Source organism: Schistocerca cancellata, chromosome 3, assembly GCF_023864275.1.
Source record: "Schistocerca cancellata isolate TAMUIC-IGC-003103 chromosome 3, iqSchCanc2.1, whole genome shotgun sequence".
NCBI lineage: Eukaryota > Metazoa > Arthropoda > Insecta > Orthoptera > Acrididae > Schistocerca > Schistocerca cancellata.
The window spans coordinates 591,931,564-592,993,916 of NC_064628.1; the positions used below are offsets into that span (position 1 = coordinate 591,931,564).

At 38.6% G+C, this 1,062,353-nt stretch overlaps 6 protein-coding genes and 1 long non-coding RNA gene across 12 annotated transcripts; 2 read left to right on the forward strand and 5 right to left on the reverse strand.

Annotated features, from left to right (window-relative positions):
• Positions 1–8,486: 8,486 nt before the first annotated feature.
• Positions 8,487–236,626, reverse strand: LOC126175461 (thymidine kinase 2, mitochondrial-like). Of its 5 annotated transcripts, XM_049922271.1 has the most exons (6): positions 145,869–145,938; positions 135,342–135,569; positions 82,139–82,301; positions 60,565–60,743; positions 60,366–60,484; positions 8,487–11,420 (listed from the first exon to the last, which is right to left on the reverse strand). In XM_049922271.1, exons 3-6 carry the CDS (start codon positions 82,265–82,267, stop codon positions 11,170–11,172), a joined length of 678 nt encoding a protein of 225 aa, XP_049778228.1. In that variant the 5' UTR covers positions 82,268–82,301; positions 135,342–135,569; positions 145,869–145,938; the 3' UTR covers positions 8,487–11,169. The 5 variants fall into 5 exon arrangements, with proteins under 5 accessions (XP_049778228.1, XP_049778230.1, XP_049778226.1 ...); XM_049922273.1 differs by lacking the exons at positions 135,342–135,569; positions 145,869–145,938 and adding an exon at positions 236,514–236,626; XM_049922269.1 differs by lacking the exon at positions 135,342–135,569 and having other exon boundaries at positions 145,842–145,988.
• On the reverse strand, positions 150,532–151,074 carry LOC126176448 (uncharacterized). Its single transcript, XM_049923605.1, has 2 exons — positions 151,059–151,074; positions 150,532–150,956 (listed from the first exon to the last, which is right to left on the reverse strand). Exons 1-2 carry the CDS (start codon positions 151,072–151,074, stop codon positions 150,532–150,534), a joined length of 441 nt encoding a protein of 146 aa, XP_049779562.1.
• On the reverse strand, positions 179,222–180,328 carry LOC126176449 (piggyBac transposable element-derived protein 2-like). Its single transcript, XM_049923606.1, has 2 exons — positions 180,232–180,328; positions 179,222–180,105 (listed from the first exon to the last, which is right to left on the reverse strand). Exons 1-2 carry the CDS (start codon positions 180,326–180,328, stop codon positions 179,222–179,224), a joined length of 981 nt encoding a protein of 326 aa, XP_049779563.1.
• Positions 230,165–484,880, forward strand: LOC126175459 (proton-coupled folate transporter-like). 2 transcript variants are annotated; one of them, XM_049922263.1, is made up of 11 exons: positions 230,168–230,252; positions 277,325–277,472; positions 360,163–360,471; positions 371,685–371,859; positions 392,161–392,347; positions 404,760–404,901; positions 407,181–407,282; positions 423,094–423,231; positions 439,530–439,613; positions 478,612–478,768; positions 484,547–484,880. In XM_049922263.1, the coding sequence occupies exons 1-11, from the start codon at positions 230,247–230,249 to the stop codon at positions 484,638–484,640; spliced, it is 1,542 nt and encodes a 513-aa protein (XP_049778220.1). In that variant the 5' UTR covers positions 230,168–230,246; the 3' UTR covers positions 484,641–484,880. The 2 variants fall into 2 exon arrangements, with proteins under 2 accessions (XP_049778221.1, XP_049778220.1); XM_049922264.1 differs by lacking the exon at positions 277,325–277,472 and having other exon boundaries at positions 230,165–230,252.
• A 4,579-nt stretch (positions 484,881–489,459) lies between these two features.
• Positions 489,460–495,991, reverse strand: LOC126175466 (uncharacterized). Its single transcript, XR_007535569.1, has 2 exons — positions 495,169–495,991; positions 489,460–494,795 (listed from the first exon to the last, which is right to left on the reverse strand). It is a non-coding gene; the product is annotated as an uncharacterized LOC126175466 (long non-coding RNA).
• Positions 495,992–564,782: 68,791 nt separating this feature from the next.
• LOC126175462 (uncharacterized) lies at positions 564,783–586,638 on the reverse strand. Its single transcript, XM_049922274.1, has 2 exons — positions 585,163–586,638; positions 564,783–565,824 (listed from the first exon to the last, which is right to left on the reverse strand). The coding sequence occupies exon 1, from the start codon at positions 586,521–586,523 to the stop codon at positions 585,939–585,941; it is 585 nt and encodes a 194-aa protein (XP_049778231.1). The 5' UTR covers positions 586,524–586,638; the 3' UTR covers positions 564,783–565,824; positions 585,163–585,938.
• A 226,214-nt stretch (positions 586,639–812,852) lies between these two features.
• On the forward strand, positions 812,853–813,173 carry LOC126176450 (major centromere autoantigen B-like). The gene has a single exon (XM_049923607.1). It carries the CDS (start codon positions 812,853–812,855, stop codon positions 813,171–813,173), a length of 321 nt encoding a protein of 106 aa, XP_049779564.1.
• Positions 813,174–1,062,353: the final 249,180 nt, after the last annotated feature.

Here is a 1,062,353-nt window from a genome sequence, read left to right on the forward strand (position 1 = left end):
AATGACACAGGAACCATTGTTTTTACTTGCTGACCGAATTAGGTCTACACTATCTCTTAAATAGGTGTCACAGATTATGTTTTTTTTCTGTTTGAAATTGGTAGATTTTAATAATGTGTTGAAATTATTGTGTTTTAGCAAGTAGCTGGTGACCTTTTGCATTTTCTTTACACTTCTGGTTTAAGTTGGGTGTGAGAAGCCTGCTTGGGAATGTCCTAGCATGGCCAGAAAATTCCCTGCGCAGTCTTTTCCCGGAGCGTTGGGGTTATGAAAGGTCTCTGTTGGATTCCTTTCATGTTAATTTCTTAAATCTATTGTCATTTACGGCATAAATTCCTCGTCTAAATTTACTGTGGCGTTTCTGACTATCTCGGAGGAGACTGAGTAGTGGAACGTGTTACTTTTACACATAAACAAGAACGATCTATCACACTACTACACTTTAAAACATAGTTTATATGTAATTCATGTCACACAGTCTCATACGGAACCTACATCCGCTTTCTTTTATATACTGTATATGATAAGATACTGTCATCCCCCTTCCCTTCTGTGTGAGAGGATGAATGAGCAAATGTATTTCTAGTTGCATGCTTGAGGGTAGCAGACAAGGCTGTCTGCTAGAGGACAGTAGGACCAACGTCGGAACAGGTAGCTACGCTTTCTAAAAGCAAAGACGTTTCTATCCTTAGTATGGTCCTGTCCGTCCGTTGTCATGTTGGTATAGGAAGCTGCCCTTCTGGCCACTTCCGTTTGTATTTGTGCGCCACCCGTCAGGAAGGGACCAAGCAGTCGGTCCGTAGCGAGCGTCTGAAGTGGTAAGATCTCCGGCTAAGCGCGTGTCTGCTAAGTCCGTAGGACAATGGATTTCTTAAGTTCAGCCTAACTGAAAATTTAATCACCTTTATTTCAGGTTTAGCTCTAAAATCTCTAATGTTATCTTAAATTGCAGCGCAGTGTAATTCTCGTGTGAAGTTCAGATTATTTTCTGGTAGTTGCTTTGTCACTACTTTGTGAGTAAAGTGGAACCACGTGTTGATCAGTAACTCTAACTAAGATCAATCTTAAATGCGAATGGTTGTGTGATTATAACGTCTCGTCTTGACAATATTTTTCAATATAGCCCTCAGCTATTCTTTTTGGGAAGATTTCACAGAGAGTTAGTATGAATTTAGTATACCAGTGTGTGGTAATTACATGACGGACAGGATTGTGCTACGAACGTAATTTCTTTGGGTGAAAACTGAATCGGTTGGTTGTGGTTAATTTCCGCTTCCTTATCTTTCAATGTTCTTCGTGTGTTATTTTATGAATGCAGTGTTGTATGCAGTCTCCCAATCTTGGCTCCATATTTTATGTGTTCCGTAAGATTACAATCTCACATTTTCACAATCCTAAATAAGGCACCAGCTCAGTTATAACTCACGTTTAATATGCTGAAATTTCAATGATCAATCTTAAAATAAATTTCCAAATATAAACTGATTTCTTTATTTTATTTTAAATTCTCCTTCTTTTTTATATATATATATATATATATATATATATATATATATATATATATATATATATATATATATTACCGGTTGTTGTATGACTATTAAAAGATTATAATTAATGTTAGTCTGTTTTGGGAATTTGGTAAACCTAGACTAGTTACCTGGCGAAACAGTTGCGCAGTAATGCAAGGTTAACTTCCCCAGACAGCTCACAGCTTTTAACCCGCTATTATTGAATATCTGTACCCCTGTCATAGCAAATCAAAGTAACAAACTTATAACCTATGGCAGCGCCATCTAGCGGGCCACCCATAGCGCCATCTGGTTTCCCCCTTCAAGCTAGACAAGTTTCGTTCTTTGTAGTTTTTTCGTTTGACGCTTATTTCGTGAGATATTTGGCCTGGTTACGATCAATGGGCCACCCTGTATAGACGAGCGTGGCGAAACTGTATTTAAAATAACATTAATTTCGGAAACCAAGACGCATTTTTCCACTAGAATTGAAAAGCAAACCCGAAACGTGAGTAGCAGAAAAGCCCGTGGTAAAATTCCGGCGAAACTGCTGAATAACGAGATTAAATCGATTAAATAACGGTACCTACACAGTTAAAAAGGGAAAATATTGAAAGTCAAATTTTTGTTGCCTTGGAAGCCGTTAGACAGGCAATCTGCAACTGGCCCAGGGTTCCCGGCTAGCGGTATAATAAGATGGAAGTGTCATAGCCTAAAATACACAAGTCGAAGTCATTAATATGAGAACGCTGTGCAGCTGTCAAACAAACGGCCGGACTCGCTGACTGGACGTCTCATTGCATTATTAAAAAACAAAGTTGTTTGAGTCTCTTAATAAAGGCTAATTTGCTCTTAACATATGCACCAAAGAACGAATCACCGACATCTCCCCAATTAAATATCCTCCAATGTAATTATAACAAGTGTCGAATTATGAAACACGAAAACAGAGCATTGTGCACAATGCAGAAAAAAGTATCAGATGTTGCAGGACGTGTCATTTGCTCATACATAAACGTAACGATACGATTAACACAAGGGCACGAGAATGAATCAGTGATACTATTCCAATTTAAATGGGCGAGAATGGAATTTTAACAAATGACGTATATTATGATCGACGAGAATTAAACATTGTGCTGCTGCGAAGTATAGTGTACTTGTGCAGCAAGTATGATATGCACATACATAACAAAATAAAAACATTTTCTCCACGGGAAGAAATGTAAAAGATAATGAGAAATTGTTGTATTGAATGTAAAGTCTATAAAACGGTTTGTAACGTTGTAATACAATTGCTAAATTAGAAGGAATTCAATCATCATTTTTATCAGGGTAAACAGTAAGATGTAGTGAGATGTCTGGTTTGACAAACAATACGTTTCTGATGAGCTATTTCGGTAGATTAATTCCCAGTGTTTGTATATCCGGAAGCAGTTACTCAAAGGGAAACAAAAAAAAAAATTACGGAAAGTGCAATTTGAACACAGCTTCCATTTACGTAACGTTTTTAAATGTTTTGTGATTGGATAAGGTTTTCTGTGGCGTTGTTCTAAATTGATATATACACTCCTGGAAATGGAAAAAAGAACACATTGACACTGGTGTGTCAGACCCACCATACTTGCTCCGGACACTGCGAGAGGGCTGTACAAGCAATGATCACACGCACGGCACAGCGGACACACCAGGAACCGCGGTGTTGGCCGTCGAATGGCGCTAGCTGCGCAGCATTTGTGCACCGCCGCCGTCAGTGTCAGCCAGTTTGCCGTGGCATACGGAGCTCCATCGCAGTCTTTAACACTGGTATCATGCCGCGACAGCGTGGACGTGAACCGTATGTGCAGTTGACGGACTTTGAGCGAGGGCGTATAGTGGGCATGCGGGAGGCCGGGTGGACGTACCGCCGAATTGCTCAACACGTGGGGCGTGAGGTCTCCACAGTACATCGATGTTGTCGCCAGTGGTCGGCGGAAGGTGCACGTGCCCGTCGATCTGGGACCGGACCGCAGCGACGCACGGATGCACGCCAAGACCGTAGGATCCTACGCAGTGCCGTAGGGGACCGCACCACCACTTCCCAGCAAATTAGGGACACTGTTGCTCCTGGGGTATCGGCGAGGACCATTCGCAACCGTCTCCATGAAGCTGGGCTACGGTTTCGCACACCGTTAGGCCGTCTTCCGCTCACGCCCCAACATCGTGCAGCCCGCCTCCAGTGGTGTCGCGACAGGCGTGAATGGAGGGATGAATGGAGACGTGTCGTCTTCAGCGATGAGAGTCGCTTCTGCCTTGGTGCCAATGATGGTCGTATGCGTGTTTGGCGCCGTGCAGGTGAGCGCCACAATCAGGACTGCATACGACCGAGGCACACAGGGCCAACACCCGGCATCATGGTGTGGGGAGCGATCTCCTACACTGGCCGTACACCACTGGTGATCGTCGAGGGGACACTGAATAGTGCACGGTACATCCAAACCGTCATCGAACCCATCGTTCTACCATTCCTAGACCGGCAAGGGAACTTGCTGTTCCAACAGGACAATGTACGTCCGCATGTATCCCGTACCACCCAACGTGCTCTAGAAGGTGTAAGTCAACTACCCTGGCCAGCAAGATCTCCGGATCTGTCCCCCATTGAGCATGTTTGGGACTGGATGAAGCGTCGTCTCACGCGGTCTGCACTTCCAGCACGAACGCTGGTCCAACTGAGGCGCCAGGTGGAAATGGCATGGCAAGCCGTTCCACAGGACTACATCCAGCATCTCTACGATCGTCTCCATGGGAGAATAGCAGCCTGCATTGCTGCGAAAGGTGGATATACACTGTACTAGTGCCGACATTGTGCATGCTCTGTTGCCTGTGTCTATGTGCCTGTGGTTCTGTCAGTGTGATCATGTGATGTATCTGACCTCAGGAATGTGTCAATAAAGTTTCCCCTTCCTGGGACAATGAATTCACGGTGTTCTTATTTCAATTTCCAGGAGTGTACTTCGCTTTATGCTATTTTATCGCCACGGTTTCTTAATTAGAAAAACCAACAAGTAAAAATTAGAATAAGGTCAGCTATGAGAATGAGGTATGAGATCTGCAATATAGGTTTTATTTGACTTATTTCATTTGAAAAGTGTACGAAAGTAATAACTGCAAAACTCCCAACCCTTACACTAGCTTGAAGTTCTGGAATTCCTTCCACTGATAGCCTGTAGATAAGAATGAATTGTTTATTACACTGTTGTCCGACTTGTAACTTCTTTCAGTCTTACGTACATTTTCATACAAGATGGTAAGCCTTTTAATCACATTTTCTGCAAGACACACTTCTTTGCTCTTATGAAGATCTTGCTCTCTCTTCCGTATTCTTTCATTAAGACGAAGTTGGCTTCTTTAAATAATGCAGTAGGTTGGGGAAAACTCTTGGAACCTTCACGTAATTTTGGTAGAGTTCTTGGCTACTTCTACTCATTTACTTGCAAATCTTAAAAAGTATTGTTATTCATGCGCTCTTCTTCAAAATGTGTCAGATAGACCATGGCTCTCATGAAAATTATCAAGATTTTTCTCAGAATTGTTGCATGACTGTCCATATCTGTTGAGAACCAGAATACCATTGTGTCGGATGGGACGAAGCCGAAATTAGTATTCAACAAATTACAAAGCGAAATTCTATATGCGATACCAATCTGACAGAAAATCCTAAGAAGTTTTGGTCTTACGTTAAATTATTACATCGATCAAAGCAATCTGTCCACAGATTTTGTGACCATAATGACATCAAAACAGAGGATGACACAAGGCCGAAATACGAATCTCCTTTTTCAAAGCTGTTTCTCTGAGGAAGATCGCAATGCTGTACCTCATCTATAAATATAAATCATCACCGTAACGTCCAAATTACAAACCTCACAATAAGTGACCAGGAGACAGAAAATCAACTAAATTTGCACTACAGAGTAAAGAGCACTGGATCTGATGGGATACCTCCACATTGTTGTTAAGCACTGTCGGAAAGGCTTCTAAGGGTGTTACTGGGTAGGTTGTGCTGAGAAATAATTGTTTGAAAAAAAAATTGATACGGTGCGCCTTTCCCGAGTTAACTATTATTAAAGTTAACAAATCAGGCCATTGCGCGCATAGATTGAAGCGGCCCGCCCGACACAATTAGTGCCAGTTGTTCTCGTAGCAAAGCTGACAGCGCACGAGAGTACTCAGCCTTTGGCTCAGGTTCCGTCCTTACTAATGTCAGATTTTTGTATCGCTCTCTTAATCTGTCAACACCGTCTCCAGTGGGCCGCTTGAATCTGCACATGCAACGGCCTGATGGCGAACTTCAATGCTGATTACCTCGGGGACAGCGCAAAGGGTCCAATTATTTTCATAAAAATTCTTTCTCAGCGTAACCTAACCCCGCAACATCCTTACAAGCGTTTTTAGAGTATTTCTGACGACCCTGTATGACTCTACAGAGAGTATGCAAAAGAACCTGATCCTCCTCTAGAAACCGTGAATAGTAAGCACTCCGGAAGAATCAAGTGTTCTTAGTGATTGGAAAAACAAGACTCAGAAGGCAGTAGCCACCAGCGCTCAGGTTGATGCCATGTTCCTTCACATCCAGAAGCAATTTCGATACCGTTCTATAGAGACCCCTAATGTACAAAACACGAGTTCCCGGAATATCAGACCAACTGGATGGCTGAATTGACAAGTTTCTAGCAAAATGAACACAGCACATCATTTTTAATGGAAACAGATCTTCAGACATAAAAGCTAGAAGATTGTAGCAGAAAGTAGGAACTCCTGAAGAGGAATGACAGTTGGTGCTGGGATTGGCAGTTGACCCTCAGCATATACAAAAGTAATGTATTGCGTATCAGAGGGCAGATACAGCAGTATTGTGGTGATTAAATGATTGCAGAATAATCACTGGAAGCAGTAACATTTATTAATTATCTTTGAGTATGCGAAAGAAACGATCTAAAGTGGAGTGACCATACAAAGCTAATCATGAGTAAGGCAGATACGACAGATTCATTGGAAGAATTCTGAAGGTAGTATGATGTAGTTTACAAAATGCTCGTTTGAATAATTCTTGAATATTGTTTGTCAGTTTGGAATAAATACCAGGTAAGTTTCAAAGAGGGAATAAAGGAGATCCAAAGAAAAGCAGCATGTTTCACAACAAGTTAATTCAGTAAGTGCAAAAGTTCATGATGATACTTGTTCAACTTCAGTGGCAGACGCTACAAGACAGGTTTTCTGCTTTACTATCTGGATTATTGTTAAAATTTTGGGACTGTATGTAGCCAAAACAGTCAACCAATGTGTTGCTTCCTCCTATGTATATCTCACATAAAGAGTGTACGAGAGATCTGAACTCACTTGTAGGGTTACCAACAATCATTCCTCCCACAGACTGTCTCCTTCTACCCACAGACCATCTGCTTCTTCTTCTTTCGTTTCACCGTCTTTGGGGTACACTGGATCAATCATTTCTTTGTGCATTGTTCTTTTCTTAGGGCCCAGTATTTCTTCATTCTTTGTGATCTTCTTCTCCTCTCTTCTTCCGAGATGAAGGATTTGGACTTTTGTGTGGATTTGTCTTGGAACCTTATGTATTCATCTTTAGTAATTAATTTAGCAGTTCGATCAATAAGTGAATTTTCTAAAATATTTAATTCCACTAGGTCTTTCTCAGTTTCTTTAAATCAGTTTGGCTTCGTTTTTCGGTTACGGAAGAAGTCAAAGATTTGTTTAGTTAATCTGTTGGAATTCATTCTGATAAGATGACCATAAAAATTTATTCTCCTTTTTCGCATAGAATCTAAAAGTTTTTCAATTTTCTTGTAGAGTGTTTCATTTTTTATGTATATAATCTTCTTGTCTTGAAATTTTGGCCCAATGATTTTTCTTAAAATTTGTCTTTCCTTTCCCTCAAGTTTCTCCATTTGGCCTTTGAAATTCATGTTAAGTGTTTCTGCTGCATACAGTGCTTCTGGCTTAATCACTGTCTTGTAATGTGTAATTTTGAACCCCCATGAAAGGGATTTTTTGTTGTATGTATTTTTTGTTAGTTGGAAGGCTAATTCAAGTTTATTTTTTCTGGATTCCATTGCTTTGCTTTCCCCAGCATTCCAACTAATCCATTCTCCGAGATATTTGAATTCTTTTACTATTTCAATCTTCTGTTCTTAAATTTTGAGGTATTTACATGAGTGCTTGATGTTTGTCAATATCTTAATTTTTTTCAGAGGAGATGTGAAGACCAATTTTAGCTGCTTGTTTCTTTAGTTCAAGGATTTGCTCCCGTGCTTCTTCCATTGTTTCAGCAAACAGTGCCATATCATCTGCAAAAGCAATGCAATATACTTTAAGGTTCTTCTTTTTGCAACCCAGTCTTATACCACTCTTAATATTTGTGTTCCATTCTCTGACTATTTTCTCAAGCGCACAATTGAACAGCAACGGTGAGAGCCCATCGCCCTGTTGCACTCCCGTTTTTATTTCAAAGGGTTCCGATAGTTCGCCCATAAATTTAACTTTCGAAAATGTATTTGTAAGGGTCGCTTTTATAATATTAGTTGTTTTCTTATCCAAACCCATTTCTTCCAGGACTGATAACAGAGATTCTCTATCAGTCGAATCGTATGTTTTTTTGAAATCAATGTTGGAATGGAAAAAAATGGGCATTTAACAGCAGTACACAAAGAATCCATCTTATAGAGTATAGATGTACATGTAGATGCAGAAATGATTTTGGACATTTTGCCTTCTGCAAGACAATTATTTTTGTGTTTGGCCATATGATAGATGAAAATATCGTTTCTCTCATGTAATACATTTCGAATAAGCACAGTATACTGAAACAAAAATTGTAGCTGTTTAAAGTATAAGCAATAGAGGTATATAACAAAATATTTTGGCAGCAATAACAATTCTTATTATTATCAATCATTTTAATTATAACACAAAAGTTTCTTAAAATATTTTTAATAAGAGCTCTACAGAAATTCCTACAACAAAAACTGACCAATAATTCTCAAGTACAAATATAACTGAAATTACTTTTGGATAAAAATTAAGTAAAAATCAGATCTTTTTCAATATTGTTGCTGATGAGTGCTACACAAAATAATATAGAATGACCGAGAGTACAGGCAGCTGCTTGAGAAAGACTAAACACTAGTATTATTAAGAACTGTTCATTGAGGTCATTTTTGAAATTTCATAATCTGATTTCAACTAAGTCTATTGTACATCTTTCTTCAATACACACTTCTTACTGCTAGAAAAAATATAAAAATGTGTAAAGACCGAGACAGTTACATGAAGACTAAAAGCTATTATGTGAAAGAGTTGCTCATGAATCTTACCATGAACAGGTATTTTAACATCCTATATCACTTATACAATACACACATATTGTTTATATTAAAGCCTTTATAGACACTCCAACACAACAACAAATGTGTTCTGATATCGTGATGACTTTTCATTTACTGAACATTGCTAGATATAACGGAAATTTATTACTAACTTCAGTGTACAAAATACGAAAAAAAAGACAATGGTAAAATATTCACACACGAATTTTATCACCAAATGTAGGAATATATTCGTAAAATGAGACAGAACATCTATGACAAAAAAGTACTGTCAGTCATATCGTGTAACACTTATATAAAACAAAGCTGTTAAGAGATGTCTGAATCTTTTAAACACACAGTATATACTAAGTGACTGGAAAGTAGTGTATATTTTGGTATCACTTACAAAAGACATCGTAACTGTAAAAATTTTAACGGTATAACAGCAGGCTGCAATTTAAGCAGATTTTATGGTAAATTATTAAACATTTTAAACAAGAATATAAAGACTGAATAAGATGAAGTAAGCTGCACAGATCACATTTTTGCCCATAAAGAAATCAAAACAAAAGAGTTCAAATACAACCTGCTCATTTAGTGTTCCTAACAGTGCACATTTAGCCATTCTATGGAAATCTTTAATTCAACTAAAAAATCCAGCAGTAGTATACATAATACAAAAATTTACACAAAATGTCAATATCAAAAATTAAAATATGTAAATTCCAATTTACAAAAATATTACAACAGGAGTATTGTATTTCATCCAGATTATATACAATATACTCAGAAAACACTACAGGTTTACAGAAAAGCTGTAAAAGTACGAGAATTGTTGTAATAAACGAAAATCTAGCCCTGGAAGAAGGGGTGAGCACAATAACACCTACTAAAGGGTAAAAATACCCAGGGTGAAAATGACAAATGAGAGAAAACTAGACAATGAATTTGGACAAGAAATCTACGATTTTTTGTTAAATTCAATTCCTTGGAGTAAACACACAAGAATAACAACTACATCACAATACGTAGAACAACAGCTACAAGCATTATTGCACACCATTTAGAACTTTGACGATGAAATGCCAACTGAATCAAAGCTATTAGCAACAGAGAGGAATTTCTGTGAATATTCAACAATAATACCAAGAGAAGAAAAAACATGAAATGAAATAATCAAGGAAAAAGAAAACTCAGTGAAGTATTACTGATTTTATTGAACAGAAGCAACTTAAAAGACGTTGGTACATTAAAATGATGTAAGAAGAAAAATTTCCCAGATGTATACTGAACTGGATAGTGAATGGAAGGAAAAAAGAGGGCTTCCAACTAATACTATGCTAAGAGAGATCTGTTCGTCAATGAGGGACAAGAATATTCTGGACTTTTCTCAGAATATTTTCAAATATCAACAGTTATCTCAAGGGTGAAGTTATGAACTACATGAATCATACAACCCTCCGCTGTTAATTCCCACGAACTAAATTCAAAAGCTACATTCAACATAATTGTGAAATAAATTCGGAGCTGTGAACAGTTTAAATGGTTGGCAGGTGGGAAGGACAGTGGAGGGTGGAAGCCTGACAAGTGTATCATACAAAGAGGAATGGGAATTACTAACAACAAAAATATATACTGGGTGTCTCTCCTAAGAGTCGCCAGAACTTTATCTCTTTTGTTTGTGCAGATATCTGCAGTTTCCCTTTTGCAGTGTGCAGTGGGAGTCAATCCAAACGAATGCTGCCCATCATGTCTTTCAGGGAATATCCATTGTCAATGGAAAGCATTGATTTGTTTTCTGTTACAAACAAAATGATTTTCAAGGAGGAATTCGAGTATTGCAATATTCGTTTCATCGATATGTATTAACATGGGCAGTAAAACCAAAGAATAACCTGTACTAGCGACAGCGCTGCTCTGGACCACACTGGCCCCAACTACGCAGTAGCGCTGCCTCGTCGCAGCTGGAGTACTTTTCATTCATCGTGCTTTACTGCCCCTTTTAGTGCTTATCGATGAAACGAATATCGTACTAGAATAAATTGGGACACCTCTATCGAATGGGCGCATAAAATCTGCTTCAGAAATCATTTACTTTGTAATGGGTAACAAACCGACGCTTTCCGTCGACAATGGGCATTGCATGAAGGATGTGCTGAGTGGAGTTTGTTTGGGCTGACTACAGCTTCATATTGCTGACACGAAATAGCAGATATCTGTCGAAACACATGAGAAAATGCGCCTGACGAACTCCTAAGAGACACAACCTGTATAATGCAACTGCCATGATTCTTTCACAGTCTCGTCATTTCAGCAATTCTGTTCAGCACCACAGTTCTCACTTTTTCATACTGCTGCTCCATTGCAGGCAGACATACACTTGCATCCAATGTGACTATATGTGCTGGAGGATTTTGTACTAGCCACTGCTCATGCGCGTGGTGCAGATCTGTCAAATAGCCAAGTGAAACAGCTGTTTTCTCTTCAGGACGACTTCGTTGCACTACTCGCTCATAGGCAATCTCTGGTGGACACTTCAGGTACACTGGAAAGCCAAATAACAAATATGTAAAACGAGAAAAGTAATAAGTATATAATGAATACAGAAAGCTTAAAGAAGTGCATTCTTTTAGAGCAGGGGTGCACAACATAAAGCCTGTGGGACACATGCGGCCCGTTACGTCTCTCGCTATGGCCCGCGGGAGAGCCTTTGAAGATTGATCAGTTACATATTTTTTGATATAATTCTACAATTTTTTTAGATGAATCTACTACGATAATAAATCTCTATATCATTTAAAAATTCTTTGACTTATTAGCAATGGCTGTCTCTGCGACAGCTAAGTTAAAATAGGTTTAAATTATTAAACTTGTAAGTAATGGAAGTGCTTGCAAAAATTGACTGTTCTGTATTTGTGTCCAGTGGCGTTATCAGTAAGCAGCGCTCGGAACAAAGATGTACTGCTAATGCGCTCCATTGAACAGGTAGTACGCGCATCTGCCTAGTGGCGTACAGGTGGTGGCGGAAGCTGCTTGATCGGCTGCTACCCACAGGGCAAAGTCATGGGTATAAGCTACGGCAAATGCTGCATAGGCAATGTATATGACTGTTGCACCTTCAAGCGAAGAGCGAAGTGTTTCTAATACTTAAAGATTGTTGAAAGAGGGAAAACTGTCAAGCTACTGTACTGCAGTGCCTTTGTCCCCTGGTAAATGTTTATATCATTAGAATTGATTCATACATACACCATTGTATTTGTTGTACTCTTGTACATTAATATTGCTGACATAGCTTTGATTAAAGAAGAAAATTATTGTCCTCGGTAAAAAGTTCAAATTGAGACGAAAATATCACTTTACTTACAACTTGCGTCAGTTATCACGAGCGCCCTGCTTTTACACATATGTGTTTACGATAAAGTACGAGTTTTAATTATTGATGTTCACTTTAAGGTAGCCAGAAAAAATGGGTGACAAAAACAGCAAGCAAAAGTGTGTCTGAATGCAGTGTATTTAACACGCAGTGGACAAATGGGTACTTCTTGTACCGTACAACGGTCGAGTACTGTATCTGGTTTGCAGCTAATCAACTGCAGTTGTAAAAGAGTATAATATCAGACATCATTCTGAATCAAAAGATGCAGATTTGGCGAAGTTGGGTGATAACGAGAGGAAAATAAAGGCGTCAAATTTGCTAAAATCTTTGTCTAGTATCAGCAATTTTTCAAGAAAGCAAATACAGAGATTGAAGTGGCTACAAATGTAAGCTTCTCAAATTTTAATGAAATTACTGCTGCTGATAAATCTTTCATGGAAGGTGATTTCTTAAAAAAAAAAAAAAAAAATGCATAATGATCTCTGTATCAGAAATATGTCCAGAAAAAAATCAAATTTCTGAGAGCTTGTCCAGAATGACAGTTCAAAGAAGAGTGCACGATATCTCTACTAACCTTCATGGCCAGATAAGAAAGAAAGCTACAGAATTCAAGTACTATTCATTTTCCATGGTTCACAGTATTGACAAAAATGATACTGCACGGCTTTTAGTTTTCATGATGTAATTGGGAACCATGACTGTATTATTGTCAATATACTGTATTTTGATAAATGCAGCATTGGTAGTAAAGATTGAAAGCCTTTATTTTACAAATCGATTTCGGTCACTGTGTGACCATTATCAGTGCAAGCTATTCGAACCTTGTAGGCCTGTATCAAACAACACAACATTTTCTATGAGGTATGACATGTACGATGATGATTACTTCCTACACATATCTTCAGTTGTACTGCATACAATAATTTTATTTATTTATTTATTTACTTTTGCATCAGCAATTGCTAAGGTCACAGGATGGGCCCTTCCGTAACTAAAAAATTGTATGCAGTACAAGTGAAGTATGGTAATCATCATAGTACATATTACATCTCATAGAAAATGTTGTGTTATTAGGGTATGGGCCCACAAGGTTCGAATAGTTTACACTGGAGATGGTCTATGACCGAAATCGATCTGTAAGATAAAGGATTTCAATTTTTAGTTTTCATCCATGGTGTTGATAAAAATTTAAATACAACGGAAGAACTGGCAGGACCGTGTTGCATGAAAGGGCGAACAACCAATGGAGACATCTCTAACGAAGTGAAAAGATTTGTCACGAAGAAAATGGGTTTGACTTTTGAAAATATTGTGGCCATTTGCGCCGATGGATCACCTTCTGTGTGTGTGCAAAGAAGATCGAAGCAGTAGGCCTATCATTACTGGAATAATACGCCACGAAAACAAAAAGCAAATTCCACTATACGAGGATTGTTCATACACAAATGTTATGCAGCAAAGTTCTGGGATACGGCCATATCATGTCAACTGTGGTTTCTGTTATCAACCACAACCGAGCAGAAGGGCTTAAACACCGATTATTTCGTGGATTTCTTGAAGAAACAGTGGGATTTATTGCAGTATCATATGGACGTTACTTGGATAATTCGGCGAAAAGTATTGCAGCGCGTTTTTGCACTAAGAGAGGAAATAGTCGATTTTATGGAAAACGATACACAGGATCCTGTATTGAAAAGTAAGGCCTAAATCAATGACTGATGTTTTCTCAGTGATATGACGACTCACTTAAGCGAGCTGAACTAGTAACTACAGAGAAAGTCAGCTTTTATTTACCATCTGTTAGCAACAATACGTGCTTCAAAATGGAACTTGTGTCTTCAAAAACCAGTTGTTGAAAGGAGACATGACCCCGTTTCCTACTTGCAAAATAATTACCTCATATAAACACTCTGTTCCTGGAGGGAAATTTTCTCGCAACTTTGATAAATAAATTGAAGAATTCGACAAAACGTTTACGTTGTCAAAAGAGGAAAAAATAATGTTCAAGGTGGCTGAAGATCCCAGAAGAGATACCTGTGGACTTACAGCTGGAGATCACAGAAATTCAGTCTTCTCCAAACTATAAAATGAAGCACAGAGAATGTGGTCGTCTTGATTTCTATAAAAGCTTAGACAAAAATAAATTTAATAACCTAAGAGACGCAGCAATAAAATCATTCACCATGTTTGGCAGCGCTTACATATGTGAACAAACATTTTCTGTCCTGAAATTAAATAAAAGCAAATTTTACTCTTGTTAAACTGACGAACATTTAGAATACTTACTAAAAACACCAACATCAAATATGACTCCAGACTTTGAAAAACTTGTGGCTGACATGAGGGGCAATGTCTCACATTAAAGCTTCGTTTCCGTTTATTATCCTTTTATACTGTTTACATAAGTAACAGTTTGTCACATTAGTATGCTACTAAAACTGTCATTCCTCACCGTCAATAAACGTGTCCAGTATTTTGTAAGGAATGTATTTATTTAAGAGTTCAAAAATAAACTTTGTATACTTTCACCAAATAATACACTCCTGGAAATTGAAATAAGAACACCGTGAATTCATTGTCCCAGGAAGGGGAAACTTTATTGACACATTCCTGGGGTCAGATACATCACATGATTACACTGACAGAACCACAGGCACGTAGGCACAGGCAACAGAGCATGCACAATGTCGGCACTAGTACAGTGTATATCCACCTTTCGCAGCAATGCAGGCTGCTATTCTCCCATGGAGACGATCGTAGAGATGCTGGATGTAGTCCTGTGGAACGGCTTGCCATGCCATTTCCACCTGGCGCCTCAGTTGGACCAGCGTTCGTGCTGGACGTGCAGACCGCGTGAGACGACGCTTCATCCAGTCCCAAACATGCTCAATGGGGGACAGATCCGGTGATCTTGCTGGCCAGGGTAGTTGACTTACACCTTCTAGAGCACGTTGGGTGGCACGGGATACATGCGGACGTACATTGTCCTGTTGGAACAGCAAGTTCCCTTGCCGGTCTAGGAATGGTAGAACGATAGGTTCGATGACGGTTTGGATGTACCGTGCACTATTCAGTGTCCCCTCGACGATCACCAGTGGTGTACGGCCAGTGTAGGAGATCGCTCCCCACACCATGATGCCGGGTGTTGGCCCTGTGTGCCTCGGTCATATGCAGTCCTGATTGTGGCGCTCACCTGCACGGCGCCAAACACGCATACGACCATCATTGTCACCAAGGCAGAAGCGACTCTCATCGCTGAAGACGAGCGGAAGACGGCCTAACGGTGTGCGGGACCGTAGCCCAGCTTCATAGAGACGGTTGCGAATGGTCCTCGCCGATACCCCAGGAGCAACAGTGTCCCTAATTTGCTGGGAAGTGGCGGTGCGGTCCCCTACGGCACTGCGTAGGATCCTACGGTCTTGGCGTGCATCCGTGCGTCGCTGCGGTCCGGTCCCAGGTCGACGGGCACGTGCACCTTCCGCCGACCACTGGCGACAACATCGATGTACTGTGGAGACCTCACGCCCCACGTGTTGAGCAATTCGGCGGTACGTCCACCCGGCCTCCCGCATGCCCACTATACGCCCTCACTCAAAGTCCGTCAACTGCACATACGGTTCACGTCCACGCTGTCACGGCATGCTACCAGTGTTAAAGACTGCGATGGAGCTCCGTATGCCACGGCAAACTGGCTGACACTGACGGCGGCGGTGCACAAATGCTGCGCAGCTAGCGCCATTCGACGGCCAACACCGCGGTTCCTGGTGTGTCCGCTGTGCCGTGCGTGTGATCATTGCTTGTACAGCCCTCTCGCAGTGTCCGGAGCAAGTATGGTGGGTCTGACACACCGGTGTCAATGTGTTCTTTTTTCCATTTCCAGGAGTGTATTTTTGATTGTTGCTTACATTATATAGTCTACATCTGTACAGTACACCATCTATTTTTGTGCCACAGTTCAACGGAAATATATATTAAAATAATAATTAAATATTGGAATAATGGTTGATTTTTATTAATTTTAAAGACTGTATTCAACACAATTGACAAAAAAGTTTACTGTGGGCCACATTTTAGATTCTAGTTTTGCTTTGGCCCCAAACTACTTTTGAGTTGTGCAGCCCTGATTTAGAGAGTTTCATGTACTTACGAACAATTTAAAACTTGTAATGAAGCAAGACACAAATCAAGATTACTGGTTTTTAATAACCAGCGTCCCTCAGAATTTTCAGTTCTTTTAGCTGTCTTTTAGGTCTGTGCCCACATAGTCATCAACATACAGTTTCTAATCTTTATTACTTAATTCTTAAAATTTCTTAGCAATGCTTTCAAATGGTTTAGGTAAGTCAGGTATGACATATTGCTTAAGTACATGGAGAGCTATAAAAAGCAAGAGTGAAGATCTTAATTACACAATATATGGTAGTGTGTTAGGTTGATAAAAAAGAGGGAGTCAAATAGAGAGAGATAAAACAGTAATGGAAGGTATACACTACATATCTAGATAATTAACAGATTTACATTAGTGACAGAAGTACTGTCGATACACATGCTGCATAGGCCAATGAGTCAACAGTAGTTTTAAGTATTAACTTATGTAAATTATTGGCAGTTCAATTTACTAGTTTCTTACATCTAATTTTAACAGTATCTGACTAACTGCTAATAACTAGCATTACGTACTCAATTTCTCTTCACACACAGAAAGAAAGAGTTCCTTGTATAGCCTGTAGTCTCTTGTTGCCAGGACCGTCAGCACAGAGTTTAGAAGATAAATTTTTTAACGCCACCAGATGCCAAAGCAATATTACGGATAACTGCCTTTTTGCCACATCCAAAGAACAATTTGTTCACATCCTGCATGATTCCAATTTTACAAAGCAGTGACTCAGAAGAATGAGTGTGGTGTGGATGTGTCTGAAATGTGCATCACTGGTGTTACTGTGGATTCAAGTTTTCTGCTTTAGCAGCTCTTCATGTATGAAGGGTTGCTTGATATTCCTGTTGATATACTAGCATAATGCCAGTCTGCCCATTCTGTATTCCATTCATTTCTATCTAGGCATTTATACTTTTATAGGCAGTCATTCACCAATACTTTACGATGGTTTTCTTTCCCATCACATGTTGCCAGATTATCAAGAATTTTGGTAGATGTTCAGACATGTATTTTGATCTGTTCCCCATTTGATGCCAGTTGTTTCCAGTGTTACAATGGTCGTTTTCAAACATTTACTTACTAATTGTACTGTCTACCACTATGTGGAGCCCAGTTTATTCTCTGTCAGTATAGGAACACAGATATCGTATCAGCTATGTCTTAGGGAACTGATAAGAACTGTGTTTTGTGTAAATACAATGGATGATGTACTTGGTGATGTCCAAACTGTTTACACATAGTCAGTTGGATGAGGAAAAATGCAGGTCCAGTAACAAACATGGGCATCACCGAACTGAATGGGAAATCTACAAGTGCCAGACAGTGGAGATAGTAGTCAATGAGTTTACGGCCTCAGGAATATACCCCTTAAACCCTCATATTTTCATGGATGCAGACTTCATTGCCAGCAATAAAGGAATAATTACGGATTTACCTAATGATCCAGTCAATGAACCATCTGCAGGAGCTGTGGCATCTAAAGGTGGAAAGGCTAATGTTGAAGTCGATTGAGGAACATTTGCTGCGACATCTGTAATTACAGCTTGGCAAATCTCACCCATTGCGCAAATAAAGAAGAGGCCAGGAATGAAAGGAAGAAAAGAAGGTCCTTCAGCAGTCCTAATCTTGTCCCCATACAAGAGATCTCTAGAAGTATCGACGACAGCAACAAGCAAACCGGAGACAAAGAAGCAGAGGCCACCGTCTAGGAACAGAGATACATCTGGTTCTGAGGGCGCTGTTTTTCGTGTGACGCCGGCCGTTGTGGCCGAGCGGTTCTAGGCGCTTTAGTCCGGAACCACGCGGCTGCTACGGTCGCAGGTTCGAATCCTGCCTCGGGCATGGCATGGATGTGTGTGACGTCCTTAGGTTAGTTAGGTTTAAGTAGTTATAAGTTTAGGGGACTGACGACCTCAGATGCTAAGTCCCATAATGCTTAGAACGATTTGAACCATTTTTAGTGAGAGAGATGATTCGTCCAGCCTTAGCAGTGTTCTGGACGACGTGTATCCACTAATGAAGACGGCAATTGTCTCTTTTACTCAGGTAAATTTTCGCAGAACGAGGCAGGGGAAGAATGGGTAATCAGTCTAATGCGCTAAATGTGGGCGCAAATTGAATGTGGCCGTTACTGTGTGACTTCTGCAAGTGAAATTACTAAGAATAAGGAATTTAATAACTGAAAATGGTATATTTTGTTTGTTTTTCTATTGTGTTATTATGTTTTATAATGTTTTCTTTGACGACGAATTATTAGATCTTTCATTAGTTGTTTTCAATATAACAAACTTGAAAGGAATGGAGTATTTCATATTTGCACCCCATAATCTGAAGTGTCACAAATGTCAAACCTTGTACTACGCGTAATTTAGAAAAGTTCCTAGTGTAGTATGTATTCTAAAATATGGTAAGAATTAAGACATATCTCAAAGTATGTGCTACATATATTTTGTTTGCTTAATGTGAAAAACTGAGAAATTTATGAACGAAATTCCATATTTGTACCATTTCCTCTATTATTATTATTATTATTAGTATTATTATTATTATTATTATTAGCGGTAGCAACTGCAGTATTACGAGAGAGGATAGGAAAGTAGCAAATAATAATTTTTTCTCCACTGGTATTGCACCTGGAATGTTGAAATTTCACGACGATATATCTGAAATTTGCGATACACAGGCTATTATGCATAGATTTACTAGTGTAGGGTTCCCACACTGAGCAGGAAGGGAGCCGCCATTGGCAGGGCAACAGTTTGTTCAACATGGTTCGTTCGTGTGCTGCTTTGAATTACAGTAAATACAGTGGAAGCAAAAACAAATATGGAAAAAATGTTGCATTCTACAGGTTAGCATTCCTGGTTATTTTCCTTTCTAACATTAATTTCGTATAAAACTTTTCTGAAAAGTAATAATTCTTCTTTAGACAGTTGATACAATATAAATGCTTGTCTTTGCTTAGATTTCCTCATTATGATTATTTGCTCAATCAGAAATGGGTAGTTGCCATTCGTAGAGTGAACATTAAACCCACAGAAAATCATTTACTCTCTGATCGTTTTGAAGAGAGTCGCTACCCTGAAAATTATGTGAACAGAAGGCAACTAAAGTACGGTGCTATACCCACAATATCTGACTTTCCACCTCATCTGAATAAGATACAGTATCCTAGAGGTCACGTAATATATGCAGAAATACGTATTGCATCGCAGAAAAAATGTAATTTGTATCTGTAAGTGTGAACATGTATCTTTCCTAGGCTACTAAGGAAAGGAACCCAAAAAAGCCAAGAAATGAAGTCGAGGCTGTTCTGACCGTGTGTGAAGACCAAATTCCTGTTTCTGTTTACACTGAAGACCATAATTACTCATTTCTGTCAACTCCAACGTAATTGAAGGAAGAGTACAATCGAATTCTGGAAAGGAAGATAGACAAATTGTACATTATAGGAATAAGTTAAAGACAGTGAGTGTCAAGTGCAAAAGACAGACACAGAAGATACGTCAGTTGGCAAATATTTTACAAGAACTGAAAGCGAAAAACTTAGTTCACGATAAAATAATCGCTCTAATTAATGTCACTCATAGTGACATGTTGTTGGAAATCTCAGATCATAGCAAAAAACAAAGCACAACAGTATTCTGAGGCGTTAGAAGCGTTTGCTATAACTTTAATCTTTTTATTCTCTAGCTGCTTATAGGTAAGTCCGCATTACATTTAATTAATCATTGTCACATGAAAGTACATTACGTAAATGGTACAACTGCATTGAAGGTTTGTTTGGATTTACAGCAGAAAGTTCGAAATTATAGAAGCAAGAGTTGCAGAATCATCCCATGATGTATTTTGTGCATTAGTGTTTAATGAAATGTCGATGAAGAAGTCCACTGAGTGGCATGGGAATGCATTCGTGGGCTGTGTTAATTTTGGGTGCGTTCCTATTACATCAAGAATAGATGGGGTTGAATGTAAAGAGGCTTTGGTTATTATGGCAGTAGAAGTTCAAATGGTTCAAATGGCTCTGAGCACCATGGGACTTAACATCTATGGTCACCAGTCCCCACAGTAGAAGTCAATGACTACAGGAAGACCCCTATAGCATACTTGTTCACTGACGGTGTGTCTGCCTGCGAGAAGAAGCCCATCGCTGAAATGGCCATTAGGAAGTTTCATGATGTACTCGTAGATCTGAATGTATTAGCTGTCGCTTGTGATGGCCTTTCAACAAATATTGTAATGGCCAAGGAGTTAGGTGCAACTATTGCAGTTGATAACATGGAGCCCTATTTCCCTCATCCTGTTTCAGTCCATTCCATATGATAAAGTCAATTCGAAATATGTTTGGTACATTTAGTTGATGGGAGTGGAAGAAAAGTATCTTTGGAATACACTGAAAACCTTCATTCTATGAAATGAAAAAAAAGGGGGGTGGGGCTTCGCCTTGCAAATGAATTCAAATTATTAATCTCAATTTTGGTCAGCAAATGACAAAGTAAAGCTACCTGTTCAAGTTTTAAATGTTTCAGTTAGTAGTGCCCTACAATACTTATGCTGTGACTTGAAATTACAAGAATTTCAGGGAGCTGAAGGAACCCAGACTTTTGTCTTATTTTTGAACAATTATTTGGTCTCCATAACACCAAAAATCCATTGGTTAAGGCATACAAATCACTTATACGTGACACCAATAAAAGTACATGGGGACCTTTTCTTGACGGGGTAGCATGTGATTTAACATCTCTCAAGGACACAAATGGAAAGCTTTTGTGCACAGGTAACAGGAAGACAGCAGTACTGTGGATTTTAGCACATTTTGAAACTGCTACAGGATTCTACAATAAGGCAATAAAAACAGAAAAGATGAAATATTCGCTAAGGTACAAGTTTAGCCAGGATCATTTGGAAATGTTGTTTTCCTTACGTAGGTCTAGATTAGGTTGGAATAACAACCCATCTTATTTCCAGTTCATAGCAGCCAACAGAGATCTTCTTCCAAACGAGGTTAAACATAAAGCAAGTGCTAATAGTGAGGTTCAAGATAACATGTCTCCTGCCTTGGACTGGGGAAAAAATCTATTTGACATGATCCAATTGAGTTTTGTAATTACAGAAGATACAACCATACAGAAGGAAATGTGGAGGCTCTGTCTGATCATGATTATGTCATATCACCCCAGAACCTAATAGAATGTACTTTGTTTATATTGCAGGATTTGTTGTCAAACATATTGCAAACACGTTAAAGTACAACACTTGCATATATACTTTATTTAGTATAGAAGCTGCGCGGTACTCAGATTTGTTAAAAAGAAAAAATAATGGTGGCTTTACAATGCCATCAACCGGTGTTGTTACTCTGTGTAGAGGGGCAGAGAAGCTAATGTGGTTGCGAATTCTGTCATATAGTAATGTATCTCCGTGGGGCAGTGTGGTCAATGACATAATGTTAAATGTTGTGCGAATAGTGATTGAGATTTATTTCCAGAATTGAAAGAGCACTTAATTGAAAATGTCTTCATGAGAATAATGTCTACATTATTATAAAAGTTCAGTAAATCAGTATATTAAAATTGGTTTTCATGACATAGCAAATTCGGGCAATCCCAATTTGTACAGGAAAATAATTATGCAGACACTATCAAAATCGATTATGTTTCGAATCAGTGATGTATGTAACACATAAGAAGTGAATTTGTTAAAGGCCGGCCAAAGTGGCCGAGCGGTTCTAGGCCTTTCAGCCTGGAACCGTGCGACCGCTACGGTCGCAGGTTCGAATCCTGCCTCGGGCATGGATGTGTGTGATGTCCTTAGGTTAGTTAGGTTTAAGTAGTTCTAAGTTCTAGGGGACGGATGACCTCAGTTGTTAAGTCCCATAGTGCTCAGAGCCATTTTTGAATTTGTTAATAATAAACTGTTTAAACTTTGAAAACATGTGTTTTCTTGTACCTTTCAAGCTCCTACTTTTCACTTTGTGTGTAAATAATAGCAGTGAACATAGTAGTAATAATTTTTCTTTGTTATTTTCTTTTGAATGTGGATAAATTTAGAGCAATTGCGTAAACTTAACCACACAGATTAATAGCTTGACTTTGGTAATGCCTCTTCTCCATTGAAATCTTGATTGTGGTGACTGATTTGTAACGTTATCTGAGGTCTAAGTTAGGTTAGAAGGTAATAAATGCTAAATAAAGGTTGTGGTATAATTGATCTATAATGTAGCCTGATGTCTGTCAGTGCCATATATCTAAAGCACTTATTGCTGTAAAAAAACACTAGAACTGCAAGGTATATTATACAGGTATGCTGTATTGCATTGCAGACAAAAATTGTGACTAGTATTTTAGTGCATATGAAGTACATATTTGTACTTGTGCTACGAAAAATTCAAGGGGGGGGGGGTGGACAGAGATACATAGCTCTTATCCAAATTGATACAAAGTGGAGCTATCTGAATAATTAGGTAGATAACGTACATTTGGATTGAAAAGAACATATAAAAGTATGTTGCAGAGATAGTTTCAGAACTTACAGCATTTAGACACTTGACTTGTATTGTCTGGTGGGTTTGCATGTACTACATGTCAAATATTTATCAAAATGTTGCATACACAATCCCTTTGAAATGGAATCCCCCTTAGTAACTAGTGTGAGACTGAAATGCCCAGATAAATTTATAATGGAGCTCACAACTATTCAAATTTACGCAAAGTGAAGGAAACATACGACATAGTGTGAAAAGGAAGGCAGATATAATCGTACCATATAAGAATATGCGCAAAAAAACCAACACGTCACGAAAAGTTAAACAGGAACTGAATGAGGGAAAAATATTGTGAATCGTAAAATAATCTCTCGCTATGTAGCACATCAAGTTTAATGCAAATACCATGAACCGAAGCTTGTCGCATTTACGCTCCCAACTTTAAACAAGTGTTTGTAACTTCGCATCTTTTGTCGTAAATGTAATAGAGAATATTAAGAAACTTACTTCATATAACAATACTTTTAAAACAAATTTGGTTACTCAGTGACAGTTGTGAAGCCAACATGTTTTTGTTTTACATTGCTACATCCTTGAAATTACAAGGTCTACAGTTACATTCGTCCCTGAAAACGGCAGGGGTTAGAGCAGTGGTCCTCAAACTGCGGCATGCGGCCCGAATCAAGTATTCGTGTGGCCCGCGATTCTCAGCCGTATTTTATAACAATATGCGTCTGACAACTAACAGCCATATCCAAAACGTCAAATAACGTTAAGAGCTGCAGTTTTCCTGCTTAGTAACAAAAAATACTTACACAGCCAGTTACGATTTTAAGATGTGCTTAATTTTAATCGACGTTGATGAACTCGTCCATGAGCTAAGTAAAGTTGGCCGCTTACCTCAGGGTTATAGGGGTCACGTAGCGCGGCCACTGCTGTGTTACAGCGGGAAACGTTTATTGTTTTGTCTTCCAGTGCCGGTAACACACGTATGCGAGTGTCTCGTAGCGATCAGCTGCTAGGGTATGAATTTTGAGACGGAAGTAACATGGATTTGTGAATGCGTGTTAACAGAGACGGTTATCTTCAAATGTGATACTTGCAGCGAGGAACATTACATGAAATATCTTATAACAAAGTGTAATGAGTAGAAGAAAACTGACAGTCAAATCATATGTCGTAGTGTCTCATATTGAATAATGCTTTGAAATATATGTACAGTTACTTTTATTAACCAATTAACCATCCGTTCACACAGACAACACAAGACTTATTTAGGCAAAGCTGTGCTACGACTTTGGGGTCGCTGTGGGTGCGACAATCTGTAATAGAGAACAGCTGACACGAAGTGGTCTGAATGGTACCGATATTTAACGACCACTACATGGGGGACAGCTGCCAACTTATCGCGACCTTATCACAACTAGTCTACTGGACGCTTGCAACTTACCGATTTGTATAGCTTACCAATTAATAATGAGATTGGTACATATACGACCCGATGTGTCTTCCCTCAATGTTAATACTGGCTCTCGAGCAAAAATCTTTGACGATCACTGGGTTAGAGTCTTCAGTTTGTGAGCAGTTGCCTCACTTCGTCACTAGGGCGTGGTAGGGGTTTGGTATATTGTTTTCATGTGCTTCTCTAGCGAGAGAAACTTGAATTACGAGACAAATATGGTGTGCATGTTACTGCGGTCAACTTGTGAGGAGCAGCGGAGTGTAGTTTGATATTTGTTGACTAAAAGGCATAAACCGAATGAAATACGCAGGGACATGTGTGGCGTCTATGGGGACGACTGTAGGGACCATAGCAATGTCTCCAGGTGGTGTGCGTTCTTCCAGGCGGGCAGTGTGAACCTCAGTTATCCGCAACACACTGGGCGGCCGGCAACAGTTGCAGTCCCGTAGAATGTTAACAGCCGTAAGGCCGCAGAATGTCGGAGTCACTGAGATAGCAATTTTAAACGACCGGCGTGTCCAACTGCGAACCTGATCGCACCAGTGCAACATTTCGTATGTTCATGACATACTGAAATTTCGTAATGTTAGAACTCGCTGCGTGCCTAAGAGCCAGACAAACAACCACAAAGGCCAGCTCGTTAAGCTGTAGAAAGGTATGACAGGCTGAAAAGAATCGTTACTGCTGATGAGTCATGGGTGTACCACTACACGCCTGAAACCAAGGAGACCTCTATGGAGTGGAAACATGGTAGTTTCCCCAGTACGAAAAAAATTCAAATTGGCTCAATACGCTAGGAAAGTGGATGTGATATGTTCTGGGATATGCATGGTCTGTTATTGGTCAACTTTGATGAGCCCATGGCCATTCTGAATGCTGCAGTCTACATTAAAAGTTTGGTCCATCTGCATTATGCTGTTTGTGACAAACGCCACACAACATTAATGCTGACAGTTTCAAACTTCTTCATGACAACAGTCGTCCCATGGTGCTGCTCCTGCTAGTGAGAAAATCACCAAATTTGGGTGGAAGGTGCTCCAACATCCACCATCAAGTATGGATCTTGCATCATCGGACTTTATTGCTTTATTGAAAAAAATTCTGACCGGCAAACACTTTGCAACAGATGCGGAAGTGAAATCAGCAGTCCGCAGGTGCCCACACTCCAACCAAATGGACTTCTATGAACAGGGCATATCGAAACTGGTACCACGATGGGAGAAATTTGTTGAGTACATTCATTGGTGACCATGTAGAAAAGTACGTATAAGGTGTACGTTCATTTGTGATTTTTTGTTTTGTTACCTTTTAAACTTTTTGGTAATAAAATTATTGCTATTATTTTCCAATTTCCTCTCATATAAGTATGGGCAGGATTAACTTTATAAGTTCATAGTCAGTTTTAGTTACTCAAACTGCCACTTTAGACACTCAAATCATTTTAATACTATTTGTCACACTGAAATCGTTATTTTTCAGGAAACTGTGATGTAAAAAAGGTACCGTATGCATGAAACCCTTGTCCAATGTAAGATGTGGCCTGATGGCCCTAATAAACTCAGGTTAATAAATAATTATATAGGACCGATGACTGTAGCAGTCTGGTTCCTTTAAATCCCCCAAACCAAATAATTATATAAACCTCCCCACCAATGTCAGCAATCCTGTTTGGAATTGGTGTTGAGGTCTTACATGCTCGGCTTGATCCACGAGCGAAATCCAGTTCGGCACCTCCAGTGACCACATTTCATCTTCTGAGTTTTTCGGCGAGGGGTGGAGAAGGGAGTGGATGAGAGGGTGTCTACCATACTGACAAGGGAACCTCCCCATCGTACCCACCTCAGATTTAGTTATAAATTGGCACAGTGGATAGGCCCTGAAAAACTGAACACAGATCAATCGAGAAAACAGGAAGAAGTTGTGTGGAACTATGAAAAAAATAAGCAAAATAGACAAACTGAGTAGTCCATGCGTAAGATAGGCAACATCAAGGAGAAAATGAGCTCAGGAGCGCCGTGGTCCCGTGGTTAGCGTGAGGAGCTGCGGAACGAGAGGTCCATGGTTCAAGTCTTCCCTCAACCGAAAACTTTACTTTCTTTATTTTCGCAAAGTTATGATCTGTCCGTTCGTTCATTCACGTCTCTGTTCACTGTAATAAGTTTAGTGTCTGTTTTGCAACCGCACCGCAAAACCGTGCGATTAGTAGACGAAAGGACGTGCCTCTCCAATGGGAACCGAAAACATTTGATCGCAAGGTCATAGGTCAACCGATTCCTCCACAAGAAAACAGGTCTGATATATTCTATACGACACTGGTGACGGCATGTGCGTCACATGACAGGAATATGTTGTCGACCCACCTAACTTGTACACTTAGCGAATGGGTAAAAAGATTCTTCTACCTTGCCCGATTTAGGTTTTCTTGTGGATGTGATAATCACTCCCAAAAAAGTGATGAAAACATCAGAGTTTGTCACACAAATTGAAAATAAAAAATTAAACTTTTTACTCGAGGGAAGACTTGAACCTAGGACCTCTCGTTCCATTGCTGTTCTCGCTAGCCACGGGACCACGGCGCTCCGTAACTCTCATTGTCCTTGATGTTGCATATCTTCGCATGGACTACTCAGTTTGTATATTTTACTTATTTTTTTCATAGTTCCACACAACTTCTTCCTGTTTACTCGATTGATCTGTGTTCAGTTTTTCAAGGCCTATCCACTGCGCCAACTTATAATTAAATCTGAGGGGGGTGCGATGGGGAGGTTTCCTTGTGAGCACTGGAGTTGTGCTCAGGTGTGTATCTGGCAGAACCTCTAGTTTCCCTCCTGCTGCTGATCCTTGGCAAAGTGCAGTACCTCTTCCTCACCACTTGTTCCATTAACATGACGCATAAATAGCATTTTTCTAACGTAATTTATATCCACACTATTCTGTAATTTACATCTGTTGAGTCATTGGCCCATGTGATTTATTATATTTCTGAAACTGCAATAACAACAAGAGTCTAGTCAGCAATGACAGGCAGAAGTTTTCTCTTACTTTTTGCAATTAATTTCCCAACCTGAGACCAACTTTTGCTGTCTACCACGTGGGAGGATTCGATATGCAGTTGTGAGTCTGAAGACGTTGAGTTCCCAGGTGTGCAGTGTGTACAGTAAGGAGTCAATGCGTGTTACATTTCAGTTTAGTGGCTTAGGGAAACTAATTTATCTTCCAACTCGCTTGAAGATAAGCTCTGCATCAACGACCTACGGAAATCGACATAAGAAATCAAATTAGTCACAAAACTAAAAATAAAAGTAAAGGAATTTCAAGAATTTTCACATTTTACATTACAGAAAAGTAGACGGGACGTGTGACTATAGTATCATGGGCAAATGGTACTGTTGTCCGTGTTTATTGTTTGCAAAAGAAAATGTTGGCTGTAAAACTACTTGGACGCTACGAAATGTTGAGGAACTCGGGCATTTATCAGAGAAACTAAAGAAGCACGCATGGTATAAATTACATACGACTGCTCTGCTAGAGCAAAATCTTTTAGGGAAAAATGATATTAGACAACAACTGGACAGTGGTTGTAGGCAGTCAGTTGACAGACACAGTGACCGCATTCGCAAAAATCGTTATATACTCTCTAAAATTCTGGACTGTATTAAACTATGTGGTTATTTTAAAGTCGCATTTTGCGGATATGGCGAATGCATCTACATCTACATCTACATTTATACTCCGCAAGCCACCCAACGGTGTGTGGCGGAGGGCACTTTACGTGCCACTGTCATTATCTCCCTTTCCTGTTCCAGTCGCGTATGGTTCGCGGGAAGAACGACTGTCTGAAAGCCTCTGTGCGCGCTCTAATCTCTCTAATTTTACATTCGTGATCTCCTCGGGAGGTATTAGTAGGGGGAAGCAATATATTCGATACCTCATCCAGAAACGCACCCTCTCGAAACCTGGCGAGCAAGCTACACCGCGATGCAGAGCGCCTCTCTTGCAGAGTCTGCCACTTGAGTTTGTTAAACATCTCCGTAACGCTATCACGGTTACCAAATAACCCTGTGACGAAACGCGCCGCTCTTCTTTGGATCTTCTCTATCTCCTCCGTCAACCCGATCTGGTACGGATCCCACACTGATGAGCAATACTCAAGTATAGGTCGAACGAGTGTTTTGTAAGTCACCTCCTTTGTTGATGGACTACATTTTCTAAGGACTCTCCCAATGAATCTCAACCTGGTACCCGCCTTACCAACAATTAATTTTATATGATCATTCCACTTCAAATCGTTCCGCACGCATACTCCCAGATATTTTACAGAAGTAACTGCTACCAGTGTTTGTTCCGCTATCATATAATCATACAATAAAGGATCCTTCTTTCTATGTATTCGCAATACATTACATTTGTCTATATTAAGGGTCAGTTGCCACTCCCTGCACCAAGTGCCTATCCGCTGCAGATCTTCCTGCATTTCGCTACAATTTTCTAATGCTGCAACTTCTCTGTATACTACAGCATCATCCGCGAAAAGCCGCATGGAACTTCCGACACTATCTACTAGGTCATTTATATATATTGTGAAAAGCAATGGTCCCATAACACTCCCCTGTGGCACGCCAGAGGTTACTTTAATGTCTGTAGACGTCTCTCCGTTGATAACAACATGCTGTGTTCTGTTTGCTAAAAACTCTTCAATCCAGCCACACAGCTGGTCTGATATTCCGTAGGCTCTTACTTTGTTTATCAGGCGACAGTGCGGAACTGTATCGAACGCCTTCCGGAAGTCAAGAAAAATAGCATCTACCTGGGAGCCTGTACCTAATATTTTCTGGGTCTCATGAACAAATAAAGCGAGTTGGGTTTCACACGATCGCTGTTTCCGGAATCCATGTTGATTCCTACATAGTAGATTCTGAGTTTCCAAAAACGACATGATACTCGAGCAAAAGACATGTTCTAAAATTCTACAACAGATCGACGTCAGAGATATAGGTCTATAGTTTTGCGCATCTGCTCGACGACCCTTCTTGAAGACTGGGACTACCTGTGCTCTTTTCCAATCATTTGGAACCTTCTGTTCCTCTAGAGACTTGCGGTACACGGCTGTTAGAAGGGGGGCAAGTTCTTTCGCGTACTCTGTGTAGAATCGAATTGGTATCCCGTCAGGTCCAGTGGACTTTCCTCTGTTGAGTGATTCCAGTTGCTTTTCTATTCCTTGGACACTTATTTCAATGTCAGCCATTTTTTCGTTGGTGCGAGGATTTAGAGAAGGAACTGCAGTGCGGTCTTCCTCTGTGAAACAGCTTTGGAAAAAGGTGTTTAGTATTTCAGCTTTACGCTTGTCATCCTCTGTTTCAGTGCCATCATCATCCCGGAGTGTCTGAACATGATGTTTCGAGCCACTTACTGATTTAACGTAAGACCAGAACTTCCTAGGATTTTCTGTCAAGTCGGTACATAGAATTTTACTTTCGAATTCACTGAACGCTTCACGCATAGCCCTCCTTACGCTAACTTTGACATCGTTTAGCTTCTGTTTGTCTGAGAGGTTTTGGCTGCGTTTAAACTTGGAGTGAAGCTCTCTTTGCTTTCGCAGTAGTTTCCTAACTTTGTTGTTGTACCACGGTGGGTTTTTCCCGTCCCTCACAGTTTTACTCGGCACGTACCTGTCTAAAACGCATTTTACGATTGCCTTGAACTTTTTCCATAAACACTCAACATTGTCAGTGTCGGAACAGAAATTTTCGTTTTGAACTGTTAGGTAGTCTGAAATCTGCCTTCTATTACTCTTGCTAAACAGATAAACCTTCCTCCCTTTTTTTATATTCCTATTAACTTCCATATTCAGGGATGCTGCAACGGCCTTATGATCACTGATTCCCTGTTTTGCACTTACAGAGTCGAAAAGTTCGGGTCTGTTTGTTATCAGTAGGTCCAAGATGTTATCTCCACGAGTCGGTTCTCTGTTTAATTGCTCGAGGTAATTTTCGGATAGTGCACTCAGTATAATGTCACTCGATGCTCTGTCCCTACCACCCGTCCTAAACATCTGAGTGTCCCAGTCTATATCTGGTAAATTGAAATCTCCACCTAAGACCATAACGTGCTGAGAAAATTTATGTGAAATGTATTCTAAATTTTCTCTCAGTTGTTCTGCCACTAATGCTGCTGAATCGGGGGGTCGGTAAAAGGAGCCAATTATTAACCTAGCTCGGTTGTTGAGTGTAACCTCCACCCATAATAATTCACAGGAACTATCCACTTCTACTTCACTACAGGATAAACTACTACTAACAGCGACGAACACTCCACCACCGGTTGCATGCAATCTATCCTTTCTAAACACCGTCTGTGCCTTTGTAAAAATTTCGGCAGAATTTATCTCTGGCTTCAGCCAGCTTTCTGTACCTATAACGATTTCAGCTTCGGTGCTTTCTATCAGCGCTTGAAGTTCCGGTACTTTACCAACGCAGCTTCGACAGTTTACAATTACAATACCGATTGCTGCTTGGTCCCCGCATGTCCTGACTTTGCCCCGCACCCGTTGAGGCTGTTGCCCTTTCTGCACTTGCCCGAGGCCATCTAACCTAAAAAACCGCCCAGCCCACGCCACACAACCCCTGCTACCCGTGTAGCCGCTTGTTGCGTGTAGTGGACTCCTGACCTATCCAGCGGAACCCGAAACCCCACCACCCTATGGCGCAAGTCGAGGAATCTGCAGCCCACATGGTCGCAGAACCGTCTCAGCCTCTGATTCAGACCCTCCACTCGGCTCTGTACCAAAGGTCCGCAGTCAGTCCTGTCGACGATGCTGCAGATGGTGAGCTCTGCTTTCATCCCGCTAGCGAGACTGGCAGTCTTCACCAAATCAGATAGCCGCCGGAAGCCAGAGAGGATTTCCTCCGATCCATAGCGACACACATCATTGGTGCCGACATGAGCGACCACCTGCAATGGGTGCACCCTGTACCCTTCATGGCATCCGGAAGGACCCTTTCCACATCTGGAATGACTCCCCCCGGTATGCACACGGAGTGCACTTTGGTTTTCTTCCCCTCCCTTGCTGCCATATCCCTAAGGGGCCCCATTACGCGCCTGACATTGGAGCTCCCAACTACCAGTAAGCCCACCCTCTGCGACTGCCCGGATCTTGCAGACTGAGGGGCAACCTCTGGAACAGGACAAGCAGCCATGTCAGGCTGAAGATCAGTATCAGCCTGAGACAGAGCCTGAAACCGGTTCGTCAGACAAACTGGAGAGGCCTTCCGTTCAGCCCTCCGGAATGTCTTTCGCCCCCTGCCACACCTTGAGACGACCTCCCACTCTACCAAAGGTGAGGGATCAGCCTCAATGTGGGCAGTATCCCGGGCAACCACAGTCGTAGTCCGATCGGGGGATGCGTGGGACGAGCTGGCCGTCCCCGACAAACCCCCATCCGGACCCCCACAGTGATGCCCATTGGCAACAGCCTCAAGCTGTGTGACCGAAGCCAACACTGCCTGAAGCTGGGAGCGAAGGGATGCCAACTCAGCCTGCATCCGAACACAGCAGTTGCAGTCCCTATCCAATGCAGTGATTCGAATCCAGGAATTTTCCGCGGTCTAATAACTTTCTCCACTGAAATGAAATGATCGTATGGCATTATTGACCGGGAGACCTCGTCTGGTGTAGTTCGTCCGTGTGGTGCAAGTTTTTGTATTGGACGCCACTTCGGAGACTTGCGAGTCAATGAAGATGAGATGGAATGATTAGGACCACACAAACACTCAGTACCCGAGCTAAGCAACTATCTGAGCCGGCTAGGAACCGAACCCAGGACCCCGAGAGAGGCAGCGACGCTGTCCACTAGACTATGAGCTGTGGACATGTCGTTGCCAAACGTTATGTTGCGCTAAGTGATCATGTTTCGAAAGTTACTGTGTTCAGAGGCACTTCGAAACATATTCAGAATTATTTACTTTCTTGTATGCTGGAGGTTTGTCAAGACTGTGTAAGAAAGAAAATTGCTGTCACTAAATTTGTATCAGTTTTTGCAGATGAGACAAATTGTATTTCAACAATTTCGCAGTTTGCCGTTGTTATCATATATCAGGCTGGTGCATAACTTCGTAGCGTTTAGGTTTTGCGTGTTGGTGTTCCGGTTCCTATGAGTTTATTTATCGATTGTCACTTTTTATTTGTAGTACATTGCTGCTGTTTCAGTGTACATATTGTCGTTTTGTCATTTGGAGATAGTGAGTGGAGCTTTTGAAGCTAGAAAATGGAGAGCCAAGTGGAGAAATCGGGACATTTCCGACATATTGCTTCCCCATCCTTCCCTAATCCGACGGAAACGATGGCCTCGCTATTTGGTCCCCTCACCCAAATCAGCCAACCGACATTTTCTTCTGGTTGCGTTCAACAGAAGGGTGACAGCAGCCAGAAACATTTACCCCGTGTATGAAGATAATTCCAGTGGACAGAGCATGGCAAGAAAATGGTTTTCTCGTTTTGACATTAATGACCTTCCGGATTTGATGAACATCGTTTAAACGCATTAATCCACAATGACCCACATCGGTGTACTCGAGAACTGGTAAATGTGATGAACTGTGATCATTCCACCATCGTGCGACATTTGCATGCAATGGGGAAGGTTCAAAAACAGGTGTATGTGTACCACCAAGGTCTAAGCCATAATCACGAAAGTCAACAGGTGGTCGTATATGCATTTCTGCTTGCTCGTCATCAAACGGCTAGTGAACAATACCGACCATTCCTATCCTGCATCGTTATTGGTGACGGGAAATGGTCTTCTTTATGCTAACATACGGAAAAGACAGGAATGGTTGAACCCAAACAAAGCAGCAGCTCCCCGTACCAAGACCAGCACACATCCAAAAAGATAATGTTACGTATCTGGTGTTACAGCGACGGTGTGGCGTACTGCGAATTGCTTGCCCGATATGTAACCGTCACTGCTGACATTTATTGTCAAATGGCTCTGAGCACTATGGGACTTAACTTCTGAAGTCATCAGTCCCCTAGAACTTAGAACTACTTAAATCTAACTAACCTAAGGAAATCACACACATCCGTGCCCGAGGCAGGATTCGAACCTGCGACCGAAGCGGTCCCGCGGCTCCAGACTGTAGCACCTAGATGCCGCTCGGCCACCCCGGCCGGCGACATTTATTGTCAACAATTGACATGTCTTGCAGACGCAGTCTAAGAACAATGATCTGGAAGACTGCGTGAAGTGATGCTACTCCACGATACACCCGCCCGCATTCTACTAGAATGACAGAAAATATTAAGTTGTTGGGCTGGGGAATTATTCCGCACCCACCTTATTCATCTGATCTTGTGCCGTCCGATTTTCATCTTCTCTGCTCTCTACCGAACAGCTTTCAAGGAACTTACTTACCGAATGCAAATGCACACCGAACATGGCTGGACGAGTTCTTTGTCTCAAAACCACGCGATTTCTATAGTCGCGGAATCGAAAATTTACCCCACAGTTAGCACATTGTTGTAAATAATAAGGGAGAATATATTATTGATGATTAAAGTCTCTCTAATGTGTACCTGTTGTGTTTATTACACTTATCGACAAACGCTATGAACTTATGCACCAACCCAATAGATTTTGTCTGAGGGCAAATCTGTAGAAAGGTTTTCGGCTTCCCTCGCTCCCAGTAAATATTATGCCAAAAGGTCAGCAGAATCACTTACAGAAATTTTACTGGATACTGTGGATAATTCAGATCGCGATATTTATCAGAGCTACTACGGAACATCTGTTATGAGTCGTCGTCGGTCTTCTGAATGAATATGCTTATTTTGTTCGCTGTTAAGACAATTAAATGAATGTGGTTTCAGCCCAAGGAACAAGTTAGAATACGAGTGTTAGAATTTTTTTGCTGACCTTAGTGAAATCTTAGTGTTTTTTTACTATCCTTCTCAGCGAACAGAAAACCTTTCCTGTTGCCAACCACAAATGGAATTTTAAAGAAGTGCATGCTAAGTAGAAAATAGTGTGTTACTTGTTGAATTTCTGGAGAAAATTGAGTTTACATCCAGCATTTCAGTTTTGTTTTTATGTATTCAGTCACATTATGCCAGCCACATGATATATTGTACACTCCATTAACAGCAGCTGACCTACTGACTGTTCAACATAGTGCAGAACATATCAAAAGAGCCATACAGGATATCCAAGGCAGCATCACTGATTCGATTCCCAAGCGCAAAGAGCTGCTCCATATATATCCCTTCGCAGAATGCAATAAGCTGAGAACGGAGTTTCAGATACAGAACATGAAGAATGAGAACTGTTGCAGATAGAACAGGTCACACCCGTTTACATGAAGTGTAGCAGAAGTAATCCACAAAACTATCGTCAGTAGTGGACCAAAGCACCCACCAGTGCATTTTGTTAGTTGCCTACAAGTATGCACTCAGGGACAAACCAATTGTTCTCCTTTGAGTAACAGGTACTTAACCTATTGTTCTTCTTTGATTGACTGATACTTAACATATTGTTCTCCTTTGATTGACAGGTACTTAACCTATTGTTTCACTAAAAGGATCCTTCCTTTTGATTGACAGGCACTTAACCTATTGTTGCCCCACTCCCTTCGCCCCTCAGGAAATGTCCAACCCACCCCCTCCTCACGCTGCTACAGGTACACTTTCAGATCTGAGTTATTGGAATAGCCCCTCTCACTCTTATCAGTTTGATTGAATACTTAATTATATTGATCAATTAATTAACTTCTCCCCCCCATGGTAAAGCCCCCACCCCTCCCACACTCCCTCTTAGACATTGGTGGGAAAGGACACAGTTGGTTGGTCATTTGGAGGGAAATCGATTGCTGTGTGCGGAATATTGTTTATTTAAACAATTTAGGGGATTCAAGACGATGTATGGAATATATGGAAATTGGTGGCTCTATGGTGGAGAGGAACGATCTCATAATATGAAAACACGTTGCATAACCTAACGTTCGGTACTGTACTCTGGGTGTCTTAACCTAATGTTCAGTCCTTTGTTGACACTTAACTTTTTGTTCTGTTAAGTGGTTTTCCATATCACCCCCATTCCCTTAAACTATTGTACCGCATTTGATACCAAATTAAGTAATTAGTTATGTCCTCCCACCATTTTCTGGTACACTTCTCGAATTCCACATGATACTGAACGCCATTTCTGCCGCATTCTTCCTGTTCTGCTCCACGTCACCCACTAACGCACACCCTCCCCTTAACTATTGTACCGCTAACACCATGTTGCGTAAAAAATGTGTGTGAAATCTTATGGGACTTAAATGCTAAGGTCATCAGTCCCTAAGTTTACACACTACTTAAACTAAATTATCCTAAGGACAAACACACACACCCATGCCCGAAGGAGGACTCGAACCTCCGCCGGGACCAGCCGCACAGGCCAAGACTGCAGCGCCTTAGACCGCTCGGCTAATCCCGCGTGGCAACACCATGTTGTTATAAAAAATTTATACAAATTAATTAATTTGATATTCTTCACATGTATGATGGAGTTTTTTTTAATTCGCAGCATGCTATTGGTCGGTGATGGTGGTGGTTAGTGTTTAACGTCCCATCGACAACGAGGTCATTAGAGACGGAGCGCAAGCTCGGGTTAGGGAAGGATTGGGAAGGAAATCGGCCGTGCCCTTTCAAAGGAACCATCCCGGCATTTGCCTGAAACGATTTAGGGAAATCACGGAAAACCTAAATCAGGATGGCCGGAGACGGGATTGAACCGTCGTCCTCCCGAATGCGAGTCCAGTGTGCTAACCACTGCGCCACCTCGCTCGGTCATTGGTCGGTGAAATCGATGGAGGATAAAATAAACAAAAACACATCCTGCCACTCGCTCCCAATGCCAACATCGTCGACTCTGCACACGTCCCCAGGAGTCGGGGTGCACTATTGGTCCTCGCGAAGTGACGATGCAGACGTCAGCTGCTGGATCATGCACAGGTGTCCGTTTGGGTCCTGCAAGCAAGAGGTGGCAGCAACCATTTCATACTTTACACCTCAGAAATTCCAGTCAAAATATGTGTTCACCTAGGCACCATTGCTGGCGCGATGAGGCATAGCTGAGGTGTGGGCCCAGTGTCGAGAGACGTTTGCATAGCAGCTGAAAGGTCCTCAGTGCTATATCAACATAACATGTCTATGTACATAACAGCCAAGTCCCCCTATAGATGTGCTATAGAAATCTATTGCAACGCTTCCCAGAATAACACAGGTTGCACTCTTCCTAGCAATCCTAATGGGACAGCCCATTTGTCACTTAATTTACCTATCAAACCGCTGCTGCTGCCAGTGTGGGAGCACTTTCCGCCATTGTTTTCACAGATGAGACTTTCAGTAGCAAAAATCTATTTTTTACAGATCGCCATACTGCACTCACAGTTAAACCATGCAAAAGTAGCATACAGAACGTCAAATACGCAAAGACTCATTCTCAATTACACTGCTCTGCCACTGAGGATGGAAGCTTGAATATTAGAGTCTGAAACTGATCTCCTACCCTGTCATATATCACCATGTACTGTGTCGATGTAGTAAACATACAATTCCTATCCTGTGCCATACAAAATCGCCCCTTTTGCATCATTCATATAGCTATCGACTGCCAGACACTCATACATATACAGCAAAGATGAACAGCACTGAACATTTCCCTGCAGCTGATGGTCACAAGTCACCTGCTTCCAATGTATGACCAGAGTGACCTCAGTGGACCAAAGTCACTCTCAGAACTGTTGAACAAAGACGGGCCTGTTTCTATACCAATCTCCAGACTCTGGGGATTACAAGAACACATGTATTTTCACACATGGTGTGCCAGAATATTATACTATTTTCGCGTACTTCTCAATATCAGGCACATGGCAATATCATTTGAATAGCAGTATCGCCCACACAATATAATTCCGAAGATACAGACTGGAAATTATTTCTCTAGAAACCCAAACTTTAGCGAAGTGGAGTGTGCTGTAAACCACTGAGTAACTAGAAACTAATCCTGTCTGCGAAGATAGAGAAGACTGATATTTTCACTCACGAATACTGATGTCGGTGATGTAACAGATTCCAAATCATCCCTATCATTTGGAAAGTCAACTAAAATGTTTCTCATGTGTAGAGAACTAGCAAACGTGTCTTCCACCCGTCCTTCACCTGCTAGACGTGCAAACCACAATCGATGTTCTCTCAAATGGTACACATAGCTCTGAGCACTATGGGACTTAACTTATAAGGTAATCAGTCCCCTAGAACTTAGAACTACTTAAACCTAACTAACCTAAGGACATCACACATATCTGTGCCTGAGGCAGGATTCGAACCTTCGACCATTGCAGTCGCGTGGTTCCAGACTGTAGCACCTAGAACCGTTTGGCCACCCTGGACGGCAATGTTCTCTCAACTAAATATAGGTGCGAAATGTGCAAAACACACATCCATATTGAATCTTCTCAATTTTTCACACAATCACGAAAGATATCCAACACATACTAAGTATTAGTTCGCTATTCGGCCGTCTAGAGGACGACACAGTTAAGTCAGTTACACTCCCGCATCTCAACAGGCCCCTCCATTCGGATAGCCCCTACCGATAGCCGGAAACGTGTATCATTCCCGCCACAGGCCACCGCCGGAGCGCCTCGCAGCCCTACATACAATCGTCCTAGGACTATTTGATCGCTATGCTTACAATGAAATGTTACGATTGTGGTCTCAATTGAACATTTGAGGATGAGCGAAGTATCAGAAATACACCCTGCTGACGGTTGTTGCTCTGGAAATAGAAACATCTGTGCCATTCTTATGACTTGATATACTCTTCCCTTTCCTATAACCGTATTCCACATCAAATTCATACATTCCTTACGACTGGACAAAGTCATTTCCTTTGCACATGTCAGAACACAAAGACATACTTTATAAGCCTGATGCTCGAGACGAAACTATCATACACCCCCTACTACTAAGTATAATACTCAGCCAGTAACCGATTGCTGGCGGTAAAAAATAATACTGAGAGAAAATCAGCGATGGGCAGACATGTTTCATAAGTTTTTCTTGCGAGTGGTATCACTCTGTCTTAGAAAGAGAGACGTAATCGTCTTACAAACCGCCTGATGTTGAAAAACACGACCATATTGCTATCACAAGCGGTCATGGTTCATAGGTGCACACAAGTATCCGTGTTGAAAAGCTATACTTGATTTATAAATCATCAAGGTATGGCATTATCTGCAAATGAAGTGGCTTTTTCCAAACAAATACCACGACACTGAATATAGACAGCGATCGCTGTTGTGTGTATTATCAGACAAGCAGCGTGGTTACACATAGCCGACGATCCAACCTCTTGATAAAATCACTGAATTTAGAAAGTGATTCGGCTAAGGAACATGTTATGAAACCGCTATTTGCAACTCTCTCATGCCGCCGCTAGATATTTCTCCAGTATTTGTAACGTATTCTGTCTTGATACCATGTCAGAGATTCTGCAATATATCCACAGGATGATGGTTGAATGAGAAGGATCACAAACAGTTGATCGTGTGCTGATTGAGTTCGTAAGATATGTACACTAGCTTTTCCGATGTCTAGAGTTATACTCTCCAGTAGAAATGCTGCCTGGGATTCGGCATCAGGTCTTTCCATTCAACCACATGCCTGTGCTGGATCCTATGGAGAAGCCCCCTAATGTTTACAGCCACTAGTGGATCATATTTCTGGCACTCTCATATCTCGAAACGAGTCACGTTTCCTGAACCTGTCTGCAACAATAAAATTCCAATGTGGTTTTAGGTAGCCCTAAGCATCTTGTGAATGCTGCCATTTCTGCAGTTTTGTGCATGTGATTGCTTCAGTTTAAGTAGGAACTGAGCAGAAGTTGGATAGAGCTGTATCTACCAACTTCTGCAACCCACATAGAAAGAGTGACCTGAGTTAGTGCAACAGGACCATGTTTTGACCATTCGGTGGAAATGGGAACATATCGTAGCTCAGCCAACAATGTACGAAGTGTAAGGTCAGTGCCAAACGAAGCATGCTCCTGCAAAATGAGGTAGTATAAAAACAGTACGGGAACTGGGGGTAAGATGAGGATTTTACTACTGCATTGTGGTGCACCCCCGAACTACAAACAGGTACTACAGATCCACATCCCTCAGGGTCCATTCACGTCTATCAGCCCAACAGGCTATCTTCGGTATTCTGTACCATCCAATAGAGAAAAATTACGAACTATAAAACCTCCATTAACTACACCCAACAGAAAACTCAATAAGATTTTTACCACATCTCTCTCCTCCCATATGTCGAAAACAGATACCTTCTGCATGCTGGTATCGAACACATACGACAATCCTATTAGTATACAGCTATTGATCCATTGCACCGACCAGTGTAAAGTTGCATCACCTGTGCTGTAGGAGGATGACCATATCCCACAAACTATACTATAAGTCAAAGAGACCGTCCCTGTGACCCTGTGTCATTGTTTGAAACATTGTTTTTTTCTGCTGTAACACTCATTGTACACTGCCATATATTTTCTTCTTTCCACCTTGACTTCGAGGTCTGTGTCAGTTTCTAAACTGACGTTCACATTTTCTGATCCATTGCTTCCCACAGAAAACTAGATGTCGCTTGGTATAAGTCATGTTGTTACTGCTGCAACCATAACACACCACACACTGGATGATTTTAAATAAAAGACAGTTACAACATAAGGAAACTGGATGGGTTTAGTGGCGTTGTGGAGAGTTTCCAAACTGCTGTCCCAAGGTGATTGATGACCTCTACATTTACACTCATCTGTCACAGCGACGGAATAGTTGATGGGTCTGCATTCTGTTTCGACTGATTCCTCATATTGCAGTCATGTACTAGCCACCCCCCCCCCCCCCCAGAAGGTGTTGCCCACTCCACCAAAACTCTTTCTCCAAATCAAACAAGCAATGTCAGCCAATCATGTGGTAAGCAACAGTGTACCAGTGGACGGATGGGATGGAATAGATGCCATCGATGTGCTGCAATAATAAGCATCACAATTGATAGCCAAACAATTTTAGCAATTTTACAGTAATTTCAACACCAACCAATGATGTGACAGCTTGTTTCCCAATTTCAGTATCACAGCTAAACCGCCTCTTCTCTACTTTGCGTGTATCATTGTGAATGTAGATAGATTACTCTGCAGAACTCAATTCATTATTCATTCTTGAACACATACATCATCAAACTATACCAGACAGTGCTCTACATATTTCTAGCACCTCGAACATAGTGCTTAATTTACGTTCTATCTCTATGTGGATGGAAGTCACAGATCATTCTCGCAGTCTTAGGATAAAATTAGAGACTGCAAGACCCCCTCGCACTGCGTTTGACCAACCCACCCTGCAGCACCATTACCAATTTAATCTGCAGCTGACCAGAAGTGGACTGCTACATTCCACGTCTCGTAAATGAATGCAGTTTGCCGAATCCTCGCCCATCCAAGTGCACAAGATTTCTCCAGATGCACCCATGTCGAGGAGGTTATCACCCCTTATCGGTGTATAGTAGCAGATTCGATAGTGCTGTGATGTACACTCCTGGAAATTGAAATAAGAACACCGTGAATTCATTGTCCCAGGAAGGGGAAACTTTATTGACACATTCCTGGGGTCAGATACATCACATGATCACACTGACAGAACCACAGGCACATAGACACAGGCAACAGAGCATGCACAATGTCGGCACTAGTACAGTGTATATCCACCTTTCGCAGCAATGCAGGCTGCTATTCTCCCATGGAGACGATCGTAGAGATGCTGGATGTAGTCCAGTGGAACGGCTTGCCATGCCATTTCCACCTGGCGCCTCAGTTGGACCAGCGTTCGTGCTGGACGTGCAGACCGCGTGAGACGACGCTTCATCCAGTCCCAAACATGCTCAATGGGGGACAGATCCGGAGATCTTGCTGGCCAGGGTAGTTGACTTACACCTTCTAGAGCACGTTGGGTGGCACGGGATACATGCGGACGTACATTGTCCTGTTGGAACAGCAAGTTCCCTTGCCGGTCTAGGAATGGTAGAACGATGGGTTCGATGACGGTTTGGATGTACCGTGCACTATTCAGTGTCCCCTCGACGATCACCAGTGGTGTACGGCCAGTGTAGGAGATCGCTCCCCACACCATGATGCCGGGTGTTGGCCCTGTGTGCCTCGGTCGTATGCAGTCCTGATTGTGGCGCTCACCTGCACGGCGCCAAACACGCATACGACCATCATTGGCACCAAGGCAGAAGCGACTCTCATCGCTGAAGACGACACGTCTCCATTCGTCCCTCCATTCACGCCTGTCGCGACACCACTGGAGGCGGGCTGCACGATGTTGGGGCGTGAGCGGAGAACGGCCTAACGGTGTGCGGGACCGTAGCCCAGCTTCATGGAGACGGTTGCGAATGGTCCTCGCCGATACCCCAGGAGCAACAGTGTCCCTAATTTGCTGGGAAGTGGCGGTGCGGTCCCCTACGGCACTGTGTAGGATCCTACGGTCTTGGCGTGCACCCGTGCGTCGCTGCGGTCCGGTCCCAGGTCGACGGGCACGTGCACCTTCCGCCGACCACTGGCGACAACATCGATGTACTGTGGAGCCCTCTCGCCCCACGTGTTGAGCAATTCGGCGGTACGTCCACCCGGCCTCCCGCATGCCCACTATACGCCCTCGCTCAAAGTCCGTCAACTGCACATACGGTTCACGTCCACGCTGTCACGGCATGCTATCAGTGTTAAAGACTGCGATGGAGCTCCGTATGCCACGGCAAACTGGCTGACACTGACGGCGGCGGTGCACAAATGCTGCGCAGCTAGCGCCATTCGACGGCCAACGCCGCGGTTCCTGGTGTGTCCGCTGCGCCGTGCGTGTGATCATTGCTTGTACAGCCCTCTCGCAGTGTCCGGAGCAAGTATGGTGGGTCTGACACACCGGTGTCAATGTGTTCTTTTTTCCATTTCCAGGAGTGTAATAGCAGATGGCTAAGAAGAACAAGAAATGGGTGATTTTTAGGCATGATGGAGCTCCAGACAGATGGCGTTCGCAGCATTTTGCATAAATCAACTATGCTATCAATTTTGAAGTATTGTTCTAGTGTCTGGGATCAGTACGCGGCGGGTATTGGTAAGAGAGAACATAAACACACGTACTCGTAAGGCTACACAGTTCTCCACTTAAAACAGACTATAATGTTAGATCGCTTCAGTTTCTGTCCTATCAGTCATGTGAAATGCAGCACTGTTAACATTCCAATGTAAGAAATATTTTTCCAGAAAAAGACATACATCCCTGCTTCCTGCAGGTTTCTCTACGATAAACTAGGGTAACAAACTATAAAATGAAAAAACTCCTTCCTTAAAATATCGATTCTGTGTGATACCTGCACAATGTAGCTTTCCAAAGATGTATAGCGTCCTCTGTTCACATCTGATCAAGGTTCAGAAATCATACTATGCTCACATCAGTCCTATATACAATGATTGTTAGTAATGGAGAATATCTATTACAATGAAACAGATAAATGCATAGCAGCGGGTCCGACATGTGAAATTACACGTCATGCCGCCACTAACACTGTAATCAAGTCATCTGCCAAGCAGATGTACGCATGGGGATTGCAGTGTCTCAAAAACACCTATTGCTAACTTAGTTATGAAACTGAAGTCTCAATTTTATACCCAAGATGCGACAAGGGAATGGAGTACATCGGATAAATGTTCGTTCGTTTAGAGGAATGTGTCACATTTCATCACACATGAGATGGAAGTCCTCTGATGACCGGGAGGTTTACTGTTAACGATCGCAAGCAGACACTGTTCTGAGTGAAATACAGAACTCACAGTTGTATACGAGCCGAGTGCAGGCCATGTCACACAACTGAGAGAACAGCGGAAAAAAATGATCAAATGACCTGCACCAACATGTCCCTCCCTCTCTCTAGACTGCATTATCAGTCTACCATTAAATCGTACCTCATACAACTCCACCTCAATCGAAAATTCTGTCCACTCTCTGTTATACTTTAACGCAGATGCAAGTAAGTTTAGAAGCAGATGGTTCTCTGTTTTTCTTGGAAAGCATCAAAGACAGCAGTCAACTCGTGTGTATCACTATTACCTCAACAGACATACAGTAGAATGCTGCCTCGACAGAAAAAATGACAGTTTCCCTGGTTCCCGATGCTTCCATGTCGACATTTCCTCGTATTCGTCTTTGTCACATACTCATTGCCAAATAGAATAATTCTTCCGCACCAACCAGAAGACACGCAAGTACATCCTCAATTTCCCCGCATTTTGGTGTATTTACCCTCGATTTAAACGCATTTTCCAACATATTCCGCAATTCTACTGATTTTATATGTCATTTCTACCCATGCGATTATGACATAACCTCTCGTTCCGTGTTGTAAAATTGCTTGTAAATGTAGTACAGCTGCCAACACCATCTACTGTTTGTGATCCTTCTCATTCAACCATTGCCTATAATCCAGTGGATATATCGCAGAACCTCTTACATGGTATTGAGACAGAATACGTTACAAATACTGGAGAAATATGTAGCAGTGGCATGAGAGAGTTGCAAATAGCGGTTTCATAACACGTTCCTTAGTCGAATCACTTTCTAAATTCAGTTATTTTATCACGAGAGTGGATCATCGGCTATGCATAACCACACTGCTTGTCTGATAATACACATTCCAGCGATCACTGTCTATATTGTGTCACGTTATTTGTCTGGTAAAAGCCACGTCATTTGCAGGTAATGGCATACCTCGACTTATAAAGCCAGTATAGTTTTCAACATGGATGCTTGTGTCCACCTGTAGAGCCATGACTGCTTGTGATAGCAATATGGTCGTGTTTTTCAACATCTGGCGGTTTGTAAGACGATTACGCCTCTCTTTCTAAGACAGAGTGATACCACTCGCAAGAAAAACTTATGAAACATGTCCGCCCAACGCTGATTTTCTCTCAGTATTACTTTGTATCACCAGCAATTGGTTATTGGCTGAGTATTATACTTAGTAGTAGGAGGTGCGTGATAGGTTCATCTTGAGCATCAGGCTTTTAAACTACGTCTTTGTGTTCCAACATGTGCAAAGGAAATGACTATGTCCAGTCGTAAGGAAGGTATGAATTTTATGTGGAATACGGTGATATGGCCGAATAGCGAAGTAACACTTTGTATGTGTTGGACAGCTTTCGTGATCGTGTGGAAAACTGAGAAGATTCAATGTGGACATGTGTTTGTGCTGAACCATTATTTCCTCCCATTTAAATTGGCCGACTGACTACTTCTTCACATTTCCTGTCTTTATTTAGTTGAGAGAACATCTATTGTGTCTATTACAACACTAACATCGGTATTCGCGAATGGAAATATCAGGTTCCTCTATTTTTTTCGATTTTTCACATATAAGTCTTCACAGACGGGATTAGTTTCTAGTTACTCAGTGGTTTACAGCATGTTACACTTAGCTAAAGTTTGGGTTTCTAGAGAAATAATTTCCGGTCTATATCTTCGGAATTATATTGCAAGATCGATACTTCTATGCAAACGATATTCCCACGTGCTTGATATTGAGACATATCGCGAAACGATATATTTGGGCAAACCACATGTGAAAATACATGTGTTCTTGTAATCCCCAGAGTCTGGAGATTGGTGTAGAAACGAGTCCATCTTTGTACAACAGTTCTGAGAGTGACTTTGGCCCACTGAGGTCACTGTGGTCGTGCGTTGGAAACAGGTGACTTGTGACCATCACCTGTGCGGAAATATCTAGTGCTGTGAGGAGTATATATGGTGATGTCTGCCTTCGTGTCATATGTACGAGTGTCTGGAGTACAATAGCTATATGAATTATGCAAAAGGGGCGATTTTGTATGGCACAGGATAGCAACTGTATGTTTACTACATCGACACAGCATGCGGTGATATATTGCCAAGTAGGAGATCAGTTTCACGCTCTAATACTCAAACTTCCATCCTCAGTGGCAGAGCAGTGTAGCTGAGTATGAGTCTTTCCGTATTTGACGATCTGTATGCCACTTTTGCAGGGTTTAACTGTGAGTGCAATATGGCGATCTGTAAAAAATAGTTTTTTGGCACTGAAAGTCTTGTCTGCAGAAAACAATGGCGGACAATGCTCCCACACCAGCAGCATCAGCAGTTTCACGGTTAAATTCAGCAACGAACAGGCTGTCCCATTAGGATTGCTAGGAAGAATGCAACCTGTGTTATTCAGGGAAGCATTGCAACAGATTTCTATAGTGCATCTAGAGGGGGACTTGGCTGTTATGTACATAGACATATGACATCGTTATAACACTCAGGACCTTTTAGCTGCTACGCAAACATCTCTCGGCACTGGACCCGCACTGCAGCTATGTGTCATCGTGCCAGCAATGGTGCCTAGGTGAACACGTATTTTGACAGGAATTCCTCAGGTGTAAAGTATGAAATGGATGCCACCGCCTCATGCTTGCGATACCCAAACGGACACCTGTGTGTGACCCGGCAGCTGATGGCCATGTGGTCACTTAGTGGGGGCCAACATTGCACCCTGACTCCTGGGGACGTGTGCAAAGTGGGCGACGTCGGCATTGGGTGTCGAGTGGTGGGATGTGTTGTTATTATTATTTTATACTCCATCGATTTCACCTACCAATAGGATTTTATGAATTAAAAAAACTACCCTATACATGTGAAGAATATCAAATTAATTAATTTGCATACATTTTTTATATCAACATGGTGTTAGCGCTACAATAGTTAAGGGGAGGGTGTGCATGAGTGGGTGACATGGAGCAGAACAGCAGGTTAAGTGTAGAACAGCCAATTAAGTGCAGAACACTAGGTTAATCTGCATAATTTTTATGTAAAGCGCCTTATAATAGTTTAAGGGGGTGGGTGACAAGAAAGAATGCGGCAGAAATGGCGTTCAAAATCATGTGAAATTCGAGATGTGTTATAGGAAATGGTGGGAGGACATAACTAATTACTTAATTTGGTATCAGAGGCGGTACAATAGTTTAAGAAAATGGGGCCGACACGGAAAACCACCTAACAGAACAATAGGTTAAGTACCGACAAAGGGCCGAACATTCGGTTAAGACACCCAGTTTACAGTGCAGAACATTAGGCTATGCAACGTGTTTGCCCCATGCAATTACCTTTTTACAAGAGCTACATGTTTCCAAAAAGCAGAGAATGATGAGCAAGAGAAATCGAACCTCCACAAACTGAATTTTTTATAAATAAACAATATACCCTTGAATAATTTCCTGTTATGAGATCCTTTCTCTCCACCATAGATCCACCAATTTCCATATATTCCATATATTGCCTTGAATCCCCTAAATTGTTTAAATAAACAATATTCCACACATTGTCAAAATTGTTTAAACAATACTCCACACATTGTCAAAATTGTTTAAACAATATTCTATACACAGCAATCCATTTCCTTACAAATAACCGATCAGCAGTGTCCTTTTCCCGCCAATTCCGGGAGGGAGGGTGGGAGAGGACTTCACCAGAGTGGTAGAGGTTAATTAACTGATAGATTTCATTAAGTATTCAATCAAACTGACAAGAGTGAGAGGGGCTATTCCAATAACTCATACCTGAAAGTGTACCAGTAGCAGTGAGGGGTATGGCGTGGGTTGGGAGGTATTCTGAGGGGCGAAGGGAGTGGGAGGCGGTGGGGGAACAATAGGTTAAGTACCTGTCAATCAAAGGAGAACAATCGGTTTGCCCCTGAGTGCAAACCTGCCCCTGATGTAAGCAACATGCACTAATAAAATGCACTTGTTGCAGCTTTGATCCACTACTATCGTCCAGTATCCTTAACATCGACTTCTTGTACAATCTTAGGGCATATTCTGAGCTCAAACATAACGAGATACGTCGAACAGAACAACCTGCTCCATGCCATCCAGCATGGATTCCAATAACATCGATCACATAAATCCAATTCACGCTTTTCTCACATGACATACTGTATGGTTTGGATCAAAACAGTCAGGTAATTGCAGTACTTCTTGATTTGCAATAAGCATTTATCTGAGTATCGCATCTATGCTTATTGTAAAAAGTACGATCATATAGGGTATCAAGTGAAATTTGTGACTGGATTGAGGGTTTTTTGTTAGGGAGAACGCAGCATATTATTTTGCATGGAAAATCATCGTCAGGTGTAGAACTAACTTCGGTTAAGCCCCATCGAAGTGTGATGGGACCCTTACTGTTCATGTTGTATATTAATGACCTCGAAAACAATACTAAACGTTAACCTCGGACTTTTTTGTAGATGATGCAGTATCTATAATGAAGTATCGTACTGACTGAATGAAGCTGCATACATATTCAATCAGATCTTGATAAGGTTTCGAACCAGTGCAAATATTGGGAACTTGCTTTAAAGCTTCAGAAATATGTGCACTTCACAAAACGAAAAAAACGTTGCAACCGGCCAACTCCTACAAATACATAGATGTACCGTAACACTTTGTAGGGATATGAAATGGAATGAACACATACGCTCAGTCGTGGGAAAGGCAGGTGGTAGATTTCGTATTATTGGCAGAATACTGGGGAAATGCAATCAGTCTATAAAGGAGACAGTTTTCAAATCATTCCTGCGACCCACTCTGGAATGTTGCTCACGTGTGTGGGAGAAATGCCAAATAGTATCAAAAGGAGGATGCTGAACGTATATAAAGGGGCATCACGAATTGTCAAAGGTTTGTTAGACTGGTGGAATTGCGCCATTGAGATGCTGAAGAAACTGAACTGGCACACACTTGAACACAGACGTAAACCACCCAGAGAAAGCCTACTTACAAAGTTTCCAGAAACGACTTTAAATGATGATTCTAGGATAATATTTTATCCATTCTCAGCACTATAGTTGTATAAATCGAAATAATCAGCAGCCAGTTGTATAAAACAAATTTAATTTCTTTCAGTTTCGGACACTTAGTGCATTCTTCAGAAGGTTATGCCTATTGTATTATTTGCGACTGTCAACAATAAGACGCATACAGCAAAATGTCGTGGTCATGTGATTCACAGTGCGTGCAGGAAAATGGTATAAAATAGCGAAACAGCAAGAACAAAAATTATGCCAGAACAGCAGCTAATCAGCTGATTCGAGAGGTAAAACCGTCTCAGTATGGGCACTAAGTACCCGAAATCGGTTAAGAAATTAAATTTCTTTTATGTAACTGCTCGTTGATTATGTTTATAGGAATATATTACAAACTCCAGACGTATCGTCAATAGGGATCCTGAGGAAAAGATTTTTCTCGCATAGGGATCTTGAGGACATTTCGATTTATGACTCTAGGAACATACTACGACCTCCTACGTGTCGCTAACATAGGGATCTTGTGGAAGAGATTGGATAGATTACAGCACGCACATAGGCGTTTAAATAATCATCCTTCCTGCGATCCATACATGACTGGAACGGGAAGAAACTCATGGACTGGTACGATGAGACGTACCCTCTGCCATGCACTTCACAGTGGTTTACGGCATATAGATGTAAATGTACCGTTTCATTTCCGCAATTATTATTTGAAAATCATTTTCAGAAGCCTGTTAGTGAAGCAATGATTCTTGAACGAAATTGTTGCCATACTGATGACGTCTCTACACTGGAAGAGAATAAGAACTACTCTGCTAAATACGAAGAGTCCAGCGCTCTCCATCCAGGCTTTATACAAGATGCAAGGTAACACTTTTTCGTGTATATTTGCACTGGCAGAATAAGCGATTTCCGTTCGAAAATTACGTGTTTAAACCAAAACTGGAACAGTGAGGTTTAAATGTGAGGGTGCAGCCACTGTCTAACATATAAATTTGGCGAGATCTTGTGAAAACGAAAGCGAATCTTGCTTGTTTATATTCGTCTGTAGAACAGTTTTTACAAACGGGAGCGTCTGTGGCGCAATAAACTGCAGCAACAACGAGAAGAAGAAACCACATTTGCCTTTTTTAAGGTTTCCTAACGCACCTAAGTGATGTGAACACCTACATTACAGAATATTTTATTTGCGATTCTTTCGTAACCTACAGATATATTTTACTGAAGAATATCGTGTTCTTTAACAAAAAAAAGACAGTAAACAGCAGAAGACCTGACCTTTTGCTGAAAGATATCCTACATCTAGTCAAAAACGTGAAGTTTTCTTCACTACACTTCTAATCAAATCAGTGAATGTGGAATGTAGGAAACAGTGTGGTATGCAGTACCTACATTGTTTAACGTAGCAGATAGCTACCACATCAGCTGAAGGAAAAAAACACACAGTCGCTTAACAAACGAACGAAAGCAATAAATTGTTTCCCAATACAGAAGAAACCACTTCCACAGTTCTTGCTGCATCTGAGCCACAAACGGCAAGAATCTTCAACACATTCGCCTTGTTTTTGCAAAAATATTTATGTATTAGAAAGCCGAGTGAAGTGTACGACTGTGCGAAACATTCAGTTCCTTACAAGGTAGTTAAGTGTGAAGGAAAGTACATGTCATAATAAGAACACAACAAAAGAAATATATTCTTCTCATGCATAAAATGTGTGTTTATATTCTCTTGTTTTCAGCGAAAAAAGCTCAAGTTATATACATGGTCGAAAGTATTTCATCATTAAGTTGTAGCTTATGTCCCTCAATCAGGGAGATTCGGATGTTTATATATATATTTCGTGAACATTCATGTTTCTTGATAATTTACTAATACTTTGAACGCAAAAACATAATAACTATTTCTATAATAAATTAGAAAAATAAAAACAAACTAATTTTACGGCTGCTTTCTCGCCGCTTTGGGAGCTAGTGTAGCACAACTGTCAGCCGGTAACAATTTTCAGAGCAGTGAGTGTCATGACTGTACATGTTAGACTGTGCTGCAGCGGTGTTACTATAATTAGACGATCTGTGCTTTAAATACGTAACAATGTTCTGGAGTTAACTTTTCTTTTCTGAAATATAACAGAGAGATCTGTTGTGGATACCCTCTCTGCGTTTTTCGGTATTGAATGATAAAATACGTAAAAAAAAGGAGAGACAAAATACAGAAAGACTATTTGCGTTTGTAACGAAACATTTATAACTGACTGGAAAATACACTACGTGATCAAAAGTATCCGGACACCTGGCTGAAAATGACTTAAAAGTTCGTGACGTCCACCATCGGTAATGTTGGAATGCAATATGGTGTTGGTCCACTCTTAGCCTTGATGACAGCTTCCACTCTCGCAAGTATACATTCAATCAGGTGCTGGAAGGTTTCTTGGGGAATGGCAGCCTATTCTTCACGGAGTGCTGCACTGAGTAGAGGTATCCATGTCGGTCGGTGTAGCCTGGCACGAAGTCGGCGTTCCAAAACATACCAAAGGTGTACTATAGGATTCAGTTCAGGACTCTATGAAGGCCAGTCTATTACATGGATGTTGTTCTGTAACCACTCCGTCACAGGCCATGCATTATGAACAGGTGCTCGATCGTGTTCAAAGATGAAAGCGCCATCCCTGAATTGCTCTTCAACAGTGGAAAACAAGAAGGTGCTTAAAACATCAATGTAGGCCTGTGCTGTGATGGTGCCACGCAAAACAACAAAGGGTACAAGCCCCCTCCATGAAAACCACGACTACACCATAACACCGGCGCCTCCGAGTTTTACTGTTGGCGCTACACACGCTGGCAGATGACGTTCACCGAGCAATCGTCATACCTATACCCTGCCATTGGATCGCCACATTGTGTACCATGATTCGTCACTCCACACAACATTTTTCCAGTATTCAATCGTCCAATGTTTACGCTCCTTATAACACCAAGCGAGGCGTCAGTTGGCATTTACCGGCGTGATATGTGGCTTATGAGCTGCCTCTCGACTATGAAATCCAAGTTTTCTCACCTCCCCCCTGTCATAGTACTTGCAGTGGATCCTGATGCAGTTTAGGATTCCTGTGTGATGGTATGGATGGATGTCTGCCTCGCCCCATTCTGCTCTCTCAAGATGTCTAATGACTACTTAGATCGCTGATATGGAGTACCTGGCAGTAGGTGGCAGCACAAATGCTCCTAATATGAAAAACGTTTGTTTTGGGGGGTGTCGTGATACTTTTGGTCACACAGGGTAGAACACATTGTAAGTTATCTTAAATATTCCTATTCTTTTTCATTATTCACATTACAGCCTGCTACCATACCCTTTAAAGAATTCAGTTACATGTTTTAAGCAAAGGAGAGAATAATTTTAGGCGTTTGCTATTGGCGCAAGTAATTAGTTTCAAATCGCCCCACAGTACGCATGTGCGAGGGAGCCGAATACGACATTTTCCAGAGAGCGGTGTAGCTCAACGTCTTCCAGGTACCGTAAAAGGAAACATCCATTTCACGACAGATGATCGCATGTATGATATATATTGTGGTTGTTGTCAAATGTACACGGTAAATGGTTCAAATGGCTCTTAGCACTATGGGACTTAACATCTATGGTCATCAGTCCCCTAGAACTTAGAACTACTTAAACCTAACTAACCTAAGGACATCACACAACACCCAGTCATCATGAGGCAGAGAAAATCCCTGACCCCGCCGGGAATCGAACCCGGGCGTGGGAAGCGAGAACGCTACCGCACGACCACGAGCTGCGGACTGTACACGGTAATTCTGGTTTCCCAGCGTGTAATGCAGGACAGACAATAACATTCTTCACTACAATTTTTAAAGAGCAAAATAGTCTTCTCCTGGAATCTTCATCTTATCTTCACCGAACACTGGATTACTGACAGCAAACGTACCTCTTTACTTTCGGATACAGGTTGCTGGCCCAATATCCTGACGTCTGTTCTGTTAAATAGTCACTACATGCAGTAATTAAAAAAAATATAATTTATTGGTCTCTGACAGAGTCCGTCAAACACGACATTTATGACCTTTATATTTTTGGCTACCGTCAAGTTGAGTCCATAGGATGCCTTTTTGTGTTCACCTTTGCACATAAATTTCCAATAACGCAACTAGATATGCGCTTTTGTGCATGCGTTATTTTCTGGAAATGGAGGTCGTGCATAAGGGGCATTGCTACCCGCCTTTGGTAAGAATGTTTGGGCTAGTTAGCAGGTCACAAGTGGCTGCGACCCTTATGTGTTTGGTTGTGTAATGTTTAGGTTATGCTGTGAAATGTTTCATGGCAACAATGTTTAATCCAAAGGAAGCGCGCTCAATTCTGGGTCCAATTTTGTTTTTACTTTATATAAATCATCTACATCTGAACAGAATTTCACAGTCACTTTTATTCGCTGATGATACTTCTGTCCTTTTTGAAAGCAATGACCCTGAACAAATTTCTTCAATTGTCACAGAACTATTAGACAGTTTGGAAAACTGGTTCCAACTAAATGGGCTGAAATTGAATATTGGGAAAACACATTTGCTGCAGTTTAAAACTAAAAACTTGAAGGTAAAAGAATTCCACATTAGTCGTAGAGACCAAGAACTGAAAGAAGCAGTCAGTGTTAAATTTTTAGTCGCCCACTGTTAAGAAATTAAGTGCTTCATGTTTGTACATTTATGAACTGATTATTTTTGTATACAGTAACCCCAAATTATTCATAGACGATAACTTTAAACATCAATATGGTACTAGGAACAAGTAGAATTTCATGCTCCCCACTTATAGATTAAAGCTGTTACCGCAAACCCCAGAATACATAGGCATGAAAATTTACAACATTCTAAAGAAGAAACAAATTCTCAGCATGGAGATGGGGCAACTAAACCAAAAACTACAATTGCTAGTACAGAAATGTTATTCCTCCTTAGAAGAATTTCTTAATAACATGACAATCTGGGCAAGAAAGCAAGTGGCTGATTGTATTGTTAATTAAGCTTAGAAGTTGTAAGTCTAATAGGGGTAGTAGTAGAAGGGTTTTGTGGGCGCACGACAGCAAGGTCTTCAGCGCCCGTTCAGTATCATAGTGAGACGGGTGTCAAGGAAAAACTCAGAACATTTACATCTAACGCAACATAAAACGGAACATAAAACACGGGGAACAATCATTGAAAAATATGTGCTCACCCACACCGAAGCGTGGGATGAAGCAGGGCGTCAGCAGTAAAACATGGACAACACAGGAAGAAAAAGGTAGAGGGAGCTAAAACAATGGAGCGGATGGAAGTGGCTGGCTGACCGCAAGGAAAAAAGGGAGGAGTCAGCCACTCTGCAATACACTAAAACCGCCAGCCTAAAAGTTTAGGCCAGAGTCCAGACACATCACAAAACTTAAAAACCCTAGACACACACGTCTCATCGTTAGCTAAAACACAGGGCAGATCCCCATCAACTTGTGCTTCTGCCCTTGCATCATGGTATAAAACACAGTCCGTTAAAATGTGCCGGACAGAGATGGGCACACCACAAGCATCACAAAACGGAGGATCCTCCCGCCGTAATAAATAGCTATGTGTCAGAGGACAGTGCCCGATCCGAAGACGTGTGAGTGCCACCTCTTCCCGCCTGAGCAGCCGGCAGGAGGAACGCCACGGCCGAGTGGTCGACTTTACCGACCGCAGTTTATTGGCCGTCACCGCCAGCCATTCGTCCTCCCACAACTCCATGCACTTCCTGTGGAGTGCAGTGATGACTGACTGCAAGGGGATAGGACACTGGACCACATCCTGCTCTCTGCAGGCCTCCTTGGCAGCCCGATCAGCCTGTTCGTTGCCCCATATGCCGACATGACCAGGCACCCAGCAGAAGGATACCTCTTTACCCCGCCGTTGGAGCAAGTACAGTTTGTCATGTATCAGCTGGACCATCTCTTCAGTCGGGTACAGGTTCTGCAGTGATTGTAAGGCACTAAGAGAATCGGAGCAGAGAAGAAATCGATCGCCCCGAACTCGATTCATCTGCTCCAGTGCCGTCAGGATCGCGTGGAGCTCCGCTGCGAAAACGGTATATTCAGCAGGGAGGCGAATCCGGGTAACATGAGCAGGGAACACCACAGAACAGCCAAGGAAAGTCTCCTGTTTGGAGCCATCAGTATAAACGACAGTGAAACCGCGATGCACATCTAGAAGGTTAAAAAACAGAGATTGGAACGTAAAATCTGGTGTGCCATCTTTCTTAAAATTAGTCAAATCTAAGTGTAAGTCTAATAAATGACTGTAATAATTATTCTCTCTTTTTACAGTAAAACTGTTGTTAGGCTACACACAGTCTCTGTAAATTACAAATTAATAAGTATTGTTTCTGTAATACACATAAATTGTAATTGCAGTATTGACGAGTCCCCTGTACATTAAATCTTGTGATTTAACTCTGTATGTTTTGGGACAGTAAACATTCAGATTCTTAAGCTTATAGATGATTACAGACACTGAAAGAAGTCGTGTGGAGTGCCGCTTCTAAAGTTGTGTTGCCCTGAGCATCAAGTATTAGAAAGTTAACGATCACATTTCCGTAAAGAATAAGCCACCGTAAGATTCGAGTAGGAAAACTGAGAAGAACAAGCCAAAAATGTACAAAAGGTGAATATAAAAACTGTGAACGAATATTCGTGCCATGGTGACTTAAAAGCACAATTGAAGAGCAAGACATCTGATTGTGAGCTCCTCAACAATCTACTAAAACCAGAAATGAAGCACACTGATGATGAAAAAATGCGAAACTAATAAACATAATCTCCGTTCTAGTGTATTCTGGCATCTATGAAATTCCTAAATTTGTCGAGTCCGAGGATGTTAATCTACATCATGTTTCATAAATACAAATGACGCATTGAAAGTAAATTAACCTTCATGTGATGATTAAAACCTACCTTAAGTATTTCTCAGTTCCAGGAGTAATCACATTTATTTATTTATTCGTGTTCTGGTGATCCAGTATGCACGAGAATTGCATGGATATGGAATGAGTCATAATTATGCATGAGAACAGTAACAATAGATGCGAACAAATCCTGGTACTGTATAGGAACAAAATATCCTAACAATTACAAGTTTGGGCATCTTGTACGTTAAAAAATAATAAATTACAATTATTTCACAATAAAAGCTATAAATTTGATACAGATTGAAATTCTTTGTTTTGAAATGAGGAATGAGTAATTCAAAAGAGTATATAAGACGCAAGTTGCTAACTAACAAAATGTTATTGACAGGCTTATCACTGCAGTTTCCCAAGCAGAAAATCTAAAATCTCATTGTGAGCAGTTCCTGAAATTTGTAATAAAATGTGTCATCACTTTGTATTTCTCATACCTCTTTAGTTTGTATACTTCTTTACCTACGGTAGCTTTTGCATTTTTGTCAAATGTCACCTTCTCATCACAACACAGCAACACAGGCTCCCAAGCAAAGAAGAGGATTCATAACAGCCTGCTTGCGCAATGAGGCAACGTGTGGATACGAGAACGCCCATGCGTACCTGCATTCTTTCCACAAATTTTTGTGCATGTCCTTTTCTTTTATTTCCATTGCTGCTTGTCCAATGTACATATTCAATAACATCAGGGATAGGCTATAACCCTGCCTCACTCTCTTTTCAACCACTGCCTCCCTTCCATGCCCCTCGACTCTTAAAACTGCCGTTCCGCTTCTGTACAAGTTGTACAATGGAAAGACTATTCTGCAATGAGCTTTCTAATGAACTTTCCATTGGTTAAATTTAATATCTTGCTGCACTAAGTCCCCCATCTGATGTTTATCCACTTTCTATTCACCGTAATATTATCTTCAAGTTTCTTCCCCTTAGATAGCCTTCCACCTGCTACCCTTCCCTTATTTCTTAACTGAGCTCTTCATGTTCGTACTGCTGTCTCACTTTTAGGTAACACAAATAAATAGATAATTTTTATTTGCTCACAAATATGTCTGTTGCCAAGGTAGTAAGGATATCATTTTTACATCGCATAAGTACGTTACTACATATAACATTGTACCATATCCCTTACCATTCTCTTATCTTTTACCCTTTCCTTTTGTCCATAATCTTTGGTGTTTTGCCACTGTTGGTCCACAATCTTTGGTGGCACTTTCTAGGGATGATCTGTAGACAGTGATCTCCAGAGATCTCTACCAACATGCGAGTGCCTTGTTGGTCCATGATTTCTCTTTTACTTTACATTTATGGTCTTTTTCTTCCTTTACAGACTACATCAAGGAGCAATCTCCAAAGATTTCTTCAATTTTGCTATACACAGTATATATTTTTCCTATAGGTATTCATGCTTCTACAGCTTATCATTTCTCCTGTAGGCATTCCAGCTTTACTATTTAGCACTTTCTGTCAATCTCATTTTTTTCCCCTGGTTCATTTGGTAAATTTTTATATTGTCTCCATTCATCAATTGAATTTAATATCTATGATGAGTTGCATACAGGCTCAATGAAAAGACTGTTCCACCACGAACTTTCACCAAAGTGTTACTTTCCATTATTTAAATTTAATATCTCATGAGTTATTCAAGAATTCCTACTGAGCCTTGCCTATATGTCTTATTTGCCCCTTCATTATGTCATCTCTCTTTTTGGAAAGTCTTCAGATTTACTCTCCATTTCATAACTAATAAATTATAGTCAGACTCCAGATCTGTTCCTGGAAATATTTTTCAGTTTAAAAATGTATGTTCTACATATCTGCCTTACCACTATATGATTCAACTGAAGCCTTCTTGTGTCTCCAGATTCTTCCACATTCTCAGCCTTCTTTCATGGTTCTTAAACCAGATATTAACAATGATTAAATTGTGCTCTGTGCAAAATACAATCAGGTAGCTTCCATTTTCATTACTTTCCCCCAACCCTTGCTCTCCCTTACAATCAAATTCCAAAACCCCAACAAAACTAATAGCTGCTTCTCTCTAAATATAATAACCAATTTCTTTAGTGAATCAAAATACAGTATACTAATCTTGCTAATGTATTCAATACAAAGCTGTAAACTCCAGTGAAAGTTCTATATATATTTCTTAAATACTGCTACTGTTACATAGCTGTGGAATTTTTATGTTGATTCATTTTACTATAGGGAGCACCATGGAAAGTAGTACATTTGCATTTGGTTATTATGAGGCTTAGTATGAGGTCAGTTCAAAAAATTCTGGAACATTCATAATTTCATGCCAATTGTGTGTTGGAGCGAAATGCAGTTGGCATCCCTGCACACACCTGTGTTTAATGTGTAAGTGCCAGAAGTTTCACTGTTGTATGTCTGTTAGTTATTGTTCATTGATGTATTGAGCAGAATGTCGTGTCACCCAGTTTGCAAACACAGAGTTAGAGGAGCAACACATCTGCATTAAATTATGTGTGAAACTCAAGAAAACCTGTACAGAGATACACCAAATGATGCAGGAAGTCTATGGTGATAAAGTGGTTATGTGGTACTTGGTGTTACGAATTGTTCAACATGGTTTAAAAATAGCCAGATGGAAATTGAAGATGACCCTCATTCAGGACATCTACCAATGATGCTCTGTCAGGAATGTCAATAAAATTGTGCTTGCCAATAAAAAACTGTCCGAGAGATTGCAGAATAATGTAACAGTGCAGTTGGATCATGTTGTGAAATCCTGACACAGCATTTTGGAATGTATTCTGTTGCAGCCAAGTTTGTCCCATGGCTCACGAGTCAAGATTAGAAAGACCTTTTCCTCACAATCTGTGAAGAGCTTTTGGATCTCACAAATGAGAATGAGATGTTCTTTAAGATAATCATAACTGGTGATGAGACATGGGTCTGCTGTTATGATGCTGAGACCAAGGTTCAGTCTTCACAATGGGTCAGAAAAGGTTCTCCAAGACCAAAAAGAGCTTGTCAGGTCAGGTAAAATGTCAAACCCGTGTTGATAGTTTTCTTTGACTTTGAAGGATTAGTTCATCATCAATTCATGCCACAGGGGCACACCGTTAACTGATTGTATGATCGGGACATGTTGCAACACTTGCAAAAAAAATGTGAGAAGGAAATGGCTTCAAATGTGGTGAGACAATCCATGGCTCTTGCATCATGATAATGCACCTGCATATTCATCCCCGCTGATGAGTGAAATCACTGTGATGCCTCAGCCTCCATACTCTCCAGACCCAGTCCCTGTGGACTTTTTTTTATTTCCATTTTTTAAAATCCCGTTAAGAGGATGAAGATGTGCAACAATAGATGAGATAAAAGAAAATTCACAGATGGTGCTTCACATGGTCCAGCAAGAGGTGTACCAAGACTGCTTCTGGAAGTGGAAATGGTGTTCAGTGAGGTTTATCAATTGTGGTGGAGAGTATTTCGAAAGAGAACATGCACAGTAAGTAAAATGTAAGTGGACGAAGTTCCAGAATTTTTTGAACAGACCTCATATATTTATACCAATGTAACTGACAAATAATTGTTCAACACACACAGCCATTACTAAAAAGCCAAACACAACTCTATTTCTTAAGAAGTCCATCACTCAAATGGTTTCCAACATTGCCAATGTATTGCTGAAGATGTTCACAGGAGTTCCCCATTATGTTCTCAACCACTTCTTAAGGGATGGTCTCTTTCTCTTCCTGGACTGCAGCCTTCAAGTTATCAGTATTGTGGAATGGTCACAAAAAACTTTTTTCCTGAGATGACACCCACAGAAAAAAACGTGTGGTTGAAAGATCAAGTGTTCTTATGAGCCATGGGACATCACCTAATCATGCAAGTAATCAATGTGGAAACTGGTGCCTCAGTGTAATCATTGTATTATAGGCCATATGGGATGTAGCCTCATCTCGATAAAAGCAAACTGCATTTAAATAGCAATGTTCCTGAAGCTGAGGAAGGAAGACATTATTAAAATGGCTGCATACCTCTCAGAACTGACACTGGATTTCCACTGTCATCTTTTCTTTTAAAAATATATAAATAAATAAAAATAAAAATTGGTCCAGCAATACCAATGAACCAACCAAAACCACAGAAATTAACAACTTTGGACAACCCTGGCCCTTTTCGTAAGTGACCTGTGGCTTGTGCCCGAGTAACATTAGAAGTTTTGTTTACCAACAAATCCATTCAAATGAGAGTTTGCCTCATCAGACGTCACATGATTTGTCATAAATGCCTCATCCTGGTCAATTTCATCCAGTAATGTTGTGCAGACATTTTGCCTATGCACTTTATCTCCCAGTCATAAATGCCACCTACAGACTATAAGGATGAAACTGTAAATCTGTTTCATGATCCTCTGCAAAGACATGCAAGGAATTTTGAGGAATGACAATGGACAGATCGCTGTGAGCCTCAATGCAAAACTGCACGAACTCTTCGGATACTTTCCAGCATTCGAACTGTCATTTCAGGTCCCTCATGTTGCACATTAGTTATATCACCTGTCTCACACTATTGTTTAATCCACTTGGGTATTGCCCTTCTTTCTACAACACAGAAATGGCCATCTCTTCCACAGGACATTATGCTTAAGACAGCTGCAAGACTCTACACACAACAGAACTCCTCCTCTGGCTCAATATGTCCCACACCAAACTTAATGGAATACTATGTGGGTCCAATCAGAAGTGGCAGATGGCACAAGCAGGCATATATCTTAGCAGGGTGGCTAACTGACAATGTACTCTTTCCAATGGGCCATTCTGTATAAGAGGAGGAAAGCCTGCACAATGAAAATCATATAAACATTTTTTTCTACATATTCTTCAGATACTTTACACCAAAAGGAGAATAAAAAAAGACAGAATTTCATATTAATGATCAGTCAAATGCAAAATAGGAAGTGACAATGATCAATAATATGACTCAAAGCCAACTGAGTCACTAACCCAACGGTTCTAAGATGTATGGGGTAACTGATGAGGAATGAATGAATAAATAAATAAAGAAATAAAATACACACATGATCTTGGTTTATGTTACAATATACTAACCTGTCAGATCTAGCTGAATATCCATGTTCCTCTTAATCCAGTCATAACCCTCACAAAGAACATCATATTCAGGATCTTCAAGAAGCCCTTGTTGATGTGCCATCTCTACAAAACAGTACCTGCAGGGTTACAAAAATCAGTACGTTTCATAAACACAGATCTTGGCCATGTATCTTTATTCTGTTGCATTAAATCTCACCTGTTATTTTGAACAGATCTTTCAAACATTTGAATAGGTTTGGCACTTTCTTGGGTTTGTATAGATAATCGTGTCAACTGTACATAGTTTTGAAACATGAAGTTCCATCGTTTCAGATCTTCATATAGAAGCCCCAACAGATTATGACTACGCACATTACGCCAGACGTCAATGGGTTCCTATGGAAGACAAACAGACGATAAGCCAATAATCTGCTAAGTTGGCCAATATATGAGTGTGATACTATTATAAGCACAAGATACAAAGAAAAAAATATAGTTTAAAAAGTTGCATGTGCCAGTACCGAAGAAAATTCATTGTCCTGTGATAAACTCTTGGAAATAACGTCTACTGCAAATGTTTCTAAAGCTGACTCTTAAAAGCTTACAGAGAAACTTTTTTTTGTTCCCTAATTGAAAGCAATGAATCATAGCTTAGCAATTTATATAATATCTAGACCAAAGATGGTAAAAATATTGTCAAGCAGAAACAGGAATCAAGAACCAGTTACAAGCGTAGAGTCGTCAGTAATAAGTAACACTTTATATTGAACACACATTTATTGAGCACACACAAAACGACATACAGAGCTGAATTGTTTGACTCAGTACAGAATGCTCCTAGTTTTCACACACAGTGTTTTCTAATAAATAACTTTTGATTGATAAGTCAGTCAGTCTCAGAACATTCCAGAATTCAGAAATGTTAAATCAAAGCTAAGGCAAGAATCAAACTAGTGTGCTGCACGTTGCACGTCAGCAGGCAGCAAAGACTGTTACACCATGGCTGATGGCACAAACCATGTGGTACTGCTTCCTCTCCTTACAAAGTTTATTTATCTATCTTTATTCATCCAAGTATCATCTCAAAATGATATAGGATTGGTTAAGGTAATAAAATGCAAATCAGTACACACAGTGTATATACCACGCTTTACAAGGATAGGACAGGTGGTCAGCCATGGCCTTATGTTAAGAAACTATCCCGGAATTTGTGTAAGTGATTTAGGAAAACCACGAGAAACCCAAATCAGGGTGGCCAAGCAGAACAACTCCATCCTCAATACAAGGTTACTGTAGTGTCTAAACAGCTACTCTGCCCCATTTGGTTAGTTCCTACTGTACAATGTTCCTTCATTTATGTGCAATTTGTTTCAGGTAATATGTAATATAAAACATAGCCCTGTTCTTCATTGCTGCACACACTAAGGACAGCTGCTCATAGCTCCTGGACTGTGAAGATGCTGTGCCCCTTGCCCCAACTCTAGGCTCCATTCCCACACATATTAAATGCTCCTCAGTCCACCTGAAAAACTGAGCCAGAGACATTACTATAATTTATTTTGCACCTTGAAATATGATTTCCTTGTGAAAGCAGTAAACCAAGATCATGTACTGAAATATGACGAAGTATTGTAGTTATCCCCTTTCATTACTAGCCATGCTCTAAGTCCTCTAAGAAAGCATTAATTATGTAGCACATATTACTTATGAAGAACATTTTAGCTGCCTTTTCAAACAATTGTATTTTATAGGGTTTTGTTTACAGAACATCCACAACTGAGCTTCAGTTATGACCTTGGTAAGAACAGCATCAATTTGGGAAAATTATATTCCCATTTATTGATGTATAAATTTACTGAAACAAGAGAGAAAATATCCTATAAGTCAGTGTAGTATACATGGAATTACAAAAAAAGGTAACTACCAATGGTATCTACAGACCAGGATCATCAGTTTAGAAAAGAGGAAACCCAGAAACGGTATTGAAATAATATTTAGTTGCTACTATTTGTGAGCGTTTGGCTGGTCAGAATTGCGTGGGGGAGAAATCAGGACTGTATGTAGGATGTGCAGAACTTCTGCAGTGTGGACAAAACAATCCTGGCAACATTGTGGTGGGCACACATTTCACCAACATCATTTTGACTACACTGCAGAAGTTACACTGGGAAGTCCTTATACATTCTGCATGCTGTCCCCATCCCTCCCCATGCAGTTTCTTAATTTTGGAGACTGAAGAAACACACTTGTGGCTGTCAATTTGCTTCTGACAAAGATGCATGTCTGGGTGCAATCATGGTTCCATAGGCAACTTCGAACATTTTTCCATGTAGGTGTCAACCATCTTGTCTCACAGTAGGATAAATGTGTTAAAAGTTATGGCAATTACTTTTGAAGTAATAAACAGTATGCTTACTTTTTTCCATCTGCCTTGTTTTCGTTTGACTTCCCTTTATACATTGAGAGTGTTTCTTGTTAGCTTTGAAACAGGACATTCTCCAATAGATCAGCAATGTGGTCTTGTATCCATTAGTTAGTTAGTAATACAGTCCATGGATCATTTTGCACAATAGATCATAATGATGTGGAATGAGTTGTTATACATTCACATCATAAAAAAATTTGTACATGCGTTTACATTCTGAATATTTCTATTTTTTTTAATATGAAAAGAAAAAAGGATATACAGATGTGAGTGAGTAATTCCTACTCAAAACCTGCTACATATTGCAGTAATATAAATTCTTCAACAGAATAGAAGGAGCTGTCCAGGAGAAACTTTCTCAGTTTGTTGTCAAATTTTACTTTGCTGTCTGTCAGACACTAGGTTAGTGAACAAACATTTTTGTTGGAGCATTGTGCATCCCTTTTTGTGCTAAAGACAACATTAATGTGGAGTAATGAATGTCATTTTCCTTCTAGTATTGTAATTATGTACCTCATTGTTCCTCTTGAACTGCAGTGGATTATTTACAACAAACTTCATGAGGGAATAAATATACAATGAAGCAGTAGTCAGAGTGCCCAACTCAGACAGATACCTACAACATTATTGTGGGTGAGCACCACATATTATTCTCACAGCACATTTTTGACAATGAAGACTTTCTTTCTTAAAGATGAGTTAGCCTAGAACATTATTTCATATGACATCATTGAATGAAAATATGTAAAATATGTCAACTTACTGATGTGTCTTTCTCCATGATCTGCAATGAGTCTAAGCACAAATGTAGCTGAACTAAGTTGTTTTAAGAATTCCAAAATGTGTTTTTTCACTTTTAAATTCAAATTATATGGACCCCTAAGAATTTTTAAGTTTCCACCCTATTTATTATTTCCTCACTATGTGTACACTTATCACTGCTGTAGTACCTCTAGATGTGCAGAAATGAATATGTTGGGACTCTTTAAAATTGAGGGTGAGACCATTTGCAAAAAACCAGTCAATGATGCTTTTGAGAACTTTGTTTACCATTTCTTCTGTTTCTGTATGTGTGCTTGGATTGATTACAGTACTACTCTCAGCTACAAAAAGAACTAATTCTGACTGTTGTATACTAGATGGAAGATCATTTACATACATGAAGAACAGTAGTGGACCTAAGATTAAACCTTGGGGAACCCCATACATGACTTCTCTCCAGTCAGACAATTTTGCTTGAATACTAAGTACAACTTTCTTTTGGTTAGATATGACAACCATTGGTTGGCTATACCATTAATCCCATAAAATGTTAATTTATCTAGGAGAATACTGGGATTCACACAGTCAAATGCCTTAGAGGGGTCACAGAAAATACCAACCTAGTGGTATTTTATTATTTAATGCTTGTAAAATCTAATGAGTCAGCATGTGAATGGTTTTCCCAGTAGAGTAACCCTTCTGAAACTCAAATTGTGATCTGCTAAGGACACTATTGTTGCTAAGGTGAGAAACTATTCTAGAATACATCACCTTCTCTAAAATTTTGGAGAATGATGTCAGCAGTGAAGCATGTCAGTAATTATTGTAATCCCTCTTATCACCTTTCTTAAAAAGGGGTTTCACAAAGGCATATTTCAGCCTGTCTGCAAAAATGCCATGAGTTAATGATTCATTCCATATTTCAGATAAGACCAGGCTTATTATACGGAAACAAATTTTAGTACACTATTGGAAACACCAAAAGCTGGAGATAAGATGGGTAGTTCACATAACTAATGAGGAGGTATTGAATAGAATTGGAGAGAAATTTGTGGCACAACTTGACTAGAAGAAGGGATCAGTTGGTAGGGCATATTCTGAGGCATCAAGGGATCACCAATTTGGTATTGGAGGGCAGCGTGGAGGGTAAAAATCGTAGAGGGAGACCAAGAGATGAATACACTAAACAGATTCAGAAGGATGTAGGTTGCAGTGGGTACTAGGAGATCTACATCTACATCTACATCCATACTCCGCAAGCCACCTGACGGTGTGTGGCGGAGGGTACCTTGAGTACCTCTATTGGTTCTCCCTTCTATTCCAGTATCGTATTGTTCGTGGAAAGAAGGATTGTCGGTATGCTTCTGTGTGGGCTCTAATCTCTCTGATTTTATCCTCATGGTCTCTTTGCGAGATATACGTAGGAGGGAGCAATATACTGCTTGACTCTTCGGTGAAGGTATGTTCTCGAAACTTTAACAAAAGCCCGTACCGAGCTACTCAGTGTCTCTCCTGCAGAGTCTCCCACTGGAGTATATCTGTCATCTCCGTAATGCTTTCGCGATTACTAAATGATCCTGTAACGAACCGCACTGCTCTCCGTTGGATCTTCTCTATCTCTTCTATCAACCCTATCTGGTACGGATCCCACACTGCTGAGCAGTATTCAAGCAGTGGGCGAACAAGCGTACTGTAACCTACTCCCTTTGTTTTCGGATTGCATTTCCTTAGGATTCTTCCAATGAATCTCATTCTGGCATCTGCTTTACCGACGATCAACTTTATATGATCATTCCATTTTAAATCACTCCTAATGCGTAATCCCAGATAATTTATGGAATTAACTGCTTCCAGTTGCTGACCTGCTATTTTGTAGCTAAATGATAAGGGATCTATCTTTCTATGTATTCGCAGCACATTACACTTGTCTACATTGAGAATCAATTGCCATTCCTTGCACCATGCGTCAATTCGCTGCAGATCCTCCTGCATTTCAGTACAATTTTCCATTGTTACAACCTCTCGATATACCACAGCATCATCCGCAAAAAGTCTCAGTGTACTTCCGATGTCATCCACAAGGTCATTTGTGTATATTGTGAATAGCAACGGTCCTATGACACTCCCCTGCGGCACACCTGAAATCACTATTACTTCGGAAGACATGCTGCATTCTGTTATCTAGGAACTCTTCAATCCAATCACACAATTGGTCTGATAGTCCATATGCTCTTACTTTGTTAATTAAACGACTGTGGGGAACTGTATCGAACGCCTTGCGTAAGTCAAGAAACACGGCATCTACCTGTGAACCCGTGTCTATGGCCCTCTGAGTCTCCTGGACGAATAGCACGAGCTGGGTTTCACACGACCGTCTTTTTCGAAACCCATGCTGATTCCTACAGAGTAGATTTCTAGTCTCCAGAAAAGTCATTATACTCGAACATAATACGTGTTCCAAAATTCTACAACTGATCGACGTTAGAGATATAGGTCTATAGTTCTGCACATCTGTTCAACGTCCCTTCTTGAAAATGGGGATGACCTGTGCCCTTTTCCAATCCTTTGGAACGCTACGCTCTTCTAGAGACCTACGGTACACCACTGCAAGAAGGGGGGCAAGTTCCTTCGTGTACTCTGTGTAAAATCGAACTGGTATCCCATCAGGTCCAGCGGCCTTTCCTCTTTTGAGCGATTTTAATTGTTTCTCTATCCCTCTGTCGTCTATTTCGATATCTACCATTTTGTCATCTGTACGACAATCTAGAGAAGGAACTACAGTGCAGTCTTCCTCTGTGAAACAGCTTTGGAAAAAGACATTTAGTATTTCAGCCTTTAGTCTGTCATCCTCTGTTTCAGTACCACTTTGGTCACAGAGTGTCTGGACATTTTCTTTTGATCCACCTACCGCTTTGACATAAGACCAAAATTTATTAGCATTTTCTGCCAATTCAGTACATAGAACTTTACTTTCGAATTCATTGAACGCCTCTTGCATAGCCCTCATCACACTACATTTCGCTTCGCATAATTTTTGTTTGTCTGCAAGGCTTTGGCTATGTTTATGTTTGCTGTGAAGTTCCCTTTGCTTCCACAGCAGTTTTCTAACTCGGTTGTTGTACCACGGTGGCTATTTTCTATCTCTTACGATCTTGCTTGGCACATACTCATCTAACGATATTGTACAATGGTTTTGAACTTTGTCCACTGATCCTCAACACTATCTGTGCTTGAGACAAAACTTCTGTGTTGAGCCGTCAGGTACTCTGTAATCTGCTTCTTGTCACTTGCTAAACAGAAAAATCTTCCTACCTTTTTTAATATTTCTATTTGCGGCTGAAATCATCGATGCAGTAACTGCTTTATGATCGCTGATTCCCTGTTCTGTGTTAACTGTTTCAAATAGTTCGGGTCTGTTTGTCACCAGAAGTTCTAATATGTTATCACCGAGTCGGTTCTCTGTTTAACTGCTCAAGGTAGTTTTCAGATAAAGCACTTAAAAAAATTTCACTGGATTCTTTGTCCCTGCCACCCGTTATGAACGTTTGAGTCTCCCAGTCTATATCTGGCAAATTAAAATCTCCACCCAGAACTATAACATGGTGGGGAAATCTACTCAAAAGATTTTACAAATTATCCTTCAGCTGCTGAGCCAGGGGGCCTATAGAGACATCCAATTGCCATGTCTGAGCCTGCTTTAACCGTGACCTTCACCCAAATTATTTCACATTTCGGATCTCCATCAATTTCCTTCAATACTATTGCACTTCTTATCGCTATAAACACGCCTCCCCCTTCACTGTCCAGCCTGTCTCTGCGGTATACATTCCAATCTGGGTTTACAATTTCATTACTGTTTACGTCTGGTTTCAGCCAACTTTCTGTCCCTAGTACTATATGGGCATTGTGACCGTTTATTAATGAGAGCAGTTCTGGGACCTTTCTATAGACGCTCCTGCAGTTTACTATTAGCGCATTAATATTGTTATTCCACATTACATTTTGCCTACTCCTACCTTGCCGCGTCTCAAGAGGCGATTTGTTGGGCCTAGGGAGGGAATTCTCTAACCTAAAAAACCCACATGTGCACACCACATGTACTCTGCTACCCTTTTAGCCGCTTGCGGCGTGTAGTGCACGCCTGACCTATTCAGGGGGACCCTACATTTCTCCACCTGATAGCGGAGGTCAAGAAATTTGCACCCCAGATCTCCGCAGAATCATCTGAGCCTCTGGTTTAAGCCTTCTACTCGGCTCCAAACCATAGAACCGCGATCGGTTCTGGGAATGATGCTACAAATAGTTAGCTCAGATTCCACCTCGCGAGCAAGGATTTCTGCCTTCACCATTTCCGCCACCCGCCTGTACAAACTGAGGATGACCTCTGAACCCAGATGGCAGGACCCATTGGTGCCGACATGAGCATCAATTTGCAGTCGGGTGCACCCAGTGCTCTCTATCGCCGCCGACAGGGCCTCCTCCACATCTCGGATGAGACCCCCCCCAGCAAGCAGACAGAGTGAACACAGGCCTTCTTCCCTGACCTTTCCGCTATTTCCCTAAGGGCTCCATCACCCGCCTAACGTTGGAGCTCCCAATAACTAATAAACCCCTCCCCCGTGTGCCTGCTCGGACCTTGCTGAAGGAGCGGCCACATGTCCACTCACAGGCAGAGCGGGCGATGCCACATGCTCAGCCTCCACATTGACCCTCCGCCTCAGGCGCCGCGAACACCGCTGAACCCGCCACTCCCCTTGGAGAGGGTGGCCCAACCGCGCCTGGTACCCACAAAGATGTCTCGACAGCAGGGACAGTGGGTGAAGCATGTAACACCTGGGGTGTACCATGCGACGCACCAGACTCCCCACTGCCGCTACACTCTGAGGCAGCAGCCTGAATACCGCTGACCGCGGCCATCAACACATTCAGCTGTTCGCGAACAGTGGCCAGCTCCTCCTACGTCCGTACACAGCAGTCACACATCCTATCCATCCTAAGAAATCAATTTACTGTAGAGAGTTAATCAACTTTTAACCAGACTGCTAATTCACTAAAGGCGGTTGATTGTTGACTAAACTGTGGTTGCTGGACACTTCTTGTAGAAAACAATGAAAATAGCACTACCTGTCTCTGGACTGTATTGAAAACAAACACTAGCACTACTGGCACTATGGTTGACAAAGGGACTCACTCTGACTGTATTCAAAACAAACACAAAATATATGGAACACTATTACTAGCACTCGACAATTAAAGCTTCCTAAAAGCAAAAACACATGGAAGAAGAAGTGACAAGTAAGAAAAATACAGTTAATACTTAAATTAACGTAGCTCGCTGCACAGCAGACGTGAAGCAGATGGCAGTTACGACGACACTGACACTACTAGCACTATGCTCTCTCTGACTGTATTCAAAACAAACACGAAATCTTTGGAACACTATTACTAGCACTCGACAATGAAGAAGCTTGCACAGGATAGAGTAGCATGGAGAGTTGCATCAAACCAGTCTCTGGACTGAAGACCACAACAACAACACTGGAAACACCATCAAAACTAGATGAGCTTTTATTTTTAGAGAATGTATAATTTTCTTAATTTCAAGAGGAGAATTTGGTGATACATTCATATGATTGAATTTTGTGAAAGTTACTTTTTCAACATACTGCTGTGATTCTGCCATTGAACTGTTTGTCCTTACGCTTTCTACTATATTTAAGAAATGATTATTAACTGCATTTTTTACCTGTGAGTCATCATTTATAGACTTTCCATTCAGATCAGCAGTGCTGTTGTGCTGTTCTGTGGCTTATTACTCTGTGTTTAACTTCACTATATTCCATACTATTTTAAGTCTGTTATCAGAAGTACTGATTTCTGACATTATGTGCATGTGCTTTGATTTTTTCATAAACTGTCTTAGAAATTTTGAGTATTTTTTTGTAGTGTGCAACTACTGCAGGATTCCTACTTGTTCTTGCCAAAAGATGAGAAATCTATTTTCAAATAATGATTTGAATTTATCATGAACTAGATTAAATTTTATGTTAGCATTTGGTTCATTACAAATTACATTCTGTGTCATCTCCTGTAAAGTATTCTTAAATACATTTTTCCTAGGGTCATCAATTATTCTAACCGATTTCCACCAAGGAGTACCCATAGCATAAGGCACTATGTTATTTATCCTGAGTGACTGTGCATCACGATCAGAGAGAGAAATTGTTACTGGGTAAAAAGTTATTTTCTTACTTTGAGCTTCATCAAAGAAAACATTATCAATTGGTGTCCTACTGCCTTTATCCATCTGTTTTGGAAAGTTAATAACTGAGACCAAATTATAGGCTCCAAGTAAGGTTTCCAGATCATTTTTCCTGTCACAGTCCTTTAGAAAATCTACATTGAAATCACCACAGACTATTAACTGCTTACTGCTGTCTGGCGGATAGCACAGTAAGAATCCAGATTCCTCATAAATAGTTCAAAATTTCCCAGTGGGGACATATATACAGTTAGAATTAAAAGTGAACTATTTTTCAGCATTAATTCACAAGCACACTCTTTTAGTCCTGATCACTACAAAAACTACTTGTCTCAATGTTTCTGAACTTGTGTTCTGTCTTAATGTTTGTAATAACTTCTCCTTTTCCTCTGTGCCTGTCAATGGCTCAATGCTTCAGCTATGTGATGAGTGGTTATCTTTACTCCTTCCATTGTTTGTAATCCATTTAGGATGTAGCAGTATTATTTAAAACTTTGACTTAAAAGGGGAATGTTACCAACCAGTTTAGCAATCCTCAAAACCATGGATTCAAATCACATCTTGTGGTATCTTACAAACAATGTATTTTTATTTTATTTATTTATTTTCCAAATTAAACTATGGAAACTCCAGATTGGAATACCAACAACATAAGGAAAAAGTACACTGTGGCTCACCGTAAAGATGACACGTTGAGTTGCAGACAGGCACAATGAAAAGACTTTTACACAATTAGCTATTTGTCCAAAGCCTTCTTCAGAAAAGGAAAACACACACACACACACACACACACACACACACACACACACACACACACACACACACACACACACTCTTTCACAGAAGCAAGCACACTTCATGCATACATGACTGCCATCTGCAGCAACTTCTACATCTACATCCATACTCTGCAAGCCACCTGACAGTGTGTGGCGGAGGGTACCCTGAGTACCTCTATCGGTTCTCCCTTATATTCCAGTCTCATATTGTTCATGAAAAGAAGGATTGTCAGTATGCTTCTGTGTGGGCTCTAATCTCTGATTTTATCCTCATGGTCTCTTCACGAGATATACGTAGGAGGGAGCAATATACTGCTTGACTCTTCGGTGAAGGTATGTTCTCGAAACTTTAACAAAAGCCTGTACCGAGCTACTGAGCGTCTCTCCTGCAGAGTCTTCCACTGGAGTTTATCTATCATCTCCGTAACGCTTTCGCGATTACTAAAGTATCCCATAACGAAGTGCGCTGCTCTCTGTTGGATCTTCTCTATCTCTTTTATCAACCCTATCTGGTACGGATCCCACACTGCTGAGCAGTATTCAAGCAACTTGGACTGGAATGCAAAGCAGTGCAAGTCTCATGTTGAATGGAAGCAGCAATCTGTAGCAGGTAGGGAAGGGGAACGAATTGCACAATATGGGTGGTGGTGAGAAGAGAGAGGAGCACCATCTGGTGGAGTGTGCAGGGTTATTAGGAGACGTGACAAGATTGCCAACAGGTGCTGCATTGTTGGGAGGCTTTGGGGCAAGGAGGTAGGTGGGGGGATAAGAAATGGGCAGGAAAGGGGAACATAAAGGGTGAGGGAATTCTTGTCACTGCATACACTATCCTTGGGTTGCCTGGCTGTATAGGAGATACTTTTTGGTGTGAAAGGAATGACAGCTATTAAAATGCAGGTACTGTTGGTGATCAGTGGGTTTAATTTGGGAATCGGTGTGTTTGGAGCCATTGCTGAGGAGGAGATCAACGTCCAGGAAAATGGCATATTGGGTTGAGGAGGACCATGTAAAGTGGATGGGAGAGAAGGTGTTGGGGTTGTGAAGGAATAAGGGTAGAGTGTCCTGGCCCTAAGTTTAGATCATGAAGATATGATCCAAATTACTAACTCATGTGCATACCAAGTTTGTGTGAAGTTGCTCTAATGGTTCTAGAGATCCCATTACATCCCTATCTAGGGATCCAGGAATTCCAGAGTTTTACTTAGTTTTATGAGTAACCTCTTCCACATTAACACCTTCACACCTAGTGGTGGTGGGATGTTTTACTCCAACAGTATTTCTTTACTCATTCCTTCATTGCTAAGTTGTACATTTCACATCTGAAATTTATCATGAGTTGACAGAAGAACATTTATAATTTGTGTGTTTCCAAACATTTCTCTGTCCAGGAGAGACACAATATCTAATTAGTCCATCATCTGTATACACTTCTGGCCATTCTGTCGTAGCATTATGTCACCTAGATCGTACTATCTTGGAAGTTGGCTGCATATCTGACATCCATCTACAGATAAGAAACTGAACCCTTTAGTGTACTTCAAATTATGTTCCCTAGCAGTCACACAAGACATATGGCATACATTTGATTGGGAACTGTGTTATGACAATCAGCTTGGAGACCATACAGGCCATTTGTGAGTACCTCTGGGGTTTCAGAAGATGACTGTGCAAGAACTACAAGATATACAGAAAAATGACGCAAATCAGTGGATAGAGCATCTCTCAAGTTTCAGTTTGTAATAAATGCTCTGGTGTAGGTGCAGAGCACACTACTACAGGGCAAGCATGTGAGAGCAGTGGTATATAATGGAGCAATGTATATATTTTATGTCCCTGAATTCATTAAATTCAGTGGCGATTTCACACAAAATATCAGATGAAAGTTCCACCAGACAAAACAATTCATGGGTAGCACAACATATTCCATGAGACTGGCTGGCTGTGTGGCATGAAGAAAACAGGCTGGCTGGGATGGTCAGCAGAGAAGGTGGAGCATGTGGAGGACTCATTCGTCAGAATCCAACTGACAACACATGTGAGCAGAGAACTGCAGTCAACTGTCTGGTGCATTCTACGCAAATGACTGTGTGTAAAACCATACCAACTCCAGCTGTTACATATGCTGTATACTCAGGACAAAGAGCTTCATTCTGACTTTTTCAGTGACTACTGAAGGAAGACAGGTATTCACAGAAGTTGGTTTCAAGTGACAAAGCCACATTTTGTGCTCCTGGATAGGTGAGCTGTCAAAACGTATGTGGTTTTGGTGCACAACATTCACATGGATTGTGGAACACATTCATGATTCACCTAAATTTAAAGTGTTTTGTGCGATGTGCCCTTCAGAAGGTTATAGACCACTTCTTTTCAGAGAGAACTGTGACTGTTTTTGTGTGTTTGGACATGCTGCAGCAATGGCTTTTGCCATTACTACAGCAAGACAGTGTTGGATTGGACATGCTTTCCATCATGACTTTCCTCTTCTTTGGTGGCCCCTATGAACCCTGTTCTAACTCCGAATGATTTCTTCATATGGGATTACGAGGTGTGATTGGAAAGTTTCAAGAATGGATCCACTACTGCTTACTGGTTTGGTGGGCAGGTACACGCCCTCTGACAGGAAACTGTGTTTCCTTTATTCAGTTTGTTGTGGCAGCTGGTTGAGTGCAGGTCTGTTAGGGCTTGTTGCCGGATTCTGTCTGTGTGAAAATGGACGTAAAAACAGAGCAATGAGTTTGTGTGAAATTTTGTTTTAAAACTGGAAAATCAGTTTCTGAGATTTAAGAACTATTAAAAACAGCTTTTGGAGATAAATTTTATGAGCCAGTCAAATGTTTTTGTCTGGTTCAACAGATTTAAAAATGGCCATGAATCATTTGAACATGAACCACGGTCCAGCTGTCCTTCCACCTCAAAAATGAATATTTACCCCTGGAGGACAGGCAACTAACCAGGAATACTACAAATGTGTCCTTGAGTGTCTGCATGAAAAGGTGCAGAAGAAAAGGCCTGCATTGTGGGAAGACAGGAGTTGGGTGCTACATCACGACAATGCTCCGGCTCACCATGCCTTCTCCATCGTTGAATTTTTGACCAAATTCAAAATTCCTGTGGTTCCACAACTGCCATATTCCCCTGATTTGGCCCCTGCGGACTTCTACCTGTTTCCTAAACTGAAATTTTCATTGAAAGGGAAGTGATTTGATTCAATTGAAGACATCCAGGCAAATACAGAGAGTGTCCTTAACACACTTCAGGAAAAAAATTTCCAGGAATGTTTCCAAAAGTGGAAAGACCATTGGAGTCAGTGTGTTCAGTCAGAAGGGGACTATTTTGAAGGAGATGCATCATAGTAGCATGTAAGTACCACCACTGTACAATTACAAGCCCATTCTTAAAATTTTCCAATCACACCTTGTATGTCAAAAGATGATATCTTCCTCTGTCTGCTGCTACTTGATTTAGAAGAGTTGCAAGGTCAGATAACTAATGTGGTTTATGATTTCAACCATGACCTGTTGGGGCTTATATGGCAAGAGTTTCACTATTGTATTGACATTTGCCCTGTCACAAATGGTGCCCTGCAATGTTAGTTAACAACGTGGAGAGATGGTCTATCCACTGATGTGTGTGTTTTCTATACGTTTTGCAGTTTTCGTATGGTTGTCCCAGAGATGCTATGAATACCATTGTAAAATGATAGTTTTATAATAAACCATGGAAATGATTCACAGAAAAATATGATAAACATGAACTTATACTACCTACAGATGATGTTAAAACTTGTCTGATGATGTTGATGTATGGTTTTTAATGTGGTGGGCTACCTCAAGGGAGTAACTATAGGCACTTGTCTTAGGATTGGCATACCTGTTGCCAGTCACTCTAAAAGAGACCTAGCTTACAAATGGTTGTGAGTGAAGTTCAGATTTTGCATTTTTTCTTTCCGTGTAAATTTCTGAGACTCATTTTATTGCCTGCAGTATTTGTTTTCCTATGTCTGTGTTACCTACCTGAACACTGTTTTTGGACAAGGATTGGAGAACCACACTTACTAGAACACATTGCATACTATTGTGCAGCTGCCAGGGAAAATTTTAAGCTGCCACTACTGCATCAGAACCAGGCATGCAAGATGCACAGAATCCCTTTATAAATGGGGAATTGATCACAGCCCAAGAATGGCTGTGGTGCAATGGTGCAAACATTAGACTATGTCAGTACACACACACACACACACACACACACACACACACACACACACACACACACACACACACACACACGTGCCACGTGCGTCCATTAACACCAGCATCTTGGGCCAGAATGCAACATCACATGGGATGCAGGCAGCAATCTGGAGGGGGAGGGGGAGGGGGAGGGGAAGGGACAGTAGTGTATTGATGGGGAGAGAGATGAATGCTATGCGGTGGAGTGAGCAGGGACCAGACTGCCAACAGGCACAGCATTAGCAGGTTGTGGGGCAGTAATGTGAGGAAAGAAGAAAAAGAAAGTAGGGGACTGGGCAAAGCTGAGTGGATGCGTTGGCAGAGGGCTGCAAATAAATAGAGTGGGAGATGAGAATGGGGAGGAAATGAAAGGACAGAAGGGGTGGAAACTATTGGGTGGAAGGTTGACGCCAGAATAATTAAGGGAGCGGAGAATGTGTTGTAAGAATAATTCCCATCTGTGCAGTTCAGAAAAGCTGGTGGTGGAGGGAAGGATCCAGATGGCTTGGGTAGTGGATCAGCCATTGAAATCAAGTGTATTGTGTTCAGCTGCATGTTGTGCCACAGGGTGCTCTACTTTGCTTTTGGCCACAGTTTGGTGGTAGCTGATTAGTAGTCATATGAATATAAAATGCTGTGCAATGATTGCAGCAGAGATGGTTAAATGACATGGCTGCTTTCACAGATGGCCCTGCCCCTGATGGGGTAGGATAAACCTTTGACAGGCCTGGAATAAAAGTGCTGGGTGGGTGGATTGGGTAGGTTTTGAAGTTACTGGTATAGTGACAGAGGATTTTAGAGTGTTTTGTGTGTACAGGTCACCACGTGGCAATATTAGCATCTTTCCGAAAAAAATTGCCAGCTTATTGAGAATGAATATGAAGAGAAATCTTATTATATGTGGAGACTTCAACACAGACATGGGAAAAGACACAAAAATAAGACAGGATATTGAAGAATTGTTAATACAGCATAACATGAAAGTAACAATAACTGCACCAACAAGAGTGATTTCACAAAGTGAGACAGTTATTGACAACATAATTACTAATATGTCTAACTATGAGTCACATGTAGTTCATACAGAAATATCTGATCATCATGGACAACTAATCAGCTTTTGCAGAAGTAATGACACAGTATCAGAACCAAAACAAACAACCAAAGAAATTAGGATCATCAGTGAACAAAATATCAGTATCTTTAGAACAATGTTAAGTAAGGAAACCTGGAATGAAACCCTACAGGCCCAGAGTGTAAATGAAAAATATGACGCATTTATTTCAACAATTAAGTACCATTTCAATGTAGCATTTCCAAAGTAAATAGACAAGAAAGGCAGCAAGATCAAAAATAGTGGATTACCAGTGAAATACTAGAACAGCGAAGGAAGCTTCAGGATGTGAGATGGATGGGCAAAGCTGAAAACTATAAAATGTTAAAAAAGAAGTATAGAAAAACAATAAGAGAACCCAAAGCAAGAGCAATTGACACCACCATAACGAACTCAAAAAACAAGGCAAAGGTAGCTTGGAATGCAATCAACACATATGTGTGTGTGTGCGAGTGTATACCTGTCCTTTTTTCCCCCTAAGGCAAGTCTTTCTGCTCCCGGGATTGGAATGACTCCTTACCCTCTCCCTTAAAACCCAAATCCTTTCGTCTTTCCTTCTCCTTCCCTCTTTCCTGACGAGGCAACCGTTCGTTGCGAAAGCTAGAATTTTGTGTGTTTGTTTGTGTGTCTATCGACCTGCCAGCGCTTTTGTTTGGTAAGTCTCATCATCTTCCTTTTTAGATATATTTTTTCCACATGGAATGTTTCCCTCTATTATATTCATATCAATAATTTATGATTAGGTTTATGTGGTATTATTATTATTATTATTATTATTATTATTATTATTATTATTATTATTATTATTACTATCATTACCTTAGCTGTAACTGTGCAGTGTGTTGCAGACAAGCATTGGTGGTATATGGTGGTAAAGTATGTGATTGCAGGAAGGGGTAGGTGTTTTAGGTTTGTGCATGGATACTATTAAAACCAAGGAACTTTCTATTGCCTAGACATCTCTGATAACTACTTTATACTCTGAAATAATTCTCTCACTTGAGGCACCTATGAAATACATATCATTCCCTGCTTTTCACAATCATATTTGATGGTGTGAGTTTGGAACTGTAGCTCCAATGAAATTGCCAGCACTTCTGCTTTGTCTGTCAACCCACAGAGCAGCCCTCCGGCTGGATTTTCCACATGTCATTCATGTTGTCACTACCTGCTTAAGTTTCTCATACTAAAAATTTTTGTTTCCTCTAGTTTTCCAGCTGCCTAAGTAGTTAATGGTTGCTAGGATTATGAAAATATTGACACTCGCTCTGTAAGTGACACTTGGTGACTATCGAGACTAAGATGTCTGGTGTTGATGTGTGGCTGGGGGAGTGGGGGGGGGGGGGGGGGGGGGGGGGCATAGTGGCAGAGCTCTACCATCAAGTCAGATGGTTAGCCTTGTAATGCTTGCATGAGCACATGTCTGGAAGATCTTTGTTAGATATCTGACTGGTGAATCACTTCTCTTTTGTTCTACATGAGTAACATTTTCTTCAAATGATGTCTTATAAAAGCGTTATCTCTATGACTTATCTATGTTTCTTTTGGCATCCTCATGTTCATGACATGACATAATCAAGGAATAAATGGGTAGCTATTGGCAGCTTGCAGCTGTAGTATGCTCTTCTAGATACTTTGACAAGGAGATACCATGGCTATCTGGCCTGCTTCAAATGTGGCTACAGTTGCGAGTTAGATCCTCAGGGTTATTACTCTCAGGAAGAGATAATTTTCAACAAACTGCCTCAGTATCTGCCTGCTGCCTTTGTCCACATTTCAACCCCCTTACCACATACAGAGTACAAGAAGTCTGCTATAAATTCATCCCTTCATGTGCTCTTAATGCCTGAAGGTTCTGCGCACCTTTTCGGCACTTTGGTGGGTGGAATATGGGAATTATGGCTATAACAGTTTTCCCTACCTTTGTTTGCTACCGTGGAAGAATAAGGATGTCCATGTTCCCACTATGCCAACCAGGTTGGTCAAACCTGTGGACAGAGTAGCTGCGCACTAAGACCTGCAGTTTGAGGTAGATGTATCTCTGTGATGGAGTTGAAATTATATATATTACGACAGTGGTATAACTGATACATCATAAGTACCTAGTCAGTAGCTCTCTGAGTTCTCACATGACATCTACTGGACCCTGCCTGTGAACTGCATCCTGGGATGGTAGCTGAATTTTTGTTGGAGATGGGACATACAGTGCATGTGCATGTGACTGGAGGGTTCAACTGGTACAAGCTGTGCAGGAGGTATTCAACTTGCCTGTGAGTCTAGTTAACAGCTGCCTCACTAACTGTAGGCCCAATTACTCCCAAGGTCCTATGTGAGAAGATCAGTACAACAAACATTATCCATTTTTTGCTCACAATTTCATATTTTCTACAAAATCATTTTGTTTTTATTTCTTACTGCAATACAAGGTACGATAAAAGTAATAGGTATTTTTTAATTTTGTGGGCTTTATACATCCAATTTTCATTTTTTAAATCTTAGTTGGTGCATAAAATCCTGGCTTTTGTTTGTATTTTCAGCTGTTTTGGATATTTAGTTTAGTTGACAATCGAAAAGATTGAAGGTGTTTTCCAGTGCTTGGTAAATTTTTACTTTTGAAAAAGATAGATCAAAGAATTTGCATTAAATTTTACTTGAAAAATGAAATAAAGTGCGGCACTGAATCTGAAACATTGACTGTGGCTTTTGGCAAATCTACTATGAGTAAGTGTTATAAATTTTTCAAAGAGGGTTGAGAAGAAGTTGAAGATGATAACCACCCTTGTCCCCCTAGCACCTCACTTATTGATGGCAATGAAGAAATAGTAAAGAAACTGGTTCTGCGAAAGTGCTGAATTACCATCAGTAAGATTGCTGATGATGTTGGCATGTCCATTGGCTCATGCCAAGCAATTCTGTGTGTGTGTGTGTGTGTGTGTGTGTGTGTGTGTGTGTGTGTGTTTGGGGCATGAAACATCAGCAGCAAAGTTTGTTACAAAATTGCTGAATTTTGACCAAAAACAATTTTGCATGGTCATCACTCAGGAATTGCTGGGTGAAGCTGACAACAATCCAGAACTTTGAAAGAAGGTCATAACAGGTGATGAAACATGGGTATAATGTTGAAACCAAGGCCCAATCATCCCAACAGAAACTGCCTGAAGTGCCATGACCAAAACAAATTTCACAAAGTTCACTCATATGTGACCATCCTTCTCACTATTTTCTTTGACTACAATGGGATCATGAGTTCCTGCCTTACAGTCAAACAGTCAATCAGGAATGCTACCTGGACTTATGTTGCATTTGGGTGAAGCAATCTGAAGAAAACAACCACAATTGTGGCAAAACCACTGGTGAAAATTGCATCACGATAATGCTCCCACTCACACCTCAATGCTTGCTCATGATTTTTGGCAAAAACAAAACCGTTATGTTGCCTCAGCCACATTATTAACAGAGACAGTCCTCTGTGACTTCTGTTTATTCCTGTGGCAGAGAATCATGAAAGAACATTGTTTTTCCACCACTGATGAGATAAAAACAGAATCTCTGAAAGACTGAACAGCATAATGAAAAGTGAGTGCCAGAAGTGCTCCCAAGATTAGAAAAAGCACTGGCACAAGCGTGTTATATCTGAGGGGGATTCCATTGAAAGGGACAAAGATGTTGATGATGAATAAATAAAGATTCTTTAAGAAAAACAAAAATTCCCATTACTTTTTGATCACTATTCATATACCTATGTGCCATGCCAGTTGAGTTGTGTGTTATGTATATGGCCGTATCTAGAATTAGCCACAGTGCTCTTTCCTTTATGATCTGTGTACGGACCCATATACTGACATGAATTATGGGTCAGAACTGAAACAGTACTGTGCAAAAACATCAAGAACTCCGATCTCCATTCAACGTCAAAATGTTGACAGATCGTAAGGTGATGGTACAACTACAACAGATGAACCTTGAAGTGCGAAACATGATGTGATCTGTCTTGTCAGTCATTCTGCATCCTGCACAAATGTAAGAGACTTCCTAAAACCATGCTCACATTGGCTTTTGCACCAGAAGAGTAACCATTAATGAAGTGTACAAATACTATCTAGATCTAGTTTGCTTCCCTATCTGAAAAACTAGCCTGCTATGTGTTCAGCTATATGAGCAGTTCACAAAAGTGACTACCTGCTGTGATATCACTGTACATGTCCTTAGTTTCTAATGGGAAATGTGTGTTTATTCTGAATTTTGGATGTGACTGCTGTTTTGTTCATAGTGGTTATATTAATTATGTTTCATAACATTTAGTACTTATTACTAGGAATCCACACTAACACATTAGATAAAGGCCTGAAGATGTAGAAGGCATGTATGTGGTAATAATGTATAAAGTATCAGAACATACTGTATGAAGATGCCCATTAATTGATGGCTGGTTAGAATGTACAAGTTGTTTTTGTAACGCTGACTTACACAGTCTTTGACAGGTAGGTGAAGCTTGGTCTCTTGGCCATACTGTAGACTATGTAAGACGAGGCCTAAGTATCCACAGATCAGGTTTAAGCTATATATGAGGAGCTTTGCACCACAAAATGTTCTTATCAGCTACTGTACATGCAATCTCTTTAGATAACTGCATCAGTGAGCTATAACTGTAAGAACTGTAAGTTATCTGATAGCAACAGTACAAAGTTTTAAGTACAGTTTGTTTTCAGGTATTTAAGGTTGTGCATAATAATAAATGTCAGCAATAAAAAAATAAAATAAATAATAACCATCTTCCTTACTTAACATTCTCCAGCCACACTACCCATCATACAACTATCAATGGGGTGAACTATGGGTTTTGTATATTTTTTAACATCTGCTTGTTAGTACATTAAGGAACAAAAGAATAAGTTATCCTTTAAAGGCTTATTGTCCTTATTACTGAGCATGTATTTAAAAGATATGAATGTGTAGGAAGATTGGGAGGAATTTGAGTTGGCATATTAAGTTTGAACAAATGACCTTGCCACAGTGGTAACCCTGGTTCCCATCAGATCATCGAAATTAAGTGCAGTCAGGCTGGACTAGCACTTGGATGAGTGACCATCTGGTCTGCCGAGTGCTGTTGGCAAGCAGGGTGCACTCAGCCCTTGTGAGGCAAACTGAGGAGCTACTTGGTTGAGAAGTAGTGGCTCTGGTCTCGTAAACTAACATACAACTGGGAGATTGGTGTGCTGACCACATGTCCCTCCATATCCACATCCAGTGATGCCTGTGGGCTGAGGATGACCCAGCAGCCATTCAGTACCGCTGGGCCTTCATGGCCTCTTTGGGTGGAGTTTAGTTTTAGTTTTTATATTAAGTCTGAAAGGATTGTGATTGTTGTTGTTTGAGAGATTGTAATGGCACAAGTAAAATTCCAAAATGTGCTGGAAGAAATAATATCTAAAAAAAGAATGTTTCACCTCTGCAAAGCAACACAATGGTTGCAGTTACTGCAGCTGGCCAAATGGCATTCTGATAGCTAGTGTTAACAAGTCACAGCAGGCACTCTTCATAGTAGGAACTTTCATATAAAAGCTAAATAGAAAAAATGTTGGAAAATCATTATTGTGTCAATTTTGTGGTTAGCCTTTTAATGTACTTTCAATCCATTATTGATTACACATTAATATGGCAAGGAAAAAGTGAGAAACAGTTGAGTTGTTTTTTGTCTGTAAAATTGTTATCTGGGGTGTTGTGCCCACAGAAAACTTTCAGAACTGTGTTTTTTTTTTTTTTTTCGAAGTATATCTTTTCGAATGAGAATGTATGTAAAAAAAATAATAGAGGCAATGATAAATACCTTGATCAGAAGTCAATCCTATACATTCAGTTAGCCAAAATAGCAAAATGGAGGAAATAGCACAAAGGAGATGAACTTAACATGGAATGTTTCAATGTTCAAACAACGACAGAAAATTTTCTCCTGGTTTCACAATCGCTCATTAGCAACCTACTTGACATTCTAGTTCCACCATCTGATTTTCTTCCTATCAGTAGTCAGTTGCTTGGGCTATATTTTCTGAACAAAGAGTAAAGTCTGGTGGATTTTAAAGGTGCATATAGATTCTGTGGGCAGCAGTCAAAGTATTAACACTGCAAGAGTAATATTTACAGTATTCAAAGAAAGTGTGCTTAAATTTTATTCCAATAGAAATTAGTGATAACTACAAATTTTTTGAAACATGGAACTTACATTATAAGTTTCAACAGCAGGAAACCTCGAGAAATACTCCAGTAGTTTGGATTTTCCAGAGCCTATGTTTCCCTCAATAGCCACTTTAAATGGTTTCTTCAAATTCCAATTTTCTTTTTCTATTTCCATCTTCTGCTTAGGAAATCTCACTAGGGAAAATATTCTGTAACATAACAAGTACTAATTTCAACAATATTATTCCACATAAAGCCAATTTTAATTTCAAATAGCACAAGGTTGTCAGTGCCCCAACTAAAAAATTAAAAGAAATAATAGTTATTAAGTATGACAATATTCTTAACATGTTTCTTTCAAACAACATTTTTTTTTCTATGATTAATCTTTAGCAAAACCACCCACTATGTAAAACATTAAATATTGGTTTAGTGCTATAACACATCCTAAAACAACAATAAAAAGAAGAATGAACCAACTTAAAACACTACAAAATAAATATTATTTTATTTATTTATCCACAAAATCATGTTCATAATAAGGGGTACATATTATTCAATAATCAAAAACAAATATATGTTCATTTTACAGCATTTTTATACACGCACATTTCTTCATAAAAATGAATTGTACATCAAGCACCATTGCATTAAAGATTATAACGTGTAAGCAAACTGAAGGTTACATTTGACATCAATTGGTCTCCATAAATTCAGCAGCTGAATAAAGCCAATGTTGGAGAAGCATACTAATGACTTTCTTCCTGGAGTAGTTATCATTTTATTGAGTAAAGCAATTTATTATTAAGTATGCTGTGTCTGTGATGCACACTGTGATGGTATTTGTGTGTCAGATGAATGTTTCCTAGTAAAGGTGTAACATTATTTATTTAAGAGAGATGAAAATTCTTACTAACTAATTAAATTGACTCTAAAATGGATATTCAGGAGACAGGGAGCATTCCTAATTTTTGAAACCTTGCTAAGTGATTGCATGTGGGTGGATCATATCTTTATGATTAATTTTTGCATGAAAAATTATTGTGTATTGGCCCTGAGAAAGAAGTGGCACATGGAAAGGCAACAGTTAGTCTGAATAAAGCACACAGTTCTTTGCTCTGGTTAACTCTTCTCATTTCACATGAATTTTTTTTTCTAGGACTCAACACATACAGAATAATGTAACATTGGATGAAATAGTAACTGTGGTAATGCATTAGAATCTTTAACCTAATAATCTCTTAAGCAATACATACATCTCAAAGAACTGCAGTGCATAAATTTATGGCAGTATCTGCTAAGAATAAATAATATGGTTGCAGTTTTCATTCTAAATAAAACACACACTAAAAAGTGAGAAAACTGACATCAATTTTTCATTGGCATTAATACTAATTGATACTTCTCTCCTAAGAGGAAGCTTTTTGCCATACATCAATGTCCCATCTGATTCGAAGTAAGCGTTATTTCATTTGTATCAGTGACTGTAAGAGATATACGATGGACATATATATATTGTTTTTGAAGATCAGATCTTACTATTCTTTATATCCATCGCCTTGAAGTACCCACTGATTCAAAACTGCCCTCTCTTAAATTCTGTACTCTTTACACAAGGAGTGATGCAAGAATGACTGCCTAAACATGCAATGTAATTAGTCTAATCTTGCTTTTGTGGTCCCTGCAGGAACATTACCTAGGGGATTAAGATTTATTCCTAGATTTCTCACTTGATTATAGTTCTCCAAATTTTGTTGGCTGGCTTTTGAGTTATTAGTCATCTGACTTACTTGATGCGGGCCTTCACAAATTCGTCTCCTGTGCCAACCTCCATCTCAAAGTAGCACTTGCAAACTATGTCCTCAATTACCTGCTGGACATATTCCAATCTCTGTCTTCCTCTACAATTCGTGCCCTCTACAGCTCCATCTAGCAGCATGGAAGTCATTCCCTGATGTCTTAACAGGTGTCCTATCATCTTGTTCTGTCCTTGTCAGTGTTTTCTACATATTGCTTTCCTCTCCAATTCTGCGCAGAACTTCCTCATTCCTAACCTTGTCAGTCCACCTAATTTTCAACATTCGTCAGTAGCACCACATCTCAAATGCTTTGATTCTTTTCTGTTCCAGTTTTCCCACCGTCCTTGTTTCGGTACCATACAATTGTGCTCCAAATGTATATTCTCTGAAATTCTTCCTCAAATTAAGGCCTATGTTTGATACTAGTAGACTTCTTTTGCCCAGGAATGCCCTTTTTGCCAGTGCTAGTCTGCTTTTGATGTCCTCCTTGCTCCGTCCATCATGGATTATTTTTCTGCCTAGATAGCAGAATTCCTTAGCTTCATCTACTTAATGATCATGAATCCTGATGTTAAGTTTCTTGCTGTTCTCTTTTCAGCTACCTCTCATTATTTTTGTCTTTCTTTGATTTACTCTCAGTCCATATTATGTATTCATTAGACTGTTCATTCCATTCAGCCCATGATGTAATTCTTCTTGACTTTCACTCAGTATAGCAATGCCATCAATGAAAATCATATCATTGATATCCTTTCACCTTGAATTTTAATTCCACTCCTGAACCTTTCTTTTATTTCCATCATTGCTTCTTTGATGTACAGATTGAATAGTAGGGATGAAAGACTATATTCCTGTCTAACACCCTTTTTAATCAAAGCACTTCGTTCTTGGTCATCCATTCTTATTATTCGCTCTTGGCTTGTACATTTTGTATTTTACCCATCTCTTCCTGTAGCTTATTCCTATTTTACTCATAATTTCGAGCATCTTGCATGATTTGACATTGTCGAACAGTTTTTCCAAGTCAACAAATCCTATGAATGTATCTTGATTTTTCTTTAATCTGGTTTCCATTATCAACCACAAGGTCAGAATTGCTTCTCTGGTACCTTTATCTTTCCTAAAGCCAGACTGATCGTCATCTATCACGTCCTCAATTTTTTTTTCCATTCTTCTGTACATTATTCTTGTCAAAAAATTGAATGCTTGCTCTGTTAAGCTGATTGCGCAATAATAATTCTCACACTTGTTGGCTCTTTCAGTCTTTGCAATTTTGTGAATGATATTTTTCCAAAAGTCAGGTGTACGTCATCAAACTCATACATTCTACACACCAACATGAGTAGTCCACTTTGTAGCCACTCCCCCCAATGATTTTAGAAATTCTGATGGAATGTTATCTATCGCTTCTGCCGTTTTTGCTCTTAGGACCTCCAAAGCTCTCTCAAATCCTGATTCTAATACTGGATCCCCTATTGCTTCTAAATTGACTCCTGTTTCTTCTTCTATCACATCAGATAAATCTTTCCCCTCATAGAGGTCTTCAATGTACTCTTTCCACCTATCTGCTATCTCCTCTGCATTTAACAGTGAAATTCCCATTGCACTCTTAATGTTACCAGCTTTGCTTTTAATTTCACTAAATATTGCTTTGAATTTCCTATATGCAGAGTCAGTCCTTCCGACAATCGTCCCTCTTTCAATTTCTTCACATTTTTCATGCAGCCATTTCATCTTAGCTTCCCTGCACTTCCTATTTATTTTGTTCCTCAGCAACTTGTATTTCTGTATTCCTAAATTTCCCTGAACATTTTTGTACTTCCTTCTTTCATTAATCAGCTGAAGTATTTCTAGTGTTACCATGGTTTCTTCACAGTTACTTTCTTTGTACCCACGTTTTTCTTTCCAACTTCTATGATTGCCCTTTTTAGAGGTGTCCTTTTCCGTTCAGCTGTACTGCCTACTGAGCTATTCCTTATTGCTGCATTTATACGCTTAGAGAACTTCAAGCATATCTCATCTTTCCTTGGTACTTTCGTATCCTACTTCTTTGCATATTGATTCTTCCTTAATAATCTCTTAAATTTCAGCGCACTCTTCATTGCTACTACATTGTGATCAAAGTCTATATCTGCTCCTGGATACACCTTACAATCCAGTATCTAGTTTTGGAATCTCTGTCTGACCACGATTTAATCTAATTGAAATCTTCCGACATCACTTGGCATATTCCAAGTATACATCCTCTTCTCGTGATTCTTGAACAGAGTATTCATTATTATGAGCTGAAATTTATTGCAGAACTCAATTAGCCTTTTCCCCTCTCTCATTCCTTGTCCCTCGCCCATATTCTCCTGTAACCTTTTCTTCTACTCCTTCTCCTTTAACTGCATTGAAGTCCCCCATGACTATTAGATTTTCACCTCCCTTTATACTTTATGTACTGTACGCCCTTTCAGTATCCTCATATACTTTCACTTTCACTTTCACTCTCTCTCTCTCTCTCTCTCTCTCTCTCTCTCTCTCTCTCCACCTTCAGCTTGCGACGTTGGTATGTATACCTGAACTATGGTTGTCAGTGTTGGTTTGCTGTTGATTCTGATAACAACCACTCTATCACAGAACTGTTCTCAGTAACACACTGAGAGAATCTCTGCTCTCATAGACCAACACCTTTAGCCTATTACCTGCTACCTACCCTCCAATATAAAAGATAGCAACCATTTCCTCGAGTGACTCTCCACAGTTCTTGTTCCTTTACCACACAGTGCTCTGTTCGTTACTATGGATGCCACCTCTCTTTACACTTAACATCCCTAATGCCCATGGCCTTACCGCTATTTGAATGCTACCTTTCCCAACACCCGATGGATTCCAAACCAACCACCTCCTTCCTAGTTGACATGACCATCTATATTCTCATCCACAATCACTTCTCCTTTGAAGGCATTACCTACAGACAACTCCGAGGATACGGCTACAGGCACACACATGCACCATCCTATGCTAACCTATTCATGTGCCATCTGGAGGAATCCTTCCTAAACATACAGAATCCCAAAACCCTCACCTGGTTCAGATTCATTGTCACTTGGTTCAGATTCATTGATGACATTTTCGTGATCTGGATTGAGGGTGAGGACACGCTATCCACATTCTCCCAGAACCTCAACACTTCTCCCCCATTCACTTCAGCTGGTCCTACTTAATCTATCAAGCCACCTTCCTCGATGTTGACCTCCACCTCAAAGATGGCTATATCAGTACCTCTGTCCATATCAAACCTACCCACCACTAGCAGTACCACCACTTCGACAGCTGCCATCCATTCCATACCAAAAGACCCTTCCATACAGCCTAACCACCTGTGCCCCTCACATTTGTAGTGATGAGTGGTCCCTCTTGAAATATACCAAGGGTCTAACTGATGCCTTGCAGATTGTAATTACCCTCCTGTCTGTGTACAAAAACAGATCTCCCACGCCGTATCTTTCCAGTCCCCCAACACTTCCCAAAGTCCCACTGGTCCAGTCACAGAGGAGCATTCAGCTCGTGACTCAGTACCACCCAGGACTAGAGCAACTGAATTAGATTCTCTGCCAGGGTTCAGACCACCTCTCGCCGTGCCCTGAAATGAGAAATGTCCTACCCACTATTCTTTGCACCCCTCCCACAGTGGTATTTTGCCGCCGACTGAACCTACACAGCATCCTCGTCCATCCCTACATGACACCTGCTCCAAACCCCTTGCCTCATATCCCTGTAATAGATATAGGTGCAAGATATGTCCCATGCACCCTCCAACCACCAGCCATTCCAGTCTGGTCACAAATGTCACCTGTCCCATCAAACTCAGGACTACCTGTGAAACCACTCATGTGGTCTACAAGCTCAGCTGCAACCATTGTGCTGCATTCCACGTGGCCATGACAACCAACAAGCTGTCTGTCCGCATGAACAGCCACCAATAAACTGTGGCCAAGAAACAACTTCACCACCCTGTTGCTGAGCACACTCCCCGACACAATGCCCTTCATTTCAATGACTGCTTCAGAGCCTGTGCCATCTGGATCCTTCCCACCAACACCAGCTATCATGAACTGTGCAAGTGGGAACTCTCCCTGCAATACACCCTTCGTTCCCATAACCCTCCTTGCCTCAATATTCGTTAGTCATTGTCTTTAACCATCTATCCCTTCAATGTTCCCATTCCAGCACTACATAACCCTTTATTCCACTAACGCATCCTGTCTTTTTATTTGTCTCGTTTTCCGCTAACCCCCCTCCCCCCCCCCCCCCCCCCACCCCCTCTTTTCTGCCCCGCTCTCCGTCTAACTTTCTGACAGCACCAAGTTGCCCTACTCCCCACCTCATCTCTGCACGCTCCCAGCAGCACTTTAACATCCCCCACCTCTAACCTACTAACCCTTCCCCTCCCGACCCCAGCTTCCTCCTTCCCCCCACCCAGCTGTCTCTCACATAACGCACAGCTGCTCGCAGTATGGCTCCAGATGTCAAACTATGATCTTTTTTTTGTTGTGCCTATCTGCAACTCAACATCTCCACTGTATGGTGAGTAGCAACTATCCTTTTCATTATATTGTTACAGTCCATCCTGGATTTGCCATTGTTTTATATTCATGGAGTTCAGAAAGTGCAGCAAGAGAAGTGAATAATAGTTTTGTGAATCACTTGGATTTGCCATTGTTTTATATTCATGGAGTTCAGAAAGTGCAGCAAGAGAAGTGAATAATAGTTTTGTGAATCACTTCTGCTATCCTTCTAGTAAATGGCTGTGGTTTCCTTTCTTACAATCAGAGGAGACAGTTCTTTTTGTCCAATTGATCTATGGTATATTATGGTTAAAATATGAGCTAACTCAGATGAAAATTCTGTATAGAGTCTGACAAGAATCTGATCAGGCCCTGGAGACTTATTCAATTTAACAATTTAAACTGTTTCTCAGTGCCACCAGCAATAATGTCTGTATCACTTATCTTTTCAGTGGTGCCTGAATTAAAACTTGGAACTTACTTCTGTAATCCAAAATGAGATTCTACATTTCTGCTTTTGGTTTGTAAATTTTGTTTCCTGTGTCATCCACAAGTGTCTATTCATAAACTTTGGTTCCGCTTATGTATGACCAATGATGAGAATTCCTCTGGGTTTTGCATGAGATCCCTCCAATGAACTCTTCTATTAGGTATACAGGGCGTCACAGAAAAGTTGTAACAAACTCTTTGGGGGAGACAGAGAATGTCATAAGGATTGAGAATTGCAAAGCAATTATGGCCAAAAACATCAGGGGCAAGTGGTAGAAGAGATTGAAGATCGGAAAGGAAACAAGAGAGTGATTCATTTGAAAGATTTATTGGACATAAGGACTACACATGGTGTACATCATGAATACTGCTCTCATGTTACAACAGGTGCCAAATTTTGCACCACTGGAAACCATGAATGCATGACAGTGATAGAGCATTGGCTGCCAGACATGCTCAAACACACTGAGCATTTCTTTGATTGCAGCAGTTACACAGATGATTCTTGCAGTGAGATCCATTTCAGGCTCCACAAGATCATGATATATGGCTCCTCACAGAAAGGAATCAGGGCTCAATTAATTTGGTGAATGTGAGAGCCAGGGAACTGGCCCACCACATCCAATCAATCAATGTCGGAATGACCTGTAGAAATGCCTATGAATAACCAGTTCAGAATGAGCAGGTCTCCATCATGTTGGAACCACAAGCTGTGCTTCATATTTTCTCTGCCCACATATTAACTGTCAATTGACATTGTACCACTTGATGCCACACACCATGGAGGTTTTCTGGTGCCCCAAATGCTCACTGAGGTGACTGAAAACGCCATCCTACTGAATGTGATGTGGCCTTGTCATTGAACAACACAGAAGCAGGGAAATGCACATCTCAGCCACTGGTTGCAGAAACAACTGTGCAAAATGCACACAAGCAGGATGATGATCAGGGTGCAATAGCTGCACCATTTGGAGATGAAAGTAGTGGAAGGACTCAGCATTTAAAACGTGCTAGACACTGATATGAGACATTCTTAAGATCAAGACAATGACTTATATGCTGTGCTTGGATTACTCCCCATGAATATAATGCACTTCTCCACTAACAACTGAATGCACTGATCATGGTCTGCTCTCATTAGCCCTGCCACTTCTTAATCACCCATGCTTGTACAAATTTCAATGCAGATGTGCAAACAAACTGTGGTGTGTTTGATGTGTGACTGGGAAGTGTTCTCAATAAATGCATCCAGTGGCTCATCCATTGAATGCATACTTTAGCACACGTCTGCAGGCTCACCATTTGTATACCATTCCATGCTCCCTTATGCTCGAATGAGGAAATCCTCATGCCCCACACCAGTACTCTCGTGTACAGCACCACATAGCAGTGTTCCTCTCCTGTGCTCTGGTGTACAGCGCCATCTTAAGGCACACAACAATGTTCGCAGCCAAGGGTTGCTATGCAATTCTCAGTCCTTATGTTGTGCTCTACCTTCATCCAGAAGTTCACCACATTTTTGGGACACACTGTATACCCATCCAGTGCTTCATCAATCATTATTTTAAACTTGAGCCACAGTTCAACAATGAGGAACATTCCTCAGCTGCAGCACCAACCTAACTTATGACTTGATGCCCCATTGTCCAAGTAGCTAGCAAGCAAATACTTCCTTCTGCTCCTTTTATATGAATGTTAGGATAATACAGATACCTTCAACTGCCTTATTAGCTACATAAAGTTAGTGGATGAATTGAATTGTACTACAGAACTGGAACAGGTGAAGAATTTCTTGGTATGATCACTTCTCAGCCACATTATTGCCTTGAGGGGCACATCATGTTCAAAATATGACTCTCAGATTTTTCTGGGAAGGTAAAATCCAGAGCTTAATTAGACAAAGATGAAAGAACAATGGAATAGTGAAAGAGGTGCTCCTGCTTAGACCCATCAGTGACTAAAACAAAGAAAAGTTAACTTTTTTATACTAACTATGTTATATCAGAAACAGGTCTGACATCATATTGCATCACATAATGACAAATGTTTGACATTCGAGCACCATTTTTTAATTATGTCTTTAATCACTTGAGCTGTTTAACCTGTATTTCTGATTAACTTACAGACAACAGAGGATTTTAAAGACAGCGGAAGAGCATCCCAAGTTTTACACCTCATCAACATCAATATCATTCAAGGAGAAATAACAACATTACACAACAAAGCTAGGACACGAAATCTACTGCAGCTTGATTGAGATGACAAAGGAAGAGAGAAAGGTTAGTATTTAGAACACCATTAAACTGCTGTGCTTATAGTTAGATCATTTGCTCAGCTGGACGACGCAGGATAGGAATTCAGTTATGCCATTGTAAAATACTATTCCACCTGCTAGCTACCATCCTGAGATGATAGACATATCTTGGGGGAGGAAGATAAATGCACATTGTATTTACCTACATTGATTTTGGACTATCAGTTGTTGTCTTACAAAGAGACTGATTGCACACTACTGGAAAACAGTTCCAATTGAAAAAAATTCTGAGTTTATAAGTTATTTGCAGACTAGTTAACTACCGTAATTCAATGAATGTAGCTGGAGTTGATTATATCAGATGTGTTAGATGACACAGAGAATGCCTTTGTAATTCAATAGTTTATTCATTAAAAAATGACTCAGTTGCAGTGGCACTAGTTATCTCAGCAACTCTAGCAGACAGCCAAATTCACAGAAACCAGACTCAAAGGGTCATTCACTATTCATGAATAATTTAACAAACTGTTAATTCCATAATACATGTCAACACACAGCCCTATGAAAACTTTGAAGTTGGTGTATGATATCACTTACAAAAAAATTCTAAGTCACATTGTGGACTGAACTCGCAAAAACATCAATCCCAACATTGCATTATGCTGCCCAGAAATTAAAATGCATAAACTTTACAAACCTGCATCCTGGAGACAGAGTTACTCATCCGTTTGAGTCTAGAAACACAGTCCCTTTATGTCTCAACACCCAAGAATCCATTAAACTTTGGTTACACGATAAATTGGTCAAATCTAAAGGCTGTAAATTCAACTAAATACCTAGGAATTACAATTACAAACAATTTAAATTGGAAAGAGCACACATAAAATGCTTGGGGAAGGCAAACCAAAGGCTGCATTTTATTGGCAGAAGACTTAGAAAACGTAACAGATCAACTAAAGAGACTGCCTGCACAATGCTTATTTGTCATCTTTTAGAGTACTGCTACTGCTGTGCAGTCTGGGATCTGTATCAGGTAAGATAATGGAGTACATCGAGATAAAGTTCAAAGAAGAGCAGCACATTTTGTATTATGGTGAAATAGGGGAGACAGCGTCACTGAAATGACACAGGATTTGAGGTGGACACCATTAAAACAAAGGTATATTTCATTGCGGTGGAATCTCCTTACGAAATTTTAGTCACCAGCTTTCTCCTCCAAATGCGAAAATATTTTTTTGATGCTGACCTATATAGGGAGAAACAATCATCATAATGAAATAAGGGAAATCATGGAAAGATATAGGTGTTCATTTTTTCTGCACACTGTTCGAGATTGGAATAATAGAGAATTATTGTGAAGGTGGTTCGATGAACCCACTGCCAGGCACTTAAGTGTGGTTCGCTGAGTAGCCATGTAGATGTAGATGAAGATGAAGACTAGCTTTCTATCATTTATTTCAACTACTCCTTTTAGCTTGCTTCCTATTGCTACTATCATCTTTTCTCTACAAAACCACTCTGTTCTAGTGATGTGCATTATATTACAATTTAATAAAACTTTTGGGCCAATCAACCAACATTAATAAAGACAGTTCCTTAGTACATCATGCTTGTATGCTTACCAAAATGACATCAAACACTATATATTTGAAATTAATATCTGCTCATAAAATATTGAGCTAACATTAATATTTTATTGCTAATCCAAAACATAAATAATCTTCATATTTTCAATATATTAAGTAAGGATGCGAAAGATTAGGAATAATGTGATCTATTTTTGCAGCTGTGTTGTGTGCTTGTATGTCTGAAGTATGATTTGGTGAAATTTCTACCTCTTTCACTCGTGACAAGAGTTCCATGTAGAGACACATCGATACCTGCTGGTTAAGCCCTGTGGGTCAGCCTAGCTTAGCTATCAGAGTACTTGCTTCAGCCATTAACCACCTTGATTACTCTAAATGGTGTATAACAGCATGTTGGGAACAACAGTACCTCTTTCAACTTTTCGAATCTTGGTAAACTGCAGTCCCGTTTACACACAAACACGTCCTGCCCTGCAACATTTTTGAGGGAACTACCACTAGTTTTCTAAGCTGGGCTGCAGGTTTGCAGCTTAAAATGGGCGCTCTTAAGTGCTCTATATTCAGCATCCCTTGCCAGTATTCAGTAACACACTGAAACGCACACTCTGGAAGTCCCTCGACTGTTAGTGTCACTTGCAACGTCCGTCCAAGCTATTCAGAACCTCATTCTTCACAATGTAATTACATGTCCACTCAAATCAAAATGTTAGTGTTTATAATATAATCTCTCACACCAGTCACATGAAGTGATATAGGAAAAATGTGATCCATGTATATCAGGTTGGCTGGAAAAGGATTTGAATTCTGCTCCTGAGTCAGGTGTCTCAATCATGATACAACTTTGCTTAGCTCATTGAAAGAACCATTACTCTAAATATAGTTTAGGGAAACCACAGGAAATCTAAACCAGAATGAACAGGCAGGAGCTTTCATGTTGTTACTCTCCAACATAAATTTATGTCTTGTGCAAAGCATAATATTGTTCATTGCTTGTGCTGTTATGAACCAAGGATGATGAAATCAGGAGAGACTAACTAAACGCGTCACATGCTATTTTCATGTAGAATATACATGCTAACTAGATTTGGTACAAAAATTATAAACACAGATTTTTTTCCCTAGACACCTATTGGCACTGAGTAAGGGTTATCATAATCCTGCAGCTAGCAACATATGGCACTGCCATGAGTCTAGCGTAGAAAGTTGCACATAAACATAGGAGCATTAGTTTCAGTTTGAAAACATGGAAAATAAATTAGATTTTAACTTCTTCTTAATGTCATCACAATCAGAAAGGGAAAAACAGAGCATAAAATCATATGTAGTCCATTTGTGGACCCTAACACTCTAGATATGATTTATGAAAACCACAGGAAACTGGGATATCAGGATTGGGATTTGAAACCCCTTGCCTTGAATTACATGCTTGTCTGACATTTGACATTATCCCCAAAGACCTCACACTTAAAGTTCCCATCTCTGGCTGTAACCCTTCTTTCCATCAGTCCCTATACCAGTTCCAAACTGATCAATCCATTGCCCTCACCCAACTAATCCTTCACCTACACATCAACTCAGCCAATGAACACACCATCAACTCCTATCCTTAATAAAAGTCCTCAGTCTTTCCTCTCCCACATCCACACCGGCTGTTCAGAGCATCCCCCTACAGGCCAACAACAAATTAGAACAGCATGCCACCCTCCACCTCAAAAAACTATCCAATCTCCTGGTTTCCCATCTCCGGAAAGGCAACTCACTCACCCTTCACAACCTTTCCAGCAAACCTCAACCTCCTCTCATTGCACACAGACCCAGTCTCTCCCATCTACTCAATCTCCCACTTCCAGCTCCACTCCCCCCAAAACCTCAAAATTCTAATCAACACAATCTGGAACCACAACACCCTAATTCAGTAGTTAACCTTTCCTCCAAACCTCTCTCCCAATCCGAAACCTCTTTCCTATCCAAAGGCCTAACCTTCAGCCCCACTCCCAGATTCAACCAAACAGCCCTTGTAAAAGATTTACTGTCCTACACTCGTACTCTCTGCTGGAAATATCACTTTGCCACGAAGAAAAATGATCCTAATCCTATTCCTAATGATTCAACTCCCCAAGACACTATCCAAATTGAACCCTGCCTGGAACAATTCCGTCCTCCGTCACAGTGGGACCCACCTACTCTTCCTCAAAATCACCCTCTCCAAACCCTCCAGGAATTTCTGACTTCCAGCCTTGCCTCTCAATCCTTCTTAAAAAACCTTAATCCTACTCCCAACATCACGACTGCTGAAGCCCAGGCTATCCGTGATTTGAAGGCTGACCGATCCATCGTCATTCCTCCGGCGGACAAGGGTTCCACGACCGTGGTACTTGATCGTCGGGAGTACGTGGCTGAGGGACTGCGTCAGCTTTCAGACAACACTACTTACAAAGTTTGCCAAGGTAATCCCATTCCTGATGTCCAGGCAGAGCTTCAAGGAATCCTCAGAACCTTAGGCCCCCTACAAAACCTTTCACCTGACTCCATCAACCTCCTGACCCCACCAACACCCCGCACCCCTACCTTCTACCTTCTTCCTAAAATTCACAAACCCAATCATCCCGGCTGCCCCATTGTAGCTGGTTACCAAGCCCCCACAGAATGTATCTCTGCCTACGTAGATCAACACCTTCAACCCATTACATGCAGTCTCCCATCCTTCATCAAAGACACCAACCACTTTTTCAAATGCCTGGAATCCTTACCCAGTTTGTTACCCCCGGAAACCATCCTTGTAACCATTGATGCCACTTCCTTATACACAAATATTCCGCACATCCAGGGCCTCGCTGCGATGGAGCACTTCCTTTCATGCCGATCACCTGCCACCCTGCCTAAAACCTCTTTCCTCATTACCTTAGCCAGCTTCATCCTGACCCACAACTTCTTCACTTTCAAAGGCCAGACATACCAACAATTAAAGGGAACAGCCATGGGTACCAGGATGGCCCCCTCGTACACCTACCTATTTATGGGTCGCTTAGAGGAAGCCTTCTTGGTTACCCAGGCCTGCCAACCCAAAGTTTGGTACAGATTTATTGATGACATTTTCATTATCTGGACTCACAGTGAAGAAGAACTCCAGAATTTCCTCTCCAACCTCAACTCCTTTGGTTCCATCAGATTCACCTGGTCCCACTCCAAATCCCATGCCACTTTCCTTGACGTTGACCTCCATCTGTGCAATGGCCAGCTTCACACGTCTGTCCACATCAAACCCACCAACAAACAACAGTACCTCCATTATGACAGCTGCCACCCATTCCACATCAAACGGTCCCTTCCCTACAGCCTAGGTCTTCATGGTAAACAAATCTGCTCCAGTCCGGAATCCCTGAATCATTACACCAACAACCTGAAAACAGCTTTTGCATCCTGCAACTACCCTCCCGACCTGGTACAGAAGCAAATAACCAGAGCCACTTCCTCATCCCCTCAAACCCAGAACCTCCCACAGAAGAACCCCAAAAGTGCCCCACTTGTGACAGGATACTTTCCGGGACTGGATCGGACTCTGAATGTGGCTCTCCAGCAGGAATACGACTTCCTCAAATCCTGCCCTGAAATGAGATCCATCCTTCATGAAATCCTCCCCACTCCACCAAGAGTGTCTTTCCGCCGTCCACCTAACCTTCGTAACGTCTTAGTTCATCCCTATGAAATCCCCAAACCACCTTCCCTACCCCCTGGATCCTACCCTTGCAACCGCCCCCAGTGTAAAACCTGTCCCATGCACCCTCCCACCACCACCTACTCCAGTCCTGTAACCTGGAAGGTGTACACGATCAAAGGCAGAGCCACGTGTGAAAGCACCCCACGTGATTTACCAACTGACCTGCCTACACTGTGAAGCTTTCTATGTGGGAATGACCAGCAACAAACTGTCCATTCGCATGAATGGACACAGGCAGACAGTGTTTGTTGGTAATGATGATCACCCTGTGGCTAAACATGCCTTGGTGCACGGCCAGCACATCTTGGCACAGTGTTACACCGTCCGGGATATCTGGATACTTCCCACTAACACCAACCTGTCAGAACTCCGGAGATGGGAACTTGCCCTTCAGTATATCCTCTCTTCTCGTTACCCGCCAGGCCTCAACCTCTGCTAATTTCAAGTTGCCACCGCTCATACCTCACCTGTCATTCAACAACATCTTTGCCTTTGTACTTCCACCTCGACTGACATCTCTGCCCAAAGTCTTTGCCTTTACAAATGTCTGCTTGTGTCTGTGTATGTGCGGATGGATATGTGTGTGTATGCGAATGTATACCTGTCCTTTTTTCCCCCTAAGGTTAGTCTTTCCACTCCCGGGATTGGAATGACTCCTTATCCTCTCCCTTAAAACCACATCCTTTCATCTTTCCCTCTCCTTCCCTCTTTCCTGATGAAGCAACCGTTTGTTGTGAAAGCTTGAATTTTGTGTGTATGTTTGTGTTTGTTTGTGTGTCTATCAACCTGCCAGCACTTTCGTTTGGTAAGTCACATCTTCTTTGTTTTTTGACTAAATGATTATTTACATAATACATTTCCCCCCTCTTTGTACAATCTCCTTTGGCTATTTTTAAGTATTATGTGATGTGATCATCACTATGATCTTCTGCTGATCCTGATATGTCCATGATATGTCCATAAGACTAAGCTGAGAACAACATTGATACATAGTACAGTTAATTTGCATTTATTCTAATTATTGCTGATTTTACAGGTGCTCCAAGCTTATCAGTGGTCAGAAAGTGATTGATTACATCACAACTGCTGCATCAGACAGGCACGAAATCTTCCTCATGAATCATGTCTGCTGCTAGAACTATTGCAGAGTGTTCACATTCAGGAGACCAAGCATTTCCATGCTAATTCACGCCACAACCAAATAAATCACGAAAGGCAGAAATGTGGATTCATTATTAGGTGAAGGCAAGAAAAGTTCACAGTTGTTCCTCATTAAGATGTGAAGTGTTCAGATGTGTGTCCATATATGAGAGCTGTTCGAAAAGTGACTTTTCAAATTGCACTGGCAACGTACATTCAATTATTGATCTTTTTTTGATTATGCTGCTACACATGTCCCAAACATATGTTCACAGTTTCAAGTGTACAGCATACTTCATTTGTTTTTGAAATACAAAAAGGTTAGACTTTTTTAGTGTGCTTGGCAATTTTCAATTATTACAAAAAATGGAGCAAAGAATTTGCGTCAAATTTTGTGTGAAAAATAGAATCAAGTGCTCTAAAACACTTGAAATGTTGTCAGTGGCATATGGTGAGTGTGCTCGAACTTAAAAAAAATGTACAAGTGGTACAAGCTCTTCCAAGGTGGCCATGAAGATGTCAATGATGAACCTCACTCTGGATGCCCCAGCACATCAAGAACAGATGATAACATCAAAGCTGTGAAAAAAACTGTTTTGGAAAATTGTCGAATTACCATAAGGAAGTTGCTGAGGATGTTGGCATATTGCTCAGCTCATGTTATCCAATTTTTTTGCATGTTTTGGAGATGAGATATGTATCAGCAAAGTTTGTTCTAAAACTTCTCAATTTTGATCAGAAGAACCGCTGTATGAGCATCACTCAGGAGCTCTTGAATGACATCAATGATGATCCTGATTTGCTCAAAAGGGTCACGACAGGTGACAAAATATGGGTTTTCGGTTATGACATCGAAACCAAAGTCCAATCGTCCTAATGGAAACATCCCGGAGATTCAAGACCGAATAAAGTATGCCAAGTTTGATCAAATATCGAAGTTTTGTTCACTGCTTTTTTCAATTACTGTGGCTAGTGCATCATGAATTTTTGCCTCAAGGTCATACAGTGAATAAGGAGTATTACCTTGACATTACGTACCATTTGCGAGGAGCAATATGCAAAAAACATCAGGAATTGTGGAAAAACAATTCATGGCTTTTGCATCACAACAATGCACCTGCTCATTCATCATTGCTTGTGAGAGATTGTTTGGACAAAAACAACATGACAATCATACCTAGGTCACAATATTCACTGGATTTGGCCCCCTGTGACTTCTTCCTGTTCCTGAAACTGAAGAGACCTATGAAAGGACAAAGATTTTCAACGATTGAGGGAATAAAAACTGCATCGCTGGAAGTACTCAAGGCTGTACCAAAAAGTGCTTGTGAGAAGTGCTTTGAGGATTGGAAGAAGCATTGGCACAAGTGTAGTGTATCCGAGGATGATTACTTTGAAGGAGACAACATGAATATTGATGAATAAATAAATATTTTTTCATAAAAATATAAAGTCACCTTACTTTTTGAACACACCTCGTATGTACAGAAGCCTGACCTGATGGACAGAGTGTACGCCAGATTTCTATCTGGAGATGACAGTTATCTGGGAAGCAGACAGAAGTGGCAGGAATATCAAACAGATTGCCTAGGGCAAAGTGCAAGGTTCTGTTGGTACGAACACCATGTTTTCGTGGGGTAAGTGTACCATGTCACTGTCCCATCCTGAGCAGACCTAACTTTCTCATCACTGTCCAAATGTCATGTGTTTCAAGGCCCTGAGACAAGTGGGTGTGCAGAGCTTTTGTAAACTTTTACTGCACCATCAAGGCAACAGCAGAACCACCAATACCGGGAGGACCAAGTCCTGCTGATGAAATTAAGATTGAATCTTCAGATGATCAACATGGGCCATTAAGCAGCTACTTAAGGTTGTTAGTGGTTGTGTACACCAAAATTCAAGCAAAAGTTATTTTAATATCTAGCAACAAACATCATAAAGTAGTAACTGTTCTTGGAAGTAAATATGAGGACTTAAAACTACTTGACCGTAACCCTGCAAGATTTTTTATGAATAAATACTTTCCTTGGAGACTTGGTTTAAGATATTGTTAAGGCTATGTTTACATTTTTTCCCCACCATTAACAATATACAAGTAGCACTCATTCTATATTCACAAATATTTATATTCAAGACTTGAAATGTTTCACTTGTTATTGATATTGTATATTTAACCTCTTTTAGCTCAACTACTGCTGCGGAAATAAAACTAATACAGTAAATGAGAGAGTTTTGCTGTTGATATTAATTTAAGAAGTTAAGCACTCTACCAGCTTAGATCAACTTCTTAAAGTATCGAAGAAGACTGTATTAGCAAATTTTCCACTGTTTGAAAAAAAGTGCTGAGTCCACCTTGCTACCAAGAAAGTAGATGAACAACACAGTTTGAATAGTGTGGCGGCTTATCATGGTCAGTATTATTAATGACATAATACAACACTGAATTCATTAGAAGGCAAAGGAGACAAAAATTGTTCCAGTAATAGGTCCAGCATGTACCCCTACAGTGTGATAGAGCACAGTAGTTATAGTTTACTGTGAATATAAAATGTAGAATTATTTTGTAACTTGCACTCCTCTCTAATAACATAACTCTTAATTTGTTCCACATCCATGAGGGTTCTTCTATGATAGAATTTATGGAATACAATTAATTAATGAGTGCATGAGTTTAGTAGAAAAATTTATGAAAAACCCCATTAGTTATGCTAAATATCTATGAAGATTTATCATAATTTTTTGAACATCTGCTTGACAGATTAAGACCATTCAAACAACATCTGGGAATCCAGTTGTTTAACATCCCAACTACTGCCGCTAGTTCGTTGTGCAAAGACACTCCCATTTTCTAGGCACAAATGCGATATGAGATTGCTGTGCATTACAGTTTAAACCCTCAATAGGTGGTGCTGTACTTGAATGTTGTTACTCATCAACATAAATCTGTGTGTTATGCAAAACATAATATTGTTCAACAGCTGTGCTGTTGCGAAGGAATCGCGATGAAATCAGGAAAGACTGTAACTAACCAAGTGTCATATGCTTACTGCCCATAGAGCTGCTACTTTCATGTAGAATACAGGTGCTAACTAAGTTCGATTCAAAAATTATAGATAAAGATATGTTTTTTCCTAGATGTCCATTGGCATTCAATGAATAAAGGTTATCATAATCCTGCTGCTGGTAATTTATGGCACTGTCATCAGACTGGAAATGAAGCCCCATGCTTCTTGACAGAGCATAGGGGAACGATGCGGGAGACCTGCACCGCCGTACTAGGCAGGGTCCTAATGGAGGTGGTTTGCCATTGCCTTTCTCCGACCGTAATGGGAATGAATGATGATGATGAAGATGACAACAACACCCAGTCACCTTGGGGCAGATGAAAATCCCTGACACTGCCGGGAATCGAACTTGGGACCCCATCCTCAGGAAGCGAGAATGCTACTGCGAGACCACGAGCTCTCTCTCTCTCTCTCTCTCTCTCTCTCTCTCTCTCTCTCTCTCTCTCTCTCTCACACACACACACACACACACACACACCAGTTAGACAAAGGATAAAAGCAAACTATTATGTGCCGTTTAACTGTGCCTATGCCTCACTCACCCCAAGCCTCCAAGTGGTACCTGTCCGCATTTTTTAAAATATTATTTTCATTCTGTAATTTCTATAATAAAATATTATCATTCAGTGATTCCTTTTAGGCAGGTTTATTTAGACCGTACTGGTCCTGAGAGACAATATGGTTACTCTAAGGAGGGCTAGCCAACAAGTTAATTGTACAACTCGGTCAGCTAGCATCCAAACAAGACCTCTAAAATTCCACAAAGTTCCTAACAAGGTCATGTTTATCCCATCAGTCTCTATCAATGACGAACCAGTTGGTTACAATATTGAAACCAAATTCTTACAACTTTGGCTGCAGAATAACATCATATGGAATAAGCATATTGAATATCTCAATGCAGAACAGCAAAACATTTTACCTTCTTTGTTCATTAAAATCATGCTGTAGTGAGAAAACAGTATTGAATGCATATCATGTGTACTTTCATTCTCGTCTTAGATATGGGGTCACCTTCTGGGGAAACTCTAAAACAGCTAATAGCACTTTTAAACTACAAAAAAGGGTCATTAGAATATTGTTTGGGTGCACCCTAGATACTCTTGTAAACCCCTGTTTAAGAAATTTGGTATTCCTCCATTACCATGTGTATTCATTATGGAAACCCTTTTGTTCTTTAAATTAAATGTAATAGGTAAGGACTAGAGACTGCAAAAAAAACTGTGATATACATGATCACTTTACCAGACAAAACAGAAACTTACATATGACTCAAATCAGCACAGCACTGTGCCAAAAAGGTACTTTTCACATGGGAGTTAAGCTTTATAACAAACATCCTGAAAACATAAAAGCTATCACAGAGGTCAATACATTTGGAATAACTCTAAAGTGATATTTACAGCATCACTGCTTTTATTCCATTGAAGAATATTTAAATTTATGAAATGTGTTATATAAATACTTACATGTAGAGTGTATTATTGTAACCTTAAATATATATGCCTTGAAAAGACTTTCAGCCTGTATATTTATAACTTGACTTGTCCAATGTCTTATGCATAGGCTGCTATGTAGACAACAGGACCAATAAAAAAATCACCTTCAAATAAACTACAGCAGATAGGCTCAGTCTGCATCCCAGTTTTTGTCATTAAGACAATTCAAAATATTAAGTGCTTCTGAAGATGACTGCAAACAACATATAGGTGGTAGTCAAAGTTTGAATAAACACCTCAAAAAAATAACTTTATTTAATTCTTTGTTTGTTTGTAGGCAAATGTTTGCAGCCTTGATACATATTGAAATCCCCATACCACAGTACGATATAATTCCACTAGAGGTGCCAAAACAAAATAGTGCAATCTATCTCTACTTTACCATTTTGCTTTTGGCTTGTCTAAACGTGTTCTTGGATATCATCATGTGGGTATTTTAATGAGTACCAGGGTTGCAGGCATGTGCCTGCAAACAACAGAAAATTGTGTACCTTTATTTTTATTTAGTTATTTTTTTATGTGAGACTTTATGGCTACCCCTTTCAGATACACTGGCAGCTAGTTATCATTATACACGAAACTCTTAAACTTCCATAACATTCTAAAGCTTCAAATGTTATCTAATTACCCATTCTCCACTACCTGCTTTCCTTTAAAAGTTACTGTAGATTAAAAGCACAAAGGAAACAGTTACTATACATTAAAGCATTTCTTTCTACATAAAACTTGAGACAGGTCTTGTCAGCCTGCACTTCCAGCATCCTACCTATCAAACAGTGTTCGAAATGTTACAGGAAAAACAGAACAGACACATCATCAAAAATAATGAGTACTAAACAGAGCACCATATTATGGAAGAAATGGTGTTAATAGCTGATTTAGGAAAAGCACAGACAACTTAAATCTTAATCGCCAGGTGGGATTTTGAACCACTGTGCTCCCAAATAAGAGTTCACCATATTTCCAGTATGCCTATTCAGATACTGATGCGCCATTTTGCCAGTAATAATCAAAGACTAAAGGGAAGACACCAGCAAAAGTCACCATTCTTGAAGTTGGTATGGTTTCATTTAATTTAACTCTTCCTTTTGATCATGAATCATACAAAGCTTGTAGATGTGATACAAGATACATCAATAAAATGAGGTAATAATGGAGGCTTATGAGATGATTGCTGGGCATAGCAATTTTAGTGACCATGATACACAATTTCTCCAGATAAAAAAAAATCCTGTAGTATATGTGGCTAGTGTGGAAGAAACTTGTTCACTCTTCAAAACATGGGACCAACATTTTCAAAACAGGCTCTGGTTTTTACAGTCCTCAGTGGTGACAGTCATTCATGTGTTCAAGAATCTTTCTTATAAAGCTTTTGAGATCATCTAATCTGAGGGAACCAGACTTTCCTTGGTTTTACAAAGATAGGCAATCACCTCTCATATGAATCAGAATGACAATGTTCTGCAAAGATCTTACTGAAAAATCATGCTACAGTTGCCTGAGACTGCAGGGGTGTGTGTGTGTGTGTGTGTGTGTGTGTGTGTGTATTGTCAGTCACAATCGTGATGTTATTTCATTGCAAGAGGGATGGCTCAAATGGCTCTGAGCATTATGGGACTCAACATCTGAGGTCATCAGTCCCCTAGAACTTAGAACTACTGAAACCTAACTGAACTAAGGACATCTGGGACTCGGCATCTCCGCTGTATAGTGAGTTGCAACTTTCCTTCTCATAATATGACAAATATCTGTAGAAATCAGAGAGAAACTGTCCATGACACTCCTAGGAAAGACATCAGGTGTAATGACATCTTGACATTCATATACATAGCTTTAATGTGTTAAATCACTGCAGATAACAATGGCTATGTTGAGCCTTTGTTGTTATCATTGTATAAGGAAATTGTTAAAACATTAGATGTCACGTGTTCCTTTATAAATTATGTAACATATTTTAGGCTTCACAGCCATTTTAGGCTTCTGGCACACCACTTCTGTTATAGAGCATATTAATAAAGATGTGACATTAATTTAGCTTTCTTATTGTATATTTGAGAGAGGCACGTGATGAAAATAACACAACCACCAACCACGTTCGACAGCTGATGAAATAACGCCTGTCTGAAGAGTGTGAGACCATTATTTCTTTTCACACACAAGGCTGAACATAACACGTAAACAACACTAATTTGTTCATCACTATCATAATAAAGTTATACTTAGCTGTTAGTGCATTAAGTACAGCACTAATATTAATTTTGATATTTGTCATACTCATACACAGTGTATTGTGAATAAGCTATGCCATATATTAAGGTCTCTTACTATTTCATTCACAGATGAAGAATGGTGTGAATGATTGATGCTGTTGTTAGTCTAATTTCAGCTTCATGAGCTCCATGTGATCAACACATGGTTGTGAAGAATATTCACAGTTTCTAACCCAAAAACAGTTTCTTGAAATTTTATGGACTAATTTTCATAAGATATACAGGATGTGCCTTTAAGTGTCAGTCAGTTGTCAAGTATCCCACATTTCTGTTACTCTTTCTTGCTAGTAGGATAAGCTAATTTCATAAATAATGTTTTGTAAATTTCATAAGGAAAGACAGCCTTCAGAGATATTCTGAGTCAATATATGCATTAACAGGCAGAAAATGCCACTGGTGGCTAATTCTGTAACATATACTAGCAACAAATTATGATTAGTGCTAACCTACTCATATTAATAATGATGGGAATTACTTCCATATTACTTTACATATATTCAGGTATGATAAGATGAAAATATCTGATTTGGAAAACCCACTGCTCCTATTGTTATATCACCCAATTGCTGTTTTTTTTCCCTAATACTTCAAATAAAGCACTGATGTAACTTTACACATACCACTATCTGTTGTCTATATAGTGACAAAGTCAAGATCTGTTTGTATCAAACATAACACGTTAGAATTTACACTGCCGTCTGCTTCACGTCTGCTGTGCAGTGAGCTACCTTAATTTAAGTATTAACTGTATTTTTCTTACTTGTCACTTCTTCTTCCGTGTGTATTTGCTTTTAGGAAGCTTTAATTGTCGGGTGCTATTAATAGTGTTCTATAGATTTCATGTTTGTTTTGAATACAGTCAGAGAGAGTCCCTTTAGTCAACCATAGTGCCAGTAGTGCTAGTGTTTGTTTTCAATACAGTCCAGAGACAGGTAGTGCTATTTTCATTGTTTTCTGCAAGAAGTGGCTAGCAACCACAGTTTAGTGAATAAACAGCCGCCTTTAGTGAATTAGCAGTCTAGTTAAAGGTTGATTAACTCTCTTCAGTAAATTGATTCCTTAGGATGGATAGGATGTGTGACTGCTGTGTACGGACGCAGGAGGAGCTGGCCACTGTTCGCGAACAGCTGAGCGTGTTGATGGCCACGGTCAGCCGTCTTCAGGCTGCTGCCTCGGAGTGTAGCGGCAGTGGGGAGTCTGGTGCATCGCAAGGTACACCCCAGGTGTTACATGATTCACCCACTGTCCCTGCTGTCGAGACATCTTCGCGGGTACCGGGCGCAGTTGGGCCACCCTCTCCCCAAGGGGAGTGGCGGGTTCAGCGGCGTTCGCGGCGCACGAGGCGGAGGGTCAATGTGGAGGCTGGCCGTGTGGCATCGCCCGCTCTGCCTGTGAGTGGACATGTGGCTGCTCCTTCAGCAAGATCCGAGCAGGCACACGGGGGGAGGGGTTTATTAGTTATTGGGAGCTCCAACGTTAGGTGGGTGATGGAGCCCCTTAGGGAAATAGCGGGAAGGTCGGGGAAGAAGGCCTGTGTTCACTCTGTCTGCTTGCCGGGGGGTCTCATCCGAGATGTGGAGGAGGCCCTACCGGCGGCGATAGAGAGCACTGGGTGCACCCGACTGCAAATTGTTGCTCATGTCGGCACCAATGACTCCTGCCGTCTGGGTTCAGAGGTCATCCTCAGTTCGTACAGGCGGCTGGCGGAATTGGTGAAGGCGGAAAGCCTCACTCGCGGGGTGGAATCAGAGCTAACTATTTGCAGTATCGTTCCCAGAACCGATCGCAGTCCTCTGGTTTGGAGCCGAATGGAAGGCTTAAACCAGAGGCTCAGACGATTCTGCGGAGATCTGGGGTGCAAATTTCTCGACCTCCGCTATCGTGTGGAGAAATGTAGGGTCCTCCTGAATAGGTCAGGCGTGCACTACACGCTGGAAGCAGCTACAAGGGTAGAGGAGTACGTGTGGAGTGCACATGGGTTTTTTTAGGTTAGAGAATCCCCTCCCTAGGCCCGACAAGACGGCTCCTGAGACGCGGCAAGGTAGGAGTAGCCAAATTCCAACAGGGAATAACGATATTAATGTGCTAATAGTAAACTGCAGCAGCGTCTATAGAAAGGTCCCAGAACTGCTCTCATTAATAAACGGTCACAACGCCCATATAGTACTAGGGACGGAAAGTTGGCTGAAACCAGATGTAAACAGTAATGAAATCCCGAACTCAGATTGGAATGTATACCGCAGAGACAGGCTGAACAGTGAAGGGGGAGGCGTGTTTATAGCAATAAGAAGTGCAATAGTATCGAAGGAAATTGATGGAGATCCGAAATGTGAAATGATTTGGGTGAAGGTCACGGTTAAAGCAGGCTCAGACATGGTAATTGGATGTCTCTATAGGCCCCCTGGCTCAGCAGCTGTTGTGGCTGAGCACCTGAAGGATAATTTGGAAAATATTTCGAGTAGATTTCCCCACCATGTTATAGTTCTGGGTGGAGATTTTAATTTGCCGGATATAGACTGGGAGACTCAAACGTTCATAACGGGTGGCAGGGACAAAGAATCCAGTGAAATTGTTTTAAGTGCTTTATCTGAAAACTACCTTGAGCAGTTAAACAGAGAACCGACTCGTGGCGATAACATATTAGACCTTCTGGTGACAAACAGACCCCAACTATTTGAAAAAGTTAACGCAGAACAGGGAATCAGCGATCATAAAGCGGTTACGGCATCGATGATTTCAGCCGTAAATAGGAATATTAAAAAGGGTAGGAAGATTTTTCTGTTTAGAAAAAGTGACAAAAAGCAGATTTCAGAGTACCTGTTGGCTCAACACAAAAGTTTTGTCTCAAGTACAGATAGTGTTGAGGATCAGTGGACAAAGTTCAAAACCGTCGTACATTATGCGTTAGATGAGTATGTGCCAAGCAAGATCGTAAGAGATGGAAAAGAGCCACTGTGGTACAACAACCGAGTTAGAAAACTGCTGCGGAAGCAAAGGGAACTTCACAGCAAACATAAACATAGCCAAAGCCTTGCAGACAAACAAAAATTACGCGAAGCGAAATGTAGTGTGAGGAGGGCTATGCGAGAGGCGTTCAATGAATTCGAAAGTAAAGTTCTATGTACTGACTTGGCAGAAAATCCTAAGAAATTTTGGTCTTATGTCCAAGCGGTAGGTGGATCAAAACAAAATGTCCAGACACTCTGTGACCAAAATGGTACTGAAACAGAGGATGACAGACTAAAGGCCAAAACACTAAATGTCGTTTTCCAAAGTTGTTTCACAGAGGAAGATTGCATTGTAGTTCCTTCTCTAGATTGTCGCACAGATGACAAAATGGTAGATATCGAAATAGATGACAGAGGGATAGAGAAACAATTAAAATCGCTCAAAAGAGGAAAGGCATCTGGACCTGATGGGATACCAGTTCAATTTTACACAGAGTACGTGAAGGAACTTGCCCCCCTTCTTGCAGCGGTGTACCGTAGGTCTCTAGAAGAGCATAGCGTTCCAAAGGATTGGAAAAGGGCACAGGTCATCCCTGTTTTCAAGAAGGGACGTCGAACAGATGTGCAGAACTATAGACCTATATCTCTAACGTCGATCAGTTGTAGAATTTTGGAACACGTATTATGTTCGAGTATAATGACTTTTCTGGAGACTAGAAATCTACTCTGTAGGAATCAGCATGGGTTTCAAAAGAGACGGTCGTGTGAAACCCAGCTCGCGCTATTCACAGGTAGATGCCGTGTTTCTTGACTTCCGCAAGGCGTTCGATACAGTTACAGAAATCAAACACGAAGAGGTTAACATTATTAACAAGCATAGCTCTGTCCAGCTGTTGCAAATTGCAGTGTGCTGAAGGATTTGTTATGGGATCTTAATGTTATATATTAACAATCTACCATCTATTATCAATCTTCTATGTATTAACAACCTGCTCACAGTGCACAAAAGTTAGATATTAAACTATGCAGATGAGACAATAGCTAGGAACCCAATCAGAATGATTTGGTGATGAATTGTTCTGGTTTCTTACATGTCTTGAGGAATTACTTCAGAAGTAACCATCTTAGATTAAACTTTAGTAAAACAAGTCTAATTTACTTTGTTCCAGAGTGTGTTATATTTAAATATAGAATATGTTGCAAGAATTTTTCAACAAATATAGGTGATACTTCTAGGGATCAGTTCTGCTCTTTTCCAATCACAAAGAACAATTGTCTGCTCACTGAAATCTTCAATATATTACAGTGAAGAGTGCTAAATTATGAATCTGATGGAGCACAATTTAGTGTCTGATAATGGTACTGACTCAACAACTTATCTTAGAAGACAGGTTAAGGAAAGGCAAATGTACATTTACAGTATTTGTAAACTTAGAGAAAGCTTTTGACAATGTTGACTGGACTACAGTCTTTGAAATTCTGAAGGTAGCAGGAGTAAAATACAGGGAGAAGAAGGCTATTTGTAACTTGTACAGAAACCAGACAGCAATTATAAGAGTCTAGGGGCATGGAAGGCAAGCAGTGGTTGAGAAGAAAGTGAGACAAGGTTGTATCTTGTTCCTGGTGTTATTCTGTCTGTACACTGAGCAAGCAATAGAGGAAACCAAAGAAAAGTTTGGATTAGAAATTAAAGCTCAGGAGATGAAATAAAAACTTTAAGGTTTGCGGGTGACATTATAATCCTGTTAGACACAGGAAAGGACATGAAGAGCAGTTGAATGGAATGGACAGTGTCTTGAAAGGAGGATCTAAAATGAACATCAACAAAACAAAAACAAAGATCATGGAATGTGCTCTAATTATGTCAGGTGATGCTGAGGGAATTAGATTAGGAAACAAGAAACTAAAAGTAATAGATGAGTTTTGCTATTTGGGCAGCAAAATAACCAATGAGGGCTGAAGTAGAGAGTATATAAAATGTAGGCTGGCAATGGCAAGAAAAATGTTTGTGAAAAAGAGAAATGTGTTAACACCGAATTTAGATTTAAGTGCAAGCAAGTCTTTTCTGAACGTATCTGTATGGAGTGTAGCCATATACGGAACTGAAACATGGATGGTAAACACTTATGAGAAGAAGAGAATAGAAGCTACAGAACAAAGTTGAAGATTAAATGGAGGAGGTACTGAACAGAATTGGGGAGAAAAAAAATTTGGGATGCAACCTGACTAGTAGGAGGGATCAGTTCGTAGGACGCATTCTGAGATCAAGAGATCACTAGTTTAGTATTGGAGGGAGGTGGAGGAGGGGGTAAAATCATAGAGATGAATACGGTAAGCAGATTCAGAAGGATGTAGATTGCAGTAGTTGTTTGGAAATGAAGAGGCTTGCACAAGATAGAGTGCCATGGAGAGCTGCATCAAACCAGTCTAATGAATGATTGAAGACCACAACAACAAAACAACAACAACAGCACAAAAATAAAACTGAATGATACCTTAGCTTAATGTTTAAGAGACATACATACCTCTTGGGCACATCACATTGATCTTTTAGGCCAAACATTAAGAAAATATATTATGCACTGAGGATAATGTCACAGGCTTTGAGTTAAACAAAACAAAACAACAACAACAGCACAAAAATAAAACTGAATGATACCTTAGCTTAATGTTTAAGAGACATACATACCTCTTGGGCACATCACATTGATCTTTTAGGCCAAACATTAAGAAAATATATTATGCACTGAGGATAATGTCACAGGCTTTGAGTTAAGTGGAGATAGCAGCAATTGGTTTACTTATAATCAATTATTCAAAATTACAGTCACAATCACTTGATCTCAGAATGCATCCTAAACAAACTGATTGTGACTGTCATTTTGAATAATTGGTTTGAATTAAGAGCAAATGCATATATTTTTCACTTGTGTAGCCATGCCTCACATCTTGTGTTTCGGTGTGCTTTTTACTGGAACATCTTGTAGGAGGCTTGTGATCTTTTATAATATGTGACTTCAGTCCCGTGTTATTGTAAGTAACACAATGATTAGTTTGTAGTGAAACGAAGCTTAAGGTAGACAAGTGGCTACATTAGGAAAAGTATATTATCATGTAATTCACTGATGTACCTGGAAATAAGGGTACACTCTCTCAAAATCCATTGAAAACGAAAGTGAATGACACACATAATTGTTTTAATTCATCTTTTAAGCTTCCAAGGAATTAAATTTAAAGAAGGTTAAAAGAAAGTGCTTTGAAGTGATATTGAAGGAGTATCCTACTAATATGTGATTTTATAGTGTTAAAGAATTTCTATCAGAGCAGAAGATTATTTTCATTCGTACCATGCTATTTATTAGAAATTAAAATAAATTACACTTTTTGAAATTTTTCCACAAAGTTATGACACAAAATATTACATATGCACACAAACCAAAACAAATCTTTTATTTGTCTGTAGAGGAAAAAAGAACAAAAATTACTGCTGACAATCTCTGCTGTGGTACAACTGAATTGTAGAAATATTCCATGACTTGCTTTTGTGAACAAATATTTGAAGACAGAATTAAGCATTTTGGTTTTTTGGTGAGGTGGCCGAGAGCTAGCTGGTCTGCGGATAGAGGGCAGCACTGGGGAATGTCCAGGCTAAGATGCCTGGTGTGAAGGGGGCAAATGCCCAAATGGCCTGGCTACTGGAAGTGCTACATTGAAAGCATTGAATATTCACTAAAATGCTGAAAACTGCTGGCAACTGAGCTACAGAAAATATAAGGACATCTTTGAATTTTGTGAAAGCCCTAGAACTGTCATATTTTTATGATATCTTGTTTGGAATTTGTTAAAGTTTAAATGTTTATTTATTATAAAGCAAAAACCACTTGTACATTATTAATACATATAGCACACCTATGAATAGATCAGGACTTCAGCTACACGATGAGCAGAGTCAGTTGTGTGATATATATGAAACTAAATTGTTAAACAAATTATTTATAATATTTCATTCAGCTGTAATAAAACAAAGAATCCTGAATATGTACACTATCATTTAGCTTGAGCATGTTGACACTGCAGCAGAGACTACAATGTAATAATTCATGTAAATAGAATTTGTTAAGAAAAGGATAGTTGCCACTCACCACATAGGCGGAGGTGCTGAGTCACAGATAAGCACAGCAAAATGACTGTCAGAAAGTGAGCTCCCCCCCCCCCCCCCCCCCCAAAACACACACACACACACACACACACACACACACACAGTGTCTCTGGCTGCTGAGGTCAACTGTGAGCAAGAGCAGCATCTCCACTATATGGTGAGTTGCAACTATCCTTTTCATGATATTGTTGCATTCCATCCTGGATTTTCCATTGTAGAATTTGTTAAGTTTGTATGAATTAAGAAATGCACTTTGGGTTACATAGTACTGTTATATCCTAGCCAGTAATGCCAACCGAGCCCGCTGCCAAAAGGTTGGCAGCATCAAAGTCCGGACGCCGTCCGCATAAGCAGCGCCAGCGATACAGGAAATCGCTGGCTTCTGGCTTCTTAAGCGCTGGAGTCGCGAGCGCTAGGAGTTCTGTATTCGCCGCTCAGTTGTATACTCGCCACCGATTTGTGTACTTGCTAGTCAGTTGTGTGTTCATCGCAGCAGAGTTGTTGTTTGTCGTCAGCCGACGCTGACCTAGCCGCTCCGACTCGAACTAGACAGATTTCTGTAGACACGGAGTTCACTACTGTGTTCCTGTATCTTCGTTAATAAAGATAAGTACCGAATTTTATTTAATCAGAGTGTTTGGGTTTTCATCTTTCTGTTCACTGTTCCAGCGGATCGGTCAGCCCGCTATTAAAAGTGTGGCGGTGACTTTGTAAGCCGTTTCTACAGCGAAGTGTTTGTCGCTACGAACGCCGCCACAAAAAGTACCACGACAATGCTTGAAATACCAACATGCACTTGACTAGGTTCTGTGGCTTCCTCTCAGAACAAATGTAAAATACTATATTAGAAGGATAGAACATAAATACTTAGATGTAGAACATGGTTTAAATATACATAACATCAATGTAATGCATATTATTTTGATTAGGTGGCCCAGGGAAAGTAATAATCTTGACTTTAGTGGCTGGTTATATGAGTAAGCTCTGGAATAAGCATGTGGAGGGGTCTTATGGTCTTTTGCATTGTGGGTAAGCTTGGTAAGATCGTTTGTGTTAAGCAATTCTAGCTCACAGCATTGGAACATTATAATACTACAAGAGCTACAAGCAGAAATGATAGCATTGTCTGAGTTAAGCTGATCTTCACTGAGTTTCACAAAATTGATCACACTTTGAGAATCTGCATTGATGTCAACTGTTAGTGACAAATTAAAATCTGTGCTGGACTGGGACTTGAACTTGTACTTCCCACTTATCATGAGCAGTTGTCTCATCTACTGCATCAAGTGTCTCATTTCCTAACCTAATCCCACAGCATCACCTGATTTAATGTGACTACATTACATTATCTTTGGTTTGCTTATGCCGATGTTCATCTTACATCCTTCTTTCGAGACACTGTCCATTCCATTCAACTGCTCTTCCAAGTCCTTTGCTGTCTCTGAAACATTTGAATGTCATTAGCAAATCTCAAAGCCTTTATTTCTTCTCCCTGAACTTTAATTCCTACTCCTAGTTTTTCTTTGGTTTCCTTTACTGCTTGCTCAGTGTATAGTTTGAATAACATTGGCGATAGACTGCAATACTGTCTCACTATCTTCTCAGCCACTGCTTCCCTTTCATGCCCCTCGATTCTCATAACTGTTATCTGGATTCCATAAATGTTGTAAATACCCTTTCAGTCCCTGTATTTTACCTATGCTATGTTTAGAATTTCAAAGAGAGTACTCCAGTCATCATTGTCAAAAGCTTTCTCCAAGTATACAAATGCTATAAACATAGGTTTGCCCTTCCTTCCCCTATCTTTTAAAACATGTTGATGATGATGTTTGGTTTGTGGGGCACTCAACTGCATGGTTATCAGCGCCCGTACAATTACCCAATCTTTGCTCAGTCCAATTTCGCCACTTTCCTGGATGATGATGAAATGATGAGAACAACACAAACACCCAGTCATCTCGAGGCAGGTGAAAATCCCTGACCCCGCCGGGAATCGAACCCGGGACCCCGTGCTCGGGAAGCGAGAACGCTACCGCGAGACCACGAGCGGCGGACACTCTAAAACATGTTGTAGGGTCAGTATTACCTCACATGTTCTTACATTTCTCCAGAATCCAAACTAATCTTCCCAGAGATCGGCTTCAAACAGTTTTTCCATCCTTCTGTAAAGAATTCGTGTTAGTATTTTGCAAGCATGACTTATTAAACAGTAGTTCAATAATTTTCACACGTGTCAGCAACTGCTTTCTTTGACATTGGAATTATTGTATTATAGTTTAAGGGCATTTCGCTGTCTCATACATTTGCACAGAAGAATTTTGTCATGGCTAGCTCTCCCAAGGCTATCAGTAGTTCTGACAGAATACTGTCTACTCCCATGGCCTTGTTTCAACTTGGATCTTTCAGAACTCTACCAAAGTCTTCTCACAGTATCATATCTCACATGTCATCTTCATCTACATCCACTTCCCTTTCTATAATATTGCCTCCAAATTCATCTCTACTCTCTCCATCTTTCAACTTTCACTTCTTTGCTTAGGTCTGGTTTTTTATCTGAGCTCTTGATATTCATACAGATGGTTATCTCTTCTCCAAAAGTCACTTTAATTTTCCTGTAGGCGGTATCTGTCTTTTCCCTTCTGAACTATACTTCTAAATCCTAATATTTGTCCTCTAGCCATTCCCACTTAGGTATTTTGCACTTCCTGTCAATCTCATTTTTTAGACATTTTTATTCTCTTTCACCTGCTTCATCTGCTACATTTTTATATTTTCCCCTTTCATTGGTTTAATTCAATATCTCTAGTGTTAGCCAAAGATTTCTGCATTCACTACTTCATCTCTTAAAACTACCCACTCACCTTCTACTGCATTTGTTTTCCCTCTTCTAGACAACTGTTACCTAATGATCCCTCTGAAACTCTCAGGAGTCTCTAGTTCTTGCATCTTAATTTCCTACCTTTTTGCAATTTCTTAAGTTTTAATCTGCAGTTTGTAACCAATAAATTGTGGCCAGAGTCCACATCTGCCCCTGGAAATGTCCTAGTGTTTAAAATCTGGTTGAAAATTCTTTGTCTTACATTACATATTCAGTCTAAAACTATCCCATGTCTCCAGATCTCCTCCATGAACACAACCTTCTTTCATGATTCTTAAACCAAGTGTGTCTCAAATATTTATTGGATTTATTCCAGTCTCTGTTTTCCCCTATAGTTTTTACTCTCTGTAGCTCCCTCTAGTACCATCAAAGTTATTCCCTGATGTCTTCACCAATATCCCTCGTCCTTGCAGGTGTTGTCCATACATTTCTTTCCTCTATTTCTTTCCTCTCTTTCTTCTTGTCCTATCTGTTCAACAAACCTTCAACACTCTTCTACAGCACCACATCTCGAACACTTTGATTCTACTCTGCACTAGTTTCCCCACATTTCATGATTCACTTACATACAATGTCATGCCTGAAACAAACATTCTCAGAAATCGCTTCCTAAAATTAAGGCTGATATTTGATACCAGTAGACTTCTTTTGGCCAGGGATGCCCTCTTCCCCTGTGCTAGTCTATTTTTTATGTTCTCTTTGCTTTGTTCATCATGTGTTATTTTGCTTCCAAAACAGCAGAATTTTTCCAGCCTACTTCGTGATCCCTAATTTTGATGTTAAATTATTCACTAATCTAATTTCTGCCACTTCTCATTACATTCACCTTTCTACAGTTTATTCTCAGTCCACAGATTGTTCATTCTGTTCAACAGGTCCTGTAATTCTTCTTCACTTTCACTGAGCATAGCTATGTCATTCACAAATCTTGTTTATATCTTTTCACCCTGAATTTTAATTCCAGTTGAGTAGTGGCAAACAACTATATTCCTGTCACACACCTTTTTTAATCTGAGCACTTTATTCTTGGTCTTCGATTCTTATCATTCCCGCTTAGTTTTTCTACCCACAGTACATTATCTGTCCTTCCCAACAGCTTACACCTATTTATCTCAGAATTTTGAACATCCTATTAACGTCTCTTGATGTTTCTTGTCTTGCTTCCATAATCGGGCACAACATAAGTATTACTTCTCTGGCGTCTTTTCCTAAAGCCAAATAGATCCTCAGTTATCTTTTCCTTTCTTCTGTATACAGTATTGGGAATTTCAATGCATGAGCTATTAAGCTGATTGTACCATAGTTTTCACACTTATGTGCTGTTGCTATCTTCAGGATTGTGCAGATATTTTTTTGAAAGATTGATGGTATCTTCAGTCTCATAGATTTTGCAAACTAACTTGAATAGTTTTCTTGTTGCCATTTCCCACAATGATTTTAGAAAGGTGTCTATGCCTTCTGCCTTACTTTATCCAAAGTTCCCAAAGTTCTGTTCAGTTCTGACTCTAATACTGGATCCCCTGTATGTTATATATCACCTCCCATTTCTTCTTCTATCATGTCATTAGACAGTTTTCTCCCTCACCCTATCCTACATGTTTAACAGCGGAATTCCCATTGCAGTTTTTAATGTTGATGCCTCTGTTTTTAATTTCTTCAAAGATGTTTTGTCTTTTTCTACATGCTGAGCCAGGTCTTATGATGGCCATTGCTTTTTTTTTAAAAACATTTCACATTTTTCCTGCAACTGTACAGTTCCTATTAATTACTAAGTAACTTATATTACTGTATTCCCACCTTTCCCTGCACATTTCTTTACTTCCTTCTTTCGTCAGTCAGTTGCAGTACTACTTCTGTTACCCTAGGTGTCAATGTGTTTACCTTCTTTGTCCCTATATTTGGCTGTCCAGTTCCTGAGACTGCCCTTTTTAGAGATGTTCATGCCTCTTCATGTGAACTGCCTACTGCGTTTTCAATTATCTCAGTATCTACAGCCTTAGAGAACTTCCTATTTCAACATCCCTCGGTACTTTGGTATCCTGCCTCTTTCCACTTTGATTCTTATAGATGATTATCTTGATCTTATTACTAAATTTTAATCTGAAACTATCTGTACCTTGGTAAGCCTTACAATCTACTATCTGATTTTGGAAGCTCTGTCTCAACATGATGTCATCCAGCTAAAATCTTCCCCAGTCCGCAGGATGTTTCCAAGTATACTTCCTGCTATTACAATTTTTAAACAGTGTATTTGCTACTATTAGCTGAAATTTATTGCAGAACACTATTCATCTTTCTACCCTCTCATTCCTACTATAGAGCCTACACTCTCCCGTAACTTTGTCTTCTATTCTCACCCCTACTACAGCATTCCAGATCACCATGATTTTTCATTTCCCTTTACATACTGAATTACCCATTGAATAACCTCATACAGTGTTTCTATGTTTTTATCTTCTATTATTCAAAAACTGTCTTAATCAAATTTATTATTATTATTATACCGCCAACCGGTTTCAACCCAACATAGGGGTCATCTTCCGGGCGTTTACACCATTGGTTGACTGCTGGTTCTCACAGTTGAACATGAAATTTATGTTAGGCACAGATGGATGAGGTACACAGATTGCATACCAGGATGACTCGTGGCATCAGGAAGGGCATCTGGCTACCCACTATCAAGACACTTCCTATTATTACAATACTGACAATTCATTGCGGTGCAGGATATGTCCTATCAACTAGTCTCTTCTTTAAATCAAATTTTTCCATAAATGTCCCACTTTGATTCAGTATCTCATCATCTATTATTTGATCAACTTATCTGATCTTCAGCATTCTTCAATAGCACCACATTTCAAAAGATTCTATTCTCTTCTTGTCTGAACTGCTTAACATTCACATTTCACGTAAATACAAGGCTACACTCCAGAAAAATATCTTCAGATAAGATTCCCTTATACTTATATTTAAAAAGACAGATGATGAGACTTACTGAACAAAAGCTCGCACACACACACATATCCAGCCACACATACACAGACACAAGCAGTGTGCGAGTGTATACCTGTCCTTTTTTCCCCCTAAGGTAAGTCTTTCCGCTCCCGGGATTGGAATGACTCCTTACCCTCTCCCTTAAAACCCATATCCTTTTGTCTTTCCTTCTCCTTCCCTCTTTCCTGATGAGGCAACCGTTGGTTGCGAAAGCTAGAATTTTGTGTATATGTTTGTGTTTGTTTGTGTCTATCGACCTGCCAGCGCTTTTGTTCGGTAAGTCTCATCATCTGTCTTTTTAAATATATTTTTCCCACGTGGAATGTTTCCCTCTATTATATTCCCTTATACTTATATTTATATTAGATTTTAACAAATTTTAACAAATTTATTTTCTTCGTAAATGCTTGCCCTACCACTGTCAGTCTACATTTGATATCTTCTCTACTTCAGTCATTAATGTTTGCTTCTTCTCCCTCTACTTTGGTTTCATTTACTACTTGCTCAATGTACAGATTGAGTGATACCTGGGATAGGCTACAACCCTGTCTCACTTCCTTCCCTATCCTATCATGTCCTTTGACTCAGCTGCAGTCTGGTTTCTGTATAAGTTACAAATAACAAGTGGCTACTTGTATTTTATCCCTAATACTTTCAAAATGTCAAATAGTGAAGTCCAATCAACACTGTCAAAAGCTTCCTAACATAGGTTTGCCTTTTTTTTAACCTACCTTCAAGTGTAAGTCATATGATCAGTGTGGCCTCACATGTTCCTACATTCTTCTGGAACCTAAATTGATTTTCCTCAAGGTTGGCTTCCACCAGTTTTTTCGTTCTTCTGCAAATAATTCAAGTCAATATTATTTTATTTATGATTTGGTAGTATTCACACCTGTCAGCAGCTACTTTCTTCGGAATTAGAATTATTATATTTCTCCTGAACTCTGAGGATATTTCTCTTGTCTCATATCTCTCACGCCATGGAGAATAATTTTGTTATGACTGGTGCTCCCAAGGATTTCAATAATTCTGAGGGAATGCTGTCTATTCCAGGGGTCTTATTTCCATTTCAGTCTTTCAACTAACACTCACATTCTTCTCACAGTATCATATCTCCCATTTCATTTTCATCTACTTCCTCTTCTCGTCAGACCTCACCTCTCCCTTCTTTGCTTGGTGCCAGGTTGCGACCTGTGCTCTTAACATTGACACAACTGTTTCTCTTTCCTTGAAATGTCTCCCTAATTTTACTGCAGGCAGCATATATCATTCCTCTAGTTTTTCATGCTTCTATAGGTTTGCATTTGTCATGTAGTGGCTCCTGCTTAGTCATTTTGCACTGTCAGTCTCTTTGTTTTAGACACCTGTGTTTCCTTTCACCTGCTTCATTTTTTGTATTTTTCTCCTTTTGTCAATTAAATTCAGTAACTACTGCATTATCCAAGTATTTCTACTAGGCCTTGCTTTATCTGCAAACAATGTGATCTTGTGCTGCCTTCCCTATTTTATCACTCAAAGCTATCCATTTATCTTCTGTAGCACCATTTCCCGCCGTTTTAGTCCAACAGTGCCTAATGCTTCTTCTGAAACTCTAATAAGCACCTAGTTCTTTCAACTTATTCAAGTCCCATCTCCTTTTTTCCTTAACTTTTCTCCAATTTCTTTAGTTTCATCCTGCAAATCATAACCAATAAATTATAGCCAGAGTCTACATCTGTGCCTGGAAATGACTTACAGTTTAAAATCTGGTTTCAAATGTTTGTCTTGCCATTAATCAATCTGAAACCTTCCACTGCTCCCCAGGCCTGTTCAACATATACGATCTTCTTCCATGATTCTTCAAACCAATGTTAGCAATGATTAAATTATGATCTGCACAAAATTCTACCAGGTGACGTCTTCTATCATTCCTTCCCTCCAGTCCATTTTCTCTTCCTTTTCCTACTGTTGAGTTCCTGTCACCCTTCACAATTAATTTTTTTAATTGTGAATAGTGCTGGCCTAGTACTCAGTCAAAAAACAACTGAGGCTCTGATTGGCAGTTAATGATCAGCTGTCAGCCTCTGTTGGTGAAGCAGCAGGAGACTTGCAATCCACGTATTTGGCTTTTCCGTTTGTTTTCATAGTTTAATTCTTAAATTCTTTGCATGTTTCTGGGTGCTTAAATTGTCTTAATTCTCAAATTCTTTGAGTATTTTTGTATTTGAGAGGTGTAGTATCACTTTTTAGTAGTGGTCACATGTACTTTCACAGAGTCTCCAGTGCAGTTGTTGTTTGATTGCTTTTTTCGGATGGCCAGTGATCGCTGACCACATCTCGATCAGCAGTCAGCCTCCATTGGTGAAGCATCAGGAGACTAGCAAATCACATACTTAGCTTTTTCTGTTTGTTTTATTAGTTTTATTCTTGAGTTAGTGATAGTAGGATGGATAGGGCGTGTGCATGCTGTGCTGACACAGGACAAGCTGGCCACAGTTCGTAACCAGGTGAAGATGCTTACGGCCATGATCAGCTGTCTGTAGGGTGTTACTTTGGGGTGTGGCGGCAGCAGAGAAACTGGTGTGATTTTGCTTTTTTTGCCCACGGGCTCTGCTGTCAAGGCACCTACCAGCGTACAAGATGCATAGGTCTGTACTCATTGCAGTCTGAGTGGAGGGTTGTTACATGTTCGCGTCACTTGAGGAAGAGTATCATTGCAGAGGCTGTCTGTCTGCCCTCATCCATTTACCCTATGAGTGGGCAGTTGGCTATTCCTTTAGCACTGTCCGAGCAGGCACTTGGGAGGAGGGGCTTACCAGTTATCAGGTGTGTTAAGGAGGCCCTTAAGGAAATAGCATCAAGGGCTGGAAAGAAATGTGCACTTGGTATGTCTGCTGTGGCACATCACCTGAGATATGGGGAATGCCTTGCCTGTGGTGCAGTAGATTGCATGTTGTTGCTGATGTTGGGACCAGTGACATCTGTCACCTTGGTTCTGAGGCTATACTCATTTGCTATGGACAGCTGGCAGAAGTAGTGAAGGCTGTTGGCCTCACTGATGGGATGCAAGCAGAGCTCACAATCTGCAGCACCTGTGGAGGGCCTCAACCAAAGGCTCTGTCAATTCTATGACAGGAGTGGAGAACGGCAAGACTCTCCTTGGCAGGTCAGGGGTGCACTACACAAAGGAACAGCTACTCAGATAGGAGAGTACTTGCACAGTGTGCAGAGTGCACATGCATCTTTTTGAGACTATGCAACAGTTTGGGGTCCTCTGACAAACACTTACCAGTCGATATTCAGAGAGCAAAATCATATTGCATACAAAGTAAAGACACTTTTACTGTCAAAATTTTAACAGCAAACTACCTAAGTATTCATAACGGAGTTCTTGAACTTACTGTCCTCCAGTAAAGTAGTTGTGCTCAGATTACTTCTTGGAATGGAGAGCTGGATGGAACCCAAAACAGAAAGTTCCCTAATGCTTAGTGAGGAATGGAACATATATCAGAAAGACAGGTTAGATGGCATAAGACAGGGAATGTCTATTGCTGTTGACAAAAATATTGTGCCTGTCAAGGTCAAAATTGAGTGTGACTGTGAAGTTATCTGGACACAAGCGGCAGGCCTGAGTGAACAAGTTAATTATCAGATGTTTTTACCAGCCACCTTATTCCACCATAACAGTTGTAGAATCATTCAAAGAAAGTCTACGCTCAGTAGTGTGGAAATACCCAGATCAAGCAATATTAGTTGAGTTGACTTTAATCTACCAAGTATAGACTGAGACATCTACGGATTCATTACAGATGGTACCAATAGTCTTGTTAAGTACTTTTGAACAGGTTTTCCGAAAATTGACTTCAACAATTAGTTAGACAATCAACATACTAGGGAAATATTTTAGACCTTGTACCTACAAACAAGCCAGACTTTACCAACAGTGTCAGTGTGAGACAGATTAGCGATCATGCCGTCATTATAAAGCAACTGTTACTAAAATTAATAAATCCATCAAGAAGCCTAGGAGAGAATTTATGCTAGGAAAAGCATATAAGCAGTTACCAGCATTCCACTTAGACACTGAATGGACATAATTTAATTCCAAAGTGACGCATGTAGAGGAATTATGGGCAATGTTTAAACTGATTGTAAATCATACTCTGGAGAAGTGTATGCCAAATAAGTGGTTTATGGATGGAAAAGACCCAACATGGTTTAATAATATAATCCAGAAAATGGTGAGGAAGCAGAGATTGTTGCACTCTTGTTTCAAATAAGAATGCACAAATGTTACCAGGAAAAAGTTTGTGGAAATTCATGTGTCTATATGAAGACGGGTGCATGAAGTATACAACTTCCAAATTGGGTCAAAGGCTTCTATCCAGTTACTCAATGATCAGTCTGTGGTGGCAATAGAGGACACTAAAAGGAAAGCTGAAGTTTCAAATTTCACATTTAAGAAATAATTCACATGGGAAGATCATACAAACATACTATCATTTGTCGCACAGACCCTGGTATGGAGGACATAAAGTAGGCATCCCTCTGAATAAGCTGAAAAAACTAACCAGCCAGCCCTGGATGGAATCCCAATTTGCTTACAGAGAGTACTCTATGGCATTGGCCCTTTACTTAGCTTGCGTTTATCATGAATCTCTCATCCAGCTCAAAGAGCCAAGTGACTGCAAAAAAGGGCAGAAGGCTCCTGTATATAAGAAGCGTAAAGAAATGGACACACAATATTGAAGACCAATATCCTCAACATCAGTCTGCTGCAGAGTTCTTGAACATATTCTCAGTGCAAAGACACACATCAAAAAAAGTTAAATTGTAATAGAGATCAACGTAAATATCATTTCCACCCTCTTTATTGCTCATTAAAACCACACATTGCATGTTGTTCCACCATACAGTGAGACCTTCAGGGGGGTGGTGGTCCAGATTGTTCTACACATCGGTACCTCCAATACCCAGTAGCACATCCTCTTGCATTGATGCATGCCTGTATTCATCGTGGCATACTGACCACAAGTTTATCAAAGCACTGTTGGTCCAGATTGGCCCAGTGATTTGGCATAGATCCCTCAGAGATGTTGGTGGTCACTTCATCCAGAAACAGCCCTTTTCAATCTATCCCAGGCATGTTCAATAGGGTTCATGTCTGGAGAACACGCTGACCACTCTAGTCAAGTGATGTCATTATCCTGAAGGAAGTCATTCACAAGATGTGCACGATGGGAGTGCGAATTGTCATCCATGAAGACGAATGCCTCAGCAATATGCTGCCGATATGGTTGTACTATCAGCTGAAGGATGGCATTCACGTATTGTACAGCCATTATGGCGCCTTTCATGACCACCAGTGGCATACATCGGTCCCACATAAGGCCACCCCAAAGCATCAGGGAACCTCCACCTTGCTGGATAGTGTGTCTAAGGCATTCAGCCTGACTGGGTTGCTTTCACACACGTCTCTGAAGATTGTCTGATTGAAGGTATATGCAACACTCATCGATGAAGAGAATGTGAGGCCAATCCTGAGCGGTCCATTCGGCATGTTGTTGGGCCCATCTGTACGATGCTGCATGGTGTCGTGGTTGCAAAATGGACCTTGCCATGGACATCGGGAGTAAAGTTGCAAAACATGCAGCCTATCGCGCACAGTTTGAGTCATAATACGACATCCTGTGGCTGCACGAAAAGTATTCTTCAACATGGTGGCATTGCTGTCAGGGTTCCTCCGAGCCATAATCCGTGTATAATGAATTTTCTTGAGACAGATAAGCTTATGCCCACAAACCAGTATGTACTTCAAAAGTAACGTCCATGCTAAACTCGGCTTGCTCTTGTCTCACAAGACATTCTTTGAAAGATGGGTGAAGAGCAACAGGCAGATTCCATATTCCTAGATTAGCAGGAAGTATTTGACATGGTGCCCCACTGCAGAATGTTAATGAAGGCCAGAGCATATGACCTAGGTTCCCTGGTATGCAATTGGCTCAAAGACTTCTTAAGTAACAGAACCCAGTACATTGTTCTTGACGGTGAGTGTTCATCAGAGACATGGATATTGTCAGGAAGGCCCCAGGGAACTGTGATAAGACCACTCCTATTCTCTACGCACATAAATTATCTGACTGACAGGATGGACCACAATCTAAGGCTATTTACTGATGATCCTGTGGTGTAGAGGAAGGTGTTCCCCTCGAGTGACCATAGAAGGATACAAGATGACTTACAATTTCTTGTTAGTGAGACAAACAGCAGATTGCTCTAAATGTAGAAAAATGTATGTCAATACAGGGAAGTGAGAGAAACAAACCTGTGATGTGTGAATACAGTATTAGTAGTTTGCTTCTCAACATTGGCACATATATTAAATAACTGAGGCTTAACACTGCAGAGCGAAATGAAAGGGAACAAGCATGTCTGGTTGGTAATAGGGAAGACAAATGCTTCACTTTGTTTTATTGGGAGAATTTTGGGAAAGCATGGCACATCTATAAAGAAGGTAGCATATAGAACACCAGTGTGACCCATTCTTGAGTACTGCTCAAGTGTTTGGGATCCAGTTGGATTAAAGGAAGACATCCAATCAGATCAGAGGCATGCTGCTAGATTTGTTACCAGTAGATTCAAGCACAATGCAAGTATCATAGAGATGCTTCATGAACCTAAAAGGGAATCCCTGGAAGGAAGATGATTCTTTTCATGAGGCACTATTAAAGAAATTTAGAGAACCAGCACTTGAGGCCAACTGCAGAATGATTTTTCTGCTGCTGACATACATTTCACCTATGGGTCACGAAGATAAGAGAAATTAGGGCTCATGTGGAGGCTTATATCAGTTGTTTTCTTCCCTCGCTCTATCTATTTATTTATTTATTTATTATCATCCCAATGATCACATTTGTGATATAGGATTTGTCAGGGTACATTTTAACAACTATATAATATCTTTACAAAATTTGTATCTGTGCTGAATTCATACTAATCTATCTTATGTTTAATACAATACACAACTAATAAGTGTTTTTATAACATAATTTATTATGCACTGATGTAATTTCATTTGTCACATTAACTTAAACATATATTTTATACAGTTGCGCAGAGATATTCACTTATGCTGTAATAGCATTTGTCAATCATGTGGTTCTTTATAACAGTTTTAAATTTATCCTCATTTTCCAGCTCTTTGATATGTTTTGGTAGTGCATTAAAAAGTTTGATGCCTTGATTACATACATGTTTCTGGCTTCGGGTCCTTGTTACAGCTTGTATGTGGAGATCTTTACATTGCCGTGTATTGTAATTATGGAAGTCTGTATTGGTTTTCATTTGTCCTGATTTCTTTTGATCACCAACAGACATTTCAGAATGTATAATGATGGAATTGTTAAAATTTTCAATGCTTTAAAAAGGGGCCTACAATGTGTTTGAGGTGGGCTGTGGGTCATTATCCGAATAGCACGTTTTTGCAATTTGAAGATCTCATTTAGACGACAATTTGTTTTTCCCCAGAATACTATCCCATAGGATGCAATAGACTGAAAATAGCCAAAATATACTAATCTGTACAGTCATTACTACAAACTCTTGAAATTATTCTAAGCACAAAACATGCTGAATTTAGTTTTAGTGCTAAGTTCACCACATGGTCCTTCCAATTAATCTTCTCATCAATGTGCATACCCAGGAATTTTGCACACTGTACTCTTTCAAGTTGTTTGCCCTCCACGGTGGGATTTAGGTCGTCCTGTTCACTTATTTTTCCATATTGCACATAATTAGTTTTTTTTGCATTCATTGTTAGCTTGTTAGCACTAAACCATTTTTGTATATCTTGTAGGACATGGTCCACAGTACTGTGCAATGACTGCTTCATATCACTAACTATTAAACTAGTATCATCAGCAAATAACATGATTCTCGCTTTTCTCTCTGACACCTGAATATCATTCATGTAAATGAGGAACAGCAAGGGGCCTAATACACTTCCTTGAGGTACTCCTACAGTGACCTCCCTTGGATCTGATCTTAGTTTAATTTTTTGATTAATATTTGGTGCTGTAATTTCAACCACCTGCATCCTCTTTTCCAGATAAGACTCAAACCACTTTTTTACCGGTCCTCTGATACCTATAACTTCAAGCTTTTTCAAAAGTATGCTGTGGTCAACAGTGTCAAAGGCTTTTGACAAATCTAGATTTATCCCAACTACACTATTTCCCTCTTCCAATTTAGTGATTATTTCTTTTGTGTATTCTAGTACAGCTGTTTCGGTACTTCTCCCAGCTTTAAATCCATGCTGATTACTGTTTATCAGATTGTGCATATTAAGATAATGTGTGACTCTATATTTCATTAGTATCTCTAAAACTTTAGAGAAAGTTGGGAGGAGTGAGACAGGTCCATAGTTTTCTATTTTAAGTTTATCACCCTTTTTCAACAGGGGAATGACTTTAGAAATTTTCAGTTTTTGTGGAAACACGCCCTCAGCCATTGACAAGTTTGCTATGTGCGTCAATGGTTTCGCTGTCTGATTAGCTGTTTTCTTTACTAATATTATTGGCACCTCATCTACTCCAGCTGACATCTTGGACTTCAGACTTTTAATCACTTTTAAAACTTCTTTTTCGTTTGTTGGAACTGCCATCATACTGCTGGCTGCCTTGGGTGCTTCCATCTTAATCTGCTCCCCAAGATTCCTGCTTAATGTCTGGGGTACATTTAAAAAGTAATTATTTATATAATTAGGCATGGCATATTTATCTACCATTTTATTCTCCTCATATTTTAGAATAATTTCCTTGTCTTTGGTAGGTACCCCGGTTTCTTTTCTCACAATTTCCCATGCTATTTTAGTTTTATTTCTGGACTGTTTTATTTCCATATTATTACTTAATAACTTTGCATTTGCAATTACTCTGCTGTATATTTTCCTATACCTCTTTACATATTCTATAAAATCAATATTTGTACACTCCCTCAACTCTGAATTCAGTTTTTTCATGTTTTCACATGATTTCTTAATTCCAAGAACTTGACTTTATGTATCCAGTAGACTTGACTCTGGTCAGTTTCTTTGGAAAACACATCTCAAAGTTCATCATATAAATCGATGCAAATACACTATATGCCTCATCTGTACTTGACTGTTTCAAAACATCTAACCAATTTTCATTTTCTAAGATACTTATGAACTGATGACAGCTGTCCACAGAGAAGTTTCTTTTGTAAATATTATTTACACCTTTATCTTCCTTTGACCTTAAAGGGATTTCAATGGTGAGAGCATTGTGGTCAGACAATCCTAAATCTATGTTTGTTACCTCTATGTCAGTTTCTGACATATTTGAGAAAATGTTATCTATGAGGCTATTGGAGGTGTTTGTTATTCTAGTTGAATTGTTTATGTGTGGTGACATGTTGAAACTCTTTAATATGTCCAAAAATTGCCTTTTTTGTTGACTTTCAACTAGAAGATTAATATTGAAATCACCACAAAGAATAATCAGTTTCTTTTTTGTAAATAGTATTTAGCAACAATTCTAATTTATCAAAAAAGACTTCTATCGGTGTGCAATAGAAAAGGAAATGACTTAGTGGCTTGTGGTACCCTCTGCCATGCACTGTATGGTGGCTTACGGAATATGTATGTAGACGTAGATGATAAAATCCTCACTGCACATTTTCATTCTTCTCACACCAGGACAACGATGGTTTGGGTCTACACACCCACTAAAGATTTAAATGTGAAGACAAGGAAGTTTTTTATGAGCAGTTTCACAGTGTATTTGATGAAATTACCAGTCATGCTTAAATGCTTCTAATAGGTGATATGAATGGATTATTTAGCAATGCCTTTCAGCATGTTGTTGGACCCTTTCTAGAAGCACAATGCACAAATGAGAATGGCGAGTGTTTCAGATTATTATGTAGCATTTACAGATCAATGTAGGCAATAGTTTCTTTCAACATAAAACGATACACAAGAAATGGCATTCATCTTATAGAAATGCTCTAAATCAAACTGATAATTGCACAAACAGTCAATGGAAGCCCTCTTAGCAAGAAACACAAACCTATCTACATCTGTTGGGCCAGGCCTTTTTCTTTGTGTGAGTGGACTTGTAAGTGAAGTTCAGATCGCAGCAGTACAGACAACCTAAGTGACTGTTAGATTGGCAAAGCAAAAAACAAGAAAGTAGAAAATTTATTTGTAATCAGCTGTAAAAATCAATTACAGGTGTGTAGATATCTATCAAATGGCACTGAAATGCAACTGTTTAATTTCAAGTACTTGGTGAGTCCACGTGCTGAAGAAAGAATGATGGATTCAAGATCAAACTTGGATCTGACAAATGAAGGAAAAATGGCAAAACAAACACCACCAACAAGCTAAAGATTAAGAAGAGTGCCAAGTAGCTAAAGAAAAAAATAATTGGCAAGTTAGAGACCACCATCAAAAGCAGTTCTAAAGCTACAGAGTGGTTTGAACAAAAAGATAATACTTTAAAAATGACACCAGAACATGACACCATATTGTTCGAGAATCTACTGCAACTTATGGTTTTTGAAATGGCTCCATAAAGGATAAAAACGGCAAACTTCTGATCCTAAAAGATGAACAAGGTGCCCAATGAACTGAGTACTTCACAGAAACATTAAACAAGCCAATTCACTTAATGCTCACAGCTTTGGAAATGGGGCAAAAAGGCAGGAGATAATGGTAAGATCAGGTGATAAAGAAGTAGAGGTGCTCACTGCAATCACAACACTTAAAAACAATAAAGCAGCTATTGTGAAGAAAATCTCATCAAAAATGGTGAATTATGTAGATGCTGATTTAATTAATTACCTTACTACACTTTGCCATACCTGTTGGCAAACAAGGTGAGTCCCAGAAGATTGAAGGTGTGACATCATTGCTGAACTACTAAGTAAGGATGGTTGGTTGGTTGATTGGAGACTAAAGGATTAATCAACGAGGTCATCAGTTCCTCTTTCTAGCAGCAGTTCATCCAGAATTAGCAATGCCTGTGAAGTACATGTTCTAATGGAAGTACGTAGGAGCAGAAAGACTGAGACAATGAAGGCAATACTGATGCCAGAGCTGAGCTGATACAAACTTCACAGCAGACACCTGCTCCCTCGAGGTTCATCTAATTGGGAGAAATGCCCCATGTCATATCTAAATTCCGCCAACCCGATTGAGGGTGAAGACTGTTACAGAGCAATGAATGTCTTCTAGTTGGCAGATTCGGAACATTAAAAGTGAGAAAGCTAAAAATGTAATGGGCATTAGTTAGACCAACAACAACAGAAACAAGAGGAGAGAAATTGGTATGGCAGCAGGTGGGATGTCCCTGTGGCTCTGCATGTAATAGGAGTCATCCCACCCACAGCTGTCTCACCTCTGCTTGATTTAGTCAAGGTATTAAAGAGCAGCTACAATTCAACGAACTGCTACCTCTAAAATAGAAAATAGGGTGCAGCAGAAAAGGAGACAAATCACATATAAAAGCAAGCAGATTAGGAGGTGGATGAAAGAGTAAGGCTGGTCAAAGAGGTAGGGTCAGGGGTCCTACAGACACAGCATGCAGTGGGGAATACACAACTCCAACCATCTCATCCCTGCCCTGTATGTAGCTTAAATCTTATATCTGAAAATAAAAACCACTTTCACAGAGAAAGTAGGCACCAGTTCAACCATTCACGAATCATCTGTGAGTAAATACAAAGAATTGGAAAGGCTTACTTAGCACAGAGGGATAGATGAAGTGGGAATTCCACCAAGATTTGAGTTACTATCTATATGCATCCACAACAACATTGCGGGGGCAGTTTGCTACATAAAACAAATTATGGGTTAGCATGGTATTGCCAATGTGGAGGTGACATAGGATGGTGGGTTCGTTTCAGGAAGAAAAGAAGTAAGAGTGCATGCGGCAGTAGTCTCCTCGATAGCATGGAGTTCATTGCAGGGAGCAGTAGCCAAACAGATGTCATCTGATCTTAGAGAGAGCAGAGATCTTATTTGCTGCTGCAAAACGACACCTGGAATTGGCCAAGTGAATGGGAGAAAAGTAACTTCTCCTCTATCCAAATAGTTGGCCAGTTCATTGATACCCATATATACATATTAAAACATAATGAAGGGCAGCTCATTTAATAAAGTGAAGTGCAAAATCAATGGCAGTCAGGTCTGCTGTAAACACATTACATGTTCCTGGCAACAAATGGAGTTTCTGACTAACAGGGAATGTAACAGCATATCTCACCTTATCAACAGTTTTAGAGCTGTCAGTGCATAAGTTGGTAGCACACTGAAACTCCTGAAGAACTGAACATAAGAAATATGAAAGGTCACGGGGGTGACTGAGACTTTCGGATCTCGAAATACAGGGTGTCCCACTCAAAGCTCTCTGACCACAGCATATACAATGAAAAATGCACCTCATTGTAGAGCATTTCAAAGAATTTATTTATTCATCATAAATACACCTCTACATGTGAACCATTTGTAGCACGAAGAATATCGAGTCTGTATGCAATTTTTTGCCAAGTTCTTTGTAACATTTCCTCTGTTATTGTTGCAATCGCATTGGTGATACGATTTCGCAACATAGGAATGTCGTCCACTTTGGTCGCATACACGCCGTCCTTCATGAATCTCCACATGAAGAAATCAAGCAGCATAATGTCGGGTGAACGTGGTGGCCAGGCAATGGGTCCTTCACGTTCGATCCAACGACTGGGAAATTTCCTATCCAGGAACTTGGGAACAGCCGTTGACCAATGTGGCGGAGCTCCATCTTGTTGAAAAATGATGTTGGGTTGCAAGTCTTATATCTTAGGGTACACAAACTGCTCCAACATGTCTAGATATACTGACCCATTCACTGTTTGTTCCGCAAAGAAGAACAGTCCAACAATCCTGTCATGGATTAGCCCGCACCAGACATTTAGTTTAGGGCTAACATGAACATGATCAATGATAATGTGTAATTTTGCGAACCCCAAAGCTGAACATTGTGCCTATTAACCCTTCCTGATGGATGAAAGGTTGCCTCATCTGAGAATAAACATCTTTCCAGAAAGCTGGCATCCATATCAATATGCTGCAACATATCCGCAGTCAATTGTTGTTGGCATGGTTTTTCGTTCGGTGTCAGATGTTGCAAAATTTGCACTTTGTAAGCACATATACGAAGACGCTGGTGAGCTACACGATGCAATGTTGATCGAGGTACATCAAGTTGCCTAGATGCTTGACGAATTGACTTACATGGGCTTCTGAGAAACGCTTGTCTGATGTTCTGCACTGTCTCTTCTGAAACTCCATAATGTGCACCACCAGAATGTTTCAGAACACTTCCTGTTGGCAGAAACTTCTTATGCCATTCCTTAATTGTTTTCACATCAGGTGGATCACATTAATACACACAATGGTAATTTCTTTGCGCAGTAATTGGCGATTTTGTTTCTGCAAATCACACTACTGCTTGCACGTGCTGCTGTGGAGTCGCCATTTTCATTTCATGTGACTATGCTGCACTCTGTCGATGATACTTGGCACTTCTGATGTGGGAATATAAATTCTTTGAGATGCTCTACAATGTGGCACATTTTTCATTGTCATATCTACTGTGCTTTTTCTCTACTGGGTCCTTGAAATCAGGGCACTTTGAGTGGGACACCCTGTAGATTGGTCCTAATTCGTGGCATGGGTATCATGGGAGTGGGGGTCACGAGAAAACATGGGTAGCACACTCGATGGAGGAGAGGCAGAGGTTCTGGCAGAGGGCTACAAGGCGCATTCCAACTGGTAGTCTCACCCAAGGGCAAGGTATCAGCAGGTCAACACCTCTTGTGTGCAAAAAGAATGAGATACATCAAGTTAGTTCCATTGGAACTGAGGATGTAAGATCCCTGCTTCGACAGGGACTGTCTATGGGATTAGTCCACAAGGTGTCAGTGGCCAGACGAACTCCACGATGATGGACTGGGTCTAAGAATGTCAAATATGGTGGCCGGTAAGATGTTGGCCATATAGAAGGCCTCACCGGACAAAGTGGTGCTCCCCCACAGGAAGTGTTGCACAGCAGACACAGATCATTGTTAGTATGATGCTGGTCAAGTAGAAGGCCCCTAACAGCCAAAGTGGTTCTTCTAAGTAAGTGGCCTGCTTGGAGATCTGAAAAAATTGCAAATGATGACTGCTGAGGTCATTCATACTCGCAACATTATTGCTTCCAACATGATATGAAGGGGAGTCTAATCACAAAACCATCCCACCCCATTACATTAGTTACCATGTTGGCTTTGAAGCTCAAATAAGAGCCTACAAAGGCATTGCACACAGATGACCTTTAACTATGGATGCATTAGGTGCTATTACACATTAAGTCCACACTACAGAAACATTTGGAAGTGATGGTCAAACCCAGAAGGAGACCACAAATTACTTTAGCCAAAAGGTGGTGAATGAAAGAATATTCCAAGAAAGGAAGGCAGAATCTAGGGAATAGCTGGATCAACATAAAGGCTGCCACCATGAGAAATAGAGCAATAGAAGGAAGGTGATATCTACAACTATATACTCTGTTCACCACTATGAAGTGCTTGGCAGAAAGTACATCCCACTATACCTGTTATTAAAGTTTCTTCCCACTCCATTCATGTACGGAGCATGGGAAGAATGACTGATTAAATGCCTCTGTGTTTGCTGTAATTAATCTAATCTTGTCCTCACAATCCTTATGTGAGTGATAAGTAGGAAGTTGTAGTCTATTATTAAGAGTCATCTTTTAAAGCTGGTTCTTGAAACTTTGTAAGTAGGCTTTCTCAGGATAGATTATTTATATCTTCCAGAGTCTGCCAGTTCTGTTTCTTCAGCATTTCTGTGGCATTCTCAAATGGGCCAAACAAACCTGTAATCATCTGAGCTGTCCTTGTCCTCCTCTGTGTACATTCAGTATTCCTGTTGGTCCTATCTGTTACAGGTCTCACACATTTCAGCAGAATTCCAGAACAGGTCAGATAAGTAACCTGTAAGCAATCTCCTTTGTAGATTGATTTGCATTTTCCCAGTAATCTACTAACAAACCATACTGAGCATACGCGATCACATTCCATTTCAAATCCCTACAAAATGTTACACCCATATATTTGTAGGAGTTGGCCAATTCCAACTGTGGTTCATTGATATTATAGTCACAGGCTACTACACTTTTTTTTTTTTCCTCTCTCCTTTTGTCGATGCACATTTAAAGGAATATGCCAAATTTTGCACTACTTTGGAATCTTGCCAAGATCTGACTGAATATTTATGCCACTTCTTTCAGTCAGTGTATCATTATAGATACCTGAACCACTATGGAAAATCTGAGGTTACTATTAATACAGTCTGCAAGTCATTAATATACAACATGAGCAGCGAGGATCCCAATACACTTCCCTGGAAATTACTTCTACATTTAATGATGACTCTCCACCCAAGATAATATGCTGCATCACTCAAATCTAGTCACAAGCTTTGATACCCCATAAGATCGGATTTTTGACAACAAGCATAGATATGGTACAAAGTCAAACACTTTTTGGAAATCAAGAAATACTGCATTTACCTGACTGCCTTGATCCAAAACTTTCAGCATATCATGTGAGAAAAGTGTGGGTTGGGTTTTGCATGATCAATGTTTTTGGAATCCATGCTGCTTGGCGTGGAGCAGGTCATTCTGTTTGATATACCTCATAAGGTTTGAAATCAGAAGATGTTAGAAGATTCTAAAACAAATCTACATCAAAGATACTGGACAGTAGTTTTGTGGATCACTTCTGCTACCCTTCTTGTTTTCTTCCAACTTCTGGTCATTGTTTTTGTTCGAAAGATCTACGATAAATTACAGCAACTTCGGTATAGAATCTAGTAGGGATCTCATTGGACCCTGGGGCTCTATCTAGTTTTAATGATTTCACAGCTGTTTCTCAACACCTGTCTTACTCATCTTTTCAGTGGTATGAGGATTACATTGGGGCAATTCTCCTGGTTTTCCTTTTCAAAGGAACATTTGAAAATGGAGTTTAGTACTTCAGCTTTTGCTTTGCTACCCTCAATTTCAGTTCCTGTCCCATTCATGAGTGACTTGACACTAACTTTTGTGCCACTAACAACCAGTGCATACGACAACAATTTCTTTGGTTTTCGTGAAAGATCGGTTGACAATATTCTTCTATGGCAGCCACTGAAGATTTCACACATTGCTGCCTTGACAGCCAAATGCATTTCATTCAGAACTCTCAATATATAGCACTATGGTTTGTTTTACACCTACTGTGCACTAGTCTCTGTTTCTTTAGAAGTTTCTTTACAGTGGACGGTCCCTTCCATTAGGAACTGTTGACATTGCAGCACAGGAAAGGAAGGAGGTGCTGCAATAGCCTGTGACCCCATGCTTGCTATGTATTTACTCATGAAAGAGTCGTGATCTCCCTGAAGCATGCATAAGGATATTTAACCAAATGTAAAAATTGGAGAGTTATCACCATTCTCTCAGGACAAGGTAATGTTTGTCTCGTTCTTCTAAAAAGGATTCAAGAAACACCAGTTAGTCAGCTATGAGAACCTAAGAGTAAAAATACGAGGGTGGTTTGAAAAGTTCTCAGAACAGAATAGAAAAAAAAATACTTACATCACTGAAAGCTTTTTTATTTTTGAATGTAGTCACCTTGTAGATTAACGCAATTGGTGACTTGATCCCATCTCGAAAATGAGTTTCCTCCAGCCCAGCAAAATAATTGTCAACTCCGGCTATCAATCCTTCATTTGAAGTGAATCTTCGCACACCAAGAAAAATTTTCAGTTTTGGGAAGAGACGGAGCCATATCAGTTGAATAAGGTGTTTGTGGCAACAATTCATATCTTAGTTTGTGTAATTTTGCCATGGAAATAGCACGTGTGTGGACATTGTCTTGATGAAAGATGACTTTCTTCCTTGCTATGCCTGGCCTTTTTTCACACATCTTTTCTTGCAATTTGTCCAGGTGGTTATCATAGTATTCTCCAGTAATCAATTGCCCAGTGTGGAGATAATCTACAAACAGAATCCTTTTTGCATCCCAGAACACTGATGCCATGCCCTTTCCCACTTCTTTGGTGGCGGAGAATCAGCATGTTTCCAATGCTTTGACTTGTTTTGTCTCTGGGGTATAGTAGTGCACCCAAGTTTCATCTGCGGCCACACACAGGTGCAAAAAATCTTGTTCGCTTCTCCGAAAACAGGCCAAAAATTGTTCTGATATGTCCATTCTCATGGGTTGCTGATCCAGTGTCAAGAGTCGTGGCACCCATCTTGCAGATAATTTTATTCATTTCTATTTCTTCTGTTAAAATGTGATATATCCTTTCAGATGACATCTGGCAAGTGTGAGCAATTTCACACACTTTCAATCGGCGATCCTCCATGACAATTTTGTGCACTTTTGCAATCATTTATGGAGGACTGACACATCTTGGCTGACCACTGCGCGGAGCATCATCTAAGCTCTTCTGACCAAATTTAAATTCACTTGTCCACTTTGCAACATGAAGGAGCTCAGTATATTCTGGAAATCGCCATGAATGTCCTTTGCTTTAATACCTTTCTTTATGAAGTACTTAATCACTGCTCGAATCTTCATTTTTTTCCATCTTTGCAAATCACTGTGCAGGACAACAGAGCCACATCAGCATCACAGGTCTCTTCCAAGAGCATTGACATGGCACATGTTTACAGGCAACAGTCCAATGAATATCACATGAACAACTCGTACTAGTGCTGACCTCTCGTGGTGATTCTGATAACTTTTCAAACCACCCTCATAAATGGTGATAACACAAAGTGCATAAAAAGTAGAAATGTGCTTACTCAAATTCTAGTGCAACAAAGTTCTACAAGATGTTGACTGATATCTGTATCTCGGCAGCCTTATCTGTAGTAATGGAGATGTAGCTGCAAATATCAGAAGCAGAATTGGGAAAGTTTCTGCAATCTGCAAACGAAAGGGATCCATGTGGCAGCTGGACTGTTAAGTTTGTCACAAAGCTTCAGCTGTAATCCTCTGTCATCCTTATACGCCATAAACACACGTGAAACCTGGAAAATATCAGTTAAATCAGCAACCAAGCATAATTTTTCTGACTAATGATGGTTGAAGTGACTCCTGAAGATCAGTTATCACAACCACAGTTCAGATGATGAAGTGCAGAGAAGTAGTAGTCTACACCACCTGCACAAAATCATTGCTGAAAGAAGACTGAACTTGTGGGGCATGTTCTGTGCACGAAAGAATCCCCAAATCAGTACTGTTGTGAAAACAGTGGATACAGAAGTAGAGGAATATCTCATAATAACTCAAAATGAACTTTTGCAAAGGATTTTCAATGCATGGACATGTACTGAGAGGAAGCTAACAGTCTGGCAGATAAGAGGAAGCTAACAGTCTAGCAGATAAGAGTTCAGTGGAAGAACCTTGTTGCTTTATATGTTGCTTAGTGTTGGAGGGACTAAATCCAAGTAAGGAAGTCTCACTATTTGAATAATTTCCTTTATCTTGCAAACCTGGTAGTAATGTAAACTTTTACTACGGTGATGGGTGTTAGCTTTGTGTCCGTCTTGTCTACAATACTACGTTCACTATGTTCTGCGAAGTAGCTTACCCACATTCCTATTGTCTTGTTTGTTATCAGGTGTACTCCTACATTATCCCTATTTGATTTTGTGCTGATCTCACTGTACTGACTTGACCAAAGTTCTATTCTTGCTGCCACAGAACTTCACTAACACCCACTGTATCTAACTTAAAACTATTTATTTCCCCAAAATTTGGTTTGTAGGACCATCTGCCAGTGAAAAGCATAATTGATTAATTTACAGAGGTTTGCTTCAGCTGTAGTAATGAGTTATTCATTTCACAACCATTTTCAGGAGGGTGGAAATATAATTTAATATGTCTGGAAAAACAAGATACACACATCATGTGCACCTATATCACTTCACACTTCTGTTCCCCTGGCACAGGCTGTTGCTCAGTGCTTATTGGTGTCCATAGTGTGCATCTGCCTGAGGGTGGGCAGTGGGAGTACATTATTTGCTTTCTGGTTCCCTTTTCCTTCATCCTACTGTCCAAACGTTATGCTTTAAGTTTGTCTGATTATTAGACCCTCTCCTCTTTTTTATAGTTTTGCCTAAGATGCAGTGGCTTGGAGCCTTCACATTGGCTGGCCCACCTGTATGTTATGCATTACCAAGTACAATAAGTGAGTCATCTTGTTCATTAGTCTGTTCACCTGGTTTTTCTCCTTCTGAGTGTTACAACTGCTCATATACCTTAAGTTGGAATCTATATCTAAAAACAAAGATGATGTGACTTACCAAATGAAAGTGCTGGCAGGTTGACAGACACACAAACAAACACAAACATACACACAAAATTCAAGCTTTCGCAACAAACGGTTGCTTCATCAGGAAAGAGGGAAGGAGAGGGAAAGACGAAAGGATGTGGGTTTTAAGGGAGAGGGTAAGGAGTCATTCCAATCCCGGGAGCGGAAAGACTTACCTTAGGGGGAAAAAAGGACAGGTATACACTCGCACACACACACATATCCATCCGCACATACACAGACACAAGCAGACATTTGTAAAGGCAAAGACTTTGGGCAGAGATGTCAGTCGAGGCGGAAGTACAAAGGCAAAGATGTTGTTGAATGACAGGTGAGGTATGAGCGGTGGCAACTTGAAATTAGCGGAGGTTGAGGCCTGGCGGGTAACGAGAAGAGAGGATATACTGAAGGGCAAGTTCCCATCTCCAGAGTTCTGACAGGTTGGTGTTAGTGGGAAGTATCCAGATATCCCGGACGGTGTAACACTGTGCCAAGATGTGCTGGCCGTGCACCAAGGCATGTTTAGCCACAGGGTGACCATCATTACCAACAAACACTGTCTGCCTGTGTCCATTCATGCGAATGGACAGTTTGTTGCTGGTCATTCCCACATAGAAAGCTTCACAGTGTAGGCAGGTCAGTTGGTAAATCACGTGGGTGCTTTCACACGTGGCTCTGCCTTTGATCGTGTACACCTTCCAGGTTACAGGACTGGAGTAGGTGGTGGTGGGAGGGTGCATGGGACAGGTTTTACACTGGGGGCGGTTGCAAGGGTAGGATCCAGGGGGTAGGGAAGGTGGTTTGGGGATTTCATAGGGATAAACTAAGACGTTACGAAGGTTAGGTGGACGGGGGAAAGACACTCTTGGTGGAGTGGGGAGGATTTCATGAAGGATGGATCTCATTTCAGGGCAGGATTTGAGGAAGTCGTATTCCTGCTGGAGAGACACATTCAGAGTCCGATCCAGTCCCGGAAAGTATCCTGTCACAAGTGGGGCACTTTTGGGGTTCTTCTGTGGGAGGTTCTGGGTTTGAGGGGATGAGGAAGTGGCTCTGGTTATTTGCTTCTGTACCAGGTCGGGAGGGTAGCTGCAGGATGCAAAAGCTGTTTTCAGGTTGTTGGTGTAATGGTTCAGGGATTCCGGACTGGAGCAGATTTGTTTATCACGAAGACCTAGGCTGTAGGGAAGGGACCGTTTGATGTGGAATGGGTGGCAGCTGTCATAATGGAGGTACTGTTGTTTGTTGGTGGGTTTGATGTGGACAGACGTGTGAAGCTGGCCATTGCACAGATGGAGGTCAACGTCAAGGAAAGTGGCATGAGATTTGGAGTGGGACCAGGTGAATCTGATGGAACCAAAGGAGTTGAGGTTGGAGAGGAAATTCTGGAGTTCTTCTTCACTGTGAGTCCAGATAATGAAAATGTCATCAATAAATCTGTACCAAACTTTGGGTTGGCAGGCCTGGGTGACCAAGAAGGCTTCCTCTAAGCGACCCATGAATAGGTTGGCGTACGAGGGGGCCATCCTGGTACCCATGGCTGTTCCCTTTAATTGTTGGTATGTCTGGCCTTCGAAAGTGAAGAAGTTGTGGGTCAGGATGAAGCTGGCTAAGGTAATGAGGAAAGAGATTTTAGGTAGGGTGGCAGGTGATCGGTGTGAAAGGAAGTGCTCCATCGCAGCGAGGCCCTGGACGTGCGGAATATTTGTGTATAAGGAAGTGGCATCAATGGTTACGAGGATGGTTTCCAGGGGTAACAAACTGGGTAAGGATTTCAGGCGTTCAAGAAAGTGGTTGGTGTCTTTGATGAAGGATGGGAGACTGTATGTAATTGGTTGAAGGTGTTGATCTACGTAGGCAGAGATACGTTCTGTGGGAGCTTGGTAACCAGCTACAATGGGACGGCCGGGATGATTGGTTTTGTGAATTTTAGGAAGAAGGTAGAAGGTAGGGGTGCGGGGTGTTGGTGGGGTCAGGAGGTCGATGGAGTCGGGTGAAAGGATTTGTAGGGGGCCTAAGGTTCTGAGGATTCCTTGAAGCTCCACCTGGACATCAGGAATGGGATTACCTTGGCAAACTTTGTATGTAGTGTTGTCTGAAAGCTGACGCAGTCCCTCAGCCACATACTCCCGACTCGTGGAACCCTTGTCCGCCGGAAGAATGACGATGGATCAGTCAGCCTTCAGATCACGGATAGCCTGGGCTTCAGCAGTGGTGATGTTGGGAGTAGGATTAAGGTTTTTTAAGAAGGATTGAGAGGCAAGACTGGAAGTCAGAAATTCCTGGAAAGTTTGGGGAGGGTGATTTTGAGGAAGAGGAGGTGGGTCACGCTGTGACGGAGGACGGAACTGTTCCAGGCAGGGTTCAATTTGGATAGTGTCTTGGGGAGTTGGATCATTAGGAGTAGGATTAGGATCATTTTTCTTCGTGGCAAAGTGATATTTCCAGCAGAGAGTACGAGTGTAGTACAGTAAATCTTTTACAAGGGCTGTTTGGTTGAATCTGGGAGTGGGGCTGAAGGTGAGGCCTTTGGATAGGACAGAGGTTTCGGATTGGGAGAGAGGTTTGGAGGAAAGGTTAACTACTGAATTAGGGTGTTGTGGTTCCAGGTTGTGTTGATTGGAATTTTGAGGTTTTAGGAGATTGAGTAGATGGCAGAGACTGGGTCTGTGTGCAATGAGAGGAGGTTGAGGTTTGCTGGAAAGGTTGTGAAGGGTGAGTGAGTTTTCCTTTCCGGAGGTGGGAAACCAGGAGATTGGATAGTTTTTTGAGGTAGAGGGTGGCATGCTGTTCTAATTTGCGGTTGGCCTGTAGGAGGATGCTCTGAACAGCCGGTGTGGATGTGGGAGAGGAAAGACTGAGGACTTTTATTAAGGATAGGAGTTGACGGTGTGTTCATTGGCTGAGTTGACGTGTAGGTGAAGGATTAGGTGGGTGAGGGCAATGGATTGTTCAGTTTGGAACTGGTATAGGGACTGATGGAAAGAAGGGTTACAGCCAGAGATGGGAACTTTAAGTGTGAGGCCTTTGGGGGTAATGCCAAATGTCAGACAAGCCTGAGAAATTAAAATATGCGAGTGTAATCTGGCTAGGGCGAAGGCATGTTTGCGAAGGGAATGTAAATAAAACTTAATGGGGTCGTTGTGGGGATGGTATGAGGGTGACATGGTATTAGAAGGTGGAAAGTGTAACATGAGGCTGAAATGAAAATAAAAATATAGGGGAGAGATAAAGGTGAACTGGAAAGCAACGGGAGATCTGGTGTGAAAAAAGGCGAAAAAGTGTTTGGAATCTGAATTTCCTGAAAACAGTTGTGTATTGAATAAATTGTTGGTACAACTGAATTGTCTCTCTTCAAAGCAATTACTGACCATTTCTGTATTTAAATTCTCTAGCCCTCCTATGTGATTAAGGGATCTAGCATTCCACCCTCCAACTTGTAGAATGCCAGTTTTACTTTACCTTAGGACAACACCCTCTTGAGTACATCCCACATGGAGATCAGAGTGTGGGAGGAGCTATTTTACTGCTGGAATATTTTACCCATGAGGATATCATCATCATTAAGCCATATAGCAGAGCTGCATGTACTTGGGAAATATGACATCTTTCTATTGTGTCTGTAATGATTTAATTATATTTCAAAAATAAGCCTATCTTGTTAACAATTCTAGTGACACTTGTCTAGTCCAGAGGAGGGAGCTGCCCAAAAAAGTCTATACACTGTCTCTTCTGTAGGTACTTTCAAAAGTACAATGTAGATTTAACACAAAATAATGTCTCTTGAAATTTTAAAGCTTTGTTTTTTGATATGTTCAATCACAAATCCTCAAACTTAAAAAGTGTGTCTTTTGAGGCCAACAATTCAACCAAATGGGAATACAGACTGTTGGAAAGATGCTATTTATTTTATCTCCAAATCTGCAGTTTTCTGAATTCTAGCTGCAAACTGTTCTTGGTAAGGTTCTGTATACCAATAAAAACAAGTTGTCAACATGTGAGGTTTTTCACAGTGAAATCTGTTGTTCAGTAAAGACCGTTCTGAATAATTCTCTTAAAAAACTTGGTATTTTCACAAATATTCCACATAACAAATTATACTTCTTAAAGTCCTTTGTCATAACCATTATGTCTCTCTTCACAAAAAACAGAGAAAAGCATGAACATAACACTAGGACCAAAAACAAGTTCAGGTGATTACCATTAGTACAGAAAGGAGACGGATAAGTAGGTACACCTACCAGAGCACAGTAAATGCCATGTAGATAATGTAGTGGAGTTTAAAGATTTAATTAAAAGAAATTTCTATCCCAGAACTCCAATCTAACTGTATCTTTACAGAAACTGTTAAATTTAATGTGCAATCAGAATTAGCACTGTAGAACAAACAAGCAGTGTCGTTTCACTGTATTGCTCTTAAATGTACATTCCTGACTTCTCTCCACATCACAGAGACCATTCTCCATTGGATCCATCGAATATGATTAATGCAATGTAAAATATAAAAGCAAGTTGACTGTAGCTAGATAGCAAACAGCTTTACTTGGAATACCTACCAGCAAATTTTTTTAGTCAAGTCAGGAGCAAAGAAATAAATTGTCTAAAAATGATCAAACAAGTGATGCCTCAACAGTAAGTTTCATAGCTGTTGCCAGATGTATTATAATGGGTGATGAGCTGACCATATACTTTCTCATACAAGGAATTTAGTTAGCTAGCTATTTAGTTTCATGTTCCACTGATCATTTTTACAATTAATTGTAATGATGTGAAATGAGTCATTTTACATTCATGTGTAAATATGGGTAGATGCTGACAATTATTAACATTTATTTTTATTTTTGTAGTACTGTTATGAGTTAGTAATTCTTACCCACCACCTTTCACCGCTTCCCACATTGTAAAAATAGAAATTCTTCTGTGGAATAAAAGGTGTTGTCAAGGAGAAACTTCCAGTTTGTTTTCAAATTTAACTTTGCTGCCTGTCAGACATTTTGTATCATTGGGGAAGTGACCAAAAAGTTTGGTGGCAGCATTGTGCATCCCATTTTGTGTTATAGGAAACCTTAATGTGAATCAATGAATGTTTGTTTTTCTTCTGGTATTGTAATTATGTACATTGTTGTTCCTTTTGAACTGCAGTGGATTATTTGCAATAAACATCACGATGGAATAAATATACTGTGAGGCAATAGTCTCTAACGCCTTAAACAGATGTCTATCTGATGAGTATGGATGAACATCGCTTATTATTCTTACGGAAAATTTTTGAGCAAGGAACACATCCTTTCTTAAAGTCAAGTTACCCCAGAACATAATTCCATATGAAACATTGCTGAATGAAAATATGTCAGCTTACTATTTCTCTCTCCCCAAGATTTGCAATGATTTGAAGAGCAAATGTGGCTTGAATTGAGTTTTTTAGGAGTTCCAAATTTTTTTTCCAGACTAAATTCTCATCAATATGGACACCTAACTTTTTTTTTTTTTTTTTTTAAATTCCACCTAGATATTATTTCCTTATGATGTGCTACACATATCATTGGTGTCGTGACTCTATTATGTGCAGAACTGAATGTGTCGCATCTTTCTGGAACTGAGCGATTTCTCCTAGTCAAAAGAATCTCCCGTTTACATTGGTTGTATTATTAAGTACAACTTTTTGCACTATTTTAGTCAGACATTACACTATCACTGGTTGCCTATACAATCAACTCCATAAAATCTGTTTATTCAGGAGAATAGTGTGGTTCACATAGTCAAATGCCTGAGCTAGGTTACAGAAAATACCAACAGAACACACAGAGGCATTCAAACAATCATTCTTCCCGCACCCCATGCGTGAATGGAACAAGAAGAAACCCTAATAATTAGTGCAACGGGACATACCGTTTGCCATACACCTCACAGTGGTTTACAGAGTACGGATATAGATTTAGTTATTTAGTGTACATTTTCAACTTCTTGCGGCATAATGAATAATCTACTAAATTTCTTGTGACTCGCTCTGAAGATGGCCGGACGATACACGGCCGAAATATCAGTAGAGGAAATTTTATTTGCGCGGCTGCATGCCCGAAATTTAGTGGATTAGTTATTCAGTGCTTGCAAAATTTGGTGGCCTGTGTAAATAGCATTCTCAGTTGAGCAGCTCTCCTGAAATACAAACTATGATTTACTGAGAATATTTTTGTTGCTCAGGGAGGATACTGTTCTTGAATACATGACATTTTAAGAAATTTTGGCAATCAGTGTTGGTTGTGAAAAGGGTTGGTAGTTATTTATTTTGCTCGTGTAAACTTTCTTATAAGGGGTTTAGAACGGCATATTCCAATCTCTCTAGAAACATGCCTTGAGTTAGTAATGCATTTTAACATATTTCAGAAAAGCTAGGCTGATATATAGGAACAAGTCTTTAGTACTCTGGTGGAAAGACCATCAAATCTAGATGACTTATTTTTGACAGAATATCAATTTTCTTAATTTCAGAAAGAGAAATGGACAAGATATTCACATGACTGAATTCTGTGCATGTTCTTTGTTCAACATACTCTTGCCTGCTCTCTTGAAATGTTCATCGCCATACTTACTACTACATTTCAGACATGATTATTAAATATATATGCTAATTATAACTATTTAGAGCCTTTCCATTTAAATTAATAGTGATGTTATCCTGTTCTATGACTTCTTGTCCTGCCTCTCATTTTATCAGATTCCATAAAACATTAAGTTTGTTGTTGGAATTACAGAATTTTGAAAGTACGCACGTCCTTTGCTTTTTTAATAACTTTTCTAAGTAATTTTGAGTAGTTTCTGTAGTGTGCAACTACTGCAGGATCTTCACATGTTCTTGCCAGCAGATACAATTCCCTTTTCCTTGCACAAGACACTTTAATCCTACTAGTGATCCATGGCTGTTTATGTTGATTGCCACACAATTAGTGATGGATCTTTCACCACTACACACAGAGTTATGTCCGAGGCTGCGCTGTGCCTGCCGGAACCACACAGTATCAGGTGTGCAGCTCTGCTGTGGCCACTAGCAGGCCCATGGCAGTCAATGTGTTAGTGTCTTTTCCAGTAATTTATGTGGAAAGCTATTTTCATATGCTGAAATAAATTTATCATGGAATAGATTAAATTTTATTTCAGCTTTCAGTTCATTAAAAATTTCACCCCAGGTCATCATTTGTAAATTATTCTTAAAAATGTTTGTTCTGGAATCATTAACTACTGAGGAGTATCTATAACAAGGCAGTATCTTATTTATTCGAACCAACTGTGCAATATGATCGAAGTTAGCATTTGTCACGAGGTATGCAGACATTTCCTTGCTTTGAACTTCATTGAAGATAACTATCAATCCTGCTGCCTTGATCCACACACACACACACACACACACACACACACACACACACACACACACACACACACACTTCTATGTAATGATCTCTACAAAATCTACTTATCCCAATTTAATTTAATTTTATGTGTGAGACTACTACTTTTCCCATATGAGTCCTACATGACTAGGATGCTAGAGTATAATTTTTTTACATTTAATTTCTCTAACTCTGGTTATGTGGTGCTCAGATCAGCATGAGGTGTATCTTTCCCAAGAGCTCTAAATTTTCCAAACAGACCAGAAGCCCTTCTACCTTATTACTTAACCCTCTAATATTCTGAGGAAGTAAGCTAACCTTACTTTTATGCACATTCTCAAATATTTTAAGGGGCTCATCTTTTGTTTTAATTTCTTTCGCAAGAGGGAATAAGTGAATCTAAGAAGATACCTCTCCGACACCAGCAACCACAGACATCTTGCTACTGATGAATTCTAATTATGCCTCATCTTTCACATTCTCATCTGTTGCATTATAGGGAATAAACAACATGAGCTGCACAAATAAAAATATTAATTGTATGCTACAGTCTGGGTGCTTAGTGGTTGTCAACTAAATCTCTCAAATGTATCCATCTCTTTCGAAACGAATAACAAAGAAAAGGGTTTCACGGAGGTAGATAATAGAATTCTAAAGTACTCCAGGGCATTTCAAGCATGAGAATACACTTGAAGCAGTCCTTTACTTTTGTGAGTCACCTGTTAAAGTCAGACTACCCATTATAGACTCACAAATAGCACAGACGAAACATCAGTTTGAACATTTATGCGCAGTGCATGTTATTGATCATTGGGTTATATTACAAAATTAGGCCTCCATACACTGCTACACATACACGAAGTAAAAGTTCTGTGTTGTACCCTCTAATATTTTTCACGGTTTATGTATGATACATGTAGCAAATATGCATAACAATACGCCAGGACTAGACCGTGAACATATTTACATTTCCTGAATTTGCCGTGCAGTTTTAGGTCTTCCGATTTAAAGTGCATTACATATGGAAAGTGCGTTTAAATATTACGCGAACGTAAACATTAGGCTACGTTGAAGTTCGGCCTGTTACAATAACCTTTATTTGCCATTCACCATCGTCGGCTTCGCGAATTCACAACCAAAACATTACGTAATCTTGACCTCGGGTTGGCCTACATTGGTAGAAGTTGTGTATTGCCGCCCCCCACCCCCCCTTCTTAAGCATTTTTCAATATGTTACGGACCTTGCTACCGGTCAATTTGTTACCACAAACATATTTTCCGAGGGAGTCAGTGTGTGTCACACCGTTATCAACGATTTCAGAAGTGGTCCAGCATCACACAACACTCAGAAAATCTTGCTTTCCAAACAGTATAACTAAAATAAAGGATATCTTTATTTGTATGTCAGTCAATGACGCCGAGAACGTTGTAAATTAAATCTAATGCTTCTTCCTCGTGCCTGCAGTTTTTTTTTAATAAAACACGTCATGTCCTCAATGAATGAATTCTACTTCACTACCACCCACCACTTCACTAAGTCTGCTGTAATTTTTGGCATCACCTATTTAAGTCGGTCGGCTACATCTAAATATCGTACGTACGTCCAATATGAGAATGTTCTGCTATACCTCATGTCTTTTCAGAAAATTCATTATCATTATAGTTTACTTCCCATATTTCCACATCACACTACTGAGTACTGACACAGTACTACCATGTGACTGTGAGTATTTACTACAAGTTCTGCCAACATACACATTAGTATTACACAACATACACTCAACGCTGTTTTTCTGTTATCATGTTCGATTGTTATTGTTCTATGTTCTAACTAGCTGCTACACTCGAAATGATGAATCGGACATGGTCGACCAATATAATCGCCCGAAATTATGGGATCAAACTGATCGATTGATTACAGACAGTGAATACAGATCGACAATAACTATAGCGCGGGATAATAAAAACTGTGAGCAAAAGACGTATTTCAATAAATAATTTGCTGTTATCTTGTACTGTTTGTGTAGTTAGATCTTTTGATAAATGGTAATAGTGCACATGTCAATGTTGACAATTTTCGCAATATGTTGGAAAACATCCACTGGCACGTTGTTGCCGATATTCATTGTATTTATTGAACTTATTGTAATATTTCCTGTATGAGCCTTATAGTGCGTAACGAATTAAGTGACGATTTGTAGTCGTAAAGGTGGTTCATGCTTTGTTTGCAGTCTCAATAGTTCACTCAACGGAGACTAACGAAAGGGCGCATAGAGGAAAAAATTCGTGTAGTCGCAAATTTTGTAAAGTTTTAATGGTGAGTCCCACGAACGATACACTAAAAAATCCCCATCTGTGAGCTGTCACTGGGGGGGGGGGGGGGGGGGAGGGGGCGGCGGCGTTTAAAGGTCAATTTTCTCTTGAATAACTCGAGAACAGAGGCTTCTAGATAAAATATTTCCCAGTACAAAATTAAGCTACATTCAATCGTCCTTCAAAAAAGGTCCAGTTAATTTTTCTCTGTAAAAAATAGTTTCTGCATTATAGAGGACGTAAAAAGTGATTAAAATAGTGTTTCAATGGTATAAAAATAATGTTTGTTGCTAAATGAAGTTGATAAACACCAAATATTAAGCGACAGACCATATCTATGTATAGTAAAGCCATATTGAGGGATAAATTGTGTTCTGGGGATGTGACTGGTGGCTGCGGGAGAAGCGGAGGTGGAGGGTAGAACTGAGGGGGAAGGCAGGTCGCCTGAATGAGGTCACTTACTTCCCATTTTGTGCGTCTCCAAAACGAAGTGCGAGCAAGTGAGTTTCCAGTCTCTCTACGCCACTACGTCGTAGTAGACAACTATAGACGTTTCACAATCATACCGACCCTTCTGCAGCACACCTCGTAAATCACTGGTGATTGGTGAAGCAATGCTCAGACACGGGGGAAGAGTGCGAGTGCGTGTTTTCCACAAAATGCATTGTGCGCAGACACGTCTGAGAAGTGTTTATTTTTAATAAAATACGTTAACGCTAAATGGAATACAGGTATTAGTTACTAATATAACTACTCATACGAAGAGAATCTACTTAAATCTGTCCGCACGCCTTGCATTGTTGGTAGGGTAACTGATTGTTAGTCATCGTGTATAACCGTTGTGGCTTTCTTCTGGAAAAGGTCCGTACACCCTTCCCCCCCCCCCCCCCCCTCACTCCTCCCCCACGAGAACTGCTCGCTCTTCAGCACACACGCCGAATAATTGACTATACCATCCCCCGCATTTCCTGTCCGGTTCTCTTGTGTGAGAAGACAAAATAACTTCACTGTGTTCGTGTTTAATGGAGTTACTTTCAGTTTATTAAGCGAGTACTTGTTTGCCGTAATTAAAAGACTTTTTATATATGTTCCTAAAAACAATGCATGACAAGTGTTTAATCTGTGTGAGTGATGTTGTCAGTGACCCATGCAATGTTCGTGAGAAAGGAGTATGTGGACTGGTAAGTGCCAGTTATTTGAGATAAGGTGGGACAGCTGATAAGTTGCAGGAACAAGAAACGTGTTGTCGTTAACGCACCTTGCAGAAAAGAGTACACCACAGCTCCAGTCAATTAAAAGATTTCTAAGAGAGGCTGTTTCAGAGGAATAGCCTTCGTCAGCTGGAGTCAAACTTCTGCATTCAACTGAAGCGAAATTTGACTTTAAAATTAGGTGTCTCTTCGAATAAGCTACTGATAACGAATTTTTTGACAAACAGAAGAAAAAAACCCCTAAAACTATGGCGAAAGATTTACAGTGTTGGATCCTTCAGTTACGATAATACAATTACAGTTCGTCCAGAGGAGCCGAAGGGTGACTTAAGGAGACACCATCTGAAGACGTGTCCCCTATGTTGGGAATCTACACGCTGCAGATGAAAGATATCATTTCTTTATAGTCGCAGCACCTATATGTAGAAAACGGGACACCCAGAGGTCAAAGGAATTACTGCATCGGTGGAGGAAATATTCCAGTACATAGAGGGAAATTACGATTACCAGTTCACTTCAGACAAGTTGTTGGAACGAGTTCCCGAAAAATTACCTCGTATGTAGAGAGTTGAAGACTGAATGAGAGAAAATAATGGGAACCGAATTGTATTCCGCACACGATGTAGATGCTGAAAAGCTGACGTTACATGTTCCATTGCTGGTGGCACATAACATCATGTGTACGAATACTGTACTGTTACTCGATCTGCAGGATGATGATAACGATACAATTGTTGATTTTTGAAATGTACCCACGAAAGACATGGCGTTGTTTTATAGTAACTAATGTCAATTTTCTGTGATTTCTGAGTTCAGTGGGCATTAATTATTAAATTTATACCATTAAAACACTGTAATGCAGGAACTATTAGCTCTAGAAAACAAAACGAATGGGATAATTCTTGTAGGAAATATAATATAGTTTTAGTTTTTTACTGGGAAACATTTTCGACAGAAGGACTCCAGTACATCTTCAGTGCAGTAATTTGGCTGCAACAGCCAAAGAATTATCATACGAGGGCTATCCACAAAGTACATTACGTTTTGGAATTAAAAATAAATAAAGCATTGGAATTTTTTTTATTATATACAGATGAAAGCCACACTTAAATACTACTTTTCTACATAGTTGTCATTTAAATTAAGGCACTTATCGTAGGGATGGACGAGCTTGGAAATTCCTTCGTCGTAAAATTTGGCCGCCTGCGCCTTCAACCACCTGGTTACCTCTTCTTGAAGCTGTGCATCATCATCAAAACGCTGCATAGCCAACCACTTCTTCATTGCTGGGAATAAGTGGAAGTCGCCCGGTGCCAGGTCGGGACTGTACGGCGGATGAGGAAACAACTCCCACTTAAAAGATTCGAGAACTTCACGAGTGGCATTTGCCGTGTGGGCCTGGGCGTTGTCGTGAATCAACAAGATCTTTGAGCCCAACTTTCCCCTGCGCTTGTTTTGTATTGCTCTTCTGAGGTTGTGCAGAGTTTGGCAATACCTTTGAAAGTTTATTGTAGTGCCTCTTTCCAGGAAATCCACAAAAATCACACCTTTTCTGTCCCAAAAGACAGTCGCCACGTGGTTGAAGGCGCAGGCGGCCGAATTTTACGACGAAGGAATTTCCAAGCTCGTCCATCGCTACGATAAGTGCCTTAATTTAAATGGCAACTATGTCGAAAAGTAAATTTAAGTGTGGCTTTCATCTGTATAGAATTTAAAAAATTTCCAATACTTTATTTATTTTTAATTCCAAAACGTAATGTAATTTGTGGATAGCCCTCGTATATACCTCCTTGTATTGTATATCTTTCGTTTAGTGTGAAGTGTGTAAGAACCTCTTACATGAAAATTTATTTATTTATTTTGAACCCTCTTTCAGCATTTTTATGCAGTTGAAGTCACCATTTACTGTACAAATACATTTGATGATGCAGTTACAATTCACATACTAATGATAACACAAGGCATGTTAAATATAAACTAGAGAACAATTTCTTAACCCTTTCACGACCGACTTAGTTTTTGCTCAGTTCTTTAAATTTTTGTTTTATATTTTGCTTAAGGAATAGCTTCTAAGGTGAAATGTATAAAAAGTGTATGATTGCTACGACCAATTTTTTTAAATATTTTATATGTCCCATTGGTCATTAGGTGGGAGTATTGCATAGGTTTGAATAAAAACAGAGCATAAGAGAGAATATTTAATTTCAGCTGCAACTTTTGCAAAAATAATTAATTTCTGTAACCAATTTATCGAAATACAAGCGTTATATTGCAAATTATGTTTGATGTTGATTCTACCAATGCAGATATCAGGAACATTTATTTTCTACGAAATTTTTCGAAGCAGGGATGTACATATAGAGGAACTTCACAGTGTATGCACATCATGTTGGTTCGTACTTCCTTCTGCTTGTGCTGCAGAACCTGCAGCGTTTCCTTGTGTCTTTTACTGGAAAATGTTTTACAGCTTGATGGCGAACTTCGTCTGATACACTCTTGATACCCGGCTTGTTTCTTCGTAGAAAATTTGGTCTTCCTCTTCTTTTGATTTCATAACTGCTGTTAGTTGTCTGATAAGTGAAAGGCGAAACGATAACCGGTTATGTCCTCCCTAATGCTTACAGTTTCACATTATGAAAGTGTTAACAATTCCCAGGTCAATTACGAAAAAGAAAAGACGATGGCACCACTGTAGAGATCGCCTTCCAATTGCATATCTCTCACACGTCTGATCAAAGCGAGCCACACCTCCCATAAATGTATTGTACTATGAAACTGCTTTAGGACAGAAGACCTCTGATGAAGTACCATCTCTGTTTTTCCTATTGACAAAGGTTACATCTTTTGGGCTATGATAAATACTTAGTATTGTCACAGTCTTGTTATCTCTCCATTTTATTGCTGGGACACATCCCTTTGTTTTGAACATAAACTGCCCCCATTGTAATTTGTCTTGTTTCTTGATCATACCTGGAAGTCCCATTCTGTTTGTCCTCAATGTTCCAACTTCAAAAAGTCCTCTTTCATTTAGTGACTTCATCAGATTGTATGACGTGAAGAAGTTATCGAACACAATTAGTCGGTGAGACTGCATGTATGATTCAGTAAGATGGAGCATAACATTTTCTCCCAAAGTGAACGATGAGTCTTGGGTGGCCTTTCCAGTATACACCTCAAACTGGGTTATGAAACCTGTTTTTGAATCGGCAAGATACCAAGTTTAGTAACCTCGTTTTGCAGGCTTCATTGGAAGGTACTGCTTTATAGAAGAATGCCCTTTGAATGGGACCATACTTTCATCAACAGCCATGATATTTGATGGAGTCTATACTTCTTTCAAATTATAATTGATAGCGTCAATTATTGGGCGTAACTTGTGTAGTCGATCATAGCCAGTTTCACTTTTTGGTACTGCTGTAGCATTGTCATTGCAATGAATGTTTTCAGTCAGTTTTTTGAACATGGTTTTATGCATTAGTTGAGAAATTGCACTTACACCTAAAAGTGGGTCGGTGGACCAAAAGTGACTCAGCTCAGGCAGCCTATGTATTAACATTAGAATATGAATGGCAATAAAATATTTTATTTCTTTAGTGTCAGAGTCTTTCCAATTGTAGCTGGCATGTCTTACCTGTTTACCTCTAGCAATTTTGCCATATGTTTGAGTTGCATGGAGGTTACATCTTTGATCTTCCTCAAATAATCATCAGCAAAAATTGTACAAAAATAATCTTTTTCTTTATCATTTTGTCCAAAATCGAACTTTATATCTGCACTTACATCAAGAGTTGCTGATAAGTTTTCAAAATAAGTTACATCATCAGTCCACTCTGTTTCAGTTTCATTGGCATGTTCGGCCCCATTCTCTTTTTCTGCACACACAATAACTTCATTTGCAGTGTCATTGGTAATTTCGGCGACATTTTCTTTTACTGCACACATAATACCATCATTTTCTGCCACCTCCATTCTAGCACTTTCACCATTGTTGTGATGACCATAGCTAGGTGGCTCAGCCAATGTCCTAGTCGGTGTTGTATCAATAGATGTACTTTTGGATGCATCAAGATGGGTGAGTTCATCTGCAGCTTCATCATCACCTTCTTCCTCCGAAAATTCTTCATTATTAGGAAGCGAAAAATAATACTTAAGAAGTTCTTCGTCTTTCAGATGTGACATTTCTAAAAAGAAAACTGAAATAAGGTCTGCAATTGGACTAGCACACTGTATTGCACAACTAATTATTATTGTTATCTTTAGTATTATTGTATGAATACTTTACCAAGTCAAGTGATGTAGCATCACACAGAGAAAGAAATAAAGCCAAAATGTCGAATTATAACGAAATTATAAATAATATGTAGGACAAATATCCCACTGGGCATGTGATTGATATTTCATGCAGTCAAAAACTAAAACCTGTTTACCAAGTCGCTGAAATACATTTTATACTGAAATTCCATGTAATATTTACAAATAAATGATAAGAAACAAAATAAATACGGTTATTATGCTTACCTTGCTTATTTACAAAAGAAAAGTTGAAAAATATGAAAAAACTTTCACAGAAGCGATCAAACAAGTGCACTGTATCGATCAACTTCCAGCAGAATGCAACTGTTTGGCGGGATGAAGTCCGTAATGGTTTCAAGAAGTAGCGAAGACTTCCAGTAGATGGCAGTACACTACAGATGTGGGTTTCTATTGTCCCCTTGGTCGAGAAGCACGAAAAAGTGAAGTGGGACACGTATGTTCCGCAGGTCATGAAAAGGTTAATTTTACAGTTCATAGAACACAACAGAAAGAAGTACCAAATAAACTGTTGACAAACTAAGGTAAATACAAAATAGTTTAGCGTTAGAAATCATTTAGTACCTCAGATCATCCTTAGAATAGTTTTGAAATTCTGAAATATTGTAGAAAGACGTTTCTTTCGACCATGTTTCAGTTTTTCTTTTAAAATCATTAAGTGAGACATGATACACCTGTAAAGGTGAAGTATTGAATAATGTTATGCCTAGGTATTCATAACTTGACTGAGTTTTCTTTAATTTAGCTGTGGGCATATTGTGAGGGTTCGTTTATGTTTTACCTCCTTGTGATGTTCAGCTCAGAGTAGATTTTCAAGGCTTTTATTGCGCTTTTAAATACACGGATATTAGATGATAAGTATCTTATTACAGGAGGCCTTCTGGGTAATAAATAACAAGCTTTTTTTTATCAATACATACATATTTACATTATTGACATAAGCTTCTGGTCATTGGTATTCCTTGACAGCATGACTGACACAGAAGACTCTTCGCCATCTTTGACTACTTTGCCAATCATGAATCAAGACTCCAAAGACACCTACACCTCTCTTGTAATGGCATAGAGACCAATTGGAATACCTCATAAAATACAACAAAATAGGACTTGTCCCCTAATAAACCTTCTTACATAATAATTAAAACTATATATTCTGAATGATTATCCTGGATAACAAATAAACATATAATATTACTATTAAAGCTTGTTCATTTACATTCAAAATTAGTATAACATTTCACTTCCACACAACGAAATTTCCAAAGATTGGCTACAAAATATCTGGAAAAACTCGTATCCTCGCACCTGCTGCCCCTTATAAATGAACAAACGTTTTCAAATAATCCTTTTTTTAGTAAGCTTGCATCACATACAACTATATGTATATCAGTCTGTAAGTCCATCTATCATCAGATGTTGAAATTAGATAGCAGGTGTGTAATTAACAAAAAAAGAGCAGATTGTTTATTTTGCCCATAAAACATGGCAGTTACATATACTGTAATGTTTGGTAATATACTGTTCAAATTCATCATTGTACACAATTAATGAAAATATGTCATTCAAATCTTATTACGGTGCTGAGTATACCCAATAGTTACCAACTAACATTCTCATTACTGGGGTCTGAAAACCTCTAGGGCTACACTACCTTGGGCTAATCTTGTTGTAACAAGCTTTATATACTGGTTATAAAGAAGGATTCAAGCAATGAAATGATTGCTTGTGGATAGAAACTGACCCCAATAGGTGAAGAAAGAAACGAAAAGCAAGACCTAGGCATTTTTTTTAATGCCCAAACAAGGACAGAAGACAGACCCCAAAGACTGGAACCATTCCCATCCACACCCACGCCCACCACGGACTATCCTCCTGTGGGAGGTTCTTCGCATGTGGGCCAGACAATAGTGGTGTTCATCGATTCTACAGAACGAACACCACCAACTTCACCACCTCAGATCCCAAAAAGTGGTCCCTACCCACTCCTATGGACTGCCAAGTGAAAGTATAGTGCAATTACGTGGTTCGATTTCCACAGAGAAATGAGAGAATAATAAAACTTGTGACTATTGTATTAAATCATACAATTGCTTATTCAAAATTTCAGAGACAATTGCTCATTTCTGTAGAAAGGGTATAAACTCGACGTAACAACAAAGTACAACTACTCTTACCAAAAAAAAACTTATACAACCCATAGCATTTCATTTAAATAAAATCACAAGGTATAATGCCTTTATCTGCAATAATTATTCAAGCTACATCTTCTTTCCCATAAAAAAGACAGAAATCCTACCCCAGCAGTTGACAAAGAGTAAAACAATTCCTCCTAAATCACAAAATTTTACAAACTTCAAAATTTGATCTTTTCTGATAGCCAGTAAAAGGTCTTGTTTAATATTCCATATTATTTCACCATTTAGGGCAAGATCGGAGACCATAGAAAGGTTAAAGTTTTATTCACTCGCAGGTCTTACACTCACTTTGGAATTCCATGTAACCAGGATCAATACTACTTTTCATACAAGGATGACAGATTCAAACATTTTCTACACCACAGACAGCTTCTTTCCCAAATCTTGCTGTCTCCTTGTACAGTTCAACTTATACCCGATCAATTTCTTTTGGATTCACCTACACTTTTAACCCAGACTTTAAAGTCGATTTGATTTGTTCACTCCCCAACATAACACGACAAACCATTTGAAAGTTGCTTCCAGACAGTCACATTAACACCTTTAATATTGTAAGCTCACACATTGTGCCACTAATTTTTCAGAACCTCCTTTCAAAACCTTTTTCTGCTTCATAGCCTTACAGTCATACTGACATCATAGATTGTCTCTTATGGCTATCTTTCTTCCAAAGCTTCCATAGTGTACAACCTGCTAATATTTATGACCTTTCCCAATTTACGGACTCAGCTAAACACTGAATACATTTTTCTATGATTAACAAACTTCTAAGGTTATACAATCTATTAATTACCCTAGACAATTTTGAGACCATTTGTATTGTTATTATCCTTCTCTTATTCACTGCTGAGTGGTTTTAAGTCTTGAATAATCCATATAGCTTATCATTCCCTATCTATGGGTCAGTTAAAATGACTGTTTTGGGTGTAGCATTTTGGTTATTAGGAATGGCCCCTCATGTAAAGGGTGAAATATGTTTAAATTTTTCACATTTTTCACTCTTTTTGTGACTACTGGCTAAAACCAACTTGACCATCTTGTACTGTGTGGGTGTATCTTGTCCCATCTATTTTTCCTTCTCTCAGTCCCTCTCATTAGCAAATCATTCACATTATTGCCATGCAACACCTGTGTACCTACATCCTCCTGTGGCTACTCAATCCACTTTAGGAGGGACTATCTTTCTTTTTCTTCCCCTACTATTTCCATTGAGCCATCTTTTGTAACTGAATGTGGCAACTAATTTAGTACCTTTTCAAATTCTCTCACTGTATATGTCTATTTTGAATGTCTACCCATGCAATAAGTCTGACAAAGCCTGCTGAACTCATGCATGACCTTCGCTGCTGCGTTACTTTGTGGATGATATTTAAAAACTAATATATGGTTCACACCTTCCCATGCCAAGAATTCTTTAAGCTGCATGGCTAAAAATTCTGTTCCATTATCCGACAGGAAATGTTTTGGTTTACCCACATTTTCGAAATGATCTCTTAGTTTCATTACAATATCATGACATGTTTCCTTCCTTAATGGGTGTAGTTTTATTAGTTTTGCCCAGCATTGCAACACCAGAAATACACACATAATGCCTCCTTGGCCTCTAGGCAGTTGACTGTAAAAGTCCGCTAACGATAAGCCCCACAAATTATATGGAATGATGTTATACAATACAGGGTGGGCACCAATAGTTTGTACCTTAACTTTCTCACATGACATCAGGAGTTTCCTAACTAGGCGATTCATATTCCTAAAGTAGTAAAATTTATTCACATGCATTATATATTATTTTGGACACATACACAGACATACATAAAACAGAGCAGATGCTCTGCAAATGTGGAATATGTGGGGTGGAGTCGATTTGATGCAGTCGAGTACAGTGCTATACTATGCCTCCCAATCAGTGCATTTGTGCTATGTGTTGGCAGCTGTACTACATTTACAAGCAATTTTAGTAGATGCAACGAGAGGTTATGTCATGATCACATGGCTGGAACTGACATAAAAAATCGATAGAATTGTGGAAAATACATATAAATTGACAGAATATACACCGAAATGCGGTGAAATTGAGAAAGTGCTTGTGTGTCTTCTGGTTAGAGCAGAAGAATTCTTGCACACGAGAACAAGTGTGCGACAGCAAGAGGAATCCGAGAAAACGTCTACATGGAAGCGAAGGGAACCAGGGAAACAGTCACTTCTTTCCATCGAGGCAGCATTCTACTATATGTCTATTAAGGTAACAGTGATAAACGCAAGATGACTACTGTATTTGACGCTTTTCAAAAAGACAGAGAACCTCAAAACTTACTTGTATCTGCATTAAAGGATGACATAGAATGGATGGAAGTGTAACAAGGTACGATTTAATGGTAGACTGATGATGCATTCTAGAGAGGGGGGGGGGAGGGGAGTTGCTGCAGGTCATTTGACCATTTTTTCCTGATGTTCTGTCAGGATGCATCAGTTGTGTGACATAGCCTGCGTTCAACTTGTATGCAACTGCATGTTCTGTGTGGGTGTTAGAGCAGTGTCTACTTGCGATCGTTAACAGTAAACCTCTCGGTCATCAGACGACTTCCATCTCATGTGTGATGAAACGTGACACATTCCTCTAAACAAACGAAGATTTATGCGATGTACTCCATTCCCCTGTCGCATCTTTGGTGTAAAATCGATAGTTCAGTTTCATAACCAAGATGATTGTAAGTTAGCAATAGGTGTTTGTGAGACACTGCAATCCCTGTGTATACATCTGCTTGACAGACGTGCTCTTTGCAGAGTTAGTGGCAGCAGACTTGTAGTTTCACATGTCGGACGCCGCTGCTATGCGTTTATCTGTTTCCTTGTAAGAGATATTCTCCGTTACTCGCGATCATTTTATATAGGACTGATGTGGACATAGTATAATTTCTTAACTGTGATCGGATGTGAGCAGTGGATGCTATACATCTCTAGAGAGCTATATTGTGATTGTATAACACAGAATCGATATTTTAAGGAAGTAGTTTTTTTTCATTTTAAGGTTTGTTTCCATAGTTTATCGTAGAGAAATCTTGAGGAAGAACGGATGTATGACATGCGCTGGAAAAATATTTCTTACATTGGAATGTTAACAGCGCTGCATTCCACATGACTGATAGGTCAGAAACTGAAGCGATCTAACATTATAGTTTGTTTTAAGTGCAGTACTATATAGCCTTAGGAGTGCGTGTATTTATGTTCTCTCTTACCAATACCCTCCTGGTATTGATTCCAGACACTAGAAAAATATTGATAGCGTAGTTGATTTACGTAATATGTTTCGAACTCCATCTGTCTGGGGCTCCATCATGCATAAAAATCACTTGTTTCGCGTTCTTCTTAACAGTCTGCTATTACATCACAACAATTTCAAATGTGTTGCTATACAACGATAAGGAGTACTAACCTCCTCGACATGGATGCATCTGGAGAAATCTTGTGCACTTGGACGGGCGAGGACTTGGCAAGGTCCATTCATTCACAAGACGTGGGATGTAGCAGTCTACTTCTAGTCAGCTGCAGATTAAATGGCTAACGGTGCTGCCGGGCGGGCTTGTCAAAGACAGTACGAGGGGATCTTTCAGTCTCTAATTTTATCCTAAGACTGCGAAATGCTCTGTGACTCCCATCTGCATAGAGATAGATCGTAAATTATGCACTATGCTCAAGGTGCTAGAAATATGTAGAGCACTATCTGGTATACTTTGATGATGTATGTGTTAGAGAATTAGTAATGAATGGATGTACAGCAATCATCTATGTACATTCACAATGATACTCGCAAAGTAGAGAAGGGGCAGTTTAGCTGTGATACTGAAATTGGGAAACATGCTGTCTCATCATTGGTCGGTGTTGAAATTACTGTAAAATTGCTAAAATTGTTTGCACTATCAACTTTGATGCTTATTATTGCAGTACATCGATGGTGTCTTTTTCATCACATCCATCCACTGGCTCACTGTTGGTTACCACATAATGATTGACTGAGTTCTGGTGGAGGGGCAACACCTTCTGGGGATGGCTAGCACCGGAAACAGTGATCGCGTACATGACTGGAATATGAGGAACACAGAGCCCTCAGCTATTCCATCACTGTGACAGATGAGTTCAAATGTAAAGGTCGTCAATCACCTTCGGACTGCAGTTTGGAAACTCTCCACAACGCCACCAAACTCTTCCAGTTTCCTTATGTTGTAACCATCTTTTATTTTAAAAAATCCGTTGTGTGTGGTGTGTTATGGTAGCAGCGGTAACAACATGATTTACACTGTGTGACGTCTAGTTTTCTGCGAGGGGCAGTTTCGAACCTGACACAGACCTTGAAGTCGTGGCGGAAAAACAAAATGTATGGCAGTGTACAAAGCGTGTTACAGAAGAAAAAAACAATGTTTCAAACAACGGCACAGGGTCACAGGGAGCGTCTCTTGCGACTTACAGTATAGTCTGCGGGATACAGTCATCCTCCTACAGTACAGTTGATGAAACTTTAAACTGGTCTGTGTAGTGGATCAGATATCTGTATATTTAATTGGATCGTCACATGTGCTCGATGTAGCATGGATGCGGTATTTGTTTTCGATATATGGGAGGAGAGTGATGCATAAAAATCTAATCAAGTTCTCTATTGGACGAAGTTAATGGAGCTTTTATAGTTAGTAATTTTTCTCTGGTGGATGGTACAGAATAACGATGATAGAACGTTGGGGTGACAGACATGAATGGGCTCTGAGGGACGTGGATCTGTAGTACCTGTTTGTAGTTTGGAGAAGCACCACAATGCAGTAGCAAAATCCACGTCCTTCTTCCAGTTTCTGTACTGTCTTTTATACTACCTCATGTTGCAGGAGCAGGCTTCCTTTGGCGCTGACCTTACACATCATGCACAGTTGGTGCGGCTAAGACAACATGTTCCCTTTTCCACTGAATGGTGAAATACAGTCCTGTCACAGTAACTCAGCTTAGCCTGTTTCTACACGGGTTGCAGAAAATGGTAGTATAGCTTTCTCCGACTTCTACTCAGTTCCGACTCACATTGGAATGATCACTTGTGCAAAGCTGCAGGGATGGTTGTGCAGAGTCTGAGGGGCAGTTGCAAGATGCATAGGGACTACCTAAAACCACGCTGGCATTTTACTGTAGCAGATAGGTTCGAGAAAGGTGACTCGTTTCCAGATATGAGAGGCCAGAAATATGATTCGCTAGTGGCTGTAATCATTAAAGGACTTCTCCATTGGATACAACGCAGGTATGTGGTTGAATGGAAAGACTTGATTCCAAATCATAGACATCATTTCTACCGAAAGTGTAGCACTAGAGATCTGAAAAACTAGTGAACATTTCTTACGATCTTAATCAGCACACCATCTACTATTATTTGTGATCCTTCCCAGTCGACCATCGCCTATAGCTCAGTGGATATATCGCAGAACCTCTGACATGGCATCAAGACAGAATGTGTTACAAATACTGGAGATATATCTAGCAGCGGCATGAAGGAGTTGCAAATACCAGTTTCATACCATGCTCCGTAGCCGAGTCACTTACAAAATTCGGTAATTTTATTATGAGGGTGCACCGTCGGCGACATGTAACCGTACTGCTGGTCTGATAATATACACTCCTACGACCACCGTCTATATTCAGTGTCGCGGTATTTGTCTGGAAAAACTAAGTCATTTGGAGGTAATGCCAAATCTCAATTTATAAAACCAGTATAGCTTTTAACATGGATACTTGTGTGCACCTATAGAACCAAGAGCACTTGTGACAGTAACATACTGTAGTATTTGCGATCGTGTTTTCTTAACATGTGGCGGTTTGTAAGACGATTACGCCTCTCTTCCTAAGACACAGTGGTAGCACTCACAAGAAAAACTGATGAGACATGTCCACACATCGTTGATTTTCAGTCAGTATTAATTCGTATCACCAGCAATCAGTTATTGACGAAGTATTATACTTAGTAGTAGGGGATGCGTGATAGGTTCGCGTTGAGCATCAGGCTTATAAAGTGTGTGTGTGTGTGTGTGTGTGTGTGTGTGTGTGTGTGTGTGTGTGTGTGTTCCGACATGTGCAAAGGGAATGACTATGTCCAGTCGGGAGGAAGGTATAGATTTGACGAGGAGCACTGTGATAGCAAAGGGAAAAGTATGTCAAGTCATAAGATATTTCTATTTCTGATTTATAAGTATAAAGATCAAATACGTTTGTTACCGATTTCCTAGAACGATTCTGTCTAGGGGTGAGTGGCGCGCCGACAGTGGCCTGTGGTGGGAATGATTCACGTTTCTGGCTAACAGTAGGAGCTGTCCAAATGGAGAGGCCTTTTGGGATGCGGGAGTGTATCTGACTTAACTGTGTCGTCCTCTAGATGGCCGAATAACGAACTAATACTTAATATGTGCTGGACAGCTTTTAGGATGACTACGCATAGATAAGTGTGTAAAGCGTCATCAAATACTATCACTGACCCGAAGTAATTGAAAAATGGGTTATTCATACCCCACATTTTTAGCCTGCTTCTAGCTGATGGTATTTCGTATGTCCAGAATGCATGCGTTTTGACCATCCATGGAATTTGCTATCCCACATACATAGTTTCAGCCTATCCACGTTCTATAGTGCTAAAATTATCCTCGAGCTAGGACACTATACATACACACTCATTAGCTTCCTGCACCTTTGACCCAATCATCAGATCACTTTCGTAAGACATTTTATGCCAATCACATGGAAGGAGACGATTTCTCAATTCGTGCATGCACGTTCTATTCTGCCATTCTCACAGACTAGCTGCCGGCGCCACTTCAGTTTACCTGAGAGCCCCCGGTCCACCGAACGTTGGGTGGGGTGAGGAAGCACGCTTCTGGCGTTTGAGCTTAGTACAGCTATTGCCATGGTACACACGTACCGTTTATTTTACATTTTATGCGAGTCTTTTGCCCTTTTGGGCGTCCTGTATTAATGTTGGACCATGCCTCTTTAGGCAGTTTGTAGTTTTAATGTGTTCCGAAGAAGGCGTGGTTATCCGCTCCGAAACCTAGGTCAACATCCGGTTTCTATTCGTAATCGAGGCGGATTCTTTATAATCATTAAATTATTCACGATTGCTGATGCGCTGCAATGTTAAAAGTTCACACTGTAATCTGTGTGAGGTGGTATATGGTGTGAAATGATGCGCGTCTCTGGTGTGAATTAACTCTAGTGCGTTTCCAATAAGAATCCCTGGCCGCTCAGCTTTCTCGTCGATTGGCACTGATCGCTGAGGTAGAGTGACGTCAGTGCATGGCATGTCTGTTCACAAGGTGCGCAGCAAGGTAGAGTGTCGCATTGATGGGCAGTCTCATCTGGTGTTCTTTTCCGAGAGAGATAATTGTTTGATAAGAAGGTACACATGTTTTATGTGGTGCAGGCAGTGGATGATGGTGAACCTACACTTCTTCTGCATTGACAAAGAGTATGTGTAGCTGTTCCTATTTCATTCTTCGTGTGTTTCAGCTTCAGCCATTAATTTTAGTGTTCCTAATCTTCTTACTTCGTGATCTTCTGCCTCTTGTAAACTATTCTAATTAGTGAAGGAACATAGGTCGTTGTAACTTAATTTGCAGTACACAAACCTCATCTGTGTAAGGCCTGCCTGCAGCGCTTGTGATCCTATCAATTTATCTGCCACGTCATTTGCTGTCGAAGCCATTTTGAATATATCACCACTCTGCAGATCATTAGCGAGTTGCCCGGGCCCAACTGATACGTGGGAATGCGACGGCGTGTGTCCGCTGTCTCGTCTCCTTTTGTCGTGATGCGCTCGCCAGGAGCGGTTTTACCGTCTGCGTCCACACCAGCAGTTCGGCCACCCCAGCAGCTGGCTGCTTTTGTCCAGTGTTAGCTCGAACAGCTCGTCATACTAGTGCCGGTCACCTGAACACCTGCACCCACTAACGCACACAGTCTAAATCATCGATACCTGTGTATGGATTTTAACATATAGATTAACACCGTACATTACATTGATTGTCTGTTGAGGATGGACGACAGTGACTTTCAAGGCATATGTTCTTATTTACATTATTACACTACTGGCCATTAAAATTGCTACACCAAGAAGAAATACAGATGATAAACGGGTGTTCATTGGACAAATATATTATACTAGAACTGACATGTCATTAAATTTTCACGCAATTTGGGTGCATAGATCCTGAGAAATCAGTACCCAGAACAACCACCTCTATCCGTACTAAAGGCCTTGATATGCCCGGGCATTGAGTCAAACAGAGTTTGGATGGCGTGTACAGGTACAGCTGCCCATGCTGCTTCAACATGATACCACAGTTCATCAAGAGTAGTGACTGGCGTATTGTGACGAGCCAGTTTATCGGCCGCCACCTTTGATCAGACGTTTTCAATTGGTGAGAGATCTGGAGAATGTGCTGGCTAGGGCAGCAGTAGAACATTTTCTGTATCCAGAAAAGCCCGTACAAGACCTGCAACATGCGGTCGTGCATTATCCTGCTGAAATGTAGGGTTTCGCAGGGATCGCATGAAGGGTAGAGCCACAGGTCGTAACACATCTGAAATGTAACGTACACTGTTCAAAGTGCCGTCAATGCGAACAAGAGGTGACCGAGACGTGTATCCAATGGCACCCCATACCATCACGCCGAGTGATACGCCAGTATGGCGATGACGAATACACGCTTCCAATGTGTGTTCACCGTTATGTCGCCAAACACGGATGCGACCATCATGATCCTGTAAACAGAACCTGGATTCATCCGAAAATATGACGTTTTGCCATTCGTGCACCCAGGTTCGTCGTTGAGTACATCATCGCAGGCGCTCCTGTCTGTGATGCAGCGTCAAGGGTAACCGCAACCATGGTCTCCGAACTGATAGTCCATGCTGCTGCAAACATCGTCGGACTGTTCGTGCAGATGGTTGTTGTCTTGCAAACGTCCCCATCTGTTGACTCAGGTATCGAGACGTGGCTGCACGACCCGTTACAGCCATGCGGGTAAGATGCATGTCATCTCGACAGCTAGTGATACGAGGCCGTTGGGATCGAGCACGGCATTCCGTATTACCCTCCTGAACTCACCGATTCCATATTCTGCTAACAGTCATTGGATCTCTACCAACGCGAGCAACAATGTCGCGATACGATAAACCGCAATCTCCATAGGCTACAATCCGACCTTTATCAAAGTCGGAAACGTGATGGTACGCATTTCTCCTCCATACACGAAGCATCACAACTACGTTTCACCAGGCAGCGCCGGTCAACCGCTGTTTGTGTATGAGAAATCGGTTGGAAACTTCCCTCATGTCAGCACGTTGTAGGTCTCGCGACGGCGCCAACCTTGTGTGAATGCTCTGAAGAGCTAATCATTTGCATATCACAGCATCTCGTTCCTGTCGGTTAAATTTCGCGTCTGTAGCACGTCATCTTCGTGGTGTAGCAATTTTAAAGGCCAGTAGTGTAATAATAAGACCTCATTGCGGTAGCTTTCCACCGGACCTGTTTTATGTGGGAGAAATATTTTCATTTGGACATACAGTGTGTTCCAACACCAAGGCCCATGACATATGGTAAAGATCTGTCCACGCTACTTGTTAAAATTAAACAAATAACAAACACCAAAAAAACAAAACGCGCTGGCCAGCGTGTCTACTCTACTCTTATTCTACGAAACTCCCTTTTTTGTTTCTTTGATCTCAGAAGCATTCTTTCGTGCCGTGGTGCTCTGGTTGTGAAAGTAGTGTAGGTTTCCCTGCGAATATAAGAACAGAATGCGCAACGGCGCATAGATTACGGTTGGTTATATTTTCTCAGTTGATAATCCAGCTATTTCTTGTGGCGATCGCCTTTAACTGTATCTTTGTTTGGTACCTGCAGACAGATGAATCTTTTGCATGATACTGTGATCACTGCTCAGTATCGCAGCTACCGCAATGAGGTCTTATTATTACACTACTGGCCTTTAAAATTGCTACACCACGAAGATGACGTGCTACAGACGCGAAATTTAACCGACAGGAACGAGATGCTGTGATATGCAAATGATTAGCTTTTCAGAGCATTCACACAAGGTTGGCACGTTGGCGACATCTACAACGTGCTGACACGAGGAAAGTCTCCAACCGATTTCTCATACACAAGCAGCAGTTGACCGGCGCTGCCTGGTGAACGTAGTTGTGATGCTTCGTGTAAGGAGGAGAAATGCGTACCATCACGTTTCCGAATTTGATAAAGGTCGGATTGTAGCCTATGGCGATTGCGGTTTATCGTATCGCGACATTGCTGCTCGCGTTGGTCGAGATCCAATGGCTGTCAGTAGAATATGGAATCGGTGGGTTCAGGAGGGTAATACGGAACGCCGTGCTGGATCCCAACGGCCTCGTATCTCTAGCAGTCGAGATGACAGGCATCTTATCTGTATGGCTGTAACGGATCGTGCAGCCACGTCACGATACCTGAGTCAACAGATGGGGATATTTGCAAGACAACAACCATCTGCACGAACAGTTCGACGACGTTTGCAGCAGCATGGACTATCAGCTCGGAGACCATGGCTGCGGTTACCCTTGACGCTGCATCACAGACAGGAGCGCCTGCGATGGTGTACTCAACAACGAACCTGGGTGCACGAAAGGCAAGACGCCATTTTTTCGGATGAATCCAGGTTCTGTTTACAGCATCATGATGGTCGCATCCGTGTTTGGCGACATCACGGTGAACGCACATTGGAAGCGTGTATTCGTCATCGCCATACTGCCGTATCACCCGGCGTGATGGTATGGGGTGCCATTGGATACACGTCTCGGTCACCTCTTGTTCGCATTGACGACACTTTGAATAGTGGAAGTTACATTTCAGATGTGTTACGACCTGTGGCTCTACCCTTCATTCGATTCCTGCGAAACCCTACATTTCAGCAGGATAATGCACGACCGCATGTTGCAGGTCCTGTATGGGCCTTTCTGGATACAGAAAATGTTCTACTGCTGCCCTGGCCAGCACATTCTCCAGATCTCTCACCAATTGAAAACGTCTGGTCAATGGTGGTCGAGTAACTGGCTCGTCACAATACGCCAGTCACTACTCTTGATGAACTGTGGTATCGTGTTGAAGCTGCATGGGCAGCTGTACCTGTACACGCCATCCAAACCCTGTTTGACTCAATGCCCAGGCGTATCAAGGCCTTTATTATGGCCAGAGGTGGTTGGTCTGTGTACTGATTTCTCAGGATCTATGCACCCAAATTGCGTGAAGATGTTATCACATGTCAGTTCTAGTATGATATATTTGTCCAATGAATAGCCGTTTATCATCTGCATTTCTTCTTGGTGTAGCAATTTTAATGGCCAGTAGTGTAGTACATTCTCTCAAGCGACAATTTTCGGAACTTCTTGTGGCTATAGTTGTCGTCTAGTAATCAGTATGTAATCTTAGGTGATCAAGTAACTATACTTAACATTCTTACGTCAAGTTCCCACAAACGTTTCAGATTTTAGTCCGTTCATATGCCATCGTGCAGATCAGGCCACCATTATTAATCTCTCGTCTCAATAACCACAATTAAGAGTTTCACTCTACATTTTCATGGTGCGCTGTTATGTACTTTATCCTGAGCAGGCCACCAAATTGAATTAACATCAACACTTCTAAATAACACGGGAGGCATACACATTTGTCTCCGTAAATAATGCTCATCAAATCACACACTAGTGACATCCTATACTCATGCAAATTAAATATTTCTTTATATTTTGTCGTTCGTAAAACTGTCATCCCATTTGTACAGTTTAATCCCTTTCGCGCACTCACATCACTAATACACATTTAAAGGGAGATAGCTTTTCTTAAATAAACTCAATGGGATTGTTCTGTCTTTTCCAGGCACAGACTAATTTGGAATTACTAAACGGTTTTGTACTTGCTGGTGTCTCTCAGTTTAACTATTGTTCTTTCCACCACAGCTTAATTCTAATCATTTTATACTGGATTACTACATATACTTAATCTATAAACTTTTACATAATTTATACAATGGACATCCCATTCTCCATGTACTGGTTTACCGTTCCTTGCTTTTATTCCATGAAGTGTTTGATATGGCTTACGTGATATAAACCAGGTGACTTCCCCTTTTTAATGGTCTCCAGTTCCACTGCGTTCGCGTGTGCTAATCGCCTAATCCATACAGGTCTGTCATCGGCAGCGAAGAATTTGTGGCATAACGTCTTTCGTTTATTGGATAAACGGTGGGATTTTACCAACACTCGGTGGCCAATAACAAATTCTCGCTCATTCGATTTGGTCTCTACAAGTGTCTTGCGCTTCTCTCCTGCCACACGAATGTTACGTAGCGCCTCTGCTACGAGGGCTCTATGGTGTTGTCGTTTCCTTGGCAGGAAATCGCCTAGTTCCCCTATTCTATCTGGAGCCGGTCTGTTCTTTGGTACAGAGATTAGCGGTATCAAAGTGGTGCTATGAGGGAGTTCATTGATGACATCCTGAAACTCTTTCAGGAAGACATCGTATGCCTTTTGCCACAGTACAGACGGCAAAGGTTCCGTAGGTCATTCTCTCCAAAGGATTCGAACTGGCCCTTAATCTAGAGATGAAGACAGCTTTGATCTTATGTCTCCTTAATGTTCTCTTCCAGATCTCTGATTTATATTGGGGTCCATTATCTGAGAGAACCACATCGACGGGTCAGACCTGAGTTAAGAAGTCATTGCAGAATATTCTGCTTACAGTGAGACCCATGGCTCTCCAAAGTGGCGTCGCGTCACAAGCTTAGATGTGAGTTCCAGCACCACTCGAATGTACTTATATCCCCTTGGCGTTGTCGGCAAAGGACCCATTAAATCTGTGACGCGATATGACGCAATTTCTTGGGTGCTATAGGATACATCGGGGCTTACGATGCTACAATTGTTCTCTTTGCCTTTTGGCAACTTTTGCAGATGGCCAATACTTTTATTATTCTCCTTTCCGTGTTTTTGAAATAACACATCCCCTCTGTTTCAAAAGACATTTTCGAGCATCAAAGTGTGCATAGCTTAAGTTATGTACCAAATGAGTTTATTAATAACTTCTTGTGGCACACACACCACCCACAACCACTCGTCCACGTTTGTTCTGTAAAAGAGAATTCCCTTTCAAAGGAGGTAATGTTGGCGTATATTTGCCTGGGCACGATCCCTCCATTTTCTCTTTATCTCCAGTAAGTTGGGATCTTTGTCCTGCTCTGTCCTTATATTTTGCATCGTGGTAGTGATGAAGTTTTCGAACGCCACCTTTCGGAGGTAAAACAACGAAAAATGTTCGTGTTCTAGTTCTTCTGCTTCCTACTCTGTTATGTCTATGGGTGAACGCGACAGTGCATCGGCATTGACGTTAGTGGGCCCTGGCACGTTCACGGTTGTGAATTAATAACGCTTGTAGTGCAGTAATCGAGCGCGACAGACTTCCATAAGTGAGTTTGGCGGTCAGCAGGAATTCAAGGGCCTTATGATCGGTATAAACTTTCGTTTTCCTACCGAAGGGGAAATACCTAAATTTTTGAAAGCCCCAAACTATGGCTATTGCCTCGAATTCCGTTACAGAATAATTTCTTTCGCTCTTCAACAGAACTCTGCTCCCGAACGCAGTAGTTTTATGCCGTTTTGCTCGTACTCCTAGAAAGTCATCACCCTTAATCCCTTCTTTGCACTATCCGTCGCTATGCAAAAGTTCCGAGACTAATCCAAGTGTGACAGTATAGGAGCAGCAACAAGTGCTGACTTGAGAGCTTGAACTCACAGTCTGCGCACTCATCCCATACCCAGGGCGTCTTTTTGCTTGTCAACTGACAGAGGTGGGGTGCAGCCAAAGAAGTGACATAAATTATTTTTTTGTGTAAATTGGTTACTCCCAAGAAGCCCCTTTGTTGTTTTCTAGTTCTGGGAGTTGCAAATTCTGGAATAGCTGCCATGCTTTCTGGATCAGGAGAGATCCCTTCAGTAGTTATGACGTCACCAAGAAGGTGCACCTGACTGCTCCCAAAACACGATTTACTAATATTTGCAGTTACACCGTGTAGTTTTAACCTGCCCAGCATTTCTCCCAGTAGTGCATTATGTCTTTCCCACGTGCTCCCAGCTATGAGTACGTCGTCGACTTAACGTGATTCTTTCTTTCAGGCTACAACTTAATATGCTACTAAAACCTCTGATGAATGCTGCAGATGAAGTACTTAATCCAAATGGCAAACTTCGGAACTGGAAGCACTGTCCAAATGCAATAAATGCAGTATATTTTCGGCACGCAGGATCGAGTTCTGTCCGCCGAGAGCTAGATCTCATATCCAATGAAGTAAAAACCATAATCCCATGGAATTTCTGGAGCAGTTCCTCTAACCTCTCAGGGCGATCTGTTTCCGGCAGAATAATTGTGTTTATTTGACGCGAGTCTAAAACAAGTCAGATTCCACCATCCTTCTTCTCAACCACTCTTATAGGACTGTTGTATTTGGATGTTGCCGGTTCAATGACGCCGTCGTCAATCATTTTCTGTAATTCTAATAAAACCCTGTCCCGGTATGACTACAGAATGACATTGTGTGGAACACGAAAAGGTCTATGTTTCCTCACATTAAATCGGTATCGGTATCCTTTTATTGCCCCTGTTTTAGGTAAGAAGACTCCTGCATTATTGTGCAGTGTCAATTCTAACCCCTGCTTATTCGTTGAGTGTACGTTCTTTAGTTCTTTTACTTTTGTGTCGATATCCTCATGAATTTCACGTAATTGCTCCCTCTCTGGCATACAATGTTCCCTACTAGTTTTCTTTTCAAATGGTTCAAACGGCTCTGAGCACTATGGGACTTAACATCTGAGGTCATCAGTCCCCTAGAACTTAGAAGTACTTAAAACTAACTAACCTAAGGACATCACACACATCCATGCCCGAGGCAGGATTCGAACCTGCGACCGTAGCGGTCGCGCGGTTCCAGACTGAAGCGCCTAGAACCGCTCGGCCACACTGGCCGGCAAAGTTTTCTTTTCACGGTGGACATTGTCCTTCCCTGTCTGCTGGTTCGTAAACTGTAATTTTAGGCAATTCGACGGGATTTGTACTTTTATGGATTCTTCGTCAAACCTGATCGTGATTTTGTCATTTTCTCCCATTATTAATTCACCCCCTCCCAGATCTTTTATCGCCTTTTAAGCAGAGAGAAAGTCAATCCCAACAATTATGTCTGCTGTTAATTTGGGTATAACAAGCAGATTTGCCGTAAGTTTATGTTCCTGGCAATCAAATTCGATTTGTGTCTATTGTGAAACCTCTGTGCTCTTCCTCATTTGTGCGCCTCTCACCTTCGACTTCTGTACCGCTAGTGTTGGTGGATTCACAGTCTCTACATTTCTTATAGAGTGAGTCCGATATCGCAGACAGTTCACTCCCACTATCTACTATCGCAGTGCAGTTAATGTTGCCTATTTTTATCCTGACCATAAAGCAAATTTCCGCTCTACATTTTGCCTCCTGCTCTTCTAACAGCAGTTTTCCTTCATCTTCATATTCTAAAATATTTACCTGACTGTATCCGATGCTGTTTTCGGGCTGTTTCTTGTCTTGCCCGATCTCTGACCTTGTCAGTCATCGTTTTCTACTTCTGCCCACCTGTATACGTCCAGGATTTGGTGGACGAACGTCGACTCCTTGCCCGTTCTCGACGCGACCATTTCCTTGCCATACCTGATTGATACGTGTGCTGTTGTTTCTGCTATTGTTCACTGTCCACTATTGTTCCAAATGTTCCCCCTCAGTTCTGTGGTTGTCTACTGACTCTTATTATTTTCCCAAGTGGGATTGCTCCTGTCTTGATTGTTTCGTTGGAAATTTTGTTGCGTTGTCTGTACCCGTCATTATTCCAATCCTGGCCTTATTGATTCTGTTTTGATTATCCCGATTCTGACTCTGGGTTTTTCTTTGATTCCTTTTGTTCCTGTTCTGCTGTTTGTTAAAGGCAAATTCTAATTCTCTGAGCGTGACTTTAAACAACTCCATATTGTCACCGCACCTACCTTGCAGATATGTTATTGGTAAGTTCATGTAACACAGCCAAATAACTTCCGCCATACTGCATGGTTCATCTAAGTAGTGGTTCTTTTTCGTCATATTTTCAAAAAACTTGACCGGACTGCAGAACCCTGAATTTTCGAAATTCCTGCTCATCATCATCTCTTGCTTAATTCGGTCTTGTGTTTCTCTAGACCAGTACGCTGTGCGGAACCCTTCATATGTTTTACAAGTTCTTGCTATGTTTCTCATCCATTCGGCGGTTGCACCTTCCATATACGAGCAGACAAAATCTAGTTGGCATCTGAGAGGCCAATGCGGTGCTAAACTCAGATCAAATTGTTCTGTAAATGTCTTGCGGTGTAAATATTTCCGTCATCTTTATAGTGTTGGAACCTTCTGACTGAAATGAAGTGCTTGGAGTCAAAATTTTCTTCGGAGTTTTTAACTATTCTCCCATTAGTGAGATTTCGCGTCTATCGCGCGCTTCCTCAGATGATCCGCTGTCTCGGCTGTGTTCACTCCTCATTTCTACAGCGCACTCAGTATTATTCGACAAGTGTGCGGTAGTACGAATTAACTGGCTACAGTTGTCCATGTCGAATATGGCGTTATTATTCGCATGGTTTGCGACATGCGAGGCTGTTTAATTTTATGTGGTTATATGTTCCATGCCATAGTTGGCCACGCCATATTCCTTTACAGTCTTTACGTTGTGTATCACACTACTGTCGGACACGATACTTTCTGTTTGTACAGGATTGTGCTGTTCCGAATTTGGTCTGGTTCCTATCGTTCTCGCTGTTCTTACACTACTATCACTCTGGGTTTCCGTATTTTCTGAACTTTTGTATTGAGACTTTATTTCTTCGGCTAGTTGTTTCATTTCCCTTTTCATGCTTATTCGGAGTTGCTCTAATTCCGCATTAGATACTTCATTCGGCGGTGTCTTTCTCGCACGCAGTTGCGTCTCTTCGACGCGCCTTTATCCTACTCTGCAATTTATAGATGACCCTTTCTCCTACTTTTGCTGTTTATAGTGTCTCCTCCTTAGAAACATGAGCAATACGTTTCGCGTTTCTTGCTATTAATTTAGCTTCATTAGCAGTTCTTTTTATCTCTGCTACTTCGCGTGCCGCCGGCCATTGTGACCGAGCGGTTCTAGGCGCTTCAATCTGGAATGGCGCGACCGCTACGGTCGCAGATTCGAATCCTGCCTCAGGCATGGATGTGTGTGATGTCCTTAGGTTAGTTAGGTTTAAGTAGTTCTAAGTTCTAGGGGACTGATGACCTAACATGTTAAGTCCCATTGTGCTCAGAGCCATTTTAACCATTTGAACTTCGCGTACCAATTTGGCTTGCAATGTAACTATCTCGTCTTTGACGTCTTTTGTTTCGGTCTTAATTTTGTTAATATCCATACTAACTTTGTCCATCCTGTTGTGAATCTTTTTATTGTCGTCATCTATCGCTTTTCTAGTTTCTTTGAGAAACGCGAGTATATTTGCCATTCCTGCGCTTCAGCAACTTGCTCGTTATTTGACGCAATTGGTTCTGAACAAGCGAGGACGTACCGGTATTGCGTTCTATCAATCTCTTCGTGTCTATTATAACCTGAGGCATTAATGCGTGCCGACGCATTCGACTGTGGTCGGTTGTACCAATTACTGGAGCTTTTGTGTCTACGTGGGTTAACTACATCCATGTGTTCCTGATTTTCTTCCTCGATATCAAAATGTTAGTGTGTGTGAATTTCTATGGGACCAAACTGCTGAGGTTATCGGTCCCTACGTAAGCTAACTTATGCTAAGAACAACACACACACCCAGTCCCGAGGGAGGACTCGAACCTCCGCCGGGACCAGCCGCACAGTCCATGACTGCAGCGCCTGAGACCGCTCGGCTAATCCAGCGCGGCGGAAATTCTGTGTGATCCGCGTTTATCTCATCGGTTCCCTGCATACCTAGCATTCTAAATTCTGTATCGTTCCACAGATTTTCGTTACTCTTATGTCCTTCCGTCATTTCACGCGCAGCAGTCATGTACTGTGCGGCTGGTTCCGGCGGAGGTTCGAGTACTCCCTGGGGCATGGGTGTGTATGTTTGTCCTTAGGATAATTTAGGCTAAGTAGTGTGTAAGCTTAGGGACTAATGATCTTATCAGTAAAGCCCCATAAGATTTCACACATATTTGAACATTTTTTTACATCAGTTTACAGCTTGAACATTTACATTATTGGCCATTAAAATTGCTACACCACGAAGATAACGTGCTACAGACGCGAAATTTAACCGACAGGAAGAAGATGCTGTGATATGCAAATGATTAGCTTTTCAGAGCATTCGCACAAAGTTGGCGCCGGTGGCGAGACCTACACCGTGCTGACACGAGGAAAGTTTCCAACCGATTTCTCATACACAAACAGCAGTTGACCGGCGTTGTCTGGTGAAACGTTGTTGTGATGCCTCGTGTAAGGAGGAGAAATGCGTACCATCACGTTTCCGACTTTGATAAAGGTCGGATTGTAGCCTATCGCGATTGTGTTTTATCGTATCGCGACATTGCCGCTCGCGTTGGTCGAGATCCAATGGCTGTTAGCAGAATATGGAATCGGTGCGTTCAGGAGGGTAATACGGAACGCCGTGCTCGATCCCAACGACCTCGTATCACTAGCAGTTGAGATGACAGGCATCTTGTCCGCATGGCTGTAACGGATCGTGCAGCCACGTCTCGATCCCTGAGTCAACAGATGGGTACGTTTGCAAGACAACAACCATCTGCACGTACAGTTCGACGACGTTTGCAGCAGCATGGACTATCAGCTCGGAGACCATGGCTGCAGTTACCCTTGACGCTGCATCACAGACAGGAGTACCTGCGATGTTGTACCTAACGACGAACCTGGGTGCACGAATGGTAAAACCTTATTTTTTCGGATGAATCCAGGTTCTGTTTACAGCATCATGATGGTCGCATCCGTGTTTGGCGACATCGCGGTGAACGCACATTGGAAGCACATATTCGTCATCGCCATACTGGCGTATCACCCGGCGTGATGGTATGGGGTGCCATTGGATACACGTCTCGGTCACCTCTTGTTCGCATTGAGGGCACTTTGAACGTTACATTTCAGATGTGTTATGACCCATGGCTCTGCCCTTCATTCGATCCCTGCAAAACCCTACATTTCAGCAGGATAATGCACGACCGCATGTTGCAGGTCCTGTATCGGCCTTTCTGGATACAGAAAATGTTCTACTGCTGCCCTGGTCAGTACATTCTCAAGATCTCTCACCAATTGAAAACGTCTGGTCAATGGTGGCCGAGCAACTGACTCGTCACAATACGCCAGTTACTACTCTTGAAGAACGGTGGTATCGTGGTGAAAGTGCATGGGTAGCTGTACCTGTACACGCCATCCAAGCTCTGTTTGACTCAATGCCCGGGCGTATCAAGGCCATTATTACGGCCAGAGGTGGTTGTTCTGGGTACTGATTTCTCAGGATCTATGCACCCAAATTGCGTAAAAATGTAATCACATGTCAGTTCTAGAATATTATATTTGTCCAATGAATACCCGTTTATCATCTGCATTTCTTTTTGGTGTAGCAATTTTAATGGCCAGTAGTGTGGCTATTCTTCGACATACCGTAATCACCATTTCTGTCGATGCATTTTTGTAAACGTTGAGGCAGTTTTTGTATGGCCATGTCATACCAGCTCGTCGCCATGCTGTTCTGGAAGTTATGAACCTCTTCTTTCACCTTGTCGTCGGAGCTGAATCGCTTTCCGGTCAAATGTTCTTTTAACCTAGGGAACAGGTGAAGTCACTGGGCGCCAAGTCAGGACTACAGAGCAGGCGGATGATTGCGTACCACTGAAACTGTTGCAGGAGAGCAACGGTTTGCCGAGCGATGTGTGGGGGGAGCGTTGTCATGGAGAATGTGTACGCCCTTGCTCAACATTCCTCTTCTGCGGTCCTGCATTGCCCGTTTGAGTTTTTTCAGAGTCTTACAGTACATGTCAGCGTTAATTGTGGTCCCAGTGCGCATAAAGTCGACCAACAATACCCCTTTCCGATCCCAAAAAAACGGTTGTCATGACTTTACCAGCACACTGTGTTTGTTTGAATTTCCGCGGCTTTGGCGAAGAAGGATACCGCCACTGGCGTGATTGTTGCTTGGTCTCAGGTGTAACGTGGTATGCCCAGGTTTAGTCACTCGTGACAATTGAGTCCAGAAAGTTGTCCTGTTCGGCTGAAAGGCGGTGAAGAAATGCGCCGGATTCACCAACTCGTTGCCGCATGTGGTCCTCAGTCAGCATGCGTGGCACCCATCTTGCGCATACCTTCCGGTAGTTCAATTTTTCCGTTAAAATTCTATGAGCGGTGCTTCGGGAAAACTAAGGAACCAACGTGCTGAGATCATCCAGGGAAAACCGCCGATCTTCATGCATGCTTTGCTCAACCTTCAACACTGTCTCCTCAGAAACTGACCGTTTCCCGTTCCTTTGTTCGTCGTGAATTTCGGTTCGACCAGCTGCAAACTCTCGGCCTCCTGTATCATCTGCCTCCATTCTTCTCTGTCCATCGCCTTCCTTCTCCAATTTCTTATTCCCATCGCCTTTAGATCTTCTTCCATATCGTCCAGCCGCCTTTTCCTGGGTCTACTTCTTCTTCTCCCATCAGGTTTTCCCATGAAAACTTTCTTGACACTCCGAGTTTCTGGCATTCTCTGTACATGTCCTGCCCACCTTATTCTACCCTGCTTAATTTTAACAACAATATACATCTGTCCAAAAAGTGTTTGTAGTCCTTACTCTACAGCCATCGTCCTCTCTCACTGCTCCAAAAATCCTTCTCAGTATCTTTCTTTTCCCTCTCAATAACCAGTTCTCCTCCTTTAATGTCAATACCCAGCCTTCTGATCCATATATTACTATAGGTCTTAATATAGTCGTGTATATTTTGATTTTTGTATTCCTACTAACATTCCTGGAATTAAATACATTCTGCAAGGCAAAATAGCAACGAGTTCCACTCGCTATCCTTTCTTGAATTTCTACTGATACTTAATTGTCCCCCATTATTACACAACCTAAATATTTAAATGTTTTCACTCTTTCATATTCTTTCCCATTCATTACTATTGAATTCTTTTGTCAGTTTATATTGGGCTCCCCCATCACCATATACTTTGTTTTGTGTATGTGTACTTCTAAACCTACTTCTCTTGCTGCTTCCTCTAACGCAGTTCCCCATTAGTGCCCTTACATTTCTTGCCATTAATGCTACGTCATCCGCATATACTACCACATGAACTTCCCAATTAAGTATTGTTCCTCCTGGGATTATCGGCATTTGCCGCATCACCTTTTCTAAAACTAAATTAAATAGCATTGTAGAGATCACATCTCCCTGTTGTAGCCCCATCCATACTTGGAATTCACCAGACAGTTATTGCTCTATTCTTACTTTATACACTGTTGCTTTCTTTGTCATTTCTGTTAAATTGACCAGTTCTAGTGGGATTCTAAATTCTTTCATGATCTGTATAATTTTCTTCCTGTGTAGGCTGTCATACACTTGTTTAAAATCAATGTACAACTGATGTAGTTGCTTGTCATACTCATAAAACGTCTCTGTCACTTGTCTTAATCAAAATATCTGATTCATCGTGGATCTGTTCCTCCTAAATCCAGCCTGATAGTCCCCAATGTCCCTTCTATCATCCCTTCAAGTCTGGAGGCTAAAATTTTACTAAATATCTTATACGTAACGTTCAAGAGAGTGATTCCACAATAATTGCTACATTCTGATTTGTCGCCTTTTTTATGTAACGGGCAGGTAATTCCCATATTCCAATCCTTAGGCATTACTTCGTTTATCCATATTTCCATTATCAATTCATGGACTGCCTCCTCCATTTTCTTTCCCCCCATATTTTAATAATTCGGCCTCTATTCCGTCTTCTCCTGCTGCTTTAGTATTTTTTAGTCTCTTCATAGCATTCTTCACTTCCTCTGGCTCTAGTACTACTTCCTCTTCCCGATCCTCTATATCTAACTCTGATTCCAATTCTGAGTCCTGTTCCCTTTCATTCTCAATCACGGTCCCTCCTTCTTTATCCCCTTCTTTCCCGTCAAGCAGTTCAGTAAAATACTTTTGACACCTTTCTAGGACTTTGCTTTTATCTCAAATTAGATTTCCATCCTTATCCTAATAGAAAACTGCTCGTGGTTGGAAATCTTTCTTCAAATCTCTTGTTCTTTCATAGAACCTTCTGATCTCTTTATTGTCTCCCATTTCGTCCAGCTGCTTTATCCTTTTCCTTTCATGCTGCCTTTTCTTTACCCTGCAAAGCTTATCTGCTCTTTTCCTCTTTTCTCTGTATTCTTCTGCTGCTAAACTCATGCTCCCTTCAACATTCTCCATCTCGCTTCATTTCTCTCGTGTATTGTGGTTAAGCATTCCTCGTCGAACCACTTAACCACCCTTTTGCGTTGTTCTCTCCCCAATATCTCTTCTGCAGCTACGCTAATCGTAGCTTTCAACGACTCCCATTTAGTTTCCACATTATCTTCATTCCCTTTGTTTCTCCCCGCTTCCACTATCTCTTCTAGTTTCTTCCTATATTCTTCCTGTGTTTCCCTTGTTTGGAGTCTTTCTATATTGTGTTTCATTCTTATCTGATTCCTTTGGTATCTTACCAAATCTATCTTCTGCCTATATCTAATTCATACTAAGTTGTGGTCTGTGTCTGAATCTGACCTTTGCTGCTGCTAACTTCCATAATATCTGATGCATGCCTTTTGTCTATGAGTACGTGATCTATTTGGTTTCTTGTGTTTCCATCTGGTGATACCCATATACATTTATTACTATCTTTCCTTGGGTTATAGGTTCTTTTTATTATCATGTTCTTCCCACTGGCAAAGTCTATCAGTCTGAGCCCATTGTCATTACTATCATTGTGTAGGCTTTCCTTTCCTATTATACTTCTATATACCTCTTCTTTCCCTGTTTTTGCATTTAGGTCTCCAAGTATTATTTTCATATTGTGTCTTTGAATTTTATCAATTTCTTCTTCCAATTTGGCATAAAATATATCCTTTGCATCTTCATCTGCCTCCTCCATAGGGGCGTAGACATTCACTATTGTAACATTAAACAATTTTCCCTTATCCTTAGAGAACACATTCTGTCACTTATTGCTGTAAACCCAATTACATTAGCCTTCATAGACCTATGTAGAAGGAAACCAGTGCCATAAAGGCCTGTATCTCCACCACTATACATCATTAAATGTTCCCCCAATGCTATCATTCCATACCCTTTCCATCTAGTTTCTTGTATTGCTGCTATTTTCACTTGATTCTTATCTAGTTCACACCCAATTTCTGGTAGCTTGGCAGGTCTCTTGAGTGTCCTCACATTCCAGGTGGCTATCCAAATATCCATGTTCCCTCTCTTTAACCATTTATCTCGCTGGGTCGTCGACAGGGAATCCTTTCCGTTCTGAGGCAAGTGTATAGTATCCGCAACAGCACTTTTTCCGGGGTTGGGTTGTTAGCCTCACGCCCAACCCCCGACTTGGAGGACCTGGACTTTTTAGGGTTTACTCACCTAGGAGGGTTGGCTTCCCTACGCCTGTAGAGCCCCACCTGCCCTATGTTGTGGGACACACTTTGAGTGACTCCTCCATCGAGACCAATCTGGCTTGGGTGACCCCGTCAGTAGCTACGCTACTGCCGGCACAGCTCTCTACTTCGACAGAGGGCGCAAACCATCCCGCCTGGCACTGAAGGTGCCTACGATAAGGCGGTGTCCCCTGGGAGAGCAAGTGATAATTTGCGCAATGGATATTTTAACGCTATTGAAGTCGCCCTGGCACTTATACGTCCCTCAGTAGGAGTATGTTATTCTCATTAATTATATAAATTGTCATGTGATAACCTACCTGTTTCCTAATCTTATTCTGTGCGATAGTAGTAGTAGTAGTAGTAGTAGTAGTAGTAGCTATATTCATCCATAGATCTCTTTTTACAAGAATGTAGGACATATCAAAGTATTTACAAGTTTAGACCAATTTAAAATAAGCTAATTCATATACACATATGTTTAACCCTTTCCAGCCCAACTTTTATTTACTTGTAGAAAAAAATATTTTTTCGCGTGTTTCCCTACATAATGATTGTAATAATATATACTATTAAGAAATTTTGTTATTTTTTTGTTTTTGGAGGGAAATTTGGGATGACTCCATATGGCATCATTGGGCAGGATTTGTTTCCTTCAGTCACGTGGTTGGGATGTCACAGTGCTTGATAATGGAACTTGAATGAATATTTTAATTACACAATTTGATGTAGTTTATTAAAAAAAATTAGTACATACAATAATGTAACTTGCATTTCATTACAATTTTATGTTTTTTTACAGCATGATTGTTACTTTACATGAAAATTTAAGAAACAGTTCCTGTCTTTGGTAAAGTAAAGAGGTTTATTACATTTGATGCATTTCGTTCGAGAATATGCTGCAATGCACAATTTACATCTCTGTTTGTTTTCTACATGCTGTGGCCAGTGTCCAATGTTGTCATACCTTACATCATCAAATGGGTTGGGAACCAATTGAGCTCGTTTCTTCACAACTGTAGGCGATGGACTGTCATCTGATGGCTGTCCTCGTCTTCTTTTCAAAATGTCTCCTGCTTTTAGTAGTCCATGAGCTACATCAGACCGAAAAATCAACAGAGACATGTGTTTGGTAATTCCTCTTTGTCTGCAATGTCGGCGGTATAGGGGCCATGCATTCACAACACACATGTCAAGGAGGTGGAATACGATCCTTAGATAAAATTTTTCACATCTATATTACTCCTATACAAAGCAACCAGCATGTCGTGCAGATCAACTCCTCCTATCGAACGGTTATATTCTTTAACAATGTTTGGCCTTGGAACATCAATATATTTTCGTTCTCCCACTGACCAACGTTTCACTGGTTCTACTGGACTTACTCCTTCATATGATGATACAAGAACGACAGACTTGTTATCATACCACTTCAGTGCTATGATTTTCCTTTCTGTTTCAGTTCGATAATCGTATGATCCTTGTCCCTGCTTTTTCAGCTCACTGTCTGCTTTTAGATTGCAGCCTTGAAGTCTTGTGGATCTAACAGTTCCAACAGCCAAAATGCCATAGTTTTTCAGGGCAGAAATAAGATTGTAAGAGGTGAACCAGTTGTCTGTAAACACTTTAAAATTTTTATGTTTTGGCAGTCCTTCCACAAACCTTATTACAAAATCACCACTTATACCAAGACCAGTAACATCATGTACAGTTCCCTTCCCTTGGTATATTTCAAAATCGTACTCAATTCCACTAGAACCAGCACGGGCAAAAACTTTTATACCCCACTTGTGTGGTTTGGTTTTTACATACTGTTTCAGGGATGAATGACCTTTGAAAGAAATGATTAATTCATAAACTGAATGATATTCCTCAGGTTCAATAATTGAAAAACCTTGTTTGATTTTGTCAACAAATGGTCTCACCTTGAACAGCTTGTCATAATTAGGCACCTCTCCTCGTTTCATTTTAGTGTTGTCATTCACATTTAAATAATTTCTTAGCTTATCAAACCTATTTCTAGGCATTGAGTCCACTGTTGGAGAAAATCTTGTAGCCTCTGTCCAGTACAATCTGTAACTAGGCGTTTTCACAACACCTGCAAGGATGTTTATTCCTATCTACTTTTCTGTTTCACGAACATTTGTATCTAAGGATGCACCTGTTTTCTATGTGCAGTATAGATTAGATTGCTCGACTAGGTTCTGGATAATGTCATCACTACACATTGTTCTGAAATGCTGAAAAGGTGTCAGTTCATCCCCTGGAGGGTCAGAAAAAACTGCATTACGTGATGTGTCCTCTTCTTCAATGTCCTTCATTCTCCACCGAAGATCCCGGTGTGTATCACACTGAATTTTCTGAGCTGAATGACTTGGTGCAAGGCTTGGCTCAGCAGGTAATCTTCAAGCTAAGGGAACATCATTTTCAACATTGGCTTGAGGGTTCAGAATTTCAACCATATCAAGGTCCATTCCTTGAAGAAACTGTATATTCAGTGTAGTAGGGTCCTGCTGCCGAGCATTTTCAATCTCTTCCTCCACATCAGACGTATCAAGGTGCAAATCAGATAAATCACCTTCGAGAAGCAGCAATCTTTCTTCTTCTGATAATGAGTTATGATTGCGAATCGTCTGGTAAACAAACCAGGAATTTTTTACTAAAGCAGCAAAAAAAAAAAAAAAACTGGTAAATTATATCAATAAAAATTTTAACATATTAATATTAGTTAGTATAATAAAGCTTCAAAAGAAACTTAAAAATATTAGAGTTTCAGATCATGGTAAACTTTAGTCGAAGTTATTGCATGTAACATAACAAATGCCCAATTATGCCAAATGGAATCACACATGTTTGTGACTTCCAAGCAGAAAATTACCGTAACTAGCATTATTTTCAAAGTGTTTACTAGTTAATTTACACTTTCAACAATAATTTATTAGTGCAACTTTTATATTAGTTTGCTTCCTTTACCTTCATATAGTATTTTTTAAGTCCAGCTGGGTGCACTGTTCCGTAGACACCATGCAACAATACTTTTGTCAAGGCATTGTAACCTGGTGCTCTCTGTTTTAGCGAATTCACGGTAGCCAACCTAAGAACAATGAACTTTAGAAAGCCCTGCACATATGTTTATAATCTTTGGACAAATAGTTTGGCCTTGGGAAAAAGTTAAATATGATGATGCCATATGGCATCACTGGGCTGGAAAGGGTTAAAGACTTCTAGTTAGAGACAATCATCAGATTTACTCCTGGTATACAATACTTTTTTTTTCAAATAACTTATTAAATAATGTAATGCCACACTGTTCACTCATATCTCACTATCAGTCACTGCACGCACTATACACACATTGTTTCATAACACTTCATTCACTACACACACACACACACACACACACACACACACACACACACACACACACTGGTGACCTCTGGGCCATTTTCTGTACCGCAACTTCCCATTGGCAATCCTGAAAAACTGAGTCAGCATCCCTCCATAATGAGTGAGACGTTGAACTCAGAAAGAGGAAGAGGTGTTAGTATTGTGCTATGCATAGCTTGGGAGTAAGTATTTCTACAAAGGAAATAAGAAGGAAAAATACAAAGTGAAGGTATTATGTGGAATGTTGGATGTTTTATAGTCATTATTATTATTATTTATTTGTATAACATTTTTTTATCACACCCCTGCTCTGTTTTACCTAATTAATCCTTCAATGTATAAAATGCATTCCATAACAGATACTTTTTAGTTGCCTTTTTAAATAAGCATACTTTTGCAATTTCTTTAATCTCTTTTGGTAATTTATTGTACAGTTTTATTCCTTGGTAGAAAATGCTGTTTTGAGTTTTATGTTTATTTTTTCTTGTTAAATGTAAGTTGAGTCTATCTCTTGTTGCATGGTCATGGACAGAGCTGTTTGTGCAGTATTTAACCAATGTTATTTTTTATGTGCACAACTGAATGTTAAATGTATTCACATGGAGCAGTTAAAATCCCCAGTGTTTTGAGCAAATCTTTACAATGAGCTTGACTAGTATTTTTGGTTATTATTATTATGGCTCTTTTCCAGAGTTTGAAAACTGTGTTCATATTTCATGCATTTGTTCCCCAAAAAAGACTGTCATAACTAAGAATTGAGTGTACATATGATTAATATATAACTAAAATACAATGCATGTTACACACTGATGATAGGATTCAAAGGGCCTAACATGTTGATGATATTCTGTTTGCAACTACCTTTGTGTGTTCACACCACTTCAACTGAGAATCGATATTCATTCCTAGAAATTTTGCATTTGTTACACAGTCTATAGAGGTGCCATCTACATTTAATTTAACATTGCCATTTTTCCTCTTCAAACTGAAATTCATGGCATTAGTTTTCTTTATGTTCAATGTCACTTTATTGCTTATTGACCAATCATAAACTTCCTTGAGAGTACATTTGCTTTCTCAGCAAGGAGTTCTCTTGTTTTCTCAGTGACTATAATATTGCTGTCATTAGCGAAGAGAATTTTGCACCATGAGTAACACTACTGGGAAAGTCATTGATGTATATCAGGAATAGTATTGGCCCTAACATGCTACCTTGTGGAACACCTATATTAACGTATTTTGGTTCTGATAAGTGTTTTACTGAATGTTTAGATCTGTTCAAAGTATGTGTTATCTCTACACTTTGTATCCTATCTGCTAGGTATGATCGAAACCAATCATTAGCTACCCCTCTTATTTCTAATGCTTCTAATTTGTTTAACAGAATCTTGTGTTCAACTGTATCAAACGCCTTAGAAAGATCCAAAAATATACCTGTGATACACTCATCTTTATCAAGAGCATCAAGTACAATTTTTGTGAATTCTACTATGGCTGACTCCATATTTTTGCACTTCTGAAACCAAATTGCGATTCGCTTAAAAGATTGTATTTATTCAGGTAATTAATTAATCTGTCTTTCATGATTGCTTCTATTATTTTTGAGAATACTGACAGCAAGGAAATGGGCTGGTAATTTCTATGTCTTCTGGATTACCTTTCTCCAGCAAAGGTGCAAAATTCAAATGGTTCAAATGGCTCTGACCACTATGGGACTTAACATCTGTAGTCACCGGTCCCCTAGAATTTAGAACTACTTAAACCTAACTAACCTAAGGACATCATGCACATCCATGCCTGAGGCAGGATTCGAACCTGTGACCGCAGCGGTCACATGGTTCCAGACTGAAGCACCTAGAGCCGCATGGCCACACCGGCCGGCAGCAAAGGTGCAACTCTTGCCTGTTTTAACTGCTCTGGAAATGTCCCCGATGTGAAGGATTTATTTACTATATTTGTTAAGGGCCCCTGTATAATCCCTATCCATTGTTTCAGTACACCCATTGGTATTTCATCTAAGCCTACTGACTTTTTATTTTTTAGTTTTTGAACAATTTTATTGACTTCATTCTCTATGGTTGGAAGCAACATCATTGTATTTAGCGCAACATTATGTACTGGTGTTATATTTGTTTTGGGGAATTTTTGCTGTAGTTTCTCTGCAGTACTTGTAAAATGCTCGTTTACATAGATTGCTAGTTGTTATGGATCATTTATTACCTTATCTCCCTCCCCTAGCGTTTGTTTGCCTCTCCTCGGTTCCTTTTTTATAACATCTCATACTGCTTTGCTTTTATTCTCTGCATTATATATTATTTTGTCATTAAATGACTTTTTTGCAGCAATCAGCGCTTTCCTATAGATTTTTTTTGTATCTATGATAGAAATTTAAGAGTTCTGGATCTCTGCGAATCTTTTTCATGAAACTGAGGAGTTGAAGTGTTTGGAGGACTTTTTAATACCTGCTGTTATCCATCTGTTTTTGTGAGATGTTGATACAGACATGCATACATTTGGAAATACCCTATCAAAGTTCAATTTAAACACTGTGGAGAACTTCATATTCACATTGGTTTCCTTATATACTTCATCCCAGCTTTGTTTTTCTAGTTCTTTTGAAAGATCTTTTATTTTGATTTCCGATAGATGCCGTTTGTAGGCTTGTAGTTTAGGGAATGATTCGATGCCTGATTTTACTGTTGTTATTTGACAGAGAAGGTCCTGAAAATTCACAAGTGAAGCAAAGAAAATATTCTGCTCTTCCCAGCAATTTACACTCCATAGGTACACACAGATAAGCATGAATCACTTTTCCAGGTTGTGTGGCACACTGCTGTTGTAACTGAAAATTGCTGCGATGCTGCTTCCACTTAACACATGCCTCACAAAATACTTTGCCGAAGTCTTCAACTTAACACCACGCTGCTTCCAGAATTGTTGGAAATGACGTTTGTTTTGATGACACAACCGTTCATGCCAAATTTGCAGAGAGTTCTTTGATGCAAGATTTACCTCAGGATCACAAGGCTGAATTTCATTTGTTACTGGAATCAACATCTTCAGTAAGTTGCCACTATGTGTGCCACATGCTTTTACAACGCCATTGTTTCGGAATTCACACTTGTCTTTCGATGAATAAAAGTCTAATCCTTCGTAAATAGCAGATGATGCAGAAAAGAGATTTCTTCGACCTTCTGGAGTATACAAAACATTATCCATATGGCATAACTTCCATTTTCCATCGACAAAAGCTACAAAATAAATAGTCCGTTTTCCTATTGCGTTCATAGTCGAATAATTTCCCATGCATATCTGCAGTGGTGTTGGAAAATTAGTAAACGATGTATACCACACAATTTCCTTAGCCCTTTGATTCATCATTCCACAATCAGTGGTCCACGAGTCCTCGTCCAATTCTGCACTTATTACTTCACCAATGAAAACCTGGTCAGGCAAATCACTTTTAGTTTGGTTGTGGACGGTTTTTTGTTTGTGTTTCTCATTTGGACATCTTTTTTAATATGGCCAAATCCACCACAACCGAAACATTTGAGCTTCTTTTTGTTTGTAGACTTTTCGTACTTGACGAAGCAACATACCTCATAGTGGTGCCGTCTGCATTTTTAATGTTTGCTTTTGTAGTGAAAAGTGCAACTACCTCGTCTCGTTTCTCCCTTCGACAAGGACGACGACTGTCATCAGAAATTAACACGTCCATTAAATGTTTGTTAGTGTCTGTTGACCTACAGATCTTGCCCACCACGACTGTTGCAGACTTTCATAACTGTCTGGCAGTGTGTCAAGTAGTCGAAACCATTAACGATGATTCATCAGGTTTCACATTGAGTTGCTGCGTTCGAAGAACCAAGTTTTCAAAACGAGTGAGATGTGTCACCATGTCATCACCTGAACTCGTGTAAAAATTGAAAAATTCTGACTGAACAGAATGTGCAGCTTGCTTTGTTTTCTCTTCAAACGCGGCATGTAGCTTGCCCCACAAATCTCGTGCATTCTCACATGCAACCAACAACGCCATGACTTTTGCTTCTATAGTTCTAACAATAATCTGACTCGCTGCACGATCAGCTTTGTCCCATGTTTTTAGCGCAGCATTAAGCACATCAGTTTGTGTACATTAAGCCAAAACGCTGCTTTGTGTAGCTGTTGTTATTTTTGTGATTTTATTTTCATTGGCTGTAGGCCTATTTCGGCTCAAAAGCCATTTTCAAGCACTCTGCATTATTTCGTACGGTATTTAGATCATATATCTGTCAGTTTACGTAATAAATAATTATTTTGTACATTTGGCGTCAGACTTACTTCCATATTACGTCGTTGATGCTCTTGCTGTCAGATATCTTACTTGGTGCGTTTATAAGCAAAGCATAAGCGAAATTTTAAATAACTTGCTAAGTAATGTCACAGCAGTGGAATTTTTATTTTTTGGCCAGTATCATTATGATCTTGTTAACATTTTGTAAGTGCATTAGTACACTGGCGTTCACAAAATTAATTGTACTGATTGAGGAAAATTTTATATAGGCCAAACAGGCAGAAATTTCCAAATTACATACCAAGAACGTACCAGAAACAGTGACACAAACCCATCTCCATTATTTAACCATGTAAAAACTGAAAATCACAACGTAGACAAGATTGAAAAGTCGATGCAAATTCTACACGTAACACCGAAAGGCCCAACATTGAACTTTCTGGAAGAGATATGATGTAATTTTAGTTTATTACGATAAAATAACACACGTAAAGTTAAAAACTATTACATGATTTTTATTAAACTGAAAGGCGAAACAGAACAACTGAACATAAACGCATGGTACAGCACTTAATGCAAGTCACACAGAGAATCATTAAAATTGCAATCTTAACACCCCTCCTCAATTTAATGATTTTACATTTAACGCTAACAAAAATTAAAATAAACCCAACAAACTCCTGAAAGCAATGAATCTAGGAGCTAGTAAGCCTTTGGTAAAAATATCTGGTCCTGCTCGGCCGTGATGATCCTGCGGTGGTTGACCCCCAAAATTATATTTAACATTGACGTGTCTCAACCGTCGATGTTCCCTTGTTTTCAGTAACCGTATACACGACTGATTATCCTCAAATATACGAATTGGTAGCTGGACTGGAATTTGAATATCATCCAGAAAATATTTCACCCAGAGTAACTCAGCTTCAGCAGTTGCCAGAGCTGCCTCTGTAGAAAACAAAGCAACACTAGTCTGTTTCTTTGTTGCCCAACAAACCGTGTTTCCAAAACATTTTTAATAGATAACCAGAGGTCGATCTTGCGTCTTCTTTTCTATTCCATTTCGCATCAGCATATGCCAGAAGAACTTCTTGATTCCACTTTTGATAATGTAGTCTCATATTTACGGTTCCTTTGGTATATCTCAAAACTCTTTTTAAGCTTTTCCAGAGTTGTTATCCGATGGATTGTTGTGGTATCTGCTCAAGAACTTGACCACAGCACACAAATCAGGTCTTGTTGTTGTCATTGCATGCATCAAACATCCAATCAACTCTCTGCAGGGCTTATTGATCATTTTTCCTTCGTTCATTTCCAGTTTAACTTCCATAGGCGTCTTGACTGGATTACAATCTTGCATGTTCAATTGTTGTAGCAAATTCTTCAGATACATTTGGTTCTGATACATTTCTCCGTTGTTTATAGAAATCTTGATTCCCAAGTATGATTGTCGTTCTCCCAGTTCCTTTATTTTGAACTTCTGCTTGAACTTTCACTCTGTCCATTTCCTCTCTATTATTTCCTGCCATCAAAATGTCATCAACATAGACCACAATATAAATGACAACTTCCTTTAAAATCATATAGTAAAGACATTTATCTGCTTCTGACTGAGTGAATCATACAGACATAAGAAAGGTATGAATAGAGTGATTCAATGCTAGTGGTGCTTGATAAAGATTTCTGTAACCTGCAAACCAAACCAGCTGTGTCTTTCAGTTCTTCTGGAATACCCACTACTTCAGGAATAATCATGTATATTTCCTCCTTGAGTAATCCATGAAGAAAAGCATTGGCGACATCAAATTGCCCCAGAACCAGTCCTAGTTGGATTGCAATAACTAGCATTATTCTAACAGTTACAACTCGAGCCACTGGTGCATCTGTTTCATCGTAGACTAATCTCCTTATCTGTAAACATCCTTTGCAACAAGTCTAACCTTGTGTCTTATGATATTTCCATACTTGTCCTTTTTTAATTTGAACACCCACTTACTGCCAATAGTCTTCCTTCCAGACGGTAATTTAACAAAGATCCAAGTCTTGTTTTCCTTTATGGAGTCAGTTTCATCGTGTACAGCTTTATACCAGTATTCCTTATCTTCACGGTTTGCAATTTCCTTGTAACTTTTTGGTACATCATCCACAAATGAATCAGCATTGAGTGCAAGAACAGCATAGTCTTTTAGATGTTTAGGAGGGTTCCTCTTGCTGATAGAACATCGAAGAGTTTTCTTTCCTGATAAATTTTCAGCTTCCTCTGCGTCACTGGTAAGTTCTGGTATGGGAATTCTTTCATGACCCCGATCACTTGGTTTGGCATCTTCTTCGGCGATGTCTTCTTCATTATCATCCTTCTCGGATGATTCCTGTACAGATTCTGGGCTCCAGTCCACAGCTGGTTTACTTTCAAAGTCAAATCTTCCATTGTAGAAAACAATGTTTCTTCCAGTGACTATTTTTTCTTCCTCTGGACACCAAAGCTTGTGCTGAGTGCACTAACAGAACAGTTGTGGAACTAGCTCGAACCATATTACTAGCTCAGGGTCTGCCTAAGTTTTTGTGAGCAGAAGCAGTAAACACAGCTGTTTACGTGTTAAACATAACTGGTACAAGTCGTATGGATGGCAAAACACCTTATGAGGTATTCACTGGAAAGACGATACAGCTAAATAAACTTCATATTTTTGGGGTGAAGTGTTTTGTTCATATTCCGAAGGAAAAGTGTAAGAAATGGGATCCAAAAGGAAAACCAGGAATCTTTGTTGGTTATTCTGATGGCATTGATGGCTTTCGAGTGTGGATTGGATCAGAAAAATGGATTATTTGGAGTAAGGATGTTCGTTTTGAACCTGAGAAAACTGGTAGGACAATGGTGTTACTCCCAAGTGGAACAGCCAATGAAGAACTGAACAGTCGTGAAGATGCAAGTATGTTTAAGGAACCTACAAAAGAAAGTTCTAGAGAAAGAGAACTAAGAAATAGGCAACAACTGAAGAAACCTGAGCTCCTTATTGAAATTATGCTGGCTGAAATAAATGAGCCAAAGAATTATACAGAGGCTATTAATTCTGTAGACCATGAACACTGGAGAAGAGCAATGGAGGAAGAAATGACTTCACTGAAAGAAAATGCTATGTGGACTTTGTAACCTCTGCCACCAGACCGTAAGCCCATTACAAACTGTTGGGTTTATAGAATTAAGATTAAGGCTGATGGTAAAATTGATCGCTGTAAAGCAAGACTAGTGGTTCGTGGATTTTGTCAACAAAAAGGTATTGACTATAATGAAACGTTCAGTCCTGGTGCTAGATACGATACAATTAGAGCAATTCCGAGTGTTTGTGCTAGTGAGCAACTACAGTTGGTACAATTCGATGTAACATCTGCTTTTTTGAATGGCTTCTTAAAAGAAGAGATATGTATGGAGCAGCCTGAGGGATTTAGAGATGGAACTAAAAGAACCTCCAAGGTGCTGGAACCAACAGTTCAAGGACTTCTTAATAAATCTTGGACTTGTGGAAAGTAAGGCACATCCATGTTTGTTCTATCAAGAAAACTGCAATGACAAATTGATGGTAGTTCTGTATATTGATGATGGATTAATATCTGCAAGTAAGAAGAAGGATATTGAAGATTTCCTAAAGGAAATTCAAGATGAGTTTAAAATTACTGTCAAGTGAGTAGAATATTTCTTAAATATTAATATTGTATGTCATGATAATGGATCAACAGAGATTAATCAAGAAAGTTATGCTAAAGATATTCTTCGACGGTTTAACATGACAGAGACAAATCCTGTGTCAACTCCAATTGAGCAGTTTCTGCAGCCAAATGAGTTAACCAGTGATAAACCAACTAATGCTTCATATTGAGAAGCAGTTGGCTGTCTTATGTATTTAGCTGTTGGTGCAAGGCCGGATATAGCATTTGTAGTGAGCTAAGTGTCAAAATTTTTATAGAATCATCGAGAAAATCGCTGGTCTGTGGTAAAAAGAATCCTAATGTATATAAAAGGTTCAGTGTCATTGGGTATAAAATATGATGCTAGCCAGGCAAACAGAAGACTGGAGATACTGATGCTGATAATGCCAGTGATCCTGCAACCTGACGCACAGTTAGTGGAGTGATTGCAAGATTTTGTCGAGGAGCAGTTACCTGGGCTACTAGTTGGCAACATTGGCTATCACTGTCAACTATGGTTATCTAAGCAATATGAAGAAATTTCAGCTCTGGAGAGTGTTCCAGTTCTTCTTGTTCACAACGCAAGTGCTATTCAACTGGCCAAAAATCCTGAATTTCACAAGAGGTCAAAGCATATTGATGTTCGCATGCACTACATCCGTGAGAAGATTCGGGTAAACCAGCTAGCCATCGAGCCTGTACCAAGAAATCAGCAGGCTGCAGATATTCTTACCAAACCATTATCACCTGTCCGTTTTAAATATTTAAGATCATTAATTCGAATATAGAGAGTCTATACAAGGTGATGTACTTGAGGACAATATTATGGAAATGGAAGAGGATGTAGATGAAGATGAAATGATATGATACTGTGTGAAGAGTTTGACAGAGCACTGAAAGACCTAAGTCGAAACAAGGCCCTAGGAGTCGACAACATTCCATTAGAACTACTGAAAGCCTTGGGAGAGCCAGCCCTGAGAAAACTCTACCATCTGGTGAGCAAGATGTATGAGACAGGCGAAATACCCTCATACTTCAAGAAGAATATAATAATTCCAATCCCAAAGAAAGCAGGTGTTGACAGACATAAAATTACGGAACTATAATGAGTCACAGCTGCAAAATACTAACACGAATTCTTTACAGACAAATGGAAAAACTGGTAGAAGCCGACCTCAGGAAAGAAGAGTTTGGATTTCTTAGAAATGTAATGTTGGAACACGTGAGGCAATACTGACCCTACGACTTATCTTGGAAAATAGATTAAGGAAAGGTAAACCTATTTTTCTAGCATTTGTAGACTTAGAAAAAGCATTTGAATATGTTGACTGGAATACTCTCTTCAAATTCTGAAGGTGGAAGGGGTAAAATACAGGGAGCGAAAGACTATTTACAATTTGTACAGAAACCAGATGGCAGTTATAAGGGCCGAGGGGAAGCAGTGTTTGGGAATAGAGTGAGACAAGGTTGTAGCCTATCCCCAGTGTTATTCAATCTGTATGCTGAGCAAGAAGTAAAAGAAACAAAAGAAAAATTCGGAGTAGGAATTAAAATCCATGGAGAAGAAATAAAAACTTTGAAGTTCGCCGATGACAGTGTAATTCTGTCAGAGACAGCAAAGGACCTGGAAGAGCAGTTGAATGGAATGGACAATATCTTGAAAGGAGGATATAAGATGAACATCAACAAAAGCAAAACGAGGATAATGGAATTTAGTTGAATTAAATCGGATAATGGTGAGGGTATTAGATTAGGAAATGAGACACTTAAAGTAGTAAAGGAGTTTTGCTATTTGGGGAGCAAAATAACTGATGATGGTCGAAGTAGAGAGGATATAAAATGTAGACTGGCAATTGCAAGGAAAGTATTTGTATGCAGTGTAAACATGTATGGAAGTGAAACATGGACGATAAATAGTTTGGACAAAAAGGGAATAGAAGGATTCAAAATGTGGTGCTACAGAAGAATGCTGAAGATTAGATGAGTAGATCACATAACTAATGAGGAGGTATTGAATAGACTAGGGGAGAAGAGAAATTTGTGGCACAACTTGACTAGAAGAAGCAATCGGTTTATAGGACACGTTCTGAGGCATCAAGGGATCACAAATTTAGTATTGGAGGGTAGCGCAGAGGGTAAAAACCGTAGAGGGAGACCAAGAGATGAATACACTAAACAGATTCAGAAGGATATAGGTTGCAGTAGGTATGGGGAGATGAAGAAGGTTGCACAGGATAGAGTAGTATGGAGAGCTGCATCAAACTAGTCTCTGGACTGAATACAACAACAACAACAATTGGAATGTGTTAAGTACAGCATTTAGCAAGATAAACATTTATGGAAGTGTTGAAGTGAAATGTTTATATTAATCTCTCTGCTGTGTACTATATCTATGTCTTTGGTTGGTGTCATAAAATAAAATACATGTGTCTTGCTATAGCAACAATGTCATGCATATGCTTTTGTTGTGCCCTATAGTTCTTTCTTGAAGTTTCTGCAATACATTTGATGCTTACCCTCACCCATTTAGAATCTTTAATAATATCACTAGATACTATTGACTTCTGTGCAGCGGTAAATACTCCATCACTGTTGGCATGTGGCCTGTCTTTACAGTATAAATTCCAAACTGAATTTAAGATTTACATAGGAATTGTAACATGGATGTTCCTGCCATATACCAACAGCTAATTAACATTTTCTTATATAAATCTCTATGTATAAATGTTGTTGTCTGACAGTAACATGGGTGATTTTGTTCCAATTAAAGCAGTGAATTCATCATTGAATCCACTGAGAGTAGCGATGTGAATGCCACTTGTACTCTGCTACTCAAATAGCCATTTCCTTTATGACACATACTTCCTAGGTAGATGAAATGTTTCTTGACTTCTGCAAGGCGTTTGATACAGTTCCCTACAGTCGTTTAATGAACAAAGTAATAGCATATGGACTAACAGACCAATTGTGTTTTTGGATTGAAGAGCTCCTAGATAACAGAACGCAGCATGTCATTCTCAATGGAGAGAAGTCTACTGAAGTTAGAGTGATTTCAGGTGTGCTGCAGGGGAGTGTCGTAGGACTGTTGCTATTCACAATATATATAAATGACCTTTTGATAACATCCGAAGTTCACTGAGGCTTTTTGCAGATGATGCTGTACTATATCAAGAGGTTGCAACAATGGAAAATTGTACTGAAATGCAGGAGGATCTGCACCGAATTGACGCATGGTGCAGAGAATGGCAACTGAATCTCAATGTAGACAAGTGTAATGTGCTGTGAATACGTAGAAAGAAAGATCCTTTATCATTTAGCTACAATATAGCAGGCTAGCAACTGGATGCAGTTAATTCCATAAATTATCTGGGAGTAGGCATTAGGAATGAATTAAAATGGAATGACCATACAAAATTAATCGTCGATAAAGCAGATGCCAGACTGAGATTCATTGGAAGAATCCTAAGGAAATGCAATCCGAAAACCAAGGAAGTAGGTTACAGTACGCTTGCTCGCCCACTGCTTGAATACTGTTCATCGGTGTGTGATCTGTACCAGATAGGGTTTATAGAAGAGATAGAGAATATCCAATGGAGAGCAGCATGCTTCATTACAGGATCAGTTAGTAATCGCGAAAGCATTGGGGAGATGATAGATAAACTCCAGTGGAAGACTCTGCAAGAGAGACACTCAGTAGCTCAGTATGGGCTTTTGTTGAAGTTACGAGAACATACCTTCACCGAGGAGTCAAGCAGTACATTGCTCCCTCCTACGTATATCTCGCGAAGAGACCATGAGGATAAAATCAGAGAGATTACAGCCCACACAGAGGCATACCAACAGTCTTTCTTTCCACGAACAATACGAGAATGGAATAGAAGGGAGAACAGATAGAGGTACTCAAGGTACCCTCCACCACACATCGTCAGGTGGCTTGAAGAGTATGGATGTAGATGTAGATGTAGTCCACACCTGATCTGTTGATGAGAGCCCTACAATTTGTCACCTGATAGTGGAAGTCTAGAAATCTACATTTGAGATCTCACTTCCGTTTTAGGGGTTCCGCTTGATTCCAGACAGAGTACTGTACTTTATTTCAGTGCAGTACTAAAGACAGTGAGCTGTACTTCCACACTATGTGCTTGGCGAACAGTATTAATCAATTCTAGCCAACTGTCTAACAAAACCAAGGACAGCCTTTGAGCCCAGGCGGCAAGTACCATTCAAGCTGAAATGAACTACAATTTGCTGCTGGTTGCACGTACTGCTTTTAATGACTGACAGCAGAGTTTCTTCCACAAATTGCAGAAACCCACACTGGCAAAGGTACCAACCACATACTGATCTTCTTTCCTAACATCCATGTTATTTCATTGAGGAACCCACAACCCACCTAATGTTGGAGTGCCCTATGATCCACAAACCCACTCTCTGTGTTTGTCTTGATCTAGTAGGACTTTTGCAGGCCCATGTGGTGCAGTCTAGGTGTGCTGGCAACGTAGGGCATCAGTTTCTTCTTATTGTTAAGTAATAAGGTGTCAGTTGTGTGGTCAGTTCCACAGCCATCTTCATCTGCGAGATACGTGCACCTACCAGTCTCAGCTACTCATCTTCGCTGAGAACAGTGTAGTCAGAAGTTGCACTTCAAAAGACACCGTGTCATTTTTGGTGTGGAAATTCCTCCTGTAAAGACTGGCCACACTGGTATGGCATATCTGCAGTGGGATGAACCCCCTTGCCTCATACGCTGAAGGTCTCACATAGGCCTTCATAGACAGTACTATCCTCCAGACATAGTCTGCAATCTGATTACCTGTGCCACATTCCCACACTCCCCCATTCTTCCCACAACCCCTAAGAACCAACTAAAAAAGCGTGCTCCCTTTGTCACCAGATACCATTCCAGGGTGGAACAACTAAATCACATCCTTCATCATGGCTTAGATTATCTATCATCATGCCATGAAATGAGGGTCCTCCTACCCAAGGTCCTTTCCATTCCTCTTAAATTGGTGTTTTGTCACCCACTCCTACTCCCCATCATCCTAGTCCATCCTTATGCCACTCCTAATCTCAGCCTCTTGTCACAAATATCATATCCTTGTGGAAGAGAGAAGTGCAAGACCAGCCCGGTACACACACTGTGCACTTTCTACTCCTGTCACAGGCTTATCCTACTCCACAGAGACTGGGCCACCTGTGAAAACAACTGTGTCATATAGCAACTCTGCCACAATCATCTTGCTATCCCTCACCCTTCCCTGCCCCACTGTGGATTGTAGATTTCATTCAATACAACATTTGCAATCTGGCCAGAGCTGCCAAAGACAGAGGTCATATTTGCCTGAGGACAGCCTTGACAGGAAGCTCAGTGCATAATGGTCTTTTCGTTTGCCCATCTGCAACCCATTGTGCCATCTTTACACTGAGTAGCAATGTATCCTAGAATAATTGTTGATATTCCAACATGGACTCATCATTATTTCATTTCTTGGAATATTCTCTCATTCTACACCTTTCAGCTGAAGTAATTTATAGTCTCCTTTGGGTTTGATATTCATTTTCCAATTTTTCCGTCATGTGGACTGACTGGGGAAGATCACCTTAAATAGCACCTACTGTATGCAGTGCTGAAGATATCTGCACACAAGACCTCAGTAGGCTCTTATTTGCCCTAGAAAGCCAATATGATAGCCAATCCAAAGTGGTGGGATTGTTAGTAACCTTTTGATTGAGCCCTATAACAACACAGGAAGCACACTGATGATGACTGAGCTGTTAGCTCCCCAGCGCGCCAAGGATTGAATGCTCCTCTTCCTGGGGCATCAGGACACCTGGCAACAGCCACTGCGCTAGATGGCCTTCACTGTGACTGATTGGTGCCTGTTAGGGAAGTCCTTGATCAGAGTAGGTGGCATCAGGGGAGACGTACTGCACATGAAACATGTTAAATTACAGCAAAACAGTTGCTTTTCTGATCTGGCCATGTCACCAGACAATTATAGAAATTTCAGTGTGAATAGTTATAAGGCTAGAGAGTAGAATGGGCCAACTACATCCATAAGTAACTGGTGGCTAATGTAAGCTACCAATTACATGACATATCATAGTAATCAACACTAACTGAAGGTTTGAAATTTTTCACTATTTTTTGGATAGTACCTGTGCTCACTTCTTTGAAATTGAAGGTGCTTGGGGGAAGCTTTTCAAAGCAGCTGTCCATGATACTAAGTGCATTTTCAGGGGGGTTGTTTATTGAACTACTAATTTCTTCAGTGGACTGAATGCAATATTTATTAAATTCTTCTGGGGTAATGGCGATTTCCTCTTTGTGTTTAGGCCTAGTGTGTGCAATGGAGTTTATTACACTCCAGGCCTTTTTGCATTTATTGTTAGATTTTTCAATGTTTACTATGTTATGCAGTTTCTTGCTTCATTTATTGCCTTCATATACTGGTCTTTAGCTTTCGCATACAGTTCTTTATACAGTTCTGATTTACAGGTTTTGTACAGACTAGAATACAGCATAACAGTATTTTTCAGTTGCCCTAACTGTGGAGTATACCATTTCTTCGTTTTCCTTTTCTTGTAATTGCTACTTATATTCACTATACATTTTTTTAGAGTTATTTTCAAATACATTAAAAAATACGGAGAAAAACTTGGTGAAAACAATATCAGCTGAACAGTGTTTAAGCCTGATAAAACGCGTGTCCCAACTGAAATAAGTGAGGGCATGTCTAAACCTATCCGTCCTCTCTCTGTTCACTGGTCTAGTAATCACACATTTAGATTCTGGTTTGGTGCAGTCTGAAGTTATATTATTAAGACTAAGATATATTGCATCATGGTCTGAGAAAGGGTAACTAATTACATCACATCAAAACTTGAATTGATATCTCCTCCATGTGACAATATTGTATTTTTTCCATTTCGGTATACATATGTACATGAAGAGTTCCTCAAGTTTCTCCAGAAAGATATGGGGGTCACCACTAGGTGGCCTGTACACTACTACTACTACTACTACTACCATTAGCTTAAGGCTCTCAATTACTAGACCTGATATTTCAAAATGCATTTCATCACAAAGGGTATTGAGATCTATCCTGCCACCGTTTGTTGCAAGAGGTGTTTTGCATATATTGCTACCTCACCACGTAAGTGCTGTTTTCTGCAATAGCAACTAAGTAGTATGTAATCATCCAATACTTTGTACCCAAGTTCATCCTCTTACACCAATGTTCACTTAAACATAAAATATCTTCCACGTCTTCATTTGAAAATTCGTTGACTATTAAGTTTTTATCTGCCATACCCTGAATATTGAGGTAGCATATTTTAAACTCTACTTTAGGCATTTCTTTGTTTGTATATTCTCTTAGTTGACTTGACCTAACGTTACAGCATGAAAGTTGACCAGGTTGTGTCCTTATGTTACTAGAACACCCAGCCTGGTCTATGCATACAAGTTTTCTGTCATCTCAATTGAAACATAATCTAAACACATTACTGGTCTTTTTTTCTTCTCTAGCTTATCCAATACTATTCCGAGAATTTTATCACTCAAAACACGTTTACCTAGATCAGGGCTTCCCAATGTGTGGTCCGCGGACCCCTAAGGGGTCTTTCTATGGTGTCCGCGGCCACCTTTCACCAAATCGTGTAAAATAATGAGTAAAATTATTGAATAAAAATGTGAAAATCAAATTCATAACTATTTTTTTTCGTGTGAAAAACATGTACTTCAGGTCGTATCACCAAGCAGCCTTTGCGGTTCCTAAGTGAGAACGTGTACACAATTTAGTGCCAGAGAATGCGGCTTCTCTGATCGACTGTTTAGCAACAATACGGGGGTCATTTGTGCCCCGGCTCACGGCGCTAGATGCAGTGAAACCTTTTATGCATGCGCGGAGCGAGCTTTGTCGACCAATCACAGCGTTTGCTGGCACGTATGCTGCCCCAGGCATCATTAAATGTTAAACTTGCTTTGTCAGTCGATTTCATAAGTCGATTTTTGACCAGTTACTTCTAACATGGATCTGTGGCTCAAGTCAGGATCATTGAAGAAGGGTGCAGTTTCTCCTTCGCCTTCACAACAAGGGAAGTTTCCAGTTGAAATGAATGAGGAGGGAGGACGACCAAAGGAAGACTTTGCATACATTTGAATATTTTTCTTCGGATTTCACGAAAAACGACACACATAACACACACACACACACACACACACACACACACAAACGCACGACTGTTACGAAATATGCATGCTCCTTACACAACAGTAGCCAAATAGGGGGAGTGAACAGACCATAAGCGGCAGCTTTTCAACAGCGAACAGTTTGGATGTGATGTTGATTGCTCTTGGAGGAAGACAGCTCCATTGTGTGAAATTTCAATTACCAAGTAATTTTAATAAGGCTATAGTGTGTTGAACAAAGGGAGTAAATCCACTAGTAGGTGTCTGGATAAAGTGGGAATTCAAATTGGATCGTTAATTTCAAGTCATTTTCATTCATCTCTAAACCAAAGACCATTGATAGTTTGGGGAGAAGGGGAGGGTCATTGGGAACATGGCACTCGCATTAAGAAGCTTTCAATTCCCATGGGTTTCGCTCTGAAATTTAAAGTTACTGTGCTCTTGACTGACTAGGGGTCCGCCATGGAATTTCGACTGAAGGAGGGGTCCGCCAGCTGAAAAGGTTGGGAAGCCCTGACCTAGATTATTGAAATGCTGACCATGCTTGGTATGCCATTCTCTGCTACAACTACTGGTGTTAATTAAGGAAACATTCTGAAAGTGCTTACAGACAGCTTTGTACTCCTTGTTGGTCTGCTCCACTTCCTTATTCACACATGACCACTGGGGCAAATCATGTTGATGAGGCACATTAATGACAATCACGTTGGTATGGGTTAACACTCCGAGAGTCCTGGTTTAAATGGCCCTGAGCACTATGGGACTTAACTTCTGAGGTCATCAGTCCCCTAGAACTTAGAACTACTTAAACCTAACTAACCTAAGGACATCACACACATCCACGCCCGAGGCAGGATTCGAACCTGTGACCGTAGCGGTCGCGCGGTTCCAGACTGTAGCGCCTAGAACCGCTCGGCCACCCCGACTTCAGTGTCGGAGTAGCTATCTTCCCTTCGTTTCTGCTGACGTTGTTTGCTCCGGCCATTACCACTACAAAGTCTCTGTCCGCGAGGGCTGTGCTTTCTATCTTGACTGATGTTGAAACGTCTCGTAAACCAGCTCCTGATTTAACGGTACCTTCTATTTCAAACTCGTTAATCACACGAGGTCCACTTTCCATTAACATAGCTACTAATCCTCTGAATAAATCTTGATTTTACGTTTTTTCTTATACCTTACTTGGCTGTTCACTAAGTTTCGAGTGCCCTACACCACCTTATCAGATGAGTATGCTGATACAATTTCTATGTCATCTGTGTTCTGAAGCAAATTATATTTGTTATTTAATGGTAATACAAAGTCCTGCCTATGTTTATTGTTAATATGTTTGTAAGTGTTCTCCTTCGATTTTACAGTTACCCATCTACTGCTAGGCCTGTTGTGAGCCGTTTTAGTCGTAGCTTCACTTTCTGGCAATCCTTCCATGGGTTTGGAGATTTTAGGGCATACCTGATGATCACTCTCTTTCACTTTAAGCTTGAGTCTTCTGTTTTCATCACATAATTTTTGTGTCCTCTCGTAGCTCAGCAATAATTAACAACAGATAATTTTCGGAGGATGAAGCACCGATTTTCACATCTTTGGTCGTTGTTTTACCACACCATTGCTCCGACTTGTGTGGATTAATTCATATTCCTCATACAGTTTGTTTAATTCATCCTGCAAGAGTCCAATAATTGTAATATATGATCGGTTTTCCTTTTTGACACTGTCGGTCCTCCTTGCTGCATCACTAGTACATGTTTGTTGATTATTAAGGGAGGCAGCCTTATGCTTACAATCCGCACAGTTCCACATAGTCGCACAGTTATCGTCACTTCTCAGGGAAGGATCAACCTTTCCGCAACATAAATGAATTTTATTGTTACACTGGACACAGACGAAGCCACTTTTAACAGGTTTCGTGCACTTTTTGCAAGATTGATACTGTATAACATTATTTTTGCGAACTTCTATATTCAAAACTTCCGCAACTGACGCCATCTCAAATTGTATATTAATTGTAATTGCTGTAATGGCTGATAGATACAAATTCATGTTAATGCCACTGAAAGTTATTCATACATGACAATTTTGTAAAATATTAAAGATTTGAGGGAGTTAATGAGGAGTAAGGTTCCAGATTTGTGCAAACTGGCACACGATATTTTTAATTTTCTATAAATACACTGAGGTGACAAAAGTCATGGAATACCTCCAAATACCCATGTCAGACCCCCTTTTGCCCAGCATAGTTCAGCAACTCGATGTGGCACGAACTCAGGAAGTCGTTGGAAGTACCCTGCAGAATTTTGAGCCATGCTGCCTTTACAGCCATTCATAATTGCGAAAGTGTTGCCAGTGCAGCATTTTGTGCATGATGTAACCTCTTGATTATGTGCCATATAATGTTCAATGGGACTCATGTTGGGAATGTTCTTTAAACCAACTGCAAATAAATTGCGGCCTGGTGACATGACACATTGTCATCTATAAAAATTCCATTGTTGTTTGGGAACATGAAGTCCATGAATGGCTGCAAATGGTCTCCAAGCAGCTGTTGACACCTTGGGTTCATGATTTCATGGAGTCTGCACCACACTTGAACCCTACAATCAGCTCTTACCAACTGAAGTCAGGACTTATTTGACCAGGCCATGGTTTTCCAACTGTCTAGGATCCAACTAATGTGGTCACGAGTCCAGGAGAGGCACTGCAGGCGATGTCTTGCTGTTAGCAAAGGTACTTGCTTCGGTTATTTGATGCCATAGGCACATTAACACCAAATTTCACTGCACTTTCCTAACGGATATGTTTGTCATATGTCTCACATTAATTTCTATGGTTATTTCACAGCCCGCATCTCGTGGTCGTGCGGTAGCGTTCTCGCTTCCCACGCCCGGGTTCCCGGGTTCGATTCCCGGCGGGGTCAGGGATTTTCTCTGCCTCGTGATGGCTGGGTGTTGTGTGATGTCCTTAGGTTAGTTAGGTTTAAGTAGTTCTAAGTTCTAGGGGACTGATGACCATAGCTGTTAAGTCCCATAGTGCTCAGAGCCATTTTTTGGTTATTTCACAGAGTGTTGCTTATCTGTCAGCACGGACAGCTCTATACAAACACCACTACTCTTGGTCGCTAAGTGAAGGCCATTGCCTTCTGCGTTGTCCATGGTGAGAGGTAATGCCTGAAATCTGATATTCTTGACACACACTTCACACTGTGGATCTGAGACTACTGAATACCTTAACGATTTCCGTCGATATGGAATTTCCCATACGTCTAATTCCAACTACCATTGTATGTTCAGTGTGCGTTAGTTCCCGTCGTGCAGCCATAATCACATTTGAAACCTTTTCACATGAATCACCTGAATAAAAATGACAGCTCTGCCAATGCACTGGCCTTTAATACCTTGTGTACGCCATAGTACTGCCATCTGTATATGTGCATAGCAATATAATTAAAGTCCCCTGCCTCGGTTTCTGTGTGTATGTTTGGGCTAATCACAGGAACTACTGCAGGGATTTTGATACAGCTTGCACTAATAGACAGTGTTTGGAGCAGTTATGGAAGGAAAGAAGAGCACCAATATCCAAAAAGATGATCGTAATAAACCGATTCATGATGAAGGTTTATGTATAGAGCTCATCAATATTATATGCAAATTGGCTGAACTATGATGAATTAAAATCCTCTGTTACTGCAGAAACAATGTCATTGACCTCTAGCAGCGAATAGCAAAAATCTTTGGAATCATCTGCACATATTATAATTTAAAGTCCCCCACCACTTTTTCTGTTGTATGTAAAGGTTAATTTCATGAACTACTCTAGGGATTTTGATACAGCTTTTACTGATCAATTTACTAATTCATGATGAACATTTATGGGCATAAGAGAGAGGCATAAAGCTCCCTGACAGCAGCGCCAGACCGCCACGACCTAACTACTGCTCTGCTAGACGGATAGTTAGTGCTATGTGTGTGAAGCTAGAATGGAAATGGAAGACTGCCTGTAGAAAAGGTACAACAAACATGGATTCTCACACCCTCTGTTGTTGTTGTTGTTGTTGTTGTTGTTGTTGTGGTCTTCAGTCCAGAGACTGGTTTGATGCAGCTCTCCATACTACTCTACCCTGTGCAAGCTTCTTCATCTCCACGCACCTACTGCAACCTACACCCTTCTGAATCTGTTTAGTGTATTCATCTCTTGGTCTCCCTCTACGATTTTTACCCTCTGCACTACCCTCCAATACTAAATTGGTGATCCCTTGATGCCTCAGAAAGTGTCCTATAAACCGATTGCTTCTTCTAGTCAAGTTGTGCCACAAATTTCTCTTCTCCCCTAGTCTATTCAATACCTCCTCATTAGTTATGTGATCTACCCATCTAATCTTCAGCATTCTTCTGTAGCACCACATTTCGAAAGCTTCTATTCTCTTCTTGTCTAAGCTATTTATCGTCCATGTTTCACTTCCATACACGGCTACACTCCACACAAATACTTTCAGAAACGACTTCCTGACACTTAAATCAATACTCGATGTTAACATATTTCTCTTCTTTAGAAACGCTTTCCTTGCCATTGCCGGTCTACATTTTATATCCTCTCTACTTCGACCATCATCAGTTATTTTGCTCCCCAAATAACAAAACTCCTTTACTACTTTAAGTGTCTCATTTCCTAATCCAAAACCCTCAGCATCACCCAATTTAATTTGACTACATTTCATTATCCTCATTTTGCTTTTGTTGATGTCCATTCCGTTCAGCTGCTCTTCCAGGTCCTTTTGCTGTCTCTGACAGAATTACAATGTCATCGGCGAACCTCAAAGTTTTTATTTCTTCTCCATGGATTTTAATTCCTGCTCCGAATTTTTCTTTTGTTTCCTTTACTGCTTGCTCAATATACAGATTGAATAACACTGGGGATAAGCTACAACCCTGTCTCACTCCCTTCCCAACCACTGCTTCCCTTTCATGCCCCTCGAATCTTATAATTGCCTTCTGGTTTCTGTACAAATTGTAAATATCCTTTCGCTCCCTGTATTTTACCCCTACCACCTTCAGAATTTGAAAGAGAGTTTTCCAGTCAAAAGCTTTCTCTAAGTCTACAAATGCTAGAAACGTAGGTTTGCCTTTCCTTAATCTTTCTTCTAAGATAAGTCTTAGGGTCAGTATTGCCTCACATGTTCCAACATTTCTACGGAATCCAAACTGATCTTCCCTGAGGTCAGCTTCTACCAGTTTTTCCATTCATCTGTAGAGAATTCGTTTTAGTATTTTGCAGCCATGGCTTATTAAACTGATAGTTCAGTAATTTTCACATCTGTCAACACCTGCTTTCTTTGGGATTGGAATTATTATATTCTTCTTGAAGTCTGAGGTATTTTGCCTGTCTCGTACATCTTGCTCACCAGATGGTAGAGTTTTGTTAGGGCTGGCTCTCCCAAGGCTATCAGTAGTTCTAATGGAATGTTGTCTACTCCCGAAGCCTTGTTTCGACTTAGGTCTTTCAGTGGTCTGTCAAACTCTTCACACAGTATCATATCTCCCATTTCATCTTCATCTACAGAACTGGGTTTCCATCTGAGCTCTTGATATTCATGCAAGTGGTCCTCTTTTCTGTAAGCAGTATCTATCTTCCCCTAGTGACATACACCTCTACATCCTTACATTTGTCCTCTAGCCATCCCTGCATAGCCATTTTGCACTTCCTGTCGATATCATTTTTGAGACGTTTGTATTCCATTTTGCCTGTTTCATTTACTGCATTTTTGTATTTTCTCCTTTCAGCAATTAAATTGAGTATCTCTTCTGTTACCCAAGGATTTCTATTAGCCCTCATCTTTTTACCTACTTGATCCTCTGCTGCCTTCCTTATTTCATCTCTCAAAGCTACACATTCTTCTTCAACTGTATTTCTTTCCCCCATTCTTGTCAATCGTCCCCTAATGCTCTCACTGAAACTCTCTACAACCTCTGGTTCCATCAGATTATCCAGGTCCCATCTCCTTAAATTCCCACCTTTTTGCAATTTCTTCAGTTTTAATCTACAGTTCATAACCAATAGATTGTGGTCAGAGTCCACATCTGCCCCAGGAAATATCTTACAATTTAAAACCTGGTTCCTAAATCTCTGTCTTACCATTACATAATATATATGCCATAAAATTGTGTTAAATGGATTAAGAATCTGCGCTTTCAATCATAAGTGGTGCCATACCCATTGTTTCTCACGATCGGAAGTTCTAAATAAGTGCGACTGCGGTACAGAATGCAACGGGCGGGACAATGCCAGTGAAGATTAGATTAGATTAGATTAATCCTAGTTCCATGGATCATGAATACGATATTTCGTAATGATGTGGAACGAGTCGAATTTTCCAATACATGACATAATTAGGTTAATTTAACAACATACTTAAGTTAATATAACAACTTTATTCTTTTGTGTGTTTTTTTATTTTTCTTTATTTTTTATTTTTATTTTTTTTATTTTTATTTTTATTTTATTTTTTATATTTTTTTTTATTTTTTTTATTTTTTAATATATTTTTTCTTAATTTATATCTAAAAATTCCTCTATGGAGTAGAAGGAGTTGTCATTCAGAAATTCTTTTAATTTCTTCTTAAATACTTGTTGGTTATCTGTCAGACTTTTGATACTATTTGGTAAGTGACCGAAGACTTTAGTGCCAGTATAATTCACCCCTTTCTGTGCCAAAGTTAGATTTAATCTTGAATAGTGAAGATCGTCCTTTCTCCTAGTATTGTAGTTATGCACACTGCTATTACTTTTGAATTGGGTTTGGTTGTTAATCACAAATTTCATAAGAGAGTATATATACTGAGAAGCTACTGTGAATATCCCTAGATCCTTAAATAAATGTCTGCAGGATGATCTTGGGTGGACTCCAGCTATTATTTTGATTACACGCTTTTGTGCAATAAATACTTTATTCCTCAGTGATGAATTACCCCAAAATATGATGCCATATGAAAGCAATGAGTGAAAATAGGCGTAGTAAGCTAATTTACTAAGATGTTTATCACCAAAATTTGCAATGACCCTTATTGCATAAGTAGCTGAACTCAAACGTTTCAGCAGATCATCAATGTGTTTCTTCCAGTTTAATCTCTCATCAATGGACATACCTAAAAATTTGGAATATTCTACCTTAGCTATATGCTTCTGATTAAGGTCTATATTTATTAATGGCGTCATACCATTCACTGTACGGAACTGTATGTACTGTGTCTTATCAAAATTCAGTGAGAGTCCGTTTACAAGGAACCACTTAGTAATTTTCTGAAAGACAGTATTGACAATTTCATCAGATAATTCTTGTTTCTCAGGTGTGATTACTATACTTGTATCATCAGCAAAGAGAACTAACTTTGCCTCCTCATGAATATAGAATGGCAAGTCATTAATATATAATAAGAACAATAAAGGACCCAAGACTGACCCTTGTGGAACCCCATTCTTGATAGTTCCCCAGTTTGAGGAATGTGCTGATCTTTGCATGTTACGAGAACTACTTATTTCAACTTTCTGCACTCTTCCAGTTAGGTACGAATTAAACCATTTGTGCACTGTCCCACTCATGCCACAATACTTGAGCTTGTCTAGCAGAATTTCATGATTTACACAATCAAAAGCCTTTGAGAGATCACAAAAAATCCCAATGGGTGGTTTTCGGTTATTCAGATCATTCAAAATTTGACTGGTGAAAGCATATATGGCATTTTCTGTTGAAAAACCTTTCTGGAAACCAAACTGACATTTTGTTGGTACTTCATTTTTACAGATATGTGAAGCTACTCTTGAATACATTACTTTCTCAAAAATTTTGGATAAAGCTGTTAGAAGGGAGATTGGACGGTAATTGTTGACATCAGATCTATCCCCCTTTTTATGCAAAGGTATAACAATAGCATATTTCAGTCTATCAGGGAAAATGCCCTGTTCCAGAGAGCTATTACACAGGTGGCTGAGAATCTTACTTATCTGTTGAGAACAAGCTTTTAGTATTTTGCTGGAAATGCCATCAATTCCATGTGAGTTTTTGCTTTTAAGCAAGTTTATTATTTTCTTAATTTCAGAGGGAGAAGTGGGTGAGATTTCAATTGTATCAAATTGCATAGGTATGGCCTCTTCCATTAACAGCCTAGCATCTTCTAATGAACACCTGGATCCTACTATATCCACAACATTTAGAAAATGATTATTAAAAATATTTTCAACTTCTGACTTTTTGTTCGTAAAGCTTTCATTCAATTTGATGGTAATACTGTCTTCCTCTGCTCTTGGTTGACCTGTTTCTCTTTTAATAATATTCCAAATTGTTTTAATTTTATTATCAGAGTTGCTGATTTCAGACATGATACACATACTCCTGGATTTTTTAATAACTTTTCTTAATATAACACAGTAGTTTTTATAATTTTTGATAGTTTCTGGGTCACTACTCTTTCTTGCTGTCAGATACATTTCCCTTTTCCGGTTACAAGATATTTTTATACCCTTAGTAAGCCATGGTTTGTTACAAGGTTTCTTACGAGTATATTTAACTATTTTCTTGGGGAAGCAGTTTTCAAATGCATTTACAAAAATGTCATGAAATAAATTATATTTTAAATTGGCATCAGGTTCATGGTACACCTCATCCCAGTCTAACTGCTGTAGGCTTTCCCTGAAATTTGCAATTGTTAAATCGTTGACTGAACGTACTACTTTGGAGGACTGTTTAGTATTGCTGAATGGAGCTATGTCATATATTGTAACTAGCTGTGCACCATGATCAGAAAGACCATTCTCAACAGGCTGAGCATTTATCTGGTTAAACTTATCTTGGTCTACAAAGAAGTTATCTATCAGTGAGCTGCTATCCTTTACCACCCGAGTAGGAAAATCAATAACGGGTGTCAAATTGAAAGAACCGAGTAATACTTCAAGGTCATTTTTCCTATTACCCTCTTTCAGAGAATCTACATTGAAGTCCCCACAAATAATAATTTGCTTCCCCCTGTCTGACAGATAGCACAACAAGGAGTCCAAATTTTTCAGAAATAGATGAAAATTTCCTGATGGGGACCTATATACAGTTACAATTATAAATGTGCCTTTATTTAATTTAAGCTCACAGGCACATGCTTCTATATGTTTCTCTACACAAAACTTTTTTGTTTCTATACTTTTCGCACAATGATAACTTTTGACATATATGGCAACTCCTCCTTTCTCCATATTTTCTCTCATTACATGTGCAGAGAGCTTATAACCACTTACATTTACCTTATCTATATCAGTAACAATGTGATGCTCAGACAGGCATAGTATATCTATTTCATTCTCAGCTTCTAAATCTTCTAAACAAACCAGAAGCTCATCTACTTTATTCTTTAAACTCCCAATATTTTGATGAAATATACTTACATTATTTTTAATTATACTTTTATGAGACCCTTTCCTTATTCTAACATTTGCAGTACTCTCCTGTCTGAGTTTCTCATTGTGCTTAGGCCTAGTTCCTATACCAGTGGTCACATGGTGTTCAGAGAGGCAGATTATGTCAACTGGGTTGGGTGACTTTAATTCATCAATGCAATTACCTAGGACTGCGATACAACTTGGTGGAGATAAAATTTCTGGTGATTGGTGAAAATTTATAATTGGTAGCTGTGATTGGTGATCTAATGTGCTAGAATTGTGCTGTTTAATTTCTTTCCTAAACTGAAGATTTGTTTCAATCCTGACCTCTCGTAGAACTTGACATCTTTCTGTCTTACCTATCCTAAAAAAGGTGCTGCTCCAACACCTGTAACCACTGGTATTTTACCATTCATGGCAGTGCCTCCCCCCCTTAAATTTCCTGCTATTACCCCAGCCAGTTTCCCCTTCCCTTTCCTGTTGAGATGTAGGCCGTGCCTGGTATAGTCCCACCTACTGAGATAATCAACAGGAACCACACCAATATGAGCCCCCGCACCTGACCCAAGCAGCCGTTCCAACTCCAAATTAACTCTCCCAACAGAAGAGTCCAAATGAGGCCGGTCATGGCGTCTCAGGACAGATACAAATTCAACATTGGTGTGTCTCGATGCCGACGCAATCTTTACCAGGTCGCACTCTATACTGTACCCAGGATCTCTGTCGATGCTGTTCCCTGGCCCTCCCACAATAACCACGGTGTCTTCCCTGGTAAATCCTTTACAGAGTGAACCTAAATCCTCTGTCACCTGATCCAGACTAGCACTTGGTTTGAAAAAATTTGTGACCTGGTATTCTGGTCCTAATTCCTCCTGCAGAAGTTGGCCTACACCTCTGGCATGAGAACTGCCTAACAACAAAACTTTCTTCCTTTTCGATGACTTTCCTACATTCTTTTTCAATTTCCTATTGAAAGTTTGTTGTGTCCTGTCTACACCTACCTCTGCTTGAGGCTCATCAGTTTCTAACTGAAGCAACAGGTCAAACTTATTTTTGACATTCACCACAAAACTGTCAGACTTAGTTCTAGGCCTGTTCCTTCTGCTACCTGTTGCCACTTCCCACCTCTCTTTGCCCTTCTCCCTCCTTAACCTGTCCAGATCTTCCCTAGCCTGATCTAGCTCAGCCTGAAGGGCAGCAATTTTCCCCTCCTGTTCCACTATCTTCCTATCTCTGCTGCAAATCCTACATAACCACTGATGAGCCTGATCCACTTTCCCAACACCCACGCCACTGCAGTCCCCCCAGTGAAAAAAACTACTGCATCCATCACACCAAACCCCGGAACTAACAATTCTACGGCAAGTCAGGCACTTCTCACTCATGGCAAAAATAATACTTTAGCTAGAATAAATCAATTAAATTACCGAAAATCAAAAAAGACGTTACAAGAATTAAGCCTATTCACAAATGTATATAAGCAAGTTTTTGATTTAAAATTCCGCTGTTTTTCTGAGATCTGTATTAAAACGACGAAGGTATACGCTATTTATTATATATTTCACTCGATGGAATGAAAAAAGGGACTATTAAACGATATACTTTAACTTTGATTCTCGAAAAACGTTACGAGAATTAGGCCTATAAACAAATGTATATAGGCAAGTTTCTGATATAAAATTACGCTGTTTTTCTGAAATCTGTATTAAAACAATGAATTTATACGCTATTTACGGTAGTTTACTTATTTGTTACCGAGAAACTAGTTAAATTACCGTGAAACAAGAAACAAACACGTTTACAAAATTTAAGCCTAAGCGCGACTTCGCGAAGTTACGATCTTTTCGTGTTTTCTGAAAAAATACGCAAAGAAAAGTCAAACCTTTAACGGCAAGAGTAAACGATACACTAATGCACGTATTTAATTTGTTGTCGGCGTTAAACTAAATTATATTCCTGTCTAAATCACTTAACTTTCTGGAAGTGGTTTCTGGCGTCACTTACTCGGCGGCCAGGTTTGCAAGTGAATGTAGAGAACGAACTTAGGAAAGAACTCGATTATATTATAAAATACGCAAAAACCCTTGAAAACTTGGAAATAAGTGTGAGAAATTCCTCAAAATCTAGCCTACATGAGTTCTCAAATACCAGTCAAATAAGCAGCACACGACCAAAAACAACAACAGTGGAACTTACTTTAAAACTAAGTAATAGATTTAGTGTGCTTGAAAATAGCACAGAGGAGAAAGAACAATCAAATTGTACCATCATCCACACGGACAGTTCTGTAATCAACGCTAAATTGCGCTCACAGAGCAAAACAAATCGGCCTGCTATTTGTAAACAAAACAAAAAACACACGTTGTAAAATAGACATGAAATCCTTATTCTAGCAGACAGCCATGGAAGAGGTGTAGCCGAAATTATGAGTTCTAAGAAAACAGGATTGAAGGTAACTGGCATAATCAAACCAGGAGCCCCACTATGTGAAGTTTTAAATAGCTGTAATCAATCTATGACGAATGGCAGCACATGTGTGATAATTGGAGGCGCCAACGATGTATACCATAATGAAACTAGACGTGCTACAACAGTTTTAAAGCAAGTAATTTGTAAAATGCCTGAAGTGAAATTTTTTGTTGTCAGTATCCCTCATAGGTATGATCTCATGGAAAACTCTTGCGTGAATACTGAGATTATTACCGCCAACAGACTTTTCGCTAAGATATGTCGAGGTTATCCTAATGTTGGGATAAATAGTGATTGCAGAGAGCATTTTACAGAGCATGGACTTCACAGAAACATGAAGGGAAAGAAGCCATGAGTGCTGAAATATCGAATGCTATTAAAGACTGTAAAGTAGAACGAAACACTATTACACTGTCTGAAAACGGCCTTATTAAAGTATCAACATTAGTGGAAATAGGAAGAGCTGATGTCCCACAATCATTGGTAGCAACAGAAGATTCTTTGACGTTAGAAGAAGTAAAAAAATCTGAAGTGTCGTCCAGTACAGCAGCCACATCAGCCAAATTGTCAGTAGTGTCGAAATCATCATAAACAGCTGAACCATTATCATTAGCAGCAGATGTACCACCCTCCCCAGCAGGTTCAAAATCAAGTCCAGAATCTGTGACTAGTCCATCAATCAGAAGAACAGAGGCAAGAACAGTGGTACAAAATGCCACTCAGATATCATCAACAGAAGAAAAATCAACACCATCGGAGCATCATTTATCAGCTTCATACGCAGCTTCAACGTCCACAGTAACGTCAGTGCCAACTGTAGTTCAAGATTTAAACGAAAATACAGTTTCAGCAAAAGTTCCAGTATCAATTGGAACATCACTTACAAAACCAGACTCAGCATCAAAACTGGCAGCAGCTCCAACATCCACTGAATCATCAACTTCAGAAACACCTCCAGCATCCACTGAAACAGCAGCTACAACTACAGATACAACAAGTATGGTGGCACGTCCAGGGGTAAGAAATACAAGGAGCAGGAAACGTGTAATTCTTAAGGATTTTTGGTACCCAGCCTCAGCAACGAACAGCCGGTAACATTGGGAAGCATGAGTACAAACTCCTCTCAATCTAATTTCAATAATTTAAAAATAATGAGCCTTAACATACAATGCATTAAAAATAAAATATTAGAACTTGAGATTGCAGCCAGTGAAGCTAGTATAGATTGTATTTGCATTCAAGAACATTGGTACATGAGTTATGAACTAGAAAGTATTTGCATTTCCCCATACAAATTAGTAAGCCATTTTTGCAGGAAGGAAACAAGACATGGTGGTGTTTGCATTTATGTAAAACCTGGAGTAAAGGTTAAAAATATGACTGTAACTGAATCCTTGAATGCAGAAAAACATTTTGAGGCTGCAGCAATACAGTTGAATATGCAAAAGAGTAAATTAATAATAGTGTCAGTGTACAGATCACCATGTGGTGATCCTGAAATTTTTAGAAATAAGTTAGAGGCATTGCTCAAAATATTACATCATAAAAAAATCAACAATAATTATAAGTGGAGATTTTAATGTCAACTTACTGACTGAAGGTGCATCCAAAGATCAGTTCCTGAATGTTTTACATAGCTTCAATTTGTATCCACATATAACTAACCCTACAAGAATAACAAACTCTTCAAAAAGTCTCATAGATAATATCTTCACAAATATAGGTGCCATAGATATATATGTAATAAATGTTGACCTAGGAATATCTGATCACAATGCACTTATCTTTAAATTTCCCATAGCCCCTGTGACCAAAAATAGATACCAAATGTACAAAAGAACCTTCTCCACAAATAGTTGCAGTCACTTCATAAATACACTGACTAACCAATCATGGGCAGAAGTACTGTTACAAACTAGCACAAACACTGCATATAATGTTTTTTCTTCCCTGTTTATGCTGAATTTTGAAATGTGTTTTCCTAAGAAACTTGTCAGAACAAACACATATGGGCATACACATGCTGACTCCTGGATCACAACAGGTATTAGAAATTCCTCCAGGACCATGAAAATGCTTAACTATAGACTGAAAAGTTGGACTGACCCCAAGTTTAAAGAATATGTAACAAATTACAAAAAAATATATAGAAAAGTAATTACAAAAGCAAAATTACTAAGTAATGATAAATTAATTAGAAAATCAGGCAATAAATCAAAAACTATTTGGGAAATTGTGAAAAGGGAAACAGGTAAGGGCCTCAAGGATCAGGAAATAGTACTCAAAAATAGTGAAAATATTGAATTAAAAGATGAAACTCTGGCAAATTACATTAATAATTACTTTTTAAGTGTACCAGTGTCATTAAGTAAAAACTTTACTAAACATGAGAAATTAACAGTCCCAAAAGTAGACAGTAGTATGTTGTTAACTCCCACAAATGATAATGAAATATTAAAGGTGATAAAGAGTCTAAAATCAAAAATGTCTGCAGGTGTTGATGAAGTGCCTGTGTCAATAATAAAAAAAAGTTGCCCAACAAATTATAAAGCCCCTGGTACATATTGCCAATTTGTCTTTCAGCGAAGGTGTGTTTCCTGAGAGGTTGAAAATCTCTAAGGTTAGACCTCTGTTTAAAAAAGGAGATCCATACAAGGTAGAAAATTATAGACCAATATCCCTTCTCCAATCATTTTCAAAAATTCTAGAGAAATTAATGAAAACCAGACTCATAAATTACTTAGATGCTCACAAACTTCTAAACTGCAATCAACATGGCTTTCGCTCGGGCCACAGCACAGAATCAGCTATCCATGCCTATACCAAAGAGATTGTCAGGAGTCTCGACACTAAAAAATGTGTAGTGGGAATTAACTTAGATTTATCTAAAGCTTTTGATACAGTAAATCACAAAATTCTGTTAAACAAGATGGAGGCAATAGGTGTAAGGGGAGTTGTGAAGCAGTGGTTTGAATCTTACCTTCAAGATAGAACTCAGGTAGTAGAAGTCATCGCAGAACATAAAAATCAGAAAACCAAGTGGGTCTCAGATGCAAAGAAATTGGAAATAGGTGTCCCACAGGTCAGTGTTCTTGGTCCCTTATTATTCTTGCTCTATATAAATGACATAAAAAATCCTAATATTTCTACCAAAATAATGTTGTTCGCAGATGACACTAGCATAATTATAAGTGATGATAAAAAATCATTAACCACCACAACTGATATAGTCCTGAAATATATTCAACATTGGTTTAATGCTAATGAGTTAACACTTAATCTAAGTAAAACAAATTATATACAGTATGGCAAAGCAACTCAAGATATGGACCTCCAGTTAAAACTAATGGATAAGAAGATAGAGAGTGTACAATCCACAAAGTTTTTGGGCATGCACATTGATCAAAACTTAAGCTGGGAAGACCATCTCAAGTACTTATCCCAAAGGCTCAATTCGGCATGTTTTGCATTGAGGATATTATCTAGAGTATGCAGCACAGACTGTACTAGACTAGTGTATTTTGCTTACTTTCAGTCCATCGTGTCTTACGGCATAGTGTTCTGGGGTAAAACTAAATCAAGTTTAACAGATATCTTCAAATTTCAGAAAAGAGCTATACGAATCATAACACACAACTCTCCAAGAACTCATTGTAGCTCCCTTTTCAAAGAATTGCAAATACTCACAATACCATCACTGTATATTTTTAAAAGCATTCTGTGTACAAGAGCACATATGAAAAATCTACGTACAAATGAGGACTGCCATAATTATAATACTAGAACTCGTAAGAATTTGTATGTAGAAAGGGTAAGGACAACACAAACCCAAAAGCATGTAAGTTATTTTGGAATAAAACTCTACAATGCTCTGCCAGTGTACATGAAGGCGATAACAGATGAAGTAAAATTTAAGACTGAGCTTAAAAATTACCTTTTAAGCAAAACTTTCTGTGATGTAGATGAGTACTTTGATTGTGTGTAAATTTATTGCCAAAAATTTTAATTTATATGTCTAAATTTGTACTTTTAAAAAATGCCTTGAAAGTGATGTTCCATTATTATGTCTGTAGTACTTGTACTAGTATGATAACTGTTGTGACAATTCCTACATCATGTAAATGATATACAGGAAGATAATAAAATGAAAATGAAATCTGAAACCTTTCAGTATCTCCAGGCTCCTTCCATGTATACAACCTTCTTCTATGATTCTTGAACCAAGTGTTAGCTATGATTAAGTTATGCTCTGTGCAAAATTCTACCATGTGGCTTCCTCTTTCATTCCTTACCCGCACTCCACCTATGTTTCCTTCTCTTCCTTTTCCTACCTCTACCATTTGTTATTTATTCAGAAACAACTTTTTACTAATTTTAATCTGCATAAAAAATTGTTAAGTACTAATTTCGTATGACAAAATTGTTCAAGTAAAAACCAAAATGTACACGCTCATGTAGGAAGGACAGTCTGGGTATTTAAGCTTTTGCTTTACAAAATTCTCAACACTAAATTCAAGATTAAATGTTGACATTTGTGATAGTGATAGTATGTTATTCCTATTACTCAATGTGTACCAAATCTGACATACTTCCTTAAACTTACTCCATTCATTAAATTACATAAACCATCAAAAAACTGAGGTACAAAAACAAATGTTTCTGGTGAATATTAGATAAAAGAAGTTATTAATCTGTTTGAAGGCTTTTGAAATTAAGAGCAAATGGAAAGGACTGTTCCTAAGTAACTCACCAACAGGCACTCTTTATGTAACAGAATATAAAACAAAATAATTCCAAATTTAATTCTAAGTTTACTCTCAATGTGTTTTTGGAGCTTAAGCAAATTTGGTGCTCTCATAAAGTATGCACAAGTCCAGCACTAGGCAGTGCATAGTAATTATTGCTAATATTATTTTAATATTATTCAACAAATGTCCTCATAATTTTGAATCTTAGATACTGCAAACAACATCCACTTCTGCAACTACCAATGAAGAGCTACTGCAGCTAGGGAATATAAAACAGTTGGCCCAGCTAGACTCTGAAGGCCTCATGAAATGGGAATATGTCTAGCTCGTGTAAGAGCTGAGTTTGAGTTCCCAGATTCCTTTTTGGTAACTTGAACACAGTGAAATCCTCCATGAAAAGCAGCATATACTCGTATTCTGAAACCTGACTCATATTTTTCCCAGATGACATCCTGCAAGCCATGGATCAAAGCACTCAGGTAGGTGCAGTATTTCCTAACTTCTACAAAGAATTTGACTCAGGGCCAAACCAATAGCTACCAATGACAGTATGATCATATGAGATATCAAACAATTTCCAAAAGAACTAAGGATTTCTTGGTAGAGAGGACACTGCAGGTTACCTTGGATGGAGAATCATCAACAAAGATAGAAATAACTTCATGCATGCTCTTTGGAAGTATGTCCGGGTTCTTAACATTCGTGTTGTATATTAATGACCAGGCAGGCAGAGATTGCAATTATCTACAATTAAGTATCATCTGAAGAAAGTAAATATTCAAAAGTGGGGCGAAGATTGGCAGCTGGCTTTAACTATTCAGAAATATAAGATTTTGAAGTTCACAAAACTGTAGTCTTACTACTACAACATTAGCAGGTTACAACGTGAATCAGTCATGTTTTCTCTCATGTTTTGTTCATGTGAGTTATTAATGGAGTGTCTTCAGTTGTTAAGGTGAGTTATTGGTTCCACTTTGTGCACAATATTTTGATAATTTATTCAGTTGTATTCTTGAGGCAGAATGACCGTTGCTGTTATGTGTCTTCAATACCTGGACTCTACAAACAACAGCACAGCTCACAGTGCCTCATGATGATGACTGATTTTTGTGTGTGTGTGTGTGTGTGTGAGAGAGAGAGAGAGAGTCTCATACAGCTTTCTTTTCAGTGAACCTAAATTCATCTGCATTAGCATATTCCTTTTTAATTTAGTATACACTTTTATTCCCATGTATTGAGGTGGCTGGGCATACTGTTTGAGGCAGTGGGTGGGAAGCATCAAGTTTTCTTTGTCCATTGTATCATATGTGTGAACAAATGGTTCCCCTCAAATAATTAATGTTTAGTATACATAAAGATAATTATCTCATAAATATAAAGACATGGCTGAGTTAATCTTTGAAGTATTTTGAATAATCAGTGACATGATTGTTTATGATGTACAATGCACATATTGAAACTGCATGTAAGATTGTTTGGGCAAGACTCAGTATCAGGATTGGGCATAAAATGATAATTGGATCATTCTATTACCCACCAGACTCATCTCTTGATGTAACCAAAAACTTTACAGAAAATCTCAGTTCACTTGTATGTAATCATTGTTGAAGACTTTAATCATCCAACAATTAACTGGGAAAATTACAGATCTGTTAGTGGTGAGAGTAGTAAGACACCCTGTGAAACTTTACTAAATGCCATCTCTGAAAACTACCTAGATCTGATAGTTAGGAACCCCACTCACGATGGAAATATATTGGATCTAACAGCAACAAACAGACTTGACTTCTTTGAGGATGTCCATACTGAAACTGGTATCAGCTACCATGATGCGGTTGTGGCAACAATGATTACCAAAGTAAAAAGGACAACTAAAACAAGTAGAAAAATGTATATGTTAACTAAACTAGATAAAAAATCAGTAGTGTCCTATCTCAATGAGGAACTTGAAACTTTGAGCTCAGGTCAGAAGCCTATAGAGGACCTCCGGTTCAAGTTTAAAAGAATAGTTTACCACACACTGGATAGATTATGTACACAGTAGAACAGTCCATAATGGGAGGGAATCATGATGGTATACAGTCACTGTAAATAAACTTCTAAGGAAAAAGATATTACTGCATAATAGATGTGTTACTCATGGCGAAAAAATTCTCTTCGCTGATGACAGCAATATTATAGTCACTGATAAACCACGAGAACTCCTTGCAGAGAAAGCAAAAGAAGCTCTCAAGGAAGTTTATGCTTGGTCAATAAGCAATAAAGTGACACTGAACATAAAGAAAACTAATGCCATGAATTTCAATTTGAAGAGGGGAAAATGACAATGTTAAATTAAATATAGATGGCATCTCTATAAACTGTGTAACAAATGCAAAATTTCTAGGAATGAATATCGATTCTCAGTTGAAATGGTGTGAACACACAAAGGTACTTGCAAGCAGAATGTCATCAGCATTTAATGACCTGATGATAGGTCATCAGTGTGTAACATGCAGTGTCTTTTAGTTACATACTATTCATACGCACACTCAATTCTTAGCTATGTCATTCTTTTCTGGGGAACAAATGCACAAAATATGAACACAATTTTCAAACTCCAGAAAAGGTCCACAAGAATCGTAACCAAAAATGGTAGTTGAGCTCATTGTAAAGATCTGTTCAAAACACTGGGGATTTTAACTGCTCCATGTGAAAGCACTTACCAGTCAGTTGTACACATCAAAAATAACGTTGTAATTTCTGCACAAACAGTTCTGTCCATGAACAAGAACTAGACTCAACTTAACATTTGCCAGGAAAAATAAACATAAAACTCAAAACAGCATTTTCTGCCAAGGAATAAAACTGTACAATAAATTACCAAAAGAGATTAAAGAAATTACAAAAATACACTTATTTAATAAGGCAGCTAAAAAGTACCTGTTATTCAATACATTTTATACATTGAAGGATTACTTAGATAAAACAGAGTAGGGGTCTGGTAAAAAAAAAGTTATACAAATAAATAATAATAATGATTATAAAACATCCAACATTCCACATAGCACCTTCACACTATGTGTTTTTCCTTCTTTTTTTCCCTTTTCTAGATAAACTTACCCCCAAGCTATGCATTGCACAATACTAACACCTCCTCCTCTTTCTGAGCTCACATCTCACTCATTATAGAGGGATGCTGGCTCAGTTTTTCAGGATAGAAAATGGGAAGTTGTGGTACAGAAAATGGCCCAGAGATAACCATTGTGTGTGTGTAGTGAGTGAAGTGTTATGAAACAATGTGTGTATAGTGTGTGCAGTGACTTATAATGAGATATAAGTGAACAGTGTGGCATTACATTATTTAATAAGTTATTTGTAAAATAAGTATTGTATACCAGGAGTAAATCTGATGATTGTCTCCAACTGAAAGTCTATAAATGTATGTGTATACGAATTAGCTTATTTTAAATTGGTCTAACCTTGAAATACTTTGACATGTCGTATATCCTTGTAAAAAGAGATCTACGAATGAATAAAGCTACTACTACTACTACTACTACTACTACTACTACTACTAAAACAAAATGTTGGGATATAGATGGAGTGAGTGTTTGGCTGTCAAGAGAGCAGTGCATGATGCCTTGTATGATTACTTGTTATTTATACTACATGTAATATAAGTGCTCAGACATTGCACATTAGCAACCAATGACAATAATAATGGCCATATTAACAACTGCATGACCTTCACAACAGAATATGTTGTCCTCAGAACAACAGATGCTCAAAGCCACCTCCCTCCACATCTAAACATCGTACAACTCGCCAGATCATACAGCTCTGGTCCCTTCACACCAAAGGTGCATCCACAGTAACAAGAGCAGCATGAACATGTGCTACCAATTCTTCCACGTACGTTGGCAGAGTAGAGTACATGTGCTCCTTCAGGTGTCCTCACAAGAAGAAATCCAAGGGATTTAGGTCAGGTGAAAGCGGTGGCTATACAACTGAACCTCCACGTCCAAGCCATTTCCCTAGAAATGTTCTGTGCAGATACTGTTGCACATTAATTCCAAAGTGTGAAGATGCACCATCATGTTGGAACCATATCCTCTGCTGAACATGTAGTGGAAAATCTTCCAGCGCATCAGGAAGATAGTTCGAGAGGAATGCATGATACCTTAGTGCAGTCAGCTGGCCAGGCAACATGTAGGGCCCAACCACCTGTCACCCAATATTCCAGCCCAGACGTTGATACCAAGCGAACTCGGTATCCAGTCATGGGTGATGTGTGGGTTAACCTCACACCAATGGTGGGCATTGTGCATATTGAAGACACCCTCACGAGTGAATGCTGTTTCATCTGACCAAATTACGGTGTTCACAAAGTCATCATTGGCTTCCTGTTGTTGTTGGAACCATTCACAGAATTGCATTCTCTGATGGCGATGAGCAGGATGCAGGTATTTTGTGGAAGCATAATGATAGGGGTGCAGCCGATGCTCATACAGCATGTTACTGACCATGCTTTGGAAGACATGCAGCTGTCTAGCTACACTATGTGTACTTAGCCAAGGTTCTTGGCGTATGACCACCAGAATAGCTTCCTCAGTAGCTGGAGTACAGCGAGTCTGTGGATGACCTGACTCCTGATGGCACAGCTCCAGATGAAAAAACATTTTTCCTGGATGGCGTCGACGAGGATATATAACAGCATATTCACAAGCGGCAACACCAGCTTGGTTATCAGATGCACCAAGGACAAGAAGCATATCCACATATACATCATTTTTCTATATGTCTACCACACTGATTTAGATTTTTACAATGAGAAAATTCGATATGTGTACGCGTGTACATTGGAGTCTGTCATGGGCGTGTTACTCTGCTCGCACCTAGTCCCTGTCTGGTGGACAGCACATACAGTGTAAACACACTGTCAGTCCTGTGTGCTGTTCTACCTAATGCACATTACTCTTCTGACAGATATTGTTCTGCATGATTCATCCCAACACCACTATGCAATGAGATACATACTAAACATCATGCGATTACCAGACTCAATGTTGAAAGGCATAATTGGTGGGACCATGGTGGTAACACTTACAAATAGTAACCGAGTTTGGACATTATTCGCAAAGCACATTGCTAGTCCTACTGGTAACGTAAGGCCCTAACGAAATGTAATGGACCTGAACAAGGCAAGAATAATAGTGGGTTCTAATGTATGGGACCATTGGAGGATGGTACAAAGAAAACAGATTTCACATCAAGTACATGAAGTGGTGCGAATAAATTCATGCTTCTTCCAAAGCTGACCGGTCTTCCATTTCTACGATTGTAGTATGTAAGTAGAAATGTTTTCTAGAGGGCCCGCTGCAATCGCTGTTGATGATTAAGATGCCAGATATCGTACCACCTGGACTACATTTACCAAATAAAAAACATGTGCCTCAACCCAGGATTGAACCCACGACCTGCTGCATGCTAACCCAAAACTTTATACACTGCAATGACTGCACAGTACATCCAATATGTGGTGACAGAGGTAGTCACCATACATATGGTTACAGTGTTGCCAGACTGTCACTCTTTAACTTTCTTTTTCTGCCGGATATACTCGTCAGACGAAATTTTGGGAGAGACATTTTTTTATCGCTGGCATACAAGGTGTCATGCTGCAAAGTCTGAGTGTGTGAATTCCTCATCATCCTGTATAATCTAACATAAATCTCTTGAACAAAAAGCCATGGCCAGTTCTTGAAAAATGGCATGGGTCACACCTGTCTACAAGAAGGGTAGTAGAAATGATCCACCAAACAACCGTCCAATAACCTTGACATCAATTTGTTATAGAATCTTAGAACATATTCAGAGCTCAAACATAATGAGCTATCTGGAACAGAAAAACCTCATCAATGCCAACCAGCATGGATTTCGAAAACATCAATCATATGAAACCCACTCACACTTTTCACACTTGACATACTGAAAACTTTGGATCAAGGTAACCAGGTACAGTTAACGTTACTTTATTTCCGAAAAGCATTTGACTCTGTACTGCACTGATGCTTATTGTCAAAAGTACAATCATATGGGGCATCAAGCAAAATTTGTGACTGGATTGAGGACTTTTTGATAGAGAGGACAGAATGTTATCTTGGATGGAGAGTCATTGTCAGATGTAGAAGTACGTTCGGGTGTGCCACAGGGAAGTGTGTCTGGACCCTTGCTGTTCATGTTGCATATTAATGATCTTGCAGACAATATTAATACTAAAATCAGGATTTTTGCAGATGATACAGGTATCTATAATGAAGTGCTATCTGAGAGAAGCTGCTTAAATATTCAGTCAGATCTTGATGCAATTTCAACGTGATGCAGAGACTGACAACTTGCTCTAAATGTTCAGAAATGTAAACTTTTGCACTGCAGAAAATGAGAAAACATAGTGTCCTATGACTATAATATCAATGAGTCACTGTTGGAATCAGCCAACTCATACAAATACCTGGGTGTAAAACTTTGTTGGGATATGAAATGGAATGATCACAGAGGTTCAGTCATCGGTAAAGTAGGTGGTAGACTTTGGTTTATTGGTAGAATACTGGAGAAGTGCAATCAGTCTACAAGAGAGATTGCTTACAAAACACTCATGCGACCATCCTAGAATATTGCTCAAATATGTGGGACCCTTACCAGATAGGGCGAACAGGGGATACTGAATGTATACAGAGAAGGGCAGCATGAATGGTCACAGGTTTGTTTAATCCATGGGAGAGTCTCACAGATACTGAAGGAAGGGTAATGGCAGACTCTTGATGACAGATGTAAACAATCCTAAGAAAGTTTATTAACAAAGTTTCAAGAGCCAGCTTTAAATGATTACTCTAGGGGTATTTGACAACCCCCTATGTATCTCTCTCACAGGGATCATGAGGCTACGATTAGAATAATTACTGCACACACTGAAGTATTCAAACAATCATTCCTCCCACACTCCATATCAAATGGAACAGTAAGAAACCCTAGTAACTGGTACAATGGGATGTATCCTCTGCCATGCACCTCATGGTGGTTTGCAGAGGATATAGGTAGATGTAGATTCCGAATGATTTTTTTTCTATATCTTTAATACCTAAATTATGTTAGTTGAGTTTCACGAAAAAACAATACCATATCTAATAATAGATTCAAAGTAACTTATATGCTAGTTCTCGACATTGCAATCGATAACATATGCACTCACATTCTTAACTAGATGTTCAATGTATCAGCTCAAATGTTTATTCATTTAATCCTAAGAATTTGACAGAGTTGATTTCTTCTATATCTTGGTTGTTATGAAACTGAGTTTTTAATGTAATGAGGATAATGATCAGTAATTTGGGATTTTTTCCTGCATCCTGATTTTCAACTAAGACAGAAGTATTGTCTGTGTACAGTACTGATGGGAAGTTGCTGTTTTATGGGAAATCATTAACATAGAACATAAACAAGACTGGACTTAGTATGAAACTTCGTGAGATATCCTGAGTGATTATTTTCCAGTCAGAATAACCATTTGCCTCATTTGAATGATTTATTGCAGCAGAATAGCCATTATAGTTTTACATTAGATTACAATCATTTGAGAGTGAATTACAAGGATGTATTGAGTGTCTGCATAATTCTTAGTAGATTACATTCAGTGCAGGTATTATAACAGATTATCATTGGAACCATTTATTGCATAGTCTCTAATTGATCTGGTCCTCTTGTTGCATGTTACTATATGGTATCTCTCACAAGACTGGCCACATAGTGTACACTTGCAAAGGTTTGACGGTTCATGGTATGCTGTATTTGCACAAATTTCATGGTGGAATCCGTGTACTGCGAGTCTTGTAAGTACGTGTCTCATCTCAAAATTTGCTGCTGTTCAAGTGCGGTCGATCATGGCCCCGGATCCATAGAATTCCGTTGGTACTTCCTCTCTTTTCTTGAGTAGTGATCTTAGTAGGTTCTCCGATGCTGATGTGTTGGGAAGTAAGAACATTGTCCTTAGATCCTCAATGAGCAAAGATTCTCGGGTGAGAAGGTAGACTACTCTTGATCTTGTGGTTTTTGCTACCCCTAATGCTCTTTTGATATAGGTTGCTTTTACTCTTTCCAGTGTTTCTAAGTTCTTTTCATTTAGGTGTATCCATATGATTTCTCTCCCATAAGCCAGTATCGGTATTATTTTTGATTTGAAGAGTGCCATAGCTGTGTCTAGATTTAGTGTTCTGATGGAACTTATTTCGTTTATCGCTCAGATGGCCTGCGTCGCTTTCTCTGTTGTGTGTTTAGTGAAGCACTTTGCAGACGGCTGGAGTGTTATCCCTAGATATTTGTAATCTTTTGTGATAGATATTTCCTTTCCTTGTAGTGCAATTCTTGTCGTTTTTGGGATTTGCCCACTTGATCTGAATACCATCATTTCTGTTTTGTCGTTGTTGATTACAAACTTGTGTTTTCTACACCATTTTTCCATGTCTTCTATAGTCTCCTGTAGTTTCTTTAAGTTTTTTGAGCCTATCACGATGTCGTCCGCGTCTCAAAAAACTTAAAGAAACTACAGGAGACTATAGAAGACGTGGAAAAATGGTGTAGAAAACACAAGTTTGTAATCAACACCGACAAAACGGAAATGATGGTATTCAGATCAGGTGGGCAAATCCCAAAAACGACAAGAATTGCACTACAAGGAAAGGAAATATCTATCACAAAAGATTACAAACGGGAAAGCTACTCATTCTGAAGTATATGTGCTAAGCATTCCTCAAAGACACGACTTGATGGTCGAGTCCTACATAAATAAAGAAATTACCTGAACAAATAGGATATTTAGGAAGATATGTAGCAGCTTCCCAAATGTGACTTTCATAAATGCAACAAGCTCACAAAGAGAGCATTTCACAATTAAAAAAAAAAATTGCCTTATTTAAAATAGTGCTAACTCTTTAATTTCTGTTCCATAAGTAGGATTTAAGCTGTAGTAGGGCATTGGCCCCAGTGCCAAACCTGTAAAATTTGTGAATGAGCAATGCATGATATACAGTCTAAAGTCTTGTGAAGTTGCAGAAGATTCCTGCCACCTTATTGCTCTTGTTTAACGGTGTGCTTTTTTCGCCAACAAAACTGTTTACTGCATCTATTGTGTGTTTCCTTGTTCAAAACCAAACTGATTGTTTATGATAATGGAATATGTTGCAACGAAGTTTTGGGTAACAGCATTTTTTTCAGATGTTTTAGATATGACTGGGAGAATTAAGACAGATCAATATTGATTGCCCATGACCTCTTGATTCCTTTTCAAAATAGTTTAACTTTGGAATGTCTCAGTACAAATCAAACAATAACACACACACACACACACACACACACACACACACACACACACACACACACAACTTGCACACACGTCTGCAGTCTCAGAGAGCTGAAACCACATGTGTGGTTAAAGTTATAATTGTGTGAATCTTTTTGTTGTGCCTATCGCAACTCAGCATCTCTGCTATATGGTGAGTAGCAACTTTCCTTCTCTGGAATGTCTCAGTACATTTGAGGAGTAGCTCTCTTCCAAATATTGATGAATTACTTGAGCTAGTGGGTGTGCAATTATGCTCCATACTGATTTAGTAACTTCAGTGGGTATTCCATCCAAACCTGCAGAATTTTTGTTTCTTAAAACTAAGACTGCATAACCTACACCTATCTTGGAAACTTTCGAAAATTTTGTAAGGTGTTCAGAGTTTTCATCAGTGCCGATTAGATTTATTTTGTTGTGATAAATGTTACATTGACATCAGACTTCACTACAGATATAAAGAATTCATTGAAGCACTCTGATATTGGAGATAGACTTATGGTTAATATTTGAAATTTCTTGTTTACAGACTTTAACACCCTATTCAGATACAGAGCCTGTCTTATTTTTATGATTTAAAATCATCCTGTTATTTGTCAATAATTTTTCTGACTTGACAACTCTTTTAAATATAACTTTTAAAACTCTAACATATTCAATGAAATGAGTATTTAATTATATTTTAGTCCTTTGTGCAGCTGCTTGTTCCTTATACTGGAATTTTTTGTGCCCTTGGTGAGCCACTTTGATCTATGTCAGTATTCGAAAAGGATAGTTTGCTACTCACAATATAGTGGAGATGCTGAGTTGCAGACAGGCACAACAAAAAGACTACTAAAGCTCTAAGCTTTCAGCTCACACACACACACACACACACACACACACACACATATGACTACTGTCTCTGGCTGCCAGGGCCAGAGTGCAAGAAACTGCATATGATGGGAAAAGCAATCTGGATCGTGGGGGCAATTGGGGGGGGGGGGGGGGGGGAGAGCAGGGTACAGGTGGGAGACAGTAAACTGCTGTTAGTGGGAGTATACAGGAGCAAGGTAGGTGGAGAGGAGATAGGGCAGCTAGGTCATCTGGAGTTTAGATGGGATGGGTGGAAAAGGAGGGAAGTAAAGACTGTGGGTGTGCTTGTGGATTAGAAGGCTGTGGAGTGGGAACAAGGAAGGTAATAGTTGGGTGAGGGACAATGAGCAATGAAGGCTGAGGGTTACAGGAATCTAGGATATACTGTGGGGAAAGTTCCCACCTGCACAATTCAGAAAAGCTGGTGTAGGTAGGGAGGATCCAGATGGTACAGGTTGTGAAGCAGTCATTAAAATGAAGAATTTTGTGTTGGGCAGCATACCTAACAGCTGTGTGGTCCAGCTGTTTCTTGGCCACAGTTCGTCAGTGTCCATTCATGTGGCTGGATGGCTTCTTGGTTATCATGCCCATATAGAATGAACCACAGTGTTTGCAGCTTAGCTTGTAGGTCACATGACTAGTTTCATAGGTAGTTACGCCTTGCTGGGATGGGTGATGCTTGTGACTGGACTGTAGTAAGTGGGGGTAGTAGCATGTGTGGGACAGGACTTGGATCTAGACCTCTTATATGGATATTAACCATGAGCCAAAGGGTTGGGGGCAGGAGCTATGAAGGAATCGACAAGGATATTGTGTTGGTTTAGTGGGTGGTGGAATACCACTGCGGCAGGTGTGTGGGGAGGGGAGGGGGGGGGAGTTAGTGAGTAGCACATTCCTCATTTCAGGGCAGTCGAAACCCTCATGGAGAATGTGATTCAGTTGCTCCAGTGCTGTGTGTTACTGAGTCATGAGGGGAATGCTTCTCTGTGGCCAGATGGTGGGACTTCGGAAGGTGGTGGGTGGCTAGAGAGATAAGGCATGGGAGATCTGTTTTTGTACAGGATTAGGAGGTTAATTACATTCTCTGTGAAGGCCTCAGTGAGACCCTTGGTATATTTTGAGAGGGACTGCTCATCACTACAGATGCAAAACAGTCATAGTTGGCAATGCTGTTTGAAAGGGACTTGGAGGTATGGATGGGGTGGCAGCTGTCGAAGAGGAGCTATGCTGGTGGTTGGTAGGTTTGATATATCTGTGCCATATGGTGAGTAGCAATATATCCTTTTTGTAATATTGTCATTACATCATCCTTGACTTTCCATGTCAGTTTATTTGCCATTTAATGTTCCAGGTTCTTGGTGGAAATGTTTTATTCAAGACATCTATAAAACTATTTAGGAATCCTTCAAAATGTTTATTACTTGAGATATAATGATCAAAAGACTATTTTCTCAGTTTTAACTTATCACTAAACATTAACAAGTTTTCTGTGCCATAGTTCCTTCTCAGATGGGTTTTCTATCTGAAATGTGTCTGTGTGTCTGTGACAAAGCAACAAACAATGCACTATGATCTGAGATATCTTAATACACACCAAATTTACACCCAAATATGCATATGAGGTATATCTTATAATAACCAAGTGGTGGTAGGGGAAAACACACACAAAAGGATTTAACTTTTACTACTGCTGCTTGGTGCATAGATTTTTTATCTATCCATTTACATTATAATATCAACTATTGATTATTTTTTCAACAATATTTTGATAAGGAAAGTTGCTACTCACCATATAGCGGAGATGCTGAGTCACAGATAGGCACAACATAAAGACTGTCACAAATAAAGTTTTCAACCATTAAGGCCTTCATCAACAATAAACGACGGACACACACACTCACGCAAACACAACTCACACACATGACTGCAGTCTCAGGCAACTGTGGTTTCATATATCTGAGACTGTGGTGTGTGTGTGAGTTGCATTTGCATGTGTGTGTGTGTGTGTGTGTGTGTGTTGATTGATTATTTTTGTTGTTATATCTTATAGTAAGTGTGTTAATGTTTCACTTTTTTGGTAAATTCTTAAAATGAACCAGTTACTGTGTTGTTATTGTTGTGATCTTCAGTCTGAAGACTGGTTTGATGCAACTCTCCATGCTACTCTATCCTGTGTGAGCCTCTTCATCTCCGAATAACTACTGCAATCTACATCCTTCTGAATCTGTTTACTGTATTCATCTCTTGATCTCCCCCTATGATTTTTACCCTCAAAACTTGGTTCCAGTACTAAACTGGAGGGAAGCAGCCCTTTATCTCCCACCTCTATTCTGATATCCCACACTCTTCCCAACCCAGCCTACTCCTTGCCCCCACCACTCAGATTGCTTCTCCCACCATGCGCAGTTGCTCACAGTCTGGCCTCATTGGCCAGAGACTGTGGTCATGTGTGTGTGTTGTCTACTTTGGAAGTAAGCATTTTGGCTGAAAGCTCACATGTTTTGCAGTCTTTTTATTGTGCTTGTCTGTGACTCAACATCTCTTATACATGGTAAGTGACATTCTATCCTTTTCATAATATTATCATTATTCCTTTGTTTAAATTACTGTAACATTTGCTGGTAAATCCATAGTCCAGTAGTTCTCAGAGTCCCATTCTTCATTTAAATAATTTAAAAAAATTCTATTTCCATAATTTCTATCACTATGAAGTACTACACAAGAGCCTCCACATGACTTGTTTCTTCTCCAGAGCTGCTTAATAACTTTGAAATTCTGATTTTGTTCAAAATTTTAATTTTGTCATCAGTGAAACAGCGCCCATTGAAATAAATAACTCTAATATTTGCAAATTCTGACAAAATGATTTCCAGTTCAACTGTTTAAGAGTTTTTGTGATTTGAAGTGTCAGGTCTTAAACTCTTTATATTCCAATGCATAATATATCTACTCTGACTCTTACTTACAGGCTTTAGCATGTTTTTTTCCAGACAGTGGTTTGGCTTTGTCTTTCTTATTGCTACATGTGTTATCAGCTCCATTACTATTTATATGTTTCCCTTATTTTTACAACTTGGCAAGTATCTGTGAACATCGTACTAAATAGTTGAACCTAACCAGCTTGGATGTAAACTCTGTTACATGAGGTACTTTGCACTTATAATTTTGTTGTCGTCGACGAATACCACTCCCAGTTTATTGCACTGTTGTATAGCATTGCTGTTAGTTCTCTGCACTTAGCTGCAAATCACCAATCTCCTGCATACAACGCCACTGGGGCTACTAATCTGGAAGTAGGGGCTTCTGCCATTTTGAATTGGGTGTCTTGTGTAATTTATGGTTATTATTCACTGTGGTGGCAAAGGGAATTTGTTCCCGTGTGGATAAAAACACTTTGGGGTTCTTGTTTTGCTTATCTACTGTACTTTCTCTTGAATTTCAAAATGGATACAAAGTAGAATCAAGTTAGTGGAGCACTTAAATGTGCAATGGATTCATTCAAATGATACAAATACTTTGGTGTTACAGTTTGTAAGATTTGTTTGTTGGTGGGCTACTGGGAAAACTTAATCAGTTGACAAAGCAGACTGATAATAAAATACTTGTGTGACCCATCCTACAGTAGTGCTCAGGTGTGTGGAACCCATACCAAATAGAACATAACAGAGTAAACTGAGCATATACAAGGATTATAAAATGTTTCACAGTATGGAGTACCAATGGCCCTGCTGCAGTGGGAACAATGGTTCCCGTTGGATCACTGAAGTTAAGTGCTGTCAGGCTTGGCCAGCACTTGGACGGGTCACTGTCTGGGTCTGCCGAGTGCTGTTGGCAAGTGCGGTGCACTCAGCCCTTGTGAGGCCAGTTGAGGAGCTACTTGATTGGTAAGTAGTGGCACTGGTCACGAAAACTGACAATGCCCGGGAGAGTGGTGTGCTGACCACATACCCTCCATATCCATATCCGATGGTGCCAAAGGGCTGAGGATGACATGGCATCTGGTCAATACCATTGGCCTTCAAGGGTAGTTCAGATGGTGTTTGTTTGTTTTTATTACCGAATGGAGTATCAGATGGAATATGTCACTGATTGAAGATTTCTTGCTATGAAGGGTGCAGGATGTTATCTTGGATGAAGAGTCATCGACAGATGCAGAAGCAATTTTGGGTTTACCCCAGAGAAGTGTGTGTATATTAATGATCATGTTGTATACTAATGATCTTGCAGAGAGTATTAACAGTAACCTCAGACGTTTTGCAGATGATGTTATTGACGATGAAGTACAGTCTGAACGAAGCTGTACAAATATTCAGTAGGAATTTGATAAGATTTCAGAGTGGTGCAATGATTGGCAACTTGTTTTAAATGCAGAATTGTGCTCTTCATGACACAGTAACATATGAATACAATATCAATGAGTCACAGTAGGAATATGTAAATTCATGCAAATACTTGAGTGTAATGCTTAGTAGTGACACGAACTGGAATGATCATACAGGCTCAGTCATGGGTAGTGATGGTAGCAAACTGTGGTTTATTAGTACACTACTACAGATGTGCAATCAGTCAGCAAAGGAGATTGCTTACAAATCACTTATGGGGACCCATCCTAGAATACTGCTCAAAAGTGTGGGACCTATACCAAATAGGACTAGCAGGTGACATTGACTGTATACAGAGAAGAGCAGCATGAATGGTCAGAGGTTTGATGACCTGTGGGAGTGTGTCACTGAGATGTTGAAATAATGAAACTGGCTGGCTCTTGACAGTAGATGGAAACTGTACTGAGAAATTCTACTAACAAAATTTCATGAACTGGCTTTAAATGACGTCTGTACGAATACACTATGATCCCCTACATATCACTCCCATAGGGATCATGGATGAGATTACATGAATTATGGCATGCACAGAGGCATTCAAACAATAATTTTTCCTGCACTCCATGTTTGAATGGAATGAGAAAAAGCTTTAATAACTGTTACTGTGGGATGTAGCCTCTGCTATGCACTTCACAGTGGTTTGCAGGGTGCAGATATAGACAGGCAGCACTCAGCACAAACTGAACAGATTTGTTGGACTTGTAGACAATTGTCACAGAAATGCTAAAAAACCTGAAGAAGCAGATACTTGAAGATAGAAGCCAACTACTGGCCATACCCCAAAAGACTATTTACTAAGTTTCAGGAACCAGGATTAAGTGAGGAATCTAGGAACAGATACAATGATACTGTATAACATTTTATTTCTGGTCAGCAGATGAAGTTGTGTTCCTTGTGTTTGAAATAAAGTGTTTTCTCTAATATAATAATTAAGTATGTCCATCTTCAGTAAAGCAATAGCTTACTATTTATTTTCAACATGAATGTTTCGAATTAAAAGCATACGGTGAGTGGATAATTAATAGGCCTATATTTAGATATCTGAATGAACATTTGCATTTGCACTACATTTACGTGTAGAGATATAATATGGTCAGTGTGGGTGTATTAAGCCAGAGTACGTTTTTTATTGTCCGTAACTGGTGTTCGGTCAGTAACTGGTGTTCGGTAAGTTTTTTGGTAACGCACACAATTACTGAATAAAAAATCTCAGGTATATTCTTTTGTTTTCGCCGGTAAGAGAAACATCGCTACTAGAGGCAGCAAATAAAGAAAGTACGCCTACACAGTAGAACCTCTATGTATTTGCTCAAAAAAGCAGAACCAGTATAATGTGACGCATGGTCACGTACAAGGTCATATGCCTCATGACGTAACAGCTAACTTGCGTGAGATTAAACGTATCACATGACATTTGCAAAAAAATAAAATTTTTCTGTAGGTATTCGCGACATCGTTTCCAGATGACGGTAAGACAACGATTTTATTTATATTACACGTTGTATTGAAATACTTATGTTGGATAAGACACAATTTACTGAACAAAACGCTTCGTCTTGTAAATTATGTTTTGACAGTTGAACAATTGTTTCTAACCCTTTTTCCCGGCATCTGTCAAAAGCTGTTGATTTCAACTTTCGTTGAGATGGTGGGACAGCAAGCCCCCTGTTGTGACATGTTATACCGTCGATGACAAGGATAATGTGGAAGCAGTGAAGTGAATAAAAAGAAGTTACATGGCGTGCAAAATGAGACGGCAAATGAAACATGATGCACACCCTACCGAAAAATAGACGCGGCTCCACTCACAAATCAAAATGAGTTTCGTGATTTCAAATAAATGCGCTTGCTCGTTTTAAATAGATGCGATCACAGTGACGTGATTTGCATTGATGAATGTTGTGTAATATATATATATATATATATATATATATATATATATATATATATTTTACAACCTTGTCGTATCATTTATTTGATATCAGTTTCGAAAACTTGGCGGCGTGATGGATTCGCAACCAGTGATATGATAGTGCATATCATAGTGTTAGTATTACATAATACATTTCTTTTCCAAATGTTATGTTATGCACGCAGACTGATACTGAGTGAGTGACAGAACTGCCGACACTTCGACAAATATTTCTGATCGTTAAGAGGAAAATGCTGCCTAAAATATCGCATATTCTAGATAATTATGTAACCGTACGTGCAGACCAACAAGCCCTTTAACTTATAACTGTATTCCATCAGTTACGAGGAACTGACAGTTCGACACTGATTTAGTTGTGAAGCAGTCTACCCTACGTGATTGCTTTTTTTTTTTTTAGCGACTTTGTCATCAGAATTTTTTGAATCATAAAATCTGTAATAAAGGCTTACTGCTATTCCTTATAGTGGACGTGTCATTCCTCAAATTATATTGTGCCTAATTGTATCAAAAACTACCATTTTTTCTTTCTTTTTCTGCAGTTATGCACACAGATATCAAACGAAGTATATTTATTTATGCAGAAAATAAGTATTCAAAATGAAACTACAAGAAAAATATTTGTGAAGTGTTCCATTTTCTTCACCTCTGTCTCCCATAATACCAAGTATTAGATACCTTAACTAGAGATCTTTTGTTGGCTGGTCATGGCATGATATTAGTTTTAGTATCCTTTGCAAGCTCAACATTATTTGAATATGCTTGATTATAGTGTGGCAGAGGAGACATTTCGATCTATGTTTCTCTCTCCTCTTTCATTAAAAATGAAACCATGCCTCACGAATAAAAAAAAAAAAAAAAAAAAAATGCAGCAAATTGACATGATTGACTGCTCTCTTCTGTATTTTACATCTTTCCCCTTACTGTACTGTAATGTGTTTCTAATTATTTTCCATTGCATCAACAATTTATTTAGATGTTGTTGAACCTTTAAAGCAATTAATACATGTGATAAAATGACAAAAATGAGGACAGCAGAACAAATTAAGGCTAATGATTTAAACCTGCTATAGACTTCATGCAGTTATTATTTTTATTCATGAATTGTGTTTTGTAGATTCCACTACTATATTACTAAACAAATGCAATTATGAGGAAGTTATTCTGTACCATACATTAACAACAATCACTAATGATGTCATGTATAACTTGATTTATTTCTCAGCAGTATGTGGTGTTCTTCATTAACGATGGAAATCACCATATTAACAGATTCTGCAGAAAAATAAATACTGAGTGTTGAAGCTAATTCATGCATTTCTTATTACCCTAGTCAGAAAAGCTTTCCTTTGTTGCTACATACCAGATATGTGAGGTAACTTCTAACTATTTATTTTATTTTGATCCAACATCAACTGATTACAAATTTTTCTTTTTTTTTCCAGTCTTTGGGATAAGTCAGAGCCTTACTTACTAGAGTTACATATTATTGCCTGGCACTTTTATCTACACAATTTTTTCTAAATTTAGTTGAGAGGACAATGTTACATATATGGACTATACATAAAAACAATTTGTTATTGCAATACTTAGATTATGGAATGTACAGTTTGTGACACAGTATTCAGATCTGAGATTCAAATATTTACAGTTTGTGACAGTCTAAGATCTGTGATTACATATATTTTTAGATAGATGGTCTTCCATCATACGAGTGTACTAAATCTAGAAACTCATCTGTTGAATATAAAGGATTGTTTAGGGGCCATAATTTTAATTTTGTTTTTAGTTTTGTAATTGGAAATTTGGAGATATTAGGATGGAAGCAATTCAGTAGTTTTATGCCTGCATAGTGAGGGCTTTACTCATAAAGTGTTGTTCTATGAGTGGTGAAGCATGACCATTGTGATACAAAATTTACAAAGAAAATGATAAAAAGAGAAACTACAGTTAAATAGATACACAACGAAGAAGAAGGAAAGTCACACAGTATCCTGGGACAAGTAATCCATAAAGGCAGTGTGAGAGTGGATCCTAGAGACCTCCATAATTAATTCTTGTTTCTACTACAACTTTCCTTCTTTCTCCCAAATCAAAATTAGCAGTTTTGTGGCTTTACAGTATTTGTGTTGTTGTCTTATGGTGCTGCTTCATAGAATTTTTCCTATCCAAGTTTTGATTATGCACACCAGACAACAACAAAAATAAGCCACCCGCTGGAGACCTCAAACTAATACCATGTAACATCACTTCTAGCATTGATAATGGTCGGAATTTGGTGAGAAAAATGTGTCGACAAGTTTCTTTAGATATGTTATGCCCAGCTGAAGACCCTATTTAATGGTTAGAGTCCTTAGAGTCAAATAATGAGATGTTTTATTTATTTACTTAGCATTCTTGTATCTCATCATTATAAAAATGATATAGGATTTCCAGAATGAGATATAGGATTTGTCACTCATTGCCTTACATAGAAAAAAAGACATGAAAAGATTTACAATTATATGTCCATAAATAAAAGGCTGCATTTCATGTGCTGTTCCAGATACTTCCAGAAATTTTCTGTGGAAATAAGATTGGACTAATTTGTGGGCCAATTGAGGGTGCAATAGCTTAGTGTGTTAGTCAAGCTAGGAATGTATACGTTCACTCACAGCAGCAATTCATATTGTGTTTGGTATCAGAGCACGAGACTTATCTCCAGTTCCCATTAGGTAGCCTCTTGTTATAACCACTCTGCTTATGCCATGTTATGTGGCTATGAGTAATGCACAATTTTTTGTAGACATGTTTGATGTGCTGTCATGTGTATGTCAGAATGTGATAGCTCTTTTCAGACAACCTGTCACATCTCTGTGTCATCCCAGGTTATTGACACAATTCCATACAGTCGACTGAACATAAAAACCTCTTCACTTCAACTATACCATATACAACACTCCCAAGTGATCATTGGGCTTCTTTAAGGCTGCGACTAATATTTTGTACAGTCAGCCAAGTCATTATGTATTGGATGAGTGGATGACTATTTCCACTCAGCATTGTTTTCTGAATATAAGCAGCTGTGCTGTGCCTGTCAGGACATCACTTTGATATGGATCATATTATTTGTGTTCTTAAGCTTTGGCAGGTGAAGCCAGTTTCCAAATAAATCTTCTGATGTACCATATGTCGTTAGATGTAGATGCAATGTGGTCTACAAACCAAAAGAATTTTGTAGAAATTGGCTGAACAAGAAAGAATGTATTATGTGACTAGGTAGTCTATAATAAAAGATATTTAGTATTACAATAATGGAAATTCCCAGATGGAAAAATACATTAAATAATGGAAAGGCAGGCACCCACCTGTAGCATATCAATATGTGGTGCACATAAACATGTAACAAAAACCAGTATTTACATTAGCTTTCGAGCTCTTGCTCTTTTTGTAGCAAAAGTACACATATTCACACATTACAAAGACACCAAAATGAGTTTCATGACCAACTTGGTGAAGTTGGTTCATGTTTGTCTGTGCACACAATATGGCTGTGGCAGCAACAGCTGGTCATTTCTGTTCTGGATACACATATGTGCTGCCCATTAATGTGCAGTATTGGGTTTGCTTAGCAGGCAGTAATAGTCATGTGACTTCTGTGTTTAGGATTTTCTGTTGTATAAAATAAACATGCCATACAGAGAAAAAATGCAGACAATGTAAACGAATTGTGGTTTTTACATTACTGGCAGTAATCTCTGTACTGTCTAGATGTCAAATTTCTGCTGTTTGAGCATGCCAATCAAAGATGCTTGTATTTCGTTTCTTGCCTAATTACTACATAGTTGGCAAGAAATATCACGAGAATGCAAAGTCAAAATACTTTTAGATTCTGATCCCACATTGTGAATACATAGAAAGAAGGATTCTTTTTTGTATGATTATATGATAGCGGAACAAACACTGGTAGCAGTTACTTCTGTAAAATATCTGGGAGTATGCGTGCGGAATGATTTGAAGTGGAATGATCATATAAAATTAATTGTTGGTAAGGCGGGTACCAGGTTGAGATTCATTGGGAGAGTCCTTAGAAAATGTAGTCCATCAACAAAGGAGGTGGCTTACAAAACACTCGTTCGACCTATACTTGAGTATTGCTCATCAGTGTGGGATCCGTACCAGATAGGGTTGACGGAGGAGATAGAGAAGATCCAAAGAAGAGCAGCGCGTTTCGTCACAGGGTTATTTGGTAAGTGTTATGGAGATGTTTAGCAAACTCAAATGGTAGACTCTGCAAGAGAGGCGCTCTGCATCGCGGTGTAGCTTGCTCGCCAGGTTTCGAGAGGGTGCGTTTTTGGATGAAGTATCGAATATATTGCTTCCCCCTACTTATACCTCCCGAGGAGATCACGAATGTAAAATTAGAGTGATTCGAGCGCACACGGAGGCTTTCCGACAGTCGTTCTTCCCGCGAACCATACGCGACTGGAACAGAAAAGGGAGGTAATGACAGTGGCACGTAAAGTGCCCTCCGCCACACACCGTTGGGTGGCTTGCGGAGTATAGATGTAGATGTAGATGTAGATCAGCTCAATACATTGCATGCTGATATAAAGTTCAGGGCCAGAAATAAGTAAAGAATTCTAAGAGTTCTGTATCACACATGGACCAATAGAAACTTTTTTGTGTAACTACCACATGGTGGATGATGCAGATGACAGGAAGTGGCCATGCTGACATTCCATTTTCTGAAATAAGTGTTCTACAACAGGTATTATAGAGATCACTGGTTACAGGCCATGAGTATTGTCTGTGGTAACTGGCAACTGAGCGAGGAGAGCCATGTAAAAATAATGAACTGAATGGAAAGCACGACCAAGGTCATTCTCTGATGGCTGTTGCTATGGCAGCTGTCCTGTAAACAGCTAGCTTTCAGTCACTTAGTTATTCTGATCTGTGTATAAATAGTAAGCTCAGTTGGCCAGACCTTATACTTAATTTGTCCTTGACTTGGATTATTTTTCACACTTTCATTCCCTGTTTTGTTGAAAGATGATATCCAGTGGCAAGATCAAAATTATGTTATTTATTTATTCAGCAAAATCCAGCAATAAGAGTATTATATGAAGCCAATAGTTACTCATCTTGCAATGGGTTCTATTAAGATTTTGAAAATTTTGTAGTCACTTTGTAGTAAACCTTAAGGGTGCTTGATACAAATAATAATTTTCTGTGCTGCTGTAATATTTTAATAGTTACCAATAGGGCATAACTTATTATTTAATGAGTGAAGTACATTTGCACTACTTGTGTAATACGTTTTCTTCATGCCAGTCCATATAAAATCCAAAGAATTAGTTGAATAATTAAGTACTGCATGTACATAAGATTATTTTTTCATCCATTGAGGAAATGTTTCAGTGCTTGACAGAATTTGCCCCAATGTTTGTACAAAGGCTTAATTTTTGGGTTATTTCAGTAAATTGAGAAATATTTTAGTGTTGAATGACTGTTAACACAAATAATTAAAAGTGTTTTTAAAATAATAAAAACATTCTTTAATTAATTTTTTAAATATTTAATCATAACCCACAGTACTTTGTATTTTATAGCTTTTAAAGTTGATGCTTTTTCATTTTACTAAGTGTGCATTATATCTGTGCTATGGATGCACAACTAAATTAACACAGTAGTTTTTAATTTTACTTGATTTTTGTTTGTTTCTAAGCATGTCATATTGATACTGCTTCACCACTAATCTTGAACAATGAAAAGTCCAAGATGGAATAATAACTATATGGGAAGGATGGGTTGTACTTACCAGGTAGAGGAGGAATTGAATTGCAAACATGTACAATGTAAAAGATTGCTAGAATGTTCAGTTATCCATCAGAAGTAAAAATCTCACACGAGTTTGAGTACACACAATTCACACAAACATGGCTACTGTTGCCTCTGGCCACAGAAATGACAGTGATTTTTGTGTGTGTGTGTGTGTGTGTGTGTGTGTGTGTGTGTGTGTGTTTTTCCTTGTTACTCAACACCTCCTCCATGTGGTGAGTCAGCGGTAGCTGTGTAATTTTAAATACTGTCAATTTTTTTGCCAGATCTAATTATCTCGTTTGATACGATAGTGGACAGTAGTCCTGGATGGAATATAAATAACGGAAGGAGTAAGGGTAACAGCTCACCACACAATCATACAGTTCACTGGGAGTTAGTTACATGTTCTGTGGATCATTTTGCACAATGTATTGTAATGACGTGGAGTGTGTGATTTTACATTTGTACCCTAAATTAATTTGTACACAGGTTACATTCTAAACATTTCTGAGTTTTTTTGACAAAAACAAAGAAAGATATACAGACTTGAGTCAGTAATTCCTACTCACCACCTTTTACATATTACAGTATCAGAAATTATTCTGTGGAAATGAAGGAGTTGTAAAGGACAAAATTTCTCAGTTTCTTATCAAACTTTACTTTGCTGTCTGTCAGACACTTTGTGTCACTGGGTAAGTGAGTAAGTGATCAAAAATGTTTTTTGCAGCATTGTGCAGCCCATTTTGTGCTAAAGACAACCTTAATATGGAGTAAGGAATGTCATTTTTCCTTCTGATATTGTAGTTATGTACCTTATTGTTCCTTTTGAATTGTAATGGATTATTTACAGTAAACTTCACGAGGGAATAAATATACTGTGAAACAGCACTCAAAATGCCCAGCTCCTTAAACAGATGTCTACAAGATGATTGTGGAGGAGCACCACATTTTTGTGCAATGAGGACTTTTTTCCTTAAGAATGAATTGCCCCAGCTCATGTATCATTGGTGTAGTACCTCTAGATGTGCAGAATTGAGTATGTTCTGTCTTTTTAAAATTGAAAGTGAGACCATTCGCAGAAAACCAGTCAAAGGTACTTTTAAGAACTTTGTTTACCATTTTCTTCTGTTTCTATATATTTGCTCGGACTGATTACAACACTAGTGTAATCTCCAAAAAGAACTAATTGCACTTGTTCTGTACTAGATGGAAGAACACTTGCATGTATGAGGAACAGTAGTGGACTTCAGATTGAACCTTGGGGAGTCCCATACATGATTTCTCCCCAGTCAGAATTATGTCTCCGGACTATTGCCTGAATTACTAAGTACAGCTTTCTGCACTCATTTGGTTAGATACGACATCCATTGCTTGGCTTTGCCATCAGTCCCATAAAAGATCAATTTATGTAGGAAAATACTGTGATTCACACAGTCAAATGGCTCAGAGAGGTCACAGAAAATACCAACCGGCACTATTTTATTCTTTAATACCTGTAAAAGCTTGTGAGTGAATGTGTAAATGTCATTCTCAGTAGAGCAAAACTTCTGAAACTCAAATGGTGATTTGCTAAGGATACCACTGTTGCTAAGGTGAGATATTATTCTAGAATATATCATTTTCTCAAAATTTTGGAGAATCGTGTCAGCAGTGAAACATGTTGGTAGTTATTGACATCTCTCGTATCACCTTTAAAATGTAGTTGTGCAAGTGTATGTGTTTGTCTGAAAGCTTAGCAACATTTTCAACCTTTCTTATGTGACCATTGACCTGAACTATCTTCTTAGCTGATTATATTGTGAGATGTGAACATTGCATCTTCTATTATTCATCTTATTTGATACTCATGTGCCAACACATGTTTTTGTTCATTCATTTTTTTTAAAAAAAAGAACTATTTCTACAATTGCTTTTCAATTGAAATAAATATCTTATTTGGTACTAGTGTTGCCACATCCAGTTCAGTTTTATAGTTTTTTCACATACATTATATTTTATTTATCACCATTATGTTATACATGTGTTTTACAGTGACTTAATGTCAAAACTGACAAGTAGCGCTGAATAAAATATTTGTTTCCACTGAACAGTCCCTTTCTTTGGAAATACTGATGCTGTGGTGCATGACAAGGGGAAATCAGTTGACTTATGACTAAATGTCTCTGGGCAAAATATTAATATCAACACTATAAGATTCAGATGGTAAAAGTAAATAAATATGTTACATTCAACTAGGCTTGCATAGTGATTACACTGTTCCTAAGTATTTAGCACATACTAGTGAGCTGCCCTGGCTTTGTACACATAGCACTACTACATCTGCAGCTTGATGATATGGCTGGAGTGCGGTAATGAATTGTACACACAAACACTCCTCATGAATTAGTCTATTAGTCTGTCTGTTAGTGAAAACTGTAACTAAATCCTTACAGTACGTCTTGAGATTAGTCTTCAAATACAGACAGAAAAGCACAATGGGGGACTTTAATTTATAACGCGTATAGATTCTCGTCAAGCTACAGTGCTCTCTGGAGTTGCAGTAGCTGTTCACTTTCTTCTTTTCATGCCAGATACTGCCTCCTCTTTAGATGACCAGTGTGTCGCTAGCTAACCAGCTTGTAGCTTCCATCCTGCCGTGATATGTCACTCCAAAAGCCAATTAAATATGGAACAGATAAGAGTATACATATTATACGTTCATAATTACTATAATTATGAATTATATACAGAAGCCTTCCTTGTGAATCAGTCTGTCTGTTAGAGAAACCATATAAAAATCTCTACAGTAGTGCGTGAGACTAGCCTTCACACACAGACAGAAAAATGCAGTAGCAGACTTTAGTAATGTTTATGCACTAGGTAAGTGTTGTAATCTGGGCAGTTTGATTTACAGACTGACACAAGATTATGTGCATCATGTTAGCAAAGTAGACAGATTGGTTGGTTGATCAGGGGGAGGGTACCAGACAGCGAGGTCATCGGTCCCATCGGATTAGGGAGAAATGGGGAAGGAATTCGGTTGTGCCCTTTCAAAGGAACCATCCTGGCATTTGCCTGAAACGATTTAGGGAAATCATGGAAAACCTAAATCAGGGCATCTGGATGCGGGTTTGAACCATCATCCTCCTGAAAGCAAGTCCAGTGAGCTGACCACTGCACCACGTTGCTCGGTAAAGTAGACAAAGAGAAACAGTAGCAAACTAGGTACACTTAGGGGCAGGAAACAGATAATGAACAAAGCCAGCAGACAATGGGAAACAAAACTATCAATGTAAATTTTTACTGAGAGTCTCTGATTTAAGAGGTCTATAGTTAAACAGTTTCTGATATACAAGTCCTTAACAAATAGTTGCAATTTAACAGAGCACCTGAACTTCATCTAAAAAATCTTAGCTAATCCAAAGGCAGCATTGGATGTGGCACAATTACTTGTAGTAAAAAAAAAAAAAAAAAAAATGGCTTACGAGAAAAAATTACTTCTAGTTTGGTTGTATAGATTTCTGTCTTTGTGACTTACATTCTACTTCAGTTGTCACTGTTATGTTATTAGTGCACCTGACTATGACCTAAGATCAAACCTGTGCAGTAGTAATGAAGTAATTATTTATTGCAACTGAATAGCATGTATGGAAGTGATAAAGTAAGTCTCTCTCTCTCTCTCTCACTGTCTCCCCCCCCCCCCCTATCTGTCTCTCTCTCTCTCTCTCTCTCTCTCTCTACATTCATCAAGACTCTGGCGCTATACAAGAAGAAATCAGTCACCTGTTTGTTCATTAATATGTAGTGTTATCTCAAATTTGATAAATATTGACAGTCATTACATCAACATGCTGTGCGTCCAGCGAGTGGTCTAGACACTCAATGAAACTGGAGACTGGAGAAGTTCCATCTAGTCAGCTAAGGTGGAGATGGCTCATTGGATGTTTGACAGAGTTATGACAGTTGGTCGGGAAATAATTGAGCAAAGACAAGAGTTGATAACTACAGTCTCGGTTGTCTCAGCAAGAATTGGATAATGACTTGAATGAATGTACACTACACCTGATTTCAAAATCCCATGGAGGGAGGTACGTGGCTAAGTATGAGCGCAAGCATGCCAGAGCGAATACTACATTCCAGGCTCCAGTCCTGACCTACACAGATATCCCTCCTAGACCACTGTTTGTACTGAACTCTCCTCTTTTGTCGCCACTGCCTGCAACTTTATACTTTGTGGTAAGCCGTACCACCCCATCCACAGTGGTGCTTCTGACCTCCACCCTGTGGGGTCTCGTGTGATATATGGTCATTGCCAATGCACTGCTACACCTCATGGCCCTCCATGTGAGCTCACTTGATAAGTCATGAGTCTGTGTAACATTTCTAGCCTTCCTGTGGCATCTCTTTTGTAATGAGTACTTTCTAGAAAACTTATTCATTCTTGTTGCTGTTCTGTTGCCTTTCAGGCATTGCATCATTTTTTAAATATTCAACCCCCCCCCCCCCCCCCCCACTTTCCAGGGAAAAATTTGTAGATGCTGTCCTTGGTGACTAAAATTTTTATACAAGGTTTTTCACAAATTTTATTCCATTAATGAAGGAACATACACATTTGCTTTACAGTAGTGTTCAAGAGACACACATAGTTACTTTACAACTGCCCATGACAGAAATACATATAAATTAATCTTTTCCTGTAAGAGAAACATTTATATTTTTACATTTCACCCTTAATATCATTGTTACATATTCCAGCACCTGGAAAAAAGATACATTTTATTTTATAATGAGAGACTTTTGTATTATCCTATTGATTCTCTTTTCTGATTGGGTGGATATATGTACTGTTTCATAATCAACTTTACAATGAATTACACTTGATGCATTGATCATTCTTCAGTTTTTGTTTGTATTTGTCTTAACACTTTGATATACACAACTTCTAACTTCACTTGTAATGTGTTTAGCAGGTGCTAGAGATCCTTCAAAAATTATCGCTTCACCTCTCTCAATTGCTTCTCATAGCATGGTATCTGACTGTATCCCTCTATGGGCACTGATTTAGAGAATGTTTTTAACACATACCTTTCTATGTCAATTATTACCTACTGTTTTGCACGCAAATTGAAAACAGTGTCAGCAACATTTACAATATCTGCCTAGACAACATAATATTATTATAATTACTACATCAGAGCCCATGAAACTCCAGAAAGAGAAAGGATGTAACGAGAAGCTGCTGAAGGCACTTCTCTCCTAGTATTCAGTCTCACTTTGTAGTTCATCCAACTTATGTCCTGTGACTGTTAGGTCATCTGACTGCCTAATGACAGGTTCCATTAGCAGTTTCAGCTTAAATTCACTTACATTCTTCCTCTCATTATTCACTATGCAGCAATATGTTTCCGTACACATCACAATATCACTACTGGGCACATTTGTTCATATTATATGTTCAGACTGTATCACCTTCTGAGCTGTATACCCACGACATTCACCTAAAAATTGTATCTTCTCTGTGCCTTGGAGCATGATAGCTGTGGGACTACCATCATGACAGATGATGATAATGACTTCCTCTATTGGGGCAACAAACAGCCATTAATTATTGCTTAATGGTGTCCATAGACTTTCGTTTAACAATGTTAGCTTCTGCATACAATCTTTCAGAACTTCTTGCTCTGGGTGCAGTATCTCAGCCTCACACTTCTCATGATCATACATGAACAAAAGTTTAAACACCTGCTGTCTTATACTGTAACTGCTCAGTATTTAACTTTGCGTTATGATTTTTTGTGTTATCAGTGAGCAGTAGCTCTTTCTCTGAGACAATATTCACAAATAAATGTCCTATTGTGTCCTCTTACAGGGTGTTTCAAAAATGACTGGTATATTTGGAATGGCAATAAAAACTAAACGAGCAGCGATAGAAATACACCGTTTATTGCAATATGCTTGGGACAACAGTACATTTTCAGGCAGACAAACTTTCGAAATTACAGTAGTTACAATTTTCAACAACAGGTGGCGCTGCGGTCTGCGAAACTCTCTAGTACAATATTTTCCACATATCCACCATGCGTAGCAATAATATGGCGTAGTCTCTGAATGAAATTACCCGAAACCTTTGACAACGTGTCTGGCGGAATGGCTTCACATGCAGATGAGATGTACTGCTTCAGCTGTTCAATTGTTTCTGGATTCTGGCGGTACACCTGGTCTTTCACGTGTCCCCACAGAAAGAAGTCACAGGGGTTCATGTCTGGCGAATAGGGAGGCCAATCCACGCCGCCTCCTGTATGTTTCAGATAGCCCAAAGCAATCACACGATCATCGAAATATTCATTCAGGAAATTAAAGACTTCGGCCATGCGATGTGGCCGGGCACCATCTTGCATAAACCACGAGGTGTTCGCAGTGTCATCTAAGGCAGTTTGTACCGCCACAAATTCACGAAGAATGTCCAGATAGCGTGATGCAGTAATCGTTTCGGATCTGAAAAATGGGCCAATGATTCCTTTGGAAGAAATGGCGGCCCAGACCAGTACTTTTTGAGGATGCAGGGACGATGGGACTGCAACATGGGGCTTTTCGGTTCCCCATATGCACCAGTTCTGTTTATTGACGAAGCCGTCCAGGTAAAAATAAGCTTCATCAGTAAGCCAAATGCTGCCCACATGCATATCGCTGTCATCAATCCTGTGCACTATATCATTAGCGAATGTCTCTCGTGCAGCAATGGTAGCAGCGCTGAGGGGTTGCCGCGTTTGAATTTTGTATGGATAGAGGTGTAAACTCTGGCACATGAGACGATACGTGGACGTTGGCATCATTTGGACCGCAGCTGCAACATGGCGAACGGAAACCCGAGGCCGCTGTTGGATCACCTGCTGCACTAGCTGCACGTTGCCCTCTGTGGTTGCCGTACGCGGTCGCCCTACCTTTCCAGCACGTTCATCTGTCACGTTCCCAGTCCGTTGAAATTTTTCAAACAGATCCTTTATTGTATCGCTTTTCGGTCCTTTGGTTACATTAATCCTCCGTTGAAAACTTCGTCTTGTTGCAACAACACTGTGTTCTAGGCGGTGGAATTCCAACACCAGAAAAATTCTCTGTTCTAAGGAATAAACCATGTTGTCTACAGCACACTTGCATGTTGTGAACAGCACACGCTTACAGCAGAAAGACGACGTACAGAATGGCGCACCCACAGACTGCGTTGTCTTCTATATCTTTCACATCACTTGCAGCGCCATCTGTTGTTGAAAATTGTAACTACTGTAATTTCGAAAGTTTGTCCGCCCGAAAATGTACTGTTGTCCCAAGCATATTGCAACAAACGGTGTATTTCTATCACTGCTCGTTTAGTTTTTATTGTCGTTTCAAATATACCGGTCATTTTTGAAACACCCTGTATGATGGTAATGGTAGTATTTTGTAAAGGTTATACAAGTTGTTCTCTACTAGCAGGACATTTAACACATAACTTAATATGTTTCCAGCAATGAAAACATCCAGAGCAATGTTTCTGATTAATTGGTATCATCTGTCTACCATAAGGCCGACAGGGAACCACTTGTCTTTGATGTCATCTTTTATTAGTTCTAGATACTTTACGATCTGAACTGAATTGAACAGATGCTACAAAATAGCAGGTCAGCAACTGGAAGCAGTTAATTCCATAAATTATCTGCGAGTAAGCATTAGGAGTGATTTAAAATGGAATGATCATATAAAGTTGATCGTCAGTAAAGCAGATGCCAGACTGAGATTCATTGGAAGAATCCTAAGGAAATGCAATCCGAAAACAAAGGAAGTAGGTTACAGTACGCTTGTTCGCCCACTGCTTGAATACTGCTCAGCAGTGTGGGATCCGTACCAGAGAGGGTTGATAAAAGAGATAGAGAAAATCCAACGGAGAGCAGCATGCTTCGTTAAAGGATCATTTAGTAATCGTGAAAGCATTACGGAGATGATAGATAAACTCCAGTGTAAGACTCTGCAGGAGAGATGCTCAGTAGCTCGGTACGGGCTTTTGTTAAAGTTTCGAGAACATACCTTCGCTGAAGAGTCAAGCAGTATATTGCCCCCTCCTACGTATATCTCGCGAAGAGACCATGAGGATAAAATCAGAGAGATTAGAGCCCACACAGAAGCATACCGACAATCCTTCTTTCCATGAACAATACGAGACTGGAATAGAAGGGAGAACCGATAGAGGTACTCAAGGTACCCTCTGCCACACACCGTCAGGTGGCTTGCAGAGTATGGATGTAGATGTAGATGCAGCTCCAGAATACCTTTTTGAGAGTTGACAGTTGCTGATATTAACATATTGTATTCCTAGTCTAGATTATTGAAAATGCCTGTCAGTTGTTTCAGCTGTTTGATAACAGCTGATATGGCCCCCTCTAACTGTTTCTCAGTACTGTTCTCAAATTCTAATATGTGCTGCCTTAATTGCTTGATTCCATGTGTGATAATTACTTCATTTTTTGCTATGGAGTATTTGATTAAAACTAGTAAAGATTGCTTTAACAGTTGTCACTTGCTCCTTTGAAAGTCAGAGTAGCCGTTTCTGTCCCTTAGAAGGGGAACATTTATCTTCGCCTTCATGTGCTTGGCATCATCTTTGTCTAGTGTTCCCAATAAATTCTTACTGATCTTGCCCACAAAGTTTAAGATTCCTCATTTTTTTGTATGGGATTCATGCTGTGCTGATTGTCCAATTAGCCCCTGTGCCTTTTCAATTTTGTCTACTTTAAAGTAGCTCATATGTTCTACACTTCTGCATTCTGCTGCACTCATACAACATGACTCCAACTAGAAGAACTCCTTCGACCTCTTGGCATGAACAGTGAGATACGTATTTCATTTCAGACAGGTTACAACATTAGGCCCCTTTGTTCATACTAGCATGTACAGATCTTGCCATTGTGTATCTAACGTAGATGATGTGCCTTGTTATAGGCTCTCATCAAACAACAGAACCTTATCCCCACAATGGAATTCCTTTGGGTTCTGTGTCCAATCATAGTATTCCTTTTTATTTCGTACATTGCACATTCTGTGTTCTTGCACATCAGTGCATTTCTTGCATGTGTTCCTTTAGCTCTGCCCCATTATCATCAAAATTATACCTCACTACAGCCATCTCCGCAGTATCCCTGGAAACTGCAAATGGAACCCAGCTGTCACAATTTGTATGTGCTCTATTTACATAGTGCCACAACATCTCTGTTAATGCTTGATATGACTTCTCTAACACTCCGTTTGTTTGAGGGTGGTAACTTGTTGTCAGTATCGTCTCAATATGCTATAGTTTACATACTCTTGTCATTGTCTCACTCATGAAAATACTTCCCATGTCACTTAATACTAATGGTTTTCCATACCTTGGTGTAATGTTCTTAACTAGCACTTTCGCTGCTGTATCGGCATCTTGCCTTTCAATGGGTTCAGCTCCCATAAACTTTGTCAGCGGATCCTGTATTTGTTCCCTCTGCCCTTGTGGTTTAATAGACCTACTATGTCAATGTTACAGCTTTTGAAAACTTGCTAAGATGTCCTTGTGGTCTCTAGAGGCATATTTATATATTTCCTTGTGGGATTATTTGTTTGACATTTTTCACATTTCTGGATATTCATTTCTATATCTTGCTTCATACTGTTCCGTACTGGGTACTTCTTTATTTGCTCATAGGTTCTTCCTGTGCCTTGGTGTCCGCCAGTAAGAGAACCGAGAAACTGTTTTAATATTGTGGCTTTTTCAGTCGTACTTATTTCTTCCATTATTCCTGACTCAACTGTCTTTTGTTTCTGGATACACTTTTCTATATCCTAGTTACAGTATTCACATTCCTGAATAGTATGTTTTACTGTTCTCGGATCAGCTGATTTGTATCCTGTGTTCTTGTTGGCCATGCCTGCCGCCTGCTCGTGTATGCCAACAGCCCCACTGTCGTTGCCTGACAAAGGGTCCGTGACCCATGCCATGGCTTCTATTTCCACTGTGTCTTGACCTAGGCCATAGTCACCTTCTGGTTGTGCACAAGCTGCTCCTTAAATTTCTCACTTGTGAGAGTGCATCAGCAACTTGATTTCATTTTCCACTCTTGTACAGGATCTGATAGTCATATTCCTTCAGCTAAAAGTTCGTCTATGCGGGTGATGGACCTGATATACTACCCACCCGTGTTGAGGGTTTATGGTCAGTATATACCAGGAACTTCCTTCCAAACTCATACAGTCTATCGCACTGCCCAACAAATGACCAACATCTCCATCTCAATCAAACTGTGCCCTCTTTCTGCCTTGTTTAGTGTACTTGAAGCATACACAACAGGTAAGTCGGTTCCGATTTTTCCCTGATTTAAAACCACTCCAATACTTGACTGGCTAATGTCCATGGTAATTATGAAGTCCTTTTCAATGTCCGGGTGCTGTGCTATAGGTGGACTGATCAGCTTCCCTTTCAAATGCTGAGAAGTGTTTTCTTGCTCAACACCCCAAGTGTTAAGGCATTTTTTGTTTTTTAATAATTAATGTAGCAGCTTCGCGATTTTGCTGAAGTTAATTACAAAATGCCACTAGTATCCCACAAGGCCTAAAATACCTATAATTTCTTTGTTGTTTTGGGCTGTGGATATTCCTTTATCACCTTGACCTTCCGTGGATCTGGCTTAAAGCCTTGGACCAGTAAATTTATGACCCAAATAGCACACTTCCTTTTGCAAAATCTCGTACTTGTCTGCTTGTAGCTTTAAATTGTGGTGTCTAAGCCTTTCAAATACCTCCTTCAGCTGCACCTTATGTTTCTCTAAGAAGGAGCCAAATATTACATCACCCAAATAGATGAACAATTTGTCATAAATGTACTAGGAGCTGTTTTAAGACCCATGGGCATTCATTTGTACTTGTAATGCCCATACAGCATACTGAAAGCTGTCTTTTCTCAATCCTGTTTGTCTAATAAGACTTGATAATAGCCTTTCGCTAAGCTAACAGTCAAGAAGTACTTTAACTTTCCTAGAGTGTCAAGAATTTTGTCTATTCTTGGCAATGGATACACTGAATCTGAGGAGATCTCATTAAGTCACTTTTTCACCGCTTTTGCTTTCCACTGGCATCTATCTTTTTCAGAATTAAACTCAAGGGGAAATTTCAACCACTTTTACTTGGTACTATAATGTCATCCTCTAACATCTTTTCAGTTTCCTGCTGGAGCACCTTCTTTTGTGCTTGCAGTATTCTGTAGGTTTGTGAACATATCACCATACTGTCCACTTCAGGTAGCAGTTTAATTTTGTGCCTGATATTATCCATTTAAGATAATGTGTCCCCAGGCAAATGGAAAAGGTCACAGTACATGGTGCATAACTCTTATCATTGTTACCTTTCTTCCGCATTCAAATGACTCATGAAGATGTTTACCTTTAGTAAACTTATTGTTAATTTCAGCCGTGGCTTATTTTTACTGACACAGTTCACACTGAATGATAGCTACAATGATGTCCATTCCAGAACTGTTTCTGGGCAGTCTACTGATGCACACTCATGTGTAGTGTTCAGCACACTTGTTAGGAATTCTCATGAATCTACTTTTACTATTGCTTCAGATAAATACACGCCATTGGTGATTTCCTGTTTTGAAATGGTAGCCTCTCTCATTCCATTTACTTCTATTATTATTCAACACACCCCTTCCTTTTGGGGTACTATTGTTAGTGCTGATATTCTGTTTGTGCTCTTTTTGCTTCTCTCTGGCATTCTGTTGCCTGCCTCTGTTGTGTTCCAACAGTTAATGAGTTTCTGTCACAATATGCTCTCACCTTTCCACATGTTACTCACTTTGCACTTAAGCGATCTTGCAAGAGCCTTCTGTTTTCTTTGGATGTAGTATGCAGAGCTCAATCCTGTGACTCCATCTTCATTTCCCAACTTGCATTTAACTCCGTGCTTGAGGTTTTCTGAAAAAGCCTTCTCTTTCTTGTACCTGCACAATCATAGTAGCAAGTTTCCAACTTCTAATACCAACCTGCACCGGATGTAGATCACACTCGTGCTCCATCTTCATTCTGAATTGTTCCCCATGGATCCACAGGCTTCTGGTGGCGTAATTGATTACGACTCCATGTTCTTTGAAAAAGTCTCGGCCCACCACCCTGTCGAATGGAAGATCCACATCTTCCTTGATTAGGTGGAAATGATGTCTCACTTGCAATCTGCTTCTCGTTTATAGTTGAGGGTTACAGTTTCCTCTGTCCTTGCAACTGTATTAGCGATTCCCTGAATCCTAATCCATTTGGCTGGATTATACTTTCTACCATTTCTGAAACTACTTCTAACTAGGGTTACCTGTGCACCTCTATCCATGAGAAATCTAGGGCAATTACTAATGCTTTCCTTACACTCCAGTTGTATAAACTCATTTTTACTTTTGCAGTTGACTGTTAATATCTTTCTTTCTACCATTTCTGAAACTACTTCTCCTAACTAGGATTACCTGTGCACCTCTATCCATGAGAAATCTCAAGCAGTTACTAATGCTATCCTTAGTTGCAGAAACTCATTTTTACTTTCACAATTGACTGATAATATCTTTCCAAGTAAGGCATAAGGTGACTGCTTCTGTTGCCTCTACTTAGTTCTCCTGGCTTTTACTTCTCCTATGTGCATTTTGTGCATGACAAATGCTTTTTGGGCAGTCTCACATGAAACGACCATTTTGTTTGCACTTAAAACATGTTACAGACTTCAGATGCACACATGTCTCAGTGACTTGGTGAATTACATTGTGAGTACCTCACTACTCGTGACTGGTCCATTTCCCTTTCTTTTCTCGATGCAACCGACCCACATTTCTTATTTATTTAAGTGCCCAATAATCTCCCAACATGTGCTGACTGCTGTGAAGTGTTGCTCTTGCGCCTTCGCCTGTTGTCGTCACCACTGATGTCTGCCTTCTACTGTCTCACAATGCCACCTGCAACCTGGTGTGTCTGTCTGCACTGCAGCCAGTGCTGGCTGCCCTGACATTGTGTGTTACTTGTGTTGCTGTCTGGCAGTACCGGCACTGAAGCACCACCTCTGTGGGGTCTGCGACCCACACTGCCTGCTGCACACTGCTGGCTGTGCTGCTACTGGGTACCCTTGCGCCGCCTGTGGCCTGCACTGATATCTGTAACTGTCACTGCCACTGCACTGCTTCTGCACACCATCCAGTGACCCCGCACTGCCCGTTTTGACAGCTACTGCCTTTGCTCTGTCATCCGCATCTTGACGCTGCTGTTGGCTGCCCCTGGCCACTTACCGGGATGTCCTCCTTGACACTGGGCACTGTCTGTTCTCCTTGTTCCCAAGTGCTGTCTGTTGCTGGGGTAGTCCTGACCTCTTCTTCATTCTTCGGGCTCCTTCTTCTTATTCTTGAAAGCAATAGAGGAATCCTCTTTCTTTTCTGCCCTGGCTCCTGGCTCTGCCGCTGGCCTACGTGTGCATTATAGAAGTAATGCAAAAGGGGTTCTCAAAGCCATTCTGTCATTCTATGTGACATAGGGCTGAGCAGGTTTGATATTCCAAAGAGAGGTGACCTATTCCTATAACTTGTAGCATGATAACTGCACTCTAATTCCACGACCTAATCCCACACCTGGCATAAGAAAAAGAATTCCTATGCCGTGTCCAGCAAGTGGTCTAGATGCTCAGTGACATTGGAGACTGAGAAGCTCCATCCATTCAGCTAAGGTGGAGATGGCTAACTGGAAGTTTGAAAGGGTTATGGAACTCAGTCAGGAAATAATTGAACAAGGACAAGAATTGAATAACTACAATCTTCAATTGCTCATCTGAGCAAGAATTGGATAATGACTTGAATGGTAGTACACTACACTTGATCGCAAAATCCTTTGGAGGGAGGTATATGGTTAAGCATGTGTGCGAGCAGAACCAGAGTGAATACTAAAAGCTCGGGCACTGGGCCTGACTTATACATACTTCCCTCCTGGACAGCTGTCCCTACTGAACTCTACTCTTCAGACATTGCCACCTCTGCTTGCTTACTGTATGGTAGGCCATGCTGCCCTTCTGCATTGGCACTTCTGGCCTCCACCCTGCAGAGGCTCATTTGACCATATGTGGTCACTTCCAACATACTGCCGCATCTCACAGCTATCCACGTGAGCTCACATGATAACTTGTGAGGCTACATAACATTTTCTGCCAATGCCCAAACCAATGGCCTTTCTGTAGCGTCTCCTTTGTACTTTTAGTACTTTCTAAAATAATCATTCATTGTGGCTGCTGTTCTGTTGCCTTTCAGGTGTTTTTTAATTGTGTGACAAGGCAGTGCTCTAGTCTAGACATAATCACCTCTGGGGGTGACAGCATACCTATGACCAAGTGCTACATGTGGTACAGTGAGAAGAAGCAAATTATACATTATACTGCTGTAATGTCAGCCGTATTCATAGAGAAGTATCCATACATAGTAACCAAATGTCCCAGAGAAGAAATAGAAGTATGATATATGACATCCTGCCCTCTGTTCAGTAACTTTGTTGGCATAATATGTCATGACAAGTGGCTCTTGATCACTTTGTTACCATGTAAGGTAGTTACTTGGCACTTCCATGAAAAATGTTCTTGACAGTATGTTGTCCTGTTGATTGTGTGTGGGCTGGTTACATTTCTCCTTGAGACTCATCTACTCCCATCATACATGTTGGGAAAAAAGATAAATCTTATTCAAGCATTGGATCGGAAACATTAATCTCTCTGTGCAGTACCCCTTCCTTGTCATGCAGTTATTTATCTTGCCTAATTTTTTGTACCCCCAAATTCTCTAGTGTTAAAATCTATCAAGCCAGCCTTCACATTACTACTTACATTGTACACCTTTCTATCAGTACAAGTAAATGAAGAGAACTAAGTCAGTTTGTTTTGGGCATAATTGTAGAAAGACATAAGTTGGGTTATTCTATATGAGAGGTTTCATGGGAGTTACATGCGCTCAGGTCCGCTACTACTAATGTTACTGTAAACTGAAAATGTCACGTAAGCATTAAGTCCCATCCTAACTCAGAAAGGGCTAAGAAATGAATGGAAAGGAAATGCCAGACTCTAAGCATACTATATGAAATAATCATAAAATATCATAATTAATTATTCTAGAGGGCTCCCTTGGCAGGTTAGGAAATAGAGGTGAGTGTGTGATGTATTTAGCAATAGTAGGACTCATTATTGTGGTTATGCTGCTGCTTAGAAGTCACTGACCAAAAAAGTGAATACACAGTGTTGCTTACAGTGGTCAAAACAATGCCCTCATTTGTCTACGGAACAGAGGAGGAAGGTTGTATGAAGTGATGAATGGTGGTATACAATTTAACACTTAGCTGGGTATATGTGGCTGTGCCTGGCAAATAGAATTTACTTAAGAGCATTGTAGTGCCACTCGAGTTTGTTGGAGAGGGTGTGATGTACTGCTTTTTCTGGTTTGGACGGAATAAACACTGGACGTACTGGAAAAAATTAAAAGAATGTTACCCAATAGCCTGACAGTAGCTGGCTTTCTGTTTCTACCTGATAGTTCTCTTGGCCGAATGCAAGGACTATTGCATGATGGTCAGTTTGCCCCAAAACGTGGCAGCAAGTATTTATAATCCATCAGAAAGAATGAAAACAAGTATCACTTTCAGTATTCCATAATTTAGTGATTAACCTTGCACAAAGATTAAACACTTTAAAGAAGTAATCAGACATCCAACTCTTACTTGATATTTTTGGAACATGCACCAAATGGACCTTGAGTATATTGTCCATTTAATGTGTATTAGTTTACGTATTAACAATGTAGGAAAAGACAGATTGTTACTTACCATGAAGAAGACATGTCAGGTTGCAGACAGGCACAATTAAAAGACACTTAAATAAAGCTTTTGGCCACAGCCTTCATCAGTAAAAGAGAGACACACTCATCATTCAACACACAAGCAAGTACACCTCATGCACATTCAATCACAAACTCCAGCATCTTGGGCTAGAAAGTGACTATCACGTGGGATGCAAGCATCAATCTGGAGGGGGCGGAAAATGGGAAGGTATAGTAGTGTACGGGTGGGGAGAGAGACGAACACTGTCTGGTGGAGTGCACAGGGACTAGACTGCCAACAGGTATAGTGTCAGGAGCTTGTGGGGCAGGGAGGTGGGGAAAAAAGGAGAGGAGGGGGAAAGACAGGAGGCAGATGTGTTGGCAGAGGGCTGAAAATAAATGGGGTGGGAGGTGAGAGTGAGAAGGAGATAATTGGACAGAGAGGGTGGAAATTGTTGGATGGAGGGTATGGGGACAGTATGTCACTGTAGATTGAGGCTGGGATTTTACAGGAGCGGAGAATGTGTTGTAAGAATAACTCCCACCTGCACAGTTCAGAAAAGCTGCTGGTGGAGGGAAGGACCCAGATGGCTCAGGTAATGAAGCAGCCATTGAAATCAAGTGTATTGTGTTCAGCTGCATGCTGTGCCACAGGGTGGTCTACTTCACTCTTGGTCACAATTTGGCGGTGGCCGTTCATCCTCTTGGTCAGCTGGTTGGTAGTCATACCAATATAAAGACCTTTGCAATGATTGCAGCAGAGCTTCTGTCACTGACTCTCCACCATCTCTATTCCTTTACCTCCTGAATTCCTACTCATTACTGTTGATACTGCCTCCCCATACATCGACATCCCTCATGCCCATGGCCTTGCTGCTCTTGAACACTACCTTTTTCAATGTCCTTCAGACTACAAACCCGCTACCTCATTCCTCATACTCCTTACTAACTTTATTCTAACCCACAACTGCTTCTCATTTGAAGGGAAGGTAAAATAAACAAATCTGCAGCACAGTCATGGGCATCTGCATGGTGCCCTTCTATGCCAACCTTTTTGTGGGCCATCTAGAGGACACCTTTCTAGCCTTCCAAAGCACCAAACCCTAGTCTGCTTCAGCTTCATTCATGATATCTTCATGATCTGGACTCAGGGCCAAGACACCCTATCTCTGTTCCTTCACAGCCTCAACATCACCTCTCCTGTCCGCTAATGTGGTCCTCCTCAACCCAGCATGCCACGTTCCTCGATGTTGACCTCCTCCTCTCTGATGGCTTCATCCATATCTCTGTCCACATTAAGCCTACTAACCACCAATGGTACCTGCATTTTGACATCTGTCATCTCATTCACACCAAAACATCCTTCACATACAGCCTTACCACCTGAGGATGGTGTGTCTGCTGTGTCAAAAGCTCCCTTTCTCAGTATTCTGAGGGTCTCACCAAGGCCTTGTCAGATGGGCACTATCCTCCAGACCTAGTCTGCAAACAGATCTCCCATGCCATTACCCCTCATACCCTCAATCCTCCCACCACTCCCAAGAACCAGCCACAAAGGAGTGTCCCCTTCATCTCCCAGTGCCATCTCGGACTGGAATAGCTGAACCACATCCTTGACTGAGGCTTTGATTACCTATCATCATGCCCTGAAATGAAGGACATCCTACCTGAGATACTTCCCACTCCTCCTACAGTGGTATTCCGTCGCCCACTCAACCTCCACAACATCCTAGTCCATTCCTATGCCACCCCAATCCCAACCCCTTTCCAGAAGGGTAATATTCCTGTGGAAGATATAGTTGCAAAACCTGACCAATGCACCCACCCACCACTTCCTATTGCAGTCCTGTTACAGGTTTATCGTACTCCACCAAGGGCAGGGCCACCTGTGAAAGCAGCCATGTCATTGACCAGCACTGATCATTACGCATGATTTCAATGGTTGTTTCATTACCTGAGCCATCTGGATCCTTCCCACAACCAGCTTTCCTGAACTGCACTGATGGGAGTTATCCTTACAACACATTCTCTGCTCCCGTAATTATAACTGCCTGAACCTACAGTAACAAACTTTTCCCACACCCTCCACCCAATGGTTTCCACCTTCTCTGTCCAATAGTCTCCCTCTCATTCTCATCTCCCACTCTGTTTATTTGCAGCCCTCTGCCAACACATCCACCTGTCTTTCCCTGCTCCTCTCCTTTCTTGCACTTTTTCTCCTACATCCCTGCCCCACAAACTCCTGACGCTGCACCTGTTGGCAGTCTAGTCCCTGCACCCTTCACCAGACAGCATTCATCTCTCCCTCTCTCCACCCGTACACTACTATCCCTTCACCTTTCCCGCTCCCTCCAGATTGCTCCTTGCATCCTACGTGATAGTTGCATTCTGGCTCAAGATGCTGGAGTTGGTATATTCCTACCTGGAGTTTCCATTGTTTAGGATGATGACATCCTATATGGACAGAGTGACTTGAGTGGTTTACAGTTAACTATTAGTACATTAAATAATTTATTTATAAGCTGCAGAGCAGGAACATGAAAAACTGGATCTTACATGGCATCTAAGTAGGCCAAAGTTGACAGGAATTTAGGCATCAGACTGTATCATTATAACTGCTTATTTGCAGCAGTTGTATTTTGCCTGTCAGGCGATGTATAAATGTTCATAAATGTGCACGTCAGTTTAGATTCCTTCCTCAAATTCGCAAAATACAATACCTAATACAAGCATTTATTGAATATAGATTGATAGTTATGTGAGGTATACTGCAGTCTGCATTATTAAGTGGCCAGTTCCGAGATTTACAAACAAAGAAATTGAGCAAAGCCCAAGTGAGTTATGAGCAATAAACAAAGGGTTGATTAGCTACTGGCAGCTAAAATGATTACATTTTACTCATAGCATTTCTAATGAAGTGTGACTGTATCTTTCAAGTGACAAGAAATACTAGAAATGGAATAGTGAAACTGGAAAATTACTTGACTGGGCAATGGTTTTATGATTAAAAAAGTTTGTGTTCATAAACTGTTGAAGCTGAACAATAACTCTGTTATCACTATCGATATGTGCATCTCTTTAGTTGAACAATACAGGTGCATACAATCAATTAATCACTGTAACTGACTCATTCCAACTTCTCTCACAGAACATTTGTTTCCAAAGTCATCATTGTTTATTTACTGAATACTTTCACAGAACACTCACTTATAAAAGTCACATTATTTATTATAAATTTAATGAACATTTTCAAAAGACATGTGATCAGTAAGTATTGTTGACATACAGAGTGCATCAAAAAGAATCATCCAATTTGGCACATCTATATTTCTGAAACTAATAAACATATACAATGAATTTCGTTTTTTGATGAACAGTAAACTCAAAAAGCTTTTTTGTACCTTTTCGTAGGTTTTCAATATAGCCCTCTTGAGATGCGTGGCATATGTCAATGCGGTATACAAACTGTTCCCACGCTGTGGCGAGCATGTCTTGAGTTAATGTTATGCGATGCCTCAGTTCATTCATTATTGTTTGTAGCAGATTCACATAAACAGAGTCTTTTATAAATCCCCAAAAGAAATAACCACATACAGTCAGGTCCAGTGACCTTGGAGGCCAGTAGAATCACTTGGTCCAGTGCGACTGACACCATTTTTATTAGAACTGAAGTGGGCGTACACCGCTGTTACCTAGCAGGAACCATGTAAAACTCGAGAGTTTGCTCTTTCCAACAGTACATTGGTCATGCCCATATCTCAGGTAACATAATAGTTATGATTTGTTTAAAGTGGATGATTCATTTTGATACACCCTGTATAATATTGTCAATACAGCCAGAAACAGCACTCAATGCAGTTCATGATGCTGCTGCTGCCACATTTTGTGAACTGAAAAACTAATGATAATGGGATCCCTTAGCTTCAGATGTTTTCTCAGGTTACTCACAGTTGCATTGCAGTATAATGTTTCATGACAAATAATGGATGCAGTTGCTTCCACCTCTTACAGAAAAATATCTACACAGAGCATTAAATTTATGTGTTTTTTGTCAGTGTTTACATCCACATACAACACTGAATATAAAATTCCTATATTTCATTTTGTTATAGTTTATCATATTTACATAATATGTGAGTACAGTACTGTAATGCGCAACACACTTGGAGTTTATAATAGTGTCACAGCTCCCGTATTGGAACTGTGACATTGCTTTCACAGTTGACTCTGCACTTGGCTGTCTATACCAGTCAACTGTTAGTGAAGGAACAAATACTTTCCAGTGATAAGTTACACCCTGCAAGGGTGAAGCTATTAATCATGACTGCCACAAGGACAGCTGCGATGGAATATTTGGAATGAAGGTAAATGGAAATGAGCGTTTGGCGTCATTGGCTGGGAAGCCCCTTTTGGGGTAGGTCCGGCCGCCTTGGTGCAGGTCTTACCACATTTGACGCCACATTAGGCGACCTGCATGCCAGACGTGGATGAAATGATGAAGAAGACAGCACAGTCCCTGAACAGAGAAAATCCCCGACCCAGCCAGGAATCGAACCCAGACCCGTAGGATGGCAATCTGTCACGCTGACCGCTCAGCTATCTGGGCGGACCTGAATGAAGATGCAGATGCATGAATAACATCCACCCAGGCAGACCTATTAAATAAACAGAGCTGCAGCACACTGCAATGGAACTTTCTGAAGGAACAAATATGATGCAGGTGCACAAATAATACTCTGACTCCATGGAGCTCTCTGTGTGTAATAGGTTGTGAGAGGTGTTTTGAGGTACATGAGCAGTGAACAGCGACAATGGCTCACCTCCATGGTTTCCCGAACTTCTGCTGAAGGAAACAGGAGTGGAGAGGTTTGTGAATAAAGGTGTCCCAGAGGCCAGCCCAATGTTATATTGTGGAGATGGAGAGGGAGGTTGCTTGCAGTGTGGAAGACTTTGTGTATTTCAGGGTAAAGTTGATTTGTGTGGTATCAGAGATTTTTGCCCCGTTGTTATCTACCTATATAACTTATTGTAGGTGGTTATCAGTAACTATTCCCAGGATCCAACCTCTCACCTGACCACTTTGGCCCCTCACTAGGGATCCTACAGAGTAGTGTGGGAGAGGTGACTAACGTGATGGATGTTTTGTGTGATGCAATAGATTTAACAAGGTTTGTTGACAGTGACCATAGAATATAGTGACTGGGGACCACCCATGGTCTGGAATGGTTCAGTATGAGGAGAGGAATCCTACCAGGATGACATTGTTACAGTCTGTGGACATCGCTTCTTAAGCTGCTGTTTGACGATGTGTATGAAGAACTTGGCTTTGTCGTTTGAGGGCAGGTGGAATGGGGATGCCAATATGTAATCAGTGCCATTATAATGGCACAAAGAGGAGAGTTCAACACATGCAAATTGTGGATCACTGTCTGATACAAGAGTCCAAGGGACTCCTATAAAAAAGATAGCTTTGAGGCTGAGGTGGTAACATGAACAGTGGTGAAGTGCTTATGGGGCCACATATGGGAATTTAGGCAGAACATCTGTGACAATCAACTACATGTCCCTGAGGAAAGAGCTGACAAAGTCCACATGAATGTTGTCTTGTGGAGCTTGTGTGTGGGCCAGGCTGTGTACTGCCGTGGCGGAGCAGCTTGATGCATGGTGTAGGCCACGCATGTGGTGGCCATGTTCTCAGCATCTTTGTTGCTTCCCCACCAGTAGACATGAAAGTGCCCCATCATCTTAATGTGAGAGATGGTCCACATGCAGCATCTGCAGGATACATGGGTAGACTTGAGTGAGGCATGACACCCACAGTATTTGTTCTCCAGGAAGTGGACAATGACCCCATTAATGACCTGCAATTGATGCTGTAGGATGTGATATGTGTATTGTTTAGGAGCTGATTTTGGAGGTAGATATGTGGATCAATCATGAGTAGAGGCACCTGTTTGTAGTGATAATTTTTGCCTGATTTCGTCATTTTTAAAAAAAGCTATTTGGTATACATCTCGCTATTCTTATTTCGTCAATAAAGCAAAAATCATTGATTGAATATGTGCAGTGAAACATCTTTTATTTTTACATAGCTATAAAAGCATGAAAATTATACATCTGATGAAAATGCATATATCAGAGCATGAATATTTAGAAATGATTTATCCAGATACTTTAATAACTAGGGCCTAGCCCATGTACATAATCTACAAATCAGACTGTGAAAGACAGGGATACCATGACATCCATATTACTGCGAGTGAGAGCTATCCTCCTGTCAGTTATTATACTAAAATACATTGAAAATGACCTCTCACTATCAACATTACTGATGGGATCCACAAAGTGTTCACTGAAGCTTCCACAAAATGCCCTTGGTATCAGGGAAAGAACAGCAATCACATAAACATCTTTACCTTCTCTGCAAGAACTTGCAACTAAATCCTTAATATTGTGTATGGTTAAACATATTTTGATGTTGAAAGTTCTTGTAGAATCGGAATTTGCTTCATTAGCTGAGAGATTTCATTTGTGTCTAAATCACCTTTTGTTGTTTCATGGGTCAAACAGTTACCGTATTTACTCGAATCTAAGCCGCACTTTTTTTCCGGTTTTTGTAATCCAAAAAACCGCCTGCGGCTTAGAATCGAGTGCAAAGTAAGCGGAAGTTCTGAAAAATGTTGGTAGGTGCCGCCACAACTAACTTCTGCCGTCGAATATATGTAGCGATTCACATGCATGCTTTTCAGGCACAAAGATAAATACTGGTGCCAAAACCTCTGCGTCAGTAAATAAATAAAAATAAAAAAAAAACGGTGGAAGACAAACTTTTTTCTCCGCCACGAGTTTCGACCACTGCATTTTCATACATTATCCAACGAAGTAAATACAAATTCCGTATTGTTTGTCTTCGAATGTAGCAACATTTCAATGTGCTGTGCCACGAAAATCCGACTGGCAAGACTGTTTGTGATGTTTGTCAATATGGCCAACTCTACGTTCTGAATTTTTTCTACCTATGAGAAGAGATGGTTGCTAATAGGAACTTTTATGAATTGTGAATCACATGCAGTATTCTCTTCACCATAAGAATAATACGTATATAAACATTTTGCCATGTATTCTTTCGTGTTTCCTGCTGTCTCATTTAAATCCTGTCTGCTTAATAAACTACGAAACTAGAGTGAGACAACAGCAAACGCCGAAGAATATACATATCATTTCATGTTTATATTCGTATTATTCTTATGACTAATAGTGATAGAAATGAAGCACGTCAATTGACCAGATTTTTAAATCTAAGATGACTAATTTCTGTGCAGAATGTTATGTACTAAAGAGACGTCTGCAAAGATTTTCAAACAGAGAAAAATTTTCGCTAAACTCTCGTTCAGAACATCATCTATCATACGCAGTCTATTATTTGGTTCTTGTTGATCGTCAAAGAAAGCAGCAGTGTTAGTAACAACAAATAGCAGTCTCTTGCCATTGTTTCGCTAATGAGACGATTCCTCTCTTTTTCTTTTTTTAATTGTAAGCGGCGGTAGTGCGCACAAAAGCAAGCCGAGCCGCGAGCGGCGACAGGCCGTAAACACTGATTATCAGAATGCGACAAACAGTGCATGACACAGTACAGTAATGCATTTTCAGCTTAGAGTGACGTAAACACCTATAACAAAGAGAGCGGCACTTATCAGATCAAAGAAAAATAAGCAATCGATCCAAACCAGACGAAGCACGTGAAAAAGGAAGGGTACCCGTATAAATATGGACGGAGCGCCTGACGGATAGCAATGACTACCTGGTAAAGCCTAACTGCTAAGCTTACTACGCGAACCAAACTACTGTAGCTGTATCGTCATTCATTCGACCTAAATTGTCTCATATTACAATGGACCAACTTTGTTTCGATTTGGAGGTGCGGCCTAAAACTTTACTCTCCCCATGAATTTCGAGTCTCATATTTCAGGTGCGGCTTAGATTCGGGAAATTTTTTTTTCCTTGATTTTGAGTCTCATTTTTCAGGTGCGGCTTAGATTCGAGTGCGGCTTAGATTCGAGTAAATACGGTAACCAATAGAAGAAATGACAGTCCTTCCTGTGTCACACTCCATTAAGTGGTTCAGTGGCCTTACCTACAGATGTAACAGGGAAGTTAAATGTATTCCATTTTCTTTGACAGTTTATGTAGTTTAGAAACTCTAGTTTCATTTATTCCTTTGGCCACATAATGGGCTGAATCTGAAGTTATGGAAAATATGTTTCAGTACTGAATTTTATGTTTTTGAATGACATTCATAATTGCTTGTGAATGTTCTGTAGCATTTGCGATTGCAGTAACTTTCACTCCTGCAACAAACAACTTCCGAACTGTGCCATCACTACAACTAAGAACTTTTATCAGGACCATGAACACACACTGCCCTTTTCTGTCTGCTGCTTCATCACAAAGAACTGAAACTCTGTCATACTTCACAGCATCTTTTCATCTTTCCCCCTCCTCTTTGATGACTCAAGGTACACCTTCCCGTGGTATTCCAGTTGAGGAAAGTCCTAGCACCCTTAAAATGTGAATAGACCTGATATTAGACGATTTAAGGAATTAAATTATTAATTTATTTGTCTTTGAAATGAATGAGGGATCCAGCTTGCATTACCTAACCCTAAATATTACTGAATGAGAAACAGAGCATGACAACATCATTACTAATTTTCCATGGTGTACTGAAATCCGATTTGAAAACACTTCTGTGGATGTTTGATCGTCATTTGTGCAACAAGAGTTGCACCTGCAATTGCATTTGTGCTCAGTGGTGTCAGCTCACTAGCCTTTATATTTTGCCTTGCCTATATCAGAATAATAATTAATTTACTGAATATGGATAGTGTATTCAATTCAATATAGTAAGTGATATTATAAAAAGTATGGGTATTGGTTCAGCTGTGGGGCTTCTGATTGCCAATATAGTGACTGTGCGGTAATCATCACAGCAGACTTGCACACATCTAAATAGAGGGTTGCCAACTTCGATACATCATCCCAAAACTTCATCTGTAAACATTATAAAATCCTGGCATGTAACAGTTTAGCTAGTTTGAGTAGGCCTCTCTATTTCTACATTTTAATGTTTTTTCTAGGTGAAAATTGCCAGCACAGGGACCTTGCTACATCGGCAAGTGGTGTATGCCCTCACCAATGTGGAACAGTCATGCTTGACTCATGGCCAGAATTAATGTTCAGTTGCCAGTGTGGTGGTGGCTATTACGCCTAAAGGGCCACGTATTGTAAGGCATCCAAGATGTCACGTCACAGTCTGGTCGGGTTGACTGGTCAGATGCAGCTTGTCAAAGTGTCGCAGAGCACTGGTGTAATTGCTCTGGATTGGTGCTACATTTCAAGTGCAAGTGAACTCGATCGGTCAGTGCATAGCCATTTGAGTGATGTGTTGTGGGCCGACAGTGTGCCAGGTCTTCGAGTCCGATAGGCAAGGCAATGATATTGACCCATGAGAGGTATTCCTCTAACATATGGATGTATCACACATCTGTGGAATACTGGAAGATGAGGCTGAGATGGTGAAATCTGTGGGGAGGGAGATCCTGAGACAGGTTGCAAATGGCATTGGCAAGAGGGGTTGTGTTGTTTTCGGGGGAGGAGACCAAACAGTGATGTCATTGGTCTCATCAGATTAGGGAAGGGCATGGACGAAAGTCGGCTGTGCCCTTTTAAAGGAACCATCCCAGCATTAGCCTGGAACAGTTTAGGGAAATCACAGAAAACCTAAATCAGGATGGCCGGACACGGGATTGAACCGTCATCCTGCCGAATGCGCGTCCAGTGTGCTAACCACTGCACCACCTCACTCGGTCTCGGCAAGAGGTCTATGGTCTGTGTATATAGTGAAGGGATGCCCTTTGATATTGTTACAGAAGTGTGTGGTCACATCATAAACCGCTAAATGTTCTCGATCAAATGTCAACCACCTGCAGCGAGATGATGTCAGCTTTTCAAGAAGAAGCAGAGTGGTTCCATAGTGTCACCCACATGCTGTTATAGCACACTGCCAATGGCCATATCAATGGTGTCTGTCGTGATGGACAAATGTGATTCTGGGATGGGTTGGGCAAGGGTAATGGGCAGCAGCAGCAGCAATCCGAGCAGGTGTGGACAAGGCAGTGGCACTGTAGTCATCAGCAGGAGTGAATGATGCAGGCATAACCACTAAAGTGGGTGGTAGAGCCGATGTGCAAGTGGCGAAATGCAATGCTTGGTGAGCTTGCAGGTGAATCAGTGCTGCAGAGGTAACGGCGTCACCAAGTAAGTGTGTGAAAATGAAATCATGTGACCGGAGCCCCTCATGGCAGGGGAGATTAGCGTTGTCAATGCAAATTGTGTGAATGCTGCAGAATGAGGATCCGGGTGGCACAAGGCAGCATGCTCACTGAATGGGCTGTGTATCTCTGTTGGCATGCTCACTGCTCACTGAATGGGCTGTGTATCTCTGTTGGCTGGCAATATGGTGTGGAACAGCATAGCGACATCCTTTACAGAGATGAGATAGGTGAGCAGGCTGCTCGGCATGCAGGGCAGCAGGCGAGGTTGGCCATATTGTGCCTGGTGAATCAGGCTTGGCATCAGAAACATGTCAACCAAAGTCTGACTTAGCTGTGAGTGACAGGGTAGGTAGTTAGCAGATTCATAGTCATACTTTACAAGGCATGGAGAAGTCGGAACACGAAGGAATAATGTGGTCCATGTTGGCAGTGAACAGTGGGAACTGAAGCACACAAAACAAGGCGATAAACACTCAGTTTTTTAACGTTTATAACTGTTGTTGGGGGACCACCCTGGTTATTGGTACAGTTAAGGTAAGATACATAAATAATAACACACATTTCTATGGAAATAAATTTATTAAGTCAAACACATAAAATTCTTCTGATGAAAATGCGTTTTCTCAAGCAAAAAGTGTCACTACCGTATTAATAAACTGCAGTACAAAAATAAATCACAAAGACTGAATGCACTGGCGATCAGCAACAATTTCCAACACACAATTCACCACCAGATCAAAGAATGCTCCGGACATTGTTGAATGTCTTACGTACCTTGTGGAGTGGTGGGCAGGAAGTCGTGTATCTGTTAGAAATCATAGTGATTGAGAAATCACAATAACAACTTTACAGAATCTAACTGCTATTTCAGTTACAGTTAGCAGTTGCAAGTAGCATTTCACATTCAACGCTGTGAGCCCTCTGTTGGCCGGATTTCGTACTGCTTTCTGCAATTTCAGTGACAAGTCGCGATTAAAAGCCGCAATTAAAAGCGCAGTTAACAGTGCCATCTGTTGGCCAAAGTTCGTACTACGCTCATATCTGCGATCCGCTATCGAGCCCAGCTGCATTTTGTATGACTAGTCTAATGTAAACAGTTGTGACGCCACGTTCATCGAAGGCAATTTGTTGTTATGAGGCATTGCATAGTCTTCCGAAAGCCTTTGACACATTTTCCTGTTGGCAGACGCTTGTATGAGCACTGTGTTATTTTATATGGCGCATTTCCTTTGAAATTTAAGTTTTGTTTTCGTTTTTTTCTCTCGTTCATGTTTTAATGCTGCAGTATTATTTTGCAGTAGCGGGAAACAGTAATATCCTTTGTTAGAGTAATGGTTCTTACAAGTTGAAATTACAAAAATTTAACTGAAAACTAAAACAACAAAAAATTCCCCGAATTCTAAAAAATTCCTGGTTTTCTCCAGGATGAAAAAGTTCCCGGTTTTTTCCTGGATCTCCCGGTTGTCCCAGGTCGTATACACCCTGGATCTGTTTCAGCTCAAAGGTCTGCCTTGTACCTTCATTGCTTCCCCAATTATATCTACTAACCCTTATGTTTCTGGACTACCTTCTGCGCCAGGGTACTGCCTTGGTCTAGCATATCAGCCTCAGCTCTGTCCTTTATTTCCTTAAGGCCTTTATCTATCCGCTGGCCGGGGTGGCCGAGCGGTTCTAGGCACTACAGTCTGGAACCGCTGCAGTCGCAGGTTCGAATCCTGCTTCGGGCATGGATGTGTGTGATGTCCTTAGGTTAGTTAGGTTTAAGTAGTTCTAACAAGGGAACATCCCCATCGCACCCCCCTCAGATTTAGTTATTAGTTGGCACAGTGGATAGGCCTTGAAAAACTGAACACAGATCGATCGAGAAAACCGGAAGAAGTTGTGTGGAACTATGAAAAAATAAGCAAAATATACAAACTGGGTCGTCCATGCGTAAGATAGGCAATATTAAGGGCAATGTGAGGTGAGGAGCTCCGTGGTCCTGTGGTTAGCGTGAACAGCTGCCGAATGAGAGGTCCTTGGTTCAAATCTTCCCTCGACCGAAAATTTTAACTTTTTATTTTCAGTTTATGTGAAAAACTCTTATGTTTTCATCACTTTTTTTGGAGTGATTATTACATCCACAAGAAAACCTAAATCGGGCAAGGTAGAAGAAACTTTTCACCCATTCGCCAAGTGTACTAGTTAGGTGGGTCGACAACATATTCCTGTCATGTGACGCACATGCTGTCACCAGTGTCGTATACAAAATATCAGACGTGTTTTCCTGTGGGGGAATCGGTTGACCTATGACCTTGCGATCAAATGTTTTCGGTTCCCATTGGAGAGGCACGTCCTTTCGTCAACTAATCACACGGTTTTGCGGTGCGGTCGCAAAACACAGACACTAAACTTATTACAGTGAACAGAGACGTTAATGAACAAACGGACAGATCATAAGTTTGCGAAAATAAAGAAAGCAAAATTTTCAGTGGAGGGCAGATTTGAACCAAGGACCTCTCGTTCCGCAGCTGTTCACGCTAACCACGGGACCACGGCGCTCCTCGCTTCACATTTCCCTATTATTGCCTATCTTACGCATGGACGACCCAGTTTGTATATTTTGCTTATTTTTTCATAGTTCCACACAACTTCTTCCTGTTTTCTCCATTGATCTGTGTTCAGTTTTTCAAGGCCTATCCATTGTGCCAACTTATAACTAAATCTGAGGGGGGTGCGATGGGGATGTTCCCTTGTAAGTTCTAGGGGACTGATGACCTCAGAAGTTAAGTCCCATAGTGCTCAGAGCCATTTGAACTATTTATCTATCCTTAGGTTGCCCCTTTCTCATAAAATGAGCATTTAAACTTATGCTACTTCATTGCAATGACTGGTCTTGCACCTGTTCAGTTATAACTTTTTACGTGTTTGCAATCCATCACCGGTACCTGCGAGTGTATTTATATTCTGGCACAAGTGTGAATGTTCCTGCTGCATTTTTGTCTGCACCTCAGATACTTCCTTCACCTTTTCCATGAACTGTTTTTGTGTTTTGCCTGCTGATGACACTTTTTGGCTTAAATTAGTTATATCTTGTGACAAATCGCTGAGCAAGTGTTTTTAGGTCTTTTCCCATGCTTACAAGTTTATCCAATAATGCGTTTGAATGATCAGCATGCAAATGTTTTTTTGACCAAGGTCATTGGACTGTTGTGTTATGCCGGATTTCAAAACATCAAGAGTTTGCTTTTGCTGTTCAAGTAATTCCTTTTGTGTATCTGTTTTTTGTTTTGTGAAATCATTAAATTTTTCGTTTTGTTTTGAAAAATCGTTGAAGCTTTGTTTAAATGACTGTTGTAACATTTGCATCGTGATCTGGATTTCCGGTGTGCATATTCACTCTGTCCAATCACATTTTCATAAGTGAGGCAGGCAAAGAATGACTTAGCAAGTTCGCTCTGTCACCTGCTACATTTTCACCAGGGGAAGAAATACTCTGTGGATAAAATTGTGACCCTTTCTCATTTACTGTCATCATGTATCATTTCGAATAAGTATGTTACTAGCATCTGTATCCATGTTAATAGAAAAATATAATTGGTTATCATCATAGCTACTGACAGTTTCTATTTCATTTGTTGCCACGTCCATTTCGGTGACATCTTGTGCCTGGCTATCCGACAATGGACTGGCAACAGTGTGTCCTTTGATTGTACTCATTGTTTGATACTTTAACAAAATAAATGAATACTTTTGAAAACGAGACATTCGGTTTGTAATAGTGAGGATACCACTACGAAACCTTTTTAGCAGTGCCTCGCTAACATGTGTCAAAATACATTGTCGGCGTTATGCGATGGTGTGCGTGTCCAAATGACTGCTTATTTTATGAGAATGATTCAGTTTGGGAATTGGATTACGAAATGTACTACAATCACTATTTGCAGGGACGCTACTAAGTGCAGTCATGCACGCAATGGATCATGAATTTTCCTACCTTTTTGGCTTTCTCGCTCCTTCCAGAATAAAATCTCCAATTGATTATGTTTAATCTTTTGCACATTAGTGATTTCCTTCCTCGGAGCGATAACATACACTCCTGGAAATTGAAATAAGAACACCGTGAATTCATTGTCCCAGGAAGGGGAAACTTTATTGACACATTCCTGGGGTCAGATACATCACATGATCACACTGACAGAACCACAGGCACATAGACACAGGCAACAGAGCATGCACAATGTCGGCACTAGTACAGTGTATATCCACCTTTCGCAGCAATGCAGGCTGCTATTCTCCCATGGAGACGATCGTAGAGATGCTGGATGTAGTCCTGTGGAACGGCTTGCCATGCCATTTCCACCTGGCGCCTCAGTTGGACCAGCGTTCGTGCTGGACATGCAGACCGCGTGAGACGACGCTTCATCCAGTCCCAAACATGCTCAATGGGGGACAGATCCGGAGATCTTGCTGGCCAGGGTAGTTGACTTACACCTTCTAGAGCACTTTGGGTGGCACGGGATACATGTGGACGTGCATTGTCCTGTTGGAACAGCAAGTTCCGTTGCCGGTCTAGGAATGGTAGAACGATGGGTTCGATGACGGTTTGGATGTACCGTGCACTATTCAGTGTCCCCTCGACGATCACCAGTGGTGTACGGCCAGTGTAGGAGATCGCTCCCCACACCATGATGCCGGGTGTTGGCCCTGTGTGCCTCGGTCGTATGCAGTCCTGATTGTGGCGCTCACCTGCACGGCGCCAAACACGCATACGACCATCATTGGCACCAAGGCAGAAGCGACTCCCATCGCTGAAGACTACACGTCTCCATTCGTCCCTCCATTCACGCCTGTCGCGACACCACTGGAGGCGGGCTGCACGATGTTGGGGCGTGAGCGGAAGACGGCCTAACGGTGTGCGGGACCGTAGCCCAGCTTCATGGAGACGGTTGCGAATGGTTCTCGCCGATACCCCAGGAGCAACAGTGTCCCTAATTTGCTGGGAAGTGGCGGTGCGGTCCCCTACGGCACTGCGTAGGATCGATCCTACGGTCTTGGCGTGCATCCGTGCGTCGCTGCGGTCCGGTCCCAGGTCGACGGGCACGTGCACCTTCCGCCGACCACTGGCGACAACATCGATGTACTGTGGAGACCTCACGCCTCACGTGTTGAGCAATTCGGCGGTACGTCCACCCGGCCTCCCGCATGCCCACTATACGCCCTCGCTCAAAGTCCGTCAACTGCACATACGGTTCACGTCCACGCTGTCGCGGCATGCTACCAGTGTTAAAGACTGCGATGGAGCTCCGTATGCCACGGCAAACTGGCTGACACTGACGGCGGCGGTGCACAAATGCTGCGCAGCTAGCGCCATTCGACGGCCAACACTGCGGTTCCTGGTGTGTCCGCTGTGCCGTGCGTGTGATCATTGCTTGTACAGCCCTCTCGCAGTGTCCGGAGCAAGTATGGTGGGTCTGACACACCGGTGTCAATGTGTTCTTTTTTCCATTTCCAGGAGTGTAGTATCCCATTCATGAAACTGAGAAAGACAACAATTAGTATTACATAAGATTTACAAAATTATGTAGTTGTTTTAAGTTATTACAAACACTCTCTACCCATGACGACGTTCTTCTGTAGGTCGCTTTATATAGAGGTTGGGCGGAGAGATGTGGGCAGTAATTATCGATAAGCTGCACCAGAAATTGTCTGCCCAGAAACGCACACAGGCATCGGTTGGTTCCTAAAACATTAGATAAATGTAGTTTTGGTGTACGGTTTGGTAATTTACCTTTTCTTCCCAAAATGTACAACAATGCCGGCGTGGCTGTGGCAGCTATTCTCTCTTTGTAAATAACTTCGTCTCCGAATGCGCCCATTTAAAAATGAAAGTTCTTGCATTGGGAGAGGGAAATTAGGGCGTAACTCGATAGTAGAATGAAAACTTGCGACTTCCGCACAGTAGAACTTTTACTTAACAAAATACTGAGACTCAATTACATATCTTTCTCACACCAACTCAGAAGACCGACAGACACGGAAGTCGGTAAAAGAAGACAAATGAGGTTCAAAAAATAATTGCTATTTTTGTTCTTCAATTTTCTGTCAGCATAGATACAATCACACATCTCTACGATATCGGCGCGAAAATTTATTTATATGGACCAGCTTTTTAAAGAACCTACACAAGACTGAAAACAACAACAACAATGGCGACAACTGCTTCACAACTGGGGATGTTGCAGATCAGTTGTTATAGATATGGTCTTGCCACTACCTAATTAAATTATTCAACACTGATGTTGACAAATATACCGAATTATTCAACAGAGTCATGGAATAACAAGTTAAATAATTTGTAACATACCCATGCCAAGTTAAAATCCGCTAGATCCCAAAACATAACAAGATATGTCTTACAGATCCAATGCCAAGCCATTGTATGTAATTGCAAAGCCCTTCAATGTAGTAATCCGGTACATATCTAAATGTTCCTGCTTACAATTAATTCTAAATTTCAGCTTACAGATAGCGTTGTACTCTTTAATTACTTTGAGTTTCTTGCAAGTGACAAGAAAAAGTTTTGGAGCAGAAAATGAATCACTGGGTGTGATTACAAGAATCGAAGGTGGGAGGACTGAAGGCGATATTTGGAAGGAAAGTGTGTACACATAGGATCCTGACCATCTGCCAGTTTCCACAAAGAAAGATACTTGCATGTCTTGAACTGACTCCAGATGAAATAAACACATACACAAGGGAAGAGTTGAAGCTGCCTAACCATTGTATTAAAATACCCTCACCTTTCTGCTTAGTTACACCCGGACTCTCATTGAAGGAAAGGAAGGTCGTTGTCGAATTTATGTTATCCACCTGCCAAACTAAACTATAGTTCGCTTCATGTAGGAAGGTGGCCCAATTTTCAGCCGTTATGCACTTCCCCCTCCGTTAACTGCTAGCAGCCAATAAGATTCATTCTCTCTCCGGGCGACTAGCCATGAGTTACAAAACTAAACTGTGAGAATTTCTTTCATCCACACTATGTTGTTGCCGTACACGACAACAATGCGGTTTCATTCACAGAGCGACCAAATTATTCATTCAGATGTCGATGTTACTTTCTTGTTGCAGTACAGCTGTTAATGTTTATCTGTCAACATTTTAGGGTGTTTTCCAAGAAAGTGTATCAGGTGACAGCAATAAACGTGAAGTTCCTCACAAGTGACGTCTAATCAAATTGTGTGCCTATGTAGTATCTTCTCAGTTGCTGGACTGGCTTTGTGATTTCCTGTCAGAAAGGTTACAGTATGTGGCAAATTGACGGAAAATCATCGAGTAAAATGGAAGTGATATCTGGGGTTCCCCATGAAAGTGGTAAAGACCCTCTGCTATTCCTGATGTACATAAACAATTTAGGAGACAATCTGAACAGCCCTCGAAGATCGTTTGCAGATGATGCTGTGATTTACAATCTTATAAAGACATCTGATGATCAAATGATGCTGTGATTTGCTATCTTATAAAGCCATCTGAAGATCAAATTAAATTGCAAAACAATTTAGACAAGGTATCTGTTTGATGCAAAAAGTGGAAATTGAGTGTAAATAATGAAATACCTGAAGTCATTCATTGAGTACTTTAAGGAATCCGCTAAATTTCGCTTACAGGATAAAACACACTAATCTAAAGGTGTAAATTCAACTAAATACTTAGATATTACAAATATGAATAACTTAAATTGGAATGATCACATAGATAATGTTGTGGGGAATGCAAACCAAAGACCGCCATTTATCGGCAGAACACTTAGAAAATGCAACAGGTCTACTAAATAGACTACTTACACTATGCTCGTCCACCCTTTTCTGGAGCATTACTGTCCAGTGTGGGATCTGCATCAGATAGTATGGACGGAGGACATCGAAAAAGTTCAAAAGAAGGGCAGCTCATTTTGTACTATTGTGAAATAGGGGAGAGAGTGCCACGGGTATGATATGCGAATTGGGGGCCCAATCATTGGAAATAAGTCATTTTTCATTGCGGCAGGCCCTTCTTACGAAATTTCAATCTCCAACTTTCTCCTCAGAGTGTGAAAATAGTTTGTGGGCACCCACCTACATATGGAGGAAGATCATCATAATAAAATAATAGAAATCAGAGCTCGCATGGAAAGATTTCATTGTTAGTTTTTCCTGTGTGCTGTTCGTGAATGGAACAGTAGAGAAATAGCTTGAAGGTGGCTTGATGAACCCTCTACCTGGCACTTAATTGAAACTGCAGGTTAATCATGAGATGCTTCACAAGCAGGTGAGGACGTTTATGTACTGCGTTGACAACTTTTTAAAATGTGAACCTGAAAGCAAAACTGCTATTTTGGACATATTGAAGACCCACGAACGAACTGCAGAAGCATGTATTGGCAAGAGAACTGTACAGAGAATAGTAAACGAAAGTGTCAGAATTGTAGGAACCTCAGAAAATTTTTTTTTCATGTCACCTTGAAAGCATCGAAATCTCTAGAAACATGTAACACTAACAGATAGTTTTGAGAACAATATTCAAAGCACACTGTGTTTGAAATACACTCCTGGAAATGGAAAAAAGAACACATTGACACCGGTGTGTCAGACCCACCATACTTGCTCCGGACACTGCGAGAGGGCTGTACAAGCAATGATCACACGCACGGCACAGCGGACACACCAGGAACCGCGGTGTTGGCCGTCGAATGGCGCTAGCTGCGCAGCATTTGTGCACCGCCGCCGTCAGTGTCAGCCAGTTTGCAGTGGCATACGGAGCTCCATCGCAGTCTTTAACACTGGTAGCATGCCGCGACAGCGTGGACGTGAACCGTATGTGCAGTTGACGGACTTTGAGCGAGGGCGTATAGTGGGCATGCGGGAGGCCGGGTGGACGTACCGCCGAATTGCTCAACACGTGGGGCGTGAGGTCTCCACAGTACATCGATGTTGTCGCCAGTGGTCGGCGGAAGGTGCACGTGCCCGTCGACCTGGGACCGGACCGCAGCGACGCACGGATGCACGCCAAGACCGTAGGATCCTACGCAGTGCCGTAGGGGACCGCACCGCCACTTCCCAGCAAATTAGGGACACTGTTGCTCCTGGGGTATCGGCGAGGACCATTCGCAACCGTCTCCATGAAGCTGGGCTACGGTCCCGCACACCGTTAGGCCGTCTTCCGCTCACGCCCCAACATCGTGCAGCCCGCCTCCAGTGGTGTCGCGACAGGCATGAATGGAGGGACGAATGGAGACGTGTCGTCTTCAGCGATGAGAGTCGCTTCTGCCTTGGTGCCAATGATGGTCGTATGCGTGTTTGGCGCCGTGCAGGTGAGCGCCACAATCAGGACTGCATACGACCGAGGCACACAGGGCCAACACCCGGCATCATGATGTGGGGAGCGATCTCCTACACTGGCCGTACACCACTGGTGATCGTCGAGGGGACACTGAATAGTGCACGGTACATCCAAACCGTCATCGAACCCATCGTTCTACCATTCCTAGACCGGCAAGGGAACTTGCTGTTCCAACAGGACAATGCACGTCCGCATGTATCCCGTGCCACCCAACGTGCTCTAGAAGGTGTAAGTCAACTACCCTGGCCAGCAAGATCTCCGGATCTGTCCCCCATTGAGCTTGTTTGGGACTGGATGAAGCGTCATCTCACGCGGTCTGCACGTCCAGCACGAACGCTGGTCCAACTGAGGCGCCAGGTGGAAATGGCATGGCAAGCCATTCCACAGGACTACATCCAGCATCTCTACGATCGTCTCCATGGGAGAATAGCAGCCTGCATTGCTGCGAAAGGTGGATATACACTGTACTAGTGCCGACATTGTGCATGCTCTGTTGCCTGTGTCTATGTGCCTGTGGTTCTGTCAGTGTGATCATGTGATGTATCTGACCCCAGGAATGTGTCAATAAAGTTTCCCCTTCCTGGGACAATGAATTCACGGTGTTCTTATTTCAATCTCCAGGAGTGTATATACATAATTAGGGTATACCCAATATCACAAAAACTAGTTATAATAATGCATAAGCAAATTGGCCTCAAAGGCAGCACTTTGTCAATGCAAAGAATAAAGACATTTGTTTCAAATATGTTAAGAAGATAGTTTTTAATTGAAAGAAGTGACATACGTACAGCACGAACCACATCCCTTATGAAGATGAGCGATGAAGAGAAGAAGATAGTTCAACAGTGTATTATATTGATGAAACCGGATGAATCAGAATCATTCCATGAATACCTGCTGGAAAATCAGTGATGGTAGTAGCAGTCTTAAAGTTCCCATAGGGAAATTTTCTGGGATGATTCTGTTGACACCAAAAAATTTGATAACATACAGATAATTTTTACGATAGTCTTTTGCTCTGGTCTTTGCTACTAGTAATTCTCATTTAGTCACAGGACACCCATGTACACACATTATACACTTTTAAAAAAATGATGTGAAGTATAGCAGTTGTCAAACAAATGTAATGATTTCGGTTTGCGTTTGGTTAATTTTGGTGTGTATTACATTTTTACTTACCGTTATAGTCCAAATTACAAAAATGGCAATTATTGCAACCTTTTTTGATGATCATGCAGATAGACAATCGTCATTTACAGAAAAATTGTACTTGACATCTTCACAAAGCTTCATCAGCTATTCTCGCATTCCAACATAACACAGACAATTACTGTAAAGCAGTGGATGCAATGTCAAGATGTGAAGTAATGTTTCAGTCATTTAGATAATTGATCTAAATCGGTATTATTCCTCTCATAGACTTGAACGTGTGATACGATTTATCAAAGGCAAATGAACCTGATTTTGTCCGCTGCAACACAGTATAATTTCCCCCCTCCTTCCTAATTCATCTATTGTCCATCTATTGTGGTTCCAGACTGAAGCACCTAAAACCGCTTGGCCACACTGACCGGCCAACTTTATATTTGTCTTAAGTGAATCCATGTAATGTTTTGCCAATTGGGTTAATCATCTGTATTGCGTAAAATGATAATGATATCTTCATCAAAAGTTCTGGGTCAGTTATTACAATTAACCACTAAGGAATTATTGGTTCAAACATCTGGTGTGTTGCAAGAATCTGACAATTAGTTTGCAAGAAATTTCAATAGATTGCGAGTGCGTTATGCGCTAACCATCTCTAAATGTATATCATCTTGTTTAATGGGTGTGAGAAAACTTGCTGCTGCTTTTTTTTTCCTTTTAGACCTACACATGCAAAATAGTAACACTATATTAATATATCTGATATTCACTAAGCAGACTGGAAGTCTGGGGACATACAGCAGTACAAAACTTACATAAACGGTAGTCACTGTAGCCACCATGTAGAGAAATACAAACCCTCCCAGACATAGATAATCAAGCAGATGTTCTCCTAGAAAACACATCGTGCTAGAGTACAAAACTCAAATTCCTACACAACTGTTTAGTTCAGAAGGGGTACATGAAATCTAGATATCATTTTAGAGACGGGAACTGTTGCCTCAGAACATGGCTTACATAAGAGAGAACTTGGTAAGTATTTATGCTTCTTTGCACCTTATTATGAATAAATTGATACAGTGAATCAGGAGAGCTCTTTACCAGTCAGGGCATCTTTGTGCCATTTATCACTTTTGTTTCAAGTGGCTGTTGTTCCACCTATTTGCATTATTTTGTTCTAAAAGTAACAGTTTTATTATTCCTGTGATTTCTGTTTGGTATTTCAGTTATCTTTCCAATTTCATACAAGCTCCCAGGCTCGTGATTATCCTTTAATAGCACATTGGCAGTGAAGAGAGCCTCTGGTGACAGTGATTTAAGTTGAACAATGTCAGATTGATACATATATCTTGATATTTCAAAGTAAACCTGCAGCACTGAACTAACACTGTTTATTTTCATTTCTTATTAACACATGATTTCCTTTTGGTGTGATCTACATTTACTCCGAGCATGAGATACAGGAAAAATTCTTTATTTTTTAAGACTGATTTAAAGTTATCCTAAATGGCAGTGTAACTTTGTACCAGCATTAAAATTGAAATTTTACTCTAATACGGCACAGTTAACACACATTTTCACTTTAGCAAGAACTCAGTAACAATGGATATAAAATGTTACAATTTTTGTGTTCAGTATTTTCAGTAAAATGCTAAAAAGTTACCCAAATTGACTGTAGTTGTCCTGACAGCAATGGCTAACCAAGTCACTATCTGTAAAAACAGAGTTCCCTGCCATAAGGGATACTTTCTCATCCCTTACGCATCTCCAGAGTGTGAAGAGTCTCCCTCTTGAAGCTGTCAGTTCTATACATTTCTTCTACCCAAACCGCAACCCCCCACCCCCTCCCCCATTGGAACTATATCCTTTTAAGGGTAAAAAAAAAAAAAAAACCAGATTGGTTCCCTGATAATCCTTAAACAGAGTGCCAAGATTAACCATGAACCTCAACACCCACATACTCGTACATCATGCAATATCACTCTTATTGCCACCCCTTAGCCTGGGCACAGACACAACATTCTCTACCAATAGCATATAGTGGTATTAGAAAGTAAGTGAAATACTCTTCCACAATCCATAAGTGTAAGTTAGTGCTTCTCTCATAATCTCCAGAAATGTCTGATATGCATCATTCTTATGTCTCGCTCCCTCAATGTCATGCAAAATCTCATGCAGTAGCTGATTTTTTGTCTCAAATAGGGTTTTCAAAATATATATACATGCTCAAAGTGGACTCCCTCAGGATATATTAACAGTGTTAGAACAATATTAATATTCCTGCAAACTGAAGGCCTAATAATCAAGGCACATTTATTATCAGGAGGTAATGATCCGTTTGTCTTGTTCTTCTGGTTTCCAGCATCATTACTGCAGGACCAGTCACTAACTACAAGACCCTTGTGGTAAGGTTGTTTTATCCACTCAATCATGGTATTAATTGTTGATGCAGAGATTTTATAAATTCTTACTTATAGCTAGGTATCTAAATAAAAAGATTGTAGTTCTGTGCCCACATCTGGTAATGTAGAATGATACACTTCTGTTTCCATTGATGCACAGCATGCGTTGTAGAGTTGAGCTATGATTTCTTCTGATGGGTGGTGAGTTTGGTGAGCTAACTCCAGCAGATTACTCCATGATGCCTCATAGTATTGGTAGACATATGAATGACATCTCTATCAACACTCTTACTCATGCTGTATTGCGTAGCTGCCATTCATTAAACTCTTAAAAGTTTGCTCCTGTAGATTTATGCACTCTCTGCTAGTAAATATTTTAACTGTACCAGGGAAGTCCCCTACAGGGATTATATGTTCATCTGTATCACCAACAGAGAGTGAACAGTTCCATGGAACAAGGCCGCAATCTGCATTGACATTTCACATAGTTGATGCCATTCATCCATGGATAATGTTTCTTTGATGTCATTAAATAGAGGGTTTAAAATACTACCACCAGGTAGAACTCCCTGTTCGATATCATATTAATACTAATACACATACCCCCACCAGTGTTCAAACAGTGAGTGTGAATGAACAGAATTATTTACTTATCAGGTGGCTGCTGTTGCAGTGACTTTGCAAGGAAACATGGATTATTAGCTAAGCATATTTGCTTTTTTCCCCATTCATCACCATCAGTGTTAATACTTATATTGCCTCACAGCAGGGAGTGTTGATAGATGTCTTGACATCCTTACTCTTCAGTGTTTCTCTCATAAATGGATGAACTATTTATCAATTACTGTAAATAGATTTGTGACGTCTGCTGTTGTTATTATTATCTTACCTATGGCTATGCTCGTATGGTTAAGACATATAGTATAACATGAATACTAGGTAGGCTAGGAAAAGTCCATAACTCAAACAAGGGTATAATGTACAAATGGTAAAATTTACAAAAATTATGGATACTGTTTGATAATTACAAATTAAGTAACCAGTTGCATATTTTGAAATGTATGAGTCACTTAAAAAACTCAGGTTTCTATCTGTTTGACACACTTATTCAGATACAATATAAAAAATTTATTTGTGTCTAAACAGTTAATTTGCTTGCTGATTTTTCAGTAAAATTTATGTCATGAATAATCAGATCCACAGATACATAACAATGTAGAATCTCAACATTTTGAATAAATGTAGATAAAGTAGCTGTGAAAATATTGAGTAATAGTTGCTAATATACCCTGCGGAATTGATATCTGATGGTCACTTTGTTGCCTTAGTGTGTAGCTTGACTTGTTCCACTGTTATGAAGTTTCTCCTTTACATTGGCACCTATGGAACATAATAAATGAATGAGAAGAAATAGCCGGCCGAAGTGGCCGTGCGGTTAAAGGCGCTGCAGTCTGGAACTGCAAGACCGCTACAGTCACAGGTTCGAATCCTGCCTCGGGCATGGATGTTTGTGATGTCCTTAGGTTAGTTAGGTTTAACTAGTTCTAAGTTCTAGGGGACTAATGACCTCAGCAGTTGAGTCCCATAGTGCTCAGAGCCATTTGAACCATTTTGAGAAGAAATCATTTAGTTGTCTTTATGCACTACATCACTATTTGTGTAATCATTCATGTGTGGTATGGATTGCTGAAAGAAGTACTTATGTTATCATTAATTTATAATATAGATTGCTGAGAGAAGTACTGGAGGGGAGCACCCAGTACTGTCACAACGCAGGCTCTTGGACTGCACAAATGCTGCTGATACAGGGTCAGATGAAACTGGATCAGAAAGGAATCTCATTCGGGGCTCAAATGAAGCCTTGCACCACCAAGGTATGTAAATTGGTGTCAAATTGGAATGTCATACCATGCCATAACTCCAACTTGGATCCTTGCCATTTGGGGCAGCACTTCACTAGTTGCATTATTTGTTGATGCCTCATGATCTGAGTCAGAGTTTCAATTTTCATTTGTTTCTCTTCAAAGCTATTGGTCCCAGTGTGGCATACAAGTTTTTACTGTCACAAAAATTGGCCACAGTATGTAATCCACTAAAAAGTTGAAAAATTTGTCTTAGGATATTATAATGTCTTTTGTTACCATTCTCTATCTCTCTCCTCAATCCTTCACCATTTCCTAATGTTTATCATTTATCCACTGGCAATAAATTGTTTTCTTCAGTTTCATTTGAGTCATATCACGTTGTAAAGATATACAATCTGTGATAGCCATTTATTTAGATGTAAGAATTAAGCTGTGGTTGAGACAATGGACTCATTCATGAGGAACAGCATTCAAAACAACTTTGGGCCATGTTAATAAGGTACCACATTTCACCTATTAGTAGGCAGTAGACAATACAGTAATTAACAACAGAATGAAAATTATACATACATTCAAAGATGTCTTTAAAATTTTGTATAGTTAAAGAGAACTATAAATATGAATAGTTGACAATGAAAATAATGATAGTCCATAAATGATGCCACTTGTGGTGTATATAGCCATTAGAGGTATGTAGAGACTATTAAAGCAGAAGACAGACTGATACAAAAGGAACTTGCAAATTTGTTTACAGAATGTCTGCAGAGGAAGGCAATTCCCCCAAAACTGGAACAATGCTGTAAATTTTATTCTTTGCTTGCACACATTCTTCAAACACCAGTGTTGTTTGTAATTGCTACCTAGAAACCAAATTAAATGTATAAAGGAGAAGACTGCATATTGTCTGCATCAGGGCAGCCATCCCGGTTGCATCCAAGAAGGCAGTGTAAGTTCTGTTGCACTTTCCTCAGGGTATCTATGAGTTATAATTTGTAGGTAGCAGTCTTCAGTCCTTTTTGTTAAACACAGGCAGCCACTATGAGGCAGATCTTCAGTGTGTGTCCCCCAATAGTGGCCGAATGCTTGACTGATGTCACTGTAGTGTATGCCAATTTGGAAGGCAGCTTCCTGTGCTTGACAATTCTTCTTCCTAAGTGACAATGGGCAGATGGCCTAAGCTTGAAATGACCAGTTGAGATACATTAACAGAGTGAACAATGAACACAATGAACACAAATGACATTATCCAGTTCACGTTGGGGACAAGGTGCACTCTGCTGAACTGCGCTGAGAGCAAAAGTTTGTTTGTACCTCCACGAACTGACGGCTGTGTATAGCAATTTACTGTGGTCAAAAGAATATCAAGAAAAGGTTGTGGCCAAAAAAACACAGATGCTGCAAATAATGAGCATCGTGCAAAATTTCTTTGAACATCTTAGTATATGTTTGCAGCAGTAAATCAAATGCAGATGTACATACATTTTTCAATACTGAATAAGATTCATTTTCAGCATCACCTCTAGTGACAGAAGATTTTCTGTTAATCCTCTGTAGGGCCGTGCAGTCTGTTCAAATTTTCCATTTTGTAATTTGTTTATAGCAGTTACTGATCGGAAATTTACAATTTTTAATGCATTAAGTATGATGCCTTTGAGATGTCATAAATTTATTTTTACTCCAGCTTTTGTCCTTATGTCTGTATTATCCTTTCTATTTCATTAAGTTTACAATTTAGAGGCACCTGTGGCTCCATACAAATTTGTATTTGGTATTTCAAAAGGGCAGTGCTGTCATTTTGGATTTTCCACTGAAATATTTGAGAGGGCTCTGTAAGTACTGGCAGGATACAGGCATGGTGACACCAGGCAAACAGAGCTAACAGCTGGCTAGTGTTAAAGGATCTTAACACTATTAACTCTTTATATGTCACAACAGCCTTTGTTAGACACAACCTTTGAACATTGTATTATATTGAGCTGTTACCTTTGCTTTTCCTCTGTATCATGTATGAGAAAGAAAAAGACTTTAATTAAAGTTGACTTTAGCCTGTAAATTTAATGAATAAAGCCACTGTTAAAAGCTTCAATAACTTTCTTAATATTAGAAAACTTTGGTACCAGAGAAAAGTTAAATTTGAAAGAAAGCTAAAGACTTTTCTTCTGTACAACTTTATTAACTGTGCTTAAAAACATGTATTTGTGTGTTGTAAAAGAATTGACACTTGCTTGTATTGTTAGACTTAACGTTTTTTGCTAGCATTGAGCCATTTTAAAAACAAATTTTTGTAGTAGTCTGTTAACTGACTCAGTACATGTGAGCTAAACAATTTTATTGTCATATACAGTCATCTATAAATGGTCAGCATGCAGCTGTATTCAAATAAAAATTATGTTAAATAGCTTAAAAGTGACTTGCTCCATATTGTCAGCATGTATTGCATCAATGTTTGACTCAAACTGTTACTAACTGGATAACTAAACAAGTCTCACCGTCTTCCATGAAAGTCCTCTTCACATCAACGTGGAGGTGAAGTTTTCAGTAGTTTGCAGTCTTTGGGGTATCTACATCAACAGCTCTCTGCAAACCTGCATACAATTTGTCACATCTCATCTATATCAGGCTTGTTCAAACATTTGGAGGTCTACCTGGACAAACTATGTACTACACTTGATTAGTCACTAGAAGGTACTGTATATATTGCAAGTCAATAGAGTGTAAAAATGCAATAAGTTCAGCAGTATCACAGTGGAAAATGGAAGCTAAGCAACTTGTGGGTACCGTGGCTTTTCACATGTGAATCAGGAAAATAGCACACTAAATGTAAGCACCCAGTCTGAATCAAGTCCTGTTCAGTTTTCTGCGAAGAAAAACAAATTGATGCTAAATAAATATTGTATCCTATTTTATGAAGTGAAGGTAACACATGTACTATTATTTGCTTTATCTCTGGCAATATGTGTTACTCAGATAAACATTGTGATTTAAACCCAAGATACCAATGGTTTGAGGATGACTGTACATACAAATGTATAGAATACCGTAACCAAAGAAATAATGTTCCTGGAAGCACAACAGTGCACTTTTTGTAGTGCTGCAGGAAATCTTAGTTCCTGTTCCTTTTAAATTCATTCTCTTACAAGAAGAAAAATACAAACTGTACAAGATTATATATAGTAGGACAAATCTTTCACTCAGATGTGGAGTGAATGATTCATTTGAGAAACAACAAATATGCTATGACTAAACCACTTTTCTGTGATATCCTTTCTTCCAGAAGTAGTGGTTAACTGAGGTATGCAAGGGAGCTGAAGTGTGGAAAGTAGTTCCATCTGTTTCTCTCGAGGAAATTGCCCAGCACTGTGTTATCTGCATCCCAAGCTACACAATTTGTCATTTGGGCTATAGTGTACATGTACAACTACAGTGAAGTCAGAATGTCTCCAGACACAAAGCAGGAAATCTAGTGATAATGAAATCTGATAATGCAATCTTCCACCAGTAGTAAACAGTATCACCTGGAAATACTTCACTACAATATGTTAACAACAGCAGCAGCATTAGTGTATATTTGTTGTACTCATTACCAAGTGACAGTGATGTGGAGAGAACAGCGTAAGGAAAGATAAGTATCGGCAAATAAAGGAAAAGAATATTAGAAAATGGGTTGCAATAGAGTCATGAGTTTGTACTATTGTTTTATTGTCTGACAAAGATTACCCCGGAATAATTACACACTCAGTGGACTGGATAAATACTACTCTGACTGCAGGATTGTCCCCTGGATAGAAATAAAAAAATCTATTACCACTTTTAATGGTGCTCCTAAACCAGAAGTATAATGTAAATTTAAAGCTACAAAGCTATTTACTTTCTTGAGCTCAGAAGTGACTCACTGTGTGGAAATAAATAGGACAGTGATTTGTACAATTCCAGAGTCAGCATCAAATTATGAAGTTATAGGACCACTGAGTCCCAAGGTGTCTCGGGGCTGAGGGATGGTTATATCATTCCTTGAAGGCATGATCTGTATAGTGAGTGTAGCATTCTGTCATATGGAAATGCTCCAACGTGAAACTCCTGGCTGTAATAGCTGGTGGTAGTATGTTCTACTAGCAAAGCTGTTTCCTATGTGTATTTCATCCTGTGAACTGGGAACAGAAAGAGTGTTGTCAGTTTTATAGCACCACATTTGACAAATTGCTACCTACCAGTAGTGATAGCATATTCAGCTTGTGATATGATGGGTACCACTGCACTTTTACCCATTCACCTCACACTTCAGTAAAGGTGGATGCTTTCTAGACCCTTTTGTGTTACTGGACAGAATTTGAAACATTTCTCCTTGATGACTAGAGCTGAGAGCTTTGCAGTAAGGAAGAATTTAATGAAGAGATGGTATTGCTATTTTCATTCAATACATTGTTTTCTACTTAATGTATTTGACATCGCATGTCCCCTTCTTCACAGCAGCTTTCACGAAAAATATGTCACTTACAGGGAACCTGATTTAATCAAGAATGTTATTTCCTACAATCTTTCCTGATAATGAAATGTGTTCTGCTCATAAGCAGGTCCATCACTGCAAGTTCAGCATTATTTTTAGCAAGATTGATTGTTAAATTACTCTTCAAGTTAAGAAAAACCCAGTCACAAAGTATTTGATTCATACAATTAGTGACAATTTTTTTTACATGCAACAATAATTCATATTGAGCACTAAACATCCCATAAGTAAAATAGTCTCCCATTTGAATCTCAGAGTGAGGACTAATCAGGAGGGCGATGTCACCAGAAGAAACAAAACTAGCATTTTATGGATTGGAGCATGGAAGATTAGATCCCTTAATTTGATGGGTAATATTAAAAAAAGGTAAATGTATGATTGGACGTTAGCCGTAGTGGAAATCGGGAATTAGTGTAGTGTGTTGGCAGTAAGATCAGGAGTTCACAACAGGTGAATTCAAGGTTACAAACACAAAATCAAATAGGGGTACTACGTTAGTAGGTGTAATAATGACTAAGAAAATAGGAATGCAGGTAAGTTACTATGAACAACATAGAGGAAGTTTTATCATAACCAAGGTAGATGTGGAGCCAACATTCAACTCAGTAGAACAAATTTATATGCCAGCTGTAGTGATTTGAGAATTTCTGTGTAAACTCTAGAACCACTCAGCTTTCTACCATCTCAAACATACAATATTCTGGATACGAGTGTGGGATGGTAGAACCCTACCTACTGCACGTCACTTGTTTGTGTGCAGGTTTAAAATCAGTCACAGGAAGAAGTAGACATGGTGGTTGGACGGCACTGACAAGTACCGTATTTACTCAAATCTAAGCTGCGCTTTTTTTCCGGTTTTTGTAATCCAAAAATCTGCCTGCGCCTTAGAATCGAGTGCAAAGTAAGCGCAAGTTCTGTAAAATGTTGGTAGGTGCCGCCACAAGTAACTTTTGCCGTCGAATATATGTAGCGCTACACAGGCATGCTTTGCAGGCACAAAGATAAATACTGGCACCAAAACCTCTGCGTCAGTAAATAAATTAAAAAAAGAAAAAAGGTGGAAGACAAACTTTTTTCTACACCCCGAGTTTCGACCACTGCATTTTCATACATTATCCAACGAAGTAAATACAAATTCCATATTGTTCATCTTCGAATGTAGCAGCCTTTCAATGTACTACAAAAATCCGACTGGCAAGACTGTTTGGGAGATTTGTCAATATGGCCAACTCTACGTTCTGAATTTTTTCCTACCTGTGACAAGACATGGTTGCTAATAGGAACTTTTATGAATTGTGAATCACATGCAGTATTCTCTTCATCATAAGAATAATACGAATATAAACATTTTACCATGCATTCTTTTGTGTTTGCTGCTACTTCATTTAAATCCTGTCTGCCTAATAAACTACGAAACTAGAGTGAGACAACAGCAATCGCGGAAGAATATACATATTAGTATTATTCTTACGCCAACTAGAGATACAGTCAGAAATGAAGCACGACAATTGACTAGATTTTTAAATCTAAGATGACTCTAATTTCTGTGCAGAAGGTAATGTACTAAAGAGGCATCTGCAAAGATATTCAAATGGAGAAAAATTTTTGCTAAACTCTCCTTCACAACATCTTCTATCACACGCAGTCTATTATTTGGTTCTTGTTGATCATTATCAAAGAAAGCAGCAGTGTAAGTAACAACAAATTGCAGTCTCTTGCCATTGTTTTGTTAATGAGACGATTTTATTTATTTATTTATTTTCAATTGGAAGCAGCGGTAGCGCGTATAAAAGCAAGCCATGCCGCGAGCGGCGACAGGTCGTAAACACTCATTATCAGAATGCGACAAACAATGCGTGTCACAGTACAATAATGCATTTTCAACTTAAGAGTGATGAAACACCTATAACAAAGTAAGGGCACTTATCAGATCAAAGAAAAATAAGCAGTCAATTCAACCCAGACGAAGCACATGAAAAAGGAAGGGTACTCGTATAAATACGGATGGAGCGCCTGATGCATAGCAATGGCTACCTGGTAATGCTTAACTGCGAAGCTTACGGCTCGAACCAAACTACTGTAGCTGTATCGTCATTCATTCGACCTAAATTGTGGCTCATATTATAATGGACCAACTTTGTTTCGATTTGGGCGTGCGGCCTAAAACTTTTCTCTCCCCTTGAATTTCGAGTCTCAAATTTCAGGTGCGGCTTAGATTCGGGAAAAATTTTTTTCCTTGATTTCGAGTCTAATTTTTCAGGTGTGGCTTAGATTCGAGTGCGGCTTAGATTCGAGTAAATACAGTACCTGTTGGGCAATCCGTAGATGTTTTAGTGAGTGTGTAAGTAAGAACAATGGAGTTTATATGCAGCTCTGTGCTTATTGTGCCATTGACTATTCTTATTAAAACAAGAACAGTTGAAAAAGTACTCTTGTAGACTCTTGACGCAACCTTGTTAGAGGCAAGACTCATTTTATGATTCATGTTAAGAAAGGTCATGGTATTCAAGCCAACTTTCTTTTAACTGTAACACAATTTGTTTCTAACGTCTGACTATACGAAAGACTTGCAGGAAGTTACATACTCATGTGGAAAGTGAAATTTTTATTGTGTATGGAGGTCAAATACGGCATTAGTTAATGAAAAGTAAAGTTTGCATGTCTACTTATTTCATAAATAGGAAGAGTCTAAAAATTCCTGTACCTAATATATTTAAAAAGAAAGATGATGAGACTTACCAAACAAAGCGCTGGCAGGTCGATAGATACACAAACAAACACAAACATACACACAAAATTCTAGCTTTCGCAACCAACGGTTGCCTCGTCAGGAAAGAGGGAAGGAGAAGGAAAGACAAAAGGATATGGGTTTTAAGGGAGAGGGTAAGGAGTCATTCCAATCCCGGGAGTGGAAAGACTTACCTTAGGGGAAAAAAAGGACAGGTGTGTGTGTGTGTGTGTGCGAGTGTATACCTGTCCTTTTTTCCCCCTAAGGTAAGTCTTTCCGCTCCCGGGATTGGAATGACTCCTTACCCTCTCCCTTAAAACCCATATCCTTTTGTCTTTCCTTCTCCTTCTCTCTTTCCTGACGAGTGTTTGTTTGTGTATCTATCAACCTGCCAGCGCTTTTGTTTGGTAAGTCTCATCATCTTTCTTTTTAAATATATTTTTCCCACGTGGAATGTTTCCCTCTATTATAATTCCTGTACCTAGCGTTATTTGATGGAGAAGAAGTCAAGAGGGTTTCCAGCTGGTGGCTATTCAGTAAAGAAGAGTAAGTATTCCATGTAAGTCACCTTGTAAAGAAGTGATTAATTTTAAAAAGGATGAGGCAAACTTAGCAAAAGTACACCAGTAGAGTAAGAAAAGTTGTAACAACAATTGTCAAAAGAAGCATCCACATTCAAATTTAGATCTGGTAGCTTCTCAAGAATTTGTACTGAGATACCATAAAACACAGAATGGGAATGTAGTATCTCATTTCGGTAACCAACCCATAATTAGTAGTAGTGAGGAAAACGTTGTTTGACCTGGATCCAGGGCTGGTGCCCAGGTTGTAGAGATACATTAGGAGGCCTTATTCCATATAAGTATGTTAACTTTACACGCAAAATACCCACAAAGGAATGGTTGCTGCTTGAAGAACCTAGCTTAGCCACCAATAAAACACAACCTATAATAGCAGGGACCGTGGAAAATTCCGAGGTTAACGTATTTATAGATTCGGGGAGTGAGGTATCACTCATCCTAAACACGTTTTTTTACTCAATACAGAATAAACAGCACTGACCGTTATAGCCAGTATAGATTATCGGGATAACGGGAACAAGAAGTAAACTTGTAAAATACAAAACTCAAGTGAACTGCTATTAATAGGAGAAAATATTAATAGATATGTACTATTTGATTGGTTGCTAGAGTTTAAAGTCATCTTAAACTTTGATTAACATCATCTTTGATTTGGTAGAGGGGACAGTAGATGCTGGACATCATTTGTGACAAAAGATCACATTGAGGGACAAACAACTGAGTGTCGGTGTCTGCGATTAACAGCTACAGCTTAATTATCACCAAAAATCTATAATGTGGATCAAGGAACACATCGAAATGATATACAAGACAAAGTTAATGAATCCCTAATATTAACTGATCAACAAAGGTGAGATTTATATGAAATTTTGATGGCTTATGAAGTGGTGTTTTCTGATTGTCCAGGTAACATCAGTGTCTATATCTGTAAGTTCAAAATCAAAGATGACACTACATTCTTTTGCAAATCATATCCAATACCATTGTGTTTGAAGGAAACAATTTGGGATGAGATTAACAAAATGATTGATAATACTAATATAGAAAGAAATTCCAGTGTAATGAATAATCCTCTGGTCGTGATGAAGAAAGTACAAGCGGGGTACGATTAGTCTTAGATGCTTGTACATTGAATCAACATATAGAGACGGAGAGAGATCAACGAATTGTTATCCAAATTTGGAAAGGCAAGATTCTTTAGTACAATGGACCTGACTGTGGGATATTGGCAGATAAAATTGTATTCAGAATCCAAAAAGTATACAGCCTTTTTGTTTGATGGAAAATCATATAATTTCAATGTATTGCCATTTGGACGTAATATCTCTGTGTCCGTATTTAGATGAAGCTCTAGGGAGAGACTTATTGAAGGATTTGATAATATATGTAGACAATATCATCATAATATCAGCTACTTGGGAGGCACATTGTCTAACTTTGTGCAAGACTCTGAAAAAAATTAAGGAGAAAGGTATTACGGTGAAGCTGTCAAAATCATTTTTTGTGCGCCAAGAACTTAAATTCTTAGGTAATATTATAGGGGTAAAGGGAGTTAGACCAGATGCTGAACACATAAAAGCTATCAAAGGATGTACGCACCCCAGAAATCTAAGCCAATTAAAAGGATTTATAGGTATGGGCGGATACTATTGATGGTATGCATGAGGTCAAGAGTTAAATGACCTGAGAATTTTACATTTATTAAGAGAGGGAGTACCGTGGAATTGGGATCAAGGTGCAAATGATGTGTTTGAAAACTTTAAAAGAGCACTTGTGGAGTCACCCATATTGCATCATCCAGTTATGGGCGAGCTGTTTAAACTTTCGACAGATACATCTGATTACAGTGTCGCTGCTGATCTTTTCCAAGGAGAATGGGATCCAAGTGCTGTAGAACACAGAACCATAGCTTTTGCTAGCTGTCACTTAAATAAGCATGAACTAAATTACACAGCTACCAAAAAGGAACTATTGGCGGTTGTGTGGCGTATTCAAAAGTTTCAAACACTAGTATGGGGATCAGAAATCCATATTTATACATATCATCAAGCTTTATCCTTTCTAATGAGTAGTTGATTACTACACAGTAGGTTGGTGTGATGGATGCTATTCCTACAGGAATACAATATTGAGATACAATATGTAAAATGTTCCAAAAATATTGTATGTGATGCTTTATTGAGGCTACCCATTGGAATGGAAGAATTGAAACGTACAGAAGAGCCTGGCATTATTTTTTCCATCAATTTTATATCAGCAGAATATCCAAACAGGAAATGGCTCAAAGAATAACAGGGAATATCCGTCATGATCCTTATTTCACAGTAATATTTTCTACCTGTATCCAGAACTCGTTAACTCCTTATCAGTTAGGAAAATTATAGATCGTAACTTGTTGTGGGGAGACAGCGTAAATTCACAGCATTGGCGTTTATGTATCCCAAAGATAATGGAAGATGACCTGGTGTGGTATGTTCACACAGGATATGGATACTTTGGAATAAAAAAAATGTATATCCCATATGAATAAATTTTATTATAGGTCATAAAATAGCATCTTTGATTAGAACCTGTGAAGCCTGCTAGAAAGTAAAAGAGAATAATACTCACGTGAAATACAAAATGTATCCTATTATTCCTAAGTCATTACACGACCTTACAGCAGCAGATTTTTTTGGACCAATTCCACAAGGAAAGGGAGGAGTATCATATATTTTGGTCATCATAGAATGTTGGTCAAAATATGTTAAACTATATCCAATGCAAATATGCAGATGGTTATACACTCTTTACAACAATACTTTCTAGAAGTAGGTAAACCAAAACAGTTTGTTACAGATAACGGACCACAGTTTGGGAGTTACGAATTTAGAGAATTTGTAGCATGGGAAGGTGTTCGAGAAGTGTTAATATCAAATTATAACCTGTCATCAAATCTGTGTGAGCGAGTAATGAAGGAAATTGGAAAATTATGTCATACTTACTGCCATGAAAAACATACTTCATGGGCAAAGAAAATTAAGGACATTGAACTTATCCTAAATGAATTACCCCATTTATCAACTGGGTTGACACCTTTAGAAGCTACAGGCAAACCTTTTGTAGGAGAACCTCTAATTAAGTGTTTTAATTGGCCTGAACAACCTAGTGTCAATTTACCAAGTTGATGACCTGGTTCTTATAAAACAACGTCTTCCCAGCTCGACTCTGGAGAAAGAGACTTATAAGTTTTTCCAAAAATATGAGGGACCGTACCGGGTACAAACGGTAGTCCATCGTAAGACATTATTTTTAGTAGATCCCACAACTGGATTCAAGAAATCTGGATGAAATAAACTAAATAGAGTTATATTTGTGGAAAATATAATAAGATGTGATTAGCTGAACCACTGTTATACCATAGTGTATAGATTTTCTGTTATGTATAGAGTATCCAGAATGAGATTTTTAACTCTGCAGCGGAGTGTGTACTGATATGAAACTTCCTGGTGGATTAAAACTGTGTGCCGGACCGAGACTCAAACTCAGGACCTTTGCCTTTCGCAGGCAAGAGTATTTTATACCGTTTGTGAGATGTGATATAGATGGGAGGGTTTGTATAAATTTTGAAAGGGGTGGGTATTGTAGCTAAAAGCATGATTTACAAGAACAGATAAATCATGATTAACACAAAACACACATCACACCTTTCAAACAACCCTCACAAACAAGTGTGCCTGATTTTTCATCATTTGCCATTTCCATAGGGTTGCTAGGATTTCCTTCGGGGACCTCAAAGGGTGAAGGTGGGACAAGTCCATTCTGTAGGAGATGATTTAACACCAAACCTCCTGTGACATCTCACTCAAGTACCTGAGGGATAGGGATCCTAGGAAAAGGGGGTGGGAAGGGTTTCCTGTCTTTGGGGCTATCTTCTTTCTCTTCTTTGATCCTAGCATCCATATCTAGTTTTTCCTTTCTTACTTCTCATTTGAGGACCTGTCTATTTTTTCCCTCTTTCCATATTCACAAACTTCTATCACTTAAGTCCTTCCTTATTTCTGTGGTTACTAAAAACCTAAATCTTATCTTTAGATAAGAAGGCCGAAGAATCAGACTACATGAACACACATCCACATACACGCAAATTTACACTTCTACATAAACATTAAATCACATAAGAGGAAGCCTGTCATGATGTGAGAACCACCAGGTGTTGTAGGGAAAATGTGTGTACATATGGAAATATGTGCACATATATAGGAAGCTACGATGCTTCTACATTGAATATACATAAGAAGAGGTGCACATACATAACAAACAACTATAAAGTAGTAATGAGTAGTGGATAAATAAGAGAGAGGTGTGAGCAAAGAAGGAAAACGAAAGTAGGAGCAGAATTAGTCATGTTGATCATTAAGAAACGTCAGTATAATAAGTACTGTGATGAATTGAAGAATAGTGGGACATAAATAGTATATGTAGACATAGTATCTAATGAAAATATAGACTTTGATAAGTAGAGGAGAACTCTATGGAGTAAACAATATATTAAAGAATGAATGCGAAGTTTAAAATAGATTTATATCTTTACCAGAAGATACTTAATTATGATATACATAGAAATATATACTAGGGTAATGAACTGTGAGGCCTACTCAGAAAGAATTAAGGGGGTGTACCTGGCATTCACTAAGTATAAAGGATAGGCGTACCTAGGTGGAGATAGAACGATCTGTGGCCTAAAAATTTGGGATGTTTTGTAAGGGGTGTACCTACCAGAATGGAAAGAGGAAGTGCTCTCATAAGGTCAACCCACAAGTAAGGAATAGGTGCTGATCCTAGGAGAAGGGAACAGTATCATGACAAAAGTCACAAGTTTTATAGGGATTCTTCTGGGAAGTGTGAATTCTGTGAACAACTAGCATTATTATGTCTCGTGGAACTAAATGAGAGTCAAAAGAACACTTTCATTTCGTCCTGAGTTCCTCCAAGCTACAAATAATGAAAATAGTACATAATAGGAAAAATGTAGTACAAAAGATAAGAATAGGAAATAGTTTACTCGTGTCATAAACACCTGAAGTTTATGATTGAAAAAAAGAAGGAAATAAAGAAAAGAACAAGAGTGCTCACAATTCCTAAATATCAGTAAAGCTGACTAAAACCATGAGTAAATACTCATGTCTTAATAACAAAGTAGAAAAAGAAAAGAGTAGAGAAACAGTAAGTGAAATATTGTTCAAGAGAATTGTTGCAAAGTAGAAAAAGAAAAGAGTAGAGAAACAGTAAGTGAAAGATTCTTCAAGAGAATTGTTATGTAAGAAATGTATACTGTTACGTACGAGGGGGCCATCCTGGTACCCATGGCTGTTCCCTTTAATTGTTGGTATGTCTAGCCTTCAAACCAACCTCGTACGCCAACCTATTTATGGGTCGCTTAGAGGAAGCCTTCTTGGTTACCCAGGCCTGCCAACCCAAAGTTTGGTACAGATTTATTGATGACATTTTCATGATCTGGACTCACAGTGAAGAAGAACTCCAGAATTTCCTCTCCAACCTCAACTCCTTTGCTTCCATCAGATTCACCTGGTCCTACTCCAAATCTCATGCCACTTTCCTCGACGTTGACCTCCATCTGTCCAATGGCCAGCTTCACACATCCATCCACATCAAACCCACCAACAAGCAACAGTACCTCCACTATGACAGCTGTCACCCATTCCATATCAAACAGTCCCTTCCCTACAGCTTAGGTCTTCGTGGCAAACAAATCTGCTCCAGTCCCGAATCCCTGAACCATTACACCAACAACCTGAAAACAGCTTTTGCATCCCACAACTACTCTCCCGACCTGGTACAGAAGCAAATAACAAGAGCCACTTCCTCATCCCCTCAAACCCAGAACCTTCCACAGAAGAACCCCAAAAGTTCCCCACTTGTGACAGTATACTTTCTAGGACTGGATCAGACTCTGAATGTGGCTCTCCAGCAGGGATACGACTTCCTCAAATCCTGCCCTGAAATGAGATCCATCCTTCATGAAATCCTCCCCACTCCACCAAGAGTGGCTTTCCGCCTTTCCACCTAACCTTCCTAATCTCTTGGTTCATCCCTATGAAATACCCAAACCACCTTCCCTACCCTCTGGCTCCTACCCTTGTAACTGCCCCCAGTGTAAAACCTGTCCCAAGCACCCTCCCACCACCACCTACTCCAGTCCTGTAACCCAGAAGGTGTACATGATCAAAGGCAGAGCCACATGTGAAAGCACCCACGTTGTTTACTGACTGACCTGCCTACACTGTGAAGCCTTCTGTGTGGGAATGACCAGCAACAAACTGTCCATTCGCATGAATGAACACAGGCAGACAGTGTTCGTTGGTAATGAGGATCACCCTGTGGCTAAACATGCCTTGGTGCACGGCCAGCACATCTTGGCACAGAGTTACACCGTCCGGGTTATCTGGATGCTTCCCACTGACATCAACCTATCAGAACTCCGGAGATGGGAGCTTGCCCTTCAATATATCCCCTCTTCCCGTTACCTATCAGGCCTCAACCTCCGCTAATTTCAAGTTGCCGCCCCTCGTACATCAATTGTCACTCAACAACATCTTTGCCTCTGTACTTCCGCCTCGACTGACATATCTGCCCAAACTCTTTGCCTTTACATATGTCTGCTTGTGTCTGTATATGTGTGGATGGATATATATATATATATATATATGTGTGTGTGTGTGTGTGTGTGTGTGTGTGTGTGTGTGTGTGTGTACCTTTCCCTTTTTCCCCCTAAGGTAAGTCTTTCCGCTCCCGGGATTGGAATGACTCCTTACCCTCTCCCTTAAAACCCACATCCTTTCGTCTTTCCCTCTCCTTCCCTCTTTCCTGATGAAGCAACCGTGCGTTGTGAAAGCTTGAAATTTGTGTGTGTGTTTGTGTGTTTTTTATTGTGTCTATCTACCAGCACTTTCTTGTTTGGTAAGTCACAGCATCTTTTTTTAATATATCTTATTATATATTTTTGCACTTGGAAAGCATTTTCTGGGTTTGAGGAGTTACCCCAAAAAATAAACCCATATGATGTTATGGAATATAAGTAAGCAAAATATGCAACCATTTTTATTACAAAATCACATATGTCTGATGAGATCCACATAGAAAATGGAGATCTGTGTAGGCATTTCAGCAGTTCTGTGGTGTGCTCTCCCAGTTGAATTTATTATGAAACTCTAATCCAAAGAATTTAACACTTCAACTTCTTCTGTCTACTTGTCATCATATTTTAGGCATATACTTGTGGATAACCTCTTAGATGTTCTGAACTGCAAATAATGTGCTTAGTGACAAATTAATTGTAGCTTAGCAGTCATGTACTTGATATTGAGAATATACTAACTAAAATTGAAGCTATGAGATCACCTGAATCTTTATCATCCCAACTAATGACATTCATACTTTGTTAATATTTTATACTCCAAGAATGTTACATCTCTTAACATGCAAACCTGCCCCTCAGTTAATTATTGTTTGACTATTGGATACTGACTGACTCTCAGTTAGTAATTGCATGACTGGGTATTCACTACAGAGTGATAACATATGTGACATTTGCAAAATGACTCATGTCCTCCAACTGACAGAGGCTGTGGTGCTGTGCACCATGCCTTTTTATAGGTACATGTAATACAAAAAATCTTCAAAATGTTGAAATTCAGTGCTATTATATTTTGAATATGAACAGCAAAAATGAGGAAAACTAAAAGAAACAAAAATGCAGTAGGCAAAGAAGTAAGTCTGTTTAACTGTGAGCTGTATAACTCAAAAATAGCAAAATTATTGCTACTATTATATGAGGAGGATTTCTATAAGCATAGTGATTCCCAAAGTTTGCCAAAAGGTTTTTGAGAAAATGAAATTTTCAAAACTAGTGAATGTATGTATTTTCAGAATCAGAAAAATCTAGGCTACATAACTATGGTACTGAATTTTAGAAATAATTGCAATATAAGATATTTCCAGAAAAAGATAATTTTGAATATGAATAACTTTATGTTAAAAAAGTTTTGGGGGAAAGTAAAACACTTGTTTAAAAGAGGAGAATAATGGTTTTCAAGAAATGAGCTACATTTATTTAGAAATAAAGAACTACTTGCACACTGAAAATTTCACCTCCATGATGTCAGCATATCTAGGGCATCACATACATTATTTTTTTATAGAAATGTTTTCAAGAGCATCAAATTTACTATTGTCATCAGAAATCAGGGAACTATCCAGTGAATAACTCCTTTTAATGAAATATAATATGAATAAAAAGATAGCTATTTTACATAACAGTCACATGTGTACTATTAATAAAAAGAGATTGAATAAAGAAAAAAAGTGTTAATATGAAGAGCAGGATAAGATCAGTCGGAATGACCCCTCCTTGCTCTGTTGCAACTGAACCACATGTACAAGGAATTTTATATACTCCTGCCATAGCAAACAGTGGACAAAGGCCTTTGCAATGTTCAAATATTCACACATATTTCTTTTGGTTTAGACACAGTGTCAGTACCGTGTCTTCTGAGTAATGTGCTGATGTTTTATGAACAGGTAGAACACTTTCCATGTAGTTGATTCTTTTTCACTAGAAGCTCCTGATTGTTTAGGATCTACTGCCCTGTTTCTATCTTTGTCAGAGTTGCTGTTTCTTATGAAATCTCTTCTTGACAGATTACTCTCACCCTGCAAGTATTATGGTTCATGGATTCTTTCAGCCCAGTCAACCAATGTTTTGATCACTCTGTTTTTCTGCTTTGGGTGGTGATTGGAATTTATATGAAAGCCTGTATTCTACGATTAACGCATTCTTCATTTAAATAACTGAAATCTTCTCTCATTTTATAATGTATTGAGGTATGCAGGTGAATACCAGAACATCCATGAGATTTGTTGCTACTACAAAAGCTTTTGGCAACCTTAAAATCATTAATTTAAATCTTCTATACAGTCTTTTCTCAGCCATTGTTCATTTAAAAAGTTGTCATTGATGTTCACAATGTCTGAAACTATAACCTAAAGTTTGTAAATCTGAGAATACCTAAGGTTTGGAAGCCATGTAGTTAAGTCATTTATATTCCAGTGCATTAAGAATGTACAAAACAATTATTATCAGCACCTGAAGATTTCTCTCTGCCAAAGAGCTGCTGTTATACAGGGAATAATAGTGGTCCTCAGGAGGAATGTAGGAGTTGATGCAGGCTGATGTAAATGGCAAGCCCTTATTCAGTAAACTCTTGAAGTGATTCTTATTAACAACTGAATCTTAAATACTGGTGTTTATAATATATGGTAACTGACAAATAGAATTAATCGTATATAAAACTTTTAAAAAATTGCATAAAATCTTTTATTTGTCTTGATCGCAATACTATATTACTTTGCAATTGATTACTAGTTTCAGTTGTTAAAAAATGGTCTTCAGATGACTGATACTAGAGTCTGTGCCTCTATACATTGTAGGCTAGAATACCATCGTCTCATGTGTCTTAGAAAATGCTATCTAATGAGCAAAGTTTTCAATACCCTGTTGATTATGCCAACGAAGTTACAGAGTGCATTTCTGAACCTTTCTTATTAAGAAGTGTACCTAAGTACAAAGTTGACATACCCTCATTACAAATTGTAACACATCAGGGAGAAAAAGTAAAATATAAAAAACCTGAAAGCTGGTCAAAACACGTTTGTTTCAGTTTGAAGCCACCAGTTTGTGTTCTGATGGCTTCAAACTGTAACAAACATGTTTTGATGAACTATTACATTTTTTATATTTTATGTTGTATCCTTGACATGTTGCAGTTTGTAATGAGGATATATTAGCATTCTTAATAAGAATGGTTCAGAATGATGCTGTGTAACTTCATTGGTATAACCAACAGTGTATTGAAAACTTGTCTCATTAGAAGATATGTTCCTAGATACACTGTCAGAATATGGTATTCGAGCCTGCAGTGTATGAAGATGCAGAGTCTCTAATGTGTGTTATATCATCAGTTGTAAAGTAATGTGTTATTGCATTAAAGACAGTTAAAAGATTTTATGTAAAGAAATTGCTTAAAAGTTTTAGAAATGCATCAGCCAGTTTTCCTCTGTTGCCTGTTGATGTCAGGTCTTGCTAAGGATTAATGGTTATTTTATATTTGCAACTGAATGTTTAGCACTTGTGACTTCAGCAGTTTCCCTACTTTGCTCATAACTGGCCCTTCCTGCCTCTCATGCATTATTTTGGCATCACTTATTCCTTAAAGGAGTTATTGCTCACATGACATCAAGACATAAATCTTTTCAATTCTTACATGTATCATCAGCCCATTCTCTCTTCCTGCCCACTACATCACTGTTTTTCTCTCTCCAACTTAATCTGATCATTAACTTCTTTTCACCCACAATGTTTTTTATTTTTATTTTTATTTTTTTTTTCACCTTCCTGTTTTCATTCTGCTTCTGTTTGGCTTTCTCAATCCTTTGAAATCTATAAAGAGAGAAAATAGGTTATATGTTGCTGTGGCAGGCCAAATAGTTTTTATTGAATGCTGCCTGACACTTCAAAGTGCTGAAGACAGATGACACAATATTTCAGCATATGGTAGTCACTTAAGTCTCTGTAAATAATGGGTTCTACAAATTACTTAATTCTTCTATAATAGAAATCCACTTCTAGGCCATGGAACCATTTGAGAACTGCACTATGAACATCCTCATCATTGGAAAATCCCCCCCCCCTCCCCCTCAAAAAAGATATTCTTTAGTCTTGCTGGAACGATGTAAATTGCATGGTGCAACATCTGGACTCTATAGCAGATGATTTGAACCTCCCATTGAAAAACTTTGATGCAGAGCTTGTTTCTTGTGCACCACTTGTAGGTGTTACTTTGTCTGTGCTGGAGAACAATTCCTTTGCTTAATTTTCCATGCCTCCTGTGATTTATGGTGTTGTGCAGTGAAGCCAATGTTGTACAGTGTGAATCACCATTGTGCCCTTTGTCACAAACTGGGCAAGATAGCTCCTTCACTTTTGAAGAAACTGGTGGCCATGACCTTTCCTGCTGATGGCATGGTTTTTTCATTTACTCTACGGAGGTGAGGAAGAGTGCCGCCAGTCCATAGAACCTTTCTTTGTTACAGCTGTGAAATGATGGCCCCATATCTCATAGCTCATAATGATGCTGCTTAGGAAATCATTACCTTCCATGGAGTAATGCTCAAGGCAGTCCAGAGATACCATAAAAATTGCATCTTTGTTTGTAGGTGTCAGTGGCTGAGGAACCCAGTTTGAGTGCAATTTCTAATACTGAAGGTGATCTTGGATGATGGGGTGAGCGATGATGGAGTGAGCACCGCCTATTGAGATGTGCATTTGGCGAGTAGTGTGATGGTTACTCTGCAACTACTGTTAATCAGTTTCTCATCCGCCTGGGCTTTGTCATGTGGGGTTGATGCTGATGGCCTTCTTTTCCAATCAGCATCATCCATGACTGTGTGGTTGTAGTCAAATTGTTGGTACCATTACACTATGGCTGGACATGACATTGCATTTTGTTCATATTATTTAGAATTTGACGGTCAGTCTGTACGCAATTTAGATGTTTTGTCCACAAGAATCACACTGTTCCATGTACCTGAACTTTGGAGTGCATGTTTCCAGTTGCCACGCCAATTCACTCATGCACTGTGATGCATCTGTTATCTATACCACAGCAGGACAGTGTCTACAGGAAACCCAGAACTTGTACTCTCTTCTGTACCTTTCTTTCTGATGTCCCTATGCATATCTCTCTTTTTCCTTTAACCCATTTTTACTTTATTTTTTTCTTGTTCATGTTGCTCTTATATTGCTAATCTAAATTGTCTTCCTCTGATTAGAGACTTTTGATGTTTTCTTCATGTCACCATTTCTCTTCTGTTACCTCATGCTGAGCTACAGATTATCTGCACTCAGTCTGTGCTATTATCCTTCTCAGAGTTACTGAAAAGGACAATTTTCATGCTTATTTTCTTCTCTGCATTTAATCATACATCCAATGTCATTACCACATTTTATTTAAAAATAATCTCTTTCAGCTTGATGGTTAAAAATCTAAAAAGGCAGCTTTCTTCCCATTCATTACATTTATTTGCTGTATGTTGCATCTTAGGCAAGATAATTGGTGATCTGTCTTCCTCATGCCTTATTAAGAGATTATACACTGGCTTACAAATAAAATATGAAGCACATAGAAAACATGGCCAATGTCAATGTAACTTTGTACACATACACACCATCTGTGGCTATGTAAAAGATTAGAGTTGCATTTATCTGTGACAGGTAGAAGAGCCACCAGAGTTCTTAAGTTTTGTTTGCATTTAGTGTTGTTACCCAGTCAAATAGAGTATATAAAGGGCAGAAACAGTGTCAGGTGTTGAGTGATTACTGTGAAGGACATGGAGATGCCATATAATCATGCAAGGAAGTGTTATCATTATCTGACAGGGTTTGAAAGGGGTCTCATTTAGGGTCACCATTTGGCCAGCTGGTCAAATATAAATGTGGAATATCCAGAACAGTGTGACATTCAGATGTGACTGTGGCCTGACGTTGGAATGTGTGGGAATATGAGGGCAGGCACACTCATCATAAAGATTCTGGAAGACCACTTCTAGCCACCACAACGGAGGATCATGCACCAAACACATGTAACTCTGCTTCTGTACCTGTCATCTGGGATCAAGTAATGGACTCCATGCAATGTTCTGTGTTGTCTTGCACTATTGTCAGAGACTAGCAGCAGTTGGATTAGTAGGCTGCTGTTAACACCACAACACAGACTGCTGCATTTGGAGTAGTACCATAAGTGAGAAGCGCAAAAGCTGATGAAGGCATTGCATTGTTTTTAGCAATGAATTGTGGTTTTGTGCTACTCTGGATGACCATTGTCAGAGAATACAGTGGTGACCTAGGGAGAGGTCCCAGTCTTCCAATGTTTGGAGTGGCTGTTACCTCTGATGTTATGGTGTGGGGACATCACTTCTGGTCATGGCTGGTAGTGACTGAGGGAACTGTGGGAGCCTAATGGCACATCATGGGCATCTTACATTCTCATGTGTTACCTCTCATGCAACAGAATTGTGGTGCCATTTTTCAGTGGGATAATGCTCATCCACACATGGAACATGTCTCAGTTGGCTGTCTGTGTAATGTTGAGGTACTCCCATGGCCAAGCAGATCCCCAGATTTGTGTCCAGTAGAACAGGTGTGGGACCAACTTCTATGTCAGCTCATCCCAGTGCAATTATCCAGAACCAGTTACAATAGATATGGGCCAGCCTGCATCAGAAGTGGATACAGTGGTAGTATGACACCCTTCCCATCTGAATCAGTGAATGCTTCTAGGCCAGAAGGGGTGCATTGTCATACTGATAAATGGGCTTACACTGCCGTTTTGTAGTCACTAAAATAACATCCCAGACTTTCTCAACACATGAAGTTTCATTTCGTTTCCTCCTTTCATTCTCAGTGCTTTATTTTTTTTTCAGGCAGTAGAATTATGATTGCTTTAATAATTAACAAGTAAGATATGGGCTGGTAATCTTGGGTATGCTTAAAAATATTGTGATGACTCTTATACAAAATTATGTGCTTCTAGCTAATATGTACACTGACAACAGTAATGGCTTGTTAACCATATGCAGTAAAACTTGAGTATAATATATTAATTCAGTCACTAAGCTATCACAGAATTTATAGTTAAGTCATGCAGACATTTTCCTCCACATCACAAAGCACAATGAAGAATATATTACCACTATTTTGTGTGTTTGTTCCAGATATGATTTAACAAAATTGCTACATATTGCTATTTGTTTTTGGAAACTGCACTAACTGCTTATTATATGGAGGTAAATGAGTGTGTAAATTTGTTTTTGTTGTGTAATAGGTATAATGGTAATTACTCGTGGTACCAATAAACTTTGCTTTTTTTATATATATATTTGGAACACACAATTTTAATCATAATGAGATACAGTTCTTACTAATGTTTCTGCTCTGTGTACCGTACACCTCTTGATCTGCTACATATCTTTCACTCTCTCTTTGTGTTAGAATTCCATATTTTCCACCATTCATTTCCTTTTTCATATCATGACAAAGTTCAATACACTTGAGACGTGTCTTTCACTGATAATATGTTGCAGTTGATCCTCTGTTTTTTTTTATGCTGTTACGTGTTAACCTTATTTGGTTATGGAGTGTATTAACATTGATTATAGACTTTCAAGTAAATTTTAAATACGTGTATGGCTTTTTTCTGTCCTAGAGATAAATAAAGGAAGAACTGACACATTTAGGATGTCAAGAACTATTTTGGAGAAAGAATGCTGAGGACTGGACTGGTATTTTTTGTCCAGGTATGCCACATAATATGAGTTGTTTATTGAAGTCCAAATTCATACTGCTAAGGTAGTTTCGAAGTAACCATCTGTCTCCTTCTTCTTCTTTTGTATTTTTTTTTTTTTTTAGATGTTGGTTTACATTCAGTTGTTGGCATACATTTAGTGCAATTGGTCTGAATTTCATTTCCTCTTTTAAAGAAATCTTTTTAAAAGATGTTCTTTTTCATTTTTATGAGTAAATTAAACTAAATATGTGAGATTCAGATGCAAAGATCACATAAGACTGAGGAAAACTGTTGTATAATCTCAAGAAGTTTGTACAAGAATTATTTTGTACCTGTCTTAATGACATTTTATGTAACAGTTCTTTACTAAATTATGAAACTATCACAATTTGGTCAATTTTGGTTCTATCAAATACAATAAAATTATTTTTAGTTAACAACATCTATTCTTTGAACCTGATTGGCTACCTTATACCTGGAAACATCTAGTGGTGAGGTAGTTGTGGTTTGCTATGATGAGAGGCTAATGACAGGCCCTTTAACAATGAAAACCACCAGTGTTAATAGAGAATCAATAATGAAGTTTTTGATATATAAGAGAGGATCTGCTACATTACATTTAAAGTTATGTTCTGGACTGGGATTTGATCCCAGAACACCTGCCTTTCACAGGCAGTGCACTGTCAGATGCATTGTCTATGCACACCTGATGGAATGACTAAAAGTCTTATCTCTTCTCATGTTTCTCTCTTTACATTACTAGCTTCTCCAAGGATGCATGCTGTGCTTCTGGTTGGGCACCCCATGGAGAAAGAAAATAACAGAGAGTCTGACTTAACAACAACCAGTAATTTTTCACTACTGCTGGAGTATGCATCACAGTTAACCTTTCTGCAACAAGTTACAAAATTGTGTGCTGCTCTAGAAGCCTTATGTGATGTCCCTGCTGCTCATGTATGGTGTGCTGCATATTGTTCTATGTGTGCATGCCTCACAAACTGACTTAAACCTTTAACTTGTCACTTGTTTCTCTCTTACACATCACTTATTTTCCTCTTACATTCCAATCACCACAAAACTTTCCCTGTTATGGTGCTGGATTAACACTACTGGGAGAAAGGAAATAACAAATAATGTGCATTCATCAAGCATCTGCATTGTTACAGAGAGAAAATTTTTATTTGGCAGAATCTGTGCTAAGATTAAATTTTTTGAGAAGTTAAAATTGAGTGTCATGTCAGGACTTGAAAGTCACTCCCCTGTCTATTGTGGCTAGTGTGCTACTAAGTATTCTTACTTCGTATGCCTGAAAGACTGATGTACAGTTTGAGGCTGTAGTCAAGTTAATCCCTTTGCTTTTTCCTGCTTCTCAGAGATACTAGTCAAGCAATGTTGCAGGAGCGATTCTGTGGAGCTTAGAACATAAGGAGGGAAGCAGATGACAAGTTAAGCCTTCCAGTAAGTTCATGAGGCATAAGCTACTGAGCAGAACTGTGCATGTGCTAAAAAGATATTGAAACAATATTGGCATGCAATGGAAACCAGCCATAAACTGTTCATTGGAAGACAGCTGAGCAGCTGCGCAGGCTGCAAAAATAGTGTAAAAGTAGCACTCACTGAGAAGGATGTGCATATATTTCACTACCAAAGTCTGAGATGACAGCCTCTAGTAAGCTACTAGGATGTTCTAAAAATATGTGAGAAAGCCCTTTCAGCACAGCAAGTGTGCTTTGTACTCATTGCAATAGGAAAAGCAAATATCTTGTGGATGTTTTTGAAGGATAATTATGACCACTAGAGGCTCAGGAAAGGGGCTATGAAAACATTATCAGTAGACAGGATATATATTTCCCACAGCAAACAATGATAAAAATGACACACTACAACTGTTATCACCATAGTAAGTAACAAAACCCATTAAAATACTGTCAGGAAAAAAGTCCCCTGAAAACAATCTGCTAACTGACAAGTTCCTGAAGAACTCATTGTCACTTGCACTAACATTTGTTGCATATCTCTTTAATGTGATTATGCATAAGTACTATCACTGGAAACATTCAGATATGACTCTTATTATAAAACTGGGTAAAGACAAAAGATTCAGAATCTTATCAATAAAGGAAATAAATTCATTAAACCAATTTGCAGTCATTATGAAATGTTTCTAAAACAGTGTTCAGTCAGATTTTATCACAACTAGTACTGAACTTTTCTTACAAGTTTTAAGTTTAAATCTGACCATGACAGTTTCCTAACTTAATAAATAAATAAGTATGTAATATATTGGGGATCTAGACTACTTTGCGCACAACATTTCATCAGAATCACTGTCCTGTAAGTACATTACCAACCGTCATTAAGTTTTATGAGTGAGTCTTATTCTGAAGTATTCAGCACTGCCTTGATGAATACAAGATACAGTGCAGTAAGTAACTAGATTTTATCCTGTCTGCACTGATTCAAAGTCCATGAGAGCCAAACAAAATTGATGGGTTAACCAGAAAGACCACAAATGCTCAGCCAAATTTTTGTAAGCAATTAATACTGTCAGAGTTGCAGTCTGGTAGAATCCAGGTCCAATACCATGACAAGTCTTCTCAGTCAGTCAGCCAGTGTCATAAAGCACGGTGAGGAGTGAATCACCTTTCTCATCTTTATTAAACCCTTTTTAAACATTGTCACTTTTTACAACCTTTTTTGCTCTTTTAAGGAGAAAATAAGTTATTTACTTTCCTTTACAAGTTTCTGTAACTGTTCATTCATTTAACTGTTTGGAATGCCTCAGTGGTGAAAGCAGATGAAATCTAACCTCAGGAGCTTCTGAAATATTTGGGGTAGATAATTCGCTTTTGATTTTTTGAGTGTTTCAGGGTTCCTTACGTTGATCAGTAAAAATGGAATTCTTATAGGATTACTTTGTTGTCTGTCTGTCTTTTAAAAACCCCTTTTTTTCAGGAACAAGTTGACATATCAAGTTGGAATTTATGTCGCATACTAAGATTTATGGTCCAAAAAATGTTAAGCTTTTAGGTCAATGCAGTTAAAAGATATTTTGATACTCGTGAACTCACTCACCAAAATCTAAATGGTTCTTCCCATTGACCTAGAATCATGACATTTGGCAAGAAGCAGGGTTTCACAGAACAAGCGAGGGGAAAAAATCTGAAAATTGTTAATTTTTAATTATATCACATGAAAAAAATGTCATTTGTTATCTGACTGTTAGTGTGCCCATCTGTTAAGATCTCTTTGTGTCAGAAATCACAACAGCAAATGCAAAATTACACAGAAAATGTAAACTTAAAACTTGAAATTAAAACATTCACGAAAGTCCTGGAATTCTATGGATTGATTTCTTGCTGGTATCAATATCGATATCAGGTAAAAATCATAATGGTCCTTGATTCTTGGGAATGATGAACTGCCGATATGTAATTAAGATTGTACAGAACCCTCAGAATGCGAGACCTACTTGCACTTGGCTAATTTTTCTATATTTTACTTAACTGTTATTAGTGTCAAATATTCCTATATAACAACATAGAATTAAATTCTATCATCCTATAAGCTCTTGTATTTGAACAGGCTTGTAATAAAAGTTCTCATACATATAGGATACAAACATTTATGGTACTTTTTAAGTAAAGTTAATACTGAAAGGCAAAAATGTTGTCCTTAAAAACCATTACTTGATTCTGAATGGAAGTCAATATTTAATTCGGTTATGACAGACTGTAAGGATTTACGCGGTGGCTTGCAGATGAGAAATCAATTTATTAGAATACCAAATAAAAATGTTATCGCCATTTACTCAGCTTTATAAGAAGATGGTGACATTCAGATAAAAAAAAATTAAACTTACTGTAATTGTTAACACAAGAATAAATTACAGTGGAAAGACCCACCATGAAGATCATACTGACAGACATCACTAGATCGTTGGATGTGTGAAATTTTGAGAATTGGACTGTATTGTGTTTGTGATCTTTTATTTAGGTATTAGTTGGTGTTATTATGTATGATTTGCGCCTTAAAAGAGGTTGCAGTCCATGTTTCACAATTAATCAAGTACAGCACTATGGAAGGGTTGGAGGGAGAGCAATGATACCAGCTTGACTGAGAACTGGGATAAGTGAGGGGAAGGGAGTGGTGAGCAGGCAGCAGATTCATCATGCTGCCATGAAGCAAATCTATACTACATATCTTGGCTTTGTATGAACATCTACCGTGTTTAAACTACAGTATGCTTGAATCCATTTGAACTGGCTTTAGGTATGATGGGAACGAAAGGGGTGTGTGAGCTGCTGCTTCTACACAGCCAATGAGAGATGGTAGGTGGACAATCTGTTTGGAAAAAAGAAACATTGTTGCATTCTCATGTCAGTTAAGACACGAAATCTGATATTTATTCAGAAAAAAAGAAAAAAAAATGGTATATTCTCAGGTCCCACATTAACCACAACCTCAGAAATCACAACATATTGAGAAGGAACAGCCAGATATTTGTGACAACGAAGACATAAATTACACAGCTGTGCTATTAGGATGATGGTAGTGATTGTACCCCTGATGGCAGTCTTAGTAAGCAAAAAAGGAAGTGCAGATAAACAGTTAATATGAACCATTTCTTTATTTCATTTCTCCTTGTATTCTCAAGATGTAGGCAATCAATAAATGACCTAAGTTTACAATAGCTATAATGCTAATGTTTTAGGCAGATGCTTTGTCAATAAAACAGTCTGTAATTTTGATTTATCAGAATATGTTTAAAATAAATTTTTCACAAGGAGCCTCTTAAGAAAAGGGAGGTTGTATTACATTCATGGTCTTCTTATACGTGGAGCAAATATGGTACTTTATTGTAGGATTAAGTTGGCTGTGGCTAGCACTATTTTAATTTATGTTAGTTTTACCCAAAAATGTTTTTCCTTTCCATATTAAATTTGTCAGAATGTGTATTAATTTTTTAGCAACCATAGTTGAATCCACTATACTTTCCACAACCCATTCTGTTGTTTTACCAATGTTGTTTTACCAAAATAACAATCACTATGAGACTGCAGTTCCAGTTTCCTGGATATTAATGATGAGCCCCTTTCAATTTTTTTGTATCTTTGTACAGTTCTTCCTCCTGGATCCTATCCTAAACAAGACCATCTACACTGATGTTCTTCTTAACCATATCGATATGTCTTCTCCTTGGCTGTCCAACATGTCTTTTTCCATTTATAGTCATTTCAAGAAATTTATTGGCTGTCCTGGTTTTGTTCCATCAATTTCACATAACCATACCATCTTAATCTAGATTGGTGGAGTTCTTCTAGTACACTGAGTTTTACAACTACATCCATTCTGTTCCCTTTTTTTCATATTGCATCCATTTTTGCTTGTCTCAGGATAGATTTACCAAACTTCATTTCAGCAGCATGGATTTGTTCTCTCTCTCTCTCTCAGAGCACAGGTCTCCAATGAGGAAGTCACAAATGAGAATATAAGTAGGCACTGATGATAGTTAATTTTGCCCCGTGTGGTATATGGTAGTCCCAAAGGATAAGCCTTACTTCATTATAAAACAGGGCTGTTTTAAATTTATGGTTTAGAATTTCATTTTGAGTTAAGCTTTTACAATCAACCACACTGTCCAATTATGGAAAATGTTTCACATTCTCCAGGGTTCTTCCATTCAGCTGTAACTTGGTCTGTCCTCCTCCTCTACTTATTTGTACTTTCATGGCTGCAGTCGTTGGGAGCAAACACTTCAAAATGATGGTTCCACATATTCAGTTTTTCTTGGACTTCATTTGTATCTTCCCAGCTCATAACACCATCAACAAAAACTGTTGTTTTAAGTTCAAGTCCATACTGTAGTTTTATCCTTTTCATGATAGTGTCCAATGATGAAGAGCAGTGGAGAGAAATCACTGCCCTGCTGGGCTGCATGTTTGGTCTCAGACCATTCGCTTTCTCCTTTCCTACTGAGACACAGCTGATACATCTTCTATAGAGCATCTTCTCTTTCTCAGTCAGTGCCTTGGGTACATTTCTTCTCTGTAAGCATTCCCAAATTATGGATCATGGTACACTATCATAGGCTTTTTCAGTGTAGGAAGACTTGTGTGATGCTTTTATCGCTTTCCAGATATTTTTTGAGATGTGTTCTTGTTGTGAAGATCAGATCATTTGTACTACTGGTTTCCTGAATGCATACTGTCCTTCATCTGGAAGTGTTTCACTTATCTGCTGAAGCCTATTTTCTAAGAAGTGTTCTGAAATAATTCATGCAAAACTGATATTATACCTCTGTACTTGTGAATTGCTTTTGTAATACCTTTTTTGGATACAGTGGAACTTTGGTTTAACATTCTCTGATTCTACATTTTTTGTGATTCCACACCATAAATTTGTAGCTCCTGTGAAAAACCCATAAGATCAATGCTAAAAATTCCCTGATTTTACACTTCATCCTAGTAAGGTTTACCTCAATTGTAAGTTCTTACTTGACATCTCACATGACTTCATCCCATTTTCTTCCTATTGACATTTGATATAACTGAACAAGATATAAGTGGCTGAAAAGACAGATGGTTCACACCACAGGTGCTGGTGGCATTAAGGGAATATTGTAGGCTGTTGTGGAGATCCCAGATGTGGGAGAGGAAATGTTGCCAATACAACTTTCAATGTTTAGCTTTACCAGACAATTATGATAAAACTAATGTTAGGTTGCAGCAGTAATGGAAAAACAAGACAGTTGATGTGAAGTGTTCCAGATTGAGCCAATACGCTATGAAGGGGCCCAGCCACCATCTTTTCTTGTGCTACTTATAATTCAGTCTCATCTTCTTGCATGTATTTTCGATGTACTGTATTCAGCAACAACATCAATCATTAACCTTTTAAATTCAAACACTGAGCCTCGAAGAATATCCTTGGTCATAATCGAGGAAAGTTACCCATTTCCAGCTAGTGAACACTTATTGACTGGCGACTTGTTAAGTCATCCAATGACCAGTGCAGCTACCACACCACAGTAACACATTTAAAATGTGCTCACCTACTGGACGTGTGAGATGGGGAGTGGCCCTTCAATGATGGGAGTGCAGGTAGGGGAGAAAGCATTTCATGAAGTGCTGAAAATATACTTTTTGTGCAGATGATGTGCTATGACAGTGATGTTACATGGAAATAGAACAAGGATTTTGGGACAGTACATTTTAAACACTTCCGTGTTCAAATCTGACATGATACAGTTGCAATAATTACATACACTACTCTTGTAAATACTTTGCACCACACACACCATGCACTGTAAATCATAAAGACTGGCAACAGTGATAGAGGGCATGAAGTGAAACTGTAGCACCTGAACTTTCTTTCAAATTTACATTTTACACAATGTACAAAAATTCACTGAGCTGACTTCTAATAAGCTTGTAACATCAAACAGGAAAATAAACTCATTTTTTCACATGTCTGTTTCTCTCATTGAGCCTAAAATAACACTTTAACAGTGGTGAGCCTATGAAGTGAGGCTCATAGCAACACCATTAAACAATAACAGCAGTAGTGACAAAGTATGTCATTAAGTAGATGTCGGCATTTATGCTTATGCTTATCTGCTGCGATGTTTTTGGTTTAACTCAACATGTTCATCAATTTTTGCTGTTTTCTGGGTGAGCACAAAGCATCATCTCCCAAAAATGAGTGTTTTGAATGTATAATTTGTAGTCGTAGCGTGTCAGAAAACAGCTCGATATATTGTACCCAGGCACCAATTTCAATTTTTTGATGAGTTTTTACTTGCTGTTACACCCCTGTGATTCTTTAAGAACTGATGAAATTCAGTACCACAAATTATTGTATAAATATTGTATTATACATGTAACTTCCTTCACTGAGACAGATTTTATACAAAATATTGGAGAGAATTGTGATTTTTAATCATATATGCTAATTATGTGTGTTTTTGCTCATTTTTGGGAGATTTTAACATTTTCCTCAATTCTGAAGTTTCCTCAGTTTTGTGTTTTTTAAGTCTGGCTGCACAAAAAGTAAAATAGGGGTTTCACTGTAATCATATAATTGCGCCTTTAGTCCAGTCATCAGGGATCTTGTTCTCTGTCCAGATTACATTCAACATTCTATGCAGCCAGTGGATTACAAATGATCCTACGACCTTGATCATAGCTGTATTTAATTCATCAGTTCCACTAGATTTCCTTTGCTCATGTTTTTCCAAGTTTCCAACCATCTTAGTGGTCATTCTTCTTTGTCACATGTGTTCATCTCATAATATGCAGTCTGCATTTCACTATGATTTGTATTGTTTTCCATGCCTACATGGCAAGCTGAGAAGAAATGCAATTTTTACAAAATTTAAAATGACTGTGAAATGATGTGCAAATGTCTCATCTTAAAGAAATTTTCATGTTGATTCCAACAGTTTGAAAAGATAAAAAGAAATGCAAGTTTTATGAAATTTAAAACTGACTGTGAAATGATGTGCAAATGTCTCTTCTTAAAGAAATTTTTGTGCTGTTTTGAAAACTGGTATTTGGGTTTGTAGTACTTTCACAGATACAGGGAATTTAATATTATAATTATATTATAATAATATCAATTCAGCTGTTGCATTTGGAATACAGCTTTATGAGTGAAACATGATCTTTGGTCCTCCAGCGTCAGTTGAATGAATATTACTTTTGAAAACCTCCATTTCATTGAATCTTAATATTGCACCACACTTTCCTTTGGTAACATGTGATACAATTTTGGATTTACCCAAATGAGTGCCCACCTCTCCACCATGAAACTCATGTACATTACTAAACATTTATCCTTGAATCTGGGACATGGTACCAGATACCTTTATCTAATGGCTGCCAGGGCAACAAAAATTTGATTTTCAATATTTTGTGTAGTTACTGATCACATTTAAAAGAAATAAAATGGTGTCTTAATCTGCCCATTAAGAAGTACACACATCAAAAAAGTTTTGCATCAACATGATTCCCAGAACTCCTGAAGATAGATATTGACTGTGGATATTGTATCACAGACACAGTCCCTTTTACTGTTCAGAGATGTCACTAAACCTGCCCAAAGATGTAAACAACCATGCATGAGCAGTGCCAATTAGATGGAGGGGGTCCAACAGCCGATCAGTTCCAGTCATTCCACCAGGAAGGAGGTACACGGCTCGTGTTGTTCGTAATTCAACAATGTTTAGGTGGTCAATACTGCGGTTTGATTACATCTGAATTGTTACTTTGTCCCAGAAAGGACTGTCAACAAGGAAAGTGTCCAGGCATATCGGAGTGAAGCAAAGTGATGTTGTTCAGACATTGAGGAGTTACAGAGAGACATGAACTGTCGATGACATGCCTCACTCAGGCTGTCCAAGGGCTACTGCTGCAGTGGATGACCGCAACCCATGGATTATGGCTTGGAGGAACCCTGACAGCAACACCACCGTGTTGAATAATGCTTTTCGTGAAGCCACAAAATGTCATGTTAGGGCTAAACTGTGTGCAATAGGCTGCGTGATGTGCAACTTCACTCCCAAAATCCATGATGAGGTCCATCTTTGCAACCACAACACCATGCAGCATGGTACAGATGGATCCAACAACATGCCAAATGGACTGCTCAGCATTGGCATCACTTTCTCTTCACCAATGAGTGTCGCATCTGCCGTTAACCAGACAATCATCAGAGACATGTTTGGAGGCAACCCGGTCAGGCTGAATGCCTTCGAGTGCAGCAGGTTGGAGGTTCCCTGCTGTTTTGGGGTGACATTATGTGGGTCTGACGTATGCCGCTGGTAGTTATGGAAGGTGCTGTAACAGCTGTACGATACATGAATGCCATCCCCTGACTGAAAGTGCAACCATATTGGCAGCATATTGGTGAGCCATTCGTCTTCATGGATGACAATTCGCACCCCCATTGTACACATCTTGTGATTGACTTCCTTCAGGATAATGACCTCACTTGACTAGAGTTGCCAACGTGTTCTCCAGACATGGACCCTATCGAACGTGCCTGGGATTAATTGTAAAGGGCTGTTTATGGATGACATGACCCACCAACCTCTCTTAGGGATCTACGCCGAATCGCCGTTCAGGAGTGGAACAATCTGGACCAACAGTGCCTTGATGAACTTGTGGATAGTATGCCACAATGAATACAACCAAGAGGACGTGCTATTGGGTATTTGAGGTACCTGTGTGTACAACAATTTGGACCACCTTGTCTGAAGGTCTCACTCTATGAGATGTGTCAAAAACTGTCTTCTGCTTAAAACTGAGTACATATTAGCAACACTATATTCTTCCCATATTTCATAATAACAGAACTTGCTGCCTTCCAACAAACTTTAAGCATAATTTCAAACCTTTCCTAAACTTTTTCTCACGCACATGCTTAAAGTCAAATATTTAATGCATTAACTCATTTGCAAAGTAATCAGACTTTTGAAGCTGTTTTTTGTATTAGAGTTCAGTTTTTGAAAGAATTGGGATATTACTAGTATCTTACTAGGGTCTTTAATTGTTACAGATCCTCAGTTCATAATAGCAAAATATGGGTTGATAAAGTTAACTGGTCTCTACATTTGAAATATGAATTTACTACAGGTATCCTAAAATACAATTTCAGAAGGGTTGTGTAGTCTCTATGGAATCAAAAGCAATATTGTGCTGTTGTAATAAACATGTCTTATGCACAAAAAATTGAAATTTGCATGATATCAGTTTAGGTTAGAGTCAAAGAGTGTGCTGCTAGGCGTTGTGATTAACATTGCTTCATTAATCTATAATCAGTTACAAAATTATATCTCAACAAGGGGCCTCTCTAAGGGCTGTTTTAAAGGCTCCAAATGCTCCAAATGAATCATGTCCCTTGTTTCTGCAAATTGTAAGATGCACTGAGGGAAACATTCCCCGTGGGAAAAATATATCTAAAAACAAAGATTCTGTAACTTACCAAACGAAAGCGTTGGTACCTTGATAGAAACAATAACAAACACAAACACACACACAATTTTCAAGCTTTCTCAACCCACGATTGCTTCATCAGGAAAGAGGGAAGGAGAGGGAAAGACGAAAGGATGTGGGTTTTAAGGGAGAGGGTAAGGAGTCATTCCAATCCCGGGAGCAGAAAGACTTACCTTGGGGGGAAAAAGGACAGGTATACATTCGCGCACACACACACATATCCATCCGCACATAACAGACACAAGCAGACATATGTATTTCCTGTTGAAGCAACCGTGGGTTGTGAAAGCTTGAAATTTGTGTGTGTGTTTGTGTTTGTTATTGTTTCTATCAAGGGACCAACACTTTCGTTTGGTAAGCTACAGAATCTTTGTTTTATATATATATATATATATATACACACACCAGCGCTTTCTCGTCTGGTAAGTTACAGCATCTTTGTTCTTTACATATATTTTTCCCACATGGAATGTTTCCCTCTATATCTGGAAGTGGGAGATTGAGTAGATGGGAGAGACTGGGTTTGTGTGCAATGAGAGGAGGTTGAGGTTTGCTGGAGAGGTTGTGAAGGGTGAGTGAGTTGCCTTTCCGGAGGTGGGAAACCAGGAGATTGGATGGTTTTTTAAGGTGGAGGGTGGCATGCTGTTCTGATTTGTGGTTGGCCTGTAGGAGGATGCTCTGAACAGCCGGTGTGGATGTGGGAGAGGAAAGATTGAGGACTTTTATTAAGGATAGGCGTTGACGGGTGTGCTGGTTGGCTGAGTGGATGTGTAGGTGAAGGATTAGGTGGGTGAGGGCAATGGATTGTTCAGTTTGGAACTGGTATAGGGACTGATGGAAAGAAGGGTTGCAGCCAGAGATGGGAACTTTAAGTGTGAGGCCTTTGGGGGTGACCCCAGCTCCACTCCCTCCAAAACCTCAAAATTCCAATCAACACAATCTGAAACCACAACACCCCAATTCAGTAGTTAACCTTTCCTACAAACCTCTCTCCCAATCCGAAACCTCTGTCCTATCCAAAGGCCTCACCTTCAGCCCCACTCCCAGATTTAACCAAACAGCCCTCGTCAAAGATTTACTGTCCTACACCTGTACTCTCTGCTGGAAATATCACTTTGCCACGAAGAAAAATGATCCTAATCCTACTCCAAATGATCCAACTCCCCAAGACACTATCCAAATTGAACCCTGCCTGGAACAGTTCCGTCCTCCGTCACAGCGGGACCCACCTCCTCTTCCTCAAAATCACCTTCTCCTAACCTTCCAGGAATTTCTGACTTCCAGCCTTGCCTCTCAATCCTTCTTAAAAAACCTTAATCCTACTCCCAACATCACCACTGCTGAAGCCCATGCTATCCGTGATTTGAAGGCTGACCAATCCATCGTCATTCTTCCGGCGGACAAGGGTTCCACGACTGTGGTACTTGATCGTCGGGAGTATGTGGCTGAGGGACTGCGTCAGCTTTCAGACAACACTACTTACAAAGTTTGCCAAGGTAATCCCATTCCTGATGTCCAGGCGGAGCTTCAAGGAATCCTCAGAACCTTAGGCCCCCTACAAAACCTTTCACCTGACTCCATCAACCTCCTGACCCCACCAACACCCCGCACCCCTACCTTCTACCTTCTTCCTAAAATTCACAAACCCAATCATCTCAGCCGTCCCATTGTAGCTGGTTACCAAGCCCCCACAGAACGCATCTCTGCCTACGTAGATCAACACCTTCAACCCATTACATGCAGTCTCCCATCCTTCATCAGAGACACCAACCACTTTCTCGAACGCCTGGAATCCCTACCCAGTCTGTTACCCCCGGAAACCATCCTTGTAACAATTGATGCCACATCCTTATACACAAATATTCTGCATGTCCAGGGCCTCGCTGCGATGGAGCACTTCCTTTCACGCCAATCACCTGCCACCCTAACTAAAACCTCTTTCCTCATTACCTTAGCCAGCTTCATCCTGACCCACAACTTCTTCGCTTTCGAATGCCAGACATACCAACAATTAAAGGGAACAGCCATGGGTATCAGGATGGCCCCCTCGTATGCCAACCTATTCATGGGTCGCTTAGAGGAAGCCTTCTTGGTTACCCAGGCCTGCCAACCCAAAGTTTGGTACAGATTTGTTGATGACATTTTCATCATCTGGACTCACAGTGAAGAAGAACTCCAGAATTTCCTCTCCAACCTCAACTCCTTTGGTTCCATCAGATTCACCTGGTCCTACTCTAAATCCCATGCCACTTTCCTTGACGTTGACCTCCACCTGTCCAATGGCCAGCTTCACACGTCCGTCCACATCAAACCCACCAACAAACAACAGTACCTCCATTATGACAGCTGCCACCCATTCCACATCAAACGGTCCCTTCCCTACAGCCTAGGTCTTCATGGCAAACGAATCTGCTCCAGTCCGGAATCCTTGAACCATTACACCAACAACCTGAAAACAGCTTTCGCATCCTGTAACTACCCTCCCGACCTGGTACAGAAGCAAATAACCAGAGCCACTTCCTCATCTCCTCAAACCCGGAACCTTCCACAGAAGAACCCCAAAAGTGCCCCACTTGTGACAGGATACTTTCCGGGACTGGATCAGATTCTGAATGTAGCTCTCCAGCAGGGATACGACTTCCTCAAATCCTGCCCTGAAATGAGATCCATCCTTCATTAAATCCTCCCCACTCCACCTAGAGTGTCTTTCCACCGTCCACCTAACCTTCGTAACCTCTTAGTTCATCCCTATAAAATCCCCAAACCACCTTCCCTACCCTCTGGCTCCTACCCTTGTAACTGCCCCCGTTGTAAAACCTGTCCCATGCACCCTCCCACCACCACCTACTCCAGTCCTGTAACCCGGAAGGTGTACACTATCAAAGGCAGAGCCACGTGTGAAAGCACCCACGTGATTTACCAACTGACCTGCCTACACTGTGAAGCCTTCTACGTGGGAATGACCAGCAACAAACTGTCCATTTGCATGAACGGACACAGGCAGACAGTGTTTGTTGGTAATGAGGATCACCCTGTGGCTAAACATGCCTTGGTGCATGGCCAGCACATCTTGGCACAGTGTTACACCGTTCGGGTTATCTGGATACTTCCCACTAACACCAACCTGTCAGAACTCCGGAGATGGGAACTTGCCCTTCAGCATATCCTCTCTTCTCGCTATCCGCCTGGCCTCAAGCTCCGCTAATTTCTAATTTCAATTTGCTGCCGCTTATACCTCACCTGTCTTTCAACAACAGCTTTGCATCTGTACTTCCGCCTCGACTGACATCTCTGCCCAAACTCTTTGCCTTTACAAATGTCTGCTTGTGTCTGTGTATATGCGGATGGATATGTGTGTGTGCGCGAGTGTATACCTGTCCTTTTTTCCCCCTAAGGTAAGTCTTTCCGCTCCCGGGATTGGAATGACTCCTTACCCTCTCCCTTAAAACCCACATCCTTTCGTCTTTCCCTCTCCTTCCCTCTTTCCTGACGAAGCAACCGTTTGTTGCGAAAACTTGAATTTTGTGTGTATGTTTGTGTTGGTTTGTGTGTCTATCGACCTGCCAGCGCTTTTGTTTGGTAAGTCTCATCATCTTTCTTTTTAAATAACTTTGTCTAAATTTATCTGTGGAATAATCTTGATGAATGTATGAAGAGTTTTTTGGTCATTTCACGCAGTTAAGAATTTGATGGTGTAACTTTTTTAATGTAGTTTTATGTACTCTTTGTTTCTGGTAGTTCTCACCACTAAATAGATTTTTTAATTCACACAATTTCAGACCATGAATATTTTGTTAAATATGCTTGTGGAGCTTTGAAATTTGAGTGAGTTTATGTTGCAACTACAAACTTACAGATTTTAATGTGCTGCCCTGTGAATTAACACAAGGCAAAGGAAAATCAAGTTAGAATTCTTATAACTGAGTTCTGAATTTCATATTTGGCAAGTGTAAACCACATTTAATGAAATGTGAAGTTTCTTGGTGTGAATCCTACAAAGAAGGGTTGAAATTGTAATTGCTCTGATTCAGAAATCATTAATTAGGAAACTATTGTTACAGGGGCAACTACAGACTTTTGTAAATGGCTTGAAGTTCTTGTATGTGTTCTTACTACTTAAAACCAAACCATCAGTTTCTTTGTAATAGTTACACACCACTTGTGACCTTAACTGATTTTCAGAATTATTTCTGATGGAAAAGCTTAGTCTGAATACTAGAAGGAAAGTAAACTGGCATAGAAATGAAACTGTGTGACAGCACTTGCTAGTTATCTTAGTTTAAGCACTCAAACTACACTTGTTATACAGGAAAGCTAATCCATGATGTGTCATCAGAATCAGTATAATTTAGTGGGAAAAGAAATAATCTGTACTACTACATAAAGACAAGTCATTGTTAAACATTTTTACCACAAATATTTAAACGTTCTTGACCGATTTGGAAACATCCCCAGGCTGTGTCTAAGCCATACCTCCACAGCATCCTTTCTGCCAGGAGTGCTAGTCCCGCAGGAGAACTTCTCTGAAAGTTGAAAGCTAGAAGATAATGTGCTGATGGTATGAAAGCTATGAGGATGTCATGAGTTGTGCTTTGATAGTTCAGTTGGTAGAGCACTTGCCTGCAAAAGGAAAATATGAGCTTGAGTCTTGGTCAGGCACTTAATTTTAATCTGCCAAGAAGTTTCATATCAGCGTACACTTCACTGCAGAGTGAAAAATTTATTCTGGAAATTTTTACATGATATTGTAATGAAAATTCAAATGGACATAGGATATGTATTGCTTTAATATATTACATGTTTTCGTGAGAAGTTCTTGACCAATTTACTTCAGATTTTACACAACAATCTCTTAAAATTTTTACTCACTACTTTAATGAACATTCAGACAGATATAGGCTATATCTTTTTATATATAAATATATGTGTAATATATATTTACTTCAAATATTTACATATAGCTCTAATGAACATTCGGATAAAAATCTCAAAAATTTCGTAAACAACTTACTTCCAATTTTTACTTGATACTCTAATGAACTTTCAGACAGACATTTTTCTTAATGTGTATAATACATAATTATATGTTTGATGTATAAAGTACATGCTTTATTACCAAGAGCTTCGAAAAGTTCATGACCAACTTACTTCAAAATTTTACGCGATACTCTAATCAACATTCAGAAGGACATAAACTAAATATTTTTTATGTATATAATATGTAAATGTATACTAAATATAGAAAGGGGAAAAGTTGTTTTCAAAAATCTCAAAAAGTTCTTCAGATTTTTATGTTCTTGAAACTTCCCCAGGCTGCGGCTAAACCATATCTCTGCAATATCATTTCTTCCTGTCATGCTAGTTCTGCAAGTTTTGCAGGATAACTTCTGTAAAGTTTGGAAGGTAGGAGGTGAGATAGCAATAGAAGTAAATGATGTGAGGACTAGTCTAATTTTCATCTATACTATGCAAACCACCGCGAGGCACATGGTGGATGGTATGTCACATTGTATCAGTTATTAGGATCTCTTCCTGTTCCAATCAGATAAGGAGCACAGAAGGAATATTTGTTTGAATGCCTCTGTGCATGCAGTAAATGTTCTGATCATATCCTCATGATCGCTGTGTGATCAATACATAGGGGGTTGTATTATATTCCTAGAGTAATCATTAAAACCCGCTCTTGAAATTTTGTTAATAGGCTTTCTCAGGATAGTTTATGTCCATCTTCAAGAATCTTCCAGTTCAGTTCCTTCAGTATCTCCGTGACACTCTCCCCACAGATTAAACAAACCTATGACCATTTGTGCTGCCCTTCTTTGTATATGTTCAATATCCCCTATTAATCCTACACTCTAGAGTAATATTCTAGTACTGGTCGCACAAGTGATTTCTAAGCAATCTCCTTTGTGGACTGTATGCATTTCCCCAGCACCTTATCAATAAACCAAAAATATACCACCTGCTTTAGGCATGAATAAGCCTATATGATAATTACATTTCATATCCCTAAAATGTGCTACACCCAGGTGTTTGTATGAGTTGGCCAATTCCAGCAGTGATTCATCGGTATTATAGTCATAGGAGACTATATTTTTTCATTTTGTGAAGTGAAAAATTTTACATTTCTGAGCATTTAGAGGAAGTTGCTAATCTCTGCACCAAGTTGAAATCTTATCGAGATCTGACTGTATATTTATGCAGCTTCTTTCAAATAGCACTCCATTATAGGTAACTGCATCATCTGTAAAAAGCCTGATTTTACTATTAATATTGTCTACAAGGTCATTAATATACAATATGAACAGTAGGGATCCCAGCACACATCCCTGAGGCACACCAGAAGTTACTTTTACTTCTGACAATGACTTTCCATCCAAGATAACAAGCTAGTCCTCCCTACCAAAAAGTCCTCAATCCAGTCACAAATTTCGCTTAATATCCCATATGATCATACTTTTGATAATAAGCATAGGTGTGGTTCTGAGTCAAATGATTTTTAGAAATCAAGAAATACTGCATTTACCTGGTTGCCTTGATCCAAAGTTTTCAGTACGTCACGTGAGAAAAGTGTGAGTTCAGTTTCACACAATCAGTGTTTTCAAAATTCATGCTGGTTGGCGTTTAGAAGGTCATTCTGTTGAGTATATCTCATTAGATTCTCAGTCCAGCTCACAGAACTAATCTGCCACGAAGTTTAATATCGGTGCACACTTCACTGCAGAGTAAAAATTCAGTCTGGAAATTTTTACGTGATACTCTAATGAACACTTGAATGTACATAGGGTATATATTGCTTTAATATATTACATATTTAAATATATATGTAATATGTAAAGGGAAATGTTGTTACCAAAAATCGAAAAATCTCGAAAACTTCTTGACTGATCCACTCCATATTTTTACACATTACTCCAGTAAACGTTAGGACGGACATGGGCTATATATTAGCAGAAAACTCAAACAGATCTTTTACTCAGTACTCTAATAAACATTAAGACAGGTATAGGCTACATATGTTTTTAAACAACAGTGTACACTTTTTCTGTTAAAACCAACTGTGAGGAAGAAAATACTGAGCTGTTCTCCGCTATGGAAATGTATGGTTTGTTATTTTTTTACCAGTCAGTGTTAAGTATAATAGTGGGACATTTAAACCATAAGACAAGTAGTTTCTCCTCATAGATATTCTTTCTCACTATATATAGTTATAAATAAAAATTGTGTATACAACAGTGTGCTGATTTGTTTTCTTCCTCACTGTCAGTTCACGGAAAACAGGAAAGTTGTATTTATGACTTATCAGCTTGTGATTAATGTGGAATTTGAATTTGCAATAACAATAAACAAGGCACTAGATCAGAGAGAGAGGCCAAAGAGGAGATAGACAGAGAGAGATAGAGAGAGAGAGAGAGAGAGAGAGAGAGAGAGAGAGAGAGAAAGGGAAGCAGGAGTGGACAGGAAGAAGGGGGAGAGGACATTAGCATATATATCCAATTCCCATGCATATTTAGCAAATGTGAAGCATTGCTGGGTTCGCTAATTGATCCCTTGAGTGGGTGCACAATTTTTCATAAAATGGGTGGGCATATGGTGCACATTATACACATGTAAGGAATAGCTATCTTTATATTATCAAATGAAACATGTATTAGCAGATTCACAGATTAATCATAGTTTGATTAAACAACAATAAAATAAAGTTACAGCACATAGCTAAATCACTGTCTAATTAAACAATAATAAAATAAAGCTTTCATTGCACCACTTTGTTGTTACCCTACAGTAATGACCCAACTGAAACATTAAGCAGCACAGTCATATCATATCCCTGCCAACTGCTTATTTGATACTAATTGTCTCTAAGGTAACTGGCTCATTATTGAGTTGTGCTTTTAGCTTGGAATCTGTGTCATTTTATTGCATGTTTTGTAGTCATTTTCTTGCATGTTTTGTAAATTTTTCTCACTTCACTAGCTGTTTGTTTTATATTACTGTCACACACTTCGTCGCATGATGACTCAAATTATTGCTGTGTTAGATGAAGCAATAATGAAGGAGTAGGTATGAGCTTGCAGTCGTAAAACAACAATTGAGCAGTACAAGACAATGTTATTTGTGTTTGGTGCAGTTTAAACACAAGTGCACCCAATCAAAAGACAAACTTCTTCACTATTGTCCCTTGGGTTATAATTGAACTTACACCCTATTTGATGTAGCAAAATACTGGTATGCAGTAAATGAAACTCTTCTTGCAACTTGGAATATACTTCTTGCACTTGTTCAGAACACTTGTTTGCGCATATGGCTGTTCTATTTTTGTTTATACATTTCAGCCATTAGCTTGTCCAAATTACTTGTTCCAAATGCTAGTTTATGCATTTGGGCATTCTGTTCATTTGTCGGTCTGTTTCATTCATTTATTTGTCCAAATTACTTGTATTCTCTTGTATCATCATGAAGGTTTTTAGTACTGAAGCTATTTCTTCTACCTCTATTGTAAGAGCCATATTTAAATTCATCAAATGAAATAATTGTACAATAATCAACTTACTTTTTCAGCTCTGCAGTTAAACTGTAGCAGTTGCTGGATTCCTTTGTCTACCAACATTAGCAGCATTTAATGAACTTATAAAAGGAAAGAAATTTGTGTTATATCCCCACAATTGTGGAAACCTCAAGTTATTGTAGATTGGACTCATTTTATATTACATACCAATTTGTTATTTCAATAGTAAATCTTCAGCCAAAGTTCTCCTTGGTGCAGGTTACAGTTTATTTCCAACACTTATGTACTTATCTCAAGTTTATTCCCAACTCTGGTCACTAATAGAGAACTGGATTCAACACATTCAGTTTTTTTCTGTCTACTTGATCTGAAATTTGATTCTGTCTGGTGCTGTGGGCAGCAGCAGCGAGGCTGTGGGTAAAGGGAGTGAAGAGGAGCAGAGGCAAGAATGATGACCTCCATGTGGTGTGTGGAAGTCTCACTCACAGCTTTGCTGTCAATACGTGTGTACAAGTGCCATATTCTTGATTGCTGACCTATAGTCAGTATTGATGAATGTCATTTGCTGTGAGCGGCATTTGCACAGAGCATGCTAAGCCAAAGCTACAGAGTGGCTACAGTCTCCATGGCTGTCACTGCCAAGAATACACAAAACTGATTCTGGTGAATGTTAGTAGTCTTCATTAATTTCAAGAATTGTGACATGATGCCTGTGAGGAGCAACATATGTTACAGAGATTGAACAAGGTGGCTGAGGTGGCACAGTGGTTAACACACTGGACTTGCATTCAGGAGAATGAAGGTTCAAATCCGCTCCCAGCCATCCAGATTTAGGTTTTCCATGATTTCCCTAAATGACTCCAAGCATATGGCGGGATGGTTCCTTTGAAAGGGCATGGTCGATTTCATTCTCCATCCTTGAAACACTGACTGTGTGCTCCATTTCTAATGACTTCGATGCCAATATTAATCCCTAATCTTCCTTCAGATGTTATGGGAGTATGTGTGCAGAGCCCCCATATCTAATGCTGATGAACAGCAATTTCACTACTGATTCAGAACATTTATAAGACTGAAAATAAATTTCTTTAATGTTTCTAAATGGTAACTGAAATAATTTTCTCATTTACTATCAGTTTTCCTTTAGTTAATTCTTGAATATGATATCTGATAGCAACAACTGCATCCCCTTAGATATTTATTATGACAGTTAGTTTATCATCTATTACACTCTGAGCAACAGTGATTTACCAAAGAAGTAGTTAAAACAAAATTGGCAACATGTTCTTTCTATAGTGTATCTGGTCAGCTTTTACCTGAACTATGAAATTACAAAAAACTCCCACATTCTGCTGGTTGTTGTGATTTATTTAGAGGTAAAATTAGCTGGAGAACTGGGTGGAGCTAAAATACATATGCTCATACAGGGCGGCTACCTCTTAGCATATAGGGGGTGTTTAAAAAAATGTCACTTATCCCTGCTACAGGAGGTAGTATAGGCCCAAACTAGAAGAAAAGTTCCAATGACTATGTGCATGGAAACAAATATCTGTTGAGATATTGACCAGTCTGTCCTCTCATCCCATCTGTCTGTTGCATAGAAGTAGATACTCCAGGCAGGGGGTGCACGTGGTTACCGTACATTCTGAAACATCCTTTAGCCCTTCTTCAGAGTCAATCATGTGCTCTTTCATATACACCTACATCCATTTATATTATGTCACATGCATTGCTCACATACTCCTGTAATGTGGACATATTGTTGGTGGGTTGAGCACACACCAATGCATTTAAATTTCCTCATAACAAAAAATCCAACGGATTCAGGTGTAGAGAATAGGGAGGCCATGCTACCAGACTTCCTTGACCATTCCATTGCCCATGAAGGTGATCAGGTGATTGGCATGGTAGCAAGTTACATGGTTAGCTCTTCCTGTGTTGTTTTATACCTCTACACATACATGTACATGGCTACTCTGCAAATCACACTTAAGTGCCTGGCAGGGGGTTCCTCAAACTACTTTCACAATAATTCTCTGTTATTTCAGTTTCAAACAGCACGTGGAAAAAACCAACACCCATATCTTTCTGTGCAAGCTCTGATTTCCTTTATTTTATTATGGTGATTGTTTCTCCTTCTGTAGGTCAGCACCAACAAAATATTTTTTTTTTTTGTAGGAGAAAGCTGGTGACTGAAATTTCGTGAGAAGATCCTGATGCAACAAGAAATGCCTTTGTTTTAATGATGTCCACTCCAAATCCTGCCCCATGTCTGTGACACTCTCTGCCCGATTTCTCAATAATACTCCATTAATACTATCTGATAAAGATCCCACGCCATGCAGCAATACTCCAAAAAGAGGACAGACAAGCATAGTGTAGGCATTCTATTTAATAGGTCTGTTGCTTCTTCTAAGTGTCCTGCCAATAAAATGCAGTCTTTGGTTCCCCTTCCCCACAACATTTACGTGGTGTTCTTTTGAATTTAAATTGTTCTTAATTGTAATTCCTGCATATTTTGTTACAATTATGTCCTTTAGATTTGATTGGTGTATCATGTAACTGAAGTTTAATGGATTGCTTTTAGCACTCATGTGAATGACCTCACACTTTTCATTATTTAGGGTCAACCGACAATTTTTACACTGTACCGATATGTTATCTAAATTGTTTTGCATTTTGTTTTGATCTTCTGATAATTTGTAGATGATAAATGACAGTATCATATGCAAGTAGCCTTAGACAGCTGCTCGGATTGTCTCCTAAGTCATTTGTATAGATAAGGAACAACAAGGGGCCTATAACACTACCTGGGGGGAATGCCAGAAATCACCTATGTTTTACTCAATGACTCACCATCAATTACTATGAACTGTGACATCTCCAACAGGAAATCATGAATCCAATCACATGACTAAGACAATATTCCATAAGCATGCAATTTGATTACGAATCACTTATGAGGTATGGTGTCAAAAACCTTCTGGAAATCTAGAAATACAGAATCAATTTGAAATCCTTTGTCAGTAGCACTCAACACTTTGTGTGAGTAAAGAGGTATTTGTGTTTCACAAGAAAAATAGTTTCTAAACCCTTGTTGACTATGTGTTGGTAGACTGTTCTCTTCAAGGTAATTTGTAATGTTCAGATACAAAACATGTTTCAAAGTCCTGCTCCATATTGATGTTAACAATATGGACATATAATTTAGTGAATCACTCCTATTGCCTTTCTTCAATATTGGTGTGATCTGTGCAACTTTCCTGTCCTTGGGTATGGATCTGTAGTTAGTAGTGCTAGAATGGATAGGATGTTATGTACTGTGTGCAGGTGCAGGAGGAGCTAGCTGCAATTCATGAACAGCTGAAGACATTTTTGGCAACAGCAACCGTCTTTGGGCTGCTTCTGTGGGTTGTAGTGGTAGCAAAGAATCTGGCATGTCGCATGGGGCACCTCAGGTGTCGTTTATTTCGTCCACAGGCTCTGCTGCCAAGACGCCTCGCAGAGCACCCAGCGTGGTGGATGCTCTCTCACTGCAGGAGGAATGGCAGATGGTAACATGTTCGCATCCCTTGAGGTGAAGAGTCATTGTGGAGACTGACCATCTGGCCTCTTACATCCATTCAACCTGTGAATGGACAGCTGCCTGGTCATTCACAAGGGAGGGGGTGCTAGTTAGATACATTATGGAGTCCCTTAGGAAAATGGGATACAGGATTGGAAAGAATTCCGATGTTTATTTGGTATATGTGCCATAGAGAGAGGGCTCATCTGAGATGTGGAGTAGGCTGTACCTATGGCTATCTGGTGTGAGGGTGCAGTCATCTGCAAGTTGTAGCTCACATCGGCTCTAATGATGTCTGTTGCTTCAGTTCTGAGGCCATTCTCAGTCCGTACAGAGGTGGCTGGCAGAAATGGTGAAGTCTGCTGGACTCACATGCATGGTGCAAGCAGGGATTGCAATTTACAGCATCATTCCTAGACATGATCGGGGTCCATTGGTACAGGGCCAAGTGGAGGGTCTCACTCAAAGGTTCCATTGATTCTGTGACAATTGATGTGCAGAGAGCAAGATCAGACCACATAAACAGTAAAGACAATTTTACAGTCAAAGTTTTAACAGTATATTGTAGAAATATTCACAGAAAGTCTGTTGTCAGTTGTGTGGAGATACCCAGTTCGTGCAATAGCTGTTGGAGGTAATTTTAACCCACTGAATACAGACTGGGACATCTATGGATTCATTTTAGGTAGTACAGACAGGCAGTCTTGTGAAGTATTTTTGACATATTTTCTGAACTGTCTTGAGCAACTAGTCCGACATCCCAAATGCAATGGAAATATTTTAGACATATTAGCTATAAATAGGCCTGACGTTATCGACAGTGTCAGTGTAGAGACAGGAATTAATGGTCGTAATGTCTTCATTCTGATAATGATTATTAAAGTTAATAAATCCATCAAGAAGGTGAGGAGAGTATTTTTGCTGGAAAGAGCAGATAAGCAGTTCTTAGCATCCCACTTAAACAGTGAATGGGCAGCATGTAGTGTCAGTATGAATGATGTAGAGGAGTTATGGACAAAGATTAAATGAACTGTAAATCACACACTGGAGAAGTTTCCATTGAGTATTTGGATTAAAGATTGAAAAGACCGACTGTGGTTTGATAACAAAATTCAGCGAATGTGGAGAAAGTAGCAACTGTTATACTCTTGGTTGAAAAATGAACACACATTTGATGATAGGCAAAAGTTAGTAGGAATTCTTGCATCTGTAAAAAGACTGCTGCATGAAGCATTCAGCAATTACCACCATCATACGTTAGCAAAAGATCTTGCCAAGAATTCTAAAAAATTATGGTTTTATATAACATTGCTAAGCAGGTTGAAGGCTTCTATCCAGTGATTGCTGACAACTCTTGTATGCAATAGAAGGCAGCAAAGGAAAGCTAAAGTTTTAAATGTTGCGTTTAAGATATCATTCATCCAGGAGTATCATACAAATGTACCGTTGTTTGACAGTCCATTAGACTCCTGCGTGAAGCCCATAGTAATACACATTCATGGCATAGAGAAGCAACTGGAAGAGTTGGAAACGAATAAGCAGCCTTCTTTAGATGGTATCAGTTTTATAGAGAGTGATTTACAATATTGGCCCCTTATTTAGCTTGCATTTATCTGAATCCCTACCCAGCACAAAACTCAAAGTGACTGGAAGAAAAGTGCAGAGGTATCTTGCGAACCATGGATCAAGAGCAACCTATATTTACATAGCTGCTTTTGGGGCTTTTATGAAGCAAAGTAAATTGATTGTTAGAGTGGACTATTGGGTAGTAATCACACACGAACGAGGGGAACCCCTGACTTCAGTTGACTTGAAGACGTGGGCTGAGCTCAGACCAGAAAACAGTAAAAAAAAACATTTTCTGGTGAGAGAATTGTTGTTAAAGGTTAAACATCTTGAGGATTATCCAGTTGTGAATGAGTTGATTAACACTCCTAATTACAGAAAAGGGGTTTGTGTCATGCATATATGTGATACATATGAATACATGTGAACTTTGGGAAGAATAAGAGAGTGATAGTGTACTGACATTAGGCATATTAAGAAGAGAATTAGCAGTGAGCTGCAAAAGATAATGTCTTTTTTATTTTCACATTCAATCTATCCAAGCAGCCATAGTCAATTACAACAGGATTTGTCTGCCTTAGGGTGCAATCTTAATGTACCCAGTTGTTAAAGTGCTTCAGGTGCCAGGGATTTTGACACACTATTGTTGTGTCACTTAATTAGTGATATTTTTGTTCCAGTTATCATAATTGTGATCTCTCACTGTGAAACTGAACATTTTAGCTAGTTTACAATTGTAATAAACTTCTTCAGTGACAAATTTGAAAACATGCTGTCATTTATATAACCATATTTTGCATAAATCTTAGGCTAGAACTTGTGCAAAATAATCTGACCCCTGTGCAGAAACAGTCTCATCTTGAGCACCATGTAAGTCCACCCCTGTGTTCTGAAGGGACGGCTGTCTCAGTCAACAGCTACCTACTGACCTGCACACTTTGAGAATTCTTGTTGCTATCTCTGTGGTACATTGCATGGCACAGCAGTCTCTGTGCTCCGATATGTACAGGGAAATTCTTTCATAATCAGGCACTTCAGATTCTAAGCAGTGACATTATGAGGAAAGTCAAACAAGGAAGCAAGAATCCATAGGGACAGCTGCCTCAGTCAACAGTCACCTACTGACCTGTGCTCTTTGAGAATTCTTGTTGCTATCTCTGTGGTACATTGCATGACACAGCAGCCTCTGTGCTCTTTATGTACAGGGAAATTCTTTCATAATTAGGCACTTGAGATTCTAAGCAGTGATATCAAATTTGTATCAGAAAAGGCAAACGAGGAAGTGAAAATCACATAAAAAAGCATGCTTGAGAGTGTTGCAGGAAATATTAGTTATTCAAGTTTCACAATAAGTAAAATAAAGAAAGAAGGGAGACAATGTAGCTATAAGCATATCCCAGGGATTCACTACTTTAGGAAAGTTGCAGAAAAAAGAGAAGGAAATTTTATATTTATATATTATTGACAAACAGGTAGTCAGGGGACTGACACATAATTTTTTACATTTCCATTATCGTAGTAACCAATTTTGTCTGCTGTGCTACACTTTTCAACTCCTTCTTGTTTTATGTGATTATCTTCAGGAAGGATGTGGTCCAGCTTGCTTTGCTTTGGTTGACCCTTTGTTTATACAGCTGTTACTTGTTCAGAACTCTAGTGGAAAACTTTCAACGTTAACATTTATATTTGTTGAATTATTGGCCGTACTGACATAACCTGTTCACGCAATCATCTACACAGTTGCTAGCTGTGGCTTACAGATTAAATGAGATTGGCATTTGTGTGTTGGCTTCAGATGTTAAACTGCAACTCCCCTACTGTGTTTTTCCCATTCACAATAGAGCCCCCACCACCACTGTTTCCCCCTCCTCTACCACAATGTATGCCCATGTGTAAACTAAATTATTTTGTATACACCCTACTTTATTTTTTTTTCTTTTTGTCATTTATGATTTACTCTCTGTCTCTGTCTCTGTCTCTCTCTCTCTCCCTCCATCCCTCCCTTCCCCTCCATCTCTGCTTCCCCATCACACACACACACACACACACACACACACACACACACACACACACACACACACACGTATTTATATAATTTTGTCAATTAATTGTTTGTTTTCATTGTTATATATATTAGTCGTATTGTATACTGAGAAATTCTTCTATGAAGTAGAAGAGGTTGCCAAAAAGACATGATTTCAATTTCTGTTTGAAGTTAGCTTTATTATTTATTTGAGTACTCATATCACTGAGTGATTGTCACCCCTCAAGAGGCTCTCAAGGACCTCATAATAGAACTCTCTGACTCATTTCTTCAACCGGGAGACTTAAACACATACAATGTGCTATAGAACTCATATGCTTGCCCCAGGAGTTTAATTAGTTGTTGAGTGTCTCAGTAACTGTGTGTCCTCAGTCCTGGCATTCATACTTTTTTAGCTCAGCTACAAGATCGCCACAACCGACAGTGTCTCATTCTGCTTCCAACCCTCACAAATCCTTCTCAGTGGGAACTTAATGATCACATTCATTTTAATGACCTCTCCAATTCTGAATTTATCTACCAGATGGAGTAGCTCCCAAAAGCAGGGCCCTAAGGTAGATCTTCAGAAGAGCAAAAAGCCAACTGGATGCTGAACAACCAGTTGTCTTTTTTTCAGCTACTGATGATTTTTTTTTAAAAGAATTCATTTACTTTCAATTTGGCCTAATTTTAATGCATGTTTTTTGCACCAAATTGGTCTAGAATACTTACAAAGTAGTATTTGGCAATTATGTTTTTTTTGTATGCTAGGCAATAAAAAAGGACTCTTCCAGCACAGAAAACACTGACCATTATGTTTCAGACATCAGACTTCATCTTTCATGGTTCAAGGCCATCAGTAACCATCTTTTTGTGTCTGGCATGAGCTTTCCCTTCACAAGTACCAATAAAAACATTAAGTCGAGATGTTGGTATCTTCCATTTGCGCATCTTGCAGGGGTACTAAACCCTATTGTATAAATCTTTCTCACAGTTAATTATGCATGTAAAACATACATCACACTTTCTTTTGTTGTACCTATGTCACAGCTGTTTCATACACCATTAATCACCAATTATCCAATGTCATACTGTGCACTTTTTCAATATTTTCATGTGTAGTTGCATTTTTGATCCATTACACAAATTAGATTCATGAGAAATAAAGTAGTATTGCATTAGTCACCTATTTCTTGCTTGTTAAAAAGATGTAGTGGACTTCTTGTAAGCCTCTACTAACTTTGGTTGAGTTTTCACGGGATCAGCTGTCAAAAACAATGATTAATTTCACATTTTCCTGTTCATTCATTGGATGGAACATATGTAATGTAACTTCTTTAAAAATACATGAAAGAAAAATGCTCTTTCACAGACGAAGGTGACATTTGACTCATACAGACTTGTGGTCACATTTTGCGACCTGAACCAATATAACAAACACAGCATTTCATTGATATCAGTACTATCTGTATGCAAGGTCTCTGCCTGACTTTGTAAAAGAAGAGACCACTCTAAAATTTGGTTGTGATGCAGATTTACTGTGACAGCTTGGGGCTGCACATTTATTAAATAACAAATCAGTTTATCGGCAAAATTGGCCTGGTCCATGATTCCCCACCCTTTACATTTACTGGGTCTGACACTCTGTGACTGCTATCTGACTGGTTCAATTAGTGGTGTTAGTTAGGAAGAACGGTACAATAGGAAGTAAAAGTGATTCTGGAAAAGTAAAAAAGTACAACAGTGAATTTTTCAAAGATTATTTATATGTATAATTTGAATAATCTACATTAGTTAGTAAAGAAGTTACTATTTTCTGCACTACCTTCATATTGAACTACAGGTAGATTGTTAGAATTGGTTTGGTTTGTGCTTGTTGTATATAACACAAAAAAAGCCTAACACGATAGTAGCATAAATGCCCATGGATATCAAAAACCTGAAGTTTCCTCCCTGTGTTATGCTGTCTTAATTTACTTGAAAATCACCTACAACATCTCACTCCAACCACACCAAAAGAATGATAACTGTCACAAGTTCACAGCTACACATGTAAGTAACTACATGCATATGCAGTTATGTCAGCACTCTGAAAGGTTTAGCTGCCACATCATGTCAAACAAAATACATACAGGATATCTGGAAACGATTCATCTGATTTCATAAGAGTGTATCTTCTATATGAATGAATATAAAGCTTGGGTGAATTTTAAATTATGCTTAGGAATACAAAACAGTCATTTAATTTTACTAGGGTATATCATTTACATTCATACACATGTAACCTTTGGCCACTATCTACAATTAAGGTTAGTATCAAAAGTTTTCATTTATGCTTCACAAATGTTCAGTGTGTCCTGCACTGGATGCAGAACAGTAAACATTCAGACTATAATCAGACTTGTTCCATACATTTATGAGCATTTATGGAATTACTGAATACGTCATTGCTGCTGTGTACCACTCTTGCTGGGAGGGAAGAAACATAGAGTCTTTCATAACGTAAAAAAAATCACATATCATGAAATCAGATGACCTTGGAGACCAGCAGTGCCCTGCCAGATCTCCCTCTTAATGCTGGTGTCACAGTATTGATGAAAAACCCACTGCACGGTTGTAACTGAAGTGCACTGGTTGATACAGCATGCAAAATGCCTTTTGTTGTTGTTGCCATCTCTTCTCTATGCACATTGGGCAATGAACTAGCAAGCAAATGAGCATGTGAACTAGCTGCACCAGGGAGACCTCAACTGGCAACCACATGAAGCTACATCATGCATCTGGCACCAAAGTAAACTTTCAGTTTCAGTGCATAAGTTAAAATCTACCCCAAATTTCTGTCTTCATTCATGTAGAAGATATAGTCTTGTGAAGTCAGCTAAATCTTTTTTAAACATCTTGCATTTTACATCCATAAGGAGGATGTAACTGGGATTGCTTGTTGCATAATGTAGGTTGTTAGACATAACTATAATTGGTTTAGCTTGCCTGTAATCATATGTTGCCTGATCCTGATCCTAGGACTGTAGAGTGGATGGTCAGATACTTGCCAATGGAAAGGCTGAATCTTATCTTTAGCACAGGAATTAGTATAGGAAACAATCTATGAATACTCATTATTTCGGGAAGGAGTGGTGGTGGGGAGGGGGAAAGAGAGAGAGAGGGAGAGAGAGAGAGAGATTCGTTTAGCGTATTCCATAAATTCGATCATGAAGTAGGGGGAGGAAAGAAGACGAAGACAGAGAGAGAGAGATTCATTTACTCATTCATCATATTCCATAAATTATATCATAAATGAGAACCTTCATAGATGTGGAATGACTCAAAATACAACTTATGCAAAAAAGAACATACCCCCTTCCATTGATGAGACATTACTGTTTGTATTCATTTTTTAACCTTTCTATTGTGTCATTGTAGTATATATTAAGAGAGTGAAGTAGGTGCTAGAAATTGGATCAGTAATGAACTACTATTAAATAGCAACAAATGAACTCTCCTTACTACAGCTAAGCTTAACATAATGAAATTGACATGGAAGATGTGAACTTGCGTAAAGATGCTGCTTTTCCAGTTACAAATGATAACCACTAGTTATGTTCTATTATCAGCTTCAAGATGACAGTGTTGGTAAATATCATATGAAAATAGTTGTATTATACTGTGGTAATAAAGTCATATGTACAATGAGTGTTGCTACATATCAAACAGCTAACAGATGTCTTCAGTTCTTGAATTTATATTGTCAGAAATTTTCACTTAGTTGTGAATGTAAATGGATTCTAGTTTTTTTCTGTATATGGTATGAATGATTGTTGAAGATCTTGGCACTAAAGTACAAAAATCATACTCTGAAAACTAGACAAGAAGACAAAACTAACAATGATATTGTTGTTGTGTGAATCATAAAACAGCTGGACTGATTTTTATTTTAGCAGCAAATACCATTAAGGAGTAAATATTTCTGGGAAGTAGCTGAGAAGATTCCAAGGTCTTTGCAGATACTTCTGTAATAATTTTGGTTACGTAATTAACATGGTATTCTTACAGTTTTGCTGAATAAATATTTTTTGAATTTTAGTTGCATTGTGCCAGAAGATAATTCTGTAAGAAAACAGTGAATGAGCTCCATCTTCTTCTAGTCACCACTATAAAATATTCTTCTAGCTACTGAACTGAGCACCATTATTAATTTATCTGCCTGTTGACTCCATTTTAGGTTGTTATCCAGCTAGACCCTAAGGAATGTTAGTGGCACATTGCACAAAGGATTCACATTCTGGAGGAAGATTTTTCAAATCCCCGTTTGGCCATTCAGATTTAAGTTTCCTATAATACAAAGGAAAATGCTAGGATGGTTCCCATGAAAAAGGCACAGCCAATTTCCTTCCCCAGCCTTTCCTGTTTTGAGCTTGTGCTCCATTGCTAATGACATGACTGTCAATGGTATGTTTAACATAATATCCCTCCTATCCTTCCTTTTCTAAGGAATTTTACATTCTGGCACAATAAATGTATGACCATTAACGTATGTTTCTGGTATCAGTTGATTATTTTTATTTGTTTTAAACACCAGTCCTCAGAGAATCAAGACTTGAACTGTTGACTATGTAAGAGTTCATTCATGCTATTATTATCAATAGAATATTTGTCATATGTCTTATTATGTAAACATAGCTGATCATTTTCAGTAAAAAAAATGTTTTAATTTAAACACACAGCCTCATTAGCTACAATTTTATGACCATGAATCATATTACACATTTTAACATGTGTCCTATGCCCTTGTCAAGTGATTAGGGCACTTATCTAATGAAATGAATAAATGCCATATCACATTTGCGCACCAGTTTTATGCCTGTACTGTTATGATGTGGGCTATGTAACTGTTATTGAGTGTGGATCCTTGATTAATATGGTTGTGTCAGCAACACACATTACAGTTTTTGAACAATCTTTAATCATTGGAAGGCCATTTATGTGGTTCAGGTATAGGAATGAGTACAGTCCTAAATCTTGTCGGACTCCACATTTTATGTTCCCCTCTTCTGAGATTAATTTTATTCCTATGTCATAGTTTGTCAGTGTGATTTTCTGCATTCTGTGGAACATTACTAAATGCCTTCATTGAAAACTACCTAGAACAGATAGTTAGGAACCCCACTCTTGGTGGGAATATATTGGATCTAATGGCAAAAAATAGACTTGACATCTTTGAGGATGAAACATCAAAACTGCTATCAGGGACCATGATGTGATTGTGGCAACAATGATTACTGAAGTGCAATGGACAACTGAAACAGGCAGAAAGATATATATGTTGGGGGGGGGAATCAGTTCTTCATCTCCTCCATGAAGAACTTGAAACTTTCAGCATAGGGCAGGATCATGTAGAGGTACTATGGCTAAAGTTTAAAAGAATAGTTGACCATAAGCTGGATAGATGTGCTCAGTAGAACAGTTCATAATGGAAGGGAACCTCTATGGTATACAGTCACTGTAAGGAAACTTCTAAAGAAAAAGAGACTACTGGATAATAGGTGAAAAACAAAGAATGGGGCTACAGGTAGACAGATGCTGAATGAAAAGCATTTGGCTGTCAAGGTAGCGATGCATGGAGCTTTCAGTGACCACTGTAGAAGAATATTGTTGAATGATCTTTCACAAAATCCAGCGAATTTTTGGTCTTATGTAAAGGCTGTTAGAGGCATAAAAGTTAGTGTCCAGTCCCTAGTAAATAAGACAGGAACTGAAATTTAGGATAGCAAAGCAAAAATGGAAATGCTTAACTGTGTTTTCCAATGTTCCTTTACAAAGGAAAACCTGGGAGAATTGCCCCAATTTAATCCTTGTACCACAGAAAAGAAGAGTGAAATAAGAATTAATGTCAGTGGTGTTGAGAAACACCTAAAATCATTAAAATTGAACAAAGCACCAGGGCCAGATGAAATCCAGGTCAGATTCTATACTCAGTTTGTGGCTGAATTAGACCCTCTTCTATCTATAATCTGTCACACATGCCTTCAACAAAAAACCATGCTCAGTTCTTGGAAAAAAGCACAGGTCACATCAGTCTAAAAGAAGCGTAGTAGAAGTGATCCACAAAACTACCTTCCAATATCCTTGACATTGTTACAGAAACTTAGAACTTATTCTGAGCTCAACCATAATGAGATCTTTTGAACAGAATGACCTCTTCAGTGCCAACCAGCATGGATTCTGAAAACATTGATCATGTAAAGCACTTTTCTCACATGACATACTGAAAGCTTTGGATCAGGACAGTCAAGTAGATGCAGCATTTCTTGGTTTTCATAAAGCATTCAAGTCAGTGCCACACCTATGCCTATTGTCAAAAGTTAGATCATATGGGTTATCAAGTGAAATTTGTTACTGGATAGCAAGGAAAAAGTGTTATGATGTGGAAAGTGTCAAATGCACAAGAAATGCGCAAGGGAAACAAGTGTGTTCTCTTTTTTTTTCATATAGTGTTATACCTAAATATTTCTATTATCTATCCCATTCCCTTAAATGGCACAAAATGCATATATTATATCTCCAGATTTATTTACTCATATTCAAGAATTCGTCTATGGTATAGAAGGAGTTGTCAAGGAGGTATGATTTCAATTTGTTTTTGAAACAGTCTGTCAGACATTTTATTTCATGTGATAATTTATCAAAACGTTTTATAGCAGCATATTTTACCCCTTTCTGTGCCAAAAATAGGTTAAGTAAAGGACAGTGCAGGTCTTTCTTTTTCTGGTGTTGTAATCATGAATGTTGCTGTTGATTTTAAACTGGTCCATGTTGTTGAGAAAAAATTTCATTACTGAGTAAATGTACTGTGAAGCAGTTGTAAGAATTCCTAACCTTTTAAACAGATGCCTACAAGATGTGTGACTATGAACCCCACACATTATTCTAACTACTTTCTTTTGAGCAGTGAATACCTTTTGCCTAAGTGTTGAGTTGCCCCAGAATATTATTCCGTATGACATCAGAGAGTGGAAGTATGCAAAGTATGTTAGCTTATTAATTTCTATGTCCTCAAAATTGGCAATTATTCTGATTGCAAAAGTTGCTGAACCTAGTCACTTTAGGAGATCCAAAATATGACTTTTACCAGTAAGATTCTCATCTATATGTACACCCAAAAACTTAGCGTGCTCTACCCTGGCTACTGACTTCTTTTGATGTGTTGTGTTTATTGAAGGAATTATACTTTTTGCAGCAGAAAATTGTATGTACTGTGTTTTTTCAAATTTCAGAGCAAGCCCATTTGCAGAACCAATTAAGAACTTTTCGAAAGACCTTATTTGTATCGTTTTCTATCGGACTTTCTTTTACTGGATTAATGATTCTGCTTGTATCATCAGCAAACAGTGTCAGTTCAGCATCTTGTTTCACATAAGAAGGGAGATCATTCACATATATCAAGAACAGGAGGGGACCCATGATCGAACCTTGTGGAACACCTAATGTAATTTCACCCCAGTTAGATGCAGTGGCAAACTCCTTTGAATCACATGAAGCATATAAAGAGACTTTTTGCTTCCTGTTCTGTAGATATGACTTAAGCCACTCATATGCTGTTATACCATAGAATTGTAATTTCTCTAACATAATGTCATGGTTCACACAATCAAATGCTTTGGATAAGTCACAGAATGTTCCTACTGGTGACATTTTACTATTTAAAGACTCTATTTTGTGGACAGTAAAATTGTATATTGCTGTCTCAGTGGAACAGCATTTCTGAAATCCAAAATGTGATTTACAAGGTACCCCATTACTGTTGATATGGCTAACCACTCTTGAGTACATTACCTTCTCAAAGATTTTTGAAAATACTGTAAGCAAGGATACTGGCCAGTAATTATTGACATCTGTGGTTTTCCCCTTTTTGTAGAGAGGCCTGACAGTGGCATATTTTAACCTGTCTGGAAAAATACCCTGAGTCAGTGATGCATTACATATGTGACTCAAAACATCAGCTGTAATTGCTCCACATCGTTTTAATAACTTGTTAGAGATGTCATCTACTCCAACAGAACATTTATTTTTCAAAGATTTAATAATTTTCCTTATTTCATGAGAGGTTGTTAGATGAAACTTAATCTGACTAAAATTTTTCAAAACTGACTCTTCCATGTACTGCCTGGCTTTTTCTTTTGAACTATTCTCACCAATTTTTCTCCTACACTTAAGAAGTGATTGTTAAATACATTGGCTACCTGTGTACTGTTGGTTAAGATGGTCTCATTCTCTTTAACAGTAATACTACCTATCCCAGTGGTTACTTTTCCTGTCTCTCTTCTGACAACATTCCATATTGATTCGATTTTATTGCTGGAGTTGTTAATTTCTTCTCTAACATACATATTTCTCGATTTCCTTACAAATTTTCTCAGTATGTTACAGTAAATTTTATAGTGTAAAACTACTTCTGGATCTTTACTAGTTCTTGCTGTCTCATACAGTTTTCTTTTTCTTTCTGAAGACACTTTAATACCTGTAGTAATCCAAGGTTTCTTTGAAAAGTTTGTGGTGTTACATTTAGTAATTTTCTTTGGAAAACAATTTTCAAATGGGATATAAATTTATCAAGAAATATGCTGTGTTTATCATTAGCATTTGGCTCATTATATACATCTTCCCAGTTTACATTTCCTAAACTTTTTCTGAAGTGATCTATAGGTACCGGGTTGAGCACCCTCACACTTTTACTTAATGGTTTCTGAAGTGTATGCCCTGTTAGGTTTTGTAAGTAATTCAGTTGTGCATCATGGTCAGATAATCCATTTACCACAGGGAAAGCATGTGTTTGTTCTTCATCCTCTTGCTGTACAAATACATTATCTATTAGAGTACCACTGTCCTGAGCTATACGTGTAGGGAAATTGATCACTGATTCTAAGTTATACGTTGTTAACAACACTTCTAGTTCACTATTCCTATCAAAATTGCTTAGAAATTTAACTTGAAATCACCACAGATTAATAACTTCTTCTTTTTGTCTGACAGAGAGCATAATAGGGAGTCAAACTTTTTTTTATGAATAGCTCCAAATCTCCTTGTGGAGACCTGTACACTGTAGCTAATATCAACACAACATTATCTAGCTGAAGTTCACATGCACAAACCTCAAAGTGCTGATTAACACAAAATTTGCTTACTTCAACAGTTCTGTATTTATACCCTTGTTTTATGAAAATGGCAACTCCTCCTTTATCCGTACTAGATCTACAAGTGTAAGATGCTAAATTATACCCATTTATACTGCCATTTTCCTTCCCCACAGTTACATGGTGCTCAGACAGACAAAGTATATCAATCTCATTCTTATTTTTGAGATCATCTAAACACATTATCAGCTCATCTACTTTATTTTTTATCCCCTGATATTTTGGTGAAGTGAGTTGATACCACCCTTAGCTTTATCCCTATTTGCTGTGCATGAAGTTTCTTTTCTTCTATTTTCCTTGGTTGTTGTGTGTCTGGAATTTGGCTTTAAATTAAAAAAAAACCTGTCTACCTGGTCCCAATAACCACAGGGATCACCCCTTGTGTGACTGTGGCCCCCCTTACAGTATCTGCTAATAGAGAAGCTACCTTATCTTTCCCCTTCCTATTAAGGTATAGGCCATGTGTAGTGTAACCCCATCTACCAATAGCATCAACTGGAACAACACTCATGCGAGACTTTGCCGGTGTCTGGAGCATCCTGTTCAGCTCAGTGTTAACACGCCTTACAGCAGTGTTTACCCAGGGCTGATCATGGTGCTGAAAGACCTCCACAAACCCCAAATTTATGCGCCCAGTTTCTGCTCCTATTTTATCCAGGTCACTCCTAATACTATATCTTGGATTCATAGCCAGGCTGTTTCCTGCTCCCCCAACTATAATTACCTGATCTTCCTTCTCAAAATCCTTGCATAGCTGGCCTAAGTTTTCTGTCACCTGGCTAAGGCTAGCACTTGGTTTCACAAAACTTGTGACCTGGTACTCCGTCTCTAATTTCTCCTGAAGCTGTTGGCCCACACTCCTCCCATGACTGCTACCTATAAGCAGAATTTTTCTTTTCCTATTCTCGTTTGATCCCGACCTGTCTTTTTTTTTTTTTAAGCTAGTATTCTGCTTCAACCTACATTCAACTACATCTGAATGAGGCCCTTCCTCCAATACTTCAGATAGCAAGCCAAACTGATTTGCTAACTGAATTTCAGAAGTTTTATCAATTGTTTCCCTTCTTCACCCTTTGCTTGCTACCTTATCCCAGTGTCCAGAGTCCGTTTCCTCCCTTAGCTTACATAATTCCAAATTTGCAATTTCTAATTCAGCCTAAAGGGCACAAATCTTTGCCTCCTGTTCTGCGATTTTTCTGTCCTTTCTACATAACCTACACTGCTACGGAAGAGCCTTATTATCTACCCTCGTTTCCTCTCCGCTCACTTGCCCCAATGAAACACCAACCTACAGTCTGTACAGAACACCCCCTCTTTCAAATTTCTACGGCAACCACCACAGATGTAGCAGTAACTTTGTGTATGCCCCAGAGAAATGTGTTGGGATCCTTGCTGTTCATGTTGTGTATTAGTGACCATGTAGACAATATTAATAGTAACATCCGGCTTTTTGCAGATCACATGGTTATTATAATGAAGTACAGTCTGAAAGAAGCTGCATAAATGTTCAGTCAGATCTTGGTAAGATTTCAAAGTGGTGCAAAGATTGGCAATTTACACTACATTACACATTACATTAATACTTTTTCCATAGATCACGAATATGACATTTCGTAATGATTTGGAACATGTCTGTTTAACATAAGTCTTCTTTACACAATGTTCAGAAATATAAAATTTCGCGTGGGGAAAAAAAAAAAGTATCCTTTGACTATAATATCAATGAGTCACTAATGGGATCAGCCAACTCATACAAATATCTGGGTGTAACACTTTCTAGGGATATGAAATGGAATGATCATAGAGGCTCATTCCTGCCTAAAGCAGGTGGAAGTACAGTTTATTGATAGGATACTGGGGAAATGCAATCAGTCTGTAAAGGAGACACTTGTGGTCCCATCCTAGAATACTGCTCAAGTGTGTGGGACCTGTGCCAAATAGGAGTGAGAGGGGATATTGAACGTATACAGAGAAGGGCAGCATGAGTGGTCCCAGGTTTGTGTAATTTGTGGGAGTCTATCACAGAGATACTGAAGAAACTGAACCGACAGACTCTTGAAGACTGATGTAAACTATCTTGAGAAAGTCTATTAACAGAGTTTCAAGAACCGGCTTTGAATGACGACTCTAGGAATATACTGCAATCTCCTACATATTGCTCACATAGGGATTATGAGGATAAGATTAGAATAATTACTGCATGCACTGAGTCATACTGACAATAATTTTTCCTTCGCTTCATATGTGAATGGAACGGGAAGAAACCCTAATAACTGGTGCATTGGTGCATACCCTCTGCTATGCACCTCACGGTAGTCTGCAGAATATAGATGTAGATGTAGGTGTTATTGTAGATCTTCTTATGATAGCTACAACTTCAACAATACAAGATAATTGTAATTCACTACAAAAAATTGAATTTCCTATTCTAGTTTGATGAGTATCACTACAGCATATTAAAGTTGGCCAGGAAATACTTCTTCAGTCATTGACTGTTTGCCACACTAAGGGATGGTCTAATTACTTCTACTTAATACACTTATGTTAAGAAAAAACAGAGTACCTTGAATGGCTAGAGATAGTATGTACATGTCCCAGGACATGTACTTCAGTATATTCTACAGAAATGATTAGCATTTCAGCCACTTCGGTTCAGCTTGTGTCCTGTTGCCTAGTAGGCAGAGGGACCACCATGGCTCCTGATAACTTGTTCTATGTGTGATGGCAACTATGCATATAAGGCACTTATGGAGTGCTAACCATCTGTGCTGCATTCACCTGATACCAAAGTTCATCTGTGGTGGTTGGCAATGGGTCACAGCAATGCACCCATCGTTTTACTATAGCCCACACATTCCTGATTAGCTACAAGTCTGGTGACCTGGTGGGCCAGGGCAAAAGGCAGACATCTTGTGACCCCAAGAAGGCACGTGTTTATGCAGCAAATTGTGGTCATACATTGCCTTGTTGAACAGTGGCATTTGGGGTGTTGTGCAGAAAGTGTATGGTTACGGGTCATAGGGTGTCATTAACATAGGTCACACTGGTCACAGTGCCTTGGACATGCACCAGATGTGATTTGTGTTTGTACCTAATAACAGCACATGCCATAAGGCCTTGAGTTCGTGCTGTATGGCTTATGTGAATGCAGTCACTGTGCTGTTGGTGCTCCCACTGTCTGCAGTGAACCAAAATGTGGCCACCATTTTCAAACAAACAGAACCTGGATTTGTCTGAAAACACTATTTGATGCTATACCTGTCCCCAGTGATGTCGTTCCATACACCATTGCCATCTATCATGTTTCTGCACATTCATCAAAGGTAGACTGAGAAGTGGACAACACACATGTAACCTATGGCATAATAAACAGTGATAGACTATCACCCCTGATAGTGTACGATGTGTTACACTGCTCCGCTGTTGCATCAGACCTGAAGAGGATGAATATCTGTCCTGCAATGCCATTTGGATGAGGTGTCAATCTTCTTGGGGGTTGGTCTGGGTGGTGCGACTTGACTTCCCTCATCATGTTCTGTGGCCTTCCATGAACCATTTTGTACACATCTGTTGCACTGACAAAACACCTCATCCCACAAGAGCAGCAATTTCCCAAATGGATGCATCACATTCTTCATGCCAATACTGCACCCTCTTTCAAGCTCAATGATTTGACAGTACGGTTCGCGCATACGTGTGCAAGGCATCCTGCATGTCCACTCAAGTCACACTGATGCATTACATTCAGTTTATATTGACAACAAGACTCACAGGCACATTTTACAGGTGGGTGGTGTTGTATTCCAATATTGATTTTGACCTTGAACCCATGGGCCAACATGGTTCAAATGCTAATCATTTCTGCAGAACATACTAATGTACACCTCCTGTAAATATGAACATCCCATCTCTAGTCATTCAATGTGTTGTTTTTTATGAACGTGAGTATATTTTAATACCCTTTTGCAACCAGGAGGAATTTAACTTCTTAGGAGTATAAAGAGTATTTTAATCATCTTAGGGGTTGAATCTTTGGAAGCAGTGTCTGTGGGTGATGCGTACAATGTTGTCTGATGTGAATATGATGTAATTGTATTTGAATGTTTATTAGCATGTGTAATACTGAAACTTCCTGGCAGATTAAAACTGTATGCCGGACCGAGACTTGAACTCGGGACCTTTGATGTGGAATACTGATATTGTTGTCACAGTGAGCAATTAACATGTCATCATTTCTGTGCACCTGTCACTTAAAAAGCCAGTTTCATCATCTTCAAGATATTTTAGTGTTGCTTCAGATTGGTTTTGCTTTATTCTTGATGTGTTTTAGTTTTTGATGGGTCCAAGTTTTGTTTCTTTCTTGATAACAGACTGAATGATTTCATAGGGTATGTAATGGCTTCACTAAATCCTCTGAATGAAGAAGATTCTTTTTTTCTTCACGCAAGATACTTGACCCCCATATGTCAAGCTGTTCTAATGCTGCACCATAGGATGCATGTATGTCCAGATACCTCTCAGCTCGCCCTTGGGTAGGTGCACCTAAGATGGGTTGCTCCTCGGGTGTCCTTATTTTGTGCATGTACGAGCAAATTGGGCACCGCTGCCTGCATGCATTTAGCCAGTACAGTACTGTGCATAGGCTAAGGACTGACTGCGTAACTGGCCACATGTCAGCCTGGTCAGCTCTGCCCATAGGCACCCAGCTGTCCACTGCTTGGTGCTTGAGCAGGAACAGCTTGCCATATGTTTTCAGTTCACTGTCCCTTCTTTTTTTATGTAACTGTTATTTGTTTTATTGGAAAACAAGATTCAAATTTTTACAGAAAGAGTTAAAGTTTTCATCAACATACTCTGCTTTTCCCAATATTTCTCCTATAAATCTTTTCTAAACACTGTGTTTAAGTCATTGGTTAGGCATATGTTAATACAGTAAAGCTGTCTTTAATTTTATTGTTGGTTTGAATACTGCAGTGTTTTACTATGCATGATTCTACTCGGAAACACAGTGTTTTTGCACAACTGCATCAATGGGACTTTTGTGCCCACATCCCCAACTTCATACAGTTTTTCCTATCTCAGCTGTTCTTTAGACCCAGTTGCTGATATACTGTCAGATCATTCTGAGCAGGGGAATGGTGTCCCTCAGGGCAGTGTTTTAAGTATTACCCTCTTTGCCATATCCATAAAAAGTAGCATATCTCTGGTAAAGAGTCATGTACAGTGCTCCTTATTTGTGGTCAATTTTGCTGTTTTCTATTCCTCCTCCAGTGTTGGAACAGTGACCTATCAGTTACAACTTACAGTGTGGAGGTTAGAGTAGTGGACTTCAAATACGGGTTTTCAGTTTTCTGCAGACAAGTGTGTGTGTGTTAATTTTAATCATTCTCATTGTATTTTTAATTTACCTGACTTGCATATGACAGACACCATTCTACATTTTAGTGATCCATGAGGTTCCTGGAGCTCATTTTGGATTCCATATTGTCATGATGTAGGGACCTGGAAGTCACAACCCTAAATGCACTGAGCATCATAAAGTGCCTTAGCTACAGGACTTGGGGAGCCAACAGGGTGCATCTGCTCCAATTTTATAGGGCTTTCATGTGTTTGTGGTTAGACTAAAGGTACACAGTGTATGGATCATTGATGCCTTTTCGTTTGAAGTTCACTGACACGGTCCACCATGAGGGGATTAAGTTGGGCACTGGTGCTTATAGGACCAGCCCCATACCCAATCTCCATGCTGAGGCTGGAGAACCACCACCTACCGTTCGATGGCCGGTCCTCATGGTGGATCAGGCATGTAAGCTACTCACAGCTTCGAATTCACCTGTGTACCGTACTGTTGCTCATCCCCCTCTGGAATGCCTTTTCTCCCACTTTCCACAAAAAACAAGGCCATTTGGGGTCTGTGTGTGGCATGTGCTGGAGTCATTTGGAGTGGACCAAATACAATTGCAAATCCAGGGTTTTAACCATCTGCCACCCTGGTTACTGCAGGGGCCCAGCTTCATTATTAGATTTAGTGCAGTACAGGAGAGGTTGCACTCCTTCTTCTGTTTGTAATGCAATATTTTATGACATTTTAGATGAGCACCACAATATGTAGCTGTTGTTATGGATGGGTTCAAACAGGGGACGTCGTTGGTTGCTCTGTCGTTTTCCCAGATCGTGTCCTCAAGGTCCGACTGCTTCAAGAATTTACTCTCTTCGATGCAGAATTACATATGATCTTGTGGGTATTATAGCAGGTGAGACATTCTTCCACTGCTACATTTCTTGTCTGTTACAATTCTTTGTGTGTCCTTTACTCTCTACAATGTTTGTACCCATCAGATAAAATAATTCAGAATATCCAGGATGCCTTCCTCCAACTACAATGAATGAGGAAGGTGGTGTCTTTCTGCTGGTTATCAGGGCACAGGGAATGAAAGGGTGGATCTAGCGGCCAAGGAGGCATGTCGTGATCCTCAGTTACTTAATTGTGCCGTCCCCCCTGCATGCTATCACCTCACTGTTGAGGTACAAAGTCATCCGTTGATGGGAAGACGAGTGGTTGTAAGTGACAGACAATAAGCTCCGTCCAGTAAAGCCTACAACATGGCTGTGGCTTATGTTCTTTTGGTCATGTTGCCAGGGTGAGTTCCTCCTCACTTGCCTTCACATAGGCCACAGCCTTATGACACATAGCTTCTTGCTCTAGTGAGAGGACCCTCAAATGTGTGGTGCTTGTGGTGAACAGATCACTGAATCCCACAGTTTATTGGACTGTGTTTTATTTTGTGACCAGTGGGCCACAGCGGATTTGACCCTGTATCTGCCCTCTACTTTAACTAATATTCGAATGAATGTGGTTTGAGCTTTAAAGTTTTGTGAATTGCCCAACATTTTTCCCAAGATTTGAGGTAGATGGTTTTAATGTGGTAACTGGGTGACTGACTCACCCATGTTTTTTGTAAGTGGTCAGCCAGTGACATTTCCTTGCACTTTTCTTTTATCTCCTTTGTCATTTTACTTGTGTTTTAATTTCATGTAGAGCTACTTTTCCTCTTTCTAATTTGATCTACTGCATGCAAGATTGAGTGACTGTGTGATCTTTTTGAGTGCATGAGTGTGCAACAGTTTTAGAGATTATCTCCACATTCATTTGTTTTAATGAATGTAAGGGTGCTGATAACCTTGCCGTTGAGCATCTATAAGATCCAAATACACACACACACACACACACACACACACACACACACACACACACATGCACACACACACCCGCACACACATACTATGCATGATCCTGTTGAAATTGGTATTCCATTTCCTTCCTCCAGTCTTTGAATTTACTAACCCAGCCAGTTATACACTCAGATGACAAAAGACATGGGATAGCGATATGCACATTATTTCCTTCCTCCAGTCTTTGAATTTCCTAACGCAGCCAGTTATACGCTCAGATGACAAAAGACATGGGATAACAATATGCACGTTCACAGATGGCCATCGTATTGTGTACATGTGATATAAGAGGGCAGTGCAACTGTTGAGCTGTCATTTATACTAAGGTGATTTATGTGAAAAGGTTTCCGATGTGATTAATGCCGCATGAAGGGAATTAACAGACTTTAACACAGAATGGCAGTTGGAGCTAGATGCATGTGACATTCCATTTTGGAAATTGTTAGGGAATTTAATATTCTGGGACCCACAGAGTCAAGAATGTGACAAAAATAACAAATTTCTGGCATTATCAATCACAATTGACAACGCAGTAGCCAATAGCCTTCATTTGATGAATGAAAGGAGCAGCATTTGCATAGAGGTGTCAGTGCTAGCAGACAAGCAACACTGCATGAAATAACCACAGAAATCAATGTGGGACCTAAGTTGAACATATCAGTTAGGACAGTGTGGCAAAATTTGGTGTTAACTGGCTATGCCAGCAAACGAGCAGAGTGAGTGCCTTTGCTAACAGCACATCGTGTGCATTGCCTCTTGTGGGCTCAAGACCATATCAGTTGGTCCCAATACAACTGGCAAACAGTGACCTGGTCAGATGAGTTGTGATTTCAGTTGGTAAGAGCTGACACTAGGATTTGAGTGTGGTGCAGACCCCATGAAGCCAAGGACCCAAGTCATAGCTGCATGGTTGCTGTTGTTGTCTTCAGGCCTGAGACTGGTTTGGCGCAGCTCTCCATGCTACTCTATCGTGTGCAAGCTTCTTCATCTCTCAGTACTTACTGCAACCTACATCCTTCTGAATCTGCTTAGTGTATTCATCTCTTGGTCTCCCTCTACGATTTTTACCCTCCACGCTGCCCTCCAATGCTAAATTTGTGATCCCTTGATGCCTCAGAACATGTCCTACCAGCTGGTCCCTTCTTCTTGTCAAGTTGTGCCACAAACTCCTCTTTCCCCAATTCTATTCAATACCTCCTCATTAGTTATGTGATCTCCCCATCTAATTTTCAGCATTCTTCTGTAGCACCACATTTTGAAAGCTTCTATTCTCTTCTTGTCCAAACTATTTATCGTCCATGTTTCACTTCCATACATGGCTACACTTCATACAAATACTTTCAGAAACGACTTCCTGACACTTAAATCAATACTTCATGTTTTCCCTTCTTGAGAAACGCTTTCCTTGCCATTGCCAGTCTACATTTTATATCCTCTCTCCTTCGACCATCATCAGTTATTTTGCTCCCCAAATAGCAAAACTCCTTTACAACTTAAAGTGTCTCATTTCATAATCTAATTCCCTCAGCATCGCCCGACTTAATTTGACTACATTCCATTATCCTCGTTTTGCTTTTGTTGATGTTCATCTTATATCCTCCTTTCAAGACACTGTCCATTCTGTTCAACTGCTCTTCCAAGTCCTTTGCTGTCTCTGACAGAATTACAATGTCATCGGCGAATTTCAAAATTTTTATTTCTTCTCCATGGACTTTAATACCTACTCCGAATTTTTCTTTTGTTTCCTTTACTGCTTGCTCAATATACAGATTGAATAACATCGGGGAGAGGCTACAACCCTGTCTCACTCCCTTCCCAACCAGTACTTCCCTTTCATGTCCCTCGTCTCTTATAACTGCCATCTGGTTTCTGTACAAATTGTAAACAGCTTTTCACTCCCTGTATTTTACCCCTGCCACCTTTAGAATTTGAAAGAGAGTATTCCATTCAACATTGTCAAAAGCTTTCTCTAAGTCTACAAATGCTAAAAAGTAGATTTGCCTTTCCTTAATCTATTTTCTAAGATAAGTCATAGGGTCAGTATTGCCTCACATGTTCCAACATTTCTGTGGAATCCAAACTGATCTTCGCCGAGGTTGGCTTCTACTAGTTTTTCCATTCGTCTGTAAAGAATTCGCGTTAGTATTTTGCAGCTGTGACTTATTAAACTGATAGTTCGGTAATTTTCATATCTGTCAACACCTGCTTTCTATGGGATTGGAATTATTATATTCTTCTTGAAGTCTGAGGGTATTTCGCCTGTCTCATACAACTTGCTCACCAGATGGTAGAGTTTTGTCAGGACTGGCTCTCCCAAGGCTGTCAGTAGTTCTAATGGAATGTTGTCTTACTCCCAGGGCCTTGTTTCGACTCAGGTCTTTCAGTGCTCTGTCCAACTCTTCATGCAGTATCGTATCTCCCATTTCATCTTCATCTACATCCTCTTCCATTTCCATAATATTGTCCTCAAGTACATCGCCCTTGTGTAGACCCTCTATATACTCCTTCCACCTTTCTGCTTTCCCTCCTTTGCTTAGAACAGGGTTTCCATCAGAGCTCTTGATATTCATACAACTGGTATATATACTGAATACAGTTAATGACAATAGAAATATTAACTATAAAACAATGGGACTCTAGGTTTGAATATCAACAATATTATGAAAAGGATAGATTACTGATCACCATAAAGATGACATGATGCGTAGCAGACAGGCAAACAAAAATACTGTTACATACAAACTTTGGGCAAAGCCTTCTTCAGAAATGAAAAATGCACACACATTAATACAAGCAAGTACACCTCCCACACAGATGGGCACGGTATCTGGCTGCTCTGACAAAAAATGCAACAGAAATGTGTCAAATGGGGTGACAGTCTAGAATGGGGCAGAGAAGGGGGAGGGATAGCAGGGCACAGGTGGGAGCAGAGGAATTAGCGCCTCCTGGCAGAGCATGCAGGAACTGGAAGTAGCAGCACATGGCTGCCAGGTGCAGCTTTGGGAGGCTGTGGGTGAGGAGAGAGGAAAATGTGGAGTGGACAAGTGAAGGGGCAGAGAAGGAGAAAAGATCAGTGGTTGCGCGAGCAGAGAGCAGCACACACTGAAGGTGAGGAGAGGCATAATTGTGATGGTGTGACACGACAGGGGGAATGGAAACAGTTGGGGAGAGAGTGTGGGGACAGCAGATGACCATCTGTTAAGGCTGGTATGATTTCAGGAGTTGAGAATGTGTTATAAGGATAACTCCCATTTGTGCTGTTCAGAAAGCTGCTGGTGGTGGGGAGGATCCAGATGACTCAGGTAGTGAAACAGCCATTGAAATCAAGCATGTCATCTAAAGCTGCTAGTCGTGCCACAGGGTAGTCCACTTTGCTCTTGGCAATAATTTGACAGTGGCCATTCATCCTGGTGGACACCTGTTTGGTACTCATGCCAGTATAAAAAGCAGAGGTGGTATGTGACACATGGCTTCTTTCGCAGCTGACCCATGAAGGCTGTGGTTCAGTTATTCCAGTCCAGTGCGGTACTGGGTTCTTGGGGATGGTGGAAGGATGGAGGATGGGGTGTTTGTGGGGATGTATCATCATCCCTTGAAAATGAGATCTCTAGCATTAGAAAGAGGAACTTGTACATAGCAGCAATATACAACCATGATGTGGAGTTTCTCATATATGTAAACAAATATAAAAGAATTTTGACAAGAATAGTTGAACAGGCAAAACACATGGCAAACAGTAACATCATCTCAGATGCCATAAACTAATAAATAGCTATGTGGCAGATTGTCAAGGATGACTGAAGTAGATGCTGAAAAAAGCTACTTATTTTAACCCTAAATTAGAAATTGGTGGAGAGACTGTTAAAAATTCCAGACAGGCCTGTGAAGAAAAGAAATCATCAGTTAATTTACAACTTCAAATAAAATAAATGACTTCCCTCTTCATCATACAAGTCCCAAATATAATGCAACATACAGGGTGTTTCAAAAATTACCGATATATTTGAAACGGCAATAAAAACTAAACGAGCAGCGATAGAAATACACCGTTTGTTGCAATATGCTTGGGACAACAGTACATTTTCAGGCGGACAAACTTTCGAAATTACAGTAGTTACAATTTTCAACAACAGATGGCGCTGCAAGTGATGTGAAAGATAGAGAAGACAACGCAGTCTGTGGGTGCGCCATTCTGTACGTCGTCTTTCTGCTGTAAGCGTGTGCTGTTCACAATGTGCAAGTGTGCTGAAGACAACATGGTTTATTCCTTAGAACAGAGGATTTTTCTGGTGTTGGAATTCCACCGCCTAGAACACAGTGTTGTTGCAACAAGACGAAGTTTTCAACAGAGGTTTAATGTAACCAAAGGACCGAAAAGTGATACAATAAAGGATCTGTTTGAAAAATTTCAACGGACTGGGAACGTGACGGATGAATGTGCTGGAAAGGTAGGGCGACCGCGTACGGCAACCACAGAGGGCAACGCGCAGCTAGTGCAGCAGGTGATCCAACAGCGGCCTCGGGTTTCCGTTCGCCGTGTTGCAGCTGCGGTCCAAATGACGCCAACGTCCACGTATCGTCTCATGCGCCAGAGTTTACACCTCTATCCATACAAAATTCAAACGCGGCAACCCCTCAGCGCCGCTACCATTGCTGCACGAGAGACATTCGCTAACGATATAGTGCACAGGATTGATGACGGCGATATGCATATGGGCAGCATTTGGTTTACTGATGAAGCTTATTTTTACCTGGACGGCTTCGTCAATAAACAGAACTGGCGCATATGGGGAACCGAAAAGCCCCATGTTGCAGTCCCATCGTCCCTGCATCCTCAAAAAGTACTGGTCTGGGCCGCCATTTCTTCCAAAGGAATCATTGGCCCATTTTTCAGATCTGAAACGATTACTGCATCACGCTATCTGGACATTCTTCGTGAATTTGTGGCGGTACGAACTGCCTTAGACGACACTGCGAACACCTTGTGGCTTATGCAAGATGGTGCCTGGTCACATCGCACGGCTGCCGTCTTTAATTTCCTGAATGCATATTTCGATGATTGTGTGATTGCTTTGGGCTATCTGAAACATACAGGAGGCGGCGTGGATTGGCCTCCCTATTCGCCAGACATGAACCCCTGTGACTTCTTTCTGTGGGGACACTTGAAAGACCAGGTGTACCGCCAGAATCCAGAAACAATTGAACAGCTGAATCAGTACATCTCATCTGCATGTGAAGCCATTCTGCCAGACACGTTGTCAAAGGTTTCGAGTAATTTCATTCAGAGACTACGCCATATTATTGCTACGCATGGTGGATATGTGGAAAATATCGTACTATAGAGTTTCGCAGACCGCAGCGCCATCTGTTGTTGAAAATTGTAACTACTGTAATTTCGAAAGTTTGTCTGCCTGAAAATGTACTGTTGTCCCAAGCATATTGCAACAAATGGTGTATTTCTATCGGTGCTCGTTTTGTTTTTATTGCCGTTTCAAATATACCGGTCATTTTTGAAACACCCTGTATATAGGAGGAATTTAAATTTTCCTGTTGTGAAGTGGGTAGCATAACAAAACTGGATATATATCACAGTTAAATTGTGAGGGAGAAGGGGGTGATCATTGCACATGCTGTTAAATTATTTGGAGTTAATGTAAACAAAAATTTGTTTTGTACTGATCACATGTATTGCTTAGTGGAGTGATTAAACAGTTTTGTTTGTACAACAACAGTTCAGTCTAGAGTACCTGACTTAGCTGTTCAGAAAATTGTTTCTCATGCATATTTTACATCAGTTGTTAGATATGGCATAATTTTTTTGGGCTGTTGATAAAGCAGACCTCCTCACAGTGTTCAAACTATAGAAAAGAATCATTAGAGCTATGATGTGAACAAACAAGCAGTCAAGGAAACAATTATTCAAAAGCCTTTCCTTGACAACAGTTCATTATATGTTTGTATATGAAATACTCCTCTTTGAGCTAAAAAAATTCACAACTTTATGAAGAAAATACTTTTCACATGATTTTGAAATAAGGCATAGATCAGACTACACATTTCCCAGTTTATAGAATTAGCTTTTTTAAAAATACCCCATATTACATGGCTTTGATGCTTAGCAATAAAATATGACCCAAGTTCAAGTAACACAAGCTGGAAATTACAGAAACTAACTATGAAAAAGATATAAAAAGCAAGATTGTATGTAACATGTCATGTGACAATAAAGATTCTGTTCTATTCTACCATTTTTACACTTTCTCTAACTGCTTAGTGTATAGAGGATGTTTTCTGCTGGTGGTTTGTAAATTGTGAGTACTGTTGCCTTTAGTGCTTGTAGATTCACTTTTGTAGTACAGCAATCAGTGACCAGTTCAACAAAATAGTAATTAGCTTGTAAGACTTGGTATCCATTATTTTTAAATATTCAGCCTTTCCTCTTTTCCATGTATTTTTCTGTAATTGTGTCACATTAGCACAGGTATTTTATCTATAAAGATATATTTTGTCCAATTGCAATGAGTTTCAGTTAAGTATAATACATCCATTGATATTCTACTTGTCTTTAATTTCCTTATTGATATTAGATTTCATACTTTTTGTTAATAAGGCTTCTTATGTGTTATTTGAGAAATAAAACAGATGTTCTTTTAGATCTACAAATTCTTGTAAGAAACAAAGCAAATGCTCTTTCAGATCTAAGATGTTACATCTAAGATGTAATATTTTGCTTTCCAGTATCTGTTTCATCTACAGTTATATTTACTCTGTAGGTCTGCCATTTGAGTCTACTCTAAAAGGGAACTAGTGGAAACATTGGTAATAAATGGAAAAGGATGGATACTTCTGTAGTCGTACAGGATACCAGTGGCAATTGGCCATACAGATAGGCTCTTACAAGTAGCATTCAGATGCAGACTGTGCTGCTTGAAATGACAGTGAGAATGCTGCAGAAATAACACTCATTTGAGAAATCTCAAATCTACCCCTTCCCATTCTCCATAGTGCTTCTGCAAGATCTAAATCAACATTTTCAAAAGACATCTCATCCACACCTTGTGTACTACATGCAGAGTGACATGATTTACAAGGTCTGTTCAAAAAATTCTGGAACATTTGTCATTTCGTGCCAATGGTGTGTTGGAGTGAATTGCGGTTGGCATCCCTGCACATGCCTGTTTTTTATGTGTAACTTCCAGAAGTTTTATTGTTGTATATCAGTTAGTTATCATTCAGTGCTGTATTGAGTAGAACATTGTGTAACACAGTTTGAAAAATTTTGATATGGCTGAGTTTGTGGAGCAATGTATCTGCACTAAATTTTGTCTGAAATTCAAGAAAATCCTTAGAGGGTCTCACTAAATGGATCATGAAGCCTACAGTGCTGAGTGCTTAATCTGTACTCAGTGCTATGAATGGTTCACACTGTTTAAAAATGGCTGGAAGGAAGTTAATGATGACCCTTGTTCAGGAAGCCCTTCGACATGTACCGATGATGCTCTTATCAGGAACATCAACAAAATGATGTGTGCCAATCGAAGACAGATTGTCCAAGAGATTGCAGAAGAATGTAACATTTCAGTTGGATCATGTCATGAAATCCTTTGATTGCATCATGTTGCCACCAACTTTGTCCCGTGGCTCATGTGCCAAGACCAGAAAGACCTTTGCCTTGCAATCTGTGAAGAACTTTTGGATCATGCATTGTGAATTGTGAATTGTGTTTTATTCATCTCATGATGTACATTTTTAATCCATTTCTTTTGCATACAGGAGACATGTCAAAAATTTATAAAACAATTACAATGATTTTTACATTAATAAATAATAGCACTATAATAAATAACAGCACTATAAGGATAACACATTGTACCCAGCTCAAATTTCCAGTTTGTCCTGCATGAATTCATCCACTGAGTAATAACACTTCAGTGTCAGTACCTCATATAGTTTTCTTTTAAGTGAACGTAAATTCATCTTCATCAACTTGTTCCCTTTTAATTTATTACAAATTTTCATTCCCATGTATTGAGGTCTCTGGGCATACACTCTGAGGCGGTGGGTGGGGAGCATAAAATTTTCTTTGTTTCTGGTATATGTGAATGGACAAAATGGTTTCCCTCAAATAATTCATGTCTGGTGTACAAAAATATAATAATCTCATATATGTATAAGGATAGCAGAGTTAATATTTTAAGTTTTTAAATAACAGTTGACATGATTCTTTGTGATTCACAGTGCACATATTTCGTATGATTTTTTTCTGTATTTTTAGTATCCGCACTATGTTTGTCAAGTTACCCCAAAAAACAATACCGTACTTAATAATCGATTCGAAGTAGCTTGTATATGCTACTTTTTGTGTGTCCATGTCAGTTGCAGTTGACAATATTTGCATTGCAAATGCAAAGCTGCTCAGTTTGTTAGCCAGGTATTCAATGTGTGCCTGCCAGCTCAAATTTTTATCTACATTTAAATCTAAGAATTTGACTGAGTCAACTTCTTCTATACCTTGGTTGTTGAGTACAACCTTAATCTGCTCACATTTTGACTGTTTGGTTCTGAACTGCATCATGTGAGTCTTAGATATGTTTAGATTCAACACATTTAACTGAAACCAAGTTTCTAAGGTACTGAGGGTACTGATCACAGATTTGGGAATTTTTTCCAAGTCTTGATCTTCAACTAAGACAGAAGTATCATCTGCAAACAGAACTGATGGGGAGCTGATATTTAATGGTAAGACATTAACATAAAAGGGAAATAGGACTGGACCTAATATGGATCCTTGTGGAACACTCTGAGATATTTTTTTTTCAGTCAGAAAAATAATATGTGCCATTTGAAGAAATGCTAACTCTTTGCTTTCTGTTGGATAAGTAGGAGTTAAGCCATTGTACGGCACTGCCGCTAATGCCATACTTTTCAAGTTTGTAAACAAGCAATGCATGGTTTACGGAATCAAATGCTTTTGTGAGGTCACAGAAAATTCCTGCCACCTTATTTCTCTTGTCTAATGATGTGCTTATTTTCTCAGTGAAACTGTTTACTGCATCAATGGTGTTTTTACCATGCTGAAAACCAAATTGATTGTTTAGAATAACAGAATATTTTGCAATGAAGTTTTGGATTTGTGCAACAGCAAGTTTTTCAAATATTTTAGATAGGACTGGGAGAATGGAGATAGGGTGATAATTTCCCTTGATCTCTCTTGATCCCTTCTTCCGCCACTGAGTTGTTCCTTAAGAGAATCATAACTGGTGATGAGACGTGGGTCCATGGTTATGATGTTGAGACCAATGTGCAGTCTTCACAGTGTGTTGGGAAAGGTTCTCAAAGGCTGGAAAAAAAGCTCATCAGGTCAGGTCAAATGTCAAAGCCGTGCTGATTGTTTTATTTGATTTTGAAGGATTGGTTCACCATGAATTCTTGCCATAGGGACAAACTGTTAATTGATGGTACTATTGGGATGTGCTGTGGTGCGTGCAAGAAAATGTGAGAAGGAAATGACCTGAAATGTGGTGAGACTATTCATCGCTTTTGCATCACAATAATGTACCTACACACTCATCTCTGTTGGGGAGTGACCACTGCACAAAAAATGAAACACAGTGCTGCCTCATCCTCCATACTCTCCAAACCTGGCCCTGTGGATTTTTTTTCCAAAGTTGAAAGCTCCATTGAAAGGATGAATATTTGCAGTGATAGATGAGATAAAAGAAAATTTGCAGATAACACTTTGAATTATCCAGCAAGAGGCGTGCCAAGACTGCTTCTGGAAGTGGAAACGGCATTGAGAGTGATATATCAGTTGTGGAGGAGAGTATTTCAAAGGAGACCTGGGACAATAAGTAAAAGGTTAGCACAGAAAAATTTTGTAGCCAAAGTTCTGGAGGTTTTTGAACATTCCTTGTACACATTAGTGTTAGTTGTATTCTCAGCAATATGCCTGATGTCATTTTCAATTGCAAAATTGAATTTGCAGACAGAAACATTGTATGCTTTTTCAACTATAATTACTTTTCATCTTCACCAGGAGCTTTCTCCAAAGTATGTAAATCCTAAGCGACATTGCTGAGCCCTGCACTTGGTTTAAAGACACTAGTTGTGAGGAGTGCCTTTTAAGCTTTTACAGAAACATTGTAAAAAATATTTTATTACAAATCATTTACCTGTTTCTCAAGAAGTTCACATTTAAAGTTAATACATCTTTTCATGCATTCAAACCAACTCTGGAAACCTTTTCCCCTCTGATGTTGATACCTCAAAAATATGGTTGTGGAAGGATTCAGTAGCTTCTTGAGGTGCGCCAACGATATAAGTGGGGAAATAGAAATTGGGCAATACATCAGGTGAATATGGGCCATGAGCCATTAATTTGATGTTTTTCTCCATCAAATAATCAGTTGTTTGATGTGCTTTAAGATGCAGCCAGCAGTGTCATAATGGACAGTGGTGCGACACTTTTGCTTATTTTTTCCATATCGCACTGATGTCTTAAAGCAAGGAGTTTGTTGCGTACCATTTAGTATTAACTGTTATTAACTGCAGTTGGAGCCTCTAAAACAGTATTTGTGACAGGTTCAGAGAGAGAGATAGAGAGAGAGAGAGATAGAGAGAGAGAGAGATAGAGAGAGAGAGAGAGAGAGAGAGAGAGAGAAAATGATTAGTAAAAAAAACCTCTTTTGTTGGTCAAGTGATTATTTCAAAAATATAAACCACGTATGTAGGAAAATAACTTCCCTCGAGAAATTTTTGTTGATTTAAATTCATCTACGAACACCTAGATAGTTGATCACTGCTTAGTTTCCAGCTCATACAACTATATCCAAGTTTTGCCTCTTGTTAAGATTTTGTGTATCGATTTCTTCTTCTTCTTTTTCTTTAGTTTCCTTATGCTTTCAAGTTTCAGGGTTATATATGGTTTTCCTGAGTCGAATATTCTGAGCAGTTTCATACATCAGTAGATACAATTTTTTTTCTTTTGGTCAAATTGTGTGGAATCCATGAGCTGAATATCCATGCAAAACTCAATGTACTGTGGTCTTCCTTATGTCTAAGGAAGCCTCAATCTCAGGGTAAGTCACATGGCAGTGTTGCACACAGGATTGATGTTTTCAGAACAACAATCAGTTTTGTTTGAAATTATTAAAATTCATCATTGACAGAAGCACAACTGATGAAATTCTTTAAGCGAACTGTAAGCAGTTGAATGAAGTGATTCAAGGCATTGTTTTTGAGTTAGACATTTGTGAAAATTGTAAAAATTGTCCAACAAACAGCTTCAAGCAAAACTTCCATTTTTTCACAACACTGTTTCCTTAAACACTATTCTGCCAATTTGTGAGCTGATATTGTTGTAACGATGATAAATGGCCAATTACAAACAATAGTAATTTCACATGTCAGTCGCTTCATCTAATTGTCTTATGTGTAAAACTCACAAGGTGACTCTTGCTCCTATTAATCATCATCGAACAGTTCTGTACCACTTTGATTCCATTGGTGCTACCTATCATAAGACTTTCTCAGTCTTCGTAATCCATCTCTTTCAATTCTGTGTATGTTTTATGTTTCCTCTACTGTTAGCTTGTTTCTGTACTTGTTCGGCCTTTTGTCCATAATCTCCAAACTACTTAAGGAATTATAAATGATTATACTGAACTTATCAAACTTGCAGCATCTCCCAAATCTTTTCATGCCTTTTGGAACCTCAATTGCATCCAGACATTTGTAACATTACTACTGCCAGCTGCAGCTGGCATTTGTACTATGTATTAATCTACTTATTTTGTAGTGATATTGGCATTCACTGCCTTGTCCAAAATACCCAGTATCATTCTTCATTTAGGTTCATTACAAGATCCTACATGGAAATAATGTTGTCACTTGTTCAGCTGATTTTCATTACCTGTTCCTATGAATTATGTATTAGATTCTTCTCTATGAGCTAGAAAGAGTGGCCAAGCAAAATAATTCTTATTTTAAAAATAGTTTTGATTGTCTGTTACTATATGTAGTTCACTGAGGAACTGGTTAAATACTTTTAGTTGTGAGTAGGGAAAACATTTTCATTCTGTGTGATAAATATTGTTGCTATCAGATCATGATCATTTGTTAATGACAGTCATGGTAAGGGTGTAAATAAGCACACTGGACAAAAAGTTTGTGATCCCCCCACAGATACTCACACGAATAGCATATAAAACCTCTTTTAATCTATCCTGACACCAATCATTGGTTATTAAAACCCATAGATCTACCAAACAGTGGTGATGTTGATTACTGTATTTCACCTGTGGTTCTAACAATCCCAAACATTTTCTGTAGGATTAAAATTGGGAGCTGTAATGGGCAAATTGATGTGCTGTAGGGTATCTGAGTGTTCTTCAAACCAGAAGTGTTTGTGAGCAACTCAGTGAACACAGCTGTTGTCACCTTGGAAGAGAGAACTGACTATAGCTATTGTCAGCTTGGAAGAGAGAACTGACTGTAGCAAACTCATAAATGCCATGTAGAAGAAAGAGCAACACTTTGTCTGTCACCAAGGGTACTGAAATAAACATCCTGGTTCAAGTTTTCAGAAACTTGAGTGGTTTATGGTGTGAAAAACACCCCAAAAACACCACAGAACTACCTCCACCCTCAAAAGGAGCCTCCGAGCACTGTGAATTAAATGTCTCATTGGGCAAACAATGCACTTGATGCCACACATCATTTGAAAAGAGATGAAATCACGACTCGCCAGAGCACCCTCTTGCAATGTACCAAACTGCAAATATCCACTGCATGCAGTACCTCTCATAACGTTCACTCAAAGACTGATTCAGATGAATCTGTATTCACTGACAGTAGCAGTTGGGTTTGAAACCAGTTTTCTTTGACAAGGTGTGACACTTGTTTGCAGCCCCTGTTGGTTAGGATGTTCCTAAATCCTCTGTCCTTACATTGTGTCACGTGGCTGCAAGGGGGCACCATTCCTTGTGATAGACATCTTTGAGAGTCTACATTAATATAGCAATGAACAACCAACTTCATTCACTGTGAGGTCATGGACACATACAAACACGATAGCTCCTTTGTGCCGTAATGTCAGATCTCCATTTGACCCTCCTCACTGCACTGATCCCATACATCTGACTGGTACATACACATCATTCCACTGTCATGACTCGCAAAGCTGTGGAAGGTCACCTGACCAGCTCATTCCAGTTCCGTACTATCTACGATGCTCCAAAGGGAAAAACGTGTTTTTTAAAGTGGTGACTAATATTTTTACTGAAAAGCTTATTATTATGATAATTTTGAAACTATGATTTAATTGTAAGAAACAGATCTTCTGATGAAACTTCCTGGCAGATTAAAACTGTGTGCCAGACCGAGACTCGAACTCGGGACCTTTGCCTTTCGCGGGCAAGTGCTCTACTGACTGAGCTACCCAAGCATGACTCATGTCCCGTCCTCACAGCTTTACTTCTGCCAGTACCTCATCTCCTACCTTCCAAATTTTACAGAAGCTCTCCTGCAAACCTTGCAGAACTAGCACTCCTGAAAGAAAGGATATTGCAGAGACATGACTTAGCCACAGTCTGGGGTATGTTTCTAGAATGAAATTTTCACTCTACAACAGAGTGTATGCTGATACGAAACTTCCTGTGAGGACGGGACGTGAGTCGTGCTTGGGTAGCTCAGTCGGTAGAGCACTTGCCCGCGAAAGGCAAAAGTCCCGAGTTCGAGTTTCGGTCTGGCACACAGTTTTAATCTGCCAGGAAGTTTCATATCAGCACACACTCCGCTGTAGAGTGAAAATTTCATTCTAGATTTTCTGATTTTTACCAATAAAATTAGCAGTCATAAGCTGAGCAAATATTGCTAAACATGTCTGTTTTAAAACAACTATAGATCATGAATTCCTCTTCATGTGTCCTTTATTATCTGCAGAGAAAATGTTTGCTGCTTTTTTTATATTAGATTTAAGGATATACTCAATAATAAATGCTGTCACAACAACTGTGATTAATTCACGTTAAAATATTCTTTATATAAACTGCTGTAGCTGCTGCTTGGCTTCATATTACATGTGAAATTAGTAATAATTAAATATTATAAAAGTTATGTATCTCGAACAAAATATATGGTTGTCACAAAAAATAGCTTAAACTTTTCACAAGAATGTTATATTGTTGTAAACTCAATATAAAACTGCCGTTATTACAGTGTGATGACAAGCCATGTAAAGGATAGATTCCTACTCACTATATGGAGGAGACACTGGATTGCAGTCAGGCACAACAAAAAGACTACTATACATTTGAGCTTTCAGCTAAAAAGCATTTTTCTGATGTAGAAAACAAACAAACAAACAAACACACACACACACACACACACACACACACACACAGAAATATCAATTTGTTCTTTTGCCCATGATTTATTTGATATAGCATTGGTATTCATTTTATATGTGGATACACTAATAATTCAAGAGTTACAAAGAACAATAATTTATTTCCAACATATGGCATTACAGTGCACCTTGGTTTACTTGTTGTAGTATATTTTACTCACAGTTTATCTTTTCTTTCTCACTCACCCCTCTGTAGTTGCCTACCTCCAACTGTCTACATGCTGTTGCTATGATTTTCTCAACAATGCTGGAACCAATTATCTCTTGGTGGTTTTGGTTGGTTAATTATAATTTTGATATCTATTTACCAATTCCTAGTCATTTAATTTTCTGTTCTCATTGCCATGTGCACTGCCTGGTCACAGCAGAAGTCTCTATTTCCAGCTATATTCTGGTATGAAAACGCTTGAAGAGTTGATACGCGAAAGAACTCTTAAATGATGCTTGATTCATGTGAGGAAGAATACATTAGATAAAAGTGGTTTTATGATTGATATCAGGAATTTACATTAGACAGAATAGTGCAACATCTGTGTCCTCTGAGTCCTGATGACGACTGCAGAGATCACTGTTGAAAACTTGAGTATTTTATTCAAAATCACACAGCTTAAAAACTGAGAAGATTGTTTTCAGCACAAAATCTTGATCATATAGCCTATAACAATTCCTGATCATGAACTATACAGAACTATGGAGAATAATCACCACCATTCATTGGCTATAGGTCAAACCTGATATGGTAGTAGAAGCAACCTGTTAAATGACTACTTTTTAAATGGGCATGACATTGTGGAGTGGTTTTGCTGAAAACTTCTCTGTGCCACTCCCCTCTTAAATCATTATCCCCAGTACCATCGGGTCATTACTGAGCAGTAATGGGTTTTACTTTGAAAAACCAGTTTTTTGTCGACATTAGGACAGGAGTAGCCAAAAATTCAGCATGCAAGTAGTGCTCTTGCACTCATGTGTAGCTCTTTTGCCTGGCTGCACACGTCCCTCTCCACAATGCCATGCTGTCTGAGCATGAGGAGGGGAAAGAGGGGGAAACTGCAAATGGGCCATATTTAGAATACAATGCTGTCACATTGTGGTTGGCTTGGTATCATATGTCATATTTCTCAGCAACATACATCACAAACAAAACAAATCTTCACTATTTTTAATTATTTTTGGAGTGCTGAAGACATAATGTAATTTTTGTCCGGTACAAACTGTCAGCATTAGGACAGGTGCAGAAAGTTTCACAGAATTCTACATTCAAGTTGCCATATAGTCGTGACTCATAATTGGGGGAAAAAATCTTTCACACAAACAAATTGGTCAAAATATTTTATTACATTTGAAACCTTATTAGGGAGATATAGAAACTCTTATGGACCTCCTGGGCTTTTACAATATAAAAGAATTTAAATGAAAATTACATTGCAGATCAATCAGTTCCCTGTGTACTTGCACAGGGGTGCTTTCAACTGAAACAACAAACGGTCTCAAAACCAGCTTGAAAAGAGATGTAAGATTGGCAGTGTCCTCACAACATTTAGAAAACTATCTTTGTCATTCTTTCAAGGTCACAATGAATTCGTTAAACCTCATGCCTTCTTTAACATCAGTGAGCTTAGGGAAATGGACAGACTTTTGGCAGAAACTGACCCTCTCGCAATGTGATTTTGTTTTTAAATGCTTCTCCATCAAATCAAAAATAAGTTGTTTCTCATGTTGCAATATGTTACTGTGGCAGTGTGCAGTCAGGTCCACTTAAAAGGCAAGATCTGCAATCCATTGCAGATGTTCTAATTTTTGTTCTTGCTTTGCTTTTCCTTCATAAATTCAACAACAGTAGATTTTTAAATGGAAAAATCATTCCAGACATGTCCCTGGAATTAACCAACATGCTTTGTTGTACGCTAATATGCAAGTCTCCATATTTTTCTTCTAATTCCATCAAGAACTGTTGCAACTGACAGTGGAATAATGCGTGTGATTTCAGAAAATTTAATATTTGTTTCACAAATTCATCAAGGGGTCCATGCCTAACAATTTAGCACAAAGTGCTTCTTGCTGTACAGAACAATGAATCCCATCTGTTGATAATTGTAATAAGTTTTTGCTTTTCATCATCAACTAAATCTTTAAAGTCTTTCTGCATAGTGTTGCAGAGTAACTGCATAGTAAATTTGCAGTACCCGTTGATTATGTGACTGCTTTATAGATACTGATAATTCTCATTCTTCTCTTCCGTCATTCACATTCATTTTTAAAGATGTATGAAGATAGATTGCTGGACTGCCACTTTTTGTGCAGACAGCCATTGGGCCTGAGAACTTCCCTTATACCACAAACAGATAGTGAAGGGTAAACAGTGCTGACACCATGATTCAGTCAAACTGAAGAATGCCATGCCAACTGAAAAATGCTGCACTGCAATGCAAATCGAATGTCATGTTGTAGAGTACTTCTGAGAAGAACTGAGGAAAGCCGAGACAGGCCAAGTTTTGATCCACACACAAGTTGCATATTGTGCTCATGTAGAATTTTGCGTTATGTTGTTGAACTTGAATTAGAAATTGTAGCTTCATAATAAATAGCCCGATAAGCATAGGATTCTGTCCAGAAATTTTCAGACATCAAATTTATCCATATGTTCAAAGCTGGGGATAGGATTTATCGTAATAACCAAAAAGGAGGAGAAGGTAACAGTGTAGATAAAAGATATACAAAAATTTGTTCAACATGCTATCTAGACTGATAATAGTGCATTCTTCAGGTTTAAATTTGAAATTCTTCAAACATTCTGCCCCCATATCTCCCCCCCCCCCCCCCCCCCCCCCCCCCCCCTCTCTCTCTCTCTCTCTGTCACACTGCTTTACCATACTGAACTGATCTCTCGTTTATCGTTAATATTTATTATGTGTTATGGATACAAGATTTTGTATTATTACTGTAGAACACTTTTTACATAAAAAACGTTTTTGATGTGCAATTGTGCTATGTTGCAGGTAGAAGACTATTGTCCAGACCAACTGTTGAACCGGCAGTATTTCTTTTCCTAGCAGCATCAGCAGTATCAAGCACAGTCACACAGACATTATTCTTGCAACGTGTATGTGAAGAAGATTTGGGTTACAATGCAACTGTGTGCTCTCACCTCGATTCCACTAATAATACTTCAGAACAACCTCATACTGCTAGCCTGCTCATGAGCAAGACTTTACTGGAAACTTTGTTGCCAGCTACACTAACCCTTTTCTTGGGCCCCTGGAGTGACCGACATGGCCGAAAACCTCTGCTTCTCTTCCCCTTGATAGGTAAGTGTGATATGATAGTAATATGAAGTTAGTTTAATGTAGGGTTTACTGTGTGAAAATATATTGCTAGAAACTGAGTGTCAGAGGTGATATACATCAGTGGGAAAACCATGTGGAAAAGGATTACTGCAAGCTTGGATTTTGATAAAGAATTTCTTCAAAGAACCAAAAATGTCTCCTTCTCCTTCCTACCCCCCACACACAAAGCTGTAACACTCTTTCAGGATTATAGTTTTATGCAGCTGGTATTATGGTAATAACAGTCTATATATGGACATTAATTAGTTATTAGTCTTGTTGACTTCTTGATCATTAATGACTCTTTATTTTATGTTATCTATGGTTTTTCTGATTCTATTAAGATAAACGTTTGAATGGCTCTGTGGGAAAGAGATTATCGATTTCCTATCCCATCCTTGTTCTACCCAGGCTTGTGCTCCAGCTCTAATGACCTCAGTGTAAATGGGCTGTAAAACCCCAATCATGTGTCCATTCAGTTTTGAAAAACTTTTGTAGCTGTGTTTTTAGACTTGACTATCATTTATATTGCATGTAAATAAAATGACACAAAATTGTTAAGGCTTTCGTGGCCACTTGTTGACAAACTGCCTATTGGCTTCTGTCTCGGGTTCTTCGGCCGACGTTCATCTAATGATTTTTCTGACATTTTGCCAGCACGAGTGGCTGGCATTGTCAAAGCTTCACCCTCCACTGCCGGTGGTGAACTGGAGCTGAGCTCGCGGCCGCTGGCTGTGTGTACCTGGCGCGCCAACGTCCGAGGGCTTCTCCACGGTTGTTTCCGGTGCAGTTCTCCTCTTGCTACCTGCGATGGTCTTTCGCTGCAGTACGGGAAGCCAGGATCCATTTACCTTAAGGCTTTCCTCTTTCTTGTTCAAACTGTTCGTGTGTTTTTGTATTTCTACAGCTTCTCTGAACATGCGCGTGTCATAGTGCTTCTCTACAGCCAGAACTTGCAAACCTAAGGTGTGGTACAGGTACATCGATGATACTTTCGTGGTGTGGAGCCATGGTGAAGAACAGCTCGGTGACTTCCTAAGACACTTGTACAGCCTCCATGCCAGCATAACATTTACCATGGAAGTAGAAAAGGACAAGAAACTGCCATTTCTAGATGTGCTGGTCACAAGGGACGGCGAAAACCTGGGACACAGCGTGTATTGAAAACTGACACACACGCACCGATACCTGCACAAACTGTCAAACCACCACCTGAGCCAGAAAAGAGGCATGATCAGTACGCTCGTAACGAGAGCAGGACGAATATGTGAGCTGCAACACCTCAAACGAGAAATGAAACACCTGGAAACTGTCCTGAGGGGCAATGAGTACTCCACAAATTATATTAGAAGTGTAACAGAGCCAAACACTCAGCGAAGTAAGGAACCACAAAAAGAAATGTCGGGTATGGCCTTTCTGCCATACATTCCCAGAGTGACAGACATAATCGACCGTATATTGCGCAGACATGGCGTAAAGATGATTTTCAAACTGACAAGGGAGATCAAAGAGTCTCTTAGATCAGCAAAGGAGAAAACAGACCCACTTGCAATGTTGGCAATATACTGTATACTATGCACATGTGGAAAAGTTTATGTCGGAATGACTGGACGATCTATTAACACCAGGATCAAAGAGCATAAGCGACATTGCAGGTTGGGGCAGGTGGAGAAATCGGCAGTGGCAGAGCATGCACTGAATGAGACCGACCACATAATAAAATTTGCTGATACGGAAGTTCTGGCTGTAGAGAAGCACTATGACACGCGCATGTTCAGAGAAGCTGTAGAAATACAAAAACACACGAACAGTTTGAACAAGAAAGAGGAAAGCCTTAAGGTAAACGGATCCTGGCTTCCCATACTGCAGTGAACGACCGTTGCAGGTAGCAAGAGGAGAACCGCACCGGAAACGACCGTGGAGAAGCCCTCGGATGTTGGCGTGCCAGGTACATATAGTCTGCGGCCGCGAGCTCGGCTCGAGTTCACCACCGGCAATGGAGGGTGAAGCTTTGACTATGCCAGCCACTCGTGCTGGTGAAACGTCAGAAAAATCGTTAGATGAATGTCGGCCGAAGAACCCGAGACAGAAGCCAATAGGCAGTTTGTAAATAAAATGAAATTGTCAATCAAGAACTTATCAATAGAGAGCTTGCAAAGTGTGTTGTTCAGAGTGAATGTGTGTCTGTATCTGTGTGTGTGTGTGTGTGTGTCAGATACAGATAAATCATGTGCCTTGGTAATTCAAAACTTGAATACTAACTTCATTAAGTGGAATCTCAGTTATTACAAGGGTTGTTGAAGATTTTGACATGGTTACCACACAAAGTTTGTGTGAAGAGATTCATACTACATAATAAGTTGCGTTCAATGTAAGAAGCCCTGTCATTTACCAAAGTATGTTGATGTGTAGTGGATGAAGTTGAGACAACTGTATTGGAATTTGAAAATTAAGTGTATTAATCAAAACAAAATCTTTCTTTCATTTGCATAAAAATTGTGATTACTGTTACATATTGCTTAAATAATTTACATAGAACTTTAATTAGGTATTTGTACAGCCAAGTTGACTTGAAACACATTTAGTGTCTTTTTCCTTCTTATTTGATAACATTGTGATAATATTAAATGGCAAAATGCAAGCCATCAAATTTTTTTATTAAATTACTGTTCTCTGCTTAGTGTATGCTGCTGAAAATAATTTGATGTCAGACAAGCTCTTTACAATGTAAAAGAATAGCTTCAGTTCTTCAGATTACAGCTTCTGGCTACTGGAATACCATCAGCAGTATGTCCTGTCTCCATTCCATGAGACTGTGGGGTGGTTTGGGATTAACTCAAGAAATTGGCACATAGCATGGTGATCGAGGACTTTGCACTAGAAATTGTTCTCACCTTGATAGACAAATACTGGCGATGAAATCTTTTTCTACTGCTAAGATTTGAATGAGCTAGCTCTAGATCAAGAATCACCACAATGGTATGCATTAAATATCGTATGTCAAAGTGGGAGGCTGTGCCTTGTATGATAGTCCTATTTCATCGCTGGATAGCCCAACTCCTACAACTCATTCTTCAGTTTAGCCAGCTATAAACGTCTCCAGTTCTGAAACCTTCTGTTATCAGTAGATTTTCTTTGCACATGTGTCTGCTGCTGGCTGTGATACAAAAGTAATTTTATTAATTGTTAGCTTATAGAGGTTGCTCATTTTCAGTTTTCTTTCCAATTATGCTTTCATTATATGACACCCAGTGCAAAATTCTCCACAATTATTCTCTGAAATGCACAATCTCATATTGTAAGCTGGATAAAGGCCTCCTTCAGACATCTCTAGACATTATGGTCTTCAGCCATAGGCATCCATATTGCTCCGGTATGCTTTGTAATGTCTCCTTCCCACCTTTCATTATGGCATCATCTCTGACTTCTCTTATCAGTCTGAATCTAGTAAAGAACTTTCATCGTCCATCTACCAGTTATTCACCACCCCACTAGTCTTTCAAACCTCCAGTTAAGTCTCACTGTGGCCATAATTAAGCCTGTCACTTCTGGCTGTTTCCTGACATGATCCTTTATTTTCCTCTCTTACTAATCATGGACCTTATCATGATGAGAAGGCTTGCAGACCTCAACAATGTGGATAGCAGTATCGTAGATACATCCACACCAGCGAGTTATCTGTGGAGAGGTCAAACTAATGTATGGTTGTTGAAGAGAGGCAGCAGCCTTTCAATTGTTGCAGATGAATAATGTGGATGATTAACTGATCTATCTTTGTAACATTAACTAACTTGACCTTGCTATGCTGGTACTGTGGCACTGCTAAAATCAAGGGCAAACCATAACATTTTCAGAGGGTACCCAGCACTATAGTATCTTTTAATGATAATGGCATCCTCTTAGATAAAGTATTGCGGAAGTAAAACAGTCCCCAGTACATATCTTTAGACAGGGATGACTCAGCAGGATGTTGTTATCAGAAAAGTAATTGTTGCAATATACTAACATGAATTATGAACAGAAGGAGGAAACAATCTGTAGAAGCTGATCTTTGTTCCAAAGAGATGTTGGAATGTGTGAGACAATGCTGACCATGCAACTCATCTGAGAAGACAGAGTGAAGAAAGACAAACCCAAATTTATAGCATTTGCAGATTAAGAAAAAGTTTTTTGTAGTTTAGAGTGAGTTACACTTCAATATTCTGAATTTATCAGAGATAAAATTACAGGGACAAAAGGCTACCTACAACCTGTACAGAAACCAGGCTGCAGTTATATGGCTCAAAGGACAGGAAAGGGAAGCAGTAATTCAGAGTAGTTTCAAACAGCATTGCTCTATCTCTCATCATACTCAGTCTGTACACAAAGTTGGTAGTGAAAGAAACCAAAGAGAAATTTGGAAATGGAATTAAGATTTAGGAAGAAGAAATAAAAACATTGAGGTTTACTGATGATACTGTATTCCTGTCAGAAATGACAAAGGACTTGGAAGATCAGTTGAACACAGTTGATAATGCTTTAAGAGAGTGAAGAGGTTGTAAGCTGAAAACCAACAGACGTAAGGGAGTACAGTGGAATATTGCTTAACAAGCACATCCCATAATGTGCAATTCGCATAATGAGCAAAACAAGTTGTAAAAAAATGACTCGATTAATGAGTGATGTTTCGCATAACAAGTGACAACAATTTATCGATTTAGTGTAATGTCATCAGCCGTTCACATGTGGTGGGGGAAATGTTCAGCAATATGAAGAGCTTTCATTGTCAGCAGCAGCATATGAACAATGTCTTTAGTACATACTGCAGTCTGGGTTTAGCTCTCATTCTGCTACCATCTTAGTGTAGCTTGTGATCTCACATTTTTTGAAAACTTATGTTCACACAGTGCTTTTTTGTGTGCAAATTTAAATAACCTTCATAGAAATGTCCCCAAAGATAAAGCCACAAGAGGATGGCTGTAAGAGAAAGAAAAAGAAATGTAAAATCATTGAAGAACATGAATGTGGTGTGAGCATTGCTGATTTAGCGTACAATTGGTTTAAATCAACTATTTGCACTATTCTCAGGAACGAGGACAAGATTAAGGACATAGGTGCTTCAAAGAGAGTGACTGGAGTATCTAAACAACAGTTTCATATTATGGATGATATTGAAAGGTTGCTCCGTATATGGATAAATGAAAAGCAATTGCAAGGTAACACTATTAATGAGAAAATTATTTGTGAGAAGGCAAGAATGATTTTCGCTGGTGTCATTAAGAAGATGCCAGGATCATCAGTGGTCGAAGAAGTGGTTAAGGGAAACCTTGGGTGGTTCGAGAAGTTTAAGAGGATAACCAGCATCCACAGCATTGTGAGGCATGGTGAAGCTGCCAGCTTTGACACAAAGGTAGCAGAGAACTTCATCATCAGCTTCAAGATGTGTGTAGATTTTGATGGTTATCTGCCGCAACAGGTTTTTAATTGTGACGAGATGGGTCTGTTCTGGATAAAGATGGCAAAGAATACCTTTATAACAGCCGAGGAGAATGCATTGCCCGGTCACAAGCCAATGAAAGACCATCTCACACTGCTATTCTGTGCCAATGCAAATGGCAGTTTAAAAGTTAAACCGCTGCTTGTTTACCATTCAGAAAGTCCGTGAACCTTCAAGAAGTGTAAAATCCAGACCAGCAGGTTAAATGCGATGTGGAGGTCCAACAACAAGGCTTCAGTGACACATTATGTTTTTTGTGATTGGATCAATGAAGTGTTTGGTCCTTCAGTAAAATACGTTTTGCTTGAGATTAATATGCCATTCTGTTTCTTGCCTGTTATGGACAGTGCTCCTGCCCATTCTCCAGGCCTTGAAGAATTTCAGCTCATCAACATCCAATTTCTGCCTCCCATCACCACTCTGTTACTCCAGCATATGGACCAGCAGATTATTTGTAATTGTAAGAAGCTTCACACTAAAGCACTTTTCAGGCATTGCTTTGAGCTGACTGAAGCTACCAATCTCAGTCTCAGAGAGCTCTGGAAATACCACTTCAACATCATTGCCTGCATCAAGATGATCAAAAAGGCATGGGAAGGGGTTACCAAGAGAATTCTCACTCCTGCTTGGAAGAAGATTTGACTGGAGTGCATTGTCAAATGTGACTGTGAGACATTTGAGTTAGTACTTATAGAGCCTGTAGTCAATGAGATTATGTCTTTGGCCAAGAGCATGGGATGAGAAGTGGATAAAAATGATATCGATGAGCTTGTGGAAGCTCACAGCCAGGAAATGACCACTGAAGAGTTTATGGAGCTGCAGTGTGTTTCACAGCAGGAAGTTGGGAGAGGAGTTGTTCAGAGGAGGAGGAGGAGGAGGAGGAGGAGGAGGAGGCATTAACAGCAAAGCAGAAATCTTCTGGCACAGTGAGAGAAATTCTGAAAGCATGAGAATTGGTTGCATCATACATTGAAAATCATCACCCCAATAAAGCAGAGTCTGCATGCTCTTTAAATTTATTTGATGATAGTGCTGTGTTGGATTTTCACCAAGTGTTGAAGTGTTGGTAGAAACAAATGACTATAGATAGCTTCGTAGTAAAAAAAGAATTAGTTATATATTGTGAATAATAATAAAGTACTTAATACTGTATGATTAATTTTCTTTGAATAAATGGCATGAATAAGATAAAACTTGAAGTACTTTTTCTGCACTGAATGCGTTATTGTGTTTTACATTAATTTATACAGGATTAATTGTTTCACTTAACAAGTGTTTTGTACTATGAGTAAGACTCTGGAATGAATGATACTTGCTTTGCAAGGTTCCACTGTAGTAATGGAGTGTATTCAAATTAAATTAGGCAATGCTGAGGGAATTAGGTGAGGAAATGAGACACTAGAATTAGTAGATGAATTTTGCTATTTGGTCATCAAAATAACTGACAACGGTATAAGTTTAGAGGATGTAAAATGGTATATGGCAATAACAAGAAAAAAATTATGAAAAAGAGAAATTTATTAACGTAAAATATAAGTGTAACTATTAGAAACTCTTTTCAGAAAGTTTTTGTGTACCTTGTATGGACGTGAGATATCGTCAGTAAACAATACAGACAATAAAAAAGTAGAAGATTTTGAACTATGTTGTTAGAGATAAATTCTAAAGTTTATATGGGTATACTGAGTAACTAATGAAGAGACATTGCACCAAATTAGGGAAAAAAGAACTGTATGCCATATCTTGAATAAGAGGAGGGAAAGGTTGATCACAGGGCACATCCTGGGGCATCAAGGAATTGTTAGTTTCTTAACTGAGGGAGTGTGGGGCATAAAAATTTAGGTGAATGACTAAGACTTGACTACAGTAAACAGGTTAAAGTAGGTATGGGCTGCAGCAGGTATGCAGACATTTTGAGAAGTGCACAGGATAGTGCAAAGAGCTGCATCAAACCAGAGTTCAGACTGAAGATCATGACAGCAACATTGTCCTGTCTCTCTTAGTAATTCCAAATATTCATCTCTCCATTCATAAATGAACAGCTCTTAGAACATGAAAATTTTTCAAATTAAGAGCCCCTGTATTACTTCTGTAAGTAAAAACTAGGAATACACAATGATTGTAAACATCAGATTTCAAGAACATACTGGGAACTCTGTACAGGATGGTTAAGAGAGTCTAGTTCCAGTTTCCACAGTTTTGACTTGAAACCACATTTGTTATTCCGATATATTTATGTGTGCTGTTTTAACATTGGCCAATAGGCTTGTCACATTGGTAATAACAGTTCCTGTCAGATCATCAAAGTTAAGCACTCTTGGGCTTGGCTAGCAGTTGGATGGGTGACCTCTGGGTCTATGGAGCGCTGTTGGCAAGTGTGGTGCACCTGGCCCTGGTGAGGCCAGTTTGGGAACTACTTGACTGAGAAGTAGCAGCTCCAGTCACGAAAACTGACAATGGCCAGGAGAGCAGTGTGTTGACCCCTGACCGCTTCATATCTGCATCCAAGATGCGTTTCGGCTGAGGATGACATAGTGTTCAGTTGGTACCATTGGGCTTTCTGAGACCTGTTAGGATGGAATTTTTAGCTTTAACACAGTCTAAACTGGAAGTGGGGTGGAGCAAGACTGCCTCCCTTTGACCACAAATGAAGTAGCATGTATGTATTAAAATACAGTTTTAAGTCAGAGCTATGGAAATTGGACTTAGGTGCCTTTACTTCTCATGTGTAAAACTTAGTTTTGAAAATTGTATTTAGTTTACTAAAAGCACTATAGGCAAATTTTACTCTTCTTTTGCCATTTTCCTTGGCCATTCAGTCGTAGCTACTCTAAATATCAAAACATGTCATCTAGTTGAATATAAAGTTTTTGTTTTGATAAGTTTATTACATATTATTTTAGTCATATGTTAATTGATTTTTGAGCTTACTTTCAACTTTTCTGTATTTATATCTTCCATTTGTTATTGAAGTTTATGTCGAATAAAAGCAACAGTGCATAAAAATTATCAAAATGGAGTTGGCTTATCTTCATTTCATTAACACATATTCTGTCTCTTTTTTTTCTAATTTAGGACTCTTATACCTGCCTCTAGAGTGCGTTGGGGAGGATGACAGTTCAAATACATGTCCAACCACCCAGATCTAGGTTTCTTGTGATTTCCCTAAATCACTGTAGGCAAATGCCAGGATGGCTCCCTTAAAAAGGTGCGGCTGATTCTTTTGCCCATCCTTCAAACAATCTGAGCTGATGCTCTGCCTCTAATGACCTTGATGCTGAAGGGACATTAAACCCTATTCTTCCTTTATTCCTCCCTTCCTCTGGAGCTGCTGCAAATGTTCTTGGTGATACTATGCTGTGTCCTTGACTCATATTTCAATTCTAAATTTCTTGTTGTGTTGGTGAAATCTAATAGAAGGTGAAACATACTTATTGCTACATGCTTGGGTTGTACACCTTTATGTTGTGGTTATGGTCAGTGGCTGCCACTGTGCAGATCATTGGCTAAATACCTTCCTCCAGCAATTACTTGTGGCTTAACAGTTCTTATTTATGGAAGCTTTTGGGACTTACATGTCAATTAAACATTGTAATTTAGTAGAACATTCTAGGTATGTACACATAAGAGCGTTGCCTGATGAGGCAGGTATAACAGCTCTGTATATGACTTCATGTATTTTCTATAAACTTGCTTTCAGTGCAAAAAGCTAGTTCTTGTTGAGAAATTAGCTCTCATAGCTGGTACTCAGTTTCAGATCCTACATGACAAAACTGAACAGGGATGTTGGAAATCTCAGACATCAGCATAACTGGATAAAAGCTATCATCTTCATTAATAGGAAAGTAAATATAACAGCCAGTACATTCCTCTTATGGTCTTATGGTTCACATTGTCCAACTATCAATGGAGAAAAAGGAAATGTGTGTGAGTGTGTGTGTGTGTGTCAGATGCACAGCAGGCATCCAGTTGTGTTTCTGGGAGATGATGACCAGGTTCCAACTAAATAGCTAAAAAGATTTGATCCTGTCCCTGAATGCATCTGGTAGTAAAAGAAACTGTATCATCTAACACCTAATTATATCTGGATGGTATAGCCCAGCGGTGGTTTGAGAACAACAAGGGAAAGCTCAGGAGCTGGGACAAATCTCACATGGAAATTAAAAAAAAAAAAACGTTTATCAACAATCAGTGGGGGTGACAGAGCCAAAGAGAAACTGAAGAATGAGTCTTAATCCAGGAAACATGACATAATCATATAACTGGCCTATCATAATTAATAGTGAAAGCTGAGACCTGTGAAAATATAATTGAAACCAGAACTTTTCTATCCTCCTCTGCATAGTTAGTTTATGATAATTGGACTGGTGACATCATAGAAGGCTAGTGGAACGAAACAGGCAATTCCAAAGGTAAATGACAACAGAGGTTAATCCATGACAAATTCAGAGTGTAGCAAATTCATCTTAAGCACATACAACAATCTAGGGAGCAATTCAAACCACAAATGTAAATCAAGCAAGGTCAAATCCCTCTTAGTGCATAGCTAAAGGCTTCAGTGACTAGCAAGAGATTGCTGGCAATAGCCAGACTATGTGGAATTTAGTAGTAAACATTTGTCAGAGGGTGGTGCAACCTCATGTATTGGCTGTAACTGAAGTGCCATGTTTGGGCACAAGCCACAACTGTTGCCTGAACCTTGAGTATCTCTGATAAGTCATCTCTTTCGATAATCAGGCTAGGTAGGCAATATGAATTGCTGTTGGACACCAAAAAATGTTTCAGTAAATATGGGCATGCAAATGAGTTGTGAGTGTGGGAAAACTCAGTCAGTGTTGTTCTAACCTGCTCTCAGAATCTATTGCAGTGCAACATCATGGACCTACCATTAGTAATATTTAATGCGAAAACTCTGGCAGAATATTATTGTAAAAAAAAAGTTGTTTATAAAATTTCTTAATTTTTGTGAGTGTACAACTTGATGTTCTCTTAAACTTAGTTCAATCTTATATTGAATTTTTATGAAGTGTATCACCACTGTTAGCGGTGGACAATGCAGTAATACTGCCAGAATAACATTATTAAAGAAAGGAAAGGCAAGAGCTTTTCACTGTTGATTACAAATTCTTCATGAAAGATTCTGCAACTCTATTGAAGTTTAAATTTATCCTTTATTTCACTGTTTTAGTTGTGCATTCTTTTTATGATTGCTGATTTCGATCAATATTGATCAAAAATAGTCATCATAAGAATAAATGTGTAAGTGAGACTGTGATCAATGTAAAAATGCAAGGGTTTTCATAAGAAAAAAGTATATTTTTATCTGTGAATGTAAATGTTAATGATAGATTAATAACAAGTTTTTCTTGGGTTTTATAAAGTACATTGCCTCTGACATGAAGTAAATAAACTCATTCATGTTCTGACTGGGATGACCACAGTTTGACAACATGGTAATAAGTCACTCTCTTCTGGTGAGGCAGCAATTGATAAGTCTTATGAGACTCATGATCAGTCTTTGTAAATGGACGTGAATGAACTTCAATGAGATGACAATATCTCCAACAAAGTATAAAAACATAAGAGAATTAAGTGAGAAAAGTTACTTATAAACCTAAATCTTTTTTGTTGAATCATATAATGGAAACTTTGCATGTCGGAATTAGCTTTTTTGTGTCATATATTTATTGTTAACTCCATTTCTCTCTGTGTTCAACAGGTCATGCAACAACATATGCAGCATATGCTGGACTCTCTACTATAGACCATTTGCCACCACGCTATTTACTTCCTGCGTCCATACCTATTGCTCTAACTGGTGGCTTTATTGCATTGATCTTATCTTCGTACAGCTACATTGCCGATGTAAGTCATGCTGATAAAAGAGGATTGAGGTGAGTTACTCTGCATAAACAATCAACAGTCACAATTTATAACCAACTCTGTGATTCATTAATTTAATAGTAGAAATAAAAATGATATCCATTGTTGATGACTTGACCTGATACCCTGAACATTGAGGTAAGAAATGCATTATTTGTTATTTGCAAAATAAAATACTATGATATGTACAAATGATACACCTTCTGTCAGAAAAGCAGTGATGATAGGTGATGATGGTGGGGGATGAGGAGAAATAAAGAACAGAAGAAATGTTTGATGTGGCATATAATGATCTCTATTGTTTCTGAGAAATATGAACCTTTCTGGAGAAAAGCCATGTGCCTTCACAACCAGAGAAACAAGCCTTCATTGCCAATTGACAGCAGTTTTCCCAAATGTGCTTTTACAGTCTGTAGTTCACTGCACCAACCTGCCCTGTTTCGTGTTTGCAACTGCATCTACTAACCATTGTATGTCTAGTGCTCCCATTTCTACAGCCTAGGCATCCAAGTTAAACACATATGCTCCAACACAATATCCCACAACCTCTGTACCAATAACCTCTTCCACTCATTCATCTCTCTAGCAACTGAAACACAAATCTTGCCTACAGACAAATGTCTTGGACAGCCTCCTCCTGTGACTCTGTCACAAACATAGTGTCACTTCTAAAGAAGTCAGAAGCACCCCTCTCACCACCCAACCATCCAGTACCAACCATTCCTTGAATGTCTCAACAGATTGTTATGCCAGGGTTTCGCATTGAAATGAGATAATCTCTCCTGATATCCTTACCACACCCCAAGTGCTGACTTGCACTGCCACCCTAAATTCTGCTACATGCTTGTCAAACGATGTAATATTGTGTTGTTGTTGTAGTCTTCAGTCCTGAGACTGGTTTGATGCAGCTCTCAATGCTACTCTATCCTGTGCAAGCTTCTTCATCTCCCAGTACCTACTGCAACCTACATCCTTCTGAATCTGCTTAGTGTATTCATCTCTTGGTCTCCCCCTATGATTTTTACCCTCCACACTGCCCTCCAATACTAAATTGGTGATCCCTTGATGCCTCAGAACATGTCCTATCAACCGATCCCTTCTTCTGGTCAAGTTGTGCCACAAACTTCTCTTCTCCCCAATCCTATTCAATACTTCCTCATTAGTTATGTGATCTACCCATCTAATCTTCAGCATTCTTCTGTAGCACCACATTTCGAAAGCTTCTATTCTCTTCTTGTCTAAACTACTTATCGTCCTTGTTTCACTTCGATACATGGCTATACTCCATACAAATACTTTCAGAAACGACTTCCTGACACTTAAATCAATACTCGATGTTAACAAATTACTCTTCTTCAGAAACGCTTTCCTTACCATTGCCAGTCTACATTTTATATCCTCTCTACTTCGACCATCATCAGTTATTTTGCTCCCCAAATAGCAAAACTCCTTTACTACTTTAAGTGTCTCATTTCCTAATCTAATACCCTCAACATCACCCGACTTAATTCGACTACATTACATTATCCTCGTTTTGCTTTTGTTGATGTTCATCTTATATCCTCCCTTCAAGACACCATCCATTCCGTTCAACTGCTCTTCCAAGTCCTTTGCTGTCTCTGACAGAATTACAATGTCATCAGCGAACCTCAAGGTTTTTATTTCTTCTCCATGGATTTTAATACCTACTCCAAATTTTTCTTTTGTTTCCTTTACTGCTTGCTCAATATACAGATTGAATAACATCGGGGAGAGGCTACAACCCTGTCTTACTCCCTTCCCAACCACTGCTTCCCTTTCATGTCCCTCGACTCTTATAACTGCCATCTGGTTTCTGTACAAATTGTAAATATTTTTTCGCTCCCTGTATTTTACCCTTGCCAGCTTTAGAATTTGAAAGAGAGTATTCCAGTCAACATTGTCAAAAGCTTTCTCTAAGTCTACAAATGCTAGAAACGTAGGTTTGCCTTTCCTTAATCTTTCTTCTAAGATAAGTCGTAAGGCCAGTATTGCCTCACGTGTTCCAGTATTTCTACGGAATCCAAACTGATCTTCCCCGAGGTCGGCATCTACTAGTTTTTCCATTCGTCTGCAAAGTATTCGTGTTAGTATTTTGCAGCTGTGGCTTATTAAACTGATTGTTCGGTAATTTTCACATCTGTCAACACCTGCTTTCTTTGGGATTGGAATTATTATATTCTTCTTGAAGTCTGAGAGTATTTCGCCTGTTTCATACATCTTGCTCACCAGATGGTAGAGTTTTGTCAGGACTGGCTCTCCCAAGGCCGTCAGTAGTTCCAATGCAATGTTGTCTACTCCGGGGGCCTTGTTTTGACTCAGGTCTTTCAGTGCTCTGTCAAACTCTTCACGCAGTATCGTATCTCCCCTTTCATCTTCATCTACATCCTCTTCCATTTCCATAATATTGTCCTCAAGTACATCGCCCTTGTATAGACCCTCTATATACTCCTTCCACCTTTCTGCTTTCCCTTCTTTGCTTAGAACTGGTTTTCCATCTGAGCTCTTGATGTTCATACAAGTGGTTCTCTTATCTCCAAAGGTCTCTTTAATTTTCCTGTAGGCAGTATCTATCTTACCCCTAGTGAGATAAGCCTCTACATCCTTACATTTGTCCTCTAGCCATCCCTGCTTAGCCATTTTGCACTTCCTGTCGATCTCATTTTTGAGATGTTTGTATTCCTTTTTGCCTGCTTCATTTACTGCATTTTTATATTTTCTCCTTTCATCAATTAAATTCAATATTTCTTCTGTTACCCAAGGATTTCTACTAGTCCTCGTCTTTTTACCTACTTGATCCTCTGCTGCCTTCACTACTTCATCCCTCAGAGCTACCCATTCTTCTTCTACTGTATTTCTTTCCCCCATTCCTGTCAATTGTTCCCTTATGCTCTCCCTGAAACTGTGTACAACCTCTGGTTCTTTCAGTTTATCCAGGTCCCATCTCCTTAAATTCCCACCTTTTTGCAGTTTATTCAGTTTTAATCTACAGGTCACAACCAATAGATTGTGGTCAGAGTCCACATCTGCCCCTGGAAATGTCTTACAATTTAAAACCTGGTTCCTAAATCTCTGTCTTACCATTATATAATCTCTCTGATACCTTTTAGTATCTCCAGGGTTCTTCCATGTATACAACCTTCTATCATGATTCTTAAACCAAGTGTTAGCTATGATTAAGTTGTGCTCTGTGCAAAATTCTACCAGCCGGCTTCCTCTTTCATTTCTTACCCCCAATCCATAATCACCTACTACGTTTCCTTCTCTCCCTTTTCCTACACTCGAATTCCAGTCACCCATGACTATTAAATTTTCGTCTCCCTTCACTATCTGAATAATTTCTTTCATTTCATCATACATTTCTTCAATTTCTTCGTCATCTGCAGAGCTAGTTGGCATATAAACTTGTACTACCGTAGTAGGTGTGGGCTTCGTATCTATCTTGGCCACAATAATGCGTTCACTATGCTGTTTGTAGTAGCTTACCCGCATTCCTATTTTCCTATTCATTATTAAACCTACTCCTGCATTGCCCCTATTTGATTTTGTGTTTATAACCCTGTAGTCACCTGACCAGAAGTCTTGTTCCTCCTGCCACCAAACTTCACTAATTCCCACTATATCTAACTTTAACCTATCCATTTCCCTTTTTAAATTTTCTAACCTACCTGCCCGATTAAGAGATCTGACATTCCACGCTCCGATCCGTAGAACGCCAGTTTTCTTTCGCCTGATAACGACATCCTCTTGAGTAGTCCCCGCCCGGAGATCCGAATGGGGGACTATTTTACCTCCGGAATATTTTACCCAAGAGTACACCATGTAATATTACCAGACAATAACTACTTCAACATTCCTAACCCTACAGTTATTGTCAATGTAAAACGTGCTTCTTGTACCCACCCATGACTAAGTACACCAGCCCCAGCCACTAGTAAATCATACACTATGACAGATAGGGCAACATGTGAAACAACTCAAGGGTTTTTATGAAGGAATGATCATCATTAATCTGACTGATTGTGTGAATGGTCAAAGAAAACTACCTGCCTTGGTGGCAATCTGTACCCAATTTTAAGCATGCTGTATAGCACAACACAAGACACCTGAGTGCTTGCTTTACCAAACTCCGCTTTAGGATGCAGTATTAATTCCCCTCTCCAGCGCCCCCACCAAGACACACAATAACTACAGAACTAGTTTCTATGAGAGATGGGAATTTGCCCTCTAACATACCCTCTCATCACACCATCCTGTTGAGCTTCATTTTCTTTAAATGCCCCTTCACTCCCACCCTCAGTCCCTTCATTTTGCAACCTTGTGCAACCAATCCCTCTCCCTCCTTCTAGGATTAATATTTGCTACTTTAAGTGTTTATAGTGCCAGTAGTAAAAAGTTTGGCCTCCTGAAGGTAAGTAATAGCCAGTCATTCTGTCTCCCTGAATTTTCTGAATTTATTATACAAGTTACTAGTAACCTTTTCTGTCTCACTCATAATGAAATAATGGTTATGAGTCATCACTAGTGAAGTATCAATATTTGATTGAAATTTTACTTCTGTGTGTTATGTAAAATTTTGCTGCTTTGTGTTATGCAAACTGCTTTTCAGTCCACTCTCATACCTTGTACTGAGTTTGTGCAGAAGTTGGTAGTGTTTCCCCATAAGTTTAAAAAACACAACAGATACAAGTAACAGAGACTTTAGTCATCAATAATACATTCTCCTTCACTATTTACAATTCTGTCAATGCTGGGTAACTTTTCAGTTCCATGGCTGTATAAATCATGTGGTTCTGCGACAAATAACTCAATAAGCCATATTCAGAGCGGATTTTCATCTGCAAAGAAAGTTCCTTGAGAGTTAGTTGATTCAGAGTGGAAAAGGTGAAAATCTTAGGGTGCAAGTTTAGGCGAATAAGATGGTTGTGAAATGACTTCCCAACCAAATTCCTATATAGTGTTTGTTGTCAGTCTAACAGAATGTGGGCGGATATTATCAGGGAGTGGCATTGCTGCACATAATCTTCCTGGTCATTGTTCTTGGATTGCATCTGCAAGATGTCTCAGTTGTTGACAATAGATGTCAGCAGCGATGGTTGCACCTTGGGGAAGCAACTCGTAATACACTACACCATCGTTGTTCCGCCAGATGCATAATATTATCTTTTGTGGAGGCACACAGGTCCTTGTACTGGGAGTTTTTGCTTTGTTTGGGTTCAACCATTCCTTTCTTTTCTTTATGTTAGCACAATATTTCTCATCACCAGTAATTATACTGGATAGACTGGAAACGAATGGTCAGTGTTGTTCATGAGCCAATTAATGACGAGCAAGCAAAGATGCAAATAAGTTGTCCTGCTAATTTTTGTAATTTTGGGTTAGAGCATGCAGTGCCCATACATCTAATTTTTGAACCTTCCCCATTGCATGCAAGTCTTACAAAATGATGGAATGATCACAGTTGATCACTTTTGCTATTTCTTGAATACACTGATGTGGATCATTGTGAATTAATGTGTTTAAATGATCTTCATCAAACCATGAAGGTCTTCCTGAATGTGGAGGGCCAGTAATGTCAAAATGATACTCCTTAAAATGAGAAAACCATTTTCTTATTGTGCTCTGTCCAGTGGCAGTATTCCCAAACATGGTGAAAATGTTTCTTACTGCCTCTGCTGCTGCCACCCCTCTAATGAACTTAAACAGAAGATTGTGTTGGAAGTGTTCTCATTTCTCCACTTGGCATTCCATTTTCTAGCGCTCACAACTCCACTCACTATCTCCAAAAGACAAAATGATGAAATGTAAACTCAAATAGCAACAGTGAACTACAAATAAAAAATGACAGTCGATAAATAAACCTATAGCAACTGGAATACTAACATATAAAGCAAGAATACTATAAGCTTTGGCGCTAACATAATAATTTTAGTGCACTGTACATCTCCATGATAAAAATATGTTGTTGTTGTGATCTTCACTCCAGTTACTGGTTTGATGCAGCTCTTCATGCTACTGTATCAAATGGTTCAAATGGCTCAGTCCCCTAGAACTTGAAACTACTTAAACCTAACTAATCTAAGGACATCACACACATCCATGCCCGAGGCAGGATTTGAACCTGCGACCATAGCGGTAGTGCAGTTCCAGACTGATGCACCTAGAACCACTCGGGCACAACGGCCGGCGCTACTGTATCCTGTGCAAGCCTCTCCATCTGTGAATAACTACTGCAAATTACATCCATTTTCATCTACACACTGTATTCATCCCTTGGCTTTCCCCTGCAATTTTTAAACCCCCCCCCTCCCCCCCGCCCCCACACACTCACACTTCTCTCCTTGTTGCAACAGGATGTGTCCCATCAACCAATCAGTTCTTTTAGTCACAATTCAATAACTGCTATTCTCTTTGTGGCTGAACTACTTGTCATCCACATTTCACTCTGTACATGGCTACACTCCATACAAATACCTCCTGGGAGGACTTTCTGAAACTTTATATTATATGTTAAAAAGTTCCTCATTTCATGAAAATTCTTTGTGCTGTAGCCAATCTACATTTTATATATCCTCCACCTTGGCAATCATCAGTTCTTTTGCTGCCCAAGTAGCAAAACTCTGTTACTACTTTTAGTGTCTCATTTCTTAATCTGATTCCTTCAGTACCACCTGAATTAATTTGGCTACATTCCATAACATTTTTTTACTTTAGTTGATGTTCATCTCATATTTGAGCATCTAACTTAGCATTTAGTTCTTTTCTTAAAGAAGAATTTTGATCAATCAGTTATTTTCTTAAAGCCGCTGAATCTGCTCTCTGGGCTTTAAGTAAATTTACTATCTCAGACCAGTCTGGCACCTCCTTTCTCACTGTCAAAGCCATGGCTGGTTTTGAAGTTTCCCCTGTTTTTTGAATTCTATCTATATCCCTATTAATTTTCGACCTAGTGATCATTCAAAACAACTTCACCTCTAAATGTACTAGCTACAGTACTATAGTCTTTGAACAGTTTCCTCTTTATTTTATTTTATTTTCTTACTCAAACAATTATTGTCTTTTGCTCACCCAGCATAGAGTTTTAGGCTGCGTTGGGTCGGTGAGCAGGTGTAGAATCAGCACCGGTGAATAGTGGCGGCTGGTTACTGCATCGGCAGGGGCTGGTTACTGCATCGATGTCGGTGGCTGGTTACTGCGTCGGCTGGTTTCTGCGTCGATGTCGGTGGCTGGTTACGGCTTGTGTGAGAATTGCTTCGTTCCCACACCCAAATCCTCTTAATCGAAAAGTTGAGATCTTCCCTCCATTCTTTTGATGTTTTTACCTTCTCCTGTCTTATATTGTACTGCATTCACAACTTTCTTCCTTTGGTTCAGTAGAAACAATGCAATTACTCGAAACAGTTTCCCAGTCTTGTTATGCCTGGTTGCTATGGAAACTCAAATATCTTCTTCCCATTTTTGGCTTAAAATGTCCCTTTTTCTTCTAATGCTTTCTTGGACGGCGAGAGACAGTGCTGTGTTGGGTTGCACAACTCACATGTCTCTTCCAGTTGACTCATATGTTGTGCATGCAGCCGATCCTCTTCTTTGGGTCATGAGCTATGTTGCTCTCACCGCTTAATTATTCTCTGAAGACTGTATCTGGTTAATGGGAATAATATTAACCAACTCTCTATTCTTGAAATGAATCATGTACTTGTACAATCTTTTCAGTTCAACAACAATATATTTTCACCTCTCATCCCCAAGGTAACAATTATTCTGTACAAGCTCCAGCAAGCCAACTGGTTCCAAGATAAATGTTAGAATCAACAAAACACCCATACTATTACATATGTGCTGCCTCATGCAGAGCCGAGACATCTCTGTAACAATCCTCATGACACCACAAACCACATAATATTATACAAGCGCTCTTTGACTTTTTGATATAAATTCCAAGGTGCTGCTGGTAACCATTTGTTGGGGCCACTCATATGACGCAGCTCCTGGCTTTTCATGACAGCTGTCCCTCCTGCACACACAGATATGTGTGGTGCAGTAAAAAGGCTCTCTCACCCTCATCATTAAAATATTGAATGTTTGAGATGGTGGAGAGCCAAGTGTTCTAGAACTTACCCCAAAATTCTTTAATCACTACACATTCTCCGACTATCATTCGACTACCTCTCAGTGTGCCCTGAAATGAGAAATGTCCTACCCACTATCCATCCCACTCTTTTCACAGTGGCATTTCACCACCCACAGAACCTACACAATTTATCATCCATCCCTACACAACCCCTGCTCCCAGCCCCTTGCTTCATGGCTCATATCCCTGTAATAGACCCAGATGCAAGAAGTGTCCCATACATCCCCCACAACCACCTACTCCAGTAATGTCACGAGCATTACCTATCCCATCAAAGGCAGTGCTACCAGTAAAACCAGTCATCCGATCTACAAGCTAATCTGCAACCACTGTTCAGCATTCTACTAGGACATTACAACCAACAAGCTGTCTGTCCAATGAACGGCCACCAACAAACTGTGGCCAAGAAACAACTAGGCCACCCTGTTACTGAGCATGCTGCCCAACACAACGTCTTTCATTTCAATGACTGCTTCACACCCTGTGCCATCTGGATCCTTCCCACCAACACCAGCTTTTTTGAATTGAACAGATGGGAACCCTCCCTGCAATATATCCAACGTTCCTGTAACACTCCTAGCCCCAACCTTCTTTCCCTGCCTTCTGGGCCTCAAAGGTGCAGCCTCAACCTTCATTAGTCACTGTCCTTACCGATATAGACCCTCCCCTGCTTGCATTCCAGCACTCCACAGCCCCCAGCACTCCACAGACCTGTATTCCACCAATGCACCCAATATTTTTACTTCTCTCCTTTTCCTCTACCCCTTCTCCTTTCTCCCCCACCCTCCATTGAACCTCCTGACTGCAACTAGCTGCCCCACTCTCCACCTCATCCCTGCATGCTTCCAGCAGCACTTTACTGCCCTCAACCCAGCCCTGCTATACCTCCCCCTTGCCATCCCAGCCTCCTCCTCACACCAACCCAGTTGCCTCTCCCATAATGCGCTGCTGCTCACAGTTTGGATTTAGCTGCCAGAGACTGTGGTCATGTGTGTGTGAGTTGCGTTTACATGAGTGTGTGCATGTGTGTATTTTGTCTATTTTTGACAAAGGCTTGTTAGCTGAAAGTTAACTTTCAGAAAGTCTTTTTGTTGTCTTTTTTTGTTGTGCCTTTCTGTGTCTCAGTATCTTCACTACATGGTGAATAGCAACTATCCTTTTCATTATATTGTTACAGTCCATCCTGGATTTTACATTCTTTGACTTTGCCTAAAAGGTTTTCTTCCATCCTAACCCAGTGCCGTTTTCCTTTGTTACTATTTTCTAATGCATTACTGTACTCAGTGTTCATCCTTTCTCTTCTTTGCTGTGTTTCTCTTGTCCCCTTACAAATCAAAAGGCGTGCTCTACTTATGAGCCACATGCTATCAACCGTTTTGGCCGCACACAACAGATGGCTACAAGACCACACTTATTGTTGGTGCAGCATCATATGTCCCATATTACACCTGCTGATATCATTAATCCTATATCTTAAGATTGATCAGGCTTCCTGTGTCCCTCTCGCATATTTTCACGTGTTATTTCTCACACGTTTCCTGTGCCACATGAACTTCTATGCTGTCCAACCAACCCACCCCACTCCCAAATCCTTCCCCTCTCTGTTTCAGATCACACCTATTAATTTCTCCTGATCTAGTAACTTCTACTGTGCCCCTTTGACTCTTATCCATGCACAGACCTGCAGCCCACTTTGTAGGTATTTTTATTTTTCATGTGATCTCATTGTGACTTCACGCCAATTTCAATTGGTTTGTTCCCCTCACCATAGGCCTATTTCCTCATATTTCACCTTGTTCCCCGTATTTCATCAGTTTCTTTCTTTACATAATTTTTTCTCATGTGTTTGACCTTATTTTTGCGAAATTTTTCAGATTTAATTCTGCTTTATTTACGTATTTATATGTGGTTTTTCCGCCACTATGGATCCTTGCTCCTTCCATCTATCTTAACACAGAAAAGTTTTCATGTCCCTAACCAGAACCCAGTCGCACATACTGTTACTGCACTGTTACATGGCTAATGGGATTCCCCCCCCCCCCCCCCCCCAAATGGCCTTGCCATCAAATTACCCATCTCCAGCTGCCACCCTTCCTTCCACAATGACCTACATCTGTTCAGATTCTGCCAATCCTTATTCCTCACCAACATAGTTCTGTGAAACCAGATCACTCTACCCAAACCTCCTTGCAATATCTTCTCTCCATCTGTAAAATTCTCCAGCTGTGCAATCCCAAATTCCTGGATCCCATAACACACATTGAAACTCTTACCCTCCAGGAACTAGAGCAACATACACAATGCCCCCTCAGAAAAACTCTCCAACCTGCTCACTTCCTACTCCCGTCTTGAACGATCATTGTCCACCACCTCTACAATAACCTCCAAACCTCCCCCATGCCCCCTGATAGCTGACAAACCCTGTCTTGCTGACCTTCTACACTTAGCCCACTCTCCAAAACTCTCTCCCACCATCACACAGAATCCAGAACCCAAACAGACATGAAACACAGTCATGAACCTTATCTCCAAAGGCCTTATTCTGCAAAAGTATCAGGCCTTTACAAAGGCCTCACCTTTTGCCCCACCCGCAAATTCAGTCATGCAGGGCTTGCTAAAGATCTTCTCTCCTTCTTCCAGTCCCTACTGTGGAAACATTTTTTTTGCCACCAACCATACCAGACTCAACCAGAGACCAATGTTGAACACTGCCTGAATCAGTTCTCTCCTCATCCTTCCTCAAAACCCTCAACAGGCAAACCTATTCATGGGCCATCTAGAGGAATCCTTCCTCAACACCCAGACTCCCAAACCCCTCAACTGGTTCAAATTCATTGATGACATTTTCACAATCTGGATCAAGAGTGAAGACAAATAACAATAAAATAAAAATGTAATTGCCAAGAAAATGCACCATTTACAATAGCAAAACACAGTGCACACAGAAGCATCTGCTGACAACAGAATTTATCAATGGCATTTACGTTTTGTGAATTTGCTGTTTTCTCTTCGTTTACCTTTCTTGTGTCAAATGAAAACAAAACAGGTTTCTTTTGTTGGGAGCTATCATGTGACTTAAAATAAAATCACATAATTACGGAGGACTAAAATGTTTTATTGGTTTCAGTTTTCTGATTTTATGTTATTTGAACATTATTGATAGCCAAGCAGTAATTATCTTTCAGAACAATGAAACTATTTTTGTCAGTTCACTATAGGAATTTGGCCTTTATTGATCTCTTCACAAAGGCAGTCAAATTTTTTGATGTGAAGTGTTTCATTCTGCGGTATTGGCAAGGTTCAACTGTTTTCTGAATTTCAAGTGCATGTTTTCATCTAATGGTTCATATGGCATTATGCAATAATAAAGAGCCAAACATAAGATAATACAGTACTGGTACTTCCAGAAAACTGGCATCCAGAAGACCACACTGAAGAGTTTAATACCAAGTGGGGACCTACTTCAGTGTGAATCTGCACATACAAATGTGCACTTTTGGCCAAATTGTGCATTTACGGTCGGAGGAAGGCAATGGCAAACCACCTCCACTAGGACCTTGCCTAGTAAGGCGGCGTGGTTCTCCCGCGTCGCTCCCCTACGCTCTGTAATGAAGTATGGGACTCATCATCATCATCATCACATAAATGTTTACTTCAAGATCACTAAGAAGGCAAATTTGGTCAGTAGTGTTGAATTAAATGTTTGACAGTATAATGTAACTGGATAGATAAACGTTTGCTCACCAAGTGATGGCTGGAGAACATGTCCATTAAAAAAAAAAGGTTTCACTTATGCAAGCTTTCGGAGCCTGTGGCTCCTTCATCCAGCAGAAGGGTTGAAGGGGAAGGAAGAGGGGTGTAAGGGAAGGAAGAGGGGTGTAGGGGAAGGAACTGGAGAGGTTTAGGAAAAGGAGTGAGTTTGGAAAAGTCACTCAGAACTCTGTGTCAGAGGAGACATACCAGACGTAATGAGAATGAAAGACTGATTGTTGGGGACTGCACCTGGGAGCTTAAAGATGGAAGACCTGGTAACATGGAAGACAGAGATTATCGTTAAAACATTGCGCATGAGTTAATAAGAATGAAAATATAAGTGCATTGTTTGTAACAGAGTGCCTTCACAGCACAATGGACGTGTGATCTGGCAGAGGGAAAATTCCATCACACAAGATCTTGAACTCCAAATAAACAGTAGAAAACAGGAAAAAAAAAATACTGAGATTTCACGAGGTTTCACTGTAATCCTGTGGACTGCTAGATGGAAAACAAAGAGCACAAATTTTTCAAGTGATCAGCCATGCAGGAGCTCATGACAGCAATATCATCCAGATAATTAATGCAACACAGGACAGGCATAGTCAATTGCTCTAAAAATCATTTGAAAATAGCAGGGGTGCTATCTGCCCCAAAAATAAGGTACAAATATTGATAGAGACCAAAAGGAGTATTCAAAATCAGAAATAACAGAGACTCTTCGTCCACAAGGTCCTGCAGATACGATTCAGACAAATCAATTTTAGAAAAATACTCAATATTTTTGCCAACAGTTCCTCCTGGCATGGGAGAGTGTACATATCCACAATTGACTGCACATTGACAGTGGCACTGAAATGGCCACAGAGGCAAAGTTTCCCAAGCAGCTTCTGAACTACAACCAGCAAAGATGACCATTCACTAGCCATGGCAAGTTGCACCATCCCTAGAGATTGAAGTCTGTTCAATTCTGCATTCACTTGATCTTTAGGGTGACAGGAATAGGATGCACATGACAAAATGAGGCCAAACCATGGATTTCAAAGAAATATAAGCAGAAAAATGTGCAGCACACCCTGTACCTTCTGAAAACAAGTCCAAAAACTCTTCACACAGTGTTTCCATTTAAGGATATGTTACCTGATTGGACACTAGGTAAATTGTGTCAGTGATAGAAAATCCAAATGTGTCAAATGCATCCATCCCAAACAAGTTCTGAACACTGACATCAGCAACCACCAAAAAATGTAATGGAACAAACAATTGCCTCATAAATGGCAGATACCGTAAATTGTCCCAAACACACAGTGTTCTGTTTGTTATAAGTGACTAGCTTCTGCATGGCCAGTGTCAGTGGGAGCAAGCCTAAACTCATGTAAATTTGAGAATTCAATAATGTTATTGCAGCATCAGTGTTGATTTGTATTCGGAGCACTTGGCAAAAAACACTGAACTCGGTAAACAACTTGGAGGGATGTCACAAGCATTGGAATCACACAGTTTACATCCATGTCCATAACCTGAGCAATTTTCTTTGAATGACACACAAAGGCAATGTGGCATTTCTTCCAGCAAGCATTACAAGTAGGACAGTGCTTAGGACACACTGAATGTTTGTGCTGGACAGAACACAAAGGACAAGAGAGAAACAGAGAATGCTGATGCTGGTAGTGTGGTGATTGTGGCTGCTGGGGCTGGTCTTGGTCTGCTTGGCATTAGACGTGCATGTTCACCACCACCACTGTTGCTTTCTCATGGAAGCTATCTGTCATCTAAGTGGGCACATCTTGTGACACTATTGGCACATTGCCACACACTTCAGTCTTGTCACCCGCTGCCTGAGAAACTTCAACAGATTGTGCAAAACTTCAGACATTGGGGTTTTTTCACAGAATAAAACCTTCTGGCACACTTCCTTGTCCAGAGCTAACCAAATAATTGCATCATGCACTATACAAGGGCATGAGTAATGAATTGACACTTATGGCTATGGCCATGAGGTTCAGCCAGGCATTGTAAGACTGGTTTGGTTTCTTGTGGCTTCAGTACAGTTTAGCTGAAGCTGCTGTGACATGCATTTGTTCGTGATGGTATTTGGACAATAAACTGCACATGTGATCAAAAGTAAGAGCTGCTGGTTCTTGTAAAGGGGCAAGCTGACACAGTGATTGATACATTTTTGGTGGAACCCACGAGAGTAAGAAGGCTTTGCACAAACTTGAGTCTGTCACATTGAAAGCCAAAAAATGCTGTGTGAGTCTTTTTTTGTAAACCTACTAATCATTGACTGAATCATCATACAAAGGAAAAGTGGGTGGATGGACTAGTGGAATGATAGCCTTTCTGTTAGTGAAAGCTGACAAAGTGATCACTGCCAAAGTTAGCTATTCAGTCAGGGCCGTTAGCACGGTGTCCATAAGACTAACTTGATGAGACTGCACTTAAAGACTGTGCTTGTGAAAACCGTTCCAAACTCTTCGCCAAGTGTATAGTAACTAAGTAATATGCAAAACTGATCTAAGTAACACAAATAAAGTGTTTTTCATAAACCTCTGAACAATAACAGAAGTAAATCTCTCATGAATCCACATGCAACAAAGACACAGAACAACAGATGTTGATGGTATAACTGGAAGAATGTGAGAGAATCAGTCAGCACTGGTCTGTGCATATATATATATATATAATTGTTGGGTTCAAATTAATGATATGGTTATAATAGAAGGAAACATTCCACGAAGGAAAAATATATCTAAAGACAAAGATGATGTGACTTACCAAATAAAAGTGCTGGCAGGTCGACAGACACACAAATAAACACAAACATACACACAAAATTCAAGCTTTCGCAACAAACTGTTGCCTCATCAGGAAAGAGGGAAGGAGAGGGAAAGACGAAAGGATGTGGGTTTTAAGGGAGAGGGTAAGGAGTCATTCCAGTCCCGGGAGCGGAAAGACTTACCTTAGGGGGAAAAAAGGACGGGTACACACTCGCACACACACACATATCCATCCACACGTGTGCGAGTGTGTACCCGTCCTTTTTTCCCCCTAAGGTAAGTATTTCCGCTCCCGGGACTGGAATGACTCCTTACCCTCTCCCTTAAAACCCACATCCTTTCGTCTTTCCCTCTCCTTCCCTCTTTCCTGATGAGGCAACAGTTTGTTGCGAAAGCTTGAATTTTGTGTGTATGTTTGTGTTCATTTGTGTGTCTGTCGACCTGCCAGCACTTTCATTTGGTAAGTCACATCATCTTTGTCTTTATATATATATATATATATATATATATATATATATATATATATATATATATATATATATATATACCTAAAAACAAAGATGATTTGACTTACCCAATGAAAGTGCTGGCAGGTCGACAGACAGACAAACGAACACAAACATACACACAAAATTCAAGCTTTCGCAACAAACTGTTGCCTCATCAGGAAAGAGGGAAGGAGAGGGAAAGACGAAAGGATGTGGGTTTTAAGGGAGAGGGAAAGGAGTCATTCCAGTCCCGGGAGTGGAAAGACTTACCTTAGGGGGAAAAAGGGACGGGTATACACTCGCACACACACACATATCCATCCACACATATACAGACACAAGCAGGTCTTTAAATATGTTGTGGAACCCTTGTCCGCCGGAAGAATGACGATGGATCGGTCAGCCTTCAGATCACGGATAGCCTGGGCTTCAGCAGTGGTGATGTTGGGAGTAGGATTAAGGTTTTTTAAGAAGGATTGAGAGGCAAGGCTGGAAGTCAGAAATTCCTGGAAGGTTAGGAGAGGGTGATTTTGAGGAAGAGGAGGTGGGTCCCGCTGTGACGGAGGACGGAACTGTTCCAGGCATGGTTCAATTTGGATAGTGTCTTGGGGAGTTGGATCATTAGGAGTAGGATTAGGATCATTTTTCTTTGTGGCAAAGTGATATTTCCAGCAGAGAGTACGGGTGTAGGACAGTAAATCTTTGACGAGGGCTGTTTGGTTAAATCTGGGAGTGGGGCTGAAGGTGAGGCCTTTGGATAGGACAGAGGTTTCGGATTGGGAGAGAGGTTTGGAGGAAAGGTTAACTACTGAATTGGGGTGTTGTGGTTCCAGATTGCGTTGATTGGAATTTTGAGGTTTTGGAGGGAGTGGAGCTGGAAGTGGGAGATTGAGTAGATGGGAGAGACTGGGTTTGTGTGCAATGAGAGGAGGTTGAGGTTTGCTGGAAAGGTTGTGAAGGGTGAGTGAGTTGCCTTTCCAGAGGTGGGAAACCAGGAGATTGGATAGTTTTTTAAGGTGGAGGGTGGCATGCTTTTCTAATTTGCGGTTGGCCTGTAGGAGGATGCTCTGAACAACCGGTGTGGATGTGGGAGAGGAAAGATTGAGGACTTTTATTAGGGACAGGAGTTGATGGGTGTGTTGATTGGCTGAGTGGATGTGTAGGTGAAGGATTAGGTGGGTGAGGGCAATGGATTGTTCGGTTTGGAACTGGTATAGGGACTGATGGAAAGAAGGGTTGCAGCCAGAGATGGGAACTTTAAGTGTGAGGCCTTTGGGGGTGATGCCAAATGTCAGACAAGCCTGAGAAAATAAAATATGGGAGTGTAATCTGGCTAGGGCGAAGGCATGTTTGCGGAGGGAATGTAAATAAAACTTAATGGGGTCGTTGTGGAGGTGTTGTGAGGGTGACATGGTACTAGAAGGCGGAAAGTGGAACACGAGGCTGAAATGAAAATGAAAATAAATATCAACACACCCATCAACTCCTGTCCCTAATAAAAGTCCTCAATCTTTCCTCTCCCACATCCACACCGTTTGTTCAGAGCATCCTCCTACAGGCCAACCGCAAATTAGAAAGGCATGCCACCCTCCACCTTAAAAAACTATCCAATCTCCTGGTTTCCCACCTCTGGAAAGGCAACTCACTCACCCTTCACAACCTTTCCAGCAAACCTCAACCTCCTCTCATTGCACACAAACCCAGTCTCTCCCATCTACTCAATCTCCCACTTCCAGCTCCACTCCCTCCAAAACCTCAAAATTCCAATCAACGCAATCTGGAACCACAACACCCCAATTCAGTAGTTAACCTTTCCTCCAAACCTCTCTCCCAATCCGAAACCTCTGTCCTATCCAAAGGCCTCACCTTCAGCCCCACTCCCAGATTTAACCAAACAGCCCTCGTCAAAGATTTACTGTCCTACACCCGTACTCTCTGCTGGAAATATCACTTTGCCACAAAGAAAAATGATCCTAATCCTACTCCTAATGATCCAACTCCCCAAGACACTATCCAAATTGAACCATGCCTGGAACAGTTCCGTCCTCCGTCACAGCGGGACCCACCTCCTCTTCCTCAAAATCACCCTCTCCTAACCTTCCAGGAATTTCTGACTTCCAGCCTTGCCTCTCAATCCTTCTTAAAAAACCTTAATCCTACTCCCAACATCACCACTGCTGAAGCCCAGGCTATCCGTGATCTGAAGGCTGACCGATCCATCGTCATTCTTCCGGCGGACAAGGGTTCCACAACTGTGGTACTTGATCGTCGGGAGTATGTGTCTGAGGGTCTGCGTCAGCTTTCAGACAACACTACTTACAAAGTTTGCCAAGGCAATCCCATTCCTGATGTCCAGGCGGAGCTTCAAGGAATCCTCAGAACCTTAGGCCCCCTACAAAACCTTTCACCCGACTCCATCAACCTCCTGACCCCACCAACACCCCGCACCCCTACCTTCTACCTTCTTCCCAAAATTCACAAACCCAATCATCCCGGCCGTCCCATTGTAGCTGGTTACCAAGCCCCCACCGAACGCATCTCTGCCTACGTAGATCAACACCTTCAACCCATTACATGCCGTCTCCCACCCTTCATCAAAGACACCAACCACTTTCTCGAACGCCTGGAATCCCTACCCAGTCTGTTACCCCCGGAAACCATCCTTGTAACCATTGATGCCACTTCCTTATACACAAATATTCCGCATGTCCAGGGCCTCGCTGCGATGGAGCACTTCTTTTCACGCCGATCACCTGCTGCCCTACCTAAAACCTCTTTCCTCATTACCTTAGCCAGCTTCATCCTGACCCACAACTTCTTCACTTTTGAAGGCCATACATACCAACAATTAAAGGGAACAGCCATGGGTACCAGGATGGCCCCCTCGTATGCCAACCTATTCATGGGTCGCTTAGAGGAAGCCTTCTTGGTTACCCAGGCCTGCCAACCCGAAGTTTGGTACAGATTTATTGATGACATTTTCATGATCTGGACTCACAGTGAAGAAGAACTCCAGAATTTCCTCTCCAACCTCAACTCCTTTGGTTCCATCAGATTCACCTGGTCCTACTCCAAATCCCATGCCACTTTCCTTGACGTTGACCTCCACCTGTCCAATGGCCAGCTTCACACGTCCGTCCACATCAAACCCACCAACAAGCATCAGTACCTCCATTATGACAGCTGCCACCCATTCCACATCAAACGGTCCCTTCCCTACAGCCTAGGTCTTCGTGGCAAACGAATCTGCTCCAGTCCGGAATCCTTGAACCATTACACCAACAACCTGAAAACAGCTTTTGCATCCCGTAACTACCCTCCCGACCTGGTACAGAAGCAAATAACCAGAGCCACTTCCTCATCTCCTCAAACCCGGAACCTACCACAGAAGAACCCCAAAAGTGCCCCACTTGTGACAGGATACTTTCCGGGACTGGATCAGATGCTGAATGTGGCTCTCCAGCAGGGATACGACTTCCTCAAATCCTGCCCTGAAATGAGATCCATCCTTCATGAAATCCTCCCCACTCCACCAAGAGTGTCTTTCCGCCGTCCACCTAACCTTCGCAACCTCTTAGTTCATCCCTATGAAATCCCCAGACCACCTTTCCTACCCTCTGGCTCCTACCCCTGTAACCGCCCCCGGTGTAAAACCTGTCCCATGCACCCCCCCACCACCACCTATTCCAGCCCTGTAACCCGGAAGGTGTACACGATCAAAGGCAGAGCCACGTGTGAAAGCACCCACGTGATTTACCAACTGACCTGCCTACACTGTGAAGCGTTCTATGTGGGAATGACCAGCAACAAACTGTCCATTCGCATGAATGGACACAGGCAGACAGTGTTTGTTGGTAATGAGGATCACCCTGTGGCTAAACATGCCTTGGTGCACGGCCAGCACATCTTGGCACAGTGTTACACCGTCCGGGTTATCTGGATACTTCCCACTAACACCAACCTGTCAGAACTCCGGAGATGGGAACTTGCCCTTCAGCATATCCTCTCTTCTCGCTATCCGCCAGGCCTCAATCTCCGCTAATTTCTAATTTCAATTTGCCGCCGCTCGTACCTCACCTGTCTTTCAACATCATCTTTGCCTTTGTACATCCGCCCCGACTGACATCTCTGCCCAAACTCTTTGCCTTTACAAATGTCTGCTTGTGTCTGTGTATATGAGGATGGATATGTGTGTGTGTGCGAGTGTATACCTGTCCTTTTTTCCCCCTAAGGTAAGTCTTTCCGCTCCCGGGATTGGGATGACTCCTTACCCTCTCCCTTAAAACCCAAATCCTTTTGTCTTTCCCTCTCCTTCCCTCTTTCCTGACGAGGCAACCATTGGTTGCGAAAGCTAGATTTTGTGTGTATGTTTGTGTTTGTTTGTGTGTCTATCGACCTGCCAGCGCTTTTGTTTGGTAAGTCTCATCACCTTTCTTTATATATATATATATATATATATATATATATATATATATATATATATATATATGTTAGTTGTCCACAGGCAGTGTAGCGGAGACCGCACTGCCTGCACACCTCACACAGGTAGTCTCTAGCGGCTGGCCTGCACTGATACAGTTGGCGGTCAATTCAAGCATGCACACATGGCAACACGAATATATATATGGCATTTACATATGTCTGCCTGTGTCTGTATATGTGCGGATGGATGTGTGTGTTATTTTTATTATTACATTGTAAGATAAAGTAAGTGATTTTCCCCCTAAGGTAAGTCTTTCCACTCCCAGGATTGGAATAACTCCTTACCCTCTCCCTTAAAACCCACATCCTTTCGTCTTTCCCTCTCCTTCCCTCTTTCCTGATGAAGCAACCAGGGGTTGTGAAAGCTTGAATATATGTGTGTGTGTTTGTAATTTTTATTGTGTCTATCAACATACCAGTGCTATCTCGTTTGGTAAGTTAAAGCATCTTTGTTTTTTATATATATTTTTCCCATGTGAAATGTTTCCCTCTATTAGATTCTTATTATTAGTATTGTATACATCCATTGGGCCTTCAAAGCCTGGATGAGGATCTCCTAAAAACTATTATTATTGTTATTATTATTATTACATTGTAAGATAAAGTAAGTGATTTTAATATTTTTTGCAGTTATTATGAAGTTGTTTGTTTCTTTTTTAGGCTCAGTTTAGTGGAAGTATCTGTGAGCCTGAGTTCAATCAGTGGCAATGCAGTTTGTGCACCATTGTATAAAGCCTATGGATTTGTTGGCATATTTACAACTGCAGCTGGTCTGTGTCTGGTGGGCTTCTTTTATGTACTGTTCCTGCTACCAGAATCAATCACTCCACCGCATTCTCAGCCAGAGGTAACTTTTTTTTTTCCTTGAGTCAAAGGTTGATTGACTTATTCATCTTGTTCTATGGAGCCCATCATGAAAAAGAGCCTTCAGGGACAAGGAATGAATTGGGACATACATTAACTCTGAGAAGCAGCAATAATAAAGGGGATTACTAAATAATCTCATTAAATGTCTGTACCTGTTTTTGTGTGTACTCAAACGAAATTTAACATAGTGAAATCAACAAGAATATCACCAAATTTGAAAAAAGGCCCTGCTTCCTTAAATACAGCAAACGATGACTCATGATCTCGTATTACTGGTGTAAACATCCATATTAATGTTTATCATAGAGCAATAACATATCTACGTACAATAAGAGAAGAGGCCTGTTTACAGTGAATGTTGCTTAGAACTGGGTTTCCATCTGAGCTCTTGATATTCATACAAGTGGTTCTCTTTTCTCCAAAGGTCTCTTTAATTTTCCTGTAGGCAGTATCTATCTTACCCCTGGTGAGACAAGCCTCTACATCCTTACATTTGTCCTCTAGCCATCCCTGCTTAGCCATTTTGCACTTCCTGTTGATATAATTTTTGAGAAGTTTGTATTCCTTTTTGCCTGCTTCATTTACTGAATTTTTATATTTTCTCCTTTCATCAATTAAGTTCAATATTTCTTCTGTTACCCAAGGATTTCTAACAGTCCTCATCTTTTTACCTACTTTATTCTCTGCTGCATTCACTACTTCATCCCTCAAAGCTACCCATTCTTCTCCTACTGTATTTCTGTCCCCCATTCCTGTCAATTGTTCCCTTATGCTCTCCTTGAAACTCTGTACAACCTCTGGTTCTTTCAGTTTATCCAGGTCCCATCTCCTCAAATTCCTATGTTTTTGCAGTTTCTTCAGTTTTAATCTACAGTTCATAACCAATAGATTGTGGTCAGAGTCCACACCTGCCCCTGGAAATGTCGTACAATTTAAAACCTGGTTCCTAAATCTCTGTCTTACCATTATATAATCTATCTGAAACCTGTCAGTAATAAACATTATAAAGTGTTAAAACCCCGATATTCATTTATAAACACTCTGTATTGAGCTATTGGTTGAAAATAGAGATACATTATTTGTATCAAATTTCATTAAGGAAAAAAATGTACTGAGAAGCACTAGTTTGAATTCCCAGTTACTTAAACAGGTTTCTACTGATGTTCTTGAATTTACAGCACAAATGAGTCCTATTAACATGCTTTTGCACGCTAAATACTTGTGCTCAATTTGATAAATTACTCCATAATATGATCCCATATGACATGATAGAATGAAAGTAAGCAAATGGAGCAAGAGAAGAACAACTGTCTATATTTCTCTGAACATGTCCTAATTTTTCTTACATTACCCTTGCAGTCCTTAAATGAAATGTAAACTGATGGCAGCAGAATCATTCTGTGCCACCACTAAGAAGTTATAAATTCCACTATGCCATAAGAACTTGTTGTGTCAGTGTTTTGACAGAGTATTAGTATCTTAATTTCTTGTATTATGTGGTTTCCTGTTATTAACTGTTAGTGCAAGAAATAAACAATATTTGTTATACATTAAATGAAAAAGTATACCTAAAATGTTTAGAAGGTCAACTAGGTAACAAGCTAACATGGAGTCAACACATGGCTAATCAAATCATCGAGTATAGATTTAAGTGTCAGGAAGTCGTTTCTGAAAGTATTTGTATGTAGTGTAGCCATGTATGGAAGTGAAACATGGACGATAAATAGTTTGGACAAGAAGAGAATAGAAGCTTTTGAAATGTGGTGCTACAGAAGAATGCTGAAGATTAGATGGGTAGATCACATAACTAATGAGGAGGCATTGATAGGATTGGGGAGAAGAGAAATTTGTGGCACAACTTGACTAGAAGAAGGGATCGGTTGGTAGGACATGTTCTGAGGCATCAAGGGATCACCAATTTAGTATTGGATGGCAGCGTGGAGGGTAAAAATCGTAGAGGGAGACCAAGAAATGAATACACTAAGCAGATTCAGAAGGATGTAGGTTGCAGTAATTACTGGGAGATGAAGAAGCTTGCACAGGATAGAGTAGTATGGAGAGCTGCATCAAACCAGTGTGAGGACTGAAGACCACAACAGCAACAACATTAAACTTACAGTTATAAATGATATGTCAAATGAAAAAGCAACTCAAACAGTTGTGTTTGGCACCAGCGCACGTGTGCAGCATGCAACGTTTCTGCCTCAATTGGTTGAACGTCACTGTAACCAAGCACTGGATAAGACACAAGGGGCCCAATGGCAGGGCTTGCTTTGCATGGCCTCCACGTTCATCCGACTGAACGCCATGTGATTTTTTCCTTTGGGGCTTCATGAAGGATCATGTGTATGTGCCTCTGCTACCAGCAGACCACCCTTAATTAAAAACCGGATTGAAGCAGCTATTGCTACAATCACTGTAGACACACTTATCAACATTTGGGAAGAACTTGGCTATAGACTTGATGTGCACGGTGTGACAAATGGTGCTCAAATTGAACATTTATAGGGTTCTTGGTAAAACTGTTTGAGTTGCTCTTTCATTTGACATATCATTTATAACTGTAAGTTCAATATAATAAATATTATAAAGCTTTAAAACCCCAATATTCATTTATAAACACCCTGTACATAGTATAAGAACAATCTACATAGAGACCTAAAATCACTTACCTTGGTCCAAAAAGGGGTCCAGTATTCAAGAACACACATTTTCAATAAATTTCCAGCAGCCAGTAAAAACTCAATTTCAGTCAAAGCAAATTTAAACAGAGTTGGAAGTACTTTTTGGTTGGCAACTCCTTCTCCTTTGTAGATGAATATCTTAACAGGGGCTGTGAGACCAGCATAAGTAAAATGTGTCTTAAATTTCAGTTTTTGACATCATTTGGTCATGTCAGTCATGATTAGGCATTTTGTGTATGATAAATTTGTTAAAAGTGCTCACTATGTTTCATTCTGACAGTGTATTAATTCTGCAAATATTAGCAGTTCCAGTTTATTGAAATGTATTCACATATTTTGACAATCTCATGACAAATGATCAGAGAAGTGAGTATTACATTCAGATGTTCAATGTTCTTTGTGTTATATTTCCTGACATTTTCCTCACCCACAGGAATCATCTCATTTTTGGGTATATGGAATGAAAACTGAATCTCATCTAATCTAATGTAACAAGAAAAGGAATGAGTAGTAGTTGTATGAAGTACCCTCCATCATGTACCATATAGTTGTTTGCAAAGTAGATGTAGATGTGGATTTAGATTTTTTAAATAACTGTATATGGGTGGTATAAACAATGTCAGCCATAATAAATCTAGTTCATTTTTATTCGATTGTTTATTGGTATGTGCAGCGTTTGCTGTAACTGAGAACAAGTAATCATTGGAATTGGTTGGCAGTGTTTCAGCATGTCATTATACCAGCCACAGATATCATATGTGCAGTCAATTTAAATATTCACGTTGTTTGTATCGAAGCACATTAAAAAAAGGAAATAATTGTCACCCTGTGGAGAAAACACACTAATATTGTGTAACATTGCAGCTAGCCTTGATAATGGCCTGAATTGATTGCTACATTTCACCCTCTGTCCCAAATAATCTCAGACATTATATATGTGATTAAGATCCAGTGATGCACTGAGCTACTCCAGGTGTGATAAAATGCCTGAGTGTTCGTCAGACCAGACATGTTGCATGCAGCCCTGTGAATGTGGCTATTGTTGTTAGGGAAGATGGAAGTGTTCAGAACACACTTTTCAAGAAGGTGTAGAAGAAAGGGCAACACTTGTTCACTGAGAATGTTAAAATAAACATGGTTCATGTTCACTGAACCTGAAGAAGTGAGCCCCCATCACTGTATGAAATGCACATCAAAACATCACAGAACCCCCCTATAACCAGAAAACATTGACCTACTTCTTTGGCCAAAGCACTCAGCGCCATCATTCATTTGGAAAGAGGCATAATCTTGATTTAAACACTTGAGGAGTAAAGGAGACCACAGAAGTGTTGAGTTGTTGGCAGATACATTCAAAAAAACATGGGTAAGATGGGTAGAGAGTGAGTGAGAGAGGCAGGAGCCAGGAAGAAGGGTTGTGGGTGGGTTGCCAGCAGCTCATTGGGAGACAGCTGATTTGCCAGCTACAAATGCAGGAGGGAGGAGTGGCAGGTGCACATGAAAGGCATGTGACCCACAGGTGCCAAAGCTGGTGGGGAGTAGTGCACACTGAAGGTGATGTAGGGACATGTATTACAATGGGTGATAGGATGATAGGATGGAGGAAGGGGAAACTGTTGGGCAGAGTGTGCAGGGTGCAGGGACAGTGGGTTATTGGAGATTGATTGAGCCCAGGATGATTACAGGAGAGAAGGACGGTTGCAAGGGCTACTCCCATCTGTATAGTTAAGAGAAACTGATGGAGTAGGTAAGGATCAAGATGCCAGGTTTTTGAAGCAGCCATTGAAATTGAGCATGTTATGCTCTGTTGCATGTTGTACGACTGCCCCACAACAGCCCCACACATGAAGAGATCTAAGTACACATTGTTAAATGTGGGGAACTTCAAAATATATTAGTTGTAGCTCATGATCACACTTCTGCAAGCAGCTACCACTGAATATTCCTTACCAGTTACTGATGAAAAATACTGCAGAAGATGATAAACTCCTGCATAGTATGAATACTAAACTCCACAGGTTTCCAGTATGGGTTGAGGAGATACATTCAACTCAGGATAATTTATCCTTACTGAAGGTGACAGAACAATAAACATTCATATGTAAGCATAATGAAATTGATAATCTCTATTTTATTATTGTTATTTTTTGCTCACAGATGTCAGAAAAAAGTAGTTTGTGATAAAACATTATTGTGTTCCTAAAAGTCACTAATCTAGTTGCAGAAATTAGAAGATATAATTTAATGCAGAAAATAAACAGCTATAACTTTCTCAGTACATAGGCAGCTCATGAAATTCCATGTAAAGTTGCATAAGTGCTCAGTTTGAATTACTTGTTAAAAACAGCAATTGAATTGGTGCCATCTGTCCCATGAAAACCTATTCACAAACTTTCAAAGACCAGTACTGAGTAAGTAATATACTACATTGCTCCAATTCAACAAAAAAAGGTCAGGCAATATAGTGACTGTTAAAGCTGCAGTATTTTTCATCTCAGTGGACTATGTTAAATCTTCAGTTTCACTGTCACTGTTGCCGCACCTGTCTCCTTCACCTTCACAGTCTTTGCTGGAGACAATGAGGCTCATTTGTCCTTGAAGACAAGAATAGTATTACTACAGCTCACACAGAGGCATTTACGCAGACACCTTTTCTACACTCCACACACAGATGGAACAGAGTATAACTCTAATACTTGTTTCAATAAAAAGTACTTCACAGTGGTTTGCAGAGTATGAATGTAGATGTAGAAGGAATTCCTAGGATTGTTCATGTGAGTAGATTATCAACAATTGTAACTGGTTGTTAGTATTGTGACATTTATGTCCTCATACAGATATGTAAAAAATAAATTAAGTCCAAAGGTTCTGATTTTAGATTGCATATGCTTCAGCCACCAGTTGAGGCATATTGCAAATCATATAGTTCTTATAACAGAAAACAAAGGTATCTGCAAGGGGAGGGGTGGGGGAGGGGGGTGGGGGGAGGGAGGTGCAGGCAATAGTAGGCACTTGCCCCTTCCTGGAATCTGGGTATAGACATCTTTTCATTACAGAATTTGGTAAAATTTCAAGCAGTCATTTACTGTGACTCCAATAAACTGCAGATTTAACATTGCTGACCAAGATGAAAAATACTGCAGCTTTAACAGCCTCTATGTAGCTTGATTTTTCTTAGTTGACATGCTCTTCACATGAAATTATGCTGATTTCCTGGTGTGGCTGCAGTTAAGATGTTGATATGTAGTAAAGATGTGTATGAGCCTTTACAGAACCATGACGAATTAGAGTCTCCATTTTTTTTTTCTGTTGCTATCTTGTTCAATCCTCTGTGAGCTGCAGAAGAGAACTGATCTCTCATCCCTGTGCGTGGATTCTATTGCCAATTCCCAACACATAAACATGGCTGCAGTATACATGACACATAGAACTGTCCCCAATTCCCTCTTAGCCCCCCTCTCCCCCCTTTTTCATGCTCTGTAGGATGTCAACAGTAGTTTACCATTAATCTATGGATAAAGAAAAGCCATGGTGGTTTCTTGATTCTGCACTCAGTTTTACACAACAAAACTATTGTAATTCTCTTGGAAGAATACAACTACACAGTATTGTTGGTATTTACGTCTATACTTAATCCTGAACATATCACTCAATAAAAGGAAGGACCATTTTCTGCCTTAGGAGAGTGTAAAATTCAAGTTCAAAAAGATGTGCTCTCCGAGATTAGAGCCTTGTCAGAGTCTGTGGGTGCAACACTGAACCACATACATGTGATGTGTGTGATATTTGTTATGTGATATGTGATTTATTTGGCTCATTACATACAATTTTCAAATCATTTGATTTGATGTACAGGAGACATATCAAGGTTTTCTCTTTTTTAACAGAAATAAAAAAGTTTACATTATATTTTACATTTCTAAGTTCCAGCTACACAAGTACATAAAATAATACATGTAATACAATCCCTGTGTTCAGACTGTGAAGCTGTCCTCAATCAATACTTTGACAAAATAATAACACTTTTCCACCAGAAGAGTTCGACGCGCAGGTCGCCGAAGTGGCGTCAAATCGAAAGACCTGCACCAGGCGAACGGTCTACCCGACGGGAGGCCCTAGCCACACGACATTTCCATTTTATACCAGAAGAGTAAAGAGCGATCTTTTCAGTGAACGAAGCTACATCTTAAATATATTACTGCCTTACATTTTACTGAAAATTTTTAACCCCATATACTGTGGGATTTGGGCATAAAGTTTTAAACAATGTGTTGGAAGTTTGAAATTATCTCTGTGGTGAGTGCTGTAGTTGTGGTTAAAATGGAAAGTGTCTAGTGTATGTTGATAATTTATACAAGAACACCACCATCTCATATACGTAAAGTGAAGGAATAGATAATATTTTTAAATTTTATAACTGTTATCGACAGGATTCCTGTTTTTTTTGCAACACGTGTTTCTAATTACTTTCTTTTGTAATACTAGGAGCCTAGTGACATTTGCTGAATTTTACCAGAAGACTTGGCAGCTCTTTCTAATTTTTCTGTTTGTCCCTTCAGCCTTACCAAATTCTATGGGGAAATGATCAGAGAGTCCTTTGATCTCAGTTCTTTCTAAAGGTGAACTCATTGTGGCATCTGTGTAACAGGGGGAAGTAAGGACTGTATTACTGAATTATGAAAGATGTAAAGCCTTTTGTTTTGCCTGTATTTGTTATATATTGTATACACATCTTATAGGCATAAAAGGAGAAAATGGAGTCTGAGTTTTTTCCAGTCATTTAAGGCTCTTTCTTTGAATTGGATAATACACCATCATTTGATGGAAATGATCAACACTGCCTATTGATTCATTGTACTTCAGAACCATCTCAGGTTTCTGAATTACAACACCTTGATGTGTCATGGTATCAACCATTTTCTCAGAAAACTCTGAGCTGATCATCGGTCTCCTTTATCTTTCCATTTGAGTATACAAATTCCCTCTTCATTATTCCCTCTTTTTCAGTTCTGAAGTAATCACTTCTAATGGATTACCTCTATGGTTCTTTCTGAGGATTCCTGAAACATATGTGTTCTTCTGAAAATGTTCTTGGATGTGGTTGACACTGTTACAGAAATTATCCACAAAAAATAAATGTCCAACCCCAATTTTCCATCCAGTAATGTATGGACAGCTGAACTAACATGTCCACTACCACCAACCTGTTGACCAGTGGCATCCCTATATGTACAATAACCCTCAGGACTAACGCAGATGACTCTTTCAGCATATAAAGTTGTTGTTTTTGTGGTCTTCAGTGCTGAGACTGGTTTGATGCAGCTCTCCATCCTACTCTATCCTGTGTAAGCTTCTTCATCTAACAGTACCTACTGCAACCTACATCCTTCTGAATCTGTTTAGTGTATTCATCTCTTGGTCTCCCTCTACGATTTTTACCCTCTACGTTTCCCTCCAATACTAAATTGGTGATCCCTTGATGCCTCAGAACATGTCCTACCAACCGATCCCTTCTTCTAGTCAAGTTGTGCCACAAACTTCTCTTCCCCCCAATCCTATTCAATACCTCCTCATTAGTTTATGATCTACCCATCTAATCTTCAGCATTCTTCTGTAGCACCACATTTCGAAAACTTCTATTCTCTTCTTGTCCAAACTATTTATCGTCCATGTTTCACTTCCATACATGGCTACACTCCATACAAATACTTTCAGAAACGACTTCATGTCACGTCTATACTCGATGTTAACAAATTTCTCTTCCTCAGAAACGCTTTCCTTGCCATGGCCAGTCTACATTTAATATCCTCTCTACTTCGACCATCATCAGCTATTTTGCTCCCCAAATAGCAAAACTCCTTTACTACTTTAAGTGTCTCATTTCCTAATCTAGTTCCCTTGGCATCACCCAACTTAATTCTGCTACATTCCATTATCCTCGTTTTGCCTTTGTTGATGTTCATCTTATATCCTTCTTTCAAGACACTATCCATTCCGTTCAACTGCTCTTCTAAGTCCTTTGCTGTCTCTGACAGAATTACAATATCATCGGCAAACCTCAAAGTTTTTATTTCTTCTACATTGATTTTAATACCTACTCTGAATTTTTCTTTTGTTTCCTTCACTGTTTGCTCAATATACTGATTGAATAACATCGGGGAGAGCCTACAAGCCTGTCTCACTCCTTTCCCAACCACTGCTTCCCTTTCATGTCCCTTGACTCTTATAACTGCCATCTGGTTTCTGTACAAATTGTAAATAGCCTTTCGCTCCCTGTATTTTACCCCTGCCACCTTCAGAATTTGAAAAAGAGTATTCCAGTCAACATTGTGAAAAGCTTTCTCTAAGTCTACAAATGCTAGAAATGTAGGTTTGCCTTTCCTTAATATATCTTATAAGATGAGTCGTAGGGTCAGTATTGCCTCACGTGTTCCAATATTTCTACAGAATCCAAACTGATCTTCCCCGAGTTCGGCTTCTACCAGTTTTTCCATTCGTCAGTAAAGAATTCGTGTTAGTATTTTGCAGCTATGACTTATTAAACTGATATTTCGGTAATTCTCACATCTGTCAACACCTGCTTTCTTTGGGATTGGAATTGTAATATTCTTCTTGAAGTCTGAGGGTATTTCGCCTGTCTCATGTATCTTGCTCACCAGATGGTAGAGTTTTGTCAGGACTGGCTCTCCCAAGGCTGTCAGTAGTTCTAACGGAATGTTGTCTACTCCCGGGGCCTTGTTTCGACTCAGGTCTTTCAGTGCTCTGTCAAACTCTTCACACAGTATCATATCTCCCATTTCATCTTCATCTACATCCTCTTCCATTTCCATAATATTTTCTTCAAGTGCATCGTCCTTGTATAGACCCTCTATATACTCCTTCCACCTTTCTGCTTTCCCTTCTTTGCTTAGAACTGGGTTTCCATCTGAGCTCTTGATATTCATACAAGTGGTTCTCTTTTCTCCAAAGGTCTCTTTAATTTTCCTGTAGGCAGTATCTATCTTACCCCTGGTGAGACAAGCCTCTACATCCTTACATTTGTCCTCTAGCCATCCCTGCTTAGCCATTTTGCACTTCCTGTTGATATAATTTTTGAGAAGTTTGTATTCCTTTTTGCCTGCTTCATTTACTGAATTTTTATATTTTCTCCTTTCATCAATTAAGTTCAATATTTCTTCTGTTACCCAAGGATTTCTAACAGTCCTCATCTTTTTACCTACTTTATTCTCTGCTGCATTCACTACTTCATCCCTCAAAGCTACCCATTCTTCTCCTACTGTATTTCTGTCCCCCATTCCTGTCAATTGTTCCCTTATGCTCTCCTTGAAACTCTGTACAACCTGGTTCTTTCAGTTTATCCAGGTCCCATCTCCTCAAATTCCTACCTTTTTGCAGTTTCTTCAATTTTAATCTACAGTTCATAACCAATAGATTGTGGTCAGAGTCCACATCTGCCCCTGGAAATGTCGTACAATTTAAAACCTGGTTCCTAAATTACTGTCTTACCATTATATAATCTATCTGAAACCTGTCAGTATTTCCAGGCTTCTTCCATGTATACAACCTTCTTTTATGATTCTTGAACCAAGTGTTAGCTATGATTAAGTTGTACTCTGTGTAAAATTCTACCAGGCGGCTTCCTATTTAATTTCTTAGCCCCCATCCATATCCACCTACTACGTTTCCTTCTCTCCCTTTTCCAGTCACCCATGACTATTAAATTTTCGTCTCCCTTCACTACCTGAATAATTTCTTTTATTTCATCATACATTTCTTCAATTACTTTGTCATCTGCAGAGCTAATTGGCATATTACCTTGTGCTACTGTAGTAGGCGTGTGCTTTGTGTCTATCTTGGCCACAATAATGCATTCACTATGCTGTTTGTAGTAGCCTACCCGCAGTCCCTATTTTGTTATTCATTATTAAACCGTCTCCTGCGTTACCCCTATTTGATTTTGTATTTATAATCCTGTATTCGCCTGACCAGAAGTCTTGTTCCTCCTGCCAGCAAACTTCACTAATTCCTACTATATCTAACTTTAACCTATCCATTTCCCTTTCTAAATTTTCTAACCTATCTGCTCGATTAAGGGACCTGACATTCCACGCTCCGATCTGTAGAATGCCAGTTTTCTTTCGCCTGATAACGACATCCTCCTGAGTAGTCCCTGCCCGGAGATCTGAAAGGGGACTATTTTACCTCCGTAATGTTTTACCCAAGAGGACGCCATCATCATTTAACCATACAGTAAATCTCCATGGCCTTGGGAAAAATATAAAATTATAAAGTTTAATTCCATAATTGTGAGCCTTAGTCTTTACGTATTGTCAGAACATGAGTCTACCGCTCCACAGAACCATTGATTCATCTGTTGGGAAATTTTGGTGTGTAATATAAGTCTGTCCATTGTCATATGAAAAATATGTAACAGGGGTTGAATTTTGTGTAGCCTGTCAGAAGGTGCAGGTTCATTGGGTTCTGGATATTTTGCAAAATGCAAATCTTGCAAGTTTCCAAAAAATCTGTCCCTGCCCATAACTCGTTGAAAGCATGGTAATCCAGAGAGTGCAGGTCAGTGCTCCAATAGTTACTCATTCTGCTCGATGGGATGGTTCCCATGTGGTAAAGTAAATCAAGAAACATCCTGAATTCTTCTGCCTCCAGGGACTTCCAATTTTTTACCAATGATTTAGGATGTATTGCCAATCTGCCTAAATTTCGGGTGTAAAGATTTGTTTGTGTCACAATACGATGAAGGAGTTCATCAACTGGTAATAGTTTTAGGAAATCTAATGGAGTATTTAGATGAGTCATGCCAGCAGTTAGTTCAGATTTATTTCAAAAGGCATATCAGTTGTTTTAGGGACTTGCTTGGTCCATTGTCTAGAGAGGGAACAATCACCTGCAGCGCCGAGTCAGATACTTGGGATTCATCATCTTCATAGGAATCTTCATGTTCTTCAGGTAATAAAACAAAATTTTCCTCCTCCAGCAACTCCTCATTATTATTATCATGAATGTTTTCGTAGATGTCCTCTTCTTCATCTTCTGCCATGATTCCCAGACGTTTGTTGTCAGTGAGGATAGTCCTCACTTTCCACTCTTCTCTGCCTGGAAGTAGACAAAAATAAATCAACATACGTTAAAGCTTAACCATAAATTCAGGCTTGTTTATTTGAGATGAATCATTTTATTTAAGTCTGAAAAAACAGATTAAAAGTAAGGAAGCCTAAACAAATGTTTGTTTTCCATTTATATCTGCAAAACAAATTAACATTATTCAAATTCAAATAAAATGCCTACAGTGAAAGACTCTTATAAGAATAGATCACAAATTGGAAAAGAACACTTAGGAAGAGATTTTGTGACAATTGCATTATTATCTGTTTATCCATTAGAGTAGTGGGATGTTTAAATGAGTGATTGTTCAGGTCTGGATAAGTATTTGATGTCCAGTTTTCCATGCAGCAGACTTTCTTTTTGGTACAAGACTAAGGATGGAATATTTCTGAAACATGAAATTTATTGCTTGAGTAGTCATTGCATTCCCTGTCCCTGTTGACAAGAGAGCAATCATTGATTTAACATTTGTTGGTAGCGAGTAAGGAAACAATTTATGCACGTCTGACAGTGATAAAATAAATAAATTTTATTTAGTGAAATTTTATATTTCTGCTACCTTATCATTCTTATCTATATTTTCAGAATTCAAATGTGAAATGTGTATTTCTTCAAGAGACAGTAGTGGAAGTTTTTAAGGTGAGCTTCAAATGGCGACCAAACTATGGGCGTGCCATTGTACTATTGTCAGCTACAGCACTGTCATTCTATGTTGTAACACTAATAGGTAAGTACAGCTTCCATTTTTCCATCATGGATATATTAAATATAGAATAAATGGAAACCCATATGCCTGTATTTGCATTATACTTGTAGTTCACATCATCTGATCTGTAAAGTCACTGGATCTTGGTTAATGTTTTTTGACCTCACTGTGGATACTCAGTGAATCATAATTACCAGGGATTTGGGGGGGGGGGGGGGGGAAGGGCAGTTACAGGTTGTTTTCAGTGAATTCATTTGTAAAATCTTTGCCCTAGCTCGTACACCATTCCACAGTTTAGATATACTGCTCTGGAAGATCTCAGAGACCATCTTGTACACAGTTTTTTTTCTTCCCATTTCAGCATCAGTCTGTAGAAATAAGTATCATCTGTAGTATCAAAATCTTAGTAAGTCATCATCAGATGATCTGTTTAAAACAAAAGAAAAAAGGGGATGGTAAAGTACTAATACATTGAATTATAAAATTAAACCAGCTTCAGTGCACAACTACATGCACTTGAATAGGTTATGTAGTGTATGACTGAACACGTTAGGAGAGGTGCTCACAATGTAGAAAATCTGTGCTCTGATTGTTGGAATTGAAGGCTACAGTTAAGTATGTTATGGTATCAACTTGTTAATGTTTAAATCACAATTTGTTATACCTTAGGGCCAGCAGCAGATTATATTTCTGATAATGCCATGATTACTAGAACGATGCACCAGAATAGCTGCTTATAATCACTAATCTTTATTCACAACTGACTGTTTCATCGGCATTTATCACAGTTGTCAAGTAGGCCTAGACTGATGTGACGTCCATATTACATTGTTAGCGAACTTTCTTATAACTGTCACTGTTTTGATAAGATGGTAAATGACATAAATATATTGAAAATAGGACATTAATTATAGTTTGGCACTAGTTTCACAGTTCAGCTCTTACCAATAAGTGCAACCACATCAAAGGAGTATTGGTGGAGAAGCCGAACTAATGTATGGTCCCTGAACAAGTGTAGCAGATTTTTCAGTAGTTCCCGAAACAACAACCTGGATGATCGATCTGGCCTTGTAACATCAGCCAACATGGCCTTGCTGTGTCGATACTGCAAATAGCTGAAAGAAAAAGGAAACTAAAACTGCTCTCCATTGTTTAATAAAGCGGTATCATGTTGGGTACAATATTCTTGAGATAAAGTAGTCCACCCATTTTGTATCCGGCTGGGGACTACTCAGGATGATGATATTATAGTATCAAGGAAATCATATCTGGCATTCTTCAGGTTGGAGTGTGGAACGTTAGATCCCTTAATTGGATACATAAGTTAGAGAATTTAAAAATAGAAATAACACTGACAGTAAGTTCAATGATTGGGACTTAAATAGAATTGACAGATACTAAGAAAAGTAGATTAGATCTACAAGGTTAAAGTGGCAGTAAATAAGCTACTGGGAAAGGTGTGATGAAATAAGTTGCAGTACCTGAAAGAATGCTCTAAACAAGCAAGATAGTACTAAAATGTTACTGGAAAAACTGAGAAGTAGGCCTAAAACAAAGGAATGAAATGTTGGTAGCTCTTACTTACTGAAAGACAGGGTAGGCAAGACAGATAACAGTAAAAATGTGATTGGTGGGTGTGTCCTGGGTTATTCTGGATATTATTTAATGTAACATTAACAGTGTCTACAGATGCAAACTTGTTATGACATAATTAGTGAACAGCAAAAATTGTGAATAAATAATGTTGAATGTTCTACTGATTGTCTTATCAGATTAATATTAGTTGTCTGCTTTATGCAACATGTAATATTCTTATTATTCATTTGACTGGAAGCTTTAAAAGCCATCTGTATCACACAAATACCATCTGCTGGCCTGTGAAAGCATTAGCAAATTTCTGTGCTATAACTGTAACTTCCAATCAGCTTAACTCTTAAGTTTTCATAATGAGATGTTTGTGGCAGTCTTCCTAAATCAAAAACATGCACTCCCTTAGACTATACTTCACTTGAGAAAATGAAATGGTCACCAGAATCAAAGATTAAGATGCAGTTGGTAGTTTGACAGCTTTCAGTCTGCTGCTTGACACATTATACTTGCTGTCTGTAAAACAATCTTCACAAGAACCATGTTTATAGCTTTCAGAATATGAGCAGACATTTCTGGAAACTGAATAGTGCCTGTACAGTCACTACACACCTGCCAGTTACAGTATAAACAAATGTACCAATCAGTTGTTACATGAGGATGCTTATGTACAATAAGTGTACCCAACCACAACTAGAACTGTTATTTTACAGGAGAAGGTGGCATTATGTACCTATACACAATCAAGAAGTTTGGGTGGACTGTTGAAGATTATACGAGGCTATCCATAGCTGCTCTTTCCATGTCAGCAATTTGTAAGTATCTAACATCTAATTATTTATTGTTTTGCTGTGCATCAATATAACCATTATGAGTTTAGTGTTTAGTACTATTTTACCTCATATTATTACTGTTGTTTGAAATTTAGAATTTGTTTTGAATAAAATGTCAACACCAGTTGCACTTTTCTTTTTAAATTAACAACCATGACCAGCTTCAGTTCCCAAAGGCATTGCACAGTGCTTTACGTCAGGTGTCCTGTGAGAACACATAGTGACTTGTCCCAGGATGCCAGGCATATGTCGCTGGATAATGATCTTGGGGGCTGAAACTGGTCACAGTTGTTAAAATAAAAATAAAAGTGCAACTGATGCAGCGTTTTATTTAAAATCAATACTACAGTTGTTAGTTAGTTAGTTACGTGTTCCATTGATCAATCTCATGGTAAACATTATTATGACGAACGTGTCAAGTATAGATTTATTTATTCCTATTCAAGAATTCATGTATGGTATAGAATAAAGGAGATATGATTTCAATTAATTTTTGAAACTATTACTCCTATCTGTCAAACATTTTATTTCATCTAGTGATTTATTAAAAAGTTTTACAGCAGCATATTTTATCCCTTTCTGTGCCAAAGATAGGTTAAATAGAGGCTAATGTAAGTCTTTCTTTCCTTGGTATTATAATCACGAATGTCACTGTTGTTTTTGATCTGGGCCATGTTGTCGAGAACAAATTTCGTTACTGAATAAATGTGCTTCACGCTGTTGTAACAATTCCTAACCAAAAAACAGATGTCTACTAGATGTATGATTATGAGCCCCACACGTTATTCTAAACACTTTCTTTTGAGCAGTGAATACTTTGTGCCTAAGTGTTGAGGCACCCCAAAATATTATTCCATATGACATCAGAGAGTGAAAATTTGCAAAGTATGTTAGGTTACTAATTTCTATATGCTCAAAATTGGCAATTATTCTGATTGCAGAAGTTGCTGAACCTAGTCACTTTAGGAGATCTGAAATATGAATTTTCCAGTTAAGATTCTCATCTATATGTACACCCAAAAACTTATATTTATTGAAGAAACTGTACTCCTTGCAGCAGAAAATTGGATGTACTGTGTTTCTTTTCAAAGTTCAGAGCAAGACCATTTGCAGAAAACCAGTTAATAAGTTTCCCAAAGACATTATTTGTATAATTTTCTATTGGAGTTTGTTTTACTGGATTAATGATGAAACTCTGGAACCTGTAGCAAGATAATCAATATGCTGGACAAGAAAACTTTAGTTATAATGTAAAATAGTAAATGATAAAGCAGAAAAATGTTTATCAAATTTCAAGAATAAATAGATAAAATAGATTAAGATCATCAGCTCTGGTTTAATTGAGAGCCGCTTTATTGTTTCTTCGCCCTTGCGTATGAAGTTAGTGAATAACTTTTTGTGACATGAGATAAAATTTGTTATTTTGTTGTCATAGGTAGTTATATTCTTTTATTCAGACTTTTCACATTTTCTGTTTCATTCTGTGATTATCAGAACATTCTACCCCTATTTTTACTTTGTTAAACAGATGTGGTTCTGGCACAACCACATGGTGGATTGGAAAGCAATGTTAATGGTGAATGTAGAACAAATCCATTGTGCCACTGGAATTTTGAAATCCAACTTTATTGTGCAAAATCTTCACAGGTACTTAAGAAACTAGATTACCAACATGATTTTTTTTCCCAGAATCATTAATGTCCAAAGATGCAAAGTTAGATTCTTAGCTGTCTAGTTGTGAAATCAAGGGAGATACTAACATTACCAACCTGTTTGGACTCTCTTCAGTCTAATTAAAATCCATCAGCCTAATCTTCTTTCAATAACTGCACTTCCGTTCTAAAAGTTAATAACAATGAAATGTATTTGCAGCTGCAAGTATGGACAACCAACAGTTGTATAAGGGAATGACAACAATTTGTGCTGGAGCAGGACTCAAATCTGGTTTCCCACTTATTGCGAGCAGTTGCCTTACCAATAGGCTATCTGAGCATGACTCATGGCCAGATGCAAACTACCATATGGCATACAGCCTGCCTTCATACGCTCATTATATACATTCCCATACAGGGCAGAAATTTTAATTGAAAGCCATGTGTTTCATAATAGCTGCAGTCACTGAAGTGCCTATTCCTTCAACATGCAAGCATGTCCAAAGTATCATTGTATTGGACTTATGAATTGCAATATTAAAGTTAATAATGACATAATGCATCTGATTTCCCCCCCCCCCCCCCCCCCCCCCAGTTCTCTCTTAAGTATTATTTCCAAACAGTTCAGATGATCAGCTCGTTACTATTATGATCTAGATTGCACAACACAGATTGATAAATTACACATCCTACAAATGGTTTGCTGAAATCATTACACAGCAGTGACAGATCTTCACTTAACTATTGTCTGTTGACTTTCTGAGAATTTGTGCATGATGTCTATTTATAGACATACGTATTACAGAAATTACAAAACAATAAAATTCATGACTATTACATTTTGGATATTAACATAAAAGATAGAGAAATGGAAGATAGAAGATACAATAGGTGATGGAGTAAATTTGTTTTACTGAAAAGTGTATACTTATGAAATGAATAAGTAATAGATGCAAATTTTATGGGAGCAAAGTTTTAATGTGTACAAGGATTACCAAAGTTTTCCAAGAATTTTCTAGATAGTGAAATTTTTTAATTGGAGTAATTAATAAACTAACAGTTTATTTAAGCAAAAGTAAACATTTTTCAAAAGAGAAAACTCAGGGACACAAAAGTATAACACTGAACTTTGGAAAGAGTTACAGTGATTGGAATATTCTGGGAAATGAAGATTTTGAATACATATAGGTTCTGAAATATTAAGTTTTTTGTAGAAATAGCAACATGTTTGCTTGGAAGAAGAGACTGAGGTGTTTTCAAATATTCTACATAAATTTTGAAACAACTACTTTTAGTGGGGTGGTATTCTGAAGAGCACATGGTTCACAGGTATAGTAAGAATATTTCTTTCAATAAAATATTGTCACAAGCACTATTTACACTGTTGTCATTAGCAGACTGTAAATTGTACTGTGAATAATAAAATTTAGTGAAATACTGCATGAGTTACAATTTGATGATTTTTGTGTGCTCATAGTATATGCATTACCATTAAAAAAGAAGAAAAAGGAGTGGTATAAGAACAAGTAGGATAATTCTGTCTTTGTCTGTTGCAAAGTGTCCTAACATGCCGTATGTTATTGCTGTTATCTTCCATTCATTTGAGACCCTTTTTAACTCTTCATTTGATGGTCAGTTGGAGTTCCTGCATATTTTTCGTTTCTAATTCTAAGTGCAAGAAGTGAACATACCTGTCACTACCTGCGATAATGTGTAACATGATAGTAAATGTCCAGGAGGAAAAGATACATTTTCTTGGGTCTTTCTCTCACACAGAGTTTTCTTAAGATGTGAAGAAACACACAATCTGATAACCCAAAAAACTTCATCTACATCTGTGTGTACATCCACATATTGCAAAACACTTTGAAGTCCAGAAGACAGGGTACTACCTATTGTATCACGTATTAGGTTTCCTTCTCATATGAAGCATGATAAGAATGGCTATTTAAATGCCTTTGTGGGCAGAGACTGTACCATATTTTTAGATTCCTCACTTCATACTGGTTCTTGAAACTTTGTAAGCTGAATAGTTAGCATTTTTCTTCAAGTGTTGCCAATTGTGGTTTTTCATCTTTTCCATCATGGTCTTAGGTGCATCAAACAAGCATGTGACCATTTGTGTTGCCCTTCTTTGTATACATTCAGTATCTCGGTATTCAGTGTCCCATATATTTCAGCAGTGCTCTAACATGGGTTACAAGAGCATGTTGGAAACAGTCTCCTGTGAATACTGACTACTGACTACTTTTTCCCAGTATCCTATCATTTAGCCAAAGTCTGCCATCTGCTTTACTCAAGGTTAGCTTGTGTTGTCCCAAATATTGTTGTATAGTGGACTGATTCCAATGGTGACACAGTGATATTGTAATCGAAGGATACTACAGTTGTGTATTTTGTGAACTGCACAGTTTTATGCTTCTGAAAATCTTTCCACCACATTGAAATCTTATTAAGATCTGACTCATTATCTGAGCAGCATTTTTGTGATATTACTTATTATAGGGAGTTGCATCATCTGCAGTTGATTTTTTTCATACTATGATTAATAAGTGTTAGTGTGGCACTGGGCCAGATGTTGTTTAGAAGTAGAGAATACTGCATCCAATTGATTGTCTTCCATGGATTGGAAATTATGATGTAAGAAGTGCACAAGTTAGGTTTTACAAGACTAACATTTTTTCAGGCCCAGTGCTACTTGGCAGAGACAAGGTAATTCTGTTCCAGGTACCTCATTATATTTGAGCTCAGAATATGTTTTAAAATTCTACAATAGATGGTTGTTGATGGATGGTTGATAGCCCTGAAAAGGGCTCAGATGAAAAGTTTAGCTGTCATTCTCAAGGAACAGAAAATGCATTGGAAATGGAAACGTTTTGGACAATGATAACATAGAATTGTGTAAAATATGTATGTTTCTGATGTTGTTGTTTTGGTCTTCAGTCCAGAGACTGGTTTGATGCAGTTCTCCATCCTACTCTATCCTGTGCAAGCTTCTTCATCTCCCAGTACCTACTGCAACCTACAGCCTTCTGAATGTGCTTAGTGTATTCATCTCTTGGTCTCCTTCTACGATTTTTACCCTCCATGCTTCCCTCCAGTACCAAATTGGTGATCCCTTGATGCCTCAGAACATGTACTACCAACTGATCCCTTCTTCTAGTCAAGTTGTGCCACAAACTTCTCTTCTCCCCAATTCTATTCAATACCTCCACATTAGTCATGTGATCTACCCATCTAATTTTCAGCGTTCTTCTGTAGCACCACATTTCGAAAGCTTCTATTCTCTTCTTGTCTGACCTATTTATCGTCCATGTTTCACTTCCACACATGGCTACACTCCATACAAATACTTTCAGAAACGACTTCATGACACTTAAATCTATACCTGATGTTAACATATTTCTCTTCTTCAGTAATGCTTTCTTTGACATTGTCAGTCTACATTTTATATCCTCTCTACTACAACCATCATCAGTTATTTTTCTCCCAGAATAGCAAAACTCATTTACCACTTTAAGTGTCTCATTTCCTAATCTAATTCCTTCAGCATCACCCGATTTAATTCGACTACATTCCATTATCCTCGTTTTACTTTTGTTGATGTTCATCTTATATCCTCCTTTCAAGACACTGTCAATTCTGTTCAACTGCTCTACCATGTCCTTTTCTGTCTTTGACAGAATTACAATGTCAGTGGCAAACCTCAAAGTTTTTATTTCTTCTCCATGGAATTTAATACCTACTCCGAATTTTTCTTTTGTTTCCTTTACTGCTTGCTCAATGTACAGATTGAATAACATCGGGGATAGGCTACAACCCTGTCTCACTCCCTTCCCAACCACTGCTTCCCTTTCATCCCCCTCGACTCTTAAACTGTCATCTGGTTTCTGTACAAATTGTAAATAGCCTTTCACTCCCTGTACTTTACACCTTCCACCTTCAGAATTTGAAAGAGGGTATTCCAGTCAACATTGTCAAAAGCTTTCTCTAAGTCTACAAATGCTAGAAATGTAGGTTTGCCTTTCCTTAATCTATCTTATAAGACAAGTCATAGTGTCAGTATTGCCTCATGTGTTCCAACATTTCTACGGAATCCAAACTGATCTCCCCGAGGTCGGCTTCTACCAGTTTTTCCAATCATCCATAAAGAATGGGTGTTAGTATTTTGCATCCGTGACTTATTAAATTGATAGTTCAGTAATTTTCACATTTGTCAACACTTGCTTTCTTTGGGATTGAAATTATTATATTCTCCTGGAAGTCTGAGGGTATTTCACCTGTCTCATGTATCTTGCTCACCAGATGGTCGCGTTTTGTCAGGGCTGGCTCTCCCAAGGCTATCAGTAGTTCTAATGGAATGTTGTCTACACCCAGGGCCTTGTTTTGACTTAGGTCTTTCAGTGCTCTGTCAAACTCTTCAAGCAGTATCATATCTCCCATTTCATCTTCATCTACATCCTCTCCCATTTCCACAATACTGTCCTAACGCACTTCGCCCTTGTATAGACCCTCTATATACTCCATCCACCTTTCTGCTTTCCCTTCTTTGCTTAGAACTGGGTTTCCATCTGAGCTCTTGATATTCATACAAGTGGTTCTCTTTTCTCCAAAGGTCTCTTTAATTTTCCTGTAGGCAGTATCTATCTTACCCCTAGTGAGATAAGCCTCTACATCCATTCATTTGTCCTCTAGCCATCCCTGCTTAGCCATTTTGCACTTCCTGTTGATCTAATTTTTGAGAAGTTTGTATTCCTTTTTGCCTGATTCATATACTGTATTTTTGTATTTTCTCCTCTCATCAATTAAATTCAATAAATCTTCTGTTACCCAAGGATTTCTACTAGCCCTCGTCTCTTTACCTACTTGATCATCTGCTGTTTCCACTATTTCATCTCTCAAAGCTACCCATTCTTCTTCTACTATATTTCTTTCCCCCATTTTGTCAATAGTTCACTAATGCTCTCCCTGGCACTCTGTACAACCTCTGGTTTATTCAGTGTATCCAGGTCCCACCTCCTTAAATACCCACCTTTTTGCAGTTTCTTCAGTTTTGGTCTACAATTCATAACCAATAGATTGTGGTCAGAGTCCACATCTGCCCCTGGAAATGTCTTACAGTTTAAAACATGCTTCCTAAATGTCTGTCTTACCGTTATATAAACTATCTGAAACCTTCCAGTATCTCTATGCCTTGTCTGTGTATACAACCTTCTTTCATGATTCTTGAACCAAGTGTTAGCTATGATTAAGTTATGCTCTGTGCAAAATTCTACCAGATGGCTTCCTGTTTCATTCCTTACCACCATTCCATATTCACCTATTACATTTCCTTCTCTTCCTTTTCCTACTACCAAATTCCTGTCACCTATGACTATTAAGTTTTCGCCTCCTTTCACTAGCTGGATAATTTCTTTTATCTCGTCGTACATTTCATCGATTTCTTCTTAATTTGCAAAGCTAGTTGGCATATAAACTTGTACTATTGTGGTAGGCATGGGATTCATGTCTATCTTGGCCACAATAACGTGCTTACTATGCTGTTTGTGGTAGCTTACCTGCACTCCTAATATTTTATTCATTATTAAACCTACTCCTGCATTACCCCTATTTGATTTTGTGTTTATAACCCTGTATTCACCTGACCAGAAGTCTTGTTCCTCCTGCCACTGAACTCACTAATTCTCACTATATCTAACTTTAACCAATCTATTTGCCTTTTTAAATTTTGTAACCTACCTGCCTAATTAAGGGATCTGACATTCCATGCTCCAGTCTGTATAACGCCAGTTTTCTTTCTCCTGATAATGGTGTCCTCCTGTGCAGTCCCTGCCCAGAGATCTGAATGGGGGACTATTTTACCTCCGGAACATTTTACCCAAGAGGACACCATCATCAGTTAACCATACAGTAAAGCTGCATGCTCTTGGGAAAAATTACGGCTGTTATTTGCCCTTGCTTTCAGCCGTTCGCAATACCAGCACTGCAAGGCCGTTTTGGTTAGCGTTACAAGGCCAGATCAGTCAATAATCCAGACTGTTACCCCTGCAACTACTGAAAAGGTTGCTGCCCCTCTTCAGGAGCCACGCATTTGCCTGGCCTCTCAACAGATACTCCTCCATTGTGGTTGCACCTACAGTACGGCAATCTGTATCACCGAGGCACGCAAGCCTCCCCACCAACGTCAAGGTCCATGGTTCATGGGGGATGATGTTTCTGATAAGGGAATAATATAAAATTGTAGTAGTTGCTGGAGCTTGACCTATTGTCCTCTTGGCAGACAGCCTTGCAGGATGTCTTCTCACGTCCACCACTTACAAAACTGTAATTATCACAATCAATTGTATGAAGTTTAAAATTTCTACATTGACTACAGTATGATTGGACAACATATGCTTGCAATGCCCCCATGTTACCCTTTTAATAATTAAATGGTATGTACACTGATTCAGTGACATAAATGTATCTTTCCATTTTGTTACTAAAATAAAAATATAATTCATCTTGGCATTATACTTCATTCTCTATTAGCATAGACTCAAATCTTCAGTTTGCCAGTACTTATTTTCAGTTTTCCTGTTTATTGTCCTTTGCCCTGGTAGAGAGGACGTTGTGGAGAACTGTGCAGTTTAAGTGTTTAGTGTTCCTGAACTGTGTTATATTCACTGACAGAATCAAAGAATGAAACAGATAAACTTATATCAATGAAATTTGTTCAGAAATGCTGAAACTGTAACATAATAAATCTGCAATGACACTGAAAAGTTGATACCAACTGGGTTAAAATTTACATTTGTCATCACGTATGAGTTTGAGAGCTGTTTTGGTAGCAAACCTTTCAATCCAGCATACCTTTATGAAAGTTCCTGGTGTATTTATTCTGTGGTGTCCTGCCAGAATTCTAACAATAATGAATACTTTTAACAGGCAGTGCTCTGAATTACTGAACTATTTTGTCCTGACTCATGACCAGCATCAGAGTTCTCTGAGGACTGATAGTTTATTTAAGTATGCAGATGGACTTCTGGCAACTGAATCACTATCTGTCTGAAACAACATTTTGATTCTGTGAAACACCTTCCTTCCAGGATTACCAGTATAACAAATTATGCAAGACAGCATCTGTCTGAGCCCCTCATGAGCTTACTTGGAACATTAACATGGTAAGAGCATTGCCCAAAATTGAAGGTATTGACATTTGTTATGGCCTGTCTCACAGTTTTGATGAGTACCGAACATCATACATTCACAGTAGAATAAAAGAATCTGTCTGGATTCTTTTTAAAAGGTTAGGCATGTATGAGCATATTTTCAATTTATCATCTGGTGACAAAAACCAAAATCCTTAACAAAATATTTTCTCAGAGTCTGTTGTTGGCAGGACATCCATATGGGTTTTTAGATAATTAATTTATTCTAGAAATAATATCAATATTTTTTATACAACTTAATGGATTAACCATTTTGAATTTGTTGTATAACTGTTTTCACTGAACATATTGGTTAATTCTCTGTTGACAATTTCCACCGTTCTCTTCATCAGGAAAGCAACTGATTGTCAAAGGAGTAACAGAATCATGTAGCTGTATATACTGCAGTAGTTTCCGCTATTATCAGAATTTACATTGGTGCCAACAATGACACATCATCCACAGCATCTTTGTTTTCATTACAGTGTACAACAATGGCCATAATCATGCATTCCTTTGATATCAGGTGCTTGGTTGCATACATTGATGAATGTATAGCTTGAGTCTTTATTAAAATTGTTGGCACACTTTATAATTTCCACAGCTTATTTGATGATTGGGTCCCCATATCTTGAAGTGGGGGTTAGAATACATGTCTGCTTCACATGCCAGCTGCCACAAGGCCACCAGCAAACACAACATAGCCTGATGCTGACACCATGTGTCTGTTGGTGGCCACAAGCTTCATTGTGTTTAGTAAAGTGTAATCTGATAATACATTCACAGCCAATGCAGCTCGTTGATGAAACATATACTGTACTATAGTTGAATGTACCCTTTAAATGTTATCTTGCTTCGTAACATATTATCAGTTTAGTCTCAGTCACAGTTATGTCTTCGTACATTTCTAGTTGCAGTACTGAGCATTAATTTGTATTTTTTGATTGAGTTGGCACTGTTGTACAGGAAATTGGGTACAATATCTTGGTCAATGTTTAATAGGAGCCAACATAGACTACCCCCATGAACCATGGACCTTGCCGTTGGTGGGGAGGCTTGCGTGCCTCAGCGATACAGATGGCCGTACCGTAGGTGCAACCACAACGGAGGGGTATCTGTTGAGAGGCCAGACAAACATGTGGTTCCTGAAGAGGGGCAGCAGCCTTTTCAGTAGTTGCAGGGGCAACAGTCTGGATGATTGACTGATCTGGCCTTGTAACATTAACCAAAACGGCCTTGCTGTGCTGGTACTGCGAACGGCTGAAAGCAAGGGGAAACTACGGCCGTAATTTTTCCTGAGGACATGCAGCTCTACTGTATGATTAAATGATGATGGCGTCCTCTTGGGTAAAATATTCCGGAGGTAAAATAGTCCCCCATTCGGATCTCCGGGCGGGGACTACTCAGGAGGACGTCGTTATCAGGAGAAAGAAAACTGGCGTTCTACGGATCGGAGCGTGGAATGTCAGATCCCTTAATCGGGCAGGTAGGTTAGAAAATTTAAAAAGGGAAATGGATAGGTTAAAGTTAGATATAGTGGGAATTAGTGAAGTTCGGTGGCAGGAGGAACAAGACTTTTGGTCAGGTGATTACAGGGTTATAAATACAAAATCAAATAGGGGTAATGCAGGAGTAAGTTTAATAATGAATAAAAAAATAGGAGTGCGGGTTAGCTACTACAAACAGCATAGTGAACGCATTATGGTGGCCAAGATAGACACAAAGCCCATGCCTACTACAGTAGTACAAGTTTATATGCCAACTACCTCTGCAGACGATGAAGAAATAGATGAAATGTATGACGAGATAAAAGAAATTATTCAGGTAGTGAAGGGAGATGAAAATTTAATAGTCATGGGTGACTGGAATTCGTCAGTAGGAAAAGGGAGAGAAGGAAACATAGTAGGTGAATATGGACTGGGGGGAAGGAATGAAAGAGGAAGCCGCCTTGTAGAATTTTGCACAGAGCATAACTTAATCATAGCCAACACTTGGTTCAAGAATCATAAAAGAAGGTTGTATACCTGGAAGAATCCTGGAGATACTAAAAGGTATCAGATAGATTATATAATGGTAAGACAGAGATTTAGGAACCAGGTTTTAAATTGTAAGACATTTCCTGGGGCAGATGTGGATTCTGACCACAATCTATTGGTTATGAACAGCAGATTGAAACTGAAGAAACTGCAAAAAGGTGGGAATTTAAGGAGATGGGACCTGGATAAACTGAAAGAACCAGAGGTTGTAGAGAGTTTCAGGGAGAGCATAAGGGAACAATTGACAGGAATGGGGGAAAGAAATACAGTAGAAGAAGAATGGGTAGCTCTGAGGGATGAAGTAGTGAAGGCAGCAGAGGATCAAGTAGGTAAAAAGACGAGGGCTAATAGAAATCCTTGGGTAACAGAAGAAATATTGAATTTAATTGATGAAAGGAGAAAATATAAAAATGCAGTAAATGAAGCAGGCAATAAGGAATACAAACGTCTCAAAAATGATATCGACAGGAAGTGCAAAATGGCTAAGCAGGGATGGCTAGAGGACAAATGCAAGGATGTAGAGGCTTGTCTCACTAGGGGTAAGATAGATACTGCCTACAGGAAAATTAAAGAGACCTTTGGAGAAAAGAGAACCACTTGTATGAATATCAAGAGCTCAGATGGAAACCCAGTTCTAAGCAAAGAAGGGAAGGCAGAAAGGTGGAAGGATTATATAGAGGGTTTATACAAGGGCGATGTACTTGAGGACAATATTATGGAAATGGAAGAGGATGTAGATGAAGACGAAATGGGAGATAAGATACTGCGTGAAGAGTTTGACAGAGCACTGAAAGACCTGAGTCGAAACAAGGCCCCGGGAGTAGACAACATTCCATTTGAACAACTGATGGCCTCGGGAGAGCCAGTCATGAAAAAACTCTACCATCTGGTGAGCACGATGTATGAGACAGGCGAAATACCCTCAGACTTCAAGAAGAATATAATAATTCCAATCCCAAAGAAAGCAGGTGTTGACAGATGTGAAAATTACCGAACTATCAGTTTAATAAGTCACAGCTGCAAAATACTTACGCGAATTCTTTACAGACGAATGGAAAAACTGGTAGAAGCCGACCTCGGGGAAGATCAGTTTGGATTCCGTAGAAATGTTGGAACACGTGAGGCAATACTGACCTTACGACTTATCTTAGAAGAAAGATTAAGAAAAGGCAAACCTACGTTTCTAGCATTTGTAGACTTAGAGAAAGCTTTTGACAATGTTAACTGGAATACCCTCTTTCAAATTCTGAAGGTGGCAGGGGTAAAATACAGGGAGCGAAAGGCTATTTACAGTTTGTACAGAAACCAGATGGCAGTTATAAGAGTCGAGGGACATGAAAGGGAAGCAGTGGTTGGGAAAGGAGTAAGACAGGGTTGTAGCCTCTCCCCGATGTTATTCAATCTGTATATTGAGCAAGCAGTAAAGGAAACAAAAGAAAAATTCGGAGTAGGTATTAAAATTCATGGAGAAGAAGTAAAAACTTTGAGGTTTGCCGATGACATTGTAATTCTGTCAGAGACAGCAAAGGACTTGGAAGAGCAGTTGAACGGAATGGACATTGTCTTGAAAGGAGGATATAAGATGAACATCAACAAAAGCAAAACGAGGATAATGGAATGTAGTCAAATTAAGTCGGGTGATGCTGAGGGAATTAGATTAGGAAATGAGACACTTAAAGTAGTAAAGGAGTTTTGCTATTTAGGGAGTAAAATAACCGATGATGGTCGAAGTAGAGAGGATATAAAATGTAGACTGGCAATGGCAAGGAAAGCGTTTCTCAAGAAGAGGAATTTGTTAATATCGAGCATAGATTTAGGTGTCAGGAAGTCGTTTCTGAAAGTATTTGTATGGAGTGTAGCCATGTATGGAAGTGAAACATGGACGATAACTAGTTTGGACAAGAAGAGAATAGAAGCTTTCGAAATGTGGTGCTACAGAAGAATGCTGAAGATAAGGTGGGTAGATCACGTAACTAATGAGGAGGTATTGAATAGGATTGGGGAGAAGAGAAGTTTGTGGCACAACTTGACTAGAAGAAGGGATCGGTTGGTAGGACATGTTTTGAGGCATCAAGGGATCACAAATTTAGCATTGGAGGGCAGTGTGGAGGGTAAAAATCGTAGAGGGAGACCAAGAGATGAATACACTAAGCAGATTCAGAAGGATGTAGGTTGCAGTAGATACTGGGAGATGAAGAAGCTTGCACAGGATAGAGTAGCATGGAGAGCTGCATCAAACCAGTCTCAGGACTGAAGACCACAACAACAACAACATAGACTACCACAGTCTCATGGTCTGATATCGGGAAATTCAAAAGACCACTGCTTGACAGTTGCACAAGAAAGATAAAAGAAATAGAAAAGCACAAAAGAAGGAAAGGAAGAAGGTTAGAGTTCGATGTCCCATGGACAGCAAGGTCATTAGAGATATAGCACAAACTGGGATCTGTGAAGGGTAAGAAAGTAAATCAACCATGACCTTTCAAAGGAAACATGGCAGCATTTGCCTTAAGTCATTTACAGAAATCATGGAATCTAATCTAATCTAAATCTGTATGGTCAGACAGGGATTTGAACTGTCGTCCTTGTGAATATGGGTCATGCCTGCTAACCACAGTGCCACCTCTCTCAGTAAATGTAAAAGAGATGTCAGGAGTATAACTTAAAGATTTCTGAAACTCGTGGAAGATCTGTAGCTTTGAAATAAATGAAGACAGCAGTCAAACTCTGTGAAACCTGCAACAAATCTCTTTGCCCATCTTGTTTTTCAAAGACATACTGATTGCTTTGTACCTGCATCCTGCTCACCTATTCAGTAACTGTGTATTGGACAAGTTAATTAATTTTGATTGTAGTTTACCTATTGTTTACAACAATTTTTTGTTTCTAATTTTTGTTGTGAGGTAATTAGGCAGCAGTAGTCAGTGTCCTAATGGTGCGCAAGTGTGATGTATCTGGAGGCATCCTAGATTTTTTTCCCTTCAAAATTTTGACCTATAACTGATATAAGTAAATAAGGAGTCAAAATATATTAATTTTATGTGATTTCCAGTTTTTTTGTTAATGTGAACTGATGTAGCAGTGTGGCCACTGGCAAGCACACTGCTTCTAGTGTTGAGGCTCTGCAGTGTCCACTGGCAGCCCATGGCAGTCAACATGTTAAACAGGGGCTTGTGCTTTTCATAAGGCTGTTTGGCAAATTCAGGTTTTTCTAGAGTTGTATGCTTTATGTGCCACTCAGTGTTTGGTAACACACTGGGAAATCACTTGAATAGACTGTTCTACATAGCTACTGCCACAGTCTGATAGAATTTTGTAAGCATCTGTATGTGTCCTCAGTTATTACTACCTGAAAAAAATTTGAAATCTCCACAATTAATGATTCTTCTGTCACTTTCGTATAACTTTATAAAAACGGTTTCTATCTGCTTTTTAAGCTTTATGATGTTTCATGGTAGCAGGCTGTAAATTGACAGTGCTATTAACTTGTGTGTTTTATGATCCACCATTGTGGTAAAGCACTCAAAGAGGCATTCATCAAAAAATTCATTTATCTGAAGGGTCTTGGTAATGATTTCATTTTGTCTATATATGGCCACTCCTGCATTGCATTTACTGGTTTGGCAGTAACATGATGTTAGCTTATATCCATCAAAGTGTATATATTTGATTTCATTCATTTCCTTGTAGTGTTCTAATATGCAAAAGACATTGACATACACCCACCTGCTTTCTCAATTTCCTGTTTGCCTATTAGAAGTTCATCCTCTTTATTTTTGAAGATTTGTGATATTTAGATGGTATGTTCCTTAAGATTTGCAGCCATACTACAGTATACTTTTATACTGGTAGTTTTTGTAGATGTAACTATATTTATTTTGCAGTTCTGTGTATAGGAAGAATACACCATATGAAAGAGCTAGAGGACACATTGGAAATCATTGTGATATGATGGATATTGGTTTGGACAGACCAGGTGCTTGTAATAAATAACCATTCAAGTAACCTGAGATGCTAAGAAAGGTGCACCAGCTCATTGTCATCATCATCATGATCATGATCATCATCATTATCATCACTGCCGTCTTCAAGCCTGGTGGGAGAAGACAGGTGGGAGGCTTGTAATGTAAACAGTTGCAAAGCCAATATAACTGTATAGATTCTGTGTGTGCTTTGCAAAAAAATGTATCCATCTTAAAAAGCGCTGTGCGTATCTTCATGTAATGAGAGCTGTGGGCTAGACCATTGAGCCATATGGCATTATTATTATTATGTTCCTCTTATTCTATTTGGGATTCTAGTTGGACAGTATTTTATAGACCTACACATAAGAATTGTAGGGAGAAGGTTAGTTGAACTTAAGTCATGAGTGTATGTATACGGGATGTGCTTAAGGTAATCTTTCACCAAATTCTGTAAACAGCAACATTGGTCTCTTTTTAAATGAATTCTGTTAACAGATGTCAATGTTTGATGACGTGTATCCATTAATTAACTTTGTGTGAAACATTGGCAGGTACTGATGAAAGCAAGCTATCATTAGATATCATTTATTACTTAAGAAAATGACTGTGCAGATCTTTACATATTACTGTGTAAGTTGTAGTGTTAACTTATAATAAAATTGATGATGAACTTATATATCTATACTCCAACTTGCATCTCCTTCTTCTCTTTCTTCTTCATTGGAAAGAAAGGTATACAGACTTTTGACATACCAGTTTTGTTTTATGTATTTGTTTTATGTAATTTGTATTATATGATTACTGTTGGTAGTCGGTTTCATATCAACATAATCCTTCTGATTACCCAGAAAATTACTTTTTGAAACTATCCATTCTTACACTAGAATATTGATGTCTCCACTTCTATTTGGCTTATTTATCTAAATAATGTATATTTTATTTCATTTTAGGTACATTTGGAACTATTTACATTTTTGTAAATGTTCTTCACTTTTCTGAAACACTTGTTGCTGCGGTTGGTTTCATTTGCAAGATCATATCTGCATTGCTCGCAGCTTTTTCACCGTATTCATGGTACCTGTATCTGGGTAAGTTAATGAGTTGTCAATCACACTTTTTTAATCATTTATACTGAAATTGCAAATGATTGCACTACTGAAGATTTTTCAAGCAAAGATAGTGAAGTTTTTGGAAACAATAATCTGATTTATACAATTAAGTATTTGTTATGATAATCGTATTGCCGTGCGGGATTAGCCGAGCGGTCTAAGGTGCTGCAGTCATGGACTGTGCGGCTGGTCCTGGCAGAGGTTTGAGTCCTCCCTCGGGCATGGGTGTGTGTGTTTGTCCTTAGGATAATTTCAGTTAAGTAATGTGTAAGCTTAGGGACTGATGACCTTAGCACTTAAGTCCCATAAGATTTCACACACATTTGACATTTTTGATAGTCGTATTATTAGGGAGGAAACTATTAAACAGAATGAAAACAAGGACCAGCAATTAATCATATACTGGTGAATGATGAGTGACATATACATACAATTAAAACAGAAAATCCCTCTAGATTTTTACACAAACAGTCACTCAGTCTATATCTCTCGTGTTAGTTTCACAATGAATGATGGAGTAGTATTGAGATTTTATGACATATGGCTCCACGTACATTTGGTATTAGCCAGTATCCATTACATATCTGTTTGGTGGTGGAGTTTGTGAAGATTATTTTCATTGGGAGCAGGGTGTGGGCTGGGGTGGGACAGAGGGGGCACACGACCTCCCCTCCTCTGCCTATCACTGAGCATGCCCTTGTCTCCAGGGTGATACAGTCTTAATAAGATATTATTATATCATTGGTAGCCATTGAGAACACACTTTCTTGTACTTCAGTCTGATAGGCATCGGCCTTCATTTCATGCATTTATTTCATGAAATTCATGTAAACTGGAAAGCAAGTGTTATTATAATGATGTGCCTGTTCTCACAAAATATCATATGAAATGTATCCACAATTCATTAGTTATTTTTGACAGTTACCTATTTCTATCTTCAGTGTGACATTCTCAGTTGTGTTGTGTTAGTCAGTCTCTACATATCTGATGGCAAAGTTGTGCTTCTGTCATACTGATTCAGTAGTCACTCAATCAGTTGTTTGTGGTGGCTATTATGATTTTGCTCATAATTACACTAAACAACAATTCTATGATACTGGAGTGTGGGCAATATCTTGCAAACTGAGGGATGTGTCATAATATATCCATAAGGAGGGGCTCGTGTGTAGAACACATAGACTGTACTCTATTTAGTTAACATTTACAAAGAAAAATCATTCACAGCCGTCCATGTGGTAGCCAGAAACACTGACCGCTTTTGCTGTGAATTTGAAAACACCTTGCATTGTTCACAACTAAATTTAGTTATATATTTTAAATCAAAGTAACAGTCATTGTAATGCACATATCTATGGCTCCTGAATAAGACTGTTGCAGTGATTAGTTGATGGAGCCTACTTCCCAGATAGCCTGTTTTACACTACTGGCCATTAAAATTGCTGCACCACAAAGATGACGTGCTACAGACGCGACATTTAACCGACAGGAAGAAGATGCTTTGATATGCAAATGATTAGCTTTTCAGAGCATACACACAAGGCTGGCACTGGTGGCGACGCCTACAACGTGCTGACATGAGGAAAGTTTCCAACCGATTTCTCATACACAAACAGCGGTTTACCAGTGTTGCCTTGTGAAACGTTGTTGTGATGCCTCGTGTAAGGAGGAGAAATGCATACCATCACATTTCTGACTTTTATAAAGGTCAGATTGTAACCTATTGCGATTGCGGTTTATCGTATCGTGACATTGCTGCTCGCATTGGTAGAGATCCAATGACTGTTAGCAGAATATGGAATAGGTGGGTTCAGGAGGGTAATAAGGAACACCGTGCTGGATCCCAATCGCCTCGTATCACCAGCAGTCGAGATGACAGGCATCTTATCTCCATGGCTGTAATGGATCATGCAGCCACGTCTCGATCGCTGAGTCAGCAGATGGGGACGTTTGCAAGACAACAACCATCTGCACGAACAGTTTGATGATGTTTGCAGCAGCATGGACTATCAGTTCGAAGACCATGGCTGCGGTTACCCTTGACGCTGCATCACAGATAGGAACGCCTGCGATGGTGTATTCAATGACGAACCTGGGTGCACAAATGGCAAAATGTCATTTTTTCAGATGAATCCAGGTTCTGTGTACAGCATCATGATGGTTGCATCCATGTTTGGTGACATTGCGGTGAACGCACATTGGAAACGTGTATTCGTCATTGCCATACTGGCATATACCTGGCGTGATGGTATGGGATGCCATTGATTACACGTCTTGGTCACCTCTTGTTCGCATTGACGGCACTTTGAGCAGTGGATGTTACATTTCAGATGTGTTACGACCTGTGGCTCTAGCCTTCATTTGATCCCTGCAAAACCCTACATTTTAGAAGCATAATGCACGACTGCAGGTTGCAGGTCCTGTACGGGCCTTTCTGGGAACAGAAAATGTTCGACTGCTGTCCTGGGCAGCACATTCTCCAGATCTCTCACCAACTGAAAACATCTGGTCAATGGTGGCAGAGCAACTGGCTCATCACAATACGCCAGTCACTACTCTTGATGAACTGTGGTATCATGTTGTAGCTGCATGGCCAGCTATACCTGTACACACCATCCAAGCTCTGTTTGACTCAATGCCCAGGCGTATCAAGGCCATTATTGCAGACAGATGTGGTTGTTCTGGGTACTGATTTCTCAGGATCTATGCACCCAAATTGTGTGAAAATGTAATCACATGTCAGTTCTAGTATAATACATTTGTCCAATGAATACCCATTCACCATCTGCCTTTCTTTTTTGTGCAGCTAGTAGTGTAGTTTTGGGTATAAAAGAATGTCATCAGTTTGTGTGTCCTCTTGCTCATGAGCATACACTGTATGGTTAAATTATCAATCCTAGAGGCACTTTTAAAAGTGATTATTCAAAAAATTAAAGAGAAATTATTCCAACTTCACACTGAATCCTAAGAACTGTTTGATGAATTTAGAAATAAATTATACTATTAAATAATTTAGGAGTTATGGAGACAACTCACTGAATAGCGTAAAGTGATTGACAAGCACACACAAAAGAAAAAAAGATATTTGCTAGCTTGAGGAATAAATCCTTCTCCAAACTAGAGTGCACACACACACACACACACACACACACACACACACACACACACACACATATTCCTGTACCCATACATTATGCTAGCCGGATGGACAAGTTGTAGCGGAGGGGGGTTGGGTTGGTTGGGTAGAGGAAGGGAGAGGCGAAAGACAGGAAGAGGGGTTGAGGTGGGTAGCTAGCAGCTTGGAGGGAGGCAGCAGGTTTGCTGGGTAGGAGTGGGGGAGGAAGGGGTGGCAGGTGCATGTACTAGGCATTTGATGCATGGCTGCCAGAGCTGGTGGGCTGTGGCTCACAGTGAAGGTGACATTGAGACATTAATTAGGAGCAGTTGACAGGACAGAGGATGCAAAAGCTGTTGGGTGGATGGTGTGGGAACAGTAAATTAATGAAGATTAAGGGCAAGAGGGTTTTGGGAGCAAAGGCTGTGTTGCAGGGATAACTCCCACATGCGTGGTTCAGAGAAGCTGGTGGTGAAGGGTAGGATCCAGATGGCCTCTGTTGTGAAGCAGTCACTGAAATTGAGCATGTTTTGCCACTGGGTGGTCAGCTTTGTGCTGGTAACAGTTTGGCAGTGGCCATTCATTCTGGTGGACAGCTGGTTGCTTGTCATACCTAAATGAAAGCCTTTGCAGTGATTGCCGTAGAGTTGGTATGTGACATGGCTGCATTCACAGGTGTCCTGGCTTTGAGGGGATAGGAAAGCCTGTGACAGGACTGCAGTAGGAAGTGGTGGGTTGGTGGAACTGGACAGGACCTGCACCTGGTTCTTCCAGAGAGACATGATTCCTGTGACAAGGGTTTGGGAGCGGGAGTGGCTTAGGAATGGACCAGGATGTGTGTAGGTTGGTTGGGTAACAGAATATCACTTTAGGATGGTTTGGGAGGATCTTGGGTAGAATGTCCCTCATTTCAAGGCATGATGATATTAATGTAGTCATACAACTGTAATGTTACTGCCAAATGTTAAGTCACAAAATGATATTTTTAAAATATCCACACTCTTTCACAGTGATAACAAATAACCACAAGGTCACAAAGAAATGTGTTAGAAGTTATTCATTTTTGTGTGTACGTAACAACTCTTGTTTGGAAGAAAACAATGGACTTAAGTATTTATGAGAAAGGCAGTGCCCTCATGAAGCTCAGTTTGAATGTTACATCTTGGCTAAAAATATCACAATTCAGTGAACAAGCTAAACTGGTAAGAAATAGTGACAACAAAGTTCTCATTTACTTAACCTGTGTTATTATTATTTCCTTATTTTGAGCCATCAGTGACTAGAGTTTCTCTTTAGATTACTCATATATATTTGTTTTTGATGTTTCCTCTTTTCCTTAGGAAAGAATTAATGGTTATAAAAGCTCACTATTCAGTATTGCACTTTCCATTGTATTCTGAGCTATACTGTTTTAGTCATTTCATCTCTTCACTGCGTTGTATCATTTTTCCAACTTTATTTGTAGCTCTTGACCATCAAGTCAGCCTTGGCAGAAGTTCAGAGTTCTTGAGCAGATTAACTGTCTTAGAGCCATTACTTTTGAATGTTGTCTTTCATTTTGCAGTGGTACAAGGTGTACAACTTTGCTTCTGCCATTTTTTTCCCCAACATTTGAGGCTTTAATGAATCAAATTGGTTACACATTGTTGTGACTGGCCGATCATTCAAAGTGCCGCCGCCGAATTACGCGCGTCCTCTATGTGCGGCGCTGTCTGCCAGCCATGCAGTAGCTGCGCCACCTAAGCGGCCAGCCGAGCAGCGGCCGCTGGACTGGGACTCAGTGCTTATTTGAATGCTAATGAATACACATGTCAACTTACTCTGTGACTTATATGTGTTGTTGTGTCGTTCCTAAATATATGTGTTAAACTTGAAGTTCTAACAATTGGTGACGAGGATGGGATTTTTCCTTTTCACCGTTGACTCACAGGGTTCCATGGCTACTGTAGAGCAAGTCTTGCAAAATCTCCTTGAACAGCAAACGCTTCTAACAGCGGCAATTCGCAATTTCATCGCGGCGTCAAATGCGGGGCGTTTCTCGTCGTTGGCTATACCTCCTTTTCCTCCTTACGACGAGACGGCGGAAGACTGGTCTGATTATGAAAAACGTCTTCGACAGCACTTCTTGGCATTTCATGTCATGGACGAACAACCATGTAAGTCTCTGTTCCTTTCCTGGATTTCACCTCAAATGTATCGGTTGTTGTCGCAATTGGCTCCTTTGAAGGATCCTGCATCTTTGTCCTTTGCTGAAATGTGCTCACTTCTGTCTGTCTATTTTCAAAAGCAAACACATGTGGCAGCGTCTCGTGTTGCCTTTTATCGTTGTCAAAAACAACCAAATCAATTCTATCATGCATGGGCTGCTGAACTTCACGGCCTGTCGAAAGTGTCAATTTGTTACTGACGTTCACAAAGAATCCTATGCCGATTCCATGGTACGGGATGCTATTATCCGGTCGGCGCCCGACAAAGAAGTTCGGCAACATGCCCTTCAGTTGGCGAATCCAACTCTAGATGAAGTTCTCTCCATTGCGCAGTCTTTTGAAATTTCTCGCGCTGCTGGGGGGCAAATAGAAGCGTGGGGTGATGTCGGGGAAATACAACCTCTGTGCGCTGTTGATGTGTGCGGCATGTCCCCGCCGGCCGACGTGGCCGCAGTGTGCTCCCACGCGCAGTCTCGGCCTAGCCGTAAACAACCCGCTAAGAAACTGCAGCAAAACCCCCGGCAACTTCCTTCATGTCCGCGGTGTTTTACGAAACATTCACACAAGGATTGTCCCCAACATTGGGCTGTGTGTCACAATTGCAAAAAGAAAGGTCATGTGTCTTCCGTTTGTAAATCCGACCGCATACATGATGTTCATGAACATGACGCTGATTCTGATTCTGTGTTGTCTGTCAATTGCACTTCTTCCCTTTCAGGGAAGTTATTCCTTACTGTCCAAATCCCTGGTCGAGATGTTCGCATGCAAGTGGATACCGGTTCTGCTGCCACTATAATTAATTCTCAGACGTATCTTCAGCTGGGTTCTCCACTCCTGTCCCCTGTCACTCGGCAATTACGGACGTACAATAAACAGAAGATTTCTCTCTTGGGACAGTTTAATGCTGAGGTATCTTACAAATCCGTCGTTCACACTGTTCCCATATTTGTGGTCGACCAGAGCAACACAGAAAATCTTTTTGGTTTCGATGCCTTTCGTGTTTTTGTGGTCTCCATAGATGACTCTGTCAATATTGTCTCTGACGCTATTCCTTATGCTCAACTGGATTCCTTGTCGACGACATTTTTGTCCCTTTTTTCTCCTGGGTTAGGCCGTGCAAACGACTTTTAAGCTCATATCACGCTCAAACCCACTGCTCGGCCTAAGTTTTTTCTGGCTCGGCCCATTCCTGTGGCCCTTCGTGATCAGGTAAAACGGGAGTTGGATCGTCTCACTGCGTCAGGGGTCTTGCTTCCTGTCACTTCCAGTGAGTGGTCCTCTCCTGTTGTTGTAGTTGCTAAGCCAAATGGTGATATTCATCTCTGTGGCGATTTCAAAGCCACTGTAAATGCTCAATGCCTCATCGACACTTACCCTATGCCCCGTCCTGAAGAACCGTTCACTAAACTTGCTGGAGGCCAGTATTTTTCTAAAATTGACCTGTCAGAAGCTTATCATCAACTTCCTCTCGATGCTGCTTCCCGGCAGTTTCTGGTCCTTAACACGCCTTTCGGCCTCTATCAATACCAACGCTTGCCATTCGGGGTTGCTAGTGCCCCTGCTCTCTTTCAGCGATTCTTGGAAAAATTATTGCTCCCCGTTCCTGGGTGTATCAATTACATGGACGACATTGTTGTCACTGGCTCCACCACTGACGAACATCTTCAAAATCTCCGCACACTTTTTCATGTCTTACAGACTGCCGGTCTTAAGTGTAATCTTCAGAAATCACAATTTTTTCAGGCCTCTATCATGTACTTGGGGTTTCAACTCTCTCAGGATGGTATTCGTCCGCTTCAACAAACTGTCGCTGCGATCGATGCCCTTCCTCGCACTACATCTGTTAAGGAACTGCAGTCTTTCTTGGGGAAAATAGCATACTATCACAAGTTTTTATCGTCTGCGGCTTCGGTGGCTCAGCCGTTGCATCGCCTGTTGCATAAAAACGTGCCTTTTCACTTTCCAGAAATAAAAGACTATGCTGAAACAGGCCCCGTGCCTGGCTACTTATCGACCTGGCCAACATCTTGTTCTTGCCACAGACGCCTCTCAATACGGGGTTGGGGCAGTCCTTGCGCACCGTTTTTCTGATGGTTTGGAACAACCCATTGCTTATGCCTCCAAAACGCTCACGGATGCCCAACAAAAGTATTCTCAAATTGAGAAAGAAGCTTTGGCCATCATTTATGCTCTTCATAAGTTTGGTGCTTTTCTCTATGGCTCAAAATTTCATCTTGTTACGGATCACAAACCACTTGTTTCCTTGTTTCATCCATCAACGTCACTTCCCGACAAGGCTGCACACCGCCTCAGGCACTGGGCTCTTTACTTGTCCCGTTTCAATTATGAGATTCATTTGTGGCCAACGGCTCAACATGCGAATGCTGATGCTCTGTCTCGCCTTCCCATGGGTCCTGATCAGGCATTCGATAGGGACAAACTTTTGTGTTTCCACCTGGATGTTGCCGAGCAGTGGGTTGTGGACGGGTTCCCCATCACTGGGGACAGGCTGGCGGTTGCTACGGGTTCTGACCCTACCCTCTCCTGGGTTTTACGCTGTATTCAGAAGGGTTGGCCAGATCGCCCGTCCGCTAAGACTTCTGATCCGTTGCGGAACTACTACACTTTGTGCTACCGCCTCACGGCTAGGGATGGTGTTATCCTCCTCTCCACTGACAATGCTTCGACGCGTGTTGTGGTACCTGCGTCTTTGCGTGCTTTGGTCTTGCACCTCCTTCACCACGGGCACTGGGGTGTGTCTCGCACAAAATCTCTGGCGCGCCGTCATGTGTACTGGCCTGGCATCGACTCTGAAATAGCACACATGGTCGCTGCCTGCGGCCCTTGTGCATCACAGGCCGCTGCCCAGATGTCATCTTTGTCACTGTGGCCTTCGCCTGAGAAGCCCTGGGAGCGCATTCATGCTGACTTTGCGGGACCCTTTTTAGGTACTTATTGGCTCCTCGTAATTGACGCCTACTCTAACTTTCCTTTCATTGTACGTTGCACGTCACCTACCACCGCGGCAACCACCAGTGCTCTCGCCCGCATTTTTTCTTTGGAAGGCCTCCCCTCTACTCTTGTTACTGATAATGGTCCGCAATTTGCCTCTTCCGAATTTGCAGATTTTTGTGCTCGTCACGGCGTTACGCATGTCATGGCCCCGCCGTTCCATCCACAATCCAACGGTGAGGCTGAACGAATGGTCTGCACATTTAAGGCTCAGATGCGGAAACTTCTGACTTCTTCTGCTGCTGATGAGGCGCTTCTCCAGTTTCTGGCGTCTTACCATTTCACCCCCATAGGCGACCACAGCCCGGCTGAGCTCTTACATGGCCGACAGCCCCGCACGCTACTTCATCTTTTGCGGCCTCCCACCTCACGGCCGCGGGTGCCTTCACTTGGCCGGTTCACCGCCGACGACCTCGTTTGGGTACGGGGATGTGGCAGGCGGCCAAAATGGAGCCCGGGCCGCATCTTCAGACACCGTGGCAGACGCCTGTATGAAATCCAGACAGACACGGGTGTTGCAGTGCGTCATTCGGACCAGCTTCGGCCTCGGGTGCCAGCAACGCCTGTTCCGAATGCCGCCACACCACCTTTGGCTCTACCTGATGCTCAGGATCTTGGCATCTCTCAATACTCACAACGCAGCCCTCTCACCGTCATCGCGATGCCAGCACCAGAACGGACGCCACCAGGAGACGTGTCCATACAGGAACCAGAGGACCATCCTCTGTCTGAGCAAATCTACTTGCCTCCTCCTCCAATGGATGCCGACACATCGCCCATGTCTCCTGTCATATCAACTGGACTTGCCACAATGGGCAGATTGGTGCATGGGGCCCCAGCAGATTTGACCCCTACGTCTCCTGTCATCTCGACCCGTTATCATCGGGGACACTTCCATCCGTACGGGAAGCCGCCTCCTCGAGACTTTACGGCGGGTCAAACAATGCCTATGGACGTTAGCCATCTCCAGGGCATCTCCATCAAGACCAGTGCAACAATTTCAAAGGGGAGAAAAGTGTTGTGACTCGCCGATCATTCAAAGTGCCGCCGCGCAATTACGCGTGTCCTCTACGTGTGGCGCTGTCTGCCAGCCATGCAGCAGCTGCGCCACCTAAGCAGCCAGCCGAGCAGCGGCCGCTAGACTGGGACTCAGTGCTTATTCGAATGCTAACGAATACACATGTCAACTTACTCTGTGACTTATATGTGTTGTTGTGTCGTTCCTAAATATATGTGTTAAACTTGAAGTTCTAACACACACGTATCATTTGAAGTATTTTTCATCACTGGCTACTGCTTTCTCCCATCTTTCGGGCAGTGTACAAATCCCGCGTCAAAATATTTTTCATCTTTTGAAGTGATCAATGAATATATCCGATTTATGACTGCTTCATGAGATTGGAAGTGTTGGTCAGCCAGACTATGTGCCATTGATCTAAACATGTGATAGTTGGAGGGAGCATGTCTGGAGAATATGGCGGGGTGCTAGTATTTCCCATTTTAACATTTCCAAGTACATTTTGACCTCTTTTGCAATGTGGGGTCAAGCGTTGTCACGCCGCAAAAACACTTTATCGTGCCTCTCACTGTATTGTGGCCATTTGTCTTTTAATGCTCTGCTCAGATGCATTAATTATATTTGATAACAAGCACCTGTGATGGTTTCACTTCGTTTTAACACCTCATAGTACACATCACTGAGCTGGTCCCACCAAATGCAGAGCATGATCTTGGACCTGTGAATATTCAGTTTGGCTGTCGACGTGGAAGTATGGCCAGGATATCCCCATGATTTTTTGCGTTTAGGGGATAATGAACCCATTTTTTGTCCCTGGTCACAATGCGATGCAGAAATACCTTTTGTTTTTGCCTCTGAAGCAACTGTTCACAAACACACAAATGCCGTTCAACGCCTCTTGGTTTCAGCTCACAAGGGATCCAAGTTCCTTCTTTCTGAATCATGTCCATAGCTTTGAGATGTTTCAAAATGGCTTGCTGTGTCACTCCCACTAATCGTGCCAATTCTTCTTGAGTTTGATGTGAGTCTCCACTCAGCAATGTCTCCAATTCTGCATCTTCAAAAACATTCACTCTTCCACCATTGTGCTGGTCTATGACATTAAAATCTATATTCTTGAAGTGTTGAAACCACTCACAACACATTCTTTCACTAATAGCATCTTTACTATATGTGCTTGAGAGACTCAGCTGCTGTTTTCCTCATACTGAAACAAAACAGTAACACCTCCTGCCAATGACCAGAATTAGGCTTGTAAACTGACATTTTCAACCAAGAACAGCTTTATGATGCAGACACAAATCGACTAATGTTTGAATGAGGTTATGCTGACTGAAGTCCAAGCTAACTGCCTGATGTCTGCGATCTGTTTCTTTCGACCGCTATTTACCATTGTTGCCACCTATTGGCAAACAGCGGAAGCAAAGTTGTAAACCTTGTGTATTAAATGTGATAGAACCTGGGACTGGCAACACTGCAAATAACAAATATTATACAAAACCAGCAGATAAATATAAGTGGCCTAACAGAAACTACAAAAACAGTACACAGAGTACCAAAAATGTGTTGAAAATGAATTTCTAATATTGGAGATTCTGTGCTTAAAAATGTAGTAGCCTTAAGACGGAGAGTCCATGTTCATCCAGGGACAGGAACTCATCAACTAAATTAACATATGAAGAAACTTCTTAATGAAATTTGATTAAAACAGTGAAAAATATATTTCCAGCATTAACAGCGACAGTATGGCACTGTCCATAGAAAATCAGTGAGTGACAAATGTATAGACAAAATAAATTGTAGTCTCAGAGAACAGTGTAACAGTCTAAAAACAATATTTGCAGATCCAAATAAGTTGATAACCACTGACTGCATAGCACAGGATTGCTTACATTTGAACAGGTTAGGGTCTGCAAAATTCAGCAAGATGTTTATTGACACATGCAAAATTATAAACATAGTGAGTGATAGGGGTGACAAACAGTTTAAAGGAATAAAAGGTAAATCTATTGTTAAAACAAACACACATTTTTGATGGATTTAAACATAAATGGCTTACTTATGAAACATGTAAAGGGTAGAGAAGCAAAAATTGAGATCTACAAATATTCTGAGCAGGAGGAAAAAATAGACTAGTCCTTCATGCAAATGAACATTGACAAACAAAAGTCTGCATTGAAATTCTTAATAAATTAGAGAACTATGTTGTAGCCAGTAATTTTTATAGAAGTAACAAAATTAATTGGGTTTGCTACATACTAGTTAAAAAATCTTTAACATTTAAGGTAAGAGATGGTTTTAATTTTCTAAATGATGAGGACAAATTTGAAAGTAGCAGTATAGAATTCCTTACCTCAGGTAAAGAAGTAAACAAACTATTTGTGTGTAAACTAAGGAGTCTCATATAGAAACTATAGAAATACTGCTCCGAGCTGTAGGAGGTGGTGTCATATGTGCGTGAGATGTGCTTGCTTGTGTGAATGAAAGATGAAAAGAAAAGGATTATTATAGCTGCTGATTTTTAACATAAACATAATAAATGAATCCAGAGAATCAACAGAATTTATTGATCTATTTCATGGGCTTAAGCTAAATTACACAGATTTCACTAGAGAGAGTAAACAAACTGCAACTTGTATAAATAACATTCTGACAACTTATTCATTTGATCATACAAAGAGTACTGCATTGATTTAGGTATTTGTGATCATTCTGCACTGTTTTTGGATCTACCAAAAATAAATGAATCAGGCATTAGAAAAACATGCATCAAATGATGCCTGAGTAAGGAAAATAGAAACTTGTTTTGTTGTACTCATGAAGAAGTAAACTGGGCAGTGGATCATTGTACTACAAGTTCAAAAATTATGACAGATTTCTTGATAGTGTTTTTCATGTTTTTACTAAATACTTCCACCTACGGTCTGCCATAAAAATGATAAGCAACTGAAATGGATAATTGCTGGTATAAAATTGTCAAGTGAAAAACAATAGAAAGTCCAGGTTGGAATGTCAACAGTGTAAGGAAAAGATAGATTGCTACTTACCATAAGGATGATACATTAAGTTGCAGACAGGCACAGTTAAAAGACACTTACACATTAGCTTTCAGTCATAGCCTTCATCAGAAAAAGAAAGAGAAACACACATCACTCATTCACACAGGCAAGCACATCTCACACGCACGTACGCACGCACCCACCCACCCACACAACACACACACACACACACACACACACACACACACACACACACACACACTCTCACACACACATGACCTCCTACTCCAGCAACTCGAACCTGGATGCCTTCTTGATCCGAGCTGCAGGAGTTGGCGTTAATTGTGCATAAGATGTGCTTGCATGTGTGAATGAATGGTATGTGTTTCTCTTTCTTTTTCTGATGAAGGCTGTGGCAAAAACTAATGTGTAAGTGTCTTTTAATTGTGCCTGCCTGCAACTTAACATCAGTAAGTAGCAATCTATCCTTTCCTTTCATTGTTGTCAAATGGAAAAAAAGACAGTTATATAATGATCTGAAAATTAATAAAAATTTAGTTTTTATAAACCATGTGGAAAGGTGTAAAAGTGTAAGAAAAAAAGAGGAATAACATTGCAGAGCTTTTGTAGTACACATTTCTGCCTCTAAGCATGTACAGTATAACTCATTGCTAGTTCAGTGATGCCTGTGTTGTTGACCTGACTTGTTCTGTTCATCTGCAGTGATTGTTTTTGCTAGCGCTGATTTGTTCGTGTTTAATTTTTTATGATGGCAAATTTAAGTGAACAACATGCAGCTGTGAAATTTTGTTTCCTGCTTGGCAAAAATGCTGCTGAAACTGTTTTGATGTTAAAAAGAGCTTACCAAGATGACACTATGGGAAAAACTCAAGTGTACAAGTGGTTTGCCCAATTTAGGAATGGAGACATGACAATTGATGATGAACCTCATTCTGGATGTGCATCAGCTGTCCGAATCAACGAAAATATTGAAAAAATTCAAGAGCTTTTGCCCACAGACTGTCAACAGATCTTTTATTTGGAAGTTCCAGGAAGATTGTACAATAGTGTTCATCAAAAGGACCTGATTTGGGACAGATCTCTCTGCCACCATGACAACAAACATGCACACGCAGACATCTCTGCGAGGCAGTATTTGGCTAAAAATAGCATGGTTTCATTACCCAGTGGACTTTACTCACCTGACCTGACTCTGTCCAACTTTTTCTTTATTACACACATGAAAAGGACATGGAAGGACACCAATTTGGCGAGACTGAAAAAAAAGAAAGAAAGGGAGGAGTTGTCAGCTATTTCTTAAGATGACTACAAAAAAATGCTTTGAAGAGTGGAAGCACTGGTGGGACAAATGTGTTAGTTGCAATGTAGATTATTTTGAAGGGGTTAAAGTTGTTTTGTAAACAATATGAAAATAAATAGATTTTAAAAAATAATTGTGATTGTTTTGGGTACCCCCTCATATTTAGAAGGGCAGTAAAGGCAGCAATGAGAAACACAAAATTCATTCTGTATCTTACAAATAAGTCAAATGCGGTATAGTAAGTGATAGAATCTGAACTTGGTGTCATAGGTGGCAGTCCACACATCTCCAAAATTAAGATAGGTGACAAATCCATTGTAAATTCTTCAGAACTAACAAAATATTTCAATGAGTTTTCCATAAATGTATGAAAATCAGATGTTGATGTAATAGGTTGCCAAGATAATGTCCAACTCTTCAGATTCGATCAGGGTAACATGAAAGTTGTAATTAAATTTGAATGAATTATACCTAAAGATGTAGAAAAAGTAGTATTATCCCCTACGAACGAAAGTAGAAATACTCACTAGGGTAATTAAAGTAGTTTCTAGTATGATATCAGGACCCCTATCTGAAATCATAAATAATTCATTTGAAGAAGGTTGCTGCCCAGGTGCTTTAAAGTATGCAGTAGTAAAGTGACTATTCAAGAAAGACTCAAAGGAATATGTAACTACCAGCCAGTAAGTCTTCTCCCAGTATTCTCAAAAGTATTTGTAAAAATTGTTGCAATGCAGATTGAAAATTTCATACTGAAATATAATATGATCACATTAAATCACTTCAGTTTCCAGAAAGGGAAGAGTACAATATCTGGCATCAACAAATTTGTTGAGAAAATTTGTGTATCTCTGGAAAATCCCAAAAAGGCACAGGAATTTTATGTGACCTCACAAAGGCTTTTGACTGTGTAAACCACTCTTTACTGTCCCATAAATTAGAAAAATATGGAATAAACAGCAGTACTTTAAAATGACTGAGATCATATTTAACATATAGAAAGCAAAAGTTAGTTGTAATGCCAGGTATAGGAAGTTGTTTCTCAGAATCGAAAATTATTTCACAGGGAGTACTACAGTGTTGCATTTTAGGCCTAGTTCCATTTTATGTAAATGATTTACCTTTAATGTAACATTCCACTCAATTTTATTTGCAGACAACACATCTGTACTCATTGGTAGTGAGACCACAGAACACGAGAGTCACTGATACCCTAAACTGTATAGAATGTTGGTTTGATGTAAATAGATTGAAACTAAACACAAAAAAACTAATTCAGTTAAAATTAAATAATCAAAATCACATAACATTCAAATAATCCATAGAAATCATGAACTTAATGAATCAGATTGTGCCAAATTCCTGGAGATATGTGTAGAAATTGATCCCGGTCCTCTCGAATAAGCTAGAACTTTGCAAACAAGCTAAACAGTCTTTCATTCACAATGACAGTACTGTCATACACAAGTGGCATGAACACTAGGAAAATTGTTTACCACAATTCTCTTCAATCAATTGTGGGATATGGAATAATCTTTTGGGGGAATGCAAGTATTGTTAATAGGATATTATTATTTCAAAAACTATTATTAAAAATAAATGTAGTATTAAGCTTAGAGATTTGTGTCAACCTTTATTCAGAGATTTAAAAGTTTTAACTATTCTGTTTATTCACATTTGTGGACTGTTTGACTGAAATTTCTCATAATTAGAGACTCAATTTTAACATATGTATGACACATGAAACAAAGATAATTTCATATTTCCATATCATGAATTAAAATTCTACTCCCAGGCTCCTCAGTACACAGCTATGAAAATTTATAAAAAGTGAAAACTGCCACAGGATGGAACTAGGTTTACTGAAGATAAAATTACATAGCACAAAAACTTTGTTATTCACTCATGAAATATGTAGGGAGGATGAAGATTTCTTTGTTAGAGTACTGTAATAAATTTTTAAAGACTTTAGTAAATTAAGATTAATTTCAGATTTTTTGACTTATGGTAAGTATCTCAGTTACTTTATTTGTATCCTATACTTTAAATCAGTGATTTATATATGTACATAATGAGACAATAAAATTCTGATTCTGAAGTTTCTACTGCCAAAAAATTTGCATAACTTCATTCTCTCTGCAAGATAGTTTTAAATTGTTAGTTGATCTACAACAAAGAACAAAACACATTTGATGTTTTTATAGGTTTTCACAAAATATTTGGGGGGTGGCAGTGGCGGGTGGGGGTGGGGGTGGGGGGAGCATGGCTTTACAATGCTTTATTCTTGTGCATTGGCTGTTGGTTTATTTTGTGAAGTTACTTCCTTTCGCAGGGCCGAAGAAAATATGTCTAAATGTTATTTTTCATGTCCATTTATTTTTTGTAAAAATTTAATAAATAGCTATTGGGAAAGCATAATTTTTGTCATACTGTGTGGAAGGTGGAAAATTAATTTTATTCCATCCTGGAATTTGGAACAGGCAAGTGTTAATTGACTGTAATACAATTTTATTAAATGCTATTCATAAATTGAATGCAGAAATGCAATCAAAGACCTAAAACAATTGTACTTGTTTACGTAACATTATAGAGTGATATTATTTTGCAGCTGCACTGGCTAATGCTTTTGGAGGAATCTGTACATCACTTATAAGGTCAACAATGTCTAAGACTGTTCCACCCAGTGAAGTAGGTGAGTGTGTAAATGTAAGAAAAAAATGGTACTAGTTACTTGTTGGCACGTTTGCAGGCATTACTAGGAATTATCATGCCAGCCTATACTCTGAACACCTTTAAGTACTAAGTTAGATTTCTGTACTTTTACAACAAAGTTCACATTTTTATGTTATATAACACCTGATTACTTTAGGCACTCTCAGTGGTCTACAACATAATTTTGTATTTATTTATATAAAAATAGATTGCTATCTGTAGATCTGTTTTCAGTGGGAAAGAGTGTATTCAGTTTTCTTTCAAGATATCTGGCCACACTTATTCCGGCTTGTTCTGCTACTACTTCGGTGGTCATAAATCACTTCTGTTATTACTATACCGATCATGTCAATACTCTGATGAACACTCATTTTTGTCCGCCGCTCGTGGTCTCGCGGTAGCGTTCCCGCTTCCCGAGCACGGGGTCCCGGGTTCGATTCCCGGCGGGGTCAGGGATTTTCACCTGCCTCGAGATGACTGGGTGTTTGTGTTGTCCTCATCATTTCATCATCATCCAGGAAAGTGGCGAAATTGGGCTGAGCAAAGGTTGGGAAATTGTACGGGCGCTGATAGCCACGCAGTTGAGCGCCCCACAAACCAAACATCATCATCATCATCATCACAACATTCATTTTTTTGTTACTTGATGAGACACTGGCAAACATTCCGCCTCCACGGGAGAAAAATATGGATAACCCATGTTACAAATTATAAGGGGTGCACTATGTAATTGTGAACTGTGCAAGGTAGGAGCTGAAATGTTTAGTTTGTCATTAGATATACATCAAAGCAAAGGTGATGACATATCCTAGCTTTTGGAGCTATAAGTTCCTTCCTCAAGGAGAGGAAAGAGATAGGCTGTTCATGGCAGTCCTGACTACTGGTGGATTCCTTGCATCCTGGGGTCTGAGGAACCTACTTTTTCTTTTTAACATTACCCACCCCCTTTCCCCTTCCAGAGAAAGGAGTTGATAGCTCCAAAACCTAGGATAATGTCACCACTTTTATGTTTGTTTAACAGCAGTATTCAACATTTTGTCTTCTAAAGGGAAGTTCTGGCCAGCAATTCTACCATTTTAACATTAACTGTCAGTAAATTATTGTCCTCAGTGTACTGAAAATATTGAAGTGCAGTGTTATGTGCAGTGTAGTGCTATGCACAGGTGATAACTATTTTTAATGATTATCTTTTGCACCGCCACTGACGTATATTTTCACTCTTGTTTTATACTTGTTTTATTCTGTTGTTGAATGTGCTATGTAATGGAGTCATATGAGTTATGGTTTAGTTGTTACCAGGTACAGAAGTATGAAACTGGAATTTGGTTGCAATAATTACATGTCTGTTGTTTGAATCTGATAAACAATATTTTATTCAAATTAATCTCCACTGCTATTTATAGATTTCTCCCACCTCTCCGGCAGGCTATGAATGCTATGCCAAAAAAAACAGTTCTTCTCTGAAGTGAACCAGTCAGTGAGCGATTTTCATACATTTTCATATGAACTGAAGCGTTGATCAGCCAGAGCGTGTCCCAGTGATGCAAATAGTTGATAATCGGATGGAGCCAATTCAGGAGAATAAGCCGCATGCCCTAGTATTTCCCAACTGAATGCCTCAATCATTTCCCTGACCCCTTTTGCTGTGTGTGATGGGGTGCTATCATGGAGCAATATGACTTTGTGTTGCCTTTTCCCATATTCCAGTCATTTTTCATGTAACGCTCAATTTAAATCGATCATTTGCTATTGGTAGTGCTCAGTTTTTTGGAGCAATATGACTTTGTGTTGCCTTTTTCCATATTCCGGTCATTTTTCATGTAATGCTTGATTTAAATCCATGATTTGCTATTGGTAATGATCAGTGTCAATTGTTTCACCAGGTTTTAGCAGTTCATAATAGATGACACCCTTCTGATCCCACCAAACACTGAGCATTGTCTTCTTTCCAAAGTGAGTTGGTCATGCAGTGGATGTCGATGGTTTGCCTGTATTTACCCATGAGTTATAAAGCTTAGTATTCTCAAAATATATCCATTTTTCATCACGTGTCACTATTCAGTGGAGAAACAACTTCACTTTGTATCTGGCAAGCAGCAATTCACAAGTGATTGTTTGATTTGCTTGATGTCTTTCATTCAGTTCGCGTGGAACCAATTTTCCCACTTTCTGTACCTTTCTCATAGCTTTCAACTGAAGAGAAATGGCTTTCTACATCGCATTTTTATGTAATTTCCTGTTGAGTCTGAGTCTCACCTTCATCCAACAAGGCCTGCAATTCGTTGTCTTCAAACTTTTTTGTGGTTTCCTGTTCATCGTTTCTCACGTAAAAATCACCACTTTTGTATTTTTTGAATCACTCGAAAAACTGTGTTATCCCAAGAACATGTTCACTGAAAGCCTTGACAAGCATTCAGTGTGATTCTGCAGCAGTTTTCTTCAAATGCTATTTGCATATTGTAGTTCATAGGCACAAAACCCGACGTGTTTACAGGTTTGAACCAGATACCTATGCATGGGACTTGGGTTAATGTGTATTAACATTTGTCATCAGCCATTACAGGAAACAGATGGCACTGCAGAAGTGGTCTATAATGGCTAGCATCAAATATAGGGAAATTCTTGTTTCATACTTCTACACATTGTATGTTGCAATAAAGTTAATTATCTAGTCCTGCAACAATTGGTGACTCCAGTGTGATCTTTGATGCTCATTGATGTGAAAATCACTGGTCACTAATGCTAAGTATCATGGCACATCTCGCTAAGTATGAACATCTATGTCAACCACGTCATGCATCTTCCATGTCCCAGTTCACCATAACTCCACAATGTCGGACTCGCCACCATCTATAGGTGTCTCTACTGGTGCAGTAATTATTCCCATGACAGTAATGCTGTTGCCATTTTGGCAGTAGAATATCACACTGTGCTCTGTGCAAGTAGAAAGTCAGTTTGTGCTAGCGCATGTAACTACAGATGGCATGCATTACAGTTATGTAGTTGCTGTGCTCAGTGAAGAATTGCCAAAGAAGTGCAAGACTTTCTGGTGTCACCTCTGAGCACTGATCATTACGGTACTTGTCCTGTTACCTGGCTTTTGCATTCCAAGGTGAAGAGATTGGAGAAACTAGTCTGCACTGAAGAACTAGGCGATCACATGCCATTGCAGCTTCTATGCCAGTTGCGTACATTAGCAAGCAGTGCAATCAGTGACAACATTATGCAGAATATTTGCTTATTGTGCCAGCCACCCAACATGCAGAAGATGTCAACAGTTTGTGCCAGTGGTCTAGATGCACTCTTGCAAACTGCAGACTGCATAGCAGAAATCTGTCAGTCTGTGTGCATTGCACAGCCTTAGGCAGATAACATTGTCACTGTGCTTCAAGCACAGTTTGCCAAGCTCACCTTGCAAGGTGCTGCATTAAGAACCCAGACAGCTAGTCGCCAGTCTCTTTGCCACCACTCACTGGGAAAGTGCAGCTGCTTATCTTCATCAACAAGTGTTTGCTGGTGCTACCAACAGTATAGCTCTGAGGCATGAAAATGTAGCCCACCATATTGGAGAGGGAAACTCAGCAGGAAGTCAGTGATGATGGCCACTGGTTCTCCAGATGGCAGCTAGTGACTACAACAAAGTTACAGTTTTTGGTAGACACAGGTGCTGACATGAGAGTATATCCATCTGCCCATCTGCCATGTGGCAGCTGTAATGACTTTTCACTGCCAATGGTTCTGCAATTGTAACATGTGACTGTGTCACATTAGTGTTAAACTTAGGCCTATGGTGCAAATTTGAATGGCAGTTTGTTGTAGCAGATGTGAAGCACCTCATACTTGGAGCAGAGTTTTCATTGTTTTGTAGACTCCTACATTATCTCCATGACTGATGCCTTCTTGACACTACTACCAACCTAGTAAGTCACAGTAGTACAGATGATCATTGGAGCTTCTCCATATATAGAGCTCCTCGGACAGTTCCTGGAGATCATGTATGAGGCTCCAAGACTAGCACCTGTGCAGCACTTGATGGTGCACTATATTTTGAATACACCTGGACCGCCACTTCATGCTCAACACTGCCTGTTGACACCCCAGAAACTTAAGATAGTTAAGCAGGAATTCTCATCAATGTTTGCACAAGGAGTCTGCCACCCATAAAGCAGTAGATGGTCATCTTCACTTTGCATGGTCCCAAAAGAGAATAATGAATGGGGTCCATGTGGTGATTGTAGACAGCTCAATGCCAGAACCATTCTGAATCAATATCCAGTACCGTTTATCAAAGATTTTATGTTCGGAGTCCACATTGGACTTAGTTCATTCATTCTTCTAGATACCTCTGGCACCGGTCAATGTTACTAAGACCACCCACCATCTGTACACTGTTTGGACTGTTTGAATGTACCTGAATGCATTTTGGACTTTGTACTGCTGCCTCAACATTTCAGTGATTCATGGATGAAGTCACACATGACTTAGACTTTTGTTACATGTATATCGACAACATCCTGATCATGTCAAACTCAGAGGCAGAACAGCTGTCACACTTACAACAGATCTTCACGTGTCTACATGCTTTCATCACCCTGTTGAAATGCGTATTCAGAGCAGCTCAAGTACCGTTCCTAGACTACACTGTATTAACTGTCAACTGTGCTGCTGTATTGTGACATCACCACTAACAAACCATGACCATTTGCGACTACTGACTTTCACCAAGAGGCAATCACTTCTTTACATAATACACTCATGCTCATAAATTAAGGATAATTACAGAATGTGGTGCCACACAATGTGGCACTACACAAAACTGGTGCTAATAGAATTGGCACACAGAGAACACACACAACACAGATCTGTAAGTCCATGGTATTAGTGATAAGTAGAGAAAACCATCCAGAAACACATGTGCTACTAAATGCCACTGTTTCCTGCACATACACCCCGACATCAATATGGGATATGATCAGCATGCACATGTACACAGGCTGCACAACGGGTTGGCATACTCTGGATCAGGTGGTCGAGCAGCTGCTGGGGTATAGACTCCCATTCTTGCACCAGTGGCTGTTGGAGCTCCTGAAGTGTCCTAGGTGTTTGAAGACGTGCAGCGATACGTCGATCGAGAGCATCCCAGACCTGCTCGATGGGGTTTAGGTCTAGAGAACAGGCAGGACATCCATTTGCCTGATATCTTCTGTTTCAAGGTACTCCTCCGTGATGGCAGCTTGGTGGGGCTGTGTGTTATCATCCATTAGGAGGAAGGTGGGAGCCACTGCACCCCTGAAAAGGTGGACATACTGATGTAAAATGACATTCTGATACTCCTGACCTGATACAGTTCCTCTGTCAAAGACATGCTGGGGTGTACATGCACCAATCATAATCCCACCCCACACCATCAAACCACGACCTCCATACAGGTCCATTTCAAGGACATTAAGAGGTTGGTATCTGGTTCCTGGTCCACGCCAGATGAAAACCCGACGAGACTCACTGTTCAGACTATACCTGGACTCGTCCGTTAACATAACCTGGGACCTCTGTTCCAATGACCATGTACTGTATTCTTGACACCAGGCTTTATGGGCTCTCCTGTGACCAGGGGTCAGTGGAATGCACCTTGCAGGTCTCCAGGCGAATAAACCGTGTCTGTTCAATTGTCTATAGACTTTGTGTCTGGAAACAACTGTTCCAGTGGCTGAAGTAAGGTCCCGAGCAACGCTACCTGCAGTACTCTGTGGCCGTCTGTGGGCACTGATGGTGAGATATTGGTCTTCTTGTGGTGTTGTACACTTTGGACGTCCTGTACTGTAGTGCCTGGACACGTTTCCTGTCTGCTGGAATCGTTGCCATAATCTTGAGATCACACTTTGTGGCACACGGAGGGCCCATGCTACGACCTGCTGTGTTTGACCAGCCTCCAGTCGCCCTAGTATTCTACCCCTCATAACGTCATCAATATGTGTTCTTTGAGCCATTTTCAACACACAGTCACCATTAGCACGTCTGAAAATGTCTGCACACTTACTTGCTGCACCGTACTCTGACATGCACCAACACACCTCTGAGTATGTGGACTGCTGCCAGCACCACCGTGCGACGACCATGGGTCAAATGCACCACATGGTCATACCCCAAGGTGATTTAAACCTGCAAACCACCGACCAGAGTGTTGTTTCACCATGTATCAGCATTATCCTTAATTTATGAGCATGAATGTATGTCACATGTGCAAGAGAAAGTAGAAGTTATACTTAATTTTCCACAGCCTATGGCAGTTAAAGAGTTATGGCAATTTCTTGGCGGAACCAATTTATACCGTTGGTTTGTTCACAATCACTCCCTCCAAGTTGCAATGCTGAATAAATTCTTGAATGCTTCACTGAAGCTAAAGGAGAAACTCCAGTGGAACAGTGAGGCTAAGGTGGCATTTACCAACTGAAGACTGCTCAGAGGAACAATGAGGCCAAGTCAGTGCACCAGTTCTGCAGGTGCCTCTTACCCTGATGGTTGATACTTCTGCTACTGCAATCATGCTGCACTATGACAACAAATTGATAAGCACTGGCAGCTTTTAACTTTTCCAGTAAAAAGTAATTGCTGTATCAACAGAACTGGTCCACGTATGATCACGAACTGTGTGCTGCCTCAGATGCTATTAAGAAATTTTGTCAAATGTTGGAGGGGCAGCAGTTCACTCCCATCAGAGATCCACAGACCACTAACATATGCTTGCTGTCAGCGTTTAAGAAAGCACCACCTCATCAGCTGTGACATCTTCACTATATTGTCCAGTTCATTACCAGTATTTTTCATGTTGATGGAGAACTGAATCTTCCAGCTGATGCTCTCTCTTGGATCAAAGCAATCAATTATGTGGCTGATTTTAAAGCTCTCACTGCAGTGCAGCAATCAGATAGTGAGTGACGAGATTTGTTAGTACAACTATTGTGCCTACAACTCCACTATATTAACTTTCAGCTTCACTGCTGTATTGTGACATCGCCACTAACAAACAATGACCATTTGTGTCGCCTCCTGATATAATATGTCGCATCCTGGAGTGTAAGCCGCTACCAACATGGTAAAGCAAGCTTTGTCTGGCTACACATGGACAAAGATTGCAAGAATTTGTGCAACAGTGTGTGACATGTCAACAAAATAAAGCTAACCAGCACATTAAATCACCACTTGATAAGTGTCTTCCTCCAAATCATAGATCTGAATGTGCCCACCTAGTCCTCATAGGACCTCTCCCACCATCGGAAGGATACATCTACTGCCTCACAGCCAGCGATCATTTTACGCACTGGCCCGAAGTCTCCCCAACCACTGGCATTACCACCAGAACAGTCATCAATGCTTTCTTCCAGGGATGAATCACCCATTTTGGTGAGCCTCTATGGTTTATAACAGACCAGGGAAGACAATGTGAGTCATATCTGTTCAAAGCACTCACCATCTTACTGGGCATGAAGCACATTAGAACTACAGCTTGCCACCTGGCAGTGAATGGTTTAATTGAACGCTTGCACTGAAAGTGTCACTTTGATGTCATGACTCTCAGTGGTGGACAGCGACGTTGCCCATTGTCTGTTGCATATGGTCCTCCTGGGTCTTTGGGCATCACTGAAAGGAGACCTGACAGCCACAACTGCAGAACTTGCTCATGGCCAGCTGATACAATTGCCTGGAGAGTTCTTTGCCAATGTGCCTCTCAACTGCACTGACCCTTCAGGTTTCATACAAAAGCTGTGTACACAAATCCAGCAACTATGCCCCGTTGCTCCAAGGCATCAGCAGACTCATTGCCCTTTCGTTTTTGACAAACTGTGGGGTACTATCATGTCTTCTATGGCATGACACAGTATGCAAGCCACTGCAGCCACTCTACAATGGACCTTACCATTTCGTCAGTAGGGAAGACAAGACTATCTTAAATCTGCTTTCCATGCATCCTGCATTGGTATGACTCATCTATACACATCACAGACTTAACAAATTCTCCAGCCCCTCCACTGCCCATTACAGATCAGCCACAGTGGATGTCAGAGGCAACCTCTAACAGTAGCCAATGCATGACTCATTGTTACCTGGTGTGGACGACATGTTCTATTCAACAGAAAATATCGTTAACACCAAGGGAGTGGTGAATTGCAGTGTTATGTGATTAGATTAGATTAGATTAGATTAATACTTGATCATGAATATGACACTTCATAATGATGTGGAACGTGTCAGGTTAATAAAAGATGTCTGTAAAATATATTACATTACACAATATATTGCATGACACTAATGTTTAAGTTTTTTTGTTTTTTTTCCATTAATTTATATCTAAAAATTCAGCCAGTGGGTGGAAGGAGTTGTCATCTAGAAATTCTTGTAATTTATATTTAAATGTTAGTTGGTTATCTGTCAGGCTTTTGATGCTGTTTGGTAGGTGACTTTTGTGGCAGCATAATTTACCCCTTTCTGTGCCAAAGTCAGATTTAACCCTGCATAGTGAAGATCATCCTTCCTCCTGGTGTTATAGCTATGCACACTGCTATTACTTTTGAATTGGGTTGGATTATTAACAACAAATTTCATAAGTGAATATATATACTGTGAGGTTACTGTGAGGATCCCTAGATCCTTAAATAGATGTCTGCAGGATGGCCATGGGTGGGCTCCAGCAATTATTCTGATTACACGTTTTTGAGTAATGAATACTTTTCTACTCAATGATGAATTGCCCCAGAATATGATGCCATACTAAAGCAGTGAATGAAAGTAGGCATAGTAAGCTAATTTACTGAGATTCTTATCACCAAAATTTGCAATAACCCTAATAGCATACGTAGCTGAACTCAGACGTTTCAGCAGACCATCAATGTGTTGCTTCCAGTTTAACCCCTCATCAATGGACACACCTAAAAATCTTGAAAATTCTACCTTAGCTACAGACTTCTGTTCAAAGTCCATATTTATTACTGGAGTTGTGCCATTTACTGTATGGAACTGTATATACTGTGTTTTATCAAAATTTAAAGAGAGTCTGTTTGCTGAGAACCACTTAATAATTTTGTGAAAAAAATCATTTACAATTACATCACTTAGTTCTTGGTTTTTGGATGTTATTACAATACTTGTATCATCAGCAAAAAGAACTAACTTTGCATCTTCATCAATGTGGAATGGTAAGTCGTTAATGTATATCAAGAACAGTAAAGGACCTAAGACTGAACCCTGTGGGCCCCGTACTTGATAGCCCCCCAGTTTGAGGAATCAGCTGTTATTTTAACATTACATGAACCACTTATTTCAACTTTCTGCATTCTTCCAGTTAAGTATGAATTAAACCATATGTGTACTGCCCCCCTCAAACCATAATGATTGAGCTTATCTAAAAGAATTCCATGATTTACACAAATGTAATGCTAGTTACAGGTGATAAGTATTTTTAATGATTATGTTTGGGACAGTCACTGACTTATTCTATCTGTTTGTAGATATGTTTTATTCTGTTCTTGAACGTGCTATTTAATGGAGTCATATAAATTACGGTTCAATTTTATGTTGTAATAAAATTACTTACCTACCTTAGCAACAACATTTTCATTATTTATACATTTGCATACCTTCTCTAGGAATTAGAATAATTCTCACTTTGGAAGATGTTTGCTACTATTCCATTTGCACTGAATTTCCATCACTCCCTCTTTCGTATGCTATACAACAAGACAATGGAGTGAAGTCCTCATCTCCCATCGTCTGGTTGTGCAGTATGTGACTGACCTAAATAATTCTTTTCAACTGTAGCTTGGTGTGCCCTTTCGCCATCCCACTGTTAATACAAACAAATGAAACACCATTCAAATAATTAAGGTAAAAGATGCTATATTGTTTGTTACACTGTATGCTGTAGTCTATAGCTGAGGCATTACTGTAATTGTTCAGAACAATCAGATATGTAAAAGTGCCCATCTAAAGAACATCACTTAATGCTCAAGGATTTCAGTTGTGAGATTCTATGAAAAGTACATGCATTATATAAAGGCCTACTGTTAACATTCTGGTAGTGCACAGTCCAAGATGTGTCAAGAAATATCTAAAGATCACCACCTAAAGAACATCACTAAATGCTCAAGGATTTCAGTTGCGAGATTCTATGAATAGTACATGCATTATATAAAGGCCTACTGTTAACATTCTGGTAGTGCACAGTCCTAGATGTGTCAAGAAATATTTTATTTCCTGCCACATATATCACACATAATACATTGTGGTGAAATTAGAGAAATTTAGACTTACACACATGTACACAGACTGTTACTATTCACAAGCACTATCCATGTATGGAATAGGCAATGGATAAATAGTTATAGGTTAACAGTACATGCTCTGGTGCACATCTGATCATGGCATATGGAATATAAATTAAGATGCAAACATAGATACAGAATATGTAACTATGACTCTGATATTATGGAAATAACACAATATTAAAAAAGACTTGAATGTTGCTGATGTCAGTTTTCTCAAATGTCCATTGTATGTGAGGGCCTAATATGGTCGAGCAGAGGTAACTGAAACATACAAATGTCAACCCATATCAGTTCTTCAAAAGTTCATTATGATAGGCCTTGGAAAAGCATTTACATAATTACTCTATAAGGTTTATACTGAAAGACATAAATTAAAAATTAAATGAAAATTAATATCTGGGTCATTCCATGTCAAGTGGCTTACATTTAGATAAGCTCCCCACTCGACCATCTTCAATTTCGATGAAATTTTTACAGGATGTACATAAAGGGCTTAAATGAAGCACCGCCAGATTACAGCACCCTAAGTAGTATGGTTGGGCTGCTAGCCACCTTTTTGTAAAGGTTAGTTTTTTGACTGTGGGACTTAAATGAATAAATAATCAACTTTATTTTACCATTTCCCAGTATCTAAGAGACCTGTCATGATGAAACTTTGTGATCCTATTCAACTACTGAGGTACAATAGCTCAGTTGTAGACCTAAAGGTCAAATTATGATAAATTCATCATAGTGTGCTATCAAAGTGGGTCACAAATCTTGTCATGACAGATTTTGACTGCACTTTATCAGCTTGTAATTACTGAAAGAATAACGATCTGAAGCTGATCCTTTACTCATCTGCAGTTTGTCAAACAGCTCTGTAGGTGGCACCGAGATTGCTCAAATAATAACTGAGATACGTAAGTTCAAAGTCTACTCAGGAATTTAATTAATCAATTTTGGCTCACTTTTAAGTCATACAGGGTGACAATGATTGACCTATGTGAAATCAAATCATCATAATTTCTGAATGGTTTGCATTAGGCCATTCAAATGTCGTGGTTGGCCACGGGGCATGATGGGGAATTAGTATGTGCATGCCCATGCTCTTTATTATTGTTGGCCATTTGCACGTGAAAATATCTTGGTACAGTGTGTCTGAGCATATAGCACTTGTGAATGCCTACTACATGAGCAATGACAGTCCAACTGCAGCTCAAAGGAAGTTTGTGACAGATCAAGATGAAGACAACTGGCCCAAGTGTGTTGACAATCAAGAATTTGATTTGCAAATTTGAGAGAATAGGTTGTGTTCTTGATGACAATGTTAGCAATGTCAGTCATCCAAAAAGAGTGAAAATGCCTGAAAACATCGAGAAGACATGCACTGTGTTTCAAACCAGCCCGAGGAAAGCGATAAGACAAGCTGCACAACTGGTGGGAATCAACTGCAAGACACTGCGACAAATTGTTGTTGACAACCTGCCATCAGCCATTAAGCCCCAGGACCATGGAACAGTGGTTATGTTTTGTCAACACTATTGTTCACAGAATTGACAAACAGGACTTTGATGTGAATATGGTTTGGTTTAGCAATGAAGTCCACTTTCATTTGGATGAGTTCGTCAATAAGCAAAATTGGCACATTTGGGGGACTGAAAATCTGCACTTCAGGGTGATCGAGAAGTCTCTCCACCCTCAGTGCGTGACTGTGTGGTGTGCAATGTTGAGTCATGAAATAAATGGTATGATATTCCTTGATGGCACAGTGACTACCGAATGGTACATGAAGGTTTTGGGAGATGATTTCATCCTCATCATCCAAAGTGACCCTGATTTCAACAAGATGTGGTTCATGAAAGATGGAGCTCGATCCCATTGAAGCAGAAGAGCATTTGATGTCCTGGAGGAGCACCTGGGGACCGCATTCTGGTCCTGGGGTACCCAGAGGCCGGTGGCATGGGCCTCGATTGACTACCATATTCTCTGGATCTGAACATATGCAACTCCTTTTAAGGGGCTATATCAAAGACAAGGTGCACAGCAATAACCCCAAACCATTGCTGAGCTGAAGAAAGCCATTCAGGAAGTCACTGACAGCATCAGTCTTCTGATACTTTAGCGGGTCATGCAGAATTTTGCTGTTCGTCTGCACCACATCATTGCCAATGATGCCAGGCAGATTGAACATGTCATAACCTAAATCTGAATATCTGTTGTGATGTTTACATGTTGAATAAAATGTGTGCATGTCATAGTTTGTAATTAGTTTACATTTTTTCATATTGTTCAATAATTGTCACTCTGTACTTCAAAAGGATCACTTAAATCTGATTTTTCTGGACACCACTGAAAAGAACTCACTTTGTTGGATCAGAAAAGGTTGTTTCTATTTTTGAGACATTGCATTTAAGAACAAATAAACTTACATTTAATTATATTAAAAGATACACACTCACACAGTCTTGTGTTGGTCCATGATGGCATTGCCATTACGAGTTTTACTCTTTATGGTTCTTGGACTGTAAATCATGGTGTGACAATTAAGTAATGTGACTGATTTTCTTTACAAGATGTGGCAACCCTATAGGCTTGCGTAGGCACAATATCTTTGACCTTGGTCTATAAGCTGCTCCTTGTCCAAGCGGCACATCGATGCAACTGCTCAGTCGTGAGTTGTGCTGTAATAAGTTAACACATGTTTGTGTCTCTTGTCATGGAAATGGAACTGCATAATATTGCGCAATGGTATGCCATTTCTTTATGTGTTAAATTGGGTGAAAACGCAATGACAACTTATGGTAAGCTTCAGAAGGCTTTTGGAGAGGAGGTTATGTCAAGAGCTCAAGTTTTTCATTGGCGTGAAATGTTTAGTGGAGGCAGAACGATTGTTGAAGATGAAGACTGCAGTGGATGGCCCTTCAACCTCACAGAAGGATGTCAACTTGGCCAGGGTGTGTGAACTCGTACGATCAGATCGAAGATTATCTGTGAAAATGATTGCAGAAGAACTGAACATCAATTGAGAAATGGTTCATCTAATAATAACTGAAGATCTTGGTATGAGACAGACTTGTGCAATAATGGTCCCCAAAAATCTCACACCACAACAGTGAGAAACACGAAAAAATTTGGCAACCATTCTGTTAGAGCAAACAGAAATTAATCCAGAATTGTTGAGCCATGTTGTCACTGGTGATGAAAGTTGGTTTTTTCAGTATGATCCAGAGACAAAATGCCAAAGTTCACAATGGTGCTCAAAGGGATCACCAAGACCAAAAAAAGCTCGCATGTCAAAGTCAGAAGTGAAACTCATGCTTGTGTGCTTCTTTAATTCCAAGGGAATTGTTCATAAAGAGTGGGTGCCTCCTGGACAAACAGTTAACCAATATTACTAGAAATAAATTTTGGAAAGACTTCTTAAAAGAGTTCTTTGTGTCCGTGCCAACATTGCTGATAATTGGATTCTGCATCATGATAATGCGCCATCCCATACTGCTCTGTCAATACAGCAATTTTTAACGCCAAAACAAATTCCAGTAATACCACCGCCACCTTATTCACCAGATATCGCTCCGTGCGACTTTTTTCTATTTCCAAGAGTTGAAATGGGAGTCAAGGCACAACTTTCAAACAGCACAAGATGTCCAAAAAGCTGTGACGAGGGTCTTGGACGATATTACCGAAGATGAGTCCCAGAAATATCACTATCTATGGCAGAAGTGCTGGAAGAAGTGTGTGCAATCAGGAGGGAACTACTTTGAAGAAGACAACACTAAACTTGACTAAAACGGTAAGCAGCATTTTTTTCACGTAAGTCTCATTACTTTATTGTCAAACCTCATGTTTCAGTTCTCATTAATTCAGTTGCTGAAATGTGTTATTAATAGCAATTACAGTTGTTTCTAGCAAGCTTTAACATTGGCCCATTCTTGTTGCGTGGAGCTGAAATGACAGAAATAATGTGTTGGTCTGGAGTCCAACAAATATCCTACCATGCTGGCCAATAGAAGGAATGTGCAGGTCCATTGGGATGCATGAAACTGACTGAGACATAATTTTCTTCACCTGAAACTTCAGAAACATTACCGTCCCACCATTTTACATCATAAGTACAGGCAATGTATTGGCCTGGTCATAAGAGTGCAATATTTCTTTAAGAAATTGTTGCTTGACTTTGGTCAACGTTGGCCACAAAACAATATGTATCAGTGGATACTCTTCTATTACAAACTTTTGGCACAAAGTGGTGATTCTCTCATGTTCCTGATACTTTGCAGCCATTTTTGAACTTTTCTTCTTGTTCAGTTTCTGATGCTTCAGTTTCTTAAAAAGTTCCATTTAACTGAGATTCCAAAGTCGTTTTGATGGTGGCAAAGATTCAGAAAATTTTTGAAGTTTTTATACTGTGCTGCTGAGCAATCATTGAAGTAGTAAATATTTGTAATTTTTCCAAGGTGACATTTTAGATCTTTCAATTTCACTATAAAAGTATGTACAGCAATCGTGTCATGCTTCAGACTGTCGTTTATTACACAGTAGCTGATGCTGTTGTGTCCAAGTTATTTCTGAAGTACGCAACAAATGGGTGTAAATTTGCTTGGCTGTTATTCCAATGAAAACCTTGAGCTGCATCTTATATAGTGAATGAATAATTTTCAACAAAATCCATTAATATCATCAGTTCAGTTGTCTTGATGCTTTCTTTTATGCACTTTAGGGGCTTGCTTTGGTGCTTTGCAATATAATGATGAGTGGAAAGCTTGGCAATTTTTGAAATCAGATATTCAATAAAATCCTTAATGGTCATCTGTTTGATTTGTGATATATCTCTATCAGTGTGCTCCCACTGCTCAAACTCAATGGTATCATCTGACTCACTTCTGCTTTAATTCAAGCATCAATTTTACTTTTTGGTGTAAACTGCAAACAGAGACTGAGTGGGTTTCTGGTTCCTGCAGCACCTACAGTGGTTCACCATTTTGGCCTCAATTCACAAAATTTGGAAAATGCAATTTCACATCCATGCTTAAGTCTATATACGGCAAATATTTCTTTCAAATTACTGAGAAGACGGTATTTTTGCATCAAAACTTTCTTTCCGTCTGTTGTAATTGATACACAATCCTTTTTACCTGGGCAGACTTGGCTAAATTCTTCATTTTGAAAAAAATGTTACTACTCTTTCTTTTACAGCTTCTGGAATCTTCTTGCTGTGCCTGTTCCTTGGCAGAGCTAATACACCATTTTCTGCCTTTAACTTCTTAGCTGCTTTTCTCATCCTTTCTGAAAAGTTAAATTCTTGCATTGTCTCTTTTATAGTCCCGCTTTGAGTTACTAATGTCAAAATTTGCAATTTTTCAGGCTGCCTTGACAAGTGCAACTTTTCTTTTAGTTCTTTGATCAGCTGCTTATAATCTTCACTGTCAGGACATTCCCAACTGCCTCTTGAGCTTCACTTACTTTACGCCTTGCATAACCTTTGACATCCCTTGTACTCTCTGAAATCTAAGGGAAGACCCCAAAAGCTGTTAGACTTATATCAAGTGATTCTGCTTCATCTTCTGTCTAGGATGAAGATGACTGAGAATTTTCTGCTTTTCTTGCTGAAATTATTTTTCTACGAGTTGAACAAGTCTTCTGACCACATTTCACATTGCTCTATGTCACAGCTTTCAATTGTTGTGATGAGATTATATTTGTGCATTTTCAGTAAAACGTATATCAGGTCTTCAGTTTAGTAATTCTTGTTGTTCTACTGAAAATTCTTTGACATGTTTGAAACCCTGTTGAAGTGTATATGTTTTCAGATGACATGCAGAATTATCTGGTAGGCCAAAGCTACATGGCACTGACACATCTTTCATATCCATTAAACTACAATTCAATTTTTACTTCCAATTGTCTTAGCTTTCAATATTTGATAATGTAGAAGTTCTGTATATTTCCAACTGGAAAAAATTAAACAGTCATAGATACTGAAACCTTGATAGGGAATTTGGGAACAGAACAGAAAAAAAATTTAAGTGTTCAGATAAACATTTCTAAAAAGATGACATCTTTAAATAATTTGTACTTACAGAAAAACACATTTATGTAGTAATGACGACAGGTTTTACATCATTTAAAACAGCAGTCATTAAACCTGAGCATTCTTCACTACACAATAGTGTTCTTCAGAATCATTGCTGAAGCCTGTTTTTAACTCCATTGTTGCCAGTATACTTGTCTGTCTGAAAAATAAAAACAACTTCTTCTGAACAAACAAAGTAAGCTCTTTTCAATGGCGCCAATAAAAATAAGATTTGAGTGATCCCTTTTGAGATATGACCTCTTGAAAATGAACCAAAATCGACTAATTAAATTTTTGAATAGAATTTGAGCCACTTACAAAACTTTTTGACATGCTGACAGGCTGCAGGTGAGTAAAGAATCAGCTTTGGAAAGTTATTCTTTCAGTAGATGCAAGCCAATAAAGTATAGTCAAAATTTGTTACGACAAGAATTTTGAGCCACTTTGATAGCACATTGTGATGAATTTACCATAATTTAACCTTTAGTTCTACAACTAAGCTATTGTACCCAAAAAGTTGAACAGGGTCACAATGTTTCAGCATGACATGTCTTTTTGATACTGAGCAATGATGAAACAAAGTTGATGATTTATTTCTTTAAGTCACAATGCCAACAAACTAGCTTCTACAAAAAGGTGGCTCATGCTCCAACCATGCTATTGCAATCTGGCAGTGTTTCATGTAAGTTCTGTATTTACATCCTGTAAAAATTTCATCAATGTTGGAGAGGGTCACTGGGATCCCTTAGGCCACTTGATATTGGATGACCCATCTATCTTTGAATTTAAAATGATTCCATTTGTGTCACATATAACTAACTTTTATTCAAATTAGAGAATGCCATTTCTGTGTAGCATAAGTGAAATTCTATCGGATCATTTTTTTTTTTTTTTGTAACAATGGATTCCACTTCTTTAACTTACCATAATCAATCATGACAGTTCATATTTTAAATGAAACATAGTCAAAACAGCCCATCTATTGAATCCAATGACTTATACAGGGTGACCCCATGATGAATTTACAGATTTTCAAGGACGATGGAGGAGGGTAAATGTATCAATCTGAGGTAAGGGACCTGGGTCCTTAAATGACCGAGTCATGCTGACACCTCTGACAACGGAATACATGTACCGATACTGTTGTTGCTAAGACTGTAGGATGGGAAACATTCAGATGTGGTAGTATGGACTAAAACAAGAGATATAACCTAGTAAATATTGATTCTAAAATGCATACCTCAAGAGTTATGAACACTTGTTCACCATCAACACTGTGAAATGTATCTCTTCTACTGCAATCTGTTTCTATATATTTGGGTAGGGTTAGTATGGACCAAAACAAGGAAAAAAAGTTCAGTAAATATGGGCTCTAAAATACATTTTTTAAGAGCAATGAGCACTTGTTCACCTTTGCCACTGTGAAAAACATCTCTTCTATTGAACAAGTGTTCATTGCTCTTAAAGTAAGCATTTGAGAGCCCACATTTACTAGAAAATCTTTTTCTTATTATGTTGCCTACCCTAAAATCTTAGTAACAAATGTACTGGTACATGCATTGCTCTATCAGAGACATCAGAACAATTTTTGCTTATAATTTTGAGCTTTGTCATTTCCAGACCATGGTCCCATGACCCAGATTGATACATTTGCTCTTTTCTATCATCCCTGAAAGTCTGTAACATCATCATGGAATTACCCTGTATAACCAACCTGTGACAGTTTCCATATGTCACAACCAATCAGATAAGTATTATTCTGTTTCATGAGAAGTTAATGCTATTCATACCTACATATTAAAGAATTCATGTTAGGGCAACCAGAACTTTCTTGTTTGTAAGTACCATACTCAATACTTCACTGTCTCTACTTTTTTACTTATATTTTGTTGATAAGCTTACATATGGCACTACGTTGGAACCTGGTGCTCTGTCATAATATCTGGAGTTAGTTGCTGTGTGAGGTAAGAGTGTCATGTGGACTATTCTGTCATGGCATTATATAACAGAACAGATGGGACATACAAGTGGTGCACACTATGGAACATATGAATAATTAAAGAGGAAAGGATGAATTGGTACCACACTCCAATGAATTAGGAAGTTGAGAAACATGTAAATGGCTTTGTAAAGTGATGGTGGTTTGCTTGTTCCCACACTTTGTGTGCTAGGTAAGAATGTATTCACATAGCATGGGAAATAACAATCAGAACATAACCTCAGTGACATACTCAGTAAGAGAATCTCATCCTGCTGCTTCATATGGTTTTTTCAAGATAGTCTTTAAAACAGTCTTGTATTAAATGATGAACTTTGTCATTGCAGTACTCTATTTCAAAAGCTCTCTGAATGTCTTGAGTTAAAGAAAAACTCAAACAAAAAATTCTCTTCTCATGGATCCAATTACCTCAAGCTTTAAGATATTAGTTGTGTTGGACTGATTTGGGGTATCAGTCCCTACTGACAAACATTGAAGCTGCACAGAAAAATCACACTTATCCAATTTTTTCCATTTACACCAGTGCCACAAGGGCTGTATTACAGGCTCATGTTTGTAGCAATAAAACATTGAAGGGTTGTGTGGTCTTAGTCCATACAGAAACTGAGTTTATTGTGCAGTTTCTCTCCCTGTCATTGTAGTAAAGACGTCCAGTATTGTTAAAGAGTAGTAGGAAACCCTTTACTAGGTCTCTAAGGGACACAATTACTTCAAGAATTAATGACCGTAATATTCTGTGTCGTTTGGCATCCAGAGCTTCGCATTGGAAGATTAAATTTGGTGTGGTTTCATCCCCTTCACAACATAGTCTACACTTGGCAGTTTCTTTCTGTGTACGCAATGTGTGCAGGTGTTTCCTGAAGTTACCATGGCCAATTGTCAGTCCTACCATCTAGTCAGCCTAAATAAGCACTGAATAAATAAATGAGTTCAAGCGGTCTCTTGTTCAATCCCAGGATTGCTGAAACATGGCTTCTGCATCATTAGCTTGCCTAGTTTTTATTTTTGGCTCTTAGTCCAGTATTCACTTTGCTGTTGCCTGATCCAGTTCATAGTTTTGATTTTATCATCACCTTAGTGATAGTTAAGACAGGTTTTAGTTCAACAGTGAAGCTTACGTACCTGCTTTTTTACAGTTCCAGATTGTTGTTCCACCAAGGTACAATTCTGTCTAAAAATGATGTCATAATGGCAGATGTTACTGCATCTGCCATTTCTCAAAATCTATTGGGCTGCTTATTGAAATTCTGACTTCAGGTGAGTGTGAGTTTAGGTTCTTCCTGTATGAGTTCCAGTCTGATTTCCTTGGATTCCTAGGCCATGGTCTGTTTTAATACCCATTTCAACCCCAAACTTAATATACATGTGGTCAGATAAGGATTGCTCCATCGCCAAAGTGCCATTGTTTGACATACTGCATATTAAGTTGGACCCAAAAGTTATGTCAGATACTCCTCCCTTTCTTCAATTCCTAAAGGTACATTCTGTACCTCTAATCAGAATCTCTAAATTACTCTCGAATAGCGACTCACCTTTGCTGTTGGTGTTGCTTCTTCCCCACACCAGTTTGTGTGCATTGATAACACAACCAATCAACATTGTTCATAACTGAGAAGGAGGATCACTGTCTTGTCATAAAAATAACACAAAGCCAATACAAATTTCCTCATGCTTCCTCCCTCATGCTATTTTGTCCTGATTATCACAAAGTCCCTGGAACAGAAGTTCACCATTGGCATGAGTGAAATTACACTCTTCGACAGAAATGCTGCGGCCACATCCACTTCCTGTCTTCCCAGATGGCAACTCAGGGCCACAGTTGCCCCCTTACTGTGTTGCCAATTTATCTACAACACTTCCAGCTGTCAGCTTTCCATCATGGTTGCTTCCAATGCCCTTGATTAATGTGAAAGTGAATAATATAGGTTCGAGCCTTGCTCTTGCATTGCCTTCAGGGATTCCTCACCAACTTCCACTACAAGGTTTTTGCTGTTAGGTACAACATTCCAGTTTATTATCCTCTAGTCATTTGTTGAGACTTTTGGTTCTGCACCCAGTCATGGTCTTGAATGGCTCTGCATGTGGTCATGGTCTTGAAGAGTTGTGCTGCAGTCTTGACCAGTAATGTTGCCTCCTCCCACAGATATATCTTGGGCACCATCTCCTTCAGCCAATCCACTGTTCTCATCCACTCACAGACAAAGATTAGACCACCTTGTCCAGATAGACCCTCCTGAATTTGGGGTATAGACTATTTCCACCCTCAGTATTTTAAAAGAGAGCCGACTGAACTAGCTCCTGCTGCTAGGTGATGATGACCAGTGTATACCCTGTTAGGTAACCACCATCCTAAAAAGCAAGACTGCAGTAATATTATTCTGTTTTCCTATTACCTGCCTCAGATTTTTCTGGGCCCAGTTATCTGAGAAGTGAGCATATCAGACTCCTCCCTTGTTCTCTTGTTCTCCAATGTGAGGGGGAAGAGGACTATGTACCCCATTCACTTTGAAACAGCCTTTTTTGGTAGTATTAGGTTCAAGACCTTTTAATTCCCTCCATTTATGTTTAGGAAGCCATTCATTACCTTCCTTTTCTTTTTGTTCTCTGAAAAGTTTCCTCCTCTAAGCCCCAGGCAAGGATTTGATTGTGATTGAATCCAATTTTTCAGAGATATTTCTCACACTCAATCCAGTTGTAGAAATGACTTCCATCTACTCCATCCATGATATTGGGGTAGTGGAGGTATCATCAAGTTCCTCAGTTTTCAAATTGTTTTCCTTGTTGAGAATTGAGGTTCAGGTCAACCTCAGCAGCCCCCCTTGCTGGCACAAGGCAAATTACTTGAGGAGGTCACCTAGTATCTCTGAGGTTTCATTCATGACAGTATTTGCATCTGCCATGCACCTCTCAGCACACGTCACATCACACCTTGTATTCAGTATCTAGGTAGTTGGGAAAGGACTGTGAAATGGATGTGGAAAGAGGTGGGCATTGGGGAACACACTTTGTCAATTCTATCTACTGAGACCTGTCTGGGTTGGGAGATCTTACTGATAGCTGTGCTATCGCCAGGATAGTCCTCAGCTTCAAGTGAACATGTGAAGCTGTCTGTCTGCATGATCAGTGCAGAGGGTATCATCTGCAGAGGAAGTTTGTGTTGTGATGGTAATGTTAAGTTCCTGAGCTACCCAAATCAATTTACTTGAAAGTGGATTGTGTGACCACCAAAAATTAACAATGTTAACCTCTATATGCTACTCTTCTGTAAAAGACATCTCTGAACCAGCTGAAAAATAGTACAGTCTTCATCCATCCTTGTTCATAGCTTAAATTGGAGTCTGTGTAAGCATCTAATTTTAGATGGGTCATGAGATAATGTTGTTTCATCACAGCTGTATTTTTATCCTGTCTTGCTCCATAGATTCAACACTGTCACAGTGGCAGGAAGCCTTTAAAAAATCATAAATTATCTTTGTGTTAACCTGATCACAACAAGAATATTCAATACTCTGCAGTTTCTTTATAGAAAGTGAGTGCCTTTTCATGAATGGTTGTTGATTTTTGAATCATGATAGTAGTTTGTTTTGTTTGATGTAACAGTGCTTAAAGGAAGTCCCTCAAACTAAGGGCTCACCTTCCGAGGATGTAATGTTTCCAAGTAGAGAAGGAATTAGCATATTTCATCAAAATATAAGAGGTATTAGAATAAAGTTAGTGAACTGCTTATAGATGTTGACTCTGAAATTATTGATATATCAGAGCACCACTTAAATAATTTGACAATTCAGAGGCTTCCTTTACCAGGCTACAGATTAGCTGGCTGTTTCTCAAGGAGTTCCTTGCGGGGTGGGAGAGTGGCTCTGTATGTAAAAAACAGTATTCCATTTGAGTCCATAGACATATCATGACATTGCACTGAGCAGATATTTGAAGGTTGCACACCGGTAGTTGAATTTAGTGAAACTAAACTTCTAATTGTTGTTGTTTATAGGTCCCATAACTCCGACTTCAGAGCATTTCTGCTCAAGCTAGAGAGGGTTTTTGATTCACTTTGTAGAAACTAGTTATATGTGGTGACTTCAATATTTTTATTCATTCTTCATTACTAGATAGGCATTTGGTTAGCAAATGCGTGAATATTAAAGTACTGTGCTGCATATGTTAGCCCTATGTTTAGCCATATTTGTAATTTTTCCTTTAGGAATGGTCAGTTTCCTGAGCGATTAAAATACTCAGTAGTCAAGCCGCTTTATAAAAAGGGAGAAAGGGAATATGTAGATAATTTTGGACCTATTTCTATGCCATCATTGTTTGTAAAAGTTATTGAAAAGGCTATGTATGTAAGGATAATTGATCATTTTATACCACACGATTTGCTATCAAATGTACAGTTCGGCTTTAGAAGTCATTTAACAATTGAAAATGCTATATTCTCTTTTCTCTGTGAGGTACTGGATGGGTTAAACAAAAGGTTTTGAATGCTTGGCATATTTTTTGATTTAATTAAGGCATTTGATTGTGTTGATCACAAAATGTTGCTCCAGAAGTTGGTCCATTTCGGAATTCGGGGAGTAGCTCACAATCGGTTCACCTCTTACTTTAGCAACAAGCAGTCGGGTGTGCCCCAGGGATCAGTGTTGGGGCCACTCCTGTTCCTTATTTATATAATTGATATGCCCTCTAGTATTATAGGTAACTTTAAGATATTTCTATTTACTGAATGACACTAGGTTGGTAGTAAAGGATGTTGTGTCCAACATTGGCTCGGTTTCAAATAGTGCAGTACATGACCTCAGTTCATGGCTTGTAGAAAATAAACTAATGCTAAATCACAGTAAGACTCAGTTTTTACAGTTTCTAACACACAATTCAACAAAACCTGATGTTTTAATTTCACAGAATGGGCATATGATTAGTGAAACCGAACAGTTCAAATTTCTAGGTGTTTGGATAGATGATAAGCTGTCATGGAAAGCCCACGTTCAGGATCTTGTTCAAAGACTTAATACTGCCATTTTTACTATTTGAACAGTATCAGAAGTGAGTGATCGTTCGACACGAAAATTATTCTACTTTCCTTATTTTCATTCACTATTGTCGTATAGTATTATATTTTGGGGTAACTCTCCCCATTCAAAAAGGATATTTTCGGCTCAGAAATGGGTGGTTCAGGCAATAAGTGGTGTTAGTTCATGAACCTCTTGTCGACCTCTGTTCACGAATCTGGGTATTTTGACATTGGTGTCTCAATGCATATATATTCCTTATTGTCGTTTCTTGTTACCAATATTAGTTTATTCCCAAGAATAAGCAGCTTTCACTCGGTTAATAGTGGGCAGAAATCAAACCTGCATTTGGATTGGACTTCCGTAACTCTTGTGCAAAATGGTGTGCAGTAAACTGCTGCATCCATTTTCAGCCACTTGAATTCAAAAATCTTAGCAGTAATCCACGTGCTTTCAAATCAAAACTGAAGAGTTTCCTCATGGGTCACTCCTTCTATTCTGTCGAGGTGTTCCTTGAAAAATTAAGCTGATTTTTATTGTATTGCTGATAGCGTTTACTTAAACTTATGGAGTTACTTTGTTAAGGTTCATGAACATTTATTTTTATCTGTTATTAGGTTTATGTTGTAATTAAATGTACTGACAGCTTCCATGACCTTGGAGATCTGCTCCTCAATTTGGTCCTACAGAACTTGATGAGTAAATAAAAATAAAAACTCCATAGTATGCAGCACATCTTCAGAGGACATCTTTCATTTCATTTGATTTATTTCATATTTAATGACCTGTTACTTAATATTTTACAGCATGCCATCCATGTTATAGTTTTAATCATGTAATAACATAAACTGTTCCATATTACAAGCAAATATTGTTTTTAGCAAAGACAACTCAAAAGTAATAATAATGATATAAATGCATAGACTTCTGTAGCCAGAGCCTGTTGACATAAAAGTTTTCTGAAGATAATACATCATAATGTAAAACTCTATACTAGACTAACGAATGTTTTGGCCACAGTTACAGTGAAATTATGGGGTGGTATGATACTCTGAAAACTTTTATGTCAACTCATAGTAATGAGTTACAAATTAAATTAAGTAAAATAGAAACTGCAAATTAGTTAAAGGAAACAGAGCATATTAAGTAAAATTGTTAGTAATATAGAAGAAAAGAACAGGAAGATAGGAAAGGATGAATAAGATTCTTACCCACCTCAGAGAATGATCAGAATGGAAATCATCAAGCCTTTTCTTTTAGATCTGTCATTTCAACTATTACATATAATTTTGCTGTATGTTAATGGTTAGTTTCTTAAATCAGCTACACTTGTGATTGGGCCTTACACAACAATAGCTGGTCACTGTTTTCAGAAGACAGTTTAAAGAAAATTGTTATAGTAGTTTCTGTTTTCAATACTTTATGGGACATGTCAGGGATGCAGATATGAAAATGGGATCATTGTGTATTGCATTTGTGACCTGCATTTTCTTTATTTGTAAGTTTCTATGTAAATGTGTTTGTATATTTTTGTCTCTAATGCTATTATATAAATAAAAACGTAAATGTTCATTTTTACAAGGTTGTAAATCTCCTTAAATTCTTGACTAATTGCCTTGAAATCTTGACACAGTATTGTATTCAAACAGTTATTTATTTTTTATTTATTTATTAATTTGTTTAACCTGGCAAGATTATGGCCATCAAGCCCTCTCTTACATCTAACCAGGCATTCTACTTATTTTACTTTCCTATATTTTAGTAGCCATGTTAAACTACATCTAGTACAAAAGTGAAATAAACAATTACAAAGGCACACTTGGAACTATGCATACATATACAGTTTATATTCATAGACGATAAGTACTGCTATAATTAGACATTATGAAAGAGACAGATTTTAGGTAGGAGTGCTAGCAGCAGCGAGTATGAGGGAGACTGATGGTGAAGGGAGGAGAAGAATAGAGACATGATGAAACATAATTAAGGAAATATAAAGGAAAAGAAGATTGTGTGGCTAATAGAGATAGATGAAGAGGAAGAAGAGAAAGGAGCAAGATAGGAGACTCTAGCATTGCCATTTGGCAGAGGGGAGGATTGGCCTTTTACATTAATTTTGTGGAAAAGGTTATGAGGATGATAGTAGGAAATGCTTCAGCTTCTTCTTAAAAGCAGCAGGGGATTGAATTTTGTGCAAGATAAGGGGCAGTTTGTTCCAGAGGCAGACAGCAGCAACTGAGAAGGAGTTTGCAAAAGTTTTTGTTTTATGAGTGGGCACAGTTAGGAGACCAAGTAACAGTGACCTCATGTTTCGATTACGATAAGATGAAAGGTGTTTAATCTCTGAAGCAAGGTACTGGGGTGCTTGAATGATGAGGAGTCAGTGAAGTAGACATAGAGTGTGGTAGTCATGCAATTTGTCCGGCTGTAGCCACCCTAGCTGGGAGTATGAGGCACTAACATGATCATATCAGCGAATGTTGCTGGTGTAACACACACAGGCATTCATGGTTAGTTGTAACTGTCTTTTGTTTTCACTACTCATGCCTTCTTGATAGTGGAGGTTTGGTAGAACGAGTGATGCATAAGCTGGTGTTTCACGTCCTGTGGAAATACATTCCGAAACTTTTTGAGAGCATAGAGACAAGCGGACATCTTCCGGCACACTACGACTGTATTCTCTGCCCAGTTGAGATGCTCATCCAAAGTTACACCCAAGTTCTTAACTGTTTTCTGTATGGTATTGGAATACCATCGAGCAGAATAGGAGGCAGCTGTTCATGGAAATCAGAACTTATTAATTTCTGATGGGCTATTAAGATTACTTGTGTCTTTTTTGCATTTGGTTTAAGCCCCAGGTTTTTCACCCATGTCTCTACTGAAGACAGATCATCATTCATCTGAGCAATTGCAGTGTTTATATCTTCAGGTCTGATGCTTAGGTAGAGCTGGAGGTCATCAGCATAGAAATGATATTTACAGGAGGGCAGAACTGACGAAATATCATTGACATATAAATAAAACAAAAGTGGTCCTAAGGCTGATCCTTGTGGCACTCCTGAGGAGACATATTTCCAAGAAGATTTTTCATTTACACAGACAACACATTGCTGTCTGTCTTTTAAGTAGCTTTCAAACCATCTCATTGCATTATCTGAGAAATTAAGCTGTTGCATTTTTCTGAGCAATATGTCAAAGTTAACATTGTCAAAAATGTTGCTGAAGTCTAATAGTATCAATGCTGAAGTCTAATAGTATCAATATTGTTGCCTTTAAACTGTCGATGGCATATTTCAAGTCATCAGTTACTTTAATTAGAGCAGTGTTTGTGCTGTGGTGTTTACGGAAACCGGATTGAAATTTGTCATATAAGCTGAATTCATGCAGGTGTTCAGTGATTTGGTCATGAACAATATATTCAAGTGCTTTGGAAACAGCAGGCAGTATGCTAATTGGTCAGTAATCACTAGGCAGTTGTGGGTTTTTGATCTAAGGGGTGGGTCCAATTATGCTTCTTTTCCATGCAGTGTGGTGTACTCCGTTCACGAGGGAAAAATTAAATATGTCAGTTAAGACAGGTACTAAGATATCGACTACATTCTTAAGCATGGTTATACTGATACTGTCATTGCCTATCACATCAGAAGAGATTTTCATTATTGCTTTTCTTGCCGTATTAAAAATACTCACATGTTTATAAAAATATATATTTATATACCATATGATGATCTAGTAGGTGTATTAAAATGCATGTGTATTCAAATTCAACATTGTGTCAAAATTTTGAGGCGATCTGTGAAGAATTGGAGATTTAAGATTTTGAACAAATGAATATTTACATGTGTATTAATAAAAATGTAAATGTATGTTTGTCCAGAATCTTAAAATCTTTGAATGTTCTGCACTGATCGCTTTGAAATTTTGACACAACAGTGCATTGAAATACATACATATACCTACTTTAATACATAAATAAATGTATAATATACATAGGGGAAACATTATTACCAAAAGTGTTGAAAAGTTCTTGACCTAATTACTTTAAATTTTTACTCTCACTGCCTCACTCACTCTTTAGCTTATGGTTCAAAACTACTACAGAATCAGAATTTACAGTAACAACAAAAAAGACTTGAGATCAGAGAGAAGGGGGAATAGGAGCTGGAGAGGTGGGTGGATGGAAATTGCCATAAAAAGCAGAAAGGGGAAGATGGACAGAGAGAGGAAATAGAGAGAGAGGTAAGGAGGAAAAGATGAACAGAAAGATGGGGAGGAGGTGATCGACAGAGAGGGTGGAAGGAGAAGGAGGAAATAGGCAAAGATAGGGAGAGGAGGAGGTTCTCAGAGACAGGGAAGAGAAGGAGATTACGATATATATACAATTATCGTGCAGATTATAGATGTGTGCTTTCTCTTTTTTTCCTTTTCTATTTAACCAGACTGAGCCATAGCAATGCATGGCCAAGAACAGTTATGCATAAGTATGTAGTTTTATAGATACATTTGTGTTATGTGTTACCTTGTCTGAATGTGTGTGTGCTTCATCTTCTCTTTTTGTTTCATATACCAGGTGGTTATAACTACATGCAGGTACTCACAGAGGGCCATAGTGGGCTGCAATTATCATATGGCAGGGAAACTTGGTAGATATGCTAATGTATTTGTGCAGAACCGATTTATGATGGAAGAAAATTAGTTCCAATTTTGACCACCAGTTGCAAATCTGATGCTGTATACTGTTTCAAACAATGGAAACACTAGGTGGGAATATCGATAGTGTGGGAAAAGATAGATTACTGCTTACTATAAAGAATACATGTTAAGTTGCAGACAGGCATGATTAAAAGACTCTTACATAAAGCTTTTGGCCACAGCCTTCATCATCGAAAGAGAAACACACACAATTCATACACATAAGTGAGCACACCTCATGCACATGGTTACCAACTCCAGAAATGCAACTGTCACGTGGGACACAAATAACAATCCAGTGGGGGCAGGGAAGGTGATGGAGAATGGATAGTAGTGTGTGGGTGGGGGCAAGATGAATGCTGTCTGGCAGGGTGTACAGGGATTAGATTGCCAACAGGCACAGCATGAGAAGGTTGTGGTGGAGGAAGGTAGATTAGATTAGATTAGATTAATTATTCATTCCATAGACCCATAAAAGAGGGAATCCTCCTGGGTGTGTAACATGTCAGATAAACACATTGCAAAAATGTAATAAGAAAAACTTGAGTTTCATTAATTTTAATGATCCTCAGTCAATAAACAGTAAAATAATGTACATGAATTAAATGTAAACTTCTAATATTTACAGGTTTAATACTTACATCTGCTTTAATTAAATCCATCATTCAGACATTTGCTAGTTTCTTGGTTATTACAACCAAGTATTGTCAAAAATTAAAGTAAATTACCCATCTCAGTGATCCTCAGTGAAGAACAGTCAGATTATGTACAAGATTTAAAATTAAACATCCACTACGTACAGACTTAAGACTTACATCTGCTTTCCATACATCCATCATTCACACAGTAGGTAGTTACCATGCTGTTACAACCAAGTATTGTCAACAATTAAAGTATAATAAATTTTCATTAAAATGGTCTACTGCACTTGTTGAGAAACTCATGGATGGTATAGAAGGAGTTGGCCACCAAAAATTCTTTTACATTATGTTTAAATTGTGCCTTGTCTGAAACTTAACTCTCAGTGGTTGCTGGTAACCTATTGAAAATATGCATTGCTAAATACTGGACTCCTTTCTGGGGAAAAAGGAGCAAAAGAGGAGAAGAGCTGTCCTCAGGTAGCCAGGCTGTATGTCCGATACAGCAGGGCCACCCAAGGACACTGTATCTGTAGTGACAAGAACTCCCTTGCTGTTTGCTGAGGATCTCACCAAGGCCTTCACACACAGTCACTATCCCCTATACCTAGTCTGTACACTGATCTCCGGTGCCATTTTCCTTCACACTCCAAATCCTCCCACCACCCCAAAGAATCAGCCACAAAGGAGTGCCCCCTTCATCACCCAATACCACCCCAAACTGGAACAGCTAAATCACATCCTCGCCAGGACTTTAGTTACCTATCATCATGCCTTGAAATGAGTGACTTCCTATCTTAGGTCCTCCCCACCCCTCCTAAAGTGGTGTTCCATTGCCCACCCAACCCCCACAACATCCTAGTCCATTCCTGTGCCACTTGCAATCCGAACCCCTTGCCACAAGGATCGTATCCCTGTAGAAGACCCTGTTGCAAGACCTGTCCAATCCACCCACCTAGCAATTCCTGTTTCAGGCCTGTCACAGGTTTAACCTACCCCTTAAGGGGCTTGGCCACTTGTGAAAGCAGCCGTGTCATTTACCAGCTCTGCTGCAATCATTGTACAGCTTTTTGTATTGGTATGGTTACCAACCAACTGTCCACCAGGATGAATGGCAGCTGCCAAACTGTGGCTAAGACCACCCTGTGGCGTTACATGCAGCTGAGAATAACACACTTGATTTCAATGGTTGCTTCATTACCCAAGCCATCTGGATCCTTCCCTTCACCAGCAGCTTTTCTGAACTGCACAGATGGAAGTTATCCTTACAACTCATTGTCCACTCCCATAATTATCCCTGCCTCAACTTATGGCAACACACTGTCCCCACACTCTTGACCCAACAGCTTCCACCCCCTCTGCCCTATCATCTTCTCCCCATTCTTGTCTCCCACGCTCTTTGTTTGCCATCCTCTGTCAATGCACCGGCCCATCTTTCCCCCTCCTCTCCTTTTTTGCCCCTTTTTTCCCCACCTCCCTGTCCCAGAACACTGCCCCGCAATCTCCTGATGATGTGCCTGTTAGCATTCTACACACTCCAATGGACAATATTTGTCTTGCGAGCTATCCATACACTATTATTCCTTCTCCTTCACCTTCTTTACATTAAATAGCACACTATCTTTTCCTACATTGCTGTATATTATTTGTATGATGTTATGACATCCATGCTGTCATTAAACAAGCCATAACGTGTGCAAACAGTATGGCTATTGAGAAGAGAGATGGTGTGCTGTTAGTAAAACTGTTTTATGTGAATGGCAACAATTACAGTGCTTCATTGAGAGAGTATCACTGACTGAAAGGTCTGAGGACAGGCCTGATGTCATTAATTGTCTTAAAGATGATGATGATGATGAAATTAAGAAACATAGGTGAGCTTGTTGTGGCACCTGGAACAAGAAGAAGTTCTATTCCAGTGGAAGTTGTTGATGGGATTGCTGTTAGTGTAAGTGACAGTGCACCATGTTCCCTGGGTTGTACTAGTGCTCATTCAGTGTCAGCAGTATGGATAGTTTTGCACTCTATATTACACTGGTATCTGTACAAGAGCCAGATGGTTCATCAAGTGAAACTTCATGGTTTGCAGCAATGCTGTGAATTTACTCTTTGGTATGTGGCACAGATTGAAATTTATGACATGTGGCTGGGCAATATTCATGGAGTGACGAAGCTCATTTTGCACTACAGGGTGCAGTGAATAGACAGAACTGCTAAATTTGGGGTACTGTTAAACTGTGTGTTGTGCATGAATTTCTGTTGCTCTCACCCTACATAACTGTGTGATGTTGATTCACAAGCATCTTTATGCTCGGTCCATTCTTCTTTGATGAGAATACTCCCATAGGACTTGTCAAATGTATCATGATGTCTGCACATTATGGCATGTGGTTCCTGCTTTGGAAGAGCACAGCTGTGTGGAAACCACTGTTTTTATGCAAGATGGGGCAACACCTCATGTCACTTGTCCAGTGAAAAATCTGCTTAATGCGACCTTCCAAACACATGTTATCTCCAGAGGTTTTCCACATGAATGGCCTGCAAATTCATCTGATTTGAATCCGTGTAGTTTTGGCTCTGGGGATATCTAAAAGAATGCCTTTATCAGGACACATTCAGTCTGTACCTCATCTGAAGACAGAAACACATTGCTCACATTTCACTGGAACTGCTGCAAGCATCTGCTGATCACATCATTTTATGGATGACCATCTCATCAATGTTTCCATTGCTCATGTTGAACAAATTGTGTAAGTGGTGGTTAATAATAAAATAAACATTGTGCCTTTCTCACTTGCTTGACCTTTTCTGTCCACAAGCTGATCCTAATCCATTACATGTGGAATATTTCTATTCATCAGTCCTGCACTCACAGTATCAGATTTGCATCTGGTGGCCAAATTTGCAACTAATTTTTTCTAGCATAAATCGATTTCACATTAACGCATTAGCATATCTACTAATTTTTGCTGCAATATGGTAATTACAGTCCACACTGAACCTTTGAGAAAAGCTGCACTTTACTTATAACCACCCGGTATAATGTTTCAGTTTCTGCATTTGAGTGCTGACATTTAGTGTCATGATTATGTTTTGTCTGGATGTGTGTTTATATGACTTTTCCCTTCCATATTCTTCTTGTAATGTTCTTGAAATAATGTCTGCTATTCTGCTAGGTCTGCCCTTTGGTCTGGATTCTTGAGAGATTTGTATTTGTAGTGGTGTATCAGCCTTTGTTGTCCTGCATGGTGCGTGAGATGCAGTATAGTATCACATGTTTTGGAGAGCCAATTTGTTTTCTTGGCCCTGGCAGATGTTCATCTGATGTTAGTGTATTGGATGAAGACCATATCGTGTTAGGAAATATACTGTTCTTCTGTTTGGGGTTGTGTATTTTATTCCTAATCTTTCCCTTATGTTTGGGAAGTAATAGTAGGGTCTCTGGCCCTTATTGCATGTGTCCCACTTCCTTTATCATGTATCCACCCACCATCTTTAAGATGGCCTTTATTAGTGAGGTCATCTTCTGTGATTGCTCTTATTTTGTCCCTGAAGCCTGTCTTCATTCAATGTGTTGCAGTGTGGTACCTAATAGTAATGTCAGCAACCATAGATCACTCGTCTGTGTGCACCTCACAGTAGTTCTGTTTGTTGCCAAGAGGAGTTTACGTGCCTGTGTGCTTCCCATGAAACATGTTATGGATTCAAAGAGTGCACAGTGATATATTCTCATGTATATTAGTGGAAGCCTGTAAGTAGTAGTTTTTATCTTGTCAGTTTTAATGGCCAATTTTTGGCCTTGTCTCCTGTGGTTTTTATGTGTATCTTGAAGGAGATTTGCCAGTCTTCTTAATCTTTTGGAGATAGATAAGTTACCTCTGCCCCCTTCTAGCGATTGTGCTCCTGCCCTTGTGTACTATTGACATAACGTTTTAACGTGGAGTGAGGAGTATTATAGAAAACTGCCACACCACGATTAGCCTTATTAATGTTTTTCACAGCATCTAGAGAGTGCTCCATGTCTGCAGTACTGTAAGTAAATCCAACCCCCTTTTCCCCTTTTGTGTGTACACGCCATGATCTGTGCTGATTATATATTGTGATAATTTTAATACCAAAATTTTCTTTATTTGATTTTTAATCTACAAATAATAATATCAGAAGAGCTTTTTTTAATGAGGTAGCTGGACCTTTTATGGTGCAGCTGGCTCCCACATGGCCTGGTTATTACCAATATATGGGGCTGTTGCCCCATTTTATAAATCTGTAGGGGGCAACCAGTCCACATATGCTAAAATGAAAGATTAACTGAACATTCAGAAACAAGTACTCATGTGAAATCTGTATGCTCTAATGTATTTGTCATACAGCCTAGCTCTATCTGACAAATCTTTGTGAATGATATGCAGTACATTATTTTACAAAGATAAAATACTTTACTCAATTTTGAAAACACCATAAAAATTAAATATCCACCCATTACTTGGGAAAGTGACCATAGCCCATTTTACCTCCTGTGCTAATTACCCCACAGTTCCTTATATTTCTCTTATTTTCTTGTTGAAATCAAATAATTAGTTTATCATATTAATACTTTTGTTTATTTTAGGGAATATTAGATAAACTTCACTGCTTTTTTGAAATTCTGTCTATGTTCTGAAGTCCACTTCCATTGAATTTTTGTTACAAATGTGTTAGTGAGTGAGGCGTGTTTAACACTCAATCCTCAAAGTACATCTTGTAGAAACCAATCAACTCTAAATATGATTTCAATTGGTTATTACACATTGATTCTGACCATCATCTGATCACTATTAATCAATGGTAATCTGCTAGTATGGCTTGAGTGTTTACATTGTCTCCTAAAAACTTTATTTCTTCTCTTTCAAATTATAATTTGCACAGTTTTGTAGGGACTCCATGGTAATATAAGGGAGTTGATAACTTATGTAGTATATGACAGTGGTCTTCTCATGGTTTGGGTGTTATGACCACATCTTCTACATAAATTAATAGTTTTTCTTCAAGATCTTGGCCTGCAGCTTGTTCCAATGCTTTTATGACTATTGAAACTGAAACATTTAATATGAAACGCAAAACTGTAAATTGAAAGCACTTTCTTTTGAATAAAAATGCTGTATATTTAAGATTCTTGTGCCAATTGCACCTGATAATAAATGAATTAGATTATGTGAAGAAAAAGCTGTTGATATCTGTAGGATATTGTCATCGTCTTCAGTCCGAGGATTAGACTGATGCAGCTAGTCTTGCTAATCTGTCCTGTGTGAGCTTGTTCATCTCAAGAAAACTAGTGCCTTCTACATCCATTTGAACCTTTTTACTGTTGACAACACTTGGTGTGCCTCTACATTTCCCTCCATTACCAAATTGTTGATTGCTTGATGCATCAGGATGTTCCTATCAACCAGTCACTTCTTTTAGTTAAATTGTGCCATAAAGTTTTTTCTCCACAATTAGTTTCAGTACATCTTCATTAGTTATACAGTTTGACCACTCTAATTTTCAGCATTCTTCTGCACCAATACATTTAAAAAGCTTCTATTCTCATCCTGTTGTAACTGTTTAGCATCCACACTACACTTCTGCACAAAACCACACCTCAGACAAACAGCTACTGAAAATATTTGTTAACACTGAAATATATATTCAGAACTTCTTTTCTTGCTGTTGCAATTTTGCATTTTATATCCTTTCTATTTCTTCCACCATCACTCATTGTGATGCTCAAATAACAATTTTCATCTACTGCTACCTAATTCCCTCAGTATCACCTGAGTTAATTTGATTACATTTCATTAATCTAATTTTACTTTTGTTGATGTTCATCTTGTAATGTTTCTTCAAGGCATTATGTATTCCATTCAGCTGTTCTTCCAAGTCTTTTGTCATCTTTGACAGACTTGCAATGTCCTGATAAACCTCAAAGTTTTAATTTTCTTTCCTGAACATTAATTCCCTTTCCAAATCTCTCCTTTTTCTTCACTGCGTGTTCAGTGCTGAATAACATCAAGGATGTGATCAAACCCTTCTCATCACCTACGAATCCTATAACTGAAAATTGTGCAGGTGGGAAATGTCCCTGCAGTATATCCTACATTCTCATATGCTTTTTCCTCCTCCCACTCTAGCACTACCAGTCTTTGTTCCCCCAACATGCCCATTAGTTTTTCCCCCCTCCTCTGCTTCTCTCTTTTTCCACCCACCCTCCCATCCTCCAACCTCCCAACTGCATTCATAATTGGCACTACACTTGCCCTCCTACTATTCCTCCCCCTCCCTCCTCCCCAGCCTCCTCCTTACCCACACCATCCACAGATTGCTAACCCTCCCCCTCCACAATCAGGTATAGCTGCTAGATGCAGTCTGCCCTTAGCAGTCAGAGGCAGTGCTCATATGTGAGAGAATTGTGCTTGTGTGAATGTGTGTTTGCACGCGGGATTAGCCGAGCGGTCTAAGGCGCTGCAGTCATGGACTGTGCGGCTGGTCCCGGCGGAGGTTCGAGTCCTCCCTCCGGCATGGGTGTGTGTGTTTGTCCTTACGATCATTTAGGTTAAGTAGTGTGTAAGCTTAGGGGCTGATGACCTTAGTAGTTAAGTCCAATAAGATTTCACACACATTTGAACATTTTTTTGAATGTGTGTTTGTTTTCTGACTTAGAAGAAGAGCTTGTGGTCAAAAGCTCAAATTTGTAGCACTCTTTTTGTTGTAGTCTGCAATTCAAAATCTCCTCTATATGGTGAGCAGCAATCTACCTTTCCATAACATTGTAGTTACTCCAACCTAGGTTTTCCAGTATTTGATTTGTCTTACCATTGTGCCATCTACCTGAAACCTTCCAGTATTTCCAGGTCACTTCCACATTTACCACCTTCTGCAAAAAATCTTAAACCACCATATGATGTTAGCTATGATTAAACTATTCTTTGAACAAAAGTTTTCTAGGCAACTTCCCCTTTATCTCCTTTCCCATCCAGTCCTTGTAGTGCTATTGAATTCCATTCTCCCTTCATAGTAAAATCTCATCTCCCTTAACTATCTGAATAATTTCTTTTATCTCATAATTTATTCCTTCCAGCTCTCATCACCTATGGAGCTAGTAGGCTATATGGTACTGTCGAGTTTGTTTGCATGGCCATCGTCCGCAGCAAGCACAGAAAGCAGATGTATATCAATTACAGTGCAACACTTGTGATGGCAGATACACAGGACAAACAGGCAGAACATTTGATGTCAGATACAAAGAACGTATGATAGCATGGAAGAATGGGAAAAACCACTCCACATATGCACAACACCTAAGAGAACACCATCACAAACCAACCACTAGAGAAGAAGATGTGAAAATAGTTAGGACCAGCAATAAAGAACAACCCCTATTCCTGCAACAAAATTACCACATAAAGAAAATCTATCAGAAATCCCAGTTGAATTATCAAGTACACATGACAAACAACTTATTGTTTACACTAGTAAGTAAAAAAATAGAGCAACACTACAATAGAGGTCTATTATCACAGTAATAGTAATAGTACCACCTGAACCCTTTCCATTCACTCATCTGTGAATTTTTCCACAAAATATTTAAACCAAAACTCAAATCAGCTGAACAACCATTCTCTGACAGCTATGACATTTGCATTCAATATCCTACAACCATCCACTCCCTCCCGTGTGTGTGTGTGTGTGTGTGTGTGTGTGTGTGTGTGTGTGTGTATGTGGGTGGGTGGGTGGGTGGGTGGGTGGGTGGGTGGGTGGGGGTGTGGGGGGTGGGGGGAGAGATGTTAGTTTGCAGCATATAGTTTGTTAGGTTGGCAACATGTATGTAAACAAGCCAAACAGGATGAGACACTTAGTGAACTCAAAGTAGCTACATCTTGAAGTCACAGTTTTGGATCAAATATCTATAATTAGTGACAGAATACTGATAGTGCATCACAACAAAAAAGGCAAACAAGATGAAAAGTGGGAAGAAAAAAGTTCAGAACATAAAAATATACTTATGTTTTGTAAACAGAGCTGTAGTGCAACCTCCAGCATGTGGCCAGATGAGAGGAAATGCAGATGCTAACTAAAAACATGATGAACTGTAAGTAATCGTGTATTTACATAAAAAATCAGATTTTAACTGTTTTATAATCTACAAATAACACATATAAAAGCAAAACTGTATCATTCTAGATCCCAGTGGTGCTGCATTAAAGTGAAAAAAGGTGAAACACATCTGGGAGAAATAAAATACAGTGCAGCAAGAGAAGGCCTTTTTTGTGTATCTTATCTTGGGTGTAATAATGAAGGCATTCGTTATTCATATTAGCTTCTAGTTTCTTATCAATTATTAGAGTCTGTCCTGCATTACCGCTGTTATCATATCTGTATATAAAAATATTTTTATTTTTATCAATGGAAAACCCAGGATGGAATAATGACAATACTGTATTATGAAAAGGAAGAGTGCTACTCGCCATATAGAGGAGCTGTTATGTTGCTGAGAGGCACAACAGGAGGACTGCTAAACAAGAAAGCTTATGGCCAAAAGCCCTTCTTCTGAATTAGACAACATACACACACACATTCACAGAAGCACAACTCACACACCCATTTATTTTTGTAAGACAGTGTGGTTTCCTCATGATCATAAGTATATTAATTGTAATGTATAAATTTTATATATTAGGCCGGTGCATAAGTTTGTAGCATTTTTCCATACGTGTAATAAATACAACATATACATACCACAGAGACTTTAGTCAACAATAATATTTTCTCCTTCACTATTTACAAGAATATGCCTATACTGGGATAAATTTTTGTTTCTGCGATTGTAGGAATCACATGGTTTTGAGACAAAGGACTCATTGAGCCATGTTTGGACACATTTTCCTTTGGAAAGCAAGTTTTTGGAAATTTTTTCAGTAGAGAGTGGAATAGGTGAAAATCTGAGGGTGTGCAAGATCAGATGAATAAGGTGGCTGCAGAATGACTTCCCAACCCAGCTCCCGTATAGTGTTTTTTGTCAGTATAGCAGAATGTGGGAAGAGATTATAGAGGAGTAGCATCACTTCACATAGTCTTCCTACTTGTTGTTCTTGGATTGCATCTGTGAGACATCTCAGTTGTTGACAACAAATGTCAGCAATGATGGTTACATCTCAAGGAAACCATTGTAGTACACCACACTGTTGCTGTTCCACCAGATGCATAACATTCTCTTTTGTGTATGCATGCCGGTCTGTGTATTGGGGAGTTACTGCATTGTTTGGGTGCAACTATTCATTTCTTTTCCTTATGTTAGCATAAAGACACAATTTCCCATCACCAGTAATGATACAGGATAGGAATGGTTGATATCTTTCATGAGCCAATTGATAATGAGCAAGCAGAGGTGCACATATGGCCACCCCCTGATTTTTGTGATTTTGGTATAGAGCATGTGGTCCCCATATAATCGATTTTTGAACCTTCCTCATTGTATGCAAATGTCACATGATGGTGGAATGATAACAGTTTATTGTATTTGAGAGTTCTCAAGTACACTGATTAGGATCATTGTGGAATAATGATCTTCATCAGCTGCAGAGGTCTTCCTGAATGTGGAGAGCCACTAATGTCAAAACGATTCTCCTTAAAATGAGAAAATTGTTTCCTTGCCTTTCGCTGCCCAGTGGCATTATCCTCATACCTGGTGAAAATGTTTCTGGGTGCTTCCACTGCTGTCACCATTCTATTAAACTCAAACAGAAGAATATGTCAGAAATATTCAGATTTCTCCACTTGTCACTCCATTTTCTAGTGTTCAAGGGTCCACTCACTATCTCCAAATGACAAAGGACAACATAGAAACTCAAATAGCAACAGTGAACTACAAATCAAAATGATAATTGATAAATAAACTCATAGCAACTGGAATACCAGCATAAAAAACAAAAACTTTATGAACGTATGTACCAACCTAATATTATTGTCTATGTTGATGTTCACATTTTGCACATTGCATGTGGACTTCCCAATGTCACTTGAGGAAGTAACATCGTAACTACAATCTTATGTAATCTGTTGTTGGCTGGCTGGCTTATGTAATCTGTATGTTTGCTGATTTTAAAAAGCATATAAATTTTTAGCCTTGGTTTCATCTTTTCATGCTATCTGACTACTTATCTTTGATAAATGGGATAAAATTGATGTTTATTTTCTTTTGTCTGATAGTAATAAATATTCATTGGTTAAAAAGACCAATTCCTTTTGTTACAGGTAGTGTATTCTCCCTGACTGCAGCACTGGAGTCTGTTATGCCACTGGTAGCATCGCCTCTCTACACAGCTGTGTACAATGCCACCATTGCAAGTTTTGCTGGGGCATTCTACCTGATGTCTGCAGTTTTCTACGCTGTTAATGTTGGACTCTCATTGTAAGTACTCAAATTTGGTACAACTGAATTTGATATAAATATTTACCCACCCATTGTGGAGGGAGTCACAGGTGACTCTTAATGTCAATAATAGTAAATGTTCCAATATAATTATTAATCAAGAAAGGGTAGGGATAGCATAAAAAAGGATCCATACACATTTGTGTGTGTGTGTGTGTGTGTGTGTGTGTGTGTGTGTAATGCTTCAGAAAAAAAAGAGGCTCTGGTACAGTGATATTTTGTGAGAGTTTTTGAAATTTGGACTCTTAAAATGTTATTTTATTGCTTTTCTGAGGAGTTTAGGAGTGTGAATACAAATTTGTTTTACCTCACTTCAACATCAACAAAATTTCTACTGTATCACATCTCAAAATCTGCAGTTCTGATCTTTTTTTTAGTCAGAGATACTGAGTATAGAAGTAGTGTAGCCCATGATGTGCAAATACCCAGACTTTATTCACCCAGTGTTTGAGAATGAGAGCAATTAGTGACTTGCAACAAACTTTACACATAATTTCAAACATATATGAAATTTTTTCTCTGTGACAACTGCCACAAAAAGATGAAAGGAAAAAATTTATCACTTACTACATTTTTGATCTCCATGTAGTGAAACTGCTGCATTAGATGTGATGTTCTAATTTATTACTTATTTACTTCTAATTGTATTTGTGACAAATTTTGCAGACAGTATTCCCCTCTACCATTGAATGTACCTGCAAATTAGTATCATTGTATGACAGATAGTTTAGGAGATATGATGCCATAAACACAGATGCTCGAAAAACTGCTGCATCTTGCATGATGTTCATATGTGTTACCTCTTTGCTACTAACTCTATTCACAACATATTTAGCAGGCCATATCCGCATATGGTGCTGCATGTACCTGTGAAATTATGTAGGGGATGATCATAAAGCTTCCATTTATGGGCATGGCTATAGCAGATGTGCAACAGTGTTTCTGATGTGGGTATATAGGCACCAACAAGTAGGGTAGGGATTAGTGGGCAGTCATGTCCCTCTGATATCCTTGTGGTAAATGCAGAAATGTGAACTATGATGACATTATCACCAAATGCGTTCATACAGGACCAACAAGCAGTTACTCTTTCTTGGTGGCTGTAGGACAAACTATGGTAGACATCTATTGGAAAATGAAGAATGTGGGTGCGCAGCGTGTCTGTTGAAAACCACTGTTCATTGAATGGTGTGCCAAGAGGTGCTGCTACTTCATGATAGTGCAGGTCTCCATATCACAAGTTTTGTAATGCAGAAGTTATACCAACTCAAGTGGGAGACACTCAAGCACTTGCCATATAGTCTTACTTATGTTGGGGTTGGGTTATTTGGGGGAAGAGACCAAACTGTGAGGTCATTGGTCTCATCAGATAAGGGAAGAATGGGGAAGGAAGCTGGCCATGCCCTTTCAAAGGAACCATCCCGGCATTTGCCTGAAGCAATTTAGGGAATTCATAGAAAACCTAAATCGGGATTGTCGGACGCAGGATTGAACCGTCATCCTCCCGAATGTGAGTACAGTGTGCTAACCACTGTACCACCTCACTCAGTTCCTCCTTACATGATTATCATACTTACAGTCCCTTAAAAAGTCCTTGAAGGGTTGTAGATTCCTGTTGGACAAAAATGTGCAGCAGGCAGTTAAGGACTTCTTCATGCGAAGTGCGTGATGATTTTCTTCAACATGGTGCTTCATTGGGGCGATTGCCTCAGTGCTCACAGTGATTTTTCCTGTGTGGCATACTGATTCTAGACTGTATGGCTTTTGAACAAAAGGTTTTTGATTGCTCCTTATCTCTTAGTGTGACGTTCCGTTCAGGAGATATGACATCATAGACATTGAACTACATGGAAACAAAACTGCAGGGTGAAATCTTTCCCTCAGTTTTTCCCACATATGGACATGTGACATATATTTAATATATTTGTACATAAATTTCATGTGTACACATGACATTTTTGTACAAATATATTAAATATATGTGTCATGTCCATATGTGGGAAAAGCTGAGGGAAAGAATTCGTCGTGAACCTCTGGTTTGATATCAGCCAGAATTTGTACACATATTACTACCTGGAAAGAAATACTGTGCGGGTAAGACCCAGCAGTGTCCTAGTGTAGGAGTGATAATGTGGTGAGAGAAAGGGGGAGGACATGAACAGAAAGTGGGGGTGGGGGTAAGGAGAACATGTTCATAGGTAGTGTGGAAGAGGAGTGTGCGCTGTGCGCTGATATGAAACTTACTGGCAGATTAAAACTGTGTGCCGGACCAAGACTCGAACTCAGGACCTTTGCCTTTCGCGGGCAACTGCTCTACCAACTGAGCTACCCAAGCACGACTCACGCCCCGTCCTCACAGCTTCACTTCTGCCAGTACCTCGTCTCCTACCTTCCAAACTTTACAGAAGCTCTCCTGCAAACCTTGCAGAACTATCAGCTCACACTCATCTGCAGAGTGAAAATCTCATTCTGGAAACATCCCCCAGGCTGTGGCTAAGCCATGTCTCCGCAATATCCTTTCTTTCAGGAGTGATAGTTCTGCAAGGTTCGTAGGAGAGCTTCTGTAAAGTTTGGAAAGTAGGAGACGAGGTACTGTCAGAAGTGAAGCTGTGAGGACGGGGCGTGAGTCGTGCTTGGGTAGCTCAGTTGGTAGAGCACTTGCCCGCGAAAGGCAAAGGTCGCGTGTTCGAGTCTCGGTCCGGCACACAGTTTTAATCTGTCAGTAAGTTTCAAAAAGTGAGTTGACTGGCTATAATTTTTGGTGCAACTTCTTCAACCTGCAGGATTCTTATTTCATGGACATGACTCCATTATTTACATTTTTAGATATGCTCATTCCACTCAGTGATGGATTCTGCTTGCTGAGTTTTTACTTGCCTCATTTCAGCTGTGTTATCTTTTTATCAAAGTGTCTAGTGTTTTCATCCATCTTTTTCTGCATTTTAGCTGTGTTTCATCCATTTTAGCCCTTAGTGTCTGCTTCCTCTTTGCCTCCAGTACTTGTCTGTGTAGTTTCTTGTTTTGTCTTATTTCCTTTATTTTGTAAATCTTCTTGCTAGGGACTTCCCCTGGCTTATCTATGAAATACAATTTTGTTGTGTTAGTTCCTGACTTTTTGCAATTCTTGAATCTCCATCGGTCTTTTTCTAAGCCACAACTGTTTCAGTTCCCAGCTTGTATAACTTAAAATTACTTTTTCTACCTGTCTCGATATTTTTCTCCATAACTTTTACCACTTTAACAATACCAGAGAAGGAAAGTTGCTACTCACCATATGGCAGAGATGCTGAGTCGCGACAGGCACAACAAAAATATTCACACAATTATAGCTTTCGGCCATCAAGGCCTTTGTCATCAGTAGACACACATACATAGACATTCAAGAATTAGCTTTCTCCACCAACAGGAATAAATATTTCTGCTTTATAGATATAACATTGATCACATGAAAATGTCAACAAGAATGAATTCATTAATGCATATTGTAACACTACTACTAACTCATCATTGCCAAAAGAAAGTGTTAGAGTGAGTGTAGGTTTCCACGACTATTTGTTATTGACACTACTATGTTTATCAGAGCTGCTCAACTATTGATGTGTACATACCCATAACATCAGAGACAGCCAGTAGGGATGACACTGTTGGATAATTATTAAGCTGGTCACTATATATCACCATAGATGGTGTGTAACTGGTACCAGTTGATCATGTGACACTCCATTGATGATGCAAGTCATGGCAGAGAAGTAGTGTGCACGTGTCAGTCAGTTGTATGGAATCATAATAAGGTGGGTTGATATAGCAATGTGACAAAATGGTAAAAAAGAGCCATCATGTTGTATGTGCTGATGATTACACCATGACTGAAGCTGCTGATTTGTTGATGTATCAATGCAGACTGCCTAGTGTATGTACAAAAAATGGCATTAGATTAGATTTACTTTCATTCCAATTGATCCATAGTGAGGGAGTCCTCCAGGGTGTAGAACATGTCAGAAAAACAATAATACATGGCAAATATTTACAACTAAAGCAAATAAGCTAATGTATATTCCACAGGTCCCAAGTAGAATGATCATCGTCATCGTCTTTTTTTATTTTTTATTTTTATTATTTTAATGAAAACTATATGAAAGGATCATTTTACAACACTCATTTACTAAGATCGCATTAATGCACTGAATTTAAAATAAAAAAAAAAGTTTTTTTATTTATAAGGTGATAAACATATAATAGAAATACCACAATTCTTATTTACAATGAAAACATTACTGCACTGAAATGCTGCAGAAGTTAGATTGTACTTTACACACACATACACACACACACACACACACACACACACACACACATACACACACACAAACACATCCTTTAGGCTTCTCTTAAACTGAATTTCATTGGTTGTTAAGCTTTTTAGTGCTGCAGGAAAGTTATTGAAAATTTGTGTTTCTGAATAATATACACCTTTTTGTACAAAAGTAAGTGACTTCAAATCCTTGTGAAGATTATTCTTATTTTTAGTATTGATCCATGAACTGAGATTTTGGTTTAAAAAAGTGATAAATTTTTAATGACAAATTTTGTTAAGGAATAAATATATTGGGAAGCAGTAGGTATTATCCCTACAGGGATTACTACTTTCAGTGAATCAGATAAATCTCAGCCAGTTTCCAAGCAAACATTGTGTGGAGAACTACATGCTGTGAACAAAAGTCAGGCATTTTGCATAAGGTCATTGCTTGTAGCCACACCATAGCTGTACATCTTCATTGGACTAAGTAATGCAGAAACTAGACATTAGCTGACAGGAGGTGTGTAGTGTGGTCCAATGAGACATAATAACGCCTCTTTTCAAAAGCTTGAGTGCACAGACAATGCAGTGAGATGTTTAATCATAGTGTGTCAAGGGTGTATTTCTGGCTGGAGGTGGCTCTCAGTTTTTTTTTTTTGGGGGGGGGGGGGGGTGTATTTTGTTCTGTAACTTGGACCTACTGATTCACATTATTGTGAACATGAACCAGGGTGTTTATATAATTGTTTTTGGTGGCCAAGTGTTTCCCTTTCTTCGACGTCTTTATGATGAATGTGCTGTGGACGCTCCTGAATTCCAAGAATATAACAGTCATCTGCAAGTACATGTTCCTGATAAAGACCCAGGGACCTGACATGCCTCAGTTGATCTACTAAACCACCTGTTATTAATCTCATGAAAAATGAGTGGCCTTATTTGAATTTTATTTATTTATTTTTTAAATTTGTGGTAAGTTCCTATGGGACCAAACTGCTGATATCATCAGTCCTTAGGCGTACACACTACTTAAACTAACTTACGCTAAGGACAACACACACATACACCCATGCCCAAGGGAGGACTTGAACCTCCGATGGGGGAGCCACGCGAACTGTGACAAGGTGCCTCAGACCGCACGGCTACCCTGTACGGTGGCCTTATTTGATACCGTAGGTGAAACATAGCAGTCAAATTCCCCACAATTTGATACATCAGTTTTATCTAATCAGCAATGAGTGGCTTCAGCTGGAAATGACATATCTGAAGAAACTTGTGGACACTCTTTCTCACTGAATTGAGGCCATTATCAAGCCTGCACGATATTAGCATCATGTCTCCCAGATATGACTAATGTTTTGTCTAGTGTGCTTATTATTTGTCTTCATTATTTATTATAGATGCATCTAAGACAAGATACAGTCTACTGCTGTTTATATTTTCTTTCTTCTTTTGCTTTCCAGGGCACTGGCATGTTTACAACGCAAGTGCTCACGATCGGGCTATTATGAAGAGTTGCCAAGCAATGATAGCTGTCCTGCATCTGTAGATGCTTAAAGTATCAGTGTTTTCCCTTATTCATGTCTACTTATTGAATTAAGCCATGAAAAGTTGTCAGTTACTTCATCTTGTGGTAATATAATTCTTTGGACCACAAAAAACTCTGAACAGATAATCTCTTGTGGCAATCTAATTGTAACAGTAAAGGAAGTAAAATTTAATATTGTGATGCAGTAAGTCTGCCTGTGTGTGTGTATGTGTGTGTGTGTGTGTGTGTGTGTGTGTGTGTGTGTGTGTGCATGTAAAAGGGGGGGGGGGACCTACAAGTGTTTGTGTGTTGGCTTGTTTTGTATGTTGAATTTGATGTGAAATTGTACAGCATGAAAGACAAATCTTGACTGTAACAGTGCATTTCCAGTTTCATGGATGGTGAGAAAAATACAAAAAAAGATGGTGAAATGCTATTGTATTCAAACCATGTTCGAAAGCACAAATACATATTTTAATTTGAAGAAATGCACATGGTACAGTGGATCGTAACCTGATATGTGGTACCAGACAGTACCTTAACCAAGTCTGCCATCCATCTAAACTTTAACTGGAAAAGGGACATTAAAACTTTATTTTTATAGTAACAACAGAAAAAGAATATTTATTTCATTTTGGAATACATATTTTTGGTGATGTCATTTAGTGCACATTGTCAGTCCTTCCTTGCTTTTATTTTCACTGCTACCAAGACAAAAAACTACTTTCACACTTACAAGTTTGGCTTTTGCTGATAATGAATGATACTCAGGGCCAGCCATCTATAAAGAATCTTGTCAACCAGTTGTTGCCATTGTATAGTCCAAGAAATAGCAATTTGGCTCAAATTTTGCTATTTGAAAATATTATTTCCTTCAGTGAAAATCATATTTGTTCATTTATTTTTCAAACCAGTCAAACAGTTGTTTAATGAGTTTATTTAAGGTGGTAAATGATGGCTTCTAACTAGACTGGCAGCAGAAAAAATAAACAGAAGAGGAAATATGGAGCAATTCTAGTGAATGAGATGGAATTTTCAAAACAAAGCTTCCAATATGTCTGAAAGTAACTGTTTGCTATCAATGTAAATTACCAGGTACTGAGACTTGGACTTTTAATACAAAAACCACACAGAAAATGAGGGTGTAAAGGGTGCAATGAAATGTTGCATTTTGAGAATTATTCTGTGAGACATGAAAACAAGAAAAAGGATGTGCAAACAGACTGATGTAATAACTGTTGCAGTCTAAGAAAAGGGTGAAATAAAGAGATTTTTTGAAAATAGATTCTTCACAGGTCATTGTGCTCACTGCTGAGCATTGTGACCCCATGAACAAAGTGTCTCCATCCTGTACAGTTACTGGTTTCTTAGAGCCTGCTGAAGACCAAGGCCAGAGTCCTCTTGATTTGATCAATCCACCTGTTTGCTACTCTTCCCCCAGTTCCTTGCCTGCTGTCTTACCTTCCATGATTATGTTCTCTAGGTTTTCTCCATATCCTCTTACAATATGGCCAAAGATGTGGAGAATTTTTTGATTGAGAGAATAAGAAAGGCACATGGAGATATTGAGAAGCTCAATAATGGACACATTTGTTCTTCTTTCAGTCCACTTTATGTGCAGTGTCCAGCTCCAAAGCTCAAATGTGTTAATGTGCTGTTTGTCTCTGGCTTTAAGGGTCCATGTCTTGCAACCCTAAAAGAAGACAGAAAACATGAGTGTTTCAACAAGCTCTGCCAGATCCTGGTGAGGTTTTTATGCCATAGTGTGATCCATCTTCATATCTCATCTTCACAGCTTCTCATATTACAGTTGGTTGCCCCAAGATAGATGAAAGAATAGATGACTTCTAGTTCCTTTAATTGACCAATGATTTGTACCTGTACTCCTCAATCAGTTATCACAAGATTGGACTCGCTGAGATTGATGCCACTCCATGTTATAGACTAATGTCTTTTACTTTTGCTAATAGCTAAGCAAGTTCATCTTTGTTGCTGACTAAAACCACAGTGTTGTCAGCAAATCAGAGGTTGTTGCCACTACTTGAGGTGCTTTTAATCCAACCACCAAGAGCATTCCTAATGACATATTCTGCATAGATGTTGTGCAGTTGGTGGAGGGTTAGAACATACAGCTGCATGGTGATTATTGTGTAGACTTCTGATCAGCACAGTCAAGTGTGGTGGGACACCAAACTCTGCAAGCACCTGCCATGACTTTTTCCAGACAACAAAGCCAAAGTCTTTCCTGTAGTCTGGGAAACAAATGAAGACAGGAACATAGAACTTTTATGATTTTTTTATTATTTGTCATTTATTGAGAACCTTTTCATGAGTGCCTTTTCCTTCAACAAAACCTGCTTGTTTTGTGGATATGTGAGACAGAATGTATGGCTTGAAATGCTGGTTCAAGATGTAAAGCAAAATTTTGTTTGCATGGAATATGAGAGCAGTGATTCAGTAGCTGTAGCAGTTCCTGACTGACCCTTTCTTGTGTAGGGGGATGAAGAGAGGCTTTGACCACTCCCCAGTTTCCCATATTCTTGTACACATTAGATGCAGCATATCAACACCATCCTGTCCCATTTACTTGTTCTTCTCACCAGATATACCATTAAGACCAGCAGATTTATAGTTCTTCCAATGCTGACTGGTTCTCTATTTTGCTGCATAAGATCATAGGTTCCAATGTAATTTCAACTGCCTGACTTTCAGTACTGTTAATACCAGAAAATAACTTTTCACAGCACTGTTTCCACTTCACAACAGCTTCTTTTTTGTGTCTGATAAGGTTGTCATTCTCATCACTCGCTAACTGCATGTGAGGATTAAATGCACTGGTGAAACTTGTGAATTTCTTGAATCACAAGCTTGATTGTGATTATGATGTTGTTCTGTCTCCTCACAGATATCATTAATGAAGTATGATCTGCCCTTTCTGCAATTCTATTGTACTTCTCTGTACAAGTTCTTATATCTATCTTGATCGTGGGTTGTGTGGAGACCAGTTTTCTTCCCTCCTCAATTAGTTGTAGTGTGGACTGTAATGTGTAAGGATATTTTGCACTTAGTGGTCATTATGATGTCTGAAGTGATGAGGAAATGACCTCCTTCACTTAATCGCATGTTTGTGATGATGATGCATCTTTGTCAGGACTGATGTTGTGGAGTGTTGGTCTTGCAAGCTCACCAGATTTCCGAAGAGCTTCCTTGTTTGTGAGTTTTAGTTGTCTTTTCCACTCTTCTTGGTGAATTTGAACTTAATCCACATTTTCATGGACAGTAAATTGTGATCACTTCCTCAGTGAGCTCCAGGGAGTGTCTTACTGTCCAAGACCAAAGTCTGCCAACATCTTTGCAACAGGATGAAGTTAATGTGGTTTCTAAATCTATCACCAGGCAATATCCAAGTGTACAGTCATCTTGAGTGATGTTGGAACATAGTGTTACAGACAGTCAAGTCGTTTCCCACATGTGACTCCAGTGAGTACCTGCCTCAGTCCTTTCTTTCACCAAGACCATAAGGTCCAACCACAGATTGTAGATACGTGTCTTGGGTAGTGTCTCCAATTTCAGCATTGAAGTCTCCTTGATTTATTGCATATTCTTTGTTAGGGTGTGTGCTGAGGTCTAATTCCAGTTGTTCTTAGAAATTCTGTACCTCCTCATCAAGTGCTGCAGAATAGGGGCATTGGTCTGGATGATGTTGAGTTTACATGGAGAAGCATTCAATTTGATGGAGATGATCCTGTCAATAACTGGTTCATAACTGAAAACACAGCTGTTCAGATTTCCAGGGACAGCTATTACAACACCACGTCTACTTTGGCCACTACACACTGAAAAGTACAAAGTAGTCTTTCCCTGGGTCATGAAATGGCCACTTCCTCTCCAGTGAGTATCACTAAGCCTGAAAATATCATTCTCACTCATTTCTCTTTCTACTGTAACATGTTTTCCATCTGAAGTAGCCCAACAATGCACAGTGATAATTTGCACTGTGATGTTTGTCCAATGATTTCTTTCAGTTCTGTCCCCCATCCCCCACCTCTCCCTCCCCACTGGAGACTTGAAGCTCTGGATAATTTAGAATTGAGCTCAGCCATGGGATTCTCATTGAAAAATTTCGGTGGTGGTTTGCCATTGTCTTCCACTGACCTCCAAAACTCATCTGCTTGCTGACTCAGTTTCTCACGAGGGTTGGTTATCCATTCCACTGATTTGCTCAGCTTAACAGGGGAATCATGTGTAGGTAGGAAGTTGGAGAACTGAGGAGAAAGAGACCAGGAGAAATCTCTTGCTGATTTCTTCTAATCGCATATCATTCCCATTTTTTCTCGTCAGAGTCTCAAGGTGTTTGCAGAGAATCACCCAGGTCATTTCCAGGGCTCAAATTAGTTTAGTCATGAGTAAACTAAAATCAGAAACTTTTTGTCTTCACTCCTCAGAAAATTTAATTTTATCTTGCCTGGGAGTCGTTACACTCATGTCCTAGAACATGAATCAGTACAGGCAGTATGTTATGTTCTCATACCATAAGATACACCAAAAAATTTATGAGATATATTTTCAGAATATTCTGCTCATAGACAACTGAGTTTCCTTTCTGTCACCAGGACTCAAATTACCTAGGACTACTGGTCAAGTACTGAAAAGATCAATAACATAACAAACTGAGTTGGTGCATTGGCTAAAAGATTTGTGTCATATTCAAGGGAATCTTGTTTCAAATTCTTGTCCAGCCATCCAGATGTAGGTTTTATTTGTTTTCTTTAAATTTTGTCAGGTGCTGGAATAGTTTCTTCATTTAGGCCACACTTGATTCCCTCCCATATTTTTGTTCAGTCAGAGATTGTGCTCTATCACATGAGTTTTATCGCAACTGTAATCTCTTCTACTTTTTAGTAGGGACAATATATGCACATTTCATCTAATGAATTTTGTGAGGGTTTGGCAAATTAAGTAAAAAAAATTGTGGGACAAGGAAACACAAAGATAATGACAAATCATAACAGCAGTGGAAAAGAGAGGGAATGAAAATATCTAGGACAGAAAGTAAAAGTATATATGTGTGAACCAATTCCATTGTAGAACTCTAAAAACACTAGTGCTTGGAGCCAACATTCACTTCATGTGAAGTGCATAAAATATTACTTTCGTCAGAAGCCAAGACCCAGTGGATAACAAGATGTCATCTGCAAACTTCTTAGCCCCAAATGTTCATTTGTTCCAGACCTTCAATTTCACAATTTCAGATATTTACTTGCAGCTGCATGAAAGAGCTGTTAAAGAGTAACTGTGCTGTTTGTGAGTGGTGCCTAGCATTTATATCTTATGCCAGGTCTCAACTGCCTAAAAAATATGTTACTGCAGGAATATTAATCACAGTTTTGTCCTTCTCCAAGAACTGCACCAGTATATTAGATCCCCAACTACCCAAAAGATCATCTGCATGACTTTCCTATGAATTCTTATGTTATGAATGTTTTCTTAGTAATAAACAATGTATTCTTTCACTCTATGAAATGCCTCTTACTCGTTGGTTCATAATGGTGCATCTTGATCCATCTTTTACTGTACTTTCAAACAATGGAAACTCCATGTAGGATTATCAACAATGTAAGAAAAGACAGATTGCTACTTGCCGTAAAGAAGATGTGTCACATTGCAGACCAACACAATTAAAAGACACTTATGTAAAGTTTTCAGTCACAGCCTCCATCAGTAAAAAGGAGACACACATCATTCATACACATGCAAGTATTTGCTTGTGTGGATGAATGGTGTGTGTCTCCCTTTTACTTATGAAGGCTGTGACCAAAAGCTTCATGTAAGAGTATTTTACTGTAGTTTAAAATCAAACAGTGTAAAATCCAGGATGGCATGTAACAATATTATGAAAAGGAAAGTGGCTTTTCACCATTTAGCGAAGATGCTGAGCCACAGATAGGTTCAACAAAAAGACTGTCGCAAATAAAGCTTTAGGCCAGTAAAGCCTTTGTCAAAAATAGACAACACACACACACACTCAGGCAAATGCAACTCACATATATGACTGCAGTCTCAGACAGTTGCCTGAGACTGCAGTTGTATGTGTGAATTGTGTTTACCTGAGTGTGTGTGTCTGTCTGTTGTCTATTTTTGATGAAGGCCTTACTGGCCGAAAGCTTTATCTGTGACAGTCTTTTGGTTGTGCCTGTCTGCAACTCAGCATCTCCGCTATATGGTGAGTAGCAACATTCCTGTTCATAATATTTTTACTGTAGTTTGTTTGAGAAAGCTATCTCCTTCACCCCGTACATAATAATCTTGTGCATAGTGGTCTGAGCAGTGAGACTTTCCATCCTGTGCATGCCTGTACTCAAGAGCCAACTTCCTTGGTATCCATTAGTTACTCATTTACTTATAGTGTACTCCATCTTGCATTCAATTTTGTGCAAATCTGTGACTTGTGTTCAATTCCACTGAAAACTTCACCACTTTGTACTGATTTGGTGGTTGATCTGCCATTTCAGTGTCTCAGCTTGCACACACTCCAATCTCCTACTGTGGAACAACACATATCATCTGGATCCTGTATTGCTTCCTTAAACAATTTTAGGTGAATGGAAATATGGTACCATAAAGAAACCACTGTGTGTGTGTGTGTGTGTGTGTGTGTGTGTGTGTGTGTGTGTGCATGCGTGCACATGTCTGCACTGAAATGGGCCAGCTTGCTGCTTCATTGCCTGTACAACATTTTTATAGGCCATCTTTGTTTGCTTCCTTTACTTTTGTAAATTAAATTCAAAGTTATTCAGGTATTCCATTTACTATATGGTAAATTTTCTTTGTTAATCTAAGCAATGCTAAGATATTTGCCCTTTTATATTACCCATCTTTGTAACCAAGACAAAATTATTTTGTTGTTAAAATAGCAATATAAAATAGATAATTTTTGTTAACATAAGAAACATGACTCTTTTTTTTAATAAAGTATTAGAAAATTGAGGAGATTTGTTAATTGTTTTGGTTGCAAGATATTAGATTTTTGTGTAACAGTTGTTAAGTTACATTCAGATACTAAAGAAATTTGTGATGAATCTTCAGGAACAGTATTTTCCTGAATCACATTCATGATACAGTGTGCAAAATATTAAAGACCAGAAACTGATACTGAGCTACTCTGTGCTCTTCATAGAAAAGTGTGAATAGTGACCTGAAATTCCTTACAGCAGTCACAGAAACTGGAAATGTAATACATGAAAATAAATATGTTTTAATTTGTATTTTACGTATAGGTACTTGTCAATATTATTCAAAAACTGTGGCACAGAAAATGAACTAATAGAACATATCACACTTATCATTACAGTTGTCAGCATTGTCTCAACTTAACTGAGATTGTATCATCTCCTTCCCCTTAGCCTGAGTTTATAAACTCACTAATAAATTATATTTTTCTGTTATATGAGTTTAAATTATTGCTTCATGAATTATCAACTTATAGACATTTATTTAGTAATGGCAGAGAAATACAGTGAGATGTTGGGAAACTTCATATACTTGTATGCCAATACGTATATCCCATCACTGGGAAATTTTAGCATATGCCAATACATATATCCCATCACTGGGAAATTTATGCATTTCTTTAGTTGATTTTAGCAATTAATAATGCCTTATAACCAAACATAGTTAATGAATTTTATCAGGGTTTTTATCTCTCTCATTTGTTGCACTAAGAAATTGTGCTCTAATGACCATTATCCAACAAGCATCCCTTGAACATTACTCTGTAGAAGCACACCACCTAAAGATAGTGAGGAAGCAAAAGAATACAGATTGCACCCTCTGAATGGGTAGTAATGCTCAAATAACTATCCCTCAGCTACAGTCAAGTACACACATGCTTCACATAAGATATAAGGGCAAAAATAAAATGACTGTAATGAGCCTGTCAATGGTATTATACACTCTCTTGTGCAGTAAATGTTGCTTCTCTTTCATATAATGTTAAAGCACAGTTTGAGTACAAGTATCTCTTTGTGCATTTGGAATTGGAAAACCTGATTGTAGCTTTCCGGCAACAGATCATCTGTTTGAATGAATGTTGTTCCAAGGCATCAGACAAAAAGGCTCTGTTTCTTAAGTAATCAAGATATTTGAGAGAAGTATGTGACTCTCAGTACCCTTCTCCAGAGTGCATCTTTCAGTTGTTTTATTTTATTTATCCAAAAGTTTTTCCTATTATGTAAAACTCTTAGAATCTTTTAAATGTAATTTCATTAAAATAAATTAGTTGACACATTTACTGAGCAAATATTTATTTATTGTCTCATAAATATCGCAAACAGTCACAATACATCACTGATATAATATGTTTAGGCTCTCACAGAGAAAAAACTGGGACATTTGTGTTTGTACTTCATATCTAACTTAATTACTACACTTATGCTTAGCTTTTTTGTCAGTTATCATGATATTTTGAAATTTGCAATAGACCTATGATGTTGCAGCAACTGAAAAACGAATATGAAGAATGTTTCTTCACTTTGTGAATTGGAAAGGAAAATGTAGGTACATTACACATAAATAAAATTCTTCTCTTCAGAAATAAAAAAAAAGACTGATATATTTTCTGCAGTGTTTAGTCACTTACTAGGTACTTCTGTACAATTTGTTAATCCTAAAAACTATGTGATATTACTAATCAGTAATCATATACAAATTATACATTTAAGATTTCAGACTGATAGGGAAAGCATGCATACATGACAAACAATATTCAATAAGCACTAGTAACACATGCCACATTGCTCACATTCTTCACAAAATTAACTTTTATATGGCTGCAGTCTCATAGGGAGAAATGGTTTAAGTAAATGGATGCTCATTTATTATTCCTTTGGTTTTGTTTTTACTTGTTGACAGTCGACAAGTTAGAGGCAAGGGTAGGTAATTGCTGCTTTTACCTCCAACACATCTCTTTCTGTATCTTTAAGCATAAGATGGGTTAAACCAATAAAATTCTACTTCCAGAAAACTTGTTGTTCACAAATATTTAAGTAAATGAAAAATATTATATAACACAATTTGTTTCTTGATTAAAAAGTGGAACAATTGAGTGTCCTGAATGATTTTCTTGGGAACCCAGGACATTTATGTGAAAACCAGGACTGTTCTGGCAAAACCAGGATGTCTGGTCAGCCTAGCCTTGGTGCCCCTCATTGGCTAATGCTGCTGTGCAATTTATGGATACAGCAAACAGACTAAAACAACAAATAATATTAGAAGAACTGTATAACATTTAAGAACTTTATTCATGTAAGGGTGACAGCTTTTTCATTTACCTTAATGGTAGGATCATTGTGTAAGCATGTAACACAAATTATCTTTTTGTGGCTATGAAAGTACATATTTGAAATGTTTCTCATTAAGTGCCGATCTATGTGCTGCCCAATAAATGAAGAAACCATAATGACTACAGTTGTCACACAGTGTTACTTGACTAGTCTAAAATATCAAATGCAATTACAAATTACTATTTGGTATCAAAAACTGAATGAACTTGGTTAGCATTAAGACATCTTGTGGAAAGCAATTCATCAGTTGCAATCACTTAACCATGAGCAAACCTCAATATTTATTTATACACACACAACTCATGGAATCTACCAGTACAATAATGAATTGCTTATCACATTAACTTTAAACTTCACTGCCATTTAAAAATTTCATCAATTATTTGTACTGTATCATACTGTCTAAGTTCAGTGAAACTTAACAGCACCAGGTAGGTGCTGTTTTTCAATTTTCCTGCCTTGCAGTTTAGACATCATATGAAATCTATTACCAGGTTTTAAGCTCACCAGCCTGATTTTTGTAGTCTCTCATCCATCACCTCTCTAGTAGCATGTTAGCCATCTGTCATGAAGCTGAAAATCTGATTGAGTTTTGGATGATGTTTGCTAAGTAATGAACACAACACCACAATTTTGGTTTCACTTTTTTGCATATATGTAATCCTCTGGGTTCTTCTGTTTTTATGATGACCACTTTTTCAACTTTGTAAGATTATTAGCACATAAAATTGGCTCAGTACTAACAAACAACCACCAGGTCTATGACAGATATACTCAGGTAAATTGTAGAGTTATTGAAGCACAAATTAATGAAGCACTGTAAAATAATAATTAGTTTTAGTTCTAACAAGTCATTAAAAAATATTTAAGTGTGGCACAAAACAGCTCATAGTTACTCTATACATCACTGTTGTCAACTGTCCTGTGGTAATTAACCAAGCAAAAGTACACTGAAATATTTCATTCCATATGAGAATTGTCACTGTCAACAAACACTTTTTCAAAATGAAAATGCCAGTCCCAGTCTCCTACCAGACATGACCAAATTCAGTCAAAATATTCATTAACTTGAGTTACAGAAATCATTTGAAAGCTTTTAGATGTAACCATTACTGAATTATCAACGATGCTGATACAAGTGTTTTGATGAATAATTGTGTGTAGCTCTTGCATCAGCAAACACCAAGCTCAATGTAAGTGTTGCATGTTTAATGACTTGACCAGGACTGGGCAGACTGCAAACTGGGTGCCCTCCGACTATCTAAAGACTGGCATATGAACAAACTGTTATTTTGGAAACTAGATTTTGTTATTCAGAATGGGCCATAAGTACCGACAAAATTTTTGTTTGGGAAAACTGTGTATTCTAGAAATTTAGAAGACTTTATGGAATCATTTTATGCATTTGTGTATAATGTGTTGGTGCTTTTGGGAATAGTCTTGGCTACTTAACTTTTTTGTGTGCACTTTATCAAATGGGTGTTGTAGATGTTCAGTAAATGAATAATCTTTTCTTTGTGAGAAATGCCTGCTATCAATATACAACATTATCAAGACAGTATTTGTGATACACAGATTGTCAAATAAGTGACACAGTGGAATTAGTCTTTTACCTATTTATTTCTACAAAGACATGCACATATTTCTCGTGACGAAGTCTCTTCCAGGTCTGACTTCATATGTTTACTGCCTCTGGTGTGTATATAACGTGCTACAGTTACAATAACTTCATATGTATTGTTTGAGCTGTACATAATTAAACTTACATTGAAAGTTATAGGCTTTCATGATACGGATTACAGAATGAATCTGACCATTGTGGAAACAATTTAGTATGTTGAAATAAATCAATTTTTACATAAAATTTTTGTGGGATATTCACAGTTAAAATAGACTGATAACATACTGTAATTGCATAATGAATTTCGATGCTGACATTTCTGCATCTTTACATTGAGTTCTATAATTATTACTACTGTTTTCTTGTATCCTTTCTTACAATTCATATTCTCAGTGTGTGTTGACATTTGGTCTAACATATTTTGACAGTTTGTAACAATGCTTTCATAAATCAATTGGCTTAATGTATTAAGCACCTAATTTCATCATAAGTTCATTAGTTTTCATAGATATAGAAATTGTATATGATAATATGCAAAGATTGCATAATAATGTCACCATCTCCGAAATGCATGGTATCATTTGCCACACCCCCCCCCCCCCCCTCCCCCCTTTCCCACATCCACTGAGTACTGCACATAAGAGATATGGGTAACATTCTGTCATGACTTGAATGCACGAGGATAGAAAGTTTGTTGTACAGAGTAATTATAGCATCTGTATGTATTAGTGATATAGAGTAGTGACAAATTCTAATCTGTTGTTAACATTATGTAGACATTTATACAAAATATTCAAATTTTAATCCCTCACAGTTTATATGTAATAATTTCTTTATTATTATTATTATTAACTTGAGTCATGGCATTGGACCACTTTAGTCATTCCATGTTCACTTTGTTTATACTTTACAAAATTATTAACATATGTTTTTCATATAAATGCCTCCTGAATGCCCTCTTTTAACTCCATACTTGTAATCATGTGCAAAACTTGTGTGTGAAGCATTGTAACTTTACCCTTGTCTTATATTAACTCTGCTGCTACAAATTCAGCAGAGGGTGAGTGCACAACCTGTTAAATTATTTGTTTATTTGTTGTCCATATAACAGTTGGTTTTTGGACATTGTCATAGATTTTAGTTCACATATACAAAGGTTTAGTTGACATACATAAGTGCTTACACTGATATAAGTAGTAAGGTCAGAAATTATAATTTTCTTTGTTGCAAAAACAAACTTACACTATGTTCGCACTCATCTGCACAGGGCTTTCACTGCATACCATTGCATCATGCCCTTACATAAGTGAATAATGATTATTATGGTGGGCAGAGAGATCAGTCAGTGAAATATGATATATAAGTCATGAAATAGGGAATTAAGGTTATGATCCTCAGAGTAATGTATGTTTAGAAATTGTTTGAATTATATTGTTGCTTTGTTCATAAAAGTTTACTTTGCTATGAATGATGGTCCTACACTATGTGATCAAAAGTATCTGGACATGTGGCTAAAAATGACACACAAGTTCGTGGCGCCCTCCATTGGTAATGCTGGAATTCAATATGGTGTTGGCCCACCCTTAGCCTTGATGACAGCTTCCACTCTCACAGGCATATGTTCAGTCAGGTGCTGCACTGAGGAGAAGTAACGATATCGGTTGGTGAGGCTTGACATGAAGTCAACATTCCAAAACATCCCAAAGGTGTTCTATAGGATTCAGGTGAGGACTCTGTGCAGGCCATTCCGTTAGAGGGATGTTATTATCATGTAACCACTGTGCCACAGGCTGTGCATTATGAAGAGGTGCTCGATCGTGCTGAAAGATGTAATCGCCATCCCCGAATTGCTCTTCAATGGTGAGAAGCAGGAAGGTGGTTAAAACATCAATGTAGGCCTGTGGTGTGATAGTGGCATGCAAAACAACAAGGAGTGCAAGCCCCATCCATGAAAAACATGACCACACCATAACACCATGTCCACTGAATTTTACTGTTGGCACTACACATGCTGGCAGATGACGTTTTCCGGGGATTCGCCATACCGACATCCTGTCATCAGATCGCCATATTGTGTACTGTGATTTGTGAGTCCACACACCATTTTTCCACTGTTCAAGCGTGGTGTCATTTGGCATTCACTGGCATGATATGTGGCTTATGAGCAGCTGCTTGACCATGAAATCCAAGTTTTCTCACCTCTTGCCTAACTGTCATAGTATTTGCAGTGGATCCAGATGCAGTTTGGAATTACTGTGCGATGGTCTGGCTAGATGTCTGTCTATTACATATTATGACCCTCTTCAACTGTCGGCGGTCTCTGTCAGTCAACAGACGAGGTCGTCCTTTTCGCTGTACATGTTCCTTCACATTTCCACTTCACTGTCACATCAGAAACAGTGGACCTAGGGTTTTTTAGGAGTGAGGAAATCTCGTGTACAGATGTGTGACACAAGTGACACCCATTCAGCTGGCCATGTTCGAAGTCCGTGATTGCTGTGGATTGCTCCATTCTGCTCTCTCACGATGTTTAATGACTACTGAGATTGCTGATATGGAGTACCTGGCAGTAGGTGGCAGCACAATGCTCCTCATATAAAAAATGTATGTTTTGGGGGGGGTGTCGTGTTACTTTTGATCAAATAGTGTGTATATATACTACAAACATTGATACATTTGGAATCTGAAGTAGTTCTAGCAGAACAGTTGCAGGCAAAGAAACAGTTCTTTATGTTACAGTCACTGCAATTTACTATATGTGCAATTTCAATTTCCAACTTGAAAACTGAATATTGTACACAGTGGTACACAAGGAATCTGAAATAGTTATAGCAGAGCAGTTGTAGGTAAATAAACAATTCAATACATCATAAACCTTTATGTTGTCTATGTTCAAAATTCAGATCCTCACTTCCCAAACTGGTACACTGAAGACAACCTTTCGAATAATGCTACAGGCTTCAGTAATGTTTCTATCTCAGAACTCAAGCACGTGCAGATCCCAGGTCAATTTAGCCCACCTTACCTGCATGACTGCAACCAGCAAAATACCATGATCTCTGCCTTGTATGCTCTATCCTGAGTTTTGTCATGCTACCCTAGTTATATTAATATCCATATATCTGATCGTTATCAGTTACAAATGTCTTTTGTTATGTTCAAATACTTCAAACAAATACATTACACAGTTCTATACACAATTGTTGCTATCACAATATACTATGATGTTTTCATGTCACAATTATTTTCTTAGCACATTGCACAAACCAGAACACCAATTGCTCATCGACACAGGTACTTCATTGTAGTTTGGAAGGTAGGAGACGAGATACTGGCAGAAGTGTAGCTGTGAGGACCGGGCATGAGTCGTGCTTCGGTAGCTCAGATGGTAGAGCACTTGCCTGCGAAAGTCAAAGGTCCTGAGTTCGAGTCTCGGTCGGGCACACAGTTTTAATCTGTCAGGAAGTTTCATATCAGCACACACTCCGCTGCAGAGTGAAAATCTCATACTTTATTGTTTCTTGCCCTTTTCACATTATACTATTCAAATTCATCTACAATTACAAATATATTAATTTACTGTTTAATGAATATAGAAAGTTAAATATCAATGTAAATTACTCACACAGATGCTAATCGCTTTATGTATTTTTGGGTAACTCTGTTTTAGGCATACAATTTCACCCCTCCCATTGCTTACCTTACCCACCTAAGCTCCACAACAGACAACATTTCTATAGCCATCAAATCTATCATATTACAGTATTATCACCTGTTATCTTACAGCATCACCATTGTCTGAAATATCACATGGTCTCCAATACCAACAGTCCACTCAGAGCACAATTAAATAAAAACATAGACAATACTAAATAACTGGAATGCACAGTTAGGCTTTACAGTTTCTAATATCATGTGATTAAAAGAGTTCAATGAACATTTAATTACCTTAGGTAACAGTATTATTAATAGTACAGTTATATGATTAAATCATTTATGTTTCAGATAGTATAACTCATTCATATATACAAGCTTTTAGAAACTAGTACAAGTTGTTCTAGCTTTGGAGATACATTAGTGCATGTGGAGCCAAGGATTACAAGATAAAACGCAAATTAAATCTATTATTTATTAGAATGGCTGTGACTGTTTGGTCAGTACATTGAGTAGAATTCACAACATGACTGTGCAAGTAGTATGCCTATATCTGACATGAATTTTCAGAATTATATTAAATTAAATCCATTGGTTTCTGTTCCTTCATCCTCTGTACAATTTGTTACTGTAAAATAATCTTTAGTATCAGAAGCTGCAAGTTAAGCTCAACTTATATTCCAAATGACAAAAAGAGTGTAAATTATTTTCTTATCCTCACCCCTACTTTACTTTGGTTATTCACTGAGATTAGCTGGTAAATTGACAGGTAGTAGTTTCTGTCTTAGGTAATCATTGTACAAAGTATTTTTTGGCAGTAATCATTATACAAAGTATTTTTTGGTAATGATAAGTATTTTCTTATTTGAATGTATTCCAGTCATTTGTGTGTTCTTTCCTAGTACAGTCACCTCTTCATTATTCAGTCAATACTGTATGCATAAGTGTCCTAGCAAAATGTGTGTATTATAAATGTCAGTTGTAGTGATTCGAGATTTTCTGTGTAAATTCTAGAACCAATCAACTTTCTACCATCTCAAACACAAGATATTCTGAATATGAGTGTGGGCTGGTAGAATCCTACCTACTGCAAGTCACATGTTTGTGTGTGCAGGTTTAAAATCAGTTGCGGGAAGAAAGTAGACGCAGCATACGAGTGGCATTGACAAGTTCTTGTCAGGCAATCCATAGATCTTTTAGTGAGTATGTAAGGAAGAACCATGGAGTTTATATGCAGCTGTGTGCTTATTTTGTCACTGACTATTTTTATTAAAACAGGGGCAGTTGAAAAAGAACTCTTAAAAACTCTTGACATAAGCTTGCTATAGGAAAGACTTATTTTCTGATTCATGTTTAAGAAATGTTATGGTATCTAAGCCAACTTTCATTTAACTGTAACTCAATTTGTTTCTGATGTTTGGCTGTATGAGAGACTTACAGCAAGTTACATATTTATGTGGAAAGTGAGAGTTTTATTGTGTATTGAGGTCAAATACATCATTAATTGATGAAAAGTAATGTTAGTATGTCTACTCATTTCATTAGTAGAAAGAGTCTAAAAATTCCTGTACCTAGCATTATTCAATGGAGAAGAAGTCAAGAGGGTTTCCAGCAGCTGACTAGCCAGTAAAGAAGTGGGGCTGCAAGTTCCAAGTAAGTCACCTCGTAAAGAAGTGGAAGGTGGTTTGGGGGAATAAACCGATATAACCCAGATCCACACTCACACTTTAAGTCATTAGAACCTGGTGACCTGTGTGAAAGGACCGAGAAAACGGGACTTTTAAGTAAAAAATGAGAGCAGAAGCTGTTATGTGTTGCTATAGCAACCAAACATACTACATGGGAATTACTGCAAGAAATTGGAATATGTTAAAGTATCCAATGGAGCAAAATTTAAATGGAAAAACAGTGAAGAAATGAAACATTCACAATGATAAAACACCAAAGAATATTTTGGCATATTTGTCTAAGAAAAAATACACATAAAACGCTTCAACCAAGAAGATCTAGTGCAGGGAGTATACAGCTCTCACACACATACATCCGACACCGCCGGAACCAGCTGCTGTTCACCAGTGCTGACCTGTATAGTCTTCAACTTGGATATAAATGTCTCTATTAATTTTGTTTGTGCAGCTGATTTACATTATAGTAATCAGCTGATAGGTACTCCATTTCACATTGCTTCTGTTTTGTCCATTGGCTGTGCACCGTGCATGCTGATTCGCTTAACTTCCAAAATGGTTTCTGCCACAGTGCGCAGGGTGTCTTTGTGTATCTCAGCTGTAACCAGCTGCCTTTAAAGGTGACACTGACATCGACTTTGCATTTAGCAGCTTCGCATGTATTTGTCACTGTACGCTCAGCTTAAAGCGTGGCTATGCATCTCAATACATTTCACCCTCATGACTCTCACTTACATCTCATGCATTGTGAATTCTTTCCTTTTCCATCACTCTTATTCAAGTTTTTGTGCCTAATGTAGTATAACTGTATCATCTAATATTTTTCACTCATTCAGTATCATGTGTAGTGTTTCCTTAAGAAATATCAAATGGTTTCCTTTGATTCTATAGATATGTAAGTCTTAAGAAAGTACAATATCAAAATACAAGGAAAATTTCTATTCACTAGGTTGTATGTCATTCTTTGCATGTTAGATAGTAGAAGAAAGTTGATAATTGCTTATTGGCTAAACAGGATAGTAGAAGAGGGAAAGAGTACCGGAAATATAAGTATTATACCCCCTGGCTGGAGAGGAACCAAGCACCAGTCAGTTTATTCATCAAAGGGCAACAAACCTCCTGCCTTCTTGTGTTTTATTGATATGACAGACAGGGAAAGATCGAGACTTGAATTTTCATTTAACAAATTTCTGCAAATCTTTATGTGGATACATGCATTTTATTTTGCTATTTTTTATATTTCCAATCAAGTGGCACACAGGATGTGGCTAGTCAACAATATGTGGACTGACATATAACAACTGCAATTTTTTATTCAATGCTTTTAACTTCAATGATTTGGGATGAGTTCTTAGTAGTACTTCCTGTCCAATCTGGAATTCTGTTACGTTTTTCAATTTCCTATCATAAATTCCTTTCTTTCTTTGAGCTTGCTCTTCCAATGTTATTAGTGCTCATTATACTTTCTCATCTAAGGCTATGTGCTGTGCCCTAATTTAGGAATTGGTTTTACCCATTCATCTAGTTCGACTTTTTCAAACATATGTTTGGCCAATGTGCACCCTGTTGATGAGTGTGGTAGGTGATTTACTATAAGTTGAAATGGACCCAGGTATTCTATCCATTTCTTTTGATTCTGTGGTATGTATGTCAGGATAAATCTATTAAATTCACAAAAGCATCATACAACAGGACTTGTTTCCAGATGGAATTTGGATGCTAAAATATGACGTATGTTTTGTGGTTTCAAAATCGATTTCCATTGGTCACTTGAAAAATTTGATGTGTTATCAGTTAGTACTGTGTGGGATTTCACAAAACATAGTATGTAGTCTTCAGACCTAACAGTCTGGACTGCGTATAGCTGAAGATGCTTACTAAAAATGTCGTACAGGTCTACGATGTATTTTGACCCTGCCACGGGCTTGGGGATAAGGTCCTGCAGCATCAATAGATACAAGATCCCTTGGTTGCTTTGGTATTATTGGGTGTAGTATCTTAAGACATATCCTACTCTGATGCTTGACCTTTTGACAAACTGCACCGTGTCTGATAACTTACTCTATATGTCGCCCCGTATTAGGAAAATAACAATAAGTAGAAATTTTGGCAGCACACTTTAGCACACCATAGTGTCCCCATGTGTGGTGTATGTGTTGAATTAAGTTGTCTGCATATTCTTGAGGTATGCACACATACCACTTACCCATTAGTCGATCACTTCTATAAAAAAGTATGGCATTATGTACAATGTACTGCTGCTCTAAATGTTTGTGGTTCTTGACTGCAAATTTTTTTATTACCTTGCTGCATCTTGGGTCTTCTTCCTGCAAGTGCTGCATGTTTTTGCACATTTTGATGTAATATGGTTTAAAAGTTCCATCATTTATTAAAAGTATCCTGAAATCTGATGTTTGTTCTTCTAACACACACAGTAACCATGGAAGTTGTAACTCTTGCATTATTTTAGCTGGCGCAAATGATGTCTACAAGAACGAGGCAAAATTTGCTTTGCGATCTTTAAGGGAAACATTGGCCAAAGTTATGGACATGAAAGTTTTCATAATAAGCATCCCTATAAGACATGACCTCATCAAAACATCGTGTGTGAATGCAGAAATCGAAGCAACTAACCGAAAGTTCGAGAAAATATGTAAGCTCTTCAGCAATGTAACATATATTAATGCAGACAGTCAAAAAAAGAGAAGATTTCACTACCCATGGATTGCATAAAAACATGAAAGGGAAAGTAGTACTGTGTGATTCAATCATGGAACAATTAAACCGAAATCAGCCAGGCTTAGTGCAGCCTCCAATTGTAGCAGCAGCAGCAATGGAATCACCAATTTCAAATGAAGAGCATACTACTCCAATGACTTCAGGAAGTGTTGAAGCGGCAAGAAGAGGATCCCCATCTAGCCTAGTTGCAGTTCCTCAAATTACAACTCCAAAAATTACAGCAGAAACGCCATCATGCTACAAGTCAACTCGCCCAACGCGAAACAGTAAAGAACCACAACGTTTTTTATCGCAAGTGATTCCAGAGAAATGTTGATTTCATCTTCTAAAACATCGCTCTGGAAAGAAAACTTCAATTGTAAAAGTGTTAAAAATGATATGTCATGTGCAGCTGTCGAACATAAGGTAGGCCAAAACAACCCAGTAAATAAGTCATCGTCGAAATTTATGCTCCTGCACCAAAATGTACAATCCTTATCAAATAAAGTTAGTGAGATAGAAATATTGTTATCAGATGAACTAAAAGAAGTGTCTGTTATATGTGTTAGTGGGCACTGGTTATCCGAAGATATGTTACATCACACAAGGATAGAGGGCTTTACTCTTTCATCTTTTTTTTGTAGGAAAACCTCCATGCATGGAGGAACATGCATATATGTTAGAGAGGACGTCAAACATGAAAATTTAAAGTTCACTAACCAGTTAGGGGAAGAGCAAAACTTCAAAATTTCTGCTACACAACTGACAAATTTAAATATAATTGTTATTTGCATATATAGAACCCCAGATGGAAACGTAACTACTTTCATTGAAAATCTTGAGAAGGAATTTAACAGTATAAAAATAGTTAGTAAAACAACCATCATATGTGGTGACTTTAATATAGATTTCAACAAGAACTCAAAAGACAGATTAAACCTTGAGGCCTTATTAAAAACCTACAATATACATACAACTATCAAATCCCCCACCAGAGTCACCAAATCGTCAAGCAGTGCTATAGATCAGATACTAATAAATACAGATAAATATTTATACAAATCTGGAAATATGAATACAGGTTTCAGTGATCATTATGCACAGTTTATTGAATTCCCAGTAGAGACTGCAGGAAATACTGAACAATAAATGACAAGAAAAGGTAGAAATTTTAGCAAGCACAACCTAGAACACTTCAGGCACTTACTGAAAAAAGAAACTTGGAATGATATAGACAACTATGAGGACACATGTAAAAAGTTTGACATGTTCATGGAAATATTCTCCCATTATTTCAATATTTCTTTTCCAGTTAAAAACCGAACATTAAAAACTAAAAAAAGAAATGTTACATGGCTGACGAAAGGCATTAAAATATCATGTGCTGAAAAAAAGAGACTTTGTGAAATCTCAAAAACACAAAATGTTACAGAAGAATTTCTGGTGCATTTCAAGAATTATAAGAGAGTGCTTCAAAAAGTCATAAAAGAAGCTAAAAAAACAACAAATGATCACCATATAAAAATGGCCAGGAACAAAATGAAAGCCATGTGGAAGATAGTCAGAGAACAAGTAGGAAATGAGACCTCCAAAAATGTAAATCTCCAGGTAATCCAAGATGGCAAAAAATTACAAATCCAGAAGAAGTAGCCAATGCTTTTAATACATACTTTGCAAATATTAGTGAAAAATTACTATCTTACATAAAATCTTCAAATAAAAATCCTGCTACAACACCATCAAATCAAAATAGAAACTGCAACTCCCTATTTCTTACTCCAACCAACCCTAAGGAAATTATACTATCAATTAGAGAGTTAAAAACAAAATTTTCAACAGGTGTGGATGAGATTCCAGATTATGTCATTAAAAATGTGGGAGACCTCATTGCAATACCATTAGCCCACATTTTCAACAGTTCATTAACAAATGGAGTCTTTACTTCCTGCTTAAAGACAGTGAAATTAAAACCACTGTTCAAAAAGGTTAAGAAAGAAGACACAGCCAATTATAGACCTATTGCCTTGCTATCTACATTTTCGAAAATACTAGAAAAAATTTTTCATAAGAGGTTGCTAGATTTTCTAGAAAAGTGAAAAATATTATCCACAACCCAACATGGCTTCCGGAAAGGCCGATCAACAGAGACAGCAGTATATGAATTTCTGGGTGAAGTACTTGAAAAAATTGATAGTGAACAAAAAGTAACTGGCATATGCCTCGATCTGTCTAAGGATTTTGACATCATAGACCACCCTCATTGCTGCAGAAGCTTGAAAGGTTTGGTATCAGAGGTATGCCTAACAGCTGGCTTAGATCATATCTTACTGACCGCAAGCAAATAGTAGAAATATATTTTCACAAAGAAAATAAATCAACAAGACACTATTCTGATTATAAAGCAGTAAAATATGGAGTACCGCAGGGCTCGGTGCTGGGCCCCATCCTATTTTTGATATATATAAATGACCTAACATCAACCAACCAGTACCATAGCACTATCCAGTTTGCAGATGACACAAGCATATTAGTCAGCGGGAAGACTGCAGAGATACTACAGACAAGACTGTCTGAGGCATTAACAAATGTTGTAAACTGGTTCAACCAAAACAAACTAATAATAAATAAAAGTAAAACAGTAGCATTAAATTTTCATAATGTCAAGAGAAACATTGAAGAGGATATAAGAATTCAGATGTCAGACACGGATATTGCAAGTGTGCCTAATACAAAATTTCTGGGGGTCTGGCTACAGGATAATCTTAGATGGGAAACTCACATTGACAACATATTAAAGAAGCTAAGTACTAGAGTCCTGCATGACCGAGTAAGCGAGCACAAAATACAAGATGGGGCGAGCACACCCTAACTGGATAGGCTGCCCACACTAGTTCTTGTGACCGAGCATAGAAGCCGTGACCGGATACGTAGCACGTAACTGCAAACACATTACACGTGTTATTATCCATGTGACACTGCAGCCAGTACGGGCTTCTCATTTGTGGTGTGTCTCTCTCTGTAATCATGCTGCACGAGGAAGCCAGTGCAGTAAGACGTAAGATTGAAATCAATGTTTACACATTGAAGAGATGGGAAGGTCTAAAAAGCCAAGTACGGAGCATATTTTTGGTGGTTGTAGACGAAAACAGTGCGTCTACTGGATACGTATCGTGCATAAACTGCTCCACATTATTGTGTTTCCAATCGGGAACCACTCTTTTAAAGAAACACAGTTGCAAGAAACCTCACAAAGATACAGCTCCTTCAGGAATACCGGCAGTAATAAAAAATAGTATTACAGCAAAGTGTGTTGCAATGTGTGCTAGAGATATGAGACCTTTTAATGCTGTTTGCAGTGAAGGTTTGAGAGAACTAGGCCAAGAATTAATACATCTAGATGCGCATTACGGAAAAGTTAACGTGGCAGATGTCATGCCACATCCCTCTACTATAAGCAGACATGTCAAAGAACAAGCTGATGCAATACGAAACAGTATAATACCTTCTGTTATTGCGGAAGTTATTAATAAAACATGTGCTGCGATAGTTGATATGTGGACTGATTCGCATAATCAGGTGCACTATTTGACGCTTACATCTCATTACATTAACACAGATTGGTCTCTTCTGATCAATGTTTTATTTACAACAAAATTCCCGGACGTTAGGAAGACAGGAGTAAATATTATAAAAGAAAGTGCTCTATGAATTTAGCTGTGTAACGTACCCGTTCTTGGAAACGTTACTTTTGTATTAAAAGAAAGAGAGAGAGAGAGACAGAAATAGAGAGAGAGAGAGAGAGAGAGAGAGAGAGAGAGAGAGAGAGAAAGGCGTTGGATTTGTACAGTACAGTACAGTGCAGCGAGCCGTGGCGAGGCGAGGTGAGACGTCAGCTGTGACCGGTCATGCTCGGTTATCCGCGTGTCCGGAATCCGGACATCAGACATGGGGCGAGTACGTGACCGAGCCGAGTCGTGTGGGGCCAGACATAAGAGGCTCGGTCCCGCCGTAAACAGGCGAGCCGTGACCGGTCAAACATTGAGCGTTGCAGCACTCTACTAAGTAACATGTGTTATTTAATGAGAGTGCTAGAAAACTGCTGTCATAAGGACTGTCTAATGACAGTTTACTATTCTAATATACATTCTGTCCTAAAATATGGGATCGCTTTTTGGGGTAACTCACCATCCTGCCTAAAACTCTTCAGGATGCAAAAAAGAATAGTGAGAATTATGGCTGGAATAAAAAGGAACAAACCATGTAGACCATTATTTAAAAGGATGGGGATTCTTCCCCTTCCATGTATTTTCCTGTTTGAAAGTGCACCAGTTTGTGCCAAAAAGGAACATTACACCATGGAAAAATTATCTACAGTAAATTTCCAAGAGAAATTAAAGTAAAGACTGATGTAAAACATTTTAAAGCAGCATTAAAAGAATATCTGTTGACACATTGCTTTTATAGTGTGGAAGAGTTCCTCCAAAATCCTCGAGAGTCTAAGTGATGATTATGCAAATACTGTAACCATTAATATTCGCCTATAAATACATTCAGATGTAATTCTCAAGTTTCTAATGGGGTTCAAGTAAGTTGTATACCGACTTGCCCAGTATATGAAGTAAAATTCTGTGAATCTAATTCTCTAGTGTACATGTCAATTCATAGTGTAGAAGAGTTCCTCAAAAATCCTTAGAGCTTAAGTGAGGATCATGCAAATACTGTAATCGTTAATATTGGCTTATACATGTATTCAGTTGTAAACTTCAAGTTTCTAATGTGGTTTAATTATAACTTACACATTGACTTGCCCAGTATATGAAGTGCTGTAAAATGTTGTGAACATAATTTTCTAGTTTCTAAAGTGTTTTAATTGTAAGATATACTTTGACCTGTCCAATATCTGATGTGCTGTACTGTACATGTAAGATTTACTGGACCAATAAATATGATACAATATAATACAATACAATAACTCATGGAAATCAATGAGACGTTGGGGTAACCATCATAGTGCATCTGGCAAACCATTCTGTTCCCCTTTTATGTGCACTATTTCAAAATCAAATGCTTGAACATACACGCTTCACCTTGCTGTTCTCTTTTGTAACAACTTACATGTAAAAAGAAAGGACAAAGCTTGGTGATCACAGTAAATTTTGGTATGTTTTCCCCAAAGGTAATATTGAAATTTGCGAAATGCCCAAACTACCTAACTCAGTTACAGAATAAGTTCTTTCACATTCTGTGAGGGTTCTACCAGCAAAACTGATTATATTGACTTCTTCTTTACCATCCTATGTTATTATTTGAAACAGTCATGCTCCAAGCCCCTGAGAACAAGCATTGGCGCTTAAACAATAATCCAACTCCATATCTGGGTGTTTAAGGACAGGTGCTTTAATCAGCGCCTGCTTAGCCTGATGAAAATCACTTTTGCATTCTTTAGTCCACAACGAAGTGTGGTTTTTATGCAGTAAGTTTAGTAGTAAACCACTGTTCAACAATTGTTGTGGCACAAATTTCATAAAAAAATGAGGCCAGTCTCAGAAAAATTTTTAATTGTTTCTTTGCATAGGGTGTTGGGAAATTGTATATCGCTATATACTTATTCTCACAACCAAAATGGTTACCACCTATTACACTCTCAAATAACATGCATTTGCCTTTGCTCACTAACTGAGAGCAAGTCCTTCCTCTTACTGTTTTTTTTTTTTTTTTTTTAACAACTGAAAATCAAAAATACATGAAGGTAAACACAGGCTCTATACTGGGCTACCACTTCATATTTTCTCTTTGCCTTTGAAGAAAATGAAAACATATAAGCAAGAAATGCAGAAGGTACATCATAAGCGTCTCCATTGTATGCTGAGTAGTAACTATGCTGTACATAATATTGTTAAATTAGTCTTTGATGCACATTGTCATTAGTATTTATATGTAATGTAAGAAAAAAATCTGCATAGATTTTATGTCAAATATTGTAATATGTTTTGAAATTACTGCTTGTGATTACATGTAAATCATGTTTGACAGCATCATGGCACTTACACCATACAACATCAATAAGCTGTCCTATGTGGAACTACGCCTGCAGCTCGTGGTCTCGCAGTAGCATTCTTGTTTCTCGAGCATGGGTTCCCCAGGTCAGGTATTTTCATCTGCCCCAAGATGACTGGGTGTTGTGTCATGTCATCTTCATCAGTATCATTCATCCCCATTACGGTCCAAGGAAGGCAATGGGAAACCACCTTCATTAGGACCTTGCCTAGTACGGTGGTGTGTGTCTCCTGCATCATTCCCCTATGCTCTGTCAAGATGCATAGGACTTATTTCCATGTGGAACTAAAACCCTGTATGTGTTTTGAATTTGTCTTTGCTTAAAGTTGGCATTAAATTTGATTTATACTTACATATTCCTGATGTGGTCAGTATGAGGGTGATCTGCTATGTATGGCAACTGAAGAAAACTTCACAAGCCAAGAGCAGTCAAAAGCATTTTATTAGCTGACCATTTTTGGGAGAGCTATGCTGTCATCATCAGATCTTATGCCTTTGAATTTTTACAACATATTATCCACCAGTATTACAAATTGCTTCGCATTACATATATACACCCCATTACTATGAAATTCACTACTCATTGCCATACCAAATGTAGAAATATTATGTAGAAACGTAAGAATATCTATATTGCGCTCATTGCAGCTGTTCATGTTCACCACCATCTGGCAACTGAAAAGTTATATATTCACTCTTCCCTACTGCACATATTTTATTTTAAATACCTTTGTTTACTCGTGTTTAGCTTGGTACTCTTTTGAGACATTTATGTAAATTTGCAAGGTCATAAAAAAATCTTTTTCTGTTACCCATTTGTCACCAGGTCATCTGAAGAGCTCAAAATACATAATGAATAATAAAAGGTTCCAAATCATCCTGTGACTATTATTTTGTGACAAAATAGCTATTTTAAAGCCATTTTCATTATTGTGTTTGTAACAGCAGCATGTCTATGCTATGACTTTCAGTCATGTCTACAATACTACTGTACATGAATATAATAGAGGGAAACATTCCACGTTGGAAAAATATATATAAAAAACAAAGATTAAGGGAGAGGGTAAGGAGTCATTCCAATCGTGGGAGTGGAAAGACTTTAAAAGGACAAGTATACACTCACACACACACACACACACACACACACACACACACACACACACACACATATCCATCCGCACATATACGGACACAGGCAGACATATGTCAGTTGAGGTGGAAGTACAGAGGCAAAGATGTTGTTGAATGACAGGTGATGTACGAGGGGCGGCAACGTGTAATTAGCGGAGGTTGAGGCCTGGTGGGTAACGAGAAGAGAGACTATATTGAAGGGCAAGTTCCTATCTCCGTAGTTCTGATAGGTTGGTGTCAGTGGGAAGTATTCAGATAACCTGGACTGTGGAACACTGTGCCAAGATGTGCTGGCCGTGCACCAAGGCATGTTTGGCCACAAGGTTATCCTCATTACCAACAAACATTGTCTGCCTGTGTCCGTTCATGCCAATGGACAGTTTGATGCTGGTCATTCCCATATAGAAGGCTTCACAGTGTAGGCACGTCAGTTGGTAAATCACGTGGGTGCTTTCACTCGTGGCTCTGCCTTTGATTGTGTGCACCTTCCGGGTTACAGGACTGGAGTAGGTGGTGGTGGGAGGGTGCATGGGACAGGTTTTACACCAGGGATGGTTACAAGGGTAGGAGCCAGAGGGTAGGGAAGGTGGATTGGGGATTTCATAGGGATGAACCAAGAGGTTACGAAGGTTAGGTGGATGGCGGAAAGACACTCTTGGTGGAGTGGGGAGGATTTCATGAAGGATGGATCTCATTTCAGGGCAGGATTTGAGGAAGTCGTATCCCTGCTGGAGAGCCACATTCAGAGTCTGATCCAGTTCTGGAAAGTATCCTGTCACAAGTGGGGCACTTTTGGGGTTCTTCTGTGGGAGGTTCTGGGTTTGAGGGTATGAGGAAGTGGCTCTGGTTATTTGCTTCTGTACCAGGTTGGGAGGGTAGTTGCGGGATGCAAAAGCTGTTTTTAGGTTATTGGTGTAATGGTTCAAGGATTCAGGACTGGAGCAGATTCGTTTGCCATGAAGACCTAGGCTGTAGGGAGGGAGGTACTGTTGCTTGTTGGTGGGTTTGATGTGGACGGATGTGTGAAGCTGGCCATTGGACAGATGGAGGTCAACGTCGAGGAAAGTGGCATGCGATTTGGAGTAGGACCAGGTGAATTTGATGGAACCAAAGGAGTTGAGGTTAGAGAGGAAATTCTGGAGTTCTTGTTCACTGTGAGTCCAGATCATGAAGATGTCATCAATAAATCTGTACCAAACTTTGGGTTGGCAGGCCTGGGTGACCAAGAAGGCTTCCTCTAAGTGACCCATAAATAGGTTGGTGTACGAGGGGGCCATCCTGGCACCCATGGCTGTTGCCTTTAATTGTTGGTATGTCTGGCCTTCAAAAGTGAAGTGGGTTAGGATGAAGCTGGCTAAGGTAATGTGGAAAGAGGTTTTAGGTAGGGTGGCAGGTGATCGGCATGAAAGGAAGTGCTCCATCGCAGTGAGGCCCTGGACGTGTGGGATGTTTGTGTATAAGGAAGTGGCATCAATGGTTACAAGGATGGTTCCCGGGGGTAACAGATTGGGTAAGGATTCCAGGCATTTTTTATATATACTACTGTACATGTTTATACATAATGAGCCATCTGCTTGCTCATTTGAAATGGTGCAAACTAACCCACATATCCTGCAATCCATAGACTCTGATATTCTAGAAACTGAAATTTCCTGGTGGATTAAAACTGTGTGCCAGACCGAGACTCGAACTTGGGACCTTTGCCTTTTGCGGGCAAGTGCTCTACCATCTGAGCTACCCAAGCACGACTCATGGGGTATGAGGTCTCCAGTTCGAGCCTCGGTCTGGCCCACAGTTTTAATCTGCCAGGAAGTTTCACATCAGTGCACACTCCGCTGCAGAGTGAAAATCTCATTCTGGATTCTCGAAACTCTTTACAGTAAATTCAACAACAGGAAAAATAAAATCAAACGATAAGGAGGACATTTCATTGTAACACTAACATAATATTTTTTGTTAAAACTCAGGTTCACCTCCTGAACTGTTACCCATATTTAACATCTTATACACTTCTAAAGAATGAACCACATTCCTTACTCTGCCTGAGTTTACCTGCCACATATTGAACCTAAAAGCACAATTTAACCTCTGGCGAAAGACCCACTGAGTTGTGGGTTGTAGCTGGAAACAATGTTTCTGGTCCAACTGCAGATGTTGAGCCCATATGTGACACCAAAATGTAGGTACCAGAAATGGATGAGCTGTATATTGGCACGGTTGAGTTGAGATGCTGGATTGTCATCAGGATGATCACTGATGGTTATCAAGGGACGTAATTATTAACGATACATTTCATTAGAAACAAACTACAACTATTATGCCAATGATAACTTCATTCTCAAATGTTTCTTTACAAAGAGAAACTCAGGAGAATCACACCAATTTAATCCTCTTACCCATGAAAAGAACAGTGAAATAAGTATTACTGTCAGTGGTATTGAGAAACAGCTGAAATTGTTAAAACTGAACAGATCGCCAAGGCCCAAAAGAATCTTTATCAGATTCTACACTATGTTAATAAAACATACATGTGTGGTCAATCAATGTATCAATAAATGTGTCCTGGGGACATTTTGATACCAAGTCCCATACGAATGAAATTAAGTGCCATTCTGCCTCAGATCAATTCACATTCCTTGTGACTGAGCGGATTGTTGCCCTGCAGGTTTCAAGTCATCCATTGTATTATTTCACATATCAAGTTCTATACAGCAGTCCCTAACAATTCTCCTGTCTTCCTTAAAACTACAATTACTTCAACTATCCTGTAACTTATGAAAAGAATGATGGGCAGAGCTTTGTTTCTTCAGTCTTCTGTCAACCACATAAAAGTCCATTTTCTGGGTTATATCCAATTACTTGTGAGTTATAAATACCTTTTACTGATTCGAGGGTACATTAATTTGTAGAGACAACTTCAATGTCTTAAATGAATAATTGAAAGACATTTTCTTAGATGTAAGTTTAGTATAAAAGGAAGCAAATACCATGAAACCATTACCTATAGTGTGCGGGTTACCAAAGCAGCTAGAGTATGCGTACATGATAAGATATTCCAACAAAAGAAGAAAGTGAGATGGATTCACTGTTGAAACTGACATGTTACCATTGTGAATGCTCACCCAAAGCTGAATTGCATGAACAAGATACACAAATAAATGCTAACCAGTGCCTGCTTACATTATAGAAAAGCATTGCAGTTGGAGATTTCACTTGTTATTATTTCAGTTAACCATACAATCAAAGCAAGAATATTTTCTAATGTGGCTAAATGTTAGCATCACCACATTTGATGTGGGGGAAAAATTGGCAGAGACTCATATTCTAACACTTTGGATGACTTAAAGTGGTGAGGTATGTGTGTAAACTCCCATTTCCTTAATTATACGACTTACTTAAGGTAGTCAGCCGACTTTCCTTGCTAGTTAGCTTGCTGCTGCAACCTCCTTTTCTCTTCACCTGTGAGGTAGACTTGCTAGGAACAGAAATTTCTCAAGACTCTTCCTACTTAAAAAAATAAGCAGACATATGCAGTTTCTTTAGCTTCACTTAACAACATATATTTAAACATCAAACTTTTACAAATCTCATTCTCCACATAAACAAACACTGTCAAGTTAGTCTCCTGACATCTCCAAAGGTTAGAAACAAAGTTCATTTACACATAAGAGAAAGTTGGCTTAAAAACCAAGCCCACTCTCATCCTGAATCTGAATACACTATCCTCTCCAAGTCCAAGATGCGCATTAATTAACAATATCTCAACTGTTCTTTTTTTCACACTACAATAATCAAAGTTATAAAACAGCACATAATACATAAACACTCTTTGTTCTTTCACTATGGCTTCCATGGCGTGACCGACAAACACTTGTCAGTGCCGTTCGGTCACTGTGTCTACTGTCATCTCATGATAAACTTCAAACCTGCACACATAGACAGGTGATGCACAGTAAATAGGGTTCCTTTCTCCCACTCACAACTAAAATATTGGGTGTTCAAGATGGTGGAAGGCTGAGTGGTTCTAGAATTTACACAGAAATTCTTGAAGCACTACAATATGTAGATATGAGAAGTTAGTGATAACACCCAGCTTAGATCTCATGTTAAAAGAAATAGGGATATTAGCAGCAATAGTCATATAAATAAACTGGCAGTAGCATTAAATGGTTATTAGGAATCTAGTAGAGGGTACAACACTTCAGATTTTGTTGATCACAAGGCTCAGAATTCAGGAAGTGTTTTAAACTTTGAAAGGAATAAACAGTCTAAACTAAATGAATAAATAGTAACACTAATAATAGATGTTTGGAAGTAGAAGGTAGAAAGATGATTCATATTGACCAAGGTGCTGACTTAAATATATATATTGGTGAAATGGTGAGGTCTATGTGTGTACCAATGAAAGGATGACCCACACCAAAAATAAGTTTAAAGATTTGTAGTGGGGCACTATAATGGTGAAAATTGGTGTAGAAGTTATCTTTCTGGGATGTGAGATACATTGGACAGTGCCTGCAGTTGAGGATACTATTGAATTTGAGGCTTACCCCAATGTTGCATCTCAGTTTATAGGCCAAATTGTAAGTAATTTTGATGAATAGATAATGTGGACAAGTGTCAGTGAGCATAAGTTAATCATGGTGGAAGGAATATTAAGTGAATAATGAAAGGTCTCTCAGCAACAAAAGGGTTGCAAGTTATTCCAAGCATTGGCTCCTCTTGTGAATTACTGAACCATAGTACAGGGTGTATCAAAAAGAATCGTCTGATTTAAAAAAAATCATAACTGTTATGCTATTTGAGAAATGTGTGTGAACAATGTACTGTTGGAAAGAGCGAACTCTCTAATTTCACATGGTTCCTGCTATATAGCAGCAGTGTGCGCCCACTTCAGTTCTAGTAAAAATGGTGTCAGGTCAATAGAAAGCATTTTGTGTTCTGTGTGTTGCACAATGCAGGTCAGTAATAACTGTTCAGCATGGCTTTCATACTAGGTATGGTGTGGATCCTCCTACAGCACAGAGAAATTCTGAGAAACAAGTTGTTTGTGTAAAGGCAAATCACCAGGCTGCCCCCAAGTGTCTGACACAGATGTCAAATGCATCTGCCATAGTTTCACTAGGGGTCTGCAGAAATCAGCTCTCTGTGCAGCTCAACAGCTCAACATGCCCCCGATGTCCATCTGGCATGTGTTGTGTTGATGTTTACTTATGAAACCATACAAAATTCAGCTACTGCAAGCTCTTCATGAAGGAGACAAACAATGTGTGGAGTTCTGTAATTTTGTTCTTGGCAAGATAGAGGATGACAGTTTTCTTCCCCACTTAGTGTTTAGTGATGAGGTAACATTCCATTTAAATGGAAAGGTGAACTCTCATAATGTGAGAATATGGGGTATGGAACAACCCCATGAAGTTGTACAACATGAGAAGGACTCTCCTAAGTTTAATGTGTTTTGTGCAGTTTCACGGGAAAAGGTGTATGGTCCATTTTTCTGTGCCGAGTACACTGTTACAAGAACTTTCTTTTCCTACAATTGGAGACTGATTTGAACAACTTCTTTTACCAATAAGATGGGGCACTGCCATACTGGTATCTGGAGGTGCAGGAATTTTTAAATTAAAGGATTACTGAATGATAGATTGGTCGCACTGGCTTTACATTACTGGCCTCCAAGGTCACCAGACCTGACAGTATGTGATTATTTCTTGTGGGATTTATAAAAGGCTCTGTTTATGTGCCTCTGTTACCAACAACAATGAATGAACTGAGATATTGCATAACACAGCTGTGGATGCTGTAAGTCAAGACATTCTTGCTGCAGTGTAGGAACAATTTCAATGCCACACTGACATGTGCCACGCATCTCATGGGGGACATATTCAACACTTATGAAAAGGTATGAAAAAAACAAAATTCATTGTATATGTTTATTAATTTCAGAAATACAAACATCCCAAATTAAATGATTCTTTTTGAAACACCCTGTATAATAAAGATATATCAACCTCATCTTCATGCTCTGTCATGTATTCCAGAAATTTCTAGAAAATTTTGATGTGACAACAAAAGAGTAAAAATATTTTTGAGTGTGGCAAGCAGAGGTTCCTTTTGCAATTCTGTAGTATTTTATATGCTTTTTGTACAATGAGTAAGAAGCCTATTTGTTAACTGTTGAGCACAGGGGAAGTTTATATCTTTTTGGGATATGTGTAGCTATGTGTTTGGGTTTATATACATAGTTAGGGAAGATTTAGTAAATATAGTAGGTGTAATTGGTATAGTTTAACTGTTTAGTTTATTGATAAAATGGTGATTACTGTATCATGTTGCCACCCTTTCCACTAGGTGTCATACAGGGACAACGAAAAGACTGGGTTAGATAGAGCAGCAATCAGTCATAGAATTAAGTTGCTTTAATATGACATTTATAGTCACAACACAGATCAGATTTCGACCTGTGTCAGGTCATTATCAATGCAGTGTGGAATTGTAGCAGTTGTTTGTGCTCAAGTGAATGCTTACACAGTTCAACCACGAATAATGGTTGAACTGTGTTCACTCATTCAGTGGGTTCAATCTTTACCTGACAACATGTGTAACCAGAGTAATGTTATGAAACCAGTAAAGTCAATAAAACTCTCCAAAAATGGTGCAGATGTAGCATTTGATGAAACTGAAAGTGATGTTTTACGTGAAGTGTCTAATAACTGAGATGATAATCCAGATTTTGGATGTCCTTATATTAAGATTAAGATTGATCAGTGGGAGGGGTACTGTTTGATTGATACAGGTAGCCCAATTTGTGACATGTCTGAACAATTTAGAGATGAGAACCAGTATAGTAAGAATTTTGTGGAAATGTCCATTGCACGTGTAAAGATAAGCAAGTATGTACGATGCCAAGTACTTTTAACTTTCAGTATAGAGGTCAAGATACATGAACATGGATGCATAATGACACCTAGTCTAGAAGAAAATATTCACTATGTTTGTAGATTTTTAAGACTATATAATTGTGTTTTGCTTGCCATGAATGTAGTATGTAATGTCATGTAGTTTTAAAGTTCTGTCTTATCTATTGACTGAGGGGGATGAAGAAAAAACAGGGGCATAGGAGAAAGCAGAGACATGATGGTAAAGGTAGATTTTCTATGTTTGAAGTAGGAGTCCTTGTGTTGCTGAAAGCCAAAGAGAAATCTAAAGTGTTGATAGACATACTCCATAAGCATCTGATTTTTGTTTGTTTGTTCTCTTTCCATTGTCAGGAATTTAGTATGTAAGATGATGTGATTTCTAGTGTTCTATTTTATCCATTGACTGAGTTTAAATCTACCTGTATATGCATAAGACTAGGTAACTGTGTTTTTTTTTTGTCATGAATTTAATACAGTATGCAAGATGATGTGATTTTCAAATTTCTATCTTATCTCTTGACTGAGTTGATAAATCGATAATACACTATGTAATTATGTTCTGTAATAGATTTGTGCTTTAGAATTTAATACATAGTTGCCATGCGACTAAATGAGTAGGGCTTTTTACAGGTTTGAAATGGGACAATATTTATAACTTGTACTGTAAAGATTAGGAATAGTATCTGAGCATATCTGTGTGTATTACCTTATTAGTACATTTTTATTGCGTTTAACTCTGATTATTAATGTTTCACATGTGAACACTTTCTAATCATGCCTGACTTATATCCCATATAACTGACTATGTAAAATGAAGATGGAGAGCATATCTCATGTAATATGAAGAAGGTATTGAACAGCATATTCAGTGCACAAAACAATGCTTCAGGATTTGATGTGAATGCTAGACAGGAAGTTACCCATCCATTGGAGCATGTGATAATGACTCTAAGGAGGAAGCTGAAAGATGTGGTTAGATCCACTCCCCACACTGCTGTATGGCTGTACCCTGATGGATGAATCATCTTGCAAGAGATCCTGGGTGCTGGGTAATGTACTCGGGCAACTGTCAACTGGAATGTGTGTTGTGTCTGATACTTGTGAATTGTTAACCGAGACTGCTAAAGACAGTATTATTCAGCATAAATGCATGGCTTCTTTGTTAAACTGGGGATTGGCATTGACTCTCCAATCATTATTCAACTTTAAATCAGTAGGTATTTATGTATTTTTCTTTTTTATTATTTGTAAATGAATCTTCCTGATCTTTATGTACGTAGGTTAGTGTGGAAGACATTTACTAGATTGGACAATATATCAAGATGTATACATGTCTGATTTGATACTCTGATTTTGATTCTCAAGCTACTGAATTGTGTCATTATTCAAAGCTAACTATGTATTGCAGTATTGTATCTGATTGGATTTTGAGTTGTAGACGGACTCATGCTTAGCTGTGTTTTGGGTACCTCTGGTCATAGTGACTGTGTGTGTGTGTGTGTGTATGTGTGTGTGTGTGTGTGTGTGTGTGTGTGTGTACTCAAGAACATACAACCATTGATTGAAGATATATGCTTCTCGCAATTACTCATTGTATATAATTGAGCTCATTGATATGATTATGAAATTTATTCATTTTGTTGTGTGGAAACCTTTTTTGTCGGTTTGTACCTGGAGTCATCCCGCATCTTAAACTTAGGCCCTAATTTTTTTCCATTATTTTGTTCTTTCATGAGTCAACACATCTGGAAATACTCTGGTTTATATGGCTGACTGATTCCTATTCATGACTGAGTATATTTTTCTGGTCTGTACCCGTCATTGTTTTTCTAATTGGCTCGCTCATCATACACTTAGGCTCTGAAATTTGTTCTCTTCTCTTTTGAAGATTTTGAAGATTTGATTGTTTGGATCTTAACTTAAAGTTAATAAATCTAGTAATTTACATTGTCTCTGTAATTATTTCTATAATTTAGTTGTGTAATGTTGTAGTTTTGATCTCATATTATTTGTCTTGTGACAATATGTTCCACAGATCTGAAAATCTGAATGCCATATCCTGATATATGTATAGACTATGATTTTTATAGTAAAGATTCTTCTAATGTTCTCCGTAATATGTTACGTATCAGATACTTCTATATGTACATCTGCTGTTCTGGGCTTCATTTTGTACACCGTTTGGCAAACCTTATAATCTGCCACAAAGTATTGTAAACATCCTGTTTCCAAATTTTGTGAGGGGACTATCATAATGAATCACCCTCCTCTAACATAACCTTTTTTTTATATAGAGGTAACCAATACCATGTGTACTATGAATTCTTGCATAGGTTAATATTATCTCTGCTGTTTCACTAAAAGAATTCACATGATTATGTATATGATGTATTATGTTTCAGGCTAAAATGTATAAAAAAGAAATTAATGTGTTACAATCAATACGTACTGACAGTTAAAATTACTCTTCTTTTAAGAATAATTGAAATTACAAAATTTCTGGCATACTTAAAATTCATATCATTAATTGTGCAATAAAATGCTAATTATTAAATTTGTTTCTGGATTTATTTATGAAATAATGATATAATTTGGTAAAGATTCTTCTCCTGCTGGGAAAGTTTGTAAACTCTCACGTTGTAAACTCTATGAAAATTTTGAGTTCTGCAGGATGTAAGGTATAGTGTGCATGCCTCAGATGGAAGTAGACATTTTTATAAGTTTGTCAAAAAACAATGTGAATTTATATTCTGAATGTGGAAAAATATAAAGTAGGTGTGATTTAGAAGAATGGGGTAAAATAAAAAAATATTCACAGCAACAAGCAATTTTTCATCAGTTATTTTGTCTTCAAGAATTTGCAATATTAAATCAAAATTTTTCAGCAGCAAGAATGTACTCCTAGATACAACAAGATTTTGAGCCAGCAACAACAACAACAATGAGATAATCAAGATAAGTAAAAAAGTTCTTCTATTGTAATCTTACTCCCCTTGAAGTTTTCAAAATTTATGCAAAGAATGAGAACTTTAATGGTGATGCATGGGAGAGTAAGATTACAGCATCACATGCTTGTTTTGTTGGGTCAACATTTTTGTTTTATATTAGTTTGTTGCAGTATATTTGTGTGCCTGGTGATGAGCTCTTTAAAATTATTGTGTATCAAATGTTAGTGGACTTGCACCATGAGCTCAGCAATCTTGTTAGTTGTACTTTGCATTCTTTTTCAAATGTTTATGCCATGTCTGAGGTTCTTTTTATGGCTATGTTTCCCCACTAGCTGTTCGTGTTTTTTTATGCGAGTTGTTTGGTCAGTTGACACTGGTGGCTGTCTTGTACCTCCTCTCTTGACTGCTGTGCTTCTCAGAGATCATTACACCTTCTCTTCTTACAAGGGATTGGGGGAAGGAAGCAGTATACACAGGACTGGGCCCCTGCACATTTGGCTACCATATTTCAGTATATGCTTCATGGGCCAGGAACTGCCCCAGCCTCACCTCATAGGATGTTTGTAAATAGTAATGGCATTGTGTGCAGTCAAGCCACAGCATCCAGGGGCACCAGCCTTACACTACGTGGCTTGTAAGTTGAAACTTCCTGACAGATTAAAAGTGAGCCAGACCAAGACTCGAAATTGGGACCTTTGCCTTCCATGGGAAAGTGCTCTACTGACAGAGCTATCCAAGCACGACTCACGACCCTTCCACAATGAGTTATGAGTCGTGCTGTGGTAGCTCAGTCAGTAGTGCACTTGCACACAATAGGCAAAGGTCCTGAGTTCAAGCCTCAATCCAGCACACAGTTTTAATCTGGCAGGAGGTTTCATATCAGTGCACACTCCACTGCAGAGTGAAAGTTTCATTCTGGGTTTGTAAGTTGCAGCACGTAGCACTGTTGTTGCATGTCTGACATACATCCATGTGGTCACATGTCCACGTGCTACTGAGGATGCATTCTTCCATTGGCATCTACCTTGGTCAGTGTCCCAGGCATCAAAAGCTAGATATTCACCAAGCTCTAACTGATCAACCACGTCCCCCACTGCACTCCTGTGAGGCACAAGTGTGTGCACCTTTTTCCAGTATTCAAATTGGTTGCCTACAAGGTGATCATCTTGTGGGATTGCATCATTAGAGCACCTCACTGTTCATCCATGGACTGCCTACAAGCTCCTATCCTCATAGGAGTATGTCATTATTTATCTTCCCTGCTCCTCGAGTTATTTCTGTTCCCAAGTTGTGTAGACACTCATTCTCAGAAGTTGTCTTTAGTTTGGTTCTTGAAATACAAAGTTGTTATTACAAAGAGTGGATTTGCATACTGCCAACCACCATTACAGGGACGTTAGAGATTTAGTGAAGGAAGTTGTTTGTATGTTTGATGTGGGAGGTTAGATTTCAGGCAATTGGTCAGAGGTGTTCATCAGTGAGAGTGAAAATTCTTTCATTGGGGATGCATTAATGAGCTACAATGGGGCCTCCATGATTGCTGGGTCTGTGAATTATGGAGAACATGTGGAAGGTGGGTATGTGGCTTGTCACAGGGGTGATGAAGGAAATGGGGACAGGTTCTGTGAAGGGCTTAAGTTTTTAAGCAGGGATTGGAGGTTATGATGGACTTCTTGGATGGGATCACTAGAGTTTGTGTACAGAGGAGTCAGACAACTGGCAGAAGCCTTCTGCCAGGTAGTCTCTGTGATTCATAGCGACAGTTATGGAATCTTTGGAGGTAGATGACTAGGTCAGGATCTGTTTTGAGGCTGTGTGTGGCTGCCTTTCTTCTGATGATGGGTTGGTGTACTTTGGAAGGGACCTGGGGATGGATTGTGAGGCCAAGGTGGGTATAAGGAATTTTTGGGACGTGACCAGAGGGAGGTTAGTTGGGACTGAGGGTTCATGGTTGGATTATGGTACGAAAAGGGAGAGGCATGGTTCAGTGTTGGAATTAGGTTGGTTTTTCTTTCAGGGATTGGTGGCAAAGAAGTGTTTCTATTACAGGGATTGGGAGAAGGAGAGTAGGTCTTTGACAAGTTCAACATGGTTAAATTTGTGAGTAGGGCTGAAGGCAAGGCCTTTGGATAGGACTGAAACTTCCATGGGTCTATGGATTTTGGTGGAAAGGTTAACAAGAGTGTTCTGGCATTGTTTCAGCTCTGGATTTAATTAAGTGTTGTTTTGGAGGATGAGGCTATTTGGAAAGGTCATGAAGGCAGGATCTGGGTACTATGTGGCCTTGGCAAGGAAGAACATTGTGGGTAGGATAGGGGTTGCATAGTAGTACCCCAACGTGACAGTAGGATACCAACAGGCTGGATACTTTGTGGACATGGTGTCTGGAATACTCTTCCAAGTGTTGGAGTGCAAGGGAGTTAATTTCAGAGGTGTGACGTGTGTAAAAGAAACTGCACAGTAGCAACATCTTGTGGAGGGAGCAGAGGTGGTTCTGGGATGCTGGTGGCATGGACATGTGTTTTTGCTGTATCTGGTTTGTGAGGATCAGGAACTGGTGGAATCTGAAAAGGTGAAAGTCATTGCAAAAGAAGGGGTGGGATTCAGAAAAACGAATTTTCATGGTTAGGCCACTAGAGGAGTTTCCATGGTTAAGGCAGCATTTAAAGCACGGGATGTGTAACTGGGTCTTAACTAGCAAAAGAGATACTTTTCTGAACTGGCTTAGAGAGATGGATCAGGGGTCCATTGTGGCAAGGGTTCTCTTGGGTAAATGGAAAATGACATATGAAATGGTCAAATCAAGACGGTAGGTAGTTGTGAGGATAGCTAGATAACAGAATATGACTAAAAAATTTGTACAGATGCTTAAAAACACGCAGAAATGAGTAAGAAATTCACAAATTAGTATAAATCAGTAAAACCACGTAAAAATAAGCACAAATATGTACAAACATGCAAAAAATGCATAATAATTGTACAAAAACGTGAGAAAATGGACAGAACCCATGAGGTATGGGCGTATATGCTTGCTGGAATAACAAAAGAGAGAGAAAGAGAGGAGTTTTGGTTACATCAAGGTTTACAAGTTTGTATGGCACAGGCAGGTGTGAAAAACAAAACATGAAAATACTGGAGGAGTTGAAAGACCCGACCAATCCACCCACCAATCACTTCTTATTCAAGTTTTGTTATAAGCTTATCTTACCCCATCGGAGTCTGAGCCACCTATGAAAGCAGTCCTGCTATACACTGCCTCTGCTTCAATCATCACATAGCATTTTATATTGGTATGACTACCAGTTAGCTGTCCACCAGGATGAATGGCCACTGCCAAACTGCAGCAAAGAGCAAAGTGGATTACCCTGTGTTACAACATGTAGCTAAACTTGAATGGCTGCTTCACTACCCAAACCATCTGGCTCCTGCCCTCTGCCACCAGCTTTTCTGAACTGCACTTACAACACATCCTCCACTCTCAGAATCACCCTGACCTCAATCTACAGTAACATTCTGCCCCACACCCTCCTTGAACAACTTCCACTTCCTCTCTCCTGTTGCCTCATCCCAATTCATATACCCTCACCCTTAATGTGTGCCACTCTCTGTCAATGCAGCCAGCAGTCTTTCCCCCTTCTCTGCTCCTCTCTTCATCTGCTCCCTGTTTCTCCCATCCCCCACAATCTCCCAATGTTGCACCTGATAGCCTTGTCCTGCCATTTTTTAGACTCTGCACACTCCACCAGGCAGCACTCAGTTCTCTGCCCTCACCTACACCCTGCTATCCCACCCCCTTGCCTGCCACACTCCAGATTGCTGCTTGCATTTTACACAGTTGCATTCTGACTGGAGTGGCGAGAAATAACAGTCATATGCATGAGATGTACTTGCTTGTTTGGAATACTCATCATCTTCATTATCATCCTCTTCCAATATTACTTCATCAACATCATTAACAACATAAGTCTCATCACCATCAAAGTCACATACCTCACCTACATTCATTTGCAATAAGCTACCAGTCTCAGACTTACCAACTAAGTCATTTCACAGCTCTTATTCATATCTACATAAAAAATACCACCTTATTCAGATCCAATACAGTTATTACCTGTTTCACATACATCAGTAACACTCATCAGGCTTTCCCGGCGATCTAATGACATCTTGGGTTGTCGGGTGTTCTGCCGGATATCAGCGTCATACTTGCACGATATTTCGGTCACGTAGCTCGTGACCTTCATCAGGTGCGACCTGAGACTGCTCCTCGAGCGGACCTGGACCAGTATTTATGCCTATGGCCTTCCTCCTCCGCCAACGGCTGCAGGAGCTTCCCCTGTGGTCCGCGCCCATACCCTGCGACCTACTGGAGCGTTGCTGCTCCGTTTCCCGTCCGCTGCGGTTCTAGGTGTTCCCTCTGTGGTCCGCGCCCACCAAACCTGCTCCTGGGGGTTTCATCTACGGTCTGGGGTACCAAGCGTTCCCCCTGTGGTCCACGCCCGCTCACCATGAGCTGTTGTAGCATTGCCGCTCCATTTTTCATCCGCTGCGGCTCTGGATGTTCCCTCTGTGGTCCGCGCCCACCAGTCCCACTTCTGGGTGGGTTTAAATGTGGCTGTCTCCAATGCCCTCTCTGGTTCTTCTGTTTGTGTAGTGTTGCCACTGGCCCCGTTGCTCCTTTAACAATTCTAGAGCCGGATCCCAGGCTCTGCTTAGCTGGTACCCTGTGTCACGGTTCATAAGATCATCAGCCATTTTATTTTCTATCGATTCTCTTATAACACTGTCCCAAAATCTGGGTGTTTGTGCTAGAATCTTGGTATCCTCATACTTCATGGCATGATCTAGTTCTAGACAGTGTTCAGCAATGGCTGACTTAGTCACCTGTCTTAATCTAGTGTGCCTCTGATGTTCTTTGCACCTGATCTCCACAGTTCTTGTCGTCTGGCCAATGTAGGACACGCCACATTGACAAGGTATATTGTAAATCCCTGGTTTTCGTAACCCCAGGTCGTCTTTGACACTCCCCAGCAGTCCCCCGATCTTGTTGGATGGACAGAAAACACACTTGATGTTGTTTTTACGGAGGATCCTACTGATTCTGGCAGAAATAGAGCCAGCATAGGGCAGATATGCCACCTTCTTTGCTTCATCTTGGTCTTCTTCAGGAACCTGTGGTATAGTGGCTGGTTGGAGTGCCCTCTCAATTTGTCTATCCGTGTATCCATTCTTGGAGAAAACTGTTTTGAGACGTTCTATCTCTATAGGTAGAGAGGGCATTGGAGACAGCCACATTTAAACCCACCCAGAAGTGGGACTGGTGGGCGCGGACCGCAGAGGGAACATCCAGAGCCGCAGCGGAGGAAAAACAGAGCGGCAACGCTCCAACAGGTCGTGGTGAGCGGGCGTGGACCGCAGGGGGAACGCTTGGTACCCAGGACCATAGATGAAACCCCCAGGAGCAGGTTTGGTGGGCGCGGACCACAGAGGGAACACCTAGAACCGCAGCGGACGGTAAACGGAGCAGCAACACTCCAGCAGGTCGCAGGGAATGGGCGCGGATCACAGAGGAAGCGCCTGCAGCCGTTGGTGGAGGAGGAAGGCCATAGGCATAAATAATGGACCAGGTCCACTCGAGGAGCAGTCTCAGGTCACACCTGATGAAGGTCATGAGCTACGTGACCGAAATATCGTGCAAGTACGACGCTGATATCCGGCAGAACACCCGACAACCCAAGATGTCATCAATAACACTGTTTTCTGACCAAGGTAAGTAATCATTATTACATGGTACATCAAAATTCTCATTACTCTGAGATAGTGGTTTGTGATTAGTATCATTATAATTAAACTTTTGATCAAAACATAAACGAGAAATCTGATGTTCCTTCTGTTCAAGTTCAGATACCTGTGCTATGTTATCAATACTGTTATTATTGTCTAAATGTATGTGTAAATTTGTTAGTCCTGGTACTTGTTGTGTCTCATTGTACTGAAACTGTGAATCTTCATTGAGGCAGACCAATGTTTCCCAAATAGTCGCCTCTATGATTTTTTCTCCTATTATAATGCCCATAGTTATCTCCATTGTTCCTATTCTGCTGGTGTTCAAAGTTTCTTTCTCTACTACCAAGTTGACCCTGATTAAAGTTACCACTATCTCTGTTTCTGTGGTTGTTACCATTGTGATCTCTATAATTTAGGTTATTATGGTACATGTTTCTTTCTACTGCCCTGTCCAACCAGTCTACATATCGTAAAAATTGTTCTAGACAATCATCAGTTCTGTGTACTATATCCCACTGCAACCTCTCTGGTAATCTGTTTTTCAGTGCATCAATTAATGTCATTTCATCAAATGACCTGTCAAGGTGTGCTAATTTCTTAAGTTGATTCTTACAAAACTCTTTCAATGTACCATCCCTATTCCTATAATTTGGACCATTCAGAAATTCATTTTTAATTTTCACTTGTTCAGCTTCTGGTCAAATTTTTATTTAAAAACTTTGGTATGAATTATTTTAGTGAAACAGTAGATATAGAATTAACCTAGGCAAGAATCGATAGTATACCTCGTATCGGTTATCTCTATATAAAAGAAAGGTAATCTTAGAGGAGGGTGATTCATTATAATGTCCACATAGGGGAATGGTGGCTGGCCTCTGTCACAGATGATGATGGGGGAAGGTCAGATGTTAGCAGGACTTGCGGCGGAACTTCCATGAAGGTGCAACCCTGTGTCAGAAAAACACATGACAGCATTGGTGGTGTCACCAGGAATTGTGAGACTGGTGGCAAGGCCAGCAGCAACAACAGAAGTGGCACATGGGCAACCATGGAGATACCAATGGGGATGACTGGGCTGGCCACAGGAATGGAGGGGTTGGCAGTGGTAGGAGGACCGGCCCTGTCAGGGCTGGTAATGAACACACTAGAAAGACAACTGGCTTCAGGATCATCAAGGCTGCTGATGGCAAGAAGGTTGGTCTGAACAGGCTAGCAATGAGAAGACTGAGAAATACTATGATTCTGCTGCTGAAAGACTTGGCAATGGCAGCAGGGTCAGCTGGGACAGTGATGACTTAAATTTTGGAAGGGCTGACATCATCACCAACAGACTGACAACAACTGGACCAAGAACAATGGTATTGCTGCCGCAGAACTCTGAACAAGAAACTGAGTGCCACATGATACAACAACATCACAAACAACCCAAGTGAAGGAACTTGCTACACACAACATTCACAGATGCTCAATCTGGGCACTGTTCAGAGATGCACTCATTCGAACACTGTAGCACTGATTGTCCATCAGTAACCAAAAAGTCAGTGCACACTTGACATGAATGGAAGCAACTATCAGCACAAAAATGCACTTCTAACCATTGCGCCAATAATTAATAGTCAATGAGCTGTGGATGAGTGCCTTGGAAAAACTGACAGCACAAAAGAAAGACTTCTGTGTACAGTGTATGTCATATGCTACAATATGCAACTGCAACTGTTGATGGTATATGGTCCAGTCCTCTTTCTGGCTATCAGACACATGAAAATTTGAAAAACGAAATGGCTGCTCAAGCAAAATGAGCCAATACTAAACATACTCTAAGAATACTGACAACTTTTATCTAATTGCCAATGTAATATGGCAGATGAGGGGACTAGAAAACAACCACAGTCTTGTAGACATGAATGCATTATAATATATGTAAGGAACAGACACTTTGCCAACAAAGTATGATGGACTACAGAAGAGCACTATGCAAAACCTTTTATCTCACCGCCAATGTAACATCCTTTATCCAAGTGGTTGGCTGGCAGTATGTACATGCTCTCTCTCACATTAAACTGTTTATTACTAGAACAAAACTAAATACAACTTCTGAGATTGTATGTCTGTACAATTTCAAAAAGCAACATACTGAGGAGCAGGAAAGATTAATAATGACACAGTCCTATGAGGCTGGGAGCTTGGATTCAGTTCACAGATGAGCTGCAAGGTGCTATAAAGAAACAGTCCTGAAAGGTGTTGATCTTGTAGGCAGTCGCACAGTTACGTGTGAATACTGCGATGTGGAAACTTTGGAGTGGCTGACACAAGTGCAATGGTGTACATGGATCACAGTGTGGGCAAGGTGACATCTTGATGGACAGTGGCATGCAGGATCTGCAGCAGAGAGTTGGAGTGGCTGTCAGTCAATCAGAGCTCAGAGTGAAACTGGCTTTCAACGTGTGGACTGCCAGCTTAAGTAGATGCTTGCATAGGGATACATAGACACATGACTGCACAGATGTAAGCAGGACCACAGTGTTGTCTGCTGTGACTTGTAGGCCATGTAGCGCTGTGTCTGGCACACCCAGATGTGGTGGCTGTGCGCTTCATGAAGCACCATGACTATTTATGAATGGTATACGAGGTGAGGAAGGGGCCATTCCTGGCCCCCAAAGCATATAATGAAGTATGATGGCTGAATATGCAGGGGCCAAGCCCTCAGTATACCGCAGTCCCAACTCCTTTATCTCCTGGAACCTTACTCGTCACTGTTAATGCCACTTCCCTATTTGCCAGCATCTCTCATACCATTGGTCTTGCCACTATTGAACTCTACCTCTCCCAAAATTCTCCAGACTCACTAATTCATTCTTCATACACCCTACTTTTTCCTAACACACAACTTCTTCTCCTTTCATGGGAATGTTTAAAAACAAATCCATGGCACAGTCACGGGCACCCAAATGGCACCTTCCTATACCAATCTGTTTATGGGCCATATAGAGGAAAGTTTACTAACCTCCCGAATTACAAACTCCTGGGTTGGTTCAGATTCACTAACAATATCTTCATGATCTGGTCTCAAGGCAAAGACATGCTACCCTCATTCCTTCACACACCCAACACCCTCTCTTCCATCCACTTCACAGGGCCCTCCTCAACACAATGTTCCATCTTCGTGGACGTTGACCTCCTCCTCTCTGATGGCTCCATACATGCCTCTGTCCATGCTAAACCCACTAACCAATGTTATGTGCATTTCAACAACTGCCATCCGTACCATACCCAAAAAATTCCTGTCACACAGCATGGCTACCAAGGGACTGTGTATCTGCAGTGACACGAATTTCATTGCACAGTATGCTGAGGTCTCACAAAAGCCTTCACAGACATGCACTGAACTTCCTCACACAGTTGAGGTCTCACAAAAGCCTTCGCAGACATGCACTATCCCCCAGACCTAGTTCACAAACAGATTTCATGTGCCATATCCCCACACACCCTGAATCTTTCTTGTCACCATCTGCAAGAATAAGCTTCAAAGGAGTACCTACTTTGACATAAATACCATGCTGGATGGAATAACTGAACCACATCCTTCATCAGGCTTTGATTGTCTCTCATCATGCCCTGAAATGAGGGACATCCTATTCAAAGTCCTACCCAACTTTCATAAAGTAGTGTTCCATTGTCTACCCAATTCCACAACATCCTAATCTATTCCCACCTTTCTCCCCTTGCCACAGGGATCATAACCCTGTGGAAGACCCAAGTGCAAAACCTGTCCAGTCTAACCTATCCAGTATTTCCTATTTCAGCCCTATCACAGATGTATCCTAACACATCAGAGTTTGGGCCACCTGTGAAAGCAGCTATGTAATATATAACCTCTACTCCAATCATCAGACAGCTTTTTATATTGGTATGACTACCAACCAGCTATGCACCGGCATGAATGGCCACAACTGAATCATGGTGAAGAGCAATGTGGACCACCATGTGGACAACATGCATCTGGACATAACAGGTTTGATTTAAGTGGTTACTTCACAACCTGAGCCATATGAATCCTCCCCTCCACCACCAGCTTTTTTGAACTGTGCTGTGCCTCAACCTGCAGTAACCTACTAAGCCCACATCCCTCACCAAACAGCTGTGCCCTCTCTGTCCTATCATCTCCTCCCAGTTCACATACACTCACCCTCAATGTGAGCCACTATCTGCCAGTGCACGTAACAGTCTTTTGCTCTTCTCTGCTCCTCTCCTTTTCTGGTCTATGCCCCCCCACCACCCCCTCCCCACCACTTCATCACCCACAACCTCCTGATGATGCACCTGGCAGCCTTGTACTGCGCCAATTTCTAGTCCCTGCAAGCTCCGCCAGGCAGCACTCAGTTCTCCCCCCTCCCCCCCCATACCATACTATTCACCCCCTTCCCTGCTATACTGGTATTTAAATACTAGTACCATAAGCAGATGTGAATAATTTGTATTATTTTGAGGCATGTGTCTGCGGATTCTTTCACCAGTAGCAATTCACATGTCTAAGTTTGCAACTCCACAATCTCTTGCTAAGATTACCACTGTAACAGTCTAAATTGATTGATATATTAACTCTCCTTTGATGAAAGTGATATGTACATCTTCTTTCTTGAAGAAGATGATGAAGTGTCCAGCTCTGTGATAAATAATACAGTATAATACAATCATAGATAATATTGCAGTGTTTTCCAAAGTTTGCAGGCTATGGTGTATCCAGATATCATTTTTAGCATGAAGAAATTTAGAAATGCAAGAAACTACCTCTGTTTCCAGAAGATATATTGTAAAAACTTTTCCACAAATATTTGTTATCTGATATACAAGCAATATGTCCACCCAGAATCATGGATGGGAAGAGACTGATAATTGAAGAATGAAAAATCTTATATGGGATTAAGAAAGCATTAGTATACAGATATATGTTCATCCACCTTTTCATACATATCTCTTTTTGGTGTGGGCATGTTTGTATTGCATCTTTTCCCTGTGCTGTGTTCTGATACTTATTAAATGATTTACTTTTCAGCTAAACCAAAATAAGATCTATCACAACTGCCATCTACTGTATAGTGACATTGCCCATGGTTACTGTATGACAGAATGCAGAAGTGGGTGAAGTACAATACATTATCAGTTAACTGTATCTGCAGCTTCCCTACTCTTGGGAGCTAGTCATCTGTAATTCTTCTAATAAAAGAACTGGCGATCACTGACCTGACTGCCTACAACTTAACATACTTGGAGAAAATGTAATATAAAGCAATTACATACTTTACACCCCCTTTCCCCTTCAATAAGAACTGGAAGCATTCAATTGTATTTTCTGGGAACTGTTAGATACAGTTCAACTAATTTTGACTTGCTGTGGTGTTTGGTTTTCTGACAAGTAATTCATTTTTTAATTCCTTGTAGGATTCAGAACCACATGCTTGGGAAATAGCAGTACATATTTGTCTTATCAGTGCATTTCAAAACACCATAATGATCCCACACATTGTGAGTGCAAAGAATGAATTCGTCTACAAACTTCTGATGTAAACATACACACCACCATTCTTGGTTAGGTGTACATTGGAGAAACAGAACTCCTTTATAAATATTATTGTTTTTTATGTTATTATCATCATCTCCTTCACATAGTTTCAGTCTTGCTTTTTTCCAGTGGGGATCTTCTTCTTGCAATTGCTTCAGGCTATTGCAAATTTTTAGATAGTAAGGTTGGTGTGTTTTGTCTTGTGTAAGTAGGACATGAATTTCAGAAATTGGTTTGGTGTGTTTTAAAAATTAAATTAACCTTTGAGGCAGCCTTGGCAAGGCATCAGCAATTATGTTTTGTTTGCCTTTTATGTATACTATCTCAAAACCAAATACCTGCAAGTAAAGACACCATCTAGTAATTCTTCTGTTCAGCAGTTAGTGTGTCAAGAGAAAAGAAGGTACTTGGTGGTCACAGTAGACTTTGGTGTGTTTCCCCCACAAATAATATTTGAATTTCCTAAAAGCCCTCACTACAGACAAAGTTTTGAGCCTCATTATTGAAAGTGATTGCTCACATTCACTAAGATTTCTGCTTGCAAAACTAATTATCTTGGGTGTTTATTGTCCATTTGTCTCAATTATTTGGAACAGGAATTCTCCCAGACCCTGCAAAGACACATTATTTATTTATTTATTTATTTATTTATGTCCTGAATCTTTGTGGTACATATACCATACCTTAGATGTTGGACAAAATGATATTACATTAATATACTGTTACATTGGTGTATACATTACATTTATAAATTTTTATATTGCTATATTGTTACATTACATTTTTATATTGTTACAACCAACTTATTTTTCAAGATACTCTGTTACTGAGTAAAAACAGTTTTCCAAGAGATATGATTGTTACAGATTTTTTAAAGCTATGGATTTTGTTTATGGCCTTTAGGTTACTTGGCAGCTTATTAAACAAATGTGAACCTGAGTGATATACACCTTTCTTGCACAGTGTGGTAGAACAATGATGTCTGTGTATGTCACTATTTGCCCTTGTATGGTGTTCATGTACAGATTTATTTTGAATAAATACATTTCCATTTTTAGCATGCTTTTTTTTAGGAACATTACAACTTCTAGTATATAGATACATGGTAGGGGTAGAATCCCCAGTTCTTTAAAGAATGGTTTGCATGATTTTCGGGTGTTGGCATTTTTTGTTACCCTCACAATCTTTTTTTGCTTCCGGAATGTGGTTATGCAATGAGGAGAATTTCCCCAGAATATGATGCCATATCTTAATAGGGAGTGTATGCAAGCGTAATACACTGCTCTAACTGTTTCAGGACTTGTGTTGTTCCTTATAATCCTCATTACATAAGTCATTTTGGATAGTTTAGAATTTAATGAAGTGATGTGGGAATTCCATTTAAGATTGTCTTGTAAGTAGATGCCAAGAAATTTTGCTTCAGTGACACTGTTAATTCTTTGGTTTTCCATTGAAATGTTTGGTTTTAATGGGTTTTTATTTTGTTGTGTATGGAAGTGTAAGACGACTGTTTTTTGAGGGTTTATCAGTAATTTATTCCTCATAAACCACTCTGAGACATTTTCACTTGTGACTTTAGCATTTAAATTTAGAGCCATTTCATTTTCACCTTCAATTAATATGCTTGTGTCATCTGCAAATAGCACTGGTTCGGAGTGTTGAACGTGTAGGGGGAAGTCGTTTATGAAAATTAGGAAGAGAAAGGGACCTAAAATTGAGCCTTGTGGTACACCGTGGGTTAATGTGGAAGGTTTCAATTGATAAGCTTGGAGTTCGTTTTTTCCCATGTGTTTTACCTCTGTTATCTGAGAGCGATTTTCTAGGTAGGATTTTAGCCACTCGTGTGGCAGGCCTCTTACACCATACCACTCTAACTTTCTTAGGAGAATTTCATGGTCTATTAGATCAAATGCTTTTGTTAAATCCAGGAAAATCCCCAAAACATTTTTGTGATTATCCACTGAATTTAAAATACGATTTATGAGGCTAAAAGTGGCTGTTTCAGTACTGCACTGAGGCCTGAAGCCATGCTGACATCCTGAAATCATATTTTTTTTGTTAAAGAAATCAGTTAGTTGTAGCAGAACTAGTTTTTCAATGATTTTTGAAAAACCTGATAGGAGTGACACAGGCCTATAGTTGACCATCTGCTGCCGATCGCCCTTTTTGTAAAGGGGTACAACTTTTGCAGTTTTTAACTGTTGTGGGAAAATACCACTTGATAGTGAAGAATTGCATATATCTAGCAGTGGTGCGAGTATCTGTTCAGCTGATACTTTTATAATATAGTCTGGCACATCGTCGACTCTGGCTGAATATTTATTTTTTAATGACTTTATACTGTTTAACAGTTCTTCCCTACTTATTGGACGGAGGAACATGGATGTATTTGTTACGCTATTTCCAGAAATTTCCTGTAATATTTTGTTTGATGTTTTTCCCATTTGTTCCTTCGCTAACTCATGAGCAATATTGGTGTAGTAAGAATTGAAGTGGTTAGCAACTAATTTTGGATCAGTGATCTTGCTGCCCACCTGTGACAATACAATATTTTTGTGTGTTTCCACCTTTCCAGTAAGTCTCTGTACCGTATTCCACATTGTCTTAGCTTTGTTTGATGATTCCAAAATAAGTTTGTCATTTTCCCTTAATTTTGCTTCCCTTATTACACGACTCAGAGTTAACTTGTATTTTTTGAAGTGGTGAGCAAATTCAGGGCTGTTATCTGTTTTTGATAGTGCAAAAAGTTCTCTTTTTCTTCTACACGATACTTTGATCCCTGATGTAATCCAAGTTTTGGGTTTGCTGGGGCCTTTACAAATTATTTTCTTTTTTGGAAATGCAATTTCGAAACAATGTCTGTAAATTTCCATGAAATTATCCAGCTTTACATCTGTGTTGTAACTATTGTAGATTTTATTCCACGAGTGGGTACTTAGCATATGTTTGAAGTGCTCAATATTTTGCATGCTGAATTTTCTCTTGTAGTTAACACTTCCATTCCTAGACAAATCAACACTTCTGCATACGGCAAGTAGCTGTGCATTGTGGTCACTGTAGCCGGTATTAAAGTTTTCTGAGGTGTGCATGTCAGTGTTTACAAAGATTGGATCAATAAGTGTAGCACTAGTTTTTGTTACGTGTGTAGGGGAGTTTATTTTAGTGCACAGGTTATATTCTTGAATAATGTTAAGGAATTTTTCTCTTTGATGGCTGTGTGTTAAGAGGTCAATATTAAAATCGCCACACAGAACTATACATCAGTGCTTAAACAAAACTCTTGTGACATATGTGGATGATGCAATATATTTGCATTGAGAAGAGCTTCTTTTATGTTTTCAAAGTCAGTTAGATACTGATTGGTATATATCCAGGAGTTATTCTTTCATAATAAGTGTAACAGGGCATCACTGTTGAGCAGTTGGCCAAGAATAAGTTTTCTAAAGAAAGATATACTTTGAGTTTTTTGTCCTGAGGCAAGCGGAAACATTTGACTGCATTTAGTTTCCCTGGAGCTGGCAAAATACCTTGAGGTGATTTGATGTGTTCTAGGAATGTGACATTTTCCTTCCCAAATTCAGCCTTCTTTAAACTTTCTATAACACTGTATTCTGAGAATTGGTCCAGAACTAGTCCCAAAAGTCACAGATGCTCTTCCCAGATAGGAATTGCTGGTTCTGATTAAATCTATTGATAATCTTTGTTCATTAATTGTAATGAAATACTTCCCTGTCCTATGTCAGTCTGTACCTTGTACTGTTGAAAGGTATCCATACCAATCAAACAATTAACTGCAAGTTTTTCCACCACATGAAAAATGCACTTTAAAGAAAATTTTTCATTAGTAATGGATATTAATGCTAGAAGTTTCACCATTTTAGATTTGCTCCCTACTGCAGTCAAGATTAGACAGTTCTGCACAGGGAAGCTTTTGTATTAAATAAGCCTTGTGAGATTACATTTGTCAATGCATCTGTATGCAGTACAATGCACATATCTAAATCAGCTATCCTGGCATTTATAAAGGCCTATATGGACTCCCTTCTGTTCTGTTCCAAACTGTTCATATTTTCCTGACACATGTCCTCCCTGTACTACTTCCTCACCATAGCTCTGAAAATAATTACCAAATAATTGTACACCCCATCCCCTTCCTTGGTCTGTGGCTGTGGGCCCCTATTGGGGGGGGGGGGGGGGGGGGGGGGGGATGGCAATCTCTTCATTCTGTGATCCTGACTTTGCCAGTTTGTGTCTTACAACACCAATGAATTAAATTCTCTTTGACCATGAGCTGTGTGTGGTACATAATTGTTGTTCCACTGGTTGTAGCTACCAGAAGGAGGGCTACAACCAGTCAGCCCTTACCAATTAGTATGATGGTTATTGATCACCCACTGGGGCTACATTTTGAATCTGATGTCTGAAGACCCTCTGTCCAGTATATGCTGGTCCATTGTATTTAGGGTTGTGGTTGCCCTTAAAACCTCATTTGTGTCCTTCGTTTCCCTGATTGCCACAGTTACCTCTTATGTGATTATTATTATGTGGGTGGAACAGGTGTCCATTGTGATGATTGCTACCACCGTTACTACTGTTTGGATTGATATTTCACAGAGGTTCTGGGTTTGTGATGGTGCCTCTTCATAAATCGGGTCAATCAAGTCCAGAATGTATAAAAAGTATTCTGCATCATTCTCAGGTATTGTGATCAATTTTTCCTTGATACGTGCTGGTAAGCACCTTTTGAGTATTTTTAGTACATACATGTGAGAGACTGGATTTGTTCAATACCTTGTACTATTCAGGTATTCTACAAGATACTTCAATAGTCCCCCATGTTTATTACTGTTGAATGGTGCTGGGTTAAATATCTCTTGCCTTAGCCTCTGTTGGACTGCTATGGACAAGAATTTGTCAAAGAAGGTACACTCAAACTGTTAATAAGTATGGCACTGCTTGGCCATATTGGTGGCTCACAATAAAGTATTGCTCTTGGCTTACCCCACAGTGAACCTGATCTTCTGTACCTTGGTCCAGTTGCATGGTAACACGGTATGGAAGGCTCAGATGAATACTATGGAGTTCATTTTTTACCCTCTGTAGAAAAATTGTAAACTGCCTATGCCAGAATAGCCCTTTGTCAGCTAGAGGAGTAGAAAGGCATCAGGTAGTGTCTGATAGTGCTGTTGAATTGTTCAACTGCATAAATATATACTCCCTGTATGCCAGTGCAACTGGTATTGACATTGGCAAAGTCTGTTGCATTTTTTACTACCCTTCTTCTCGACCTGAAAGACTAGTAGTAAATGGCGGATAGGTATTCCAGCTCTCTGTGCTGTCTGATCTCACCTGACTGCTACCAGTTAGTGATTCCTTTGTGGTACCAGCACCATTAGTTAAACTATTCTGCAATTTTTCTTCCACTGCCTTTAAGCCTGATTCAGTCCTGACATTTAATTCATTTTTCTTCTCCTTGATTCCTCTTTGACTGCTTCTATATGGGTCTCACGCTCTTGCACTACATTCTATGCTAGTGTCGTACCATTATATAGTAATCCTTACTTGGCTCTCCTCATGAAGTTTTTTAGGACCTTATAAATTCCCTCTTGGGTTTTCTTTATGAACTTACTGCTCAATTTTAAATTGTACAGTTCTACAGACATATCCTGTACTTTGTAGGCAAATCTTCAGAAATACTTTGCAACTCAATAATAGTATCTTGCAACTCCTTTACACTTTTATTAATTTCTGACTTGATCCTCTGCATTTTAATCTGTGTGTTGCTCTTGTTTTTCAGATTACCTGCCATTTCCTCCTCTGCCTTGGCAACATCTGACACCTTTTTACCAAGTTTATATACTCCCGTGATACAAAGCAGTGCATAACACCACTTTTAATTTGTTTCCTATTTTGGACGACTTACATGTTAAATCATTTGACAGGTCAGTGCAAAACTTTTTACTTAGGTCATCAAAGTTTTGCATTTGCTCATTTGACAGTTCCTCAAATATTTGTGACATAATCCCTAAAACCTTTAAATGTTTGTGTTTGTTGTCTTGAAGAATCTTTGACATTTGTGTAAAATTATTAAGTTTTTGTGTTAGTTCATAAACGTTTTGTGTTTGTTCATTAAATTTTTGTGTTTGTTCATTCTGAAAATCATTACAAGTTCTTTATCCCTTGCAAAAGTTGTATCATAGTTTGGGTATCATTTTGAACCTCTACTGAGGCATATCTGATTACATTCAGGTCTGTTTCACCAGATACAGGAATTTTAGATCCACTAAAATATGCACCACTGTGCCTTTCACTATCATCATGTGAAAAAATAATGTTTCTTGGTGATATTCATGAATTTATTTCATCTGTTGCAAGTAAAGTCATATCATTAATCAAAACATTGCTATTCTTAATCAAAGCTGAGCTTAAATAACACTTGCAGTTGTTGTCTGACTCACCTACATGTTCACAATCACTAGCATTTGGTGTAAAATTAGCTGCTGTGACAGTTTGTGCTTATGTATTAATTTCTGAATTGTCAACAATGATTTTATCTGCTTTATTCATTTCTGTCCTCGTGATTTAGTAACTGAAAAAGTTTAAAATGAATATCCCCATCTCAATTACTCTAAGAAAATTTTCTAAATTATCCTGTGGCATCTTGGGAACATATAATGCAACTGATTGTTGTTGCACTTACTCTCACTCGAAATTATCAGCCAACTTACAATTATCAGCTAATCTGAACTGCTTCAATTTTTTGGATGAAATGGGTGAGGTTATACTTCTATTAGATATTAGTTATAAGTTAGAATTTTCCTATATTTGAGGTGGGTTTCACAATTTTTTTCTGGTAGTTTCCATACAAAGTTTATTCTCCATCCATTGAAGATCCTTTGTAGTGCTTCGAGAATTTCTGTGTAAATTCTAGAACCACTTGGCCTTCCACCATCTTGAACACCCGATATTTTAGTTGTGAGTGTGCATCAACTGTCTGTGTGTTGTAATGGTACTTGAAACAGGCATTGATGAGAAAAATTTCAAAATTATGTATTTGAAGGGGATAAAAGAGGAAGGAGAAATTTTAAAAATTTGTAATGACATTAGGAGACACCAAAATCATGATGAAAATTGGAAATTGGTAAAAAGTTATTTGGGAGTTAAGCAAAAGGTAGATGATTATTATAAGGTACACAAAGGGATTCTGTTCAGAAGATTAAGACCTGATTTGGATGACTGGAAATTATGTTGGCCTGAGCAGCACATAGACACATTAGTTAAATATATACATGAGAGCTTTGGACATTGTGGTTCTGTCAAATGCATACAAAAGATTCAGGAAAATGTCTACTTTTATAATATTGCCAGAAGAGTGAAGAAAAAATTAGCAGCTTGTGACCGATGCCAAAGAGTAAAGGTGAGTAATCAAACATGCAGAGGGATGATGCAAAATATTTTGCCCAGCAAAAATTTAGAGCTGACAGCTTGCGACATTTACGGACCCCTCCCCAAGTCAAAAGGAGGTTACAGTTTTATCTTTGTAATTTTTGACATATTCTCAAAATTCATCCATTAAGGAAAGCCACAAGTAAACAGATTACATCACAATTAACCAGTGATTTTTTCAATAAGGTAGGCAATCTTATCAGTCAATGGCTCACAATTTACATCAAAAGTATGGAAAGATTTTGTTGAAAATGCAAACATAAAACATATTTTGATTTCAGTTTATCACCCGTCCAGTAATCCAGCAGAGAGGTACATGAGAGAGATAGGGAGGTTGTGCAGAACATATTGTAGTAAGAACCATGTAAATTGGATTGAATATGTAAATGATTTTGAAGACATAATGAACAATTTGCAACATACATCCACTGGCTTTTCACCATTCGAAATTATGTTTAACAAAAGACCCACTAGCTCTATTACTGAACACATAGACTTTCCAGTTTGTCAGATTTTGACACCTCAGGAGAGAGAACAAATTGTAAAAGACACCATGAAAAAACAAGCAGATTGCAGAAAGAAAAGACACAATGCAAAAGGCAGGTTTTCACACTTTAATATTGGTGATTTGGTTTTGGTTAAAATGAAAGAAAAATCTAAACTTATGACTTCAGAATTAAAGAAATTTTTTGACATTTATATAGGACCATTTGAGATGAAAGAAAATCTTCACCCAAATGCATACAGATTGATCTATCCAAAGTCGAGGAAATTATTTGGTTTGAGGAATGTAACTGAATTGAAACCTTATAAGTCTGATACCTAGAATGAAATTTGCGAATCTCAATAACCTGGGATACAAGGAAAATTTTTCACATTTTATATTGTTTATGAAGTTTGTTTCCTATCATGTGATATGGAAACTATATATGGTACTAAAGCTTACTTAATTTAATTTGTATTTTGATGACATGTAATATACATACTATTCATTGAATATATGCCTAGATGTAATAAAATATTTTGATGGTTGCTTCTGCATTTTATTTTCTTTGTGTGGTAGGACATGTGCTATTTTAGTTATTGTGCTATGTTAGTTATTAGACATTTTAATGAACATTTTGACATTCATATTTTGTGCTTACTATTGTTTAAAAATACTCTTGAAGTATTAGTAGTGTGACTTGTTAAGGAAGTTGTGTGGTGAGTAGTGGACTCATGAACAATTACTCATTTTGGTAACATAATGCTCATGGATGAGCCTATTATGTATACATGCTTAAATTTTCTTCATGTGCTGATGTCATTTATGCTGAAAACATTTTGTTGCTGTTATTATATTTTCTGAACCTATATGTTGGAAAAGACTGAAATTTGAATATTATGAACAGGCTATGCGTGCTTATTTGCCCACTTGACAGTTGGGATTTATGAAATTGAGGGCTTTCCACACTGTGGAATTAAATCATTCTTTTGTGTATTATTGGTGAACCATTCTGTCTGCCTATGGAGGCAACACATAGATACTGACAATTGTCATTTTTCGTAATTTTGTCTTTTTATATAACATGTTTAGGATTAGTGTGATACCTTTTGATATTTTGTATATTATGTTGATGAAATTAAGAGGACGCTTGTTGTAAAATTCAACCTCTACTTTTGTCATTTTGATAATATTTTTTCTGTTTTTGTAAGACTCAGTGTTGCCCTGAGCATTTTTCTTCCTTTGTACATGTCATAATGTAGGTTTTTATGCTACAGTTAGATTGGATCTGTATTGGGGGGGGGGGGGTGAATATTGGGATAGACAATAAATATCAGTGATGGGTTTCTTAAGCTACTGTAGGGGGATTATCACAGTCATCTGTTCTGCCATGTCTGCGTTGTATTTTATATTGGTGGGCAGCTGTTGATATTCTGCTCTCAGTTATATTTTTTGAGCCCTCCCCTTTTATTTCTTATCCTACTGCCTGTCACTGATTCTATTCTATTTTTCTTCTTCTGCTGATGAGAGGGGGCTAGGCTGAACTCTCCAGTAGTATCTATTTCTATCTTTCTTTTCTATCCACATATTTTGAGGTATCGCTCCTCCCTTGTTGCAGTGTCTATAATTGTACCGTGTCCTCATGCTCTTCAATTCAGATCAACAAGCAATTGTTTCCTTAATGTGGTCTGATAATACTTTTCTTTGTCACAAATTTCCATGTTATTGTAGTAAACTGTATCTGGTCGAATAACTTTGAAATTAATTTCCAAATTTATTTATATACTATCATACCATATTACAGTAGAGTAAAAATTTCAATTACTTTCACATCAGAATGTTGAAGGCCTATGGATGATAAAAAGCTTGCTGATGACATGTTACAAACAAGATTTTTTTTAAAAGTCATGTTAGAAAATGAGAAATTTAATGTCTGTTGTAATATATAGAATTTTATTGAATATGAATAATTTTTAGACTATTATAATCTTTCATATTGTTTCTTTCATGTCATTCTACTAGTGTTTGATCATTCTTGGTGACACAATATAACATGGAATATTTGTGTAGGAACTTTTACTGAGCTGAAGAATAAAGCCTATGTAATAATTTCAGATAAAGAACCCACCAGCTAAAAGGAACTATGTAAAGGGAATACCTATGGACCTGTTATTAGAGGAAAAACTTAACTAGGAGAACAGGAACTACAGTGGTGAAATGGACAGTGAGTTATATGTAAATAATGGACTGAAAATAACAATTGGACTCTTGCTTGAAAAAATTTAATACTTTTCTTATTTTATTGACAAGAGACATATTCTGTACTCATGTACATAGTTGTAACTGAGATTCAAAAATTTTATGAGTTTTTCTTTGCATACAATATGTTACAGATTAACAGATTACATTTTGATATTTATGTGTACTGTTGTAAAGAGAGTGAAGGGATGCCTGTTGTAATATTTAGTAATTTTTGCAAGTTTGAAAAGATATGGCAAAAGCAATTTTTAATCTATTACATTTCATTTCTTTAATGTTATACCACGAGGATCAAGAATCTCTATGTACAGTTTCAAAGATTATTCTATATAATGATTAACTTACTACCTTATTATCTTGCTGTTTGGGACACACAATCCCATGCAGCTTGTGCATGGAATTGTGTGTGTGTGTGTGTGGGGGGGGGGGGGGGGGGTATTGTAATGGTACTTGAATTACACAACCTTACAGCACCTCACCTGAACCACTTGATACCAGCTATATTCTACTGTGTCTCTGCAAAGTAGTTGACATATTTCTGAGACAACATTCAGATTTGATTTCATTTGTGATACATCGATATGTTTATATTGCAATGATATTATTCTTATGTGTATTCTTTCTTTTGTCACTATGATCTTTGACGTACTTGTAACTCTGATTTTTGGGCGCATAAGCGATAGTTAGTTAGTTGTTGAGTTGTTAGAGAGTCGGACCTTGAGAAAGTCAAGTGTTGGATGTCATGTTGGAAAGATGCATAACATAGTCTGCTTATAAAATGTGAACTTTAATAGTGACTGATGAAGATTTTTTCAAGTATGTTTTGTATTGTGAAGTGATGTTTTGTGTTTACATGATATTGCAATTAAAAGGAAGTGTAACTTAAATTTGGAGTGCTGATTGCTTTTTTTTTACATCACCATTATCCTGCAAAAGTGTAATCTTCAAGAATGATTTGTGAAGCGCATCTACAAAACTTTTGAATATAGCAGAATAAAACCTAGGCCTCTTTGCATCTGAGCTCGGAATCATACCCACCTAGATTTTCAATGATTGAGCCATGATTTTACGACGAGACCAGCGTGGGAAACACAAAAAGATGAGTGCCTAGTTTTTTGATTATTACATGAAATGACTTTATTAACTGTGCTCTAATGACATCTGCCACATAATATGACTGTTGTTGCCCAAAAATGCAGTATTTGGCACCGTGAGCAACACCTCAATCATTATTAAATGCTGACCTTTGTTGTGGTAGGGTTGTTAGTGTGTGCAGGTTTGAAGTTTATTGCGAGATGACTGTAGATGCGGCGACCGAACGGCACTGACAAGTGGTTGCCGGTCACGCCATAGAAGCCAAAGTGTAACAACAAGGAGTGTTTATGTATTCTGTGCTGTTTTATAACTATGACTATTGCAGTGGAAGAAAAAGAACAGTTGAGATATTGTTAATTAATGCTCGTCTTGGACTTGGAGAGGATAAGATGTGTATTCAGATTCAGGATGTGAATGGACTTGTTTTTTAAGCCAACTTTCTCTTATGTCTAAATGGACTTTGTTTCTAATCTTTGGAAATGTGAGGAGATTTACTTGACAGTGTTTGTTTGTGTGGAGATTGAGATTTGTAAAACTTTGATGTTTAAATATACATTGTTTAGTGAAGTAAAAGAAACTGCGTGTGTCTGCTTATTTTTATAAGTAGGAAGAGTCTTGAGAAATTCCTGTTCCTAGCAAATATACTTTGGAGAAGAAGAGAAAAGGATGTTGCAGCAGCAAGCTAACGAGCAAGGAAAGTCGGCTGACAGTCTCAAGTAAGTTGTATCATTAAAGAAGTGGGAGTTTACTCACATACATCTCCACTTTAAGTTGTCCAAAGTGTTAGACCTTCCTTCATGATCCTTCGTCTCTTTCTCTGGGCAATGTTATTTGTTTCAAGTAATGAAGAAAAGAAAGATAATTAATACAATGGAAAAATTTTACAACATGTTTTATGTATTTTAATTACTTCAGTCATCTATACCCGACACCATCCTGTCACAGTCACCAGATATTTAAGTACTGATACTGTACGAAAGTGTGAATAATGTGCATTATTTTGAGGTGTACAGCTGGTGGATACTTTCACCAGCAGCAGTCCATGTGTCAAAGTTTGCGCTTTCATGACCTCTTGCTATGATTACCACTGTAACAGTCGAAATTGATTAATGTATTAACCCGTCTTTGAACAAAGTGATATTTATCTTTTCTTTCTTGAATAAGAAGATGCAGCATGTTCCAAAGTTTGCAGGCGATGTTGTATCCCTGGTATCATTATCAGGATAAAGTAATTTAGAATTGCAAAACAGTGCCTCACTTTCCAGAAGACATATTGTAGAACTTTTACACAAATATATATCGTTATCTCATGTACACACAATACATCCACCCAGAATCATGGACGGGAAGAGATTGATAGTTAAAGAGTAAAAATTTGATACCAGCTTAAGGAAAGATTAGAATACAGATATGTGCTCATCTCTCTTTTTGTACATACTGCTACTTCCATTCAACACAGTTGCATTCTGCTAGGAGGACTGGAAACAGTAGTCATGTGTATGTGCTTTTGTGCATGAGTGTCTGTGTTTCCTTTGTGAAGAAGTCTTTGAGGAAAAGCTCTATGTGTAACTGTCTTTTCATTGTAGCTGTCTGCAGCTTACATTATCATCTTTACGCTAAGCAGCAATCTATCTTTTTCATAACTTAGTTGATATTCAGACCTGGACTTTCCATTGTTTGTTTCTGTCAATCAGTCTGTTACACTTATGTAACTGACAAGCAAAAATTTCAAACAATTGTCATATGGGAAGCTCTTAAGTTGTATATGAGCTGGTAAAGTAAATGTACATATTCAAAGAGCAACTTCTGTTATCTGATCGTTTACTGGAAATAAATAAAGTACGATCTCCAGCCCAAGCACAGGCCACAAAAAAAGATCTTGTGGGGAGAGAGGTTGGGTGGTGGGTGGGGGGGTGGGGGGGGGGGGTGGGGGGGAGGAATACAAATACACTCCAGAGAAACAAGTTAGTAGTTTGAAATCTGTATGCATCAGCATCAGAATCAGTACTCAAGATCCCCCTCTGATCATCCATCAAAACATCACAAGGAACATCCCAGTGTGCATGCTATTTCATGTTCAGTTCTTTCCATGTACTGAGTAGTTTTGCACTCTCAATTTTTCCAGTTATTTGTCCATTTGTTTCAATACAAAGCTTGGCTGGTACTGTATTCTGGGTGGTAAATATGTCCATTGCAACAGCACTTTCCAAATATAGAATCAAAAAATTTGCAGTAAAGTACTCTGCTTTATTTTTTATGATGGCCTCAATGTTTGCATATATTTGTTTGGTATTTCCTGTAATTAAAGTGCTGGTGTCATCTGCAGAGTGGTAAAGTTTTCTGTTTCTGCTGTTTATATCTAAATCATTTACATATAGTGTAAAAGATCTGAATGCAATATGGAACCTTTGGGAATTTCATGTTTGACCTCTAATAAATCTGACTGCTTGATACTTACTGTGCCTTGTAGTTCAGGTGTTATCTCTATGAACTGTTTTCTGTCATGAAGGTGCAATTTGATCCAGTTACATGTTGCTCCCCTGATACCCCAATTCTGAATCTAAATTATTATCATGATTGATGGTACCAGAGCTTTTTGTAAGTCAAAGACTGTGCTCAAGATAAGTCCTTGCCTATATAGAACCTATTACATTTCATACAATAAATAGAAGAGTGCTTTCGTGATTGATTAACTTTTTCTAAAACCACGTTGTGCTTCTATTGCTATTTTATGTTTATTGAGAATGTCAACTGTCTTCTAGAAAACAGTTTTTCTTCAATACATGAAAATGTAGGCAGTTGGGCAACAGGTCTACATCCTGACACCTTTCTATGGCTTTCTTAACTGTGATGTGGTTTCACTTTAGCAATTTTTGAGCATGCTGGAAAGTTGACATTTGGGGAGGACAGGTTCACAAGATAAGCTAGTGGCTCATAAATTATTTTAGAACCTTATATATCCTCCCCCCATGAACCATGGACCTTGCCGTTGGTGGGGAGGCTTGCGTGCCTCAACGATACAGATAGCCGTACCGTAGGTGCAACCACAATGGAGGGGTATCTGTTGAGAGGCCAGACAAACGTGTGGTCCCTGAAGAGGGGCAGCAGCCTTTTCAGTAGTTGCAGGGGCAACAGTCTGGATGATTGACTGATCTGGCCTTGTAACACTAACCAAAACGGACTTGCTGTTGTGGTACTGTGAACAGCTGAAAGCAAGGGGAAACTACAGCCGTAATTTTTCCCGAGGGCATGCAGCTTTACTGTATGGTTAAATGATGATGGCGTCCTCTTGGGTAAAATATTCTGGAGGTAAAATAGTCCCCCATTCGGATCTCCAGTTGGGGACTACTCAAGAGGACATTGTTATCAGGAGAAAGAAAAGTGGCGTTCTACGGATCGGAGCATGGAATGTCAGATCCCTTAATCAGGCAAGTAGGTTAGAAAATTTAAAAAGGGAAATGGATAGGTTAAAGTTAGATATAGTGGGAATTAGTGAAGTTTGGTGGCAGGAAGAACAAGACTTCTGGTCAGGTGAATACAGGGTTATAAATACAAAATCAAATAGGGGTAATGCAGGAGTAGGTTTAATAATGAATTAAAAAAATAGGAGTGTGGGTAAGCTACTACAAACAGCATAGTGAACGTATTATAGTGGCCAAGATAGACACGAAGCCCATGCCTACTAAGTAGTACAAGTTTATATACCAACTAGCTCCGCAGTGATGAAGAAATTGAAGAAATGTATGATGAGATAAAAGAAATTATTCAGGTAGTAAAGGGAGACAAAAATTTAATAGTCATGGGTGACTGGAATTCAACAGTAGGAAAAGGGAGAGAAGGAAACATAGTAGGTGAATATGGATTGGGGCTAAGAAATGAGGAAGCCATCTGGTAGAATTTTGCACAGAGCATAACTTAATCATAGCTAACACTTGGTTCAAGAATCATAAAAGAAGGTTGTATACATGCAACAATCCTGGAGATACTAAAAGGTATCAGATAGATTATACAATGGTAAGACAGAGATTTAGGAACAAGGTTTTAAATTGTAGGACATTTCCAGGGGCAGATGTGGACTCTGACCACAATCTATTTGTTATGAACTGTAGATTAAAACTGAAGAAATTGCAAAAAGGTGGGAATTTAAGGAGATGGGACCTGGATAAATTGACTAAACCAGAGGTTGTACAGAGCTTCAGGGACAGTATAAGGGAACAATTGACAGGAATGGGGGAAAGAAACACAGTAGAAGACGATAGGTAGCTCTGAGGGATGAAGTAGTGAAGGCAGCAGAGGATCAAGTAGGTAAAAAGATGAGGGCTAGTAGAAATCCTTGGGTAACAGAAGAAATATTGAATTTAAATGATTAATGGAAAATCTCGTATAAAGATGTGAAACAAATACTAACAAAGAGATAGAGGGGCTGGCCAGTACTTACCTCAGCTCAGTACAGCCGATAGATACACATAAAACAGAACCGAAAATTTACATTCCTAGCTTTCGGAACAAATGTTCCTTCATCAGGGAGGAGAGAGGGGAAAGAAATGGAAGAAGGGAAAGGAGATTCAGTTACTCACAACCCAGGCTATGAAGCAACAGGGAAAGGAAAATAGGGAGGGTAGCAAGGATGGAGGCATGGTTGTCAGAGGGAAGCCAAAGATATTCTATTGTAAGTACTGTGCCAGCTTCAAACCAAAGAGGATGCATACAGAAGTAAAGAGGTATATAGTATAAAGATAAACACAACTATGTAGGATGAAAAGATGCGTGAATGGCTAAAGAGGAAAGGGAAAGAGGAGAAGACTGAAGAGTAAATGGGAGTGAGGTTGTTTAACGTAGGTTCAGTCCAGGGGGATGGCGGGATGAAAGGATGTGTTGGAGTGCAAGTTCCCATCTCCGCAGTTCAGAGGGACTGGTGTTGGGTGGGAGAAGCCAAATGGCACATACGGTGTAGCAGGTTCCTAGGTCCCTAGAATTATGCTGGAGGGCATGCTCCGCTACTGGGTATTGGGCATCTCCTAGGCGGACAGTTCGTCTGTGTCCGTTCATGCGCTCAGCCAGTTTAGTTGTTGTCATGCCGATGTAAAAGGCTGTGCAGTGCAGGCATGTCAGTTGATAAATGACATGTGTAGTTTCACACGTGGCCCTGCCTTGAATTGTGTATGTTTTACCAGTAGCGGGGCTGGAGTAGGTGGTTGTGGGGGGATGCATGGGGCAGGTTTTGCAGCGGGGTCGGTTACAGGGGTAGGAACCGCTGGGTAGAGAAGGTAGTCTGGGAATATTGTAGGGTTTAACAAGGATGTTATGGAGGTTAGGGGAGCGACGAAAGGCAACTCTGGGTGGTGTGGGGAGAATTTTGTCAAGGGATGATCTCATTTCAGGGGTTGACTTGAGAAAGTCATATCCCTGGCGGAGTAATTTGTTGATGTTTTCGAGGCCAGGATAATATTGGGTGACAAGGGGGATGCTTCTGTGTGGTCTGGGGGTAGGAACATTGTTGTTGGACGGGGGGGAATGTATTGCTCGGGAGATCTGTTTGTGGACAAGGTCTGCAGGATAGTTGCGGGAGAGGAAAGCACTGGTCAGGTTATTGGTGTAATTGTTGAGGGATTCATCACTGGAGCAGATGCGTTTGCCACGAATACCTAGGCTGTAGGGAAGGGAGCGTTTGATGTGGAATGGATGGCAGCTATCAAAGTGAAGGTACTGTTGTTTGTTTGTGGGTTTGATATGGACACAGGTGTGGATGTGAGCTTCAACAAGATGAAGGTCAACATCCAGGAAGGTGGCTTGGGTTTTGGAGAAGGACCAGGTGAAATTCAGATTCGAAAAGGAGTTGAGGTTATGGAGGAAATTAAGGAGTGTTTCTTCACCATGAGTCCAGACCACAAAGATGTCATCTATAAACCTATACCAGGCCAGGGGAAGCAGCTGTTGGGTCTTCAGGAAAGCCTCCTCCATGCGGCCCATGAAGAGGTTGGCATAGGACGGAGCCATCCTGGTTCCCATGGCCGTTCCCCTGATTTGTTTGTAGGTCTGGCCTTCAAAAGTGAAGTAGTTATGGGTGAGGATGAAGTTGGTAAGTGTGATAAGGAACGAGGTTTTTGGAAGATCTTCGGGTGGGCGTTGGGAAAGGTAGTGCTCAAGGGCAGAGAGACCATGGGTATGTGGGATGTTTGTGTAAAGGGATGTAGCATCTATGGTGACAAGAAAGGTTTCAGGTGGGAGAGGAGTGGGAATGGATTTGAGGCGTTCTAGGAAGTGGTTTGTGTCTTTGATGTAGGATGGGAGTCTGCGGGTGATAGGTTGGAGGTGCTGGTCTACCAGAGCTGAGATACGTTCGGTTGGGGCTTTGAAGCCTGCTACAATGGGACGGCCAGGATGGTTCTCTTTGTGGATTTTGGGTAATAGGTAGAAGGTAGGGGTACGTGGCTCAGGTGGAATGAGTAAGTCTATGGAAGCCGTTGTGAGGCCTTGTGAGGGACCTTGGATTTTTAGGATTTTTTGCAGCTCAGTCTGGATGGAGGGAATGGGATCCTGGGTAACAGCTTTGTAGGTTGAGGTGTCGGAGAGTTGACGCAGTCCTTCTGCCACATACTCCACACGGTCAAGTACGACAGTTGTGGAGCCTTTATCCGCCGGGAGGATGACAATAGAGCGGTCTATTTTGAGCTCCTTAATGGCACGGGATTCAGCTGGGGTGATGTTGGGGGTTGTCGGGATGTTCTTCAAGAAGGACTGGGAGGCAACACTGGATGTGAGGAATTCCTGAAATGTCTGCAAGGGATGGTTTTGGGGGAGGGGAGGAGGATCCCTTTGGGAAGGCAGTCGGAACTGTTCTAGACAGGGTTCAACACTGGGTATAGTATTTGGGGGCTGTGTTTGGGTAGTGAAGTGATATTTCCAGTTGAGGCAGGGCCACGTGTGAAACTACACATGTCATTTATCAACTGACATGCCTGCACTGCACAGCCTTTTACATCGGCATGACAACAACTAAATTGGCTGAGCGCATGAATGGACACAGACGAACTGTCCACCTAGGAGATGCCCAATACCCAGTAGCAGAGCATGCCCTCCAGCATAATTCTAGGGACCTAGGAACCTGCTACACCGTATGTGCCATTTGGCTTCTCCCACCCAACACCAGTCCCTCTGAACTGCGGAGATGGGAACTTGCACTCCAACACATCCTTTCATCCCGCCATCCCCCTGGACTGAACCTACGTTAAACAACCTCACTCCCATTTACTCTTCAGTCTTCTCCTCTTTCCCTTTCCTCTTTAGCCATTCACGCATCTTTTCATCCTACATAGTTGTGTTTATCTTTATACTATATACCTCTTTACTTCTGTATGCATCCTCTTTGGTTTGAAGCTGGCACAGTTCTTACAATAGAATATCTTTGGCTTCCCTCTGACAACCATGCCTCCATCCTTGCTACCCTCCCTATTTTCCTTTCCCTGTTGCTTCATAGCCTGGGTTGTGAGTAACTGAATCTCCTTTCCCTTCTTCCATTTCTTTCCCCTCTCTCCTCCCTGATGAAGGAACATTTGTTCCGAAAGCTAGAAATGTAAATTTTTGGTTCTGTTTTATGTGTATCTATCGGCTGTACTGAGCTGAGGTAAGTACTGGCCAGCCCCTCTATCTCTTTGTTAGTATTTGTTTCACATCTTTATACGAGATTTTCCATTAATCATTTAGATCACCTATATGGTCCACATCCTTCATTGTTTTGTCCCTTTTGTTAGCTATCACTTACGTCTGTCATCTTAACACTTTCTCTTCTTCAGTGTTTTATATATATACATAAATAAATATTTTCGTCACCAACTGTGCTAGTTTCATCTTCCACATATTATCTTGTTCCGTTTATTGTCCTCTTCTCTTTTTTTTTATTTATTGATTTATTTATTCAACATTCCATAGTTTTAACGTTCGTTATTCGCTGTTTCCCAGCCAACAATCACTGCCAACAATCTCTTCCACACCTACCAGTATCATCCATTTCCGTCGATTTCTTGTTGCTGGTGATATTTTTGTGCCATTGGCTATCTTTCTCTGCCACAAGAAAATTTTTTGGGACATTTCTGCGCCACTCGCGATCTTTTTTGCGGTACGCGCGATCTTTTTTGCGGCACGCGCGATCTTTTTTGCGGCACGCGCAATCTTTTTTGCGGCACGCGCGATCGCTTTTGCGGCACACGCGATCTTTTTTCGCCACTCGCTAGCTCTGTGTTTGAGCAACGTGTGTTCTTTTCCCCTGATCTGGACATACTTGCTTGGTCTGGTCAACTTTTTCCGTATTTTTCTTATTTAGTGGTCTTCCTTTGGTATTGAACATTACCAACACAATTTCTTTCTTTCTCGTCCTTCCCTCCCCGTTTTATTCCTTCCTATGATTACTATTTCAACTTTAGTTATTTAATTTCCCTACCCACCAGTTACCCACTATGTACCCTAATCCTATACCACATTATTTACATTCATTCCGGAAACATGCATTCACCATAGCCAAACTGCAATCCCACATACTTTTCCTCCGGTCCTGCTTAACCTTTGGAATTATCCCTAAAGGGCTTACCTTAAAAGTTCCCATCTCCGGGTGCAATTCCTCCTTCCACCAGTCTCTCCTGGACTTCCAGAACCTTCAATCCTTAGCCCTTACCCAACTTGTCCTGAATCTCTACACTACTTCATGTAACCACCACTCCCAACAGCTCCTATCTCTCTTCAAAGTCCTTCACCTCTCAAACCCTTGCTTGGAGAACACACTCAGGAACATTATCCTAGAAGCCAGCTGCAAACTTGAGTTCCATGCCACACACCACCTGAAAAAACTATCCACAGTGCTAGTGCAACACCTAAGAAGTGGGGTCCCTCTCCCTATCCCTCACAAACACCAACCACAACAGAACCTTCAACAAACCCCCCTCATAGCCAACAAACCTAGCCTAGCCACCCTACTCAATCTCCCCATCCCAGCACATACCCCACACAGACCAAATCTCAACTATAACCACAGTCAAATGCCACATATCACTAGTCCCAATTCAGTCCTAAACCTCTCATCCAGATCCCTCTCTCCTCAAGAGACATCTGTTCTATCAAAAGGCTTAACCTTTAGCCCCATGCCTAAATTCAACCACACTGCCCTGGTTAAAGATCTCCTCTCATTCACCCGGAACCTCAACTGGAAATATCACTTCACTACCCAAACACAGCCCCCAAATACTAGACCCAGTGTTGAACCCTGTCTAGAACAGTTCCGACTGCCTTCCCAAAGGGATCCTCCTCCCCTCCCCCAAAACCATCCCTTGCAGACATTTCAGGAATTCCTCACATCCAGTGTTGCCATCCAGTCCTTCTTGAAGAACATCCCGACAACCCCCAACATCACCCCAGCTGAATCCCGTGCCATTAAGGAGCTGAAAATAGACCGCTCTATTGTCATCCTCCCGGCGGATAAAGGCTCCACAACTGTCGTACTTGACCGTGTGGAGTATGTGGCAGAAGGACTGCGTCAACTCTCCGACACCTCAACCTACAAAGCTGTTACCCAGGATCCCATTCCCTCCATCCAGACTGAGCTGCAAAAAATCCTAAAAATCCAAGGTCCCTCACAAGGCCTCACAACGGCTTCCATAGACTTACTCATTCCACCTGAGCCACATACCCCTACCTTCTACCTATTACCCAAAATCCACAAAGAGAACCATCCTGGCCGTCCCATTGTAGCAGGCTTCAAAGCCCCAACCGAACGTATCTCAGCTCTGGTAGACCAGCACCTCCAACCTATCACCCGCAGACTCCCATCCTACATCAAAGACACAAACCACTTCCTAGAACGCCTCAAATCCATTCCCACTCCTCTCCCACCTGAAACCTTTCTTGTCACCATAGATGCTACATCCCTTTACACAAACATCCCACATACCCATGGTCTCTCTGCCCTTGAGCACTACCTTTCCCAACGCCCACCCGAAGATCTTCCAAAAACCTCGTTCCTTATCACACTTACCAACTTCATCCTCACCCATAACTACTTCACTTTTGAAGGCCAGACCTACAAACAAATCAGGGGAACGGCCATGGGAACCAGGATGGCTCCGTCCTATGCCAACCTCTTCATGGGCCGCATGGAGGAGGCTTTCCTGAAGACCCAACAGCTGCTTCCCCTGGCCTGGTATAGGTTTATAGATGACATCTTTGTGGTCTGGACTCATGGTGAAGAAACACTCCTTAATTTCCTCCATAACCTCAACTCCTTTTCGAATCTGAATTTCACCTGGTCCTTCTCCAAAACCCAAGCCACCTTCCTGGATGTTGACCTTCATCTTGTTGAAGCTCACATCCACACCTGTGTCCATATCAAACCCACAAACAAACAACAGTACCTTCACTTTGATAGCTGCCATCCATTCCACATCAAACGCTCCCTTCCCCACAGCCTAGGTATTCGTGGCAAACGCATCTGCTCCAGTGATGAATCCCTCAACAATTACACCAATAACCTGACCAGTGCTTTCCTCTCCCGCAACTATCCTGCAGACCTTGTCCACAAACAGATCTCCCGAGCAATACATTCCCCCCCGTCCAACAACAATGTTCCTACCCCCAGACCACACAGAAGCATCCCCCTTGTCACCCAATATTATCCTGGCCTCGAAAACATCAACAAATTACTCCGCCAGGGATATGACTTTCTCAAGTCAACCCCTGAAATGAGATCATCCCTTGACAAAATTCTCCCCACACCACCCAGAGTTGCCTTTCGTCGCCCCCCTAACCTCCATAACATCCTTGTTAAACCCTACAATATTCCCAGACTACCTTCTCTACCCAGCGGTTCCTACCCCTGTAACCGACCCCGCTGCAAAACCTGCCCCATGCATCCCCCCACAACCACCTACTCCAGCCCCGCTACTGGTAAAACATACACAATTCAAGGCAGGGCCACGTGTGAAACTACACATGTCATTTATCAACTGACATGCCTGCACTGCACAGCCTTTTACATCGGCATGACAACAACTAAACTGGCTGAGCGCATGAACGGACACAGACGAACTGTCCGCCTAGGAGATGCCCAATACCCAGTAGCGGAGCATGCCCTCCAGCATAATTCTAGGGACCTAGGAACCTGCTACACCGTATGTGCCATTTGGCTTCTCCCACCCAACACCAGTCCCTCTGAACTGCGGAGATGGGAACTTGCACTCCAACACATCCTTTCATCGCGCCATCCCCCTGGACTGAACCTACATTAAACAACCTCACTCCCATTTACTCTTCAGTCTTCTCCTCTTTCCCTTTCCTCTTTAGCCATTCACGCATCTTTTCATCCTACATAGTTGTGTTTATCTTTATACTATATACCTCTTTACTTCTGTATGCATCCTCTTTGGTTTGAAGCTGGCACAGTACTTACAATAGAATATCTTTGGCTTCCCTCTGACAACCATGCCTCCATCCTTGCTACCCTCCCTATTTTCCTTTCCCTGTTGCTTCATAGCCTGGGTTGTGAGTAACTGAATCTCCTTTCCCTTCTTCCATTTCTTTCCCCTCTCTCCTCCCTGATGAAGGAACATTTGTTCCGAAAGCTAGGAATGTAAATTTTCGGTTCTGTTTTATGTGTATCTATCGGCTGTACTGAGCTGAGGTAAGTACTGGCCAGCCCCTCTATCTCTTTGTTAGTATTTGTTTCACATCTTTATACGAGATTTTCCATTAATCATTTAAATTCAATATTTCTTCTGTTACCCAAGGATTTCTACTAGCCCTCATCTTTTTACCTACTTGATCCTCTGCTGCCTTCACTACTTCATCCCTCAGAGCTACCTATCGTCTTCTACTGTGTTTCTTTCCCCCATTCCTGTCAATTGTTCCCTTATACTGTCCCTGAAGCTCTGTACAACCTCTGGTTTAGTCAATTTATCCAGGTCCCATCTCCTTAAATTCCCACCTTTTTGCAATTTCTTCAGTTTTAATCTACAGTTCATAACAAATAGATTGTGGTCAGAGTCCACATCTGCCCCTGGAAATGTCCTACAATTTAAAACCTTGTTCCTAAATCTCTGTCTTACCATTGTATAATCTATCTGATACCTTTTAGTATCTCCAGGATTGTTGCATGTATACAACCTTCTTTTATGATTCTTGAACCAAGTGTTAGCTATGATTAAGTTATGCTCTGTGCAAAATTCTACCAGATGGCTTCCTCATTTCTTAGCCCCAATCCATATTCACCTACTATGTTTCCTTCTCTCCCTTTTCCTACTGTTGAATTCCAGTCACCCATGACTATTAAATTTTCGTCTCCCTTTACTACCTGAATAATTTCTTTTATCTCATCATACATTTCTTCAATTTCTTCATCACTGCGGAGCTAGTTGGTATATAAACTTGTACTACTTAGTAGGCATGGGCTTCGTGTCTATCTTGGCCACTATAATACGTTCACTATGCTGTTTGTAGTAGCTTACCCACACTCCTATTTTTTTAATTCATTATTAAACCTACTCCTGCATTACCCCTATTTGATTTTGTATTTATAACCCTGTATTCACCTGACCAGAAGTCTTGTTCTTCCTGCCACCAAACTTCACTAATTCCCACTATATCTAACTTTAACCTATCCATTTCCCTTTTTAAATTTTCTAACCTACTTGCCTGATTAAGGGATCTGACATTCCATGCTCCGATCCGTAGAACGCCACTTTTCTTTCTCCTGATAACAATGTCCTCTTGAGTAGTCCCCAACTGGAGATCTGAATGGGGGACTATTTTACCTCCAGAATATTTTACCCAAGAGGACGCCATCATCATTTAACCATACAGTAAAGCTGCATGCCCTCGGGAAAAATTACGGCTGTAGTTTCCCCTTGCTTTCAGCTGTTCACAGTACCACAACAGCAAGTCCGTTTTGGTTAGTGTTACAAGGCCAGATCAGTCAATCATCCAGACTGTTGCCCCTGCAACTACTGAAAAGGCTGCTGCCCCTCTTCAGGGACCACACGTTTGTCTGGCCTCTCAACAGATACCCCTCCATTGTGGTTGCACCTATGGTACGGCTATCTGTATCGTTGAGGCACGCAAGCCTCCCCACCAACGGCAAGGTCCATGGTTCATGGGGGGAGGATATATAAGGTTCTAAAATAATTTATGAGCCACTAGCTTATCTTGTGAACCTGTCCTCCCCAAATGTCAACTTTCCAGCATGCTCAAAAATTGCTAAAGTGAAACCACATCACAGTTAAGAAAGCCATAGAAAGGTGTCAGGATGTAGACCTGTTGCCCAACTGCCTACATTTTCATGTATTGAAGAAAAACTGTTTTCTAGAAGACAGTTGACATTCTCAATAAACATAAAATAGCAATAGAAGCACAACGTGGTTTTAGAAAAAGTTAATCAATCACGAAAGCACTCTTCTATTTATTGTATGAAATGTAATAGGTTCTATATAGGCAAGGACTTATCTTGAGCACAGTCTTTGACTTACAAAAAGCTCTGGTACCATCAATCATGATAATAATTTAGATTCAGAATTGGGGTATCAGGGGAGCAACATGTAACTGGATCAAATTGCACCTTCATGACAGAAAACAGTTCATAGAGATAACACCTGAACTACAAGGCACAGTAAGTATCAAGCAGTCAGATTTATTAGAGGTCAAACATGAAATTCCCAAAGGTTCCATATTGCATTCAGATCTTTTACACTATATGTAAATGATTTAGATATAAACAGCAGAAACAGAAAACTTTACCACTCTGCAGATGACACCAGCACTTTAATTACAGGAAATACCAAACAAATATATGCAAACATTGAGGCCATCATAAAAAATAAAGCAGAGTACTTTACTGCAAATTTTTTGATTCTATATTTGGAAAGTGCTGTTGCAATGGACATATTTACCACCCAGAATACAGTACCAGCCAAGCTTTGTATTGAAACAAATGGACAAATAACTGGAAAAATTGAGAGTGCAAAACTACTCAGTACATGGAAAGAACTGAACATGAAATAGCATGCACACTGGGATGTTCCTTGTGATGTTTTGATGGATGATCAGAGGGGGATCTTGAGTACTGATTCTGATGCTGATGCATACAGATTTCAAACTACTAACTTGTTTCTCTGGAGTGTATTTGTATTCCTCCCCCCCACCCCCCCCCACCCCCCCCACCCACCACCCAACCTCTCTCCCCACAAGATCTTTTTTTGTGGCCTGTGCTTGGGCTGGAGATCGTACTTTATTTATTTCCAGTAAACGATCAGATAACAGAAGTTGCTACAGGAAAATTAAAGAGACCTTTGGGGATAAGAGAGCCACTTGTATGAATATCAAGCGCTCAGTTGGAATCCCAGTTGTAAGTAAAGAGGGGAAAGCAGAAAGGTGGAAGGAGTATATAGAGGGTCTATACAAGGGCAATGTACTTGAGGACAATATTATGGAAATGGAAGAGGATGTAGATGAAGATGAAATGGGAGATACGATACTGCGTGAAGAGTTTGACAGAGCACTGAAAGACCTGAGTCGAAACAAGACCCCGGGAGTAGACAACATTCCATTAGAACTACTGACGGCTTTGGGAGAGCCAGTCCTGACAAAACTCTACCATCTGGTGAGCAAGATGTATGAAACAGGCGAAATACTCTCAGACTTCAAGAAGAATATAATAATTCCAATCCCAAAGAAAACAGATGTTGACAGATGTGAAAATTACTGAACAATCAGTTTAATAAGTCACAACTGCAAAATACTAACGTGAAATATTTACAGATGAATGGAAAAACTAGTAGAAGCTGACCTCGGGGAAGATCAGTTTGGATTCCGTAGAAATGTTGGAACACGTGAGGCAATACTGACCTTACAACTTATCTTAGAAGAAAGATTAAGGAAAGGCAAACCTACATTTCTAGCATTTGTAGCCTTAGAGAAAGCTTTTGACAATGTTGACTGTAATACTCTCTTTCAAATTCTAAAGGTGGCAGGGGTAAAATACAGGGAGCGAAAGGCTATTTACAATTTGTACAGAAACCAGATGGCAGTTATAAGAGTCGATGGACATGAAAGGGAAGCAGTGGTTGGGAAGGGAGTGAGACAGGGTTGTAGCCTATCCCCGATGTTATTCAATCTGTATATTGAGCAAGCAGTTAAGGAAACAAAAGAAAAATTTGGAGTAGGTATTAAAATCCAGGGAGAAGAAATAAAAACTTGGAGGTTAGCTGATGACAATGTAATTCTGTCAGAGACAGCAAAGGACTTGGAAGAGCAGTTGAACGGAATGGACAGTGTCTTGAAAGGAGGATATAAGATGAACATCAACAAAAGCAAAACGAGGATAATGGATTGTAATCAAATTAAGTCGGGTGATGCTGAGGGAATTAGATTAGGAAATGAGACACTTAAAGTTGTAAAGGAGGTTTGCTATTTGGGGAGCAAAATAACTGATGATGGTCGAAGTAGAGAGGATATAAAATATAGACTGGCAATGGCAAGGAAAGCGTTTCTGAAGAAGAGAAATTTGTTAACTTCGAGTATTGATTTAAGTGTCAGGAAGTCGTTTCTGAAGGTATTTGTATGGAGTGTAACCATGTATGGAAGTGAAACATGGACAATAAATAGTTTGGACAAGAAGAGAATAGAAGCTTTCGAAATGTGGTGCTATAGAAGAATGTTGAAGATTAGATGGGTAGATCACATAACTAATGAGGAGGTATTGAATAGAATTGGGGAGAAGAGAAGTTTGTGGCACAACTTGACAAGAAGAAGGGACTAGTTGGTAGGACATGTTCTGAGGCATCAAGGGATCACAAATTTAGCATTGAAGGGCAGTGTGGAGGGTAAAAATCGTAGAAGAGGGAGACCAAGAGATGAATACACTAAGCAGATTCAGAAGGATGTAGGCTGCAGTAGGTACTGGAAGATGGAGGAGCTTGCACAGGATAGAGTAGCATGGAGAGCTGCATCAAACCAGTCTCAGGACTGAAGACCACAACAACAACAACAACACCTTATATATTATCTATTCTTCATAAGTACTTTGATTTTTGAAGCTTGATTTACTGCTTTACTTCTCGTATATTTGTTGACGTGAGATATGTTGTGTTATCTACCTGTTCAGTTTTTGATATCCGGTATGTGTGTAATGTTTTTTGGTGACAATTTGCTTAGTAATTTTTTCTCCTGTATTTACAAAATAACAGTAAATACACTCCTGGAAATGGAAAAAAGAACACATTGACACCGGTGTGTCAGACCCACCATACTTGCTCCGGACACTGCGAGAGGGCTGTACAAGCAATGATCACACGCACGGCACAGCGGACACACCAGGAACCGCGGTGTCGGCCGTCGAATGGCGCTAGCTGCGCAGCATTTGTGCACTGCCGCCGTCAGTGTCAGCCAGTTTGCCGTGGCATACGGAGCTCCATCGCAGTCTTTAACACTGGTAGCATGCCGCGACAGCGTGGACGTGAACCGTATGTGCAGTTGACGGACTTTGAGCGAGGGCGTATAGTGGGCATGCGGGAGGCCGGGTGGATGTACCGCCAAATTGCTCAACATGTGGGGTGTGAGGTCTCCACAGTACATCGATGTTGTCGCCAGTGGTTGGCGGAAGGTGCACGTGCCCGTCGACCTGGGACCGGACCGCAGCGGCGCACGGATGCACGCCAAGACCGTAGGATCCTACGCAGTGCTGTAGGGGACCGCACTGCCACTTCCCAGCAAATTTGGGACACTGTTGCTCCTGGGGTATCGGCGAGGACCATTCGCAACCGTCTCCATGAAGCTGGGCTACGGTCCTGGACACCGTTAGGCCGTCTTCCGCTCATGCCCCAACATCGTGCAGCCCGCCTCCAGTGGTGTCGCGACAGGCGTGAATGGAGGGACGAATGGAGACGTGTCGTCTTCAGCAATGAGAGTCGCTTCTGCCTTGGTGCCAATGATGGTCGTATGCGTGTTTGGCGCCGTGCAGGTGAGCGCCACAATCAGGACTACATACGACCGAGGCACACAGGGCCAACACCCGGCATCATGGTGTGGGGAGCGATCTCCTACACTGGCCGTACACCACTGGTGATCGTCGAGGGGACACTGAATAGTGCACGGTACATCCAAACCGTCATCGAACCCATCGTTCTACCATTCCTAGACCGGCAAGGGAACTTGCTGTTCCAACAGGACAATGCACGTCTGCATGTATCCCGTGCCACCCAACATGCTCTAGAAGGTGTAAGTCAACTACCCTGGCCAGCAAGATCTCCGGATCTGTCCCCCATTGAGCATGTTTGGGACTGGATGAAGCGTCGTCTCACGCGGTCTGCACGTCCAGCACGAACGCTGGTCCAGCTGAGGCGCCAGGTGGAAATGGCATGGCAAGCTGTTCCACAGGACTACATCCAGCATCTCTACGATCGTCTCCATGGGAGAATAGCAGCCTGCATTGCTGCGAAAGGTGGATATACACTGTACTAGTGCCGACATTGTGCATGCTCTGTTGCCTGTGTCTATGTGCCTGTGGTTCTGTCAGTGTGATCATGTGATGTATCTGACCCCAGGAATGTGTCAATAAAGTTTCCCCTTCCTGGGACAATGAATTTACGGTGTTCTTATTTCAATTTCCAGGAGTGTACATTAGCTACAGCTCTCAGTTTGCTCATAGTCTGTGAATTTTCAATTTATTATGTATTACTAATTTTATTTTTGTTGTTTCTTGTCTCTTTATTTGTCATTTTCAAAATAGCTTTTATTCTATTGTGCGTATTTCTATGTTCCTGTCATTTTTCAGCCACATTTTTGCATTATGTATATCTTTCTGAGTATATTTATTGTTTTTAAAATACCCAGAAAGTTAAGTTGTTAGGTGTGACACATTTTAGTAATTCTTTACAGAATTAGTTTCTGCATACATCATTTTCTAATACCTGAAGTGATCCATTTATTTGTTTGAGCTATTTTTGAACTCCTAGTACACACATTAGATTTGTCAGTTATTTCCAGTGCCATAAATTTGCCACTACATTTTTTTTTAATAAATTCTAAATTTTTCATTTCCTGATCATTGAAGCTGCTGCTGTTACATATGCTTGTCAATTTGTTAGCACTATAACTTCCAATGTAGAAATGTATGGCTTATCCATAATGGTCCCTCTAGTAAAGACTTCACTGTTCCTCCTTTGCTATATTTTAGATTTCAGTTAATTATTATTTGGAATATTGTGTATCTTGTATAACAAATGTGGGGAAATGTATTGTGATTTATGAGTTATAAGAGACGAAGAGAATCAATAATTCTTTTCTTATTTTATAGAGTTAACTGAAGTCCCAGTCAACCTTCTGCTATTCCATTTGTTCATTATGAATGCTTTTGTTTTAATCATCTTTAAAAGTGCTAAATGGCTTTGTCATTTTAACACAAAATATTACTCTACCTCAAATTTAGTAGTTTCATTTTAGATGTAGGTGTGTTTCTCATGTTTTACAATAGAGAGACAATTTGTAGGAACCGAGCGAGGAGGAGCAGTGGTTAGCACACCGGACTCGCATTTGGGAGGACGACGGTTGAACTCCGCGTCCAGCCATCCTGATTTAGGTTTTCCATGATTTCCCTAGATCACTCCAGGCAAATGCCAGGGTGGTTCCTTTGAAAGGGCACAGCTGATTTCCTTCCCCATCCTTCCCTAATCTGAGCTTGTGCTCCGTCTCTAATGACCTCGTTGTCTACGGGACATTAAACAACAATCTCCTCCATAATTTGTCAAATAATAGATGTGAAGTATCATGTTTGAATATGATTTTGCACAAGCAATGAGGCTACAGATTTTCACCATTATGAGGTGTAGTCACGAAGCTTTAATTATCACCTCATAAAAATAGCTACATAATTAATTTTTGTCTGTCTCCAGGCCTGGTATACACGATATCCCTGAACTGTAGTTGGGGGAGCCTTCATAAAATGGCATAGTCCACTGATAAAGTGAAGATAGGCACCTCCAGATTGTTTTGGCTCCTATAGGACTTGACATGGTACTGTGGTATCGGGATTTCAGTGTATAACAGGGCTGTAGACGTGCACATGGAAAAAGAAAAAAGTATGTTAATTAACATAAGATGGGGTTACTTTGGCCCTTTGCTGGTAGCTTTGGCCTACTGGCTGAAAAGGTTTTAATATTTTCCTGCTAAAATCACATCATTAACATGAGTAGACAAGGCAAGATGAATTCTCAATGTGTGAAGAGTGATCTAGAAATATATGGGTTTCATGAATTAATACTGTGATGGCAGCACTGGACTCAATGTAGATGATAAATATTTTAACAGCTATTACACCCCAATGACTTCTGCTTGGAGGGTTCACTAAAGTTTACAATACAGTGAGTATAATTTTGCATTCTGCCAGCGTTAGGTGAGAAACTGTCAAATGTTTAAATACTACTTAGGTTACATATTTAACATCTCAGTAAAATGGTGCACAAATTTTTGCAAAGTGTGGAGTTACTTTAGCCCAGCCCAAACTAACTGCAAAATAAAGATAAAGTGCTGCTAGAATATGATGGAAGTTCTGAAAGTTTCTTTTATCTGCAAAGTGATGTCCAGCATCACAAAATGTTGAAAGATAAATTGGAAGTTGGGCAGTATACTACAATTCTATATGAGAAAGAAGAATATTCCAGAGTTGGGACTGAGATGAACGATAAGGTTGCTAAAGTGAACTGTATGGAAAAGACAAAGTTCTTCTGCAAACAGTCACAGCAAAAAGATAACATTTTATCCTTGGGAGAATTCAGTAATTACTTTTAGTCCAGCTTGACTAGCAATACGTGGCTATTTTCAAGTACAAGAACTTCAATAACTTGTATAATAAGGCTCATGTCTGTACTGTACAGTATTCGTGTCACATGATATATTCTCTTTTCAAACAGTTACAACAATGTAACAAGTAACATGAAAATGAATTAGTCAGTTGGTGAATTACACTACACTTGTATATTTACTGTATAAGTTTCTGAATAAAGTTCAGTTCAGTATTTCCTGTTCATTCTTTCAAAATTTGGTGTTTTCTTTATTTCTCATGCTCCTGAATGTCCATTCTAGAGATTTTATTGAGCTTGCTCTATTTCAACATTATATTACTAATTTTACATGAAAAAGTGGCTGAGTGTGTCAATGTAGTTCCAAGTGCATATAACAATGACCCACTTTTTTTTTAATGGCACCACAGCAAGAAATGAGAAGTATTTTGTTTATTATATATATTTTTAATTGATGGTAAATGTCTTTGACAGTCTTAGAATAATGTATTTGAAATTTTCTCCCTGCCACCAAGCTTTGTTTTCTCCCCACATACAAAAAGACAAGCAGTGTCAAATTAATTCCCGTTTACAGTACTTCTCTTTACTGTTTTCAAGACAATAGCTAAAACCACATGACTACCCCTCATTCATGTCCCTTTAGAAGGCTGTTAAAGGGCACTGCTTTAATGAATAAAAGTAAATAACGCATCTTATGTTTGGAGTATGAGAATAGGAATATGGCTGGAAAATCACCTGTTGAACATTTACAAAGCACAATTTTTTATTGTGAATTGGTACTGCTGGAGTTTTTGTTGTAATCAAAATGAATAGATGGAATACATGTAAATGACAGCACATTAGTAACAATATGAAATCTTGCTTTGAGTACATATGAATTTGGATACATTAGCATTTGTATAAAAAGAGAGCCAAGAATTTTATACAGTGTTTATAACTTGCTCTTTGTACTATGTTTTGATGATGCCATATAAGTTAGTTTGATGAAGACATAATTTAAAATATGAAAATTATTTGTGTTTCTGTCTTTCTTGTTGAATATGTAATACAGAATAAAAAAAAGTAATGATTTACACTTCAACCATACGAATTAGTTCAGTAATGTACACTATCTTTAGCAACCGTTGGGACCATTTTCAAATTTCCATTTGTTATTTTGTCATACCCCACTGAAAGCTGCCATATTATAAGATGTGAGCCATATATTTATATATTTGATGGACTCTTGCAAGATTTTTTTATATAAAGGCTCAGACTTCTTCACTGAAAATTCCAATTTAACAGATTTGCAGCATCTTGTGTCTTTTCCACAACTGTAGAGAAACATTTTTGGGGGAAGCTTGGTATACATGCACTATTATCAAAAATTATTATCAATATACTTTTCTTTATCTTTTTTATTCATAACTGTGCGCTTATATTTTAAACGTCTCTACATTTTGTTAACACTCATGATCAAATACAATGTGAGATGAGTTCTGCAGAGCACAGATAGCACCAAACAGCCATATTTTGTTTAATGCAGAATAATGTATAATAAAACTGACATTTATCAATTCTCTATTCCTTACAATAAGTGACAGCTAGTCTTCTGAGCATATTGCAGCAATCTGTCTCCAAAAAAGTTTGATGCGCTTTACTAATAATATGAATGGCATCAGACCCTAGTTATATGTCACCAAGAGTTAGAGGGGGGGGGGGGGGAATAAAAAAAAATTATCAAGTGTATAAACACAATATGTATAAGTATACATACACATTTAACAACATGAATGTGAGGTTCAGGCAGTTATAGTAATCTTAACTGCACTTGTGATGAAATATTCCCACATAGACCACTGTATCAGTAATACTAATAGTAAACTGAGCACTCTTACAAAATGCTAAATATAATTTTCTTTTAAATTTGTGTACTGACTGTATAGAATAGTAAACTATTGTCTTAAAGTCAAGCAGCATATTTTGAATAGGAATGACAGAGCTGACCTGTATGATGAACCTTTACTACTCTCCTCAGCCTCTGTTAGTTTATTTGTATATCAAATAATGTAGGAAAAGATAGATTGCTAGAAGATTCAGGCCCGTGCTGCCAGAGCTGGCAATTGCATATGTGTGAGGTGTGCTTGATTGTGGGAATGAATGGTATGTGTTTCTCTTTCTCCAATAAAGGCTGTGACCAAAAGCTTATGAATAAATGTCTTTTAATTGTGCCTGTCTGCAACTTAGCTTGTTATCTTTATGACAGGTGCAATCCATCTTTTCCTACATTGTTTATATTCCTACCTAGAGTTTCTACTGTTTTATTTGTATTTTGTCAGTTTCATTACATAAATCAAGAAATATTTCATGACTTTTATTGAAGTATGACATTATTTAGTACAGATTTTGACATCATAACTGACAATAATGTCAAATACATTTCATTTGTAAAAATTGTATTAGCTGCCTTTCAGTTTCTTTCGTTCTTCTGCAGGATTCAACAACTGTTCTTTTTCAAGTTCAAATCTGTATATAAGCAATTTTAGAGTAGGGTCTCCTAGCAAACAACTGTGTCTACACTTGTTCCCTAGAGGGTCTTTATAACATAGTGATTTTTTTGGGTTAAAATGAAGTCTTGCATTTCTCTCAGCTTTTTCCTGAGGACCCCATGTTGAAGATATTTTAATTAGACCAAGCAAATTCTGAAAGAAAAAGTATGAAAGTAAGATATTTTCAGTTAAATTTGTTCATATAGCATACTATAATTTTAACAGCAATACCAAAAAACACATTTTTTTGAAAAATGTTCATGTGATTATATTTTTGTGTTGAAAGCATAGAAAAGTTCTGGTAGAATGCAAATACTGTTGGATTAAAGGAGACGATTTATTCCACATTCACCCCAAAGCAGAAGCACTGAGTCATTGATAGGCTCACACAAAAAGAAAGAAAAACTGCTACCTTTCAGAGGAATCCTTTTTCAAGCTTGAGTAAAATCTAGACAGGAAACACACACATACACATGTGCACATACACAGGCCTATAACTCTACATGATACTGTCTGGACAAACAGTGTCAGTGTGGCAGGTAAGATGGACAAAGGCAGAGCGAGATGGGAGGGAGGGAAGGGGATTGGGAGTGAGTAGCTAGTGACTCAGTAGGAAGCAGCCAGTTTTCCAACTAGGAATATGGGAGGGAGGTATGGCAGGTACTTTGGCTAGACATTTGATGCACAGTTGTTGCAGCCAGTTGGGAGCAGTGGACACTGAAAGTGACTTGGGAGGGATTGACAGGATGTAGAAAGAGGAAACTTTTGGGTGGAGGGTGTGGTGATGGTGGTTTACCAGAGACTGGTGCCAGGATGATTATGAGAGTGAAGCATGTGTTGCAAGGATATCTCCTATTTGCATGCATAGTTCTTAGAAGGTGTTGTTGGAGGGAGGATGCAAGTGGTCCTGATTGTGAAACAGTGATTAAAAATGAGCATGTTGTGCTCAGCTGCAGATTGTGCCACTAGGTGGTCAACACACACACACACACACACACACTCCTGCAGACACAACTTGCACACATGTCTGCAGTCTCAGAGAGCTGAAACCACACTGCAAACAGCAGCACCAGTGCATGATGGGAGTGGCAACTGGGTGTGGATAAGGAGGAGGCTGTGGTGGGAAGGGGAAGGGATAGTAAGGTGGGAGTGGTGAACAGTGAAGTGTTGCAGTTTAGACCGAGGGCAGGAGAGAAGGTGTGGAGGGGGGAGGGGATAAGTAGCAGAAAGGAGAGAAATAAAAAGAAATTAAATACTGGGTGTGACGGTGACATGATGGCTGTGTAGTGGTGGAATGGCAACAGGGAGGGGACTGGATGGGTGAGGACAGTGACTAACGAAGGTTGAGGCCAGGAGGGTTACGGGAACGTAGGATGTATTGCAGGGAAAGTTCCCACCTGCACATTTCAGACAAGCTTGTGTTGGTGGGAAGGATGCATATGGTGCAGGATGTGAAGCAGTCATTGAGATGAGGGATATCATGTTTGGCAGCATGTTCAGCAACAGGGTGGTCCACTTGTTTTTTGGCCACAGTTTCTCAGTGGCTGTTCATGCAGACAGACAGCTTGTTGGTTGTCATGCCTAATAGAATGCAGTACAGTGGTTGCAGCTGGTTTCACAGGTAGCCCTGCCTTTGATGGGATAGGTGATGTTAGTGACTGGACTGGGGTAGGTGCTGGTAGGAGGATGCATGGGACAGGTCTTGCATCTAGGTCCATTGCAGGGGCATGAGCCATGAGGTAAGGGTTTGGGAGCAGGGGTTGTGTAAGGATGGACGAGCATATTGTGTAGGTTCTGTGGATGGTGGAATACCATGGTAGGAGGGGTGGGAAGGATAGTGGGCAGGACATTTATCATTTCAGGGCATGATGAGAGGTAATTGAAGCCCTGGTGGAAATGTAATTCTGTTGCTCCAGTCCAGCAGTCCAGATGGTACTGAGTTACAAGGGGAATGTTCCTCCCTAGCCGGACTGTGGGACTTTGAGAGGTGGTGGGAGACTGGAAAGAAGTGGAGGTATTGCTGGTGGTTTGTAGGTTTGATATGGACAGAGGTACTGATGTAGCCATCTCTGAAGTGAAGGTCAACATCTAGATGTAATGAGCATAGCCTTTATTTTTCGGCCATTGGAGTGATCCTTTATGATTACCAATTTATAGAGGCATGTCAGCTCCCTTAACACATGAATACATAAATTTTCCTTCACAGCAAAGTGCTTGCTGTAAGTGCATAATCCCATTATTGTCAGTCAGTATCTGCAGAGTTTTTATCTTTAGCTTGCAAAGCTCGACATCCGTTACTCGTCCTGCTTGCTTTCATGTGTTTAATACAAATTCAGAGTGCCCGTGTCATGAGTCCACATAGTCTTTATTGCACATATTCATGAAGCTCATGTTTAGTGGTGTAATCCTTTGTGAAATTTTCAATGCGGTGACAACTGGTTTCTATACCAGCAGCCCAAGGAAGATATTTCACCCCATCGCTCGCACTTATTCAGTGGGGATACCAGCTGTACATCTGACATCTGCTGACAAGGTAAGTTTCTTGCTGCTTCTACTATGTTCCTATGACATTGTCAAGCACAGGAAATTCATGTTACAAGAAGTATTGTCATTTTTTAGTTCATCGCGCGCACACCCACATACCTCACATGCACATTTAAGACTTTGCAGGCAGGTTTTTTTTCATTTTTGCTCTTTGTTTTTGAGTGTCTTTCATACCAATGCATTACACAAAGTTTTTGTAGTGTCCTTTCCACATACTATTTACCCAACAAAAATAAATAAAAATACAACTACAAAAATAAACATATCCTATTCATTTGCTGACATTCCATTTGTGCTACATATATACATTACAATCTGATTGTCATTTTGTTTTAGTATATTCTGTCAAATTATAATTTTGTTACGTTGTTCAATTCCAATTATATGAGTACACTTTTTACTTTCATTTGGCTTTACATTCTTTACGTAACATTCATACAGTAATAGATTCTTTTTTCTTTAATGGGATGAATTGACATACATTTCATTTCAATTTACAGTGACTTCTTGTTGTAGCTTATTTATTAGTTTCAAAGAATTAAAGAATTAAACAATAGTCGCCACAACAGATTCTATATGCTGCTTAAATAACTACATGTGGCCTCATCACTCTAGCATTCTCCAGGAAGGATCTACACACTGTAGGCTTGAGGAAATTTCATGGAAAGGCACTTATGTGCTGAGTTACATCTCTTTACTATACTTAATTGTGATCCCAAGAACAAAATAATTTGTTATTTGTAAACACAATGCAAACCTGATGATACCAATCATATTGAATACTTATTCAGTGTTCAAAATGCACTTCAATATTTACTTGTGATGTTCATCATATAATGGTTAACCATTTCATATGCTGAGGTATACAGAGTTGTATCATCAGTACTATATGTCATGTTCAATGAGAATAAAATAGTGTTTACATAAATAACAAACATGAAAAAAACTTCAATGAAAATCAGGTATTTGACACTTTCATGAGTAGTCGACACTCACAGTAGTTATGTTTCAACTCCTTGATCATTTGGTAGTGCTCCACCTTAGTTCAGCATCATGATAAGCAATGTACTGCAACTGTATTCTTCTACACACATTTTCACACTATCACATTCATACATAACATAAACTTACAACTGTATTTACTTGTGGTGCAGCCCTTTCTTATGTTTGTACAGTACCTAACACTCAACAAGCATTTATCTTTTTTCACCTTAGAACAAGTCAATGCATCATTCTCTGGAAGAAAAAAACTTAATACTAACTAAATCTTCATAGATAAGTGTACAGTGAATTGATGGTCACTAACACCTAGTTTGTATATTCAACCATGTACTTATTTATTGTAGTGTGCAGTCATGCAATCACAAACTCATTTAATTTCATGTGTTTGTCCCTACTTACCTTATAAACCTAAAAGATAACATGTATTATAGGCATGATGCAACCTCTTATTCAGTTTGCTGCTCATATTGTACTTGCTTGTTTACCCACAACAAGGGTTTTCTGGTCCCTTAATTATAATTAGTGCTTATAATTTCAATACTTGAATTTGTAACAATATAGACATAATGTACATAGTAGCATAATTTCAGTAAATATCTCGTATTTTAGGATCCCTTTCTGTGTATATGATCCCATTGCTTATCTTTCTGTGTGTGTTTTGCATAGCGAGTCATAGTTGTAGTATAGACTCTCCCTTAATTTTCTATGTTTACCCTGTTTATGCAGTAGGCTTTAAAAATGCTAGTGCAAGCTGTATCTCATAGAGTTTGTTTGTTTTGGGTGCTCCAACACTTGCAGCTGTGTGATTTTATTGATTTTATTTTATTTCATGTTCCATAGGTTCAGATGTGTTGGGTTCATGAGGACGTGGAACAAGTCAGTTTTTTACAAATACAATATGATAATCTTATAGCATATACAGACATTTGAGTACATAATTATATAAAAATTTATACAGTAAATTCTTTGAGCAGCAATACAGAAAGAAGAAAATACAAAGTTTCTTAGAACCATTAAAGCACTACAGAAAACAGATACAGAGCACACACAGATACAGAGTTCAAGTTAAATAACATTCTTAGTGGCATTATGTCAACTTGTTTTATACAATATTAAAATTTTACAATTTATTTTGTTAAAACTCCATCTAGACTGTAAAAAACTTTTTCTAGCAGAAATATTTTTAGTGCTTTCCTAAACTTATTCTTATTATGAATCTCTGTCTCTGTTTCAGGAAGAAGACCATTGAAGAGTTTTGTTCCAATGTAGTGGACACCGTTTAACACAAAGCTCAAATTTCTATGCTCACTGTGTTTGTCATTCTTCCTCTGTGTGTTATGCTCATGATAATTACTGTTTGGTTGAAATATCTCTATATTTTTACATACAAAACACATGAGAGAAAAAATATATTGGCATGTAGTTGTGCATATTTTAAGTTTTCGAAAGCTATTTCTTCACGAGTCTCTTGGGCGCAATCCACATATAATTCTTAAAGCTCGCTTCTGTCCAATGAACACTTTCTTTGGTAATGACTGGTCGTCCCAAAAAATAATGCATTATTCAACAAGTGAGTGAAAATAGCCATATTATGCCGCATTTAGAGTGTTAGGCTCAACACATGTAGTGACAACCCATAAAGCATATGTAGCTGAGCTAAGACTCTTACAGAGATCTATAATATGTGAAGACCAGTTCATTTTCATGTCAGTGTGCACTCCAAGAAATTTTGTTGTTTCCATTCTTTCTGTTGGCTGATTACCACATGTCACACTTATCTCTCTCTCTTTTTCTGTTTTTGTACAGAACTGAATAAAGCTGGTCTTACTGGAATTTAATGAGAGACCATTCACCTTGAACCAATTGACCACACCTAAGAGTATGTGATTAATGAGTTCCACAAGATTCTATCTCTTCTACTCCTCATAAAAATTCTGGTATCATCAGCAAATAATGTAAATTTATGCAACAGGCTTGTACATGATGGTAGATCATTTATAAAAATCAGGAATAATAGTGGCCCAAAAATTGAGCCCTGAGGCATTCCACATGTAATGGAACTCCATTCAGAATGTGAGGAAATGTCACATACTCCACCTGAGCTATTCAAGACAACTTTTTGTTTTCTGTCTTGGAGGTACGACTGTAGCCAGTTGCCTGCAACACCACTTATTCCTACTAATTTTGCTTTTTGCAAGAGAATCTGGTGATCAACACAGTAAAACATTTTTCATAAATCGCAGAAGACACCAAGACACCATTTATTTCATTAAGGGTTTCTAGAACTTCATTTGCAAGTGCATAGACTGCGTCTTCTGTTGAATGGCCCTTTTGAAAGCCAAACTGGCTCTTGCTAAGAACTCCATTCTTCATGAGATGGTCAGTAATTCTTACATGTATTAGCTATTCTAGAATTTTGGAGAAAGCTGTCAGCAAAGAAGATAGGTCAATAGTTAGTTAGTTCAGCTGTATTGCCCTTTTTGTGCAGGGGCTTCATAATGGCATAATTAACTCTACCGGGAACAACACCTTTCTGAAAGCAAGCATTGAAAATATGACAGAGAATGTCCCTTATCCACATACAAGAATATTTCAATAAATTACTAGATATATTATCAATCCCTGCAGAGTTCTTACTTTTTAGACACATGATGATTTTTTGAATTTCTTCTGCAGTGACAGGATTAAGGTGCATTTCTTGCATTTCTGAAATTGTGTTTGAATATACTGCTTGACAAAGAGTTACAGCTTCATCAACATTGGCTTGCAACCAATCTGTTGAGTTACTGATAGGAAGTGTTCATAAAAAATCTCAGTCACACTTTTGGGGTTATTTACTAGGGTACATTCGTATCTGATTTTATTTACATCTTCTTTGCTTGTTGTATCTCTTCCTGTTTCTTTTTTTACAATGCGCATATTGTTTTTATTTTATTATTAGAATTACCTATTTTCTTCTCATAATAAAGGGATTTTGATTTCTGTATTAGTTGCTTTCAAATAATCTATAGTGTTCCCATTTTTCTACATCTTTACATAATCTTATTGCAGCGTAAGTTTCCCTTTTGGTTTGACATGACTGTTTTATATCTTTTGTAATCCAAGGCTTACTTACAGAATTTGAAGCACTGTTTCTGATCCATTTCTTGGGAAATATTTCTTCAAAAAGAGCATTGAATTCATTTACAAAACAGTTCAATTTAGTGTCAACATCATCATGGCTATGTGCTAAAGAGCAGTCCATCTGCTGCAACCTATGGTTGAAAGTTTCTTTTGCCTCTTCATTCATTACTCTTATGAATTTACATTGAGGAAACAGATTAACATCATAAAGAGTGAGAATTCGTCCATCATGATCTGAAAGCCCACTTATAACTTGCCTGACAGTATAATTCTAATGTCCACTTACATCTAAAAAAATGTTGTCTATCATAGTTTGGGACTCGGATGTAATACTTGATGGGAAGTTTATCACTGATATCAGATTATGTGAGGTCCTCACAATCTCAAAGTCAATTTTATTCTTACTTTCTGTGTTAAAGGATTGTAAATAATATTACAAGTTCATATTTGTTTCTGTTACATGTGTGCAAGTATCTTTGATGTATTTGCTCATTGTAATAGAGATCTGTGAAGTTTTAAAAATATATAGTTGTTCTGTTGTTGATCTTATGTTAAGTTCTGGCACTTTAATAAATCTTTACACCATCATTTAGAGGTTGGATGTATACATTTTTATCCCAACATGGTAACATAGGGGCATGGTTCCTATTAGCATTGATTTGATACATAATTGAGATGTGTTTAATAGAGTCAGAACTGACTAATTCAAGCAGGTGGCTTGTGATGTGATCACCCTTTTTGCAGACAGTTTATGAAGCTATTCGATGTGTTTGTAAGTGTAAACAGAAAATAAGAGCAAAACATCATGACTGAAGAAAAACAACAGGTTGAAAAATTAAGTGGCAAAGAAAATTGGGCTGCCTGGTGTATTCTCATGAAGGTGGTCTTGGAATGTGATGCTCTTTATGATGTTATATGTGGGTCTTTTGTGTAACCGGAAACAAATGTTGAAGATTATGTAACGAAATTAAGTGCTTGGATGAAAGCGAATTCAAAAGTGAAGAAACATCTTGTTTTGTCACTAGAAACAAAACCGCTACTTCAAGTAGCTACATGTGAAACTGCAAAAGATGGAATAAATTACACCAGATTTATGATATTCAGTCTGCTGAAAATATTGACTTGTTGTGACATAAGTTTCACAATATAGAATGGGAATGGTCAGGCGGTATGCAAGGTCATTTAGCAAAATTTGACGAAGTACTAGTAAAGATGTCTATGCTAAATAAACCAATAGAGGAAGCTGATTTGTGTGCACATTTGCTTCAGACACTGCCAAAAGAATTTGATCACATTTACGTAACTTGGCATGATCTACCACAAGCTGACAAAACATGGCATAACCTACATAAAATGTGTTTGAATTAAGAGCTGCGAATTCTAGACAGAGAAGAAACAAATGTAGCTACTGCAATGTTTTCAAGAACCAAGGGAAGTGTATCTACACAGCATCGAGGCGAACTTAACTTGGGTAATGTGAAAAAGGTGCAAAATTCAACCAACCATGATGTGAAGAAATGTTTCTCATGTGGTAGGGTTGGACACATTTAGAAAGACTGCAGAATGGGCATAGTGTGTTTTAAATGCAAAAGCAAAGGTCATATCTCCAGGAACTGTCCTAGTGGTGGTGGTTCTGCAATGTTATCAGCTGTGAAAACATTATCACGAGAAATTCCAGAAGAAACTTTGTTTAATGTATGTAATTTACCTACAAATGTAGATGTATCAGAATGTGATGAGTGGTATATTGCTAGTGATGCGGCATATGTTACAAATCGCCAGGACTGGTGAGTTTTATACACTCCTTTTGATGTACCACAGAAAATGTACAATGCTAAAAATAATGTGCATATCGAAGCATTTGGGAGTGGTTGTATTGATGTTGAAACTTTTAATGGAAGAGAGTGGACCAGGTGATATTTTGAAGATGTATGGTATTGTCCAAATGGTGCTTGTAATTTATTTTCTGTTAAAAAGGCTGGAGAAAAAGGTATTGATCAAAGTATCAAAAATTATGGTAAAATATGGTAATCTTATAGAGCCAATATTCCAATTGCTATTGCTCTATCTAAAAGCAAGGATGAACTTTATTGCTTGGCAGTGAAAGTGATTAAGCGAGGAAAGTCTTGTGTAGTAAAGGAAGCTTCTGATACTCTTCAATTGTGGCATGAAAGGTTTGTGCACCAGAACAAACAACATGTACAATCATTTATGGCTGCTCATGATATCAATGTAAGGTTAGACAATGAATTATGTGAAGGTTGTACACTAGGCAAACATCATAGGCTAGTTTTTGGTTCACAAGTTGACAAGTCAACTAGCCCAGGTGAATTAATTATCTGTGGTCCAATGGAAGAAAAGATTTAGCTGGCCATTGATATTTTATTATTTTTAAAGATGACTTCTCAAGCTTCAGAGTGACATATCTAATACAGAAAAAGGATGAGGTAAAGGAGAAGTTGCCATTATTTATTGAGTTGGTGAAAACAAGCTCAATGTACCATTAAAGAACTGCGAACTCATGGTGGCAAGGAGTTTGACAATAATGATGTGAGGAGATATGCTGAGTCAATTGGATTGAAACATTCTTCAACTGTGCTGTACACACCACAGCAAAATGGAGTTGCTTAGCGTGAAAACAGGATTATCTAAGAAATGGTACGTTCATGGCTTCAGTCAGCAAAGCATATTCCAAAAGCTTTATGGGGAGAAGCTGTACTTGCAGCTACTCATACTCTGAACCAAACTGGGCAAGCCAAATGAATGTTAAAGGAAAGACACCCATAGAATTATTTTTGAGAAGGAAGAGACAGTTTAATCATCTGAAAGTATTTGGGACAGAATGTTTTGTCTGGATTCCAGCACAAAAATGGAGAAAGATTGAAGCCAAATCTCTGAAAAGTTATATAGTTGGTGTGGCTATCATGTATACCAGTACCTTCCAGATAGGCATTCAGTTATTGTTAACCGAGATGTAAAATTCAATTATGAAACATTGAAGCAATCATTGAAGAATGATGTTATCAAATTAGTTGACATATTGCCTATGAATGATACAGAAACATCTGATTCTAATGATGACAAAATATCAAAAGAAAATATTACAAGACTGAATCATCAAGATCATGTAGAAGCAACTGAAAATGCAGATGGTCATTGAGTTTTGTGGGACAGACAAACAATTAGAAGACTGATACATTACCTAGATGAACCTGAGCGAGCCAAGATGATGATGCTGAGAGAAGTTCCAAGAAACTATAACGAGGAAGTGAAATCCTCAGATGTAGAAAATTGGAAAGCTGCAATGGATGAAGAAATGGACTCACATCAAAAGGTTGGTACTTGGAAATAAGTTGATTTACCATCTGGAAGGAAAGCTATTGGAAATTGAAGGGCGTTTGCAATTAAATTGGATAATAACAATGAAATTGTACTGTACAAAGCAAGTCTACTTGCAAAAGGGTTTATCCAAAGGCCAGGGCTTGATTTTTCTGAAACTTCCAGTCCTGTGGTTAGGTTTGAAACTCTGAGAGCCCTCATGTGTGTTGCTGTTCAAAGAAATTGGAACATCAAACAATCTGACATTAAAAAAGCATTCTTCAGGAAGAAATTTACATGCAACAACCACAAGGTTATGATGATGGCACAGGCCGTGTTTGCAGATTGCTTTCAAGCTTGTATGGATTGAAGCAAGTAGCACAATGTTCGTATGAGTGTTTAAAGTTATACCTTAAGAAATCAAATTTGCGGGAGAGTAGTGCTGATCATTGTACGTATTTTAATGAAAATTTAATCGTTTTATTTTATGTGGACGATGTATTGATAATAGGACCTGGTGAAACAGTTCATAATTACACAAAACAATTACATGAAGAGTTTCATATGGCAGTAGGTGAAGTTGATTGTTATCTTGGCTTACAAGTCCAAAGATTTAATGATTGTATGAAGATTAATCAGACTGCATATGTGAAAAGAGTGTTAGCCAGGTATCATATGACTGAAGCATAGCCTGGATGGATACCTAGTAATTCACCACCAGCTACTCATACCATCACTTACTGAGAAATTATAGCCAGTCTCACATATTTAACATTGGGGACATGTCCAGATCTAGCTTATGCTGTAAATGTTGCTTCAAGAGCACAAGATTCGCCTAATGAAGCACACCTTAAATTAATTAAACAAATTCTTCACTATTTGAAGGGTACAATAAATGATGGAATTCAGTTTAGGAAAATGAACAATTCTGTTACAGAAGGTTATAGCGATGCTGATTATGCAGGTGAAAAATTGACTAGGCGTTCAACAAGTGGAGTTTTAATCAAGTTTTGTGGTGGACCAGTAATGTGGAGAAGTAAACTACAGAAATGTGTTGCACAATCATCAATGGAAGCTGAATCTGTTGCTGCCAGTGAGGCAAGTAAATCTCTAGTACCGCTTGATCATTTATTGAAAGAAATTGACATTGTTGAAAAAGAGTTCAATTCCTACTTTACTCATTGACTATCAAAGTGCTATTAAATACATCAAAGGTGCAGGATTCTATGAACGCTCTAAGCATATTGAAACATGCTATCAGTATGTACAACAGTTATTCAATGAGAAGGAGATCAATGTCGAGTATGTTTCAGCACAAGATCAGGCAGCTGACATTTTTACTAAGAATGAAAACTTTGATTGGGATGGAAGTAACTAAAGAAAATAAAGACTGAGTTAAATTCTTGATTTTGTGATGAAATATGAACTTGCAGGAGTGTGTTAAAGGATTATAAATAATATTACAAGTTCATATTTGTTTCTGTTGCATATGTGCAAGTATCTTTTATGTATTTGTCCTTTGTATTAGAAATCTGTGAAGTTTAAAAAATATATAGTTGTTCTGTTGTTGATCTTACATTAAGTTCTGGCACTTTAATAAATCTTTGTGCAATCGTTTAGAGGTTGGATATATATATTTTTATCCTAACATTCTGTCATAAAGTTTATATTGAAATCACCTAAAACTACAATATCCTTTGCTTTTGAAAGTAATCCTGACAGAAGGAGTTCCATTAAATGTAGAAAAGTTTTTATGTCACCTGAAGGAGCTCTGTAGAGAGCCAACACTATTATTGTGTAGAATTTAGTTATCATTTCTGTTGCACATCCCTCAAATTGTTGTCTACACAATATTTCTTAATATCTATAGCTACACTATCCTTAACATAAATTGCTACTCCACCTTTGTCTTTACTTTCCCTACAGTAGTATGTTACTTAACTATAACTTACTATAGATGGCAAGGCACATCAGTAACATGGTGCTCAGTGAAGCACAAAATCTGAGCATTATTTATATTGTCCTTTTCATTAATGTTAATAAGAAGTTGATTTGTTTTGTTTAAGAGGCCCCTTACATTTTTATGAAAGAAAGAGATGCCTTCCTCTTGCTTTTTTCATTCTATTAGTGCTGAGAATCCACTGGAGTTTGTCTTGAGACAGGAGGGAGGAGACACTTGACACTACATACTGTTGTCCCTTCTTCTTCTTCTTCAGGCCCACACGTAAAAAATCATTGAGATGAGGAGGCTAAGCATTTCTTTTGCCAACTGCCTTCTATTTGTTGTTGTTGATGGTGTTGCTGTTTCTGACACTTCAAATATTGGTTCTGCCACTACTGCTGTGTTTTCTTGTGAACTTGGAGTCTTCTCGTTTTTCTTGTTTTCATCTAAAATCATATTTGGGTGATGAGGAACTGTAGTTCTTTTGTCATTGAAATCACTGTCCACTGTTCTTTCTGTTAACATTTTGTCTTTTTTTTTACATACTTTGTTGGTGCTGATGATGGTTCTAATGTTTTCACATTTTTTTGAAGTATTTTCGTTATGGAGTCAGGCGATGGTGATGCAATTATCATTTTGGTTTTGAATTTATTTTGGTTGTTTTTTATTACCTTGGTTATCAGGTTTGCCAGATATTTTCCCCAAGCCATTCAGGTGAAATCCATATTGCATGTGGAATCTACATCCAGTATTGCTTATATCAATGCATTTCACGTTTTTAAAATGTCTGCAGATTTTTGCAAATTGATTGTTGGCACTTTTTATTTCCCTGTTAATACATGACCATCTTACAAGATCATAGCGATGCGGAATATTGACCATTATTATGTTAGTGTGAATGAGGTTTCTCGGACACTGTTTAAGATCGTGCGTTGCACTCGCTGTTTCATTTTTGTAGACATCATTTGTGCCTGCTAGAAATAAAATGAAGTCTTTATCGTGCAGATTTTTTGCCTCTGCAGATGCAGTCATTTTTTTAATTTCGCTAAGTGGGGCTCCCGGTTTCACTATACCACACGAATATGTTTTAGTTGTTTCTTTTAGTTCACTCACAAGTCCATGACCATGGCTGTCTGTCTGGCACGCATGCACCAGCGGTTTGCTGACTAGCTTTCTCTCCAATGCACGTGAACTGTGTTGCTCCTTTACCCCTAACATTGTGGTGAGCTGTGTATTGCATCTCATGCTACCGTGCATTTCACAAGTTCATTTATTCATTTACAACTGGGCTATGTGCAAGGTGAAGTGTTGTGTTTAAAATATCATCATAACTAGACAAGTAAAAGTAAAATTCTTCCATGTTACATCTACTCACCTTATCATTTACACATTTGATATATAAGGAAAAAATAAATAAAAATTTTCCTTATCAACTAACAATATGAATTCTGGAGTCTGATATTCAAGCATCCTAAATCTAATGTTGTTAGACGTATGTACAACTTAGAGATGTACAAATGGCTGCATACCCTCTTCTTTGAGATGTTAATAACCAGTGCTGTTTTTCTGGGGGAACCCTGGGGAATGCATACCCCTAAACTTTTTTGTCAACAAAATAATTTTTTTACGATGTTGAGAACTTGGGAGAGTGCCTAAGATGTATTCCATGGATGTAAATTTTTTATTTCATTTTTTTGTGTTGCTAATTGCAATACAAATCATACCAGTGCAGTTTTTGGTAGGAAAAGCAATGTCATTGACTGTTGAAAGCATTTTGAAGCTGTGACAACCATTATCGACAACTGAATAGCTGACAGAAAGTTCAAGAAGCATATATAGCCCTTGCCCGCTAATAGTGGGCGATGTTAGTGCTAAATGGATATGCATACACTCAAATGTCGAGCTACCAATTGATGTCTCTACGGTCCCGCTACATGATGATGTTCATGATGTCATTGCTAAAAGCAGATGGATGGTATCCCATTCTTCAGTTATAAGTAATTGTCACTGCATTGTATCCAATGTTGGAGTACCTTCAAACTTTTTTTAGAAAAAAAGCACTGTTAATAACACCTCCATTTTGTACACGAAATCCTTAATAATACTCATTTTACCAAGGTTTGAAGCTCCTATTTTCTTTCTTCCGTGTTTCCAATTTAAAAACTGGGTGGTTTTGGAAATCAGCCTTACGCAAACACAATTAGTTTATTTTTTGTATTTACCCACACGTGTTTCAACACCAATGTGTCATCTTCTGTGTGTCAAATTTTATTACTGTAAAGAACAATATCACATTTGTAGTAATTTAACTGCTATAGTCCCAATAAATACAGTATTTGCAATATGTTTTGTTTTGTTTGGACACTCACCTTAAAATTACATCGCTAACTGAACTGTATTATTATATATCGATTTTAGTGCTCATTTTCGTCAATTTTTTCATAGGATGTCATCTGCAAACTAGCCATGAAGAAAATTATTACGTATTTGTGGAGAGCTCTTTTGAAGGTAGAGGTTATGTACGTTTCTGTACTTACATTTTCCATCCTGTTTCGTGTCCCTGATTGGTGTCTCAATCAGCTGCTGTTTAGTGCATTTATTTCACTCTGTTTATCACAAATTTCCACTCACTACTTCAACTCACATGCACTTACACAAAATGTGCGCGAAATGTGATCTGCACAGACACTTCTGTCAACACACTGAATGAGAGATGTCATGTTATTGTCGTTGCTCACTTGTTCATCGTTGTTCTTGTGTTTGTTATGGCACTGATTTTTTAATGTGTGTGTGTGTGTGTGTGTGTGTGTGTGTGTGTGTGTGTGTGTGTGTGTGTGTATGTGTGTAAGAGAGAGAGAGAGAGAGAGAAAGAGAGGGGGGAGAGAGGTGGGTTGAGGACCAGAAAACAGAAGTTTTTTATGTTTTTTTGTGGGGAGTCATTTTTGTACAGTTCATTGAGTGTTTCAAATAGTGTTTTGTAGCACACTGTTGTATTTTCTTTCAGGACTCTCTTTCCCTGTATTATTGCTTTTTGTATGTGGCAGGTCTCCTCTATTGTGAGTTTTTGATAGAGACTATTGCTTTCCTGAGGGTCTTCAGATTAGTCTCCACGTTTTTTAGGTGGTGTTAGTGTTTGGTTAAGCCAATTATTGCCCTGAGAGGCTCTTGAGTGAAATTCTCTTTGCCTCTGCATGTTATTCGGCACATGTGTGTTACTTTACTGGCCGAATTTCACTGTCTGTGGGTTATTCAGTTGTCTGTTATTGTTTTGCGATTGGCTGATTATTGCCGGTAGCTTGTATCTGTACATATTGTATGGGCTGGCCATACACACTCTCTGATTGTAATTGTTTTTACTAAATTTATTCCCATTTCTTTTATATACACCTTTGTATTTATGGCTTTCTGCATTGCTGCTGTGATTATCATTACTGTTACCATAGTTGGTGTGGGGTAAGGTTGCCATCCATGTTGTACTACGAATCTGTTGTTTACTTAATGGTTCATAAATCTCTGTGTCACTATTAACAAGCTTCGGTTGTACTGGTCTCTCTTTGTATATTAAATCTATTGAGTCCAGTACAGATTGAAAGTATTAAGTGTTGTGTTCTGGGATGGTAATGAGTTTTTCCGTAGTGTGGTCAGGAAGATGGCTCTTTAAAATTTTCAACACATCTACATGAGATACTGGGTTCATTCAGTATCTGGTTTTATTCAAATATTTTTCAAAATAGCCCCATAATCTTCCATATTTGCTACTGAACAGAGCTGCATTGAATACTTCATGTCTGAGCCTCTCTTGTATGGCCTGAGACCAATACATATCCAGAAATGCTCTCTCAAACTGTTCATAATTGTGACAATGTTCTGCCATGTCTGTAGCCCATAGCATAATGTCACCATGTGTGTATCTAAAGACAAGTCTAATTTTCTGGGCTTCAGTCCAGGAATGAGATAACAATTTTCGAAATGTTCTGATAAAGAGCACACGGTGTGTTCTTTTCCCTTCAGATGTAAATATCAGAAATTGTTGGTGCCTAAGTAATCCATCATCTGCAAGTAATGTTGACAAACATGCCGCCGCGCTGTCAGTGACAGGCATATTTAAGTTCACTTATGGGGTAGTGCATGGGAACTGTGCTTGCTCAACAGTTGCTCTGCAAATGTTGTTGCATTGTGCAACATTCAGTATTTTGCTTCGATGGGCTAACCCCATATTGTGGGTAACCAGTAAAAGTGTCTAACTTCTCTAAGAGCATAGGTTTGTTTTTGGTCATATGTTGTTTTTGAATGTCAGTAGTTTTAGCAACACTGCCTTGCAACCTTTCCTCTGCTTCCTTTAAACTTGAGTCTATTTTAGAAGTTGACTTTCCTTCTCTTTTAGAGCTTGGCATATTGCATTTTGTAATGAATTTTCAACAATGGGCATTTTCTTTGTCTCCATTATGAACAGTGTTTAACAAAATTATGAAAAAAAAGTTTTCAAAAATGGAGTTTTGTTTGTATTGGTATCCTTCAATTAAAGGAGTTTTTTGTGCATTTTCATTAATGACCCTAATTATTCTCTGATATTGTCCTATTATTGATACAGCCTTACAGAATTTGAAAGAATTATTTTGCACCTTAATGTGGACTTTATACAGATTTTTGTCTTTTATAATGAAATTCACTTTTTGTGAAGAGTATTAATTGGAAGAAAAAGAGATTTACTGTGAGAGAGATAGCGCCAAGTGAAGACACATAAGCATACAGCGTAGTAGCTTCCTCCCTTAACCTCTGAAATCTGCATTCCCGGTGCATCTTGTTTGTAGGCAGAATTTAGTTTTAATTTGCTCCTTCAAGCTCTTAATTGTTTCAATCTCACAGACATATAACAAATGCAACAAAGTCCTCATTAGTTTCTTGTAACTAAAAAATGGATCATTTATCTTAAAAAATTTTATCTCAAGAATTGAAAGTCTGTTCATATTCCTTGGTGCTGTCCTTTGAACTGTCACCACTGAATAAGGGCGGGGACTAGAAATATGATATATATTGGAAATCTTAGTAAAAATTTTGCTGCTTAAATAACCAAAAGGAAAATTTTGAAAGAATGAGTAAAAACAATGGAGGATGCACATATCCTGAGTGCACTTTAACTGGCACTAACGGAAATAGACCTTAAATATTCAATACATATATCCAGCATTTAACATTTGTAAATTTATGTTCGTCCTTTTCTTGTTATTGTTATTGTGATGGAGATTGGTATGACAATACTGGTTCCAGATCAACCCTCCTCTGCTCACGCAAATTCTTCTTGTTAGCTTCTATCCTCTTGATGCAGGATTCTCAGCACATCATGGAATAACGAACAGAGTATGACTGTGGGAATAAACTTTGCTATATTGATAACACTTTTTAATGTACAATTGGAATACACATTTTTTTAACAATACCAATGTGGTGGAACTCGTCATGTGTCCACCCACTACCACTTACTGAGATGATTCTAAAGCAATTAAAAATTTGAAGAGCATCTCTCTACCTCTTGGTTATGACACAGTGTCATAGAATACATCATACTAAGCAAACAAGGGAGAAAAGAAAAGAAAGTAGAAAGATATAATGATAATAATTATGATATGTTACATTATAAGTGTAATCAGTGGTAGCCATCTTAGGTTAAGAGAATAAGTAAAAGTCTGTATTTTTGATGTGTATAGAAGAAGTAACAGATTCGTATTTCACCAGTGAAAAATTGAGTGATTATTCCAAGTAGCACTGTAATATAAGAGAATTCAAGAAGCCCACCTGTATACTTCGAAGCTAATATGAAGATCCAATTACAAAAGGAATGATGGCCACAGTCAAGATTTTGTAGGTGGATACAGCAATTAGATGTAGTATTATTGCTTGGTAAGCATAAATCTACAACAAGAGTAAGGCTATTTCGTCCATGCAGAACTAATATTGTGCTTGTCTGAGTGCCGAAAAATTAATATCATTATTTCCATGTATCTAAACATTTATTATATGTTTTTATCATATTATATTCTGCATTAACCTATTTTTCATTACTTTTTCAATTAGTTTGGAAATAGTGCACAGTAGAGTGATTGGTCTGTAGTTTTCTACATTTTTTGCATCACCAATTTTAAGTATGCTCGGGAAACAGGGAGACTTGAATGATCTATTTATTATTTTTGTTAATGGAGCTCATACATTCCTTAAGGACACAGGCTGGGATCTCATCTTGACCAGTTGATTTTTTATTTTTTAATTGATGTATAACTTGTGCGACCTCTTTCTCAGTTGCTAGATAGAGTGCCCTTGAGTTTGGTGGATGGTTCTGGGTGGGTAAGACATATGTGTCTGGAAAGTTCTGTTGTAATTTCTTAACAATGCTGTTGAAGTACACATTTACAAAGTTAGCTATTTCTTTTGGTGGCTCATTTGTCTATTTTTGTTCTTAATTTGTGAACTCAAATGTTTTTGCCCTGTGTTTGCTGTTTGCCGTTTGATAATATTCCATGCTGCTTTGCTTTTGTTTTCTGCCTGCAATAGTGTTTTATCATTTGTCAACTTTTTAGCAGCTAGTAGTACCTTTCTGTAGATTCCCTTGTAGTTTTTATAAAACTGCAAAAAGGCTGGATCAGTCTGTCTATTTTTGATTGAAGTGAGATATTTAAGAGTTTCAGAGGATTTTTTGATAACTCTGTTTATACAAATAGTTTTTTCTGAATTTGAAGTGGTATGAACATGAAACTATTAAATATTTTGTTCACATTTGTTTCCTCATAGATTTCCTTGCATCCTTCATATTCTGTCTGGGAAGAAAATTGATGCTGGTCTGACTTTGAGAAGAGCCTTTTGTATACTTTTAATTTAGGGGGCTTTCCTACAGAAAAATTTACTTTTAACATCTGACACAAATTATCTGATAAGCCTAGATCTTGAACATGTATGAAGAATTTTTTCCCGTCTGTGTCTGTCGCTACATGGTCTATCAATGTAGAAGATTGTTCGGTCACTCTAGTGGGACAGTTTACAAGTGAAGTTCTGCCACAATTGTGCAAAACATTAAATAGATGTGGCTGACAGCATCTGACTCTATTGTATTGATATTGTGGTCCCCACAGATGATTATGCTTGTTTTTGAGCAAGGTACCTTAGCTTGTGTCTGATTTAGTTTTGAGAAAAAAATATCCACATCACCACTCAGTGATCGGTACACACAAATTACCATTAATTTTTTTGACATGCTGTGTTTTATTACTTCAATAATTGAGTTCCAAATGTTTATCAACACTTAATGCAGTAAAGCCATTTCTGTCTTTAAATGAAATACCTCTCTTCACACAAATACAACCCCCACCTTTCATGGATAGTCTACTGTAGAAACAAGCAAGTTCATATAAGGCTAAGGCTAAACATGAGAATTCATTCCTTTTGCACTAGTGCTCTGTAACACACACAACTGAGCTGTCTAATGTTTGTAAACTTACTTCTAGTAGCTGAACTTTGTTTTCTCTGGATTGTATATTCTGGTGAAGGACTGTTAAAAATTTAGTTGTACTTACTATGGTGGCCTACAGCTCTTTGTGCTTGATGTTAAAAAAAGTTTCAGATGGTGTGGAGGTCAGTCTTGTTTTCTGACTGCTTGCTACACTGTGCTTTTCACTCGCTGTTGTTTCCTTTTCTTCTTATGGAGTTGCTCCTGAGTCATCTGTTGCTGTTGTTGTTGTTGGTTGTGTAGATGTACATGTTGTGACCATTTCCTTTGCCTCTGTAGACATTGGTTCTAGGTCTTTTATTGCTGCTGTCACTGGTGTTGTGCTTTCCTGTTGACACTTACTTCTATATCCGATGTTCTACCACTGCTACAGCTGGATTTGTTAGGCAGGTGGGGTTTTCCACAACATTGTCAGCCATTGTTGTGCAAGATACTTTGCAGATATCTTTTGCTGTTGGCAGTGGAATTGTCATATTTCTCACTTCTAGAAAAAACACTTGTCAGGCACATTTTTATCTTCTGGCAGATTAAAGATTTGCCTCACTTATTTAGGTGCATTCAGTGTCTTATAAACTCCTTTCTTCCCATGTCATTTAGAGTGAGAAAAACAGCATTTAAAGTGGATTGACACATCTTTTTGTAAGCCCTGTTTGCTTTGTGGATCTCTTTGTTTATACATGATGATTCAATAAGGTCATGCCTATATGGTATGTCTAGCATAATCATTTTCTGATCCCCAAATGTATCAAGTGTCTCTCTTAATACTCTTGTTGCTACTTTCAGTTCATTTCTGTATACTTCATTTGCAATGCATACTATCACAATACACTGGTTTTTCCATACTCAATTTCTGTTTTTATGGTCCTTCAGTATTTCCTGTAATCCTGCTCCAGGTTCCACCACACTTGTCATATTGAGGTCTTGTTGATAACGAGAAATTTCTGCTATTCCTCTGTCATGGCTGTCAGAAAGCAACACTATACTAACACTTTTTGATAACCCTTTGTTTACACTGTTGTACTCCTCATTTTCTTTTATTTCATGACAGTTGGTTTTTGAAGCTGTATTTTGATGTAGTATATGAATTGTGCATTTCTTTGCTGCCACTAAAGACTGAAATGATTTATATGGATTGCCAACCTCTTTCATTTCAGGTTCACAGTCTAAGGGTAGATATTCAGAATGGTTTATTAAGGGTAGCTGGAAATTATCTGAATTAAGTTTGGGTTTTGCACATTCCTTTGGTTTGTTGTAGGTTTGGGAATTTCCAAGTAATTTTTGTGATGGTGTAGATAGGTATTTCAATGTATTTTCCAGCAGCTTAATGTGTTCTTTTGTGTCTTTCAGGTCTTCCTGCAATGCTTCTAGCATTTTTAGTCCACAGTCAGAATGGAATATTTCAATTGCATCCATATGGTCATTACACATTATTGCACACTGTAATGGTCACCTGGTCGTAGATATTGCTAATTGCTATAATCACACTATTTCACTCCCCTTTACGGAGCTTGTTAGCACTTGATGTTAGGTTGGCGCCATTACAATGCATTGTAGTACTCACTGCTGCTTGCTGGATCGCTGCTGTGTCTCGATGTTGATGCTGGCTCTAAATCTGGTTGTCTAGGGTTAAAAACATGAGGTCCCGTGTTTTTTTATGTGCTTTTGACGATAAAGAATGAACAAAACCAACAAATATGTAAACTTCATATATTTATTTCTCTGGTGGCCATCTTAATTCCACTGCCCACCAAAGACTATGACCCAACACAACTTCCTTTACATGTTCTTTGGATTGTTTATTCACCTCAAACAGTAACACACAAACACACTGTACCAAAGTGACTTTCCGACTGCCTCTCGACCCTTCTTGGTGCTCGTATTTATAACATTGTCAAAGAACTACTAAAAAGAGATATAGTTTACAAGTCACATGTACATCTGTTATCATAATTTGTGCAGAAAAGTTATTAATTTGCATCGAGTGACATAATTTAACATGTTATTAAAATGACAGACAGATTTGTTGACTTGACAGAATAATTCTTTGTTACAAAAAGTCCGTTTTTTAGAAGTTTGTCAATTGACTTCTCTAATTTGCATAAATAAGTAATTAACATGAATTATTAAGAAATACATTGGTTTTCATCTAAAACAGGATTGATTTCGTGAATACTAAGTGAAACCGCTCCTAGTGAACAAATAGGTTTCACTGGGTGATTTTTATTTAAGGAGATCCAAAATACCTAAGTTGTATACTATTTTTTGTACTTCATATTAATTATTTAAGATGAATTCAGTGTTTTTACATTATGACATTTGCTGTATCAGTGATAAAGTAATATTAACTTTTGTGTGGGTTAGTAATTCAGTATAATTTAATGGGTTGACTGTTTATGGAGACATGTTACGCAATCATTGTTAACATACACAATAACTTTTCTATAATCATAAATACTCGTTAAACTGGTTGAATTTGGAGGGTATCGCATACTTCGGTACAGTAAAGCCTTTAATATGTTCCGTTACAACACGCACACAATAAGCTTTCTTGATTCACTTTCGTGAAACAATGTGTATGATACCACCTATGCATAATTGAGCATATTCTAACACCACTTACTATGATTTTATTGCATAAAATGCAATTCACAGATTCTAAATACTCATCATTTAAGGAACAATGTTCTAAAATGTCTACACACATTGCCATCTTGCTTATGTCTGCACAAATAATTCAGAATTTCAAATGTTTCTAATAAAATAATTTTAACTGTACATTCAGAACTAGTACTTATTGATTATAACATCGAAACTAAAATATTTTATGAAGTAATTCCTTTTAATAAATTTTAGCTTGAAAGTAACTTTCTGTGTATAAAATTATATGAAAGTTTTCAGAAAAACAGCTGAGATAATACTGAACTGTCCAAAATTCGAAAAATAAGACTGGTATTGACAACTACTGTTGAGGAAAAGTAATGCTAGAGGAGGATGTTCCTTCATAGAATCAACTAGAATTGGTTTTTCTTGCTGTTTAAATGCTGGAGAAAACAGATCACCCTCTAGGAGGATTTCTCTATAAGAGTTGCTTTAGTCAAATCCCCTTTCCAGTATTATTTAGATTAATAGTATTGTTCTAAATTAATGATTGTGTCAGTACAATACAAGTTTTTACATCAAGATGACTGGAATTTAATGTTGTTTTTCTATAATACATTTTGTAGGTTTAATTTATTAAATGACAAAATCTGGTGATCGTTTGTACAGTTTTCTCATCCCCCACTCCCAAGCCCATCACCAGTGAAGTACCCACCAGTGTGGGATCATAGGGTGGTGAGTAGGATGGGTAGTTTCCTGGTTTATAACCTTCCTAATCTTACCTTTCCCTCCTAACTGTTTTGTTTGCTAGCATCATCATATCCTCCCTTTTTCCATATTCAGTAGTTCCATTATGTCAATCAGCTTATTTCCATATATTTAATACATGTTATCACAGGTTTACTCAAGGCATAGAAATACCCAAGGCTCCATGTCAATGTAGTCTATCATACTGCACCAAAAAGTAAGCCAACTTTTTATAGAATTCATTTTGAACTGAACAGTTAATGTTGTGATGAATGTAAGATGGAATATCTAAATAAACTGTCATATGGTCATTGAAAGTCAAATAGAATCTATTTTTTTATTTGTAACATGCTCCATTGAAACATGTATGGCAATGTGTCTGGAAAGTCTGGATGGTGGTGGTGGTGGTGGTGGGGGTGGTGGGGGGGGGGGGGGGGAGGAGGGAGGGAGGGTCTATTTGTACAGCATTTCAAACATCTGTCTTACTTGAGCTATGTTACAGTATATTAATCATTGCTTGCCAAATCTATATTTATTTCTGGGTTGCCTGATTGACATAGAGATGGGTAAAAAGCATGTAAAGTAAAAACATGAAATAAGTTTGAGATAAACAATGTATTTTAATCAATCTCCAAATGATGATCAATGCATATACCACTATCTTTCTACATTTTCTTTTATTTTTGAGCCAAACAAAGCATTCCATATGGAGTCCCACATCCCCTTTTTATGTCAGAAGCAGCAGAAGATTGAGCAACATATGCCCTTGCCTCCGTCCTTTTGAATTTGAGCAGTGGAGTATTTTCATTCATGGGGTAGTACATATGGGAACAGCACATGACCCATTGTTTAATCCAGATCTTACTGGTTTCCTGTGAAAGAATTGTTTTGGATAACAATGCCTCTAATACTGAACTATTAGCTCAACAAAGCTCGGACTATCATAAAAACTTGAAAGTTCATGAAATTCTTATTCAGCAAGTCTATCACGGAACAAATTTTGAAAACTTCACTCCATTTGTCAGCTGGGATTGTGTTCAGATGAATATTATCATTGAAGTGAAGGTGGCACTTGATTTCCCAATATCTGTTGTGGCTCATACACCACTGCACATACCTTATATCAATGTCCTTATCTTCATTCCAATATAACTGTTCCTCTGGGAGACCATGGTACCAAGTAAAGAGTAGTATCTCTAAGAGTTTTTTATGTGTTATTGGATAACTCAAAACTGTGATTATTCTTGTCTGTAGCATACTGGACTCTTTCACTGGCAAAGCTCAGTACCTGTTCATCAAAAAATTCTCCAAAACAAACAATTCCAGACTTTTCTTTTAGTGCTGCTAGCATATTGCAGTTACTTGGTTCGGTTTCTACTAGATCAGGGGTCATAGGTTTTACTGTAATTTATATCTTCTATTGTCCATTTTCTCCTTGCAATGGTTTCCATTTTCCTTACCCTCCATTTCTTCCTTAGTATGAGCACGCAAGGCACCTGGCACATCACAGTTGGACATGTAATCTAAACAATCTGGAGGGAGCTAGACAATATCAAGGTTTCATTCACTTCACTTTCATCATAGAAGAAGCCAAGAGATTGAGGACATGTACAATTTCTTCCATTTTCCTGATGGAAAGTGCTTTGTAGCAAGTCATTTGGCCTAGTGAGGGGGAAAAAAATGTTGTTTTAGGCCGAACCTGCCATGAGCACCAAATGGGGATCAAAATTCAGTTAGCCCTCATTGAAAAATAAAATAAGCTTTGGAAATAAATAATCAATAAACATCTTCTAAAGCCATTACAGAACATGATAATACATAGGCACTGGAAGTTATTTATACAATAATATAGCTTATACCACTTTGAAAATGTTCAACTTTTGGAACTCTAAAAAAGTTTATGTCTTTATGTAAATAATTCTGTAGAGCTCATTTTTAATGACATCTGACCAACAAACAAAGCATAAATTTGACAAATGTCTAAACAACTATGCAAAATTGTAACAAGTGCTGCCAACATAATTACAAATATGAAATTTCAATTACAAAGATAAATCTACAGATGAGTATCACAGCACTTATTAGGTTAAATGCTGAATCGGAGCTGGTGCCCAAGCAAATTGTGCAAATCTATTAATTCCTTTTGTAAAAGATATTAATTGGGCTGAAATTAATGCTTAACTAATAAAACCATTTGTATGTGCACTGTCTGGATATTACATGCAAAAACATGAAAGAAACTTGTTTTTTTTGGAGCTCACCGCTTCTGTACTTTAAACTTGTACAAACTGGTTCAAATTTTATATGAAGGAAGATAAATGGATAAAGTCAAAACAAAATTTTTTATCCAGTATGTTTTATCCATTGTTAAGATATGATGATGTAAAGTTAAGCTAAATGTAGCATTTAAAATTTATTTTTACATGAATTGAATGTATGGAAATGGTTAGTGAATCAAATAAATAAAAAATGAATTCTTATGATAAAAATGGAAAATTGCTTTCAAAAATTTAGCTTCATTCAATTTTACATACAAAAAACCAGTTACTGTTTTTCTTCATGTGCCAGTTTTTACGTGAAAAAAGGGCCTTTCTGGGGCATTTTTAAAGCATGTCACTTCTATATTTAACAGCACAAACGTTGACAAATAGAAAAAGTCAAAATAATTTTTTTTTAAATCCAATGACCTTTATCCACTGTCAATATACAAAAGTTTAAAGTTGTGCTAAATGTAACACAGGATTTTCTGGGAGATTTTTGAAGCATACCACTTCTGTACTTTATTCTTGTACAAATTGTTTCAAGCTTTACATGAAGGTAGATAAATGGATAAAGTCAAAAAGAAATTTTCTTATCCAATAATCTTTATCCACTCATGGGGTATGATGGTTTATATTTGAGCTAAATGTAGCACACAGAATTCCTTCCTACACAAACAGAATGTGTGGAAATGGTTTAAAGTGAATCACAGAAATAAAGAAAACAAAATGCTTTATTTTGATAAAAATGAAAAACTGCATTCAAAAATTTAACTTCATTTCAATTCTACATGAAAAACACATGTTTGTGAGCTTTTTTACACGTGTTTCAAACTTGTATGAATTAGTTCAAATTTTGTAAGAATGTAGAATACTTATATTAGTGGTCATCCTGTTGTTCTGTGAAAGCTTTATCCACTGCCATGACATAGCAGTCTGAAGTGTAGACAGCAGATTTTTTTTTCAACTTATTTTGCAGATACAGTATTTCAGAAACAAGCTTAATTATACATTGATGTATGTGGCATGAGTGCTTCTTTAATTTATGTTGTAACAAAAGTTTTCATTTTCCAAAACTAATTAATGCTAGTGGGGCAATTTACAAATTTTCAGATTTTTTTCAAAAGTTAATTATACAGGTTTTGAGAACATTGTTTATGTAACAACTTTTACATGAAACATTTTTTTTATATTTCATGGTTTCAAAGCTATTCTCTCTATACCAAACATGCTGCATTATCTTTCAGGGTGTGATGTACCCCTTAAAAAAGGACCTGGGCACAAACAAAAAAATAATGTGTATTGCATTACTTCACCCCTCTAAACACCCGCCAAGTTTAATCAAGACCATTAACTGACACTTGAGAATGCTCCCTTGTGAGTATGAGGTCCTTATTACACTAGGCCATTAGGCGGTGCAGCCAGCCACCCCACCAGTGGTGCTGCTCGTCATTGGGAATAGATAGTTATGGAGCTTATTAGACTGGGGCAGCCAGTGGCGCCGCCACAAGCTGGCTGCCGACTGGCTGCCTTGCCCCACCACCACGTCGGCCACCACTGGTGGTGGAGAGTCTTGGCGAGGCATCATGTCAAATGGAGTCTATTACAATGGGTTGCAAGTCTGCGCAGGCAGTCCTGCCACCACCACTCAGTTTGGGCACCACATCATCTGTTTGCTTCGCACTAGTGACCAGGGAACATGTTGGACAACATACCTGTGCCTCCTAGGACATATAATGAAAATGAGAAAGCGAAGGGAGAGGAAGATGCATGTACACCCTATGCTATCATTAAGAGAATCTAAAGGGTTGTATTATACTCTTTTTGGTGAACTGTGTTTAGATGACAACAAGTTTTTAATTACCTATGAATGTCTAATTCAATAGTTCAATATTTTTATCCTGTTATGTCAAAAGGAAAGTGATTCAATATATGACTAAAAGTAGAACATTAATAAGTACATTTATTTTCAAAAAGAATAATGATATTTATTTCCAAAAATTTTGTACATTGTAAGTTTTGAATATTTTTATATGTACACTACATATTGAAGAGCAAAGGTTCACTCATTTCACTATCAGAATCTTCATTTGATGTGACTGAAGTATCTGCACATGGAGGAGATAGTAAGGGCATATTTGTGTTTGGGCATTGTTGAAACTGAGTCTGGAAAAATTGAACTTGTGGTTGTTGATCCACTAGTCCTGGCTGAGACATTATTTTTTATTGCATAGGATGTTGTTCCATTGGCTTTTGTGGCATGCACTGTATTTGCATAGGTTGTGGTTGTATAGGATACTGTAGCATTGATGCGGTGGCAGAGGAGTGAAGGGTTCAGTATAACACATTTGCTGCCTACCTTGTTGTACAGGTTTTTGGGCAGCAATTAGAGAAATCATGTCTGCCCCTAATTTTAATTTGTTTTCAGCAAGTACTTTATGAATCTCAGTTAACATATGGAGGAGAAACACCTTATCCTCATCCTTTTCATCAAAAGTGTGCGATTTCTCTTCTGATGCAATCTTTTTCTTTAGAACTTCAGTTAGCTCATTGTTGTTGCTGGTTCTTTTTTTAGATTTGTGCTGAGAAATCCTACATGTAGGTCCATTATCAAACAGAACAGAAGTTTCATTTTCTTCTTCATTCACAATCTCTTCTTCGTCCAGGTTTGTTGTAGATTTTTTCACTACAGTTTCTAGAAAACATAGTTGTTCAAAATAGGTGTACTGATTTTTCCTGGTTGCAGCTGAACAACTTTTAACACCCTTTACCTGGAGAAGTTCTCTTTTGTAGCAAGAGTGGATGGATTTCTACTTCTGAATGAGTCACTGAAAAAAATGTACATTAGAATGTGAGAGAGAGAATCATCACTAAGTGCTCTCATTCTGAAATATTGAGTGCATAAATCTACATATTTTTGCACGGTGGCATCTGATTGTTTATGATGTCATATCTCCTCAACAATGTGTTGTATTTTTTTTTTTTGCTTGGAATCTTTGTGGGCATATGGAGAACAACACACCAAAATTTCATGGCAGTTGGATGAATGGTATAGGGACATGTAGAGGACAAACATACATACATTCATTTTTATATGTATAGATATTAAAGTGATTGAACTGCTTTTTTAATTTTGTTTCAGATATCTGGCAACAGGAACTTTGATGCAAGATCTACATTACCAGTACAGAACAAGTCAACCTACAATCTCAGAGTTTGAAAGATAGGTTTTAGATGCCATCTGGAAGAATGTTAGACGAGGATGCTTTTCAGACTTCAACACAGATGTTTGGATTGACAGCTGCTGGTTTTTATGAAAAAACCGACTTCCTACACTGCATTGGAGCCATTGGTGGAAAACATGTCCAGGTTATCAGCCAAAGTGGAAGTGGTTCATTCTATCATAACTACAAAAACTATTTCTCAGTCATGCCACTCACTATGTGTGATGCCAAATACAAATTCATTTTCATGGATGTGGGTGCATGTGGTAGGTCTGCTGATTCCGCAGTATTTAAGGACAGTGTTTTTAAGAAAATACTTGATGTGGGCTCCTTAAATATTCTTAAAGAGCCATCTTCTTTGCAGGGATTTGATGAGCCTATGCCCCATGCCCTTTGGGTCCAGGGGCAGATGTGGACTCTGACCACAATCTATTGATTATGAACTGCAGTTAAAACTGAAGAAACTCCAAAACGGTGGGAATTTAAGGAGATGGGACCTGGATAAACTGAAAGAACCAGAGGTTGTACAGAGTTTCAGGGAGAGCATAAGGGAAGAATTGAAAGCAGTGGGGGAAAGAAGTACAGTAGAAGAAGAATGGGTAGCTCTGAGGGATGAAGTAGTGAAGGCAGCAGAGGATCAAGTAGGTAAACAGACAAGGGCTCGTAGAAATGCTTGGATAACAGAAGAAATATTGAATTTAATTGATGAAATGAGAAAATATAAAAATGCAATAAATTAAGCAGGCAAAAAGGAATACAAACGTCTCAAAAATGAGATCGACAGGAAGTGCAAAATGGCTAAGCAGGGGTGGCTAGAGGACAAATGTAAGGATGTAGAGGCTTATCTCACTAGGGGTAAGATAGATACTGCCTACAGGAAAATTAAAGAGACCTTTGGGGAAAAGAGAACCACTTGTATGAATATCAAGAGCTCAGATGGAAACCCAGTTCTAACCAAAGAAGGGAAAGCAGAAAGATGGGAGGAGTATATAGAGGGTCTATACAAGGGCGATGTACTTGAGGACAGTATTATAGAAATGGAAGAGAATGTAGATGATGATGAAATGGGAGATACGATACTGCGTGAAGAGTTTGACAGAGCACTAAAAGACCTGAGCTCAAACAAGACCCCGGGAGTAGACAACATTCCATTAGAACTACTGATGGCCTTGGGAGAGCCAGTCCTGACAAAACTCTCCCATCTGGTGAGCAAGATGTATGAGACAGGCGAAATTCCCTCAGACTTCAAGAAGAATATAATGATTCCAATCCCAAAGAAAGCAGGTGTTGACAGATGTGAAAATTACCAAACTATCAGTTTAATAAGTCACAGCTGCAAAATACTAACACGAATTCTTTACAGATGAATGGAAAAACTGGTAGAAGCCGACATCCTGGAAGATCAGTTTGGATTCCGTAGAAATGTTGGAACACGTGAGGCAATACTGACCCTACGACTTATCTTAGAAGAAAGATTGAGGAAAGGCAAACCTACATTTCTAGCATTTGTAGACTTAGAGAAAGCTTTTGGCAATGTTGACTGGAACACTCTCTTTCAAATTCTAAAGGTGACAGGGGTAAAATAGAGGGATCAAAAGGCTATTTACAATTTGTACAGAAACCAGATGGCAGTTATAAGAGTCGAGGGACGTGAAGGGGAAGCAGTGGTTGGGAAGGGAGTGAGACAGGGTTGTAGCCTATCCCCGATGTTATTCGATCTGTACATTGAGCAAGCAGTAAAGGAAACAAAAGAAAAATTCGGAGTAGGTATTAAAATCCATGGAGAAGAAATAAAAACTTTGAGGTTCGCCGATGACATTGTAATTGTGTCAGAGACAGCAAAGGACTTGGAAGAGCAGTTGAACGGAATGGACAGTGTATTGAAAGGAGGATATAAGATGAACATCAACAAAAGCAAAATGAGGATAATGGAATGTAGTCAAATTAAGTCGGGTGATGCTGAGGGAATTAGATTAGGAAATGAGACACTTAAAGTTGTAAAGGAGTTTTGCTATTTGGGGCGCAAAATAACTGATGATGGTCGAAGTAGAGAGGATATAAAATGTAGACTGGCAATGGCAAGGAAAGTGTTTCTGAAGAAGAGAAATTTGTTAACATCGAGTATTGATTTAAGTGTCAGGAAGTCATTTCTAAAAGTATTTGTATGGAGTGTAGCCATGTATGGAACTGAAACATGGACGATAAATAGTTTGGGGAGGAAGAGAATAGAAGCTTTTGAAATGTGGTGCTACAGAAGAATGCTGAAGATTAGATGGGTAGATCACATAACTAATGAGAAGGTATTGAATAGAATTGGGGAGAAGAGGAGTTTGTGGCCCAACTTGACGAGAAGAAGAGACCGTTTGGTAGGACATGTTCTGAGGCATCAAGGGATCACAAATTTAGCATTTGAGGGCAGTGTGGAGGGTAAAAATCGTAGAGGGAGACCAAGAGATGAATACACTAAGCACATTCAGAAGGACGTAGGTTGCAGTAGGTACTGGGAGATGAAGAAACTTGCACAGGATAGGGTAGCATGGAGAGCTGCATCAAACCAGTCTCAGAACTGAAGACCACAACAACAACAACATGCCCTTTGGGATTGTTGGGGATTAAGGTTTTTGTTTGATAACAAAGCTACTTAGACCTGATGCAGGTCAATGTTTGAGTGTAAAAAAACATGTATATAACTACTGCCATAGCAGAGCATGAAGGAATGTAGAATGAATGTTTTGAATCTTGGCCAATCAATAAATGGAGAATTTTCCATCAACCATTGAATGTTGATTTTCGTTTGGGTAAATCCATGTTATGAACTTTGTCAGAGAACATGATGTTTTCAAAGCTGAAGATACATTATCAGTCGAACGTCTATACAAATAGACTGAAGACTGTCAAAAAAAAAAAAAAAAAAAAAAAAAAAAAACGAGCAACACAACTCAGAGACAAGTCTTGTGATTATTTTGTTAGTGAAACAGGAGATGTACCTTGGCAAATGGACAGAATTTAAATAAATGAACTCAACAGCATGACCTCTGAAGCAAGAACTTCTTCTTTTGCGTATGCCTTGTCCCACAGTTATCACAGGGTCAGAATTGTTACAACCAGGGTTTGCTTGGTTAATTGAAAGGGGTGGCCAGATGCCCTTCCTGCTTCCACCCTATACCCCCCCCCCCCCCCCCCCCCCCAGGGTGGAATCAGTGTACCCCAGCTGTCTGTGTCTAGTGTAAACCATAAAATAGTGTGAACATGATTCAAATGCCTGCGAGTTGTGTACCTGAGGTTGGATGTGGGGCCCAGCCCGGTGGAAAACCACCTAAAAATCACATCCAGGCTGGCCAGTACACCAGCCCACATCAGTAATCTGCCAGGCAGATTCGAACTGGGGCCGGTGTGCCTACCCGAGTCCAGGAAGCAGCCCATTAGCACTCTCAGCTAACCTGTTGGATAATGACCGCTGAAGCGAGAACATTTACCTACTATTTATCATTATTATAGTTTAGTAGATATAGTCTGCTTGGTGTTTTAACACACATGTGAATATTGGCAAAAAATAAATAAACAACAGCTATTTTAAAAATTCATAACCTTTTGAATTTTTTTCCTATTATGGAGAAAATCGAAGGACATCCTCTGAAGCGTAATGAAGATGGATGCGGTTATGATTTAAAAAGTAGAAGTACAAGCATTCAGTTTTCTCTGTAGTCATAATGATAACATTATACTTGTGAGGATTTACAAATAATTATAATGCTTAAATACTTACAAAGGTTATTCCTCTCAACCAAGGAGTGATGCGCAGGAGTGAACAAAAATTTCATTCTAAGCATTTAGTTTTAACTACTTATTGCTGTAAGCTGCAGAACTGGTGTCTTGAATTGTGGGATGGTGTTCAGCCGCACAAATGAATTTTCAGTACTCACTTGTGTGTCAAATAACTTCTGGCATTCATTCAGTGCTTCTTCCAGCTTCATGTTTTTCCCTTTTGCCATATCTACAATTTCACCCTTTCCATAGTGACACTCTCCAGTTCACTAGACACACTGAAGCAAATGAAATGGTGCACAGGAGAGTGTGCAACAAAAACAGACTGCTTGACTAGCGAGAACTGCTGAACTTCCTTAGCCTGAAAAACAAGTGATTGTTGCACCACCGGTGGCACATCTGCTGCACCACTGGTGACCTAGTGTAATAGAAACATACACCTCCAGTGGCGCGCCTGGCTGCACCGCCTGGTGGCCAAGTGTAATAAGGCCCTTACACCCAAGAATTCATATGAGTTTACTGATTTCATTTGTGAATCACTGATATTATATTCACAGAATGCTATGTTTCTTTATTTTATGAAGAGCCCAATTTTACATTCCTGAAAATTTAAAGCAGTTGACAACCATTAACCACTTTAAATTTTATCGAGGTCTGACTGAATATTTGTACTTCACAGTAGATAGCTGCATCATTTATGAAATGTCTGAGATTACTATTAATATTGCCTGCAAGATCACTAATATTCAACATGAGCAACAAGGGACCCACTCCATTTGCCTTGGCATTTACATATGTCTGCCTGTGTCTGTATATGTGTGGATGGATATGTGTGTATGTGTGTGTGTGTGTGTGAGTGTATACCTGTCCTTTTTTCCCCCTAAGGTAAGTCTTTCTGCTCCCGGGATTGGAATGACCTCTTACCCTCTCCCTTAAAACCCACATCCTTTCGTCTTTCCCTCTCCTTCCCTCTTTCCTGACGAAGCAACCGTTTGTTGCGAAAGCTTGAATTTTGTGTGTATGTTTGTGTTTGTTCGTGTGTCTATCGACCTGCCAACGCTTTTGTTTGGTAAGTCTCATCATCTGCCATAATGGCAAAAGTGCTATTGATAATACATGATTGGAAGGCAAGAGAGAACCAAGAGAAGAGACCACTCTCAAGGAGACTGGATCCAAGGAAAGCGGAAGAATACCATGACCAGATAGAACAAATTGAGTCCTTAATCGACAGCTCAAAAGTAGAGGAGGCAGTGCATGAACTGGAGAAACTCTTAAGACAAGCAACTACCCCCAGGAAAGTGAGAAGAGCTAAACCATGGTTCGATCAAGAGTGTTATCAGCAAAGAAAAGAAGTACTCCAAGCTTTACACCAACTATGAGGGCAGTTCAATAAGTAATGCAACACATTTTTTTTCTGAAACAGGGGTTGTTTTATTCAGCATTGAAATACACCAGGTTATTCCCCAATCTTTTAGCTACACAACACTATTTTTCAACGTAATCTCCATTCAATGCTACGGCCTTATGCCACCTTGAAATGAGGGCCTGTATGCCTGCACGGTACCATTCCACTGGTCGATGCCGGAGCCAACGTCGTACTGCATCAATAACTTCTTCATCATCCGCGTAGTGCCTCCCACGGATTGTGTCCTTCATTGGGCCAAACATATGGAAATCCGACGGTGCGAGATTGGGGCTGTAGGGTGCATGAGGAAGTTTTGTGTGCTCCTCTCGGGTGCGAAGACTTGTGTGAGGTCTTGCGTTGTCATGAAGAAGGAGAAGTTCATTCAGATTTTTGTGCCTACGAACACACTGAAGTTTCTTCAATTTCTGAAGAGTAGCACAATACATTTCAGAGTTGATCGTTTGACCATGGGGAAGGACATCGAACAGAATAACCCCTTCAGCGTCCCAGAAGACTGTAACCATGACTTTACCGGCTGAGGGTATGGCTTTAAACTTTTTCTTGGTAGGGGAGTGGGTGTGGCGCCACTCCATTGATTGCCATTTTGTTTCAGGTTCGAAGTGATGAACCCATGTTTCATCGCCTGTAACAAACTTTGACAAGAAATTGTCACCCTCAGCCACATGACGAGCAAGCAATTCCGCACAGATGGTTCTCCTTTGCTCTTTATGGTGTTCGGTTAGACAACGAGGGACCCAGCGGGAAAAAAACCTTTGAATATCCCAACTGGTGAACAATTGTGACAGCACTACCAACATAGATGTCAAGTTGAGCACTGAGTTGTTTGAGGGTGATCCGTCGATCATCTCGAACGAGTGTGTTCGCACGCTCCGCCATTGCAGGAGTCACAGCTGTGCACAGCCGGCCCGCACGCGGGAGATCAGACAGTCTTGCTTGACCTTGCGGCGATGATGACACACGCTTTGCCCAACGACTCACCATGCTTTTGTCCACTGCCAGATCACCGTAGACATTCTGCAAGCGCCTATGAATATCTGAGATGCCCTGGTTTTCCGCCAAAAGAAACTCGATCACTGCCCGTTGTTTGCAACGCACATCCATTACAGACGCCATTTTAACAGCTCCGTACAGCGCTGCCACCTGTCGGAAGTCAATGAAACTATATGAGATGAAGCGGGAATGTTTGAAAATATTCCACAAGAAATTTCTGGTTTTTTCAACCAAAATTGGCCAAGAAAAAAAATGTGTTGCATTACTTATTGAACTGCCCTCGTAAAAATGGACACAGATAATCACTCACTACTACAAACATACGCTGAGAAAAGAAGATCCTACAAGACACTAACAAGGGAGAAGAGAATGGCACACAGGGAAGAAGAGGGAAGAAGACTAGCTGAAGCAGTCAGAAGAGACCCCTTCATTGCAATCCACCCCCAAAAGCAGGCACAGTCACACTATATAAACATGGAAGAATGGACGAGACATTTCAAAGACATTCTCAACAAAGATGGTAGAGAAGGAGCACAGGAAGCAAGTCAAAAACTCACACTGCAAGAGATGCCAGCCTGGTCCCCACTCACTCCAAATGAATCAACATCATTGAATCAACAAAAAGGAAGAAAGCAGTGGTACTGGACATGCTTTACAATGAATACCTTAAAGACACAGCCCATCTGCTAGCACCAACCTGGACAAAACTTTATAACAAATGCATTGAAACAGCAAAAATCCCAGGCCAGTGGAGAAAATCAATAGTAAGGGTAATGTACAAAGAGAAGGGCGATTCAAAGGACACAAACAAATATAGAGGAATAGCCTTGGAAAACATTCCTTTTAAGGTATTCACAAAACTAATCACAGGAAGAATAAGACACACTTTGGAAGACCACCTCCCAGAATCTCAATTTGGGTCCAGGGAAGAAAGATCCACTATCACAGCAGTGGAGCTGCTTTTAATATGGGAAACCATCAATAAGAAGCAAAAATATTATGCTGTATTCATAGACTTCACAAAGGCCTTCGAACTCCTCGACCGATCATTAGTAAAAAGGATGCTCGACAAAACCCTGGGAACAGACAGCGTCTTGACGAGGATCATAAACTCCATAAATGAAAGGAATGAGATAAGGATCTTGGACAACCTTGACCTGTCTGAACCAATAACGCAAACAAACGGAGTACTCAAAGATGACCCACTAATCCCACTCCCGTTCATTCTGGCAGCAAAGGACATTATGGAAATCGCTCAAGACGAAGATGTCAAAGCATATGCCTATGCGGATGACATTGTGATAGTCTCAAAAAACTTAAAGAAACTACAGGAGACTATAGAAGATGCGGAAAAATGTTGCACAAAACACAAGTTCATAATCAACACCAACAAGACGGAAATGATGGTATTCAGACCAGGCGGGCAAATCCCTAAAACAACAAGAATTGCACTACAAGGAAAGCAAATATCTATCACAAAAGATTACAAATATCTAGGGATAACACTCCAGCTGTCCGCAAAGTGCTTCACTAAACACACAACAGAGAAAGCGACACAAGCCATCAGAGCGATAAACGAAATAAGTTCTATCAGAACACTAAATCTAGACACAGCTATGGCACTCTTCAAATCAAAATTAATACCGATACTGGCTTATGGGATAGAAATCATGTGGATACACATAAACGAAATAACTTAGAAACATTGGAAATAGTAAAAGCAACCTATATCAAAAGAGCATTAGTAGTAGCAAAAACCACAAGATCGAGATTAGTTTACCTTCTCACCCGAGAATATTTCCTCATAGAGGACTTAAGGACAAGGTTCTTACTTCCCAACACATCAGCATCAGAGAACCTACTAAGATCACTACTCAAGAAAAGAGAGGAAGTACCAATGGAATTCTATGTATCTGAGGCCATGATTGACCACACTTGGACATCAGCAAATTTTGAGATGAGACACGTACTTACAAGACTTGCAGTACATGGATTCCACCATGAAATTTGTGCAAATACAATGAACCGTCAAACCTTTGCAAGTGTACACTATGTGGACAGTCTCGTGAGAGATACCATATAGAAATATGCAACAAGAGGACCAGATCAATTAGAGACTATGCAATAAATGGTTCAAATGATAATCTCTTATAATACCTGCACTGAATGTAATCTACTACTAAGAATTATGCAGACACTCAATACATCCTTGTAATTCACTCTCATTAAACTGACATAAATCCCATATAACTGATTTTAGAATGACTAAGGGGAACATATCTTGTGTGATGTGAAGAAGCATATTTAGTACACAAAACAATGTTTCAGGATTTGATGTGAATGCTAGATGGGAAGTTGCCTATATGTTGGAGCATGTCATGAGAACTCTAGGAAGGGAGCTGAAAGATGTGGGCAGAGCCAATCCCCACACTGCTGTATGGTTGTACCCTGCAGGACCAGTTAACTTGGAAGAGATCATGGCTGCTGGGTTACGTACTCGAGCATTTATTGACTGGATCTGTGTTGTGACTGATATTTGTGAATTGTTAGCCAAGACTGCTAAAGGCAATGTTATTAAGCATAAATGCCTGTAGGGGGATTGACTTTCCAATCATTCTGTAACTTTAAATCAGTATGTATGCTTTTTATCATTTGTAAATGAATCTTCTGGGTCTTTATGTACATAGGTTAGTTGTATGGACAAACAGTGTGGAAAACGTTTACTAGTGTAGACGATATAACAAGAGGTATTCATGTTTGCTTTCATCCACTGTTTGGATCTTCAAATTACTGGATTGTGTCATCATTCAAAGCTATTTATGACTATGTTTACTTGAGTGTATCCTGAATATTGCAATATTGTATCTGATTGTAACTTGAGTGGACAGACTCATGCTTAGTTCTGTTTTGGGCACCATTGGTCATTGCTTTAGTGTTTGTGTGTGTGTGTACTTAAGGAGAAAATACAACCATTGGTTGAAGCTAGAGGCTTCTCACAATTACTCTTTGCATGTGATTGAACTTAATGCTATCATTATGAACTTTATTAATTTTGTTGTGTCAAAACTCTTATTTTGCTGGTTTGTACACGGTGTGGTTTGGATTCATGGGTCAGTCCACACCTAATAGCCTCAGACCCTAATACAAAGGTAATGCCAAAAGTAAGGCCTCCTACTTTTTTTATAAGTACAGAACTCTGTTTGTGTGGCAGTTGGTCACACTGTTATGAAGAGTGCTTCACACGCTGTGTGTAAACATGTGCACACCACGCTAAGGAGCTCAGTCCTGGATGGCAGCCATTGACAATGGAGCTCCCATTGGATGTTACCGCGATGCATGAAGATCAGTGGATCAACCAGGATGATCTCTGTATGTTGGTTCCTGAGGTTTCCTGAAGCACCACACATAGAATTTTAATGGAAACATTGAACTACCAGAAGGTGTGCACAAGATGGGTGCTGACTGAGGACCACATGTGGCAATGAGTTGATGCTTCCCATTCATTTCTTAACTGCCTTGCAGCTGTACAGGACAACTTTCTGGACTCAATTGTCAAGGGTGAGGAAACCTGGGCATACCACTTTACACCTGAGACCAAGCAACAATCTTGACAGTTCATAACTTTCTGAACAATCTGGTGGCGAGCTGGTATGACATGGGCATTCAAAAACTGCCACAGAATATACAAAAATGCATTGACAGAAATTGTGATTATGTCAAAAAATAGCTAAACTGATGTAAACTATTGTAGAAATAAATAGGTCTATGTACTTATAAAAAAAGGAGACCTTACTTTTGGGATTACCCTTGTATTTTCCATTATTTTGTTCTTTCATGAGTCAACGTATCTGTAAATACTATAGTTTATGTGGCTGACTGATTCCTACTCTTGACTGAGTATATTGCCCACTTACTATATCCAAAAATTCATCTAATGAGTAGAAAGAGTTGCCATTAAGAAATTCTTTTAATTTCCTTTTAAATGCTATATGGTTATCTGTCAGACTTTTGATGCTATTAGGTAAGTGACCAAAGACTGTTGTGGCAGCATAATGTACTCCCTTCCGAGCCAAAGTTAGATTTAACGTTGAGTAGTGAAGATCATCCTTTCTGTTAGTGTTGTAGCCATGTACACTACTATTACTTTTGAATTCATTTGGATTGTTAATAACAAATTACATAAGTGAATATATATATATATATATATATATATATATATATATATATACTTAAAAACAAAGATGATGTGACTTACCAAATGAAAGTGCTGGCAGGTCGACAGACACACAAACGAACACAAACATACACACAAAATTCAAGCTTTCGCAACAAACTGTTGCCTCATCAGGAAAGAGGGAAGGAGAGGGAAAGACGAAAGGATGTGGGTTTTAAGGGAGAGGGTAAGGAGTCATTCCAGTCCCGGGAGCGGAAAGACTTACCTTAGGGGGAAAAAAGGACGGGTATACACTCGCACACACACACATATCCATCCACACATATACAGACACAAGCAGACATATTTAAAGACAAAGAGTTTGGGCAGAGATGTCAGTCGAGGCAGAAGTGCAGAGGCAAAGATGTTGAATGACAGGTGAGGTATGAGTGGCGGCAACTTGAAATTAGCGGAGATTGAGGCCTGGTGGATAACGGGAAGAGAGGATATATTGAAGAGCAAGTTCCCATCTCCGGAGTTCGGATAGGTTGGTGTTAGTAGGAAGTATCCAGATAACCCGGACGGTGTAACACTGCGCCAAGATGTGCTGGTCGTGCACCAAGGCATGTTTAGCCACAGGGTGATCCTCATTACCAACAAACACTGTCTGCCTGTGTCCATTCATGCGAATGGACAGTTTGTTGCTGGTCATTCCCACATAGAATGCATCACAGTGTAGGCAGGTCAGTTGGTAGATCACGTGGGTGCTTTCACACGTGGCTCTGCCTTTGATTGTGTACACTTTCCGGGTTACAGGACTGGAGTAGGTGGTGGTGGGAGGGTGCATGGGACAGGTTTTACACCGGGGGCGGTTACAAGGGTAGGAGCCAGAGGGTAGGGAAGGTGGTTTGGGGATTTCATAGGGATGAACTAAGAGGTTACGAAGGTTAGGTGGACGGCGGAAAGACACTCTTGGTGGAGTGGGGAGGATTTCATGAAGGATGGATCTCATTTCAGGGCAGGATTTGAGGAAGTCGTATCCCTGCTGGAGAGCCACATTCAGAATCTGATCCAGTCCCGGAAAGTATCCTGTCACAAGTGGGGCACTTTTGTGGTTCTTCTGTGGGAGGTTCTGGGTTTGAGAGGATGAGGAAGTGGCTCTGGTTATTTGCTTCTGTACCAGGTCGGGAGGGTAGTTGCGGGATGCGAAAGCTGTTGTCAGGTTGTTGGTGTAATGCTTCAGGGATTCCGGACTGGAGCAGATTCGTTTGCCACGAAGACCTAGGCTGTAGGGAAGGGACCGTTTGATGTGGAATGGGTGGCAGCTGTCGTAATGGAGGTACTGTTGCTTGTTGGTGGGTTTGATGTGGACGGATGTGTGAAGCTGGCCATTGGACAGGTGAAGGTCAACATCAAGGAAAGTGGCATGGGATTTGGAGTAGGACCAGGTGAATCTGATGGAACCAAAGGAGTTGAGGTTGGAGAGGAAATTCTGGAGTTCTTCTTCACTGTGAGTCCAGATCATGAAGATGTCATCAATAAATCTGTACCAAACTTTGGGTTGGCAGGCCTGGGTAACCAAGAAGGCTTCCTCTAAGCGACCCATGAATAGGTTGGCGTACGAGGGGGCCATCCTGGTACCCATGGCTGTTCCCTTTAATTGTTGGTATGTCTGGTTTTCAAAAGTGAAGAAGTTGTGGGTCAGGATGAAGCTGGCTAAGGTAATGAGGAAAGAGGTTTTAGGTAGGGTGGCAGGTGATCGGCGTGAAAGGAAGTGCTCCATCGCAGCGAGGCCCTGGACGTGCGGGATATTTGTGTATAAGGAAGTGGCATCAATGGTTACAAGGATGGTTTCTGGGGGTAAACATGCCTTGGTGCACGACCAGCACATCTTGGCGCAGTGTTACACCGTCCGGGTTATCTGGATACTTCCTACTAACACCAACCTATCCGAACTCCGGAGATGGGAACTTCCAATCCGTTACCCCCAGAAACCATCCTTGTAACCATTGATGCCACTTCCTTATACACAAATATCCCGCACGTCCAGGGCCTCGCTGCGATGGAGCACTTCCTTTCACGCCGATCACCTGCCACCCTACCTAAAACCTCTTTCCTCATTACCTTAGCCAGCTTCATCCTGACCCACAACTTCTTCACTTTTGAAAACCAGACATACCAACAATTAAAGGGAACAGCCATGGGTACCAGGATGGCCCCCTCGTACGCCAACCTATTCATGGGTCGCTTAGAGGAAGCCTTCTTGGTTACCCAGGCCTGCCAACCCAAAGTTTGGTACAGATTTATTGATGACATCTTCATGATCTGGACTCACAGTGAAGAAGAACTCCAGAATTTCCTCTCCAACCTCAACTCCTTTGGTTCCATCAGATTCACCTGGTCCTACTCCAAATCCCATGCCACTTTCCTTGATGTTGACCTTCACCTGTCCAATGGCCAGCTTCACACATCCGTCCACATCAAACCCACCAACAAGCAACAGTACCTCCATTACGACAGCTGCCACCCATTCCACATCAAACGGTCCCTTCCCTACAGCCTAGGTCTTCGTGGCAAACGAATCTGCTCCAGTCCGGAATCCCTGAAGCATTACACCAACAACCTGACAACAGCTTTCGCATCCCGCAACTACCCTCCCGACCTGGTACAGAAGCAAATAACCAGAGCCACTTCCTCATCCTCTCAAACCCAGAACCTCCCACAGAAGAACCACAAAAGTGCCCCACTTGTGACAGGATACTTTCCGGGACTGGATCAGATTCTGAATGTGGCTCTCCAGCAGGGATACGACTTCCTCAAATCCTGCCCTGAAATGAGATCCATCCTTCATGAAATCCTCCCCACTCCACCAAGAGTGTCTTTCCGCCGTCCACCTAACCTTCGTAACCTCTTAGTTCATCCCTATGAAATCCCCAAACCACCTTCCCTACCCTCTGGCTCCTACCCTTGTAACCGCCCCCGGTGTAAAACCTGTCCCATGCACCCTCCCACCACCACCTACTCCAGTCCTGTAACCCGGAAAGTGTACACAATCAAAGGCAGAGCCACGTGTGAAAGCACCCACGTGATCTACCAACTGACCTGCCTACACTGTGATGCATTCTATGTGGGAATGACCAGCAACAAACTGTCCATTCGCATGAATGGACACAGGCAGACAGTGTTTGTTGGTAATGAGGATCACCCTGTGGCTAAACATGCCTTGGTGCACGACCAGCACATCTTGGCGCAGTGTTACACCGTCCGGGTTATCTGGATACTTCCTACTAACACCAACCTATCCGAACTCCGGAGATGGGAACTTGCTCTTCAATATATCCTCTCTTCCCGTTATCCACCAGGCCTCAATCTCCGCTAATTTCAAGTTGCCGCCACTCATACCTCACCTGTCATTCAACATCTTTGCCTCTGCACTTCTGCCTCGACTGACATCTCTGCCCAAACTCTTTGTCTTTAAATATGTCTGCTTGTGTCTGTATATGTGTGGATGGATATGTGTGTGTGTGCGAGTGTATACCCGTCCTTTTTTCCCCCTAAGGTAAGTCTTTCCGCTCCCGGGACTGGAATGACTCCTTACCCTCTCCCTTAAAACCCACATCCTTTCGTCTTTCCCTCTCCTTCCCTCTTTCTGATGAGGCAACAGTTTGTTGCGAAAGCTTGAATTTTGTGTGTATGTTTGTGTTCGTTTGTGTGTCTGTCGACCTGCCAGCACTTTCATTTGGTAAGTCACATCATCTTTGTTTTTAAGTATATTTTTCCTTCGTGGAATGTTTCCTTCTATTATATATATATATATATATATATATATATATATATATATATATATATATATATATATATATATATATATATACGAAAGCAGAGAATGAAAATAGGTGTGGTAAGCTAATTTACTGAGATCTATATTGTCAAAATTTGCAATGACCCTAATAGCATAAGTAGCAGAACTCAAACGTTTCAGCAGATCTTCAGTGTGTTTTTCCAGTTCAACCCCTCATCAATGCATACACCTAGAAATTTTGAATATTCTACCTTAGCTACCAAAAAATCATTAATTTATGTAGTATCATGTTCTTCAATACTTAAAAAAAGTGGTATGCAGAGCATTTCCATTACAACAGCCCAACAGTAGTTTTTTTAAGTATGAAAATGAGAACAAATCTGACACTACAATAATGGAACAGTTAAAAGTTATTTTTTAACGAACGTAAAATAGACAAATTACTTCCAATCTGAAATGTGTCTGACTTATGTAGACTTTATGGATATTATTTTAAATACAGTTAGATAAAATAAACAATCATTTGCAAATTGTGTAGGGAAATGATTAGTTAATTAATTATTTAATACTGGATACAGATACATTTTGTGCAGATTTCATTATTATTATTATTATTATTATTATTCCCAATGCATTGTATTATTGCTTTTTTAGTTTTTTAGTGTTTTTTAGTGTTATTCACTTTATAACAAGAAAATTGTAGAATCACCAAACCCTTCTTCACTTCACTTCACTTAAAAATTTGATGTCCTTAGTTTCACATCGCCTAGTCATTTATAATGTACCAGTCCTTTTCATATCTTGCGTTGGTATAATATATTTTATGATGCTGTAATTCCAGCTATTTAAAAAAAAATCACCAACAGGTTTAAATATCTAGGATTGACTTAATTTTTTGGATGAAGTAGGTAAATGTGAACTTTTCTGCAGAGTAAGACACAGTGGTGGAATGAATCTCAAAATGCCAAAAAACAGAAAAAAATGTTATAGTCAAACTTGGGTTAATTTTTTGATGTTATCAAATGCTCAGTAACATTCTGCCACAACAAATATTCCTTTTTATTCAATCCTTCTACTACTTCCATCATTTATATTGTTGAAAGTCCACCTTTTTATTATATTCAGTTATAAGAACCAGAGTAACTACATATTGAACTTTTGTAGGTGAATTTTGTCATGCCACCATAATGCAGGAGAAAGTTCTGTGGACTGAAGTTCAAACTTTTCATCAACATCATCAAAAATTCTTCAACATCAACAGAATCATCATTACAACATCATAACATATCTTCAGTATCTCACAAAAACTGTTCTTCAATATATCATCACAACATATTCTTAAAATCATCATTTTAATATTACAAATTGTTTCATATGTAGTGTATTTATAACTGAACTACAGTCAATTTCAGTTCACATATTTCACTCAACTATTTCTCCAGAAAATGTTACTGTTATTATCAATATCATGAAAATGATATATTTGCCACTCATCATGTAGAGGACATGCTGAGCTGCAGATAGGTACAACAAAAAGATTGTCAGAAAGTGAGCTTATGGCCAACAAGGCCTTTATCAGAAATAGACAAAATACAAACCCATGCAAATGCAACTCACACAGACATGACCACTATTATCATCATCTTTCTCATCTTTGTTTTCTGAAAATTAGTTTCCTTGCTTACATGGTATCTATTACATAATATCATCAGGACAATAATTTCAAAATGGTTGTCATCTGTTAATCTGTTAATCTGAAAACCTTTATTTCATAATCCGATTTTAATTCTTCCCTTAGAATACATTAGCTGATTGTGAGTCAACAATGGACCAAGTCTAAACCATCTTTAAAATAAATTTTGCATGACAACAAACATATGAGTTTACCTATTTAACCGTCTTTTAACCAACTAGAACAAAATATGTTTAGTAAACAAAATCTTTTAAATGACCAATTTGACAACAATCATAAAATATTTTTTTCTTTCTAAGAGAAAATCACTTAATTGTAAGTAGGCACATAACTTTAAAGAAGAGATATCATACTCATTGGCAAAGGAAACGAGATAAGTATAGTTCAGATTAGAGGTGGGCCAAACGGTTATTCTGGAGTAACTGTTATCACAGTTCCAGTTATTCTATGATAACCGTTATCGTTAACCGTTATTAATAACTGCCAAGTTATTTTTCGCTAGCGAATACCGATAACTCCGACAGTTAAATAACGACATAGTTGGAATCCATCAGTTTAGTTATCAGTATAACTGCGAGTAGTGTGAAATAGCAGGAATGTCGTATGAATCGTGTCATAACCTTAGCTTATTAACTCCGGGTACATTTTAGTTGATGTTAGAACGATTATTAGTGTTTCATATTATATGTTTGTAGGTTATCAGTCGCTATTAGAAATATTATCTTCGCAGCTGCGACAGAAAGTACGCGGAACTTCGCCAAAGCACTGTTTAAGTAAAATGTTAACAACGTGCATTTTTAAGTATGAAGTAATATGTAAACTGAGTACTGTAGGTTAAATTCGAAGCTTAATTTCTTGTGCTGCTCACATAATAGAATAAAGTGTACAGCCTTATAATACAACAAAAAATATACGTAATGTGACAGATTCGTTTACTCCTGTGCTGTAAAAGCTAGTCCTATTGGGGAAAGTGTGAGTACGCTAATCCAAGTTTTATGTCAGATTTGCAAACTGCTCGATTTCTCCAGCGACAGCATGTTTATAACATATGAAGACATGCAGATCGAAAAGGTTGACAGTGTTACATTTCTGGGACTACAACTCGATAATAAATTCAGTTGGCAAGGGCATACCACATTTTTTCATTCTGTTATTTCATAAGGGAGCATATTCTGTGGGAACTTATCAAACGTAGCAAAAGTTTTTTGCATGTAAAAGCGTGTAATAAAAATCGTTTGTGGTATCAATTCAAGAACATCATGTAGGAACCTGTTCAAGGAACTTTGTATTCTAACCACTGCTTCCTAATATATTTATTCCTTTATGAAATTTGTTACAAGTATTTCCAACCAATAGCTTAATACATAATATCAGTACTAGAAATGGGAACAGCAATCTACATAAAGACCTAAAATTACTTACCTTGGTCCAAAAGGGGTCCAATATTCAGGAACATGCATTTTCAATAAACTGCCAGCAAGTCAGCAACCATTAAAAACTTGGTTTCAGATAAGGCACGGTTTACAGTGTGTTTGAAAGACTATTTGATACAGAAGTGTCTGATTCCACCCGTCATCAATATGCCGGAAATGGCTATTTTAAGTGTGTCTATGATGTCACTACATACACATGGCAACAAACACGAAGATACATATAAATAATACAATAACATTTCCCACCAAAAATACAATCAAACCAATGGGACAACTGTGGGAAGTTGGGGGTTTTAGGGTGAGGACAAGCTAGTAAAAAAAAACACACCATGATCCCAAAACACAAAATGAAGAACAAAAAGAAAAAAAAATTACAGCATTCTGCTACACCAACAAAAATCTGCAGGAATCGGACACTTCCCTTGCACAATATAGGTCAACTATAGGTGACCATACCAAAACACCAATACCCACAACTAAAAGTACGAAAATTGGAATCAGACATTTCCCTTGACCTATATAGGTCAACCTCAGATGACGATACTAAAACATCAACACACACAACTATGAAAATGGGAATCGGTCATTTCCGGTGACCTATATAGGTCCACCACAGCTACTGATGCCAAAAAACCAACACCTACAACTGCGAAAAATAAAACCACAATCCCAAAAGTCCACAAATCAATCATCCCTACATAAATTAAATCACATTCAATACATCATAAATACACAAAACATCACAGCTAGAAAAAAAAAAAAAAAAAATTAATTACCACCAGCAAATTCCGGCACTGCAACACACACACAAACCAACTCAAACACCGTGCCGTAATGACATTCACACACCACAACACCTTTACGTCAAAGCAGACGGGTGGAATCAGACGCTTCCATCGACCCCTCCTTCTACTCTGTAGATGAATATCGTAACAGAGACTGATAGACCAGCTTAGGTAAAAATTCTGCTATATTTCAGTTTTGACAGCACTTGGTTGCAACAGTCAAGATCGGGTATTCTGTGTACGATAAATTTATTAAAAGTACGTAACTGTGTTTTATTCTGTCAGTGTACCAATTCTGTAAATATTAGCAGTTACTGTGATATATTCACATATTTTGACAATCTCCTGACAAATGATGAGGATAATAATTATTATATTCCACTGTATTATGTTATACTTTCTGACATGTTATTTGTCATTCGCGATGGCCAGCGGCTATTTCCGTAGCAGTACGAAAATATTTGTTCGCTCCAGTTACTCTCTCTGGAAATATCACCTGGAACTACAACCTTTAACTGTTGTCACCGAGTCAGGAACGTCTAGACACACAGTTATTCCGTTACCAGCTTCCAGGTTATCTGTGGTGGTAGCCCGATAACTACCAGAGAACTAGAACTACGAGCCAATAACGATAACTGCCAGAGGAGAATACCGGTCTCTGACAGTTATTTCCATAGTCGCTCGAATTCCTAAGTAACTTTCCTTCTACTACCCGTCCAAGCTAAATTAACACGTAAGGCGGTGGCTTAAGGGAACGACCGTACTTGTTAATGCCTGTACTGCAGCTCATATCAGCCACGGCTCGGACATTAACTTTATTTAATTGTTTATGCTAAAAGTAACGAAGGCCCACGAAATAGTACACAGTTCTTATCAACAGATGGCGCGCAGTCTCACAGTTATTCCCATGGTCTATAGAACGCCTTCCAAATGCGCAGTACGATCTTCGGTCAACAGATGGCGCGAGGCACTGTTGACACTAAACAGTTATTGAAATAACTGACAGAATCAGAGGAACGGTTATCGCAGTAACCGTTACTTCTCAGTAACCGGTTATTTCTATCAGTTACGTTATTTTTTGCCACCTCTAGTTCAGATGCTGCATCAAGAGAAAGTGATACCTCATAATATGTGGATGAAAACAATGGTGGAAAACTGGTACTGTTAGCCAAAACTACAGCTCATCAGCATAAAGAAAAAGAAAAGATTGTAACAGTGATAAGAGAATAGGGTGAGGATATGGAAAGGGAGAGCTCAAAAATTAAGCCGAGCTTAATGAAAACTGCCTGATTATGCCACATATTGCAGACATACTTAAATTATTGATAAAAACCAGCACATAATAAAATAATTTATAAGGCAGAATATGTGTATATCAAATTCATTGGTCATTCAGATCAAAGAGACAGAGATAACACTGATAGATTCAAAGATAGAGAAAAAGGATGTAGGACAGAAAACTAGGCAAAACAGTGCTACAACAGCTCAAGGCCTGGTGTTTGTTAGGTGTCATGTACAAATGATTGCACATTTTTATCATCATACAAAGTTGATATTTCTAGAGCAAAATAATGAAAGTAGTAGTAATTACAGATATGTAAATAACTCTAATAATTTGTAAATACATCTTTCAGTTTTTGATTCTTACAAGTAAATATTCAGTTCTTTTTCCAGTGAAAAATCCTTTTCTTTCGACTTCCAGTTATGTAAGAACCATCTTTAACCTTTTGTTTATGCCATTTCAAAAAATTAATATTCCTAAGTTCAAATGGCTTCCTAGATTTTAGATAAATCAAGTAGTATGCATTAGGATTCAGAGTTTCCAAACATTCAAATGGAAAAATTTGAATGGTGAAAAACTTCTTCAGTTCAACAGTTAACATTTTAGACTTTTCATGAGATTTGGCTAATACACAATCTCCAATCTTAAATTTGGTCATTTTTGCTTAACCATCATGTCTTCTTTTTCTTGCTTCTTCCTGTTTTCTCGTTGTTTCTTTGATAATTTCCTCTCACATTTGCACATAGATAATTGTATGTGGTAGATATTCAAATAGTTCAGAAAATATGTTTACAAGTTTTCTGTGAAACATAATCTCAAAAGGTGAAAATCTGCCTATGTATTCGTACCAAGTTGGATGCTTATGACTGTTGTTGTTGTGGTTCTCAGTCCAGAGACTGGTTTAATGCGGCTCTCCCTGCTACTCTATCCTTTAAATCTGCTTCATCTCCCAGTACCTACTGCAACCTACATCCTTCTGAATCTGCTTAGCGTTTTCATCTCTTGGTCTCCCTATATGATTTTTACCCTCCACACTGCATTCCAATACTAAACTGGTGATCCCTTGATGCCTCAGAATATGTCCTACCAACCGATCCCTTCTTCTGGTCAAGCTGTGCCACAAATTTCTCGTCTCCCAAGTTCTATTCAGTACCTCCTCCTTAGTTATGTGATCTACCCATTTAATCTTCAGCATTATTCTGTAGCACATTTCAAAAGCTTCTATTCTCTTCTTGTCCAAAATATTTATTGTCCACTTTTCACTTACACTCCATACAAATACTTCCTTGATGTTAGCAAATTACTCTTCTTCAGAAACGCATTCCTTGCCATTGCCAGTCTTCATTTTATATCCTCTCTATTTCGACCATCATCAGTTGTTTTGCTCCACAAATAGCAAAACTCATTTACTACTTTAAGCATCTAATTTCCTAATCTAATACCCTCAGTATCACACGATTTAATTCAACTACATTCCATTATCCTCGTTTTGCTTTTGTTGATGTCCATCTTATATCCTCCTTTCAAGTCACTGATGATTCTGTTCAGCTGCTCTTCCAGGACCTCAGGTATTTAATGGAGCAAAATTTTGAATTGAGAAATGGAGAAGAAGATTCCAGTGTGTTTCTCTAACAAGAAATATGACTAGAACACTTTGAATAAGAAGATCTGATCCAGGGAGTGTAGAGCTCTCACACACACATAGCGGGGATGTAGATGTGGAAACCAACATGCGACACTGCCGGCACCAGCTGCTGTTCACCGGCGCTGACACAGCCCAGATTCTCAGCCAGGTGAGCATAAAACAGAACTTTATTGTTTTACTACAGAGTGGTACAATCTGTTCAGTGAACTTTATTAGTGTAGTTACCATACTTAAAGTTAGTTAAATGCCTACAAGATCAAATGCTTGTAAGAATATGGGTAACATATGACAAGTCAAGGAAAATCAAGAACCAGCTATGGCTATGAAAGTTAGTAAGGAAGTGCCTGACTGGTCTGAGTTATTAAATTTAATCACAACTCAAAATGAGATACTAAGTGAAAAACTAGAATCAGTAAATTCTCAGTTAAATGCCCAAACAACAAATTTAGGATTGTTAAATGCCAAAGTCGACTCACATAGCAAAGAATTTAGTAGTCTATGCAAAGGCAGGGATGCTTTAAAGACTGACTTTGACACCTGTTTACTGACTTCAGCCAGAAACAGAATTATAATTTTCAGAGTTTGACAAAAAATGATAGAATTGAATATTGAAGACAAATGTAATAGTGTAGGATCAGAGCTTAATGAAAAGTGAGGATCCTTTGGAAAGGTGTGCAATGTTAAATATAATGCTGTAAAGTATTTTGAAAGAGAGTGTCAATAAGCAGGATAATTTAATGCCAATAATTCAGTTTCAAATTACAGGTGTTAATACACAAGTAAATAATGTGCAAAGGAACTTCAAAGAGAAATTAGTGAACTCTGATATATATGTATGTAGTTTGGAGGAAGAGTTGAAGAAATTATGGAACGAAAAGTTACCAAGAGAGTAACATCTGGAAACGCATCTCCTATTCTATCTTCTGAAATTAATGATACCAGTAAAGGTATAGATGATCTGTGGAAAGAGATTAAGCTTATTCAAGACAAAGTAGAAAAAAGAGCACCTGCACCTAATGTTGTGTTAACTAGTGAAGTGGTGACCGATTTGCATTGCAGAGACTTTCAAAAGAAGTTTAAGGAGAAATACTGGTCTGCAAGTGCACAAGAAAAGTTGATATAAGATCCATGGCACCTGGGAGGAGTCATATATTCCCACAGGGATGTTATCATTCTGAGTAAATGGGCGGAGTGATGACCATCAGATCCCGAGTTGTTCTCAGCATTTCTTCCAAAATAGTTTACCTGCACTGAATTCCTGTAATATCTTAAACTATTCTGTCATCTACTCCTAACTTCTTAAACTATCCTACAATCATAGTGCTTAGAAAACTGGATACAACTACAAGTGAAAGAAAACTTAGGAGAATCATAGAATAAGAAAGAAAGTGATATCGACATAAAATAAAATGAATAGAGTATTATATTTATGGATAATATAAAATGAGGATAATAATTAAACAACTGTGATACCATAGTGTATAAATTTTCTGTTTTGCACAGAGTATTTTATACCTTTTATGAGACGTAATGTAAATGGGAGGGATTGTATAGGTTTTGAAAGGGGTTGGTATTGTACATAAAGGCATGGTTGACAAGAGCAAATAAATCATGGCTAACACAAAACACACATCACACCTTTCAGACAACCCTTTCAAACAAGTGTGCTTGATTTTTCACCATTTGCTGTTTCCATAGTGTTGCTAAGATTTCCTTCGGGGACCTCAAGTGTGAAGGTGGGAATGCCCATTCTGTAGGAGACGATTTAACACCAAACCTCCTCTGGCATCTCACTCAAGTTCCTGAGGGTTAGGGATCCTGGAGAAAGGAGGTAGGAAGGGTTGCCTGTCTTTGGGGCTATCTCCTTTCTCTTCTTAGATCTTAGCAAACATATTTATAATTTCTTACTTCTCATTTGAGAACCTATCTATTTTTTCCCTCTTTCCATATTCACAAACTTCTATCACTGAAGTCCTTCCTTGTTTCCATTGTTTCTAATAACCTACATCTTGTCTTTAGATAAGAAGGCTGAAGCATCCGACTACATGAACACACATCCAAATACACACAAAAATACATTTAGACACAAACATTGAAATTACAGACTAAAAAGCCTGTGACAATGTGAGAATTGCCAGGTATTGTAGGGGAAAGTATATGTGTACACTGGGAAATATGCACACATATACATATAAAATCTATGATGATTCGTTATTGCATACATATTTAAGAACTATGACAGTTCTACATGAAGAGATGTATATAAAGAATGAATAGTGGCAAAGTACTCATGCACAAAGAGGGAGACAACAGAATGTGAGTTGTGGGATGGCTATAAAGCAGTAATGAGCAGGAGATAGACGAGGAAGAGATGTGAGCAAAGAAAGAAAAAGAAAGCAGGAGTGGCATTAGTCATACTGAGCATTAGGAAATGTCAGTTTAATAAATACTCTGTCGAATTGTAGGATAGTGGGACTTGAATAGTATGTATAGACATAGTATCTACTAAGAGTATATAAGTTGGGAAGTAGAGGAGGACTCTAGGAAGTAAATGAAACAGTAAAAAATGAAAGTGTAAAGTGTAAAATAGATTTTTATTGTTAACAGAGAGTACTTAATTATAGTATATATAGAAATGTATACTAGGGTAATGAACCATGAGGCCTACTCAGAAAGGATAAGGGGGGCTTACCTGGCATATGCTAAGTATATAGGACTACCTTTGGCCTAACAAATAGGAATGTTTCATAAAGGGGCGTAACTACCAGAATGGAAAGAGGAAGTGGTCTCATAAGGTCAGCACAGAAACAAGGTATAGATACTGATCCTAGGAGAAGGGGACAGTATCATGAGAAAAGTCACAAATTTTATAGGATTATTTTAAAAAGTTTGAATACTATGCACAACTAGCATTGTTATGTTTCATGTAGGTTTATGAGTGTCAAAAAGAACACTTTCATTTTGCCCAGAGTTTCTCCAAACTACACAAAATATTAAAAATAGTATTGTTGTTGTTGTTGTCTTCAGTCCACAGAATGGTTTGATGCAGCTCTCCATGCTACTCTATCCTGTGCAACCTTCTTTATCTCGCAGTACCTACTGCAACCTATGTTCTTCTGAATCTGCTTAGTGTATTCATCTCTTGGTCTCCCTCTATGATTTTTACCCTCCATGCTGCCCTCCAATACTAAATTGGTGATACCTCGATGTCTCGGAACATGTCCAACCAATCGATCCCTTCTTCTAGTCAAGTTGTGCCACAAATTTCTCTTCTCCTCAGTTCTATTCAATACCTCCTCATTAGTTATGTGGTCTACAAATCTAATCTTCAGCATTCTTCTGTAGCACCACATTTCAAAAGCTTCCATTCTCTTCTTGTATGAACTATTTATCATCCATGTTTCACTTCCATTCATGGCTACACTCCACACAAATATTTTCAGAAACAATTTCCTGACATTTAAATTCATACTCGATGTTAACAAATTTCTCTTCATCAGAAACACTTTCCTTGCCATTGCCAGTCTACATTCCATATTCCTTTGCTTGCTTTGCCTACTATTGAATTTCAGTCCCCCATGACTTTTAAATTTTCATCTCCCTTCACTATCTGAATAATTTCTTTTATCTCACCATACATTTCATCAATCTTTTTGTCATCTGCAGAGCTAGCTGGCACATAAACTTGTACTACTGTGGTAGGCGTGGGCTTCGTTTCTATCTTGGCCACAATAATGTGTTCACTATGCTGTTTGTAGTAGCTTACCTGCTTTCGTATTTTTTTTTATTCTTTATTAAACCTACTCCTCCACTACCCCTATTTGATTTTGTGTTTATAACCCTGTATTCACCTGACCAGAAGTCTTGTTCCTGCTGCCACCGAACTTCACTAATTCCCATTATATCTAACTTTAACTTATCCATTTCCCTTTTTAAATTTTCTAACCTACCTGCCTGATTAAGGGATCTGACAATTCTACTCTCCGATCCATAGAATGCCAGTTTTCTTTCTCCTGATAACAATGTCCTCCTGAGTATTTCCTGCCCAGAGATCTGAATGGGGGACTATTTTACCTTTGGAATATTTTATCCAAGAGGACACTATCATCATTTAGCCATACAGTAAAGCTGCATGGCCTTGGGAAGAATTATGGCTGTACTTTGATTTTTATGATACAAACAAATTTCATGTATGTATCTCCCTGCACAATTTAATGATGAATTAGAAATCAAAATTAAAACGTGTATGATTCCAGATCTTTCTACAAACGACTTCTAAATCTTTGATAAATATTATCAACCATTAAGTACTAAAATAATTTTTGGTTTGTCTGCAATCTTTTTCTATTTTCAAAATGGTTTCTTTGCTTATAGATTTCCTGACAGGGCATAACATTATAAATTTGGAGAGAACATTTATCATGACAAAAATATAACAGTGTTCCCTTTTACTGTTTGGTAACTTTTCAGAAAAATCCAGAGCCAATAAATCCAAATGTTTTTCATGAATGATATTTTGCTTTTCATCTTGACATATCCTATCAGTTACCATGACCCACTGATGCCTACCATATGTTGCAAATACTTTTCTTACCTTTTTAGCCATACTATGAAACTAAACATATTCCTGTGATTTTTGCATAAATTTTTGAGTACTTCAATGACCATAGATTTCACATATGTATCTAATTACTCCATTTGCTCCCACTCCTGCCAACACAGTTTCCAGTTATCAGAATATTTATTTCTCTTCTAAGCAGAGTTCCTTTGAATACATTGTAATATTCGTGTAATTTCTCATATTTCTTTTAAATAAACAAATTTTAACCACTCTCCATTTGGGATCATGATTTTGATTCATTCTAGTATTACAGGCTGTATCAAAAAGAATAATCTGATTTTAAAAAAAATCATAAGTTACCGAGTATTATTCTTTGTATATTTTTTTTGGTACAATTTTGTATGTATTATTCTTTGTTCTACTTAATGTAAAATTTTGTATGTTCCTTTTGCACAGATTGTTTCCCATAAATTTACATGTACTTTTGGACAACATCCATACAGTATTTATTTCTATGGATGGATGAATAAATAAATGAATAAATAAATAAATATTTGAGATACATGCGTGAACAACATACTGTTGGAAATACCAAACTCTTGTGTTTTACATGGTTCCCACTAGGTAGCAGCGGTGTGTGCCCACTTGAGTTCTAGTAAAAATGGTGTTGGGACAACAGAAAGCATTCTGTGTTCTATGTTTTGCACAGTACGGGTCAGTAATAACTGTTTAGCATTACTTTCATACTAGGTATGGTGTGGATCCTCCTACAACACAGAACATTAGATGATGGCATGAACAATTCCAAGAAAGAGGTTGTTTGTGTAAAGGCAAATTGCCAGGCTGTCCTTGTGTGTCTGATACAGATGTTGAATGCATTCACCATAGTTTCACAAGGAATCCACAGAAATCTGTTCGCCATGCAGCTCATCAGCTCAGCATGCCCCTGATGTCTGTCTGGCATGTGTTGCATTGACATTTGCACTTGAAACCATACAAAATAGAGATACTACAAGCTCATTGTAAAGCTGACAAACAACAAGGTGTATTGTTCTGTAATTTTGTTCTTGGCAAAATGGAGATGACAGTTTTCTTCCACACTTAGTGTTAAGTGAAGAGGCAACATTCCATATAAATGGAAAAGTGAACCATTATAATGTGAGAATATTGGGTATGGAACAACCACACGAATTTGTGCCACATGAGAGGGACTCTCCACAATTTAATGTGTTTTGTGTGATTTCACAGGAAAAGGTGTATGGTCCAGTTTTCTTTGCCAAGAACATTGTTACAGGATGCACATATCTCAATATGCATGAGAACTCTCATTTTCCATAGTTGAAGACTGATTTGAACAACTTCATTTACCAACAGGACGGGGCACCTCCACACTAGCATCTTGAAGCATGGGGATTTTTAAATCAAAGGATTACTTAACAATGGATCAATCACACTGGACCAAATGATTTAGCCTTACATTACTGGCCTCCAAGGCCACCAGACCTGACAGTATCTGATTATTTTTTGTGGGGGTTTATAAAATTTATGTGCCTCTATTACCAACAACAATAAATGATATGAGATATTGTATGACATATACTGTGCATCTCAAGGTGGGAATATTGAACCCTTAAGAAAAGGTATACAAAAATGAACTTTTTGAGTTTCCCATTAATCAATAAACAAAATTCATTGTATATGTTTATTAATTTCAGAAGTAGAGACATGCCAGGTTGGATGATTCTTTTTGATATGCCCTGTATTGCATATGGCCTTAATAATTTTTTGTCATGTACACCTTTTCTATTCCTCATTGTAAGTTCTTTTTGCTCATCTTGATCAAAAGTTCCATTAATTCCTCCTAATGGCCTTCTTAATAGAGCATCTGCAACAACATAGTCAGGAACTTTAAAACTTTTGCTTCATAGCCAAACTGTTATAAGTACAATGACCACCTGCTAAGCCTACTATGGTAAAGTCTGCACTCCTGAAGGCACGTTAAGAATTTGTGATCTGGATATAATTTTGTCTTATGTACCAAAAAAGAAGTTCTAAAGTTTGTAACTGTCCAATGTCTAGGCAGTAGGTCTTCTTCGGTATAAACAACAGGTCCCATAGCCATAAACAAGGCACAGAAAAATCTCTTGATCCAATTGGCAGACAGTTCACCGATCCTGACTATGGTTGTGACATGGAAGAAATTACCATAACCATTCACATTTCAGTGTCTGGCTTAAACTCATCTCCTGGTTTAGTGGAAAGATTAGAGGAACTGTGCTGTGTAGTTAGCACTACTGTTTGCATTTGTCTGGTAGACTTGGAGTTTTGTACTGTATTCACATTTTGAATTGCTGTAAGAGAATGCTCTAAAATCTGAACTTCATTGCAACTTCCTTCAATGTTGTGGTTGATGGCATGCAACAGATTGTGTCTCCTCCATTACTGTACCATATTGAACAGTCTACATAATAAATTGTCCACACAGATATTTGTTTCTTCATTATCAGGGTCACCAATTATGTTGATAAAACTTTTACAACACCTAAAATGAGTACACTGCATTTATATGTAAAGGATTACTTTTTGATATTCACTGTACAAAATATGTGTACTGTAAACAACATAGGATAACTAAAGACAAAGAGATAAATGTTTATATTAAAGGTAATACACATTACAACTGATTGCTGGATTGATGATAACATCATTACTATTTACAGAGGCATAAGTGATAGAGTTACATTATTTGGCACATCCAACTATCTGACCAACCATATTAATGATTATTATGTACTGAAATGTTTACAATTTCACTAATTAGTTACAACATTAGGCTTCACAGATTGTCTAAAACTTTCTTTACTTTTGCAAAGTCTTATTACATGAGTGAATTATTATCTTTCTGAACTATAAATTACTGTTTTAACAGAATGGTTGTATGTTAGTCTGTACAAGATGTAATCAAAAAGTAACAGGATTTTTTCTTTTTCTCACACAGTCTTTATTTATTCACCAACATCAGCATTGTCCCCTTCAAAGCATCCCCCTCAGATCTGATACAACAGTGCCAGTGCTTTTTCCAGTCTTGGATGCACCTCTGGAACTCACTTTTTGTAATGTTTTTCAGCTCCTTCTGTGATTCTGTTTTTATCTCATCAGTGGTGACAAAACAATGCCCTTTCATGGTTCATGAGTAGAAGGAAGTCACAGCAGGCCATGTGTGATGAATGCGGTGGCTGAGGCAACATAACAGTTTTGTTTTTTGCCAAGAAATCATGAACAAGCATTGAAGTGTGAGTATTATTAATATTGGAATGATGCAATTTGCATAAGTTGTTTTGCCACAGTTCTGGTCAATTTCTTTGGTCTGTTTCACACAATGACACAATATTTCCAGATAGTATTCCTTACTGAATGCAAGACCATAATGCAGGAACTCATGATGTACTACCCCAATGTAATCAGAGAAAACAGTGATAAGAATCTTTACATGTGATCAAACTTTTTTCAGTCTTTGCTCTTCATGTAGTTTACATTGAGACAACTGGGCCTTGGGTCTGACATCATACACATATACCCATGTTTTGTCAACTGCTGTACCTCTTTATAGAAGGTCTGGATTGTTGTGGATTTCATACAGCTGTTCCTGAACAACATCTATGTGATGTCATTTTTGGCCAAAATTCAAAATTTTCAAAACAAACTTTGGTGCTACATGTTTCAGGCCCAAAACATTTGAAAAAATTGCTTGGCATGAGGCAAAGGATATGCCAACATCATCAGCGTCCTCCCTGATGGTGATTCAGCACTTTTTCAGAACTGTTTTCTTTACTTCTTCCAGTAGTTGAAGTGCTAGGGCATCCAGGGTGGTCATCATCTTCAACACCTTCCTGACTCTCTTTGAAATGTTCATGCAAATTTTGTGATCCATTGTTTTTGAAAGTAAAAATACACCAAGCACTCAAGAACACATATAAAATTTTTGTCTGTCAATAATAAACTAAATATTCAAAACAGCTGAAAATGCAGAAATACAGCAGGAACATATGTATCAACAAGATTTTTTTAAAATACTGGATAATAATAATAATGTCATGTGACTAGGGCCTCCCATCAGGTAGACCATTCGCCTGGTGCAAGTCTTTCAATTTGACGCCACTTCGGCGACTTGTGCGTCAATGAGGATGAAATGATGATGATTAGGACAACACAACACCCAGTTACAGAGTGGAGAAAATCTCCAGCCCAGCTGGGAATCAAACCCAGGCCCTTAGGATTGACATTCTGTCATGCTGACCACTCAGCTACCAGGGGCAGACTCAATACTGGATGTATAAAGTCCACAAAAATAAAAGATTCCTGTTACTTTTTGATCACGTCTCATGCATGAAATTCCAAACAACCATAATTATGTAAATGAAATAATGAAACTAACTTGCTATTTGCAGAACATTGTATTATTGCAAATAGGATTAGACAATGTAAATAACTGTGTAAGGAATAAACAGAAATATAAATTTGACATAACATAACATAATGAAAGATTGAATGCATCTAGTAATTCACTAAATATTGTGTATCATCAGGTCCTATATGAATTCTAAGACTGTTACATTACAAAGGAAAGATATTCATGATGATATTAACCACACTCTGTCCAGAAAACATATGAGTTGTTGCAACAGTTAAAATTTTTCCCACCTGCTTTACTGTCCACACGTTGTCCAAGCAATTTCCATCTCTTCATGCACATGAAAATTTGACCTGGTTCACATTACTTTAACTCCACAAGATTATGTCATGGGCTGACTGCAATGTCATGTGACACAATTTAATACAGAGGGAATATTTCAAATTGTAGAGAGATAAATGTTTTACTCTGTGTAGAAGTAATACAAAGATGTTGTTTTATAATTTTTCCAATAAGTTTTCAATGACCAATCCTAAGTTTTTATAGGCTATTTAAAGTTACTTTCTGTATAACCCTTCTATATGAATTCATTCATTGGATTTATATGAACTCAAAGCAAATCTAGAAATATGCACCTCCACAGAAATTAGATTTGTTTATTCTAGTTGTTACTTTTCACTTGATTAAATGTTGCCTTTCAAATACCATATTTAAAAATAAACACATTTTGCCATTAGCAGTAACAATGAATACTGCTTTCCTTGTTGCATCCCTGTAGGTTAATTGCTCCTGTCCACACTAAGTCCCTTTCAGTCAATATTACTGTTTGTTGTGTAGCAGTTTTTCTCACAGTTACTTGGAAATCTGTTAATAGTATTGCATGATTATCAGTCTAGAAAAATGCTTCACGTGCTCATGTTTCTCAAATAAAACCAATATTGTCAATAAAGTTCTTCAGCATGTATTTTGGCCACTGTTGCCAATGGCTTTCCTCAGAGGTTTGAGCTGACTACTGAATGAGAACAACTTAAGTTCTTGCATACTATTGGAAGAAACTGTTTTTGTAATGTGATAGGCTATTGAGAATGATTAGGAGGAGTGTTAGATATCATTTATTGGTATTTGCTGTAAGCCTGATGCATAATTGTAAACTTGGGCATAGAGTATACAGAAAACCCACCAGGACAAACCATTGCTTGCAGCCTCCTACCACTATCATACAATACTGAAGAAATCTATTCTAAAAACTTTAACCAAAAAGACCCCACAGGATCAGTGATGAAGAACATCTGAAGGCAAAACTACAAATTTTCAGGTCTTTCTCCAGGGCCAGTGGTTATAGAATGAAGACAATAGATAAAGCTATGGTAACAATGGATGAAACTAAGTGACCCACTAGCATGAATAGGGAAGACTGGTAGAGACTTACAGCATCTTGGCTGCCAGCAAAAATAGCACTTTGGGATGACAGCATTTCTAAAGGAAGCCACACAAAGTCACAGCAGATCACAACAGCTATAGTGACACAGAGTACTGGCATGTCTCAGCTTGTACTGGCACCACATAAACAGCACTATGTCACAACTGCCACCTGCTTCTCATTTGGATATTTCCACCAACAATAAAAAATAAAACAAACACCACTAAAATACATCTAACACCCCTCCTCCTTAGTATCCTATCAGACTACGAAAACAGTTTTTCAGTAGTATATAATAACTTAAGTTTTCTCATTCAGCAGGCAGCTCAACCTTCTGAGAAAAGCTATTTGGAACAGTGGCTGCAATGTTGGAGAATTTTACATATTAAGAGTAAGGTTATGCTTAACCAATGGTTCCTGCAATTTTATTTCAGTGGGAAAACAATTTAACTTCTTTTTGACAGTGAACTGTACAGAAAACTCTATTAAACTTATTGTAATGTTTGCATTATCATTAATGATAGTTCTGATCATTATATATAAATAAAGAGCATTTAACTTAGGACATTTAAAAAAAAAAAGTAAGTGGTGTTTCCAAGTAGGAAAATGTGAAGTAGGATAACTAAGACATCTAGTGCAGGCAATACTGACTTTATCATCAGCACTAAAAAACAGAGAAAAATCCATGCACACACAATTACTGTTCAGAATGAAGTGGCTCAACCAAAGATAGTCTCATTGCAGGCTCTTACTGATGACCAAAGAATCTCCTTCTCCTTGCTGTGATTTTCAATGGTGGAGCTGCACTACTTATCTAACTCTTCAATATCTGTAGAAAGCTATGCATGCTTTTGCTTTGGCAGTTATACTGTTCAGCTGCTATTTTCTAAATAACATAAGTGTACATGTATATTATTATGTATAATTCCTTGGTGAAAGAAAATGACAGTTCATATGACATAACTGTTGAGGTTTCTTTTGCTACTGTGCCTTGCGTATAATTTATACACATATGTAATGAAACACAATTTAATTTATTTGTGTTTCTCATGTTTTGCGTAAAGCTGTGGGTGGTGTAGTTAGGTGAGGGTGGAGGAGTTGGGGGGGGGGGGGGGGGGGGGGGGGGGAAAGAGACTGGCAGAGACACAGTGAGAACAAGTGGCAGAAAATAGGAGTCATATCCTTCAGAATGTTTGTCATATTCTCTTTTCAAAATAACATTTGCTTCATATTTATACTATTTATCTGTATGTGCTTACCTCTTGCTTAGCAAATTCAACATATTTGACAATAGCAGTGATAAAAATAGGCCCCAAAAAAATTGTCATCAGTAGATATTTTGTGTAACACATTTCCACTATCAGATCATCACACATTAACAAAGAAGGAAAGCACATGCAGGAAAGAATCTGGAAAAGTGATGTTATGATTTAATTACACAGAAAAAGAAAAAAATAATGTTATGAGTATTATTAAACTTTAAGATGACATCAGTCTAATCAGAAATGATTAAAAGTAGTAGCAATAATAAACAGAAAAAACCAGCTCAATCCAACTTCAAATAAATTATTGTAATATTCAATCTAAAATCATCAAATTACAAGAATTAGAAATAACACTGTATTTTGACCTAAATGTTGATATTGTCTGTATAAGCCATGAAGCACTCTTCAAAGTCAAGAACACCATGTTGAATGCTGTTGAGCACCACACCCAACATGGTATATTGGAATTCAGTGACTGCTTCACAGCCTTTGAGTTCTGTGTCTGTTCCACCAACGCCAACCTTTTCTGAATTGGACAGGTTCGAACTCTCCATACCACATATCCTTCATTCCTGTAACCCTCCCTAGTCCTGTCTCACCACTATCTGCCTCTTTACCTGCTCCCACTCCTGCCTTACACATGGCTCATACCCCCTCCCCCCCCCCCCCCCCCCCTCCTCCTCGCCCAACACCCTTCCCCACCCCAGTGCAACTGCTTTGACTTTTCCCATTCTCTGTTCCCTCCTTGTCACTTTTTCCCTTCTTCCTTTGCTTTAATCAAATTTGGTTAATTATGTTTCACTTACTTATCCAATGATATATTACTGGCTGTGTTAACTAGTGTTCACTATGCAACAGGCTTGTGTGTTGCAGTGTCACAATATAAGTTATGTGTGGTGGACACAGCTGCTGTTGTTTTTCTGTGGAATTTCAAGGTGTGTAAATTGTTGTCTTTACTGATGTTCAAGTATAGCGAATAGATGTTAATTTTATTTCTTATTCAACACTAAATTTCATTTTTATTTATGTTTGTGTGCCGTTTGTTGAGAGTATTCATTGTGTTGTTACTATCATTTGTGTAGCCATCTACCAAGATCAATTTATCATCAACAAAATGTCTAAAAATTAAAAAAAAATGCTTAGTAGTTGTTTTAATTGAAATGATTTATTCCACCAACTGATTAATATATACACTGTCTAGTAACATAATGTGACCTCTTGTAAAAAATCTGAATAACCACCTTTCTACCTTTTCCAGCACAAGACATGCAGGAAGAGAGTAAGTGAGGTTCTGGAAGGTACTGACAGGGATGTGGAGCCATTCCGACCCCAGTGCCATGTCTAGGTGTTCTAGGTTTCTCAGTTGAGGTGGCCCAACAGATTTTTGAATAAGTTTAAATCTGGGAAATCTAGTAGCCAGGGGAGTATAGTAAACTCATCCTGGTGCTCTTCAAACCATGCATGTACACTGAAAGCTGTGTGACATATTGCATTGTTCTACTGGTAGATGGTAGATGTCATCTTGCCAAGGAAAAACAAACTGCATATAGCAGTGGACATGGTCCCCAAGGATAGATGCATACTTGTGTTGGTCCACTGTGCCTTCCAGAATGACAATATCACATAAGGAATGCCATGAAAAGAGGTTGTTTGCTTTCAGACATTTTGCACCATACATGCCAACAGCCATCTGTCTGATAGAGCATGGAACATAATTCATCTGTATAGGCCACCTGTCACCACTCTGTGCACGTCCAATTGTGGTACTGGCATGAAAATTCCACCCTTCATTGTCAATGAACAGCAGTCAGCACGAGTGCATGAACTACTCACCTACCTTGTCAGTGTTCGCTAAACAGTCATTGAGGAGACTCTGTTGGTAGCCCCTGGATTCATGTGGGTAGTCAGCTGCTCAACAGTTGCATGTCTATTTGACTATACATATCTCTGTAGCCATCATTCAGCCCTGTGATTTATGGCATGTGATGCACTACAGTTGCTTCAGCATCAGTTTTGGATAGTGCGAGGTTGCCATAGATGGTATACTTTAACAAAGGTGGCAAGTGAACAGTCTATAAACTTTGCCATTTTGCAAATGCTTCCATCCTTGGACTGAAAACCAATGATCATACACTTTTGGATGTCAGATAAATTGCTAGTGCTTCCACGTGCCATCTGTGATTTGTTATTATATACTGATGTCAAACGAAGGTGGTAGTCACATTATTGTAATTGGTCTGAGTATATTCACAATTTTAGCTGCTGTACATGAAGCTGCTGCAAAACTAAAATCTACATCTACATCTACATCCATACTCCACAAGCAACCTGACGGTGTGTGGCGGAGGGTACCTTGAGTACCTCTATCGGTTCTCCCTTCTATTCCAGTCTCGTATTGTTTGTGGAAAGAAGGATTGTTGGTATGCTTCTGTGTGGGATCTAATCTTTCTGATTTTATCCTCATGGTCTCTTCATGAGATATGCGTAGGAGGGAGCAATATACTGCTTGACTCCTCGGTGAAGGTATGTTCTCGAAACTTCAACAAAAACCCACACCGAGCTACTGAGCATCTCTCCAGCAGAGTCTTCCACTGGAGTTTATCTATCATCTCCGTAACGCTTTCGTGATTATTAAATGATCCTGTAACGAAGCATGATGCTCTCCATTGGATCATCTGTATCTCTTCTATCAACCCTATCTGGTACGGATCCCACACTGCTGAGCAGTATTCAAGCAGTGGGCAAACAAGCATACTATAACCTACTTCCTTTGTTTTCAGATTGCATTTCCTTAGGATTCTTCCAATGAATCTCAGTCTGGCATCTGCTTTACTGACGATCAACTTTATACGATCAATCCATTTTAAATCACTCCTAATGCGTACTCCCAGATAATTTATGGAATTAACTGCTTCCAGTTGCTGACCTGCTACATCTTTCTATGTATTCACAGCACATTACACTTGTCTACATTGAGATTCAATTGCCAATCCCTGCACCATGTGTCAATTTGCTGCAGATCCTCCTGCATTTCAGTACAATTTTCCATTGTTACAACCTCTTGATATACCATAGCATCATCTGCAAAAAGCCTCAGTGAACTTCTGATGTCATCCACAAGGTCATTTATGTATATTGTGAATATCAACGGTCCTACGACACTCCCCTGTGGCACACCTGAAATCACTCTTACTTCGGAAGACTTCTCTCCATTGAGAATGACATGCTGCATTCTGTTATCTAGGAACTCTTCAATCCAATCACACAATTGGTCTGATAGACCATATGCTCTTACCCTCTTCATTAAATGACTGTGGGGAACTGTATCGAATGCCTTGTGGAAGTCAAGAAACACGGCATCTACCTGTGAACCTGTGTCTATGGCCCTCTGAGTCTCGTGGACGAATAGCGCGAGCTGGGTTTCACACAACCGTCTTTTTTGAAACTCATGCTGATTCCTACAGAGTAGATTTCTAGTCTCCAGAAAAGTCATTATACTCTAACATAATATGTGTTCCAAAATTCTACAACTGATCGATGTTAGAGATATGGGTCTATAGTTCTGCACATCTGTTCTATGTCCCTTCTTGAAAACGGGGATGACCTGTGCCCTTTTCCAATTCTTTGGAACGATACGCTCTTCTAGAGACCTATGGTACACCACTGCAAGAAGGGTGGCAAGTTCCAACGCGTACTCTGTGAAAAATCGAACTGGTATCCCATCAGGTCCAGCGGCCTTTCCTCTTTTGAGCAATTTTAATTGTTTCTCTATCCCTGTGTTGTCTATTTCAATATCTACCATTTTGTCATCTGTGTGACAATCTAGAGAAGGAACTACAGTGCAGTCTTCCTCTGTGAAACAGCTCTGGAAAAAGACATTTAATATTTCGGCCTTTAGTCTGTCATCCTCTGTTTCAGTACCATTTTGGTCACAGAGTGTCTGGACATGCTGCGTGTAAATTTTATTATTAAATGACAAACAGTTTTAGGTTAGTATTAACTCAAATAAGTCCATGGCTTCAAGAATTCCTACCAATGATAGCTTTTTATATTTTTTGATGTTTCACCTAATAACTTTAGCGATTCTGGGATTGGTATATTTGTGTATACATTTTTTTATGTCACAAGATACTATCTGAGCTGAATGAGAGCATTGATGTTTTTAAACCCTTATATTGGTCACTGTTTTTATTGTGTGCTTTCCAGTGAATGTACATACCTTGTTTAATATTTGGTTTAGTTTGTTTGTAATGTTGTAACTAGGGTTGTTCCTTGGTAAGACAATGGGTCTCATTGGACAACATTCTTTGTGCATTTTTGGTTGAGGTCTTACCTTTGGTGTTTGAGGATATGTGGTAGTGCTGTACTTTTTATCATGGTCAGTTAGCATTAGCAGGAAGTGTGTGTTTTAGCTGTGATTTGACTTTTGCTTCAAATACTTTTGTGAGGTTTTTGTATTTCAGTAATGCCACAGTCAGTTTTTCTTATGTAGTCTTCTTCTTTTATTATACACAAATTGTTCCCTTTGTCCAATTACATTAATAAAATTATTTAATAATATAACTATCTTTCTGTACACAGTTAAATTATGGTAGAGTGCAATATTTCATAGCCTCTTGCTGTCCTGAGTGCATGGTATGGGGATGGGGTGGGGGCTGCCTTTCAGATGGAACAGCACTCTAAGGGAGGTATAGTTTAGGAGCATTAGGATAAGTGAAGTGTTACCTCAGGTGTCAGGCTGCCATATTTACAGGCTTTACAGGCTCATATAAATCTTGTAAGTTTCTTATTTCATTTATGTGGTCATTTTAAAACTCAGTTTCTTATCCTGACATTAATTTCATTTTGATTTCTGCAAGTATTAACACATCTCTGTTCTGGTTTGACTGTTACTAATCAATATTTGAACATAAATCATAAACAATTCTCATTTTGTAATTCCAGAGTACTTTTCAGAAGTGAAACCAGCCTTTCATTTGTATTTATGTAATGAACTCATGAACATGTTTGGAACATTTCCAACTGATAATCTTCATGATGTAAGCAACTCTATAAAAAGCATTTTTATCAAACAATTTTTTGGATTTCAGTACTAAATACTAAGAGCCAAGTAAAACTTATTGTCGCAGCATGGGAGGAGCGAGTGAATATTTAATTCTGTAATGCCAGACTGTAAATAGTAACAAATTTTTGATTGTAATCCTATAATTTTCTTTCTGTAGTAATGGATGATGTAACATGTAATTGTTGGAATGATATATTGGGAGTGGTGAATTACCCATATGTGTGCCAATTTGGATGTTTGGGAGAGAGTGATATTTTTATCCGTTTTGCACAATAAAAATGTAATTGTTGAAGTGAAACTCCATGTCAACTTGATTACTTGAAAATTCTCTTGGCATGCCAAAACATTAATTACACTGTGAAAAAATCAGGGAGTTAAAGCAAATTCTGATGAAGCAGATACTTGTAATTTTTTTAAAGCCTTGAAGCATTGGAGACTTCCAAAAAATGAAGATTTTCTACTAAATATTACACCCAAAAACAGTCCCTTTATATTTCAATTGTGATGGAGGACCCTGGGATTATAGCTGCCCTGCTAATGAGGGTTTACTTACAGAATTTTAGTTTCAGACAGATTTACATTATAATGAATACTTATACGATGGAAAATTTAAAAGCAAGCACTGGCATGGAAATTTGAAAAGGATTATATATTGATGCAAAAAGGAGAGTAAAGAGACAATAAATAGAAATGAAATGTTTGTGACATGGAAGTACATCATCATTGACATTTGAGATAAGTACTTTGATTGTTTACTCTGTTTCTTATGTGATAGAAATTTTCCCTGAAGACTAGAATTTTAGTGTGAGGACTGAAATTTTAATTTAAAAATGTTTAAAACTGTATTTGTTTATGAATTTGGTGAGCAATAGTAACCAAGGCAGTGTACTAATATAAGATCAGGAACAAGTTGTAGACAATGTTGCAACTTTGAACTGCAGCTTAACTGGTAATAAAAGTAAAACTGAAGTAAACAGTAAGGTAGTACAAGACCAGATTTGTTACAATGAAGCAGTAGGAAGTGTCATTGTGAGTACTTGTTCACCATTCCTTGGTTTCGATAAAATTCAAACTACAGGCTCGAATAGTGAAATTGTAGAATTACTGTCAAGTTTATTAACTAAAACAGGTAATACTTTAACTTGTACTTTAGACAGCAGAATTTCTGCAGCAGCTAATTGTCTAGGTGTTATTTAAATAAATTTTGGTCTGAAACAGAGAATGTAAGATTAAAGAGTGAATTCCTGAAGGGGTCAATATATAGAGAGGGCCAGGAAAACATGAAAGCATTCTGAAAAACTACTTTGGAGAATAATTCATTTAAACAAACCATTTGATGAACACTCTGAGACTGACACTTTGAAAAGCTGTTTTCTGAGAAGAGTGCTGTGGGGACTTATGTATGGACCAGATGAATATGTAGAGGGATTCCTAAATACATAGATAGACTTGACCGAGCCGTAGAACAAAATGGAAATCAAGATAGCAACTTTAGTAAGAATAACAAATATCAACCAAATGGGAGGAATCAGAATAACTATATGAGGTGAGATGGGAACAGCTTTAGAAATTAGTATCGTGATAGAGGAAACCGGAGGGATTATCAGTGGAGTGATAGAGATAGGACCAGGAACAGAGAAATAGATCACAGAACAGACCATGAGTGAGAGAATAGGGAACATCATAACTTGAGGCAAGACAACAGAGGCAATGATGAGGGAAACTGGAGTTCACTTTGCCATGTGCCTGTCAGTTTGGGGTGAGAGAAAATCATTGCATTTAGGCAAAACACTATAGGAATAGAGAAGGTAATGTGAAATCCCACAGACTGAATAGTAAGAGGACACACTAGGTGGGCAGATTATTTTTTGATAGAAAGTTTTGGTGAGTAATGAAGTTTGGCAAATACAACAGAAGAGATTTAGAAAGTAGGAAAGATATGAATGTAGAATGGATGCAGAAACTTTTTATAATCTATATAGCCATGAGAATAGTAAGAATGTGCAGGTTGGGTTGGAAGTGTTGATGATAACTTTCATCTTTATGGTATAAATAATCAGAAGGGTAGAGAAGATATGGGAAGTATGAGTCCGTCTGTTGAAACTAATGAGTCTGGTGATCTTGTGCCAAAGAAGGAAACAGAAGGTGTTAACTGCAGTGATGAAGATGAATGACTGATAAAAATCCTATGATTTGTGGACCTGAGAAAATTGATGATTGTGATTTGTGAGTTGTGAAAGTGATACTGAAAGATTTTGTGTGAAATTATGAGTTACATGGGATGATTTATGTAGAGATTAAAGATGAAAGTTTTGAAGGGAAATGATACTGTAAGTAGAGATGATCATTCACTGTGGGTGTGATAAATATGATAGGGCAGCACAAGAGGACCAGACATTGCAGGAGGATGTGAGAAAAGCAGGGAGCACTGTTAATAAAGAGAAGGAAAAGTTAACTTGTAATCATAGTGAGATTTTAAAATTTGTTTATGATCGCTACTGAAATATGGACAGTAATGTTAATATTATTGAGAAAATAGAGATGATTTGCAATGAATTACATCCAGTCTGGAGGATAGAGGAAAATGAGGGAATAAGGGAAATTTATAAAAACCTAATATGCCTGTAGGAGGTTTATAACCAGTTTCTTATAATGAATTTGATAATAATCAAGGTGAAGATGACATCTTCTATGAAGAAGTAGATAATCATTTATTATTTGGAGAAGGAGATAGAGATGATCAGAAGATACATGGGAGTCCTTACAGCATTGTTAAAAATGATTACAGGAAAGGGAACTTTTGGTTGTCACTGGCAGTACTATAGCATTACATGGGTAATTGTCTGAGTAGCCCACAAAATCTTTAAGCAATAATCTTGTTGGGATGTCCATTAAAGTCAGATATACTTTGTGTCATGTGAGAGTAGGAGAGTCAAAACAGGTAGTAACACATCACGTCATCTCAAGTCAAAATGTTTAGTAGTGCAATCTTTGCTGAGTGATTGACACTGTATAAGAATCAATAGGTAATGAGTATTTTTTGACATAGCAGATCACAATGATGCGTTATGTGTGATTTTTTTCTTTGAAAAAGATAATAACTTCTGAGTTGCTCAAGTGTGCGTACAAGTTGTAATCAAGTGCAGATCCTGTTTAATTTTAAAGAATAGACCTAAAATCGATAATCCATAATCCGGAGTTGATTTGGAAAACATTCTAGAGAGCCATGGCCAAACTTTGTTATAAACAGATCGCATGTGGTCTTTGAAACAATGGCCCAAAGTTTGAAATATGCAGTAGGCTATCGCACCTTATAGTTGCATGAAGGTTTAATTCATACTCCCCATAATTTTTTGACATTAACTTGGTAATAATTATTAAAGAATTATTGGAGTTTATAGTAATTGTTTTTGGTGCTTACAATAAATGGGGTTTGATTTACTGTTGACATATATTAAACACGGAATAGTCAGTTGATTGATACGTTAGTTAGCAACCAATAAACAGATTGTAATGGAATTACTGGAATGATAATTTCAATCACTGGTGACCACTACATGCACACCAGAAAACTAATTACTCTCATTGTGACTGACATCTGGAATTGATGAGTTTTGTTTCAGCTCCTTGGGATCAATAAACTTCATCTGAAATTGGAACTTTATAAACTGTGTCGTGTTCCTTCAATTTAGTGGATCGATAAAAATTACAGTCTACACTACAATTTTCACCCATTTGAAAAAAAGAGCACTTACCTTTTTAGAGAAATGTTTCAGCTTTAGTCATCAATCTTCCCGAAACGGACATAAGTGTGACACACACACATAGCACTACGTCATCATGATCAACCACATATGTTCTCCCTTCTCCCTCCCTTTTGTTGCAAACCCTGAGATATAGCCGTGGTATGACGAAGAAAGAAGGAATAGCGTTTGAACAGCCAAGGAGAAAAGAAGAAAACAATGGCAGTGGAGCAAGAGAGAGAAATAAGGAGAGGGGAGGTCACAGTACAATCTATGGAAGTTCTGAGAAATTGACATACAGAATTAAATACAAGAGCAAGATAACAGATGATGGTCGAAGTAGAGAGGATATAAAATGTAGACTGGCAATGGCAAGTAAAGTGTTTCTGAAGAAGAGAAATTTGTTAACACTGAGTATAGATTTAAGTGCCAGTAAGTCATTTCTGAAAGTATTCGTATGGAGTGTAGCCATGTATGGAAGTGAAACATGAACAATAAATAGTTTGGACAAGAAGAGAATAGAAGCTTTCGAAATGTGGTGCTACAGAAGAATGCTGAAGATTAGATGGGTAGATCACATAACTAATGAGGAGGTATTGAATAGAATTGGGGAGAAGAGGAGTTTGTGGCACAACTTGACGAGAAGAAGAGACCATTTGGTAGGACATGTTCTGAGGCATCAAGGGATCACAAATTTAGCATTGGAGGGCAGCGTGGAGGGTAAAAATCATAGAGGGAGACCAAGAGATGAATACACTAAGCAGATTCAGAAGGATGTAGGTTGCAGTAGGAACTGGGAAATGAAGAAGTTTGGACAGGATAGAGTAGCATGGAGAGCTGCATCAAACCAGTCTCAGGACTCAAGACCACAACAACAACAACAACAACAACAAATTATACTAAATTACATATTGGTGGTGCCAACATAAGGGAGATACTGGGAAGCACAGCAAAACAATAAAATTTCAAGTAAGGTTACATTTCATAAACTAACTGTATTCCAGTTTAAAAAAGAGGAGCTGTTCAGAGGGAACTACAGAAAATAATGAGCTTGGGAAGGAGAGAGAGAGAGTGGCGGGGAGGGGGGGGGGGGGGCTATTAGAAAGTGGCTGTAGTGAATGCAACAATCTATTGGTCATAAGAAATTATTAGGAGGATCATGGAACAATAGTACAATTTAAGAAAACAGAGACATGACAGAAAATTTAAAGTTATATAATTCAGAATTGGAAACATGGTTCTTGTGAAGACCAATGAAAGATCTAGTGCAAGTACTGAAGAAATCGGTCCAATTGCATACAGAATAATTTATCCTGAAACTAGAAAAATATTTGGGTTAAGGAATTCAGTACAACTAAAAATTTAAAGACCATGAAAGAAAGTAAACTGTCATATGATGTCAAGTGGAAAAGTTAGACATGTTTTACATACTATTTTCCGAGTACATAAAGTGAGATACATGTCTTTTATTTTACAACTATGTCAATAGTCCTTCAGTGAAGTGTGTTTTCCTTGCACATTAAAAGTGCTGCAGTGTCTAGGGACCTAGACCTGTACCATTTGCTTCTGTAATTTAGCATTCTGATAGTACAATTATTCGCAGACTATTCCCTTATTTTATCCTTGTTGCTGATGTCTAACTTGTGAATGTCAAATTTTTTACTAATATTGTGGAATTATGGTCATTTTGTGTGTTTGGAAGGAAAAAACTTGAGTCACACAGAGATGTTACTCAGTTATAAAAGATGCAATGTTAATCTTACAAAGAATCTCAGTCTATGTACTGAAACTTCATGTTCTTTATGTATTAATTTCATCTTACTTGTATTCTGTGAATTTGCCAATTACATAACTATATTCTGACAATTATATCACAAGTTATATTACATATCAAACAATGGAAAATCCAGGAGGGAATGTAACAATACCAGAGAAGGAAAGTTGCTACTCACCATATAGTGACGATGCTGAGTCATGATAGGCACAACAAAAAGATTCACACAATTAAAGCTTTCAGCCATTAAGGCCTTTGTCAGCAGTAGACACACATACACACATGCACACATACACACTCACATAAACACAACTTGCACACATGTCTGCAGTCTCAGAGAGCTGAAACCACACTGTGAACAGCAGCACCAGTGCCTGATGGGAGTGGCAACTGGGTGGGGGTAAGGAGGAGGCTGCGGTGGGAAGGGGGAGGGATAGTACAGTGGGAGTGGCAGACAGTGAAGTGTTGCAGTTTAGACAGTGGGCAGGAGAGAAAGTGCGGAGATGGGACTGGTAAGTAGCGGAAAGGAGAGTAATAAAAAGAAATTAAAAGACTGGGTGTGGTGGTGAAATGATAGCTGTGTAGTGCTGGAATGGGAACAGGGAGGGAGCTGGATGGATGAGGACAGTGACTAACAAAGGTTGAGGCCAGGAGGGTTATGGGAATGTAGGATGTATTGCAGGGAAAGTACCCACCTGCGCAATTCAGAAAAGTTGGTGTTGGTGGGAAGCATCCATATCGCACAGGCTGAGAAGCTGTCTTTGAGATGGGGGGTATCATGTTTGGCAGCGTGTTCAGCAACAGCCTGTGCAATACATCCTATGTTCCCATAACCCTCCTGGCCTCAACCTTCGTTAGTCACTGCCCTCATCCATCCAGCTCCCTCTCTGTTCCCATTCCAGCACTACACAGCTGTCATTTCATCACCACACACAGTCTTTTAATTTCTTTTTATTACTCTCCTTTCCACTACTTACCCCCTCCTGCCTCCAAATTTTCTCTCCTCCCCTCTGGCTAAACTGCAACACTTCACTGTCTGCCACTCTCACCGTACTATCCCTCCCCCTCCCTGCCCCAGCCTCCTCCTTATCACCACCCAGTTGCCACTCCCATCATGCACTGGTGCTGGTGTTCGCAGTGTGGTTTCAGCTCTCTGAGACTGCAGACATGTGTGCAAGTTGTGTTTATGTGAATGCATGTGTGTGTGCATGTGTGTATGTGTGTCTACTGCTGACAAAGGCCTTAATGGCTGAAAGCTTTAATTGTGTGAATCTTGTTGTTGTGCCTATCACGACTCAGCATCTCCACTAGCAACTTTCCTTCTCTGGTTTTGTAATATTACATATGTGAGACACGTTTTGCTTTATATTGAAAGAATTAGTTGAAGGAATGAATTCTACATACTAAGTAAGTTATTTATCTATAATGTTTGAAACTAAATTGTGCTGAGTTGTTTTAAAGTGAATAGTTAACTTTGCACATCGAATTTTGTACTTGAAATCATTCAGCTGCACAAGCAATCTTAAGAAAGAAGTCACATACCTGAATTACTCTTAATACTGGAAATATATTTCTTTAGGCTGTTAAGAGGTGAGGGAGATACATTGTATAAATAATTACTGAGTGAGAATTACTTTAATACAAGGCACTATGTTATAATGAGAGTATAGCTGCTAATTCACATTATATAGTTTATGTACATATTGTGAATAATTTTGTGGTTTAGTTGTAGTGAGTAATAAGGAGATGGATAATGTTTTGAACCAATGAACACATATTTCAAATGTATACATATTGGCTTTATATACTGTTTCATATATTCCAGTGCTGCTGGTAAAGCAGAATGGAGTATGATCAATATTATTTTACATTATTGATCTCCCCATCAAGCTGCCAAGTATCCGGCTTTTTTCTCATACTCAAAACAAATGGCATGCTTGGAACAAGTGTACCATAAGGCTGTTTTGCCAAGAGTCCTGTAGTCTCAGCTATACTCCATGTCTTCCAAGCCAAAATGTTAGCATCTGGAAATGCTTCAAGGCCACCATAATCTGTATGATTGCCCCATACAACAGCAAGTGTCAGCCAGGCACTACCTCCAAAGACTGCTTGTACATCGGACGTAAAGTTCAGATGTAGTCCACGAAAAACATTTGGACCTCCAATCAATTGCTGTTTATTAAACTGCCCAGCCAAGTCAATATCAATAGCCTTCAAACTGCGATACACAGGAACGCTGTGCCGCCAGCGACGTCGGTGCCACAGCAATGCCTCTGCATCATGGTTACCAATGTCGCTGGCGGTGCAGCGTTCCTGTGTATCGCAGTTTGAAGGCTATTGATATTGACTTGGCTGGGCAGTTTAATAAACAGCAATTGATTGGAGGTCCAAATGTTTTTCGTGGACTCCATCTGAACTTTACGTGTGATGTACAAGCAGTCTTTGGAGGTAGTGCCTGGCTGACACTTGCTGTTGTATGGGGCAATCATACAGATTATGGTGGCCTTGAAGCATTTCCAGATGCTAACATTTTGGCTTGGAAGACATGGAGTATAGCTGAGAGTACAGGACTCTTGGCTAAACAGCCTTATGGTACACATAAGCCATTGGGGTTTATCAATAAAATATCTCAAACATGCTCATTTGATAGAGTTCTACATTGCTTATGCTACACACACTACTAAAAGTAATTTTTACTGTACTTGACATGTTGTTGTTTTTGTTGTGGTTTCAGTCCAGAGACTGGTTTGATGCCGCTCTATCCTGTGCCAGCTTCTTCATCTCCCAGTACCTACTGCAACCTACATCCTTCTGAATCTACTTAGTGTATTCATCTCTTGGTCTCCCTCTATGATTTTTACCCTCCACGCTGCCCTCCAATGCTAAATTTGTGATCCCTTGATGCCTCAGAACATGTCCTACCAAACGGTCTCTTCTTCTCGTCAAGTTGTGCCACAAACTCCTCTTCTCCCCAATTCTATTCAATACCTCCTCATTAGTTATGTGATCTACCCATCTAATCTTCAGCATTCTTCTGTAGCACCACATTTCGAAAGCTTCTATTCTCTTCTTGTCCAAACTATTTATTGTTCATGTTTCACTTCCATACATGGCTACACTCCATACAAATACTTTCAGAAATGACTTACTGGCACTTAAATCTGTACTCAATGTTAACAAATTTCTCTTCTTCAGAAACACTTTACTTGCCATGGACAGTCTACATTTTATATCCTCTCTACTTTGACCATCATCAGTTATTTTGCTCCCCAAATAGCAAAACTCATTTACTACTTTAAGCATCTCATTTCCTAATCTAATATCCTCAGCATCACCCAATTTAATTCAAGTACATTCCATTATCCTCATTTTGCTTTTATCCTTTTTTCATGACACTGTCCAGTCTGTTCAACTGCTCTTCCAGGTCCTTTGCAGTCTCTGACAGAATTACAGTGTCATCTGTGAACCTCAAAGTTTTTATTTCTTGTCCATGGGTTTTAATTCCTACTCCAAATTTTTCTATTGTTTCGTTTACTGCTTACTCAATATACAGATTGAATAACATCAGGGATAGGCTACAACCCTGTCTCACTCCCTTCCCAACCACTGTTTCCCTTTCATGCCCCTTGACTCTTATAACTGCCATCTGGTTTCTGTACAAATTTCAGAATTTAAAAGAGAGTATTCCAGTCAATATTGTCAAAAGCTTTCTCTGAGTCTACAAATGCTAGAAACATAGGTTTGCCTTTCCTTAATCTATTTTCTAAGATAAGTTGTAGGGTCAGTATTGCCTCACGTGTTCCAACATTTCTACGGGATCCAAACTGATCTTCCCTGATGTCGGCTTCTACCAGTTTTTCCATTCGTTACTGGAAATATCTTATTGACAAAATGTAAATTATCTACGTTTTATGGTATACACACAAACAGAGAGAATCTATACAGACCTATTGAAGAATATCCTGAAAGAATTGTCAGAGTGATGTGTCACAGCAGTTTGTGAAGCTATTTAGTCAACAATCTTGTTAGATATACATATTCTTACTTTTTTGTATTTATGAGCTGTTCATTGTTCATGTGTTGTAAGATCAATGGTCAAGGACCAGGATGATGAGAGAGTTTTGTTGTGTATTATGTTATTTTACTACACATTTTCACATTTTGCTATGTTATGGCACACAGCCTCAGTGGCACATTTGTAAACTTGCACTTGAGTTCCTTTGTTTGTCAAGAGCTGCACTTGTACACACAGTTTCGTTTTTATTGCATTTTGAGAGGCGTGAGACTGCAAAACTTACATGAATAGTTTTTGAGAGACTAAAGAGGTGTCGAAAAGCAAATCCACTACTGGGCCATGTAGTGTACACTTTCAGTATATTATGTCAAAATGTTTGTATTACAGGCACAACGCGTGCTATTTACATAGAAAATTTAAATGGATTTGAAAAGAGGGTTATGTTTAATGGTAAAATGACAGTTACTAGTTATGCTGGATGGTAAAGGACAGTTATTACCTTACCTATTGCAACTTTTTTTGGGTCATAAAAGGGTGTAATTGATCAAAGTTTGAATATAAGCTATCAGTTGTAGAGAGACTCATCTGACTCGATTAATAATTGTTAATTGCATAATTTGCACACTGAAAATATTGATTTGTCATTGTATCATGTTTTATTACATATCAGTGTGAGGAATACTTGCGCAAAAGCAGATGCATGCACAGTATTCCTTCCCAGAGGTAAACAAAATTACACAGTACTGAGAAAGTGAAGGAAGTAATTCATTAACTGCTAAGTTTGTTGCTTTATAAATACACCCATTACGTTGCTGACATGAGAGGGACACTAGCACAAAAGCATGTTCTTGCCCTTTGTTTTATTTTACTGGAGAGGAGGAAAAATAAGATTAACTAATTACTTAATGCTCTTACATTTTATGAGTTATGCTCTACTTTGCCACTACTCTGCAGAGAGAGAGCAAGTGTAATGTCAAAATGAATACATAATCATGCAAAGAATTTGAAAATATCTTATGTCAATGAAAACACAAATCAATTATCACCCTATTTATACACCGTTTTAACCTTTATTCAGTCCTGGATCTGATATTTGAGAATGTGCAAGTTACTCACAAATGTCATTAATGAAAGTTGTACACCCATATGGTAGAATTGACCAAAACTTATCTTGCTAGAAAGCTACTGATAATAAAGCCATATTTGTGTAATGATAGTGGAACTTGAGACTATTTTATATAAATGCTATATCTGTATATTTAAGCATCAACCACATACAATTATTTCCTGTTCTGTTTCTTTGTGCACTACATTGTGTATGCTGGAGTGGTGAACAGTAGAGTAGAGTAGAGTAGAGTAGAGTAGAGTAGAGTAGAGTAGAGTAGAGTAGAGTTTTATTGGTCCTGGTAATCATATTGTGCACAATTAGTACATTCTGATTTAGGACAAGTCAATGTATAACAAAATATAATATTAAATTTGCATTAATTTCATTATTTCTACATTAAATGATCACTAAGTTACAATATACAGAGCAAATAGTGTACATAATAAAGAGTAGATATTTTAAAGTAGAAAGAGCATGTGCTGTACTGTCAGATTAATATTTGTATTGTAGCAACATTGACATGGTAAATCATTAAAGTTCTAGTAACATTTATACGATATGTCACTAAGGCAAAGACACAGATCATTAGTGAAATTCCTGAAGGAACTCATGGAAGCTGTAGAAGCAGTGATCAGTCAAATATGCCTTAGCAGTTAACTTGAAATTTGACAGTTCATTTATTGATTTAATTTGTGGGGGAAGTTTATTATAAATAACTTTCCCCATAATACAGGGGTCTTGTTTCATTCAGGATGGTGTTGGTGGGCTCTAAATGAAAATTTCCTTTTTTCCTCATGTTATAGGAGTGGTTATTTTCATTTTTCTGGAAGAGAGTGGTATTTTCCATTGAATATTTTTTGTTACAAATGTGGTTATCTCATACACATATATACATGGAAGTGGGAGCATTTCTACCTTTTTAATGAGTGGTCTACAGGTTTTGTTCCATTTTACACCTTCTATTATTCTTATAATTCTTTTTGTAGCCTAAAGAGTTTTGACTAAGAGAAGAGTTACCCAAAAAATAATTCCATATTTCAGTTGTGTGTATATATACACATAATACACAGTTTTCAGAGAATCTTTGTTGCAGGATCCCTCTAATATTCTCATTAAGTGCATGTAATGTTTAATTTCTTAGAGACTTTTTGAGTATGTATCTCCCATTTAAGATTATCTTGGAGCCATACTCCAAGAAGGTCACTTTGGATGACTTAAATTGGTGAAGTATGTGTACAAACTCCCACTTCATTAATGATATGACTTACTTGAGATTGTCAACCGAGTTTCCTTGCTGGTTAGCTTGCTGCTGCAACCTCCTTTTCTCTTCGTCCCCAGAGTATATTTGCTAGGATCAGGAGTTTCTCAAGACTCTTTTTGCTTATGAAACAAGCAGATGTACACAATTTCTTTTTCTTCACTTAATGACATATATATGAACATCAAACGTTTACAAACCTCAGTCTCCACACAACCAAATACTATCAAGTAAGTCTCTTTGCATCTCCAAAGCATAGAAACAAAGTAGATTTACATATAAGGTGAAGTTGGCTTGATAACCATGTCCTTTTTCGATATAAATCTAATTACACATCTTGTCCTTTCCAAGTCTAAAACAAGCATTATTTAACCATATCTCAACTGTTCTTTTTTCCACTACAATTGTCAAAGTTATAAAATAGCACAGAATACATAAAAACTCCTTGTTCTTTCACTACAGCTTCCAAGGCACGACCAGCCAACACTTATTGGTGCCGTTCGACCCCCACACCTATAGTTGTCTCACGATAAACTTCAAACCTGCACACACAGACAGGTGATGTGCAGTAAATAGGCTCTCTCTCACTTATATTTAAATTATCATGTGTTCAAGACAGTAGAAGGCCGATTGGTTCTAGAATTTACGCAGAAGTTCTCGAAGCACTACAGGTATATGTCAGATATCTGGATCTGAACAGTTTGCTCACCTTTTTTCACTTATAGAAATTTTGTGCCACTGTCTTACTTGCATTTATTACCAATTTGTTGTGACTGAACCAGTTTCCATTATTGTTCAGTGTCTTAGTTTTAGACTTCTGAAGCATTTCCATTTCTTTCCCACTCACTAGCACACTTGCATCATCAGCAAACTCGATAATGTTCTAGCAGAATTTGTTTAGGTCATTCACATATAACAGAAACAGAAGAAGTCCCAGAACTGAACCTTGTGGCACTCCATATCTAACAGTAACTAAATGTCAGTTGTATGTATTTGCATAAAACACTGAACAAAGAGACTGTGTCTATGATAGCACCAGAGGAATATAAAGAGACTGGATGAAGGTGTTAGAACAAATTATTCATTTATACTGTGCTTCTGACAACTGACTCAAGTTCAAATTTTGCCAGAGTATCATATCTGATTATCATCTACGATACTCAGGGAGATTGTTAGGTTTAAGTATGACATGAAGTGTTATCCTCAGATGTCAGGCTGCCACATTTACAGCTTCATATAAATTTTGCAACATGTTTATTCCATTTATCTGCCTCACAGGCTCCCAATGCTGCACCTGTTGGGAATGTAGTCCCTGCACACTACACCAGACAGTGCTCTTCTCTGCCCACCCCCACTCCCAGTTTCAGTCATACACTTCTATCCCTGCCCGTTTCTTGCCCCATTCAGACTGCTGCCTTCATTCAGTTTGACAGTTGCATTCGAGTCTGACCTGCCAGAGATGGTGGCCCTGTGTGTGTGAAGTCTGTTTGCTTGTTTGAACAAATGTATGTGTGTTTCTTTTTTGATGAAGGCTGTGGCTGAAAGCTAATGAGTAAGTGCCTTTTTAGTGTGCCTGTCTGCAAATTAATAAGTCATCTTAATGCTAAGTAGTAATCTATCTTTTCCTTACATTGCTGATATTCCAACATGGAGTTTCCATTGTTAGAAAATTTTATTAAAATTAAATGAATTATGCCTGAAGTAACCATTGGCATTCATGCTTTGATCACGTTTTGTAGATCTCATCATGAAGTGGAATCTTGAGAAATGTAAACAAACTAAGTGAGCTACATTACATCAGTATTTACATCATTTGGAGACATGCATGAGGCAGCCAAGTTGTGTGTGCTGCCCTCAGTGGTGAAGTAAGAACAAACTAATTGCTAAGTATGGACTGAGCATGTCAATTACGTTGTGACCACATCATTTTAATAAGAGGATTCCAATTTTTATCAAGTTGAAAGCCATTGTCACAACTCATTAAATTATCAGCAAGACATATTTCCATGGATTCCTTAATTACAGAGTCTCAAAAGCTGGAAACAGATGCTAAGATATTGGAGTTGTTGTATTACATTGAATGTCCCATGGAAATGCAATGTTTTTTGCTGCTGATTTTAAAGGTTGCCACAGACGGGTGTGTCTTTTGTGTTCTACACAGTGTTTGTGGATCTGACCCATATATGCCAAACCACATTCACAAGGAATTTTATAAACACCTGTATTCATCAATTGTAAATTGTCTTTAACCCTTTAACTGCTCTGGACGTGTTGAAGCGCGCACCTTTGTACCTGTCCCTGTTTGCTCTGAACATGTTTATGCACACCACTAGTCCTTCTACCTGGTACTCTGAATGTGTCTATGCATAGACACATTCAGAGTACCAGGTAGAAGGACTGGTGGTATGCGTAAACATGTTCAGAGCACACAGGGACAGGTACAAAGGCAAGCGCGTTAACACGTCCAGAGCAGTTAAAGGGTTATCAGATCCAACTAGGGCCCTGCTCTTGGCAGGTGGATGGAAGATGACATTAATATTATTTTTCCTAAGAAATCTGCCTATTTTAGAAGACGTGTTCTAATGCTTTAGATGACAAGAAGCGATGTGGAGCTGGTTTGCAAACTTCCCACCTCTCTCGCATAGGTTGACTTACTTGGTATGCACAGCCAATCTTCTTCTCTGGATAATCGGCCACATCAATCTCCAAAAACTTCTTCTCTCAAGAATAATGCTGGTTAATGGAATTTATCAGACTCTCTCTCTCCTCTTGGAATAATTTGGTACTCGAAGAATACTTTTAGTTCAGTCATGATATATTTCAACTTCCACAAAAACAGATTCACCACTTCTCATATAAATATTTGAACTTGTGCAAGTCAACCAAGTCATCAAACATTAGACTCTATTAAGATATATTTACATCATGTTTGGTTTAATAACCACCAGAAAATATGAGCATGTCTTGCTTCTGGCAAGTACAACATATGAATTACTTAAAAGCCTAATCTCATTTCTTCATTTGTTCTTAACAATCATTACGGTCACTAAACCAGCAAAGAATAGCACTGACTCTTCTCTACACATACACTGAAACTCTATGGATCATACAGCAGGTACTTGTTGGCCACCGTTTGGCCACTGTGTCCACATTTTGCTCATGACTGTTTTTAGACCTGCACACACAAACATGCAATGTGCAGTAGGTTCGATTCGTCTCTTTCACACCTCTAGTTAAAATATTGTGGGTTTGAGACAGAGGAAAGCCTTGTGGTTCTAGAATTTACATGGAAGTTACCTTTCTCTGGCTGGAACTCCACCTTCCACAATGATCTCCATCTGTTCAGATTCTGCCAGGTCCTGCAAAACCACATAAAGCAGGCCCAAACCTCCTTGCAACACTTCCTCTTTATCCATAAAACTCACCTGATCTGCACTGTCAAAATCCTGTTTCCCATCTCTTGCACTGAAACTCTTGCCCTCCAGGAATTACAGCAGTGTGCACATCACCCCCTCAAAAAAGCCTACAACTTGTTCACCTCCTACTTCTGCCGTGGAGTACCACTATCCATCATCTCTACAACAGCCTACAAACCTCCCCCACATTCACTCACATTTGACAGATTCTACCTTGCGAACCTACAACATTTACCACACCTTCAGAAACCATTTCCCACCACCATACAGAATACAGAAAATAAACAGACCCAAAACACATTCACAAACCTTTTCTCCAAATGTCTTAGCCCCCACAGAATCACTGGTTCTTTCCAAAGGCCTTACTTTATGTCCCACTTCCAAATTCAATCAAGCTGGGCTTGTTGAAGACCTTCTCCATTTCTCCTGATCCCTACAGTGGAAACACTTTTTTGTCACTGACCCTAACAATCAGGCTCAACCTATAACCAATGTTGAACCCTGCACAACTCAATTCACTCCTCCATCCAACTGTGATCCAATCCTACTGCCCCCCAAATCAGTTAATCACCCCCTGTTAATGTTCCAGAGTTTATTAAACCCAAATCTAGCCTCACCATCATTCCCCAAATCCCTCAACACACAACCCAACCTTACTCTGCATAAAGAACTGCAATCCACCACCTAAAAACTGTACCTAACCATGCAACGCTATACAGGGTGGTCCATTGATCGTGACCGGGCCAAATATCTCACTAAATAAGCATTAAACGAAAAAACTACAAAGAACTAAACTTGTCTAGCTTGAAGGGGGAAACCAGAAGGCACTATGTTTGACCCACTAGATGGCACTGCCATAGGTCAAATGGATATCAACTGCATTTTTTTTTAAATAGGAGCTGGCTGGAGTGGTTGAGTGGTTCTAGACGCTACAGTCTGGCACCGTGTGACCGCTACGGTCACAGGTTCGAATCCTGCCTTGGGCATGGATGTGTGTGATGTCCTTAGGTTAGTTAGGTTTAAGTAATTCTAAGTTCTAGGGGACTGATGACCTCAGAAGTTAAGCCCCATAGTGCTCGGAGCCATTTTTATTACATATTCGCATAGTGAGTAAAGAAATGTGAATGTATTAGTTGGACCACTTTTTTCACTTTGTGATAAATGGCACTGTAATAGTCACAAACATATGGCTCACAATTTTAGATGAACAGTTGGAAACAGGTAGGTTTTTTAAATTAAAATACAGAACGTAGGTATGTTTGAACATTTTATTTCAGTTGTTCCAATGTGATGCATGTTCCTTTGTGAACTTACCATTTCTGAGAACGCATGCTGTTACAGTGTGCTTATCTGTAAATACTGCATTAATGCAATAAATGCTCAGAATGATGTTCATCAACCTCAATGCATGTGGCAATACATGTAACGACATTCCTCTCAACAGCGAGTAGTCCACCTTCTGTAATGTTTGCACATGCATTGACAATGCGCTGACACATGTTGTCAGGCATTGTCGGTGGATGACAATAGCAAATATCCTTCAACTTTCCCCACAGAAAGAAATCCGGGGACATCAGATCCGGTAAATATGCGGGCCATGGTATGATGCTTTGATGACCAATCCACCTGTCATGAAATATGCTATTCAATACCATTTCAACGGCATGCGAGCTATGTGCTGGACATCCATCATGTTGGAAATACATCGCCATTCTGTCATGCAGTGAAACATCTTGTAGTAACATCGGTAGAACATTACGTTGGAAATCAGCATACATTCCACCATTTATATTGCTGTCAATAAAATGGGCACCAATTATCCTTCCTCCCATAATGCTGCACCATACATTAACCTGCCAAGTTCACAGCCATAATGGATTTTCCATTGCCAAATAGTGCATATTATGCCAGTTTATGTTGCCACTGTTTGTGAATGACACTTTGCCGCTAAATAGAATGCGTGCAAAAAATCTTTCATTGTCCCATAATTTCTCTTGTGCCCAGTGGAAGAACTGTACATGATGTTCAAAGTTTACCTGGCAGAAAGACTCCACCAGCTGTCAGATTCATCCACCTACAAATCCTGCTACAGTGACTCCATCCCAGATAACCAACAGGATCTTCACTCTCTTCTCATCCCAGACTTATCCCAGGACATCACCCCTGAGTCTATTCCTCTCCACACTACTATCACTCCCTGCAGTTCTATCTTCCACATGCTTCCTAAAGTCCATAAAGCCAATCACCCAGGACACCCCACTGTGACCAGTTACTGTGCCCTTACTGAGAGAATCTCTGCTCTTGTACACCAGTAGCTTTGGCCTATTACCTAAAACCTAGCTTCCTACACAGAAGACACCAACCACTTCCTCCAACATCTCTTCACAGTTTCCATTCCTTTATCTCACTGTGCTGTGCTCATCACTGTTGATGCCACGTCCTTGAACACTAACAGCCCTAATGTCCGTGGTCTTGCTGCTGTTGAATACTAACTTTCCCAATGCTCAACGAATTCCAAACCTATAACCTCCTTCCTGGTCACCATGACCAACTATATCCTTACCCACAACTACTTCACCTTTGAAGGCATCACCTTCAAGCAAATCCCTGGTGTGCAATGAGCACACGCATGGCACCATGTTATGCGTGGCACCATGCTATGCCAACATGTGTATGGGCAATTTAGAAGAATCCTTCCTAAGCACCCACAATCCCAAAATACTCATGTGGTTAGATTCATTAATGACATCTTCATGACATGTACTGAGGGTGAGGGCACTCTATCCACATACCTTCAGAACACCGAGCGCGGTGGCGCAGTGGTTAGACACTGGACTCGCATTCGGGAGGATGACGGTTCAATCCTGCGTCCGGTCATCCTGATTTAGGTTTTCTGTGATTTCCCTAAATCACTCCAGGCAAATGCCGGGATGGTTCCTCTGAAAGGGCACGGCCGACTTCCTTCCCCATCCTTCCCTAATTCGATGAGACCGATGACCCCGCTGTCTGGTCTCCTTCCCCAAACAACCAACCAACCAACCTCCAGAACCTCTACATCTTGTCCCGCATTTGCTTCACTTGGTCCTCCTCAGCCCAACAAGTCATCTTCCTCAGTGTTCTGCTCCACCTCATATGGCTACATCAGTACCTCAGTCCATATCAAACCTACCAATCTACCTCTAGTCCGACAGCTGCCACCCATTCTATATTAAGAAGTCCCTTCCACACAGGCTAGACATCCATGGCCAACAAATTTGTTGTGATGAGCAAGCCCTCTCCAAATATACCAAGAGTCTCACTGAGGCCTTCACAGACTGAAATTATCATCCTAACTTGTACAGAAACAGATCTCCATTGCTTTATCTCTTCAGTCACTCATCAACTCTCAAAGCCCAACCGTTGGGCCACAAAGGAGCAACTGAATCACATTATTCACTAGCATTTGGTTACCTTTTGTTAAGCCCTGAAATGAGGAATATCTACCCACAATCCATCCCACCCATCCCACAAAGTATTCTGCTGCCCACAGAACCTACATAATATCCTCATCCATCACTAGTCCACCCCTGCTCCCAACCCCTTGCCACATGGCTCATACTCCTGCAATAGACCTAGATGCTAGATGTATCCCGTGAACCCTACAAATGCCATCTACCCCAGTCTGGTTGCAAGTATCACATATCACATCAAAGGAGTCATGTGATCTACAATCCAAGCTGCAGTCACTGTGCTGCATTCTAGGTGGGCATGGCAAACAACAAGCTGTTTGTCTGCATGAATGGCTGCAGAGAATCTGTGGCCAAGAAGCAGCTAGACCACCCATTAGCTGAGTACGCTGCCCAACACAAGATTCTTCACTTCAATGACTGTTGCACAGCCCGCACCTTCTTGATCCTTCCTACCAACAGCAGCTTTTCTGAACTGCAGTGTGTGATCTGTCTTTGGAATATATCCTATGTTCCTGCAACCCTCAGGCCTTAACCTTTGTTAGTCAATCTACCTCACCCACCTATCTCCTATCCTGCTTCCACTCTAGCACCAACTGTATATCATTCATTGAAAATTTTCTCAACCAAATGGAATCGTGCCTGTGCTACTTAATGCACTTTAAATCTAAAATTGCATTTTGTTGTGACTTCAGAGTACACTTAGGTGAAGAGGGTACTAAGGGGAAAGAATTTATGTACCTAGTAGTGAAGTAAACCATCTGTCTACCAGAGGTGATGCCCACCATGACAACACGATCACAAATCTAAATACTTGGGAGATGACTACAGTTGACCCATGGATAAGATATGGAACTATATACAAAAGTGATAAAAATCAACCACCTGTCACCTGGAATTCTAATTATGTGTTCACAAAAAGGGTCATAAATAAGGGAACATCAAACGCTTTTCAAACAGTAGTATCTGCAATACAGTGGCAGCCTGGATTGCAGGAAATGGCAGCAACTTATGTATTTAAAGATTTTTTCCAGATCATCAAAGCCCAGTTTGGCCATATCTATCCACAGAAGACCAAAAACTGTCCTACGAGGATGTCACAATACAGCCACTATGTGAAAGGAAAAAACATGGTATGCCAATGAACTAAAAAAATTAAAATGCATCATAATGACTACAAAGGAAGTGTTCTGCAGCCCATATTTACAAGCAAAAAGACATTATAAAAAGGATGTAGAAGATGCCAAAAAGAAAATGATAGGTCGATTGAAGGAACTCACAACACCTGCAAGGTAGTCTGGGACCTGATCAATGAACACTGGAAGAAAACCACCTCTATAAAGCTTGTGTAGTCCAGATGACTTTAATAGTGATTTTATTTACATAGTGAAAAACACTGTAAGTACAATCCCAGACTTCAGTATAGATGCTGCAGCTACTGTATGCCGGCCGGTGTGGTGCTTCAGTCTGGAACCGCGCGACCACTACGGTCACAGGTTCAAATCCTGTCTTGGGCATGGATGTGTGTGATGTCCTTAGGTTAGTTAGGTTTAAGTAGTTCTAAGTTCTAGGGGACTGATGACCTCAGATGTTAAGTCCCATAGTGCTCAGAGCCATAGCTACTGTATAAATGACAAAAGATGCATGATGATGAACTGGAGGGAATTACGAAAGAAAAATGAAACAATAAAGATTGTAAAATCTTATAAACCTTCTGATAGTAAGGATATGTAGAAGATGTCTACTAATGTCCTCAAGAGAGTTATCTATGAAATTAGTGAACCATTAATTATGGTAATTAATAAATGTTTTACTGTTTGTGTATTTCTGGACTTTCTGACACTTGCATGCAGAATACCAATTCATAAAAAGGGTGACCCAGCCATGGTAGCAAGCTTCAGATCAATATCAATCATTCCAGTCTTAGCTAACATCTGTGAGACTGCAAGGAAAGACCAAATATCAGATTGCTTTGAAATTAATGAACTCATCACAAATGCACAGAACGTTTTCCAGAAAGGCAAATATACAACAGTAGCACTAGATCTGGTCACCAGGATAAAACACAGTTTTGAGAACAAAGAATCTGTAGCGCTGACACTTTGCAGACTTAGTGAGGCATTTGACTGCATTCCTCATAAGGCACTGTTCTGGCAACCGTCAAATCTTATTTGGATAACAGAAGGTGAATTTTATCAGTACAAGGAGCATCACCACATGAACAGAAGTAGGAATGCAGTGTGTCACAGGGATTGGTAATGGGCTCCCTCCTGTTCCTAATATTTGTAAATGATTTAAGCTCTCATTGACAGTACTTGCAATTTGCAGATGACACAACCCTGTACTCAAAAGGCATTGATACCAGCAAGGCTCAAGAAGAAGCAGATGCTTTGTTTGACACTAAAAAAGAATGTTTTTTTTTTTACAAAAAAAAAAAAAAAAAAAAAAAAAAAAAGGAAATATCTGAAGAAAAGAATGCAGAACTTGGTATGTAGCCTCAGTGACAAAGGATACTTAAAAAGTGCAGGAACTGTAAATCTTCTGGTGTTCATGATGGGCAGTAAACTCACTTAGCAAAAACACACCACACATGTGCCTGACCAACACATACCTCATGAGTAAATTGGAGCATGAGATAACTGAGCTGCTGATGATATATTATTCACTGTTACACAGTCATATCAGCTATGGCTTGTCACTACAGGGTCACTCTTCAGGCCGCCAGGAGTGAAGCCCTCAATTATAACATTCATGGTAAGGAAGACATAGACACCACAAACTGTTAACTCTTCATGACATGGGACGATTTTCCATCAGTAGCTGTTAGAATGTTCAACCATCTAAATACTAAAATACAATCCTTGGACTTGAAATTTTTAGGAAGCATGTCACAAAATCCACATCAAAAACCACTGTACAGTTTAAATGTGTTTTTTGATAGTGAAACAGTGCACCGCCATATGAAATGAAATGAACATTGTAAAGGGACATATATCCTTAATTACTCTAGTTTAGTTGGCTGATTGATTTTGTGTTATATTCCTACTCATGACTGAGTATTTTCCTCTTGTCTATATCCATCATCGCAAGTTTTTCGAGTCGGCTCTCTTGTCTTACTCTTATGCTATAAACTTTTTCTTATCTCTTTTGAAGATTTTGAAGGTGTGATTTAATAGATGTAAACATGCAATTTGTAATTCTAGTAATTTACCTTGTCTCTGCAGTTATTTCTATAATTTAGTGTTGTAATGTTGTAGTTTTGACTTTGTAGCGTTTGTCTTGTGACAGAATGATCCACAGACCTGAAAATCTGAAGGTCATGCCCTGATATATGTATAAATTATTTCTTGCGTAGTAGATATTTTTCTTATGTTTTCTATAATATGTTATGTATTGGATAATTCTATGCATCTGTATTTTATCTTATGGTGTCATTTTGTACTCTGTTTGGCAAATATTAAAGTAAGTCACAAAATATTGTAAACACATTGTTTCCAAATTTTGTAGGGAGGGATATTGTACAGGGTCACCCCCCCCCCCTCCCTCCCGAACCCACTAGCATTAATTTTCCTCAACAGAAGTAGTCGATACCAGAAATATTTTTGAATGTTGAGTAGGTTAATATTATCTCACCAGTTTCCCTAAAAAAATTTCATATGGTTTTATACACAAAGTGTTATATTTCAAGCATAAATCTGTAAAAAGAAAGTAGTATATTTTCGTTGTTGCAATCGATATGTTAATTCTGTATGTACAGCTAAAATTATTTTTGTTTTAGAAACATTTGAAATTATGGAATATTCAACACACTTAGAATTTCTATTAATAATTATGCAACCTAATGCTAATTATTATGTTTATTTCTGGATTCATTTATAAAATAACAATACAAATTAATAGAAATTCATTTGTCAAGAAAATCTGTAAATCCTTTGGTATACTGTTATTACCACAGAGTGAATTAGAAGTGGGCGTGTGTCTGATGTGACCAAACACGTTTTAGTATTTTGGAAGAACAATGTAATTTGGGCTTTGTGCATATGAAAATTCAAAAGACAGTGTGATATAGAAAAATGTGAGAGAATAAATTATCATGAAAACAAAAAATTTGCACAGTCTTACTCCAAAATTATTTGAGTTGGTTGAAACCATGAGAACCTAAAATATGAAAATTTCAGCTTCAAGAATCAGTCCCTAGACATGAAGAACTGGAGCCAACTATGAGAAGAGAAGTTTATTGCAAATCTTACTCCATTCATATTTTTTCTAAAAGGAGACCTTACCATCAGTGATAGTAGTGACATCAACAAATTGTGGGAGGGAATAGATACAACATGTACTTGTTAAAAATTACTCACTCTATACATAATGAAGTATTGTACTGTACTTATGCAGATTTGTTCTGTATTATTATGCATACTTAGCTAATTTGTTTTTATGTTATAATGCTTGTGTAATCTTAATCCCTCCTTTTCCGCTCCCTCCTTCCCTCCCATGCCCTGCCCTTCATCTAATCTTGTGACTGTACCTAGCTGCCCTACCCTGTACAACCACATCCTTGAAGGTTCCCACAAGCAGTACTTTACCATCCCCCACCTGTCCCTCAGATTGCTTCTCCCATCATGCACAGTTGCTCTCAGTCTGGCCTTAGTGACCAGAGACAGTTGTCAATTATGTGAGAGTTGAGATAGCATGATTTTGTGTGTGTGTGTGTGTGTGTGTGTGTGTGTGTGTGTATGTGTTGTCCACTTGAGAGGCTTTTTGCCCAATAGCAGTCTTTTTCTTGCTCCTGTCTCCTACTCAACTCTCAACTAAATTGTGAATAACAATCTATCCTTTTCATAATATTGCTATTATTTCATACTGGATTTTCATTGTTTGATTAAGGGCAGTAATATATTTAACATGGAGTTTGGCTCCATGAAAAGATTACTGCACATCTGTCTGGTGGAAAAGTGCTACCATTCAATTGAAGAATTGTTCAGACAGTTTTAACAAGGAAATTATACATTTACTTTTGTATACTGGAAACTGTAGTATGTAATTGTGCAGCAACAGCTCAGAAATGTTTATAAAATAATGTAAAAATCCTGACACACACACACACACACACACACACACACACACACACACACACATACACACACACACACACACACACACACATGCAACTCACACACATGACTTCAATCTCTGGCAATTGAAGCCACAATGTGAGCAGCAGCACCAAAGCATAATGGGAATGGCAACTGAGTGGGGGTAAGAAGGAGGCTGGGGCAGAGATGGGGATCAATAGTATGGTAGGGGTTTGGTACAGTGAAGAACTGCTGAGGATCGCATGGGGACAGCGCGGAGACTGGATAGGGCAGAGATATACAGTCAGGAGACGTTCCCACCTGCAGAATTCAGAAGAGATGGTGTTGGTGGAAAAGATCCATATGACACAGGCTATGAAGCAGTCATTGAAATGAAGGATGTCATGTTTGGCAGGACGCTCAGCAACAGGATGGTCCACTTGTTTCCTGGCCATGGTTTGTCAGTGGCCATTCATGTGGAAAGACAGCTTGTTGGTTGTCATGCCCACATAGAATACATCTCAATTGTTGTTGCTTAGCTTGTAGATCACATGGCTGGTCACAGGTAGCTCTCCCTTTGATTGGAAAGGTGATGTTTGTGACCAGATTGGAGTATGTGGTGATGGAAGGATGTATGTGACATGTATTGCATCTAGGTCTATTACAGGGATATAAGCCATGAGGTAATGGATTGCGAGCAGAGGTTATGCAGGGATGGATATTGTGTAGGTTTGGTGGAATACCACAGTAGAAGGCATGCGAAGGATATTGGGCAGGACATTTCTCATTTCAGGTTACAACGAGAGGTCAGCAACACAGACTGTCAGTGGCCATTCGTGAGGAAAGACAGCTTATTGGTCATCATGCCCACATACAATGCAGCACAGTGGTTGCAGCTTAGCTTGTAGATCACATGACTGGTTTCACAGGTAACCCACCCTTTGATGGGATAAGTGATGTTTGTGCCCGAATGTTTGTAGGTGGTGATGTATGTACGGGACACATCTTACATCTATGTCTATTACAGGTATATGAGCCATGAGATAAGGGGTTGGGAGCAGGGGGTGTGTACAGATGGATGAGTATATTGTGTAGGTGTGGTGGATGGCAGGATGCCACTGTGGGAGGTGTGGGAAGGATATTGGGCAGAACATTTCTCACTTCAGGGTATGATGAGAGGAAGTCAAAACCCAGGTGGAGAATTTAATTCAATAGCTCCAGTCCTGTGTGGTACTCAGCTATGAGGGGAATGCTCACCTGTGGCCAGACAGTAAGACTTCGGGAAGTGGTCGGAGACTGGATATATAAGGAACGGGAAAATTTGTTTTTGTACAAGGTTGGGAGGATAGTTAGGGTCTGTGAAGGCTTCAGTGAGACCCTTGGTATATTTTGAAAGGGACTGCTCATCACTGCAGATGTGATGACCATGGGTGGCTATGCTGTATGGAAGGAACTTCTTGGTATGGAATGGGTGGCAGCTGTTGAAATAGAGGTATTGCTGTGGTTACTAGGTTTGATATGGACAGAGGTAATGATGTCACCATCTCTGAGGTGGAGGTCAACATCTAGGAAGGTGGCTTGTTGGGTTGAGTAGGATCAGGAGAAATGCACAGGTGAGAAGCTGTTGAGGTTCTGAAGGAATGTGGATAGGGTGTCCTCACCCTCAATCCAGATTGCAAAGCTGTCATCAGTGATTCTGAACCAGGTGAGGGGTTTAGTAGTCTGGGTGTTTAGGAAGGATTCCTCTAGATGGCCCATGAATAGGTTGGCATAGGATGGTGCCATGTGGTGCCCATAGCTGTACTCCAGATTTGTTTATAGATAATACCTTCAAAGAAGAGTAATTGTAGCTAAGAATATAGTTGGTCATGGTAACTAGGAAGAAGGTTGTTGATTTGAAATCCATTGGGCTTTAGGAAAGGTAGTTTTCAATAGTGGTTAGGCCATGGGCATTATGGATGTTAGTGTAAAGGGAGGTGGCATCAGTAGTGATGTGCAGGGCATCTTGTGCTATAGGGACAGGAACTGTGGAGAGTCGGTGGAGGAAATGGTTGGTATCATTTATATAGGAGGGTGAGTTCTGGATAATAGGTTGAAGATGTTGGTCTACAAGAGCAGAGATTCTCTCAGTGGGGGCACATTAACTGGCCAATATGGAGTCTCCTAGCTGGTTGGGTTTATGGACTTTAGGAAGCTTGTAGAAGGTAGGAGTGTGGGGAGTGGTAAGCGTGAGCTGAGCTTTGGACTCTGAGGAGAGGTTCAGGGATGGGTCTAAGGATTTGAGGAGTGACTGGAGATCCTGCTGGATTTCTGGAATGGGGTTACTGTTGCAAGGTTTGTAAGTGCATGTATCTGAAAGCTGGTGGAGTCCTTCTGCCAGGTAACCCTTGAGGTTCAAAACAATAGTGGTGGAGCGTCTGTCCACAGGTGGGATTATAAGATTGGGTCCTTTTTGCAGGTGTAAGATTAGTTTGCATGTTGAGGGATTTGGGAAATGCTGGTGAGGCAAGGTTCAAGGTTATGAAATTCTGGGTAGTTAACAGGGGGTGATTTCAGGGGCAGTGGTGGTGGATCACAGTTGGATGGAGGAGTGAACTGAGTTAGGTAAGTTTCAACATTGGTCATTAGTTGATTCTGATTGATAGGGCTGGTGGCAAAAAAGTGTTTATTTGAAGTTGTAGTGATGATTTGTTAAGCCAAAATCCGTAACTAGTTTTTTGAAAGCATATAAATATCAATTGTAAGTTCAGTTATGTCCAAATTAAACATGAGATGAGACCAAGCTACATAGAATTAACATACTGAAAAGTAATAGTTTCAATATTAGCTGGCCATAAGTTATATATTGTAAAGTAATCAACAGAAATAATTAAAGTACTGTTATTGAGGTACACTTAATGAAATTCTGTTATGAAAACTGAAATAATTGCACATATTAATTATATGAAAGTTGTAGTGATGATTTGTTAAGCTAAAATCTATAACTGGTTTTTGGAAAGCATATAAATTTCAATTGTAAGTTCAGTTATGTTCAATTTAAATAATAGGTGAATTGATCATGTAATTATTGGTTATTATGTAAACACCAAAAGCAGTAGCTGTATTATTTTTTATTTTATTTTATTTATCTACAAATTCCATAGATCCTGTTATGCATATGATGCTAGGATGTAGAATGTTGAGCAGCCATTAATTATTTTACAGTCAAACTTTGCCTATTGCTTCCTCTGAAACACTCAACAACCACTAGTTCTTTCACTTTAACCACATCCTGTCTCCTTAATTTTTTATGTTTTTGCAGTCTGTTTAATTTCATTCTGCAGTTAATAATGAATAAACTATGATAAACTATGATCAAAGTCCACTTCTGCCGCTGGTAATGTCTTACACAAGAATATACGGCCTACAGTTGCTGGTTAACTTTATTGTTTACCTAGGTTTCAACGTTAGTAATAACGTCTTCTTCAGAACCTGCAACAAGTTAATATTATAATGCACTAGCAAATTATATTAGATTTGGTCATCCTACAGGATGCAATGTGTAGTACTTACATAAAATATTATTTTAATGTTTGCCTAAAACAGACCATGTCCTAAGTCAACTTTATAAAACATGATGCATACCCAAAAGGTTTTGTCACTTCTATTAAACAAGCTGTAGCAAATTCACTTTAAGCCCATTGTATGGGCCTCGTCGTGTGACTAGAGACTGCGGACCGCGAGGGCTTTGCGGTCTGCCTCACAGAGGGCGGCGCGCATGCGCGAGACGTATAGAATCAAACTGTTATTACGCACGCATCGGATAACCTTTCTGCTATGAATTAATTTTATATTTTACTATTGTAAGTTAATTACAGTATCCAGCATGACTACGTTTTACATTCTACTACAGAGCCTTATAAACTGACCAACAAATCTCGTATGAACATCTGTAGGAAAGGATATTTTATTGCAGAAACTGTAAGGTCACATGCATTATGAATTATTGTAAACCTAGTATAGGCTGGAAGCCTTTGAAGCATGCCCTATTTTTTAGATACAATTGATCATTCAGTAAAATGCCTCTATCTGTAATTAGGTGTGCATAAATTTGTAGTTCCTCAAGCGTGTTGAGTCTATATCCCTTAACTTCATGATGTAGTAGCTCTATGTCACGTAAAGGTTTAGGTGTATGAGCCATTTGCACCAGATGTTCCGCAAAGGCTGACTCCCCATGTTCCTATGCCCTTTATTGGAAGATGTTCTTTAAACCTTACTGCTATAACTCTGCCTGTTTGACCTATGTAATAACATGGGCAATCATCACACATAATCTTATACACGCCTGATTTCGCTGATTTGTCACCGTCTTTCTCAAGGGAATGAACCCAATTTTGCTTTAAACTATTACTCGTTGAGTAGGAAATTTTAAAACCTGACTTTTTCAACAGGCACCCTATCTTGTAGGAGACATTACCTATATAAGGAACCAACAACCATTTCTTGGTCTGATCTTGGGTTTGAGTATTTTGTTTACTAAAGTCGTCATCCTTTTTCGCGTTTTCTTATGATATAACTGCCTCACTATTTTTGGATCATAGCCATTATTTTGTGCAATACTCTCAAGAATTGGTAATTCTTTTTCAAGGTTGACATCTGACAATGGAATAGAAATCGCCAGATGGACACAAGAATAGAAAAACGCCATTTTATGCACTTGGGGGTGGGTTGAATTGGCCGGGATGATGTTGTCTGAATAAGTTGCCTTCCGGAATATGTTGAATTCTATTTTAGCAACTTTAATAGTCAACGTTAAATCAAGATAATTTAGTGATCTATCAGCTGATTCCAATTCTTGTGTGAATTTTATTTTTTCATGTAGACTGTTAAACATTGCAAAAATTTGCTATATTCCTTCTGGAGAGTTATTAACCAGTAGAAGAATGTCATCCACGATGATGTTGTTCACTAATTCTGGGTAATTTTGAAAAAAAAAAAAAAACAATTCCAGAGAATTTATAAAAATTTCAGACGTGATACATGCAAGTGGGCTCCCTATAGCTAGGCCACATGGCTGTGAATATAATTTTTTATTGATTGAAAAATAATTGTATTTAGGAGTCATTCTAAGAAGTAACATTAGCTCATCAATTTCTGTGGTGGATAATTTTTTGTGGTACCTTAAGTTTTGTTCTATAATGTTCAAGGTTTGATCCACTGGTATGTTTGTGTACAAGCTAATGATGTCAAATGACACCAATTTGGTGTTTTTGGAACATGTTACGGTTTTAAGTCTGTTGGCTAGGTCCACTGAATTTTTAGTCAAAAAATTATTTTGAAACACGAAATATTCTTTAATTTTATAATGTAAATGTCTCGCTAATTTATGGTAAGCACTATTGGTGCTATCCACAATAGGGCGGATCAGATGGGAAATTTTGCAGAGCTTAAATTGACTCCTTAGTGTTGATGGCTTGGTGTTCATGTTTATCAATGCCTTTTTTCTAAATTCTCCAATCAACTTCTTAGTCTTAAAAATTCTGGTTTTGTATTCTCTTTCTTAGCCATATATAAGCAATCTAAAACCTTCCAGTTTCTCAAGGTCTCTTCCACATGTACAGTCTTCCTTCATGACTCTTAAACAAAGTGTTAGCAATGATTAAATTGTGAGCTTCCCTCTATCATACTTTTTATCCCAGGTCTTGTTCTCCTACAATTTTTGCATGTATTCTTTTTCCTGTTACAAAAACCAAGTTATGAATCACTATTAACTCCCCATCTCCTTTAACTATCTAAATAATTTCCATTACCTCATAATACCTACTTTCATCCTCTACTGCTAGTTGAGATATAAACTTGTGGTACTTTGGTGCAGGTTGAGTTCATGTCCATATTCACCTAACCAGAAGTACTGTGCTTCCTGCTGGTGCATTTCACTAATTTCTACTATATCTATTCTCTGCCTATCTATTTCCATTTTTAACTTCTCTAACATACCTACTCAATTAATGGACCTAACATACTATGCTCCAGCCCATACAACTCCAGTCATTTTTTCCTCCTGGTCATCATGAGTGGATGTATTCAGGGTGGTCCATTGATTGTGACCGGGCCAAATATCTCACGAAATAAGCATCAAACAAAAAAAAAAAAAAAAATACAAAGAACAAAACTTGTCTAGCTTGAAGGGGGAAACCAGATGGCGCTATGGTTGGCCCGTTAGATGGCGCTGCCATAGGTCAAATGGATATCAACTGTGTTTTTTTAAATAGGAACCCCCATTTTTTATTACATATTTGTGTAGTATGTAAAGACATATGAATGTTTTAGTTGGACCAATTTTTTTCACTTTGTGATAGATGGCACTGTAATTATCACAAACATAGAGCTCACAATTTTAGACGAACAGTTGGTAAATTAAAATACAGAACGTAGGTATGTTTGAACATTTTATTTCGGTTACTCCAATGTGATACATGTACCTTTGTGAACTTATCATTTCTGAGAATGCATGCCATTACAGCGTTATCTGTAAATATGACAATAATGCAATAAATGCAGAAAATGGTGTCCATCAACCTCAATGCATTTCGCAATACATGTAACGACATGCTTCTCAACAGCGAGTAGCTCGCCTTCCGTAATATTCGCACATGCATTGACAACGCGCTGATGCATGTTGTCAGGCACTGTCGGTGGATCATGATAGCAAATATCCTTCAACTTTCCCCACAGAAAGAAATCCAGGGATGTCAGATGTCAGATCCGGTGAACATGCGGGCCATGGTATGGTGCTTCGACAACCAATCCACCTGTCATGAAATATGCTACTCAATACCGCTTCAACCACACACGAGCTATGTGCTGGACATCCATCATGTTGGAAGAACATCACCATTCTGTCATGCAGTGAAACATCTTGTAGTAACATTGGTAGAACATTACGTTGGAAATCAGCATACATTGCACCAATTAGATTGACATCGATAAAATGGGCGCCAATTATCCTTCCTCCCATAATGCTGCACCATACATTAACCTGCCAAGGTCACTGATGTTCCACTTGTCGCAGCCATTGTGGACTTTCCATTGCCCAATAGTGCATATTATGCCAGTTTATGTTACCGCTGTTGGTGAATGATGCTTCATCGCTAAATAGAACACGAGCAAAAAATCTGACATAGCCCCATAATTTCTCTTGTGCCCAGTGGCAGAACTGTACATGACATTCAGAGTCATCGCCATGAAATTCCTGGTGCATAGAAATATGGTATGGATGCAATTGATGTTGATGTAGCATTATCAACACTGACGTTTTTGAGATTCCCCATTCTCACTCAATTTTTCCACTACTGATGTGCAGATTAGCTGTGACAGCAGCTAAAACACCTACTTGGGCATCATCATTTGTTGCAGGTCGTGGTTCACATTTCACATGTGGCTGAACACTTCCTGTTTCCTTAAATAATGCAGCTATCTGGTGAATGGTCTGAACACTTGGATGATGTCGTCCAGGATACTGAGCAGCATACGTAGTACACGCCTGTTGGGCATTTTGATCACAATAGCCATACATCAACACGATGTCAACCTTTTCCACAATTGGTAAACAGTCCATTTTAACATGGGTAATGTATCATGAAGCAAATACCAACTGTACTGGTGGAATGTTATGTGAAACCACGTACTTATATGTTTGTGACAATTACAGTGCCATCTATCACAAAGGGAAAAAAGTGGTCCAACTAAAACATTCATATTTCTTTACTTACTACACAAATATGTAATAAAAAATGGGGGTTCCTATTTAAAAAAAACACAGTTGATATCTGTTTGACTTATGGCAACACCATCTAGTGGGCCAACCATAGCGCCATCTGGTTTCCCCCTTCAAGCTAGACAAGTTTTGTTCTTTGTAGTTTTTTTGTCTGATGCTTATTTCATGAGATATTTGGTCCGGTCACAATCAATGGACCACCCTGTATACTCAAGGAGAGTGTACAACTATTGATTGAGGCTAGACGCTTCTTATATTATTCTTTACACATAATTTAACTTATTGATACGATTGTGAACTTTATTCATTTAGTTGTGTCGAAACATTGTTTGCTGGTTTAGATTCATGGGTTGGTCCCCACATCTTAAGCTTAGCCCTTAATATTTTTTTCATTATTTTGTCCTTTCATGAGTCAAAATATACATAAATACTGTGGTTTATGTGACTGTGCTATAATCCTACTCATGGATAATTGTATTCTTGTGGTCTGTACTTGTTGTTGTGAGTTTTTCAAGTCAGCTCACTTGTCGTTCACATAGGCTCTGAATTTTTTCTCTTCTGTTTTGAAGTTTTTGATGCTGTTATTTTATGGATATAAACTTTCAAATTGTAATTATAGTAATGAATCTGGTCTCTGTATTTAATTCTATAGTGTAGTGTTGTAATTTTGTAATTTTGACTTTGTATTATTTGTCTTGTGACAATATGTTTCACAGATCTGAAAATCTGATAGACATATCTGGATATATGTATAGATTATGACTTGTGTAGTAAATATTTTTCTCATGTTTTTTGTAATATGTTCTGTATCAGATACTTCTATACATCTGTATCTTACCTTTTGGCATAACTTTGTACACCATTTGGCAAACCTTATAGTCTATCGCAAAATATTGTAAACACATTGTTTCCAAATTTTATGAGTTGGATATTGTAAAGAGACACCCTTCTCTAACATTGCCTCAAGTCCACAAGCCTGCTGGTAGCATGCTCAGTTCGGCACCACTACTGCCCGTAACAGCCGCTCTCTCTGGGAATTCACAAACTTCAAACTTGTGCTGTCATAGGTGCATCAGCTTGTGCACAGATGTCAAGATGCCTATAGTCACAAGGGATCACTCAAGCATACGCCCCCCTGACCCCACAATTGGGAAGCTGGCTGTATGTCTTCAAACTCAGTTCAAGGAAGCATTTTTTGGTGTACACTGGTGATCATATTAGCACAATATGGCTGGCACAGTATGGCAGTGCTACCATTTCACATGGCTACTAATTCAATGTTCATGTGCACCAATCTACCATAGGTGTGTTACAACTGTTGCCTCATCGTCAATGCACATGGACATTTGAAGATAATTGTTGTCATGGAACTGGCAGTGGAATCAACCTCCTGCATCACTTCCATATCTCCTTAGACATACAATGTGTTTTGCTCCTGCACCATTATGCAGGCTACTGGATCCCAGAGCAATTTGCCCTGACAACCCCCTTCCTACATAACAAAAGGTAGTGCCCATCCAAACAACAAGCAATGATTTGCATACTTTGATACACTCAGGGAGTGTGTTATAATGGCAGAAGACTGCACATTAGTATCACAACAACTTTCATGCAGCTATTGACATGTTCCTTCCTGGGAATGCGTCTGTCCTACAATGCACTGAGGACACATATGCTGCACTCGGGCTAACATGCAAGTACCTCAAGGTCATCTTACACACCCAGCACTCTGATGAGTGTGAGAAAGTGTGCACTGCCGTGCTCCTGGTGACTGACCATGCTGTTCCATCTTTGCTACCAGCACCTGTATGGCAAATGAACCTCAATGAACAGTGCAACACCAAGGTTAGCAAGTTACACTCTGTCTCAACATGTAGCTCCTCAGGTGTAGGCGTCATCATCCTTTCAACTCATTCCCACACGAAGGTGCAAGTTTGTGAGATATGTAATGGCATGGTGCATCATATATGAGCAACCACAGGATATATCACAAGGCATGCATCCTGGCCCTGGCTAATTTATTCACTGCTAAGGCAGTAATTGATGAACTGTTGCAGGCAAACATAGTTCATCCATCTGGGAGCCCTTGGGAATTACTGATCAAATTAGAGCTGAAAAAAAAGAAACTTTTAGAATCCGTGATGACTACAGAGTTCTCAACACATGTACAGTGAATGACAGCAGCACAGAATCCAACATAGGAGGTTTCATGCACTCATTTGTGGGTGCAATTATATTTGGTGTGGTTGATTGAAAAAAATAAAATAAAATAAAATAGCTTCAAATCCCTGTGCACAAAGATTTTATCATAAAAACTGCAACTATCACACTGTTTGGTCTCTTGGAACACCTTTTTATGCTGTACATGATGATTAATGCAGCTCAGGTGTGGCAATGCTTAACTGATGTGATACTTTTTCGGTCCAGTTTCTACAACAGCTGTTTTGATGACATATTATTTCTTCAGCTACCTTCAAAGGCCATGACTGACACCTTGAACAAGTTCTCACTACCCTAAATGATGGAGGTGTGGTGATCAACAATGACAAATTCATTTATGGAAAGCAGAAATTATCTTCCACAGGCATATAATTAGCACCACAGGGATAAGACCAAGCCTCCACTAGAACTATCACAGGCTCCATCAGTTCTTAGGAATTTTGAACTTTTACTTGCAGCATCTGTTGCAAGCTGCAGCTTTACAAGCATACCTCAGTGATGCACTAACAGGATCCAATAAACCAGTGAAAAGTAAGATTGAGTGGCCTGCAGAGATGAAGGATACTTTCTATCTATATCCGAATCCCGCTCCAGCTACTGCCGGGTCTGGGTGCTGACGAGTCCTCTCCATTTGGCTCGGTCCTCCCACCACTTTTCTTCCTCCACTTGCTGCCAGGTCACACCTCTCCTTTCAACAGATATTCTCACTCCCATTTTCCACCGTGTTCTTGGGCGCCCTCTAGGTCTTTTCCCATCCATCTTTAGTTCTTCCATAATTTTGGGGAGTCTCTGCCCATGCATCCTCTTAACATGCCCATACCATCTTAATCTCTTTCTTTCAATTTCTTCTCTCATACTTTCTTGTTTGAGGTCCTTTCTAATCTCTACATTCCTTACTCTGTCCATTCTTGTTTTTCCCTTAACTGCTCTGAGAAATTTCATTTCCCCTGCTTGCAGTCTGCTCCAGTCCCTTTCTTTCATTGTCCATGTTTCTCCACCATAGGTGACAATAGGGAAGTAATAATTCTTATACATCAGGAGTTTTGCTCCTTCTGAAATTTCATTATTCCAAATCAGATGTTTTATTGTTTGGTAGAAATTGCCTCCCTTCTGTAACCTCCTATTTATTTCATTAGTTATTCTTCCATCCCTAGATATTTCACTCCCTAAATAAGTGAAACTTTCTACCACTTTGAGGGGTTCTCCATTCAAGGTAATATTTCCATTGATTCCTTTCTCTCTTCCAAATACCATTACTTCACTCTTATCTTTATTTATTTTCAATCCATACCTTTTCATTATTTCCTTCCACGCATCAAGCTGTAACTGTACATCTACCTCTTTATCACCCCATATTACCATATCATCTGCAAAAATCATCTTTTTGTCTTTTTCTTTTACTATATCTTTAACTGCCCTATTCATTCCCTCCATCACAACATTAAAAAGCGCAGGAGATAGAATACATGAAGGATACTTTCTAATGCACTAAATACTGCCTTGCACATGCAGTCATGTTGGTCCATCCCATAGCAGGTATGTAACTTGCACTTACCACTGACACAAATGAGACCATGATCAGTGCTATTCTGCAGCAAGAAGTGGCCAGGGAGGCACAGCTCCTCCAATTCTTCTCACATAAACTTACATCCTCTCTGGATGGCGTTTGAGAACTCTTTGCTGTTTATGAGGAAGTGAAATACTTTCATGAAGGTATTGAAGGACTTCATGTCATAGTTTTAAAGACCATGAATCACTACTTGACGCCAATCGGCATCCATGAAAGGTCACAAGGCAGTTAAATACTTCCATGAAGATCATAATTTTTACAGACCATAAACAACTAGTTGGTGTCCTACAGCATCCATGAAAGAGCAACAGCCCCCAACACCATCAACAACTGGACCATATTGCCCAGTATACTGTGGGTATTGTAATGGTCGCCTGGTCATAGATATTGCTAATTGTTATAATCACACTATTTCACTCCCATTTACGGAGCTTGTTAGCACTTGATGATAGGTTGGCGCCATTAAAATGCATTGTGTTGTGGTAATCACTCCTACTTGCTGGATCGCTGCTGTCTCTCGATGCTGATGCTGGCTCTACATCTGGTTGTCTAGGGTTAAAAACATGAGGTCCCGTGTTTTTTATGTGCTTTTGATGATAAAGAATGAGCGAAACCAACAAATATGTAAACTTCAAATATTTATTACTCTGGTGGCCATCTTAATTCCACTGTCCCCCAAAGACCATGACTCAACACAAAGTAGCACTTCCGTTACATGTTCTTTGTATTGTTTATCCACCTCAAACAATAACACACAAACACACTTTACCAAAGTGACATTCCGACTGCCTCTCGACCCTTCTTGCTGCTCGTATTTATAACATTGTCAAAGAACTACTAAAAAGAGATATAGTTTATAAGTCACATGTACATCTGTTATCATAATTTGTGCAGAAAAGTTATTAATTTGCATCAAGTGACATAATTTAACATGTTATTAAAATGACAGACAGATTTGTTGACTTGACAGAATAATTCTTTGTTACAAAAAGGCCGTTTTTTAGAAGTTTGTCAATTGACTTCTCTAATTTGCATAAATAAGTAAATAACATGAATTATTAAGAATGACATTGGTTTTCATCTAAAATAGGATTGACTACGTGAATACTGAGTGAAAACGCTCCTAGTGAACAAATAGGTTTCACTGGGTGATTTTTATTTAAGGAGATCCAAAATACCTAAGTTGGCCACTATTTTTCGTACTTCATATTAATTATTTAAGATGAACTTAGTGTTTTTACATGATGACATTTGCTGTGTCAGTGATCAAGTGATATAAACTTTTGTGTGGGTCAGTTATTCAGTATAATTTAATGGGTTGACTGTTTATGGAGACATGTTATGCAATCATTGTTAACATACACAATACCTTTGCTATAATCATAAATACTCATTAAACTGGTTGAATTTGGAGGGTATCGCATACTTCGGTACAGTAAAGCCTTTAATATGTTCCGTTACAATACCCCCCTCGGGTAATATCATTTACAGAATGTTAATGATATTAGCCGACTAGGACAAATGTGTCAAATGGTTAAAATTTGGGAAAGTACTACTTTAATAATTTTTTTTTTGTTTTACTATGCATAATGTGTATGTATGCAATGACCGTTACACCATTTCAAAATGACTTTTTCCTGCAAATATTTTAGTTGTGTTGTTTCAAATGCACTTTGTGTTATGGCTCTCAGTATGACAGCATAATAAAAATATTTAGTAATATATGAAAGTAAAAAAAAAAAAAATGTTAATCTTTGCTCCCAGTGAGCCACATGGAAAATGATCAAAAACAGACACAAATATATCACATGTGATTTTAAGATATATAAAAAATATATGTAAATTATTTCAAAGTCAGTTCTCATTGAGTCACAGATTAATCAAGATAATAGAAGGAACATAAATATATTACATAGATGGACAGGTCATATGTCCATAGGAAAATATTGCAACTGTCTGCTCTTTTTGAGTCACATAAAAGAAATGAAAACAAAGAACATAATTATAAGTATGGACATGATATATAAACACAAACACTAGAGAAGTCACATGTATGAATATAATATGCATTAAAAAAAGGAAATATTTAAAAAACTTGTCTCCCATTGAGACACATAGTCAAGACAGTACAAGAACATATTAATACTAAAATTTGACACTTAAATTGGTCACAACATAACACAAACATCAAACTTGGTGAACATCTGATTAGCTGTAGAAAATTGTACACAAATCATATGCCTAAGAAAACAATATTAACAAAATGATGGGTCTTGCACAACAATTTTTACATTGTCTTTTTTATGGTGCAAGTATGTCCCATATTCAATAATACAAAAAGGAAAGTAATAAATGTTTGTCACCTTCTTGCCCGTTGCAAGTAAAGATGATGTCTCAAAATTTAATATTGAATAGTGACAATAAAAATATAAAAACATTCTCTCAGAAATCTGGAACTTTTCCAGGGTCTGTAGGATGAGTGGTAGTTGCTATTTGACACACCCAGTAAAAATCTTTGCTGATAACATGCTTTATGGAGAATGGGTAAGTAACTGTATTCAAACAGGGAAATGTGCTTAATCATGTTTATATGGTTTCAATTCAGTGATGTTTCTTAATCCAAATAACCTTCTTGATCTGGGAAAGATAAGTCTATACGCATTAGGATATGGGCTTTCTTTTATTTCAAATGGGCAAATGTCAATGTTTACTTTAACATATGGACAACCTAGCTCAACATCTTTGTCTATTTCAGTATTTTCAAACAATAGATCATTTTCGATTTCTTTAGTTCCTAAGTCTAATGTCTCTTTCCTACACTTAGACACATCCCTCTCTGTTTGCAAAGCATTGACATTTAAACATAAACCTTTGTTTTAATCTGTTTCTTTTAACACTGTGTTGTCACTTAACAAACTACTGTTTTCACCCCCTTTTTTATAAAGTCCACTATGGATTCTTGTCCACCATGTAGGATACAAGGTTGCACTTACCTTTGCTAATTCTTTCCAAAAGGCATCTTTGTTTATACAGTTTCCATAGTTGTTCCACAAAACTTCTAAAAACTTTTCCGCTTTTTCTTGAAAACACATATTTACATTCCATCCCTTTATATTTTCTTTAATATTATTATTATTACCATTCTCATAGATTAGTGTTTCATAGTTCCCAATAGGCAATAGCTTGTCCTCAGATACACATTCCCTAGTCTGCATTTCACTTAAATTAACCTCATTATTACCCATGTTTGTCACATCACTTACCTTTACCACATAATCACTTTTCAATTCTACAAATACTTTTATTTCTTCCTCCACACTCTCATCAATAACATCACTTGATTTAGGATCATTATTTAAATGTCCCTCTATTACTTCTTCCTCCTCCTCCACAACAACCCCATCTTCAGTTTCCCCCCTATGTATCTGAATTTCAGAAATTGAGTCTTTGGCTCCATTAAACACTTTGTCATCCCCCTTCTTATCAAATAAACCCCCCAAAATAGATTCTATTTGTGGCGTGTCTGACTTGTTATTAACACCAGTATCTTTTTCAGCCCAACTATGGAACTCTGCAATACCTTCAACTTCTGCACTTTCGCTAACTACCTGTGCTTGAACACTGTTTTCATCAACTGTATCACTTTTACTCATAGTATCCCAAAACCTTTTATTAAATTCTAATTTATTCATTCCAACAACATCAGTATTTTCATGGTACTTACTCTTTACATTGTATCCTCTCCTTTTCCAGTTTCAGTTATGTGTTGTCCTGTCATAATATTGTCTAGCCCCAAAACTACGGACATCTAGTGGGACTGTCCACCGTTTCCCGGCTGGTTCCCTCGGTCTGTCCGTTTGTAGTTGTTGTTTTGTTCTCTAGTTTCAACAAACCCACTTCTATCTTGTTCTCTTCCCCAATACCTATTTCTATCATTCCTGTTATCTCTCCTCCATCCTCCCTCCTGTGTATTGTTTCTGAAATCATTTTCATATCTCCTATCTCCCCTATTTGGAGCATTATTTCCAGAATTTTCAAAGTCTCTCCTCCCATAATAATCTCTATTTACATTCCTGTTCCACCCCCCATACTGGTTGTTGCCAGAGCCAAAACTTTGGTTATTTTCTCTTTCCAAGGCCCTATCTAATCTATCTACAAATTTCAGGAACTCTTCCATTGAATCGTCTGGTCCATGGACCAATTCCCACTGCAGTCTCTCTGGTAACCTTCTTTTTAAAACATCAATTTGTGTCATAATATCAAAAGAGTTATTCAAGTGAGCAAGCTTTTTCAATTGATCTCTGCAAAATTTTTGCATTCCCCCTACTTTCCCTGTATACACTGGTCCATTTAGAAATTCTGACTTTAATCTGGCTTGTATGGATTGTGACCAAAATTTGCAAATAAACTTAGCTTCAAACTCTTCAAAAGTATTCCAAGAATCATTATTCTCATTTGCCCAGGATAGGGCCTCCCCTTCTAGAAACCGTTTTACTAACTTAATTTTTATGTTATCTGACATTCCTACAACAAACATATCCTTACATTGGTGAATAAAGTCAATAGGGTGCAGATTTTCACCAGGAAAGCATTTCACTTGGATGTGCCCATACATTGTATTTTGATTGTAAATCGTTTGTTTGGACATCAATGCGTCCTCCAATTGTGTACATTTGGTGTGTATATTTTCTACTTTTGTATCTACATTAGTGGTATACAGGTTGTATTCTTGTTTAAGGTTTTCTGAAGTTTTGTCTATTCTCTGATCTAATCTTTTAGCTTCAGTATCTACTCTGTTGTAGATGACAGCAATGCTGTCTGTGTTAGCTTGTATGTTTTCATTTAAACTTTCAACTGTAACTTGAAATTCTTTTCTGAAGTGTATCAACTGTTCTCGTGTTCTTACTGAGGGTAGTTTTAATTTCCTCACACTTCTCATTGAGATGAGTACTTAATAGATCAAAATCCAAACTTAACTTATCCAGTCTATCTGTGTTTTCTTTAAGTTTCAAACTTACTTGTTCACTTGATTGTTTAAAATCCAAACGTACTTGTTCACTTGATTGTTTAAAATCCAAATTTACTTGTTCACTGGATTGTTTAAGTTGCGAGCTTATTTGAGTTGCAAACCCTGCTAGCCACTCTGTTAAGTTTAATTGTTCACCATCCCCTGGTTCAATTTTTACATTTCCTAAGATCTCATCACTCTCAGGTAGAGACATGTTAACTATTAATTATTTTAAATGACAACAACAAAATACCTTGCTTTATGTAGCTATGCTATGATGTCGTGATCTGTGTTCTTGCTGGCTTTCTTCACTTATATTAGGTTTTATCGAAGCTGAAGTCTTGATTGATGAATTCCATTGACATATTCCAGACGTTAATCTTCCGAGCGGTGTGATGATAGTTTTTCGTAGTCGCACAAACACACTTTATTTATTTTTGACATATTTTCACTGTTGCCACACTGCACAAATAAACTTTTTTGGAATGCTAAGCACTTACGAAATTTATCGCTGCACTATTATCGTCGCTGCACTTAAAGATCCCCGACGAGCCCCCACTTTTGTAATGGTCGCCTGGTCGTAGATATTGCTAATTGCTATAATCGCACTATTTCACTCCCATTTATGGAGCTTGTTAGCACTTGATGTTAGGTTGGCGCCATTAAAATGCATTGTGTTGTGGTAATCGCTGCTACTTGCTGGATCGCTGCTGTCTCTCGATGCTGATGCTGGCTCTACATCTGGTTGTCTAGGGTTAAAAACATGAGGTCCCGTGTTTTTTATGTGCTTTTGATGATAAAGAACGAGCGAAACCAACAAATATGTAAACTTCAAATATTTATTACTCTGGTGGCCATCTTAATTCCACTGTCCCCCAAAGACCATGACTCAACACAAAGTAGCACTTCCGTTACATGTTCTTTGTATTGTTTATCCACCTCAAACAATAACACACAAACACACTTTACCAAAGTGACATTCCGACTGCCTCTCGACCCTTCTTGCTGCTCGTATTTATAACATTGTCAAAGAACTACTAAAAAGAGATATAGTTTATAAGTCACATGTACATCTGTTATCATAATTTGTGCAGAAAAGTTATTAATTTGCATCAAGTGACATAATTTAACATGTTATTAAAATGACAGACAGATTTGTTGACTTGACAGAATAATTCTTTGTTACAAAAAGGCCGTTTTTTAGAAGTTTGTCAATTGACTTCTCTAATTTGCATAAATAAGTAAATAACATGAATTATTAAGAATGACATTGGTTTTCATCTAAAATAGGATTGACTACGTGAATACTGAGTGAAAACGCTCCTAGTGAACAAATAGGTTTCACTGGGTGATTTTTATTTAAGGAGATCCAAAATACCTAAGTTGGCCACTATTTTTCGTACTTCATATTAATTATTTAAGATGAACTTAGTGTTTTTACATGATGACATTTGCTGTGTCAGTGATCAAGTGATATAAACTTTTGTGTGGGTCAGTTATTCAGTATAATTTAATGGGTTGACTGTTTATGGAGACATGTTATGCAATCATTGTTAACATACACAATACCTTTGCTATAATCATAAATACTCATTAAACTGGTTGAATTTGGAGGGTATCGCATACTTCGGTACAGTAAAGCCTTTAATATGTTCCGTTACAATACCCCCCTCGGGTAATATCATTTACAGAATGTTAATGATATTAGCCGACTAGGACAAATGTGTCAAATGGTTAAAATTTGGGAAAGTACTACTTTAATAATTTTTTTTTGTTTTACTATGCATAATGTGTATGTATGCAATGACCGTTACACCATTTTAAAATGACTTTTTCCTGCAAATATTTTAGTTGTGTTGTTTCAAATGCACTTTGTGTTATGGCTCTCAGTATGACAGCATAATAAAAATATTTAGTAATATATGAAAGTAAAAAAAAAAAAATGTTAATCTTTGCTCCCAGTGAGCCACATGGAAAATGATCAAAAACAGACACAAATATATCACATGTGATTTTAAGATATATAAAAAATATATGTAAATTATTTCAAAGTCAGTTCTCATTGAGTCACAGATTAATCAAGATAATAGAAGGAACATAAATATATTACATAGATGGACAGGTCATATGTCCATAGGAAAATATTGCAACTGTCTGCTCTTTTTGAGTCACATAAAAGAAATGAAAACAAAGAACATAATTATAAGTATGGACATGATATATAAACACAAACACTAGAGAAGTCACATGTATGAATATAATATGCATTAAAAAAAAGGAAATATTTAAAAAACTTGTCTCCCATTGAGACACATAGTCAAGACAGTACAAGAACATATTAATACGAAAATTTGACATTTAAATTGGTCACAACATAACACAAACATCAAACTTGGTGAACATCTGATTAGCTGTAGAAAATTGTACACAAATCATATGCCTAAGAAAACAATATTAACAAAATGATGGGTCTTGCACAACAATTTTTACATTGTCTTTTTTATGGTGCAAGTATGTCCCATATTCAATAATACAAAAAGGAAAGTAATAAATGTTTGTCACCTTCTTGCCCATTGCAAGTAAAGATGATGTCTCAAAATTTAATATTGAATAGTGACAATAAAAATATAAAAACATTCTCTCAGAAATCTGGAACTTTTCCAGGGTCTGTAGGATGAGTGGTAGTTGCTATTTGACACACCCAGTAAAAATCTTTGCTGATAACATGCTTTATGGAGAATGGGTAAGTAACTGTATTCAAACAGGGAAATGTGCTTAATCATGTTTATATGGTTTCAATTCAGTGATGTTTCTTAATCCAAATAACCTTCTTGATCTGGGAAAGATAAGTCTATACGCATTAGGATATGGGCTTTCTTTTATTTCAAATGGGCAAATGTCAATGTTTACTTTAACATATGGACAACCTAGCTCAACATCTTTGTCTATTTCAGTATTTTCAAACAATAGATCATTTTCGATTTCTTTAGTTCCTAAGTCTAATGTCTCTTTCCTACACTTAGACACATCCCTCTCTGTTTGCAAAGCATTGACATTTAAACATAAACCTTTGTTTTAATCTGTTTCTTTTAACACTGTGTTGTCACTTAACAAACTACTGTTTTCACCCCCTTTTTTATAAAGTCCACTATGGATTCTTGTCCACCATGTAGGATACAAGGTTGCACTTACCTTTGCTAATTCTTTCCAAAAGGCATCTTTGTTTATACAGTTTCCATAGTTGTTCCACAAAACTTCTAAAAACTTTTCCGCTTTTTCTTGAAAACACATATTTACATTCCATCCCTTTATATTTTCTTTAATATTATTATTATTACCATTCTCATAGATTAGTGTTTCATAGTTCCCAATAGGCAATAGCTTGTCCTCAGATACACATTCCCTAGTCTGCATTTCACTTAAATTAACCTCATTATTACCCATGTTTGTCACATCACTTACCTTTACCACATAATCACTTTTCAATTCTACAAATACTTTTATTTCTTCCTCCACACTCTCATCAATAACATCACTTGATTTAGGATCATTATTTAAATGTCCCTCTATTACTTCTTCCTCCTCCTCCACAACAACCCCATCTTCAGTTTCCCCCCTATGTATCTGAATTTCAGAAATTGAGTCTTTGGCTCCATTATACACTTTGTCATCCCCCTTCTTATCAAATAAACCCCCCAAAATAGATTCTATTTGTGGTGTGTCTGACTTGTTATTAACACCAGTATCTTTTTCAGCCCAACTATGGAACTCTGCAATACCTTCAACTTCTGCACTTTCGCTAACTACCTGTGCTTGAACACTGTTTTCATCAACTGTATCACTTTTACTCATAGTATCCCAAAACCTTTTATTAAATTCTAATTTATTCATTCCAACAACATCAGTATTTTCATGGTACTTACTCTTTACATTGTATCCTCTCCTTTTCCAGTTTCAGTTATGTGTTGTCCTGTCATAATATTGTCTAGCCCCAAAACTACGGACATCTAGTGGGACTGTCCACCGTTTCCCGGCTGGTTCCCTCGGTCTGTCCGTTTGTAGTTGTTGTTTTGTTCTCTAGTTTCAACAAACCCACTTCTATCTTGTTCTCTTCCCCAATACCTATTTCTATCATTCCTGTTATCTCTCCTCCATCCTCCCTCCTGTGTATTGTTTCTGAAATCATTTTCATATCTCCTATCTCCCCTATTTGGAGCATTATTTCCAGAATTTTCAAAGTCTCTCCTCCCATAATAATCTCTATTTACATTCCTGTTCCACCCCCCATACTGGTTGTTGCCAGAGCCAAAACTTTGGTTATTTTCTCTTTCCAAGGCCCTATCTAATCTATCTACAAATTTCAGGAACTCTTCCATTGAATCGTCTGGTCCATGGACCAATTCCCACTGCAGTCTCTCTGGTAACCTTCTTTTTAAAACATCAATTTGTGTCATAATATCAAAAGAGTTATTCAAGTGAGCAAGCTTTTTCAATTGATCTCTGCAAAATTTTTGCATTCCCCCTACTTTCCCTGTATACACTGGTCCATTTAGAAATTCTGACTTTAATCTGGCTTGTATGGATTGTGACCAAAATTTGCAAATAAACTTAGCTTCAAACTCTTCAAAAGTATTCCAAGAATCATTATTCTCATTTGCCCAGGATAGGGCCTCCCCTTCTAGAAACCGTTTTACTAACTTAATTTTTATGTTATCTGACATTCCTACAACAAACATATCCTTACATTGGTGAATAAAGTCAATAGGGTGCAGATTTTCACCAGGAAAGCATTTCACTTGGATGTGCCCATACATTGTATTTTGATTGTAAATCGTTTGTTTGGACATCAATGCGTCCTCCAATTGTGTACATTTGGTGTGTATATTTTCTACTTTTGTATCTACATTAGTGGTATACAGGTTGTATTCTTGTTTAAGGTTTTCTGAAGTTTTGTCTATTCTCTGATCTAATCTTTTAGCTTCAGTATCTACTCTGTTGTAGATGACAGCAATGCTGTCTGTGTTAGCTTGTATGTTTTCATTTAAACTTTCAACTGTAACTTGAAATTCTTTTCTGAAGTGTATCAACTGTTCTCGTGTTCTTACTGAGGGTAATTTTAATTTCCTCACACTTCTCATTGAGATGAGTACTTAATAGATCAAAATCCAAACTTAACTTATCCAGTCTATCTGTGTTTTCTTTAAGTTTCAAACTTACTTGTTCACTTGATTGTTTAAAATCCAAACGTACTTGTTCACTTGATTGTTTAAAATCCAAATTTACTTGTTCACTGGATTGTTTAAGTTGCGAGCTTATTTGAGTTGCAAACCCTGCTAGCCACTCTGTTAAGTTTAATTGTTCACCATCCCCTGGTTCAATTTTTACATTTCCTAAGATCTCATCACTCTCAGGTAGAGACATGTTAACTATTAATTATTTTAAATGACAACAACAAAATACCTTGCTTTATGTAGCTATGCTATGATGTCGTGATCTGTGTTCTTGCTGGCTTTCTTCACTTATATTAGGTTTTATCGAAGCTGAAGTCTTGATTGATGAATTCCATTGACATATTCCAGACGTTAATCTTCCGAGCGGTGTGATGATAGTTTTTCGTAGTCGCACAAACACACTTTATTTATTTTTGACATATTTTCACTGTTGCCACACTGCACAAATAAACTTTTTTGGAATGCTAAGCACTTACGAAATTTATCGCTGCACTATTATCGTCGCTGCACTTAAAGATCCCCGACGAGCCCCCACTTTTGTAATGGTCGCCTGGTCGTAGATATTGCTAATTGCTATAATCGCACTATTTCACTCCCATTTATGGAGCTTGTTAGCACTTGATGTTAGGTTGGCGCCATTAAAATGCATTGTGTTGTGGTAATCGCTGCTACTTGCTGGATCGCTGCTGTCTCTCGATGCTGATGCTGGCTCTACATCTGGTTGTCTAGGGTTAAAAACATGAGGTCCCGTGTTTTTTATGTGCTTTTGATGATAAAGAACGAGCGAAACCAACAAATATGTAAACTTCAAATATTTATTACTCTGGTGGCCATCTTAATTCCACTGTCCCCCAAAGACCATGACTCAACACAAAGTAGCACTTCCGTTACATGTTCTTTGTATTGTTTATCCACCTCAAACAATAACACACAAACACACTTTACCAAAGTGACATTCCGACTGCCTCTCGACCCTTCTTGCTGCTCGTATTTATAACATTGTCAAAGAACTACTAAAAAGAGATATAGTTTATAAGTCACATGTACATCTGTTATCATAATTTGTGCAGAAAAGTTATTAATTTGCATCAAGTGACATAATTTAACATGTTATTAAAATGACAGACAGATTTGTTGACTTGACAGAATAATTCTTTGTTACAAAAAGGCCGTTTTTTAGAAGTTTGTCAATTGACTTCTCTAATTTGCATAAATAAGTAAATAACATGAATTATTAAGAATGACATTGGTTTTCATCTAAAATAGGATTGACTACGTGAATACTGAGTGAAAACGCTCCTAGTGAACAAATAGGTTTCACTGGGTGATTTTTATTTAAGGAGATCCAAAATACCTAAGTTGGCCACTATTTTTCGTACTTCATATTAATTATTTAAGATGAACTTAGTGTTTTTACATGATGACATTTGCTGTGTCAGTGATCAAGTGATATAAACTTTTGTGTGGGTCAGTTATTCAGTATAATTTAATGGGTTGACTGTTTATGGAGACATGTTATGCAATCATTGTTAACATACACAATACCTTTGCTATAATCATAAATACTCATTAAACTGGTTGAATTTGGAGGGTATCGCATACTTCGGTACAGTAAAGCCTTTAATATGTTCCGTTACAGTATACGGCACCTGCATTGAGCTGTCAACCTCATCACTGGGTACTTATCATGAGTCAATGTCATCTCCCTCCAATTAGATTATGAGCCACTGACCAGAGAAATGGCACTAGCAATGTGAAGCTGATGTGCAACAACAAAACTGGCCTGCAAATTGAATGATGCACAGTCACAGCCACTAAAATGCTTATCTTCTGAGACATCTGTCATAACAGGATTCAGCCATTAGTGCCATATAAACTTGATATGCAATTTTCAGCCAACTCCACACCCTATCCCACCTGGTTTTCAGAAACACCATCTACCCCATTGTGGAACACCATTGTCTGCCCAACATCAAGTGGGACTGCCACACCTGGGCACAGGCATGTGTAACATGTGAACGCAGTAAAGTGGAAAGACATACATAGCAAGAATTATGTTGGTCTGAAATTCCAAAAGCCCACTTCCACCATGTACAAATTTACCTTGTTGAGCAACTACCAGAGTCAGAGGGATTCAAGTATATCATATCAATGTTAGACAAGAGCCTCAGGGTGGATGGAAGCAGCTCCAGTTACGGACATCCTGGCAAAGACGACCACCCTTGCCTTCATAAATTCATGCATAGTGTGCTTTGATATACCAGACATCATAACTAGAACTGCTAGTTCTAGGTGGCACCGTTCAGCATCCTTTGTAACATATGTGGAATCAAATATACCTGCACTACAGCCTGGCACCCTGTAATGGTACTTGAATTACACAACCATTACTGCACCTCACCTGAACCTCTCGATACCAGTAATATTCTACTGTGTTTCTGTAAAGTAGTTAACATATTTCTGAGACAACATTCAGATTTGATTTGATTTTATTTGTGATACATTGATATGTTTATGTTGCAATGATATTATTCTTACGTGTATTTTTCTTTTGTCACTATGATCTTTGACGTACTTGTAACTCTGATTTTTTGGTGCGTAAGTGATTATTAGTTAGCAGTTAGAGTCGGACCTTGAGAAAGTCAAGTGTTGTACGTCATGTTGGAAAGATGCATATTGTATCCAGTTTATAAAATGTGAACTTTAACAGTGAGGAAGATGTTTTCAAATATGTTTTGTATTGTGAAGTGATGTTGCAACAAAAGCAGTAAAAAGGAAGTGTAACTTAAATTCGGAGTGCTGATTATTTTTTTACATCACCACTGTGCTAACTTTGAAAGGTTTAATCTTCAAGAATTGTTTGTGAAGCGCATCTACAAAACATTTGAATATAGCAGAATAAAACCTAGGCCTCTTTGCATCCGAGCTTGGAATCATAATCACCTAGATTTTCGACGATTGAGCCATTATTTTATGACGAGACCAGCGTGCGAAACATGAAAAGATGAGTGCCTAGTTTTTTCATTATTACATGAAATGACTTTATTAACTGTGCTCTAATACACCTGTCACATAATATGACTGTTGTTGCCCAAAAATGCAGTATTTAGCAGTGTGAGCAAAACCACAATCATTATTAAATTGTGACCTTTGTTTTGGTAGGGTTGTTAGAACCCCCAGAGCAATTGTTTAGCCAAATGGTGGCTTATGACTCTCAAAGCCACACTTATGTAGCACAGCAGTTTGTGAATCGAAGATTTGCCATGGGTAGTAGTCAACACCCAAACCAACTTCAAGGAGAACCAGCAACCGTTAATCTGTGAAATACTATATGGGGAATCAGTGGTGCTTTCTGCCAATTTCTTCTAGCTGTTCAGACATACTCACATGTCACCTTCCATGCTGCACTTTAAGCCCAAGATATTTGTACATAAAGTGCTCTCTAGTTGTGAACACATAGTGATTGGGATGACTTGGTTCAAGTGCACTACAGCCACTATACACAGTATCCTTCAAAGTTCTTAAGAGAGGCACACATGTATTTGACATCCTGATTAATGACAGACTAACAACCATTATAATCAACTGCCTGAAACCAACATGTTTCCTCCAGGACATCATCATCTTGAATGCCACGAACAGCAATGACGGTGACCATTAACGGCCTTACATGTGGGCAGCCAGCCCTGTCATCTAGTAGGGAATATTTCCATATATTATAGCCAAGCAATTTACATATTTAAAAAAACTTACAGTATTTCTGCACATTAAATAGACTTGTACTTCACATAACAGCCATTTTGGCTAAATGCTAGATCCACTATCAACAAAGATTCCATTCTTGGGCTGTGTGAAGTGGGATGGTACCAGAGGATAACAGAGAAATGTGAAATGAATCTGATGTCATGAATAAAATCCTGTGAACATGATTTGTGCTGTTAACAAATTAACATTTGAGTACATTTTACACCTTTGAAAAGTAAGATAAAACTAAATATTTGTAAGCTTTTGTATGTCCATCCCATTAGCAGGATGTCTCTGGGATGACGGTCATTTACTAACGTGACAAAAAATAAAAACACCTACAGCTGTCCTTATGATTTTATTTTATTTTGCTGCTACCAATTTTGATGCTTCATTGCATCATCTCCATACTGTTTTGATGTGGTACAGGTTGATACGATCCCCATGCATGACCGACCAGTTGCCAGCATTACTGGATTCACAGATAATGTGTCGGCACTCCAACCATCAACTGTCAACTGACATGAGAACCATTCAATTACCAATGGATTGCTGACACATTATCTGTGAATCCAGTAATGCTGGCAACTGATGGTTTATGCATGGGGATCATATCAACCTGTACCGCATCAAAACAGCCTGAAGATGATGCAATGAAGCGTCAAAACTGATAGCGACAAAATAAAATAAAATCATGACGGCTGTAGGTATTTTTATTTTTTGTCATGAAAATATTTGTAAGGTTTGTGTGTCATTAACTTAACACAACTTGAAAGATAGCAAAAATTAATACATTTTACAGATGTGAAAATAAAAATAAAATCTAATTTCGGTGGAATTAGTGTGTCTTATACTTACGACAACTGGGATAATAGCAAAATTCATTAAAACATGGAGAATATCTGGTTCACTGTAAAATGTCATGAAGTGAAAATCATCTAATAATGTCTGAACTCCATATATCAAATTCACGCAAATGATGAATAAGATCAGCACAATAATAACGCATTCATAGAGCAGATAAGATTCTACCATCCTGTAAATCTGGAAGCAAGCCTGAAATAAGCAAATAATAGTCAACAGGGAATAATTATTGAAACAGAAATCATGCAATTTTATATTAATAATTGTAACATGTAAAATAAACATATGAAGACATGCAAAGACCGGCTAATACTCAAACTATAGTAAATATCAAACATTGACCTAATACGTAACTTTCCCATTGGGATGTAATATAGCACAGAGAATTTCTTGCGCTTCTCTAGATATGGTTTCTGTGTGTGTGTGAGGGGTGAGGGTGGGGTTGGGGGGTGGGCTGAGAGGTGTGGGGGGGGGGGGGGGGGAGGGGTGGTTGACAAACATTAACTTAACAGAATTTCGAAAGTTTTTGGGGCAGAGGTAAAGTGTATTGGAATTAACAACAGTGTAAACACAAAACATAAGACTTGTATAACATTTCATTAAATAAATTGATGAACCAAGTTTATAACATTTGAAGTGTCTAGTTTGTGCATTCAGCATAGAATACTAAAAGTAAACATGAAGGATGCAGCAGCAGAAAAAGTTTAGAAAGTTTGAAGTCAGTGGAAATTATTTACTAAGGAAGCCCAGTGTAGGGAACTGGAGCTGAGAAATTGAGAAGAAAAAGTACAACATTTGTAAATAATGCAGGAATTATAAGAGTCCAGTGAAAAGGCTAGAACCACAAGGCTCAGATTGCTTGTGCAAGAAGATGCTTCAATATTGTACCTGCAGCAGAAGCTTTTTCTGATTTCTGGACTTAACATACAATGCTCTTCAAAATTATATATTTTTGAATGAGTGGATATGAATCTTACCTAGAGGTGGTATACTGATGGTCCAGAGAGGAGCAGGTGACAGACAAGGTTTACTGTAGGTGAAGTTAATTATAAAAATGATAGATTGCTACTCACTATAAAGATGACATTTGGAGATGCAGACAGGCACAACTAAAAGACTGTTACACACTGAGCATTCCAGCAAAGCAGTCTTCAGAAAAGGAAGGGAAACACACAAGAGCAAACACACCTCTCACACACATGACTGTTATCTCTTGGCACTAAAGCCAGAGTTCAGCAGTTGCCTTCAATGGAGAAGCAATCTGGAGAGAGGCAGGGAAGGGAGTGGGATAACAGGGTACAGGACAGGACAGGTGGGTGGGGGGGGGGGGTTGGGGGGGGGGAGAGGGAGAGGGCACAAGGACAGCTGGAATTTCTGGGCACTAGAAGGCAGCAGCATAATGTTTTCAGAGGTTGTGTCAGGTAGCTGGTGGGGTGCAGCGGGATGGTAATGGGTGAAGGGGAACAGAAAAGGAGAGGAGCAGAGAGGGAAAAAGACTGATGTATGCACTGGCAGAAAGCAAGTACAATGATGCTGAGGGGTCTTGAACTGGGAACAGGTTATATGACAGAGGGGCAGAAACAGTGGGAAGAAGTGTGTCGAGACAGTAAGCTATTGCAGGCTGAGGCTGGGATGATTTGAGGAGAATCTGTTGAAAGGGTAATTCTCATCTGCACAGTTCAGAAAGTTGGTGGTGGAAACAATTATTAAAGTAAGCAATGATATGTTCAGTGCATTTGTGTAACAGGTGGTTCACTTTGATCTTGGGCATAGTTTGGCAATGGCTGTTCATTGTAGTGGACAGCTTGTTATTCATCCTTGTGAACAGGCAGTTGCTAGTCGCACCAATATAAAAAGCTATGTAATGATTGCAGTGGAACTGGTATGTTACATGGCTGCTTTCACAGGTGTCGTGGCCTGTAATGAGGTAAGATAAGCCTATGACAGGACTGGAACAGAATGTGCTGGGTGTGTGGATTGGGTAGGCACTCAGGTCTTCCTCAGGGACTTGATCCCTAAGGCAAGTGGCTGGGATTGGGAGTGGCATATGGATGAAGTAAGATGTTGTGCAGGTTAGATGCGCCATGGATCACTAGTTTAGAAGGGCTGGGAAGGATCTTGGATAGGATGTCCCTCATTCAGGCCATGATGATGGTAGATAATCAAAGCCTTGACAAAGGATGTGGTTCAGTTGTTCCAGTGGTATTGAGTGTTGAAGGGAGTGCTCCTTTGTAACTGGTTCTTGGGGATGGTGGGAGAATTGTGGGTGTGTAGGAATATGGCAAGGGAAATCTGTTTGTGGACTAGGTCTAGGGGAAAGTGCCTGACTGTGCAGGAATTTGTGAATCATTGAGTATACTGGGTAAGGGAGTTCTTGTCACTGCAGATACACCACCCTCAACTGGTGAGGCTGTATAGGAGTGAGTTTTTGGTGTGGAAGGGATGGCAGCTGTGAAAATGCAGGTACTGTTGGTGGTTCATGGGTTTAATGTGGACAGAGGTGTGGTTGGAGTTATCAGAGAGGGGGAGGTTAATGTACACAAAGGTGGCACTCTGAGTTGAGGAGGAAAGTGGAGTGAAGTTACTGAGGTTGTAAAGCAATGAGAATGGCATGTCTTGGACCTGAGTGCATATCACAAATATATTATTAATGAATATTAATGAGATCAGAGGATTGTGGTTCAGGAAAGCTATGAAGGTTTCCTCTAGATGGCCCTTAAACCATTTGACATAGAGGGGTGCCATGTTTGTGCCCTTGGCTGTACAGCATATCTGTTTGTATACCTTCCATTCAAAGGAGATTTAGTTGTGTGTTAGGATAAAGTTAATGAGGTGTAAGAGGAATGCAACAATGGATTTGAAGTTGGAAGGCTGTTGGAAGAGGAAGTGTTCAATAGCAACAAGACCATGGCATGTGGTATGTTGGTGTATAGAGAAGTGGCGTCAACAATGATGAGAATGGATCCAGGAGGTAAAGCGATGTGGATTGGGGAGACTTAGTGAAGGGTGCAGTTGGTATTGTTGATGTGGGAGACTAGATTTTGGGCAACTGTTTTCAAGTGTTGGTCAATGAGGGTTGAAATTCTTTCACTGCAGGCACAATAACCAGATACGATGGGACATCTGTGATTGTTAGGTTTGTGGATTTTGGGGGGCATATAGAAGGTGGGTGTGCATGGTGTCGTAGGGGTGAGAACGAAAATGGGCTCAGGGGAGAGGTTCTGGGAAGGTTCTAAAGCTTTAAGCAGAGATTGGATGTTGAACTGGAATTCTGAGACTGGATCAATTTGGCAGAATTTGTACATGGAGTATTCAGATTATTGCCAGGGGCCTTTCACCAGGTAGAAACTGTGATTCATAATGACAATAGTGGAACCTTAGACTGCAGGTAGGATGATTAGGTAAGGATAAGTTTTTAAGCAAGTATGGCTGTCCTTTTTCTGCTGAAAAGTTGGTGTTCTTAGGAAGGGATTTGGGGAAGGTTCATGGGGCCAAGTTGAAGGTAAGAATTTTCTGGAAGGTGTCCAATGGTGGGTTAGATGTGAGGGGGGAGAGGATCAGGGTTGGATGTTGGTGTGAACTGTGAGAGGTAGAGTTCAGTGTAGCAGGTTGTATACACAGACAAGGAAAAAAAAATTGGCAGATTTTTCTCAGGTTTCTCAGTTAAAAATACACTATCTCCCAGATAAAAATACACTTTTTCCCTGAAACTTCCTGACAGATTAAAACTGTGTGCTGGACTGAGACTTATAACACTACAGACTCTCCCAAGATTATTCTGAAGTGTCTGATACCACCTTTCTTTTTATATGCATCCGTGTATGATTCAGTGCTCCCTAAGGCCTTTTAAGTGTATTTTCATAGGTATCATTCCAGATCAATTCGCCAAAAAACCTATTATTCTTTATAAACACATACAGAATATTCTGGAAGGACATATATTATCATGACTGTCAATAGATTGTTGTCATTAAGAAAATTATGTACATATACTAAATTATATATCATATCAAGAAATTGAAGTAATAAATGTTTAGCAACAAATATTAAGAGTCTGTGGAAACGTTGGCATAAATAACTAACACATATAATAACCATAATTGCAATCGGCACATTAGTTAACACAAAAAATGTCATTCCGTTTCAAATAAAAATAATTATCCAGTGATGCAAATTCATTTATTATTCATTTTTATGTAATTCATTGTAATTAATGGTGCTTGTAAATCACACAGATAATTACCTCTTGTTAGTTACACTACCCAAATTTACAAAAGTCCAGCATATAAGACAAGAAGTGTGTATTTAATTTATGTAATCTGGTAAAGCACGATGTGTATACTTCGAAATAATGTTAGCAATAAAAATTAATAAATCACTAATTTGAAATTAAAGTGAAATCAAAATAATTGTTGAAATCAGATTGTAAATTAATTTTCACAGAAAATACCAATGATGATAATAAAAATTATATGTTCTTCTACATTATATGTTATAATCTGTACACATGTAACAGCAATTAGTTTAGGTGAAATTGTTTCTAATTGTAAGTTATGTTTTGTAATAAATTAACAATGTAGCAATTGCTAAAAATTGTATTTAAAGCGGGTGCAGTGAGGCTGTAGAGATGTCAGTCAGCAAAGTCAGTCAAAGAGGTCAGTCAGTCCATGTGTTTTGTTTACCTCAGGAGTCTGTGCAATTCGGCTGTCAACTAATGTCAATAAATAATTTTGTGAAGCTTCAAACATTCATGATGTTCTTTTCAATCATCAATGAACCAGGCAAATGCAAAGTTAAGTTAAGAGTTTATGATCCAAAGAGATCATTATAGACTCGAACTCGGGACCTTTGCCTTTCATGGGCAAATGCTCGAACATCTGAGCTACCCAAGCATGACTCACAACCCATCTTCACAGCTTCAATTCTGCCAGTACCCTGTCTCCTACCTTCCAAACTTCACAGATGCTCAGGCCCACAGAAGAGCTTCTCTGAAGTTTGGAAGTTAGGAGATGAGGTACTGGCAGAACTAAAGCTGTGAAGATGGGTAGTGAGTAATGCTTGCATAGCTCAGATGGTGGAGCACTTGCCCACAAAAGGCAAAGGTCCCAAGTTCGAGTCTCAGACCGACACACAGTTTTAATCTGTCAGGAAGTTTCATATCAGCACACACTCCACCGCAGAGTGAAAATCTCATTCTGGCACTTTTTCCCTGTTAGTGACAGCAGAATATAAAACTTACCCATCCTTTGAAGGATTAAGATTATATGCACTGTCTTGAACTTCACAATACATTAGAAAATGACTGCAAGTGGAAAGAAAAAGGATAGATATTTGACGTGAAGCAACAAGTATGCTGCATATTTTCATATTACGAAAGTATACATTTGAATTCCACTAAATACAATGCGCTAAAAGCTAAATCAATATTCTGATGCACTTTTGTAAACAAATCTTAGCTCATGCCACATGATCTCGCCAGCCAATGTGAGCAGATATTCAGAGCATAGATCATGTGATATAGTCAGTCAACAGCAACATCACTGTTAAGTAGGGCGAACACACAAGTAGGAAAAGTTAATGATTTAAATTAATATACAAGTGTGGCTACAAGAAAAGCTTTGCTTTCATATATAATACTGGTCTTGAAGATCAGTAAGCCACCAGAAAAGCTAAGCTTTCATGGATAAATTGGTCTTTTTGTACATGTGTTTCACTTTAAGATACATCACAAATGTGCCAATACAATTTTAAATAATGACATAAATGTTTGATCTTGTGAACTGGAAATCCTTCTAAGTGGCTGGTCTTCAAAGTGTTAAGTTTTAAGTGAGAGTCAAACACTATGCAATTTAAGAAGTTCATCGCACTTTCTCATACGCAACATAATTTACCTTGAGTGGCACTTTTCAAACCACCATTTGCAGTATTTTCTCTCAGGATATTAGAAACAGGTTATTTCAGCAGTTTCCATTGACTACCAGAAAACAGTCATTACTGCACGTGCACAGCTACAATGATATAGGAAGCCTGTATGTTCACACTTTTAAAGCATTAATACATCTTACATTATGTCCTAAAAGAAACAGGACATCAGATACTACTCCAAAAGTATCAGAATTTTATAAACTATATTAATATATGTAATTCCACTTAAAATGCACATCTGTATGTCCAGATTCAAAATGAAGTAGGCCCAAACCTGATAAGATTTTTAGTGTGTTTTTTTTTCTCTTGTTTATGTTCTATTATTGCAGTATAATTCTGCAGTATCCGGATACAGTAATATTCTCTGTTAGACTATCAGCTCTTAGGAGTCATAGTTACAATATTCTCTGTTAGACTATCAGCTCTTAGGAGTCATAGTTACAATATTCTCTGTTAGACTATCAGCTCTTAGGAGTCATAGTTACAAAAATTTAACTGAAAACTAAAACACTAAAAAATTCAAGGAAATTCCCAGGTTTTTCCCAGATGTCCCAGTTGTTCCAGGGTAAATACACCCTGTGTTGGGATTGTTGGAATTGGGTTGGTTGTGGTTGGGAGTTTGGTGGCAAAGAAGTGTTTCTAATCAGGGATTGGGAGAAGAGTGTTTCTGTTATAAGTCCAATATGGTTAAATTTGGGTATGTGGCTGGAGGCTTTTGGATAGAACTGAAACCTCTGTAGGGCTGTGGAATATGGCGTAATGGTTAACAACATTGTTCTGGGATTGTTTCAACTCTGGATTTAGTGGAAAGTTTATAGGGAGTTTTGGAGGTTGTGGCAACTTAAAAAGGTCAGCTAGACAGGGTCTGGATACTAAGGGGTATATTGCAGAGGAACACTGTGGGCGGGATAGAGGTTGTTTAGTGGTTCCCCAAGATGTCAGTAGGATGTCTTCCAGGTGCTGCAGAGCAAGGGATACAATTTCAGAGATGACATGTATATAGTCAGGATTGCATAGTCAGAGATGCCTGTGCCATGGAGATATGTTTGTGCAGTACCAGTAGCAGACTCTGAAAAGGTGAAGGTCATTATGAAAGGAGCACCCAAATGGCACCTTCCTGCACCAACTAGTTTATAGGTCATCTAGAAGAAACCTTCCTAGCTTCCAACAACCTCCACATCCCTGGTCTGGTTCAAATTCACTGATGATATCATCACTATTTGGACTCACAGCAGTCAAGACATCCTGTCCTCAGTGCTTTTCAACCTTAATGCCTACTCTCTCAACCAGTTACCTGGAACTCCTCAATCTGGTGTGCTACTTTCCTTGTCATTCACTACCACCACCACTGCTGCTGCCACCACCACCACCACCACCATCACCTCCTCCTCCTACTGACTGATGTCTCCATCTACACCTCTGTCCTCATTAAACCCACCAACCATTAACAGTACCTGAATTTCAACAGTTGCCATCCCTTTAGCATCAAAAAATCCCTCCCTTACAACCTGCACACCTGAGAATGGTGTATTTGCAGTCGCCTGCCTCCCTTGTATGTTATGCTGGATGTCTCTAAAGGCATTCACAAAGAGATACTGTTCTCCAGACCTTGTCTACAAACAGGTGCCATTTCCCCACATGCCCATATCCCCACACACCCACAGTTCTCACACCACTACCAAGAACCAGCTACAAATGAGCATCCCTTTCATCACCAAATACCACACCAGACTGAAACAACTGAACCACGTCCATCATCAAGGCTTTGATTTTCTATCATAACATCCTAGTCCATCCCTATGCTTCTCCCAATCACAGTCCCTTATTACAGGAATCGTATCCCTGTGAAATGCCCATCTGTAATGCTTGCCCATTCCACCAACTCACTACTTTTTTTTACAGTCATGTCACAGGTTTATCCTACCCCATGGGATGTCAGGTGACCTGTGAAAGTAGCCATGTCATATATCAGCTCTGATGCAGTCACTGCACAGTTTTTTTTATATGGGTATGACTTACCACTCTGCTGCCAAACTGTGGACAACTCTGTGACACAACATGCAGCTGAATGTAACATATTTGATGGCTGCTTGACAACCTGAAACATCTGGAGCTTCCACTCCACCATCAGATTTTTTGAACTATGCAGATGGGATTTATTCTTGCAACACATTCTCCACTCCCAGAATTATCCCAGCCTCAGTCTACAGCCCGCATCTCATGGTCGTGCGGTAGCGTTCTCGCTTCCCCCGCCAGGGTTCCCGGGTTCGATTCCCGGCGGGGTCAGGGATTTTCTCTGCCTCGTGATGGCTGGGTGTTGTGTGATGTCCTTAGGTTAATTAGGTTTAAGTAGTTCTAAGTTCTAGGGGACTGATGACCATAGATGTTAAGTCCCATAGTGCTCAGAGACATTTGAACCATTTTGAACTTCAGTCTACAGTAACCTACTGTTCCCACACCTTCTACCTAACAGTTTCAGTTACCAGAGTCCTATCATCTCTTCCCAGTTCACATCACATCACCTTCACTGTACTTGATCTCTCCCAATGCCCTCACCAGTCTGTTCCCCTCCTATGTTCCTGTCCTTGTCGACTCCTCATCCTCACCCCCTGCCTCCCAAAGCCACCAAATCTAATGCTGCACCAAGCTGCCCTGTATTACCAGCTTCTATTCCCTGCAAACCCTATCACATGGCACTCTTTGCTGTCCCCAGTTATACTCTGCTATTCCTCCCTCATCTCTGTTCACTCTGTATTATTACTTTCATTCAATGCAACAGATGGATTTTGGATTAAGTGTCTGGAGATAGCAGTCACGTATGTGTGAGGTGTGCCTTCTTGTGTGTATTTTTGTTTATTTCTGAAGAAGTCTTTGGGTGAAAGCTCAATGTGTAACCGTTTTTTCATTGCACCTGTGTGTAATTCATTGTGTCATCTTTATGATGAATAGCAATCTGTCACATTTATAATAGGTCATGTTCTAACTTGGACTTTCCATTCTTTGAAATCATTGTTCAGTTGAGTTAGAAAGCATTTATAGCAATAATCAGTATAAACAGTTTATTCCTATCCCACATGACTCAACAAATGAAAGCATCTGTAACTTTTAAGTGTCTCAAAATATCCACGGGTGTGCTGCCGGTCTATAGTGTCCAACGGGCCCGTTGGACACTACAGACTATCAGTACACCCGTGGATATTTTGATTGTCAAATACACCGGGAGAAACTCAAGAATCACTTCTAAGTGTCTGTTACCAATTACTAGACTAACATTCATGATAATAGATTTATGCAGGACAATAGTTGGGAGTGGATTAGAGGGGTAGTGTGCTCCCTAACTTTCTTTTTTTCTGCCCCAAAGTCACTTCTCTTTTTGACTACTATTTCTTTAGATGAATAGAAAATCCATACAACAAATGTTACCAAAAGTAATAAAAACAGGAATAAAATTCTTTGTCTTATACTTCCCTCTACAACTTAATTCAGTGCCCACAAAAATAATATTTTCATGGTGGACAGAAAAAATATACATGTATTTTTTATCCTGACTATAGGCCGGGATTTGTGTATAACATGACATTACAACCTAAATGTTGGATTTTAGGTGAATAAGCTGAACATTAATGTCAAACAAAGTTTTGTCTATGAAAATCTGAAATCATATACAGAATATTCAAAAACTAGCATTATGTTAGGGTAACTGCTTTCAACATGTAACGGTGTTTACCTAGAGTACATTTGTCTGTAGGAATCACATTCTAGAAATGCCAGCTGTGGATATTTAACTTCTATGTACATAATGTATCTAATAATGATGCAACAATATTTATGTGGTCAGAAAGTAGTTGGTAGTGTGTAGATGACATGATATCATGTTTTAATAAGTATATTATAGCACCAACTCCTGACAATGTACATCATCTTATTGTGAATTCAGATTCTTACTTTCACCAAAAGAAAATATTTTCTTTGATTATTTTAGGAAGTACTTAACACAGTTAGAGAGATTCAGTGTTTTTTAACATAAATATCTATAGTCTGATTAAAATTAGTTGACAATTGACACCTATCATACCACTACAGTGTTGCTGCAACAGGTGCCAGCTACTGCTCTATTATAGGCAACACAGAAACATGGCTGGTCACTTCACATATGATGTTAATGTGTAATATGAAACAATGTTGGAAGCAGCTGCCATGAATTAGAAAGGAAATGCGAGATGTTCTGTTGACAGCTGATTTTAAGTTACCAATTACTCAGCTGCATCAGATGACAGGTCTTGTAGCTGTGAACTGAAACTCATGTGCTAACCTAACCAAAATCTTGTGATGTGCAATGTATTCAAAAGGTAGTCAACAGTTTGTGGCAGAACTAAAATAATGATCACTTTTAGAATGAAATTTTTACTCTACAGCAGAGTGTGTGCTGATATGAAACTTCCTGGCAGATTAAAACTGTGTGCTGGACTGAGAGTCGAACTTGGGACCTTTGCCTTTCGTGGGCAAGTGCTCTACCAACTGAGCTACCCAAGCATGACTCATGTCCCATCCTCACAGCTTTAATTCCGCCAGTACCTTGTCTCCTACCTTCCAAACTTCACAGAAGCTCTCCTGCGAGACGACATTTGAACCTACAACCTGCTAGATATTAGGTTTAAATGCTAACTACTGTGCCAATCCACTGGATTGTATTAAGTCATGGCGCCAACCTACAAACAGTGTTCCTTGGAATGTTGTGCAATACAAAATTAAAGGTGCGAACATATTAAGAGTTACAAACAAATTCGGTGCTCTCGAGTGTCAGGAAAAACGCAGGGCAATGAACAATGACAAAAATGCCTTCCGACCCCTTGATGTGAACACACAACAAACTCATGATACCGTTACTACAGTTCTTGTGACGAAAAATCAGCCAAAAAGACCGATAATAAGTACAAACAATGCTGTTAGTATAAATCTATCTACGAAAAATGATCCAAAAAGACCCTTAAAAAGTGTAAACAAAAATGAAGTACACACTGTGAAAAAGTGGGAATCAAAAATCGAAGTATATGGGGACAGCCACGCCAAGGGACTCTCTCAAGAGCTTAAAAGCATCAGTAAGTCATTGGCAGTAACAGGAATGATCAAGCCAGGCGCCGATTTCAAGGAAGGGACGAAAAACATCGTGAAAAATAACTATACTGGACAAGACAGTGTAATTATCTGTGCTGGAGCTAATGACATATACGAAAACAGAGCTATGTACAAGTTTAAACAGCTTGTGAGACTTCTATTACTCCTAACAAAGACGAATATCATACTCGTGAACTTCAGCCACAGATACGACCTGCCTGAATACTCACCCATAAACAAAGAAATTCGTAGAATAAATGATAAACTCAAGAGCACGTGTAAGATGTTCAGCAATGTGGAACTAGTAGATGTCAGCTCACTTGACAGAACATGCTTCACAAGACATGGACTCCCCTAGAATCGTAAAGGAAAGTGCAAATTAGGAAAACTGATAAGTGAACTAATTAAAAGTAAGTCCCAAAAGACAGTCAGAGAACTAGGGTGGTATGAACCTTGTGTGAGATCAACAACAGCAGCCCCTTCAACAGAGGACAACAGCGGTGCACCAGCTAGAACTGCGGATACAGCCACATCAACAGCCACGAGGAATGATAGAGCTGCCACTTGCTTATCTACCAGCAGTAAGAATGTGAGTAGCTGCAGTAAAGATTTTTTATGGAGTATCATCCCCCAGCCAGTGCCACAAAAACTGTAAATATAGAAACATCTAATTCTTTGCCTATCCTTCTCAAAAACAGAACTTTAATTATGCACCTAAATGTACAATCAATCAAAAACAAAATAGATGAAATTGATGTGTTCCTAAGTTCAAACCCATGTCATGTTTTCTGTGTAAATGAACACTGGCTCACACCAGCTAAAATTGCCCTGTATACCCCAGAAGGATTTGAATTAGCAAGCTCATATTGTAGAACCAGAAGTAGTCATGGAGGAGTCGCTATTTTTATAAAGAGAAACTCTAACATTGAATATGTAGCACAAAAAGTCGATCATTTTTGCAAAGAGCAACTTTTTGAAATTGCTGCATTATTGCTTCCCAAACTTAAATTAGTGATCATCTCTATTTATCGCACTCCTAGCTCTGATATTCATCAGTTTATTGACCAAATGGAGACTTTAAATAAGTACCTGCTGGTAAAATACAGACACCACAAGATAGCATACATTGGCGACATTAATATAGACATACGACTAAAAACACCAACTGTCATCCACTTTCAAAACATGTTAAGATCTAACAACTTGTACTGTATGAATAACAAGCCAACCAGATTAGATGCATGCCTAGATAACATAATCTCCAATTTGACAAAAGATGAGTGTCAGTACGGAGTGATAAATCCAGTTCTATCTGACCATGACAGCCTATGGCTAATGGTCAACTGTGAAAACTATCCTACTCAGCAACCTGAACACATTAAGAGAATCAGATTATTGTATCCTGACAACATTACAAAGTTAAGGCAAAAATTATCAGAAGTTGTGTGGGACAGATAATATAATTGTAATAACAATGATTATGCTTTTAACTTATTCGTGAACATACTAGCAAGCTTAGTTCAAAACTGTTGCCCACAAATAATCAAAAAGATGAAAATAGATGGTGCACCAAATAGAAAAAAGAAGCACAACTGGTTCACTCCTGAACTGCATGACCTGAGAAACACACTTATTGCCCTACATAAAATGGCTAAAACTGGTAACCTAGAATCAAAGCAGAGGTATAAAGAAGCCAGGAAGAATTATAGAACTGAAATACAGACAGCAAAGCAGAGAGCCAATGATGCTTTCATTGAAAACTCCAGCAACAAATGCAAAGCAGCCTGGCAGGTAATAAACAAAATAGCAGGGAAGCATAAAAACAGACAAGAAATTCCAATAGTGCCAGAAAAATTAAATGAATTTTTTGTTAACAGTACTAAGTTCAAAGCTACTGCTACCTCTGCACCAGATGATGCAACTTCTGAAAGTTTTACCTACAACATTCCTGACCTAAATAACTTATCCTTTAAATGGAAACAGGTGACCTGCCAAACTGTATACAAAGTCGTCACAAACCTACATGGCTCATACAGTGAAGATCTCTATGGCATCTCCAACACCATCTTGAATCAAATAATTGACGTTATTGTTGCCCCTCTTACCTTTCTGATCAATAGTACTTTTACAGCTGGAAAATTTCCTGAGGTCCTGAAGGCTACTATTGTTATCCCAATCTATAAAAAAGGAGAAAAAAACAAACCTGAAAGTTACCGTCCAATATCCCTCATACCTATATTATCCAAGATAATAGAATGCTGCATTAAAACACAACTTTGCAACTACTTTGCTGAACAAAATCTTTTTTCCTCCTCGCTCTTTGGTTTTAGGCCAGGATTGTCTACAATAAATGCAGTAGAAACTCTTGTGACAGACATACTTGATGGCTTCGAGAACAATTCCATCACTTGTGCTGTACTACTAGATCTGAGTAAAGCATTTGATACTGTATCCCATGAAATACTAATAAATAAACTAGAGTGCTATGGTGTCAAAAATAACGAACTGGCATTAATCAGATCATACCTGACGAACAGAACTCAGGTAGTTATAGCAAATAGCCAGCAATCAAATGCCCTACCAGTTGTAAGAGGCGTGCCACAAGGCTCAGTGCTTGGACCTTTTCTCTTCCTGGTATACATGAATGACTTGCCTACTTTCTTGCTTCACAAGCCAATAATATATGCTGATGACACAACCCTAATTACCTCAGATAACAAATTGGAGGAAGTGAAGAAACAAACAAAAGTAATGCTTGAAAAGTCTGCAATATGGCTCCACAGTAACAAGCTGATACTCAACAGTAACAAGACTGAAACTATGTATTTCTTCTTGCACAATCTACAAGAAAAATTAAATGAGTCTGACTCTGTAAGACTTCTAGGAATCCACCTGGACCCGAAATTAACATAGAACACCCACACGGAACTGTTATGTACCAGACTATCTAGAGTAGTCTTTTTGTTAAGGAAACTAAAAACATTAGTTAGCAGAAAACAACTTTTATCTTCTTATTATGCCTTCTTTGAATCTCACTTACAGTACGGAATAAAATTATGGGGCAACTCAACTGGTGCTTGGACAGTGTTCATGTGGCAGAAGAAAGCAATTAGGGCAATTACAGGTATTAAAAGCCAAGAATCATGTCAAAAGCACTTTAAGGAACTTAACATCTTAACATTACTTTTTCTGTATATAAAAACGTGTCTTATTTCCATAAAAAACAAAAACAAATACATACCTTACCTTGCAGAACAGATGTTCATTCCCATGATACCAGATATAAAAACAATCTTGATGTAGACTTTACTAGCTATCTAAGGTCCAAAGTAGCTTTAAGCGAACAGGATTAAAATTATATAACAAGTTACCACAATCACTGAAAGACCTAAAAGGTGATGCCTTCAAGAAGCAGCTGCACAAATTGTTAGCTGATAAGTGTATCTATGATGTAAAGGAATTAGAATGCTGTAGAGAGTGAGAGTAACTATGATGTAAAGGAAATTGGGATGTAGTAAAGAGTTAACTATGATGTTAACGAATTATAATGTAGAGAATAACTCTTTATCCTCATGTAATGTAATCTGAATGTACATAGTTTCCCAATTTTAGATTCACTATCAAATGTAATGTCAAAACTGTCTATTTCAACAAATGTTGGCTAATGACAAATAATAAATAAATAAATAAATAAAAATATGGTGACTCAGTCACAATGATGAATTGCAGCCTTCAAAAATTCAGTATCACACAATGTTGTTGCAAGCTTGCCCAATGTACAAAAATCTCTGTGACTGTAATAACTGTATATGTGATGCTGAATAATGCCTTGCATGGGAAGATCCAGTAGTGTCTAGTTAGTGTTGTGTATGAAATGTGTGTATTTTGTTAACATTGTCATGAGTGTGTATTTTGCTTTTGGCGTGGTTATCGTGTGTGATGTAATCTGAAATAAAGGAGCCAGACTAAGATTCAAGAACCAAACATATCAAGAAGGAAAGATGGAGAAGGACTTGGAAGGAACTGACTAATTGTTGTGGGCAGTTTTTCAATGGTGAATGTTTCAGACAGGATGTTGAGTGCCCTGATGAGAGGAAACCAGCTCCAATGTGTGAAGTGTCAACTATTAAGTAATTTTAATTGGACATAGAGCCTGATTGCACATATTAACTGTGACCAAAATTTTGGGTTAATTGAGAAAAAGAAGAGAAAGGTAAATTTTTTATGTTCCAGATCTATAGATGGAACTTGTTAAGAAGACAATAGTAACAAAAAAAAACATATAAATATTGTCAGAATCACAGGTGACATTGTAGGAGTTCTGCTGGATTATTTTCTTTGTTTGTTGTTCTCAGTGTCAACGTACTGTGTAGCTACATTGGCTGCAAAATGGGTTGTGGATTCTGACACTGTCTACTGTAAATAATGCAGCTGACATATGCAAATTTGCATTTCACTGTCTTTTACTTTTGTTTTTCTCAACCCCCCATGTACACATTTATATGGCCAGTGCATTATTGTTTAACTTTCGATAAACCTCATTAATAGTTTGCAGACAAACCTGCACATACTGCTACAATAGTTTTCTGTTGAACATCTATCAGCAGTAAAAACATAACCACATAACTTACAGTTCTTGAAGAATAAACAGGTACGTATGCGGCAGAAACTGTCCTTGTTGTTACATATGGCCTAATTGTTCAACACTTATTCCACAGTTAAGCTGAAACATTGTTGTTTTTATAACCAGCACAGGTAACTCATCTGAAATTTGGCACTGGTCTGACTGCCTCATGAGAAAAAATTGCGCTCTTATATATCTTCACAATAATAGGTGCTGAAACTACACACTGTTCGAAGTTTAATTTACAGAAATTACAATTAAAACTTAACTCATTAAATTAACTGAATACATCAAAAAATTGTATCTTTATAACAGTTTCTTCTGCTACAAGAGTCAGCCCAAAATATTTGTTTAGTTCACAAACTTAACAAATATCATTACACAAACAATACTTTTGACAAAACTGTTAATTACTTTGGAATTAATTCAGTTTTAGTTTTGCTAACATGCTATCAAATAGAGCCAAATATATACTTTAAGATTACTAGTATTTTGTCTTCCAGATGTTTATAATTAGTATAGAATTTATATTTGGTTATATGTCAACAATAGAATTCAAGTTACGAAACACTTACTGATTTTGCCCTATAACAAAAGATACTAACTAGGCATAGTCAAAATAAATTAGAAAATTGATAACATACATAAATATAAGCATAAAATTAGATCTGGTGTTATATTCTTTAAAACTGAGCCCCAATCTTTCTCTTGTATGAAAATGCAGATGATATTCACATACGGTAATGGTAACTAGTTCAAAAATGAAACACAAATTTAAGTAGGCAAATCCAAAACAAGAGGGGAATTAAAAATATCCCAGCTTGCTTCGTCACAACATGTTTATCACTCTTCATCTATTCTTGACAAGGTGCAGGGATGAAGAGTATATGAATCCAGGTAGAAGGTATTATTAATTAAGATTATATTTTTGAAAGACCATCCTTTTAAGTTTTTCTTAAAATATATTTCAGGCATTCTTGAGAATTTTGATACTATAGATATTAGGGGAAAAACAAATACCAGTTAGACCTTCCATTTCTGGTCATCTATTTTCTCTCAAATAGAATGGTCAAAGGCCTACAAAACCTACAGAACTAAAGGATTTACAGGAAATAGTAAATTACATTCCACCAGATCACAGTGAGTATTACAGGAACCTTAAATCTGACACACATTCTGAGAGTATTAATGAAGATGCATTGTTTTATAACACTGATCATTGTTAATTAATATTATTTTGCATTATTCTTTTAGAAAAAATACATTTAAAATGCATTAAAACTGGTTCATTTCACTAGAGTTAGTGATAATTTGTGATTGCAGCTGTTAGATAATGTATTTAACATACATTCTGCAGCCTCGTTTTCAAAACCCTCTTTTTCAACATTTTTAAAACCGTGGGTTAGCTTGTATTTCTGTGGATTTCTTCATATGAAAGCCCATCTATATCAATGAAACATGAAAATAATGCTTATCTCAATTTTTATGCAACACAGTAAGAATGTCAATCTTATTTTTCTGTGTATTTAAAATACAGTTTTACCATCATTTAACTGTCACAAAAAACAACAAAGGTAAGTTATTTCTGATTGGATACCAACTGGAAAAGCTGTTTTTTCCACATCATGTGTGTCTTCTCTAAAATTGTATAAAAGTAAGGAATGAAACAAGTACACCTCCAATTCATGAAATGGAGCAAAGACTATATGATAATTTTTTTTTTTCACGCAGCTGCAGCATCCCATTACTATTGATGAAAGGAGTATCTGTGTCTTTGGAAAACATCTATTTAATTTTTGCCTTCACAACTTCATGTGAAAACTCCAGATCTTTCAACTTTCTCAGGATATTTTTGCATCAGTATGATCACATGTGGTAGTTAACTGAGATTCATTGTTTGAACAGTAGTGTCTATAGACATCACATTTTTTGGTCTACATATTATATTTTGTATTTGGAAATAACATGTGTAACACTTCTCATAATGTGTTGTTAGTTTTCTTGATAGGCATAACCTGTACTGGCTAATTCTTCTTCTTAATGTGTACATTAAGCTATTCCACATTTCTGAAAGCTCCCTTTCATGATGACTCAATGGAACGTATTGTGTGTAAGAATGAATGCTTGAATGAATGAATGTGTGTGTCATGACTGTAAAATTTGTTTACATTTTCAGTGGATCTTGGCTTGACAGGGGATGATGGGGTAGCCAGGACAGTGATGAGATATAATTTTGCAGATGTGGGTCACTGCAGTCCAGCATGGACAGGATGTGAGGAGAGAGTCAGAGTAAATAGAGAACAGTCTTTGAGATTCCTGGAGGGGAACTAGTGACCAAGCAGATACGTCTTCTTCTAGTGAAGAAATATTACTGATAATTTTAGAAAGAAAAATACAAAAAATTCATTGTAATAGAACGGCAAAATGAATGAGAATATCAGATTGTGTATCTTGTCATGACAATTTCAGTGCAGCATAGTCTGATTTTCTAAGAATTCAGCTTTTTAACTGAAAAGGATAGATTCCTATTAACAATAAATATGGAACATTGAATTGCATGCAGACACATCAAAAAGACTGTTACACACTGAACTTTCAGCCAAAGCCTTCTTCCAGTAAGAAAGTGAAGGAACACTCACACATAGCCTGTAGCTATCAAGGATGAAAGGTGCAGCTGACTACATTTTGTGGCTCACATTGACACCAGTGACATTTGTTTCTTAGTTTCTGGGACATCCTCAGTTCATATAGGGGACTGGAAGAGGTGTGATCCAAGCAGAGCTCAATATTTTTAGCATTGTACCCAGAGCTGATCAGGGTTCTTTCTTGTAGAGCTGGATGGAGGGTCTCAATCAAAGGTTCCATTGATTCTGCAATGATCTTGGTTACAGATTTCTGGATATGAGTTAAGTATTGGAAAACTTTAGGACTCCACTTGATAGGCACTGGTTCTCTAAATTTTCTCAAATTTCATAAAAAGGATGCCACCTCCCTACCAGGGAATGTGCAATTGCAAAGCATCTCCATAATACTTGCATGTTGATCAGAGAAGTTCTGAACTGACAGAAAACTGGAACACTAGCTGTATAAAACTGATTAGAGAAGTTCAATGATGGCTATAAAATGTAAACTAAAAAATAATAATACATGGTGAATAATGTAAAACTGTGTCTTTTGTTTAATGTCATGTAATTCTCTTTATTTTATAAAATAAAAGATATTATTTAATAAAACAAAATTGAACATAGGTAAAAATGATTAAATATTTACTAAAAAATATAACAAATTGGTATGAAATTGTGCAATTTTCAATCTTAAGATGCCATTGAAACAAATGGGAATTTCAGAAAATATTGTAAACCTAGAAACTTTGTGAAGTAACTCAAAGGTTTAGAATTACTTGTCAAAATTTGAAACAATGAGAAAAAGAGTTATAATTTTTTTGTGGTATTAATATGTATGTGACTGGAACTATTCGGGTTCACTTCTGTATATACTGAGTGGATGGGCAGACTGTATGGTTTTGTCTTGTGCATTAACTGAATCAATCATAGTTTTCACCCAACTGTAGAGTTATTCAACTATAAAACTCTAATCATTATTTTCTGCCTGCCACAGAAATCTGGCAATTTGAAATAATTAAAGAAACACTGGAATGAAATAACTATCTAATAAAGCAGAAATTTAAACAATAACAAAAAGATGAGTCATTTTAGGGTAAAAATGAGTGACTTAACAGATAATAAACTTCTCACACTTGAGCTTGGTTCTAAAAGCAACCCTTAAATGGAAAGTGTTTACAGACAATGAACACTAAAATAACTTTCTTATTATGTGATCCAAGGCTTTCCAGGTGAGGTGAAGTAGGTGATTGCTGAAGAAGGTCAAGCACATGGACTCCATCAGTATTGTGTTATATTTTATTCCCCATCTATCTAATGTAGTCACAGACAAGATGATTGAAAGCCAGTGTAAAATTTGTTTCTGGCTTAATATCTGTCAATTGAGCCACTTGTCTGACTATTTCTCTCTCCTGCCTTTCACTTTTGCATCATCTACTATGACATGAATTTCAAATTGTGACTCCACTGATGTTGCTGGTATTTTTGCTTTCTCCTCTTCATCATAAAATAAGGCTGTTTTCACCTTGGAGTAGCCTCTCTATCCTGGGAGTAGATTTCTGTGCTTTCATGATCTTCTATACTTGTTTTATGTCCTATTCCACTTCTCTGAGTCTTTTTCTTTTCAGAAAAGGCCTTTGTACAAATTTAATCTCTCTTTCACCCATCCTTCCAGCTGCCTAAGCAGACAACAGCTGCCAGAACTTCAGTAATGTTACCAACCTATTCTCATGCACCACTGCATGATTGTCAGGTCCCAGATGTAAGAGGGCAGGTCTCTTGCACCAAATTCAGTGGCCAGCCAGGTGCTTGTTTCTCAAGCTCAGGTCCGACTTTTTTTTTTGTAGTGTGCTTGACTGTTGAAATCACCTTCCTTTTGTTTTGCAGTTTGTCCTCCAGGTGAAGTCCCACCAGGACATTACATTGTTCCCAGTTAGTAGTATATGTTCTGTTTGCCATCCTCCTGTCTGTGTCACTGGCATTCAGCAGTGTTCAGGACAGCCAGGCCAGGTTCTGAGTCCAGCTCATGATGAACTGTGGTTACAGTCTTCCATGGCAGGCCTTTTGTTGTGAAGATATCTAGGATATCTGCCCTGAATTGGGATGTGAGTAGGGTGCTTGAGAGTGATTATCATCAGGAAGGATCACACCTGGCAAACCATCCCACACTCTTCCTGCTGGCATCGATGCAGCTGCCATCCTAATCAACACTTTTGGTGTTCAGGTCCCATGCTACTATTACAAGCTTGTATTTCTGTTAAAATGTGAAGGTCCTGGCGGTTTATGACACAGTGTAGAGAGTTTTATATCGAGATTATTGTTAGGATGCTGTGCCCCACTATTAATTCTACACTAGCCACCTTGACTGTGAGCAAATTTAGTACATCAATAGTCCTGTGGCTAATCCTTCACCTCAAAAGAACAGCAGACCATTCACTATGTTGATGATGGACAGGGCAATCCATTCTGTGGACTGAGTAGTTGCTTCCTTTTATTCAGTTGGTCAGTGATAGACGCATCTCTACAATACACGCAACATCTATAGCTTGCTGGTCTAGAAAGAACTGAAGCTTTACTATCTTATCTGTAATGCCACTAGCAATCCAATTTAATATTTGGACATTTCTCTAATTAAGTGCCATTATCTAAGAATGACATTACTGCTTCCATTAGGATTGTCATTTTTGCAAACTTGTCTCACTCAGTGCAGACTGCTGCTTTTATTACTTTGGTTTTTGCTATTACATTGCTAAGATTAAGTCCAGAAAACACCAATCTAATGTCTTTTAACTCTCATATCAGTCTTCCTAGATCATTGTGTGCCTCTACTGGGCTGTTACTGGTGCCTGCTGTGGACTGTTACTGGCAGTATAGCTGCTAATAGTGGTGGCCTGGGATGATGGAGATATTAAGGGTGGGAGTGGGCCCATCTACATTGTTGCCAGTGGAGGGGTGGGAAGGGGGCAGGGGGGTGGGAGAAGCCACAGCAGTAGACTGTAGGGGGAAGGCCCAAGATTTTTGCTGAGGTGGAAGTGCCAGGTACAGACTGGGCTGCAATTGAAACTCCACCCTCTGGGTAGCTCACAAGCAAGAGTTTGCTGCTGCAGCTATTGTGGTAGCTTTTTGTCACCTCTGGTCAAGAACCAGTCTTTGGTAAGCCTCAAAGCCAGGATAGTTTGCTGGGTGATTCAGATTGCAGTATGCACATGTGAGCACAGTTTTTCTGTCTGTTTGGCAGAGTTTCATCAAGAATGTACCTGCTCATTTAGCACATTTAGGCTTTGCACTGCAGTTTTGGGTTGTATGGTTACACACTTCTCTACTCTGATTATGAAGTGTAATATACAGTGTATTCAGAAAATTATTTGCAATTCTTCATTGTTGATTAGTACAGCCATGAAATTTGGCTTCTTCTTGCACCCTCCTGTCTCTTTGCATGGAGGAGCAGGCTTTGTGTATTGATACCCTGCAACATTGAAGCCCTCCTCTACTAGTGATTCCTGTGTGTCTAGTTTTCTTCATTTACTGTGAGATCTTTGATGACCACTCTTATTGCTTGCTTGGTTCCACAATGTAACAGTGGAAGATTACGTCTACTTTTACAACTCTTCCTTTATCTTGTGATAATCTTCTATAGATTTTGCCTGCATATTTGTGATCTTAGGGTGGTAGACCACTATTAACTTGTCTTTTATACACCCCTGAAAGTCTCTGACTAGCACAGAACTTCCCTGTGTCGGATTTGTATGATGGTAATTGCTCCTCCTTTTTCCTATTGACTACCAGCGTACCTCTTTTGCCTTCAACTTCCTTGCTTTCCAGAGTGGAAAACAATTTAGCAGTAAGTACAGTGACTACCACTTGAGGCATCCTTTCTGCATTTTGTATCCTTCTTGCTTGCATCTATGATAATTCTTTCTTCATCAGGGCTGCTCACCTCTTGCGCTGATCCTAACCTTGGCCTGTCTCTTTTAATTGTTGTCTGTGCTGATGGTGCAGCCCTACTCAGGCTGTGTGCACTCTGATGAGTACTACAACAGCGAATGACTGAGAATTTCCCTGTTGAATTTGATGAATCCATGCTTTCAGTTTGACTTTTGTGGTGCCACCATGGGACTCTGATTGATGCTTATGTCTCACCTCCATATGTCAGATATCAACAATGGAACCTGTTCTAAATGTCAACACACAGGTATCTATACAGCACAATGGGCCCTGTTTGCAAACACACTACACCTTAACGCCTTAGCAAGAAGAGGGGGGAATACCCTGCAGTAATAAGAAAAGAAAAGGTCATGGAAAAACTGACTACAAAAGATCACCTCAGTTACACAAATCCCACTCACAGATTCTGCAATTGCAAGTATACTGGCAAGTGGTAATACTACGTAAGCAAAATGCAAATCTATGAGGTGCAAATCTGACAGCTTTTCTTCAATATGCCAGTGGCCTTGCCACAGTTGTAACACCGGTTCCCATCTGATCACCTAACTTAAGCGCTGTCAGGCTAGGCTAGCTCTTGGATGGGTGACCATCTGGTCTGCTGAGCGCTGTTGGCAGGTGGGTGCACTCAACCCTTGTGAATCAAACTGAGGAGCTACTTGATTGAGAAGTAGCAGCTCCGATCTCTTAAACTGACATACGGCTGGGAGTGCAGTGTGCTGACCACATGCTCCTCCATATCCACATCCAGTGACACCTGTGGGCTGAGGATGACACGGCGGGCAGTCGGTACGTTGGGCCTTCCAAGGCCTGTTCAGATGAAGTTACTTCAATACGCTCACAAAACTTGACAATAGTATCAATGTGATAACTCGCAGATGCATCTACTGTGTGTGCCAGTCACTCTGCATACCTGTGTGTCTATTGGAAACATAATTTGCAAGAGTGAAAGACAGAATGGAGATGCCTCAGTATTTATTTAGACATACTTTAATTTTTTATAAATTGGATGTTAGCTATTTCAGTGCTGAAGTGGACAGAGAATTTAGTTCTATAAGAGTGAATGCATAGAATGCCAAAATTTTAGCTTTTGTAATCTCCAGGACAACATGTAAAAATATTCTTGAAAGATTTGAGCTACTTTTGAGAAAAAAGTTATTAATTGTGTTAAGCATTTGTCCTTCCAGAAAAACGTAAATTTTGTCGTAAAAAGAAATTGTGTGAAAATTGTAAGGATGAAATTAAAAAACTGAATTCATGCATAACCAGCTTACAGTTCATAATCACTAGTTTTAAAATGGATATTTTGAAAATAGTGAGCTGAACACACTAAAACTTGTGCAAGATAGTTTGTGCATTACAGAAATGTGGTCAAATGTGAAGTGCAATAAGAGGAAGACCAAAGTGCAAAATCAGAAATCCTGTGACAGTTACACAAGCTTTGTGCACAAAAACACATTTCAAGTTCTTTCAACTGCTGATAATGAAAATGAGACACAGTTTGCATGAACAATGGGAAAAGCAAAAAGGCACTGTGAATAAGGTAGGAGAAGAGAATTTATTGATGCAAACAAGCATGAATGAGGTCAATATAAGTGTGCCAACCAAAAATTGTGCTGAAGTATTTATTAAAACAGTAAAAATGATTCCCACATTGTGAACTCCAATAACAGAAAACTGTTTGTGCTTTTAGACAGCCATGGTCATGGACTTGCAAGTAAGCAAGAAACAACTAAAACATATTTATGGGATATAGTGAAACCGGGAGCCCCACTTGGCAAAATTTAAAAAATGACTGCATCTGCAGAGGTAAAAAATCTGAACAATAAAGACTTCATTTTACTTATGGGGGGCGCAAATGACATCTACAAAAATGAAACAGCGAGTGAAACATTGTAATGCTTTGAATATTTCGGGGTAAATTCTAGAGACACTTGTATTTCCACTGTCTTGCACACACATGATTTTAGAGATGAGTGTGATAAAGTAGAACTGTGTCTACTGCACCACAATTATGTGTGTGGAGGGCAGACATGTATCAGATGGATGATCAGCATGGGCATGTAGCTGTTATACGTCCAGCTCAAAGAATAAACACGCCGTACTCCATGTGATGTCAAACATTATTGTGTGAACATTTGAATGTTGTTGAAAGAAGAGAAGAGACAATTAATTATTCATTCATTCTCTTATTTTTGTAAGGTCCAGACAGTTGTTTTGTGAAACTTGGAGAGATCTGTAGAATGTATTTACGGAAAATTGTATGTTATAGTTTCTGATGGACTGACGGTGTTGAGCTTACAAAAAACGTTTTAGTTGTATGAAAACTGTTATGTGTGATGAAAATACAGTGAGATTGAGTTCAAAGTATTCTAGAGTGTATGGAGTTACTTTAAAAGTATAAAAAATTCCTCCAAAGTAGCATCTTATCTTTGGAGAAGAAGATGTGTCAGGACATCGCAGCTGGCTGTCCTGGAAAGAAGACTGGCAAAGCAAGTCCAAGTAAGTTCAATAGCCAAGGAGGAGTGTGAGTCTTGCACACTACTACCACACTGTCACCCTTAATCACTGAAAACTGCCAGAACACATGATCTTAAGCAGTGTCTGAGAAACCTCACTCACACAAATGTAGTAATGGTCAATATTCCGCATCATTATGACCTTATAAAATGATCATGTATTAATACAGAAACAAAAAGTGCCAACAATCAGTTTGAAAAAATCTACAGACATTCTAAAATGTGAAACGTGTTTATATAAGCAATATTGGACATAGATTCCACACATGACATGGACTTAACCTGAATGGGCCAGGGAAAGAATATGTGCAAACCTGATAACCAAGGAAATAATAAATTCAAAACCAAAATGATAACTGCATCACCATCACCAGATTCCATACCAAAAAGAATTTTAAAAAAGTGAAAGCATTAGAACCATCATCAGCACCAGCAAAGCATATAAAAAAGATGAAGTGTTAACAGAAAGAACAGTGGACAGTGATTTCAACAACAAGAGAACTACAGTTCCTCATCATCAAAATATTATTTTGGACAAAAACAAGACAAATGAGAAGACACCTGGTTCACAAGAAAACACAGCAGTAGTGGCAGAACCAACATTTGAAGTGTAAATAAAACTGTAACCAGTTCTCACCCTAGTCACCTGCAGATTTTAAGTCTAAATATTCAGTGTCTTAGAAATAAACCAATAGATCTTGAGGTAGCAAATGCATAATGGAAGATTGGTACAGAACTTTAAAATTAAGTATCATTAATATTCTTCCATATAAGATGGCAAGTCAGTATTGTAGAAAAATGCCAAAAATGGAGGTGTTCGTATCTTTACTAAATCAATATCAGATACAAAAGAAGGTGTGAAGCTGAGTTATTGAGTGTGGAAAATCATTTTGAAGCAGCAGCTGTACAGTTGTATGAAATGCAGGGAAAAGTCATAGTAATAGCAATATACAGACCACATACTGGGGACACAGACATATTCATTAACAAATTAGAAACACTGCTTAACATTGTTTTTACTGAAAGAGCCACTGTAGTTGTCTGTGGGGATTTCAACATATATCTTATGAATGAAAGTAGGCTAAAAAATAAATTTCTAAATCTCTTATGTTGTTTCACTCTGTTTCCACACATACATGAAGCCACAAGAATAGGATATAATACAAGCAATCTTATAGGTAATATATTTTCAAATGTACAGTCCACAGAAGTAGAAGTAACAAAAACTGATTTGGGATTATCAGACCATAATGCTCTCGTCCTCAAAATTCCTTCAGTGTCACTGCAAGAGATAAAAAAGTGTACTTCATGTAAAAAAGAAAATTTTCCACTGCAAACTGTGTAGAATTTACAAATATCCTAACTAGTGAGTCCTGGGCAGAAGTGCTGTCCATAACAAATAAGAATGATGCATATAATACTTTTCTTAAATTTTCATGGGATATTTTGAAATGTACTTTCCAAGGAAGCTGTCAAAAATCACAACACATCAAAATACAAATCCAAATTCTTGGATCACAGTTGTCATCAAAACTTCTTGTGGAATTCTAAAGAGACTAAATTCGAAGTTGAAGACATTTACAGATCCACAGTTCCTAGAATAAGTTAATAATTACGAGGGTGCATCAAAAAGTAATTGACAAGGCAAAATTTATGAGTAATGACAATTTAAGGCAGTCTGATAGCAAATCAAAAGCCATATGGGGTATTGTGAAGACTGAAACAGGAAAGAGATGTGAAGACCAGGATATCATCCTCAATACACAGCAAGTGTCAATATTAAAAGACAATATTTTCCAAATTACATCAACAATTATTTTATAAATGGAACAACTTCATTCAGCTCAAAATTTACAAACCAAGAAAAACCTGAATTTCCAAAAGCTGCTTGTAGCATGAGGATAGATCCAACTGATGAACATGAAGTGTTCAAAATAATAAAAAGCTTGAAACCTAAATTTCATCAGGAGTATATGAGGTGTCTGTTTATATTGTAACAATGACAGCTGCACAAACTGCAAGGCCCTTGGCATACATAGCCAGCTTACCATTCAGTGAAGGAGCGTTTCCAGAAAGGATGAAAATGTCAAAAGTAAAAACCATTACTCAAAAACGGTGACAAATATAAGGTAGAAAACTATTAGCCATATCCCTCCTTCCAGCATTTTCCAAAATAGTAGAAAAATTAATGAAGCACAGAATCAACAAATTTCTAAATGATCATAAGTTACTAAATAGAAATCAACATGGCTTCCAGGCAGGTAAAAATACAGAAACACCATGAACAAATAATCAAAAATCTAGAAAAAGACAACAGCATAGTAGGATTAAATGTCGATCTCTCCAAAGCATTTGACACTGTCAACCACAGCATTCTTATAGAAAAACTGGAAGGATTATGTATTCAAGGGACAGGGAAAAAAGTGGTTTGAATCATACCTACAAAAAAGAACACAGATTGTAGGACTGATGTCAGATTACTCGAACCACAAAATAAATTTAGTGTCAGATGCAAAAAAAGTGCAAATAGGGGTGCTGCGAGGCAGTGTTCTAGGTCCCTTATTGTTCCTTGTCTACATAAATGACTTTCATGCCTTAGATGGAGCAGCAAAGGCAATACTATTCACAGATGACACTAATGTGGTAGTACGTGCACCAAAGCAGATGCTGCAAACAACTACCAATCAAGTAATAAAGAATACCCACACTTGGTTCAATGAAAATTGGTTGACATTAAATGGAAATAAAACAAGTTATATGCAGTATGGAAAAATACGTCAAAATGTAAATCTTGATCTGTTGTTGGGTGACAAGGCCATAGACAGAGTGGCCTCAACAAAATTTCTGGGGATTCATGTAGATGAAAATCTTAATTTTAATGATCATGTAATGAATCTTGTGCAGAAACTTAACTCATCTTGTTTTGCTCTTAGAATTATTGCAAATGTTTTCACAGCAGAGGGTTTCAGGATGGCATATTTCGGCTATTTTCAGGCTGTTGCAACATACAGAATAATATTTTGGGGTTCCACCACTTGCCGTCTAAAACAAATCTTTTTGTTACTGAAGAGGGCTAGACAAATAATAACACACAGTCATCCACAGACACAATGGAAACCCTTATTCAACAAGCTTAAAGTTCTAACAATATCTTTGATATATATATCCTGCCAGCACTTTCATATGGTAAGTCACATCATCTTTGTTTTTAGGTATATTTTTCCTTCGTGGAATGTTTCCTTCTATTATAACCATATCATTAATTTGAACCCAACAATTACGTTTGTTATTGTCGCCTTTGCATTTCGAAATCTTTCCTGTCGTCTTATTTGTCTTTTTTCTCTTTATTTTCTCTTTCTGTTTTTACCAGTAGTTTCACCACCTTCCCCTTTTACCGTAATCTACTATACAATTTTATCCCGCCTATATATGCTCAACAATACGTCGACAAAAAAAAAAATATTTTCCGCTTTCAACACTACCGCTGCTATAAAATCCACCGTTTCTAGTTCAATAACAGCTGCTTACACGTATTAAACAACCATTTCGGCTAGTTCTAATAACTTTAACTTTATTTCCACTTCCGTTTTTCGCACATCACTGATCATTTTAGCCGCTTAACGTCATTATTTCTACAATTGTTAGCCCCATTTTCGTAATCTTTCACCACAACACCACTCCTTTAATACGTTTTATCGAAATTTTCTCGAAATTTTCCCGAATTTCTCCGTCCTTTAACGTGATTTAGCGGCAACACAACCACCTAACCTTTATGCACATCGCTGGCTACCAACCCAACTTCACCACAGGATCTACTTAACCAACACTTTTTCGCCCTTTTTTCATACCAGATCTCCAATTGCTTTCTAGTTCACCTTTATCTCTCCCCATATATTTCTATCTTTCTTTTTCATCTCAACCTCATGTTAAACTTTCCACCTTCTAATACCATGTCACCCTCACAACACCCCCACAACGACCCCATTAAGTTTTATTTACATTCCCTCCGCAAACATGCCTTCACCCTAGCCAGATTACGCTCACATATTTTGTTTTCTCAGGCTTGTCTGACATTTGGCATAACCCCCAAAGGCCTCACACTTAAAGTTCCCATCTCTGGCTGCAACCCTTCTTTCCATCAGTCCCTATACCAATTCCAAACTGAACAACCCATTGCCCTCACCCACCTAATCCTTCACCTACACATCAACTCAGCCAATGAACACACCCGTCAACTCCTATCCTTAATAAAAGTCCTCAATCTTTCCTCTCCCACATCCACACCGGCAATTCAGAGCATCCTCCTACAGGACAACCACCAATTAGAACAACATGCCACCCTTCACCTCAAAAAACTATCCAATCTCCTGGTTTCCCACCTCCGGAAAGGCAACTCACTCACCCTTCACAACCTTTCCAGCAAACCTCAACCACCTCTCATTGCACACAAACCCACTCTCTCCCATCTACTCAATCTCCCACTTCCAGCTCCACTCCCTCCAAAACCTCAAAATTCCGATCAACACAATCTGGCACCACAACACCCTAATTCAGTAGTTAACCTTTCCTCCAAACCTCTCTCCCAATCCGAAACCTCTGTCCTATCCAAAGGCCTCACCTTCAGCCCCACTCCCAGATTCAACCAAACAGCCCTCGTCAAAGATTTACTGTCCTACACTCGTACTCTCTGCTGGAAGTATCACTTTGCCACGAAGAAAAATGATCCTAATCCTACCCCTAATGATCCAACTCCCCAAGACACTATCCAAATTGAACCCTGCCTGGAACAGTTCCGTCCTCTGTCACAGCGGGACCCACCTCCTCTTCCTCAAAATCACCCTCTCCAAACCTTCTGGGAATTTCTGACTTCCAGCCTTGCCTCTCAATCCTTCTTAAAAAACCTTAATCCTACTCCCAACATCACCACTGCTGAAGCCCAGGCTATCCGTGATCTGAAGGCTGACCGGTCCATCGTCATTCTTCCGGCGGACAAGGGTTCCACGACCGTGGTACTTGATCGTCGGGAGTATGTGGCTGAGGGACTGCGTCAGCTTTCAGACAACACCACATACAAAGTTTGCCAAGGTAATCCCATTCCTGATGTCCAGGCAGAGCTTCAAGGAATCCTCAGAACCTTAGGCCCCCTACAAAACCTTTCACCTGACTCCATCAACCTCCTGACCCCACCGACACCCCGCACCCCTACCTTCTACCTTCTTCCTAAAATTCACAAACCCAATCATCCCGGCCGCCCCATTGTAGCTGGTTACCAAGCCCCCACAGAACGTATCTCTGCCTACGTAGATCAACACCTTCAACCCATTACATGCAGTCTCCCATCCTTCATCAAAGACACCAACCACTTTCTCGAACGCCTGGAATCCTTACCCAATCCGTTACCCCCAGAAACCATCCTTGTAACCATTGATGCCACTTCCTTATACACAAATATCCCGCACGTCCAGGGCCTCGCTGCGATGGAGCACTTCCTTTCACGCCGATCACCTGCCACCCTACCTAAAACCTCTTTCCTCATTACCTTAGCCAGCTTCATCCTGACCCACAACTTCTTCACTTTTGAAAACCAGACATACCAACAATTAAAGGGAACAGCCATGGGTACCAGGATGGCCCCCTCGTACGCCAACCTATTCATGGGTCGCTTAGAGGAAGCCTTCTTGGTTACCCAGGCTTGCCAACCCAAAGTTTGGTACAGATTTATTGATGACATCTTCATGATCTGGACTCACAGTGAAGAAGAAATCCAGAATTTCCTCTCCAACCTCAACTCCTTTGGTTCCATCAGATTCACCTGGTCCTACTCCAAATCCCATGCCACTTTCCTTGATGTTGACCTTCACCTGTCCAACGGCCAGCTTCACACGTCCGTCCACATCAAACGCACCAACAAGCAACAGTACCTCCATTACGACATCTGCCACCCATTCCACATCAAACGGTCCCTTCCCTACAGCCTAGGTCTTCGTGGCAAACGAATCTGCTCCAGTCCGGAATCCCTGAAGCATTACACCAACAACCTGACAACAGCTTTCGCATCCCGCAACTACCCTCACGACCTGGTACAGAAGCAAATAACCAGAGCCACTTCCTCATCCTCTCAAACCCAGAACCTCCCACAGAAGAACCACAAAAGTGCCCCACTTGTGACAGGATACTTTCCAGGACTTGATCAGATTCTGAATGTGGCTCTCCAGCAGGGATACGACTTCCTCAAATCCTGCCCTGAAGTGAGATCCATCCTTCATGAAATCCTCCCCACTCCACCAAGAGTGTCTTTCCGCCGTCCACCTAACCTTCAAAACCTCTTAGTTCATCCCTATGAAATCCCCAAACCACCTTCCCTACCCTCTGGCTCCTACCCTTGTAACCGCCCCTGGTGTAAAACCTGTCCCATGCACCCTCCCACCACCACCTACTCCAGTCCTGTAACCCGGAAGGTGTACACAATCAAAGGCAGAGCCACGTGTGAAAGCACCCACGTGATCTACCAACTGACCTGCCTACACTATGATGCATTCTATGTGGGAATGACCAGCAACAAACTGTCCATTCGCATGAATGGACACAGGCAGACAGTGTTTGTTGGTAATGAGGATCACCCTGTGGCTAAACATGCCTTGGTGCACGACCAGCACATCTTGGCGCAGTGTTACACCATCCGGGTTATCTGGATACTTCCTACGAACACCAACCTATCCGAACTCCGGAGATGGGAACTTGCTCTTCAATATATCCTCTCTTCCCGTTATCCACCACGCCTCAATCTCCGCTAATTTCAAGTTGCCGCCACTCATACCTCACCTGTCATTCAACAACATCTTTGCCTCTGCACTTCTGCCTCGACTGACATCTCTGCCCAAACTCTTTGTCTTTAAATATGTCTGCTTGTGTCTGTATATGTGTGGATGGATATGTGTGTGTGTGCGAGTGTATACCCGTCCTTTTTTCCCCCTAAGGTAAGTCTTTCCGCTCCCGGGACTGGAATGACTCCTTACCCTCTCCCTTAAAACCCACATCCTTTCGTCTTTCCCTCTCCTTCCCTCTTTCCTGATGAGGCAACAGTTTGTTGCGAAAGCTTGAATTTTGTGTGTATGTTTGTGTTCGTTTGTGTGTCTGTCGACCTGCCAGCACTTTCATTTGGTAAGTCACATCATCTTTGTTTTTAGATATATATATATATATATATATACTTAAAAAGAGAGATGATGAGACTTACCAAACAAAAGCGCTGGCAGGTTGATAGACACACAAACAAAGACAAACATACACACAAAGTTGATCATGGGTGAGCACTACATATTGTTCTTACAGCACATTTTGAGGAATTGCAGATTTTTTTTTCTGTAAAGATTAGTTACTCAAGAATGCTATTCCACATGACATTATTGAACTAAACTATGCAAAATATGTCAGATTATTGATTTGTCTCTCTCCAAGATTTGCTATGATTCTAAAAGCAAATATGGTTGAACGGAGTTGTTTAAGAAATCCGAAAATGTGCTTTTTCCAGTTTAATGCCTCATCAATATGGACACAATATAATTTATAAGTTCTCCCCATATTTATTATTACCTTGTCATGTGTTACACTTATCATTGTTGTAGTACACACAGAATTGAAGATGAACCCATTTACAGAAAATCAGTTAATGATACTTTTAAGAACTTTATTTATCATTTCTTCTTTTGCTGTATGTGTACTTGGAATGATTACAATACTAGTGTCATCTCCAAAATGAACTAATTCTGCTTGTTGTATATTAGACGGAAGGTCATTTACATATTTGGGGAACAATAGAAGGCCAAAGACTGAATCTTGGGGAACCCCCCAAATGACTTCTCTGTCAGAATAACATTCCTGGTTTATGTTGGTTTGTAGCAGTTTGACCTGCTTTTATTTCTTTGTTTGCTGTCCTCAGTGTCAACGTACTGCATTTCTACAGTGGCTGAAAAATGGGGTTTGTAATTTGGACACTGACTATGGTAAATAATGTATCTGACAGATGCACATTTGCAGTTCACAGTCTCATACTTTCACTTTGCACAACCCCCCATTAATACACAGTTATATATGTATTGCCAATGCAGTATTGTTTAAAATTTCCAAAGGCCTCATTAATAGTTTGCAGGCAAACCTCCACATACTGATACAATAGTTTTCTGTTGACAATCTACAAGCATTAAAAACATAACCACATAGTTCATAGTCCTTCAAGTAAATTGAACAGTAACTGTCATTGCTTTAACACACGGCCTATTTATGAACACTTATTTCACTTTTAAGTTGATACATTGTTGCCATTCTAAGCAACACAGGTTTCTAACTAACTAACTAACTTGCCTGAAACTCAGCCATGGACTGACTGTCTCATGTCCAAAAATTTGGCCTTTATATATCCTCACAATAATAGGTACTTAAACTACAAATTGTTTGAAGTTTAATTTACAGAAATTACAATTAAACCTTAACTCATTAAATTAACTGAATACATTGAAAAATTAGTTCTTTTTAACAGTTTCTTATACTACAAGAGTTAGGACAAATTCTTTGTTTAAATTTTGAAATTAACAAATATACATATGCAAACAATACTTTGGACAAAACTGTTAATTACTTTGGAATTAATTAAGGACTCATTTTGGTAAATGCTTTCGAATAGAGAGAATAATATCCTTTAAGATTACTAGTATTTCATCTTTCAAATGTTTTTAATTAGTACAGAACTTATATTTGTTTATATGTCAACAGTAGCTTTAAGTCATTAAACAATTACTGATTTTACCCTATAATGAAAGATGCTAACTAGGAATAGTCAAAATAAATTAGAAAATCAATCACTTACATAAAACTAAGCACAGAATTAGATCTGGTGTTATATTCTTGAAAACTAAGAGCCAACCTTTTTCTTTTATGGAAATGCAGATTATATTCATGTGTGTTAATGGTAATTAGTTAAATTGAGAAAATGAATTTTATGGAGGCAGATGGCAAAACAAGAGGGGAATTAAAATCATCCCAGCTTGCTTCATCAAAGGTTGTATTTAAGTGCAACTTTTTGTACTTTTTTATAGACATCATATTACCTATTGGTTGGCTGTACTATCAATACTATCAATCCCATAAGACTTCAGTTTATGTAGAAGAATATTGTGATTTGCACAGTGAAATGTCTTATATAGTCCCAGAAAATAGCAAATGACACTATATTATTATTTAATGCTTGCAAACTTTGTTGAATGTAGATGTAAATGGAATTTTCAGTAGAGCAGCTCTTCTAAAATCCAAACTATGATTTTCTGAGGATGTTACTGTTGTTCAAGTGAGATACTATTCTAGAATAGATCACCTTCCCAAAAATTTTGGAAAACGTGTGAGTAGTGAAACAGGTCAGTAGCTACTGACATCTCTTCTATCACCTTTCTTGGAGAGAGGTTTAGCAATGGCATATACCAGTCTCTCTGGAAAAATGCCTTGAGTTAGTGATACATTATATATTTCAGATAAGACAGGATTTATTATATGGGAGCAAATCCTTGGTAGTCCATGGAAACACCATCAAATAAAGATGAGCTTTTATCTTTGAAAGAATGTATAATTTTCTTAGTTTCAGAAGAAGAAGTTGGTGAAACATTCATATGATTCAATTTTAGAGAGTTGTTTTTCGAACATAGTACCATGATTTTTTTCTTTAATTGTTTGTCCTCATACTTTCTACTATATTCAAGAAATGATTTTTAAGTATATTTTCTAACTGTGATTCATCATTTGTAGCCCTTCCATTCAGTCCAGTAGTGATGTTAGCTTCTCATTTCACTAAATTCCATGCAGCTTTAAGTTTGTAGTTGTAATTACTGATTTCTGACATTATGTGCACATACCTTAATTTTTTAATGACTTTCATCAATAATTCAGTATAGTTTCTGTAGTGTGCAACTACTGCAGGATCTCCACTTATTATTGCCAACATGTACATTCCCTTTTTCCTTTCACAAGTTGCTTTAATTATCCTAGTGATCCATAGTATTTTACATAGCTATTTAATATCTTTTCTAATAAGCTTATGAAGAGAGCTATTTTTAAGTAATGATATGAATTTATCATCAAATAAGAAACACAAACAGGATAGATTGCTGCTCACCTTATAGAGGAGATGTTGAGTCATAGACAGGCACAACAAAAAACTACTATACATGTGAACTCAGGGCCAAAAGGTCTTCTTCTAATACTCTTCTAACACTGTCTTTCTAATGTAGAAAACACACACAAGCACTACTCACCAATACCAAATAGGAGTAGTAGGGAATATTTAACATTTTGGCAAAATGAGAGGCTTCACTTATCTGCTGAGCACTGTGTGAAGGCGAGCAGTGGAGAACCAATTTGTTGTTGAGTATGGCCAGCCTAGATGAATTGGGAAGGGTTGACAGAGCTTCAGTGTGAGCAAAGTGACTGAGGACTGGCTTCTCTGTGGGTAGAGCACAGCACTATGGAAAACCCAAGGTTAACATGCCTGGAGATAAAAGAGGTGAACCCCAACAGGGCCCGGCAACTGAGTGTATATCTACTAAAACTGTCAAAACTGCCTACTGTTAAGAAACAGAAAATATAAGTACATTTCTGAAATTAGCAGAAGTCTTAGAACACAATAAAATTGTAAACTATTTATAATTCATCATGTTTAAAGGTCATTTAAGTTCAAATGTTTATTTATTTAAGGTGCATAATAATCATCAACAGACATCTTTATAACATGCACAGTAAACCAACAATTAGGTCATGACCACAGTTACATGATGAGCCAGGCTTTTGCGTGATGGACACAAAAAATTTGTTAAATTACTTATAATTTTAATTAAGCTGTGATAAAATGGAATTCTGCACTTGAATACTTATTTGGTGTGAGCATATTATCATTCCAGCAGGGACTAAATATAAAAAAAATATGGAAATATGATTTCTTATCTTCATAAAAAAATTAAGAAACCTGCTTTGAGTCCTATAATACAACAGTGATGAGTAGAAATGGACATGCATTTGATTAGCTTTTGTGATTTCCTGTCTGAACAGAAGTAAAGTGGTAAATTAAAAGTATAAAATATGGACATTAGTTATGGAATAAGATGTTTGTACATGTAGATTTAAGAATATGTATATAAAATTTTTATAATGTATACAAAATAATGTTAAGTGTATTTTCGATAAGGTGGGCTAAGCAACATACTTGACTGCAGTACTTGGTCATGTGACCAAAAACTGGAGCAGACAAGCAGTGTATCCTCAATGCAGCACATAGCCAACTCTTACATATAGCTGAGAGAAAATTATTGTAGATTGTGTGCTTGTCCAATCACTTGGGACAATAGTCAAAAAGTAGCCTATAGCCTATAAGCTCATAACATATACAAAGAATAGCACCACAAATTGCCGCAGATTATTTGGACTCATGGGGGAGCATCATAGTAATGCTGAAACATGGGAATCAGCAGACACTTGAAGACAGATGTCAATTATTTCATGAAAACCTACTTACAAATTTTCAATAACCAGTATTCCCCAAATAATCTGGAAATATTTTTCAGCCTCTTACATATTGCTCTTGTAGGAGCAGAAAAAAATATTACAGTGATTACAGCATACACGCAGGCATTTACACCTTCCAATGTTCCATATTCAGTTGGGACAGGAATAAACCATAATATGAGGTACAATGTTAAGTACCCCTTTCCATGCACTTCATGCATAGTTTGTTATTCACATCATTTACATTTTTAAATATCTAAATGCATTGGATCTATTATATTGTGCACATCCACAGTTGCATATACAGTTACAAGTACATGATGAAAAAGGTTTTGTGAGATTTGTATACTAACATGTGATTAGTATAAGAGTAAATTACACACTGGCTATAATACAGCACTTAATATAATAACTTGTTAACATGCATGGCCAGTAGTTCGACAAGAAGAGTGCTTAAAGCTGGTTAGTCAGGCAAGATAGCTTATTTCAGACAAAAGACTTGTTGTTGTTGTTGTGGTCTTCAGTCCTGAGACTGGTTTGATGCAGCTTTCCATGCTACTCTATCCTGTGCAAGCTCCTTCATCTCCCAGTAAATACTGCAGCCTACATTCTTCTGAATCTGCTTAGTGTATTCATCTATTGGCTCCCTCTACGATTTTTACCCTCCACCCTGCCCTCCAGTACTAAATTGGTAGTCCTTTAATGCCTCAGAACGTGTCCTACCAACCGATCCCTTCTTCTAGTTGGGCCACAAACTCCTCTTCTCCCCAATTCTATTCAATACCGCCTCATTAGTTATGTGATCTACCCATCTAATCTTCAGCATTCTTCTGAAGCACCACATTTTGAAAGCTTCTATTCTCTTCTTGTCTAAACTATTTATCATCCATGTTTCACTTCCATACATGGCTACACTCCATATAAGTACTTTCAGAAACGACTTCCTGACACTTAAATCAATACTCGATGTTAACAAATTTCTCTTCTTCAGAAATGCTTTCCTTGCCATTGCCAGTCTACATTTTATATCCTCTCTACTTCGACCATCATCAGATATTTTGCTACCCAAATATCAAAACTCCTTTACTACTTAAGTGTCTCATTTCCTAATCTAATTCCCTCAGCATCACCTGACTTAAATCGACTACATTCCATTATCCTCGTTTTGCTTTTGTTGATGTTCATCTTATATCCTCCTTTCAAGACACTGTCCATTCCGTTCAACTGCTATTTCGAGTCCTTTGCTGTCTCTGACACAATTACAATGTCATCGGCGAACCTCAAAGTTTTTATTTCTTCTCCATGGATTTTAATACCCACTCTGAACTTTTCTTTTGTTTCCTTTACTGCTTGATCAATATACAGATTGAATAGCATCGGGGAGAGGCTACAACCCTGTCACACTCCCTTCCCAACCACTGCTTCCCTTTCATGTCCCTCGACTCTTATAACTGCCACCTGCTTTATGTACAAATTGTAAATCGCCTTTCGCTCCCTGTATTTTACCCCTGCCACCTTCAGAATATGAAAGAGAGTATTCCAGTCAACATTGTCAAAAGCTTTCTCTAAGTCTACAAATGCTATAAACATAGGTTTGCCTTTCCTTAATCTTTCTTCTAAGATAAGTCGTAGGGTCAGTATTGCTTCACGTGCTCCAACATTGCTATGGAATCCAAACTGATCTTCCCCGAGGTCGGCTTCCACCAGTTTTTCCATTCGTCTATAAAGAATTCACGTTAGTATTTTGCAGCTGTGACTTATTAAACTGATAGTTTGGTAATTTTCACATCTGTCAACACCTGCTTTCTTTGGTATTGGAATTATTATATTTCTTGAAGTCTGAGGGAATTTCACCTGTCTCATGCATCTTGCTCACCAGATGGTAGAGTTTTGTCAGGTCTGGCTCTCCAAGGCTATCAGTAGTTCTAATGGAATGTTATCTACTCCCGGGGCCCTGTTTCAAATTAGGTCTTTCAGTGCTCTGTCGAACTCTTCAAGCAGTATCATATCTCCCGTTTCATCTTAATCTACATTCTCTTCCATTTCCATAATATTGTCCTCAAGTACATAGCCCTTGTATAGACCCTCTATATACTACTTCCATCTTTCTGCTTTCCCTTCTTTGCTTAGAACTATGTTTCCATCTGAGCTCTTGACATTGATGCAAGTGGTTCTCTTTTCTCCAAAGGTCTGTAGGCAGTATCTATCCTACCCCTCGTGAGAAAGCCTCTACATCCTTACATTTGTCCTCTAGCCATCCCTGCTTAGCCATTTTGCACTTCCTGTCGATCTCATTTTTGAGACATTTATATTCCTTTTTGCCTGCTTCATTTATGGCATTTTTGTATTTTCTCCTTTCATCAATTAAATTCAGTATCTTTCCTGTTACCCATGGATTTCTACTAGCACTCATCTTTTTACCTACTTGATCCTCTGCTGCCTTCACTATTTCATCTCTCAAAGCTACCCATTTTTCTCCTACTGTATGTCTTTCCCCCATTTCTGTCAATTGTTCCCTAATGCTCTCCCTGAAACTCTGTACAGCCTCTGGTTTAGTCAGTTTATCCAGGTCCCATCTCCTTAAATTCCTATCTTTTTGCAGTTTCTTCAGTTTTAATCTACAGTTCATAACCAATAGATTGTGGTCAGGGTCCACATCTGCCCCTGGAAATGTCTTACAACTTAAAACCTGGTTCCTAATTCTCTGTCTTACCATTATATAATCTATCTGAAACCTTCTAGTATCTCCATGGCTCTTCCATGTATACAACCTTCTTTCATGATTCTTGAACCAAGTGTTAGCTATGATTAAGTAATGATCTGTGCAAAATTCTACCAGGCAGCTTCCTCTTGCATTTCTTAGCCCCAATCCATATTTACCTACTACATTTCCTTCTCTTCCTTTTCCTACTGTCGAATTCCAGTCACCCATGACTATTAAATTTTCATCTCCCTTCACTACCTGAATAATTTCTTTTATCTCATCATACATTTCATCAATTTCTTCATCATCTGCAGAGCTAGTTGGCATATAAACTTGTACTACTGTAGTAAGCATGGGCTTCGTGTCTATCTTGGCCACAATAATGCATTCACTATGCTGTTCGTAGTAGCTTACCCGCACTCCTATTTTTTTATTCATTATTAAACCTACTCCTGCATTACCCATATTTTATTTTGTATTTATAACCCTGTATTCACCTGACCAAAAGTCTTGTTCCTCCTGCCACTGAACTTCACTAATTCCCACTATATCTAACTTTAACCTATCCATTTCCCTTTTTAAATTTTCTAACCTACCTGCCCACTTAAGGGATCTGACATTCCACGCTCCAATCTGTAGAACGCCAGTTTTCTTTCTCCTGATAACAACGTCCTCTTGAGTAGTCCTTGCCCGAAGATCCGAATAGGGGACTATTTTACCTCCGCAATATTTTACCCAAGAGGACACCATCATCATTTAATCATACAGTAAAGCTGCATGCCCTTGGGGAAAATGATGGCTGCAGTTTCCCCTTGCTTTCAGCCGTGTGCAGTACCAGCACAGCAAGGCTGTTTTGGTTAGTGTTACAAGGCCAGATCAGTCAATCATCCAGACTGTTGCCCCTGCAACTACTGATAAGGCTGCTACCCCTCTTCAGGAACCACACGTTTGTCTGGCCTATCAACAAATACCCCTCCATTGTGGTTGCACCTACGGTATGGCCATCTGTATCGTTGAGGCACACAAGCCTCCCCACCAACAGCAAGGTCCATGGTTCGTGGGGTGGACAAAAGACATAGTTTTCTGTATTTTACTATTATTATTATTATCCCAGCCTGAGGCAGAATGAGCCATGTAGTTTGCTGTTGTGTTCGTTAGATGTGGTGTGCGTAGTCTGCACATAAAAATGGCACAATATACACTATCCATTACAGTGTGAGCAGTACAGATGTAAAGGAGCACCTGTCCACTACTTTCATAATGTGCAGCAGTGTTTACCCTTGTCAAATGGAGATACCGTAGTGGGCTGGTGGATTCCAGTCTTCAGAAATTTTTTGTTTGAAAATGCATAATATGTTAGGTTTGTGCTGCTACATTGGATGATTTGAAAAGAGCAAAGAGTGTGATACAAAACTTTTGTGAAGCTTTCATTAAAGAAGCTGAAATTCACTAAAAACAGATAAGGTTGTACTTGCACTCAGGCTACCTAAATTCTAGGTTGCACCCTAGAGGACTCCACGACAAATATTTAACCTAGATATAAATGTCTTTGTTTTAATACTGCACTGTGCCAGATCGTAAAAAACATAGATGTTATTGTTTTGTATTTACTTAAGTGGTTGAACATTCCACAGGGCAGTTGAAAGTGACTGAGTCAGCATTCACCTCTCTAATCCTTCTCTTCTTTGTGTTGAATTCCCAATGGCAACAAGGCAAGTGAAACATCAGTTGGAAAAGTCACTAAATTTTTTAAAGGAATGGCAATCTGAATTTACACAGTTTCATTTGAGGTCAATTAGATGAAAAACAGAGTCTTCCAAATCTCAAAAACCATGGGCCTTGCCATTGGTAGGATGACTTGTGTGTCTCCATGATACAGGTAGTCATACAAAAATCTAGCTCCTGAAGGGGAGCAACAGCCTTTTCAGTAGTTACAGGGAGAACAGTTTGGACGATTGACCTATCTGACCTTGTAACATCAACCAAAATGGCTTTGCTGTCCTGGTACTGTGAACGGCTGACAACAAATGGAAATTACAGCCATAATTATCCCTAAAGGCATGGAGCTCTATTGTATGATTAAATGACGATAGCATCCTCCTGGGTAAAAACAGCTCCCAATTAACATTCACAGGCGGGAACACTCAGGTGAATGTTGTCTGCATCTGTATAAGTTCTATACTCTGCAAACCACTATGTAGTGTTTTTGCAAAGGGAATGTCCCATTGCACCAGTTATTAGGATTTCTTCCAGTTCCATTAATGTACAGAAGGTAGGATGAATGATAGTTTGAATGCCTCTGTGCATGCTGTAGTTATTCTAATCTTATACTTATGATACCCATGTGAGTGAAGTGTAGTGGGTTGTAGTATGTTCCTAAGCCAGTTCTTGAAACTTTGCTAATAGATTCTTCAGGATAGTTTACATTTATCTTCAAGAGTCTTCCAGTTCAGTTCCTTCAGTATCTCTGAGACACTCTCCCAGAGTTCAACAAACCTGTGACTATTCATAGTGCCCTTCCCTCTATATGTTCAGTATAGCAGTACTCTAGAACTGGTCACACAAGTGATTTGTAAGCTATCTCCTTTGTAGACTGATTGCACTTCCCCATTGTTATACCAATAAACCAAAGTCTACCACCTGCTTTAGCTACAACTGAGTGTACGTCATCATTCTCTTTCATATCCCTACAAAGTGTTACACACAGCTATGTGTACCAGTTGTTTGATCCCAACAGTGACTCACTGGTATCATAGTCATAGAACACTACATTTTTTCATTATGTGAAGTGCACAATTTTATGTGTCTGAATATTTAATGCAAATTGCCAACCTTTGCACCATTTTGAAATCTTATAAAGATCTGACTGAATGTTTATGCAGCTTGTTTCAGGGAGTACTTTATGATAGGTAACTGCATCATCTGCAAAATGTCTGCGGTTACTATTGTCTCCAAGGTCATTGATATACTGATATATTGATATGAACAGCAAGGGTCCACCACACTCTCCTGGGGCACACCTGATGTTACTTCTAACTATGATGATGACTCATCATCCAAGATAACATGCTGCATCCTCCCTACCAAAAAGTTGTGTCCAGTCACAAATTTCACTTGATACCCTACAAGATCATACTTTTGACAATAAGTGTAAGTGTGGTACTGGGTACAATGCTATTTGGAAATCAAGAAATGCTGCATCTACCTACCATCCTTGATCCAAAGCTTTCAGTATGTCGTGTGAGAAAACTGTGAGTTTTCATATGAGTGATGTTTTTGGAATCCATGCTGTTTGGCATTGAGGAAGTAATTCTGTCCAAGATACTGCATTATGTTTGACCTCAGAATATGTTCTAAGATTCTACATCAAATGAATGTCAAGGGATATGGGACAGATGTTGTGTGGATCATTTCTACTACTCGTCTTACAGATGGATGTGACCTGTGTTTTTTCCTAGAACTGAGCATAGATTTTTGTTCCAAGGATCTGTGATAGTTTATAGTTAGAAGAGAGGCTAACTCAGCTAAAAATGCAGTATAGAATCTGACATGGATTCCACTAGATCTGGAGTTTTGTTAAATTTTAACAATTTCTGCTGTTTCTCAGCACCTACAACACTAATACTTATTTCACACATCTGTTCCATGGTATGAGGATTGAGCCGGTGCTGTACTCCTAGGTTTTCCTTCATAAAGGAAAATTTGAGAACAGAATTGAGCATTTCTGCTTTTGCTTTGTTACCCTCAATTTCAGTTCCTGTTGCATACCTTAGGGACTGTACACTAACTTTGGTGCCACTAATAGCCTTTACATATGACCAGGATTTCTTTGGATTTTGAGAAATATCATTTGAGAATATCCTGCTTTGGAAGTCATTAAAGACTTCATGCATTGCTTTCTTGACAGACAAACGTGTTTCATTCAGCATTTCTCCATCTCTAGCACTAAGCCTTGTTTTACACCTAATATGCATTAATCTCTGTTTCTTTAGAAGTTTCTTTTTTCTTTACAGTGACTGTGTATCATGGAGTTTCCCTCCCATTAAGAACTATTCTACTGGTACACATCTATCCACTGCATGGTCAGCTACTCTTTTAAACTTGAGCCATAGTTCCTTCGTTCCTGCCCTGGGATTAAAGTTTCACATTGTTTGCTGAGGTATGATACTACAAATTTTATGTAGTTTAATGAACATATGTATCTTTCTGCTTGTTTTAGTTGTCCTTTGTACTTTGGTAATCATTATCACCACAACTGCACCATGGTCACTGACACCTGTTTTGATATGGATCTCTCTAAGAGGGCAAGTCTATTTGTTCTATTATATCCAATGTATTTGCATCATGAAAAATAATGGAAAAATAATGGAAAATCCAGGATGGAATGTAACAATATTATGAAAAGGAAAACTGCCATTCACTGTACAGTGTAGATGCTAAATCAGGGGCACAACAAAAAGACTGTCACAAATTAGCTTTAGGCTAGTAAGGCCTTTGTCACAAACAGACAACACACACACACACACACACACAGACACACACACACACACACATGCTCTCACGCAAATGCAACTCACACACACATCACTGCTTGTTGAGGTGGTATCTGGGTGGGGGTTAGGAGGAGGCTGGGCAGGGAGGGGGAAGGATAATTGGTAGGGGTGGGGGCAGTGAAGTGATGCTGGGGAGTGCACAGGGTAGAGGTGGAGACAGGGTAGGGTAGTTATGTGCAGTCTGGAGGTTAGATGGTGGGAATTGGAGAGGTGGGATGTCGATGGGGGGGGGGGGGGGGGGGGGGAGCGGAAAAGGAGAGAAGTAAAAGGACTGTGTGTGAAGGTGGAATGAGGATTGCTGAGGACAATGACTAATGAAGGTTGAGGCCAAGAGAGTTACAGGAATGTAGGATGTATTGCAGGGAAAGTTCCCACCTGTGCAATTCAGAAAAGCTGATGTTGATGGGAAAGATCCACATGGCACAGGTTGTGAAACTGTCATTGAAATGAAGATTGTCATGTTGGGAAACATGCTCAGCACCAAGGTGTTCCACTTGTTTCTTGGCCACCATTTGTTGTAGTGATTCGAGAATTTCGGTGTAAATTCCAGAACCACTCAGCCTTCTACCGTCTTGAACACACAATATTTTAGAAGTGAGTGTGGGATGACAGAAACCTACCTACTGCATGACACATGTTTGTGTGTGCAGGTTTGGAATTAAGTCATGAGAAGAATCTAGACGCAGCAGTTGAACAGCAATGACAAGTACATGTCGGGCAATCCATGGAAGTTTTAGTGAAACTGTATGGAAGAACCATGGAGTTTCTGTGTTATTCTGTGCTAATTGTGTCAGTGACCATTGTTATAATAACAAGAACAGTTGAGAAGGTACTCTTATGGAAAACTTTTGTCTTAGCCTTGTTGAAGGGAAGACTTGTATTATGGTTCATGTTGAGACTGGACATGGCGTTTAAGCCAACTTTCTCTTATATGTTAATTAGTTTGTTTCTAATGTTTGGAGACATAAGAGGCTTACAAAGCAGTATATATTTATATCAAGAGTGAGATTTGTAATATGTCTGAAGTTCAAATATATGCCACTAGTTGAAGGAAATAAAATTGGTATGTCTACTTATTTTTATAAGTAGAGAGAGTCTTAAGAAATTCCTGTACCTAGCAGCAGACTTTGTAGAAGAAAGTGAAAGAGAGTTTGCAGCAGAAGGCTAACCAGCAAGGAAAGTCAGCTGAGCATGTCAAGTAAGTCATCTTGAAAAAGAAGTGGAAGTTAGTATATTTCTTTTGGACTTAAATTGTCATCCAAAGCTGTTAGATTGTCAGTGGCCATTCATACGGACAGGCAACTTGGTGGTTGTCATGTCCACCTAGAATGCACCACAGTGGTTGTAGCTCAGCTTTTAGATCACACAACTGGTTTCATAAGTAGCCCTGGCTTTGATGAGATGGGTGATGTTTGTGACCAGACTGGAGTAGGTGATGGTGGGAGGATGTATGGGACAGGTCTTACGTCTAGGTCTATTACAGGGATATGAGCCATGAGGTAAGAGGTTGGGAGAAGGGGTTGTGTTAGTATGGATGAATATATTGTGTTGGTTATGTGGATGGTGGACTACCTCTGTGGGAGGGTTGGGAAGGGTAGTGGGAAGGACAATGAGAGGTAATCAAAACCCTGGTGGAGAATGTAATTCAGTTGCTTCAGTTCTGGATGGTACTGTGTTATGAGGGTAATGCTCCTCTGAGGGCAGATGGTGAGATTTTTCGAGGTGATGGGAGACTGGACAGATAAGGCATGGGAGATTTGTTTTTTAAAAGGTTTCAAGAATAATTATGGTATGTGAAGGCTTCAGTAAAACTCTTGGTATATTTCGAGGGGGACCACTTGTCACTGCAGATGTGTGGAAGGGACTTCTTGGTATGGAACAGATGACAGGTGTCAAAGTGGACGTATTGCAGGTGGTTAGTAGGTCTGATTTAGCCATCTTTGAGGTGGAGACCAACATCTAGGAAGGTGGGTTGTTGTGTTGAGTAGCACCAGGTGAAGCAAAAAGGGGGAATTTGTTGAGGTTCTGGAGGAATGTGGATAGGGTGTCCTCACACTTGATCCAGATCACAAAGATATTATTGGTGAATCTGAACCAGATGAGGGGATTAGGATTCTATGTGTTTAGGAAGGATTCCTCTAGATGGCCCATGAATTGGTTGGCATAGGATGGTGCCATGGGGGTGCCGATAGCCCCATCCTGGATTTGTTTGTAGCTAATGCTTTCAAAGGAGAAGTAACTGTGTGTGGGGGTATAGTTGGTCATGGCAACTAGGAAGGAAGTTGTTGGTCTGGAGTCTGTCTGGCAATAGGAGAGGTAGACTCAAGAGAGGAAATTGCGTTAGCATTAGGGATGTTAGTGTAATGGAAAGGGATCACTGTGGCAGGGTTTGTGGGTGGATGTGTCTGATAGCTGGCAGAGTCCTTTTGCCAGGCAATCCTTGTGGTTCAAAACAACAGTCGTGGGGGTAGCATTATGAGGCTAGGATCAGTGTTTAAATGGTGGACTGCAGTTCTTTGTGCAAATGTAAGGTTAGTTTGCATGTTGTATGTTTTCATCAGGAGAGGGGTTCCTATCTGTTTTTGGTAGTTTTCAGAGAAGGCCTTTAGTAATGTTTCACAGAATGTCTTATGAAGCCCAGCACTGACAAAATTTTTATTTTCTCAATTAATTGTTGGATGATTAAAGTCCCCACCAATGATTACAGTATGATTGGGGAACGTGCATACAAGTGAACTGATATTTCCTCTAAAGTTTTCAGTTACATGAGGAGATGAGTCTGGTGGACTATAGAAGGATTATCATTTTGTGCACACCTCTATTACTGATTCTTGCCCAAACAGTCACACATGCAGTTTGAATTTCAATTTTGCTGATTTTAAGTTTGTTGCCTGCGGCAACAGATACACCACCTCCATTTCCAATTTACCTATCCTTTTGATACACTCAAATTTTCCCTAAAAATCCCTCTGCTATTAATTTCAGGTTTCAACTCTTCTACAACTAGTTAAATGATAATGGCATCTTCTTGGGTGAAATATTCCAGAGGTAAAACATCCCCCATTCGGATACCCAGGTGGGACTATTCAAGAGAATGTTGTCATCAGGAGAAACAAAACTGGTATTCTACAGATGGGAGCATGGAATGTGAGATCTATTAATTGGTTAGGAATAATAGAAAATTTAAAAAGGGACATGTATAGGTCAAAGTTAGATATAATAAGTATTAGTGAAGTTTGGTGGCAGAAGGAACAGGACTTCTGTTCAGGTGGTTACAGAGCTATAAATAGAAAATGAAACAGGCATAGTGCAGGATTAGGTCTATTAATGAATAAGAAAATAGGAATGGGGGTAAGCTACTATAAACAGCATAGTGAACACATTATCATAGCCAAGACAGACATGAAGCCCACACTCATGATATTAGTACACCAATTTGATATGTCTGCTAGCCCTGTAGATGATGAAGATATTTAAGAAGTGCATGAAGAGAGATGAAATTCTAATTGTGATGAGGGATCAAATTCAAAAGAAGGAAAATGAAGGGAAGGGAAAATAGTCGGTGAATATGGACTGGGAGAAAGGAATGAAAGAGGAAGCCACCTGGTGGAATTTTGCACACATGGTCTAAGAATAATGAAAAAAAAGTTGTATACATGGAAGAGACTTGGAGACATCAGAAGGTTTCAGACTGATTATATAATGCTAAGACAGGGAATTTGGAACCAGATTTTGAGTTGCAAGACATTTCCAGAGATAGTTGTGGACTTTGACCACAATTCATTGGTCTTAAACTATAGAGTAAAAATGAAGAATTTGCACAAAAGTAGAAAGTTAAGGAGATGGGATCTGGATGAGTTGAAGAACCAGAGATTGTTGAGAGCTTCAGTAGCAGTATTAGGTGACACTGAGTAGAACAGAGTAAAGGAATACAGTAGAAGGTGAATGGGTAGCTTTGAAAATGAAACAGCGAAGTCCAGAAGATAAAATAGGAAAAAAAAGCAAGGTCTAATAAAAATTCTTGGATAACACAGGAGATATTGAAGTTTATTGGTAAAAGGAGAAAATACAAGAGCTCAGATGGAAAAGCAGTCCTAAGCAAAGAGGGAAAGTGTAAAGGTTGAAGAAATACAAGGAGGGTCTACATAAGAGAGATGGCCTTGAAGGCAATATTATAAAAATGTAGATGAACATGAGGTGGGAGATGAGATATTGTAAGAAAAATGTGACAGAGAACTGAAGAACCACAGCCAAAACAAGGTCCCAGGAGTAGACAATGTTCTGTCAGAACTACAGATAGTCTTGAGGAAACTAGCCATGGCAAAACCATTCCATTTGGTGTGCAAGATGTACAAGACAGGCTTCAAGAAGAATTGAATAATTCAAATTCCAAATAAAGCAGGTGCTGACAGATGTGAATGTGACTTATCTATCAATTTAGTAAGTCATGGTTGTAAGCTACTAACACAAATTCCTTACAGAATATTGGAAAAATTGGTAGAAGCTGACCAAGAGGAATATCGGTTTGGAATCCAGACGAATGTAAGAACACATGAGCTAATACTGACTCTACAACTTCTTAGAGGAAGGGAAGGCAAACCTACATTTATATCATTTGTAGACTTACCAAAAACTTTTGACAGTGTTGACTGGAGTACTCTCTTTGGAATTCTGAAGATAGCAGGGATAAAATACAGGGGCCAAAAGGCTATTTACAACATACAGAAACCAGATGGTAGTTATAAGAGTTGAGGGGCATGAAAGAGGAACAGTAATTGACAAGGAAACTAGAGAGGTTTGCAGCCTATCCCTGATGTAATTCAGTCTGTACTCTGAGCAAGCAGTAAAGGAAGCCAAAGAAAAACTTGTAGTAAGAGTTAAAATAATTCAGGGAGAAGAAATAAAAACTTTGAGGTCTGCTGATAACATTGTTATTATATCAGAGACATCAAAGAACTTGGAAGAGCAGTTGAACAGAATGTACAGCATCATGAAAGGAGAATATAGTCTGAATATCAACAAAAGTAAAACTAGGAGAATGGAACGTAATGTAATTGAAACAGGTGATGTAGAGGGAATTAGATTAGGAATTGAAATTGTGAAAGTAGTATATGAGTTTTGCTATTTGGTCTGAAAAATAACTGATGGTGGCCAAAATAGAGAGGATATAAAATTTAGACTGGCAATGACAAGGATAGCATTTTGGAAGAAGAGACATTTGTTAACATTGAATATTAATTTAATTGTTAGGAAATTTTTTCTGAAAGTATTTATATGGAGTGTAGCCATGTATTGAAGTGAAATATATATGATAAACAGATTAGAGAAGAAGAGAGTAGAAGCTTTTGAAAAGTAGTGCTACATAAGATTGAAGAAGATTAGATGAATAGATCATATAAGTAATGGTGAGATTCAGAATATAATTGGCTGGAAAAGAAGTTTGTGGCACAACCTGACCAGAAGAAGGGACTGGTTAATGGGACAAAATTTTGAGATATCATGGGATCATCAATTTAGTATTGAAGGAAAGTGAGGGGCAAAAAATCGTAGAGTGGGACCAAAAATGAGTGCAGTAACCAGATTCAGAAAGATGTGTTTCAGTAGTCATTTGGAAATGAAGAGGTTTGCGCAGGGTGGAGTAGAATAAAGAGTTGCATCAAACCAGTGTTTAGACTGAAGCCCACCACACAACAACATTTAATTGTAATATTTATGATGTTAGTATAAGCAATCAAAAGAAAATGTGCTGGAGGCTGCAAAATGAACACAGCTGGAAGAATCAGTCTCATCGCCATTATGGTTCAGACCCTCCATATAAGAATGCTGAGACCCCAAATTCACCATTAGAGAGGCAAGGGCACACATCTGCATGATGACAGAGCAATCATGTGCATGTTTTGCCCACCTATTGCACTCAGTGACGCTGCAAACTTTGAAATCGATACCTCAAAGAAGAGCAAAGTGGAGAAGTGCTTTTACTGAAAATGGAAGGAGAGTTGGTAGGGAAATTCACTGAATAATGACACAAGTGTACAAAGAACACTACCAGTACATGTGTGTTGCAAGGGTCACATTTCAGCACAAGCAATTCAGGGATGGACAGGTGTTACTGACCAGTGATGCACAATCTGAAACACCATATTGCAATACCAATGCTGCTGCCCAGCAGGTTGCAACAGAACTCGGGCTCGTTTACTACCTATTTTTTTTTGCGTGGCTCATCTGTAAAGGGAGTTGGTAGTAAACGGTTGCATTTGCGCCCCTATTATTGTGTCTGATATTGGCTTGCTTTTGAAGAGCAGTGAATTGAACTATACACGTTCAGATTGAAACTTATTTATTCAAAAGAAACGCTTTAACGTTGTGGCCATGCATTTTTAAGTTCACAAATAATAATTGGTGCAATTCGTACACTGTTTGTCTCACACCCACACACTTTCACTTTGTTCCTTCGCATACCCTGGCGTCCATGCTTGCACTCGTGGCACTTTGCCGCTCCCCAACTCGCCACCACAACGGCCAACCACAAAAAAACCTCGATTTTCCCACTCACATCCACAGTCCTGAGTCAGGTCTCATGACACCACAGTAGTCAAAATAATTGCTAAACATGGCCACAATTCGTTTACAGTATTTTATAATATTTAAATACTTAAATCTAAATACATTATATAATTTTACAAATTATCACCACACTTATATAATTCGTTGCAATTAAAAGAAAACCAAAACACTATCCAACGGAACTACAACGTCCATCAAAACACAAACAAATATTTTCCGGTCTATTTTTTGCCCAGCATATTATCTCTGCTGTCGTGCTTTAAATTTTAAACTACTTGAAAGAGTTCCATATTATCCCCTGTTACCTTACATACCCCCACTTCATGGAGACATTACCTTAGTAACGGCAACATGAAGTAGCACCAAATGGAGTGAACCCATGTTACTTTATATATTAAACATTTTAATTATAACTATAATGGCACCAAAACACATAGAACAGTGTTATAGTGGTGAGTTAATCAGTGTATGTACTGTCATTAGGAAACATACATACATAATCCAACAATGTATCCAACTCAAATATACAATTAGATAGTATCCTATTGAGTGACAGGGCAGGCAAAATAAATGCCCATGTTAGTCTATATGTAGGTTGCCCACCACTGCACATTAACACTTCCACTTTTTACACAGTTGTTTCTGTAAGTTGCACGAAGTTGTTGTAACCAGATCCTTTTGTTCACAGGTTTATGCATTGGAATACAGTCTTTCCAAACTTGCCAGCCAACAGCACTGTGCTTCCTCTCATTAGCCAAGCCATCCTATCAAAATTTAATCAAATCCTCATAAATCTTGCCTAGACATGCAGACCCACATTTCCCAGGAATCAGGCTATCCAAATCCTCCCTGGAACATCCTGTTTTCACTGATCAGTTCTTATTGAGGTTTGTACAAATGACAAACATGCACATAAATCAAACACAAACATGGCATAGTTAAATATATTCCATTTCACCCTTCAAATGTTCCCAGATCAGGACCTCTGACACTTCTACCCCCACGCACCAGTATCAACTCCAGGTGCCACAGATACATTAGAAATTTTAATCAAATTTCATTTTCTTTTTTTTCTTTTTTACAAACTATTTGCAGATTTCCTCCCTCCTATATTCTCCACATATTTATACAGAAATAGATTATATGTACAGTAGGTTTCAGTTCCCGTATGACTTTCAACAAGGCTTCTATCACACTCACACCAGTTGTGCAAATCCATTGGACAACAGATTCCCTTATTGCAAATATATACAGTATAATGAAGTTTGTTGACCTCCAACAATGGCATCGCAACATACACAGTAACACAAATAATACTCCAATTATAAATACACGTATACATAGCCCCCAATAATTTTTTAACTAGACAATAGTGTACATGGGAATCTCACTTCCTTAACCTTTATTCTTTTACCACATATTTTTTCAACTCCGTTACATTTCTCAGTCCAAATGGCTTTTTGGACACTGGATATACCAACCTATATGCATTAGGTTGTGGACAACCCGTTATCTCAAAGGGTCCATGGTATAATTCAAATAACTTTTTGATTTCGCCATCAATGTCACTGGATTTTTTCTTGTTCCTCACCAGCACCTTATCTCCCTCCTTGAACTTTGTTGTCTTATACCTTTCTCCATGCCTCCTCTGTCTCTCATGTCCTTTCTTTAACATTTGCTGTCTGGCCACCTGCATCTTCTCTTGACTTGTCAAGTCTTGAGATGGAGGAAAATCTATGTGTTCTGCTATTAGATTGTCAGGCTTGATATCTTTCATGAGCTCATAGGGTGAGAATCCTGTTGCACAACTCTTCACTGTGTTCATAAGATCCTCAAACACAGTTATATATTCTGCCCAAGTACTATGCTTTTTACTGCAATATGTCCTACATAGCCTACCCAGCTCCCTCATATACCTCTCAGCAGGGTTTCCCACAGGGTGATACACTGAAATCCTTATATGCTTCATCCCAGATCTTTGCATAAACTTCCCCCACACACTAGATACAAATTGTGCTCCATTATCAGACAGAACATTCTCTGGTTTTATAACATTCACAAAGTAATCTTTCTCTAGCTTGTTAATTATATTCTGGCTAGTGGCCTTTTTCAGTGCATACAGCCTTACAAACTTTGAGAATACATCAACAGCTAAAAGAACATACTTTACACCCCCTCGACCTGTTGGCAGCCTCCCAAATAAATCAATAGCCAGCAGTTCACCATTTCTTTTAGGAACAATATTCTGCATCTCTCCTTGTACTGCAATAGTATTATACTTCACTTTTTGACATTTGTCACAAGAAGCCAACTGTCTCTTTACTCTCCTGGCCATGTTGTTAAAACTAACATAGTCCTGCAGTATTTCCAAACATTTTTGAGCCCCATAATGCCCATGGCTAAGGTGGATGTAATTTATTAATTTTTCCACATGCTCATCTGGAAAACATACCTTCCACTCCTCTTTGTCCAAATTTCTTCGTCTAAATAAAATACCTTTATAAATTCTATAATATTTAGCTATTTTTTCATGTTCTTTACTTCCAAAGTTTGTTTTGATAAACTTCAAGGTTTGCTCCCCATTCTGAAGTCTCCTCATGTCCTTACAGATGGATCTGATTTCCTTCTCTCCACCCACTCCTTTCATATACAATATCTGTAGTTCTTTCTCGTCTCCATTTGCTTCATGTTCTTCTCCAATGAAAGGTAATCTTGATAAGGCATCAGCCACATTGTTGTCTGTGCCCTTAATATATCTTATCTCATAGTTAAATTGCTGCAAAAACATGGCCCATCTCATGAGTCTATTATTTAACAGCTTACATTCTTGCAAATAGCTCAGAGCCTTATGGTCTGTGTAAACAATCACTTTCCTACCTTCCACATATATCCTGAACTTCTGAAATCCAAAAACTATGGCTAAAAGTTCCTTCTCTGAGATACCATACATCAATTCATGTTTGGATAGCATTCTGCTTGCAAAAGCGATTGCCCTGTGCTCTCGGTCTTCCCATCTACTACCCTCTCCTGAAATAGCACTGCCCCTATCCCATAATCTGAGCTGTCTGCCCCAATACAGAAAGGCAAAGACAAATCTGGATAGAACAAAATTTTGCTGTTTTTTAAGCTATTCTTGATGGCTTTAAATTCCCGGTCACAGTCAGATGTCCAGCACCAGGTTACACTTTTCTTTAATAGTCTACATAAGTTAGGTGAATTCAGGCTATAATCACTTATGTACTTCCTATAGAATGAACATAGTCCTATAAATGATTTCAATTGTTTCCTGTTCGTTGGCACCTTGCAGTCAACAATAGCCTTGATTTTCTCTTTATTGGGCAGAATGCCATCAGGAGTTAACTGGTGACTGAGAAATAGTAATGTTGCTTGAGAAAATTCACACTTACTTAACTTAAGGGTCATCCCCCCTTTAGATATAGCCTTGAATACATCCTCCAACAGCTGACAGTGCTCTTGCCAATTGCTACTCGTAATCAAAATGTCATCTACGTACACAGTCAATTTTCTCATTAGTTCATCACCCAACACATGACTTAAAGCCCTTACAAAAACTGCTACAGATATTGATAAACCAAATGGCACAACTGTAAACATATAAGTCCTGCCCTCAAATAAGAAAGCAGTGTACTTTCTGCTCTCTTCAGCCAATTGCACCTGCCAGAACCCTGAAGTCAAATCAACACTTGACAGAATTTTAACATTATAAAATTTTTGCAACAGCTCATCCATGTTCTGTGGCTGATCATTTTCTTTGACTATTATTTTATTTAGCTTTCTTGCATCCAGTACTATTCTTATAGAACCATCCCTCTTTTTCACCACTACTATTGGATTACAATACTCACTCCTCCCCATTTCCAGTATGCCCCACTTCAACATCATCTGTATCCTTGCCCTTACAGCCTCTCTATTAGCTATTGCTATAGGATAAGGTTTGGCCCTTATCACTTCATGTGGCAATACCCTCAAAACATAACTGAAATCTACGACTTTTCCAGGTCTGTCAGAGAACACATGCTTATGCTTACACAACAAACCTGTAAGCTGCACCTTTTGTTCCTCATTTAAATGTCCCATTTCATTCACTTTGTCATGTATCTGCTGTTCAGTGCAGATCTCATCACCTACCTCTTCTATCCTTTGTAAATGAGTAATAGTCTCACCTCCTTTTAATTCCCCTTTAAATTTTATTCTTCGTCTATTTCCACCAGCATCAAATTCTACCATTCTGTCCTTTACAAAAATGCTACAGTCATACTTGTACAAGAAGTCCATACCCAAAATTACATTCAATGCCAAACCCTTCACCACAAAGCAACTAATATCAAAACAATACTCATTACTATTAAATTCCAGTAATACTTCCCTGCTGATGGGCTTGCTACATGTCCCAGTTGCTGTCTTCATTTTGACTCCTGTAACTGGTAATTCTATTAACCTAAACCTTTAATTTGCTGCCAGAAAGATTCAGAGATTGCAGATAAACTTGAGCCAGAGTCTAATAATGCTATATCTGCAACTCCTCCCACACTGATATCAATTATTGGCTGTATCACCTCTATTTCTACTCTGCTCAGCCCTTATTCCTGTAATAAATCTCTTTCTACTTCACTCCTGCTTTCCTCTTGCATAATGCAAATATCTTTAGGTCTTTCTCCAAAACATACATCAGTATCCCCTTCAAACAGATCCTTAATAGCAAACTCAACATTCTCTTCACTTAATTCTTCCAATTTTCTGACAATTTTAAATTTTATTTTACCCCATTCTTCAGGCATCAAAGCTTTATGTAATTTTGCATAGGACACCCAATCACTCAAATCATAATCAGCCTCCTCCTTTCCTAACCATCCACAATTAACATCTTTGAGGCTTGCATCATCAGTTAAGAAAACATAGGTTTCAATTTTATCTTCTGGGCAACCTACAGCAACATTCTCCATATCATTACACATTTCCATATCCACACTGAAGTCATTATCACTACCACAGTTAACACCTGCACCCAGAAGCACAGTAACCTTATCAGTAGTTGATTTACCAGCATTTTCCACATTGTTAAATACACCACTCATATTAGCCTTTACATCACACTGAATAACCCTCGCCTCACCTTTTCCACAATTCTCCATACTATTTCCAATAGACATCTCTACCCATTCATCACACCCATTATTACTGTGAACATTGCCCCTTAATTTCATATCCACTTCTGTTCCCCCTTTTGATGAAACTACCTCTGTCTCTGATCTTTCAATGAATTTTGCTGCATACAAACCAATATTGTCCTCCTCTGCTTGTAATTTCTCTACCCTTTTAAACATGTCATCAATGTAAAACTCCCACTGTTCATTGCTGATATTAGCCTTGTTCCCTTTTTTCCTCTTATACCTTTTATCTGTATTTCTATAATTGTTAAAACCCCTCCATAGATTTTCATTACCTAAGACAGCATCCATATGACATATCCCAATTTCCCTATTTTCCTTGCTGACTTTATTACTCATCCCATCATGTCCTTGTCTGGCCCTGTTCACATAATTACAAGCCCCCCTGCAGACCTTAAGTGAGGCATCAATTAGTTTTTTGATTGCCTACCCTGTCCATTTGCATCTGGCATTCCTACTCTCATACCTTCTCTATCACTCCTCATCTGATCAAAATTGTCTCTTCTCCCTCCAAAATTTCTGTTATACCTTTGTGGCTTGCTTCTCCAATCTCTATCCTGATTATTCTGATCACTTCTATCTTCTCTCCACCTGTTATGGTTATTACTGTATTCATAATTAATACTGTTTCCCCTTTCATTATACCTTCCACTCTCCCTATGTTCCATGTATTTAGGTCTGTAACACAATGCCCTGTCCATATTATCCACAAAATTAAGAAATTCTTCCACTGAATCTGTTGTACTGTGAATCAAATCCCATTGCAAATGCTCTGGTAATCTTCTCTTTAGTGTAGATATTTCTGTTAATACGCCCAGTGGCCTATCCAGATGATTTAATTTATTCAGTTCTCTAACACAGAACTCTCTCATACTTTCCTTTCCACTCTTGTAACTGGATCCATTCAAAAAATCGTTTTGCAATCTTAATTGTTTTGCTTGGCCCCAGTATTTGTTCAAGAACAGGTTTTTGAAGGTTTTAAAATCACAAAATTTATCATCATTTTGGTTTGCCCCTGTTTGAGCTCCCCCTTCCAACTGCCTCTTAACATATTTAACTTTTGCCTGCTCACTCATCCCTGTCACAAAGTTATCCTTACACGCAGCTAGAAAGTCAACTGCATGGTATTTATTCTCCCCATTAAAAGGTTTTGACTGAAATCCATGCCCCAGAGGATATCCCAACAATAAATTTCCATTCCCTGCTGCCACAGTATTAACTGTTTCCCTCAAGACATTTATTTCCCCTTCTAATTCCTTCTTATTGTCAGTAATTCCCTTATGGCAATCCAGCACTCCTATCTTAATGGATTCAATGTCTGCCTCTGTTTGTCTTTGAAATAATGTGCATTTCTGTTCCTGTACCTGAATCTGCCCCACAAGATTACTTTGCACAGTGTCCACCTTGGCTACTAGGCCTCTTTCAACCTCATCAACTCTCTCAATAATTCCCTCAACAATTTTAACTGTGTTTTCAACTTTATCTGTAATTTGAGTGAATTTGAGATCTAGCTGATCAAATTTTTCACTCACTGTCTTTATTTTATCACTAAGCCTTAATTCCATATCCCCTATTTTCGAATCCATTTCTCCAACTATTGCAGTTTTTATATTCCCTATTTTCGAGTCTATTTCTCCTAATTTACTAGTAAGTTTTAGAAAAATGTGCTGAGGTCACTTCCTGGTATCCAGCCTATTTCTTTTGGCATGCTAGGGCTACTACAGGTACTCCTAACATCCACTGATTCGCCTTCACTTTGAGATTCACGCGTCTCATCGGCCATGGCTAATGAAAAGGACACAATTTTGCAATGTAGCTGCTGGCTGTACTTATCTTTTAAATCCTCGTGTGACGTGACGTCTGCAGTGAGCTCCGCAGCACAGCTATGCAATGAATCTTAATCGGCGGCGTGGACACACAGCAAACTCAATCAGGAGCGAGAACACGTTGCGTAGGCCCCTGGCAGCATGTAGTCGTGTTGGTCGGTGGCACGGACGATGGCGTTGATCACCGGCAGCACGTGGATACAGCTTCGACTGCTTTACCCGTAGCAACACATGGACATGGCACGGACGACGGTTTCTTCTCGCGGCAGCACGTATCGCGACATGGACGACTGTTTTACCCGCTGCAAACACATGGTCGACTCATGAGACTGTGTAACTGACTGCTTCACAATCGTGGTGGCCTAATATATCGGCGTAACCACGGGGCAGCGCGTATCTTGTCCAGCACAAACACTCCGGTACTGCTAATGCACCGATTTAGCTCAGAGCCCCCACACTGACTGTTCAAAAGCCTAACATCAGACGGACATTCGATTCCGAAATACTATGGAATATGGAAGAAAGTCCTATCCCGGACGAGCCCCCAATTGCAACAGAACTTGGGCTCGTTTACTACCTATTTTTTTTTGCGTGGCTCATCTGTAAAGGGGGTTGGTAGTAAACGGTTGCATTTGCGCCCCTATTATTGTGTCTGATATTGGCTTGCTTTTGAAGAGCAGTGAATTGAACTATACACGTTCAGATTGAAACTTATTTATTCAAAAGAAACGCTTTAACGTTGTGGCCATGCATTTTTAAGTTCACAAATAATAATTGGTGCAATTCGTACACTGTTTGTCTCACACCCACACACTTTCACTTTGTTCCTTCGCATACTCTGGCGTCCATGCTTGCACTCGTGGCACTTTGCCGCTCCCCAACTCGCCACCACAACGGCCAACCACAAAAAAACCTCGATTTTCCCGCTCACATCCACAGTCCTGAGTCGGGTCACATGACACCACAGTAGTCAAAATAATTGCTAAACATGGCCACAATTCATTTACAGTATTTTATAATATTTAAATACTTAAATCTAAATACATTATATAATTTTACAAATTATCACCACACTTATATAATTCGTTGCAATTAAAAGAAAACCAAAACACTATCCAATGGAACTACAAAGTCCATCAAAACACAAAAAAATATTTTCCGGTCTATTTTTTGCCCAGCATATTATCTCTGCTGCCGTGCTTTAAATTTTAAACTACTTGAAAGAGTTCCATATTATCCCCTGTTACCTTACAAGGTGGCTCACCTCATTGCCCAAAATTAGTGTATAATGGATACAGCCATTTTTACAGAGTATGGGCTGAGTGTTGATAGGATTGAAATCGGTTTTAAGGCCACACTGAAAGTTCACAAAGTGCACACTGAATGCCTAGATGTTGTCAACCAATGCAGGAAGTATATTGAATAAGACTCTCTCTCTCTTTCTCTCTCTCTCTCTCTCTCTCTCTCTCTCTCTCTCTCTCTCTCTCTCTCTCTCTCAAACATCTGCAGCATTATTCCAATAAATTTCCTGTCATGAGTGATTGCTGGAGATAAGACATAATGTGTTCAGTTCAAATGTAATTCAGAATGAAAAAGTCTACAAGGAAGCATGCAGGTCTACCACCACTGAAAACTGAATGCTGTCTACACAAGTGTAGAGAAGTTATGCTCATCTCATTTTCGACTTAAAGGAACCCCTTCTTATTGACTTCCTGCAGCACGGGACAACAGTGAACATATGTTGATATTCATGAACCTTAACATCCTTAACAAAGTAATGAAACTGAAATACCAGGACAGCACACCGACAGGTTTATTGAACTCTATGACAATGTCAAACACCATACAGCATACACAATCAAGGAGCTCCTGCAGACATTCAGACAATAAGTCTTCACTCACCTTCCATAAAATAAAAATTATCTCCTTGAAATTATACCATTTTTGGTAACTTAAAGATAGCTCTCAGTGACAAATGATTCACCTTAGATGAGGATATCAAGCAGTATGTTTGGAATTGATTCACAACACAACTCCTTAAATTTTGCAACTTGGGTATAACACATTTTATGACACTGTGGGATAAGTGCATCAACAGTGTTGTGCAGTACTTTTGAAATGAAGAGAAAATTTCCTGTTTGAAGGCCTTCAAATATTTTTTAATCATAGTTATGATTATCTTCAGCCATTTATTTTTTGTGTGGTCAAATATGTTCACTGGACTTGTTGAGTTATTCAGGCCCTATATATTTCAGTCCAAAGTCTTGATTGATGATAATAATGTATCATGAAAAGTTGCTCAGAACTCCTGTGGTGGTTGGAACGCATCAACATGAAGGACTACTGAATGTCATGATTGTAAAGGGACAGTAACAACATGACAGAAACACAAAGCTTCTCAGTCACTGCCATATCAAAGATGTATGACAATTTATCAATACCAGAATTTATAATCATCCCAATACAAAGTTCATATATAGAACACATATTATACTTGAGATATGCATTTACAATGAATGTTATGTTCAAACAGACTTTTTTTACTGGCTTTTAAATCATTTTACATTAATTGCAGAAAATTGGTAGGACACCAGTTCTTGAAATTGCATTATTGCTTTGTTTACCTTGGAAATGTTAAGTGTATGATATTTCATAATAAATCAAGATATATTACAAATTTTAGCTTCAAAATCTACCCTGTAATTAATAATTAAATTCATGTATTTTGAAATGATTAGTAAGATAATCTAACCAATGAAGTCTTATATGGAAATATATATTCAACTATGTTTCAGACCATTTAAACAGAAATTCTATTTTTTGTAGAACATTTTTCAATACTTGGTGTAGAAGCATAATTTTTAATTGTAAGTTTAATCATATTTGAGCTTTTACAATGCCTCAAGAATACATCAATTATTGTAGTACAAATAAATACCAAGGGAGACTATAAGATTCTATATTGAATATCAAGCCAGTCTGAAAGTATGTAAATGACTAGAATAATAAAAACACAAAATGAAAATGTTTGTGTGATTATTATGCCACAGTACAAAAGTAGCATCCAGCTAGGATTGATTTACACTTTCAGAAGGCAAGCATTTTCATAAAATCTGATTAAACTGTGCATTATAATTGAATGCTTTGGCCTCTAGATTCAGATTCAGATTCTGTATTTGCTATTGACCACATTTAGTGGAACAACAGACTTTACACTGATTACATGATACAAAAGCAGTCACTATATTAATTAATGTTCACATTACATGTGCAAATTATTTGTCTTACATTAACCAGATGTTCTAAATTGCAATCATAATTTGAAAATATAATTTCTTAAACTGTGGAACAAATTGCCTATTGTCTTGGTGGATCATTGGTCGGTCGTCCTATCATATCGTTAATGTGTGTGTGTGTGTGTGTGTGTGTGTGTGTGTGTGTGTGTGTGTGTGTGTGTGAGAGAGAGAGAGAGAGAGAGAGAGAGAGAGAGAGAGAGAGATTGTGGGTGTGATGGGTGTGAGTGTTTCTGTTGTCTATTTTGATGAAGGCCTTATTGGCCAAAAGCTTTATTTGTGGCAGTGTTTTTGTTGTGCCTATCTGTGACTCAGCTTCCTTTTAATAATATTGTTAAAAATAATGTACTCATATTTGATACAGGGAACAGGGTAGGAATACTCTCTATAATGCAGTTTCAGTGTAATTAACAAAAATGTGATTAGCATTGTTTATTCATATCATTTCACTTATTTTTCCGTGAAAACAAGATATATGTAATTATCTTTGTATCAGTACCATGCATTTCAATTGTTACCACTGGGTCATAATATGTATAGTAATTATCAACAACTTCAATAACTGTAATCTGCATATTTACTGTACACAACAATATACCAGTTGCCAAAAATAATATATAAGACCCACTAGAAACTGTGTGGAGAGTGCTGTATGATGTAAGATCTTGAGCAGCACTCTGTAATGCAATGTAACAAACTGTGCAACTGAAACAATAACTTAACTTTCCATGTCTTTTGAGAACCACGGGGTTCTCTGGTCCATTTTCACTTGAGAAACTTATGAGAACCATCAACTACAATGAAGTAACACAATGAAGATAAGCTCTGGACAACATTTTTTATTTTGAACAACACCAGATTTTGTGAACATTTGTTTCAGCTACCATTGACAAAATTAATATTGTGTAAAGATTTTTACTATGAATTATTTTCCATTGACAACATTTTTCTTCAGTAAGGTGGTTACACAACAATATGGTCAAATGAGCTGGGCTAGTGATTTAATTCAGCTCAATGTACTAAAGTTTTCTTGTGAGAATTTCACCCCCACTATCATATAATATTATTTTCATGGTGTGTGTGATGGCAGTAGCCAAGAGGTGGAGGAGGTGGAAAATTTGATACAAGGTAACGAGGAGACCGTTGAAAGTAATGTTAATGATAGAAGGGGAAGAAGGAGGCAGAGATTTAGACAGGATTTGTTCACCAATTCAAGGTTTAAGTCATGAGGAGATAGCTAATGATAATGGCAATATTTTTAATAAGTTTGCAAAACTCATTTGGGAGAAATTAGATAAACAAAGTCAGAAACTAGACAGCAGGAGTGTGAAAAAAACTTGACGAAAATAGTGTCAACAATGTAGGAAAAGAATTACCATAACAAAGACATGTCAGGTTGTAGACAGGCACAATTAAAATACACTTATATAAAGCTTTCAGCCATAGCCTTCATCAGTAAAGAGAGAGACACACACCATTCACATACATAACCAAGCACACCCCATACACATATGACTGGCAACTCCATTATCTAGGACCAGACTGGAGTTTCCGGTGTTTGAAAAAAAAAGAGTGTTAAATTAGACAAAAAGTTGGATAAATAGGGGTAAAAATTAGATTGTTTCAATAAAAACTTGGAGATGCAAGATGAAGCACTTAAATGAATCAGATTGAATAGATTAGACTGGATTCAGTTTCCATTCCATAGACCCAAAAATGAGATGATTCTCATGGGTGTGGAAAAAGTCAGAAAATCAAAAATAAAAAAAAATATCTGAATATAATACTCATTATCATAATCATTTGTCACAGGATTCTCAAAAATATGTGAATGATGTCATTCTTCATCATTTCCTCTAACTAGTCACAAATTATTCAATGTTCCATTGCTGACACATGGGATGCTCTCTGGCTTATTGGTTGATGATCTCCAGTGCTAATCCAGTACTTCACCCTTGATTTGTCTAATTTGCTCTTCACCTGTGAATTGAAGCATTCAGAGAACTCTTGAAGAATGGCAAGTAGCTTCTTCTGATGTTCTTTAGTGAGATCTGGTGATAGTCATGCTAGAAGATCTTGTCACGTAGTGGTAGCACTAATTTCGCCCACAGACTTGGCATGGGAGTTTTCTCTGATGCTCAGCTGTTCTGCAATTAATGGCTCAGCATTTGCTATGCACATGCATCTTGGAAGGATCTGTGGTTCTTGGCGACAGTTAACTATCCACAATTCACGGAATCCTTTCTTATATGAGACATCAGAGGCTGGGCTGAGCAAGTTATTCTTCAGTGGTATGCTTCTCTTACATTCCACTACAGGATCCATGGGTTGATGAATGGCATGACACATGACAGCTACCTTTCTAGTGCTGACTGCAGGAATGATCACTTCATCCATCGCACATAGTTGCCACACTCTCGGATGTGCATCTTCCTGTCCACAGTATCTCATCTCATCTAGTATAATCTTCGAGTGACCACAATCTATTAATGCTTCAGAAGCTTTCAAAAAGTTGCATCCAAGAATGAGATGTCAAGAAAAGGGCTTGTTCACACAAAGACAAGGGTCCAACCAGACAGTGTGATGACATCTAGAACACCACAGCCTGTCAGCTAGGTAGCCACAGTCGTGGCCTCCCTTGATGTAGCTGCTGAGTCAGGCAGCAGTGTATCCAACAGCAACAGTGGACACTGGAATGGGACCAGATTTGTCTTTTCATATTAGTCCTCATTCTGCTTATGGTATGATAATGGAAGCAGTGATGTGCAGAGGCTTTAAGGAGAATTAATTTTGCTACATTTCATTTGTCATCATCATATAGGTCTAGAACCTGGTTTGATTATATGGGGTCTTACTGGACTCATCACATAATGACCCTTGATTTTCATAGTCAGTAAGTTGAGCAGTAGCTATTAAATTTTGACATGTAAAGTCCAGTGGATGTTGAGGTCTCCATGACTTTATCTTTCAACTAGTTAATGGAAGGGGGTATGATGCTCTAGCTGTCCTGATGTACATCTGTGTAGAGGATGTTCGAATGTTGCAACAGCCAGCATATTCTGCAAATCTCTCCTTCAAGAAGTACCTCATCATCGGTGCCATGAGACTGACCCACCATCATATGCCACACAGTTGAAGCAGCAAAGAATACGTACAAGTACCTGCCATCTAAGCTCAGTTTCATTTGATTTTCAGCTGGGATGGATCCATTGTTGTTGCTAGGAATGGCAGAACTCTGAACTAAATTTCATGTCCTCTAAACCTCCAAAACACCTACAACTTTTATCATGTATCCTTTCTTATACATGGTATATGCACAGTACATAAAATATCATTATTTGCTATTCTTTCTGGTGCTGAAGTGTTAATGTCCTGCAATGTATTTACACAGCCATTTAGTTTGCATTGTTCATTGAAAAGAAAAAAGAAAGCTAATTACTGCCTATTAAGCACCAAATTGGAGGAACATAGTGACATGTCATAGTGAGAATTGGTTGGTCTCCACAGAATTATCTGCCATTTGATAAATTAATGGAAACATAAAATATATAACACTGAATGTGGATCTGTGTCACTAACTCACTGTATGGTATAGTAGGAATTTCCAATGCTGCTCATCACTATCTTTTATACAGGTAAGACAAGAAACAGTAGCAAACAAGGGTCATTAACAATTGGTAACTTATTTTCACTGATTTTCTTTTCATTCAGTGTGTGCTTCTCAAGACAGTTTTTGTCTACTTACTCTCCCCTGAGCAGTTACCTGCATATATACCCCCAAAGAAGGAACCCATAATCTTAAAAACCTACTGTTGTGTATGAGCAAAGGAGAAAAATTGGTACATGATTAAAACATAAACATTATTCCTTAATGAACAACTTAACTTTCATGAATTATCCCAGCAGTGTCAGTTTACAATAGTGTGTGGTTGTTTGATTCTTGATGGGCAAATGAGACAGTCAGATAACAACTGTTCTGCAACATAATTAAAAGTCCATGCCACTGCTGAAAATAAATAAGTGGACTGTTCAAAGTCAGCAGGTAAGACACAATTTCAGTGGCAGCCAGTTGTAATGTGCTACAGTGCTACAGCACAGTGTAAATATCAGATTAAAATTATGCCATTCGTCTTCAAATGCAAGCCAGAAATCATACTATAATTACACCATTTCTCTTCAGATGCATGAAACCAGTGCCAAGTTCTGAAGTGATGGTCAGCTGTGCTATGATTAACTCAGAGTAGGGACATAGTTATCTGTTGATGGCTGCATACACTATGATGTATGGTCATCCCTTTAAGCACTATGACTGCTACATTGCTAAGAACACCAGGTCAATATTTTTCCTTGACATCACATGTAACATACTGTGCAAGCATTGAGTATGAGAGATTTTTGAGGAGTAGTTGATGTAATGGTGCCATGGTTGAGTGATTATGTGCAGTCTGCTGGCAGTCTGCAGTCTGCAGGCTCAGGTTCAATTCCTGCTTCTAACATTTTTTTAAAGTTATTTTATTCCTAACAATATTAAATGATTACTTATAAAATTAAAATGAATTCAAACAGTTCTTCTTACATGCATAAAATTAATATATTCAATTTAGTTATCATAAATGTCGTTAGTAGTCAAAAAGTTAGTGGTAAAGTATACAGGAAATTTAGTGTGAAATGTTTTTGTAAATAATTTGCTAAAGAGTCCCTTTTCCAGTAGATCTTTGAAAGGGAAAATTAGATGTAAAGAGTTAGGCAGATTTACTTCAAATGTAAATCCAGCCACAGCAGGGAAAGGTTTGATTTGATGTTTTGTTAATCCCAGAAACCTTGTGGTGTTATTACACATAGGTATAAGAGTGGGCCTAGCCTCACTGAAATGACTCAAACTGTGTCAGTAGTGCCCCTTTCACATTCCTAGAATTTCTACCTGATAGGGTCATAAAAAAATGTAAAATGCTCTCAAAACATTTATGCATAGAGTATGAGGAATTTTTGAGCAGCAATTTATGTATTGGTTTAGTAGTGCAGTGGTCAAGCAGATTGCTGGCAATTTGTTGACTCACTTTTGATTCCTGCTGCTAACATTTTTTTTTTCATTTCCTTCATTCCAGACAATATTTTTAATCATTTCAACATACATTTGTTAAATTAATATATTCAATTTAGTTACCTGTGTCAATGATAGACACTGAAGAAGTGAATTAAAATGTATGCCATAGCTGGGATTTGAATTCAGGTCTCCTTGCTGACTACACATGTGTGTTAGCTGTTACATCACCATGGCAGTGCAAGTAACATGCCTGCATGGGCTAACCTAGTCCAGTGCCCTCCCTAACACAAATTTCAATCCATGTCTTCAGCTAGTTTCCCATTCTTAAATCATCAATATTGCTGAGGTTCTCCAGTACTGGAATAGAATCCCAGTGTTGGATGTAATGAGGAAATCCGGCCTGTACATATGGAGTAGGTGATCTATACATCAGACACAATTAAATTTTTCCTTGAGCCACTTGAGCCTCAAATTTATCTATTTTAATGATAGAAGCTGAAGAAATAGTGATGATTTAAGGAGGGGAAAATAAGCTGAAGAGTGAACTGAAGTTTTTGTTAGAGAGGGTATTGGGCTAGGGTAGTTTGTGCAGAGGTTTTTTTTTTTTTGTTGTACTGCTATGGTGGTGTAATGCCTAGTACCCCTGCTTAATAAGCAAGGAGATCTCAGTTCAAGTCCTGGCCCTTGCACAAAAATTTTAAGTCATTTCTCCAGCTTCTGTCATCACTGTAGTTAAAGTTGAGTATCAAGTGTCTCAAGGAAAATTTAGTTTTGATTACTTCATTTGTAAGTTAAAAGGCTAAAGGTTACCATATTGTAGCAAACTGGTAAAATGTTGCATGAGCCATCACTACAATACTGTAATCTATGGTAGTGCAGTGAACACTGGTAAGAATTGTATGTCAGTACACAACAAGAACTACTCCACCCATCACCCTGACAACAGTACAGTGACTTGACAGTGCACAGAAACCGAGATACATTGTAGTGAGGTGACTCCCAGTTGACTAGAACTGCTTGAATGCAACACATGTGGTGCCTGGGAACATCAAGGATGTGGACCAAGGCCCACCATGGATACTGTGCTGGTAAAACCATTCTGTGTAAATAAATAAGTCTCTCTCTCTCTCTCTCAGTGTGTGTGTGTGTGTGTGTGTGTGTGTGTGTGTGTGTGTGTGTGTGTGTTCCCTGATCAATGTAATTAGTTTGTTTTCCGAAGGAAATCATATATTATTTTGAAGAAAAGTAAAATGTAAGTTACTAACCTGTGATGCTAGTGGAAGTGACAGAATCAGGCATATAAAACAATATAGGCCTGCCAAATATGATTTATAATATTTCAATATAGGAAACTGATCAGCCAATCCATTAATTGATGTTGTTACGAGCAGTGCCTGTAAGCAGAGCTTTTTATAAGAATTGATGAATGTGAAAAACAAAACAAACTAGAAATATTTTCAACTCATTTCATAGTAGATAGTAAGTTACCAACAAACTGGACAAATTGACATTGCTGGTTCACAGTTCACAGTACATTTTTACTGATAAATCCTTTGATACACTTTTGACATAGCACTACTGTTAATTTTAAGAAGAATATCTTTAGTTCAGTCTTTTTGGCATACAGGAAGATAATATTTTGTACCTAATTAAAGTCATCAATCCTATTGTTTCACTTTTGGAATAAATAAACAAAAAATAAACAATAACAGGAAGAAATTGGTCAAAACTTTGTTAATTAACAATGGTTTTTCTTTCTTACTGTTCATTAAGTATAAATGAAAACGTTTGAAATTACTCAGAATGACAAACATTCTATGTGGAAGATTGAAAATTATAATTTATTCTTCATTGCCTTTTATTAATTTGATGATTGCAGTTGTACAGGAAATTTCAATAAAAGTAATTCATGTAAGGAAATATATTTGAAAATAAAAATGTAAACAGAACTAGAACTTCTTGAACTTTCCATTTTAAATGGAAATTTAAGTTGAGAATACATACTGTGTTTTTGCCTCTCTGAAACTGCCACTCTAAAATATACTGCTGGAGTACTGGTTATTCTTCATATTTTACTTTTCCTATTAGTACACATTAATAAAATGAATATTGCACTAGACTAATTTGGACCACTTTATTAAATAGGAATTTAAAATTCCACTTTAAAAATTATTTTATTTGTAATGGGGCAAACCAATGCATTTGATGGAAGTAAAAAAGTAACTACATCAAATTAAAATTTTATATAGACCAGATATGACTCTTCCTTCTTGTATTATGACAGATAACAGTGATACTGAGCTAGATGCACATTTAATCAAGGAAACAGAAATAGAGGGAAAATTTTATGTAAACCAACAGCATTTTCAGGCAGATATTGCAAAAACATGAGAAGTCATATACAGTAACTGGATGCACATTTAATCAAGGAAACAGAAATAGAGGGAAAATTTTATGTAAACCAACAGCATTTTCAGGCAGATATTGCAAAAACATGAGAAGTCATATACAGTAACTGGAAAGGAAGTCCTGGATATCCATTGGGCATAGAACAAGTTTAAAAATTGTCTTTTGTATCGTAAAGTAATCATCTATTCTGTTCCGAATGCATTATGTTACTTACAAGAATTAAATTATATCGCAACATAATAAATAGATGGGCCTTATTTTTGCAATAATTTAACTGTATGGGGGATCATTTAGAAAACAGTAATGAGGAAGGAGGAAGTGAATTCAAAATTATGTTATAAGATGAAGGGAAAATTTGAAAATTTATGAAGATACCAGGGGAAACAAAAAAAAAAAAAGAACAAAATATTTAGGCAAAAAGGGGCAAGAAAAGGTAGAGCAATATTATAAAGTAAAGGGATTTTGTTTAGAAAACTGAAAGTGAATTTGGATGACTGAGAATCATGCTGGCTTGAACAACACATCAATATTTAAATGAAAAAACAAATTATATAGTGTATATATACATAAATAGAAAGAAACATTCCACATGGGAAAAATATATTAAAAACAAAGATTCCGTGACTTACCAAATGGGAAAGCGCTGGTAAAAAAAAAACATACACACACAAAATTTCAAGCTTTTGCAACCAACAGTTGCTTCGTCAGGAAAGAGGGAAGGAGAGGGATAGACAAAAGGATGTGGGTTTTAAGGGAGAGGGTAAGGAGTCATTCCAATCCTGGGAGTGGAAAGACTTACCTTAGGAGGGAAAAAGGACAGGTATACACTCGCACACACACACATATCCATCCACACATATACAGACACAAGCAGACATATTTAAAGCCAAAGAGTTTGGGCAGAGATGTCAGTCGAGGCGGAAGTGCAGAGGCAAAGATGTTGTTGAATGACAGGTGAGGTATGAGTGGCGGCAACTTGAAATTAGCGAAGGTTGAGGCCTGGGGGATAATGGGAATAGAGGATATATTGAAGGGCAAGTTCCCATCTCCGGAGTTCGGATAGGTTGGTGTTAGTGGGAAGTATCCAGATAACCTGGACGATGTAACACTGTGCCAAGATGTGCTGGCCGTGCACCAAGGCATGTTTAGCCACAGGGTGATCCTCATTACCAACAAACACTGTCTGCCTGTGTCCATTCATGTGAATGGACAGTTTGTTGCTGATCATTCCCACACAGAAAGCGTCACAGTGTAGGCAGGTCAGTGGGTAAATCACGTGGGTGCTTTCACACGTGGCTCTGCCTTTGATCATGTACACCTTCTGGGTTACAGGACTGGAATAGGTGGTGGTGGGAGGGTGCATGAGATAGCTTTTACACTGGGGGCGGTTACAAGGGTAGGAGCCAGAGGGTAGGGAAGGTGGTTTGGGGATTTCATAGGGATGAACCAAGAGGTTATGAGGGTTAGGTGGACAGCGGAAAGACACTCTTGGTGGAGTGGGGAGGATTTCATGAAAGATGGATCTTATTTTGGGGCAGGATTTGAGGAAGTCGTATCCCTGCTGGAGGTCCACATTCAGTCTGATCCAGTCCCAGGAAGTATCCTGTCACAAGTGGGGCACTTTTGGGGTTCTTCTGTGAGAGGTTCGGTGTTTGAGGGGATGAGGAAGTGGCTCTGGTTATTTGCTTCTGTAGGTTCATGGATTCAGGACTGGAGCAGATTCGTTTGCCACAAAGGCCTAGGCTGTAGGGAAGGGACCGTTTGATATGGAATGGGTAGCAGCTGTCATAATGGAGGTACTGTTGCTTGTTGGTGGGTTTGATGTGGACGGATGTGTGAAGCTGGCCATTGGACAGATGGAGGTCAATGTCAAGGAAAGTGGCATGGGATTTGGAGTAGGACCAGGTGAATCTGATGGAACCAAAGGAGTTGAGATTGGAGAGGAAATTCTGGAGTTCTTCTTCACTATGAGTCCAGATCATGAAGATGTCATCAATAAATCTGTACCAAACTTTGGGTTGGCAGGTCTGGGTAACCAAGAAGGCTTCCTCTAAGTGGCCCATAAATAGGTTGGCATACGAGGGGCCATCCTGGTACCCATGGCTGTTCCCTTTAATTCTTGGTATGTCTGCCCTTCAAAAGTGAAGAAGTTGTGAGTCAGGATGGCTAAGGTGATGAGGAAAGAGGTTTTAGGTAGGGTGGCAGGTGATCAGAGTAAAAGGAAGTGCTCCATTGCAGTGAGGCCCTGGACGTGCAGGATATTTGTGTATAAGGAAGTATAAGCATCTTCCTTTAGTGATGCTTGGCCTCTGCAGCATCACTGCACCAGACCTCGACACATCCCCTTCTGAGTTGGTCTATGGGGAATCCCTCCAGCCACCAAGCAAGTTTATTGAACAAGGTGCCTCACCAGAGGACTTATCACAGTGGTCCCAATTTATAATACAATTGCGAGATCAGATTACACACATGCGACAGCATCCAGCATCACAACATGTGACACTGCATACCTTTGTATATAAAGAGTTAAAGCATTGCACCCATGTCATGCTAGGCAAAGATGGCATTAAACCAGTGCTCATACTGCCTTACACTGGACCACACTATATAATAACAAGACAGGCCAAAACGATGGACATTATGATGAATGAAAAAAGGAACACAGTGTTGGTCGACTGAGTTAACCCTGCTTTTGTCTTAGAGGAATCTTTAGATGTGTACAGTTCTCTCCACTGACCGGCGTTTCCACCAGCTTATAATCCAGAAACCTCAAGCAGCTCCTACAACAAGCACACAACGTACAACATGGTTCAGACATCATGTGCACTTTCTGGCCAGATTCAAGGACAGCACCTCAGGCAGTTACCAACAACAATAGTCCTCTGCTCTCCTGTGTCAGGCTGTGTTGCAACTAAGGCAACTGCGTGGTCGGCAGCCACAATCAGTTGATGGAACACAAGTGTCAATGAGGTTCATGTGCCAGCTGCAAGAAGCACTGGCATGTACTTACTCCTTGCTGTGGCACGCGAGCATTCCATGACATTTAAATGAAGTGTTATGTTACAATTGTTCCATTGTTGATTTCACAGAATGTTTCTGGGTAGTTCTACCCTAGTTTTCTGTAACGTTCCATTGGTTATTATTGTGTAATGACTGCCTATGCTATGTATTCTTTCCTGAGTGATCTCCAGTAAAAACATGATAAACATAGAGGACGTACTTCTTCCACAATAAGAATGCGATAGTTAGTTGCGAGCCTAATGCACTTTTTTTTTTTTTTTTTTTTTTTTTTGGACGGGGGGGAATAGTCATCTTCTGTATGTCATGTCCGACATGGGTCATGAGATATCTGATGGGTCACAATTAGTGGGGGATGTAGCCTGTATGTCAAAGTCGATGGGAAGGGATAATGTCTTGATGTCTTGTCATACAGGATCTTGGCTAAAGATGCATCACGGGTCTCACTATGGGTGGTGCAGACAGCTGAGCAATATTCAGGGAAGGACTTCCGTCCATAGTTCAGGATGGCACATTAGTGCCGCATTTAATGTGCAGTGCCATCTTTCAATGAGACCGTTCAACTGTGGATGAGATACGGTGGTATGGAAATGATGGCCACTGCAAACATGACACAATTCATTGAACAGAGAGAACTCAAATTGTCTGTGCTGGCTGGTAGTGAGCATCACATGGCAGCTGAAACATACGATCCATGAGTTGCCAAAAACTTTGGCAACACTCTCGGCAGATATATCGTCAGGTGTAGCCTCAACACAGCATGCAACTCTACCAATCAGTGATATAACGTAACACTGTCCATTGTCCATCTGAGTCTGGAAGTGGTCCTATTATGTCCATGTGTACATGTTGGAACTTCCCCTTGACTATCAGGAATTTGCCAGTGTGGGCAAGATTGGGGAGGGGGAGGGGGGGGGGAGGGGTGAGTGCAGTGCTCTGTTGGCATGAGATGCATGCTCTGGTCCATGCAATGCAGTATCACAGGGCTGTATCACAGGGTGTGCGAGGTTGGGGATGAGATCAAAGATTTGTTTATGAAAGGCTGGTCACTGGACACATTACATCAAACTCTTTTGGTGAAGCTGGGGAAGGTATGTTGCTCAAGTTTCAGGCCTGTGTCTGGATCACAAGTCTTGATCCAAGTATTGCTCCTCAGCGATCCAGTTGTTATCAAACCGGATGGAGGAACAGACACTGCATGACAAATGGTTCACAACATGGAGCCTTTAATGTAGCACATATCCATGATGAACTGTGAAATGAAATCAAGGTATCAAAAACACCTGGGGGAGGAGTCCTCAGATGGCTTGCATCATGCACCAGCCAGGGGACAGTGATCTGTTTAAACAGTAAGAGGTTTGCTCTGTATCACTTCTTGAAAGTGGTGGATGGCCTTACTGGTGAGTTTCTCTCAGTCAAAGGTTGACCATTTATGCTGGGTGCCTGAAAGTCTGTGACAGAAAAACCACAGAGGGTGGGGACACCAGCTATCTCCTATTGTAATACAGCATCGATAGCAAGGTCGGAGTCAGGAGACAGATGGAAAATTTTGGAAATTTGAGTAAAGTTCAAACTGCTGAGATCATTGGTCCCTAGGCTTACAAACTACTTAATCTAACTTATACTAACTTACGGTAAGGACAATACACTCACCCATACCCAAGGGAGGTCTTGAACCTCTGACGGGGGCAGACGGATGAGCCAGTGTAGTTGCACAGAGTAAGACATCCTTGATTTGATCAAAGACATACTGCATAGAATGTTTCCACTAGAGGTGGCATTTTTCCACAGTATTCTTCCCACCCATGTCATTAGTCAGAGGAAGGAGGGCCTCAGTTGTTGCATAACTCTTAGAAGAAGGAGGAGAGTGGCAAGAGTCTTATCTGGAAGGTCTTCTCTAAAGTCGGGTAGATGCCTGAGGTGTCTACATGATGGCCGATGAATGCTCGCCATTACTGACATCTGTCTTCATTAGTGACAACCTGATGGGCGGCTATTCTGTCAAGGACTTGTTGGTAAATGTGCCTTGGGCTCTTCTGTGATGGTGAGAACATAAGGACACTGTCTCTGTAGGCATAACAAAATGGTAGAGTGAAAAAAACTTTGTGATTAAAATGCTGCCATGTTTGGGTAGCAATTATTAACCCATAAGGTATATACAAAATCTCAAAGAGTCCAAAAACTGTAGTGATCACTGTCTTCAGTATGTCCTCTTCTGCCATGGGAATCAAGAGGTACATTGTTTTACAGTCAATAATGCTTAATATTTTGGTGCCAGCTAACATTTGAGTGAAGTCCTGTAGGTTGGGGGCTGGATAACTGTCTATAATAGTTTGACTGTTGAGCCACTGTTAGTCACCAAACAGGTGCCATGATTTCTTTCTTTAAAATGAACTTATCAGTGGATGCCCAGGAACTGTCTGATGATGCCTGCCTCCATGAGTTTGTCCCTGTTGGCCTTTGCCACTCTAAGTTTGTGGGGAGGGAGACATTGAGGTCTACAATGGGGGAGATGTGCTGGGTGTAATGTTTATATAATGAACATTACCATCACAAAAATCACAAACTGCATGTGGCCTGATACTAGGGTGCACATCTGTGCCCAGAAACACACCATGCTGTAGAGCAGGGTCACTGGGATGAGCAGTGGCTACACTGTTGGAATCATACACTAAAGTTATACAGGACTTCACTAAACTACCCAGATTTCTTGCAAATAGGTATTGGAAGTACATTGGTGTCCTCCAAAGAGGCAAATATATGGTGTGGCTGTTGCAAACATTGTAGGACAGGAAGGTTGTGGTTGGCAGCATGAAGTGATACTGCAGTGTCAGAAATGTGATGTCGAAGGTCCACGGTTTTGCATCTCATGATGTCATTTACGGTTTGTAGTGCAGAGTAGTTTGACATCAGGCAAAGTTTGCTGAAGAGTGTTCAGCACTTTAGGAGGTCATCCAGATGTTTATATTAGCCTGATGAAGAGGTGGGAGGTGGACAGGAATGTTCAGGGAGCACTTCGCTGATAACTCCAATGATTGGCTGCTGACCATCACAGTGTAATAACAAACTACAGGTAAGGTCAGGAAGCAGGCAATAGTGGCATAGAAAATCTGCTCCCAGGATCAGCTTGACTACCTCGGTGATGAGGAAGGCTCAGTGTTTGTGATTCTCTGACCCCAAGTTCAAATCAAATGAGGCATTGCAAGTGACCACAATGATAATGTCATTTGTGGCATGTAATTGGAGTGATGATGACGAGAGACTAGTTGGTGTTTGAGCTGGCCAGCGCCTGTGTAGACAAGGAATTCAGTTTGCATCAGATGGTCATAAACAAATACGTGTGAGCCATCGGAAGGGTGACGTGAGGTGGCGGAACTTTGGAGCTGAAGTTGATTAAGGCATCTTGTGGTTGTAGCATGACCTGATGCAGCTATGGCAGTCCACTATGCATGTTTGGGTAAGTACAAGGTGCTTTGTAGTTGATAGCCCCCTGTTTGAATCTGCTATGGGACCAACAGCGTTGCTCAGCCATCGAAGGGGGAGATGCAGGCAATGTTGTTCTCTGAATTGGCATCTGTTTGTAAGCAGTGCCCATTGGGCGGGGGGGGGGGGGGGTGGGGGGTTGCAGGCCAGGGAGGTGAGAATATTCACTGTATCTGTTAGAGACTGTTGTCTGTCGGCACCGTGAAGGTCACGTGGCATGGCGGTTGGGTGCGGGCCCGGGCCAGATTGGCCAGGGTCAGTTGACCTCAGATGTGTTGCAGCTGTGTAGAGTGGAGGCAGTGATGAAGGCTGTCAGTGAGTGAGGGAGCTTGAGCCAGGTCAGTGGTAGTTGGTTAACCTTGGTCACCTCCCAGCTGACCAGGGAAATGGCCTTGCTGACATCAGAGTAGCTGTTGATGATAGTACAATTTTGCACTCAGGCATGAATTTGGTCTGTGAGGTAAATTCTGGCATTGAGGGGGTTAGCCTCATATGACAGGATTGTGGTCTGGGCCTGTGTGGGAAGTTTCAATAGCCAATATCCAGAGTGTGTGGTCAGGCATCAGCATAGGATCAATCTACATCAGCAGGCATCAGCACGGTAAGGATGTTAGGTTCTCTCTGGCATTTTTTTTTTCATACTTATCTAGGTGTAGATGCTGTTACAGGGAGCATGAGTGTTGATGGAGCAGCAAGGCCATAGTCATCTAACACTTGTGAGTGGGAGCTGCGAGGAATAGGTTGCTGATTATGCCTGCATTGTTGTTGAGATGGCTGAGTAAGGTCATAAATCTTGTGTTTTCATCAACAGTCCCACGGGTGGCCATCAAGCAGTCACATAAAGTGAACCATACTGACAGCATCTCATACGTGAACTGGGACAGTTTAAAATGAGGCTGGCTGATGTGAAGACTATCCTTGGGTTGTACACGCAGAACCAGTCAGACCATGCTGTTGACCAACATGGCCAGTGTCGGAGCCATGGAACACGTAGTATGCATCTCTTGGGATTGCCTGATTGCCTGTCTGGCACTAATGCAGAAGCAAGTGATGCGGATGACTTGGACGTTACATCATGTGAAGCATAGATCTTGGCTGATGTGCAGCACTGATGAGGTGATTGCAGAAGCACAGCATTGTGTGGCTTGAAAACTGATGCAGCAGGCATAGTATGTATAATGCTTGGTCAATTGAACAGGTGTGTCTCATATCCGTGAGTGGTGTATGAGAGATCAAAGGTGTGCAGTGCAGTTGGTGCAGATGTGATGTCAGACATGGGTTGGCACAGTGTAGATAGAAACTGAAGCAATGAATGCTGCAGAAGTTCAGCCCTGCAGAGCATGTTAGTACTGTATGCAGAATACACCTGAGAAGTGTGAGACACAAGATGTTTGCCAGCAGTTAGGTTAAACATGGTAAATGTCATGGGAGGTGCAGCTAGAAGGAGCAGGAGATCGCTGTTCAATCCACTGGGATCACTTTTGAACAGTGAGGAAATAGTTGTGACATGAAACTCAGTCACCTAGGAGGAATTGGTACCATGACTTGCTGTCAATATATCAAAGTGGTAGATGAGATAATGGCAGGATTGTTTGACAGAGTCCACTGTTGATGCATTGGAAAGGCACAATTAGGAGCAACTGTACAGAATTGTGGCTGGATAACATCACCTGAAAAATCACTGGCAAGTTTCAGAAGTACGCAGGTAGAAGCAGGAGTTGGAACAGAGGAAAGACTAGGAGCACAGGAGGTAACAGTTGCAGGATAAACAGGGTGCCATTGTTTGTTGCACCACTTGGCATTGTCTCTGTTCAAATCACTGCACTAAATTACCTCTAGTCCAGGTTGAACATTACCTTATAAACTGTCACAGGGAATGTTCATATCACATTGTGGCACTGTTTGCGAAATATCCTTGATGCTACCGTTGATGCCGTGAAGCGACATGGTGAACAATTGCAGCGTTGTCGAGTATCCAACTGGTGTGGCAGATTTGCACAAAATCATGATGTAATGTGGTAGACAGGGTCACCATTATAAGAAATGTGGTACCAGTGGCAGTGCACTTAGTGTGGTAGACAAATCCGTTCTTTATTTTGCTAGACAGAATTACGTCATGGTCTACATCGGTCAGCAGTCTTACACATACTAAACCATCACAGATGTTACTGTTCACTCTACTGCACAGAGCAATGATGTTTGTTCTTTCAATCAAAGGAGAGGTATAGATGATATGCCACCACAAACATATTGTAGCAAAAGCCAAGTTAATGAGACCAAATGTCAACAATTTTGAAGATGTTATGAATAACTTACCTCATACCTGCACAGGATTTTGACTATTTTAAATTATGTACAACAAAAGACCTAATCCTATTTCTGAAAATGTTGAATACCCAGTCAGCTAAGCTATCCCATTGCAGGAGAGAGACGAAATTGTAAAGGAAACCATGAGAAAACAAGATGAATCAAGGAAAAAGAGACATGCTGTGAAAAGTACAATATCTCAATTTAAAATGGGAGAACTATTGCTAGTTAAGGCCCAAGAAAAAATCCAAATTAGTAAATTCAGAAATATAGAATTTCCTTTACATTTATACTTCCTTTATATTTATACATTTCCTTAGAAGTAAAAGAAAATCCTCACTCAAATGTACATAACTTACACTGATTAATCCTATTATTTGGATACTACAGTGTAACTGAATTAAAGCTCTATAAACATGATCACTGAATTATATCATTTATGCTTTGAGACTCATCACAAAATTAAAACTATGGAATACCTTTCACTCTCTACAGAAACATATAAATTTCACTTAAAATGAAGAACAAAGTTAAATGCAACCTTATTTGGTGTACTAAGGTAAGTTATATTTATTATATATGTACTGTTCTCCTTTACTCAGTTACTAAATTTAATCCACTGAAGAATATTTATTTATTGAAAAATCATACTTCACCTACAAATATTCATTGTGATTCTTTACCATAGAGAGACATTTAAACATGTATGCTATTCTGGTCATGTTCATTTATGTTTATGTATGTCAGTACTTTCAACTTTTATAAAGTCTAGTATATGAATTTGTCTCTATCTTGAATATATAACCAAATTTTCAGAATATAGTGAATTGTTCATTTGTGATTGACAATAAAAGCATCTGTCTCTACCTTGATTTTGTACTTAAATCTTTATAATACAGTAAACTGTACATTCATGACTTAATTTGTGTCATGGAAAATATGTTCATTCCTGTATAGTGTCTTTCTATCATTCTGCATTTTAAATGAAGAAAATTAATATGCATATTAATCAAATATTTTAAATTTATTTATTTATTTGTTTATGTTTTTGAAATTTGATGCATTTTTTAAAATCATTTGTTTTGTAACAAAATGTGAAGTAAAGATTGTAAGGATGTTTTGCCAGGTGTTAAATAGGGAATAAAAGGGATCATACCCATGATTTCTATGTTTTCACAAAAACTTCAGTTGTTTCATTTATCAGTAAACAAGTAGTTTAAAAATATTTGAAATATAGGCCTAACCCAAAGTGAGATAAAATGAGATGTATTTTGTATATCTTTGATTGAAATATTCTTTTTGCATTGTATCTCTACTACTTTTCTTTGAAAACTTGCTTGTCAGGATCTTAGCAAAATTAACATAATCAGTTTTGCATAACCTGTTGTCACACAGTGTCATTACAATGGTTTCTTAAGTGTTACCTAACATTGCATTTCTTCCTGTCACATATTTATGAGTACATATGGTAATTTATTGCACAGATTTTAAAAATTACTAAGAAAGTATTTGCATAAATATTTTTTTCTAAATATAAAATATCTGTATTAAACAAAGCAACTGGTGAGTTACTTTAAAGAGATTTTATAGTAAATAATTTGTTCATGTTCTAATTTTTGTGTATGTCGAGATAAAAAAAATTTGTATTTAACATGCACATTTGTATTTTTGGGGAAAAACACATAAAAAATTGGATGTTATACTAAAAATCTCATCTTGATAATTTACATACATTTTCAAGTTTAAGGGAGAATTTAAAATCATTAATTTATAATTGATCTAGCTGATTACTTAATATGTATTTATTCCAGACATCTATTAGCTAATCTGTTACTCCCTCTCTCTCTTTCCATTTCCTGCCTCCCTTCACTATCCAACTTCTCCTGCCACATCTCATTGTCCAACTCCTCCAACATAAACTCTCTGTCCATCTCCTCCTGCCCCTATCTCTGTCCATCTTCCACTCGTCTTCCTTCTGTCAATCTGATCCTCCCATCTCACTCTGTCCACCTCCTCTTCCCCTCTCTGCCTGCCTGTCTCCTCCCCCTCATCCTTTCAATCTCATCCTTCACTCTCTCTGTTCATCTCCTCTTCTTCCTACCTGTCTGTCTCCTCCTCTTCTCACCCTAATCATTTCCTCCTCCCCCTGTCTCTCTCCTCCTCTCCTGTCTCTGTCAATCTCCTCATTCCTGTTTCTGTCTCTACCTTCCCCCTCACCATCCTTCTCTGTATATCACACCTTCCCCAACATGTGATCAATGGTTCTTACCCCAACAGTATTTTTGTCCAACTACTAAGTAACATGTGTACTATGTTTGGTAGAAATCAATTGAGGGATTTAGGAAGATCTTTTTACACCAAGTTCATGCATATAGACACATGACACATATACCTGACCTATATTTAACACACAATTATATAGATATTTCACCTGTAACTCTAGCCGATTTTGCCCTACAGTTTTGTTTCCACACAGTTCAATGTTTATGATGACTTGCCTCTTGAACTATGAGTCATACAATAATATAATTTTGCAGGTAAACACAGCAGAATATGTGGATTTTCTATTTTCTGCAAAATGTGTTGAGAATAGAGGAAGTAGTGAAGAATAATAAATTGAAATGTTATGCATGATGTAGCAGTTTTTGATGCATTTCAGTATTTATGATGTCATATCTTCTGAACCATGTGTTGTACACTGATATAATTTGCAGGTACATACAGTAGAACACCTGAATACTGTCAGCAAAATATGTTGTAATTAGCGTGAGTGGTAAAGAAGCAATAAATTAAAACACTATGCCTAAAGTAGCAGTGTGACTGCTTGAACAGCAAAATTGTAGTAAGTGATAAACTTTTTCCTTTAATCGTTTTGTCAGGGGTGACAACAAGAAAAAGCTCTGTGAATATTTGAAATAACGTGTCAAGTAATCTCATTCTCAAATTCTGGAAGAAAAAATCTAGGCATCTGCATAGTGTGGGCTATACTATTTTTTCACTTCTACCCTCACTACTTTGATAGGTGGATTTTATGCCAACACCACTTTTTTGCAGACAGTAAGTGATATGCGTATCACATTTGATTCACATGAATCCAGTGTTTAGGAGGAGATGTGGAACATATATACATACATTTTCATAATATATGTGGATTTGTGCTCCAAAATTTGACACACATTGACTGTGTTTGGTGCACTGTAGTTTCTGTAAGCAAATTCTCTTTATCACTTGAATTGTCTTATTGTGTACTACTCTTTATTAATTGTTATGTGTATTTGAAATGTTTGTTCATTTTTTACCATTTTTTTGTCATCAACTGTTAAATTTCTTACAATTTTGTCAGTAACAATGTTGCTCATACTACTGCAGGGGCACAACCACATCTGGCCATTCTGACAGTTTTGGTGGGTGGTTGCTGTCAGATACTTTTCAGTTCATTTTGAAACCCTTTCTTTTCATATCCTTACCCTTTTGCCTTATTATTACTGCTATCTTTCTTTCTTCTTCTGTTGAAGAGTGGCAGTACTGGCTGAACATTTCCAGCAGTACCAGTTTTCCATCTTGCTTTCCATCTCAAAATATGAAGTACCCTGCTCCTCTTGGTGTAGTTTTTCAACAATACTTTACTCCTGAGACCATGGTATTGGCCATATTCATCTAATAATGTTTGTTTATATTTATAGATGTGCTCCTGTGAGAAAAATCTCACTTTTTCTTATCTTTGTGAATTAGTGCTAATTTTCACTATCTAAAAAAGAAATAGTATCTTTTCTTGTTAAGACCTAAGATATCTGTTCAAATACAATTATGTAGCACTTAACATATTGTGGAATCACATCTGAAGCCAGTAAGATTAAAAATAATGTTTTATGTACATACATATATGCCACACCTTAAACCTAATGCAATTGCAAATTATTTTCAGATGTGTATATGACTTGAATAGTAAACGTCTGACCTAAAGAAAACTAATGGTGTCTATGCCAGAGTGTCAATGACAAATATGAATAGGACACAATGTCAAGAAGAAGGAAACTAACTTCATAACCTAAAAATGACACGAGTACCAGCGATTTGTAAAAAGTTAATTCCTTTAATATACTTGCATTATTGGGCTTACTCGAAGAATAAATTGTTAATTAATTTGTATTATATTACATGAAAAAAAGATAAGAGGACGTTAATACTATTTTGAAAACATGAGACAATTTTAAATATTTGAAATTTCTATTCTCTTTGTACACTGTTTCATATAACTAAAGGGTAGACTCATTTCAACGGTAGCATAAAAAATTTAATGCATTAATTTAAAAATATTTCATAAATCTTCTTTGAAATGATAGTGTAAATATTATATGCAGAGTGGATGACATACATCAGGCAGCAGTATACAGAAATTTTACAACTCTACCATTCCTCAAAAGATGCAAATTACCTATATTGCCCTTAGCCTGGGACTGTGAAAAGACATCTGTACTCTTCACCAACACCAGCCATATAAACAAACAATTCTCCACCAGAAGATGATGCTTCAAGAGGAGTAAGATTTACAATAAAATTTTTACTTATCTTCTTTTCTCGTAGTTGGCCTCAGTTCTTCACATCTAGGGGCTGATTCTTGAAGCTGAAATTTTTGACATTATAGGTTCACATGGTTCCAATTGACATAATAAGTTCTGAAGAATTGCCTGAGCTGTAATTTCTGTTTTCATGTTAGTTTTATCCTCTCACTTTTTTTTTATATCACACTGGTCTTACAGTTCCCACACCAACAAAACCAAAAATTACATTGTTCTTCCGAAAAATCGAAACACAACCAATCCCCTCTGTGGTACTAGCAATATTCCAAAGGATTTACAAATTCCCTTGAAAAATGACTTTCTATTTATTTACACTATTATTTTATAAATAAATCCAGAAATAAACATAATAATTAGCATTAGATTACATAATTAATAATAGAAATGTTAAGTGTGCAGAATATAACATAATTTCAAATGTTTTTAAGAGAAAAGTAATTTAAACTGCAAATTCAAAGCTAGCACATATCGATTGTAGCAACTAAAATAAAGTAATTTCTTTTTACAGATTTTAGATTGAATTAAACACATTGTGAACAAAATCTTGTGAAATTCTTTTAGGAAACGGCTGAGATAATATTAACCTATTCAAAATTTGAAAAATACATTTTTGGTGTCAAATACTTCTGTTGAGGTAAAGTAATGCTAGAGGAGTGTGCCCCTTTACAATATTCCCCTCACAAAATATGGAAACAATGTGTTTACAGTATTTTGTGACAGTCTGTCAGGTTTGCCAAATGGTGTACAAAATTATGCCAAAACATGGAATACAGATGTATAGAAGTATCTGATGTATAAAATATTACAGAAACCATGAGAAAAATATCTGCTATTAAAGTCATAATTTATACATATATCAGGACATGGCACTCAGATTCTCATGCCTGTGGAACATTTTGTCACAAAACAAATAATACAAAGTCAAAACTACAAAATTACAACACTGAACTATAGATATAGATGCAGTGACAATGTAAATTACTAGAATTACAAATTGTAGTTTACATTCATAAAATCACACCTTCAAAATCTTCAAAAGAGAAAAGAAAAATATTCAGAGCCTAAGTGTACAACAAGTGAGCTGAATCGAAAAACTCACAATGGGTACAGACCAGAAGAATAGACCCAGTCATGAGTAGGAATATAGCGCAAAATCAATCAGCCACATAAACCAGAGTATATACGGATATGTTGTCTCATGAAAGGGCAAAATAATGAAAAATATTAGGACCTAAGATTACAATGTGTGTCCTGACACATGAATCGAAACCACGCCAGGTACAGCAGAAATGCTTTGAGACAACAATATGAATAAAGTTCATAATCACATCAATAAGTTCAATCATATGTAAATTGTAAATGTAGGAAGCATCTAGCCTCAATCAATATTTGCACTCTCTCCTGGAGTACACACACACAATAGTGATGACCAGGGGTACTCAAAACATAGTTCAGCGTGAGTTTGTCCACTACTTACAATCAGATTCAATATTGCAGTACTCAAGATAAATACAGGTAATCAGAGTCATAATTAGATTTGAGTGATGGCATAATAGAGTAGCTTGAGGTCCAAAGTCAGTGTATGAAATCAGACATGAATACATCTTGTTATACTGTCTATACTAGAAAATGTCTTCCACACTATTTGCTAATTGCCCGTACAAACCAACCTACATACATAGAGGCCTAGAAGATTCATTTACAATTGATAAAAAAAATACATACTTATTTAAAGTTACATAATGTATTCAGAAGTCAATCCCTCTACTTCACATGTGAAACATTAATAAACAGAGTTAAATTAAATGAAAAAAAAAAGAAATAATAAAGTGATACACACAGGCATACTAACATAATATTCCTAATTTTTACATTACAGGATATGAGGACTCACTACTAGACATTAATTGACATTGTCCCATTTCAAAATTGCAAAAAGATCTATTCATTCATTCTCATGGTATACATGTATCAAATTCTAAAGCACAAATTTATTACAAAACATAACTGTACAATTGTATATACCAGTAGATATAGCATAGATTTAAACTCAGTCATCAGATAAGACAGAAAGTTAGAAATCACATCATCTTACATACGATATTCCTGACAAACAAAACATAATTATGTAGTTGTATGACTCACAAACATGGTGTATATTTTCTTCCCGACCAGTGATCATTATGCATCCATGTTCTGAAGGTCTTGTTTTTTGTACTACAGGTTAACAGTACTTGACATTTTACCAACTTGCTTTGCTTACATGTAGCTCCTCTTGTCTTTACACTTACAATCGGCATTTCCACAAAATTCTTACTATACTTAATCTTGACTCTAAATTGTTCAGATATACCACAAATTGGGCTACTGTATCAAACAAACAGTTCCCTTCCCACTGATCAATCTTAATCTTAATGTAAGGCCACCCAAAATCTGAATCATCTTCTCTTTTATTAGACACTTCATACAAAAGATTACTTTCCATTTCATCAAATGAACATACACACTATCTCTACAGGGCTTTATCAACTTTACTGGCATGATAGCATTACTTTGGTTACTCATGTTGTCAGATACAGATCAAATGCAATGAACAGATTCCATAGCACAACTAACATCACCTATTACAGAAGGAACACAAAATATATTATCATCAAAATTACACTTCTACATCTACATCTACATCCATACTCCGCAAGCCACTGACAGTGTGTGGCGGAGGGTACCTTGTATACCTCTATCGGTTCTCCCTTTTATTCCAGTCTTGTATTGTTCGTGGAAAGAAGGATTGTCAGTATGCCTCTGTGTGGGCTCTAATCTCTCTGATTTTATCCTCATGGTCTCTTTGCGAGATATACTTGAGAGGGAGCAATATACTGCTTGACTCCTCGGTGAAGGTATGTTCTCAAAACTTCAACAAAAGCCTGCACCGAGCTACTGAGCATCTCTCCTGCAGAGTCTTCCACTGGAGTTTATCTATCATCTCCGTAATGCATTCACAATTACTAAATGATCCTGTAATGAAGCTTGCTGCACTCAGTTGGATCTTCTCTATCTCTTCTATCAACCCTATCTGGTATGGATCCCACACTGCTGAGCAGTATTCAAGCAGTGGGTGAACAAGAGTACTGTAACCTACTTCCTTTGTTTTCGGATTGCATTTCCTTAGGATTCTTCCAATGAATCTCAGTCTGGCATCTGCTTTACTGACGATCAACTTTATATGATCATTCCATTTTAAATCACTCCTAATGCCTACTCCCAGATAATTTATGGAATTAACTGCTTCCAGTTGCTGACCTGCTATGTTGTAGCTAAATGATAAGGGATCTTTATTTCTATGTATTTGCAGCACATTACACTTGTCTACATTGAGATTCAATTGCCATTCCCTGCACCATGTGTCAATTCGCTGCAGATCCTCCTGCATTTCAGTACAATTTTCCATTGTTACAACCTCTCGATATACCACAGCATCATCCGCAAAAAGCCTCGGTGTACTTCCGATGTCATCCACAAGGTCATTTATGTATATTGCTTAGATCATCTCTCACTTCATTCCATATATTTGGATACAAATTTTGACTAACCATGTCTAACTTATTCCAGTATGCACATTTATGTATTCTATCTTCAATCTGGTCCCAAACAAAGTTCAAAAAGTTTTCACCTTTGTTCTTCAGGATTACAGATTATTCACATTTATGGTTTGGATCATTATCTGCATGGCATTAATGAAGAACTGTATTGATTGGACTGGTATTCAATGACCCTAACTTCCATTATCACATACATGACTTACCTTACCTATATTGTCAACATCATTCACAAGTAGCTCTGAAACTTAATTATTCTTAAACTCCACAAATACCTGATATTCATCATCATTATATTCCTCCAAAATTACTTCTTCAACAATATCATTAACAACACAAGTCCCACCAAGCAAGGTGGTGCTGTGACTAACACACTGGACTCGCATTTTGGAGGAAGACAGTTCAATCACGCGTCCAGCCATCCTGATTTAGGTTTTCCGTGATTTCCCTAAATAGCTTAAGGCAAATGACAGGATGGGTCTTTTGAAAAGGCACGTCTGACTTCCTTCTCCATCCTTCCCTAATTCGATGAGACCAATGACCTAGCAGTTTTGTCTTCTCCACCAAACAACCCAACCCCAACACAAGCCCCATCTCCATCAAAGTCACTTACCTCACCAACATTCATTTGCAATAAGATACCAGTCACTGACTAACCAACATCAGTTATTTTCACAAATATCATCTAGCTACAATACAATACAATCTTTGCCTGATTTATATAAATCAATAACACTGTTTTCCAACAAAGAGAAGAAATCATTAGCACATACTACATCAAAATTCACACTACTCTTATATTCTGATTTGTGATTAGTAACTGCATAAGCATAATCAAACATAGCATCCTAGAACTTTTAATCAAAACATAAATGAGATATCTGATAGTCCTTCTGTTCACTTTCAGGTATGCCTGCCATACAATTAACACTGCTATTATTCTCTAATTGCAAGTGTAATTTGAAGGGTCCTGTGCTTGTTTCCTTTCCCTAAAACTGTGGTCCTTCAATGAGGCAGGCTGCCATTTCCTGAGTAGTTACTTCTATGAATGTTTCTCCTATTTAAATGACCATGCTTATCCCCATTATTCCTATTCTGCTTATGTTCAAAATTTCTGTCTCTATATACATTTTGATCCTGATAGATGTTACCATTACCTGTATTTCTGTAATTATCCCCATTTTGATTTCTATTATTGTGATTATTATGGTACATACTTCTTTCTATTGCCCTATCCAACCTGTCAACATATTGTAAAACTTGTTCAAGACAAAGTCCATGTACTAAATCCTACTACAACCTTTCTGGTACTCTCAAGTGCATCAATCAATGTCATCAAATCGTTTGTCAAGGTGTGTTAATTTTTTAAGTTGATTCTTACAGAACTCTTTGAAAGTACCATCTCTGTTTATATAATCAGGAGCAATCAAACATTCACTTTTAATTCTCCTCTTTTCAGCTTCTGAACAAAACTCATATAATATTTTTTTTTTTCCAATCATGTATATATTTCCCACTGACATAAATTTAAACTTATCCATGATAAAGCTCTGCCTTTAAGACATTTTTTAACAAATTTAATTTTGGATTGTCACTCATGCATGACACAAAGCTATCTCTACAGTGGTACAGAAAATCCTCTGGATGTAAATTGTCTGACGGAAAACTTTTGTTAGGAATGTTGAGCCATGCAATACCATTGTTTGAATACAAATTTTTGTGAATGAAATTTTCCTGAAGTGCTAAAATTTGTTGATCTAAATCATTTACATTAGTTTATATATTGCTTTCAACATTTAAAATTTTTTGGTTTAAACTGGTGATGTTTTGTTCCATTTTTTCTGCTACAGTCTTCTGTTCAACTCTGACATCATTAACATCCTTTGATTGACTTGCCAATTCACTTACTAGCTCATTTTCCAAAACAATAAATTTATTTTCTAAGACATCAACCTTTTCATTCACACTTTTTAACCCCTCTGACAAACTATTTTTTAGCTTTGGAACTGATTGCTAAATTGGTCTATTTGGCATTGTACCCTATCCATTTGACTATTGTTTTCAGTTTTCGGGCCATTTAATTGTCCTTGTAGTGAAGTAAATTTTCTATCATTGTCTGTTCTTATTTCAGGTAACTGACTATTAACTGCACTAAGTTTGCTATTGTTAACTGTCTTCATATCCTCTAATTTTGCTTAAATGAACTGCAAAATATCAGTTTTTGCTGTTTCTTTGCTGACTATGATTTCACTCAGCTCAAACATGTCCTGACTGGGTGCTACAGCTTTCACTTCTGCTTCATGACTGCCCTTGTCTCTACTTGTTTTGTTAACAAGCACATGAGTCCACATGCATATTAAATTCACAAATAGTTTGTACTCATCTTTCCTTTTTGATGTCCCTGGTTGTAGCTGAAAAGGACTCTATTATTCAATCTGGCCTGTAAGTGTTGGTAGTACGTTGACAGTGTTGGTACAACTTTGTCGGGCAGTTATCAGTCTTCTTCTTTTGAGTGATCAGAAATCCATTTGTACATAAACTACAAATGACACAAATCACTCTCCCGTCTCCTGCAACAGACAAATCATTATAATCAGTCAAATGATCCTGGAAGATACCACCACATGTAATCTAACGTCCATCACATCAGTTGTTGATTGTCACTGTCTTCCTATAGTTAACCCTTTTAATAAGCTTCAAGAGGAGTGAGATTTACAATAAACATTTTACTTATCTTCTTTCTCACAGTTGGCTCCAATTCTACACATCTAGGGGCTGATTCTTGAAGCTGAATTTTTGACATTATATAGATTCTCCAATAATAAGTTCTGAAGAATTGTCTGAGCTGTAATTTTAGTTTTCATTCCCCCCCCCCCCAATGAACCATGGACCTTGCCGTTGGTGGGGAGGCTTGCGTGCCTCAGCGATACAGATGGCCGTACCGTAGGTGCAACCACAACAGAGGGGTACCTGTTGAGAGGCCAGACAAATGTGTGGTTCCTGGTTCCTGAAGAGGGGCAGCAGCCATTTCAGTAGTTGTAGGGGCAACAGTCTGGATGATTGACTGATCTGGCCTTGTAACACTAACCAAAACGGCCTTGCTGTGCTGGTACTGCGAACAGCTGAAAGCAAGGGGAAACTACAGCCGTAATTTTTCCCGAGGGCATGCAGCTTTACTGTGTGATTAAATGATGATGGCATCCTCTTGGGTAAAATATTCTGGAGGTAAAATAGTCCCCCATTCAGATCTTTGGGCGGGGACTACTCAAGAGGAAGTTGTTACCAGGAGAAAGAAAACTGGCGTTCTGCGGATCGGAACGTGGAATGTCAGGTCCCTTAATTGGGCAGGTAGGTTAGAAAACTTAAAAAGGGAAATGGATAGGTTAAAGTTAGATATAGTGGGAATTAGTGAAGTTCGCTGGCAGGAGGAACAAGACTTTTGGTCAGGTGAATACAGGGTTATAAATACAAAATAAAATAGGAGTAATGCAGGAGTAGGTTTAATAATGAATAAAAAAATAGGAGTGCTACAAACAGCATAGTGAATGCATTATTGTGACCAAGATAGACACAAAGCCCACACCTACTACAATAGTACAACTTTATAAGCCAACTAGCTCTGCAGATGATGAAGAAATTGATGAAATGTATGATGAGATAAAAGAAATTATTCAGGTAGTGAAGGGAGACGAAAATTTAATTGTCATGGGTGACTGGAATTTGAGAGTAGGAAAAGGGAGAGAAGAAAACGTAGTAGGTGAATATGGATTGGGGGAAGAAATGCAAGAGGAAGCCATCTGGTAGAATTTTGCACAGAGCATAACTTAATCTTAGCTAACACGTGGTTCAAGAATCATAAAAGAAGGTTGTACACATGGAAGAATCCTGGAAATACTAGAAGGTTTCAGATAGATTATATAATGGTAAGACTGAGATTAAGGAACCAGGTATTAAATTGTAAGACATTTCCAGGGGCAGATGTGGCCTCTGACCACAATTAATTGGTTATGAGCTGCAGATTAAAACTGAAGAAACTGCAAAAAGGTAGGAATTTAAGGAGATGGGATCTGGACAAACTGATTAAACCAGAGGTTGTACAGAGTTTCAGGGAGAGCATAAGGGAACAATTAACACAAATGGGGGGAAGAAATACAGTAGAAGAAGAATGGGTAGATCTGAGGGATGAAGTAGTGAAGGTAGCAGAGGATCAAGTAGGTAAAGATACAAGGGCTAGTAGAAATCCTTGGGTAACAGAAGAAATATTGATTTTAATTGATGAAAGGAGAAAATATAAAAATGCAATAAGTGAAGCAGGTAAAAAGGAATACAAACATCTCAAAAATGAGATTAACAGGAAGGGCAAAATGGCTGAGCAGGGATGGCTAGAGGTCAAATGTAAGGATATAGAGGCTTATCTCACTAGGGGTAAGATAGATACTGCCTACAGGAAAATTAAAGAGACCTTTGGAGAAAAGAGACCCAGTTGTATGAATATCAAGAGCTCCAATGGAAACCCAGTTCTAAGCAAAGAAGGGAAAGCAGAAAGGTGGAAGGAGTATATAGAGGGTCTATACAAGGACGACGTACTTGAGGACAATATTTTGGAAATGGAAGGGAATGTAGATGAAGATGAAATGGGAGACACAATACTGCGTGAAGTGTTTGACAGAGCACTGAAAGAGCTGAGTCGAAACAAGGCCCCAGGAGTAGACAACATTCTATTAGAACTACTGACGGCCTTGGGAAAGCCAGTCCTGACAAAACTCTACCATCTGGTGAGCAAGATGTATGAGACAGGCAAAATACCCTCAGACTTCAAGAAGAATATAATAACTCCAATCCCAAAGAAAACAGGTGTTGACAGATGCAAAAATTACCAAACTATCAGTTTAATAAGTCACAGCTGCAAAATACTAATTCGAATTCTTTACAGACAAATGAAAAAACTAGTAGAAGCCAACCTTGGGGAAGATCAGTTTAGATTCCGTAGAAATATTGGAGCACGTGAGGCAATACTGACCTTACGACTTATCTTAGAAGACAGATTAAGGAAAGGCAAACCTACGTTTCTAGCATTTGTAGACTTAGAGAAAGCTTTTGACAATGTTGACTGGAATACTCTCTTTCAAATTCTAAACATGGCAGGGGTAAAATACAGGGAGTGAAAGGCTATTTACAATTTGTACAGAAAGCAGATGGCAGTTATAAGAGTCGATGGACATGAAAGGGAAGCAGCGGTTGGTAAGGAAGTGAGACAGGGTTGTAGCCTTTCCCTGATGTTATTCAATCTGTACATTGAGCAAGCAGTAAATGAAACAAAAGAAAAATTCGGAGTAGGTATTAAAATCCATGGAGAAGAAATAAAAACTTTGAGGTTCGCCGATGACATTGTAATTCTGTCAGAGACAGCGAAGGACTTGGAAGAGCAGTTGAATGGAATGGACAGTGTCTTGAAAGGAGGATATAAGATGAACATCAACAAAAGCAAAACGAGGATAATGGAATGTAGTCGAATTAAGTCGGGTGATGCTGAGGGAATTAGATTAGGATATGAGACACTTAAAGTAGTAAAGGAATTTTGCTATTTGGGGAGCAAAATAACTGATGATGGTCAAAGTAGAGAGGATATAAAATGTAGACTGGCAATAGCAAGAAAAGTGTTTCTGAAGAAGAGAAATTTGTTAACATCGAGTGTAGATTTAAGTGTCAGGAAGTCATTTCTGAAAGTATTTGTATGGAGTGTAGCCATGTATGGAAGTGAAACATGAACGATAAATAGTTTGGACAAGAAGAGAATAGAAGCTTTTGAAATGTGGTGTTACAGAAGAATGCTGAAGATTAGATGGGTAGATCACATAACTAATGGCACAAGAAGAAGGGACTGGTTGGTAGGACATGTTCTGAGGCATCAAGGGATCACACATTTAGCATTGGAGGGCAGTGTGGAGGGTAAAAATCGTAGAGGGAGACCAAGAGATGAATACACTAAGCAGATTCAGAAGGACGTAGGTTGCAGTAAGTACTGGGAAATGAAGAAGCTTGCATAGGATAGAGTAGCATGGAGAGCTGCGTCAAACCAGTCTCAGGACTGAAGACCACAACAACAACATTTCAGTTTTATTTTCTCACATTTTTCTATATCACACTGTTTTTACAAAATTGAAATGATTGTATGGCATTGCTCACTGGGAGGCCCCATTTGGGGAAGTTCAGCCGTCAAGTGGGAGTCTTACACCATTCGATGCCACATTGGTGACTCATGTGCCAGTGATGAGGATGAAATGACGATGAGGTCAGCACAACACTCAGTCCACGAGTGGACAAAATCTCCAACCTGTTTGGGATTCGAACCTGGGCCCGCTGCATTGCAGGCAAGCACGTTACCATCTAGCTATGCAGGCAGACACTGTCTTTACAATTTCCACTTTAACAGAGACAAAAACTACATTGTTCTTCCAAAAAATCAAAACATGTCTGATCACATTAGAGGTTTGTCCACTACTACTTCACACTGCGGTACTAACAATATTCCAAAGTGTTTACAAATGACTTTCTATTAATTTATATTATTATTTTATAAATGAATCCAGAAATAAACATAATAATTATTGTTAGATTGTGTAATTAATAATAGAAATTTAAGTGTGCCAAGTATTTCATAATTTCAGATGTTTCTGAAAGAAAAGTAATTTAACTGTATATTCAACACTAACACATATCGAGTGTAACAATTAAAATAGCATAATTTCGTTTTACAGATTTTAGATTGAATTGTAACATATCATGTACAAAATCTTATGAAATTCCTTTAGAAAAACAGCTGAGATAATATTAACCTATTCAAAATTCGAAAAATATATTTTTGGTGTTGAATACATCTGTTGAGGAAAAGTAATGCTAGAGGACGGTGTCCCATTACAAGCAGCAAAATGAATAAGTGAGTGGCAGAGAAACTGTTTTATTTGTATTGATCAATAGTCGTAGCCCTCATAATGACATATATTATTGACAAAATATTCACAGGGTTCATTTAGTTTTTTCTTCTATCATACAGTGCATTTGTGGTAGTATGAAAGCCTCTCCCTGTTTTGTAAGCAATCAACATATTGTAAATTGTAAAAAATTGTGTTATGTCATTTATATCCAAACACTAAATTCTATGATATTTCTGATTGTGGTTAGTCTTCTATCTTTGCATATTTATAAAAAGCAGTTTGACCCTAGAAAATATAAAAATACAAAGTTTCCAAAATATGTGATGATTTATTTTTACAGAAGCATAAGTTAAATAGAACATCACAATCTCATGCATATTCTACACTTGTCATTGTGCGAGTGGTGTATCATAACAAACTTCTGGAGCTAAGTCTTCAAAATTTATGATACCACATACTTGTAAGTAATGTTTTCAAGATATTTAAGTTATATATTGATGCATTTTCTATCTTTTAAAGTTGGTACACTTTACATGAGTTACCATATATACCACATACTTCAGGTCATTGCAAACAGATCATTACGTAATTCTTCCTCAACTTAGTGGAAATTGTTATTGTATACAGAAAAGGCTAAATCTAGACAAATAAGAGGTAGTGTCCTGACTGACTGACTCATTATCATGCAGCCAAAACCTCTAAGGGAAGAAACTTGATATTTGGGGAGAGTGCTGATCTTATACTATAGGCATCATTGAAGAAGAGATCTCTTGATATTCCATAACTAAGGAGGTGAAAAAGGGGATGAAACTTCCTTTGAAAACATGTCACTATGAAGCCAATTCTGTAGCTAGACCTACCAAAATTGGAATTTGGATTCCCAGTAACACACAAGGAAAATGTGCTTCAGCATTCTTGGAAATTATCTTGTATGGGGGTTAAATAGTGAGTGAATTTTTATTTAAAATAAACTATTATTAAAGAACTGCCAAAGTAGTTTAAAGCTACATCTTTAAGAATTGGTATTTGACTTCTCAGCTACAATTTTGAAAAAATAAAAATTAAATTAAATTAAAAAAAAGAAGAAAAATAATAAAACACTTGTTTCAGTGTTTTCCGTAACTTAGTCCCTCAAGGGAAGATATAGGTGATGAAATATTTTCTGAAAATATTTCCTTATGAAAGCATTTTTAACACTAAATCTAGGAAAAATTGCATTTGGCTTCTTAGTTTTTTTAAAAAAATTATATTTCACTGTTTTTGGAAATTCAAACCCTAAGGGGATAAAATATGACCAGATCCATTCACAGACTCATCACTTTCTGGACCAAACCATTAAGGATAGAAACTTGAAATTTGGGGAAGCTGTGGATCTTATTCTGTAGGCATCATTTAAGTCATTTAACAATTGAATATTCAAAATTCCACTTCTGAGGGAGTGAAATAGGGAATGAAGGGCCTTTTGACAATCTGTCACTATTAAGGCAATTTTGAAGCTAGAACTAAAAAATCTGTTATTTGGTTTCTCAGTCAGAAATAAAAAAAAATACAGTATGTGATAATACTCTTCTTGGGTCTGCAGCCAGATCATGAAGTTATCTTGACATCATAATCTGATGGCAGATCCAAGAAAGTTATTATGTTACTATGCTGGGAGAGCCTACATAATCAAAAAATATGTTCTTCAACATTTTTGCAAACTCAGCCACTAAGAGAGTAAAATATTCAGTGAAATCTGTGGAAACTGGAATTTGTGTTCTCAGTTAGAAAGAAAAAAATAATAATTGTGTTTTGATGGTTTTGGAAATTCAAACCCTAAGTGAGTGAAATAGAAGATGAAACATTTTAAGAAATTATTTCATTATGAAAGCAATTTCAAAGGTAAATCTAGACAAAATTTGTGTGTGGCTTCTTTGTTAGAAATTAAGAAAAAAAAGTACTTTACTATTTTTGGATATGCAACCCCTGCATGAGTGGAAGAGAGGAAGAAAATTAAAAAAAAAAAAAAATAAAAATTGTTACATCACAATTTTTTTTTAAGATAATGTGTTAGGAGATGAGCATTTCTATGGAAATAGCTCCATGAGAATGCAACAAGTATGAGTAACAAAAACTTTGGACACCAGCCAGCTCGAGTAGCTTTTTGGTCAGAAGAACATCCGGAAAAAACATGCTTCTATGGCCTTAAGTAGCATGAAAAGTTTAGAAGCTGTTGAAATTTATGAACAACATAAAAGTTCAATAAAATAAAAATAGGGCTCCAAACTTTTCATGAATACAATCAAAAGGTAGGAAAAGCCAAATATTCATTATCTTAGAAGATGGTGGATTATTTAGAAATCTTAAAAATTATATCTTTCTGTCATTTAAAGCTAACCATCTTACTTACTACATCCTTACATTTTTGTAAACTTGAAACAAAATAGTTTTGCTTAAATTATTCACTGCTGAAAAACAAGAAATGAATACCTACTGTGCATGCCACTGTCAGTAGTCTGTATACTGTCATTACTAGGCAACAGCTACATAAAAGTGTCTTTTTTTGTCTCAAATAGTATTTAGTAACATGTGTGTGAAAACTATATGTATTGTGTTTATATGGATACTCTGTGAATTGTAGTTGACATTAAAAAGTGGTAATTTTAAAGACACTCTCTATAATAAGAAAATAATTTTCTTTCTGAAGAGTTGGCATGCTAACAAGAACCAGAACTGTGAAACCATAAATATTTCATAAGCCAGTAAATATTTTGGCTGAAGTCAAGTGTCTTTACTATAAATTAGAAGAAGCTGGAATTCTTTTGCATCCTTGGACAATGAAGAAAAGAGCCTCATATCAGGCACTATTATACAAAGGAGTAAAAGAGACTCATATCAGGAACTATTATAGAGAGAAGTATAAAATCATACACTTACACTAAACTTGCTGCAATCTTTACACACTGAAGAGCCAAAGAAACTGGTAAACCTACCAAATAATGTGTAGGGTCCCCCTGTGAGCACACAGAAGTGCCGCAGCAGGACACGGCATGGACTCAACTAATGTCTGAAGTAGTGTTGTAGAGAAATGACACCATGAATCCTTCGGTGCTGTTCCATAAATCCGTAAGAGTACAAGGGGGGTGGAGAGCTCTTCTGAACAGCACGTTGCAAGACATCCCAGATATATTCAATAGTCTTCATATCTGAGGAATTTGGTGGCCAGCGAAAGTATCTATACTCACAAGAGTGTTCCTGGTGCTACTCTGTAGCTATTATCGACGTGTGGGGTGTCGCATTGTCCTGCTGGACTAGCCCAAGTCCATGTGAATTGACAATGGACACAAATGGATGCAGGTGATCGGACAGGATGCTTATGTACAAATCACCTGTCAGAGTCATATCAAGACATCATTCCAACTGCACACGCTGCATATCATTACAGAACCTCCAGCAGCTTGAAGAGTCTCCATACCCATACATTTCCATCCGCTCAATAAAATTTGAAACGAGATTCATCTGACCAGGCAGTATGCTTATACTCATCATCAGTCCAAAGTTGGTGTTGGCGGGCCCAGGCAAGGTGTAAAGCTCTAAGTCATGCAGTCATCATGGGTAGACAAGTGGGCCCATGGCTCCAAATCCCCATATTGATGATGTTTCATAGAATGGTTCGCATGCCTGTTGATGGCCCAGCATTGAAATCTGCAGCAGTTTGTGAAAGGATAGCACTTCTGTCACACTGAATGATTCTCTTCAGTCATCATTGGTCCCATTCTTGCAGGATCTTTTTGTGGCCACAGCAAGGTTGGAGATTTGATGTTTTACCAGATTCCTGAAATTCACAATACACTCATGAAATGGTTGTATCTGAAAATTCCTACAGCAGAGGTACTTCAGAGATGCTGTGTCCCGTTTCTCGTGTGTCACCTATAACACTACATTCAAACTCACTTAAATGTTGGCTACCTGCTTTGTAGCAGTAGTAACTGATCTAACAACTGTGCCAGACACTTGTCTCATACAGGTGCTGCTGACCACAGCATCATATTATGCTTGTTTACATATCTCTGTATTTGAATATGCATGCCTGTACCAGTTTCTATGGCTCTTCTTTGTATAATGTCAACCTTTCTGATAATGTTAGAAATGTAATGGAGAAGCAGTTTCCATTGCTAGCAGAGTGCATATCTTAATTTCAGATCCGCCAAATCTTTTGCATCATTCACCTTTCTCATAAATTGTTAGTTATGTCAACTGAATTTTCATTTGACTCAACTGCCAATGTAATATTTATGGTCTACTGATAAAACACCATATATAACAATTATCTTTCTCTCTCATTGACTGTTTGTAATTATTTCACAAACAGGGCATGAAACAACTACCTTCATGCCTCCCCTCTCAATATAATGGTTATAAGAATGGCTACCAGTCAATACAAAAAGAAATGATAGATAGTGATTTTTCAGTTATCCATTCCTTTTCAAAGCTGGTATACCCACAGCTTGCATCAGTATATTTTCATGTTCCCTATATTCCTCCTCTCCATACATAAACTAGCAGTTTACATTCAAAAAAATAATATTTTTGTCCTTAGTTAATTTCTGAGTAAAGACATTGTTGGTTCTAAAGACTTAACAATTGTTTCAGTATGGTTTATAGTAATATTTGTTACAATATCAGAAACTTACCGTTTGCAGAAAACAAACTATGCAGACAGGAACAAAGAACAATAGTATCCATATCTCTGGTACTGGCAAACGAAGGAGTACCTCAGGCATCAGTCCAAAGAGAGCTTCCAGATCTGGAAAGAGTTTCTTAATGACATCTTTTAATATTCAAGTGAAAATAAAACAAACTTTGTTAAACTTGGTTGTCTGAATTATGTTAACCATCTAAGAACAACAAAATTGTGAAGCAGAAAAAACATGGACAAAAAGAAATCCACCAAGGAAAGTATATTTATTGAAACTGACATTGTAGGACTAAATGGTGCATTGTTTATTGGTCCCTATAACAAAAGAAAATGGTCACTTGATTGAAAAATTTAACAGTCATCTAACAAAAAGGACCTAACACACTGAGAACTGACCCTGATATACGAGTGCATTTCAATTCAGGTAAAAGCAGGTTAATCTGTGAAATTTTAATAAAAATAAACCCTGAATGGTGAAATGAAATGGGATTTGTGCATGCAGTTCAACCTACACAGTGTGCTGTGACTGTTGACACTGAAGCACAATAATTGTGTGATGTCATAAAGACTGTTTAAGTCTAGAAGATTAGTAATGTAAAACACACACTGAGAATCTTATCGTGTGGCTGTGTGTGTGTGATTAATTTATTCTGTTAATTATCACATTGAGTGTATCCTATTATAAAGTATATATTCAGGATGTAGACTTAGAAAAGGTAAATTTTAACAAACTGAAGCAATTATTAAACTGCATTAAAAATTGTCCATTGTTAAACGAACATTTTTGATAACATATTTGGAAAACACTGTGATCTAAATCTAATTTTAATAAATTATTAGTCTTTATTGGAAGAAAGATGTTTTATTTATTGTGACCATAGAGAATGGCCTTCAGTGGCTCACATAGATATTGAGTAGAGCTGTAGTGTGTGCCACAAGTCATAGTCTTCAACTGGTTTTTGCATTCATGTTCTTAATGCTGTATTAACGTTAATTGAAAAGACTGCTTTTAAATCCAGTAACGTGTGCATTCATGTAGGGAACAGACTACTGACCTTGCCACAGATGTCATTCAAAACATATAGCCAAAGCACATATGACATGACAAAAGTTGTACTATTAATTTTTACATACCTTACTCTAATTTATTTACTTATTTAGCTTCCATGTTATCATACATACAATACTGGATTTGTAAAACATAGAAATACAGAGAAATCAGCAACATAGAATGTAAAAAATGAAACTGCCTACAATATATGTCAGTAAATTTACAATTTCTTTGCATATGAAGGGTGTATAACAATTTATTTCCAAGTAACAACTACATACTTAAAAATTGTAATATAGATAGTAAAGTAGTATAATATAAACTGAAACATGTAAAGACAGAAACTTCTCACTGGACTGATCACACAACTGCATTACATATATTGTAGGTTAGGTTATAAAATAATTTTCTTGATCTTAAAGATATTCATTTACTGAGTAGCCAGAATTATCATTTAAAATTTGCTAAGCTCTAATTTAAAATTTGTATTGCCCTTTGAGTCTTTAATGTATTGAGGTAGTGCTTTGTAGAGCTTAATACACATATACATGCCTCTGAGTTCATGTTCTTGTTTTACTTGTTTTATGCGGGAATCATTCTTGTTCCTTGTGTTATAATTGTGACAGGCAGCATGTACAAGGAGATTACTTAGATTTGCTTTTGTCAAGAGTTCACATTTAAATATCTAGGGTGATGGCAGAGTAAGTGTTCCTAATTTTCTGAAAAGAGATCTGCAATGATTTATGTAGGATTAGGAGTACTTATTCAAACAACCCATTTTCGTAAGATGAAAATTTCTTTTACATTAGGTATTGAGCTGCCCCAGAATACTATTCTATATGAGTAAATGGAAAGAAAATATTCAAAATATGCCTTTCTGATAACTTCTAAAGTACAAACATATGTGACAACTCTCAGTGCAAAGCTGGCTGTGTTAACTCTATGTGCAAGGAATCGTTGCATGGTGTTTCCAGTTCATAGCTTTATCTGTGCACATTCCTGACAGCTTTGCAAACTGCACTCTCTTTATTAGTCTGTCAACTAGCTCTAGATTAATGTCTTTGTCCAGAATAATTTCACCAAACTGTTTGTTTTCTTTGCATTCAGACTAAGTTCATTTGCACTAAAACAAGTCCCAATACTTTTAGTGAATGGGGTACATCTGATAAACAGTTATGAATATAGTATATATTCCTTCTTTTTTATATTATAGGTTTAATTGTTTTTTAGTGTTATTTCTTCCTCTACTCAAATTAGACTAGTTTGATTTCTTACAGTTTCTCATGTAGTTCTTCATTTGTTGTCTGAGTAACTGATTGTTGTGTTTTTCAGCCCAAAGACTGGTTTGGTGCAATTCTCCATGCTGCTCTATTCTGTACAAGCCTCTTCATCTCCGAGTAATTACTACAACCTATATCCTACTGAATCTGCTTACTGTATTCATCTCCTAGTCTCCCTCTATGACTTTTACCCTTCATGCTTCCCTCCAATACTGCGTTGGTGATCCCTTGATGCCTCAGAACATGTTCTATCAATCAATCCCTTCTTTTAGTTGAGTTGCACCACAAATTCATCTTCTACCCAATTCTGTTTAGTACCTCCTCATTAATTATGTGATCTACCCATCTAATCTTAGGTATTCTTCTGTAGCACCACATTTCAAAAGCTTCAATTCTCTTCTTGTCTAAGCTTTTTATCATCCATGTTTCACCTCCATACTTGTCTACACTCAATACAATACTTTCAGAATAGACTTCCTGACACTTAAATGTAAATGGAATATTAACTAATTTCTCTTCTTCAGAAATGCTTTCCTTGCATCACCAGTCTGCATTTTATATCCGCTCTACTTAGATGAGCATCAGTTATTTTGCTGCCCAAATAGCTAAACTCCTTAATTATTCATTTCCTAACATAATTCTCTCAGCATTACCTGATTTAATTCAACTTCACTTCATTATCCTTGTTTTGTTTTTGTTGGTGTTCATCTTACATTCTCCTTTCAAGACACTGTCTATTCCATTCAACTGCCCTTCCAAGTCCTTTGCTGTCTCTGACAGAATTACAATGTCATTGGCAAACCTCCATGTTTTTATTTATTATCCATGGATTTTAATTCCTACTCCAAATTTTTCCTTTATTTCCTTCCCTGCTTGCTCAATATACAGATTGAATAACATTCGGTATAGGCTACAACCTTATCTCACTTATTAAATTGTTAATGATTAAATTGTCATTATATAGCAATTTTGTCTTTGCTATTGCCTTTTGGTATTTTAAATAGGAGACTGACTGTGGATTTGTGCACATTTTTTAGTTCAGCACTATGCGTGGTCATTGCATAGTGCATATAACCTGTTGCATAAACCCCGGTGCGGAAGACGCAAAACACAAACGAACTGCGGGATCACCCCTATGTGAACGGGATCGGTAATTGGGACATAGAAAACTTAATTCCCATATATGTCATAGCTCATATATATTTACACTTAACACTGTGTCCATACTGAATGAAGTATAACAAAGAACTGACTAAAGTAAAGTTAAGATGGAGTGTCGACAGAGCACTTAGAGTTCATAGATATTAAGTTTCGTGATCGATACGAACTATGTGTCTCCAATTTTATCTTCCGAACTTAGTAATAGCAAGAGAAATGTAGATGATCTGTGGAAAGAATTCAAACTTATGCAGAAAAAAGTGAATAATAGAGTGACTTCTCCCAATGTAATATTAACTAGTGAAGTAAAGACAGATTTACTATGGGGACCAATTTCAGGGTTATCTAGACAGTTCCCTAAGTTTAAGCTGGATGGGGAAGTACATGCTACTGATTTTTTGAAAGGTTCAACCAAGCCTTGCCCAAGAGTTGGGAAGATTAAAAAAAGATTAAATTTGCAGTGGGGTACCTTTTAGGAGAATCTTCAGAGTGGGGTGCAGTGAACATAGGGAATAATTTGTATTGGAGAGACAGTATAACATCGCAACGTTGGCGTTTATGCATTCTGAAATTAATGGAGGATGAGATTGTGTGGTATGTTCATATTGGATATTGACATTTCAGGATAAAGAAATGTATAGCTCATATGAATAAGATCTATTACTTTAAAATGCTGGGACTTAAGGTAGCATCTTTAATTAGGACTTGTGAAATCTGTCAGAAGCTGAAAGAGAGTAACACTCGTATTAAATACAAAATGTATCCGATCATTCGTAAGACATTACATAATCTTACAACAGTGGATTTCTTTGGACCACTCCAAAAGGAAATGGAGGAGTGTCATACATTTTTGTCCTCACAGAGTGTTGGTCAAAGTATGTTAAGTTGTATCCTATTAAGAGACAAATACACCAACCGTGATACACTATCTGCAACAATACTTTCTCGAGGTAGGCAAACCAAAACGATTTCTCTCCTATAATGGGCCACAAATTGTCATTAACAAATTTAAAGAATGTCTAGCAAGGGAGGATATTTGTCAAGAATTAATATCCAACTATAACCCATCGTCAAATCCATGTGAATGAGTAATGAAAGAAATTGGGAAATTATGCCGCACCTTCTGCCATGAAAAACATACATTATGGGCAACAAAGATCAAAGACTTTGAACTTATTTTAAAGTAATTTAGAAGTAATTGGCAAACCTTTCATAGGGGAACCTCTTATTAAATGTTTCATTTAGCCTGAACAACCTACTGATGATTACCAAGTTAAACAGGAAATAGTGTTAAAGAATCTAGTTGACAAGGCACAACAATGAGTGAGTAGACATAAAGAGAAGGCTATCAAGCCTCGGTACAAGGTCAATGACCTAGTTCTCATGACACAGCATCCTCAAAGCTCTGCTCTGAAGAAAGAAGCACATAAATTTTTCGAAAAGTATGAAGTATTACAAGAGGTAATACATCCCAAAAACTTATTTTTAGTAAATCCCATAACATGATCAGAAAAAGGAAACTAAAATGTTAAGAATATAAAGTTGAATACTTCCCAGGGCATTAACCTTCTGTTTTAATGGGCAGAGTGATGACCGTCGGATCACTAGTTGTTTTTGGTGTTTCCTCTGCAATAAAACTTTCCTGCATGGAATTCCCCCAACTTCTTACACTATCTCCCTTCTTCTTACGCTATCACTCTACTTCTTTTACTATCCTATCACCCACCATTATGAGAAGTCGTCCTCGGTTGTTAGAGAATTGTGACTGTTAATTCGCAGTCACGCTCCACTCTAGTCAGCAGTGGTCTCAATTGTAATGTCGACAGCAGCTGACAGTCTCTGGAGGAATGTGCCCTCTAAGTATTTGGAAGAAGTCAGCCTCAGTTGTTAGAGGATCATGCCAGATAAGTATTTAAGTTGCCTTCATGCACTGCTCTAGTCAGCAGTTGTCTCTATTGTAAGGCTGACGGCAGAAAATGCTCTTCACATATAGTTTGGTCTTATTTTTGCCTAGCCAGCCAGTCTCTCCTGCCATCCATGTATAGTTAGGTCTTATTTTTGCCTAAGTTACTCTTTGATAGTAATCTCTTATCCAGTTGGCCTATGCAAACCTGGATGCAGATTAATAAACTGCAGAGAATGTTAGATTAAAAGAAAATATGATTTTAATGGATCATTAAATAATTGTGATAATATGATACTTAATTTTAAACATAACACAGAATTGAAAAAATTTTTTTTATGAGATGTGATGTATAGGGGAGTGCTTATATTAGTTTTTGGAGGGGTTGCTAATGTAAGTACAAACATGTCTAACAAAGAACACACACCACACCTCCCAAACAACCCTCGCAAACAAGAGTGACTGATTCTTTAGCATTTGCTGTTCCATAGGTGTTGCTAAGATTTTTCTTCGGGGACCTCAATGGTGAAGGTGAGAACGTCCATTCTGTAAGAGACGATTACCACCATACTACCTCTGGCTTCTCACTCAAGTACCAGTGAGGTAGGGATCCTGGAGAAAGGGGTGGGAATGGTTTCCCGTCTTTGGGGCTATCTTATTTCACTTCTTAGATCTTAGCAACCATATACATATAATAGAGGGAAACATTCCACGTGGGAAAAATATATCTAAAACTAAAGATGATGTGACTTACCAAACGAAAGCGCTGGCAGGTCGATAGACACACAAACAAACACAAACACACACACAAAATTCAAGCTTTCGCAACCAATGTTTGCTTCATCAGGAAAGAGGGAAGGAGAGGGAAAGACGAAAGGATGTCGGTTTTAAGGGAGAGGGTAAGGAGTCATTACAATCCCGGGAATGGAAAGACTTACCTTAGGGGGAAAAAAGGACAGGTATACACTCGCACACACACCCATATCCAACCGTACATACACAGACGGGGCGGAAGTACAGAGGCAAAGATGATGTTGAAAGACAGGTGAGGTATGAGCGGCGGCAAATTGAAATTAGAAATTAGCGGAGATTGAGGCCGGGCGGATAGCGAGAAGAGAGGATATGCTGAAGGGCAAGTTCCCATCTCCGGAGTTCTGACAGGTTGGTGTTAGTGGGAAGTATCCAGATAACCCGGACGGTATAACACTGTGCCAAGATGTGCTGGCCGTGCACCAAGGCATGTTTAGCCACAGGGTGATCCTCATTACCAACAAACACTGTCTGCCTGTGTCCATTCATGCAAATGGACAGTTTGTTGCTGGTCATTCCCACATAGAACACTTCACAGTGTAGGCAGGTCAGTTGGTAAATCACGTGGGTGCTTTCACACGTGGCTCTGCCTTTGATCGTGTACACCTTCCGGGTTACAGGACTGGAATAGGTGGTGGTGGGAGGGTGCATGGGACAGGTTTTACACCGGGGGCGGTTACAGGGGTAGGAGCCAGAGGGTAGGGAAGGTGGTTTGGGGATTTCATAGGGATGAACTAAGAGGTTACGAAGGTTAGGTGGACGGCGGAAAGACACTCTTGGTGGAGTGGGGAGGATTTCATGAAGGATGGATCTCATTTCAGGGCAGGATTTGAGGAAGTCGTATCCCTGCTGGAGAGCTACATTCAGAATCTGATCCAGTCCCGGAAAGTACCCTGTCACAAGTGGGGCACTTTTGGGATTCTTCTGTGGAAGGTTCCGGGTTTGAGGAGATGAGGAAGTGGCTCTGGTTATTTGCTTCTGTACCAGGTCGGAGGGTAGTTACGGGATGCAAAAGCTGTTTTCAGGTTGTTGGTGTAATGGTTCAAGGATTCTGGACTGGAGTAGATTCGTTTGCCATGAAGACCTAGGCTGTAGGGAAGGGACCGTTTGATGTGGAATGGGTGGCAGCTGTCATAATGGAGGTACTGTTGCTTGTTGGTGGGTTTGATGTGGACGGACGTGTGAAGCTGGCCATTGGACAGGTGGAGGTCAATGTCAAGGAAAGTGGCATGGGATTTAGAGAAGGACCAGGTGAATCTGATGGAACCAAAGGAGTTGAGGTTGGAGAGGAAATTCTGGAGTTCTTCTTCACTGTGAGTCCAGATCATGAAAATGTCATCAATAAATCTGTACCAAACTTTGGGTTGGCAGGCCTGGGTAACCAAGAAGGCTTCCTCTAAGCAACCCATGAATAGGTTGGCGTACGAGGGGGCCATCCTGGTACCCATGGCTGTTCCCTTTAATTGTTGGTATGTCTGGCCTTCAAAAGTGAAGAAGTTGTGGGTCAGAATGAAGCTGGCTAAGGTAATGAGGAAAGAGGTTTTAGGTAGGGTGGCAGGTGATCGGCGTGAGAGGAAGTGATCCATCGCAGTGAGGCCCTGGACGTGTGGGATATTTGTGTATAAGGAACTGGCATCAATGGTTACAAGGATGGTTTCCGGGGATAACAGATTGGGTAAGGATTCCACGCATTCGAGAAAGTGGTTGGTGTCTTTGATGAAGGATGGGAGACTGCATGTAATGGGTTGTAGGTGTTGATCTACATAGGCAGAGATACATTCTGTGGGGGCTTGGTAACCAGCTACAATGACGCAGCCAGGATGATTGGGTTTGTGAATTTTAGGAAGAAGGTAGAAGGTAGGGGTGCGGGGTGTCGGTGGGGTCAGGAGGTTGATGGAGTCAGGTGAAAGGTTTTGTAGGGGGCCTAAGGTTCTGAGGATTCCTTGAAGCTCTGCCTGGACCTCAGGAATGGGATTACCTTGGCAAACTTTGTATGTGGTGTTGTCTGAAAGCTGATGCAGTCCCTCAGCCACATACTCCCGACGATCAAGTACCACGGTCGTTGAACCCTTGTCCGCCAGAAGGATGACGATGGATCGGTCAGCCTTCAGATCACTGATAGCCTGGGCTTCAGCAGTGATGATGTTGGGAGTGGGATTAAGGTTTTTTAAGAAGGATTGAGAAGCAAGTCTGGAAGTCAGAAATTCCTGGAAGGTTTGGAGAAGGAGATTTTGAGGAAGAGGAGGTGGGTCCCACTGTGATGGAGGACAGAACTGTTCCAGGCAGGGTTCAATTTGGATAGTGTCTTGGGTAGTTGGATCATTAGGAGTAGGATTAGGATCATTTTTCTTCATGGCAAAGTGATATTTCCAACAGTGAGTACGAGTGTAAGACAGTAAATCTTTGACGAGGGCTGTTTGGTTGAATCTGGGAGTGGGGCTGAAGGTGAGGCCTTTGGATAGGACAGAGGTTTCGGATTGGGAGAGAGGTTTGGAGGAAAGGTTAACTACTGAATTAGGGTGTTGTGGTTCCAGATAGTGTTGATTGGAATGTTGAGGTTTTGGAGGGAGTGGATCTGGAAGTGGGAGATTGAGTAGATGGGAGAGACTGGGTTTGTGTGCAATGAGAGGAGGTTGAGGTTTGCTGGAAAGGTTGTGGAGGGTGAATGAGTTCCCTTTCCAGAGGTGGGAAACCAGGAGATTGGATAGTTTTTTGAGGTGAAGGGTGCCATGCTGTTCTAATTTGCGGTTGGCCTGTAGGAGGATGCTCTGAACAGCCGGTGTTGATGTGGGAGAGGAAAGATTGAGGACTTTTACTAAGGATAGGAGTTGATAGGTGTGTTTATTGGCTGAGTTGATGTGTAGGTGAAGGATGAGGTGGGTGAGGGCAATGGATTGTTCAGTTTGGAACTGGTATAGGGACTGATGGAAAGAAGGGTTGCAGCCAGAGATGGGAACTTTAAGTGTGAGGCCTTTGGGAGTAATGCCAAATGTCAGACAAGCCTGAGAAAATAAAATATGCGAGCGTAATCTGGCTAGGGTGAAAGCATGTTTGCGGAGGGAATGTAAATAAAACTTAATGGGGTCGTTGTAGGGGTGTTGTGAGGGTGACATGGTATTAGAAGGTGGAAAGTGTAACCTGAGGTTGAAATGAAAATGAAAATAAAAATATATGGGGAGAGATAAAGGTGAACTATAAAGTAACTGGAGATTTGTTGTGAAAAAAGGCGAAAAAGTGTTGGTTAAAGCTGGGCTATGTTGATCCTTTGGTGAACTTGGGTTGGTAGACAACGATGTGCCTAAGGGTTAGGTGCTTGTGTTGCCGCCAAAACACGTTATGTGATGGAGAAATTCGGGAAAATTTCGAAAAAACTGCGTGTAAATGTATTAAAAGGAGTGGTTTTGTGGTGGCAGATTACGAAAATGAGGCTAACAATTGTCTGGCGAAGAAATAATGACGTTAAACCCTGTGGGAAGCGGCTAAAAATTATCAGTGATTTGGAAAAAACGGAAATTGAAATAAAGCGAAAGTTATCCGAACTAGCCGAAAAGGTTATTTAATAGGTGAAAGGAACTGTTTGTGAACTAGAAACGGTGGATTTTATAGCAGCGGTAGTGTTGAAAGCGGAAGAAATTATTTTTGGTTATGGTTTGGAAGTGGGTGACGTATTATTGAGTATATATAGGCGGGATCAAATTGTATAGTAGATTACGGTAAAAAGGAGAAGTTGAATACAAAGTGAAACTACTGGCAAAAACAAAAAGAGATAATAAGATGACAGAAAAGATTTCGAAATGCAACAGCGACAATAACAAACGTAATTGTTGGGTTCAAATTAATGATATGAATATAGTAGAGGGAAACATTCCACATAGGAAATATTATATATATATATATATATATATATATATATATATATATATATATTACTTCTCATTTGAGAACTTATCTAATTTTTCGACAACTTTCTACTTATTTTGTTTAAGTAGGCCAAAGAGTCAGGCTACACAAATACAATTATGCACACACACAAAAAATACAATTACACAAACAATAATCTTACACATCAAAAGGAAGAACTGTCAAGGGTTGTGGGTTGTAGAGGTAAAGGAATGTGTACACACAGATTGTCATTTACTGTGACAGTTCCACATCACACACAGAACAATGATGATTCTATATCGCATATGTACATAAGATATAAAAACAAAGATAATTCTACATCAGAGATACATAAGAAGGAAGTGTGAGTAATTAAGGAGAGCACAAGCCAAGGAGGAACTAATCAACATAAGCCAGGAAGGAACTAATAGTGATAATTATTCAGTAATGGCAGTCAAACATTTGTTTTGATGATTTGTAGGATAGTGGAAAAAGTACAGCATAAGTAAACGTATGATGTATCGAACAGTGTATATAAATGTGGCGAATACTGGAAGCTTAGAAGTGGGAAAGTGGTGAAGGACTCTAGGGGATTAAGTGAAGTGTTAAGAAGAAAGTGTTAACTGTGAAATAAGTTTTATTTTCCAGAGGATATTTAATTATAGTGTACATAAAGTTGTATATTTGGGAAATGATCCATGAGTCCTACTCAGGAATGATAAAGGGTGGGGTGGATGCAGCAAACCAGCAAACATCTATTGGATATAAAGGGCAGATAGCCAGACCTGAGAAAGGCTGACCTATACTGTGTGGACAGGGGCAGCAATAAGGGGATTGACTTGTACCATAGGAAAATAGGAATTAACAGAAGGAGGAAGTGCACTCATAGTGTCAACCCATATGTAAGGTATAGGTACTGTTCCAAAAGGGAAAAGGACACTATCATGGCAGAAATCACACATTTTGTAGGAATTATTCTGGTAAATTTGAATTCTGTATTCCACCAGCATTATTATGTTTTATGTTTATGGGTGTTGGAAAGAACAATTTGATTTACCCAGAGTTCCTCCAGACTACAAGCTAGTGTAGGTAATGAAACTATTATGTACTAAAGAAAAAATAGTACAGAGAATTAGATTGAAGAAGCAAACAATTGTTTGTGACATCTGGAATTTGTGATTGGGAATCAAGAATGTTGTCCATTTGATTCCTACATTAGGTGATTCCAACATTAGGTGAAATGCTCAGATAGTTATCAAAATGAAAAAAGAACAGCTAGATATTAAGTACACGATTGCTATAAGCAATATAATATATAATGACTAAAATATAAATTAGTGCTATGTGAGATATTAAAGTATGTAATTAATATGTATAAAATTCTGCATGTTCAAGCTAAGGGGAGTAATATGTAGTGATATTTCGGTGACAATTCTGGAGACTCTTGGCCTTCCATCGTCTTGTACGTCCAATATTTTAAAAGTAAGTAAGAGAGCGCAAAGTTATCTACTGTGCCACTGGTTTCTGTGTGCATGTTGGAAGCTTGTAATAAGGAAATGATAAGCAGGGCAATTGAATGACACTGACAAGTGTTTGCCGCAAGGGCCACAGACTCTGTGTGAAAAGACATGGAGTAATTAAATGCTATTTTTTGCTGTGTTAGTGAATGTGATTGTTGAAAAACAAAACAAAAAAAAGAGCAAAATGAACATTTGACTATAGAATTTTAACTTTGCTCATGTCTTAGCTCTGAACGAAGCTATTATTATTATTATTATTTTCTTCTTTCCTTTCTCAGACCTTAGGTCTGGTTAAAAATAGAACGTGACGCAGACCTTGATCAAGCATGACTTCCTTTTAACTGTATGGTATATGTTACATTGTATTTAGGAACTTTTGGGTTATTGAACATGTATCAATAATTACGGATTTCTGTAGTTGTATATATACGTTTGGATGTAGCTGCATTGCATTGATGTACTGGTGGATATTGTGTGGTATGACTCCTGTAGTTGATAGTATAATCGGTATAATGTCAACTTTATCCTGATGCCACATGTCCTTGACTTCCTCAGCCAGTTGGATGTATTTTTCAATTTTTTCTCCTGTTTTCTTCTGTATACAGGGCTATTACAAATGACTGGAGCGATTTCATAAATTCACTGTAGCTCCATTCATCGACATATGGTCACGACACACTAGAGATACATAGAAAAACTCATAAAGTTTTGTTCGACTGAAGCCGCACTTCAGGTTTCTGCCGCCAGAGCGCTCGAGAGCACAGTGAGACAAAATGGCGACAGGAGCCAAGAAAGTGTATGTCGTGCTTGAAAGGCACTCATATCAGTCAGTCATAACAGTGCAACGACACTTCAGGATGAAGTTCAACAAAGATCCACCAACTGCTAACTCCATTCGGCGATGGTATGCACAGTTTAAAGCTTCTGGATGCCTCTGTAAGGGGAAATCAATGGGTCAGCCTGCAGTGAGCGAAGAAACGATTGAACGCGTGCGGGCAAGATTCACGCGTAGTCCGGGGAAGTCGACAAATAAAGCAAGCAGGGAGCTAAACGTGCCACAGCCGACGGTTTGGAAAATCTTACGGAAAAGGCTAAAGCAGAAGCCTTACCATTTACAATTGCTACAAGCCCTGACACCCGATGACAAAGTCAAACGTTTTGAATTTTCGGCGCAGTTGCAACAGTTCATGGAAGAGGATGCGTTCAGTGCGAAACTTGTTTTCAGTGATGAAGCAACGTTTTTTATTAATGGTGAAGTGAACAGACACAATGTGCGAATCTGGGCGGTAGAGAATCCTCATGCATTCATGCAGCAAATTTGCAATTCACCAAAAGTTAACGTGTTTTGTGCAATCTCACGGTTTAAAGTTTACGGCCCCTTTTTCTTCTGCAAAAAAAAGTCACAGGACACGTGCATCTGGACATGCTGGAAAAAGGGCTCATGCCACAACTGGAGACCGACAGCGCCAACTTCATCTTTCAACAGGATGGTGCTCCACCACACTTCCATCATGATGTTCGGCATTTCTTAAACAGGAGATTGGAAAACCGATGGATCGGTCGTGGAGGAGATCATGATCAGCAATTCATGTCATGGCCTCCACGCTCTCCCGACTTAACCTCATGCGATTTCTTTTTGTGGGGTTATGTGAGAGATTCAGTGTTTAAACCTCCTCTACCAAGAAATGTGCCAGAACTGCGAGCTCTCATCAACGATGCTTTCGAACTCATTGATGGGGACATGCTGCACCGAGTGTGGGAGGAACTTGATTATTGGCTTGATGTCTGCCGAATCACTAAAGGGGCACATATCGAACATTTGTGAATTCCTAAAAAAACTTTTTGAGTTTTTGTATGTGTGTGCAAAGCATTGTGAAAATATCTCAAATAATAAAGTTATTGTAGAGCTGTGAAATCGCTTCAATCATTTGAAGTAACCCTGTATTTGTTGTATTGGGTATGGATATTTCAATTAGTTGCGTTAATTTCTTCTTTTTATTGGTGAGTATGATGTCGGTTTGTTATGTGGTGTTGTTTTATCTGTTATAATGGTTCTGTTCCAGTATAATTTGTATTCATCATTCTCCAGTACATTTTGTGGTGCATACTTGTATGTGGGAACGTGTTGTTTTATAAGTTCATGTTGTATGGCAAGTTGCTGATGTATTATTTTTGCTACATTGTCATGTCTTCTGGGGTATTCTGTATTTGCTTGTGATGTGATCTACTGTTTCTATTTGTTGTTTGCAAAGTCTGCATTTATCTGTTGTGGAATTGGGATCTTTAATAATAAGCTTGCTGTAATATCTGGTGTTTATTGTTTGATCCTGTATTGCAATCATGAATCCTTCCGTCTCACTGTATATATTGCCTTTTCCTAGCCATGTGTTGGATGCGTCTTGATCGATGTGTGGCTGTGTTAGATGATACGGGTGCTTGCCATGTAGTGTTTTCTTTTTGCAATTTACTTTCTTCGTATCTGTTGATGTTATGTGATCTAAAGGGTTGTAGAAGTGGTTATGAAATTGCAGTGGTGTAGCCGATGTATTTATATGAGTGAGTGCTTTGTGTATTTTGCTAGTTTCTGCTCGTTCTAGAAAGAATTTTCTTAAATTGTCTACCTGTCCATAATGTAGGTTTTTTATGTCAATGAATCCTTTTCCTCCTTCCTTTCTGCTTAATGTGAATCTTTCTGTTGCTGAATGTATGTGATGTATTCTATATTTGTGGCATTGTGAACGTGTAAGTGTATTGAGTGCTTCTAGGTCTGTGTTACTCCATTTCACTACCCCAAATGAGTAGGTCAACATTGGTATAGCATAAGTATTTATAGCTTTTGTCTTGTTTGTTGCTGTCAATTCTGTTTTCAGTATTTTTGTTAGTCTTTGTCTATATTTTTCTTGTAGTTCTTCTTTAATATTTGTATTATCTATTCCTATTTTTTTGTCTGTATCCTAGATATTTATAGGCATCTGTTTTTTCCATTGCTTCTATGGAGTCACTGTGGTTATTCAATATGTAATCTTCTTGTTTAGTGTGTTTTCCCTTGACTATGCTATTTTTCTTACATTTGTCTGTTCCAAAAGCCATATTTATATCATTGCTGAATACTTCTGTTATCATTAGTAATTGGTTGAGTTATTGATTGGTTGCTGCCAGTAGTTTTAGATCATCGATGTATAGCAAATGTGTGATTTTGTGTGGGTATGTTCCAGTAATATTATATCCATAATTTGTATTATTTAGCATGTTGGATAGTGGGTTCAGAGCAAGACAGAACCAGAAAGGACTTAATGAGTCTCCTTGGTATATTACACGCTTAATCTGTATTGGCTGTGATGTGATATTATCTGAATTTGTTTGGATATTAAGTGTGGTTTTCCAGTTTTTCATTACTATGTTTAGGAACTGTATCAATTTGGGATCTACTTTGTATATTTCCAATACCTGTAGTAACCATGAGTGGGGTACACTATCAAAAGCTTTTTGGTAATCAATGTATGCGTAGTGAAGCGACCTTTGTTTAGTTTTAGCTTGATATGTCACCTCTTTATCTATTATCAGTTGCTCTTTACATCCTCGTGCTCCTTTGCAGCAGCCTTTTTGTTCTTCATTTATAATTTTGTTCTGTGTTGTATGTGTCATTAATTTCTGTGTAATGACTGAAGTTAATATTTTGTAGATTGTTGGTAGACATGTTATGGGGCGATATTTAGCTGGGTTTGCTGTGTCTGCTTGATCTTTAGGTTTCAGATAGGTTATTCCATGTGTAAGTGTATCAGAGAATGTGTATGGGTCTGCAATGTAACTGTTAAATAATTTAGTTAGATGTGAATGTGTTGAGGTGAACTTCTTTAGCCAGAAATTTGCTATGTCATCATTTCCAGAGGCTTTCCAATTGTGCGTAGAATTAATTGCTTGGGTGACTTCATGTTGCAAAATTATCACTTCAGGCATTTGTGGTATCATCTTGCATGAGTTTGTTTCTGCTTGTATCCACCGTGCATGCCTGTTATGTTGTACCGGGTTTGACCATATGTTGCTCCAGAAGTGTTCCATGTCTGTTATGTTTGGTGGATTGTCTATTTTAATGTGTGTGTTATCTATTGTTTGGTAAAATCTCTTTTGGTTTGTGTTGAATGTTTGGTTTTGTTTCCTTCTATTTTCACTTTTTTTGTATCTTCTAAGTCGTTTGGCCAATGCTTGTAATTTCTGCTTCTTTTCATCTAATTGCTCTATTGCTTCTTGTTGTGAGATTTTACCTAACCTTTTTCGTTTTTTGTCTGATATTTCATTCCTTATAAATTGTGTTAGCTGGCCGATGTCTTTTCTCAGTTTTTCTATTCTGATCTGTAGCCTGTGTTGCCATGCTCGATTTGTGGGTTTCTTCTGTGTGTTGGTTGGTTCTGATCTCTGCCTAGTGTGTATATTTAGTGTAGTGAGTGCTCCTATATAAACCAGTAGTTGTAACTCTTCCATAGTAGTGTTTTCATTTATTTTGTTGTGTATGATTGTGTTGATAGTTTTTATTGTTGTTTCGACTTGTGGGTTATTTGGTGGTCTATGCAAGAATGGTCTAATGTCTGTATTTGTGTCTTTGTATTCTATATATGTCAGATGAAATTTTTCTTCTATATCTAACATGGGTGTCGCTTTGTGTTCTATTTGTGCTTGTTCTGGTGGCTGTCTTAAGATTTCGTTTTGCTCTGATTGTTTAATTGATGCGTGTTGGTCTTTGTTTGTTTGCTCTGGGATGTTTGAGTCCTTTACTTGGATGTTTGAGTCCATTACTGTATTTTCTTCTTCTTCTAACTGCACATTATTTTGTTCCAGTATTTGTTGTACTTGTTGTTTGATGTTTTCTAATTCTGACTGGGGTATCCTGTTATTTTTTTATTATTACACGGATCTGATCAGCTAGTTATTGTTCTGTTAAAAATTTTAATTCCGGGTATCTGGTAATAAATGTTGTGTATACTTGTGATCTGTATCCAGTTGTGTTGGTTCCTAGGTTTGTTGCTTGGTAATAACAGAACATGAGGTGTCGATTAACTTCATTTGACCATCTCATCCTCTGTCTTTGTTTTCCTTCTAGGGTGGTTGCAGGAAGCAAATCCTGCAAAACACTTCTATTTGGATTTAAATCATTTTCCAGTTGGCTAGCAGTGTCGTTACCATTGTGGGCGGGCATAGGGTTCAAGCGTCGTCCTCGACCATGACGGCGCTATTCCGAGGCTTCTTTAGTTCTGTCCTGAACCCAGTAATCACACTAAAAGGGGGGTTAGCCCTATTAGTGGTTTGTTCTTTTCGTCGCCTTTTATGACTGGCAGAACATTATTATTATTATTATTATTATTATTATTATTATTAAGATGCATTTGTAGATATCAATTATTTGGTTGTTAAAACCAGGCAATTGTGATTATATTTAACCGTATCTAATGACAACCAAAGATGAAGAAAATCCTGAAGGTTTAAAAAATTCATATACTGTTAAATCTACATCAAAAACTATGTTTTACTACTGTCAACAGCTATGTAAATATTTATTGTTACTACCAGTTTTGATTTTTACTGAGTCTTCATGCACAAGTAGTTTTCCAATTACAGTATCTATGTGAATGTGTATGTGATGTTTTCCTTACTCTACACAATGTCCTAAAACACAAACTGAAAAAATAAAACCCAATATGCAAGATTTTAAGACTTCTTAGATTATCATTTACATCAGTTGTGTAATAAAAGTCTGCATAAAACCTCTGGAAACCTGTTGCTATATTTCTGAATAAAAACTCCCAGTAATTTTGAGGTTTTTGCAACAAAAACAATTACTATAATTCAAAATACATACATGATCAATATGCCACCTGAGAATGAATAGTCTTGTGATTCATATACTATTGAAATGTATAAACATCTTCAAAAATTCCTGAAAGGTGAATTCCCATAGCATTAGTGTGTAAAGCTCTGATGTTTTCACACATTTGAATGTTTCATTAAAGATGGAAAGAAAGAAAACATCATTTGGAAGTAAAAGTGTAGCCTTGAATTTCTCAAGTTAAGTGACAAAATGTATAATAATTGAGAGTACAATTAATTTTGTTACATTAATAATGGTATCGTATGAAAGTATAAAATTGTGCTAATGACATGATAGATGGAATATCTACAAGAAAGTGCGCATTACTTCTTATCACCACAGCTTAATAATAATGTGTTACCTTTAACAAGAAAACAGCTTAGGGGAAGCCTATAAGTGTGTGATACAATCCCATAAGCACAAAAATAGTTCACTGTGAAGAAAAATGCTAATCCAATATTCAGGAAGCTTAATATACATGAATCCATATGACGCACTTGGTCATTAACAAGGAAAGAACTTAGCAATATCAGTACACCAGAGCCAAGTTGCCGAGAAGATATAACATGTGTAAAGGCCTTGCACCACACCTGAAAACAAGAGACCAGAATTCCTGCATATAAAATATCAATAACAAGTAAAAGTTTATATATTTTAAGTAATATTTACATTGTGATTACTTTGTGTATTTTTTTCTTATCTTTTATGAGAAAGGAGTGTAATTTGTATAGCTATGGAAATTAGAGTATAAATTAAAACACATGACGAAAGTACTGAATTCTAAAACTAGTGCTATGTAAGAAATTTCTAGTCACTAGAGGGTAGACAAACAGATAAAGAAAGATTTTTATTTAATATCCACTGTGTGAATGGGATAAATAAACATTTTTTGTTGTAATATTATAGAGGTAGAAGAAAGAAAACAGGAAAAGTGGAGACAGACAATGTTTATTGTTAACGTTTATCATCTCAAGTAGTATATTACAATTTATCCCACCCCTGACAAATAGATGATTAGCGTCTTAACCACACAGTCACCATATACAGTTCAGATGATGTGAGGTTTTTATGAGCAAGATAGATGACAATCAGTTTTGTAGTACTTTGTCTGGCATTAAAATAACCTAATTTTATTCTAGAATATGAACTGAACCTCAGTATAAATTAAAGGATTTTACTCTTGAACATGAGAATCAACACATTGTGGTTCCACTGGCAGACTCACATCACACCTAAGTCAATGATCACAGGAAGCCAGAAAAACACCCTTGGTATTCTTATTAGCTCTTATTTATCAGTATCTCTGTTGGCTCCTCCAGATTCCCCTACATCACTCTTTGTATATCTTTTTCAACTTTTCAAGTTTTGTATTTTGAAAAGTTTGTCATAATTTCTCACCTGCTTGAAGGGTTTGACTGGTGTTTCCACCTATTACAAAAATTGTTTTCAGGATTTTGAAAATACCGGAAGAACCATATTGAGGGGATTCTGCATCCCTGGCAGCACAGCCAGCTGCACACTATCCAAAAAAAAAAACTACCTTCTCTGCAACTTTTTCAACATGGATGAGGGGAATTTTGTAATTTGTAAGCTAGGTTTAAGAAATGTGAAGTTTATTGGAAAACAACGCTTAAATTAACTATTTAACTGAAAAATAATTCACAGAATAAATTAAATGTAACATTGCAGTAAATAAATTACAAATTGTACAAGATTCTAAAATAACTGAAAGTAAAGCAAATCTATGTCTTATTATTTGTAGCAGCTTCTGTAAATTGAATTTTTTATGGTGTATAATATGAAACAGATTTTGTTTGCACCTGTTAAATTATTATCTGTGTATGTATAATCAACAGAAAATGAAAGAAAAAGAGGGCTATACCACTGAGAATAGATTCCATTCCAAGCATTCTGTACTTTATTATAATTTTATCTTCCATTTCCTTACACTGAGGCATCAAACTCATTGCTTATGTAATTGAAGTCAAATTTAGCATCTGTGTCACACTGTATTGACAAGCCAGCTAAACTTGACAATCTGCTTCACCTGTACTTGACCTTAAGTAGTTTTCTATCATCTTTAAGTAGCTAAAACTACAGTGAAATTGTCAAAAACATCCTCAAACTTATTTCATCGTTTGGATAAGAATCTCATCAGGCATACTAAAAAAACTCCAAATGGGAATCTATATAAGTGTCCTTTATTATCTATTTCTACTTGAATTTCATTAACTAAATCTGTTGTATCAATATTTCTGTTACCAAAATATGCTGCATATTTGTCAGAATAAGAAAGGGAAGTCTCATTTAACAATTTCCTGCCAGGAAATTAAAATGAGATAAAATGGTGTATTATATGTTGTGTAGGTAGATGTTGAAAGGCCCCCAGGATGCTGTAAAATTAAGTTTTGTTAAAAAAGAAAAAACTGAGTAACGAGAGAATTGGCAAAGACATTAATTATGGATGCACAGTAAGGCACAGACAAATGAACAAAAAACATTCATTTCCTGTACAGTTTTTTTGTTTTTTACTCTTACACTCTCTCTTGTAGATAGAAGGACAATGAAGACGTGCGCTTATTGATATGAAGTATTCCAAGCTCTGTGTAACATGTGTTTGCATGAATAATAATATATTGAAAAACAGTATGAAGTATTTTTATTTACTGAAGCGAAGTGAAGAACATATAAAGATGATTTTCTTGTTTATGACAAGCACTGGTGTTCTCGGAGTCCACCGCCAGCAGCTTCAATTAAAATGTAAGTGAAGTCCAATGACTCGAAGATACAAACAAGCTCATTGAGCCATGTGTGGCTCTTGTTCCCACCATCATGTATTTTACACCCTGTTTTTAATGTACTTTTACCTCACTATGTTAATTTAAATTACTACTGTCACTAAGTTGCTGTTTGCCTGACTGTGACCGGGGCTAGCAGGGCATATCGATATATCCCCTCTCGTAGTATGTTTGCTTGACTGCTTGACTGCTATTACTTTCCAGTCCTTGTCTGTCATAAGGGGAGTTCGGGTCATGGGTTTGGGTTGCTAGTTCGGGTCTGCCGGTCTGCCAGTCAGTTGGAACGCGTCTAGAGCACAGTCTGGACCTTCCAGTCAGGGAGTTGCAATGCTGCACTGGTGCAGTTGGGTTGGAGTAGCAGTGAGGTCTGCGTTGACATGGCTCATCCGACCATTGCTGCCACACATTGCTTGAGCTGGGCCATGGTCTTGGTGGATCATTGGTTGGTCGTCCTATCATATGGTTAATGGGTGTGTGTGCGTGTGTGTGTGTGTGTGTGTGTGTGTGTGTGTGTGTGATTGTGTGTGTGTGTGTGTGTGTGTGTGTGTGTGTGTGTGTGTGTGTGTGTGTGCACCAACTCGCAATTTGTCTTCACGTGTGCTCAGTTACTGTTGGGTATCATTCAGGTCTTCATCCAAGTGTTTGTCAGGTTGTGTGTGTAGATGGTGTTATTTCTACTCACAACTATTTTAGATGTTGTCGGCATTCTGAGGGCAGTTGGTCATGTGCTGTGGACCAGGGAAGTTATCTCCGAGTGGTGCACTTGGCTAGGTCCGCTGGCAGTCCCAGCACAGTGTTGGTGCATGTGTGAAGTTGTCCAATCACTATGAACTTTGTGGTTCACCAACCCAGGATGTCAAAGCAGAGTAGTGGTTTCAAGTACCCAAGCTACGTCCATTCTTGTTGTGTGGTTCGCTGTTTGGAGGTTTTCCTGTGAGCAACACCGTGTGTTTTTATTGCTAAAATTTAGCTGCCATGTGGTGGAATAAACTATATTAATTGACTACAATCTAAGTGCACCAGTGGAATTTTCTGCCTTGTGGCCGTTAGTGTTCTGATACCTGCCCTGGCCACTAACGTAATTTCAGGCAGTGTCCTTTCCTCACCTGTTGTCACTGTCCAACACGGTGTGCAGTTTTGACAGCTTAATACCTGTACATATTTGATTGTGGATAATCATGCCTGTAGCATTTTATGTTTGAATTCTCATGTACCGATTGATGGCAACGAAGTTTTTTGTTGGTCGGTCCGTGGCTGTCACTTGGTTGGGTTCCGACTGATCAAGTGTAGTTGGGCTCACTACCTGTCTTACCTAAGTGAACGAGGGCAGACCAACTCCCTGGAGGCTTCTGAGTGCTGTTGTCTTTACTGTCTTTCTCACCAGTGTTAAGTTGTCTGTTTATAATCTATCATAGCCAACGATTAAAAAAAATTTGGTTTTACTGTCTTTTATGTAAGTAAGTTTGAATTCTGGCAAGTTGTTATTTGCTGGAAGGTTATTGCCATTGTGTTGTCTTATCTTTTAGTCCATTTTCAGCACTTAAAACTTAGGGCTTATGGTTACATTTTTTTTTTTTAATTTTGGAAAATTAATTGTGGGCCTTCAGCCTTGGAACCTTATTCTTAAAATTACATTTCAAGCTGAAACATTGCGGCTTGGAACCTTATTCATAAAATTACCCTTTAAGCAAAACATTGCAACCTTCTGCCTTTGAAAGGTTATGGTAATTTATTTTAAAATTATCAAAGTTTTATTATGGGCCTTCAGTTGTTTGAATTGCAACTTGTTTATGTTTGTCTATCAACTTTGCCTTGAGGTTTTCAGCCTAGCTGTGATAAAAATATATTTTAATTATTTTATTTGCTATTTTAAATGCATTTTTATCTTGTTGATTTTTAAGATTTCTTGTTTGGAGCCCTTCAGCCGTGAAAGAATTGAATTTTGGAAGCTCATTGTTGTAAAAGTTTGGCTATGTGCCGCTTTGATCATAAATGTGTTATTAAATTACAATAAATTACAATTCGAGGTGAAACTGACTCCAACCTTACCACAGTCCTAATCACCTGTTCTGCCCAGCAGGTTTAGCGGGAGTTTCACTCATAACATTTTAATAATTCCTTCATATCATATTCTACAAAAATGTGTCTTCATTCTCACAGTCCATAATAAAATTCAGTAAAATTTAATTTTTTTTTATTACATCTGTCGACCTATGTGCCAGGACTTCAGAGCACCAGTTGTGAGTAGTGTTTGTTAACTACTGTTGTAGTAAGAAATTTCTTTGACATTGTTATGAAACATAAAAACTAATTGTCTGTATTTTCTGTTTGCATGAATCATGGTGGGGAGTAAGTATTACAAAAACACAAAAATTGATGAGAAAAATTTTGAAAGGAATAAGAATTGGACCCAGGTCACATAAAATTTTCCATAGTAAGCTCTTTTGTTCAACGCAGCACAAGCAGGGCAGCTATGCAAGTTGCTTGCATGGTTAATCTTGGTAGCACCTCTTTTGAAGTAGATAGAAACCTTTTCCTCATTATTCCCTTTCTTGAATTTTATTTGCTAAAATTTTATAGAAATTTTTCAGTGTCACATGCATTGTCAGTAAAACATAAAGAATTGTGACACAATAATTTGCACATCATAATTGATATAAGACAGGCTTTGACATAATGTAAATTACAATTGCCAAGTGTAATAATTAGCATATGAAATTTTAAGATTTTTGTGAAATTTCTATTTTTTGCATATTCATATAACATGACCAAAAAATATGTGTCCATTGTTGAAGGCGAAAGCAGAAACCCAATCAGCCAACATGATGTAGCATTGCATGATTGAACAAATGATGTTCAGGAGCATGCCTGCTGCAGAAAGTTTAAGAAGATCAGAAATGAGTGTCACAGCAGTGACAAATGATAGTGATGCTCCACAGCAAAAAAACCTTGACAACACAACATTTACAATTGATGAGACAATGTCACACATATCCCAGAGTGCCTTACTGCTCAGTAATGAAACAATTGAGAGTGATTCCAATATGGATTTTGACAACACATTACAAACACCACTTGGTCACTACACAAACATTAACTTGGGAAGTATGGCTGACAGCAACCACAGTAGTGCAACTAAGGATTTACAAGACACTGTCTCACAGAAATTTTATGATTTAGCAAAAATTTTCACACTGAAATCAATAAAAAATTGATTGATATGAAAACACAGGCACTTTCTGAAGTTAACAGTAACATTATGTAGTTAAAACTGAAGGTAGATTCTTTTAATGATCATAGTGGTCTAGTAGAGCTACAGATAAAGAAAATCACAGACACAAACACAAACATTGAAGCTACACAAAATCAGTTGGTTTTGACAGTACAAAAGGTAACCACTGTCGTTAACAAATTAAATAAAGACTATTAAGGTGTACCTTTAGCTGTAGATGAGCTCACTTTAAGGGTAGCAACATTAGAAGTTGACTCAGCATGTGCTAAGAAGGTGAGAGAGAAGATCAATGAAAATCTGAGTGATATCATTAGTCAAGCTGAAGCAGGTACATTAGATTAACGGTAATACCACGGCAGAGAAGTTAGTAACCAATTGTAAGTTATACACAAAAGTAGTAGAAAAGGCTATTCAGAAAAAAGAAAATGAAATCATGAACAAAGTAAACATTAATGTACAAGATGCAAAAGATAGGATCTGCAATCTTTTAGAAGAAAATATTATCAGATTGCAAAATATGCATGTAAGTAATACACAGGCTACAGTGAACAAACCACAACCTGTTGGTGTTAATCCACAAATTGTCACCAGTCCCACAGCAGGTGCCACTGACAGTTGTAGAGTGCACAGTATAAACATACCCACAACTCCAATACCTGAACAATTACCAGCCGGATTACAGGTAACTACAGTAACTACCTAAATACGACTGAAAATGCCATGAGTCTATCAACTATTTTTGCAGACAAAGGTTTGCTGAGACATTGACAGTTCCTTACATTCACTACTGAAGGTAAAATAATGAATCACATAGTATCTATTAGTGCTTTTTGTCATCTATTTCCATGCAACTGGACAGAAGCACAGAAAATCAGATTTGTCATGGGATGTACGCAAGGTGATGTGCTTTTATGGGCAACTGAAGTGGTTGAACATTGCAGCACTTATATCGAATTTGCACAAACTTTCCTTAACAAATACTGGTCTGAGGCAGTGCAGGAAACTCAGATGTGAGGTTTTTAACCCTGCACTATTCAGTGGCAAATACAATAGTCTACATGAATACTTTGAAAAATACCTGAGCAAGACACGCTATTGGACAAACCCAATATCACAGGTAGATGTGTTAAAAATTTTGAAAAGTCATTTACCATCACACATTAGAGAAAAATTAGTCACAATGCCAGAGCATGACTCTGAATATTTTCTGTTAGTGCTTGATTCTATCGACTTAATCTTTGAGGAAAGACCTGTACTCAATAGAGCAACAGAAAATCAGGCACTACAACAACATAGTTATGTAAGTCAGTCAGTAAAATGTGATTTAAACAAACAACAAGGTTGCTACACACAACAGCAAAATTACATACCCAGAGGTAATGAATATGGTAACGGGAATGGAAAAAACAAACAATTTAATAGAAATTTCCAAAACAACATGGGTAATTTCAACACACAAGTGAATTACAATTCGCCATCACAAGCCCATATGCTGAACATGAATAGAAACAGTCAGCCACAGCAGGGGCCAATGTATGGCAACAATGCCATTTCTTTCACTGTACCGCAGCCAACCTTCAATTGGGCAGCAAAATAACTGCACAGCAGCTAATGACACAAACTGGTGCAGTACCCACACAGTGCAACTAACTGAAATTGCCCCAGGTAATGAATTAAGTCACACTTCATCACTGCAAAACACCAACCAGTCATAGTTAAGCCCCAGGCTATTGACCTCTCTGAGAGTGGGGTCAAGGCAGAACTACAAACATGTTTCATAAGGTTTGAAAAACAAGGTGACATCAAGGATGATTTGTATCAGCATAAGTTAGACATAGTATTTAAAGTCAAGGAAGAACAAATACAAGCAATCAAGGAAGAACAAATACAAGCAATCATTGGGGATAAAAGTATTTAGTATTGACACACTGTTAATTTTAGATACACGTACAACTGCTAACCTAATGTCAAATGAATTTTTCTGTGAATTGAAGAAGCGTCACATATTCACAACATTTCCTGCCCAAAATTGCAAGGTGCAAACAGCTACAGGCAGTAAAACTAAATTGGTTAAGCATCGGCACTTATTCCATTACAAATTGAACATTTTACAGTGAAGTGCAACTTTTCTGTAATCAACAAAATGATAGTTAATGGTCTAATTGGCATTGATATGTTTAGAACATACAAATCACAGAGTGAAATAGGTAAAGGTAAATGCCACTTTTATATAAAGGATCAGATTTTTTCTATTGATTTAGTGAAAGCACCTGATGAAACTAACAAAAACAAACCAGAGTCAAATGTAGTAGTACAATATTCCTTTCCAGCTGTATATTTCACAAACAAATTTGATACTTAACGAGAAGTAAACACTGAGGTTAATTATGAAATAGTAGAGCAGAAACTAAATGAATCACAGGTAATAAATGAGATGCAATGACAGGAACTTTCTAACTTGTTATTTAATTATGCCAATGTTTCCAGTAAGGAGGCAGGAGTAATCAACAACAATGAATATACAGGGTGTTTCAAAAATGACTGGTATATTTGAAACGGTAATAAAAACTAAACGAGCAGCGATAGAAATACACCGTTTGTTGCAATATGCTTGGGACAACAGTACATTTTCAGGCAGAAAAACTTTCAAAATTACAGTAGTTACAATTTTCAACAACAGATGGCGCTGCGGTCTGGGAAACTCTATAGTACGATATTTTCCTCATATCCACCATGCGTAGCAATAATATGGCGTAGTCTCTGAATGAAATTACCCGAAACCTTTGACAATGTGTCTGGCGGAATGGCTTCACATGCAGATAAGATGTGCTGCTTCAGCTGTTCAATTGTTTCTGGATTCTGGTGGTACACCTGGTCTTTCAAGTGTCCCCTCAGAAAGAGGTCAAAGGGTTCATGTCTGGCGAATAGGGAGGCCAATCCACGCCGCCTCCTGTATGTTTCGGATAGCCCAAAGCAATCACACGATCATCAAAATATTCATTCAGGAAATTAAAGACGTCGGCCATGCGATGTGGCCGGGCACCATCTTGCATAAACCACAAGGTGTTCGCAGTGTCGTCTAAGGCAGTTTGTACCACCACAAATTCACGAAGAATGTCCAGATAGCGTGATGCAGTAATCGTTTCGGATTTGAAAAATGGGCCAATGATTCCTTTGGAAGAAATGGCGGCCCAGACCAGTACTTTTTGAGGATGCAGGGACGATGGGACTGCAACATGGGGCTTTTCGGTTGCCCATATGTGCCAGTTCTGTTTACTGATGAAGCCATCCAGGTAAAAATAAGCTTCATCAGTAAACCAAATGCTGCCCATATGCATATCGCCGTCATCAATCCTGTGCACTATATCATTAGCGAATGTCTCTCGTGCAGCAATGGTAGCGGCACTGAGGGGTTGCCGCGTTTGAATTTTGTATGGATAGAGGTGTAAACTCTGGCGCATGAGATGATACGTGGACGTTGGCATCATTTGGACTGCAGCTGCAACATGGCGAACGGAAACCTGAGGCCGCTGTTGGATCACCTGCTGCACTAGCTGCGTGTTGCCCTCTGTTGTTGCCATATGCGGTCGCCCTACCTTTCCAGCACGTTCATCCATCACGTTCCCAGTCCGTTGAAATTTTTCAAACAGGTCCTTTATTGTACCGCTTTTCAGTCCTTTGGTTACATTAAACCTCTGTTGAAAACTTTGTCTTGTTGCAACAACACTGTGTTCTAGGCGGTGGAATTCCAACACCAGAAAAATCCTCTGTTCTAAGGAATAAACCATGTTGTCTACAGCACACTTGCACGTTGTGAACAGCACACGCTTACAGCAGAAAGACGATGTACAGAATGGCACACCCACAGACTGCGTTGTCTTCTATATCTTTCACATCACTTGCAGCGCCATCTGTTGTTGAAAATTGTAACTACTGTAATTTCGAAAGTTTGTCTGCCTGAAAATGTACTGTTGTCCCAAGCATATTGCAACAAATGGTGTATTTCTATCGCTGCTCGTTTAGTTTTTATTGCCGTTTCAAATATACCTGTCATTTTTGAAACACCCTGTAAATTTGAAGTCTACCTACATGAGACATTTTGTGTAATGCCATATCCTGTTCCATGGGCAAAATGAGAGGCAGTAAGGGAAGAGATCAATCGAATGATTAAATTGGGAATTATACAACCTACATTTTCACCCTGTTGTAGTCCAATATTACCAGCAAGCAAATAAAATGGATCTGTAAGTTTAGTTCTTGATGATAGGAGTATCAATAAGATTATAGTATCAGTACACATAAGACCAGACAACTTGGACAAACAGTTTCTAAAGTTTTACAATACATAATATTCCAATATACTCAACTTCAAGATGTCCTACTGGCAATTAAAGCTCCACGAAGAAATTCGAAAATATACTGCATTTATTTGAGGTGGCAGAAGTTACAAATTCTGTGTTCTACCTTTAGGGCTGAACATTAGCACAGGAGTGTTCATATCTGAATTGTACAAGGTTTTAGAACCATAATTGCTTAGCAATGTCACTTTTTATGTAGACAACATTCTAATAGCCACACCCACTTGGTTATAACATATGAGGCTCACTGAACAGGTGCTTCAATGATTTCCAGCTTACAGAGTAACAGCCAATTTGAAAAGGTCTAGTTTTAGTAAGGAGGATTTCAAATTTTTAGGAGATGTTGTATCAGAAGAAACTTGATTCCATACACAATTGTCCAACTCCAAGGAATAAAAAACAATTAAAAGTGTTTTTAGGACTAGTTTCATTTTTTCGTAAATTCATACCACAACTGAAGAAACTGTGATGCATTGCTCAACCTGTTACAAGAAAATAGGCTTTGGTTATGGGATGATAAGAGTCAAGAAGACTTTAATAATGTTAAGCAGGCATTAGTCAATGCAAACTTTCTTAGCCGCCGTGATAAGTCCAAGGATTTTTGTCTATGCACAGATGCCTCATCTCAAGGGCTGGGGACATGCTTGTTCCAGATGCGAGAGGATGAAGGTAAGGAAGTATCCAAGGTCATCAGTTTTGCTAGTCACACATTATCAGAAGCAGAAAGACCTTACTCTGTGTCAGAATTGGAGAGTTTAGCAGTAATATGGGCATTTAAAAAGTTTGAATATTTTTTGTGGTGTAAGAATACCAAAGTTTACTGTAACCATCAGTCACTGTCATTTCTTTTAACATGTAAACTATTACACTGCCGATTAGCTAGGTGGTATCTATATTTCCAAGAATTCAGTTTAGAGATGATTTATATGAAAGGAAGTCAGAATGTTATTGTGGATGCCTTATCCAGATTACCACAAGGTTTAGAGGAATTTAGTGAATGAACAGAGCAAGATGCAGAAATCAAAACATTATTAATGTGAGAAACAACACAACAGTCTGATTACCATAAGTTACAATACACATGTAATGTTCACATCGAAAGTGGGAGAGGTCCAATGTCTGCAAAACTGGAAGTATGAGACAACCAGAGCACATAGGACTATCAAATTGGTTAGTACTGGAAGCACTTGATAGCTTCAGCTAAGGATGATGGCAGCTAGGCTATTGGATTTTTAATATAAACTGGTACATGCCCCACATGAATCATAGACCTTGCCATTGGTGAGAGACTTGCACGCCTCTGCAATTAAAATTGCCATGTTGTAGGTGCAATCATGATGGAGGTGAATCTCTTGAGAGGCCAGACAAATGTGTGGTTCCTGAAGAGGGGCAGCAGCCTTTTCAATACTTGCAGAGCAATAGTTTGGATGACCTACTGATCTGGCCTTAATAACATCAACCAAAATGGCCTCGCTGTGCTGGTACGGCAAATGGCTGGAAGCAAGGGGAAGCTACAGCACAGTTTTTCCCAAGGGCATGTAGTTCTACTGTATGGTTAAATGATGATGGCATCCTCTTGGGTAAAGTTTTCTGGAGATAAAACAGTCCCCCATTCAGATCTTTGGGCAGGAACTACTCAGGAGGATGTCATTAACAGGAAAAACGGTACTGGCATTCTATGGATCAAACATGAAATGTCAGATCACTTAATCAGCCAGGTAGGCTAGAAAATTAGAAAAGGGAAATGGATTGGTTGAAGTAGAATACAATGGGAATTAGCAAAGCTCAGTGACAGGAGAAAGAGGATTTCTGGTCAGGTGAATACAGTATTATAAATACAAAGTTTAATAGAGGCAGTGCAAGAACAGGTTTAATAATGAATATGAAAATGGGAATGAGGATAAGCTATTATGAACTGTGTAGTGAACACTTTATCATAACCAAGATTGACTTGAAGCCCATGACAACAGAGTAGTAAAAGTTTGTATGCCAACTAGCTCCACAGATGATGAAGTACTGAAGAAATGTATGACAAAGTAAAAGAAATTATCACACAATTAAGGGAGATGAAAAATTAATAGTCACTGGGGCTGGAATTTTATAGAAGGAAAAAAAGAAGGAAAATAGTAGGTGAATATGGAGTGAGGGAAAGGAATGAAAAAGGGAGCCACCTGGGAGAATTTTCCACAGAGCATAATTGAATCATAGCTAATACTTGGTTTAAGAATCATGAAAGAAACTTGTATGTGTGAAAGAGACCTGGAGACAATGGAAGGTTTCAGATCAGTTATATAATGGTAGGACAAACATTTATGAACCAGATTTTAAACTTTAAGACATTTCCAGGGGGAGCTGTGGACTCTGTCTACAATTACCTGGTTATGATCTGTAGATTAAAAATGTGGAAACTGCTTAAGGCAGGCATTTGAGGAGATGGGACCTGGATAAACTGAAAGGAACAGAGGTTGGAAGGAGATTCAGAGGGAGCATTAAAGAATGAGTGATGAGAACAGGGGAAAGAAATACAATGGAAGAAGAATAGGCAGCTTTGAGAGATGAAACAGTGAAGCAGCAGAGGGCTGAGTAGGTAAAAAGATGAATACTTGGGTAACACAAGACATAATGAATTTAACTGATGAAAGGAGAAAACAGTGTGAAGAATTTGACAGAACACTGAATGACCTTAATCAAAACAAGTCCTCAGGAATAGGCAACATTCTGTCTGAACTACTGATAGCCTTGGGAAAGCCAGCCATGCCAAAACTCTTCCATCTGATGTGCAAGATGTTTGAGACAGGTGAAATACCCTGAGACTTCATGAAGAATTAATAATCTCAGTTCCACCAAAGCAGTTACTGACAAGTGCAAAAATTACTGAGCTATGCAACCATGCAAAAGACTAGGATGAATTATGTACAGAAGAATGGCAAAACTGGTAGAAGCTGACCTTGGAGGAGAGCAGTTTGACATTAGAGAGAACTGTAGGAATATGTGAGGCAATGCTGGCCCTACAACTTCTCATAGAAGATAGGTCAAGGAAAGGCAAACTACATGTATAGCATTGATAGACTTAGAGAAAACTTTTAACAATGTTGACTAGACTACAAGCTTTCAAATACTTAAGTTGGTGGGGTGAAATACTGGGAGCAGAAGGCAATTTACAATTTGTACAGAAACAGGTGAGAGTTGAGGGACAGGAAACAAAAGAAAAATTTGGAATAGAAAGTAAAGTCCCGGGAGAGGAAATAAAAACTTTGATTTTTTTTTAATTTATTTATTTGAGATACATATTCCGTAGATCCAGTATAGTGTGATTACTCATGTATGTGGAATGAGTCAAGGCAGATACAATATAGATATCATACAATACAATACCTACTGGTATATTACACATAGTAGATGAATGATTCAAAACTGGTACAATACAATAATATAAACAGAGATAATAAATAATATAATACAAATATACAATAGTGATAAAAAACAATACAGATACAATGACAAAGGAAATAATCTGAATTACTACTCAAATTATTTATCTTTGCTGAAGAAATTATCTAAAGAGTACAAACATTTTTCCAGTAGGAATTCGTTTAGCTTTTTTTTTAATAGTGTTTTATTTTCTTTTAGACACTTTATATTACTCAGGAACGCATTAAGATTTTGGTACTTGTGCACTTTACCCCTTTTTGTACCAGAGAGAGATTTTTCCATCCACAGAGCATATCACCTTTCCGTCTTGTGTATGGTATGCCTCATTTGTTTCATATTCAGAGGAACTGAGAAGTGTGAAAGACATGAGTGAGAGGAGATATTGTGAGGTAGTGGTTAATATACCTAACTGTTTAAAAAGATTGTGACATGAGGTTCTTGGAAGAACACTACATATAATTTGGACAACATTTTTCTGGCTTACAAAAAATTTTTTTTTTCAAGTGTTGAGTTGCCGCGTTGCAGCATTCACCTCAAAAATCTGGATGTAGGTGTAGATGTAGATAAGGTAAGAGTATGTTATCCCTATATGTGTATGTGTGAAAAAGGAGAAGGCAGAGTGTAAATGCTATTAGCAGAATATTGCACCCTAATCTGTATAAGTATATAGCCTGCTGGAAAGGATATGTGGACCTAAAGGAGAAGGATGACCTGTCTTTGAGCAGAAAGGTAGGACACATAAATAGGGGCGATATCACTGTGGATAGTTAATAGATTGTGTAGAGATAATCTTTATGGGAAGGATGTGTACTTCACAGTTACTACATAAGTTGGTAGCGTTAGTTTTGAGTTTCCTCCGACATAGCAAAGTAGATAAATTTACCTGAATTGTTAATCTGTTTCATATGCTGATTTAAAGATGACATAATAACAGAGAAACATCTGAGTTTTGTATGCTATTCTCCGGGTTTGGAAAGATAGTCAACTGATTACAGAGTGCCTAAAATCAAATGCTTGTTAATTGTTCAAAACATGTAGCTTCTCTGGAACAATGGCAGTTTATGAAGGCTAAAGGTATTTGAGGAAGAAACTGGTCTAATAATAATAAATGTGGCCTTCCCTGTAGCAAATACACATGACTGTATCTCAATATACAGTATAACCCTGATTTTGCATGACCTCTATTTAGCGTAAACCCACATTTAACGGAAGAAATTTCAAGTCCCGAAAATTATTCCATAAATGCAATGCAATTTTATATTCGATTTAATGTAATTCACATTATGGCAAAACCCACATTTAGTATTAGGAATATTAAATATTGAAAACAATACAATAGTGGCTTTTGTAGCTTGAATGCAAGCCACACTTTTTTTCCGGTATTCAGAATCCAAAAAAACCGCATGCAGTTTACATTTAGGTGCAAGGCTTAAGAAGTTCTAAAAAATGCTGCTACTTGCTGCCGTAAATGCTTGGGGCCTTTATTGCTGCTTTTTGCCACTAGAAGCTGCCACAGAAGCTGTTGTGTTACTTTTGAGTAATGAATGTTAAGGTATTTTTTATGATGGGTGAATATAGCAATTTTCAAATATTCATAGCAATGGGAAAAAAAAAAACAACTCTTTACATATACATCATAAAAAAAAACTTGACAAGTGTGGGTTTACATTTCAACATCTCCAGATAATGAGAGCAGTGCTCGCAAAAATGTTTGTTTCAGTCTGCTTTTAAACTTAGATAGGACATGGAGACAGCAAAAGTAACAGCTTTCAGCTTGTTACAGTAACAGAAAAGTATTTTCTGGACCAAAACATGGCCGCCACTATGAGTTGGAAGTTGTAGTGAACGATTTTGTGAGAAAACAGTGACAGTGCTTACCTATAACTGCAGAAATAATTCAAGTAAAAGTACATCAGAAAATCCAGGGTCCTAAATGAAGCAACAATTGGGCCTTAAAAATATGGGGAAAACTTGTCACATTTCAGCTCTACATCATCAAACTGCACACGAGAAATTGATGCTGGCTTGTACAGGCGATGGCCATAAACTGCCACTATTCATTTCATATGGAAGTTTGAAGTGTTTCCTAAAGATGTTATTGTACATGCTAACAAAATTGGCTGGTTCACAGAGGGCATGGCTTTAGAGTAGATCAGACCTGTCTGGCAACATTGTCCTGGTACCTTGCTAGGTTTGCCACGTATGCTTGTGCTAGATTCGTACGCAGGTCACTGTACACCAGCTGTGAAAAAAAAAATTAGCAGAGGGTAAAACAGACTTAGTTGTAATTCCAGACTGTATGGCATCCATTCTGCATCCATTAGACACTTGTTTAAACAAACCTTTTATGGACAAGCAGAAAAATAAGTATACACAGTGCCTAATGGAAGAAGATAGCCAATTAATGCCTACACGACATGTTAAGTGTGCAAGCTTGTCTCAAGTATGCATGTGTGTTAGTCAACCTTGGGAAGGCCTCCCAAGTGAAGCTGTTTGTCATGCATTTAAAAAGTACTGAATTTCTAATGCGCTTGGTAGCACAGAGGATGATGTTTTGTACGAAAGTAGTGACAAGGAGTCGCTAATATTAATAATAAAACATGAAAAGTCATGACTGTATTCTGGTATGCAGTGCAGCAAAGCCCACTTGCAACATCACTGCTCATAGCTCACATACGTGTAGATCTGGAACACTGTATTTTGATAGATATCGCGAATTTTCACTGTTGTCAGTGTTTTGTGATGTACTGTAATTGTAATTTTAAGTGTCCCAAATCCCTGAGAGGTAGAGCCACTTAATACTCTATCCGTCATATGACGAGTCGTATCTTTCACTTTTAAGTGCGGTTTGAAATTGGGGTAATTTTTTTTTTCTTCTAGTGGGACTTTGTGGTACTTCCATAGGCTTTGTCTCCAAATGTAAGGATCGTGTAATACGGGGTTTAAGAATCTATGAAATGCAGTATTTATATTGGATATGATTGATCATCTTCCATATTGAATCCTCACTACATGCACGAGCTGGCCCTAACTTAGCCAACCATGACCGAAGACAAACAATGTGCTAACACTCACACCACTTTGCATGCTTGTACATAGCCGAGCTCTGTCTGAGTCTGTATAATCATAGCAGCATTACAGTATATTGTTAGTTTATGCAAGTTTGCATCAGTTCATGTATTACTGTGTATTGCATGTGGAATCCAGCTGTATATGAGTTTTCTCACTCACATTCATTGTTGGAGTGAAGTTCACTATGGCAGCAAAAAGAAAAACTCTATCTGTTGTGGAGAAAGTGAACTTGATTTGGGAAGTGGAGAGAAACGCAAATGTGCCCATAAGTGAAATGGCTCAACAGCTGGGCCTTGCACAGTCTTTATTGTCAGGAATATTGAAGAATAAGGAGAAGATTCTGAATCAAGAAACACAGTGCACTTCAAAAGCAAACCAGAGAAAAAATGTTAAAAAGTCACCGTACGAAGAAATGGTTTCAAAGCTAATGGAGTGGTTCAATGGAGCAAGTGCTGAAAATTTACCAATCGGTGGTGCATTGATAAAAAAACTTGGGCTAACATAATTCAAAGCTTCGAATGGTTGGCTGGATAGATTAAAAAAACGCTATGGGATAACTTGCAGGGCAGTATGTGGAAAGAGTGCTGCAGTTAGTGATGAAAGTGTTGAACACTGGATAGAAGAGGTGCTGCCACCCCTCGTGAAAGGTTTTGAATGTCGGGATGTGTACAAAGTGGATGAAACAGGCCTGTTTTACCAACTCATGGCCCCTAAAACCTCAAGTGTTAAAGGAGAAGCATACCATGGAGGAGGAAGAATGAGCGAGCAGAGAATTATTGTTCTCTTGTGCAGCAATGCAGATTGCAGTAACAAGCTGGATCCCATAGTAATTGGAAAGTTCTACAAACAACGTTACTTTAAGAACAGTGCTATGCTTCCATGTAAGTATTACAGCAGCAAAAGTGCTTGGATGACTGCGGAATTGTTCAAAAAGTTCTTGCAAGCTTTTGATGCACGAATGGGTGCTAGAAACAGGAAGGTTGTTCTCTTTATGAACAAGTGTCCTGCTCATCCAACGGACTTAGGATTTCTGCAGAATGTGAGAGTGCATTTCTTTCCTATAAATTGCACTAGAAGACCCCAGCCATGGATCTAGGGGTTATTCATAGCCTGAAAAGCAAGTACCAGAAAGCTCTTGTCCTCAAGGCACTTGCCTTTATTGATAGGAATGAAGTGCTTAAATTGAACATCCTGCAAGCAATGCATAAGCTCACAGGAGCTTGGAAAATGGTAACTAAGCAAACCATCTCAAATTGCTTTCATAAGGCTGGATTTAATGAAATGAGCACTCATGACAAAGACGGTGTTGAAGGAGTAGTGGACATGCATGATTGTGTGCATGTATCTAACAATTTATCCATCACTTTTGATGAATTAGTAGCTTTTGATGATGATGCCATCATTACATGCATCCAAGATGTTGAGGAAATCTCCAAAGATGAAGTAAAGCAGAATGATGAAGATATCAAAGAAGATGATAATGTTAGGGATGAAGAAATGCAAACACCGTCATTGAGTCAAGCTACTGGCAGCACAGACATTGTCTGGAGATTTGTAACAGCATTTAAAGTGGACAATCCTGTTATAGAGAGAGTAAATCAATTGGACATGGACATTTTGAACCTAAAATACAGCAGTGCTAAAAAGCAGGCTACTCTTTATGATTAAAAAATGAGGCACTGTGTAAGTTGTGTAAATATGTGTTGTATGTAGGAAAACTAACTCAATTTATTATATTACTGTAATTGTGTAAGTATTTTGTGGATGTTTTAATTTTGTACTGCACTGGGGAACTATGATCTTTGACTACTGTATTAGTGCCACAAAAAAAGTTGTAATTACAGTATAGTGTGTATGGTAGGTGTCTCCTTGTTTTGTTGCTGATATTGTGTAAATTATGTGTGTTGGTGCAATTCATGTCAATACAGCCAAAGAGTTCTGGAAAAGGTTTGTTTTCTATCGAAACCTCGATTTAAGGTAAACCCTCATTTAAAGTTACAAAATTCTGATCTCTAGAAAAACGTTAAATGGGGGCTCTACTGTAACACTGTGATATTTGTAGCGTCCTATATTCTCCTTCTTCAGGAATCACTATTTTCTTTTTAATTTTCATTTGAAATGATAAATAATATGATTGGGTTTAGTAGAATTTTTAAGAGAGTTTTGGATGGTTTAATCCTTTGTATTAGTTTAATTTCAATGCAGAATTTACACAAGCAAAGGTGATCTCTGTGTTTTGTTGCCAACCTCTCTGCTCAGAATCGATAGTAAGGGTTTATGGCCATTTTCTGGAGCCCGGATGAGTGAAACCTAGAAGCTTTTCTCTGTAGAGGATGACAACCAACTTCATCCTCTGGCTCCTTAGTAACAAATCCGTCAAGAAGGGAATCCTGGGGTGGGGGCTGGGATGTGTATCAGTCTGTGGAGCCTATCTTCTTTCTCTCTTAGTCTCTAACAACCTTAGTGTTCTTTCCTTTGTCTTCTCCTCTAGAAATAATTTGACTACACTCACTATTTCCCATATTCAATTATTTCCATCAAGGAATCCTTCTTATATCCATTTATTAAAGCCTGTGTTAACAGGCTTGGCTAAGGTGTAACAACTTCTAAAAGTTTCATGAGCATGGCTAGAAAAGACTGAGTTCGGGAAGAAATTGATGTATCACAGGCTAGTGTGGAAGGCATATTAACAACCCAATTCTCAATTCATTTAGGGCAAGTGATAATCTGGATTCCAATTAACAAGCCAATTATAATGTTGGAAACAATAATCTCCATTTTTGATTAATATAATAATAATATGGATGTATCAAACCTGTAGATCTTGGTCAGTTGGTAGGAGCATCCTACGTGTCACACATTATATCAAGGTCCCAATGCTGCTAGTGATTTAGAAAATGAGGAAAACATGGAGGAATCACAGGAATAGACTTCATGTTTATTTTCTGGTTTTGTCTCCTTTATTATAGTTGCTAGTTAATCACCTTAGCTACTCCATGTAAACCACTAATTTTGACTTTGTTAATTGTCAGTGTTGTATTATTTTTGAAACAGTAATCCATGAACAGAAAAACAGGTGTGAGGGAGCACCGTGTTTCATTAAAATGATTTTCCTTATGTTTGTTATGTGAGATTAGAAAACAAGAATATTATTTCTGGTACCTGTAAATTATTCATTGTAATTCAATGATACTGTAGACAAATAATGTAAAGAGAAAACAATAATGGCTTTTATGTATTCTCCGTTATAGACTGATAATAAATATCCTGGAAAACACTTCCCTTACTTATAGTACTCATTGAAAGCATTGACACACATTCCCATAGCTTGATCCATGTAATCTGTATTTATAAATACACTCCTGGAAATGGAAAAAAGAACACATTGACACCGGTGTGTCAGACCCACCATACTTGCTCCGGACACTGCGAGAGGGCTGTACAAGCAATGATCACACGCACGGCACAGCGGACACACCAGGAACCGTGGTGTTGGCCGTCGAATGGCGCTAGCTGCGCAGCATTTGTGCACCGCCGCCTTCAGTGTCAGCCAGTTTGCCGTGGCATATGGAGCTCCATCGCAGTCTTTAACACTGGTAGCATGCCGCGACAGCGTGGACGTGAACCGTATGTGCAGTTGACGGACTTTGAGCGAGGGCGTATAGTGGGCATGCGGGAGGCCGGGTGGACGTACCGCCGAATTGCTCAACACGTGGGGCATGAGGTCTCCACAGTACATCGATGTTGTCGCCAGTGGTCGGCGGAAGGTGCACGTGCCCGTCGACTTGGGACCGGACCGTAGCGACGCACGGATGCACGCCAAGACCGTAGGATTCTACGCAGTGCCGTAGGGGACCGCACCGCCACTTCCCAGCAAATTAGGGACACTGTTGCTCCTGGGGTATCGGTGAGGACCATTCACAACCGTCTCCATGAAGCTGGGCTACAGTCCCGCACACCGTTAGGCCGTATTCCGCTCACGCCCCAACATCGTGCAGCCCGCCTCCAGTGGTGTCGCGACAGGCGTGAATGGAGGGACGAATGGAGACGTGTCGTCTTCAGCGATGAGAGTCGCTTCTGCCTTGGTGCCAATGATGGTCGTATGCGTGTTTGGCGCCGTGCAGGTGAGCGCCACAATCAGGACTGCATACGACCGAGGCACACAGGGCCAACACCCGGCATCATGGTGTGGGGAGCGATCTCCTACACTGGCTGTACACCACTGGTGATCGTCGAGGGGACACTGAATAGTGCACGGTACATCGAAACCGTCATCGAACCCATCGTTCTACCATTCCTAGACTGGCAAGGGAACTTGCTGTTCCAACTGAACAATGCACGTCCGCATGTATCCCGTGCCACCCAACGTGCTCTAGAAGGTGTAAGTCAACTACCCTGGCCAGCAAGTTCTCCAGATCTGTCCCCCATTGAGCATGTTTGGGACTGGATGAAGCGTCGTCTCACGTGGTCTGCACATCCAGCACGAACGCTGGTCCAACTGAGGCGCCAGGTGGAAATGGCATGGCAAGCCGTTCCACAGGACTACATCCAGCATCTCTACGATCGTCTCCATGGGAGAATAGCAGCCTGCATTGCTGCGAAAGGCGGATATACACTGTACTAGTGCCGACATTGTGCATGCTCTGTTGCATGTGTCTATGTGCCTGTGGTTCTGTCAGTGTGATCATGTGATGTATCTGACCCCAGGAATGTGTCAATAAAGTTTCCCCTTCCTGGGACAATGAATTCACGGTGTTCTTATTTCAATTTCCAGGAGTGTACATTAATAACACAACTGCAGTAATCTTTAATATGATAATATCACTTAAAGCTGCATATTATTTGTTTGACTTTCATGTGTTATACAGCAGCAGCCAATAAGTTAAGGATTGGACAAATGTAACTGTGTGCATAATTTCATTAATTATTTCATTAGCGTCCATGAAGTGACTAAAATATGTAACACCTAGTAGAAAACATGTCAATGAAGTATACTTTTTATTTACCATAGAAATGTTTGTGAAAAACTATGAGAAAGTACTCAGTTTTTTGAACAAAACCCTTAAATTGCATTATCTCAAAACACTGTTTTTGTACATACATTTATTTGATCCTAAATGGGCATATTGTAGTTGCTGAAATGTGTCAATGGTTTTAAAATGAGAGCTTTAATTGTTATTTTGTTAAAGAGCCCTTTTTTAACAATACCAAGGATTAGGATTATTTGGAATCATATATGTAGTGGCAGCCATGTTAGCAGAGGAGGTCATTGTATGAAATTATGTTGTGCATGTAACATGTATGTCTTTCTTTGAGTTAATGTAAAGTTCTCTCAAACAAAAATTTTAAGTATTTCTTATTTTGACTTAACAGTCAAGTACAATAGACAACATGTACCACAGGATGATTTGCAGTGGCGAATCAGGACATTGAGGATGAGTACACCCAGTTATAATTTATAACAATATAAATTAATACTAGCTTTTTCATGACAGAAACTTTTCAAGTGCTGCATGGAGCTGGGATATGTCATAATTCTGCATTTAGTCTTACATTTTTGTTTCAGAAAACCCATATCATATTTGAATGTTATGCAAAAACATCAAGATGGTAAATGGCTGGATTACAATACAAAGGACATAGTGACCAATTACACTGAGAGGAGAAAAAGTGCTGTAATTGCAAAATTTTACTCAATTTTTTTTCTACTTGTTTGAAAATTCGTTTTGCTGTCTTTGTTGAAATGAAGGACAATAGGGAAGTTGAAGTTAACAATCAGTGGGGAAGAAATAAATGATAATGACACAAGTACCTGCTCATCAATCCATGATGAAAGTAATGTAGTTAATCAAAACAACAGAATTGGCGAAAACAGTGACCATAACAATTTAAGTGAAGGTTCACCTTTTCGTGGGTTCAAATCAAGTGTGTCTGTTTTGGATGGATTTGTTCAACTAATGGAGGAACAGAAAAAGTCAATGCAATAACAGAAAAAGTCGATGGAGGAATATAAAAAAATCTTTCTCTATCAAAAACCTGACTCTATTGAAAAGAAATTAGATGGACATGGGAACCAAATTTGTGACACAAAAGATACCTTAGAAAAATGTTGGGTACAAGTAGACAAAAATACCAAAAATGTGTCATTTGTAGAGGGGAAAATTTCTACCTTAAAACACAAACAGCAGAATTTTGAAGAAAGGTTTGATTCTGTAGAAAGAAAAGACGATAGTTTTGAAGAATTTGCAACCTCAGAATTTCAACAGTTAGTAAAGTTTAACAAAGATGAGTAAAAAAATTTACAGCACACAAAACTTTGTCAAAATTGTGAATGACAATTTTACTGAACTAAAAGAAGATGTAGGTAGATGTTTGGGGTGCATTTCAAATTTCAGTTCAAAAATTCAGGAAATTGATTACAGTATTGCTATGAAATCTTTCAGAAACAACAATCAATTTTGGAATACTATCAATATCAAAACATTTCAGGGGAATGGAATATACAGCCTGTCGACTTTACGTTTCAAATTAAAGACGATTTTGAAAGTAATATGAGTGACAATTTAAAAATTAAATTCATTAAAAAAATTTTGGACAGTGAGGCTCTCTCATGGGCTAACCAGACAATCAAACCTGATATGTCTGTTTCTGAAGTTGACCATACCTTTATGAATAAATTTTGGTCGGAAAATACACAAGCCAGAATCAGGTCTGAGTTCTTAAATGGTCCAAATTTCAGGCAAGGTAGTGGTAAAATGAAAACATTTTGTGAACAACTGTTAAAACCATTAGTGCATTTAGATAAGCCATTAAATGAAATGATACAGAGTGATGCCTTGAAGAGACGTCTGCCACAGAGAGTAGAATGGAGTCTGGTCTATGGGCCTGATGACACTATTGAGGAATTTTTAAGATATATAGACAAATTAGACTTAGCCTGGGAAAGAAATAAAAGGCAAGATCACAGTAGAAATAGAAACAACAGATCTTTCAATGATCATTTCGAACATAGGAATAGAAGAAGAGATTTTAGAAATGAAAATTATAGGGAAGAATACCAAGGGAATAATAGATTCAGGAATAATGACAGAAGAAATGGGGAAAGAAATGATAGGCAGAGACAAAAGAACAGAAATTTTGAACCAAGAAATAGGCAGTGGGGACAAAGTCAAGGAAATAGTGGTAACAATTTTGATAACAGAACGAATGGTCTGGGAAACTAAGGCCTGCCTCCTTCGGAGCCTGGCGGAGTGAGGCAAATAGAAATGGTATTTATAATCAGGTACATTGTGGTGATTTCAGAAGGGGACAAGGTAGAAAAAACAGGACTTATGAAAACTGTGTATCCAGAAGACAACGTGAAGTGAACAGAATGAATTTTGAAAGTGAATTTTGGGAGATTTTTTTTAAAATTGAGAACAAAGATGAACAAAAAAGGAAGAGAAAATGTGAATTTAAAATAGAGGGAAACATTTTGACAAATTTCTTTGATAGTAGTAATGTAGTAGTAGTTATTTATAGTAATGAGAACTGAATTGATGTGTATGGTTTAGTGAAAATGTTGAGTGATTTTGAAATGAGTGAAAGAGCTGATACTGGAGTTGTATGTATGGAAGATGATGATCATGTACTGGAAATGAAAGTGAGGATGACAGTGTTATTCCAGATAAAATTTCAGCAAGCCAAACCAGGAAAAAGATGATGATGTGGTAGAACAGAAGGATCATAGTGTTGACGTTGTTGGTGTATCTGAAGAAATGTGTGAAGACAGAAATGAATTTAGTGTAGATAATGATTTTAAGTGTGATGATAATGTTTTTATGATGATGATGATGATGATGCGGTTGATGATACTATATTACTCACAGAATTGGTTGTAATGGTATATGCGGAAGTTAAGGTTGATGATTGTATGCTGAATGATTCTGGAAACTCTGATGCAAGCTTGAGTGATGATTTTGAAACAAGTAGAAAAGTATATAATAGTTTAATTTTGCCAGTATATGTTAGTCATATTGTGTCTGAATGTGTCAATAAAAGTGAGAAAGTTTGATCAGTGCTAAAATAGTGAAAGTAGTTAGTGACTATGGTAACAGATTTAACCATAGAGACCAATAGTTTTAAATCATAAATGAAATGTGTCAAAATGTGTATTTAGGGAAGGAAAGTTGTTTTGGAAATTTGGAACAGGTACCTAATAGTAATTCAGTCAGTGAATATGTACAATTAGTGGAGGAAGGGAGTGTGTGGTTTGAAATTAGTAGCTTGCAGACAGATTTGAGAGATATTTGCAAAAGTAATTACCCAGTTAGTGGAAGTACTACAAAACCAGCAAATAGTACACTTGTGCTAAAGAATTTATACTCTATGCCATACAGACAAATCCGTGTTGTACACCTTGTCATGCCACGCTATGAATATATTGATCCAGTAGTACTGAAAATACTAATTGAAAGACAATTACAACTCATATGAATTGCAATTAATGTCCAATGCTTTCTGTAAATTCAAACAGTGTGTGAAGTGAAAAATCAGATAACTTAAACATTTTAAGCTAATGCAGTAAAATATTTTTTTGTAGTTTACATTCATATTTTTTTGTAGTTTACATTCATATTTTTTTGTGTGAAGATTTGCATATTTGCCTATATTTTAGTCTTTTCATAGAGTGGGGATTGAAAAGTGAATATTTGAACATTTGTGTATGCTTTTATCTGGCATAGATTGGAGTTTGTTTAATATTTATGTAGGACCATTTGAAATTGTTGAGAACCCACATCCAAATGCATACAGCGTGATACAGTTCTTTGATATTTGATGCACCATCAGGAAATTATTTGGAATGCATCTTAAAATACACTGTCAAAATCATACTGTATACTTTAGCAAACCCTATGGTAAGTACTTTAACCCAGTGAAAATGAAACAACTAATAAAAGGAAATTTATTTTCATTTCTGTTATCACTGAATATTTGAATTTTTTTTAAAATTCTTATATCCATCATGAATTATGAATTAAAAAGTGAGTTGAGGAGTTGAAAGAGTTGAGACCAAATTCCGTGCACCGTATAGTCAAGGCAAAGTCTGGGGGTAAAAATACTTTCAGAAACATTTTTCAGTAATTTTGTTGTGAAATTTAACAGGTAGGGGATCTGTAGTACTTCCATAGATACACTGTGTGGCATATGGTGCCTTGCCTCAGCCAGTGACTCTATATTTGTTTTTTGGGATCACTCCCCTTCCACTATCCTTTCTTGTTAGTAAGAGCAGTTAGGATCTTTCTACTATCCTAGAGTATACAGTGTGCAACACGTAAGACACAAGACTATATCCTGACCAGGCACTTAACTTACAGTGTGGAGGAACAAAATGACACGAATTTCAATTTTTTTTAGTAACCACTATTTTCAAAATGATATCCATTTTTCTTATTAAGGTTCATGATGTAGTAATTTGCCACTGTGTATCAGTAAAATATGAACAGATGAATTTACTTATATGGTCCATGTTGTAGGAAATGAGAGCAATCATGATAGGATTTGGCTGACTGTTTGTGTGGTATGGATATTAAATATCTGACAGATGTTGTTAAAAAATATTGTATTGTACCCTGAATAATGAGTATAGCTACTAAAGCAAACCCAAACATACATACCATGACTCCATTACACTATAACCATGCAGAGTTCCATTTTCAAAGAAGAAGGCAAGACATAAACACAATCTCCATATTTATTCTTTCAGGGTTATGAATTCTGATGAAATATCTAGTGACAGGCATAACAATTTTATGAGGACAGTAAGAACAGATGCTATTTCAATTGATGACAACCTCAAAACAACCTGACAAAACTTCCTCAGGAGGTTGCAAGTTCTTTTTGCAATTTGCGGGAGGCAACACAAAGGTTCTGAGCAGGTGTGACTCTTTTTTCAAGTCACACCCTCTCTTACTTTTCTGTCGAAACTGACCCTCCTTCTACTATCAATGTCCTCCAATAGTTAGTAAGTCAATGATTAGTTAATAAAGAGAAAATGTTGTTTAACCTTCTAATAGCCGTGCCTTCTAGTCGGACAAGGACAGTCGCGCATATCTCGCAGATACCACTTGTTGTTAATAAATTTTATGTCCTTTTAAATATTAAATTTTTATCATAAATATAATATTAGGTATTAGTCATAGATTATACACACAGAAGCAAGGTAAAAAAAATATTTAAAACTGAAGTTAGGTTTCAAAACAGAAATTTTTTCCCACAGCTTCTCGATATACTGATACTTACTTTCCGCATATGAATGTCAAATTTATATTGGATTATGCTTGAAATTTTCATTTCTCAATATTTTAAAGTTATTTACAAATTGAAATACAATAATTGCAATCATTTCTTGTATGATGTAACCAAAACATACCATCTATATCACTCTCATTTGAAACGAGTGATTATTTAGAAGCTGAAATACAATTAATGCAAACATTTCTAGAATGTTGTAAACAAATAAACCGTTCATGTATGTCACATCTGAAATGAGGGATTCTCATTTTCTTACTGACTAAATATGGCCTACATCTATTCTTCAGAGTTCTTCGTTCTCTTCTTCTTTGTTGCAGTTGGTGCTCATCTTCTGTGTGTGACAAATTTAAAACTTTTGTGCAGAGGTCTCCAGTTACTTTAGTACTTCTCCTTTTTACAGGTTCCTGCACAAGTTTATTTGAAAGATATCTGACATTGACATTGATTCATTGACATTGATTATAGCCCATATTATTACGACCTACACACAACAGAGGTCTCCAGTTACTTTAGTACTTCTCCTTTTTCCAGGTTCCTGCACAAGTTAATTTGAAAGATATCTGACATTGTCAATGATTCATTGACATTGATTATAGCCCATATTATTACGACCTACACTATGTGATCAAAATTATCTGGACACCTTGCTGAAAATCACTTACAACTTTGTGCCACCCATCATCAGTAATTCTGGATTTCAATATGGAATTGGCCCACCTTTAGCCTTGATGACTGCTTACACTCTCACAGGCATATGTTAGTCAGGTGGTGGAAGGTTTCTTGGGGAATGGCAGCCCATTCTTCATGGAGTGCTGCACTGAGGAGAGGTATTGATGTCAGTCGGTGAGGCCTGGCATGAAGCTGGCATTCCAAAACATCCCAAAGGTGTTCTACAGGATTCAAGTCAGAACTCTATGCAGGCTAGTCCATTACAGGGACATTATTGTTGAAAAATATGACCACACTATAACACCCTCTCCTCCGAATTTTACTGTTGGCAGTACAAACACTGGCAGATGATGTTCACCAGGCATTCACGATACTCACACCCCGCCATTGGATTGCCACATTGTGTACCATGATTCATCACTCCACACAATGTTTTTCCACTGTTAAATCAACCAATGTTCACGCTCCTTGTACCAAGTGAGGCGTCACTTGGCATTTACCAGGGTGATGTGTGGCTTATAAGCAGCCACTCAACCATGAAATCCAAGTTTTCTCACCTCCTGCCTAACTGTCATAGTACTTCAGTGGATCCTGATGCAGTTCAGAATTCTTGTGTGATGGTCTAAATAGATGTCTGCCAATTACACATCATGATCCTCTTCAAACTGTCAGTGGTCTGTGTCAGTCAACAGGTGAGGTCAGCCTGTACACTTTTGTGCTGCATGTGTCCCATCATGTTTCAACTTCCCTATCTCCTGACCACATTTGATGTCCATGAGTTCCATAGAGCACCCCATTCTGCTCTCTCATGATGTCTAATGAGTACTGAGATCACTGATATGGAGTACCTGGCAGCAGATGGCAGTACAATGCATCTAATATGAAAAATGTATGTTTTTGTGTTGTCTGGATCCTTTTGATGACATAGTGTAAGTGACACAATATATTGTAGCACATGTTATTGCACCAAATATAACATCAGATATTATACATCATGTCCTGTTAATCAAAAAGCTTAAAATACATTTTCTTTGCAGAATTCTTGTATACTACAATGTACAGCATTGACTACACATGTAATTCTAATCTTTTGTATTCATTTATGTTCAAAGATTTTGTTGTCTACCTTTAAATATGCACTCATTATCATTTTTACATTATGTGAATTTCCAGGAAGAGCCTTGCACTTTCTAATGATGTTCCATACTCTTCAGTGTGTATTGATGTGTAACAGATGATTTCAGAAGGCAAATTGTACAGTTCAGATGTAGCTGTTCCACCTGCTTTACCTCTTCATTGATTTGTTGCCATTGGTGTCAATGTCCTGCAGCACTACAATGGCTGAAAAATGGGGTTTGTAATTCTGACACTGACTACCACAAATAATGTAGCCGACAGGTGCACAGTTGCGTTTCACAATAATTTAATTTCACTGTTCACAACCACCCAATAATACACAGTTACTTGGCCAATGCACTATTGTTTAACTTTCGATAAGCCTCATTAATAGTTTGCAGGCAAACCTCCACATACTGCTACAATAGTTCACTATTGTACACCTGTGAGCAGCAAAAACCTAACCAAAAATAGTTCACAGTTCTTGAAGAATAGAAAGGTCTATATGGAGCAGACACTGTTACTGTTTTAACACACAGCCTAGTTGTGTAACACTTATTACAGTGTTAAGTTGATGCATTGTTGCCATTCTAACCAACACAGTCTCCTCATCTTAAACTCGGCAGTGAACTGACTGTCTCGTGACCAAAAATTGCTTTTCCTTTCTACACACATTTCTCCAGGCAACTATGATTAAAGTTGTAATTCCTTAATGTTAGGAAAGGCTGTACCATGGCATGCTTCTATGGGCAGATAGTTATCTCCATATACTGTTTGCAATGAACACAAACACTTCTACTATATCACATTTAATATTTAGTTCTATAAGCAGCCACCCTGATTGACCGTGCAGTTAGAGGCACCGTGTCACGGTCTGTGCAGCCCCTCCTGCCAGAGATAGGTGCATGTGTGTTGTTCTTAACATAAGGCAGCTTCAGTTAGTTTAAATAATGTGTAAGTCTAGTTTGCAGGCAAACCTCCACATACTGCTACAATAGTTTACTATTGAACCTAACCAAAAGGAATTAACACACTTTTTTTTTAATTTGCAGTCAAAATCTTTTACCAAACCAGACCTGTCTGAAAATGCCTTACAGTTGCTTGGTTTTACTATTTGTAAAACCTTCAATATCCTCAACTCTCTTGATTATTTACAACCTTACCTCAACCTTACAACCTTACCTCAGTAACTCTTAATGGCAAATCTAATTCACATTGCACACATTTGTCCATACCTTCCAGAAATTATTCTTTCTACCTAGTACCACTGTACTTAAAACTAAACTTACCACTAGCAAAATCAATGTTTACACACCATTTGCACCAGAAATTATTCCCAAAGATTACATCAATGCTAAGATTTTGAATTACCAAGAAATTGCTCTCCAACAGATGTAATGCCAATTCCACAGTTAATAGTGCCTTTTGTTTCACACTCTTTGAGAGCTTGCCAGTAAAACAAATAATTTTTATTCCAGAAACATGCATTACTACTATACAATCTGTGTTCTTAATATATTAAAAAAATGCCTATGAAATACCATTCAAATCAATACCATTGTCCAGTAAACACTTAACATATATACATAGTACACTTGTTATTACAGGATGCCACACTTCCTTTTTAGTTACCATGTGATCTTCTTCATACAACAAATCCTCATTAATCCTTTCCCTGGAAAAAACTAGCATCCTGCTTACCAAATTGATTATCCGAACAGTGAAATGACAGAAGGCATGGTCCCTTTCCTCGTAATTCCTCTCAAACTCTAACTCTTAATTAGGTCTAATATTACCCTCCTTTATTCTTTCTTTACTTACCACCTGGCCATCATTATCAATTATAAATTCAAATACCTCATCCTCGTCACTACTGGATTCATCACTGCTATCATCATTACAACTACTGTCAGAATCGGAGCTGCTGTCACTTCCACTGTCCTCCAATATTTGGCTAATTTGTTGATCCTTATTTCCAGTACTAGCCCATAAAGTGAAAACCTTGACTTCCTTATGTTCTCTTAAAAATTTAACATCCATTTTGACACTTTGAACGTCCTAAGCAACATCAATCCGCTCTGTTTCATCACTTAATTTTATTATAGTGATTTCCTCCTCACCTTTTATGGAATAAACATTGCTACCCATTGCTACCCACACTGTCATTCAACATCTCACTAGAATTAGAAATTACATTCATCTTACTACTATCATTTTCATTACCCTTACCTGTGATTACAGCACATTTATATATAAGTGGCTCTTCATCACTACCTGCTTGAGTGTGAGCTAAGACTGGAGTGCTATCTAGTTTAAATGGTTTGGTCCAGAATTAAAGTCATCTCCCCCATTTCTTTTACTTGAATTTCTCCTTTCATTTCTGTGCCCATTCTGGCTATCCTCCACCCAACCATTCCTAGAATTCCTACTAGAATTAGTCCTGTTCATCCTATGTACCTGAAATTCTCACCCTGATTGATTATTATCATCAAAATTCCTCCTACAATCTTCCACAAAGGGTTTCACCCATTCCACTTTATCAAAATAATTCAAGAAATCTCTAATATTATCCCCTTGGGCAGGTACAAGCAATTCTCTAACTTTTGGAGACAACTTTGTTTCTAAAGCTGTGATTATTCATTCATTACCTAGCTCTTTGTCCAAATATTTCAGTTTGTTCATCCAAAGCTGACAGAAACCTTTCACTGTGTCCTTCCTAGCATCAAATCTCTCTCCTCCCCAAAATTCAATCAAAATCCCTGCTGCTTCTCTTTGCCTAATATTCATTTAAGAATGTTTTCTCAAAGCCTGACCACGAAGTAGAACTATCAGCTACTTGAGCTGCCCATCCAAAAGCATTCCCGATCAAAAAGCCTCTCACAAATGACATTTTATATTTGTCATTCCACATTTCAGGCAAATCATTATATTCCCTAATGAGATCCAGTGGATGCACTCCAGCATATAGTTCAAAATTATTAAATTTCTTATAACAAACAAATGAGGGACTGTTTGGTACACTACATACTCTATGCTTTAGATTTGATACCTCTTCAATTATTTTCTCTATTTCATCCAATTTTAAATCTACATTTTTATTGACTTTTACCAGTGTTTCCTCTACTACTACTGCACACTTGGTTTTTACCTCTGTTTCAAAATCATTTTTAACCTGAATGATTTGGTTCTCAAGTTTAGCCCTGTTTTCAGCACAAAATTTCCTGGCAGCTTTCACTTCATCTTTACACTGTTTTTCAGAAGCCTCCACATTCCTACTATAGTCATCTCAAATCTTGTTTCTCTCTTCTACACATTTACTACTCATCAATGTTAATTTCTCATTAGTGTTTGCTCTACTTTCTTTATCTTTTCATCACAATCTTTCACTACTGCATCAACCTTGTTACTTAATTCTGAAAGATTAGACCTCACTACCTTAACCTCCTTCTTAATTTGTTTCTTTAGTTCATCCTTTAAGTTAACATTACAGCTATCAGTCTTTTTTCCACCCTGTTAATGTCTTTTTTCATACTACTGTCTTCTTTCATACTACCAATGTAATTTTCCAACTGATTCATGTGTTCTTTTGTACTCATATTACTCAGAATTTGCCTTAACATTGCTCCCAAATTTTCTTCTGCCATATACTTTTCCCCTTGCTGACTTTTGCTACTAAGATCCTCCTCCTTAACCTTAACAATATCATGTACTTCAATACTGTTTTCATCCATTCCAGTCACCTCATCATACGCTGTAGATGCTGCTTTTATCATTTCATCTACAATATGACTTTCATCCATCTTTGATTTATAACTACTAACATCTACAGAACCAGTCTCCTGTTGTCCCTTGCCTCCCATCACACTTTATTGTTCATTAATGTCATTCATCATGTATCACTTAATACAACACAGCTTTTGCAATGAATTGCCTTGTTTTTAATCACTCATCTGCTGCTGCTCTGCTGTTTTTCTCGCAGTTGTCAGCTGGAACTGAACAGCTACAGCAAGTTGTAGTTCTCTTGGAAAGGCATCTGCAGTCAGCTGTGTCCACCTGCCTTCTGATTGGCTATTCCTGTGCTTAATGGCTGCTTCCTTACAACCCACTTGCTGATTGGCTGCTATACCTTCTTTGTTATGAAACCCCAGTGCTGATTGGCAGTATCATCTCTTCCATTTAAATCCCTATAAACCATTTGAGTTCACACTTCACTGTCACAGTTCGTCAGTTCTAGTTTATTATGCCAACATACAATAATCCTCACCAACAAGGACACCAGATGTAGAGGTTCCACCTGCTTTACCTTTTCATTGATTTTTTGTCCTTGGTGTCGATGTCCTGTGTTGCTATGCTGGCTGAAAAATGGGATTTTTTTATTCCGACACTGACTACCATAAATAATGTTGCCAACAGGTGCACAGTTCTTTAATTTCAATGTTCACAACCCCCCAATAATACACAGTTACTTGGCCAATGCACTATTCCTTAACTTTCGATAAGCCTCATTAATAGTTTGCAGGCAAACCTCCATACACTGCTACAATAGTTTACTATCTGAACACCTATGAGCAGTAAAAACCTAACCAAAAGAAGTTCACAGTTCTTGAAGAATAGAAAGGTATATATGGAGCAGGCACTGTCACTGTTTTAACACATGGCCTAATTGTGTAACACTTATTACAGTGTTAAGTTGATGCATTGTTGTGATTCTAACAAACACAGGTTCCTCATCTGAAACTCGGCCATGGACTGACTGTCTCATGGCCAAAAACTGGGCCCATATATATCCTCATAATAATAGGAGCTGACACTACACATTGTTCAAAGTTAAATTTACAGAAACTACACTTACAACTTAACTCATTAAATTAACTGAATACATAAAAAAATTGTGTCTTTATGACAGCTTCTTCTACTGCAAGAGTTAGGCCAAATGATTTGTTTAAATCATGAAATTAACAAATATCATTACACAAACAATGCTTTTGACAAAACTGTTAATTACTTTGGAATTAATTCAAGGTTGGTTTTGCTAACATGTTTTTGAATAGAGCCAAATAGATAATTTAAGGTTACTAGTACTTTGTATTCCAAATGTTTATGATTAGTGTAGAATTTATATTTGTTTACATGTCAACAATAGAATTGAAGTTATGAAACAATTACTGATTTCAATCTATAACAAAAGATACTAACTAGGTATAGTCAAAATTAATTATAAAGTCAATTACATATGTAAATCTAAGCACAAAATTAGATCTGATGCTATATTCTTTAAAACTGAGGGCCAACCTTTTGCTTTTATGAAAATGCAGATTATGTTCATGTATGCTAATGGTAAATAGTTAAAAGTAACAAAATGAATTTAAGGAGGCAGGTGGCAAAACAAGAGGGAAATTAAAATTATCCCAGCTTGCTTCATCACACAGTACCACAACTCCCAGTATATTAAGGGCAAGTGATCACCCAGATTCCTAGTAATCTTCACTTTGTGGTTAATGAAATGAGTAAATGATTATGAAATACCCAGATATGTTACCTATAGGGCTCAGACATTTGGTAGCAACATCTGAATTTATCACATTCTTTTCTAATTATCATATAATGAAATTGTGTTATTCCATGGCACTAATTTTCATTTGTCAGCCAAAATACATGAAACAAAATTTGGATTAATATGCGTACTGCCAAATGATGAAACCCAATGGATGGAATTGTTCATTCTAAGTATTTGATGTAAAATCACATGATACATTGTTTTGTGGCCAAATAGTATATATAAAACAAAGAAAAACAATAGAACAATTGTAACATTTCTGAATATATTCAGAAATTGTGGAACTCAAGGTTTACTTGATCTGATGTTTGTGACAAACCACCAGCATCCTTTTAAGTAATTGTGTATTATGAGAAGCATAAAGGCACTCCAATTATTCAAATCACTTAGCATGCCGAATGGATTATACATCCAAATTCTTTTCACTTCTGTTAGTGGTATTAATTTCTACTTGGTGTAAATCTTATTTACCCTTATTAACACAAATAGCCTATTTATTGTGACTCAGTGACATAGAGCTTGTTGATAATACTCATAAATTGACTATTCAAAAGTATATACAGATAGAAAACACTGAAAGAGGTTTTTGTTTTTTGCTTCTTGATTGGAAATTAAAAAAAAAAAAAATCCAACCAAGAAGACAAACAAAAATTTTCATTGATTTAAAATAAAAAATGTTTACTTTTTATTCACTTCTTTCTGCAAGTTTTCTGCACCGCACAGCATCTCTCACATCCAAGTTTCCACCTCCTTCTATCCTGCCACTTCTCTTCTCGCATGATGGCCCTGTCTTCAGTCCATCATTCCATTGTAGCCAGGATCTTCCTCTTTTTCTGTATTGTGGAAGTCTGCAGTGCCATATTTTAGATGGCCATATTTCCTGTGGCATTTTTCTAAGATACCCATAACATGTTAGCCATTTATTTTCAGTTGTGTCTACAGTATCTTCTGTAACTCCCAACTGTTCTCTCACAGCACTTCATTTCCTATTTTGTATCTTCTTCTTACTTCATAACTTCATTTCTTTTCCCACAGTTCAGCAGCATATGGGGCAATGTTCTCAACTATAGTTTCATGCATCTTCCTTTCATTTTGTATGTTTTTCTTACTTCACAACTTCATTTCCTTTCCCACAGTTCAGCAGCATACATGGCAATGTTCTCAACTATAGTTTCATGCATCTTCCTTTCAAATTTTTTGAAGTCATTTTATCCCAAATAATGGATTATAACTGCTTAATCATTACTTTTTCTTTTCTCATTCTGTGCTTGATTTCCTCATTGCTTCCACCTTTATCCAAAATGATTGTCTATAAAAGTTTACATCAACAGATACATTTTACTATAGATCCATCATCCATAAAACGATCCCTTTCTATACCTCCTACTGGTACAACCAAGTATTCAGTCTTCTAATGTTAATTTTCATGCCCCACTGCTCATGTTCTTCTTTGAGCTTTCTTAACATTTAAGACACATCCTCTTCTTACTCGGCAAAGATGACTTGATCTTCAGCAAAATTAGGGAGAACATGATGTCATTATCTACTTTAATCTCATGTTCTAGTACTTCCATTTCCAATTTTTCAGTGCCTCACTCACAGAGATTTTAAGAAGAGCAGGTGCCAAACAGCGTCCTTGCCTCAATACTTTGTCAACCTTAAGTTTCTGTGATCATATCCTCCCAACATTAATATTTCATGTATTACCAGAATATAGTTTTCTAACAGCTTGTTGCATAACATTTATGAATGTTCTGGTTTTTCATTCCATCCCACATCCTGTAGAGTGGTACACTGTCATAGGTCTTCTGCAAATCTCTAGAAACCTTGTGAGTCTTCAAGTTATGTGCCAGTCCCTTGTCAGGCAACTGTCTATTGTTGGGATATATTTGATACTAGACCTTCTAGTCTGAAAGCCACTTTGTTCTTCTACTTCTTCAATTCCTCTCTAAATTCTAGTTTTAAGCATATTATCATATAGTGTCTATATAGAACTGAGGACTATTATGTCTCAGTAACCTGCACACTCATCCTTGCTCCCCTTTTTAAATAAGTTTGTAATGAACCCTTCTTTAAGCTCAGAAAGAATTTCCTCTCCACTAAGTCAGCAGTTAAATAGCTTTGCAAGATGTTCAAATAACACATTTGGCCCTGACTTCAGCGACTCCATACATACAGCTCCAGGTCCTAGTGCTTTGTCATTTTTTAATTACTTAACTGTATACTGTATTGTCTGAATTTCTGTGTCATGTGTTTTGCATGCATAGGAACATATATCCTGTAATTAAAATTGATCTCCTTTAAACAATTCATATTATGTCTTCCATCTATTTGGCTCAACAGCTGTAAGTATCTAGTACTTCTGTCATTTGGTCTTAACTGTTTTATTAATTTGCATACTTCCTTGGACTTTGAACTCCCAAAGAAATTATTATAACAATGGAAACCATCAATTTCTAACAATATAATGTAATTGGATTAATAAAAAATCTACTCCCAAAGCAGCAGAAGAACACACACATAAAAAGAGGTTATAATTAGGCAAGTTTTCAGAGCCAGTGGCTCCTTCTTTGGGCAAAAGGATTGAAGGGGAAGGAAGAGGTGTGAAGGAAAAGGTCTGGAGAGGTCTAGTAAAAGAGGTAGATTCCAAAAAATTCTCTCATAATCTGTGGTTCTGGATGACTTTTTCTCCTTCTCTTTTGCACCAATATCATCATTCTTTCATCATTTTTAAATTTGTCAGATGTGTTCTCAATTACTCTGGGACTTTGCAAGGCAGCTTCTTGAGTAGTTCTCACAGTTGTCTTATATGCCACTTCCACTGCTCTACCATCAGTCTGCTGTAGCTTCCCACTCAATGTAAACTTGTATAAAAAGGCAGTTGAAGGACCCTGCAGTGAACTTACTTTGTAGTGTGGTTGATCCAGTTTTTCTTCATTCTCATTAGAATCATTTTGGCACCTATTAATTTCCTGAAAGGGGAACCAAAGTGCACACTGAAGTAGAAAATGGTGAGATATACATTCCGCTCCCCTGTAAACTCAGCAGTCCTCCACTTTTGTTAGATTACTTTCTTTCTCTATCATATAATCAATTACAGATTATAACTTCCTTGTAGACTGTGTCCAGCTATATTTATGAATCTCTTTGTGTTTAAAAAAGGCATTCAGTATTTTAGGAATGTATAGTCCACACATTTCTAACAATCTCCATCTAATATCTTCCCAAAATTAGCTATGACCATGGTAGCATTTTGTTTACCAACTCATCCATTAAAATCTCGTCAAATATGTAGCTCCTTCCTATTTCTAATGACTTCTATGAGGTCTGTCAAGTCATTAAGTAAATTATTCTTCTCAACATCAGTAGCACTATTTGTGGGAGCATTTGCGGCAAAGATGAGTGTGTCTTATCCTTTTAACTTCATATCTACATGCATCAGCCATTCATTCACACAGTTCTATTTCTTAACACAATGTTCCCTCTTTTTATGTACCAAACAGATATCCACTTCTTTGCTCAACACTCTTTGTTCATTCCACTGTAAATATGAACATAATCAGCGATTTCCTCTACTCTTTTAACTTCGTTTTCTATTTCTGTTTAGAGCTGTTACATCTACATTGTTGTGATGGATTTTTCTGAATCCTTCTATTTTCTGAGTTGTGATGTCCTGGAAATCCCATGTACTAAAATTTATGTACCATTTTAGTTTCCTAGGTCAGTTCTGTTTAATTTCAATTTCGTTCTAATGCTTTACTCTTGGACTTTTTGCTGACTGAAATTTTGCAAATGATGGGAAGAGGGCCCAACCCTTCAACCTCCAACCCATAGGAACTGGTCATTTTTAATCAAGGCTTTCTTTCTTTATACTCATTGCACTCTAGACTTAAGGGCTCAGTCCATCCTAAGTTCTAATCAGGATTCTGGCAGATAGACTGTACCGAGGTCCATCCTCTCCAATGTAGCTGCCATTGGAGATGGAATACAAAAATGAAAGTCCCCCTCAGGCCTCAAAACCTAAACTGATAAGGTCAAAAAAACATAGTTGGCCATAGGAGGTCAATAAAAAGGAAAGAAAAGAAGCGCAACATAAGTAAGTGGAAGTAACAAAATATTTTCATAAGACTTTTCATCCCCTATTCACCCCTTAGGGACTGAGTTTCCAAAAACAATGATTCAGATTTTTATAAAATTTCTAATTGAGTAGCTAAATACAATTTTTTGTAGATTTAGCTTCAAGAAGTCTTACACAATGAAATATTTCCACAAAAATATTCGTCTGCTAATTCACTCTCTCAGGGGTTCAATTTCCAAAAGTACTGAAACATGTATTTTTTTTATTTCTAAATGAAAAGTCAATTGGAAATTTTCATGAACTGAGAGTCATTAATTCTTTTATAGTGAAATTTTTCCACAAAACCTTCATTCCCTTTTACATACCCATAGGGGTTGAATTTCAAAAACACTGAAACATATCATTTTTCATTCCTAGCTGTTGAGTCAAATACCTGTTTTCCTAGTTGCTGCTTTAAAAGTGCTGAAGTAGTTCCTTAATAATGTTTTTTTTTTTCAAAAGTATATTTAAACCACTATATCACTTTGTTAGGGGTTGAATTTCCAAAATACAAGAAACAGACTTTTTTATTCCTATGGCGACTGGATGGGCAGGTACAGTGGCAGATGGTGGCACACAGACAGGGTGAAGGAATGTGTAAATGGAGCAGTTGATAGGATTATGGAGAGAAAACTGCTGGGTGGAGAGTGTGAGAACATTAGTTTACTGTAGGTTGAGGTTGGGATAATTTCATGAATGGAGAATACGTTGTAAGGATAACTCCCAACTGCAAAATCCAGAAGACCTGGTGGTAGTAGGTTCATGCAAGTGGATAGCTGCTTGGTGGTCATACCAATATAAAAAGCTGTGCAATGGTTGCAGCAGAGCTGATATACAACATGGCTGCTTTCACAGGGGGACTGGCCTTTGAGCAGGTTAGATAAGCTTGTGACAGGAATGGAAGGGGTGGTGCAGGGTCGGTGAATTCGGCACGTCTTGCACCTGCAACTTACTCAGGGATATAATTCCTGTGGGGGAGGGGGCGAAGGGTCATGGGTATAATGCCCCTCATTTCAGGATATGTTTATAGATATACAAAGCCATGATAAAGTATGTGGTTAAATCGTTCTCGTCCAGGGTGGTATTGGGTATCAAAGAGGGCAGTCTTTTGTAGTGGGTCTTGAGGGTTGTGAGTGGACTGATGAAGTGTGGGGGTATGGGATGGGAAATGTATTTGCAGACTTGGTGTGGGGGTAATGCCAGACTATGAAGGCCTTGGCAAGACCTTCAACATACTGGAAAAGGAAATTCTTGTCATGGCAGATATGCTGTCCCACATTTAAAGGCTGTGTGGGGGGGATTTTTTGGTTTGGAAGGGATGACTGCTGTCATAATGCAGGTACTGTTGATCGTTGGTGGGTTTAATGTGACAAGAGGTGAGGATGGAGTCATTACAGAAGAGGAGGTCAACATCTAGGAAGGTGGTGGACTGGGTTGAGGAGGATCAAGTGAAGAGGATGGGAGAGAATTTGATCAAGTTGTGAAGGAGTGAGTATAGGGTATCTTGGCTCAAAGTCCAGATCATGAAGATATCATCAATGAACTTGAACCAGGTCAAGGATTTGGGGGCTTTGGGAGGGTAGGAAGCTTTCCTCTAGATTGCCCATAAACATGTTGGTCTGGGAGGGTGCCTTGTGGATGCCCTGGCTGTACCATAGATTTGTTTGTATTCCTTCCCTTAAAAGGAGAAGTAGTTATATGTTAGTAGTAAGTTAGTTATGTGAATGAGCAATGAGGTAGGGGATTTGGTGTCTGAAGGACAATAAGAAATGTAGGGTTCAATTTCAGCAAGACCATGGATGTGAGGGATGTTGTATCTTTTAAATGGAAGGCTAGATTATTGGCAGTTGGCTGGAAGTGTTGGTCAGTGAGGGCCATAAACCATTCAGTGGGGGCACAATTACCAGTTAAAATGGGGTGTCCAGGATTGTTGGGTTTGTGAATTTTGGGGTGCATGCAGAAGATGAGTGGGTGGGTTCTCATAGAGGTGGGGAGGGAAATGGACTCAAGGGAAAGGTTCTGGGAAGGATGTAAGGCTTCAAGCACAGATTGCAAGTTATGTGATGGGATCACTATGACAGAGTTTAAAGTTGGATAAGTCAGACAACTGGCAGAGCCTTCTGCCAGATAATCACTGTGACTCATCACAACAGTGGAGGAGACCTCATCTGTAGGCAGGATGATTAGGTCACAATCTGTTTTGAGACTGTGTGTGGCTCTCTTGTCCCCTGCTGAAAGGTTGGTGTCATGAGGAGCAGACCTGGGGAGGGGTTTGGTGGTTTGGTGGCAAGGAAGTGTTTCCACTACAGGGATCAGAAGAAGGAGAATAGGTCTTTGATAAGTCCAACAAGGCTAAATTTGGATGTAGGGCTAAAGGTGATCTTTGGATAGGACTGAAATTTCTATGTGGCTGAGGATTTTGGTTCCAAGTTTAATAACAGTATTCCAGGATTGTCTAGGCTCTGGATTTCAATTATTAGTATGAAGTTTTGGGGCATGTGGCAAGTTGAAAAGGTCTGCTAGGCAGGATGTGGGTGTTATAAGGATTGATGAAGAAGAACACTGTGGATAGGATAGGGGTTTGATAGTCATGCCCCAAGGCAGCAGTGGGATAACAGCAGGTTGGAGGTGGTGTCTGGAATGTTCTTTCAGGTGCTGGAGACCAAAAAAGGATTCAATTTCATAGATGTTATGTATGTAGTAGGGATTGCACAGTAGGATTATCATGTGGTATCCTTTCTCCTTCCCCGATATTCTGCACCCCACTTGCTGATGTTGCACCTGGCAGTCTGTAGCCCTTCATGCCCAACCAGACAGCACTCCTCTCTCCCCTACCTGTGCTCTGCTATCCCTCCACCTTTCCCATCCCACTTCAGATTGCTATTCATGTGACAGTCTCATTATAGTTGGAGATGCTGGTGGTAGGAGCCATGTGTGCAGGAGGTGTTATTGCTTGTGTACATGTGTGTGTCTTTTCTTTCCTGAAGAAGGCTTTCGCTGAAAGTTATAAAGTAGCACAGTGTTGCCATTGTGCCTGTCTGCAGCTCAATGGATCTTCTGTACGGTGAGTAGGAACCTATCTGAGCCATACCGTGTTGAAAAGGTACAGTACATCTTCCACATGCCATCTTTCCTCACGTGCAGAGCATGCCATTTTGATGTAAGCAAGGGGCATTGTGGGGAGTGGTTTTGATGGTGGCAGGTGGCGGAGCAGGAAGGGTTCTTCATGCAATGCATGTTGTGATTTGGGCCACAAAATTTCTCTGTCTTGGTATTCTGTTTGGGATCATGTGTCCAAGAATAAGTTTCCATCCTTGACAGTTCCAGAGGACATGAGGCAGCAAAGTTATTGATACTGCTGAGTCGATGGTTGTGGTGCCTTGTTTAAGAGGGAAGCATCCCATCTTAGAACTATGGTGAGGTACCTTGCTTCTGTTGAGTGAATTTGGGGAAAGCATGAGATTTGCAAAATGTTCCTTTCTATTGTCTATCCCAGTGCATCGCCATCTGCTTATGCACCTTATGCATCTTCATGGCTATTACAGCTCTAAAAATACCAGCTCAACCTTCCTGCTTGCTTGAGCCCTGGTCATGGCTACATTGAGTCTGAGTTCAAGAGGCCTGCATGTGTTTGTACCAGCTGCTTATTATAACAGTATAAATGTGTGAGTTTCTGTGTTTAAGACATACTATGCTTCTATCTTCCTGTATATGATAGCTTTGTGGACTTTGGTTTATGTTACCTCATTTATTGCTGTGAGTGGCTTTGCTGCTTGCTAGATAACTTGTTAATTCTGGGAGTAAAGGATTCATGCTTATTTCTTGGTGTTTAAGATACTGCCTGCAAATGTAATTGAAGTTTGTTTACCAACTGTGTGCATTCATTCAAATCTTGTGGATTTTCTGTCCCACTCGGTTGTCCCTTGCTGCCATTTGGGATTGTTTTGAAACTAAATTGCAGTTGGTGTGTGAATTTTCTAGTCCCTTTGTTGAGATTTTTATGTGTGTTCAGTAATAAGGCCCTGACTGTTTCTTTGCCATTAATACTAGAGGGCTTGGCTCTTGCCCCTTTATAGAGATGTGGGTGTGTACTTACGCTGTTCAGTTGCATGACTAAAGGGTTAAGAAACATTTATCATATGGTTATTTGTTGAAGTAAAGATCCTTTTTCTTGCCAGGTAATATTGCCAGTTACTAGTGTCATTCAAAGGATTGTCACAATTATCTGCCAGTTACTAGTGTCATGCAAAGGATTGTCTCAATTATCCAGGAGATGTCGATATCAGATTTATGCTTAGTAATTCTCTGGGTGCCACCAGTTGGATTCTAAGATTGCAGGTTACTCTGCCTCTAGATCAACAGTACTCACATGACTCATATGGCCACATGTCATTTTTTTTTTTTTTTTTTTTTTTTGAGAAAAATTCTTTTTGTTGTAGCTGTTTTTCTGTGTCCTAATAATTAGATGGTATCTCATTATAGGAATTGAAACTTAGTTATAAGTGATTAATTCTCAAGAAACTGCAAGAAATTTCTTTGCCTCTGTGACATGGGTTGCTGAAAATATTTTCTTCCATAACTGTGGAAGTTAAGTGCAAAACTCATTTGTTGTCTTTGAATGTAGATTTTTCATAACTATACACAACATTTTGGTTTTCCTATGTTTTTAACAGTGCAATGTTGATCAATGTGACAGCATGTTAAAGCCTTACTTGAATAAAAAGTAAAAACTGTAGCGCATGTTCAGTGATGTGCACATTTATGAAATTTGATCATCCTTGAGACTTGTTGTTATTGTTGGTAATGGGTTTTTTAATAAACTGTTGAAAGGTTACAAGTAAATATATTCATCCCGTTCCCCTGCCCTTGTTTTAAATGAGAAGTCAAAATGCCTGTATTCATAGATGTAGTTTTAAAAATGCTGTAGTAGTTCCTCAATAAAGGTTTATTTTCAAAAATATTGTCCACCCCCTATTTAACCCACTTTTGAAAAATTCTGAAAGAACATTCATTTTCATTTCTGTCTGAGGAACCAAGTAATAGTTTTCATAGTTCAAGCTTCAAAATTGATTTAACAGTGACACATATTTCAAAAAACATTTCATTCCATATTTCACCCATTTAGGGGTGGAATTTAGAAAAAACTTCTTTTTAAACAATTCTTACAGTATAATATCAACACCCTCTCCAAATGTTGCCTTAAAAAAGATTTAATGCAACAAAATATTTTCATAAAAATTTTATCCCCAATTTCACTGTCTCAGAAGGTGAATTTCCAGAAACACTGGAGCACATGAGAGGCCAAAAAACAAAGGAGGCAATATGCAATTTTTTTATTTCTGACCAAGAAATACAAAAAATACAGATTTTTGTAGATTTGGCTTCAAAAATGGTTTCATAAACAAATATATCCATAAAAATTTTCATCCCGTATTTCACCACCTTAGAGGTGGAATTATGAAAAATCCCTTCTTAAACAATGTCTGCAGTATAAAATCACACCCACCACAAATTTCAGGTTTCTGTCATTAGTGGTATCAGCTAGGCAGTGATGGATCAATCAGTCAGGAGATTTTCTTTTATATAAAGAGATTTGTCAAAGTATTAAAAGAACATATTTTCTTTTGATTGTTTAGCCTTTACGTAAACATCAAGGACTTAAAACACAAACAATTTTGCTGTTCTCGTCAAACTGGACTGAAGAATATGTAATTAAATAAATATTAATTAAGATAAATATTCAAATTATGCCAGTTAACAAAAGAAAAAAGAGTGTATTTGAATTTGTTTGTTGTGTTTAAACGATTTACATAAAATTAATACCACATTATAAGATTTATCTGCTGCAACATGACAAAAGATCATTACAGACTTTCATACTAGACAGTAACATTGCAAATACCAGATGTTATTTCTTTGTTTATTGAGTATTCATCCCCCTACACACAAGTAATGTCCTTGGTTCTATAATATCAACCCATCTGCTTACATTTATATTTGCTTGGAGTAATATGTGAAACTTGTACTACACACAAAATTGTTTTCTAAATCTGTATTAACATTTCAATGGTAGTTACATGTCTTCTAGTAGAGCTTTTATCTTGAAACTAAAAATGTTCTAAGATCTTGAAACCATGCTGAATTTAATTGTAAATACAGACCATACATAAAGGTATACATTTGTGTTACTGTCCAAGCAAGGAAACAAACAATTTATCTTATTATTACGTACCGGTTGTACTTACAGGATAGGAGAATATGCTCTGTCCAGCTACTGTAAATAGCTGCTGAAAGCCAAGATTTGCTCCAGACTGAATGATTAGTAGTATAAGTATAATTCCATGGCTAATAAACCAAAGTTTTAGTACTATTGGTACCAACTGTAAAATACAGAAATGGACTAGTATCAAACTACAAGGAGACATTATCATTTTTGCAGTTGAGGTAACAACACAGAATGAAAATTAAAAGCACTGTTGTGTCTGATGGACAAAAACCAATTTTGTAACAGTAGGGAGATGGTATCAGTAGATTCAGTAAAACTTTTAGTTCATCTGTACAATCTGTTCAAGCTGTTCCCACAGTATTTCAACAGATAACATTTGTAGTCGCCCTATTAAGTTATATAGAGAGCTTATTGAAAATTATCTTTAAAGTAGACTTACAACCACATATTAACCAAGAAAACATAATTTTTTGGAACTGAGAAAATGTATTTTACTGAGCACTGATGTGATAAAAATAGTGATGTTAATTTCAGTAACAAACAAAGACGTGAAAATTACAAGTTGTACAATAATATTAATTAAATTAATAATTTAAATTAAACTACATTTCAGATCTTTATGTTGCACCTAAAACTTAGGAGACAGACACACTAAAATCCTTTCTAGCTTTTGTCAGTTTTAGGTAAAATGGGAAATAGCTAAATTTGAAATATGAAAAGTGATTTGTAATTTTGTATTAAAAAGCATCATTGATTCACAAATTGTACACACCAAAATTACTTTTATTATTTGTTAATCTTTATATGCAACATAAAACAGATATAAGCTATTTGTAGAAAAACAGAAAAATCTAAAAAACCTGTTTGACAATCAGGGTGGAAAAAATGCCACAGCCAAATTAAGTATACCAATTTCAACAAAATATAAACATCATCACATGCTTGTAAATAATTATGAATAGTCACTCTAAGCATTATTCTCAACTTGTAAGTTTCACATTTTTCTAGTTTTTGTAACAGTATTAACCCCTGTCAAAAGCTTGCAGACAAAATAACAGAATAACTGCAGCCCGGACCTGGAGGTTTTACAAGGTCTTCAACATCTTGAGGCAGATGACACACTTGGTTGCCAGGAATGCTAGGAAGTGGACATGCTTTGAAGGTCGCTCTAAAAACTATTGTCATCACTAATACATGTTAATACTGCAACCAGTAGTGAAAGTGTAATCAGAATTTGGAAGTGAACCATCTGGCGGAAAATGAAATCCTGGCCAATATTTTTTATTTATAGACAAATGTCATACCTCTTACCAGAACCTATTTTTATAAACTTGCACAAGAAACAGCAGCAGCATCAGTAGCAACCTGAGACACATCGCCCAAAACTTCAACAAAACGAATAAACGAAGTACAAATTAATTCTGCTAAGCCTTCTTCATTTTGTCCAAATTTAAATTCTTCAGAGTAGAGGACAAGCACAGGAATCTGTTGATACTCAAAAGGTATTAGGATACTTGTATGAAGGTGACATTAGAATTTCCCTAAAAAAAATAGCTAACAGAAATAAACGCTGCATAGTGTTGTTCAGTCTAATGGAAGACAGTTTGAGCTTGCTAGAAATTTTCATGATTAGTGTCTGTGCAGCTGGAGTAGTGGTGTTTTCCATACCTGTACTTTTTGTGGTCACTGAATATTGCACTTACACCATAGGTTGAATGCCAAAGCTGGAAAGCAGTGCAGGTCACACCTTTCTTTGGTAGCAGAAGTGATGCACAATTTCACCATACATATCAATGGATAAGTATTTTTAAAACTGTAGAGCATATTATGAGTTGAAAAACAATGAACTACCTCAAACAGAATGACCTATTTATGCCCAATCAGCATCCATTCTGAAAACATTCATCATGTGGTACCCAGCTAATGAGCTTCCTACATGACATCCACAATGCCATGGACCAAGACAATCTAAAAATTATTTACTTCCAGTACCACCCCAATGCATATTAACAATTACATGATTATATGGTTTAGAAAACTAATCTATAGCTTTATTGAGGTGTTCCTGATACTGAGGAAGTAGTGTGTTAACTTAGGAAGACAGTGATTGACATATATAGACGTAAGTTAAGATGAGGTCAAAGGAAGTGATTTATGAACATTAATGTTCATGTTATACATTGATAACATGGAAAAGAGTATTAATAGTAACTTCAGACTTCTTTAGATGATTCAATTATCTACAGTGAAGTACTACCCAAAAATTCCTGCAGAACTATCTAGTTAGTGTTGGTAATATTTTTAAGTAGGGTGACAGTTTGTAACTTGTGTAGTGATGCTTCCAGTTAATGGGCAAATTGGTGGAAATATGGGGTGGAGTATAGCAGCAGCTGCTGGTAGGTGGTGAGTGCAAGATGTTGTCATTTCAGTTATGATGACACAACTGTTGAATTGTTGGAAGAAAGGCCAGTCCTGCTTGATAAAGCCTGCCAATACAGCGGTAATGCACAGTTCTTGCAGTACAAACAAGGAATTGCTCCATAATGGGTCCCAGTGGTGTTGCTGAGAACATGACTAGAAACAGCACATTGGTGTAACAGGAGTGTTGCTATCTTGAATAATAACTGTCATTTTGGTAGCAATTTTTTGTAGCTACAAGCTCATCATAAGTGGAGGTAGTCTGGTTTCAGTGTGTCATTTAAGAAGGTAAGGTTCTAGGTTGGCAACACATCTAGCATTCTCTTGCCCATACAATAACAGTTAGATCAGATTTATTATACACTACTGGCCATTAAAATTGCTACACCATGAAGATGACATGCTGCAGATGCGAAATTTAACTGACAGGAAAAAGATGCTGTGATATGCAAATGATTAGCTTTTCAGAGAATTCACAAAAGGTTGGCGCTGGTGGTGACACCTACAACATGCTGACATGAGGAAAGTTTACAACCGATTTATCATACACAAACAGCAGTTGGCCAGCATTGCCTGGTGAAACATTGTTGTGATGCCTCGTGTAAGTAGGAGAAATTCGTACCATCACATTTCCATCTTTGATGAAGGTCAGATTGTAGCCTATCGCAATTGCGGTTTATCGTATCACGGCATTGCTGCTCATGTTGGTCGACATCTAATGACTGTTAGCAGAATATGGAATTGGTGGGTTCAGGAGGGTAATACGGAATGCCATGCTGGATCCCAACAGCCTCATATCACTAGCAGTCGAGATGACAGGCATCTTATTCGCATGGCTGTAATGGATCATGCAGCCACATCTCGATCCCTGAGTCAACAGATGGGGACGTTTGCAAGACAACAATCACCTGCACAAAAATTTTGATGATGTTTGCGGCAGCATGGACTATCAGCTGGGAAACCATGGCTGCAGTTACCCTTGACGCTGCATCACAGACAGGAGCGCCTGTGATGGTGTACTCAATGATGAACCTGGGTGCACGAATGGCAAAATGTAATTTTTTCGGATGACTCCAGGTTCTCTTTACAGCATCATGATGTTCACATCCATGTTTGGCATCATCACGGTGAACACACATTGAAAATGTGTATTCGTCATCATCATACTTGCGTATCACCTGGCGTGATGGTATCAGGTGCCATTGGTTACACGTCTTGGTCACCTCTTGACGGCACTTTGAACAGTGGACATTACATTTCAGATGTGTTATGACCCATGGCTCTACCCTTCATTTGATCCCTGCGAAACTCTACATTTCAGCAGGATAATACATGACCACATGTTGCAGGTCCTGTATGGACCTATATGGATACAGAAAATGTTTGACTGCTGCACTGGCCAGCACATTCTCCAGATCTCTCACCAATTGAATGCGTCTGGTCAATGGTGATCGAGCAACTGGCTCGTCACAATATGCCAGTCACTACTGTTCATGAACTGTGGTATTCTTTTGAAGCTGCAAGGGCAGCTGTACCTGTATATGCCATCCAAGCTCTGTTTGACTCAATGCCCAGGTGTATCAAGGCCATTATTACGGCCAGAGGTGGTTGTTCTGGGTACTGATTTCTCAGGATCTATGCACCCAAATTGTGTGAAAATGTAATCACATGTCAGTTCCAGTATAATATATTTGTCCAATCAATACCCATTTATCATCTGCATTCCTTCTTGGTGTAGCAATTTTAATGGCCAGTAGTGTAATTATTTCCATGATTGTAGCCAGGATATAAAATACTGTAACTGTGACATCAAAGGCCATCCCACTGACTTGTATTCCAACATCGAGTAATTCCAGCCTCATCATCCCCTCAGGTATTTCTTGCTCAGAAAGATTCACTGTTAACAACTCTGGGAAAAATCACAGCCAATCCATGTCCACCATCTGAAAATATAGGTGTGTTTGTTACTACGTCCCTCTGACATTTTGCTGCTTCAGACATGCACAGAAAGAACTGCACTTCACATGTTCACACACTAGTCAAACTTATCATAATACTCTCTGTCTGGCACAAGTGTCAGTATATAAGTTTCATTTTGCTTGGAATTTAAGAATACCTCACATAAATTTACCTACATCTCCATTCACTGGTAGGTGTGAATCATGGAAAATTGGTAGTACAGATTCACAATCACCTCTGAGAACTGTACCAACATGTGAAGCCTCACTCCATCCCTGTGAATTTCAACATTTTATATATATCAAAACAATGGTAAACTCTATTCCCTTGGCTCTACTATCTGTTGCAACTCTATTGTTAACTTTTGCTGCACCTTCTGTAGTCCAGCTAAGAACTGACAATGTAGTAGTAAAGTAGGGCCCAATTGTCCATGCATGACATGATGCACTGCTTCCTGGAACAATGGCACTGCCACCCTTGCATCACTTAAGCAATCTGTCAGAAACTTTGCTACAGCCAATCTCTGATCTGGCAAGTCCAGTTAAGATGAGCTTTATCCAAATATTTATTAATAGTTCCCACTGCAGCATCAGCCACCCTCTAATTGTCCGCACTTTGAAAGACATGTACCGCTAGTCACTCAGCAGCATTTCCTACAGCCACCACTGCACGATGAGGGCACTGCCACAGACATTTAAACCACTGCCAATGATACACAACCATCCCTTCTCAAGAGCTCCAGCAAAGGTCTGCTTAAGGTAATCCATCGATGCAAACAGTTTTATTCTGTGTGTTTGTCATTTCGTAACATTTACAAACTTACATAGTGGTCAGGACTCATCATCTATGGAATAGTCACTGTATTGATGAGCAGCATCTAATTATTGATGTTCGGTTTCAGAGTCAACAGATAAAAAAACCATCTGTCAGCAGTTTCTTGCCTCATGCAAGTGCAAGGGGCCCATTAGCAAAAGGTGTCAGAGCTAAAGATGGAAATCAATTGACACCTCTGCCCTTCTGACAATTCAGTGACAAGAAGAAAATGTGGGAAGAGTATGTAACACAGCTGCATGAACACTTTGGTGTCTACAAAATCACAGGTGAATCACATCAGGCATTTTACTTTTCTTGTGTAGAATTGTACATGTACCAGTTACTAGTGAAATTATATCTCCTCAGTGAACCAAAAACCCACACCTACAAGGTCTTAATTGAAATATTGTATGTTTTTTTAAAGTCAAATAGCATGCTGCTGCTGCACAGTATAAGTGTTTACACACACCATGTCTTAGTGGTCAAACCTATAAAGAATGGATTGTGGAATTGCAGGGCATGATTAGAGACTGTAAATTTAACTGTCTTTGTGGCACAACTTATTGGGATGAAATTGTTCATGATGCCATTATTCAGACTCTATCAGATCAGATACTGAGTGCCAAAATTCTGAAGCATTGCAGCTCGATCCTCAGCAAAGTGCTTAAAGTTATAGATGCATGAGAAGTTCATGATTTAGCTGAGTAAGTTTTCTGTCTACCAGTTATCACTCATATCTCAGTCACAGCCATAGGCATGGCCAAAACACTTGCAAGTCAGCACTGCATAAACCAAGCCAAACAAACAACTACATACAGCATTTAGCACACCAGTGCAACACTAATTCCACTGCTTTGCTCAGCACTAAGCAAAGTCTTGTGTGAAATGCTATATCACACATGACTGGAATAATTGATTCTTAAGACAAGTTGAATGCAATTTTCTTTATCGCATGGAACATACAAAACCAGTCTGCCTGCAAAAAACTATAAAGCCTTCCTCTGTTTCAAAGTAGAATAATACCAAGCATAAACAGATGGAAATAAATGTCATTTCATCTTCAGATCTGCACCTGCTTCTGCTCAAAACTCAGACAAATGAAGATGCAGAAATCACACACATGCATTCTAGTGAATACCATTCATGCAGGCTCTCCCAATCTTGAAATTCATGAAACCATTCTAGTGCATATAGAAACAGAGAACAATTTTTCACAACATGGAATGGATAACTGTGTTCAGAGAAAACATGGCTAAGAGTGGATTACACTTCAAATTCATTACTAGTCAGTGCCTTTCAAGCAGATACTTGAACCTCTGTCACATTGCTTAATCTAGACAGGTATGAAAAAAATTGTGAACCACTTTTGCAAACATCAAGTCTGTATCCCACCACCTATAATGGTGACAGTATTTCAGTGCCTGCAACATGCCACTTAACTGCAAAATATAAACACACAACTAAGGAAGTACATTACACTGTAGTTCACTCATGCATAAGTCCAAATATTTTCAGCATGTATGTGTTTGATTCTTTCAGATTAGACATCCATGATAATGTGCATTCTATTGACACAAAAGTTTCCCATTCCACAATTCAACAACTGTGTGACAGATATCAATGTTAGTTGACAATACTGTAGGATGTGCAAAAGATTTTCATACTGACATTACACTGAAAGCTAAAGCACAACCCAAATTTTGCTGTGCATGCCCTGTGGCACATGCATTATGCAACAACATCACTCAGACAAATGAAGATGCAGAAATTCAGATACTGTATTCCATTGGTGTCTTAAAACCTATTTCAAAAAGTCAGTGGGCATCACTCTCAGTCATTATCAGTAAACCAATTGGGAAGGTTTGTCTTTGGGCAGATTTCAAACACATGATAAATTCACAGTCATTGATTCCTGCCTATTCCCACATATTGAGAAAATTTTGGATCACCCAGTGGAAGGATAGTTATTCTCAAACCTTGATCTTGTAGATGCCTTTCTTCAGTTACAACTGGACAAAGTGACAAAGATAATTTTTGTTGTGAATACTCATGTTGGCGTATTTGAATATCAATGTCTTTTGGAAGCACTTCTGCATCAGTGTTGTTTGAAAAATTTCTCAAACAAGAAACATCCAAGGTGCCTTCTCATTTTAATTATCTTGATGACATCATTATCTCTGGATAGATACTGCAACAACATCTTCAAACTTGGGCTGTCTGTTTCAAGCTCCCACTGAGTTGGGCCTCAAATGTAATTTGCAGAAATAATCTTTTTTTAACACAATGATTGAGTACTTAAGATATATCTTTGATGCCAGTGGCACTCATCCTTCCAAGCAATTCAGAAAATACCATCTCCTAAGAATTTATGCAAACTGCACGCGGTTATCAGGAAATTGGCTTATTACATAAAATTCATCCCTTGTGCAGTGCAAACTGCCACATCTCTGAACCATCTCAGACATAAAAATATTCCACTCCATTGAACAAAGGACTTTGATCAAGCTTTTCAGAGACTGAAAAATGCATTGCTTTGTCAACTTTGCCTTATGTACTACAATCTACCCAAATCTCTTGTGCTTGGTGCAGATGCCATGCCCCATGGTGGTTTCATCTGACAGAACTAGCAAAACAACTTCAACAGTGTTCAGGTTACTTATAGTCAGTCAGGAATAGTATATGGTGTCACAAAATTTCATAATTGACTGTATGGCACAAAACGTTTCCTGGTTATGGATCATAAACTATTGAGTCTACTGTTTCATCCATTGAAACTAGTTCCTAATCACACTGTGCAAAAGCTTCAATGTTGAAACTACTGAGTGCACCGTTTCATCCATTGAAACTAGTCCCTAATCACACTGTGCAAAAGCTTCAATGTTGGCTGCTAATATCAGCAAATTATCAATATGAAATTCTGTATCGCCCAATATGCAATGTGTCAATGCTGGCAAATTGTCTCATTTACCTACAGAACAGATGTAGCATTTGATGCACTGGAATCTTCTTGTATACATGATGACTCTGGATTCTTTTCCTATTGATTCCTGGTGGATCACACATGACCAGTCACTGAGATTGTTAAGTTACACTCACAAATGTTGGTAGCACTCTCAGAAATATATCCCTGAGCCCTTTGTGCAAAAATATTTTTGCGCCACAAGTCTAATGTGTCAATCCTCATCTCATTGCAACAGTAAGTGTTAAATCTTCTACATAGAGGTCATTGGGGAACAGTTTGCACTAATCAGCTGCCATGCCAACATTTTATGTGGCTTGGTTTAGATAATCAAATAGAATGCATTTTGGCACACTGTTTTGCATGTGTGGATGATCAGGACAATCCAAGAAAAAAAATTTTCACCTGGCTGCATTCTGATACTCCTTAGCAATGCCTCCATATAGACTTTTCTAACACCTTTTGGCAAATGTGTTGGTTGGTAATCGTCTATGCCTATAGAAATTACCCTCTTGTTACTCCAATGCATAATATGAGGTGCTATCCAAAATTTTTGGGACTGGTGCTGCCATCTGTTGAAAACCTTACCTTTGGGATAATGGTCACCATCACCCTCCAAGTAGTTCCCATCCACACATATATGCCAGTCCCAGCACTTCTGCCACTGGTCAAAGGTGTTCTGGAAGTCCTGTTCTTTGAAGGTGTTTATCACCATCAGCGATGCTTCTTGAATCCTCTCTAGAGTGTCAAATGAATGGCTTTGCAACTTGAGTTTCAGTTTTGTGAACAGCGTGAAGTTGCAAGGTGCCAAATCTGGTGAGTGTGGTGGATGTGGTACAACCAATATGTTGTTTTTTGTCAAAAAGATTCTGGTGAGCAAGGATGTGTGACAGGGTGCATTGTCATGATGCAGCAGCCAGTACCCTTGATGCCAAAGTTCGGGCCATCACAAAACATCACAGTAGTATGCAGAATTCACTGTTTGGTTTGGTGGGACTAATTCTTTCTGCACAATTCCCTTGGTAACAAAGAAAACAATAATCATGCTCTTCACATTGCTCTTCACCTGTCTCACATTTTTTGGGTCTTGGAGAGCTTGGGCTCTTCCACTGATATGACTGTTGCCTTGTCTCTGGGTCATAACCATAAATCCAGCTCTCATTGCTGGTGATAACCCGTGACAAGAAGGTCGGATCATCAGATGCATTCTGATGAAGGTCTGTGCACACTTTAACATGCTGTGCCTTCTGATAGGCAGTCAAGACCCTTGGCACAAACTTTGCGGTGACATAATGCATGCCCAATTAATCAGTCAACATTTGTTGACATGTTCCATTACCAATACCCACTTCATTCGAAAGGTCTTGAATGGTTCGACATTGATCTGCATGAACCAGCTGTTGAAGTTTGGCAACAATGTCTGGCATTCTGTGGCTAATGAGCCTTCCAGTGTGAGCATCATCTTTGATGTCTGTATGGCCAGCCCTGAACAGATCATGCCACTCAAACACAAGCACATGGCTCATGCTCTGCCCCAAAACACTTGTTGAGTCACTACAATGGTCTCCAAAGCACTTTTCCTGAGATTCGCAAAGAATTTGATACACACACGCTACTCTGTTCAGGGATCCATCGTAAAATCACCACACATCAAACACAGAGTATTAACAGAAATCACTGTGGACACCCAATACATCCCCCAAGCTGGACGCCGCTCCGCACACTGACTCATCAGATATGCAGCTCTCATCCCCTAGCGCTGCAAAGATCTATTACTCCTACTTTCCAGATGGCAGCACCAGTCCCAAAAATTTTGTGTTCCACCTCATAACTATCAAGGTGCTCACTTCTGTATTTTTTCTCAAAGGCTTACCACAAATAATTGTTTCTGACAATGGACCTCCCTTTTCTTCAAAAGAATTGGTACATTTTTGCAAGCAAAAATTGAGTACAGCATGTCAGGACAATACGGTTCTCACCACAGTCTAATGGTGAGGCCAAACATTTTGATCGAAAATTCAAGACATAAATGTCAACACTTTGAGCTTCACAAACACATGAAGATGCCTTACCAATGTTTTTGAGTTCATATCATATTTTTCCTGCTCCTGACATTTTGCTGGCAGAACATTTGCATGTGAGACACTTTGCTCCAGCTTCAGATTTTACCACAAAGTTTCATAAAAATGACAGAGTTCAGTATCAAGTGTGCAAGAAGCCACATTTATGGGAATGTGATGTTCTCAGATCAGCTGCCAGGATGCAGTATACTATTCACGACAGTTCAGGTGCACACCAATCCCTCAAAATTCAGCTACAGTTCCATGAATTCAGTGATCCTGCTGAAGATAAAACTGTTTCAGATTTCTTAATGGCACAGCATATGGCCACTGTGACACAGCCACATCCAGCCGCCACAATACAGACTCCTACACAGCTTACCAAATGGGTGCCTCCATGTGCGACCATCTCTCCGATGGGAGTCAACACTTGTCCACCTGTGACGCCATTACCCTCAATGCTGCAGGTCACATCTCCCAAGGACACTGATGCTGTCACCCTTGGCTAGTATCACTGGCACCCTCTGCAGCACCCTTCATGCTCCTACCAGTGTCCTCAGCTAAGTCCTGTGCCTGATTTTCCAGGGCAGTTTCCTTGGCACTTGTAAAATGCAGTGTTGGGACATGGATTGGCCTGCTCTACCCCTAGCTATGCAACCAGCCCTATCACTAACCACAGCACAGGCCATACCTTCAAATCTGGGCAGGAGGGGTACAGTATTGGTCGTCAACCAGTTGGCTGCACTTTAAAATACACACACTGCCATTTATCCCACCACATTTCCTACATCTGCCACTGTGGCATGAGGTCACTGCCACGAGACCTGATGCCACTGCCAATGGTATGCAAACATCCTCTCTCTGGAGCTCCAACAGTGGGTATACTTAAATTCAAATATTCACACACAGACCCAGTTTTTTGTGTTTGCCAATTCATAACATTTATAGACTTACACGGTGGTCAGGACTCACCATCTGTGGAGTAATCATAGCAGTGATGACTGACAGAATTGTAAACCAATGTATCTGTACATATTTCAACATTGAAATCTACTGTTAGCAACTGGCACTGCAACTACAGCAAACAAAGATATGTATTACTTTTAATATTTGATATCTGAATTCTTTGACCACAAGCTGCTTCTATTCATCACTCCTGTATTCGCTAAGAACCACAAAATGTGTAAAGGGAGTTGCAACACCGACAGCTGTCTTCACGTATTCTATTAACTCTATAGTCAACTACTGCACTATTCTGGAGTTCATTAATGTATCTCACTTAGATTTAATAACTGCATGGTAAGCCAGTCCACAGTTACTCCTTTAGTAGGATCTACTCTTTGCACTTGTACAATAGTGCTATTAAACTTCTTGATGTGACACTATGTGCTGTACCAAACACAACCTTTAGCAACCTCCCTGCCAGTATCTAAACATCCCTTCTTCTGCTGTAACAATATTTGTGGTGCGACACACTTAGAATTCCGTATCTCTCTTAGTACTATTTTCTTCTTGACAACACTACAAAATATACCTATGTGAAAACACAACTTGGAGAACCAACTGTTTGTTAGTACAAAATTTACTTTTATTTTATTTTGGAAAATGTTTTTTTTTCTTTTTTGTCTGCTTTGTCATTATGGAGGATAATACGAAAGTTAACAACATTAGGCAAATTGATGATAATGGGGAGGTTAATGGAAATTTGGAAAAAAGTGTAGATATTACTGCTAATAATGTGGTTAATTGGGACAGTGAAATCGGAGAGGATAGTGATGAGAGTAGTGAATGTTCACCCTTTCATGGATATGAATGTAGTGTATCAGCCTTTAATAGGTTAGTTCAGTTAATGGAGGAACAGAAAAAATCGATTGATGAACAAAAACACTCAATTGATGTGCATAGAATCACTCTTGATCAAAAGCTTGATTCGATTGATAAAAAATTAGACAAGCATGGAACCCAGATTTGCGAGACAAAAGAGAGTTTAGAGGGGCCTTGGGAAAAAGTAGATGAGAATACCAAAAATGTGTCAGCGATAGAAGGGGAAATTGTTACCTTAAAACAGGAAAACCAAAAATTCAAAAAGAGGCTAGATTCTGTGGAAAATCTCGAAAAAGTTGCTACTGTAGAAGTGTTACAATTAAAAAGCTCAACAAAGATTTTGTAAAGAAATTCACAGAAACGCATCAAAATATACAAAATTTGACTAAAATTGCAAATGATGATTTCACGGAGTTAAAAGAAGATCTAGGCACTTGTTTAGGTGAAATTTCAAACTTCAAATCAAAATTTCAAGAAATCAAAAATTCTGTTGCTGTGAAATCTTACTGTAGTTACAGTCCAGTTTGGAGTAATGCAAACATAAAAACATTTCCAGGGGAAGGCAATATACATCCAGTTGATTTCATGTTACAGATTAAAGACAACATGGCTGATAAAATGAGCAATAGTTTTAAAATTAAACTTTTTAAAAAGGGGAGGCTTTGTCATGAGCGAACCAAGAAATCAAACCTGAAATGTCATTTAATGAGGTAGAACGAGCTTCCATGAACAAATTCTGGTCAGAAACTAAACAAGCTAGAATTAAGTCAGAATTTTTGAATGGACAAAATTTCAAACCCGGTAGTGGATGCATGAAAACTTTTTGTGAACAACAGTTAAGAACTTTTGTACATCTTGATAAACTGCTCAACGAAATGATCCAAATAGACACCCTAAAATGTAGGTTACCAAATAGAGTTCAGTGGAGTGTTTTCTATGGTCCTGATGATACAATTGAACAATTCCTTAGATACATAGATAAATTGGATTTAGCATCAGAGAGAAATGACAGATGTAATGACACACCAGATAATAGCAGGAATAACAATAACAGAGCTTTCAATGATCATTTCAATAGCAGATTTAGAAATGATGGCAGAAGAAATTGGGAGACGAATGATAGGCAGAGACCTGAGAATAGGAATTTCGAAACAAGAAATAGGCAATGGGGGCAAAATCAGGGAAACAATAGTAACAATTTTGAAAACAGAAGAAATGGTGCAATAAACTAAGACCTGCCTCTTTCGGAGCCTGGCAAGATGGGGCAAATAGACATGGGAATTACAATCAGGCACATTGTAGTGCTTTCAGAAGGGGAAGGGGCAGAACATATAGAACATAACAAAAATTTTGTACCCAGCATACAACCTGAAATGAGTAGAATGAAATTTGATAGGAAAATTTGGGAAATTTTTTTATCTGAAAACAAACTTGAAGAAAAACATAAGAAATCTGAATTTGAATTAGAAGAAAACACTTCAACAAATTTCTTTAACTGTAGTAATGCAGTAGTAGCTGTTGATAGTGATGAGAACAGATCTGATGAGTATGGTTTAGTGAGAATGTTGAGTGAATGTGAAATGAGTGAAAATGCTGACACTGGCGCTGTATGTGTGGGAGCTGATGTTCATGTGCTAGGCAATGGAATTGAGAATGACAGAGTAATTCCCGATGAAATTACAGTAGATAATAAACAGGAAAATGAGAATGTGATAGAACGAAGTAGTCACAGTGTTGAGGTTGTTGAAGAAGTGTGTGAAGAGAGAAATGAGGTTGGTGTTGAAAATAATATTAAATGTGATGATAATGTTTCTAATGAGAATGATTCAGATGATGATAATGATAATGATGATGATGACATGTTACTTACAGAGTTAGATGGGATGGTATACGCAGAAGTTAAACTTGATGATTTGATGCTGAATGATTCTGGTATTCATGGTGTGTGTTCAAGTAATGATTTAGAAACCAGTAGAGCAGTGCCTGATAGATTAATGTTACCAGTTGATGTCAGTGATGTTGCGTCTGAATGTGTTTGTGAAAATGGAATGGAAGATCTAATTAAGGATAGAGTACTAAGTGTAGTCATTGACTTAGTAGTAAATGTCAGTATGGTGATCAAAAGTGTAAGGTCTTAAGTGAAATTTGTCAAAGTGTGCTCTCAGATGATAAAATTGTCATGAAAGATGTAGAACAGTCTCCAGGGGATAATGTGATTAGTAAATGTGTAGAATCTGTAATAAAAACTAGTGATTGTGATAAAGTGGTGAAAATAGTTAGTGACTATGATGACAGATGTAGCCATAGTGTCCAAAAATTTTAAACCATAAATGAAATTTGACAAAATGTGCATTTAGGAAAGTAAAGTCATTTTGGAAATTTGGAACAGCCATCAAATTGTAACTTAATTAGTGAATATGTACAAGTAGTAAAGGAAGGAAGTTTGTGTGTTGAATACAGTAACTGCAGACAGATTTGAGGGAGCTTTGCAAAAACAGTTACCTAGTTAATGAAAGTAACGCAAAACCAAATAAACAGCCAGTAAATAGTAAACTTATGTTGAAGAATTTATGCTTTATGCCACACAGACAAACCCATGCTGTACACCTTGTTAAGACATGCTATGAATATTCTGACCCAATAATGATAAAGACACTAATTGAAAGAAAATTACAACTCATAAAAATCTTAGATAATGTCCACTGCTTTTTGCAAATGCAAACACTGACAAGTGAGAAATCGGATAACTTACTACATTTGAAGCTAATACTGTAAAATATTTTTTGCAGTTTACATTCATTTTTCTTTGATGTGTGAATATTTGCATATTATTACCTATATTTTGTCTTATCATAGACTGGGTGTTGAAAAGGGTATATTTGAACAGGAGTGTGCTTTTACCTGACATAGATTGGTGGTTGTTTGATTTTTATGTGAGACTATTTGAATTTGTTGTTATCTAGACTTACGAATGTTATGCAACTGAAATTATATATACAGCCTTCATCACTCATGTAACATCATAAGAATTGTCATTCCTCAGGAGGTTGCAAGCTCTTATTTTGCAATTTGGGGGTGGCAAACCCAAGGCTCCAAGCTGGTGTGACTCTTTCCTTTTCAAGTCACATCCTGTCTTACTTATCTGTACAAACTCACCCTCTTCCACTTTCTGATTTGGATGAGTAGTTAGAGACTGGATGCCAAAAGGAACTGGTGCATGTATTTTATACTGGGCAAGCTGTTCTTTCTCTGGTTATCTGGATGCAAGTACAAACTTTGGGCAGATTTAATAATGTGTAGTTTAATAATACAACCAGGATATGAATTTTGAGGAGAGTTGGTGTAATATTTACTCATGATGTCTATACAGTTATTCTCATTATGCTGATAAAGTTATAATCTCATTTGATTTTGTGAAAAGTTGAGATAATGTTTAGAATTGGTGTGAAGTTTACTTAAGATATCTGTGTTGTTATAGCAATGTACTATTACTTTACAATTGAGATGTGATTACAATTAGGTCAGACTGTTTGCAGCCTTATATATGTGTTCTTACTGGTTTCACCTGTTACTATACTTATTATGTGAAAGTCACTAGATATATATTGAAATACTATCAAATATGAAAATACTTTGTCATGATCTTGTTCTTAACATATGTTAGATCTAATATATAATTGTAAAAGGAACATTTAAAGAAATTAATTATGTTTGTATTACTTCTGTAATTCATCTATGGAGCATAAGGAAAATGGAATTTTGTGTTGGAAATAGTTATTGGGACAGAAGTGTTCTGATTTCCAGGATTTAAGATTCACATAGTTTTATTTTCATATAATTTCTACCACTTCAATGACCAAACCATTGGTAATCTTACTTAATTATTCTTTTGCTGTCTTAATACTATAAGATATGGATGATGTTCATGACATGTCTGGTATCTGTAAAAGTCATGCTATCTCCTGGGTATAGATACGAGACGTTCTTTGTCACAATGTCTACACAAATTTGAACTTTTCAATACTGCTGTATGTTACAGCAAGCCCATGCTTTTCAATACTTACAAATGTTAGCTTATTATCTGATTATTAATGAAACCTGGTTAATTTTCCATAATGTCTTATTGAAAATACTCTGATGACCACTAATAATTGATGTGTAATGAGTAGCAAAGAAAAAACTAAAGATTGAGGATTTGTATTCATGATATAGTTACAGTTTTTGTGGACATCTACTTTCAATTGAAGACTAATATATTTATCATACCTTGTGAGTGGCTGAACTGACCGTTTTTCTCCTAGTATTAATCCATTCATATTTAACCACTAGTACTTTACCCTTTGCCTATGTTGGAATTTACCTTATCTGTGCCCAATGTTAATTATTGTCTGATCTGATATTGCTACATCATGCCTAATGTGGTGATGACCAACGAGAAATCTTTGAACTAGTTGTTGAGCAGTATGTGTTCTGGAAGTAACCTGTTGGTACTTAATTTGCCAATGTAAATCTGATTCTACAGTGATATGTGGCCATGGTGGCTATCAGAAGATTCTGAAGAAATTTGGAATGATGTCATTCACGCTACAAGAATAAGGTGCCTTTGACAGTTATTGTGGGCAAATCCCTTTATCCGTCTTTGTGGTTTTCTGACCTGAAATGTTCATGTCAGTTCAGTTGTTCTAAAATTGAAGTTTGAGTTGTAAAGGAATGAGGACGTTTGGTCCTGCAAGTGGTACAGTCATTATATCTATGTGCATTTCAACAAATGAAAACTGACATAATTTTTCCATGAAAACAGATGTCTGAAAGGCTAACAATTACTGTTTCTTGTAAATTGCTTCACAACTACCTATACAATCTGTTTAATCTGGTCTATCTAGACTCAATACAATAATATACAATTGTTACATGCAAGATATTCCTTTATAATTACGTTTTGTCAATGTAACTTCAAACATTGGGTATTTATTCACATGCACTTCTGCTTGTAATATTTTCTGCCTATACATAATACAATGATATACTCTTCTCAGCAATCACTTATTATCAAGGCTCTTTTCTTTTCAGAAGAAATGCTCTTACTGTAGTTAATCTGCAACTTACAGGCACAAAATTAGAACTACTGATGTATTGACATATACTATGATACGCTGTCACATGCAACTCTATTCTCTGTAATTATTTATTGTATTTGTGGTAAACTGCTTTCTTGTGGTATATAGCCTACTCCAGCAATTTTTAATAGCAATATAATAGCTATAATTAATCCTATCACTCTGCTGATGACTGTTTATTTATAAGTACTGCCACTTGAAAAACTGTACTGAACAGTGGGGATCCTGGGTAGGGGGGTTTCCTGTCTTTGGGGTCTGTCATCTTTTCTTCTTCAACTCCAACACTCCAAAACTACTATTTCATTTCTTACTTCTCATTAGAGTACCAAGCTATCCTTCCATCTATCCACATGCATATGTCTCTATTGCTGAGACCCTTCTAATTTACCTTGTCAGCCAGTTTTATAGGAGGAACCAGGAAACAAGCCATCATTTATGCATTATTAGATGTAACCATACTCAGTCAAACTATGTCTTATTTTGTTGTATGTTATCACCCAATTGATAAACCTTTTACTTATGGATTTATTTTGCTACATACCAGCACTCAAAGTTGTGAACACTCATTAATATTTGTCATTATCATGAGGTATGGCTCACTTATTAATATTTGTATTTACTCTCTATATTTATCAATGTCCAAGGTTGTTGTATGTAATTTTTTGTTATATGTACCAGCACTCAAAATTGTGAACTTGTTTATATGCAAGTCATCTTCAACTCTAACACTCCGAATTTTCTATTTAATTTCTTATCTCTCATCAGAGCACAAAGTCTATTTTATAGGAGAGTATTTTTGCACTGTTGAAGATACTGATTTTACTTAAATATGTAACATATATATATAATTCTCAACCATATAACAGTCACGGTGTATGTGTCACTTATGAACCATTTACCAATGTACAATGTTCAACCATATAATTGTTATGATGTACCAATTATTTATTGTGTATTCGCATCCAAGTGGTGAAAACATACCTTTATGTAAGGCTCAACCACAAAGTTGCCAGTGTTTGTTTCAACTACTTATAAAACACAACCAATATGATGTATTAGTCACTTATGTTGTCACTAAGAGATATATGTAACTGCACCCTTATGTATCATGTTTGAATGATTCTAAAGGTGGGAAAGTGGCATTGGAAGTGTCTTGACAAATGAAAAATAGTAAGATTGGTCATTGGTCAGACACTTCATCCTAAACAGCAGTCCACATACTGCAAACTTCAAGATTATCTACAAAGCAGTCTGCGTACTGCATACTTCAAGATTCACTATGGAGCAGTCTGCGAACTGCAAACATCAAGACTATGCCTTTACATATGTCTGCATGTGTCTGTATATGTGCGGATGGATATGTGGGTGTGTGGGAGTGTATACCTGCCCTTTTTTCCCCCTAAGGTAAGTCTTTCCGTTCCCAGGATTGGAATGACTCCTTACCCTCTCCCTTAAAACCCACCTCCTTTTGTCTTTCCCTCTCCTTCCCTTTTTCCTGATGAAGCAACCGTGGGTTGTGAAAGCTTGAATTTTGTGTGTGTGTTTGTGTTTGTTTGTGGTCTATCAACATACCAACGCTTTCATTTGGTAAGTTACATCATCTTTGTTTTTAGATATGTAATATATATCTCATACCATAAGTAAAATGCTTGTTCCTCCAGTTTTTTATAAAATGAGGACTGTTACGTACATCTGTCAGAAAAGGTTTTGTTCAACTTTCAGTTTCACAAATCATTTTTGGGGGTGTTGAAATGTAACAGCCCATTAAGGCCTATTTAAAATGAACATTTCCCAGTCTAATTCAGGATTGCACATGTAAACAAAATATGTAAATCATCCTGAAAAACTTATAACTGAGAAAATAACTGTTTCATCTATTTCAGTTCAAAGTGTAGAAGCTCTGTAAATGAAGGGAATAATTCCCGTGAAGGGAGTCTCTAGTAATTAAAGAAAAATATAAATGTATTATTGTAATTTCTTATGTGAGAGATTATTTTCGAAAGAAATAACAGACATGTATTAATATCATAGTGTACTTACCGTTCTGAGCAGACATACATTTATATATGTATTTTCATTTTTTTAAATAAATTTTAATTGTTAATTAATCAAACATTCATTTTAAACAATGCTGCGGATTGTTTGGGATTGTTAAGAAAATATAAACAGTGACTGCCATGTTGGCCGAGGGAAACAGTCTGGTTTTGGGTTTTGTTCAGGGAGCATGTAGCTGCTTGTTTTGTATTGTAAATATTGTTTGCCTGTTTAATAATATTTTTATTTTATTTTTAAGGTACAATAAATGTGTTTAAGAAACATATAAGTGCTTGAGCATCAAGGATGCATGAGGCATCATGTTGGTGAGCTATCTGACAACAGAATTGGTCCCTGGGTTTTACTGCAGATTCCTTCCACACCAAAGGGTAAGGTTAAGAAATTTCTTACTTGAAATCAGGAATCATTACACACAATAGAAATCACATCATTCATAAATATGAAGTCACAGCCTCCAATCAGAATGTCCATGCTGCATGTGGGATATAACAATAAAAGACCTTCAATGTACATTAAAACAGTGACAGAACAACCAATAGACATTACCTATAAACTGCTCGATATGGCCGTGTCACATTGCTGTTTATCAATGTGACCTAGGTGTGCAAGGCATTCTGAGTATACTCAGTTCACCCATATCCACTTTCTTCCTCCATTTCTTAGACTTAACATACTCCACTGGCAAAGACACTGGCACTTCTTTCAAATCATTCAAAACTCTTTTAACTGTTTCAACACATCCCACATGCAGCATGGACATTCTGATTGGAGGCTGTGACTTCATATTTATGAATGATGTGATTTCTATTGTGTGTAATGATTCCTGATTTCAAGTAAGAAATTTCTTAACCTTACCCTTTGGTGTGGAAGGAATCTGCAGTAAAACCCAGGGACCAATTCTGTTGTCAGATAGCTCACCAACATGATGCCTCATGCATCCTTGATGCTCAAGCACTTCTGTATTTGCTCTCTTTATCTTCTGCCAAACATCTCATAACATGACAAACTTCACTGCTGCCCCAGTCTTCACAAGCTTAAGCTTAATTACTTCAAAAACTGAAGGTATCTTCCTACCTGTACTACCCGTATGGTGAGAGCCTGATGCTGCTATATATTTTAGAATTACACACTGTCTCTCAATCATTGAGATGGCTGTTGATGTAATAGTAAGCAAAACATTAATGCACTTGAAGGAGCCATAGTAATCACTATAAGGAAGCATGGTCTGCTATAACTTTGAATTTCCTGCCATACAGGTAACAACAGAAATATATAACACCATAAATGACACTCAACCACTTCCTGCTCTGTGGCTGAGTAATTCTGTTTGGTTTTATTCAACTTTCTTGATGCATGTGGTACTATGTGTTCCTCACCATCTGTATCCTGACAGAGAATAAATAAAGTCACCTGAGTGCTCATGTTACAAGACAGTGTAAATTCCTTCTCATATTTCAGAAATACTAACAACTGAGTTGTTAGTGATGTCAATTTCAATTTCTCAAACTCAGTCCGACAGTCAGTTTACCCCTGGAATTTCATGCCCTTTTTTCAAAAAATGGTTTAATGGTTTACCAACTTCTACAAACTCCTAATGAATTCCCTGTAATTATCACAGACAGCCAGATACAATGATAGCTATTTCATTTTCTGCAGCAGTAAAAAATCACTTGCAGCACGAATCAGCCATGGGCCAGTCTACCTCTTACCCATGGCTGTCAAATGGCTGTATTTCAGATTGTCAAAATTATATGTAAATGACTCCACTTGAAATAGATAGGTTTCTCCTATTTGGTCAAACACTTACATTGGATGCTAATATTAAACTCGTGTAGATGTCACCACTTTCCATTCCTTAACAAATCTATTGGTAAAGTGGCATACACTTACCACACATCACAAAATACAACTGAAGGCTAATGTAATACAGTCACCACCATGGTGCTTATATGACATCGAACAATTACAAATATTTACTCAGTATTGTTAGAATGGTGCATAATTGATCTTACAATTGAAATTTATGAATTTTCATGACAGCAATTACAAAATTTAGTTTCACTCATTGTGTTAATAAGTTTGAAATAATCAGTAATTTTAGGTAAATGCATGATGTATAAGTGCAGACTGAAGTGCTAAATGAATATTTGTACCAAGGCTAGGATTTAAACCCAGGTCACCTGCTCTCTAGGCAGATGCACTAACCACTATGCCACTCTGGCACAGTAGCTTTGCACAACTGTATGGACTACCCTAGCATGCCTCACTCATCAATTCATATTAACAATCATATCACAGTCTACTTGGTATTCCTCATACATACAAACAACATTAAAGAGGCAACTGTACTGGAACAGCACCTCAGTATCGAATGAAGTGGAGGATCCTGCCTGAAACTCAGGCATATGTGCTGCCTGTAACCAGAAAGTTATTACCTGTCAATATCCTATATTGCACCTATGGTATTGCTTGTAATGGTCCACCAGGATTGGAAAGATCCAAGAGTTATACTAACAAAGTTTCCACAGCTGGTTTATCCTCCCCTTCCAAGTGGTTCATTTTCTCGCATAATGCAGATACATTGATGGTTTGCTTGTGACAAAGGTCTCTACACAACCTATCCAGATCATTCTCATGTACAACATCTAAGTTGTCAGTCAATAAATATTTCAGTAGACTCACTTTGTCAGAGCTAAAATTACCCACACTTACGATTTCCCATATCTATTCTGTGCTTCTATGCATAAAATGTTGACAGCAATGTCTCATTTATTTGTGTTACTCACTGAAAGATGTATGTTGAAGAATCAGTCAAAATCTAGCCCAAGCAAGGTCTACAATGAGCTCTTGATGTGTGCTGCATATGTGTTCGGACAAGATGGCGTCATGTATTGGTGTAGTGGTATATCACTCCAGTTCAAATTATGAAAATAATTATGCTAAGTGTTATGTATGTGGAGAAAATGTAATGCAGGGACTCCATATATGTGAAGAAGGTCAACAGTGGGTTCATTCAAATTATGTTGTCACACTTAGTTTAAATTACACTGCAATCAAAAAATGTGTTTGTGTAGTGATCAGTGCAATGCCATTAATAAACTTTTCATGACATATGATGCAGTTATTGAACAATGAGTTGTTACAACAATAATGAATGATATGTTCTGGCTAAAAGCTGAAGTAAACAAACTAAAAAATGCCTTCTCAGTAGAAAAATACCAAGTTGGCGAATGTAAAAGCAGCAGACACTCACTTTGACCTACTTTGTAACATGTCCTACACACCTAAAAAGGCTCATCAGGCGAAAGTTTCTACAGATAATTTTCATATCAAATTAAGTAAAAGATATCAGGTATTATCAGACAGTACTGTAGTGCAAAAGGAGAAAGTCATTATGAATTCTCGTGAATACCTTATGGCAAAAGGTCTCAATGAGAAACATTTAACTCGTTCTGACAGCAAAAAAAGTACTACTAGATTATATATTAGAAACAAATGTGATAAGGTGAACACTTCATTGCTGGGGAAAAATGACACGGGTGAAAATCGGAAAGTAAATCAAGAAAATATTTACTTATTCCCAGAGAGTCATGGAAGAGGGCTAGCTGAAACACTGAACGAAAAATTGGAAAAGGTAAATGTTATGGGTCTAGTGAAACCAGGTGTGCCTCTGCATGTTGTTACAAAAGATATCCACAAATACAAAAACTCAGGTTCAAATAACTCATTTGTAATAATAGCTGGAGCAAATGATGTTTACAAAAACGATGCGAAATATGCAATAAGAGATCTGAAGAAAATGCTAGTGTGTGTGCCAGCACTCAAAATAACCATTGTTAGTATTCCTGAGCAACATGACCTAAGAAAAACATCTTTTGTAAATAAAGAAATAGAAATTACAAATTGTAAAATTGAGAAAAATGTACAAACTGTTCTGCAACATGAGCTTTCTTAATGCTGTCAGTTTAAGAGAAGACTTTACAATACATGGTATGCACAGGAACAGCAGTGGCAAATCTAGATTGTGTGACTTAATAATACTGCAAAAGCTAAACCAATTCAATGAATCACAGTATCCACCAATAGCAGTAAGTATGGTGGAGCCTAATCTAGAATCACAGAGTGGTACAACTGCAGTGACTTAGGATAAATTGAGAAACAATTCAAGTAAAGAAATCGACATAGATGATTTGTCAAGCTCAGTTTCTACTACATCAACTGTCCCGTCAACAGCGCCAGAAACATTAACATTAACTGCACCAGGATCAACAACTAGATCACAATGCTTCATCAAACCTACTGTAGTGTCACCAAGGCCAGCAGCAGTCTACAATCAAAAGAGTGGAAGTGTAAATGACTCAGTGGAAGTGTCATCAATCAAAAGATTGGAAATGTCATCAGCTTCAGATACATCAACTACAGCACCTGAAACATTAACTTCAGCAGGATCAATAATTAGATCACAGTGTTACATCAAAACTACTGTAGTGTCACCAAGGCCTGCAGCAGTCTACAATCAAAAGAGGAGCTTGAGGCCTAGAAAACCTGCTCTACTAAATCAAGATTTTTTATGGTTTCGCAACAAAAAGAGGAAAACCATGACTTAGGAAAGTCAGTCAGAAATGACATTCACAAAAAGATCAATTATCTAACAAGCATGTGCAAAAATTCACCCACCTTGAAACCTAGCAACACACTTCTTCAGAAAGTCAATACTAAATGTGACAAACAGTGTATTTTCCATAAAAATATAAGGGGGCTAAGAAGTAAACTAGAACAGTTGACAATGAATGTTAGTGACAGTAATACTATTGATAATGCAGATATCCTTTGTTTTACCAAACACAATGTAAAGGAGGGTATCAATATGCTGAATCTAGATGGCTATCATATTGCTTCTCACTTTTGTAGAAACAGTGTGCAGTAGGGTGCTGTAATAATATATGTAAAAAAGAATATAATGTATAGATCACTAGAGCTAACAAAATACTGTTTTGATCAGCATTTTGAAGCTTGTGGTATAGAAATTAGCACCAAGACCCAGTCACTCATTGTAGTAACAGTGTATAGGGCCCCATCAGGGAAGTAATGTATGTTCTTTAAGCAAGTCAAATCTCTTCTATCCCATATATATTCAAAAAATAAAAATATGGTAATCTTAGGAGACTTTAACATTAACTTTCTAGATTATGATAGTAGTAGTGCTGACCTGCTACATATAATGAATACCTACAACCTCACACCCATGGTAGACTTCCCCACAAGGTTTACGAACCACGGTTCAAGTCTTATAGATAATATTTTCATTGATGAGAATAGAAACACCAATGAAACAGTAAAACAAGTCCTAAATGGTCTTTCAGACCATGATGACCAATTGCTAACTATCAATGATATATACCCCCCACAAGAAGGACAAAGTCTGTAAAAGGTCATTTAGGGTAATTAATAATGAAAATGGCATGATCTTCAACAGTTATCTTCAACTCATTGACTGGAGTCCAATTTATAGTGCACTGAAAGTCAATGACAAATTTAACCTATTTGTAAATGAATTTATGTACCACTTTGAAGCTCTCTTCCCTCTAAGAACTGCAAACAACAAGTACCAGAGCCATTCCAGCAAACAGTGGCTCACAAAAGGAATAAAAACATCATGTAGGACTAAAAGTCTGCTTTATGTTTCTTTCAGCAATAAAAATAATCCTGAAATAAGAGCTCATTATAAAAGGTACTGCAAGATCTTAAATGAAATTCTGATAAAGGCAAAAAGTATGTTCATCAAATCAGAAAGAGATAATTCTGCCAACAAAATAAAAGCCATCTTGGGTATTATTAAAAGAGAACTGGTAGTTACTCAAATGATGCATAAAATATTGAAGTTAGACATAATGGGAATATCACTGACAAAGGTGAAACTGTTGCAAAAATTTTCATCAAGCACTTTTTGACTGAGTGGATAAAATAGGGTGTAATGGTTCTATAAATTAGGCTCTGAATCTTTTACAAAGAAGTGGACTTAGTGCAACACCCCAGATTAGCATGCCTCCTGTCACTGTTGAGGAAATTAAGAAGATAATAAGGACACTGAAAAACAAAAACTCAACTGGTATTGATGGTATTTCCATCGAAGTGATGAAACACACACACATTATCATTTGTAAAATCCTGTGCCACATCTTTAATGAATCACTGAGACTAGGAATTGTCCAGACTTAATATGCAGTGGCGAAACCATTGTACAAGGAGGGTAACAGAAATGAACTAATGAATTATCATCCTATTTCACTCTTAACTTGTTTCTCCAAGATTATTGAGAAAGTTGTACACAGAAGGATTCTTGAACATCTTAGTAAATACAGTATCCTCAATTAAAGTCAATTTGGTTTCCAGAAAAACATATCAACAGAAGATGCAATATATTCTTTCGCCAATGCAATCGATCAATAATAAAATGTCTCCAACTGGAATTTTTGTGACCTAAGGTGTTTGATTGTGTGAACCATGAGATTTTTCTCAGAAAGACATAATTTTATGGGTTAAATGGAGAAGCAGGGCTGTGGCTTGCCTACTATTTAAAGGATCAGAAACAGAAATTCATGGTAAAATACACTAATGGGCAACCAGTGTCCTCTTCTTGGGGCACAATAAACTGTGGAGTCCCACAAGGCTCTATTCTGGATCCTCTACTTTTCCTTATTTTCATAAATGCCCTTCCAATGTGTACCAGGGCTAAGGTAAAATTTACTTTGTTTGCCAATGACATGATGATTCTGATAGAGAATTCAACAAATACTAATCTTGAGATCACTGTAAATGCAATTTTTCAGAAGACCTTTAACTGGTTTACCTCTAATGGATTATCACTAAATTTTGAAAAAACTCAATTGATTCAATTCCATTCAAGCCAAAATATCAAAAGTGAGATTAATGTTAAATACAATGATGGGAATTTAGCAAGAGTGGAGTAAACAAAGTTCCTGGGTCTACTTGTTAATAGCAATCTAAACTGGTCCTTACACATTCCTCCTCTGTATAAAAAACTAAGCTCAACAGTTTATGCTATTCATGCAATTGCTTTTTTCAGTGACTTAAATACTTTGAAACCTGCCTATTTTGGTTAATTTCATGCCCTGATGACCTATGGAATTATATTCTGAGGAAACCAGCTTAAGGCAAACATAGCCAAAGGCAAACATAGCCCAGAAAAGAGTCATTAGGATTCTGTGTGGTGTCAATTACAGACATTCCTGCAGGAAACTCTTCCAAGAGCTGAGAATACTCACAACAGTATCTCAGTAGATTTTCTCTCTTATGTGCTTCTTGTGTAAAAACCATTCCCTTTTTGAAATGAACAGCATGTATCATAACTATGACACTAGAGTAAAAAATGATCTACATCTTGAACAAAAGAAACTAAGTGTGGTACAAAAAGGAGTACACTACTCTTGCATAAAAATATTTAATGCTCTCCCTCAGGCAATAAAAATGTCAGTTACTGACCCACCTACTTTTAAAGATCAACTTAAACAATATCTTCTAAGTAAAACCATTTCCTCACTGAACGAATTTATGTATGAGAATATGTGAAGTGATTTTGATCTATTGTATGTCTGTTCAATGTAATTTGTAACTTTTTGCAAAAAACAATTCTTGTAAGCATTTTTTCTATCTAATATATTATTCATTGTACAACCTATTGTTATAAACAAATGTCTCAAATCTATGTAAATGACACATTCTACACCCAAGTGATTTATCGCTAATGGGTCTACAGAACACGAATGAAATAAATAAATTAAATAAATACTTTCAATGCCTTCTTTTGTAATTTAAGAATATAGCTTGCATTCTTTTTGTGGCCACTGAAATGGGGCAGCATGCTGTGTGACCAAATATTAAGGCATATTAGACAGATTTTAGCACTGAATGTTAATAAACAGACATAGTTTCTTCAGGAGAAGAGCAATACATATACATTTATTAATTTTATGTACTATTTCTTCTGTGTCATTGTCCAAAGACAGTTTCAAATCTGGAAATTAACAGAACTTAATGCCTGTTCCATGTAATGTGTAGGTCCCAAGTTTTGACAGACACAAAGAGAGATTCCATTACACCTACGTTCAGTATTACTGGTCATTAAATCTATGTGAAATGTGAAATATATTTCATATTTCAACAAATTTGTTGTTTCTGGTGCTAACAGCTGTACCAGAGTTTGTCATAATTATTTGTTCAAGAGCAGGTACCTGTTATTGCCGCGCAGCATGTCAAACAGTTTATCATTAACAGGTAACCAACATAAATTAGTATCTATATCTACATCTACATTTATACTCCGCAAGCCACCCAGCGGTGTGTGGCGGAGGGCACTTTACGTGCCACTGTCATTACCTCCCTTTCCTGTTCCAGTCGCGTATGGTTCACGGGAAAAACGACTGTCTGAAAGCCTCCGTGCGTGCTCGAATCTCTCTAATTTTACATTCGTGATCTCCTCGGGAGGTATAAGTAGGGGGAAGCAATATATTCGATACCTCATCCAGAAATGCACCCTCTCGAAACCTGGACAGCAAGCTACGCCACAATGCAGAGCGCCTCTCTTGCAGAGTCTGCCACTTGAGTTTGCTAAACATCTCCGTAATGCTATCACGGTTACCAAATAACCCTGTGACGAAACGCGCCGCTCTTCTTTGGATCTTCTCTATCTCCTCCATCAACCCAATCTGGTACGGATCCCACACTGATGAGCAATACTCAAGTATAGGTTGAACGAGTGTTTTGTAAGCCACCTCCTTTGTTGATGGACTATATTTTCTAAGGACTCTCCCAATGAATCTCAACCTGGCACCCTCCTTACCAACAATTAATTTTATATGGTCATTCCACTTCAAATCGTTCTGCACGCATACTCCCAGATATTTTACAGAACTAGCTGCTACCAGTGTTTGTTCCGCTATCATATAATCATACAATAAAGGATCCGTCTTCCTATGTATTCACAATACATTGCATTTGTTTATGTTAAGGGTCAGTTGCCACTCCCTGCACCAAGTACCTATCTGCTGCAGATTTTCCTGCATTTTGCTACAATTTTCTAATGTTGCAACTTCTCTGTATACTACAGCATCATCATAGCTGAAAGTCAATAAGCCAGCTGGCAGCCCATAATTACTGACATGAAACTTGGCACTATTTGGAGCATGTAGTGCTGACTGTCCTGTTCCTGATTGCTGCACCCTCAGCAATGCCAAATTTGTGACACTGCATCTTTCTGGTGAAGTATTGTGTTCTCTGTGTGAGAAAATGACCTAGATTAGAAGCTAGCAGTAAACCTCCAAATGAAGCAATTACCTATAAGATAAGTAGTTATGAAATAAGTGTCTGATGTACAAGAATCCGTTACAACTGCACTCTTAAATGCTCCAAGTTGGTGATACTGTGTAGTAACACTTGTACATGGCAAGAGAGTGTTACAATGAAAATTTATTATGTCATGGTTTAATTAAAAGGTGACTTAGCTCTTATAATTCTTATAGTAAAAGTTTATTTTAACAGTGTTTGATTATTTCCATTTGAGTCAGATGTATCGTAAATAACTATCCAGTCCATGTCCTTGAGCAATTTTTGACCTATTTATTACCCTCCTGTACTCAGATTTAATAGATTTTTTATCCTGACAAGTTTCAACATTTAACAGAAGATGCTGCATGTCATGATCAGATAGCCCATTTACCGTATATACTCGAATCTAAGCGGCACTTTTTTTCCAGTTTTTGTAATCCAAAAAACTGCCTGCGGCCTAGAATCGAGTGCAAAGCAAACGGAAAATCTGAAAAATGTTGGTAGGTGCCGCCACAACTAACTTCTGCCATCAAATATATGTAGTGCTACACAGGCGCGCTTTGCAGGCACAAAGATAAATACTGGCGCCAAAACCTCTGTTAGTAAGTAAATTTTTTAAAAAAGTGGAAGACGAGCTTTTTCCTCCGCCCCGAGTGTCGACCACTGCATTTTCATACATTATCCAACGAAGTAAATACAAATTCCGTATTGTTCATCTTCGAATGTAGCAGCATTTCAATGTACTATGAAAATCCAACTGGCAAGACTGTTTGTGATGTTTGTCAATATGCCCAACTCTACGTTCTGAATTTTTTCCTACCTGTTGGAAGAGATTGTTGCTAAAAGAACCTTTTGTGAATTGTGAATCACTTGCAGTATTCTCTTAACCATAAGAATAATATGAATATAAACATTTTGTCATGTATTGTTTCATGTTTGTTGCTATCTCATTTAAATCCTGTCTGCCTAATAAACTACGAAACTAGAGTGAGACAAGAGCAAACGCAGAAGAATATACATATCATGTCACGTTTATATTCGTATTATTCTTATGCCTAATAGTGATACAGTCAGAAATGAAACACGGAAATTGCCTAGATTTTTAAATCTAAGAGGACTCTAACTTCTGTGCAGAATGTAATGTACTACAGAGGCGCCTGCAAAGATTTTCAAATGGAGAAAAATTTTCGCTAAACTCTCGTTCAGAACACCATCTATCATACGCAGTCTATTATTTGGTTCTTGTTGATCATTATCAAAGAAAGCAGCAGTGTAAGTAACAACAAATAGCAGTCTCTTGCCATTGTTTCGCTAATGAGATGATTCCTCTTTTTCAAAAAAAAAAAAAAAAAAAAAAAAAAAAAGCGGTGGTAGAACGCACAAAAAGCAAGCCATGCCACGAGCGGCGACAGGCCGTAAACACTCATTTTCATTATGAGAATCTGACAAACAATGCATGACACAGTACAGTAATGCATTTTCAGCTTAGAGTGATGTAAACACCTATAACAAAGAGAACGGCACTTATCAGATCAAAGAAAAATAAGCAATCAATTCAAACCAGACAAAGCACGTGAAAAAGGAAGGGTACCCTTATAAATACGGAGCACCTGATGCATAGCAATGGCTACCTGGTAAAGCTTAACTGCTAAGCTTACGACTCGAACCAAACTACTGTAGCTGTATCGTCATTCATTTGACCTAAAATGTGTCTCATATTACAATGGACCAACTTTGTTTCGATTTGGAGGTGCGGCCTAAAGCTTTTATCTCCCCTTGAATTTTGAGTCTCAAATTTCAGATGCGGCTTAGATTCGGGAAAAATTTTTTTCCTTGATTTTGAGTCTCATTTTTCAGGTGCGGCTTAGATTCGAGTGTGGCTTAGATTCGAGTAAATACGGTACTATCAGTTTTGTGATATGTCTTCTTTGCCTAGACTTTTCTACAAAGATATTACTTGTTACAGATACATACACATTTGAGGATGATCAATTGTGTAATTCACATCAATAAATCTATGTTACCTCTGTGACAAAATTTATACAACAGTGGTTGATCAGTATGGGTTACACATGCCCATGAGTTTGTCATGTGCAAGAATATGAAACTATATTAAGAACATTTTAATGCAGCATCAAATATGAACTATAGTACCATTTTAGAGGTACACTAAAGTTACATTACTGCTATTATTTGTTTTATATGTTAATTCTGATGTGTAAAATTATAACTTTGGAATGTAAGTAGCTATTTTTTATCAAAAATTCAGCATATATTGCTTGTTAAATTGTGTAGTCCAGTTTTGATTGGAAGAAACACTAGTATTGTGACTTCCAATTTATTTAGGTGGAGTCACAGAACTGTCTTTGAAGCACTCAGCTTTATAACACTGAGAATATGTTAGGAATATTAAAATTTCTTTAGTTAAAAGGTTATTAGAGAATTGTTCTAATGCATCACTGACCCAAATAAAATCAGATATTTACAAATGTTATGCATCTAAATCATCAATATAATTGTATACTGAAATCTGCATCAAGAGCAATTTCAGTTTATGACCAAAATATCCAGACATGTACAATGTTAATCATAAACTTTGAAATGTAGAGAACTAACAAGTAACAAGTAACTGTCTTCATTGTGACGTTATGTAATGGATGTGGTAGAAGCCATGTCAGTCAGTTAGTCAGTGTTTGTGGCGGCAGTACTGTAACAGCATCTGTGTATGTCTTTGGTGAAAGAAACATTTAAAGTAAAATTTATGGCATGGGGTTTGTCATTTAGAAGTTATTGCAGTACTAAATTGTTCCAAGAATGCCTACAATGAATACCAAGGATATCAAATTGTGTAATTCATCATTTTAGAGAAATGCAGCATCCATTCTACAAACTGAAAATTTAAAAGCTGAGTACTGAAATTAAGCTAACAAGTGCAGTTGGTAAATTTAACATTGTTGGTCCTGGAAGGAAAACAATAAAACATTTCCCCTCTCACTTACCATAACTCTGCAGCGGCCATGCTACTTACCCCTCTGCACCCAAGATAAGTGGCCAACTTCACTTAGCTCACAGTTAAGTTCACCAAAATTTCTTTGTGCCTATCTGCGACTCATCATCTCTGCTATATGGTGAGTAGCAACTTTCCATAATACTGTAAGCAGATATTAAAATATTACTGTCTCCCCAAGTATTTTAGTTTGTTTCTGAGGAGGAAAGGTATGTTTTTAAGAAACACTTAACATTGTTTGAGTTTTTGGAGTTGGCTGTTAGTGGCTTGATGCATATTATTAAAACATACAGCTGAGAACAATGGTCCACAGTTTGATGATCACTGAGCTAGACCATTAGCAGATAAGTAGCTGTAATAATAGAGATGTTTCCAGTCTGAAAATCTGGTGTATATCCTGTATTACAATTATGAACCTGCATAGTGTGTTTTTTTCTCTAGAATTATTATTTGTAACATATGGACAGCATAACAAGCCAAAATATAAATCCAGCAGTAGTTTTTAGTGTCCTCTTTTGTAGTACAAAATCACTTCTTATTTTGTCTGGCAACATCCATCACACAATATAATTCAGTAACACAGGCAGGGATACAAAATGGTTCAAATGGCTCTGAGCACTATGGGACTCAACTGCTAAGGTCATTATTCCCATAGAACTTAGAACTAGTTAAACCTAACTAACCTAATGACAGCACACACATCCATGCCCGAGGCAGGATTTGAACCTGCGACCATAGCGGTCTCGCGGTTCCAGACTACAGTGCCTAGAACCACACGGCCACTTTGGCCGGCTAGGGATACATTAAGGTAACAGGTAACATAAACAGTTTGTAGTGCTATCAGGCAATTTTTTTTTAGCAGGTTGAAACTAAATGTTAAATTGCTATGTGAATGATCCACCTGATAATTTTCAGCAGTCTATTATCTATTCAGGGTGTCTCACAATTCCTATTATAGGCTTCTGTGGGTTGTAATAGGGACACAGATACAGTTTTGATAAGTGATCCATGTCCAGAAAAGTACCATTTGGACATTAAGTAAGTTTCAAGATTACATGGCTTTTTAATCTCCAGTTTCACTATACACACACAAACTGTCCCTATAATAAATAAGACACCCCACACCATTTTCATCCAACTACAACTGCTGCAAGAAACTGGTATTTTTGCAATTAGGAGTGTCGACATTGTTGCTCAAAGGATGTGGTGCACTCTGATCTTTGATGAAGACATTCTCTGTCCCATAGAAAGGCACCTGACAACAATATTTGAAACAGTGCTCATTCTGGGGGCTCCTGTAGAGTAGATTGGTCAAAGCTTATCATCTCCCCTGTGTGCATCTACGTCTATATTTACATACATACTGTGCAAACCACAACGAACTGCAAGGAATAAGGCATGTCCCATTGTACCAGTTATTAGTCTTTCTTCCTGCTCCATTCATTTCATTCATACAGGGAACATGGGAAGAATGATTTTTTGAATGCCTCTGTGCATGTTGAAATATTAATCTAATCTTCCCCTCACAATCCCTAAGTAAGTGATACATACATGATGTAGTATTTGCCAACTATCATCATTTAAAGCTGTTTCTTGAAATTTTGCTAGTAGATTTTCTTAGGAAAGTTTATGTTTATCTTCAAGAATCTTCCAGTTCAGTTCCTTCAGTACCTCTGTGGAACTCTCTCATGGATCAAACAAACATGGCCCACTTGCACTCCCTTCTCTAAATACATTCAATATCCCCATATTTGGTACAGGTCCCACACACATGAGCAATATTGTAGCTCCAGTTATACAAGTGATTTGTAAGCAAACTTATTTGTAGACTGATAGCACTACCACAGTATTCAACCAAGAAACCAAAGTCTTCCACCTGTGTTACCCACAACTGAGTCCATATGATCATTCCACTTGATATCCCTACAAAGTGTTACACTCAAGTAGTTGTGTGAGTTGGCCAATTCTAACTGTGACTCATTGATAAAATAGTCATGGGACACCAAGTTTTTCCATTTTGAGAAGTACACAATTTTACATTTCTCTACCTTTAAACCAATTTGACAACTTTTGAACCACTTTGAAATCTTATCAAGATCTGACTGAATATTTATGCAGCTTCTTTCAGGCAGTACTTCATTTTAGCTAAGTATATCATCTGCAAAAAGCCTGATTTTACTACTAATATCATCTGCAAGATCAATAACATACAACGTGATCAGCAAGGGTCCCAACACACTTCCCTTGGGCACACCCAAAGTTACTTCTCCATCTGTCAATGATTCTCCATCTAAGATAATGTGCTGTGTCCTCCGTATAAAAAGTCAATTCAGCCATGTCACTTGACACCTAATATGATCAAACTTTTGACAATAAGCATAGTGTGGCACTGAGTCAACTGATTTTTGGAAATCAAGATAAACTGCTTCTACCTGATTTTCTAGATCCAAAGCATTAAGTATATAATGTGAGAAAAGTGTGAGTTGGATATCACATGATTGATGTTTTTGGGTTCAAATAATGGCTCTGGAGCACTATGCGACTTAACTTCTGAGGTCATCAGTCACCAAGAACTTAGAACTAATTAATCCTAACTAACCTAAGGACATCACACACATCCATGCCCGAGGCAGTATTTGAACCTGCGACCATAGTAGTCGCTCAGCTCCAGACTGTGGAACCTAGAACCGCACGGATACTCTGGCCAGCTGATGTTTTTGGGGTCCATTTTGGTTTGCATGGATAAGGTCACTTTGTTGAAGATATCTCATTATGTTTGAATGCAGAATATGATCTAGATTCTACAACAAATCGATGTCACAGATGTTGAATGGTAGTTTTGTGGATCACTTCTAGTACCCTTCTTGTAGATAGGTGTGACCTGTAATTTCTTCCAACTACTGGGCATGGTTTTTTGTTCAAGGGATCTACAATAGATTACAGGTCAAAGAGGGCTAACTCAGCGGCAAATGCAAGATAGAATTTGATGGGGATTTCATTGGGCCCTGGAACTTTTCAGATTTAACTATTTCCACAGTTTCACAGCCCCACTGACGTTTATACTGATTTCACTTGTCTTTCCAATGGTACAAGGATAAAATTGCAGCAATTCTCTTGGCTTTTCCTTTATAAAGGAACATTTAAAAACAGAGTTCAGTATTTCAGCTTTCACTTTGCTACCCTCAATTTTAGATCCTATCCTATTTGCTAGGGAATAGACACTAACAATGGTGCCACTAACAGCATTTACTTATGACCAGAATTTATTTGGGTTTTGTGGAAGATCATTTGACAATATTCTGCTGGGGTATATAAGTCCCCAATATATAAGTACTGATTCAAATTAGTTATTTAAATTATAGAATGAAATTTTCACCCTGCAAGGGAGTGTGCACTGATATGAAACTTCTTGGCAGATTAAAACTGTGTGTTGGACTGAGACTTCAACTCGGGATTTTTACCTTCCACAGGCAAGTGCTCTACCATCAGATCCTGAGATTAAGTGTCAGTCCAGCACACAGTTTTCATCTGCCAGGAAGTTTTATTAAAATTCTATCTCTGCTGATTTTCAGGACATATACTTCATTGTATATAACAGCACATTGAGCAGACAGGTTGGAAAGTTCAGAAATGTTGATTGATCAAAATAATTGGTAATTATCTGGTAAAATCCTTCATCATTATTTCTCATATTTAATGTCTAGGTGTTTGTTTTCTTTCTTATTTTACTGTACAATATTGACACAATATCTGGATATGAAATAGTTCATGGGTTTGGTCTTGTTGTATCAATTCTAATCAAAATAATGAATAAATTTCAGTTTTCACTCTCATTATATATTCATGAAATCACTTCACAAACTTTAAGTAACACTTCTTCATTGTGGTTCACACCTATAAAAACATACTTTTGAGCACTGTTATTTAGAGTTAATGTGCAGCACTCATGCAACTTTGACCACATCTGGTCATACAACACTTCTCTCAGCTAAAACTCTCCAGCACCTAACTTACTTTACCCACAGGTAGTCCATACATTGTTAAATACAAAGAACATGACATATTTCTCAAAGATTATTACATTTCTCCATGTTTACATACTTGACTGACATTTAGATTCATCAAAGTAATCAAGAAAAATTTTTAAGGACATATTTAAAAAAAATTATGGCAAATAAAAAATGATATAAAATGTGTGATAGAACATCATGTATCAGAAATTATACTAGGTTTGTAAAACATGATGTAGTCAGATCAGTTTCATTGCAGGTATTCAATGAAGGCTGCACAATTACCCTCTTGACAGCTAAATGCATTTCATTCAGCATCCCTCTATTTGTGGTCCTATGTTTTTTGTTTTACACCTACAATGCAGTAGTCACTAATCCTTAGAAGTTTCTTTACAGTAACTGTATACCATGGAGAGTTACTCCCATTACATACTGTTCTACTGGGTACATATATGTCTAGTGACTGGCCTACTATTCTTTTAAACTTCAGCCATAGTTCTACATCCTCCTGCCCTGTGCTGAAAGTTCAAAGTTCCTCATTGTGATTTGTTACTACAGATTTTTATTGAGTTTACTGAACATATATATCTTCCTGCTTGTTTTAGTAGTCCTTTGTGCATTGGTAGTCATTGTTGTCACAGCCATGTCATGATCATTGATATTAGTTTCAGCATTAACATCCCCAAAGAGATCAGGTCTATTTGTTTCCATTAGTTCCAATATATTTTCATCACAAAAGGGGTTCTGAACTACCTATTGTAGTTAGCTTTCAGAAAAGGCAATTAGTATGTATCACAGGATGTCTCACTGTGCCTACCATTAACAACACCTTCAATGTGGACATCCTCAAAGAGATCAGGTCTATTTGTTGCCATTAGACCCAATATATTTTCATCATGAGTGAGTTTCTGAACTATTTGGTCAAGGTACTTTTCAAAGAATGCATTTAGTATGTTTCAATGTTTATCATGCCTACCACTAACAATACTGTAATTTTACCTAGTTGAATGATAGATGATTAAAATCTCCACTGATGATTACAATATAACAGGGGAACTTATGTTAAAGTGGACTGGGGTTTTCTCTAAGGTTTTCAGTTACATCAGAAGATGTATCAGATGGGTGATAGAAGAATTTAATTACTGTTTTATACACAGCACTGATTCAAAGTCATGCCCAATCAATCTCACACATAACTTTACTTTCTGTCTCAGTGGATTTATGTTTGTCATCTACGACACCTCCGCTTGCATAGCCTTTCAATATACACTTAAATTTTCCTCAAAAATCTCACTTCTATCAATTTCAGGTTTCAGCCAGATTTCTGCTTGTAGTATCATGTGAGCTTTACTGGTTTTCAGGAGTGTTTTGAACTCTGTCACTTTGTCATGAATGCTTTGGCAGTTAACCATTATGATTTTAATATTCTCACCTGTAGGAGGAATTTCTTTTGATCTTACAGTTTTGTACTTGTTTATTTGCTACAGCTACCATTATCTGGATTGGTTGGGGAGTCACCTAATCTAAAAAAACATTTGTGTGCATCCCACACAGAGTCAGCGACCTGGGTAGCAGCTGTGATACACAACCACTTTCGGGATCCCATATCCTCTTCCAGGCTTATCCCAATCTCCCAAAGAGAAAATATGTGTAATATCAGTAATTTGCACCAGTTTAAACTGCTGCTTTGAGTTTGACTTTTCTGGTTATCTGGATTTGAATACACTGAAAATTTTTTGTGCAGCAAATTAGTAATTTGCACTAATTTAAGCTTTTGTTTTGAGATTGTTTACATTGGGTCTCACCATTATGTAGAATGAAGAAAACATGTTGTATTTAAAGCTGATGTACCATCACAATTTGCACATAATACAAACTACAGGCATGTGGTAGGAATAAAATTGTTATTGTAATATGGAGTAATTGATTAAACTTTTGTTACTTCTAGTCGTCAAGAGATAGCTATTTTTATGCTTTGTTAAGCCAAAAACACTAATTTTATCCCTAATAGAACCATGACATGATGATTTTTCAGTCAGAATTCAGCATACTCATGTTTTAATTGGTGTTAGTTAACAGAACTGTAATTATGGCTGTATATGAATGTAAAGTTTTACTCACACAAAATTTAGTATATTAAATCTAGGCCTTTCATTCAATAAAACTGATCTCTGTTCACCTAAAAATGATAGGTTGATTATCCTTTAAGTAAGTAAAATAATAAATGCAAATTAACAAAATATACAATGTTAAAACATTTAATTTACAGTCTTAATAGAAATAGATTCTTTCCTGTGATTCTTGAGTTTCTCCCAGCGTATTTGATAATCAAAATATCCACGGGTGTACTGCCGGTCTACAGTGTCCAATGGGCACAATATTTCAGCGATCATACATGTCGCCATCATCAGGTGAACTGACAGACTGAGCTCCAGTGAACGTGCCAGCATGGAGATCTGTACGCTATGGCTGCTCAGAGGGAACTGGGTTCGGTCGCGGCGGCAGCCAATTTAAATACCCTCCACCCGTGGCGCACTTCCTCTGCTGTCTGCACCCTGTGCCATGGTCGCACAGTGGAACAGATTGCGACGGCATCTGAGATGATGCTGGAGTGATGGCTCTGTCCACCGTGGTCGTCACAACTATACGTTTGCTCGATTTACTCTTGATTAACCCAATCGCTGGTTCCCAAGTCTTGCTAAGATTATAGCCACAGTCACGGTTTATGAGGTCATCATTGGTGTGAATTTTGATGGCCTCTCTAACAATGCTGTCCCAGTATCTCGATGTCTGTACCAAAATCCTCGTACGTTCATACTCCATACTGTGATTTTCCGACAAACAATGTTCAGCGACCGCCGACTTGCTCGGATACATCAGTCGAGTGTGCCTCTGGTGTTCACGACATCGATCCTCGACAGTATGCATCGTCTGACTAATATATGACTTGCCACATTGACATGGAATCTGGTACATGCCGGCCTTCCTCAAACCGAGGTCATCTTTGGTGCTCCCCACCAGTGCACGAGTTTTATTCAGAAGACAAAACACAGTTCTGACCCGGTGTTTCTTCAAAATGCGGGAGATTTTCCCCAGGAGTGTGCCTGTATATGGAATAAATGCAGTGCCTACCTCATCCCTCGTGATTTCATACATCTCCACAGGTTGTGCTGTAGTGGTTGGACAGAGAGCACGTGGAATGTGCCACTCTGAGTACACATTTTTTCGAAATACAGTTCTCAGATGTTCCAATTCCTGGGGTAGACTCTCTGCATCAGAGATAGTGCGTGCCCTATGTACTAGAGTTTTAAGTACCCCATTCCTCTGTGAAGGGTGGTGGCAGCTGTCTGTGTGCAAATACAGATCAGTGTGCGTTGTCTTCCAATACACCCCATGACCTAGTTTGCTGTCAGCCCTCCTCTTGACCAAGACGTCAAGGAAAGGTAATTTACCTTCTGTTTCTGTCTCCATAGTGAGTTTGATGTAGTTTGAATAATTACTGTGAGATAAACTCAAGGCTCCAGCGGGTGAATTGCACTCTCTCATGTACCAATGCGAGGCTGGCTCATTTCTGATTCTCTTAGCTGCTGCAGAATCAATATGATGCATAACCTTAGCAAAATTTGGAATACCATTCTCGGAATGCCATCTCTTTAGAAAGGCAAGAGTACTTAGCAAATGAGATCTATGGTAGCTCAACTTTTCAAATATCTTCATGCTGCGATACATCTCCTCCCCGTAAAGGTGTATGATGTGATTCTTGTGTTTCTCCCGGCGTATTTGATAATCAAAATATCCATGGGTGTACTGCCGGTCGCATGGCGCTGGATAAACTTTTTCCACAGTGGTTCAGATGACGCTAGTGGTGGATGGCAAGGAAATGTTCATGCCACTCCAAGAACTTTGACTCATTGTTCCAACAACACCTAAAAAACATAGTCTTTAACAAGTTGAGCAGATTTTCAGTTCCTGGGTGGATTCTGTCATATTGATCACACTTGTTTTCAGTTTTGGTCACAGTAAAGCACAAAATTCAGAGATCGCTTTCTGTCTGGTTGCAGTTTATGGCCACTGAATGGAGCACTTCACACAGTTCCCATGCAGTGATGTAAGGGGAAATGTCACCAGTTCTCATTCTCATATCTTGGAGAAAAATCGCCATACGAAACCTGATGTGGTATCACTGTTCAGTAAATAGGATTACTCTACATGCAGTTTGTTGTGACAACCATTGCTTTTTTATACATTCCAGTGGATCACAACACTATTCAGTGAAAAATATGATGAAGCTCTATTTTATGAGTCTCAATCAGCATATTCACTGTGGGCAAGTTTTATAGTCACAATAACTAAGTATTCTTTGAAACACAGTTCTGTGAGAATTCACCCGCTGTGTACATTTATTTATACTCACATTGGAGGTTCATATACTGAATTTCACAGTAACAGTCACTGATGAGAAGGTCATCATTACTGTCCATAAATAATTACAATGAAATTAGATGTGTAAACTACTCAAAATTCAGTTACTCATAATCATTTACATACTCACAGGAAAGAAAGCATAACTTTCTTTTTCATTCAAATGATACTTGTTGCTCGGCTAAGTACAGAAAATCTCATGATTTTACGTCCTACTTATGAAATTAAAATTGCAGTAAAAATTAGCCAAAAGGCTACCATGTATACATCAGAAGAATGAATAATCTAAGCAAGGTAACACCTTTGATGATTCCCTGGAGACTGTCTATCCTAGGGTTTTATATACATACATTACAAATAACACATTAGCACAAAAATCGAAATTATTTCATAAATAATTTTAAAAAAATGAAATTTACCATTCATCAAGTGATTCAAAGTTTGAGTTTACTCATTGACTTTGTAAAGAAAGTTCAAAAGGTTTCTTTAACTTTATTCCTGACATGACTAGTTCTTCATATCCATCAAAGCAATAAATAATGTTTGAAAAAGTTCTCTTTGAAAAATTATCTTTGATTATTGAATGAAGTTATTTACTTAACTAATTCAAAAGGAAAGACATATAAGCTAAATACTGAAAGAGAGTGAGTCACATTAGTTACACATACATCATGAAATCTATATACTCGTCACATATATGGTAAGGTTGTTTACATACAAATACTTGTACACATTAAATAAAGGTCATTACTTCAAGTGGGTAAGTAGTACTTTGTCTACTAACATTTGATCATTCATAATACTTTTTTAAAAATCTATCTGGTTGTATAGTCCCTTGACTTTCTCACTAATGATATTTTCAATAAATAGCTTCCTTCATGAGGAATTTCTGCTATTCCAAACATCCAATGTATAGTCTCCACCATTTTTTAATTAAAAATGGGGACTAGAATATGGGGACTGCAATGGTTTGATTATTCCCCTGAGTAACATCTGATGTATTTCTGTCTTTACAACCTCCTTTTTATTCCATGTCATGGCATATGATGTCCTACAAAAAGTTTTGTGTAGGGCAACCTCCATGTTATACACAAAGTTCTTTATGATGCCAGGTTTATTAGTAAATGTAGGCATTTAATCTTCAATGAGATTTGCAAGTTCTTCCTTCTGTGTTTGGTTCAGATAGGTCAAATCTGAGACTTTTGCCACAACTGTTGCTGAATTGCTAGGTACTGCTGCATTGTTAACTTCCGAGTGCAGAAATTCTGACATCTTGCAATCCTCATAAATGTGGAGTATTCTTGGGCCTACTAATTTAACAATAACATTACAACAGTATCTGTTATGTGCATTTGGAGTCCTAATTAACCACAGTGCAATTCATTTACCTCTGTTTGTAACCACACATTGTCCTGCAGGTAGATCAATCTTTGCATTTCTATCATGTAGAAAATCTCATCCCACGATGCAAGGAACCAATAAATTTTTAATTATTAGGAAGTGGCATGTAAGTTGTTTGTCTTCTAAATAGAGATTGACCTGCACCTGTTGCTTAACTATCTGTGTGGCAGCACCTAATGCACCAGAAACTCGGCAATTTTGCATGTGCAATATAGGTAAACACTTTATGTGATTAATTTGGTCAGACATGGTCTGATTTGTGACACTTATAGTGGCACCAGTATCAGTGATTGCTTCCACATTAATACCATTAATAGTGACCATAGATGCAGCTTGTACTATGTATTCATCATCATATTTACAGACATTAGCTTCTTCAAATAATTCATCCTTGATGACAGCACATAGTGCTTTCAGGTTAATTGTGGGGTTACCTTCACTTATAGATCAAACAGTGATCACGAGGCCATTCAGAACAGTCAGCTCTAGTTTGACTGTTGCTACTGGCCACATTGCGCTACGACTTTGCATACTTGCACCATAGTAGAACGGCTACTGTCAATAAGATTTCGACTGTTCGTGTTTGGAATGACAGGCACAGCTTGCATTATACTCAGCATCTGGTTACCAAACCATAAAATTGGTTCCTGGTTTGACCACTGATTGCTGTTATTACTATTCGGGTATTGGTTCTTGTTTCATTCGTTTGTGTTTGAGTGATTCGGAGGACAGTTGTTGCTCCATTGATCTCCATTTGGTTTATTCCACAGTGTCTTTTTATCATGGTTAGCATCATGGTAATTATTTCCATTTCTGACCTTGTGCTCACAGTTCATGCTGTTTCCAGAGTTACCATCGCCATAATTCCATTTATTGGCTACGTATCCAGTATTCCAGTCATTACAAACATGGTTCAGATTATTGTTGTAACCAGGCACATTTGTTTCTTCATATTGACCTTTTCTGTGCTGATTATGTTTACTCTGTTCATTACTACTCAGATTATCAACACTGTGACAACTGTTGCAATAATTCATGAATGTTTGGTAGGACTTTGCATCTTCTTGGATTAGGTACAAGGAGTCGCTCACCAAAAGGAAATGCTTCAAATCTTCATCCGGTACATTTACTAACTTCTCCCTAAGAGTGATCAGTAATTTTGTGTTTAATATGCGTAGTATTTCTTTTCGTGAGATAGGCTCAGACCAGTATCTCTTTTTCGCAATATATCATTCAAAATACTTGCGAAAACTCCCTTTTTTTGGATTGTACAGTTCCGGAGTATAAACTTCCTTTTGCAGATGTTCTTGGATTCCTGTGGACTAATACGTTTCAAGGAAAGCTTTCTTGAATTCAGAGAGCGTATTGCATAGTTCAGTGGGTTCTCTGGCCCATAGCGCCGCGTCACTGGTAATGTCAGACATAACGAATTGAATTTTTTGATATTCAGACCAGTATGTGGGTAAGATATTCCTGAATTCACATATAAATACTATTGGATGAATGGACTTCTTGTTTTTGGCAAATGTTTGAAAATGGCAATGCTTGAGTAGACTTTGCTCAATCTTCGCGGAATTCATTATACGTTCATCTTCGTGATTACATTTTATTGACAAGAAGTCAGGTGTTTGGAATATTGTTTGATACCTGAATGTCGATTTTCATGCATTGTTGTCATTCAGTGGTTGCAAAGGAAAATTCATATCCGTTCTGCTGTCCGTCGAAACGGCTTTCTCCAAATTTTGGACATGAGCATTCATCTCCTGTCTCCACAAAGGCATTTCTTCATTTGGTTCTTTTTGTTCATCTCACACATTGTGCACAGTGTCTGAAATTTGCTAGTATGGCAGAACATATTTATTCCCATACGTGATGCACAGTGTTGTCAAAAGCAACATTAATTTTTGCATCAAGTTCTGTCTCTTTAGTGGTTATCCAATTGGATATTCCAATATTTATTTGCTTTTTGTGAGATTCTAGATGTTTGTCTAAAATCTTTTGGTTATTCATTTTGAGATTTTTAAAGCAGATGTTAAGTCTTCCATGTCCGACTTTATTGTGGAATGTGAAGGTTTTAGATTTTCAACATCACTGTCCAGATTATTGACTTAGCTCAAAATTTGTGCATAAGCTTGCTTCATATTCATTAACTCAGACCTGATGTTGCCTAATTCAGTTTTTATTTCTTTTTTAATTCTTTATCTCTTGATATTTAACAGTAACATACATATCTAAATAACAGAAACTAATATTAATGCAATAAATAATTACCCTAACTACAGTGATCTTTCGTCACTGAGCAGCTAAATCAACCATTTTATGTTCTCTTTCTTCACATGCAAAACAATCTTATGTCAATTTTTGCAAAATTGTATTTTTCTTAACACACTCTTCCAAAATCACTGACTTAAACTACAAATTACTATGATTTTACTTTCTGTAAAGAATCGAAGGAAAAGAATGCTATAGAAGAAAGTTACAATCTTGACAGAACAAAAATTTATTTGAATGAGATTTTACCTTAAATATATACAATTTGTCATAAACAGGATTGTTTGACTATTTTCACATTGTGGTACAGTACATTGGATACATATATGAAATAGAAATACAAATTTTATATTAGAAATTGCAATTCAAATTTTTACATACTTTTATTCTTATTCTTTTCCTTATTCTTATTCTTATTCACTTGAGCAGCTTTAACTATGGTATTTTATAAATATGGGCGGGTATGATTATGGAATTATGGAAATTTGTGCTTTGGCTAGTGTACATTGTAATGGATGTAAAATAAGGTTAAGTATATTCATATATTTATAATAATTCAGTAATTGAATAAATATTTGATCATTAAGCACAATTTCTTCAACTTAATGTATCCATATTACTCTTGAATTTTTATTTTTGAATATGAGCATGAGACTGGTTATTTTTATTACTTAAATACCACACACAACTATTAGTACGTGGATTAATTAGAGGTATCACTTCTTATCATTAACTAAAAGTAATTGAATTAAGTATTTCACACACAACACTTTTTAGTTCATTCTACTCTTTTTTACCTTTTATTGGTTAAAGTGAAGGTCAGTAGACTTGTAGCATGCTGAAATGTGTTTAATTTGTGTTTTTGTAATCTCAAGGAAATTTCTAACTAGCTTCTAACCTCGCAAGAGAATCAGAATGATTTAATTTGATCTTGTTAGTATCATGTTGGCATCATAAAAAAATGTAGTAAAAAAATTTATAACATTTATAAATTGGGAATTTGTGATTGCTACTACGAAATGAAAACAGAAATGTTAAATTAAACATTTACAATTTGACAAAATAAGTTTTTTGTACTGAAATCTAACATTTTTGTGAATAATTTTCACATTTTGAACATAACAAAGAATTATGCCATATTTTGGTGAAGTACTTGGAAATTAACAATAATCTTAGCTCAGTTTTGGAGCAAAATAATTAAGAATTACTAATATGATCCTATCAGTGGTCGCAATTGGCGATAAAATAGAATGATTAAATAAATTCCTAATAGGAATACAAGTTTAGTTCATTTGACCAAAATGAAAGAAAATAGGAGCCTGATAGCGTATGATGCTGTCAGAAAGGCAGGCAATTAAAGAAGAAGAAGAGAAGAGAAAAAAGACATTCATGCATTCTTATATACAGATAATAATGGTATGCCACTTACATTATCCTGGGTGTACATATTCAGTGACTTCTAGTGCATTACATTGACTTAATGCTTAAATTATATTTTTAAATATTAATACTTCATAGAAAAATAATATAGTATGTTATTACATTGCGGGCAGGGTACAATATTATAAGGGCGGATGTAATAAAATGGAAAAATGGTAACAGATCTTACAAAAATAATTATCAGAAAAACAGGTAAGTACCTCATTGCAAGCCAGTCATTTTGCAGTGAAGAACAGTTACAGAAATCAGGCTAGATGTAGAAGAGGAAGGCAAAATTCAGGTCACTGACGCCACAATAGACACAAAAATTACCAGATTAACAGAGTTGATTATGATAAAGCATTTTGGGACTTCATGCTGACAGAAATGGGTGAAGTTACTAGTCAAGCAGAAAATAAATTTTATTTTAGTGCAGCTGATTTGACTAACTTATTTGATGAGAGCTGTGTGTTTAGTATGAGTAACCTTTATGATGATGTTGATGAGTATGGTTTAGTTAGCTTGTTTTGTGATGATGAATTTTCAGTATTGTCTGAAAAAGTTATGGAGGAAAGCAAGGATCATATATCTAAATTGAATTATGTTTATGTGCCTGCTGACACAAGCTGTGGTACCTTTGATAGTGACTGAGAAGTGGAGACATGTGTAGTTAAAGTTGAGGTTCTTGTAGTTGCAGATGCTGATACTAATGAGTATTTTGAGACTATTGATGCTGATGCTGATGATGTATTTTATTATGAATTAGATGGTATGGCTTATGTGGAAGTTCTAGAAAATGATATGAGCAATCAAATGGCAGGATATGATGATTTGAATTTGGAAAAATGGGTACATGGAAATCAGTTGATATCCACTGAGGTCAGTGAAATATTACATGGTTGTTACAGTAAGAAGGATCAAGATAAGCTAATTAATGATAAGATACTGAAAGTATTGGAAGAGAGTGAGGAGGCTATAGGAAAAGGGGATTACTGTTATGGTATTAAACACACACACACTAGTTGTGGGCTATCTTTAAGTACTTTACAACCTAAGTTAAGAAATGAGGTTCAAGCAAATGCTGATTTAAATTGTAGGGATAATGAAGATGATTTATTGGCAGAAGAGGATGGAAGTAATAAGCATGAAATACTCGGTAGTCCCTATATTGAAATATCTATAGACAATTGGAAGGAAGTTTGTCTACTGGACATTGGTAGCCTGGTAAATGGTGTGTCTGGTAAATTAAGAGATAGATTAAAGAACACTGAACAGGATACTGAATTTCCAATTACTGGTGTTCTAATAAAAGGAGACACTGGTGAACTTAGTAAATTAATCAGTAGGCAAGCATTTATTACATTTACTGTCAGTAGTGTTCTATTTGAACAAGGATGTCTGGTAATAACTGGCCTGAATGAACACATGTTATTAGGGATGGAATGGATAGTGAAAGTTAATGCTAAGTTTGATTGTTTAAATATGAAGTTAAATTTTATTGATACAAAATCTGGTGTTCATGGTGAAACTAAGTTATACACAATGTTTGATTAGAATTGTAGCAATAATTTAAGAGGAGTGGAAATATTTGTTGTCTGAAATTATTAAGCTGAAGATAATGTGCATTTTGATAACCAGGTGGTTAGTGAAGACTTTTCTCAATCAGTAATAGACAAACTTAACGCAGCAGGCAATTTAAGTAGTAATGAAAAGAGTGACTTGGGGACCTGTGGGAATATAATAGCATTTTCAGCGACAAGCCAGGAACCATAAAAGATTTCATGTGTAAGTTACAATTGAGATCATGTGAACCATTTTTCAATATGCCGTATGGAGTACCTATTTGTAAGAGGAAGGTTGTGAAAAGGAGTTGGAGAAATTACAAAGCTGGGGTATAACAGAAAGGTATGGTAGTCAGTACAACAATCCTATGGTTGTAGTGGCTAAGAAAGATGGTGGGGTTAGAATAGTACTTGACTCTCAACATTTATAAATTTTTGGAATATGAAACTGATCTTCCAGAATCAATGGAGGAATATTTATACAAATTTCATGATGCAAATTATTTTACAAGTTTGGATTTGACATCAGGATTTCATCATGTTACTTTAGAACCCAATTCTAGGTAATATACTGCATTTTTGTATTGTGGGAAAAGTTTACAATACTGTTTAGTACTTTTTGGATTAAACTTCTCAGTTGCTGAATTTATCAGGGCTTTGGATTTTGTTTTAGGAAGTAAGTTACTTTCGAAATTAATCATTTATGTGCATGACATTCTGGTAGTCAGTAAAACTTGGGATGAACATATGGAAATTCCAAAAGCAGTTGCAATAAAATTTAGGCAGGGGGATATGATATTAAAATTGAACAGATTTAAATTTGGAGTAAAATAAGTAAAATTTCTTGGGCATTCTATTAATAAGGAAGGAATTCTGCCCAATAAAGACATATTGTTGGCCATTGCAGATTTCCCCAAACTTAAATCAAAGAAGGAAAAAGCTACAAGTAAGAAAATTATTTAGTGTTTTACTAATGATTATTTTAGGAATGTTGGCAAACCACATGCTTTACTGTCAGATAATGGAAGTCAGTTCACGTCCCATACATGGTAAGAATTTATTAACAATGAGAACATTAAGCATATTTTAATATTTGTGTATTCACAATCCTACAGAGAGGTATATGAGGGAAAATGGTCAATTGTGCAGAACAAACTGTTCCAAGGATCATATGGACCAGTACACCTATGTAAGTTAGTTTGAAGACATTCTACATAGTTTGCAACATACTATAGCTGGTTTCACACCATATGAATTTCATTTTAATCAGAAACCTGCTAACTTACTAGGTGAATTGGTTGAGTTTCCAACTTATGCAGAGCTAACTGCCGATGAGAGGGATGAAGTGGTGAAGAAAAATATGGAGTCATCTCATAGAAAGAGGAAGAAGAAGCAGGACAAAAATCTTAAAGTTACACAGTTTAAAATAGGAGTCGTCGTGTTGACTAAAAGTTACAAAAAGTCAAAAGCAATTAACAAGGAAACAAAAGAAAATCTTCGATATACAGGGTGAGTCACCTAATGTCACTGCTGGATATATTTCATAAACCACATCAAATACTGACGAACCGATTCCACAGACCGAACATGAGGAGAGGGGCTAGTGTAATTGTTTAATACAAACCATACAAAAATGCACGGAAGTATGTTTTTTAACACAAACATATGTTTTTTTTAAATGGAACCATGTTAGTTTTGTTAGCACATCTGAACATATAAACAAATACATAATCAGTGCCGTTTGTTGCATAGTAAAATGTTAATTACATCTGGAGGTATTGTAACCTAAATATGACGCTTGAAACCTTTGATGTTCAGTTGCGTGTTGTAACAAACAGAGGCCACAGTCGGCGAGTAGCATCTGCATGGACATGTTTACGATGACAACCGGGTTTACGACTGTGGCTGTAGTGCACTGTTGTGGTTTGGTCTAGCTGTTGCAGTGTCCGCATGTAGCGCTTGCTGCTATTGTTATTCTGCATTTGTCTCTGCACACAGACCAACTGTAGTACACTGTGTTACCAGACGTCTGTGATAGTGTAGTGTTGTAGGAACTGTGACCATGGTGTATTCGAACTCTGAAAAGGCAGAGATGATACTCATCTATGGTGAGTGTCAACGAAATGCAGCTGAAGCCTGCAGGGTGTATGCAGAATGGTACCCGGACAGAGAGCATCCAACGTGCCGCACATTGCAAAACATCTACCGCCAACTGTATGCAACAGGTATGGTTGTAGCATGCAAACGGGTCCGTAACAGGCCCGTCACAGAAGAAGTGGGTGCAGTTAGTGTGTTAGCTGCTGTTTCCATGAACTCACACATGAGTACACGGGACATTGAGAGAGCCGGTGGACTGAGTCAAAGTAGCGTCATGCGCATACTGCATCGTCACCACTTTCACCCATTTCATGTGTCGCTACATCAGCAATTACATAATGATGACTTTAATCATCGAGTGCAATTCTGTCAATGGGCATTAACATAGAATGCATTGAAGTTCTACCTGTTTACCGATGAAGCAGGTTTCACAAACCATGGGGCATTGAATCTACAGAACATGCGTTACTGGTCCGTGGACAATCCTCGCTGGCTCAGACAGGTAGAGTGACAGCGACCGTGGACTGTAAATGTATGGTGCGGAATCATTGGCGACCACCTCATTGGTCCTCACTTCATTGCAGGGGCCCTAACAGCTGCAACATACATCACATTTCTACAGAATGATCTGCCAATGTTGCTCGAAAATGTCCCACTGGAAACGCGTCGACGTATGTGGTATCAGCATGATGGTGCACCTGCACATTCCACAATTAACACTAGGCTGACCCTTGACAGGGTGTTCGACGGGCATTTCATAGGACGTGGAGGACACACAAATTTGCCAGCCTGTTCTCCTGATCTTACACCTCTGGACTTCTTTCTGTGGGGTACGTTAAAGGAGAATGTGTACCGTGATTTGCCTACAACCCCAGAGGATATGAAACAATGTATTGTGGCAGCCTGCGGCGACATTACACCAGATGTACTGCGACGTGTACGACATTCATTATGCCAGAGATTGCAACTGTGTGCAGCAAATGATTGCCAGCACATTGAACATCTATTGGCCTGACATGTCGGGACACACTCTATTCCACTCCGTAATTGAAAATGGAAACCACTTGTGTACGTGTACCTCATCCCTCATGGTAATGTACATGTGCGTCAGTGAAAAAGACCAATAAAAAGGTCTTAGCATGTGAACGTAATGTGCTGTTCCAGTCTCTTCTGTACCTAAGGTCCATCACCGTTCTCTTTGGATCCCTACGTAATTTGGTGCTCTCCGATACACATGATCGAACAGCGGAGGAGTGGTACTCAAGCGTCAACTTTAGGTTACAATATCTCCAGATGTAATTAACATTTTACAATGCAACAAATGACACTGATTACGTATTTGTTTATATTTTCAGATGTGCTAACAAAACTAACGGGGTTAAATTTTAAAAAATGTAGGTTTGTGTTAAACAACATACTTCCGTGCATTTTTTTATGGTTTATATTAACCAATTACACTAGCCCCTCTCCTCACATTCGGTCTATGGAATCAATTCGTCAGTATTTGATGTGGTTTATGAAATATATCCAGTGGTAATGTTAGGTGACTCACCCTGTATACATTGGACCATTCATTATATTAGAGATACCACATCCAAATACATTTACATTAATTATCCAAAATCACGTAAGCTATTTGGTTGAAGAAATATCACACAGCTGAAGCCGTATGTTCATATTTGATCAACTCTCATGGGGGTACACTCTCTGTTCGCACCATGTGTTTGGCAAGCACAAGGGCCCCAGCTAGTGTAGTATCTGCTTCAACACCATTATACATTAGTACTACATTCACACACATTCATAAACGCTTGTATGCTCTGGGTTTATGCTGAATTTGATTATCTATTTAATTCATGATATCGATGTTTGATGATGCGAGGTACAATAATTTGCTTCATACAGTCTACTTTGATGAAATTTTCTGACGTTTAATATGATCATCCCTCAGGGAGGTATACTCTCTGTGTGTACCATGTGTCTGGCAAGCAAAATGGCCCAACTAATGTAGTATCTGCTTCAACATCTTTATACTTGTACTACATTCCTTATTTACACTGTTTACACTTAGTTTCTAGTCACATGCTTCAATCAATTCTGGGTGTATGAAGTGCTTTGCTGATTTGAAAATCGTATCTTATCTCATCTATACTGACATGAAGTGACTACAATATGGATTTTGAAGAGAAGTATAGCCAACTGGATAATACACATGCATTTGTCTTCTTAACACTTTAGTTGATCAGCAGGAGGTATGGTATAATTTTGATCATTTGTATGATATTTGGTATTATTTCACATCCTTATGATTTTATGATTATTCAGCATCATGTAAGTCTGAAATACTTTCTATATATATGATTGAATGTTCATCATGATTATTATGGAGTATTTTAGCGACAATCAACATAACCTATGTTGCATACACATAGCCTGCTATTTGAAGTTTATACATGGCACATATCTATGGATTACAATGATTTACTTATTATTTACTTTATCTTGACTACAATGAATCCTATTGCTCTGTGGTATATCTGGTGTTGTCTTTGAAAGCTTTTGATTAATATGATTTAGGAGTATTTTGCTTGCTGTTGTCCGAGGGAAACAATAGTATTATTAATGGATTTTGGCTGCATGGTTACAGATGACCACAGTCAGTAGATGGCATCAAACAGAGAGGAGATATTTTGATTGTTGCTCTGGATGGACATCAACCATTTCTTTGACAGACCAATTACGCATGGAATTTAAGCTATGTTTCAGTATGTCAAGTGTATTACTCTGCTCTGCATTATGCTTGTGCTTTTGCCTATATGTGTTTCTGTATATGTTTCATGTAATGTTTTCTATATTGGTTGTGAGCATTCATCATATAAGTTCTTTAGTAATTTGATGGTCAACATTGTCATGTGGTATTTTGAAGCTCATCTTAATCATTTACATTTTCTGCACTTGACCATCTGACAAACATATTTTCTGTTACATAAAATTTCTTATGTATAACTTATGCATACATATATATTCAGTTTTCTCTCTCAATTCAACATCCATGTACAAGTTTGCCACAGATTCTTTCGCATCAGCCTTGTTGAACCACTTTTGTCGAGTCATTTAAGTGCCAACATACGTATTTATCTTCAAACAACCATTCGTACGGTATGAAATAAATACATAGTGACTGAATGTTGCCTACAGAATCATTTTTGCTACATTTTATTGCAGTATGAACATGAATAATTATGTTTATCTGGAAGATTTTCCCATACTTGACATGAGTTTTAATCATTGTCTGTTGTCTGTTAGACATTTCATGTGAGCAAAACCTCACTATACCTAATGAACCCCATTTAATAATCTTCTGTTTCTGTGACCAGGATAAAATACTTCAGTTCCTATTTCCTGGGATGGAAAGTCATATTTTTCAGGTCTGTTAGATAGTTGCAAACACAGGCCTTGAACATTTTGTCTGGAACATGAAGTCCCACATTGCACTGATTTGCATATTTATATAATTATTCCTCAAGGATTTTGAGATTTGAGATAATTGGTAATGAACTTTCTTACTGATTAGTACCCAGCAGTTTGGATTTTTCAGGTTGATCCAATCATCACAAATGTAGGCCTTGAAAATTTTTAGTTTGGTCTGAGGTCTCTCATGTCAAATTATAGTGTCATGTAGTGTTGATTTCTATATCCATAATGATTTTCTTCAAATACGATTTGTTTTGTGGCCTTACAGTCACTTGTTCCAATCATATTTCCTATGATTGAATGAACTCTGTATGGTACTATGCACCACATCTATCTCATTTAACAGACTGGAGGGAATTTTCCTTGGCATTTTCTATCACATATTTTAAATTAGTGTTCTTCTATGATTTGATGCAGAATAACTCTGGAATCTGATTTGTCATTCAAGGACACAAATATAGCTTTTTATTTGCTATATTAGGTTAGATGTTATGTTGTCAACTTGAATTTTGCTTTATCACTCTGTATTTTATAAACAGAACAACTCACTACATCATGCAGTTCAACAGACTCCTGAATTTTAAGTTACACTGTGATTAGATTAACAATTGTGGGATGTATGTATATACGAGTAAACTAATTATGATCTTGTACTGTTGCAAATCTGAAATGTACTGAGGAAGGAGTTGGAACAAAGTGATGTGCAGTGGAGTATGGTAAAACACAGCACCCTATACAGATATACAGTTTACTACATTTGATGAACTCATAGAGGTGAGGGGCACAGCAGTTGCAATGACAAGTGGGCTATTCTGAGAAACAATTAATTTTGTTTACTGATGTACATTCACACTTATTTGAGGACACTAATATAGATGTGATCATTCTGATCATTAAATTTGGAAGAAGATAAATTCTCTAGTCTATTGAAATTCTGACATTGAAATCAGTTTGATACAGCATCTAATTTTTGGAATTCTGGTTGAGACATGTCCTTCTCTCTCTTTCTCTCTCTCTCTCTCTCTCTCTCTCTCTCCTTTTTTTTTTTTTTAAAAAAAAAAAAAGTGTAATGCATGCGGACATTTTTTCTAGAGGTAAGACACAATATTTCAGGTAATAATACATGAACAGTTGAAAATAGTGATAAGGAATCTCATAGTACATTCAATGGAGAATGGAGTGCATAAAAAGGACACCAAGATGATAAAACTGAAATTTTATATGCTTGTATCTTTCTTGTATTTCATCTTGCATATGAGAAATTTGGCTGACTAAACTTTGTATATGAAATGCGTTTTTCACACATACTAATTGTCAAATTGTTTGCTGTTGCATTAATCATGACTATATTCCCTTCATTTTTGCCAGAGATTTTAAAACCTCTTCAAAGGGGATTTAGTAATACCACAACACCTTTTGGGACTCTGTATCTCCTTCCAACCTCATCCGCATTCTCCCAAAGTGGAGGGGTAATGTCAGTAACTTGCACCAATTTAAACTGTTGCTTTGACTTTGACTTTTCTGATTATCTGGATTCAAATACACCAATGATTTTTTGTGCATCAGAATAGTAATTTGCACTAATTTAAGCTACTGCTTTGACATTGGGCCTCATCAGTATACAGAATGTGTAATAATTTTACTTCCTCTCATGTTTTGCCATCTGCCTACTTAAATTTGTCTTTTCAGCTTTAACTAATTACCATTATCATATGTGAATATAAATTGCATTTTCAAATAAGAGAAAGGTTGGCCCTCAGTTTTAAAAAATTTAACACCAGATATAACTTTGTGCTTAGTTTTAGGTATGTAATGGATTTTCTAATTTATTTTGACTATTCCTAGGCAGTATCTTTTGTTACAGGATGAAATCAGTAATTGTTTAGCAACTTAAATTCTATCATTCACTTATAAATAAATATAAATTCTGTAGTAACTGTAAACATTTTCAAGAAGAAATATTTGTAATGTTAAAAGTATTTATTTGGCTCTATTCAAAAAAATGTTAGCAAAGCCAGCCCTTAATTCAATCCAAAGTAATTAACAGTTTTGTCAAAATTATTGTTTGCATAGCTATATTTGTTAATTTCACGATTTAACAAATGATTTGGTTTAACCAATGTCATAGAAGAAACTGTTAAAAAGAACCAATTTTTTGATGTATTCAGTTAATTTAAAGAGTTAACTTTTAATTGTAATTTCTGTAAATTTAACTTTAAACAATGTGTAGTTTCAGTACCTATTATTTTAATGATATATAATCACCTGGTTTTTGGTCATGAGACAGTCAGTCCACTGCTGAGTTTCAGATGAGGAACCTGTGTTGGCTAGAATGACAATAATGTATCAACTTAACAATGTAATAAGTGTTACACAATTAGGCCATGAGTAAAAACAGTGACAGTGGCTGCTCCATAAGTACCTTTCTATTCTTTAAGAACTGTGAACTTTGTGGTTACGCTTTTACTGCTTGTACATGTCCAACAGTAAACTGTTATAGCAGTATGTGGATGGTTCACCTGCTAACTATTAATGAGGCTTATAGGAAGTTAGAGCAATAGTGCACAGGTCACATATAACTGTGTATTATTGGGGTGTTGTGAAAAGTGAATGAAAAGGACTGTGAAATGTAACTGTGCATCTGTCGGCTACATCATTTACAGTAAACAGTACTGTATGTCCACCCTCTATTTTTTTAGCCAATGCGTCGACACTGAGCATGATCAACAAAGAAAAAAAATGTAGGTGAACTGCTACTTGTGGTGCCCCAGGTGAGGAATATTGTATGAAGCCACAATAAAAATACAACTCGTGAATTTTGAACAGTGAACTCAACAGCGGTTTACAGTGCAGCAGTGCAACCGCCAATCAGCGCATGGGTTTCTTGGCCACAGTATCACAGCAGCAAATTAGCGAGTGGGTTCTACGGAAGCAGCCATTGAGAACAGGAGTAGCCAACCAGCATGCAGGTGGACACAGCTGATCAAGGTAAACAAGACACCTAGCTGAGAGAAACACAACTCGCAGCAGACAAAAAATTAAGATGACAACTGCAGCAGCAGCAAGCAGCAGACGAGTGATTAAAAAACAAGGTAATCCATAACAAAAACTGTTTTGTTTAAGTGATACATAATGAGTGGCCTTAACGATCAAGACAGTGTGACTGAGAACAAAGCTGTAGAGGTTAAGTTGTTAAATAAACAGAAAGACTTAATGAGGACTGAGTCACAAGACAAAAGTGGTAACTATGGAAACTATGTTAAGACAAATTATGAGTATTTTGAGTAATATAGCTATGAAAGACATTAATAATTTGAAAGAAGACATAAGTAGGTGGGGAAAAAGTATAAAGAAAGTAGTACATAACACTAATGAGAAATTAACATTGAGTAGAAAATGTGCAGAAGAGAGTGAGAAACTTTGTAATGACAATGGTAGGAAGATGGAGGGTTTCAAGAATCAATGAGCTTAAACTTGGGAACCAAATTGATCAGATCAAAAATGATTTTTAAATGGATGTAGAAACCAACTGTGCAGTAATGGTTGAGGAAAAACTGGAACAAGTGAATAAAAATGTTGAAAAAGATGGAAGAGGTACAAAACCTAAGCATAGAGAAAGTGAAAGTGGGTCTGATTCTGACAGAATTTATAATGATAATAGCAATGACAAATTCAGTAGTGATGAGGATGGGTTATCAGAATTTATAATTGATAATGATGGCCATGTGGTAAGTAAAGAAAGAATAAAGGAGGAAAATATTAGGTCTATTGAAGAGTTGGAGTCTGAGAGTGGTAATGAGGAAGAGGACCACAATATCTGTCATTTGACTAAGTCTGATAATCATTCTGATAAGCAAGATGATAGTTATTCCAGGGAAAAGATTAATGAGGATTTGTTGTATGACGAAGATCACATGGTAACTAAAAAGGAAGTGTGGCATCCTGTAATAACAGGTGTACTATGTATATATGTTAAGTGTTTACTGGACAGTGGTAGTGATTTGAATGGTATTTCATAGGCATTTTTAAATACATTAAGAACACAGATTGTATAGTAGTGATGCTTGTTTCCGAAAAAAAAATTATTGGTGTTACTGGTAAACTATCAAAGAGCACGAAATAAGAGGTACTGTTAACTGTGAACTTGACAGGATAGCTAATGGAGTGCAATTTCTTGGTAATTCAAAATCTCAGCATTGATGTAATATTTGGGACGAATTTCTTGTGCAATTAATAAGTAGGGGGTTCAACATTCTGTGATGGATTTATTATATGGTGATAATGCTTACCCCAGCTGTCTGTCTCACATTTCATGTTTCCTGAGACAGTCAAACTCTTCTCCTAACATATCTGTAGTTTATAAGCGAATCACAAACATTTCATCTTCAACTTTCATGTGATTTTTGTATAGTAGGATACTTTAGTATTGTGATATGTTAAAAAAAGTTTCTCAAGTGTTGTATGTATATATTATGTTGTGTTAGTTATAAGGAAAGAATTGTTAGAGGATGGAAGAAAGTAAATGTGTATCATAGTTAAAGAATTTATTTCAAATAAGAAGGGGTTAGGTAAACAGTAAATGAATGGTGTCAGCATACGTTGAGGATAATAAACATCTGAAGTAATGAGCTCATGTGTGAGGTTAGTATAATTTAGTGCAGCAGCAGATGCAATATGCAGTATAAACCATATTGAATAGGTCGTTTTAATTTTAATTGTGGTATAATAGAAATGTGTGTTCTGTGCAATCAGTGTATGGAGATAACTATCTACCCATAGAAGTCTCATGGTACAACCTTGTCTAACATTACAAATTTAAACATAGTTGCCTGGAGTAATGTTGTGAAAAGAATAAGCAAGGTTTGTATGTGTATCACCCTTCATGCTACAATCTTAAGCAAATTGATGGTATACAGTGAAATTATAGTTATTCAGAGTGATAATTTTGTCTTGTCAGAAAGAAAAGTTAAGTTTGCCTCAGCACAAGGATCTGTTACTGTGGAGTGTTTTTCAGTAGAGTCAGTTTTGCTTAAAATAAGCAGAATGAGTGTTTATTTATAATATAATGAAACAATAATGAAATAATAAAATAATGAATAACGTTATAGTATTAATGGTCAGGGAGCCTGTCTCTGCAGAAGGGATATTTTTTGAGAATGCATTCCGCTAGCTAACAAGGTAAGAAATGTAAGAAAGATAATGCTGCTGACAGACATGATTAATGAAAAAGATAACTATATACAAACAAATGTGGTGCAACTATATAGTTGATCTATTAGTGAATCAGGCAACAGTAGGTATTGTTTATGTTGTGCTATTTGTGACACTGTAGCTGGAGTGAGAGATTAACAGAAAGAGCAAAATTTACAAGTCATATAATTCTGCATTATCAGACCTATATGTTATTTGAAAACGTCTATCTGTGTTCTGAAGAATTATGGTCTTAAAGGGTAGTACTGGAATGAAGAAATGTAATTTTGCTGATTAAATGATAACTGTGGTGCTAGACTGATGTGAATACTCTGACAGGTAAACTATTTGGTAGCATTTTGTCAGGATTTAATTTTCTGGTTCAATGAGAATGGTACTCAGAGTGGAGAAGTGGGGCAATGATTTGGTACCACTTTAAGTAGTAATTGAGTACTGCACATCTTGAGTTTTTGCTATTTTCCAAATGGGAAAGAAACAAAAGTCTTTCAAGTTTAACCAGTTGAGTAATGTACTGTGCTGTAATGTGCACATGATTTTAAAATTTTACTAGTCCACACCTGTCCTGCTACAATCAATTTTAGTGCTATTGTAATGTTATGAGAACTATGCAATGTATTTATTTATGATGTAATGATTATAATTTGCCATTAGCGTTAAGCATGTTTTTCTTAGGCTTAAGTTAGAAGTAAAAGTAAGTGTACTAAAGTAGGATATTTTGTCTGATTTTTCATGTACTGTGGTGGAGGAGAACCACCTCCAAGGGAACTGAGAGCAGTGCATTTCCTAACTAACTGCCACTTGGACCAGTTGAAAGCATGGATAACTTGGTGAGAAAGTGTGTAGAAGCTCATTAAAAGTGTGAAAGTGCTTGTGGAAAATACTAAACCTTGAGCAAATGAAATTTTCTGTCTATTGCAACCCATGAGGATTTATTATTTGAAGCAAGACAGGACTTACACCAAATGATATGTATTTTTAAATGTGATATGATATGTATTGTCCCAAAAAGGACATCACTTATGATGAAGATGCAAAATTATGTTAAAAGTGGAACTTGTAGATATTTTGTAAAAACGTAAAATGCACTGTATGTGAATATTTTGTATGGAGATTTTCATATGGCCAGTTCATATAAGTTAGAATTTGAAAACAACATAATTACTGTAGTTTCGATAAGATTTTGTATGTAATATTTTTTTTTTTTTTGTGTACATTGTTAAACCCAATTCCTGGCATCACTTGTGGTCATTGAATTGCCCAGTTGGCTATTTGCAATATCTATCTGGTCAATCCAATGTGGGGGTGATGTGACAAATCAAGGTGGGATAATTTTACTTCCCCTCTTGTTTTTCCGTATGCCTACTTAAATTTGTTTTTTTCATTTTTAACTAATTACCATAAACATACATGAATATAATGCACATTGTTATTTAAGAGAAAGGTTGGCTCTCAGTTTTAAAGAATATAACACCAGACCTAGTTCTGTGCTTTGATTTATGTATGTAATTGATTTTCTAATTTATTTTGACTATGTCCAGTTAATATCTTTTGTTATAGGATGAAATCAGTAATTGTTTTGTAACTTGAATTCTGTTGTTGACATATAAACAAATATAAATTCTATACTAATTATAAACATTTGGAAGACGAAATACTGGTAATCTTAAGTATCTATTTGGCTCTATTCAAAAATGTGTTAGCAAAACCAGCCCTGAATTAATTCCAAAGTAATTAACAGTTTTGTCAAAAGTACTTTTTGCATAATTATATTTGTTAATTTCATGATTTAAAAAAATAATTTGGCCTAACTCATGCAGTAGAATAAACTGTTATAAAGACGCACTTTTTCAAAGTATTCAGTTAATTTAAAGAGTTAACTTTTAATTGTATTTTTCTGTAAATTTAACGTTGAACATTGTGTAGTTTCAGCCCCAATCATTGTGAGGATATGTAAGGGCCCAATTTATGGCCATGAGACAGCCAGTCCACAGCCGAGTTTCAGACAAGGAACTTGTGTTGATTAGAATGATAACAATGCATCAACTTAACCATGTAATAAGTGTTACACAATCCATCAGTGTGTAAGAACAGTGACAGTGTCTGCTCCATATGTACCTTGCTATTCTTCAAGAACTGTGAACTTTGTGGTTAGGCTTTTACTGCTCATAGATTCTCAACAGTAAACTATTGTATCAGTATGTGGATGGTTCAGTGGCTAACTACTAATGAGGCTTATATGAAGTTAGAGCAATAGTTCACTGGCCACATATAACTGTGTATTATTCATGGGTTGTGTAAAGTGAAAGAAAAAGACTGTGAAATGCAACTGTGCATTTGTCGGCTACATCATTTACAGTAAACAGTACTGTATGTCGTGTCCCCCCTCCCCATATTTTTTTTAGCCGGTATGTTGACACCAAGGACAATCAACGAAGAAAAAAAGTTGTCAAACCGCTACAAATGAAGGAGACATGTTGGATTAAAAGCTAATCTACCATCATAATTTGCACATAATACTAACTACAGGCATGTGGTAGGAATAAAACTGTTATTGTAATTATGGAGTAATTAACAATTAAAGTCCCTATATTTGTAATCATCAAGAGACAGCTATTTTTATGCTTTGTGAAGCCAAAAAACTATTTGTATCCCTAATAGACCTATGACATGTTCATTTTTCAGTCAGAATTAAGCATACACACGTTTTAATTGTTGTTAGTTAACAGAACTGTAATTATGACTGTATAAGAAAGTAAAATTTTTCCATGCAAAATTTAATTAATTGAATTAATTCAATAAAACTAAGTCCTCTGTTCACTTGAAAATGATAAAGTGTAATTAATATTTGCAAATTAATGAAATATATTGTTGCAATGATAAAACATGTAATTTAGAGTCTTAAGAGAAACAGACTCTTTCCTGTCTATGCATGATATTAGTCAAAATGAAAGTGCTGGCAGTTCGACAGACACACAAACGAACACAAACATACACACAAAATTCAAGCTTTCGCAACAAACTGTTGCCTCATCAGGAAAGAGGGAAGGAGAGGGAAAGACAAAAGGATGTGGGTTTTAAGGGAGAGGGTAAGGAGTCATTCCAGTCCCGGGAGCGGAAAGACTTACCTTAGGGGGAAAAAAGGACGGGTATACACTTGCACACACACACATATCCATCCACACATATACAGACACAAGCATCTGCATTCCCAGATTACCCGGTTAAAAATACACTTTCTCCCAGGTGACAACACATTTTTTCCATGTTAAGTGACAGTATATTTTCGCTCGGAACTGCAAAACTTCCTTGAATGATTATGGTTATATACATGGGCGTAGAATTTCCCGACACTTTAGACTACGAAACTAAGGGAAAAAGATGTGTTTTGGAAATATTTTTGATGTTCAGCAACATGTACACTATGTATTTTCATATTAAGATAGTATACATTGGAATTCCACCAAAAACCACATGTTACTTCATGAATCATTGAAATTGAGATTGTGTTGCACTTTTGTAAGCCAGTCACAGCTCATGTCATGTTATCTCACCAGCCAATGACAGCGGATATTCAGAGCATGGGACACATGATGTAGTTAGCCAACAGCAACATCACTGTTAAGTAGCATGAACACACAAACAGGGAAAGTTAATAGTTTAAATTATTATACATAGTGTTGCTACAAGAAAAGCAAAGCTTTCACATATAACACTGGTCTCCAAGGTTAATAAGCTGCAAGAGAACTTAAGCTTTCACATATAATGTTGATCTTTTTTGCACATGTTACACTTTAAGATATATCACTCAAATGTGCCAGTAAAATTTTTAATAATAACACAAATGTCTGATTTTCAGGGTTCATAATTTTTCTAAATGGCTCATCATCAAAGGGTTGATTTTTAAATGAGAGTCAAACGCTCTGTGATTTAATAAATCCATGGTACATCATTCTTGCACATAGTTCAACTTACATAAAAGGACATTTACTTTGAAAGTAACCCTTTTCAAACCACCATTCGCAATATTTTCCTGTGACCTGTTAGAAATAGTTTCGTTTCAGCAGTTGCCTGAGACTGCAGGTAACAGGCAATACTGCGCTTGTGTAGCTACCATGACATAGGAAACCGTATGTACATATGTGTAAAACATTGAAAGATCATACATCTCATAAGAGAAACAAGACATCAGAGGATACTCCAAGAGGATTAGAATATTGTGAACCATATTAAAATGTGCACATTTAAGGTGTATACTTAAAGTGCACATTTGTATGTCCCGGTTCCCAATGAAGTAGACCTCGACCTGATTTTAAGCTTTTCAGTGTGGTTTTCGTGATGTAAATTTTCTTGTAGCACCAGTACTGTATTATATCATGTTTGGTTCTTTAGCATAGCATAATGCCATACATGCTAGAAGATGAAAACGTGCACTTGAAATTCAGTGAACATTTGAAACTAGCCAGTCCTGTGGAATTAAACATTTGGTTTCAAATACATTGACTGCTTCTGCCTATTCGGTTAATAAAAATTAAATTTCTTTAGCAGACAGACAAAAATAACTTCATTGTTCCACAAAATGATTAATGCTTGACTATCAGAAACGTGGAAATAAAATAAAATCTGAAACTAATAACATATTTCAGCCTTCCATAATTATGTGAATGTATTTTAATTCACTTGATGGCCACAGATATCCATTTTTTTTCATTTTACGTGAGAGTAAATGAAGGGGACTCTGCAAAATCACTAAATGTAAACACAGGTCACTTGGAGACTACCCACTATTAACTCAGACTGCTCTGCACATCAGCCCCGGATCTACAATATTTGTTAAACAGGTCAATACTAAAAAAATCAAATTTTCAAAAATATGTTCATCCTGTAGTGCACACCTTTCTGAAAAGTCTGAAACATAAAATATATGTGTTCGAGGAAATGTAAGACAAGTCATTTGGTCTTAAGTGTGCCAAAGTGCAGTGCCATGCCTCTTCATACAGCATTCTTCTATCGCATGTCACTGTATTTCGCTCAGTGGAATTGAAATGTGTATATTTTGTAATCGATGCTATCAAATTATCTACATCTACATCTACATCCATACTCCACAAGCCACCTGCTGGTGTGTAGTGGAGGGTACTTTGAGTACCTCTGTCAGTTCTACCTTCTATTCCAGTCTAGTATTGTTCGTGAAAAGAAAGATTGTCAGTATGCCTGTGTGTGGGTTCTAATCTCTCCGATTTTATCCTCACAGTTCTTTGCAAGATATACATAGGAGGGAGGAATATACTGCTTGACTCCATGGTGAAGGTACATTCTCAAAACTTCAATAAAAGCCCGTACTGAGCTACTGAATGTCTCTCTTGCAGAGTCTTCCACTGGAGTTTATCTCATCTAAATAATGCTTTCACTATTACTAAATGATCCTGTAACAAAGTGCGCTGCTCTCCATAGGATCTTCTCTATCTCTTCTATCAACCCTTTCTGGTACGGATCCCACACTGGTGAGTAGTATTCAAGCAGTGGGTGAACAAGTGTACTGTAACCTACTGCCTTTGTTTTCGGATTGCATTTCCTTAGGATTCTTCCAATGAATCTCAGTCTAGCATCTGCTTTATCAATGTCAACTTTACATCATCATTCCATTTTAAATCACTCCTAATGTGTACTCCCAGATAATTTATGGAATTAACTGCTTCCAGTTGCTGACCTGCTATATTGTAGCTAAATGATAAAGGATCTTTCTTTCTATGTATTTGCAGCACATTACACTTGTCTACATTGAGATTTAATTGCCATTCCCTGTGCCATGCGTCAATTCATTGCAGATCCTCCTGCATTTCAGTACAATTTTCCATTGTTACAACCTCTCGATATACCACAGCATCATCCACAAAAAGCCTCAGTGAACTTCCGATGTTATCCTCAAGGTCATTTATGCATACTGTGAATAGCAACAGTCCTACGACACTCCCCTGCAGCACACCTGAAATCGCTCTTACTTCAGAAGACTTCTCTCCATTGAGAATGATATGTCGTGTTCTGTATCTAGAAACTCTTCATTCCAATCACACAATTGGTCTGATAGTCCATATGCTCTTACTTTGTTCATTAAACGACTGTGGGCTACTGTATCGAATACCTTGCAGAAGTCAAGAAACATGGCATCTACCTGGGGACCCGTGTCTATGGCCCTCTGAGTCTCGTGTACAAATAGCGTGAGCTGGGTTTCATACAATAGTCTTTTTCAAAATCCATACTGATTCCTACGGAGTAGATTTCTAGTCTCCAGAAAAGTCATTATATTTGAACATAAAACGTGTTCCAAAATTCTACAACTGATTGTCGTTAGAGATATAGGTCTATAGTTCTGCACATCTGTTTGACATCCCTTCTTGAAAACAGGGTGACCTGTGCCCGTTTGTAATCCTGTGTTTGGAGTACTGCACTCTTCTAGAGACCTACGGTACACCACTGCAAGAATTAGGGCAAGTTCCTTCGCGTTCTCTGTGTAAAATCGAACTGGTATCCCATCAGGTCCAGCGGCCTTTCCTCTTTTTTACAATTCTAATTGTGTTTCTATCCCTCTGTCATCTATTTTGATATCTACCATTTTGTCATCTGTGTGACAGTCGAGAGAAGGAACTACAGTGCAGTCTTCCTCTGTGAAACAGCTTTGGGAAAAGACATTTAGTATTTCGGCCTTTAGTCTGTCATCCTCTGCTTCAGTACCATTTTGGTCACAGAGTGTTTGGACATTTTGTTTTGATGCAACTACCGTAAGACCAAAATTTCTTAGGATTTTCTGCCAAGTCAGTTAATAGAACTTTACTTTCGAACTCATTGAATGCCTCTTGCACAGCCCTCCTCACACTACATTTCGCTTCGCATAATTTTTGTTTCTCTGCAAGGCTTTGGCTATGTTTATGTTTGCTGTGAAGTTCCCTTTGCTTCCGCAGCAGTTTTCTAAGTTGGTTGTTGTGCTACAGTGGCTCTTTTCCATCTCTTACAATCTTGCTTGGCACATACTCATCTAACGCATATTGTACGATGGTTTTGAACTTTGTCCACTGATCCTCAACACTATCTGTACTTGAACAAAACTTTTGTGTTGAGCTGTCAGGTACTCTATAATCTGCTTTTTGTCACTTTTGCTAAACAGAAAAATCTTCCTACCTTTTTTAATACTTCTATTTAAGGCTGAAATCATCGATGCAGTAACCACTTTATGATCACTGGTTCCCTGTTCTGTGTCAACTGTTTCAAATAGTTCGGGTCTGTCACCAGTAGGTCTAATATATTATCGCCACATGTTGGTTCTCTGTTTAGCTGCTCAAGGTAGTTTTTAGATAATGCACTTTAAAAAATTTCACTGGATTCTTTTCCCTGCCACCCGTTATAAACATTTGAGTCTCCCAGTCTATATCCAGAAAATTAAAATTTCCCCCCAGAATTATAACATGGTCAACATATTTTCCAAATTTTCCTTCAGGTGCTCTGCCACAACAGCTGCTGAGCCAGGAGGCCTATAGAGACATCCAATTACCATGTTTGAGCTTGCTTTAACCGTGACCTTCACCCAAATTATTTCACATTTCGGATCTCCATCAATTTCCTTCGATACTATTGCACTTTTTATCGCTATAAACATGCCTCCCCCTTCATTGTCCAGCCTGTCTCTGTGGTATACATACCAACCTGAGTTTAGAATTTCATTACATTTTACGTCTGGTTTCAGCCAACTTTCTGACCCTAGTACTATGTGGGCATTGTGACCGTTTATTAATGAGAGCAGTTCTAGGACCTTTCTATAGACACCCCTGCAGTTTACTATTACCACATTAATATTGTTATTCCCTGTTGTGTTTTGCCTACTACTACCTTGTCGCAGCTCAAGAGGCGTCTTGTCGGGCCTAGGGAGTGAATTCTCTAACTTAAAAAACACACATGTGCACTCCACATGTACTCCGCTACCCTTGTAGCCACTTCCTGCGTGTAGTGCATGCCTGACCTATTCAGGGGGACGCTACATTTCTCCACCCGATAGCGGAGGTCAAGAAATTTGCACCCCAGATCTCCGCAGAATCGTCTGAGACTTTGGTTTTAGCTTTCCACTCGGCTCCAAAACAGAGGACCGCAATCGGTTCTGGGAACGATACTACAGATAGTTAGCTCAGATTCCATCCTGTGGGTGAGGCTTTTCACCTACGCCAACTCTGCCAACTGCCTGTATGAACTGAGGATGACCTTTGAACCCAGATGGCAGGAATCATTGGTGCCGACATGTGCAATAATTTGCAGTCGGGGCACCCAGTGCTCTCTGTCACCGCCGGCAGGGCTTCCTCCACATCTCGGATGAGAACACCTGACAAGCAGACAGAGTGAACACTGACCTTCTTCCCCATCCTTTCTGCTATTTCCCCAAGGGGCTCTATCACCCGCCTAACGTTGTAGCTCCCAATCACTAATAAACCCCTGCTCCCATGTACCTGCTTGGACCTTGCTGAAGGAGCTGCCACATGTCCACCCACAGGCAGAGCAAGTGACACCACATGGCCAGCCTCCAGATTGACCCTCCGTCTCATGTGACGTGAATGCCGTGGAACACACCACTCCCCTTCAGGAGTGGGTGGCCCAACTGTGCCCAGTACCAGCGAAGATGTCTCGACAGCAGGGACCGTGGGTGAAGCATGTAAAACCTGGGGTGTACTATGTGATGCACCAGACTCCCCACTGCCGCTACACTCTGAGGTAGCAGCCTGAAGACAGCTGACCGTGGCCATCAACATGATCAGCTGTTTGTAAACAGTGGACAGCTCCTCCTGCGTCCGTGCACAGCAGTCACACATCCTATCCATCTTAAGAAATCAACAATTTACTGTAGAGAGTTAATCAACTTTTAACTAGACTGCTAATTCACTAAAGGCCGCTGGTAGCTGACTAAACTGTGATTACTAGACACTTCTTGTCGAAAGCAATGAAAATAAGCACTACCTGTCTCTGGACGTATTCAAAACAAACACTAGCACTACTGGCACTACAGCTGACTAAAGGGACTCTTTATGACTGTATTCAAAACAAACACCAAATCTGTGGAACACTATTACTAGTACTCAAACATTAAAGCTTCCTAAAAGCAAAACCACGTGGAAGAAGAAGTGACAAGTAACAAAAATACAGTTAATAGTTAAATTAACATAGCTTGCTGTGCAGCAGATGTGAAGCAAATGGCAGTTATGAGGAGAGTGGAAAAAACTCGCAATTATTTGTAATCAGGAGAACAAGAAGACTTCAGAAAAGTTGCAGTATTTATTGTCTATTAGCTAATAACTTGCTGTTTTTTGTGACATAAAATTAAATATGGGATACATAAAACCAATAAAGACAAGAGACAAGCAAGCATGTACACATTTCTTCAATCCTTAACTCCTAGCAGTTTTTCTCTCTAATCTTGCTACAGATTTACATGGTGTGCTTTCCCTTCTGCGAAAGAATCTATTACCTCATCAGAGATTGTCAAATGTTTTGCTACATGAAAAATCGAAATGTTCTTATCTAATACTGAAAAAGCTGTTAATACAAATAATACCCAAGACTGGTGTGGTTTCTCGATCTGATTAAGTCTATTTTCTCACTGTCTGCTAGATATAATAAAATAGGCATTTCTAATATTGCAGAAATTTTGTAAGACACACCAAATAAATGAGACTGTTTTGGCACAAATGATCATTTTTATAACATGACAGAATATAATTCACAAAGTACCAATATCAGATGCCTATTAGGCCTACTACAAGCAAAAAGCTTTATGTTAGGAAATAGTTTCACATGTCATTCATACGCACCAGTTTCTCAAGCATGAGAGCAAAAAGTAATATTACGAAATTTTTATATAAATTTCAAATTGTCTTATTCTTCCATAATTTATGTGATGACCCCATTTCTTCTCCTTCCTCATTCTAACAAACAATCTTGTCATCACCAATTCTGTAGCTATTTCTGCCATTGTCAAAATTTGTTCCCGATTAATTTCTCTAACCCTGTCAGAATCACAGGTTTAGTTATCCCACAATTATTCTCCAGGTAGGCATTGTTACATATTCGTACAACATTGTTTCCATGTTACTTCCACAATAGAACTTAAGCGGCTGCTAGCCTGGGACTGTACAACTGGTCATTACTGGTGTAGTGATCTGGCCAAAAATTTTCTGTCAGAATCTCATTTTCGTGGATACACTTGACTAGAAGAAGGGATTGGTTGGTAAGACACGTTCTGAGGCATCAAAGGATCACCAATTTAGAACTGGAGGGCAGCGTGAAGGGTAAAAATCATAGAGGGAGACCAAGAGATGAATATACTAAGCAGATTCAGAAGGATGTAGGTTGCAGTAGGTACTGGGAGATGAAGAAGCTTGCACAGGATCAAGTAGCAGGGAGAGCATCAAACCAGTCTCTGAACTGAAGACCACAACAATGGATACATCGAGAAGATAATACGTAATCTTTCTCACCTGTTATTCCTGTTAGTCGTTTATGTCCATTCTGGTAGTCTGAATCTATGGATTTCACTAATAATTATAACAACGCTGAACAATCGCAAACCCAATCAACCACATAATCAGACAGCAAATGTCATTCATCCATTCAGCTTTGCTCTGCTCAGCTTGTATAGCCTTGTCCCCGTATGTCTGCGGAAAGCATATTTCTAGATGCGACGAGGATTCTCCTGACGGAAATCATGTGCACTATGCATGCATTCAAAAATCAACTTATAATTCATTCAGAAATCAACTTAAAATGTGTTCAAAAATGTTCAAAAACCAATAGGGGTGCGTTTCAAAATCATATGAATAATTGATAGACCAGCGTGCGCTGGATGCTAGGGTCTAGGTGCTTTTTCCTCAAGAATATGAATTTTGAGCCCCCTTCCCACAGTAGCATCTAGCTGCTTGCTGCGACTGCTTGCTTAGCCACCAGCCACATTCCTGTAGCCAGAAGTGTGAGAATCTACTTGAAACTCAACTGCTCATGCGCATGAGCCCGCTCGTAACTGCTAAAATGAATCTAATGTAAACCACTGCAACTTCACACTCATTGGAAGCAATTTGTTGTTATGAAGCATTACATAGTCTTCCTAAAGTCTTTGAAACATTTTGCTGTTGGCAGACGCTTGCAGGAACACTGTGTGTTGTCATTGTATATGGTGCATTTCCTTTGCAATTTTTTTCTTTCGTTTACATTTTATTGTTGAAGTATTATTCTGCAGTGGCGGGATACAGTAACATCCTTTGTTAGAGTATCGGTTCTTACTAGTCAAAACTGGAAAAATTTTACAGAAAACTAAAACAATGAAACATTCCTGGAATTCTAAAAAATTCACGGGTTTTTCCATGTTTTCTCCTGGATGAAAATATTCCTGGGTTTTTCCCAGATCTCCCGATTGTTCTGGGTCATGTAAATTTCTATGTAATCTGGGATGTCATATTTCAAAATTTTAATTGTAAAAATCTAAAAATTTAATATCTAACAATGACAGTAATTTTTTTACAACCATATAAATGGAGGTGATTTGTACGCCACCATAAGTCAGTCTGAAATCAATCTGAGGTCAGTCTTACATCAGTCATGAGGCAGCCTTAAGTCAATTTTATGCACGCTGTTCGCTGCCTAACATCTAGTGTGCAAAATAAAACTCTTTGTGAACAAGAAATTCTGGAGCTTATTTCTACCATTGGATGATTCTCAAGTGGCGGTGCAGTAAAATCAAGATGAACCATTCAGCAGCATTAAGAAGCAGCACCCCAGATTACACAATGTGCATATTATTTATTTGGTGAAGGATAGCCATGATGTGGTATACTGCTTTTCTTGTGTTAAGCAATGATACACATCCCAAACTTCACCTACAAAAACATTTTCACCGCGTTACATCGCAGAGCCTCCAATTTATAGTACAAATCTGACCCATTTAGGGGCACCTTAAAATTCTCAACCCTATGGTCCGAGTCCAGGAAGTTGCAGCCTAGCTTCTCACAGAACTTTTGAAGTATCTGGTTCAGTATCTCCACTCAATGCAAAACCAAGGGGACATGATCAGTTCTGGGAACAACATTGCAAATTGTGAGCTTTGTTGAAACTCCATGTGCAATGCTGCACACTGTGAGGCAAGTGATTTTACAGTGATCTGATCTCCAAACCTATTATACATTCTAAGTGTATATCTCTGGACAGATTTCCTTACCAAAACTTTGTCTACTAAGTCACCTCTATACCCCTTGCGGCATGTAACAGGATTTGTAAGATGTTCTTCATATATTCCTAAACTCTTATAAGTAGAACACCAAGTGTGATGGTGCCATCGTTAGCACTGTGGACTTGCATTCAGGAAGATGACAGATCAAACCCACATCTGTCCATCCAGATTTAGGTTTTTCATGGTTTCCCAAAATCACTCCAGGCAAATCCAGGATGGCACCTTTGAAAGGGCACGGCCAATTTCCTTCCCCATCCTTGACACAATATGATCTTGCACTCCATCTCAAATGACCTTGATGGGACATTAAACCCAGTTTTCCATCATTTGTAAGTAGATTTGCCAGAGTATCTTCATTCCCATTATCACAATTTATAAATTCTAAATGGTTTATATTAAACTAGATTGGATTTGCTAAGATTAATCCACATTTCCTTTCTAATAGTGAGTTTTTGAATTTTCCATGATCTTTTGTACAATTGTATTCAGGCTTACTGCACTCTGTAATCATGATGTAGTAGATATGTCGTTAGCAAAATGTGGTAATAAGTAATAAGGTCTAGGATAATTGGGATTTCATTCACATGCCATATGATCTGGAAAAGACACAAAATGGAAGCTCCTTGCTCATCAAAATTTATATTTCCTACTTCTTTTATCTTCTTTTTATTTCCTCACTGTAACCATAAAATACTTCCAAACAATGTTGCCTACATTTAGGTATAATTCTAAAAACTTCATCAGCTTCCCACTGAAAACTTTTGAGAGATCTAGAAACACTTCAGTTGTTAGCTAAACCTCATTTTGCACAAACAATCCCCACAAAAAGAAATGTAATGGCATGCAATCAAGAGGGCCAGGTAATGGGACCACCATGACCCATCCAGCTCTCAGGAATCTGTCATTAAGCACATGAAAACTTCAATGTCATATGCAAGACTATGCTGGAAAGTGGTGGAAAGCTGCACCTCTTTGATCCGTGGTAGCAGCAATTGTTTGAGCATGGTTTCTTCTCTGGAAAGAATAATGAGCCTGTCATCATACCATGCATTAGGCCGCACCAATTATTCAACTTTAAGCTATCAGAGATGTATGTTGTGTGGATTTTTGGAGCCCAAACTCTTATGTCGGGCAATTCACCTGCCCAGGAATGTGTAATGTTGCTTCATCTTCAAAGAGGCACTTTCACAGGTAGTTGTTCTCAGCATGTAAAGAGGGCTACATGGAACACACAACTCCATACCACTGTGTATGATAATTTAGCTACAATGCTTGGACCCTTTGCAGTTATTACACAAACAAGCAAATACATAACACTTTATGGAGAGTTGATCTCACTTCCTGTGATTTGTGTAATGGATGATAAATTGAATTCAAGGGGCTGCATTGAATGCAGCTTTCACACCGCAACTTATACTAGGAACATTGGTGAATGTTCTCTTTGTGGAAGATCTTTGACACTGCCTGTCTCTTTACATCTACATCTATATCTACATCTACATCTACATCTATGCTCTACAAACCATTGTGAAGTGCACTGCAGAGGGTACATCCCATTTGTTCCATTCTCTTACAGAGCATGGGAAGAATGACTGTTACAATGCCTCTGTGCTTGCAGTAATTATTCTAATCTTATCCCCTCAATCACTGCGTAAATTATACATAGAGGGTAAAATAATCATTTAAAGCCAGTTCTTGAAACTTTATTAATAGACTTACTAGAGAAAGTCTATGTCTGTCTTCAAGAGTCTTCCAGTTTACTTCCTTCAGTATCTGGTATGTGTCCCATTCAATTGAGTAATATTCTAGAATTGGTGACATGAGTGATTTATAAGCCATCTTTTTTTTTCTGGACTGATTGCACTTCCATAGTATTCTACCAACAAAACGAATGCTTCCACCTGCTTCAACCACTGATGAACCTATGTGATCATTCCATTTTGTATCCCTACAAAGTGTTATACCCAGATGTTTGTAAGAGTTGGTCAATTCCAACAGCGACTCATTGATATTGTAGCCAAACAATACTACAGCTTTTCGTTTTGTGAAGTGCAAAATTTTACATTTATGAACATTTAGAGCAAGTTGCCAGACTCTGCACCACATTGAAATCTTATCAAGATCTGACTGAATATTTATGCAACTTCTCTCAGATAGTTATTCATTATAGATGATTACACAATTTGAAAAAGGCTGATTCTACTGTTAATTTTGTCTGCAACATCAATAGCATACAACACAAACATGAAGGATCCCAACAACTTCTCTGGAGCGCACACAAAGTTACTTCTACATCTGATAATGACTCTCCATCCAAGATAACAAGCTGTGTCCTCCCTACCAAAAAGCCCTCAGTCCAGTCATAAATTTCACTTGATACCCCACATGATCATACTTTTGACAATAATGGTAGGTGCAGTACTGATTCAAATGCTTTTTGTAAATCACGAAACATGGCATCTATCTGGGTCCTGCGATCCAAAGATTTTGGTATGTAATGTGAGAATAGTATGAATTGGGTTTCACATCATCTTATTAAAAATATGGTTAGGAAAAAACATGGCAGTGGGAACTATATAGAAACAAGATATATTAATGAAAGTAGCCTTTGGAATTTTCATGCATGTTGCATAGTGTTGAATGGGATAGAGACCCAAACAAAACTGTAGACTCTAAATATGAGTCATTTTTCTCTGATTATAAATACTGTTTTGATGTCGCTTTCCCCCTCAAAAAATTAAAACCTCTATCAAATCTAATTCAGGGTTAACTGTAGGAATTAAGAAACATGCAGGTACTCTTAGAAATCTGGGTTGGCATTCAAAGCATAATGCAGGTCTAAAACCATACCTTAGATGCTGCAAAAAAGTCTACAGAAAAGTTATTCATGCAGCAAAAAAACTGAACAATGATTTAATTATCAGAAAAGGCAGCAGTAAAACCAAATCAGTTTTGGAAGGTCATAAACCATAACATTGGTAAATCCAAAGTGACAAAAAATAATTTTATCATAAAACAGGGAGGAAAAGTTGTTGAAGACCCTCAATGTGTTTCCAATATGTTCAATGACTATGCCGGTCGGAGTGGCCGAGCGGGTCTAGGTGCTACACTCTGGAACTGAACGACTGCTATGGTTGCATGTTCGAATCATGCTTCGAGCATGGATGTGTGTGAAGTCATTAGGATACTAACAAAGAGATAGAGGGGCTGGCCAGTACTTACCTCAGCTCAGTACAGCCGATAGATACACATAAAACAGAACCGAAAATTTACATTCCTAGCTTTTGGAACAAATATTCCTTCATCAGGAAGGAGAGAGGGGAAAGAAAGGGAAGAAGGGAAAGGAGATTCAGTTACTCACAACCCAGGCTATGAAGCAACAGGGAAAGGAAAATAGGGAGGGTAGCAAGGATGGAGGCATGGTTGTCAGAGGGAAGCCAAAGATATTCTACTGTAAGTACTATGCCAGCTTCAAACCAAAGAGGTTGCATACAGAAGTAAAGAGGTATATAGTATAAAGATAAACACAACTATGTAGGATGAAAAGATGCTTGAATGGCTAAAGAGGAAAGGGAAAGAGGAGAAGACTGATTTATTTATTGACTATTGATTTATTTATTTATTTATTTATTTATTTATTATTGATTTATTTATTCAACATTCCATAGTTTTAATGTTCGTTATTCGCTGTTTCCCAGCCAACAATCACTACCAACAATCTCTTCCACACCTACCAGTATCATCCATTTCCATCGATTTCTTGTTGCTGGCGATATTTTTGTGCCATTGGCTATCTTTCTCTGCCACAAGAAAATTTTTTGGGACATTTCTGCGCCACCCGCGATCTTTTTTGCGGCACTCGCGATCTTTTTTGCGGCACGCGCGATCTTTTTTGCGGCACGCGCGATCTTTTTTTGCCACTCGCTATCTCTGTTTTTGACCAACGTGTGTTCTCTTCCCCTGATCTGGACATACTTGCTTGGTCTGGTCAAATTTTTCGGTATTTTTCTTATTTAGTGGTCTTCCTTTGGTATTGAACATTACCAACACAATTTCTTTCTTTCTCGTCCTTCCTCCCCGTTTTATTCCTTTTTATTCCTTCTTATGATTACTATTTCAACTTTAGTTATTTAATCTCCCTACCCACCAGTTACCCACTATGTACCCTAATCCTATACCACACTATTTACATTCATTCCGGAAACATGCATTCACCATAGCCAAACTGCAATCCCACATACTTTTCCTCCGGTCCTGCTTAAGCTTTGGAATTTTCCCTAAAGGGCTTACCTTAAAAGTTTCCAACTCCGGGTGCAATTCCTCCTTCCACCAGTCTCTCCTGGACTTCCAGAACCTTCAATCCTTAGCCCTTACCCAACTTGTCCTGAATCTCTACACTACTTCATGTAACCACCACTCCCAACAGCTCCTATCTCTCTTCAAAGTCCTTCACCTCTCAAACCCTTGCTTGGAGAACACACTCAGGAACATCATCCTAGAAGCCAGCTGCAAACTTGAGTTCCATGCCACACACCACCTGAAAAAACTATCCACAGTGCTAGTGCAACACCTAAGAAGTGGGGTCCCTCTCCCTATCCCTCACAAACACCAACCACAACAGAAACTTCAACAAACCCCCCTCATAGCCAACAAACCTAGCCTAGCCACCCTACTCAATCTCCCCATCCCAGCACATACCCCACACAGACCAAATCTCAACTATAACCACAGTCAAATGCCACATATCACTAGTCCCAATTCAGTCCTAAACCTCTCATCCAGATCCCTCTCTCCTCCAGAGACATCTGTTCTATCAAAAGGCTTAACCTTTAGCCCCACGCCTAAATTCAACCACACTGCGCTGGTTAAAGATCTCCTCTCATTCACCCGGAACCTCAACTGGAAATATCACTTCACTACCAAAACACAGCCCCCAAATACTAGACCCAGTGTTGAACCCTGTCTAGAACAGTTCCGACTGCCTTCCCAAAGAGATCCTCTTCCCCTCCCCCAAAACCATCCCTTGCAGACATTTCAGGAATTCCTCACATCCAGTGTTGCCTCCCAGTCCTTCTTGAAGAACATCCTGACAACCCCCAACATCACCCCAGCTGAATCCCGTGCCATTAAGGAGCTGAAAATAGACCGCACTATTGTCATCCTCCCGGCGGATAAAGGCTCCACAACTGTCGTACTTGACCGTGTGGAGTATGTGGCAGAAGGACTGCGTCAACTCTCCGACACCTCAACCTACAAAGCTGTTACCCAGGATCCCATTCCCTCCATCCAGACTGAGCTGCAAAAAATCCTAAAAATCCAAGGTCCCTCACAAGGCCTCACAACGGCTTCCATAGACTTACTCATTCCACCTGAGCCACATACCCCTACCTTCTACCTATTACCCAAAATCCACAAAGAGAACCATCCTGGCCGTCCCATTGTAGCAGGCTTCAAAGCCCCAACCGAACGTATCTCAGCTCTGGTAGACCAGCACCTCCAACCTATCACCCGCAGACTCCCATCCTACATCAAAGACACAAACCACTTCCTAGAACGCCTCAAATCCATTCCCACTCCTCTCCCACCTGAAACCTTTCTTGTCACCATAGATGCTACATCCCTTTACACAAACATCCCACATACCCATGGTCTCTCTGCCCTTGAGCACTACCTCTCCCAACGCCCACCCGAAGATCTTCCAAAAACCTCGTTCCTTATCACACTTACCAACTTCATCCTCACCCATAACTACTTCACTTTTGAAGGCCAGACCTACAAACAAATCAAGGGAACGGCCATGGGAACCAGGATGGCTCCGTCCTATGCCAACCTCTTCATGGGCCGCATGGAGGAGGCTTTCCTGAAGACCCAACAGCTGCTTCCCCTGGCCTGGTATAGGTTTATAGATGACATCTTTGTGGTCTGGACTCATGGTGAAGAAACACTCCTTAATTTCCTCCATAACCTCAACTCCTTTTCGAATCTGAATTTCACCTGGTCCTTCTCCAAAACCCAAGCCACCTTCCTGGATGTTGACCTTCATCTTGTTGAAGCTCACATCCACACCTCTGTCCATATCAAACCCACAAACAAACAACAGTACCTTCACTTTGATAGCTGCCATCCATTCCACATCAAACGCTCCCTTCCCTACAGCCTAGGTATTCATAGCAAACGCATCTGCTCCAGTGATGAATCCCTCAACAATTACACCAATAACCTGACCAGTGCTTTCCTCTCCTGCAACTATCCTGCAGACCTTGTCCACAAACAGATCTCCCGAGCAGTACATTCCTCCCTGTCCAACAACAATGTTCCTACCCCCAGACCACATAGAAGCATCCCCCTTGTCACCTAATAATATCCTGGCCTCGAAAACATCAACAAATTACTCCGCCAGGGATATGACTTTCTCAAGTCAACCCCTGAAATGAGATCATCCCTTGACAAAATTCTCCCCACACCACCCAGAGTTGCCTTTCGTCGCCCCCCTAACCTCCGTAACATCCTTGTTAAACCCTACAATATTCTCAGACTACCTTCTCTACCCAGCGGTTCCTACCCCTGTAACCGACCCCGCTGCAAAACCTGCCCCATGCATCCCCCCACAACCACCTACTCCAGCCCCGCTACTGGTAAAACATACACAATTCAAGGCAGGGCCACGTGTGAAACTACACATGTCATTTATCAACTGACATGCCTGCACTGCACAGCCTTTTACATCGGCATGACAACAACTAAACTGGCTGAGCGCATGAACGGACACAGACGAACTGTCCGCCTAGGAGATGCCCAATACCCAGTAGCGGAGCATGCCCTCCAGCATAATTCTAGGGACCTAGGAACCTGCTACACCATATGTGCCATTTGGCTTCTCCCACCCAACACCAGTCCCTCTGAACTGCGGAGATGGGAACTTGCACTCCAACACATCCTTTCATCCCGCCATCCCCCTGGACTGAACCTACGTTAAACAACCTCACTCCCATTTACTCTTCAGTCTTCTCCTCTTTCCCTTTCCTATTTAGCCATTCACGCATCTTTTCATCCTACATAGTTGTGTTTATCTTTGTACTATATACCTCTTTACTTCTGTATGCATCCTCTTTGGTTTGAAGCTGGCATAGTACTTACAGTAGAATATCTTTGGCTTCCCTCTGACAACCATGCCTCCATCCTTGCTACCCTCCCTATTTTCGTTTCCCTGTTGCTTCATAGCCTGAGTTGTGAGTAACTGAATCTCCTTTCCCTTCTTCCCTTTCTTTCCCCTCTCTCCTCCCTGATGAAGGAACATTTGTTCCGAAAGCTAGGAATGTAAATTTTCGGTTCTGTTTTATGTATATCTATCGGCTGTACTGAGCTGAGGTAAGTACTGGCCAGCTCCTCTATCTCTTTGTTAGTATTTGTTTCACATCTTTATATGAGATTTTCCATTAATCATTTAGATCACCTATATGGTCCACATCCTTCATTGTTTTGTCCCTTTTGTTAGCTATCACTTACGTCTGTCATCTTAACACTTTCTCTTCTTCAGTGTTTTATATATACATAAATAAATATTTTCGTCACCAACTGTGCTAGTTTCATCTTCCTCCTATTATCTTGTTCTGTTTATAGTCCTCTTCTCTTTTTCTTTATTGATTTATTTATTCAACATTCCATAGTTTTAACGTTCGTTATTCGCTGTTTCCCAGCCAACAATCACTACCAACAATCTCTTCCACACCTACCAGTATCATCCATTTCCATCGATTTCTTGTTGCTGGCGATATTTTTGTGCCATTGGCTATCTTTCTCTGCCACAAGAAAATTTTTTGGGACATTTCTGCGCCACCCACGATCTTTTTTGCGGCACTCGCGATCTTTTTTGCGGCACGCGCGATCTTTTATGCGGCACGCGCGATCTTTTTTCGCCACTCGCTATCTCTGTTTTTGAGCAACGTGTGTTCTCTTCCCCTGATCTGGACATACTTGCTTGGTCTGGTCAAATTTTTCGGTATTTTTCTTATTTAGTGGTCTTCCTTTGGTATTGAACATTACCAACACAATTTCTTTCTTTCTCGTCCTTCCTCCCCGTTTTATTCCTTTTTATTCCTTCTTATGATTACTATTTCAACTTTAGTTATTTAATTTCCCTACCCACCAGTTACCCACTATGTACCCTAACCCTATACCACACTATTTACATTCATTCCGGAAACATGCATTCACCATAGCCAAACTGCAATCCCACATACTTTTCCTCCGGTCCTGCTTAAGCTTTGGAATTTTCCCTAAAGGGCTTACCTTAAAAGTTTCCAACTCCGGGTGCAATTCCTCCTTCCACCAGTCTCTCCTGGACTTCCAGAACCTTCAATCCTTATCCCTTACCCAACTTGTCCTGAATCTCTACACTACTTCATGTAACCACCACTCCCAACAGCTCCTATCTCTCTTCAAAGTCCTTCACCTCTCAAACCCTTGCTTGGAGAACACACTCAGGAACATCATCCTAGAAGCCAGCTGCAAACTTGAGTTCCATGCCACACACCACCTGAAAAAACTATCCACAGTGCTAGTGCAACACCTAAGAAGTGGGGTCCCTCTCCCTATCCCTCACAAACACCAACCACAACAGAAACTTCAACAAACCCCCCTCATAGCCAACAAACCTAGCCTAGCCACCCTACTCAATCTCCCCATCCCAGCACATACCCCACACAGACCAAATCTCAACTATAACCACAGTCAAATGCCACATATCACTAGTCCCAATTCAGTCCTAAACCTCTCATCCAGATCCCTCTCTCCTCCAGAGACATCTGTTCTATCAAAAGGCTTAACCTTTAGCCCCACGCCTAAATTCAACCACACTGCGCTGGTTAAAGATCTCCTCTCATTCACCCGGAACCTCAACTGGAAATATCACTTCACTACCAAAACACAGCCCCCAAATACTAGACCCAGTGTTGAACCCTGTCTAGAACAGTTCCGACTGCCTTCCCAAAGAGATCCTCTTCCCCTCCCCCAAAACCATCCCTTGCAGACATTTCAGGAATTCCTCACATCCAGTGTTGCCTCCCAGTCCTTCTTGAAGAACATCCTGACAACCCCCAACATCACCCCAGCTGAATCCCGTGCCATTAAGGAGCTGAAAATAGACCGCACTATTGTCATCCTCCCGGCGGATAAAGGCTCCACAACTGTCGTACTTGACCGTGTGGAGTATGTGGCAGAAGGACTGCGTCAACTCTCCGACACCTCAACCTACAAAGCTGTTACCCAGGATCCCATTCCCTCCATCCAGACTGAGCTGCAAAAAATCCTAAAAATCCAAGGTCCCTCACAAGGCCTCACAACGGCTTCCATAGACTTACTCATTCCACCTGAGCCACATACCCCTACCTTCTACCTATTACCCAAAATCCACAAAGAGAACCATCCTGGCCGTCCCATTGTAGCAGGCTTCAAAGCCCCAACCGAACGTATCTCAGCTCTGGTAGACCAGCACCTCCAACCTATCACCCGCAGACTCCCATCCTACATCAAAGACACAAACCACTTCCTAGAACGCCTCAAATCCATTCCCACTCCTCTCCCACCTGAAACCTTTCTTGTCACCATAGATGCTACATCCCTTTACACAAACATCCCACATACCCATGGTCTCTCTGCCCTTGAGCACTACCTCTCCCAACGCCCACCCGAAGATCTTCCAAAAACCTCGTTCCTTATCACACTTACCAACTTCATCCTCACCCATAACTACTTCACTTTTGAAGGCCAGACCTACAAACAAATCAAGGGAACGGCCATGGGAACCAGGATGGCTCCGTCCTATGCCAACCTCTTCATGGGCCGCATGGAGGAGGCTTTCCTGAAGACCCAACAGCTGCTTCCCCTGGCCTGGTATAGGTTTATAGATGACATCTTTGTGGTCTGGACTCATGGTGAAGAAACACTCCTTAATTTCCTCCATAACCTCAACTCCTTTTCGAATCTGAATTTCACCTGGTCCTTCTCCAAAACCCAAGCCACCTTCCTGGATGTTGACCTTCATCTTGTTGAAGCTCACATCCACACCTCTGTCCATATCAAACCCACAAACAAACAACAGTACCTTCACTTTGATAGCTGCCATCCATTCCACATCAAACGCTCCCTTCCCTACAGCCTAGGTATTCATAGCAAACGCATCTGCTCCAGTGATGAATCCCTCAACAATTACACCAATAACCTGACCAGTGCTTTCCTCTCCTGCAACTATCCTGCAGACCTTGTCCACAAACAGATCTCCCGAGCAGTACATTCCTCCCTGTCCAACAACAATGTTCCTACCCCCAGACCACATAGAAGCATCCCCCTTGTCACCTAATAATATCCTGGCCTCGAAAACATCAACAAATTACTCCGCCAGGGATATGACTTTCTCAAGTCAACCCCTGAAATGAGATCATCCCTTGACAAAATTCTCCCCACACCACCCAGAGTTGCCTTTCGTCGCCCCCCTAACCTCCGTAACATCCTTGTTAAACCCTACAATATTCTCAGACTACCTTCTCTACCCAGCGGTTCCTACCCCTGTAACCGACCCCGCTGCAAAACCTGCCCCATGCATCCCCCCACAACCACCTACTCCAGCCCCGCTACTGGTAAAACATACACAATTCAAGGCAGGGCCACGTGTGAAACTACACATGTCATTTATCAACTGACATGCCTGCACTGCACAGCCTTTTACATCGGCATGACAACAACTAAACTGGCTGAGCGCATGAACGGACACAGACGAACTGTCCGCCTAGGAGATGCCCAATACCCAGTAGCGGAGCATGCCCTCCAGCATAATTCTAGGGACCTAGGAACCTGCTACACCATATGTGCCATTTGGCTTCTCCCACCCAACACCAGTCCCTCTGAACTGCGGAGATGGGAACTTGCACTCCAACACATCCTTTCATCCCGCCATCCCCCTGGACTGAACCTACGTTAAACAACCTCACTCCCATTTACTCTTCAGTCTTCTCCTCTTTCCCTTTCCTATTTAGCCATTCACGCATCTTTTCATCCTACATAGTTGTGTTTATCTTTGTACTATATACCTCTTTACTTCTGTATGCATCCTCTTTGGTTTGAAGCTGGCATAGTACTTACAGTAGAATATCTTTGGCTTCCCTCTGACAACCATGCCTCCATCCTTGCTACCCTCCCTATTTTCGTTTCCCTGTTGCTTCATAGCCTGAGTTGTGAGTAACTGAATCTCCTTTCCCTTCTTCCCTTTCTTTCCCCTCTCTCCTCCCTGATGAAGGAACATTTGTTCCGAAAGCTAGGAATGTAAATTTTCGGTTCTGTTTTATGTATATCTATCGGCTGTACTGAGCTGAGGTAAGTACTGGCCAGCTCCTCTATCTCTTTGTTAGTATTTGTTTCACATCTTTATATGAGATTTTCCATTAATCATTTAGATCACCTATATGGTCCACATCCTTCATTGTTTTGTCCCTTTTGTTAGCTATCACTTACGTCTGTCATCTTAACACTTTCTCTTCTTCAGTGTTTTATATATACATAAATAAATATTTTCGTCACCAACTGTGCTAGTTTCATCTTCCTCCTATTATCTTGTTCTGTTTATAGTCCTCTTCTCTTTTTCTTTATTGATTTATTTATTCAACATTCCATAGTTTTAACGTTCGTTATTCGCTGTTTCCCAGCCAACAATCACTACCAACAATCTCTTCCACACCTACCAGTATCATCCATTTCCATCGATTTCTTGTTGCTGGCGATATTTTTGTGCCATTGGCTATCTTTCTCTGCCACAAGAAAATTTTTTGGGACATTTCTGCGCCACCCACGATCTTTTTTGCGGCACTCGCGATCTTTTTTGCGGCACGCGCGATCTTTTATGCGGCACGCGCGATCTTTTTTCGCCACTCGCTATCTCTGTTTTTGAGCAACGTGTGTTCTCTTCCCCTGATCTGGACATACTTGCTTGGTCTGGTCAAATTTTTCGGTATTTTTCTTATTTAGTGGTCTTCCTTTGGTATTGAACATTACCAACACAATTTCTTTCTTTCTCGTCCTTCCTCCCCGTTTTATTCCTTTTTATTCCTTCTTATGATTACTATTTCAACTTTAGTTATTTAATTTCCCTACCCACCAGTTACCCACTATGTACCCTAATCCTATACCACACTATTTACATTCATTCCGGAAACATGCATTCACCGTAGCCAAACTGCAATCCCACATACTTTTCCTCCGGTCCTGCTTAAGCTTTGGAATTATCCCTAAAGGGCTTACCTTAAAAGTTCCCATCTCCGGGTGCAATCCCTCCTTCCACCAGTCTCTCCTGGACTTCCAGAACCTTCAATCCTTAGCCCTTACCCAGCTTGTCCTGAATCTCTACACTACTTCATGTAACCACCACTCCCAACAGCTCCTATCTCTCTTCAAAGTCCTTCACCTCTCAAACCCTTGCTTGGAGAACACACTCAGGAACATCATCCTAGAAGCCAGCTGCAAACTTGAGTTCCATGCCACACACCACCTGAAAAAACTATCCACAGTGCTAGTGCAACACCTAAGAAGTGGGGTCCCTCTCCCTATCCCTCACAAACACCAACCACAACAGAAACTTCAACAAACCCCCCTCATAGCCAACAAACCTAGCCTAGCCACCCTACTCAATCTCCCCATCCCAGCACATACCCCACACAGACCAAATCTCAACTATAACCACAGTCAAATGCCACATATCACTAGTCCCAATTCAGTCCTAAACCTCTCATCCAGATCCCTCTCTCCTCCAGAGACATCTGTTCTATCAAAAGGCTTAACCTTTAGCCCCACGCCTAAATTCAACCACACTGCGCTGGTTAAAGATCTCCTCTCATTCACCCGGAACCTCAACTGGAAATATCACTTCACTACCAAAACACAGCCCCCAAATACTAGACCCAGTGTTGAACCCTGTCTAGAACAGTTCCGACTGCCTTCCCAAAGAGATCCTCTTCCCCTCCCCCAAAACCATCCCTTGCAGACATTTCAGGAATTCCTCACATCCAGTGTTGCCTCCCAGTCCTTCTTGAAGAACATCCTGACAACCCCCAACATCACCCCAGCTGAATCCCGTGCCATTAAGGAGCTGAAAATAGACCGCACTATTGTCATCCTCCCGGCGGATAAAGGCTCCACAACTGTCGTACTTGACCGTGTGGAGTATGTGGCAGAAGGACTGCGTCAACTCTCCGACACCTCAACCTACAAAGCTGTTACCCAGGATCCCATTCCCTCCATCCAGACTGAGCTGCAAAAAATCCTAAAAATCCAAGGTCCCTCACAAGGCCTCACAACGGCTTCCATAGACTTACTCATTCCACCTGAGCCACATACCCCTACCTTCTACCTATTACCCAAAATCCACAAAGAGAACCATCCTGGCCGTCCCATTGTAGCAGGCTTCAAAGCCCCAACCGAACGTATCTCAGCTCTGGTAGACCAGCACCTCCAACCTATCACCCGCAGACTCCCATCCTACATCAAAGACACAAACCACTTTCTAGAACGCCTCAAATCCATTCCCACTCCTCTCCCACCTGAAACCTTTCTTGTCACCATAGATGCTACATCCCTTTACACAAACATCCCACATACCCATGGTCTCTCTGCCCTTGAGCACTACCTCTCCCAACGCCCACCCGAAGATCTTCCAAAAACCTCGTTCCTTATCACACTTACCAACTTCATCCTCACCCATAACTACTTCACTTTTGAAGGCCAGACCTACAAACAAATCAAGGGAACGGCCTTGGGAACCAGGATGGCTCCGTCCTATGCCAACCTCTTCATGGGCCGCATGGAGGAGGCTTTCCTGAAGACCCAACAGCTGCTTCCCCTGGCCTGGTATAGGTTTATAGATGACATCTTTGTGGTCTGGACTCATGGTGAAGAAACACTCCTTAATTTCCTCCATAACCTCAACTCCTTTTCGAATCTGAATTTCACCTGGTCCTTCTCCAAAACCCAAGCCACCTTCCTGGATGTTGACCTTCATCTTGTTGAAGCTCACATCCACACCTCTGTCCATATCAAACCCACAAACAAACAACAGTACCTTCACTTTGATAGCTGCCATCCATTCCACATCAAACGCTCCCTTCCCTACAGCCTAGGTATTCATGGCAAACGCATCTGCTCCAGTGATGAATCCCTCAACAATTACACCAATAACCTGACCAGTGCTTTCCTCTCCCGCAACTATCCTGCAGACCTTGTCCACAAACAGATCTCCCGAGCAATACATTCTTCTCTGTCCAACAACAATGTTCCTACCCCCAGACCACACAGAAGCATCCCCCTTGTCACCCAATATTATCCTGGCCTCGAAAACATCAACAAATTACTCCGCCAGGGATATGACTTTCTCAAGTCAACCCCTGAAATGGGATCATCCCTTGACAAAATTCTCCCCACACCACCCAGAGTTGCCTTTCGTCGTCCCCCTAACCTCCGTAACATCCTTGTTAAACCCTACAATATTCTCAGACTACCTTCTCTACCCAGCGGTTCCTACCCCTGTAACCGACCCCGCTGCAAAACCTGCCCCATGCATCCCCCCACAACCACCTACTCCAGCCCCGCTACTGGTAAAACATACACAATTCAAGGCAGGGCCACGTGTGAAACTACACATGTCATTTATCAACTGACATGCCTGCACTGCACAGCCTTTTACATCGGCATGACAACAACTAAACTGGCTGAGCGCATGAACGGACACAGACGAACTGTCCGCCTAGGAGATGCCCAATACCCAGTAGTGGAGCATGCCCTCCAGCATAATTCTAGGGACCTAGGAACCTGCTACACCGTATGTGCCATTTGGCTTCTCCCACCCAACGCCAGTCCCTCTGAACTGTGGAGATGGGAACTTACACTCCAACACATCCTTTCATCCCGCCATCCCCCTGGACTGAACCTACGTTAAACAACCTCACTCCCATTTATTCTTCAGTCTTCTCCTCTTTCCCTTTCCTCTTTAGCCATTCACGCATCTTTTCATCCTACATAGTTGTGTTTATCTTTATACTATATACCTCTTTACTTCTGTATGCATCCTCTTTGGTTTGAAGCTGGCATAGTACTTACAGTAGAATATCTTTGGCTTCCCTCTGACAACCATGCCTCCATCCTTGCTACCCTCCCTATTTTCGTTTCCCTGTTGCTTCATAGCCTGAGTTGTGAGTAACTGAATCTCCTTTCCCTTCTTCCCTTTCTTTCCCCTCTCTCCTCCCTGATGAAGGAACATTTGTTCCGAAAGCTAGGAATGTAAATTTTCGGTTCTGTTTTATGTATATCTATCGGCTGTACTGAGCTGAGGTAAGTACTGGCCAGCTCCTCTATCTCTTTGTTAGTATTTGTTTCATATCTTTATATGAGATTTTCCATTAATCATTTAAGTCATTAGGATAGTTAGGTTTAAATAGTTCTAAGTTCTAGGGGATTGTAGTGCTCAGAGCCATTTGAACAATTTTTTCAATGACTACTACATTAACAGTGCTCAAAATCTTATCAAGAACCTGGGGAACTCAAAAGGTAGTAAGTCAAAATTTCCAGCAAATGAAAAGACAATGTTTTTGTACCCAGTTATGCATTCAGAAATAAGAAATGCAATTAATAAACTGAAAAATAAAATGTTCTGTGGATGTGATGGTATTCCTGATAAGGTCATAAATATAGTGCAAACAAAACAATAATTGAACTAGTTTATATTATTAATACACTATTTAAAACTGGTGAATTCCCTTCTACACTTAAAAATCAATAGTAAAGCCACTTTATAAAAAAAGACTGTCCATATACCACACAAAATTACAGACCAATGTCACAACTTTCAGGTTTTGCTAAAGTAATTGAGAGGATTATATACAAAAGACTGTTGATTTTCCTAAACAATTGCAAAATTCTAACCAATGCACAGAATGGATTCAGGAAAACCAGGTCTACAGAAACATCTGTATATTCCTTCTTGCAACAAGTTTTAACTGCAATGGATAATGAGGACTTAAACTCTGGAATATTTTTAGATCTATCCAAGGCATTTGACCTCATCAGCCATGATATTTTGCTAGAGAAACTGTATTGCTATGGAGTCCATGGAAAAGCATACAGCTGGTTTCAATCTTATCTGTGCTACAGATATCATAGTGTTGAAATAATACATAATGGCACAAAATATTACTCAACATACCTGAAAGTCAACTGTGGTGTACCCCAGGGTTCTGTTCTAGGCCCTCTGCTCTTCTTAGTTTTTATTAATGATTTTCCTAACCATCTAATAAGAACAGAATCAGAATGTGTGTATTTGTCAATGCCATACTGGGGTATCACCCAGCATGATGGTATGCGCTGCCATTGGTTACACATCTCAGTCACCTCTTGTTCACATTGGCGGCACTTTGAACAGTGAACATTACATTTCAGATGTGTTATGACCCATGACTCTACCCTTCATTTGATCCCTGCGAAACCCTACATTTCAGCAGGATAATGCACAACCACATATTGTAGGTCCTGTACAGGCATTTCTGGATACAGAAAATGTTCGACTGCTGCCCTAGCCAGCACATTCTCCAGTTCTCTCACCATCTGAAAACGTCTGGTCAATGGTGGCCGAGCAACAGGCTCATCACAATATGCCAGTCACTACTCTTGATGAACTGTGGTATCATGTTGAAGCTGCATGGGCAGCTGTACCTGTACACACCATCCAAATTCTGTTTGACTCAATGCCCAGGTGTATGAAGGCCATTATTACAACCAGAGGTGGATGTTCTGGGTACTAATTTTTCAGGATCTATGCACACAAATTGCCTGAAAATGTTATCACATGTCAGTTCTAGTATAATATATTTGTCCAATGGATACCTGTTTATCATCTGCATTTCTTCTTGGTGTAGCAATTTTAATGGCCAGTAGTCTATGTAAAGTGTAACTAACAAAATGTTATTTCCCTTAATTGTTAAAAATATAAATATGCTCTCTCTCTCTCTCTCTTTCTTTCTATATGACAATTTCTATATGATGTATATGATAAAATGGATAATAATAATTAATTGAACTGAATTGAATTGAATGTTTTGAAATACATGCTGATTGGCATTGAGGAGGTCATTCTGTCCAAGATACCACATTATGTTTCAGTTCAGAATATGTTCTAAGATTCCACAACAAATAAATGTCAAGGATATTGGACAGTAGTTTTGTGGAACACTTCTACTACCCTTTTAGTAGACAGATGCCACCTGTGCCTTTTCCAAGATTTGGGCATGGCTTTTGTTTAAAGAATCTACAATAGATTATAGCTAGAAGAGGGCTAACTAGCTGCAAATTCAGTATAGAATCTGAAAGGGATTCCATCATAGACTGGAGCTCTGTTCAGTGGTACAACTTCTACATCTGGGTTTTCCTTTTTAGAGGAACATTTGAAAATGGAATTACACATTTCTGCTTTTGCTTTACTACTCTCAATTTCAGTTCCTGTCCCATTCACTAAGGACTGTACACTAACTTTGTTGCCACTAACAGCCTTGCATATGGCCAAAATTTCTTTGGATTTTTTGGAATGTCATTTGACAATATTCTGCTACAGGGGTCACTGAATGCATCATGTATTGGCCTCTTGAGAGCAAAATGCATTTCATTCAGGCTCTCTGTATCAATAGCCCTAGGTCTTGTTTTACATCTTTATGCAGTAATCTATGTTTCTTAAGAAGTTTCTTTACAGTGACTGTATGCCTTTGAGGTTCCCTCCCATTGTGAGCTGTTCTACTGCATACATATCCTTGCAGTGCATAGCCAAATATTCTTTTAAATGTGAGCCAGAATTTCTCTACATGTTCCTGACCTGTGCTGAAAATTTCAAGTTCCTCATTTGGTTAGGACACTACTGAATTTACTGAACATATATATCTTCTTGCTTGATTTAGTTGTGCTTTGTAATTTGGTAGTGATTTTTGTGACAACTGTATCATGGTCACTGAGACCAAGTTCAATGTGGACATCCACAAAGAAGTCAGGTCTGTTTGTTGCTGTTACATCTAATATATTTTGATTGTGAGCTGGGTTCCTAACCATCTGTTCTAGGTAGTTTTCAGAAAAGGCATTTAGTAAAGTTTCACCGAATGGCTTTCATGCCCAACACTAACAAAACTGTAATTTTCCCAATTAATTGACACTTTCTGGCAGATTAAAACTGTGTGCCCGACCGAGACTCGAACTCGGGACCCGAGTTCGAGTCTTGGTCGGGCACACAGTTTTAATATGCCAGGAAATTTCATACCAGCGCACACTCTGCTGCAGAGTGAAAATCTCATTCTGGCCTTCCCAATTAATTGTTGGATGATTAAAGTCTCCACCAGTGATTACAGAGTGACTTGGCAACTTACATACAAGTGAACTGAGGATTTCTATTAAGTTTTGGTTACATCAGGGAATGAGTCTGATGGGTGAGAAAAATTTGCAGTTATCATTTCATGCCAATCTTTGATACAGAGTATTGCCCAAACAATCTCACATGCAGCTTCAATTTCTATCTTTGTGGATCTGAGTTTCTTGTCTACTGCAACAAATACACAACCTCAATTTCCCATGTGTCTATCTTCCCAATACACACTTAAATTTTCCCCAAAAATCTCACTGCAATCAATTTCAGGTTTTAACCAGCTTTCTATACCTAGTGTTGTGAGCTTCACAGCTTTTCATGAGCACTTAAACTCTGTCACCTTGTTGTGAATTCTTCAGCTGTTTATCATTAGGATTTTAATATTCTACCTGTGGGAAACATTTTTTTTATCTTACACTGATACTTGGGTTTCCAACAGCTATTGTTTTCTGGATTGGTTGGAGAGTTACCTAATCTAAATAAACCCTGTGTTCATCCCCACACAGAGACAGTTACCTGAGTAGCAGCCTCTCATGTACAGTGCACACCTGGCCTATTTAGGGGGACCCTACAGTTCTCAGCCCTATGGCACAAGTCCAGGAAGTTGCATCCTAGCTTGTCACAGAACCTTCAAAGCCTCTAGTTCAATTCTTCCACTTGAATCAGAACCAAAGGGCTGCAATCAGTTCTCTGCTCTGGGAACAGTGCTGCAAATTGTGAGGTATGCTGAAACTCCACACACAAGGCTGGTCTTCACAACCTTCTCTGCCAGTCACTGGAATGACTCAAGAATGACCTTGGAGCCAAACATGTGCCACAATCTGCAGTTGTTCCACCATGTTCCCTCAATGAATGCCATAATAGCCTCTTCAACATGTTGAATGAAGCCCCCTAAGCATACACACTGAGTGCACCTGGTATCCTTTCCTGCCCTTGCTGCCTTTTCCAAATGGAGTGTCATGATTCACCATACATTTGAACTGCCAATGCTTAATAGACCACTACCCTTTTGGATTTGCCTCCTCATGGCACCAGACAAAACAGATTTTCCCAAAACAGTTGAAGTCCCACTGTCTCAGCTTCAGTTTCAGTGAGAGTCAGCACCTCAAACTTGTTGGTTATGGGGATCAGTACAACACTGTGAGTCCTCCCTGGTCTCCATCCACCCTGTACAGTATGCCTAGATCTACCACTTGCAGTCAAGTGGACATGGTACTTGAGGTACCTCTGGTTCAGGTATCACAGATACATGTATCTTGGGAGTTTCAACATACTGATTTGCAGCAGCTGCCAACTGTTTGACAGTAATCAGAACGACTTTCAACTGCTTACATATGTCAACCAACTTGTCCCATGTCTGAGAAAACCATGCACAGTGGGGCTGCATTTTGGCTGGTGAAATGTATTACAAAACAGTGAACAATTGACTTTAAGATAAATCTGCTGATAATCTTTTAATTTGTGAAGCTAAAAGGAGCTAATCCCTTATAAGAATTGAAGCAGGTACACAAAACTGCAGAAAAACAAAATGAAATTTAGGCAACAGAAAAACCTGTGGTAAAAATTACTACCCTTGTTTCCTAGACCGTTTTGATGTTACCAGTATTTATAGTTGTTAGCAAACTCAAAGAAAGAGTTAATTTACAATAAATGCATATAATATATAGGGCTATTCCTCTTTAAGGGAAAACTAGATTTAACACAATATGTTAGATAGAAAATGTGCTACAGTAACTAAATTCCAAACCCCAATTTGTTACAAAATTGCTCGTAGATTATGCAAAGGACAATGGTAGCTTCTGAAAATTCTCAAAAATGCACTTTATTTACATTAATTTGTAATGAAATTCTGGAGTGATGTAAACTTTGGCTGAACTCTAAACCACAAACACTGATTTTCTAGGAATTAATTGTGTATCCAAACACTTGTACCACTAACTTACAAAAATCTATTTTTGGAAGTGTCCAAAAATTCTGAAATTGGTCTATTTCAAGCATAATTGTACAATAAAATTAGAGAAAGCCTTTTTTGAATGAGGATAGGCTTACTGTCCTTAAAATTTTAAAACAGCACAAATTAGTTTAAACCTAAAATTGCCTATAACAGTACATACTAGTATATCGCAGCACTGGCAAAAGTTCGAAATTTGATGCAATCAGTGAAAGATTATGCAGAAGAAGCAATGTGAACAGTAAAATATGTGAATACATAATTTCAAATCGACACATTATCTGGTACAAGTGGTTTCACAGAAGCAAAAATTCCTTTGTCAGCTTGTATATATAAATAAATGTATGTGTTGCACACATTTTTCACTTAGCTGTTTCTATGTACACTTCTGCACTGGTGTGCAGAAGAAGAACACTGCAGTGCAAGTTTATCTTGATAATAATCGCTAAAATGTGCATCACTAACAAAGCACATCTTCTACCTGTTGCAGTTAACAATGCAAGTTAAAGTTTTAAAACTACATGATTATGCTCTCCCACTCTCGTGTTGATGATTCTGTGGTACTGTTTGTCATTTGTTTGGGTTCTGCATTCCAGATGACATGCTGTGTCTTCTCCTGGTCTGTCACCATTTTGACACACTCCAAGTCATATCTGCAACAATGGATGAAGGGGGCAAAAAAGACCTAAGAGATGATAAACGTTTTACAACAAACTATGGTCCTGTATCTCTAATACTTTCCAAGTTATGATTTTAAAATGACATGGGGACTTTATGGACATGCTGTAATGCTTCATTATGCTTTCTGGGATGTTGTCTCTATTGCTTTGCTAAATGCTGATGTTAGGGCAGCTGTCCTATACTTCCGAGTTTGTTTTCATTCCCCTTGAAGTTTGACTATAGTCAGTATTAACCTATGAGAGAACACACATTCTTAAAGTTACTGGTCCAGTTAGCTCTTGATTGCATTTCGTTAACAAAAAATGAGAAACCTCTTCCCAGTCTGATTTAAATATCAGTCTTGCTGACTATGAAATACAAATGATTCTTTCTTTGCTTATTTTTAGACTGTTATCCTGTACAGTGCAATAATGTAAGACATAGACAAAGGTGATGTTTAACCAAGGAAAGGGTGGCCAGAACAATGTATGATGCCATCAAAGAACTCCAGCAAGGTCTCTGTTCAACCACTTTGGAACGCTCTGTCATTCCAGTACAAATGAACCCTCTTGTGATTTGTCATAAATTAAACAGAATCATTCAACAGGAAGTACAGCATCCCCTGACAGAAATTAAGTATTTACATTTTGATAATTATATCTTAAACAGTATACTGGAAGGTTTGCAGTATTCAGTAGGATCCAGTCCCAGTGGCTTGAAGCACAAAGTAATATCCGAGTGGTAAGATTCTTGCCTACAGGATAAATTAGATGACTCCCTTGTGAATCATTCCTTTATCTTCAAAAGTTTCTCGCAGCAGTTTAGAACCATTCACTTTAAAGTGTATCTTAACTGTGTAGGATATAAATTCTATGACTTCCTTCATAAACAAAGAGCTTTTTTGCCTTACCTGATGGAAAGGACCTGACAGATAAAAATATTTGATTACAAAACCAATTACAAAAAGGGATAAGGCACTCAATGAAAGGGCAGTTTTCATAGTAACAGTGTTTTTGATATTTCTTGGGGTGGTGATTTATTTATTTATTTATTTCAAGCTCTGTAGATCCATATGAGAATATATCTCTGGATATAAGACGAGTCAAATTTTTACAATATATTGTTTAGTACACAAGTACATTGTTCTTATCATACAAATAACAGGAACAGATTAGCTAACACATAACTTTATGTATGACTTATCATACTTGACTTCTGAATGAATATACAGCTATACATACAAATATACATACATTTCAATCTTTAAATTAGATAGGCAAAGAATGATGATTAAGGCCATAAAGGTCACAAAAATAGATTTAAGCATACTCAGGAGGTATTTGAGCTATAATCCTTGTGAAGATATTCATTGATGGAGTAGAAGGTGTTGGCTATCAGGAAGTTCTTTAATTCACTCTGAAACTGATCTTTATCACTTACAAGACCTCTGATATGCTCTGGTAAGTTACTCAATATATGAATGCCCATGTATTTGCCTTTTTGTGCTAATGTTAAGCTTTTATAGTCCTTATACAGATTGTTTTTGGTTCTGTTATTATAATCATGATTTGCACTATTTTGTGTAAAAAGAGACATGTTGGAAATGACAAAGGACATCAATGAGTATATGCACTGAGAAGTAGTAGTTAGAATACAAAGTTTCTTAAAGAGGTCTCTGCATGATGATCTAAGACTGATACCAGATATAATTTTAATGAATCATTTATGAATTTGAAAATGTTCTCTTTGTGAGAGGAGTTTCCCCAAAAGATGATTCCATAACTCATTAGTGAATGAAAGTAGGCTGAATAAACTAACTTCTACATTTTTAAATCACCATTTATGCTATCATGCGTGCTGCAAATGTAGCTGAACTAAGGCGTTTCATTAAATCTAGAGTGTGAGTTTTCCAATTTAGGTTGCAGTCAATTTGTAGCTCTAAAAATTTGACACACTCTACAACTTTAATTTCATTGTTTGAATACATTATACTTACAGGGTCAGGAATTCTTTGTGAGGTGCTAAACTGTAAGTACTGGGTCTTATCACAATTCAGTGACAATCCATTTGCTGTGAACCAACCATTAATACTTACAAATATTTCATTAGCTGATTGCTCAGTGAGGTCACGGGTACTGTTTTTTATACCAGTACTTGTATCAACTGCAAATAAGACAAAATTTGCATTTTGTGACACTGCATATGGAAGGTCATTGATATATAATAGTAACAACAAGGGGCCTAAAATGGAGCCCTGGGGTACCTCTTGTCTGATGGTTTCATACTTGGAATGACTATAGTTATGTGGTGAGCATGATACACACACACACTGCTTTCTATTAAAAAGATAGGTTGTCAACCATGAGCCTGCTACTCCTGTTATCCCATAAAATTTTAACTTTTATATAAGGATATCATGCTGAATGCAATCAAAAGCTTTAGCCAGATCACAGAATATCCCAAGTGGTAATAACATTTGATTTATTGATTCAAATTATGATCTATTAAAGTGAATATAGCTTGATCAGTTGACAATCCTTTCCTAAATGCAAACTGATTGTGAATGAGAATATTTTTGTGTACTAAGTGTTTATAAAATCTATTGTTCATAACCATTTCAAACACTTGAAAATATTGCCCATAATGAAATGGGATGGAAGTTTTCCACTGATAATTTGTCTCCTTGTTTTGTGTAATGGTTTGACAATAGCATATTTAAGCCTATCTGGAAAAGTACCACTGTGGAGGGATTCATTACATAAGTAACTCAGTATGTCACAAAGTTCTGAGGAGCAAAATTTAATTATGGTAGTGCTGATTTCATCATAACCACTGGAACATTTGTTTTTAAGAGTGCTAATAATATTAGAAATCTCTTTTGGTGAGTTAGGACACAGTTGAATTTTGTCAAACTTCGGCAGAAATGCGTTTTTTAAATATTGTAAGCTGTCTTCTGAAGAACTATGCAAACCTAAGTTGTCTGCTACTGAAAGGAAAATGTTTTTGATCGTGGCTGAAATTTTGGAGGTATCTCTAATCAACTCATTATTTTCATTAAACATGATTTCCTCATCTGCCTGATTAGTTTTTTCTGTTTCACTTTTTACTATGTTCCATATAGTTTTTATTTTGTTATCAAAGGCATTTATTTTTCCCTGAAAATAAATATATTTTAAGGTTCTGAATACTTTGTTTAGAATTTTAGAATATAATTTGTAATGTGATTTAGCTCTGTAGTCATCATTTTCCCTTGAAATTAAGTACAGTCTTATTTTTGTTTTGCGAGATTCTTTTATTCCATTTGTAATCCATGGTTTTGAAACATTTAATCTATTTGCTTTGATTACTTTCTTAGGCCAGCAGTTTTCATTGTGACCTATGACCATATTAGAGAAACAGTTATTTTTTCAATTATCCTGGGTGAATTGTATACATCTTTCCAGTCTGTATTCATCAAGCAGTTTTTTATACCTTCAATTCCTGTTTCATTTATTATTCGTTTAGTTTCCCACTTCCTGTTATTAGTTGGATCTGACCCCAATATATTAATTGTAAGCAAGTGGATATCATGATCTAAAAGGCCATTAAATATTGGATTTATGCTATGATTTGCTAGTATGGTAGTATCTATGAAAATGTTAACAATAGCACTGCTGGTACCCATAACCCTGTCTGCAAACTGTACTAAGAGAATGAGATTATAAGAATGGTAAGAGACTCTAGTATGGATATTGAGTAACTATCCTCCAGAAAATTTAAATTAAACTCTCCACATAGTATGAGTCCATTATTTTTAGAAGTTAGGAAATTTAATACTGCATATTGTGACTATAATTTTTTTTTCTGTGTTTCTACTTGTGAGGCACATTCTTCAAAATTCTGATCACCTCAGTATCTGAGAGTGTCAATGTTTTTATAATTGTAACCCTTTCTAACGTAAGTGGCAACTCCTCCTTTCTCAATCTCTTTTCTTCAGTGGTTTGAAGCTAAGGTATACCCTTCCATATTAAGCATTTCAATTTCACTACCTAAATGACGTTCAGATATATAAATAATATCAACAGGATTTGTAAACTGTAGCTCATCCAAACAGATATGAAATTCATTAATTTTGTTTTTTAATGTAGTAAATTTACTGTTACTTTTTTGTCTTCACAAATATTATGCTTAAAATTTTCAGATACATCTTGTTTCAATATTAAATGAGTGATATCTAAAGAACAGTAACAATTATCACTAAGTAGAGACTGAATTAAGCCTTTATTTAAGCAGCAATTGGTACACCAAATGCAATCCCAAAAAGAGATAGGCTTCCATTAATTCATTTTATGGCTGTTGTTCAGCAACATGAATATCTTCCAGATTAAAGAAATTTAGTTAATGAAATGTAATTTAGTTTGTATGAAGATTTTAATAATGAAAATGTTGGATAGAGGGTTCTGAGATTTACTGCCCACTCACAAAGATAAAATATAAGAACCAAAAGTAAATATATTTTGTATTATTTCTCAGTGACACGTACTTTCTTTGTTGATAAAACTATCATAAAGCATATGCATGTATAGTTTTGGACATAAAACATTATGAACGCCACAATTTATTCTAGACAACAAAATAGGAGCTCATTTCTCAATAAGAATGTTCACATCACATTGGCCTAAAATTTCTGTAGTATTTAAATCATTGACTTCTAAGTTAATTAATAGAATTGTGAATCACTCACACAGAACACCTTCTATTGATGAAAAAACTGATTACTGTATTCTTCTGTGTAGCATATCTGCTTGTGGAGATTTTCCCAGGAGAAAGGTTGCATATCACCACTTCCAGCCACACTGCCAGAATCCACAGAATCCATACGGAACTCAATCCAGGACTGGCCAAAATAGCTTTGGCCACAACTGGACAACCATCTTGCTAGCTGTGTGGTCTCAGGAAACGCTTCCTGAATGGGAAGGCATGCCATTCCCTGGCACGAATTTGCCGGCGGATTAGACATTGAGGTTACACTCGTCTGGAATGAGATGTTCCCGTGGGGGTCCACTCGAGGCCGAATCGCAAAATAACCCTGGGTTCGGTATGGGGTGGTGGTGGGGTGAGTGGACTGCTGTAGCCTGTTGTAGGGGTGTGTACCACTGAGGGTTATGGCAGGGACGAAGCCCCTCTGTCCTTTCTCGGTCCCCAGTGCAATACAAAAACACACATTCACATCACATGAACTGTAGCTGGATAACTTGTTGGACTCATATTAAATGCACCTTTGTTTACAGCAGAAGAATCAGCATTCAGTACAGCTGAAAACATAGAAATATGAAAGCATTTGATAATTTGTAATAGTACAAGAAGGTTGGCAGCACTGGCACAGATCACACATGATTGAATATTAAGCTAGTGTCTAGAATAAATATTAATTCTATAATAACTGTCAATTAAGTTAATATTACACTGTAACAAAGTTAATTAGAGTCTGCTTTATATTATTTATTGAAGGTTTCACTGTTTCAAAGCATTTCTCAAAAAACACAAAAGCATAACATAAGGGCCAGTTTCCACGTACTTTAGACACAGGTTTACATAGAAATTTGAGACATTTCTTTATGTATTAAGTGAAGAATTTAGGTTGCTCTCATTACATGTGTATTTAGTAGTGCTATATCTACTTGGGGAAATATACAATCTTAGGCCTAATTTTTTGGGTATACAGGTTTGGATTTTTAACGTTAGGTTAACTGCATTATGTTACTATATTAATAGTATACATGTATATTAGTGTTCCACATAAGTTTAGTGACAACGCCTTCCAAGAAAAGAAGTACAGTATTTCAAACATCTATTACAAAAGTAATGTGTGACTGTTGGTAATCTGCCATGTTGATAATACTTATTCAGAACAAAGGTTAAGTACAAATCATGGTACAACTACACACATCCATCATTTTACAGTGAGTGAGAAAACACACAAAGAACAAAACGGTTGTGCTATAAAGATATATCACTCTTCATTGGATTCCATATATCGATATTAATGTACGAACATTCCAACACCAAGATAAATTTAATCAAATAAAAACTTTTCCTGTTAAGAATGGTCAGTCTGATCATGATGTGCGAATGATCATAATCATACAGTACTGGTATATGATATAACTCCATACTGTAATGAAAAACAGTCCTCAAAAATAGTGTGTCCCATAAACAATTCAAAATCTTAGAGAAAGCTTGAACAGTTAGACTGGGGTGAGATGTACAGGGAACATGATGCTAATTTAAAATTTAATCTATTTCATGATACCTTTGTGCATATATCAGATAACAGTTAACCTAAGAAAACAGTGAAATATTATTGTAAGAAACATGTAAAAAGCCATGGCTTACTAAAGGGATAAAAATATCTTGTAAACAGAAAAGGGAAATGTATCTTATAGCTAGGAGAAGTAATGATCCCAAAACAGTGAAACATTATGAAAACTACTGCACTGTATTGAGAAAAGTTATTAAAAAGTCCAGAATTGTGTGCATTATGTCTGAGATTAAGACATCTGATAATAATATTAAAACAATTTACAATATTGCGAAAAGGAAACAGGGCAACCAAGAGCACAGGAAGACTGTATTTCTATCAAACACAATGTAAAGTTTGTTAACAAGAAGTCAGAAGTAGAAAACATTTTTAATAATCATTTTTTAAGTGCTGTAGAGAAAATAGGATCCAGCTATTCACTAGAAAATGCTAGGCAGTATACAGAAAAGGCAGTAACTATGCAATTTGATAAAATTGAAATTCAACCCAACTCCCCTACTGAAATTAGGAAAATAATAAATTTGTTCTAAAAGTAAAAGCTCATATGGAATTGATGGCATTTCCAACAGAGTACTAAAAGCTTGTTCCCAACAAATAAGTAGGATTCTCAGCCACATATGTAGTAGCTCTCTGAAACAGTGCATTTTTACAGATAGACTGAAATACGCTATTGTTAAACCATTGCATAAAAAAGGTGATAGATCTGATGTGAACGAGTACCGCCCAATCTCACTTCTGACAGCTTTATCCAAAACTCTTGAAAAAGTAATGTATTCAAGAGAAGCATCACATATTTGTAAAAATGAAGTACTAACCAAATGTCAATTTCGTTTTCAGAAAGGCTTTTCAGCAGAAAATGCTACATATGATTTCACTGGTAAAATATTAAATCCATTGAATAACCAAACATCTCCCATTGGGGTATTTTGTGATCTCTCAAAGGCTTTTGATTGTGTGAATCATGAAATTCTTCTAGATAAGCTTAAGTATTGTGGCATGAGTGGGACAGTGCACAAATGGTTTAATTCATACTTAACTGTAAGAATGCAGAAGGTTGTAATTAACAGTACAGATAGTCTGAAAAAACCAGCAGAGTCCTCTAACTGGGGAGGTATCAAGAATGGTGTCCCACAGGTTTCAGTCTTGGGTCCCTTATTGTTCTTAATACATATTAACGACTTGCCACTGTATAGTCATGAAGATGCAAAGATAGTTCTTTTTACTGATGATACAAGTACAGTAATCACATCCAAGAAGCAAGAATTAGCTGAGGAAATTGCAAATAATGTCTTTCAGAAAATTATTAAGTGGTTCTCTGCAAATGGCCTCTCACTAAATTTTGAAAACACAGTTCATACAATTCTGTACAGTAAATGGCATAACACCATTGATAAATATAGACTATGAATGGAAGTTTGTTGCTAAAGCAGAATATTCAAAATTTCTGGGTGTGTGCATTGATGAGAAATTAAAGTGGAAGAAACACATCGACGATCTGTTGAAATGGTTAGGTTCAGCTACTTATGCTATTAGGATTATTGCAAATTTTGGTGATAAAAATATCAGTAAATTAACCTAATATGCCTATTTTTGGACAATTCATGATTAAGAAAGAAAGTATTCATTGCACAAAACTTTATAATCAGAATAATAGCTGGAACCCACCTAAGCTTGCCTTGCAGACATTTATTTAAGGAACTCATGATATTCACAGTACCTTTGCAATACATATGTTCACTTATGAAATTTGTCATTAATAACCCATCCCAATTCAAAAATAAAAGTGAAGTGCATAGCTACACCACTAGAAGAAAGTATGATATTCAGTATTCTGGATTAAACCTCACTTTGTTCATTTGCCAAATAGTATTAAAAGTGTGACAGATAGCCAACAAACATTTGAAAGCAAATTAAAAGAATTTCTGAATGACAACTCCTTCTACTCAATAGATGAATTCTTAGGTATGAAGTAGTAACTTTTAAAAAAAATAATTAATTAATTATTTATTTTCTGTAAAGAAAACTTATGCTAAAGTGACAAGTTCCACATCATGATCTATGGAACAAGGATTTTTGTATGTATGTACATATGTACAGTTTACTTCTGTAGTAGAGTTTTCCAATAAGACAAGAAAGGTATGCAAACCTAGTTACAGTTAATTTTAATTCTGTGAATATAATTACCTTTAATATGTTCTGCATTCTTGTTGCAACAACTAAGGTAATAATAGTCCACAAAATCATGTTATAGATTGTAACATCCAGTTTCAAGGCACCAAAGTACTTCCAGTCTTCAAGTGCATCATGAGCCGGTAGGATAACTTTACTAAATTTGTACAGAGAAAAGGTATTGTTATGTCCATTGCTTTCCTTGCTGATTTATTTGTTGTGATATTCAAAATACAAGGGTGAAACAACAAATACAAATAAGGAAAGGCAATTATTCTCCAAAAGAATAATTGTAGTAACTAAGTAATACCGGTACAGGAAACCAATCCAAGTAACACAAGTATGGCTTCATTCATAAACCTCTGAGCCACAACAGAAATAAGCCTCTCATGACTCACATAAAAAGACAAAAGAATCATACAGAGGCTGCAACATAAGTGTTACACAGAATAAATTATGTGAGCAGTACAAACTAAAAAACATGGTAAATGTGAGTCAGTGCTGCTCTGTACATGTTCAGGTATGATCTGTGGGTAGATAGTGTGGCAGAGATGTGCCATGTCCATGCTTCCTACACGTGGCCCACACTGATACAGTTGGTAGTTGGTTTAAGTACACACATGTGGTGACACTATGTTTGGTGCACTCATATGCACTAGTAGCAGGATACAGCAATAATAATTGGCAGAGACACATAGTGATGGATCAGAAAATCACAATAGCTTTCTGTCTATTACATATACCCCCTCTCTTACCATAAAAATGCAGGTGCACACATGCACACAGTGTATTTTTAGGTAACATAGTGTATGAGAATGGTTATACTAAAAGAAGAAGAAAAGAAGAAAACTGTGACTGGAGGTCTATTGCATTTCCCAAATCATTTTTTATGTCGTCCATTCCTTTGGATGTAACAGGTTGAGCGTATGACATGAAAATAAAAACCAAAATCTGAAAAAAATTGTTTTTGATGAAAGTGTACATAATTTTTATTACAAAGTATATTATGTAGAACAACACAAATTTATTTTATATAAAATTTCATACTAAAGGGCAAGCCATATTTTATTAGCAGTGTCTAGGAAATTTTTATATATTCTACATGCTACTTTAGATCCAGTTATCCTTAAGAACACTAACAGCTACTGTAATTTGACTGATAATTCTTCGAAGTCACCTGTCTGAATGTACATTAGCATATATACTTTAAGCAACATTATGTAATGAATGGCAGGGCTACTTTCTGGGTCATAAATAGTTTCTTCCATATCAGCTCAGGGATCTATATTTAAGAAACAAACTGCAACTTCACTGATTATTATCAGAAAATTGTAGCTTCCCATTTACTTGACCTACAAGTGAGGCTGTTTGAATTTTTCTCTTCATATCTCTGCCGGCTGCCCCTCCAAGGTTTTATATGGATTACCTGACAGCTTATATGTCTCTTCAATCCAAGTTTACATGTAACATTGAGATTAGAATCAACAGAGATGTGATCAGCCAGATGCTGTATGTTGTAGGTCAGTCAGTCAAACAGCCAAAGTGAATAAGCTAAGGGAAAACATATCAGTAAATGTATTTATAATATATACACCACATTGTACCACAAGAAGGCCAGGATACATTTAAGGAACAAAACTTCTGTGATTCCCAGGAGGTTAATGTAATTCAACATGGCAACCATATTTGATGCAGAAATCTGATAGAATGCTCACTCACAGTTCATAAAATTAATTATTACTATAGCAGAGAAATTGATGAATGAAAACAAAATTAGCACCAATGTGAGAAAAAATCAATCAGTTAAGATTTTGCAATGAAAATAGAAGGACGACTTTGAGGGATAGGGTCAGAGGGTATAAGGTTTTATAGTGTCAGTATAGGTAGTTATATAATAAATTACTTAGATATGAAGAAATGTAGGTGAATCCAGTGTCTGAGATAATTTTACTTCATCCATTCACTTCACTCTATAGCAAAATGCCAAACTTTTGTCTGTATCAAAAGGCACAGAAATAAAACAATAATAACACAAAAAATTATGCTTATGTAAAGTAGAAATGGTAGGTACAGGAATTTTAGTGATCTTTCATAGAAACACTATATTATTCACAGTGGCTGGTTTTATGAATTTTCAATTCATAGTTCAGAATGGAGACAGATGGATGCACTTACCTATGTTTCACCTCAATTTATCAACAATTAAATACATGCTTGTTTTGTAGATCCTAAAAAGTGCTGTGGTTTTGGGTGCTTTAGTTCTGAAATCTTAATTAGAAGTTTTAAACTGTTCATACAATTAGTAACTGTTTAAAGGCCTTGAACTTTGTTTGTGTATTCTAACTTAACAATAAAGTTTATGTAACTCCCATGTATTTTGGCAAATTTCAAAATAATTCTACAACTGTAATCCAGGGAGCCGACCCAAAACTCTAGGATACAGGAAATAATGTGTATAGTTTTTCTGAACAGTATTCTTTACATATCAGACCTAAGTTTTGTAATTATGATACAAAAAGTATTCTGAATAGCCCTACTCTGGGGCCAATGTAAGTTACTTCAGTAAACTAAGGGAACAATCAATAATAAAGACCTATGTCTACATCTTTACTCCACAAACCACTGTGAAGTGTATGGTAAAGTATATGCTTCACTGTAACCATTATTAGTGATTCTTCCTGGTTCATTCATGCATGGAGTGCATGAAGAATGATTGTTTAAATGTCTCCATGTGTGTCATAATTAATCTAATCTTATCTTAATGATCCCTGTGGGAGCAACACATAGTGATTATAGTAGATTCCTCTAGTAATCATTTTAAGCTAGTCACTGAAATTTTGTAAGTAGGCTTTTTCAGATACACTTAGGGACTGTAGCAGATTCCTCTAGTAATCATTTTAAGCTAGTCATTTAAATTTTGTAACTAGGCTTTTTCAGTATAATTTATGTCTTCTTTCAAGATTCTGCCAGCTATGTTTCTTAGGCATCTGTGTGATATTCTCCCATTGATCAAACATGGCTGTGACATTCATCCTGCCCTTCTATGTGTATATTCAAAATCCATTGTTAGCAATTTTTGGTACAGGTCCAACAAACTTGAGCAGTATTCTAAGATGGGTCACAATAGTGTTTTGTAAACGGTCTCTTTTGTTGACTGATTACATTTCCCTAGTATTCTACCAGTAAACCAGAGTCTACCATCTGTTTTTATATCTGACTAAAGCTATGTAATTATTCCCTTTTATTTTCACACAGAGTATTACACCCAGATATTTGTATGAGTTGACTGATTTCAGCTGTGACTCATTGATATTATAGTCAGAGGATACTAGGTTTTTTTTAATTTTTTTATTTTGTGAAGTGCACAGTTTTATATTTCTGAATATTTACGTCAAGTTGAAAATCTTTACATCATTTTCAAATCTTTTAAAGTTGGAATTAATACTTATAGAGGTTCTTTCAGACAGTACTTTGTTACAGATAAGAGCATTATCTGCAAGAACTCTGAGGTTATGATTAACATTGTCTGGAACGTCATTAATATACAACATGAGTTGCAAGGTTCCTTGTAAACTTCCCTGAGGCACACCCAAAGTCACTTCAACATCTAACATCTGTTGAAGAACCTCCCCCCCCCCCCCCCCTGCCCATCAAGTTGCAGATAACTTCCTGTGTCCTATGTCCTACCCACCAAAAATTCTGAGTCAAGTGGAAAAATTATTAACATTTCAACTTCCCCTCCCCCTCCTCCAAATCTGGCAAACCATGTTTTAAGAAATATTAGTGGAAAAAGAACTATAGTCAAGCTCAGAAAAGCAGAACCTGCGGCTGATTAACTAACTGAAAGAATAGTACTCCTGATGGACGTGTTGCTTCCTCAATATACACAGTTGTCTTGCTTCATAGCACAGCTGTGTTTGAGCACGTCTCCACATATAAGCATTTCCCAGTTATTTCTACTAACTCATATTAGGTCCTTCTGTAATGTGGGTCTACTGACTGCCAGAACTCTTGTAGTCTATGTTTTCAAGCCAATTACTGAACTACAGCACTCAAAGAGCTGTTCAATTCAGTTATCACCTTCAGTTATGCCAAACAAGTCAAAGTATATATTAACATAATTCAAAGACATAATAGAAACATAATCTGCATATCATTTTATAAATAACCTATCAACAATAAGCTACTACACTGCATTGTGCTGTTCATATTTGTGCAATCTTATTTTAATCTAGTGAATTAGTAGTAAAGTTATTACATTGAAAATGGCTGATGAATCCCCAGTTTTACTATTCAGCTGCTCTTTATCTGCTATTAGTAGCTTATTTTCCAAAGGATATATTTTCACATGCATAAATACTGAATTTTGTTTGTAGTGTATTATTATTTGTTGTATGATTTTATGATAAAAACTGCTACTTACTGTGTAGTTAACATTAATTTTGACTTCCTAAATGCATTTATACAGATAATTTGTACAAAGTTTGTCTAAAGAGGTATTTTTTCAATTTTCATTTGAATTGGTAGATAATCTCAGCTTCATGCCATGAGTGGGACAATCATTGTTTCATTCTCAGATGAGGCAGTTGGTGTTAGGATGTCAGGTAGTGTAGTCTGTGTTTTGAGCTGTGGTAGGACAATTTTTGGTTTAGAAACTGAGTATTATATATTGTTTTGTACTGTGAACAGAATGAGAGCCATGAATAATCATTTAATTTAGACTCTGATTTACCATTGGGCATGCATCTGAAATGTGTTACAATCTGGTTAATTGGAGGACAGGGTGTATTATGAAATCTGTGTAAGTTGGAAAAATGGTTCACTTTACCAAAGTGAAAAAATGGTGATGCACAAATTTCACTGTTTCAAGAGTCAAGAATTTTATTCTCCTTAGATCATTTTACAATGATATCGGCTCCATCATACAGGATGTAGTAGTACAGACATAATAATAAAATAAACTAATGTCAGTACATTATAATATACATTTTAATCATAGCAGTGTACCAAATTACACCAGGATAGTGTCTAAAAGTTATGCACTATGTAATTAAACGTGACTTAACAACAGCATAGAATAATATGTTTGACTACAGAAAACTTTTTTAATAGTAAGGCATCTCAAAGAATTCTTTAATTTCATGAAAAGGATGATCTGCAGCCAGCTGTACCACTTAATTTTTTAATAAAATTTATTTGTATAGACTGAACATGAACTGGCAGTTTATTGAACAGTTTGAGTGGGTTTACTTTGTGTGAATTTCCTCTTCTTGCTAATCTGTGGCCTGGTATGTCTTAATTACCCTTAGTTCTGATGTGTTCATGTATTTTCCCTCTGGCAACAAATTCTAAAATATTATTTTTAATATAGAGTACAGACACATAGATGTATAAATTTATAATTGTTAGTATTCTGATTCTGGAAAAAAGAGGATGGCAGTGCTCTCTATGACCTCTTTTAAATATTATGTGTAAGACTCTTTTTTTTTTTTTTTTGTACCTGCAAATTGTTCTTGATGTGAGGTGAGTGCCCCTATATAATCAGATGATATAAAATATGTGACTAGAATAGCACAAAGAATGTCTCCCTAAGGTACTCCAAGCTCAATACATCGCATAGTTTCAAGATAAGGTAAGGCCACCCTGGATATTTTTTCACATATGTGATTGACATGTTCCTCCCAATAGAGTTTTGATTCAATGTAAATACCTAAGAGTTTTACTGATTTATTGGCTACTTCATTTAATATTCCCATTAAAAGTTGTTGACTTTTATCAGGATTGCACAAGACCTTCTTGGCTGCAAACCAGTCCAGGGCCTTATCAAATGTTTCTTTTGTTACGCTATTCAGATCTGAAATGTTCTGATGTGTGGTAAGTAGTGTTGTGTTGTCAGCATAATATATGATGTGGTGGGTTTTGTTATTAGGTAAATCATTCATAACTACAATGAAGAAGATTTCCATTACAGAAGAATTTACATTTCTGACTCAAGCAAATTGTTTTCTGTTACTTAAATAAGAACTTATCACAGCTAAAGTGCTCCCTTTCACCACATAAAACTCTAGTTTCCTAAGTAGTAGATCAACAGGAATGTAATCAAAAGTTTTGCTTAGGTCACTTAATACCAGTGATACCATCTTATTATTTTCAAAAGCTGTTAAGGTTTATTCAATGATTTCCAAGATGGCCCCTGTTGTGTTTCTCCCCTTGCAAAAAGCAAGCTGCTTGTTACATAGGATATTGTGTTTTTGAAAGAAACTGCTTATTTGTGTGTGTATCAGTGCTTCAAATATCTTTGAGAATCTTCGAACAATGGAGACTGGTCTGTAGCTTTGTGGAAGATGTTTGTCACCTTCTTTAAAAACTGGGACAACTTTTGATACCTTAAGTGCATCTCAAAATACTCCAAATTCCACACATATATTAAAAATAAAAGCTAACGGTTTGGCAAATGAGGGTATTGTCTTTTTAATGACATCATTCAATAACCAATAATAGTCCATACATTTAGAAATGGAAAATTTGGATACAGCTTTTATAATGCAAGCCCTTATTCAAGAAACCACATATCATTCCACTGCCATGTCTGTACATTTTACAAGTAATCATGTTTGTAAGGAAAATCTTAAAAAACAGCAATAATCTTTTGTCAACTAACCAGAGTATCCACCTGTATAACACAAGGAGAAAGCAGGACATATATGTTCATCATGAACGCACAACACTAAAACAGATGGACCACTGCAAACAGGAAACAAGAGTATACAATAAGCTACCTACAAACATTATGACAATAAAAGACACTTCAAAATTTAAAGCTGCTGTCCATAAATATTTATTGCAAAAATGTTATTATAGTTTAGATGAATATCTTGAAACATAAAAATTTATTGCCAAAATAAAGAAAAATGAATTACTTGGGTTAAATATAATGTATGGAAGCTGAACCTTCAGTTGTGATAATATTAAGCCTAAATTAATGTAAATATTCTAGTATGATTTAAAAACATGTATTGTTAATCACAATGACTTGTCCAATATCATATTGTATACCTAGACAACAAATGATCAATACAACCAATAAAATGTAATGTAATATCGCCAGGTGTCACAGCCCTCCATTGAAATACCAGGCTATCAGGCAGTGGTGTTCCAACAAGGTCCATTGTAGATGAATCTGTTGCTTTAATACTGTTACTCATTTCTTTAACTGAGTTTAAAAAGTACTGATTTAATTCCTTGGGTTCAGGCAGAGCTGTTTCTGTATATTTTGGTGTATTCCCTTATTTTATTATTTGCCATGCTGCCTTGCATTTATTGGGAGCCCTTTCTATATAGTTTTCCACTGCTCGCTTTTTTGCCGGAAGAAGTTTAGCTTTGTAGAACTTTTTGCATTTCAGTTACGGCCTATGAATGTTCACACTCTGTTCTGCCCTTTGGTAGAGGCTTGCTTATGCATCTGGTACAGCATATGCAAGTTTCCTCTGATTTCTGGTAGCTCTTCTATAAATCAGTTCAGTCTTTTCTTTTTCATTTCACTTTAATATCAATTTTTTTTACTGCTGAGTTAGAATACCATAATGTGTACTTTTTAAAGAAGTTATCAAAGCTAATTTCAGCTTCTCTTTTCCCACATTGACAGTTATATATAAAGTCCCCATCTGCACTTCCTAATCAATCAATAAACACACTTATGTACTCTTCCTTTTGCCCTCGTACCATTACTACTCTAGGTTTTTCAATTTTAACTGGTAGCCGCTTACAGAGTGTAAGGAGTAGTGGCTCATGATCTGCAAGTACACTTCCTGCAAGTCTGACTGTACAATCTTCCTGTGGAAATTCACAACAATATGGTCTATGCAAACATTCTTATGTGTGGTGCGGTTATTTGTACAATAGAGGTCTAATGATCTTATCATATACAAGACTGTCCTAGTGACTTTCCTCTGTGTGTTTGCCATTTCTGTGTTGAAACCACCACAGATTCTTGTCTTACTCTTCAGTATCTTTTTAACTACAGTATTAATTCACATTTTTCAGTAAACAAATTTACATCACCATCTGGCGACCTATATAGACTAACTACCACTATATTTTCATTCATTAGTTTTACACAACTATGTGTGGAAGGAAAATAAACCACATAGGCAAGAAAATGTGAATAAGTCTCTTCACTTATGCTTAAAACATGGATCTATAAGCATCATCCCCTAGACAACAGGAAGAAAATGTTTGGAACCATGAATGTATCAATGAAGCAATATGAATATTGAAACTTTTCTTTTCATTGCAACAACTATTTGAGAACTATTTTTCTACACTACTTTTTCACACGAATACAAACAAATATTTAAATAGCTGTTTTAAGAACAGCTAAATTATAATGACCTTTGAATGGGACATAGGGAACAGTAGTGTTAGAGTATCCACATTCCAATAAAGTTTCAGTGTATTATGTGTTTTGATGCAAATGATTTCAAGGACTAAAATTAAAGAGATTATTATCATCCATTACAAGGAGAAATCTAGAACAGGGAAGGAATTTATAATCTTCACATGCATGTGAAAATACACTGACAAAAAAAGTGAGGCACACAGAAGAGGAAGAAACAAAATGAAGCTTCATGAGTTGAGATGGTATATGATGTCATTTCACTCATTGGAAATTCACTAAAATATACAAAGAATTTGGCAGTGTAAGCCCACTTATCAGTATGCTGTTGCACACCATTATGCCTGGATGCATGCACTGATCTGACTGGGAGTGGGATCATAAAGCTGTTGTATCATCTCCTGAGATAAGCTGCCCACAACTATTGCGGTTAGTCCTTATATCTTGGATACTGGCACTGGATTTAACTGATGTCCAAGTTGGTCCCACACACATTCTTTGAGGGACATATTTGTGTACCTCTCTGGCAATGGGAATACCATACTATCCTGCTTGTGATATGTTTGGGCAAATGCTGTCCTATTAATATATTACACTGCAATACTGTCACATGAAAAGTAACAATTAATGATGCAGAATGTCCATGATGTAAGGCTGTGCCATTATAATACCCTCAATCACTACCAACCATGGCCTGAAATTTAGCTCAAGGGCTCCAACCTGCATGATACCAGGGATAAAACCATGGTTCTCTCCAAAACAATGGAACAAAGGGACCTCTCCCCAGCTCAGCACCATGTGCACCAATGATGGTCACCCAGGATAGCAGAGAACTGTGATAAATTGGTGAAAGCAACATAATGCCATTTGTCAGCAGTCCATGCTTCCTGGTCATGGCTCTAATCCAAATGCAGCTGTTTGTGTTGTGCTATTAATTGCAGTCTAGACATGGGACAGTGCCTCCCTAGTCTGACTGCTGCTGTCTCCATACAGTTATGTGGGATGATGTGGGATGGACCATATATAGTAAGATGTCGGATGCTTGTTCTTGGATGGAAGGTGTAGATGTGAAGGGGTTTTGATATGCTTGGAGCTCAAACAACAACCCTCCCTTGTAATGGTCAGATGTGGTAGACAAGAAACTTTAGAATGAGAATGCTTACGCTCACATTTCCATGCAGTCCAACATTGTCCATTGTTACATTTAAATACCCACAAATCTGGGTACTGCATGATTCAACCAGACAGCCAAACAGATATTCACAAAAAGGCCCCTTTCAAAACCTGTTATTTGCTGAGAGCACTGTTTCTCATGAGTATGTGTTATCTCTGTGGCCTAACTGTGACCACTCAGTATCTGATGCTGTTCACTGCCTAATGTATGGAACTAGGATTGGTAACAATGCTAATGCACTCTGGTGGCCATTCCTCTTGTCATAGATAGTTGAAACTCTAATCATCTACATACCAACCAGCGGTGTGAACATGTACAGAGTTACACAGACAACTGACTATGTCTTCTGGGAGATACAAATTTTTGTTAGCCAATGTTAACAAATATTATTTCTTTACTTACTGCCAGTAATGAAGTGCTGAAAACTGGTAAGGAAACACTATGCAATTCTCTTGGTGCTCTTGTGTACAACAAACTGTAGAATTTAATGTTATATTATGATATCTATCAATACATATTGATTTGTTGCTATCAAAGGAATTACAGTCAGACCATGGAAGGCCTTCTGAAAATGCATAAGTGGAAACAGTAAAGGCAGAGGTAAAAACAACACTGTTCACTGTTGCTTTTAACATAAGCATTATCATCATGCTATAACCAATACCTGCAAAATAAAAAGCAATGTTATATAGAACAAATTAGTATTAAAATTTTAAAATAATTAAGAAGTAATAACATAGAAGGATACCGAAACTCAAAAATTTTACAAGTTTTGAAGGTAGAAATTATTTACACATCGATTCAGGTTTCCTTACTGTAGAAATAGAACAGAGAGTTCACATAATCAATGCTAGCATAGCAGAGATGCCCTTAGAATTAAAGAGGGGTTATGTGCAGTATTCTTTAAGAGTATGTCCACAAACTGCCTCTTTCCTATTGTGCTTACATGAATGTAAGGGAGGAAAACACAAGTGCAAAAATTAGTGGTATAACATGCTGTAAAGAAGTGCACTATTACTTCCACACATATAATAGAGGCTATCATCGTCTTGGACAATTTCCAGCCTCTGGCAGGGTCTGTTTGGAATATAAGCCTCTCCATTGTCTTCTGTCTTCCCACCATCTCACCGTCTTCACCTTGGTCCAGTTTCCTCCTTTCTTCTGGACACATTCCTCCACTCCTTTCAGCCATCTGTCTCTCAGTCTTCCTCTTGGTCTCTTTCCTTCCAGTTACATCTCAATTATCCTCCTGGGTATCCTCTTCTCCTCAATTCATTTAACATGCCCATCCCATCTCAGTCTTGATTCTCTATCTCCTCCTGTAATGTTTCCACCTTCATTAACTCTCTGATCCTCTCATTTCTTCATCTGTCCAACTCTATCATTCCAATACTGTTCCTCAAAAATTTCATTTCACTACCTTGCATTCTGCTTTTCTCTAGGTTTCATAATTCAGGTTTGATGCATATGTCAGGATTGGGACATAGTATGATCAGAATATAACCTTTTTACTGATTTAGGGTATATCCTTGCTCCATATCAGGCTTCTGACACTCTTCCAAAATGCTTCTTCTTTTCTCCCCTGCTCATTTATTCCTCATTCATTTTTTTCATCTTCCTGTATCAAGCTACCTAGGTACATGAAACTCTCCACTCTCCTCAATCATTCCCCACCAACAGTTATTCTTCTCTTCTTCGTTCTTGTTGTGATAGTCATCTCTCTTTTACTTATACTAAATTTCATCCCATATTCCTGTACTGTTTGTTCCCATATGTCCAACTGCTCTTTTACTTCCTCCTCCTTATCCTCCAAAATCATCAGATCATCTGCAAACACCATAGCTTTCATCTTTCCTTCACCAAGTACTTGTGCTATTGTACTCATATCATCCATCACTACAATGAAGAGTAATGGTGAAAGTGCACTTCCCTGCCTCAAGCCATTCTTTTGCTCAATCCTAGCTGATCTCTCTCCTCCCACTTCCACATAGCTCACACTTCCAGGGTACATTTCCCTTACCCTTCAAATAATCTGTTCTGCTTCTCCTCTGTTCTCCAGGGCTTTCCACACTTTGCTTCTACATACACTATCATAAGCTTTTTTAAAAGTCCAGGAAGTTCATTAGTAGATCTGTTAAATATTCATAATGCTTTTCCTGCAGTTTCTAACATTTTTTGGATGACAAGAGATAGTGTGGTATTGGGTTGCAAGGCTTACATGTATCTCAAGGCAGCAAAGGCTCACGATGTGTGTAGCCGATCCTCTTCTCTGGCTGATAAGCTACATCAATCTCCCAAAAGATTATTCTCCAAAGACTACAGCTGGTTAAAAGAAATTATTAAACTACTTCTCTATCCTTGAAATAATTTGGGCACTCATAGAATATTTTTCAGTTCAATCCCTTTATATTTTCATCTTCTACAGACAACAACTTCTGCAAGCTAACTTAGTCCTTAAACATCAGACTCATTTACAGATATTCAAATATCATTTGTTTGCTAACCAAATAATTTATGAACATCATACATGTGTCTTGCTTCGTTCACAACCAAGACATGAATTAAGTAAAAAGTCTCTAGTCTCAAGCGAGTCTAATACGTGAATGTACATATAAATCTATATTCAATTGTTCAGTAGTCTCTCTACAATCAACACAGACACTAAAGAGCACAGAATATTACATAAATTTTTCTTGCTCAGCTCTACTCATACACGGAAACTCTGTGGACTGCACAGCAGGTTCTTGTCTGCCGCCATTTGGCTGCCGGGTTCATCTTTTTCTCATAACTGTTTTTTGACCTGCACATACAAATAGGCAATGCACAGTAGGGTGTATTCATTTCTCCCACTCACCTCAAAAATATCAGGTGTTCAAAATGGTGGAAGGCGGAGTGGTTCTAGAATTTACTCCAAAATTCTCGAAGCACTACAAGTTGCCTTACAGCAAAAAATTAGATCCGCCATTAACCATCCTGTTCTGAGGCCATGTTGCCCTTCTCTCATCCCTCTGTCCAATTTTGGCTGAATTTGTGCTTCCAAAACTTTCTCAAAAATGACTCATCAATGTTATCCTCCAATAGTTCTTGTACTCTTTTCTATTTCCCTTCTTAAAGATCTGGACAACTATTCCCTTCCGCCAGTCTTCTCGGATCATCTCCACACAATCTTCATTACTCGATATAGCCATTGTGTCCCCACCTCTCCTGCTGCTCTCACCATCTCTACACATAGCTCATCCAGACTTGGTGGCTTCCCTCCCTTCATCTTGCCCAATGCCTCTTCCACTTCTACCCATGTAAGGTCTTTTTCTATTTGCTGTTCCTCCCTCTTTTTTTTCTCCTTGGCTTGTTCCTCCTACTCCAGGTCTACATTCAGATTCAGGAGTTCTTCAAAATACTCCTTCCACATATTTTTGAGTTCCTCCTTGTTCTCTATATCTTGGCCATTTCTGTTTACCATTTATGCATAATCTGTCATAGCATTCTTTCTCTTACTTTTAATCATCCAACATAACACATTTTATGAACCTTCACTACCCTCCTGTATCATTCTGGTCCACTGTTCCATCCACTTACTTCTCTCCACAACTACCACTCTTTTTGCTTCTTTCTTTCTTGCTTGATACCCTCCCCTTGTCTCTACTGCTCTCTTCTGGAACCATCTCATTGTTGCACAGGAAGTAGTCAACTTTCAACTTTCTCTTTAAGCCTTAACTGTACCAGGTAATCTTGTGGCTCTCTCTATTCCTGAACCAAAAGTTCCCAACCAGCAAACCATTCCTTTGACAGAAATCCAACAGTCTTTCACATTCCTCATTTCAGCAGCCCCAACCCTCTGGTCCAAGCACTTTTTCACAAGCTTGTCTTTCTCTTCCAATGCGTGCATTTTGAAACGTAACAGTCTAATTGAAACCCATTTAAACACACAAATTTTAACCATAAACAGAAATTCCTGACATAGAGGTGTATGGAAATATGTACTTGTGGAAATGTTATGAAGAAAATAATTATGGAATAATAATTACACTAATGTGTAGAAGCTCTGTAAATGAAGGAAACATTTACCATGAAGGAAACCTCTAGGAATTAATAAAACATGAAAATTCATTACTGTAATTTTGTATTTGAGAAATTATACTCGAATAAAATAACAGACACAAACTAATATTGAACTGTACTCATTGTTCTGGAGCAAACATGCCTTTATATATGTATTTTCAGTTTTTATAAGTTAATTTTGATTGTTAATTAATCAAAAAATGATTCTAAACAATGCTGAAGATTGTTCAGGAATCTTAAGAAAGTATAAATAGTTACAGCCATATTGGCAAATGGGGTCAGTACTTAGTGAGTATTTGGACAGAAAGCATGTAGCTTGTTGAGCATGATTTATTTCATTATTGTAAGTATGTTACAACTTATTTCAGATTTGTTAAGATGCTTTTATTTACTTTGTGATTGTAATAAATATTCAGCTGAAACATTATACTGGATTAATTATTTAAATAACTTTATAATTATTTTTTACAGTCACTGTATTCCAGGACTTCTGCTGCGACAGATTGCCAGCTGCGATGAGTAAATTAACGCATAGTAACATTTTAAGCTTCTGACAAAAATTTATTAAAAAACCTTTAGTTTTTTCAAAACTTTGATATGTCTCCCACTGACTTAAATTTGGATTTTCCATAACAGAGCTTCACCTTCAAGACATCTTTTAACAAATTTAGTCTTTTGGACATCAGTCATGATATCAACTATTGTGTAAGAAACAAATTTAAACTGTTAAATTGTCTCTTATCCAATGACAAAATCCATACACTGTGAATTGTTTCACAGATTAATAAAGAAATCAAATCAAATCATGTCTGACATAAAACGATCTCTTCAGTGGTTTAGAAAATCCATTTGACGTAAATTGTCAGAATACAGATAGTTGTGAATACAATTTTTCTGAACTAATGAAGTTTTTTGGTCTTAAACATTTACATTAGTTAGCATACAGATTTCAACATATAAAAGTTTTTGATCTAAACTACTAAAGTTCTGTTCCATTCTTTCTAATATGGTTTTCTGTTCAACTCTGATGTCATCCCCATTCTTTGTTTGTTATGTAGATTGAGCCATGAACTCATTTGCAGAAACAATAAATTTATTTTCTAATACATCAAATTTTCCATTCACACTTTTTAATCCCTCTGAGAAACCACTTTTTAGCTCCGCAACCTGATTACTTAGTTGGTCTATTTGGTATTGTAACCTGTCCATTTTATCATTGTTTTCAGACTGTTCTGTTTTTATTTCTGTTAACTGATCACTGACTGCACTAAATTTGCTATTGTTGTTCTTTTTTATTTCTATTAACTGACCATGAACTGCATTCAATTTTGGCAAAATGAGCAGTATAATATTTGTTTTCACTGTTTCTTTTCTTTCTACACTTTCACTTGGTTCAAACAAGTCTAGGCTATGTCTCATAGCTTTCACTTTGTCACGACTACCCTCATCTCTATTCATTTTGCTAGGAATTACATGAGTCCACAAAGAAGAATTAATTTAACAAATGACTTGTACTTATCTATCCTGCTGTCCTTTGTTGTAGTAGCCAAGTCCTCTTTAAATTCATCTGGTCTGTCATTGTTGATGTCATATAAACTGTTGATAGAACTTTGTTGGGCAGTTCTCTGGTCTTCTTTTGTCAAGGTATTGGAGTTTCCAAATCTTCATTTATATAGAAACTGCAAATACACATATCCAAAATCCATTCTTCTTCTGCAATGGACAAAACTTTGTTGTCAGTCAACAAATCATGGCTGACGGCACCACTTGTAATCTTACCCTCCCACCCTCCAACACATCACCATTAAAGTTCTCATTCCTTGTACAAATTTTTTAAAATTGTGAGAGGTATAAGATTACAAAGAAAGAACTTTTTTTATTTATTTTCATTATCTCATTGTTGTCGATAGCTCAAAGTCTTGTCTAGGAATATATTCTTGCAGCTGAAAATTTTTATTCCCTATGCTCTTGCTGACAAAGTAACTTTTGAAGAGTTGCCTGTTGCTACAAATATCTTTTTATATCTTTTTATTTTATCCCATTCTAAATCACACTGACTTTACAATTTCCACCTTTTTTAAAAAAAAAAATTACATTGTTGTTGACAAGTTAAGCAAGTTTCCATCAGCAGCATTCCCACCACTAACTACCCTCTGTGGTATTCACATTATTCCACAGAGTTTACAAAACAAAAGATGAATCATTATTAAAATATATCATTATTTTATACACTAATCCAGATATGAATTTAATAATTAGTGTTATATTGTGAAATTAATAATGTGTATTTTAAGTATGCCACAAATTTTGTAATTTCAAATATTTTTAAAAGAAGAGTAATTTTAACTGTTAGTACATATTGACTGTAACACATTAATTTCTTTTTTGTACGTTTTAACCTGAAATATAGTACATCATATACAAAATCATATGAATTCTTTTAATGAAACAGCAGAGATAATTTTAACCTATGTGAGATTTTAAATTATTCATGGTATCGGTTATCTCTATAAAAAAAAAAAAAGGTAATGTTTGAGGAGGGTGATTCATTACACCAGGGACAACAAATATTTGGATCAAGAACCACATAAGGTACTACCTGGTGAAACCAAATGCATAATATGCACATAGTTGAGGTTACCCCTGACGAGTAGGTCAGTGCTCAGGTAAATTCGGAGGAGTCAAACAGTTCTTGATTGGTGACCAGTAATAGTGGTGGTGGCATGGAACTAGTTAAAAGCTGTTTCCTTACATATGACAACTGCGTTGGTTTCAAAGATGACATGTGACAGGAAGATATTATGAATTGTACAGATGAAAATGAAGACTCAGTAAGGCAGTAATAAATTCACATGTACTTGGTTTAATGAGTACCCATAGTACTGGGCACTGGAGCTACCATGAATGTAATTTCACAGTTTCTATTTGATAAATTACAAAACTGAGGACACATACTGATGCTTCCAGTCTAAAATTGTAAAATCCATACAGCTGTAGGGCATAAATCTAAAGGCATAAACGTGCAGGCACGGATTCCTATTCAAATTGATAGCTTCTCTCTACAATGCATTTTTCTTGTGGTTGAAAGGCTAATACTAAACTGCCTTATCAGCATGGAAATGTTTAGCTAGTACCAAGCACAAATTGACATTGGTAAGAGGAAGTGTCATTTTGTTTTGAACGATCAACAATATTCAGCAGATATAGCAAAATCAAACACCAGATAAACCAAACCAAAACAGGCTGCTAACATTTGAATTCAGTTCTTCTATCCTATTGTCATGTTTGTAAACACACAGAGAATTGAGCAATTACATGTAGCGGAAACAGGCCCTGAGACCATGCACACCAAGGGAAGTGGGTCAGTGTTCCTTCAGGAAGAAGAAAAGGAAGTGCTGCAGTAACTTTTGATACATTATGCCCATGTTTTTGAAAGACACTGTGACATAATCAAAGGATACAAATACAAAATGGAGTTGCACCCACATGAATAATTTTGCTTTTCATCGTACCCCATTTCACAGACCAAGAAGGGGGCTATGAGGAAAGATTTCGATAGAATTCTAAACCTGGAAATAACAAAAGGAATTGATGCATAAGGAATAAATAAAATTACTGTGTTTCTCAGGGTCTGCTCTGACAACTTAAAGAACAGCTTCTATAATTCCATAATGTTAAGTACCTCAGCATAATTGATCTCTGAACCTTGTACTGTCAAATTGCACTACACAAAGAGAGCTGTAATTACACTGCCCTTGTATGTGGGGGCAGAAACTATGACTTCTGTGTTCTCACTTTTGGTTTCAACATCAGTTCACACTTATTTATTTCTGCTTAGGAATAGTTTTAGGACCTGAATTGCTAAATAAGTCACTATGTAAGTTTTGCTAATTTACTGATTGCTACCTCCACATGGTCAGAACACTTAAGACTCTTGGCTCAAGTCTTGTATAGGTTTGCAGAATATGGAGTCAGTCAGGAAAGGGTTAAATTCCTTGGACACACAATATCATCTCAAGGCATTCTTCCAGACACAAACTAGCTTGATGCTATTAAACAAAGCCCTGTATCTTAAAATAAGAAATAGATGAAGCGATATCTTGGATTAGTATCTTTCTTCAGAAAGTTTATACCACAGCAACTTTTAAATGATGTTGCTCTATTGCATCTTCTATGGAAGAACCACATATTGTTATGGACCAAGCAATGCCACACTGATTTTGACAACATTAAAGAAGCTCTTTTGAATGCCAACATCTTACATCACCCTGACATGACCCAAGATTTTTGTTTGTGTGCAGATGTGTCCTTCCAAGGCCTGGGCACTTGTTTATTCCAGATCACTGACACAAATGGGCAGCTTACTCCCAAGATAATTAGATTTACTAGTTGAATTTATCTGACACTGAATGAGCACATTCTGTGATTGAATTGGAAGCTCTCATGGTAATATGGGCAATCAACAAGTTAGAATAATACCAATGGTGAAAGCATACAAAGGTGTATTGTGACCATTAGTTTCTGTCCTTTCTTCTCACTTGTAAATTCTTAACCATGAAGATTGCTAGGTGGTGGTTGTACTTATAGGAATTTTATTTTGAAATTGTGTGTATCAAAGGTAATCAAAACATAATTGCTGATGTCTTGTCAAGGGTTCCACATTATCTGGATGAATACTCATAGTTTTTTGAGAGCAATTATGTAATCACGGCTCTGTTGATGTAAGATAAAATAAACAGCCATACAACATTAGGATGTGAAAAAGCATGGAGCAACTACAGCATAACAACCCCAGATGCAAAAGGTAAGGCTAAAACTGCTGCAGAACAATGACAACAGGGTGAAAACTGTTTTATTATTTACCAAGGTGTATTGTTTCACCAGTACCACCCAGTGCAGGGCCAGCTGTGTATTTGTTCACCATAGGATCATGTTAGGAACTTTATAGTACACTCCTACAATGTTTGGGAACACTATGGCATCTCCAAATGCCTTACTAACATAAGCACACATTCTTACTATCCAAATTTAAGATGAAAAGTTCTGCAAGTAATACATAAATGTGTCATGTGCCAGAAGACTAAGCGCACAAATAAGTCAAGAGTAATTGAGCTGCACCTGATACTGTCTAAAGGAAACATGGTTATTGTTTCCTTGGATGTAGCTGAACTATTTCCAAAAGGGGAAGGAGGTGTAGGATATGTTGTTGCTCTATATGATGCTAAGTGGTCAGTGACAGTGAGCACCATCATCAGAAGAATTACAATGGATTATCTACCTGCAATTGTTAAGCCAAAAATACTGATGGTGGACAGTGTGTCATCCTTTACAGGCAACCACTGCTAGGAGTTTATAAACACTCACAAAATAAAACATACACTCATACCAAGATTCCACCCAGAAGTAGTTCCCATAGGAAGGACATTTAAGGTAGATAACATATTTACCCAGACTTACACCCCTCACAAACACACAAGGTGGAACAAATACATTATCCCATTCCTGCAAGTTATCAAAAGTCTTCCATTTAGCTCAACCACCTTTACGTTTATGGAACTGGTGTTTGACAGAAGACAAGTAGACAACTGAGAAAAACCTCTACGCAAGGTCCCAAGGAAAGAAATATCACATGAGGAGAAAATATGTTGAGCACTGGTTAGTGCAGAATACAGAAATCAATTGTATGATCAGAAATTGGGACACACTGTAGAGCACCATGTAAGACAACAAGTACTCCTCAGGACTCATCCAAAATTGACAAAGAATGGCAACTGTTGAACACAGGGCCATCTGTTATATCGAAAATCCCTCACCCAGTGGCCTTTAAGTTAGTATACTTCAACAGTGGTAAGGAAAATGGCTTCTACCCATATAAATATTTTTGTGAATATATTTACTAAACATAGTTTGACACTGGTCAAGTATGACTGGAAGCGATGTATATACATTTATATATGAGACAAGATACTGTTCACCTGACTATACTATTCATGACTGACGTATAGTATTAGGGAAAGATTTCCATTTGCCTATTTCATGTGTGTTGCCTTATTAGTATATAAGTTTTAGATACATACAATTTTCATCATACATTTATGAGAAGCTCAGAAAACATTACACTAGCTGAACATGAGAAATTATTCAATTTGACACTGTATGTTTAAACTCACAGTAGGCATGCAATTGAGATACAGTGCATGTAAGTGGCAAGTTGGAGTGAGGACAGAATGCACACTTGCAGTAGTTAACTTTAAGGTAGACAACTACGTGCATGTGCACAGCAGAGAAGAAGCTAATGGAATGCTACTAGATGACTACCAGTGCCAGCAAAGAAACATCAAGCATTCTAAATTTAGAGAAAACTTTTAGTATGAGTTGACTACTAAGAGAATAAAACATCTACATTGCAGAACTAAACTAAGATTAAGATATTAGGAAGAACTAAGTTTAGGAATATATATACAGAAGATGAAGTAAACACTATATACAGAAAACTAGCTACACAGTATGATACTATGCACAATCTATTTACAAGTGTCTATTTACACACTAATTAAAAAGGGATATGTACATGAGGAATGAAGGAATATAAACTAAGTCTTGAGTATACTATGAGAGACAGGATTTTGACCCACCTATGACAACAGTTTTCTTATTTATTTATTTATTTTATTTATCCATCCATTGACAATAAATATTGTATGGATGTTGTCAAGGGCACATGTAAGCCATTTCAAAGAAATGGGACACAAACAATATATACATAAAAAAGTACAAAACAAAATAATACAAGGAAGTTAATAATAATACAATGACATTAATATAGCCTATATACATCCCTGCTTGTTATTTGAAATGCATAGTCTGTTTTTCATAAGGCTTTAGTTTTGTCCTCCCTAAACGGCAAGTGCTTATATACACAACACTGCTTAAGTATATATTTACATCACCCAACAGCTGCCCTTTAAGTATGTAAATGTAATGAATGATTAGGTAATGAATGATTAGGTACAGATAGAGTATTTTCCATTTTGCCTTTATAAATATCATCAGAAAAAATTTATTGACCTACATAGTCATTTACACAATAAAAACATTGTTCTACTAGAATTTTTTTAAATTCTGTTTTAAATTTGTTCTAACTGCCTGATGTTGACTGGCAGTGTGTTGTACATTTTTGCACCGATATGGCTCACATGCCTTTGTGTATTCATTCTTTTTGTTCGCTGAGTATGGAGTGCTGTGCTATTATGGGTATTATAGTTATGAAAGTCGGCATTTGTCTGAAAATCTGCAATGTGGGTCCTGACATACAATACACATTTGTATATGTATAATGATGGTATAGTAAGTATTCTAAGCTTTTTGAATATGGGTTTGCAGTGTGTCTGTGGATGACTGTGAGTTATTATTCGGATGGCCCTCTTCCGCAACAAAAAAATTTGTTTTAGGTGCCCTGTTGTGGAACCCCAAAATATTATTCCGTACATGGCAGGAGATTCAAAATAGCTGAAATATGCCATTCTGGCACCCTCTGAGGTACAAACATTCGCAATAATTCTGAGAGCAAAACAGGCTGAATTAAGTTTCTGTGCAAGTTTTATTACGTGGTCATTAAAATTTAAGTTTTCATCCACATGAATCCCCAGCAATTTTGTGGATGTCATTCTGTCTAAAGCCTTGTCACCCCACACCAGATCAAGATTTACATTTTGACATCTTTTCCCAAACTGCATGTAATATGTTTTATTGACATTCAGTGTCAACCTGTTTGCATTGAGCCAAGAGTGGATGTGATTTAGTACTTTATCAGCAGTTGTTGGTAGCAATTGCTTTGGTGCACTTATTATCACACTAGTATCATCTGCAAATATTATTGCTTTGGCTGCATCATCTGAGGTGTGAAAATCATTTATATAGACAAGAAACAATATTGGCCCTAGGATGCTGCCTTGTGGTACTCCTATTTCTACATTTTTTGCCTCTGATACTAAATTTATTTTGTGGTTGGAGTAAGTTGATGTCAGTCCTACAACCCGTGTTCTGTTTTTTAGGTATGATTCAAACCATTTTTTTCCTATCCCATGTATACCCAATGCTTCCAATTTTTCTAAAAGAATGTCCTGGTTCACAGTGTCAAAAGCTTTGGAGAGGTCTAAATTTACTCCTACTGCACTATAATCTTTTTCTAGATTTTTGATTATTTGTTCAGTGTAGCACATTACTGCTGTTTTGGTATTTTTACATGCTTGGAAGCCATGCTGATTTCTGTTAAGTAAATTATGGTCATTTAGATATTTGTTGATTCGGTGCTTCATCAGTTTTTCTAATATTTTTGAAAATGCTGGGCAGAGAGATATTGGGCGATAGTTTTCTACCTTATATTTGTCGCTGTTTTTAAATAATGGCTTCACTTTTGAAATTTTCAGCCTTTCTGGAAAAGCTCCTTCACTGAATGATAAATTGGCTATGTGTGCAAAGGGCTTTGTGATTTGTGGTGCTGTCCTTGTTATGATTGACACAGGCACCTCATCTATGCCAGCCGACATTTTGGGTTTCAAGCTTTGTATCACTTTCAACACTTCACCCTCATTTGTTGGCTCTACCCTCATCGTACAAGCTGTTTTTGGATATTCAGGTTTTTCTTCGTTTGTAAATTTTAAGCTTAATGAGGTTGTAGCATTTATGAAATAATTGGTAATATAATTTGGCAAATCTTGTTTATTGATATTGACATTTTTTTAAATTTTTGAGGCTAATGTCCTGGTTTTGACAACTCTTCCCCATTTCAGTCTTCACAATACCCCATATGGCTTTTGATTTGTTTTCAGACTGTCTTATAAAACTATCATTACTCATGAATTTTACTTTAGCAATTACTTTTCTATATACCCTCTTCTGACATATTCTATGAACTGTGGGTCTGTGGATGTTTTCATTTTAGAAATTAGTCTCTTTAGAGTTCCACAGGAAGTTTTGATGCCAGCTGTGATCCAAGAACTTGGCTTTGTATTGCCATGTGAACTGATTTTTGAAAGCTTTTTTGGAAAACACATTTCAAAATATCCCATGAAAATGGAATAAAATGTGTTATATGCATCATTTGTATTTGTTAGGGATGGTACTTCTGCCCAAGCCTCATTAGTTAGAATATTTATTAACTCTACACGGTTCTCTGTAGAAAAATTTCTTTTATACATGAAGTGTTTTTTTTTCTCTTTCAGTGACCTTGAAGGGATTTTGAGGACAAGAGCATTGTGGTCTGATAATCCCAAATCAGTATTTGTTACTTCAACTTCTGTGCATCCTATATTTGAAAATATATTATCAATAAGACTGACTGTATTATTTGTTATTCTTGTGGGTGTGTGTATGTGTGGAAGCAGGTTGAAACTACATAACAGATTTAGGAACTGCTCTTTTAGCCTACATTCACTCATAAGATTAATATTGAAGTCCCCACACACAACTACAGTGGCTCTATCAGTGAACAGAGTGTTAAGCAATATTTCTAACTGGTTAAAGAATATGTCTGCATCACCAGTAGGTGGTCTGTATATTGCTATGACTATGACTTTTCCCTGTGTTTCATTCAACTGCACAGCTGCAGCTTCAAAATGATTTTCCACACTCACTGATTCAGCTTCACACCTTCTTTTATAGCTGATACTTAGTTTGGTAAATATACATACACCTTCAATTTTGGTATTTTTTCTACAATATTGGCTTGCCAACTTAAACGGATGAATATTAATTCTACTTAGTTAAAACTTCTGCACCAATGCTCCACAATGCACATGCAGTCAATATTTGCACTGTTCATAGCTACCTCAAGTTATAATAATTTATTTTTAAGACACTGAATGTTTAAGCTTAAAATCTGCAGGTGATGAGCATGAGAACTGGTTACATTTGTATTTACATTTTGTGGTGTCATACTCCATTCCTTGCCCTGGAGAGTGTAATGGTCGCCTAGTCGTAGATATAGCTAATTGCTATAATCGCACTATTTCACTCCCATTTACGGAGCTTGTTAGCACTTGATGTTAGGTTGGCGCCATTAAAAGGCATTGTGTTGTGGTAATCGCTGCTACTTGCTGGATCGCTGCTGTGTCTTGATGCTGATGCTGGCTCTAAATCTGGTTGTCTAGGGTTAAAAACATGAGGTCCCGTGTTTTTTATGTGCTTTTGATGATAAAGTATGAGCGAAACCAACAAATATGTAAACTTCAAATATTTATTACTCTGGTGGCCATCTTAATTCCACTGTCCACCAAAGACCATGACTCAACACAAAGTAGCACTTCTGTTACATGTTCTTTGCATTGTTTATCCACCTCAAACAATAACACACAAACACACTTTACCAAAGTGACATTCCGACTGCCTCCCGACCATTCTTGCTGCTTGTATTTATAACATTGTCAAAGAACTACTAAAAAGAGATATAGTTTACAAGTCACATGTACATCTGTTATCATAATTTGTGCAGGAAAGTTATTAATTTGCATCGAGTGACATAATTTAACATGTTATTAAAATGACAGACAGATTTGTTGACTTGACAGAATAATTCTTTGTTACAAAAAGGCCGTTTTTTAGTTTGTCAATTGACTTCTCTAATTTGCATAAATAAGTAAATAACATGAATTATTAAGAATTACATTGGTTTTCATCTAAAATAGGATTGATTACATGAATACTGAGTGAAAACGCTCCTAGTGAACAAGTAGGTTTCACTGGGTGATTTTTATTTAAGGAGATCCAAAATACCTAAGTTGGCCACTATTTTTCGTACTTCATATTAATTATTTAAGATGAACTTAGTGTTTTTACATTATGACATTTGCTGTATCAGTGATCAAGTGATATAAACTTTTGTGTGAGTCAGTTACTCAGTATAATTTAATGGTTTGACTGTTTATGCAGACATGTTATGCAATCATTGTTAACATACACAATAACTTTTCTATAATCATAAATACTCGTTAAACTGGTTGAATTTGGAGGGTATCACATACTTCGGTACAGTAAAGCCTTTAATATGTTCCGTTACAATACCCCCCTCGGGTAATATCATTTACAGAACGTTAATGATATTAGCCGACTAGGACAAATGTGTCAAATATTTAAAATTTGGGAAAGTACTACTTTAATAATTTTTTTTTTTTTTTTTTTTTTCTGTGCATAATATGTATACAAGGACGGTTACACCGTTTCAAAATGACTTTTTCCTGCAATTATTTTAGTTGTGTTGTTTCAAATGCACTTTGTGTTATGGCTCTCAGTATGACAGCATAATAAAAATATTTAGTAATATATGAAAGTAAAAAAAAAAATGTTAATCTTTGCTCCCAGTGAGCCACATGCAAAATGATCAAAAACAGACACAAATATATCACATGCGATTTTAAGATATGTAAAAAATATATGTAAATTATTTCAAAGTCAGTTCTCATTGAGTCACAGATTAATCAAGATAATAGAAGGAACATAAATATATTACATAGATGGACAGGTCATATGTCCATAGGAAAATATTGCAACTGTCTGCTCTTTTTGAGCCACATAAAAAAATGAAAACAAAGAAAATAATTATAAGTATGGACATGATATATAAACACAAACACTAGAGAAGTCACATGTATGAGTATAATATGCACTTAAAAAAAAGGAAATATTTAAAAAACTTGTCTCCCATTGAGACACATAGTCCAGACAGTACAAGAACATATTAATACTAAAATTGGACACTTAAATTGGTCACAACGTAACACAAACATCAAACTTGGTGAACATCTGATTAGCTGTAGAAAATTGTACACAAATCTTATGCCTAAGAACACAATAGTAACCAAATGATGGGTCTTGCACAACAATTTTTTCATTGTCCTTTATTTGGTGCAAGTATGTCCCATATTCAACAATACAAAAGGAAAGTAATAAATGTTTGTCACCTTCTTGCCCGTTGCAAGTAAAGATGATGTCTCAAAATTTAATATTCAATAGTGACAATAAAAATATAAAAACCATTCTCTCAGAGATCTGGAACTTTTCCAGGGTCTGTAGGATGAGTGGTAGTTGTTATGTGACACATCCAGTAAAATCTTTGCTGATAGCATGCTTTATGGAAAATGGGTAAGTAACTGTATTCAAACAGGGAAATGTGCTTAATCATGTTTATATGGTATCAATTCAGTGATGTTTCTTAATCCAAATAACCTTCTTGATCTGGGAAAGATAAGTCTATACGCATCAGGATGTGGGCTTTTTTTTATTTCAAATGGACTAATGTCAATGTTTACTTTAACATATGGACAACCTAGCTCAACATCTTTGTCTATTTCAGTATTTTCAAACAATAGATCATTTTCAATTACTTTAGTTCCTAAGTCTAATGCCTCTTTCCTACACTTAGACACATCCCTCTCTGTTTGCAAAGCATTGACATTTAAACATAAACCTTTGTTTTCATCTGTTCCTTTTAACACTGTGTTGTCACTTAACAAATTACTGTTTTCACCCTCTTTTTTATAAAGTCCACTACGGATTCTTGTCCACCATGTAGGATACAAGGTTGCACTTACCTTTGCTAATTCTTTCCAAAAGGCATCTTTGTTTATACAGTTTCCATAGTTGTTCCACAAAACTTCTAAAAACTTTTCCCCTTTTTCTTGAAAACACACATTTACATTCCATCCCTTTATATTTTCTTTAATATTATTATTATTACCATTCTCATAGATTAGTGTTTCGTAGTTCCCAATCGGCAATAGCTTGTCCTCAGATACACATTCCCTAGTCCGCATTTCACTTACATTAACCTCATTATTACCCATGTTTGTCACATCACTTACCTTTACCTCATCATCACTTTTCAATTCTACAAATACTTTTATTTCTCCCTCCACACTCTCATCAATAACATCACTTGATTTAGGATCATTATTTAAATGTCCCTCTATTCCTTCTTCCTCCTCCTCCACAACAACCCCATCTTCAGTTTCCCCCCTATGTATCTGAATCCCAGCAATTGAGTCTTTGGCTCCATTAAATGCTTCGTCATCCCCCTTCTTATCAAATAAACCCCCCAAAATAGATTCTATTTGTGGTGTGTCTGACTTGTTATTAACACCAGTATCTTTTTCAGCCCAACTATGGAACTCTGCAATACCTTCAACTTCTGCACTTTCACTAACTACCTGTGCTTGAACACTGTTTTTATTAACTGTATCACTTTTACTCATAGTATCCCAAAACCTTTTATTAAATTCTAATTTATTCATTCTAACAACATCAGTATTTTCATGGTACTTACTCTTTACATTGTATCCTCTCCTTTTCCAGTTTCGGTTATGTGTTGTCCTGTCATAATATTGTCTAGCCCCAAAACTACGGACATCTAGTGGGACTGTCCACCGTTTCCCGGCTGGTTCCCTCGGTCTGTCCGTTTGTAGTTGTCGTTTTGTTCACTAGTTTCAACAAACCCCCTTCTATCTTGTTCTCTTCCCCAATACCTATTTCTATCATTCCTGTTATCTCTCCTCCATCCTCCCTCCTGTGTATAGTTTCTGAAATCATTTTCATATCTCCTATCTCCCCTATTTGGAGCATTATTTCCAGAATTTTCAAAGTCTCTCCTCCCATAATAATCTCTATTTACATTCCTGTTCCACCCCCCATACTGATTGTTGCCAGAGCCAAAACTTTGGTTATTTTCTCTTTCCAAGGCCCTATCTAATCTATCTACAAATTTCAGGAACTCTTCCATTGAATCGTCTGGTCCATGGACCAATTCCCACTGCAGTCTCTCTGGTAACCTTCTTTTTAAAACCTCAATTTGTGTCATAATATCAAAAGAGTTATTCAAGTGAGCAAGTTTTTTCATTGATCTCTGCAAAATTTTTGCATTCCCCCTACTTTCCCTCTATACACTGGTCCATTTAGAAATTCTGACTTTAATCTAGCTTGTATGGATTGTGACCAAAATTTGCAAATAAACTTAGCTTCAAACTCTTCAAAAGTATTCCAAGAATCATTATTCTCATTTGCCCAGGATAGGGCCTCCCCTTCTAGAAACCGTTTTACTAACTTAATTTTTATGTTATCTGACATTCCTACAACAAACATATCCTTACATTGGTGAATAAAGTCAATAGGGTGCAGATTTTCACCAGGAAAGCATTTCACTTGGATGTGCCCATACATTGTATTTTGATTGTAAATCGTTTGTTTGGACATCAATGCGTCCTCCAATTGTGTATATTTAGTGTGTATATTTTCTACTTTTGTATCTACATTAGTAGTATACAGGTTGTATTCTTGTTTAAGGTTTTCTGATGTTTTGTCTATTTTCTGATCTAATCTTTCAAGTTCAGTATCTACTCTGTTGTAGATGACAGCAATGCTGTCTGTGTTAGCTTGTATGTTTTCATTTAAACTTTCAACTTTAACTTGAAATTCTTTTCTGAAGTGTATCAACTGTTCTCTAGTGTCCTTACTGAGGGTAGTTTTAATTTCCTCACACTTCTCATTGAGATGAGTACTTAATAGATCAAAATCCAAACTTAACTTATCCAGTCTATCTGTGAGTTTCAAACTTACTTGTTCACTTGATTGTTTAACATCCAAACGTATTTGTTCACTTGATTGTTTAAAATCCAAACTTACTTGTTCAATTGATTGTTTAAGTTGCGAGCTTATTTGAGTTGCAAACCCTGCTAGCCACTCTGTTAAGTTTAATTGTTCACCATCCCCTGGTTCAATTTTTACATTTCCTACGATCTCATCACTCTCAGGTAGAGACATGTTAACTAATAATTATTTTAAATGACAACAACAACAAAATACCTTGCTATGTGTAGCTATGCTATGATGTCGTGATTGGTGTTCCTGTTGGCTTTCTTCACTTCTATTCGGTTTTATCGAAGCTGAAGTCTTGATTGATGAATTCCATTGACATAATCCAGACGTTAATCTTCCGAGCGGCGTAGTCGCAGAAACACACTTTATTTATTTATTTATTTTTGACATATTTTCACTGTTGCCACACTGCACAAGTAAACTTTTTTGGAATGATAAGCACTTACGAAATTTATCGCTGCACTATTATCATCGATGCACTTAAAGATCCCGGCTGAGCCCCCACTTTTGTAATGGTCGCCTAGTCGTAGATATAGCTAATTGCTATAATCGCACTATTTCACTCCCATTTACGGAGCTTGTTAGCACTTGATGTTAGGTTGGCGCCATTAAAATGCATTGTGTTGTGGTAATCGCTGCTACTTGCTGGATCGCTGCTGTGTCTCGATGCTGATGCTGGCTCTAAATCTGGTTGTCAAGGGTTAAAAACATGAGGTCCCGTGTTTTTTATGTGCTTTTGATGATAAAGAACGAGCGAAACCAACAAATATGTAAACTTCAAATATTTATTACTCTGGTGGCCATCTTAATTCCACTGTCCACCAAAGACCATGACTCAACAAAGTAGCACTTCTGTTACATGTTCTTTGCATTGTTTATCCACCTCAAACAATAACACACAAACACACTTTACCAAAGTGACATTCCGACTGCCTCCCGACCATTCTTGCTGCTTGTATTTATAACATTGTCAAAGAACTACTAAAAAGAGATATAGTTTACAAGTCACATGTACATCTGTTATCATAATTTGTGCAGAAAAGTTATTAATTTGCATCGAGTGACATAATTTAACATGTTATTAAAATGACAGACAGATTTGTTGACTTGACAGAATAATTCTTTGTTACAAAAAGGCCGTTTTTTAGAAGTTTGTCAATTGACTTCTCTAATTTGCATAAATAAGTAAATAACATGAATTATTAAGAATTACATTGGTTTTCATCTAAAATAGGATTGATTACGTGAATACTGAGTGAAAACGCTCCTAGTGAACAAATAGGTTTCACTGGGTGATTTTTATTTAAGGAGATCCAAAATACCTAAGTTGGCCACTATTTTTCGTACTTCATATTAATTATTTAAGATGAACTTAGTGTTTTTACATGATAACATTTGCTGTATCAGTGATCAAGTGATATAAACTATTGTGTGGGTCAGTTACTCAGTATAATTTAATGGTTTGACTGTTTATGCAGACATGTTATGCAATCATTGTTAACATACACAATAACTTTTTTATAATCATAAATACTCGTTAAACTGGTTGAATTTGGAGAGTATCACATACTTCGGTACAGTATAGCCTTTAATATGTTCCGTTACAAGAGGTACCAAAAATCCTCCAGAAGGACAGGTTTTCTACACCTTGTAGGTCGTTCACTGGGATATGGTGAGTTGCTTGCTCCTGCTGCTGGTGTAGCTCCCGGTGTCATTGATGCTGTCATTTCTGTTGTTGTTGTTGTTGTTGTTGTTGTTTTTGTTGTTGTTGTTGCTGCTGCTGTTGATGATGATGATGGTGTAGGTGTTTCTAATACTTCAGGTGTTGGTTCTGTTGTTATTGATGTGCTTACTTGTGAACTGCTAGCACTTGGTGTGTTTTCTTGCGATGTCAGAACATCACACTTGTCTTGTAGTGGTGATGCTTCATTTTCAGATTCACCAAGTAGTTTGTGGGTGCAAAAATAAGTCAAAATGATAATCACAGTATGAACATATACTCTATCACAACTCATTAAAGAAATCAGTAAAGAATAAACTGAGTACTGATACAAATTGCATAAATTGCAAATTAATACAGAATGATGTGAATGTGTGTATGAAAAAGATACAGTACGCAAGATGTGCAAAAAGGCTTGTACTACCAAATGGAAAGAGTCAGACCAAGCATTACAAGTCCATGTGACTGAGAAGAGCACGAAGCAACAGTTATTACAGTACATTTGCACACAAACACAACTTGTCTCAATGTTATTTTACACTTGATCATTGGCACAATTCTCATAGAGACATATTCATGCACAACAGAATACACAATGGTGATATCATGTAGAAAAAGAAGTATAAGTCACTGACACTGAAGTACACTGTTTACAGTCAGTGATGACACCTGTATGACATAATATTGTACTGTCAGAATGTATCAGTACATATTAAACATGAAGTGGATTAACACAAGTAGATAGCTATGAAATGATGTACTTAATAGGTCTCTCATGATAAATGAAGGAATGCAATAGTAGAGCAAAACTGAATGCTTTTACCTGTTGACCAGTAGACACATCCTAGTGAACTTGACAGAGGTGTGGCTAAATTTAGTTATGTAAGCTTATAACATTTCATATTATGAAGCTTTCTTTTCTCAGATTAAGTAATGATGAATACTTGTGTCAGGTGCAATGTATGAACACAAAATTTATGCACATCATGTGATATTGTTGTGCAAATATATTTTATTAATACTGGAAAATGAGATTGAAAAAATTACAACCTGTGTAATGTTAAAATAAGATAACACTATGAACACAGGTTGTTCAAAAAAATGTTCAGTAGGGTAATGCTCAAGAGCAAAATGTGATAATAATGAAAAAACTGAAAAATGTCATGTGACAAAAAATAATAAGAAATGTTTGTAATATTAATTGCCTATAATTTCTGTACTGTGTGCATGTAAATTTTTGTACAGTATTTATGTAAAGAAATGTAAATTCCTTATGAAAATGTATATTTACAGGGTAAGAAATACGTAATCCCAGGGTGTCAATACATTTAAATTTAAATACACTATGTGGCCAAAAGTATCCAGGACACCACAAAAACATACATTTTTTCTTATTAGGTGCATTTTGCTGCCTTCTACTGCCAGATACTCCAAATTAGTGACCTCAGTAGTCATCAGACATCATGAGAGAGCAGAATGGGGAGCTCTGCAGAACTCATGGCTTTGAATATGGTCAGGTGATTGGGTGTAACTTGCGTCATACATCTGAATGAGAGATTTACACACTCCTAAACATCCCTAGATCCATTGTTTTGGATGTGATAGTGAAGTGGAAACATGAAAGGACACGTACAGGACAAAAACATACAGGCCGACCTTGTCTGTTGACTGACAGAGAGAGCCAACTGTTGAAGAGGTCCTAATGTGTAATAGGCAGACATCCATACAGACCATCACATGGGAATTCTATACAGCATCAGGATGCACTGTAAGTACTTTGACAGTTAGGCAGGATGTGAGATAACTTGGATTTCATGGTTGAGCGACTGCTCATAAGCCACACTTCACTCCAGTAAATGCCAAATGACGCCTTGCTTGGTGTAAGGAGCATAAACATTGGACAATTGAACAGTGGAAAAACATTGTGTGAAATGATGAATCACAGTACACAATGTGGCAATCTGATGGCAGGTTGTGGGTATGGTGAATGCCTGATGAACGTCATCTGCCAGTGTTTGTAGTGCCAACAGTAAAATTCAGAGGCAGTTGTGTTATGATATGGCCATGTTTTACATGGAGGGAGCTTGCACCCCTTGTTGTTTTGGATGGCACTATCATAACACAGGCTCACAGTGATGTTTTAAGCACCTCCTTGTTTCCCACTGTTGAACAGCAATTCGGGGATGGCGATTGCATCTTTCAACACGATCAAGCATCTGTTCATAATGCATGGCCTGCATCCCTGTAATGGACTGGCCTGCACAGAGTCCTGACCTGAATCCTAGAGAACACCTTTGGGATGTTTTGGAATGTCAACATCATGCCAGGCCTCACTGCCCGACATTGATACCTCTCCTCAGTGCAGCACTCCATGAAGAATGGGCTGCCATTCCCCAAGAAACCTTCCAGCACTTGACTGAATGTATGCATGCAAGTGTGGATGCTGTCATCAAGGCTAAGGGTAGGCCAACACCTTATTAAGTTCCAGCATTACCAATTGAGGGCTCCACAAACTTGTAAGTCATTTTCAGCAAGGTCTCCAGATACTTTTGTTCACATAGTGTACTTAGGTTTGAAATGTAAAAATTATGTATATGATGCAGTGTAAAGCTGAACATGTTTTCCAGGCATGCATATGTGAACAATAAACTGTAAATGTGCTAAAAACATCGTATGAAGGTTTGAAAGCCATAATTCCATGTGTTTCTTAAAAAACATGTGCCAGTGCTGGGGAGTAACAAACATTTATTTCCTCAGTGGACTCAGGTATCAACAAGACATTCTACCACAGAGAGGATGCAGAAACAAGGCATTGGAGACTTACCTTGAACCATTCAAGTGTCTTTGGGATGCTGATAGCATGATAGTGGTTCAACAATTGAACCATGTGGATGCCTGAGCCATAAATGATGAATCTCCTCACCACACCACTAATGGTTCCACTATGCCCAATTCTCAGTACACAACATTGATGCAATGGGATGAACACTTTATTGACTTTGGATAAATAAGTGAAATTGTAGCCCACTCATGGACAGCTCGATTTAACTACAGCACTAACAGACTCAAGTATTTTCACAGCATATCACACATGACGTGCGTGCTCTGGACAATGACATGATAGCAGTGGTTAGATTTCAATGAGCAAAGTGCAGACTCTGAATTCAAATGTGCCTGTTGATGCAATCCTTAAAAAATTTTGTAAATAGTAGTCACAATAATTTGGAAAGTATCCATTCAACAAAATTACATATGTATGTTATGTTATATGTTCCAGGAGTAAATAAGGTAAACTCATCCATGAATAAAGGTCTCAGTACCCTGACACGACAAGAGTTTAAAGTACCAAAAAGGTGCAAATAGTGTAATGTACCACCAATGTATATTGACGACCAGTGATATGTATCATGCCAGGGTACATAGGAAAGGGGGTGGGCAGTTGCATAGGTTCTTTAAATGGCCTACATATACAAATAAATATTTGTAATGATTCTTATTTGTGCCATCCCCATGCACCAAAAGGATATCATAGGGAGGTATGTTATTATCTGAGTAAGCTGACAGAAAACTGAAAGTTATACTATCTGTTTTTTATGTATATCTTTTTTTTCCCCTAATAATCTTGGTGTCTGTTGGTCTTCCAGGTTGATGCAATAAGTACATATGCATTTCACATGCACTTACACTCTCACAATATTGTGTTAATTGAAAGCCATAACATGTAGTAGTCACAAGTTTTAATTCTCCTACCAAGCTACGTGCTAATCTCCACATACTGGTGCAATGAGGACTTGCATTTTTAAAAGGGCCTTTTTAGAGGAGAAGTCAACAAGAAGAGAGAGTACCTGACGCAGACATTACTGGCATTGTTGTAAATCATTGGGGAAACAAGTTAAATATCAAGCAGTACACCAAAACTCAAAGGAATTAATTTTGAATCAATGTTCCAGAACTGCCACAACGTTTGTTAATCTGCAAGCATCCATACCTGCATGCGTTTCTGGACTTACAATTTCTGGTGCAGCTAAATATGCATTAGCATAACTAAGTCAGCTCTGAGCAAATCACATTATCTCACTCCCTAGCCACTATACCATGGCCATTCCCCAGATTTGTTTATAGATGATGCCTTCAATGTAGAAGTAATTCTGGGTGAGGATATAGTTGGTCAGGACAACTAGGAAGGAGGCTGTAGGTTTGAAATCCTTCAGGCACTAAGAAAGGTAGTGTTCAATAGGGGCAAGGCCATGAGCATTAGGGATGTTAATTTAAGGGAAGTGGCATCAATATGTATTGGTATGTAAGAAAACCACTGACAAAAAACATTTGCACGATCACTGTAAGAGTCAGTAAAAGATGTATTTTACTATGACAGAAGGCAGTAACAAATGAGGGAAACCTCATTCAACATTTTTGTCAATTAATAGAGAGACTCTGTCTTTAGTTCTCAAGTGGAAAAGACATTTTTGAAAGATGTGTGTGGGGGAAGGAGAGGGAAAGATGAAAGGATGTGGGCTTTAAGGGAGAGGGTAAGGAGTCATTCCAGTCCCGGGAGAGCGTGTGTGTGTGTGTGTGTGTGTGTGTGTTTGTGTTTGTGTGTGTGTGTGTGTGTGTGTGTGTGTGTGTGTGTGTGTGTGTGTGTGTGTGGGTGTGTGTGTGTGTACCTGTCCTTTTTTCCTCCTAAGGTAAGTCTTTCCACTCCCGGGATTGGAATGACTCCTTACCCTCTCCCTTAAAACCCACATCCTTTCATCTTTCCCTCTCCTTCCCTCTTTCCTGATGAAGCAACATTGGGTTAGCAATGCACTATGTGGTAAAGGAACAAGAACTCTGGAGAGCTGGTGGAAGAAATGGTTGGTATCTTTTATATAAAATGGTAGATTGTGGGTAATATGTTGAAAGTGTTGGTCTATGAGAGAAGAGATTCTCTTAGAGGGGGGCTCTTAGTGGGTTGTCCTGGGTAATTGGGTTTATGGACTTTAGGAAGCGTTTAGAAGGTAGGAGTGGGGCAAATGGTAGGGGTGAGAAAATAGATGGACTCTGGGGAGAGCTTTTGGGATGGGCATAAAGATTTGAGGAGAGTCTGGAGATCTGCTGGATTCCTGGAATGGGGTCACTGTGACTTGGTTTGTAAGTGGATGAACATGACAGCTGGTGGAGTCCTTCTGCCATGTAATCCTTGCAGTTCAAAACAACATTGGTGGAGCCTTTATTATCAGGTAGGATTGTAAGGTAAGGATCAGTTGTTAGGTGGTCAATTGCAGTTCTTTCTGTGGATGTTAGATTAGCCTGCATGTTGAGGGATTTGGGGTTTGATGGTGATGCAAGATTCGAGGTTAAGAAATTCTGGAAGGTTAACAGGGGGTCATTTGGGAACAGTGGGGTGGTTCATGGTTGGATGGAGTGAAATGAGTCAGACAGGTTTCAACATTGGTCTTTGGTTGAGTCTGATTGGTAGGTTTGGTGGTGAAAATCTGTTTTGACCACAGGGATGAAGAGAAGGTCATTAAAAAGTCTTGCATGATTGAATTTGGGAGTGGGGTAAAAGATGAACCCTTTGGAAAGGACTGATACTCCTGGGGAACTAAGTCTTTTGGAGGAAAGGTTCAGGAGTGTATATCATGTCTGTTTAGGTTTCATATTATGTAAGGTGGTGGGGGTGGGAGGGAGTTTTTGAAAGGGGGGGGGGGAGTAAATGTTGTACGTCTGCAAGGCAGTGTTTGTCAGTTATGAGGGAATGTGGGGGACTTTGGAGATTGTTGTAGGGGTGGTGGATAGTGGCAGTCCAAGGCAGGAATAGAAAGTGAACAGGGTGGAGAGTTCTTTGTGGTGGTGTTGTGCATGCAGCTCTAGTTCCTTGAGGGCAAGTGTTTCAGTGTGTAATATGTTATCTACGAATTAACAAAAATTTTTCAAATGGCTCTGAGCACTATGGGACTTAACATCAGAGGTCATCAGTCCCCTAGAACCTAGAACTACTTAAACCTAACTGACCCAAGGATGTCACACACATCCCTCCCCAAGGCAGGATTCGAACCTGCAACTGTAGCAGTTGCACGGTTCCTGACAAAAGCGCCTAGAACCGCTCAGCCATGATCGTACAACAGGAGAGTTTTATTGCTGGGGAAGACATATTTGAAGAAAGTTTGGGCCTGACTGATCTGGATTTGTAGGACAGTATTTGTGAGGGTTAAGGATTGGCAGGATCTGAACTGATGGAATTCATTGTGGAAGGAGGGGCTGCAACTGGAATTGGGTAATTTGATGGTAAGGCAATTTAGGGGGATTCCATAAGTCAAGTAAGGGACAAGAAAACTTTTCTGTATTGACACAGATGGAATGAGCAAGGATTCATGATAAAAACACATAAAAATATGCAAATAACATAGAAATGTGTCCAAAAATATACTCAAAAACACAAAAAACACATAAGAAAAATCATGGAAAGCAAGAAGTATGGGGAAACAAGATGAAATCTAAGGGAGTAGGCCAATAGTGAAAGGCGAAAACAAAATGAAATTGACATGAAAACACTACAAGGTCAAAGAAAAAAATAAATAAAAACATTGTAATATGGATTGCATGTCTGTGAGATTGTTTTAATTCTATGGGTGACTAAGTGTGTAGGAGGGTGATGGCAGATGTGACTAGATGAGCTGAAGTTAGTACATGCAAGCTGGAACAGTGTTGTGTGGACAGGAGGGTGGGGAGGTTGGTAATGGAGATACAAGTTCATAGGGTACAGGAAGGTATGGGAAATAAAACAGAAAAATAAGTGAGAGTGGTCCTGTAGAGTGATTAATTTGAAGGTCTATGATTAAAGATATGGGCAGGAGTAATGTGGAACATGAAATGCTGCACCAACAATCAGCATAGCCCTGTAGCAATCTGTTGTTTGCAGCTGTCGCAGATGATACAATGTGGCTCATTAGTAGAGCATACATTGTGGTTTGGAAGGTAACAAATGAAACACAGGAAAGAAGAGAAAGAAGGATGGAGACTGAGTACAGTAATACATTAGCAGTGGGTTGCGAGTTGGAAGAAAAACTGTGAGACAAAATCAAACAATGGCAAATAGAGTATGGAATACTAACAATTCATGAAATAAATAGCTGCTACTCACCATATAGTAGAGATGCTGAGTCAGAGATAGATGCAACAAAAAGTCTCTCAAACAAAGCTTCCAGCTTAACAGGCTGTCATCAGAATAGACAACACACACACACACACACACACACACACACACACACAGGGTGAGTCACTAACTCGACTGACTTCTCTGCCCAAACTCTCTGCCTTTGAATATGTGTGCTTGTGTCTGTATATGTGTGGATGTATATGTGTGTGTGTGCAAGTGTATACCCATCCTCTTTTCTCCCTTAGGTAAGTCTTTCCGCTCCTGGGATTGGAATGACTCCTTACCCTCTCCCTTAAAACCCAAATCCTTTCATCTTTCCCTCTCCTTCCCTCTTTCCTGATGAGGCAACCGTTGGTTGCGAAAGCTAGAATTTTGTGTGTATGCTTGTGTTTGTTTGTGTGTCTATCGATGTGCCAGCGCTTTCGTTTGGTAAGTCACATCATCTTTGTTTTTAGATATATTTTTTCCCACGTGGAATGTTTCCTTCTATTATATTTATTTATTTATTTACATTTCTTCTTTGTGTGGAGCCATCGTAATGATGGCTTTTGCAAACGACAGACTTAATACTATGGTTATATTTACACTTATAAAATGCACTATATTCTGTAGCTGTTGCTTCTTATGTCTATTTTTTACATTTATCACATTACAACTGATACGCTAATGCCTCAATGTTACAATCACTATCTTAAAATTTATTGAAATAATATAAACTTTTTTCTATTAGAAAAGATTTTAATTTTGTTTTAAAAACATTTCCTGTGTACATTCTTAGAGCATTTTGTAGCTTGTTATACCAAATCAAACCACTGATATATGGAGTTCTATCAGTCATTTTTAACATTGTTCTGTTATGGATATAGTTGCATTTTGTTCTAGTGTTGTGATCATGTACATCACTGTCCTTGATAGCTTCTGTTGGTTGGCTTATAAAATATACAACTATTTTGAAAATGTACAGAGAATATATTGTCAGATATTTGTGCTGCACAAATACATCACAACATGAATCTCTATGCCTCATCCCATGTATATGTCTTATTGCTCTTTACCGTAGTAGTAGTATTCTTTTTAAATGTACCTCAGCTGCACAGCCCCATAGTTCAGTTCAGTAATTGAGAAAGGGGTAAAGTGTTCCATAATATACTAATTTCAGTGCTTGAATATGAACTATCTTTGCGAGCTGGCTGAGGAGATATATGGCACTACTGACTTTTCCGAATACGAAATTAATGTGGTATGTCCGCCGCAAATTTTCATCAATATACACACCCAGGGATTTACAGGTGTCACTTTCTGTTGCAGAGATATTGCACAAACTCTTCATGTTGTTGTGGTGAGTACTGCCTGTTTAAAATGTCAGTAGTTGAGATTTGGTGACATTCACCCTGAGTCCCTGATCATTGAAGTATTTTGTTACTTCTCTTACACCACTAGTAGCAAGAGATTCTAGTTCATTAGTTTCACTCCCATAGAATAAGATTGATGTGTCACTTGCATAGCTTACAATATGGGAGTTGATGGGTTGTGCAATGTCGTTACTGTATATAAGGAAGAGAACAGGTCCAAGGATTGAGCCCTGTGGTACAACTTCTAATACAGGTTCACTGGTGGACTGGGAGTTCATGATTTTATTAGTTTGTATGACAATTTAGTGTTTTGCTTATGATTCAGCAGGTATGGTGGTTAGAAGATTCATGGCTTGATCCCCAGTACTACATGATTTTATCTTTTCAAGAAGTACCGTATGGTTTACCATGTCAAATGCTCTTGTCAAGTCCAAAAATATACCTGCAGTCTGCATCTTCTGGTCCAACAGACAGTAAAATTAATTGATGAACTGTGTAACTGCTGTGCTTGTACTTGGCTCATTTCTGAAGCCATGCTGCAAATCTACAAGCAGTTTATGTTTTGTGCAAAAGGCACTTAGCTGAGACAGGATAATGCTTTCGAATATCTTACTAAAATTGGGAATTAGTGATATTGGTCCATAGTTGGATACATTTTCCTTACTTCCCTTTTTATACACTAGTTTCACTACACTCATTTTTAGAACTGTTGGATTCATTTTTTCTCAAATGCTGCAGTTAATCAGGTGAGTAAGAGGTTTAGAGATTCCTTTTAAGGACACTTTAGTAATAGCACTGGATATGCTATCCCATCCAGATTAAATTTTTTCTTTAGCATGTATATTGCCATGCAAATCTCTTCCACAAAATGGCTCTGAGCACTATGCGACTTAACTTCTGAGTTCATCAGTCGCCTAGAACTTAGAACTAATTAAACCTAACTAACCTAAGGACATCACACACATCCATACCCGAGGCAGGATTCGAATCTGCGACCGTAGCGGTTGCTCGGCTCCAGACTGTAGCACCTAGAACCGCACGTCCACTCCGGCCGGCTCATTTCCACAAATTCAAATTCGGTACACTGGGTGAGATGGCATTGGGTCTCTACCTGTGAATCTATAATATGGATTGGCTGTTCACCAGAAATGTAGTAGTTATTAAAAATATTACATAGAGTATCTGGGTTTTTTATAATGTTACCATCATGTCTTAAGCTGAGTGGTTCCATCTTCATCTTGTTGGGACCTTTTTGTATTCGCCAATCAGCTTCCAAGATGCTTTGCTTATGTTGTCAGACTGTTCTATTATTTTGCTGTTAATCTACTTCCTTAGGTTAACAATTTCAGTTTAAAAAGTTTGCTTGGCCCTATTGTATTTTTCCTTGAAAAGCTGCATAGTAGGCTTCATAAAGCTGGTTTAGACCATGTACTTCCCACCCGAGCCTAATCAGATTTGGTGGGAGTTTTAGTCTAGGATTACTTCCATTTTGACAGTCTTTAACTACCTTCTGGATTTCTCTGACTGAACAATTATATTCATAATGATCCAGTAGGATTGAGTAGAGTACATTCCATTTCTCACCCGACCCTTTCACACACAGAATCCCATTTCTCATTTGCTAGTTTGTCTTTAAGAGCATTACTACACTCCTGGAAATTGAAATAAGAACACCATGAATTCATTGTCCCAGGAAGGGGAAACTTTATTGACACATTCCTGGGGTCAGATACATCTCATGATCACACTGACAGAACCACAGGCACATAGACACAGGCAACAGAGCATGCACAATGTCGGCACTAGTACAGTGTACATCCACCTTTCGCAGCAATGCAGGCTGCTATTCTCCCATGGAGACGATCGTAGAGATGCTGGATGTAGTCCTGTGGAACGGCTTGCCATGCCATTTCCACCTGGCGCCTCAGTTGAACCAACGTTCGTGCTGGACATGCAGACCGCGTGAGACGACATTTCATTCAGTCCCAAACATGCTCAATGGGGGACAGATCCGGAGATCTTGCTGGCCAGGGTAGTTGACTTACACCTTCTAGAGCACGTTGGGTGGCACGGGATACATGCGGATGTGCATTGTCCTGTTGGAACAGCAAGTTCCCTTGCCGGTCTAGCAATGGTAGAACGATGGGTTCGATGACGGTTTGGATGTACCGTGCACTATTCAGTGTCCCCTCGACGATCACCAGTGGTGTACGGCCAGTGTAGGAGATCGCTCCCCACACCATGATGCCGGGTGTTGGCCCTGTGTGCCTCGGTCGTATGCAGTCCTGATTGTGGCGCTCACCTGCACGGCGCCAAACACGCATACGACCATCATTGGCACCAAGGCAGAAGCGACTCTCATCGCTGAAGACGACACGTCTCCATTCGTCCCTCCATTCACGCCTGTCGCGACACCACTGGAGGCGGGCTGCATGATGTTGGGGCATGAGCGGAAGACGGCCTAACGGTGTGCGGGACCGTAGCCCAGCTTCATGGAGACGGTTGCGAATGGTCCTCGCCGATACCCCAGGAGCAACAGTGTCCCTAATTTGCTGGGAAGTGGCGGTGCGGTCCCCTACGGCACTGCGTAGGATCCTACGGTCTTGGCGTGCATCCGTGCGTCGCTGCGGTCCGGTCCCAGGTCGACGGGCACGTGCACCTTCCGCCGACCACTGGCGACAACATCGATGTACTGTGGAGACCTCACGCCCCACGTGTTGAGCAATTCGGCGGTACGTCCACCCGGCCTCCCGCATGCCCACTATACGCCCTCGCTCAAAGTCCGTCAACTGCACATACGGTTCACGTCCACGCTGTCAAGGCATGCTACCAGTGTTAAAGACTGCGATGGAGCTCCGTATGCCACGGCAAACTGGCTGACACTGACGGTGGCGGTGCACAAATGCTGCGCAGCTAGCGCCATTCGACGGCCAACACTGCGGTTCCTGGTGTGTCCGCTGTGCCGTGCGTGTGATCATTGCTTGTACAGCCCTCTCGCAGTGTCCGGAGCAAGTATGGTGGGTCTGACACACCGGTGTCAATGTGTTCTTTTTTCCATTTCCAGGAGTGTATTTGAGGTATTCAGCATTCGATTCTGTAGCTCACTTTTTTTTATTTCAGGCACAACTGAATTTAGGTATTCTGTCACCTGACAGAAGTGGTCAGAATAAAGAAAATCTAAGTTACTGTAATTTACCTAACCTATAACATCTTTGTTGATTATAGCATAATCTATTCTAGTGCAACATGTGTCTGTTACTTTGGTGTCAGAGTTCACTATATTTACAGGATTGTATGAGGTCAGTACATCACTGAGGTTCAAGATTACTATACTACTTGAGTATGCATGTATATTAAAGTTACCTAATATAGTGATGTCATTAGAACTGTCCTGACCAACAACACTACTAAGTTTATCCATAAACAGTGTTACAGCAGCATTTGGTGGCCTATATACTCCAATCACTTTATGCTTTCGTAACTTAAGATCATTACTGTGGAGTACAAAACCTGTCATTTCAATTGATCCTTCTTTGGTGTGGTGTTCAGGAAAGGAAATTTATTTAGCTTCTATATTCTTATTAACATAAACTGCCACATCACAACCTTTATGCTTTCGCCTACAATAACTATTTGCTAGTACATAACTTTCTAATCTACAATACATTATTTCACAGCATTTTAGCCCTTGTTCTGTTATTACTAGTACATGAGGCAAGGGTTCCTCTATGAATATTTGTAGTATGTCTATTGTGTTTCTGAGATATTGCACATTTAAGTGTATTAACTTTAAGGGTGTTATCCCTTCTTGTTTATTTACCAAATTGCATGAACCAATGGGGTCTCACAAGGCTACATCCTATGCCAACCTATTCAAGAATCATCTAGAGGAATCATTCATAAGTACCCTGAATCCCAAATCCCCCATCTGGTTCAGATTCATTGATGATATCTTCATGATCTGGACTGAGGCTCAGGACACCCTACCCACATTCCTCCAGAACCTCAATACCTTTTCTCCATTCACATCACCCAGCCTCCTGAATCCAACAAGCCTTCTTCCTCAATGCTGACCTCCACTTCAAAGATGTCTACTTCAGTATCTCTGTCCCTATCAGAGCTACTAACCAACAGCAGGACCTCCACTTTGATAGCTGCCACCTGTACCACAGCATAAAGATCTTTCCATACAGCCTAATCACCCATGGCTCTCACACCTGTAGTAACAAGTAATCCCTCTCCAAATATATCAAGGGTCTCACTGTGGCCATCACAAACTCAAACTACCTTCCAAAACTTGTACAGAAACAGGTCTGCATGCCTTGCCTCTGCTGTCACCTACCAACTCCCATGTTTTCACCATCTGGCCACAGAACAACACTCCTCTTGTGACTCAGTTCCACCCATGACTGGAGCAACTGGATCACATTCTCTGCCAGGGATCAGACTATCTCTTATTGTGCCCTGAAATGAGGAATATCCTACTCACTATCCTTTCTGTCCTTCCCAGAGTGATATTCTGCCACCCACTGACTCTACACAATATCTTAGTACTTCTCTGCTCTGCCCCTGCCCCCAGCCCCTTGCCTCATGGCCTAAATCGCTGTGATAGACCCAGATACAAGACCTTTTACATACATCCTCCCACTACCACCTGCTCCTACCTGATCACAAGGATCACCTATCCCATCAAAGGCAGGGATACCTGTTAAAGCAGTCATGATCCACAAACTAAGCTGCAGTTTCTGTGTTGTGTTCTGTGTATGCATGATAACCAACAACCTGTCTGTCTGCATGAATGGCCACTGACAAACTTTGACTAAGAGACAGCTCGACTACCCAACTGCGGAACATGCTGCCCATCACACTGTGCTTCACTTCAGTGACTGCTTCACAGCCTGTGTCATCTGTATCCTACCTAGCAACACCAGCTTTCCTGAACTGTACAGGTGGAAACTCTCCCTCCCATAACTCTGCTTGCCTCAACCTTCACTAATCTCTGTCCTTCACCCACCTACCCATTTCTCTGCCCCACTCTAGCCAGCACTTCACAGCCTTCTATTCCTCCAACATACCTACTATTCTCTCTCCTTTTCCCCCTCCTCTATTTCTCACCTTTGTCACCCCCCCCCCCCCTTTCACAAATGTTACTACTGCATCTAGCAACCCAACCCTGTACTCACCACATACCTGCATGGTCATACAAGCAGCACTATGCCCTCTCTCGCCACTATCCTTCTCTCCTTACCCCTCCCCACTCCAGCCTCTTCCTTACCCTTAACATCCACATTGCTTCTCCCATCAGATGCAGTTGGTCACAGTCTGGCCTCAGTGTCCAGGGTTTTCTACATTAGAATAAGGCCTTTGGCTGAAAGTTCATATGGATAGCAGTTTTTTTATGGTGTCCATCTGTGACTCAACATAAGCTCTGCATCTTTGTAACTTGAATGGGGTATGGGCACACAAAAGTTTTTTCACAGCTATAATTCTCTCATAATGCTTATAGCTTGACATTACTAAGTATTTATAATCTAGTTCTTGTTTATGGAGCATTGTATCAAATTATAGCACAATCATATGCTTTCAGAAATAAAATATATGTAGTGACAGTAAGTGTGGTGTACAATAGTTTGGTTTGTTACTAACATGCTGCCTTGAAGAGATGGAAATTAAAACTTGTACCTAGGTAACACTTATAAGTAGTATAAAATTATTGTATAAAGCTTTGAACATAGACCAGGGTATGCATGTTTCATTATAGTAAGAGTTGTGTTATGAAGTATTTCCTTTCCATTTCTAGTATGTATGTGTTTTTTTCCAATTTATGTGTTATGTAAGTTGTACAAATATTTTCAGTAATCCAGAAAATGACAAATGGTAAAATAGCTACTATCATATGCATGTATCTTGGTAATACAACTCAGTTCAAATCACTTCTTATCTCATTCAGCGTATTTGTACAGCAAATTGAAGACAAGATGACATGGTGAATCATTACTGTCTTTTTATAGCAAGAGACATGCACTTAATAGGACAGAATACACGGTAGAATAAATAATAATGTGACCATGGAATTCAAAAATTTGAAAGAAGAATCATATGGACAGAAACCAAGTGCATGCCATCCATTTAATGCACATAGATTGATTATCACCGTGAGTGCTTGCATTAACTTTTACCAGAACATATAAAATTCCTCCTACTCATTTTCATTATGTTACTGTTCTTTTGTATTGATGTACTCAGTTTAATAGCTTTAGTTATATTTTTGTATGGCTTCAAGTGAACAACATTTCTTAAGTCAAATAACTTTCTTGACTTGGATATGTTAACATATGGGTAATTGGATGAGGAATTTCTGATACCTCAAAAATTTCTTTATTTCTCCATCGACTGCCCTACATTTTTCATTAGTTTTGACAATAAATGGGTCTCCTAAACTGAATTTGGTAACATCTACTTCCTTATCATCTCTCTGCTTCCTCATCTTACATTGTTCCTCTATATTCTTCCTGACTATCTCCTCTCTTTCTTGTGCAATGAAACTTTTGAATGCTGGAAATTCTATCATTCCATTTATTAAATTTTGCAAGTTTCTTTTCATACATTATCTCATTTGGTGAGACTCCAGTGGTTAAAAGTTGTAAACTATTTACCATATCCTTGAAATTACTTATATGTTCTACCCAACTTCTATGCTCTTTATTGCAGTACATTCTAAACTACATCTACGTCTACATGATTACTCTGCAATTCACATTTACGTGCTTGGCAGAGGGTTCATCAAACCACAATCATACAATCTCTCTACCATTCCACTCCCGAACAGCGCGCGGGGAAAACGAACACTTAAACCTTTCTGTTGAAACTCTGATTTCTCTTATTTTATTTTGATGATCATTCCTACCTATGTAGGTTGGGCTCAACAAAATAATTTTGCATTTGGAAGAGAAAGTTGGTGACTGAAATTTCGTAAATAGATCTCGCCGCGATGAAAAAAGTCTTTGCTTTAATGACTTCCATCCCAACTCGCATATCATATCTGCCACACTCTCTCCCATATTATGTGATAATACAACAAGAGCTGCCCTTTTCTGCACCCTTTCGATGTCCTCCGTCAATCCCACCTGGTAAGGATCCCACACCGCACAGCAATATTCTAACAGAGGATGAACGAGTGCAGTGTAAGCTGTCTCTTTAGTGGACTTGTTGCATCTTCTAAGTGTCCTGCCAATGAAACACAACCTTTGGCTTGCCTTCCCCACAATATTATCTATGTGGTCTTTCCAACTGAATTTGTTCTTAATTTTAACACCCAGGTACTACTGGCCATTAAAGTTGCTACACCATGAAGATAACATGCTACCGATGGGAAATTTAACTAACTGAAAAGCAGAAGATGCTGTGATATGCAAATGATTAGCTTTTCAGAGCATTCACACAAGGTTGGCACCGGTGGAAGCACCTACAACGCGCTGACATGAGGAAAGTTTCCAAGCGATTTCTCATACACAAACAGCAGTTGACCGGTGTTTCCTGGTGAAACATTGTTGTGATGCCTCGTGTAAGGAGGAGAAATGTGTACCATCACATTTCTGACTTTGGTAAAGGTTGGATTGTAGCCTATCATGATTGCGGTTCATTGTATCACGACATTGCTGGTCGTGTTGGTTGAGATCCAATGACTGTTAGCAGAAAATGGAATCGGCAGGTTCAGGAGGGTAATATGGAACGGCATTTTATCACTAGCAATCAAGGTGACATGCATCTTATCTGCATGGCTGTAACAGATCATGCAGCCATGTCTCGATCCCTGAGTCAGCATATGGGGACGTTTGCAAGACAACAACCATCTGCACGAACAGTTCGATGACATTTGCAGCAGCATGGACCATCAGCTTGGAGACCATGGCTGCGGTTACCCTTGACGCTGCATCACAGTCATGAATGCCTGTGATGGTGTATGACAAACCTGGGTGCACGAATGGCAAACATCATTGTTTCGGATGAATCCAGGTTCTGTTTACAGCATCATGATGGTAGCATCTGTGTTTGGCAACATCTTGGTGAACGCACATTGGAAGCTTGTATTCATCATCGCCGTACTGGGTATCACCCGGCTTGATGGTATGGGGTGCCTTTGGTTACACATCTCGGTCACCTCTTGTTCGCATTGATGGCACTTTGAACAGTGGACGTTACATTTCAGATGTGTTATGACCCATGCTCTACCCTTCATTTGTCCCTGTGAAACCCTACATTTCAGCAGGATAATGCATGACCACATGTTGCAGGTCCTATACGGGCCTTTCTGGATACAGAAAATGTTCGAATGCTGCCCTGGCCAGCACATTCTCCAGATCTCTCACCAATTGAAAATGTCTGGTCAATGGCAGGCGAGCAACTGGCTCTTCACAATACGCTAGTCACTACTCTTGATGAACTGTAGTATTGTGATGAAGCTGCATGGGTACCTGTAACTGTACACACCATCCAAGGTCTGTTTGACTCTATGCACAGGCATATCAAGGCCATTATTGTGGCCAGAGGTGGTTGTTCCGGGTACGGATTCCTCAGGATCTATGCACCCAAATTGCATGAAAATGTAATCACATGTCAGTTCTAGTATAATATACTTTTCCAATGAATACCCGTTTATCATCTGCATTTCTTCTTGATGCAGCAATTTTAATGGCCAGTAGCGTACATAGTCTACATCAGGCTGTTCCAGCTAGTTGGCTCCGTCGTGAGCCGTGGAGTGCTCCCTGCTCCAGGGAGCCGTGTCGCTCGCTGTGACCATTCAAAGTGGGCCGGCACGCCGGCAGGTGGCACGGCAGGCTGAGGCAGGCGGCAAGGCAAGCGTTTTGATGTGCCAGTTGCATCTTACAAGATTGACAACCTTGTACTCTTAGCTGCTAAGACGTGGTGACGTGCTAACCCAGGAAATACGATGTTCAGGAAATAAATAAGGAACAACTGTTTTACAAATTTATTGGGCCTCTTTAGCTTGACATTTTCTTTTCATTACAAGATCGGAAATATCTGGCGTCAAAGTGTTCGCAGCGTTAATGCGGAGGATGGCCTTTATTGCTCCATCCTGAAGAAATGATCGTTCCTTACTTTTTACTCTTTTCATTGCTGAGAAAAGCTGCTCACAACAATACGTAGATCCCATAATGCAGATGATCTGAGCGGCATCATTGTGAAGCTTGGGAAATGTTTTTTGCTGTAATGAACGATACCATTGTGACAAATCCAACGTGTTGTAGTACCTCTCTTTCAACAAAGTTGAATTTTGCAAATCAATAATCTCCAACTGAAGTGACAATGACAAGTCATTGGGGGAAACTGAAAAAGGAGTGCTGAACACCGTAAGTTCCATTTCCAAACTAGTGAGATCTCGGAATCGTGTTTCAAACGACGTGATGAGCTGCTTTAACTTTGCTTGGTAATCGCCGAAAGTAGTACCTTCAGGTAGTTTTAAAGAAGCAAGACGATTGAAGAACGTTAAATGTCCATTACTCATCTGCCTCTCAAATAAACGTAACTTTTCCATGAACGCTTTGATCTGGTCGTGCATGTCAACGATTAGCTGCCCTTTGCCCTGCAATGACAGATTTAAATTATTCAGATGCATAGTTATGTCAGCTAGGAACTCCAGGTCTGATATCCATTTTATATCTTTCAGACAACGCATTTCTTCCGCTTTCATTTCGAGAAGAAGGGATATTTCCTCACGAATGGCAAAGAAAACATCAAGAACTTTTCCCCGACTCAGCCAAAAAACTGTACTGTGGTAAGGTATATCCCCATATTCCGCTTCCATATCTTTCAGGAATCCTTTGAATTGGCGATGATTCATACCGTGACGCCGCACAAAATTCACACATTTCACGACATCTTTCATTAGGCCACCTAGCTCTACTGTTTCAGCACACAGTGCCTCTTGGCGAACAAAACAATGAAGAGTCAAAATGTCTTTCCCGAATTCATCCCTGAGTTTATTTTTCAAACAAGAAGCAAAACCTTGGTGACGCCCGATCATTTGTGGTGCAGCGTCTGTCGCTACAGAATGGAGCTTATCCCACGGGAAATCCATATTGTCCACTGATTCACAAACAGCTTCAAAAATGTCACGTCCTGTTGCGGTGTAATCGAGTGGTACCACATCCAAGAGTTCTTTAGTTACTTGCAGCTCCATGTCGAACCACACACAAACACTGCCAGCTGAGCACAGTCTGATATGTCGGTGCTTTCGCCAAGCGCTAGCTAAAATGCAACAATGCTCTCCGCTTTTTCCCTGAGCTGTGTCTCTAAAACCGCTGCCATATTCAGGATTTGACGAGACATTGTTTGCTTCGACAGGCAAACTCAGGCAAACCCCTTCAATTGCCTGCACCTCCCTTGGAAACAAACATTCTGCAACTGGTACCATGCACGATTTTACGAGTGGTCCCACCGAAAACGGCTTGTCACCGGTTGCAAAGACGTGAGCAATCCTGTAGCTTGCTCGAATTGCAGGTTCAATAGTGTTTTCTCCGCTCTCATTCACCTGAAAATTATAAACGCATTACAGAACACGAACTATGTTGCATGTTTCGATATCCTCCGTATTCCGCCTCCTGGTATGTCGTTCTTAAGCCTGGCTACCAATTCTCTGCGTGCAACGCCTTCTACCTGATCGTAGTGCGTTGTGTGAAGACGTGTATAATGTCGGTGTATATTTTACCTCCTTGCAGAATTAAATACTTTATGACATACAAGACACTGCGGTCGACCATCCCTCTCAGTGAATAGAAAGGTATCCTCCAATAGAGGTACAGGGCTCCCGCGGCTAGTCATAGCTGTCATTGAACACGAATTATTGCGTCAGTTGCGGCTGCATGCGGCCAGGGGGCAGTGAGTTCGCTTTCCCCCTCCACGCGGGCTCCGAGCTGCCGCAGTGAGTGCTCCGGAGCGCTCCGGCTCCCTGGAGCTCGGTTGGAACAGCCTGATCTACATGTTTCCCTCATTTATCTTTTAGTGTGGTTACTCAATGGATTACATGCTGATATTCATATGTGTTTTATATTATATTCTATTACAAAACATTTCCATAATTCTGAAATAAATATTTTGAAAATAGATCTACCATAACAAATGTGACTGTATCCTTCTTTTGATTTTGGTAATTGCCCATAGATATCAATGCATACCAGCTCCATTTGTTTCTTTGAGATAATATTCTGTAATTGTCCTCTGTTAGTATAGTGCCTAACTTTTACATGTTGACATCTATCACAAAGGCTAAAATAATTCTGACCCTCTTGTCTAAGTTTTAAAAACATAAATTTTCTTGGTTCTCCTGGATGCACTTCAAAGTTCCACAGTGTCCATAACTTTCATGTATGTATTTAATAAAGTCATACATATACTGTTCAGGTCAATACAGATTTCATCTATCACTATCTCGTCTATTTAACCTAAACAACAGTCCCTCACAAACTTTGTTATACTGATCCACTTTTACCTAACTTTTCTTTTCTCTAAGACCCTTTACAAGTTTCCACTTTTCATTATGCTTTTTATTCCTCCTTATTTTGTTACAGATCTTCCCAGTTTTCATTGCAAACTTAATTCCCTTCAAGTGTATTGTATCAAAATCCTCAATACTTTATTTCCATTCTCTACACTTTCACTTCCACCAATAATCTAGACACTGCATCCACTATTACATTTTCCTTTCCTTTTCTGTATTTTACTGAATAATGAAATTGTTCCAAGAAATGTGTCCACCTTGTGAATCTACTGTGGTACTATTTGGATTCCTTCAGATAGCTTGTGATGGGGGTATACTATAATTTTATGTCCCAGTAAATAGTTCCCGAAATTGGTGAATGCCCAACATACAGCCAGTAGTTCCTTTTATATGACAGTGTTATTTTTCCAATTTTTTGTACTATTCTTTTTGCAAAAGCTATCAAATGATGGTCTGTTTGTCTGTATACTTTTTTCTCTTGAAATAAATTTGCACCTATTGTCAGTCATAAGGCTATATGGTAAAGTTATATCTAGTCTGTATAAAATTTTGCCAATACTCAGTTATTTCTTTATTTCATCAAAAGCTTTTTGACACTCCTCACTCCAGCCTCGTATAACATTCTGTTAAAAGATTATTCAAACATTGAGCATTCAAAGCCTGATTCCTTATATGAGTTAATTTTCTATAAAATACAGCTAATCTAAGATGACTTTAACCTCTTCTTTGACTTAGGCGTAGTAAATTTTGCTACAGCCAGAATTTTACCATTACAGGGCCAAATTTCTTCCTATTGAACACTGTGTTCAATAACTTCAGCTGTATCACAGAAAATTTACACTTTTTCAACTTTATGACATGCCTCCTTCCCTTAATTTTCTTCCTACTTCTCACAGTAATTTTAAGTGCTCTTCCCAACATTTACTTGTTACTAATATATCATAAAAATAAATTATCAGTTGAGCAAGTAATTCTTTTCCTACAACAAGATTTAAACTTCTTACAAACTGTTGTGACTCACCGATTATTCAAAGTGCCGCCGCGCAATTACGCATGTCCTCTACGTGCGGCGCTGTCTGCCAGCCATGCAGCAGCTGCGCCACCTACGCGGCCAGCCAAGCAGCGGCCACTAGACAGAGACTCAGTGTTTAATCGAATGCCGACTTGTACACAGGTCTACTTACTCAGTGACTTATATGTGTTGTTCGTCCGTGACACGAAACACCAAGAAGTGCTGTCGAAGACATTTTTCATAATCAGACCAGTCTTCCGCCGTCTCGTCGTAAGGTGGAAAAGGAGGTACAGCCAACGACGAGAAACGCCCCGCATTTGACGCCGCGACGAAATCGCGAATCGCCGCTGTTAGAAGCGTTTGCTGTTCAAGGAGATTTTGCAAGAGTTGCTCAGCAGTAGCCATGGAACCCTGTGAGTCAACGGTGAAAAGGAAAAATCCACTACCTCGTTGCCAATTGTTAAATCTTCAAATTTAACACATATATTTCAGACAACACAACAACACATACAAGTCACTGAGTAAGTAGACCTGTGTACAAGTCGGCATTCGATTAAACACTGAGTCTCTGTCTAGCGGCCGTTGCTCGGCTGGCTGCTTAGGTGGCGCAGCTGCTGCGTGGCTGGCAGACAGCGCCGCACGTAGAGGACATGCGTAATTGCGCGGCGGCACTTTGAATAATCGTTGAGTCACAACACAAACCCTACTGCAGAGAAACATTTAATCCAAATGGTACAACATAGTGTTGACAGTCACCATCACTATTCAAAAATGATATATTTTTCCTAGAATTTGGTTCATGTGACGTTTGGTGAAAATTTGCTGTCAGATCAAACTGTTGATGCATGTTACATCTTTAAATGTATGCAATAGCTTATATATGTTTTTAGGTTCCTTGTCTAATATTTTGTTCAAATGCCTAGAAACTAACACATTATCTAATTCCACCATCTTATTTGCATACTGCTGTGAGTGATTATTATATGCACAGAAACTTCTATCAATCCCCAACCTTTCATTTTTCATAGCTCCTTTTCTACTGCATCACTTCTAAATAATGGTATCCCATACAGTTTAATGAAACGTATTTTATGAGGGTTTAATTTTAGTTTACACTGGTATTTCTACTCTATTCGTGGTTGCTCATTAAAAACATTGCAATATTCACAGAAAAATTTCTTGAAGTTTTCTTCCTGATTTTCATTAAGTTTTTCTACTTTTTTCTCTTTGCTTCCAACTAAATTTTGTTTATACTGTAAACCTTTCCCTTTATTCAAATCATTTCCTTCTTCCTCAATGTCCTTCAATCATCTATATATTTCATCCCCCACCCCCAATTTCGATTACTGCCATCTGTCTCATTCACAAGGATAAACCAGGTTCGAGATGTAATATCCCATCTTGATTCCATAAAACTTAACTCTTTGGTAGCCCAAAAAAACCCTACTTTAGTTTTTATTATACAGTTGATAAAAAAAAAGAAAAGAAAAGAAAAGAAAAAAAGATTTTCTCATTCATACCAGGTACCATAAAGCATACTTGGATATATGGTATGTTAGTGATTTTAAATGATAGTAGTACTTGCTTTCCCAGCTGGGAATTGAACCCAAACCCCTTTGCATGGCATTCCGTGATGCTGACCACTCAGCTATTGAGGCGGACATTACCATAATCATATCAAACTACTTTTAAAACTCATCACCTACAAATTTTTCAGATTTCTCTCCATCCCCATAACAATTTACTGATTTACTGATATCAGTTGGCAAAATCCCACACTCATCTACCTTGAGACCCCAGTTCTATCCCCTCTGGATATAAACATACCATGGTTTCACCATTGAACAGAAGCCCTTATGGACGACAAAGTAATAAGCAACCCTAGCATTGAGAAACAGCTGAAAGAATTGTGCAGATATAAGTTTCCAGGTCTGGATAGAATCATAATTTGGTTTTACAAAGAGGCATTAGGGCATTGGCCCCCTACTAAGCTTGCATCATCATGAATCTCTCATCCAACAGAAAGTCCCAAGTGACTGGAAATAAGAATAGGTGACTCCTGTACATAAAAAGTATAAAAGAACAGACACACAAATTTACAAAGCAATATCCTTAAAATTGATTTGCTACAGAATTTTTCAACATATTCTCAATCTGAACATAATAAATTTTCTTGAGACCAAGAAGCTTACATGCATGAATCAGCACAGTTTTGGAAACCATCCCTTGTGCAAAACTCAGCTTCCCATTTTCTCACATGACATTTTGTGAATTATTGATGATTTCTAGATCTTCAAAAAACATTTGACATAATGTCTACCGTGGACTGTTAACAAACATACGCGCATATGGGATAGGTTCCCAGATATGTGAGTGGCTCGAAGACTTCTTAAGCAACAGAACCCACTATGTTGTCTTTGATGGTGTGTGTGGATGGGTGGATAGCAGAACACTATTTTGTGAGAGGTTGGAAGTATCATGGCTAGGCCATCTCTCATTCAAGGGCATGATGATAGATAATCATAGCCCTGATGAAAGACGTTAGTCAGTTATTCCAGTCCGGGTTAGCATTGGGTGACAAGTGGTACACTTCTTTATGATTGGTTCATGGGATGGATGTGAGGATCAGGTTTGTGTGAGGATATGATATGGGAAATCTGTTTGTGAATTAGGTCTGGAGGGTACTGCCAACTGCGAAGGCCTTTGTGAGGCTTTCAGCATACTGGGTGAGGGAATCCTCATCACTGCAGATGCATTTGCCATGGGTGACTAGGCTGTATGGGAGGGAATGATTGAACAATGTCCTTCATCAGGGCAGCACCAACAACTCCAGTCCTGTCACAGGCTTATCCCATCCCATCCGATGCCAGGCCACCTGTCAAAGCAACCATGTTATTTACTAGCTTTTCTGCAACCATTGCACATTGTTTTACATTGGTATGAAAATCAACAAACTGTCAAACGGTTGCCAAAAGCAAGGTGGACCACCCAGTAGCACAACATGCAGCAGTGTACAACATGTGAGATTTCAATGGCTGCTTCACAACCTGTGTTGTCTGGATCCTTTCCCTCACCATCACGTTTTCGGAGCTGCACAAATGGGAGCTATCCTTGCAGCACATCCTTCACTCACGCTCCATCCCCTGCCCTGTAACCCTGTGTAGTTTGTGTACTCACATCGGTTAGTTGTATTCTGTTATCTCACAGCCTTGTCTATGAAGCTAACTGCCACCCTCTACCTGCACCCCATGCTAGCCCACAGATGGCTCCCCACTCACACACAAGCCACTAGATGCTTGCCCCCAACACTCTCCTTGCTTCTTGCCTATCTTCATCCCTCACCCCATCCCACTTCACACTACCACCTCACACTAGAACACTCACCATGAGCCAGGAAAGAGCTGGCACTCGACTGAGAACAATATAGGGATACAGGTGTGTTCTTGTGAGTGAGTGAGTGTGTGTGTGTTTGTGCTCATGTTTTTCCTATAAGCATTTTGAAAGCTAGTGCAGTGGGAGATATTATTTTTTTTCTCACTGTATTTGTATTTTTTGTTATGTGTATAGTATGTGGAAAGGACACTATAGAAACTTTGTGTAATGTAACAGTATGAAAGATGCTCAAATACAACATGCAAAAACAAACAAAACCTGCCTGCAAAGTGTTAAGTGTGCGTGTGAGATGCATGGATGTGCGCATGATAAACTAAAGATGACAATAGTTCATGTGAGATGAATTGTCTTTGCTTGACAACATTGTAGAGACATGAATTTTCTGCACTGGACAAAGTTGTAAAAACAAGACTTTTCAGTGCTCGACAACATCACAAAAGTGGCAAGAAACTTAGCTCGTCAACAGATGTCAGATAAACAGCTGGTGTCTCCACTGTATAGATGAGAGCAATGAGGAGAAATAAATTCCTTGGACCACTGATATGGAAACCAGTTGTCACTGCATTGAAGATTTCACAAAGGATCATGCAGCTGAACCTGAGCTTCAGGAATTTGTGCAGTGAAGGCTACTGTGAAAGCATGACACAGACGCTCTGGCGTCTTATTAAACATGTAAGTGTGAGCTAGGACATTAAAAGATGTTGAGCTGTGCACAAATGCTTCACAAGCTAAACACTGGGTAGATACTGACTGACAATAATGGGACTGTGCGATTACAGCAAGCACTTCGTTATGAAAGAAAACTTATGTATGTAAGTGTTAAAAGAAGCTGACATGCCAATACAAATTGATGACTATATAGGATAAATCCAATGGCCAAAAATAAAGGTTATGCCCATACTGGCCAGCGTTATCAACCATCCAAAAGAGAAATAAGCTCAGACATTGTGCACCTCCATATGATGTCAGTGCACAGTGGGAGGCAATTGTAGTGGACCATATTATTTTTGCCTGTTCTTTTCTTTTTTTATAAATATAAGATATTTTGTGGCAAAGATTACAAAGGGTAGAGATGTGCTCTTCAATTGATTAATTTCTGTATCTTCACCTGTTTGTCTCTATAAGTGGTAGTGGGCAGACATATGATGAGTTCTACCATTTTAGTATTGTTCAAAGACGTATATTCTAGCTGTACATTAAAGAAGTGTTATGAAAGTTATTAGGGAGATGAAGTTTATACATGGATATTTATACATATAAAACCCCATCTGTTCATCATTTTGCCCTCGCCGTGAATTCTGCATCAAGAAGATTGAAGCAGACAAGAGGAATTTGTGCAAGCAGAGGAGGGGTGATCCAGTAACAGCATCATAATAAGCAGCTGTATGCACAATGGCAATACTGAGAAGTATGTACATTTAAATGATGAATGTTGATCTTAAATGTATCGAATATTGAAGGTCTGTTGGCATTAGTACTAGTTAAAGTTTGCTCAGGATATTTGTATCTTTCAGTTTCTTTCAACTATTCCTTTCCAGCTTTTTTAATTATTCAAGCAGCAATTATTAATGAGTTTCCATTATATATTATATTTTATGCATCCCCCACCCCCTGCCCACCCCCTATTATACCTCTAGGCGACTGTTTAAGGGACTTCACTGAGCAGAAAATGAACAGAACTTTCAATTGTTGAGATAAAAATTTATTGAGATAAATGATCTATTTCATTGCTACAAGAAACTAATGAGACTTTTGTTGCATTTGTTACATGTCCCTAAGATTCTAAAAGTCCTCAAAATTAGTAAGCAGATTCAAAAGTGGTCATGCTCAAGTGCCTGTTGCAGCTTGTGAGATCACAAGGAAAAAATGTATGGAGGAAAGCAAGAATCTGTAAAATCATTTCTCATAAGCCTTAAAGGCTACAAAAGTCATTACAGTAGGGGAAAGTGTGGTAGGATCTGTCTTTCATCTGATCTAAGTATTGGAGAAGTTCTCAAAGAAAGTTTCAGAAGGGCAGACAGACTTACAGGTTAAGAAGTCTTTCCTTTACAGAATTTTTAGCATTAAATCTAACATAGGATTTTCCACACCTGCTGTAGATGAATGTAGCACTTGCTTGCAACTTGATACCAAGATAGAGGAGACTAAGAATGACACTGATAGGAAGAAACAGCTGGAGACTGAGAAAATAATTCATTTAAAACAAGCAAACAGTTTTTTCAACATCTGAAAATTGTTTCTCAATTTCTTCTGACTGTCAACAGAACCTTGTTCTTCCAAAACTTAGTGACCAATCTGCATATTATAGTAGGCTATTGTATTGCTGCAATTTTTCTGTCATGAGAGGGGTGTCACTTGTCTCCCTGAACCCTGAAAATGCTACAATTTACACTTGGACTGAATATTAGTGCAGGAAATAGTGAAATTGTATTGGTTCTTTTTAATTAGCTGAATTGTCTCAATCTGACAGATTACAGGAGTGTACAACTTGTTGCAGATGGATGTGCTGGTCAAAACAAGAACATTAATGTTCTTACTATGTGCAGATAGTGGTTGTGTGATACTGCACCCACTGGTATCACACAAATGGAACTAGATTTTCCCTTTACTGGCCTACTGACTGTGTTTTTGGAATGACTGAGAAAAGGATGAATAAGATTAAAACCATTCTAAATGTTGCAAAATACCACTCTGCTTTTGCTGAACATGGGAACATGAAGGTGATAGGGTAGGATTGGAAACTATTAACTTGGAAACATGCAGCTCAAGAGTCAGTCAAGTCTGCAGCACAGTTATCTTAGTGCAAGAAAATTATTCTCCCTAAAACTAGAAAAGGGGACATTCATTTCCCAGGCAAACTCACATATTACTTGGAAGCTGGTACAGCAAAGCAAAAACAAAGAAAGAAAAATATTTCCATGCCATACAATCTGGTGAGATTGGTCTGACAATCACTGTGAAAGAAAACAAATTGGAGGATGTGAATAAACTTCTTCAAAAGCGATGCAGTAAAGTTTAAGTGGTACACAGAAGTACTTTATAGTTATGAGAAAACCCCTGTGATGAGTGTGAGTGCCTCAGCAATCTAGGGTTTGCTGACCGACTACTAAAAGTTGAATCCATGTTTTAGATTTTTCAATAGTTTTCAGGGCTGATTTCATAGACACACCTCATGAATATTTTTATATCACACCTGAAACTAACTTTCATTTTAATGAATTGTTATTTATGCCTACTCATTAAAACCTAATAACAAATTTAGTTATACTTCATTTGTATTCTTAAGAATGTGAATTCCATTTGAACCATGACATTTTAGTATTAGCCCTTGTAATAGTAATTTAGCAGTAATGGTCGAACTGTATGATAATGTTTATTTTTGAATAAAACACTCTAAACATGTTTGTTACAAAAATGGATTTCTGTTGATATTTCCCAATCAAAAATAGACAAACAACAAATTCCCAAACAAACACAGAACATTGATTTTCAACAATAAAACTAGAACATTTAATATGGAGTAATATTGATAACAGGTTTTTAAAAATGATTCTCCATAGGTAAAGCTAATTTAGGTGCAAAGGGCTCTGAAAAACATTAATATCATGCATATGAAATGATAAATTGGCTCTCCTGCAAAACTTTGTATGAGGCAGATGTCGTTTTTTGATATGGAAAGACTCAATTGGTCTTCCCCCTATACTTAGCCATCAAAAATTATGGCACAGTGTGCCTCTATGGTGACTTCCTATCCCACACATTCAAGTCTTCACTCAACTAGGTACTTAACAGAGCATACATTTCCAGTGTCTTGGACTGCCACAAGCCATATTTACAAATACCTATAGAACAGAGTGACATATCAGAAACAGCCTTGACCACCCCCTTTGGCCTTTACAAATTTTGCTGCATGCTGTGCAGCCTTAAAAGCAATCTGAATCTTGGCAACATAGACTCAGTTCTCTTTAACTGCTCTTACTGCTAAACATACCTAGATGACTTTCTCTCCTCCTTTGATGAAGGACATGAGCTACACATGGAAATGGTACAGGACTGGTTGGCATGTAACAGAGTTGAGATTAATCGCAATAAATTACAACTTCAACGAACCTCTATTACGTTTCTTGGGCACTCCATCTCCTGTGAGGGTATACATTCTTCACAAGATTGGGTCAACTGCACATGTGATCCATAGCTTCCAGTGACTTTTAAGGAATTGTGCTGGCTTTTGAGGACCAGCAATTGTTATGGACACATTCAGCTGATGACAGCAGCCATTCAAGTCCCTCTTACTGATGCATTAGTGGGCAAACAATCTTCCGGTAATTGCCGCCAGCAGTGGTCTGACAATATGATGAAAGCTATCAAGGACCTCAAAACAGCTTTAGAACATACCATCACTCTACCCATCCATCATTAGATGCCTGCATCCCTGTTATGGCTGACTCAAGTGATTGGTAGCACAACTAAGCTTCTCTGGTTTGTTTTATTTGCCACTGACCTTCCCCTATGCAGATTTTGGCAGATGAATCTCATTTGTCAGTACATGACAGACATTTAATATATCAATGGCTCAGAAAATGTGATGACTGATTATCTGTCATGTGTCAATGCTACTTCATCCCCTTTTAGCTTTGATGAACTGGTACACTTACAGGACAATGATATCAGACTTTAGAACCTATATCAGGCCTCTTTGACTTCCTTACAGATAGTTTCTCACAATCTACCAGGCTTGGTGAGGCCTTTATGGTGCAATATGTCCATGGGCATCACTTGGCCTATTGTCCCAACTGCAGTACATCACCAAGTGTTTGCTGCTTTGCACTATCTTTCACACCCTGGTGCTAAGGCTGCTACACAGTTCATCATGGAATGCTTTCTGTAGCCATTTATGAAGAAGGACTACCGTGTGTGGCCTTGTGCCTATGTGCCATGTCAGCACTGCAATTTGGCAGATATATGCACCCCCCTGTAAGCAAATTTGATGTCCCAAGAGGCTGTTCCTGATGCAGGCACCTAGACCTCATCAGGTGATTACCCTTGTCTGATGTTTTCAGATATATCTTGTCCACCATGACCGTTTTACACAGTGGGTGGAGATGATACCTCTTGCAGACATTATGGTGGATTCTGTAGCACAAGCATTTGTATCTTCCTGGGTAGCTGGACTCGGGCACCATACATCCATCACTACTGATCAGGGTAGGCAGTACAAGTCACTGTTATTAACAAATTCTGCATGCCCTGTGGTGTGGATAAATTTCACACTACAGTGTACCACCCTGATAGCGACGGGCTCATTGAGGTTTGGCACAGGACTCAGAAAGCAGCCTTTATGTACCATGGTAGTGATTAGTTTGATGCCCTTCTCTGTGTCATCTTGGGAATCTGCAAAGCTTATAAGACAGACCTCCATGCATCACTTGCTGAGGTCCTGTATGGCAAGACATTAGTCTTCTCAGGTAAGTCCATCTACAATGCTGGAACCATCAACCTATCTGACCTTCCCACTCTCTTCAAGCACATCCAGTCACACTTAGCTGCTATTGCTATCCATATGCCTCCTCTGTGACCATATATCTATCCCCCAGTTTTCTTGCATCTGGACCTGGACTTGAATGAGTTTATGTTAAGGGATGACATAGTCAAAGTGGTGCTAAAGCTGCCTTACTCTGGCCTGCATCAGGTATTGGCATGCACAATGGCTGGTGTTAGACAGTTTCACTTCAATGGGTTAAGTTAGCCTGGATGGTCAAAGAATCCATCTCACCACCTCTTGAATTGAGTTATCCCCCATTGTGTGATGATCCCACACCCACACATACCACCACACTGCCTGTAAACTGACCAGATCTTGCATAGTGTGCATTGAACCTACACTCATCAGTCAATCAGTGGTTGCATGTGATGATCCCCCTTCCTTGCTTCACTCTGACTCTACACATGACAATCCACTGCCACAGGTCCAATCACAAATTACATGTAACATTACATCATTGCAAGTGCTCTAACCTGCTGTTCCCCCAGTGCATTCTAGTGTTTCTCCTATGCTACAATATTTTCCCCTCCCTTCTCCTGCAGTACCCCCTATGATTATTATTGATGAGATTTACTTTTCTATCAACATTTCTGGGGGCCCACGTAACAAGTTTTCCTTGCAGCTCCAAGACTGATGTCTCTTCATCCTGCATGTGAGGTACACTTCAATGAGGCCACTTACAATTCACATGAAACCATCCTGTGCACAGTCCCCATTCAAGATGAGATGAAAGTGGCTGGAATAACAGTGGCACTTGGCACCAGTGGGATGCTCAAGATACACATCCTCCTTTTCACCACTTCTACAACACCGCCACCTGCTATGCCAGTCCAGTTCACATATGTAGGTCAACCAGTCCACCCATGACTTCCATTCAGACCTGGTATGGCATGTGTGGTGATGCTACTGTGCATGATCAAAGACCATCCATCAAGCAGCCTACAACACCCCTGCATTCTACAATATCCATTTCCTCTCCCCAGTGCTCTGCAATTATGGGAAGGAGGGAGGGAGAAGGTGGAAAGAAGTGGAAGCAGGGTTTTTTTTGTGGGGGGGGGGGTCTCTGCAGTGATCATTGATTGTCAATGACTTTGGAACAAGGAGTGCACTATCTTTGGATTCAGTGAGTATTAGAAAATTTTAGGGCTTATGTTCTTTATGCATGCTGTGATGCATTTTCATGTGATTGTGCATGAACAAAGTGTGTTTGACTGCAGATGTTGATTATTTCTGTCTGGGGCCCTGCATCGATAAAAAACCAACAAGCTATTTTTTTACGAACATTTCCTATGTTACTGTTACATGTATTGACAACACTAGTTACAATTTTAAACTGATTTTCTGTTTTTATTTGTAATTTTGGATTTTGAATTCATCATTTTCACCCTTTCTGATCTTAATACTTTACTTTCTTGCACTAGAATGCAATACATACTTCCAAAATTTTTGTTCATTTTCTGAGCTGTTTCCTTAAAATAAGAACTCACTTTTTGTTACAATTATTTTATTATTTGTTGTTTCAGTTTTACTACCAAAACTGTTATTTAGTTCTTTGCTGTGTTTCCCCAGTTTTTCTTTAAGAAGTTTTGCAATTTCTTCAAACAGACTATAGACTCCTCTGAGTTATTCTCCTTGACAAAAAACTAAGAATGGACTGCAGACACTGCTGGTATTTCTACCTACAGCTTCTTCTTCATTTCATTACTGATTAAGTACATTATTACCATCCAAAATATTTTCCACTTCACTGTGGCTGTCACTAAATTCTGCATTGTTATTCACTACTAAATTATTGTTAACACAATCACCCAGATTTGCCGTTTTTAATTTTTGTCCAGAACACTTTACAATCTTAAACAAAACGTTTTCCAGATGATATACATCTCTGAACTTTCACCACAGTACCCCCCCCCCCCCCCCCCCCGCCCAAAAAAAAAAAAAAAAATTCAGATAATTAGTTCATCACTTTCTTTTGTCCATTCATCCAGTTCACTTTCAGTTCTTGTTGTCAATGCCATCCCCTTGCTTTCTCAATTTTGAACAATTCTAAATTTTATACTTTGCAATGTGTCAAGCTTAAAACTTAGAAGTGATTAATATGATTGTCCTGTTAGTTTTCAGTGGGTTGGGTTGCAGTTCACACTCAACCAGATTAAAACATAACTACTTTAATAAGTAACATAAAACTATACTTAGCTTCTAATTATTGTTGCTGATGATATGGAAGTATCCATTCACTGGAGTCTGCTTCACCTGTAAATTCGATCCTGGACTCACCATAATGTTTAATATACCTTCATCATAGTTAACCAAATCGTGTAGAAATGATGTAGCCAAAGCTGACATTTATTTAAAAAGTTGTTTATTCACATAAAAAATTTCATCACACTGAGTCTGAACAAAACTAAACCAACAACTTACCACCTATAGCTACTGTAGCCTCCCCTTATGTAGGTTTTACAATCAGAATTTAGTTGTTTATATTATTTAGAATAATTATTTTCGATTGTTTCAATTAAAAGGTCCAGTTGTTATGAATGAGTTACAATATTTGGATTAACAATATAGGATAAACATTACAGAAAAATTAATAGTTCAAAATAAAATTTAACATACGTAAAACACAGAAAATACAGTTTCATGATAATTCATAATATAAAAGATGAATAACATTTTGTTGCTAACATTTTTCATGGGTCTTTATATTAAACTGGATGGAAATAACTAATATGTTTTACAACAAAAATGTTATAAATCTGTGTTTCAGTATTTGTTTATGTTTGTTCAATGTACTTTCAGATAAAAGCTGTATTTAATTATACTTCAATTACAAATAATCATTACTATGTTCAAGGTATGTAAACAAATCTGAATCAGCTGCCTAGCATGTTTACAATACATGCACATATTGTTTTGGTACTCTGTGTTCACATCGCAGCTTACTACCAGGTCCTCCAGATCTGTTGGGTGTCACCCTCTGCGTTATATGTCTTCCAATTCTGTTATACTTCAACTTCTCATCAAACTTTCAACTTTTATGATGTTAAGTTGAGGACAAGTAACTTTAAGCCTCTGTGAGTGAAGGGTTCTGATGAGCAAGATAATTCATTATGTTCTAGATCAGATTATGTCACATTTCACTTTCAAAGGAAGTTTCAAAGAATCAGGTTAAAGCTTTATGTTCTTGAGTCACAGCAAGTGTTGACTCATGATTTTCATTGGATTCTTGAGACTGGATAGTACTCAGTCTTTTAACTGTTCTGGTGTATTCAGAAAGACTTGACATTTTCTAGGCATTCTTAACCACAAACAAAATGAAAACAAAATGTAATGAGTAAGCACCCAAATGGCAAAGCAAACATAATAAATTTATTTTTCCTACAAAGGAAAACAAATAAAACCTATCGAAAGAAGTAAAGCAATATTGTTAAGTTCTTAACATGCAAAGTGAAATAAGCAAATCTATATATCTTTGGAAATTAAATTCACTTTTAGTTTGCATTTCTAAAGCTAAGATTGTAAGGCTTAATTCTATCATTGTTATAAATTTCTAAGAATAAATCTGTCACGCCCATAAAAAACTTAACAGCACTATCTATTGGTCCTTTGGTGTTCAACAAACTGAACAGTGCTCTCTATTGGTTCTTTGGAGTAATATACCGGTACTGTGGTGATTAAACATCCAAACTACTTAAGTTGTGTAGAAAATTTAATTAAACTTTAAATTCACATTTTTTCTCTTTCTTCCAAGTTCTGATGTTGTTGAAATAAAGCCTACCATGTTGTCCCAAGTTATATTCAAGCTACTTGTGGAAACCTATGAAAATTCATCTGGTAATTTTGGAGATTGGCATGTTCAAACTGACAAACAGACAGATGTAAGGATTTTACAGTTGTATTATTATTATAGAATAGGTATAGATAAACATATGCATAAGACAGGGCACTGATAGATGGTTTAAAACTGCCAAAACTGCCTAGTTATGACATTTGTCTTTTCAGTAATCTCCAAGGGCATCACTCATTGGCTGCTTCTCATTAATGCCGGCAGCTCCTAGTGCCTCCAGATGACTTTGCTTTAATGGCATCCTTTATAGCAGAGCATGGGAGACAGCCCAGAAAAATGAATAGTAATGTTAGATTTGAGTGGTATGTGTGCTTCAAACTTTTGTACACAACCAAATTTACATTAAGATAGAACACAGTAATCTGCACAAATCACTGAATGTTGTATTTGAAAACCATAGCTGGTAATGATGTCTGAACAAAAAAATGTTAGTCGTATCTAGTGATGGAACTCTAAAAATCGTTACTGGTTTACCCACCTTTCATGCAGCCCTGTCTACATCTAACAGCACTTAAATATATTTTACCATCTGAATATCAATCTTCAAGGCTATTGACAAACATTTTAATCCAGTCAAATTAACCACATAGCACTGTATAAGTTTTTATTTGTACCACAATGACAGCCCATGATTTCTAATAAAGCAAAACAATGTAAACACAAAAATGTAAACTGTCAAGTTGAAAGAGTTCACAATCTACTCACCATACGCAATTGGAGTAATTGCCCAAACACGTATAAAACCTGCATGACCGTACTGACCCAGCATAAATTGACACATCATAATTGGCAAGCACACCAAAATCTGAATAATGGTGTATGCAAAAAGGAAGGACACTGAAATTAGAAGCAGTACATTCAAAGTGATAAATAATCCATTTGCAACTACTGGGAGTAAGACATAAATTTAAGGAAAGGTGACCATTCACCTATAGGAAATTAATGTTTGGAGCACAGATGATGATGATGATGATGATGATTTATGATGGAGGGTGCTAAATAGCTAGGTCATCAGCACCCTTGCATTAATGTTATACTGAATAAGATAGATTTTCATAATCTATGGAAGGAGATCAATAAACTGGAAAACTATGTTTGATCCCACAACAGGAAATGTAATGCAATACCTGGAAGGTGAGGTTCAGAATAGCCCATAATAAGACTCCAGCAAGACACAGCGGGATAACCAAATGAAATCATGGAGAAAATACCTGTAAAGATGCTGTTAAGAAAAGAACAAATAAGTGTGGCTGGATGACACTCTGTGACACATTAAGATTGCACACCAAGTATTTTGGGAAGAATTCCGGACACTGCACAAAAATTTAAGACATGAACAACACTTGCCTAGTTATCAGTTAAAATAGAGGGAAGATCCTGTGGGAGACACAGTTCAACCCTCAGGTCATCATATAAAAAGCATTCACTTAAAATATGTTGTACTGTCAGCTGTGTCCTGCATCTCTGACATACTGGGAGCTCCTCCTGCTGTAAGAGGAAGCTGTGTGTCAAAGGACAATGCCCCACTCTAAGCCGAGTAAGGACTACTTCTTCACACCATCCCGAGCGGAAGGAGGTAATCTATGGTCGCACTGAAGTCTTGATGGAATGTAGTTTATTGTTCCTCACCTCCAGCCACTGGGACTCCCACCAGCATATGGCCTTCCTGGTCAGAAATGAAGTGACAGCCCAAAGAGGGACTGAACAGCTGGCAGGAGGAGGAAGGGAGCAAGCCTCCTTAGCAGCAGCATCCCTGGATGCCTATGTATCCTAGAACCCAGCAAAAAATGATGTCCTTGTTGTGCCTGTGCAAGAGAAGGAGAGCATCCTGCATTTGTTGCACCATCTGATCTGCTGGAAACATCTGTCCAACAGCGAGAAGGGTACTTTGAAAATCAGAGCAGATGATAAATTTTTTGTCATGGCATTGTGTCATCTGCTCCATTGCCCTTAGGATAGCAAGCAATTCTGCATAATAAACTGAAAACTACTCTGGCAGCCCTATCCTGAAGACAGCGTCGTGAACACGACACAATTGAAAATATCTCCCTGCTTAGAGTCATCTGTGTAGATGATGACAAAATCTGGGTGGCTACATAAAATTTCATTAAATTTAATTTTAAAAACATGGTCTGGGGTACAATGCTTCTTGTAAGCAATAAGTTATAAAAGCAATCTAGGCCTTGGTAGTAGTCAGGGGGATGCCTTACTCCACCCTTGGCTTTGGCGCCCACCTGTAAAAATTGAAGGCTCTCCCTTGCACGGATCTCGAATGGCTGTGTTGCTTGTGGTCAATGATTGAACAGCTGTTCCAGTGGTGGCTAAACAACATAACTGGATGCTGGCAATGTAGGAATGGACAATGCCCTATATGCTTGGTGTGCCATGAGAATAAGATGACAGAAACACATCAGTCTGGTATAGGTGAGTGGTTGCCTTTCCTTAATGGCTATATATGTATGAAAAAAGGACTTAAGATAAATTTGTCCATACACAACATGTGGGCAACTGCAATACAAATAATATTGACCAAACCAATCTTAAAAATTATTATTGTATGTCAGTTATACATCAGCATACACCTGTAATGCATCAAGTAATTTCTAACAACTTGGCACACACATCATTTACTGTGACTATAGCACAGACCTACCATCTTTGTGGCTAAGGGTGGGGATGAAGAGAAGTTATGTAAAAGCATGACACAGGAATGTTAGGATCGATTTCAGTCAAATTTGATATATACATAACTCATTCTCTATATAAAAATACTGTGCTAGTAAGATATCCCAACTATCCTTAGGAGTGTGAGTAGGGATGATAGGGTATGATGTATAAATATTCAAAATATTCAAATACAGGGTGTCCCACATAAAACTGGTATGCCTCACATACCAGTTAATCATCTCTAGTCATTTACTTGTGATGTTGCAACACTGTCTCAAAAGTTGACTATACTGCATTTTCTCAGAAAGCTGAGTACACCTGTGAATTCGTGCATCAGTTTTTGTTAGAAGTCCACATTGTTGAGTTGTTACACAAATGATGCAGTCTGCAGTAGAACAGTGAACTGATGTGGAGTGGTATGTAAAGACAGGCTGACAGGCTCCACCAAGGAAATTTTCAAGTGAAGTATCCCAGTAGGGAACTAAGCACATCCAGCACTATTCAAGATCTGTACAAGAAATGGAGACTGTAGGGTCCATTCAGAATGTGCAGAAGAATGGGCTACCAACAGTGAGAACCACTGAAACTATTGATAGAACACACATGGCCATTACGAGGTGTCACTACATTTTGGTAAGGAGGTCATTGTAACAGGTTGGTGTATCTTGGACATTGTGTCTTCATATTGTAATCTCCCCCCCCCCCCCCCCCCCCCATTTCATTTGTTGATAGTCACTCACTTCATAATTGATTCTTTTAATAAGCTTCAAGAGGAGTAGGATTTACAATAAACTTCTTACTTATCTTCTTTTCTCATAGTTGGCTCAAGTTCTTCACTTCTAAGGGGTTGATTCTTGAGGCTGAGATTTTTGCCTTTATAGGTTTTCATGGTTCCAATTGGCATAATAACTACTGAAGAATTGGTTGTTTTTATCTTGGTTTTTATTTTTTCTCGTTTTTCTATATCACAATGTCTTTACAATTTACCCTTCATTACCAAAAATTACACTGTTATTGCCAAATATAAAAACATGTCCGATTACATCAGAGGGATGCCCACTACTACTTATTATGCGATTCTAACAATATTCCAAAGAGTTTACAAATTGTCTTGACAATTAATATCTATTATTCTATACCATTACTTTATAAATTACTCCAGAAATAAATTTAATAATTAGCATCAGATTTTGCAATTAGTAATAGGAATTTTAAGTGTGCCAAATTTTTCATAATTCCAAAAACAAGAGTAATTTTAAATGCACATATGGCGCTAATACACATTGATTGTGACAAAGAAAAGAAAACAATTTCTTTTTATACATTTCAGCCTGAAATATAATACATCATATACAAAATCACATGACATTCTTTTAGTTAAACAGCTTAGATCATATTAATTTGTTTAAAAGGTAGAAAGTATTTTTGGTATCAATCACTTTTGTTGAAGAAAGGTATTGTTAGGGAAGGGTGTCCTTTTACAATTAACTAAAACATATGAAGTCAAAAACCTATCATGTGAATGTGGTGAAAGAGTTGAAATTTAAGGATCAGAAAAAAATGTGTTCATTATTGCAACTAGCTGTTAGCATCAATTTCTAATGGTTACTTGGATGTCATGCTTTACTTCATGTCATATGAGGCCTGGTTTCACTTGTCAGTTTATGCAAACTCCGAGAACTGCAGATACTGGTACAGGACAACCCACATATTCTGCATGGAGAACTTCCCCATTCAGAGAAGATAGCTGTTTGGTGTGCATTGTCTGGCATGCACATTATTGGCCCCATATTTTCCAATTACAATTTAAACAATGCAAGATACCTGGAGATATTTTACTCTTCCTATGCACAATTAATAGATTCAGAGAAGCTGTATGCAATATTTCAACAATATTCATGAAATGCTCACAAATCCAACAATACCAACTTTACCAATGTGTTCCCTGAACACAGCTATTTCAGCAGAGGCCTCTGCCCCCCCCCCCCCCCCCACTACCACCACCTGCACCACTGACACCACCACCAAGGTCTCTGGACTTAACATCATGTGATTTGCATTTATGGGGTACACTAAAAAGCAAAGTGCATGCTGACATTACTCAAGAAATTAACAATATCACACCTGCAGTATTACAGAGTGTTGCTGGCAATGTCATCACATGATGTCAGCAATGCATGGTTGTCCATGGCCACTACTTCCTGCATCTCATATAAACAGATAACTAAATGTTTTTAACATTACTGTTTTCTCTTCTGTTTTAGTTAATTTTTGTTACTTGAATCTCAAGTGTGAGGGATACTGGTTTTATGTGGGACACCCTGTATTTCTTTCTTGTATGTAGCAGACATGAAAAAATTTAAAAGTGTGAAGTATAATGTGTGCCTTATTTCCGTTGTTCACTGTATCAACCTAGTTGCAAGAATGAACAATGCAGCAAGCCAATAATTTTTTCAACATCCTTCAGGGCCAAAGAGCATGCCACACAGCTGAAAACTATAGATTCATTTAAGGTCTCCTCTGGGGTGAACAGTGGAGAAAGTGGAGAATCAAACAGTTTCCAAGGACAATCATTATTTTTGGAATTGCAAGCAGTTACTGTTTTCAGTATACTTCAGATGAAACAGAAACCTGTCAGTCTGATTTAACAGAAAGTAAACAGCATGAAACTATTATAAAGAAAAGTAGTAGGTTATCAATAAAAGTATCAACTTCAGGCAATGTGAGCTGTTGAATTTGAAGATCAACATGAATGTCACTTATAGGAAATGAAGAAAAGAGCCAGCATATCAAGGGCTGCTGAATTTTAAGTACAACCAGAACACTGCTTACTAGGAACAAAGGAACAAATCATAAGGTTGTGGAGTGGTGAATCAGAGGTGTGTGTGGTTTGAGGTTTTTGGGCGCTAAACAGCGTGGTCATCAGTGCCCAAATGCATAGAAACAAGAACACATACGGTGAAGGGACAAAGACAGATAGCGAACAAGGAGAATGGCTAAAAGACACAGACCTGACGCAGTTCCAAATCCTCGCATACAGAGGCAAAACAAGAAGAGAAGAAACGCACTAAAAAAGGAAAGGAAACACAAGGAAAAGAGAACAGAAATCGAAGTGAAACAAGTAGGTAATCGTGACTGGTGGACCTCTTACCTAAAGCCTGGGTGAGCCAGTCACCCAGCAGCACATTAAAATCCTCTCCCTAAAATCAGAGGCAACAAATTGGACAGGACACAAAACCATAAGACCTTAACCACAATCGTTGCGTCGTCTTGCAAAATAAAGGGCAAATCTGGTGGCAAGGAAACCACCGCCCTCTGGTCAGAGAATAAAGGACAGTCAAGTAAAATGTGGCAGACAGTAATCTGGACGCCACAAGCACTGCAGATTGGGGCGTCTTCCCGCCGGGGTAAAAAACCATGCGTTAAGGGACTGTGCCCGATGCGGAGCCGAGTGAGGAGAACCTCATCCCGCCTGCACGACTGGTAGGACGTACGCCATGGCCGCGTGGTGGCCTTGACCAAATGCAGCTTATTTTCACCGAATGCCAGCCACTCCTCTTCCCATTGATGCATAACACAAAAACGCAAAGGGCAGGTAACAGAATGGAGGGGGACAGCACATTCAACAACGTGAGGGAGGGAACATGCATCTTTGGCAGCCACATCCAACAGTTCGTTTCCCCTCAACCCACGTGCCCCAGCACCCAGCAGAAAGAAACCTCCTTCCTCTGCCGTTGAAGGTGGAGTAGGGCATCGTGGATGTTCTGGACGGCCGTATCCGCTGGGTACAAGTGTTGCATGGTCTGAAGGGCACTCAGGGAGTCAGAACAGATGAGAAACTTAAGACTGGGAACACATCTCATCCCCTCCAATGCCCGCAAGATCGCAAACAATTTGGTATCAAAGATGGTAAACACCGCAGGAAGCCATAACTTGACGACTCGATCAGGGAAAACAACAGCGTAACCAACAGAGTTCCCCTGTTTAGAGCCATCCGTAAATACTGGTACAAGGTCGGGATGCTGGTTTAAAATATCGTAAAATAAGGAGGTAAAAACAAATGCAGGAGTGCAGCTCCTCCGGTACTCTGACAAGTCTAAAATGATGCTGGGCCTCTGGAGCAACCAGGGAGGCAGATGGGTAAAATCCTGGAGTTGGGGTGCCACACGCTCCACACCAAGGGACTCAAGCAAATGCTTGGCATGAATCCCAAATGGTCTTGTTGCCCTGGGGCGACTGGAAAGGAGACATTCCATAGGCAGTCGGGCAACAGTAAGGTACGCAGAGGAGGTAGGACAGGCAAGGATTTGACACACCCGTCACACCATGAGGAGTTTCCGCCGGATGGCGAGCAGCGGTTCCCCTGCCTCTGCACACAGGCTGGGGATGGGACTGGTACGGAAGGCACCAGTGGCCAGCCTGATACCCTCATGGTGTACTGCATCAAGAATCTTCAGATACGCAGGCCTCGCTGACCCATACACGGTGCATCCATAGTCAAGACGCGACCAGACGAAAGCCCTATAAAACTGCAGCAGACGCGCCCGATCTGCTCCCCAGGACCGATGGCTCAGACACTTCAAAATATTCAGCGCCTTCAGGGCCCGCACCTTGAGGTCTTTAAGGTGCGGCAACCATGACAACTTGGAATCAAAAGTGAGGTCCAGGAACATCACAGTGTCTCTAAAAGGAAGAATGGTGTCCCTCAGACGCAATTCAGGGGAGGTAGAAGCACGTCGAGAACGATTAAAATGAACACACACACATTTGTCTGCAGAAAAGGTAAAACCCATCTTTGCAGTCCATGCCTCTAATCACTTTATTGTAAGCTGCAGCTGCCAACTAGGAGTGACAAGACTGGAGGAAGAACAGAAAACAGCAAAACCGTCCACAAACAAGGAGCACTTGGCCGGACTCCGGATAGTGGACATGATACTGTTAATGGCAATGGCAAAGAGGGTGACACTTAAAACGCTTCCCCGAGGAACACCATTCTCCTGCACGTACAAATCAGATAGCACATTACCAACCCGATATCGATAGAGGCGGCGGGAAAGAAAGGACCAAATGAAGATGGGGAGATGGCCACGAAAGCCCCACTGAGGGAGTTTATTGAGGATAAGGTGGCGCCAAGTAGTGTCATACGCCTTATTAATGTCAAAGAATACACCTAGACAAGGCTGGTTACGTAGGAAGGCCTGCTGGACAGCCACCTCAAGCAGGGTCAAGTTGTCTATAGTTGAACAACATCTCCAAAAGCCACACTGAGAGTGGCTAAGGAGCTGCCTGGTTTAAAAATTGTAAGACACTTCCAGGGGCAGATATGGACTCAGACCACAATCTGTTGGTTATGAACTGTAGATAATGGAATGTAGTCGAATAAAATCGAGTGATGCTGAGGGAATTAGATTAGGAAATGAGACACTTAAAGTAAAAAAGGAGTTTTGCTACTTGGGGAGCAAAATAACTGATGATGGTCGAAGTAGAGAGGATGTAAAATGTAGACTGGCAATGTCAAGGAAAGCGTTTCTGAAGAAGAGAAATTTGTTAACATCGAGTATTGATTTAAGTGTCAGGAAGTCGTTTCTGAAAGTATTTTTATGGAGTGTAGCTATGTATGGAAGTGAAACATGGACGATAAATAGTTCAGACAAGAAGAGAATAGAAGCTTTTGAAATGTGGTGCTACAGAAGAATGCTGAAGATTAGATGGGTAGATGACATAACTAATGAGGAGGTATTGAATGGAATTGGGGAGAAGAGAAGTTTGTGGAACAACTTGACTAGAAGAAGGGATCAGTTGGTAGGACATGTTCTGAGGCATCAAGGGATCACCAATTTGGTACTGGAGGGCAGCGTGGAGAGTAAAAATCGTAGAGGGAGACCAAGAGATGAATACACTAAGCAGATTAAGAAGGATGTAGGCTGCAGTAGGTACTGGGAGATGAAGAAGCTTGCACAGGATAGAGTAGCATGGAGAGCTGCATCAAACCAGTCTCAGGACTGAAGACCACAACAACAACAAAAAGATCTATTTAACATTTCTGCTGCAATCCATTGCAGATTTTTTCTTTTTTTTTTCTATATATATATATATATATATATATATATATATATATATATATATATATATATATATATATATATATATATGGTTATAATAGAAGGAAACATTCCATGAAGGAAAAATATACCTAAAAACAAAGATGATGTGACTTACCAAATGAAAGTGCTGGCAGGTCGCCAGACACACAAACGAACACAAACATACACACAAAATTCAAGCTTTCGCAACAAACTGTTGCCCGTCCTTTTTTCCCCCTAAGGTAAGTCTTTCCGCTCCCGGGACTGGAATGACTCCTTACCCTCTCCCTTAAAACCCACATCCTTTCGTCTTTCCCTCTCCTTCGCTCTTTCCTGATGAGGCAACAGTTTGTTGCGAAAGCTTGAATTTTGTGTGTATGTTTGTGTTCGTTTGTGTGTCTGTCGACCTGCCAGCACTTTCATTTGGTAAGTCACATCATCTTTGTTTTTAGGTATATATATATATATATATATATATCTAAAAAGAAAGATGATGAAACTTACCAAACAAAAGCGCTGGCAGGTCGATAGACACACAAACAAACACAAACATACACACAAAATGCTAGCTTTCGCAACCAACGGTTGCCTCGTCAGGAAAGAGGGAAGGAGAGGGAAAGACAAAAGGATTTGGGTTTTAAGGGAGAGAGTAAGGAGTCATTCCAATCCCGGGAGCGGAAAGACTTACCTTAGGGGGAAAAAAGGACAGGTATACACTCGCGCACACACACACATATCCATCTGCATATACACAGACACAAGCAGACATTTGTAAAGGCTTTGTGTCTGTATATGTGTGGATGGATATGTGTGTGTGTGTGTGAGTGTATACCCGTCCTTTTTTTCCCCTAAGGTAAGTCTTTCCGCTCCCGGGACTGGAATGACTCCTTACCCTCTCCCTTAAAACCCACATCCTTTCGTCTTTCCCTCTCCTTCGCTCTTTCCTGATGAGGCAACAGTTTGTTGCGAAAGCTTGAATTTTGTGTGTATGTTTGTGTTCGTTTGTGTGTGTCTGTCGACCTGCCAGCACTTTCATTTGGTAAGTCACATCATCTTTGTTTTTAGGTATATTTTTCCTTCATGGAATGTTTCCTTCTATTATAACTATATATATATATATATATATATATATATATATATATATATATATATATATATATATATATATATATATATATATATATAAAGAAAGATGATGAGACTTACCAAACAAAAGCGCTGGCAGGTCGATAGACACACAAACAAACACAAATATACACACAAAATTCTAGCTTTCGCAACCAACGGTTGTCTCGTCAGGAAAGAGGGAAGGAGAGGGAAAGACAAAAGGATTTGGGGTTTAAGGGAGAGGGTGAGTCATTCCAATCCCGGGAGCGGAAAGACTTACCTTAGGGGGGAAAAAGGACAGGTATACACTCGCACACACACACATATCCATCCGCATATACACAGACACAAGCAGACCACTGCTGGCAAAAACAGAAGGAGGAAATAAGACGACAGAAAAGACTATGAAATGTAACAGTGACAATAAAAATAACGATAACAATAACAAACGTGATTGTTGGTTTCAAATTAATGATATGAATATAATAGAGGGAAACATTCCACGCGGGAAAAATATATCTAAAAAGAAAGATGATGAGACTTACCAAACAAAAGTGCTGGCAGGTCGATAGACACACAAACAAACACAAACATACACACAAAATTCTAGCTTTCGCAACCAATGGTTGCCTCGTCAGGAAAGAGGGAAGGAGAGGGAAAGACAAAAGGATTTGGGTTTTAAGGGAGAGGGTGAGTCATTCCAATCCCGGGAGCAGAAAGACTTACCTTAGGGGGGAAAAAGGACAGGTATAAACTCGCACACACACACATATCCATCCGCATATACACGGACACAAGCAGACATTTGTAAAGGCTTTACAAATGTCTGCTTGTGTCTGTGTATATGCGGATGGATATGTGTGTGTGTGCGCGAGTGTATACCTGTCCTTTTTTCCCCCTAAGGTAAGTCTTTCCGCTCCCGGGATTGGAATGACTCCTTACCCTCTCCCTTAAAACCCAAATCCTTTTGTCTTTCCCTCTCCTTCCCTCTTTCCTCTCCCCGGGAGCGGAAAGACTTACCTTAGGGGGAAAAAAGGACAGGTATACACTCGCGCACACACACACATATCCATCCGCATATACACAGACACAAGCAGACATTTGTAAAGCCTTTACTCATATATTCATATCATTAATTTGAACCCAACAAATACGTTTGTTATTGTTATCGTTATTGTTATTGTCACTGTTACATTTCGTAGTCTTTTCTGTCGTCTTATTTTCTCCTTCTGTTTTTGCCAGCAGTGGTCTGCTTGTGTCTGTGTATATGCGGATGGATATGTGTGTGTGCGCGAGTGTATACCTGTCCTTTTTCCCCCCTAAGGTAAGTCTTTCCGCTCCCGGGATTGGAATGACTCACCCTCTCCCTTAAAACCCAAATCCTTTTGTCTTTCCCTCTCCTTCCCTCTTTCCTGACGAGGCAACCGTTGGTTGCGAAAGCTAGAATTTTGTGTGTATGTTTGTGTTTGTTTGTGTGTCTATCGACCTGCCAGCGCTTTTGTTTGGTAAGTCTCATCATCTTTCTTTTTAGATATATTTTTCCCGCGTGGAATTTTTCCCTCTATTATATTTATATATATATATATATATATATATATATATATATATATATATATATATATATATATATATATATATTGGCAAGATCAATGTGTAGTTTTTTTATAATATAATAAGGACATTAATCAGATTACACTGAGATTCTACTTCCTTAATGACAACCTTAAACCAGAATTAGTGTTTTTAATTTAAAAAAAAAAAAAAATCACATGAGCGGTCTGGCACGACCAATAACCACCACAATCAACAGAATCAGTGTTTTTAATTTAAAAAAAAAAAAAAAAAGAAAAAAACTCACGAGCGATCTGGCGCGACCAGTAACCACCACAATCAATAACCACCTCAATCAATATTTTGTTCAAACTGCATACGCAGGATTGCTGTGCCGCAAGCGACGTTGCCAAGCACATCGCCGAGGCATTGCTGAGGCACGTTAATACAGGTAAACGATTCGTAATGCGTGCCACAGGAGGCCAGCCAATCAGAAGCCACGAGGCGCCCAGAGCAGCAGCTATGTCCGGGACACGGGCCCTAGTATTACTAGGCCCGTGTTGCTCGAAAATCAAGTTGCGTGCTTGCGCAACAGGAAGCGATAACGCACGCCTTATCGGGACTTCTGGCGTGCTGCTGCCAGCTGCAGCTGTGCCGCAGCACGGAGCGTCATTCGCCTGGCGAACGTCGTGGAGTGCGGACGCTTAGCTCTCAAACACAAACATACACACAAAACTCAATCTTTCGCAACAAACGGTTGCTTCATCAGGAAAGAGGGAAGGAGAGGGAAAGACGAAAGTATGTGGGTTTTAAGGGAGAGGGTAAGGAGTCATTCCAATCCCGAGAACGGAAAGACTTACCTTAGGGGGAAAAAAGGACAGGTATACACTCGCACAAACACACATATCCATCCGCATATAAGCAGACACAAGCAGACATATGCAAAGGCAAAGAGTTTGGGCAGAGATGTCAGTCGAGGCGGAAGTACAGAGGCAAAGATGTTGTTGAAAGACAGGTGAGGTATGAGCGGCGGCAAATTGAAATTAGAAATTAGTGGAGATTGAGGCCTGGCGGATAGCAAGAAGAGAGGATATGCTGAAGGGCAAGTTCCCATCTCCGGAGTTCTGACAGGTTGGTGTTAGTGGGAAGTATCCAGATAACCCAGACGGTATAACACTGTGCCAAGATGTGAAGGCCACGCACCAAGGCATGTTTAGCCACAGGGTGATCCTCATTACCAACAAACACTGTCTGCCTGTGTCCATTCATGCGAATGGACAGTTTGTTGCTGGTCATTCCCACATAGAACGCTTCACAGTGTAGGCAGGTCAGTTGGTAAATCATGTGGGTGCTGTCACACGTGGCTGTGCCTTTGATCGTGTACACCTTCCGGGTTACAGGACTGGGATAGGTGGTGGTGGGAGGGTGCATGGGACAGGTTTTACACCGGGGGCGGTTACAAGGGTAGGAGCCAGAGGGTGGTTTGGGGATTTCATAGGGATGAACTAAGAGGTTACGAAGGTTAGGTGGATGGCGGAAAGACACTCTAGGTGGAGTGGGGAGGATTTCATGTAGGATGGATCTCATTTCAGGGCAGGATTTGAGGATGTCGTATCCCTGCTGTAGAGCCACATTCAGAATCTGATCCAGTCCCGGAAAGTATCCTGTCACAAGTGGGGCACTTTTAGGGTTCTTCTGTGGGAGGTTCTGGGTTTGAGGAGATGAGGAAGTGGCTCTGGTTATTTGCTTCTGTACCAGGTTGGGAGGGTAGTTACGGGATGCGAAAGCTGTTTTCAGGTTGTTGGTGTAATGGTTCGAGGATTCCGGACTAGAGCAGATTCATTTGCCACGAAGACCTAGGCTTTAGGGAAGGGACCGTTTGATGTGGAATGGGTGGCAGCTGTCATAATGGAGGTACTGTTGCTTGTTGGTGGGTTCAATGTGGACGGACGTGTGAAGCTGGCCATTGGACAGGTGGAGGTCAACGTCAAGGAAAGTGGCATGGGATTTAGAGTAGGACCAGGTGAATCTGATGGAACCAAAGGAGTTGAGGTTGGAGAGGAAATTCTGGAGTTCTTCTTCACTGTGAGACCAGATCATGAAACTGACATCAATAAATCTGTACCAAACTTTGGGTTGGCAGGCCTGGGTAACCAAGAAGGCTTCCTCCAAGCGACCCATGAATAGGTTGGCATACGAGGTGGCCATCCTGGTCCCCATGGCTGTTCCCTTTAATTGTTGGTATGTCTGGCCTTTGAAGAAGTTGTGGGTCAGGATGAAGCTGGCTAAGGTAATGAGGAAAGAGGTTTTAGGTAGGGTGGCAGGTGATCGGCGTGAAAGGAAGTGCTCCATCGCAGCGAGGCCCTGGACATGCGGAATATTTGTGTATAAGGAAGTGGCATCAATGGTTACAAGGATGGTTTCCGGGGGTAACAGACTGGGTAGGGATTACAGGCATTAGAGAAAGTGGTTGGTGTCTTTGATGAAGGATGGGAGACTGCATGTAATGGGTTGAAGGTATCTACATAGGCAGAGATGCGTTCTGTGGGGGCTTGGTAACCAGCTACAATGGGATGGCCGGGATGATTGGGTTTGTGAATTTTAGGAAGAAGGTAGAAGGTAGGGGTGCGGGGTGTTGGTGGGGTCAGGAGGTTGATGGAGTCAGTTGAAAGGTTTTGCAGGGGGCCTAAGGTTCTGAGAATTCCTTGAAGCTCCACCTGGACATCAGGAATGGGATTACCTTGGCAAACTTTGTAAGTAGTGTTGTCTGAAAGCTGACACAGTCCCTCAGCCACATACTCCCGACAATCAAGTACCACAGTCGTGGCACCCTTGTCCGCCGGAAGAATGACGATGGATTGGTCAGCCTTCAGATCACGGATAGCCTGGGCTTCAGCAGTGGTGATGTTGGGAATAGGATTAAGGTTTTTTAAGAAGGATTGAGAGGCAAGGCTGGAAGTCAGAAATTCCTGGAAGGTTAGGAGAGGGTGATTTTGAGGAAGAGGAGGTGGGTCCCGCTGCGACAGAGGACGGAACTGTTCCAGGCAGGGTTCAATTTGGATAGTGTCTTGGGGAGTTGGATCATTAGGAGTAGGATTAGGATCATTTTTCTTCGTGGCAAAGTGATATTTCCAGCAGAGAGTATGGGTGTAGGACAGTAAATCTTTGACGAGGGCTGTTTGGTTGAATCTGGGAGTGAGGCTGAAGGTGAGGCCTTTGGATAGGACAGAGGTTTCAGATTGGGAGAGAGGTTTGGAGGAAAGGTTAACTACTGAATTGGGGTGTTGTGGTTCCAGATTGTGTTGATTGAAATTTTGAGGTTTTGGAGGGAGTGGAGCTGGAAGTGGGACATTGAGTAGATGGGAGAGACTGGGTTTGTGTGCAATGAGAGGAGGTTGAGGTTTGCTGGAAAGGTTGTGAAGGGTGAGTGAGTTGCCTTTTCGGAAGTGGGAAACCAGGAGATTGGATAGTTTTTTGAGGTGGAGGGTAGCATGCTGTTCTAATTTGCGGTTTTTCCTGTAGGAGGATGCTCTGAACAGCCGGTGTGGATGTGGGAGAAGAAAGATTGAGGACTTTTATTAAGGATAGGAGTTGACGTGTGTGTTGATTGGCTGAGTGGATGTGTAGGTGAAGGATTAGGTGGGTGAGGGCAATGGATTGTTCAGTTTGGAACTGGTATAGGGACTGATGGAAAGAAGGGTTGCAGCCAGAGATGGGAACTTTAAGTGTGAGGCCTTTGGGGGTGATGCCAAATGTCAGACAAGCCTGAGAAAATAAAATATGGGAGTGTAATCTGGCTAGGGCGAAGGCATGTTTGCAGAGGGAATGTAGATAAAACTTAATGGGGTCGTTGTGGAGGTGTTGTGAGGGTGACATGGTACTAGAAGGTGGAAAGTGTAACATGAGGCTGAAATGAAAATGAAAATAAATATAAAAATATATGGGTAGAGATAAAGGTGAACTAGAAAGCAAATGGAGATCTGGTGTGAAAAAAAGGCGAAAAAGTGTTGGTTAGAGCTGGGCTATGTTGATCCTGTGGTGAACTTGTGTAGGTAGATAACGATGTGCATAAAGATTAGGTGGTTGTGTTACTGCCAAAACACGTTAAAGGGTGGAGAAATTCGGGAAAATTTCGAAAAAACTACGTGAGGGTGTATTAAAAGGAGTGGTTTGGTGGTGGCAGATTATGGAAATGAGGCTAACAATTGTCTCATGAAGAAATAATGACGTTAAAACCTGTGCGAAGCGGCTAAAAATGATCGGTGATGTGAGAAAAATGGAAATGGAAATAAAGCAAAAGTTATTAAAACCGGGCGAAAAGGTTGTTTAATAGCTGAAAGGAACTGTTTGTGAACTAGAAACAGTGGATTTTATAGCAGCGGTAGTGTTGAAAGCGGAAAAATGTTTTTTTGGTTATGGTTTGAAAGTGGATTACGTATTATTACGTATTATTGAGTATATATCGAAGGGATAAAATTGTATAGTGGATTATGGTAAAAAGGAGAAGGTGAATACAAAGTGAAACTACTGGCAAAAACAGATGGAGGAAATAAGACAACAGAAAAGACTTCGAAATGTAACAGTGACAATAACAAACGTAATTGTTGGGTTCAAATTAATGATATGAATATAATAGAGGGAAACATTCCACGTGGGAAAAATATATCTAAAAAGAAAGTTGATGAGCTTTACCAACCAAAAGCGCTGGCAGGTCAATAGACACACAAACATACACACAAAATTCAAGCTTTCGCAACAAACGGTTGCTTCGTCAGGAAAGAGGGAAGCATACATTGTACCTGCTTGTGTCTGTGAATATGCGGATGGATATGTGTGTGTGTGCGAGTGTATACCTGTCCTTTTTTCTTCCTAAGGTACGTCTTTCCATATATATGGTTATAATAGAAGGAAACATTCCATGAGGGAAAAATATACCTAAAATCAAAGATGATGTGACTTACCAAATGAAAGTGCTGGCAGGTCGACCTGCCAGCACTTTCATTTGGTAAGTCACATCATCTTTGTTTTTAGGTATATATAATAGAGGGAAACATTCCACGTGGGAAAAATATATTTAAAAAGAAAGATTATGAGACTTACCAAACAAAAGCGCTGGCAGGTCGATAGACACACAAACAAACACAAACATACACACAAAATCTAGCTTTCGCAACCAATGGTTGCCTCGTCAGGAAAGAGGGAAGGAGAGGGAAAGACAAAAGGATTTGGGTTTTAAGGGAGAGGGTAAGGAGTCATTCCAATCCCGGGAGCGGAAAGACTTACCTTAGGGGGAAAAAAGGACAGGTATACACTCGCGCACACACACACATATCCATCCTCATATACACAGACACAAATGTCTGCTTGTGTCTGTGTATATGAGGATGGATATGTGTGTGTGTGCGCGAGTGTATACCTGTCCTTTTTTCCTCCTAAGGTAAGTCTTTCCGCTCCCGGGATTGGAATGACTCCTTACCCTCTCCCTTAAAACCCAAATCCTTTTGTCTTTCCCTCTCCTTCCCTCTTTCCTGACGAGGCAACCATTGGTTGCGAAAGCTAGATTTTGTGTGTATGTTTGTGTTTGTTTGTGTGTCTATCGACCTGCCAGCGCTTTTGTTTGGTAAGTCTCATAATCTTTCTTTTTAAATATATTTTTCCCACGTGGAATGTTTCCCTCTATTATATTCATATCATTAATTTGAACCCAACAATCACGTTTGTTATTGTTATTGTTATTGTCACTGTTACATTTCGTAGTCTTTTCTGTCATCTTATTTCCTCCTTCTGTTTTTGCTAGCAGTTTTACTTTCTATTCACCGTCTCCTTTTTTACCGTAATCCAGTATACAATTTTATCCCGCCGATATATACTCAATAATACGTAACCCACTTCCAAACGAAATTTTTTTTTTTTTTTTTTTTTTTTTTTTTTTTTTTTTTTTTTTTTTTTTTTTTTTTTTTTTTTCCCCCGCTTTCAACACTACCGCTGCTATAAAATCCACCGTTTCCAGTTCACAAACAGTTCCTTTCAGCTATTAAACAACATTTTCGGCTAGTTTTAATATCTTTTGCTTTATTTCCATTTCCGTTTTTCTCACATCATCGATCATTTTTAGCCGCTTCCCACAGGTTTTAACGTCATTATTTCTTCATCAGACAATTGTTAGCGTCATTTCCATAATCTGTCACCACCAAACCACCCTTTTAATACATCCTCACGTAGTTTTTTCGAAATTCTCCCGTATTTCTCCACCCTTTAACGTGTTTTGGCGGCAACACAACCACCTAACCTTTATGCACATCATTATCTACCTACACAAGTTCACCACAGGATCAACAGCCCAGCTCTAACCAACCCTTTTTCGCCTTTTTTCACACCAGATCTTCATTTGCTTTCTAGTTTTACCTTTATCTCTCCCCATATATTTTTATATTTATTTTCATTTTCATTTCAGCCTCGTGTTCCACTTTCCGCCTTCTAGTACCATGTCACCCTCACAACACCTCCACAACGACCCCATTAAGTTTTATTTACATTCCCTCTGCAAACATGCCTTCGCCCTAGCCAGATTACACTCCCATATTTTATTTTCTCAGGCTTGTCTGACATTTGGCATCACCCCCAAAGGCCTCACACTTAAAGTTCCCATCTCTGGCTGCAACCCTTCTTTCCATCAGTCCCTACACCAGTTCCAAACCGAACAATCCATTGCCCTCACCCACCTAATCCTTCACCTACACATCCACTCAGCCAATCAACACTCCCATCAACTCCTGTCCCTAATAAAAGTCCTCAATCTTTCCTCTCCCACATCCACACCGGTTGTTCAGAGCATCCTCCTACAGGCCAACCGCAAATTAGAAAAGCATGCCACCCCCCACCTTAAAAAACTATCCAATCTCCTGGTTTCCCACCTCCGGAAAGGCAACTCACTCACCCTTCACAACCTTTCCAGCAAACCTCAACCTCCTCTCATTGCACACAAACCCAGTCTCTCCCATCTACTCAATCTCCCACTTCCAGCTCCACTCCCTCCAAAACCTCAAAATTCCAATCAACGCAATCTGGAACCACAACACCCCAATTCAGTAGTTAACCTTTCCTCCAAACCTCTCTCCCAATCCGAAACCTCTGTCCTATCCAAAGGCCTCACCTTCAGCCCCACTCCCAGATTTAACCAAACAGCCCTCGTCAAAGATTTACTGTCCTACACCCGTACTCTCTGCTGGAAATATCACTTTGCCACGAAGAAAAATGATCCTAATCCTACTCCTAATGATCCAACTCCCCAAGACACTATCCAAATTGAACCATGCGTGGAACAGTTCCGTCCTCCGTCACAGCGGGACCCACCTCCTCTTCCTCAAAATCACCCTCTCCTAACCTTCCAGGAATTTCTGACTTCCAGCCTTGCCTCTCAATCCTTCTTAAAAAACCTTAATCCTACTCCCAACATCACCACTGCTGAAGCCCAGGCTATCCGTGATCTGAAGGCTGACCGATCCATCGTCATTCTTCCGGCGGACAAGGGTTCCACAACTGTGGTACTTGATCGTCGGGAGTATGTGACTGAGGGACTGCGTCAGCTTTCAGACAACACTACTTACAAAGTTTGCCAAGGCAATCCCATTCCTGATGTCCAGGCGGAGCTTCAAGGAATCCTCAGAACCTTAGGCCCCCTACAAAACCTTTCACCCGACTCCATCAACCTCCTGACCCCACCAACACCCCGCACCCCTACCTTCTACCTTCTTCCCACCAAGAGTGTCTTTCCACTGTCCACCTAACCTTTGTAACCTCTTGGTTCATCCCTATGAAATCTCCAAGCCACCTTCCCTTCCCTCTGGCTCCTAGCCTTGTAACCGCCCCCGGTGTAAAACCTGCCCATGCACCCTCCCACCACCACCTACTCCAGTCCTGTAACCCGGAAGGTGTACACAATCGAAGGCAGAGCCATGTGTGAAAGCACCCACGTGATCTACCAACTGACCTGCCTACACTGTGATGCATTCTATGTGGGAATGACCAGCAACAAACTGTCCATTCGCATGAATGGACACAGGCAGACAGTGTTTGTTGGTAATGAGGATCACCCTGTGGCTAAACATGCCTTGGTGCATGGCCAACACATCTTGGCGCAGTGTTACACCGTCCGGGTTATCTGGATACTTCCCACTAACACCAGCCTATCCGAACTCCGGAGATGGGAACTTGCTCTTCAATATATCCTCTCTTCCCGTTATCCACCAGGCCTCAATCTCCACTAATTTCAAGTTGCCGCCACTCATACCTCACCTGTCATTCAACAATATCTTTGCCTCTGCACTTCTGCCTCGACTGACATCTCTGCCCAAACTCTTTGTCTTTAAATATGTCTGCTTGTGTCTGTATATGTGTGGATGGATATGTGTGTGTGTGCGAGTGTATACCCGTCCTTTTTTCCCCCTAAGGTAAGTCTTTCCACTCCTGGGACTGGAATGACTCCTTACCCTCTCCCTTAAAACCGACATCCTTTCGTCTTTCCCTCTCCTTCCCTCTTTCCTGATGAGGCAACAGTTTCTTGCGAAAGCTTGAATTCTGTGTGTATGTTTGTGTTCGTTTGTGTGTCTGTCGACCTGCCAGCACTTTCATTTGGTAAGTCACATCATCTTTGTATATATATATATATATATATATATATATATATATATATATATATAGAGAGAGAGAGAGAGAGAGAGAGAGAGAGAGAGAGAGAGAGAGAGAGAATGGCCTAAGAAATACAATTCCTTGCTGTTGGTTGTAGTAGGATAAAAATTTTTCTTCTCTCTGCTGCACATATTAATATTTGAATTAAAAATTGTTGATATTCTGCACACATTTATTTTCAATCATAGTTCACAAGTGAAACCAGAATGTGCTACTTCTTACAACAGAGCAAAACAGAGCCCATATCACTGACTGATATTCATGTGTGCTGAAAACCAACTAACTGTGATACAAAATGACCAGCAATGGTTATGTTGAATTCTAACTCAAAGATGTTACAATTACATATCTTTTGTTTGCATCAAAAGATAAAATTTGTAACTCGGTAATATTTTATAACATTCACATTGCACAAGTTCTTCAAATTATAATCTAAAATTTATTTAAAAAGAAAAAGTAATAAATTTGTAAAATTTACATTCAAAATTAACACAACTTCTCTCCTTTTAAAATATTTCTGCAATATGAATTACAGTACATTTGTACCTTGGTGAAATAATTTTGTATACTTTATTCAATCATAACCAAGAAAACCAAAACGTAAATGACTTCGTAAATATTTTTGTGTATCAGCTTATCTGGTTGTCTGTGTGTGTTGGATACTCTTAAGTGTTTGTGTGTATTGAGTACTCTGAAAGTTTTTCATATCCCATGTTTTACTTTGAATTACAAGCTGAAGTACTTGCGAAGTCTGTCTATCACCAGTGATAATGCCTCTCTGACATGTCTGGGTCTATCTGAGGATGCAAACTTTTCCTCAAGATAACAAGGTGATGTAACTGATACTCTGAAATAACTTCATTTGGAGTTTCATCTATTGTAGAACAAAGAGGATTTGAAACTCCATTCTAGGTTCAGCCTCAAATGTACCTCAAGATGAGCCCCTTCTTCTCTATTAAATGAAAACGCTAAGTTTTTAAAATCTACTTCTTTGGGAGATGAATAATTTGAAATAGACATCAGAATTGACTACGTAACCAGAGTAAGGCATGTTGTAGTACTTAAAGCCTCAAAGAATGTTTCATGAACACAATGAGTACTTAAAAACTTGTAATTCAGCTTAAGACACTGTACCATAAGATGATCATAAACTATTTATCAATATCAATAAAAGATCAGATGAACAGTGTTAGTGGTGCTTTAACAGTACACAAATAAATGATACTGAAATCATTTTAGCAGCCAGTGACTATGACACTGAAAGAAATTACATAAACATCCAAACATGAAGTATTGGAGAGATACTCTTTCCATATGCCATTCTCTAGTATCCTACCACATTTTGGTAAGGGAAGGATGGATATCATTAATACAATCCCAGTAATGATTCCATTACAGAGAAGTATTTTTGACAATGAAATTATATGCATACGGGATAATGATTTGAAATAACTCATATAATCACATTTTAAACAATAGTAAGCCAGATTGGAATGTCAAAAATATTATGAAAAGGAGATTGCTATTCACAATAAAGATGACACACTGAGCTGCAGGTGGGAACAATGAAAAGACTGTTACACACTCAGCTGTCAGCCAAGGCCTTCTTCAGAGAAGAAAAGAAAAACACACACTTATTTACACAAGGATGCACACCATATATGCATATGACTCCTCTCTCCAGGCCCCATAGCCAGAATGCATGGTAACATGTCAAGCAGAAGCAGCAATCTGGAGGGGAAGACAGCTGGGTACGGGTGGGGAGAGAGAAGTCAGTGCTGCCATATGGAGGATGCAGGAACTGGATGGTGGACAGACAGGGCTACCTGGTGTGGTGTCAGGAGGCTGTGTGGTAGGGAAATTGGGGCGGGGGTGGGGGGGACATGGGGAGCAGAGAAGGAGAACACCAGAAAGGGGAAAAGACAGTTGGTGTTGGCAGAGAGTGGAATAGAACGAGAATGGAGGATTTGAACTGGGAGGTGGTGATAGGACAGAGGTAGTGGATACTGTTGAATGGATTGTATGGGAACAGTAGCTTAACTTAAGATGAGGTCAGAATGATTTTAGAAACAGAGAATGGGTCATAAGTACAAATCCCTCCTGTAGAGTTCTGAAAATCTGGTGAACTACGGGAGGGGCATCAGGATCCTCTTGGCTGCTATCAGTCAAAATGTACAATTATTTTGTGAGTCAGTTCACAGCTTTCATTCATTTCATCAACAGTTTAGTATCACTCTTAAAGACAGTCCTGTACAGGTAATGTGTATATGTCAGAAATCACCATTCATTACGTTAATATCATGTAACCACACCAAAGTTCAGTCATCTGGCATCAGTCACTTTTTAACAATTTTGTGTCACAAACATCTCAGTTATCAAAGTGTATAAAAATTTTACATTTACTACGTGCAGTGAAAAAAGCGACTAAACCTAACGTCATGCTGTTTATCAACCTGTACTCATCAGTGAAAGTACACTATAAAATAGTATTCTCTCTGTCAAGACATTATAGTGCAGGTACTGTCCTGTGAAACATGAACTACCTCAAATTATTGAATACAAGCCAATGGCAATGAATGTCACACAGAGGAGGAATCCAGGTCAGTAAACTTAGAAATGGTCCATTAGTGAGGAAGTGTTCTCATTTTGGCCTCATAAAAAGCACACAATACATTAAGTGGCAGTGAAATATATTGATAATGACAAAAACCTTTTTGTAAACTCAACCCATGTGTAGAATTTTAAATGAATCAAGACATTGAGGGTGTACAAGGGTTAGATGGTATAAGAAACAGCCATAATAGTGATAATAGTGGACAGTATACTGACATATATAGTAGAGAAAACAAGGTTGAAGCTAACACATCACAGATAACCCAAAGAGTATAATGATGGCACAATGGTTAATCAGTCAATGAAAAATTGAGAAGTCAGCCATCATACTTGAAGCAATCAATGAATACACTGTTGGAGAAATTGCTGCCCTATTGGAATGGCCTTCAGCCCATAAGAAACCACCTTGATGTCAACACATCAACTTGGTAGTAAGTAAAGTTATTTATTTTCATATGTTATTTTCAAAATGAGTGACAGATGTAGGTTAAACTTGTTCTTATAATGATATCAATGAAATAATTCTAAGACAAAAGAATTAGTTATTGTTGATGTAAGGAATGTGGATGCTCTTGCACATCTGTTAACATAAATGTTAGAACATGTGAGAATATGGTGACAGATCAATAAGCTAAATGGTCTGCTGTCAACTGAATCTAATGGAAATAAGGTTGAAATGACATGAATGCTGCTAGAAAATATTAATGTCGATAGAGTCAATGAATGTGTCCTGAAGTTAACAGCATAAATATGTTCAAGATAGTTTAGAGTAACAACAAAATAAATAATGCGCAGAAAGTAATTTTCAATATGATGCAGTAGTGTGAATTACGTACTGCTCGAAGTATTGTGTGGAATAATGTAACTGCATTTTATTCAGCTAGAAAATGTAGGAATCATCAGATGATTTAAGACTAAGTTCGAGAGCAGGGAGTCAAATGAATTATGAGTTAATGAATGTAAGTCAAGGGTATCATTGAGCTTTAATTCGACTATCCGGTCTATAGATCATAAGAGAACGTAATCATCTCCTACCGTATCAATAAAAATCAACATTAAAATATGAATGGAAGTTTGTGTCTCAGCAAGTACTAACAATGTTTATGAGGACATAATCAAAGAATATTTCAATAGTATGTCAGTTAATAATGCAAAGAATGCTTTATATTATCTTTCATTCAAATAATTTTGAAATGTTGTACCAACCATGGCACTCTCTCACAAAAAGTAATGCAAAATTTGAGGTAAACCAAAAGTATGAGAGAATACAAAAATGACAAAAAGTGTGACTGCAAAACTACAGAAAACAGTAAGTATATAAAACACTAGAAATGGGAATAGCAGCAGTAGAAGAAAGATTTCACATAAATTCAGTGTAAATTGTGACATTATTTGAGGGTAGTAGATTTCAAATAAATTCAGGGTGAATTGTGTCATTATTTGAGAGTAGTATTAAAGTCATATCACCCATTTCAAGAAAAACTGAGTTCATTTTCCTGTAATAATGAGTATTTTGTGTAAAATATGCCACTGTTTAGCTGTTTGGGCCAAAGTAAAGAAAGTTCAAGTGGAATAAGTAATGTAGTCCATAATAATTTATCAAGAGAAGAGTTTGTCACAGTTTAGTCATGAATAAAGAAACGTATGTTGTTTCAAGTAAGCTAATGCCTGGACAAATTAATGTTTTGTCTGATATGTAAAGTAAGTAAGTCTTGTTGCTAATGTTCTTGTCTGTTACTGCAAAGTGTAATCCTTTAGAGACAATCTTAAGTGAAAAGCAAAGTACAGAACCAGATGCTTAATTATACTGTAATCAAGTAGTATCTAATGGGATGATGATCTAGTAATGAATTGACACGGTACAATAAAGTGTATGAAGTAATTATGTTTTTTAGATAAATTGTGTAAAAAATTGTAAACAACCATGAATGAGAAGTGTCTGAGCTACTGTAGGAAAGTTAGTTCTGGGGTTCTATTAAACTGTTGTGACAGGTGGTTATTTTGGGGGAAGGAATGTAATGGCCTTGGAATTGGGGGAGTAACTGGGTCTCTTCCATGCAGAGTATATTCAAGGGATAGGAAAACAGCTGACAGCTGAGCAGGAAGGAGGGAAGATTAGAGCCATTAAGGCTGAACTGGATACTGTTGCCAGGGGCACAGGAATTGATGAGGTTAAAGGGAGTAGTGGTAACATGGAGCAGGGTCCACAGAAAGATAACAGTACCTGACAGCTTTGCCATTATCACAAACAATAAATTTGCTTCACTACCTCAGTTACCTACAGCAGACACTCAGGTAGATGTAAATGTAGTTAATACTCAACCAGGAAAATGATTTAAAAAAATTTGAAAGTAGGAGGGAAGTTCTGTTATTAGGTACTAGCAATGGAAGAGGTGTGGGCCAGATCTTGCAGGAAAAAGTACGTGACAGGTACCAGGTCACAAATTTTTTGAAGCCTAGTGCATGTCTTACTCAAGTGATAGAAGATGTAAAATCTTTGTGCAAGGCTTTTACAAATCAGGGTCATGTTGTGATAGTGGGTGATGCAGAAAACAGTATTGATAGGGATCAGGGCTGCAATATTGAGTGTGACCTGATAAAAGTAGCATCTGCAAGTGATCATACAAATGTTGGCTGGCTTCCCTTTGATTGGTGTCAACTGAACAGCTCTGTCAGGAGGGTCAATGTGCAGCTATATCAACTTTTTGAGACAGCTACTTTGCCAGGCATAGATTTGGTTTCTATTGAAGCTATTGGTAGATGGGACTTCACAAGGAATGGCCTGCATCTCAGTAGGAAAGGGAATGGTAAATTACCAGGTATGAAAGCAAAATCTTCAAGGGATGGGTGGGGGGGGGGGGGGGGGGGCACTGAAACTCATGGGAGTGCCTCTTTTTTAGGCTAAGATAAGTGTCCAATGATTCAAAATAGAATGAAATTAAGCTTAATGAGAAATTCAGAGGGACAGTTACTGGAGGTATCAGAAGATTCTCATAAAGGTACAGTGAAAAATACTATTAGTATGCCACAAGGTTCTCATAAAATCAACCTGCAAAATAATTTTAGTATATTACATCAGAATATCAGGGGATTAAAAAACAAAGTAGATGAGCTTCTTATTTGCTTAGAAGATTTAGAAACTGAGGATGGAATAGATGTACTATGCGTGTCTGAACATCACATAGTCACAGATATGGAAAAGATAAATATTGGTGGATATAAGTTCTCAGTATGTGTAAGCAGGAACACTATGGAGAGATGAGGAGTTGCCATATAAGTTAAAATTTATCATAATGTGAAAAATTTAGAAACAAAAAAATTTTGTGTAGAGCAAGATATAGAATTATGTGGATGTGAACTTAAACTAAATAATGTTACTTTAAGAACTGAGCTGTGTAACTGATAGAAGGCTTGATGTTGAAGTATTACTTGGTCCTTTCACTTTGAAGTCAGGTAGTACCGGAAAGCGGCACGCTGATAGATAATGTTTTTATAGACTAAGATAAATTTCATCAAATAAAACTTTTCCTGTTAAGAATGCTCTTTCTGATGATGATGCACAGCTAGTTACAGTACATGACATAGCTCCATACAGTAATGCAAAACAGTCCTCCACAATAGTGTGTTCAATTAACAGTTTAATAATTGCAAATTTTAGGAAAAGCTTGCAAACATTAGACTGGGATGAGGTGTACAGGGAACCTGATGTTAATACAAAATTTATCCTATTTCACGATACAATTATGAGTATATTTGAAAAAAATTTCCCTAAGAAAACAGTGAACCACAACCGTAAGCATCCATCTAAAAAGACAAGGCTTACTAAAGGGATAATATATCATGCAAACAGAAAAGGGAAATGTATCTTATAGCTAAAAGGAGTAATGACCCAGAAACAATCAAACATTATAAAAACTAATGCACCATATTAAGAAAAGTTATTAAAAACTCAAGAAGTATGTGCATTATGTCTGTGAGTATCAATTCCATTAATAACATTAAAATAGTTTGAAATATTGTTAAAAGGGAAACAGGGCAATCAAGAGCACAGGAAGACTGCATTTCTATCATACTCAATGAAAAGTTTCTTAACAAAAAGTCAGAACAAGAAAATATTTTTAATAATCAATTTTTAAGTGTTGTAGAGAAAATAGGATCCAGCTATTCATTAGAAAATGTAAGGCTGTATATGGAAGAGGTAATACCTAATCAATTTGATAAAACTGGAATTCAAACCACCACTCCTACTGAAATTAAGAAAATAATAAATTCACTCAAAAGCAAAAGCTTGTGAGGAATTGATGGCATTTCCCACAGGGTACTAAAATTTGTTCCCTAAGGATAAGTATGATTCCGTGCCACATATGAAGTAGCTCACTGAAATAGGGCATTTTTCCAGATAGAGTGAAATATGCTCTTGTTAAACTATTGCACAAAAAGGGGATAGTTCAGATGCTAACAGCTACTGTCCAATTTCACTTCTGACAGCTTTGTCCAAAATTCTTGAAAAAGTAACGTATTCACATATTTGTAAAAAAGGAGTATTAACAATATGTCAGTTTGGTTTTCAGAAAGGCTTTTCAACATAAAATGCTTACAATGATCAAATATTAAATGCTCTGACTAACAGAACATCACACATTGGGATATTTTGTGATCTCTCAAAGGCTTTTGACTGTGCAAATCATGAAATTCTTCTAGATAAGGTTAAGTATTGCGGTATTATTGGGTCAGTACACAAATGGTTTAAATCATATTCAACTGAAATAATGCAGAAGGTTGAAATTAACAGTACAGATAGTCTGCAAAAATCAGCAGAGTCCTTTAACTGGGGAGGTATCAAGAATGGTGTCCCACAGGATTCAGTCTTGGGTCCCTTATTGCCTTAATACACATTAATGACTTATCACTCTGTATTCATTAAGATGCAAAGCTAGTTCTTCTTTCTGATGATACAAGTATAGTAATCACCCCCAACAAACATGAATTAGCTGAGGAAATTATAAATAATGTCTTTAAGAAAGCTATTAAGTGGTTCTCTGCAAACAGACTCTTACTAAATTTTGAGAAAACACAGTATATATAGTCCTGTTCAGTAAATGGTATAGCACCATTGATAAATAGGCTTTGAACAGAAGTCTTTTGCTAAGGCAGAATATTCAAAATTTGAGTGTGTGCATTGACGAATCGTTGAAGGAAGAAACATATTGATGATGTGCTGAAATGGTTACATTCAGCTACTTATGCTATTATAATTATTGCCAATTTTGGTGATAAACATATCAGTAAATTAGCCTACTATGCCTATTTCCATTCACTGCATTCATTTGGCATAATATTTTGGGGTAATTCATCACTAAGATAAAAAGTGTACAGTGCACAAAAGTGTCTAATCAGAGTAATAGCTGGAGCTCACACACCATCACCTAGCAGACATATATTTAAGGAACTCAGGATATTCACAATACCTTCATAACACATATATTCATTTACCATTTTGAACTGCAAGGATTACCTGCCAGATACTGCCAGCTGCCAGATACTTCCACCTACAAACCTTGCCATTGTGATCCTATTCCAGTAACCAGCAGGATCTCCAGTCACTACTCCAATCCTTTGGCCCAGCCCAGAACGTCTCCCTAGAATCCATCTCTCTACTCCCCCTACCTTCTACATGTTTCCTAAAGTCCATATAGCTTACCACACAGGATTCCCCATTGTGACTGGTTACTGTGCCCCCACTGAGGGTCTCCACTCTCATAGACCAACACCTTCAACCTATTACCTGGAACCTACCATCCTATATACACTCCTGGAAATTGAAATAAGAACACCGTGAATTCATTGTCCCAGGAAGGGGAAACTTTATTGACACATTCCTGGGGTCAGATACATCACATGATCACACTGACAGAACCACAGGCACATAGACACAGGCAACAGAGCATGCTCAATGTCGGCACTAGTACAGTGTATATCCACCTTTCGCAGCAATGCAGGCTGCTATTCTCCCATGGAGACGATCGTAGAGATGCTGGATGTAGTCCTGTGGAACGGCTTGCCATGCTATTTCCACCTGGCGCCTCAGTTGGACCAGCGTTCGTGCTGGACGTGCAGACCGCGTGAGACGACGCTTCATCCAGTCCCAAACATGCTCAATGGGGGACAGATCCGGAGATCTTGCTGGCCAGGGTAGTTGACTTACACCTTCTAGAGCACGTTGGGTGGCACGGGATACATGCGGACGTGCATTGTCCTGTTAGAACAGCAAGTTCCCTTGCCGGTCTAGGAATGGTAGAACGATGGGATCGATGACGATTTGGATGTACCGTGCACTATTCAGTGTCCCCTCGATGATCACCAGTGGTGTACGGCCAGTGTAGGAGATCGCTTCCCACACCATGATGCCGGGTGTTGGCCCTGTGTGCCTCGGTCGTATGCAGTCCTGATTGTGGCGCTCACCTGCACGGCGCCAAACACGCATACGACCATCATTGGCACCAAGGCAGAAGCGACTCTCATCGCTGAAGACGACACGTCTCCATTCGTCCCTCCATTCACGCCTGTTGCGACACCACTGGAGGCGGGCTGCACGATGTTGGGGCGTGAGCGGAAGACGGCCTAACGGTGTGCGGGACCGTAGCCCAGCTTCATGGAGACGGTTGCGAATGGTCCTCGCCGATACCCCAGGAGCAACATTGTCCCTAATTTGCTGGGAAGTGGCGGTGCGGTCCCCTACGGCACTGCGTAGGATCCTACGGTCTTGGCGTGCATCCGTGCGTTGCTGCGGTCCGGTCCCAGATCGACGGGCACGTGCACCTTCCGCCGACCACTGGCGACAACATCGATGTACTGTGGAGACCTCACGCCCCACGTGTTGAGCAGTTCGGCGGTACGTCCACCCGGCCTCCCGCATGCCCACTATACGCCCTCGCTCAAAGTCCGTCAACTGCACATACGGTTCACGTCCACGCTGTCGCGGCATGCTACCAGTGTTAAAGACTGCGATGGAGCTCCGTATGCCACGGCAAACTGGCTGATACTGACGGCGGCGGTGCACAAATGCTGCGCAGCTAGCGCCATTTGACGGCCAACACCGCGGTTCCTGGTGTTTCCGTTGTGCCGTGCGTGTGATCATTGCTTGTACAGCCCTCTCGCAGTGTCCGGAACAAGTATGGTGGGTCTGACACACCGGTGTCAATGTGTTCTTTTTTCCATTTCCAGGAGTGTAAAAGATACCAACCATTTCCTCCACAGACACACCACAGTTATTGACCCTTTATCGCATGGTACCCTGCTTGTCACTTGTGATGCCACCGTCCTGTACACTAACATTCCTAATGCCCATAGCCTTACCACTATTGAACACTACCTTTCCCAACAGCTGACGGATTCATAACCAACTACCTCCTTCCTGGTCACCATGACCAACTATATCCTCATCAACAATTACTTCTCCTGTGAGGGGATTACCCACAAACAAATGGGCACCCGCATGGCACCATCCAATGCCAACACATTCATGGGCCATCTAGAGGAATCCTTCTAAAACTGCAGAATGCTAAACACTTCATCAGGTTCAGATTCACTGATGGCATCTTTGCTCTCTGGATCAAAGGTGAGGACATCCTATCCACATTCCTCCAGAACCTCAACAACTGCTCCCCCATTTGCTTCACCTGGGCCTACTCAACTCAACAAGCCACCATCCTAGATGTTGACCTCTACCTCGTACATTAGTATGTCTGTCCACATCAAACCTACTAACCACCAACAATACCTCCACTTCGACAGCTGCCACCTGTTCCATATCAAGAAGTCCCTTCCATACAGCCTAGCCACCCATGGTTGTTGCATCTGCAGTGATGAGCAGTCGCTCTCGAAATAAACCGAGGGTCTCACTGAAGCTTCACATGCTATAATTATCCTCCCAACCATGTACAAAAAACAAATCTCCCATGCCTTGAAACTTCCTGGCAGAATAAAACTGTGTGCCAGACTGAGACTCGAATTCAGGGTCTTTGCCTTTTGCGGGCAAGTGCTCTACCATCTGAGCTATCAAAGCATGACTCATGCCCCATCCTCAGAGCTTCACTCCCACCACTACCTTGTCTCCTACCTTCCAAACTTTACAGAAGCTCTCCTGCGAATTTGCAAAACTAGCACTTCTGAAAGAAAGGATATTGCGGAGACATGGCTTAGCCACTGCCTGGAGGATGTTTCCAGAATAAGAAATCTCTGCCAGGAAGTTTCATATTGGCGCACACTCCACTGCAGAGTGAAAATCTCATTCTGGAAACATCCCCCAGGCTGTGACTAAGCCATGTCTCCACAATATCCTTTCTTTCAGAAGTGCTAGTTCTGCAAGGTTCGCAAGAGCTTCTGTAACGTTTGGAAGGTAGGCGACGAGGTAATGGTGGAAGTAAAGCTGTGAGGATGGGGTTGAGTCATGCTATGGTAGCTCAGATGGTAGAGCACTTGCCTGCAAAAGGCAAGGTCCCAAGTTCAAGTCTCAGTCTGGCACACAGTTTTAATCTGCCAGGAAGTTTCATATCAATGCACACTCTGCTGCAGAGTGAAAATCTCATTCTGGATTCCGTGCCTTATCCTTCCAGTCTCCCACCACCTTCCAAAGTCCCATCCCACTGTCCAGCCACAGAGGAACATTTCCCTCATTACTCAGTACCACCCACGACTGGAGCAACTGATTTACATTCTCCACCAGGGTTTTGATTACCTCACGTCATGCCCTAAAATGAGAAATGTACTGTCCACTATCCTTCCCGCCCCTCCCAGAGTGGTATTCCAGTGTCCACTGAACCTAAACAATATACTCGTCCATCCTTACACACAATGTAATGAAGTGAGACACAAAAATACAAGTGCAATTGCAGAAGATCAGTAGCAAAATGTTAAAATGGTTTTGTTAAATACTCTGAAGAGTGAAGTTGGGAGGGAAACAAAGAGAGTGAGAAAACCCTGGATTACCAATGAGATGCTGGAGAAGATGGAGTAAAGGAGGAAATTTAATAATGTTAATGAAGAAGAATACAGAAGACTTAACCATGCCCTTGGGAGGGAAACAGACGAAGCGTAGGAAAAGTACTTAAAAGAAATGTGTGGCAAAATAGAAGAACTACAAAGAAGGTATGACCTCATGTACCAGAAAACAAAGTAACTGGGAGAAGAACAGAGCAAATGTGTAAGGACGTTCAGAATAGAAGATTCTAGAGGACAAATGGTTACTGAACAAGTTGAAGTGCTGAAAAAATTGGAAAAATATATAAGGAAACTATATGATATTGAACATCGCCCAGATGACATAGACATACAGCCAGAGGAAGCTATTGATGAAGATGAAAAAGGACCCAGTATACTGACAAGAGAAGTAGAGAAGGTGATAAAGGACATGAAGAGTAGGGAAGCTACAGAGGATGATGACATACCAGTGGATTTGATCAAAGAAATCAGAAATGAAAGTTTGAAAGTTCTGACACAGCTCATAAACAAAATCTATGAAATTGGAAAATGGCCTGAAGACTTTTTGGACATCACAATGGCTACTTGTGAGAAGAAAAACCAAGCCAAGAAGTGTAGTGATTATAGAACAATTAGTCTGATATCGCATGTGGCAAAGATCATTGCAAGAATACTAAATGGACAGTTGGGAAACAAAATTGTAGAAGTGATGGGAGAAGTCCAGTTTGGCTTCAGGAAAAGAAAAGGGACCAAAGATGCCATTGGCATGATGAGGATATTGTCAGAGAGAGTTTTGGCCATTAACGAAGGCGTTTGTGCTTATTTTATAGACTGGAGCACTGCACTGTATGGAGCAGAGACATGGATCATGAGAAAGAAGGAGAAAAAATACTTAGAGTGATTTGAAATGTGGTGCTGGAGGAGAATGGAAAAGATCATTGTGGACAGATTGCATAAACAATGATGATGTACTGTGAAGAGTAGGAGAGAAGAGAAGTATTCTGCATACAATTCTTCAAAGAATGACCAACTGAATTGGACATGTACTTGGACACGAGAGACTCATACTTGATGTCATCGAAGGGAAACTGAGAGGAAACGCAGGATGAAGAAGAAAAAGAATTCAACATCTGGACGACATGAAAGATGGAAGGAGATACAACAGACTGAAGGAAGAAGCTGACAACAGGGAACAGTGGAATTAGAAATTCTCCATACAAAGACATGGACCTGCCACTAGGCAGAATACTACATAATAATAATAATAATAATAATAATAATAATAATAATAATAATAATAATAATAATAATCCTTACACAACCCCTGCTCCCAATCCCTTACCTCATGGCTTATACTCCTGTAATAGACCTAAATGCAAGACTTGTCCCATACATCCTTCCACCACTATCTACTCCAGTCCAGTCACTAAAATTACCTACCCCATCATAGGTGGGGCTACCTGTGAGACCAGTCATGTGGTCTACAAGCTAAGCTGCAAACAATGTGTTGCATATTATGTAGACATGACAACCATCAAGCTGTCTATCCATATGAATGGCCAACCATGATCTTTGGCCAATAAACAAGTGGACCATTCTGTTGGCAACCATGATATCCTTCATTTCAATGACTGCTTTGCAGCCTGTGCCATATGGATCCTTCGTACCAACATGAGCTTTTCTGCCCCCCTCCCCCCCCCCCTTCACCATCTCTCCCCAGCCCAGGGTCTAACTTGCAGCACTTCACTGTCTGCCCCCCCCCCCCCCCCAGCATACTATCCTTCCTTCTCTCCACCTCAGACTGCTCCTTTTCCACTTTTCCACACCCAGTCACCACTCCCATCATGCACTGGTGCTGCTGCTCATGGTACGGTTTCAGGTGCTTGAGACTGCAGTCGTGTGTGAGTTGCATTTGTGTGTGTGTGTGTGTGTGTGTGTGTGTGTGTGTGTGTCTACTGTTGACAAAGGCCAATGACCAAGAGCTTTAACTGTAAAAGACTTTTTGTTGTGCCCACCTTCGACTCAGCATCTCCGCTATATGGTGCATAGCAACTTTCCTCCTTATAATATTGTTACATTCCATCCTGGATTTTCCATTGTTTGATTCACTTATGAAATTTGTTATTAATAACCCACCCCAATCAAAAAATAACAAATTGCATAGCTACAACACTAGAAGAAAGTACGACTCCACTATTCTAGGTTAAATCTGACTTTGACACATAAAGTGTTGAATTATGCCACCATAAATATCTTTGGTCATTTTCCAAACAGCATTAAAATACTTATCAACTAAAGAAAACTTACGTTAAACAGACAATTTCTATGTCTTATGAAATTTCGTATTCATGATTTGTGGCACAAGTAATTTAATGCAGTGATGTTATATGTTTATAAGTTGTAAAGTAGTATATGTATTGTTGTTGTGGTCTTCAGTCCAGAGACTGGTTTGATGCAGCTCTCCATGCTACTCTATCATGTACAAGCTTCTTCATCTCCCAGTAGATTAGATTAGATTAGATTAGATTAATCCTAGTTCCTTGGATCATGAATACGATATTTCGTAATGATGTGGAACGAGTCGAATTTTCCAATACATGACATAATTAGGTTAATTTAACAACATACTTAAGTTAATATGACAACTTTATTCTTTTGTGTGTTTTTTTATTTTTCTTTATTTTTTATTTTTATTTTTATTTTTTTATTTTTTTTATTTTTTAATATTTTTTTTTCTTAATTTATATCTAAAAATTCCTCTATGGAGTAGAAGGAGTTGTCATTCAGAAATTCTTTTAATTTCTTCTTAAATACTTGTTGGTTATCTGTCAGACTTTTGATACTATTTGGTAAGTGACTGAAGACTTTAGTGCCAGTATAATTCACCCCTTTCTGTGCCAAAGTTGAATTATGCCACCATAAATATCTTTGGTCATTTTCCAAACAGCATTAAAATACTTATCAACTAAAGAAAACTTACGTTAAACAGACAATTTCTATGTCTTATGAAATTTCGTATTCATGATTTGTGGCACAAGTAATTTAATGCAGTGATGTTATATGTTTATAAGTTGTAAAGTAGTATATGTATTGTTGTTGTGGTCTTCAGTCCAGAGACTGGTTTGATGCAGCTCTCCATGCTACTCTATCATGTACAAGCTTCTTCATCTCCCAGTAGATTAGATTAGATTAGATTAGATTAATCCTAGTTCCTTGGATCATGAATACGATATTTCGTAATGATGTGGAACGAGTCGAATTTTCCAATACATGACATAATTAGGTTAATTTAACAACATACTTAAGTTAATATGACAACTTTATTCTTTTGTGTGTTTTTTTATTTTTCTTTATTTTTTATTTTTATTTTTATTTTTTTATTTTTTTTATTTTTTAATATTTTTTTTTCTTAATTTATATCTAAAAATTCCTCTATGGAGTAGAAGGAGTTGTCATTCAGAAATTCTTTTAATTTCTTCTTAAATACTTGTTGGTTATCTGTCAGACTTTTGATACTATTTGGTAAGTGACTGAAGACTTTAGTGCCAGTATAATTCACCCCTTTCTGTGCCAAAGTTAGATTTAATCTTGAATAGTGAAGATCGTCCTTTCTCCTAGTATTGTAGTTATGCACACTGCTATTACTTTTGAATTGGGTTTGGTTGTTAACCACAAATTTCATAAGAGAGTATATATACTGAGAAGCTACTGTGAATATCCCTAGATCCTTAAATAAATGTCTGCAGGATGATCTTGGGTGGACTCCAGCTATTATTCTGATTACACACTTTTGTGCAATAAATACTTTATTCCTCAGTGATGAATTACCCCAAAATATGATGCCATATGAAAGCAATGAGTGAAAATAGGCGTAGTAAGCTAATTTACTAAGATGTTTATCACCAAAATTTGCAATGACCCTTATTGCATAAGTAGCTGAACTCAAACGTTTCAGCAGATCATCAATGTGTTTCTTCCAGTTTAATCTCTCATCAATGGACATACCTAAAAATTTGGAATATTCTACCTTAGCTATATGCTTCTGATTAAGGTCTATATTTATTAATGGCGTCATACCATTCACTGTACGGAACTGTATGTACTGTGTCTTATCAAAATTCAGTGAGAGTCCGTTTACAAGGAACCACTTAGTAATTTTCTGAAAGACAGTATTGACAATTTCATCAGATAATTCTTGTTTCTCAGGTGTGATTACTATACTTGTATCATCAGCAAAGAGAACTAACTTTGCCTCTTCATGAATATAGAATGGCAAGTCATTAATATATAATAAGAACAATAAAGGACCCAAGACTGACCCTTGTGGAACCCCATTCTTGATAGTTCCCCAGTTTGAGGAATGTGCTGATCTTTGCATGTTACGAGAACTACTTATTTCAACTTTCTGCACTCTTCCAGTTAGGTACGAATTAAACCATTTGTGCACTGTCCCACTCATGCCACAATACTTGAGCTTGTCTAGCAGAATTTCATGATTTACACAATCAAAAGCCTTTGAGAGATCACAAAAAATCCCAATGGGTGGTTTTCGGTTATTCAGATCATTCAAAATTTGACTGGTGAAAGCATATATGGCATTTTCTGTTGAAAAACCTTTCTGGAAACCAAACTGACATTTTGTTAGTACTTCATTTTTACAGATATGTGAAGCTACTCTTGAATACATTACTTTCTCAAAAATTTTGGATAAAGCTGTTAGAAGGGAGATTGGACGGTAATTGTTGACATCAGATCTATCCCCCTTTTTATGCAAAGGTATAACAATAGCATATTTCAGTCTATCAGGGAAAATGCCCTGTTCCAGAGAGCTATTACACAGGTGGCTGAGAATCCAGTACCTACTGCAACCTACATCCTTCTGAATCTGCTCAGTGTATTGATCTCTTGGTCTCCCTCTATGATTTTTACCCTCTGCACTGCCCTCAAACACTAAATTGGTGATCCCTTGATGCCTCAGAATATGTCCTACCAACCGATCCCTTCTTCTAGTCAAGTTGTGCCACAAATCTCTCTTCTCCACAATTCTATTCAATACCTCCTCATTGGTTATGTGATCTACCTATCTAATTTTCAGCATTCTTCTGTAGCACCACATTTTGAAAGCCTCTATACTCTTTTTCACTAAACTATTTATTGTCCATGTTTCGCTTCCATAAATGGCTACATTCCATACAAATACTTTCAGAAAAGGTTTCCTGACACTTAAATCTATACTCAATGTTAACAAACTTCTCTTCTTTAGAAACGCTTCCCTTGCCATTGCCAGTCTATGTTTTATATCGTCTCTACTTTGACCATCATCAGTTATTATGCTCCCCAAATAGCAAAACTCATTTACTACTTTAAGCATCTCATTTCCTAATCTAATACCATCAGCATCACCTGATTTAATTTGACTACATTCCATTAACCTTGTTTTGCTTTTGTTATTGTTCATCTTATATCCTCCTTTCAAGACACTGTCCATTCCATTCAGCTGTTCTTCCACGTCCATTGCTGTCTCTGACAGAATTACAATTTCATTGGTGAACCGTAAAGTTTTAATTTCTTCTCCATAGATTTTAATACCTACTCGGAATTTTTCTTTTGTTTCCTTTACTGCTTGCTCAATATACAGAATGAATAACATCAGGGGTAGGCTAAAACCCTGTCTCACTCCCTTGCCAACCACTGGTTCCCTTTCATGCTCCTCGATTCTTATAAATGCCATCTAGTTTCTGTACAAATTGAAAATAGCATTTCACTCCCTGTATTTTACCCCTGCCACCTTCAGAATTTGAAAGAGAGTATTCCAGTCAACATTGTCAAAAGCTTTCTCTAAGTCTATAAATGCTAGAAACATAGGTTCGCCTTTCCTTAATCTTTCTTCTAAGATAAGTCATAGGGTCAGTATTGCCTCACATGTTCCAATATTTCTATGGAATCCAAACTGATCTTCCCCGAGGTTGGCTTCTACCAGTTTTTCCATTTGTCTGTTAAGAATTCGCATTAATATTTTGCAGCTGTGACTTATTAAACTGATAGTTCAGTAATTTTCACATCTGTCAACACCTGCTTTCTTTGGGATTGGAATTATTATATTCTTCTTGAAGTATGAGGGTATTTCACCTATCTCATACATCTTGCTCACCAGATGGTAGAGTTTTGTCAGACGCTCCCAAGTTCTAATGGAATGTTGTCCACTCCCAGGGCCGTATTTCAACTTAGGTCTTTCAGTGCTCTGTCAAACTCTTCATGCAGTATCATATCCCCCATTTCATCTTCATCTACATCCTCTTCCATTTCCATAATATTGGCCTCAAGAACATTGCCCTTGTATAGACCCTCTATATACTCCTTCCACCATTCTGCTTTCCCTTCTTTGCTTAGAACTGGGTTTCCATCTGAGCTCTTGATATTCATACAAGTTGTTCTCTTTTCTCCAAAGGTCTCTTTAATTTTACTGTAGGCAGTATCTATCTTACCCCTCGTGAGATAAGCCTCTACATCCTTACATTTGTCCTCTAGCCATCCCTGCTTAGCCATTTTGCACTTCCTGTCAATCTCATTTTTGAGACGTTTGTATTCCTTTTTGCCGGCTTCATTTACTGCACGTTTGTATTTTCCCCTTTCATCAAATAAATTCAGTATCTATTCTGTTACCCAAGGATTTCTATTAGCCCTCATCTTTTTACCTACTTGATACTCTGCTGCCTTCACTATTTCACCTCTCAAAGCTACCCATTCTTCTTCTACTGTATTTCTTTCCCCCATATTTATCAATCATTCCCTAATGCTCTCCCTGAAACTCTCTACATCCTCTGGTTCTGTCAGTTTATCTAGGTGACATCTCCTTAAAATCCCCCCTTTTTGCAGTTTCTGTAGTTTTAATCTACTGTTCAAAACCAGTAGATTATGGTCAGAGTCCATATCTACCCCTGGAAATGTCTTACAATTTAAAACCTGGTTCCTAAATCTCTGTCTTACCATTATATAATCTATCTGAAACCTGTCAGTATCTCCACACTTCTTCCATGTAACAACATTCTTTTATGATTCTTGATAGTGTTAGCTATGATTAAGTTATGCTCGGTGCAGAATTCTACCAGGTGGCTTCCTCTTTAATTACTTACCCCCATTCCATATTCGCCTATGACATTTCCTTCTCTTCCTTTTCCTACTATCGACTTCCGGTCACACATGACTATTAAATTTTCGCCCCCCTTCACTATTTAAATAATTTCTTTTATCTCATCATACATTTCATCAATCTCTTCGTCATCTGAGGGGCTAGTCAGCATATAAACTTGTACTACTGTGGTAGGTGTCGGCTTCGTATCAATCTTGGCCACAATAATGTATTCGCTATGCTGTTTGTAGTAGCTTACCCATACTCCTATTTTTTTATTTGTTATGAAACCTACTCCTGCATTACCCATATTTCATTTTGTATTAATAACCCTGTATTCACCTGACCAGAAGTCTTGTTCCTCCTGCCACCGAACTTCACTAATTCCCACTATATCTAATTTTAACCTATCCATTTCCCTTTTTAAATTTTCTAACCTACCTACCCAATTAAGGGATCTGACATTCCATGCTCCGACCCGTAGAATGCCAGTTTTCCTTCTCCTTATAGCAATGTCATCCTGAGTAGTTCCCGCCCGGAAATCCAAATGGGGAACTAATGTAATAATTATAAAATTAGTAATGGGAATAATTTTTAATTTATAATTTATTTGTGTAAAACATAATTACAAGCATAGCAATTGGTAGCATAATACATACAACAGCATACAATCGAAATTTATTTTATTAGAGATACTAGAGTATACAGTCTAAATTATTTTACCTAATAAGACATTAGAGTTTAGTTTCTATGGTAGGCTATAACAGCAGTGCTCAGTGAGGCCATGATTTTTGATTTTTTTTTTTAATTTTTCACCAGTTAACAGCTTTAATTCCTTATGTAGTTCATTAAAATATTTTACTCTTTAATGTACACTCCTGGAAATTGAAATAAGAACACCGTGAATTCATTGTCCCAGGAAGGGGAAACTTTATTGACACATTCCTGGGGTCAGATACATCACATGATCACACTGACAGAACCACAGGCACATAGACACAGGCAACAGAGCATGCACAATGTCGGCACTAGTACAGTGTATATCCACCTTTCGCAGCAATGCAGGCTGCTATTCTCCCATGGAGACGATCGTAGAGATGCTGGATGTAGTCCTGTGGAACGGCTTGCCATGCTATTTCCACCTGGCGCCTCAGTTGGACCAGCGTTCGTGCTGGACGTGCAGACCGCGTGAGACGACGCTTCATCCAGTCCCAAACATGCTCAATGGGGGACAGGTCCGGAGATCTTGCTAGCCAGGGTAGTTGACTTACACCTTCTAGAGCACGTTGGGTGGCACGGGATACATGCGGACGTGCATTGTCCTGTTAGAACAGCAAGTTCCCTTGCCGGTCTAGGAATGGTAGAACGATGGGTTTGATGACGGTTTGCATGTACCGTGCACTATTCAGTGTCCCCTCGACGATCACCAGTGGTGTACGGCCAGTGTAGGAGATCGCTCCCCACACCATGATGCCGGGTGTTGGCCCTGTGTGCCTCGGTCGTATGCAGTCCTGATTGTGGCGCTCACCTGCACGGCGCCAAACACGCATACGACCATCATTGGCACCAAAGCAGAAGTGACTCTCATCGCTGAAGACGACACGTCTCCATTCGTCCCTCCATTCACGCCTGTTGCGACACCACTGGAGGCGGGCTGTACGATGTTGGGGCGTGAGCAGAAGACGGCCTAACGGCGTGCGGGACTGTAGCCCAGCTTCATGGAGATGGTTGCGAATGGTCCTCGCCGATACCCCAGGAGCAACAGTGTCCCTAATTTGCTGGGAAGTGGCGGTGCGGTCCCCTACGGCACTGCGTAGGATCCTACGGTCTTGGCGTGCATCCGTGCGTCGCTGCGGTCCGGTCCCAGGTCGACGGGCACGTGCACCTTCCGCCGACCACTGGCGACAACATCGATGTACTGTGGAGACCTCATGCCCCACGTGGTGAGCAATTCGGCGGTACGTCCACCCGGCCACCCGCATGCCCACTATACGCCCTCGCTCAAAGTCCGTCAACTGCACATGCGGTTCACGTCCACGCTGTCGCGGCATGCTACCAGTGTTAAAGACTGCGATGGAGCTCCGTATGCCACGGCAAACTGGCTGACACTGACGGCGGCGGTGCACAAATGCTGCACAGCTAGCGCCATTCGACGGCCAACACCGCGGTTCCTGGTGTGTCCGCTGTGCCGTGCATGTGATCATTGGTTGTACAGCCCTCTCGCAGTGTCTGGAGCAAGTATGGTGGGTCTGACACACCGGTGTCAATGTGTTCTTTTTTCCATTTCCAGGAGTGTATGAACTCTTTGCAGATTTTTTAAGCCACTTCTTCAGCATACAATAATTTTGTATTTGTATAGTGTTATGTTCATGAATTTCTGCATTACAACATGTATATTTCGTATCATCTACAACTACTGCTGTTGTTTCAAACATATACGTAGAAAAGATGCCATAATTTTTAAATCTATAAACAATCCCTTGAGTGATGTTCTAGTGTTCTTTTTGCCTAATATTCTCACAACCCTTCTCTGTATGGATCCCTGAGGAACATCTGACCCTTCATGTGTAACTTTTTACTGATCTTCCATATTGCATATGACTGTGGTACACTATCTTCTGTTTTCAAACTGGATTTAGTAAGATTTTTCCCTGATGCCATCTCTGAGTGATTTTGACATGTGTACCTCATGATCAAACCTATCAAAAGCCTTTGATAGACCTAGGAAAACTCCAGCTATGTGCACTCCTTTATCAATTTTGTCAAGAACTTTCAGCACAAATTGTAGTGGTGCTGTCATGGTACTGCGATCACTGTTAAAACCATGCTGAAAATCTCCCAGGAGTTTGTGCATTTATAATTCTCTAACTTTATTTATGAGATGCATCAGAAGACATGCTAGACTATGCTGGCTTTTTTCAAGTAAAAATATCACAACCCCCACATTTTTTGTTTTTAATTCTCTGGTGAATAGCAAATTTTCTTGAGTTGAACTTCAGAGAGTTGATCAGGTTCAGAGTTAAGCTCATCATGATTCCCAAGATGTATTTTATCTGTAGCACAAAAGTCATATTCTACAATATCTACTAAGTACTCACTGAAAATGTTGCTCATCTCCTGAGGATTGATGATAATATTGTTATTAGATATCTGGATGTCAATGTGACTTTTTAGTATTGATAAGGCTGTCACTAGACAGTAAGAAGATAATAATTATTTCAGCTTTTATTGTGTTTTATGAGAAATAAACAACCAGTTAAATAATTTATATTTTTGACACAAGAAGAGGGTAGCCCAGACAAGTGACATGGTTATTTTAAGGTTATGATTAGCATGGTAAAGAGATCAGTCATAAAATTTTGCTTATAGAAGAAAGTGAGAATAAATAGAGTATAAAATATTTTGCATTTAATGATACAAGAATCAAACTGAAGTCTTGTGGCAGTAAGCCAACTTTTTTTATCACTTTGTGGCTGGGGAGAAATGGGACAAATTCCAAATGACACCAGATGCTTTGTAGCTAACACACATATAGAAACTAGAAATATTGCGTTATATGGTGCACATACATTAATTTGTGAATTAATCTTTTTAAAATTCTTGAAAGAGAATAACAGCCATGTATTTTATCTACATCATCAGTTCCACCTTTTGACATGTTGCAGTAAATTACTATTTCAGGTTTCTGAATTTCTTCTTCAACTTCTGCCACCTCATGCATATGAGACAAAAGTATGAAAGAATGGTCTTCATAGTGAATATATTAAACTAAGGTTTTAACTTCCTGAAATCCAAACATTGCTCTTCAAATTTCTCTCATTTTGTTTGGGAGAAATTCTGGAAGAATTTCACATTCATTCTTCACCATAGCACCAATTCAGGTGATTTTACTCTTCAACAAATATTCAGAAAAGTAGCTTGTGTAGCAGTTGTCAGTTGTTAGAGTTCTGTTAGAATTTTCTAAGGTACACCAGGTTCTTTACTATGTCCTCTGAAGTGTTACATAATTGATATTGTCCTTGTGATTTGCATGCTGCAATAAATGTCCAGGTCACTGCAATAACTTATTTATGCATTATATAGTGTAAGCATTTGTCTCATATTTAACTGGTTTGCTGGGCATGTACTGAATCCATACAAAGCACCCTCTGAAAGGGTGAAGTGTTTCATCTGTTGTGTGAATTCCCTGATGTTCTAAGAACTTTGACAGTTAGTAGCAAAATCTTCCAGAACCAGTACTACATGAACTGCAGCCAACTTAATAGATTTTCTCCTATCAGTCTCATTTCCAAGTCATCAATCCACTTACAAAATAGAAGAGACAGATATCTTTTTTAGCTCTTGCAGCCCTAAGCAACTGTTTTTCTAGTCCATATATTGCCCAAAGATCCACTATATTATCATGATAGGCTTTACCTCTTCCAACCAAAAAAGGACTCCCCAACATAGCTATTATTTCACATCTTTACATATCTCTTGTGTGAAAATTTATGTGTGTCACACTGTATATTTATATATATATATATATATATATATATATATATATATATATATATATATATATATATATATTTGTATACTTTATAATTTTATCAATAATATCAAGGTCAGTTATTTTCAGGAGAGCACTAACTTCAGTAGATATATCCATTGCAGTTATCGTTGAACATGTAACTTTGTCTTTTCCAATAAAGAACTCTCACTTGCCTGTTACCTTTTCAAGATCATCATCTCCACCTTCCTGTTCAGACTCATTGTTAAAGGTCTCATATTCAATGTTTTCATCACAGAAATCCACATCATATTCCTCCAGGTCTAAAAAATGTGAATAAGCTTCATCACCACAGTCTTCAACTGGTTTCAAAAATTCCTTTGTTTGTAACCCCTCTGAATTGAAACAAAATATCAAAATAAATGTGTAAATTTGCAAACAAATACTATGAAATTGACATTTAAAGTGCCACTATCCAAAATAAAAACAACTGTCTGCAACTCATGGTTTAGTGGTGCTGGATCATGGTGTCATGGGTTTGATTCCTGGCTGGGTCAGGGATTTTCTCCATCCAGGGGCCTGGATGTTTGTATTGTCCTCATCATCATTTGGAAAGTGTCAAGACTGTAAATAGAAAGATTTGGAACTTGTATGGGCACTGATGACCCCGATGTTGAGTGTCCCACAAGCTGTCACCATCATCATCAATAAAAACAATTAATAAGTATAGTTAACCTTTTATGAGACTTACTTCAGGATAAAGTCTGCTAGAATAAAGTTTGGAACTGTCAGAACAACGGGTGCATTTTGTATTTTTTACAACTTCTACACCTATTTCTTACAACTTCTACAGCTCTTTGCTTACAAATCAGAAAAAAATGAGAAAGTTAAACATAGAAACTCAAGTCAAGGCATTGATAAGGCATAAAAACTGCTGTTTTAAAAACAGGGTGACCACTGGTGTGTTACAGTAGAGTGTAGGTCCACATTTTTGAAAAGGATATGCTATGTTAGTGCTGATGTATGTTTGTGTTTTATTGTTATCTGTTTGAGGCATTCCTTTGGTAGTGTACAGTGTTTGAAGTTTGTTGTCAGCAGAAGCCTTTAAATCACTTCAAGTACAGAACAGGGCTTCTAAATCTTAATGCATATCATGAAGAGCAACTTGAAATAAGAAATGTCAAAGATTGTCAATGAAAAATATAAACATGAATTCATATTTAACATCTTGTGGACGAAAGCTGCAAGTCTTTTAGTATTGAAAGTTGGCTCAGGTATCCAGAGACAGACAGTATGTTGCACGCCTCCATGCAATAAATGTACAGTGTTACTCTATCCTTTGGATAATTATTTCAGGTATAAGAAGTAGCAGTGAAAAGGAATATATCACAACAGAAAACAGTTCAAAAATATTTTCTTTTTGATTTTGCTGCCCATAACCCTCTCAGCAGCTTACTGGTCCTTGCATGGTCACAGTAGATGGTTAGAAAAAACTAAGAAAATACAATCATCCCACTCCCCCTTTGCAACCACTGCAAAAAAGGTTTAAAATAATTAAAATATTTTTAGTACAGGAGATGCAGGATTCAGAGAAAGCTGTACCATAAAGATTCCTATAACTTTTGTGATTGTTATCGTGGAATTGCTCTTAATCCTGAAAACAAATATAGATAAAAATAAAGAACTCTCATTTTTACATCTAAAGGTAGTGAAATCAAATATTTACTTACACCCATTTGCTTCCACAGCAAGAGTGTCAAATTTCACAATATCCTTTATAAGCAGCTGAACGAATAAGACCGTAAACATGAAGTTTTTATGTGATGAAACTTCTACCCACAGTTCATCCTTTAAGAGACAAGAACATGTTTATTTGTCTCAATTTGCATCATAAAAGTTTATATCATCCAACAATGATTAATCATAACTCACAGTGTCTATTCACTAGCATCACAACTACCACTAAACTTGTAAAAAAATTATAATTCACCAACTTTTGCAAAAAAAAAGATTAATTCTTCAGGAAGTGTACAAGTTATATGAAAAACATAAACCAATAACAAAATCACAATGTAATATAACAAACAATGAGTATTCAGCAATATTGTGACATTACATCATAGTAAAATAATTCATTAAGAAGTCACCTAAAATCATCTGATAGTTCTTACTGGTGACTGAAACCATTGTAAACACTAAAATACACCATTGTGTTATCATGTAAACACAACAGTGTTTGTATTTGTATTTCTTTATTTGTCCTACAAATTGTGATTAAGTACATAGTTTGTACAAAGGATACAGGATAAGTCAGGTTAGATGCATATATATAACACTATATATATCTAAAACAAAGATGATGTGACTTACCAAACGAAAGTGCTGGCAGGTTGATAGACACACAAACAAACACAAACATACACACAAAATTCAAGCTTTCGCAACAAACGGTTGCTTCATCAGGAAAGAGGGAAGGAGAGGAAAAGACGAAAGGATGTGGGTTTTAAGGGAGAGGGTAAGGAGTCATTCTAATCCCGGGAGCAGAAAGACTTACCTTAGGGGGAAAAAAGGACAGGTATACACTCGCACACACACACATATGTGATATGTGTCACATCATCTTTGTTTTTAAATATATTTTTCCCACGTGTAATGTTTCCCTCTATTATATTCACTATATATAATATGGTTTAGAAAACATACACTCGCACACACACACATATGTGAAATGTGTTTGTGTGTGCAAGTGTATACCTGTCCTTTTTTCCCCCCAAGGTAAGTCTCTCCACTCCCGGGATTGGAATGACTCCTTACCCTCTCCCTTAAAACCCACATCCTTTCGTCTTTCCCTTTCATTCCCTCTTTCCTGATGAAGCAACCGTTTATTGCGAAAGCTTGAATTTTGTGTGTATTTTTGTGTTTGTTTGTGTGTCTATAGACCTGCCAGCACTTTCATTTGGTAAGTCACGTCATCTTTGTTTTTAGATATATTTTTCCCATGTGGAATGTTTCCCTCTATTATATTCACTATGTATAATATGGTTTAGAAAACAGCATTCAAAGCTTGTTGAACACTGGTAACATAATTATAAGACACTAAGATGACTCAAAGAACAGTAAGATTAAGAATATGTGATCAGTTACACAATATTTTATTGGTACTCCAAAAACTCATATAAAGAACAGAAGCAGTGGTCAAGAAATTGCTCTTTTAGTTTCACTTTAAACTTAGGTAAATTTTGTATCTGTTTCAGATGTGATGACATGTGTGTTACACAGCATAGTACTAATGTGATACACACCTCTCCTACAAATGTTTGTATTTACTGTATTTAAATGTAGGTAATGCTTCTGTCTAATATCATGAGAGTGAAAATCGCAGTTGTGCTTTAAGATATTTTCACCTTTTAAAATGCTAACTTTTATGAAGAATAGTTCTTTGTATTTATATAAGCAAGAGCACTGAGGATTTCAGATATGGGTGTACAGGAGTCTTTGTATTTAGTGTGTGTTATTATTCTAACAATATTTTTTGTAGCCTAAATGTTTTTTTGCCATATATGGAGATTCCCAAAAGATAATTTCATACATCAGTAGTGAATGGATGCCACTGTGGTACATTTTGACCACTGATGTATAGCTTATACCTTATGAGAGGAGTCTTACATCATATCTAAGTGTATTTAGCTTTTTATTTACACTGTTTAGGTATGTCTCATATTTCATGTTAGCCTGGATATGTATACTGAATAATTTTGTAACATTCACAAGTGAGACTTTTTCCATCAATGTTGAAAATTGGTGTTGCAGGGTGGAGTTTCTGTGAAGTGTGAAAACTGACTAAGGCAGTAGCATCAGAATTTAATATTTGTAGGCTGTCTTCATCATATGACTTAATTAGGATATTTATGTCATCTGCAAAAATTATGTTGCTCTTTTAATTAATTTTTCTGATAGATCATTAATGTATCCTTGAGAGACTCCATATCTGTGGTTTTTTTATTACAATAAAAGACAGTAATTTTGTGGTTTTTTTATGTCTTTGTACTTTATTTGAGTGATCTGTTGATAACCATGCAGATAATAGTGGATCCACCTGCTTGGTAGGTCTTATATTCCATAATTACTTTGCTTCTGCAACAGGATGTCATGATCAGTTACATCAAAAGTTTTATTAAGGTCAAAGAATATTCTTGATACGTGTAGCTTATTACATACTGCAATTAGAATTTCATCTCGTGAGTTAAAAGTATGTCGTGAAACACGTATTATCATTTCTTTATTTAGGGAGGCTGCTAAGAAATAGTTTTTCAAGAACCTTACCAAAGTATGACAAAACTGAGACAGGCCTGTAGTTTGCAGCCTCTCATTTGTCTCTATTCTCGTACAATGGTGATACTTTGATCATTTTCAGATTTTATAGGAGTCAGTGATGTGTTGGAAGTATCTATTAAAGGTTCTATGATAAATACTGCACTCCCTTTGATGATGATATCTGGTGTTTCATCAGCACCTGCTGAGTTTTTATTGGGTAATCTATTTTATAATAATAAATAATTCCTAGAGTGTGTGCAGGAGACATGAATAGAGTTCTTGTATAAATCTTTGAATCTGAATGTAGTGCATTCTTGTCTGGTCGTGAGCTGTAATTTTTGGTAATCAGGTGTTGTGCTATGTTGAAACTTAGCTGTTACATTTATTAGCCACTACTGTGGAGTCAGCTGTTTTATTGTTATTTTCAAGAAGTTCCATGCTGTTTTGGTCTAATGATATAGCACCTGTTACTTTTTTGGTGACATAACAGGTTGCTTTAATCTTGTTCCTGGAATTTTCTATTTGTTTCTCATCTCCCATCTTCATTGCTTTTGACATAACATGTGTAAGAATACTTTTATAGTGTTTAAAACAATTAACAAAAGCATTATTTGTTGCTGGCTTTTAATATTCATGTTATTTTCTTTTATTTAGGTATGATATTTTTGTTCTCAGTGTGATCCATTTATTTTGATTGTGCACAGAATTTAATACTGATGTTTGTTTAGTAAAATCTATTTCAAAAAAATGTTTACATGTGACCATAAATTTATCAAAGTTGTCAACTGGGTTGTTTTAACTTTAAATATAATTGCAGTTTGCTATTCTCAAGAGAAACCAAGAGTAATCAACATTTTCATCACTGAATGTCCTGACATTAGCTCTAGTTTTTTGGGGTTTTGTGTCTCATGGAATAGCTATTGTTAGTATCTGAGCATGGTGATCACTCAAACCATTGTTTAGTGTTTGTGAGTTGCAGGTACATTTGTTTGTACTTATGAAAACCTGATCAGTCATTGTTACAGAAGTACAACTGTGTACACTCTAAAAGGCTGAATACTACAGCCTCAGTTGTGATTTTCTTAGGTTTTCAATGACCAGTTTAAGGCATTATAGTCCTTCCCCAGATCTACAAACTCAGGTGGTGTCGATAAATCACAACAGTCACTGTGACAAGTTTTTAGAACTGAATATGGATTATACTGGCTAAAACTGACCATCAAAACCATAATAAAATTGTGATCTAGACCATGTTATTCAATCAACTTTGTAAATATTTAAATTTAATACACATGACACTCTATAATTATAAACTAACATTTGTAAAACCATTTGTTTGTGTAGCCAACCAATTAATGACTATCCTCAAATAACAATTTCTGCATATTTAGCTATATTTGCAAATACACTGTGTGAGAACTGAGGTGTTCTTGAAAGTAGAGAAGGCTGCAGAAGTGTAACAAATTTAGAGAACTGTGACATGCAGTAAACAATTTTGCAATTTTTTTGGGGCGTAAGTGCACATAAAAAATATTTTAACAGTAAAATTTTGACTTTACTATTTATACTACACTGAAGCACCAAAGAAACTGGTATAGGCATGCATATACAAATAAGAGATATGTAAACAGGCAGAGTATGGTGCTTGTAATGGTCGCCTGGTCGTAGATATTGCTAATTGCTATAATCGCACTATTTCACTCCCATTTACGGAGCTTGTTAGCACTTGATGTTAGGTTGGCGCCATTAAAATGCATTGTGTTGTAGTAATCACTGCTACTTGCCGGATCGCTGCTGTCTCTCGATGCTGATGCTGGCTCTACACCTGGTTGTCTAGGGTTAAAAACATGAGGTCCCGTGTTGTTTATGTGCTTTTGATGATAAATAATGAGCGAAACCAACAAATATATAAACTTCAAATATTTATTACTCTGGTGGCCATCTTAATTCCACTGTCCACCAAAGACCATGACACAACACAAAGTAGTACTTCCGTTACATGTTCTTTGCATTGTTTATCCACCTCAAACAATAACACACAAACACACTTTACCAAAGTGACATTCCGACTGTCCCCGACCCTTCTTGCAGCTTGTATTTATAACATTGTCAAAGAACTACTAAAAAGAGATATAGTTTATAAGTCACATGTACATCTGTTATCATAATTTTTGCAAAAAAGTTATTAATTTGCATCGAGTGACATAATTTAACATGTTATTAAAATGACAGACAGATTTGTTGACTTGACAGAATAACTCTCTGTTACAAAAAGGCCGTTTTTTAGAAGTTTGTCAATTGACTTCTCTAATTTGCATAAATAAGTAAATAACATGAATTATTAAGAATTACATTGGTTTTCGTCTAAAATAGGATTGATTTCGTGAATACTGAGTGAAACCGCTCCTAGTGAACAAATAGGTTTCACTGGGTGATTTTTATTTAAGGAGATCCAAAATACCTAAGTTGGCCACTATTTTTCGTACTTCATATTAATTATTTAAGATGAACTTAGTGTTTTTACATGATGACATTTGCTGTATCAGTGATCAAGTGATATAAACTTTTGTGTGGGTCAGTTACTCAGTACAATTTAATGGGTTGACTGTTTATGCAGACATGTTATGCAATCATTGTTAACATACACAATAACTTTTCTATAATCATAAATACTCGTTAAACTGGTTGAATTTGGAGGGTATCGCATACTTCAGTACAGTAAAGCCTTTAATATGGTCCGTTACATGCTCCAACTGGGAACACCTATATAAGACAACAAGTGCCTGGCACAGTCATTAGAGCAGTTACTGATGCTACAATGGCAGGTTATCAATATTTTAGTGAGTTTGAATGTGGTGTTATTTTCATTGATTTTATATTGGTTTTTCACTTTTTTGTCTAATGTTTGTTGTAATCTGTCATTCTTACCACATATATGTAATGCGAACATGGAGTATTACTTTTGTACAATTGACTGCTTTACTTCTACTTATGTATAGATTGTTTACTGACATACTTTATATGCTTGTGAGTTTATGACAGTTGGATCAATGGAGTAAGGAATAAATAAATAAATAAATAAATAAAAAGTACAGTATTGACCTGCAAAAGGTAAAGTATCTGGGTTGTAGTCCTGGACAAAAAAAACATGCTGTATGTGTTATAAATTTTTCTGCAGAATGATTTGCATAATTTATCTCTAATTACCTTGACCATCATGGCTAGTTAAATCAATGAGTATTGGCTTTACAAGATAACAACTGCTGGTTGTTCAGTCTACAGACAAATGTTAATGGCCACTGCAGTATGTCCTTAAATAGTACATCATGTTACTAGGGCAAATAATCAAAAGCTGGACATCAAAAGACACAATTAATTACTATTACTTGACCAAGCATATAGAAACCATGATTTTCCAGTTATGTCTGCATAATAATATTAAAAAGTAATTAAATAATAAATAGTAAAAAATAATACTGTTGCATAGTCTGCATTTCTAAATTTTCTCCTTTTGTTAGTGAAGTTCAAAATCTTGCATATTATTGAAGGTTTACTGTTGTACTTTGCCTTTTCCCCTAGCTTTTTCCTCTGCTACCTTCACTGTTTCATCTCCCAAAGCCATACATTCATCATCTGCTGTATTCCTTTCTGCTGTTTCAGTCAAACAGTACCCAATGCTTCCTTTGAAACTTTAAAAATGCCTAACTCTTACAACTTATCAAGGTCCCAGCTCCATAATATCCTACATTTTTTAAATTTATTCAGTTTTTGTCTTCAGTTCACAATGAATAACTTGTGATCTAGGTTTACATCAGTTCCAAGATCCATTTCTTTTTAAATAGAAAATATAGTACATAAATATTTGCCTTTCCTGAAATTTATAAGAAATTTGCTTTCTAGAGTTCTCTTCCACACATAACACCTTCTCTCAAGAGTCTTAAGCCAAGTGTTTTCTGTTGCTAAATTGTACCCTGTGCAACATTCTAACTAGTGGATACCCCTCTCATTCCTTTCTCCCTGTCCAAATTGTCATACTATTTGTGTTTCTCTTCCCTTACCTATTATCAAATTTCAGTTCCTCCATCACAATTTTCTCTTCCTTAATCAACTAAATAATTTATTCTATCTCAGCATCTATTTTTCTAATCTTCTCATCAACTGTGAACTATCAGGCATACATACTGATCAAGTGTGAAAATGTACAGTATGAAACTTGTGCATCTGGCCCATACAGAATGTTCTTCACGAGCAATAATTTCATATTATAAATTTTATCATCAGCTTTGCATTATGCATCACTAAGTAACACATTTGATTATTATTTGGGAAAGTATAATTGGTTACCAGTAGTTGATTTGAACATTTCAAATACTGTATCAAAAGTGTAATTCACACAAGAAAACAGGTAATTTACAAGTAAACTTAATGGCAGTTACTACTTGCCATTAGAAGTCAATATTCCAAGACTGCTGATATACATATTGAAAAGTTTAAAAAAAACTTTAAATACTGTGTCATCCATCAAATTAAACACATCAAAGGATTTTGTTGTTGTTGTTGCACGTATAACAAATATCTTAACATAATGATAAGACATGCAGGATAAGAAATCATAATATTAGATTAGGTGAACATAGTTATTCTGTATTCATACCTTTCTTCTGGATCTTCTACTTCCCCGTTCAGATGTAAATGATGCAGATGGTGCATATATTTCATCATAAGGTAAACCTTCTCTGTCAATCTTCAAGATATGCAACACAGGTATTTAATAAGAAACTACAGTTGATATTCAGGTGTCACATAAATAATTAATAATAAATTGCAGTTAATATTAGTTAGTTACCAAAGCAAACCCGTGCATACTCTTAACAATTGATAATCTTTGGTCCTAAAGTGGGTCCAGTTACCCACTAAATATGCCATAGATGAGTGATTAGATACCAGTGTTAGAAGTTCCATGGCATAAAAAATGTTCTTTATGAGAATACAGAATACTTATACACCATGGAAAATATATATAATATTATGAAATCTAAGTACATATAAACAGGTAATTCATGTAGCACCATTATTTTAAACATAAGAATCTCAAGTATTACAATATTTTATAACACTGTGAGATCTGGTAGAAAAGGATAATAATAAAACAGTATTCCATGCATAAGAAAATAAAATGTCTTTTTAAATTCATCATTTAGATATGAAGTTACATTAAATATGACCTTCAAGAAAACACATGGTACATTACTTCAACAAATTAATTTGTGTCCCCATTGTTGTTGGGTCATAAAATAATGAACCATTAGCTAAAACATTAAGATAGCACAAAATGAAATTTCACTAACTGACAAAAGCGTATAGATGTTCATCAATATCCAAAAACTTTCTTCTTCATCACACCTAATACAGGGATATAAGATGATATAAAAATTAATCATTTGTCTAAAGAAAATTTCCCAACTCATAGAACTTTCTATACAGTCTGTAATTAATTTACTCAAGTTAGAAAACTAATAATAGAGTGCCAACTTCATTTAAGATATTTTCACATAAGAGTTTTAAGTGGTCTTGGAAGATATTTAACAGTGTGATAGGTACATCTCTGAGCATGCATTCATTTATTCACTCTTCATGTTTTGTCAATATGAGTATGAAAGAAAAACTCCAGCAATTTAGCAAAAAATGAAAGTGTGCTTCAACAAAGTGAAGCAGTTGTTAGAAGCTGAAGTAATCATTGCTGAGATGTGAGCAATTTAATAACTGAATTACAATGATTGACCTACCCCTTATGTATTCCTTCTCTTTGTAGTACATTTGGGAAACTATTTTCCTGTTGTGTTCCTGAGAATTAATTAATAACAATGCACTAGTGAAAACAATATTGTGTAAAGTAGTAACAAAAATTTTGTGCAGCTCAATGTCTGGGTGCAATTCAATTCAATGCCACTTAAGCAACTTGTGTGTCCCTAATCCACCCCAGTTGTCCATCTAGGAAAAGAGGACCTACAGTTTAATGTGGAATCAGAACCACATGTCATTCCTGGAAATTGCTCACATTGTTGAGAGGTGAAGGCTGGATTAAAGACAGATTGAAAACTGACGTGGTTTGACATGATTTGAACCCACATCTTAGTTTCCAAGCACATCCTTTACTGCCAGGCTATCAGGCCAAACTTTACATAAAGTAGGCAACAGGTGACAAGCTAAATAGTAGTAAAATTGGGTTTCAGTGTGCTGGTATACTTGTAACACAGCCACAGCCTTGCTAAAGCCTTGTTAAGAGTCTTGCAGTTCTTACACACTCTCCCAAATAGATTAACATCTCTCTGGTTTTTGTTGCTCACTACAAAAATCAGTTCCAGGTGAATTGTGAACTACACAAAAATAATTTTCAGATAGCCTTTGCCTCCTTGTGTAAATTCACATGTCAAAAGAAAATCAAAACTGTAGCATATGAGCTGCATTTCCTGCAAATTATCTGAATATCTAGATTTAAGAATTGAAAAGTTCTATTAAGTGCATGGCAAGTAACAGTCTTTGTTGTAATGCTGCATGATAAAGAGTCACTGTACATAGGACTCAGTGTTTAAAAATAAAGGTAATTATTTTCTTTGAAAAATACCAATGCAATCATTAAACTATTTAGCCAACACGAGGAGATAAACTGCAGCTGCTCTGTGTAACTGAGTGGACAGCAGCTTTAAAAAAATATATAAATAAAATAAAAATTAAATCAAAGTAGCTTTTTTCCTAATTTACCTGAAAAATTTTGCTGCCATAAATGTAAATAGAATTATGCAGTAAAGTAGTAGTTTATTGTATATGCAATACATACATGAAGTACTCATAATTTTTTTGCCTTTTGCTACTAATTATCTTATGTCATTCCACATTCCTACAGTTTCCTTTCTTTATGGGATCTTTGCTACAAGAAAAATCAATGAATAAAATCAATGAGAAGGTTATTTCAAGGATGTCTTTTACATTTCAGACTGAGATTTCCTTTCTTTGTCTGAAGCAAACTTACAATAATTGCTTGACCTTATCCTCTCACACACAGTACTGATCTTTGGGGTGTACCATACTTCATGTCTTAGTGATCTGAGTAATAGTTGATGATTTTGTTGCAGTCATTGTGTTGTATTTCCACCTTTTGTTTCCATCTGCAAAGATAAGACCTGACCCAGTCATCAGGTGTGCTGCTGATACCTCGCTGATTTAATTTCTGTAGGGGTGCTTCATGATCAATAATACTGAATGCTTTTGACACATTAAGGCATACACCTGTGATAATTCACCACTGTCCACTTTCTGGTGAATTTCGCTTAGGAATTCATAGAGAGCATTGTTGGTTGAGTGGTTCTTCCTAACCCCACATTTTGCTGTGGATAGGTTTTGATATTTTTCTATAAAAGCTGTAAGTCTTCTGTGAAAGATCTTTTCTAGATTTTTTGAGAAGCCAGACAACAGAGCAATTGGTGTGTAATTGTCAACTTCTGTGTTTTCTTTTTTGTACCTTAGTTTCAATTTTGGAAAATTTAGACGAGAATGGAAAGTCTCTGATGCCAGTGAACTATTGTATAAGCATGTTAGTGGTTTTACAGTGAGTTCACTACATCTTTTTTATTTCTTTATCAGGTATACCATCTACTCCTTATGACTATTTAATTTTTAAGCTTTTTATGATAGTGAGGATTTCTTCTTCATTCATTGGGTACAGATAGAATGAGGTAGCAGAGCTGTTGATCTTAAGTGGTGATGCTGTTGTATTTCAGTTACTTGTAGTAATCTTATCAGTTAGTTGCCCACTTATGTTTGAAAATTATTTTTGAAGTTATTTGCTACTTTCCTTGGCTCTATTATTTTCTCTCCATCTCGAAATACCATGATATTGGCATTTCTGGTAGTGACATTACCTGTCTGTTGTTTCACAAATTTCCACATGGCTTTGGTCTTGTTTCAAGCGGACTGAGCATATAGATCATTTGCCTTCATTTTTGCTCCCTTTACAACTTTTTTTTTACAAATCATCTCATATTTTCTGTAATATTCTCTGCATACCTGCTGTGTCTTTATAATATCATATAGTTTTCTCTTTTTCTCGTTGAGATTTTTAAACCATTTCTTTCTGAAGATTTGTTTCTACTATTAGACCTCAGGCTGTGTTCCTCTATTGGGAATGCAGTTTCATAGTAGTTGCTAAATATTTGCATAAAACTGTTGAACATTTCACCTCCATACTCATGGACTGCTTTCCATGTTTCCTATCTAACAGTTGTCTCAAGGTGCTATGTTCTGTTCACTTAGGATTCATTCTTCCTTGACTAATTCCGTCTGCATTCTCATTTTAGGCATCAGTATTGTACAGAAAGCAATATACCATCCATTAGGGCGGTCACTAAATCCTGTTTTCATGGATCCAGCATGTAATTAATTTTTTCCTGCATTTATGAATATTTGGTCAATAGCAGTACATTTAGTTTAGGTAATTCTCCTGGGACAGTTTGTAGGGGCCTGTAAATTGTACATTAAAAGAATGACATGAGATTTTTTTAGTTTTTCTGGAAATTTTTATGTTGAAGTCACCACACACTATTAGTTTTCTCTTGTTAGCTTTAAGTTTGTTAAGTGCACTGTCTAGATTCTGTAGGAAAGTATGTAAGTCACCATCTTCATTTTTGTACAGGCAAATTATTATTGTTTTTAGTAATGCAGTGTCTGTAGCTGAAATTTCTATTTTCCTAGTAGCTCTAAGGATTTAAGCAGTCATGTTCAGTGTTATTTCTACCAAATTACATGTCCTACCATGGGCACAGGATGTCCTATAAAATGACGAGGATAATATTAATCCTGGTAATATTGTGACTGCTAAAATATGACTAGTCAATGAATGTTCACTTAAACATATACCAGAAGCTTCCTTGAGATCATCTGACAAGAGAAGTTCAAATTTGTTTATTTTGTTCAGGAAATATAGGACATTATGATAAAAGAGCATGAATTTTGTACTTCTGTCATTTTCAGACGAATCTATTTGATGACTTACGTTCTTCTTCAACTGTTCATCTTCACCACTGATGTGTGTTTGGTCTTCTTTTTCTGGTGAGGCCATAAAAAATCCCCATTCCTTATTGGTAGCCATCTTTCTTGTTTAATTTGTTTTCTGTCTGTAGATGACTTTTTTCCTGCCTATTTTCTGACATTTTTGTTTCATTGTCTATACATGTATCATTTCTGCATTTTTGTAGTTGCACAAGTTTCATTGCAAACAATTCCTAAATTGCCTCTAGGTGTCTTATTTCTGTGTTTTTTGTAGTTGCACAAGTTTAATCACAAACACTTCCTTAATTGCCTATAGGTCTCTCTTTTATGTGTTTTTTTTCATAACTGCACAAGTTTCATCACAAACATTTCCTAAATTTGACGTTCCAGGTTTGCTCAAACAGTTAGTATTTGTTTTTGTAGAGAGAGGTTTTATAAGAATTGGTTTTCTTGTAATGATGTCAACATTCTTTAATAATTTTGGTAACATTTTACCAATGATTAACTTTCCAGCATTGTTAAATGTTACCCATGTTTTGTAAACAGTTCTCTTATATGGTAAGCTCGTAGAATGTCATGTTATGATAGGCCTTGCATATTTTTTCGAACTGTCTGCTCATTTTTTCAAGCTCTGAATTTATGATTGAGGCATATTGCAGATTGTATCTGTGTGGCATGCTAGTAACAATGATGTTGGGCTCCTTGAAATCATGTAGTGCAGATTTTTAAGTGTTGTGTAGCATGTTTACCCTCGTTCTGCTAAAAATTATTGCTTCCCCCATGATTATAATGGCATTATTCTTAGATAACTCGTTTCGTGAGTTACAATTTTTTATTATTTCAGTCAAAGGTGCAATTAGCTTTATTATTCCTGTTGCCATAAGTGACATACTATAATCATTTATTTTTTTCAGCAGTTCTCTTGGCATTATTGCCACCAAGCATCACAACTGGTTTTCCTAGCTTCACTTGTTTATTACTTGGCAACGCCAAATTGGCCATGTGCACTGAGGTAGCTTTGTTTGCGTATTTCACAGATGAGGTTAGGTTGCTTTTTAGAAAGTTTATTCTTTGACTGTCAGTTTCTTCTTCAACTAACACATTGTAATTTTTTCCTGTCACAACTGTTGACAATATACAGTCTATGATAAGTTCTGTTAGCTTCCCAGTAATTGTTTCTATGGCTCTATCATCCTGATATTGTAAGCACTATTGTACCTGGCATAATACGTGTGCTGAATTTTCATGTATATTATAATCTTTATCACAGCTTAAGATAAATGTTATGTTATTGCTGTCATTACTAAAACTCTTTTGTTGGATGCAGATATAATATGTGAAAATGTATTAAATATCACCCCCCCCCCCCCCCAAATGTTTGTGGTTACACAGTGTAAGATAAATGGATTTCAAATAAATAAATAAACAAACAAATAAGAATACCAGTATAGAGCTTTGATCCTCTCAACAAGATTTATTTATTTATTTATTTAGTCCTTCAAATACTACATGTATAGAATATATACCAGGATATTGGCAATGGTTAGGTATTTGCAAGATAAAATACAGTTTGTATTGGATTCCTAAGGACTAGATATTGTAGTAATTTAGCAAAGAATCATACATACATGAAACATTAGAGGCAACATACTAAGTAGAATATTCATAGTGCATCTTTATTTTTGTTGTCTGGCTTCTAGGTATTCTGTCAGACTGTAAAAGCAATGATCAATTAAATATGCCTTTAGTTTAGCTTTAAAACTACTGAGTTTGCTTACTGATTTAATATGGTTAGGTAGATTATTGTAAATCTTTGTCCCAGTATGTAGTGTGCCTTTTTGGCACAATGATGTTCTCACCTGTTTCATATGAAGGTCATATTTTTTCCTTGTATTGTATGCATGTATATCTTCATTTTTAATAAGATATCTGGGTGTATATCAATAAAATGTTTGATGAAAACTGATGTTTCATAGATAAAAATGCAAGGAAGAGGAAGAACTTACAGCTTTTTTTTTTTTAATATACACTCCTGGAAATTGAAATAAGAACACCGTGAAT

Coding starts and splice junctions, on each gene's coding strand:
- LOC126175461 (XM_049922269.1), bottom strand. CDS start 145,873: ATGAGGTATAGCAGAACATTCTCATATTGGAC. Junction 82,302..145,841: donor AGAACATTCTCATATTGGAC/GTACGTACGATA, acceptor GTTATGTTACAG/AATATTTTCCCTAGTGAGAT. Junction 60,485..60,564: donor AGATCTGTTCAAAATAACAG/GTGAGATTTAAT, acceptor GTAACCCTGCAG/GTACTGTTTTGTAGAGATGG.
- LOC126176449 (XM_049923606.1), bottom strand. CDS start 180,328: ATGAAGGACATTGAAGAAGAGGACACATCACGTAATGCAGTTTTTTCT. Junction 180,106..180,231: donor TCAGCATTTCAGAACAATGT/GTAGTGATGACA, acceptor ACATCCTTGCAG/GTGTTGTGAAAACGCCTAGT.
- LOC126175459 (XM_049922263.1), top strand. Junction 277,473..360,162: donor TGAAGCCTTGCACCACCAAG/GTATGTAAATTG, acceptor GCTATGTTGCAG/GTAGAAGACTATTGTCCAGA. Junction 478,769..484,546: donor GTTAATGTTGGACTCTCATT/GTAAGTACTCAA, acceptor TTTGCTTTCCAG/GGCACTGGCATGTTTACAAC.
- LOC126175462 (XM_049922274.1), bottom strand. CDS start 586,523: ATGTGTAATGACCATATGGATGCAATTGAAATATTCCATTCTGACTGT.
- LOC126176450 (XM_049923607.1), top strand. CDS start 812,853: ATGGCAGCAAAAAGAAAAACTCTATCTGTTGTGGAGAAAGTGAACTTG.